A 1,153,433-nucleotide genomic window follows, 5' to 3' on the forward strand; every position below is an offset into this window, starting at 1 on the left:
AGGCTGCAGCCTCAGAGGGGTCTCTCAATCCACACGAGCTGTTCTGGGTCTCAGGGCCACTGTTTTGCTCCCATGTTAGGCACATGTCCAAAAATTTCCCACAATACTAGTGAGTTTTCACATGTTGTTGATGTTTCATAGAAACTTAATTTTTGTAATGGTTTTCAAGGGCTTTCCATATGTGTTTACTCGAGGTCAGTCACTGTTTGGTAGGATTTTCTCTCACACTGGGAGGCCACTGTCCTGATGGGAGGGACTGTGTGACAGGCGTGGTGCAGCCATGAGTGTGTCTGTCCCACAGGTACCAAACCTGGGGCAAGTGCCCAGGTCACCCAGAGGGGCAGGGGCCAAGCAGCTGCTGCCCTCCTGGGAACACAGGATTTACTGCTTGTCCTGAGAACAGTGGGCTTGGGTGGCAGGGCTGTGCTTCTGAACCGTGCGTGGGCCGGGAGGGACTGGGAGAGACACAATAGCAGAAATTGGGCTGCTGGGTTATAGAACCACATGCTGAGTCCTGTTCTCTTGGTGTGCCCAAAGCCTCTCTGGTGTCTGCTCTGGGGGTGGGGTAAGGACTGAGCTGGGTGTCCTGGTGGCTGTGTGCAGGTGGAGCGTGCTGCTGTGGAATGTGATGTCTTGATGCTCCCTGAATTGTGACACTTTTGTCTCGCTTTGTCTTCTGGTGGACCTTGTAGTGGCATATGGCAGTAGCATTTCCTTCCTTTGTGCTCCTGTGTTAGATGCAGTGATGGCTTCTGATGGGGGCAGTCTTTTTTTTTTCAAGAAATTGTATGCACATAAATGTGGCTGAAAATAAAAATACAATAGCCACCTGTAAAAATCACCTTCAATAAAGAGGAGTGACCTATTGTTCTTGGAGTTCCCAACTTCAAAGCAGCTCACAAGCACCTAAAGCAGAAGACAATAACACATCTTGGGTAATACTTTGATTTGCCTTTCTTGAACTTGTTTCAAGTTCCAGAGGAGAAGGTTGACTCTTAATAAACCACAAACAACAAAACCCTTGAATTTTTCAGTACCTTTTGAAAAAAAGAATAAGGTTTTATTAACTGTAAAGGAAACTTTTCATTATTCTGACAATTGAAAACACTTTTCAAAAGTAGAGCTTGAATCTTAGTAGAGGAAGACACCTTAGAATGGCCTAATAATTCTGGTGTTTATTTTAAGAGTGATACTGAACCCACAGGCTTTACATAGCAAAGAGCTCGAACAGATGTCTGTTGTGTTTGAGTTATGGGAGTTGTAGGCCTTGTGGACAGAGCAGGTGACTGCATTGTGCTCATGGTTACAGCTCCTCAGTCAGATAGCAGCAGCAGTTTCTCATGTTTGTAGACTAAATGTTTTCTTTTTGTTTGTAGATATGGCTCGTGGACAGCAGAAGATTCAGTCGCAGCAGAAAAATGCCAAAAAGCAAGCTGAGCAAAAAAAGAAACAAGGACATGATCAGAAGGCTGCAGCCAAGGCTGCCTTGATATATACCTGCACTGTCTGTAGGGTAAGAGGAACTGAAGTCAAAATAGTCTTGTAGGGAGAGGTCTGTCTCCCTGCCTAGAACAGGATTTTTAGATTTTATAGCAGAAACTAAAATACTTAAGTGGTTGTCTAGCCTGTTGCTGTAAGAAGAGTTTGCATCTGTTGTGTGACTTGCTTACAGATTACTCAGCCGTACTGGTAATTGAGATAGAAAATCTGAGAGGTTGTCTTCAGGTCTGGTTTGGGTGGTTATTTTGCCTTTTGTATTACAGTGGTCTGCATGTGTTCTTAGTATGAGATAGAACATGTAAAAAGTGTGCAGTCAATTCTTGTTTAGTCTCTATGTGGAAACATATTTTCTTTGTGATGGAATTGGCCTGTCTTGGAATCAGTGGTAATGGATGTTGCTCTAGAAAGGAGAAGAGGTGGTGCCAAAAGCTTTAATGTAAGCTTGATACACAGTAACTTTTGCTAGAACAACTTATTTGACAAGAATAAAGAAATTTGAGTACTAATCAGATTATTCTTTTCCTTCTGGCTGATTTTCCTAAATGCTTCTTTTGGAGCTGAAGGATGAACTTGCCATTTTCACTTCAATAGTCAGTCTCAGAATAGATCTGCCACTTCAAATGTCTTAAATAGGATTCCAAATTGAGGATTGCTTACTTAAGTACTTGTAACCAGCTCCTCTTGTTGTGAAATCAGGCTGTAGTACCAATCACTTTGGGCAGTCGATGTCTGCAGCTGTGTCATAGCAAAAGTCTGAGATTGCTTGTGCCAAGTAGACACTCAGTTCATGCCATGTAACTTCTTGGCCTATTGGTAAACTAAAGAAATGGCTTTCATAAAGATTTGATTGTGTAAAGGATAAGTGTTTATCTTTAAGGCATTGAAAAAGAAAATGGTGAGGAGGGAGGTTTTCCACCAGGCCAGCCTGTGAAGTGCAGGATGTGCAGGAAGATACCTAGCCAGAATAACACCACTGATGACCGTGCCAAAGCAAGTGTGATTGTGGTGCCTAAAAGCACCTCTGAAAATAGGCAGTTAAATACTCCATCCTACCCTGCAGCTAAATTAGTGGTGCTTCTGTCACTGTAACAGTGTCATCAAGGAGGGAGTTGGCTTCTGGGGAAAGAAAATAAAATACAGTGGGGATTAGGTTTTGTAGTGTTATTTAACTCTTGTACTGTACATAAAGTTTAATGTCTCTCTTTAATCAGACTCAAATGCCGGATCCCAAGACCTTCAAACAGCACTTTGAAAGCAAGCATCCTAAGACTCCACTTCCTCCAGAATTGGCTGATGTTCAGGCATAAGGTTGTCTACAGGTCATTACCTTAATTTTTAATTGATTGTCTGAGAAAGATGTAATACAAATTGGTTTTTTTACCACCAACAACTGTGACTTTAAACTTGCTTCAGTTCTTTTAATATGAAAACTACTGTAGGTTGTAGTTATACCCCTGAACTATTAAAAAGAGAAGAAAGAAGCAAGCTAGTTCTTACATGTGTGAAATGGCTGTGGCATTTCACTGTGCCCAGAGGTTGTTTTAAAAGGGATTAATGTTATTTCAAATGGTCATTCTTAGGAATACTTCGTTATTTAGTTCTTGCTTTGAAATGTTAGTTTTGCTTTGAGCAAAATACAGAAGTAAAAATTGGTCTGTTACTATAAAACATGTAATGTAAACAGTGGTTTAGTATATTTCCAACAATTGAGCCTTTTTGTTCCTGAAGCTATGCAAGTGAATGCAGAAAAATCTGAATTTCTGTGTTGACTGTAGAAGAGATTTCCCAGTAGGCAGTTGTTAGACTGTGACTGAAAGTGGTTATAATAAAAGGCTGAAATAAGATAAAAAGCAGTAGTATGGTATTTCATTCATCAGAGATAAGCACTGTAATGGTTCAGCTTAACCGAGTTGTTCTTGTTTTTTATAGGTGAAGTCATGACACCTATTGACTCTTCTACTGTCAGACCTTACATAACAAACCTGCAGCTGCTTTTCTAAAACTGTTGATCAGCAAAAATGAAGGGGCTACAGAAACATTCATATTTTTATGCTGTTCCCTCTTGGGCTTCATGCAAAGACAATTCTGTGTAAATGTACAGTTGTGCCCTATTTGGAAATCCTAAAAAATCAGTCCATTCTTGTTATAAAAAATTTTTTACAATTGTAATTATATTGATGTTCATATTGTGTAAAATAACTCACTTAATAAAGTAGTACTTTGATTTTACAATATCACAGATTAACTCCTTGTAGAAATTCTGTTTCACTTTTCTGCATTATCTGCCTTATAAAATAATAAAAAATACAAAAGTGGAATTTTCCCCATCCTGCCAAAACATGAGCAGTATCATTCCACTGCAAGTAATGTACATTACAGTAAATTAGTCTTAAAGTGGAGAGGGAAGCTGCTCAGATTTACTGCCTGGTGTGCTGCCTGCTTGAGCCCAGACACTAGTGGTCAAGCTGACAGCTCAAGGTTCAGCACACCCCTGAGCAGCTGCATGAGAATCATGAGACTTCCTTCTAGTTTTTGTCCTGTGTACTGGAGTCTTGAATACTGCAAGCCATTTCAAATGGGATTCCTTTACTGTGAGGGATCATGTTCCTTGAAGTCATGCACTGGAGGAACTCTGGTTATGCTTGTTATCCTTTCTATTTAGGTAGATGGCTGAGGAAGCTTGAGAGGTGGCAGGATTGAAAAATGCTTGCCAAATAACAGGCTAAAGCAACTCTGTTCTTAGTTCAAAACTGGATTTTAAAATATTTTTAGTGATATTTTGAGCAGTCAACCACACATGTTCCCCCTCAAATGTGTCTGGTTATTTCTCTCTTGAAGGAATATGTAAAATAGCCAGCCATTAATAACCTTCCTTCACAACCAGCTTAAAATAAACCTGTTGGAAAAGAGCCAAAGTAACTAAAATAATATGGCTACTTAAAGAAATCGGATGTGATTAAAGTTGCAATGACAAGAAAAAGCTGGATAATAACTCTGGCCAAGACCATTTGAGCAGATAAACATAATTACCACTAAAGTGTTCTGGGCTGTGTTCTAATCCCAGATGTACAGCACAAAAGTAGTGGAGAAACATCCGAATCGTGCTGGAAGGTCTACTATACAAAATCCCATCTTAGGCATTTTGGAGGGGGCTTAAGAGCTTTGGTTTTTACTCTGCAGTTAGAAGCAGTACTAGAATTGCTGTGATGTGCAGAGTTAACAATGGATGTAAAAATTCCAGCAGTCCAAGTAACCCTTACTATGCAGCAGGACTATACATCTGACCTTCAAATGGCTTCCTAAAATCTAGGACCATAGTCTCAAAGACTCATTCACTTAAAAGAATGCACTTGGTATTTTATTATATAAAGTCAAAACCTTTGTCCACTCATTTTCTCTTTATTGAACTACTTCTGTGAGACTAGCTTCCTGTCCTCTTTGCTGTGACAGTATCTCTGTAAATACTTACTTTGGCATAAAGTTTCTCTGTATTATAGTCACTCTGGGATAACCTGTATACCACTTAACTTTTATAGATAATGTTATTCTCCTCAGCATAATCCACTACTGCACTTGTACACCTGACATCAGAATGTAACAATTCATTTATTTTTCTTTAATGTTATTAATACATACATCCTGACAAACTGGCTCCACAAGGCAAGAAATCTGCTTTCAACCTATGTGCTGTATGGGGGAGAGGTACTTCAATGTTCTAATGCTGTAGTTTGTCTAAAAATACGCTGGGTAGAAATGGAAAAGATGTTTCTTGCACTGATTGGTATTGGAGAAAATGGTTTTACTCTGGAAAATGTTTGGGGATGCATCCCTAAAGCTTGGGCCTGAGGTGAAGTAAATGTTCTATTCCTTCAGTTCAGATTGTGTAGCATTAAATAAAAGACTTATTTCATAAACAATCTCTGTTAATGAGCACTGAAGAGCTGGAAAGCTGCATCATTAGTGGGATGGTTACCTTCAGTTAGAATTGTATTTTCAAAACTCCTATGATGCTCAAGTTGAAAATGCCATCTGAAATGATGGGGTTTACATGTTGGAAACCAAGGGTGATCCTCAGTTCAGTAAGATCTGTAATAACTGTCAGTTCAGTAAGCTGCAATAACTGTCATCTTAATTATAGAAGTAAATGAAAGCTGTGACTGAATTGTTATAAAGGCTGTACTAAATGTGGCAATAGCCCTCAGTCAGAGTACCTGCAATACTCATTGTACCTAAAAGATCAGAGGAAGGACTAGTTCTGCATCATCTCTTCCTGATCTGAGAGACAGCGCACCCTAGTACCTGCCTAAAGACACAGTTGTGCATTGTAATGTGTCTGATTAAAGAGAATTAAAAATATAAACCATAAAATGTCATATTTCCTGCCTGCTTTTGCTGCACCTAGAAAATTAATTTCCTAGCTGTGACAGCCATGTAACTTGAAACTATCTAACAGTGTAAGAAAGAAAAATAGACATGGAATGTTTCCTGTATTCCCTTGAGAAAGATTAATTTCTGTGCGGGGTCAGCATTCAGGTGAAGGACTCTTACTGTGTCAGTGTGGACATCAGCTGTCATGGATACTTGTGGAGCAACTTTAAGAGGGGTTTTGGATTTTCAGAAGCCTTCATCTTCTGGGAATCTCTTTAAGCAGCATTTAAATTGCATTTTAAATTAGGCTTAAAATATTCTGAAAAAAATCTCAGAGAGTAAAAAGTTAGCAGGTATGGTTATGATGAGGCCATCATCATGGGGACTACTGAGTAATCAAGAACAGTTTTTCAATTTTTGTTACTCTGGCTTATTTCTGTGCCTCTGCTTTCACCTATCTCAGGGCTTCTAGTTTCTTACTGTCAAAAAGCTGTGTGAAAAATCCAAGATAGAAGTTGCAGACAGTTGCTCTGTAGCCTTAGGGGAGCAGTTTATGCAGTGCTCTTGAAACATCCCTGGACACCATCCCCTGTGGTTATTTGCTGAAAACACTTCTGCTCAAGTAAGTAAAGCTACTGACCACGGGCTGTTTGTGGACCACATAGCAACGAAGGAATTTGTGGCATTTCTATAAACTATACTGATTTCTTTTCCCATCTTGATAAAAAGAGCTAATAGGTGGAATGTCTTATCATCAGGTACTAATAGGCTTTCCTATTTTCACAGAAAAAAATTGGGAATTACTGGGCTTTACTAGAAGTGGGATCTTCCAGGGTCTGACAAGTAAATTTGGTTAATCCTATAGCAGCCATGAGCAAAGTAAAGGTCAGTTTGTGTTTCTGTCTACCCAGCCACTTTCTGCTGTGTGTAACTTGGGGGCCTTTGATTTGCCTGTTGACTCCAAAACCTTACAGCTTTTGGAGTCAACTTTGAATTCAGCTCCAGATCTCACTTTGCACTGCTATTCAGTGTGATTTTGCTCTAGTCCAGACAGTGGAAGAGTGTCAAGTGCTGTCTGGTATGTTTTAAAAACTATTTTGAAATATTTTAATACATTGTCTATTGTATTATAGGTTTTGTATAGATAAGGCACAACAGAAGCTCACTGAAGGAGTTATCTTGGGAGCTTTTAAAGAAAAGTAGATTGGGTTATATATATGTTTTATAATTCTCTTATGTAGCATTTCACACTGGAGTTCCTGGGAAAGGAGAAATCTGTAGTTGTCCCAACATAGTTATCTAACAGTTCAAGCTATGTCTCAGCTTTTATAGGAAATATGACACAGCTTTCCTCTGAGAACTACTGTCCATTAGGTATATGAAGCCAAGGTCCATACAGCACTTTGATGGCACGGCACACAGATTTTTGTGTTCCTTCTTTGTAGCTGTGACAATCAGTGTGCAAAGTGTAGCTGAAAGCTGGAGCTCTCTCAGAGGACTATGGATTAAGGGAAATCTTGGGAATATATCTAGTCCATCTCCCTACTCTGAGATTGGATAAAATCTGCCCAGACAAACCACAAAATGTTCCTCTAACCCTTAAAAGCTTCCAGTGAAAGGGATCCCACAATCCCAGACCTTGGAAGGAGCATGTATCACTGCTGTAACCAGTGCTGAAGTGGACAGTTGTCACAGCAAGAGTTTATCCCTGCCAGTGAAGTCAATTGCTTACTGTTCTTATTGGCAGTAGATGTGATGAATAGTGCCTTTATTTGAACATTGCTACTGTGTTCTCCTTGTCTTCAGAGTAAACCCAGTTAATTGAATCACTCTTCATAGGTCACAGTTTCTAAGTCTGGCAATTGTTGGTGCTCTGGATCCTCTACAGTTTGTGCTCTTGAATCATATGGTCCAAGATATGACCCAAAGTGCTAGCTGAGGCTAGTGCAGAGTAGCTGGAACAACTAAGGTCTGGCACTTGCATGCACTGGAATTATATTAGGCTTTTTGCAACATCATCACAGATTCATTTTGGTACCACTAATAATTTCCACTTTGTACCTCTATTTAGTGTCCACATACCTGTCTCTCAGGTTTAAAACTGTTTACCAAGTTCATCCAGGTGTGGTGTCATGGAGGATATTGCAGATCCTCTTTTACTCTCTAGTCTGTATTGTTCATGAACACACTGATGGGTTACATTAGCAAAGCCTTGCAGGACCTCACTTGAGTATCTTGCTAGACTCCAGTAAGCCTTTGGTAATTCTTGAGAGCACTTTGTACTGCTGTGATTCTCTTTGTGGTCAGGATGGACTGGAGCCCTGTATCTGCGAGGACTTTGCAGACTGACAATGTCAAAGGCATTTATAACAACAGGGAGATGTGGAGGATCTTGTGTGCCTGTGGCCACCCGGACAGTTTTCACAAAGAAATGAGAGGTGGTGAGGTATGGCACAGTTTGTTCCTGTGCCATATTGTCTGGCTGTTGCTTGGTTACTTCTTCACATGCATTTACAAAGGGAATTCTATAAAAATTATCCTAGCTCTTTCCCAGGTTTAGGTTGACTGACAAGAGTCCCTTAATTTTTAAATTACTTTTGCTTGTCCCACTACTCTCTTAAGTTCTTCCCTGTGCTCTTGTGAGTTCTCAGAGAGCAACACTCATGGTCCCTAGTGACACAGCTGATTGCTGGAGCATCCTAGGATAAGAGTTATTAGCTGTTGTCAACTTGAATTCCATCAAAGTCCTCTGACTACTTTAGCTTACTCTTTCAATTTCTTAACATGGTTTATTAACTTTTGAGTGAAACAGCAAAAATGCTGTTGATTACTTACTTGTAAATCTTTCATTTTCTTTCCTTCTTCATCAGATAATTGACCTATACTTAACTTTGTCTTTCCTTAGATATTTGTAGTCTTTGTATTTGCCTTTTAGAAACGCAGCTGTGTTTTTGGACTCTGAAAATGAAGGTGTTACTGTGTTGACTTTGGAGTCTTCTAAACCCCAGTCATTTGTCTGTCTCTCAGGATCCACACTCCTATATTTGCAACCACTGTGGTGAACTCTTTGAAGTATTTTTTTTGCATGGTTTGCCCACTGTCGAGCTATCAGAAGTTTTATATATTCCATCCTGATCTGTTCAAAGCCCCAAACATGCAAGAGCATTCTCATTAAAGTTTGAGTTCTGCTGAATATTTACTTACCTACAGGCTATCAGTGAGAAGGACCAGGCTGGCCTGATAAATCTTAATGTGCAATAGTAGTAAATGTTGGATATAAAACTGCAGAGCATTAATTAGATTAAATGCTTGAGTGACTTTTCATCAGACATCATTCTGGCCTCTGGTTTTCTCTTCCTCTGGTTTTCAAGACTGTCCCTATACTTTAATCATCGCTGCCTATCTTTTCCATATGGATGCCAATGTAATCCAACCCCTCACAAGAGCACATCATATCTGTCTCCTTATCCTTAGTTTACCAAGAGAAGAGTAATACCCAAGCTGCCTCTGTGGCTTTTTCAGTGCTTTGCAAAATTAAAGTATGCCTGGACAACAAATCCATGTTAATTGTGCAGTATATTGTAGACTGTCAGGATAGGTCTTAATTTTTAATTTCTTATTCCTGATATGCCTTCAAATTTCAGTGGCCATTACCTACTGATAGTTTTTACTTTCTTTTGGTACACATTTTCTTTAACTGTTGATAATCATTGCATATTTTTCTATGAAATGGTTGCTTTATTTATTTCCTGTGAACATTTGTGGATCCTTTGAAGAGGGAAAATGAAGTGTTTCCAACCAGAAGAATAATAAAAGAATGATGTCTTCTTAAAAAAACCCACAAAAAGTCTAAAATGTTTGATTGTGTCCTCATGGTATTCAGAATTATTCTTATGGTCATTACTCACTTTTGTTACAATAATGCTTAATGAAGTTGTATCTTCTGTTGGAGACACAACTCAGATTTTATATCACTATGGGCTGTGTGCAGTAAGGGAACTGATCAGGATGTCAGTGGAACTCCTTTTCCTTTCCACACAAACTGAGGGAAAAATTATTTTTATTTCTGACTGGTTTTCTGTTGCTGCATTTTTATTTAGAAATGAATTTACATTCGTTATGACTTTACAAAAAATTGCTTAACCCTAAGAGATTTTCTAAGGGACATGTGCTGGTGTTAGCTCTTATCAGATCAGTGCTAGAAGAGAATATTCTTATTGAGGTCTAAGAAATAGTGTTTATTGAAGACCATGTTAAGTAAGGTCAAGAAACAGTAAACAGCTGCTTTTTGTTACTGCAGTAAATCATTCAAAGAATTTGCTGTTATGCATCTGAAAACAAGAGCTGTTAGCAGCTGAAAGAATGTGACACTGTCTGCACCATACCCACCAATAGCCAAGGAGGACAACTTCTCGGCTTCTGGGCTGACTTCTAAATGGACAAAGCCTGCCTGTATTTTTCTCAAACAATAATTGAATTCTACATCACTGAAGTCAGTAGGAACTCAGTTTTGTCATGTGCTAAATACTCACACGTGCAGAAAACTGCTAGCTTGAACACATTTGTAAAATCGATGTCACATTACTAAAATCAGTGTAACTGATGCCTGTATATCAGAAGACAATTTATGTGTGGCTGGAAGATGCAATAATCTGTCTAGAAAACATACACAGTGTTGTACCAAGACAGGCTACAAATTCTTATTGATAAAGTCAAAAGATGGTTTTGGGCTGTAGTCACCATCAGTCCTCAAAATTTCTCCTTTTATCATAAACCTTTTGATTGGAAAAAGGTGGGCAATATGACTGTAGACCTCAGAGAGGTTAGTGCCCTATGGACAGAGATTTGGATACTACTCTCTTAGACACTTCTGAAATTATTTACCTCTCTTGCTTGCTCTGTGACTCCAGCCATTTTTTCAGGACCCAGCTCTCTATGTTGTGCCCCATTTCCCCACTTGTGGTGGGTGAATGAGTAGGAGCACAACAGTGTAACAGTAAAATTAAATTGTCCAATGCTGATGCTGCCTTGGCTGTGCTATTTTTAGTCAGTGGTGGCTGGACTTCACCTTTCACTCCCTACCAAGGGACAGAAGCAGCCTGGCATCTGCAGAGGTGCTTGCTGAGACTGCATTGCTCACCTGCCACTGTCAGACATGGGGCTCATGGAGCCCCACAAGCAGTGTAACTGGTCGTGTCTAACTGGCCCTAGGCCCTTCCTGTTAAAACCTTGGCTAAGGACAGCCAGATTTGTAGAAAGGGACGTATCTTAAAGGCAATTCTGTTGTTCCTATTTGTGAAAATGGATGGGTAGAGGAAAAGGCTTTCTGTCATTATGAGGGATGGTGGGGGCTTAGGGCTGCAAAATCACTTCCTGCGGTGCTGGACGTAGAGAAACACTTGAGAAATACACAAACTACACAACAAATGTTCTTTGGTGCTTGCATTTTTTTAGTCAGGGAGGTGAATTCACACTGGAGCACCTGGTATGGAATCCCTTTCCCAAGTTCAGGCAAGTGACCCCATGGAAGGGTCTGGCAAACGGAGGTGCCTGTGTGGGGAAGCTTTGGGAGCAGGGAGTCTGCATTTCTGGGGGAGCTCAGCAAAGACAAACACCTTTCCTTCACAGCTGCCCTGCATGAGGAAAGGAGGAGAGGCAGTGGCGTGATCCCAAATAGACTGTAAGAAAGTTCACTCTGCATTTGCTTATATGAAAGGCTTTGAGCACTTCAGGCTGGCTCAGGATTGATTGACTGATTGCTAATGATGGTTAGGGTCCATTTAAAGGCAATAAACTAACATGTCTTGATGAAAATGTGCTTTATATGGCACCCATGACAGATATTTTGCAAGTACTGACACACCATGCCTCTAAGTAATGTGGTAATGACTGTGCTAAGTGCTTGAGTGTTTGGGGATTTTTTCTCCTCCATCCCTCCTTGTTGTCGGTATGTCTATACCAGACATCCTTATGCTGCACTCCTCCTTACCATACTCATCTCTTCAAGTACAATTGAATAGGCTTGTATATAATTGGTGTCTCAGGAAGAGAAAAACTGTATGGGAACTTTAACAAAACTGATGCTGATTTCATTGTCAGCAGTGAAGTTTATGAGCTGCTTTTGACCAGAATTTTACTCCCACAGATAACGTGCTGTAGAGCTGGCAGGGAGAGAACAGAAGTCCTTCCATTTCCAGGAAGCTCTGAGGCAGAAAATTAACAGGAAACCCCAATGAAAGCAGTCCCCATTCAAGAGAAGACTAGAACAGAAAAATGGGAACATTGAAAAGTTCCACCAAAAAACCAGTATTGTCACCTATGAACGTGACAGCCAAAAAGCGCTGCTTTCCAGAGTTTTCTTTGCAAGAGGTCCTGGCTCTTGGGCAGATGTAAGCTCTACTTAGAGCTCATTGCCATTGTTGCTTAAACTGATTATCAGAGAAAGTGTTGAAATGTTATTCTTCCTGAAGGTTAGTTGTCCAGTTTCGTAAAACAAGTAAAGCTATTTCTGTTCCCCTTGGGGAGTGAATGGAAGCAGATTAGAATGAAACAGACGGTGCAGAATTTAACTTTAAATCAAGATTCTTATTGAGACCTGTCTGTCTCAAGCCACTCTTCAGGCAAATTGATATGCAGAGACATTAAACAAATAATCCCGATGGTCACCCTGGGGTCAGTTTGTTAGTTAAAGATTTCAGAGCTCAGGACACATTGCTTATTTTTTGAGGAAGGCATCTCCTGTTTTTCTTCAGCTGTAGTAAATACCACCTGTTTTAAAAGGTGGATCCCAATCTGTGGATTCATATTGTGTAGAAATGGTCCTTCTTCTAATTTAGCAAGACCTATCAAAACAAACATTATTTATTGTCTTCTGACCACTGCCATTTTCTAGTTTCTCCATTCTTACAGTAGTATTTTCTTTATCCCCATTTCCAGCCAGCTTTCTAGGAGAGCTGTATTAAGTCTTTCCTCTCCAAAAATATGAGTGAGCTACCATTTATACTCCCAACAGCTCCTCAGTCTTTTTCTTTACTGTGGAATGAATCACGGCCACTGTCTTTGACATATCCAAATGAATGTCTAACCAAAAGCTCTATACCCCTGAAAGAAAACTCTTAACCTCTTGCCCACAATGCTTCTACCCCTTAGTCTTTTTTGCATTGCTACAACTATTATGTCCCTTTGGATTGCCCATGAGCCCTTGGTTTGGTTTGGGTCTTCTTTTAGATCTCTCTGTATCAGTTAGACATCTTGCCAGTTCTTCTGCCTTCCTTAGTCAATGCTTTTTCCCAGGCTCTTTACATGTCCTCTGTGTAGCACCCCTCCCTCTTAACATCCAGCCTTCACATACACTGCCTGGCCCTGCTCATTTCCACACTCTTGGAGAGTGTTGGTGCAAAGAGCTGCCCAAAAGGTCATTGTCCTCACCTGATCATTGTCCTCACCTGTTGTTTCCTGTATGCTCCTCTCCTCACTCTCAACCTCACTTCCTTCCTTCAAAGCCCTGCTTTGCCAGGAAGCATCCCAGGAGCTGGTAGCAGCTGTCAGGCTGTTCCTGCTATCCTCCCAGTCTCTCTCCTATTTCCCAGCACTTGCCAGCTGTCTTTGCAGTGGGGTCTCAAATAGCACCCACCACAGTTGTCTCCAGCTCCATGGCCAGACTTCCCAAATGCCCGGTGCTCACAGCCACACCATCCTGCTTCTCAGGCCACACTGACAAGCCTTTTCCCTGCAGAAGAGGTGCAGAAGTTGTTGCAGCTGATAGATGCTGAACCAACTCTTTCTCCTCTCTGTGTTCCTCACTGTTTGTGAGCAGCAGCAGGGCTCTCTTGCTTCTTTTTCACTGAGTTAATAGTTTATTTCACAAGGTCTTTGCTTTCCAGACTATATATTTTTTAATTCTGATTTACTGCCTTGGCCCTTAGCATTCAAATTCATCTATCTTTTTTAAGACTACATTTCCCTCTGCCATGCCACCCTCTCCTTTTTAACCCTTCATCACACATGTGACCTTATTTAGTGACAAGAGAACTGGCAAGTCAGAGACACAAGAGCAAGCCTTGGGTCCAAATGGGGCAGAGAGCAGGGCTGCACATGCACAGCCTCCCCCACACGATGCCCTCTGTTCCCTGCTTGCTGTGCAGTCTCAGTATAGCAGTCGATAGGTAGATTTTTTATTGCCATGTGCAGCTGGTAAAGGGTTAACCCAGAGAGGAAGGTTTAGGAGCAGCCCAAAATCTGCTCTCCCTGCATTTAAAACCACTGTGAACCTAAGCAGCCCTTGTTTTGAAGTGAGCAACCAGACAGCTCCTTACAAACCTTGGGTGTTTCACACTATGTGTTTAAAGTAATTAGTCCCAGGTCAAGACTTGCCACTCTGGTTTTACCCTCAGTGAACCCTGAACTGACAACACCTTGCAGATGGGCTTTGCTGAATTTCCAGCATCTCCTGCCCAACCTGCTTACTTCTTCATCTTTCTTGTGCTTCATCATCTCGCTTATTTCTCATTTAGTGTCCTTCTATCTGGAGGCACCTGCCTTGTGTGAGAGGAAATGAATCCCCAGCCCACCTGCCCTCCTCAGCACAGTGCACAAGTGAGAGTGGGCAGTGTAAAATCCACGTGAGGGATCCCACCTATGCAGCTCAAGTGCTGAAAAAATCTTAGGAGCAGGACTTGCTGAGCCCAGCCCTTACATTCTGGGGCAAGAGCTGGTCTTTGTTTTGCAGCCATTACTTTTCCCTTTAGCATTCTCTCAGGATCACTAATATGCCTTAGTCCTCTCTGTTATCCAGAGTGCAGTTTGCCTGTGTGTTCTGCTGTATCCTGTCTTTTCCAAAGCATCATTACTTTCTGGGCACAAGCAGTCAGGTGATGGATTTGCTCAGCTTGACTGTGGATCCGCATAAATGTAATTCTTGTATGTATTGATAGGGGCCTATCAATTGACAAAAACATTCTTTGGATGCTAATTCAACTTCATCTGTACGATTAGCTCAAAATTTGTAATTGCCTTTGTAGGTGCCATCTCTTCCTGCAAGTACATTTTCCCTTTAAAAAAATCCCAGGTGTTTATAATCACAATTTAATAAGCTATATTTTCAGTCTTAATCTCTTGCCAATTCAGACAGATCTGCAGGAGTAATTCTTCAAGTAGGTACCAGGATATTCCCTTCCATGGTGATTTAAATTAGCCAAACAATAACCCCTTCAGTGATTAAAACACCCAAAAAAAGTCAGAACAAAAATCTTACCATTTAAGTCTGTGTTAAACCAATTCATTGGAGTGACACGATTAAAATCTTGGGGCCAAATCCTGCTTGTCCTCTTCATGTAAGTGCTGCTTTTGAGAGCAAAGGGATGAGTGAGAACAGCATTTAGTCCATGCATTAAAAATGTATATCCTTTGACTGACAGGGAATGGGCTGGCAGAACAAATGAAAGCACCCTGGGGTAAGAGGAAGAAAGCCTCAGTTTGTTGCAAACTGCACAGGAATAAAAGTACATTTTGTTCCACTATTAAATAAGGAGATTGGGGATATAATACTGTATCTTCTGCAGCACTTCCATTTTCTGCTCTTGGCAAAGAGGATAAAACTGTCCACAGCTGTAATTGTTCCATCCAGCACTCACATGCCTGGGAGAATTAACGTGATCTGCAGAATCTGCTCCTCCTAGCTGCGAGCAGCCAACACCCACTGGCCCCTGAGTCCCAGGGGCTGCGTGCTCCTGTGCCCATGCTGCACCCTGCCAGCTTGTGCTGGACACCCAGAGCCTCCTTTCTCACCCACCTTTGTCCTGGGCAGGAGGGCACTGCTGTCCTTGTAATTCAGCTGCTTGGAAATGGAGATGAGAGCCGCCATCCTACGTGAGCAGCCCCAACCCTGTGGCTGCAGCGAGGGCAGGATGCATTGGTGGGTGCCTCCAGCTGCCCACGAGCTGCCAGAGCCAGCCTTCCTGGCTTCATCTGTCTCGGGGGGTCTGATGTTGTATTTTGAGTTGGATTTATTCATTACCTTTGTCTGCAGGTTGGGCTGTTCTTGTCATTGTTTTTGTGGGGGTTTTTTTGGTTTGGTTTGTTTTTTTTTTGCAAGAGGAATTCTAGACAGACATTAATACTACAAGAAACAAAGCAAATTCCAGGAACAAATTACCTCAAATTTTGCACAGTGTAATAACACTGCACTTCTACCATCTTTCCAGACATTCAATAGTGATTGTTATAGTTTGAATTATTTTGTAATGTTCTTGTCTAGCTTTTGCCAAAGCAACGCTTCCCTATTTGTTACCCGGCTGTTTCTCTGGGTGATTTTTGTATTCATGTTGTACCTGATATTTTTCATGCCTCCAGAGCAAAGCCAGAAAACTCCTGCATTAGTGCTGAGGGTAGCCAGGGAGGATGAGTCAGCTTTTATGATTTCCAGTCATAAAATTAAGACACAGTAACCAATGAAAACCTGCTAATTGGGGCAAGCACCTTGCCATTTTATTAGTTTTGAGCATGTAATTTCTACTTAGATACAATTATTGCAAAAAAAAAACATACTAAAAGAAGCATCTTTGGATGCCTCACCACCCAAAGGCCGGATGATGCCCTTGCACCTGGGCACCCCTTCAGCAGAGCAGCTGAGCAGAGCCCTGTGAAGCTGCATTTCTTTGCCAGCTTGCCACCACACATGGTCACTGCTGGGACACATGCCCAAGGCCAGCTCAAGGGAGGGTCTGCAGCTGTTGAGCCTTGTGGATGGATTGGGGTTTCCACAACCAGGCAAGCCTGGTGTTGAGACCCAGCAGCACAGGGGAGGACAGCAAGTGTTCAAGACAGGGGTGTTGACTGCCCCAGATAACATAGGATGTCCTTGGAGTGAGGTGGGCACTGTGAAGGTTGTGAAAAATAATAGCCCTGCTGGTTGGGCATGAATATGTAACAACAAAAATTCCTTATGACACATAAAAACTACTAGGAAACAAAAAAATGTGTAATAATCGTGTGCACTAGTTTCCAACCTACCATTTAAAAGCTTTCTGCTTTAGTGGCTGAAAAGCAAAGTGCCTGGATTAAGATCTTCCTTTGGTCAACAGGAGAAGATACATCCCTGAAAGGCACAGCTTTGTACCCAAGGTAGGGCTCAGGATGGGGGAAGATGTCTTCTGAAAGGACTTCACTCCTGTATGGATTTTGACAACTAGTTTAGAAGAGACTTGACTTCTAGAAAGTCAATATGCATGAGAGCAGTCCTGCTCCTGAAGTCTAAATGGCTTTAGAGCATGACCCAGGCTCCTGGATTTTATGGATAAACAGATACACTTTATTTTAGAAATACAGGTAATTTTTTTAAAGTATTTTTCTTGCTAAAGTTTTTTTTAAGACTTTTTAAAGTCTTACTCAGCTGTCTGGCTGAAGCTTCTCCAAAGCCAGGCAAGCTCTTGTTGAGCAGGAGGGGATATTGCAGCTCTGCAGTCCCAGTGGCAGGCTGAAACCCAGGGCAGGTGGCACGAACCAGCCACTGATGGCCAAAGCACGCTCAGGCCAGGGCTGCCTCTTGCTGGGTGTGTGGAATGGTGCCAGGCCACACAGCCCTGAGGTTTGGGGAGCCTGAGGCTGGCTGGCAGGAGATGGGAAATGGCAAAGATAGCAGAGAGGGGACAAACCAGCAGCAAAAACTGGGACAGTAGGTGAGGATAAGGGGTGATTGACCTAAAGGAGAGCAAGGAAATGGGGACAGGTTGAATGACTAGAGACTGACATGAGTGGGGAATTGAAGGAAGCAGAGTGCTGCTGAGCTGGGAGCAGGTCTTGGCACACCCTGGGGAGGGATGTCCCCTCCCAAGCACAACATGGAGCCCAGGAGTCCTCTGCTGTGAGCAAGCCCTGGTGAAAATGGGTGCCCATGGCAGGGCAGGGTGCCAGACCATGGGCTGGTGCTCTGTGCAGAGACCCTGACCAGCACTGGAGGGCTTGCTGAGTTCAGTGTTTGGTGGTGGAGGGGTTAATTCCACATATGAAACCCTGTGGGAAGGTAGCAACGCCAGACACCCACAGCTGGGAAATGCCACCTACACAAAGCTAAATTGAGTCTCTGGGAAGCAGTTACTGTGATACTGTCTCCAATGGCAGCCCCGCAGCATCCGTCGCTGCGACGCAGGGCAGGCACGCTGCCTGTGCTCCCCTGGCAAGAGGAGATGCAATCTCCCCCAAGGACACGTTATCCAGCTCAAGGAGACAGGCAGCCCCATCCTTCCATCACTGCTTCACTAGAACCTGATGGAAATTTGAAATGAAGAAACCAAAGGGGTTGACAATCATTCAAGCTGGATTTACTGCTTTCCTTTGTTTTCCCCAGGACACCTCAGCTGCTGGTCCATCAGCAGGGGAAGGCATAAGCCCTCCATAGATGCTGGTGCTCATCCCTGCCTGCTCCCTGGCTCAGCAGCAAAGCTCCTTATAGCTTAGGTGTGATGGATGGTACTCAAGCTGGGTTTATGCCCAGGGGAGTCCCTGAGTTTAAGACCCCATTTATTAGTAACCATGTTACTATATAAAAATCAGGAAGGGCATGACCAGCAGATCACCAGTTTCCTCTCCAGCAGGCCTTCAGCAGTTGACCACCAGCAGTTGATCCTCACGAGCTGTGTGTAAAACATTTCTTTTCAGCACAGGGCTGGTGTTAGTTTGTGATAAGCTCCTTGCATTTCACTCCAAGGAAGAAAAAGCAGACTTGGCCATAACGTGTGACAAACTGCTGGAGCATTTGAAAAATCAAACAAGAAGCTCCTAGAGAATTGTCAGATGCTTGAAAATGAAACTTTGGGTTTTATTTGGATATCTGAAGTTATGACTCGGTCCATAATTTCCATGTAGCAGCCCCACTGCCTTGGGCTTGCAAAGTTAAGGTGCTCTGTCTGACAGAGCAGTTAGAGGCAGCAAATAAGGGAGCTTGTGTCCTGCTCACTGGCAGACCAATGCCAAAATGCTAATGGTGGGACCAAGGGCTGGTGCCTGCTTCTACACTTCAAGATCTAGATGAGTGCTGCCAGGTTTCCTGAGCCCAAGGGTCAGAGGTGTAAATCTGACTGACCATCCCAGGGGCTGTAGAAGGGGTCTGGCCTGTGTGACACGCTGCTTTTGGGGTGAGCCGGGGCCAGCACAGCCTGGCCAGGCACCGCTCTGAAATCAGGTGTGACACCATCAGGTGTGACACCATCACCCACCCAGCACCAATCACTGCTCGTGCAGGAAAGAGCTTGAACCTGGAACTGCTGGATGCCTCCAGGCTAAGAAGGGCATGCTCCTCTCACTGGGGACTCAGGGCTGGGCAGGAGATGTGGATAAACCAGCTGGAGAACCAAAATGAGAGTTTTGGCATCCTCTGGGAGATAGTAACACTCCAAAAATTTAGTCTTGACACCCCTTATATTATAACTCTGCTCTTTTACCTAGCCAAAGGCACAGGGGAGGCAACACTCTCCAAGGGCTCCTGTGGGCTGCACTGCTCCCATCTACCTGAGATCTCCTGTGGGAGCTGCCTCAGAAGGGCTGGAGGCTGTGCTCTGTGCACAGTGAAGGGGAGCAGAGGGATGCTGTGCTTGTGGCTGATTCACGAGATGAGTTAATTTGTTCCTCATCTAATGTTAGATTTTAGGAGTGCTGGATGTATTAGATTCTCAGAAAATTGTCAGGGTGACAAAAGACCTTTGTGCTCTTTACTACTAATCAAAGCTAAATATATGGAGAGTTTCCTTCTTGAACATTACAACTTTAAGATTTGCCCAAGTTCCCTGAATGTTGCCATGATGTGGTCAGTGGCACTGCTCTTGCTGGTGTATTGGTGTCCTTTTCTCATCCTTCCTTCTTCCCAGCTCACTCATCTACTGGGACCCTCATGGCCCCACTCCCTTGAGAAAACTTGTCTATATGCCCATAACCTGCTCAAGCTTTTCTGCTTTTCTCTCTCTCCTCTTTTCCTCACACAGCTCCTGGACCAGGGATCCTTTCCAAGCTGCCCCAGACCTCTCCAGTACTACACTACCTTCTTCCTTTCCCTCAGTGCCTCGGGTGCTCAGGAAATTCCCTTAATGCCCAAATCCCTCCTTCTTCCTGAAAACCACAAAAGACCTCACCTACAAAGCTAAAGCACAGAGCCAAATCCACAGGGCAAACCAACCACCCAGCCAGTGTGCTGCCAACCAGAGTCTGCAGTAAGGCAGGACTTTGCCTCCTGCCCTCCCCTCCTTTCACACCCTCCTTTTGCCTCAGAGCTCATTTCACATGGCCCCAACACGGGCTGCAAAGGAACACAGCTCTGGGAGCCAGCATCTCGGAAGAGCGTGCAGCATTCTGGCTGGTGTCCCTCAGTATTCCCAATATCTGCATGGAGCTGGCGCTCCTGCCCTGTGTGATGCGCTGGAAGGCAGCGGGGGTTCAGGGCATCAGCATCAAATAGGGTTATTAAAACATTCCTGGTTTATGGCAAAAGCTCTGCTGGATGCTACAATTTGCATCACGATGGACATGGACCAGATGCTGCAAATAGGGCCTCAGCTACAGACATATTTCAGACTCAAGGCAGTGAAGCAGAGGAGGCTGCAAGCATCCCTTTGTCCTTTGCCATCACTGGAGAGCTTTCACATGATGGCATGCTCTGGAGCTTGTGGAGTGCTTCTGCTGGAGCCTCAGGTCAGGACCCCAAGATGCCAGTCTCCCTGCCCTGATGAAGGAACTTCACCACAGATGCTTCATGCAGAAAGAACAAAAACCCACTGAAATCCACCTTCCTTTGGTATTCCTGGGTCATGGTGAACCTGGTGTGGTACTGGCAGAGCAACCAGTAATATATAGTGCTGTATAAATAGCTACAAAAAAACCCAAGAAAAAGCCAGGTTGGCTAGATTTGTCCAAAATGGCACAGCCAGTGTCAATCCTGCCTTGCAGCAGCCTGATAAGCTATAAGGTATTCCAAGACACTGCCAGCTCTGTTTTCTGTGGATTCCATTTGTCAGTCCCTCCTGTAACTGTCTCATCTTCAGTCTGGGGCTCTGCCCATGGCTGGGGCTCGTCTCCTGCATGCCCAGTTCCTCAGAGAACACCACTCTGGCCTGATGGGGCCAGGAGGTGCCAGCAGGAGCTCCCATCCTGCTGGCAGCTCCTAAGGAAGGTCTTGGCTCTGTTGCTGGCCTTCTGGAACACAAAGCCAAGCTCAGGGGCATGTGCAGTATATCTTTCCTTGGTAAACACATTCCTGGGGAAAGCAGGGCAGCAGCAGTTTAGCACACAGTCCCTTAGCCTGGGGAAGGAAATGCAGCTTGGGTGAAAGGGCAGCATCGGCCCATCACAGTCACAGGCTCTGGTTCGCAGGGCAGGAGGCAGCAGGGGCTGCTGTGTAAGCAGGAGCTGAGCCAGAGGCAGAGCATCTCTCACCTCACCACTGCAGGCAGGCAAGGGGCCGTGGTCCAGCCTTCCCTCAGCCAGCTCAGAGCTCAGTGGCCCCAGCCCCAAGCCCCGGATGCTGTGGAGGGGAGCGTGAGCCCGCGCTGGCAGCAGGCAGGGACCAGCAGCCAGCTCCAGAAAGGCAGCTCCCTTCTCTTCTCTTGGCATCTGCCCTCAGAGAAGCTGCAAACACTTCTGCACCACGTTTGACAGCTCGGGCATCACTTCTGAAGGTTGCCAAGCTGGTAACAGCAGCAGAACCCAAATAACTCATGTTTGCTGGAGCTGAGCTCCCACCCTAAGCGCTGCAGAGATGCTCACGGTTCTGACTCACGTGGCTTATCACAAGGTCTCCCCTCAGTCTCTGTGTTTCTGCAGAGCAAATACCTGCTCCCTGCACTCTCCTGTCTCTTTTACCTACCATCTCTTTACTTACCATATCTAATACATATTATTCTAACAAGATTATTTTCATGTTGCCAGAGGTCTCTGGTTTAAGAAGGCCAGTATATCTAGCCTTGGTCTACAGCAGCAGTTCTTCCTGACCTCACTCACTGGAGCTGCTTGTACAGCATAGCCAGGGTTCAGCAATATCAAGGCCTGTACAAATTTGTTTTGCCATTGAGTTCTTGTAGCAGTAATTAGTTTAAAGAAACCAAGGGGTTATGAGGTGATCCTATGAAAGCAGAGGTAACTTGGCTGAGGCTATTGCCATGACCTCTTGCAAACATCTCCCTGGAATATCTCTGCCAGCAAAGCACAAGGCTAGGAAACAGGGACTGCTCCAGACTGGCTTACCTGTCAGGGGTCACCACCCCCCTTGCTGGCCATGGAACATCTCTGATCAGAAGATGCTTCTTCCCACAAGACAGCTGAGGGATATGCAGGCTATGGTGCTGGGACAGCTGTGTCTCTTGGAAAGCAATAAGCTGAGTTTTCTAACCCATTTTCACTAAGTGCCTTTATGTGAGAAGGTGAGGTTGGTCACTCGGGGTTAGGCCAGCTGGGGGTGGGAGCTGCCTGCAGCAGAGCCCCTGTGCTGGCAGGAGCAGGGCACACCTAGGGGGCACTTGTCCTCCTCCAATTTCCAGCCATTTTCAGATGAATAAAACAAGCCACCGTTGGCTGACATAGTCTCTTTTTTTTAACTCGTCCAAATTTCCCCTGAGCTGCGCTGTTGTTATTGTGCAAAAAATAGAGCAAGAGATGTATTAACTCTCAAAGGAAGGGAACTAGAAAAGCAAGCAGGAGCAGGGCACCCTCATTAACTCCTTTGGCTGAAAGTGGGGCACTCGCCTGCAGCAGCAGCAGCCTCTGCCTGGGATGGGGCGAACATGTGGGGGCCACTCACCCATCACCCATGGGCACTGGGTAGGTGAGAGGGGCTGAGGGTCCTACTGAGACATCAATCCATAGCCCTGCTGCAATCCCAGAACACGAGGGACCCTAAAGGGCCATGGCCTGGCTGACAATCCTGTCAGATGCCACAGAGGGCACGTCCTGGGTCTTGGGTAGGGATAGGCAGGGATGGGTGTCTAAAACCATGCTATCACTCTGGTTCTGGAGCATGTGGTGTTTCCATCAAGTGCTTGAATGACCTTTTCTTACAGCTGAGCAGGAGTAAGGGGGCCTCAGTGTGACGTGGCCCCTGTTCTCTGCAGCCCCTCTGTGTGAGTGCCAAGGGGAGGCAGCTCCGAGGTCCCTCAGCCCTGGGCACGCTGGGCTGCAGCAGCCCTTAACCAGCAGCAGTGCAGGCTGGGCTGCAGCAGCCATCAAGCAGCAGCAGTGCAGGCTGGGCTGCAGCAGCATTAACCAGCAGCAGTGCAGGCTGGGCTGCAGCAGCCATCAAGCAGCAGCAGTGCAGGCTGGGCTGCAGCAGCATTAACCAGCAGCAGTGCAGGCTGGGCTGCAGCAGCCATTGACCAGCAGCAGTGCAGGCTGGGCTGCAGCAGCCATCAAGCAGCAGCAGTGCAGGCTGGGCTGCAGCAGCATTAACCAGCAGCAGTGCAGGCTGGGCTGCAGCAGCCATCAAGCAGCAGCAGTGCAGGCTGGGCTGCAGCAGCATCAACCAGCAGCAGTGCAGGCTGGGCTGCAGCAGCCATCAACCAGCAGCAGTGCTGCTGGCAAAGCTGCCTCTAGTCTGTCCAGCGTGGCTGCTGTTCCCTGAGACACCTCCAGCACCCATGGCCACCTGCCTGTGCCCTTGTCCCTCCATAAAGCACAAGCCTGGGCTGAAGCAAGGCCAGACTCTCAGCTGGCTCAGGCTGACTTCCCTGTGTCCATACTGAGGTGTTCCCAATATCCCAAGGGCCTCTTCCAGCTCTGTTTCACATGGAGATTCAAGGGTGTGGTACTGCTGGAGAGCTGCAGCCAGCACCTCAGCCAGCTCAGCTCAGAACCTGGAAATCAGTATGGGTCAGATTTTGTTCAGGTGCATTAGCAATTGCTCTGTTGGATGCCATGATAAAAATAAGGATGTGCACTCAGCTGGTGAATCCCTGCTTTGTTTTGTGCTGGTCTTCTGGGGATCAAAGTTATTGGTGGCTGCATTTATTCTTCAGCCTAATAATGGCAAAATGTTTAGCATATTTTATATATTCTGGCCTCAGCTTTAGACCTGGGTGACAGACAGTGCTTCCCAGAGAAGCAGCAGCCTTTGAGCAGCCCAGCATGATGCATTGCTGCAGTCTGAGAGGGGACATAGAGCAGAGCTGGAGCAGCAAGAGAAGCCTTAACAGGAAAAATAATAAAGCTATAGCACAGTTTCTGGTTGTTACACAAACAATATTTGGGTGAGGTACTCAAGCTCTCATATTTCTCTGTGAGAAAAAATCACAGACATTTTACTCATACATAAACTGCCCATCTTGAATAAACCAGGAAAACTCTGCTGGAGCATCACAAGGGAGTAGAAAAATGACTGTAAATCCAGCAGAAGATAATTGAGCATCATCTTCTCATCTTGCTCAGCCATCTCAGGGAAGAAGTGTTTCAAGGACTCACCAGAGGGGGTTTAATTCTCTGCAGACCTGGGGATGGGAGCTCAAGGATGCTCAGCCCTGCCAAGTAGGGTGCAGGTATGCAGCCATGGGCACTGCAGCATGGGGAAATGCAGGAGCAGGGTACAGGGCCTGGAGACACCCTGTGAGGAGGCACAAAACCACTGCTCTGCTTTTGCTTAGGATTCTGTGGCTCTTCCTGGCTATATGTACTCAAACATTTATTGGGAGTTTTGTTTGCTCTGCCAGGAGAGCATGATACCGTGCTGGGACCCCTCAAAATTCATCCCCTAGCTAAAATACTGGGAATTATTGCTACTACCTGCCATCCTCCAAGGTGAGAAGACAGCACTGCTGGCAGCAGGGCCATGGGCTGGCAGGGGGCACAGCCTGGTGGGATTCATAGGTATTGGCCCCTGCCAAAAAACACAGCCCAAGAGCTTGCAGGGCTGGGGCTGCAGTGCCTGCACATGCTGGGGAAGCCATACATTTGTTTCCTGCAAATGTCTCCATAGAAACTCCTTCTCCAGGGCTGAAGAAGTGGATCCTGGAGCTGTGTGGCGTGAGCTTTCTGCCCCCAGCACACCTCGAGCAGCCTTGGCAGCCTTCATGGCTGGATTGTTTGGCAGGAAATAATTCAGACTAATGTATCCCCCTGTGCTCCTAAAATTGTATGGAATTTAAAGTGCTAAATGAACTAAATCATTCTAAGTGTGCAAGCAATGTAATTGTGAAGAGAGGCAAAGTGTGCCTGCCTGTTCCAGCTTTCCAGCTATAATTCCTGAAACCATCTAGCTTCAAAACAGAGTGAGCTGAGAAGCAGAGAAACTGCACCAACAAAGAACTGCTCCAGGCTCTAAAAAGGGACAGCAAACTTAGGACTTTCAAAGGACAGAAAGAGCTGGAATGTTTGAATTCCTACCCCTTCCTCAGACAAACACAGTGTCCCATGCTAGCAGGAAGGTCCCAGTTGCTGGCATGGGCATGATAAAAGTGCCTTGCCACTTCTTGGCCTGTGATTGACCCAACCAACAAGCAAGAGAACACACAAAGAAAACAGAGGAAAATGAACAAGGTATCTAGAGAAGCAAAGATGGCAATTGAACCGAGAAGTAACATTTCAAGAGGCTGCACTGGGAAAGGGAAGATGAAATGTCTGAGAACAGGAAATTTGGTGAGCAAGGCACAGCCTTGGGTGTCAGTGGGTGTTAGAGGCTGCAATGCCACAATGGGATCATGAGAGAGAAGAATGCAGGAGCTGAGGGCAGGGGAGGGAGGCAGCTGGCATCCCAGGTATTTAACCAGCAGCAGGAGAAGGCACAGCCCAGTTCTCCTTTGGACTAACTCCTTTAAAAAGAAAAGAAAACAGTTATGGCCTGTTCCACGGCTTCCTCCTCCCAGGAGAAGGCCTGAGGACAGGCAGGGTCCCTGAGGCAAGGGGCAAAGTGCAGGAAGCACAAAAGCCTCTTCCCTGGGTTACACAGCCTGCTGGCTGCTGCAGCTCTGTGCCTTCACCCTCACCCTTCACAGGGCCTTCATTTGGAAAACTCTCTCCTGTTTTAGAGCCTTGTATCTCACTGTCTGGAGAAAGAAAATGAGCGAGCTTGTAATGCAGTAATAGGGCTGTGCTCTTACACCAGGCTGCACTGTGTGATAGCTTTAAAGATGGTACCATGTGGCAGCCCCGAAATGACCTTTTAATTCTGCCTCCCTCTGCTTAATTACTTTATATATATATATAGATCTGGATTGTATCTGCTCTGAAGTCTCAGTTGCCATCATCTCTCCCTCCAGTCCTCCTGACCCCATCCACCACCCAGTGTTGTCCCCCCCTAGCTGGGATTTCACTGTGCCTGTCTGCTTGTGGAGCTCCCTGAGGAGCCAGAGCTGCCCAGCAGAGATCACACAAACATAAATGCTCAGCTGAAAATAAAGCAATAAAACATAATAATGTCAACAACAAGTTTTGGCCTCACACAAGTGCCCACTGTAGATCACAAGCTTGAGCTGGCCCTGGATGCAGGTGCTTCCCACCAAGCCTGACAGTCCTGCCATGGCAGCTGGCAGTGCCCAAGCCCCGTCCTTCCACCTCAGGGACAAATCCTGCCTCCAGCCCCTGGGCTGGCTGCTGGCAGGCTGTGAGCAGGGGAAGGGAGGAGGGTGAGAGCCAGGGACAGGCTCTCCTCTCCCTGCAGCCCCCAGGGCAGCTCCCCCATCCTTGTTGCCACCACCCAGAGTGACAGCTGGGCTCCAAATGTCCCATGCCCAAGGGGACAGCAGACCCCCAGCCCTGTGTCCACATGGAGATGCCAGGCCCAGGGAGCTGATAGGGAAGACAGCTAAAGTGACACACTCTCTGCTAGTGTCCAGTCAGTCCTTGTCCCCTCCTGGGGCTGGAAGCATCCCTGGCACAGCAGGTGCTGCACCTGGGCCACCAGAGACAGAGGAGGATTTGGCAGGAGCTGCTGGGGCTCTGGCAGGTGCCACTGAGCAGCTCAGTGGGTGCCCTACAGTCAGTGGCACTCAGGCTTGGCCCCATGTCCCCAGCAGCTGCCAGCCTGGGCCAAGGGAGATGAAGGTGGCTGCTTTTATTTTGGTTCCTCCTGGTTTCACTGCTTTTGGCCTTCACCCTGACCAGCAGGGGCCCATGGGACAGAAACCAAGCCTATCTGGGCATTGCCTTCCCCTGCTGCAGGTTATGCACCCCCAGGTTTTCCCAGCTGGTCCCTGGCAATGCCCAGGTGTGGATCTCTGCACCCCCAGGAGATGCCACACCTGCCCTGCGGTTCCCCTGCAGCTCTTGCAAGCTGCTGCTGGTGACAAGCTTCCCCTTTTCATGAGCCACATGGATGCTGGCAGCATCACACACACCCTGTATTGCAAATAGATGATTTGTGGGCCCAGCCTCCCTCTCATCAGGTGCTAATGAGGTTTTTGTGTACAGCCGCAGTGCCTCGTGTGGCAGATGGTGCTGGGTTAGCTTTGCATCATTCCTGTTCTGCTGCTTTGGCTCTCCAGTGTGCTAACTCATGGATAGCTTGGCTGTGCTTATTGCAGGAGCTGCAGCAAGGATCTTTTCAAAGCACACCTGCCCAGGTGTTTGCTGGGAGCTGCAGCTTTGTCTAAAATGGACAGCAAGGCCTTCTGGTAGTGCTGAAAATAACTATGCAGCTCAACTGCTGCCTGGCTGTTGAGGCACTTGGAAAATATTGATTTTCACTTCTGCTAAAATAAACAGGTTTTATTGTGCCTTGTGATTTCCTTGTCTGGAAATCAGTATCACAGGTGGGCCACCAGCACTGTGCCCAGCCCTGGGGCTGAGTCAGTCACCACATGTCCATTCCCACTGCTGCAAACAGTGCCTGGGCAGGGCACAGAACTGCAACAGAAACACACCGTGATCTCTTGCTTTGGAGTTCAAACACATGCTACACATTCTGACTCTTCTCTCTCTTCTCTCTTTAAAAAGAAAAGAAAACATAATCCCGCAGCAGCCTGCTTGAAGTGTGGCTGAGCAATCCTTCAACACAACCTTGCTTTGCTGCCCAGTAGAAATCTCCCAGAGCACACCAAGAAGCTGAGCTGTGGCCAGTCCTCAGCTGGCTTTGTCTTCAAACACGGTGCCACTGAAGCTGGCACTGGGCAGGCTGGGCAGGAGGCCCTGGGCTGTGGGCAAGGCAGGGGCAGTGGGCAGCATCCCCCAGGCACCAGGCTGCTGGGCAGGCTGCCCTGCAAGGGACGGCTCCTGAGCAATGGCAAACTGCTGCCACCTCAGGGCATGCCAACAGGAACTGTGCTGTCCCCTCGCCTTCCCATGGCACCATCCCACAGCACGCTGGCTGCTTGCTCATTTCTCTGCAGATTGATTGCGCTGCTTGATGAATTCATCAAATGCTTCTGTCACAGTCCTAATTTTTTTCTGTCTGCTACTGACATGGAGAAGGGCTTTAGCAGTCTCACAGACTTCACCTGTCCCAGAGTTCCTGCACCTTACAATTAATTAATACTCAAATTGTGGTAACTCTTATAGGCATCAATCTTGTAAATAACACATAAACACTATTTCCTCCATCTTGCAAACACTTAGGTTGAACCATACACAATTTTTTTTCAGGGCCAATTAAAATTGTGCTGTAAACTGCTGGGTTCCCTCCAGGACCTGGGAATTCCTGTGGATGACCCATACCTATCCTGCCATGAGGCTATACTCTGCTTTTTAATTTGCCTCCAGGTTGAATACTGATGGTTAATACATAAGAGGTCTGGCTCCTAAAGGATGCTATTCAAACAAGCAGTGTGATGGCAGGACACAGGTGCAGATTCTCAGGAATTTTAAGTCCCTGCAGAAATATTTTGAACAGGTCATCCCTGGCCATCCTGTTTCCCTACCTATCCCTCCAACAATGATTGTACAAACACCAGCCTTGCTCTCCAGGCTCCTGCTCTGCTGAGCTGGCAAAAACAAAGGGCAGGACTTGTGCATGTTGCTGGGAAGCTGGAGCTCCTGTTCCTTGAAATGCACACCACCAGATTCACCACAAATCATCATTACTCAGAGCTGCTGATGCCTGTGCTGGGTTCAGTGTGGGGACCCAAGCTCTGGCCTCAGGATCACTGGTGATCTGCCAAGCCCATCCCCTCTCCTCTCCTCCATCCACCTCTGATCTTAAAGTGCCATTCTGGCTCCTGCCACTGCAACTCAGTCATTTCAGGATAAGCATCTATTCCTTATCATTCATTCCGGGTTGCTCACTCTGAGAGGGAGGACAAACAACTTCTGCCTCAAGAGACAGCTTGCTGCTGGGGTCAAATGCCTTACAAGGCAACTTTTCTTCTGTAAATTAACCAGAAATTCATCTGAGACTGCTTGCCCTTGATTGTGTAAGTCACCTCCACTTCAAAAGCAAACAAATGCACCCATTTAAAATGAAAAGTTTCCTAAAGGCAGTCCTAAAGCAGCCTGTGGCTGGAATAAAGCAAGGCACCCATGCTCCCAGGGCCCTCAGAAGTCCCCCTGGTCACTCTATTTGTGTTATACTCAGTCCACTCAAGTGTAAGATTTGCAGGCAGAGCAGCAAGGTAAGAGCTGCTCCTGACTGTGTGTGGAGGTGAACTTGAGATACATGCCAAGCACAATCTCCATGGGAATTCTGCAGACTGCACAGCAACAGCCTCTGCCTCCTGCATGGAGTGCTTCCCCCAGCCCCTTCTGCTCCAGCACAGCCCCAGAGACCAGGCAGGAGAGCACTGATCAGCCTGAACAGGCTGCCCATGCTGGCCAGTTCTCCGTGCCCTGAGTCCTGGTGTGCAGAGCTATAAAGTGCTATTGTGAAAAGAATCTGCTGGCCCCAAACATGTGCTAGAACTTAATCAAAGCCAAACCTGATTCAAAGGGCTGCATTATTCAGCCTGTTCAGATTAAATATATCCCATCACACTGTAGGCTCCACAGGAAAAAGGCAAGCAGCAATTTTCTTTACTCCTACACCAGCAAAGTCAGAAGGACCTGCAATTAAAGCAGCTGATTTGCTCCAGTATAAGTAAAACCAGCCTGATACAGTCCCACAGCTTGAGCATTAGGTGATATTCCAGTGTCCAGAGGTTTCTTCTGCTCATGGGAGAAAGCAAGGTGCAGAGTTGGGCAGCTGTGGTGCAGCTGTCACAGCAGCTGCTGGCCCTGCCATGTCCCCAGCCATTGAAGGGGCCCAGAGGACAGAGCTGCTTCCCTCAGCAGCACCAGGCAAGGACTCTGTCCCCCAGCTCCCTCAGCTCCTACAGACCACTGCTCCTGCCGGTGTGCTCACCTCCTCTGCCTTGCTGCTCCAGGAGCAGTGCCTCCTGCTCCTCCAGTGGCATCCAACACCCTCCCCAATGCCCAAAGAAATCCCATTACTCCATTTCTCCACATTAGTCTGCATGTTGGAAAAGGCCTTGATTATCATAGAATCATAAAACAGAGTAGTTTGGGTTGGAAAGTCATCTAGTCTGAGCCCTTGCAATGAGCAGGGACATCCTGCTATATGATATTTTATTTTATTGTTGCCCATCTTAGCTGGAGTCCTGTACAGCTGCTGGCTGCAGCCCTGGCAGGGATGGCTGTAATGCAAACACAGGCCTAAGGCTGAAGTCCCTATCCAGGTATAGCCATGGCTTTGATCCCAGCAGGAATTTTGCCCAAGCATCTATCAGGGGTTTCATTGTTCATTCCTGGTGAAACTCTACCGGTATTTCACATCAGAATAAACCCAAATTGAAACCACATGTAAAACTCAAGGGTTGAGACTGAAGAGCAAATGGAGCTGGGAAGTGCAAGAGAGCAGACAGTAATAAGTGCAGGCAGCTGTTGTCATGATGCATCCCACATGCCTGTAATGAGATGGTCATTGTCTACTCATGCTTTAGTAAAACACTGGAGACAAGACAAGGCTGAGCTTGAGGAAATCCGGAGGAGGCTCATTTTTTACTCCTGAACTACCTGGGAACAAATGATGACAAATAACTTCAGCCCAGTGTGGTTATGGAAAAGTGTATCTCATCTGTGGCAGGGCCAGGCCAGCAGAGTGTGTTCCACAGCCCCTGGCTACTGAGCCAGCCAGCCAGGATCCTGGAAAGCCACCCTGTGGGGAGCCCACACCCAGTGTGAGAGACATCTGCCACACTCTGGGATGGAACCTCCATGCTTTCACTACTGCCCAGACTTGCTGCTAGTACACTTCTTGTGCTTGTGACTGACCATCCTGCAGCTCTGGGGCACTGTGAATGGGGACACAGGGCCATCACAGTGAGGTTGCTAATTACAGCTGGTGGCTAATGACGTGGCCTCTTGAGTTACTGATTCTAAACAATCACTGAGTGCAAAAATGACAGCTCTGGCTACGAGAGACCCACAAAGCCCGGGGAATCTCCAGTGAGAATCAGCTGTGTAACTCAGAAAAGGTGATTTTAAAGCAGCACAGTCGATCCTGGAGACTTAGAGCTCTCTGTCATTTTAGGAACACCTTCTGAGATAGACCAGGCCATTCTGGGTGAGCCTGTGTCCTTTTCAAGACCTTCCACTTTCTCTTGAGGCTCATTCAAACTAACAAATAAAGTATGGGAAAACACCTTATGGTTGCAAAGATACACATTGTACACACTGTTTGAAAAGAGTGTGAACAAACACAGGGGTGCACACATGGAGAATACTGGATTGCATACCAGTAATCTGCCCAGTTCCCCTCATGGTTAATTATTTTTCCACCCTATTAGCAGGTAAGGATGTTTTGACCCTGCTGTAAGTGGTATTTTGTTTCTCTCTTGCAGCTGGATAGAGCTTGGGTGAATGTGTTTCCAGTGTTGCCATCCAGGTCTGACCCTGGTGCTGGGACCAGGATGCTGGGTGGCAGGAGCAGGAGCCCCAGAGCACAGCCCAGTGGCAACCCCAGAACACCCCGAGCTGGGGCTGCCCTGTGGCCTCAGGGGAACAGTGACCTGTGTATGAAAACAGCCACACTTCAGACTCTGGTTGGCAGCTGTGAGGAGTAAAATCACTGAATTTTACAGTGAGAGCTCCTTTGCCAGTGCTCTCAGGAGCTGGGTTAGCAGTGCAGCACACACACATGCATCCACATACATGTGCTGACCACCAGCCATCTCTTTCACAGTGTTAGCCCACCTAACACTGGGTACAACCAGGAAGAACTGCATGGAACGTGCATACCTGACCTCCAGGCAAGCTAACATGAGCCTCCAAGGTGTTAACCAACTATTTTGAGTTAAATTCCCTCCATGATTTCTCTATTGCCCCAATGGGTTTTGTTTTATTAAAAAATTAATGTTTTTCTTGTTAAACTGCAGATCTTGGATACAGTAACTCTGCTGATTTTCTTCTGCCTGTAACTTCTGCAGCTTAATGCTTCCAGCTTTCATTCTCCCTTTGTGTTCCCCAGTGACTCATCTAGGCAGGTATTTTCTTACCATCCTATGCAGCCTCCTAAGAGACGATGTTCTTTGCAGGTATCAGCTGAAAAATGCAACTGCTCAGAATAGAGCAGAAATGGGAAGGCAATCTGTCAGTCTGGAATGAGTAATTCAGTTCTTTGCAAAGCAGGGGTTGTTTTTGTTAAAAAGCAAAAAAGGCTGAAAAGATCTTAAAGGCAAGATACCTTGACAGCAAATTTTACATTCCTGCATTCAATTCACTCCTCAGGTGGGGTCAGAAGCAGCTCTTACTCTCCAGTACTCTGCAGTAGTAAAACAATAACTCAAACAAAACAGTGGTAAAAAAATAAATCGGTAACTCCTGTGTCATTCTGCCTGCCTTAACATCCCAGGAATATAATTTTCAAAGAGATAGGTTCTTCCTGGAAATTAAATAAATAAATAAATAAATAAATTTCTTAGAAAAATTTGAAATTTTTATTTCCATGTAGTTAAGACCACATATAAAGTCATCTCCTTAAGGAGCCATGCAGATGAAGAGTACAACATTCTGCTTTTACACATCATATTAAAAGAGGATCCCAAATGCTGTGTTCTGGTGTCCAGGTCTCAGCATGAGCCCTGCCACCCACAGCACCAGCCACAGGAGGTCTCACGCAGACTTCATCCTGGTTTTGAAGGATTTTTTCTGTAAGATGACATCATCCAAACTAATTGAATCCCAATGATTTCATAGTGCATGCTAACATAGAACAGGAAGATCAGACCAGCCTTGAGCTCAGATTTGCTTGTCTCTGATCGAACTATAAATAAAAATTACTACTAAGCTGTGAGGTTTTCTTGCTTGGACAAATTCTCATGATGAACAACCACCAGTACTGAGATCCCAGCCAAAGACTTGAGCTCCCACATTTTATTTAGGGCACATAAATCAAGATGGCTTATGTGATGAAAGCACATGTATTATCTGTCCATGCAGAGCTCTGTTGCTGTTTCAGTTCTTTATTATGGCAAAAGATTGTAAAATTTTTCTCCCAAATGGAGAAAATTATATCTCTTATTTCCTGATGGCATTCAGAATGAAGATTTTCTCATAGTTTTTAAATTACAGTGTCCAGTCCCTAAATTAAGACTATCCATGGACATTCCCAGTGTGGTGTAGGAAGGCTCTGCAAAGGAGGTAATCCTGCCTCACCTAACTGTCTTGGAGGAGTTCAGCCTGTTTTCTCTGGAGGCGCCTGACAGCTGGATCCAGTCCATCCAGTTGTGGGCTGTCTTAAATACCTGGCAAGTTTCCTGCCTCATTCACCATCCTAATGAACATCACACTTTCTGGGAAAAATTCCTTCAGCTCTCTGAAGATGTAGGGGAGCCGTGAAAAACTTGAATAAGACTCTTACATTCTTCAGAGCTGTGCAGAAAGGGAAGATTTCCAGCTCCCTGACTAGCAGCTCCCTTGCTGAGATGATGAGTGCCAAATGGCACCTTCTCCTCTTCGTTCTGAGGAGAGACAGCCAAGGAGGAGCCAGCCTGCTTCTGCTCATGCCCTGGCGATGTGCTCACACTCACACACACACACACACACACACACAGAAATGCACACTTGCACACTCTGCCACAGCTCCCCTTCCCCCAGCTCCTCCTGGCACTTTCCCTGCATGTGGCAAGTGAATAACATTAACAACTGTGGCTGCTGCAGCCAAAATAAGGCAAAAACATGGAGAGGGAAGGAGCAACAAGAACAGAGGCAACAAGGGCACAGTAAATCTAGAAAATCAGGCCAGGTAAGGGGAAGGAACGGGGCTAACCTGGCCAGATAATTCCTTTGACTCCCAGCAAAACAGCATGGCCTTATTGGAGGCTCAGCATTCAGGCCAGAGGAAGATAAAAACCTTGCTCTGGAATGGCATAGTTTTGCCATGCCCACAACCACCACACATCTCATTTTTACCCTTAAGCCATGAAGTGCAGGTCTTTGCAGTCCCTTCCAATCCAAACCATTCTATCACTGAGAAGCTCCTGGTTTAGGCAAGCAGTTCTTCCCTGAAACCCTTGGTCTGACCACCCAACAGGAAGTTATGTTCCTCAGCTCTTGGTGTTTTCTTTAAAAGTTGGCCAGACTCTTGGCTCCTTTTTCCCACAGGTTTCCAAGTTTATTCTGCCTAACAATTCCTTAAACGAGCCCAAATCTGCTCTCCTGAAGTAGAGACATCTGCAGCATCTCCTATATCTGCAGCTTGCCTACTGAGTCTTCCTCCAGAGCCTGCACTCATTCACCTCAGGAGGAGAAGATGGCCCTCAGCTGTCAGCTCACACACCATCAGTGATTTTCTTTCTTATTTCCATTGCTCCCTGAGTTTACATGCAGACCTGCACTGATGTTTGGCATTTCAGTGCTAGAAGGGGTGCCTTTCTGAGCACTTCTCAGTGCACACTCACAAGGGGCTGTGTTGTGCTTTACCTCATCCATGCAGCAAATAGAGACTGAGCAACCAGAGGTACAACACTAGCAACTCTGACAGAATGTTAAAAAATGGGCAAGAAAGAAAAGCATCAGTGCAGATTGTTTGAGAAAAGGTGCTTCAACACTCCTCACCAGGGTATGGTGGGATCAAGGCCTGGGGACAAGAGCAGCTCTGCTCTCCCCATAGTTTGATAGGGATATGAAATCCCAGCATATTCTTCTCACTGGACTTCTCTGCCCCAGGAAGAAGCAGCATTTAAATTACAGTAATCCCACACTACAGTACTGCCAGCTTTGCACCTTTCTTTTTGCTACCTGGTTGTCACACCTAGTCCTTAAAGACCTTACTCCTCTGGTTTCTGCTCTGAAAGGGCTCCTGCTGCCACAAGCTGCCAAGGGTTAGTCTGACTCAGAATCCAGGCCCTGCATAGACTCCTCAGGCTTCTCTTTGAATCAGCAGACTTGTCCTTTCTCAGCCTTCTCCTTGCAAAGCAGGACACTCAGTGATTGTGTGTACACTCAGTATCGTCCCATGGGACTGCAGCATCTTTGCTGCCTCCTCTTCCAGGGATCACTCCTGATCTAACTGCTTCCACCTGCTTTTATTTTACCTGCCAGGGTAAATCTGGGCCATAATTAACCTATTTTCTGTTATGTAAGTAGCTACACCCATGAACAAGAAATAAAATGGGTTTTATCCAGGCCTCCTGCCTAGGAGCTTGGCCTCAAACTGCTCTCCCAGGTCTCTAGGGAGAGGCTTTTTGGTGGTGCCATGTTCTAGGAGGCAGTTCCTGTCTCTGGCTCTGCAGGAGCTGCTGTTGGAGGCCCAGCCCTCAGAAACCCAACTCTGCAGGCCTGTGTAACCAATTGACCTAAATGTCTGCTGGCATTTGATAAGGCAGGTGACTAAACCTGAGGGGCTGCAGCCGACAGCCGTTCCCCCTGCAGACTAATGGCTGGGGACAGAGTGTGGGGACATCCTTGAGACCTCCCACAGACACCCACTGCAGTGGAAACAGAATGGGAGATGAAGGGTGTCAGAAAGACAGGCAGCCTTCTCCCTCCTGGGGAAAAGGTATCTCCTGGGAGGCTGGCATTGCCCAGGACAAGGGGAGGCAGCTTCTTCTGAGAAGCCTTCGAAAGGTGGCAGGCAGGCTGGCCCCAGGAACCTGCCTTGGGGCAGGGAGGTACAGCGAGGTACCATGCCTGAGCACCAGGCACAGCTGTGTCCATTTTTCTTCTGTTTATTAGTCCAGTGGGTGCTTGGTTTCACTATGCAAAATAGGAGTTTGGGAGCACTAACTCTCCCTCCAATGGTAAGAGCTGATAGCCCAGTTGGCAAAGAGTTCTTGTGGCAAATGGGATTCAAATTTCCTCCAAGAAGGACTTGCACTCCATTGGAAAAGGATTGGTGAGGCAACCCTTCCATTCTGAATAGCCTGGTACTTCTTGTCTAAGTTTGGAATAAAGGTTTTGGGATGTAACTTCAAGGGGAAGAGGGAGATAAGGGCAGCAAATGCTGAGTGCAAGATTCATATCTCCCTCAAATCTTAACAGTGGGCAGAATCCAGCCCCAAGAGCTCTCTCACGTGTTTCCTGCAGGCCACCATTGAGGGGTCCCTGCTTGGCACATTGTTCTGTGGATCCTGGCTCATTGTTGGTGGACCCTTCTTCCCTGTCTCCAGGTGGTCTGTACTGTATGTCAGAAAGTCCTGTAAGGGCAGAGTGCCCAGCCTTGGAGCATCCTGGCCTGGCCAGAGTTTCTAAGCCAGAGGCATGAATGGAGTAAGCTGTTGCTTGGTACCTTCACCCAAGTGAGCACAGCAAGGCCAAGTAAATGCTGTTCCACTCGGCCTGCTGGGGTTTGTCCCCTGTGCCCCACACAACACATGCCCACTCAGAGGGTTGGTGCTCCGTGCTGGCCTTGCAGAGACAACCATCTGCTGCAGAGGCTGCCAGCATGAAAGAAAGCCAAGAGAAAAACCAGAGTTGTACAGAAGTGCTGTGAGTTCAGGATGTGGGCTTTCAGTTTTTCCACCCATCTCCTGTGACAGGGAGCAGGGTCCTCATGGCATTAAGTGCCTCATACACGTTTTCTCTGGGTTTTTGACAGTGAAATGTGAACATCATGTTTATCATTAATATGTACTCACTATCCTGGAGTTAGGTGAGCATGTTCAGTGCATAGCTCTGGGGACTCCCTGTTTTCCATGCAGGACACCCCTGTGCAGCTGAACCTGCACTTACACCTTGGAGTTCTGCATTGCTGAACCTGCAGGGAACCTGTTTTCTCCTCCTTCTGGGGCAGCCTTTCCAAGCCCACTGACCACCCAGGGACTGAAATGTCACCATTTTTTCTCATGGTGTTTGTACTGAATTTCAGCTGGATGATCACCAGTCCTTCTGGTGTCAAGCTGAGCTGCAGTACTGCTGGGATGCAAGGAGAGACTTGTGTCCCTTGGCTGCCAGTTAGGTTTCTGGAGATGTAGTTTTCATTCCTGTCTCTGCTGCACAATATTAAGCAAATAATCTGCAGTCAGGTTTTTCAAACATCCAGCATTTACCAGCAAAGCTCAGTCTTCAGTGCATGCAAGTCTTGCTAATGCATCATGATGGAGGGACAGATTTTAGTAGGAGATTTTAGACATAGATTTTAAAATCTTTAATTTCTTTTTTTTTTTTTTTTTTTTTTTTTTTTTTTTTTTTTTTGCCAACCAGGGTACTGCTTCCTTAGAGCAGTCTGGCTCTCTGCATTCTGTTTTCTCTATGGTTAATCCTATACATAAAGATGCACACATCACACTCAGAATATGAAATAATACCAAGTCAAAAATACAAGTTCAGGCTTTGTTGGTTTGAATGGTACTCTCAGGCTTTCCTGAATGTAATTGTTATTTGTAAGTGTTCTCAAATACTTGAGAAAAAAAAATTATGCTGTGGGTTGTCTGCAAATGTTCATTTTGACAAGTTGCTGTCTGTTACTGGTATTGGACTAGTCACACAGTGTATCTTATGTTCCCTAACTGGATGACAAGCTTGGAAAACAGAAGAATAGCAAGTGACAGATACTAGCATGATTTCTGGTTATTTTTTATAGTTCCTGGTTTCATGGGCACTAGAAACTCTACAAATTTCATGAACAAGATATTAGGAATGAGGAACTTATTGGGAAATATGGCAGCCATGGCAACTTTGTCAGAAAATGAAAGGCTTAATGATGAATCAGGCAGCTTCCCTTTACACAATGGCATTCAGTTACTGAGATGTACGAGGAAAGGCTTGTAGGAAATAATCAATAAGATACAGTAAGGTTTGATATGTGAAAGATTTGTCCAAGCACTCCTGGCACATCAGAAGAAGTGTTTCATAGGTGTTTCATACTTAAATACAAGGGAGGAAAAAAGGACACTTCCTTAGAGCTCAAAACAACAACCTAGCAGCCCAGACACTAATAATCTTTTCGCCCTCTTAAGATGTTCTTCATACCACTCTCTTTCCACTCTAATAACGTCAACATAGTTTCAAGCTAGAACAACAATCTTACAGAGGCACCTTGTTCTCAGAAAGTTCTACCTAATGTGTACACAGTGAGCACCTGGTTTCCCAATCAATTCTTGTATAGAACTGCAATATTTAACCATCTGATTCCTGGGTTGCAGTTCAGTGCAGTTTACTGGTCGGACAAACATATGCCGACCATCAAACAAGCTATTTAAATTAACTGTAAGAGTTATAGTTAATACAATTTAAACTGATTTTTAAAAATGCATTTCAGAATAAAACTCATGCTTAAAATATTAATGTTTAGCTAAAGGTATTGTAATTTGTTCCAAAGAGAAGCTGCAGTATGGGATACGTGGCTTTGGTGGCATTCCTTAACCACAAGAAATTTGGCTCGGTAGGATATTCCCCCAGAGCTTCTGTTACAGTTATTCCCCAGACTCATTTCTTCTCTGCCCAATGCTTCAGATTCCAACCTGTCAGAATCATGGAAAGGGATTTTGAAGCTGAAACACGACCTTCAAGTCAACACAAGAGTGTGTCCCAACTGAGAGGTGGGTAGTAAAGGAAAATGTTAATTTCAGGCCCCTTTCCCATAAAGTTCCTTATAAAGAAAACAGCTCTCCTTCAGAGGCTGTGGACCATGGCATCAGCACAGAGTGATGGGAACCTCTGGTTGGTATCAGTTGGTCCAAAAGGTCTAGTGTTGTCCCACAACCTATATGGCAGTAACAGATTTGGCCTGGGTTAGGGTATCAGAGTAAGATCACTATTACCACAGTGGAAAGGCCATGTCCATATTATCCACACCAGATAAGAAGAAGCATTCTTTCTATTATCCATGCAACTGAATTTTCTGGAACTCAGACTTTATGACTTCTAGTGATTTACAGAAGATGAAGGTCAGGTAAAAACATCCACAGATGTAAAAAAAAAAATCAAATTAGTAAATTTGTGACCATAGTGGTGAAAAGCTTTGAAGAACCTAAAATAATCTAGCTGAAAGGAAACTCAAGGCACAGGAAATGCAATGCAGATAAATCAAGGCACAGGAAATGCAATGCAGATAAATGAAAGCAAGCACCTGCTAAAAGGAAAAAAAAAATCTAAACATTGCAGAGTCCTAAATGAACCAATTGACTGTGTAAAGACATGTGGATGTAATGCTACGTTTAGGCAGGGGCCATATAAGTAGCACATAAATGACATGGGAAAGTCTGCATAAACCAGAACATGATTCACATACCACATGGCCCCTGCCAGCTCACTGAACGTGATGGGAACCAGGATGAGAAAACACCATGGGCCCAGCAGCAAGGCCTCTCTGCCTCTGTTTAGCAGACATCAGCAATTTAGAGCAGACTTAGAAGGCCCCAGTCAAGAGCAGATCTCTCCTACAAATGCTCTCAGCCTGACTAACACTTCTATAGGCAGCTCTCAAAGATGAACAGCACAGGCTTAGAGAAGTGAAGCGATTCAAATTTGTATATAAATGGTGAACAGAAGTCAAATGAAAAAAGAGGCTCCCCAAGGAACTATTTCAGCCTCTGTACTGTCGTTTAATTCAAATCTCATTAATTGCTATGCTGACCATATCAGTTTAAAGGCAGAACTACCCATTTCTGATGGGGGATAGTAACTGAGGGACTGCAAGTGTCATGGCCCTCTCTGCAAAAGAGAGAAAGGCCTAAAAAGTACAAAATTTACCTAAGGTAAGGTGGTTCTGGACTTCATTCCAGAAATGGCTTCCAGCAATAGCGCTACCTATCACCATATATCTAACAGGGAAGGACAGAGCTGTTCTTCTTTGCTTGGCACCCCCCCAGACAAGGTGAAGTCACCCATGAGCAGAGCAGAACTCACCTGACTGCAGGCAGGGAGAAGCTGGCTGTGTTGGGTGTTGGCTGCCCCAGATCTCCTGCAATCACTGGGGAGAGCGGGCACTGTCACAGTGACTCACCACGCCTCAGAGAGGTGTCTGAACTAGGGGGGTGACTCACCCGTGGGGTGCTCCTCTCCACAGGTGTTCCCAGGACCTGGATCACAGCATAAATTACGTGCCTGCCTTTCTGATCTGTCTTGCATGACAAAACATTTCTTTCTCTGTTACCCTGCACATACCCAGGGACTGCTGGAGGAATGCACAACCTTGTCTGGGACTTGATGCAACTGAGTAGTTGAGGCCTTATGTATGCAGGAGGCTAGACTATGAAATGGTTTTCACAAATTTAGATAATTTGTGCTTCAATTATGTTACACCTTGGGCCTTTCCTTTCATGTGATGGCACTATCAGCAAGGTCAGGGTGAGGATAGAGCCCAAACTCTGGCAGATGACCAGAGCAGACAGCAAGACACTGGTCATGATGTTCTAGCCAGCAGTGCAGAACATTTTATCACTAAGGTGGTAAAACATGGGACACTGAACACAGAATATTTTGACATCCTATCCTGTGTTTTCCATCTTCCCATGAATCCACAGCATTGTTAGCAGACATGCTGAAGAGTGGATTGTCAGCAAATCTGTACCCTTATATTTATAAGAGCTTGTTATGTAAAGACTAAAACTGAATAAATTAGAAAAGCTTAATAAATAGACATCTAGCAATATTAGAACAAGGAAAAAATTCTTAAGTTAGGTCAGATGCAGAGAGAAAACCAGTAATTATCTGAAAACTGCACCAATTCAATAGGCCTGGGCACCTGTGGCCAGATGTCTCCTCTCCACTTAGGGGCTGGCAGAACTGCCTGCACAGGACAGGCAGAAAACAAAAAGCAGGACTCAGAAACAGTACTAGGAGTTCCTTTTGGGGAAATCCAGAGATCTGCCAGTGGGACATGTGGGATGCCACCTCTACTCTCTGATCTTTTTCTGTTAACACATCTCTGAATAAAAACCATAAAGTTCTCCTAAAGAAAAAAAAAAAAAGACTTCAACATTTATGGAGTCAGGCCACAAGGAAGGGATCCAGAAGCTTTGCTTTGCATCCAGATGTGCTTTTTGTTGATATCTTCCCTAAGGGGATAAACATTTTTCTGTCTGTCAGACTGTGGTTATGTTAAATGCTTTAAACCCATGTCTCATAATGAGCACCACTGAGAGCACTGGCTCTGTACAGCAGATGGCTGCAGAACATGATCGCCCTGAGAAATCCAGGGGAAGGTCCTGAGCTGTGTTTTTATGTTATGTGCCTTCAGCTGGCACTGGAAAAGCCAATCCATCACTTTGACACTGGGGGTGCTAAGCCTCCAGCAGCATCCTGCAGTGCAGGCTTTGGAAATGGGATTTCACTGCTCGTACACGCAGCAGCCGTTTCCACCTGTGAGGACAGGTAACTTCTGCTTTTCACTTGGCACGTTTCACAATAACACCTTTCTGGGCATCTTGGAAATGAAGTGAATAAAGAAGGGGATCAAATTTCCTGTCTTTGAGCAGAGGGACACAGAATAAGCACTGTATTTCAAAACTGGTTAATAATGTTCATGGAGGGCTTGATTCCACCAAAGTTAGTCATGCTGAATAGTTCCTTTTTCAACAAGTAGCCTATTCATCTCAATTAGATTAGTCACAGCATAAGGAGAACAGAATTGGACTTTGAATAATTTCAATTAATTTTCTGCTGTAAAAAAACACTATTAATTAATATTTCCCATTTCCTCGGCATTTGGCAAATATGTTTTAACTATGCATAAATATTACTCATTTTCTACATTTTCTTCACATAAAACATTTTTGATAGTTTGTCAAGTTCCACTTAGCTTTTTAATACTGTTTTTTGCCTAAGCATAATTCACTGCATGATCTAAACAGAAGTGCCAGCCCAGAGCTGGCATTGCTTTATTCTGCTAAAGTTTAGAGTACTTGAAGTGAGGGCCAAATTTTTTGTGTACAGAATTAGGAGAATTATTTGACTGATCTAATGAAATTACTAACATTTAATGTTATCTTTTCTATGTCTTTAATATTATCTTACCCATGTCAAGAAGTGCTGAGTTCTGCATTTAATCCTCATGGTCTAACACAATGCAATTTTGAATGAAAACTCTCTTCCACCCTTATGTGGTGCTCTGGGTCTTCTACCATGTAGGATGAGATGTCCTCCTCTGAAAACAACAGTGTGGTAAATAAATTGCAGAGTATCAGTGTGCAGGTATCTCTAAATATAGGAGAAGGGGATCTGGTGGAGTACCTAAAGTACACATGTGGCCTCAGGATCAGAGGTGGTGACTTTGCTCCAAAAACATAACTGAAGGAAGGAGCTATGCTTCCAGAAAGAGTTGCTACAGCTGGATGAAATTCCTGCATCAGAGGCAGTGCTTCCCCTGCACTCAGGCAGGAAGGGAGGGGATACTGACCTCCAAAAGCAGGGGTGAGATGTTGCTTCTGAGTTTAGCCCTGCTGGACCCACATGCTAAAGGGCTGAGTTTCTCAGTCTCTGCTTCTGGTCACAAGCAAGGGAATAAACAGCTTGATGGAAGGTCCAGCATGTGCTTCCAGAGAGAAATGGAAGGAGATTCATCTGCCATCAACAGCACCAGTGGGATACTGAGGAGGTCAGGGCAGTCAGGTGAACTTTGGGATTGGGGTTCTGACAAGATGTTCCTGGACCATTTCTGCAGACAGAGATGCTCCATGGCTTGGTACTGTGGGGAAGGGGTGGGGGCACAGGTTGTTTGCCTGATCTGCTGCCAGATAAATGTCAGTACTTAGTGGCACCCACACAGCTTCCCATCAGAAATATCTTTAGCTGATGAAAATATTTGGCGAGTTCTGCCCAGGAGAGTCTCCTGCGAGAGCCTCTGGAAACAATTAAACAACAAATTCTACCCGCTGCCCGCATTTCCACAGGGATTTTAGGTGGCATTTGGTGGAGTCCAAATCTGTGCTCATGCCTAAGAGCTTGTCTTTGACATGCAACAAGTGACTTATAAAGGTTAGGGGAAAATCTGAAAAAGGGAGAAACTGGTTTCACTCGATGCTTAGACGTCTCTCTTTTTAACTTCTCCTGTGAAACTGATGCCTGCCAGAAGTTTCATGCTGCTTTCTTACATAACTATTCCAATTCTCTCCCCTGCATCACTGCTCCTGACAGACACAAAACCATCCCCTCCCAAACAAGCAACTGATCTCCATGAGGCTAACCAGAAACTTAAGGAACCAGATGGAGGACCACAAGCAGACAGGTACCTCACTTCTGTTAATTTCTAGGGATATTAGGCTGTGTTATAGATCAGGACCTCAGTTATTCTGAACGCAGAGCATAAGCAAAAGAAAAACGTGTTGTGAATACAAAGAGGTACATTTGTTTCACAATGCTGCAGTGGGTTATACAGATGACATTACAGAGGAGTAGCTTCAGGGAAAACAATGTTTGTCAGCATCCTTGAATACTGAAAATTTAAAATCCATGAGGAGAGAAACTAAAGAGATGATCAGACCTCTTCAACCAGTCATCCAGAATACAGCATTAATTTGCTGCTCTACCAAACCCTGAAATGCCATTCTTAATAGGTGGGGAGTGATTTGCTAAGATCCATGTTATTTGCATCTGGGATTTATAGAGATAACAGCAAGATCAGATAGAATTAACACCTTACCCTATAATACCTCATTTCTCTGAGAAGATCTGAAAACCCTTTACAAGTAGCAGCGATCCTTCACTAATGCATGGTACACTGAAGACACTGTCACCTCAGAAAAATGGACAAAGGACCGCTGTTGCTCTCCTCCTTAGCAAATATAATCACTGGCAAGAAACACGTGCACGTAAACTTTTCTTCATTGCTTTGCTTCATGTACATTTCTTTTAGAATATTCCTTGTAAAATAATTCAAAATAAATGGTTCATATAGGTATTATTTTTCCTTGCCATAGAAGAGGTTTTCCCGTAGGACCAGTAATGGCATACTACCGCAGTGATACTGGCCTCCATTACCTCAGAAGATGCATTTTCTAGTTGCTGACACTGAACAGCTGGTCTGATTTGTTTCATATAACAAAGACTGTATAAATTAAATTGTCATGTGAATCAAGAATGAATCCCCCCCACAAAAAGATATGCAATATCTTTTATTTAGCTTTGCACATTAAAAGTGTTCACGAGACTGAAACCTGCCATCCTGCACGGAGGGAAAGATACATATTGGGCCATTTCTTTGAACACCAAAGACGTTTCTTTAGTGTTTGACTTCAAGAGTAGGTGAATCCATATAAAATATGGATTTTTATTTTTACAGCGTTAAAAAAATTTCTGCAGTATAGCTGTGTTTTTCTTCAACAGTGTAGGTTTTCCTTCTATTTGTCATTCACACAAACACAGTCATATATAATCAGTTTCACATTAATGAATATCCAGTTTGCTGATGGTACCCCAGGGACCTGTGTTTTTTGTTGTAAGGATGCTCCTTCAACAGATATCTCACTTAACTGTCAACTTGGAGGTGTAAGACTAAGGATTTCTGTATTCTCATTTCACTTATACAACTACTGTTTTTAAAAGAAATTGTTTCTGGCAGCAGTCCAGTGGAGTTTCTGAATGACCTAGTTCCCTCCCGAGGCATGACTCCTAAAACCACTTAATTCAAAGGCAGTTATCCTTAATTCTTTAAAAACACTTTGAAAAAAAAAGAAATCCCAAATTGGGTGTTGTGTTTATCTGGCCAGCACTTTTGTGCTGGCTCAGAAGTACCTTCAAGACAAAGTTCATTTTGGCACATCCAATCAAGTAAGGGATTAATGCCTCTCATGTGGGAAAATAACAAATAGGCAGCTTCAAAGAGTCATCACACCACCTTGCTCTGCAACCATTCTTGCTTTAGAATATTGGCTTTTGTCTGCCCTTCCAACTGCCAGCAAGGGAGGCAACTGGAACCTCACAAAGAGAACAAATTGAGCCTAGCTGGACCACCACCTCCTTTCTCTTTTTCTGAGCAAAAAGCTCTCTGAACCTGTCAGAGAGACAGGCCCTTTCTCTCAGATATTTGAGCACATATTTACATAATTTCCTCTTGTGGAACAGTGCCATCACATTTCCCATCTTGGAAGCATTTTCCCAGTGTGCAATGCCCTTACTGATGTGCAGCCCCCAGTGAGGGAAGTGCTGATGGCTGTGCTGTCTGAGGAACAGCATCACTGCTGTGCTGCCCACAGCCAGAACTACTGCACGGTGCCCCAGCTCACTGTGGGATCACAGGGAGCTTTCCTGGAGGGAAGATGCTCTCTAAATCCTGCTTATCTGGCAAGAAGATTTGCAAAGAAGGAGCCCTCTGCCCCCTCATCTTGCACAGACGGTCTGACTCACTGGACTCAGGATTCCCATCTGGATGTCTCTTTGAAAGATGGGTGCAAGCCAAGGAGTTTGTCTATTCTTAGCCTTATCTGTTATAAAGATAGTTTTCCCCATAAAAATCTCCTGTCATTCAGCCATCTCAGAGAACACCTGTCTCTAAGCAAAACCAGCAGCAATGTGAATCCTATTCCCTGCTCATTTTAATGCGGTGTTAATATCAGAGCCTGATGGAGATTATATAAGTGCTGACATAGCTGAGGAAAACCGTGAAAGAAACAAAAATAAATGGAAGTCAAATAATTTGAACCCTGTCACCATGCAGTGCCAGCTACAGGAATGTGAATGGCACTTGGAGGCAGAAAAATCTTCTTACACCTCCTGTGCTCCAGAAATGACAGCGCTTTCTCGCCAGCTTCTCCGACCAGCATCTTCCCACTTTCTCCTGTGCTGCCTGAGGACATGGCATGTCCCAGCTGACGTGATCCACAGAACCGTGCCTCACTCCGGGTCTCTGCAGCGCTGCTCCCGGCCCCGGCAGGCAGGCAGCAGCGAGAGGCATGCCAGAGGGGGCAGTGTATATTAAAAAACAACACGCGGCCTCTTAAACCGCCTGGAACAAAACTGTGCAATAATTGGCTTGTGCAACCATGTGATCTTATCACTGTGAGCCAGAGTTTTCAGAGGAAGCTGAAAGGAGTGAAACACCCACTGGATCCTGCCTCAGATCATCTGAAAAGCTCGGCTGTTCCTCCGTCCTCCTCTCTTCGTGCTCTACATTTGCTCGTGGTAGTTTTTCTCCCTGAGCTCCGGGAGACCAGGCTCGCTGCCAGATCTGTTTGTACACACTCCCAGGGTGGGTTTGGGTTGTTGGCCAGTTTCCCTGTGTCCCGGCTTTCCCTGGAGCTCGGAGCTGAGGCAGCCCCGGCCATCTTACAGCTAAAGGCTGGCACGGCCTGGCAGGGTGGGGCTGGCCCTGTCCCCAAGGGCTCTGCAGGTGCCGTCCTGACAGGGCCAGGGCCATGGGGGGCACCCTGAAGGGTGATGTCTTGAGACAGACAAGATATGGGGATTTAAAAGGCCTGAAGAGAATGAGGTAAGAGAAATCTTCCTCACTGCACAGTTCAGACAGAAAAATGAGTGTGTGTAAAAACAGGAAGAAATTATAGCAGAGCATACTGGTGTGCTGTGTGGTTCCTGTGCGGGGTTTCTGTGCTGGGTTTATCAAGAACATTCAGGACCACTGTGTTTCCAGTCTCCTGGCTATCCATGACAAATAGCAGAGTCTCTCCCTTTCCCACAGATGTGTCTTGCAGCTTGCCCCACCTTCAGAAAGGGTCTCTGGTGGGGCACGGTGTGTTTGCTGTGGCTGACTGTGCTTCCTGCCCACACGTGTTTCCTGAGGAAGCCGCCATCGGTCAGGGATGCAGGGAGACATGAGGGGCAGGGGGAGCAGGACTGGGTGCTGGGATGGCAGCTCCAAAACACAACTCTGGACTCCTCTGATAGTCAAGGGAGACAAGTCAACATATCCAGAACCTGATTCTTCTTGTCCTTGTGCACATGCAAAAAGAAGACCAGGTAAAAAAAGGCAAAAAAAACCTCTTTTGAGTGCCTGTGTCTCTCTTAACTACAAAGGGAGCCCAGTTGCCTGAGAGAAGAGATTTGAACAGCCCCGAAATCAGGTGGTATCAATCCCACCACAGCTTTAGAAATCAAGGCAATTTCAGACAAGGACTTGATTCATGGCACTTTTTGTGGACACAATTATGTGTGGAGATACTTGCATATGTAACATTATACCAGGGTGCAGGAGGAATTGTTATCTTCAAGATGATGTAAACATACCCTTAATAACATACCCTTAGCTTTACCATCATATGGCCACTTAGTACTTAAACTGTGTAAAATACCAGAATGTCTTTAAAGAGTCATCAGGATAATGCCTAGAAGTGATCTGGGATCACAGTGACTCCAGAGCTGCCAAACCCCAAATTAGAAGAGTGTGGGACATGAGGCCTCATCTAGAAGTCATGCATGTGCCACATTTTTTTTTTCTTTTTTAGTTCAAACTGCCTTTGATTAGTCATTGACCTGGTTTAGAAGTTGCACTGCTACCACTACAGCTGTGAGTGGAGTACATATTTAAATATAATAGACTCTGCAGTCATTTTAAAACTGGCCTAGATCTAGGCCCACAGGGAGCTATAACTAATTTGATAGAAGCTGTAGCTTCTAAATAGAACCACCTAAGACCTCTCCAGAGTTCAGCTATGGGGTTCACTGTTCCAGTACAACCTCTCAGCTCAGCTCCCCTGGCTTCTTCACAGCCTTCTTAGCAAACTGAGGCCGATTTGGGGAGCATCAGAAATCAGTTTCCTCATGGGTATCCTTCCCAGTGGGAATTATGAACCAGAAGGAGGAGGGGAATTATTATTTGAACTCCCCAAACCATAGAAGGGCTGCATTTTTGCACAGTTTTGAGTCAAAGCCATATGCAGCTCCACAGTTTTGGCTGTGGTTTGCCTTAGGTTTTTTTGAGCTAACTGCAGTAGTGACTGATCCAAAAGGTAGGAGGAAGTAAAGTCACCGTATGTTGAAAATCTTCTATACTGGAATGGTTTTTGCAGTGTGCAAGTCCCGTTTTTAATGTCAGAAGCACTTCCCACCTGAGATTTTCGCTTCTTCAGCACTGACTAAGCACCTCTGAAAACTCAGGACTAAATATCTGCCTTTTATCTGCAAGCACAACACTGTCAAGCAATTAGGTTTATGTATCTGTAGTGATTTTGGTTAAATTATTTGCAATAGCTGGTACTCCTGTACCTTCCAGACCAGAACATCACAGGGGCTGGCTCTACAGAGTGAACAAAACTTTGGCTGATGGTGGGTGGCACTTCAATGCTACTGAAGCAAAAGCATCAGCCTTCAGACAGCACCATAGCTGAGATTGCCTTGCCCATCTCTGATGTCTACTGAAGTGGAAATCAGCCATTGCCCCAGGCTCTTTATTCAAATTTAATTTCTTTCAAATTTCATCTGTTCCCTCTCCAAAAAAAAAGGTTTAATGGAAGCTTTGTGTGAGAGTGCTGCTGTGTTTGCCTCTTTCCCACTCCTGTACCATAATCTAAATACCACAAAACCCTGAAAAAAGAGACAGTAAAGCAAGTGTCAGTGATACTGAGTTCTAGGATAATTTTTATCCACAGAATCATAGAATGGTTGGAATGGATCTCTGGAGATCATTTAGTCCAGCATCCCTGCTAAAGCAGGTTCATCTAGAACAGGTTGCATGGGATCATGTCCAGGCAGGTTTGAATATTTTCAGAGGAGACTCCACAACCTCTCTGGGCAGCCTGTTCCCTAAGTTTTCTGTCAGCCTCACAGTAAAGAAGTTCTTCCTCATATTCAGATGGAACTTCCTGTGTTTCAGGTTGTGCCTGTTGCCCTTATCCTGTCACTGGGCAGCACTAGGAAGAATCATGCCCCATTCTCTTGACACCTGCCCTTAAGATACTTGGATGCAATGATAAGGTCCCCTCCCAGCCATGTCTTCTCCAGGCTGAACAGGCCCAGCTCCTTCAGCCTTTCCTCATAAGAGAGATGGTCCAGCCCTCATCATCTTCACAGCCCTCCACTGGACCTGCTCCAGGAGTTCCTTGTATTTCTTGAACTGGAGAGTTCAGAACTGGACCCAGCACTCCAGATGTGGCCTCATCAGGGCTGAGTAGAGCAGCAGGGTCACCTCCCCTGACCTGCTGGCCACACTCCTGTCCACCCCAGGCTGGCCACAAGGCACACACACCTCTGGCTCATGGACACTTTGTTGTCCTCAGGACCCACTGGTCCTTCTCCACAGAGCTGTCTGCAGCAGCCCAGCCCCAGTCTGTGCTGGTGCATGGGGTTATTCCTTCCTGTTTGTCCCTCCCCAGGGCAGGACTCTGCTCTTGCCTTTACTGAACTTCTCTCCAGCCTGTCCGGGTGCCACTGAAAAGCAGCACAAGGCTCTGGGGTATCAGCCACTCCTCCCACCATGGAACCACCAGCAAACCCGCTGAGGGGACACTCAGTGCCTTCATCCAGGTCATGGTGAGTGAGGTGAACAGGCTGGGCCCAGCACCGACCCCAGGAGCACCCTGAGCTGCAGCCTCCAGCCAGGCTCTGTGTCTGGGCTCAGCCTCTGAGCTCTGCTCTCCAGGCAGTGCCCAAGCACCTCCCCTGCCCACCCAGCACAGGCTCCTGAGCTTGCCTGGGGGGTTATGGCAGGCAGTGCCAAAGGCCTGATGGAGGTGAGGAAGACAACACCCACTGCTCTCCCCTTATCTGCCCAGCCAGTCACGACCCTCAGCAATCAGTTGGTCAAGCATGATTTGCCCTTGGTGAGTCCATGCTGGCTGTTCCTGATCACCTTCTTTTCCTCCACATGCTTAGAGATGACGTCCAGAATGAGCTGTTCCATCCCCTTTCCAGGCACTGAGGTGAGGCTGGCTGCCCTGCAGTTCCCTGGGCTCTCCTTCTAGCCCATTGTGAATACTAAAGTGACATTGGCTTTCCTCCAGTCCTCAGGCACCTCTAGTGTTCTCCACAACCTTTCAAAGATGTTGGAGAGCAATAACATTTGCCAGCTCCCTCAGCACTCGTGGGCACATCCCATTGGGCGCCATAGATGTGTAGGGAGAAGTTTGTCTAAATGAACTCTAACCCAAGCCTCCTCAAAGAGTGGGAAGTTCTCATTTCTCCAGGCTTTCTCTCTTGCTGCCAGGGTCTGGGATTCCTGACAGCTGCCTCTTGCAGTAAGGCCTGAGGCAAAGAAGGCTTTGAGCAGCTCCACCTTCTCTCATCAGGATGCTCACCTCATGCAAAAGCAAGCTCACATTTCCCTCTTTTCTATTTGCTACTTATTCATTGCAGATGATGCTCCAACACACATTCTGAATCCAGTGCTACACAGATGCCCAAATATTCCAGTATAGGTAAGGTTCACCCATAAAAACATAAATATCAAGGGCAACTTATTTGTTAGCTTTTTGCATCAAATACAAGCAGATATTCCTAACATGTTGATTATCTTATGCCCTCTCCACACGAGCATAATTGGTGTTGCAAAGTCTGCAATATTCACAAGGAACTCCACACCCCTTAGACCCTCTTGAGGGAAAAAACTGTTCCTTTCCTTCAAGGAACTGGCTTAGAACTTTAAATTACAGTGGCTGAAACATTAGGGAAAAATAGAAAGCTCACAACAAACACCCAACAGCTGCTTCTGCTGTATATTTAATATGTACAGCTCTATTAGATTGGTTTATTAATCCATCTGCAGGTATCCTGCAACAGGGGCCAGATGGCTCAGGAGATAAATAACAGCATAAAAAGATTTGCAAGTAGCATTCTACTGCAGGTCGTCACCAGAACTGTATCATGCCCTTTCTTGCCTGGGGCACAGGATTTATGCAAAAGGGAGACTTTCCCCTGGATTTGAATGAAGGATGGATGTGGCTCACTTTACATGCAGACAGGGTTAATTTTTTCTTCTTCCTGCATTCTTTCGAACAGCCATCCCGGAGAAGTGTCATATTACCTTACCTCTCGCTCCTAGGCTTCTAAGTCGGACCTGGATTTGAATTTCCCTGGCATTAGAGAGGAGTCTCAGTGTTCTGGTTTGGGTCCATCGCACAATGGTGGGTGGGAACTTCACATGAAGGGAGTTTGATTTGCTTATTCCCCTTCCAGCCTCTCGTTTTACACAGATCCTCTGTCTAGTCTCCCCCCCCCCTTTGTGCAGCTATGGCAGATACGGGGACGAATCACTTCTTTAAAGAGGAAATGAAGCATTGCCTTCCCACGGGAGAATTCCTGAAGACAGAAAGACAGGGTGGTTAGCACTGCAGCCTTGTCCTGGCTTGCCTACACATGAAAGTTATTTCAGAATAAGCCAGGGGTTGAATGTAAAGCAGTATAGGCATTCCACAACTGCTGTGTGCCTTGCTGAAATCTCAGCAGAAGCAATGGGCTGAAGTAGCTGCATGCTGATTCTTTGGGACTCCCCTGTGTCTTTGTTAGCTGTGTCCAACAGAAACAAACGGGCAAAGCTTTTTGGAACTTTGTGTGTGGTGCAATATATATAAAGGCAGAAGTAAACTGCTGCAGAACACTCAGGATTAAATAAAGAATTCTTATTTTCCTAACTTTATAATACTGAAGCAATGAGACATCTCTAGGACTTCTTTTCAGAGTAGAATGAGAAATCAAGATGAAGACACATGGAAAGGTGCCTTCAAACCATTTTGTTTCTTCTGGGTCCCATACCAAAGCTATTTCAGTCCTGCATGTGTCCTCTTCAGCTGCACCATGCCTGGCTCTGGCACAGCCACTGGGAAGCTCACAGGTCTCTTCACCAACTGAAAGGCACATTGTGGTGCATGATTGCTCAAGGCAGGCAGATCCCAGTCCAGAAACATCTACTCCATTCCCCACACTGGCACAGATGCAATCCAAAGACAAACACTGCCTGGCATCAGTTCAGCCAGATTTCACCCAAGTATTCAGCTAACCTGAAGCACCAGGTTTACAGAGATGGCTTTTAACAGAAACTTCATGTCCACCATGTCCTGAACAGTCTGGCACTGCACCTTTGACTCCACCTCCATCCCTCCCAGCTGCAGGACAGAAGGAGGGCAGTCAAACCGATGTAAACCCCACCTTGAGAGGGGCGAGGCACTGGCACAGCTTGGCTGCCCCATTCTTGAAGTGTTCAAGCCAGGCTGGGCAGGGCCTTGGGCAGCCTGGTCAAGTGGAAGATGTCCCTGCCCATGGCAGGGGGTTGGAACTGGATGATCTTTAAGGTCCCTTCCAACCCAAACCATTCTGTGATTCTGTGGTAATATATTGGAGTAAAATGTTTTCAGAAGGGTGACTGCTGAAATGAGCACCATTCAGTGTGTTCAGCATAAAATCAACATGTGTTTTTAACATAATTTTCTCCCCTGAATATGGTAGACACCAAACTTCCCAGCTGGCCAAAACAAAAGCATTTTATGCCCCCCAAATTTAGGAAATATTTCATCTGCATTTACAAGTATGCACATTTTTGTCTTCCCTAGAATGTGATCAGAGACTAATTAACAAAATTTAATGTAACAATGGCTTAAAGACTTGTTTGGATTTTTTCCCCCAAGAAGTCCTAGGCTATGTCTTTCCCTGGAATTAAAAAAAATGTATTTTAATGTAGCTATAAAGTCCAAATTGAAATAGGTTTTCCTACTGTTCTGCCATAAACTGACTGCTAGAACTGGGGTTAGGTTCAATTTTTAGAGGGTCTATCAAAAAAAAATAAGAACACTTAGGCATTTTTTGAGCTTTCATGGAGAAATCTGGGGAAACTGCATTATATTACCTGTGCCTCATTGTGTGAAACACCTCCAACTGTGAGCAATAAAGTAAAAAATGTGTTTGAACAGACATAACATTTTTGGAGGGGGATGAAAGAAAAGCTCAATAAATCACATCAATTTGGTAAATCTGAACAACACTCTCCAACACCTTCCACTTGGCACGTTGGCAGTAGTCACAGATATTTTCTCCTCTAGCTGGAACTGCTCTGCAGTGAGCAGCTCCTGCCCTCTCCCTTCCCTGCTCCCCAGCTTTTTCTCCCGCTCAGAGCAATGCAGTCACAGAACATGCTGATGTCTTGCTCCTGTTTTCTGCAGCAGAGATATAATTCTTCAGTCAAACACATCAATTCTATAGAGGTAAAGCTTCAAAAACAGACATACGCACAGTGCTCCAGAGAAGATGTACCATCTGCCTTCCCCGCTCCTCCTCCTCCTCAAAGGAAGGAAGAAAGAAATGTAGCAGAGGCTTAGCTCTTCATTACCTGCTTGCACTGACATTCATGAGATTCCCTGCAGGATTTTTCTTGCTAACCAGGCAGCATGAACACCCACAAAAATTGGCAAGGAGATGACTTTTAACTCATTTTCACAAACTGGCTCTATTTCAAGTAGACAGTGTCTCTCTGGTATCAAACCAGGAAAAAAATTTGGTTTTGCTTTCCTCTGAAAAATAGAAAAGGCAAATAACCATCTTACTGTTGGCCTTGAATACTAACAGTGAAACATGATGTTTCAAGGATTAAAAGGAATTCAATTTCATCTCTCAAAGCCTGAGGATGAAGTTCCATGTTGGCCTGATAATATATTTTAGCTGAGCATTGTAAAACCTGAAGCAGAGTTTGCTTTCTGCACTGGCTGCCCCCTTGCCACTACTCTAGAGGTGCAGGCACTATTACTGGCAGCAGGGAACACTTGGACGTCGAATTCAGAGCTTGGATATTGCATCTGGAGAGAGCTGTCACTGCTACACCAGTCATTAGAATGCAATATTATGCATCCACATGATATTTGTGTCCTGGGAAAATCAGACTCTTGGTACAGAAGCAAAAACTTTGTTGCAATAGGTTTTTTGGATTGAGAAAAGTTAAACCATCTCCTTCAGAGAAAAAAAAAAAAGAAACTCAGAAAAGAAAACAAAATGAAACCAACCAAACTTCTTTTATCCAATGTACCCTGAGTAAGGAAATTTACTCTCTTGGCAGAACTATACAAGACTTGACAAGGCTTGAGGTAGACTTGACAGATGACTCAGATCAGTAACACAAAGAAGCAGTGGGTAAGAAAGTACTGTTGTAGAAGTGTGGCTGCAGAGTTACTCAGTACAGGAAAGCATGTGCACTCTCAGATAATGTTAATCTTAATTAGCTTTAATTTAAGTCAATTTGTTGTCTGGGTGCTACCAAGAAGTGTTTTGCCAAACAGGTTATCCAAGACACTTCCTTATCTCAGAATAGTTATTTCTGGACTTTGAGTTACAGCTTGGCTGATTTGAGTCTCTTGGGGCAGCGAGGTTTTGTGGCTGCACGTAGGAAGTGGCATGTTTGAGAGACAGCAACCAAGCTCTGCTTGGAAATGACCAAATTTGCTGTACACTATCTCTTTTGTATGGCCCCTATTGCAAGATCAGCTAGCAAGGCCCTGGGAGGAAGCAGCACCCAACAGAATTACATGACTGAGGCTTTTATGAGTTACTGGAAGTCTTCCACAGCCTGAAGAAACAGTTGCAGTTTATTGCATCAATAAGAGTACAATTTACATTAGGAAGTAATACTAGGTTGGTTGTTCCAGGAAATTATTGCCATAGCTTGACACCACTTACTACCTCGAAGGTGAAGAGCAATATCACTGCCTTGTAGTCATTAGCAATAATTCTGAACAGCTCATCAACCTTAATACTTCCTGTGGCAGACAGGGAAACTTTGACTGCAGCTGCTACCATTTACAAGTACAGGTAACAAGTAAACTCCTGAATATTGGCAACAGTGGGATGGATGACACTTTTGTGCTGCTACAAATACATGAAGCACTGGAATGAGTTACCTTCCACCACTTTGTCTTGATCAAGCATGAGATTTTAACTTACCATAGGAATTTATATGGTTGCCTTTTACCTATACTTGTCAAAAATATTATGGGAAATCTTGATGTTTCCTGTTTAAATAGGCTCTATTTCCTGGCTTCTTTTATGTTTCTCCAATGCCACATTAGGTAGGGAGTCTTGCTCCAGGTAAACACCAGGTGAATCAGCTTGTCTTGAGTGTTCTTAGCTAGCCCCAGATGGTCCTGCCACTGCTCTTTGCTTCAGATTCAAGATGAATTCAAGATAAATACATTGTTCAGATTTACCACCACTACAGGCCTGGACATGGTCTAGAAACAAGAAGAGATTCCTTCTATTTCATGCATCTGTGATGAAGGTTTGAACCTAAGCTCCAAATCCACAGACTCCAGTCACTGCAGATTTTTGCATTTTGATGCTACATTACAAAGGTTTTGCTAATAACCATACACACAGCTTCTCTCTAGGATGGAGAAATATTTTACATTAGCAATGGAGACCTGTTGCTGAAAAAATTCAAGCTATCGAGCTTTTTTCACCTTTATGTGTTGTGTCTGATTTGACTTTGAGTTCCAGGAGAGGTGCCAACAAATCTTTGTTAGTGAGAATATTGGTTTTTTTCTACTCCAGAGCCCGTGGGACTGTGCTGGGAAAACCTGGTGTCCAGGAGCTGCCTAGCATGGCTCCAGTCCACTTTCACCTCCCTCTGGGCAAGCTTTACAACAAATGATGTGCAATATCTCGCTGCAGGCAACTCACCACGTCTCCCTCCCCAGATCACTGCAGCTGCTAGGAAAACCAGTATCCCTCAAATTAGACACCTACTTTAAAGAAGAACAGTGTGCTTCACAGCAACAGACATGATAAATGCTGTGAGTAATGACAGATCCATGTGTTAACAGCACTATCAGCCACCTACTGGCTCCTTTCTTCTTTTGATAAAGGCTTTTCTCCCCTGGTTTTGCATGAAGCACACACTTCTAGTGTCAAGGTGGATCTCTGCAGAAGCAGTGGGAGCAGAAGGCAGAAGTTCTGAAGTCCTGACTGCAGCAGTGAAACAGGCTCGGTGCTGATCAAACAACAGGGGCTCTGCCTCAGTCTGCCTCAGTTTCCCCACTTGAAATAGGAATAATGTTTGCATTGTAATCCTACTGCAAGGTGCAGCTAATATTTGCACAGTGGAGCTCGGGAGATACCAAATATCAGATATTCCCAGGATACACCAGTAAATCAATTGTATCTGCACTGTGAACAAAAGCAGGCACAGATGCTAGCACAATGTTATGTATTTTGGTACAAAGTGAAATAAAAACCTTGCCTTCTGTCCTCAGATTTCTCGTCAAACACCCATTGCTGAGGCAGTTAGTAATACAAAGCATACTTCTATCCTACTTTATTTTACACTAAAAAGTGAAGAACCATGATTGAATCTTAATACAAAAAAAGGGCTTAAGTTACATTCTCCTGGGATCATCTGTAGCAAAGCATAATAAGTTTCTCAATATCTGACCTAATTATATCTGCCCTTCTAAGTTTTGTTTCCCATAAGAGCTAAAAGTCTGGTTAAAAATAACATTTGAAATTCCTCCAAGTTCCAACAGAACTTTTTCAGCCTCTCTCAAATTTAATACCTATTTTTGCTTTAATTTTCACCCAACTTTAAAAGTTATGGTTTGAAGGCCAGCATTCTGCTCTGTTATCCAGTTCCTAAATATGTTTGCATCAGATAAACTTGAGAAATAGGGGGGGGAAATCATATTATATGTGTCTATTTCATGCTAGAAAAATATGGCAGCTCTCAAAACAAGTGACAGATATACATGGGGAAGGAAGGATGTCTTTGTGGTTGGAAAGGAATTGGCTGTTAGAAATGTACCTTCTGATCCTCATCAAGGTCTCTTGACAGAAAACACCAGGCAATTCTGCAGTGTTGTTTGTGTCATCTGTCCTACCTCAGCACCCATGGTGAGTCACTGCCCCAGAGCAAAGGTGGTGGAAGGTGATACAGGCCCCAGCCCCCGTGACCCATCAGTCCTGTTTAGATCTCCCCACATCCAGGCGAGAGCCAGCAAATTGTACTGCTGTTGGGATGGCAGAATTCTTCATAGTCACCTCCTCCTGCTGGCCCTGTTAGGAGAGGGCTGGCACAGACCCAAAACTGGAATGATCTGCATCTAAATCCACTTCACACAGCAGCCAGGGGTGCCAGTGGCCATTTAAGACCTTTGTGCCTCAGTTTCCCACCTGTACCCATGGATAACAGCACTGACCTTCCTGAAGAGACATCACAAGGCTAACATTTGCCAAGAGCTAGGAAATCAGGTCTAAAGAAATATAAAGGATTATTATAAACAGTCCCACTCCATTCCTAGGGAGGTTGATAATAAATAATCTTTTTACAGCACCCTCCACTGTGAATAGGCCAAGAAACAAGAGTGTCTGCAAACAGAGATACAAAAAGGATTTTTGGATGGGAAATTCGTATTAGCTCTTTTCTCTTGAGAAGCTTTTTAGGCCTTGTGGAAGGAAGAATCTGGAGATCAGACTGACTATTTGAACATCAAGCTTTGTGCACCCGCAGGAGTTCTGCATCCATGGCTGTGGATGAGCCATGGAGGCTGTGCTGGAGGTCTGTAAATGGTGCTGCCTCTCACAAGAGCAGAGCTGCTGTGAGCTCTGCTTTCACAGTTCTGCTCACGGGAGGGGGGCGCAAGCTGAACAACAAATGCAGGTTCTAATTGCCCAGTCGTTCTGCTTCAAGGGTCTGGGACACTTAAATGTCACAGAATATAAATGGGAATTGCTGGAAGAAATAGAGCAAAGTGATTTCAAAGGCATCCGAGTCCAGGGCTTTTGCTAGTTCATAGTACAGGTTCAAGGCTGGAGCAGATTGCCTAAATTCCCTCAGAAAGAGGCAGTGAAGAGCTGGAGGATGAGGCAGCAGCTCCTCAGTGGGTCCTGTGGTGGAAAGGTCTGGTTTTGCTGATGGGCAGCAGCACAGTTTGGGGGTTACGATATTCCCTATGGATGTGTGTGTTTGGATCCCTGCAGGCTGACGGGCTGGGCTCTCCAGGTTCACTGGCCTTGCCTTAGCTGTAAAGTTATTCTGCTGGTGCAAAACCTGACTGCAAGCTCTGAGTCCTAATATAACTTAAGCCTTTGGCTTTTCCTTAAGAATTCCTGTGAGGGACATAGTCATACCTTTCCTGTGGGCTGCCTTAGGACCAGGGGCTGCTGTGAGTGCCCAGCTGTAACTGCAGCACTCTGCTGTGGGGAATTCAAGGCAGAATCAACCAAAGGCTCCTCAGAAGAGCTGCTGGCACTGAGAATTGCTGTCCTCAGAACAAGGGGCCAGGGCTGAGTTGCTCCTGCCACAGGAAAGGGGAAGGAAGGGCAGCACTGTGATGGAAAACCGGGCTTGCTACTGCCACCCCTGTGGCAGAGATAGGAAGGGTGAAGACAGAAATGCTATTGCAGGATGGGGCCCTTCCTTCACCCCCAACAGCAAACACTGCCCTGGCTCCCTGTGCCAGCCACTGCAGCCATGAGCACCAGGCACCAAGCTGGCAGAGCTCAGGAAGTGTCTGAGCAATGCTCTCACACTCATGGTGTGACCCTTGGGGATGCTCCTGAGCAGGCCCAGGAGATGGACTCAAGGATCCTTGTGGGTCCCTTCCAACTGAGCTTATTCTGTGATTCTCTGAGCCTTGTTTGCCAGGGCTGATGCCTTGTGTTGCTGTGACAGCCTGAAGTCCTGTGCTTGTGCCGTGCCAGCAGTCACCCCACATGTGTGGGAAGCATGTGGCAGTGTCCACTTCTCTGGGGACTGCATCTGCAGCATGTCTGCACTTGGTGACAAAACACTGTCTAGCCCTGCAGAAGGCTTTGCTGATATCTCATATCTGCTTGGACTAGATGATCTCTGTAGGTCCCTTCCAACAGAACTGTTCTAGTGTAGTCTAGTCTAGTTTAATCTAGTCTAGTCTAGTCTAGTTTAGTCTAGTCTATCCTATGTCTCAGAGCCACCTGACTCTTCCTAGTGATAGAGTCCCATAGAGCAGGCACTTTGCCAAATGTCTGGAATCAAGGCCTCCCCTCCTGAGACAGAAACCACCATGGGGTGGCTGGGGCTGGCAGGGAGCAGAGCATCCCATGTTCATCCCCAGAACAACAAAACCAGCAACCAAGGGAGAGAAGACAATACAGCAGAGCTGAGCTTTACTTACATGGCATTACAGCTAGCTGAGAAATGGAATACAACAGTGGTACCCTGGCTTACTCTTAATGCAAAGGGGATGTTACCTGTGAATTAAATACAATGTGCTTCTGTTCTCCATTTTCTAGCTAGTCTCCCCTGTATAAGGTGTTGATGTGACTTTATTTCTTTTATCCATCTTCTTTTTCTTTTAAGAGTAAAGTATAGTAGAAATTAAGGATCTTAGACACTTCTGAAGGTTTAAGTAGCCCAAATTTTGGAAACTGAAGGGAGGAGGGGGTTTCACTAAGATGCTTTCTGATTAAAAATGGTTTGCAAGTACCAAGCCCATGATGTTCTTTGATGATCTGTCACAGCTCTACCACTACCACTGTGGGAAGCAGTACATGGGGAAACGGCTCCTATAGAAAAGCCAGTGAGATAAATATTGAAATAATTTTACCAACATTAGGCATCCTATTTTAGGAAGAAACTGAAGAGAGAAATCTGGGTTTTTTTCACATAAAATACTGATATTTCCAAAAGCAAGATATTCATAGGTGATGAGACTGATTTACAGCAGTAGTGCACACAAACATTCACTTGCTCCTAGATTGTGAGCAGGAACATCAGACTCATTTCTAAATTAGGCAGTTGCACCTGTATGTCTAACATTCCAAACATAGTAGGTGCTTCTTACTGTTTCCCTACATCTGATTTTGAAAAATATGTTCCTTGCTAGATTGAACTCCTTGCTTCTCAAGTACCTTCTTTAAATACAAGTTCACATGTGACATTCATCCAGGAGTTCTCTGCAGATTCAGTTCTGATGTTGTACTTTCAGATGTTATTTGTTTTCATTCTTCCATAACATTTTTCAGTCCTCCCTGTCATTTCTATCTAGCTCTCAATAAACCTCTATAATCCTGTTATGCTGTTTTCATGGTTTCTCCAATAACCTCTTTGAATTGGCTGGACAAGCTAGACCATCTCTGAAATGATACAAAACATTTTCCTAATGTGGATATTATGTGTGCCAAGAAATTCCTGAATCACTTTGAGTACTCCCATACTGCTTTCATGAATGTCAGCAGCAGTCACAGGAGCTGTCTGTCCTTGCTGGAGACTCCTTCTTCCCAGGAAGGATATTTTGCACCTCTAGGTTCCACATCTGCCACTGCAGCTCTAAGAAAGTGTTTCCCATCCCTCAACAGGAAATATTCCATCACCCACCCAAAGCCCATCAGGACTAATTCTATTCAGTATCTAAGCAACAATTCAGATAGCAAATGTTGGGAGGGAAGGGTGGGGGGGAAGGAATTTATGGCCAAATACTGTCCCAATGTCTCTTTTTAAACAATGACCCTTTTTTCCTGCTTCTTGTCTACACCAAGTTCTGATCACCCAGGAAAGGCCAAAGCAAAGACACTTTAAGCAGAGACATAAAACCAAGATGGTGTCCCATGGTAATTCTGGATTCCCAGCAGAGCTGCTCTTCAGCTGCTGCAAGGGCCTTTACACAATCAGGTTCCTCTGCTCCTCTCCCTGCCCTGTAGGGAGGTTTCCTGCCCTGCCTCCCTCAGCAGCCAGGCTGTCACAGCCCAGCTGGGTTTGTGGCCGAGGTGCAGGGCTGTGCCTGGGAGCTGGGCCGGGCTGGGAGCACAGCCCTGCCCAGAGCAGCTGCAGGACCTGGGCAGGGCAGGGCTCTGCTGCTCCGGCTGCTGCACGCCTGCTAAAGGCAACCAGGGCTTGTTCTGCTGTCTCTATTTGTGAGAACGTTCAAATACCAAAGTTAAATCCGGGCTTATCCTCTCTTTTCTTTACATAAAAGCTTCCACTCAAAGCAGATGTTCTCAAATCTATTATCCTCTATATTGTTCATATTGGTTCTAATTTTTCCCACGTTGCTCAAAGCTCTATCCTCAGGTGACTGTTCTCTGAGCTTTCCCAGCTCAGCTTTAACTTTCAAATAAGATTTATCCATTAAAAAACAATTCTACTGCTTTTTGCAGCTATCATTTTGTCACATATGGATTTATTCAATAAATGCTTTTAATAGCAACATTTCTAGGCTTTGTTTGTCAAGAGCTGCCAGGCTTTTACAAGCTGGGGTTGGCACAGACGCTGAATTGCCTCTCTGTACCCAGGGGAGAGCTTCCTGCTGGGCATGACAGAGGTCCTGCACACACAAGTAAATGAAAGGAAATTAAAAATATGGGTAGCTACATAATTTACAGCCAGTAAATGGTGAAGAGTATCAGGCTTCCAGCAACTTCTAGACCTCAGCAAACGTTCTAATAAAAGCAGGGATATGTGATTTTAATTTGTAGTTCCAAGATCTACTGAAAAACCTAAAATGCCCAGTTTCAACACAAGCACCGAGACAGGGAAGTATATAAAGGCCATCAGCAAGAGCAAATTCAGCCAGCCCAAGGGCACTGGGAAGTAACAGCTGACAGGACAGAAGAGAGGTCAAGATCAGTATGCCAAGAATCTTTCATTCATGGGTCAGCCTGAAATTAAAGAGCATTACTGCTGCCTGCCTGCTGCGTGCTGCGGGGCAGTGGGTGCCCAGTGTTTGTGTCTTGGTGCATCCTGCATCCACCCATGCAGGCCTTCATGGGTGTCTCCTGAGCAATTGTGGAAGGTGGTGGTTAAAAAAAAGAGGGAGTCTTTCCCTCTGTTCTGTTTCCCCAGTCCTTTCTGAGGTCTTCAGATGTCTATTGCTGAAGTGTCCTCCTTGAAAGTGGAACAATACTAAGTTTGTCTAAAGCAAAATCAAAAGAAACAAGAAAAGACATTGTCTAATATTATTTTTAGGTTTTTCAAGAACTCTAAACTGGTTTTGGTGCATCTTTTGCTTTCTTTCAATGAAATATTTAATACAGTCAGACATTAATAGGATTTATTTTTACTCATCTTCCTCCATTCTTTCCATACTTTCCCATTCAGTCCCACAAGGACTTATTAATTAAATTCTCTCAGAACAGTGTTATCTCTCTTTGACTATCTCTATTTTCTGTACTGCAGCTTGTGTACATTATAGAGAGGAACCAGAGAGAGGAAAGAACCAAATAAAAAGATCCCTCCAGGAATACAGTATTCGATTATACAAAGAAAACCAGCAGTTCCGATTGCTCATCTTTATTTCCCAGAGGAGGCCTCAAATGTCTTTGTTCTTTGGCTCTTTAACAAGAATCTCCTTTTCTGGTAAAATCATTTTACCTGTGAAGTGCAGGCCAGGCTTTTGGTCACCTTCCCCTGCTTTTCCATTAGCAGCTGTCACAAATTGTTCTTCTCCATGCTCAGTCTCCAACAAACAGCTTTGGGGTATTCTGCAGCTCCCCATGGCTTTGTGCCTGGGCTCCAGGACCTTCCACCAGACCTGGGTTTCCAGGGGGGAACATGGCCTCATGTGAACCACACAGAGGGCTCTTCTCACAAACATCAGAGTCATAAATGTGTTACTGCTGACAACAGTCATCCTGGAAATGAGATCCTGGAAAAACCAAAAGAAGAATGAGCATGGGGCCCCAAGCCCACTCTCATCTCCTGAAGGGATGTACCTGTTTTATGGACAAGGAACAATTTCTGCTCTCAGAGTTGCCAAAGTCAGGTCCCCCAGTGCTAAAGTCACCACAAATAACAGAATAACTCTTACAAACATAAATGGGAAGTACAGCAGTATATATAATTAACCGAGCATTTCAAGCTGTGAACTCCCTGTCTCCTTGAAGTCCACAAGTTGTGTGACTCACAGCCATCACACCTAGGGTATATGTGCACACATATACAAGTCTTGATACGTTCAGTATTTTGTTCTTGACTAAAAATAAGGTTGCAAAATTGAATGGGAAAATCCATGTGCTTCCTTCCACTGGGGACCTGATATTACCTCCAGTTTACCATTTCCCAGCTAGCTAGATATTGTATCATTTATGTTGGATCTCCCCCAAGATTAATGGCATCATCTGTACAGTGTTAACAGCCTAATCTTGCTAAATCTCTTTGTTTTGAATGTGATTGTGCCTGATCTTCATTATTTTAATTGTTTAATATATTATAATTAATTAGATCTAACAGATTCCAGTTCAGCCTGACACAGTCACATCTGTCTGTGAGCTGTGGGCAGCACAGGACAAACCAGGCTGATTCCAGGTTTTTCAGTCCAGAGACCAGGTACTATTTTTGCCACTGTCTTGTTTATCTGCAGGCAAGTAATCTATCTTTCTGTTTCTCCCAGGGATTCCAGCTTGCTGTGTTTATAGCCTGACTGGATCTCAGCATAAGTTGACATGTTTACCTGGATTGTTAGGGAAGCAGGAATAGCATCCCCCAGCCCATCCCATGCACAGCTGCCCTCTAAGCAGGACTGGCTCTGGTTAAACCAAGCACAGCCATACAGACCATGGACAGGGACGCTTGTGAATATGTGTGTTGTTTCAGCATAAAACATGGAAACTTCCCTTTCCTCCACACCCACCTCATGTCAAGTTCTGGCAAGATCTTGGGACTTCCCACAGGACAGACTTTCTGCCTACACCTTTTGCTTGCCATGCGTGACAGAGCCCCATCAGAGTCACGTCAGTTTCTCCCTGGGAATGCTGCTGCTGTTGCTGCTGCATGCACAGGCATCCAGACCCTCTGCACCACCTCTCCAATGGTGCATCTTCATTCTGCCCACATCCAGCTTGAAGCAAAGAAAAGCTTTTTGCCAGAGATTAAGAGCTATTTCTTCCAAAGGTACAGCTGTGAGAAGAGCAAGCTTTCCTTTCCAACAGTGAATGAAGCTGCCTACTTTCTCTTCCCCATCACCTTATTCCCCATCACCTTAACACAGCACTTCAGTGGGAAGAGCACTCACCCAGGACATGGAGGACTCCACTTCTCCACCTCAGAGAAAGCAAACCCATTTCTTTAGGGCACACTCTTCCTATTAGTCTCCACAAGGGGATCTTTAGCTCCTGCTAAATATTTGTCTGAAAATTAATAACAGAGCATTGATCCTAAGAGCAAAGCAGCCTGCTGGTCTGCAGTCCAGAGCTCACAAACAAGGGTAAAAAGATTTGCTCCTGCTCTGTGCCCTATGGACTATTTTGCATCTTGTCTGGTGATCACTGTGTAAAATAAATTCAGGATACCTTTCCCAGGAGTATCAGGGTTCCCTAGCCCCCTCCTTGCAGCAGTAAGCAGTACAGTGAAAGACCAAACCCCTCCTTATATAACAAATCAGACCTAGACTGAATTCATCATGAAAAAGAAGATGGGAAGAAACAAACATACACAGAAACCTGCTGCTGTCATCTCCACAAGAAAACCACATGTTAATGCCCCCCAACCTGATAAAAGACATTCCCTTTGGCCTTGTGGGCAGCCAGCTGCCTGGGCTCCCTTGACAGCAATGAACAGATGCTCCAAGGAAGACATAACAGGTGTGATGTGAGAAGAGCAGCATGCACTTGGTCCAGCAAAGATCCCCCACAAAGTTACAGAACAAGTGCCCACCAGTACCACACCTCAGAAACACTGCCTCTGCAGTACCCATGGTTTTGTGGCAGCCAGCCTTCTCTAGAAATGTCTCATCAAGATTAAGACATTCCCCCCAAAACCCCAGGAAAAACATTATCTTACTTGAGGACCTTGGTAAAAAGAAAAGGAATCCATAGAAAAGGATCTCTAGCAAACATGGAGATTGATTTAAAAACACTAGGGGAAAAAAAAAGTACCTCCTTTATTTTTTAATCCCTTTAATAATTGTCAGATCTGTAAAATATTCAGTTAGAACAACTGTAATCAAAATAATATACTGTGTGTTTTTGTCATCTTGCTTAGGGATTCTTTTCCATTCCCAAAAAAACCCACAGGCTTGTTTTTAGGTAGAGACACTTTTCTTCTTGCAATTTATTTTTCCTCTGAAGAAAATGCACTTTCAAATTATATGCAGGATGGATTCATGAATTTGAAGCAGTTTCCAGGCTATTAGGGGTGCAAAGGGAGAGTTTGTGGCATTGGGGCCAGGGATGCTCACATCCACCCCAGTAGCCATGACCACAGACTGGGAGGAACCTGGCAGGAGCTATTGTAGCCCAGGGAGAATTTGTCAGAGCAAGAAGCTTGCTGGGGAAGGGAGGAGCAAGACAAAATCACCAGCAAGGCTGGTCTGTGGGAGGAAGATCACAGCAGGAGGGAGAGCGGGAATTTTTGGTTGGTGGCAAAGCACCAAGGCACAGAAAAAGAGCACTTGAGTTCTACATATATCCAAATGAATGTATTGAGCAGTCCTCGACCACCCTCTGAGCTGCTATGCCATATTTACTTGAGGAAGTGATCTGCTGGGGATATAAATTGTTGTAGGAATGTCAGAGTGATGCCAGGGAATGTGTGAGCCAGGGGCAGGACATGCCAACAAACTACCAAATCTTCCTGGGAAGTGCCAGGAGAGGATTCATTTACAGCTGAGGTGAAGGTACATCAGCCTAGCTTGTCACCCAAAAACCTGGAGGAAAAATCTTCCCTGAGTTGTGTCCAGATGCTGAGGAGTAGCTTTGGTGTCACAGACCAAGTGCTTATGAGAACTCAAAAGCTTCATCAGGATGAGAACTCCTGACTGTGCTTTCCTCATCACCAGGTACCAGTAGGAGATGGAGGAAACAAAAAGTTGAGAGTCAGAGAGTTTCTTCATCAGTGTTGAGCAGCTGTAGCACAGACTGCATTGACAGACAGATATAAGCCTGGAATTCAGGACATTTTGAGAACTTCCTGCCTGGACATCAACCATAGCTCTAGCTGGACACCTCCAAATCTCCACTCTGTCCTGTAAACTGCTTCTTAAAGAAACCTCTACCCCATGTGCTTTCTGATAGTTGCAGGATATAGTACAGATCTTTCTACATCCCCTGAGATTATCTATGGATCTCATCTGTAGTAGTGATTTTTACTACTTCTTTTTCTTCAGCCCAATTTTGAAACTAGATAGGCTTCATTCTTTTATTACCCTCCTTCTTTTCTGTTTTCACAGTAAGTGGAACATTTTCTTCAGCAGGTTTTTTCCCCCCAAATCTTGTCCCTCCATCTATTCTCCTTAGAAAGGCACCTAATCTCTGCTTTTGAATTTCTGAGCTTTCTTTGTGCACACCATCTTCTCTGAATAACTGGCTTAATCCATAGCCTAGCAAGTCTTCCTGTGCACTGTTGTCTCCATACAACTTTTTGCATTTGCAGGCGTGAGCTATAACCAGCTCTGGTGACAGTTTTTCTGTAAAAGAAGAAAAATGACATTGTAAAATCTGGAGCTGATCAACAAATCTGTTGGTGAAGCTCAGAGCAACTTGCAGCATTCTGAAGTTAGTCTACTGCTATTATTGCTGCTCACATGCTGCTTGTCATATCATAGAGATCATCTGGTTACAGCCTAGTTGTACTCCTAATTAGCCAACCCAGAAGTCTGCCAAGCTTGAAAAAAACAAAATAGTTTAACTGAGAAGTGAGACATTAACTATTTGAGAGATAATATCATCTATAAGCTTGGTAGACTTGTTCAGGATTTTAACCTTTTTCTCATGGAAACATCCTTTTCAAGTTAAGTGATACAAAAAAAGAGAACCCAAAAGTTGGGGGAAAAATTAAAGAGCATCTGCCCTGTGAGACCTTAGGCCTGGATTTTTTTCTTCAAAAATCTTTCTTTGGGGTTTAGGTTTCAAAGTCTGTCCCAGATAAATGACAAGAAAGATTGGCTTGGTAACTCTGGCACTAGCTTGCTGATATGATCTAAGCCCCTTTTTCAGCCTCAGGTTTTTCCATATGGTCACAGGGAAATCATATGGACACTTGCCTGAGAGCTCTCTCCCTACAGAGCCTTTCCCTGCAGGACTGAGTGTAGATGTCAATTTGCTGCTGACCTCTAAACAACTGTAAAAATGTAACTTGGCCACATTGCAAGTACTCCCACTAATTTTATACTTCCTGGGGCTTATCTATTATGCAAAACCAGTCAGGTTTCACAAGCTGGAAGTCGTGTAGAAGAGCAGTTTTTATCACAGCTCGGTACCATACATGTGTGTAGTCTTTGTTTTGACATCAGCTCAATTGTGTCCTGTTTAGATAATTGACCAGAAAAGAACTACAAACATTTCCAGGCTAGATAAGTTATCCATCTTGTGGAAGAATCTGACAGAAAAGACAAAGGAGGCAGGGCATTTTTCTTGGTTTCTCCAGCTAAGCTGATTTGTAAAATATACAATTCTCACATGCTTTTTAGAGCAGCACACACCTGTGGGACAGTTGCAAAACTCCATATAAGAATATTATAAAACCATTGCAATGTACTATTTGAAATGTGTGTATAGATTTAAAAAGTAATAATTTGCTTCATTGTAGTTAGCCTCTCTTAAACTAGATTCATTAGCTCCCACACACAACAGCTGGGTCTTCAAAATGTCAGGTAGCTGACAAGGGGGCATGATAAGAATCCACAAGTGTTTCAGGAGTATAAATATCAAAGCAGGAGATTCTCCAGTCAGGATGGAAAAGGGTAAGTACCAATTAGTTTTGTTACAACTATTGACAGGAGCACATCCTAACAGCCTGGCTGAACTTCTTGGATGAAGAAACAGCCAGCCATTAAGTGGCTCACACCAGGGTGTATATTTGAGACCTCATTTCTAAATCAGACAGGATCCTTAGAGTGGTTAAGTTACAGAAATTGATGCTGAGCCAGGAGAGCAAAGGGAATACAAAGATAGTAACAGACTCCAGGGATCCTGGGAGGAAAAAAGGTGTTCAGGGCCAAAAGGAGGAAGAAGACGCAGGGCAAGAGAACCAAGCTGTTCTGTAAGAACTTTAAGAAACAAGGTGGGGTTTGATTGATTGTTTTCATAGACTTAAGTTCCTTGTCTCCTAAAACCTCTTCTGCCATTACAACCTCAGGTTCTCTTCCAAGGCCCACTGTCCACAGGGCATGTGCCGTGCTCAATCAAAAGTCTCTGAGCCCATGGGGCTGGGGGCTCTCAGCACTGTGCAAGGGCTGCACCCACCTGCCTCAGCACAGCACAGGCATTTCATTACATGCTTTGTCCTCTGTACAGCTGCAGTTTGACACAGACCCTATTTATCTTGAGATTTCAGCTCATCTTTCAAATTTGCTTGAAACCCAGTCCCAAAGTTTTTCAGGGGAACTGCTGAATGTACAGAGAGATAAACAACACAATCTCACAAAGCTAACTTCAAAGGCAACCAGGCTAAAAAACAGCAGGTTTTAATTTCTGACCCTGTTCATGCTAAATGCTGCCTAACACTTTGGCAGCAATATGTGGCCCTGAGATCTTCCTTCAGTATCCTACCAAGAATATAAAATAAATTCTGATAAATGTAGTCAGTATAAAATAAAGTGATTTGAAATTGGTTGCTGGGATGCAAAACTGAAGCTGACAGGCAGTGGTGAGGAAACTTGCAAGAAAATGCTTATTTTATGTATTTCTTTGGGGCTTAGCAGCTTGGAGCTGTCAAGATGGTTTTGCACGTGCTCGGCAATGAAAACAAGGGAACTGAGTGATTTTACCAGTAGAAAATGTAAATTCCTACTGCATTAAGCAAAGCTTCAAGATTAGAAGTGCTATTAATGCCTATAACTTGAATAAAGTCACTTTAGTATGTATTTAGGGGCCTAAGTTTTCCTTGTAAAACTACATTTGAATTTCTTTAGTAGCCTGTTGCGATAATTTTGCCAAGGGCTTGTGGAAATCTAAGTAAAATATATTAGTAAATTTACCTCCATCCACAGCTCTATCAAACTGTTCAGATACCAGTAAGTGATTAATGAGATTTTTTTACTCCAGAAATTAAAAAGGACCACCTTATAAAACGACCTTTGAAGTGTTGTCTCATTTTCTTTTTAACTTCAAATTATTATCTGATAAACAATTGGCTGTATTAATAATTCCTTGGATTACCTTAGAGACATATAGGATCAATATGTTACCCACTGATCCTTTTAATGGCAAATGTTTAGAGTTTAGAAGTTGGTGTGTATCCTAGAGGAGCTATGCTGTTTCATTTTTAGGTCCTCCAGAAATCCTCAGAACACACCCTATGAGACTTGCACCTTAGCATTTTTTTTCTCATCCCTTCAACTCCAACAACTATGCTCTATTCCTAAAGAATGCTAAGAAAATAAATAATTTAGCTTTAAAAAATAAGAGACAAACTCAGGATAAATTCCGCATGCAAGATGAGAAGCTCTGAAATTAAGTGGCACAACTGATTTGAACCAAGACATTATGGAGCCTTTCTCCTGACAATCAACATTAAAATAACAGTAGCTAGTAAGAACAAATAAATAAAAAATAAGTCCAAAAATAAATAAAAGTAGATATAATAGGATGATGTTAGTCTCAAGTTTGCTTCAAGACATCCTGTCTCTTCTGGCTACACTTTTTAAGTGTTATCCTGCTCACTCAAGAGCAGTTACACATAGTGGGAATGAATACAAGCTAAAGAATTCTGAGTTCCCAAACTCCAATGGCCATTTTCACAAAAAGTAAAGAACTTTATTAATCTATAAATGAACAGGGTTACTCTGGATTCAGTAATCCAGCCCTGTGTGAAGGACTGGGATAAGACTGATGCACAGTTAATTAATCAATGCCATGCTAAGTTCACTCAAACTCATCCTTGCAGCCCCAGAGGACTCAGGTTCAGTCAGTGCTCCCCAAGGAGCAGGTGCCCAACCACCTTCCTGCATCCCAGGGCACAGAGTGCCCATCCTGGCACCATCCCTCTTGCTTCCTGCAGGGAGAAATGGTGAAGCAAAGAGATGTGATGGGCTCTGCATCTTTGGAAGACATGCAAATACCTCAGCATCAGGCAATCAGATAGGAAGGAGAATATAACAAAATCATAATATATAAACCATGTATATTCTACTTGCAGGCCTCTATCTAGCCAAGTATTTGCAAACATTCATGTTGAATCTCCTTCTTGTTGCTGATGGTGGGGATATTTCATTTGGATTCCTCAAAATTCTGATGACTGCAGCAGCATCCCTAAAACACTCACTCCCTAGCTGCACCTCAAAAGAGTCTGATTAATCAACCTTACTCCTGAGTGACGAACTTTGTTATTACATGCAACTTTTGAGTTCATATCTAATTTTATTAATTGTAAGATCAGTGCAAGTACAGAAACAAACTGGATTTTCCCAGAGAAAACAGATACACCCAATGCAACAGCCTGATACCTTTTTCAAAATGAGCTCTCAACAGCTCAAGAATTTGCACACTTTCACAATGTCCCTACCGTACTTGAACACTACAATGAAAGGAAATATATGAGATTCAGGACCTATGCATAGACACAAACATGCATATATGTATGTGACAGCCTCACCACCCAGACCTCTCAAACTTCCTTTTAGCTAATGGATTATTGGGAAGTTATTGCAGCCCTGTAAGTGCAGCCAATTCCTGATGTTTTCCTCCATCTCATATACTGAGGGTCAGAAATAAAGTTCTTCAGAGTAAATTCAGCTCTTAGTTACCTCTCTGCAAACTCACTCTTTCATAAGTTTCAGGAGCTTTTTCTAAACAAGGAAGAGCAGCATCCAGCTTCCTTTCTCAGAAAGGTCAGTAGGAAGCAAAGAGCAGTGCTGATTTATCTTCATCACTTGGTGACAGGTTCTGTGAAGGCAGTTGCCATTTCACAATAATTTTTTTTCAGAATCAGGGAATGTGGTAACCTACAATTCATCATGTCTATGCCATTTATTTGTTGGGTATCCTGTCCTCCTTGGATACTTGTCACTGTTGACAAGATGTTTGCAAACATTTTAAAATAATTTTGGTGGAAAGTATCTTCACATTGTACTGGCAGGTGAACTGGAGGAATGACCCTTAGGGACACTTCCAACCATGCACTAACTCTCCAATATATATACACTTAAATCCATCCATACACAAAATCATTTAAGGATTTGAAGCCAAGGTAAAGTATTACTTATGCAGAATTCACTGGTACACTCATGTTTTGGCTAGATTTGTAATTATTATTTAAAAACTAGACTACAAACAGATGAGGAGACTACAGAATGTTCGATGAGGCAGAGAGAAAGGCCTTGTGAGATCCAGCAGCTCCAACTACTTTCCACTCAGTGATGGAAAATAGTAGCCTTATTCCCAATTCATGATTTATCACTGGCACCAGACAGAGAGTCAGAATCTGACTCATTTTACAACACTGGGGATGGGGGAGGGAACAAAAAAGAAAAGAATATTCTAAATGCATGCATACTTCACTTAAGTCTTTCAGGTGGGTCAACCTACAAGTGTCCTGAGGATGAAGATTATCCATTGATCCAAAAGAACAATCGGGCTACAAAGGAGTTGAACAAAAGATCTTACTCCCTTCTGCAAAGCTTGAAGTTTGGCTTGCAAATCACAGGCAGTGGCCAAGGAAAAATATAAAGATAGGTGCAATATATACCTAAAAATGTCAATAAATGTTTTATTCCAGAAAGGCTGTATTAATTGAAGGATCTTACTTTTGATAAGTGGGAGAAAGAAATTCAAAACCCTACAGAAGCACACAAAGGCTGCACAAAGATACACCCATATGCACATGATCATGTAGCCTGAGAATAAACCCAGAAAGGTATGTAACAAAATCACAACAGTCAGGATTTTAAGCAAGCAGCTTTTGGAAATGTAGCTCTTAACAGTAGGAGAGCACAGAGCTGCCAGCTCTCCTTTTCTTCCCTCTGCAGGCCGTAAATTTGCAGAATCATCTCCTGGTCTCTGGGGAAATGCCCTTTGCTAGGCTGCCTTTGCTCATTTTCCTGTTCCCAGGAAAAAAACCCAAAAACAACACAAACACCAACCAACAGTAACTCAGAACATCTCCATATTCTGGCAGCAGCCTGGTTAGCACCAAGAGTCACCACCACAGAGCCTTCCAGTCCTGACAGCATTCACCAACTTCTAAGAGATATTCCTATGGATTTCCTGGGTTGTTGTTCCTGGTCTAGTGGGGGTGACCCCCAAAAATCCTGCCATCCTCTTCTAGTACGGGGATAACCCAACCTTGTACTCATCTATTTGTAATTAATTCTGCTTAAGCACAAGAAAGAATAACTAAGCACTTGTGGAGAAAGGATGGGAAGGAAGAAGAACTAAAAGCTGATTTAAAGGAGAAATAAAATATATCTGGAATAATTTTTTCCCTTCCCCATCCCTGGATTTCTTCTTCTCATATAAGAAAGTAAAGTAAGGATGAGTGTAAATAAACATGCATATATGTACTTTCATATGCAAATGTTTCTAACTCTACAAATGAGTTTTTGCTGCTGGCTGCCGCCTGACAGTCTGAGATAGTGAAAGTGCAAGTCATCGAACAAAAAGCTGTGAGGAGAGCAACAGAGAAAATGCATCTGAAGAACAGGAAAGCTGCTAAATGCCCAGGGTTTTAAGAGACCGAGTTCCCTGGTCAAAACTGCAATAAGCAAGACAAAATAAACCATTCCACAGTGGGGGAAAAGTGCAGGAAATGTAAGAATAAAAGACAGCAGGCGAGTATCTGTTTAAAAGACAGCACATGCAAAGGTGAGTAACAGCTAATGCCTCGGATCTGTTCCAAATGGCAGCGTTCATGAATCCAGAGCAGTGGGAATGGTGTTTGGCAAAAATAGCCCACTGCAAGGGGAAAGAGTGCAGCGGCCATCCACGCACGGGGCTGTTAGCAAACACAAGCACGGTTAGTGGCAATTAGGGGTGCTGCAGGAGATGTTCCGTTCACTCCACAACCAAAAATAATGGAAAGGACAGAATGGAAAGGCTGATGTTTTCCTTCCACAAAACTATTAGCACTGCCTACAGTACTGCAGCCTACTTCACACGGGATTCACCTGTATTTCCTGGAAATATCAAAATGCAATACACACTTGTGCTTCATTCTAATGCAGGCTCCAGTCTGGGTTCTTTATGCACTTTTAAGGATTGTAATTTTTCTTGCATCAATTAATTTTTCATCATGTTACCAGAAAATATTCAAGTACCTCAGAAAACGTATGCTCTATATTTGGGTGGTTGCCATTTCAATGAGACTTTTCTACAAAATAAGGGTTTTTAGCTTATGTTAAAAATGAACTCTGTAACATAACTTGAAACAAGATGCAGCAAATGCTGTGCCATCATACCATCTGTGTTCAAGTACAGCTCTAAAGCTCTCCTCCTATTGCTTCCTAAAGTGGAAAATAATGGTAAAAAATAAAAACATTTAAGATGAAGCATCGTGTATTGGAATACGTTATGAACATGAGCCTTACAATGTTTGTTTCAAAACCCCCCCTCTGTACCTGTATACTCCAATGAAGCATCATTTGGAAACCAAAGAGGAAGGTTATATCCTTCACATTTAAATTAAGCAACAGTGATGTTCTCACCTGACACAGCTAGTAAATTCTGGTAAGCTTCACTCTGCACAATATTGTCTATTTTGCTTTTTTTAGCTCTTTTCACAAGCTTTCCAACAATATTCCATAGGAACATGAGTGAAATTCATTAAACCTTGGAGTTAATTGAAGGAACTAGAACTGATGCAAAGTAATGTTTAAAATATCCCACTGTTAATGTCTAAGATAACAAAGGTTGATGGGCAAAACTTACGTGGAGTACATTATGACAAACCCCAAAATACATCTTAGGCCATGAGGAAGGGTAGTAAGAAACCAAGAAACAAACTCTGCAGGTAAAATGCCACCACGGAGGAACTAACTGCTATTAATATGGTATAATGAAAAAAAGCCTGGTTCTTAAAAAGTCAACTTTGACATGAGGATACCACCTTTCTGATATTCAGTCAAAATACAGGATCACTGTTGTCAAGATGGAAGTGACTGCGTTCTGATCACTTTATCTCACTCTCAGTCACTTTGTCCTTGCAGGGTGCAAGGCCACTCTGGGAAGCTGTCCTGGAGCTGCCTGCAAAAGACAGGGAGAGGCGTGCAGGCAAGAGCAGGAGGCAGAGCATCTGCGGGAGAAGCTGCAGGTGCTGCTCTGTGGTACCGAACCAACCTGCTCCCGGCCACCCCAGAGCACAAACACATCTAGAACTTTCTCATGCTCGCCAGAAGCAAGCACCTCACTCTTCCCTCGCCACTCCCTCGCTCTGCCCCACAGAGGCAGACATGGCTGTAGACACAAACACAGGCCCGTCCTGCGCCAGTCGTTCCGAGCAATGAGCCGGGCGGGTGCCGGCGATGCGGCGGGACCGCTCCGGGAGCCGCTCCGGGAGCCGCTCCGGGCGCCCCTCCCGCCCGCTCCGGGCGCCCCTCCCGCCCGCTCCGGCGGCACAGCCGGGACACAGCGCCGGGCACGTGACCGGAGCCGAGGCTTCCCGTGGGGTTTGCACGGAGCGGGAGCTGCGGGGTCTCCCCAGGCACGGCAGCCAGCCCCGGCCGGGAATGCCCCTCCCGCCCCGGAGATGCTCCTGGCCCATGGCAGTGCCAGATACAACATGGATCCACACGAGAACCTTTAGCCTACCTGGCCCTTTTCAAAAAATATATCGAGGTGCTTTCTCCATCTTATTATTCTCCATTTTATTTCTAATCCTGTGAGACAGTGCTGATCCCAGAGCCCAGGAGAAAGCAGGAGAGGTCAGGACACTGCATACTTGAGCAAGGATTCAGCCTGGGGCATGCTGTTCAGTGAGGGGACAAGTGAATGCTGACTCCCAAGACCTTTAGGAAACAGGGTGGGTTTTTCAGAAACTGAAAAAGCATTTCCAACAAGAGCAATGTTTATTAATCCTCTTCCTACTCCTGTCAGCATGTTCTCATCAACGTTTGGGTGGTACTGTCCGAAATGCCCGCTTGCCTTTCCAAGGGAGAGGCTTCCAGAGGGACCGTCCTGCGCCTGCGGAGCCGCCGAGCGCCCATCCGCCAGCCCCGGGGGTCTCCCAGGGCCCTGCCGCCATCCCCGGCCCCCCGTCCTCTTCCGGCCCTCTCGTTTTTACCCCCAGCATGGGTCGCGCTCCCGGTGCAGGATGAGGCTCCGGGGCGCGGCTCGATGCGGAGCCGTCCCGCAGCCGCGCGTGTGCCGGGACACTCCTGGCCCCCCACCACCCTGGGGGCTCGGCCACCCAGCCACGCACGGGGCTCGCCGGGCGTACTTGGGAGACTCAGGGCGGCACAAAGCCTGGAGAGCCCGCCCGGGCTGCGCGGGGGGCGGCGGTGACATCCGCGCACACCCCGCGGCCGCACGAGGAGGCGGTGCTGCCGCCCCCGCTCCGTGCCGCACGCGCGGGCACCGCTCCACCGCCCACGGGCGGGCGCGGGGGTGTCCCCGTGGGGCTGGGGCCGGTGCTGCGGGAGGGGAGGGGCGGAACGCGACCCGAACGCGCCTCAGCCCCGGGACGCCTCGCTCGCCTCGAGGGTGGGGGCGGGGGTGCAGGCGCGCGCCCGCGGGTGGGGCCGCCACCGGCTCTGGGCGTGACCGCGGAGGGGGAAGGGAAGGTTCGCGCGCGCCCTCGCGCTCCGTTGCCATGGCGCCGCTTGACGTCACGGACGGCGCGCGGCCCGCGCGGAGCGGCGCGGTGATTGGCGGAGACGCCCCGTGCGCGGCGCCGGGAGAGGGAGGGAGGGAGCGAGCGAGGCTGCAGCGCCGCGAGCGCCAGAGCCGCACAGTCCGCGCCGGCCGCCTGCCCGCACCGACGCTCCCGTGCCCGCCCGCCCGCCCGCCGCGCACAGGTAACGGGGCCGCCGCCCAGAACCGGCTCCTCTGGCTCGCGGCAGTTGGGAGCACTGAGCGGAGCGGCCGGGGGACATCGCCCTGCTCCCCCCGGCGCGGCTCAGCGGGGAGGGAACAGGTCGCGGGGGCCGCTGCGCGGTGCGACGAGGGCCTTTCTCCGCCGGGGAAAAAGAGGGAATCGCCGGCGGAGGGGGCGACAGGTGAGGGCGACCCCATGCCCGCAGGGAGGGCAGTGCCGCCCCCGCCGGGTGGGGGCCGGGGTGCGGGCGGCCGGCGCTGCCGGGTGTGGTCTCCGGCCGGGAGCCCTGCCCGGGCGCGGAGGAGTCGGGGCGGCCGCCCCTCGGCCGCTCTCGCTTCCCTCCCTCCGCCTAGCCCCCCCCAACCCCCCCCCATCCTCAACGCCCAGGCCTTCCCCCCCCATCCTCCCCGCCTCGGCCGAGGGGTCCGGGCGAGAGCGGCGGCTCCCCCGGGACTGGAGGGGGCTCCTCCTCCGCCGCTCCCCTCCCCCGCGCCGAATCCCCCGGGGATGGACCCGCGGGCTTTCCCTATTCCGGGGCGGGGACGCGGCATCCTTCCCCGGGGGCGCTGGGCGGAGGGGAGCGGGATCGGGGCGGGCCGGGCTCCGGCGCCCACCCGCCGTGACAAAGGCGGCGGGCGCGGCGCTCGGTGTCCCCGCGGCGGGCGCGGCGCAGGGAGGGAGGGAGGGAGGGGCGGCCGCAGCGCCCCGGGGCCGCCCGCCCGCCCCGCCCTCCGCTCCGCCCGCCCCCGGGCCGCTCCATTTTCTGCTGTCACCGCGCTCGCCGTGCCGGAGCCGCGGCAGCGCCCAGCCCGCGGGGGCGACAGGCGACCCGCCCGCCCGGGGATGCTGCCGCAGCAGCCTGCGGTGCCCCGAGGGCTGGCGGCGGGGCCGGCATTGCGAGTACGTTTGGCCTGGTCACGGCGAGCGGTAAATCACCGCCGCCATACGGTTGCTTTAAAATGGCTCCTTAACCCCGCGGCGCGCGGTGTGGGCGAGCTGTTGAACGGGCGTTCGTTCGGCAGCCAACGCTCGGTTTGTGCCTCCCTGCTGGGGACGGCGGCCGTTAAAACTTGCAGTTACCTGCAGTGTTAAAATGTGCTTAATTTATTCCCGAAGACGGAACATAGCCCTGCCATTGTTTCTCCTAATGTCATGTATAATGGCAAAAGTGGTTAAAAATGAAAATATTTGATTGGGGTGTGGGGAACATACAGAAATGGATAAAGTACTCATGACCAAAACTGGTTCATGCTTTAATAATCTTGTTAAACTTTAAAGGATAATGTATCCGCAAGGCACATTATCAATTCCTCCAGATTATCAAGTTAGGATACACAGAAGGGTGGGGAGTCAGGGAGAAGTATTTTTTCTTCCTCTGTCAAAAGAAATTCTCAATACCTCTGTTTAGCAGAGTTTCATTTTTTAAATTTTTTTTAAGTGCCGATAGGAGAGATTATGAAGCATTTCTGAACAGTTGTGCTATCTGAAATACTGATGTTGACGTCTTATTTTTAAGTAGTAAAATTTTCTTTTGTTTGTGAAAGTACAGCCTCCCGGGCCGAGCAGCAATACCTGACACAGAACATCCCATAATGGGGATTCCCATTTTGGCAAAGGGAGTTAGCATTGTGAGAAGGTGTACAGCTCACAATTGAGATATTTGTTGCACTGTGACTTCTTAACATCCAGTGTGGGATTTAATTTGCAGATGTTTATATGAAGTACCTCTGCATGTAACCAATTCTGTTAAGGCTCAGAATGTTCCTTGGTATTCTTTGTCCAACCTTTATTGGGTTGTCTCCTGTGGAAAGCTTACTATTGGATGTTTTCTTTGTCAGTTTTGCTGCACTGATAATGTAGTCTTACGAAAGAGTGGTGGCAAGAATTAGGATAATTTTTTGGCATAAGATAGAAATTATTTTGTTTTGGTTCACCTTTGGATGCTTTTGTTTGTGTTTATTAAAATAACATACTTCTGAAAGTTTACAGTTTTTCATGAGGAATCAGTGGCTCTAACTCTCTACTCCATGTGTCCATGTGTTTGAGCAGCCAGTGCTGCTAGTATGCCCTCTGTGCTGGATTTCAGTTGTACCTCTTACAGTTCCAAACTAGAGAATACACGTTGCTCTGCCGATGAAGTTAAAACGCCTTTGTCCTTGACCAATGTCTGAATAATGCCTCACTATTTTTCCTCTTTAGAAATATCAACATGGATAAAAATGAGCTGGTGCAGAAGGCCAAACTGGCTGAGCAGGCTGAAAGATATGATGACATGGCAAGTTGCATGAAATCTGTGACTGAGCAAGGAGCTGAGTTGTCCAATGAAGAGAGGAATCTTCTCTCTGTTGCCTATAAAAATGTTGTAGGAGCCCGTAGGTCATCCTGGAGAGTCGTCTCAAGTATTGAACAAAAGACGGAAGGCGCTGAGAAAAAACAGCAGATGGCTCGAGAATACAGAGAGAAAATTGAGACCGAGCTAAGAGACATCTGCAATGATGTGCTGGTGAGAAATAATGAAACTGTTGATCCATTTTTACTTAGAGTTGCAAAGTAAATGGTGTTGGGCCTCTGGGACTATTTCTAGTCTGTCAGTAAAGCTGTGGTCTCCTGTGCTATTTCTGACAATAAGGTTTAAAAAAAATGTCTGAGTTTTTCTTTCCCTCTAATGTGCTGCTTATTTATATACAAATTATAGTTATGAATGCTAATAAACTTGGAGGCATGTAGAAACATTATTGTACATAAAGTAGTAGAATTTATGAAAGGTTAACATATTTCCCTGAGACTGAACTGTGTACAGGTGTAGTTTGGGAGTTTCTCCCCCCCCCAGTGCCCCTTCCCCTTTAATGCAGTATTTGTATCCTAAGATCTCTTCAATTTCTGCAATTTTAATATGCTGCTGTGGTTGTAAGAGGTAGTTCTTACTCTACGGAAATTGTGCCCCTCCCTGGGTAAGATGATGTAATGTTAGTTATGACTCAGCCGTGCAGAAAATTGCTTGCAGGAAGAGGCAGTAGAAATGCTGTGATACCTGCTTAAACTTAAAATTTTTTTTGTAGCAAACTCAAAGGGTGTTCAAGTTAGGCATTTTCTGAGACTTGTAGTTATCTTAATATGTGCATGTGTACAGCAAGCAACACTGTATTTTCACTGGGAGGTTGGTTTATGAAATCCAAACCTCTTCCAAATGCTTATTCCGGATTGTCAGTTTTTTTCAACTGCACACTCCTGTGGTGCTGCAGTGAGCACACAGGGAGCAGCTGTTCAGTCCTACAGCCGGTTGTGAGGTAGAGGGTGTGTCAGCAATGGAGTTGTCCACTGCACTGTGGATGCTGCTGGCTGTCATCCCATATGTGACAAGGGATCACCTGCCGGTGACAGAATGACATGCAGCATGAGGGAATGTTAAATAGCTAAGTGCCTGAAGGTCTGATACCATGTGAATGTTAAGATCAATGAGAAGCATAAATTTTGCTTGATGTGTGAGATAACTAAATTATACAGGTGGTGATAGCTTCTAGAAGGCTGGTTCTCTAAGGGTTTGTAAGAGTCAGCATGGAGCCTTGGCTTCCAGTTCAGGCTGGCTGCTATGGTTATTGTAACACACCCAATTTTGTATGTTTTATCTCGTGTAAGGATAGCTCTTGTAACTTCTACTCTGAAAATAAAATGCAGAACTTACTCATAGGAAAGAACTGATTTACTAGTACTTGCGTTGTAAAGTGGTGGCTCATCTATTCAAGCCAAGGAAATGAGGATCATTTGGCATCAAATCTGGCATTCTAAATGGTTGTTATTTCTTTAATTTTTTTACTAATGGGAAAGTTGGGGTGGGGGTGGATGCTTACAGTTTAGGGTCTGAAATTTCTTTTGTAAGCTACATTTTGGTTTAAGAAATTATTTTAATTAAATCTGGGCTTATAAACCTTAGAAGAATTTAGTGTTTGCAATTAATTTTTTTGTCTGATAATGGGAACCACGTTAAGGTGAAACTAGCTTTTATTGTGCATGCTAAATACAGAAACTAAAACAAAACCCAGCTTTTGAGTTTGCTGCAACTAGAGTGCCTGGGAGGGGAGGAATATGGGTGGAGAATCTTGTTAAATCTTGTGAATCTCAAAATGGACTTGAATTTCTCTTTGTGTTAATGAGACATACATAATTCAAAGAAGTTACTGTTCTTTGACAGGCAACTATTTTTAAGAAGCTAATGACTGACTAATTTTTAACATCACCGGTCCAAGTTTTCTTAATACATTAAAGAAAAATTACTGTCCAGAAGAAACAATGCCTTAAGCAGTGATTAGCAGTAATAAAACTACTTTTTTAGACTTGCATTTAAAAAGAAAAAAATTACAACTTTTGTATTCAAATGATAGGATATAAAAATACTTTTAAATGACATGTGCTACCTTTGATGTTGCCAATTGCTTTGAAGATTTAGATTTATGTTTAAAACTATACTCTTGTTTTCTTTCTTGAAGTATTCTATGCATGTTCATTCTTACCTAGAAATGTGGGTGACTATTGCTTTAACAGAGTAAACAAAGAACTGTGGTAAGATTCATTTGTTTACCATGAACACAGGAGTCTGTACAATGCTACATGCAAATGTAGAACTAGGGTTTGGTTTAGTTTTTGGGGTTATTTTCAGAGGAACTCTGTCACTTTTATGCAGCATAAATCTAATCTATAACTGTTTACAGAAGTGAAAAGTGGGGCTTACCCAATCTTAATTGGTGTGATGTATACCATTATGTAATAAGACCTGAGATGTTAAACTTTCAAAGCTTTTAATCATGAGCCTTATGAATTAGAGTACAAAAGCAGCTCTGCAACTTCTGTATCTTTTATTGAAGCTGTGGCTCTGAGCTGTTGTTGTGTCTTCAGTTGTCTGCTAGTGTCTTAAGTAATGTTTAATGCTCCGGGGTGTTACATCACAGCTGAGCATGACTGCAGTCCTAACTTCAGTGTTGAAGGGAGGAAGGCAATTTAGAGAATGTGTTTGTGACTAGAAGAGTGTGGCCAAAGCTGGCTCCTCTGCAGCTTCCTGCTCTCTTCCCTCATTTATTGGAATGAAATCTAGTGTACTGGAAGAAATAGCTCCTCTAATCCTGTAGATACCAAATATACCAAACTCCACCTGGGCTTTGTTTCCATCTCTTCTACTAATTTACAGAGAGAGTAGGAGCAATTAATGACAAACTTCTTGCTTGCTTCATCCCTGACAAACTTCTTTCTTGCTTCATCCCTCTTGGGCCCAATGATAAAAGTTTTAATAGTTATGTGGTCAGGTACAAATGTTTGTTTTTCTCCTTTACACTGTCCTTTCAACAGGAAAAGACAGCATCTGCATCCTTGCCACTTCCTGAGTCTTTTTTCTTCAGCCTGCCATGTAGTACATCTACAACTCTACAAAAGAGTTGAGCTCATCCTCGTTTCCTGCAGCCTCAGAGTGCTGCTGTACGAAGAAGAGACCTCTTAAATATCTTGTTCCAGCACCAATTCTGTCAGATATGCATTTAAATATCTTAAAGCATAATATAACCAGCTCTAGTTTGGAGTTGGTCTGGTAGTGCTGGTAAAGATCAAATAATTATGGCACATTGAGTGTAGTACAAGTTCCTTGCACTGTGGCCATGAAGAGTATATTTCCAGATTCTTCAGTAGTAATGCAGTGTGTGTGATGCTCTGTGTAAGGAAGTACATTGCCATACTTGAGCATCTGAAAAGTGCTTTGAGTATTATAGAAAATTTCCAATTGATACAGGAAATTAGGCTTTAGATAAGTACTTTTCCTCATGTTAGCTAAGTGTGTGCTTCAAGTTCTGTTTCAGTTTTTATAGTAGAAAGGAGGGTCTGTCTAAAGTGCCAATATAATGATCTATAGTCAACTTTGATTTGTCATTTCCATAATAAAAATCGTTATTAATATAACAGGTGTGGATTTTCTTTAAACTGCTGTTAGCAGAGAAGTGAGTTGTAACTGAAGTGATTCAAATTAAATCTGCAGTAAGCTGAGTTTTTCAGCTAACAAGGGTTCTGAAATACAGAGAAGAATGGAGAGGTCTTTGAATAGCTAACACCCTGTACTGCATGTATGTTAGATGTTCTCAAGAGCTCTGGTAGCTTTCAGGAAGTCTCTTACATGAGCCAAATGTAAACTAATAGTTGAAAACATGACTGGCTATCTGTGCATTAGTATGGATATAATTGCAGACAGTTGCACTCTTCCAGGCTGGCACATCCTGCAGCCATCCCTGCATGTGCTCCAGGTGCACAGTATGTGACAGTTCCCACGTCCTTGCCCAATGCCCAGTCTTCCCAATCCAAGTTCACTGCAGAAATGCCCTAAGTACATCTCCTCTGGCAGTACCCAAGCACCCTTTCACCATTTCTTTTCCCTTTTAGTTGTTAAGGTCTGGAGAACTTGTGCAAACCTTGGCTGCCCTTCAGCCTTCTGGAGTTACTGTTACATATTGGTGCTGCTCAGCACTTTTCCCCCACTCCTTTCCTGCCAGAAAAGCAGCAGGTTAATGGTGTTGTTTAGAACTGTCCAGTAAGATGAATTGTTTGCTTTCTTCACTACATTATTTTTTCCAAATTTCACCTCAGAAGCCTAAAAACGTACTCCTTGTGTGCTCATACTTGTGACTTCTTTGCACTTGTTATGGATGCTTTGCTTTTTAGAAGTGGTAATTGTGAGAGCAGAAGGTTCAGCTGTATCTCAGATTAGTGACTTTAGGTTTACATATCTTTTTTATGTATGTTGCTTGAGAGGGGGAGTAGAATGTTTAGTAACCTGTCACGGGGCTGCAGTTCACTGGGGGAAGGGGGTGTAATTCCATTCCAAATGCATCTAAATGGCTTTTTAAAGAGCATACCACAGAATTAATGCCTATTGCCATTATTCTCAAATTACTGTGGAACTATTTTCTATTGCCTGCAAACATCTAATAAGTTACTCTCTTAAGTTCTATAAAATGTTTAATAATTCTTAATGATAGGGTTGGGAAATTTGGTCTTCTCTCCTACAAGAAGCCCTATGTTTTTTGACATGCACATGTGAGAATTGTCTTTTTAAAACTCAGGCACTGCATGCTCAGTGTGTCCTCCTGATCGTTAAAGTGCACAGCTAACCTGTAGACTGAGGTTACCACAAAACCTTCTTGCTATGATATCTGCTGCTAACAGAAAATTGTGTTCTGACTGAAAATCGGTACCTTCAGTTCTGTGATTCCTTCAGGCTTGCTTAATTTTTTATTTTTTACTGCACTTTGTCTTTGAGTTCTGTGTCATTTTTTTCAGAAAAAAGGGGAGACATTTGTAGAACCTTCTATTTGCAGGAATGTCAGTCAGAAAGGGGTGATTAATGTGTTGAAATCTGGGAGTTAGGTGCCCAGAAGAATTGAGGTTAGAAGGGAGGTCACTGTGTTCACCTCTGGTTAGAACGGATCTAGTTTGATCACTTTGCTCAAGGCCTTGTCAGTGACATTTTTATAATCTTTAAGCATGGAGATTCCACAGGCTGTTTTAATATTTGTTCATGTTGTTAAGGAAAGAATACTTGTGTGGAATCAGAGCTTCTCAAGTTCCAACTTGTCTGCTCTCTCCCGTGATGTCACTGTAGACCTGAAGGAAGAGTCTGGTTCCACCGTCTCTAGGCAGCTGAACACAGCAGTAAGATCTGCTGGAATTCTCTGGGCTGCAGAAACCCATCTCTCTGTCTTGCCTTGTCCCTCATGGGCTCCAGCCCCATAGTCCCTTCAGTATATCTTTGTTTTGCTTGTGCTGTGGAGCTCAAACCTGGACATGGAACTCAAGATGTCATCTCAAGTTGTTAAAATTTGCGCTAAAAGATAGTTATTGGTAATGTGTTAGTGACATCTGTAAAAATATGTGAGTACTCTGGTTCACAAATGCTTCTGTGAATGAGCTTTTATATATTGCAGAGCAAAATGTAGCCAGGATTTGCTGACTTAGAAGAGTGGTTATAATTTAAGCTTTTGTCTAACTCTACAAGCCTGGCTTTTTCAGTGAGGGTTTGGTTGGTATCATTGCTCATATGAATTGAAGGTAGGAAGCAGAGGCAATTGGTATCAACCTCATTATTTCACTCACTTCCCTGATTGTAGCTACACCCTTTAAGGTTTGGGGTTTTTTTTGGCTGTTGGTTTTTTATTTTGGTGTGGGTTGTTGGTTTGGTTTTTGTTGGGTTTTTTTTTTGGTTGTTGTTGTTATTTGCCTGCAGTGAAAGCAGTGCCTAAGCTAGACTAATTTCCTTTACTTTTGTGAGTGATTAGACTGTTGCAAAACTGTTGAATCTTTGATAATTAAATCATCATTCATGGATCAGTTTAAATATGAGATTACTTGTGTTGTTTTTAATTTATTCTAATCTTAGCAAGAAGGGCATCCATAATGTTGACACATATATTTAATGCTCCCATTTATCATAAAATCAGCTAAGGTGCTCGGCATAAATGCAGCTACTTCTTACATTAACTCTGCTTGCACATTTGTAAACACATATGTACATGTATCTGCATCCTCTTGCATTTATTGCAGGTAGGAGAAACCTTTATTATAACCACTAGCCTGCTGTACTAATGTCATTTGGCATTAATGTTTAATAATTTGCTTTGATTTACAGTAAAAAGGTACAGAGTGCTTATATTGTTCAAAAGCATCAGAGTAACAACTTGCTTTATTTGACAGCAGCCTTCATTGTTCAAGTACTTTATGTACCTACTGCTGATACTCAGTTCTAAACAGCAAAATAAAGTAAGTTGATAGCTTAGTCACCTGTGACAGGTAACTCTTCATCTTCTTTGTGCTGCTGAAGGAAGAACTTCATTGCATGTACTTAAAATTTTGTGAAGCTGATAATTGCATTTGTTTCACTGGTTGGTTGCTTAGAAATCTAAGAAGCAGAAACACTGCATTGCTGATGTATCAGCTTCTTGTGCATGTGGAAACTGTTAGTGATAGAAACATAAAATTTAGAATATGAGCAGAGTTAGTGCATTATCTCTGCACATCTGTACAGTCAAATGCTGCACTGTCTCTGGTTTTATCTGGAAACTTCTGTCTCATTACCCCACACGTGACAGGAGTGCGTTTCTGGAACAGATTCTCAAACACTTTACTTGTACTCTGCTGTGGGCACACGTCAGCTCCTGCCTCTGAAGCTGCTTGTCCATTCAGGCAGTAGTTGACTACCATTTTTAAATAGCTTGGGAAAGCTTGTGCTATTGAAGTTGATTGAACAGAATTAAGATTGTGATTATTTCTTAAAGTTTTTTTTTTTAACTGGATGTTAACTTTTGTGCAGTCGATTATTTTTCTTGAAAACTGACAGAAGATTGGCAGTGCCTCTTCAAAGGGAAGTAATAAAAAAGTCATGTTCTGCTGAGACCAACAGTAAATTCTTTTTATCAGATATAATATGTTGGACTCCATGATCTCAGAGGTCTTTTCCAACCTACTTGATTCTGTGATTCTGTAAGGCATCTCACATGAGGCTGAGAAAAGTTTTCAGTTGTTGGTGGTAGGGTTTTTTTCTGGATATTACCCTTTGTGATTATGTTACAAAAGATTCAACAAAGGTAATCTGATCTTTCAACTGGTCATTTTCTCCTAGTACAGATTAGGTTTACATTGCTAAAATGGCATTTTTCCTGATAGAATGTTTTTATTAACACTGTATGTATAGTGAGCCCCTAGTCAATCCATATTCTACTTCAGGAGGTTTGAAATCTGCTCAGAGTGCGAGCTGCTAAAAGATAAATGGCTCCTGCTTCTATTTCTGAGCAAGGATAAAAAGTGTTGCATCATATTTATGGGGAGTTTTATTAGTATTTGTTTAGAGACCAAAACTGTGGAGTCTTAAGAAATGTTCTGGTTTGGAGTACAGCTGCAATAGCTGTAGCTGAGACCTACATCCTGGGCAGAAATTCTTAACCAAGTCAGTTGGTTTCGGTTTTTTATTATCTCAAGTTTCACAGAGGATGTTGTGAAAGGAATAATGATTGATGCATCTGGTACCATTTTATTTTGATGCAAGTCCCCAGTATTCAAGAAGCAGTTTAATGAGGTGGTGCTGAGAAAAAAAGGCCCAGGTAAAAATTACATACTGACTTTGATCCTCAGTGGAAACTGTTTATTAAGATCTATAGCGATGCATCAAAAATATTAAGACTTTAATCCTAATGTTTTTCTATTAAGTGTCTTTACAGCTGCTGCCTTTCATATGACTTTCCTCAGAGTGGGTTACCAAATTGGGGAGGTATTTTTACCTGTGCTTCAGAATTTGATTCCCTCACTGTCATGTTTGTTACGCATGCTTTGGTAGAAAACAATAAGGATTAGCAGGAAACACCTGAGGAATCTTTTGAATTATCTCAAGAGTGTATCCTGATATAAGGCACACTTGCCTCCCTTGCCATAAACACAAATTGGAAAGCAAAACAGTGGAAGAAACTAGCTAATAAAGGGCATGGTGGTCTGAGTTGGGGAAGGCAGATCTGCAAAGGGAGCTACGTGTGGCTGTAAAAGTGTGAACTGAGATTCTGCTCCTCATTGCCTCAGGTGCTGTGTGCTTCTTGTCTTGCTGACCAGTGGTGTGTCCATGCCAAGCACCCTGTATGCATTTTTGTGCCTACATCTGCTTCTAACTGACTTGTATCTCTCTCCCAGCATGTGTCTCAGCATGAAGATGATTTTTCAGGGTGTTCTTCCATGTTTCCTTCACCTGCCCATAGTGATGCTGCTTTTGTTCTCTTTTCTAAAGGAGCACATTTAGACAGGTTTACTAGTACTTTTCTGTATAAACTAAAATTTCTTGCCATTTTTTCTGTCATATGGGATTTTCTTCTGTCCATTAGTCCTTTTAGATCTTTTTTCAGTTACCGTCTTGCTACTCAGACTTCATTTCCTCTGCTCATTTCCTTTTTAGATCTTCACCAGATTGACTACAGTGAAACTGCTAATCCAAGTGTACCTTTCTCCTGCTCTTAGCAATTCCACATCTCCCCCTATTGCATAAACACTGCAAATTACTCACAGTCAAATTCTTCCCTTCCCCTTTAAGATCCATTGTCCCAAATTCTGAATTCCGCTCCTGCTGAGGGTCGTGCTTCTCACTTCATGTCTTCCAGCCAGCCTTGTCACCTTTCTCAAACTTCTGCTGCTTTTTCTGTGGGCAGCCAATTTGATGGGAAGAAAGAATAACTGGTACTGAGAACAGGCTGCAGGCTGCTTTCCTTCTTCAGCAGATGTTTCAGCAGAGATCTCCAGTGCCTCAGCAGCCACTAATAGTGACAGCTTTTCTTGTCCTTCATGAATTTAAAAAACAAGAGTTCTTCCATGTCATCTTCATCCCTATGTCATATACCATGGGTGGGGTGACAAGTGAGTTGAAGTTCAGCTAGTACTCTTGTGTAATTCATTCTCAAAATTAGAAAAAGCATAACTATTGTTAGGTGTCTTTTGATACTGAATGAAAACAAAAAGACTACTTATTTAGTATACAAAAAACCAGGTTATTTCAGAGAAGAACTGATAGTATTTAAAGTACCTAAAGTTTATCAGTGTATTCTCTTTTGAGTTTTCCCATTCTGCACCTTGGTTCTTTTGTGCAAGAATAATATATTTTTTATTTCTCCTATAGTTGTAGTGTTTTTATTCAATTCAATATCTCAATAATTAATTTTTCCATATTTAAAAGTAAGGCTTCTCATTCCAAGTACTTTAACTGTGTATTATCCACTAATTGCTCCTACATTTTCCTAGAATCTGATGACTGTTCTTATTTTCCTGCTTGTCAAGAGGGAAATCTATAAATAGAAAATCGAGCTGTTGATGCAATCATCTCTAGTGCATTAATAATTATCTAAAGTTTCTAGGCAATAACATGTACAGAGACCAAGCCTTTAATAAAGAGAAATAAGCACTGAACTAGAAGCAACGAGGTAAAACTGAGCATTAAAATACAATTAATTTTATGTTCTTATGGTGGATTTGGGAATATATTTCTGGCCCACAGATGTCATTTGCCAAAGATGCAAATGCTTTTAAAACAAGAGTGGTTTTAGGCTTCAAGGAAAGGACTCTTCAAGTATTTGTGTTGGCTTCCAGTCTTCAACTGCAGGGCTCACCACAGTTGGACAGCTGAAGCATGTCCACTTGCAGTAAGAAGCAGGCAGAATTTTAGGAGAAGGTTGGCTATTGGGGTTTATTGGTAACTACTTGTTAAGCTTCTTTCACATTCCTAAGTCTGATAACTCTTAACCTTTCAGACTTGATCTTGCAAAACCACAGGAGCCTTGATGAAAAGCCTTTCATCAAAGTGGCTCAAAATATGATGTACTTCATGTTGCCAGCTGTTGACTGTATCCTGTTCAGGCAGTAGAATATGTGTAAGAATGAAAGAAGTCAATCTCTCTCCAGTTTAATGTTTAAAATAAGCCAGGATTGAAATTCACCATCAGGATAATTCAAGTTGTGTGCTGACAGTGTCTGGTATGTCTTTGGAGACCAAGACTTTTCTCTAGTACTTGCTGAGGGTGAGGGAATGTTCCAAATCCTGCCAGTGGTATGTGGGCACAGCTGACATCATCTGAGTTTGAGTGTGTTTGTTGGCCAGTGCAGAGAGGCGGAAAGCTGTTGGCTTCGTCATAGCCAGAATTGCAGGTGTGAAGTGCTGAAGCCTGATCTTTGAACAGCCAGCATATTAGTAAGAGTTGATAGTGAGATTTAGTACATCTTTTTTTTTTTTTTAAAGTAATTCCCATTAAATGTTTCTGAAAAGACTTACAGAAAGTGCTAGAAGCACTTGTACAAGGTGTAGCAGGTTTGGGCTGAAAAGTGCTCTAAAATGCTGCTGGATCTGCCTAGTTGACTACTATGGTATGGTTTGTTTCACAGCAGTTAGATTCTTGCTGTCAAATTAAAAGCTCTGACAATTACTGCTGTCTCCTTGGGGGGTTTCAAAGGCAGGGACTGTTTAGTTTTGTTCAGAAAACTGTTCCTACCAGTTGCTGTAATTAACTGCCCATGTGTTAGTATATATCCAGCCTGGATGGGAGTTTCACATGGTAGCAAGGAACATCATGAACAAGCATGAGACCTTAACTACACATAATCTAATAATAGACATGGGCTGCTTGGACTGCAGTTGTCAGGGTGCTGTATGCATTGCAGTGATGCAGATCACCTAACTGAGCCAGTCTGGGACTAGCTGCTCCAGCTTCAGTGGCCTGCATGGTGATCAGCTCTATACTGATAAACACTGCCCTATCAACTCGTAAGGGAGACAGAAGGTGGCCATGTATTGCTGGTACTACATCAGCTGTGCAAAAACAACCTATCAACAGAACTTAAATACCTAGATATTCCTCCTTGTGGAAAAAATGTATCCTCCAGAGATGCTTTGCAGTTAAACCTTTTAGAAAAAGCCACAAGATAAACAGTATTCCCCATAAGCTGTTGTGTTGGCAGATAGAAGGTTAGTAGCTTCATTGGTCTTACCTGTCTGGCTTTCTGTAGTCGTACAGTGTCCATGCAGGTTATGCTTTCACAGCCACTCTTTTGGATAAATCTGTACTCTGAATCTTCAGGCTAACTTTAAAGGAGTGATCTGTGTCTACTTCTGCCAGTAAAAGAAAATAGATTCTGAAATATATGGACTAATACAAACAGAAGAAACTGAATTTATACGACCAAATAAATAATAGGGTAGGGATCTCCTTTCAATCATGTCACATGTTAGCTTTTAAATATTCACCTGCTTGCAGGGTTTATTGTTGCTGTTTATGAAGTATTTGGCATAAATAAAATTCTTCCAGAGATACGTGGCACACCAGTCCTACGTGTTGTTTGTGTAGAATAGACTCTTTCATCCAAATATGAGTAAGCTCCCAGTGCAGTTTGACTTGGAGTCTCTGCATTGGCTATATTCTGTGAATAGCTGTTCAAAGGGATTTTCTCAGTTCATCAGTCTTTGACATTCAGTATGGCTTTAGAACTTCTTGCAGTACAAGATTTACAGTGTTCAAGCTCATTTTGCCCTGCTGGTGTTGGTCTGTTTAAAAAGATAATTAGTAGTCTTCCCTCCTATCTGTCTACTGGTGCAATTCACCCATGCAGTTTGCAAACAACTTCACCTCATTTGTGATCTTAAGTGAAGTTTAAATCTTGGAGCTTTGTTCCTGCTGTGTGAATGAGTAGGGCTGTACATTTTAATCAAATGACCTTCTGTAGGGATGAGGAATAATTTCTCTGTCTGGAGTCACTAAAAATATTTTGGTCTGGCCAATTAATGGTGGATGCAGAAGAAGGGCAACTCCCCATTGTGCCAGAAGTGTAAGTTCAAACTGACACACTGGTTTAATTGAAGTCTCACAGACAAAAACTGATAAGGAGCCTTGTTCTCAGTAGTTGTCACTGGAGGTCCTTGGCACTGATGAAAATGTCATAGCAGCAAACCCTGAAGCTCTCTAGTGATGAGGACAGAGTGTGTAAGGAGCCACAGAGAGCTGAGGTGTGTGACCCATAAAGCTGCTGGCCTCCTGCTACATCCCAGCCTCACTGGGACAGAGCTGGCTCTGAACCCTTCTCCTGGCATGGTGGGATGCCCTCAGAAGGGTGCCTTTGGCAGGAGGCAGCTCAGCAGCCCTTTTGACTGTCTCCAGAAAAATACTTCTGCTGCTGACTGGCTTGTGTTGAGTTCCTTCTGTTGCCAAGGAATTGTCTCTGCTGTCATTTGGATGGGAAGTGAGGACATGCAGGATTTTTCAGTGTCTCCCTGTGTGGTTATAAAATGAAGCTATATACCAAGTCCCACAGTACTGAAAAGGCCTAATGTTAACAAATATATCCACTATGTTGAAGCCACTAAAGAAAGTCCACTTACAGGTTTTGTCTCATTGTAGCATAGGCATGGCTGAACCTTGTCTGACTTTCATGTCTGTCAGCCTGATTTCTTTATTATCTGTCTGCTGCAATAGAAATGAGAGAGATGCTGTGATGGATCGCTTCATTTTGAGGAGTTTCATGCAAGTTTGAGTTGACCGATAAATATTCATTATTCATATAAATGAATTAGCAGTACTTTGATAAAAGAAAACAACAAAAACCAAGACCAGACTTGCTCTTCTTGCTCTTTCTGTGAATTACAGTTTTCTGTAGCTTAATAGTTGGGCTGGTAGGCAGAGCAGGTCTCACAGGTGTCCATGTCACAGTGCAGTGGTTGCAGCCTATCCCAGCAGTGTCCTGTGAGACATTCATTTAACCTGCTGGATGGATTCCTTGAGAGGAAAGTGCTGTTAAGCAGCCATCATTCTGTAAGCTGGAACTAAATCAGTTTTTCTGTTTCTGTGGTATCCTTGGAAGTAAAAGCTAAAAAAGTGAAGCAAAACTGCAATATCTCTCATCTAATTTATACGGGAAAAATGGCCAAAAATCTGTACTAAAGCCTCTTTTAAAAATTATTCTCTGCATAGCCTTCACCAAATATATGTAACAGCCTTCTGATTGAATTCTGACTATTCAGGCGTGCTGTACCTTTTTTGACTTTTAAATAACTGGCTTTTCTTTTAGAGTCTGACTTCAAGCACTCAATATCACAAAGTTTGACAAGCCTGTACCTTAATTTGACTGAATGTGTTGAAGCTAGTGATTTTTTTTTTTTCATCATAATAGAATTCTTGCTAAATTACATGACTGCCTCAACTATGTTAACTTGCTATGTTAACAAGCAGTTAGAATAATCTAGAAAAACCTGGTCTTAAATGTCAGCCCATGGGGAGAATTTGGTGGAGTGACTCTAGAGAGTTACTTTGCTTTAGAAGATAATGGAAATACCTGTTAGGACAGCACATAAAGTCAGATAGAAGTGCTGCAGAGCTGAATGTCAGATTGTTAGCTGTCTGGAAATGCAAGAATACAGGTTCACCTTGTGGTTTCTTGCTGGGAATGCCAGTGGAGCATTAAAGTTAATGGGAGCTGGGCTAAGGAAGCTTATTTATTGCCTGTGTGTGTAAAATATTAGGTCTCTGATTTGGTGACTGATGATATCAAATCCTTTTATTGTATCTTGGGGATGCAAGCTTTCTTCCATGGTATACCCTCTGCCCAGAGTCTTTGGACTACCTTATTTCTGCCAGAGTTCTGTATAGTGATTTATAAAAAGCCATCCTTTGTTCATACAAAACTCATCTGCTAAATTGACACAGCCTCCTTCTCCCCATCAAGGCACACAATGCAGCATTCTTTTTAAATCTAGAATTGGAATCCAGAACACGTTCTCTAGCTGACTGTGTTATGTAGGATGTGAAGAAAATAAGCAAGAAGTGAAGCTGTCTTGACTTTGAAATAAATGGAAATATAATTGAATTGTTGGTTCAGCATATGTTCAAAACACTGTGTTCTTTGTTTCCCTTTTAGTCTCTGTTGGAAAAGTTCTTGATCCCCAATGCTTCTCAAGCAGAAAGCAAAGTTTTCTATTTGAAAATGAAAGGAGACTACTACCGTTACTTGGCTGAGGTTGCTGCCGGAGATGACAAGAAAGGTATTGTATGTCACCTTGTAGATAAACATTGTCCAGTTAGATTGTTTTTGGTGGGGTAGTGACACAACCCTCATTTTAGAGTAATTCTGATTTGCATGTAAATTTCTTTAGTAATAGGCTTCCTGTTTTCTGAAGGAATATCATAGATTGTTGGGTTTCACATGACTTACAGAAATGTTCACGTATGTGCTGATGGAGGCACAAAACCGACACTGAGGCACAAAATCTTGAAATTGTCTCCAACTTCCATATGCATGTATCTGGTTTACCACTGAAGCACTGGTTTATGCATTTCTGTCTGGCTGAATCTTAGGGGTTTTACCTCTTAATCTTGCCATTCTTCCTGCATTTCTACAGAATATAAGAAGTCTGCATAGGTTCAATGAGCAAAGATACTAGAAACAACCTGGAGGAGAAAAGGTTTAATAAAATTAATCTTACTGTTAGGAAAGTTTCTTCTGTAAACATGATAATGTCCAAATGTATTCTGTTTTCTCAAATTTGTTATATTTTCATGTAAGCTTGTAACAATTGTAGGTAAGTTGCTTTCACCTAATTTTAGTTTAAAAAGTTAATATTAGGTACTCATCATATTGAGTTCCTTTCCTGCTGTGGTGGGAGCCACCCTGACAGCATTGCTGCCTCTGTGCAGAGTCCCCTTCAGTTGAGAGCAATGCATTAGCAAGATGCAGCTCGCTGCAAACAGTGCCAGGCTGTTTCCTGGAGCCACTTCAGGGCTGCTGGCAGTGTGCCCTGAGGAGCAGCACAGCAGCACAGAGCCAGCCTGCTGTGTCAGACTGCCTTGGGCTGCCCTGGGGATGCAGGAAGCCACAGGGGTGAGGAGTGCTGGGCTGTGCAGCCGCACTCTGCCCTCAGCAGCACCTGCAGCCCGTGGCTAAAGCCCCCAGTGTGCGCAGAACAGCGGCTGTGGGACCCCACACTAGATTGAGCCTGGCAGAGATGTGAAACAGACATGGAATAATTTCAGGGGGATAGATCTTTACTGGCATGTGTTATATCCACATTACACAGTGAAGCCCAGTTTTCCCAGCATGCTGGATAATAGGGAGTTACACAGAGATCCTCATACTTAGTATGTAAGGCTGGATTTGATTTCTGAGTTTACTGCATGCAAACTGAGCCAGTCCTAGTGACTGCGGAATTGTATGTGTTACCAGTACTTTAGATCTGTTATACAGAGTTACCATGTTTTCCTTTGGTAATTTTAGTCATCTCTGTTCAAATGCATAGGAGGTACAATATTTTGAGTCCCAAAGTTTCTTTTTCTATTGAGGATTAAGTAACAGGCTCTAAAATTAGACTGTGAAAATCTTTGTTTAAAGTGCTTTTAAAGTCTATTTTTATTTAACCCAGTCTCCTGGCTGAGCAGTGTGTGGTGGGTTTCCAATTTTTCAATTCATCCCCCTCCAGTGTTTCATGTCACATGTTTTTCCTGTATGTGTTGTCTGTGACCTTGAAGAAGAGCAGTTGATAACTGCAGTGTAGGAAAGAATGGCTTTTGAGTTGGAGCACTAAATACAGCAACAATATAAAGCTCCCAATAGTAGGAATTGGATTTTTATCTTCATAAACCACATTGTTTATTTTATCGGCTGGGGCTTCCTTACGGCAGTCTAGGAGACAGGAATGCCAAGCAGGTACCTCACTCCATTTTATCCTTTAACTTTGGAGCTGCACTTCCTAAAGAATTCAAGGTTAAAACCTTTTTAATACTGTGTGACTGATTTAAAAATTAACAGAATACATCGAATTATGCACTAAGTGCTCTGAATTGTAACTCAAAAGGTAACCTGTTTTCTCAAATAGGGAGAAAAAATACGCTTTTTGCTTTGAAATTATGTTAAAGAAAAATTACTAGAAAATAAAATTCCCAGCTTCATTTCCTGAAGTTAGTTGTTTTTCATTCTTCTTATTTTGCCTTTGATAAACAGCACCATTTTCTAAGGCTTTTCCATTGTGAGAGGAGTTAAACATTTCTCACAATTTCTAAATTTACTTGCAGTAAACCTAGTTCTTCTCAACTGCAATGTACTAACTTCTGGTCATATTCCACATTAGGGCATCTCTTTAATCTGAAACATTCCATTATTAGTGGTGAGTGCAGAGAGAGCACTGTTGATGAACTGTGCAGTGCATGTCCTCACTCTTCCATGTGGAAGAGAGCAATGTGATGCTTTAATTTTTGTAACTATCTAAAGGTGAACAAATGGTGATTGCATAGACATCCTGAGTATTAGTATTCAGTTGTTTTCAGACTTGGAGTCTGAAAACTCCTTACTTAAATCCTGCTGTGTTTTTGAGTCTACCTTATAATTCTTTGTTTTTGAATCCGTGTGACTACACTGTTGCAGACATCAGGCTGGTTGCATTTCTGGTTTGATCCAGAAATGTTAGGGTTGGAATCCATTTTGCATCTGAATTGGATGACTTTCTGCCCACCTTTTTCTCAGATGCTGGTGGAGAGCTGAGGAACAAGTGCCCCTTTGTGCTCAGCATCCAGTGGCTCCCTGGCCCCTGCAGCCTGTGGGCTGTGTTGGGCCGTGATCTCTGACTTGTGCAGGCAGAACCTGCTCTAAGGTCGTGTGCCTTCAGTGAGAAAGGAAACTGTTGTTGAGCTCTTCAATCTTCATATACACATTGTGGTTGCTGGTTTTTGCCAAGTCTTAATAACTTGTACAACTGAACCAGTTAAGAGTGACGAGAGATTGATCTCTAAAATAAGGGACCCAAATTATTAATTTTTCTCCCTCAAAGTTTATAGGTACTGGAACTTCTAAGTTAGGTAAAAATGCTTTCCATATCTGCACTGGAAATAGAACTATGTTGGAAGCTTTTTAAAAATACATACTTAATTTGATTTAAGGTATGCCACACCATCTTTGCCGAGCAGTTTGAATGGAGACTCATAGATGTCTGTTTCTGAAAGGGTTCAGCATGACAGGCAAAGGTCATCAGTGTTTCCTGTGACTAAAATGTGGCTCTCTAATGCACTGCAGTGTTTAAAGACATTGATAGTGTGGTACTGTATCAAGTATGTGGTGGGTTTTATCTTCAGTGCTACAAAACTGCTGCAATCATGTAAATACAAGTAGTCACAGGGCATTGGGAAGAGACTCAAACCTGTATTTTGGTCAGTAACAACTTCCCTCCTTTTTAATAATTTGAAAATGTAATTTAATAAAATTTTTATTAAATAGCCACTTGTTAGGTGAAGTGCTCTTTCACAGGCGTTCACTCCTGACATGGTTTCTTCATGCAAGTGTGAACACAGTCCTGATTGTATCCTGCATACAGTGCATGAATTACTGACTTTTTGTGGGTTTTGTTTGTGTTTGTTTTTTCCCTAAAGGGATAGTGGAGCAATCACAACAGGCATATCAAGAAGCTTTTGAAATCAGTAAAAAGGAGATGCAACCAACACATCCCATCAGATTAGGTCTGGCTCTGAACTTCTCTGTGTTCTATTATGAGATTCTCAATTCCCCGGAGAAGGCCTGTTCCCTTGCAAAGACGGTAAGTCAAAGAGGGGGAAATTCCATTGAAATTATTTGCATAACCTTTTGTCACATGGCTAATGGAGTTGTTTGTTTTTATAACACTAGGCTTTTGATGAAGCAATTGCTGAACTTGATACATTAAGTGAAGAGTCATACAAAGACAGCACGCTAATAATGCAGTTACTGAGAGACAATTTGACAGTGAGTATCATCAAAGTTTGCAAATAGATTACAGAATTGGTCTTCTGGCACTTGAAGGTGTCCTTTTTGTTCCTGGCCATGGAGCTGTGTCTGTCACTCAGAAACAAGTCTATAGTACATCATCCTTCTGAGCTAAATATTTTTCCTACCTAGTTCGTTGGGTTTTTTTTTTCTTGTTTTGCTTTGGTTGTTTTTGGTTTTGTTGTTTTGGGGTTTTTTTTGTCTATACTAAAATTAACATGATTTCCTGACAAATTGACCACATTTTCCAGATTATTTTATTCAAGGAATCTAGCATGTTTAAATGATGAGTCTGAACTGTGACTATCAAACCCACTACCCAGTGTTAAGCAGCATTTGAGAATACAGTTTCATTTGCCTCTTAAAGCTTATGTCAAATTTCATATAGCTTATTCTGCATTAAAGTATCTGCAAGGAAGAGATTCTACATGAAAACTGGAAACAAAGCTAGCAAGTCCATTTAAGGACTTGTGGTTTAGAGGTTTTTTGTTTGGCTTTAATTTTGGTAAAGCTGAAATGGAAATTGATGTTAGCCAGGCTATTTCCATGGCAGTTGTAACATAACTGTCTTAATTAATTTTTTTTTTCCTCCTTGGACTCACAGCTGTGGTGTAAGTTGTCAGAATAATCAAAATCTGCATCTTGTGTGTGGGATTTTTTTATCGTACTTTGAACTTTAAAACTGACAAAGATAAACATCTAAAGCAAATGAAACTTAAATGTGAGCAAACACGCAAGAGTGTAATTAGATGGCTTAATTCACTCCTTGATCTGTGGGGAGAAGAGCTGCAAGCAAGAAATTAAAAAATAAGAAATATTTATTGTTGCCTCATGTAGCCCCTTGTTAACACTTTGTGCTTCTGATATCAGAGACCTTTGCAAAATAGCTGCACTGCTTTAAAAATAACTACAAGTAAAATTGTGCAGTTGTAAAAACCTGGAGTTGCCATACTTTCTGCTTTTGCATCTAACATTTAATTTCTCTTTTGTTTTGAGTGTTTTCCATGGGAATGGCAGCTTAACATTGCTGCAAAAACTACTTGTTATTGTTCCATTTGTTGCTTACAAAACAAATGGAAGTGATTTCTCAACCTCTGTATTGGAGACAGATAGAGGGTTGGCATTGCTCTCAGTGTCTGTGTACTGTCCCCTTGAGTGGGATTGCTCAAGAGCTGCCCTCTGAATGAGTGGTTTTGAAAGAGGAGAGAAGCTGACTTTAATTGCTAACTTCCCAGTAAAAATAATGTAAAGGTTGTCATAGCAGTTGGAAAGCAAATTGTTTCACGCAAGAACAGAAGTCAGACTGAGCTACTATAGTGTGTGAATTAGGGTAGTAGGTCTGAAAATTGATGTGAGCTTTCCATTGCAAGGAGAAAGCTGTAAACAGATGCAAGATTCTATAATCTTAAATGAGTGATGTGTCTTGCCTTAAATGCTTTGTGTGATCTGTACGAGTGAATTGATTCCATGTTTATCCACAACTACTTGAGGTAGAAAATAACTTTTGATATGTGTATGACTGACAGACTACAGTGAATTTCATAAATATAAAAAAGGTCTGTTTTGCTAGTTATGCAAGTGGTGAAGTGTGAGGTAGGTGGGCTTTAGACAGAGATTTAGCATGTTGATCAGTTCTGTTTAGTTGCACTTTCCTCAGTTGTTGGTTGTCTTACCTCGGGTCTTGTATGGCTAAAGAAGTGTTCATTCTGTGGAGACTGAAGGCAGAAAAGTGTTCAGAAGGCTGTTTAACATATCATCAAAATCTGTTTTACTGGAATTGCTAGGTAATTTCTTTGCTGTGTTATGAAATTTTGTTTTCTTTTATTAAATAAAAGGCAGTCCTTCCTAGGCATTTCCCTCCCACTCCGAGCAGATTGGTTAAACTGATCTCAGTGTCTCAATTGGTAAAATTAGTAATGCCCCTTTCTTAGTACTCAGGCCCTTTTGTGTTAATGAATGTGCATTTTGGATTGGACATGAGGCAAATTTTCATCACTAAAAGGGTTGTCAAGCAAGGTGGCCCAGGGAAGTGTTGAGTCACCATCCCTGAAATTATTTAATTTGTGTAGATGTAGTATGTGGACTTGGCAGTGTTTAAGGTTGGACTTCATCATCTTGAACGTCTTTTCCATCCTAAATTGCTCTTGTGACTGTATTCTAGGGGTGATGATTTAGGATACAAACCTCTGGTTTCTGAATTCTGATAAAATATGATAGAATTGTTCTTATTAATTCTCCTTACAAGAATAGCACTGAATTCAGGTAATCTAGTAATACAATAATGTACTAAAGATTGCAGGGCAGGTCTAGAAGCAGACTATTGGTGTGCTGTTATCTTCAGTAAAATAGCTTGTTGCTTAATGCCTTCAGCAAGGAAGAGTAGGTGCAGATGCCATGCATTATGTTCAGAGCAAGGACAAGGCTACTGGTCTTGTACAGGTTTCATTGTTGCCTTCTGCTCCTCAAAGCATGAAATGTTTCTGAGGATAGATTTTAAAAATAAAGGCATTCTGTAAAGACTTCATTGGTACAGGACTGTCAGTGAAGAGAATGGTTGGTTTTACCTTTTACCAGCTTATACTGTAGGGCATGAATCATTTGGTTAATGCTTCTCTAACTCCATAAAGTGAGAGATGACAAATGATATTGGGCTGGGAATAGCTTGGAAGCAGCCAGCATGGAGATAATTTGGTTCATGAAATAATTTCTTGGCACTGACTGTTACTCTGGAACTGATGCTCAGTTTCCTTAGCTGGTACTTAATCTTGATATATGGTTCCTTAGTATGATTTTATGGAGCTGAAAATAACATTTTGTGCATAGTGCATGCTTAGCCTGATTTTCTTCCATCCTTGCCCTGCCTGCCAAGTTGGCAGCTCAGTGTTCTGAAAGTTGCTAAAGGGGAGCACAACTAACTGAACAGAGCCAGGGGATAGAGACTTTTATGAAATATTTTGGGCTTTAAAAAGACAGAGAAAACCTTCATATGCCTGTTCTGAAGAAAAAGTAACATTTGCTGTAGCACTGGATGTGGAGAGATAATTTTGCTGAAGCTTTACCTTCAGATAGGCATGTAAAACTTGCTTGAGGAGAAAGAAATTACTGTAAGTTCCTGATTCTCACTTACCTGCTCTGTAGGCCTGATTCTTGCCTGCTTGTTAGTTGTATTTTAGTGAGCCCTGTGAGTTTGATACTTGGGTTTTCACTGTTCATAAACTTGCTCATTAAATGCAGTGTAGGGGGTTGGGTTGCCTAGAACTGAATTTCCATCTTCCATAGCCAAGAAATGGATTCATGTTACTGTGTGCCTTATTTTTCTCCACAGTGCTTAGTAGAACCTGTTAGAAGTTGCTATTATTAAGACATAGACCTTCTTTCTAAATATTACTTACTAATTATTAGTAATAAATGTATAATAATGTACCTGTTACTCTGTTTTCTTTCCTAAACAGTTGTGGACATCCGATACCCAGGGAGACGAAGCCGAAGCAGGAGAAGGAGGGGAGAATTAACCAGCCTTCCAATTTCCATCTGCCTCATTCTGAAATTTAAACAGTAGACCATTTGTCATCCATGCTGTCCCACAAATAGTTTTTGTTTACGATTTGACAGGTTTATGTTACTTCTATTTGGATTTCTATATTTCCCATGTGGTTTTGTTTAATATTAGGGGAATAGAGCCAGTTAACATTTGGGGAATTTATCTGTTTTCATCTGAGGTGGCCAATATAGGGTTGTGAAATTTTTATACAAGTTTTACATGTTTGGCATAGTACTTTTGGTACATTGTGGCTTCCCACAAGGCCAGTGTTAAAACAGCTTTCTATGTCAGGCAAAGATGACTGCTTGCATATTGGTCTGTCACGATGGAAAAAAGGGATAATCAATGTTGCAGCCACAGGTGTAGTTAGTCTGAATATCCAAGCTGGAGCACACATGGCTGTGAAGAAACTGATGTCCCATAGATATTGCATGTCAGGGGAACATGTGACATCTGTGGAATATTCCAATCAAGTGTACATCTTTGATTGCAGCTGAAGTGTTCCTTAAGGCAGTTTGATAACCCAGTCAGCTTTCTCTAGAGAAGGACAGAGAAACGGTTCACATTCCATTATTTGTAAAGTTACCTGCTGTTGCTTTCATTATTTTTGCTACACATTTTATTTGTATTTAAATGGTTTAAGCAACCTAAGAACAAATGTACAAGTAAAGATGCAGTAAAAAATGAATTGCTTGATATTCATAATGACACTGTATATCGAGCACAGCAGTAAAACAAAAACCCATGTATTTAACTTTTTTAGGTTTTTTGCTTTTGTGATTTTTTTTTTGATACTTGCCTAACATGCATGTGCTGTAAAAATAGTTAACAGGGAAATAACTTGAGATGATGGCTAGCTTTGTTTAATGTCTTATGAAATTTTCATGAACAATCCAAGCATAACTGTTCAGAACATGTGTATTAAGTTGATGTAAGTGGAATAAAAGTTTTATGAATGGACTTTTCAACTACCTTGGGTGTAGATTTCATGTCATCTGTCTTCCTGCACCTTTAAGAGGAATGGCAGTACTAGACAGAAATTCAATATGAAACTGTATTTCTGTTATGGAAATTTGTAATACATATTTAGGTATTTAGTCCATTTTAGGGAAGTTGAGATTGAATACCCTGTATCTGATTTTAAGATTGTTCTAATTAATTAGTTTAGAACTTTTAGGTTGAGCATTCTGTCTGTTCCTGACTGGAGCTCTGGAGATACCTTAACATAGATGGTCCCCAGAGTTAGAGCAAAAGGCGCTAAAAACTTCTTTAAGAGCTGACTTTTGGAATAGTTTTATTTATTTGGAAAACTCTTGCTTGCTGCTGTTGTGTCTTTAAAGGAGAACTGAGCGGGAGCTTCTGTATTGTCCAGAGGTTTCAGACATTAGTTCAGTTGGTGGAAAAGTTGGTGGAAAAGAGTGATTAAGCAATGATGCTCTTGCATTCCCCATCCCCAGGGACGTGTGCATCCATGGTATTCAGACTAACTACAGCATTTGTGGATACTTGGTGTGAAACTGAAATAGTTACAGGGAGAAATTGACACTGATTTTCAAAGTGTCATATCCCTGTCAAGTACTGAGGATCTTGGAAGATAATGCAATTGTATTCAAATATTAATGTTACACTTAGTAGTCAACAGGAGGGAAGCTTATGTGGCTTTTTTTTTGACTGAGCTGCACCTGTAAGCACAGTGTAAGTATTTTCTAGGTTTACATACACTTCACTGGGTTTAAAAGTTACCAGGTTAATCTTGATACCTGGAGGAAACAGTTGAACCACCTCACTGAACATGAACTCAGTGGCCTTACCCATTTACACATGGAATTGACTTTAGCAAGTTACAGATCTTACTTTTACAAATTAGGTATTCCGCTATTTTTAATTACATCACTGCATTTGGGCCATGATGTTCCATTTCCAGAAGCATCTGAGCCTTTATTCTGGTATTTAAGGATCAAGATAAGTAGAAAAAATGGTTAGGATAATTTTACACCTTTATAAAAGCAGTTAGGGACATAGTCACCATTCCTAGAATTGGAAGGTGATAATCTGTTACAGTACATAAAAATTAGAATCCAATTAAGAACAGGAGAAAGGGAAGTGTATGGAGGGCAGAGGTTAACAAGGCTTTCTGAGGAGAGCTTGGTGCATCTCTCAGTCACCAGGGAAAAAGTAACAATGACTTCTTTAATACATGAAAGCACTTGTCAAAAGGAAAAAGCAGTCATCACATACATTTACAAAACAAAGGGCTACATTCCAATATGGAAGGGAGGGAAGTTGACAGACCATGACTAAAAAAATTCCAGTGGGGATATCTGATCCACTTTTAGAAAAGAGCACAGCTCTGCAGCATATGTGACTTCTGTCTTAGACACACTTTAATGAAGACGTTGCCTGCATCCCTTACTGGAAGGATGTGGCTTTCAGCTAGCATGGTAAATACTTAGACTGGATGAAACAATGTGCCTTGAAAAATGCCCTTTTTAAAATTTTTAAGCCTTTATCCAGCTGTAAGGAAGTTCTGAGTAACAGGGTTCTGTGAAGTAATTCCATGTGCCTGGAGAAATCAAGGTATTCCTGAAAATTAAGAAGCACATGTAATCATGCAAGTGGAACACAGCATAAGGAATACTTTACTCTTGTGCCTTTGAGCACAAAATATTGAAGGTATCTTTACATAGGTCACTGAATGGTGCAGTGGGTGAAAGCCTTCTCTGATCTCAGCAGTTATGCTGATCTTTTAAATACCACAGGAAGTTCACATGGAGCCTTAATTTCCCCCATTCTTTCACTCAAGTGTTCTACAATATGTGATGATGAAAAATGTCCTGTATTGAGTGATCAGCCTTCTCTGACTACAAATGGGGTTTCACGTGCTTTCAGGCTTTGTTCTGACTGTGAAGCCCCTAAAGTGTGGCAGTGCTGCCTCCTGCTTTGCTGAGCAGAAAATGCTTCTGTGGGCCTGACGTGCTGCGAGTGTTGAGTGCAGGACTAACACCACACAGTGCACACCGTCCTGTGGGATCTGTCTGCACAGGGCCAGACAGGGGCTGGGCAGCACAGCTTGAACAGGCAAGCACAGGAGGGAAGCCCCCATTGCACGTGGGGCAGCCAAGGCTCTGTGGCAGCCTTGTGCCCCTGTGATGGGGAAACCTGCCAGGATGACACATGGCCATGCAGAAGCTTTAAAGGTGCGAGCGCTGGCAGCCCAGGTAGCGCTTGTGGCAAGGCAGGTGACTCAGCTGGCTGCCCTCTGCTGAGACAGCTGTGCAGCAGGCACTGGGTGCGGGGTAGGATTCCTTGCTGCCACTGAATCACAGCTCAGCCAGCTCCTGGCAGGCTGCTGCGTCCTGACTCTGGACAGAGGATGGAAGGAAGGAAGGACAGACAGCCCTTGGAACAAGAAAATTTACTGGAAGTCAAGATGTAGCCACTTTTCCCAACTCTTGGAATTTTTTTTAATGGTAAGTAGTTTTATTTTCTTCCAAAGTACAGTTAAAATTTGTTGAAATATAGGGAACTTCATCCTTTCTGAAAATGATTACTCAAAATACCCTTTAAACAGAGGAATTGTTTGCTACTGGTATGGTTTTAAGGTACCTCAAAACTCATGTGAGGAGAGCTGTTCTAAACAATCACTGTTACCTTTGAGCTGTATTCAGAGACCTTGCATTAATCCCATGGATTTCACTAAAAACGGTGTTTTGCCTACCCAAACCTTTGAAAAACTGGCACTGCCTGTTAGATGTAGCAGTAGGAGCTGCTAGTTGGGATAAATGAGGCCCCAAGCATTTTGACCTAAGGATTGCTTTCTTTTTTTGTTTTTTGTCCTCTTGTAGTTGGATTTGAAATAACAACAAAAACCCTTTTTTAAACCTACCAAGTGCAAAGTGTCATAGCAACTACTTGATCTTTGAAAAATACAGAAATATTCATGATAAGACGCAACTTCAATATGAATACAGATAATTAAGCTCAATTCAATGTTCTTTACATTGTGTTCTGCTGTCTCCAAACTCTGCTTCTGAAAGATGAGTGACAAAAAAGTGTTCTGAAGACTTTCTGTCCTGTGTAATTCAGTTTCCAGCTGAAAGCAGGAAAGCTGAAGCAGCTCTGGTTTAGTCTCAGGGTTGGTGTGATTTTCCTGGAGTCAGCACTTCACATTATCACCAGTTCTTGGGAGCTGAGAGTCAAATTACCTTCTCTCCTCAGCAAGGCTGAGGTGTGGCTTCAGTAGATGCAAAGCACTTCTATCTTTAACCATATGCTTGAAACAACAAATTTATATTCTTATACAAATCTAGAATATTCTAGAGGTATGGATTTGCTTCACAGATGAGCAGGGACACAAGGGGCAGGAGCCATCCCATCAGCACTGGCTGGAGTGGGAGGACTCCTGGATCCTGGAGCGAGGCTCTAACTGGGCATCCCTTATCTCCATTAGGTGAGGGATGCACCTCTGGTTTTCCAGTGGGCTAACAGTTTTTAGCAGTGAAATACAGGGTAGAGCCAAGTCAGTCATGCCACACACCAAATTGCTTTTTTAGAACTAGGGACAAAATGACAACTTCAGATTCTGGTCCCACGCAAAACACAGCAACAATTATGGCTTGAAAGTAGGAGTTGCTAAGGGCTTTGGAGGGTCACTCTGCAAGCCATGCAGTTTTGTTTGCCTCTCAGGAACCCACATTTCTGGAACACCCAAGGTTCCTGTAACAAACAAGGCAGTTTTAGATATCTTTGAAGAACTTTCTGGTAGAGCTGTTCTACAGATTTATTTTTTCCAGAAACCTTTTAAGGTCACTGCTCAGATGGTTGTTTTGCCCTCCTGGCCAGGCCTCCAGATGTTACCAGACTGTAGTGGCTGAAAGTAGCCTGGAAGGAGGCTGAAACAGGTTCCCCCTAACTCAGCTGCTTGATGCAGATCTGGAATGCTGTAATTCATTGCAGACTCATTACTTTGTGTGACTCCTGACTGGGAGGAAGAGGGCAAAAAGAAAAGGTTTCAAGGACAGAACTTCAGAATGTCAAGAATGTCATGCCCTGGATTACATGTCTGAGGCTTGTCTTGAAAAGGGATTGGAAAACAGTGTTTTCAACCATAGACTACCTTCTTTTTGTTTTGTTCTTTCTTAGGGTTGAGTGTGTTTTATGGTGGTTTCTTTCTTACTCTAGATGTGCTCCTCTGAATCAACGTAGCAAATTATTTTGTTGACCAGACATTTCTTCTTGTGTGGCAGGAAACATCAGTTTGAGTGGGAGAAATTACTCCTTTACTGTTTGTTTGCTTTATGGTCTTTCTTCTCCTTGCTTTTAATCCTGGTCCCTTTGTAAAGTGTACTGTGGTGCTTTAAAGTTGGAGCATTTCATCAGGAATCAGCATATTTTGGTGACTAAAGTGGTATCTGTGTACTGGAAGCATCCACTGGCGGTGCATTAGCTGTAGATGAGCTTGCCACCCAAATAAAATCTGAATATCATACACCTGAGCTGCCATCCCAGCAGACTGGTGTGGACCCCAGGTGACCTGTAGGACAGACACATCAGCTTGTCAATGTGTAAATTTGCAATGCCAAGTCCCTACTGCTGAATCTTTTCGTTTCCTTAAAGAGGAAAGAATTTATTTTACATGTAAGTGTGATAATTTTATTTCTTTATGTTTCAAAAGTAACACTTGGAAGTGTTTTCCTCTGATGCTTTCTGCTGCTGTATAGCCAGCCACACAAGGAGGGGAGAGGAAGACTGATCCCCAGCCTTGTGCTACAGAGCCAAATGCTTGCCCATTGCACTGAGAGTTTTTTAAGAGGCTCATTACAGTTTAACCTTCTGGGACAGGGTATTTAAGCTGTTTTGCTGCTAATGCTAAGCCATTTAGCATCAGCACATCTAATTCCACTCCTACTGCCAAACAAACTGGAGAACCCTTCTAGGTCAGTGAGGATGTTTCTGGATTGCCAGCAAGTGGCATTTCATGAATGAGAATTTTTCTGGCCCAAGGATGTTCGTGGGGTGGCCAAAGGGGGTTCCAGTAAGCTTTGTAAAAACACTGAACTTCAGCAAAGCATGGCAGTTTTTCTTTATGCAGCTTCACAGTTCCATTCCAGGTGGAGGAAGGTTAACTCCTCAGTGCTTACAGCTGAGCTCTCACCCAAGTGATGTCAGGCATTGCAGTGTGACTCCAGACCATTCATCTCCACGTGCTCACCGTGCCATGTGTGGAGGAGCAGTGACATGGAGGGCTGACAGGCTCTTGCACTAGAGCAGAAAATCACTGAAGCAAGGTGCCTACCCTGTAACAGGGAAGCAGAATGCAGGTCTATTTTCTAAGGCAGCAAACATCAGCAATGTGCAAGGTCCTTCTCCAAAATGAAGCAGGTCCAGCATAGCTTGACTTTCTGAGAAAAGAGGATGGACTTTACTTCCTGCTGCCTATCAGTAGTATAAATAAGTCTGACATTTGCATAGCAAATTTCGTTGACTGTCCATCTTTTTCCAGTCTGTTTTTGTCATGCTTGAAATTCATTGTGTGTTATAGCCCCAGCAAAACAGCAGGTTGCACAGCTGGGCTATAGAAACCATTTATGTTTAAGTTGTAGGGAGGATAAGTCTGTGGTGTTAAGTATTCTGAAAGATAAACAGTTATTTTCCAAAGAACGCAAACAGGCACTTTGGTGAGGTGAGCAAAGAAAATGCTGATGGCAAGACTACAGCAAAAGGAAGGAAGAAGACGTGCTGAGAGAGATAGGGAAGTGAGGCAGCAAAAATTTAACCTCGAAGCACATAAGAGATTACACAACCCAACTTCCAGGCCAGCCCTCAGAGGTGGGACCATTTGAGTAGCACATGCAGTGGGACCTTCATGTTGGAGAACTGGGAGGTGTTTCACAAGCTGCTCACACATGAGAATTTTTAAACAGAGAGCAACCTAGAAAAATGATCTGGACTTAATGCAAAATGGGATCAGGGTCATTAAATGTGACCTTCAAAAGCACAGTTAGATTTCTACCTTTTTTTCTTTTTTCACACCTTTTTCTAAATTAAAAATTTGTCTGTTAATCATATATCAGGCCCGTGTTACTGACAAAACTGATGAGATGTTGATGAAAATCTGGTTTTGGTTGTACTGCTATCCACAGTACAATTTAGGTCACAATTAAGGTCCTAGAGGAACCAGTAAAAATCGCATCATCATTGGAGTGAAGATACCAAATGCTGTACACATAAGAGTTTTAAAGGAGTGCCTAATTGACTTGGAGTTTTCTTCACTAAAAAAACCTGCCAGTGCCTGATGAGTGCTGGGGCATGTCATCACAGACTCAACAGTTTCTCCTCTTCCATTACTGCAGGAGCTCAACATGATTATCCTGAGGGGTTGGTCAGCTGGGGGAGTTCTGCTGCAGCAGCTGTTTCAGTGGTACAATACATACCAGGAACAATTCTTCCCTACTCTGAAAGCTGCTGTGTATACAAGGCCCAAGGTTTTGAATAAGCTTGCAAAGTAAAATGAAAATTGGACTTGACATTGCCAATTGCAGCCTGCCCAAGCCAAGGACAATCTGCAGCCATCATGTGGGAGCTACCTGCCTGCTGCCCACCCAGCTGCCTTCCCTGGTTCCTGCTGTCAGGAGCAGCTGCCGTGGCAGACAAACTGCCTAAGGGAGCCCTGGGGCTGCTCAGCAGCGTTCAGCAGATTGGGAGAGAGGTGTGGGGTTTGGAAAGCAGAAGGTGATGGATTTTCAGGAGGGGGGAAGGAAATAGTACTAATGGTTGGGGTGCAGTGGACAGTGTTCCTACAGTGGGACAAACACAATAATAGCAGGGAAAAAACCTCCAAAGTCCCTTATTCAATATTTTTGTAGTACCTCATATTCTAAACCCATGGAAATGTAAAGGAGATATCCAGGATGCTTTCTAGTCATACTGCACTTAATTAGGGAAACCCCTGGAAGTCAGATGAAAATCTAAAATTGATGCCTAGATGGCCATTTGGTGGTGATAGAAAATTGTATATGGGGAAAGTTGGCTTCCAGTGATCACCTGGATGAAGTCTGTGATGAGTTCACAGCCTCCTGTGTGTGAGACTGTGCCTCATACCTCTAAAGAGCCACCCTGATTCATGAGTCACCTTCTCCTTTATCCTATAATACCTTGGGATTGATAACAAAGGGGTGAGAAACAGAAGTTGCTGGGCTGGTTTTAGCCTAGTAGTTGACTTAAAAAGAAACTTTACTGCAAAAACTTTAGACTGAAAAAGATCTCGATTTTCTATCTCTGGATTTCAATATTTCTCTTTATTAAATGGATGAAACAAGGTGGCAAATTACTGAATTGCCTGTTCACTGGTAATTCTGTATATACGGTATTTTGTTGCAAAAGGATGAAGAATCTTCTTCCCCAAAGAAGTTCAAGAGCTCATTCTCTTGGTTCTTGTGAGGTTGTGCTGCTTCTCGGTCTCCATGAGCACCTGGAGTGGGCAGTGTGTGCGCTGAGCACCTGCTGCTGACCACAGGAGAGCCCCCAGGGCTGCACCCCAGCTGTGCCTCACTTCCCTGAAACAGAGCAAATTCCAGCAGAGCCATGGAGTTCCCCTCCCAGCAGGCCAGCACAGAGGATGCCTGAGGCAGTTGTGCAGCTTAGCCATGCATTAGTTCATGCATTATGGTCATTAATGTCTGGGACATGGACATCCTGTCCAAGGCTGACAGTGTGAATGACAAGTCAGCCAGGGAGGGGAGAGCCAGTCCTGAGCTGGCAGGAAAGCACAAGGACATGGCCATCACTGTCTGCACTGAAGCACTATTCCACACTGGTCCTCAGGAATTCAGTTCCTTTGAACCTGGAAGTTCAATGTGGCCAGTCTCCTTCCCCTGCCTGTCGGCTCCTCCTCACTGGGGAAGGCACTGAGGGATGAACCCCAAGGAGCTGGATGGATTCCTGCAGGCCTCCAGAGCTGGATGCAGGGGACACAGCTCACCCACAAAGGGCAGCCAGAGAGAGGGGCCAGCTCTCTGTGCTGCAGTCACACCGAGCCTCACTGCTGCTCTCTGTGTCCTGGGATGATAATATGAAATTATATTCTTTTGGAATTATAATGAGGGAGCCTAAACTCTTCTTTGCCGTAAAAGCTGTCCTTAAAGGTCACACCCTGAGACATTGGCAGAGAAATTCAATGTGGCTGATTGCCTTGCTCCTGTTCCTGTTCCCTGGCTGAAGAATGGAATTCTGTCTGCAGGGCTGCAAGGTTTGACTTAAGCTCATGTAAGAGATCTTTTTAATTGAAATGTTCAATTACAGCATTTACTATTCAAACAAGGAACTTCAAGATGCAATTAAAACCTTATACAAAATCACAGATATTTTTGAGGGTGTGTAAGCTGAATTTGGAAGAGACTCCATGTCACATATGGAGCAAAAGCTACATCACAGTCTCCCTAACAAGGTTCTGGAACAAATTAAACAATCAGTTAAGAATTCTTCATTATGAAATGAAATGTCCAGGAGATGAGCCAGATGACCTTCTCTTGATTCAAGAAATGTCTGTTACACTCTGATGATACATTTTTCTTTTACTTGCAAGTCCTTCAGAATTGACTCTGACACTGGGGGTTTTTTTGACAAGATCCTCTTTAATTATGTCTTTTCTATCATGTGGCATGTGCTAAGGCTTCCAGTTGTGTCATAGACTGAAACCCCTTCTTGTAAAACTATATGCATCTGATAAACACAAAACCCACCAAAATAACAAATCAAGAAGTTATCAGACTTCGTAATGCAATTTATGGTGTGTTACAGCAAGAAATAAAATCCACATTTAAAAAAATGAAAATGTTACTTATGTTGTTGGTGAAAATCCAAGTATTTTTGTAGTTACTTAAGAGCTACTGTTGAAAGTATATGACACGCACCTTCAGCTGCCTCTGAGGAGGCCTGAGGTCTGACTATTCTGTGGCTGAGGAAGAAGCACTGAGAAAAGGGTGTGTTGTTTCTCAGAATTCTCAGAGGATGCAGAATTATCTGCAAGAAGAGGAAAATCTCTCAAGAAATGCTTCTGCTGTTGATCATGGTAGCAAATGGTGTGCTGGGCTCTACAGGGCATAGCAAACACGTGCCCTGGGGACTTGTGCACTCAGCTGTTGTTCAGTGCATCTGCAGAACTCCTCTGGAGGCTGAACACAATGCTGAAGTTCATTTCTCTGTCCATTACTGTCTGGCAGCTCCATCTGCTATGTGTAACCTCAGTGGAGAAATGTCCAGAGACCTAAGTACTAAAGCCTTGGTGCCTGTAAATGAGCACTGTTGGCAGTTCGAACTGAAACTTCATTTCTTGTATTCAATAAAGAATTCTAGCTCTTCTGGTAGAGCAGCAACATGTTTTCTGTCCAGAACACCCAAAATCTTGCTTTTTGCCTCAGTTATAGGACAGCATCATTATCTGTCTCATGGCAGCAAGTGGCTGGTGTGGTAGGTCATGGACTAGAAAGATGTCAGGCTCCACATTTCAGCACACATCCAGACTAATGGAGCAGTTTTGAGCCCAAAGACCCCTGGACAGTATTCGTCAGCATCAAACCACAGAGGAGGCCATGGTGCTGAGCTGTAAAGCATCTAACCTTTGGACTTGGTACTGTAGATGGAGAAGGCAGAGCAGGAGTGTCCCCTCCACCTGTCTCCAGGAGCAAGCTTCAACGTGCAGGGTGCTGCTAATCCCTGTGGCCCCCTCTAAAGCCAACAGAACAGAATGGGTCCCTCTACATGGGTGACTACTGCTGTGTGTAAGAGGCACAGGCCTCTCTTGGAGATGCCCTTGCCTCCCGTGGTGGGCAGGTGAGGCCGTGTGTTTGATGGCTGGAGTCAGAGGAGCGGCCCTCTGCATCGTGCCCCTGCCTGCTCCGCTGTGTGTGTGCAGCCTTGCCCCCTCAGTGCCAGGCTCGCTGCGGAAGGGCACCCTCTGCAGGGCTGGAGACGACAATCCGAGGAGCAGGGAGATTCTTAATGCTGCTGTTCTATAACAAATTCCCTCACTTCCAAGCAGTGGGGAAAGCAACTCCTGCAAAATCCTCCAGGTTCCTTTCAATTCTGTGCTTATGTGGCTGAAGCAGGAGGGCAGCAGAGCCACCCCTTGACAGGGTTGGTGCCTGCATTGACCCGTGTGCCTACAGACACCCCAGGGCCTCAAGAAGCTGTTTCTTGCCAAAATCACAGTCTCTAGATAAACAGAGGAGCTGTGCAGACAATAAACCTTTGATTCAACCTGTCATACGTGCAAATCCAAGTGCTGCTGAGAGTAAGTATTCAAGCAGAAAAAGCATTCAGCAAACCTGCAAATTGGGACCTCGACATATTTTTTCATTAATTCCAAACTGTTTGAAGCATGTGGGTGCTACCTGCATGGAGTGGTGCTTGCCAGGACCTGACCTCCTCTCCCCTGCAAAATGAAGGAAAGGAGCCCAGGTGGCCCCTGCAGCCCCACACAGGTGAGGGAGGGGGAGCAGGTACAGGCCAGGTACGGAGGCTGGTCTTTGTGCTGTGCTGCACTGAATCCCAGGCAGGGAACTGGCTGTTCCTGAGATCAGCACAGGCCTTGCTGTTGTCCTTCAGAGGAACTGTACTGGAAGCTCAACAAGGCAGAAAGTACATGCTGCAAATGGAGAGCAAAAGCAGCATGGCAAAAGTTGTAGCTGACACTGCAGGGTATGATTTACAGTCCTGCTGTTTCTTTCCCTGCATTATCCTCTGCATCTCTTTGTGTGGTTTCACATTCAGAAAACTGATGAGCTGAAACTCGAGCTGTGTTTTCTGTAGTGAGATCCCTGATTGCGAGGGCATGAGGCACAGCATTGGCACCAGGACTGGGGACCACCCTTTGTGATCACAGCCCTGCATGCAGAGCCTGATCCTGCCCACTTGCATCAGCCACATGCAGGACTCGGCTGCTCCATCCCGTGGAGCAAAGCTGTATTTTGTGGGAGCATTTATGTTCCAAGCCAGACTGATTCATCCATGAGCCACTCCTGTGTGAAGCAGAGGTCACTCACTGCTGGATCCTGTCTCGTACACACTACTCCTGTGTAAGATATAAATCAAGGCTAAAAATGTTTACAGTTTTTTCTATTCCTGAAAAGAAACTAGGTTAGGCAATAAAAAAGCACTTTGCTTCACCATTTTTTTCCCCAAAAGGAAAGGAAGGTGAACTTTCTGTTTATAAACAATACATATTAAAGGGTTTTCGTAAGAGTTTATCTCATCCTCATGTTGTGTTGTTACTTAATGAAAACAACATGCTGGTGAGATCTCAACATTTGCTGCAGGATTATGATTTTGGGGGCATGCTGCAGTAACCAGCATGAGCTGGAGACAGAAGCCATGAAAGGTTTGTAGGGAAACAACCCAAACACTGTATCAGACCAAGTTTGGATCATTAACACTGGGCATCTCTTGGTGCATTTTCACTTGATAATCTCTCCACAACACATAGCCAGGATCTTGGGTGAATAAACTGAATTTTACAGTGTTTGTCATCTCCTACCAGCTTGGTTGCAGGAAAGGGGATGGGAAAGGGAAAGTGGGGGATTAATTTGATTTCCATTGCCCTTCACAACACTTCACCCACCACACTGAGGTGCCCAGACTCCAGCACCTCTTCCAGAAACAACACAGGATTGTTCCCACTGCCCTCATCAAAAACCAAAACTCTGGCATTGCCTGTGAGTGAGGGGGTTGCTGCTTGTCAAGATGAGCCATGGTAACTGAAAAGAAGGTAGTCTCTAGGGGTTCTTAATATTCCTAAATTCCTGAAGTACATGTGCAGTAAGATAAAAAAAGCCTAATTCATTTTGCATTTGAATTAGTCCTTTGGTGAAGAACTTTCATTTCACGATCAAGAAGACTGGCAACAGCTGCTGAATCAATGTCAGTATGGCAAAAATTTAGTGGCACCTCTCACCTGAGACCAAGACAGTCTGGGAAACTGCCTTTGAAAGCACACAGCTGAAGGGAAAGGTACAATCCAGACATTGTTTTTCATGCTTTATAAACATGATGATATAGCAGCTTCAGCAGTTGATGTTAGGATTGCAGCTGCTTGGCCGATGCTGTGCTGTGACCTTGGGCAGGAGCCACTGTCCTGAAGGGTGGCACCTGTGGGAGGCACGAGGAGGGGCCTCTCTCCTGTCCAGCTGTTTGCATGGCACAAGTGAATGGCCCAGCTCCTGCAGCCCCCCTGCTCCCCTCCCCAGCTGTGAGACCCCGGTGGATGCTGAGGCTGTGCAAGAGGCCCTGGGAGGCTGCCAGGAGAGAGCAGCACTTGTCTTCCCATGCTGAGGTTTGCTGAAATGGACACGCTTATGTTGGAGTTAAATCCCAGCCTTTGGGGTGTTAGCAATAACTTACACTGCTGAAAAGGAGACCATGAGATCATCTGAAGTTGCCTTTTGTGAGAGTTTAGAACTACACTGTCTGGGATGTGATGAATACGGCTCACAAAGACTCAGGCGACCACCCAGGAGTTAATATGATTAAGATCATTTATTCCTTTTGTAATTCTAAGAAAGCTTTCAGGTTCATCAAGTGAGTGGCTTCTGTTCCTTTTATGCTGAGATGGGTACACCTACTAGAGCTTGCTGTGTGTCACTTTGACAAAACACACTTTCTGAGCCTTATTTACATGAAAAAAAAATCCAGATTATTATAAACATTTCTATTCACATCAAAAGCATTTTTATTTTGCAAGCATTTCTTTGTTATTTCCTTTGCTACTGAATCACAGCTGCTGAGAGGGATGCTGGCATGTTGCTCAGCCCTTCCGCACGCTGCTGCTGAACCAGTGGGGTTTCCATTCCTGCAGGGGAATGTCAGGTCTGCCACCAGGGACAGTGGCCCAGGGACATGTGCATGCTCAGAATAACCCCTGCACCATCCAAGCTGAAAGCTTCAGCCCCAGGAGAGTCAGGGAGAGCTGCAGGGTCCGATGTCCCAGAATTGTTCTGCCCATGCACGCGTGGGGTGACCATCCCTCCTGCCCCACCATGAGCATTGATGACCAGAGGTGAGAGACTGACAACAAAGTCTCAGCAGGGAGCCAGGAGGAGGAAGAGCCTACAGCACCCAGGTCCTGCTGAACCCCAGCTCCTGTGTCTGCTGGGCAGGGGCAGCAGGGGAGGTGCTGCTGCGGGTGATGCCAGCCTGAGCAGGCCTGGGTGACACAGCACCCGGTGCTGAGTGCTGTGCTGCGCCTGGCCTGACAGCTGGAGAAACAGAAGAGACCAGGAACTCCTTTTCAAGGTGAGAATTGGCTCAGGTGAGCCCAAGGAAGGACGTGGCAATGTGGCCTGCAGAGCTGAGCTGCAGTGGAACAGGACATGGCCATGGCACACAGGTACAGGTGCCACGACAGCAGGGTGGCATCTGGCTTTGCAGCGGGATTCCACAGTTCACTGTGGGGTGGGCTCTGGGCCCCTTTTTCTCATTCTGGTGATGGCATATTGTTCTCAGTTGTCTCTCTGTGAAGACCCTGCAGTCAGTCCCACGAGATGTTACATAAATCAGTTACTAATTTCTGCAGTGACTGAAATACCACCAGCCGGCCCCCGAACGGCTCAGCTAAAGCAGCAAACCTGGCGGGGGTGAGAGGAGGGGACAAGAAACTCCCCACAAGCCAGCAGAGTGTGGGATGCAGGCAGCAGTGGCAGCTAAGCTGAGAGCAGCGTTTGCATCTGCCCAGCAGAAGGAAAACTTGGCCCATCCAGGGTGTTTCCAGCACAGCTGTGAGCCTGCATGCAGCGGGCAGCCAGGCCCATGCCCAGCTGCTCCCTGCACTCTCCTCCCCCATGCCCAGTAAAGATTCTTTGGTTCTCACTGCAGTGAGCACATAAACTGCTCAGTCCTTCAGATCCAAGCAAGGCAGGCAGGCTGCAGCCTGCCTGGGCAGAGGTGATGCCACCTCCTGCCCCTGGGGAGGAGCAACCCAGGCACCAGTGCAAGCTGCACAGACTAGGATTCAGATGGCTGAGAAGCACAGGGCTGCTCACAGCAGTCCTCTGCACCCCTTCATTCTTTGTGTCTTAAGTAATTTGTTTTATAAATGCATTAGCTTCTCAGCCCATGCCCTCAACAGTTTGATATTGCTGTGCACTGCAGTGCTAAGCAATGCCCCAGTGGGCATGGGGTGGTGGGGCCTGGCAGCTGGGAAATTCAGCCTGTACCTGTGCAGGTGAAAGAAACCAGACTGAGGTGAAAGAAATCCAGCCTGTGCCTGTGCAGGTGAAAGAAACCACCCTGGGGGCACTGGGGATGCAGGATGGTGAGGTCTCAGCAGCCCAGAGAAGCTGAGTTAAATTCTTTTGGATGGCAGCTCCTCACTGCTGAAGGCCATCCCCTCGTGCTTGGAGCCTCATGCTGTCCTCGTCCCTGCCAGGTCTGTGCATGGTCTCAGTAGCAGGATGGGGAAATTTGCCAGGGGTCCCATCCAACCCACACAGCCCTGTGACAGCCTGCCAAGGGTTCTCCTGGGTGTCTGCAGCATCAGAGACTGGCTAATAACTGAGTAATCACACAAGCTAATTACAGAGTTACTTTTGCCCACTACAATAAAGTGCTACCTCATAATTAAAAATAAAGAGAATGGCAATCCTAATTATTAGGCTTTCATTAGGCTGACAGAGGGATATATGGCACTGCAAGGACTGTTCTTGTGACCTGCTCTCAGTCCCCACCCACTCGGGCCCATGACACTCATGGGGAAGCCCAGAGCAATTTCTCCCTCTGAAAGCAGAGGGTGAGTAATGCATCTCCATGCAGACCTCACCAAATGCCACACAGATTGGAGGATCAAGAGGAATCTGCCCTTGAGCACTCCTCAAACTTCAGTGCTGTTCGTGGGCCACATTAGAAGCTCATGCATTGCAGTTTTAACATAACCATAAATTACACCATCTTTCAGGTCTTCACATCCACGTGGAAAATAATCACAGCATGGTGTGTCTTTGTGCTTAAAACACTGCAGCAAATACACTGTGTTGTTCTTTCCAGCTTTCCCAAGCCTTACCCCTGTTATGGTGGGGAAGGCAGAGCACTGTGGGGCTCTCTCAGGCTGCCTCTGCCTAAGTGCCAGGTACAGGCAGCTTCTCTGGAGGTAGGAGGGCTTGCAAGCCTAGCGGTTGTAAGTCTTGCTCCCACTAATAATGAAGTGACAAAATACTGTGTTATAAAAAAGTCAGCACTTTGGCACTGTTTGTAAGGCAGCACAGAAGAGATACCAGGTTATTCCCATTCAGCAATGCTGAACTCACATTGATGGCCCCATTACAGGAAAGGCACTTTCACAAGGTCTGTCTCTGCTTTTCCCTTGCAAGATGCAACCGTAGCCAAAGACTTGAAGGCTTCAGATGCAAGCTGTGAGCTGAGGGAGTGCTGCTGCTGCACTCAGAGCTTGGGGTGTGAAGGACAAACAAACATTCAGCTCTCAGAGGCCTCTCAGTCTGGGCAGACAGTGGATTTTCCCACATTCCTTAATGATCCTCCTCAGGAGTGCACACAGGTCCCATTCACCCAAGCAGGCAGCACTTCCCAGCAGCAATGCCTCCAATTTCAACTGGACAAAGCACACCAGAGCTCCCTGCTGAGGAGAAGTGTCCCAGCCCTGGGTCTATGGCAAAGTGAATCTGACACCAGCTCAACAGGCAGGAGGCAACTCTGCTCTCTGGGAGCAGGGCTGAGCACCTGAGGTCAGAGCAGCCCCATGGCTTGGCACTGCAACCAAGCAGCCACATGGCACTGAAAACAGCCAAGCAAACCTGAAGCTGCTGCAGCACTGTCTTTGCCACTGTGCAGGCTGGGATGCTGAAAAAGAGGAATCAAAGTGATGAAGTGTCAATGTCTGAGAAGCAGGGAGAACTGAGACAAGGCATGTTCCCAAGGCAGCCCTATAAGCCAGCACCCTGTGGGGTGATTGTGCTTCACTGACCCTGGCCCTCTGCACCTGGGCCCTACCCCTTCCTGCCCAAGGCCAGCCCTGCCCAACCCTGATGATTTTGTGTTTGCTGCCTCCTTAGAAGCAGCCAGGACCAGCTCACTCCATGTGTCTGAGGCCCTGACTGAGGGGCACCCTGACCTGCACACTCTGCTCTGGTACTCAGAGTGCATGGATATGTTACCTGAGCCAGCTTTCCTTTCCTTCCTCGTTAATCAGTGCTAATTGATTGATCTGGCCTCACTGTCCCCACACTGGGAAGAAGAGAGGCAGCATCACTCTTGATGGAGCACACGTGTTTGCCACCAGCACCCTTCTGAACATAGCCAGGTACCAGGTTACCCAGCATGAAGAAATCATCAAGTAAGAGGGAGGGAGAGCTGCCATGTGCCTGCCCATCACTCCAGCACCTCTGCTTGGTGCAGGACCAACAGCAAGGTGCCCAGGTGCTGTCAGGAGCCCTGAACCCTTTCCCCTCGTGCCACACCAAGACTTCTCCCAGTGCATTTAGCTCTTAGCATCTGGAACAGCTTTTTTTCTTGTCCTTCACCTGGGGATGCAAGAGATTGGGAGCACAAAAATGGAGTGGGGACTTGGTATTTCTGCCAGGAGCTGGAGGCAGCCCTGGGGAGATGAGCAGGCATCCAGCCACCCCAGGGAGCAGGACAGGGCAGGGCTGGAGGGGTGTGGGAGGAAGCTGTGGTTTTCATCAGCAGCAGGAGGGGAAATCCAGCAAGACAGCTGCTTCATCAGTGCTGGAGCCTCCCAGGGGCCACATCATCTTGCTGAAAAAGGAGCTCACATGCTGGCATAGTAAAGAATTGGCTCTGGGGTTATACATTCACTGGCCACAACTGGTGGCAGAGTTATGAGCATGCACACAGTGATTTCCCAACACTCAGGGCTGTCTTGGCTCCCACACACCTCATCCCCAGCAGTGTGATGGTGCAGGGACATGCAGCTGGTGGCCTCTGAAGGGCAGCTCCAGCCAAGCAGGAGCCCTGTGCTGAGCCTCCTGAACCACAGGAGGGGTAATGTCAGCCTCCCCTTCACCTGCACCCAGCCCAGCTCTGGCCCAGGGGCACGGGTGCCTGCAAGCCTGGCAGCCTGCAGAGAGAGGGGCAGTGCCCTGGGAACATGCCTGGGGACATGCCTTGGGGATATGCCCTGGGAACATGCCTTGGGGACATGCCTGGGGACATGTCTGAGGGGATGGACCATGGGCTGGGGGGAGCAGCCTGAGGCATTTTGGTGCAGTTATTCCTATCCAACTGGGAGCAATCTTGGACATTCCTTCAGGGCACCACACGGTTTAGAGGAGAAGCTGTCCTCAAGAGTCATCACTTTGCACATTTTGACACAGAAAAAAGAGCAGCCCCCCACCCTGTTCACAAGAAAGTGGATGGCAGGTGACCCAAGAGATGCAAGCTTCCCCTGGGCAGAGGGACAGTGCTGCCAGGAAAATGAAGTGAGTTTAAAAGCCTGGTGACATCTTCCTTTCTCCCTGAAGGTTGCAGAACATGGCCATTTGGAGATCAGCAACAGGAGATCAGCATTTAAGGGTAGCCTTTCTGTTCTGCTTTTACCTTCTCTCTAAAACCTCTAATGGGTGTGAAGCAACAGGAAGGAAGCCAGAGGAGCAGTAAGGGCAGTGAGATCTGTGGGTCATTGAGTCATTACTCACAGAACAGGGACAACAATCAGCTGTGAAAAAATGGAGGCTGAAGGAGAGCTCAAGAAAGCAGTAATCAGCTTTAAAAAAAAAAATAAGCTCCTCTGGATTGCTATGGTCACCTGCATGCAAGACATCACAGGGCAACAAGTTAGGAGAGACAGCTTTCTTAAATTCCCTTTTTTGTTACACACCCTAAATGTGGCTTTCCACCCCATGTTGTTTTGGGGTGCCAAGCTGCCCAGGTCTGCAGGGAGAACTCTGCCACCACTGGGAGAAAGATCCTCTCAGGACACAGACTTGTGACCATCAGCTTGAGTTCAGCCTGTCCAATAAACACGGGCTGGACTCCAGCTGGACTAATGGCTGTACAGGTGAAATGAGAGAGGTGTCAGACCCACACAGCTTGGACTTCAGGAGAAGCAGAGCCCATCCTCCCACATTCAGTCCTGAGATACAGAGAAGCAGAAACTAGCAGCAAATCCACAACATGAATCAGATGTTTACAGAAACACATGCAATTTTTGAGATCCCAGCTTCTGGATCAAGCTTCCCTGTAAATTACAGTTCTGCTTTTCAAAAGACAAGGTAGGGAGTGTTAATTAGCCAAAAAGGTCTTGCACCTGTCTTTTGTAAATGATGTTATAGGGCTATAATTTTCCATTCAGCTCTCCGGGCAAGCTCTTGCAGATAGGATCTCATTGCCTTCTGGACTGTGACTGGATTTCAGAGAAATGTTTCAAACCTTGTTGCTGTCAGAGAAACTAATGACTAGACAGGTCTACCTGGCAGGCTCTGTCATGTGGCACATGAAGCACTCCAACCTTGGTCCAGCAAAGGGACAGAAAAGCACAAAAACATTCCCACAGAAGTCAGTGTAAGGAGCCAGTAACCTCTGGATCAGACCACCAACAGTGCATGAAGGAGGAGCCATCAAGTGGCAAACACTGCCATCTCTGGATGTGGTTCTTCAGAGGGATGGAGTGATGAGTCATGGTCAGTTTCCAGTCTCTACACCTCTGCTCTGTGACACTGGATTTCACCGAAAACATTTTAAGTTGCTCCAACATGGGCCTCACCCTCCTTGTTCACAGAAATTCATGAGGCATTTAATTAAAAACAAAACAAAAAAATAGCTTCTTATTAAAGTAAGGAAACCATGACAAAGCAAGATATATCAGTGGTAAAAACAAATACAGCTTGCCTAGCAGAACAGCTATCCTATTATCCCATCCACATGGCACAGCCAGGGAAATTATAAATAGCAGCAGCAGTAGTGCCTGGGAGTTGCATCTTGGCACCAGTGCCTCTGGCCACCCCCTTCAGGCTCCCAGTGGGTGACAGTGACACACAGGGCAGGGCACAGCGAGAAAATCCCTGTCAGCCCTCTGGCAGGGCAGGGCCCAGGCTGAGCACTCGTGGGGATGCAGCAGGCAGGCTACCACTCCCTGTTCCCAGCCAAAACAGCAGAGGAGAACCAGGCTCTTCTGAGAAACACAGATCTTCCTGGTGCAATAGCTGAAAAGCACAGAGCAAGAGATGGAGAAGGAAACTGTTTTTACCTGACGCTTGAGGTAATGGTGTATAAATGTAGCCCTGGGTGTGATCATCCCTGTCCACAGCAGGGAGAAAGCCTTTGTGCCACTGCTATGATGTGGACTAAGGAATGGTAGGAAGGGAGCCAGCAGAGCCGGGAGAGCCTCTGTGGGCTGGCTCACACCAAAGCTGGGAACAGAGCGCACCAACTAATCATTTGTTTTGGGACAGCTTTGTTAGGGGTGCAACTATGCTCATGGAGAATAGTGAAGGAAACAGCCTGAGCACCTTTCTATTGCTTGCACATTTTTTCAAAGATGTTGGGAGACATGGATGTACATGAGCACTTGATTGCAAGACCCTCATAATAAGGAACAAACAGAGATCCAGACCCAGCCCAGTGCTCTTGAGTGAGTCCCACTTTATCTTGGGTTTCAGACTGGCACACTTCACTGGCAGCATGAACAGCACAATAGTCACAATTGATGGCTCAGCTGATGGACAGCAGTTTGGGAGCTTTGGTAGTCTGAAATGTGTTACCTTGTGTAGGGTCAGCTCAGCACATGGAATGGAATTTAAGATATAATGAAGATTTTTTTTTTTTTTATGATGAGGGTGGCAAAACACTAGAATAGTTGTGCAGAGAAGTAATGGATGCCCCATCCTTGGAAAGATTCAAGGTCAGCTTGGAGTTCTGAGAAACCCCATATACTTGAAGATGTCCCTGTCTGTGGCAGCAGGGCTGGACAAGATGATTATAAGAGGTTCCTTCTAACACAACCTATTCTCTGATTCTATTCTACGACTCAAACTTGCTAACTTGACTGCTTGAAACCCTGTGTCCCTAGCCTAAGATCTGTATTGAGTGAAGATACTCCCTACTGGCCCCACAACCAAGCCAAACTTCACCCCCTGTGTGAAGGTCATAACAAGGAAGGTGTGACACCTGCTGGTTTTCAGTCTGGGAATCATCCCCATGTGGAGATTCAAAGAACAATCCAGTTCATGAGCAGCAAATGGAGGCAGCATGTGCTCCAGCACCTTGATGAGGCATGGGGCATTCTGCACCAAATAAGACCAGGCTGGGACCCCTCTGCTCACAGTTTGTCTTTTAGGCTGAATTCCTCAGTGACTGAGAAAAAAAATCTTCAGAATCTCTACAGTTACAATAGGAAATGATTAAAAACAGGCTGTGGCTTCAAACAACCTGTATGGTGGCTGCTAGCAGGAGAAGGACTGGGACACAGGAAACTGAGCCAGGCTCTTGAGAGCTGGTGATTGGTGTTCTGCAACCACAGCCTGGCCACAAACTTCTGTGCCAGCAGAGAATGGGGCAGCAACCAAGGGGCTCCAAATGGTCCAAGCCAACAGCTAGGGATCTGTCAGGAGGCTGAGTGAGAAATGATACAATAATTTAATTTTAAAAAGTAACTTAGAGAACATAAAACTGTTGGATGGGACTCTTGTTCTGACCATCTTGCAAAGGGGGAAAAGGGAGATGAAGAGAAGCAATTTGCAAGTGCAGGGGTGTGAGCAGGGGAGAGGGGAGCTGCAGAGTGCACAGCCCCAGCCCCAGCCCTGGCAGTGACACCAGCGAGGGGCTCACCCCCGCAGGCAGCTGGGCTCAGCTGGGCTCACTCTCCCCGTGGCTCTTCAGCTGGCACCCAGAACTTCCTGAAGGTTGCTCAGAGGGGCTGGGACACGGCCCAGATCTGTAATCTGTGCCCTGCCTGCACAGGGTGCTGGCAGCCTCCTGTCTTGGCCAGGACTCAGCATCTCCAGGCCATCTCCTTGCCCTGTTTTCTCGCCCCAGGGCACAGCCAGGGCACAGCAGTGTGGAAGGAGCACAGGGTGCTGCTGGCTGCTGGGACTTGCTCTGTTTGGGGAACAGCAAACTCTCCCCTTCAGGGAAGGGAGTTGCACAACCAGTTGTGTGTTCCTGCCTGCTGCAGCTCCTCACCATGCAGCCCTGCTTTCTGATAAGCCAAGCAGAACATGCCAGGGCTCCTGTTTGCTCCCTGGCAGTGGGAATTAGTGGTACATTCTGGCTATAAAAAAATACTGGCTTTCACATGGACCCAGCAATAAGAACAAAGACGGAAAGGGGATAGGCAGGAAAACTGAAGAGCAGAGATGAGTACCAGCTACAAGTAACTGGACGTTGAGTAAAGCATGGATGCAAATCCCTTTCCAGGGGAACAAAATGCAGAAAAGAAAGCCTTTCATTTTGGTGCTCCAGCCACCATTTGGCTACAGTGGCAGAAGGCTTCATCTATAAAAGTGAGGCAAATGTAAAATTAAACAGAAAATCAGGAAAGCCAAAGCTAATTAGCTGCAGAATTTCCTGTGGAGCGGTCTGTTTTGGGACACTCATGCCTTCCTGGGGTTGATCTTTCTGGAGCAGAATACAGGATTGTTTCCACTCTCAAAATGACAGAATTACTCAGAAAGTGAGAGTGAAGAGCCATGGGAAGCCAGCCCTGTTTTTCTGTTCCACATTCCTGTAGCCCAAGGGTAGCTGTGGATTCCTCCCACAATCACGGAATGGGCAAGGTTGGAAGAGACCACTGGAGATCATTTAGTTCCACTTGTGCATGAGCTGGGTCTCCAAAGCACATGACTCAGGATTGTGTCCAGGAAAATTTTGAATTATTCCAGAAGGAGACCCCAGAGCCCCTCTGGGCAGCCTGTTCCGGTGCTTTGTCACCCTCACAGCAAGGAATTCCTCCCCATGTTCAGACAGAGCCTGCTGTGCACCAGTTTCCTCCTGCTGCCTCTTGTCCTGTTGCTTGGCACCACCAGGAGGAGCCTGGCTCCATCCTCTTGACACCCTCCCTTCAGATACCTGCAGGTGAGGTCCCCCTCAGCCTTTCCTTTTCCAGGCTAAACAGGCCCAGCTCCTTCAGCCCTTCCTCATAACTGACGTGCTCCAAACCCCTAATCAATAGATGATCTCCAGAGGCAAATTCCAACCCTAACCAACCCCGTGATTCTGTGAATCACCTCCATTACCCTCTGCTGGACCCTCTCCAGTATTTCCTTGTCTTTCTTGAACTGGAAATCTCAGAACTGGACCCAGAAGTCCAGGTGAGGCCTCACCAGGGCTGAGCAGAGGGACAGGATCACCTCCCTTGACATCCTGGTGCCCTATCCTAATGCACTCCAGGATAAGTTTGGTCTTCTTGGCTTCAAGGGCTCTGCTGGCTCATGGACAGCTTGCTGTCCACCAGGACTCCCAGTGCAAAGACTTCCTCCTGGATTTGGGAAATTTTTGGATAATAATCTGGCATCATCTTGTCTGTGCCCCGGGGAAGAAATTGAAGCTGTTAAGTCTGAGCTGCCAGCCAGCTCTTATGAAGATGGTCAGGGAATTGCTTCTATGAAAATCAGCTGAATAAGTGACAGCTGTCACTTGGAAGAGCAGTAACCTGGCTGCAGTGGCACTACTGCAGGAAGCAGAGGCTGTTGTTAACCTTCTTTTCACTCCATGGAAGCTGTGCTGCTGCCAGGTGAAGCTGGCTGCAGCACTAGGGAGCACAGGACTGCTGAACAGCACCCAGCATGAGCCCCACAGGCAGTGATGTCAGGAAAGACGTGGAGGAGCTGGAACTCCCCATCCCTCCCTGCCCAGCTATGCTAGCTGCCATCAGTGCCCTTGGGCTTTGTTCTTTGCCAACACGAGATGGAAGATAATTTTGGATCACCGTGCTCCCTGTTTGCTGCAGATCCCTTGAGAGTCTGCCAATGTGCTGTACCTGCTTATTCATGCCCATGCAGCAGCTAGCACAGGCAGAGAGCACAAAAACATCAGCAGCAGAGCTGAAAGGAGCAGCTGGATGAAACAGACTTGTTCTTACAGTGAAAAACACCTGGAAAATAAACCCTAGCCAGTTAGAAGAAAGCAGTCTATATCCATGACTAAGTCAGATCCTTGTGGTGATCAAAGACCTGTTATTTGGCTTTGCATTTTTGCCTCTCCAAATCCAAGTCCACGTTCATCAAGGCTTTCACACTCAAGATCACTGAAGAACCTGAACACCCCTGCTCTCAGCACCAGGGCACCTGACCTGTGGAAGGCCCTCACAGCTCACACGCAGCAGGCACAGTCCAGGCTGAGGGCAGCAGAAGAGGGCAGCAGCAGATTCCCATCAGCAGATCTGCACTGGGATGCCCGTCCCTGTGCTGGCTGGACATCCCCTCTGGTGCTGCATGCCCACTTCAGTGCCATGTTTGGCAGAAGTACTGTGGGTGCCTCTGTGCACAAAGCACAGCACTTGTCTCAGTCCCTGGCACTCTCTAACAGCCAGAGGCATTTCCTACTCTTCTGAGCTCTGCATTTATTTTCAGTCTGCATTTCATAAAGACAAGAGACTTGTATAATCCCAATGCCTGACTGCCTGCTTTCTTCCTCAGTATCCCTAGGTAACCTTGATGAAATTTGGCCAAGGTGCCTCAAATACAGAGGTGTTCTGATAAATTTACTGCAAATTGGTAGCTGGGCATAGAAGAAAGAGATAGCAGCAAGAGATAGCAGCAGCCCTGCCCAGGGAAGGGAGGCTGAGCTCGCCTGGCAGGAGCTTGGTCTGGCAGGTGGCAGATGAGATGTGCCACTCAGCACAGGCACCCCTCAGCACGGGGGCACAGCTGGGGTGCCCCTGCCCCACCTGCCTCTGGCCCAGCAGCAGCAGCACTGGCAGTGAGATTGAATGGGCCAGGCAGCTCAGCAGAGCTGTGTTTTGGGAGCCTGGTTTTATCCATTCCACTGCTCAACATCTTGTTCCATGATGCTTTCAAAAACTGGCAGCTTGCAGTATATGAAAAGACCATTCTTTTTTCTACATCTATATATTTCTTTGGATTGCCTATGCAATGACATTTTTAATAGCTGTTTCTATTTCATTTTCCTTTTGTTTTGGGTTTCACTGTGCTCATTCTACTGTAGTTAAAAATTCCTGGCCTTTTAATGGTTCATCTTTCATCTTAAGCAGTATTAAGATTAAACATTCAGCAATGTTCCAAGTATTGCTTGTCCATAGGCCTTTGCCACATCCTCAGTGGATGACAGCTAACATCCTCTGCTTATTCAGAGGCTGCTGTCACTTGTACAGAGCAAGTGCGGATCTGGGGGAAGGCTGCCTGTGAGTGCAGTAGGAACCAGGATGGAAGGGTTTGCCTCAGAACAAATCAGGATGTCCCCAGACTATGCAGGCCAAGCAAAGAGAACATCAGAGATGTTTCTGAAGCTCTTGTTTTGAGTGAAGTCTATAACGTTGGGCTAGATGTAATTCCCTCCATGCTCCTTTTCTTCCAGCCCCTTTTTGGATGGGTTATACACACCCTGGTGCTGTGCCTTGCCCTCCCTTTCTCTCCCAGTCACCAGCTCAGTGTGGAGCAGAGCTTGTGCTGCACTGTACAACACCCTTGGCACCCAGTCCTGGCCCAGGTGGAGCAAGGCTGATGTTGCAATGAATCACTGGGAATTCCCTTCTCTGGGCCCAGTCAGCAGTGCCTGGCTCTCTCACTGCATCCACCAAATGCAGCACCTGGGGCAGGAAGCCCTCACCAGGCATTCATCCTGATGCTCTCCAGTGAGCTTCCATGGGAACAACACACCACCAGAACTAAGGATTTGGGATTTCTCACTAGAACACCCACAAGCTGGGCAGATGCATGCAATCCATGGATGGACACTGATGCTTAGAGCAGGTTGAACGTTTCTAGAAGCAGAAAAGCACCAAAATGTTCAGATGCCTCTCACAAGCAGGCAGCATGTGCCACAGGCCCCAGCAGCCAGTGCTTTTGGTCTGCTCCTCTGCAGGGATGGCTGAGACTCAAGCAGTCCCAGTTCAACATATGCCTCAAAATAACAATTGCTTCCAATTGCTCCAGCTCCCCAGTCAAAGGCAGTGAACTGTCATCTTGCCTAGGAAGGGTGGGGAATTTGTATACTGTCACATCTTTTGCTTTACCTGGTATTTTGCTACCTGCCCCTTGGGTCGGCAGGTAAGTGGACAGGTTTGACTCCCTTGCAGCAGGGGAAGCAGAGTCACTCCCAGCTGGGAGAACAGCCCCAGCTGCGGAGGGGCCAAGGACCATCTCCAGATGGGTCATTTGGCTTTGTGCTTGTCTTGGTTGGCAGGAGAGCTCCTGCTCCATTTCCAGCCCAGTGCTCCTCTTCCTCTGCTCACTGACTTTCTTTCTTTGCAGACTCATATAAAATGCAAGGGGAAAGGTGCAAACCTGGCAAGAGGGATGGAGGCAGTTCTGGGAGTCTGAATTGATGACTTTACATGACAAAAAAACCCTGAAATGTGTTTTATCTAACACCAATAATGTGGCAGCAGTGGGAGAGTAATTCAGGTCTTCAGAGAGACCCAGGTGCTTAGCTAGAGACACATAATCTATTTTCCACACCAGTTGGGCCCTGCCCTTCTGTGGGACAAAGGGGACACAAGCCAGACATACTGGACATTTAGTCCTGCCCTAGGAACCCCTTACAGCTCTTAGTGAAATCCCCCTTGCTCTGGACAGTCACTGAAATCCTCTTCCCATGCCCAGCCCCAGGACCTGAAGCCCCTCATGTTATATCATCTCTCTCTTCAGTCCTTTCACCAATACTCATCCCTTAAATCTGTCTCCTTTCCTTCTGCTCTCCCCTTTTTTAGGCAAAACAGAGTGACCAAAATTAGTGCTAATTATTTCTCTAGAACTTTGCTGCAAATTACATAATTCTACAGGAGGCCATAAGGCCATTTAGCATTTTATCAGCACTGGAATAGTTTCCCTTTGTCTCTGGGCTACACACCCTGCTGCTATCTTGTGTCAGTTCTGACTCTGGGAGCAGATCTAAATCACTAAAACATCCCAAATTAACTCAGTTCAAAAAATAAAAAAACAACCCTACAACAAACCAGCCCTTAAAAGGGAAGTGGTCAGGACAGCATGGGCTGGAGAATGGGAGAAAGCCCTGAGTACAACAGAAGAAAGGAGCAGGAAACGGGAATGGTCCTTCCCTCAGTGGCAGCAAGTCCCTGGGCACATTCAGCAGATGATGGAACCACAAACAGTCAGTCAGTGCCCTCTAAAGGATGGCCAGGCAGGGCCACACTCCTGTTCTGAGAGAACACCAGGTTGGGCCACAATGGGTTCCAACTGTACCCAAAGTGCTTCAGAAGCCAGAGACAGCACAAAACACACCTCAACAGAAGAAATATCACAGTCTGTGACAATGGCAGCACCCTGCTCCCACCTCACACGGGTAAGAGCTGTACTGCAGGGCAGTGCCTGATGGCCAGTCCCATCCCTTTGAGCTGAGAGAACAACTTTGCTGTGGTGCCAGAAGTGGAGAGAGGAACAGGGTCAGCTTTAGCCACAAAGCCCATGTCAGGCTATGGGCAAGCAGTCTGGCTCCTTTCACAAGCAAGGCCCACAGTTTGGCAACACCATAAATTGAGCTGCAATGTCCTAAAATTGGGATAAAGGCAGACGCATTTACTGAAATAAACTCCTCATGGTGGAACACATTTGTCCAAACAATTGTGTTTAACTTGCATGAGCAGGGGCTTTATGCAGGTTCTGTCATCTCTGTCTGGGTCAGAGTTTCATGGCACTTCCTATACAGAATCTCAGAATATCCTGAATTGGAAGGGACCCACAGGAATCAATGAGTACAACCCCTGGCCCTGTACAGAACCTTGAAGGTTTTATTGCCTGTTCCATTTTGTTCTCCATCTGCCCCATTATCCTCCACATCACCAGTTCCCTCCAATCACAGATCCTTTCAATCCTGTTTGCATCTTCTCTCTGCTATTTGCAGGTCTCTTCCCGCCTCAGATCTCAGGTCTTGTGCACAGGTCCATAATATGCTTGCCCAGACCCTCCTGCCACTGATGCAAAGTCCCACTGGAAATGGGAGATATTGTGCATAGATATTGTGCTGGCACTGGGAGAAGGGAGCCTGGCAAAGAGATCCACAAAATCCTTGGGTGGGTGCAGCATTGTGGAGCTGATACATGCTGACCAACATGAGGTGTGAGAGCTCAATCAGGCCAGCAGAGTGCCAACAAAATCTCATTCAAGTATGTGTCTCCATGCCCTGCACCCTCCTTCCTCAGCCATCATCCCTCCCATGGCTCCCCAGGGCTCAGCATCAGGCTGCAGGAGACACAGAGCCCAGCCCTGCCACCCACTCTGCCTCTCTGCCCTCCCTCAGCTTCACACAGGCCTGTGGATCACCTTCTACCTCAGCTTCATTTTGACTTTTCCTCTCTGTGCTTGGTTTTCAGATGGTCCCTGCAGTTTTCTCTGGCTCACTGTGTGAACTGAGATGATTAATCACAGGCTGGCAGGGCTTGCAGGGCTGCACTAGAGGAGCTGCAGGCTGCCGTCTCAGGCTCCTGGCTCAGGAGATTACAGGCTACTGATTCAAAGGTGACAGAACCATAATAAAATGGTCAAAGAGCCTGGACTGAGACCTGTGAGAAAATTCCAGGGCAAAGCTTTATCCATGGATCACAGAAATTTGTCCTGTGTATGGGTAATCTCAAGTCACAGTGAACAGCTAAAGGACTTTTCTCTTGAAACTGACCAAAGCATCCTTTGCTATTTGGTCCTTCTGGTTCTCCTGGCAATTGAATGACTGCAGCTGGTCCTGTGAAAGTCCATTTTTTTTCTCAAGTAACACACTCTTATGGTTCTACCATCAGCCTCTTGCAAAGGGAATATCCACAACACAAAAGGTCTGGCATTTCATCATGCACAAGGTGTGCACATGGCACAGCAGTAGCAGCTTCCCTTGGAACAGGGAATCACAGACTGGCACAGGAATCACTGTTCCATACACATTAATTCAGCAATGCCCATCTGAAGCAGATTATCTGTTCATGCCAGAGGTCACTCCAGTCTCACCCACTCCCTGAGCCAGCACACACACCAGAACACTTTCTAGTGCATACCCTGGAAGAGCAGCATGGCTCTGCCAGAAAAAAAGTACTTTAAAAATAAAAGAAAAAAAGAAAAACCAACCAAAGAAAAGAAAAAATATTTTGCGCTTCCACTGGGGATAGAATGAGAAAGAACTGCAAAAATGGAAACTTGGGTCAAACATTAGAAAAATAATTTACAGGTTCAGGAGAGTAACACCCCAGAACAGGCTGCCTTAGAGAGACTGAACTGCCACCCTCAGAGGATTTATATGAAAAAAATATTGAAAGATCTCAATTTGGATGATACCATGTTCTCACCTGGGGAGAGAATGGAGTTGGATATTTACCATGCTTTCTTCCTGTCTCTTCCCTACACCATTCCCCCACCCATAAAAACTCTGCATCTTTAACAGTCTACAGTCTAGTGCTTGCATAGAAATATGGCAGTGACTTTGTTTCCCCCAGTACACAACATTTAATGGTCACTGTTAAATGACTGTCCAGCAGACCACTTTGAGGACACTCAGGAACAGCAGCATGATACTCAAATGTTTTTGATTACAGTACTTCAGCTCTTCAGGAAGAAATACTGCAGCTACTGGTGAAGGGAGCAAGCCTCAGAGATAACAAACTCTGATTGTAGCTAATAAAGGGCAGAGGGAAACGCCAATCTGGTTTCCACAATACCTTGGTGGTTTCTTAATGAGGGAGGGATTGCATCAGGCAGAGTGAAAGGGAGCAGAGGATGTGGCTGAGAGGAGGGGGCTGTGTTAGGGACAGGGATGGAGCAGCACAAATCTCACCCTTGGGAAGGAAGAAGGGCTGAGAGAGAACTGTCAGAAGACCCAGAGCAGCTGAGCCTGCCCTCAGTGCAGCCAGTGACAGCTGAGCATGGACTTGCCCTGCTCCTGCACTGTCCCTCTGCTCCAGACAGAGCCTTCCCAGAGCAGCTCCTTGCCCAGCCCCAGCTCTGGCACCTCTTCCTCTGCCCATCCATCTTTCCAACCCTGACAGTACCTCCCAAGGCTCAATAATTAACCAGTTCTTAGAGTGAGGAGGGGGAGACAAAGTGTACTCGAGGCAATATTCCTGACCAAACTTGGTTCAGTACATTCCTGTTTCCTCAGCTGCACCTGGCATTGGGGAAAACAATCCCACTGCACAAACCTGTTGCTTTGTTTGCTTCAGGCACATTACCAAGTAATTAACTGTTACCTTTCCCATGTCATGACTGCCTGAGAATGACATTTCTTTCCCTGTTCTGTTGCCAAAATTATTTATCCTTCACCAGTTCAGTAAACAGACATACAGTTCTTTGTACAAACAAAGAACAGTCCCAAAAACAAGACAGCAAAATTGCTTCTGCCCCCATTTAAGAAGGATCAAAATACAGAGCTCAGAGGTCTTGACATATCTTTTTTCCCCCCATTTTTTATTAAAGAAATTACTCAGAACTTGGGTTTGGCTGAGCTCAAAAGATTATCTAGCACTGAAAAGACTATCTGGACTAAGCAGGCTACAAAAACAAACAGTGTTATCAGTCAGGCACTTAGTTTAAAGAAACTGGCACTCCCCTTCAAAAGGTACGTGTTCTTCCTTATCTCTTTAACACAGACCATCACGGTTTTAGCTTTCACAGTGCCATTTCAGCACATGGCAGTGCCCTGTAGCTGAACAGAAAAGGAAAATGCTGAGATGTGAATATGATCAAGCAGTTCCCGAACTCAGAAACAGTGTGTGTATTCTCAACAATAAGATCTTAACTATCAGCTGTGTTAATTAAAAAATAATCTTCAATATTAGCACTTTCCAGATACTATTTAAAAATGCTTCCTGTGGCTAACTATAAACTTGGGTAAACAATAAAACCTTTTTTACATTCAGGTTGTGTTAATTAAAAGAAAATCTTCAATACTGGCACTTTACAGATACTATTTAAAAATGCTTCCTGTGGCTAACTATACAGCTGGTTTTGCATAATGTCCAACAGTTTTGTGCCATCCATCATGTATCAGAAAGTCATAATTCCTGGGCAAGAGAGGAAATTTATTGAAGTCTGAATGAAATTCAATAACTTCCCTATTACCATGATAGCCTAGAATAAAAACCAATTGCATTCACAAATCATAATACCACTGGAACAAAAGAAAAATCTTGTATCTGCTTAGAGCTTTAAGTTACAAAGGATCTTTATTTAACTTTTGTAGAGCTTATGCTTAGAAATAATGTATCTGGGAAGTCTGAAATATTTCTTAGTTGCTGTCAGTGAAAAACATTGTGTACACTTTACATTTTTTCCTATTTGTTAGTTCTGTGAACATTGAGCTGAAAGGAGGCAACGCATCCAGGCAACTTATCTAGATTGCAAAAATACTTAAAAGATTTATAATTAAAGAATTATTGCCCCTCATTCAATTCCTGTTTGACTGCAATTCCCGGAAGCTGACAAGGAAGCACTGAGTTATATATTCTAGCTAAATCTCAAACCCAGGGTTTCAAAGAAGTGGTTTCTGCTAAGAAGGCCAACTTCCAGGCCCAGCCACCCACAAAAACACCTGCAAGGACAGGACACACCAGCTCTGGGCAATAAGCCCAGCTGACAACACAGGCCCTCTACAGAAACTTTTATCAGACACCATGTAGAACCTGAGAGCAGCAGAGCTAAAATGGACCTGGGAGAGACCCAGGTGAGAATATCAGGCAAAACTCAACAAGGACTCTCCTGGCAGGAGCCCTCCCAGACCCCACAGCTCACCGGGGGCTCTGCACTGCAGCTCTGGTCAGCAATCAGCAGAGGCAAGCACACAAATGTCCTGGTCCTTTGCAAGGTTCAATCCTAAATCACTAAGAGTGTTTTGCAGCACCAGAATCTAAAGTTTAATGCAAATTCTGGGCCTCAAGCATGAAAGCATTCTTTCCTATTGCCTTAAAACACTTAGGCCACATCTTGAAAAGTCAGTTTGTTACAGGAGGAGGACAAGACACTTGTTTTGGGCACCATCAGAGGGGATAGAGGCTAGACCTACCTCCTACTGTGACCAGGCTTTTATCTAAAGTCCCATTTGCTGCTTTGAGGAGCCCAGTGGGGAGAGAATAGACAGTAAAACTTCTAAGTTAGATCCTCGCTTCAGGTCAAAGTCAAAGGAGTGCAATCTGTGAGGACAAGACCCAATAATATATTATTTTGCTGAAAACAAACACTAGACAAGTTTACTTAGAAAGCTACAGTGCTTTTAAACAATATTTTGAGCTCTTTTGGATATCCATATAAGGTTGAGAATGCATTTTTACTGCCTTAATCACATTTAGTGTTAGAAAACTCTGAAATCGTACCATGTTAAGAGACAAGATCTCCAAAAAGTCCCTCTCTGTGCTGAACAAAACTTGCAAATGTGATTCCTTAAATTGGGTAAAAGAGAAATGCCTTACCATGCTCTGGGCTCTATCTTGACATTGTCCCAGAGTGCCAAAGGTGGAAACAGAGCAACCTAACTCACAAGAAAGAGCAGGAACATGCAAGGGAAGAAAGAACATGTAATAATATGACCAAGTGCCAATGACAGAAAAGTGTGATAGAAGAAGCAAGTATGAAAAAGGACAGTTTGGGGAAAGGAGACAAGGTGATGAACCTGACCATATAAGGAAAGGAGAGACAGAAACAGTACATAGTACATCCTAGGGAGGGCATTATAAACCAGTATTTAAACGAGAGAAATTCTATTTTTCTCTAAAGATCACCGTCTAAATTTTAACAAACACATCAAACATCACTATAAGACACTGCTGGTGCTGGCCATCCGCTGTAGCCAGCTGACAGAAGCCACACTGCCACCTCAGGATGTGTTCACTGTCAACTGCTTCAGATTGCAGAGGGTACCTCAGTTTAAGGCCAGGGCAGGGTGAGGGCTGAACAAAGCTGTCACACTTTGCATGGAGCACAGGGGAGACGCCAGCTCTGCCGTGGCTTCGGTCACCTCCAACAAGAGGCAGGGAAACTGCAGCAGCTGCTGAGTGCAAGTGCAACCTTCACACTTGACAGCAAAATTCCACAAGTACTCCCCCCTACGGCTCTGCTTAAACCCATGATGGCAAATGCTAGTCAAAGAGAAATAAATCATCATACGAAACATAAAACAAGAAAACAAGATGCAAAACTGCAGACCATTCTTTTTCTTTGTGTTGAAACTGTGTAAGAAAAACTACATTAAATGTAAAAGAGCAGTTACATCCAGGACTGCTGCAAATCCATGATCTGGCTTCCTGCCTTACAATGGCATTAATGTTTAGTGTTTAGTGAAAATATTTTACGTTTGTTTAGCAGGAATGAAGCACATTTTATTTGATTCTATTATTTTGCAAGAATCTGAAACACAAATAACTAAAAAGCCCCCTAGAATTCTAATTGATGGGAAAATATTTTCCTTTCTCACAAAAGGATCAATGTTTATTTCAGACTAGAGAAGCCAACTAAAAATAAAGCAAGGTCTTCCAAACCCTACAGGATTGCTTTGGTGTTTAAGGAAGTACGAGAGGCAGCACTTCGTGCCATGGTGTAATTGACATGGTGATATTCAGTCAAAGGTCGGACTCGATGATCCCACAGGCCTTTTCCAACCTAATTCGTTCTGTGATTCTGCGTGCGATTCTCCCTGAGAAATTCCGTGTACGGCACAAGTCACGACGCTCGCATGGCAGGTTTCCAAAGGCACGTTTGGAATGCGGGCTGGCACCACCTCCGCAGGCCGCCCGGGATGGCGGCGGTCACCTCACGCACCCACAGAGCTGCAGAGAGGCCCAGCCAACTCCCCAGGCCCTCCGACCTACAGCCCGAACTTCTTTAGCACAAAGCACAGCGATAAAACACGCCTAGCTTAAGGAACGACCAGAGCAGAGTTTAAACGCTAATCTCGCTTTATTCCCGGCCTAGTGACAACATTCCAACATTCATTCCACCCGCAGCCGCGCCATCTCCGAGCTCTCCAACCCCCGGGCCCCGGCTCCGTCACCGCGCACGCGCCGACCGGCGCCGCGAGCCCCGCCCCCTTCCGGCCCCTAGCGCGCGACCTCGCCCCGCCCGCGCGCTCCCACGCGCGGCCCGGCCAGCGGCGGGTGGGGCGCGCGGAGCTCGCGAGCGAGCCGGTAACGCCCCGCCCCGCGCCGGCCGTTGGTCCGCTCGGCGCGCACGCGCCCTTCCGCCCACCCGCCCTCCCCCAACCGCGCACATGTGCGCTCCCTCCCGCGCGTGCGCGCTGCCGCCGAGCCGCCCCCACACTCGCGCCGCCCCCCGTGACGCCGGGCGGGCGCATGCGCACTCCCCGCGCGGCCAACCCTCCGGCCCGCCCCGCCCTCGCGCATGCGCCAAAGCAGCCCCTCGCGCCTGCTGTCGCGCGTGTCCCCACCCCCTCTCGCAGGTGCGCCTGCGCGGTGCGCGCGGCGCGGTGCGTGGCGCGCCGCGCGGCGGGGGCGGGGGGGCGGGGCGGGTATATATAGAGCGCGGCCGGGGCGGCGGCCGCCCCCTTGTCCCCCGGCCGCCGTCGGAGCTGTGTGCGCAGTGCGTGTGCTCCGGACCACCCGGACACGCCGGCCCGGCCCCGCAGCACCATTTATTACTAAAAAAAATATTTAAAAAAGCCAAAAAAAATCCAAAAATCTTAAAAAACCTTTTAAAAAAATAACCCTCTTTCCTCATCCAACCTTCCCGACAACCTTTCTGCAAACGGCCGGTTTGATATAAAATAACCCGGTGAAGCGAAGTCCCCGGACCCGGCGCAGCCGAGAGGAGACACACAGCGAGCCCGACCCCGCCGAGCGCAGCACCCGCCGCCGCCAGCTCCACCCGGCCCGCACGGCGCGACCCGACCCCCGCCCGCCCATCCGCCGCACCCGCCGCAGCCGTTGAGTCCGAGCGGCCCCGCGCCGTCTTCGCCGGCCCCGCTCGCACCGACCGCCGCGGCCTCCGCCTCGTCAGCGCCCCCCCCGCGCCGGGAGACGGCGGCAGGATGAACCCCAGCGCCCCCAGCTACCCCATGGCCTCGCTCTACGTGGGGGACCTGCACCCCGACGTGACCGAGGCCATGCTCTACGAGAAGTTCAGCCCGGCCGGGCCCATCCTCTCCATCCGCGTCTGCAGGGACATGATCACCCGCCGCTCGCTCGGATACGCCTATGTCAACTTCCAGCAGCCCGCCGACGGTGAGTGCCGGGCCGCGGGCGCCGGCGGAGCCATGTTTGTCCCCTGCCCCCCGCCCCGGCCGCCGCCCCGCATCCATTTTGCCGCCCGGGACGGGGCGGACCTGGCGGGGCGCGGGGGGAAGTTGGCGGTGGGGCCGCCGCTTACACGCGGCCCGGGCCGCCCGCGCCTCGTGGCGGCCGGAGAAGCGGGGGGGGAGGCGCTTCCGCGCATCGAGAGCGGCCGCGGGGCCCCGGCGATGGGCGGGGGAGCGCCCGGGGAGCCCCGGCGGCCCGGCGGGGCTGCCCCCGCTGCCGGGGAGGGGATTGTGGATGAGTGTGCGGGCGGCTCTCCACGTCCGTCCGAGATGAAGGGTAGCTTGAGGAAAGCATGGCAGTCATTAGCACCTTTTAATAACCGCGCAGCGCTGGGTGTGTGTGAGGGCGCGGGCAGCAGGCCGGCAGGAGGAAGTAGGGCGCACCGGCGTGGCCGGGCACTTGCACTGGCGGCCAGGCCGAAGCGTTTGTTCAGACACCATGGCAGGTCTGTCACGTGCGGGGAGGACATGGAACCGCTCGGGCCTCCTTGTGCTTCTCCTCATGGAGCTGGAGCCTGAGCTCTGCTCTTATTCGTGTCTCTTCGCAGTAAATTCTCTGACATTCTTTCTCCCAAGCCGCGTTTTTATGAAACTTGTTTTTTCATGAAGTGTTTTCACGCCGTTTCTGCAAAGTTATATCAGTAAAGAAACTTTCTCTGCAGTTCTGGGCATGTTGGGAAACACAGTGTGATCCATTTGGACGGTGTTTCACTTGTAACTAGTTCTAGGTTTTGTGGAGTCCAATTAAAAATAAAAAGCAATTGGCCAACTAGAAGATACGTGATTTCAAATACAGTTAAGCAAACATTTTCCATTATAATGGTTTTATTTTCAAGCATATCAAAGTGAGATACTTAAATGGCAAACATTTCAAGCAATTAGATTTAACTGGCTTTCATAGTTAGCTTTAGCATACAGCCATTATCAGATCAGACTTTAGTGTACCGATGGTATCTGTATGTATGTAGTAAAAGTTACTGCCTCATCTTCTTAATAGGCAGATACTCCACCTGTTATCAGCTCTCAGTTCAGAGAGCTTTTGATTTACTCAGCCATGCTTTAGGATGAGACGATTTGAATGGTTGTTTTGACATACTTTGCTTTCATTAAATAAAAATGTCTGGTGCAGTTTCTCAGAAAAATAAGGGGTTAGCACAGGTCAGTACTGTGATAGAATAATGTCAGGGTATAAGGTGGAGGTGGTTTAAATGCTGCTTCTCCTTAGTGTTGACAGAGTTCCATAAGGGCTGACTTTATCACAATTTATCATTAGTTGTGCAGCCAGTGCATTTTGTGACTTGGTTTGTAATTTGTCAAATGTGGGAATAAATAGAGCTTTTTCACCTGAGCAGTGCTTAATTCAGATTTTGAGTATGTCTCTTAGAAAGATGCTGTTACTCCAAATGTTGTGTTTTTCAGGCTTTGGGAGACACACATATTTTAGTTTATAAATAGTCCAGTTCAGCTAAAAGTATTTGTCATCTTTATCAAACCTGCATCTGGTACATATCTGGAAGCAGTTGTTTAAAATATGCTTCAGTATTATTGTGAGATTATACTTATTCAAGATTTTCAGAATTTTATATTCTTGGCACATACCTAGAAAGCATTTGCTGGGGACTTTGTGTAGGCTTTTTGTAGTCTGGGGGCTTTTTAATGTTGATTTACAGAAACCTTGAACTAGGAGTTTTGAGGGTAAATGGTTATTCTTTCAATCATCCTGGTTTTATTTTGATTCCAAACTTTTTATTGGCTTTGATTCCAAACCTTTTATTGGTTTGGCCAAATTTTTAGCTACATCTCAGTCCATGCCTATAAACAGCTAGTAACAACTACCTTGGTTTTGAAAAATAGCTTTGAAGGTGTGCTTGACATCACCAGCTGTCTTTAAACGAGGGATCTCAAAGCTCTTCTAAAAACTAATTAGGCCTGATGACACATGTGTGAGGTATGCACATATGTCAGAGTTGTGACTTTCCTGAATTTGAGTCATAGTCTGGAGTAAAACTCAGGCAATCTTTTTTAATCACTAAACTGGAAACATTTTTGAGTAATCTGAAACTGCATCAGAATCCTTTGGATTTTTAGAATGGCTATGTTTCCAGAAGGTTTTTTTGTTTCAAGCTGCTGCTGTTTACCTTTAGAACAGGTTGGCATTAAGTGTATATTCTGAGTGATTTTGAAATTGTTAAAGTGGACTGTCCAGTTGCTCACGACTAAAATGGGAGCTGGTGAGTCATCGAATGAGAGCTCCAGCAGAATCAGCAGAAGTGCAGCCCGGTAGGTGTGTCCAGCTCGCTGCTGAACGGAGCTGCAACCTGCAACCGGCACAGCCTTCTATGACTGAAATGTAATGAAAGTGAGCCAGTTTCACTCGCTGGGACTTTTAATGACAGTGGCTCGTACCTGGTTAGATGGAGTCTAGTAATGTTTTCGAAATCTACCATGGAATGACAATGTAGTGTCAATTCGGCAGAAAAACTTAATTTTCTTGTATTTCTGTTCCAAAGGAGAGCTGTTGAAGTTTCCATGCTGTCCTCTTGGAAAAATTGCACTGGTCTAAGACACAGACTCACTATTTGTTAAGAGTGATAATGCTTGCAAAGGACCCATGGACCCACTTCCAGTCGGATGGTTGGGAAATGTGTCTAGGAACACGCATTTTTGAGGAGTGTCAGGATTATTCTAGAAGCAATTAGCATGAATTAGAAAAGCCTCTTTTCAAGTAAAGGAAGCCCTGTTACTACTTCTGGAAATAATGAACTGTTTGTTGCTGGCACATCCATTGGTGCTGGCAGTAATAATTCCAATGACTTCCAGGGCAGTAGTGAGGTTTTAAAAGTTTCTACTGTGGCCAGTCTGATATCCACAGGGTTTTTCTTTTCTTTTTTCCTTTTTTGGTTTTTTTTCTATCCCCTCCTTCTCCCCCCGCCTGTAGTATAGAGCCAATGATTTTGATTCTATCTAGGTTGCCTTCTCTCTCCTGCTTAATTTATATTAAAGTATTTGAAAGCTTTATTAACTTATTTAGGAGACTGGCATCTAGTTTTTGTGGCTTCAGTTTAAATAAGTTGCTGATTTGCTACTGTCATGTGAATATGGTAATAGTATAATAATCTTTTCCCCCATTAAAATGTTAATGTCCATCTGTTATGTGTCGTCAGAGAATATAATCTTAAAATTTATTTCTAATCTGAAAATGTCACGAGAAAGGATATAAAACATGGTATATCAGCTGAATACCAGGATCACTGCAAATTGTCTTTGGCCATGGCATGCAACAATATAGCTCAAGACAAAAGCAGCACCTAAAGAGCAAAAACATTAAATAAAGATTTTTGCAATGTGATTGGCCCTTGGTCCTCCTGAAAAAAAATTTTAGCTGACATGGTTGCTGTATTTAAACTACCACTAAGCTGATTTCAGTCTTGTTAACATCATATTGTCTTGATATTTGCAAATTACAGTGAAGTGAGTTAGTACCCATGGGTGTGACTTCAGGTATTGGGACTTTTTTCAGTGTTCTTCCAGACTTAGAGGAACAGGCATGAAAAGGAACTGCCGTACTTGGAACTATTGCTCTTTTGTGTTTAAATACACAAGATGAGTTATAACATCACAGACATGTCTTGTGGCTTTGAAGAGACGTGTGAAAAATGAGCAAGTCTTGATACTTCCTCATCTAAATACACAAGAAATTTTACATGCAGAATTTGAAAAGTTAGTTATGGAGTTCTTCTGGAAAAACTACTCCATTGGAGTAACAAAACATGGTTTACATTACCCTGGTTTGCTGTTTAATGCTTGCTCCTTCATTGAGCTCATATGTATTTCATTGTGAGCTTTTAAATTTTATGTATCATTTCAGATTTTCTAAACTAAGTAAGTGCCAGTTTTGAATCTCTTTGAACTGTCTCTTGCTCAGAATTTCATTACAGATCTTTTTGGTCACTGAGGATATTCTGTGGAATAACTGTATGAATAAGGCTTGAATGTCTGTCTAGCAAATAAATTTTGTCAGTTATGGGGTAGTATTGGTGTTGAAGGTGTTCTTATGTTAATATTTGCAAAAGGCCTCTAGGCACAAGCTGTACCCCTAAAAGCTTTTCATTGACACAGTATACATCTGTGTGATATGGGAGAAGCCACTGGTTTTCACAAATGTTAAACTTCATAACAGCTGGCGCTTGCTGCTCTTTCTTCTGTCACCATAGCATCTTTTCATAGATCTAGTCTTATGGGCTAATGAGATTTCTGCAGCTTTCTCAGCTGACTTGTGCTCCTTCTGAAGTGCAGCTTTTGCTGATGAGTTTTTGCCAGTTCTTCCTTGTATACAGCAGAGTACACTGGAGGCTTGCGTTTGCAGCTTGCTGATGGTGCTGGGCTTGAAATCATAAAGATATTATTAAGAACTGTACTTCAGCTGGTATTTGTGTGCTTATTAAGACACCTAGCATTTCCTACTAATTCCATACTGTTTTCCAGCTGAACGAGCTTTGGACACCATGAACTTTGATGTCATTAAAGGCAAACCAGTGCGCATCATGTGGTCTCAGCGCGATCCATCTCTGCGCAAAAGCGGTGTAGGAAACATCTTCATCAAAAACTTGGACAAATCAATTGATAACAAAGCTTTGTATGACACATTTTCTGCTTTTGGGAACATCCTGTCTTGTAAGGTTAGTGGAAAATAAAATGCATTGACACACAAACTCCTCAGTTTATGCTGGAAACATTCCTTTGGTATTACAAGGAAGGTTTTTCGTTAATAGGTGGTGTGTGATGAAAATGGATCCAAGGGTTATGGATTTGTGCATTTTGAGACACAAGAAGCTGCAGAAAGAGCTATTGAAAAAATGAATGGTATGCTGCTTAATGACCGCAAAGTGTAAGTACATAAATCAGTGTTTGGGGATCTGCAAGCTGAAATTCATTTTAGGGCAGACAAAGATTTAAAAACTTACCTAGGAAAGGAAGGGTGTTCTGAAAATATCTAATTTTAAGATGGTGTAGAGTTTTAGTGCTACAGATTTTAAGAATTGTATCACCTGCTTGTTCTGGAGTCAGTCCAAGTTCAAAAAGACAAATAGCGAACTCCAGAGGAAAAAAAAATCGCTGTATTAATTGTCTTACAAGCCAAGACTTTAATGAGGATTTGGTATCTTCCCTGGTTTTCTGATCTTACTGGTCTGAGAGAAAATACAATCCATTGAGTATTCTGTATAATACATCCTTTATAACAGTTGGGAGATAAGTGTATTATCCATATTTTGGAGTCAGCTGATACTTAGCACTAAAGGGTGCTTACTTGGCACTAAAGAGTGGTCAGATTAGACTAATATTTTTGTATGAATGTCTGTTAATAGGCATATCTAGGGAGTAGAAAATAAAACTTAGAGAAGTGTAATGTTTTAAACATTAACATTATTCTACATTGTAGGAAAAAAATGTTATTTGGCAACTTCTTTAATAATATTTTGGCTGAGGGAGTGAGTGTGCTTCACAGCTATGCCTAAGGGATCATTATGGTGTTTGGTATAATTGCAAAAGAACAGCTTTCTAGATACTTAGGAGGGTTTGGAAAAGGGATAATAGAAATCAGCATCAGTTGACTGTCACAGATTATTTTTATATGTAGAGATGGATAGACCAAGACACATACAGGGAAAACATATATTTTGAAACTTTAGTTTTCCTGCTTGTTCTGTTCTTGACTGACATATTGTGGATGTTTTATTCAGCGTCCATTGTTATACAACTTTAAATTAGTAAAAATGGTCAACATGCAGTCACAAGAGCACAGGAGTAAAATATATCATGATAATACTTAATTTTGCTTTGAATTTCTATTCAGACTAGTCTTTTAGAAATCAATTAAATCACTTCACTAACTATCAAAATCTGCTGAACACATTGCACTTCCGTTCTTACTGTACTTGGATTTCTATAAATTAGGTGAAATTGTCAAAGTTTAAAAATTACTGATATGCTGCTGAATTGCATTTTTGAAATTTGTGACTATAAAGTTAGAGCCTACAATAACATTTGAAAGAAGGAATTTGCTACAGTCAGAAATCAGTGTCAGCCATGTACAGTCTGCTCTAAGGCATGTCCTTGGGCTGCAGAATGTTATGTTCAGGTTCTGTTCCTTTTCTGCCAGTATGAACTAACCTTTGGTGTTCCCAGTGAGTTTGCAACAGTATTTGACTCAAGAGCAAGTTGAACTATTTATTTCACTATGCCTATAAACAAAGTCTTTGATACAGACTGGAGAGGTGTGCTAGGGAGGGAGGGCAGTTAGTTAAATATCTCTTGCTTAAAAACAGAATCAGAGAGCAGTAACTGCTTTTAGGCTGTTTTTAGGGATTATGCTGTTATCTAGGATTTCTGTTCAGCCTCTTAGTACCCTTTCCATTGTCGAGCTCTTGTTGTCAAAGGCTGTTTTATAAGAGTGAACAATGTCACCAATGGCTTGAAAGCATTTTCTTGCCTCGTAACTGGGATAAACATGCTGGTGTAGCAAAGGACAGTGGAGTTGTTTTTCTGACTTTTATCATAAATATTTTATTCAAAGAATTTCATACCTATAGTGAACAAGACTGATTAGGAATCAAATACAATGCCAGAGGATTAAAGTAAATTTTTAAACCTGGAGACACTTGCTTTAATCTGTATTACTCTGTTCTTCCTGCAACCAGATTTGTTGGAAGGTTTAAATCCCGCAAGGAACGTGAGGCAGAGCTTGGAGCCAGAGCAAAAGAATTCACCAATGTTTACATCAAAAATTTTGGAGAAGACATGGATGATGAGAGACTTAAGGAACTCTTTGGCAAGTTTGGTAATGTCTTAGTGTTTATATAACTACAAATGAATTTCAATTTACTTCATGTGTCTTATCTGTACAGTGCCTTGAAATACAAGAAATCAGGGCTGTCTGATGTTGATGTAGAAATGTAATAAAGATTACTGAGAAGTGGATACTTCCAGTTTCAGATTCAAAAGCAGTAATACCTGAATTTTAAATAGGCAGAATATCATATTTAATCCTGCCATGAGAACTGTTTTCAGTAATCTGGAAGTAATGGATCTATGGGTTCTGCAGTGTTCTCTGGTTTAGTACAGATTGATTTTATAAATGCACCTACAGGATGTGTGACTAATGAATTTGCTACTGCTTCCATTGACCTGCAAACTTCCCTCTGTTATTCAGTTGCGTTGTGGTGGTTGACCTAATAGAAAATTATAAGGAATATTCCAGCACCAAGCTATGAGATTGTGCCTTGATCCTCAGTTACACACAGGGCAAAATTATGGGGAACATTTGATTATGATCTAGTAATGCATACAATGTGTTGCCATCAAAATAGGAAATGGCACATCCCGTAATGCCATTAGAGGTTCTTCGTGTTTTATTTTCAATCTCACCTTTTTTTAAATTTTTTTCCTGTATGCTTTTGCTGTTCTCCAGTGGATATTATGTAAAGCAAGGGAAAGCCTTGTACAAGAGATACCCTGTAGCAGCCTTAAAGAGCACAAACAGAAAATTCCTTTCTGCTCGTCAAGTATCTGTGGTTGAAACAGTAGCGAATTTAGCTGCTACAGCTAAATTGGCTACTTCCAATTGAGTCTTTGAACTGCAATTTTTCAGAGGTTATGAAATTGCTGAACTAGGATGGACTTTTCACCAGGATAAATAGTGAAAAGTATACCTAAATGCAAGGCCTTCCGTACCTGCTTCAAAGCATGGAAGCACTAATACTTTTCAAGTGTCATAATTTTTTAATGATGAAACAAATTTAATTCACTTTCAGGTGAAATTTTGGTTGAAAATACATTAGAATATAAATTCAGCATGATGGACTTCAGCCATGATGGCTGAAGTTCTTCAGGACAAATTAATAATTTCATATTAATGGATGAAATTTGCTGGATACTATTAGTGCAGGAGTCCTTTGTAATACGAGTGGGATAAACTAAACCTTATCTTCTAAAGAGAATGTTCAAAAGGTGAGAAGAATACACTGTCTATGAAGCATAAGTATTTTGTTCTCTTTTTAGGTCCTGCTCTAAGTGTGAAAGTTATGACTGATGAGAGTGGAAAATCCAAAGGCTTTGGCTTCGTTAGTTTTGAACGACATGAAGATGCCCAAAAAGTAAGCTTTTGGACTTAATTTTAGGAATCCTGTAACTGAGGTCCAAATAATGTTTCATTGAGTGATTAAGTTTTTTAATTGGTCAAGGACACTGCAAAAAGAGATGCTCACTGCCTAAATTACTTTGCAGAGTTTCTGTCATTTAGAATGCTTTCCTATGAGCAAATGTCAGTTGGTCTGAGAAACCTGTTAAGTGAAGATACTCTGGTACAGCTGGAACTAGTGTAGAAATGGGGAGTCTTGAATAATTTTAAAACCTGTTGTAGTTGGGCTTAAAGGTCTCAGTGATATTTGGACTCTCACATGCTGAGCAATATACAGCATAGTAAATTACTACATCTCTGAATCACTGAATCCAGTTTGATTGCACAAAATGTTTGTGCCTTTCTGCCTTCTGCACAGAAGGCAGAGAAAGAATTGTGTTTTCTGCATAGTCAGCAGGAAAGCTATTGGTTTTATAAAGCATGCTTGGCATAACTGTGAGAAAATAGTCTAAGCCTTGTAATACTGGTTTTACTCCAAAGGGTAGCTTTGGAAAATGGTCCTTTTTATTCGTGTATATGTCTGTATCATGCCAGTATGCTGTGTAACTTAATTTTTTGTCAACAGGTTGCTTTGATATGTCAGTTTACTGTGACAGTAGGGACATAGCATCAGGGAAAAAATGCAGTACAGAACAAACGAAGTTTGCTTTTCAAAAGGTATTATGGTGATTTGTCAGTACTGCAAGTGCACAAGCGAGAGATTAGAACAAATCCTGTCTGTCTTTAGAACATCTTCATTTTTCAGTCTTGCATACATTAATTGATGAATAGTTTCTCTTACTGTGTAGTCAGAATCACATGTTGGGTGTTTTAAATGACATAAAATTCCAGTATCTGTAAAAATGTGTAATGGCTTTGATCATAAACATGTACAATAAACTGGTGACTTCTGGTTTTAAATTAATTGAGAAATACATGCTAGAGGTTTTACATCTGAAGAGTTGTAACTCTAAACACTATGAAGGGAAGAAGTTCACATTTTCATACTTCTAATTATTTCCTTAATGAAGGACTAAAAATGAAAAAAAAAAGCTGTACATATCATCTGTAGCTTAACGTTTAGTATAGAAAGATCTGGTAGATATTACACTTTCAGGTGTTACTTTTAAAGACACAACTGGGTGAGTTAAAGATTTTCAACTTTATTTGCTTACTCTTTGCTTTTTTCTGCCATTAGCAAGATAAGGCTGGAGAAATAGTTCTTGCAACTTGGGTTTTTTCCTCCAGCTTCATATAAAAAAAGTAGTTTGCATCCCTTGTGACTTGTCTTCAACACGACAGAAGCATACTTGGAAAGCAGTTTTCATGTTATCATAAGTGGGGAAGTCTTGGGGTATTTTGTTTCAATTAGTGGTATTTTAAGATAGATTAGCTCTTTTTCTAGAATCCTTATGTATATTTTTAATTTGAATTGCATTTTTGTGTATCTGAAAATTGCTGGAATACAAAAAGTGCTGCTAACTTCTTGTTTGTCAATATGAAGGCTGTAGATGAAATGAATGGGAAAGAGCTCAATGGAAAACAAATCTACGTTGGCCGGGCTCAGAAAAAGGTGGAAAGACAGACGGAGCTGAAGCGCAAGTTTGAACAAATGAAGCAGGACAGGATCACCAGATACCAGGTTGAGTTTTAAATCAAGAGGGCTAACTCTATTTTATGATGTTCTGAGATTTGCACAGAACAATTGCTTTTAAAAATAACTTTCCTGTTTTCTTAGGGTGTAAACCTTTATGTGAAAAATCTTGATGATGGGATCGATGATGAGCGTCTCCGAAAAGAGTTCTCCCCATTTGGTACAATCACTAGTGCAAAGGTAAAGTTTATAGATGGTGCTTATCTGTTCTCTGAAAATGAGTAGTGATCTGTCACCAAAGTGAAGTTTCATTCAGGAGCGGATGTGACCCACTGTAAATGTGGGCATCAGCTATCTTGATTATTGTACATGTCAGGTTAAACACCATATGATCATCCTTTCTTGAAATAAACTAAGTAGTGAGACTGGTGTGGGAAAAATTACGTCTTTAAGTGCAATATTGTGCTCATTATTTAATGAGATTTTCACCTCTATTTGGGTAACAGTTAGCTATTTATTACACAATAATACTCATTTATATAAAATATTCAGTTAAACAAACCTGTGGTCCCGCTTCTAATAAGCTGAAACAAGAAACTCATGCAAGTTAAATAGGTGTGACACAGAAGACTTAGCTTTAAAACTAAATTTTGTACTGACAGGTGATGATGGAAGGTGGCCGCAGCAAAGGATTTGGATTTGTATGCTTTTCATCACCAGAAGAAGCCACCAAAGCAGTCACAGAAATGAATGGTAGAATTGTGGCTACTAAACCATTATATGTAGCTCTAGCCCAGCGTAAAGAGGAGCGCCAAGCTCATCTCACCAACCAGTACATGCAGAGGATGGCAAGTGTCAGAGCAGTACCTAATCCTGTAATCAACCCCTACCAGCCAGCACCTCCTTCAGGATACTTCATGGCAGCTATTCCTCAGGTACATGTAGAGATGAGTAACTGAGTATTTTGTATTGCATATAAAATCTGCTTAAATACAACAGGAAATAGAACTGTTAGCATGTGTCTGTGATTTCAGCATTTTAATCTCTTAGTGGGAGGGTGCTGGGCTGTTCAGCATGCCCTTCACAGACCACATTAAAGTGATGTTGTTGTGTTTGGCAGACTCAGAACCGTGCTGCGTACTATCCTACTAATCAGCTCGCCCAACTTGCTAGACCTAGTCCTCGCTGGACTGCTCAGGGTGCCAGACCTCATCGTAAGTCACTTCTTCACTTCTTTCCAGCAATTGCTGTAAACTCAATAGCAGTTACCTTTGCACTTTCAGATAGATTTACATGGCATTGCTGTATAGTCTTCTGTTTGTCATGTTGTCATCACTCAGTGTTTCAGCGGGTAACAGTATCTTTTTTCTCAACCACAGCATTCCAGAACATGCCTGGTGCGATCCGCCCGGCAGCGCCCAGACCACCGTTCAGTACCATGAGACCAGCTTCTTCCCAGGTTCCGCGAGTCATGTCAACGCAGCGTGTTGGTGAGTTTGGTTTGTGCAAGCTTTAAGTATTGGATTTCCATTCCAATTTTGCTGGTTCAGCATGATCTTGCAAAATAAACATTTGTAAGTTTAATATCACATGTGATATTCCTAGTGAATAAGCTAGTATCACCTTCTAGTAATTGCCTTAAATACTGTCCCAGCAAAGACTTCAGCTGTGATCCCGTCTCTTCAGGATGAAGCACTTACTCTTCTGTGTGCTTCAGTAATACTGTAAGGGTTACTTCTGTCATTTCTAAACATAGCTGCAGCAATTGTAATAATAGGTTGCATGTAGAAATATTGAGCTGATACAATTTTAGCTCTTACTAATTTTTTTCTATTTTACATGTACATACTTTATTATTGTCAGCCAATATCATGAATGCAGAATCTGCACATCACTGAATGAACCAGAATTGTCTGTAATCATTGAATGGTTTGGGTTGGAAGGAACCTTAAAGCTTATGTATTTCAGCCCCATACCAGAGGCAGGGAACCTTCCACTAGACCAGGGTACTCAGAGCCCCATCCAGGCTGGTCTTGCACATCTCCAGGGATGGGGAGTCCACAGCCTCTCTGAATTAATTCTCCCAGAATGTATCAGACAGCCATTTACTTCCTAAAAATATCTTTTTTAGGAATGACTGACATAATATGCTCAGGAAATCAAATGTCCTTTAGCTTATAAAGAAATTATATTAATACTCAAAATGGATTTTTTTATAATGGATCTTTTTCCAGTAGCATGTAAAAAGGGCAGTTCATGAATGAAGTCACCAGAAATCAGTATCCATTAAATTTCAAGGTTTGAACCTTTGTACGTGACAGTTGACAATACTATTAAGATTAATCTATAGCACAATACTTAAATTAGGTATTTGATTTAAGTTGCTTTGTTGGACAAAATAATTATAATAATAATTATTCATACATGGAATTCTGTTCCTGTTATTCCAGCTAATACATCAACACAGACGATGGGCCCACGTCCTGCAGCCGCAGCCACTGCGGCCACTCCTGCCGTGCGCACGGTCCCGCAGTACAAATACGCCGCGGGTGTTCGCAACCCCCAGCAGCACCTCAACACGCAGCCCCAGGTTGCCATGCAGCAGGTGTGTGCTCTGGGAGCTGCTCTGGGCTTTTCTCATGTTCTTTGCAGAGGAAGGTGGTGAGGGTGATGGCAGGGCAGTTCAGGCTATGCATCGTGGCAGTAGAGTAAAAGCACTAAGGAGTTAAGAATGTTTGAAGTTCACCTGGGACAGGATGTGATCCCATGTTGCTTTGTTCTTTTCAGTTCCCTCATACCTTAGCCTAAATTCTTGTCTTTGCTCCTCCGTGGAGCAGTTTTTAATAATCTTCAGCATCGTCACTCAGCTCTAACCAGTAATATTTGATTGAATAGGCATAGTTGTTAATTTCTTTGATGTTTCTGACACTGTAGGCATTGTGTATGCCAAGTTGGGAAATACTGGTTGTTTGAAGCTGCAACTAATTATGAGCCAGGGTTTAATTTTCAAATGTTAAATTAATTTGCAGCCTGCTGTCCATGTGCAAGGTCAGGAACCCTTGACTGCTTCCATGTTGGCTTCTGCCCCTCCACAAGAGCAAAAGCAGATGTTAGGTATGTATATGATACCTTTCTCTATGCATTGTAGCAGAAGGGCAGTTAAAGTACACTTTGTCAATCTTTAAATGCAGAGTAAATGGTTTTAGCAATAAACTAGTTTGTTTCCCTTATCCCTGAAATTTAGGCTGGATTCATCCCTGACTAACTTTCTTCTTTCTAGGTGAACGTCTATTCCCCCTTATTCAAAGCATGCACCCTACTCTGGCGGGTAAGATCACTGGGATGTTGTTGGAGATTGACAACTCTGAACTCCTCCACATGCTCGAGTCTCCTGAGTCGCTTCGTTCGAAGGTGGGTGCACTTTAGCCTTGCACTGGTTCCACAGGTGGTTAAGGATACACTGATCTAACAGTTGTTGGTGCTGGCACAGTGGGGTAGCAGGAGTGCAGTGGTGGCTCAGGCCAAGAGTATCCTCTTTCAAAAGGTGACAGTGATTTACATTGCATGAACTGGAATTGTAATGTTCTCATTTTTCTACTCAACAATATAGGCATTGTTTATATGCATAATTTCCACTGTATTATTAACTTAAATATACAAAAAGTGCTGAGCTTCCCTTAATTAATTTTTCATTTGTACTTAACAGGTTGATGAAGCTGTAGCCGTACTACAAGCCCACCAAGCTAAAGAGGCTGCTCAAAAGGCAGTTAATAATCCCACTGGGGTTCCAAGTGTTTAATAAGTAAGTTTGGACACTGTAGTTCCATAGATTGAGTAAGGCAAGTGTTTGGTCCGTGGCCTTGCAAGCAGCCTGTGTCCAGACTCTGTGTTATGTGCAGCCAGAGGAAGTAGCAGCTATGGTAAACAAGCTTCTGTGCTCACTTGGTTAGCAAAAGCTACTGACATGTCATTGTTTCTAGCAACACACTTAGCTGGAATTAGCTCTAGGCATGTGTGCAAAAGCAGGCAGTTCTGTCAAATGCTGCTATTCATACTATTGAGAACAACTTGTGGAATTAAAATAAGCTTAAAATGGTACCCCAACTCCCTTTTTTCTTAGAAATTAAAGAACTTATTTATACTGTAGTTTGTACATACTTATCAAATTCTAAAATTGTCTAGTAAGTGAAAACTAAACTGTGTATTGTCTTGACTTCACATTTGGGTGAATTTAGTGTCACTTAAAATAGTGCTTTTTCTTCATTGCTTTCTGTTCCTGGTATCTTAACTGTGCATGATAGAGGCAAGTGGTGGTAGCTTAACAATTTTGACACAGAAAAAATGTGAAGTTGAGGATAAAAAGGAATCTATTATCTCTTCTGTCTAGTTAGGTTTTGCCTGTTAACTGGCTTTCCACATTTGTAGCTATTATTTGAAGGTGCTGGATTTAACATTTGATCGCATAACATTTTCCTTTTGGAGGCAGAATTTGAGTTGTGATTTTTACCCATTTCTGTTTCTGGAGTAAGTGCTGAATAGATTCTCTCCCCTAAACTAAGATGCCCATACTTCGAGACCATTACTCCATCTGCTCCATGATGTTTTAGTAACTGAAAATTGAAAATCCTGCTAGGGTAGTTATTTGATGAACTTCGACAGTAGAGGTGCCCTGCAGTCAATTGCAGTAACATTGTGCTTAAAGCAGTGCTGTCTGAGGGACTGTCCAGTTCTAGAATCAGTGTTGTCTTGCCAAGGATCAGAGTTTTGAATGCTTTTGTGTCCCCTAAAAAGTGGGAGGACCTCTGATATTCTGTTTCTAAAGAGCTTTGGTATCCTTGAAACAGTGCAAGCCCAGAGTGCTGCATGGTGTACAGCAGTAGAAAACATACAAGGTGCTGCTTTTGTTTTAAAACATAACAATGTTGTTTTTCTTCGCAGAGCTATCCGGGACTACAATCTAGAACTTCGCTTCACCGAAGAAAAAAAAATCTAAACATGGAAAAACTATTAAATATTGAGAAAAACATTGCAAAATATAAAATTAATAAAAAAAGGAAAGGAAACTTTGAAGCTTACGTACAGAGCAACGCCGGGACTAGCAAAACAGATGCTAGTCCTAGATTACTTATTGATTTAAAATTTAAAAAAAAATAGTAAAATAAAAAATACAAATTAATGTTTTATAAACCCAGGGGAAAAGAATTTTCAGCACAGTACAAAAATTTAAAGCATTCCTTTCTTTAATTTTGTAATTCTTTACTGTGGAAAAGCTCAGATTATCACCACTGTTTTAGTTGACAGTGAGAATTGATAGCTGAGCAAAGAAACATAATTTGGATTATAAAATTCTTGGTTTAATAAAAATTCCTTAAACACTGACTTGCTTGTGATGGTTTCTTTTGTACAGTGTGCTTTTCATAAACTTGTCATCCAGAATGCCAAGTTAGAATCCCACTCTGCAGTATGTTTTGGTGGATTGTAGAGAAGATGAGACTACACCTGCAGACTGTCTTCTAAATAATGGAAGTGAAGGGTGGGGTGGGGGAAGTGTTTGAGTTTTTTTAATAAATTGCTGCTTGATCTGAATCTGGTCTAGTGTACAATAGCACAGAAATAATTCTGTCTTCATTCAGAGCTGATGGGGTCTTTGGATCAGTTTGAGTCCCTAAAGGGGGTTGGCAGTGAAATGGCCAATGGCACTAAAGTGAGAAGAGGCAGCACTTGCACATGAGCTGTTCCATTTGCTACAGAGCCATATTGAGGTTGGGAGTTTTGCAGGATTAATACTTCAATGCTTATTCAAGCTAAGTGTTAAATGCATGAACAAGAGAAACAGTAAAATTGCTTTTTTTGTAAAACAAACTTTCACTGTGTGAATTAGCAAATGCACTGAAGCTTGTCCATCCACAGATGGATTATCCTACAGTTGGCTGCCTTGCTTTTTGGTTTTCCCCTTTCTGCAGACCTGTGGAATAAAAAAAGTGTATTTCCTACCCCATTTAGCCCATACTTGGCTCTATAAGTTGCTTTTTCAAAATTGATAATGCAAAAGGAGAAATGAAGCAGTGAAAGTGGCATGTCCGCTTTTACAAAGCCTGACAGGCTGGGATGGGGGAGCAGGCACAAAGATCTGTTAGTCATGGAGGAAGGCATGACCAGTAGCCACTAAAATCTGCTGGGTCTCAGTTACTGTATGTAGAGAATGCACATTCTGTGGAATTCACAAGAAGGGTTAGTTTGTTCTGGAAGTCTCTGAAATCTGTGTTGTGCGGTGGGAATGCCAGTGTTCTCTGATCTGTTGTTGCAGTCAAAGCCCTTTAGTATGCTTTCTGAAGCCCCCAAAAGACAGTTCAGGAGCCCCCTAATTTTTCCCCTCTTGCAAAGAGGAAAATTGCAGGATTTCAGGTTTTCTGTTACAGAATTTGAGAAATGATCTTAGCATAATGAGGTGAAATTGGTCTGGTGTAAATGAAATCTAGTTAAAATCCTTTGCTGTAAAAAGCATTAGGTTAAACTTACGTAATTCTTACACTCACTCCTGTCCTGATGGCAGCAGACTGGGATAGTCTTTAATTTGCAGTCTTGATGAGGTATGTGACTAGAATTAAGAATTTTTGAAATTGGGTGGTAAATCCTGCAAAAGAGGCAGTTCAAGCAAGATGTGTACATGTTAAGGGGCTGAATGCATAGCCTTGATTTTATGTAATGTCAACTATAAAAACATTTAAACTTTGGAGACAGTTTTAATGACCTAAAAATACTTAAAGCCATAATGAGAATGCTGAAGAATCTGATGATATTAAATGTTTAATGGAAGATTTAAAGGGTATTACAAAAACCTATTTTCAGGATTCTCAGAGCACTAGCAAGAAAATAAGAGGTCTCTTCACTTCTGTTTGTTTTCCTAGATAAGTTGTGTGTTCTGTGAGTCTGCTGGAGTTAACCAAACTAATTTTTGTTTTGTAATAATGAGCAAGTTATTTAACATCTTGCCGATGGGGTAGCTCATAAAGGAGGAGAACAGGAAGTTTGAGTTTGTACAAGACTTCTGTAGGTGTGTCATGCACTAGCATCTGCACCAGCATGAAATACTGAGTAACTTCTGTGATGGAAGGAAACAGCAAGGCAGTTCTGCTGAGGTGATTATGACAGCCTAGGAAAACAAAGCCATGGGTTGATTTGGTTTATTTCTTCACAGTCCTGCTTATGTGGTAATTCCCTGCTGTATGCTACAGATGCCTATTCAATAAATGTCTTCTATTTAATTTCTAAATCTTAAAGGGGGCAAACAAGGCTTTTGTTAGTGCCTCTACCGATGCATCTTTGGATCACTACTGTAAAACAATGCAGCATGCAGGAAAATCAACTTTTTCAATAGTAGAGAAGTGTTCCTTTGAGTTAATTGGCAGCCTGACTGGCAGGCACTTCCTGCTGCCACACATTCCCTCTAGTATGTGTCAGAGGCTTACACTGATCCTTTGCAGCCTGCTGGTGCTAAGCTGATTTTGTTGGATCCTCTGGCATTTCATTCCTTAAGTCCTTCTGGGTCTGCCATTCTGACCACAGCAAACACTTCAGAGTTTAGCAGCAGCCAAAAGCCTGCTCGGGAAGTGGGTGGTGATTTAAATGAATGAATGGTATTATATTTGCCATCCACTTTCCCAAGCAGGATGTGGCTTCATGAGCAACTAAATCAAAGGTTTGGTGCAGAGGTAATCTGGATTGCACACATGCTCTTTGCTGCTCTGCTGAAGTCTAGGGAATTCAGAGTTCACTGTGTCCAGGGGAGGAGGGGCCAAGGTGCTGGAAATTAAGATGTTCTAGAGTCTGGCAATGTCCTGTTTCCAGTTGGTACTAATTAGGTGTCTACCCTTGAATAAATGGTGTCATCAGTCCTTGAGCATCCTTCTTGGTAACATTCTTAATGGTTGTGGTGGACAACTGCATGTTCAAAGGTAGCCATGCATTTGGAGTTAGGAGTCTTGGAAAAAAGATTTCCTGAAGTCTACATCTAGTAGACGTATTTGTGCTTGGGATAATAGAAAAAAAATCTAAACCAACTTACAATTTGTATTTTTTTTACAATACAATTTGTATTTTTTCCAATAGGTCTAAGAGTTGTGGTCCAAACTAATATGCTAGAGAGAGCTGCAGTCCTTGGGACCACAATTCTACCTAGACTTTTGTAGTTATATGTGAGTCCCTGTGGTAAGACTACCTCACTGAAAAAGCTTTTACTCTCACTTTTCTTCTACAGGACGTGGTCAATGAGAAAGAGTAGCTGCATGGAAATGAAAATGCAGCTGGAGGGGCGACAAATCCTTAGGATATTGCATTTGAAGTGAATTCAAATTTAAAACAAATGTTTCCAGCTACACTAAGAACACAAGGCGCAGATGTGGTTAGAACTTGGACAACAAGAGCAAAGGAAGAATATTTTCAAAAAAGTAGTTTGAGATTTAGATTTCTCACTAAAAGGGATTGGGATTGAAAGTAATTTCAATTTCTCACTATTGGGATTGAAAGCAATCATTAAGTAAAAAAAAAAAAGGATTGACAAGCCAGGCCACCATAATGGCCCTTTTGTCCATGAAGCACTAAGAGCAGTACATGTGCCACATGGTTTCCTTTTCCCACGTCACCTGCTGAGGAAACATCCCTAATCCTGTCCTGTTCCAACTGGCTATAGCTGGCCACATGTCTGTACTTTTTTATAGCTCTCAGCACATTTTAAAATATACCACATCATACCTAAGCATTCAAAACCCAAAACTGATGCTCTGGGCAGGCTAAATAGCTGTGTCACATTTCAGTAACTGGGACCTTGGGTTACATGGGTTCTAGGTTAAACCTGAAGTCAGCAGATGACATCAAACAGAGATTACACTTCAAAAGGTGGGCCCCAAGCATATTATGTTGTCATGTCTGTAAATGCAAATTTACTTAATCCTGTCCCTTTTCACTGCTAGAGATTTGCCACCTGTAGCTGTGTCTTGCAGAAAAAAAGGAGGGGATGGACAGCAATGGCAGAGGATGGGCTCCTCAGGGCTGATGCCAGCAGCCTTCCCACTGGGGAGAGGGAGGCACAACTGGTGCACTTGTTGGACATGATACAACTTCTAAAATTGTTTAATGTAACTTTAGTCAGGGGATTGTTCACCCTAGGAAAAGGAGAATTGAAGTTTCTCTTCAAACAACTCTGTTCACCAGCACTGGGTGAGGTGAGGCCTGATGAGCTTACCTACAGTTTGGGAGTGGCCACAAGATACACAGGAGATGAATGTTAACAAACATCACCCTGTGGTGTGGTCAGAGACACCTGGTCTGGGAAAAGATTGATAAGAGAGCCACAGAATGAGGACCATCATTCTATTAACAAGGCAAAGGGATCAATAACCAATAGGCGATTGCTGAGAATTGTATCACTTAGGACCAATGAATGGGAATTTCTTTGGGTTTTCATGTAGAAATATGTGAAAAGTCTGGTAAAGAACTATGTGTGATGGAGTGATTTTCAGTGCAGAACCCAGGCATGTGTGGATGAAATTATTTCTATTGCACATCCTGGCCAGAATAATGTAATGCTGATTCTCTAACTCTGAAAAGATGTTGTTGGAGAGTTTCTGGTTTTCCTGCAGTTTTGGTGACACACTCACCTTTGCTTCCCTCCAAAACCGTGTCGGAACAGCAACATGTCCCCACCCTGCAATCAGGACACCACCAAAATTAGCTCATTTTCCCCTCCTATAGTTTTCAGGAACCAGATTTAGGCAGATGAGAAGAGACCAGCAAGCTAGAATGACAAAAGTAGAAAATTCATGTGACCTGGAGTATAGATCTTTCCTCTGTCTTCCTATACCTCACATTTTTCCATTGAACTCATTCGGCAGGTTCTTAATCTCCCAAGTTACAAAAGTGGAGATATGGACTGGCAAAATGTCTTTGGGTACAAACAAGGATACACACAGCAGCCTTGCTCAGGAGTGGAAGAAAACTCTTCCAGAGCTCCTCAGGGTGTGGGGAGCCTCATCTCTCAGGTACACCAGAGCAACTGTGACACCAGGCTACAAAGCTGGCTTTGTAAGAGGATTGTTGTGGGGATGCTCCTGAAGTCACTGGACTGGTTACATTTGGCTGCACAGATGAAAAATAAAAACAAATCAAGTTTTCAAGCACATTATACAATTTTATTTTACTTACTCTTCTCCACTTCATTCACAATACCCGTAGTTAATCCTGGTTATTGAAAAATATGTTTAAGCCTTATTTTACTGGAATGAGGTTTTCCCCAGGTCATCCAGTCAATCACAGCCTTTGCAAAGCAATTTTCTTCCCCTGAAAAAGGGCCTTTTCGTCAGGCCAGCATAACATGCTCTCATCAGGCCCTCAGTTGCAGGGCAGGTGCTGCAGTGGCATCATTTCCCTGTTAATGAGCTCATTCCACATCTCCAGCAGTGCTGCTTGTCTAAGTCTACAAGGACTTTCACATGAGGAGACCGAGCCCTACAGTGCCTTTCCCCAAAGGGTACCAGAAATACACAAAAGGAAGCTGTGAAAAACAACCAAAATAAATCACCCTTATTGTCTGAGAATTAGTCATAAACAAAAGTCTCAGGCCAGAGATGGATATATCATTTTAACTACACTTGACCTCCAATAATAAAAGGACTTAGCTTTCTTAACAAACCTGCTGTGTACCCCTTTTGCCAGAAGGTTGCTAGTCCATGTTCCTTGAGAAATAGTGAATTACTGTCACTTCATAAGAAATTACCACCTCGTAGGCTCTTTCCTGGAGCTACTCTGAATTCCCTCCCTGCCCAGCCCCGGCGCTTCAGAACCCGCGTCACCCCGCGGGCCCGGTCTGAGGCAGTGGTCTGAGGGCGCGGTGGGGCCGGGCCCGGTCGGAGGGCCGGGTCGGAAGAAGCGGTCTCAGGGCCCGGTCTGAGGATGCGGTGGGCACGGGCCCGGTCTGAGGGAGCGGTCTGAGGGCGCGGTGCTGCTGCTGGGCCCCACCGGGCCCGGAGTGCTCGGAGCGGCTCCTGCTCCGCAGGGCGCGGCACTGCCGCAGCTCCGAGCCGGTGAAGGTGCGCCTGGTGCCGCCCCCAGCTGGCCCTCACACCGCCTGGTTCTCCTGATGCTGTCCTGTCGGAGGGGCAGAGCGCTGCTTATGGAGCACGCCTTTGCCAGGTGAAATCCAGCAGCCACTGAGAGGCAAAACGGGAAAAAAAAGGCCAGGGCTTGTGGCAGAAGAGTATGGTAAGCCGGCTAAATGGGAAACGCTGGCCAAGCAGCAGCAGCAGCTGTTGGCTCCAAGTGCCTCTTTTCCTTGGCCTCTGGGAGAGAGGTGCAGCTGCTCAATTTTGGTCATTAATCCCATGAACAACTCTGGAAAGTTTGTGGAGTTCAGTCCAGGCAAATTACAGAGTTGATTGCAGGTTTTTTGTTTTTTTTTTTTTACTAGCTGGAGGTTAATCAAGTGTTGGATCTTGAATTGCCTAAGTCAATACCTCAGGAGTGATCCTTTCCACACTGGGTTACAAAACAGCTGGAACACAGGCTTGAAGTATTCCAAGGAATAATGAGCCTCGGAGAATAATGTATGACCCCAGGCAACAGAAGTGGATGATTTCAGGGCGAATATTCCTGTTTATTTCTACTTTTACTTCATTCCTTGTTGAGTTGCCTCTGTCCTTTTGCCCTCTATCCTTCCTCTGGATTTCTTAGAAAAGTGAAGGGGAGCATGTGATGCTGAGCTTTTCTGTGAAAGCAGAAAGTCTGTCAGCCATCTCTTTGTTAGCCTTCTCTTTGCTCTCTGGCTGGCCTTTGCCAGTCCTTGGCTCCAAGCAAAATGTCTTCTGGCTTTTCTGTAAGTCTGGGTGCACACTATTATCCTGCCTGAGCAGCATAATTTTACCTCACCAGCCCTATTTTAGGGCCCTTTTTGGTGAACACTTATGCTGGTGGCTTAGGTAGGCGCTTCTCTGGGCAGTTTCCTCGCTGTGCTCTCGGTTGCAGTGACAGGACCACTCTGAAGCAGTTTTTCAGCCAGCAAACCTGGATGGGTATCAATCCATCTCTCCCAGCTCTGTATGACTGCACAAAGAGCTGGAGAAGCACAGTTAAAAGGTAGATGAGTCGCAGCAGGGCTGCCATGAGAAGCAATGTTTGCTGAGGTGTACCCTTGGAGTTGCAACGCTGCAATTCTGTTCCCTGTGAGACCTCTCACAGTAGTATTTTGCTTTGGTTAAAGGAGCATTTTGGATAACCTATCTGAACTAATAAATCAGCTTATGCATTTGCTTCCACTTTAAAAAGGCCTACTGTTTCTTGCTCAACAGGTTTTAACATCATTAGTGCTCTCAGCAAAATTCTTCCCTTCTCTGCATACCTGGTAACTGGGAGTTTGCCTCCTGCTGGTCTTTAGAACTTGTTAGTTGATTTTTTGTTTTCAATTCCTTCATTCTTGCTGTTGGTAGCTCCTGCACTTGATCTTGAAGTTTGTAACTATGTTGCTGTCTCTTAATTGCCTTCCTATTCTTCTGTGAGGTTGCTTGTCTATAATTATTATCTCCTGTTCTGCTTATTTTGCTTGAAATACTCTGTCAATGCAGAAAAATGCACAAGTATGAGAAGCCTTACTCCAGGATAAAGTAATTTTCACCACACGTGACCGGATCACATATCATGACCACAATGTACCACAGATGCAACAATTCTGTGATGCAAAGAATGTAAATTGGAAATAAACTTCCCTCATGGATGGATTTCTGCGCTGCTGTACTTGAGGGTATTTCCTGAATACTGCTCTGGAGGGTCTGTCTCTGGCATCTCTCGGGTGAGCTGATGTGGGAAATGCAAGCACAGAGAGCTCCCAAGGCCTCCAACATACAGCTCAGAGACAGAGATGGATACAGTGTTTGACCTAAGACCTTGGAGAAAGCTTGAAGCTTTAGTATAATAGTGAAACAGACACAAAATAAGAATGAAGATTTGTAGTTTAAGCAGAAATATGTTTTAGGCAAGTAGAAATATGCCTCATGTAAGCAAATAAATATGTTGAGCAAGATAGTAGAAGATTTTACAGTTTAACAATGGAACTTTTTTAGAGTTGGTAAAAAGTAGAAGATACGGCATAAAGTTTCTGTAGAGTTGATTGCACAGAAAAAGATAGATTGCAGCAAATCCTGTAAAACGTAGCAATAAGAATTGGTTATGAAGATGCTAGTGAGCTTTGTGGGAGTAGCTGATTGGATAAGAAATTTATAAAAGACATTGTAACTGGAATTAGAATGGCTTCTGATGTACAGCTTCTAATGTGATGGCTTTGAATGTAACCACCTTATAGTCTCACCCTTCCATGAGACTGACTTTTGCTATAAACTATCTTTTAAATGGCTTCAGTTGACCCTGTCTTTCTGTATCTCAAACAAGCTGCTGAACTAATTGTGCCCCTTTCAGGGTAGCAATCTTCAAAGCTCTCCTATTCCACCTCTACAAGCTCCTCTCCTGACTTGTGATGCAAAGGACACATAATTCTTGTTTGTGGCTCTGCCTTACACGCCCCTTTTCTTTTGCTGTGCATTTTCCTGCTTCCTATCACCTTTTAGTCTGAGAGTGCTTCTGTTGTTTGACACTCCCAGTCTGTGCTTCCTTGCTGTCTCCCAGAGCAGTTGTTCTCCTGGAAATGACAGTCTGGAGGGAGCAGCTCTCCAGAGGCACTGTGTGGTCATGGAGCTTAGAATGGTTTGGATGCATGGGAGACTGGGGAGGTGCAGAGCCTGACTGTGAGCAGCTTACCCCTTGGTGCCTCACCTCCTAAGGATTTGCCAGGTTTAAACTGAGGAGCCAAGGAAAATCATACAGAGGGAAGAGTGATCAACCAATAATGATATATTAAAAGAGATCTTGCTTAAAGTGAGTTGCTTAGGGAGAGCTGGCAGAAATGCTGAGGAGAGTGGTGGAACTTGAGCCCTTCTCCTCTTCCTCAGGCACCTGGCTGTGGATTAACAGAAGGTGCCTGTCTGGTGTGAGGATTTACAGCCTTCACCTTCCTCTGGGAGAAGGGGCTTTGTATGGACTCTGAGAGTCCAGAGGTGGCTCTGTGTTCTCCCCATTGCCTCTTCCTTTAGGAGCTAGATTCGATTCCTCTAGCAATCCAATTTTCTTTTCCTTTCTGACTTGATATTTTATTATTAGCAGTGGGAAGGAGAGCTGAAGAACCAGTCTCCCTTTGCTTGGGATGAATCCAACTCATGTTGTGCTGTTTGCACTTGCTGAACTGAGATTTGTGCAGCCATTCTCTGCATAGAGCTGTGAACACCTTCAGCTGGAGTGTCAGTGCCAGATGGACATGCATCTGAAGGACCTAAGCTTTGGCCCTAGGACCCAAGGACAGCCAGGCACTGCTCTGTGCTGTACCTGTGCTCTGTCCTGAGAGCTCTCTGGGGGCTGCACACTGACCAGAGCATCCCCTAACAGGGCTCTGAGGATTTATTCTGCTGATGGAGATGTAAGGCTCTCTTGCAAGACTAAGTTACAGAAGCTTCTAGAGTGGGATCAAGATTGTCTGGACAATGGTTTGTGCTTAAAAAACGTCACTGGATTTCCAGGCCCTTCCTGATTTCTGCCTTTGTTGTGATGTTTGCATTTGGCTTTTCAGTTTTGCAGCTTCTTAACAATCTGGCACTTTTGTTTCTGTTATTTTGTTTGCCTTCAAGCTCTGCACATCACCAGCATGGCCCTGGGTGAAACAGCTGACCTAGACAGCACGGGCAGGACTAACACCAAAAGGCAAACCTACGGGACTAGACTAAGTAGCAGATTTGGTCAACTACACTTTGAAACTGATGATATCTTCTGCTTAGGAGGGGAAAGATGCAGAAAGATGAAAAAGAAACAGCACCAACTATGGTCTGTGTCTTTACTCCTCTTTTTGAAGATAATAGCTTTTAGAGCTTAAAATTGTCATATTTAGGGAAGCTACTCTATCTATTTTAGCTGGAAATCTTGGATGAAGGCTGAGTACCAATTCCACCAGGTTAGAATGTCCTATCTGGGTTTTCAGCACCATACACAAATACACACTTAAAGTTTATGGGCATTTTCCTTTAATTGTTTGGGATGTGAAAAAATATAATTGGTTGTGAGAAGTTTCTCTTCCCTGTAGCCCAGATCCTGAGGACACATGATTGCATTTCAAGAAACTTATGCAGCAGCTGGCACTGAGATTAATTAATTATTTTTTTAAGTAAGTCAGAGTCTCAGTTTGTGTGAAGTGATGATAACAGACAGCACCACTTTCTGTAGGTGAGGCATGGCCTGAGCACAGAGGGAAGAGAGAGGACCACCTGGTTGTCAGACTCCTGGAAAATTTTCTTGCTCTGTCTCCTCAGTTTGCCTGCCTGTAGAGCAGAGATAAGTTTTCCCTGGAGCAAAATCATGTATGTGAAGGGCTTTGAAGATAAAAACCACTCTACACTCACTATTGCAGTTAGCTTTACATTAAACCAAAGCATGTCATGTTATCTAACCCTTTTATGCTGTGTGTCTCTGAGCACTTCACACATCATATGTAAAAATCAAGCCCTTGGAAAAGCTGCTGTGTTGCCAGCATAGGGAAAATGGAGTTGAGATTCTAAGCTTCACTCCTGGTTTTAGTGATTTTAGCTAACAAAAGGAAAGGTATTGCTAATTCTTGCAGTTACAAACTATTTTCCTTCATACTTCAGTTGCTGGAGTCATGTGAAAGTCTTAGGCAGCAAGGGCCAGAGGGAAAAATGTCATCTTTCACATGATTTAATGACACTAATTGCTGAGTTGAATACTGGTGCATAAATTTAATTAGTAGTAATATCTCAGCATTCTGTAGGGAGTCTCATTTTACTGATCAGATGACACATTGTTTTGATTTAGGTTAAAAAATGTTTCCAGGCAAACTTGCTGTATTTTGCTGTTTAGTAATGTGCATTTTGAGAAAGTAAACATAGCTTATCCATCTATTGAGAGTGTTTGCTATAGTAGAGAATGTTTATATTTTCAAATGACCAAATATGGTCCAAACCTATTGGAGCCATCATATGTCAATTGTAAAATAGTGTAACTGTGGTTTTCTAGGACTTCCAGGTCTGTTTATAGATGATGTAAGGTTTGTACAGAGACATGTCCATATTGTTGTACAGAGGCATTATGTCCAACTGTAATAGCTGGAGGAGCAATCAAACTTTCAGATAATTTGTGTTCATTAAAGATTCTTGGGTTTTGGGTTTTTTTGTTTTGTTTTTGGTGTTTTGTTGTTTGTTTGGCTTGGCTTGGTTTGGTTTGGTTGGTCTTTGTGTCTTTTTTTCCCTTTTCAATATTAGATGAGCCAATAACTTTTATCACCTCTCACAGATAAAAGAGTAAAAGCCTCTGAAGTATCACAAGTCAAGGACAGAAGTTACCAGCTCATAAAACAATAGTTCTGTGGGTACAGAACAAAGAAATCTTGTATGGACCTGCTGGAAAGAGAAGACATCTGTAATCAGAATTTGTTTGTGTGTAAGACCTAGCTGATAAGGTTAATGTAATATTAGGTTTTGTGGCTTGGAGCAGGAGCTCAGAAGTGGTAAGATTGTAAAAAATGGGGATCCCACATTAAAAGAGGCTGCCCACTTGGGCTGTCTTCTGGTGGCTGCCCTGAAAAAGGCTCTGCCTTTGCTGTGGGCCCTGAGGTCCATCAGGGAGGTTCTGTGCCTTTTGCAGGACATCATGTCTTGCTGTCAAAACAGGAGAGCACTGGAAGCTCCTTGGAAACTATGAATACTTCCTCATTTTCGTTCAGCTTTCCTTTGTCTGTTTAGCAGCTGAGGGGCATTTTGGGAGTGCTGTGCCTGCTTTCCATCCAGAGTTTTATCTGACAATGACCAAACCAATGGCAGATGAGAGAGAGGCAGTCACAGCTGGAGCAGTATCTTCAGAATGGTAAGCCTGGCTATAACAACCTGATCAACTTTCACATGTAGGGCTTAAACCTTCAAGGGTATGCCTGCAACATTGACTGTAGGGTGCTCTACCTTCCTCACTGAGTTAAGGTGTATCTAAAGTGCTAAACATTGCAGCCCTGTTCTGGCTGTTGGTTCACTGGGTTTAGAACATCTGGGTATCATATTTCTCTAATTTCTGAAGCAAATGCCTTCTCTGCTGGTTTCCCAAAATGTAAAAGTGCAGTTTCACTCTGAACAGCCTGTAGTCTGTCCATTCTCTGTCCCTCTGGATCAATGAGTGGAATCACCCTCCATGGTTCTGCTCCACAGCTGCCAGAGCTGACATGGCACCCAGTGGGTAGAAGACAGAGGCAAAAATAACAGGCACTTGGGCAGGTAGAAAAGTAACATGGACCTCCTACCTTCAAGAGTTTACAAGAAGACTTGTGAGAATTATAGGAAGAGTTTGTAGAAAAATTACATCTCAGTGTGCTGTGTTCTAGGACAGGTTTGCAGGATTCCTAGAATACGTCTTTTGAGTTTCATATAAGCCAAGAAAAAAAGAAAAATCCATTTCAATTGCCTGGAAGGATGGGTGTGCAGGTAGATGAATTTAAAGAGGTTTTTCAGCCTCTGGCCTCAGATATTTTGTGCCAAGACTTACAAAATAGAAACTCAGCGTTAAAGTTGTACTTAGTTGTTATTCTTTTTTCACTTGAGTATTCATTTCTTTTAAAGCTACTGGCCTTGAGTGACCATGAGTTACATGGCCAAGAACCTTACTGAGGTCTTGCTTTGGGAGAAAAGCAGCATTCCATGTATTTTGCCCTGCTCATAGTTTCAGTTATTTAACAGACTGATAAAGGCAGCTGGGCAGAAACCAAAGGATGAGTAAAGTAGCACTGGCTATTTAGTCAAAAGTCATGTTTTGAGACGTTGGCCATGGTTTTCATCTGTTGGCTACATTTAGTTTCCTCCCTCCCCATTTTCCACTTGTTTTTCAGTTATTTTGGATTCAAATATTACAAATAGTGATGCCTTCATAATTTTTTTGAAAACTACGGCAGGTAAGTTTGAATTTTTCAACCAAATAGTTTGTCATATGAAAGTTGAAATATTATCCTACCTCCCAGGTTCAAGACTTCCTTTGCTCTCTTCCTTTCCTTGTGTTCTTAGAGTATCAGTCTGCCTGGTAAAGCAGTGAGTTCCAGTGACAGAGTGCTCTCTGTGAAGCCTGGGTGGCAGTAATAATAATATTTCTATTGTTTTTTTCCCCATGTACAAACTTGTTTCTCACATGGAAAGAACTGCATGCTTTGTTTTTATATTCTGTGGCATATCTGATGAATCTTTTGCCTCTAAACAGTTCACAGGAAAGTCTTTGTGAGAGCTCAATAGAGGGATTACACACATTCTTGGATTTTGCAATTGTAAATGCTTTTTGATAGTGTCAGTGGTTTGCACCGATGAGTGTACTGATGACTGCTGGGAAAATGTCGTGTTCTCTTATCTTGCAGTTGTAGTGATGGGCAGAATCTGGCACATATTTGGGTTGTTGTAGCCTAGGTGACTTTCAAATGCATTTAAATGTGGTCCATGGCATGTGTGATCTTTCTTTGGCAGGCTTGGAGCCTTGATAACTTGTGCTTATATCTGACTATTGCAAGTTGCCATATGTCCCTTTTCCATTCCTCCTTTCACTTTGCTGTTGTTCTAATGAGAATAGTGGTGTTTTGGAGCAGGTGGGTGCAGTATGACTGACTCCACAGTAATTTTAGGGAAGAAATGCTGTTTTGGTTTTCTGGGAAGGGCCTGGTGTGCTGTGGTAACCTTGCTTGAAGTGAACTGTTCTGGAAAGTGGGCGTGCTTTGAAGGACCAAATTTTGTGTCTCAAGAGCTCTTCATTTGCTGTGTGTGACTAAGGTATGTAAGGGGAGTTCAGGAGGGCTATACAAAATGGTATGAATAAGTATTCCTAGCAAATTCTAGAAAGGTTTTTCCTTCATACTGTGTAAATGAAAAAATACTGTTTATTTACAGTCTCTTAAATTCAGACCAACTGGAGTGCTAAAGACAGTGAATGACTTCTGTTGTAAGAAGCAGTCCTTTTAGTTCTGATCCAATGCCTGCTATAGCCCTATAGATGACTCCCAGTAATTACTGATGAGTCTTAATTAGTCTTGATGAGACTGATAACAGGGCTACTAAAGAAAGTTAAATCCATCAGGAATGCCTGCAATATGCTGTCAAACACTGCCAACTGACTTTTCTTCTACAAAGTCCTGGCAGGAAATAATTCTTCAAAATATCAGTTTCCAGGGTTTAAAGATGTCTTTGGACATGACAACATTGTGGATTTCTCTTAATGCACCAGCAGAAATAATGTATATTAGTTTTTTTTCTCTACACCAGGCCCTTTGGGTGAGGAGGGGTGACTTGATAAGTACATGTGCAGTACTAATTTTACTAATTTTATGTACACCTGTGTATACTGATAAAGGTGTATAATGACTGTACTACCAAAAGCAGTCAGATATTTTGTAGAGGTCAAGGTAGGCACAGAATTATTCCTTAAATATTGGTGCAGGTCAGCACATTGTCAAGACAAAAAAATGAACCCAAATTTCTGTTCCACAATACAATAGATTTTAATAAGCTATGTTTAGTCTTCCTGGTTGGCAAAGACAGTAGTTCTGCAGCTTTATTTGCATACAATTAAAACTTTAAGTGGTTGTGCTTACATAAATGCTGCTCATAATACAAATGGCAATAGTGCTTTGTGTGTTCTTCCATTATGTTAAAAACCAATCTCCAAAGAGAGATCAAATAACTCTGTGAAGGACAAGAGTGCATTAATTGTCATTACCTGTGCACAGTGCCTTTTATTGGTGTGACTGACAGTTGAATAAATATTCATTTTGGCTCTTAAAGAATCTCACCCAGCAAGCTGTCCTTGTTGTACATGTTCTAGTATTTATTAGCATACTGTTACTTGAGAGATGTTTCATGCAGAGTAACAAAATTTCTCCAGCAGTATTGAAAGACAGAGTAAAGCTCATTCTTAATGCGCCTTTGTGCTGTTCTTTCCTTCCCCATTGTGGGAGATGTGTAGGCAGCACTTAGTGTCCTACATGTTTCTTGGGGGGGAAACATGGTGAATGCTTCTGTCTTACTGATACTTAGTGTTAAAACCAAGCATTACCCCAAACTTGCTTATCTCATACTGCAAGAGGGATGACTAGTGAATAAAAAATTATTTAAAATATGAAAAAGTATGTTCCTTTTCTGGCAATGGCATGGACCGGCCTTGAGTAGTCAGTCTTGGCAATCTGAAACAAGTTAGCACACACCTATGCAAGCAAGCTGGCAGCTGGTGTGGGAGAAGAGGCAGAGGGACTACACTGCAGGTGCTGATGAATGGCAAGCAGTCACTTTTCTGCCACCACAGCCCTTTATTGAGCACAGATATGTCTGTAGGTCAAACCAGTGCAGCTTTTATAATAGAAACTTTCATTTTTTATTGCATGAAAACAGGGGAAACTAGAGGTGAATGAACCTGCTAGGGTTGGGATACTTTTTCCTAAAAATTCTATTGCTGACTTTTTTTCATCTTCATGTCTATCTTTCATTATGAGAGAGAAGTTCATACTTACCTAAGAGAGAATAAGTTAGTACTTACTTCATTTTCTTGGTTTGCCTTAAACAGCAGTATTTAATCTTCTACATGAAGGGATTTGTATGTGTCACTGACTAAAATACAATATGCAAAGGGGAAAATCACACTCAATTTAAGACATTTTTGGTCCTTGTCCTGTGTTTGTTCTGAATGGGGGTGTGAAGTGTGTGCTGGAGTGGGAGTGCTGTGCAGGGACCATGGCTTTACTGCAGCTGCTGGACATATTGAACATGACTCGTGTGTGTGCACTCAGCATCACACCAACCAGCTGCATCCCCTGACCACATCCTGACCTAACAGGGTCAACTCAAGTTTGGAAGAAGCCCATGCAGGCTAACCCAGCTTTCCAGGTGCCTGTTTTTGCTTGGCACCACCCTTTCCTGCTGCAGAGGTTTCAGCAGGCATACTCCAGCTGTTGCCCAGTAACTTATCTCACAGGAGGAGCTGTCAGGGGACAGCAGGACACCCAACACAATGGGAGACAGCTTGACAGAATGGATGTTTTGCTCAAAACAAACATTGCTAAAGTATTTACCAACACTATCAGGTAGTAAAGTTGAACACGGAGTTGAATGATCTAGCCCCTCACACCTTTGCCCTTCCACTCTTTCAGACTAAAAACTTGAGCAATGACCAAGATAGAGAGACTGATTCAGTCTATCCCTTACTACCTCCAGCTCCTAAAGACAAATGCTGTGGTTCTTACAAGAAGCCATTAACAAGAGGTGACCTTGTGACTGTGTTGTGTCTTCTTTTTCATCAGGAGAAAGACAGTATGAGCAGGTACATATATCCCTGTCAGTCTCATCTTCATGCAACAAACTGGCATCCTTGAATACAACCTGAGATTATGGTCTGCTTGTGTTGGGCATCCATGCAATAATGTGGAGTATGGGGGATGCAGCTGTGAGGACAGCCAGTCATTATGCACTTATGAATAGAATTGATACACATTTCCTTGAAGCAGCAGAAGTGTGGAGTTGGGAATCTAGGAGGCTTTTTCCAGTCTGTGCTGAACTGCAGGCTCTAACATGAGGAAAAGGATTCAGGTGTTGATTAAAACACAGATGAAAAGTTGAATACTTGAGCAAATACAACAGAGCAGAGCCTGATAACAGGCAGAAAGTAGCCTTCTTATGTGGTTCTTTACCAAAGGACTCTGATGTAAGGTGGCTTTCTTTCTGAAAAGCAAGCATGAGGACAAGGATTGAATACCACAAGAGAGTTGTGGTGTGTATGGCATTGGAAATGAAAGTAAAATGTGACCCAGAAATCTGCAGGTGTAACCAGAATCAAAGCTGTTCTGATCACAGGCTGCATTTCCTTCACTAGAGCCCCTGTCTGACCACACGATCTCTGCTCCCCTGACCTTGCATCACACTGTTTGTGCAAGCAGTGCAGGAATGCACCTTTGGAACATTCCTCTCCTCTCACTCAGTAGCTCACAAATGTGTTTGGATGTGTATGTACACAAACAGAAGACTGAGCAGCTAAGATTTTAGCACTGCTCTAAAAATGTTATTTGTTGTTAGGTTGTGTTTCTTATTTATTTAATTTCTATTTCAAAAGTGCAGCTGGACACAGAACTGAATTTCATCTGAATTTCATATGGGAAGTTCCTATACTTTCAGACTTGCGTTGTGTGCTGGCCAAGGAGGAAGGTTTCTAGCATAGAAAGCTCTGAAGAATTTTAACTCAAGGATGTCTGTTTTATTTTTGTTTCAATGTTAAGATACAGTTCAGTCTCCTGACCTGCTGTTCTTTTCAAATATGTTGTAATAAGGACCTCATTCTCATCCTTTCTCTTTTTATGGTTCGTGCTTCTTAGGTGAGCAACAGATCCACTAAGAGCTTGCTGAGGACTCAGGTTGGTTGACTCCTGTTAAAACAAAATCACATAAGCTCTCTAAAGAAAAAAAGGGAGGAATAAAAAAGATATCTAGATATCTTTCTTGCTATATAACATATATACTTTTTGAGGTTTTTCTGTTTGTTTCTATTTTAGTTTATTGTTTGTTTCTGTTCTTCTTTCTTTATGAAAACTTTTCTTTTTTCTTCAAAACTGAAACCCAAAGACCAAAGAAAATGCCTTACGAGCTCTGTATTATTCTTTATTCCTATGTGAACAATTGAGCTGTGCTTCAACCTACTGGGACAGACTAGTGGGTAGTAGACAGCAGTTCTAGATGTTTCAGGAGATTTTACTACAGGTAATAGTAACACTATTAAGGGGATATTCAAACAATATGAAGGGATACAAGAAAGTGTCCAATTCAAATTACATGGTATGTTTCTTGAAATTCTGGATAAAAAGTGTAAGAAATGCAAATAGTTCTACTGAACATCTACTGTTGCCAAAACACAAGGTTTCTTTATGTTGGTGCCTGTTTTGAGTACATAAGACTTTAGTGCTCTTTCCAAAACTAAAATAGTTGCTTGGGAAAAAATCTGAGCTTTTGCTACAAATTTATTTTAAAAGAAATTTCCATCCATTTTGGAATTGTTAGCATTGCCATGTGTGCTTACTGAATGGATCATTGCTGACACTGGTAAATGCTTTTTCTATTGTATTTGTATTAAACTTATGCTGGATTCTATTGTGTTATTTTAGGGACATGTCTGTATTTGTACTTCTTCACTTAACTCTGTCTTCTCCTGCCTTACAGACTGCACTGTTTCCTCCTTTTGTTTTATGTCAGTAATTTTCTTTGGTCTCAACAATACTTCACTGATAAGAGGCTAAACACAAATATTTGTAACACTGAACAATGTGGAGAGTTTCTGGCATGGACAGTTCTGCTTTCTGGGTTAAAAGCAGGTGATAAAATGAAGAGGGGGAGGGGAACCCCCAAACACAACAGCTTAAGATGATTCTTTTTTTTGATTTGCTGTGTCATAACCTTACTAAGGGAATCATAGAATTATAGAATGGTTTGGGTTGGAAGGGACCTTAAAGATCATGTAGTTCCAATCCCCATGCCGTGAGTGGGGGCACCTTCTGCTAGACTAGATTGCTGAGAGCCCTCTCCACCCTGTTCTTAAACACTTCCAGGAATCAGGCATCCACATCTTCTCTGGGCAAGCTGTTCCAGTATCTCAGCACCCTCACAGTAAAGATTTTTGGCCTAATATCTAATCTAAACCCACCCTCAGTTTAAATCCATTCTCTCTTGTTCTATTAATACATGGCCTTTTGAAAATAACAGTTATCAAAAGTTGCAGATAAGTAGTGACTTCATCCCCCATGCCATGATGTGAAGCTGTGCTTCTAGTTCAGTAGAATCAAATAAGATAAAATAACGCCTTTAAAAAAAGGCAGCTGAGGAAACTGCTGGTTTAAGTGTTAGACAGTCTTACTTAATGTGACTGTTCTGGATGGAACTGAGATTTTATTTCCTCTAACATCCTTTCTTGAAGATCCTCAAATTAGTCTGCCTACTAATATGCTGCACAGAGCTCTTGGAGAACTCAAACTGCTTAGAAGTAGCTTGAAACCTTGAATCATGCTTGTGTTTTTTCCCTCATGATTCCCAAGTAGAGAGGTGGCAATGAGGGTAGGGTGCTGCCAGGTGGGATTCCCTTGGAGTGGCAGAATGGTAAGGTGGCCTCTGTGCTCCCAGCCCTGGGCTGCCCCAGTGGATGAGGTGCCCTGTATCAAGGTTGTAAGAGCTGCAAGGGTGGCAGTGAGGATCTGGGAAAAGCAGGTGCATCGAGTCCTCCGTGTACTTTCCCTGTGGGGGTTCCAGCATGAGCAGCACACACCCAGAAGCACTCACCGTGGTACTTGTGCCTTTTGACCCCCGCGCTGCCGAGCCCCAGGCAGTACACGGGCTCTGCAGTGACCTGCTTGCTCCTTGGTGAGAGTCAGCAATGAGGGGTGGGCCTTCATCTAACTACAATGTTTGCATCCCGTGTTTGTTCCACACTTCAGATACATTTTTATCACATGAAATGTTTCTTACCAAAATATGTGCACCACAGGTATTTGTGAGGAAGTGTCTGCTCCTTCACATGAGAGGAAAATTGTAAAGGTAGTCAAGAAAGCACAGCAGATGATCCTCTGTGTAAGAGACAGAGGGGCTTCTGTATCTTCACAGAAGTAAAGTAGTGCTTTTTTAATTGAAGGGAAAAACTAGACCTGTCTCCTGGATAAGAAATAAATGGATTTTAGAATAAAGATTAAATCCCTAGAAGGACTCAATGCCTTGGGAAGGGGTTCTTTTGTTCCTTAATATATGCAAACAGATGTGTGAGTATGCAGATAGGTGAAATACTGGGTGTCAGGAAAATCTTTGAGAAATCTGTTTAAATAAGAAAGATTGTTTTAGTTTGGCTTTCCTCAACTTTTCCCCTACATATCATTCTACAAACTTTTATAAAAGATTCTTAATTTTCAGTTCTTTTTGGGGAAAACCCCCAAACCAACACTTGTTGTTTGTACTTGTATGGTCTTTCTGACTGAAAAAATAAGTTACCAATCTGGACTGAGTCAGTTAACCAGAGTCATGCATCCTAGGATGTTCTCCAGGGTACCAAAGAGCGTTAATAGAGCACACAGCATAAATGTCAGCTCTGCCACCCTGCTCTTGCTGACTTTGCAGGAGATGGTCCAATATACAGACACCATCTGCAGAAAGATGCCAAGAGTACTTGAAACCTAAGGGTTCCCAGGAACCCTCCTGTATTTTCTGCCAGGCTAGCAAAGGTGGATACAAGAAACCAAAATTTAATGTTGCATGCAGTTATGTACAATTCCAGCATTTTCCCCTCTTGTGATTATGAAGGGAAGTAGCTTTTCTCAATTGACACCAATGCCAGAAGGATCACTGAGGGCAGTCAACAGGAGGAGGAGCTGCAGTGATGAGATTGTGCCACCTAATCCAGAGGGAATCCCAAGGGTGTTCTCAAACTAGTTCCCATCTTCCTGAAATAAGTAACTGACCTCTCATGCAGAGTAAGGCATGGCACTTTCTAAATATGAGCTCAGGAAAGTCTTTTAGGGACATATATAGTCTTTAATATAAAACCTGTGGAGAATATTCCATTCCTGTGCACTACCTCACAGTGAGAAATGTGAGCTTTGCCTCTAGTCTGACTCTGTGTCAGACTAGACAGTCAATGGATCTGGTTTCTGTGCTTTAGTTTTCCAGATTGCAAATCACCCCTTTATTCTGTCTACATATAAGACAGTTCTCTGAGGTCACTTATTTGAGACCTGTTTTCTCATGAACTTAATGCTTTCAGGTTTCTTTTTTACAGCCCCTCTCATTGTGCAGCAGTTTGGACCTTTGGGCACTGCAAAGTATTCCTGTAGCAGTGGCTCTGCTCCATTCAGATACCGTAGCCTCATTATTCTCATCAGACATTTTTCCAGGTGTAGGTACAGGGATGCACTTTTTCCTTTTGGCAGATTGTGGCTTTGAAAATTCACCTTCAGTTGTGTATTCACCTCCTCTTTTTGGAGTCTCTACTTCCTAGGAAGTGACTGTGTCATGCCTGCAAACACTGAGATACCAGGTAGCCTGTGGCACTTAACACCAAAAAGACCCTCCTCTAATTCTTCAGTATCTTCCCATTTACTGTTCTGCTTTTTTTTTTTTTTTTTTTTTTTTTTTTTTTTTTTTTTTGTCATCTGCAAGCTTTAGTAGTAGTTTTAGTTACTTTATATGTATAAATGGTAATATCATTTTTTTAGTTTTACCTGAATAAATAGGGAATGGAGCATCAGCATCTTCAGAAGGCTTTCAGCAATATGGAAAGCAGTAAAACAGTGTTGCATTTCTACCTGACAGGATACGTTTAAGATCCAAACCCAGAGAGCATTTTTGGATGTTTACCTTGCTGATGGCAGCAATATTAGACTTTATATCCAGACATGAGACACTGCAGAAATAATATTACTGGTAATGGCTTTCTAGAATTGTGTTGAAAGTTTCTATTTGTGAGAAGTGGAGAAAAATTAATATAATTTCAATTAGGAAAGCATAAACCTCTCTATATGAAGATATTCAAGAGTATTTTCTGTGGGCTTTGAGGAGGTTATTGTACCAGAGGGCTGGGGGCATTGCTGGTTTTGTAGATGAGATTTTGGGTCCTTAGATTTTTCCACAATTGACTTCTTAATATTACATGACTTCTGCTTCTGTGGCATTTAGCTGTCAAGTTCAGGTTTCCTTCACATATGACAGAATCAGAAAATACACAGACACACATTCATAATTAAACTGCCTTTCACCCATAGTGTGGGTGGAAGTTCTTGAACACTGAAGTTAGAAATGATCCAGTCTTCACTTACGTCTTGGCTGGCAGCTGTTAAAACTGCTCTACTGATGCATCTTTTTTTCTGCATGCTTTTCTTTACTTGTTTTGTGCTTGGTGCTTTCTGTGTGTTTGCAGTGTCGGTGCTGTTCTAGTGCTGGCTCTGGAATGTCTGTAACAGCTGTTGCAATACACACAGCAAACAATTACTAGTTACAATTTGAAACCAGTAGCAACCAAATATTGTTTACACAACTGGTTGATTTGTGTTTGAAACTTCCAGCTGGAGTTCCCTTCTTATGCCAGGGGAGGAGGAGCAACAACGGCTCTGCTTATTTTGTGTATTTGCACATTTATGTGTGCACAAGCAAGGCTTCTTTGGTTGCCCTCATTTCCTAATCCTAGCATGCATCTGTCCGATGGGTGCTGCTCTTTGTCATGGGATTCTAAAATTTCCTCTCACTGTACTGAAAAGTGTGCACCCGTGTTTCTGCTGTGCCTTTGCAGTCTGAGTTTGTGAGGGTGGTTCTCAGCTGGCTGTAGGTATAAGGGAGCTGAGCAGGTGTTTGCTGTACTCTGTTGAGCTGATATGTGTTAGTCCAGTTTCAAAACTTACACTATCTGTGCATAGGAACATAAACTGGATAACACAAGGTGACCCCTTGCTGGTTTTGTTCTGCCATGGGGTTTGCACCACCTGAGGCAATGCCAGGACCTGTTCTTCCAGGGGAACGTGTCAGAGTCCGCCTTGGACCCTGCAACAGACTTGTGAGGTGGGAGATGCCGAAGGCAAAAAGCCTTGGGGGTGCCAGGGAGATAGGAATTCTGATCTGGGGAGGGAGAAGCAGGTGCTAATAGGGTAGAAGAAAGAAGGAGACATGTTTGGACAAGAAACTTGTATAGGGGCCTTGTTTTGTGAGGATTGTAGGTTCGACTCCTACCTGGCTCGCCATAATGTTTTGCGGAGAAAAGAAGAAACCTCACAACTTTATAAAAGTTGTAAAGCCCGGTGTGCCTTTATTACGACGCGCGCCGGATGCAAGCCTCCCCAGAAGGCATGCGTACCCCTGGAGACTTCAGGTCTCCTTTTATCCCCCTTCCAAATGCATATGCATACAGTTTCACAACAGGTTTATACATATTCATTCCGTGTGACATTTATCGCCAGTTCTCCTTTATCAAAGGAATTCTTAGGTCGGGGGCAAATTGACCTTGTGGTCATTTCTGTTTTTCTTTCTCTGTCGTCTTGCTGTCTCTGGCATCTGACTTTTCCTTCAGCTTTGGCCTCAGAGACTTTTCACCTCTCTTAGACACTTCACCTAATTCAGAATGGATCTCTACTCTGTCTCAGGCCTTGAGTAAGGAAAGGATTTTCAAATACACTTTAAAAACCATTAATCACTTGTGCTTGATAAACTTGTCAGTTTGCAGTGGGTCAAGGTAATTTCCAAGACAGACAGTGGTGTTGTATATTGCTTTGTATGTTACTTTCGTATATCTTTAACGTTTATGTGATACTGCAAAGAAGCAATGACACTTCAAAATGCTGCAGACACCATTTCTTCTTTTGTAGTCTTAAAGATGAAATAGGGCTTTTGGGAATTATTTAGCTTTTGTCACTGTAAATTGCTACTGCATTCACTGTTATTTTGTGATGGAGGTAGATTTTACAACCCTCACTCCCTAATATTCTGGTGCTCACGCAGCATATACCAGTTTGTGCTTTGATCCAAGAAATAAAACAAGTCAAAATCCTACTAAATCTGAGATCTGTGTTTGCCATTCCTTGGAAATGCCATCTGGTATGCTTAGTATTGCACTACCAAGGGATAACACATTAGTCTGTGGCTAGTTTCTAGCAGTAATTTGTGAGGACAACAGTGGCAGACAGAATAAAAGGTGATAGTCACTTTTTTATCTTTTGTGTTTGGACTATGAAACTTTCTTCCCGTCCTATCTGGTGTCTGAATTGACTGTGGGACAAGTGATTTTAATGGTCTGCTGCCATCTCTGGTAACAGTCCTGATATTAACAGGGATAAGGAAAACCTTGCTAGTGTGGTTTTTTTAATTTTAACTGGAAACAATTCTTTCCAATCTATATTTAGCTTGATGTCTACTTTTTTCCATGCACAAAAAATGTCTGCTCTTTGAACCCACTGATACAGTTGGAGAAAACCCTTCTGAGCTGAATTTACAATGAATTTACAATGCTGTCACTGTGACTCAGAGTTTGAAGTGTTTTGGGATTGTCAGAAGAGAAACCTGACCCTTCCACCTTATGCTCAGACAAAGTCCATCCTCTGTGACCAAAGCATGAGGTTTCATGATCTGCCAGAGTAGCTATGACAGTAGTATTCTCAGGACTGAAGAGATTTCTCTATAATTGCCACACCACTTTCCTGAGCAAACTCAGGAGATTATGGTCACTGTGGAATTTAGGAATGCTACAATGGTACTGCATTCTTTTAGGTTATGGCTGTTTAAAAGTTATGCTTTGATTTTTCAGAACCTAAGCCAGAAAAAGACAACTGTCCCAGTCAGATTCAGTGGTTAGTTGTTGGATTATTCCCAGCTTTTCAGAGACAGGGCAACTGAGAGATGTTTTAAAAGATTGCATTCCATTGTCAGTCTTGATGAAGGCTGAGACATAAGAGATGTAAAACTCAATACCATTCTATCAGAAGCCAACCTATTTCCTGGTTACAATACCTTATAAATGTTCCTCAGCCTACTAGCTTTTGCCACAGAATGCTGCTAATACTTCTAACACAAATCATCTATATTTTTACCCCGCGTGGTCCTGCTACAATACATCTTTCACAGTTCTAATTTTCTAAAATATCTCGTCTTTCTACAAGGCCATAGTTTGAAACTTGTTGAAACTTGTTTCTAGTTCAATCTCTCTCTCAACAATGTCATCTCTATGCCATGGCCTTCCCAAGTCAGCACACCTTATCTCAGTGTTTGCATACAGATGTACAAGACTGTGTGAGCTTCCTGTCAGGTTTTGAGAATTCCTTACAATTCCATTTCTCACAGTTAGTGGGCTCACCTCTGCCTGATTTTTCTGTCCTCACTATCCCATTGTGCAGCTAGTCCTGCAAATATTGTCTGCATTTTCTATTGGTGCTACTTCTGCCCTCTTTCAGAGAAGATGTAGAGAGGCCACAGCAAACTAAAAGCAACCCAAATGTCAAGCCAGATAGGGTTTTTCCTCCTTATGCATTATTGATAATGAAAATCCCACAGAGCTCAAGTCTGCTCTCATCAGAAGCCTTTACAGAGAGCCCTACAAGATTGGTGTTTTCACTAAAGGGCAGGACGTGTAGGTATTTCCTAGAAAAACGAGAACTCCATCAGCCTGGAAAATACACAAATCCTGTAAAAATACGTATTTGTGATGCTCCAAGCACACAGTGCTCACCGTACAACAGGATTTGAGGATTTAGTAGTAAAGATCTGGAATAACATTGCATTAGAGAATAAATGCATGACAGTAGTAAACACAGTCTATTTTATTGCATTTTTATGTTGCTTTGAATCTTATGAAACTCATCACAAATTCACATGCTGGAATATGGGAGTGGTTTACTTTTATTTCTTTATTTTTATTTTTATATATTTTATATATTTATATATTTAATATTTATTTTATATATTTATTTTTATATTTATTTACTTTTAAATGAGAAGTTAAATGGGACATAAGGGAAAATTTATAAACAGTTATGTTACATTAATAGGTATTGAACACTTCTTCCTTATTCATGCTAATGTATAGTGAAGCTTCTGACCTTTGTTTTTGAAGGCTACATTGTGTGAAGTGGGTCTGTTGAGAGACTTTATAAAATATTTTAGCCTATTTTTATTTCAAGATTGTGATGATGAAGCTCTCTCTGGTAAGTTTTACATGGTGCTTAACTTAGCCCTCCCTTGGATTTTTGTTGTTGTTGGCTGCAGTGACTGAATCTGAAATCTGAACAAGGCTTGCATGATCCTGCTAAGGTTAAAAGACCCATCTGGTCTGATAAATTCCCTCGAGCTCTCTTCCCTACATCTTGGAAAGTCTGGTAGTGGGGAACAAAGTCTGGCAAGAGAGAGGGTGGTGTAGGGGTAAGACTTTCACATATGAAATATCCCTTTGAGTTTACAAGTCACATAGCAACTTTACCACATGGGAGCTATTGGGTGTGTATTCTAGGTAGGCATTTAATTGGATGGCCAAACCTACATGAAACAGCTCTTGATTTACAGATCACACGCTGACTTTAACAATAGGACAGGAAGCTCTCTTGTTATACTTATAAACAATGTCTCTAGCTTACTTTCCTTTATATCTTTATGTGTTTCTTTTCTTAACAGCCAGTAACTGAAGTTTGACCACAGTGCTTTTAAGCATGCTGTAAATCAGGGTTGTGAGTGTCTTTATGATCATAAAGTGTGAAGAGGCTTTTGGATCCTCTTTGGCCTGCTGATGCCCTGTTTCCCATGGGGGTGGGTACGTGGATGAGGCAGGATCCAGGCCTGTGACTGGGATAGGCTCAGGCCACATGAGGGCAGTGAACAGCCTTTGCTGTTAACTGGAGTTAAGCTAGGCATTGCAGTTATTTAGCTTTTTTTCAGTTTTTTCATTGGCATAGAGAAGTTAGTGCTCTTCTGAATGTTTTAAAATGTCTTATTACTACTGGACTTACTAAGGAACTCAGGCTTTCTTAGTGAGGTAGGAAGTTTACAGTCTGTGTCTATTTTATTTATTATTCCCTTGCCCTCTTCATTGTGCTGTGAAAGATATCTCTGAGTACACAGTTGGCAGTTACTACATCTCAAATGTAACTTGCACTGCAGTTCCAGATGGAATTATTTTTGCCTTGTATTGTGATATGATCAGATGCAGAGGAGAATAGAAAAGTTTTTCAGTTGATGACATTTCTATGTATCTTTGATAATCCTTACAAATACATCAAATCCAAAGGTAACCCATATTCCACAGCCAAAAATATTTAGATGCTCGCACACTTAAAAAGGTGTGTTTAAGTGTTCTGTGAATCATGCTATTGGCTTAGAATTAAATGTTTACAGATTTGGGCCTTTAGACTTACTTTTTTTTTTTTTTAAGTGAGCAGAAAACTAGTGATCTCTGAAGAGTGACATGCTTTTCATGCTGTACATTGACATTTTATACACCTTGTCTGGTGATCTGTTCCAGAAAAGCAGCAGTGCTGGAAGTTTCCATCCATGTGTCCTGTAACATCTATCATGCTTAGCTGTGTTTTGAATGAAGGCTATCCTAGAAGACCATAGTCTCAGGGAGTAGACATGTTCTGTAAATAGTAGAGCTTCGACTGTTCTGTAAACTTAGAGAAGTGAGGAAGATAACTAGCTTGTCACCTAACTTAACTCCAGAATCTGTATGGTTTTTCTTCTCTAAAAGCACGTTGCTAGCTAGTAAGAACTGATGCATGAAAGTAGTTGAGCTATTTCCCTAGATTTCACCAAATGTCCCTTTTTTTTTTTTTTTTCTTTTTCCAGTGGTGGAAAAAGTGGCAGAACTTGAACTTCCTTATGTGAGACTTCAGAGCATGAAGGAGTTGCACTGTAAGCTTGGGATCAGAAAGTGGTGACAAGAAGCTTAAGTGAAACTACTAGGATGCATGACAACTACTATAAGCAGAAAAAGGAGTCCCTTGAATAACTTAGTTACAAAGCCTTCAAGCTTCAGCACCTTGACTGTGTTGGGTTTTTATTGTGGCCAATTTTTAATTGGAATCGACTGGTTTCTGTGGTGTTGCATGTTTTAAATTTTAGCACTGTAGTATCCCTGAAGGGTCCTTTATTGTAGCTAGCTATTTGTTCTCCCTCTCTCTCAGAAACTATAGAGAGGTGTTTTGTGGCTCCTTGCCTCCTAATATTTATACTTGCACAATGCAGTGACCACAAATAAAAATATACCCATAAACAATATAGAGGAGAACTTTGAGTTCTGAGTTACAAGCTGCCTCTCTGGGCAGAGGTGGATTATTTTTTATCTGAAATGCTCATTTCTATACACTAATAAACCTGAGGCCGTAGCTTGAGCACTTCTTTTAGAAAGTGGCCTGGCTTAAACAGCAGAGTATTCTTCCCCTTTCATTTGCTTGTTCCTTGGGTTACTGGTCCATTATGCTGGTGGGATTGTGTGGGCAAACAATGGTGAACTGGACTGGTGAGCTAACCTGGTCTAAAAATACCGGCTCTTTATTTTTGATTTGCTTTTGATGGAGGGTTTTTGGCCTGAGTCAGTCCTCTGGTTCTGTTTGCTGTGCAGCAAATGGTAATGCTGACTTGTGGATGAGGATCACTCCTGGGGATGGGGAGCCTGGTGCCAAGGTCCCATTTGTCAGAGTGCCCCGAGGGGGCAGTTAGGCAGTGCAGCAGAGCCGGTCTAATGGCTCCCTGCTGCACTTGTGCTCAGGTCTACTTCTCCCTACAAAGAAACAGAAAACAAACAAATCTATTTTTGCTTGCTTAGTGACTTGTACTGATTGCAGCAGATGAATGAATGGAGTGGAAGAAGAAGAATGGACCATGTCTTTCGGTGGCTATCAGAACCCAGGACATCCCTCTGGCTGTCGTGAGCAGCCAAGACCCCTGCCAAGGGTCTCAGAAACCTTGGCACAGAGCCCAAAATGCCTGTGGTTTTGATTTTGACCCATGGAGCAAGTTACCAACCTTGTATGAAGATCAGCAGGCCACAACAGTTTAAGTAGAATATTAGTGAAGTTATCATGGGGTGGAAAAGTAGATTTTAAGGTTTTTGGTATGGGGGTTCAGGAGGCAAGATGGAGGGAACTGGGCATGTCCAGCCTTTCTCCTTCTTCTTCTTGGCCTCCATCTTCTGCTGTGATGTTGGTACTTACAGATTGGTTTAGAGTAGAAGTTCACTGTCTAACATAGGTGATAGGTATTGGAAAGTAATTGTAAACATTGTATACGTAGTTTTTAGTATAAAAACATAACACCACCCCAGGGGCAGGCAGAGTGCCTGTGGCTGCCTTGCTGAGCATACCTCGGCTGGGCAGAAAGAAAATTTTATAGATAAGAATTAATAAACAACCTCAAGACTGAAAAGTGAGGAGTCCAGACTCATTCTTCAGTTGTGTGGGCTGAAGCAGAGACATCCTATGCATCTTGGGGCAGCAATTATCAACAGCAACCCGAGAGGTGGCAGGTGCACAGAAACTTGGTTTTTGATGCTGGTAATTTATCTGGTTTAAATATACTGCATTAGAGCTCGGCCTCTACAAATCTTTCTGTTTCCCCAGCCTTTACAAACTGCAGTAGTAGCTGTCCAGTGAAAGAGCTGCTTGGTTCTCAGCTATGGCAAACTGTCTGAGGAGATAATTCTGCATGCAGCACTGCTCCAAGGCAGGATAGGAAATGGGGCTGTCTGGGCTGCAGGACCCAGCGTAGTGCCAGAGACACGTCCGTACTGGCCGTGGAGCCTGCGCTGTTCCAGCCCTGTGGCTCTGGACACTTACCCAGGTTGCTTTAAGTCAAAGGCTCAGGCCAGCTGTGCCCCTGGCACGTGGATAACTGAGTGCTCAATTTGCTCTGCTCCTGCACTGAGCTCAGCCTGCTGCAGCTCCACAGGGGTTGGTGCTGCAGCTAGCTGGCTTCAGGCTAGGTCTTGTATGCCAGCACTGCAGCATGGCAGTGGCTGCTCTAGGAGCCTTACCAAAGAGTGTGTAGAGAAACCCAGAGCTGTTTGAGAAAAGGAGGGAAAAGTGTCAGTTCTATATTGTAACTTACATGTTTGGTACCACCAGAATCAGTGGGGAGGTTGGATAAACTGATCCCAGTTTATTTGCATTTTGCTACAATGTGTAAAGAATGAGTACAGGACACACTTCAGGATCACATCTGTTGTTTGGTTTGGTGTTTTTTAATCTGGTAAGTAATGAAATCTTCCTGGATTACACTTCCATTTTATTTAGCTGAAAAATTCAAACAATCACTCAACAGAAGAATTTCTTTATGTTTTAATACTTTTTTCCCTTTGGCTTGAAAAAGTTGTATGGATCCTTCTCTCAATACACGGCTGATGGATTGTAGAATTTCACTGAACTTGCTACATACACAGGTAAAACGGAAAGGACTTTTTGTAATCTTAAATATTACCTTTCCCACTTTAATTTAATCCTTTATACAAATTCCTGACATATTTATAAATGGTTCTTGTTGGCACTGATTTGTGCCATTTTTCTAAGTGCTGGACATAGCTGTTGTTGATAGAGAGTGTTTCAAACCCCTTCTATTAGAGATTCTAACTCACCTATGGCTTTTGCATGGGAAAAATATTTCACAAAAAGGACATATTTAGGTATCTATCCTCTGTATTTTCAAGGTGATATATGTATCCTAATGTTCCTAATATGCAGGCACTCTGTCATCATATAAGAACATGTAGGTGATCTGTAGGTTTGCTGAGTTGTACACCTACACACAGCTTTGGGAACTATTAACTCACGAGGAAAGAATAGTGTAGAGTGAACTTGTCCTAAAATCAAAGGCTTTGTTTAAAAACCAAAATAAACCACAAGCTTTCTATTTCTATGCGTTTTTGAATGTTTATGTAAAAGGAAATATGTTTTTGCTGACTTTTTCTGCTATTTTTAAAAATTCTTTTAAGGCAGTCCAAGAAGTTAAGAGGAATTGGGTTAAACCAACAGACGAGGAGATACAGGAACTTCAATTTCTACAAAAATGTAAACAAAGCAAAGGTAAAACAGTATTTTAAAAAACCAATAAAAATATTATAGAAGTGGGGTTTTAAAAAAAATGAAACTAGGGGCTGTGACTTCAAAAACAGAGCATGGTTTTATGGAGTTGTTTGAACTTGGGACCCAGGTCTCCCATCTCCTGGTCAGGTACTGAACCACCAAATAGAAAAGGAGATTCCTATCTCTGTTAATATTTTTTTAAAATCTCAACAGAATGAGCTGTATCTCAAGGGCTGGCAAGAAGCATTTGATTAAATGCTATTCTTCTCTGCAAAACTCAGGTGCAAAAGTTTGTCATTCAGTTTAGGCAACCAGATGAAAATTCAGACTGCTGGGTCTGTTCACAGTATTTCTTACTTGTTAGTTTTACTATTATCACATCTGCTAATCATCCAAAAGACCCATTTCATCAAAAGTTCTTACTCTGAACTATAAGCACTATTCTCTGAATCAAGCACTGACCTATTGTGTGATTTTGTGTCCTTCCAGAAGAAAGAGTTTAAACATTTGTCTTACAGCCCTTTTGTTTTTTTCTCTCCAAATACTAGACCTACTTGCCTTTACAGCAAATTGCATTAGTTCTGTCCTTTTGGTGCAGTTCCCAATGCAGATTTGAGAAATGCAGTTCTACATCTTGATGTTTGATCATTTTATTTGTGACTTTCCAGAAGAAAGCTGCTCAGCTGACATCCATGTTGCCAATGATGAGGTTAGCTACTGCATGACATTGCCTACTAACCAAATTAGAGGTCAGCTTTAAAATCAACAGGTTAAGAATCTGGCAGGTTACTTTTCTTGTAAGTACTGCACTGACTTTGTGTCTATATTCACTTCCTCTTCATGAAACATAAGGTTGGAAGGTCTGGGGAGAAAGGGGGTGGTGTGTTTTAAATCTCTTCCACTTGCCCAAATTCTCCTCCAAACCTATTCTGAAACACATTCCCTTGGCAGCCTTTACAGCAGTGAAACATCTCACTTTGCTCTGCTGTTTTCTCCCTTTTAGGGCATTCCATGTCCTGCTTTACCTGCCCTTTTCCTTTCCTTTTGGAGGTAGAGTTGTCAGAGTTTTGTGTGGGAGCAAAATAACTGCTTTAGCCAGCTTTATGCTTGCAAAGACTCCCCCTTCCTACCTCCCACTTGCTCCCTCCCACAGAGAAAGTGTTCTAGTAAAGATTTCAGCTGTTTTATTTTTATGCTGTATAAAATGAACCTAATTGACTGATTCTGATTTAAGGCTGCTCCCTCTGTTCATCAGCTGGAGGGTTTTTGGTTTTTTTTGGTTGGTTGGTTGGTTGGTTGGTTGGTTGGTTGGTTGGTTGGTTGGTTGGTTGGTTGGTTGGTTGGTTGGTTTGTTTGTTTGTTTGTTTGTTTGTTTGTTTTTCCAGGGTATACAAAGGATGCCAAAGAAGACACACTGGAGCTCCAATCTGAGTACAATGACTCAGGCACATGAAACTGGATCATTTTGTACACAAAACAGTTTTTTTCTCAATCTTTTCAGGGAAGGATAAGAGTAGAATGTAATCTTACAGGGTTAGTCATGCTGAGGCTGGGCCAAAAGGAACTGAGCTGGTTTGTTGCACTAGAAAGATGTTAAGAACAGGGTAAAATTAACTGAGTCAGGAAAATGATGGTTCAGTAGTTAGGGACTGTAATTTTCTCCTGGAGAAGGAATAGAAGAGTGAAGTATGTAATTTTGAAAAAAATCAGAACATTCTCTGGTTTGTCCTCTTTAGACCTTTGTGTTCAGTAGCTGCGTGAAGAAAATGGTATCAGAACAGATGATGGAGGCAACCAAAGGCCAAGAAATGGTGAGCAGGTGTGTTGGTAGAGGAATTTGTATTTAATATGAGACAAGGATGCTATTCTATCACTCTTACAACCGTGCTGAGAGAAGTACCATTGAGGAAAAGTATCTTGCACATTCCAAAATATCAGTCCAGAATTAATTGACTAAAAAGCATATCTTTGCTCGGTTTTACTGAAATAATTTTGTGAATGTTAGAAGGTTTATCATCACAGCTTTAGTAATATGTTTTACATTCTCTCTCCTTGACTTTGACTTTTTTGAGTATAATAAAGGATATAGATATATATTATATGGTATAATTTTTTGTATATTCTGTGCTACCCTGTTGTATCCATTTCTGCCTTTCAATTTTCTCCTGCTTCACTTGCTTGCTCCATCTGCTGCAATGTTAGACCAAATTAGACCTGTGACATTCACACAGAGAAAATTTTTTATTTTAAATAGAAGTGTTATTAAACTAAAAGTCTGATTTGTAGCTAAAATACTCGTATCTTTTATGTGGGTCTTTCAGGATGGAAGCATGTTTAGATATTTGATATTTTTAAAAATAATTTCCAGCATTAGTAATGTCTCTATTTAACCTTGTGATATCTAAACACTTTGTCGGCCAACTGAAAATGTCTGAAGAGGAAAAAAGACAGGACCATGGGTAATCTTCTAGGCCGCTGCTGATTAGAGCGAGCAGTGAGGCAATGAACAGCATGTTATTTCATAGCTTTAAACTGTAACTGATGCAGAAGAAAGGACCAATTTTAATCTTGGGAAAGACTGGATCTCTTTATTTCTAAATTTATTTGTAAAGGAAGGAAACTTTTAATTATGAAGATTAGCATTCACTGTGTAACTAATCAGCTGTGGATAGTAGCTTGTACTAAAACAGAGGACTATGAGAGAAGGGCTGCTCTGCCAGTTCATTTCTTACACTGTTGCTGCTGGGTGTAACTCAATACTGATTTGCTCAGCTTATTTTGTTACAGTATTTAGAAGAGTATTTCAGCTTATTCTCAATTTACGTTCGTCAATCTGTTCTGGGGATCAAGATGCCTGAACAGATGAAAAATAGTAAGAAATATAGCATCCAACAAAAAAGGGGTTACTGAGTGAGAAATTTAGTCCAAAATGTAAATACAATGTGTTCTTGCATGTGTTGTTTAGCCCAACTACTCTTTTTCTGGTTAGGTAAACTTCTAAAATATTTAGCAAGAACTTCTTCAGGTAGGAAAAGGAGGAAAACTTAAATTTTTGAGAAGATAAAGAGGGTAAAAATAAGTCTGAATAAAAAAATATATTTTAGCTTGATGGTTCAACAACTTGCTTCATTTTATTTGCTTATTGCAAGTGTTTCTGAATGATACATTTGAAATTTAGAGAAAGAGAGAATGTGTATGGAGATAGGTATGTATATCTGCATGCACCTGCTGATATATTTTACAGACTTGTACTTCAATTCCACACTGGGATTGTTTGTGCATTTGTTTTTTCCCTCTGGTTGGGAATCATACCCATTTAGAAAATCTGACATGCTACATATTCATTCACAGACATTCCCATCACATAAAAGATGCAGCTCCAAGTTCATTTGCAGGAATTGTATCCATTGCTGATAGTTCCTGAACAGCTAAATAACTAAAAGATGTTGCTCTTTCAAGTCGAAAGGGAATGAATGAAATGTTGAATGAAATGGAATAATATAAAGTGAATTAACCTCCACTACAGTGTGATTGGCTGAAGAAAAATATTTCTAAAAAAAATTTCTAAAAACTCAATCTGAATTCAGAAAAAATATGATGCTGCCATACCTTCAGAAACCATAAAACCAATCACTAACTTCTCTTCAATAAGTAAATCAGTTGAACTATGTGGTGGGTTCTCTTGCCCCTTCCTTCAAAGTGCTCTGTACTTGTTACTGCTGGAGATGAGCTTCTATGTTAGGTGTGACCTTCAGCAGTCACAAATAACTTGCAAATGATATTAAGAGAGACAACATCTTCTGACTGGAATTGCACCTGTGCTGTGGACTGAAGGATGTGGTTTAGTGGCTTTGCTGTGATGAAGCTTCAGCAAGGACTAAGTTCCATGGCACTCTGGGCTTGAGGCCATTAGTCTGACCTGAACATGTTTAAATTTTTTTTGTGAGAAGAACAGCCTTGGACAGAGCGACAGAAAATCACTGAGCATATCAGCTGTGTCTGGTTGCTGATACAAAACTCATTGAGCTGAAAAAATTAAAGCTGATAATTAGAATAGAGCTGTTAAAGCAAGTCCCAGTGTGCTCTTGTGTTTAACAGTGATAGTATGGAATGGCATATGTCATTTATACAGCAAATTTGAAGTGGTTTATGTCTTCATACACCAAGCTGTGTTTTTAGAGAATTAATATGAAACCTTAAAACCATGTTTAGCTAGTTTCTAAATGCTGTGATCACTATGTTTTTAAGGATTTCCTCTGCTATTTCTCTACTGGTTTTGGGTTTCTTTAGATGCTTGAAAAATGTAGTAAAAGTTTATCTTTTGTACATTCTCATTTGAAAAAGCATTGATTGAGTTGGGTCTTTATAATTTTGGCATTAGCATCCCCAAGAGTCTTATAAATCTTTGCTCTGAGTTGGAGAAAAGTTTAACTGATGCTGTTGAAAGACTCTGAAAACTTACTGCTGACTCATGAGAAGAAAAATATTTATTTTGTTTCTGATCCTGTAGGAGTACGTGATACTACTAGCTTAGCATAACAGCCTGAAAATTCTTGTCTGAATACACAAGCTAGTGCAGCAGTAAGAATTAGTAGGAAAATGAAGAAGCATAGGTGGACTTTGCAGATAGTGAGGCTTTGTAGAAGGGCCTGCACCTAGGCAATTCTGCTGTTATGTGTTATTTTAGAAATCTTGAAACAGGCATGAAATAACTTCTACAGAGATAATGTATGCAAAACCTGGTTCCAGCTTCCTAATGCCTTGATGCTAGTTACTGCAGCATGGTTACCACAGCTTCATGATAAACACTTTTATTAGATTTTCAGGACATTTACTGTACAAACATGTATCAAGAAGATAAATCAGTGCCATAAATTTTCCTAATAAACAGAAAACTGCAGATACAGGCAATGGAATAGTATAATTTGCCTGCTTATACCTGCCAGATGCTATGGTGTTCAGAAGCTTCAGACAGTACTGGGTACCCTTTAGGAAAAGTGGAGTTGAAAGGCAGCATTTATGCAGTTGTTATGGTTAAAGACTGTGTGATTAACAGAAGTCAATCTAATTCAGGCCTACTCAGCAGTTAAAGTATCTGTATATATATATATATATGTGTCCTTGTGGTCACTGGTCACCAAACAACATCGATATTGGCACATTTGGAGCTGCTGTCCAATCCACACATACAGTACATTGTAATAAGCTTTAGAGCAGAAGCAACTGTTCTTGTGTCCTACTCCAGCAGGAAAAAAATAATTCTGTTCTCTCTGAAATATCCCAAAGAGATCAACCTGAACTGTATTATGTGAGATTTTCTAGCTTGTTTGTATCTACCTATGATTACTGAAATGCATATGCCCTTCTAACTGTTTATTTGTTCCACTGCATGTAGTTCATTTGGGTTGTATCTCAAGGAAAACATTTTTAGTTAGGCCAAATGAAGATGACTGTGTATTTGAGAAAATAATTTAATTTTAGATACTGTCTTTCAAAATTAATTGTCTGAAAATCATACACCCATTGTTGAAGTCTTGAATTATAAAGAAAACAAACAAACAAAACTCACAAAAACAAAAACCCAAACAAACAACAAAAAACCAAACCAAATCCAAAAAACCCCCATAAACCAACCAAAAACCTTTGCTGTCATTCTTTGCCTGTGCACTGCTCTTTAGCACTGCTCTTTAGAGTTTTTACAAATCTAGTTACTAGTGAGAATGGGTGCTGAGACTATGGCTTTTGTTTTGTTTTCCCTTTTCCCAGACACTGTTCCAGCAGAAAGGGGAGGGTTGACAGGAAAAGGTGCTACTCTATTAGCAAGAAAAAGTATTTACATATCAGCTTGTCACGTTTCTGTGAGTGTCTGTAATTAGTGTGATGGTTGAGCAGGCTATTGCCACCCTGGCATTGTCTGGGAAAGGCATGCATTTCCTCTGATCCTTCCAAGCAGACCAGACTGTTGTGGTTCGCTTACTGACCTGCTGAGTTATCATCCATCCAAAAAAAAAAGCTACATTGATATTTTTGGGTGAAGTCAAATAACTTCAGCCCCCACCCTTTCTCCCCTCTCACCCCGCTTCCATTCACATATACTCAGAGAACCTTGGTGCTGAGGTGAGGCGGGCACAGAGGCACTGTACTTTTGCCTGAATGTTTATCTTGCTGATTTTTGTGGCGTTATAGAGGTAGCACACACAGCAGCGTGAAAATCGCAGAATCAGTTAGGTTGGAAAAGACCTCTGAGATCGAGTCCAACCTCTGCCGGAACACCACCCCGTCAACCACACCATGGTCCAGTATTTAAGTCTTTAAACACCTCCAGGGCTGGAGCCTCTCCCACCTCTCCGGGCAGTGTCTAATCGCCCTTTCCGTGAAGACTGTTTCCTCCTAATGTCCAACCACCCCTGGCACAGCCTGGGGCGATGTCTTCTTGTGCTGTCACTTGTTCTTGTTACCTGTGAGAAGAGCCCGACCCCCCTGGCCTCAGGCTCCTCTCAGGGCTCTGCAGAGCGCTCAGGTCCCGGCCGAGCCTCCTTTGCTCCAGGCCGAGCACCCCCAGCCCCATCAGCTGCTCCTGTCAGGGCTTGGGCTCCAGAGCCTTCCCCAGCTCCGCTGCCCTTCCCTGGACTCCTCCAGCTCCTCAGTGCCCTTCCTGAATGAGGGGCCCAGTCCTGAGCCCAGTACAGGACGGGTGCCGTACCAGAGCCGAGTACGGGGGGCCGATCACGGCCCTGCTCCTGCTGGCCCCGCTGATCCTGCTTTCCAGCCGCTCGCGGGCCGGCCCCGCACCGCGGCCCTGCCCCGTGCCCAGTGCCCGGCCCGGGGTGCCGTGAGGGAGCGCCCGGCGGCCTCCGCCCAGCAGGGGGCGCGCGTGCCCGCCCGGCCGCTCGCTCCGCCCGGCGCCGCGCGCCCCCCGAGAGCCCCGCGCAGGTACGGCGGGAGCGGGCCGGGAGCGCGGGGCCGGGGCGGCGGCGGGAGGCCGGGGAGGGCACGGCAGGGAACCGAGGGCGCTGTCACCGCGACAGGCCCGTGCCAGGCCTGGGGAGGGAGCCGGGGACCGGCCCTGGGCACAGGCCGGCCCGCGAGCCCGAGAGGTGGAGCGCTGTGATGCCGTTTGGTGGGAGAAGAGCGGGAGCAGTGCCAGCCTTCAGGGGAGGGGAGGGGACGGGGCCGCCCTGCTGACGGGGCATTGGTAAGTGAGCGGCTTTGAACGTGATTTCGAGGGGTAATACATGTTTTAACCTGCTGTCATAACTGTCTTTGATGAAGTAGTTACTGTTTTTATGGGAAATGGAGTAGTTCCCTTTTTAATTTTCTAGACCACACTAAAGCTGCTGCACGTTGTTATTGTGGTGAAAAGGTAGGGATAACGCCTGAACTGTAGACAGGATAGGAAAGTAACTAGAAACAAACTGTAGTGAGTAGTATTGAATCGAAAATCCATCAAATCTGAGTAGCAGAGGGTATAAAATTAGTTCTTTGAAGATCAGTCTTAAGACCAATCTTACAGAATATTTAATAGAGGCCTTGATGTAGCAATTAAAACTTTACTGTCTTAATTTGATAGTGATGGGGAGTTGGGAAGCACTGACAGTATTGAAGCGGGTTATAGTACTACCCAGAAAGAATTGGGTGATCCTGAGAAAAAGGATATGAAGTAAGTTTAACAACAATTTAAAGAATGAAGGTTTAGAGTTGTTACATTGCAAGCAAAAAATTTGTAGAATAAATTCTTACCAGTTGAAAGCAACACAAAACAAAAGAATGTTATGTAGTTACAAGGTATTGAATTGCAGAAAAAGTAAATGCTTACTACAGTGATCCAGTTAAAGGAGTTACTATTACCCATGAACAGAACTCTAGAATTCTTTGTATAATGTTAATCATTCCCAGCAAAAAAACTGGAACAGAAACAGGAAGATATGCCAAGGTCAAGTGGGGAAGTTAAAAGTCTGTTGGAAGAGGCATTTGGCTTTTTTTTAATTTTGCAGAATAATTGTAATTTTGTTTTCTGTTTAACCAGCAAGGTAAACACGGTGATGGAAATAAATTGAACTAAAGGATCATGTTAATACATGAATAATTTAACATACATTTTAAGATGAATAATATATGAAAATTTCTAACCATCAGCGAGCACTGATATTTAGGACCAGCCTTCCAAAAGGTCAAGGAAGAGCAAAAACTGAACACTTACTAGATGGAATGTGGCTGGTTTGTAAAAATAATATTTTTGTTTGCTGCAGCAGAGGCCTAAGTTTAGTGTTACCTGTAGACTATAGACCAGTTTTTCTTTTTTGTTTGTTTGTGAAATAGATTATTAGCAAGAACTTGTTAAATTGTTTTTTAGAAGAAAAAAAATAGTAATGTTTGCAGTCTGAATAGTAGAGTTTGTGACAGTCAGGAAATGACAATGGCTCATTGCTGGCTTTTTTGTGTCGAAGAAAAGGTGTGATGAGTACGCTGAGATGAGGTGAAGGTTGAAGTGTAGAATGTGCATGTGCTGTCTTCTTACCAGAGCAGTGTGAGTTTGCCTCTGCAAAAGGGGACTCTAAAATTCAGTTCTGATCTGTAATCAGTGACAGAGATTTCCTCTCCTCAGGTTTCGGTGTCCTTCAGTTAAAGTTGTCTCATCAGCAGGAGCAAGGGATTTGAAGCAGTGCTTTAAGGTAATTGTGTTATCTCACCTCAAGTTCTTTTGAACTTAATGTTTGAGCACTTGTGGCCTTGAAGTCCTCATCTGCGGCTCAGGACCTGAGGTACTTGATTGTCCAAGGAGTGAACTACTACTAGAAGCTCTTCTAGGGATCTGGGTATGCTGGAATTTTGAGGGCTGTCACTCTTTTCTTTTGGTCAGTCTGTCAGTTAATATCTCCCCACATGATCTCGATTGTGGATGTTTCACTTCCAGATAGATCAGTTAATAAGCACATAAGATGTTTTAGAGGGCACTGGTTTATACATGTTATGTGAAACACGTGATCCCTTAAGCACTGGGCTTTCTGGAGAGACCATCCATAGAATGCTGTTAGAGTAGGCAGCAGGCCTGTCTTGAGTGCATGGGTTTGTTCCACCAAATTTCCATTGTGAGTGTTTATTGTGTGTGTAAGTCACAGATACTGAAATGGTCAGTTTTGTTGTGGTTTGCTTTGCTATTTAGAGATGATACTTAATAAATACGTGGGAAAAAAGGTTTTATCTTGTGCAGTCCCCCACTGCAGCCTTGTCTGTACTTACAGGACTTAGATTCTGTTATCATTCATCTGTCAGCACCACTTTTCCAAGTGGCATTTTTTCTTTCACTTTTTCAATGAAAATTTGATTGGTTGTGGAACAGAGCTGCTTAAACACCAGTTTTGTCAGTCAGCACATTTCTGACATCCAAGTAATGCAGCTACATCAGCTGAATTTTATAATATAAACTCAAAGGCATAAATCCTGTACTGCTCATTATGATATTCTTCAGCATGCTCAAGACCTCTTAGAGTGTGTTAGAGTGTCTGCTCAGTGACCAGCACTAGTGGATGGTGACAGAAGGATGGCAGCAGGACATTTCAGGAATGGCTTGGGGTGTATGGGCTTCTCGTGGATGGTGTAAAATGCTTGTGTGTCTTCTTCACCTTGGAGTTTTTTATCCACAGAAGAAAATGCCTGTTTGTGTTGTGTGTTAGTACCTTAGGGGGTTGTTCTCTCTCAGAATGGGTACATCTTCAGAGTTTTGCTACATCCAAAACTCATCAGCTTTTTCTCAGGGTTACTGAGTAGGGTTGTAGATAGAGGTGATGTGGATCTTCTGGAAGCATTAAAACAAAGTACCATACTAGAGGCTTTTGAGGAGAGTGGATGTGTGTAGCATCAAAGACATTTCTTACATGCAGAAGTTGTTGGGTTGAAAAATTATAAAGAAGAATGGAGAATGGACTGCAGGAAGCAGCCAGGCTCGTGCTCTCCCAATGGAGGATCTCAGGTGGCTGCTCTTGAAAGCGGAGCGCTGGGTGAGCCAGATCAGCCTGATCCAGGACATCAGTTTAGTCAACTTATGATCAGTAAGACTGGAATAATACTAATTCTGCATGGTTCTGTTCTGGCTTCTGAACTGTTGGAATTTGTATGTACTGCCTAGAAAAGGCAGTGAGCAACAAGGTGATAGTGTTTGCCAGGACAGGTTGTAAAGATAGGGTCAGCTGTGAAAAGCTGCAGAAGAGCCCTGTAAAACTGAGTAACTGGGTAATATACTGGCACATGAGTTCAGTGTAAGTAGAGAGACTCAGCATAAAGAGAATCCTTCCTTCCCATTACTTCTCAGTAATGAGCAGTATCTTAGAGTTTTGATGAATGGTTCCATGAAAATGTAGCAGCAGCATTAAGCAGCAGTGGAAGAGTGGAAAACAAACAGTGGAGTATTACTGAAGAAACAAGTAAAAAACAAAGCAAAGAATTTTGTCATGACACTTGTTAATCCATGGTTCTCCCCACACATCTTGATTGAGTCAACCTTGCTCTGTCTCCCAGCTCACAAAACAGAGTAAAAATGAGTGAGATTCAGAGAAGCAAAACAAGAATGGTCACAGACCCAGACCCCCTTCCAAATGAGGAATGACCAAGAAAGCTGGACTTCAAAATTCATCCTGGAGGAGGCTGTGATGAAGGCCTGTAGAATCATGAGTGGCAGGAAAAGAACAGGCTGAGGTGCACAGTCTGTTCGTCCTGCAGCAGAGCTGGGGGTCCACAAGGGAAGCTGCCAAGCCCCTGCTTCAGCAAGACCAAAAGATGTTCTTCATAAGAACTGAGTTGGAGAACTTACCAGAGTATGTTGTTGGTATTAAAAGTATTTGTGTTGAAGAGGAGAAAGCAGATTCAGAGGTGGAGGTGGAGCCAAATACGTAAAAACCCATCCATTTTGAATAGAAAAAGCAAAATTATATATGCTTGCCCTATCCTATGTTCTTTCTGGCCTCTGCTTTTTGCCACCATTTCAAAACTTATACTAGGCCTAAAAGGACCTTTGCTGGGATCTGCTGTGGCTGCTTTATGTTGGTTCTTTATTCACAGAAGTCATAATTGACGTGGACTTTTTTTCACAGTTTCTCCTTATCCTTCCTCAAATAGAACTTGTCGAACCTCTTTAAAGAAACATGGTGTCATGGTTTGATGCTGGCACAATGCCAGTGCCCCCATGAAAATACATTCTCCCTGGTGTCTGCTGTGAGATGTGACCAGGAATAGAGCAAAGCAGCCTCCCACTTAGAAATAAAGAAGAGAAAACTTTATTAACCTACAACTATAAGTAAAAAGAAACACACAGAAAGAATGAAAACCTTCCAAAAACATTTCCTCCTCCCCCCACCAAATTTCCAATACATCCATCCCTCAGATCACCAACTCTCAGTCCATCACCACCCTTTAGATAATCAATTCTCAGTTCATCAAGGAGTGAGGGGTCCCTCTTGTGCCACAGGCTTCCCCTGGAAACACAGTTGAGAACTCTTGTGTTTCTTGTCACACATGGCACCACCTGGAGATCATTGCCATCGTGACATCTTCCTTCCATGCCCAGTGCTCTCACCACTGTGCATGGACCACAGCTGCTTCTAGGGTTTTCCTTTCAAGGGTGCTTTGTCCAGTTCCAAAAAGAGCACAGTCTCTCACTTTCGGGACACGTGTCCCCCCTAAATTCACCCCCTCGGGCCGAGGGGTCTCAAGGACACAGATCTTCTCCACAGAAGATCGAGGGCACCAACCACCCTCCTCATCTGTTGTCTCTGTTCATACACTTTCACATAACATCACTGCACTCCCTTGGCTCTGAGCCATTGCCTCCCCTAAATGCAGTCTCTGTGTCACAGGAAGAATGGTTCTGTCCATGGCTGTACAAGAAAAGTCCAGCCGAAGGCCACTCCATCACTTCCTCCCACTCAAGATTCTTCTCCACTTCTCTTGTGGCCCATTTCCTCTTATCTCGTCTCTATCTTTCTTCTCATTCAGCTCCAGGAGGATCAACATTTGTGAGGTTTCCATCATCCAAGTAAAGGGTTAAAAATCTCAGGCTCTGCCTGTCCAGAACTCCCATGCTGCCCTGCCGGGCACCTTCTCAGAAAGTTTTCCTGAAAGTTCTCTGCTTTTAACCCCCTGTGTTCTCAGAGGCGTATCCATGTCCTCAGTCATCACACCAGGTGCCAATATCCAAATATTCACTTCCTCTCAAACCACGACACATGGGTATTGCTGTTCATTGACTAGACGCTGGGTTTCATGCTGAATATTAATTGGGTCTTTTACAGATGAGTTACTGTTACTTACTAAGTTATCTAAAGGCAGAAGTTCCCCCTGTATATGTGATGTCTTCTGTTTTCAGGCTCAGCAGGATAAATTGATGCAGTTGGTAAACATCAGTTGAGGTACCTCACTCTCAGGTTCTTTTCAATCATCTTTCATTGCATTTCTGGTCAATTCCAGCCCCTGTGCAGACCAGGAGCTTGAACCTGACCTCTTATTCTCCTCAGACCTGCCTGTTGTCCTGAGAATGCTTAGGCTGCTCGTTTACTCCCTTCAGTCCCTTTAGACTGAAGTTGGGCAGTCACTTTTACTACTACATGTTTGCCTACATGGAGAAATTTTTTAAGTCTAAGCATAGTGAAACAACTATTTATGTAAAGGTAGTATCACTATGTATATAGCAGTTAGACATACAACCTTAATAGTGTTACCATTTTATCTTGTCACAAAAATCCACTGTGATACTGTTGCATTTTTAGTGTCATGATGGATGCATTGATAGATATTTAAAATATTTGAAAGAGTAAATTTATCAATTTACTATTTGTCTTTGATAAACTGGTTTAGTGATTTACTGTGTGAACATGAAAATTCTGAACAAAAATATGTGTATCCAGCACTTGTAGTAAGAGTTGCATGTTTGACACTCTTAGTTGTCTTATCATTGGTACATTGATGTAAATGCATTGGTGGTATAAAATAATGAACTTCAATGAATAAGCAGAGCAAGATATTTTCTCAAAGGTGAAGTCAAGCATACAGTTAGATATAAATGACTCACAAATTTAGGAGACATCTGCTTTTAAAAGTGACTTGTTTCTGTTCATAGCCACTAAACCAGATTTGATGTTTTACACTAAGGCCATGTCATCAAGGTTATGCATGACTAAGGACATATAAGCTATTATATATATATATTATAAGGGGAAAAAGTAAGAAAATATGAACTATATAACAAGTCATTTGATCACAGGATCTTAGTTTGCTTTATTGCTTTTATTAAGTTCTGATTTCTGATGATTCCTCCTGGACACAGAAAGTTTTTCCCCATGTTAGTTAATATGTCATCTCAGACTTACTGTTTGTCTGGGTAAGGACTAGGTTTTTTGTGGGGGAGGGTGTTTTGGATTTAGTTTTGGGTATTTTTAAAGAAACAGGCATAAATACATACTTTTTGAAATTAATACCTTTAGTTTCAGAACTCGAACCTAAGTTCTCATTTCACTAATAGAGAATCAGAGATTAAATGAGAATGCTGTTTATACTGCAAGGAAGTAGCAGTTTGGATTTCAGAATCCTTTTAATAAAGTTTTATAAAATCTTATTTTCAGGCCTTTCATAATTTTCTTCCCAGGATAATAGAAAACACCACAAATGTAGAAAAAGTGGTGTGTGTGAGTCACGGCTTACACACCGTGCCAGTACCTAAAGGGGACTTACAAGAAAGGTGGAGAGGGGTTTTTACAAGGACACGAAACTGGGAATGGCTTTAAACTGACAGAGGGAAGGTTTAGATGGGATATAAGGGTGAAATGCTTTCCTGTGAGGGTGAAGAACAACTGGAAAAGTTTCCCAGAGGAGCCGTGGGTGCCCCATCGCTGGAAGTGTTCAGGGCCAGGCTGGCTGGGGCTGGAGCAGCCCGGGTAGTGGTGTCTCAGGTGTCCCTGGCCGTGGCAGGTGACCTGTTCGTGTCTCTCCCCCGTCACGGCATTCTGTGATTGTGTTTGTCGCTCCATTCGGACAGGAATCCGGCAGTCCACGTGGTGGCAGTGTCCGTCCAGCCTCCCGTGCTGCTCCTGCCTCGGCAGCCAGCCGGACACAGCCCTCCTCAGTCAGTGTCTGTTCCAGAAGGCTGCTCCGAGGCTGCAGCGAATTTAAACACAAACGCTTCATTAAGAGTGGGACAAATTCTCACTACTCTGTTAATAACCAGACTATTAAACCAATGACAAAACAATGTGTAGTAATCTTTAATATTTTCTTGACCAGCATACACCCTACGTGTTCCCAGCAGAAACAAAAAAGGAGTTCAGGTAAAGCTTTGTGAAGAGGTTGATAATTATGACTTGTATGATTCAATAACTTTATATTAAAACAGATGTATTCAAACTGGCCACAATGATCAGAGAAGTACGGCAGCTATATACTGGTTTAATTGAACCAATTGTGAAGAATTAGTTACAGATTATTTGAAAAAAAAATCTGTAAATTGCCTTTTTTCCTAAATAGTTCTTGTACAGAAGATGGAAGATGAGCAATGTTCAAAAATACTTAGCTGTATATTTGATTGAAGTTAAATGTGCCCAAACATGTAATGCAACTGCATTACCAGTTAAGTTTAGCAAGGATAAAATGTTTGTGAATCTGCTTGTTAATAAAGGCATTTTAAATGAATGATCTCTTTCTTATTTTTCCCTTTTTTTTGTGTGCCTGAGTACACAAAGCTTGTACTATTTTAACTGGGGAAGCATCCTGCAACCCTGGATTGGCATTTGAGGCCTTGTATATTTTTTATCTTGTAGTGTTGACATAGTGAGCAATAATGAGCAAAGCTCCCTGTTTCCCAAAGCCATCATCTGCTGATCCATAAGAGCAGCAATAGTTGTTAAAGCTTTTTCATAAAGCACTTTGTAGCCTGTACTTGTAAAGTCCTTTGTAGGTGCAGTGTCCCAGAGTTTCCACTTACAGGATGGTCCTGACATCAAGAGATCATTACCTGGATGTCTCATGTCTGCATAAGGGAATGGGAATGATTGGAAACAAATGGCATAAATAATGTTATTCTGTTGGCACCTGCCCATGTGGCTGACTAGGGACATGAGAGGGCATGTAGGTGTTATAAACCTGCTGTGATACCTCAAATCCAGGAACTGTTCAAAAAATAGCTAAAGTTAGAAAGGGAAAATCTGCAGAATATAGCAGTGTGTAAAATAGGCATCATGCTGTGCTTAGTCTGAGGTGCTTCTTTTAGCAGCAGTTCCATATTGGTGGAGCCATAAAACCATTCTAGTTGTACTGAAAAGATAAAGATTTCTAATAGAAAATACAGAACTTAAGTAGATTTTGATGTACATAATGGAGTTCTTTCCTAAATGGAAATGAGTTGATCACATCATTTTTTACTAAATACAATATTTATTCAGTGAAATGACTTCTCAGTAAGTTACATATAAATTCGCGTGTGCATGAAAACTTAGCGAGGAATTTCTCCCTCAGCATTTTAAGCAAAGTACTGGAATGTTTTTCATTAAATAATGAAGAGGAAGAGCTCTGCAAGGCACTGCCACTGAAGTGCTCTCAAAGTGCATTACAGAAAGAGGATGCTTTTTACCACAAGGGAGTTGAAAAATGCAAATTTTGCAAGTAACATCTATGGTGTGTTTGCTGGCAGAGGAGATTACTATTTCCTGGATTTGTTTTAGTTTCCATTTCTTGGTGGTGGCAGTTTCCCTAGTGGTGATCTTACTGATGCCTGGGTTCTAGATGTCAGAGTTTGTATTAATAGTGAGAAATCTCGAGGATGGAACGATCTGATAATGTTCTGTGGTATTGATGTGTTGTTTTAAAATAGGGGCAGTTAGTTCAGTTTTCCTGAATGTAGTGGGGGAAACTAGTTTTCCAGAACTTTTCTCTCCTGTTTTTCTTTCCAGCTTTTCTCTCCTGTTCCTTGGGCTGTTTGGTAGCTGTTGGACTTAAGGAGAAAGCAGAGACCACAGCATATATTTAGTAAAATAAAACTGTGCACAGTTAACACAAATTTTAGGACTAGTTTAAGAAGTGACAGAACTTGCATTTAGCTCTGTGGTTTGAATTTTTCAAGATCGCTCCTGACTTCTGCAGATGAGAATGTGTCCTGCAACAGATGAGTGTGCGACAATGAGTTACCATTGTGCACAGTTTAGTGAGAGACAACTGACTCCTAGTAAATAAATTATTTTTTCAGAATCACTTAATGTAAGCATTCTTTTTGAAAACAAAACAGCTTGGTTAAATTATCTTGTGCTATATGTGTCATTGAAGAGGCTTACAGCATAATTTCTGAAGTTATTAATTAAGAAGTACATTGTGTTGAGGCCTAAAGAAATGTATAAATCTAGGGAAAATGCATTCTTACATTATGCCTTTCTAATGGGAATCCTTCTAGATTGGGAGGATGTCTTTGAATTTACTTTTTTTCACAAAACTGATTTTCAGTCAAAGTACCAAGTTATTAAAAGCAAACCTTTTTTTAACAAAAAATATTATTTAACAGATACATTTTCAGTAGATAGCGATGCATTTTTACAAGCAGTGATTTACTTCTGTTTTTAAAAATTAGATTTATTTAAGTAGTAGTAGTATTTTTTTGGGGATGTTCAGGATGGTCATTTTGCAATATTTTGTGTCTTATTACTAATGCAAGTCCATTTGTCCTAATTGATGCTTATGAAATCAGTCCTTACTGGTAGGATATCAGCTTATGGACAGGTTCAGAGTTGTTACCTCATTCACCTTTCAGAAGCAATTTAAATTGAATGGCTAATGCTGTTTTGTTTCTAAATTTTGCTCCTGAGTCTGTTTTATCAGATAATCATTGCAATAATAAGCTTTTTTGATACTGTGGGCAGAAGTGCAATCACCATTTGTTTAATGAAAAATATCTAATTAATTTTACTTGTGATTTTTTTATGAGTTTTCTTACACAGGAAATTTTGCTAGGTTGGGTTAATTTTAAGGCAAGACCATGCTGTTTTGGGACTGACATTTTAAAGATGGTGCATAGTTCAGCTTTGTGTGCAGCTTGTATTTGGCACAGGTTAGCTAGCCATATGTGAAATAGAATTGTGTTAGTAGAAAAAATCTTTTTAATCACAAAGATAAATCAAACCAGATGGTCCAGATTTTTTTTTGTGAATGTATTTACTTAGTCCACAATCTTCAAGTATTGGGAAGAAGGGTTTGCCTCATCTTTGTCTTTCTTACTGTGAAATACTAAGGTTTTACTTTAGTCTTCTACACGAGTGATCAGTTCTAGATTTTAGTGATGATAAATTCTGAATCAGAATGACTTCCAGTTGCACTTTCTGTTAACTGCTAGTATTTGTGCTTCCTTTTCTGAGAAGATAAGGAGGTGACTTTTTTCCTAGGTTTCATTAGCTAATGTTTCATCACAATTGGGGAATTCTCTAAGGCTTTACCAGACACACACGTCTGGTATGAAAACACAGCCATTAGCTTATATTTAACAGAGCATGTCATGCTGTTTCTCAAACAGCCTACGTTTCTTCCAGTATAATATTCTCATGTTGATTTATGTTAGGCCTTGTTTTATTAAGCAGGTTTAAACAATGAAGCATTATTTTACAAGCAAACCACTTTTTGTCAAGTGTGAGTAGGGGTTTGTGGTATTGATATGCTGCTACTATGGCTGATAATTGGAGGTTTTAAAATGATTTATGATCTACAATGATCTTGCTTTAGGGAAGATTTAGTGCAGAATATAAAGGTCACAATCACATCGCAGAGAAATTGGGTCCATTATTTTTCTCAGTGAACACTGGATGAGCAGAGTGGAAGAAAAATTCTCATATCATTCATGATTTGGATGGAAAATGGGCAAGAAAATTGAAATTGCTGTCAGCTGGGAATCATAGCTTTGTAGCATCCAGGGGGTTGTAACATATTCACTGAAAATTTAAGTAATTACATTTTCCTTTCTTTTTGTATAGGGTTATAAGGAGACTGTCAGTGCCCTGCATGACTCCAGTCTCACACTAAGTTTTATGGTGTATCAGTGAACCGGCCACTTGCTGTTGGAGATGGTTGTGGAAAAGAGTTCTTGAGCCAGTGATGTACTGTCACGTGCTTCAAAACATACTTGCAGCCCAGAGGAATGTACTCTGCTTAGAATCATTCCTTATACAGATACCAAGACATAGAATTTATTTCTATCTCTTTCTCTTCAGCATCCAATAAAGAAAAAAACGTTGTGCATTCCCGCACTGGAAAACTAGACAAATGTTGATATATGTAGCAGAATTTGTCCAGATAGGAAACACAGTCTAGTGAAGTTTAAATATGATTTATTAAACTCAACAGCCTCCAGTGCTAGAGCTGTTATTCAGACCAGTGTGTACACATTTTGAAATTACTTCTGGAGGTACTTTGATCTTGAATTTGATCTAAAACATGGGGGAAGAGCTATAAAATATAGACATTATGAACTCTCATAAAAGGAGAGGTTTTAAATTGAATTCTTTGGCTACTGGCCATGTTTCCATTCTCCTGGCTGAATGAGTGCACTGGTGTGGAAGGATACCTTATATAGATGAGAAAATTTAAATCTGTGTATAGCAGTTTTAATAAGAGATTCAGATAGTTAATCAGAACACTGCTACACCGTGAGCCCAGAATAGAACCCCTGGGCAAGCAAAAAATACTGTTTCAAATGACATTTCAGTTCACTTTCTATTCCAAGCTCATCTAGTAAAATCATGTTTCCCTCCTATCACTTTAACTTTGTCATGTATCAATTGAGATTTCTTCTAGAGGAATTTTACTTGCTTACATGATTTTTTTATTTTTTCCACCTCTCTGAGGCAGTACAAAAAGAGGAGTGTTGTCCAGTCTTCTAGATGTTTTCATTGCTTAAAATTGCATCATGAACATTTTACCATTCTCTTGCTAAACCATTCTCTTTTTCCTTATTGTTTTCAAGTAATCTTTTCTGTGTCCCGTAAGCACGCGGTGTCATCGTGATTTGACTCACCCTTAAAATACTCTTCTGCAAAACTGAAATCATAGTTCATCAAATATTCTATACCAAGTAATCTATGGTGAAACATTTATCTTCCTCTTTTATGTCTGTCCTGATACAGAAAAGGGCTTAATCCTTTATTTAGTATTAAGCCAGAGAAACTGCATTTGTATTTCTCTGTGTTGAGGTTCTACTCAAACCCACAGTAGCTCTGTGCTTGATTTTACCATTGTCTTCCTTGCACCCACTTCCAGTTTTCAGTGGGCAATTTCACCTAATACATTCAGTTTTCTGTGTTCTGTATTGCTGTTCTTGTTTGTTCTATAGTTTGTGTATCTCTGACACTGTAAAAATAATGTTCTCAAAGACTATTGAAAAATACATTTATTGCAGAATGAAGAAATTAGTATTTTTATTAAGCATTTTTATCTGTACTGTAGTTTGTGCATTGAAGTTCAAAATCAGAGGTTGAAAATCCATTGGAGCAGCTTTGCTTATAACTGGTAAAAATTGCAGTTAGTGTGACTGTACCAGTGGACTGAATTGTTTAGAGTTTCCTCATTTATGAAAAATTCTTCCTTTCTGTCCCAATCTGTGGGGTTTTGCCCTTTAATATCACTACTACTACTGGTTCCTTACTAGGTTGAAAACTAATCACCTGTCTGGCATCTGTGGCAGAGAGCTTACCAGTTTCCTCTCCTAACAAAGCTTTGCTGCTCTTTCCAGAGGTGTGAGCTCTTTCTTTTTACCAGAAGGGAACGCAGCACACAAAGTTAATGTGTATGACAGGAGGGTTTCAGAGTTGACTTGTAAGCTAGTTTGCATTCTTGTTTGGGACCTGAGCAGTCTAGTGAATATTAGCATTGTGTTTATTTTCCTGGTGTCACCATCATTTCTTCACCCTTTTGCTTGCAGGTTGCTCCCCTCCTCCTGAGAGAGTCAGAGCAATGTCCTACGTTTTTGTGAACGACTCCTCGCAGACCAACGTGCCTCTGCTGCAGGCCTGCATCGATGGAGATTTCAACTACTCCAAGCGGCTCCTGGAGAGCGGCTTTGACCCCAACATCCGTGACAGCCGGGGCCGCACCGGCCTGCACCTGGCGGCAGCCAGAGGAAATGTAGACATCTGTCAGCTCTTGCATAAATTCGGGGCTGACCTGCTAGCCACTGATTACCAGGGCAACACAGCCCTTCACCTGTGTGGCCATGTTGATACCATCCAGTTCCTAGTTTCTAATGGACTTAAAATTGATATTTGGTGAGTCACTTTCTACAGTACTTATTTTATAATACATTAGTCTTCTGTCACCAGAGCCTTGCATATAAATCTGCTGTTGCTGAAATGCTGTATTTGGTGCAATTCTATTTTACAAAGATACCACTTAATTTAAAAAAAGCAAAATAAAAAGGCAGGGAAACAGTAAGAGGCCACTTCTGCTAGTCTGTGCAACGAGCAAATCAAATGTAAATAGCTGCTGCTGGTGTGAGCTGCTGTATCTAATTGTGCCTCATTTATGACATTGCTGCCCTGGTTTGGCCAGACAGCCAGGTGTGGGTGGTTGGCACCAAAGAAAAAATCACATTGACTACTTTAAAAGAATTTCTCCACCCCATTTTCTATTGTGGTACTATCTAAGACAAAGAAAATACAGTATATGTGTGTGTCAGTTCATTCCCATACTCTTCTGGTAACAATGCTTCCTTTCAGTGTTTTTGCCCTCCCTCAAAGTCTGTGACTCAGAATATTGTATATTCTTTCCTTCTGGCTTCCAGCAGCTGTCAGATGCCAGTGCTCAGATGGAAGCTCTCAAGCTGCAAAATAACTAGCTGTTTCATTCCTGTGCTGAATTACTTTGTTTGTGGAACTTTCTGCATATTCACAATGTGTGCAAAAGCCAGGAGTAATGTCAAAACCTTTTGAGTTTTTAAATCTGTCCCTTTTTCACCTGTCCCTCATTAGTGTTTTCAACTCAGCAAAACTGGTTATTGGTAGACCCGATTATTTATGGGTTGTGGGTTGGGACTTTTTCTCCTCATTTCAAACAGCTCTGGTGGAAATTCCTGGTCTAAAGGCAGCTCTGGACCTATTCAGTGTTATTTTAATAGCAGCAGTGGGACCATCTGTATTTTATTTCATTTCTGCCTCATGTCCTAATACCCTCATGGAAAAGGAACTATTAGGAGCCAGATTGCACAATTCTTTCTTGAAATTAAGCTTAAACTTGAACATTGCCATAAATCTACTGGGTTTTTTTTTTGTTTGGTTTTGTTTTTGTTTTTTTTGATGTAACACCCAGATTCCAATTAGATTAGAGTTCCAAGAATTTGATTTTATTAGAGGCGGAAAAGAGTTGTGCAATTTCAAACCTAAATATACTTATTTTCTTCTATATCCAATTGTGCTGTAACTTGGATAGATTGGAATTTATTACTGTCTGATAAAACAGAAAACAGCTCTCAGGACTTACTAAATTATAATATGTTATGCTGAGTTGACTTGTTACAAAATTTCTATGTTAAAATTTTCTTATGTCTTTTTATGGGCTTGTTTTAGCAACCACCAAGGTGCAACACCACTTGTTCTTGCCAAACGAAGGGGTGTGAATAAAGATGTGATTAGACTGCTGGAATCGTTAGAGGAGCAGGAGGTGAAAGGATTTAACAGAGGAGCTCACTCAAAGCTGGAGACAATGCAGACAGCTGAAAGTGAAAGGTATTTACCAAACAAAAATAACTACCAGGAGAAATAATGTTTATGGCTTTAGATTTTTGGGATTGACTTGATTGTTTATTCCTCAAAACAGATAATATCAAATTTGGCCTGACATTATCAAATCAAAATTGAGTGTTAAATTCTGGAAAAATCTCTTTAAACCGATCCAATGTTAGAAAAAAAAAGGAACTTCTATTGAGATTTTAATTTTATGGTAAAATTAAAAAAAAAAAAAAGGCTAATTTTCCATTTGGAGTCCCAAACACAAATACTCTACCACCTACCACAAAGCCAAGTGGGAAATAGTGTGAAATGCAAAATGGCAGCATCACAGGCTAACCTGACATCCTTTTGATGATTTTCTATGCAAAAAAAAGGGTGGGAGACTTTTCATCAATCTCAACCTGAATAAAGAATTTTATATGGTGTCGTATCTAAAATTTCTATTGTTAGCAGTCCTGGAAAAGATGGAGAATAAGAATATTTTGATGACTAAAGAGATAGTTAATGCAGAACTGAGGATTTCGAGAAAATTGCTGATCATTTAGGGAAATGGTTGGGTTAGAGGGAAGTTAATAATGAATTCCTAAAAGTCTGGTTCTGGGACTGCTTACTTTGAATTTTCTTAAATAAAAAAGCAAAAGCATGAGAAGTAGAAGCATGGTTAGTGATACCAAGAAACAAGGAAAATTGAGATGGCATAGACAAAAACCTGGGGTTACGAGGGTGAGGAAATCAATAGTAATAAATTGTGATTCTGTAGCAATGCAACTGTAATTACTGAAAGTTGTATGCTATAAAATAAAAAGTTTCTCAGCAAAAACCAAACATATAAGGAGAACAGGCTTGGTGCATTAGTCAGTTCCAGGAGTTAATGCTACCCTGAGAAATGCAGTGAAGTACAAAACAAGACATTTTCACTACATAAAGAAAACAGTCAGTCCTGTTGTATAAAGTAATGGTGACTTCTGCTCTCTGATATGTCTTATTATGCTGCTTACCCCCATTCAAAAAAAAATGTGGATTTTTTTATATTGTCTAATGATGACCATGAACTATGACTACTGGAACATTCTATCACAAAAGATAGGGAGTTTTGTCATATAACTGTTGCTTGGTTTATGTGAAAATGTAGACAGGCTGTACTGTAAACAGAAAATAAGCTGTATAGATGGAGTTAGATTTAAGATGAGTAAATAGAAAAGGTGAAACCAACAAAACTGCAGAAATAATACTCAGTACTCCCATTCAGTTCTTTCTTATACATCAGGTGACCTTACCAGTCAGAGAGACTGCTCTAAACCATGAAACAGAAAATTAATTTTATTTTCAAAATTACGTGGTTGTGCATTGTAAGAATTAGTGCATATTACCTTTCAGACTTCACTAACTTTTACTGAAAATGTCTTGACACACAAAAATGCACTTAGGCTGAATTTGTTTAAACATATGGACGAACAGCTCAGCCCCATTTAAATTTTGGTTTTTGATTTGATGGTGTCTCTTTAACAAACATAGCTTCCTTTCTGTTATTTGACCTTCATAAATGTTATATTGTTTGCTTTGGCCAGGAAGTCAGCAACTCTCCTTGGGGACAGGCACAGAGACATAAACAGTGCACTACCCAGCTTGTTTGGGAATGTGTTTAAAATGTCTGAAATGCATTATTTTCAAAGTAACAAATGACAGATGCCTACAGGAGCCAAAGCAAATGAGCTTGTGTGCTGTTTGCTTTATAAATAAATAATATCTTTTTACCAGTTGGCTTCTCAGACCTCTACAGTTTCACCACCCTTCTTTGTATTATTTTCACATTTTAGGGACACTTAGATTTATGACTTCTGTCCTCTGCCCTCTGAACTCTTACATTATGTATGAACCTATGGAGAAATAACTCTCTCTCTAAAAACAGTCTCTGCCTTCAGTTTTCTGCTCCGTGTTACAGGCAGTTGCTGCTGCTCGGGAAGCAGAGGCCAGAGCTCTGTTCCCAAGTCAAATTTGGTTTTGCTTGCTTTGCCCTGCTGCCAGGAGGCAGAGCTCCCTCTGTCCCTCTCTCACACAGACATCTGTCCTTCTGCACAGCCCAGCAGGACCTGTGGCTGTGCCACAAGCATGTCTAAATGTGAACTCCCACCTGCTGCTGGACACAGAACATCTGTCTGGGCTGTGTGGCACAAACTCTTCTCTTGTTTGACATGTTGCTGCATTACCAGTTTTTATGCAGCTCTAATTTGTAATAAGAAAAAATATATTGAATAACATTTGTTTTAATTGGGTCATAATATAAAATAGTAAAAATGTTTTCTGTGTACCCTTTTTAATGAGCAAGCCTGTGACCTTTCCACTTAAATTGCATTGCACCTTTATTTAACCTCTCTGTGGTTATGTATTAACTAGTTAGTACTCAAGAGTAAGCAATTCTGTTCTGCACAAAGGGCTGTCTTTTAATAAACCCTTTGTTTTGCTTGGGAAATCACAATAAGCAAGGAAGATTACTAAATCCTGAACCTATGGGTAAGCTAAAATAGCTTTACAGCATGGTAAATATTTAAAAAACAAAAATGCAGGCTGTTTAATAGGCAATTCCTGAAATCTTATGCACATGATGCTGCAATACTTGAGCAAGTTGTGGGAGTTCAGGCTCATTGTTCTTCAGTGGTTACACTTCCTGAGAAAAAATACCATATGAATAGTGTGAAGTTTTCCCATGGTGTAATCTTAGAAGAGAGCTTTATGAATGAGACTTTTTTCTGATAACCATCATTTTCCAATTTATTTCTGTCAAGAAGAACAGCAGCATTTCTACAATTAGTTTTGACTTGGAAATTACTTTTCCTTGATTTTTAAAAATTTTTATTATTAGTCTTGTAAGAAATATTTAGGAATATGGTAATGGAAAACAGTTAAAAGGGAGGAAAAGATTTTTTTTTTTTTGCTTATATTCTGCTATTGACATCATTGAATATGTGATTGATTCCACCATTTCCTTTCTGTGTTTGTCAGGGCCTGATCCTGTAAACAGCCATGTATGTAATCTCACTCAAGTGAAAAGTAGTAAGACTGTGGAGATGGCCAAAATTTTAAGTGAAGTCAGGCTATGCAAAAGCTTTCCTATTCTTCATGAGATTTTTCATAAGCAACAGATAGTTTCCTGTTATAATTGTGAAACCAGCAATATTGGGAGAATTACCCAAGAGGCTGTGCAGGATTTTGAAACAACTTACATCTTTTCTAAAGGTGATCATTGTCAAGAAGACTGCCTCTCTCAGATTTTATATTTGTTTTTCATGAAAAGTGGGAATTCCGCTCCCTCATTTATAGTCTGACAATTTAAGGGGCCTGATAGATTGGTAGTGGAATGCTAAAACATGAAAGCAGTCACTGAACACCATATGGCAGAAAACACAGCAATGCTAACTTGTTCAGAAAGTTTCTGAGCTTCTTGTTATCCAAAGTTATTGTTTTCTGTGATTTTTTAATGCTTTTTTAGAAGGGTCATGTAACAAAGATATCCAGGAGAATAGTAAAGGTCACTGCAGAACTCAGCATCTCAATTAATATTGGTTAAAGCTTCCATTTTATTAATCAGAGTTTATTTTTAGTCATAATTTGTTTTATTAACAAATAATGTGTGCCCCTTGAGGTCTTAACTTATGCTTCATTATATTTTACTGAGCCATATTTAGTAGGAATTATGGGGACTGACCTTTGAAGGCTTCTGGCTAGCAGGCCTGAAGATTCAGTGCAGTTATACATACACAAATATAATTCTCTTTGCACAGGTTAATAAAATGTCCTTTCAGCTAAAATAAGTTTAGAATTAGAAGTGTTTTCCTGATCTAATTTGTCTTGATTTAGCAGAAGCAATGCTATAAATCAGTAGGGGGGTTTGATTTTTAATCTAGAATGTTTCAGATGCCCTTAGTGGGATCACTGTCATCCTGACAAATGCATTCCTTTACTCTGATGTATTTTTAACTTTAACCCTTTGTAGTGCAATGGAAAGCCATTCCCTGCTCAATCCAAACCTGCAGCAGGGTGAAGGAGTTCTTTCCAGTTTCCGCACGACGTGGCAGGAGTTTGTGGAAGACCTGGGCTTCTGGAGGGTGCTGCTCCTCATCATTGTCATCGCTCTCCTGTCCCTTGGAATTGCCTATTATGTTAGTGGGGTGCTTCCTTTCGTAGAAAACCAGCCTGAACTGGTGCACTGAAGCAAATGCAAAGAAGTACACAAGTCCTTTTCCCTGTTCTAATCTAATCTTATTTTTAGCTTGGAATTATTTGCTTGGTGCAGACAGTGGCAGCTGTATATACTGTTTGCCTTTTGTACCTACTATTAACCCCTTTGGAGGAGGGATTAATTAATTTCAAGTAAAACACTGATTTCTAAAGCATTCCTAAGATACCTCTGACTTACCTTGACTTGCAAGCAAGATGTGAAGATAATCCTCTCTGATAAAATATTGTGATTAGAAAAGGCCTTTCATTATGAATATTAAGTTCCTGCATATGAAAAATATATCCTAGTACAGAACCACATTTGGTTTATTTTTTCTATGAAGAGAGGTAAATCTGTTCTTGGATTTTTTTGTAAGTGCTTCAGTTGAAAGAAAAATACTCTTAGAAGTCCCCCTCAAGAAATCTTAATAATGTAATAACACTTTCTGATATATACATGGTGATAAGCTGCAAACTCCATTGTTATTTTAATACCTCTCCATAGTTTCCTGTCTGCTAGTTTATAAAAGTAATGAGAAACAGTTCAAGTTCTGCTATGTCTCTGTTGTATAGATCACTCCTTTATTTATTAGGTTAATGTAGTGCGTCTTCCCCAGATGAATTTAATGTTGTTAATACCTGCCTGAAATAAAATTTATAGAATAGAACTGTTTGTTGTGCTTTAGAAGAAGACTTGAGCTGAAAATCTTGCATTTTTGTTGAAATGTTGCTAAGCAAACTTTCTTTGTAAGGGTAATTAAAAGGTGATTTAGGTGTTCTGCCGTGTATATAATAATTCTGTAAGGTCATTGTGAAATATATCATGAAGGATAATTTTTTTGTCCTCCCATAAGGGTCAGACTGTACCATGTAATTGTGTTTTCATGTTTGTGGAGAGAACTTGATTGAATAGAATTCCTTTCTAGAATTGTTTTCCATTTCATTTGCTTTCAGACAGAACAGACAGGCTTATGAATTATTTTCTGAGTATGCAGAATAAAGGGGTTTTAAACACTAATATTTAGAAACATTGTATGAAGTTAAATCTTGATCCATTCTGTATTTCTATTCCTATTTCGCTTCCCATTTTGCTGTGAAACCCTTTGTTGTAAATAACCTAGGGATACAAATCCATTAGATACTTCTTTAGGAAGGCTGGAAAGGTATTGCATAATAAGTGGGAGATTTTCAAAGAAAGTGGATTCTCTCTCCCCATGCTGATTAGACATCTAATTCTCTTTTGCCATTGCCTTGCAAATCCCAAACAAAATTAATTCTGTGAGCCTAAGGAATCAATTTTTTTTTTTTTTAATTAGCCACTCCTCAGTTGTTGCTAAATAACTTAAAACATTTATTGTACATTTAAATGTAACCCACGTGGTTCTGTTCTGGTACCATGTATATTTTTATTTCTTGTTTATTGGTTTGAATGAAGAGGGTTGTTGTCTTTGTTTTGATGGGTGATATGGGTTTCACTGGAGCTGGGCCCCATTCTAAATTGCATCTGAATAAATCTTGATCTCAATTCTTAAGTTAGACTTTTAATGACACAATACTTTTTTAACAGCACAATGCTGCAGAAATGAAACCATCTTAAAAAAAAACCAAAAAATGAGAGCATATTCCTCTCCTGAGTATTTCACTTATGGTGCCATTGTTCACAAAGATAAATATAAACTCATCATATACCTAAATTACTTACTTGTCTAAATAAGTACATTTCTGTTAATAATACCATGCATCTTGATTAATGACATTATCTTTCTGTATGTATTATCTGCATAATTTGTAATTGTATTCTCAGTATGGGTGAATGCCAAAAATAAATACATGCAGTAAATATGTTTTGGTTTGTTATTGCATTAGTGCAGCAGTAATGACACTACCCTCTTTCACTAAGTTTGTTGTGCATTGATAATGAATATTTCAGCAGTGGGGAACTTTCCTACACAAGAAATGGCAAACATGCAGCTGCTATAATGAGATTTTAGAGTACAGGTTCTTTAGATTTGCCTGTTTTGTTTTCAGTATTGTTGCTGAATGAAAATTGCTGTCTGGCTGTCTCTCTTCTCTGAGACTTCAGGTATTGACCATGTGGTCTGGAGGCCTCTCAAAATTTAAGATTACTTATGAAGAGGAGCAAAACATAACCAAAAAAACAAAGCTTGAGCCTTAAGTAGCCTTTCCTATTTCACTGCATGCATAAGTAGACATGCAGGAACTACACATTGAAAAGGTTTGAAAAATTGTGTTTGAAATTAAGATATTTCATGTTTTAAACCAGAAGGAAATCCAAAGCACTGTTTGAACTTCACTGTGTAATGAGTGCTGCTCCTTTAAATAGGGACATGATAAATGTCTGATAAAAGTGGAGTTTTTTCTGTATATGCCTCTGTTACTGTGAAAGGTCTGGTGTGCCTTTCAATATATCTGCAAACATTAATGTCTTCCCTTTCAAAGGCTCCTTCTAAAGAATGAATTTACTTCTGTAACTTTAGCTTACTTGTCATGGAGGATTCTACTATTTCAATATAAAGACTTGAATTGTCTGTAGGTAAATAAGATTTATTTATTATTGCAGTGGTATCTTGGAACCTTGATCCAGGTACTCACTATTGTGCCAGGCAACACAAAATTCAGCTGAAGTGCTTAAATATGATTAAGATAACAGGTACATCATTCCATCCTGCAAGTGCAGGTACAGAATTATCCCTGCTGTCACCAGAAATTAATTTCATGATGTTAATACAGATTCAAGATTAGTCACTCTTCAAATCCAAAACAGATTGTTGTCTCAAGCTGTTGTTAGACTAATGAGCTCAAATGGAATAAGGAATTGAGAGGGGAAACAAACAGCTATGAAGAGATTTCTGTTTCCAGTGACATGAAACAACTTGGTGGACGAGATAGTGCGAGGTGAATTGTAAAAAGGAGAGACGCAGGCTCCTGTGCAGTGGGCTGTCCTGGTGCTCACATTTATCCCCTGCAAGATCACACCTATTTTACCTCACAGGAACTCGTTCCCTACCAGAGCTCTGATCTTCAAGGGCTCTGTTTTCACTCATCTTGGTAATTTGCTTTGTAGAAGGGGATGTTCTGTTGGCTGTCATGAGTAGATACTGTTTCTGGCTGCCACAGTGCAACAGGTAGTTAATTACTGGATGTGATCTGGCACTGTGAGGCTTTTCTTCATGAAAACCTCCAGGGGGGAAAGAACATGGTTTCACTTTGAAATATTGAAACATAAGATCTCGGTAGTTTCTGGGTCTGCAGCTGATTGGGGGTTTGATTTTGCCATGAGTCAATGAATTTCTAAGGCTGTTTTCATTAACTTAAGTAAGTAACAATCATCAGCTCTGGCTAGTTAGCTAGGTAGTTCTTTTTCTAGTCAAAATATATTTGGTCATAATTACTTAGAGAAATGCAAATCAAGTAATTTATTCAGAAATACAAATTGCAAGTGATGACTTCCCTGAAAACTCAAAAAAGGGTAATATTGGCTGATGTAATTAATGTTCAGGATTTTCAAAAGTCTAGCATATATTTAAATGTTACCCCAAGCTGATGTTTAACAGAACCAATAGCATCCTCAGCTGACACACAAAGTAACTGGTTTCTGTAGTTGTTCCTGTTTCTGAAGTCAGGGCTTTATTGAATTCATATTGGATTTGGTGGTTAAAATTAGTCTTCAATTATGGGAGAATTAGGTCAGAATGCTTTTCTTTCATTCATTGTTGTTTTTTTCACATTTCAGCATTAATCATTGTGGATTGGTTTCTTTGCAATACACTTTGTAAAATTTCCCCAGTGATCCAAAGGGTTACAAAAAACGTTGCCAGTTGTTCCTGCACTTTTCATCTGTGGTGTTGCAGCTTTCTAGAAGAATTCAAATGTCATTGCACGGTTTCATAACCTGCAGTTCTCTGTGAACTCGTAAGTGGTGAAATACTGTTGAATCATGACTCCTGAATCTGTATTCATATTATTAAATTAATTTCTGGTGACAACAGAGATAATTCTGGACATGCACTTGCAGAGTATTAGGATGTGCCTGTTATCTTAATCATATTTAAGCACTTCAGCTGAATTTTGTGTTGCCTGGCATTTTTGTACTGCTCTTGGCAAATGCTTCAAGGAGAGAACGCTTTTAAAACATACAGTATTAGGGAACAAATGCAACTAATTGGTAGTTTTTTGCTATTTATTGCTGGGAAGTGAAGTGTTCCCAGGGTCGTGCTGCCAGAGGAATCTGAGATGAGCACTACTGTCCCCGGCTGACAGTGATCTGGTGTGTCTGTGCTCTTACGCAAAGCAGGGTGAGCGCTCTGGGTTGCAGCTGAGCAGTCTGCCTGTGCAGAACCCTGAAAAATGTGTCTCTGCTGTAGGCATTTGTAGTTTGTAATTCACTCTTGTAACTAAGCATTGAGCAACTAGTATTTCCTAATGACTGGGCTGAGACAAAACTGTTGTTCTTCATTAATGCCAAGGGAACGGGGAATCTGCTGGAAATTGCTGTAACTAAAAAGCAACAAATTAGAATATCTTGTGAAGTCAAAGTGTGAACAAGTCATAACCATGGCTTCAAGTGATACATTCTTTCCATTTGTGATTTTAAACTACCTCTGGATAAGGAAAAACTGGGAGAGAGACCTTTGGAGCAGAATTTGTTGTGTGCAATGTATGGCTTGCAGAAGCGAGGAGGGAAGTGACTGCAGCGAGCCAAGAGCAGCACGGCAGGCAGAGCAGTGTGATACCTTCATGAATCACTGCTTAAAGGCCAGTCCCAGCCCCTGTAAGCAGTGTGAGGAGTGACCAGTAATAGCTTCCTAGCAGGAGAAGGATTTCACTGGCTTGTGATGACACCATCCCACAGGGGTGGCCATGCAGCCCTGCAACCCGAGCTGGCCCTTCTTGACTTTCAACGTCTCCAGCACTGCTATTTCAGACAACTGCGTGTTTGAATGTGTGCCTGCATTAGCAGCTGCTCATGTGGAAGCTGAACTGGTTCCTCTTACACAAGGATCCTTCTGCACATAGGTTAGCAAAAGAAGTTTTACCAAATATGAACAGAAGCTCTTTGTAAAACATTAAATATTTCTGGTGTATGAAGTTGTGTTTATCTAAATATCAGAAGGCAGGAATCCAGATGAAGGATCAAGTATATGCAATAACATTTCATTTTCCTTTGCCAAATAAAAAAGAACAGATAACATTCTCTTAATGCAAAGCAAGACGATCACAGTAAATTTGTTTTGATCTGTACAATATGAATTCCTCAATGAGCCAAATTCCTTAGTATGAGGGGTTTTTCAAAGAAATACTCTTGCAGGTAAGTTTTCTAAAAGAAAAGCTGACATAGCCTTGCAGGGATGTGAAGGTTGTAATGTTTAAAGGCTGTCTGGCTTAATGAAGTGTGCATACTGCAGACTACGTAAGAGAGTGGATTTTTGCTAGGACGTAAGATTGAAATGCCATATGTTCATCCTCATATTGCTGTCTCACTACAAGCTGAACATCTGGCTTGGTTTGTTTGGCTACAGATATTTTCAGACAAAAGTGAGGTGTGTAGATATCAGTAGGTTTCAGCTGGCAAGACCAGTTTCTGTGGATGACATGAAGAATAATGAAGTATCCTACTGAAGTCATGACAGCTTGTCAGGACTGCACAATCCTGCCAGATGTGTTCCTTACAGAACTGATGGTTTGCCCATTTATGGTACTGGATTCAACCCTTGTGTCAGGGAACACGAGTGGGGAACACAGGACTTGAACTGAAGGCCATTCTCAAAGTTTTTAATTATAATAGAAGTCAAAGCTTTATACTTTATTTCAAAGTTCAAGGAACTTTCTGGGGTTTTTTAGACTAATGTTTACTCGAACTGCAGCCTGCAAATGTGCACAGATAATGAGCATGTGGGTGTCCTTACTCCGTGCTCTCCTATGCCAAAAAGATATTTAGGGATAGCAAACAAGGCCTCCAGTGAGATCAGTTTGAAATAAGTCTGATTTACAGAATTCTGGTGTTTGTCATTTGTCATCAGATTGGTGTTTAATATACCACCAATTCTGGTTTTATTTGTTGCACTGATTTAATGGCATATTTTCTTGGTCCTGGTGGTAGAAGAAGGGTAGATCACATTACCTACTTCTCAGGGGTGTGCTTCCCCCTCTGAGCACCATTACTTTAATAGTGAGTGAATTTGTCTGTTTAAAAATGTCAATTGTCTTTGGCTTTTAGAGTTATGTTCTCTGTTTTGCAAAGTGAGAAACTAATTTTCTAGTGTACTACAGTTTGTTTAGTTAAAAACTTGGTCATTTTGTCCAATTTATAATGTGAAATTTAACACTAATTAGAAGAACTGTTGGCCTTGGCTTAACTTGGTCCTCCAGAAAGCTTCTGGAGATGGAACAAATGCTTGGGAGAATTAAAAGATTATCTGGCAATGAAGCTGGAAAGGTGTCTATTCATGGCATTTTCAGGCTTTCCAGGACCCTGGGGATTTCGTATTGTCCATTCTGAGCCATTCTACCCAAAGGACAATAGGTTTGCAGAAACATTAGGCCTTTATATATGTTCTAAAATTCAAAGGTGTATTTTGAAAACTTGTGTCTTCCTCCAAGAAACAAGCAATGCTCCAGTAGAGCAATTAGGAATACTTTATATGTATTTTTAAGCCAAGAATGTAAGCTTAACTGCAAGTCAGTTTTTAAATCTTAACTAACATAAGGACACGAGGCCACAGACCTCACCCCCTGCAGCAGCCAGGCATTGGTGCTTTATTCCTGATGTGCCTCCTTGCCCCTGCCCTGGCACTGGTGCTTGTGTCTGACCCCAGGGGCCTCAACTGGGAAGCTGTGTCAGGTAGCCCTGACAGAAATTTACTCTCACTCCCACTGCATTCCTCCTGACTCTGCCCCTCTTTGTCATCTCATCTTCTGCCCTCCACTCCATGCCTCTGTTACATTTCATCTAGGCTTGAGATTTACCCCATTTTGTACACACTGAGGATTCTGCTCATAAAACACACTTCTTCCCTGCAACTTCTCTCCATTTTCCATCTTTATTGCTTGTAGCACACTGTCCCCAATCTTACTTGAGCCATTGTAATTTCCAAGGTATCTTTATTTGCCCAGCTTTGTCTAGAGTGAAAGCTCTTTATGGGATGGAAGAGAAGATGTATGAGGAGAGGGTTATCAGTTGGCTCCAGTTCACTTGTTCACTGCTGTCAGTAGTAATCATCTTTTTAATTTAGACTTTCCTGTAATAAAGATACAAGAAGCTAACCTTGTTGCGTCAGCCTTGTTTTCAGTTTTACTTCCCTTCTTCAATACTGTAGTTAATTATTTTGTTACTTTTATTAAATCAAACTAAATGTGTGGATTACTTCAGCTGTCAACAGAAAACATCCAAAATGTGACCTGTGAACAAGCTGGACCTGGTTTAGGTCAGAGTGGGGGTAAGGAGTCTTTGCACTACTTGAGAGATGGGATAGTGGGACTGGATGGAGACTGCTCTGCTCCTGGAACAGGGTGTTGTAGGCTCTGGACATTTGCAGAGTGCAGCAGCAGCAGCACACATACAGGGGTGGCCCAGGTTTACTACCAATCTTTTGGCTATGGCTTCCTAATAGACAGATGGAGGATGCTGCAATGGCCTCTGGAGTGGGCTCACAGCACTGCTGATCTCCCCTTGTGCTGCAATGGCCCAGGACACAGCCTGCTGAGGCCAAGGCAGGGTTAGGGGCTGAGACCACTGTGGTTCCCAGTCACCTCCCAGGGAGTTGGCAGAACCAGCTGCACATCTGCCCTGCTTTGTGAACACACCGTGGCATTTTTGGCTGTGCCCTGTCACTTCACAGATGAGACAAAGATGTGCACCCAGTGCCAGGGTGGGGAGAAGAGGAAGTGCAGTCAGTGCTGTGTAGTCTGCTCTCTCTGCATGGCCAGCTTGAGGCCACCAACCATGTGTGAGAGCCACTGGTGCACAGCACAGATCATATTTTCTTAATAAAAACATTCAATTTCAGTAACTTCCTCTGGCTTGGGTAGGTAAGTATTAGAATATGAGTTTCAGTGTGACTTTTTCGTGCATGAAGAAAGAATGCTGAAAGTAATGGATCAAAAAGGGTAAGGAGAAAGATTCAGAGAGAGATTAGCAACTTCCTTAGAAACTGCAGATGTTTCTGAGGAAAACTGGGCAGACACAGACATGCTCCCCTGCTCCTGGCAAAATGAAGAGTTTGAGGGAAATCTTTTCATTCTTCCAGTTACAGATACCTACGTGTAATTTTACCAGAACTCTAAAAGGGAGCAAAATATTCTTAGTTTTGAAACAAGAAATATTAGCAGAATTGGAGTTTTTCCTCTTGACTACAACTAATAAGCTTCTTAATATGAATTTTATTTGTTATATTATTTAAGATGTTTCTGTATACAAGGTCTCAGAAGTCTGTTTCTGAAATGGCAATGCATAGTAGGAGTAGTGTCTGGTTCTGACTTAACTACCCACAGAGTAAGTTTAGAATGTCAGGTTCTAAATTAAGTATCAGAATATGTGATTTCTCCATCTATTTTTTACATGTGAGTATGGGATCAGGAGCTTTTCCAGCTGCTTGACTTTAACCAAAGCCAAGTTCAAACAGGGCCATTCAGTTCTTTAATCTCTGAGGGGTTTTTTGTTGCTACTTTGTCACTTGACTCTCAGTACCTACCTCTCTTTCAATTCATGAGAAAGATTGTTGCAGGTACTTAATTTTAATGTGCCAGCCACAGCTTGGGATCTGTCCCGTGTCCTAAGGTGTGTAAGCATAAATGAGGTGCAGTCAGAAAAGGGTGCAGGGAGAAGGCAGTTTGCAGCTTGAACCACTGTGTGCATTAAGGCCCCTGTAAGTCCTGTCTGATTATTCAGGGAGCTCTGTCAGGTTGAGCAACTCCCTTTTGTTTACTTATAAAACAAAATTAACTTTTTATGGATGGAGACTCTTGATGGAATGGAAATTAATTCTTTATTCCTGCTCCAGAGTCAGATTCCAGATGGTCTGGTTATAATATTGTCACATAATCAGCACTTCCTTTCACACTTGTCTTGGTTAATGTCTGACAAAAGGTCTTTGAAATTGCAGGGTCAGTTCTATTTAATTGGCTTAGTTTTCTGAAGATGTTTCATCTTTGAGATGAGTAAATTAGTATTTAAATTCTTAATTTGCTTAAAAGAGGTTTTGTTTTTGTAAGCATTCCAGTACATATGGATTGGTCCAACTCTGAGGAGCAGATTTATATAATATAGAGCAGTAGCATAGAAATAGTCTTCAAGAAGCTGAAATAACAGTATCACTGCTTGTTTCCTACAGTCTCATGGCTGCCAAGATCTGCATGGAAGGAAAGAGTTCTGGCTTCTCTGAACTTTTCATCTACATTGGGACAAACCTCCATAAACTTTCTGTGAAATCTTAGACACTAATTAGATTTTGTTTGTATTGGAAATCTCATTGCATAAAGCTGTTGTGTCTATTTCAGTTTTGTTAAAAACACTGTTAGAACAATTTCCGTCATGTTCTTCTAGTGCTCCTGTTCCTGGCTAAGGCACTGGTGAGGTATGACAACTTAAACAGAAGTTGACTTGTGTTTTTTGGATGGTGGAAAACTTTTTTTTTTTTTAGAATTAATGCTTACTTTATCTGTACCTTTTGTTCCTTCTGATTCCTCTTGTCCCTTAAGAGTTCTTTGGAAATATGCATTCCACAGTTAGTCAGCATGACCTGCTGGACTGAGCAGAAGGCAGATTTGGGAGTTATAAATCCAAGGGCTTGCTGTGTGGCTTTAAAAAACTCGCTTAACCTCTGCTTCCCTGCCAGTAAAACCAGAATACCTTAATCTTAGAGCAATGTTTTCATTAGCATGCACAAAAAGTCTTTAACTACTGATGCTGACAGCCTGTAGGGTTTTTTACTCAACATATATGTATTCACTTTACCCAATATATTCATGACAAAGTAATACAAATTCCTTGATGTGTCAATTAATAATCTCATTGTTAACAGTTATTTCTTTAGCACTCTTAGGCATGCATGAATTGCAGACAAAAGCTCTGATCTTACATCATCACTCTCCAGCTGAGACTTCTGCACCAGTGTGTGGAGTCACAGTGATTACAGTGGCTGTGGGCACAAGTATTTGGTGTCCAGAGAAGATTTAGATCCAGAATCATGGCCAAGGATGGAAGACCTGCCTGTTTTCAGATAGGCATAATGGAAATGAAGGAAGATTAAAACAGGGAAGCTGAGCCAGGTGTTTGCCATTTCCTACAGTTTCTAAGAAATTCATCCCTATGTCCCTGTCTCTGGCTGAGGTTCAGTGTAAGCAGAGAAGGAAGGATTGTGAACAAGACACTTCCCTTTCTTCTTTCTGGTGGATGTAGGGGGTCTCACATTTCCCTGTTGAGCAGGGGATCAGTTTTCATTCTGGAAACAAGTTTGGCACCAAGAGGATGTATGAGCTATGGAATCAGAGCTTTGGAAGGTCTTCAGTGACATTTCTCCATTCTTAGCACATCATTTAATGACAGCACTTGATGGCCAGGTCCTAAATCCAGCATCCAGGCTCAGAAGTCAGGTCAGACACTGCCTGTTTGAATGCAGCAAGCTGGGGAGGGCTCTCCAGCCGTGTCTTGGACCAGCTGTGGAGCTACTTTGCTCAGACTGCTCCAGTCCCACAGGGTGAAGATGAGTTTGTAAAAGGGAGCTGCTTTATTTCCTGCAGCACTTCCAAGTCCCCTCCATTCTGCTCCCTGGGTTTCCAGGCCAGGCAGTCACACAGGATCATTCCTAAAGGTCTCACTCTGTTCTCATACAGCCCTTGGCAGCACCTGGTCCTGTGCAATAGAGGTCAGGACCAAAGCTCCTCACAGCATTAGGGGAAGTGAGCAGTCTGTCCTCAGAGCTGGAGCCCACCTTGCCTTCTGGTATCCAGAAGGAAAAAGTTGGGAAATTTCAGGGGAAACAGAAAAGTAAATGCAAACAAGTATCCACTGAGAGACAGGAGGGAGGAAGAGTAAAGGGAACGCAAGGTATTGATAGCAGGCTTGTGAAGCTTTACTCTGACTGTGAAACTCACTGCTCTCATAACCCCTGTTGGCTGTGAGAACAAAACACTGGTGTTCAGGGTTTGCTGCATTGTGAAAAGCTGCCTTGAAGTGTCACCCTGACTTTGGTGAGGCTCTTGGTGCAGCACAGCTAACATCAGAGACACTTCTCTGGAATGAAAACAGCCAGACTAAAAAATATTCTTAGCACTCCAAGATGTATGAGTTAAGCAGTCTTAGGCCTCCTGTGTAATCAGTGTTGTTTCTATTTTATGTTGTGTTGCACTTGAGAAAATGTCCTTTACCACATATTTTATTGCACTAGGCTGAGGCAAGATCAAGTGTGAACCTCTCTCATTAGAGGTTCATGTTGAAGCCTGTGCTGGCCTCATTGATGGCTGGGAGATCTCTTGGTAACAGTGATTGTTAAATTTAAAATAACAGCAATTCTGATTCTCCCTCTGCAATCTAACTCCAATCTTCCTTTGGAGCAGCTGGATCCTTTGCATTCTCTTACTTGGCTGCTTGCTCATCTCCCATGAGGATAAACAGAGAGTTTAAGGGAATTTCCCATGTGGAAACTCCCTGTTCTTTATGAGAACACTGGGTGCAGCATTAACTGTGTGCAGCAGTCACTTCACTTTATTTTTGGTCTAGTTTCATTTTTGTTAGTTTCATTGTCTTTCTTGGGGAAGGAAAAAAGGTGAGAAAAGGATTTATTGACCCATTATTAGTTGTCCAGATTCCAATCTGACTTTCCACACTGTAAATCCAGAGTAACTCCACTGAAGCAATGGTATTGCTCCAGCTTTCCACTGTGGAATTGCCTGTCTTATTGTCTTGAAGCTCACTGTACATGGAGATATCAAGTAGAGATTGACAAAGATGTCTAAAAAACAATAATGTCCCTTTCCAGCTGTGTGAATTGCAGGCAAATTTCCAACCATTCAAAGCCCAGATTTTTTTGTTTTTTTAATGGGCAGCTCATCCATTCACAAGAGACACTGGTGTGCCTCAGCAGGGCAGCTAACTTAGGACAAGTAGCTATGCAGTGGACTTTATCTTAGCAGTTCAGTGGTGTGTAAATGTCTGATGATAGTTTATGAGAGAAACCAAAAGGCTGGGAATACTGACTGACATTTGCTCTGGGAATGAGGGAAGAGATGGGTAAGGAGAGTGACATTGCTTGAATGCTGCAAGTGACAGACTCTAAGCATCATTTAAACCCTATGCAAAGTGTAGATTCCTCTTGTAAAGACAAGATTAACTTCTAAAGACAATATAAACTGTTTTGTATTGTCAAATACTCTTCAAGGAATTGTTACAATTTGTAAACAAATATCTTAGCTACTACAAACCACCAGGCTGGGCAGATTTTAGTCTCTGTGTCCTCACGTCACCCTGCTGCACTCTCCAGGTGAAGACACACTCCTTTTATTCTGCCACAGCTGGGTTGTTATTTCCTTGGGTTCTTTTAATGAACCAGCTCTAAGGTGAGATGCTTGCCTGCTTTTGGGAGTGGAGATGGCAGAGTCAGTCCTTTGGTGGCACTGTGCAGATATCTGAGGCTTTCTGAAAGCTCTCTCAGTTTAGGTCCATCCAGCTTTCTGTGACACCAAAATAATCTTAAGGCATGGACAAGGTAATTTTACAGCCAAGTGATCTCAGTCTTTTCCTGAGGAATATTAAGATAAATAGCTATAATAAGTGCAAAGTGGGAGCCTCTAGCATGTTCTCTCACTCCTTGCAGATGCAGCAATGCTTGTATTGGTAAATGCTTGTATTTCTTGTAAAACCAAGAGGTGCAATTATTAATGCATGGAATTGGCTACTCAGAATTAAGTTGCAAATCTAGCTAAATTAAATATTGATTAAGATGATTAGGCTCTTCTTGCACCATCTTTAAACTCTGAATACATTTTCTTTTTATTAGGAAAAAAAAATAAAAATAGATACCTTGGAGTTTTAATAATGAGGTCCTTTGAACACCAAGTCCTGAAAGCAGGAAAATTATTCTGAATAGAATAATGGAAAGCAAATAAGGATAAAGCCAGCTCTCCATAAGAAAGGGAGAGTTGCTTAGACATCTCAGCCATGTAGAAAACAGAAAGACTAAATGAATGAGGCTAGAATTGTCTTTCTATGTAGAGGGTGACTGACACCAAATAAAAGGTTATGTGATTCAGGCAAGGAAAACTTCTCTCTCACTGAGAATAATGAGGTATAATTTTTTTTTTAATAAAATTGGTGTTCAGTTCTGTAGTTCAGTCACCACATTGAAATGGCACCCTGCCTCATCCGTTTTTAGTGGCTTTGTCTTTACTTTTCATGTTTATCCATAATTTATATTACACTGAAGGTTTTTTGGTGAGAAAGCAATATTATCTTGCCATGACTGCTTCATGGGTATTAAAAATGGAAATAAATGGAAATAATAAATTCTATGGGTTTTTTTTAAAATTTCTGTACCTGGTATCCTTTCTCCCTGTGCTAACAATGAGGGACAGGGTCCAGCACAGCACAGCCCCTGTGAGTCATAGGCAGTGTAGCTCTAGAAAGGCTGATGTGGGTAAGATTGCCATCATGAGAGATTTCCAGAGTCCTTGCAAGTTCTGGATCCTTGAGAGGAACTGGCATTTATCAGAAAGATTATTGATGACTTGAAGGGCAATAGAGTCAGCCCACAGGCTATGAGTGGTAGCAGAAACCACACCAAGGCACCCAATTCTTTGTGTCATTTGTTTGAAATGACATGCCTCTTTTGTTTGGTTGTATTTGTTTTTTTGGACCATCACAGTTACTTTGGGGACAAAGATGTCGCAGGTGGGCATGAAGCTTTGTGTTTTCATAACTATGTTATGCTCAAGTAAAACAGGGCAAGTAGAGAAAGAGTGTAAACATGGGTGTGAATGGAATGGACTAAACCCGTGGGAGCCTGGTAGCTGGTGCTGAGAAAGGATACAAAAAAGAAAGCAGTGAAAAAGAGAAAAAATACAGCATGGAAAATCAGGGACCAATTCTACCAAACTAATTAAGCAAATATGAAGTAAGTAGATTCTGTCTTGATGGGGTTACTCAGGTAAATACCTGTTTACCTGAAAGCTATGTCTGGCCTTAAGCACTGACTGTGGCTCTCCACAGTGTTCCAGTTCTTGCCCTGAAATAACCTCTTTCTGCCAGTGTAACATGATTCACCATTTTGCCAAGAGTACCTGTGTTCTTTATCATGCCTAACCTTGTGTTCCACAACTCAGAGCCAGAGCAGTTTGTGTTGGGCATGGCACAAGCATTCTGTTCCTCCACAGCATTCAAACCCTGTTCAGATATTCCCCAAGTATTAATCACCACAGTACCCTCAAGCTGAGGCTGCTGATGGCAAAGCCTGGTAACAATAATGGGGTTTTTATATCTTCAAGGCTACCTCAAGAAATAAATTACTTCCGAGGAGATGCCAGCTGACATTACAAGAGTTTGAGCCATAGTTTGCAGAAGTCAGCAAAACATTTTCTGTAGACAGAAGTGTTCCTGAGCAGAATTGTCACTTTTCATGCTAAACAGAATGAAAAACACAGACCATTTGAGCTGACCTTAGTGTTCCTCATTCTCTGACAAGCTTGAGCATTCATCATTATGCTACATGGAGGAAAATTGTCATTTTCCTCTCTAAAAGCTACTTCATTTGGTTTTCTGTCTATGGCATTAATTTGCAACCGGCTTTAGGATTTCTTCTAAAGCATACCATTCCTTTTTAATTTATATTTTTAAAATATCACCAAAATATTTGCATTAGCATTAAATAGTAGCCATCACTCATCCTGTCTAGCCATCAGGCTTGCTGTGAGGACAGTACTCACAGAGTAGGAGCATGATAAGCCATTGCTCTTCTGGATCTCTGTGTCCCAATGTATGCTGAAAACTCAATGACAAAAGCAAGAAACAATTTTCCACCCTGAGATACAACCATTTGAACTTACAACAATGCCAAATTTTACAAAGCTCTCATTCTACATCAGCCCTTATGACTGTGCACATCCCCATCATCTCTGAGTGCATTCCAGCAGTGCCTTGAGCACTGTGCCCAGCATGTGTCAACTGGGGTTTTTTCTCTCACTGTTGCCTTGTGTTTGTGCTTTCCAACTGAACTTTTCAACAAAGAAGCATCAGTCTCTCTAGGCTCTGCTTCCTGCTATTTTTGGTCAAGCTTTCCTTCCTCAGATAAGACCCATCTTCATCCAGATATCCAAAGCAACTTAGCAGGCTAATGAATAGCTTAAGCAGTTGCAGTTCCTGTGGGAAGATTGAGACCTTTTTTCCTCAAAATAGCTTTTCTATGAACTTGTGTATTATTTCCTTTCCCCTCTTTCTAAAACCTTGAACAGTTCCTTAATTTTGGTTGTTGGAAAGCTGTCACTAAGCTCTTCTCATTGTCTAAGCAGAAGTAAACCAGAAATCTGAGTAAGCATGACCATCTCCCAGCCAGTGCCTGCCATAAGCACTGGGATAAGATTTTGGGATGGCTCCTCTGACAGTGAGGCTCAGCCCTGGCAAGCAGTGACAGTGCTCAGGCTGCACCACCCCACTGTGGGACCCATCCAGCAAGTGAACTTTTCACATGTTCACTGTGACATGCAGGGCTGCCCAGCATCCAAAGTGCCTGCAGCTCACCCACCAGCACAAAAACCTCTCCTTCAGAAGGGGATGTTTGGTCTGTGGAAGACAACTAACGTTGTCACCAAAAGCCATGTCTGCCTTTTGTACAGTAAAGAATTCTGAGCTTTTTAAAAAAGATTTTTTCAGTTTCTTTGCAAAAAATCCTTCTCTTCTCCAATGCAATCTTCCCATCCCCACCTGCCCAGCCCTGGTGTCCCATTGTTGGTTGTGAAGTGAATTTGGCATCTGTTCAAATGGAGTTCCAAGGTTCTCAGCACTGTAAGTGAAACTGATTTTTGCTGTTGCAAGGATGGCCTGGTCTAATGTGAGAAGGGAAGGGACAGAGGCAAAGGTTGGGGTGGTCCTGAGGTCAGATGTGCTCCTGCCATTGCCAGTGCCATGGGAAGGCAGTGAATGCTGCAGCTGGGAGGGCTGTCTTCATGAATCACAGGTAGCACAGAGAGGAACAACAGGCAAATGGAGAGAAACCTGAATAACCACATAATCCAGTACTGTAGGCAGAAGATTTGTGGAAAAGTAGCACATTAGTAGTATTGGTCACTGCAGTTGCAGTGAGTGAGATTCATCAGGAAAAATCACTCAGTTGTTCCTACTGCATCTTTTACCCACCCTGGTAGATGCTGATTTCAAAGCATCTACCAGAAAAAAAAACCAAAACAAACCAAACCAAAAAGCAACACACCAGCATATCCACATGCACATCATCCAATATTTAAAAGGGCTTGAGCCCCACATTTATACTTCCCACTTGGTATAAATATAAATAAAATTGTATAAACAAAAACTCAGTTAATTTGCAAAGTCAAGCACTCAGATAATGTAACCAATACATTTAGACCTAATTTCATGTGGTTTTCTTTTCACTCAGAGGCTGCAGCTCTCAAAACATCTTAGAGACACCCAAAAATGTTCCCTATGTCTCTGTAAGGTCAGATATGGAGTGTATAATGACAATTAGGTGGATAGAAAACTGACTGGAGTACCTGACTCAAAAGGTAGGGATCAGCAGTACAAAATCCATCTGGTGGCAGGTCACAACTGGTGTTCCCCTGGGACTGGTACTGGGGCCAGCACTTTTTATTGTGTGTATTAACAGCTGGAATTGCAGGGATTGCAGGGATGTGGTTCACATTCTGGAGGGCATGGCTGCTGTTTACAGGGACCCTGACAATGGGAGGAAAGGACTGGCAGGAGCCTCATGACAATCTGCAAAGGCAAATGCAAAGTCCCATTCTTGGGATGGAGTAAGTTTCTGCAACATAGTCTGGCCAATTGTCTAGGAAGCAGCTTTATAGGAAGGGGTCTGGGTGTCCCTGTGTGCTCCAAGCAGGACCAAGCTCAGCTGGTCAGAGCATGGTGCTAATACCACCAGGGTTGTGGTTCAGCCCCTGTGGGTTCAACCCCTGAATGGACCATTCATTCACAAGCTTGACTTGATGATCCTGCTGGGCCCCTTCCAACTCAGGGTATTCCGTGATCTGTAATGGGCTGGCAAAGACCAGCCATATGTTGGCCTGTTAGCAGGAATATCGCCAGCAGGTCAAGAGTGGTTGTTCCTCTCTGGTATTCCATACTTGTGAATTCCACAGCTGGGGTACTGTGTCTGCTCTGCAGTTCCCCAGCTCAAGAAGTTCACTGACAAATTGGAGCAAGACCAGCAGAGAGTCAGCAGGACAGTGAGGGGGCAGGAGCATGTGGTGTTTGAAGAGAAGCAGTCAGGGCTGGTTTTGTTCAGTCCCACGAAGAGAAGGCCCAGGGAGATGGTTTTGCTCTCCCCAGCTCAGTAACGTGAGTCAGACTCTTCTGTGTGGTGCACCCTGATGGGACAAAGGGCAATGGGCACCACCTGCAGCACAGGAAAGTAATTCAGATGTTAGGAAGATCATTTCACCATGAAGGGATTTTGTTCCAGAGCAGGCTGCCCAGAGAATCTGTGTCATTTCCAGACCTTCAAAACTTGACTTACATGGTATTGGGCCATCTGATCTTGCTGGACTAATGTTTAATGGGAGGAGGGACAAGATGACTCCTAAGGTCGCTTCCAATCTAAATGATCCCAATTCTAAAGGGAAGAGATGCTGAGGGGAAGTTCAGTCCCACTAAAACCTATTGCTTTCATTATGAAACTTACTGGTTGAGGGGGATGTGAAATGAAAAGCTCATGCCATCGCACAAGATCAGTTTAGATTTTAGAATTTTCGATTCATTTTAGTAGGCCAACACCAAGTTCTTCTTTAAGTTTTGTTTTGGTTTTTTTTTTTTTTGTTTCTCTAGAAGGACATGAGAAAAGATCAGATGTTTGTCTAGTAATCAAATAGTAAGTAACCCTCAAGCTCATTCATCAAGAAAGGGAGCCCTGACCTTCAGGCCGTAAAGTATCAGCCGCCTTACATTTTCCCTGGCACAACATATACCCTATCTGGAAAACTAACCCTGGAAAGAGTTAAAAAGTGAGGCATTTTTACAGGGAAAATAATTTAGTTAGAAATTTTTAACCAGGTCTACGCAGCCCCCACAGTGAAGGACCATACAGCAACTTTAAAACAAAAAGTAAAGAAAGAGTTTCCTCACACTGCAACCACTGTGATTTCTGAAATAGAAGGACATTGTGAAAACAAAGAAGTTGGCCAGTATTTGAGATTAACACCTCTGAAATGCAAAGTATGTCCCAATATAGATTATAATCATAAATGATAGAACTCTGCTTTTGTGTCTCCCACAGTAATGATGCATTTGAATTTCCTAAACAGGAACTTCCCACGGAAAAAAAAATAAAGCAAGAATGAGACTTCAGACTATGAGCTCATGTGGTTGTCAGTGTTTTTATGCTCTTGGTAGTTACAGGGCATTTGGGGAGAGCATGTGGAGCAGCAAAAGCCATGCTGCCATCTGTGTGTTTATCAGTGTTGTCTTGAATGTCACAAAGACTCTTTATCCAGTTGCCAAATTAGTTGGTGAATACAGGGAAGATTCTGCTTGATGGATTTGGTGGTCAAAAATTGTCCATCCTGACTTGTAACTGGCTTGTACTTGGGTGAGGCCCAAGGATACTTAAAGCTGCTTTTGGACACCACAAGCACATTTGGGAGTTCCCAAGGAACCTAAGAGAACTTGGCTTCCCACAGACACCCTGGGAGTCCCAGGGAGCCTTTTGTTAAAACATATTTGCTGGCTTGATTCTGATTCTGCTCAAATATTGATCCTGGATCCTTGCTTTGATACCTGTGTCCCACTCCCCTTCCTGGTTCTTCATTTCCTGCCCCTGCCATTTGCACTGGCCCAGTGCCACTCACACCCCCCTTTTTGGGGCTGTGGAAGGGGAGGATGTCCCTGCTGGAGTGCTAACAAAGTTTTTCTCAGAAAGTGCTTTTCCACATTCTAGCTAGCATGCATCTCCAGAGACAAATGCCACTTTCCTCAACAGAGCCACTGTGTTGAAGTCAGGCAAGAAAAGTTTTTAAATAGCTTTAGTAGAGTCTGTCTACCAAGCCTGTGAACTCTCAGGCCATGAGAGAAAGTTTTTAAAATGCTCTTCATGTACAGGGAAGCCTTTCTTCTTCAGGAGTTCAACACAGGCCCCTGTCCCAGCCACACAGTCCCACTTCCCAGCAGGAAGGGCTCCCATCCTTTACCCCTCTGCTCTCCACTGCTTGCTGGAACTGAAAGATGCTGGAGCAGGCAGTGCTGAGGCCCTTCAGGTTTGGACAGGTTCTTATCTTGTTTATACTCTGGGAGTACAGTTCATGGTCACAAAAGAAGCCTGCCCAGATCTGTCTGCCATGGCTGGTGACAGAAATTGCCCTGCCTGACGTGCTCAGAGTGGTGACTGAGCCAAAGGGGTTTCAGTTTTTTTCCATCACTGATATTTTCACTTTTTCTCTAAATAAATCTTCAGGTTTAGAAAGACATTGTGTGAGAGGTTATGCACAATTTGGCAGGGGGCTGTTGTTAGACTATTAGCCTTAATAAAGAGTTTTATGTCATGGTAATAAGACCAGTAATTCTGATAGCTTGTGACAACAGACCTAAGAAGTCTGATCCCCAGAATTAAGTAAAGGGATTTTATACAGCTCACAGACAAGGGAAAGGGTCAGGCACCCAGCTGCCATGGCACCTTACATTTCCACAGTCAGCTCTGCCACTGTGGTAATTGCCATCAGAAGCTAATGTCCCACACACTTGTCCCCTGTGGCCTCCTTTCACAGCTCTATTATCCTGGGGACTTCACAGGAGGAAAAAAATCAATGTGATACAGTGAGGAGTAAGGCACAGTTCAAGATATTTGGGTTTCTTAACTGTATTTTTAGATTGTTCAGTGTTCAGCATTGGAGAAGATGGTTTATTAAAGGTGTTTAACTTTGGAAGTTTCAGACTTGCAAAACACCCTATTATATTCTTATTAATTTTGTACCTGCAAGCAGATATACCTATATAACAATTCAAGACACAGATGGATGATTTATTCTTCTCAAGTTTTTGGATGAAATAATCTTGAGCTTTTAAAAATACTTGAACTTTTAAATATAACAATGAGTAGATTATAACATTTTGATGTGTGGTCTTGTTTTCAGAAGTTGTGTTGGAATGTTTTTAAGTTTGTAATTTTCCTCACTGTGCAAATCTTCCTAGAAGAGGTGGTAGATTTAATCTTTTCAAGAGGAACTCTCAGCCACAGGCTGTATCCTCCCTTTAACAGTGTGTTGGAGCATTTATGCACAAAGTTAGCAAAGCTCAGATATCTGATCAGTTCCAGTATAGACAGTCTGTGCTCGGGGACTGCAGAATCCATCCAATGCAACTTGCTTCTCCTTCCTTGGGATCAATAGCTAATAGAGATGAAAGTAACACATCAAACTCCTTCAGTGTTAACTGTTGATGCTTTCTGACAATCCCTTGATTGAAAGGAGGGACCCCACAGGCTCCTTCTGTTAAGAAGAAAAAGATAACAGTAAACATTTTTTCAGTGCGATCCCTTTCATTTACAAAGAATGTGCAGAAGTCTGTTTCTTTTAGAGCAGAAGAAATCAAATAGGAGTGACAGCATCTTGGAGCTGAGAACAAAGACATTATCTCTCAGCCAAAATCATCTACAAGGGTGGGGGATTTTTCCTGCTATGAAGACTTCTATGTCTGCATATAGTTGGTAACTTCTTTTTCTCTGCTGTGCCTGCATATCTTTAACATTCACAGAAACCATCAGAGATAGCAAAGGAGCCACTCTGCCTTGTTCTGAGTCAAAATCATTGTTGTTTGAGTGATTTGGTTCCAGAAGGGACCCTAAGCCTTCCTGTAATAATGGGAAGTGTCTGTGCCCAGCCCCTGACAGCACACGTCACCATCATAGCTCTGAAGGTCCAAGGACACAAACGAGGACAGGACTGCAGGTGAATTTTACATGAGACCAACCTATCTCTGCACTCAAAAACTATCCTAAATCTTTGGGAATCTGAGCTTGTATTCTAGGCTGAGACATGCTGCAATTTTCATGGTACTGGTTGTTCAAAAAATTGTTTTGAAATCAGTTTACTTTTCCTGCAATAATTTTAATAGCCTAAGGTAAGACACCCATGGACTACAGAGGGTCTGGTAAGGAGAGAGGTGGTCTACAGCAAGATAGGAAGTACTGAGACTGTAAGGGATTAGCAGGTGAAGGATGGGTGAAACATTGCAGGATGACAAGAAGCAAACATCTCTGCTGACCTGCTGATTCTTAGTGGCTAGTAGAGGAATACTATTCCCTAGGCTTGCTTTTGGTAGGTCCTTCTTGAAAACTGCTGAGTGGAGAACAGGTTAGTTGTTTTATGAAAAATGCTGTCTCATGGGTAGCTGGTTCAAAGGTTGTCTGGGCACTGATCGTGGGCTTGCCTAGAGACCACTGCACATCCCAGCTAGAGTCTTCCTCCCTCCGGTTCTGCACTGGGCAAAGTAGTGATAGGAAGTCCAAACTCGAGTCATGTGAATTTTCTTATGATTTAGTACTTTTTTTTCTTGTTGTCTTGTCTGATAAACTTGTCCAGCCATGCCCCAGTAATTTTGAGAACCTCTTTGGACGAAGGAAGGAACAGACAGCCAATTCCCTTCAGATTATTTTAGCTTCGAAGGGAGTGAGGGTGGCTGTGGAGGGTGTGGGGCTCACTCATCGAAATCAGACAATGCAGGGAAACTAATTGCAACCTTTAACTGTTGTTGCGATCTTTTCTGTGGAAGAGAGGTTTGCACATGAATATTTCTTGCATTAGAGGTGAAATCAGATCCTGGTGCCGCACTTGCTGTGTTTGGAGCGCTGCCAAAAGGCCCTTTAAAAAAGGCATTCCTGCTGCAATATGTCACGGGCTGTTCTGTGCTCCCGGCTCAGATGGGGACTGGAATGCAGACCTCCCAGTCACACACTGGCCGTGCCATTCCGGAGGCTCGCGTTGCAATCTAGAGAAAATAAGCATCGAGGCAGAGGCAATACCCCATGGAAATGACAGGGAGAAACAAGCCCAAGACATGTGCTGGCTGTAGGGAGCTCAGCAAACCCGCAGCCCTCCAAACCTGCGTTTAACTCTGGCCGGAGCTCCAGTCAGCCCAACAGCTAGCTGGGATTTGCACACAGGTTCTTCTACTCAAAAGTTATTTCATTGCTTTTAAAGGCAGTATCTCCACAAGAGAACGAGCTGCCTAAAGAGTAGAGTGAAAAGCAAGAGGAAAAGGAAACATCTGAGCTGAAAAAGGTGAGAGTCAAATCATGGAAAACTCTTTAAAGACAAGCACTAGATGCAGGGTTCTCAGTAATGTTGTGGTTAGCCTGTCTCCCCTAGAAGGGACTACCCTCCTGTAATGAGAAAGAAGTGTAAATATATTTAGTGTGAGCTAGAGATAATTTCATTTTAGATTCTGTTTCCCAGATTTATTTTAAACGAGCAGACACCCCCCGCCCCCTCCTCCCCCTTCCCCCCTAGTAAATATTTCCTACTTTCTTTGGTGTCCTGACAGATTAAAACTGGAATAGCTTCCAGAGATCATGTGAAAATGGTTCTATTTTTGCTGGGTAGGTGTCCTGTATATCAATATATTAAATAGAACCGATAGTGACAATAAAAATGTTGATCTCTGTGGCTGCTGAAAGAGTGACATTAAGTGACTCTCGCTGATATTTAATTTGCAAATTGAATTGCACTTATTGAGGGAGGGGGAAAGCAGCAGTGCTTGTGTTGATGAGAAATTCTGCATTTGAAAATGCTCCTTATTAATGATTCAAAACATACTGTTCCTAAGAGCTGTAAACAAGTTCAGTATTCTGCACACTAATCCATAACCATTATCATATGTAGAGAACAAGAAGTTACTCATAAACAGATGTTCTCTTTGCCAAACCCATTCATTTAATGCACATTTTACTTTCCAAGCCCTAGTCAGCAACTTTCTGTGGTGGCTACATGAAAGGATGGAAAAGCAGGGATAAGTTTGCCTGCAAAGGAGCAATGTTTTCATGGCTGTTCTGAGTCTTTTCCATCTTGCCTTGGAGTGGAAGAGTTATTCATCTTGGCCTTGCTCTCACTGCCCTGGAGGGCACTCAGCTTTCTGCTTCCAGGCACTGTGAGGCAGTGGGAGATGCCAAACGTGTTCTGTTAGCAGACAGCTGTGTCATTAAGTGTGCTCTCTGCTCTGACTGGCAATGAAGCCTGGCATGCACAAATGCTTATGCCCAGAGAAGGCAATTATCTTACCATAAGTTATAGGTGAGCTTCAAGGAAAAGGTATGCCAAAAGCAAGGGTGGAGGAAGAATTACTGCTCAAAGCATAACTAATTTCTAAGTTGCTTCATGTTTCTCAGGGCCTAGCTCAGCCCAGGTGTTGAGTGTCTCTAAGTGTGGAGATCCCACCACCTGAGCAACCTGTACTCCCATTAAATATTTTTCCATATTGGAAATTTCTCTCATTTTGGAATTTCTCTCATTTTGCTGTGCACATCCAATAAAACATGTGACTCAGTCTTTCCTATAACTCCCCAAAATGAAGATGTATGCACCATAAAGATCTTCCCTCCACCTTCTCTTCTCCAGGTTAAACACATCCAGATTTCTCAGTCCCTGCTCCCACAGTGAGTGCTGCATCACCACCTTGGTGACCCTCTACTGGACTCTCTCCAGTTTGTCAGTGCTCTCCTGGGAGCCCCAAACTGCACACAGTAGTCCAAATGCAGTCTCATGAGTACTAAACAGCAGGGATCTTTACATGGATCCTAACAAAGAAAAAGACTGTCATGAACTAAAAGCCTGGCCAGGCTGTGCTGAGATCTCCCAGAACTGTCTCACTGCAGTTACTTAAAGGGAGTTTCTCAAAGATATTTAAAGAGAGAACAAGAGACAATGGGCAAAAACTAAAATACAGGAAATTCCATTTAAATGTAAGAAAAAATATCTCTCACTGTGAATGTGGTCTAACACTGGAACAGTTTGGTAGAGAGGTTGTTAAGCTTCCATCCTTGGAGATATCCAAAGCACAACTGAACACAGCCCTGAGCAACCTGCTGCGCCTGATTTTCCTTTGAGCAGGGATGGGTTGCTGAGGTATCTTCCATCCTCAACTATTCTCTGATTCTGTGAACTGTTAAGTGAGATGAAAGCTATGTGTTTAAGGCAGCTTCTAGGATGATCCACATTTGAATCTTTATCAACATGAGATGCAGAGACACAAACAGAAGATTGCTTTAAAAAGAAAACAGACCAAACCCAGCCACAGAACCCACAAAAATATGTTATTCCAGAGTTGGTGTTGGGTGGCACTCAGAACCTGCTTCGGATGTTACTGGGAGAGCAATTCTGTGTCAGTAATCACAGTACAGTTAGGGCAGTGTTGCAGGAGAGAACAACCCAAGCAGATTCAGCATATGGATATTCATTTTCAAGAGAGGCTTATCAAAAAGAAAAGAAAAGAAAAGAAAAGAAAAGAAAAGAAAAGAAAAGAAAAGAAAAGAAAAGAAAAGAAAAGAAAAGAAAAGAAAAGAAAAGAAAAGAAAAGAAAAGAAAAGAAAAGAAAAGAAAAGAAAAGAAAAGAAAAGAAAAGAAAAACGAAAGAAAGTAAGCAAGTCTTAAACAGACCAGTCCAAAAGCCAGAAGGGAACAGGCAGCCTGGGTGCTGTTAAAAAAATTACTATATTAAAATCTCAGGTAAAAATTTTGACATAATTTGAAAAGAAAACTATGTGATCCAAAAAGGCCATTTCACAGCTCAATAGGTATATTAAGGATGCTATCACAAGCAATAAGTTAATGTTTAAAGAATGGGAAGCTTACCCAAATTAGGACAACAGGAAAGTCCATAAAATAAGGGCAAGTCACCCATGTACCCGAAATTAAAAAGGCTAAAAAATTATGTGAGTTCAGCCTTGCTATTACTGATAGTAAATAGTTCTTTATGTAGCAACGGCAGGAAGCCAACTAGTTTGAGGACAAATATGTCAAAGGGCACTTGGGGAAGACAAGAAAACAGCAGAAATGTTCACTGGGTTTAATGTTCCAGTCTTTCCTGCTGAAGACATGAGAGAGAGCCCCAAGCCCAGCATATTCTGACAGCCGTTCTTCAGAGGAGTCAGTGCAACCTGAATTGAACTCACAGGACGTAATAGACCAAAGAGATAAGCTGGAGGTCAGTAAACCAGTAGGACCAGGCACCACTCACAGAATATTTCACATGTGAAGCTGCAGAACTGGTGGCCCAAGGTGTGTGAACTGCCATTAAAAGTGGCCTCTGTGCTGGAGAAGGAGGAGCTCATAATTGCTACTGCAGCCCCTCACCCAGAGGGGTCTTGGGAAACAACAGGCCAGAGAGTTTGACTTCCATCCCTCCTACAACAGCAGAGCCAAAAACCCATACCCATAGGATAGTGTGATGCCAAGGGAAGCAGTCCATGTGATTTCTGTAAGGGACAGACTTGCAGCCAGTCTGCTGGAAGTTCATAGGGCTGGTAACAAAAATGTAGAGATACTGGACATATTGTATTTAGATTTTCAGTTAGCTCTTGACAATTTCTCAGCAAAGGCTATGAAGATACTAAGTCATCATGGACTGAATGAAAAGTCCTTTTGTGATTTGAAAGTGAAAATTTGAGGACTCAACTGAGACTTTTTTAGGATGGAAAAGCAGCAGCAGGAGAACCCCTAGAAGTCACTCTGGTATTATTTAACATCCTCACCAGCAGCCCAGGTTTGCAGTCAATGGCAAGCTCATTTGTCTGGTGAAGCACTGAGCTGTAGGTGAAGAACTCCAGAAGCACTTAATAAAGCCAAGGAAGGGGACACAAGGGTGATACATGAGCTTCAGTGTTCACCAAGGTAATGTCTTGGGGAGAATAATCTGTAGAATAATCTGAATAACATTTACATGCTTCTGAGCTCACAACTGGCAGCAACCACTGAAGGAAATGCTGCTGGAGTCACCATGGACTATTCCCTAAAACCCTCAGCTCAGTGTGCCATGGCATCCAGAAGCCAGGAAAATGGTGAGCATCCTCAGGGAGGCTCTTCCAGCTCAGGGCACCCACACTGGGGCAGTGTGTGTGGTTCTGCTCTCTGCAGCACTAGAATAGAGTGGGTTACAGAAAGGCAACCAAAAAGGACAAAGGGATCTGTTTCCTCAAGAGGAAAGCCTGCAAAGCCAGGATTGTTCACATTAGAGAGGAGATGGGTGTGGTGAGATCACAACTTTTTAATGAATTTATCTTCCAAAGAACAGAGGTGGGTGTGAAATCTGGTCAACTGGAAGCGAGGGAGTAACTTGCTTAAAAGAAAAGCATTTGTTTCCAGAAAAACAAAGGCCTTGTGGATGGTGTTGGTAGTATCCCAAAGCAACCAGAACTGCTCCTCTGATCTCCTCAACACCCTGTGCCCAGGAGGCTCTGCAGATGGCTGGGCAATGTCCTTTGTTCTACAGGAAGTCAAATTTTTGCTCTGTCACTCATGAGCCAAGGGCTGATCCAATCTGTGGGTGTGCAATGCTGCTGAAGCTTTTACTTGAGAAGAAGCAGAGGTCCTGAGATCAGCAACAGGGCTGAGGTATTTCCACATGAGCCACACATTTGCTCCATTCTTCTGGCCAACTTGTTTTGAGTGTCTTTTTCCATTATGTGGTTTGCAGTTGTGTCCCAAAGGGAAAGAAATTATATGTGTGCCCTTTATGCTCTTTATAGTATATTAAAAAGGGGGGAAAACTCTTTGTTCTGAGTTTCCTTCCAAACAGGATTTTTTGGTTGTCTTAGGATTTTTTTTTTTGCCTTAATTTGTTTCACTGGGTAATGTCATCATTCATCTTTCCTGTTTTTGCTGTGGAACTTCTTAGATGGTTCACAGATGTGCACTGGAAATTAAAAGGTAGCATGCTGAATCCTGAATACAAATAATCTTCATTTGTAACTCGAGCTGTTATCGCTCACAAAAGACAGAAAAGAGATTTCACTTGATCTGGCTGCTTTGGTTTCTCTTTTCCCTGGAATTTTAAAAAACTGCCTCCCAAGACTTGCACAAGAACCAAACTAGTTTTTTTTACAATAACATCACAGCTCAGCTGGCAACCTTCCCCAAAACAAGTCTTTCCTCATCCCATGGTTCCTTCAGGCCTTTGCTAAATGTAATGGAACTTTCTAATCAAGAAGGCTGTGTTTTTTCTTTTCCTTCATCTCTTCCCACTTAAAGCAGATTGTAGTCCTGTTCAAGTATCTATTTATATTATTTACTGCAAAAAGCCAGGCTGATCTGTGGACGCATTTCTCTGGTTCTCCCTATCAGCTGTTTATTTCAAGATCCCTTTTATATCTATTTTCCCACTCAAACATGTACTTGAGCTCATAGATGTGACCCCTTCTCAACCTTCCAGGTCCAAACAGAGAAATTTCTGACTATCTGCTCCACATGCTAAACATCTTTGGAGATGGACCCTTCCTAATTTTTCTGTTTCAGACAGAACATCCTCTTCTTAGAGGGAAGGTATGATTCTCGAAGCCCACAGTGGCAGCCCTATACCATCTGGCCCTGTAAAATACTACTCCCAGTTATTTCTAGTGTGTGTAGCATCATATTTTCTTCATAACATGTGATAAAAAATACTTGGTTGGAATGTGAACTATTCAATGGAGGTGGTGGCAAACATCCCCATGCCTGCTGTCCCAACCAGCATTAAAGTTGCTGGTGTTCCTGCAGAGAAGCTGTGTGACAATTCAGCAGAGAAAGGTGGCTGAGCATCAAGCATACCAGGCATCTCTGGAAATTGTATCATGTTGTTTTCATTAGGTTCCGATCTTGGTGAGCTGGGATTGACTGAATGCTCTGAGGGAGTTCAAAATGAGAACAGCTGAATCACAGCAGACTCACTGGAGTGATCGAAGACAGCAGCAAGCAGAAATCTGCATGAGTCATCCCAAAGAAGAGGCCAGAGAAAAGGGTGGGTGTGCTTTGTACTAAAGTACATAGCTCTTCTGGGAAATGAACTTCTCAGGAGCTTCTGCTTTTCTATTCTGGTAGATATCCAAAGGGAATCTACTATTTTCTATGAATTGCTCTAGATAAGGATGGGTTCTGCTAGAAACAAGAGGTACAGCCCAAGTTCTTACACCCATGCTGTCCTTCAATTCAGCTGTTTTTTATCTGCTGCAGATCTATGTAAGTGGGAAGGCATCACTCCAGAACAAAGGCCCAGGGCTGAGCAGGGACAAAAATGTACCCAGAGACATTACAGGACCATTACCTCAGCTTCTCCCACTGCGATATTCCAGAAGAGTAAAGAAAAGGAGGTACTCATTTTGGGCAGAGGCCAAGAGCACAGTGCCTCCCACAACAGGGCCATCCCTTGGTCCACTTCATGGTGCCACCATGCACAGCCTGCCTGGGCCCTCACGGTGCCACCATGCACAGCCTTCCTTGCACAGCCTGTCTGACCCTGTCACACCTCCCACAGCTGCCAGTGCTGGCAGGAAAGGGCACTAGCAAGAGTTAGTTGAGTGGATAGGTGGATGCATGGATTTTTTTCTACTTTTTCTTTGTGTGGACTGGGGGATTGGCAGTGCCACAAAGGGTGTTGGTCTGAATCCCACCAAGCAGTGTCTCAGCACCTTCACATTTTGACAGTAGCCCCACAGCCATTGTAAAACTGTGTTGTCTGCTTCACAGTAAATATCTGCTTCCTGAGTACAGCCACCACCAGGGCTTTGCTTGAAATCCTTGAAGAAAATTAATTTCCCTGTCCCCTGCATATCCCTTGGTTGTTCCTAGAAGGGTGAGTGTGTGTGGTACCCTGCTACTCTCAAATCAAATAATAATTCCTGCTGCTCATCTCTGGTGGAGACAGCATGCTGGTGACACTTCTCCCAAATGTCCTTTTGTTGGAATCAGCTGGGTGAAATGACTCACTTTAAATAACCTATCATTTGGATACTTTGGGTCTTTTTAACCCCAGAAGATTTGGGGTGGCCCAAATGAATACCTGCCCTGGTACACAGGGGCTGAGCCACTGAGTGCTCCCTCACAGCCTCCCTGCTGCTGAGAGCCTGGCAGCATGTTTGAGGGACTCCTCCAGTGACTCCAAAGGCTTCCTCTGACCAGGCTCCTGTGAATTTTCCACTCAGGGCAGGGTTATCTACAAGGTGTCATGCTTCCACAGCATGGCCCAAGCAGGGATCTCAAAGCTCTGTATAGATGGAAATTATTGCCATAATTTCAACAGTGACCTTCCCAGCCCCAGCCGGGAAGCCACAGTGCTCCCATCTGCTCCCAGAGCTCACCTACCCTCTGCCTTGCTTCATCTTCCCATGTTTATTCCTTTTGGTGTTCTGTTTGCCAGAGGAAGAGTGCCAGCATGACCATAAACTCTGTGTTTCCCATGGCCAGGCACCTCCATGTTCAAAGGAACTAAGCTGTGCTAATGTTTACAAGAAATATTCTAATTCCAGTGTGTGAAACCATCCTCTTGACAACATCTTTCTGTGGCTAAGCATTAAAATGTTTATTCAGACTGGACCAAGATCAATTTCAAGTCAAAACCCTGTAGTCAGACATTCCTGCATTCTACAGCAGCATTCCCTCAAGCTGATTGTGACAGGGCAAAGCTGTTGTTGTCTGGGGACAGAAGGATTTTCTCCTGCTCATGCATTGTCCCTTTGTTTCTGAAAAGTGCTGCACAGTCACAGTAAGTGATGGCTCTCTAGATAAGAAGCTGCTCTGCATGTGAATGAGTGCCCAGCACTCTCAGGAAACTGTGAGATGAGCAGTTCCACTTTTTAATGCTCTTTGATGTCCAATAAAAATGTATTTGTCAAAATATGTGCACCAACTGCCTTCAGCCAAACATTGGACTTACCTGCATATTCCCACCAATCTCCAACTACAGAAAATTATCTCATGAGAGTTTACTTCACTTCTAGTTTCGCTGTTTCTTAGTGGGAAAAATCTAGTGTCTAATGGCACATGAGCTGGGTGTTTTCAGGTTTGGTTTGTTGTGGTTTTGTTGTTGGTTTTTTATTTTTTTTAACCACATTATTAGATTTCTCCCAGAAAGTTTCTCCTTGTGGTCTTATGGTATGGATAATCTTCTGAGTATTATGGCATATCTTCCCAGACTAATCTAGGAAAAGGAATCATGTGAACAAACAGAAGTATAATTACATATTCCTGCACATTCTCTATATGTAAGCATTTGATATGTGTATAAAAATACAAGGCTTGCATTGATAAATGTGATTCTGTGCAGGCAGGCACTGGCAACAGATATGTGTATGTCTACCTGTATATAGCATGCCTTCCTTTTCCCGAGTGTGGTAGTACTAACTTGGAAAACTGAAAAAATAAGAAGAAATTATCACACTTCCTTAAAAATGATAAAATTTTAAAACATCAATATATAGTGAATTCTGTGCCTTTCAGTCTTCAGTCTTCAGGTTCTGCTCTAGGAGATATTTCAAGCCTAAAAGAAAAGCATTGTTGAGATTCCTAAATAATCAAACCAGGGCTTGAAAAGACAGCATTTGTCATGAGCCACACACAGAATCTGTGAGAGCTGGCAGCAGTGACAGTATTAAATTAAGAATAACATTTTTTCCAGATAGGATAAACACCATTTGTCACTTCATAAGCTTTTGGATGGGAAAATGGAACTACGACTATTTCCTTTCTCATCCAGATGTAGATGATGTTGCTTCATTTTCTGACAATGTATTTAGTAGACATCATTAAATGAAATTTAAAGCCTCCTCCCTTTCAGCTCCCCTCCTTATTCCCTAATTCTAAGACTATTTTCTTGATCACTGATAGAGAAGTAATAAACCATCCAAGTGGTTTATTACTGATTGTCTGTATCACTTCATAGTCAAAATGTGCTATACCAGAAAGGAAGATCCAAAAAGGATTACAAAGAAGTGTGTGGGAATATGTGAAGTTGTTAATATCCATACTGGAAAAATCTGGTATTAATTATGGCAGTACATTTCAGAATTGCACGTCTAGGGTTGGTATGACAGAGGTAAATTTGTAGCTAAATTGGATGCCTGGGTATCTTTTTGTTATGACAGTTGCACCCTGTACAGAAATGTCAATAAAGCTGTCAGTTATCCATTCCATATGGCAGCAAACAGGAGAGGGATGTGTGTGACCACATCCAGGGGTGCAGCTGGGAACGTTCACTGCAGCACTGCAGAGCAGAGGAAACTAGAAAGGATCCTGGCCAGGATTTCCAGCTATTCCCATTGTAATATTCTGGTGCACATCATCCAGGAAGTCTGTGGGAGTGCTGGGTGTACAACAGTTTTGAACACCTCTGAAAATCCTCCAGCCAAAAGAAGCACAACTGCAGGGATGGACCATTGTTTTTTCAACAAAGTTAAAAAGGGATTTTTAATGATCACAGATAAATAGCATCCAGGTAATGCCTCTTGCTGCTGAGATGTCATAACAAGGTATTTCCTAAGGGACACAGAGGAAAATCAGACAAAAAATGGCCAGTAGCCCAAATGTAATTCTTGTGTATTTCTTTCTGAAATCTCTCTCTTGCTCTCATATGCCCAGCTCTGAGCCTCAGGGGTACCTCCTTGAGGGATTTTGCCTCCTTAAGTGACTATCAGAGTTCTGCTTGCTCTGCTCCTGCCTGGGCTTTGGACACTGACAAGTCATAATCTTTCCTATGACGGTGGTCACAGGGGTCTTAGGATGAGGGAAGAGACGTAGCTCTGACTCGATGTTACAGAAGGCTTGATTTATTATTTTATTATATATATTACATTAAAACTACACTAAAAGAATAGAAGGAAAAGTTTCATCTCAGAAGGCTAGCTAAGCTAAGAGTAGAAAGCAAAAGAATGATAACAAAGGCAGCTGCCTCAGACTCTCCGTCCAAGCCAGCTGTGCTGTGACTGGCCATTAATTACAAACAAGCACATGAGACCAATCACAGATGCACCTGTTGCATTCCACAGCAGCAGATAACCACTGTTTACATCTTGCTCCTGAAGCCTCTCAGCTCCTCAGGAAGAAAAAATCCTAAAGAAAGGATTTTCATAAAAAGATGTCTGCGACACTTTCCAACTGTTTTTCTTTCATTGGTCTGAATTTTGATTTTTTTCCCTCGACAGTGCCCTCCAAAGTGTGGAGAGGCAGCCTGGATGCAGATGCTCAGCCAGAAGCCTCTCCCCCTCACAAAGCCAAAGAAAATGTAGATTCCTTTGCCGACTCATGACAAGAGAGACACAGCTCCCCTCTGCGCACCCCTGTCCTCACCCTGGCATGCAGTGGTGCCCGTGTCTGGGGAGGGAAGCAGGGCTGGGCTGCTCCTACTGCCCTCCATGGAGGACACTGTCCTTCCTGGGCCCTGAGGGGGTGCCTGCACTCAGCACTCCAGGGCGAGCAGCACAAGGAGGAGTGCAAACCATTCACTGCTCACCGAAAAGGAATGTTAACTTAAAGGGAGACGCTGTATTTACAGTTCTTGAGAGACAACACCCTACAGCCACCAGGAGGAACAAAGCAACGACTTAGGGGGGGACAAAAGTTCCGCACAGGAGAAGATGAGATGGAGCTTGTTAGAAACTGCAAAGTGACACAACCTAAAAAAAAACGAAATAAGTGCTGAACAGCCTCAGCTTAATTCTGTGTACTGCAATAGTCTTTCCCCACATGATTGCACACAATGCCTTCACCAGGTCACTGTGATGGGCCATGAACGACACAGGTGCTGTGCCCAATCTTCACCGCATTGTTCAAGGCCCAATTTCGTGCACAATGGGCAGCCCCAGCCTCGCTGTCTGCTCCCACAGGAGAAGCAGTGCACTGAGGCAAAACCCCCTGCTTGGTCCCCTTATGGCATCTCAGCTCTGGGGAGAATGGGGACCAGCCAGAAGGATGGGCCTTTCCCCTTCCTCTGTTCCTAAAATACCTTATTTAGACCCTTAAGCAGCCTGGACACTTGGCATCTCCACTGTCTTTGATCCTCTGACACCTGCTCTGGCTGCCTGCAGTTTCCAGCCGGGGAAGGATGGAAATTTCATGGTAGTCCCCCTTCATTTAAGCACGTGCCTGCCTTGGGGTTGAGTCATCCCTGGTGAGATGATTTGCAAAGCAAAGCATCCCCGACCTGAGCTCACGGAGCTCTGGCTGCTGCCTTGCCAGACTGCCTGTGTGCCCAGGGCTGTGAAAGGAGCACTCACAGGCGTCAGCTGGCTCACAATGCACAGGCTCAGAAACACCAGAAAGAGTGTTTGACCTTCGTGTGTCAAGTGTGCTAGAAATGGATCAGCGAGAGGCAGCGAGAGGCACAGGTGCTTTTTGAGCAGGAGAAAAAAGGAACTTGGCAAGTCCTTTGATGTGTCTCAGTGAGCAAGCAGCAACACCAACAAAGACAGGAAAAGATTTAGAAAAAAAGCATACTTGTAATAGCTGAACACAAAACTGTCCAAAAGTAACGATTTTGATAGCTTCAGAGACAATTTGCCTTGTGTTGTGCCTGATTTGCTGTCATTTCACACAACACAAAAACTTGAAAATAAGACACAGTCAAAATGCTCCGAGAGGTAATGGCTGTTCATTTCCTAGGCTGCCATCCTGCCTCAGGTGAACTTTCTCCATTCTACGTTCAAAGGTGGGAGGTGTCCATAGGCCTCCAGATGGGGATGATTTATGCTGTATTATTTAGAGCTACTCTAAGTGAGGGGAGAGACAGGGCTATGAAAACAAGCCTTCCTTTTTACTTTTCTGCTTGCCCTCCTGCAGTGAAAAATCTCCACTTCCCGTGGGCTTTCCTATGACCCTGGTCTGGGAAGCTCAGGTGTTTAACCAAGGAAGTCAAGCAAAGCAGAAACTGAAACAAAGACTGTGACTAATTAAGATGCTATCTTGTGAGCACATTCAAATGAAAGTTCCTGGGAAGAGAACACAAAAATAGTAAGTAGCTGGAAAGTGCTTCTTTTCACCAACCTTAAAACAGGGTACCACATAATAACTCACAGCTGTGCATATTTGATCCCCATCTAGCATCAGTTCATGCATTATTTACATCCTAATTACTGGCAGTTGAACAGAAATCAGTTCTAACAGAATATCTGTCACACCTGATGGGAGACAAGCATTTTGCATAGCTCACACTTGTGGCTGAGCAAGGCAGGGGCAGAGGAGGTAGAAAAGCAACTGAGCTCTGAGAAACTGGAACTCCTTAGAAATCAGATAAAAGTGAAGAGGAAGCATGTTTTGGAGCATGAGCAGACATTCAGTGGATGGGAGAAAGGAAAGAAAGAAAGGAAAGAAAGGAAAGAAAGAAAGAAAGAAAGGAAAGAAAGAAAGAAAGAAAGAAAGAAAGAAAGAAAGAAAGAAAGAAAGAAAGAAAGAAAGAAAGAAAGAAAGAAAGAAAGAAAGAAAGAAAGAAAGAAAGAAAGAAAGAAAGAAAGAAAGAAAGAAAATTTGCGTATTTTGCCTCTATCCAGAGCTGCAGCAAAGAGCAGCTGAAGTGAGGAGAGGCATGAGTGGAGAATGAGCAGTGCATGAAGCACCAGGATGCTTCAGAGAGTGAGCTGGAGTCCCTGTCAGTGCTATCCTCTGACTGACGCTCGATGGCCTGTGCTAAAGGTAAGGGGTCAGGAAGGTTTCCTGGCCACCAGCCCAGGCAGAGAGCTGCTTCCTGGCTTGGAGATACCTAGTAAGACACAAAGAGCTTTGGCACTCCCCTAAAAGAAGTGGTGAGGCACACCACACCCCGTGGCAGCCTCCTGTCATCAGGAATCCCAGGAGTGCTGTCATGTAGCCTGGTTGTGGAGGTGATTGGTGACAGCTTCTGTAGGGATGACTGCCCATGGGGAAATGGATGGACACCACCAATTTCACTTCTGCAGAGCACTTGACAGCTGGTGGCAGCTGAAAACTTTGCCTCCTTTACAGTGAGTTCTAGAACAGAACCATGAAAAGGTGTGTTTTCTATATCTGAAAACGAGTTTAGCTCCTTCATGATGTCCCATAGGCACCCTGGAACAGACTGCTTCTGCTGTCTTTACACAAATGCTCCAAATTCCTTGCTGGACAGGAGGGACAAACTTCCAGACAGGCTGCCAGGCAGGATGGTTTGGCTCTACTGCTGTCTCATTGTTATTAGCAGAAGTATATTCCAGGAGCACATCCAGCTGCAGGCAGAAGCAGACAGGAAGCTAGCACACAACCATCTGCTCTAAAAACATGAATCCAACCCCAATCCAGTCCTTCAGGCAGTAACATGACTATACCCAGGTCAGCTGAAACCAATTTCTCCATTTGAATAAGCAGACCTCCAAGTACAACTTCTCTGATGCACATAGTAGCACCCTGCTGGATCATCACAATTAAGATGAAATTAGCCTTTTTCCTGCCCTGAACTCCAAGTCAGAGCCAATTCTTCACAACTGGTCCACGTGGGTCATGAACCAGTAGCACAAGATTGCAAAATCTCTGTGTGCTGGCCTGGCTGCAGAGGAACGTGAGGGAGAAGTCAGCAGCTCACGTCAGGTCACGTTCCTGAACACATAGAGGGTTTCAACTCAGGCATGTTACCAGCTGCAGCCACCCAAGGCAGCCAAGGCTCAACAACAAGCAAAACCACTGTGTATGAAGGTCACAAGAAGAAAAAATGTCCAGAGCTGTACGAAAGGGCCCATTTGGAGGACCCCTGAGCAGTGGCCCCCAGGGAAGGCATAGCTGCCAATGTGCATAATTGCCAAGAGGTTTAAAGGGAAAACCCACAGCACAGCAGGACTCCTAATGTTGTCCAGATCAAAGCAGCTTTGTGGTTTAGAAAATGTGTCATCGGAGGGAGGGAAAAAAATTAATGGCAACCTCTTCCAGGACAGCCTAGTAGTGGCTACTTGGTACAAACACCTTGTGTGAGACTTGTATCACCCTCACAGGCATCCTGGAAAACTGCCAGTGGGCTTGAGAAAAGAGGGTAGAGCAGCCCCAGACCAAGGACAGGCTCATGTGCATGGGCTAGGTTTGGAGGCTACACCCAGTGCAGCCAGATCAGCCTCCTTTCCCCTTCCAGGGCACCTGGGCAATTTTGGCTGGTCTTGCATCTTCTCTAGTGTTTCATGGTGATTTGGGAAAATGCAAGGAGACATAGCTTCAGCTTTCCACAAACTTCCCTTGCAAGGCAGCCTTGCACAGGACAGCTATAGAAAAACTCCTTATATTCCAGCCCTCCCTCCCTTCCCAAGTTCTTCTGTGCAGGGATGAGGTACAGATGCACCCCAGCATTTGCTGTTTGGAGACAATCCTACACCTGAGACCTTTATCTAACTCACCTGATTGGCCCTTACCCCAGACTAAGGGCAGATCACGCCATGTGACTGATGTCAGCAAGCAGTAGGACAAGGCTGGTGTGGGGGAATATGTTTGTTGGCACATTCCATCCATGCAGTCATCCACAGATGCCTAACCAGACCCAGGAAGGCAGCCACAGGCCAGGCAGCTCAGACTTCATCTGTAATTGCTTCTTGTGCAACAAGCTGCAATCATATGAGAGCCACAGACATTGAGACTCTTGCCCCACCAGGAGCACAAGCAGGAGGAGAGACCTCCCGGACACAATTTTAGTACAGATCATCCCAGGAACCCTGTGTGCTGTGAGAATCAATTTGTGGGCTAAATCCTGAAGGCCTTGCTCAGAATGTCTCTGGAATTGAAAAGCATTTGTGGAGGCTGTGCAGAAGCCTTACCTGGCTAAATGCTTTGAGACCAGGAGCCCTGCTTTCCCTCAGCATATATCTAACACCACAAAAATCTGCTTTGCTTGACAAAGCACAGAAAAGGGATTCTCTGCCCTGAGAAAAGCACAGTATAGGAGATGTAAATATGAGGATGGGCAGTCTCTCAGTCTTGTAGTGGACCAGTCTCCAGTAACCTTTACGTCTTTCTGATTTTTGCTGTATTTGAAACAAACAAACAAACAAAAAAAAATCCAATGTTGTTGTGAATCCCTTTAGAAATCTAAGGTAGCATGTTTTCCAAACTCTTGCATGTTTTCCAGTGAGACTTATTAAGAGCAATGGCTAGGCAGCTTCAGAGGAGTTTTTGCCCATTCATACCATTATGGCAGGTGCTGACCAGGGGTACATTTCTCAGCCCTACCAGGAAAATAGAGAGAGAGAACTGGGAAAGAACAGGTATGTGAGTCCTTGCATTGAAGCAGGTGATTAAGTACTACACACTGTAGCACTGAGTATGTTCTGTGTATGTTCTGAACCCAGTGAAGGCAAGGGGTACTGTGGCGCTGGGTACAGACACTCAGCCTATGCTAGGCTGGGCCACTGTTCCTTAAAAAGAACAGCAAGAGGTCACAGAGAAAGATGCCTCTCCTCCTCAGTATTTATCATTAGGGCTGAGGGTCTTTCAAGGATTCCCTGCCCTCCAATCTCTGATAGACTGAGTTCAAATGAGAACACAAATCTCAATGATAAGATTGTAAAATATGCCAACAGAATGTCAGATTTGATTAAAAAGGAAGATAACAGTGATGTGATAGCTCATGGGGAGGAGGCTGCTGAATCAGTTGTAAAAATGGACAATATGTTGAAGGAAGCAGCAGAGCCCAAGCAGAGTGAAAAGGTTTACACTGCACAGCAAAAGTGAAATGTGGGTGCTAGTGCAGGAAGCTTTACTATAAGCTTCAGTCATTATATACATCAGTCATTATGGGAGGTTTGGAATATCTTCTTGGGAAATCACTATCCAAATGGTTTTGGGATAACTCCTAGGGATACCTGTGATTTCACTACATTAATGTGTTGCATTAGATTCCCTGGTACACTGATTTTCAGCTGGACATCTATCTAGCTGAACTGTCTCTGGGTGCTGGTGGTGGTGGTGTGTGACCTTAAAAAAATTAGTTCTTTAACACCAGCCCCAGGGATATAGCAAGGAGAGGAACTCCTCACACACATCCCATTAGCAGGATCACAAGGACAACTTCCCAATTCCTTATTACATCAGCTGCTGTGGCAGCACGCTGCAGGTCAGCCAGGAATGGCCATACAATTCCTGCCACTCAGATTACAGCCAGACACATATTTGCACAAGAAAAGGCTGGAGGCTGAGGTGGAGCAGGAAGGAAAAAGCTGGGTAGAGAGTTGGTGAAGGGCAGGACAGTTGTCACAGTCCCCTTTCAGCCACCCTAAAGCACCTCAGCAGAACCCAGAGGTGATGTGGTACAGGTGAAAAGGACCTCGCCTGTACCTCAGAAGAAAGCAAGGCACCGGGAAGAGCTCTTACTTTCCTGGCTCGTGGTTTCTGCCTTGTGTTGTTTCTGAGACAGTGACCCCACAGGAAGCTTCAGCACACAACAGGCCACTTCACCCTAATCTCAGCCTCATTTATTTCCTTGTGTTCCAGCTTGTTCTTAGGGAAAAGCTGGAGCAGGCAGACCCTGGCAGCTCAGCCTGGTGCACCCTTGGGTCCCTTGGATGCTGTGGCCATCCACAGGTACACTGTGCCCCTGGCACTCTCTTGGTGGGCTCTGCCTTTCCTTTCCTTCCCACACAGTCACCCTCCTTGTCCCCAGCACACCCATGGGTCTCCAGCAAGCCACAGCTCCCACCTTGGCCAGGCTGAAGGAATGCAGCAGAGAGCAAATGCCCTGCTGTGAGAGGGTGTGTCTGTGCAAGCTGTTGGTGTGCCAGCTAGTACTGACACACAACCCTGGCACAAATGCACCAGCTGTAACCTTCACACAACAAAACTCCAGACAAGCATGACTTGATGATGGGAGCCGAGGCCATGGCAAGGGAGCAGTTTCTGGCCACCAACAGCAGAAATTTGGGTTAATCTTTCATATCAATAACTCTTCCCTTTAAATTTAAAACTCTTTATCCTTCTGCCTTCCTACTCTACACCAAAGATGCTTTACCTACTGGTGATTTACTGCTAGTGAATCAGATGAAATAACCATTCTTCTTGCACTGTCACCAAGCCCCATTTTGGGGTAACTGCATGTGTGAGATTTTCCAGGTGGTTGTGATAAGCAGCCCATGTGAACAGAAAAATAAACAGCATGGCTTCTAGATGCTGCTCAAATTGCCCTGGATTGTTTCCGCAACACCTGCACAGGCCCTCAACCAAAGCCTCAGGCTGCCTCCAAGGGAAACAAGGCATTTGATGATATCACGACAACCAGATGCCAAGCAGAGAATTTAGAAAGTGTCAGCAAAAAATACAGGAGTTGTTGGGATATTTAAGAGTGTCTTGAGCAGCTGTAGCCAGCTAGAGTACATAAAAGGGAAGGAATAGCAATTAATTCACAGTGGTCCATACCATTGATCTAACACACACAAACAGGAGGAGCAGGTGAGTAAATGTCATGTTTCTGGCTTGTACCTGGAAGCCAGGTAACAGATTTCTAGTTCCTTGCCAGACGTAGCAGAAAAAAATGTGCAGTGCTGTACTGCAGTGGCTGTGGAGTCAGATAAAACTCCAGTAAGAGGGGTTGTTTTATCTAAAACACAGACAAATTAAAAGTATGGAAGAAAAGCCAGGTTTCAAATCAGTTGCTTCCCTCCTATTGTTAATTGAATTTTCACATTTAGCTGAATTATTTCTAATTGGTGGTATGCTATATAAATCCCTCTTACCTGAAATCAGATTTCTACACATTCTTCCATCCACTCCTGCTCTTCTTCAAGCCAACAGTTTTGTTGATAGTCAGGAGAACTAGCTCCAGTGCAGACCAGTGTACAGGCATTAGAAGGGTGAAGGCATGTACCTGGGAAAGCCGTGTACCCCCCTCCACACGTGCTTTACCAGAAGGCACAGAGAGGGGCACATTTAAGACAGTCCTGTCTCTGGGTTTGGCAGGGATGCTGGGCTTGCTTCATTGGTATGAACCAAATGCCCTCAGATGATGTGTTGTATACAGCAATATATATGCCCAGGGTAGAGAAAAAGGGCTAGAATGGGCTCCTGGGATCATCAAACTGAGCTCTTGACTGCCACAAACACTGCATCTTAATTCCCAGTATGGATTTTCAGACAGGACAAGAGGGGATATTCTCACCTTCCCCTTGCACCCCAGCCCCATGACACTGTATGCCACATGGTGGCCAAGATGTTCAGCCCCCCTGCCTGTGTGTGTGAGCTGCTTTCTCACTGTGCTGCATGTAATATAAATGTAATGTGCATCTGCTTGTCAGAGCCCCTGAGGTTATCATGTGTCCCTGAAAAGCCTTTGAGTGGCCTGGCAGTCCTGCTGCCCAGCCTTGAGCACTGAGCTATCCAAGGGAGAAGGCCATACACCTTATAGCTACATCTGTTGGTCTTGACCTGCCCCCTGCCCCTTCCAAAACACCTCAGTTGACAGTTCCCTAGAGCAGACCTCCAGTTCACATCCTTGACAGCCTGTCCCATGCCAAGGACTCTGTCCCCCCTCATCTCCTGTGTGCCACACACCCGAGCCCTTTGGTCCTTCACATCCCTGCTCACTCTCATGGTCACCTGCACACTCCTTCCCCAGAAATCTTCTGCACTTCCAGACATCTGCCTTCCCCATCCCTGAGGAGCATTTGGCTCCAGCACCAGCTCCATAGCCCACAGGTGATCCAAAAAAGGCAAGCAGAGAGCAAACCCTGTGACACTGATACCTACACTTCCTCTCTTTGCTTTTACTGTCAAATGGGACCCAGAGGTACCAGAAAGGTGCAGGCATGGGATATCATCCAGATACAGCTCACATCTCTTCTGTGAATTACAAGCAGGAAAACCTATGGGGTGGCTGTGGGCAGCTCCCAGAAACAGCCTTGGTGTTTCTCTGCAGCTGGTGCTGCACCTCAGGAAGTCCTTCAAGGCTGGAGCAGAGGCAGCACGCAGCAGCCTGGGGACTGCTCTGTGCATGGGCATGAATTCAAAGGTCACAAGAAATGCAGAGGCTCGTGGAGTCACGCACAAAGGCTGTGCCAGATGAGCTGGGGACACCTTGCAGAGAGCAGACACCAGAGCCACACAGCCCATGGAAAAAAAAAATCAGCCCAAAGGCTTGAAAGGAGACAAATTTCTTACAAACCATACTTTTCCTGCAGTACCAACAAATTGTGCTCAAGAAATATAACTCTTCTTTTAGAAAAATTCACCTGACTTGCTCCTTCTCTTGAGCAATGTTTCCAAGCCCAAAGTGAATGCAAACAGATGTGAGTATGTCAGAGGTTGTGAAAAACTGGAAAATCTTTATGGGAAATGGCAGCCCCAAAGAAATACACCCAAGACAGACTTTTGAAACTTAATGATGGTAAGGAATGGTGTCAAAGGGGATGACTTTAATGAAATATCCAGCCAGCTCACCTGTTCTGCGGCTCTCAGTGCTCCTGCTACCTTCCAAATGGCCAGTGCTCCTGATCCTCCCTGCCTGGCTACCAAAATCTCCGCTGCTTGTCTCAGGATACAGCCTGGGATTTTTGTTTTATCATTCTGTAGTGCAATGACAATGTAATATTTAAGAGACACATGAAATTAATGTAGTCTCAAACTAGGTCTTCTCGTGAGTGGTACACAAGGTGCATTATTCATTTTCATATTTAATTCATTCCAAAACTCCATTTGTGGGGCCTGTTGATGTGTGCTGGCCTGAAGCAGCACAGAATCAGTGTTTCTCACCTCAGAATGTATGGGGACCCACACCACATGATGGAGAGCTCTCTTGCACTTCTTGGGTGTCTTGAGCATAACTACAGAAGTTCATATCTGGATTCAGACGGCTCAGTGACTTGGGCTGTGCTCTGCAGTTAAAGGTGGCTTGCTGCTCTCTGGGCTCATTTTTTAGAACTTCTGAGGATCAAACACAGCTTCAGGAGCTAAGCTTTGAAATTATAACTATTATTTGGTGATGGATATTGGGAAAAATTAGGTATATCTCAAATTGTGTCCCCCCAAGATTTTTAATTTTTCACTTTAATCTATCTCAGTTGTGCCAAATCAAAACTACCCTGCCTTAGGCTAGCTCAGTTTGCCATTAGCTACAGACATCACCCTCACAAAAGAATGGAAACAACCATTTCTTTCCAGTAGCAGCAACAGCTACTTTGTTTGAACAGCATGCAGCAACCAGGATATAAATTCACTCATGGAACAGTGAGAGAAAGCCAATTTTGCATCACTGCTCAGTAAGTTAGAACCACACATTTCCAACACTGAATGAGGTGATAATAAAGCTAAAACCAGAATATGTGATCAGGTAATAAGCAGTCTGCAAAGGGGCAAAGGACTCCCTGGTCCTGGTCTCTCCAATCTCTGTCTGCTTGAGTTTGCAGCCTTAATGTTCTTTGAACACAGATTTTGAGTTATAGATTAATATTTGTGTGTGGTTCTGTGATTTATATTACATGATTACCCTCATTTCCCCTTCAAGACAAGATGCACCAGTACAGGCATAGCATCTGATCCACAAAGCTTACAGTCTAGGGAGACTAGTACAGGAGGAAGGGAATAAAGGAGAAATACAGCTTAAACACGTGTGGTTGTGTGTATATACATGCACACACACATACACAAGAGTGCATCTCTGTATTTATGTTACATATGTACTGATTTAAATACTCAGCATTTTTAATGTATGTATATCCATAGAGTATTTGCAGAACTATATATGTGTATGTATATATCTGTGCATATATCTATATTTCTATATATATTTTTTTTATATATATTTATATATATCTTGCATATGTAAAGGAGCACTGCCTTTCCAGCTGCCTTGCAGCCTGGATCACATGCAGTGGCTGGTTTTCTTGCTGGTGTCACAGCATCAGCAAGCTGTGAGAGGCATACCAACCACAAGGCCTTCCAGATTCCTTCAGGGACATGCTCCATGCATAACGTGCAGTGATACTGCAAAAATGTTTGTGAAAGGAATGGGAAAAATTTTAAAAGCTTCTAGGAAATTACCTTTCTAATTAGATTTGGCTGAAAGAACAAGCATTTTAATGAGAAATTATTTTTCAATTTCTTCAATTTACTTGTATTTTGTAGACGTTGCCCATTTTGTTTACTTAGTTTGAAGGAAAGAGAGCAAAACCCAATATTTTTACTTCCCAAAATTATTTGTATGTGTATCACATGAAAATTGAGATTTAACGTATGAGTTTTAACCTAAGAGAACAGTTGTATACTGTGAGGGTGATTGAGCATTGGTGCAGGGGGGTTGTAGAGTGCCCATCCTTGCAGATATTCAAAAGCCATCTGGACACAGTCCTGGGCAACCAGCTCAAAGTGAGCCTGAGCAGGGGTTTGGACTAGGCGGCCTCCAGAGGTCCCTGCCAGCCTCACCACTCTGTGATTCTGTTCATTTGAACTAAATGTGTGAATCTGATGATTTAGATTTTTCATTTATATAATGTTATTTACTGTCATCTATCTGCGAATGGCAAAAGTGGCACTCAGTTTTCAATTATTTTTGAGTCATTAAACCCTAAATGTTTTCCAGTAGAAATACAGATTTATCTCCAGTAAAATGAAACCTAATCACTGAGAGTTTAATTTTCTTACTCATGGTTTACTGAGTCTCCTGGTCCTGGTTCCGTGAATCCCAGCAGGGCTCCAAAGGCTGCAATAATCTAATTGTTATCATTAATAACTATTATTTTCTTGGAAGAACTTTGAGCTCTAAGGCACATTCAAATACCTACCAGTGAGTAATAGTAATCATACATGAGTATAGAGACACATGGCACTGCTCCCATCCTTCAGGTACTAATAGAGATGCCCTGTAAACATCTGTGGGCTGTTCTTGGAAGGAAACCAAGGAAACTTGAAGGAAAAGCCTGTCAGTCTCACCCACAGCAACCCTGGCTTCCAACCCCTGGTACAGTCTCTTTCTGGAGTTCCACTGATTCATTCTTGGAGCAGGCAATTACCTATTTTAACCAACCTTACCAAAATGAACATAACTCTTACAGGAGCACCAAACATCCCAGGAAATCCATGCAAATACTCTTTTGCCTTCGTGAAAGCCTGCTTGTGCTGTGTGCAGACTAACAAATCAAAGTGCCTGCAGTGGTGACTAATGCCTCGCTTGAAGAAAAAGACTGGTTTCTGTGATCTGCTGCACTTAGCAAACCTGCCTTTCTTCATTCTCACCAGTGTAAATAAAGACTAATTTAACTGAAATCAGTGGTTATACCAGTGGCAAACTGGGGTGCAGTAGGATTCAGTTCAAGCCCACGGTGGTGCATATACAGTTGCTGACAAGTGTGCATACCACAGGGCAACCACTCAGCTTTCAAAAAGACTGGGAAGCCTTGACATTGTGTATTGCATCTGTACCAGCTAAAGTCTGTTCTGTGGAATGACCCTTCTCATCCTGGCCCAAAAGGTAAAGGAAGAGAAAAAGAAAAACTCCCTTATTCTGTTATTAGTTAGCATTTTTCTACACATTAATAGCACTCCAAATGCCCACCCCTCCTCCAGGGCCTGCTATGAAGGGAAGAGTGAAAGAGGAATGACTTTTCAGTGGAGAAAATGAATGGACCAATGAATTAAGGAGACAACACCTTCCAAAACATGGGGAAAGACAAGAAGGGATGGCTGAGGGGAGGCAATCACTCACATGCCACATGCCACCAATCACTCTGAGAGTCTTTGTGAGTCTATTTTTCATTCTACCTCATTTCACAGTTGCATTCAGTTGCTCCAGCCTTCACACAGACTGACACGAGCAAAATTGTCCATCAGTGTTACAAATGGTCCAGCTCTTACTCTATAGCTGTCACACAGATTTTGCATTAACCCTGTCTGCCTGGAACACACAGCTCAGTCTCTTCTTGAGCACCTTGCCTTAAGTCTGAAGTGAAAAGCAGGGGTTTTTTTCCTATTTCTGATATAATATCCTTGAAACACATGCACTGAACTCAGGAAATTTCTGCTACTTTATATTCCTTGATAAAGGCTCTTCCAAAAAAAAGTGCCTGTATGTGTTGCAGTGTTTGTTAGAGCACAGTGGTAAACGGGTACTCTGTGTCCTTTTAGTTGGCATTAACATTGTAATGAATCATTGATAAAGCTAATAATGTACTCAGTTTAATCTAATATTACAGCACAGTAGCTGCACCCAGTGCTTACAGCACAGGAATATACAAAAGTAATTAATTTTACACTACTGCTGCTAACTGAAATTGAACCTCTCCAGGTCATAAAAGTTTGCTAAAGCAAGTGATGAATATGATCAATGTAGACTGAGCAGGGGGTGGGTTTTAAAGAGCAGAGCCAGATTCAATGGCACAAACAAAAGAGGATAATTGTATCTGATATACATCTGATCTATCCCAAGCAGCCCATAAAAAAGCTATTGACAGCTAGGTATGAAACTGAGCTACATGCGAGCTCACTTCAGGTAGGAATCATTGCTTCCCAAGTCTTTCCTGGAGCATGATGGATGTTTACTTTATAAGCACATTCATTTCATTTGCAAAGTAAGAACAGATAATATGGGGCCAAAGTAATCATAGTCCTGAAGCCAGCCCCTTTGTTGGTATGTACCATTATAGCTCCTTGATGGGAGTCATGCAGTCATGGGCCAGGTGAAGCTCTGATCCACTCCCTGAAATTACAAACTAAGCACTGTCTTTTAAGTTAGCATTTTTAAAAAACTTAGATCAGAGTATTATATTCCAGTTCAAGATACATTTAAGTAGTATCCATAGTCAGACAATTCTCATCTGGTATCATATCCTGCTGAGGTGGAAAAATTTAGTTGAACTCACTCCTCTGGCAGCAAAAGCCAGAACCAAATTAAACCCAAATTTATGCTGGTCTGTGGATCATCACAGCCCAAGACATTCACAAGGGAATTTACTGCTTCCTCACTAGCAACAATGCTGCATTTTTTATCCTCTTCTGTTAGCTACATCATCAGAAGCAGGGGAGGACAGGAAAGGAGAGGACAGGACAAGGACACATTACTGGCTTGAGCCTGTAATGCCATCAGACTCAGTCTTCTGCCACATGTAATTCTTTTAGAAATGTTTCCATCTCAAAGACTAACATCATGCTACCCATCTGCCAGGCTCTCTCTCTGGACTGATCAAGGAAACATCAGCTCAGGCCTCCAGTCACCCTCTGAGGGAAACCATCCTCTTCCCGCCCAAACGCCCAGCATGCCCTATCTTCAAAGGAAAATCAAACAGATGGTGTTGAGCAAACACGAATTTATTGGGCAGGAGAGCTGAAAAGCAGAAAAAGCTCCCCAAAGACAAGCAGTGGTTCCACTGCCCCAGATGAACAAAAGTTTGTCTCTTGGTGGAGGCCTGTTTGGCCAGAATGCCCCTGCCCCCCACTGCTTAGGGTGGGCTAAGCAGAGATGGTCTCCTCCTTAGCCCCTGGAATCTGCTCTGCTTCGACTGACACCTTTCTGCACCAACTCAGCAGTGAGCAGGGAGGGCAGCAAACCCCTCTTCCTGGTCCCTTCTCTCATCCACCATTTCTTTACCTCAAGATCATAAAAGCAGGTAGTGTCGTTACTCACCCAACTCATGTGGGGTTGGTTTGCCCCCTGGTATCATAGACCAATTGGTGTATTTCACATCAGGTTATGACATGGCTACTCTTCTTCCTCACACTACCAGGGCTAGGACAAGTCAGAGGTGGAAGGACAGAGCTGGGCATCAGGTCCCAGCAAAGTCAGCAGTCCCCAAAAGGTGAGGCTCCTGCGTGATGTTCAGCAGCAGTGCTAATGAAGCAGGAGAGCTCAGTGGAAAAAACGTCCAAAGACAGATATAAACGTTAACAGAGATGGAACAACATGAGGAAACAAGAGTAATGTAGCACACTGAAATAACACTGAATGTTGGAAAACTGCTATCAATCTAGGAGATAGCCTGTCAGAGCTGAAAAACAGGGCTTTGGCACAGGGTTTGCCACCTCTTGATTTGAGCTTTAGAGCTAATCTATTTTGTTTTACTAGTTTTATGTACCTTGTCCCGCTGGATGGAGTTTTACAGAGAAAGTTCACTGTGCTGTTCAACAACGAGGTGAGTTTTGTTGAAAACACAAGTCTTCTGGCAGTATGTTGAGTTTTATGGTGATAGTCATTTCAGAGTGTTATTTTGAGCATTCTTCTGGGAAGTCTTTATTGCCAGGACCATTTGGCTAAACAGAGAAGATTCTTACAACTATGTTGCTTTTTAACAGTAAAAGTTTTTACAGAGTCACCATTTTATCTCTCAAGTTGCCATAAATTTCCATCAGCTACTTTCCTCTTTCACTAGAGATCTATGATGATAATAGGTCATAAACAATTATGAAAGGTCCTAGCAAACTCATTTCTATTCAGAAGGATAAGACCTACTTTAACTATTGTCCCTGCTATTCACAAACCCCTTCATCAGTTGAAGTCTCTTCAGTTCATGTGCTCATTTTCTTGCCATTTGTCCTGGCTTTCTTCAACTGCCCTTTAGTTTTGCATAGTGGAGATTAAAAAGCAAAAAAAGAATAATGAAGAAAAAAGACCCAATTGCTTGAGACGATTTTTCTGCTTGGTGGGAAAGTCTGTCTCTTCAAGGAGACCAATTAACATTCTCATCATCTCTCTGGACCTAATCTAAATATGAATAAAATATCAAACTCTTCTTATAATTGTTCTTTGTTCTTTTTACCATACTGAAATTAACTTTTTGACACGATGCCTGGCAGAACTTCTATGGAAAAGGCACGATTCCTCCCTCTCCACACATTTGCATAATAAAATGCACTTGCATGTGTAACTGGGCAGTGCTACTGTAACAACAAGACACCTGTCTTTCCCAAAAAACCCCAACCCTCAAATTTAACAATTCAGAACTGTCACAAAGTTTGGGGGGTTTGGATATCCAGATTATGACACGGCATTTATGAATATATGGTACCACATCTTTTAATTTACTTAAAGAAAGGAGATTGTACTAAGCACTGAACATCTTACAGAAAGATGAAAATCTTGTATATGGGAGCATTTGCAAGGTTCTTGCTCATTTCTGGCTAATTATGGTCATTTCCACAAGTAATTACCCAAATTGCTCTTGCAATCAATGTAATTGTGCTAAGTTGTTTAAAAATCAGCTTCATTAGATTTTGCCTGGTAAAATGTACAGTTTTTCAAAACCTAAATTTTGATCTTGTATTAGATGTCAACAAGCCTTTAAAAGCCAATAGGTTTTATTTTATCTTCCTTCTCCCTTTCTTGCATGTTGGTGTGAGATTTTTTTAAATTCATTACAGATTAACCATAATCAGAAAATTTACCATAACCTCTTGTAAAAAATTATTATGTGCGTCTGCAAGTTATTGTATGGTTCTCTTTAATTTTCAAAACCCTAAGATCTCTAGTCTTTATGGTTCTGGAATTAAAAGAATATTTCAAAATGTGAATATTGAGTGTTTAGGTAATTCTACCCTGAGTCTGTGGTGGGCTGAAATAACAAACAGTCACACAATAAGCAGAGCTGTTCACTGACTCCTGCTGCACCCACACAACCATGCTTTAGAGGAAGAGAGGATGTGCCAGGAGCATGCTCCCTCCCAGCAGTTCCAATTGCATTCTGTCTAGGATATAATACACCACCACCTCTCCCTCTCTGACCCCACATCTCTCCCTGGCAATCCGCCTGCTGCTTTCATTTCCTTTCCAAATGGTTCCTCTTTACTCAGCCATTTACAAGGGGAAGCTGTAACTGCAGTAAGGTGCCCTGTGTGTCCTTCACTGCAGCAGGACCTGCTCCTGCTGTTAGCAAGCATTTGGACTGGCATCATAAGCATCTGCTGCTCAGGAACAGCGAGAAGCTGGGCTCATGCTCTGGAGAGAGAATGGTGCTGGGGTGAGAGGGAAGAGGAGCGCTGAGAGGAGGCTGAGGCTGCCCACAGCTCTGCTCCAGCGATGCATCAGAAGGACCTTGCCCCTTCAGTAACCTCACTGGCATCCTCTGTGGTGGGAAAGCCAGCTCTGTGTCAGCTTAGCAGCCCTGGCTTACACCACAAGTGGTAATTGTCAGAAGGGTACAGTAAATGCCATGCTGAGTGTGAACATCCACTGGTACGCCTCCGCAATCCTCCGTCTGAAGCATACTTTGTCACACCATGTTTTCTTTTGGAATAAAAACTATTTACTTATCAGTAGTAGGTACTTGAGTCTCTCTTCTCTTTTATTTTAGCTAAAATAAATCTCTTGTAACCCTAAGGACATACCTGGGTCACTATTTGTGAAGATAGATATGGAGAGAATTTCATTATATAGGACCTTGAATTTGGTATGGAACAGCAACTGGGTAGCAAGAAAGAGGCTGCAGTATGAAAGGGGCTGTAGTATGAAAGGGGCTCTCCCTGGCTTCAGTGCTCAGAGGTGAGGTATCAGATTTATGAAGATTTTCTGATGCATCTGACTCCATTGATTCAGAAGGCTAATTAATTACTTTATTATACTATACTGTATTAAAGAGACACATACTACATCATACTTATTTCTAACTTCTAACACTACTGAAAACTCATGACTCTCCACCCAAGAGTCCTAACCCACACACGTGGATCCAACTGGTCACCTTGGGAAAACAATCTCCAGAATACATTCTACATGGGCACAAACACAGGAGTAGCAAATGAGATAAGAATTGTTTTGATCTCTGTGCTTCTCTGGAAAAAAACTGAGAGAGAGGATTATGTCTCCCTCTGTCCAACAAATGTGAATGCCACAGTGAGGGGACTACGAGGAGGCAGAGCCCCAGGCAGCATCTCAGAGGCCTGTGTGTGGAGGCAGGCTGAACCTCAGCATTCCAGCCTGCAGCACAGTCCCTTGAGTGCTAAGGCAGGATTGACCAAAGTCTTCTTCTGAAAAAAGTAAATGACAAGCCCTAAGCACAGCTTCAATAAATTTTTCTCTTACCTGAAGATCTCTTTATTTTCCATTTTCCATGTCTCCCTTTCATTGTAAAGGAAATTATGTCAGCGTCATCTGTAACAGCTGCACTGTAAAATACCTCAGTCATGTGGCTTTAAAAAATCCAGAGGGGAAAAAAACCAACCAAAAACCCAGTTCTTTAAATAAAGATACATGTATTCTTGTGACATTTACATACAATTGCAATTTTCAAGGGAACCAAACACTCATTACTACACAGTTCTTCAGAGGCCAAACCTGACCTTTAGTCAGAACAAATTCCCATTTGGCTAGGCTTATTCATACAGCCTACAGTTCTGTTTGAATTCTACATTGACTGAGAAAATTTCAAGCTGGACTGGAGAAGTAATTAGATTGAGAGTAGGACTATTAAAAAAGCCTGCATTGGCAGAGGAATGGGATAAGATCCTTAGCCTCAGGAGCAAAGGTTCTTATCCTACATGTACATCCCAGGGATCTAGATTTGGAGGAGAAGTACTTTAGGATAGTGTATTGTAACTGTAGGGAGAAAGATGAAAAATTCTGTCTCCCCTGCTTCCAGGGTTGCGGAGATCATCTTTTCTCTGGTATACATTCACATAATGTCCCTGGGGCAGCTGTATTTACTATTTCTGTGGAATACCATTTCCTCCCTGCTTTTACTAGAAGCTAGCAGCTGGAGAAGATGAGGAGCCAGTAACACAAGTCTGTGGGGACCACCAGGCAGCTCTCCATAGGTCACCGTAGGAAATTTCCAGACTGTTTGAAAAGAATTGGTCTCACTATTGTTCTGTGCACTGACCCTGAGACATCATCTTTAGTTTTGGCAGGAGTAGAGTATTATATGTGCTAAGTTATGGTGGGGTTTTTTTCTGATTTTTTCCTATTAATAATTTAAAGGCAGGTACAAATAAGAGGCAAAAGAAAGTCCACAGCATGCAGTATTTCAGCTGTACTGAATTCTTGGCCTTTTTGGATAAGATATTAGTAAGCATGATTACTCCGCTGGAAAACAAGAAGGGACAGGAAAAACCTGCAAAACACCAAGGGAAAATAATCTCATTAAATTGGAAAGTACATAAGAGTTGGGAAAGTGAGCAAGCTGGAGAGAACTAGGAGTGCATGGCAGGGCTGTGCTCCAGCAAACTCTGGCCAAGCCAGTTGGAAAAGCTCACCATATTTCCCAAAGGAAAGTAAAAGTCATCACCACTCTCTTCCAAACCTATCTGTGCATATGAAAGAAGGGAAGGAAAGAGTTTTCTTCTTTCTATTTCAAACCTGTCTTTCATGTACCTGGCTATAGAGAATGGCACTAGGATTAGATATATACCAATGATCACTTTTATTTATTGATAAAAAACTTTGCCTATTGAAATGTTATAATGTGAAGATATCTACAGGCAGCAGGGATGAAGAAACTTTGAAAACGAAAATGCCCAGAAGATATATCTAGGTGCTGCATCTATCTGCAGCAATATGAGCACTAGTCAGTTTGGACACCCAAAGATTTGCCTAATTTCTGTTAAAACATTACACATGGTTTTCTTGTTGTCCTGCTACTTAATTCTATGTGCAAACTATTGTGACTATTTATGTGACATTGGTATATAAGTACCTTATATTCTGCCAGTATCCATTTCAGTTTCAGGAAACTTAATATTTAGATATATTTGATTATTTTTCTTGCAATTAAACTAACTCAAGTTGAATTGCTCAACTTGATTAAACTCAACTCCATTTGTGGCATAGAACTTCTCTATTTTCTCCAACATACTACATACTTTAGTGAAGTTCCACTTGCCCTTAACTTCCCTTTTCTATAGATAACAATCTATTTTCTCTGAGCATTTTGCTTAAATTGATTTCTCAACTGAATGCAATGTTTTGCCATCTTCTTCAGAATTTTGCAACACTATTGAGATGGCCAGAACTGACAGCCTCATTGCTCTTATGTGTCTATGTGTAAAACAGAACACTAGATTTTTCAACAAAAATATATATTCAAATTATGGATTCACTGGCATCATGTCTTCATACAGTGCTAAAATAATCTCCTGCAGTCTATATTCAGTGTTTCTATTTATGAAACTTGTATTTTGCTTAGCAGTTAGACAAAGAGAAAGCAGTCCATCATGGGCACAGCACTGAGAGGGTGTTAACTCTCTCCCCTCTGGACTATTCCTAACCTATCAGTATTGGGGGTGAAAATGACAGTTCAGTGTGGTGCAAAAACCTGTGACCTTGTACTTTCACATTCTACTTATTCTAACCCTCCCTTAGTCCTGACATACTTCAAGCCCACATGGTGCACTCTCAAGGGTTGTATAAGTCCTGTGGCTTGACCCTTTCACATCTCTGGTACTTCTGAAGCACTAAATCAAAGTTTCATATGGAATAAAGAGGAATAAAAACTACCAACCAGCTAGCTGGCATCTCTGCACAAAAAAAAAAAAAATATTCCTTGTACAGAGGTTCCCTCACTGCTTCCCTCCAGTTGTTTGTTGTGATTCGGCTGATAGAATCCTCCAGCTGTGGAAAAACTGGTTTAAGGGTCTGAGAAATGGGGAAAGAGTCTATTTGCAAATTAAACTATGTAAACTATCATCACTGATTGATCATAGCACTTTGCTTTTACGTGTGAACATTTATAATATCAAATAATTCTGCAAGAATAACTACCTAGATTTTCAGTAATGCTATGGAGGAAGGAAAAAAAGAACATTTGATATATTTTCTGATATTTGGCTTATTTGACGACAGAATTCATCTTACCTAATCTTAACTATTCAAATGGTAAGGTTGAACCTAAGATCATAATCTGTGCTTTCTCTACACTGAAAGAAGGCAGCTGAAGCCAGAATATGATTCATACAGCTTCTTCAGAGACTAGCTCACATGAGGCTACAGTATGTCACACAAAATGACCTGCCTAAAATGTTTACACTAACCATGTCTTCAGTATCAGAATATAAACTGTTTAAGGATCTCTAGTCTTCAAAACATGATGGTACATCCTTAATGTCCTAATTGCAGGTGGTCAGGCTCCAAGTTTTGTCTTACTGGTAAGTAAAAAACTTTTAAAACTTAGTCTTCACACGTAACAGATGATATGAACCCAGTTTGTGAGGGTTTTTTCCTCCTTTTTTTGTCTGGAAAACTTAAATAAGCAGCATCCCTCCAGGCCTTAGATAACTACATGAAACTCACTTGTGGGATGGGGAAGTGTTTCCCTCCTGTCAATTGCAACCTAGAAAAATCTGAATGGTGACACTAGTTTCTAAATTCTAGCAGCACATAGAAAGAAATTGCAAATGGGAAAGCAATCAAATCAGAGCAATTGGAAAATTGCAAGCAGTGAAAAGACTGTCCCAATAAATGTTGAATCCTGAAAAAAGGAGAATTAAAAAAAAATACAGAAAGCAAACAGGAGATGGCAAAGAATCCAAAGTTCTCATAAAAATAAATTTATTGTCATTTTGTCTTCCCCTTAGGCAGTGATATTGTTTTCATGTAACCAAGCAATACAGTTGTCAGGACACAGGTGTGGAATCAGAAGGAGTGTGTCATGAGATGGCTGCTGTCAAGCTGTAATTCAGCACCATGAAAAGGATTTCCACTGATGTCATTGGAGTGCCTGTCGTCATGACTGAAGTAATTACCCCACTGAGCCCTGTCTCCAGTAGCAGGCAGTACCAGAGGCTTCAGAGGAACCATTCTCTTCTGAAGACATGTTTGGAGGTGCACAGTCTTCCCTGGTCAGTGGTTAGCAGAGTGCATCATTTGCCTGTTGCCTTCTTCAGCTCTGTACTGACATGGATTTCTTATTGAGCATAAACATATCTAACCTTTTGGATGTGTCAGCTAAGTACCTGGGTCTAATAATGAATTCCAGTCACCAATAACTTCAGCTTCTATATTTCATGGCCCTGACAGATAAGTAAGTGTTGAGGGAGATGAAACAGGAAAGCCTTGTAAATATGATTGTCTGGCAAAAGATTTTGAGAATATAGAAAGTATAAGTGAGATTAAAATGAAAGCAAGCTTTGAGATACTGAATGACTGGAAAACAATGGTGTGGCTGGCTGAAGGTAATCTCCTCTTGATGAAACAAGACCCTCTGCTTGCAGACAGGCCCAAGGGTCAGAACAGACCCCACTAGCTTAGCAGAAGGGGTCCAAAGAGTAGTTTTTAGGGTTTAAAATGTAACACAGTATGGTAATGTAATGATGCTTACAGGCTGTATGTAAATGCTATAGGATTTGTATCTTGTACTAGATTGTTTAGTGAGAATTAGAATATTCAGCACAGAAGAAAGTTTATTGTATTGTAAGGGGAATCTCGCTCTCTTACACTCTTATCCTCTCATCCTCTCTCTCCCTCATCCTCTTTACCACTGTCTTTACTTCTCTCGGGCCTGCTCCGAGCTGTGGCTGGCAGCTCCCAGCAGGCCCTGCCCCCAGGCCCTTTGCAATGAACCCCAAGTTCCACGACCTGGCTGCAGAGATCTCTCATCTCTGTCCGTCCCGACCGTCCTACCCTCGACACTCCTACAAGTGGTGAACTGGGATGACCTAAAGCCTAAAACACACAGCCTGGGCATTGCAGAGAGACTTCCACATAAGCAGAGATCTGCATTGCCTGTTGCTGTTGCAGGGAATAATTTTGTAATTATTTTGTAAAAAATCTCATAACCTTAGTATTCCCTAGGGAAGTGAAGGGGGGAAAAAAAATCAAGCAGCAGTGGAAAGACTAGGATCACAAGATCTTGACCAGCTGTGTCATTACGAATGCTGCAACAACACAGAGCACTTCACAGCCTGGAAGGCTGGTGAGCTGTTGTTCTTCGCCAAGCTCCATGCTTGCACAGCCAGCTGAACCCAAGCAGAACTGGCTCAAATGCATTGACACCCCCTGCATTATAGATAAACCCCCCAGCAACATCAGAGAGACTGCCCACTGAGCATTATGGCTGCCCTTCTGTTGCTTCAAGCAGAAACCTGGACTATCTCAGTGGTTAAACTTCATCAAAACTTGAAACAAAAAAAACAACCAAACAAACCCAAACCAACAAAAACAACAACAACAACAAAAACCCAACAACAAAAACAAACAAACAAACAAGTTTCCATGCCAAATGTAAATTCTAACCCTTTAGGATAAATGTGGGGCAGAAACACCTTCCATAAAGTCATGAATAGCGCTGCAGTCTACAAGGAGGACTCACTTCTGCAGGTTTTGTAGTAGTGTGCATCTGCAGTAAGTGTAGGATTAGGAATGGTATCTGAAGGAGAAAATGATCTCCCAAAAGGCACGTGAAACCCTAACCCTTCCTTCTAATCATCCAGACTTTGTGACTCATTACCCTTGGGTGAGAGGAAATCTCTGTCTGTATATCTTGGCCAGAATTGAGAGCAGGGGGCACAGAGACTATAGTATAAGGTGTCATGTGTTTAGTTGATCTAATGCAAAAATAGAAAGGAATCAAGGGAAAAAACCCTGTGAAGACAAGCCAAGGGAAAAAAAAAAAAAGGGAAAAAAAGGAAGCAACACCAACACACAAGCACCTTCTGTAGAACTTGAGGCAGACACAGTCCTCAGGGAAGCCAATTCCTCTGATTCCTGACTTGATTACTTTGGGACAGTAAGCAAATTCTAGAATGAAAATAAAAAGGCTAGTTCTGGTTCCAGAAATTAACAAGTATGGCCTCAAACATATGTTATATATATTTTAAATAAATTCTGTTTTCTTTTTGAGGAGAGGCACAGCTGGCACATCATCCAAAATCTGTAGCATTCCACTTGCAGCATGGCAGACGTGAAGCCAGATGGAGTACCAGCTCCTGGGGACCTTGTTGGACAGCAGGGAGAAGAAAAGGCATCTCAGCATTTTCCTCACTTCGACATGAATGCAAATGCACATAAAGACCCCCATGTAAGACCTTGAGGGGAAACCATACAAGGAGCAGCTGAGGTCACTTGTTCTGTTCAGGCAGGAGAAGAGGACACTGAGGGGAGACCTCATTGCAGATTCAACTTGTGAGGGGAAGAGGAGGGGCAGACACTGATCTTTTCTCTGTTGTCCCAGTGACTCAAGGGAATGGGCTGAAGTTGTGTCAGGGGAGGTTTAGGTTGGATATTACAAAAAGGCTCTTCTCTCAGAGGGTGGTTGGGCACTGGAACTGGCTCCCCAGGGAAGTGGTCACAGCATTAGCCTGACACATTCAAGAAGTGTTTGGACAACACTCTTGAGCACATGGTGTGACCCTTCTTTGGATGCTTCAGGTACTTCTCTTGCATGAGGAAAGGACATTTGAGACCAGCAGTTCTCTCCTGGTCACACTGCATCATGATCAATCTAGGCATGTCCTGGGATGCTGCCCTGTGAACCAAAACCAGTATTTAGATCTCTCTGTCAAAGATTTAATTATGTACCATTCCTGGGTAAACTCACAGCAGTGCAGTCACTGTCCTTTCTGTGTGACGCAAAAGAGGCTTGAAGTCTTGCAAACTGTTAGAGAGAGCATTGGAATTGGGTGCTCCTGACCACAGGAAATTGCTGTTATTAACTTGAGTCTGGAGTCAGCTTCATGAAAGGAAACAAGTTTCACACTTCTGGAAGGCCTGGTTCTGGCTAGCCTGAGGAAACAGAGACAAGAGAGGAGACTTCTGGGCAAGAGGTAAAGGCCAGAATTGCTGCTTTATGAGGGTCATGCTGAGAGCAGTCACAGCAAACAGCAAACTTGCCAGTGATGTTGGCAGGAAGGAAGGCACGGTGACGACGCTCATGGCAAAATGGCCATCCCGGTGCATAGAGGAGAGCAGTGTAGCTGTAGTTGTTGTACTTGCAGGATTCACCTGCCAATGCTGAGGAGAACCAGGCTGCTTCAGGGTGCCATGCTCGTGTCCTCTGCCCTTGGCAGTGGCTGGGGCTGCAGAATGTGTTACCATAAGTGGGAACTGCCAGACAATCTGGCAGAGTGGTTTGCAGCTCCCCACGTAGAACAAGCAACTCTCTCCCATGGCTCATCTGCCCTGGTGAGGCCAGCAGGGATGACACACTTCTGAAAAGCTCTCTGCACAGAGGTCCTGTGGCCTACTGCTGCTCACTGTTGGCTCTCACAGCTATTGTATGACAAAATGTGTTCCCTAAGCAGGGGCTAAAGGCAACCGCTCTTCACCACCTCTGTCCTTTTCATCCACCAATCCAACTGCACACAGCAATGCTCCTGGACAGAGCTCTGCTTCTGTGAGCACTTCCTATCCAGCTGAGAAGGACACCTTGCTCACTGTCTTTGTCCAGTGTGTGCTCACGCTGGACATGTAACATCTGGCATGACCACATGTGACAGCACGTGACTATGGGTTGTGTCCTGTCATGCCTGCCCAGAATCCCTTCCTACTGCTGTCCAGGCTAGCAGCTCATCCCCTGGCTGCAAACACATGCTGTCTTCAGGTCCACTGACCTCCTGGCCATGGACTTGAGGCAGGTCAGCAGACACTGAAGGTGCTCTTGAGGAGAAGCACTCTGCTTCTGCACATCACACGGGCAGTTGACTGAGGCCCCTCATTGTCATATAGATGGTTTATGTTTTTAAATGCCTGTGGTACTTAACTGTGATATAGGGGCATGCAGAGAGAGAAGGCCACAAAAGCCTGCTGTGACACATTTGGAGATCCTGTACCACCAAGAGCAGAGCGTGGCCACAGTGTGCACTGACATAGAGCCCCTGTGGGCATTGAGCCCCTCTCTCATCAGCCTCCCCAGTCCCAGTTTATTTGTGAGAGAACCTGTAGATACACTGCAGATGAGCCACCTCATGAATAATCAGGCAGCAAGGGGGCAGGACTTTGGGGTACGGTCAGTGTGCCACCATGAAAATATGGAGGAGCTGTTTGTGACCAAAGGACAGCTAAACCCGACCAGTACTTGCCCTTCCTCTCAGGGAAGGTCAAGTGTAAATGCTGCCTGGCTCTGACAAAGATGTATATATGCTGCTTGAAGGACCCATTTGTGACCAATTTTAGAAAAAGTATAGGTCTTCCCTGAGCAGGGTTATTTCCACCACAACTTTCATCTCTTCACATCTCTTCATCATGACGAAAAAGTTATTTAAAAAACCCTAAAGCACTTTTACCTCTATGCAACATTTTCCCCCCATCCCACTGTTCTCACACTTAAACCAGCAAAAAACATTCTTGCTCAAGCTTTCCAGAAACAATTTCACCTTTGGGCAGAGAATGAGCACATAAATTCTGAACCCAGAAAAACAGAAATTTCAGGCTGTTCTGACTAAAAGAGGAGGAAAGCTCAGGAGACGAGAATGGAAACGGTGTTGTGCAACAGAAATTACAGTCTGCTGCTTCTTGCAGTATAACTCTTACTTGACTTTCATTTATTTTTCTAACAAATTGAAGTTCCTTAAGGATACTGATAGTAATAGACAACTGACCTCTAAAACTGGCAAACTCCAAGAAAATACACAGGTATCACTTTTGCATCCTGCAACTCCTTACCTCCAGAACTTAAATATTACATCTAGGAGTAGAGTTTTAGGCATTTGAGAAACTTTAGGCTCATATAGTAGTCTTTTGCAGACTTCCGGAGCCTTGTAAGTTGAGCGACATCTTATATGGGTTTAGGAACACTTTTTGGGTTCAGGCACTCAGATTTCTCAACCTATTTTTATTCACTGTCATTGTGGCTGGAAATAAACCTAAATAAATTTTATTTATTTAAACAGATTTTCTTTCTTGCAATAAGTATGTTCTAGCGACTGCAGCTCTATATATTACCCATCTTCTACTTTTACTTTTTCTTTATTGGCTACCACAGAAACTGATTAGATCACATGATGTAATTCTAAGATATCTGAGATGCTTGAAATGGCTATGGAAGCCTTTATCTTTAATGTTTTATGACATGCCAAAAATTTGGAAAGTTCTCAGCTTGCACATTATTTACTGGTATCTTGCCACTTTGTAACTTGGATCAGTGAGATTGCATCTATATTAGATAGCTCTATTTGTCACTAGTCCATTATCCTAGCCTTGCCATCATGGTACACAGGTATTAATTTTTATTTTTTTATCTACTGCACTCAGTACAATCTATGACAATCAGTGCATGGCAAATAATCTTTCACAATGGGCAAACAGAAACCTGATGGTATTCAACACTTACTACTGTTCTGTGCATTTTCTCTCTTAGCTGTATTTATATATAATATTTATCAATTATATAGTGGTATTTATAAATATTTTCTCTTTTTGCATGCCTGATTTCTGTTTTGCTATCCATGTGTATTGCAGATATTTTAATTCATCAAAGACTTTTAGCCTCTCTTCTCTGGTTGCAAGTCAGAATGCATTTCCATACTACATTTTTTCCAGAGGCAAAATTGATCTGGACAGTTCCCTTCCTTCCCTATGCCACTTGCTCCTGCTGCCACATCAATCTTCTGCAATGCTTTTTGTGCAAATGCAGCCATCTGTGGGGCAATACTGTAAGACAGATCAGTAAAATCAAGGATGCTAAAAATAAGGTCTCCAGGAAAAAAAAATGGCAAGACAGCTGAGCTGGAAAACATAGGAGAGTGGTGAATCTTCCAACAAAGGGTGTCTTCAGAACAAGATGAAAGAAAGATCAAGGACACAAATATGCATGTCTAAAGGTGAAGGGTTGAGGACAGGTTTTTCCCCCTAAAAATGACGGGCTGGAGACCAGATGATGAATTCCAGAACCTGCAGGAAACATGAAATTACCTAATAAAAAAATAGAGTTTGATTTTGCCAATTTTATGTTGAAGACAATGGTTGAATATTCAGATAAAAAATTTCAAAGGGAGACTCAGTTGCGGGATCAGAGACATGAAAACACTTACCCATCATATTTGATACTCTTCCAATATGACTTTAAAGAAAAGACCACCAACACATGAAATTCTGGCCCAAGGTGCCGATTTTACACTACCATATGAGACAACAGTGTTTCATATGTAAATATTGAAATTATACTGAGGCCAGCAGTCCACAAAGCACTTTCCTTCTTCAGCCCTCTCTGCTCACCTCTCTTCATGTTGATCTGAGTTTTACCCTTCCATGTTTGACAGCATGTTGTGTGTGCTTATGCCTCCTCAGAACAACCAGATGCTTTGCTGGGAGGGCAGTATTTTTGTATTGTGATATAATACTTTGAACTTTTCTGCCAGCAACTGAATTAAATACCCACAAAGGTTAAATCCTAGACGTTCTTCAGAAAGTGTTTTGGAAAGACAGGCTAGTTAGCATTCTTAAACCTTGTATGCCTCACCAAATGCAGTGTGCATAAAGTATTTCCTCTCTGCTCAAGAGTTTGAGCAGCCCCTACTTTTCCTTAATACCTCTTTGTCATCCTGTTCTATAATAACAAGCTAGCAAGCAAGCAAACAAATGTATCTTCCTTACATACCAAAATAAACAACTGCCAGTTTTGGTGTACAGCTTGTGCAGAAAAGAGTTTCTTTCTTCCCTATGCTTAGTGTATTTCGTTAATTGACTATTTTGAATACTTCTTATGAAAAGCACCTACTTGGCTGCAGGCTCTCTACTGCCAAGCTCTCAGCAGGGTGGCTGGCTGGAGGTTTGCTTTGTCCCTCATCAGCTTCAAGGAGAAACCATCTCACCACCACAGTGACTGCTCAATGTCCCAGCGCAGAATTTTAAAACACCAGGATTCTGTTCCCCTCCTATTCTCCAGCATTAGCCAAGATATTTCAGAACATTTGTACTGATTTGCTGAATCCCTCTGGACATTTAGAAAGTAATATATTACTGAATTGCTTTGCTGGCTGGTTTTTGTTTTATTGGTAGCTGCACATTTGAGCTGGTAAAATGGTTTGCTGTTGCTATTCCAAAATTTGTTCACTAACCTACCACGTGATTCTATCTGCTAATCTTTTTGTTTGTCTCTTAATTTTCTTTCCCTCACACACCGCCATTCTTGTCTTTTTCTCATTTTATGAGCTAATTCCCTTTCTCTAATTCCCCTTTTCTGTATCAAATCCCATACATAACAAAGTGTCCAAGATTTTACTCTGGAGGTTGTTGTATGTAATAAACTTCTGTGTTTCTTATCCAGCTGAACACAATGGCACCACTTACACACCCTAAGTGATATGTACGTGTTTGCAGCACTGGAGCCTGAGCAACTCACCTAGCCACTGGCTTTTACAAGCCAAGAGGGAACTACCGTGGTTTGTACACAACACGCCAAAATTCCAGTATAATCTCATTGGTGTTACCCTTATTTTCCACTTCCCCTCCCTGTTTGTTCTAACTGCCTATTCTGTCATTTCAGATTAAGTATCTCACCATGGAATCACTTGTATTTACTTTTAATTTGATGTACTGGAAGTAGTCTTATTGACTTAAACGGAACTATGCACATAAATAAAGGTAAGTATACGTGGAAGCCTTTAACTGATGGTACATTGCAAATCCCAGAGGAAAAGCATGGTACATTTTATTCATTTTACTACCTCTGCACATGTTAAATGCAGGCTGGGTGATTAATAACTTTTTCCAGAGTAAGTTTTCAGGTTTCATACCAGCTTAATGGAAGAACCACTAGTCATAAGCACAGGATCAGCTCCAGTTCCACAGAATTCTGAAACGGCAGTGTAAATGATTAACTAGGGGGGAAAAAACCACACGACTTAAATCCAATGTAAAAATAATGTAGGCAGAGAATTCTGAAACATGAGATTCGGAATTGGACCAGGAGTGGAGGTCAGGAGCAGCAAGCCGGCTGTGGGAGAGGGCGGCAGCTACGACGGGGTTGCAGAAGGAGGGAATCCCGTGGAAGACCGCACGGAGGTCGGCAGCCAAAGGAGAGCAGAGCCCGACCTCAGGGACGGGCGGGCGATACAGGCCGGCCGGAGGCAGCCCAGGCTGCGGCTGCGGGACGCCCGGGGCCGACCGCAGCTCAATGCAGAACAGGGCCATGCCTGAAGGAACAGATGGGGGCTCGTGGGCAAATTCTGAGGCGGCTTCTGTTTCAAATGGCGGGGGGGAAGAAGGTAAATCTGTATCTCGCAGCACGGAAACAAGGTTTTGTCATTTTGGCAAGTGAATCAGCGCTCAGCAGCACGACCTACTGAAACGCCCCGATAGTTCATTCTTCGCCTCGCACTTTTCCATTTCCATAGGTGTGAAGCCCACGGAACTGTACACGCATATAACGCTGTACCTTGTGCTGCTACTGCGGCTAGCAGCGCTGCGGCGTCCTCCGCCACGGGGGCAGAGACACCACACCCACCCCGCCGGCTCCGAGCATCCCCCGCACGGCGCCGGGGCCGGCAGCGAGCGGGGACCGCGTGAGGCGCCCCGGGCCCACCGCGGGGTCCGCAACGCTCCCGGCCGCCGGGGCCGCCTAGCCGGGGGCGGGCGAGGGGCGGCACCGCCGTGCGCGTTGAGCTCAGCGCGTCGCGGAAACCGACGGTCCGGGCGCCGCCTCCCTGCCGGGCAGCCCCGGCCCCGGCCCCGGCCCCGCGTCGCCCCGCCCCGGCCGGGCGGTGCCGCCCCCTCCGTTCCTCACTCGCACACACACACACGCATAGACACACACACGCATAGACACACACACACGGAGGCGCTTCCTGCGCGGCGCCGGGCTCGGGCGGGCGGAGCAGCGCCGCTTCCTCCGGCCGACTCACAGGTACCGGGGGTGGGTCCGCGGCGGGGCGGGGGGCGCCGAGGGGCCCGGCGGTGGCGGCGTCCCCCGGCTCGGGCCTCCGCCGGCGGCCGCCGCCCTGAGCGTGGCGGCGGGTGATGGGTGGAGCGGAACCTCCGAGCTGGAGCCGCCTCTGGGAGGGAGCCCGAGCGCGGGGGGGAGAGGGCCCGAGAGCGTCCTGGGGGCCGGGGGGAAGTCGGCGGCGTCCCCCGCTGCTGCTCACATTGCTGGAGGGTGAAGTCATCGTGCCCATTGTCTCCCCCCGGGCGGAGCGGCCCGTGGCGGAGGAGGGGGGCACGGCCGGCCCCAGGGCTCGGGGAGCCCCGGGTGGGTCCCGCTCGGCCCCGACGCGGTGTGCGGGGAGGAGCTGCCGCCCGCCGCCAGCCTGGGTGGGCCGCGGGGCCCCTCGGCCGGCGCCGCGCTCCCGCCGCCCGGCAGCGGCCCGGGGGCCTGGGAACTCCGGCACTGGAACTTGCGGGGCACCGGCAGACCTGGCACGGGGAGGGGAACGCGAGCAGCTCCCGGGCCTCCAGCACCCCGGGGGCAGCGTTCGCACCTCCCCCCGGAGAGCTTCTCGTTGACCTCTCCGTGTGCGTTGCCCGGATCCGGTGGGTCGGAGGAGTTTGCAGGGGTAGTGCATCTCGGCTGTGAAGGCGGTGGGGGACAAGCAGTGGGAATAGCCCGCGTCCTGCCGGGTGTTTTCCTTGCATAGGTCCTTCTGCAAAGCTGGGAGTTTTCCACCTAGCAGTTTGCTAGACACACAGCAGCTACTGCAGGCGCACCTTGAAAGATAGGGAAGAATTGGTAACAAACTGTGTGAAAGCCAGCGCGCATGTAAGTGAGCTGAAGAGGTGATGGCTGGCAAAAGGAAGGCTCCTTCTGCCTTTCTCGTTCTGCTCCAGGACTGCCTCTTGACAGAAAGAAATGGAGCTTTGCCAGAGGGGTAGGAGTGGAATGGAGTTATGGGGACAGTAGTAGAATGCTGTTAGTGCTGAGCTGAGAAATCAAAATTTGAAGCCTTCATGCCCTTGTGGTTGCTTATTGGATATATGTCTGTGTTTTTCCATGAGGAACACAACAAATCTTGTTTCTATTGAAATACTGTAGTTGGCATTGGTACTGATTAGAGCTCTGTCTCAACTGTCATCAAGGATAGCATTATTTTATTAAGCACAGTTTGGGGAAACACATCTTGCAGGGCTTAATTCTGGAGACAAAACTAAACATAAATTAATTTTGAGAATTAATTTTCTCCCTCAATGTTTTTTTACTCACTAATCTTTTTGTTAGTCAGAGAACCATATTTCACTGTCTGATTAAATGTTTCTTTTTAAATTCGTTGGAAAAGAAAGTTTCTGGTTTAATATCCAGGTCAGACTGAAGTAAAATTCTGAATTGCCCACCTAACAGAATTCACTTGAATGCTTAGAAATGATGGCTGTGTAACATTACTTAACAGTTTACAAAATCTGGTACTTATTTAACTGTAAACATTTAAATGCTTGTACTTCAAGCTTTCAGAAAGCTGAGAAAGCACTTTTTTATTCTTAATTGCCTGTGAACTCAGCCTGTTTGTCCAGAAAATGAAAGTTTTGCTTTTGCACAATGATAATAATGCTGATCTTAAAAATGAGTTCAGTAAAAGGCTTACATATGTATAACTCTTCTGTGTGCATATTTCTTGAAGTATGCCAGTTTCAACTGCATTTTATACAATTCAGCATTTATAAAATGCTGAATTCAAGCTGTTATGTTTATGTTGTCAGCTATTTTTGATTTTGTGGATATAAGATCATAGTTCCTAAAAGAAGGAGTTGAAATGTTTAAGTGTGTTTTTCTTCTCTCCCCTTCAACTTAAATCTGTCAGGCAAATGACACATTCCTTATGCAGAGCAATCATCAGATTTTGATTAATTGTACTAGCTGAGGCTCAGGAGGAAAGAAGATGCTTGACAGATGTATTTGTTTACCTTCGTAGTGTGTACAAATTCTGGTCTCTCCATTAGTAAATGAATCATTTAAACTCCCTTAGCTATGAGATTCCCAGTTAACATTTAAAAAATGCATTAGGAAAACTTGATTTATGTAAATATTATCAACCTGTGAAAGAACACAAGCCCTTGAATTCTTTTGGCAGTTAGGTAGAGTCTTTTGTGGTGGAAAATATATGTTATATGGTTTTCTTCTCCCATATTCTTAATTAACAACATTTAGCTACTATTCCCCTATGAGAAACAGGGGAGCTACTATGAGAAAAACTTCAGACTGAATTTGTTTGGTGAGTAGGTGATTCTTCCTAACTAGTACAGTAGGTAGAGTCTTCTCCCCTGTTTACTGGGCCTGTTTGATTTGTGCTTAGTCTTACTAAACTATTCCTTTTAAAGATCCAAAACAAACACCACTCCCCTTCCTTCCAGGATGACAGTGTAGGATACCTAAATCTTTTCACAGGACTTCTGAATCCTGGTTTAGAAGCACTAAGAAAGATGTTTGAGCTCTGAAGTACAGCTTTAGTACTCTGGACCACTGTCCTCTGATGGCCTTTAGCCAAGCTGGTGCTCTCCATTATGGGGTCAGTTTACTCTGGCCCATGGTCAGACATCCATATTAGCTTTGTGATTTGTTTTCTGAATTGTACCTAAACATCATGTACTGGCCTAGCAGAATAAATTCAAATACCTGAATTAAATGAACTGATGGATACATGTTTTGGGTTCTACTCCTAGTGTGATTTTTGGTTAGTAGCTGAGATGTGAGTCAGTCCAGTTCTTTCTGAGGGTTGGTGCATCTTGAATGGTTGGTCATCTTTGAATGATTAGTAAAAGTATTAACTTTAACACTGGCTTATCTATATAGAAGTTGATTTTAGATTTTTGTCTTGTGTTTGTCTTAGCTGCGTTTCCATTGTGCCTTCTGTGTTAGCTGATGGAAGATGTGTAGCTGAATAAACTGGTGTACCTAATACAGCTTCAAGACCCTGGGACTGGTGTTGGATCTTACTGCTAAAAGCATGTGAGTTGCACCTGGAGATAGACTTCTACCAAGAAGGTAAAAAGTTACATTCAATCTTAGAGAACTGATTGTTTTTATTAGTGTTGCAATTTACCATTTTTCCCCAAGTAGGAAGAATATGGAAGAGGCTGTACCAGTACCTCTTAAAACAGTTGTTTAGGGTTTTTTTTAATGTTCCTATTTTTTTGCAAGAGGAGACTTCCTTTTCTTCATGAGTCTCTGAAGTGGAAGTTTTATTCTTGTTTTACTTTAGTTAATTTTGAGTAGTTTGTATTTTAAATCATCAATGGAATAATCTTTAAGGAAAACCATATACCTTTGTGTGTTGTATATAGATTACACTTGAGATACTGTTGTGGTCTGTTTTAACCCAGAAAGAAACTTTCAAGTAAAATTACACTCTTCCCCCTTAAGTATTTACTTGAGGGATTACTTCAGCAGATTTCTTCAGGCCCTTAAAAATTTTATTTTATTTCTTGGTGCATTGTAATAATAAATAGGTGTTTAGTCTGTTGCTGATATTTATGTATTGACAGATTTCTTTCAAACTTGTGTAAACTAATGCTCACCTCATTACTGCAGATATTTTTGTAAGTTTATTTTTTAGTTGATGGAAAGAGACTTTGTGGAAGAGATTTCGTTCATCTGAGTCATAAGGTGCCTTAGTCTTTTCTTCAGTGATCTTGATTGTTCCATGTACGTTTCTGGTGGTTCTCAAGCACTTAATAACTGTTTTTTACCTTGGTTTTGGTTGCTGGTCCTTCTCTGGCATGAGTTGCTTGTTTTTTCTGTTTTTTTTTTCCTCTTAATGCAAGTACTGATTCAAAGCAATGGGTATCTAGAAAGAGCTGTAAATGCTGTGTGGGACTAGAATATTACAGGGCTCTACAAGAACTTTTCTTCCTGTTGTGAGCATGTCTTATGCCAGCTGGTTTAGAATGGTTTTTGAGTTTTCAAAGTAGAATTTGTAGAAAGAAGAAAAGCCCCACAGCTGAGCTGTGAGATGTCATTTGTGATATGACCCTTAGGTCTTCCATCATTATGGCAAGTGAGAAGGGGTTTGTGTGTCTGTTTTGCTTTACCTTCATTGATGTTGTAGCATACTTCTTAGAAGAATTAACCATACCTTGGGGCTTATCCATGGAACAAGAAAAAGTAGGAGTACTTACATTTTAGGTTACTTTTTTTGTAATGGAAGGATTACTGTAGATTTTTCCACTTTTAAACTGTAGATTGAAGTCAATCACCTGCTGGGCACCTGGTAGCCTCCTGTTGGACATGTAGCCAGACACAAAATGAGAACAGTTGTTGTGGGGTTTTGGGTTTTTTTGAAGGGCAAGTTTCCAGAGATTCACTTTGCATCTAGACATACTGCACCAGTCTGAAAAGCTGATATAAGAGTTATTTTAACATAAAGCAACTTGGCAAAATGACCTAGTGAAATGAGCTTAACGTTTCATATATACAGGTGTTTCCTCAGGCATTAAAACTTCCTCTCTTTAGAGGCCAGCATATCCCCATATGATGTCTTTAGCAAGACATTTAAAGGGCACCTTGCAGAAATAAATGTTTGTACCAATTGAGTTTGGTATAGTCACTTGTTTTTGCTTCCTAAATAGAGCACAACTCTGTTAATGCAAGTATCCTGTTATTGTTCAGCACAAACTGTCATTGTGGGACTATGTCAGTTCTGTTCTGCTTCCATTTATAGTTGAGACAAATTACTGTTAAACAAACATTTTTCCATAGGTCCTTTAGTTGCTCCCATAAGGCAGATTAGAGCTTTCTCTAAATTGGAGCGCCTAGCTGTCCCCTTCTGTTGTTCCATTTAGTGGATGAAGAACTGCTTCAGCAAAAGGACTAACTCTGGGGAAATTGTATGCAGTAAGAATCATGTTGTTTGTTCTCACTGTGTTTCACTGATGCTGCATATCCTTAACAAATAAAATTACCACTTTTGAGTTTCTTGGTTAATGATCAGCTTTTTCACATAAAAACAAACTCTGTGAGCCACATCAAGTAATAAAGTTTTATTTTATCCTAAAATGCTTAATATGTCAGACCGTTCCAGCTGTAGTGTTTAGGTGCATTGTGTCTGACTTCTGGTGAGACAAATTTATACATATTTTCAAGAAATGTTTTTTTAGGGAGTGCAAAGTGGTCTTGCACCTTAGGGATCTTGTGAACAGTGGAGGCTCAGATGGGACTGAGGATTTTGGTTGAGGCATGGGGCTTTGGCAGAGCTGCCTGCTAGTGTTCTGGATATGATGGCGCCACAGCACTAGTGCTGCTGTGCCTTGTTTTTATTTTTAAGTATTTATACAAAATAACCTTGTTAACTGCTCTTAGACAAATAAGAGTCTTTCATTGCACCATAAGAGTTGCATTCCAGAGGAAAAGAGTATTGGTGTTGCTGTGCCTAAATGCGTCATTCATCTGTTTCCTTTGCTAAAAGTACATGGTGCACAGAACTCACTGTATATTTCTGTGAAACTGGACAAGGGGAGGGATGTTTTGGCAGATCTTCTGCAGTATTGCCATTCAGAACTCAATCTCAGGAAGAAACATTTATACTTTTTTTAGGAAATAGAAGGCTTTTATTTTGTGTAAATTAGATAGTTGAGGAGTGCTTTAGGCTTTTTATGACCTGCAAATTAGGGCCATGTGCCAAGGCCCTATTCAGTGTGGCAGCTCTTCCTTGTATCAAGATCTAATAGGACTTTACCAGTAAATGTTTTGAGTATTAATTAACATCTGTACAGGAACTGTGTATAATAAGTGACAGTGCTGACAGAGAGTGGTTGTTGCAACATACTGTTTGGATTTTCTCCTTCATATCAAGATGTGTTATGTAGGGAACTTCCAGGTGTCCCTCAGACTTCTGATAGTGGAAGAACATTTGGATGGGAATAAATGGTGATTGTGGTGGCATCATTCTACTGGCAAGTTGAAGCCTGATAACAAACGTTTTCTTCTGGTCAGTGATTGGGAACTATCTTACTCTGAGGCTGCCTTTCATGTTTCCATGATAAGCAGTCTAATACATTGATCAATGCAAAGAAATGTGTCTGGAAGGTGGAGTGTGTTGAAGGTTACTTTATTTTTAGATTGTGTACTGGGAAAATTACTTTAATCAAAGTGTTCTCCACTGTGTGTCCTAGTGGAGGTGCTCTGATTTTGTGTTCTACTATCTGTTACGTCAAATATAAACAGAATAAAGCATTTTCAATTACCTTTTTTCCTGAGTTGAAGACCTTGCTTCAGTTTACTGAGACAAGCAGCTACCTTTTCACTTTCATTTTACCTGTGAAGCTGTATCAGATACTTACTTTTTGCCTTTTTCAAAAGAAGGTAAGCTTTCCTTTATATGATATTGCTAAAAACATCTTGAGAGACCAGGAGCCCTTTTACTCAGGGTCAGAGATGGATGTATCAAGCTTCTAGCTCCTTTTTAAGTGAAAGGAATGATAGTGCTTATAGTCTGTGAAGCCAGGCTGTTGCTTTACTGAAGTGTAAGATTTTACAGTCAGTGTAAGTTTTATCCGTGGGACAACATAGAGGGGAAACCTAAAAAGCTGTTGTGCACACTGCTCTTCATTTCACACCAGCATGGTTTTAAGCCATCTGCTTTTTGATTGAGAGGTTTTAGTACCTAATGACCAAAAGTATTTTCCTCATAAAGTGACTAGTTTGGTTTTTTTTTTAATCTCCTTTCTTTCTTTACCTTCCTATTCCTATTTGCAATTGCACTTTCTTCCCTTTGTGTGCCAGTATGCTTTGTTTGGACTTTGTGGTGGTTTCTTCAGCGTAGCTGAAGAAAAGTAGACTTCGCCTTCTGTGACCTGACACCAGGCAGAAATTCTGCCAGGGCAAGAATAGAAGAGAGCTTGTAAACTCAGCACAGGAGTCCTGAGTCTTTCCATTATTAACAATTAAAGATGATTCCAAGATAAATTAGGTAATGGATTAACTAAGTCATGAAACGAGAACAAGGGTAAACAAAGAGAAATATCCTGCTTTGCAAGAATTTAGATTATTAGGATTACATGCTGCCTGTATGTCTGGGAAAGGAAGAAGAAACTTCCCTGTTTTCAGTGTTTAACTTAGTTAGTAGATAAGGTATATGATGTGCCAGATTAATTCAACAGCAGAAGATAAGTTTAAGCTTTGCAGGAGGTGTTTTTGCTGGGGAATGGGTTAAGAAATGGAAGCATCCTGTTTAGTCCTGCCCAGCAATGCCACAGCTTTTTCTTTAAAACTGTAAGCAGTGAAAACAGTTTCTTCCTACCTCCTACACCCTGTCCTAATCAGCATAATATCTTGGCTGGATCTAGACCAAGAACTGCTGATTGAGTAAAACACTAAGACAGTGACATGGTTTTGTTTTCATTGTTCCTTTTTTCTGTTTTGTTTCTGAGGTGTGAAATATTGCTGGGGGTTTTTTTAGGGCTATACAGTCATATCCTTTTTCGTACAATATTACCTTTCTGTTTTAAGGGTAACAAATAATTTGGAAGTAACAGTTGCAACCTAAATTATCTTTCATAAGCTGTGGGGATCTTTGCACTATATGCTTTTTAAAGCCACTTTATGGAAAATTACATATGCACAATTAATGTAAAAGCCACACTATGCTGCATTTGTGGGATGAAGTCTCTTAAACTATCTGTAAATTTGCTTTTGTTTCTCTGTGGTGGATAAAAATTTAAAAAAAGATATTGGTAATAAAGAATATTTTATATGGCTGATATTTCTTATGAAATGGTGAAAATGCACCTCTAAGTATGCAGATGAATAGTTTTATTGTCCTAAAAATCATTCAGTGAGAGAATAAGTTAGAATCCCAAAAGGAAGGAGCTTCCAATTGGCAGTGCAGTGAAGAGAAATGTAACACTTCAGGGGAAGCCTTGGGTAGATTGATGCTTTTATCTGTAAAAATGCAGTGTGGGTAGTGAAACTGTAAAATGCAGTCCTTTTGAAGTTAGAGGTATTCGCCTTTAAAGTTCATCTCTGAAATAGGGTGCTTTATACAGTGTTACTGTGGATTAGTACCCTGATATGGGTGATTTTGGAGTATTAGATGATGAAGTCTTGTTTTGGTGATCTGATTTTCCTTCAAAAAAAGGGGTTTTATTAGATTTAACTTCATTATCACAAGTGTCAAGTCATAAAAACAGTTGACTGGAGTATGGCTTTGAGTATATTTTATTGAAGGCAGTACCTACTTGGAATAACTTTTAACTTATCTATGTTCATTCTGCAAAACAGTGCATTTTGTAGGTGAAGAATGGCTCAGGTTTTCATTGTGTATAGAATGCAAGAACTCTGTCTATTGTAAAGACAGGGAAAATAGCTCTAGGATGCTGGTATTTTAACTGTTTCTCAGAAACCATGATAATGAATGCACCAGAAATACCAGAAAGGGCAAGGTGTGCCTTCTGCAGCAATTACATGACTGGTTTGGCTTGTAATTGCTTTGAAATGTGAAGGATTGCACATGCAAATGGAGAGTGAAACAGATTCTGCTACTGTATGCAATTAATTGTAATTTTAAGGTTTCAGGTAAAAGTCTCAAATGTTAAGAAAGGCCAGAATTAAAGTTGAAGAAGCAACCATAGCTGGATTTTCATTTGTGCCTAACTTTATTAAGTTACTGTTCTTAATTGTACAGCTGTGATTTTTTTGAGTTTTTTCCCCCTGCAGAGGCATTTTTCAGAATACAGTTGCTGTCTCTACTGGGGCATCCATCTACTTTGGGCAGAAATAAACCTAGTCTCTAGGGCAATTATTTCCATTGAATAAGAGATATAATGCAAATAGGGCAAAAAAAGATTTTTATCTTGTCTGAAATAGACATCTGAATCTTGGCCGTGTGTGGTGGGGGTAGGGATGTGTGTACACTATTGATACTGCAGGTATCTTTGATCATATTTACTGGGTAACATGCCCAAGAACTTAGTTTCATTTAGGCTATGTCAGGTCAGGCATCTGAGGTGGTAAATAAATTAATCCTTAATCACGTTCTAATATTGCATCTGTTAACAGGGATAATAACCATGCTACTTCAGTGGAATGAGTATGGTTTTGACTATTTCAGCAACATGAATCTAACATATTGGTGCTCTGCAGTGGCTTAAGGGAAATCAATTTCTGCTTTCAATATAGCATTATGCAGTAGTTATTTGTTTGTTTATCTATTTATTTTGGGGGGAGCACAGTGAGTAAGAATAAACAAAATCCTGACCAGTGACTTGGTAAGTGTGTACCAGGCAAAGATAGTACTGGGGGGGAAGGGATAAAAGCCATGCAGTTAAACTGTCATAATGTACTTCACCAATCATTTCCAAATGCAACTTCATCAAGTAAAGAGAATTATTTCTAATGTAGTTTGTGTGTTGTTTTCTATCCATTAAAAATAATTGAAGTCATATCAGGAGGTTTGGAAACTACTCACTAGGCAGACTGCTGCTGTTTGAGCTAGTAGTATTTAATAATTCTGTGTCATGCTTTATAGGGATTGACCCAAGACAGTGTGATCCGTGTGTTTGTGTAGAGTGTTTTATCTCTGCCTTTGGACTGTAGAGGATGGGCAATAGAGAAAGGCTTACTTTGAAAGTACAAGCTGCTTCTGCTGGGTTTTTTTTTTTTTTTGTCACTGGCAATGTAACTTTCACTTTCTGCATCATTAATAGCGTTTTATGCAAATCCTGTTCATATTTAGCCAGTTAAGATTTTTTTTTAGGCTGATACCTTAGTTGATCTAAAATCATATCCTTTTCAATACCTAATCTGATGTCTTTCCTGTTTCTCTCCTGTGATTTGGAGAGGCTTTCTCTTTCTGTTTCCTGTTCAACTATTCTGTAGAATCTTTCTTGCCTTTGTTGGCTTGTTTTCCTCCAATGTTTGTGATCAGCCAGTCTGTTCTGTCTCTCATACATAATCTCTTATTACTTGTGCTAAAGTTCACAGATTACTTCCCCAAACAACAACTGATGGCTTCCTCACTCTGCAGTCCCCTTTTTTGTTCTTATATTTTTCTCGTTAGCATGCTCTGATGGAGTTGCTGTTCAACCATCCAGTTTCGGTGCAGGTTTCTGCCTTTCTGGCAGCCACCACTTTGACTATTGCTAAAATTGCAGCACAGTTTAGGTTGAAATCCCACCCTCTCCACATTTGGTTGAAGTTTCTTCTGCATTGCTGCCACTTGTTAGTTGGATGTTGGAAAGGATAAATCAGCTTCCTACCTTTATTTTCTGGTACTCTGATCAAGGCATATTGTTCACCTGGAAGTGAAAGGAAGATTCTATTCAGTTCTAGGCTGGATCAAGTTTAGTAGAGATATTAGCAAATAAAATACATGCTCTTTGCTGAAGACTCATATTTCTCATATTCCAAAAAACTTGCAAGCATGGGCATATTCGCATTGCTGGAAGGGTGATAAAATGTACATCCAAGTTATACAGGCCAGAATTCAAATTCCAGCTTCAGTGTGCTAGTGTTGAACATTTCCAGAGAAAATACTGCAAGTTTTTGATTTATGCTCTCTTCCAGGATCATTTTCTCCATTAGATTGTTGTGGTTTTTTGAGCTGTGGTGGTTTTTTTTTTTGTTATTGTCTTAAGTACTTTGGTCGAAATAAGAGTTCTAAAGAACATTCTAGTGTATAACTTTCAGCCCAGTTTGCTTGAGAAGATTCTAAGCAGGTTGGAAAATAGGATGTTAGAGTGGGAAGTGTCAGGCAGTCATAATAGTAACTAGCCTTTCTTTTAACAAGAAAATACTTCATTTGAAGTAAATTACTTGCTAAACTCTAAAAATGAGGTGGGTCACAGTGCATTAAACTTACCACTTTATTTTCTGTTTTCAATAGCATGGTTATATTTTTCCAGTTGGACTTAATCTGGCTGTGTGCTTGCATTCTCCTCCCCCATAACATCTGCTGTTTAACCATGAGGTGCTGTATCCATCCTTGCTTTACAAGCCTGCTGCTGCTTTTGTAGGGCTGCTGTACTCTGCTGGTATCCGGCACCTGTAGAGTGAGTTCTGCTAAATGATTGCCTTCTGGAGTTAGTGTATAAGCTAGTTTGGAAACTTGGCTAGCAGGACGTTGTTAATTTAGCAAATAACCACAGTGATTTAAAATGTTAATACTCATTACCACCTTCTACTTATTAATGACTTTCTCTTGGAATTTACTATCCTACAGCCATTCATATAACTCAATGAGTGTCCCTGCTCCTATTCACATCCAAAATTTAGCTTAAATCTGCTACAGGCAGTTTAAACCAAACGCCTGACCTCACTCTGAAGAGTGAAAGGTGGTCCTGTTCTGAATTGGTGCTTCAGGGTGGGTTAACCTGCAACAAGATATAGCATGGGCCATTGCTTGTACTTATTTAACCCTCTGAAGCTAATTCAGTCGGGGCTGCTTCTGTAGGATCTGAAAATATGTAGTGAAGCTTACTGACCATAAAGTTCCTCTATACCAGAGCCTCTGTACATTGGAAAAGTTGTATTCTCTTTAGTATTTAAATATTTTAATATTTTAAAATGCATGCATATCTACCTACATTCATGTCAATCCATGTCTCTGTCCACACTGAGTTGCTTTGTGCATTTTTGGAGGAATTTATGTTAAAATACAAAAAACCTGCAAGCTGCCTAATTGCACATCAATATAATTTTGTAAATGCATTTTTTCATGCTGAAATACATTTCTTAAAGGTATATTTAGCTTAATTAGTCTTAAGCAAGTCCAGATGTTACTGTAACTTCAGTGATAACTGATTTATAAAACAAGAAGTATGTTTGAACTGAAACTGAGGGCACATTGAAAACAAGTGATGTAGTATCTCATGGAATTATGCAATCTAGTTTAAAGGGGGATTTTGTGTTGTTAGCTTGTTTGAACTATCATATCCCTAGATATTTTACTACATTATTTTGGTGATGCTGAGGATTTTCTTCATATATTTACAGCTTGAAGTGACATTACTGTTTTCTTGTCACTGTGATCATTTATTTTATGCTTAGGGCCACAGAGCATGCATGGCTTGCTAGTACTGTGAAATAATACCCTGTGGTTGCTTTCTTGTAATAAAGTAGCAAGATAAATATTAAATTATATGTTCTAGCAGGTAACATAAGGAAATGCTTGAAAGATCTCCTGCACTGACAAAGTTTGTTTTTCAGAAGTTTAAATAGCTTTTCAATGAAATTACACACCTGCTTCCTCTAATGTATTTGTGTAACGTTTTTCTTTGGAACTGCAGGAGGAAATAAATGGTTTCAAGTAAACAGTGAAGCTCCTGACTTCAAAGTACTTCTTTCAAAAGTGAAACAACTTTCCTTTCTTAAATAAATAAAAACCAAACATAACTTCCCATCTTACATTTTTTATTTTATGTATAAATCTGAAGGGATTTTCATCTTGAGTCTTTCATAGCAAAAGAACTATTAATGTCAAACACCTCAAATTAGATTATATTAGGGACATGGTTTAGTGGTGCACTTAGTAGTGTTAGGTTAACAGTAGGACTCAATGGTTTTGGGTGTCTTTTCCAACATAACTGATTCTGTGAATTTGTGTTGTAAAAGGTTTACTGGACTTTCTTTGTACACCACTACAATAAAGGTATGAAAAATTAAAGTTTTCCATGGAGATGAGCTCTCTTGTTGAAAGAGGCAATACAGATAATTTTTTGTAGTGGTACTGCAGGGCAGTGTCTTTTCTTCTTCAGTGACTCCTTACCTAGAGTATCCCAAAAACAGACTAGATGGTATCTATCTCATGCTTTGCTTAACCAGGACATTACTTAAGGAATATAATTAAAATAGAATAGATTTTACTGGCAAAGGTTGCTTAAATAGGATGTCTGTAGATACTTGATTTTCAAATGCATACAAATATGCAGAATTGTTGGATGCCCTTTTGTTTTTGTTTTTCTTACAACAGCTACAGTATTGAATGCTGCTGAAATTCTGTCATGTCGAGGTTTCACTGCCAGTTCATTTCTTCTGCAGAGCTGACCTGTGAGGATTGCTTCCCCACATTCTCCTGGGATGCCATGTGTTTAATATTCTTCCTATGTCTCTATAAGTGTGTGGTTAGCATTTTAAAAGATGTGATGCTTTTTGTTTGCTTTGGTTTGTTACCAAAACTTTAATAAAAAGTTTTCTCCTTTTATATTGTGCTCTGTAATGAAGTACTTTCAGCAATCTCTTGGAAATAATGTAATTTCCAAGATTTTTACTAATTCAGCTCTATTTCACAGCAGCTTTTTGGTAACTTTGGAGAAATATTTATCAAGTCCATGATTGGTGAAATATTTTATTCTTGTTGACAAGCCAGAGCAGGTGTGAACTACATACAAATACAAGGACTATGTTTTATTAACTTAATGCTCTCCCTGGCTCAGTAAGGCTGACTTCCTCTTACCTTTATTCAGGGCATAATACTAAATATTTGTATCAAAATTGAGAAATTATTTGGCACAAGAAATCTCTGTCACAGCTAGATGAGATTCTACTTTGATTCATTAGAATAAAGCTTCTTTAATTCCTTTTTAAGGAAGCTTTTCTTCTCAAGCTTGTTTATTGGTTAGAATCAGTTACATTATAATATAGTATATATAATATATTGCTTTTCATCATGTATTTGATATTTTGGGAAAGATTAAAAATCAACACATTTGCTGGAAAACCGAGATACTAATACACATTTATATGGCCGTAAAATTTTAACTTCAAGGTTATCTGTGTGTTTTAATGCTTATAAGTAGCTTGTTCCTCAGCAAAAATTGTGGGTTAATACTCTTTTTTAAAAGGCAGACTTTGAGTTACTAGAACATCTGAAATCCAAGGCATCAGTTAAAAAATTCTCCTTCTTGCCAGTTGTGATTGCAGACTATTCTATATCTAATTACTATATTTCTGAGGCATATGAAATAATGAGGAAAAATAAGATTTGGAATAAAAATAATTCTTTTGAATAATTGGATTGGTGTTACAACATTAGATTTCTTTAAAAAAAATAATTAATTTGAAAAAACGTGTGGACTATTATAGAGGTTAAATGTAATGAGAAGGGAATATTGAAATTAGAGGGAGTTATTTCACCCTGTTCTGTAGAGGAAAAACTAAGAAAGTTTACTGATATGCAGAGGATCAGAGTGCTCCTATATTCTTTTTCTTTTGGTAGCTGATACTTTAAATAACAGGAGTTCAAATTTCCCCTCTGCTTTTAAAATTAAACCAGTCTGAATCCAAGTTGCTTCCTCAGCCCAGAATGGTTAAGGACATAAATTATATGTTGGTTTGGAGAGACAAGTTCGTTTCTGACCCCTCTGGGTGGCTGGTGAAAACTTGGCAGCTTGGGATTAAATCGGAGTCAGCTGAAAGACATCCAGCCTGCTCCAGGGTGATTCTATCCCACCTTTAATAATGCTTCAAAATGAGAAAAAATGTGCCGTCAGTTTGCCATAAAATTTATTATTAAGACAAAAACGGTTCAGGATTCAATTTTATTAATTTCCTTCCCCCATAAATTAGTTTTGATTGAGGGACTGGGGGGTAGGGAGAATATTTTGGTGCAAAGTTGAAATTCAAGTGATTATTGTGGTCTCTAGTTGGGGTTATAGTCTGGTTCTGTTGTTCTTTTGTATATGCAATTAGACAGCTGTCTTAAAATGCCATGTGCCATCCTGAATCAAAATAATCTGGGTATTGACTGCCATTTTAACTTTTTGTAGAAAGGGTTTCTCTTGAATAGCTAGCTTCTCTGTTTGTTTTTTTTTTTTTTAACCTACTTATTTTTCACTCCTCTTAAATAGCAGATGGGACAGACCAGAAGAAATGGTGTTCAAAGATGACAGGATTTGGCATTTGCATGGGAAAGTGATTTCAGAGCTTGTTGGTGTCATTGTATGTTCCTTCTCACAGTTCATTGAAGGAAGTCCTAGTGAAATGTAAATGCATTATCAACAACGTGTCTGTGAAATGGAGGCCCGGAGTTGTTGGGAATAAAGCTTCTTGTGTGGCAAAGCTGGAAAGCAAATGAAGGGTTCACTGTCATTTGGCACTGATGCTTGTTTGGCAGCCCTCCCAACTTTCTTATCTTGGCTGGTGTTCCATCAGTCAGTGAACCTGGATATGGAGCATGATGCATCAGAAAGACACCTGTGATATGACATAATATAAAGAAAAAGACCCAAATCTGTTTTCCTTTTCTGAACAATCCATAGTTACTCTACTATCGGTTAAAACTATGATTTTTAGATCAATTTGTCTGTTGAAGTTCTGTCACTTTAAAAAATAATGAATCTTATGTAAAATCAAAAAAATCAATGGTGTTTCTTCTCCAGACTTGTTATTTCAGCCTGATTAATTTCCTGGTTTTCTGCTCACCATTGACAAAAGGAGACACAACTATTCTCCAACTGTTTGTAAATCTAGAAAATATGTAATTGACTGTATTACAGGTGGCTGTGTGTGGCTGTAAATGATGCAGAGATTTATGCAGTACTTCCCTCTGTCAAGCTCTGGTCATGCTCTTACTTCCCTGGGTAGCACTGCTGTTCCAAGGCTTCACATCTTTCTGGGTGGAAATTCAGTTCTGATACTAGAAAGATGAGGATAAGTCAGAACTTCTGTCCTCATATTATAGTGTGAGAACAAGAATATATTCAGTTGGATTAGTGGCAAATTAAATACTGATTTTTGAAGGAGCAGTTTTTGGAGTTTTTTGTGTTTCATTAGGCTGCTGGGCTCATTGCCATAGACTTTCTTGGGTATTCACAGTACTGAGAGAGAGATTTGGTATTTCTATGCATGGCAGTATAGAAGGTACTAGAACATACTGGCTGGGAGATAAATGTACTTTTTGAATCTGAAACCACTCTGACAAGTTAAAAGTTCATGTTTAGGGCCTGGGACCAATTGAGAATTTGTTGCACCTGTCATTTGCACAGTGGAGTCTTACATAGGCTGCAGAGAGAATCCTGAACTCAAAATTGGGAGTGACTTGTTACGACCTGGTGAACTTGTAGGGTAATCAGGAATGTTGATTTATTTATATAACAACATGTGTTTTCTCATGGCTACTGATATCTTGAAATGTAATAAAATTGTAATATCTTGTATGATTTATATTTGAGTAAAATATAGATTGGCCTTTAAAAATACAGATTGGCCTCTTCCTATTGAAAGAGTATGGCTTAGACAAAAGCTACATCCACTCGCTTTCAATCAAGTACCTGAGCACTTTCAACAGGGGTTTTTTTAGCATGATGTAGTTCATTCTGTAATTTGCAAATTTATGAATTAGTAGACAGTTGGAAGTTTGCAGTTTCTTTTACAAAACATAATCGAATTAAGTAATTGCCTAAATAGCTTTTTGAAAATAAAATTGGGGATTACAGTAGTATATTATTGAAATCCTTTCAGGACTTACATTTCTGAATTAGTTTGAGTGATAATATAGCTGGTTTGGCCTTTTACATATTTATTTCTTGGTTAGGGAAGATTGCTTCGCTTTGGAGAAGCAAACCAAGGCCTTCAAGCTTTTAAAATCGTTTTGTCATAACCTTTCCTTCTAAAGGTATCAGCACTTTCCTGTTACAATTTACAGAGTCAATACATTAAATTCTTTGAAATTGTTTTTGTCTGTTTTTTATCAAGTGTTTGTCTTTCCTTCTAGGTACATATGTCTTTCCTTCAAGGATGAGAAAAGTGTACTGTTGAATGGCATTAAACACCTCCAGGCTGCCATTACAGAGTGTGTATTTTGCCAAGCAGAGGAAAATGTAAAGGGTCCTTCTCCAGTGATGTCAGTCCTGTGGAGGGTATTGTAAAGTGAGCAGGAGATAAAAGAGAGAACCAGTTGTTTGTACTGGCACAGTCTGTGGATATTTGGAACTGATGATGGAGTTACATATGAAGGAGCAAAAAACATGCTTTGTTTCTGTTCCAAATGGTGGTGGGATTTTTAAATGGTTTTGAGGACATCCCATGGTGATGAGTGGCCTGGTGTGCTACATATATCAGAGTACAAGCAAAGGAGAGCAAGTTGTGGAGTTATTGTGGCTTAGTGCTTAGCAGCTCAGACAGGACGCTGATGATTGCTGCCATCCCAGCCTGCCTGTGAGCTAAGACAGGTTCTCCTCTGCCCATTGTCAGCTTTTCTGTGCGTTGTCTCTCTGAGAGTTTGGCAAGTCACATTATCTGGCTGCTTCAAACATCTGCCTGTAAAATGAGTGATGCCTCCTTAAATGAGTGATGCCTCCTTTCTCTTCATGCTTTGTTTTTAGAATTTATACTATATATGAAAAAAAGCACTTACACATGTGATAAGTGTATGATAGAAGGGAAATATTCTTGGTGGGTATTCATTTGGACTGGGGCCGCTACATCAAGTAAACATCAAAGAATTCCTCTTTTTAGGAGTTTGTTAGAAGCTCCAAGTATTGTGTATCCAACTGTGTATACAATACTTAGAACTGACACTATCTTTTATAAGTAAGATTAGTACTTCACATTATGAAACCAGGCATTCAAGTTTCTTGTTATATTTCATTCAAAATGTAGGTGGTCTAAAGCAAAAAAAAACCCCACCAAATATTGTGAGAATATTTGAGAATCCAGAGGAAAGGTTTCCTAATGTTTAAAAATATAGTGCAACTGCTCTGAGAATGTTATAATGTCTGTATTTTGGATCAGAGGTTGGGGTGGGTTTTTAAAATTTTCTTCTGCTTTTATTTTCTTAGAGAAACCTTGTTCCATCTTTATTTTATTTCTGTGAAAATTTGCAAGGAATAGCAAATTTTTAGAAAGTGGTTCTGAGCATTTTCTTAAAAGACTGATTGTTGTGGCACCAAAGTTCTGAACATTTCACATACAGCCACGCTTTTTCAGCCATCGTAGCAAGTGATGAGGTGCTTACATTTTGTATCACAGCTGCTGGGCATCAAGTCAATGATCAGGGACTCAAGTGAGAAGGAAGAATGCTTCCTTCTGCTCTTGATTCTGTCAGGATGAGAGGCTTGAGACAAAGTGTGAGCTGTCTACTTTCAGTTCAAAGGATGTATAGGAAAACGTGATGGGTAGAGGCAACAAGAAGAGGTAGAAGGAAAAAGGATAAGTGAGGAGGAGTAGGAAGAAAAGGTTGCATGAAGGAACTGAGGGTGATGTAGACTGTAACAGCTGGTTTTAAACCAAATCTCTCTTTTTATGACAGTTGTCCCTACTTCACAGTTTTGCTGTCAAACTAAAGCACCTGCAAAAGAAAATTACAAAAGGAAAGAAGAGACTGTTTACAGGTCCTTAACCCCTGCTAATTATTGACCAACATCTGGGGAGGAGGGTTGGAAAGGTTTAAATGAAGCTTTGCCATGCACAGCCCTCTTAGCCACCACCTTGTCTGTGTTTGCTGTTGCAGGAGCATGGGTTTATTTCACAGGGTTCTTCCTTTGAGATGTATTCCACAACCCCTAGTTCAAAGCATGCTGTAGCAGACTGTGGTGTCCTTGAGAGAAGGCTTTCTTCCAGGTTTGTTGTGCTCCTCAGAAACCCACTGGCCAGCGTTAATCAAATCTGTCATAGGGACAGGAGTTTCAACGAAAAACTAATTCTGGTTAATGCTAGCTAAGTCTTGGTGTCTGCAGATTATTAAATTGCAGAAAATTTGTGTAAGAGAACCTTCTCATGCCCTGGCAACAGAAAAAATACTATTGGCATTTAAATCATTAGACAACAGCCACGTTATTTGGAGTGTGCTGGGATAGAACCTTAAGATAGGGAATGCCAGAACAAGGAGTCTGTGGCACCTCACTTGTAGAGTGTTTGTAGTGTTGGGCAAGGCCCTTATAGAGTAGTTAGGTGTTTTCCTATATGCCATCTTCAGACTTTCAGGTGTTGATCAGCAGGTCAGGGCTGTCAATGCTCAGTCTAAGTTTTGGACCTATACATTCCTATATTGGTGCAAACAGCCTTAGAACTTTGGCAGCCCACAACATCAGAATCTCATTTCAGGTGACAGCATTAGCTTTGGTGTTTGTTTCTCATTTTGCAAATTTGGAAAATAATTTTCCATTGCAGAATTTCTATGAAGGTTTCACAGGACTGCTTTGAAGATTGATTTGCTAATGATTTTGAAGCCTTCAGTCTGGTAAAAATATCTTAAGGATTTGTGTGGTATTTGTGAATTCAGTGTTGTATAATGTTGTTATAAAGCAAAAAATATGCAACGTGTAGATATGGAGCCTCATTTAGTATGGAAATGAGAAAAAGCTGTCGCTGGAATGAGGCCACTCCAGAAAAATCAGTATGTCTGTGTGATTCTGCAGGAAGTTCAGAAGCTGGACACAGCCTTTAAGATCTCATGGTCTGGAAATGACTGCTAGAGCACTAAGTGCATCCAGCAGAGCTCTTCCAGCTTCTCTTACTGCAGCTCACCTACCTGATGCTGTACTTCTCATTTTTGGGGTGGGAAGCAACTGCCCCCTTTAATTTGTGTCTGTCTGTCCTGGTAGTTGGATCTTTGTTGTGCACAGGGGAAGGGATGTCCTGATGTCCCTGGAAACAGTGACAAGGATCAAATATCACAACCAGCCATCATAGGTGCTGAAACGGGACCAAAATTTGCATTGCCTTCCAGTGCACCAGCTACGCTGTCAGTTGACTGGTTGGGGGATGCTGAATTTAGTTTTTATGGACACCTTGCTTTCTGGAATCCTTGATTTTTGAGCATTCAAGTGTGCAATATTAAATGTCCTAATAGCTCTTAGTGTAGCTTTCTGTGCCTCTGTTACCTGAAGAGTATTTGATAATACTCTTCAATATTACTCTTCAGTTATACTAATTTGATAATTTGTGTGTCACAAGCAGATAACTTATTTATTGGGAAAGGACTTCCTGGGGGGCAGAAGGAGAGTAAGATTTTGTCTTTTGTAATCACATTAGCAGTGGTGAGATGGCAATTGCTTTCACTTTGCCAGGTATGGCATGGGTGTGTAGAACTTTCATGTACTAGAATTAAGTACAATGTAGGAAACAGTTCTATATGAAAAACTGAGTTGTTTAACACAAAGGTTTTGTTGGCCTTGTTGCTAGAAAAAGACTTGGTAGCTCAGTTTTTTTGGTGGATCTCAATACTGTAGACAAACATGAAAAGACTAGAAAAAGTGGTTTTAGTAAGGTAGAAAATCAAAGTAGAAACCAGAGGTGTCAGAAATACTGAAACGTGGACATGATCCAAACCTCTATATTAATTTCCTTCTTTGTTATCAGGCCAAACTTAAGGAAAGAGTAGGTGACACACGATTACTCTACACCAGTAAGTACCTGATAAGGAGAGGGCAGTTTCTGGACACTTGTGGGTTTTCTCTTACTGCCCTGAGAACAATTTGTGTTACATCCTCCCCTTTTCCCTTCTTTCAGTAATTTGAGGTGAGGTCAGATTAGTGAACAAGCAATACTGCATCTATGTGTCAATTGTATAGAATTCTGCTTTCTATGGTAGGTTGACTTTCACTCCACACATTTCATATTTCTTTTCTCTTTCTCATTTTTCTTCTCTCCCCTTCTGTCTCAGCAGAACAGTCTTGTAGGATTGTGGCTTCAGAGACAACTATGTTACTGGACATTTGGAGAGTAAGGAGAGAGGGACCAAGACAGGGAAACCTGTGAAGTTTTAGTAGTGCTTTGCTCTTCCATTGAAAAGCCGCAAATGCAGCTGAAGGTGCTGGAACTTCTCAAATGGGGAAGTGTGGGCAGATACAAACTGCCACAGTTATATCAAAACCGAAATTTAAACTAAATGGTGTGTTTTAGTGTAGCTGTTATCTTCCCAGAAAGGAACAGTCAGCCTGACCAGAAGGTATTTAAAAAGGCTGCTCTCAGCATACATTTAATTTTAGGTTAAGGCTTGCTAGTATAAGTAAATAATACAAGTCTTGTGAGTTGTAACAATCCCTGTTCAGGCACAGTGTTGTGCCATGTAAGTTGACCTGGCATATTGTTCTTCTAGTTTATTTGCATTTATCATTCATAATCTCTACCTGTACTGATGTTTGAATCCTTTTTAATATGCCTTGGCCTTTCAGCTTCCTTAAGTTCCATCACACCACTCTCACAGTTGTACCACTGTGATAACTGTGAGGTGACAACAGATTTGCTCTTCAGAGGAGGGATCTTTAATAATACTGGCTAAAACTGCAGCAGAGTACTTCTGTAGTTGCACACAACTTGAAGAGAGTGAGGAATCATTTATGTTCTTTTATACAGTATTTGATAATATTCTGTCCCTGGAATTATTTGAGGATTAGTAGGATTGCAAATCAGAAAGGTCAGAAATAGGGACAGAAAGTGAATTGTTACAAGTACTTTTGTTCATAATTATAAAAAATGTGAGCATGAAAGAAGTGAATGACGGAACAGCTAAAAGAACTTCAGAATAACTTTTCTGTTACAGCTTTTTTTTTTAGTGTAATGTTGAGTAATTGTTTAGAAAATAGAATAAGCTCCCCTTACTGAAAACACAGTATACCAGCAATGTTAAAGAAACTGCATTTTTTTCAGAGTAGAATTTATCTACTGTGTTCACTTATAGACTTGAAGCTTCTAAATAACTGTTAAATCATTAAAGCTCCTGTTTTATCAACTTACCTAAGTTAAAATGATCTGATTTAAATGTAGACACTTGTAGACACTAGAGCTCTTTTGACATTTTATATGCCTTATTTCTTAGGTAAAGACACTGAAAAAGTTAATCCTACAATGCAAACAGATGTGCAGCCAACATTTTTGTAGGGGACTTTGGTTCCTCAGTAACAGTGATTGTGCTTGTTTTATTCTCTGTTCTGGCACTGGTGCAGTGTATGATTCATTTTTGTCTCCTGCTAGCTTTAGCAAGGAAACCACACACACACTGCAATGTAACAAGACTAGAGAGTACATTTCAGACTGAATATGAAACAATCATCGAGAGTATTTATTTGCTTTGTTGAAGTTTCACCCTGCATTATGAAGCAGACTTGCAGAAAAAAAACCTCTTGCACAGATGTGTTTCACATTTGCTGTAGGCACTTCTGTGCTGCCTGAAGAATGGAGCTGGTGGTAACACTCTATTCTGAAATCCTAAATACTTTCAGAGTTTGTTTATTCTTGCTGTTTCTTCCTCCCCACCCACCCTGAGAAAGCATACCACATTTTACAATTTGTTTCAATGGCCAAAAGAAAGGTCTGGGTTCAGACTAGAGCTTAGGAGTTACACCTGTGTAGTAATCCTTACAGTTGAGGGGAAGAAAGCTGTGATATCCAGATTTGATGCCCAGATTTTCTAAAGAGCAGCTGGCATCATGTCCAGGTATTTTATATTGATCTAGTCTTGCTGTAAGATAGCAAATACAAATAAAGGTTAGTCCAGATCACAGTGCACTGAGCTGGAACGGGATAGTAAGCTACAGTTAACTCAGTAATGGTTGGTAGTGTCACCAGGTTATGTAGAGACAGATGTGGCCCTTTGCGAATATGAAACTCGAAGTTCTTTGTGTTTGGTTTTTGTTTAAATGTCAACATCGTTTCTGGTTTGTCTGGTGTCTCTGTCAGACGCTCAGTTTGCTTCCCAAGATGATTTCCATTAACAAACAGACTCATGTCAGGAGCTGTGGAAGCTAAGCGTCATTATCTTTGAGAGTTCAATGCAGGTTTATAAAATCCATGTTATGAATCTGTTTCAGAATGCTGTCCTCAGTGAGGGCTCTTCTGTTTCATCTGGCACCTGCTGGCTGTCAGGTAGAAGCTCTGACTGAAGTGAGGAGCCTTTTATTATTATAAATATATAGGGTAGCTGAGAGTAAGGCATGAAGATGGTTGCAAGGTCATTTTGCTTACAGACTTGAGTGTGAGGATCTGTGACACGAACCATCACACTTGTGAGTGTGCCTTGGTGGTTTTGTGTAGCTTGCTGAGAGTGAATGCTACACTTCTGAGTGAAGAGTCTGAATGTTACTGGTGTTGGATTGGTGCAAAGGGGAGCCCTGGTCACTGTAAAAAAAAAAAAGGCAACAAAACAATAGGTGGGACCTCTGAGTTATTTTAAATATCTTTTTAGTATTATTGTTCACTCTCCAGGCAACCAGTGTGAGGTATTCTGTCACCATCACGGATCAGTGTCTGCAGCCAGTTTCAGCAATCACTTAGTCTTCAGCAATCCGCAGAGTGTACAAACTGTTAGCTTTGGCTCTGCTTTCTGCTTCTAGAATAATTGAAATATTTCTTACTTAAGGCATCTGGGTTGTTTTTGGAAGGTGGAGAAGAAGGCAGATGCGCTGCCGTCTGCCCTGGTTGTGTCTGGGCCAGGCGGGGTGGCCCGAAGGACAAGGTGTGCCCGGCCGGGGGCCGCTGCTGCCTTCGGGGCCGCGCCCCTGCCCCGCCGGCTCTGGGCTCTGCGGCCGCGCGGCCTTCGGCTCCTGCTGCACGGCTTTGTTCCCCTCCTGGCTCTGCTCGGCGCAGAGAATTTACCTGAAGCTTGCATAGCGAGCCGGTCACATGGACAGACCGTGCCAGATACAGCTCGGGCTGAAAAACTGAATTTGTCCTCCCTCTCTCGCTGCTCTTGTGCATTCTGTTGCGGTGCATGAGCGCGAGCTCGGAGTTCCACGGCACAAGGGAGAATGAAGGTAACTGCTCCTAAAGCGTCTGCTGGCCGGGAGCTCTGACGGCAGGCAGCCGGGTGAGGGTTTGCTGTGCTCCGCTCCGGCACCGAGGCAGGCTGGAATGGAAACACTGCTTGGGTGGCGCTGCCAGCCGTCCCTGGGGCCTGCTACTCCCTCCGTGGCCTTTGTGGGTAGAAAATGTACTTGATAAACTATGTTCGTACCATTTGTTTATTAGAGGCATTTCAGAATATTCTGTAAATATTTGTGCCTGACACTGTTGGCTGGCAGGATATTGCTTTTAGCTCTTTGAACTGCAATTACAGTAAGAGTTCTTTGCTGGTGTTTCAAGTGAAGATATTCTTTAGAGGAAAACTAAATATATTGCTCAAGGATTTCCCTCCTCCCACCCCGTGTTAACAAGGTTTAGATAAGCAAAAAAAACCCAAACAAATCAGTAATCAGCTACTACAATTAGAAATTCTTAATGGTTAACTTGCAAGTAGAAAGAAAACAAGGACTCAAAGACACTGTGAATTTAAGAGCCACCAGAGAAACTGGTATTTTAACTCATTTAAGATGAGCAGAGATTTGACTTTTGTTATTGCTGACTAAGCAAATATCTATGACCTGAAAATAAATATGAAAGCCTTTGTGTTATATTCAGTTTAAGGTACTTGTTTAATCTAAAATTTATCTGGCTGCAGACAGCTCAGGAAAGCTATATTTAAGGCCATCAGAACAGAATGGAGCAGTGCATGCCACTGTGACAGAATTCAAAGTCAAGCTGTAGGGTTGCAGCTGAATTTAAAAATAAACAAGAAGCTTTTGTGTTTGCAAATTGTTTGTGCTGCTTTTTAAAAGAAGAAATCTCAGCACTTGAGGACTGGATCTCAGGTTTAGGCTAACAGGTACTCATGGTTAGAGGCAGCATCTTCTGTACTAATTCAGTTTACCAAATCTGATGTTTCTGTGGTCTAGGAAGCTTTTAAATCTGACTTAAGGTGTTGGGTTTTTTTAGACATCTACTAAAAAGGGTACAGTTGAAGGCATATTACCAGTGTTACTATTAAAAACCACAAAGCATGGTTTTACCTCAGAACCTGAAATAAAACAGGTTTGTTTGGAGGCTATAATTAGGAAGTGTTTAGCTGTTCTAAATAATGGAGAAAATAAGCACAGTAGCTTTTCTATGAATTGCATTATGCTTGCTCCATATTTTCTGCCTGGAGATAGGTAATGTGGAATTTCCATTAACTGCTGGAAATAGGTAATGTGTCACAGTCTGTTGCACGAAGGTGCCCAGCTAATGATGTTTCTATAACTATGTGGAAAGAGCTGTTTAAGATGATGGTTTTGAAGGAAAAAAGTAACATTCAACACAGAAAAGGTACGCGAGTTTGAATGTGAGTGGGTGAGTGGAAAGGAAAAGGCTTTGCAATCCCTCCTCAAAAGCATGAGGCGAGGGAGTTGTATTTCAGAAATACTCGCTGTGTTGTGAGGCCTGGCAGTGTAGTTCACTAATTAACAAGTAACAGAGCGAGTGGAATAGTGCAGCTCTTGACACACGCTCGTTTGTCACTGAGCACTAAAAACTGCTGTAGCCTCCTCAGCTGGCAGAGGAACATCACTGTCGGTCTTCTGCAGGTCTTTTTTGACTTTGTATTCTGTTGCTAAATGTGTGAAACATAGCAGGAAAACTCTGAGTATTTATTTTTTAAAATTTGGTGTGAAGCTTCTGACCATCCTGAATGTGGCAGCACAGTCAGGGTCTTGTCAGCACTTTGTGAGCCAGTGTGTCACCTGACACAAGGCTAATGCAGTGGTGTGCAGGGGATTCACAAACTCCCCTGTGTTGATTCATGCTTGGACACCAATAAGGCAATAACGCCTAAGAAAGTTTCACAAGATTCAGTCTTTAAAGCCATGAGTGGGCGTGTTTGTGATGACTTTTCTACCCATTTTATGCAGCAGTTGTTTTGCATAGAGAAACTCTGCTTACTCCTCAGTCTGTGTTGATGTCAGTGAAAAATGTTTGGAAAAACTCTCATCAACCTGGCTAAATCCTGCTGTGTGCTGACAGAGCATATCTTCTGGCATAGTGTGGTGTTGTTGTAGGTGGGATAATTGTGCTGGCAGAATAACTTCTCCTATTGGCATGTATTGTATTTCCAGCATAGGTACAGCGTCAGATGTACTTTAAATGACTGGCATTCAGCTCTTTCTTGCTTTGTGCTTTCAAAGTAGTGTTTACACTATTTACAGTGCTAGTGGAGTCTGCCTGTAAATGCTGCTGGATCATTCCCCTACTCCTGTGCTGAATGGGCTCTATCTTTTCAACCTGGTGGTTTTTATTTATTTATTTTCAGCTGGACTAGAATAATGTTTTCCATTAATTTTTTTTTCCAAAGACACATCAGTAAGATTTAAATTTTCACCTAGTGTAGTCATAAGCAAAGATCTGTGACTAGTCCGTTGTCTTTGCCTTCCTTTTATAATGTTCTCCCTTCATTTTACATTAAGTTCAGCTGTGAGATAAGTTTCATGGTACTTCTGCCATTTCCTGACGCCAATGGTTTTTCTGGACGCAGTGAGTTTCCTGTCTGGAAGCTACAGGCAGTGTTTCTGGCAGGATGGAGTATTTTTGCTTCCCTGGCTAGACCTTTCCCTGTCTTTGTTTTTGTCTCTTTTCTCTCAGTTGTTCTTTTTTTTTTTTTTTTTTTTTTTTTTTTTTTTGTTAATCTTGGGCTGTATTTGATGTTGCAGCAGTTAATTTAGAACTAATATTGCAAAAAAACTGACATGTTGATTTGAAGTATATCCATGCAGGATTTTTCAGTTAATGTACTTGGCAGAATAAATTAATACGTCAGGCTGCAGGAGAATTTGAATGTGTTTTGCTAGGTTTTGACCTAATCTCACGTCTTGAGTGAACAGGAGCTGTTGGTTAGGCTGGTGCAACTTTGTACCTGACCTGAGGGCAGTTTCACAAGTTGTGGCATTAGCCATAACAGAGTTCAGAAAACTCTGTCATAGTTTCTGTCTGTATCCCTGACTTGCTGCTGCTAGAATAGACAGGCATGAATTATTCACTCAGTCATCCAAGCTTTTCTGAAAGTTTTCTATTTAATTATATTTACCAAAAGTATTAATTCTCTGTAATGCGATATCCGAGAAGACCAAAGCAGGGCAGTTGTTCAGTTCTCAAGGGCTGAGATACTGGCAAAGTAAGTTACTGTGAGTTGTCACTGCGACTTCAGAAACTGACCAAGTTCTTATCCCCGTGGTAAGGTCCTGTTAGTCAGCCTAACCTGATGTCTTACCTGGACAGCCTAACCTGGAAGAATTCAAAACTCTTACTAACTTTTTAGCAATTCTAAATCCCTTTTAATTAGTTTACTTTAAAAGTTTTATGCAAAGTATATCTGTATATACGGGGGAGGGGGGGTTAAATAGTAAAATAGCACCAAATGTTTAATCAAGTAATCCATTAATAGCTCCCAAGATTTCTTAGTTGGAGGCAAAGCTATTTCAAGATTGTGGGGGAGGAGGATATTGGTGTTTGTGAATTGTTTTTCTATATTTTTTCTTTGTCTCCCTTGCCTCCAAAATAGAGGTTGATTATGCCAGAGATAAAACAGAACTGGGAGATGCTGCCAGTCAGACAGTCAATAATATCTTCCCTCAGTGCAGGACAGAAACTCTGGCTCTTGCTGAATTTAAAAATCATTAGGAGCCAGGAGCTGCAATCTGTAACCTCTTATATATCCCCTCAAGCTGCTGTCTCTGGTATGCTGTTCAAATTCTGTTTGTGTGCTCTGTCCAGTACTCCTGTTCATGGTTCCAGAACTGCAATATTTGTCCCATCTCATTTCTTGCTATGCTTTATTTCGTTTGTGTTTGTAGTGGAGCAAACTTGTAAGCCTGCTTGAAAACAAAAGCTTGTCAGAATTCAGTATGTAGCCATAGCTGTTTGACCAGACAAAATTACAGGCCTGAAATTAAATCTGCTTATTCTGGAAATCTGTTGGTATTGGTCATTTTCATTATGGAACATTTTCTGTAGGAATGATCTCAGCATTCGAGAGTGTTGCAATGTTTTCCACTTGCAGGGATGGTGACACTGCAGGAAACAAAAACTGTCTTTTGTTATTTCACTGGTGTATGTGTTTAATTATTTTGCAATGTATAGTGTAGAATAAAAAGCAACTGCAGGAATGAAAGTATTAATACAGATAGATTAAACCTCTTTTTTTGGCACATAGTAGACACAGCTTGTGCAGTTTTTAAATCTCTTAGTGTTCCACTTTTCAGACTAGCTAGTAAAATATTTTAGAACAATACTTATTTCTATGTATCTGTATCTATGTATAGATATATAAATCTCTCCACAACATTCAGAAGTGAACATACATGCCCATCATTGCGCTGAGAGAACACATTCAGTTACTTTTGCAAGAAAAGCATAGTGTGAGGATTCTAGTGATTAAAGGATTTAAGTAGTTAAACGTTTTGGTGATTTTTGTTTTGCTTCCTTCTTGGTTTTGTTGTGTTTTTTTCCCTTCAGTGTTTCCAAGCCTTTGGTTTCCTCTTGGCAGAGTTTGGTGTACATTTGTTTGCAGAAGGCACCACAGTGCACAGGAGAAGCTTTTGACACGCAAGAGAATGCGTGGTTGAACTAAGATTGCTCTGCTGAGTTAGATAAGGGAAAATTGCAAATAGTCTTACTGGCAACAGACACAGGCCTGCAGATACACAAATAGAAAGCATCTCTCCACTGAGTTCTTAGCTTTGGTTGACCACTGCACACAACATACCCAGATTTAATGCTGCTGACTTGGAAAATAAATGTTTTTAGAATTTAAGGAATTCTTTCCCTTTTGCCACCAGACTGAGGGAGGCACTTTGGGTGTACTCTCTTCTTTACAGGCATTATCTGCAAGAGGAACAGCTTTGCCAATCATTTGTTCAGAGACTTTCAGAATGAGCTGAGCAGCTTGCGAGACTTCCTTTCCTAATAGCAGCTGTCATGGACACATGATACAGGATGTATTGCTCATAAATTTCTAAGGAAGAAGCATAACTTTTTTTTTTTTAATAAGCTGTTGAAGATTTTTCTAGCTGTCAGGGTTAGTTTGTCATGTGCTACATACCATTGTGAATTTTAAAACAGAACATTGTATATCAGTTCACTTTTGACAGTTCTGTAGGCTTCTCTGTATTGTAAATACTATCAATCTTTTGATTTTCATGCCCGGTCAGTCTGACTCTCTCAGTCCTTGAGCCCGAGTGGGTTCATAGTCAGTCTGTTTGTGTCATTGTTTTACAAACAATATTGCTTTGTTCTGTAAGGGAAAATAGAATTTCCAGATAATTGACACAGGACCTTAAGGAAAAATAAAGTGCCGTCAGAACAAACTGAGACATGGTAACAGTGCAGTAGAGATAATTTAATCTCTGCCTCACAAATGCTTTTCTCTTAATTTTGTCTAATAGTATCCATGAATATCAGGGGTTTTTAGTAACATTGAATTGAGGAATTATGTGGGCTGAAAGGGGCGTTAAAGATAATCTAGTTCCTGCCCCTCTGCCCTCCATGGGCAGGGATAGCACCCACTAGATGAGGCTGATCAGGGTTCTGTCCAGCATGGCCTAGAACAGGTTGTGGGGAATCTATAGCTTCTCTGGGCAACCTGTGCCAGTGCCTCACTATGCTCTGAGGAAAGAATTTCTTCCTAACATCTAACCTAAATCTCCCCATAAGAAGTCAGGTGAGACTAATTATTAGAAGACTTTCTCTAAAATAACTGACTGCATTGTAGCAACTTACATATGTTAAAGCAACTCCTGTTGCTTCTGAAAGACCCCTTGTACCTCACTTAGCACTTGTCTAATGGTCTGCATGTGCCAAGCTGGCTTATTCCAGAGGGTTTGACTTCTTCTCAAGTTAGGGGTAAGGGCCCTACCCTATTCTGCTTACCATGCTGATGTGGGCATGTCCCAGATTGTGTCAGCACCTTCACTGAGCCCACTGTGAGCTCCAAATAGTGAGTGAGTGCTTGGTATGGTACTTGCTGGGAACTCTGCTCCCAGTCTTTTGGATTTACAGAAGTTAAATAAGTGATATTATGACACTGCAGCTGTTTTTCTGTCCTTGAAAGATGATATGTGAAGTTTAAGTCCTGGCATGGCAAATTTCTAAAGGTTTTGAAAAACTTGAGTTAGTTGTGGATTTGGGAATTCTGTTTTTGGAATAATGGTCTCTGCAGCTATCGATTGTAAGCAGCTATCCATTGTAAGCATAAAGAAATGAGATGTAATTAACTAAATGATCATGTGATTTTCACTCTGGAAAGGATTTACTACTAGTAGGAGCAACTCCAGTAACTTTTGTAATAAATATTCTTCATGCTATAAGAAAAGCATTCACGTACATAGCTCTTAGAACAAAGCAGGATAAAAAGTAAAAGATACCTTCCTGTGAAAGTGTCTGAATAGTAAGACTTCCATAACATGTAAATTACCATATTGGCACTCTTTTTTGAAGGAGTAAAGTCATAATGAAGTAAAATTTACATGAGCATCTATTTAAAGTAGTTTTACACAGTTCAGTTTGATTTAAATTAATTATTTAAGAGGCTTTGACGACTGTTTTTTGCATCCTGTATGTCATACTGTAACAAATCACTGCAAATGTTTAATAAGTATCTGTATGTTTGAGTTTGTGTTAAATGCTTGAGAAATCTTCTGATACAAATTTGTTAACTTTCTTTTGAAGAATTAACTGTTCAATTTAGTCCAAATACTATCAAGCCTTTCTTTCACCTTTTATTAGAAATCAAAGTCAGAAGACAATAAAAAATGCCACACAAATTAAGTTGAAGTGTCTTTACAGTCTTTGAAACTCCACATGGAAAATGTTTCTATTCTTTTTCTTAGAATATGAAGGGAAATATACTGAAGGAGTCATAAAGCTATTCTGCTAATTGTTGCAGTAAAGCATGTCACCTGCACAATATGCATTTGCCTAATACAGTGCGCTGCATTGTGTTACCATTAAAGGATTTATTTTTCATCTTAGTGCATATAAGGTTCTGCCAGCACCTTTGTTGTTTCAACATAATTTCCATTTGTTTTCTTCCAAGTTGCAAAGTGTTGGTTCTGCTTGTACTAAATAATCTGTAATAAAAGTAACAGTCCTAACATGCCCTGACACCATGTGCATTGACATGACTATGGTGAGATGTTTTTCATGGGACAGAGTGTTGCAGAAGCACATAGATGTCAAAATTTAACCTTGTCTAAGATGTTAAACTTTTCCAGGCTGTTCATCACTCTTTTAACTCAGTAATGCCAGATGTATACTTGAACCTGAGGCATGTGTAAAGTGAGTAGGGATGTACTCTTTTAGAAATCTTCAGGCAAAAGTGTTTGTATTTTCTCCCCAGTTTAAACACTGCTGTGGAATGAGCTGACATTTAAAGGATGGCCATTGAAATCAGGTACTTGTTTGCCGTTTTAAAATCCTGTGTGTTGGTATTTAATTGAGTAGCTTCAGCTCTTCCATATTTTTGTTTTACATTTTATTCCTCTATGTTTATAGTTCTTAGACAATGGATTAAATGAAAAGGAAAACCTGTTTTTTGATGCCTCTTTTAGATGATTACTGATGTCTCTATGTTAACAACATTGCAGCTTAGAAATTTTAGAATTCTGTGTGATTGGTAGGAGATGCTTATTGGAAGAGGGAAGCAGAAATTCTCTGTGATGGTGATTGAAATTCAAGCTCTGAAGGTTTATTTGTTTTTTTGGTCTTTTGTTTTACATCTCTGTTTAAGCTGGATCAGTCCATTTCAGAAAGCAGCTAGAGAGCACAGATGTTGGGAATTGTAGATGTCAGAAAGGAAGCCATTAGGAGTCAGTTTAATCAAGAAGCAGCTTTCAGTATGCTGACAGAGTTGGAGGAGCAAATGCCTAAGATGAAGAGAGTTTGTTTGGAACAGAAGTCTAGATGTACTATTTAAGCATCAATTACATGAGGGAATATTTAAGGTGTTTAGGGAGGCTGTAGTTACATCTATGTTTATGGTGGGTTCTCTGCTTTCCGAGCTGATGTTTGAGCCTGCCTTTGTTTTGCACACGTGTGAAGCTGTTTGCCCTGATGGCAGACTTTTTGCCCCAGACTGGGCATGTAATGGAAGAGTAGGCAGCATGCTGAGCTTGTGCTCTGGTGTGTTTGGAGGACAGTTAGCAGCATGAGGGAACTGATCTCCCCCAGCAGCTGGGCTTATGGGGGTAGGCGTTTGTCACTCTTTTCTTGCAAAATCAGCAGAGTTATTCTCAGCTGCACTTAGGGCATTTCCAAAGTGTTTTGAAATTGGTGAGAAAAGCAAAGATTGTGCCATGGAGAGCCATATGAGAAGATACTCATCCCCCCAGTCATCTCTTCAGTTGCAATCTTCTCCCTTGGCAAGATTATTCCCTTCCTTTCCCTCTGCCTCCATTATAAGGTCACCAATAGCATTTACTTAAAGGAGCATGGTCAAAAAGAACTATTAAAGGCATTTAGCTGGATGCTTATTAGGTTTCCCCAGCAAATACTTCAGGCAGGGTTGCACAAGGAACAGATACCAGCTTAATACTGAGTTTCAGGTAGTTGCAACTCTAAATGTCCTTTATGCATCTTCAGATGACAACGTGTGTTTGTGCTGTGGCAACTGGTGTTTTGTGGTAAGGCTGTGGCACGAGCAGAACGCAAAGCACGGCTGGAATTGGGATTTGTGGTAGGGCTTTGGGCATGGCGGGGAGCCAGAAATACGGTTTTTCTGTAGTCAGTAAGTGCTTTTGAGGAAATGTTTAAAACAGTGGTGAACTTTAAAGTTTTAGGATTTGCACTCTCTCTTTTTTCTGTCCATTTGCTGTTGCCCATGTTAGTTTCTTGTGTGTGTTGACCGAGTTCATACTGGTCAGTGAGAGTAATGCAAAACTTGCAATGTATGTTGCCTCAAAATCAGATTGTTTATTACTACCATAGTTTGTGGGTCTCAGCTCATTTCAAGTAGTTGGATTTCCGAGCTTCAGTTTGCACACAGCGTATCCCCTTCATGTGAACTCGTTGTTACTGGAATAATGTGAGCATTGTGTTCTCTGGCTGTACAAAATCAAGTATTTTTTACTTATTTTGTCAGCAGAAACATGCAGATGCTGTGTTGGGTTGGGCAACATGAGAACTGGCCAGTGCTCCAGATTGCGCTAGTAAAGCTTTTATGGTTTTGTGCAGCTCTGATCATTATTAGCATTGTAACATTTGTCTTCATTTTTTCCTCTAATAAATCATCTGCTGAATCTTTTCACTTCAGCAAAGTCATCTTTGAACGTCACTAGAATGTCAGTCCAAAATTACTATATAAGGAAGAGCTTGGCTTTTGAAACTAGTTCTGTGCGTTTAAATCTAAAGAGCATAATTGATGATTGTCTGAAATGACTGGCAACTTTTCTTTTCAAAAGTCCTGTCAAAGTTTAACTATTTTCCTTAGAAGAGCAATCTGCTCTTTTAGAGAGACTGCTTATCAGATCCCATTATGCAGAGAGAACTATGAGATGTACTGGTCTCTTTTTTTAACATCATGGGAGAATCTTTGTTTATTTAAAAAGAAAAAAAGTACAACTGGTTCATCACCAGAACTGCTATTTCTTGATTTTGTACATCTGTTGGAACTGGCAGAAATGCTGTAATAACACATTCTTTCCTCTCCAGAGAAAGGGAGGAGGGGAAGGTTTGTAGTCATACACTTGGCTGTGTTACTGTGTTTACTTCCTACCTTTTTCTGTTTTATTTTAAAAAACAAACAAAACCACAGCCCCTCCAAAAAAACAAACAGCAGCAGACTTTTTGCCTGAAATTAATGCTTTGCTTGCTGTTCATTTTGTTCATGAACTCTCCTGATTTAGGAGGTTGGCACTTTCCGCTGCCCTCGTGGTGTCTGTGTGAACATACCAATGTTAGTAATTATCCAATTATAAAAATGCTTTTAAGGTTATTCTTGCACTTCTGAACATACAAATTTAATTGTCAGCAATGGACTGTGTCTGTAGTACATTTCAGACATGGTCTATCAGTTGTGTCTGTCTATGATATAACATAATACCAAGATCCTGGAGAGAAGGACATCTTCTGTGAAAATTATGGAGTAGTTTTTTTTCAGTTTCACATTTTTTTATTTTTTTAGATCAGGGAATGTTTTAGTTCATTTAATGAGAAACAGCGGCTGCAAAATTATTAAATTTGTTTTGGGAACAGGAGCAGGTAAAGCATCCAAGATGGGTTTTTTTGACTAAAAACGTTCCCTTAGGAGGGAAGGAAGAGTATGTTATGTTCTTGAAGTATTTATACTCTTTTAGACTCAGAGTAAGCTTTTTTTTTAATATGTTCACAGCAAGATTTTCCTTTATTAGGAAAAAAAGAAGAAAGACGAAAGCAGTAATAATTCAGCATTTGAAAAATAGAATATGGTGGCTTTTTAATTCTAAAAGGACTCTAGGGGCTCAGAATGTAAGATCTCTTTTTATCAAAACCAGGAGAAGTACATATTTTTTGGTAGGGGTTTTTGTGGGGGGGTTGAGGTTTTTCCCTTTTTTTCTCTTGTCTTCAGTGTTCGCCCTTGAGGCAGGCGGTGTCCGTGCGGAGTGCTGCCATACCTGGTAGTGGATACCGAGTGCTGTAGTCGTGGCTCCCGGCTGGTGCAGGCCCGGCAGCTGCCTGTGGCTGTGTCAGAGGGCCCAGCCCGGCTCTGCTGAGAGGGACAGCCGGGGGCTATTTCTGTGTTTCCTCTTTGGAGAGGGATTCCTGTTTCCGCTGCTGCTGAGCCGTCCCCTGAAACTTCCCTAGTCTTGACCCAAGCAGCTCAGCGATCCCTTCCGGAGGCTGCAGCACGTGTTTGGATTTGTGCCGGTCTCTAAGGGCTGTGCAGACTGCTTAGCTCTTATAAACACAGGCATTCATCTCTACATTCCTTTGTTCCTACCTTTGGACTTAGTTTTAGTATCCAGTTTCTGATTTTATCTTTTGGTAAGGTCATAGAAACCCATTTACACCTTTCTGTGGGGTTGGTAAACACTGAGGAAAGAAAGGATGGCAGTAGTTTTGCAGGACAGTAGCTTTGCGTGAACATTTGCAACACTGGTGCAAATGTCTTTCATTCTTCTGTTATTGATGCAGTTCACCAGAAGTTTAAAAAATTCCTCTTGTACAGTCAAGCTTCCAAGAAGTGGGAATAGTTGCACGTTTGGGGAGAGCTTAGTGGTTTTGGTTGGAGATGATCTGCTGCTTTTTCCTCTGTCAGAGGAAAATAGGAAGAGTTCCTTCTTTCTCTCTCTTCTCACTGTGCAGTCATTTAGGCATCAGAGAACAGAAGGAAATCCTTGGTGTCATCTTATACATAGGTAATAACTGAAGCTCGGTGTGTGATGGGAATCTGGTTTGGGGGCTTTTTTTTTTCCTTACAGAAATACATCTGATAAAAAATTCAAATGTTGTCACCTTAACTGTAGTCTTTGCCATGCCCTTCAGCTTCTATATAATCAAGCAGTGTTGGCTGTCACTCTGCAGCTCTGCTCTCTGAAATATTCAGATGCCTTATGCTATAAATATGCATACTTCTATGAGAACCCTCAGATTTTGAGAATATCTTGAGTTGTTTAGCCACAGTGATTTAATTTCTGCTGTCAGTCTAAATGGTTCAAAAAACACTGAGGAATCTTTCTTTTAATTAACTATATTGTATTTGTACTTGACCTCATCACATGTGCAGAAAATGTAAGGTAGAGAAAACAGAAGTTTCCAATGCTGTAAGCCTGTTGCTAAGCTTTATAGAAGAACTTGCATATTTACTTAATTGTCACCTTGGGTTTTGGTAATTTGTACACATGCATAGACACATGCGCACACCCTGCTTCGCTTGGGAGAGCAGGGGAGTGCAGATACCTTTCTCTGCACTGATTAGGTGTAACAAAGATAGTCCTTGACCAGAAGGAAATTTCAGCCTTGTTAAGATAAGAAGGATGTAAAGGCTAGAAAAAGCTGACAGGAAGAGGTCTTGGGTCAAATGGTGAGGAAAAGAAGGTAGCAATAGGAATAACAGGTCACTAGAATGCTGTGACCTTTCAGAACCACTAGTGATTGTTGTGATTCTAATCCTGTTTTTTTTTTATCTCTCCTCCTAATACAGGGAATTCTGAAGGATTTGCTGGAAGCAGATACGTGTGAATTTTCTGCATGAAGACTCTCAAACTGGATTACATAATAATATGGCTGTATCCTCTGCCTCCATTTGATCCTTAAAAATGATTAGGATTGTATATGAACTTTAACCCCTTTCTGATGAGTGACCTAGACATGAGTTTACATCGGCAAATGGGCTCTGATCGGGACCTCCAGTCTTCTGCTTCCTCTGTGAGCTTGCCATCAGTTAAAAAGGCACCAAAGAAAAGAAGAATTTCATTGGGCTCACTTTTTCGGAGAAAAAAAGACACGAAACGCAAGTCTAGGGATTTAAATGGAGGTGTCGATGGAATTGCAAGTATTGAAAGTATTCATTCAGAAATGTGTACAGACAAGAACTCTATTTTCTCCACGTGTACCTCTTCTGATAACGGAACAACCTCTAGCAGCAAACCAAGCGGAGACTTCATGGAGTGCCCCTTGTGCCTTTTGCGGCACTCCAAGGACAGGTTCCCGGAGATAATGACTTGTCACCACAGGTCTTGTGTGGATTGCTTGCGTCAGTACCTGCGCATTGAGATCTCAGAGAGCAGAGTTAATATTAGCTGCCCAGAATGCTCAGAACGCTTTAATCCTCATGATATTCGTTTGATATTAAATGATGACATCTTGATGGAAAAATATGAAGAGTTTATGCTTAGGCGATGGCTGGTTGCGGATCCTGACTGTAGGTGGTGCCCAGCTCCAGATTGTGGGTATGTATTTTTCTCCTATATTTGCAAAAAAGTCACAGTGTAAGTACATCATTTTCATAGCATTATAATTTTTGAAAAGTCACTCACTTTACTTAGGGTGTTGTTACTGTTGTATGAATAGGTAGCAGGTAGAATTCTCTTTAATAAGAAAAAAGACAAGAAATCAAAACAAATTAAATTGAAAACAACAATAAGAACCTCTCCGAGTCACAACCACCTTCCCAAATAAAATGCTTTCTCGAGTAGGTTTCCCTTTTTTTTGGCACAGAGGGAGTTTCAGCAATGTCAAGCAACTTTTATTGGTAGATGCCTGCCTTTATTTACAGCAAGCAAAAGAAATTTAGATGTTGCACTGCCAAGGAAATGATACAAAGCTCAAACTGAAGAGAATTGAAAAATTGGTGACTGTAATTTAGCTTAATTTGTTAAAGCGCTGTGGGTAATTTGGCTTTTTAACTGTGAAAAATGATTTAAGCTTTCCTTTGAATTTAAAGGCCTCTCTTGCTTCAGATATCTTCCATCTTGTGGCTGATTGAGACAGCACTTGTTGCCTGTCAGCAGGATTCTGATGTAAGATAATCAGCTTGTTCCTGCTTATTATCTGGGGAACGTAATGTTTTAACTTTACTTTAATACTTTAAACAGTTCTGAAATCATGCTGAATTCTAAGTAGGCTGAATACTACTGAGCAGCAGCTCATCATGCTTTTGTGCTGCTGGTGTCTCAAAATGCCATTCTTCAGCAAGCTGCTTTTTAGAGATTGTTTGTGTTATCATACTGCTTAAGGATTTTAGGCATTACTGCAGTCCAGATGTGCAGTGCACACTAAAAACTCAGAGGCCGACAGCTCTGTTTCAACAGCTCACAGATGAGCAATAAGAAGAATGAAGAAGAGGAAGAATGTTGCAAGAGAACAAGCAAGATAGGACTGACTGTTAGGTAGATTAAATACTCCAGTATTAATAACCAGGTGCTTAACGTTTAGGACTTATTTAAAATACAATTTTGCTTTCATACTTAAAAAGAAACAGAATTTGCTAGCGCAAGTCAAAAGCAGGGACTGGAAAGTTGATAGTTTCATATCTGGTCCAAAGTGGATGGCATTGCTGTGGCATAGTTTGAGGACAGAAGGAAAAATAACTTGAGAGATGTTTTGGTTGCATGAGCTTGTAACAAAGTCATATGGACAAAGCCAGTACAGTTTACTCTTAATATTTTGATACTGAAAAATTAAACAACCACTGGAAGGTATTATTTGATATTCAGAAGCATGCTTTGCCCTGAGTTTTTGTGGTATAAGCAGTTATTATTCAAGCTGAGGAGAAGCATTTAAGACCTGTTAAAATATTTTCTATTATACCATGTTTGTGGCTAAGATACTTTTTTTAGTATTTAATTAAGTAGACTAAGGCAGGTTTGTTTAACCTGTTTTGGTTTTTATGCATCCATTTTCTTATCTGTTTTAAAAAAAGCAAACTTCTAAGTATCTTTAAGTGGTCAGAGCTGTGATGATAATTGCTATGGATAATACCATCATAAAAATAAAAAGTGGATGTTTAGAGCAAAGTTAAAGTTCCATGCAGTCATGTGGGACCACAGCAATGCATTAATGTGCAGCAAGTATTTAAATCATTGCTCCAGAACTGCTTGTTGCATGCTCCATACTCTGGGAGGGGAGTCCTGTGAAAAATACAGTATATTGCCAGGCAGATAAACTCTGCCAATGTCTGTGTGAAGGGAACAAACTTGTACTGCATGGGCAACCTTATGTTGTGCTTTTGGTACCATGATTTTTCCTTATACTTGGAGTGGCAAGGAAATGCTTCACAGTGGTAGATGAGTTCTGCTTTTAATGCACAGATAGTGCCTCCTCACTGAATTCTCATTACTGTAAGTTTAAAGTGGAATAAAGTTGGCTGCTTGGGTACTTCTCAGGGGGATCACTGTTTCTGGTTGTCATCCTAAACAAACAAGGGCTCCTGCAACCATGTTTTGTCTTCTTCCTATCCTTCTCCTGATTGTTTTGAAACCTTCAGAACCTTTAGATCTGTTGGGCAGCAGGGATTGAGAATTCAGCAGAAGTTAATCTAAGTACTTTAGGGGAAAGGGCATGCATACTACTTATACAACAGACAGACCATCAGTAGTGCCTCCAGCAAGAGTAGTACCTGTGTATGAGTCCTCCAGTTAAAATTTAAATTTGGCTTTCAGGCAGCCACCACAGCACTGTCTGACAAGTGTGTATGTACCCAGCTGAGGGAAAGCACACAGAGGGAGGTAGGAAGGAGAAGTGGGGTGGGAGTCGTGTGGAAAGTAATAATGGGGATTTGATGTTGTGGTGGAGCTTAGCAGGAGGATGAAGGAACTGTACAGGTGTAAGGTTTAGGGAAGCAAACTCTACTCAGACTTCCACAGAAGAGCCTTTGCTAACAAAGGCTGTTCAGGGGTGATGCAAGACATTCAGTGCGCACAAACTGCAGATCAGCAGACATTTACTTTAATAATTACATGGTGCAACAGTAGTCACAGTTTCTAATTGTTTTGGCAGCTAATCCACTTGTACAATATGCAGTTAAAGCTGCGGTTTATTTCTTTTTCTGAACAGGTTTTGAAGTGCCATACTGGCAGAATGCATTAGGGTTATGACCTTTTAGCATGGATCAAATATTTCATGAAGGAAATGGATGGCATGCATTTACTAAATGTGCAATTAATCCCAAAGTAGGAGAGGTGCAGTAACTTCAGAGGGTAGCATAATTTCCTGAAGTTGACTTGAAGATTGGAAACAAGTACTGTAATAAATAGGAAATAGGTGTGAAATTGAGCATTTTAGTAGGAAAAAATTTCTGTAGAAATAGGTAAAAATGGATGGTGCACAACAGTGCTTCAACTCTTCTCAGTGTTGATCAAATGTCCCATGTAGTATTGTTTCAGGGTTTGGGCATCACACTAAGTCAAAAATCTGGACCAGATAAAGAGCAAATAATTATAAAATGTTCGATCCCTGAAATGAAAAAATTGAGGGAAACTAGATCAGTCTGTTAAAACATAGGAGTTTTTTTATATCATTGGTCTCCTGGGTTCTAAGGAAACAAGTTAATGGTTAAGAACTAAATAATTCTTTTTCCTCTCTGTTCCAAATCTATTTCAGTAAAAACAAGTCCTAGGGTCAGCAAAACTTGAACCAAACGGATCTTGAAACAAAATTATCTACAGTACCAAATGTATTGCTCTTACTTCTATCCCAGTAGGGAACTTCTTATCCTTCCCATAGGAGAGCTGCACATGAGTTTGGAGGAGAGGCTCTGTTGCAAGCTCAAATGCATCCTGATCATGTTGTTACCTGAAGCACTGTGAAAGTCTGGACCAGCTGTAACCTACCAGCAGTGGCTTGATGGGAGACACTGTCATAGGTGATCTTTCGCTGAGGAAGGAGCACTGGTACAAAACCTCATGAGCCTTCTCCTAGAACAATATCTTTATAGTCTGTTTTTCATACCAGTTCTCCAGTGTAATTTTAACAGGCGTCACTGAATCAGTATTCCAGATGAGTTCTGTCTTTTCTTCTGTTTGAATTATTTAATGGCTTTGCTCTGAGATTGTATTGCTGACATCATTAGAAGAGAGCAGCAATGCCTAAATGTTCATGCCTTTATCAGGCAAAAAGCAGATCATGCAAACAAGTACAGATTCTTCTTCCATCTTTTCACTGTGCAGCCTGCAATTAATGGCTCACTGCCTCTGGTTTTTGTTTTACTGAGTATTACTTTGAGTTTGGTTGATTGTCCCTTCTCTCACCCTAAACAAGAACTTTAGGCCTTCACATCTCCTTTAAAAAGAATGCAAATGTTAAAATTAAACTTGTAACCCTGTACAGTTGGAACTGAGATTTTCTCTGGTCTAAAAAGTTACTTTCTAAAGGTTTGCCAAATTCATCAGTACCAGTTAGGGAGTGCTTTCAGGGATGTGCCCATGCTTTATTAGTGATAGAAAGGTGGCAGGATATAAATTGGTACTTGATTCTGTGTCTTAGACTTGAGATTTTTTTGGTCTAAGATTAGCAAGCCTTGAATGTATCCCTGTATGTTGAAAGAAGTGTTTGGATCAGAGTCTCTTTGTGTACATGCAAAGCAATTATCTCTTCAGTTTGCAGAAAGTAGGGAAAATGAAGCTGATTAACTTGGCAGCAATATAGAAGAGTCTAGCAATTTTTGAAATAAATCTCTACTTGGAAAGCAGGAAATATTTGTAAACAGACAAGCATGTATCTCATTTGTAACTGCATCGTCTGTAAGTGTTGAAAGTCGTATTTGTTTGCAAGATTTCCTAGGGAGGAACATCAAATATGCTGTTTTAAAACAATAATGGAAGGGACAGGTTTTGCATTAACTTTGCAGAGTTTCAGATCTAGCTACTTAAATAAAAATAGCTAAATTTTAAGTTGGGCTTGTAAGTGTGAATATTTTAAAAGTATCATTACTAATAAAGAATATTTTGAATTAATGTATGCAACTGCTATAAACTGGACGGGGGTAAAAATAAACAGTCTTTAAAAATAAAATTACCTTAATTTGAACAGACAGAAACTGAAGTCTTGTTGCATTTATAAGTCTGTTGAAGTCTACTCAGGGACCCTGTTCATGTGAATAAAAGCATACATCTGTTTTAAATGTTCATACCAGTGGACTTAGTATTATATATTTAAAAGAAAGCTATTACATAAAATTATTGAAAAAAGCTACAATGGGTATGAATTATAAAACATATATACATATGTTTGTATTTACTGTTAATGTGAACACATTGTGTTTTTACCCTGTGAACTTTGAAATGCAGGTCTAATGAAGGAACAGTTTTGTTACTTCAGCTCTCATTGTACAGAACTGTTCATGTAGTGTCTGATTACAAAGTAGCGTGACACAGTTCTGTAAGTCTCAACATTCTCGGAGGTTTTTTGCTCTGTAGTATTGTCAGAGTGGCATTGAGGCCCAAACTCTTGCCAATTTTTACATTTGCATTTGAAATGTATTTTTAAATGCCTTAATTATTGAGAAACAAAATCCTATTTATAAACTACCTGGTTCATTGTTTAGACATTTTAAAATACAGAGAGTTAACAAACATCTATTTAAAGTAAGTAGTAGTATTCATGATAAAAGACAATTAGTAAAATCCTAAAATGTGTTGCAGTGTCAAACCGGTTGTTGTTACAGGTGTAAGTTACACTGCAATGGACAGGGTCGATCTAAGACATGCCCAGAGTGACTGGGACACTTCTGAACCTCTAACTTCCCCTAATTGCTTAAACACCTTGTTTGGGTTTATTGTCCCACTCTTCTAAACTGTGGTTTCTTGGTGGCTGTAAACCTTACAGTGTTGCATTCAGCTTTAAATACAGTATATTTGAATACTGCATGGAGTAAAGGTGAGTGAGTGTTGCAGTGGTTATAGTATTTCTGTACAATCTTAATCCAATGCAATGGCAATAGAGCTGTGGAAAGATGAGTTTAGGAGCTGGTGCTGGCTGCCTCCTGAAGGAAGAGGTCAGTTTCTGATGTGCACTGCCTTTGTACCTGCTCCAGCTGCCCTGACAGCTGCATAGTCAGCTTTGTTCTATACTTAGAGCTGGTTTCGTGAGCAGAATTCTCTCTGTTGTTAAAGGTACGCAGTGATCGCGTTCGGATGTGCCAGCTGCCCCAAGCTGACGTGCGGGCGCGAGGGCTGCGGGACGGAGTTCTGCTACCACTGCAAGCAGATCTGGCATCCCAACCAGACCTGCGATGCTGCTCGCCAGGAGAGAGCCCAGAGCCTGCGCCTGAGAACCATTCGTTCCTCATCTATCAGTTACAGCCAGGAGTCTGGAGCAGCAGGTAGTTATGACTGGGGTGCTGTGGCTGTAAAACATCTCTTCTGGACATTTGCACAATTAGCCCTAGATAAGGAAAGAATGGAATAGTGACATAGTAGATAGATACTAGATGCTTTGTTTTTCAGAAACATAAAATAATAATTCTGAATTTGGATTAAAATTTTAAGTGTTATGCTTTGAAGTACTCTGTGACCAGAACATCTGACTTAAGTCTTAAAAGCTTGTCACCATTTAAAGTTCTTTGTAGTTGAAAAATGGGAAATCAAACTTGCTGCAAGGCAGCCTACTTTTGCACATTGACATTTTTAGTTGTATAACTTAGTACACTTGCTTTCTTCGCTGTAGGTGAAGTTCCCCAGCTGTTAAAATTAAAACTCGTAACCACTGATTTTCTGTTTTCAAAAAGACTATTACTCTGATGCCAGCTTTGATGTTTGATATGTTTGTTAGTACTAATTTCTGGTTTTCCAGGAAATGCTCATCTGTCTTGTCTACCAGAGGGCAAACAATTCCATCTCTTAAAGCTGAGCTTGTTTGTAACTCCCAAAAAAAAGCAGATAAACTATTCAGAGTAGTGTTTAGCACATCAAAATTCCAGTTTGCTGTTGATAAGAGTTGGCTCTGAATTGATAAGAATAAAGCTCTGATTTATTTGGCAGCTTTTGTCTGCCTGAACAAGCAAGGTAGATATTTGGGATAAAGAGTCCCACTTGCACCTTGTAGTTAGAGCTGTTTTTCTCTAATCCAGCCCCTGACTCGAGAGTCTCTAATTTGTAGTTTGCACTGGCTTATTTTAATAATGTATCCCATCTTGCCCTAAAAATTAGCATCTCGCTTTAGCTTTCAAATAAAACGGAAAATAAGCTAAATAAATTAGCACACCAGCTCCTTTCCTTACCCTTTCAGTTCCTCTCAGCCTGAAGAGCAGTAGCTCTGCCTTTGCTGTGCTGAAGAACTTGCTCTGTGTACTTTCTGCCCTGTAGGCTGTGCATGTGCTCTCAGGTGGGAGTAGCTAATGAATCCTTTCAGCTGCTTACTCCTTGTGCACTGGGCTTGGTAGAGATACTTTTTTCTGCTGTTCTGCACCCCTTTAGGTATTCTTTTATCAAGTATGAGCTCTCCTTTCCCTTTGTCTTACCCAGTAGCACCGAGGCAGTAAACTTGGAATTCTGTGCTGGGAGCTGCAAGGTATTTCTGCTGCTGTGAATAAACAGCTTGTCCTGAAGTGCAGGTGTTAAACAGGAGTGAAGATCACAACTGTGGGGTGTGTGTGTTTCACTGTTGCTCAATGACCCCTTGTTTGACAGAGCTGATCACTTAACCTCATTTTTCCGTATTTGACTTGGGAACATGGAGATTCTCCAGAGTTTTCTTCTGCTCCACTATATTTTTGGGGGGAAGTTAGTAAGTATAAAGTAGGGCTGTGAAAAGGACTCAAGAGGAGGTTGGCAGTACCAAAGAAGTACATTAATGTGAATGGGGAGATGGATTTAAGATATGTTAACAGAGTGGAGACTGAATAATAAAGTACAAGATTCATAACAGCATGAAAGGTAAAAGAGGATTATATTTAAAGAGACCTTATTATCAGTCCTGTATTAGCATACATTTTTAATGTCAGACTCTAATACATATTTCATTAAGCTTAGAAAATCCTTGAACAGAGAGTATGCATTAACTATTCAATTACTTGAATGTGGTCTACTACACCTTGTTTTCATTAGTTTTGCTCAGTCCAAGGTTTGTAAAAACAGATTTGATATCAGGTCATGGCCAAATGAAGATTTGTAAAGCAACCTTATAAAAAACTTCTTCAGTTTTTCGGGTAACAGTTCAATCAGTTTTCCCAAATGTATATCTGTATTGTGATTATATTTGATTGTCTAAAGAGCTGATATGATTCTAATATTTGTCTTTAAACAGCTGATGACATAAAGCCATGCCCACGCTGTGCTGCTTATATAATAAAAATGAACGATGGAAGCTGCAATCACATGACTTGTGCCGTCTGCGGCTGTGAATTCTGTTGGCTGTGTATGAAAGAGATCTCAGATTTACATTATTTAAGGTACATTTAAGAAAAAAAATTGTGTGGTTGGTGATTTGTTTTCTAAAGTATTTAGAAGGAGATTCCCAAGTGCTGTAATTCTGGCTTTCTTTTTCTTGGAGTAGAGAATTACTGTTGAAGTATTCATATTAGAGAATTAAGTCAGTTTTCAATATATGTATTTAAATTAGTGTTTTATTATTTTTATTTTAAAATATTTTGTAAATTTTATGCATGCAACGTGTTCTTAGTACAAATCAAGTATTTTGGATTAACACACCCTCTTTTTACTGATGTCCTAATACATTTATATTGTCCTTGTATTAGGCAATACAAAAGTTCTGATTATACAGGTTACTGTGAGCCATAGATTGGTGTGTAGCAATATGCTTCTTGTTACATTGCAAAATATGTTCTTAAGGCAAAAAAAAAAAATCTGATTAAATAACTGATGATGCATTACATCTGTAACTTGAACCTAGGGACAAAAATTTTGTAACTAGAGAAATGTTCAGTAGTGTATAGCTACCTTGATTTACTTACTGCTTCTTTACAGCATTCTTATTTCTCTCTATTAGCCCATCAGGTTGCACATTTTGGGGAAAGAAACCATGGAGCCGTAAGAAGAAAATCCTGTGGCAACTAGGGACACTTGTAGGAGCTCCTGTAGGAATTGCCCTAATAGCTGGCATTGCTATTCCTGCTATGATTATTGGAATTCCTGTCTATGTGGGACGTAAGGTAAAAAGTGCTTCAGTCCCAGCATGCTTCAGGTTTTACCTTCTGCTGTATGGCTTGGGTGATACTGTGTTAGTTGGGTGTCTTAAACTGGCCTCTAAAAGAAAAAGACAAAACAAAAACCCAAACAATATCCAAAATACCAAAGCAGCCAACCCCTGCTTTGTTTAAGGATATTTGTGTCAGTTGTAGAGGAACAAAAAGCAGTGTTTTTTAAGAATCTTAGGTTCTCTTAAAACTTGCAGAGCAAAACACTGAACAATTTGCAATTTCTACATCCTGCCATGAAAGTTCCAGCACGCTTTTTCAGAATTGCTCTGGTTTTAATCTGTAGCTTCCCTTCTGTCCCTTAAAATGAAATAATTTTTAGAGCACAAGGAAGACAAAAAGGATTTTTTTTTTCTGAAAAGCAGCTAATTACCAGAATTGTAGTATAAAATTATACTTGTTCAGGTTTTTTTATACCCATATTTAAGCATTTATACTCAGCAGCTTGTTAATTGCCTTGGGCCAGTCCACCAATGTGGAACAGTCTTCAGTGCTAGCTGGCTTGCCTTCGTTTTACTTCTTCTAGGAAGGAGCAAAAAATGATCATGTTAAACAGAGGGCAGTTGATATATTTCCTCTTAAAAAATAGAATACCTTTTACTATAAAGTAATCAACAAATTCTTATATGTAATTTAACATATAGTAATAAGTTATCTAGATCTTTTGGAAGTAGGCTTTTTGAAATAATGGCTTGGAAGATTCGTTTTTCTGCTTTTATCAGCATGGATTCTCGCAGTGACTGGCACAGACTCATAATTCTGCATTTGTTGGTGAGGGAAGGGGGAGTGTGATTGCTAGACAGAATGTTCAGGGGTACAGCTTTTCCACTGTATTTGTTTAATCTTTTTCTTTCTAACAAGTACCCTACTTTCTGCTACAGTTGGGTTTTGACCTTTTTATTCTGTTACAGCTTAGTCCCATACAGTCACTGGAACCTTGTAAGTGAGGAGAGGAAGGAGGCAGCAGTTACCTGTTCCAAATTGCACTATTAGCTTTTCTCATTATATTTTTGAATAGGACCCCATCACAGAGCACCTTTCATGTACTAAAGTCTCAAAGGATTAGTCTGTGAGGGCAGCCTGGTGAGAATTTCTGTGGTACCCCAGTGCCTAGTGGTCATTTCTCTGTGACCCTGTCAAATATTTGCACTTCGAAACATCTGACAGTGGAGATCCCACAGGCCCTTCAAGCTTGGTTTTCTTAGAAAAACTTTGTGTTTTTAACATAGATATAGGAAGAGAATTTGCATTAGATTCCTACTGCTCTGTTCTTCAGCTGATGCAAGAATCCTTTTGTTTTGCAATATGCTGTTACATATTTAATGATACTTCAGGTCCATTCTTAACAAACCTAGCACTTCCAGCTTTTCTTTACAAGCTGTCAAGAAAACACTGGTTTAGATATCTGATTCTCCTCTTCTGGATTTCCTTGTAGTTGTTCATGCCACCTTTTTGTCCAGTTTGAATACAGCAGTGAAGCTGCAGCATTACTACTGCTGAGTTAAATGAAAGGCTGATTCTGTGCCAGTAACTACCACTTACCTCTTCTTCAACAATGTGCTGTCTTCATTTTGTGTGCTCTAAAACACAAACCCTTTCCCACATACTGATAATGCAGGCTTCTTCCTACAGGTAGTCTTGAACTCATTGCCATTCAGCTGCATCTGGTCATTTCAGGCCATTTTTTCAGCTTCTCACAACTGGAGTGAATTCTTGCAACTATGCCAGATTGTACTGGCCTGAATTTCACCACACACGTTCTCCTTCCATCTTCAACATTAATGAAAATGTTCAATACTCTTGGATCCAAGGCACATCTCTCAGAAGTATGGAGTGAAGAGTCTCAATTTGGGTAGTTACAAAATATGACTATTCACATGTTTTCTGTAGTTTCACATGAAGCTTAGTAGATTTCTCTCATCTTTTTTTCTATCTGGACTATTATAACTGCTTGAGTGTCGTGCAAGAATGTAAGAATTTAATTAGTCAGTGTGTGACATCTGTTTCTCCCCATCCTCAAGGCTGACTTATCTTGTTACAGGAGAAAATTAAATTGGCATGATTTCTACCTGAAAACAAAAACCTCAGTGTGACCTTTTTGTTTCCTACCTTTGCTTTGATGTTTACAAGGTCCCAATTTTCAGGAAATGAAAGTTCATTCAGTGGTCTTTTACTTCCTCAACTTCTTGGTTTGTACCCTTTTTAAGATTATCATTGCCATTTAACCATTTCCAGTTTTCCTGGATTTTTTTTTCAGACATCTACTAATTATAATTTTCAAAAATTACTATTAATGACTCTGAAATTTGGCCTGCTGAGATATTTCTCAGATCAACTCATGTAAGTACACTCCAATCTGCTGTATTTGTACAGATCTTATTTCTTTGTTACCAGTTGTCTGGCTCACAGTTGATCTTCAATGACAACTGAAGGGAAAAGAAAATAGGAACAGGTCTCCAGTTTGATCTGCTGGCTGTCTTTATTTTTTTTAAACAGCAAATTGATCCAATTTGGTCTTCCTCTTACTAGCACTGTACTCATAGAATAATTTCTTCTTGACTTTGATATCTCTTGCTTTTTGTGTCCCCTAGGTTAACCTTTCTAACACCCTCATGCTGTTCTTCTATACCCATTCATAGTAATTTGACCTACTTTCTATTTCCTTAATGCTGCTGCTGCTTTGGTAAAGGAAGCTTCATTGTTCTTTTTCACATTCTGTGTGTCCTTTGCATTGGAAGAGTTTGTGCTTGTGCTTTGATAGAGTTTCCTTGAGGAAGTGCTAGTGTTCTGGTTTTATAGATATAAGTCTTGGAACCTGATAGGTTTCTGTGTTTATTGAAATCTCTCTTCGGGCTTAGTGTTTTTGTTTGATTATACTTTATTATTTAGTCAATATCCAGAAGTTTCTTACTTCATAGTAGTTTCTACCAGTGTGACCTTCTATCTTGATGTTTTAAATCAATTTCTACTCTGTAACCTCTTCCTTCCATTCCTTTTTTTTTTTTTTGCTTTGTGTTTAAGGAATCCAGTAACCTTTATGCATGTCTGTTTGTTGTATTATGCCTTTTGTTTCAGGAGTTAAAATTGTCTGTAACAGTAAAATTCAGCACCTTAGGTGATCCTGCTAACTGCTCAGAAACCTAATCTTTCTGGGTTTATAATTCTTACATACACTGCGAGTGTTCATGTTCAGTTTTTCCTTTTTAATCCATAGGCATGTTCAATATTCAAGTGCTCCCTCACTCTGCATTGTACCTCAGAGCACATAAATGCATTCTCATTGCACAAAGCACAGTGCCTTCTCTGCCCTTTCCTTGCCTGAACAAAGACTTTGTTTATTCCAAAATGAGAACAGCCCTAGCAAATCTCTAATTGAAATTATATTTTAGAAAGCACAGCATTCAACAACATGCTATTTAGAAAGCATGGCACTCATTTTTTGTCATTGTCTTCTTGTGTACTCATCTTTTGTGTTCTTCCTTAGATGGGGTGAGGATTAACTTGGCTTTGTGACAGCCATTAAGATACCTGTTGTTCCTTTGTAATTATATCTTAGATGTAGTGCATACCTCTGAGAAACCATGTTCCCAGGGAGAGTAAATGAAACACACAAATGTGGGAAGCCTCTGTAGAACAGTGATCTTTAAAGGTCTCTCAGGTTCTTGTGGGGCTTGTGGCAGGTGAGTTTAAGGCAGTCACATTGCAGAGTTATTGCACACTTGAATAACCAGTAAGAGGTTTGGGCAGCAGATTCCTCAGTAAACAGAAGCACAGCTAAGATTCAGGTTTGCAGAAACATTTCTTGTCTCAACAGCTTGTCATGAGGGGGTGCTGGAGAGGTGGAGTTCTTGCTTTCTCCTCCCTCCAGGCTGTGTTTGGTGAAGGCTCTCTTGTGACTCTGTTATGTCAGCCTGTTTCTATAGATCTAGTAATCTGTGAAAGTTTCAACTCCATACTGTTCAGGGAAAAGACAACTGGAATAAGATGTGTCAATTTGATCATATGTGGCAATTCCTTTATCCTGAATTTTGTCTGCTGTTCCCAGCCATGTAAGCTGGAGTAATGATTAAACAAAGCTCTTCAATTACTTAGCTCTTCAAAGGCTGAGAATAAATGCTTAATTGCTGGATGGGAGGACTTGGAAGAGATTGCCTAAAATTAAGATACGTATAAATTTTATTTTCTTTGAGATAAGAAATAAATCATTGCGTAAAAGTGATGATTGCACTTCTTCCATCCTTGCAGCAATGTATTATTGATGTTGATAATGCTCTAAACCCCCTTTCTTTTCTTCTTTCAAGATTCACAATCGATACGAAGGCAAAGACATTTCAAAGCACAAGCGAAACTTGGCTATAGCAGGTGGTGTAACCTTATCTGTAATTGTTTCTCCAGTTGTAGCTGCAGTAACTGTAGGTAAGCAAATACTACTATTTTGTGTCTTGGTAGCACCTTGCAACCAGAGCTCTATAAACACTCATGAATAACACAACTAAGTGCTGCAGTTTCCTTTTATAGGTGAAGGAACCAATACAAGGAGGATTCTGAGGTTATACATTTATTGGGGCAGAGTCAAGAATACAGTACTTGATTTTAATGTAGCATTTCCTGAAGAATTAAAACTAATTTTTATCTTGAAATTTTCACATTGTCGCTTCTGGCTTTTAAGACTGAAATATTGAAAGTTTTTTTAAATGACCAAGAAAAAAAAACTGTTGCCACAGAGTCTATTCATATTTTAAAAGCTTCATATCAAAATTTTCTCCATGCAGAACAAAAATAGTCTCTTACACTTAACATTGCAGTAGTTGCTAAACCACTTATTTTGCTCTGGGAGTAAGTTCAAATTACATCACACTTTTTATCATGGTGATTGTTGAGTATAGCATTTAAGGAGAATCTTGCTGTTCCTTACAAAACAGTTGTCTCATCTTCCCAGGTAATTTCAAGATCACTGTAAACCCAGATTGTTTTTGAAAGGAGGGGACTTGCCTGGCACTGTCTCCTCCTTTATTGCAGCACAGGCATCTTCACAGTTGCTCAGCAAGCTGCTGTGGATAGCTAACTCACACTCAGACGCACCATTTAGGTTTAAGTTGGATCAGCGTCCTGTACACACATTTTGTCTGCAGTGTTCCCCCTTGTGTCAGAAGCAGTGCTCAGAGAGTAATCAGTAACGTCCAGAAGATGAGGCCACTTTTAGCCAGTGATGATTCAGTTTGGTCATGAAGCTTTAAACTGTTTGTTTTCAATGGGGCCACTGTGCAAATGAGGATATGCCAGCCATGAAACTGCTATCAGTCTGCATTGCATTGTTCTCATGTGGCTGTGGTGTCAGATCCCTGTTAAACAGGTGGTGGGACACAGAATCTCATAGTTGTATTTATAGGTCTGCCTTACTTCATTTCTCTCAAGCTGTTTCTTATTCCTGAACAGAGATGAAATGTGGCTTTTCAGGGAGAGCACTTGGGTTTTATTTTGTGGAGTTTTTCTCTTGCCCCATTGCCATTAACAAATGGCCTCCAGTCTCAGGCCATTGTGTGGTTTTCAAAAGCATGACCATAAGAATATGGAATGCCTCCTTGAATGTGAACAATTTCTACTGAAGGAGACTTTGGAATCCTTAATTTAGATTGGACTTGAGTAGCCTTTCTATTAGATCTGCTTCTCTCCTGACATTTTCAGAATGTGCCAACTTGACATTTTTCAATCTGCTGGTTTTTATATCTTCTGTATACTTCCATCAGCAAAGCCATGGGATGATTTAATTCATATGCCAAAGGACTAACTTTCATCTTCCACTCAAAGTGGTGGAGTGGATGTGTGTGTATCTGTATCTGTCTGTGCTTTAGTCTACAGTTCCTTCAGCTGGTTCCCCTTAATTCCTGCCACTGTACTCCATTGAATTGTTTACTTTTAAAGGAAAACTTATATTGAAAAATCCTAGAGTAATAATAATGTTAAATCTATTAAATTGATAGCAAAGCTGTGTCTCCCTTTCGTGGATGTAAATTGAAGCCCCTTATTAAAGTAGTGGAGGTGCTAATATTTTCAGTTGAGCAACATTTGAAATAGATGTCTGCTTTTTCTGCCTCTCAGGTGGAATATCAGAGTCCCCAGTGGAGCCTTTGTGAATCTTTAGAGGACTTTAATTTTGTTTGTAAATTATGTTACAGACATATGGAAAGTATTAATTCGTCAATCATTAAGTTTCTCTTCCTACCAGTGCTGGCAGAGGACATTCTGCCTGCTGAAAATACTTTCCTGTCATTTCACCTCTGTGATTTACCAGTATTTCTTAATTTTGCTCCCTCTTGATCTCTTTCAAGTGTAATATTAATCAAATATTAAGTTATCTTGGAAAATGAAGTTGCCTTTATGAAAGGCGCTAAAATAAAAGTCAATTTAATGAAAAACCCTACTTCCCTCTGTAGGTATTGGTGTTCCTATTATGCTGGCTTATGTGTATGGAGTTGTTCCAATTTCCCTCTGCCGAAGTGGAGGCTGTGGTGTGTCAGCTGGCAATGGAAAAGGTGTCAGGATAGAATTTGATGATGAAAATGATATAAACGTTGGTGGAACAAATGCAGCTGTAGGTAAGAAAATGCAGTGTTGTGTTTTCTATAAATATGTGGGCTTTGTGACTTGTATTTTCTGCCTTGGATACTAGAGCAGCTACTTGCATTTGGGGCTGCTTCTGCTCATTGCTGAAATTGCACCTCTCAGATGATAATTGCTGCTCTGTGTCATTTTGTGCTGGGCTGTAATTACAAAGTTATTGCCCATTTTAATCAAAGCCAAACTTAAGTCTTCTCCATAGGTAAGAGTTTTAACATACCATTAATGTTGCTCTTTCAGAATCCTGGTTTGTGGAAGCTGGTTAGATTTTTTTATTTTTAAATAGGGCCAACTAAAGACTGGTCTGATGCTTCAATTTTTTTATTACATGGCACTATGCTGTGTGATGGGTCTCTCTGCATTCCTTTTATCCATGTCCTATCCACGGTTAATTTTTTGCTGATGTCAGGCATAGCCATTGTAACGGCACCAAGAAAGGTGTCTTTTAAAATTATTTCTGGTGTTTTGGGATTTTTTTACAAAGTTCTCTTTTTGTGACCATGTGTTTTATAAATCCTTCTTCTCAGCATAATTTCAGAAACAGCTTTCACAGTCACATTCCAGAAACAGCCAAGTGCTGCTTCCCTAGCTGAGGGGCCTTGTGTGTTTCTGCAGATACGACGTCGGTGGCGGAGGCGCGGCACAACCCCAGCATCGGCGAGGGCAGCGTGGGCGGCCTGACGGGCAGCCTGAGCGCCAGCGGCAGCCACATGGACAGGATCGGCGCCATCCGCGACAACCTGAGCGAGACAGCCAGCACCATGGCCCTGGCTGGGGCCAGCATCACGGGCAGCCTCTCAGGGAGTGCCATGGTCAGCTGCTTTAACAGGTGAGGGGCCTGCTGCAGCCCTGCTCCACCTGCAGCCACAGCCAGTGCACCTCCTCCCTTCCCCAGCTTTTGTGTGCCATGGAGAGTGCCATGGTGAGCTGCTCTAACAGGTGAGGGGCCTGCCCTGCCCTGCTCCACCTGCAGCCACAGCCAGCGCACCTCCTTGGCTTCCCAGTTTTTGCTTTTCAGTATCAGTTCCTATTAAACAGAAGTGTCTCTGGGAGATAAACAGTTCATCCCTGACAAACTTACTGTTTTTCAAGAGATCCTGCCTGACCACAGTCCTCAAGATTTTGCTTTTGTTTAGGCTGAGTGGGGCCTGAGATCTTGTTCTCCTGCTTGCCCAGGAGAGCTGCCTGTAGGCAGGATCAGAGGGGGGCAGCTCATCTCTCACGCAGTTGTTTTCTCTGGTGCACCTCACCCAAAATTCAGAACTGCTGACTTGTTTGGTCTGCACCAAGCTGTGCCTCAGAACACGTGGGTGGAGTGTGGACTCCAGATGGACTTGAGGCAGGAGGGGAAGCAGATGAACACCTGGCCTTGCCAAGGTGCCAGCTTCTTGTCACATGCTCAGTGCCTTTTGTGAATTTGGACTTTCTGGGGCTTAGCTCTCCTGCACCCTGAAGAAAAAGGGAGTGTGTAGAAAGGATTGTTAGCAGGTGGGGTTCAGAATGAAATTTGCTCCTTAAATCAGCTGCCAAAACTGCTCATTTTGAGTAATTTGGCATTCCAAGCTATATAGAATAAAGAGTGTGATAGTATCAAGAACTCCCCTCTGCTGGGACATGTGTACCAGGCTGTGACTGCTAAGTGAGATATACATACATACTCTCTTCTTTAAAGAGCTGAAAGTTAAAACAAAAAAACAAAACAACAACAAACACAAAAAAAAACCCGCAAAAAAAATCCCAAAAGAAAGCCAAACCCCACTTTCAATGTCAGTACACAGATAAATAAGACATTTGGAAAAAAGCTTGTAATTTGATTTCTGGCATATCTGCTGAGCCCAGCTTTAGATTGCTCAGGTTTCTATATTCCTGTTGCAGTTGATAGCAATACAATGTAAAGCAGAGTACAGAACACAGTTCTCTGCCTTTTATTTGATTAGCAGTAATTTGTAGCAGGGGATACATGGGTACTATCATGTCTTGAATTTATGTACCCTTCTGATTGTTTTCACCATTTTTAGAGTATAGTGTACAATCTGCAAAAGAGCTGTAGCTGAACCTGGAAGCTATCCTTGTAAATCTCAGGAGGAAAAGAATCCAGAACTTTTGGTTAACACCTTTAGGAAATTACTCTGGTTTTGCTTTGGGGTGTTTTTGTTTGCTTGGTTTTAATAAAAAAATAGTAATTTTGACAGTGGGAATGGAGAACATGTGTCAGTAGGGTAAATAAGCCTATCTGTACTGGAGTGACTCAAGAACTCTATTTAATAATTACTGACTAATTTACTCACTGCCATCTACAAAATGTGCTTTAACTGTTGTGGTAGTATGTGTAACTTTGTCTTTCTCTTTCTAAGACTGGAAGTGCAAGCAGATGTGCAGAAAGAACGATACAGTCTGAGTGGAGAATCTGGCACAGTTAGCTTGGGAACAGTTAGTGACAATGCCAGTACCAAAGCAATGGCAGGATCCATTCTGAACTCCTACATCCCTTTGGACAGGTAAGAGAAATGTGGTGAATATAGAATATTTATAAGCCTTGCCTATTAAAGGATATTTTAAGCATGCCTCAGCTGTCCTGCATTCGAGATTATGCTTTGAAACTGTAGATTTCGTTACAAATGGAATTGGGTGTGACTGCTTTCTGCATTTTGCCAGGGTTATTTCCAAAGAGGAATGCCATTGCTGTAGCTCAGTAAAGCATTTGGTGGTTCAGACTTTGTGTTTTCCTTTGGGCTGTTTATTTGGTTAAACATTTCCCCTTACAAGATACACAGTGAAAGTGAGAAAGAGGGATGTATGTAGGAAAGCAGCAAGAGTTTGTTCCACCCTCCGACGACCTCTTACACTGACGGGTTCTCCCCTGTTGCAGGGAAGGGAACAGCCTGGAAGTGCAGGTGGATATCGAGTCCAAGCCAGCCAAGTTCCGGCACCACAGCGGGAGCAGCAGCGTGGAGGACGGCGGCGCTGCCGGGCGCGGCTGCTCCGGCCCGCCCGAGGGCAAGGCCGGCGCCGCCAAGTGGTCCAAGGACAGCACGGCGGGCAAGAAGTGCAAAGGCAAGCTGAGAAAGAAGAGTAGCATGAAGATTAACGAGACGAGAGAGGACATGGATGCTCAGCTGTTGGAGCAGCAAAGCACAAACTCCAGTGAATTTGACTCTCCCTCTCTGAGCGATAGTATTCCGTCTGTAGCAGATTCGCACTCCAGCCATTTCTCTGAGTTCAGCTGCTCAGATATGGAAAGTATGAAAACTTCCTGTAGCCATGGCTCCAGCGACTATCACACTCGCTTTACCACAGTCAGTGTTCTCCCAGAGGTGGAAAACGATCGCTTGGAAAACTCTCCACAGCCGAGTGGAATCCCTGTGCCTGTTCCAGCTGCCCCAAGCACTGATGTTCCACAGCTCAGTTACATTGCTGAGGAAAGCATTCAGAACGGATCTTCGACAGATGTAGATTTAGGTGTTGGTGAACCACTGAAAGAGACAAACAACAACCATTCACAACAGGCTGTGGAGTTAAGCACTGATATTCAGACTGAAATGTAAATCTGTAAGTGCTGCAAAAATCTATTTGCCACTAAAGAACCCTGTCAGAGCTGGTTGAATCACATGCGACTTCTGTAAGTTTCAGGTGACCAGCAGAAGCAAGGTTTTGATACAACTTCATTTTCTATATACTTGTCTGATAAGGCAAAATACTTCCTATGGATCTTCAACCTGTATGAAGAGACATTGAAGGCTTTAACCAAGTGCATTACAGCAGTACAAATATGTCCATGTTTTGTATTTTTGCCACGACTTTGCTTGAAAGCATATACTTGGTGTATTTAGATAAAAATTGGTAAATTCTTAATATGTTAAATGCTGAAATGAATAATATGTCCTGCACTGTTCACTTGGAAAATATGGGGTTTGGGATAAAGGGTGTTAGCTGAGCATTAGTGACTTAAAACCATTCTTGTGTGAACTCTTAAATTTAAGGGAAGCAAAGACCTGCAGAGACCTATACAAACATACTTCAACAGTGAATATTCAGAATGACAATTTTGTTTCATAACTGGACACACTGTATTTAGAATGCATGTCGAATGAACTGCATATCTTCAGATGGATGTAGCCTGTGTCAGAAGTGTTTGTATGTGTGTACACTTTGAGCAGGGTTATGGCTTTTACATAATTTCAAAACATAAGAAATTGGTACTTAATATATGGTGGAATGGAGACATCACCTGTGTAGAACAGTGGGGTTACCTATTTATTCATGCAACCAATCATGCAGCAGGTAAGGCTACTATATAGTGTATAAAAAGTGTAAAATAACAATCCAGTGATTTCTAAGCATTGTAGAAAAGCAGATGCAGTCACCTTTCCTTAGGGGGAAAATTGGTGCCCCATCCATTCTTGGTGCCTTTGGAAAAGACTGGGTTTGAAGTGCCTGGTCGCCTGAGGATTTTACTGTAATGTTTTCCAGAATGTCCTCTTTGGCCACCTTGGATCACAAAAGAAAATCCTAGTGAATAAAATGACTGTCATAGATATAATAATGAGGTATTGGCCTACCAAAGACTCACTCAGGCTTTAGTGGACTTGACATCTCTTTGCAAGACATGCCTGTCTTCAGTCCCAGAATCTTAAGTGCAGTGCAATGACTGCCCAAATGCAAAGATGGGTTCCAAATATGCTGGCTTTTTTCTTTTTTTTTGCAAATGGGAGATGTACAGCTGAACACAAGCTGAAGTTGGCCAAAGCGCCCGCACTGTTAACATTTTTTGCTAAGTAATTCACTAAAATGAAAAAAGTTGTGACTCTCAGAATAACAGTTAACAATGTTCTGTCTTGTGTTTCATGTATTGCCATTATGGTGCTACTGGAGGTTTGATTGGATGAACAGAATGCCATGAGCTACAGTCCTCTTCCATGACTTATCCTCACCAGTTTCAGTAATAGCTTATAACACTAGTGCCAGTTATGTTACTTGGTAATGCTTGTTACAGTATTTGTATATTTGCAATTCAGTTTTGCTCAATAATATGCGTGTAAACTGCATATCTGAAATAAATGTCTAAATACTGACTTCTAGTGGCCAGTTGTTTAATGTGCTGATCAGCCCTATGAAAATGTGTGTGTTCCCAGGGAGCCTTTTTTCCTGACTGCTCTTATCTCTTGCTGCTTTTAAATATTTTTATTTGATTAGGCGTGCTTTGGAAGTTGAATGTTCTGATTCTTGGAAGTGTAAGATCTAAAGTCAGTTGTGTTTTGTACAAGATTTCAGCCTTCTCTAAGATGAAAAGAACTCTGATCTGCCTCTCTGGCAGGCAGAGCAGTAAATGGTTTTGGGAGAGGGATGCAGTTCTGGCAGGAGCTCTTTAAGTAAAACTGCACAATCTTGGCTCAAGTCAGATGGCTGACTGAACTCAAACTCTGTTTTCTCCATCTAAAGTGACGCTCTTCTCAGTTCACATGGCCTGCACAGAGTTCTTTCTGAAACTCCACAGATTGGTCAGAGTTTCTGGGTAACACCTGGTGGTTTTGCTGAGCTGAACTGCCTGTTCCTTCGGCTCATTTTCTCACCTGCATCACGAGAGGCCAGGGAAGTGAGAAACTAAAACCAATGGAAGGATGCATTGCAGAAGCCCAGGGTGGATTGCCTCACCCCAAATCCATGTGCAAGTTATGCTTCTGTCAGATGGAAAAGCTATTTCAGCAAGTTTAAACCTACCTCTTAATTTCTCAGGACCTCAGTTTTGCTGTGCAGGTAATTGGAAATATGGTTTACTCGTGTAAATAAATTTTATCAAATAATATTCAGTCACTCTGAAATAATCTGATAATTTTTACATCACTTGAAGAGGTAATGTTAAAATGCAGGTAAGTTTTTTTCTGGAGATAAGTTTTTAGCAGCAAACCATTTTGCTGATTAATTTTGTAATATTTTTTAATTCAGAGGTAATATTTAATATGTGAGGCAGTCTTAACAGCATCAGTAAATTTAATTCAGCACTGAATTTTGAGTCTATAAAAAAGTAAAATACACACTTCTATTAATACACTACTGTAGAAGAGGCTTCTCTTATTTACAGATCTACTGTAAAAATTCAATGACTTTTTTTTACACTGAAATAAATTACAGGGATGTCCCACATGGGACATCAGGTGTAAACTTGATTCTTCCTGTAATTTATTTCAGTACTCACACATAGTGGGTTTTATTCAGAAATTTTTTTCATGATTCCTGGCTGATTTGACTAATTCATGTCAGGCTGTGGATCTTGAGGAAATGTATTATAATGCCTGCTGTATCTGAGACTATTTGAGATAGTTACAACATTGGATAAAAGCCATCATAAAAGCTTTCCTCATGGTGTTTGCATGTCTTTGTTGTAGTGAAGCATCCAGGCTTGTACATCCATCCTTTCATTTAGTCAGTGTCACAAAGTTTTGCATGTATGAGCTAATTAGTTTTTACTGTTGCATAAAGATTTTTTGACTGACTTACATCACTTCCAGTCCTTCAGATTGATTTTTAAATAGTTGCCTACTTAGTAATACCACCACTCTGATGGATAATAATGCATTTTAAAGATAATCAAGCAGAAGGTTGAAAAATACTAGAATTAATGAGCTTAAAACCCATGAATATTCTAATTCAGGTGAAATTGTGGCCGTTTTGAACTTTGAAATGATGTTGAGATTTATTTAGAATCACTTCCTGAAATGACAAAGACCTGAGGAGCACAGTTACCACCTTGACCCAAAGGTGACACATGGATCTTCCCAGAGGGAATAGTCAGGTGTTGCTGTGGGAGCAAAATGGATTTCCCACAGGACTGAAGAACCCCCAGGCCCACTCGAGGTGAGGAGCACAATCCCAGACTGGTGACAAGGATTTTGTTGTCTTTGGTCTCAAAGGGTGGGAGAGAGAGAAAAGTGGCTGTGAGGTACTTGGTAATCAAAGCTGGTCTGGAGGAAAAGGAGATGGATGCACAGCCTTAGGGCTGACACTGAACTTTGTGCTGAACGAAGCCCCAGGTGCTGGCAGACGGCTCTGGGGAGGAACCTGCTGTGGCACCTGGCTCCGTGCCAGGCCGGGTAACTGAGCGGCCTCGAGGGTTGACTCAGCACCTGCCTGCACACGGACAGCAGGAAGCATTTGGGGGGCAAACCCAGCAAGCTGCCAGGTACAGCTCTCCTTGCACCAGATCCTGGTGAGTTGGCTTTATGAAAGCTGGCTTTATTGTTCATTCCATCTCAACAATAAGAACATTAAAATTCCCAACAGCCTCAACTGGAGTGCTTGTGTTCAGGCACCAGAGCTGTGCTGCTGGGGCTGTGTGGGCTCGAGCTTCCCTTTGCTCACAGGCTGCATTCTCAAGCGCAGCATTCTGTGCACTTTATCCCCTTATAATCCCTCTTGCTTACAAGGAAAACCACTCCCAAGTTGCTGACTGTGTTTACGCGGGTGGCATTTAGCAAGGAGCAGCCAAGAAGTGGCACAGGCTTGCAAGGAAATGGCACTGCCACAGAAGTGGCACAGGGTTCTAAGGAAATGGCACTGCCACAGAAGTGGCACAGCTTGCAAGGAAATGGCACTGCCACAGAAGTGGCACAGGGTTCCAAGGAAATGGCACTGCCACAGAAGTGGCACAGCTTGCAAGGAAATGGCACTGCCACACCTGGAGGCTTCATCTGCACTGCAGTGTGTTACAGCCCTCAGGGAGGGCCCAGGGAAGGAACCAGGACTCGGTTGGTGATAATTCCTCCCCCCCAGCCAGCCAGGCTGAGCCCTGCTCCAGCTGCCCACCCTTTGTCCCTTGGGGAGCTGCAGCTCACAGGCACTGAGCAGAATTACACTGACCTGGGTCATAAATGTTCATTACAGCATGGAAGAAGCTTTGTACCCTGCTGTTCAAAACGATGTTATGTTGTTTATTGTAATGAACAAGTCTAAGTCTTCTGAAAGGCCTGGCAGTCACAGGAGTAGCCCTTTATTTGTGCAACTGGATTATGTAAAGCAGGGCAGGGCCTGATGAGTGGAAATACATCCCACATAAGGGTGAGGAGTGTGGTTTGCCAGTAACTGAGCTCTCACCACCACCTGCACCTCTGGGCAGGGAGAGTGGGAAGTGGTGGCCCTGTGGTCCAACCCTGCCATGCTGACACTCAGCCCTGGCAGCACCTGCCAGCCTGGAGCTGGCTTCTCAAAAACATCAAAAATACTTTGAAAGGATTAAAATAACAACAGTGTGACCCACCCCATTCCTGGGCTGTTCCCTGGCCACTGACTGCATTTTCAGTAGCTACAGAAAGAATCTTGCTGTCATCTCTTGTGTGAAAACCAGAGATCTGTGTCCAGGAGCAGCTGTGTGTGCAGGCCTGGGACACACATCCTCTGTGCTTGTGACTGGCTGCATTATTGCCACTCAGGGTCACATTCACGCCCCTGCTCCCGTCACCTGCTTTTGTCCTGCTGTTGGGTTTGGTTGTTTTTACAGAGGTGGAAGTTGACACTGAGGGGGTGAGTGACAAGCCAAACTCATAGCACCATGCTGGGATGAGGGGGGTCTCCCTGCCACAAAGCCAGGTAAGACAGTTGGAGTGCTCTTGCTCCCCCTTTTGCCCACTCAGTTGTTTCTAGGTGCTGTGTACACACTGAGGCCACGCACTGCAGTGCTGAGGTGGCAGCTGCAGTCCTACCTTTGCCTGGCAGAGCAGCCAGAGCTGCAGAAGAGATTATGGAGGGGCAGAGGAAACAAAAAAGAGCATAAATAAAGGACAAGCACAGAGCAGAAACAAGACTTAAAATACGGAAGTGTTCAAAAATAGGGGAAAATTAGACCAGGACATAGGGACTGTCCAGGAAAGGAGGAGCTCCCAGCCCAGCAGTAATTCAGCTCTGTGGCTTCTCCTACTGATCATTACACAGATGGGACACAAAACACATTTTGCAGCAGGTGAGCAAGGAGCAAGGAGCTGCTTTTGGCCTGCAGGTGCTCCAGTGCCACACCTGGCCAAGGACATTGTCTGCGACAGGTCACCCCACCTTTGCTCTTCAGCTGCAGCTGCTGGGGGCTGCAGAGATTTCTCCCACAGTTTCCCAGACTAAGGCAAGAGAATGACTTAGGCAGCCCTTACCTGTCAAACAAACGGTGAAATCCACACCTAAAGATAATTCCATTCTGCAGCCCCTGCCCCCAAAATGCCCTCCAGTGCCCCTTCAGTTTTGAAGACTGGTGTCCTTGTTTTGAGCTGTTCAGGCCCAATCAGCAGCACAGTCCCTTACATGTGTTTGATTCAGGTTTTTACTAAGTTCTGTGTCTTTAGAAATTGTTCAGCCTGTCCATTAGGCCCTCCCAAATGCTGTCTAAAAAAGTACCAATCTCACAATGAAACCTGAAGGAGGCAGGACCATCACCAAAATGACTGCAGGCAATGCTGCTGTTTTACATCCTAACAGCCAAAGTTTAGGGTCTGCCTTAATCTGAGGAGATCACACACAAATAAAGTGAAACCTGTTAATTGCTAAGCATCAGTTGCACTGATGATGCTTTAGGAAGTACAAGCCTCATTCTTGGCACCCCAAGCTGAAACTCATAATCCACATGTGAGAATTGTAAGCCTAAAGTGTACTGAACCAGAAAAGAAGCCATAATTGTATTTCTCAAGAAAATAACTTTATTAATTAGTATACACCTGAGAAAAATTTTCATTAGAACAACATTCTTAATGATATTTCTGCAGTGCTAAGTGAGTTTGATATACATTTATATCATCTGTGCAAAGAAGGCATCAGGGTATCTGAAAAATTGAAAAGCTTCACCTTTGAAGGAACTTTGTCAGAATCAAATATAAAACATAAGTAATGCCTGAAATTAAAAAAAAATTATACTGGTCCAAAAAATTGTTGTAGTTTTATAAATATATCTGTAAACAGAAATAGCTGGTATTTTAAATAATCCGAATACAAAAATTCAGAGTTAAATATTTCTATTGTGCAGTGCAGCTACCTGTTCTTCTGTCACTGCCCAAAAGAAGTCAGAAAACCAGCCATCCTCCTGAACACACAGGAAAAGAGTTCTCTGTAAAAATTACTCACTTGTTAAAAACATACCCATCCATTTAATAATTGTTTCCATGACAAGCTAATCAATAATTCATTCATCTTTTTTGTTAAGATGTTATGAGCCAAAATATTTAAATCTGTTTTGTACAGACAAGGAATAGTGAACAAATAGGTGGTCCACAGAAGTCTTCTGAAAAATGTTAATACTTCTTGTAAACTCATTTTAGCAAAGTTACTGCTAACTGACCCATTTATCTTGAAGACACTTCTTTTATCACAAGAACACAGAACTCACAAAATGATGTAACAAGTGATGACTAAAAGTGTATTTACCTATTGTACCATCAAGGTATTTCCCATTGCATATATAAGGTAAAATATATTTTTCTGAGTCTAAATAAAATCAGTATGCCAAAGGAAATGAACTCTGTTACTGAACACAGATGGGCATTAAATTCTAGAGCTGTATACAACTACCAGAAGAAAAGAGCAGCAAGTTTTAAATGTGCATATGCTGTCAAAACAAAACAGAATTCCAGCAGTCCAGGTAAAGACCCACTTGAACCCAGGCAAGTCTGCAGAGTTCATTCATTCATCTTCTAACATGAACTATTATGCATGCAGCCAATAAACTTTAACTTCTTAAAGTTCATAAACCTTTTTAAGGCTCTCAAGATCTTCCAGTGAGTAGTGATCACTCTGGCTTTCTGTAAGTAAGTCAAACAGATGCTGTACCTCTTCTTTTTCATTTTTGCTGAGAAGAGCCAGCACCACCTGAAAAAAACCCGCAACAAATTATTTTATAATCAGCACAGGTTAAGTGAGAATCATAATATCTGACAGAGACACATAAGTCAGTGTTTTTCCTTTTAAGATATGAAAATTTCCTTTAGATTTCTGTGCAATTTAAGTACCCATTCAATCAGTGTAGGGTCTTACCTTAAATCTTTTGGCTTTGCTCAAGTAGAACAGGTGCCAATATGCAAGGCCAGGATCTTTTCCAGCTATGTAATGTTCCAATGACTGGATAAAAAGCAGAAGGATTTCTCCTTCAAGTTTGTTACTTAGCAGCACTGGCAGTGTTTTTGGATCAGTAGTTGTGAGGAGATCTGCACAAGCAGCTTTATCCCTGCTGGCATTCAGTGCGTTGATGATCTGACCGAAGTCGTAGGCGTTGGGTGGCTCTGACGCGCGGAGTTTCTCCGAGGATCTCCTGGGCACGGCCTCCTCAGCAGCCACGGGCTGAGCCCCAGCACCTTCTGCCGAGGCCAAGGGCCCCTCTCCCCGTTCATCAGGGTCAGTCACCTGCACAACAAAGGGGCAACAGATCACTCCATGTGGACACAGAGATAACCTCAAGCTTCATAAACTGCATTTATCCATCACTGGATTAAAGCTGGCACTCTGCTCTTCATCAAAGAAAGGCACCCACCTTCTTCCTTGTCCTGCTGCCCCCAGAACAGGAGCTCTCTAATTCACCTTTAAAGGCTCACTGTGCAAAGTGTATTTTTTACTCCTCCTTTTCACTGCTTGGCACTGCACTGTGGAAACACCCCTGGAGAGCACCAGGAGAAAGGAGGACTCTACGCAAGTATTAATGTGAAGCTCCAGAAGTCAGGGACAGCAGGCACCCATGCTCCATTCCTCTGCTGTGCCTCCAGGGCACTACAGGCACATGGCAGCTGCACCAGGCTGCTGTTTGCAGTCTTGCTTTGGAAAGAGAAAGCTCAGCATGGATAACCTGCCTCACTATCCACTTAACTTCTGAGGCTGCAACCTCCATTAAGTTTCATGAATCGGTAACTAAAAATTAACTATGAGGCCAACTACATTTGCTAAAATCTACTTCAAGCCATCAAGAGTTGTGAAATTATTATAACCTGACTAAAACTTACTGAACAGAGCCTGTCAATGCCAAGTATTTTGAAAAGTCTGAAGATAATATATTGCATAGAACAGGGGATTAGTAATATTTGGAAAATACTGCATTTGGCTTATAGACATTTTGTTCTATTTTTCAATAAACCTTAGAATCAAGGGAGAAACCTTGACTGTCTTTTATATAATTATAGCTTGATTAACAAAGAATAACGATGAGAAATTATTTTTCTAATTTTGTTTTTCTTTGCAGTCTGTCTTCATGGAAAAAGACTACCTTGTACTACAGCAGGTGAAAGAGGGGAGCCTCTCCACATGGGCAGTTGTAATGATGCCAGCAAACATAAATGCTTCCTGCACAACCCCTAGAAAAATTACCTGTGCCAGCAATGTAGTTAGGTGGTCTCTGAATTATGTGGTCACTTCCCAAACTGCCTCTAAACACTTTCCAGGTCCTGTTGTTTGTCACAACTCAGAGCTTAACTAACACTATACCAGATTATGCCTGTTACATAAAATCCCATGAGCTCGTGACAACCTGAAGTATTTCAAGAACATTTTCCCCCCTATATTAATAAATGCAGTTTCCATTAGACCAGATTCTGAAATTACATTATCAAATTACAATACCACTGTTCAGACTGGTAACTATGTATTTTAACTGTACATTTTTAAATGAAAAGGGGGAAAAGAATTCTTTAATGACCAGCAAAGCTACAATCCAAAAATATCAGATGACTGAGAAAATCCTTTCATCACCTAATTCTACCCAGAACTGTACAAAGCTAACATTTTGATCTTGTACATAACATTACATCCTGTGTTTCTTTTGTAAGATCCTACAGATGTTTTACTCTTGCTCTTTAGGGTAGGATTTCATTTTTCAGACCCATAACTCCAGGACCAGCACAGGAGCAGCCAGCACATCTGCTGACCACAGACCTGTGCCCCAGGGGCTGCCAAGGAGCACAGAACTCAAAAATGAAACTGCTATTTCATAGCTGCACTGAGTAAAACATATTTCAAAGCCTAAGCAGCTTTTGTTTACAGGGAGCATACCCCCGAGTTTCGTGCCATCTAAATGGACTATTTTCCTTCCTGCTGTAGTTCTGAATAAACTTGTGAGCAGTCCAAGCTTTATCATATGTAAAAATCCTCCAACATGCCCTCAAAATTATTTGAAAAATACAACACCATCCCCACAAAGATACAGATTCAAGATGGGCAAACAAAAGCTTTAGTATCTCTTGAAATGTGCAGCTTCTGTTGTGTTTGCTTTTAAGAAGTGAACAGGTACACCACCTCTTGTATGGTTATCTTCTTCCCGTGTGCTTGCTGACCGCCATCTCCAGCACTGCTGTCAAGGTGAAGCAGCTGGGTTACCTCCTCCAATTCCTTCTGTGCTTCAACAACATCTGGATCTATTAGAAGTACCTTCTTGAAATCATCAGCACTGGCTTGATAATTCTGTAAGTACAAGAGAATATTTTTGTCATAGGCACATCACTAGAAAAATAAATCTGAAGTACCACACTGTCCTTTACAAGTAAGAAAGGTAAAAATACTGGGATCTGGACACTAAGTCGACAAAAATAATCTAAATATTGATAGTGTGATTTCTTCAGAGGGGAAAAAGGAAATGAGAATGAGTTAATACACTGTAACTATTTCCAATTAAATATGTAATATGAAATAATTTATTCTCAGAAATCTATTCCCTGTGTCAGAGAGCAAATTATTGAAGTTTGCTGCTTTTAAGCATAATTACTTACAGTGTAACACTGCTTCACAATTAATATAATGTGAGTCCTGTAAGTCTGCATACTTTCTTTGCCAATAAGAGAGTTAAACTGAGCTTTGATTAAAGATATATGTAATCTTCCTGGGCTTCAATCCAACAGACCATGTCTTACAGTGAAATTTTGCTAATACCTGAGAAAACTGGGACTATGTTATGACCTCTGGGCTATACAAGATTAGGACAAACACAGTGACAGAGTGGCATTAGGACACAGTTCCTCAATAATCAGTCTTGTGGTTTGTTTCATGCCTTTATTTCCCATTTTTTAATGTATAATTACTATTTTTAAACTAAATTTTCTAAAGTCACAAAGTTAATAGCATCAATTAAGGAAGACTGGAATTATCACATAGGAAAATCAAGACATCTCCAGGACTGGAGTATCAAAATAAAGATGAAATGAAGCAGTAAACAGTAAAAGACCATGCAGACAGTAAAAAACCAACATAATTTCTTGTGTGAGTGGTCTAGTATTTCTTCTGTTTGGTCTAGTATTGCTTCTGTTCCCAAGCAGCATCATGAGGTTACTATTAAATAATTTGTATTATGGAAAAAAAATCCTCATGCAGCACCTGAGGTACTTCCTCAGCACCTCAATGTAAGAGAGGAGCCAGTGTCCAAGTCACTCAAACTCTTTCCCACATTTTGTTCCACACTGGTGGCCAGTATTCAAGGTGCAGAGGGGCTGCAGAACATCAGCAGTGAACTGAAGCCTGCCAGGTCATGAAGGAACACAGAGAATGAGAATTGTGTACTACCCCTAACAAAGGAATGCACAGAGGGGCCAGGTTGCTTTCATGAGAAATCCACTATTAATTAAACTAAATCATCTGAATTACAGATGTGAGGATTCACAACTACAGAGAAAAGAGATTCTGGAACAGAATTCCGGAAACAGTAACAAGGGTCAGCAACCAACTCTACTGAATTTAAAACTGCAGCCTGCCTGACTGTCCAACAAAAATCACACAAGATGACTGTACCCAAAGCAAGAGGGTGAACTACCAGCTGCAGGAGATGCTGTTTGGGGTCCTGTGTCACAGGCCTAACATATCTCACTGATGTTTTTCCTGATCTTCCCTTAACTACATCCTGGTAATCTGTAAAAAAATCCCTCATTTACTACATTAAATTCTACTGCAGTTTTTTTAGTTAAATATGTGTCTAATTACTTACAAATAACACTTCCCACCTTAGTTAGATCTTTGCCAAACTACATGCCTTTAGCTCACACAATTATTCATTACAGAGTAATTTGTCAACTTCAGATAATTTTTGTAATTTTATCTGATTTTACCTATCACTTTCATCCCTGAAATTAGTAGTAATGAAGGCATTAAATCTGGCCACAACAAAACATTTTGGGAGTCCCCAGCTCAGGCTGTTCTGAGGGAGTTCATCAACACTATGTTTCAAGTTGTTTTCAATAATACAAAAATAGCACTTTTTTTCTAGGATATGCAAAAAACAATTCTCAGACTTCTTCATAGGTGTGTGATACCCTTTTTTACTGTCTGGCAGAAACACATTTATACTGATGTTTTATCAAGTTTAACAGTATCAGGTTAGAGATGATTAATACCAGGTAGCTTAGCACAGTTACAGAAAAAACATTACAAACTGGGACTTAGCACACTTCAAAAATTTTAGAGCTACTGCAACAGAGGAACAAATGTATCACATTCCTAGGACCTGCACTTGGAATTATAACATGGGATGAGAACAGACTGGTATGCTGCTAAGCACAAACAGGTTCTCAGGTGCCTTGTAAGCTGAGACACCATCCAGTAATTTTTTGTTATGGCATCAAACACAATGGAGGTCTGAGTAAGCGTCCATCCATTTGAGGGAGAATGATGAAATTTGGTGGACCTCCAGTCCACTCCTGCAATATGGAAGACAGCACTTCAGACACTTGTCCAAAGACACTTGTAAATTTAATACAAAGCAGGTGATGAGAGCTGCCATCATGAGCCTACAATATCAAGAAGCTGATAATTCAATGCCAAGTAAGAGCTGATGGGTAGAGCAAGGATTGCTGTGGGAGAACTGTGGAGTGTTAAGGCTGACTTAACATCACTGAAGATGGGGAACCACCAGAGGGAGGGACAAACAGAACAACACAGTTCAGTGATGGAACATGAGATCTGAAGTCACATTTGGGATGGATATGATCAGTGTGTCTGTATTTATGATGATCAGTAAAAGGATACTCTAAAAACTGTATGTAAGGTGAGCACTGTGGAAACACCACCACCACCATGCAGATGGAAAGGGAAAGGCTGAGTACTGCCACTGCCAGAGTGACAAAGTACAGAACTGACAAAGGCTCGTAATGCACTGGGGGAAGAAAGAGAAAATTATGATAATTAAGACCCTGGTTAGATATGACACTTAAACAAGAGCAGATGCCAAGACAGCTTGAGATTTTAGTTTGGACAGATGAAGACCAACTTGGAGAGAATCCATTTGTCATTAGCAAAGTTATAGTAAATGCCTTGACAGATAAAGGAAACTGGGATACCCAGAAGGAGAATACTAGAACATTAGAACAGATCTGAAACTTGCTTAACCCATCTCCAGTCAAACCTTATTTATTGCAATATTCTTGTATTTTCTCAAATTATTACATCAACATGCAGGTTTTGATGTAGCAAAAATATTTATATAATGTTCTGTGTATGCCTTATGCTCTACAAAGTAATAAATCATCACACTGAGTACTTTGTTTGTAGTCACCCATTGACAGCAACTACCTCACTGCCTTTGAAGGGGATAAGCAAGTTTAGAAGTGCTTAAGAATACCTGGCATGTTCTTTTTCCTCACCTGTAATCCTTTGTATGCTAGTGCTCTTCTATAAAAAGCTTTAATATTAGAATCTTCTATCTGAAGAACATGATCACAATCCCGCTTAGCCTCTTCATATTTATACAGCTTCAAGTAACAGAGAGCTCTAACACAGAAAAACAGAATACACTGCAATGTAAGTAATTCTACAGTGCTGTAGTGCCAACATCTTCTGACTCACAAATGTTAATTAAAATACTTTAAAAAAATTCACATTGAGACTGAATTGTTTGAAGTACCATTAAGTATCAAGAACATCACTGGATGGATTTAGAAAAGGCTAATTCCTGAAAAAAAAAAGCAAGTATGACTAATGCTTGAAGTTAAATAGGTATGCAAATATTTTAAAAGCAGAGCCTACATTAGTACAATATGATAGTACAGTGGTAAATGTAATAGAGATTTTATACAGCCATTCTGGGTAAAAAAGTGCTCTGGATTAAATTAACAACACTGCTCTCTGCACCTAATTATTACTTGGAACTATCCTATTCAAGTACTGGTCTAATCAAATCCTTCTTAAGTTTGTAGGAGCTGATAAGATTACAACATAAAGAATTATACTGCTGAATTAGGTCAACCTTTAAAATAATGCTGATGTATGACTGTGTTCTTACTCTTATTTTCTCAGAATGTACATTTTCTCTGAATGATTACTCTTCATATCTGAGATACTGCTACTTCATGTTAAGTTTTTAATTCAAATCATACCAGTATGCTTAAAAAAATCTCAAAAACACTGCAAAATGCTATGCTAATTATTACTTCCACTATTGCTTACTTTATTTATATATAAGATTGTAAGATATATATCAGTGACATTAATACTTGCTCCCCTTGAAAAATGTTTTTACAAGAAATCTATTTTGTTATTGTAAACACTTACCAAGTAGGGGAAAAAATGCCTTTTTCCCAACAATGAGTGAACAGATGCAAAATCTCTATTAGAAATGAGAAAACATAACTACTGCTATCCCACAAAGCAGCATTAGCCTTTGGATCCTTACCTGTTAGTGTAGACGGTACATTCCTCAGTATTTAACTTCATGCACTCACTGTATTTATTTGCAGCTTCTTCGTATTCCCCCACTTTTACAAAATCATTCCCTTCATTTTTCAACCTCTTGAACTTCTCCGCAGCTTCCTCACCTAGAGCAGGGAAGGATCACAGTGTCACATCAGGTCACTTTGTCATGGGTGGCTCAATGATCTGTGCAGACTGAGGATTAGCGCCTGGCACTGGAGCCCCTGCACTGTCACTCTGTCCCAGTCTGTCCCTCTGCACTCAGCCATTCCTGTCCCCAGCCTCCCCTGCTGCTCCCACCAAGGCACAGCCAGACCCACATTTGGCTCAACAAACACTTCCCATCCACCAGTGTTACTTCTCTGCTGAAAATAATGGGAATGCAACAGGCAGCTCCAAGCTTTCCCAGTTTCTGTGTGATGGAGAGGGCCCAGCTGTGAACACTGAGACCCTGCTTTTACTTACACTGCTGGAGACTTAATCAGCAGGATTAAGGCCTTCCAGATCTCTCCACCATCACACCAAGGTGGCCATAATTTGATCTAATACTGTCTTTGCAATCATGCCACAGTTATTATGCTAAACTGACAGTGACAATACTCTGTTAAGAACTATTTCTAAAATATGCAGTGAGGAACCTTGAAATACCTAACTAGACTTCTTAGTGTAGTTACTGTTTTATTCCATAACTGCCTTTCCTTCTTAATTCCACATAATTTGCTGCAGATGCTTTTGGGTTAGGCTACAGTTTTTAGCTGTGTTTGCAGTCAAAAACTGATCCCAGATGCAGCTTCATGACTGTTGTGAGCAAACAGTAATTATCAACATAGCTCTAAGTAAATCATAATGAAACAATCCCCTTTTGGCGCCGTGCTAATGAATATGAGCCTCCTGCCAAGCTTCAGGTTTTCAACACTGTATATAACCAACAATTTAAACCTATAACTGAACTCACTGAGTTCTTTTATAAAAACGTGGCAGTTTCCTATGCCAGAAAACTACATGTAGAGTTGGACAAAATTATAACTCAAGTAGTAAGACACAAAGAAAAACATACAGTTGTTGCAAAAAACTGTCAGCCAATGGTAAGGATTAACTACTGACTGAACATTACGGCTGGTGCCTTTCAGTACCAGCTATCACTGTCAGGTCTCACTGATGCAGCAGAGGCCTGAGAAGGCAACCAGAATCTTAAGAGTCAGCCTTCAGTGAAGAAAACAGTCACACATTTCTAAAACCATTTCTAACATTTCTAAAACCAAAGCCTGCTCTATTTGAAATAGACATGTCTTGTATCAAAATGCTGCCAAGCACTTGGAGGACACTCAGTACTGCAGTAATGCATTATAGACACATAACTCCATCACTGGTACATACTTGGCCAACAGCCCAGCTACAAACTGCAGTCACCCCTGCTGTTAATCAAGGGGAGAATATCTTCAGTACTACTTTATATTGAAATAAACTCAAAGGGAAACCAATTAATACTTGAATTAGGAATCACAGGGTTAAAGCCTTTGCAAAGGGAGTGTTTAATGTCAGTAACAACTGAATCAGACAGCTTCCTTCACCTTATTTACTGAAGGAGAAAAATGGAAACTGCAATGACCCGGGAAAAAAAAGTCAGGAAGGAAGTTAAGGTTCCCAGAGTTCAGCACTCAGTGATTACATATGGACAAGTCCAGAACATCTTTGAAAGGTGTCTCCTGATCTTCTGCCAAAGTTGGGTGTTTGTTTGGCTGGTGGTTTTTCTGGGGGAAAACTGTTTCATAACTGTGTTATGATGTCAGGGAAACCACTGATGCTCGTGTCCTGAGGGCCATCAGGCACAGCATCACCAGCAGGGTGTGGGAGGGGATTGTCCTGCTCTGCTCTGCACTGGGGCAGCCTCACCTTGAGTGCTGGGGGCAGTTCTGGGCACCACCATGTAAGAAAGATCCATTAGAGAGCATCCAAAGAAGAGCCTGGTGAAGGGTCAGTGGGGAAGCTGTATGAGGAGTGGCTGAGGTCACTTGGTCTGTTCAGCCTGGAGGAAACTGAGAGGAAACCTCACTGAGGCCTTCAACATCCCCACGAGGGGCAGCAGAGGGGCAGGCTCTGATCTCTTCACTCTCATGACCAGTGACATGGTCATGGGAAGCAGAGCTAGGGGAGGTTTAGGATGGATATCACCAAAAGGTTCCTCCCCCAGAAGGTGGTTGGGCACTGGGACAGGCTCCCCAGGGAAGTGGTCATAGCACTAAGGCTGACAGAGTTCAAGAAGGGTTTGGACAATGCTCTCAGGCTCATGGTGTGACTCTTGGGGTGTCCTGGGCAGGGCCAGCAGCTGGGCTTTGGTGATCCTGATATTTTGCTAATGAGTATTACTGCAGATTTTATATAACTTAACTTTATATAACTAAATTGCATGCTGCAAATGACATCACTTGGTTTAAAAAAATTACCATAACTGCTCCACAAAGCACATTGAACTCCATCATGTAAATGACAGTAATTTACTTTGGGTTTTCACAAAGGTCTCTTAATGAGTGTTTTCTAAAGCAGTTTCTTTGACATTGTTAAAATATATTCCATTTTGTAATTAGGTTTATTTTCTGAATGTGTATTTGCATCAGCTATACATACAATTCATCTGCAATTCTTCTTCTCTGTTGATGTCTGTGGTACTTGGTTTATTCTCTGAAGTGAGGCTTCCTCCATCCCACCTGTGTAGCTGAGCAGCAGCTGGAACAACTGGAATTGGTGGCAGCTTCTCCCTCCAACTGGGACCATCCTGATCTATTAAAGTCTTTGTTATTCTGAAAAAGAACAGCCCCACCAACATGACTTTTCATGTATTTAACTCGCACTTTAATAACTTACAACCAGTTCAATACTGAAATGTTCCAATTAAAAAAAAAAACAACCCCAAACTTGAACGATTATCCTTCAGGCTAATTTGAAAAATATTATCACAGCAGTCAACAGTATCACATTCATTTAAGATTTAGACTTTTTCCACTTTAGAATATTATGGAAGCATTTAGAATACAAGCTGACTTCAGCATGATCTGTAAATATTTAATCAATGACTGGTTCTGTACTAAGCTCTAAATGCTGCCTACCACATCAAGTAATGAAATACCAAAAAAAACTATGTATTTATTTTGGTTACTCTTCTCAGCTGTTCATAGGTGTTACCTGTAGTAAGTGAGATTACAATATTTTCAGGCAAAATGTGATACTTAAATTTACAAATGTCAAATGAAACCTCTTCCACAACACCTGTCTAAAGAAAGCAATGTGGGTCACAAAGTAGTCTGCATTAAATTGCATTTTATAGTTAGTCATCCTTAAACCAACACACACACACACATATATATATGTCAACTATTTCCACATATGTGTGGTTCAATCCAAAACTATTTAAGTGGGAGCTTCCCACTGCCTTTTTCTCTTTTGGAGAAAGACATAAGTTGAGGTAGTAAGTGAAATAATTTAAGATTTCATGGTTCTATTAGAAATTTTGTAGTGTTAATAAAAATAATTACGAGAATTATGAGAATAACAGTGTGATAAACATCTCCTAGTCTCAAAATGGGCTTAAGAACCAAGTTCAACTGGTAAAAAGTCTAATTCATAATTTAAGAAAGGAAAAATCTGAATTGAGTAGCAAAGCAAGTCACACAGATACTACAGGAAATAAAACTAAAATTTTTTTATCAGGTGAACTTCCATCTAACACAGTGTGAAAAACAGACTACATGAACACACATCCAAAAACAAAATTAAGAACCTTTAAAGTGACATGAAGAACAACACAGAATGAACATAAATTACCCAATGGAGTTTTGTAATTTACTTTTGTTCTTTTAAAGTATTTGAATAACAGCTATTAAAAAAAAAAAGGGTCAAGTCTAATACTTTAGCAATAGAATCAGAGCACTCAAGACCATATTCTTTTCCCATTGTGGTCTTATCAAAACACTAAAACAAAAAGTAGCCCTAATTCCAAACTCCTTTATGTAGAACAGAAATTACCAAAATATTTTAAAGAATTGTATAGATTAAAAAGTCTATTTGTAGAGCTATATAATGAGTGAGTTTATGTCTTACACCATGCTGCATAAAAACCATGAGGTTTTTGACTTGAAAGTAAATTTCTTCATTCACAGAATATCACATTCCATAGTATAATTTAGTTGCTTTATTTGTTTTCTAAGTGATCAAAACCACTATTTTAATGTGTGTAAACTGCACATGCTTTTGCAGGGGCTCTCCTCTGCCTGTACCATTCCTTAGCATCTCAGAGGACATACCAACAATGTGGCTTGTCCAAGTACTGCTTTGTTCTATTTCAATAAAACCTCAGTATTTTAATGATAGCCTGAACCCAACTGCTAAGAAAAAATGTGGCACACCATCACAAATTGAACAACCCAAAGATTTACTCAGGTTGTTTATTTTAGGCAACAAAACAGTACACTTCATATTAACATATCAATTAATTCACTTCAGATATTCCCCACAGAAAGTAATGGAGTAATTCCACAGGCAGAGTCATATTGAATTCCTATTTGTTTTTTCATTTATCATAATGGGCTTAAAAAGTTGCAGGAAAAAACTCTAATTCATCAAAACCCACAGAAAGAACCCTGCAGTATCTAATGATTAACTGACTTCTTGTAATATCATAATGTAAGCAGAGTCTTTGGCAAAAATGCATACTTGTGTGCCATGATTAGCTTAAAAAGCACAGGTGTCTCATTAAAAAGCTGGGACAAACACATTCATTTCCCACCAACAACACCCCAACAATCCTGCAGTTCTGGAGCTGATCACTAATTTCTTTCTGCAGTACAGTATTCATATGGGACTTTGCAAAAACAACTTCTAAGCTATTTCAGGCAATTTGCTCACTGATACTAAAGGAATTGGGACAATTGGAATGAAATTTCAGTTTAGTAGGAGGAAATGCATAAACATATTCCCACACATTAGAGCTTCTGTATTTCTAACAGAGAAAAGTAAATAATGAAACACTCAAGAGGAAATTAAAATACATGAAGTAGAAAATCCACTGATGTTCACGATGCTAGGAAAATGCCACTAATTAAAAGCAAGCCTGAAATGCAATTTCCAGTTATTGGCACACACCATTAAATGAGCCAGTCCTTCCAGTTTATCTAAAAAAATCACCTCAGGAATCAATAAAAGACAGAATTTAACATCATCTAACCAACATAATAAACAGTGAAATAACTATTTATACTTGTTTCCATTATGCACCCAAATTCTTAATTATTTCCTTTTGACTGCAAAATGATCAGACAAAGGTTTGATATTAAAAATCCTTGTCTTTTATGTGAGTATTAAAAATATGCAATTGATTCTAAGGTTTTTGAAAAGTCTGCTTAGAGAGACAAGCTCCAATGTGGTTTGTCAAACCCACCCTCAGACACAAGTAGGATGATGAATTTTTCCTGTCAGCATCCTAAAGCATTGCTATACAATTTCCCACAGAAAATTAAAAACCTCCTCCAATAAAATAAGGTTGTTAAGACCCGATCTTCCTAATATTAAAAAAAAAAAAACCAAAAATATTACATTTGGGGTAGTTTCTTTAAGTTAAAAGACAGACATGACTTTTTAAAATTCATATTTAGAAAGATCTCTTACTTTGGAAATGAAAATGAAAGCTTTAGTACAGTCTCAGTTGAAGTTTCAAATGATAAATTATTTTTTTTTAAATATAGTTAAAGTTCAATTATGCAGGAGGTCTATGGTTTAGGAACTAATAATTTGCAAGCAAAAATTAATTACCAGCAGAAGAGAAGAAGGAAGAAGCAGCTGAAATAAGGTGATGGGTTGCCAGGGAGAAAAAGAGTAATGAGCAGTGAAGCTAAAAACATAAGGAAGGCCTAGAGAGGAGAAAAGGAAGAGTGTTAAGGAGAAAAGGGAAATAAGCTTATTACTAAGCAAGTTCCAAGTCAAGGAGAAATATGAAAAGAGTATCTGCAGATAAAATAAGCCAACAAGATTTTTGAAAGTGTAATAATTACATAGGTACCAGGATAAGCAGCTATTCCACCAATCCAAGTGCTCTATTATCACCACAGATACAGAAGATCACTAAAAATTTTTGTGGTATCAAAAAAAATAGGACTTCTAAGAGACTATAAAGTGCCACAATTTCCTCTGGTCAAATAAAGACAATTTAAAGAAAGATATTATGGACTTTTTAATGAATAGTGAAAGTGCTCATGGTCTTGCCTTAGGGAAAAAAAACCACACTAGATTCCACTGTAAAAGTCACATGCATGTAGGTTTCTGCTCAGTGATTAATGACTGTTCTGTTTTCAACTTTATAGTATTAAAGTATAATTATAGAAATTCAAAAGTCTCTCTTGGCAGAAAGAATTAATGTTGAAAGTATTAATACTTGAAAATAATCTTCAATTATATTTTTTACACCTCTAAGCTTTGTAGCCAACCACTGTTTCAGGCTACTTCAGTATTTCCACAACTGCAGCATACAGAAGGATTCACACTTAACATAAATCTCCAAGTGCCACAGAAAGACTGTTAATATGTAAAGGAAACAGGATGTCAGAGAAATGGCATGGACCTTAAGAATTACTTTATATAGTATAAAATAGAAGTTAGGAAAGAGAACAAGTAGAAGCATTATTAAAAAATCCAGCCTTAAAATATTAAAAATATTACATTTTTGAAAAACAGGAAAGGAACCCACTGCTAGGAGAAGAAAACTGAAATTATGGGAAAACAACTAAAAGAACAGCCAATCCTCCACCTATAATGAACCAGCTGTGCAACAACTCCAAGGGTACAGAATAGAGGGAGTATGTAAAACAAACAAATTTGAATTCCACTCTCTTTTGAGCGTTACCAGAGAATCTGTGTGTGCAGTTACCTGTTAGCACTGTCGCTGGCTGCCTGGACGCTGCTGTCTATCTGCAGGACTGTTTTGTAATCAATGTACGCCTGTCGGTAGCGCTCCATTGACTCGTTGGCCATCGCCCGGCGTAGAAGGGGCTTAAGGGAAAATGGCTGGAGCTCCAGAGCCCTGGGAAAACAAACAGAAAAATGCAGGGTTGAAAAGGAGTAACTGAACTAAGGGAACTATTTCATGATATACACAATATATATATGCAACTCTGTGATTTCAGATGGCACTTACAGTAAAGTAACTAAGGAAAATGGGTCTGAGTGGTTCATATCAACACCCTAAATTACACCCAGTTTTGAAATTGTTAGTGCTTTCACTACAGCTTACGCTACTCAAAGCTCTGTCTTCCATCTGGAAAACTGCTCTCATCACCATGATATGATTAATGGAATGGCACCTGCTTACAAGCAAAAGCTATTTTTCCTAAGTCATGCCTAGATGTACAAGGATTTCAAGTGTATGGTGCTTTTGCTTACATGGCTTTCAGTTCTTCTTCCCTGGATAAAAGTATGCACTTAAAAAACCCACTGACTATGACTGGAACATGCACTTTTCTTTGGACTAAGTTTTTGCCTCCTTTTTGTCTGTTTACATTTTTGGTTGTCTGCCTGGTCAACACCAAGCTCAACACTGTGCAATTAGCACTCCTTCCCAACACCATGCATTTTTCCAGCAGTATGAAGCAGTCAAAGGCTTTATTTCTAAAGAACTACCTTCTTTTCAATGATTCTTGCCAAAGAGAGATAAACTTTTGAAATAGTGAAATTAAGATGAGTCTAGACAATTTGATTTCATGAAGTCATAAAGCCACCCAGACTGATATCTCCCAGCTTTCTGCTACACATGGTTAGCTCCAAGATCAGACAAGGCTGCCCAGGGCTTGATACAGCTGGGCCTGAAAACCCTCCACGAGATCTCTGCCCAACATCTCTGGGCAATCTGTTGCAATGCCAAGCACTGTTCATGGGGAGAAGGTTTCTCCTAGTATAACCCTACATATTTTTTTACTTTGAAATCAAGTAACCTATTTGTAGGTAATCTATTATATTGCGTTGCCTACTGCATATCTGACATTACATGTGTTTGCAGGTTTGCAGTCCTGCTTCCCAGTCTCTAAATTACTTCTACCTCTGTATTACTTCTACCACTAACACTATGAGTTTTTGTGCATCCAGGAAATATGCATAACATAAATATGCATATCATTAGATAGTAAGAATAAAGAGCTTCTAATTGGTAAGAATACAAAACCTAAAACCTCTGTATTACTGATTCCAGCTAAAGTTTTATGTACTTCAAACTTCCTGAACAGAAAAATGTGATGGGTCTTAAATACACCATCTCAGCCAGCTGTCTGCGATCCTGCATCTATTTTAATAAAATACTGCTAATGAGCCATTTTTTTCAGAGAACTTATTCTGTCAGATACAACACATACAGTAAGTTACATGCTTTGTACTATAAAGGTACATGCATATTTTATTTTTTGTTTTGGAGGGCTTTTTTTAACAGTAAAATTGTGGTGTACAAAAAACCCCACTGATTAATTAATATGATTTCTAATTCTTTTAAGATACTTTTTGGCACCTTAAGCCCCAGCATTATAAACTCAATCTATGGAAATATTAAAAAAACCCAAAACATAAGAAATACAGTATTAATTTAGTGGGACACAGTGTTTAGAAGTTAGTGAAGGTGTCTGTTCTTCTCTAACTCCTGTATCCTTAAAAGCCACAATAAGCAGTAAGGATTTTAGCTCAATTCCTTAACAGCTCTAATTTCTGTTTATAACTATGTCAAGCATATATATAAAACCCTCAAACCAAAACAACAATCCAACAGAGAACACACACACACATACACCACACATGTGCGCAAAATCAACTTCCAATACTGTGATAAGCATGTGGCTTAACAAAGCTTTTACATATTCATTACTGTAGAACTCCGCTGTAAACGTGCTTCTGTATTAAAAACTTGAATTCCACTGTGCATTTCTATGAACATAACAAGCTTAAAAACTGCCCGTACACAGTAAGACATTAAGTTAAAAGTTACTTCTTTCCTAGTTTTTATGTGATTGTTTACATAACAAAGGTATCTGTCATTCAGACAGGGAATCAGACTTTATTAGTACTGCTCTGAGTCAAACAGCACTAGCAATATATCAGTTAAAATGTTTAATCATCACCAGGAATGTTGCTGCTCTACATGGGAGGTTTCAATTTACCTGTTACAATCCTGAATGCAGTCACTGCAGTTCCCTTCTTTGAGGTAACATGCTGCTCTGTTTGAGTACAAGATACTTAAATCGTCTGGACTTTGTTCTCCTAAAAGAAGTTACAAGTAAAATCAAATAGTATTACTGAAATTAAACTTAACAATGAAAAATCTGCATACTCCAAGCTGCACTGCAGTGATGCAGTCTGCTGACACTGCAAAGCAGTAAAGAGCTTTCTTTTATCATGTCGCCTGGAGTATATAAGTATTCAAACATAAATGTCAACAGCTCTACCCCTAGAAAATTAAAACATTATTTCACTCATCATTCTGTATCTTCTGTCACGTGAATTGCTGCCCACTGAAATGATGCAAGATTTACTGCATGGTAACTCCTGTCAAAAATCCAGGAGCAGGCTAAATTAATTCACTTGTACTTCCTTGAAATCATCTAAGCAGTTTTAGATTTAAAGTATAAGGTATTACACTCACCAAGACCAGTGACATATTCAATTGCTTCCGAGTATTTGAGCACAGCTTCTCCAAACTGTCCACTCTTAAATAACTCGTTTCCTTCACTTTTTAGTTTTGCCGCAGCAGGAGGAAGTGAAGTGGAGCTGCCACCACCAGCCGACTGAGACCCTTCCCCATGCGGTGTGGAGATCTCCTCAGCTTCGGCGCTTTCACTCTTCTCATCGCTGCGTAAATAGCCATTAACTTCGCCTTCATGGTCCGACAGATGCTTTTCCGACTTCTTCTTTGACGCGCCTTTTTTCCCTCCGCTCTCAGCGGAGTCCTTGTGCTTGTGCGCGTCTCTGTCCTGCTGCGCCTTGCCTTTGCCGTGGGACTTTCTGTGCGCGTTGCCCATCGCGGGCTCCCCGGCCGCCTCCCGCGCCGCCGCCGCCGCGCCGCAGCCTGCGAGGGCGTTAATGAGGCGGGTTAGAGCCGCATCAGCGGCGCGAACCATCGGCCCGCCGCGGCACGGGGGTGCGCCACAGCGACACCCACCCGAGCCCGCGGCACCCCAGCGCCAGCGGGGCTTGTCTGCCTCGGGAAACACTGCTGAGGACACGCAAAAATTCCTTCTCACAAGTAACCTGCAGGTGTTACTGAGAAGGGATTACTACGAAGCCTCATTGCCCTTGCTGGGCACACGGGAACCCCTGTGCTGAGGTGTCAGAATGGTACAGGGCTCACCTTGACATTAACTCTTTAAATACTGCCTATTACAACACGGACGCTCTGATCTGCCGTGACCAAATCAAATGCCTGCGTGTCAAAGTTAGATGACAAGCTATCAAACCAGTAACGTTATACAAAACTCTCCTCAAATATAACATAGAATAGGCAGGATAAAAGCTTATAAATCCTTCTCAAGAAGATTTCATTTAACCATGTCAAAAATCCTTTTATGCATACTTGTGATCATTCAACCTTCACTGTTATTTATTACAAATTTATTTAGGAAAAAATCATAGATTAAGGGTATTAGATAGTAAAATCTCTATCTTCCATATTCACCTGATTTCCTACCAGATTACCACCACAGTATCTAAAGACAGATTTCTGCAGTGCCTGACTCTCGATACTACTAAGCACACAACAACTCTGCCTTTTGGTACAATTAAGATGCTATCTTCCCCTTGCCTTAACCTGATGTTCTTATCTGCCCAACAGAATTTTTTCACATATTGGAACAATATTTTCAATTGACTTTAACAAAATATCTGACACTGACTCAACATGGATGAACTTCAGATGGTCCAAAATGAAAGAAATATTTTTTGAACACACAAAATCTTACTGCAATCAAACTGAACAGGATGGGAAAGCATAAGATTGGTAGAAACAACAGATCCTCTAGTGCCTCCTACCAGCTGAGATCCCTGTTTTGAAATACCATACTTAATAATAAGTTCATACTCCACAGTGGGAGCAATGATAGGCTAAATCTACCCACACACACATTTTTGTAAAACTTAAATTATTTATATTTGAAACATCCACCCACCCACTCATCCAGTTGGTGATACCAAATATACCAAAAAGATTTAAAGTCTATTTAAGGGAGAATGGTGGTCAAATGCTTGCTGGGCAGATGAATGAAGACACAAACAGGTGATAGGACAAGCTTTTACAAAACATAGTGAAACACTGTCAAAGAGCATCCCAGCTTCTAGAGACAAAGAAAAAGCAAGGCAGGCACACAATATGTGATGTGAATAATGTGTAATTCCTGAATACAGGAAAAAAATTCCTAAAGATGAAGTGCACTGAACCAGTCCTGGATTAAACAGGAAGCATTTATAGCATTTGGAGTCTGGAGTCCCCCTGACAATAGGAATGCTGATAGTTACCTTGTGTAGCTGCTGGGCAATACTAATTGGTTAAATATTTCAAGTCTGAGTAAACAGCATGCAAAAAAATGTACAGCTATACTTCTCAAGTATAATTCTCATTGTCTTTTAGTTTCAGTCTTTAAAAACAATGTTCCTGTACTGGTCTCTACAGAGAAATTAAAGCAGTATTCTGGGCTAAAAAAAACCCACCAATACTTCTGAACTTTTCTTAAGGGAAAAAAAAATCAAGACACCTTATAAATTCGAAGGAGAATGTGAAGAAAGGTAATGAAAAGTCTGGACAGAATTTTGACCAGAATGACCACAAATACACGCAAGCAAGAATTTTCATTTATGTTATTACTAAAATAACAAACGTAAAATGGAAGGACCATCATAACACTAAAAAAATCCCCACTGAATACTCTAACAGGAATATTTGAAGTTTGGTGAGTGTTTACTATTATATTATATATAAATAATATATTTAATATCATATTATTTAATATTGTAATAGATCAATTATATACCACACAGCTCAACAAATTTGTCTTAATTAAAAGGGGCTATTTAAAATGTATCAATTTTTCTTTAAACTGTATTTATTACTTGAGGTTATACTTCTGGAAACATGTCAAAATACCAGGTGCTTTGTCAAGCACATGATTTTTAGTTTTTGCAGTGCCTGAATACTGTGTTTTGTAGTTTCTAGGATGCAAGCAATTTTCTGTTTCTATTGTACAGAAAGGGCTCCATTTACTTTTGCTTTCAGTTACATAGAAGATGAAGAGAGACTACACTCTATTTAGACTGTTTTGTTCAAAGTTCAGAAATCAACGTTTCAGTCCTAAAGAAAACAAAAATTTTTTCCAATCTCTAAATTGTAAGTTCAGTAGGAACGCATTAGGCTTTCCAATTAGAATGTGAAATAAATGTGACTACATGACTGGACTACACGGACTACTGGACTGCCTGTGATTACAGGACTAGATGTTTAGTCTACTTATTGCTGTTACGTTCACAGAACATTTTTTATTCATTAACTGAACTGAATTCATCTTTGTTTCCAGTTGTACAAGAAAATACAGTGTAATCTATGAAAATGCTTTCCATTTAAATCTCAGAAGTATTTTTTTGTATCACAGGAACACATATGCCCTTGGTGTCAACTGACAATCTTCCCTATGTTTAAAGGCCTAACCTTTCATCAACAGAATGGAAGTCTTCCTATGGAGCTAGAAGGCACACAGTCATCTGAATGCTCACAATAGGAAACACCCCCAAATGAACAGACATTTAAGGCTAGGGACATGATACACTCCTTTCTTCCAAGGTTTCAGCTCAGGAGATTTGGCCGACACCAACTGATGTGGGAAAATATATTTTCCCTAATCTTGTGTGCCAATAATACATTATTATATCACACATTTATAGTCCAACATTCATGATTAAGCTGCAAACCCCACAGACTGATTTCGTTTCAAGATAAAACACAGAAAACATAAAAGTCACAGCTGTCATTCCACAATACCTTAAAGAGCCAACATAACTAAAAGAAAGGAGAAGGGTGAAATCAGCCTAGGGATTTTATTCTGTTTCAGGCTGGAGGCCAGCCATGCAGCTGAATCTAAAAGCAAGCTGCCAATGCAAGCCTTCCTAGCCCCTGCTGCCTCATCTCCTCCTGCAAGCCATGGATTCTGATTCTGCCAGTGGCTTCACCCGAAGAGCACTGCAGTTAACCACACACTAATCCAGGAAAGGGAGATACACTTCAACTGCTTGTAAACTACATCCAGTACAAGAATTACATGTTGTTTACCTCTAATACAAACTTCCAGGGCACAGAGATGAGTTCTTACAAAAACAAACAAAAAAAAGAGAGAGAATTATAGTTTCTAAAACAAACAACAACAAAAATTATAGATGTTAACAAATTATACTTGATCATTTTTACACCCTTTGATGCAAGCATGGGAAAAAATGAGAAAAATGTGCTGGTGGGAAGGCAGGAAAGCTGTGTGAGAGAAAGATCTCAGGAACACAAAGTGTTCCCCCATCAGAAGAAATTTTTAACTGGGTCCACATCAAAGGGCAGGTGTAAAATTACACAGGGCACAGGGAAGTAGGTGATTTATAGCAACATTTTCCATTTGTCTCTGTTATGCCCATTCTAGAAAGAATTCCAAAGATGTGTAACAAAACTGGGCTCTAGATTTCACACTCAGATCTACTTTAAGTAGTCAGTGTAAGTTTAGTCTTCGAACAGGCAAAATTCTTTGCAAGAATATATGGATGAATTGTGTGAATAAACATTACTATCTCAAAGACAACTATTTTTTCCTTAGGTTAAAATAAAGTAGGAAATGATAAGACATTACTTTTATCTCCACCACGTCTTTCATGTTCTTCTGTATTTTCCTCTCTTCCTTCACCATTTTCTGAATCCTCTATCTCTTCAATAAGTATTTTTTTTCCTTTGCCTTGAGGCTCAGATACAGGCTTTAAACCCTTCAGTTTCTCTTCAATCTCTAGCAGACTTTTCTACAATAGAGAAAAAAATCAGCAATAGCAGAAGTTTTTTTATTATGTATATAAATTACAGTTCACGTCCAGCAAATACATTCTGTTAAATAATCCATGTGAAATTCTGAAGAATTATCAAGATAAATGTTGCCAATATAAAAAGATGGTAATAAATGTGACAAGAGTCAGCATCAAACCAATAGTAATAGTGAATTTCTGTCTCTCTCACAAGAAATAGACACAAGATATCTTCACATCTTTGTGAGAAGATATCACATAAATAAATAAATACTTTTCTTGAATGCACTGCTTATCAAAAATAAAAAAACTAAATTCAAAGGAAAAAAGTAGATTTATGATTGTGTGATCTGGCATGGTCTACTAAGAAGAGATGTGGACAACAGGTTCTCTAGAGAATCTCCAAAAAAGCCTAAAATCAGAATCAAAACTTATGCTACGGAGAATCTGATGTCAGATGGACAACTGATGGAGAAATACAACTGAGAGAACAAGAACCAAGAGACAACAGTCCCTTAACAGTGTAGCAAAGGACACTGTGGAATAATGATAAAGTTTGCTCCTCTTATAAGAACTGCAATTAAATGATCAAACAGCTTCTCATTCCATAATATTTTTCCATTACTCAAAAAATCCCCTTTAACTGCACTTGGAATCATCAAGGTTGGAAGAGACTTTTGAGACCAAGGCCAACTGTTAACCCAGCACTATCACTGTAACCCATAAAGCACTAAATCACTTTACACTGTCAGAGCAGAGTAAGACACACCCAGAATTATGTGGTATTCTGAATGTAATTCAATGCTGTGCAAGAAAGTGCCATCTCAGTACTTCCTGTCTCAAGAAAAAGACAAGAACAGGATCAAGCAAAGATTCACATGGACAAAGTACCCTGAAGAATTCCAGTTACTGACAATCAATTCACTTTTCTGCTAGTGATTCTGGATATGAACATGCACTCTGCGTATGTTCCATACATTCATATTTATCTCAAGAGAGTTTTGAGGATTCTCCAAGCAATGAGAAACTTGAAAAAATGCCCTGCCAAGCACTTCTCATTTTTGTATGTGCCAGCCAAGGCATAATAGCTGGCATGAATAAGGACAAAGTACAGATATCTGCTTTCAGCTACAAAAGCACTGCTCAGCAAAGCAAGTCATGGAAGAGTGTAATCAAAATGAGTGACTATCTCTGTCTGGTAGTATAAGAAGTCTCAGCACAGCCTATTTGATAGGTCTTTTCACATAGACTGTTGTACAATTTGTCATCACAGACTCACAAACTATTTAGATATTCAGTCTTGTAAATAGAAAAGAAAAAGACCAAAATCTCTTTCAGAACTCAGATCTAAAGACATGTAATTAATTCTTTGGTTGATGTGAAACTCAGGAACTATTCTGGACAGGAACTTAGCTCCAGGAGCACCCTAAGAAGGATAAATGCTGTATGTGGTCAATTTGACACAAGAGGCATGTACCACTTTCTCTGGTATAAGCAATAGTAATAAATAACTCCATGGAAAGAAGCAGCAATCAACAAGCTGCTAGCAGCTTACAATGTGCCACCAACAAGAGCTGGACAGAAGTCAGAAGCTGGGACAATTGCACAGCATCCAGAAGTCACATGTAAAACCATTGGGAGGGCAGTAGTATGATGGACTCATAATTAACATACAACGAGCAGTTTACTATCAAAACTGCCCAGTACAGAAGGTTCTCAGGACACACAGAGTCCAAATGCACGGACTGTTCTAACCTGCAAAATATCCCTAAGATATCAATAAAGGACACAAACCAATCCTCTCCTTAACAGCCAGAGTAATGGTAGTGCAAGGACCACATCCTGACCTTAATTTTCAAAGAAGTATCTGGCTTTCTTTGATCCAAAATTGGTTATGAAGAGTCCAGATTTATCAGAAGGTACGAAAGGTTTTTCATTCTACCCTGGAGATGAGAAATGAAGATTTATAACAACACACAAGAACAGAATCCAGCTCTTCTCCTTTTGGGTAAACTTTACCACTGTAACAACAAAAGCTTGGCATCTGTTGAATTTTTCTTCTCATGTACTCAAACTTAAATGCATCTATCTCAATGGATCTTTTCAAGGGAAATTTCCAAATAGCTTTGATCAGCAAGACACCAATACTGCAAGCAAGTTCAGCAGAAAATGTTTTAGGCACCTAAATTACACTAATAGAGAAGGCTTTTCCTCACAATCAAGTCATGAACAGAAGATCTGGCCACATTCAATACCTAATTTCCACCACATGTGGTCTTGGGAAGCTGATCAATGGCACAGCAGATCAAAACTCATAGTTACATCAAACAACATGAACTGTACTCACTTTAGGCTACAACTGTGTACAACCTCTTTCTAGCCACATTCAACTCACTGATCTTTACCTTAGCCATAGAGTTTTCTGGTTCAACAGACAACACTTCATTCAGATCCTCTATAGCTGCCTGGTAATTCTGCAGATGATTGTGCACAGTGGCACGACGCATCAGAGCTACGAAAGAATGAAGTGTGTTATTTATGTATTTAAAATATAAAGTGAATAAATACACACTGGTTTTTCTAGATATAGTAAGTGCAGTTATGCAGTTTGAAAATTCTGTGCTTACTTCTATATTACTAACAACTGTTTTCTTGATGATCTTTAATGATGCAATTTCACATGACATCTTTTGAGGCAACAATCATGAATTGTGAAGCATCTTTTAATAATTTTCAAATTTTCCACCTCCACGCATGGAAATACAGTTAGCTACATTCAAGTCCTTGACTTCAGAAAGGAATAAACCAACAACTTTGCTTGTTTTCATGTCACTTTTAAATTAATTTATAATTCAGTGTGGGTATTATGGAAACACTGCATGAATACAAGAGGGCTTATAGTAATCATAAGGAAAACATGCTGCCATGTAAGAATTCCCTTCACATAGCAACAGGATGAACTGCATAATACTTCACTAACCCCCAAAGAACCATTAAAACTGCTTTGGGAAGCTATGCTGTTCCTTATTTGTATTTAGACCTATGTAAAGCTCAGTTCAGTCAACTAACAACATATACCATTTTATTTGCCAGAGGTAAAATATTACATTGAAATTTTATTTTCTCCTTTACCTTTTATGTTGCCAGGTTCCATATCTAGTACCTTCTCACAATCCTGCAAAGCATTGTCCCAGTCCTGAAGTTTGATTTCTGCTTGAGCTTTGTTATTATACACAGCTGCAGCTGGTATTACTGATAAACTCCTAAAAGAAAGGGAATATTGATCATGTTAGAGTCAGAGTTAGAAAACATGAATCTAGAAAAAGTTCACTACTGGAAGCTATAGGAATATTAATACTGGTACTCTAACCATAGTAGTGGTTAGAGACTCCCTCCTAAGTCATCACAGGCAACCATCCACCAACTAGATTTACTGTCTTCAGAGGCCTCTTGCTTGCCAGGACTTGGACCTGAGGTGTTGCAGAGGAGATGCCATGGCTCATCTGTCACTTAGACTACTGCCTCCTCCTGCCATCCATGTAGACTCCAAAGAAACTGCCAGATGGAATCTCTGAGAGATGAAGAGTAACTACACAGCTCTGGGGATTATGATGAAAAGCGTGGTGGTGGGGGAGGACACATGGGATTCTCCTTGATCTTGCTTGTAAGATGGAAAGATTCAGCAGTGAATGAATTCTCCAGGTCCATGTCTGGCTGCAGGGCTGGTATGTAGGGTTTTAGTTTCTGTGACAACAGGATTGTCTTTGAGGAACAAGGACAGCTAGGATGCACATAACAAAATGGTATACGGGAATCTTTACCAACAACCTTGTTAATGTTGCAAGGAAGACCCTAAACTGTGCTCTCTGGAAAGAATAGCAATGGAAGTGCCTGGGGGACAGCACACTGCAATAGACACAATTTCACTGTGAAAAAAACCATGGTTGAAGAACAATCTCAAATACTTGTCCACAAATGCACAACACATGGGAAACAAAAAAAAGAATAAAAGCTCTATGCAGCTATGATCCCAGTGGGATAATCAATGCATGCTCTTTAAAAAGGGTAGGAGGGTGAGGAAGAAGAGGAGATGCATTCATAAGCAGTGATTCAATGTGTGAAGGTTTGTCTTCACACAAGAGGAACAGGCAAGAGACTGACAAGCCAGTCAAGAAAGCCAATGGGTAAGAAGAAGAGGTCAGAAGAAGAGGTCATTTTCCATTCTAGCCACAGATGACCCCTTTGAGTTATTAACAATTCACTCCAAAATATTTTACTTAAATATTTATAATTGTAAGAAAGTAGATTGCAGATAGGATTAGAAAAGTGACCAGTTAGAACAGCATGGTGTCACTATCATACATTTCAGAGGCATACAATGCTCTATGGGGGTCAAAAATGGAAAAACTCTCCATTAGAAAGGATTCTGCCTATCCTTAGTTATTAGTACCTTATTTATGCACCAAAAGCAGACGTTTTTACTTATTTTTATATTTTGTATTTGTATTTTATTTATTGAATATGAAATACAGCTATAGACTTTTTTTAATGTTTGTGTAAAAAACCCAAACAAAACAAGAAAGATCCTTGAGCTGCAAAAAACCAAACCCATCATGCATCAAATGCCTCAGTTAAGGAGCCTGTGGTCTATGAATATCATTCCAAGTGTGCACAGACATACATATATACATATCTCTCTATATCAGCAACCTCCAGATAAATTTTCATAAGCTTTTCTACAAAATCCTAACTCCTTCATTGACATTATGAATGATAATTCCTAAACCTAAAGTCTCTTAAATATTTATTTTATTTCTGTTCCACACTATTTCTATTAATTATTTTCTCCATACTTATCTGCACTGACCACAAATATATTAACTTTCTCATACTTTTTTCAAGGTTATCCCACTATAATATCATAGCTCATTAATTATCTTCACATTTCATCTCACAGTAGTGTCATTTCATTATCCTCCATTTACACTGGTAATTAATACCTCAAGATTCCCAGGTACTGTAAATTTCTAAACAACAACTTTGACACTTTCTGATTTCTAGGGGTTTTTGAAGCCCTTAACATTTCAGAGCAGAGTTAAATTACACTTGGAATTATTTAGTTTCTCAGCACTCTGATTATCCTTTTATTTTTGTAAACATGCCCTTGAATCTCAATGCTTTAAAAAAATCTGAGGAAGTCTGTGACAACTGCAGATTGCATTCCATCACTTTCTAGCCCCTTCTCTTCTGATAAATAAAAATTAATATGAGTATGGATCAGTGCTTTAAATATTCTTCTGTCAAATCTTTCTGCTCTTTTGAAAATAATCTAATTGTCACTAGTTACTTCAGTAAGAAGTTGCTTCAATTACACTGGTCTGAAACCAACATTCACAAGTAAGAGTTATTAAAATAAAAGAACACAATAGTATTTACTCACCGAGTGTAATATGTCACTGCTTCCACATAATCGCCAGTGGCAAAGGCTTCATTGCCCTTTTCTTTCTCACGAGCAGCAATAAAAATTTTCTCTCTCTTTGTCATTCCTAGCAAAAAATATTTCTACATAACAACAACTAGCAACTTGCACAGATGTAACCAAAACAGTGAAATAAAATACTCTGAATCTCATAGTCTGCATTTTTTAAAAAGCACATGGCTTGCTAAAAGAGAAATTTGTATTTTATTTTCTGTAATAAAATGCTAAATTCTTCTGATAGGCATACAATTGAGCATGCAGAACTGTAGAAAAAAGCACTTGGCTAACCTCTACCATTCATTTATAATACCAGATGTATGCTTTACTTCTTTACCTTGTGCTGTCAACTAAACATAAACATTCTTACTGTTTATTAACCAAGACTAGACTTTTTTCAAATATGGCTTCAAGCTCACTTGATGATCAAACAACTTTCAGCATCTCTAGGCGCTGAAAAATAAAGGCACTTTCTGATATACTTCTTTAATTAGTATTCATACTCTACAACATAGTTTTACAACTAAAGAAAAATTACATTTCTAAGACATTACCAGTTGTGTCAATTTTCTTTTCAATTATGGGTAGACTTGGCCTACTGAAGAATCTTGCTTTTGAGTTACTTTCTTCACAGTCTTCATCAATTTTAGAACACTCCTTTTCCACATCGAACCTTTAATTCATAAAACAACCAATTCAATAATGCTGCATGGCAAGACTCCTCAGCTGACAGAAAGGCATATTGTATTTTTATTATAAACCAAAGGAAAAGAGATACAGGCTGCATTCAATTATTGCTGACCAAGAAAAATCTCTGTGTCACCTCCTCACCATATTCCCCAAAAAAGGAAAAATTTAAGAAACAGTATCATCAGGCTCCATCCCAGCTCTATCAAACATCTCCATTAACCTTTGCCAAAATACCTAAGAAACAGCTTCAAAGCATTTATACTGTAAACTTGAGACAAGTAGTCTCAGACATTTCAAAAGCTACTCTAAAGCAGCTTTTGAAAACAATGTTTAGGAATGTATATGAAAGAAATATTGCTGCTGTAATACTGTAAAATAAATATAGTAATAATTCCTACACTATACATAAACATTGTTCTTATTGCTTTTCTGTGTAGGGTGTAATGGAAAATAGCCTTTTCACAATAATCTGAACAATATGAATAATTTCTTTCTGAAATCAAGATACTATTTTGAAAATTTCTCCAACTCAAAACCTTTTCACATAACACTAATTGTTCTCCATTTTGAATATCATCTTTCCTAGCTTACTTTTATCTATTTATTATAAATTAACCACATTTCAAATAATTTTTTTTAAATAAGAAGCAAAACTCTTTGTTTAGAAATTGCCTAAACAATTATTTGAAAGCTTTGGAATTTTCCTCAAAGCATTTTAAAACCATGATATGCTTTAAATTGGAAAACATCTTTCAGACAGCTTTGTTTCAATGTACTCATAATCAAAAATAAATACTCTCTATGGAAAAATTCACAATCTGTACTATTATCAGCATGCTAAAACTCTTAAAGATTGTGTACATAAATGTGTAAACAAAATCTGTACAATTACTTTGGATACAGTACCAAGAGTAAAGAATAAATGAAACAATAAATTGTTGCAGAAATTATTTTTATGACCTAATTTCTTTGTCCACATTTGAGCAGGAAGGCACCAATTTCTGAAAGATAAGTGCATGAAAATAACTGCTATGCAAAGCTTATGCAGAACAGGGTTTTTTAAAGGGCTTTGGGATATAGTTTCATTACCCAAACCCCACAATATCTCCATCTACTGCACTGGAAATTTGTGCCTCCTCACTCTGATTCTACACCATTGTGTTCCAGATTTCAGGAACTACAGAAAAGCTTCTACAATGTGCAACACAAGAATAACAATGTGCTTTTTGCTTTCGGTGTTCAACAATTTGGGCATGAACCTGTCACGTAACTTGGGAAGGTGATGTGCCACCATTACACGATGCAGAATGTCTTTGTGTCAGAGCTTCATCCATTCTAAAATAGTTACTGTCTAAACCTCTATTAAGTGTAATTGCATCTGAGTAAACTGATGCACTGCCTGAAGCTCATTCTTTGAGGTCAGTGGGGTTCAGTGTAGGAGTCAGTATTCATCAGTTTTGTTTTCAGTGTAGAACTGTGCCTTTAGATATACACAAGTCCATGTTTATAGGTCCATGTTAAGTAACCCTAGAGCTGTTTTTAAAAATCTCATCAATTAAATAATCAATTTTTATTTATTTTTCTGCTGGTTTACTATATTTCACACACTTTGTACAAAAGTGTAGACTAACTTGTTCTCAACTGTTAGCAGCACAATGTGTCATTTGCATTTTAACAGAACATTTATTAAGAAAAACCAAAGTTTCACCATTGTTACAGTTCCTTAAAATGCTGACCTTAATACTGTTTCTGCAAAATACACCATGTTCCCTAGTTAAATAAGATTTATTAAAAACTGAAATATAAAATTAATTAAACATACTTGTCCCATTCACTGTAATCCCGTGGTACGTTTTTCTTGTTTCTTTGTTTGTTTTGCAAATTTTTATTCTAAAAGAGAAACAAACAGCCATCTTGTAAGACAATTTGTTGCAGCAGAATTCACAGTGGTTTTTTTGGTTTTGTTTCTGCAGTACATATTTTCCTAGTAACCACCACTACTCATGACTAAACTTAGTTCAGTCTTGAAAATGTAATTCATTTTGGTTTAAAGAAAATCTTGATGCATTTCACAAATCATTGCAATCTGAGGGACTCCTGAGTCTCACCCTTCTTGTCCACTGTCCTGTTGCATCACAGAGGCATTGAGTGAAACTTTCTAATGAGTATCTTGTGATGCCATCTTTCCAACCACCCTTTCAACACAGCAAGGGAGAACTCAAGTCTTCAGAAGACCCAGCCTTGTGATGAGTTGTTTGACACTGAGAGTGAATCAGGAACCTGGTTTTAGGCTTCCCTTTCCCAAGAGAATTCCAGGCACAGATTTTGGTAGTCCCTGGAACACTCACAACAAATTTGCAAATAAATTACTTCAAAGTAGTGTCTGAACTTCTTTTCACCACTTATCACTTCACTAAAGTTAATTCCATTATTATTTACATTCACTTTAGATTTTGCACAAGCTCCATCATTGAAGCCTGCCTTACCTAAAATTTATCTTGATGACCTTCCTGCAACAATCTCAGTTCTGACAATCAGATTTGACTGCCTTGTATCCCGACCCATCTCCTACACTAATGGACTCTATTTCCCTAGCTGTCCCCTTTGGCATCTCTTCTACCTCTGTCATGAGACTATACTTCTTCTATGCCCCTCCCTGCTTGTTGACTTCAAAATGCTTAATAGCAAGGTGTGGTTCCAAACAGGTATTTCACAATGGAACAGCCAGTTCAAAATATTCCTATCTACCCTATCCTGGCCATTCAGTCCTCCTCTTACCTTGCAGTCCAGCATTCATTGAGTTAGACCAGTGTAATTCTTTGTAGAATTGCATATTTGCAATTTTCTGTGTTTAAAAAATCTGATAGAGATCACAGTACAGTCTCCAAATATCTGTACCAGATCAATTCAGCATGTGATAAACTGGACCAAAGAAATGACCAGAAGCTTCCTAAACTCGCTTTGCCAGTGGTGACACTATAATGAGGACATGCTTCTGCAGCTGGATGTAAACACCTCAATTTACATAATGCAAATGTGACCCTTCCTGTAAACACTTCTGACTATCTATAATGTTAGGTTACACAAATTTTTGTAGTATATAACTCCAGAATTACTCTTAATGTTATGTTTTTCAGGAAGCAGACAAAATGACAAATATGTTCAGTGATCAACACATGTTTAGAGGAGGGAGCTCCTAAATACACCTTCCTGAAACATGAGTTATCCTTATATATCCATCCTGGTGTATATTACTATTTTAATGAATATCAAGTATTTTTTTTCAACCAAAGTCCTTAATTTAAATGAGCAAAAATACTGCAGCTCTCAGAAGAGACTCTCATAAGGTACTGACACTAATGCAACTCCAGCTTAGGGAGAGAACTACAGCATGTGCAGTTAAGAAATGAGGAAGAAACATTGACTCAAAACCCCACAATTAAAAAAAAAATCTCAAGTCTCATATATTTGAAATAATTGTAATCAAGTTGTGATTCCTACAGAGTCAGGAATTTCTGATAAATAGTATTTCAGAGGATCTCATCCAAGAGGCTTTGATAAAAAATGTACACTTGCATGCTGTGGAACTAAAAAAAATAAATCTCTGTGCTTGTCATGTTTCCTGCTACAATTCATAATGCATGAATCCCACTGGGTTTAAAGCTCACTGAACATTTTCTGGACCGAAGATGAACACACAAATTGGCTTTGGTACAGGTGACACGACTTGGCCTTGGTTCTCCTGTGGGCCTTTGTGCTGTCCTAAAACATTACTATTCTATGGCAGCTAACCAGTGTAAGTTTTTAATTCAGAATATCCAAAACAACACGAAGGCTATTCGATGCTATCATGGTGGATTTTTATAACATAAAACTTGTATGCATTTTGCATGCTCTGGGCTGTGGCATGAGGAGGTATCTGAGGATGCAAATCTTTCTGGAACAGTATTAGAAAACCATGTTTGGCAAAGAAGCCTAAGCTGAAATCCCATCAATACAGTCTTTTGAATATTAATATCTTTAAACACATGCTTTACTTCTCTCCTGGACAAAATGAGGCAGCAAAAATAATAATTATGCAGTGTGGACAGTTAAGATAGTTCTAGGCAGCATGATAGGAAAAGAGGGGTGTAAAACGGAAATTTCCACATTGTGTTATAGAGGGAAATATTGCAAAAATTTTACTCTTTTCAGCCTATTTTTGGAATTCCTCCCATGGATTCAAACCAATAAAAGAAAAACACTATACAGAGTTACAACTATCAGTAGTGAATTGAAACTACACTTACATATAGTATCAGCAAGAAAATCTGATTACAGACAAAACAAGATGCTTTCATTTACCAAATTTGTACCCATTAGTGCAATCCACTGGTTTAGGGTCAGTAATGATTTCCAGAACTGGATTCATTGAAAATGCTGAACTTTTTACGTATCAGATCAGAAGAACAGTCTCCAACCAAGTAATAACATAAAATTATGGACAGCTTTGTGCATTTATTTCCAGCAGAAAGGATAAATTTGGATGATTCTAAACCTGAACCCACTTACAAAAGTATATGATGCCAATCTGAAAAATAATTATAGTCCCAATTGATTAGCCAAACATGTTTAAAAACTGTAAGATGACACATACCTTTATAAGAAAGAAAGAAAAAAAGAAAAGCTGATTGAAGAAGAAAAGCTAATGTACATTATTCAATTATTTGAGATTTCATGTTGCAGGTATAAATGTAGTGTATGCCATATAAACAGCTTATTTTTATTCAGTAGGGATCTAGTAGTGGTATAACTGTACTGCTGCATAAAATGTTTCAGGCTTTCCTGCTCTCTTCCAGGACAGGTTACAATTCCCTCAGAGGTTCTCTGCTTAGACAAAAGGAATGGAAATCACATACCACAGGTAAAGCATAAAGCTGTATCTAGGTTTCCTGGGTAATAATGCTAACACCAAAACCTAGTAGGGAGAACAAAAGCTGAAGAGCAAAAGAACAAAATTTGATCTGAAGACTGCTGCATGGTTTAAAGGAAGAGGGGAAAAAAGGTGAATATTTTGTCTTTGAATGGAGAACACATCCTCTTTAGTAACATGGCATATCCTAGATTTCAAGACACTTTCCATCACTTTATGCTAACATTCTAAACTGGATTTAGTGAGTTCACATGGTATTAAACCATTTTCTGTTCTAGCAATTACACAGGACATGAATCAAGGATAAAGCGGTAGTGGCACAATCCATCTCAGCAAAATAGGACAGTCAAGAGGAACATACATTGCAAAATATTAAAGAGTACACATTAATTAAAAAGAAAAACCAAACCACAAACCAAACCAAACAAAAGCACACCTTAGTCTCAATACTAACCACTTATAAAACATTCACTGGAATCTCCAGCTTCTTGTATACCACATAACAGAGACTGCCTAGCTATCCCAAATGTCTTGGTCCAACATCTATGTACCAGCTGACAATAAGAAGTAGTTTCTGACAACATAAGAACACAGATCAGGCATTTACGAATACATAATTATTCAAGAAAATAGGAATTAATATGAAAGATCACACGACCTGTAAGGATCCCTTCATAATGCTTCTGACTCACAAACCTCCAAAAAGAACAATGCTTAATGAATTTCCTATTGCAGTGTCCCAGAATTAAAAAAAAAATTAATTTGAGAATCAGACTGAACTGATTTGTGACAATACCTGACAATTCAGAGAAATCCCATCCACACCTACTTGTCTACCAATCACTTCAGTAGCACTGTATTTAGTATTAGCAAGAAAAGCTGGCCAGAAAAAAATTATTTCAGGCAGATAAATAAATGAAAAAAAAGTAAAACTCACCAAAATATAAGGAAACTAATACCTGGGGGGAAAATGTAAATATGTTTTCTGTAGTCATGAAGATTTGTTAAGTCTGCTTAAGGGCTAAATTAGGAATTATGCTGTACAGCTGCAGTGGGAATATCAACACAAGATACCAACACAATCAAAGGCTACATGTACACCATAGCCTACCCAGTACAGGAGTGGCTACAGAGTAAAACAATTCCTGCAGAGGCTCTAACATCCCCACTGTATGAGTTCCAGGGTGTTTGTTTTGGACTGGCTTCTCACTGGCCCCATGAAACAAAAGCCTGCTGGCAGCTGGAGAAAATCTCCTGGCATAATTTCATCCAGAAGGAGCCTAGTTCACATGCTTAAGCAGTACTTGGAAATATGAATCGAAGAACATAAAAGGCTGTTTAAAGAGATCTGCTTTGGCAGTGAATTCTTGATCAGAATGAGAATATTATTGCAATACACATGCTAGTACTAAAAAAGTACTTTTGTTTAACCATTGGTCTCTTGCAAGGGAGCTTAAAAGTTTTTATTTTCTGGTTAACAAAATAAATCTAGTAAGAAAGGCACAATGATTAGAAGTTCATACATATAAAATCTCCCAGTTAAAAAAAACAAACTGGAGATACCTGATTAGTGGGAGGGCAGCTGCTGGAACAACGAATGGGAGGCAAGTTATCTTGTCTTTCATTTGGTGTGTCTGTTCTCAGGAGCTGTGATTTCTTATCATCTTCATTCATTTCTGCCAGCCAGCTCTGAAAATGAATAAATAATATTTTTTTTACCTTAAGGCAGTAGAGCAATTATCCTTAAAAAGCACTGCTCTTAGTGGGGAAAAGCAATTAAGACAAAGAGCAATAGTGCTTTTTTGAACAAAAAGTGATCTGCAAAAAAAAAAAAAATAGAATCTGTAGAGTTAAAATGAGCAGTTAATGTTCAGTAACATTAAGCAAGAAAATAAATTTTAAAACACAATCCTTTGATCATTTCCTCTTTTAATCAAATAATTACATTCTACTTTGGCACAAGAAGAAGATTGATACATTACAGTGATTATATTATGGACCACTATAAATGAGATCTTGTACCATCAGCTCACTATTAATTGCTTGCCATTCTTCAGCTGTGAAATCAGAAGCTGTGGCTGCAGGCTTATCTTTCCTCAGAGCTCTGCTCCTTGGATCCAAACACTCAATTCTCTTCTCACAAGCCAACGTCAGTTCAGGGTAACACCCCTCCTCACCAGACCTTTAAAATGCAAAGATAGAAATGCTAACAAAAAAGAACTGCACCACATCCTCCATGTTTCCTTCCATGTGTAGTCCATACAGTGACTGCAGAGGACTATTTTCCTGTTACAACCCAATTTTACTAACACCTAGTAACATTTTTATTAGAAAATCACAGTTAACCTTCAACCATTTTTCAATGCCCACATACACAGTTCAAAAGTTATCACCACAGTGCCATAAAAAAGAAACTTGTGTCATTTAAAGCAAAAGTTAAACAGGTGTGGCATCTGAAATTGCTAGTCATGCAACATGGATCATGAGGGAACCAAAACAGAGTGGCAGCATTTAAAAAAACCTAGCACTGAGCTACTCAAACTTTTGGGTAGTTAAAAAAATACTTGGATTTCAAGTTATATTGGGACACTTTTAGCATGATCACTTCAACTTCGTACTTTAATTTTAAATTAGAAAGTCACAGACAGGTTCAGACAAATAGAAATGGGTTTCCCTCAAATTTTACAGAACAGGAATATAATTATTAATGAAGTTAAAAAAATAAATTTACCTTAATACCCTGAGAATCTTTTCCAGGTGCTTAACATCTGTGCATTTCTCAATGAATTTGTAGTCCAAATGACTAATAGGTATTTGATATGTTTTAGTGGTTCCTTCACCCAGAAAATATGGTACTGACTCATCACCCATAACTAAATATTAAAAGAAAAAAAATTATTCTGTAAGCTTCTAGTTACATTTTGAAGTAATGCAAATTTAAGGAATAAAATTGCTGACACTCCACTCTCTCATGCAAGCAGACTTGTAAAAGAAAAAATATCAGATTTGAAGGCCTGATCACATTAACTGTCCCTGACTAGAGGTTTACAGACAGAAGTATGAGATATGCTTTGTAAGAGTATGCAACTCTACTGCAAGTCAGAACAATTCAGAAAAACCACTTAAAAATTGCCATTTTTTGCCTACCACATTCTCTGTTCTATTTAACACATACCTGTTTTAACCAAGTGGGATAATCGCAAAGGAGAAGACAGTGAAGGACACTCCTTTTTTCAGAGGGGAGAAGACATTAACCAGTGCAGCATATCTAAAGGAACAAAAATCTTTGGCTTCTCTGTAGACAAAATAAATTCACTTCTCTTTCCTCAATGACTGCATTTTCTGGGTCTCTGATTATGTTACACACGAATCTGAATCTTTTCCAGTAAGTCTGTAAATGAAGAAATGAGGGATTCAAATGAGACATTTCTGTCTCCCTGTCCCTTTGATCTGCTCATCTGCATCTTTTTCTGTTTTGACCACAAGCTCTATGGAGCTGAAATTCTTTTTTCCCCCCCTTTTATATAGTGCACAAAACAATCAGTTAATTTTGAAGAAATACAATAAGGGCAACTATCTAGTATGTGAAAACAGCTATGTGTAGTTATAGACCAAATTAAAATAATTATGCTCTAATGTCTTGCATAATTACGCACATTAATTTGTAGTTACACAAAAATGTTTACAATACAGTAGCACTTAAACAATAACTGGTAATAATTAGGTGTTGCATAGAGATTCTGCCCCAAGACTTTACGGTTTCAGTACTGGAAAAGGAAGAAGTCGTATGGAAGAGGGACAAATGTAGGAAATCATTAAAGAAGAGTAGAAGAATTGAAAGCTCATCACCACCGGCGGTTTTTCCCGTTTATTCCCGCGGCCGTTTATTCCAGCGCAGCTCTCGGGCACCGCGGTGCCCAGGGCTCGTGGTGACACAGCCCGGCTGCAGCACAGCCTCCCCACACGGCCCCGGCAGGATCGGGGCTTCACCTCCAGGCCGGCCCCGGGCTGCCCTGACGCCCCGCCGGAGCCGGGAGCGCGGCCGGCCCGTGCCTAGCAACTGTTGCTATGTACAACATGGCGCCGGGGACACGGCGCTGCCCGCCCCAGGGATGCCCTGCCGAGGCTCCCGCACAGCCCCGCCGGGCTCCAGCGGCCACACTGCCGTCGCCCTGTCGTTCTCCGGCACCCACCTGCCCGGGGCCGCGCTGTCTCCGGGACACGGACGCGGCCCTGCCCACACCGCAGCCGGGGCCGCCCGGCCCTCGCCCAGGCCGCGCAGGCGCAGCTGGGCTCAGGGCGGGGATCCGGGCTGAGGGGAGCGCCTGCCGAGGGCGGGCAGAGATACAGCGCCCGGCGTGCGCATCACCCTTGTGTTTCAGCGTAGTATTTCACTCAGCGGAGAGCAAGCGGTCCCTCTCCCGACGCCGGTGTCCCCAGTTAAGTGTTGCCCGTCAGCTCTGCACTCCCCCAGGGCTACTCTCCAAAGGATGTCCGTGCCCCTTCCCGAGGGCAGTGGGGCTCTCCGCCGCCTTAGTCCGCAGCCAGAGGCACCCGGCATGCCCGCACACGGACCAAGCCCGCCTCCGTGCGCCGGCGAGCTCCGGCAGCGCGGCTGCCGCCCGCTCCTCCTCACCCTTCCCAGCAGCCGTGTCACAGCCGACCCCTTCGTTCTGCTGTGCAGGCACAAGGTGCACGCTGTGCGGGCCAGGCTGGTGAACTGATGGCAGCTGTGTGTTAAAAAAGGTTATCATTTATACCCGAGTGTATCTGGTTTCCAGGAAAAAAAATCTAGTCTTTGTAGCATAGATCAGGTACCTAAGAAAATCTTAATCAAAAGCCCCAAAACAGCATCTCAGAATACTCTTTTCATCCCCTATAACAAGCCACTGCAGTTCATTTACAAGCCATCGCACAGTCATGCAGACCTTAAAAAAGTTATTATTATAGTGATGAGATAAGCAAGTTATCTCAGCACCATCAAAATGGAGATCAGACACACACAATCCAGCAGTATGGAGTAGTATCAATGGTATTACATAACACACATCACAGACAGATGCAAAAAGTTTTGGCTCATCATCACAAACCCACCACTTATTACAGACCCCTGAAAAGTCATCTGAAAAGCAAAACACTTTTTTGGGGTGCTACCCAAAAAATTTTTGTAACACAGATTTAATTCTTTCCTTGAATACAAACAAGTCAAACAGCACTTAAGAAATTTCTGTTTCCATATTGTTTCTTAATGTTTAACTTGCCTCTCTCTCCCTCTTCTTTCAGGAGAAATTATTTTTTCACACTTTCAGACATCCATACTTTTGACATGTCCACAACTGGGCGCCAGCATTGGGTGCTCTGATGTCCTTTAAGATTTTCTTTTTTGAAATCCAGATCAGTTTCAAATCTAGCCTTCTATTTATTTTCAGTAGAATTTATTCAAATCACAGTTATTTTATGCAGTTCATTGGAGTCCAAAGAACATTTAGCAAAGTTAAAATGCAAATAAAGTTTAGATGAGAGTAATGAAAACAAAGATAACTCAAAAAGAATACAATTATCACTGAATTTAAAAAACACTGCATACTTTGACTACAATTTAAACAACAGCTTTAGAAATCTACTGATGGAAGACAATATAGACAAAATTTAGTTTTACAATGAACTTTAATATTTCAATCTCTTAAAACACAAATAAGAGCGTGCATTTACACACAAACAGTTTTACAGAACAAAGTTATCAGAAAGATTGTATAATGAAGTCACTATCTTCAGCAGACATCATCGAGCATCAAAAACTACCACTGGAATAATGCAGTTAAAGAAAAAATATGTTGTGATTGAAAAAAAGATGGGGAGAGGAAAAGAGACTGTCTAAATCTAATCACAACTTTCTACATAAAGTATTTCAAAAGTCATCTATAATAAGATGCTGAATAATATCAACAATTACCAGTATGTTACCCAGCAGACTATAGTAACTTAATCTAGAAAGAAAATGGAAAAAAAAAAAAAAGACAAAGTGCCAGAAAAGAAATCCAGGTGCCAAATAACACTGCAGAGATTGTTCTACAGTAGTTTGCTCTCCTGTATTGATTTTTGACCCTGAAGAATTGCTATGTGATTTTTTGAATCTTCCATTCTGTTTCCCTTACATTCCATTTCCCTTTGTCTCCCTTCACAGCTCTCCAAAGGCATTCAAGTGCACTTGTAAAAGGATACATCTTTTTGTCCTTTTCTTGTACATTATTCTGTAGCCACATTCTCTGCACCTGATAGGATCTCTTGCCTTTATTTCATTTTCTGTATGACATTCTGATGTTATGGAGGAAGAAAAAGGAAGCGGGGGCAAAGAAGAACAGCACTGTTAATGCAAAGATAACTTTGAAAAGTTGTGATAGTCAAACACCTACTTGTGGCAAACAAACATAGCAAGTGCAATGAATCTGTATCAAGAGCTCAAAGATAACAAGATACCATGAAAAAAAAGGAAAAGAGAAAATAAAAAGCAAGCTTCACTTACATTAAGATAAAAGAGAATCTTGGTAAAAATCACCCAAATATTACTGCATAGAACACATTCCACACTTGATACTAGATCATCTACTACTGAAAATTTCAGTTCATCCCTCCAAAGCACAAAGACAAAAGACAAAATATTCCAGGGACTCCCAAAAATCAACAATTTTTAAGTTGTTGATTTGTCTATAGGTAAGAGAGAATTTGACTGCTGTACTTCAGGGAAAGCTGAGTGCCCTTACAGCACTGTCAATAAAACACACAGAGATGGAGGAGCTCCACACAGCAACACAAGCTCCAGGGAATTACCTCCACAACACTGTGTATGTACCCCATACACGTGTCACCATCACTGCATAAAGCTTTAAACATCATCAGGACATACACTGCGACTATTTGTATCTATGCACCCTTCAGTGTAATGACTAAGCACCATTCATTGTTAAAGCACCAAATCTCCAGTAACAAGTAATAAAAAATCAGTAATGTCTTTTCTTTACCTCCACAAATGTAAATCATTGGCTGCTGCTTTGGAGGCTGAACATCCTTCTGTGAATCCATGTTCTAAAACAAAAAATACACAACATGCACATTAGCTTGGGTGTGGGATGTTTTGGTTTGTTTTTTGTTTCCAAGGCATATACAATCACTTTAATATCTCAAGCTAAAGGTAAGAGAACATGAAACCACTTCCTTAAAAGTAAATACAAACAAATTCCATTTATATTTGATGCACAGGGCATGGGTTAATTCAGGCTGAAAGAGACTTCAGAAAGTAATTTAGTTTGACTTCTTAAAAGCAAAGTAACATCAGGTTCCACAGAGCTTTACCACTCTGGTATAGAAAATATCTAAGGATGACGACAACATGATGTTTTATATTAAACAGTATTTTAAACATTAAAGACCAATGAGTAATATTTTTTTTACTCCTTCCTGCCAATGTTAAGAATTTCCTTGCTGGAAATATAAAGTTCAATAATTTCTTAGATGCCACTCCTGTAACAATGGTCTAACAAAGAAGGTAAGCCTTGTCATTTTTCCTCCCCCTCTGACACACTAGCTAACCTGATAGACTATTTGTTGTTCTAAGGTGTTAGAAATACTGGGAACAGACTGTGGGTAGAAGAGTAGCAGAAATTGAAAAGCAAAACAAAACAAAACCCAAACAATGAATGGCCATAGATGAAATTCAATCCTTCAAATCCTACCAAATCAAGAGTAATAAACTCAATGCTATTCTCCAAACAGCTCTTAATGTCCTATAATGGTTTTGATTGTTCAGACTTTAATTTAAAGACAAGTATTTCTTCATGGCATCAGACTAAATAGTTACATATACTCCACAAAAACTCCACCAATCTTTAAGTAATCCTATCCTAACATGTAAATGTCCTTGCAACCATGAATTTCAAGGTGGTTACTGTACATAGATAAACACTTTTCCCCCATCAAATTTAAGTCTAGACAAGAACACGAATATTTCCTATTAAGTTTTTTGAGGCTGCTGTTTTCTGTATTGCTGTTCTGACACAGAATACAAGAATTCCTAACCCTTATGCCAGTAAATAGCCTTCTTGATGCTTCCTTATGAGAATGGCTTTCTGATGCTTTTGCATACAGCAAATATTTCCCTCAGCTTCAGCATTTGTTTCAGCATAAATTCAGCTGGGAAAACCATGACACTGAAAACAGGGCAGAGACATTTCATACTTTATGAGACTGATCAACACTTGACATACCATCTTTTTAAAACTCCCACTACGTCACTCCATTTAGGAGAACTGGAAAGAATCCATTACACTCTACAGCTTTCAAGTATGGTACACCATAATCATAGTGGTATCTTAACTCACATGTGCTACAGTTTTTTTGTGTCAGCACGTTGCAGTAAGGTATGTGCAGCCACCCACTACCACTGGAAAACAACAGACATCTAAAACACAGCTGAACTAAGGTGGATCACAGTTGTAGCTAAATAACCTGGGGTAGTGCTTCCTGTGCAGTAAAATTACACTGCTGCTAAGGGCAGCAGTGAATTCAGTTCCGTGTTTTGCAGGGAGGTACCATAGTTTAGCTGGCCTTCACACACCCTGCAGCCCTAAGTGCCACCAAGCTGGCAGAGCCCACAGGCCCAGTGATACAGCAACATGGGCTGGGGTGCAGCCAGAATCCATTGCCAAGATGTGGGGGTACCATGTGCAAGTCACCTCAGCAAAGCACAGAATGGGAAAGGCTGGAAGGGACACCAGTGGGTCACCTGGTCCGACCTCCCCACTTAAGCAGGATCATTCTAGAGCACATGGCACAGGAGTGCACCCAGATGGTTTCTGAGTATCTCCAGTGAGGGGGATTCTGCAACCTCTCTGAACAATCTGTTCAGTGAGCAGTCACTCGCACTGTAAAGAAGTTCTTCCTCCTATTCAGGTGGAACTTCTTATGCCTCAGTTTCTGCCTGCTGCCTATTGTCCTAGTGCTTGGCACCAACCAGAGGAGCCTGGCTTCATCTTCTTGGCACCCCTCGCTTCAGATATTTTTACATATCAATGAGGTCCTCTCTCCGAGCATCTTTCATGCGCCCGTAAAAGAGGCCAACCCGCTCCTTCACGTCTCGCAGAGGAGAAGGGCAGACAGCCCTCACAGGGAACGGGCCCCAGGCCCCCCCCCATCCCGCCCCAATTCCAACCTCCGTCCCGCGGGTCTGGCACGCAGAAGCGAAGCCCACGAGCCTGGTCCCGGCCCTTCCCTGCCCACCACGGCCGCACCAGCACCGCGAAGGGAGCACCCGGAGGATCCGCCCGCCGCTCCCGCCGCTCCGCCGGCCTCGCCGCCTCCCCGGCGCACGCTGATGACGCGAGCGGGGCGGGCTGTGCTTCACCGCGCCGCCAATGGTAATGAGGCTGAGAAAATAACAAATATTCCGTTCTGGGTGTTAGCCACCTGGGGGGAAAAAAAAAGGCACACAGATTATTTTAAGACAGAAGCTTCCATACGAATAGCAGCGTCAGTTGTCAATAAAGAAAGTAGGCAGCTGCATGGTTAGGTAAAATGAGCCCCAAGGTACCCGATGTTTTCATTCTTTTATTTAGCTGTACCCAACATATTCGGGATACAGAACGCCCCGCGCCAGACCTGGTCATACAGCTGCGGAGTTTTAAACCACCGAGGTGTTCTACCTAAGGTCCCCTCTGTTTTCAGAAGCATTTTACCAAAAATTTCGTGGATAAAGCCGGCATCTTGATATTTGGATGCCGTGGTCGGTATCATATGTACCCACATGAAGCCAGACTTACATACTACAAACATATAAATGGCACATTTTAAGTGTCAGGTTCTGTGATGAAAGAAGTTCATGTGTCGGTATTTCCCGATGTACTAAACTAAAGCAGTGCGGGCAAGATTTGAAATGACACCGCTTGCTCTTTGTCACTGGCTCCACCTCGCTTGCGGCAGGAATTTTGAATCTTCGACTGACAGTTTGTATAATTAGGTATCTTTGCTGTATTTCTTTCCTCCCTCCCCCCCATGTTTAACGAATACTATGTTTTGTGAACATGCCAATTTAAACTACTAGATCGTTCTAAGGTTCCCTAGTTTGAGGAAAAATCTGTTTCTGAATATTGAATGAAAATTGTTTCCTAAGCATCCAAATTAGTACGGATGAGGTTTTATCAGTTGTAATTAATTGATGTTCTCCTACCAGCAAATGACCTTCATATAGGACTTGTAACTTCCCTAAAACGAACTCAGATAATAGAAAATAATTGTAGTTTTCCTAATTTTGTGTTTAAATTAAACGTAATAAAATCACAGAAATGGCTTCAGACTTGCTTCTTCAGACTGCTCTTTAAGAATAAAGCTAAACATAACTTTTGGAATGTCAGAATGAAGCACGGGCAAGAAAAATGGTTTGTAAAAGGCAGAGGTATTGTTATAGGTCACTAGTTGCATACGCTCCTCTGCTACGGAGCCGCTGGTATGGGTGGGTACCAAGAGTTTAAACAGAGGAGAAAAACAGCCTGAGCTCTCTCGTGGTAAACGAATGGTAAGAAATTAGCAAATCCTAGAAAAGCAAATAGCAACCCCCGCCCCCCCCCCGGTATTATTTCTCTAGGCTCATTAGTATTTTAAAAATGCGTTTGTCAACCGACAAATTTAAAAGGACTTAATAAAAATATCTCCATGAAGAATTTAGTTAACCCTCTGAAAATAAAGTTTCCATTATTAATAAAGAAATAATGTAATTGTTTGATTATCGGCATCCTTTCAACGTTCACTTGGAAAAATAGGATGCTTTACCAGGTCTTAAAGCTTCGGTTACTTCAGTTGTTTCCGATAAAATCCGCCCCTTACGAGAGGAGCACTTTGGTAAGTCCCGTTCCCATCTGCTGGTAAATTCTAGCCCTAAAGATGCTCCTTCGGATTTAGAGTAGCAGAGAGTGTTGAGACGGTGTGAGAGACTTCCACTGTACTGTAAAGTGAAATAATTCTTGGGGAATGGGAAGGCAAATGAGAGGAAAGGCTTGTATGTCGAGATGGGGAAGGCACAGGGGTACAGGTACTTTAGACAGGGGAAGGAAATGCAGCCGTAACCGAGCGCAGTGCGAGTGTTGCAGAATGTTTCACCTCGTTTCACTTGTTAGAAGTAGCGTTCTCAGGTTTTGGTTGATTTTTTTTTTGTAGTTGTTGTTTTTGTTTTGTTTGTTTTTTGTTTTGTTTCTTTTCGTTAAAACACACTTTGTAGTGTGACTTCTGTGTATTGCATAAAATGTCGCAATTGCGACTTGTTAAATTTCTGGATATTTTTGATCCAGCTCGCATAAATCCATCCAGGTTTGAGTGACGGAGCCAGAGTTTGTAGCGGCTGTGTCCCACTAGTAATCTTCCAGGTTTACTGAGAAGATATCTTATAAATAAGTACAAATATTTGAAAAACAATTTTATTCCTGCGAAACAGACGGTACTACAGAAAGCACCCGCAGAAAAGTTTACTACCTTGAAGAAAGTTTTTAATGTTTTCTCTTTTTAAAAAGGAAGGGGGAGATAATCCAAGAACCTTTCGCTTTTTAGCCATAACTGTTACCTTGTAGTCAAATAAAGCGATATTATTTCCCTAATAATGTCTGCTTCCGCCGGCTGAGTCGGGAACTTTTAACCCCTTATTTCCTCGGGCCCCTCTCAGGCTGCCTCACACCAGGAGGAGCGGAGTTGCCAAAGGGGAAGGCTGAAAATTGCCAGACACCACGAACAGAGGTTACTTTACTAAAACCGGGAGTTTTCTTATTAAAACGTAGGTGTTGCATTTAGAGTCGGTTTTGGGTCTGACATTCCGCATCCCGCCGGTGTGAAGCCTCCCGTTATCCTTACCGAGCCCAGGAAAAACAGCCATCCATGTGGTCATTGTTTTGGCGGGTTTGTATTTGGGTTTATTTTAGTTTACAGAAAAACTAAAACCGCAGCAAAACTCAGCCGCCAGTTTCTGAATTACTACAAGATTTTTAACAAATTAAACGGGAGTAGCCGTAGGCCGTTCACGACAGGACAAGGTCTGGAAAACGTGCTCTACACTGTAGCCAGGGAGAATGGTCCTTCGTGGAATCTCGGGCAAAAAGTACATGGGGAGATCTGAGGAGAACCTACGCAGTGCTGGAGTCGGGGATCCTCCTCTCGACTGCTTTGAAGGTGATGTACTTGACAAATGATCTGTGACTGTTTAGTCCTGGGCTGTCCGGTAAAAAGGTGCTAATTAACTCAAATTAAGTAGCGCCCTTATAACCCAAGCTTAAAGGCTGTGGTGCAGATAAGGATTATTCGCTGTGAATGCCTCAGGCACCCCTGAGCCACCCCTTAGAGCCGGCGCCCCTGCGCCTCCGCCCCCCATTCCCCTCCACCGTAGGGAGCGGAGTGGGCTCTGGCAGAGGCGGGAAAACCTCACCCTCACTGGGCGCCTCTGGGGAAGCAGAGCAGGGGCGGGAACGATTCAGGGGCGCTTTAACAGTGGGCTGGGTGCGGCGGGGGCCGTGGGGCTGAAGTGTAAAGCGTGACGAGCGGGGCAAGCCTCGCCGCTGTTCCCTCACGTCCCCGCGGGGCGGGCTGGGCACTCCCGGTCTCCTCAGGCTCCCGGCCGGGCCAGGGCGGAGGGGGCGGGGAGGCAGCGGTTGGTCAGGGCGGGTAGTTCAAAGCCGAGCGAGGGAAAGCGGCGGCGGCCGCACGCGAGGGGCCGGTGTGGGTGGGGAGAGCGAAGCGGCTCCTCGCCAAGGGCAACGGGCCTGGGGCCGGGCGGTGAGAGCTGCTGAAGTTCCTCCAGCCCGCTTTTCCTCCTGCTCCTTGCTTTCAGCCCTGCTCGGGGTGCCCCGTCGCCCCCTCAGCTGCTCCCGGTGGGAGGGCGGCCTCCAGGCTCCGCTCTGTGCCCACCGGTTTGCCAGGCGAGAAAGCGAAGCCGTTGCTTTGCTCGTGTCCGGCATCCCAGGGGACCGAGAGACCCTCGGGTGCTGGTCCTCAGCTGCGTCTCTATTATCGCCATCGCTGGGTAATTAGGCTTTGCAGTTAACACATGTATTTGTGGAGTGAAAACTCTCTTGTCTGGGTAATGTTTCTCTTGCACCTCTTTCTTTTCTCTCCACATACTTTCTTACTTCAGGTTATCACTAGGGGTAAGCAATACTTTGAATACACCGCATTTGCTCTGGAAGATCTTGATTTGCTTCACAAATTAGGGTAAGTGACCCACATCATGCAGACAGGACTTGGCTGTGTCATCTTCAATATTATTACCTGGAAGGTATCAGTGACTTTGGGGCCAAAGAGCGGAGTCTGTTTTACTGCAGATACCGTATCTGTTTAAATAACAGCAAAAATATTTCTGTATCACCAAGACTTTGTCTTGATCTGTTTTGTTAGCAGTGGTAACAAAATTGTTCAATGCATAAGTGTTCTGTGTGTATTACTGAGGAATATAAGTTGCTAGGAACAGGTGTAACTCCATCCTAGAATTTATGTCTACATTGGAGATACCATTTATATTGTCTTCTAGTAACGAACATTTTCACCTCTTTAGGGTGCTTGGGAAGACTAAACTTGTTAGAAATTATTCGTTGTCCGAATCTGTGAATCCCGTACTAAATTTAGTTTGGGTCTCTGAATATGAATTATTTTGTCCAGTAAACTCCCAGAAAATTTGCAGTTTACTTGTAAATTGATTTGAGAATGGCGAAGTTAATAATAGATATGAGAAATGCACAGAGCACATAAATCTGTCCTTAGTAGATATTGATTTTGTTACTTCCTCTGTAATTGACTAGGTGTGACCCGCCTTTCCTTCCCTGCACATCTGTTTGATCACATCTAACACAAAGCTAATAAAACTTCCAGGAACTAGTTAGATCCCCAAATGAAAAAGGTGTGGTGTTATGGCTCAAATTTAGTAGATTAAATTCTCATAATAAAAAAAAAGTGCTTATAAAAGGTAGTGTTATAAGAGATTTTGTTAGGTATCTCTTGTGAGTAGAAATAGACTCTTGTTCTATTATGAGAAATGTTTAGCACCTCTGAAACGCTTTTCTTTTTGCATTTGTAAAATGAGACTTTGTATTAAATTAAAGCTTAATTTGTGCAGGTACTACAGTTTAGAAAAGAATCATATACAAGCTCGAGGTGTGTACTGGGATTTGTGTAAATCCCAGAACGGTTCAGGTTGTAAGGGATGTTAAAGATCATCCAGTTCTGAGCCCCTTCCATGGGGCTCAGGGCCTTCTTCTAGTAGATCAGGTTGTTCTGAGCCACATCCAGTGGGACCTTGAACACTACTAGTGTACACTAGTGATGGAGTGGCTTCTTTGGGCAACTTGTTCCAGTGTCTCATTGCCCTCATAGTGAAGAATTTCTTCCAAACATCCAACCTCACTTTCCTTATTTCAGTTTAAAGTCCTTACTGCCTTGTTTTATCACCAAATGCGCTTGTCAAAAGTCTCTGGCTTTCTCAATGGGCACCCACAGGGTACTGAAAGGCTACAGTTATTTTCTTTGAAGGATTCTCTTCTCCAGGCTGAGCAGCCCTCACTGTCTCAGACTCTTCAGGCAGAGGTGCTCCAGCCCTCTGATTATTTTCATGCTCTCCTTCTGGACTCACTCTAACACATCCATGTCCTTCTTATTTTTGGGGGCCTCAGGGCTGAAGGCAATACTCCATGTGAGGTCTCAAAATTGTGGAGTAGGGCGTAAAGAAGTAAAAATAACTATAAAAATGTATGAATGAACGGAGAGGTATAGAAAAGAGGTGAAATGAAGCTTAATGGGCGGCCGTTGTTCACTCATTGTCAATTGGCAGTTTTATTTATATTCTCCTGTAATGTTTTCTAACAGATCCGAATCGATGTCGTGCTCTCACAGGCTCCCCCTGCCGGACGCTGGCCGCTGTACAGCATTATATTCGGCTTCTACTTGAGTTACCAAAATTTCTTTAACTCTGCTATTCTGACCTCCCTTATAGCTGCAAAATCTTGCTTTGTTGTGATTTTGATGTTAATTGAAGCACAAGTTTGCTTCTTTTATAATGTAATGTTTTAATTTTTATTCTGTTCTTAATTCTCCCATAGAATGCCTGAGAATGAAACTGCAAGCATGAGGTTTTCCTGTTGTTGTTTCTTCAGCATCCTGCCTGAAAATTAATTTTCTAAGCCTGGGAGCCTTTGGGCTTTTGGTAAATGTGTGATTAGTTCGACTGTATTTAAGGGAAATACTAATATTTTGAAAGGTAAGTGTGGATATGTGATTTTTTTTTTTTTTTTGTGGGATTGAGATTTTGAACAGCTGTCTCTAGCATTCAGTTTAAATCTCTATCAACATTTTTGGCAATAATATCTACTGACAACATTTGCTAATTAACTGTAGTTTTGCAAAATTCAGCATAAAAATGAAGATAATGCCCTCTTGTTATGACAGATTTTTTTTTAATAGGTCTTTGTCTTCTTACAAAAAGAAGAGCTATGCTCATGTGGTCCTTTGCTAATGAATAATTGACTGAAGTATAGAAGTGTACTGCACAGAGATTTCATACCTTTAAAAATGTAGGAAAAAGTTCTTTTCTGGTTCATGACAAAGCCTTTTCAGCCTAGTTCCTAAAACCATGGAATCACAGAATGTGTAAGATTGGAAGGGACCGCTGGAGATCATCTAGTCCAACTTTCCTGCTTGAGCAGGGTCCTTAGAGCACATTACTCAGGGTTGTGTCCAAATGGCTTTTGAATATCTCCAGAGAAGGAGACCCCGTGAACTCTCTGGGTGGCCTCTTCCAGTGTTTTGTCAGCCTCTCAGTAAAGAAATTTTTTCCTGTGTTCAGGTGAAAGTTTCTATGCAGCAGTTTCTGCCATTGCCTCTTGTCCTATCACCAGGTACCACCAGGAGGAGCCTGGCTGCATCCTTTTGGTGCCCTCCCTTCAGATACTGATAGACATTGATAAGGTCCCTTCTCCAGGCTATACAGGCCCAGCCTTTCCTCATAACTCAGGTGTTCCAGTCCCCTAATAATCTCTGTAGCTCTACTGGACTCTCTCCTGTATTTCTTTGCCTTTCTTGAACTGGAAAGCTCTGAACTGGATGCAGCACTCCAGGTGAGGCCTCAAAAGGGCTGAGCAGAGGGTCAGGATCACATCCCTTAACCAGCTGGCAATGCTTTTCCTCATGCACCACAGGGTACCCTTGGCCTTCCTGGTCACCCTGCTGGCTCATGGACATTTTGTTCTCCACCAGGACCTTCCCTGCAGAGCTGCTTCCCAGCAGATCAGCCCCCATCCTGGACTGGTGGTCCCTGAGGTTCCTCGCCAGGTGCAGGATCTGCATTCACCTCTGTTGAGTTTCAGATGGTTCTCTGCCCATCTCTCCAGCCTGCCCAGGTCCTTCTGAAGGGCTGCACAGCTCTGTGGGGTATTGGCTGCTCCTCCCAGCTTTGTGCCATCTGTGAACTTGCTGAGGGAGGTGTCTGCCCCTTTCATCCAAGTCACAGATGATGAGTTGAACTATAGTGAGCCCAGGATCAACCATTGGGGGACACCAGTACTTACAGATCTTCTAAAACATGGAGAAGTGATGCAGATGAAACATTAAATGCTGTTTGGAGTTGGTCTGCAGCAGCAAAGAAGTAATCTCTAACTCACTAAACACTAAGAGCTTTGCCCTTGTGTTTCCTATTTGTGCTGTCACTTTTCATCGTGTAAAACAAGGAACAAGGTAAAAGCAGAGACAGAAAACAAATGGGAAAGAAAGGTGTTTATAGAAGTGAATGGGAGAAGGGAACGAAGCATGTCAGATTTCAGTTTGTTGTTGTCTTGGAATTATTTTCACATACCTGTCTTTGATAGAAGAGTTTTTCTCAGTTCTGTATGTGGATTTTGTTTAAGTCTGTTTGATTTCATACTGAAAATTAGCAAGATTGTGTATGTCTTAACATCGAGGTGTTATTTTGCTGTTTAACATCCTTTTCCTTTTAAACTTCTCTTGTTGCTATCTTCTTACAGGAGAAAACAAAACAAAGCATTTTTTAAAAATATTACAATCATCCTAAAAAGTGCTTTCCATGTGGGTCAAAAAATGCTGATTAATGACCCAAGATCATCAAAGAATAGTTCTGCCTCCCTTCTCTCGAGCCGTTTGAGTTCCCATTGCCAGCATTTAGTGGCTTAGGGCTAGACTAAGAAAGGACTGTTGGGATATTAGCAATGGCTTAGTAGTTGGGCTTGAAGCCACCTTTAAAGATGGCTACTTCTGTTTTGAAAGTTCAGTTGCTAATTCTAGGCTTTATGTTCCAGAATATCAGTTCTAGAGGCAACATACTACAGTAAAAGGTGCTGATTCAAACTCTTGAGTCTTGCAACCCTGATGTGAATGACTTTGGTGTCTGTGGGAACAGCCCTCTCGCTGCATTAGTCATAACAGTTACTGTGCATAGAAAGCAGTGACCCAGTGCCACTACAGTTAGGGTGGAGAAACTCTGCAGTGTACGAGAGGCAAAAGTTAGCCTGTTTCCACACATCTTTTATTTAAGTGTGTGCACTAGCCACTTCTAACCTTTCTAGGAAAATATATAGCAGCTCTTAAATTCTATGTACCTGGTGAGTGTGTCTCTAGTCAGTCATTTTCTTTAAAATGTAAGCCTTCAGAACACTCAGTTTACCTGTAGTGATGACCAAAAGCAGAGAGCTTCTTTACAAAATAACACTTAAATGTTAAGGCAGATAAAAAAGCACTTTTCACTTTGTAACTAGAGGTCGAATTCATTCCTCTGGGGACTCTAGGGAGATAAGTAAAATAAGAGGAATCATGAAGTTACAAGTCTAGAAGTTTCCCTATTATTTAAGGAGAAAATATCTTTTATCTAAACTCACCTATTACCAGAGCTTCTGCTCATTCTTGAGTACTGAACTATTAGTTGCTGGATGAACCAGTAACAGTGCTAATAAAAATCTTGGCTCTACTGGAATGCTGGAGAGTTTTGTTGCCAATTTCAGCAGCAATGAGCCTCTAATTGCTGTGTAGCTTACTTGAAGTGCATTTCCATAGATGAGAAATGCCGGGTCAGTTAGCTAACTGGATATATATTTTATTTGCCTCACAGTACAATGTGCATTTTAATCACTCATTGTAACCATCTATTTTTTGTTTATGTATAAGCACTGTTTCTACTGAGACTAACGACAACACTTTTGTTATGACTGTTATCTTGATAGACTTGCACAATGCTTTCTCTCTAATCTGAGGGGGTTTTGGTGACTGCTTTTATTGTTTGTTTCAGAAACAACAGTGGTATCTATTTACAAAGTCAAAGTGTCAAGCAGAAGATGTCAGACAGTCCTCTAGTGAGGTTCAATATTCTTAAAAGAAATAGATTAACACCTCCCAGGAGCAGCTTTAAATACTCCAATTTTAAAGACATGTGTCGCACTTCAGCATTTCTGGACAGCAGATGCAATGAGTCAGGAAAAGATCCTGAGGCAGACCGTGAAGAAGCACCCAGTGTAACAAGTGTATCGTTGCTACAGGGACATTCTGAGCACCTCCATCCAAGTGCCTTCTTTCCCAGGTCACCACCGATTGAAAAAGAATTAAATTCTATCTCATTATCAGAAGAAAGAGAAACAAAGAGAAGTGCAGATTTTTTTGAAACTCCTAAATCAGGTAGAAAAGGTTCCTCACTACGCAGAAGGCTGCTTTTACCCAATACTGTCGAAGCTGGCACAACTGTAGGATGCTGTGAAAGACAACTTAGTTCTTCAGGAAGCATCAGGAAAAAAATATTCTCTTGTGTTTTGAGCTCTGAAGAAAAGCTTTCACAAACAGATGCATATTCTCCAAAAGATAAAGGTTACAAAACTCTGGCAACTAGCACTTCAGAACCTGAGAATTCTAATCCTAATTCTCCAAAAAGGAGGCTTTCCTTTTCCCAACAAAGGACTTCTACATTAGAGGATTCCCAGTGTAAGGACCCCTTATTGTTAGAATCAGAAGGTTTGTCTCCAATTCAGTGGAAGGATGTCGCTGCTAGTAACACTAAGGAATTCAATGAAAATATTCTTATGAGTGTTAAAGATGGGGTGCTTAGGACTCCTGCTTACAGTAGGAGTAGCCTACCTGAGGCCAGTGAGGGCAAATACCTGACTTCCATCCCCAGCCCAGTAGAGAACTTGAACTTTGGACTATGTGATATAAACTCTTCCCCTGTTAAGGTAGCAAATTACGCAGATCTTTCAACACCAGAAGACAGTGGATATAATTCACTTCCTTTGGACAAATCAGGAGACTCATTGTCTGATTATGATGGATCTTTCCAAGAGCTCTTCCAAAAGCACAAAGAAGATTCTAGAACTTTAGACAGTAAAAGAAAGACAAGAAAACTTGAGCGAGTCAGAAGGTTATCCACTCTTCGGGAACTAGGCTCCCAGTCAGACACAGAAGATAATCATGGCAGTCCTACTTCAATGCATATGTTAACAAAAGAAAGAGACTTTGTCAGTGAAGATCATGAGTTAGTTCTAAAAGAACAGCCTAGTGGAGACCTGGTTGTAAGTCATGGGGATTTCTCAAGAACTCCAGCTCTGAAATTAATTCATGAAATTTGCTTGCAAAGACAAAGATTGCACCAAAAGCAAATCTCAGAGAATATTGATGGAACAGAAATATTTGCATTTGATCATGTTCTTCCTGGACTTATTGGCAAGAAAATGGGCCTTGAAAAATTAGATATTTTAACAGAATTGAAAGATAGAAATTTAAGGCATGTTCTTGCTATAGTTTTAGATGCTTTGACAGTAGAAAGTCTATGCAGGTAAGTAATATTGCTTCACAGACACAAAAAAAGGGAAAAAGGGATGCTTCTGCAAATGAACGAGAATAACTTGTGGAATACTGGGTGTTGTTGTCAACAATATTTGGTTTTTTCTGGAAAAAGTGACATTTTCTCACTGTTAATTAAGTAGGTCTTTCTGTGTAGATCTAAAAAATAGGGGCATTAAAAAGCTGAAAAAACATGAAAAATTATAAACTCAAAACTAAATCACAATACTTGTAAATTTTAAAATATATAAAAATTACTTTAAGCCTAGAAAGTAATTAATCCTCATTACAAGTTCCCAATAGTGCATAGCACTCAAAACACATTTTCTTGAATTTTTCTTGTGTATTTTATTTCCTCAGTTATTTCTAAGCACAAAGATGCTCAAAGAATTTTGATTCATGAGAAATCTTCTTGATTAATTTCTAATCAGTAGCAACTGTTACATTTCACACAATGCTCTTGATCCCTTTGTTGTAACAAAGGGAATTGGTGAATAGATGAAAGTCTAAGGGTACAGATGTTTTCAGAACTCTAAACACAAGTGTGACTAGGAACAATTTTAGTAAGTGGCTTATATGGAGGAAGAAATTAATTTATTTTCTAAGTCATGGATGCTGTACTATTAGTGTTGCTGTTGTTCTTTAGACTCTTCTGTTATGCAGTGATATTTAGTGTATGAGACCTGTGTTGCATAACAAAGAACTAGTCCATAGCAGCAGTCTGTAAAATGACTAAGAGTTTATGAAACCATGCAAAAATCTTTACTAGGTAGTCTTGCTATTATGACTTCTGCACAACTTGAAAAAAATTGAAAGTGAATCGATTTTTTTATTTGTTCCAGCATTTGGAAAGTAAGCAAAAGCTGGCGTGAAATCATTGTACAAGACAGAAATGCAGATAAGAGGAGAAAACTGTACACTAAACAGCCGAAACAAGCAGCTCGGGTAAGATAGTTCTCAAAGGTGATTTTTTATTTCTAAGTATCAAAGAAGATAGAAAGATGAAACATCTTGTATAGCTACAGAAAAGTAACTGACAGAGACATTTCCAAAATGAGCAGGTGATGGATTCTAACAGGAGAATGTAATGGCTCTTACTGCTTTTCAGCTGTCTGCAGTTTGAGTACTGATCTTTCAACCATGTAAGACTCTTATTTACTCCTCCTGACCTTTCTTGAGAATCCTGTAGGATCTCTTCCTTGACTAATTCTAGCTTTAGATTTTAAACTCTGCTCATACCATTGTGCCATGCTGTTCCTCATTGTCCATTTCACTCTAGTCTGCACTGCTGTAGGACCTGCTCTACTCTACCTCCTGATAATTTTCAGGATGGTGTCAGTGTCATGCTGTATTTGTGAGCATCAAAAGATATGTAGAAGGTTTTTTAAGGGGCATCTAGAGAAATAAGCATATTAATAGCAGTATATTTTTTCAGATCTTCCACATGATACATGCACACTTGCTTTTGAGATGTCCTAATTCACAACCATGAGCACCAGTAGAATGTGCTAAAAGGCTTTCTACCCTGCTCCTGTTACTTAGTTTTTGTTGATCTCTCTTGATCCCTTGCTAAATATAAACATTTAATGGTAAATACTTGTGAGATACATGTATATATATTTAGATTTATATAGTTTTATTTTCTTATGTGTTGTTTCAGAGGGTAAAAACCCAAACAAGTAAAATCTAGCTGCAAATCCTAAATGAAATAAAATCCTAATTTTTTTCCCTTTTCTTTTGTTAAATAATTATAAACTAACAGGAACATCTATTGAAGGCTGAAGATGCTGCTACAAGACTTAATATTCTCAATAGATCTGCTCTAAGGCTTGTTCAAGGTCAAGCCAGAACTCCTGTTTTACAGACACCACCTTCACACACTGAAATTACACCCAGGAGATGCAGTTCTGCTCCCCACTCAGCTAGCAGGCAGGAAGAATACATGAAAGTAGGTATCTAAGAAATGCTTCATTTTCAGTTTTTAGAACATTTTCATTTACTAGAATAAATAGCTGTTTTCTCTCTCTTCTTGGTACAGGTTGCTAAAACTCTGTTCACTGATGAAGCTCTAAAACCCTGTCCAAGATGTCAATATCCTGCTAAATATCAATTGGTAATGAAACTGGGACTATGTAGCAGAGAAGCATGTGCATTTGAGTTCTGTATTTTATGTCTGCAGGCATTCCATGGGTCAAAAGAATGTAATAGTTTATCTGCAAAACGGAAGAATAAAAAAGATGCTCCACCAGGAAGTGCCCAAAGCAAAAGAAATTTAAAAAGGCTCTAAATTTGTAAAGCATGTAACTTACATTTAATTCTTTTACCCCTTCCCCTAAATTCCTGATCTTGTTCCTATGCTTCCTAAAGGTATGCATTTTGAAAGCATCATCCCATTTGTTCTTGTTGACTTACCAAGATAACCTCTCATGTATATATCTTAATTAACATAGTAGAATTTGTTTTTTTAAAAAATGAACATTTAAAAATATTTTATGTTTTGTTTTACCTGTTGTCTAGTAGGTAGAAACTAACATCTTAATTTTTAAATAAAGTGTCTTAAATGTAGTCTTTACTATTTAGCTTACATGACCTCATTGATGTTTAAAAATGTTATTCTTGTCTTAAAGACAAATTAAAGAAAATTATTTCTAAAAAAAGTCTTTGAAATCAGATTTCATTCACATTAAATTAAATGTTTTTAAAATGTCTCAAAGTGGGACTCTATGTACATTTGCAAAAATGCTCTCATTAATATGGATGATAAAATGTCAAAACTTATATATTAGTTGTCTGAATTTTTAATTGCAATAATTAATCTATTGTTCTCTTAGCCTCTGTAAAGGAATTCAGTAGAACAGTAATTTATAAAGTAAACTGATGCTGTGTGGATATTCTGTTGTACTGAGTTTTGCAAAGTTTTTGTCTTGAAAACTTTGGGTGGTACTGTATATGTTCACGTATCTGAAAATGCTGTGGCATCACCTTTGCTGTTGTGAACTTAGCTTTATGCCTAATCTGACTTGACTTCAGCTCCTGGATACTAGGTCACCTTCGCAGTTCTACTTCAGCAAAAGGATCATCTACAGCTGAAAATCAATCTTATCTCTAGATATTTATTTATTTACCTCAATTTCCTTTATTAGGAAACATCTTGCTCTTGAACTAAATATGCTGATCCCTTCTAGAAAACTAACTCAATCTGCCTCTTGGACCTCCAACAATTTTTGTGTGGTTTTGGTTTGTATCCTAGCAATTACAAACAGTTAGAAATACAGGTGACAGAAATGGACACAGTACTTCTATGAAAATATGATATCAATTAATTTCTACAATAATATTGTCCCACTTGTCCTTTCAAAAAGTTTGTCACAAGCATCTTGCAGAACTTTTGTTGTCAGCTGGTGTTTATTCCTCACTCTCCCTCTGATGTTGTCTTTTGTGTTATATTTTTGAAGACTGTGTATTTGTAGGTAAGCCTTAACACTGCGATTTTTTAAAAAGTCAGATTAAAAAAAAAAACAATCCAAAAGGAGATTTTGCAAGTAAAACAAAAGCTTCATATTTGCCTCTTTTAATATTTATTCACACATCTCTTTATTTTTGGTGTCTAAAATGACAAACCTCTAAGATTTTTTTCTTATTTTTTCTTTCTTTATTTTTACATAATCTATGGATGTTTAAGCCAAATGGACCAGGATAACAACTTCAGGATGTTCTAGAAACCTCTCTTCTCAGTTTTCACCTCTAATTGTTGTGACCTCTAATTTGGTTAGTACTTTTACCATTCTTGATTTTTAGCATAGTAATTTCTCATTGCATTTGGAAGGAGGAGAGACAACATGGTTAATAAAATGGTAAGGAAATGTTAACACTAACTCTATTAACCAAATGTTATCATTAAGGAAAAAGTCAACCCAATATATCTGCCAGAAGTTCATGTTTAATTAATGTAACTAGCAGCACTTTAGTTCCATACTTATATTTGTGTTTGCTGAGCCTTTGCCTTGTTCTTAGGTTAGACTGGTAGCAACTTGAAGAACTGCTCAGTCTGTTCTGAGGGAACAATTGAGGCAAAGGATTTGGGGGCAAGGTAGGGAATATAGAGGTATGGGCACATAGGTTTGGTTTAGGAAAAAGGGCATTCATTACAGAGGAGGAGACTGCAAGTGGGACAATGGTTAGATGACTTAATTTTTTAAATATTTGTATTTCTCTAATTGTTTAGAGCTTTAGGTGTTCAAGGTCTACTTAAAAGTTAATTCGGTTCGAAGAACCATTGAATTTATTCTTTATTCCTTAGGCGTATAGTAAGTAACTATACATTTTTTAGAAATGCTTAATACTTTCTATTAAAGGTTAAAATGAACAGCTTTCTAGATGGGAAGTTCTATTACACAAGAATCTGAATATATGTAGTTTATCTTTACAAAAATTTGGATTAGTTTTTTTCTTGCTGTTGAGTTACCAAATAAAGTAGGGGATGGTAGTAAACACAATGCAGAACAAGTACTGCATGTCATAACACTTCAGACTGCTATTGTCATCACTGCATGTTACCTTTGCTAAATACCAATATCTCTAAAATGTCTCAATTAAAAAAAAAGCTTTAAAGGAGTTCTTGAAAATTATTGGAAAGTTATGACAGTCAGTGAGAGTATCTAGCTCACCTTCTGCTGTGGAGTGTTGCAGCACAATCCAGGAATGCATGGGGTTCAATAGTTCTGAAAGTATTCCTGAAATAGGTACCCTTGAGTGGGAAACCACACAGGAACTCAGTTCTCAGTTGAAAAATCAGTTATTACCATTATTTTTTTCAAATGGAAAAGATATTTAATAAGTTTGTGAGTTTTTCCAAAGCTTATAGAGGATAGAGAGAGTAAATTGGTTCTGATACAGGCATTGTTTGTTTTTAAAGGTGGTATTTTTGATGTCTACAGCAGCTATTCAACAAGGAGAAGCTTGAAAGGAAAAAAAAATAGGTCCTCTTTCACAATTTAAAATATTTTTCTCTTCTTTTGGTGCACTTAGAAGTTTCTTGGGGTTTTTTTTTGTTCTAGATCGGTCTCACAAAAATGTCTTCTTGACACATATCTTGCTCAGTGGGGTCTATCACAAGTGCAATCTGGCGATTACAAAAGTAATCTATGCTCTGCTGTCTGAGTGAAATGTGTTCTCTGTGGTCTTTGCTGCTTTATCAGAGACGGGGAAAGTAAGAAGCCCGACTTCCCATCTCTGTGTAAATGTATTCTCTATGGCAGTGATAATTTTTTTAAAACTTCTTTTAAAATAAAATCAGCTTTATTCCTTGACACAAGGGAAAAAGTAGTGATATGTTATTCTTTACCTACACATGAATAGAACACAAGGTATATGATAGCTATCTAATAGTGTAATAATTTGGGTGAAAGGAATCAAAGCATTTTAATTATAGGATTGCTTTATTGACAGAAATTAATTATTGGGGGCAGGAGAGTGGCAGTACAGAGTCCCTGTTAGTATGCTTTTTTCCTCTATACTGGATCTCTCAATTAGTCTCCATCACATATCACAAAGCTATGTAAGTCTGGATTTTGATGAAATAGCAAAAGAGAACCTAAGTTCTCCATAAAAGACAAACATCCAAGACAAAACCAAACAATCCCCCCCAGCACACAAACACCACCCCTAAACCCTGAAAATGACCCCCCCACCCCACCTCTCTTCCAACAAAACAGAAAACTCAAACAGAAAACATCTTACAAGTAGGGATTTGTGTTTCTTTCTCTACTGGTTGAATTAATTCTTACAGACCTGAGGCCTAGCACAGAGAAGAAGAATGCAAAAGTACTCCTGGAGCAGAAATGACAATGATCAGAAGTATTCTTGATGCCTTATGTAGGCTGACCTAGAACAGAGACTAGATGGAGTTAAAGAATAAAGTAGGTATTGATGAGGAGGCATCAACAGATCCACCTTGGGCAGCACAAGAGCCCAGCCAGGGCTACACCCAAAATGAACCCAAAATGGTCACAAAATGGATGACCGGTCATGGGGTCTCACACTTTTATAAGTTCTGGTCCATTAGCATATTGGAGTTAACTGTCCAATTACAGCTTTATCTCATGAAGTCCCATCCTTCTTGTTTTTCTCTCTTCAGTCCACTGTTGTTTATGCTCTTGGGCCTGAGATCTGGATCAGCTGTCCTTGGGTCCCCAGCTAGAGAAGGAATTGTTTTGTCTCCCTACTCTGTGAAGAGAGCTTGCTATGCCCTAATATGAAGCCCAGACCCACACACTAAAGCAGCATAGACTCTGAAAAACATAAAAGCTAAAATCTGAGACATCATTCTAAAATGTCCTACCCACAGTTATTCTCCAGCTCAAGATTTCTTCTTAAAACTGACAACAGATTGTTGGAAAGGGAGGAGTGAATTGTCTTTGCCTCTGGAACATGGGGATAATGTTCAAGATAATATTTGGGTTAGTATTGGGCTGCTGCAAATTTTATTTTTGCAATCCTCATTTCCCTTCAGACAGACATGATCTATATAGTGGGAGGAGTGGCATTGCCTACAAATGCCCAGGGAATGAATTTAGTTTCTTTGACCATGATGGTTTGAGCCAGAGCTGTGGGTTTAAATTCCAAAATAGAATTATTGGAAGTAACCTTTTGCTGCTGACAGATGTTGCTGCAAGAATTTTACTTCATAAATCTTTTTTTTGGAGCAGCAACCATAAACCTCAAGTGGTTTGTGAGAAGGAAATTGAAATTACTTAAGTCTCTGATCATTCTTTCCTTGGTGACAAGTATGGAAGAGCTTAGGCAAAAAATGGTTATAAATCTTTGAATTGTTTATAGACTAGGGAATGTTAGAATGTTTTATCATTAACTAGCCAAAAATGATAAAAAAAAAATTTGGTCATTAAATTAAGTAACTCAACACCATATGTCAGATCATTTTCCTATTCCATGTATTGGTTACTCTTTGAAACACCTTAGGCAATTGAGGCCATGCTGATTAATTTTAATACAAGAAGTAATTTATTTTATTTCTGTTTTTATAGGCACATGAAGAAATACAGCAGTGTCAGATTAGAAAGGGACTCCTGGAATCTAGCGCCAAGCTCTTATGTCAACTCATTCAGTTCTGTCTTAAAACTGGTTAGAATACTGTCCCATTACCATGTTGGTGACCTACTCCAGATTGCTCTACTAGTCACTTAACCTGTTGCCTTTGTTTTAGCACTGCTATTAAAATAGCTATTCTGTATATCTAATCCTTCCCTTAGACTTCTCCAATACTATGATTGTTCTTTCACTGACAAAAATCCTTAGAATTTACTCTCATCTCTTAAGACAATCCAACATCAAATGTTGTGTCTAACAACTCTTCACTCCTCCCTGTTTCTACTGGAATCTGTTCTTTGATTCAATTCAACCAGTATCCCAAGTGAAACCTCCTCAAGAACTAGAATAATATTATGGCTTTCTTTTCTCTACAAGAAGTACTTTGACTGAGGTATATTAAGACAAGCATTTCTTGTATAGGTCTTCTGCACAGTCATAGTCACTTGGTGTAGTATTCCCACATTCTTCTAACAAATTTTGGAAAGATCGCAATTTTTTTCCGTTAATTTCTACTGAACCTTAAACGTGTAATCTCATACTTTGTTCGTCTAAACTTCAGGCTTTTTTCTTTCTCTGCTTTAGTCTTGTAATGATTTAGTATTTGATGTGATTATATTATATTTTTACAGCTGCAATTTTTTTGCCTGTGCTGAATCTTAGGGGATTTTTTGATGCAAAATATCTAGCAGTTTCTGTTACCACTTGTCAGATGCCACAGCACAACCTGACTGCTTTTTGGGAATGATGTGTTTAATTTTAGTTAAACAAAAACAAAGCTTGTTTTCACTTTCTTATTTTCTGAGCTCTTATTAGTTGGAATATCCATTTAAAAAAGACTTAACACTTTTTTTTTTTTCTCTTTGACAAGCTTCTGGAGAGTGTTAGAACTTACCCAAACTTGTCAGAAGCCTAAATGCTAGTAATACCTTATTGAGCTGGGTGCTAATGGATGAACAGTAATGAAACCAGCCCTTCAGCTGAAAATATTGATGGCACGACATTTTCAATGATCTTACAAGCAGTGTCAAACACTCAAAGTTTCATGTAAAAGTAGACTTTGACTTGAAGACTGGAGTTCAAGTGTTAAAAGTCCCTCTAATTTTCCCTCTCTGTGCTTTAACACTCATTCTGAAAGCAATTCTGCAAGAGTGCTTGTGTCTTAATTATGTAGGCCCATTTAATCTCTCTGTAGGCAAATGGGATGTGGAAACCATGCATGTATTTCAGCTGATGCTTTTCACTCTGGACTCATAGTGAAAAACCTATTTCCATAAACTACTTAAACTTAGATACTGTGTCATGACTAGAACCAGCTGAAGTGGTAGGAGGATAGCAACTGGGAAAAGAGGGAGAACTAGTTGGGAAGCAGTAGTGCCCTAGATAAATATAGTAATACTTGGTAAAAGTTTTTGGAGCTGCAAGGTTATTGCTGAGATACTCAGCAGTTGTGCAGCAGTCTTCCACTTCAGCAAAAATGTTAATTATCCTCCTAAAGTGCTGCAGGTGCCTAAATGGAGGACTTTTCTCTCATGTTCACTGAGCAGACACTAAAGTTAGGAACCATCATGGAACTCGTCCGTGAGGATGGATCATGGCAATGGTGGATTCAATTCTTATAGTAATACAAAGAGGACTATTACCATGATTAGAAACCAAGCAATCATATTTATTGCACATACAGTACAACTGATGCAAATTACTCTGTAAATTCAAAATTAACCTGTATCATAGGAGTGGATTGAATGTTTCTATTGATATTTTGCTTAAAGCAGAAAATTAATTCTTTTAACAGCCAACTCTTTATTTGGGTGTAATACAATATTAGAGGCCTGAAGAACACATCTCTTACAAGTGCTTTGCTCTGCCAGGACTCAGTACCACAGTACCCGGCCTATAGTTAGACCACTGAGCTACAAAATGAAATTTTCCTCTGGTTTGAACACATCACATTTTGCTGGCGCACATTTTGGTAGATTAGATGCTCTGGAGATGGTGGCCATGCAAGAGTTTTGGCTTTTAAAAATTAGTTCTGCTTGTGTTGCAAACATTCTCTCCTCTTTTGAAAAGATAGGTACAAAAGCAGCTCTCTCATAAATGTTGCAATTTCAGTCCTCATTTTCCTTTATGCTTTTGCCCTGTGTACTCTGTTGTGATGTACAAAACATATTAATGGGAAGCAGTTACCTTTCAGCATTTCTGCTAAAAGTGTTTCTGTTAAGAAAATGTTCAAGACTCTGTATCCCAAATAGGTATAATGTGAGAAAGTACAATGAGTCCCATTTTCTGCTCCAAACAGAAATGCTCACTGGGACACTATAAGTTCCTATTCTGGACTTTTTCCTTCGTTTAAATAATTTTCATAAAGTTGTCCAGGGCGAATGTCATACAACACAGAATGGATACCAATAAAACAAACTAATTCGTGAAATGCTTTGCTCAATTAACTTACTTAAATGTGAAGCTATCCTAATGTCGAACTGCTTTCCTCCCTGAAAATGGCCCTTAATTTCAAATGCTGATAAAAACATACCACAAGGGGGCACCAGAGGTTTTCCTTACACAACAGAACACTAATTTCCCTTCCCTCTTTAACCCATACACATTTACTCAACGTTACAAATGCAAAATATTTTGAATGGCTTAAAGCAGTGCTGGCCATAATTCCTGCCCCCAGGAGCTGCGTACCAAGACCCTACAAGAGGAGTGGGCATCCTGGGAAGCAATTCCCAGTTATTACTTCTCCAGGGCCTCCTTTACAAGGTAAAGCTGTGCTGGGCCCACAGCCAGCTACTACAGCAACCAAGCAAGATCGTGGAATTACAGACTGGCCTGAATACAGCAAGATCATGGAATTATAATGCCTCCTGGCTCAGGTCCTCTTGCAGCCACAGGCTTGGATTATCCAGCGGTCTCCATGCCAGTCCAGAGTAGAAAACATAACTCTTTTATGCAAGTGTTGCAGTTGAAACATTTGAGAATTCATAGTTTCAGAAGGTACAAGCTCTGGACTTTCTTCCCCAAGTACAGAAAATATATTTGATAATAAAATCCAATAAGGTTTTATGAAGTATGATTAAAAGTGCCTCCTCTATTATGATTTTTAAATGACCACGAAAAATATTGTATGTATTTTATTCATACTTAATTGATGTTCTTAAGGCTTTAGTAAACAAGAAAGGGAATACATTAACTTTTTTACTCTCAAATTGGAAAAGTCTAAATATTCCCATGTAACATATTTGAAACAATGTCAGAACGACAGCATTTTAATTTTATTTTACTTTTAGTCTGTTGAATGAAGACTGGGTGAAAATTTGGTAACTTAAAGCATTCTTTATTTTTCAACTAGGTACTCCTGGAGTCTAAAAGAGCAGTAGGCACTTAAGAAAGCAAAAAATCAAACAAAATAAGATGGGTGTAATTTTTGGATGCTTTTCTGAAACATTATTGAAATCTTAAGGAGCACTTATAGTTATGGATTCTCATACAATTCTCAGAACCTGTTGAGTAGACACTGCTGTGTTCTTGAAGTGGAGGAACATGAAATATTTTTCTTTTTTTCCTCCTAATTAATTTTTTCTGCTTGATCAGTCTCCCAATCTATTTCTTTATAGACCTCTACAGCAGCCACAGCAATGTAACAAAAATATGGGAACTGGTGGTCAGTGAGATGTTTTATCTCAAACAGCACTGCTGCTATCCAGATTTAATGCATCAGTAATATTTCACTTGGTTAACTCAGCTGGGGAATCCTGGGTTTGGGGGCTGCTGTTTACACCTGCTTCATAGCAAGACAGGGAAGACATGCATGCATCTAGTGTTTCTTGTTGGTATTTGACACCTAGGAGTGTCAGGAGATGATCTGCTAAAGGACGTTTGACATTATTTGGCTATGCTATTGCTACCTGCTGGAGCTTCGCCATTATGCCTCTTGCATTGGACCTTTGGTGGACTGGAACACCTCTTAAGCCATGATCAAGAAACTCACCTGCCATAAACCAAGCTGTGAGTAACCCCAGAAAAAACAAGTAATGAAATCTACTTGTGCAACTAGAAGTAGGAAGTGGTTGTACATCTGAAAAGCTTAAGTTAGTGCAGCCAAAAAGTATTACAAACCATGACTCCAGTTTATCTACATGGAAAATAGATAATAGACAATGACAATACAATCTTTTGTACACAGTGCCAAAATTTGGATACATCCCATGACAGTGAAATCTCTGTGAGAAATAACTGTCACAGTTTCTTCTGATCTGTATTATGTTTCAGCAGAAAGATATGCTACATTAACTGTAGCAGGGCTGCTAGCAAAAAATTCTTTCTGCCTTGCTGTCACTTATGCACCATGTCAATGTTTCTATCTTGTACGTGGTTTCATAGCTGTGGCTCTAGTAATTCTTTCCTGATTTTCAGTCTGTCTTTGCAGAATTACTTTATTTATAATACTTTATTTCTAATAATAATTTCTAAATAATTTATCTATTTCTATTTTTATTTCTAATAATTTTATTTCATAATCTTGCTAAATAGCTTTTTCAATTAAGTGTTAATGCTCCTTTCCAAAATTAGGAAAGGTAGTGTGAAATTCTCCTAAAGCTCTAGGAGTTACACCTTAAGACAATAATAGAAATTTATAAAGACCTCAGATGACTGCAGGTGTGTATGCAGCAGGCATATACACTACTTGGCATGTAGGAGGTAGTAAGAGTAGAAATGTATATCACAAATTGCTAAGCAGTTCCTTCCAAATTCTGATTCATCTTCCAGGCATGTCTCTGTATCCCCCTAATGTTTTTCAAGACCCATATAAAGCAAATGGAAATCAAACCTTATGTAAAGCCTTTAAATTTGATAAGACACCTCTACATTGTCCTGATAGAGTAGGATTGTTATAGGAATCCTTGGGCCGTTGGCAACATGGACAAGTCTATAAGTATTCTCCAGTGACTATCCAAAAAAAGAGTTCTGTAGAGGTAAAGCTCTTTGGACTTCCCTCTGAAAGTCTCCTCCAGTTAAAGGTTTCTAATGTTGATAGCCCCAAGCTAAGTCCCATTTCTTCCTTTACTGTTTCTGGAATAATAGAATTGTTTATGTTGAAAAAGCCCACTAAGATCGTTGAGTCCAGCCATTAACCTGGCACTGCAAAGTCCACCACTAAACCATGTCCCTAAGTCACACATCCAGAAGTCCCTTCAGGGATGTGACTCAACTACTTTTCTGTGTAGCCTGTTCCAGTGCTTGACAATCTTTTTGGTGAACAATTTTTTCCTAATAGCAAATCTGAAACTCCTCTGGTACAACTTAAGGCCGTCTCCTCTTGTCCTATTACCTGATACCTGAGAGAAGAGATTGACCCCCAGCTCACTACATACAGCCTCCATTCAGGTAGTTGTAGAGGGTGATAAAACTTCCCCTGAGCTTCCCTTGCTCCAGGCTAAACAACTCCAGCACCCTCAGCTGCTCCTCACAGGACTTGTGCTCTAAACCATCCCCAAGCTCCACTGCCCTTCTCTGGACACTCTCCAGCATTTCAGTGTCCTCGTAGTGAGGGGCTCAGAACTGGACACAGCACTTGAGGGGTGGCCTCACCAGTGCCCAGTACAGAGGGACAATCACTGTGCTGGTCCTTCTGCCCACACTGTTCCTGATCTGGCCAGGATGCAATTGACCTCTTCAAATTTATTTTTAACCACTTGCTTTTTTGCTTTTAACCTAGACTATCTTCAGGAATATTATTTTTCTCCTTTTCAAGTTCTTTTGACTGTTCGTATTTCCAATAACAGTTTCCTCAGGTGTTTGCACTAATTTTTTTCTGACAGCCACAGAATTGCATTAAACTGTGCCTGTAAACTGGGACTATCAGATTCAACACAGAGGCTGTACCATCACCACAGGCAGCCTCTGTGTTTTTGCCAACAGAATAATTTAAGGCATTTAAGGGCCAGCTATCTGACACTGGACTTGTGCTTCTTTCTTGCGATCTGACTCCCACTTTGGCACTTCTGCAGTCAATATTTAAATAGATTTCCTAGCACCTGTCTTCAGTGCATGTGATTGCAGCTACCAGATGCAAAACTAAAATCTCCCTGGTAATTATCTAAAAAAAATATGTAGTTATATTCAACTGAAGTCAGACTTCTGTAAAAAATATTTAGGTATTAAAGGTATCACGGCAAGAAATGCCCACTTATATCTGACAGGAGGGATTTCTATGGAAATCAATAGCTGTCCCTGGGTATCTCTCTAGAGCTTTATCTGCATTTTTGTTGAGTGTTTACTATCTTTTGAATGCATAATTATTTATGTGAAAATTCATGACTTCACTATGACCACTGCCAGGAATCAAGCACAGGTTAGCACCTAGAAAAACAAGTGTACATTTGGATTTAGTAAAGCAATCCAGTTTATGTTTTGTTATGTGTACCTGAGTCCCAAGGAAGCTTGTTCATCCAGCAAGCTGGCATAGTTTATATGTGTGGTTCTTTGTGGGCAAACCTGTCTCAGCAGTTTTGATTTGCTTTGCCTGGGCAATACCTTGAAATCCTTACCCTGACAGACATAAATTCCAGAAATTTGTGGAGGACAGATTAAAATTTTGACTGTAAGTTCAGCTCTCCAAAAGAAATAAGCAGAGGAGGGAAATGCCAGCAGGTATGAAGTGGACCAATCAATGTTTTCCTTCCATTTGTCTTGCAATGCAGCTTCTTCCTGTGATGGCCTTCTGACAGATCACCATTTTCTAAAATTTCTAACAATTTTAAGCCTACTTTTAGTGTTTTTTCTTTATTTTGTCCAATATTTTATGGGTATCTCCTTTTTTAGAACTTATTCCCCATCGTGTCTAGCCATTCATCTTTACTACAGGGTAAGATGCTTTTTGGGATAGATCACAGCTTTGATTATATTTATGAAACATCCTGTAGGCCTGCAGCTCTGCTAAGCTAAATAGTAATAAAAATTAAAATAAATTAAGAGCATGGAAAGAAAAATGGGAAAAAGCAAAATGAGCTTGATCTCAGCTTTACTAGCTGGTGAACTTTTAACTGGCAATGTAAATCAGGACTGGAATGCACACACACACACAAGGTATTTGACCTAAATGTGTGTTGTTAACTCAGATAATGAAAAAGTGATGACTGCTGATAGATTCTCCACGAGAGAGTACAATGTATATTTTCTGATGAGCTTAATCCTAAATGTAATCTTTGAAGCATGTTGAAACAGCACAAAGACCTAAGAGTTTTATGTCAAAATATAGCTGATGGCAGAAGGAGAGGAAAAGGACCTTTTTAAATTTTATTTTTATTAATTGACTCACTTCCAAACTTCAGTGTTTCTGAGCTGTCTTGTACCTTCCACTTCTAATATTTTTTTAAAAAGGGTCATTCATAATGTTTCTTTTGTTTTTTCTTCAAAAGTTGCAAGCAATTAGGGAAGTTTAGGAGAAAGTTATACACTGCAGACTATGTTTATACTTACATCAGAAAGAGGGGCAGGGGGAAAATGAATGGAATGAACATTAGGTTAAACATTTAAAATCATATTAAGTAGTTTGGTTACGAGACAATCTAGGCCCATAATACAATGAGTGCAATTCTTCTACCTGTTGGAAAGGTTTAACTCTGCATTTTATGGGCTGTTATGCATATTTCTCTTACATATAGCAAATTTCTCTTACATTAAGTATACCTATTTGAAATATTTCATAGTGACAATAGAATATGTCTTGACACACAGCACTAGGAAATTCAATGTTAATATTTGTCATGTCTTATTGAATAGAGTCTGCATACAGAGAATGTAAGAACAGTTAATACTTCATCAGAATACTGATATTTAAATTGTCCATAGGTAACTTATCTGAATCTTCATATTTTATTCTTTACTTCTTTTGAATATGCTCTTCATATATATATATATATATATATATATATATGAAATGTTTGCCTGAAATGTGTATCTTGAAGAACACATTATTCAGCTTATCTTTTAGGCCTTTGGAAATACTATTGTCCCCTCAAGGGACACCCCCCTCCCGCCAAACCACTAGCTCAAAAGCTAATCACACAGCTAACAATATTCCATTTAGACAATTAGAAGAAGTATTATTCTGGCATTTAGCAACTGGACTAGTGACTGTGTTTGGGCAGGCATCTCCCAGAGTAGGAATGCACATCTGGAGTAGAGGGTGCAAAATATCATGAGCTTCTAGGAGATGAAGCCATTTTCCCTGCCTCTATGGTAACAGATTTGCTGCTTGTTCATTATTAACACTCATCAGCTTCCGCACTTGAAACTGCAGTCCCCAGGCATGTGCATTTGTTCTGTTTTTAGTTACCATGGAGTCCACCAAAGTCATGTATGAGTTAAAATAAAACTTTTTTTTCACAGTTGAGCGTTACAACTGGATATACTACTCTGCTCTGTGAAAGGGGACACAAATGACAGTTTTCTGGGAATAGCAAGGTCTTAGTGCCTTTTGGGCACTTCCCGAGCCTGGCTGATGGATTAGGCTTCTCAAAGGAGCCCTTCATGCACCCTGCATCCATGACATCTTGTACAACTCATCCCAGCGGGATTTTTGCCAAGCTACTAAAAGCAGCGCTGGTCTGGAAACAAGCAACGGCAGAGAACCTTTGCACAAACTTTCATGCCAAAAAATCCTGAAGGATTTATGCAGTTCTGGGATAAGGTACTTCCTAGGTAGGATGGTTTTCAGATCCCAGTTGTGAAACACCTAAATCCCTCTGAAATCCTCATATAGGATCCTGAATTCCTTCTTTGCACACAGCTTTCGCTGACCCCATCAGAAACGTGACCTTTTCTTCCATGCTGGAGCCAAGGCAGGAACGAACATTCTGGGAGTGCTTAGTTTCATTTGTGGCTTCAAGCATCCTCAGATTCCTGCTTCTCAGGTATCTCCTTCGGGACTGTCCTCCCAGAGGGAGCGCGCTGCCGGGCGGGCACTGCCCAGGCCGTGTTTGCAGCGCCATGGCAACGGCGCGGCGGCCACAGGCCCCGGCCGGGCCCGGCGGCCCCGGCGCTGCTCCCGCCGCTCCCCGGCATCTCACCGGGAAGGAGCCGCTCCCGCCGCTCCCCGGCATCTCACCGGGGCAGGATGCGCTCCAAGAGGCTCACCACCGGTACGTGGCACTGTCCCCGCTGGGCTGGGCCGCCTCCGTGTCGCACGGGGCTCGGGGCCCACGGTGGCGGCCTCAGGGACAGAGACGGTGGCACAAAGAGGGGCATTTTGAACTGCCGGGTGTAAACCTGTCCGGCAGAACTCCTCGCTCCGAAGAGAGAACTTTGCTCCCCTCAAATGGCATCACTAAAGTCACAATATTCTAGAATGAATGAGAGTTGACTATTCGGGAACACAGTTGGATCTTCTTAGTTTTATCACATGATTTGTAATATTTACTGTTCAAAGCTTTGAGTCTCTGTATTTTCATTAAACCCCCAAGCTTCTAGTTATCAATTTTGCAGAGGAAAGGTGACATGAAGTTAACTGATATGTATAAGAAATAATATATTTAAATAATACTTGATTTTTATTTAAATAATTCTTGTGATAGTTAATCTTTTCATGCACGGGTCAACATTACAGCATGTTCTTAGTTTATTTTATTTCTTCAGACCAAGTTATTTTATTTCAGAATACCCAGGAGGATTGTCATGCCTCACTTGTTGTATTGTAGTTGAACCCGATTAACTGTACTGCTTAGATAACATATGATATTTAATATCTTTTCAGAACCTCCGTGTATAACAGAAGAAATGTTAGTAAGTATGCTTATAAGGCTTGGTCATTATTTTTATAATGCAGCTATGGAGCAAAAAAAGCAAAAAACCATTTTGGAAACCATTGTTTTCTCATTTCTTTTTTTTTGTAAGTGTAGACTACTGAGCAATTTCTTAAAATTTTGTCAGACAAAATACTTAGTTTGAAAATAATTAGAAAAAAAGTAACAGAAGGCTATGGAGAATAAAGATGGAAATGAAAATGAATTAGGATGAAAGAAGGAAACAAACAACTGGAAGATTCAATATGACAGGTTTAACAATTTCCTTACTTTGCCTTTTTTGCCCTTTGCTCATAGCTCATTGTAGGATTTCCCTGATGTTTTTCTTCTTATTTGAAAGGTATATATATTTGTCTGTTACCTCATAAGAAATGACATGTTTAGTGTTACAGCTCAGGTGATGTTTGCCTATTCCCTGTTTTGGATGTGTTTGTAACTTAGTGCCTTTGGGCACTTCCTGTGTATTTTAAAGTATAAATGTGTAGATATTGCTTTTGGGAATCTCTAGACACTGTTTTATTTATAGTGTTTATTGCCATAAACAGAGCCAACAAAAGCACAATTTTGGAGCAATTTCTAGCACACCTTAACCTTCAGTTGCAATTCTAAGGCAGCTTTTTCTAGCCATAATTTAGACTGTGCTGCAGGAGAAATGGCATGGAAAGAAATGAAACCAAATGCTTTCTGGCACAAAAATCTAAGCTATAGTATTGTATGTGCAACTCCCTAACCTATAATGTGCACATAAGAAGGTGCAACTGACTTTAAATGAAAATAAAGCTGTCTACAAAAAAAACTCCAAAAACCAAAGGAAAGTATATAATATGTAGATGCAGTAAGCAATAAAGCACACATTAATAATATCATAAGCATTTTATCTATTAATCAAATGCTGTGTTTACATTTCTTGCTGTTTTATGGGACTAAAGAGAAATATATCCTTGGAAAATTAAAATCATGTCACCCCCATATTCCTAAAGAGCTTATACTTCAGCCAATAATAAATTAATTGTTTTTAATAAGTCATTTAACAATATTTTCATCATGTATTATCATATCTAGTCCTATCTTGAGATTCATCCGTGTCAGTGTCAAACCAAACATGAGGCTGAATATAGCTGGTTTCTAATTAATTTCCTTTCCTAATTGTGAAGAATTGGTATTTCTGGATTTGATTTCCTATTGACATTAGTAAGAAGATTCTCTGTTAATTTCAAAATGGGTTAGACACTTTGGTGAATTCCCCTATTTAAGCAGCACCCAAACATCTCTAGGTCCATGGCACTGCAGTTGCTTTGGCCCATGGGCCTGTGATACATATAAGGCATGAAAGCCTTGCTTTCAGCACTGGCAGCATTTTCCAGGAATGGTCTTGAGCTACCTTGCCTGTGCTGTATTAGCCACCACAGCAAGTACAAGTGCTAAGGAATAAGTGCTGGCAGACTAGGGCCAGACAAACACCATCAGGCCTAGTCCTGACTTGCCATGCATGCTATCTCAGATTTCTTCCTTATCTGAGCACAAGCTATCTGCATTTAGGTTAGACCACTGGGGTTTGGATCAAGATACTGCCTGCCTGTACCCTGTGCATAACATCTCTTTATTAGCACAGTTCAATGATACCAACTTCAGAAAGAGAGAAAAGATTTGTGTTGCAACACCTTTGCTGCCATTGGCAAATACATTAAATTTAAGTTCATTCTCCTTGCCTTGCAAGGCTGAAATTATAGAATATTCAGGAAAATGAAACTATTAAATATTATTTGTCTTCATTATACTGAAGACGCATATCTGAAGACCAATGGAATAATGTTCCAGTTTTACCCTCTGTTGAATTGAAATGGGGATGGTGGAAATACTGAGTCAGTAAAAGTAAGACTTGGAGCCACACTTTTGGATTTATCAACAGCAAAAATATTCAACTTCTAGTCTACAGTTTTTGTGTCATGTTAGCAGGATTTAAAATGTAGGCATCAGAAAAGATAGAAAAACACCTGTGGATGCAGTCTTCACTTCTGATCAGGACAACAGGAAGCCTCCCAGTTCTGTCAGATTCAAAGTATGGCACACAATGCTTGCTTGCTGAGCCAAATTACAGGTTATTTTTCTCCCTTTTAGTCCCCAAATATCCCTAAGCAGCAGGGTGAGAGCAGAAGGTGGCCCTGGTGAAATATTATACTCCCTTCTTCCCAAGTGCAAGAGAGAAAGGTACAATGTAGGGAATTTCTAGACTGCTAGCTTATGCACATTTTTTCAAAAGTTTTAGCATCTAGAAGCTGTTTGGTTTATGAAGGCTTTATCTGTAAATTCATTGATAAAGGATTTACCTTCATGTGTGCATTTTAAATTGCTAAGGACCTTAGCAGTGTGCAATGGCTAGAATATAGCAGTGATGCAATGACTATATTCTCAAAAGTGGGAAATAATATTTTGCAAAATCTTTCATGTCATATCTCATAGAAAAAATATTGTTTGAGGCAATAGTGCATTTAAGTATTAATGCAGATTATTACAAGCCATGCTTTGTGGTTTTATTTCTCTATAGGAAGAATGCTTAGCCACAGATGATATGCTTGTCGATTTCTTTAATGAATTTTTGAGTCTTCCGGTAAGTACCTAACAGAAATTCCTTTCAAAATACAAGAAAAGCCTTACTAAGATTAAGAGTAACTTAATTCACCTCGGAAAATTTTATGTTTTGCCATATATCTGCATTTTAATGGTAGCAACTCTTACTGCTCAGTGTTATTATCAGTAAGAATAGCCCAGGCATCTGGACTTCTGGGGGCAGACGTTCTCTTGCTAATTTACAGAATCACAGAATGGGTCATGTTGGAAAGGAGCACGGTGGGTCATCTGGTCCAACCTCCCTGCTCAAGCGGGGTCATCCCAGAGCACATGGCACAGATTTACATCCAGATGGTTTTTGACTATCTCCAGTGAGGGGGACCCCACCACCTCTCTGGGCAGCCTGTTCCAGTGCTCAGTCACCCACACAGTAAAGAAGTTCTTCCTTATGTTCTGGTGGGACTTCCTGGGCATCAGTCTCTGCTTGTAGCCTCTTGTGCTATTGCTCAGCACCACTGAGCAGAGCCTGGCATCATCCTCGCTTGAGATACTGATAGACATTGATAAGGCCCCTCTTATTTGTCTCTTCTTGAGGCTGAACGTGCCCAGCTCCCTCAGCCTTTCTTCATAAGAAAGTTGCCCCAGTCCCTTAATCACTTTCATAGCCCTCCACTGGACTGCTCAAATGTCTCCCATTGTGCTGAAGGGCCCTTGACTTGCTGGCAGTCCTCTTCCTACACCAAGCCTTCTTGGCCACAGGGACACACTGCTGGCTCATGGACAGCTTGTTGTCCACCAAGATCCCTAGGTTATTTATGTATTTAAACTTGCATAATTAATAATTTATGTATTTAAATCATAGTGCACTAAAATAATATGAATACGAAATGAAAAGGACACATAAATACTTTTTAAAAAGGTGTTCACTTCTATTACAGTGTTACAACATGACAACATAACAAATGTTTGTCCTTTTACAGTTTTCTGGCAATTTCAGTGATTAATTGACATTTTAGCTCAAGAAACAACTATTTCTCTTCACGGCTTGGAAGGTTTCAAAGTTGGCACTTCCCTCCTCTTCCTCTCCCATCTGTAGCCAGAAGGAAGCAGCCTTACCCTGTATTCTGTGTGCTGATCCAGTTACAGTTAGACCATCATACCCAGTACCTTGTATTTAAGCAGTTCTCCTGTATTTTGCTCCTTTTCCCTGTCAACTAGCCTGGCTCCCCACACTCTGTTGGGAGTCACATGTACAGTCCTGCTCCCTCAATGTGGCAACCTCATCCAACTTTATCTTAGTAGTCTTGGCCCTGACACCTTACACTCAAAGTCCCTTGCCAGGTGGCACAGGCCTTTCCACGGGGTCACTTGTGGCTCCCACAGCCTGCTCCCCTCCTAAGGCAGTCCAACAGGCCACACTTCAAGAACATGTATCCATTCTACAGCTTGCTTGGTAGGAACCACTGCCAGCATTAGGAGAAAGCAGAATATTTCTTGATGCTCCTTGGACCTCAAAGGAGCTACAAAGTGGCTTGGTGAGGTCACTAATGAAATAAGTTCAGTTGTGATTCATAACTGAATGATTTGGCTTACTTAATTGAACCAGACATAGCTGTCTCTCTAAGCCACATCATAGATTTGTGTAAATGTACACTGCATGGAAATTGTACTACTAAGAAATTTTAATCCTGGAATAGAATCTGGAGGTATTAACTCCATGTCAGGTGTGAGTTTCGTGCATAGCGTCGATACTGACTTCTTTCAGGAGTTCAGTCTTTATGTGCTTTCACCGCACTGCAAGATTCTGAAGAGTATACAAAGCTAGAGAGACACAGATGGAACAGATGTGGTAAGAGGCTGCTTTTTCCCTTTTCCCAGCACCTCAACTCCCCCAGCCCCTGTCCCACAGCTGCCTTAGGATATCTGCCTAAATCCAAGCCCAAGTTCTTAGGTTTTAAACCCAGCCTGCTTCCATGTACTAGATTGTTCTTAGCACAGGAGTACTATCCTCCATGCCTTTGCTGCTTATTTGGAAACAATACTTCTAGTTTTACCCAAATTGCAGAGGATAGAGTGGGTAAGAAGTTCAGCCTTTTTAGTCTCTTGATCTCCTTGGACATACACAAATTTCAGGACATCCGTTACAGGCCAAAATTCTCCTTGGCCTCAGAGAGCTCCTCAGCCCACAGTCCTGGCACAGCTCAGCAGCTCTGAACTGCAGCAGTTGTCCAGGCACTCCTGACAGCTCTGGAAGCCCACAGAAAAGAGTTCACAGTCACTCCTGAGTAAACACTGGTTTATGCTGGTAATCTGGTAGGTTTCTAAGATGACGCATGGTCTCTCTTCCACATATTTACATATCTTCATGAAAACAGATGCTCTATTAGCTATTTTTAACTGTAATGTTCTCATAATTGGTTTTATTTTCTCTTTGATCTTTTGCTAAGGATTTATCCTCGTCAGGATTAAGTTCTATTAATGCCTTGAGTTCTGTGGTTTGAATACCTTACATTCCTGATTACCCTCTCCTTCTCAGAAGGCTTCTACTAAAACAGTGCATTGAAATTTCCATTGCTTTATTCTTGTTGTGCTTATACACTGTTGCCTGGGAACAGCATTACCCAGGTGTGCTAGTAGTTAGGCAACAAGTTAAACTGAAAATATTGTGAGACTTGATACAAGAAATGAGGGGGAGCATATGCTTATTTTAAGGGACTGCTTCTGCGTTGATTTATAATGCACCATTAGCATATGGAAAGTTGTATCACTGGGGACTTGCTATAACAGCAGCAGGTTTTTCATGTTTTTTTTTTTTCCTTTGATTTACACTGTATCCCTTAAGTGATCCTCTTGTTATAGTGACATTCAGCATAATCTGACATAAATATCTAGGTACTCCAAAGAGCTATGTACTGTAATAAAGTGTAATTTACAGAAAGTATTTCTGAAACACATAATGCAAAAAACCTCAGGAGGGCACTTGTTGCCAGTAGTGCGGTGATTTCACAGTAGCAGAAACCAATTACATGACACACAAATGAGTTACACCTTCCTTAGTAACTAATGTAAAATGAAAGATTTAAGAGGAACATTGGCCTGGACACATTTCCATTTCTAGGAGTTCAGGCTAGAATTTGAATCTCTGATCCATGTACTAAAAACATCCAAGGATATGTTTAGTAGGAATGGAAATTCAGGAGTCAGAAATTGCCATCCAGCTCAGTGTTGAAGGCAAGCACAGTAATGTCAACTTGTTTCTCCTGCACTCTACAAGCTGCTTGCTACTCATTCCATCCCAAGTCCATGCTGGGTCTGACCTGTCATTTTCCAGTTACCAGTGATCCTGAGGAAGCCACACTCCTCCTCTTTGCAACCTCAAGGAGTTGCACTGGAGACAGAAGTGCTACCTTGTGCCTCAATTGATGCACATTCAGGAGATGACAATTTGATGGCAAGTCCCTGATTGTTGGTTTCCCTTGCAGCAGAAATCTTCTAAGTGACCATAATTTGATCAACTTTAGATTTGAAGAATATTTCTTTTGAACATTGTTCTCACTGTAAAAGCTCTCCTCCAGGTAGTCTGGGGTCCAGCATTTGGTGCAGGTGATGATTCTGAAAAAAATTAAAGCCTAAGTAACAAAGCTTAGGCCAGTTGGCCTTTCTGAAGAACAAAGTCCTGAGAACCTAGTGCTGTCACAAATAAAATCTTGCTTGATCTGAGTCACAGATTACAGAAAGGGCTGAAAGCAAAAAAGCAATCCACTCTGCAGCACAGTTCAGGCTCTTCACTGCTTTGAAGATAACTTTGAATAATTCCATGCATCAAATAATCAATTCAAGGCATCAGTGCATGCTCATTAGTTTCCTCTTGTCTTTTCCAGGTGGGAGGAGGGAGGCTGCAGTTGCCAATATAACCTCCCTTTAAAAGGCTTTGACAGAAGTAAGGCCCTACCTGCATGTTATATTGAGACTTACCCAGCACTAAAACTCGCATCATATCTTTGACATTGAAGGAAGCAAACAAAGCATTCTTGACTACATTCCTTATTAATAATATGTTTACTCTAAATGTTCTGCTCTTAATTAGATTGTGATATGTGATTATGTCTTTTGTCTTTCTCATCAACAGAAGGGAAATTCTGGACTCATTAAAGTCAGTGGGAGATTTTTCATTGACCATGTGTAGTGTGAATTTTTCCAGATACTTCATAGAGCTGCTCAAATTCTTTTCTGGTGTGGACTCTCACTGACATTTATTTATGATATACATATACCCTTCTTGAGGAAGTTTTGGCTATGCTCCTGGATGAGATCTCTATTCACTCCCACCCTTAACCTAAGAAGCAGCCAAGTTGTGGTCATTCTGTTTCTCTTGGGATCAAGCTACATTATTTGGGTCTGGGATGTGAACATATTTACACATTTCCTAATTGTATCTGAAGTTGTGTGTATCTGAAAACTGTTAAGAAAGAGAACAGTGAGATTTATATGTCTGATATCCTGGCAACATGATGATGGATGCTGTTTTGGTTTCTGTTATGGGAGGACTGAGAGAAATTTGTCTTCCCTTCAGTTAAGTGTATAACTTCAGGTTTCAGAATTATGTATTCTGTTTATTTTTCAGCTGAAAACCATATTCAATGTGCATTTGACAGCTAAGAAATTTCTTTGCTGTCAAAAAAGTACATGCAATTGTTTATTCATTTAATAGTATTGCTACCACAGTCCGAAAACAGCTTTTTGTTATTTGCTCAGGGATTTTTTTCTGAAGCTGAGATTACTACACTGAGTTACGTTGGTCATACTGACTTTGGGAGGAGAATTTCCTGCAAGTGAAACCATTTGCAAAGTCTGTAGACTTCTTACTTGTTGGTATTATCAAGTCCTGTATCTTATTTGTTGTGCTACATTGACAATGTATGAACCCCAAGCTTCAAGGCTCCTGCCAAACCCGATTTATTTTTTCTTAACATCTTGAGGTATAATTTCTCTGGAGATTTCCCTTTCTATCTTCAAAGCATCAAAAATTGGCTCGAACTAAAGAGAATGGTACACTTAATCTTTGGTTAGTGTATTTTCCTTGTCTGTAAAAAGGCAAAAGCACTTGCCAAATGTGGGGTAAGAAAGACATTTCTTAGTATATTAGATTGGCATGGATAATTTTCCCCCTTTCCTTTGTAGTGTAGACTATGATCCACTCCTTAGCATAGGCGTCTTCACTGAAGAGATTCCTCATTATTGCAAGGATGGAATATTGGTGGTGCCATAAACCTCTCTCATTGTCCTGAGAAGTGTTACAGGATTTTACAGTACTTGACTTCCACTGGAAAGGTTTTAAGTTTGCTAAAGGATACTGAAGAGTTTCTTGGTGCATTTTTTTTTGTGGCTAATGTAATGTGTGAGAGTGGTTAGACTGAGTGTTTTGCCCCAAAGCTCTTCAGATACAGAAAGGAAAATGGATTGACTGATCCTCTCTCCTGTGTGAAGGGAAAATGTTTCCTACAAAAAATCAGATTCTGGGGTGGTTTTTTGTGTGTTCCCATTTTATTTTTCTCATAACATTGTCACTTTTATTTTTGTGGTGGTGATAGGTTAAGAAGATTAGGAATTATCTCTTCTTTTATTATGCTTATAAAAACATTCTGATTTATTATTCTAGATTTTTTGAGTAAACAAGCTTCTCCAGAAAGATTTAAATTATTCTAAAATGCTTTTGTATGATAGCTTGAGAGATAGAGAGATGCTCTTTTGGAAACTTCTGATTCATACAGAATCATAGATTACTGCCTGGAAGAGACTTTGGGGAGGTCTGTAGCGTGACTTTCTTCTCAAAGCAAGGTCAGTGCTTTAGTACTGACTCCAGGTTGCTTGGCACTTTCTGCAGTTGGTCTTGAAAACCTCCAACAGCTGATTCCTCTCTGGACAGCCTATTCCAGTGCTAATCATCCCCAAATCACCTTTTTTCTTATAATCCAGCTGAGATCTGTTGTTTCAGTGTATGACAAGTGGTCTCTTGTCCTCCCACCATACCCCTCCATAAAAAGCCTGGCCTTATCTGTTCAGCCATCTCCTTGTAAATGCACTGAGGCTGCTGCTAGTTCTCCTAGAGCTTCTCCCTCAGGGGTGAGTGCTCCAGCCTCTGGCTGTCTCGTGGTCTTCTGATGGGCTTGATCAAATATGTGAATATCCTTCTTGTACAGGGGACCCACAACTGGAGCACTATTCCAGATGCATTCTTACTAGTGTCAAGTCTGCTGGCTACTCTCTGACTGATAGAAGAAGTATGCTGCCTTTTGATGTCCCTGGGCATGAGTAACTACCACCAAACCTCAAAAGTCTGAACTAGAGCCCCCTTTTTCAGTCAAGTATGTGGTGTATGAAGCCTAAATCTTCCTATCCCATCAGTGCATGTTCTTTTGCTCCATTAGTATATTTGTCTTGTAAATGATTGGTAGTCAGACCCCACCCCAAAACAGCAACACACTTTACATTTTAAAAATTGTCACTAGCATCCATTTCACTACATTAAAATTGCAACAATTTTCTGTTGAGTTAAATAGAATAAGTATCAAAAAATTCCTAAATCTAGAGTATGTTACAAATTATTAAATAAAAATAGATATATGTGCTAAACTAATACTGTATTTGCTTAGTTTTCAATTTGAAAAATATGAAACTAAAACAATATCATCATGTCTAGTCACAAAGCCTTTTATTATGAAATTTGCATTTTGTTTGCTTTTTTCCCACAAGCAAGAGGATTTCAAATCCTAAGAGACTGAAGTACTTTGTTTCTTAGTGTACTTTCTTCAGTTTCTTTGTTTAAAACATGAAGAAATATATAAGGAAGAAAACATTTAAATGCTATTAAGGTTGCAGAGTTAGTAACTTAAAAGCTGGTAGCAACACAAATTAGGTTTGAAAGTAAATGAAGTGTGCACATAGCAAACTGGGAGGAGGTCTGTGTGTAGGGAAATCTACTGCACATGAAAGGTTTGTTAGATGCTGTTCAGTACATCTGGAAAAAAAAGCACTAAAACCTGCTGAGTGCCCTGGAGAAAATTAATGCCAAAAGAGGCAGAAGGTGTCAGAGAACAAAAACCAATCCATGACTTCAGCTGAAGTTAGGTAACTGAACAGACTCATGCAATTCAGTGCATGGCCCTGCCTGAGCAGTGACGGTCTGATGTCATCGTACACTTAAAGTTCTCACACGCTGTGTGCTTTGCCAGGCTGAGCCTCTACAGTGAGACATTATGGGATAAGTAGGGAATGTTGAAAAAACATATTGCAGCCACATGGTTCAATTCTGGGCATTGCTCTACAAGACATTGATCAACAAGGGGGCTTCAAACAGAAGCAACAAAATAGATGACACTAATATTGTTACTTTGGGCTTATACAGGTGTGAAGAAGAATCAAATTGTTCTGTAGTATATTTCTATGTTAGATGTAGCATGTATTTAACATATTTAGAATGTATATGAGTTATGTCTGTGTGCATATATGTGATATATGAAAAAGTTCAAGGAAATTAAAAATACGGTACTTGAACAAATAAAATATTCTTATTATATACAGGAGAACGACTACTGTGCAAACACCAGGTGAGATCCTGTCTGGAACAAAGCCAAAATAAGTTTTGGCACTGGGTTTAGGTGTAGCCATAGTTTCCTGAGTACCTAAATACAACATGCCTTGTCATCCAGCTGAGTGCAGTGGTGCTTTTAGACTCTATATAATACAGAGTATATAATGCAAATAAGTTCTATATAATCTCCTATTCATAACTGTCATGGGTATTCTCTATGAGTTCTGTAAAATCCATCCATGTTTTTCCTCTTCATTTCAAATAAGAGAATTTGAAAGATAGTCTTTCAGGGAAATACCTGATACCAGAGCTTAAAAGATGAATTATGGCTCTGTTTTAGTGTGTACATGTGCAGTGGGGTTTTGTGAGTTGACAAAAGCCACATTTGCATGGCTGAAATTGGAGTTCAGTCCATCTCGTCTGTTATACAGTATTTGACTGAACCAGTGATGTACAATAAAATTTGCTACAGGACATGGGTTTTGATAGTTCTCTGACCTACAAGTAACAGTATGGTGACAAACCTTTCCTACATATGAAAATCATCAGATTCATCCTCCTCAAATGAATCTTACATTTAAAAGGTCAGTTTCATTGCTAACATTTTCATGCCTTGATTGTTGATAATAACAAATGGGAGAATAATACTGTAGATCTGATCCTGTAGGTGAGTACTTCTCTGTAGGACAGTTACTAAAATCACAGTTAATTATATATTCCAGACTTCATGTACTGAATCAATTATTTGCATGTGAAAAAGAATGGTCTGTGATCTAGATGAATTCAATTCTTGACAATTAAGCATTGCTGAAATAAAAAGGTAGGAATGCTTTGGAAAGCTATACAGCAAAAACAAGAATGCAGAAAAATTACTATTTCAGGCCCAAAGAGAAAGAAGCCTCATAATGCAATTTTCTATTCTGTAGGATGCCTCTGTATCATAAAAAGTAATTTTTTAAATGACAGTTGCCTTATTACAGTACCATAAACTTTCCTAACTTCTTTTGTAGACTTTTGCCCAGCCAGTGAAGTTTAACTCTGATGCTGGGGCTTTTGAAGTAGTTAATGATGCCCCACAACGCCTGGAAAGCCAGCCGAAAAATATTCTACATGATCAAAAACCTCCAAGCCCCATTTATGATGTTCTAAGCAAGGAAAAGAATGATGGGCAGCTCTCCAAAATGCACACTGCTTCTTCAACCTTCAGTATTGATCCAAATTGCAACACTATGGTAAGCATCTTATGGACCCTGAGTTTATATTTAGATCTTAATATAGAGATACTGGCAATCATTATTATTGTGTTTGGCTTGGTAGCTTGGGAAAAATGTTAATTTATGTTAGGAAAACATAATGATGGGCCAAATTATGCCCTGTAATGCACATGTGTCTAGCAGACAAGTGAATGGAATTACAGATGGACATCCTGTAGCACAGAATTTTGAAGATTCTGTAGGGCAGGGTTCAGCTGTGTGGTCTGAATACTTTTTAATATTAAAAGAAAAAATATTATGACAACAGTTACTTTACTAGTGATCCCTGGAATGTGCAAATTGACTGAAACTAATGCAGCTCAGTCTTTCCTTATTAATTAATTTCCTTGTGTGGCTATGAGCTCATCTGTGGTCTGGCAACACATAAGTCTCTCTTCCATTAATTCCTAAAGGATTTACATGGTTAGCATCAATTTCAATGGCCAGAAAAAATAATCTTTGGCAAGAAGAGATCTACATTAATGGAAAGATGGGTTGGAATTTAGGAAAAAAAAATCTGTTTTCAGGCTTGCTTAGACAGTATCAGTTTTGGTATTCTCACCTGCTTATTTCCAGGGTCATCTTCAGCACCAAATTAGGCAGGGTAAAATCAGCAGTTGAAGCATCTTATGCACCTGGGAGAATACAAGTCGGTGTAATTTGACATGGGATTTTACCTTTAAACAACAGGTTTCAAGGACAAAAAAAAAGTTTCACTGGGATGCTTGGTTTATTCCTTTCTTTCTTATTTTGCATGGATGCGACTAACATGTCTTCATTTCCTTTTATTCAAGGCCAGTATAAGGTCTTGCTCCATTTTTTTCAGCGCCTGGCTCAAAATTATGTCACAGCTGGAAAGCTGAGAGAAAAGCAGGGAGTTGTAACAGACCACTGCTTTTCCCAGTATAAGATTAATGATTTTCAGAAAAGAAAACAGTGTTGAGAGAGGTCAAAAGGCAATGATGTTTAACAAAGTGATACTAATGTGATACTGCAATTATCTGCATTTAAACTGGACAAATGATACAAAAGGACAAGGCTCACAGACATCCCTACCATGTTAAATAATAATTTTCACAAATACTTTGCTCGAGAGCACAAAAGCAGAAGAGCTGTTCTTGATTTCTTATTTGTTCTCTCAGTATTAAACTGAGGAAATGCTGTGTGTTTGTGCAAGTGTGGCTTACATTGCTCTCTGGGCTAACCTCCCATCATTACCACTGTAGATGGCCTTTCTTGAGCAATTCAAAGCCATTTCACTATTATTTTCTTCTTTCATGTGCTCTGGAGAAACAGGACTTCAGTATTATTTAAGATTCCATTTCTTTCCCTGGGATGTTTTCCATAGATAGGCAGCATTACAGCCTTTTGAGGAACAAAATGCCTCAGTACCCTTTCTTCTCCTTTTGGGGCAAAAGGGTGATATTTCTTGTTATTTTTTATTCCTCCTTTACTTGATGGGTAACTTAGATGCCTCATCCAGTTCAGCCTGACATCTCAAGTCTGAGCTGGAGCAAAACGATCTGTGAAACAGTTTGTCTCAAATGGTTACTGCAACTACACAGGGTGAAAGAAGTCAGCTCCATTCATTGCACTACAGTGACTGCACCAGGAGAAACCACCCCAGAACAACTCTGTCAAGTAGTTCTGTTCAAATCAAGTAGGATTTGATCTTTCAGTTGTCAGGTGATGCTGTCTGCTTTGCTTTGACTGCCTTCACAGGAACTAAAGAGATTGAGAGTTGTTTTTAAATGTTACATTGATTACAAAAAGTCACTTTGAGTGAACATCATTGGCAGGTTACTTATGAAAAGGAGTTATGACTGGAAAATCCTAGTAGGCCTTTCAGGCTATGGCCTGAATTTAAACACATCTTGGCTAAGAAATACACACAGTGGTATTTTTCTCTGTATTTTACTTCCCTCTCAGATTGTTACAAATTTACAGATAAGCAAAAGTTTTCTTCATGTGTGTTTGCACGTTTGCAAATCATTGATATGGAAGTAAGTATCTTCTAATCCATAGTCAATGTCATGGTGTGAAATACATTGAGAAAAAAATCTGTGGACTTGTGTAAAATAGATCACAACTATGGAAAGAAACTGGCTGGCATCCCACATACCTTACTTCAGAGAAACCCCAGTTCAGCAAAGCACTTAAGTATGTTTTTAACTTTAATCAAGGGAAGTTAAACACATGCTTAAACTTAAACACGTGCTAAAAGCTTTGCTGGATTGAGTCCTAGCAAGGTCTGAGGCTGATTGGGTAAAGAAACTAACCAAGGTAACAAACTCCATCAGATTAAATGTAGCATCTTTCTCTGGGGATGAGGAAAGAATAGAAATTTTTTCCTTCTGATATGACATATAATTTTGTGTACCAGCTATGTACAGACGTGAGCATGTTATGAATCATTCAGATAAAAAACTGGGCTGTAAGTCATTAAATGCATAAATATTAAATGCCAAAATAAAGAAACTATCTTCTGTGTTTCAAAAAAACTTGTCAATTGCCAAGAAGAAGCATACACTGTGTGGTTGGGAGTAATTAGTCTCCATCTCCACAAAATTACATTGTATGAGCCACTGCCAACATAAGCTTTCCATATTTTGAAATATTTTCTTCTCTCTAAATGAAACCACCCACTTTCTGAGTAATTCAGATTTTTTTAATCCCCTACAGATACGTATGAGGCAGAAATAACCCTTGCCCCGAATGGAATATTAGCTCATGGAAAGAAAATTCAAGCTGTGATCTACATAAACTGGTTACCTGATATAACAAGTAGTATCCATCCTTGCCCAAACTTCACCTGTTTTTATGGACAAGGGTAGTTACTACATTCTTCAAAATAATTAGTCTCGCCTTCAGTAAAGGAAAAATGCACCTCAGATGAATAAAATAGATCATCCCCTAAGAGTGGAAAAAGTACACTATTAAAAAAATACTAGGAAGGGCTGTACGTAATTTCTAAGGGAAGCAGCTATGGATCGTTGTGGCCATAGTCAGAGATCTTACTCTTACTTCATTGGAACTAGCAGTCTCCGTGTAACTTGCTGCTCAACATTTCCCTTTCACCCCCCAAACTACTCCTTGGAGGCCCCTCTCTTTCTGCTTCAATGAGGCACTGAGGCTTAGACTACCTGAGCAGAAATTTGTTGTGGCCCCAGGTGATACCAAGCGTGGGTTTCCACTATGAGAATTACTGTGTACAATGCAGTTATGCAGTGATCCAACACATAAAAGCATGAGAGGTGATAACTAATTGGATTTCTATTTGTTTTATTTTGGTTTTATTTTCCAGAGCTTTCTCATTATGAAAGTATAACTTAATTTAAGGTTCTTTACTCTTCAAATTTTTGAGGAAAAATAATATCTATTATTTATAAAATGTGTCAAAGTCAGAAAGCAGCAGTTTCCTGCTGCAGAAATTTTTTGTGCATGTAATTTGCATTTGAAATTGTGCAGTAAAAGAATGATTCATGCACACATTATTTCTGAAGAAAAACCACTCATGATTTGTTACAAAATTTGAACTCTTAATAGGTGAAATCAGGTTTAGATCTTCTTAGCTTTTAATAGGAAAGTAATTTTTCCAGCGTAAAGGTGATGTTCATTCTGTATTTGTTTTCCTGAGACAATGCTTCTGTAGAAGGGGGATGTAGAGAATCAGTTAAGTGGCAAGTTAGTCAAGAAAGTAAAGAATTGCAAAAATTTGGCATTTCTTTTTTAATAGCAACTTGATCAAGAACAAGCAATTGAGTGGATTAAGAAAGAAAGGCTTCCAGCGTTTCTAGAAAGTGACTGTTACTTTGAATACAGGTATTGCAATCTTTTATGGTGTCTTTTATTTATAAATTTTTACATTTTCCTCTTTTGTTTAATTAATCTCTGTAGTATTCTTAAAGTGGTTTTGCCCTCTCTTGTCCTGTTCTCTTTATTGTAATGTTTTAGTGACCTGGATAAAGTTAGTGACTTTTTTCACTCATGCTTTTATTTTCCTTGACCATGAATTACATCCTATACTACACCATTACAAAGAGGGTAAGAATGGGATTTACTGATTTCTAAATCTCTGTACCTCAGAGAAGTCATGTTAGCAATGCATCTTTTGCTAATAAATATGTAAGCCATATAAGTAGAAGTTACAAGTCTATGAAATTAATTTAGAAAAAAACAGGAAGTGTTTTTTATTTTAATTATTAGTCTAGTGTCTTTGGGGCCTCTGTCAGAGTTTAACAAAGTCCTCTGTGGGATGCCATGACGTAGCTGGATGATTTACTGTTAAAAACTTGCAGTGTTTTTCCAGATGTCCATTCAGCAGATATTCAGGAGATCTAGTGTGCATTTTTGGGAGGACCTACCTCTATATCCCTTAAGGCTGTGTCTAACTAGATGCAGATGATTGTAGCATATTTTAGGGGTCCAAAAGGAGAGGCAGCCTGGAAATATGGTTCACAAAACTCATATTTGCTGATTGTAATGGCAAAGTGGCTACTGGGGTATAGACTTATACATTTAAAAAATGTAAAATGTTTTTTATTTTTGATAACCTGGAAACCGCACCTAAGTTCAAGGGGGAAAAGTGTGCAAAGAACAAGCAAACTGTGAGAGTGCTGAATTATACCTTTGTTAACAGCCTGCTTTACACATATCTGGGCCCCATGAAACAATAACTTTGATCTTCTGCTCTAGCAAACTGTTTGATTAAGCAGAGTTACCAAGAGAATTGCATAAAACCATCTTTAAGCATGTACCTAATTTCAACTGACATCAGTAGTTCAAGCTGCTTTTCTGAATCAGAATCAAGGTAAGTTCAGATGTGAAGATGAAGACACCCTAACTCTAGAAATAAATTCTAATAGGTCTCCAATAGTGGGCACAAATAAAACTGAGCATTCACTTGGTTGTAGGCTCAAGTGTAGGCTTCATCTTCCCTTCACATGTGACTTGGTTGGCTTTGTACTTGTTTCTAACTTAACTAAGTTCTGCCCAGTTCTTGGGGCCAGAGCATCCTCACTGTTGTCATGTGGTTCTAAAATTGCCTTTCCTGAACACTGCAATATGTTCACACTAACACAGAGTAGCACTTGTGAACTGTTCTTTGGAACAGTACTTTGGAATCCCCATAGGGCAGCCAGCTCAACACAAGAGTGCCAGCTGTCTTGTTCTCAGCTGCAAGTTCCATCAGTGTAATCAGTGCTGTGGCATTCCTGCTGGAAGTCTGCTTCTGTCAGGAACTGGAGGTGTAGTCTTTGGTAGTGATACAGGACTTCTGCAGTCTGGGAAAACAGTTCAATTTTAGTGAACAAAATGTTCAAGGGAATCTTGGCAGGGCTTGGAACTGCTGAGATACATGCAAAATCCTGAAAGAAGTGTACTGGTAAAGCTTGGTAATGCAAGTAGGGCACTATTGTGTGCTGGTGAGCTGTGCAGTGCAGTAGTGGCATTTACAAATGTGACGGCTGTTGAAGGCTGAAATAATACCTAGCTGGATTGATACCTGTGGGCCCCTTCCAAATCAAGATATTCTATAATTCCATTATTCTATGAAAAAAGCATTATGAAGTTCTCTGTAACCATTTTTTTAGATAGACGGTTTTTTAAAATTGCTAGTTCTTTGAGGAAATTACCTGTTTCTCTGATTAAAAGCTAAAATTAATTATTTTCTTGTCTCAACATTTAATTTCAGACTAGCTAAATTGATATCACAAGTAGAATGGAGCAAGACTGGCATTAATTTCATTATAGATAGTGACTACTCTCCCTGGATAAGGATGAGGAAGCAAAGCCCAAGTTCTCCCTCTCCTGAGGAGGAGGAGGATGACTCTTCATTGACTTCATTGACTATGAAGAAGTTCTATGTATCACTTGGCGAGGTAAAATAAACATATTTAGTAGGTGTAACATCAAGATAGATTGAATGAATTGGGTAGAATTATTTTAACTGAGGTCACAATCTAATGGGACAACTGACTCTTGAATAACCTAGTCTAGTGCCAAAGGGTTGGAAATAGATGATCTTCAAGGTTCCTTTCAACCTACACCATTTTCTGGTTCTCTGATTCTCTAAATAGCTTTTATATTCAAAGTTTTTTTATACTATAGAAGAAGGTTGATGAGTTGTAATACAACTTAAACAGAAGCTCAGCTCATACAAGTATGCTCAGCTACTGTCACACACCTTTGCATTGGGAACTACCCTTACAGAAATCTACACAAACAGACTGCACAGAATTCCTATGGACAGTAAGCTGTAGCTCTCAGAAATATGGCAATAAACAGAGAAATTTAAATTGTTCTATGAAACTTCTTTTCCTAGGCTACAGTTTCTCAGGTAAAGGATTGGTTTACCTTGGCAAAACAAGGTGGTTCTGTGGAAACAACAGATTCATATACGCATCCTGTAGTTTCTAGTAAAATTCAAGATACTCAGCATTTGCCTGGGCAGCATAAAAGAGATGAATCATTGCCTGGAAAAGGTCCCCTTCTGGGTAAGTAACAAGAGTTCACAGGGGTTACATAACCCTGTGGTTTGTAACACAACTCAGACTAGCTGGAAAGGAAAGGCCTTCTAAGGAGTTATTGCTAACTCCACTTGTTACCTTCTGAGTATCACATGGCATCTGAGGCTTCAGACAGGCAATTGTTTCTTTCCATAGCTACAACATTAAGTGAAAGTTTGATCTAGTAGCCAACTAATTTTGTGATAGTAGTAGTTTCTTTTCTTACACATTTCTGTCTCATAGAAATCTGTAAGTTTCAGTTGAGTTGTTCTGGGTTTTTTTGGGGGGGGAGAGGCATTCATATGTTTTGAAAGACTTTCTTGTCTGGATTCTTTGGGTATTTGATAGCATATGATGTGTTTCAGCCATCTTCTTAGGGTGTTTATGTTGGGTACTTAAAGGTCTTTTGGCTGCCAACTTTTATGAATCTTGTAAGATGTAATAATTTGGAATCCTGTCTATCTTCAAATTTATTTGAAATTGTTCGGCAAGTTCCAGAGGTTCTGGGAGAGAAAACACAGATGCACATATGGACATATACCTCATTGCACAGCCTTGCTTCTGCTTTTTACACAGTAGCAAGGGGAGGAGAAGCCTCAGCTTATATGTTAGGAGCTTCCTCTCTTTCCATTCTCAGAGATGTATCTCTTTCCCTAATTGCCTTAGGTCCTGAGAAATGATTCTCCATGTTTCATTTCATAGACCTATGTCAAGAGGCTATGATTTTTCTTTGTCAAGTGAAAACGAGAAATAGTTTAGAATTAAGAAAAGATATTTAAAATCACACTGATTTTTATGTTAATATCAACACATTTTGCCATATATAGTTAGGAAATTATGTAATTGCAGAGCAGGGAATCTCTCTGCCATGTTCCTAATCCAAGTGTCTGTCTGTGACAGTGGCCAGCACTGGTTAGATGTGGCTTATTTTCAGAGGAAGTTGAAGGGAATGTCTGACTAGTTAGGCAAAGAAACAGGTTATCTGTCTAAGGAATGCCACAAACAGAGTTTACTTTCCCCTTCAGGGCCAGCATCTGCAGAAGCCAGTGTTACCAGTGAGAGGTCCAGAGGGGCTGAGGAGGTCTACTCTGTGGCCGTTGCTGAAGCTGTCTCCCACACGCGGTCAAGAGTTTATGTACGCCCAAAATGGCACAGTGCAGCAGAAGAGGAAGATGAACAGGGAAGCTCAACTTCTCAGACAATGGAAGAATTCACACCAATATCCTCTCAAAATGCAATGAAGGAACCCATTTCAGAGCTGACCCTCCCGTCAGCTGCTGACATTGAAAGTAACGTGAAGTTCCACAAAACAGCCTGAAGTGTTTACACACAAGCTAGTGAATAATGAATTTGCTCATGGTGCTGCAGTCACTCTTTAACCTAAGTTCTTCTCTACTTACAGCCTTAGATTGCAAGGAAGATGAAAGAAAACAAGGAATCTTAAGTCCAAGTTCTGAAAGTGTTGGGCCAGACAGCAGGGCTGCCTGGTGTCTTAGTCACGGGACTTATGACACTGGCAACAGACACGAGTTTGAAAGATTCAAGAAGTTCATTAAAGGAACACTTGGGGAGAGGTACTGGTGGCTCTGGATGGATATTGAAAGACTAAAGGCTCTTAAGAACACTACAAGGCAACAAAGGTACTTCCTGTTATTTAACAGTTATTCCCATTGCTTTAATACTTGTAACCTGGAGAGATTAATGCAGGTTTTGAGATTTCAGAGTAAATTGTAATGTCTGAGTAAACAGACACAATTAATGTGTGTCCTGACAAGATTTGGAATGACTCTACTGAAGCTGATAAAACTCTTTGCAGAGTCATGTTTGCAAGGCTTACATGAAGTCAGAATCATATTATTAAGGCTGTGTTAGAAAGAGATTTGGAAAACAGATGGCAACAGAAAGAATCTAAAGAATAAAAGAAATTAAATTCATGAGTAGGACATCAGTATGACAAACTCCTTTAATGAAAGATCCTGCTGGATTCACATAGTCTATTTTATAGCACTATACATTTTGTCTTATACACAACCTGTCTCTAATTTGTGGAAAAAATATTTTGGCTTCTGCCACTTGCAATTAAAAACATGTTGCATGGCAGCAGCTTAAGCAGTAGGATAAATTGTACTCAGTTCTGTACAGCATTTGATACATGCTTATGTGACTATTTTTGTTGACTGCAGGCAACTCAGTAAGATGAAAAAACTGTACCTGCTGAGCAGTGGAGACTATTTCCTCAGTTCAGAAGTGTTGGTCAGACTTGAGCTAATGCATGGAGATCAGTGGAATATAATGCATTTAAGACGGATTCAGCCTGAAGTAGTGAAACCACTACTTCTTTACTGGTATGAAGAAATGGACATGAAATAAAATTCTATTGTTTAATAAACATCCATTTTCTTTGATAAGCCTATTATTTCATGCCACTTATACCAGTGCAATTGTTAGAAACAATGTCAGTGTAAGTACTAGCACATTAATTTTTGGCTGAGCCTAAACTGCATTGCAATCTGCTGAGAAGCCTGGTAGATCTGCTTTAATAAGCCATTGTCATTTTTCTACCAGAGAATCTGAGCTGCTTTGTGGATCTCTGCCTTGGGTTAAAGTTAAAGTTTAGTCTGCAGGACAGGGAAACTCTTCCAGGCACAGTAGCTTAATTCTGTCCTAACCTGTTCCCCATACTACCCTTCCCAAGTTCTGAGGATGCTCTGTGTATATGCCTTCATGGGATTTGAGCCTGAGACTTTACTGTTCAATGCCTGTCATACAAAATGCCTTTTACATATTAACAGCTTAAGTGAGGATATAAAATCTAACCTATTTCCAAAATATGGGCTAAATTTTTGAAGATGTTCTCTCCTCCCCCAGGGGGTTCAACAAATTCTAGGCATAAACCTGGAATTATAGATCCTCACATGACTTGTGGTCTCTGTCCTGGCCTACAATCCTTTCCTATGCTTTGCTGTAGGATGGATGGAGCATACCTTCCTGCAGACTGATAGAAGGGTTTGTAATGGTGCAGAATTTGCAACTTAAGTTTACTTATGTGTAGTCTGCTTTTAGATTTGGAAGCATGCAGTATCTAAACACACCTTTGACAGTAACTGATTTTTAATCCTAGGTGCATATAGCACCATGTCTTGGTACAGTAAACAACGTCACTGAAAAAAACTGCTAAACAGCCCATTGTTTCATTACTTTGGAAAGTTCTACTTATTAGCTTTTTTCTCCCTAGGGGTCCCAGATTTTGTGTCACTCATTCAACAGCAATAGATGCTGCCAGTGCAAAACTGAAGTTTTGGCACACATGTCAAGAGAGGCCAAGAATGGATGTTGATCCTTTCCCACAAATAGTATCATTGTTGCCATTGACCCAAAAGTCTGACCTGCCACCTTCCCTTCTTCAGGTAAGTAGGATCACAACATTGGAAAACAAAGCTTTTTCCTGCCAAAAATAATGACAAAACTCCTTGAATTCAATGGAACAAGAGAAAGGTTTTTAAGTAAATATTTAGCCAGCTGATATATTGAAGATGGTTACATATAAAAATGCAATGAAATTTCATTATACTTCATGCAAAAAGTTGCTATAAATAGAGTCAAATTATCTTCTCAGTTACACCCTGGCTATTTCCTAAGTCCTTTGGATAGTTATTTTAGCTGGAAGTTCTCAGAACTGCAAAATTAAGTCTCTAGCAATGCAGCTTCACCACTCGGCCTTGTCTTAATCCAGAGTAATTCTTACATTTTCACTACAGTTAACCTGGATCTATTCCTCATGTCTATAAAAAAGTCAGAATTCTCCTCATTTTCTATCACTACAGCCCTTCAATCATTTACACATGTTTACTTTCTACAGAGGTCCATGAGTCACTCAACAGACCTTTTCACAGTTTGTAGCTTATAGGTGGCCAGTTCAGTTTTGTCACTTTTCTTCCTTGAAAGCCTGAGTATGAGAGGTAACTGCAATAAAAATTACAGATTTTCAGCAATACAGTGTTAAGCCTCAGAATACTTGGTATTTGGAGAATGTGGATTGAAATTGTGGTTCCAGTATCAAGAACTATATAGGCTATGCCACAGATTTGTCACCATGCTCTGTCAGTAACCTCTGTTACTTTAGGTTGGATAATTTGGGGCTACAATTACTTCCTTTGAAATCTGATTCATGGAGATAATGGAGGAAAATAGTGGGACAGATTTCCTGTTTAGCAGAAACTGGATTCAGAAGCCATGTTCCTGATGATCATGGCAGAAATGGGAGCAAGAAGCACCTGTGTCTTACAGTGACCAGTTCACAAGGTGTGCTAATGAGCCAGGACCAGCTGTAGGTCAGGCAGACAGGAACTTGCCGGTTTCTCAGTCCCTGTTGAATTTGACACAAATTAGGATCTGGTACCATGAACATTCACAGAGTCACCAAATGGCCCATTTCTTGCTATTATTTCTTTTTTCCTACAAGAAATTTTGACTTTTGAATCTTCTAACTACATTGTGCTTGCAAGAGCTTAGGTAAAGCAGCAGCTCTGGGTGAATTTCTGAGGGCACTCTGAATGCAATTGGCATCTCCAAAAGGTCAGAGTATGATTTTGTTCAAAATAATAAGTGATGGTGTGTCAGAATGACCTCTTTCTCTCCCAGTCTGAGTGATTGTATCTCTCTTACAGTGAGCTGACTTAAGTTAATCATCCTAAAGTTTCACAAAACATGTTCACATGCTCTTCACCTGACATCTTCTGTAGTTCTGTACAATGTGCTTGTAGCATATTTCCACCTGTTAAAAATGCATTTTCTAAGCTGTAGTGGTTATTAAGGTATGCTGAAAAATCTTGAAAAATATTCAGAAATTTTTGCAACTTGCCATTTCACATATTGTGATTGACAAGGAAGAATGCTCTTGGAAACTCTTGACTGTTTTTGACCAGTCAATGAGAACATGTTAAGAAAACACAAAGGTGGAAAAATAATCAGAATTTCCTTATTTTTCTGTAAAGTCTTTTACAAAAGTAGAACAAACTCACCAACAATTTTATTAAAACTAGCTAAACCAAATTTCTCTTTGAAGAGGTCATCAGGATTACTACCTATTCTCACAGGAAGTCGGACTCTCCAAAGGGATGATATTTCTAGCATTAGAATGCGGTAAGTACTAAAGTCCCTTGTGTATCTTTCTGCAGAGCAATACACCTCAAATATTTATGGAAGTATTTTAGATTCTACTGTTTTCATTAATACTTTATTACAATTATCTTCTTAGTGAAGCACAGTTATGGTACAGATTGTTTGCATGGAGAAGTCTTCCCTGGCTGATGAGTTTCTCACTTGTTTATGCCACAACACAAAAGAGTTTATTTCCCCAAATACAAATGTTTTCTCTTATGTAATAGTCAATATTCTACACATTCATATTCTTTTAACCTGTCAAAAATGCTAACCCATAGAGTCATGCTATGCCAATGATTTCCACAGAGCAATATGAAAAAGGTATTCTACATTTTTTTTCATTGTAAATTTAAACTCCGTGTACTTTTTCCTCTCTATTCACTTTATCATTACACCAGTTTTTTGCCGCTTTTTATTTATTTATTCTATAAGCAGCCTTAGATTTTTCTTAAATATGTATTGAAGATTTTTTTGTTTGTGATCCAGGCCAATGTCAGTGAGCACAGACATGATTCATAGCTTAGCTCTGGATGGGACTAAAGACTCAGAATACCAGGGTCATAGAAAGTACACCTATGCTGAGCTTCTCCATGTAAGTATGACTTGAAAATATTACTTGTCTTGAATCATGGGTTAAAACACTTTATTCTGCAGTATGAAGTAGTCAAAAATGAAGAGAACTTGGTTTAATTTTATGAATGTCAATGCTTTATGCAGAGGTATCATTAGAATGTCAGCATTTTCTCTGTTGTATATGTCACCTATTGGATAGGAAATCATGGCACACACGGAGGTTTATTTTCACTAGAAAGTGTGGATCTTCTCCATAGTGACCATGTGTTCAGTAGGCTATGATGGAAAGCTCTCTGGATAAATGCTTCAGTGGAATCATTGCCTAGGAAAGTATATCAGACTTACAGAGAAAACTGAATCTGCCTTAGAAAGTCATTAAAGTTATAACATTCATAGAGGAAGAAGGTTCATTTGTACAATCCCTCTTTATTGCTTGTGTACTTCATTCTTTTCTTTGTTGAATTACTGCCTGCTAAGCAATAGTTGAGCAAACCTCAAGAGAGACAGGCTGCACAGATGAGCCTTTTCTCAATAACTGCTAAAATGCTGACAAATCAAACATATGAGATGTCAACATCTGGCAATCTAAAATATATCCAAAAACCTTCTTGTTTGTGGAATGGTCTCAAAACAGCCTGCTCTTTCATGGAGGTATTGATACCCATAGCCTTACAACTAAAAAAAAAAAAAAATTTAAGAAATCTGGGCCCACCCACATGTGCATGGAGTTTGCTGAGCACTTGAATACATGCTTGTTTGTTTTGCCCTTCAAAATCACACTTTATTCATTTCTTCACTGCAATCATTTTACCTTGTTTTTGACAGAAAAAAAAAAGGTTAGTCTTTGCAATTTGGGGACATTTGCAGTTAGGAATGTACATTCAGCAAAAGTTTACACCATGAAATATTAGTTTTTATACGTAATATGCAGTTTCTCTCTTACCAACAGAAGAAAATATCATACATTTACACTGGTTAGACTGGAACCTACAGTCAAGACCTCACAGTTTGCCATCACAAATATGAAGCAAAGGGGAATGCAGGGATTCATAGTTTAACTTCATACTGGGGAGGGAAATCTTCCTACTCTGCTTCAAAAGTCTGATTTCCTCCTGCCCTTCTCTCCTATTTGGAGAGAAGCTGATTGCCAGCCACCACACTCATCTGCTTCCACTTCTGCTATCAGAGACAGCAAATCAGCCATAATTTCTCTCTTGTGATCGTCAGAAGCTAATTTACTTACAGAAGCCTCTTCTGCCTTCTCTGTGAGCATTGACAAAATGGATGTATTCTTCCTCAAATGCTCTGGGAGCTGTGGTAATGAGCATGGATTTCTGGCTCGCTAAATTGCTCATGATTTTGTTGCTCATGTCAGTGGTGTAACCCCAGAAGATGTATCTTTTGTTCCATAATAGTTAAATGTTTTGAATCTTGACCAAATAGCCACCTCTTAACTTCTCTTAATTCAAAACACAGTAGCCTGAGCTGAGACAACCTTTGACAGCTAACTGATGTCATTGAGTATCACTGGAATTCCACAGAGCTAAAGACTTAATGACAGAATTAAGGCCAGGTTTGTTTTTCTGTTTTAAGTATTGAGGAACCACCTAAGGGATGCTATAATCACTTAGCTTCTCTACATGTCTTCAGTCATCAGATTTATTCCATTGGATGTGAATATTTAGTGGGAAAATGGTGGTAAGGGCCATGATCAATTGCATATGTAGTAGAAAATGGAGTCTACTTCCTTGGGATGAAGATACTAATTGAAAACACTTCATGGCCTTCCTTTGCAATGTAGTGACATTTGAAAATAATGAAAGCCTGTTATTCCTTGCTGTATAACTATGTTTTATTTGTCCAGGGGAAAAGTGTTGCTAGCAGTGTGGTCTTCAGGGGATCAGGAATTGAAAGCATGCTGCAGTCTCTTTATTTGGAGAACAGAGCAGGCTACTACTTCACACAATTCTGTGAGAAGTCAGGGAATAAGGTATGAATATTTTCCTACTCTGTGATAATTTAGTCCACAGTTGACTGAATGCCAAGTTATAGAGGGCAGCCAGACTGAAAAAAAAAGAAATGGAGAAAGAAAGATTGATGACTGGATGAGTTATTACTTGTGAGACTTCAATCCCTCAACAATAATAAACTGTTCACGTATATATGCAAACTAATGACAGGTCTTAACCAAGCTGTCAGATTCTTACTGTCTCAAACCCATTGGAATTCTTATTGTACCATCAGGGATAAAAAAAAGGCTACTCATTTTTAAAAGTTAACCATTAACTTGGCACAAAAAAAAAGAGGTCTTAACCCACAAAAAACCTTTTTAAAAAAATGCTGTTCTATTACTAACAATAATTTGATTTCTTCTTACTTTTTGGGTCCAAAATCTCCAATATTTTTAAAACTTTCTTATGCTTCCATGAATCTCCTTGTATGTCTGAGACATAAACACTATTTCTTTTATGTAGTCAGCAGATGTATCATTCATTGCTTGGTGTAAATTGAGGATTGAATTGGAACAGTTTATGCATATTGAGTTAGTGTTTAGTGGCTTTGCAGAAAAATTGAGTCTTTAGGGGAGGTTTGAATGCAATCAAGATGGACATCTGTTTCACCACTAGCACAACCCAGAATCCAGCAGCAGTAGCTAGAAATGCCTCTCGCTTCTAGAAGGCAAGATCTAATGTTTCCAAAGCTAAATACCTTCAGCTAAAACTATTAAATGTGCATGGAAAGAAATCTAAATGAAAGAAACTTATTTTTCCATTGGAGATAGGCAACCACCCAAGTGTCTCTAGCCTTTCCAGGTGCCAGGCTCCTTTCAAAATTATTTGCTTAAAGTTTTCTCTTCAGCTGTGAAGCCTATTTCACTCATGTTCCGGGTCTGGAAGACTACAGTTTGTGGAACAAAGTTCCCCATCTCTACCTTTTTTGGAATGGATTGTTTATTGGTCAGTGATGGGAGTTTCAGGGTATTTTTAAGGTCTAAACCCTATAAACGCATGATTAAAGCAGAGGACTTGGGGAAAGATCTAGACTTCTGAAAGATCTTTTGCTGTTTGTTTGAATTTATAAAATGAGGCCAAGACTCTGGGTCTCAGAAATGCGTGTAATAAAAATGTAATGATAATCCCAGTACAATGTGTCAAGTACACACTATTTAATTATTTTGGGTTTTGCTGCAAAACGCTATTTTGCCATGGCACAAACTCTGCATGTCCATTATCAGCATCTCTTCTTTAGCACTGGCATTATGCCACTGAAATGTGGTTACTCTTCAAATGTTAACTACAATGTTAACAATTTTAATGGCCAATTATGCATAAAGGATGCAATAAAAGATAGAGTATCACTCTGACGATGCTATGAAATATGTTGTTCTTCTGCCAGTATGCAACAGAAGATTAAATCCATTTTAAATTGAGCTTGATTTATGATGACCCCAAGGAGCTAAATAATTACTTGCTTTGGAAAGTCAATTTTTTATAAAATTGTGATATTTGGGTAGCAATAACCTACAATATTTTTCATCTCTAGTTGTGGAAGAACTGCGTGTACTTTTGGTTCGACCTACAGGCTTATCATCAGCTTTTTTACCAAGAAACCCTTCAACCTTTTCAAATATGCCAGCAAGCTCAAGTAAGTTGTAAATAATGTGTTTTTCTTTCAAAAATACATTTATTAGTTCCCTTCACAAATGCATTTGTTCAATGTAAAGACTGAAAAGAAGATAAAAAAGTTTCCAAAACTTGACAACCCACACCAAAGTAAATCTGTGTTGTGGGCAATAAAAGAAGCTCTTTGGATTGTTTCCATGGAATTTCTTGATTCAAACATTAAACATGCATAGTTTGATTTCCAGGCTCTGCAGCCTGTTCCCAGTTTTATCTATTATACTCAGTTTACCTAAACTCCCCTTTGCTACACTGAGTCATATTTGGAAGCTGTCTGCTTAGTGTTAACATCAGAGATAGTGTTTTTTCTAAACCAACTAATTGTGCTGTACCTTTCCTTCCATCTCCTATGTGGGTTAGAATTGCAGATTTCATAGTACAGACCTCAGATAATGACCTCAATAATGAAAATTGATCTTTGTTAGCCCTGTTCAATTTTTATGATTGTCAGGGTATCATTATTATATTTACCATGGTTGTCATCCCCTAAATAGATCTTTAGACCTTCATTTAATGTTAAGTGGAACCGATATTTCCTATAAAAGAGTATTTTAATTGAGCATGCACTTAGCCCCCAGTGGTGCTGAAGGCAAAGTACATTGATTCCATCAGGGAAAGAAACTGCAACAGTGTGATATCATTAGAAGAACTACAAGGAACTTTTAAAATCACTTTGTGAAACTTTGGTCTGATTTTCCTCTCTAAACCTTGTGTAGGAGTATATCCTATCCACATATTTCAATATATACTGTAATAGAGCAAACTACTTTACATATCATTGAAACAAATATCTGTAGAGGGCAGGTGAGAGTAATCTCTTTATATGACATGTTCCTGAGCATCTGGACATTCTTGAATTTGTCTTCTTTTGCTTCTTGGAGGTTTTACTGGGAAAATAGCAGAAGTTTGCATATTTGTTCAGAATTCTCATCTAAATCAGTGTTATTTGTACCGAAACTCCAAGCAGAGGCCAAGGCATGGGTTCCTCCCTCTTCTATCTCGTACTGGGTTAAACTGAACCCAGTTTACCCAGCTGTTTTCCCCTCCAGCTCTTTTTATGGCCTGAGGCTGTGGGCAACTGATTGTCCCCTTAAGTCTGACTGTCTCCTGCAGCCATCCATGCCTGTGTGTGGCTGGGGACCTCCTCACGCCAAGCTGACCATATCTATTCTGTATCACCATTTTCCTGTGTGTTTTGTTTCAGGCCAGAGCTCACCTTATAGTCTCTGATGGTTTTCATTTTTGTTTCATTTCACACCAGTTTACATTCTTTTTGTAGTGGTTGCATGGCTGAAAATTTAAGGCCCAGGTCTTTTTTACTAATCTTATTTCCAGTGCTGGCCTGGTGGTGACAGCAGAACATCGTACAATCAGTGTTACCAGGCAGTACATACACATAGCCATGAAAGTAAATACATCAAAACTAAATATGTGAAACTGTTCCATTAGCATAACTAACAGCTGAAATGTAACATAACAAATCAACACATGTGCTGCAACATTTGGTATCATTCTCAAGCTTGCCTTTTAAGGCTGCAGAAAAATTATACTTGTTTTCATTGGAACACCGTAAAGAGTCAAGCTGCAACCAATCTTCAGAGTCTGCTTACGAAAGGGATGCCTTCCCAAATTCTGCACTCACCTTTGGCACAAGAAGACAGTCAATCCAAATGCTCCTAAGAGAATGTGAATCAGATTCACATGACACATTGTCATATATATTTTACTATTTATTACAGAAAGAGACATGTAGAGACAAACAGAGTGTTCCTTATGTGTGCTGCCTGCTTCCTCTTAGAAACAAGAACAAACCTTGATTGCTGGGTATCTGCTACTCATTGTTTCATTTGATAGCCATTGCTATCTCAGCTTTATAATAGAGTAATAAAATGCTTTCCAAAGTATATATGCATTCACCTGGGGAAAGAAACTATGGTGAGAATGAAATTTGATGGATAAGAATAATGACAAGTACTGGTAATCACCCAGGAACATACATGGTTATTCACTGTAAACATAAAATGTTTCTTTATCAGTTTAATTTTTTTAAAAGTTGTTTAGAATTAGAAAATTTAATGCAGTTGTGGGAAATACAATATTTTAATGCTAGAATCAATTTAGATAAAGGGAGTCTTCATTACTGTGGACTTTCAGGGTCAGATACAAGATTTATGTTAGTGGGAAGTGATGTTGGAGGTTAAGGCAGTTTAGCCTCTCTGTTCAACACCAGCCAGTGCATTGCATGCTTCCATCACATCATTCTGCCAAGCAGCTGCACAAGGCGCTCGTTTAGAGCAGAGCAATATCCATTCCTTTGGGCAGCAGTACAAAGCACTTGGACTTAAATCTTTCTCACATTTCTTGCTTCACTCCAGTCATACTGAAATTGCTTATCAAAACCTTCTCATCTGGGGATGAATTCACACCAGAACCCAGGGCCTGTACAATCCCCAATTTGGAAAGTCATAAAATGAGGCCAAAGTCTTAATCTGAATTTTCTAAGCATTATGTATAACCAGGTTTGTGCAATTGTAAGTAATTCTAATATGCAAATGTACAAATTTCCAGATAAGGTTTTGGGTTCAATCCATAACATATTTACATTTATAGGAGAATTTATAGCTGGCAGGTAGAAAAAAAATTTTGTGTTTTTACTAGGAACAAAACAATGAATCAACAAAGTTTGATATGCAATTGATGTCCTATGCTTCAGATTTTTGTATGAATTTGTTAACTTTTAAGTTAATGTAATTTTTCTTGTTCATCCCATAGGAGATTGACCAATATAATGGTTTCAGTATTCCACTGAGAATGAGAAAACCTCAGGAATTCCATGACACTGGAATAAAAAGATGCTATGATTATTACTTTTTATAAAATGTGTCTTTCAAACTGCATTGCCCAGTGTTGAAGGCTGTGAACAGACACTTTTCCTCTTTTTTGACATGTCTAGAACTCTTCTCAGTTGTTTTTCCTGCAGTCCTTGCAATTGAATCTGTGCAGATCTACAGGTGCACCTCAACTCTGATGCAAGGGACACAGGAATGAAAGCTACTACTCATTTCTCTCCTATCTGCAAGTGCATATATTCACTTACTTGGTCAAATACCACTGCAATGGATTCTTATGTGAGTTTAAGTAAAAAGATGCCAAATCCTCTGACACTGCAAATGTGCATCCTTCAAATGAAGAGGCCATAATGATTTCACCACTGAGAATTTGGTTATTTGAGATTGGAAAAGTGCATTCCTCTAGCTGGCTTAACTGCCTTTAAATTTTTGCTTCATGTGTATTGCCAGCCCTAGCTATTGGTTCTGGAGACAAGTATCTGTCCTTACTATGTTCTAGTTTGCATGTGAAATTATAAAGAACTGGGGGCAGCTCTGCAGGTAGAGCAGCCTAAAAAGGCAGTCCCTAATGTGGCAACATATTACAACAATGCTGGTGTGAGCAGGTTGTCAATAGCTTTTGGTCAGCACTTCTTAGTCTGGACAATTTCTGACTTGGTAGGCTGACATTTTTTGCCATCTCTAAAGTAGCAAATGTACTCAACAAAATCTTAGGGGAAGGGAATTCCAGCCAAGAAACTAGTGGTGCATTTGTTTTTATTTTATTCTTAAATCTATGCTCAAATGATCACTCACTTAAGGAACCAGGTTAATCTGTGCTAAAATATTGAGGACATATTTTTGAAGCTTTTTGCTAATTTACAGATCCCTTGTGTGGTAAGTTGTAACAGGTAGAGCAATATAGTTCTAATGACAACTGAAATGGTTAACCCCTTTTTAAAAAGGCTGTTTTTAAAGATACCACATCTTGGTATCATTGGAGTTGGCCCCTCAAATTTGGCTAATCTTATACATTAAATGTTTTGGATCAGACTTGACATGACTTAACTGAAACTTTCCTAGTGTTAGGGCTCTTCAAAGTAACTTTCAACTTTTGAAATCACTGTGAATCTAATTAAAGCTGTTAAATGTCATTGTACTTAGAGATTTGCTGAAAAGAGTTTAATTTAGGATAAATGTAGTCTAGCTTTCAGGTAAGACTCTTCCTATGGATCTTTTATTTCTCTTACACCTTGCACCTGCATATCATTATTGCATTGATAACAATAGGCACAGTAGGCACAAACCATTTTTGTTTGCATGGAAAATATAGAAATGTGGAAGGAGTGTAGAATCCTGCATGCACAATAAATACAGTAATCATAACATGAGCTAAGGGAGGGATGGATGTCAGCCATCATATCCCTCTATATTACTCTGTGACTTAACACCAGGAGAATCTAAAGGGTTTGTTTCAAATTGTAAAGGTCCAAAATAATGGGGATATAGTCTGTTACTGTTGCTGTTTGAAAGAGAGAGTTCAATAAATCAGCATTTAATTTAAAACAAACAGAAACACCATTATTTAATGTACTCAAACATTCTCCCCTTGTGCTTGAAATCTAAGCACACCAGTGTTTTATTACTACTTGAACACAGAGTAAACATTATTTTCTTCTCTTCTATTTCTTTGAACATCTGCTAGTTACAGCTGGCTTTTAGTAACATAAGGAAAATGAGAATTATAAGAATTCTGAATTCTTCATTGTCCAATCTGTGTGATAATAAAGTGAAAATGGACTTGTCAATGCTATCCTAGAGAAAAATTCTGATTTGTGCTGCTAATCTGGTCCCTGACTCTATGTTTGAAATATAGTTAGAGTTTCACAATATGAAGAAGAGAAAATATTTATAAGGATATGAAATATATTTGGCAGCATCTTTTTTTACTTGAGTTTCTAGCTGAAGTCCTAATCATGAAGTTTTAGGAAGCTATTACGGAATTTATTTTTCCAAGATATTCCTGGAGAAAAAAAAGTGTTTTACTCTGAGTTTTCTATGTTCATTTTCATAGCATGTTTAACAAAACATTTAGAAAACAAGAGTTTTACATAGGGAACTGTATAAAAAAAATTTTAAAAATTACTCTGTGCTTCAAGGATGAGCTGTTAGGGAGAAGGAAATACCCTCCAGGTTCCTTGTACGTGTTGAATGGCAAACTCTGTGCTTCAGATAAGAAGCATGTTGTGATTCTTGTTTTGGTAAGGGCTTAGATCTCAGCTGTGCAGTGGTATCTCCTGCATGGATCCTGTACAGTAATAAGTGTCTCACAATTGTGAAAAAACTATCAAAGAGAACCTCCACAGAGAATGAAATAGTATAATTTTTCATTAATTTTAACCTCAGATTTACAAATGACATCTCTTAGAAGAACTAAGATGCCTTCACTAGTTGGCCCAGCCCATATTCTGCAAAACAACAGTGTGACTTCATGAGGAGTGCAGTTGCAGTAATAATTGTGGTTATCTGAATCTTAAGTATCAGCCAAATATATCCAAGTGAAAATTGCATTAACCATTTTAATGAGTAAGAGTAGAAATGGCAGGGGGATTCATTATGTCAATAACTGAATTTTGAACTAATACTAGTTCTGAACATACACCAGGGCAGTGGGGGAGAAATATGCATTAATTCTCTCCTTCAAGGGTCTGTGACCATTGAAATGTACCATGGCTAAGATACAGTTTTCTTCTGTTTTATTGCAGTTCCTTTATGCAACTTACATTGCTCCATCTGCCAGTATGGACACTGGACTTCATCAAGAGAAGAAAAATATAATTTATCACAAAATTGACCCGGCTTTTGAGGACCTTTTTGACCCAGCAGAAGAACATATCCTCACTGTTTTGCTGGAACCATGGATGAAGATGGTGGAAGAAGACAAATACACTTATAGAAAGGTAATATCTGGATGACACCATGAAAAATTCTTATTTCTGGGAAGAAAATCACAAGATCATTTATATGAACCCTGTTGTATTTATACTCCAGAAGGGAGAAGTATTACAAGATGTTTTACTTACTCCTTTCTATCCTGATAAGTTGAAATAGGCTGAGCTCTTTGTGGAGAGCAGACTTCTCATGTGAAAGGAAGCTGTGGGCTTCATGGACTCCTTGGCCTGTGAACTGGGGAGGAACACATCTTGCTATGGTAAAATTTATCTCTGCACTCAGGAAGTTTCATGTTTCTGCAATTGTACCATTGATCAGAAGTAATTTTTTTAATGATGGATTGCCCACAAACACTCTGTATTTTTAATGATAAGCATGTAGTGAGGTGGTTTTTTAGAGTGTCAGTGCAGTGACAGTAGATATTTCTGGTGTTTAGAATTTAAGTGTAGTTGCTGCTTAGCATAGAGGAAATTTGATGTGGTGGTTCAGCTGTATTTGCCCCAAACAATTTTTGGATTGTTGCTCTGAAAAAATGGCTCAGAGGTGTACTCAGTTCTAATCCCAAAATGTTCTGAAAGTTTGAATTGAGCATGCTCATGGAGGTCAGAGGAAAGGGCTGCAATCCTGGCTGTGCCTCTGACCAATAACAACAAGAAATGGTGATGACAGTGGTGGATGCTGTGGCTCTCTGTTATTTGTAAACTTACCTACAAGTTGCTTGCTGAAGGTCAAACTCCTTCTGGGTGCCACAATATGAGAAAGATACAAAGCTCTTGGAAAGTGTCCAGAGGAGGGCTATGAAGGTGGTGAAGGCCCTTGGGGGGAAGCCTACAAGGCCTGAGGTCACTTGTTTGGCCTGGAGAAGAAGAGAGTGAGGTGGTCTACAGACACCAGTCTCTTCTCTGTGGTGCCCAGTGACAGGACCCAAGGGAATGGCCCAAAACTGTGTCAGGGGAGGTTTAGGTTGACTATTAGGAAAAGTTCTTTCACCCAGAGGGTGGTTGGGCACTGGAGCAGGCTCCCCAGGCCAAGCACCAAGCCTGACAAAATTCAAGAAGTGCTTGGACAATGCTCTTGGGCACGTGGTGTGACTCTTGGGGATGGTGCTGTGCAGGATCAGGAGTTGACTCAATGATTCTTGTAGGGCCCTTCTAACTCAGGATACTCTATGATTCTAATTTCAAGTCTTTAGCATCTCTCTCTTGGAAATAGAAGGAGAAACTTATAGTGGAAAGTCATGAGAGAGAGGGCAGGAAGTTGGTTCTTGTTCCTGTTTTTCTTCAGTATGAGGTTAGATGAAGCATCTCCAATTTATAAGAAATATCATCATTTATTGATGATACTTCTGTCAGCTTGTAATAACATTCCCACATTGCCCACTGCAAAATATTTTGACATCTCCTTTTTCAGAAGTTTTGTAATACAGTCTGTTTTTGGTTCTGTATCATGTATGCATGTAAGAAAAACTAGATGAATTGATACCTAAAATCAAAGTTGAGAATGGTCTTCTAACCAGTATTAAAATTTAAAAACAGATTGTAAGAACAGAAAAGAGACATAGAGCTATCTTCAGCACTTTACAACCAAGAAAGTTCATGGAACAGAGGTCTTATCCATGTTCTTGATTTTAATAGTCTTTGAGGAAATTTTTTTCCTCCGTGGGTTTCTGTAAAGTGTATCTTGAGTGATGTATCTTCAGCCTCACTGTAAAAGTGAGTTTCATGGTTTAGTCATGCAATAGGAGAAAAAATGTGTATCTTGATTTGTTTGGAAAGGCCTCCCTGATAATTTCACCTGGTGCCCTAGTTTTGTATATGACAAAGAACAAGTAAATAATTATTATCTTGTCCTGTTCTCAATGTTGTTATGCTTTTACAAGTTTCTGTGATATCCCACTTCAATTAGATCTCCCTGAAACTGAAGAATCCTAGACACTTTGACCTCTCCTCCTACAAAAGGTGTTCCATATCTTTGTTGCACTTATTGCCCCATCTGTATGTATTATATTATTTTGATGAGATGCAAGCAATACTCAAAGTCTGGATGCACCAGGGATCATCCAGTGGCAGAACCATGTTTTCTGTTGTGCTCTTTGCCCATTCCTAATTGTCCCTGTCATTTTGACTCCTGGTGAATTTTGAGTGGATGTGCAAAATGTAAGCTAATAGCCATCTGTAAATGATTCCAAGATTTCCTTCCTAAGTAATAACTACTAATGGAAAGCCCTAATTTGGAGCTTATTGGAATGACTTAATGTTTATTATCGTTGAATTCAGCTGGCCTTTTATCACGCAGATGCTGAAGTGTCCTGCTATCCTGCAGCTTTTCACAGTCAATTTAATTTTTTGCTCTGTGGAATCATTTTGCAAACTTTGTTGTCTCCTCACTCACCTCCTTTCCACATAGTTTCTGAATGTTTAAAAAACAACCTCAGTGCAGGTCCCTGTGAGACTACAATAGGAACCCCACCCTATAATGAAAGTTATTTATTTCTTTGGTTTTGATTTTCTACCTTCTACTTAATTCACGAGGGGACTTTCTCTCTCATCCTGTGATAACATAATATCTTTTAGAAGTTTTGAAACTTTGAGAAACTTAGTGAAATGAAATATAGTAATCCAAACATATCTGTAAAATATTTTCTTTGCTTTTCAACGTCTTTTCCAACCTTTCAGATAAATTATTTTTTCTGAACTATTTCAGCTATAACTCTTTATGACCTGCAGTGCACCTTGGAATTGACTGATACTTTCATGAATCTGAAATTTTATGTAATTTCTATCAGGCTAGTTTTAATCTTTTGTAGTTGGGTATTTTCTGTGTGTGCTATCTGTAAGGGTTGTCTAGAGTCTATTGCCGGTCCTCACTGTGTCAAATCATCAGCACAGCCGAGGGTTCTCGTACATCGTTTTTGCGTAAGAAGGAGTCTGCTTTAGAGCTCTCTGTTTTCACTGCTTCTAGTGAAAAGTAAGAACTGAAGAGATATACTTTTCCGTTAATATGTCTGATCAGTTTATATCTCCTTGAGTTAACCACGGGATAATCTCTTGCCCTTTCAGTTTGGAGGATGTGTTCCTTTGCAAGTGAAGCTACGTGCAGACTTCTTAGTGCTCTAACAACACAAAGATCTTAATCTTAGCACAAAAAACCCCAACAAAATCCTTTTGACTGCACAATGCAAGTGTTTGTGAAGAGTTACAATGCAAAGACATTAAAGGACCTGTTCTAGGAGGCACTAGAGTCTCTTTGTACTAGCTGCAGGCTGATAGTTAGGCACACTCCTTCCCAAGCACAAAGACAACGTCTGCTTTGTATTTTATTCAGTCCCTGGCTCTACTCTTCCCCTTTGTTCTACTCTATATCAGGATATATTTGGCCCATAATGAAACAAGATATTTTATCAAGAATTAGGTGAGTCCAAAATTGTTCATTTGGGACATATTCAATATATCTACATTTTTTCTTTAAATGAAGTATGAAATCAGGAGAGTTTCTTTTTACTGTTGACTCTCATTCTGCCTCTGTCTGCTTTCTCTTTAAACTTTATGAAAAATGTTTTGAATTGTTTTACTATTTAATTTTAAACTATATTTTCTTCTAAGGGAAAGAATAGCCCAAAGCACCTTATAACAATGGAATAAAGTTACGTTGAGCTTGAAGACATTCAGATAACACAGTGATTAGTGTGGTATTCACATTTAGATGAAAATATAATGAATATTTTTCTAAACATTCTCTTCTCTCTCTGGCGCATAAACACTTGTATAAGACAATCACAGCTCTCTAATCTTTGTAATGGGCATGCAGATCAGTGTAAGGCATTGGCTCGATTTTGCTAAATATCCTAAAATCTGCATTAAAATGATTTAGGCAGCAAGGAAAGTTACCACCTATCTCTTTCACAGTTACTGATTGTTTGTACATAACTGAAGAATTGCTCTAGTTACATACAGCTTCTAATTAAGTTAAAATGCCAACTTCATGGATTCAAATCACACACAGTTAATAATTTAAGAAATAGGACAAGACTGAAAGTCAGAATGCTTTCATCTTTATTGTTTAGCTATTTTAACATCTTTCTCAACTTAAATTTGTGTTTCTCTAAATCTGCGGCACTCTGTCTTCTTGACATTTCCCTTTGAGAGTCCTAGTTTTAAGAACTGGTTTTCTGCTTCTCAATGGCTGTTTGGCATACAATTTGCTGGTATAGGCAATCAGGTATGTCTGATCCAATATACACAATATAATATATGCAAAACATACACAATATATTATGTACACATTAGAATTTAGCAATTTTTGAATCAATTTGCCTAAAGTTATAGTTAGGTTATTTAGTAGTTATCTATAGAAATCTGCATCTGAGCCTACGCAGATGGGAAAAGTGTGTTCTACCAGAGCTATTGATAGAATTGTTTGTCACAAGAATGTGACTTCTTGTCTCTTCTAGACATCAGTCTCATCGCTGACAGTTGTATTCTTTTCCATCCACTGTCACTGGCAAAATGCCCATGTAGTTCTCCATCTTTCTATAATGTGTACTGTAGGGGTGATACAAGATATTATTTTTATTAGGTGGAGTTGGTGGAAGAAACTCAACAGCTGGACTCCGTGTACTTTAGAGAGCTCCAGGCTTTGCATCAAGTGAGTTCCGAGAAGGATGAGGTAAGACAAGTACCTACTAACAAAAACAAACCCTTTCTCTGACGGAGAGGGTTCACACTTTGAGTATCAGCAATGAAAAGCTGATCAGATGCTAGTTTGGAGAAGCAAATAGTCTGATTTCTACCATTCATTTTGGGGACTGATTGACAGTCATTGTGTTAATTAGATACACAGGTCTTCTGTCAGTTCCATCAACATCAGACCTAAAGTCTGTGGAATGTGTTTTGGGCCTCTACTCCTGAGTAAATGGCTCCATTTCAAGGGAATTACAGGTATATATTGGATTATTTGATTATGGAACCTGCAGACACTGATATGTTTAAAGCAAACATAAAAGTAAAGCTTGCTAGGAGCTGGAGCCTTAACTCAATTTATTTTCTTAGTGATTAGAAAGCTATTTTACAGAGATAGGTTATCTAATGCAAGGATTATTAGACTGAGCAAAATGCAGAGGTGAAAAAAACAGTTATGCAAGCAAAATAATTTCTCCCCTCAGAATACTGTTGCTGACACGGGGGCTCTCAAAGAAGATCAGCACTTGCATCAAGTTCCCAAAGAATTGGCAGGTCCTAATCTGTCTGACCTGATCCATGACAAAGAGAAGTTAGAACAGTTCCAGGCTTTTCTTGATAAGCATTCTGCTAGGTATGTTTCTTCATTATTGTTATTTTACCTGTTTCTAAGTTCAGAAGAAATATGTGCTAATGGTCTTGGCTATCTAAATGTTGACAGATTTTAGTCTTTTAAAAAATGTTTTTGCATATTTATGAAGCACACAGACACATTGTTCAGACAACTGAATTGTCTTAACATGTTTGGGGTAAAAATTCTCCTGTCAAAACATATTTGTATTACAGTTCTGTTTTCAGTTTCTGCTTTGATTAGTGGCAAACCCATGAGTTGAACAATTAGCCTATAATGAGTAAAATTTTCTCTTTTTTAGTACAGATTCAATTTAGTACATTTTAAAAATTAAAGCTGGTTATTATAAAAATGTACAAATAGAAAACAGGCATGTTATTGTCACAGTGTGACAGCAACCACAGTTTTGTGTCTGCTGAGCAGATTTAAGTACTAGCTTGTAGCAGATACAATTTTGGGCAGGGTCTTTGAAAAGGTGAGTCTGTTTGTTTTAAAAGTAAGATCTGAACAGAAGCTGATACTCTTTCTTTTGTCTTTAAATTGCTGCTTCCTTCCTTTAGTCAGGCTTCCCATGAGTTGATGCTTTGCGTATTGACTGTTGCTTCTAGTCAAGCACTGCTATAGCTTTACATTGGATATTAGTCAGCTTTTTCAAAACTGCCCAGAAAGGGGCGTCTGGCACAAAACTCCTCTGGCCAAGATAAAATGTCATCACTTCTGCTTATCACATAGGTTCTCTTTGCAGTCAGAGAGACAAAAATATACACTTCTGACACAATATTCCTAATTCTGAAGGTAAAATCTAAAACAAGTTTGGATGGATCATTCCTAAGATTACTGACTACAAAAGGACTGCAGATAATGAGTTCAGATGGAAATTCTTATGGTCTAACTGCCTATAGTCAGGTGACTTCTGAGTTAGTTGCCTAGAGCAGTGGTCTCCAAACTTCTTGCTCATGCATCTCATCAGTAAAAACTTTTTGAGTGTGGAACCCTAGTGTGTATGTATATATATATAATTTTTTATACATTATATACATGTGCTACTAAAGTTTTAATATTTTTTTGCTGCCCCTCAACAAATGGTCTTGGACACCTCCTTCACATACTGCGGTTCAGAGACCACTAGTCTTGAGTTCCTCTCTAGTTCATTGGGGAAATGGTAGGAATCAGCAGATAACAGGTCATGGACAGGTATGCTGAATTGTTTCTGGTATTTCCTGCTTTGTTCATCACAGACAAGTCTAATTTTAAGTGGTAGAACCAGGCAGAGAAATGTTCAATTTATGGAGCCTTTTTTTTTTTTTTTTTTTTTTTTTAATAAACCTTCATAATGAAGAAAAACATTTGAAAAAGTCTCTCAACAGTGTTTTAGGGCTGGGTCCAGACTAGTTACTCTGGAGTCCAGCTGGCATGCTACAATAAAGGTGCTTAATGGTACTGTAAGCTGAAGGGATCCTAGAACTAATGCAGTCTGGAAAATGTCAGAAAAAACCAAGGAACACGTCATTTGCCTTTTCATCAAAACTTATGGTTCTGATAATGTCCAAATGTAAGTGATCCAAGTTTTAGGAAGCACAGGCTGCTGAGTGCCTGTGCACAAATTCTGGTAAGAAACTAAGCAAAGCTCCATTAATTAATACTTTTTTAAATGTATAGGATATATTCACACAATTGCAGGACAGTTTGTGTTACTTCGGGTTAGTGAATTACCACTTGTTAGTCCCGCCAGGCTAATTGACTGTGGATGTGCTGCTGATCCACTATGCCAGGATAAGCCACCACTAAACAGTTTATCTAACACACTTGAAGATTATATATTTTACTTTTTAAAAAGATGCACATATTTGGTCAGTTTTCATAGGTAGATGCCAAGGAGTTACACCATAAACCACAGTAATTTGGATCACTTGCATTTGGGTGAACTTAGTCATGTTGTGATGAACTAGCAAATGAAAGAATTTCAGTCTCAATAGAACTTAGGGTTCAGTAAGGGTCTCAAAAGACTTTTGAAAGGAGAACATCTGTTCCTTAAATCAGTCAGATGCTTTTGAACATTTTACTCATAGAATAATGTTTTGAAAAAGCCAGTTATTAACCAAATGGAAAACTGAAACAGATTTGTCTGAATTCAATGTTTCATTTTTCCTGCTGCAGATACAATGAATGTACTCACTAAAATGTTCATATAACTTCAGCTAATAAGATACTGTCAGAAAACAGTCAGATAAATTAAACCAAAATTGTAGATATGTCATTTATTCTGTTGTCTGGTTTAGAGAATGAAACCATTCTATGATTCTATGAAAACAAATTTAAATTTATAGTGTACACTCAAACATTATGAACAATATATAGATTGAGAACTGCATCTTTGAAGTGATTTGTCACCAATTAAATAAGTAATAGAATTGGTAATTTATGAGAAAGCAGCCTACAAAAAGCCCTAGAAACAAATTTTGCCATTAATTGTTTTTATCTGCTCAGCTGCAGACTGACTTAAACTCTAGCACTTCACACGGGGCAGGAAGGGGGTGATTTCTTGGGCTGATGTTCCCAGCTGTCATCCCTGCTCCTTTCTCAGGCAATATAACAAGGAGGCAGAGCAGGAGGTGTCAGCTCATCTCTCAGGGGCTCGCAGCCTCAGTACTGATTCAAATTCTCATCTGCTTCACTCTTCATTCTCTCTGTGAGCTCTGCACGACGGTTCTGGTCCACAGTCCCTGCTGGATTTAGCAGTGGCATATTGAGGAGGTTACTCCTTTCAGGGTACCCCCAGATGGGACCCTAAGTGAGATCTCTAAGATAAAAGTTTGCTCTGCCTGTTCAGCAAGTGCCATGATCTCAGCAGATGGTACTAGCAGAGAAAAAATGACATAACATTTCAGCCCAATCTGACCTGGTATTTAGGTCTTGAATACTTCGGTATGGTATAGTTGTGGTTAAACTAATAACTCCCTAGGATGTTGATGAAATTAACTCAATATTGAAATAACATTCTGTTTAAATTTGTTTGTAGCATGGATCTCATGTGCTGGCTAGATATTGAAGAGTTCAGAAAGATGCTCCAAAAGGATAAAGAAAAAAGTGATGAAAAATTGAAAGACATTGAAACCAAGTACTTAAACAATGAGTACTTCTTTGGACCCAACAGCCCAGCTACCAGAGAACAACAAGAAGAGGTAGCAGTCACAGAGCCATTCATAAAGAACAGTCACTGTGACTGAGATAAAAATCCACAAGTGGGTCTGCTCCAGCTTTTCCAAGCTATCTCCTCAAATCTTGCCTATATTTTTGGCCACAAGTATGGTTCTATTATGGTTGTATAGGTCCCTTTCTTCCTGTTCAGGCTTTTCCTCCCTACCTCTTACAGAACATCTCTCCTGAACTGTGATCTAGGCCACAGTCAAAGCATGCACAAGACAGCTCAGAAAGTGTAAAAATGACTTTCAGGCCCAGTGACTTGTTCCAGTTTTCTATTTTAGTATGTCAGTAAAGCCACAGACAGCAAGTCTGAGCTGTGGTGCTCTGATATATCTTGATGCTTAGGCAATTTACTTGGTCAAGCTGGGGTATTATTCACCAGAGTCTGTATCCTATTATAGGTAGGGACAAATGTAATCTGTTCCCTTTTATGAAAAGTACATGTGAGCCTTGGGTAAGCATGCATTAAGTGCTTTGCTTACAGTTAAGCTCATGCTTTGCTAAATCAAGGATGTAGAGAGATAAAGGACTTTTGGTATACACAAAGGTTTATGTCATGTGTTATTGTATTTGGATTGCTTAGCTAATGCATTCAGGTGGAGGAAGGAGACAAAGCCTTCATGATCAGCTTTCGGCAGAGGCTCTGCTACAAGTTCAGCAATGTGTCCAGAAGAGATTAGAAAAACAATGGCTGCCATTGTTTCTGGCAGAAGAACACCGTGGGGCAGAGGAAGAAGCAAAGGTAATTTTTTAACAACAGCAACACATACAGACATTGTTTTTTGTTTGGCTCATAATTTACCATTGGGGTGGAAAGGTTCAGAGGAAAAGCAGCCCACAATTTACTTTTAGTTTACATTGAAAGAGATGCTGTAGCATGTACAGGTTGAAACATTTATCTTGGTAAGTGTGAAGGCAGTTCATCTGAAGGCTTAGTTTAGCTGTCAGTATTATTGTTAGATACCAAATCTGAAGGAGCTGGTGTTAGCTCTGCTGCCATCCAGCTTGCCAGGAGAGTCACCTAATTTTTGCTGCACTGCTGCACTCTCCCTATGCCATTTTGCCTTAGCCATACAGTTGCACACAGAAGAAATACTGCTTTGTGTAAAGAATGTTCCCAAGGGGACCAAGACACAAGCAAATGAGTGAGCTTCCCATGCCGTAATTCTTTCTCTTATGCTGTCCATATTCTCCCATCTGGAGCTGCAATGCCTGCAGAATCGACTTCAGGACTTGTGAAATTCTTCTGAGTGGGGAGGTTAACTGCTACAAGCCTTGCTCCAATTGGTTACTTCAGAAAGCTGCCAAAAAGCTGGGAGTGAGGAGCCTTTCACTCCTGCTGGTTCATTAGGAAGACTGAGGAATGGGCAGAGCTAACATCTGCCTTTTATGAGTGCCTCTGTGGCTGTGATCCACATAAAGGGATCATCCTGCTGGTGGGCAGAGGCAAAGACTTGGGTTTTGCACTTCCATAACAGCTCTGACATGTGAATGTCATAGAGAGGGAAACTTCAAAGTTCGACCAAGCAGACACATATGCAACTGCATTGCTTGAAATTATAATTTTAACATTGATTATGTTAATTAAATTTTAAAAAATCCTAACCCTCTGCCTTTTTTTAGCTGAACTTTGCCTCCTTTACAAGCCCTGGCAGAAGACCAATAAGGCTAAGCTGCTTCCAGGTCTGGAAGCTAGCTCATGCCTCTTTTTGCACCTGCTGCACTGTGTTGGCAGGGAGATTAGCCCAAGTAGTTTAGAAAATGCTGTATTCAACTCAAATAAACAGTTTACAGGAAATACATAGTTCTAATGAGCTTTTAGTCTATTCCTAACTCCATTTATGTCCAATTGCTTTTTTCTTTTTCTTATTGAAAATTCAGAGGATGAAAAGATTCTTTGAAGAAAGTATTTTAGAAGAAGTGAAACCAGATGACATTCTTCACTGGCTTCATATTTCACAGTGACAAAACAGTGTGGGCATGCTATGTAGTCCTTATTCAGGAAACCTGCCCTTTGTTTGAGGTGTAATTCAGCTACAAAGAAGTTGCAGGATCAAGCCTGTATTTATGATACAGCTGTACAAAGGAACTAAAAATATTTCATACTAAAAAAAAATCAAACCCAAAATTTATTCCTCACATAATTGGTCCCTTAGAACATTATGGGTGAAGCAAACTCCACCACCAGTGGAGTGCACAGTTTGACTGGTATTGCTTCTTGTCTTCTCTAATTCCCCAGTCTTAATGATCAGGTGTTCATTTATAGCTGAAGAAGGGATGGCATTCTGTGCAGGTCCACAACAAGTTTCAGACATAAAATCCATAAGAAGACATATAAACTGTTCTACCACTGGGGTCTTAATCATTAAAAGGCTAACCAAAAAAAAGAGAATATTTAAAAAATAGAATAATAATATTTTGTTCAGCTGTAGATGAGGGATATAACTGAAGATCTTTCACACAAAGACCAGCAAAAGACAACCAGGATGTGGAAAGCGAGTGAAATTTGCTATGTCTCTTGTATCTGCAGTTTCACAGTCTTTTTCATCTGACCCTTGCACATTTTTCACAATTTCCCTGTTGACAGTGTGAGGCCCAAATGTAATGCTGTTAAAAGCAATCATGACTGTACTGGTTAGAGTGGACTGATTATTCACATTACTCCTGAATTTAGTTCCCTGCTGGATGTTCATGGCAAATCTCTCTCCCTTTCTGTCTGGAGAGGTCATACTTGAAAATAAAGGTCTCTTGTCCTGGGCTTTGGAGCACTATTAACACTCCTTAAACTAATATTGTACTTTTAATTCACATTTATCTGTGTTTTGCATGCAGTGGACTTATTTGGACAAGCTGTTCATTCCAGCATCTGGTAGTTTATTTATTATTGCAAGTGGATTACGTGCAGACACAAAAGGGAATGTGAAATATGCAGCAGAGTGGGCAGGTTTAATCATATCTCACAGTATCTGTTTCATTTAGAATTGTATTTTAATCTCACAGCACTGAGATAATATCAAATTTAAACTTTTTAAACCTTTGTAATAATAGATTTCATCAGATGTTTGCAAGTTTTTTTCCTCTTGAAGAGCAGTGAACTTTTTGTGATTGCCAACATACAAGTTGTGTACATTTGTTCAGTTGAACTTTTATTGTCTGTTGAAATCAAACTAGAGACCCGGTCACCAATTATCCATGCAAACCATCAGCACAAAAGGGATCCAGAGTGCATGTGGGTTCTGTTAAGTGAGTTTTCCCTTTGCCTGTTTGTTGGGGAGATGATTGTTCTCCATGTTCTGCTTCAAGGTTGTTGACCCATAAAATAAGTCGTGTTTACATACTGCTATAAGGATGGAAGCAACATTTTGTTCTTCCCTTCATGAATATGCCCTAGAAATAGTTTTTCTCAAAAGTTCCCTAAATTCTGGTCACAGGGAATAGAACATGTTTGGAGAAGTGGAGAAGGGCTTGGAAAATCCAACCCTACTGCCTAAATTGAGCTGACTTTATTTTCACCAAAGGACCCTCTGGACAGCCACCACCCTCCTTGCCAGGGCAGGCTGTTACCCCTGGCAGGCTCTGTGACAGGACTGAGCATAACCCCTGCTTTTAAGATAAGGTGCAGAAACCCTTTCAGCTTAGGATCAGCTTAGATTTCCAGGACTGTTGGCAACAACTAAAAATGTTTCTGACCGATGCTCACCACTGAACAGCACTCCACCCTTCCAGGACTTCAAGAGTTTTAAACCACTTTTAGAAGATGGTTTTCATTCATCCATCTGATAACAAAAGGGGGTTGTTTGGCTTGCTGTTCAGCAACAGCACAAGAACTGTTTGTTCAGGAAGGCAGGCCAGCATGAACTTCAGTTCAAACAAACTGTCCCTGCATAAGCCATCTTTCTTTCCCCACCCTTTCCTGGCTGCCTACTGTTCTGTGCTTGGCAGCATGAGGATTTCCAAAATGTCTCAATGACTTTAAATTCTATTTTACTAGTGGTAGCTTTATTTCATGGAGAGCAAAGTATCTGGCTTCTGTGGGTGATCATAGCAACACATTTCAAACCTCATTTTGTTGGTGAGATCCCTGTCAAAAGCATTTTACAACTTTAAGCTATGTGGTTTGTGTGTTCCTTTTCCTTTGTTGTTTGTTTGCATAAAACTCAAACTGTTCTCTAGAAAAGTAGCCCATTACCATAATCAATAACAAGAGCTGTTTCTATACTTTGTAGTATGCAGTCATATGGTCTAAATCATTGTCAGTCATTTCCTCTCCATCATATCTTCCAAGAAATGTTCCCCAAACCAAACTTAAAAAAAAAAAAAAGGAAAGGAAGAAATGAAACCTTGCCACATTTTATTGTATCCATGTCATAAACTCATAAACTACTGAAAGTTAGGGTCAGTGCAAAGATAAGAATCAGACAGTTTACACTAACTAATGCCTTTGTTATTGCTTTTTGAAACAAAGTTTATTTGGTGCATCTATTTTTTCTTTTGACAGCATGTGGACAATAAGAGTGTTTCTTCATCTAGTGAAATAATTGCTTTCCGCAAGGCGCTCTTGGATCCAGTGACAGCAAATCTGTTTCAACGCTTTGTGGCACAGAAGGGAGACCTCCTGGGGAATGGAGTGCTCTTTTGGCAAGAGGTGCAAAAGTATAAGGTAGGGTGGTAAAACAGAGCAAAGGGAATAGCATTCGATTTGTCAGAAAATGCATCCATTCATGCACATTAGGAGAATTTTAACAAAAATGTCTATAGGCATTCTGTTGTTCATAGTAAAGCCTCTTTCATTGTTTAAACTGTTTTTTTCATCAGTGAAAATCCTCACTTCTTAAGGGTAGCTATTCTTGACTCAAAAGCATTATCCCTGTATTTCTTTATGCTTCTTCAAACCATAGCATTCTTCTGAGTCTCTAAAGGAACACTGCTATCTTGCTAATGCCCAGAGTTTGGTATACATCTGTTGAGCAGTAGAAATATGCAAGCATTAAAATGTTCATTCTGTCCTTTTAGCTGCAATCTGAATTTGGTAATTTCTCAAAAATGAGAGGTAACTTTAAAATTCAATCAAATTTACAGATATAAAGATGGTATCAAAAAACCCCTATATGTACAATGCAGACCACAGCTCCCTTGCACTTTGCAGAATCAAATTTGACTTGAGCTGAGCTTGGGACCAAAGTGAAATGTGATGAGAAAGTTCAGCAGGGATTACATCCCTCCCATATATATGTAGTTTTGTGAAATTGCTTGTGTGGGTTGAAATACAATAGAAAATGTCTGGAGTGAAACTTTAAGACATACTGCAGCCTCCTAGGAATATCCTGGACTGAATGCAGGGTCACCACAGATCTTTCATGTATTCCTCATTCCTTTTGCCTCTGGGATATTCCTGATGCAAAAGTGCTGCCAGAGTGCAGAACCTCTTCTGGGCTCCTGAACATAGCCTATGTGTACATGGCAGGCAGGGAGCATGAGATTAGCTAACGTGCTCAGAAACTGGACTGTAAACACAGTTGCTGTTGCAGTAGCCCTTGGAGATCTGCTGCAGGCATGTGGGTGTACTTTCACTGTTGATGAATTTGAATTCGATGTCTGCATTAGAAGGTGAAGCTCCTCCTGTTTCCAGGGGACAATCTCTCTTCCCCACAAAGGTTCTGATCTCCAGGCAAGGGATCACTGGCTGAAATGCTCTCTGGGGGTGCTGCTGTCTCTCTCATGGTTACAGAGTGATTACCTTAGATTAAAACTCTGACATGAAGGTACCTGGTGTTCCATGACACAAATCCTTTTCTAGATATTTGAAGTTTTGTTGATTCTTGTGACTCTTCATTGCTACATTGTGGAGGATATGGAAACTTTCTGCAAATTAATGTGGAGCGTGCTCTTAATTCTTTTCTTTGTAGAACTGCTCTCTGAAGAAAGCCTTCATTGTTTTTTGTTCCACCCCCTTTCCTGCATTTATGTTAATTTTATTTGTCTTGTTATCCAGAAAAAGTAGAATCTGACCAGATTTCTCCATGCATGCAATGTCATGGTTGGCAGTTGATGCTCTTTGTAGAAGCAAAGGGCTGGAGTAGTAGGAGTGTTGTGGGTCAGGCTGAGCTGCAGGAATATTGCCAAAGGCGTGGGCAGCACTTTGCACAGTGCATACTTGTATTGTCTGAGCCCTATCATGCCATCAGTTTAGACAGAACTCCCTTTAGCTGTCAGTGTCTGCATTGCTCCCATAACCCATCAGGCTGGAGGCACATCTTGGGACAATCCAAAACCAAGATTTTTTTTTTAAAAACAAATATGAAGAAACATAACTCTGTGGATCATTTCCATCTGGTTATCTACGCTCAGTCTCAACTCTCTTCATATCATATGGCTTGTTTGTCTTCCCTCATACTACAGCTCTCTGCCTTCTGTGCTAGATGAGCAAAGAAAGCCATTATATATATAGTAAGGATATATTTAATATGTTTTTGCATTGCCTTACTTTCTTTATTATAGTTGTTATTATTCTTTTTTTTTCCTTCCCAAAACTAAAAATATTCATAACAAAGCAAGCCAGCTCTTTCACATACCACATTTCTGTTTAAAAGTCATGGTTTTAATTTCTTTGCAAAGTAAATATGTAACCTTCTATACCAAAACTAAAATCAGATTCTTCATTTAAAGAGCTCTCTTCCTGACAACTCTTGAGTGGTCATTGTGTCTCTAAGATATATGTGATAGTCTTCTAGTGTCATGTTAATTTCTTGAAATATACAGATAAAGGGAAAGTTCGTGTTTCAAAGTGTTGGAAGGACATTCTTTGAATTATTTTTCCTTCATGTCAAAGTCCAACGGTGGCATCGTCAGGGTGTCAAAACGCAGCAATAACAGGTTTTACAGGAACAATAGGATCACATTAAAAAAATAGAAAACCCCAATGTTCCTTTGACATCTCACTCCTGTAAGTTCAGGTTTGTTTTGTATTCTGTAGTGTACAGAGTTATTTCAAACCCTGAGGTTTTGGGAAACTAGAAAATCTTAATGAATGGTGAAAGTAGAAGATTTCAATAAATGGAAGATTGTACTGGTAGCTGACAGTGTCCTCTCTTGTGACAACACTCCTAGTTAGAATATCTAGTACCCTCTAAATATTTTCCCTCTTTTGTTGGAGCATTTCTTTATCTTTTGTTTGCCATGGCTATGCAAGTCATAGCAGGCTCATTGTGAAAATCAGTGCCTTTCGCACTTGTAGATGTGTTTCTCTTTTCAGAAATGTCTATTTGCCAGTAATGCATTTAAAATCTAAGCTGTTATATCCAAACATGCAGGCAGAAATTATCACCTAAAATCAATGATTGCCATGTATCTGCATTTGCAAACCAGAAGCCTCATGCATGTCTGAAGTACGGTTTTGACCATGCACATTTACCAAAAGAATTTTGCCTTGCATACTGAAGGAATTTATTGTATATTTTTTTTTTTTTTTACTATTGCTCTTTGATGACTGGTGCCCTGTAAAAGTTCTTGCCTGTGTCTCTCTCCATTGACTGAAAATGGTATTTTTTATCTTTCAGGACTTGTGCCATTCTCATTGTGATGATGCCATAGTTCAGAGAAAGATCACAGCTATTATTGACTGCTTTATTAATTCTGCCATACCCCCAGCTTTGCAGATTGACATCCCACCTGAACAAGCAAAGAAGATTGTGGAGCACAGGAAAGAACTAGGACCTTACATTTTTAGAGAGGCACAGGTAAGAAGCCGAGTGATAGGTCTGGCCAGAGACTGACTGCCTGATTTTAAGAACAGTCTTCATTGCTTATGTGACAGTTAGGACTCCACACACAAGCTAGGGCTTGAAGGAGAAAGCTACAGTCATATATTTCAGTGACTGTAAGGTCTTCAGATTTATCCTGCTCAATAAAGAAAATCTCTGACAGCTAGCTGATCCTGCAAAGGTGTTATCCAGGTCTGTGTTACAAATTCTGGCAGTAGAAATGAATTCTGTCTATGTTCTTAATTGCTTGTTCTTTACCACTAGGTTAATTTCACAGAAGTAATTTGTAGTTAGAAAGTCCGTGGTTTTCAAGTTTTATGAAAAATGCAGATGTGAGTCAAGCACAAAGACAGCTTAACTTGCTGAATGTCTTTCCCTCCTTTATTACAGAAAGTGTGTATTAAATGGCTGTAGAAAATTTTCTCTCTGATCTTTCTATTAATCAGGTTGAATAGCAATTTTGGAACTTTACTACACACTTACTATTTTCTTATCCCTTGATACTGCCTTGTCTTACCTTCTAAGTCCAAGAAAAGTAGTTGTTGTTCTTTTCCTATAAAATTCCCACTGACGCCTTTAGACATCAACTGTGAGTCCATAAAGTGGATGACAAGAGATGAATGATTTGTCATAGAAAATGGTTCATATAGGTCCTAAGAGAAAGAGAAGTCTCATTTCAGCCTGTGTAAAACCCAGTGAACTCCAGAAATCTGGCACAAAACCAAAGGAAGAACTAGGCCAAAAAGCTGTGACTGGAACCCGACAGTGGCTTACATGTCACTTTCAAGCCTTTTGAGCCAGAAGCAGTGAGCATGCTTGGCTGCTTTGAAGCCAAGTTTCTCAATGCAGATTAAACATCTAAATAAATTGAAAAATGTGAGCCTTAGTACGTGCAGCAACAGAATTCACTGAGCCCCTCTGTTTGCTTTTCTAAAATTGTTTTTCTTATTCTAGTTCAAAAATGACCCTGTGAGAGATTATATAATTTAAAAATTATCCAAGATTTGCTCATAGATCTGTAATGTGGTTTAAGAGCCTTTCCAGAGGCAAAAAAGTATTTCCTTTCTCTTAAGGAAAGGAAAAAAAGCCCTCTCCCTAATGAACTGAATATTTGAAATACTTGAGCAGAACAGTGGTGCAAAAGCAATTCTACTGGTGTATATTTTATCAAGAATACTTGTAAAAAGTGATGGATGTTTTCATTAATGCAAACAATTGTTTAGGGAAATGTAAAAAAAGAAAATGTCTTTTAACTGTGTTTTAGGAAGATTTCTCACCAGTAATAAACACACTGATGAAAAGCATGTGCCGAGCAAAGCTGGGCTGAAATGTCAGGACAGAGTACGTGGGAGGAACAGGGCTGTGTGTTCAAAAAAAATAGTTATCTCATTCTGCTTTCATTTTACAGTCAACTGTTTCCTTAATGCGGTCAAGATTGACTTTATTTTCTTCCTGCGCAGATGAGTATTTTTGCTCTTCTGTTTAAATTTTGGCCAGAATTTTGTGAATTCCAAAGTGATCCAGAGAGTGACAAAATTCTAGCGTCCTTGGAGAAAAAAAAGGAAAAAGATATGCAAAAGATGGAAGGGATAACAGCAAAGGTAAGGCTCATAAAGTTTCAGGTGACCACTGATGAACTGAATAACATGAGCAAAGATACATCAAATAAAATATCTCTTGCTCAGCCTGATCCAAAGCTACCTAATCTTGTTAGATTTCAAGCTTTACACTCAACCCAGTCCTAAGGTGATTACTTCCCAATTCTGCCAGTACATATACATATGTTTGAGTTTAAGCGGGTGAGTCAATGGAATACTCCTTTCATTAACCAGAGGAAAAAGTGTATTTTAGTCACCTTTTGTGCCAAGAGAAGAGCAAAGAAGAAGGCTGAATTAAGAACAATAAATCTGTGTACAGTCTGTGTGTACTGTGGGCTACTGCAGACCTGTTTGCACTTTCATGATATATTGTCTTATATTAGAATTTACATTCTGGACCACAACTGAAATCAAACCAAACCCAAACCAAAATTGATTTCATATCTGTTTTCCAGAAGGACCATTTAAAAATCCTGCACATTGTTTAAAAAAATATTTATGTGGTAATTAATTTGCATAATCTTTGCCTTTGCTTGAATATTTTCTCAGCTTTGAAAGTGAAGTTGTTAGACTGTTCACAGCAAGTTTCCAGACAGTTCCAGCACATTAACAAAACTGTGACCTCTACAATGGAATGCTTGTTTGTAAAATTGTTTTTCTTGGATTTTTAAAATTAAAATATAATGGACTTCTTTTTCTATTGATTATAGGCTTTGAAAAAGTTTATTTTTTATTAAATACAATTGTTTGGCAAGCTTTGAGGAGAGAACATTCTTTTAAGGACAGAGAAATTACTGGACTTGCAGACTATAATAAGTAGCATTACAGAGACCTTGATGTATTCTAAATGCCATGTAGATGTGCGGAGATGTTCCACGTGATGTGAGCCACACAGGTATCTGGACAGATACATAGGCCCACAAGAACATATATGCATTGTTATTTTTCTTATGCACATGAAAGCTGAGGACCAGTGAAGCATTACTCAAGGCCACACAGCAATGTCAAGGGAAGTCTAAAATCCAAGAACTCATCTTACTTTCTCCAGAGCACAATGTCTCCATATATATATGTCTGCCAAGGCCACTGGCAATACTTATAGTGCAAGAGTGAAATATTTCAAAGTAACAAACTTTTACATTTTCACAGACTTATTTTCCATCTGTTTGTTGCCTGTCTATGAGATTTCTGATCAAGATCAAGGAATAAAGAAGAAATATTAGGCAGGAGGGCAAAAGCCTAGCTTTTATGGAGAGCAAATCGGAATGGTGAATTATGCTTCTAAGCAGAGAAATAGAGTAAGAAATTGTAGAAAATGACAAGCAGAGAGTACAGCTTTGTAAACAGTTTGTACGCTATTCTTCTCCTCACAAAAAAAAAAAAAAGATCAGTAAACCAGTTACCTTTTAAAATCTCTTAAAGAATGGGTGCAACACATAATTTTTCCCACTACAGTAAAATCCTTTTTTCATTCTGTTATTGTTTAAAGAATTTGCCATTTCCTGTTCTCTTGCCTGGGAAATCTTGAGATTTCTCTCCTCTCAGTGACAGCATAATTCAAATGATGCAGTATCAGTATGAAGGATACTGATAACTTTCATCTAACATGAGCAACAGCAGGTTCACTTGTTGGCTTGTGGAAGGTGATGATTTCTTGGCAATGAAAAGAAGGACTATCTTCCTCTGCCCAAACAGGCTCATTGAACAAGAGCAAAGCTCTTGTTAGAAAGGGTTAGAAACAACTTTATATATATATATATCTCCTCTCCACCCCACAGATCAGTTGCTATTTTGGGTTTATCTCAAACAGAAAAACCATACTCCTAGGAGAGGAATTTGCTTTCTTCTTCCTTTACACATGTCCCTGGGGCACTGAATCTACCTGTGCTCACCTCAGTTTTAGAACTGAACAGATAAGAGTTGGACTTTCATGAAGTATACTGGAAAAATGGGCAGACAAGGAGCTGTTCACTGAGCAATGATGCATAACTTGGTATTGTTTGACTATCTCAATATTTTTTGTGTGCCTATTTGTTATTTAAGGGGCAAAGTCTACCAAAGAGTAGAACTCATCCTGGCAATGGACTTTTTCCTTTGTTAGCTCCTAGATGCACATCCACATACTTTCAAATATATAAGTCACTTCTTTCAGACTGCCTTGATGCCAGTACTAGTATTTTGTTGTATACATGATTGCATTTTATCTCCAAAATAGATTTTGGATTTTTTTTGCTTTCAAGTGCACAAAATAGCTTTAAATTTTTAGCTTTAACTTACATTGTAGATTTGTACATACTCCTTCCATGTCCTTATCAAAGAAAGCCATCAATATTATTTTCCTTTTCTGTGTTTCTGCTATGTCTCTTAGCAATAAGCTTATTTGTTAGTAAGTGGTGTAATGGCATGGGATCTAAATCCACTATAACATTGCTTAATTTATTATGAGAAGTAATTTTTAAAGACCTTGCTTAATTCACCATTCTCATTGAGAGAGCCAGCAAACATAAACTGCAGTGCAGTAGTATTCACAATGGCTCTGTGTTTGCATTGGCATCCCCATTCCACAAAATGAGTGTGCCACAGAAGCTACTGAGCCTGTTTCTGCAGAGAAGATCAGCATCACACTGCCTGGGCAGCTCTGCACCCAAAAGTCACTCTTACAGCTGGTGGGTTCATAGGATAGTGGGCATTATGACAAAGGAAAAAGAACTTTGGGAGCAAGGAAATGAGACAGAGTGATCCTTTTCCAGAGCTTTCAGGGACTTACTAAGTGACTTTGGGAACAATTTGATCCCCTTTTTTCCCCTCACTTTCTCTCTTGGAACATGGGAGGGTTATATTACTCAGCTCTTGGAGAGAGCTCTTTGTGATGTCAAATATGAACATCGAATTGATGTTTATGAAGAGTTTTGGGATCATCAAACAGAATGTGCAAAGGAGAAACAAGCCAACATGAAAATGACAAACAGTTAATCACCAGAGCAGTTTGCCAAGGGTTACAATACCTTGTTCTTCACTGTAGACTCTACATTGCCTGTTTTCCTAACTTGTATACTTGTAGTTCATACACAGCTACTGGACCAAGCTGGAATTAATCACGATGAATCTTGCATTCTACATTTTATACCTGAGGCCAAATTAGAGGCTCGCAATGTTCTCTCTGTCCTTAAAATATATTCTGTTGCAGATCTGACCTGTCACCTAGCTATATTTTGGAGCAGGTATTGAATCTGAAAGAAAGATATCTGTAGGAGTGTAGAGGACAGGAAACATAAACTAGAACAAAGACATGCTTTAAAAAAGCAGCTGATACTTTAAAGTATGCTCAGTATGATGAATTATGAAGCTAAGCATTACAAAACATTACTGCAAATGATACTATCTCATTTCCAATGACAATTTTTGGTTCCTCAGACTTTGCTTTTTACTTTAGCTCTGTAACTATTGTTCACATCTAATTATGAGGTTTTTTGCAGGGCAAAGAAGCGGGAAAAAAACTCATTAATTTGGCTCAACCCAAGTCCTTGACTCAACCCAAGTTCTTGAGTCAGCCCAAGTCCTTGACTCAACTCAAGTCCTTGACTCAACTCAAGTCCTTGACTCAGCTCAAGCCCTTGACTCAGCCTGAGCCCTTGACTCAGCTCAAGCCCTTGACTCAACTGCCAAAGAGTGTTTTGCTAGATGAGCTTGATGTTAAGAGAAAATCATCAACAGCTTTAGCACCTGTAGAAGGACCGGGGAGGAAGGTAAATAATACATGTTCCTACAGATGTTATTCAAGAGAGATAAAATGATCTTGGGAAAAGGGGAAGGGGAAGTTTGGTTTTGAAGACTGCTGTCAGATGGTTCTTCAATATCTGTTCATTTCTCTACCATTAGCTTTGCTGTTTTAAGTTTACCTGTCTTACAGGTGATTTTTTTTTGTTCTTTATTAATTTTTTTTTAAGATGTAGGTTCTGAGTAGTATTAAGAGCTAACAGAATGTTAAGGTCTTATGGTATATGGATTAAAAAAAGAATCTATATTTAAAGATAAATTGAAGAAAAGGTAGTTCAGTTCTGGAATAAGAAGCTTTTCATTATTTGGGAAATTTATATCCTGAAAGAATTTGGTTTAGGCTAGAGTCCTGTTCTTGTCATATGTCAAAAACTGAAGCTGAACTGCTTTAGAAAATCTAGATATTTGAAAACCACTTCAAGACTTCCTCCATAACAACTCTGACAATGCATCAAATCAATAGTGAAAAAGTAACAGTTATTTTAGCTGGAAATGGGAAAACCAGACATGCTACATTGGACATATCAAGGGATCATTCATGGCTGAGTTGGCATTGCCAGAACATAACAGGGAACCTGTGCAACCACATAAGCACAGATATGTCATGAGAATCAGGAGTAAATCACACTTTGGCCACTGCTTGTATTCCATAGAGCTCTTCCCACAACATTATGGTAGTGGAGAGCAGAATATAGAAAAAGGTACCGTGAAATACCCCCAAAATCTGAAATCACAGTGTGAATTGCATAGATAAGCTTACACTCTTACCCTTAAGCAGACCTTGTTACTTTTGCTCATACCTATTAAAAAAAAAAAAAAGTGAGTTGAGCAAGGCAGTACATCCCTGGTATACATTTAAACCCTCAAAAAGAGGGCTTAATAAACAATAAGCCCTTCTGCAAGCCCCTTCCTACAATAGGAAGGTGATAGAAGTTCTTACTGCATCATGACATGACAAATTTGCTCCAAACTTCTCATGCCATAAGATAAAAACCAGGCCAAATAAAAGTGCAGTTCTCATCCTGTTTTGGAAAGGCAACCTATTATTTACATGCAATCTGAACTGTGGTTGTTTTCTTTAAAAGCAGTATTTTATCCTTAGAAAAGGAAAGGATGGCATCTCCAGTTGATCTGCCTCTAGCGGTAGCAGCATTCTGCTGGAGAGGACAGGCAGAAGGAGCTGTGAGGCTCATGAGACCTTCAGTGAAAGGACATAAGCTAGAAACAGCTTTTCTTATATGTATTTCCTCTCCACCCCACAAATCAGTTGCTGGTTTGAGTTTATGTCAAACAGAGTAATCATAGTCCAAGGGGAGGACTAAGGGTGTAGCACAGAGACAAAATTAAGTCCTTGATAGCACAAATGATATTTGGGAGGGTAAAGATCTGCTGCTTTGCTTTTGAAGAAGAAAGGAGAGAGAATAACACTCAGACTAGGGATGAAGAATAAATATAAACATTGTATCTGTCAAACTTGCTTAAATCATGGTGTTTTGAGATTTACTTATTTACAGGAATACTCTTTTCCCCATTATTCCAATATTGTAATGTTTAAAAAATCTTCTTAATATTTGTAATTAGCCAATAATAGGAATATAACATAAAGTTTTTTATCTTACTGTTGAAATGGATCAGAAGCTACAGTGTTGTGACCTGAAGGCTGATGGTTTTTGATGGTTCTTGCAGGCTTCCTGGTCCTATTCCAAGTACATAGAAGCCTTGGAGCAGGAAAGAATACTCATCAAAAGGCAAGAAGATCTGCAGAAAACCTCATCATCATCACTCCCTGCAGGTTATTAACCAAGCTCTGTAGTTGAGCAGGACAGGCTTAGAGCATAGGTGTACTTGTGTCCTTGCAGTACAAGGACTTTGCTTGCTCTTCTTCGGAGTTGTGTACAGAAACCTCTGGCTCTCTTTTGCTGTCTGTAGGGGAGTTGCTCTCTGGGCTGTACTCATGAGTGGTATATTTTCTAAGAAAGAAAAAGTAAAAGTTGTAGGGTGTCTTTGCATTGCCTTTACAGCACAGGTCCTGCTGCAGAGAGGAATAAAGCCATTTCTTCATTCTGCAGTGATATGGCAATTGCATACACATTTCACCTCCCTGGCTTCTTGTGCTTCATCAGCTAACTTTCAAGCAGATACTGAAACCTCTTTCTCACATTCTGTCAGTATGTTTTTGGACGCATTGCTTCATCCTTGTTTCAGCTGTGAATATCCTTGTAGGTCTTTGCCAAGGATATTATGACCTGTTTGTTTATTAATTTAAAACATCCATTTAGTAGTAGCAATAGCACTATGTAATATTCACTTCCTTCAGTTTCACATAATTTTAATTTTTTTTCCAAATGCAGGTTATTTGTCTATGTCCTCCCGGAAACCTGAAAGTTTTGTAAAAGCCACCATTCCTACAAAGCCTAAATTCTGAATCTTCCCAAGAAGCAGGAAGTGAGTACCAGACTGACAACAAGTGTGCTTTGAAATATGAATTCTTAAAAGCCAGTTTTCCTGCTGCCAGTGCTGATGCTCATTAGTAGCAAGTTATCCTGCTCCAAATCATGTTTAACTTAAGCTGTACAGCCTCCATATGAAAACAAACTTATTTTTCATGTCAGCCATGGTTAGCGGATCTAATGTTGACCAGATGGAATTTTGTTGCAAAATGGCAGTCTCTGAAATTAGGTTATCTAAGCTTTCCAGTTAAGATTTTTTAAATAGGAATATGAGATGACTGGAGAAATCTCAGACCCTCTGAAGTTACTGTCAAGAACCTGACACAGAACTAGCAATAGATCACCTCTGCCAAAGCCAATTAAATATTAGACTGAGAGAAAGAAGTGGGACAGCAAAAAAAAAAAAAATTGATAAAGACAGAAAACCAGATTTTGCTTCAAGGCTTAAATTCCTAGAAGGAAGAATCCTCTAGGGGTTTGTTTTTTTAGTCTTTTTAAGCCAATGTTTAAATTAGGTGGACTTAAAAAAGTTAATAGGACTTGGAATATTGCTGCTTTCCTTCTCTGCTCCTCCTTCCTCTTCTAATTCTGTACTTGGCACTGCTATGTTAGGCAACTTGGTGTCCTGCCCTCACTAGTCCTCCTAAAATTTCAAGTGTCTGAAAATAATCTTCCTGTGGCAGCATTTTCTGAAAATGACTTCACAGAAAACTGCAGCATTCCTTGGCCTTCCCTCCCATTCTCTTTCTGCCCTCTCACCATGTTCTACAGTTGCAGTTAAAGTAATCCATCCACCTGGGGCCTCCTGCACCTCGCAGGTGTGCCTGTATTCCACACACCTTTGCCTTCTCACCGCTGTTTTGCTCCCTGTGGAGTCCTGGTGCAGGGCCTCTGCTCCTGCTCTGTGGCTGGGAAGCCTCCAGCTGGGCCCACAGGGCACCTGCCCCCCTTGCTGCAGCCCAGCCCAGCCCAGCCAGCCCTGGCTATTCCAGACCGGAGAGCTGCATTCCTGCCAGGCACCAGGCTGTGGTAGAGACTAACACAATGAGAAAGTTGAGGTCCTGTGAGGTCCCTCCCACCAGGCTCAGTTGCAGCCCACTCTCTAATGCCTCTGGAAATTTGCCTGCCAGCTATCCTATAGTGATCTGACCACTCTGCTGGTAGGGTGAGACAGCTACACAAGGCCATGAATGCTTCTGATGGGGCATCTTCCCTCCACTGTGTAACAGAGCAGGTCACACTTGGTCTGTTGGAGATAGGTGGCAAGGCTGGCAGCAGGAGGTCTGTGAGAAAGGCCAGGGCTGCCATGTGCTAGGCACAGCCAGTCCCAGTTTCTTCCAAGGACCCATCACAGGACGTGGCTGATCCCTCAGCCAAGATGGGGCAACCTTGGGGAAACACATTTCAGAAAGAGCAAAGAAAGCCAGAGAGTGGAGGAAGAAATAAAAGGAGTGATAAAGAACAAAAGGAACACCAAGGGCAGAGGTGAAGGTGTAAGAGGAAGAGGTTAAGGAGAAAGTTGAGGAAGAGGAGGAGGTGCTCTGTGGTGGAGCAGATATTCCCTGCAGCCTGTGGAGGATTGATGTTGCAGCAGAGGAAAATAGTGAGTAGGAAGAAGGAACTTCCCAGTGCCTCACCAAAGGGACAGAGTGCAACCAGTGATGGTTACAAGGAGGGGAGGAGAGGTGCTTGGAGTGAACTTGAGCCTGGAGGAAAAGTGTTTTCTCTAAGTGTGTATATGTTCTTATTTTCTTTCCCTCTGTCTCCCACTACCTGAATTAGTAATGACTTACTCTAATTTGCAATAAATTTATTTTCCCAATTTGAGCTGATGCATTAATTGAAGAACTGTTCTGATTATTCCAACTGGCTGAACACAGCAATGACATTTTGTTACCTTTTCAGGCACATCAAAATCTCTCTGAGGAGAGAATGCAGAGACATTCAATGGAGGTGGCCAGGAGACACAAATGTAATGTGCTTGCAAGGTTTGTTCTTACAATTCCAGAGCAAAGATGATGACTTGTAATATTATTAAGACCCAGGAGATCAAGGCTAGAAAATAAACATGTTCCAATGTGTTCTATTTCAACCTGATTGTGACACTGGCTCTTGTGTTAATAATTTAATAATACACCTTGAGGCTCAAATTGCAGTGGGATTCCACCGAAGTATGCATGGTGCAAACTACTAGGTAGTCTCCACCTTAAACATCTTATAATCAAGCCCAGTTCTTCAGTGCCTGATCTAATGAATAAGTAAAACACTGCCTTGAACTGACAGCCCTGAAGCAGGGTGTTTTGGCACACTGTGCTCTCACTATGCAATTCACACAGCTTCTGTTCATCAAGGATGACTCATGAGGTCTCTGAGTTATTATAGAGGCAGATGTTCTTGTTGTTTCCTCCCAGTTCAGTCTGATTCCTATTTCAAAGTTCACCTTCTGTCTCATTTCTGAGTTTTGATCCACAAGAAAGGATTAAAATCTCTCAGGACACAGATGGGATTGGGACCTTATATACAATATCATTAGTCCCAAGACATTAGTCAACAGAGGGTTGCTCTTGCATAGCTCTACCTACTTCTAAGAAGTGTCTAAGATGCTGCATTCCAAAAGACTTGGGGCACAGTAGATGTGGGGACTAAGGACCAAGGCTTAATTGAGAAATTAAAAGGGGGCAGGGGAAGAATTAACTACTAGGCAAGAGACAGGATGATACTAGACCTCTCCACATTCTTCAGACCTCTTTAAAAACCAGTGCCCAGCCACAAAGCTGTTGGCTCCATTCTCCCCCACATGTGTGTAACGCATGTAAAAGAAAGGCTGATCAGCAAGCTCCAGTGAGCCGTTCCCAAGGATTAGCCCTGAGTTAGGGATGGGACTGTCTCCTGCTGGAGACAGGCTGGCAGGAAAGAAATACACTTTCTTTTATGGATGTAGTTGTCCTGATCATATATTCTTACAGGAGAAGCAAGGGAGATCATGGGTTCATTTCCTGCTTTGCCCATGGTTCAGTTTGCTTCATGCTTGTCTGCACTCGTTCCGTGTTTGAGTTACCTGAAAAATATGTTTTTGGTGGAAGGTACAAGGGAGTAAAACATAAAATTCTTTCCCTGCTTTTAATGTTTTCCTAAATTTCACAAATGCAGTAAACTTTAATGTTCAATACATCTGAGGAGGTTGGAATGCAGCATCTTGTAGTGAGCAAAGCACATGTGGTGTTGTGTGGCCTACCACTCATTAATGTGAAAGGCAAAGAATCATGAAGTGCCATAAATGCAGTGATGTATGTCACCCTAAAAAGCACATGGAAGGCCACCTTCTACTGCTGTGGTCAGTACAGTGCACGCAACCAAATGCTGGAGCATGGCAGGCTGTTTGTGTTGCTGTATTCTTGCCTTCATGGAATTTTGAGGCAGTTAAGTAATGTGCAGACATTGCTTATTTTATACTTGTAGTTCTGACAAGAGTAATACTTGGATTACTTAAAAAATTAAAAATATTATCCAGATATTTGTTACAAATGCTAAAACTCCTTGTGAATGTTCCAGCCTTGCCAACTAGTGAACAACAATTTACCAGCAAATTTACCTCGTGCAAAAAACGACTGTCCCAGACAGTTGTGTTCATTAACACTATACATGTTAATGAAACTTAAAAAGAAGTACTTAATTTGTGAATAGAATTTTTCAAACTGGCCCTGTTCACACCAAGTGCTGCAAACTGAAGTTTACTCTCAATCTAGTTTGCTGTTCTGTCTCTGTGGCAGCTGAAACATCTGGGTGTATGTAGACACATGTGCGCTGTTTTACTGCCAAGGCCATGTCTTCAGGACACAATGAGAAGGGTCACATGTATCAGCAATGCTAGAGCTACATGGCATATCATCATTTTCATTTTATGTGTCAATTTTAAAGAAATACTGGGCAATTGAACAGAGAATACATTAAGAGACAGGGACCCTTAAATTTCTGGGTTACTGGATCTAATCTAATGCAATGGCAGATACCCTAGAATTGCTATTTTGTGATACACCAGAAATGGAATAGTGGTTTAAGTCTCATCCCAAGGGACCAGTTCCAGCAGGGAGTCTGAGTACTGACTAAACATTATTACTCTTAATGGTGATTCTGTATAACTTCAGAACACTTGTACTGCTGTTGTCTTTTTGTCTTACTCTTGAGATCTGTTCTCTCTCAGGTTGCTGATTTACCACCTATGTGAACTCAGCAGTTTTAAAGAGCTAGAAAAGTTTTTCTCAACAACCCCAGCACCTCTCCCTTCAGACAATTAAAATTTATTCCTTGTTTATTTTGAATACTTATACTTTGTGACACTCAGAAGTCTCTACAGCAGAACAACAGTTCTCTGGGAAGTTTGCTGTTACATATAAAACCAATTCTCTTTTCCAGAAACTTGCAAACCTAGAAAACTTCTGGATATATGCTAGTAGTGTTAAAATACACAATGCAATCATACTCATTCAGGCTTACTTTTGATTTTTACTCCCAATTAATGGACTATAATAATAGAACTATTATTTTGGATTTTTAAAGATGTAATTTAAATTCATAAATATTTACATTAAGACGCTATTACTGTGTATTTCACTTTTTTCTTATCAGACCTGACATATTTATTAAAGCAATTTATAATTTTTGAGAGTGTAGTCCCGAAATTGTTCATTCAAATACTTTTGCCATCAACACAAGCTCTGATTTTGTGCTTCAGAAGGGGCTTTATACATTTTGCTTTGATTTCTCTTCTACTGCATGACATAAAATATCAGACCATGAGATCAATTCCTGAAACTACATAGTGCTGCATTATGTTACTAAGGTGCACACTTCTGTCAGTTTACAGGAGTGGTAGTAGCCATGACCAGACCACTTAAAAGGGGCAAAATGCTTTTTCCTTTGAGTCTGTGCAAGGCTGCTCTGCCATTGCCTCTGTACTCCTCATGATCCCTTTTTAATGGCTATTTCTTAAAGTCCTGTTAATGGGGAGCTGTCTTGGACCACTAACTGTGGTTTCATTTGACTCCTTCAAGGTGTGAAAATCTGGTTTTTAGTCATCAGATATTGAGATCAGCAATGGGGAGAGGTGTTTTGCAGATACTGTAGTGGTGGAGCAGACCCAGTCTTACTATACAGTATGGGATGGCCAAGGCCAGACTGATTTGTGCCACACCTTCTACATCATTTACATGAGAAAAATAATTGTGATTCACTTTGCAAACATGTTTGACTTAAAAAAGAGAAACCTGCAGCAATGAAATCTACAGATAAAAGCATCAATGAACTGGATATTTGCATCTATTTGGGCTCCTTGGTTCCTGCTGTTGAGAGCACTGAAAAATGGCAGGTGCTCCTTCATTGCTCCTTCTGTGCCTTTAGCCCAGTTCAGTGTTCCAGGTACATTTTCCGTCCTCTACTTCTTGTATGCTTGTGAAATGGCCAGCCCTGGTCCCAGCTAACACCATTGTTCTAGTGAGCAATGTTGATTTAGCATGTGTAAGAAGGACTGAAGAGAGAACAGATGTTCCAAAGTTCTGTCCCAAACTCAGAAAAGAAAACCCTTTAATTATTTATGTTTCTAATGTAAAATGCTGAGTCTAAGTGATCACTGTGAAGCTGCATGTGGCCAGTTAAACTGCAGTAATTTGGCTTAAATTTGACCTATTTAAACTGTCCCATTACATTCAGCTGGTGATTTTTGTTACTACCTTTTTATAGAAATGTTTTTAGCCAGACATTGTGAATCATGTCTGAATACAGCTAAGATGGGGTTAACTAGTATTTTTTAAGCTTATGGAACATTGTTGGTTTTAATACATTCAATAGTTGCTGTAAAAATGTTAGGGAAAGACAGGTTTGAACAAAAATTTTAGCTCTGGATCTGTACTTACAATTCACACCCACCTAATTTTGAGCACTCCCAGGATTTCAGGGAGTTATAATTCACATCTGTGTTTCTAACTCCTTCATGCATGGTTGTCTGAATGTGCAGTTTTGGAACAGGTCCCTGTGTAATAGGCTAAATTGTAGTTCCCAAATCAGAAGCCACATGGTACTGCTACATAGTTTTCTTTTATTTTCTCCTCTTATAATGTAGCCTTCAAAAAAAGGTTCTGTCAGTGCAGCAGATGGGATCATTACAAAACACCAAAGTCTACACTTTATACCGACCTGCCATAGAACTCACACATTTTTATTTCTACCAATGTTTTAGTAAAGCATTTGCACAATGACCACAGTGGACACTCCTCTGTCAAGTAATTATTTATCAGAGCAATGGAGCAGATTTGAATTATGCAGGACTCACTAAGCTGTCCTAGTACGGTAAGGATGCTTAAAGTAGAGACGAGAGTCTCTTGTTTTTAATATTCATAGAGTCAAGCTAATTTTTATGTCAAGCACAGGCTGTATTTACTTGGATTTTCCTCTATTTCTCTACTAATTAAAATATTTTAGTTTCATGGTAACATATGTGAAAGTGTTGACAACAGCTTTGCTCAATCCACATGTTAATTATGTATTTGCTCAGAGTATGCTGATGAACTGTGTGCACTTCTCACGTTAAGATTTCATTTCATGTCAAAGGAAAAATGGGAATGTAGTAAGTGGATTTGTGCTTTTAATTTTAGATACTTCTTTTTGCTCTCAAACTATCTTGTACGATTCCTCTGCACCACATGCATTTGAAAATATTTTGTTGGCAAGAAGTTAAAGAAGAAAGTAATACTTGCTTCTCAGAATAGGATTTCTGAACAAAGCAAAGCAATTTTGCCATTAATGAGACAGTTAAATTAAACAAATGACACGGCAAGCAAGAAAAAGACCACAGCATCACACTCAAGGAATGCACAGGCACACAATGGCTTATGCAATATTCCCCATCTGACTAAGTGAGTAAACACCGAGATTTCCCTGGAATTATTCACTACAATAGGCCATGGTGACTATAGCTCAGTAAATGCAACCAACAAGCTAATAGCGTTCTTAGTAGTTTTCATCCATAGACAACTCAATGGATTCCATCCCAGCTGCAAGACCCAACCCAGCACTGGGTTTGTAAACCCCAGACTCTGATTGGCTTGCATACCACTCCTGAAAATGGTACTTTGGGAATTGAATCTATCACATCTCTAGAATAATTTACACCCTTGCTGTTTTGTATGTGCATATGTGTGTATATGTGCATATATGTATATATTTATATATATATATATATATACACACAGAGTCCAACAAATGCATAAAATTACCTTCTTTGGTAAACTCTTTAACCGTCATAATTGCATAGGGCTTAAGTTTGGTGTATATATATAATTTTTTTTCTAATACAATATTTCAACCATTTTCCTCTGTGTTATTTTTTTTTTAAATTAAAGTCTTTGTTTCGTTACAATGTTTGTGTCTGTAGTCACTTGCATTTGAGAAACAGAGCCATTACACTTGCTTTGTTGAGGAATATGGCTCCTTCCAGAGGTCTGCATGGCTGCTGAAAAAAAAAATAAATGAATTTTTGGGGAGTTCTTCTAGAAAGCATATGCAGGAAAAAAATTAACTTTTGCTCTGTTTCTTCTCCCAAATGAGAAAGTAATTAACAGCATGTGTTGGGCTATTCGCTAAAGACTACAATAAATTATTTACTATTTTCAAGCTAATGAAGTGAGTACTTGATCTAAAAAAGGAGAGTGTGTATGATTATGTTCATTTTCCAGTTATGACTTTCAAGTTCAAAGATCATCTTAACTCCTGGCTGCCTGATCCTGTAATTTGCTGAATGTATTGAAACTCGTTCTCTTAATTCATGTCTCCAGAGATGCTCAGCACCTGGCAATAGTAGGCCTTCAGAAAGCTGTCCAAAGGAAAAAAAACAGTGAATTTTTTTTTGAGTGAAACACCAGAAGAGCACAGCTTTGTCACTGGAGTTCTACATGAAAGTGTATTAAAAAAATAACAAACCAAAACAAAGAAATACATAGTTTTAGTTGGGCTTGCCAGGGTAACGTAGTACTAATCAAAGATTGTGTTCTGGGACAACAGTTAAGCATTGCCCAGAGAGCTTTTGGTATCCTTATTGTGATCAGAGGGGCTCTTAAAACAGATAAGGTATGCACATCTGCCAGGAATGACTAAGTATGTTCAGACCCATACTGAGGCAGGGGAGTGAGTAGATGAACCCTTGAGGGACTCATGTTCTCTGAATCCATATTCAGGTTGTTCTGAAGGCAAAAGCTTAGCCTCTGCTAAGGAATCTTACGAGAGTCAAGGGCTGTGACACTTCATTTGCTCTGCACCCGAAACTCCCACTGAAGCCAATTATTCAATCTAGTTTAACAAAGACCACAGCTTCTCTGGCTGTGCAATTGTTGGTAACCATCAACAAACTGATTCATCTACAATTGGGCCAAATGTTACAAAATCTGTTTCTGAGTTCTTGTTTGTACCTCCATCATAAGATTACACCAAAATTAAAGCATGCAGTACTTGAACTAACTTCAAAGGCTGAGCTTGCACTTCTAGCTAGTTCAGCCTTTTTATTGGTTCATGTTTTCCATTTGGCTTCAACATCCTGTTCCTTACTGATGCCCTTCTAGAGTTTCATTTACAAATATTATGTCCCTGGTTAGTGAGCCATGCTAATTAATACTGTGGTGGGGACTATGGATTATAAAAATCTCATGCCTCCTGCTTGGAAAAACACGGCGATTTTTCCAGACGTTTACATGTAATGCCGTATTGAACATGGCCAAATTTGTTTCAGGAAAATGTATCCTGAACTCATTTAACCAAAATATATTTAAGGTTGCTTATACTGTTATCTATTGCCAGTTTTGTTAATCATGAAGCTCAAAAGTTTTAATGCAGTAGAAAACTGAGACCCATAATTTCCTAATTAGATTATTTCAAACAAAACAGTAAAGTTAAAACAGGCTGGTTTAAGTATAGATATTTTTTAAAGTTTATGCCAATAACAAGTTAAAAAAACAAGAACAGATGATTTGGCTTCTTTCTAGAAACCTCACGTATCTGACCATGCCTCACCTTTCAAACCTGGGACCATAATCTGAGATGGATTTTAGCTCGTCTGCAGATTTTGTAGTCAGAAACTCCCTGACTCTGGGGACTTAAAGTATTTCCAGGGTTATGATTATAAAGAAAATCTATTATATTTGTAATACCATCATATATCAAACAGAAATTATGAAGCATTTGCAAAACATAGCAATCCTAAATTGGTAGATTCTTCCAATAACAAAATAAAGCAATGGCATTTCTTTAGGAAGAATATTTGACTGGACCAGGTAACGTCATTGGAACCAATGAATAAATTTTCAGGCTCACAATTAGTTCACCAGATCATAAGGAGGTCAAGAAACACATAATCTCTGGGGTACTTTTATTTTACTTTTGGTTTTTAATTGTGTTAATGAACTCTCTTTTCATAAATGGACATGATTTGATTGATGCGACAGCACGATGGTGATACAAGTCACAACAATTCTGAGACACCCTTCACTCCTTCTGGACTCTAATTTCAGGCACAGAAATGAAAAGTTGCCAACATCTCATAACACTTACCATGTCATCACCTCACTGTGAATTAAAACAGACTAAAATGAGATGTTCAGAAATCTATGAGTAAAAAGTCTAAAAATTGCCACAGGAACCAATTGCAAAGTGATCTTTATATATAACCTGGGTCAATCTTTTTCTGTCAGAATGAACTCTATATTGTACTAGGTAAATTGAATAAACAGCAAAGATATCCCTAGGCTAAATCCTACTGTTGCAAATTTTTAGATGTCACCCTTGCCGGGTGCTGGCCCCTGCCTGAGCAAGGCCCCTTCTCCTCTCTGTGCAGCTCACTCCTCCAAGGGGAGCAGGCTGGGCCAAGAGCTGCCCAAGCAAGTACCTTGACCCTAACCAGGGAAGGTGCAAATGTAATGCCTTGTGGAGAATGAGTCTGATCTGTTTGAAGGAGGCTTTCCTACTTCACAGCCCCTCTTTTACACCCACAGGGAAGTTGGTCTGTCATTTTCTGTGAGAATTAGTCCCTTGAGAAAAATTACACCTGTGTCAACAAGCAGCAGGCCATCTCCTGCTCTCCTGGAGGTCTGATGTTCAGTGGTCACATCTGGGAAAAACAGAAGCTAGCAAAGGGTCTGGCCTAAACTCTATTAATGTAGAAGGAACACTCCTTGTTTCAATGGCTTTGGATTACTGAAGGGTACCATGTGAATCTTCTGCTCAGACTTAGAGCAACACATCCACAGTCAAGGAGGGGAGCACTGGCAAATGTACCAGGTGCATGTAGGGACTCACCAGGATTGCTGGGCACATCATGCAAGCGTTGTCCACCATGGAACAGTTTCTGTATGGTAGATGATGTTTGCAGCTGGAAAATTTTGCCTTGTGTGAAACTAAACCATGTCACACCAGATGAACCAAAGGGTGCTTTGAACAGGAGTGTGAAAACTTGGTCTTTTGTCCTCACGTTGTGGTTCCTGCTTTAATTTTTTAAGGGAGTAACTCTGCTCCTGTGCTGTTCTTACTGTGGACACTTTCTGGAGCTGGATGCAGACTAAGAATGCTTGTGGCCCATGTTGGGTGGGCTGTCTCTGAGATGGGCCAGTAGAGACTGAGTTACATGTAACAATTTTATGTGCGGACTGGTTAAATTTTAGATTGGAGAAGTTGCCTGTGAAGGTGGTTCAACATACTCCTGGAAAAACAAGGATGAGGAACGACAAAACTTTCTCAGAGTAAGGCACCTCTACTCAAATGCAGAGGAGTTAAGGAACAGTATAAAAATGTTTCTTTGATGACTTTATTTCCATTGCAGACAAGCTACATAACATTTAAAACCACAAAAGACAGAAGAATCTTGGCACCGTTTAAAGGGCTTTGAGCAAGGAACAGGGGCTGGAAAGAGGTGTTTCTTGTGGGTGTGGTTTTGTTTTTTCTAAGAAATCAGATGATAATGTAGAACATAATGGCAATGAACAACGAAGTTACACTTGCCTGAGTTAAACTTCTAGGTAAGCATGACACATATGGAATTTTATTTGTTTAAAACCCCAATTTATCTAACCAAGGGTCTCCTGTTGCTGAAACAGTGTATTTGTTTCAGATAGACCCCCAAACCTGGAGGACTTCAGAGGGGGAACAATTAATGCAGAACCAAAATCCAGAAAACAAAGTGTCACATGAATGTTAATGTCACAGCTCTGAAACCTGGTGTGTTTTCTGCTTCTGGGCCTGAATAGGCACATTAGCCATGTCTTGACTGCAAGTTGGGAACTTGGGAAATAGCTCCTTTTTAAAGAGGATAACTCACAATGGTACCAAACACACGATCATTTGCATAATTATTTCACTATTTCATGTGCATTCAATATACCAAAATCTGTCTCTTTACAAATGGAATAAAACTTAAGAAATCACTTTTTTTGAGATTCTTCTATTTCAGAAACTTGCATAAAATCAACAAAGGCTTGTGAAATCCCTGTCTGCTCCATTTATTGTGATTTGAAATTTTCTGCTTTGTTTATACTGCTCTTTTGGAAGTACAAAGATATTTTTCTTCCCCCTACTAATTTTGACTTTTTCCATTTAGGAATCATTGATTCACCCTCATTTTTTCGTGCAGCTGCCATTCCAATTCTGTTTAAAAAACTTGTTGTGACACTGTATCTTTGTTCCACAGCACCATTGGTTCATGCAGACACAGCTGTGGCAAGAGAGTATTTGATCAGTTAATTTCTGGCACAGAAAGGGGAGGATGAGCCCAAATGTATTTATTTTCATATGTGGCACATACATTGTTTACCTTCTGTTTCTTTTGTGATGGGTAGATTTTTATGTTAAACTATTTGGGCTGCATCTGGCTCAGGGGATTGCTGATGTCCCATGTGATCTTTTTCCAGTAGATTTTTGGTTCTAATTTGATCCAAATTATGATTATCTAAAGACTTTTCGTAGCATATGCAAAATCACTTGATTGTCACAGTCCTGTTCCTAGCTGGCGTCAGTCCCGACCACAGAAAGTACAGTCCTGAGTATCACAGCTGGTATTGTTTGTGGAAAAGACAAGGATTCACTGACTACATTTTCTCTCACTAAAGTCAGAAGTAAATTTTACTTTCAATTCCAGTGGAGCACAAGCACGAAATGATTTAGCATTAATGCCTTCCTTGATTCTTCAAAAGTGTGAAGGAAGTGAAGAGTGAAGGGAGTGATCCTTTTCAAGAACACAGTGGAGAAGTGTGAACTGCTGCTGGCTCTACAGTATTTTGGAGAGAAAAAAAAAAAAGGACTGGAGATTCTACTTCAATAGCTGTGACATCTTTTGAGTGAACAATCCTAATATTTGTGTCCCAAAGACACTGGAGCAGGTGTCAGGACCCCCAGGGAGGGGGTGGACTGGGAAGGAAACAACTGCTCTTGTCTCTGTATCTCTGTATATGCCTTCCTATTTTCAGGAGGTTTATTTACTTTCCTGCATTTGGATGCACGGGGTCCAAACACTCAGGTACAAACCACACTTAGCCCTGTAACCCATTCAGAAACTGGTGTGACAGGAAACCACTCGGTGCATTGACCTAAAGGAGCTGTTGGTTTCTGCTCTCCTTCCACAGCTCTTGCTCTAATGCGTTCTCCATCCTTTTTTTTTATCTCTTATTTGCACAGTCCTGAAGTGCCCTTTACACAGAACAATAAGGAGTTGGCTGTATATTCCACAGTAATGACATCAAAGGATGATAACAATTAGCACTTCATTTAGCAACTTAACTATAACACAGAGATGCCTAGCCAGCAGTATCTCAGGCACATGGAGAAACTGGCCACACAGAAAAGAATTTAATGACCTGGCCAGCCATGAAGGAAGCTATTGAAAACAGCAAACAAGATTTTTTTTTATTTACAGACCTAGTTCCATCCACCAAAATATTCTGTCTCCACAAGACTGGTGTTTACAGGAAAATTACTCATATCTTATCTGTGATGACAGTAGCCCTGAAACCTGCCATGATTTTATTCCAATTACTTTTGTATTGTCTTTTTCATGAAGGCAAGTTCAGTAAGAAATTTCTTTCTTATATTAATGTAAACCTGCCATCTTTCAGTTTAAAGCCATTACCCCATCCTGTCACTATATGTCCAATGTAAAAGTCCCTCTCCAGATTTCTTGTAAGCTCCCTTTAGGCACTGTAAGATCTTTTCAGATTCTTCTCTTCTCTAGGCTGAACAACCCCAACTTCTCTCCAAAGACAAGGAGGTGTTCCAGCCCTCTAATCATCTTTGTGGGCCTCCTCTGGGCTCACTCCAACAGGTCCATGTCTTTCTTGTGCTGGGGCTCCAGAGCTGGATGCAGTGCTCCAGAGCTGGGCACAGCACTCCAGGTGGGGTCTCACCAGAGCAGAGTACGAGGGCAAAATCATCTCGCTCAACCCGCTGGCCATTCTGCTTTTGATGCAGCCCGGGATGTGGTTGGTTTTCTGGCCTCTGAGCACACATTGCTGCCTCATGGGGAGCTTCTTATCCATCAACACCTGCAAGTGTCCCTTCTTATTCCCTGCCCAGCCTGTACTCGTGTTTGGGTTTGCCCCAGCCCAGGTGCAGGATCTGGCACTTGGCCTTGCTGAACTTCATGAGGTTTGCACAGCCTCACCTCTCAAGCCTGTCCAGATCCCTCTGGATGGCATCCCTTTCCATCCAGCTTGCTGACCACACCACACATCTTGGAGTGGACAGTGCTGAGGGTGCACGTGATCCCACTGCCCATGCCACCAACAAAGACACTAAACAATGCTGGTCCCAAGACTGACCCCTGAGGAGCACCACTTGTGCTCTACACTGGAACATTGAGCTCTTGACCACAACTCTTTGAGTGCAATCATCCAGCCAATTCCTTTGTTCCTCATTCACCAAGTGGTTCATCCACCAAATCCACACCTCTCTAGTTTAGAGACGTGGATGCCATGCAGGACTGTGTCAAATGCTTTGCACAAGACCAAGGGGGTGACGTCAGTCACTCATCCCTCACACACCACTGCTGTGACCCTGTTCTAGGAGGCCACCAAATTTGCACAATTTGCCCTCGGTGATACATCTTGCCATTCTTTCTGCATGACATCATTAACATTTGGGGTTTTTGTGTTAGTCCACATGGGAAAAACTCTTAGACAGATATTCTTCATTTTAGTCTCAACTATTGTAACAAACTTTTCTTCAGTTTGAGAGAATGTTGTCCAAATTGCATCTATTCAAACTGCTATTGCAAAGAACATTCTTCCAGCTTGTAGCCACAGCTGTATGATTTCCCTCTGAAATTTTCTACTGACACTTATTTCTTCTTAATTCCATCGTAAAAAAAGCAACTGCTCTTCAGTTTTAAGGGTCCATCTCTCTCATTTGATGTCAGGATCTGCTGGCTTTGGCAAGGGAGAGAAAGGCATTAATGAATGCCTCACTGCACAGGAGGGACTTGTTTTTTTCAAGCCAAGAATTTATAGCATTTGGTGAAAATCTCACAGAGACTCCCCAGGAATACAAATGGCAATTCCATGTGCAGGTGGTGATTAAGTGGAAGTCACGGGCAAAGCATATGTTCCTCATTTTCAAGCAAGGAACAAAATGTCTAAGGGACATCTAGAAAGGATTACAAATGGCTTCATTTCTTTCTAGGCTTGGCCAATAATTCCTGGCAAACTCTCTGTATAAAGGCCTGAGCCCCTCAGCCTAGCAATGTCACCATTCAAGTGGGCGACTTGATTTTCTCCCATGGCTCTCAATAGAATCACAAAATGGTTTGAGCTGGAAGGAATCTTAAAGATAGGAAAAGGGAGTTGAACATGAGGCAGTGTGTGTCCAGGTTGCCAAGAAGACAAGTGGCATCCGGGCGTGCATCAGAAAAGGTGTGGCCAGCAGGACCAGGGCAGGGCGCTGTACTCGGCACCGGTGAGGCCACACCTGCCAACAGTTCTGGGCCCCTCATTCAGGAAGGGCACTGAGGAGCTGGAGGAGTCCAGGGAAGGGCAGCGGAGCTGGGGAAGGCTCTGGAGCCCAAGCCCTGAGCGGAGCAGCTGATGGGGCTGGGGGTGCTCGGCCTGGAGCAAAGGAGGCTCGGCCGGGACCTGAGCGCTCTGCAGAGCCCTGAGAGGAGCCTGAGGCCAGGGGGGTCGGGCTCTTCTCACAGGTAACAAGAACAAGGGACAGCGCAAGAAGACATCGCCCCAGGCTGTGCCAGGGGTGGTTGGGGTTGGACATTAGGAGGAATTTCTTCACAGCAAAGATGATTGAACAAACACTGGAATGTGGAGGTGGTGTTGCGTCGTCCCTGGGGCTGTTTAAGGAAAGACTGCACTTGGCACTCTGTGCCAGGTCTGGTTGGCGCGGTGCTGTTTGCTCCCAGGCTGGACTCGATGCTCTGGAGCCTTTTCCAATGCAATCCATCCGGCGGTTTGCTCCCACACGCACCGCGCACTGCGCCCGGCCGGGTTTGACCCGCGCCGCCCGCCGTACGCCGCTGCCGCCGCGCATGCGGAGTTGCGGTGCCGCAGCGGGAGCGAGGCCGGCGGCGCGGAAGGACCTTGGTGCGGAGCGAGGTGAGGCCGCCCCCGCTCCCGCCGCGGCTCCCGCCGCTCCCCCTCCCTCCCCTCATTCCCCTCACTTCCCTCCTCATCCCCATCCCCAGGGCCGCCAGCCGCCGCTCCCCGCTTGGCTGTGGCCCTGCGGCAGCCCCGTGACCTCTGCGCGTCCCTGAGGGTGGCGGAGCCGGGCCCAGCCCTGGCGGCTGCAGCGCGGGGCTGGGGCGCCCTGGGCGCGGGACGCGGTGCGGGGCTGGTCCCAGCCTGTCCCCGGTACTGCTGAGAATGTCTTCTGACATAAACAGCAGGACAGCAGGCTGGGAGGGGAAGAGCCTGCGGGGAGCGCAGCATTAGTGTGAACAACGAAGGCCAGCCTTGATTCCACAAATACTGGGTGTAAGGAGCGTAAGAACTTAAACTAGAATCGTGTCATAAATAGGTTGGCTTGAATTTTGTCCCTTAAATGTTCTCATTGGAAGGTCAAACGCACAGGACCACTGTTGGTTATATTGTGAAGACGATTCTTGCACAATACAAAAAGAATGACCTCTGTGTAGTACCAGAAATTGTGTTAAGCAGAGCTTCTCCCACAGTTCTCTTATTTCTTTTTTCTTTCAGGAAATCCAGTCACCATGTCGGCTGCACTGTTGCCAAAGCCCCAGATGCGGGGCCTTTTGGCCAGGAGGATGAAGTTTCACCTCATTGGGGCATTTGTGGTGTCTATGGGATCTGCACTTTTGTTCAAGGTGGGCTCTGTGGCCATTCGGTTATAAACTGGGCTCATTGGAATATTTAAAGAATTCATAATATTTTTCTGTTGAGATTAGGTTGAGCTGTTCATCAGAAAGGTTTAGTAATGTATTTTTGTAAGCATCTTTCCAAAGCACAAATAAATCTTCCTAATCTTCATTTGCAGAAATGACGTGACTAAGCTGATGTTTCATGCTGTGTGCTCAAGGTCACGCAATTCCTGACAACTGGACCTTGAGTCTCCCAAAATGCTCTTGGCCATTCACAGCTGATGCACGTTTACCCAAGATCCTTTGTGCTTTGGTGTGCCACAGTTTCTGAGACTTTGGAGAGTTGTCCAAGTCTTATTTTATTTCTTGATTGACTTCAGGGAACTTGCTCTAAAGCAATTTGGAAAACTCATCCTTCACACTGAAGATATCAGTGTGGGAAAACCTAATGTGGTCTTCCTGTGCTGCTCTGGAGGTGTTGTGTGGAAATGGAGCATTATGTTTCCAGAAAAACACCCTTACAGGTTTGATTTCTGATAAGGATCAGAGCAGTTCTTTATTAAATAATTCTTGGATCTCATTCACAAAGCAAACAACACAGTGTGAATTCTTGTGGAAGAGCTGGATCTTGGTTTTCCCCTGTAACTCATGCATATATATTGGCAGCATTTGAGTGCTCAGGAAGTTGTTGACAAAAGTGACAAGAGATGAAGTGAATTTCAGGTTTTTCACAACTTCTCGGAGCCACAAATGCCTGTCAGAAACAATGAGCTCACACATGTACTTAACACATCTGTTGAGAGGTAGACAAGCTTGTTCGTGGTCAGACTTAGAAAATAATTTTTTAGCAGTCTCTGTGTCAGTGCCTTTTTGGCACCCCCATGTTAACCCACTGGTAAGGTGGCAGACCAGACTTAGAACAGTAACATGGATCTCAGCAGCCATTGACTTTGGTTCACGTCACATGCTGTTGTACAAATCCACTTCAGAATTTTTTTCAAGCATTTGGGAGCTTTTTGAGTGTATTCCTGTCCTTCAGGTGAATGGGTGTCCAAGAAATGGGAATTGTGGCTTTTTATGTTGGTGACCTGTAAGATTGGCTTGGCAGCCTTGTAAAATTGTACCAGATGTAGTTGACTTACAGTGTAGCTCAAATGGAGCCCTTCAGTGTAGGATGCCATTTTATCTGGAGTTTGAGTTTTGCAGAGGCACAAAACTTGCCATAATGATATGTTTTGTGTATAAATCCATTAGCAGGGAGGGTGTTGGACACTGGCATCAATACAGATGGAGTGGTTTTGGATTTTGAAAGTATGATGTGCTACCTTTTTTAAGGTTTTCATTCAGACATTTGTTCTCCTGACCAATGATCAGGTAGCCTGACCTGTGGGTTTTAACAGGAACAAAGGAATGTTTAATAATTTGAGCTAAAGGCCTTTTAGATTAATATCTACTGATAGACATTATGGAACTAACAGAAAAAAAAATCTGTTCATAAAGCTTTGCAAACTTTGATTTTCTGTGTGTTGCTTTCCAGTTTGCAGTTGCTGAACCCAGGGAAAAAGCTTATGCAGACTTCTACAGAAACTATGACCCCATGAAGGACTTTGAAGCCATGAAAGCGGCTGGTGTGCTTGAGAGTGCACCATCCAGGAAGTGTTGGTAAGCTGCACCTGCAGGTAATGAGCCTCACTGCATTGCAACAGGAGTGAGATGATTTCAGTGACATGGTGTGCTTCTCCTTGGAGGGATCTTCCTTTTTTTTTTTTCAAATTGAAAGGGTTTTGCAAAGAAAAAGGATACAAATTGCACGTAAGAGACCTGGGTAATAAAAATGTGGAGAAACAGGAGAACTGGGCTCTGGGGAATAAAGGCAGGATAGAAGCTCCTCAGTACCTTCTGTGTAATTTGTTTCAGTTGTGGGTACAGGAGACAGAGTGATGATGCCAGGCCTTTGCCCTCCTCACATAACCATGGAGAGGAGACAAAGCTCTAATGTTAAACTCCAAGACTTGCCTGGTTCCACAGTTATGTTCATGCTGTCACATCTTGAACTGCTTAACTTGGGCCTGTCTGTGTCTTCTGCTTGCATACTTGTGGTGGTACAGTGAGGGAGAAAATGGAGAGGCTGATTCTCTCTCGTAGCACACATCTTAATGTAAGAAACAGAGACAGCTTCTGCATATCACTTTGTATTTTGAAATTGGTGAGAGAGGGAAATACATCTGTATACACCTATATATATATATATATATATTTTAAAAATCACAGTGGCATACAGCTCTGTGTTCTAATAATCACATTTTTGCCATATTGTATGAAGCTTGAATAGAACTTTTTTCACAATACTCTTTTTTTTAAGCACTTGACACTGCCTTTTTTAGGAAAACTACCCAGATTTGTTCTCCCTTGCTAGTAACACCAGGAAAAAGTCTTGATTTCAGCTGTATTGTGGTTATTAATAACTGCACTCACTGAGCTGCACAAGCTGATGTGACAACTCAATAGAGTTCCTCCCCCTTTCTTGATGCAAATTTTTTACATTGAGTTCTCTGCTTCTCCTAAAATGACTTCAGACTAATCTAGAATGATAGTTTTTCATTCTTTTGGAATGTTTTCATATTGTGATCATTACGTGATAATCTGTGGCTTTAATTATCCTGGCCAGCTGGATTTTCTCAGCTTGTTTGCATGAACAATCAAGATTGAATAAAAGATTCGTACTTAACACTGTGAACACTGAATTCTGTTCTGTGACAATCTGGAACTATCCGGCTTCTGCTTAGCACAATTTCTTAAAAAAGTTCAGAGCTCCATGTCTTCTAAAAAATTATCAAAAAAGGCAAAAAGTCCTTGTGTCAGTCTCAGCTTTTGACAGTGGGTTGTTTTTTTTGTTTTTGTTTTGTGAGAGTGGGATACTGCTGTTCTTTAGCCATGACTGCAACAAATCTAAATAATGAAATTATAAATTTACCTAGTTTAAATCTTGGTAATTCTGCTTCTGATTCAGTCCTCTGGCTGTCTTATAGTCCCTTTTAAACTTCTTTAGATACTGGAATTGCATCCTTTAGTCAGGTGGCCTTCATCAGTGTATTCTGAAGGGCCATCTGGTGGTAAAATAATTTCAAACAAACATTGTCAACAAGGATGCATGTTGAACATTTAATTCAAATCATGAGCAGGATTTATTTCTGTACAAATAGAGCTCCACTCTCAGCCTGTGTTCCCATTGGCAGCTTTAAAAAAAATTGCTCATCGTGTGCACCTGTTAAAATTAAATGTTTCCTAAACAATTTTTCCATTTCTTAATTGTACTGACTCAAAAGAAAACATGGGAGAGAAATAGTCTTTTGTGATTTTGTTTGAATTGATGATGTTTCTTATTCCTTAGCCTGTTTATAAAAGAACAGATATTTTTTCACTCTTTCATAGTAGAAAGAGGTTGGGTTTTTTTGTGCCTGCACATGAATACAAAAGTAGAAGAAGGGGAAAACAATGCCAGTGTTTCAAATGTTCTGTAAAGGCTGTAAAAAAAGGACAAGTACCCAGAACAGATGGAAGACATTTTTGTTTGCCTCGGAAGTTTAAATTTTAGCTATTTTGAATTTTTAGCCATTTTTGGTGTAGTTACCTAAAGGATACAGTGATCATGCACAGTCTGCATCTCCCAGTTTACTGCAGTATGTCCTGTATGTGGCAGTAAATCCAGTGGCTTAACCTCACTGAGCACTCTCTGTGGAACCAGTCCTTAGCCCCAGAATTGAGGGGGTTGGGTGGGCAGGAAGGAGTTCATTAGTTATGGTGGGAGCATGGCACTCTACACCAGGTTTGTTCCTGCTGGGCATGGAGGCACTTTGGCACCTCCCTGTGAATTCACACTTCTCCATCTGCTTGGATGTCCACAGACTCTGGTGGTGATACTGACAGTGGAAATTGAGGTATAAGTGTGAGGAGTATCTGGCATCTGCTGTGTGCTCAGCCATGGGATGAATGGGGAAGCTCAGAGTTTGGTGCTAACCACTTTCAAGACTCTTGTCATGGAACACAGCTGGTCTTGGATTGTGTTCAGTATAATGGGGAGAAGCAATTTGAATTTGGTTTTCTTCCTTCCTTGGTAGGCTGCCTGCACCACTTGTTTCCTCTCTGGCTCCTCTCCGAAAGCTGCATTCCTTTCTCCTGCAGACCCTCAGCAAGACTGATTCAGTTACCAGTGCAGCATATATAGTGAATCTGATGTGCTGTGCAGTGTTGTTCCAGCTCTTGATTTGTTCCATGTTTCACTTCTGTTTGCCACATGAAGGGTGTGTGAAACTTCAAGCTCAGGAAATAACGGGGAATTCCTCTAGACTAAACTACCGCATAAACATTTCTCTGCTGCTTTGCATTTGTACATACTGATATGTTCACTTAGAGCATGAAGTTTGTCCATCATAACTTAATGGGCTTTTTTTATCTTGCAGATTCCTTGCATTTCAAGAAGACTTGATGATTGAACCTTGTTTGTTCACTGAAGTGTAAAGTGCAATGTGCCACAGTGCATGGCACACTAATGCAGCTCAATAAATAAAATACATATGTCAGTGACATTTAGTTTTCTTCATTAATGTAGAAATACTTAAAGGCTCAGGTACTGGGTGGGTGGAAGGAGGGGTGGAGAGTCTTCAGAACTTGCCCAAGATGACAAAGTCTATCTTTCCTCCAGGAATTATTTGCATCTCTCTTTTGGCCAAATTCCACACTTGATAGCACAGTATATGCCTAAGCAGTGACAACTAGTTTGTCCCAGCTGTTTATGGGAATGTGTGAGAGGACAGATGTTGCAGGAAGGGAGAGAGGATGGATTTCTGGAGGGGTCTGTGTTACCTCTGGCTTCACAAGGTGAGCTGACCTTGAGATGAAAGAATTTGGCTAGAAATTCTGGAAATACATCAGGCAACCTTTTTGTCTTTTTCTGCTGTCACCGCTGTATTGTCTTCCTTACATCAGCAAGACTTACAGACTCTGCAAATGCCCATTCTTACACATGGTATATTAGTTACTCTAATTGGAAAATTACTCCAAACTGCAGGCATGTTCCCATCTAATTGATGTACAAGAGGGAAGGGGGTACAGGCAGACAAAGTAAATATTGTATTATGGTAATAAAAATCTTGGCGTGCTGCTTTTAGACATGTATCATCTTTTTAATATCTGGAAGTAGTCAGCTAAGCATAGTTTGGATCCCTGCTACATTCTGTGCAGTCTGAGGCACGATGCTCTGTCTTGGGCCATGATAACCTGTCAGTGAGAACAGGCTTTGTCATTGCCTCTTGCTCAGGATGAAGAAGGTACTAGAACTGCAGCTTTTGTTTGCTAAATGTGGATACTTAAGAGAGCAGGCAAAAGCTGACTGCATGAAAGGAAGGAAGTCTTTGTATGAAGCAGCATGACAAATTAGGCCATCTGTGTTGTATTTGAAGGTCTTCGGTTCAAATCCTGTTTGGAATAACTCTTATTATTTTACATGGATCATTAACTACTTAACACTTAATAGGTATCCTTGAACAACATTTGGACTAATGAAAGCACATAAGTAATGTATGTGATCCAGGACATTTTATAGAGCAACATGGGATTTTCTTTAAACTTCCCATGCAGACAGTGCTTCCTTTAAGCAAAGAAAGAATTTGACATTAGTGATGCAGGGGCAACCATCTAGTAATCAAAATACCCCAGCTCCTATAAATGTAAACCAGAGCTTAACAATAGCAAATGATAGCCATTTATCTTCCCAATGTATAGTATAAACAGTGTATGCCATTAAGTACTGACTAACATTTTCTCAGGCCTGTCTGCAGGTTTAAATAGCCAGAGGTCTTCAGTCTTACTGACAGCTTCAGAGGCAAAGAAACTTGCTACTGCCAGGTGTGCAGGTTAATAGACATGATTCCCTTGTCAGTCTAGGCCCTGTATTCCTCACAGTTGCTATGAATTAATTTACTGTTAAATTCTTAGTTTCCTTTAAACTGTTGCAGCCAGCAGCAGTTATTGCAGTCTGTGTTCCTTCAGCTACCAGCTCATGTGATTTAAAGAAATGAGAGTTTTGTGACTGAAGGCAATTTTTGACAGATAGAGCAAGCCCAGGGATGTCTCTGGCTAAATGTATTTAATAAAGGAAGCTGAGTTCTAACTTCTGTGGCTGTGCTTTGAGAGTCTGCAGGCTGCAGTTGTTGCTTTCTGGATGCAGTCTGGTTGCACACTGAATACAAGGCAAGTACTTCCCTTAAGCAGGCAATGCCGACCATCCCACAGCCTGCTTTCCTCTGGAGTAGGAAGGGAGTGCAAAGCTGGATACCTCACCTGCTTTGCTGAAATCAGCACCAACCTACCAGGTTTCCTTTTTTTTTTTCCTTAATTAATTTTTTTTCCTTTGCCAGCAAGAGTTCAGCTAATTCTATCATACAAAGAATTGGAGTGGGACACAGCATAGTACAAGACCTGTGAGTTAGACCCCAATCAGTTGCTTGTTACAGGGCATTCTGTTTCTAGGAGATGCAGAGCTGAAAAACATGCTTGGCTCTCTTGGAGATTACCCCAAGTGTCTGAAGGTTTTTGCTATATTTATGTATGAAGTGATATATAAAAAGGAATTATTTGACCTAAACTGCTTTGGGAAAGGTCTTGCCTGACTATGGCTTCAAATTTTTTGGCTAGCTTACTTTATTCTGGAGTGTTTGAGGAGTGATTGATTGTTCTGGAAGCAAACTAAAAAGACAGATTTGAAGTTGTGAGCTCTCCAGGTCTAAAGAGCATTATGAGAGTAGGCATGTTTTAAGGAGTACACATTGCACTGCTTTAGCAGCTAAGTACAGGCAGCTGCTCTTTGGACAACTTTGTTTTCATAGTTCACACAGCTCATATGTAGGAGAAGTTGATTTATGTGCCGTCCCCACTCGTTTCCATACATGTGGTCAGAAGGGGGAGAAAGAACCTGCCTAATGCAGTAAAGATGCAGCTCTATTCACTGAAGAAAAGTGTAATTTAAGCAAGTGTTTATTCCAGGAGAATGTAATTCAGGAAAAACACAAATGAATCTTAAAAAAATGGCTGAAATCTACAAACTTCTAGAAATGAAACTGCTGTTCCTCATTTTATACAGGTGTGTTTGCATCCCCTTGGCTTGTCTGTGTACTCCATAAATAAGGAACAGATTAGTCTAATTGAAATGGTGAGTACAGTGCTGTTTTGATTCAGTTAGTCACAAAAGCATAAAACTTTTCAGCACACGTTTTTGGCAAGCTAGTCACTAGTTTTTACTTCCAAAGTATTGTCACGATCTATTGCATTTTCTGGTACACTACAAAGTCCAGTGACCAACTGGATCTAATGGGGCCCTCATGAAGCTTGTACATCTACACCTTGTAACCAAATGAATAAACAGCTCACAAGAACAAGTATTACAGGAATAGCTTTATTATCTTTAAACAATTTAATTATATTACAATTTATCCATCAATATGCAAAATTAGAGGTATTAAACAACTTCCATAAAATACTCAGGAATGAAGCACATGTGTGTATATACATATACATTTTTAAACAGTGTTATTTAAACAGTGACTAAGTTACTAAATCATTGGATGAAATGTTCATAATGGATGGGCTTATTTCACAGTCAGAAAAGGACAATGCAGACCCCAGCCTCCTTTATTCTCAGTAGATGAGACACAGCTTTTAGGAATATCTTTTAACAAAACAGAACTCAAGAGAAAAACATTGCAGTTACTACATTCTTATTTACTGTGCATTTGGTCATATCAAGTATGCATAGAAGTTATTAGCTATAAAGCATATGCTCCAAATGGTGATCACATTTTATTCCAGTTTTTGACTCCAATTCCAGCCATGTTCAGGAATCTCCAGACATAATTAATTTTGGTAAGCATATAGAAAAGGAGAGAAAAGTTAACAAGCATAGCTGAAAACCAAGTAAGCTTTTGGCTTTAAAATGAAACTGCCATAGCCAGATTTGGTGTATAAAGTCATCTAACTGTGCCCAGGGACTGATTTCTTGTCTACTACAAGAAATGCAGGTGTTTAACATATATTTGTTAGTGTATTGTGATGGCATCATTAACTGGTAATGTAGTTGGTGCCTGTGGGTCCATAGTTTTCAATCAACTTAAAATATCTCATTTGGCTTAGTACATATTTGAAAGGCCACATTTCTTTTATCAGTTGGAAGATGACAAGCATAAAATGAATTAGGGCTGAAGGGAGCACATACAATGTAGTGGTGGCAGATCAGAAATGAGCAAGACCCCACAAGGTGTACTTAGCACCTGCACATCTGGGTTACATTGAGCTTGGAGATTTTAAGGAGACAGCTCTGCTTCTTCAATTTTTGAACTGCATGTTACTGGCTTCCAGTTAATGAGCAGACAATGCACAGTCATACATACATTGAAAGTACTTCTGAAAATTTGATGGTGGATAAAATAAAGTTTCTGTATACAGACAGTTTTAAAAATAAAGTCATGTTGTAGTTCATGTTTTGTTCTCCAAACCACACAAAGGCACTAGTTTACATTATGGACTAATGTCCTGCAGAACTTCAGTCAAATAAAGGAAGCTATTTTAAGGTTAAAGTGGTGCTAAAACCCAGCTGTCACTAGTAACTTAAAACAGCCACACTGGGTTTAGTGGGGGAAAATGCTTTGCCTCAGGACGCACATGTTGGGGCAGTGTGGGTGTGGGGGGAAAGGCTCAGCCTTGAGCAAGTTTTTACAGCTGAGTTATAAACCTGGTTTATAACAGAAACTGGCAGACCCTAAAATAAGATATAGAGGTATTGATACACATTTCTGTGTGTGGTAAAAACGTCCGTATGCACGTAATTTTCCCCCATTCTCTAATTTTTGGTTACTGAAAAGAAAAAGGATTTTGATTAAGCTGTAGTCCAAGGCTGTTCCTTCTCACTTTATTCGTTTGCCAGAACACTTTCCTTCCAGCACTAGTATTTTGGCTAGGAAGCAGGAATGTTGTCAAGATTAGAAAAGCTATTGGGCTTTGTTATCAATTTCTACCTCCTCAGAAATTACATGCATCTCTACTTGATGCAGGTTACTGCAGAGAAAGCACCGCTTTCAAACTGGTACGGCATTACTACACACACCAGAAATAACTCTTAATTAAATCCTTTCCTCAAGGCTTTATTTTTCACCATGGTGAATTTGCTAATGAACACCTGGGCAAAATTGGGATCAACTACATACTGATAGGTCTTTGTTATAGTCAGGGGCTGCTCAGCAGCCAGGGCTGGCGGGGCCGGCGCTGCGGCGGTGCTGGGGGCGAGGTGGCAGGAGGCCTTGGTGATGTACTCCACCAGGCGGCTGTACTGCTGCTCCGACAGCCGCTCCCTGGCGCCCTCGGCCTGCAAGAGAGAGGGGACAACAGTCACCGAGTGTCTGACAGCGACGGAGCTGAGCAGCAAGGACAACAACTTCCACATTTCGCTGATAAAAGTCTTCCTGCCTCAAATCTTAAATAGTTTAAAGCATTTTTTAAATCATGAATGTTCTCCCATAGTTGAGTCCTTGGTGAATTAGTCCTCTCCTCTGCTGTTTTGGACTTCTGAGAAGCTCTAATTCTGACACAGAAAATTTAAGGAGTATCTTTTGAGAATTGGTCAAGAGTAGAACTTTACAACAGATCAACTCCTTGTATTGAAATACCTTTTAGAATGGAAATCCCTTTTAGAAAAATGTCAGTAGCTCTTGGCAAGGCTTATCATACAGAAATTCTATTTAGCTAAAATATTTTAGTCTTTAACTTGCTTAATTTAAAATCAGGACTAGAAGCTACTTTCCAGGTGAATGTTCTATGGCAGGATATATCCATCTGCTTCTGGCAACAAAACCCATCCACACAAGGACATTTTTCTAAACAAAAGGGTTTTACTAAAGATGATTTGGGCATTTTGTTTCTGGAAAAAATATTAAGGGATCTGTGTTTTGCAGGCTGAAATAGGTAGAGGTTGTTTAAGATCCTAGCAAGAGGAATGCAAGTGACCTACCCTAGCAGGAAAAAATACAGTAGAGCAAATACTGTAATCTGTCATATGGTTGCAACCAGATAAACTATTATCCAGAAAAGCTATGGGCAAACCTGGCTTTGGAAGATCAATCTGCTGTGCCCTTGTTTTTGAAGTTGAGGCTGATTGTGACTAGCTTGAAAAGGGAAGGCAAACAAGCAGACATCAAGCTGGTTGCATGGCCTCAAAGAAACTGTATTTCAGAAATCCCACCGTGGATGCTACAGTAGTATGACAAGCTAAGCCATTCAGAACAGAAGTTACTTCCAAAATATTATAATGAAGAAAAAGGCAGCAGCTATAGCAGGACTAGGGTTTGATGCTTCCTTATTTTACACTTGGAGAATTGCTGACCAGTTAAATTTTTATAGGATTTAAAATTTCCTTGCTGGACATCATGCTAAAGATTTAAAGACTGCTATCTTCTGCCTGTCTTTCAGGGAGTTTTACAGGTCTTGCTAGATAGAATGATACTTTCAAACAGTGCCATTAGATTCACTTCAACATCCACAATCAGTATCCTGTCATGTCTCTGGACTGCAAGACTCATTTAAATACTCTGCTGCTTATTTGAAGAAAGAATTAATCTGATTGACAGATAGTGACAGGTGTCACATTCACATGAAAAAGTCCCCTCTTTTTTTTTTTACTATGCCTTTGGATATGGATTTGCTGCTCAGCAAGTAGAAACACTCCTGTTTTCAATCATCATCACAAAATTGCTAAAGGAAGCAGGCTCATGAACAAGCTCAGAAGTTTAAGGTTGAAGCTTATGCCTAGAAACAGCAGAAATGATGAAATGGGCAGAGGAAAGGGTTGTTTCCATGAACGACCTTAAGGCAGGGAAAAATCAGAAGGCAGACTGCTGCAGCAGACTCCAGCTAACAGTGGAGAACGGTGTCTGAACCACGACTTTGGTCTGGTGGCTCAGTGAAAGTATCTCAGCAGTCAGTCTGTTACAGCAGTTGAAATGAGAGAAATATGCTGAAGTACCACCTTTGTAAACTGGATTTTAAGTTACAGGGTAAATTTTGGATGTAGGTGGCTTCATATTTTTTCCTCATTTCTCCTAGGGAGATAAGCCCAGGGACAGCTGGGTTCTGCCTCCACATTGACCAGAAGATCCTGCTTACCAAAGGAGATGGAAATGGTGCTGGTATCCCACTCATCTACTTTTGTGAACACATTCTTCATTAAGCCCCAGGCCATTCTCCACAGATACAGCATAATTATGCAGAAGGAAATATTAACTATGGTTGGATGGTCTTCCAAAGTAACTGGGACCCTGCTTGCTTTTAGATGACTTCATCTGTAACTAAGTGTCTGCTTCTGCAGTCAGTTTCAGTTTGGCTTATATTTTCAAGACAAGAAAAATTTGGAGTTGATGTAATTCTACATTTTTTTCCTAAATGGGACCTAAGATTGTCACTAAGTGCCCTCACTTGCTGCTTTGAATATTTATCATGTTGATATCCAGATCACTCAAGGATTCAAAACTTGATTGAGGCTTGCTTAATGTAGCTCCTAGAAGAACATTAGAGATATCATGTCCTTTCATACTGCCAGGCCATACTTTTGGGCTAAGAACTCCAGTATTTTTCTAAAATTCCTCCCATTATGGTTTATAATGAATAAGCCTTCAGCAATTCTAACTCCACACCAGCTACAACACCTGTGCTGTGCAGTCCAGATGGGTGTAGCACTAATCTACTCCTCTGTGCACACTGATTAAGGAGATCCAGCTCTTTAGGATTATTTTCCATTGCTTTGAGAAATTCAAAGATTGCTTTTGAGCTCGAAAGATGATAACACATAGGAGTATTAAAAAAAAAATCTGGAATATCTGAAATTCCAGGGCCCTTCAATTTCTTCTTGTCTTCTTGATGTTATGAGCTATATCAAGAGCAGCTGGAAGAGCAGGACTTTTGAGTTTGACATCTGTCTGGAAACAAGCAGTGTCTCAATTACTTTGGAAGATAATCCAAATACAATTAATGCTTCCCTTTCAATAACAAACTTGTCAGTGCCAGAGTTTTTAAGAATACATCCAGGCTATTCCTGTCCAGATGGATTAAGTTATATCTTGTGGAGGCGAACAAGGCATCAGGCAAACCTATTGCTGAAGGAGTCAAAATATGCTCTATAACATCTCTGGTGATTACAGCTGTAGAATAACTCATGTTTTGTTTCTTAACTGTTCCAAGAAGTTGAGGAGAGGGAATGAGAGAAACTGTTTTGGGCAGAGCTGAAAAGAACTTTTGGCAATTGTTTTTGTGAGCGGTAATGCAAAAAAGTCAATTTTTATAGCCTTGAAATTAAATGTTTCAATTTCTTGTATTATTCCTAGTATCTTTGACTAAACTAATCAGAAAAATAGACATAACTTATTGGTAACATTAGTTCTGTTTTGCTAAACTCAAAATAACAATCTGGTTCACCTGACTGGGCATTTTCCAGCTAAAAATTGAGGCCATCTTTGCAAATGCTATCATGCACAGACACTTACAGCTGAGGACACCTTCACTGTAACACAATGGCCTACTATTTTAATACTGAGGAGTTGTGCCTTAGAGCTGCTCATCTTCAAGTTACAACTTGTTCCTCCTAAGGTTCCTTCTCCTAATCACATCTGAAGACTTTGTAGAAGCTCTTGTCAGGAAGCTGAAGGGAAGCTCTGGCTCCCATCAGCACCAGTGCTGCATGTGACACCCAGACCACAAATTCAGCTGCAGAAAGGAAATCACCAAGTATGAGATCTCCCAATCCACTAAAAAACCAACAAATATTAATTACAAAACACTCTACGTAATTACTAAAACTGTATATGAAGCTTTTTGGAATCTTTTATTGTGTAGCTGCCTTAGCTGCCTTAACATAAAAAAATTAAAAATATTTTATTCTCTATTTCTTTCAACTGCTCTTCCTCACAGCACATTTCTTTAAATTTTTACAAGAATTTCAGTATCAGTATCTGTATTCTGAAGGAATGTTTTGCCAGGTCTGTTTTGTACAGCATCACTCAACTTTTGCTGTCTTGCCATCACTGACTTGGCTCCACCTGGGACACAGGCACTTTTCCCATACATTTTCACTGTGTTCTCAAGAGGCTGCATCAGCAAAAGAGATGCTGGGCTCAAGGCTAACAGCTCCTAGAGCTGCATTGCTTCACCATTTGAGTAAGACTCCCATATTTCCACCCATAACTTCAGGAAAAAAAATTATGTATTTGGTCCAGTACCTCCAAAGGAGGATGTTATGCACGCACGCGTGTGGGAACATTGGACTCTGCGTGTGCCATGCAGGGTTGCTCTGTGCATTCAGGGGCCCCATTTGCCCATAAATCCTACACATTCCCAGCTGCAGCAGCTGTGGGGACCAGAATTAGGCTCCCTCTCCCTCCCTTCCCTTCTGCCAACCAGGCAGACCCTCTGCACCTTTCATCACCCCCACAGCAGCAGCCTTCTCCCTACCCCTCGGAAAACCAGATACAAAGACAACACTCCAATCCAATAAAAAAAAGATCTGGGCTGGTGCTAAAGTTAGGATTAGGATAGGGTGAGTGTATCCAGTGCCTTAGGAAAGCGATTTTTCTTCTTCCCTCCAGGACACTAGCTCTGGACTGAGCAGGACAGTCTGGACTCTGACAGTCTGATGTGTGCCTCCACCAACCACTCAGCACTCGGGGACAAAAAAAGCTGAGCTTTGCTCATTTGCTTCACAATTTAAGTAATCCCTCATGTAGCTTTGTGGTGAGAGAAGGCAACTTCAGTCAACAGTTCTCTGTGAGACTGAGGTTAGTGGAAAGACAATAAATATAAATAGAGAATTCAGCACTAAAGAAAGCTTTTACAAAAATATTCAAGTGCTGTCACGACACAGATGAAGTCCTTGCTGAAATCAACAGCAAAACTCTTCACTGACTTCAGCAAAGTTAGGATTTTACTGAAGGTGCTCCTACTTTTTGTCACACCTTATACTTCAGGGCTTTTATGTGTTCTTTTTTTGTATTTGAAACAGAAATTTCTGGTATAGCAGAAAACTATAAACTACCTGGCACACTTTTATAAAAACTGGGACATGCATGTTCGTTTTTGAAATGCTCTCTCATATGACTCTACTTGAGAATTTAATACAATAAACATTGTTTCTCAAAAGTGTAAAAATATAACATTCTTCTGCCATTAAAAGAAGATAATTAATCCAAAAGACCTCAGTATTCAATAGCTTAGACATCTTTCAACATGACGATGAAGCCTTTATGCTCTTACTGGCAAACACTTGGTGCATCCAATCTCAGAGAGGGACTAATCCAATTTAAAGCTAGCATTTGCAGAAGGATGATCTAAGGAAGTAAATGCAGCCAAATAAGACCACTGTGCTAGAAGAGACAAGATAAAAGCACACTGAAAGGAGCACCAGCACCACTGAACTGCTAACAGAATTCCCAGAAGAATAAAAGGAACTGCTTTTGCAGGGACTTTGTAGGCACAGGGTGCAATGCTGACTTGCCAAACAGCGTTCACCTCATGCATATGTAGCCATGAGAACCTTTTCAGAAAAGAGGTGATGCTTACCAAGAACTCAGACTTCCTCTACTTTCTCCCTCAGAAAATTTCTGTCATAGATATGGTACATCACAATCAATAAGAGAACAGAAGGGAGGAGACACATTCACCCAAAAGGAATCACAGCCAACTAGAAGAGGCAAATCTCCTGGTTTGGCACTTCAGCCTCTGGCCTCCCAGCCCAGAGGTGAGTATTCCCACTGCCAAAAGCACCAGCATCAGTGTAACTTTGTCATTGAATGGAAAAGGTACTCAAGTCTTTACCTCCAAGTCAGAAGGCACTCTCTGTTGTTTTAGCTGCACCTTCAGCAGATCTTTTTGCTGATCATCTTCCAGACAATCGATTTCAGTCACGGGGAAGGCCTGCTGCTGTGTGTCTTCACTGATGCTCACGACAAAGAGCACCTCTGAGGTGAGCAGCAAGCAGCCTTCATGCTGCTGGCCCGATCCGCTCACAATCATGACATCTAAGGCCATATGAACCTCTGGCCTTCCCAGAGATTGCAGCATTTTCCTGCATTATCAGGTTAAAAAAGGAAAAATAAAAGACAAAAAAAGAACTAGTTAGAGCATTGGATCCTCCAGGGCTTATTCTGATCACTGTTTTTACTTAAGGCTGTAGCTATCACATATGGATGTAAAATAAGCCAGGGAGTGTACTCCAAAACTCCATTACTGAAAGATGTAAGACTTCAGATTTAAAGAATGAATGTGAAATTGTTACTTATCAAAACTCCTCAATCACTCACCACAGAATTGGCCTAATATCTGTGCTAGGTTAGCCTATTTCCCATCCTATTTCCTTGATAATAGAAAAATTACCCTGAGAAGTGGCTTAGAAATTCAGTGCAGAAAATAAAACTATCTTCACTAACAGCTGTTTCTGGAGATGTGCAGTGTTTTTCTTGGGCTCAGTGCAATGATAAAAGAAGTAAGAACTCACTGAATACCATTAAATAAAGATCAGCTCTGTAGTTTCAAAGCTGGATGCAGATCAGCAGCCCATCATTTGCAGATTGGGTTTCTATGCACTACCTTTGTGTTTAGTGTTCCTAAACAAACTGCCATAACTCAGCCTTTGCAAGGGAAGCCTTTCCTGTTAACTTGACCAGAGGCCAGGAGCTATTAATAAACAATGTGGATGTAAAAATGAGCAATTGTCTAAATAATGTTACCAGACATATTTGACGTGGCTGTTTGGAGCCTGCTCAACATGTTGATCATTTGGATGAGAGCGCTGCTTGGGAAGCTGAGAAAGTCCAGCTCCATGCAAAATACCTGCGGGTGAGAGAATTCAGGTTTTTTAGTGGTTGTTTTCTACAACGCAGTTACGTGTTGCAGTGATGTCATCTGTTTAAAGCAGTTCATAAAATAGTGCAGATCCAAAATGATGTCACATCTCTGGAAGCTGTAGTCAAGATAATTCATTAAATATTACAATGCAAGAGTTGTGCACTTAACCCCCATGATCTCGCTTTAGCAAGAAACAAAAAAACCCCACTGTGTGTTCCATGAATCAGCTCTACACTTGCAATCAAGAGAAACATAACGCTCCTGAGAGCCATCCCTTCAGAGCAGGATCAGACACATCACTTAGGATTTATGTAGAAAAAAATCAAGACCATTGTTAACTTTCTTGCTTAATATTCAAATACTTTCATATATGTGTCACAATTGGTACAAATTAGAAGGCAAGTTTGCCTAGATACTGCATTTAAATGTTCAGTTACTTAATCCAGCTGTTAAACACAGATCCATGTACATTTATGAGATCTCCTGGGGCATCTGGCTTATTGTGAATTCTTCTTAGTGCCAGCACAGAATGGAGACTACAAGCAGCAGTTAAGCAGGTTTCTAAAGAGACTCTCCAGAGCTGAAGATGGTACAGTATGTATGATTTTAGATGGCCTGTAAACATTCAATGATGAGGTATGGTCACCAGAAAGAATGTGTGGGATGCAAAAAAAATTCATAAATTAACTAGTTTTAAAAATTTTTACATGACAGACGTGGAGTAGGTTATGCAGCAAGCACTAGTGTTACATGGTTTGGTGCAAAGTTACTCTTTTACAAATGTACTTCTTTACAAATAAATTAAGAGATTTTCTTTTGTCTAAGCATTCCAAAGGCATAAGGGTGTCAATAACTTAGATTCCCTCTTACACAATGGATAATAATTTAAACAAAACATCAGCAATGAAAAAAAACCCTTTAATTTTTAGCACACATGTTGATGGTAATACTTAAAAGCAGCATCCCAATTGTAACAGTTGGCTTACCAAGGTTCTCAGCATTATGTGAGTGAAAATGTTATTTACAGATGGAGACAGAGAGAACATGTGTTTATTTCTGTGTGGTCCTCCACCCCTTGGTCTCCCCCAAGAGGCACAGTCCCACTTCCAATCCAGTTGTGGGTAAGAGTTACTTGAACTCTTGTGTATTTTCCTCTCACGCACTGTCAACTATTATTGATATAGTTTTATGTTTTTTCCTGGCTAACTCTTTTTGTCATGGTCATGGAAAACATGATGTCTTATATACCATAGTACCATATCTGCAATGAAAAGTGTCCCTCTACTACTATGAGTTTCTTGATAAAAACAGCAGCAGAATTAAAACTAGAAATAATACTGTCCTGGGCAGCAAAGCCAACACGGAGACAGCCAACAACAGAAAAAGCCTTCTGATTTTGCTAATATGGTAATATGGGTTTTACACCTATGGGGGGTACAATTCAGGAGAACAGCGATTATTTATGATTATACAAACAAGATAAAGTTGATTTGAAAGAATTCTTATAATTGTTTCATTATTTCTTTTACTAGATGGAATGAGCTGTGGGTGTTGTGGGAAGCATCCTAACCTTAAGCTCTATGAGAACTACTTGTATTTTAGTTAACACAACAAGCATAAATGTTGCTAGTGATTAAAGGCATAAATATTCAAGTTTTTTCTGGTATAATTAGTGAGGTGGAATTATTGACACATTGTCCTTCTATCAGTATCCTGCTTCTTTCCCCTGACTCCCTCCAGCTACCATTTCTTCTTAAATATTCAAGCTGAAAGTGATTTATTGATACTGGAGACAATTAAATTAGTGTATTTTGATATTTTTATCTTTTACACTTTTTGTTTGTCCAGAATTGTTCCCATCAATTTGAAAGGATTTAGCACCAGTGCCATTAAGTGCTCCGTCCTGCTGGAAACCCCACCTCTGGTTGCTCTAAGCTTACCCATGTATCTGAAAACAGGACTGTCTTCTCGTGAAGCTCCAGTTTAAAGGGGATGCTCCTACTACATGACTCACTTCTTTCTCCCTCTCCCTAACTCACTCTTTGTGTAGAGATAGCCCAACTCTTTCCCTGCCATAACAAAGCAATCTCAAAATAATGCTCTAATTGGACATAGTGTTGCTCTAATCCTTTTATGTCAAAAACTATTTTTCAAGCACATATGTTTCTGTAACTAATTCTACTGTATTCCAAGAATTACTTCATGCTTTCTGCATTCTCTGTTTCTGTGGCTGTGCATCGCTGATCAGTAACACAAGAGAGAAGCACAACACGATGGCGTTTCAGAAAAGCAGCAGAGCATTTGTAACTACTTAGCCGTGGCATTTCTAAACCTTTCTCTAAGTCACACAATACTGAGCTGGATAAATAAGACATAGCAGGTTGTATATGAATAACATTTTAAAATTTAAATGGAGGTGTTGGAAATATGAAACTCACCGTAACCTGTCTGGGAGACGAGCTCAGCTGCCCCTCCAATGGGCTTTGTGAAGACGCCCATGATTCCCTTCCCCACACCCGAGATGACCCCTCTGGCTTTATGCCCAGCAGAAGCTTGGGCCTCAGATACCCGCTGAAAATTCTGCATCGGCTGATCCACAATCCCAGCAATTGCACCTGAAAAAACAAGAGTCTCCAGTAAGTGGTGAAGATAAATATTCTGGAATAAGAGGAAATCTTACTACTGGACCTGAATATTGGTTGGATTCAAGACTGTACCCCATTCTTATACAGCTATTTAGCATTTGACCAATTAGGTAAACACTATCTTAGCTTCAGTTAAGATCTAACCTTTTTTTTTTTTTTAACATTCAGATCACCTAACCTTACAGTATGGTTTCCTCTTTTGACTACTTATGCTAAATGCTTCTGCTGAATTAAGTTAGTTTGGCTCATTCTGTGTCATAATTCTGAAAATGCTGGGCTAGGAATAAAATCCTCCACTTTTAGACAGCTAGAGCTGCTATGGAAATGAGATTTTCACGTAAGTGCAAGATTGACTTCATGAGAATAAAAACTGTTTGTATTCAATACATCATTTTTATATCCTCTTCCACTGCCAGAAATGTTCATAAGCTAATGCAACTTTTGATATATGACTAAGATTAGCAGAATTAGACTTTGAGACTTTTTGTTACTTTTTTTGTGAAAACCATAATATTTTACTTTAATGTGCATGGGTCAGACTTTTACAAGTGACATAGTGACCTTCCCAGCTTTTAGTATCAACAGAGAACTTCAACTTAAATCTTCCTAAATGTAAACAGGTATCTGAGGTGGTACATTTCTTTGATCTTGAGTTTATGCTAGCCACTTAACCACAGACATGTCTCTAGTTGTTGTAATTTTGATAGATAAGCTATTTGGAGATAGCTATGGGTACAAGGATTGGACAAAGCCACAGCAGTCTTCCCGACCCGAGGTGCTTTGCTCAGTGAAAAGCAAGTCTGAGGCTTCTTGGTCAGGTCTCAGTTTGCACCTGCAGCTACAAATACCAAGATAAAACAATTATTTGAGGAGTAGGATTGAGTGTCACTCTGGTTACTAGGCATTTTCACCTCAACCTAGAAATCTTTGCAAGTCCTGCTTTGTAAGTGGAAGGAAATCCAGGCATAATTCCACAGATTTGGACAATCGCAACCGAGGTATTTGGCCCCATGTGTTTACCAGCGTGACGTGCACTAGGCAGTGATCTGCTAACTGGTCTTCAGATGGTTTTAGTTACTGTCACTGGATAAATAAAGAAATTGCTGACTTTAAACAACAAGAACTAATATAGTATTTGTGCACAGTCACTGTCAAAAGAAAAGAAGAGGATGAGAAGTAGCACACATTTCCCCAGATCCTTGTCCCTGGGATACTATCGATCAGGAATTCAGGAAACTTGCATCCCCCATAAATGCCTTCCTCTCCTCTTAGAGAGAATTCTCCCAGAATCTGTAGCACTAGCTTTTTGACATATGTATAGTATTTCCACAGAAAATGCTGGTCTGTCTTTGAAGTGATGCCTGGTTTTAATTGAGGTCACTCACTGAAGCTGAGTGTGCAGCTGAACATTCACCTTTTGTACCACAAAGGCCACAAAGCTTTTTCCTTAATGCCATGCTATTGAAATGATACAATTTTCAATTCATTACTACTTGCCAGCTGTTCCTGCTGCTTGACTAAAATAAAATCTCAACATCACATTAGACAATTGGGATTGTTTGTCCAGTCTTTTGTGCAATTGGGATGCATTTGAAGGCATAAAACAATACTTGGTGTAGTCCTAAGTTACAATATTATACTATCCTGTGACCTCCTTCACCCTATCTATTGAGGTCATCCACAACAACTGCACTTTCAGAACAGAAGTTATTGCCTTATAAAATGTAATCCACCTAAGTCCTAGCACTAGTAAATTATTTACTGCAATATACTTGAACAAAGTTATAAGGTAATAATAAGAGTCTACTGCAAAGGACCTGTGGTATGCTCCAGGCACTCCTCAGCTGGAATTAGACTCCAAGGACAAGGAAACAGAATGGAAACTACTGTGACTGTGTTATATAAGAATATTTATGTAATGCCCCAAATAATCTATAGCTTAATTAGCCACTTTTTAGTAATTTCACACTTTCTGTTATTCTGGCATTTTATGCATGCTCTGAACTTCTCTGTGAAGACATTGCCCTTTTGTATCTCAAATCCTTTTGCAAGTCTTGTTGTTCTACCTGCAAAAAAATATACCAAATGATCTTCTCTTTCTCTGTAATTCCTTATCTTGAATTGCAACTCACTGCCACAACTCATTTATGTACCATGGCCATGCCCACAATCACAATCACAAAATAAACTAAACCTTACTCCTTTCACTGAGGAGTGGCTGGTCCTACCACCCTTGTGTGGGGAATCCAGATCTGTGCAGCTCCTTTCCTGTGTGCAGCATGTGTGAGCAAAGGAAACAGACACAGACCAAAGCCTGAGCAACCTCAAAACCCAGCAGCAGTGAGAGAGTGGTGACACACACGTGAGGCTCAGGGCACTCCTCACCCAGAAACTGTGCAAAGCACATCTTCCTGTGCCCCTGTGGCTTCTTGTGTTCTAACAGAGTTCTTGGCACGAGCACCATGAGGGATGGACTTACCACACAAAGTCTCTCCCCGCCAGATTTCAGTGGGGTATCAGGAAAGCACAGCATGGAACCACATGTAGTGGTTCCACCCTTCCCACTGTCGTTCTCTCTCACATGGTGTCCTACTGCTGTCCCTGTCCTTTCCCTGTAAAATGTCCCTTGACCAGTATTTTTTTAATTAAATGAAACCATTCTCCATTTTTCTTTTTTTTTTCCTTGCCCTAAGCATTTGATTTTATATGCATGTCCACATATGTACACACAGATTATGCATGTATAAAGAAAACCTCAATAAAATTAAACACCAAAGCAACAAAACAAAAACATATTCTTCCATTACTGGACCAAAGAGGTTCCAGCAACAACATAACATCTGCTAAACATCAGATGGGGTGCACTCTGGTTAATACATGTTGCTCAGTAACAATAAAAAAAGTTACTTTGATAGCTACAAAATTCAGATAGTTCAGAGTATATCACTGGATTACTTCAAGAAGAATTTGATTACGGGCAGCAACTGGTTCGTGTGCAGACTGACAAAGTTTGGTGAACGTAGCACAGCTTACGGACCTTGCCAAACATCAGATTGCTTGTGACAAATGCTTTCAGAGCAAGACATAATTGGAAAAAATCCCCCACTAAGAGAAACTGGCCATGCTTTGCCATGAGGCTGGAAGCTGCCCAAGCTGAAGCCATTTTGCTTCCTTCTCTCTGTTGTCTTTCAGGACTGCCTCAAGGGTTTCACACCAAAACCAGGGCTGAAGCATAATTTCATCACAGCAAACATCACATAAAAATACAGCTCAAGGAAAAAAGCACCTGTTGCCATGCACTGATGTAGTTGCATAGTTAGTGTGTGGAATAGCACACAATTTCAGGATTAGCACTGGCTTATGCTATCTTGTGTTGTAGATAGGCAAATATAGAGTGGCCCTGACTCAGTGAGAGTATACAGCAAGAACAGCCACCACCACCTGTAATAACAAAAATCTGAGCTTCTGAAACCCAGGCTTTGCCTTCTCTACCAGGATAGTTACACTGTCAGGCAATATGAGTCAATTCACTTCCCCAAAAGCACAAAGGAGTAACTGAAATGCTGAGCACTTCTGCCATTGTAAAAAATAGCTTTTTGAATAGTTGTCATCTTTTTGGTTATTTAGACATGCTCAACTTCCTAAAGGCAGCCACTTCAGTGTAATATTTTTCACTAGGACAAGCAGTTGAAAATACAGCCGATAGTTTCAATAGTCTCTTTTACATGCTTAAAAGTTAATATTTTCAGTTTGACCCTGTCACACAAAATGCAAAAGATAGTTCCTCAGTGAGGGGTCAATAATCTAAATATTTTACCAAAAGTTTCACTGCATTTTTGCCTAAACATATAAAAGGAAAAAACACACCTATCATAAGCTGTTGCTTCTTTTCACACACAAGTGTTACTAAAATGACCCAGAAATCTCCCCCAAATTAGAAAAGAAGCCAACAGCTGGCCAAAGATAACAATCAAATCAAACAACACCCTGACAGTGCTTGAGTCATTTAAAATGAGACAGGACAAAGCACTTAAGAATGTACCACAGGGAACAACTTGCACGGAGGAGGAGACGAGAGTACATGATTTTGGCCCCAGTTCAGCAAAGCTCTTAAGCACATGCTTAAGTGCTCTGCTGAATCGGGGCCACCGTGAGCCAGATTTTCACAAAAATCAGAAAGGCACCTCTACTTTCTGGGTAGAGACCACTACACACCGATGAACTGAGGACTAACGTGACTTCACCTAGGCACAAAATCTACATTTGCCATTGTTTTAGCTGCCTGCATGGGTCAGACGGCTTACAAACACGAGCGTGCTGTGACCATCGTAGCAATCTCCTTCACACTCTTCAACTTTACAATTAGAAAGTCACAGAAATTACGGCTTCAAATAGTCGTGCTCTTTGCATTTCTGTGCTCATCAAGCTTTTCACCCTTGCAAAGGAAAAAAACTGCAGCTTCACTTTGTTGTGTATGAATAACCGTAAGTGTTTTTAGAGTAAGCATGTTCACGTTTATTCTCTATGCGCTGGGGAAAAAAAGCAGCACAGTGGTACCATCCCTTCAACTATGACTGTTTTTTGTTTTTTTGGTTTTTTTTTTGGGAAGCCACAATATTCTTTACACTAAAGACAGGACAGCAGCAGCTTTCTGACATGTTTGTAGAAATTGAAACATAGGTCTATTCATAATTTAGGTCTTGACACAATTTATATGAATCCTGCTGCCTATACAGAGGAAACATGCTTTTTAAAAATTAAGTTTAATAAAAAAACTGATACAAAGTAAGTGGAATATTTCTGATTTCTCCCTTATTGAAGTTCCATACTTGTCACATCCAGCTTTACAGTAACTGTAGCTATTTATCTGGGTACTTCTCTGACTCCACTGCTAAGAAAAGAGGTAGTTAGCAGGGAGCGATCGCTAAACAATAACAGCGGGAATAATAACAAGACCCTAGCTTGTGGAGGAGCACTGTTTAAATGCTAATATGAAGCTCTAGGTTTCTAACATGAAGTCTGATTTCTTAGGAAATCAGGGACACTGGAATTCTAGCTCTATTATTTGTTTTGCTTTTAACTCGGGTGTACTGCTGCAAACCACGGAATCCTTGTGTGCGGGGAGGTGCAGGAATGGCGTATTTGTGCATGTATGTGAGGAGTTCCCAGCTTTCCTGAACAGCAAAAAACTTTGCCTTGATACAGCCAAAGCTACTAAGTTTTGCTCTGTACTTCAGGCTGTACAGCTGATGTTTTTAGCTCCGAAGGGCTCTGGTGTGTCAGTGAAGGAGATATAGACACCATGTTACCTTGATGTTTAATTAATAATTGAGCCAAGCTCACCAAGCCATTTCACCAACACATACACACCAGGCTGACACAGTGCTTCTAAAAGTATAATCTTTCATCCAGCAACTCAACCTGACTGCCCTTAGCCCAATAAAACAAGAGGGAAAAATAAAACCTCCTCCAAACTGCCTTTGATTTGCAACACCAGCAACAGCTTACTATTGGGACAGTGGCTACTAATATATGGAATTTCTCCTTTATGCACATTTCTCCCAGGACACTTGCTTGCCGGTTTACAGGCATTATCAAATGGCAGTGCTTCACATAATCTAATGTTATTGCTTAAAATAATTCCCAGCAACTTAACCCGAAGCTGTAACATTTTTACCACTTCCTCTTTGGGGCTTTCAGGGTTGCGGTTGCAAATTTAGGAGTTGTGTACACTACTGAAGATTAGGAAACAGGACAAATCCTTTCAAGCTTCAGCTCTTCTAACCTTTTGCACTGGACTGCTTTTGGTCACTTTGATCTCTAAGAGATTCATACTGTTTAATACATACTGAGGAACTCTGCCAAACAATACAGTTCTGCATTCCTTTGCTGTGTGACAAGTCGAAGTAACCTAGAAAATCCAGCCCCTTACTGCAAAACTTCTTGCAGAGAATTTTTCCACTGTGGGTTAGTTTTCAAAATTTTAGGTGCTATTTTGAAATGGAGAGAGTAATCTTGACTTCTAACCAAACCACTCGGCTGCTTGATGAATAAAATTACACTGAAACAGGACGATCTGGGTCTCTTTGTAAAAGTAGAATTCCTCATCAAAGCTTACTTAACATCTGCACTAAGTTGAAGCGGTTTTCAAACAAACCCAAGAATCTCTGATATCTACAGTGCTGCAAAAACAAGCAGGTTCAGAAGGCAATCCTATAATTCATTGGAAAGTAAACATCAGCATGATGACGTCTTTGTGTTGAATTAGTTACAAGTCACGCTGCCCGATGCAGAATTATTCTTTTTTTCCCACTTAAATCTACATCATGTACTAGTGAAAATATTATTTCACAAAGTGCAAACCCATTCTATATCTGCAATTATTTTATCAGCAAAAATCATACACAAAAGTTAGAAAATCTTGATAAACAGTATCTAATATACATACTGTGAAGCTTTTTCACAAGAAGACACTAAGCCCCCAGTATTTGAAATTATAAATCACAGTTAGAAAAGGCTAGTGAGCAGATCCCAAAACAGTATTATCACTTAACTTGATATTTAATAGTACATTACCTAGAAGGCTAATGCCTAAACGAGAGAGCCCCTGTCTCAGTCCTTCTCCCAGGCTCTCTGGAAGCTGCCTTCTCCATTCTTCTTGTCTGTTGTAATGCTCCTCATCCAGTGACAGCCTATCCATATTCCGAGCAAGACTTGTTGCCAGATTGGTAATTGACGTCAGTGTACCTAAATGCATGGAGATATACATTTGGGTCTGGATCAAAATGCTTTAATTTAAACTACGGAGACATCGTATGCCTCACTGCAATGCTGAGCTTATGAGCAGAGCAGCAAGTCAAGTGAACAGTCACCCATGTGTAACATGCTTTACTATTTGTTAAGCATCACCACGCTGCTGCTGTGGCCCGTGTCACGCCTTTTACACTAGCCTGCTCCAGGTTTGCCTGGTCGGTGGGAACAGAAACTCATCTGAACATCCTTCTCCAGTTCCCTGACTTGTGGAAGGCCAATCTAAATGGAGAGGGGGGTGATGGACAGGTAAACAAATATTTACAGAAGGAGCCGTGAGGCCGCGTCCTGCGGGAGGCAGGAGCGGGGGCTCGGAGCCGGGGCAGGCGCGGTGTCTGTGCAGCAGCTGGAGCCACGCGATGGCACTGTTTGTACAGGCTTTGCAAGGGAAAAGCTCCTCCTGTTCCCATGGCAGGCCAGCCCCACTGTCAAATCCCATCCATGGACTCACACAGTTATGACAACTGTATCTCCTTCTTTTTTTTTTTTTTTTTTAATAATAAATATGATGAGGTGGCCGAGTGTAGAATTTCTGAGGGCAAGCAGAAGTGCAGAACACCTTTATACTTCTGCGGTTATCACATGAAATACTTGCTGAGTGAATATCTATTTCCCACTGGGAGGTTTAAAATTCTGAAGTTTCTGAAACATTCTCATGCACTGCAGTAAAGTGGTGATCTGTTTAGTACATGAGACATTGCATGTGAGCTTGTTACATACACTCTTAGCTTAGCTAAACAGGAGTTGTTTGGTTTTTGAGCCCTGGTACCAGGAATTTCAACTAGCACAGTGCAGCACAAGACAAGGCAGGGCCAGGAGACTGAAGGATGGACAGATTTTGCTGCTTAAAAGTTTAACAATGCATGACAACAAAGCTGTAGTTGGAGTAATAAAGTGAAAGCTCTACCTTTGGAAATGTGTTTTACAAATGATGTTGTTCCTCTGGAAACTCCACTGACAAACGCTCCTGGGCCTCTGGTCAGTCCTTCATAGGGGAGCCTAAAGAAATCAGCTATGCCATTCCCTATGCTTCTCACCAGACTAGCTGGGCTTCCAAGAATTTCCAACGATCCAACAACCCAGCCTGTGTGGAGAAACAAGACACATGTTACAGCTGCAAAAACTGCAGAAGCAGCAGTTGTGAAAAGGTTATTCCTTAATTATCTTTTTCACACTAGAATTCAATGCATTATGAACTTCCTTTGAGCAAAACACAGGAAATAACTCATCCACTATGAATTCAGAAATGGCAATGTTTCATACTTCGTAAATCAAAGAAATCCTTTTGGCAAACTCACAAATAGCTTTAGAATTACTTCCTTCCAGGAGCTTCCCGTATTTCTGCTAAAAGTGTGTGAGGGAGGCAGATGCAAGAGCCTCACAGCTACAGAGGAATGGACTGCAAGCTCAGATGCTTGGGTTGGTTTTAGACACTATAAGGCAGCATTGTGATTTCACATCTTTATGTGATAGAATTGTGACAGGGAGTTTACACTGATACAATGTACTGCTTTACGGGAGTGTGCAGGTCAATTGCTTGATGGAGTGTTAGGAAAAGGGATGCAGATTTTTGACAAGTGCTTAAGAAGTTATTTTAAATCCACCCCAACCCTTCTAAGCTGATCATTTTCTTTCAGAGCACAGTGAAAGCCAGACAAATGTCTTCTGCTCAGTACAGTTGTGTAAACAGCAATGACATCTACATGCTGATTAGGTTACTCATAGGGGAGTATTCCTTATGCATATCCCAGGAGAAGTATCTGCAGATCTGGTTTCCTATATAAACGCAGGGTTGCCAGCAGCTTGCTGGATGGCTGAGCACGCAGCAATCTGTTGCTGGAAAGCTATTTGCAGGTCTTGTCTTTCTCAGGCTGGTAGGCAGCAGATTTATTAGGGAAACAGTGCTGCATAACTCTTTTTTTGGCAGCCCAGAGAGAGCAATTCAGAAATGGCAATAAATGTGAAACGGGAACTGTTTGGTCTTTGAGCCCTGGTACCACGAATGTCAGCTGGCACTGTCAGAGTGCACAAGGTGTGACAGGGCCAGGAGATTGAAGCATGGACAGACTGGCCTCCTGCTCTCCCATGAGGGCCCTTGATCTGTGCTCTGCCCTCCTCATTCCCATCTCATCATTGAAAACTCCTGCTATCCAGATGCTTTTCTTGTTTTCTTTTAACCCCTCCCAGTCATTCCTGTGGAAGGCTGAATCATGAAACCAAACAGAAGAGAAAATGTTACTCATATGAAATGAATTAATCTCATACTATCATTCTAAGCTCCTGGAAAATCTATTATTCTTGTTGAATCTGTCCCACATTTCAGCTCTGGCAGGTTGAGAACTCCAGTACTTGTCATATGAAAAGCAGGAACCAGAGTGGACATAAGAGAGAGGGTGGGATGGACTACAAAAACAAAACCCAAGTGCTACTGGCAATGCAGTGAACAAGAGCAGCAACACACATTGTGGCCTTGCTGTTCTGGAAAGGAGCATCCCCTGGCAGTCCCTTCCTGCCAGGACCAGGGGAAGTCAGAAGTCCAGGTTGGGTCTGCAATTCCCTCACTGCAGCATTTTTAATAAATTATCTTTGCCACTGTGTGAAGTGCTTAAAGGCTGGAGGGGTGGGGGAGATGTGTATAGATGGGAGAGATGTTCTTTCTGCTTTTTCTGATATTATTGCAATAATTCCTTACAGCCTTTTTTCCCCCCCAGATATTCTTGACATTCCTTGTCCTACATGGTGGTGTGATGGCAAGTGGCTACAGGACACTGCAGCTTAGTGCCTTGGTGCCCTGCAACATCCCCAGCAGGCACCACCAGCCTGGGACATGGGGGACTCCAACTCCACTCTCCTGCTGGGCCAGCCAGCATTTCAGCAATGTAAAACAGAAAAAAACCAGGAATGAAAACAGTTAAACACAAAACTGAGGGGCTGCCTGGTACGCCAGGGATGTCTTGTTGTAATCTGTCCCTGCCTCTCAGGTTTGAGAAGTTCTGGGTGGATCATGCTCACCTTGGGAAAGTGTATGGGAATAATGTACAACCTGCAGCATGGGTGACCCTCCTTGGCCAATGCTCAGAGCAAACCCAATGGATCCTCACTGCCAGCTTGGATCACCCAACCCAGGGAAGAAGGCCTGGGATTAAGTCAGGAATAGGAGAATGAGGAACCAGGAAAAACCCCTGAATTCACAAGCTCTGTGTGGCATTTTACTTTGCAGAATACAGTATCATGTCAGGTTACCATTTCCCAGTTACGCAGAGTAATTGTATCCACTAACATGAAATGAATATCACTGTATTAGCAGAGAGCCGCTGAATTTTCTTTATAGAATTCTAGGGTTAGATGTTGTACCAGTGATATTTTTGAATATAATTTTATTCAATTTCATACAGGGGACAACTTAATTAGAAAATAATAGGAGATTTCCATTGCAGGTTTGGCTGATTTGAGATAAGCAATGCTAATCAGCATATTTGAACAGAGCTCTCCAGTCCCACCCATGGCTTTAATGGATTCTGACCACTCCTTTGCAACACACAGGGCAACCTGATGCACCCCCTTCATCAAGCTTTGGGGCAAATCCTGCTCCCTCCCACAGGTCAGCAGTGGTCCTGCACACAGCTAAGGGCCAAAGAGTGCATATCCCTGAGTATAAGATATGGCTGTAAGGGCAGGCTGGCTGTGCAGATGCCACCACTGATTTATGCATGAGCAGAAGGGGGTTGAACAACCCCTATTCCAGATTAATGTAGTTAAAATGCAGGAGCATAAGGTCCTCTTCCATAAGAGACCAACTGTGCTAATGGTGAGAAAAAACTCAGGGTTTGCAGATCATATAAAGCTTTTTGCTTGATTTTTTCCTTCCTTTTTTTACTTTGTTGACACAGTCAGCTCTTTTGACCAGTGTCACAAAGTCTTCAATATAAACCATTTTCATTGCTAAACCAAACATTAATCAGCACAATTCACCATTTTAATCATGGTGACACCTTTCAAACAATACATTTTAGTTTTAGTACTTTCAGTGGGAGTTAAGTATATATGCATATGTATTTTCCTGAAGAGAAGTTCCACCAAAGCAAACTTCAGTTCTTAATACTTAAATCTGCTTGAATTCAGACACATCACTGATCCCAGAGCAAGTGATGGGGGAGAAGCATTTACACTGTGGACCATATTTGGCCACAGTTTCACTCTTAATTACCAAGCAACTAGATCTGCCCTTCTGTACTATGAGATTTAACTACACAACAAATCCAAACAAGTAGCAGAAAGAAAAAACATGGAAATTTTACAAGCATAATATTGCAAGAAAATAATGAACTGGCACACTGTTCTGGTGCACAACTGTGCACACTGTTGTCACAATCAGCAGTGCAAGTCAGGCATGCACACAGTGCAACACAATGTCAGCATCTATAAATAGATTAAATGCATGTGTACAGTTTGGAAAGGGTGCACAGAAGTCAGGTTGCAGCGATGCTTCCAGTCCAAATGGAAGCATCAGGATCTCAGAAAATCGGACTATTAGTATGGCAGGAAAATAAATCCCACGTTTCAGTTTGGAATATGTTACTTCTGTGTGATCATGGAGGAGTTTCCTGTCTCAGGCACAAATTTTGTGCTGCAACAAGACTCATCAGGGACCAGATTTCATTACTTCTACATTAGTATTTATGGAAAACAAAATGTACCTGATAACTTAAAAAGACTAACTGCTTGCTATTGATCCTATATAGGAAAAAGTTACTAAAAGCAAAATTCATAGTTCTTGGATCAAAGGATAACAAACATCTGTGTGCCAGTTTAGATTGAAGGCTGTATGAAGAAAGACAGATTCCTAATCATAAACCGCAGCCAAAAGGAGTTTTAACAACAAAACAACATTCAGGCCTATAATTTACTTCTGAAGGCAGAGCAACATGCTGAATAATTAGATTAAACAGTGTTTTGGTGAGTTTATGTAAGGAATGTGGGTTGATTCTGACTAGTGCTATAATATAAAATGACAAAACCTAAGCCAGCTAGAACACATTTTAACGCTGTTTTAAAGGTTTCAGGTGGCTCAAGCCTTCAGGTGGCTGGCTAATGTTTAGCACAATGTTGCAAATCTTCACTGGTGTCTGCTCAGCTATTTTATTTCCCTTCTGTTGCATGACAGGACCTGAATGGTGTCTGAAAGTATCGTTATCAAACAGTGTCTAAGGAGAACAAAAATTGTACAGCTAACATCCAGGGTACTCATCTTGAGCCCCAGCCACAGAATCCTGGTAGCCAAGGAAAATGTTGCTCCTTAAGGAAAAGCACTGACCTGCTCTGAAAAGGGCTCCAGCAGCGTAATGCATGGCCAGGGCGTGCACAAGCTGCCTGGCCGTGGTGAAGATGGGTCCTCGCTCAAACACCGAGAAGGAGAGAGGGGTGTGGTCTGAGGCTATATACAGTTTCAATGAAGCATGAATACTGACAAGGAGATTAACAGGTTGTATTTTTAATCTTCTGAGCTTCACCGGCTTGACTAAAGCTCTTGCGTGCTCTCTCACTTGTTCAGACACCATCAGCATAGTATCTGAAGCACTGATGGATTTACAAGCAGTTTTGTTTTCTGGAAGATATGTATCAAACAAAGTCTTGATGTAGTAAACAAAGGTGTCTTCCACATACAGCCTAGCTGGTTTGAGCTCAAAGCTGAAGTCATTCACGTGAAACATGGAATTCTCTTCCTTGGAAAAAGCAATGCAGAGTTTAATAAAGCAGTTTTCCTTATAGCTTCCCAAATCTTTGTTACAAACAATGAGGTTGTTCATTCTTGACCACTGCGTGGTTTCAGTTTTCTCTTCTTGGCACAGCAGGACTGCAAAATGGAAATTGGATTTGTTGTACAACTGATTGTCCAGTTGCAAGTCTTCACAATACACTTGGAGACTATGAAACTGTGGGAGGCCTTCCACAGAGTCCTGCTGGAACTCCTGTGACAGGGAGCTGGGGGCTGGGGCCATGTAGAGGAAAACATTGTCTGCTGTGAGACGCAGGAGCTCAGATGACACTTTGTGGTTTGTAATATCATCAAATGCAGCAAGACTCAACTGAGTGATGCACATTTTCAGTGACAGGATCTGCTCTTGACTTCTAGACAGGAGGGAAAAGAAGTTTTATTACTTCTTGTCTTTTGAGCTCACCTGGCATCTTGCTTGCTCTATAATATGTGGGAAACTCATTGTGCAAGTCCTGCTAACATTACTGGGATTTGGCAACCTTAATCACCACAGTGACTACCACCCAGGAGGTCTTCTAAGAAAGAGGACAGTATATACCTATACCAGGGTTGTCTTTTTTATCATTCAACAGGATAGTTTGGATAGGAACATCTCTATCTACACAGTAATTCCCTATTATATTTTACAGAAACAGATATTAAAACACGCCACAGATACAATTTTCTGAAGCTTCATGTACAGCCTCAGATGTTTCACTGAAGGTACTATTACAGACAATCATTTCACATCACACATAGTGAGTGCCCTCCAATGAAGCCTCTGCAGTATTTCTGTACTGATGGCATTGAGGGCCTCTCCCTGCAATGTAAACTGCCCATTGCCAAGTTTAACCAGCAAATGGACTATCAGGTACCAGTTGCTTGGGGATTAATACTTAATACAATGCAAACAAAAAAAGTACAACAAATTCCACTCTAATTGTAACAGGATTGCTGGAGGCCAAACATTCTGCAGAAATAAGTAGCATTATAATTGCACTTGAATGAAATTGAGGACCAGATTGTGGTGTACGATGGAAGTGGGGAAATCTTCTAAAGAAGGGTGTTATAATCAAGCATGATTAATTACTAACTGTAAGGCTATTTCTACAGCTCTTGCATACTAAATCTTTGGGAGCTTGTAAGATTACAGATGGCAGGACTTGGCTAAACAAATTTTAAACTGATGAACACACTCAAAATTAATTACTATGGAAAAGGTATTTTTTTTTAAATTAACACCTCAGGTCCTCCTTTTGTACCAGTCATCTAATGTTTACCCTAAAGTGACATGACTTTTGATGTCAGATTGTCCTTTTTAACTGTGATATACAAAGCCATATGGTGTAAACATATGCTACAGAGCATGCAGCAGTATTAAACAAAACAAACAGTTAGGTTAAAGTTTCTAAGTCAGTTAACACTTAGAAAGCTGACTGAGCTCCCAGCAATGCTTTTAATAATCTTTTATGTGCTTCATGTACCTGTTGAGGTTGATACCATCAGGTCCTGCTCTTCCCTCTGGGGCCAAGGTTATGACTATTGTTCCACAGTGATGGGTGATGTCCACATAAACACAGCCAAAGCCAGTTAAGAACACAATCTAAAAGAGAGGGTTAAAAACACATGGAATGTAAACAAAATCAATATTTTTAATGTCATAAATGAATTTAATGTTATTAATGCCTTCTGGTTGAGTTCTTTTATTCAAATCAGGATACTATTCAGGAAAAAAGTCAGATTTCAGTGATTCAGAAAATAACTGCTCTGATGCTTTAAATATTTCAGTTATTCAGGGAGATGAAGTTTGCATCTCATCATTCAACTGCATAAGTGAATACATTTTAATAAGACACTTCTCCAGAAAGAAAACAAGATGTGCTGGGGAGGGTGGAGTTTATATTATAAGAATAAAGAGGAAATTTTAATTTGTGATTTTGGATCAAACAGATAGGTATTTTCCTGGAGCTCTAAAAAATGCCACTTTCTCCTCCAGAAAACAAACCCTAAACTAGCATTGTGTTGCTATGCCCTAGCTCAGAGCTGGGGGGATGAATGGCTGATAGCATCATCTAAAACACATGAAGACTGAAAAGTAATTAACATTTTGGATCCATGAAAACTTGCATTAGCAACTCAAGACTGAAAACATTATTAAGCCATTTAAACTGGTTTGTGAGAACACCTTCACAGGCAAGATGCCAGCATGAGAAAATGGCAAAAATCTATTGGAAAGCATAAAACAACTAAAAAGGCAGGGAAAATGAGAATTTGACAACAGGTTTATGTCTTGCTTACAGGTGTACAAACTTTCATTCTGGACAAGTTGTCTTTAGGAATATCCTACTTAGAGAAGTGATGTACTGCTTTTGGAGCTTAATTCTGCAATATTTCCAAGTTTTGTGTTTCTCCAGAACACAAAAGATTAAGATCTTTTAAAGGTTTGGAAAATTCACAGCAGCCCTTGTTAGAGCAAGCTGGCTTCTCTTTTCTTGTAAGGTTGCTATCAAGACAACTGTTTACCAGATTGCAATGATAGAAGCTGTAATATAATGGAATGCAAATTGGAGAAATAACACAAAGATATTGGGCTAGCACAGGTAAAACAAACAGCTACTTGTCTTGAAGAATCTTTACTGCTGTTAAGAAGTCACCAGAAGCAAAAACAATTGCAAGTTTAGTAGGATCAGCACTTAAACTGATTGTTAGGCTATTCATAATAACCTTGTACAGACAATTAAATGTCATTAATAAAATTTCTTATTCTTCTGACAATTAAATATAAGAAAATTTCTACTTTTGACATGTCAGTTTTAATCCTTTGCTTGTCTGGAAGAGATTCACAGTCTTACATGGAATTGGAGAAAAAAGGACATGTACAGAATTTTCAAAACTCTAATTATTCTTAAAAAACCTCCACTGATCTTGAAGACTGGTCATTTTAAATTCCAATTTCAGATGATTCTGATGATAAATACTTCAATATTTATTAAGGTATTAGTTTTAAGTAATTTTAAATTTACTTTCTAATAGAAAAAGAAGAATCTATCTGTGATCACATAGAAAAAATACAAATTACTTAAGATCCTTTAAATCCCAGTTATTTCACAACCTGAACTGAACTGTATGTGACACTATTAGTATATTACTTATTCACTTATATTAGTAGTTTTCAAAGAGCAAGACAGACTTAGAAATCCTGGGAAAATTTTCAACATGTACATCCTAAAACTTCAATAACAGAAGGCTGTACTTTTTTGGAGAGCTGTTCCAGTAGACAATGACCCCCAAATGTTGTCTTAGCATCTAATTCCTTCTAGGAGCCAGATACTTATAAAGAACCCTGGTCTGGCATAACATTAATGACGGAAATTCGAAACCCTGCATTGCTCGACTGGCTTGCTGAATGGAACTGAACTACTTGCTATATAACATAACACTCAATAATCAAGAGCATTTTGTGATTTGTGCCCAGGGAAAACATCTGAAACTAGTATTTCTTTCAAAGAGCCAAGCAGTTTATGTTGATTCCATGTAAACTAATGACTTCAAAGATGGAAAATGTTCCCATCAAAAAGAATTACTCCAGTCAAGGAAGCTTTCATTTACCTCAAGATCCAGAGAAAAATAACAGAAGGCAAGAAAAGGGAGGGGTTGTTTTGTTTTAGAAAGACGTGAGTAGCTTCTGTAAAGACACAGTGGGAGAATGACTGTGACAATTCCCACAAGATATTAAGATAATTATCCTGTGACAATTAGGTCACCAAATTTTCCTGGATCCTGTGGCATTCTTTGCTTACAGAGTCCAGAGATTTTCAAGGCTGATTTTTCCAGGCAACACCAGGTTGATTAAAAAGTGAAAAAAAGAAGCCTCTACGTTCAATTTATCTATTTTCAAAAAGAGACAGTAAAGAAGATAATCTGTGCTCTAAAACTTCCACAGGAAGGGGCTTAGCTAGGCAGGAGAGTTCCCAGGAGTTAAATAAAACCTCTTAAACTAACAGAAAAGATACATTTATTGCAGAGGAACAATGCACTGTGCAGGTCAGAAAGACAACCATTTATGGTGCGAATTAGGAAGTAATGTATAATGATTTACTTGTGTTCCTTGGTGGTTGATGTCCACAACATCACTCCATTCATTTACTGATTCATCAGATGACACCACTTTCAGGAGAATACTGGGCAATAAATCTCTTGTTTTGCAGTCTGGATAGTTGGAGATTTGATGGTAAAGTTCATGATGAACTGAACTTTCAGCTGGAATCTTTCTACAGAAAACTTCAAACTTGGGTGTATCTGAAATGTTATAAAATATACAAGATCAGAGCCTTCTAAAATCTGTATGAAATCAAAACTCATCTATGCCTGCACAAATAAGAAAGTTTCTGTCTGAAATATTCCTAATAAATAAAAACATTGCTTTTCTATCACTTAGAGTATTATATGTTTGGGTTTTTTCCTTTTCTCTTTCTATTTAATAAAATTCCACAGAAATAATATTCCACTGATCATTACATTAACTTAATCTAACCAGACTTTTGACAATATATTTTGTTACATTCGCAAATCTGAGAGAATAGAAATGTCCCATGGGATTGAATTGATGTCAGCAAAACTCTACTGCCTATGGATTTCCTACAGCTGGGTCACCTTGACAGCTGGAACCAGGGAGACCCAAAAGCCCAGAGACAAATATTTAAGTTCACACTCCTGACCTCACAATTAGCTCCAACAGCTTCCAGAGTCTCTCACTTTGAGGCAGACCTTCATGAGGGCATCAAGTTCTTGCTATAACCAAAACACCCACTGAACTCAATTTTGGACTGGAGATACAGTAAGATATATTATACTACAACAGTGCACTGTTTCTAATTATGGCATTGTACCTACCTTTGAAATTCTCTTTTAAAAGCAATGGAATGGAGCACCTATTGTGGATGATGATACGAGGACTAGGATCTTCTGTAAGTGTTAGGTACGTCACGCCAAGATGCTCTTGGTAAATCAGTGCTATAGCTCTAAAACAAAAGCAGATATTTTGGATTATGCCTGTTTTGGGTGAAATCTTTACATATTATTACCCTGAACAATTAAAAACATTCAAAGATTCTTTATCATCAAGTTCCAAGTCCATAGATATTTATCTACATTAAACAAGTACATGTCTCCAACAGAAAAACACATGGAAACAGCCTAAAAAACATGAGAGAAGAAATTGCTGCATGGAGAGTACTCATGAGTTAAACTGAACATGTGTGTCTACCAGATGAGAGCCCTAGCCAGCAGAGATTTATATTAAACTAAAAACATGAGATTGTAGGTCCAAATTTCCAAAATAAATCTTTCAAATTATCCAGAAGAATTTGCATGGATACTTCTCTGGTACACATGAAAGGTATTTGAACAAATCTAACTGACTGCTCCCCTGGAGTGATCCACAATGCTATTGCTTTTAAATGTTAATGTTAATGTTATGGATCCTCACTACATCAATTTCCAAAATGAATTTAGTTCTACTCATTAGCTATATAAAATATCTTCATGCATAAACATACATTCTTTTTTTTTCTCTTGAGCAAATTTATCGGCTATTGCTAAAAACCCTTAACCTCAAAAAATACAAAGTCTGAAAATCTGATTAGGAATATGGGATTCTCTTGTGGCAGAATGATAACGAATCCTTCCCTTATTGTTTCCATTAATTTTTTAAAAATCTGAAGTCTATGTGAGTATCTTTAGTATCCAAAATGACACCTCTTGGACTCTGCAGAGGAACTGTGTGAGGGTTTGAATAATATCACTAACCAATATAGTGATAATATTATATTCAATATAATAATATATTGAATATATATTATATTCAATATTATTATATTGAATATAATATTATCACTATATTGAATAGTGATATTATATTATATAATAATAATATAATATTAAATATAATATTATATTCAATATAATAATATATTGAATAATAAGAACTTCAGGGAAGAGAAAGATCACATCTCTGGTAATATATACTGATGTAGCTTCTCTAATTTCAGCAGATTGTTTCTTGCTTGTACCAGTATAAGCATGAATGGATTCAGATATCAGGTTTAAGAAATTAAGCTTCTCATCTGACAAGTCACTGGATTGCTATTTTTAACTAGCTGGTTCTGTAAGTTTGTAAATAAGAATAAGAATGTACAACTGCACAGTTTAAGTTTTAAAACTTGAAATTTTTCCTTGCTGTAATCTCAAAATAGTTTCATCCCTTTTGTCTTTTCTTCTTTATCTTCTTATTATGCTTACAAAAAATATATGTCTACCTTTTATAAACAAAATCTAAATTTTTGTATTGTATTATTACACACTGTCCTTGAACTCTTAAACTGTTGTTCACAAATTAAAACAACACCCTAATTCCCCAATATAAGCTTTTCATGCTCTTATTTGCGTGCACAGAACAAATATCAGGCCATATATTCTAAAAAGCGTACAACTTGTACATGGTCATATCACTAAACCAATTACAATAAAGGCATCAAAACCATCAGAAGATAGCAATTTTTAAATTAAAGTAAGACTTGCCTTCATATATGGGGGCATGTGTTACTTTAACTTTTGCATTACTCTCTTGTGGTTTCTGACTGGCTGAGGCCTGACAGCAGCCAGCCAAGTTGGCTGTTGGACAGTGCCCAGTACCTGGTGCAGAATCCGCCTTCGGTGCGCGCGCCCGTGGGCACCGCCACGCTCTGCCTCGCCAGCTCCGCGCTCACCACGGCCGGGAGGCTCCACGGCTGCCGGCTGCCCGCGCTGCCCAAGGCCAGCACCAGGCGCCTGTCCCCGTCCCCCAGGGACGCCCCCGCCGCACCCGGCTCCCACAGCAGGTCCCAGCAGGGCACGGCGCTCAGCCCCTCGCCGCAGCCCGTCCCCGCCGGGCCGACGCTGAACACCGTACTGTCGGGGCAGTGGAAGTCCTGGAAATGAAAAAGGGGGTGGTAGCATGGCACGCTGACTCCTAAAAGGAGGTTTATTCATGTTGATTTTGCACAGAACACTCTCAAGTGGCCAATGACCACAACTAACTAATGGTTGCACTAAGTGTGCTGCCTGAAAGGCGACTTGGCCAAATTCTGTCTTCAGGGATAGGTTTGTAGCACAGCTATCTGGGGTCCTGAGCAACCAGCTCTAGTGGAAGATGTCTCTGCCCCTGCTGAGCGGTTTGGAACTAGATGATCTTTAAGGCCCTTTTAACCCAAGCCCTTCTCTGATTCTCTAATTCTGTGATCTACAGTTGGCTCTCAGTAGCACAACATAGCTCTACCAAAATCAAGTTACATTCCTGTAACACAACTGTGTGAACAAAATCCATTCAGGGTTACAAAAATAAGAATGGATTTTAGCCTCAGCATTCTCCCAATTCCCTATATTTACACTGCCACAAAATGTGTGATGTACAACGGTAGATACTGATGTGAAGAAAACTAAAGCAGAAGGAAAACAATACAGAAACAAGAGCTTTAAAAATTTGTTCATCTGCCAGATCTTCTATTAAGTTGGACCCTAAGAATTCTTTCCACATATTTTGCTATAAATGTAATCTCCAATAAATATGTATAAATGGTTGATTAAAAAATATTGACCATGCATACATTTTAGTTCCTGCAAGCTAGTCCTTAAATATTCTGTGAGATTATTAGAAAACTGATATTCACAATTTGATGCAGGCTATGAAACACATAAACTTTGGGCACATCTCTAGTTCTGCAGCTTTGCTCAGATAACTGGAATCTTCCCAAAAGGATAACAAAAAGTTTTCAGCCTGCCAGGCCAATATACCTCTTTTATACACAAACTCAGTAAAAATTCTGAGAACATTTTCAACAGCTACTAGGGATTACATTGCCTATTTTACTGAAATGGCCATTAGTGCCTGAACAGATGGAGAACAGGCAGAACTAATTCTGCAATGTGCAAGAATTTGCTGCTTGCACAGATTTCTGAGCACAGTTAATTACTGGAGTTGAATTTACCCAGGATTCAGTATTCTAAGTGATATAAATTACTTTATGATTATTATGTCTAAAGATTTCCAGGTTCCAACCTCTGCTATATACAGCTCATCTAAATACAGTGACTGATATAAACAACCATTTTCCACAGATGAGAAACAAAAACAGTATCTACAGTGCTTTACCTCTTCTCCTGAGTGGGATTTGGACATAAAAAGCTGTGGCCTGTAATAGATTTGATATGATGTATCATTGATTATTGTTGTCTTATCTTCTATCTGTAGAATTTGTATACCTTGTCGAACCATGGAAGAAATGCAGAATTCACACAACTGTAAGATAATGAAATTGTGATGAAATGAAAATTGTGATGAAGTCACACAGAAATACAAAAGGTAGTGAAATGTAGCAATAGAAGTGCTGCTCTCTTTCTAATCAAAGAAATCCTCTCTATATTCATGCACTTTGTAACTGGAGCCACATCACATACTTTTGAAGTTGCATCTGTCAATGTTATCCAAACAAGATTGAAAATTCATTAATTCTTTTTCCAGGAGATATTGTATTATCTTTATGGGTTGCACAGTATGTTTTTGGCAATCTAATTCTTTAAATTATATTTCATACATTGTTTATACTCTCTTTATGTCGGACATATATTAACATAATTAGGGAGAAGCTTTCACACTGCATACATTTGATTGTTTTATCTGCTATATGACTTTGTTTTTACATGATAAAGTTACAAATCATCATAATTTTCTTCTAACCTTTTGATGACCTGGAAAAGCACCAAGTTTAATTTTAGCTTCAACAAAACCTTCTTCATCCAATGTTACTACTTCCTCATTATCAGCATCCTTCCATTTTGGGGAGGTCACATTATGAACCAGTTTAATTGCCACTGATTTGTGCACAGTATTAGTGTTTGCCCAGTATATTCCAACCTGAAAAGCTTCCTGCAAGTGAAAAAAGGACTGATCGTCAGTGGTTCACAATTTGATACATTTCTACTACACTTCTAAATGCACTTTCCAGTAGGCAGTGAATACAATTTCCTGCCCTTCTCCCTCTGATTCTTTCTATGTGGTACAAGGATAGATGAAACCACAAGGTGGATAAGGAACTGATCCTCACAGGGAATCAAGGCTGTGGTCTACACTGAGATGTGTTACTAGGAAGACCTTTTATTTATTAACAGACATACATGGAGGGGAAAAAGATGACAGAATGAACAGGAACTATCAGATTGCTCAAATGGAATTAACAAGCTGCTGTGTCAAATCACCTTAAATATTTCAAAATTAAAGAATGTCAGAGTTATAATTAAAAAAAAAAGTGCATGGCCAAGATTCGTGGGAAGATCTGTTACACTGAATTAAGGAAGGCAAGCATTCTAAAAAAAAATCTTCCTCTATTGTAATTCATTCTGTGTCATTATCAACTTTTCTTGGTAACATTAAAAGATATGAAATAACATTACACAAAGTGCCCTCAAACCAAATATGCCTTTCAGGCTGTCAATTTTGCTACTGTGGTCAACTATTTCTCAAGTGACACATTGACACAAAGTCTTTACTTGGCCTTTATAGCAACCTTCTTGGGCTGCTACCTTACAGCCATGCTGCAGATTCTTTGGCTGAACTGAGAGGAGGGGAAAGGCTGCTCATGGAACGAAGGCCTTCTTCCTACAGTGTCTTGTGGACAATTTTTAACTATGCATCTTTAGGATGGTTTTCAAACATTGCTACCAAGTATGTTGCGCTACCCACTTGGTGACTCAGTCAGTGGGGTGAATTCCCATTGTTATTGCTAGTCTTTATCATATGACTAACAGAAACAGACACAGTAACTGGAAAGTGGGAATCATCTGGAGTAGTAACAATTCTTCAGAATCAGTGTGCTTAGCAGACCTGTGCCTGCTAAGGTGAATGGCATAGTTACCTCGAAGTTGGGAGGTATAATTACTTTCCCACTAGGTACTTGAAGAAGAATCTTCTCTCCTTCAAACAGCCAGAGGTCCCACTTGGACTGATTGATAAGCAAAGCCCAGGGCAGGAGTTCAATCAGCAGAGTTCTCACACAGGGTTTCCACACTGACAGCTTTACCCGCATTGGACTATCCCACTGGGAGAGCTGTTCACTGCTGTCAAGAACAAATAAGCAAAAACTTAAAGTCAAAGGAATAATGAATTCAAGATTATAAATGCTAAGATGTCTTCTTCAGAAATTTGCAAGGCTTTTCTGGTTGTGAGGTAGAAAAATTTCTCTTCTTACCTTATCACTCTGGAACACACTGAGGTGCTGTCAGAAAGGTCTAGATAGGTGTAGGCTATAAAGGGATATTTTTAACTCCACAAGCTCAGCCTGAATTTAGTCAATTAATAAATGCCTTAACAAAGTTACCACTGTCATTCAGCCCTAAACCTGTGACTTTTGTAGTCATCAAATCACATTTCCTTTTTGTTTGCCCAACAACTACTTGTACAGCAACTCTCTGTTTCTCTACTGAAATAAACAGCAGCTGAATAAACAACAGCCTCTAGAGCTGCAGTAAAGAAAGTGCATTCACAAAAAAATGGTTCCATTTTTAAAAAATCCATACTGATGCAATCTTCTCAGTGTAAACAAGGGCAGCCCTGAGGCTGACCTAATTTTTTTCCCCAACTGCCACAGATTCTGCAGTTTACATGCAGGAATTATGTAACTGCTGAAAATGTATTCGACGTTCATCACATATAGTCTTCCAGAATGTGGTTTCAGTTTATTTGGAAAGGCAATGCAATGGTCATGAAGAAGGTTTAGCAAGGAATTACCTGTCTGAATCTTTCCTGTTATAAGGCCATGCAGGCTGGGGAGGACTAGCAATGCCATAGAACTCAGAGAGCACTTGGCTGACGCTGCCACCCGGATTGGATTTACTTGCTATCTGTTTAATCAGAGTGGTTGAGATAGGGACTGCACATTCGGATGGATCATCTTCTTCCCTGTTATTGAAAACAAACTCAGTCACTTGCACAAGATCAAGCATGAGCATCAACATTTTCTCTAATGAGGCTTCCAAAGTGTACTCTGCAGCAAAAACACTCTCATGGATGAATCAAGTTACGATGTCCAACAAGTTCTTGAGAATTTACTGTCATGCATGGATTTGTTATCACACTGTAGTGACCCTAAAGACTCTTCAGTATTCTCAAAAGACCATTTCAAGATAATTCAAACATTTATTTTTTAAAACATAAGAATACGGACTGCTTAATTTAAACAAATGCCAGTGTGCTTAGGATCGTTACACCAAATTTAATATTTCCTCCAATACAATTTCAGCTACATATGCTTATTCAGTCATATCCCCTCTGGGCATGGCACACTTTCAGAAAAAAATACAAAAGAAGTTTAAGTGTAAGTTATTCTTTCTTTTCCATAAAAATGAACCATTTTCAAGGAAAATGAGGATTTTACCTGGCTTGAAAAGTCAGGTGGTGTGTAAGATCAGGTTCTATATTTTGCAGTGCTTTCTCTTGTCCTTTCCCTGGAATCACTTGCGTTTCATTCAGTCCCAGGCTTCTTTTCTCTATATGTAAGATAATAGGGTCTGGAAGATGGCTCCTTACAATGAAAAGAGGGCTGAAAACAATCTACAAAAAGAAAAAAATACACCAATTTAAAGCAATTTTATTTCAGTATTACAACGTTGAAACAAGCTATTGAGAAATGGTTACAGTGGGTCATTCTGACCTTAATTTATTAAATGACACATAAGACTTGAACATTTAGATTTCAGAAACATTAAATGTACTTACTAATCGCTGTTGCACATGTGAACTGGGCTCTAAAGTCAAAACTGTGCACCACACATATGTAATTGAACTCTTTGAAGATGGTACCTGTTTGTAGAAAGATCAGCATTACACTATCATTATTCACTATATCATTCACTATTTCATTATATGAAACAGAAGTCTAAATGTGCAGTGCTCTGTTCTCTCAGCCATTTTTAATGCTCTCCTCCACATACCCATTTCTCGTCATACCTGAATGACAGTGCTGTGTTCTGTGTGTTTAGAACTTAGACATACATCCTGGGACCAGTCTTCATCTCCTGTAGATTTCACGCTCAACTCAGTGAGCTCATTGTTTTCTAGGATATATGAAGGCAATTTCTGCTTGGCTGCAAGGCAGTTGATGTGTTCTTTAACAACAGCCTGTCCATCTTGACTAATGTAATGCTGAACCACTTTCAGTTCAATACTTTCAGAAAGGTAACTACAGACTGTCTGTCTTCCACAGATTAGGATCTAAAACACACAAGAAATACAGCTCTTATGTAAACAATTGTGAAAAAAAAACCATTCAAAATTGAATTAGAGAATGAAAATCTGTAGAAGAATAATCTCCCTGCTTTAGGTTTCCCCAAGCAGTGCTGAAGGCAGTGACTGGTAAAACATTATTTTTATTGGCCAAATGTATGTCCAATTTCATAGAAATCTAGGCATTAAAATGCTTGAAATATTGCAAAGGCAGTATCCATGCTTGAAAGAAACATGTATCCACTTTCCTTCCCACTGAACTCAGCAGTACGGTCCATGGCTGACAGTTCTGGTTTGGATTTTAAGAATTCTGTGATGGTCTCTGAATGTTGAGACATTTCTGAGCAGCCACAGGGATGTACTTCAGAAAGGTTTCTAGGGATACCTCACATTCCCATCACAAGCCAATGATCCAGATCTTTCACAGTATGTCTGCCATTTTAAAGCTTAGAATTTCATTAAATTACTGTAACTGTTTCAGCACTTAAGGGCACACACCTAGAAAATGACGAGATTAGACTCGGCGTTGTTGCTGTCCATCATGCATGAATTGTTTACTGTAGAGATGTAGCTGAATTTTTCCAAGCTATACCAGGGAACACCATTGCACGTGTATCCCCCCGTACAACGATCATAATTCCTTTTTTCGTGAACGGGGGCATACAACACAGCTACAGCCCACCATGTGAAATCTCAGCAGGGCTGTCAGTGACACCAGGCACTGCTCCTGTCTGGTCAGCTGTGCTGTAGTTGTGCAGTACAGCTCTGCCACATCCATGAGCTGAGCATGTTCTGTCCACCACATGCTCTGGCTTCTGCCAATGCAGGCAGAACGGCTGCAGTGTCATTACACATCTCTTTACAAAGATAGTAAAGTTATTGCACAGCAGCTGATTTTCAAATGTTAATTCTTTTACTTTAAAAATATGTAAGCCTAAATTACTACCCAGAATATATTAAGAACAGTTTCTTAAAAAAATTAAGAGAAAAATCTGCTTCTCAAGAGCTTAAAACATGTAAGAGATTATGTAACAGCACTGTCAGAATTATGAACCACGCAAAGGGATGTTTACTGGAGCATATAAAATACATGTTGGTAACTGAGTTTTAAATGCTAAGATCGACACCAAAGTGAAGAAAAAGATTGTAAAAATTCCCCCAAATAGCCCCAAAAGACTGCTATATTTGTTTTTTGCAGATCCCAGTAGGAGAGAATAAATAACAAAGTGACTAATTCATGAATAGGCAACAGTTTAAATTACTCATGTTATTTTTTCCTAACTGGATCAAATCCTTACTTGCTTCTGCACTCCACTGAGCTGCTGAACCTTGATAATAAGTGATGCTGTCCGGCCCTTGTACTGGATGGTGCGAATAAAGGTCCCTGTATTGTCCACACTGAATGGCTCAGACCACCGCCAGTTTCCCCAGCCTTCAATACAGATGTGCAACAGCTGGAAAGAAAGAAATTACTACTTCAATACATAACCGGGAAAAAAAGTGCCTTGCAGTAGGATATAAATTCCCATGACAGAGAAATATTCTTGGTTTGAAATCTCAGCAATGCTAAGCACACCAGTTGTCTGAATGATCCATTCAGTCTGTAATTCTGTGATTTCAGACACAATCAGAAGAAGCAACAATACCATAAAATGGCTCTGAATCATGCACTTCTATAAATTACCTGCTTTAGCAGTATGTTTAACATATAGGCACACAACTGTTCACAAAAAAAAGGGCAAGTAGACTAGAGAGCATAAAACAGGAAATAAGAGATTTTCTTCACTGCCTTTGAAATTGTTCTAGAAACCCATTCTATTACCAGCAAGGTGATATGAATGCAGCTCCATACCAGATTTTTTGCCTTCAGAATAAAACAGAAAATTACGAATACCCTTCTCTTCGAAAATAAAGAAGGACTTGTATAGCTTGCATATACGTGTCTGTTAAATGCAGAATGTGGTATATTGCTGAGAGATGGGAAACATTTCATTTCTTACACAAATGTGGTGGTAAGTTCAAGCTTGACTTCATGAGAAGAAATTTAACTGCATAATTATACTCCCTATGTGATTCATTCCGGAAAAGGAGTGGCTTTTTTCCAGTTTAACTTAAATCACTTCCAGAGCAATACAGTCTTTCATCATTTGAAGAGCCTTTCATCCATTTACCCACCATACGCACTTACCTCTGTCCCATGGAGATTCTTTAAGCCAGAGTAGTGAAAATTGGTACTGTTCCATGTAGGTCAATGAAGTTACATAAATTTACACCAGCTGAAGATCTGGCTCTTTAGCTCTGTATAGATCTTTTGTGGCTGTGCAAACTTAAGGATGTGAGTTATATATAAGGGATCAAAGCAATAAGCATTCTGGGTAAAATTTATTCCTTGCAGAGGGCCAGCACAGAGCCTAAGCATCACTTAAGTTCTTTAAAACAGTCATATGAAGGCCTTGTGGGAGTTCTCTCTTGAGGGTTGAATTTCACTCTGATTTTGGACATCTGTCATTAATTAATTTAAGTAATTGAGAACAGGATCAGGCCCAAAGATTGATTATTTACACTAGCAAAAACTGAAATTTGTAAATACTGTGTTCTTCCATGATTTGTTTCCAGAAAGGAAACAAATAGCATTCACCATGGGTCTGGTCAGTTGGACTTAGTGAAGGGCTGGATGTTGGGGTTTCCTTCACTGTTTTAAGAAACAACCACAGCAATAACTTTCAAAGATATTACAACTCAGTAGCCTGTTTGCAATTTGTGGTATCCTCAGCACAAGTTACACACAGAACAATAACATCCATTCAGTGGGTGGCTTTTGAATTTGCAAGAGTGATGACTGCTGCATTCAGATTCAAATGAGTTTTATGCTGGAAGCACAAAGGCTGATACGTGCCCTTCTGTGCAAGGACAGGCATCTGGATGTGCCCACGTGTGGGCACAGCTTTATTTTCAAGGTTATGTTGAGGGAGGCTGTACACGAGGACAGCCAAACTCATAAACAAACATGTCACTTAGATTCTGAAGCATTAGTTAAAGAAAAGGAAAAAGAAAACAACAACAAAAAAAAATCCAATTGCAGTGGCTGGAATCTGTTCAGTTTCTCACAGAGGCAGCTGGGAATAAATCTCATCACATATGAAAATTAGGAGAAAAGTGAAAACTGTTTATTTTGGAGAGAACGGTAGCTGGAAATGACAGCCAAATAATGAGAAAAGGTACTTAAGTGGTCAGCCTCAGCTACAGGCCCACAAAATACTGTGTGCTCCAAAATAGACTTCATGTAAATGCCATAATTGACCATTAGTAATTACATGTAGCTACAACACTAGGATATCTCCCACCCTGTATAAACAGCTTTGCTCACCAGTTGAATGTTCCCAAGGAACATGCTGTCAGCTTTCCCTGAGCAGTCATTAGATCCCAAATGCCGCCTTACTAATTTTCTTTGTAATGATTAGTCTGCATTTAACTTCAAGATTCAGAAAGAAAAATAAAGAAGAGCTATTGGCATTTTCTTATTTAACAAACATACAATTTGCATACTGGTAAAAGCGAAGGATACGGCCTTCATAATTTACTTTAAAGATATCTAATAAATTTCTATTAATGACCTAACAGTATAAGAATTGGGTGCTGTGTAACTTCACTTTTGAGCCAAGAAACTACATTCCATGAAAAAAAAAGGATCTCTGAATGATGATTTAATTGTGAGATTTCTGCAAAAGATGTCTAGAAATAATGGCAGTGTTTTTAAAGAACTAAGTAATCAGACATTAGCATCATTTTAGCAGAAAACAGATTTACAGACTCACTCAATTTTCTAAATTGGAAGGGACTTACAAGGATCATCAAGTCTAGCTCTTAAGTGAATGGCCCATACAGGGATTGAACCCAGAACCTTGGTTTTATTTGCACCTCACTGTGACCAAACAGGTATCAAAGTGACCTGATACTAAAGATTTGCAATAATTGTCATTAACTCTTTCATTGATCAAGTTTTATGCTAATTCTAAGAATTTATTACACACTCTGTTCAAAAAAGTTCAATGAATATAGCTAGGTATGGGACATATATTAGGAGAAAAGAGAATTAATTGCATTAAGGTACAAAAAAAGAGACTTCAAAGCATTCTAAGAAATACAATCCATTGATAAGTGAAAATTTGTAGCTTAGAGAGAATTTAAACATACTATCTATTGTATACGTGAAGATAGGCACTCATTCGTGTAAATATTTGATTTCTGCTTTTTCTGTCAGGGAAATATACCAGCAGATAACCCAGAGAGTTTTGTTTTGACTAGACTTGGATGTGTAATTCTTAGCCATTATGGATTTCTGTTTTGAGAGGAATAGAAATTACTTCAAGGAAGGCAGACTAAGATGAAACTGCTTTTACTGGAACAAATGGCTAGAAAAGCACTATCTTTAAAATAATGTCTTTATCATGCCTCTTCACAGAATGTTTCTATGTGCTCCTCAAAATTTACTTGGGTTTCAGCTAGATATGTGAGTGAAGGCTATGATCTGAGTAAATAAAGCTGCGTGTCATATGACAAAGCATGAGAAATAAAATGGGGGACTAAAGGTGACACTAAGAATTCAGCCTGTTCAGAAAAGGCATCAATTTCCAGCTGTATAAGTAATTCAAAGCTTGAGCCTTCAAAATGCTTAGTGATGCAAATTTGATTTCTACTTTGCTTGTAGATTCACCAGATTTGGCTTGGTTTCACCAAGGTTCTTTAGACTGTATTTGTCTTCTAAGTGAAACTAGGAAAAGTTTTTTTTTGGGGGGGAACAAGGGTAATCACTATGAATTCCGAGAGTTTGGGAAGAATCAGGTGAGGACCTGCTAAATGGTGTGGGAGCAGTTGTTATTTTAAAAGATAGAAGATAGTGAAATAAAAGCTGTAATAATGCAGCAGCACAGAGGAAATGTAGCTCTGGAGATGGGAGCTGAATTCTAAGACCTGAAGCTAAAGAAATTTTTAATTGAAAAATTAAAGGAGAAGCTTGATTAGTATTTTTTACTGTGTTTTCACAATACAAGGTGGTTCTTTATTAGGATTAAGATTCACAATAATAAAACCAACTAGTATTTGGAAAAAATAGTGAATGAAATATTTATTCTGCATACTATCAGCTGCAGTGGCCACAAAAACAGCTTGAATTTCACTTTGGCTTCATTTTCTCAAGTGACCTGGGAGATCTGGCCAGTTCTATGCCATTGGCCTTTGTAGGACAGAAAGCCAGTACAGAGCATGGAAAAAGGCAACTTCCATCACCCTCATGCTGTCTAGTAGAAAAAAGGTCACACTTGGCAGATAAACTCTGACCCTGGAGGGTCCTGGAGATGTTGTGAACCTCAACATTACCTGCAAAGCAGACCTGAACCTCACAGGTACAAACCCACCCTACACACTGCAGAAAAGTCTTTTGGTTAAGGAACAGTAACCAAAATATAAATGTTCATGGATAATATTAATCCTTATCTGCCTCAGATATTATATAGAAATTCAATTACATGTAATTCAGTATGAGCATTGATTTAGAATGCAGGAACCCCAAAAAAAGCAATAGCACTCTTCACACTGTGTGAACAGTATAAAATAACATACAGCTTTTTTTGCCTGATGTTGTTCTCTAATGACCTGGGGAGGATTATGTAAAGTACAAGAGATTGTTCAGAGAACTTGTAACCTTCCTAAATAGTAAAAAGGGAAAATATCCCAATAACAACTGATATATAAATTACAGTTTCTAAGGTTTGAACCCAGACTACTGCATGTAATATTTTACATTATATAACCCAATATCTAAAAGAACAGCAACTTGGAAGTAAATAACCATGAATTGTGATCCTGCTGCAACATGAATCAAAATTCGGTTTCAGTCTTTTTTTTTTTGGTAGAAGAAGGAGGAAGTTCTCATATAGCAAATTTACTATTTGTAAAACTACAGTAGCCTTTAAAAAGTATGTTCATAAAATTTAGAATTTGTGTTCACAGACACACTATTTAAAATAAGAAAAATTTTAAATATGTTCCAATGAAGGTACTAATAATGTACTAACCAGTACTAATATCTACTCAAGACTTTGTAAGTGTATGATCAAAAAAGTGATAGATTTATTTTCCCTCAAATTCTATAAAGTAGCAATAAAATGACACAATTTCAGGCATATGTACTTACTTTGATAAGGAATAAATATATTTTATTAATACCCACATTCTCATTGAAGTCACTGGCCAATTCAACATAGCAACTGATTTTTTATCTATTATATCTGCTGCTTCAAGTTAAAGATGATGAAAAGTGAAAATGTGTAACTCTTACTGTAACCCTGGAGGGAGAATACAGAAAGGTTTGAGAACTGCTACTTTCTTAAAACTTCTACTCTGCAACATTATGTTTTCCATAGAAAGCACACCAGTGAACTTAAATCGATCACTGGGCTTCCTCAGAGGACTCTGCTGAAATTTGAGTGTGGGAAAAACAACTAGTAATAACTGGCACATTATAGACAATTTCTGCTGTCTGTTCATAAGCAAACAATCTCTGCAGAATGCATTCAGGCGACTCTCACATGGATATCTGGCTTTTACATTTGCTGTGATCCCTAGTGGGACCCTCCAATTGCCTACTGTCTTGCAAGACAGAATTCCTTAACTCTGAGTAAATTGCTAGGAAGATCTGATCTCTTCTAACTTCAGAGTTTCACCCTATGTATCATATGCTCCAGTTCATCTAAAAAACACAGCTGTCTTGGAGACAAACATGACTTTTGATGTAACTGGGGCCCATCCCACAAAACAATGCGAAGATCAAGATAAGGAGTGCAGACTTGATCCAATAATAATGTAGGAGCCAGTGTTGTCTGTAGAGCACAGGAATGATGTATCTTCTCTTCCCTTTTAATGATATCTAACAGACCTCTAACTTCCATTAAAATCTGCAGAAGGAACTCACAAAATCTGGCAGCTTTAGATAGAATTGCTTAAAGCCTCAAATACCATCAGTTTTGGACCCACCCCAACTCTGAAAGGAACTATACAATTGGGAGTGTCTTATCCCTCAGGGGGGCCAAAACCTCGTGAAATCTGAGGAAAATGTGTGTGTGTGGGGGGGTGGAGTGGTGTAGAAGAGCGAGCATCGGACCTCAGACTTATTTCTGAAATCTTAGCCAAAGTAGCGAGACTTGCAGGAATCAGAGTGAAAGTTAAAAGGGAAAGGTTAGGTTCCCTGAAATGTAAAGGATCCAGGCAGGGAAAAAATGAAGGAAGCAAGGAGCTTTAAGTTAAGCCAAACAGTTGGAGGGACACCATCAAGAGCTGATAAATCCAAATCCTTAGTGTGCTATAACTGTTTTTGTAACATAAAAAAGTTGAAATTTTTAAAATTTTAGTCTATAGTTTCATTAATAATAAAATTAATTCTAAATGTAAATAAATAGTTATAAAACTATCTGCTAAAATATATATTTTAGGTGTATATATATTTAATTGTGTTAATGAATTTAAATGGGCAATTACTGCATCTCTATTCTTAATTAGCAAAAGAAAAATGGAGAATTTTATTGATGTGAATGTAGAAGAAATACAATCCTTTTAAAACTATTTATTTTCATTTAACTGAACTGCCTTGCCATACTAAAAAAACATTTTGCAGAGGTTAAATAAAGTATTTCATGGCAACCGCTGCTTCTTAGTGCCTGTGTAACAAGAAACATGAGCCAGCCAAAGTTGTGCAAGTTGGTTTTCTTTCCCAGTAAGAGAATGTGGTATCTAAGACCTTGTCCTAACTCATTTTATCCCCAAGAGTAAGTCAAGTAAGTCAAGTATGAACTAATGCCTGGAGGGAAGTCCCTGACTCCAGAAGTATGGATTATTTCACATTTATCTTACAATCTGCTCTCAGAGTTCTTAAAATTCACTAACTTGGCAAGTCAGGAATTATCATGAGAAATGAAATAATTTCATAACTATGAAGTCATCTAGCATTCCATGAATATGACACTCAGAGGGTTTGTCCTTGCTTGGGCATTATTCTGACCTTTGGATAACAAGCTGCTAGATAATTTTGCATGGAAACAATTAGAAAAGTGCCACAGTACTACAGGGACAACCTGATGTCTTGATTGAGTTGTTGTTTTCATTTCAAGGATTTGTATTAATCATTAAAAAAATGTACATGACAACATTTGTAATAATATTTAAACAAATTTTTTGTATGATTTAAAATGACAAGGGATTGTGCTGGTTAGATGAACTGCCATTCTGAATGCTATATTTACAACGGACTTGTATTGGCAAATGAAAAGGCTCATAGGGAAATGCCAAGGTTCTCTCTTTACAAGACCTTTGTAAAGAAAATTTGGTTCTATCTCAACTGTGTGTAGAAAGCCTCTGCTCCCATATAGTTTCAGTGAAATTACTTCAGTGCTGTTTTTTAATCTCTAGATTTCCCAGCAAGACATGGCTGTTTAAAAATGTTAAGAGAGCGGAAATTGTGTTGAAATTATACCAAAGTTTGGGACAAGGGAAGCAGAATCTCCCTACTAGAGGAGCCTGCTGGCCAGCAGTGTGGCTGAGTCAGGAGTCAGCTGTTGGCTTTGCCATCTCCTGGGACACGGGAATCCATCATGACACTCCTGACTTTTTATCAGCCCAGTTCTTCATTGAATCTAAATCTGATCAGAGCAAAACACAATGGGGAAACCCTTTGACATCACCAACTGTTAGCTGAAGAATGAATATCTGAAAAATGAATCTGAAGCTCCTACTGTCCCCTCACCCATTCCCTTATGTGTGATTTGGGCTTCTGATGGACTTTTCCACCTTTCATCTGGCAGTTTTATTTTCATTTAATAACAAACTGAAATAGCAGCTGTGAAAATGGAATGTTTTGCACTGCTCAAGTCTGTGACTGAAAGCACAGTTTAAGTTTTCCAGGTGTTAGATGTCTAATTCCATTTATTCTGATGGTGAGTTTTAGCAGTTCAGTTACAACTAAGAGAAAGTATCAGTAACGAGCTGTCCCTTTAATTCTTCAACTTTTCATTTGCTTGAGATAATCTTAATTGTTAAGACTCCTTCCAGTTTGAACCATTATTGAATATACATCATACTCAGAACTACACCTTTAGTAAATCTATCTAAAATGAGGATTCTCACAACTGAATAATTTTATGTAAGTAAGCAGAAAATGAATGTAAGAATTTTTTAAGAGGAAAGCCTTACTTAGTTTTGAGTTTATTTACATTACTTTAAATATTTCCTTCTTCTTCTTCCATGAATTTATGAAAAGGTTTAAAGGTTTAAATCTAATTTTGGGTGGTTGCTACAAATGCAAGTGATAATTGGTTAGGAGTTACAGGTTACACTTATTTAGCTTTCTTTCTCCCTCACACAACCACTGTAATCCTAAGTCACCTGATGAGTGGGGATCTTGTCCCACACTCTGACACGTGCCCAGCTTCACAGAGCACAGTCACCACTTGGTTTGGTCACCTGTGGGATGGGGCATCACAGGTGCTTTGTGTGTGTGAGAAAACATGTCTTTTAAAACATGGAAAGGGACAAACTGCTCCAGAGCCTCAAAGTCTCCAAAGGCCTCTCTCTGGCACTATGACACCAGCACACACTTTCTATAACAGTTCCTCTGTTGCTGGGCTAAGATGGTCCTTTATGAGCTTGGCTTCCTCTTGACTTACGCCCTGACTTCAGTGTCAACTGCAATTGTTTACTTTGGCAGTTTTTGCTCTGCACAGATTACCACATTCATGTAAAATTCAGTAGTTTTGCATATCCATCAGCTGACATGCGAATGAAAACCACAGCAAATTTGCCATCTCTGCCTCCCAGTGCAACTTGAAACTTGTCAGTGGTGAAAGTGGGCACAAGTCCTGTTTAGAATTACAATTCAAAATTTGCCTTTTTTCTCACATGCTAAGACTGGTATTTTCTAGGGCTCTAGAGGAGTTAGGAACTCCCATTCACCACATTCCTCTAGGATCTGTTAAAATTTTAGTAATTTTTCAGGGCAGGACTACTGCTCAGCAAATGGGGTGGCACAGCTCTGTAATTTCATACTCAGCAGGAGCTGGATATATACTAAGAAAAGAGAAGAAGTGGGTTTGCTGTTTCACAAACACTTTTTAAATTAGATTTATGTTCTTGTCCTGTGATGAACAAAGATGAGAAGTCTATTTTCTACTACTTCCCAAGTGTTGGTCTCCTCTCCCCAGTACCAAGTAACAGGACAAGAGGAAATGGGTGTCAAGTTATGCCAGGAAGGTTTAGATTGGATATTAGGAAAAGTTCCTTCATGGTAAGGGTTGTCAAGCATTGGAACAGGCTGCCAGGGAATGGCTGAGTCACCATCCCTGAAAGTCTTTAAAAGATGTGCCATGGCATGTAGGGACATGGTTTAGTGGGAGATTTGGCAGTATTGGGTTGGACTCAATGATTTTAAAGGTCTTTCCAACTTAAATGATTCTATTGTTTAATTGAAATACTTCCTGTTGATAGTTTAAAAGTATTTTATTTCAGTTTCAGTGTTTATCCTTAAAACAAAAAATCCCATAACCCAGAAACTATTTTTATGTTTAAACTATATAAGTGGGGTGTTTCTGACAATTTCAAATCTTTTCTAAGGGAAGCGCTAAGTTGAGAGCTTTGTCCAGTTTGACCCTCTTCTGCAAACAATTTCAGTGAACAGATGCTTCTGGTAAAAACAACTGGTTAAAAAAATTGCCCAAATCTCTAATGTACATCTCAGGAAACATGGATCACTTAGTTATAGAAACCTGGCAAGTTGTCTTTCCTTTTTTCAGAAGCTTCACACAACTGCTTTGTTTTACAAAAAGTGCACATCCAGTTCTACCCTTGAGCAACTTTGAAAGACTTCTGGCTTTCCTCACACTTTGTTTACCTTTTCTCTGTGTTGCAGCCCCAGTGTGTGACTCCTGAAGGAACTGGAGCTTTAGAGATGGTTGAGACCACAGAGAAAACCAAAGAATCAGTGCATGAAACCACCATCAGCTTTAGCAAAGGCTGCCCTGGAAGGGCTGTTTCTGACATACCTGTGGGGACTTGTGTGAGCGCCAGCTGTACTGGTGACTGTGCAGAGTAGCCAGCAAAATATTCTCATCAGTGTCCACCTGGCCAAACCTCAGCGTCTCTTGGGTGTCATTACAGATCACAAAATGGCTGAAGACAAACTCCTCTGCCTCAGGGCATTGGTTCTGAAAGGAAAGGGATAGGAAAGCCAGGAAGAATCAATGTCAGTTGCAGGACATTTGGCAGCTGCGACTGTTACAACACAGAAATGCAAGATCTCGTCCCTCAGCTTTGGCCTCATAGTAATCTCTGCAAAATCTAGTTTCTGGGTTGGCAAAATATATCCTAAGACTTCAATTTTACTTTATATTTCTGTAATGTAAATCTTAAGGATTTAAAACAACAATAAAACTAAATTTTCTAATTTGGGTAAACAATTTCAACAACATTAAATTCAGTGGGAAATGATGTTACATAGGGCAGACAGGGTACAACAGGCTGAGCAGGGAGGAATGAAGAGGTTTCTCAGTGCTTGACAGCTGAGCTCTCAGGCCAACAGGTTTACAGTTCCTCTTCCCCAGCTTCTGCTTCTAATTTGAAATATTGCTGTGGATCAGCAGAATATTCCCTTTTTTCTGATGCCACTTGAAAAGACAACTAAAGAAAAAAAAGGAGACATGAGTAGAGTACTTTCACAGCTCCATGAGACTGGTATGAAAATGTATCATGCCATTTAAAAGGAAAAAAAAAGTATTTTAGATTTTACAGTATTTTTTCTCCAGCATCTTTCCATCCCTCTCTTGCTGCTTTTCATCCGGCTGCTTGTCACTCTGTTGGCATAATGAGACTATATAATAGTCACAAAAATTGCCACAGATACAGGTCTTCTACCCCTGAAGATATGAGCTATAATCCCCTGTATGGGAGAGGTCAAAGTGTGACTGACCATTTGATTTGGAGATCATCTCTCATATATTTCTGCCCAGTCACGACTGGGCTGGCACCTTCCACTTACAAGCAACAATCTAGCAACTGCAACAATTACTCAAAGAAACCAACATTTGGATAGTCTTTATGCAATTTAATGGTTCTAACACAAAATATTAATTTTCTTCTGGTTTTTGTTACCTCTTATTGACCCATCTTTCCTAGCACACTGTTATGACAATATTTTTCTGTTGGTTGGTTTCCTTCTTCCCAACACAGCTAAGCTACTCATTTCTCATCCTTTCTTCCCATGATGTCTAACTTATGGAACCTCCATGGATTTTGAGAGCTGATTCTGCTTCCCCCCCTTGCACTCTCACTGGACCTATTAAATGGATGTTACAAAGCTACCACCTTACCTGCCTCTAATCATATGGATCCCTTAGCTCTTTGAGAACAATGTGCCTGGAAGCCTGCAGAAATTCAGAGATCAAACAAGAGGGAGAGAAAAATTTCCTCATAGATCGCTACGCAGCCTTAGTTATCCTGGAAAACCAGTTTGGTGCATTTTTTGTAGCACATTACTGGGTGATGTACGTGGAAGTTTTTCTGAGAAGTGAAGTGTGCAAGGCATGTCCAGTTTAGCATCCTCCAATCCATGTTCACTGCTGGTTTCTCCAGCAAAACCTAAGGTGAATTTACAGGATGTTTGGGGCTGGAAGGGACCTCTGGAGGCCATCAAGTCCAACGCCCCTGTTAAAGCAGATTTACCTGGAGCAAGCTACACAGGATTCCATACAGGCAGCTTTTAAATATCTCCAAAGAAGGAGACTCCATGACCTCTCTGGGCAATCTGTTCCACTGACTGGTCACCCTCACAGTTAAGATATTTTTCATGATGCTCAGATGGTACTTCCTGTGTTTCAGTTTGTGTCTGTGCCTCTTTGTCCTTAATCAAGGCAGGTTGTAATTCCTTTTGTAACTGAATGTCAGAATGATTGCCTGGGAGTGTTTGTGCAAATACTACTCATCCTAGGAATATTTTAGCATGAGAATATTCAGATTAAAACTTCTTCCCAAATCTCTTTACTTCTTCTGCATAAGATCAGGTATCTTTTGTGAAACAGGAGCCAGGTGAGTATAACCAAAACTGCACTTCTTCCAAGCAGCAAAACTCTTTACAGAGCAGTATGCCTGTATCACATTCAGTAGCAGATCTGAGTGTGCTAAAGGCTGTCATTTACAGTGAGTACAGAGTTTATTTTGGCATTTTCTAGTGGAGGATCTATGACTTTTTACTGTCAAGCTGCCATACCCACATACCCATAAGTCTACCGCAAATATATGTATTTTCCTGTTACAGATTTGTAAAATGTTCTTTTTAAAAGGGAGGATTTACTATTCACAGAGCTCAGCATATTGTTAGAGTCAAACCTATATACAACACCAGGGGAATTTAAGAAAAGCTTTTTCTTTTCACTCCAATACATTTTCTTGTTGATACACAGAGATTGAAAGAACAATGCCATAAGATGATGAAGTTCCTTCTTTTTACCTTAGTAGCTAACCTAGTGTCAAGTAAACACAGACTGTAGGTTTTGGCATTTCCCAGAGGGAAAAGAGAATCCAGTGAGTTTTTGGCATGCATAGAACTTCTAACTTCTGCTTGGGGAATGTTATCCTATCAGGAATTATTAATACACTTGCACATGTTTTGGTGCTGATGAATGACTGCCATTGATCATTAGTCTTGAAAGCTAGATTTGCTACTAGAATTCAATGCTTTTAACAACAACAGTTAAGAGAAGGAGGTATTTTAGGTTCCATTTTACAACAGTTCCAAAGTTTTAACCAAGGAAACACCAAGATTTGCATAATAGGGCGTTGCTCTCTACTGCCAGGCTTGAGAGAAAGCTACTGATGCCTCCAGTCTTGATAACAACAGATGACTAAAGGAACATCAAGGAAGCTTGAGGATGCTTTAGCTCAGTGTGGCAACTATGCACTGGACACCCACGCCTCTTTGTCCTTGGGTAACTGCAGCAGCACCCTGTACCCATCACAGGGAACTGGATCCCACATTGCTGCTCAAGTCTGACAGTAGAAGCTTCTAGAGTAAGCAGAAAAGGAGAAAAAAGAGTCAGCAAAAGGATGGAGTGAAGACATCTTGATTGAGAAAAGAATGCCTAGAGAAACCAGGTACAATTCAACCAAATAGAATCAGGCCATTTGTGTGGCAATGATGCTGAAGGGCTGAATGATGACTCCAGGAGCTGAAAACACCTAAGTACGGATTAGGAAAAAAAACCCTCTCTGAATTAAAACATATCAAAAGAATCAGCAAAAGATTAACAGCTTGAATCAGATACAGATTAGGGTCAGTTCCTGGGGGACAATTTCCTGCCCCTCTTTAGATAATTTCTCAGTTGTTATTTTCTCTCAGAGAGGCCTGGAAAGTGTCTCTCCTTTATTGGTCTTTCAAATATTTTGTGAATTCTATTCAGAGAGGGGAAAAACATCCCACATAATACTAGTCACCAGGCTTTTCCAGTCTCAGGACTTTTTGCTTGTGTCTTACCTCACAGCTATTTCAAAGCATTTCTGGATCTGGAAAAAACCCACACCATAAAAGCCTAGGCCTCTTCATATGCACAAAGTAATTTTCTTTGTGCTTCACAAGCTACTGAAGGCTTGTGCAAGCTTTTTCTCTCCCTCTCATGTACACACGGACACACACAATCACCAGGTGATGGTTTTTTTCACAGAAAGTCTTTTGAAATTTGTCTCCCTTGAAGGCTCTCTAAGAGAAAATAACATTTTCCTCAGGATTCTTTAAACTTTACTCTCACAGCAATGTCTTGGCATTATCAGGTAGGAACTTCTTGCACCCTTTTCCCTTTGTTATTTGTGCTTATTGTAGAAAGACGGGGAAACCACTACAATCACAGACGGCATTTTGACTGTTCCCAGCTCATTAAGAAAACTTATGCATCTGCCAACAGTAATGTTAAGCACCATGCTGACCTTGAGGAAAAAAGTTCTAGTGGTCTAAAACAGGTTTAAATCAGGAGCTTTTCTAACTTCTGAGGAGTTTGGGAAAAGAGTTGCGATGCCTGGTTTATGTGAGACCACAAAGGAAAAGCTTTTTCCCAGAAATAACACTTCGTACCATACCTGGAGAGCTGTTTTCTCAGCTGACCTCTGTCTCTAGATATCTCAAAACAATAAGGCTGTAAAACAATTCATGAAGGCTTAAATGCCCAAATAAAGGGAAAAAAACCCCACATGCTCCACCAATGTATGTTCAAAGGAAACATGCATTTTCTATCTCACTTGATAGTCTCTGTGTTATTATTAAATAATAAAACTAAATTAATAACAATATTGAAGTTCCTTGCCCAGGTCTTTAATTATTAAACCCATTACTCTAGCTTTGTATTTAGACATGCATTAGCCAGTTACTGCTTGTAGTTAAACAGGGGTTTCAGATTAGACAGTGAAATATGTCAGAAGGGGAAACTGTTTTTAAAAAGTGCTAATCCTCTCACATTTTCAGCATGTGACTTAGAAGTATAAAGCCTGGTACTTTTTAGGCTTAATGTACTTTCAAAATGCTCACTGTTACTTAATTTAAAAGAAACCCGCCAACCATAAAACCTCCAGCACAAATAACAGCAACAACAACAATCAGTCCATATCTAGGAAACAAAGACACTGACAGGGGCTTCTGTTACTTCTGAACTCCTGACCTAAAGGTGCATGGCCAAATTGTTTCATGCTTCATCTGTCTGTCTACTGACTCCAACATCACTTGTTGTAGATTTTAATCCAGTAAAAAATATGTGGAGAATTCAAATAACCCTTCCCGGTTATTAAAATCATGCTTTTAGTTGTAGCATTTATACTGCATTTTGTGTGAACAGCAGACATCAAACAATGCTTATTACTGGGAAATGTATTCCCTCCCCTTTCAGGGCATGCCAACCCCCTCAAACTGGAGGTAAAGGCACATAAAAAACATCTTGGCAACAATTAATTTAATAAGCTATTTTGAACCCACTTGTGTGTTAACTGTTCCCTAATTTCAAAGCGACGCAAGTTTTTAATCTCAAATACTCTGGGCTAGATACCCACCACATCAGAACATGGTGGCAAGTACCCCTGACATGAGAGGAAACGAGAAAATTACAGCAACAATTACAGAATTATATCCTCCTGTGGCTCATGTTAACATTGCCAAATCCATGTATAAATCAGTACCAACTATTCATAGAATGTACCTGTCAGCAATATACCATGCGACATATGGCTCTACTTAATCAAATATACAATTCCAGTTTTTTCAACTCAAAATATTCCTTCAAGGCACAGAGTAGTCAGTCAGTCATTCACACTGTGATGTGGTTTAAAACATTTAAATATTTATGCACTACATTTTATTTATATGTATAGCTATGTCTGAGAGATCTCTTTTCCCCCCATCCTAAGAGGAAACTGACCTTTCTGAAGGCCATTTTGCAGTAGTTGCCACACATGTCTTAGATGAGGGACTAGTACTAAGTCAGAAATATTTTGGGTTTAAGCAGCCTACAAGGACTCTCTTATACTTTCTGTTTGTTTTTTATTAAAAGCATTGTTCAAAATATGACAAAAAACAGAAATTGGAGCTACAAAGATTTTTGTTCACATTGATATTTGAGCCAGCTGTGAAGATTTAAATCACACTAGATCTTGTTTTATGAATGTCCTTTTGCAACAAGAAAACCATGGAATGCCCTTAAAAAAGAATTTTTTGATATAAAACAGATGTTTTATCCTTTTTTGGGGGCTTTGTTATTGTAGTGCCATGATAGGTAATTAATTCCCAGGCTCCACATAGGTCTTCAGGCAGATGAAGAGAATGATTTGATTTCAAGGCTATAGTGAAGTAAGGGAATTACAGGCCTTTGAGGGGTCATTGCAGAAGCAAGTTTCTTATACTGGGACTGGCTTCAGCCATTAATGCTGCTTGCACAGAATGTAATGTGAAACTAGTGTTGAAGTTCAATAAGGATGGAAGTAGTAGCTGGAAACAATATGTGCTGCTGCTCAGACTGAGCTGAGCTGATGTATCATGAAAAGGCACTCACCTTTTCATAAATTAATGGAATATTCTGCATTTCAAGACCTGGGCTTTGATTATTCTGATATGAATCCATGTAGCCTCACTGAAATTCAGGCCATTCTGCCTACATTTACCTTTACACACTTTTTTCCTAATTTTCATTGCTATCGCAGAATTAATGTGTATTAGGAAATAACAATTTCAGTATAAGTTAGGGTTTTTACATCCCCAAATATTTTAATGAAAGCAGCTGATATTCTAATTTGATATTAAAGTAATCACAGTAGCTATATTTTTTATCATTATTGTCTTTGCATACCTGTTGCCAAGCTTGAATTGCTGTATTTAGAGAATGAAGTGCATATTGGCCAAAGCTGATGAAAATAGGGTCAACCATTATCGTGCAGTCAAACAGCCTTCCTGCTGTGCTGCTGGAAACAGCAATCTGCCCCCAGATTTTGAACGGTTTCACAACATTTTGCATGGTCACATTTCGACACTCCAGAAGTTTGCAGTCAGCTTGAGTCGAAAACTGGATCTCCTGGAACACTGACTCATCGTTCCACTGGCGAAGATATACATGAGGCTCATCAAAGGAAACTATCATGTATTCTAGTTCAGATGGCATGTTCTTATCAGATAAAAATGGCTGAAGGAACTTTGGTGGTGCTGAAAAGTAAAAGAACAAACAAAACTAAAACCATTGCTGCATTCTTTATGTTTTTGTAAATTGTGTTTTTACTGCTTGTACATAAGATGAAAACAAGTAAATCTATCAAAGAGTTGACATTTCTGAAATCTGAAATGAATCCTGTTCACACTGTTTGTTAGATGTAAAACAGTATCATAATTGATAGCAGCTGCAAACAAGAAGTATCTGCAGAGCAAAATCTTTTCATGGTAAACAAACCAGCCAGCAAAACTGCTTTATCTGCACACTGCTGAATGCTCCAGATTGCCATCTATTTGGAACAGGGACCATATTTCTGTGAGAATTTTTGCTACAGTAGGTGTATCTTATATTCCACACATAGCACATTACAAACACAATAAAAATTGGTAATACAGTATTTGCTGACAAGTGACTGTACAGGCCAACAGGCTCCACACTGGGAGTTGTCTTTGCTGCAATTATGGACAGTTCAAGACCACAAACCCACTGAAATGCGACATTCTAACCCATAATACTAGAAATGAAACAAAACAGTATCCTGAGACTAGAACATGAGAAATGTATCACAAAGAGATATTATCATGTTTGTTGAAGTCTCAGTCGTGCAAAGTGCTGAGCACTGAGGCAGCAGACACTGCAAGGCACGTTCACCCCTTGTGTAACATTAAGCATGTGAATATTTCCATTGATGCTATTATTTATGTTCCTGGAACTACTCACATGCTTAAAATTAGCGTATGCTCTAGTGCTCTACAGATTTGGAACCAAAACACTCATCCCTATCCAGGATCAAGCCCTGTTATTCTACAAACTGTAATGGATACAACAACTTTTGTGCTCCCTTTGTGTATAACAAAGCACAAAGGAGCCCCAAAACTTAAGGCCTTTAGATGCTGCAACAACAGTAACAACAGCATAAGCTCAGTCAATGTTGAGAAATAAAACAGCGGTTGATTTTAATCTGATTTTTGCCTCTTCCAGAATATTTAATTTTAAAGACTGAGCATCTGAAAATGGACTGTAATAGTGAGGAAGATTACTTACTGATAGAGGTAGCTGACAGAGAAAAACTATTTGCTAGTCATTGAATGTTAGTCTTGGTATGATTTGATAATGAATATATTATAATACTTGCAGAAACACAAAACCTACATACAAAGAAAGCTCTTCCTGTCAAAATGATCCAAGAAGTTTGCCCATCTTCCATAGAAAGCATTCCTGGCATTTGAAAATCAGACAATAATCTAAAGATCTCTTGGAATGTATTTGCCATTAATGCAATGACAGAGAGCACTGAACAAAACCAGATGTAGCTCCAAAAGTGATCATAACTGAAATAACTTAAATCTGCAGTTCTCAGAGCTCTTCCAAGGAATTTTTACTAAGCGGGTTGCAAAATCTTCAAGTATTTTAACAGTACTGTTAATACACTGGAAAATGTAAAAGATCAAATTCATCCACTAAGATGGCTCAAAAGTGAAGTGGCACCTGCTGTCCCTAATCAGACTCTGGAAAACAGACGGCTTCTACAGTTACCCGTTCCGGGGCAGGCAGGGGCTGCTCTTCCAGCCTCACTGCCAGCCCTGTGGACAGGCTCAGGGCACACAGGTCATGGCTTTCACCCTGAAGCCTGTGCCACTGGCGGCTGCTTGTGATGGCTTGTTTCAAGAATGCCTGTTTGAATGAGGAGATGGGGATTACACAGAGCAGGAGAGTGCTTAAGCAGCATCTGTGAACTATGTTTTTATTATTCTCCATAAAGCAGAACATACCTGTGCCAAGTTGATCAAGATGATGGCATAGGTGGACTTCCAGACAGGTAAATTGGATCAACACACTCAGTGATGGCACAAACCAAGGAGTAAAACAGGAGTCAACCCTGGTGCAAGCCGCTAACGCCGTGGGGGTCACAAGCTGATCACACACGCTTTGGGAGCCAGATTCACTTTCTGAGCTGCAGAAGGAAGGTAACAAATTAGTACTTCAGCACTTCCAGGATTTTGCAGCTTTACAGCAGGAATTCAGGACGTTCCATGCTCACTTTCTGACACACAACATCATGGTTTTATTTTAACTGCTAATGCCAGTGTCCTTACTTTTTCCAAAGCAGACCAAAACAGATAAGATTGTAATCCATCCATGGTTTTATCAAACTACACATTCTCTTTACAAATATTTGAACCACAAAGCCTATTTGCAGAAAAAAAACTTAAAATATGCTACGTATCTTTAATTGTTGAAGTGGCTAAACAGAGTAATTATTGTTATTAAAGCTATAAGAATGAGAGGAAAGGTCAGGAGAATTTGTTTTTTTCCACTTGATTTTAAGGAAACCAATTTGCAACCATCAAACTACTTCTATGTATGAACCCCTAGTCTTTGTAAGCTTTATTTCCTTTGCCCTTTTCACTCTAAAATCATGATTTAAAAATTATTTCCAAGTACTATAAGCTCAGCCTGGAGCCCTTTACTACCATATTAACTATACATTTAAAGTGCCACTCTCCTGATTTTTTTTTCATAGCTGCGCTCCTAACACCACGAATTTCCAAGCATTATCTTTCAGTCTCTTGAGAGGAACTAACACTACATCACAATTCTATAACCTACTAAGATACCACAGAAGTACAAATAAACTTTCTAATTTAGCAAAAACTATCCTTAATTCTCCTCATTCTCACTCCATTTGAAGTTTGGCTCTCAAGAGTTTTAGTTTAAAAGTTTAGACTTGATTCAAGAGAATTACAACCACATCCTCAGTCAAAGAATGTCTTTATTTTTAAAATAAGATTTAATGAAAGATGGACTAAGGTCAACGTAATATTTTTGTCAGAACGTCATTAGACTTTATACAGCACAATAAATGCATTTCCATTAACATTTTAAAGATATTTTAAATTCAAAATAAGTTTAGATTTGAACAATGACTTTCCAAGCAACATACCTTAAGGTTTTAGGACCAGATTTTTCACCCTGCAATGTGTTTCACTTCAAAATTATGCACAAATATAGCAGGTACTCAAAATGTTCAGCTGCAAATGCATGGAATTCCATGGATAGGTAAATTGATCAGTATCATTTAGTGTTGCAGTAACTATTTAGTATAGTATTTATTTACAGAGCTTAAATCCAACTTAAGGCTTGTGGACATAAAATACTTATGCGGCAATAAAACCCAACTAAGATTAACTAATTATTAAAGAATCATGCCAGGATACTAAGAATGGATTAGGTCAGGAAAGTATGAAAGATAAATGACTCAATCAGAATTTTAGCTGCTTTTCTGTGCTCCTTTACCTCTTTAAATTTCTTGTTTAGATTCCAAAACCAGGGTTGTACACCTTTTGAGAACTGGCACCTTTGGAAATAAAATTATTCTTTGTGTTCACATGATAAAATATCTATGGGACTGGATAACAGAGAAATAGGATGCTTCACTTTGCTCTGCCATGGATGTTAGATTGCTGGAACAAAGGAAAAACCAAATCCAAAAGGACAAAAATTCATATGCTGATTTAAACAACTAGGTACTTTTCAATCTGTAAAATGGGTTAGTTCTTTCAAAGTAATTATTAATATTTTAAGTTTTTTTGCTTGTTGCATTTTGATTAGAAACAGAAATTCAGGAGCATATGAAATGAAAACAGTTTTTTGTTGGGGTACAGGAGTGCAAACAAATGTTAACCAAACTATGAAGAACTTTAAAAAAAACTAATTGCACCTTGATATTCTGAATTAAGACTTAATTTCATGAACAGCAGTAACACTGATTGCAGTAAAGAAGAAGGACATTTATTTCTCATATTTGAGGTTTATTCCAAAAATAAATATTTATTGTCCTCAGAAAACTATTTCTTGACTCACCTATCAGTGACTAAGCATTTTTATTTCTTTTGATGTATTTTGGAGATGCATATTTTCATAGAATAAAAGCCAAACAAAACCTAATTTCTTATTTAGTACAATTTCATATATCTTCTTTCTATTCATTGAGCATTTTACTGTGGTGGAACTTTTGTAATTTCTCACTCATAAACACCACGATGACAGAGCAACAGGACATGCTTGATGCAGAAGGAAATGTGGCAGGAGCTTCACACCAGGGAAATAATGTAAAGCTTTTCGCCAAATTTTTCTCCACTTTTTCTGCTCCACAAGCAACAGACCACAGAGAGGTAATACTCAGCAGCTTAAAATGTTGGGAACAAAAAGATTCAAAGCTGCTTTTTGTTTCTTGATGGAGTCACCTTAGAAACCAAAAAGGCCCAACACTGAAACCCTGCAAAATTCCGAGTTCAACCAGATGCTTAAAAACTTAACAAGAGAGAAATAAAATAGCAAATGAGGGTGGGACAGTGCTGCCCCATGGGACAGAACTGGCCTTGCATCCTCTCCCCTGCCAGGGAGGGACAAGAGCTGGCAGTGGAGGGCTGAGAGGAGCAGGACAGTGCATCTTAAACCATGATGGTAAAGAAGGTAAAGTCCCTACAGAGAGGAAATAGCCTTCTAGGAACCATCTGAAAAGAAATGCAACAAGATCTTTCACCACTGTTTTCCCATCTGCCCAGACTTTTTCTGAAGTGTAATTGTTTTATCGATGAGGGGCTCCATTTGATTTTTACTCAACCTGAAACCATATTCAGAATTATAGTCCCCACGTACAAGAATACAGTAACAGTATAAACCAGCTACAGTACAAAATATACTAAAAGCAGCCATCAAATTATTATAGTATTTTCTTTAAAAAAACCCAGTTGTAATAAAAAGTCATAATATAAATAAAGTTTTTACAGAGGTATTGTAGTCACTACCATGACCCTGATTTTAAATTGAATACTTTTTAAATTTTTTGCCTAGGTGGTCTTCCCTCAGACCTCAAGCACTGCCACTTTCTTTGACGTTGCAGAGAGCACAAAAATGAAAAACCGCTGCCCTCTATTACATGCTGAGCACAAACAGCAAATAAAGTTGTGCTAACTGAAAATACAGGAAAATTTCTATTAAGTCTTGATGAATGACAGTGGGAGCATTAATATCAGGAGAAGATGTGATTGGGCAATCAAAATTTGTTCATCAAGTGAATACAATACAAAAACACTCCCACATTTCTTGGCTTCCTTTGAGCTACAAAATGAAGTGTGGACTGTCCACAATTTTTCAGCTCTGAAAGAAGAGGAAGAACCAGATTCTACTGCTTTGTGTTTGGCACATCATGCTTAAGGAGGAATGTGGTAAAATCAGAGGAAATTAAAAATAAAAGTGATCTGACTTTATTACCAGGTTTTTTTCTTTTTCTTTTTTCTTTATTTTTTAAGTGCTGGGAAATATCAGAATACTTAAAATGGAAAATATCTACATTTGATGTCATATAAATTATGATATTTCACATCATGCAAAGCAGCTCAAGTTAAACATATGACAACTGAGAACAATGACTTAGCAGTGACCTGCATTATTCTTGTTATTTTAAGAGAGAAATATTAAAACCAAAACTGCCATTTGTGATGAAACTACAACATGGGAAAATATCCACTGGGAAGAAGAAAGGGACCACTTAACTCATTTAATTTATGACTCAAATACTGGTCTGAACCCAAATTGTTAGAGGTCAAAATCCAGTACATCATTTACTTTGAATAAAAGCTGAAACAATTAGCAAGAAACATGATCATGATTCCTCACTTGAATTTCTAAAAAGTAGCAATTTAAGGCTTATTTAGAAGTTTTTTTACTTGTTTCATGGTTTGTATCTGAAGGCACTTTCAATTACTATTTCACATTAATATGTCAGTAATTATAAAAATACTGTTTAAATTACACAGAAGATGCACAAATATATAAAACATCTTGTAATGCAACCCATTTAAACAAAAGAATTATGAATCATTCCCAACCAAACCAGGAAGGGGATTTAGTGTCTCACCAACCAAACAGAGCTTAAAAAGTAATTTCAATTATTGTTTGTTAGTCCTGCAACAGGCAAATACAACCCATAAAAATAATTAATTTTGTGATAATTTTTTTGTAATCCCCTGTTTTAAGGTCTTCCATAAACAGTCATTTATGCCATATATGATTTCTTTCATAAACACTGTGCTATATCCCCAAAGAAACGCTAAATTTTTTCACTTAGTACTTCAAATTTGCTCATTCATTGAATAAATTTCCATAAATGTTTGTGCAAACTTTATACATACATAGAAATAATGAATGGGATACAAAATTCTCAAAAATAAAAAACATACATGTATATATTATGCCCTTCACCAGACAACTTCTGATTTTTATACTTCCAGTTAGCTCCAGACCAATCTCAGAAGAACTTTCATACCACAGGATTTGAACCATGACATCTTTGTATATTCCCATATTCATTACTGGTTGCTCTATTTCACCCTGTCAGCTACTGCTCATCATATCAGCTGAATCCATATCTTCTCACAAACATTATTGTTTTCCTGTCACATGAGACACCTAAATATAACCAATGTTAGGAATCAGTAATAAAGTACTAAACCACAATGGATCAGCTCTCTGCTTATAATAATTAGCATATCACAGAGGTTACCACAAAAAAAAAATGCTGCAGAATTTTAAGAAAAAATATTATTATTGAGCAGCAGCTGCATGCATATGGCAGTGGTTAGAGTCTGATCCAAAATACAACATCAAACTAAGAAGATAAACTTGAACAAGACTAAGCATTTTTACACTTTACAACTAATAGTGTATTATAATTGTTAACCAATCATATGGTTGCAGTCTGTAATTAGCATCAAGTTATTGTGAGTGTAAAGGAAAACTGAGGTTCAACTTTTATACAGCCTTTATTTCTTCCTCTCAGAGATCCTTCAGCATTAGAATTCCCTAGTTTAACACTCAGCACTGGCATTAAGCCTTGAGGCTCTTCCCACAAGTCTGCAAAATCCCATGTTAAATGCTGGCTTTAGGAACACGACTTTGACATTTACCACAACATGGGCACTGTCTCTCTCTCAAAACCAAGAAAGTCGGGGATTTTTTGTTTAAGTCGAATCTAGAACATATTTCAGAGTGTTTGCTGAGAAGAAATTACCCATACCAGCAGCAGTATGTTTGATGAAGCCACATTTTCAGCAAAGTTACTTCCAACATGGACTTCCTATGAGCCACTAGACATCTAGAAAGTTTTGCCTTCTCTGCAAGTCCACAGTTTCTGTCACCACCTCCTACATGAGGCTTTCCTTTAACAGAACGTGATCCCTCAGGCCTTAACCATTACCTTCAATTTGTTCTGTATCTGTAACCACACACATTCAGTCTCAAAACCTCTAGGTCAGTGATATATCACTGGCATGTTTGCTCTGTTTCCAAGAAAAAGCCACTCTGCCTCAAACACTGTAGGTCAAAGCCTCATACCTGAGGAACAGCTGCTCTTGTTTTGACCTATGAAGGTTTTCTGAGAAGGATCACTCCTGACTGCTCAGAACTACTTCTTCCACACCAGTCCTTCCTGCAGCTATCCTTAAGAAAGCTTGCAGTGCAGGTTTGTCTGAAGTGAGAGAGATCAGTTTGAATATTTATCATAGAACCACAGACAGGGTTGGGTTGGAAGGAACCATAAAGATCATAGTTCCAATACCCCTGCCAAGGGCAGTTACAACTTATGCTGGACCAGGATGCGCAAAGTCCCACCCAGCCTGGCCTTGAACACTTCCAGGGATGAGGCATCCACAGCTTCTTTGGACAACGCATTCCAGTGCCTCACCATCCTCACAGTGAAGAATTTCTTCCTAATATATAATCTAAACCTGCCCTCTCTCAGCTTAAATCCACCCCCCTTATCACTACCTGTCCTTGTAAAAATCTGTCTGCAGCTTTCTTTCGGTTCTGAAACGCTGCTCTAAGGTCTCCTCAGAGCCACCTTTTCCTCAGACCAAAAAATTCCAAGTCTCTCAGTCTGTCCTCACAGGAGATATGTTCCAGTCCTCTGATCCTCTTTGTGGCTCTTCTCTGGAATCACTCCAGCAGGTCCACATCCTTCTTAAGTTTGGGGCCCCAAAAAGTGGACACAGTACTCCAGGTATGGTGTCATGAGAGCAAACCCATGCCTCCAAATTAAAAACACTGCTGAGGCAGGGAATATAACTTTTTCTCTCTCCTGATTGAAATCAGAGGGTTTCCTTGTATATCCCACAGGTTTTTGGCTTCTGGAGCTCACCCTGACCTATACAAATCTTTAAATTTCCAGTCTACTGTTAGTTCATGTAGGTATAAGCTACAGTTCTTAAAGCTATTATGAATTCCTCAGACTAACAAAAGTATCAGGACTAGTGACTCTGCAGCCTCTGGACAGGTAGGTGTCAAGGAACTTTCCTTTGACTTCCCTCTTTCTCTTCCGTTTATTTACCTTCAAATGCTTCAGTAGTGAGGTAAATGTTTTTTGCTGCCTTCATTCATCTCCTGCTATCCTTGTGAGTGAACTGCAAATGCTTCAGTTTAATTCCTGTTGTTTCTGAACAATGACCGCTCATTAGCTTATCAGAGCTCCCTGAATGAAACACTGCATCTAGTGACAAACCCTATTCCAGCAGAAAACAATAAACATGACTACAGTGCTAAATGCCTTGATGAAAAAAAAATCTACTAAATTTCACTACATCATTTCCAGTTCCCACCGAGTTCACATTTCTGTGGTGTTAAGCTGACCAGGAAGGCAATTCTGGCAGGGTCCCACATTCAGAGGAATTAACCTTGTCTAAAACACTTAACTTCTCAATGATGAAAATGCATTCTTTCACAATTAACATCAAGAAATCATTTCCAACCTGATACTATTAATGGAAACCAGATGTTTAATTTTTTTCATTGATTCTGTTAGCCATGCTCATATTCTCTGATTTCTCTGAATTCTGTAGCTTCATTCAACACATACGTGGATGCTACATACTCATTGAAGCTTGGGTTCATAAACAAGCAGCAAGAATCAGCAAATACCAATGGTCCAAGAGAGTAATTTTGGGTTTTCTGCTCTAAATATAAAATGTTGAGCAGGTCTTTGAAAGCAATTCCACTGCTGTTTCTGGACAGAACTTATACTTATTTCTTTTACTCTACATATTAACCAAAATGGAATGAATGCAAACAGAGTAGAGTGAGTATCTGTCATTGCACAGTGTTTCCAGTTGCAAATATAATGAAAAATGGATCCCCAGTGTTTAAAAAGCACTGATTAGTGTTTTTTCTTTTAGCATAGTAAGTAATCTGTGTGAATAATAATGCAATACTATTGAAATAACATTTTGTCCAATACCTCTAAAATAGTTGTTGACTTGCACTGAGAAGAGACTCAAGGTGATGTAAAAGTATTGCATGGGAGAAGAATGTTTATGACTACATCCATAGGATGGATGTAAGTCTTACACCTAAGCCTTCTTCTGTCTGCACTTTTCAGTAAGCCTTGTATTCAAAAAATGGATGGTTATGATGCTGCCAGGCTGCCTATGTACCTAGAGGAAAGCTCTTTTTGTACACACTCCATGCCCTTGTGTGGAGATGAGCCACAGTCTGAATCACGTGCAGGACTAACTGCTCTTATCACATATTAAAGTATCTTAATTTCTAAGCCTCTTGAAACAGATTTCTCAGGAGTGTAGCATTAGATGTCTTTTTCCCTCCTCCTTTAAAATTACCTTTGGTCATCTGCCACGTTCTGGCTGCTGTTGAGGACAATCCTCCACAGGTCAGAGGCTATGAGCTCCTTCTGATCGTTCACAAGGCTGATACTGGGCAGCTGCAGCTCACAGACTTTGCTTTCTGACAGACTGAACTCCCGGAATGCAACAAATGACTTCTGAAGCTCATCCCAGTACTCCAAGCTGCAAGGAACCTGTGATAAAAGGGAGAAGGAATAATTACTTTGTGCTTGAATGCAAATAAAATTCATTTTAATCTATACACTAAAAGTGTAAAACTAGTTAAACTAAATAAAAGTAAATGGTCATATAGAAAATCTTAACTGTAACCATTATTCAGATCTTGTGCTGTCTTGACTTAAACGAAAATGTTTTTAGAACATCACTGCAGACTAACACTTCCAACTTTCTCTTCCTCTGTACAAAAATAGCTGCTTGTTCCACAGGAAACCATGGAAACCATGAATAACAAAGACAATTAATCTAAACATTATTTGTATTATGCAGCCAAAAAATCCATCAGATGTCTACACATCATGGTATCAAAGACACTCTAGTTATAATTATATTTTTTAACTCATTGTTTTAGCTTTATTACATAACAAAATATAAGTTTATTAAAATAATCAGTGACGGAGAGAAAAAAATTACAATGGACAACACAACACTTCGTGGTGGGTCAACACATTGCTAAAAACCCTGGGTGAAATAATGAAGCACTTCTAAGCACTTTATCTTTTCTTTCAAGCACTATTTAGACAAATAAAGGCAAATGAAACCAAATAAATACATAGTGGCTTCTGCTTAATTACATCCCTAAATTTAATTCTGTAAATAATCCACTTGGATTATTTCATGATGTATCACTGAATAGGAGAGAAAGTTATTATAGACATTTCTATAGGCAATAGAAAACCAATTTTAATTATAGATCTTAAAGGGTTTACTCTAGGTGTCTTTTTTTCCTTTTTTTTTTTTTTTTGGTAATAGTAAGAAAGTGAATGAGAATATGAATTTAAAACAAATGCAAATTCAGTCAGCTATGAAGATTTTAGAATTAAGATGCAGAAATCCACAGGTATGGCAGCTGTACATGCTCAAGATTACTAAAAGTCAAGCTGACATAAAGCAAATAGTGAGAAAAAATTGCATATGTATGTGTTATTACCTGTTTTATCCCTGTGTATAGACATACATATATAAATGACCAAGAAAAAAGATGGCAGAGATACAAATAAATTTAGAAAAAGTTTTGTAAGCATTCTTCCTTGTTATTCAGTAAAGATTAAAATGCAGATGGAGATGACAGTAAGCTGATTAATTAACAGGAATGAAGGTTAAGAAGGAAAATTCAGGGAGCTCAATGGTTCAACGTGGGAAGGGCCAAGGAACATAAATAATCACCAAAGAATTCTGGAGGAATTAACATGTGGAACCACAGAGCCTGAAAGGTGAATTTTAACTACATCTGTCAAACCACAATGACATGTGAAGACTGAAAAAAGCAACCACAGTCTCTAAAACTTTTTTATTCCAAGATGTAGGACAAAAAAAAATTCTGATAACTGTCAGTAAACCTCTGATGCCAGAAATGTATATAAAAGAGAGTACCACTGCAGTGTCAATCAGGAGAGCTGATTTAATTTTGAAGACTAGAGTGTGAGAAAAAGGGATTGATTTAACATCAAAACCCACATGTCATATGTGTACAGATAACAACACATTTGTTTATAAGCTGCATATTCAATTGGGAAAGGTGAAGATCTGTAAATGTCAGCTGGAAAAGTGTGAGGCAGCATGATGAAGCCTGGAAAAAGCAAATACCATCTTGGGAGACATCAAGTGAGGTATTTCCAAAAGCGAGGGGCAAATATTAATTGATTTGCATAGGACATCAGTGGGGACTCATCTGAAGTATGTCATGTTTCCAATTCTTCATCTCAAAACTGTATTAACTCTTGCTGTGGAGAGTTGAAGACTAAATGAAATTAAACAACAGGAACATAATTGTGCCATCCAGACACCTCACGAGAGAAACATTTAATAGAAAAAGCTTTATAGAAATTTTGTGCCAAAATTGAGTTGCCCTATGAATAAAGTGTAAGACTAGAAACTGTACAGAAAAAAGATGGGGATGTGCAAGGAGACCCTTGGTGCTCATGAGAGCTACTTTGAAAAGCTTGATTTGTTAATTAGATGGAGAAAATAACAAGCATGTCCCAGTGGGAGAAGGCTGGGCTTGATGAGCCAGAAAACATCTTTCTTGGTTCTCTGTTCCTAGCTGTACAATAGTGCTGTGCACAACAGCAGCAATAAGAAATACCACATGAAGTTTATGCCCATATTCAAAGTCACACTATAGTGATTATTTTTGCTCTCAGTGCCACTAGACTTTTAGTTATTTTTTCAGAACTTCTCAGTGTTAAATTATTTGAATGTTTAACGCCTATGGACAAACACTCAAGGCTGCTACACTACCATAGCAATGTTCCTACCCTCCAATTATGGATACATTGGATACACCCCAAGAACTCCGTACGTTAACTAGGAACACACAAAGAGCCTCTTCCATCATCAGCTGTCTTTCATACTGCATTGTGGAGCCATCCACACTCACATACTTCTCTTTTTAAACCTTCCCAATCTCCACTGGTGATAAAACATTTCAGTTTAGTTGAACATTGTAATACTTGGCATACTTCCTATAGCATGAAGTTTTGGAATTACATAATTATAAAAGGATGTGTTTCATTTTTGACAAAAGGCTGCAGCCTTTCATGGTTGCATAGATACTTTACATACAGCCATATTTATTTCTGCATACTTTTAAATCTCAGTCCTTAAAATACCTTGGCATTCTTTTAGGAACCTGATTAAATATATTTGAATACTTGGTTTAGTCTTGCACTTCCTAATGTCTATCAAAATCTGAATTACCTTTTCTTATCAATGCTAGTGAGTAATATGTGTGCAATGAAAGTCTCACAAAGCTATCATATGTAGGATATTTATTTCTCTTAGATTACATCTCAAAACAAAACCCTTTCCTTAATGAGAATCTCACAAAATTGCATTAGAATAGAAAGTAATGGGTGTTTTAAAAGAGGCTAAGCAGGGTGATGAATTCTATTCCCACTAGATTAATGAGCTGGAAGAACAAGTTCAAGAGTACAGTAAGATAATTTTTTAAGTGGCACTACAATACAAAACCCATAAAACTATCAATAAGGATAGATGAAAATAATATAGAAAATTAAAAATAAAGATTCAAAAAAAGGCAGAGCAAAACTTGAAAAAACATTAACTGGATTTCACACATCCTGTCTATATAAAAAAAAGGTACTTCAGTATTTCCACCCACTCATTAGGTAGTAGATGTATTGAAACTCCTCTTGAGGAAAAGATGGCAAAGTATAATGATGAAAACAATTATGCCACAAAGAAGTAATAACTTTGTAACTCATGTTCAGGCTGTGGTCTGTGGTACAAACTAACACAGTGGAAGTTTCATCTGAGAATGAGGAAGAACTTTATTGTGTGGGTGACTCAGAGAGATTGTAGAGTTTCCCTGGAGATATCCAAGAACTACCTGGAAGCAATCCTGTGCCATGTGCTCTGGGATAGGGAATAGGGAGGTCTGACCAGAGGACCCACTGATCTTTCCACTGTACCCATCCTGTGATCCTGTGTAGTGCAGGACAACTTCTAAAGTGAATTATGAGAAATCTGGAAAGGCACAGGAATGACTGCTGAACTCAGCAGTATGAGTAGCCAGGAACAACATCACTGCACAGTTAATGCAGGCTGGTCAGCAAGTAGAAACGATTATTCCTCATTATTTTGTTTACAATTTTTTCTAACTATGTTGTAATATGTCAAGAAATCTACCAGAGCAAGAGACAATTTGTTTCAAAATGTCATCTGCACATTGGAGATAAGAAATCAAGGACACACATTATGTGACTTCCTATACAAAATACAGCTCATTCTTTGGAACTACACAAACTGTAAGCTTTCTAGTTTGAAGCTTGCAAAAGACTTAATTGACTTAGAATCTTTGATTTCTACATATCTAGCTTTATTTTTTCTAGGGGCTTTATTACTAATGCCTGATCTGGATAAGTTTAAGGAAAGATGGTAGCTCTGGGCAGTATCAGCTGCCAAAAATAATAGTTGTGAAAGCCTGGAAAGGGGTTATAATGCCAGAACTGAGTCATTAGCAGTGGGAATAAGTGAACTAGCTGCAACAAAAAAATTCCCCACGTGTCGAATTAAGTATGGTTTTACCTCAAAATATTTGAACAAAACCTAAGCTATAATTCATACAACTGTTACCTCTTAGAAAATGTGACCACTAGGCCTGTCTCTATAAAGGCAAACACAAACAAAGCAAATTTAATTTTTTTGCTAAACAACAAGCTTGGTTCTCCAGCAGACACTTCCCTGCAGCTTTTTGTCCTCTTCCACAGCTCTCAAAGAAAGTTTTAATTGCAATGATAGTATTCACCTGTCATGCAAAGAAGTTATTTAACCATGAGCTCAGATTTAACCAAGAATCCCTAAGTTCTGTTTTGCTAAAAAACCACTGTGGCAAACACACTTATTTAGAAGGATGACTATGGCAAGAGGGAGGAAAACCACAGTCAAATGCTGTATTTTTCAGCAGCATCTCTGTTTAACAACAGAAGTCAGAAGCAGAAATGAAAAGCTGTATGAAACAGTCCAAACTCTAAGTAGAGAAATTGAAGGCTGCTCCTTTTTCTCTTTACTGCTGTGAACTGTAGACACTGGAGATTTGAAAATGGCATGGCAGTGTTTGGAAGAAGGAGGAAAATGGTGTATTGGCAAAGTACGTGACACAAACAAACAACTGTTCAGAAACAATTGCCTTGGAGCAAAAACCTTTTTAGTTAGAAGAGAACAGATTCCTGTTTTCTCTGAATCTCGTTTCACTCTTTTTTAAGACAAAAATTTTCATGCATATTACACTAACACATATGAAAAACATCTCTGATTTGAGCAGAGCTGAAGCCTCCAACACACACATCACCCCCCCCCCAAAAAAGGCCAAACAATGAGAAACCTGAAAAGCCTCTTAAAACTCTGCATACTTCAAATAATTTCCTTCACACTTGTTAACCTATCAGCAAGACAGTATCATCTTAGTAACCAACATGAAGTAGTCCCACTAAAGCACAACAATGTCATTGTGTTTTTTCTTATTCATCATATATTGTGTCACATATTACCAGTACCAGAATAATTTCATTCCTACTTGGAAACTAGGAGAAATGCTACACAGTCTGTTACTGCTGTGTTTTTAATTTCATCCTTGTGTTTTACAGATACTTCATTTTTCCCCACTAGCGGTTTTGGGTAATATTAAGACTTGATAGAGAGATGAGTGTTGACCCCTAAGTGCTTTTCAAAGAATTTCAACATGATGACATGCTTCTATATTTTCCTGTGAACTAATGTTACCCCCCCAGCTTTGGATTCTTGGCTAACTTGGATTTGAAAAATGCTGGGTGCACACCACTTATCTGCCCACAGGTACATTTCTACAGCTGAGCAGAGAGCCAGCATCAGTGGACTTCCCCAACCTACCATGTCACCATAAATAATAACACCTATTATTCAATATACATTTTGTCAGAATGCTAAAAGGTCTCAGACATGGACACAATTTCCAGCTAGGAGAGAAATAATTAAAATATCTCTACTTCTTAACTAATCCCATGTTTTTAATAAACATCTTTTTGTCTGTAGGAAAAAGCTACAGCCATTGGCCTCCTTTGAGGTTGTTGAATGAAGGCTGTATAAAAGTATTATGCTTCAGTATTAACTACTGAAGCATATGATTTTAAAACTCAGTATAAACATGTGAACTTTAAATACATGCTAAATATCTTAGGCTGGAAAACAGATTTTGTCCAGTTGAGAAAGAAAGATAGATATTAACAGCTGGGTGCCTAATGTTTCTTTCAGTGATGCTTCCTTTTGATTGATGTATTTGCTAGAAAAAAAGCTTTTACAGAAGATACATTCATTTCTTGAATCTCAGTCCCTCAGATCGTGGGCGCTTCCTCTTGGAAATTCAGCTATTCTTGGTCCAGAAAAAACTACTGCACAAAAAATGCACCCAGAAGACAGGAAGTGTGTGTGTGTGTTTTATCTTCTCCAAGCAGGGCCACCTCAGTGAATGAGGCAGAACACAACACAAACTGGAATTCTGAGTCAGACACCAACCCAGACTGCAATTTTTACTTCAGCTTCCTGAGCATGAATAAACTGATTGCTCTGTAATAAAGTTATTCTTTTATTAAGACATTTTACTGGTTTAGGGCCAACTGTCTTAAAAATATAATTCTCTCATTAGGTGAACAGAAGTTGCAGTAGCAGGAAATAAAAAGTTTTATGCAGATTTTTATAAGGAAAAAAGTCTTGGCAATATCTACCAGAAACATTACTTTTAAATTTGATTTTGAAGTATTATTTATATAAAACTAGCAAAAGAACTCTGCAGAAAAATAATATAATATGTAGAAAATATGGTCAAAAGAAAAATAATATTAAATAGAGTAGAATGTTGCAATACACCTGGTTCACACAACATACACAATTCAATCTGACCAGTGGAACACCTACATTTTGGGCAAATGTAGGATACTTCAACATCCACATTCCTGTGTATCTTGTGTGATTGACAGTGTGAAATCATGCTACAAACCACTTGCCTGTTAGATAATATTTTTAACCTTCCTCAGAACTAAGATTGTATCGTATCTGTGTAGAAAACAGACTTTCCTGGCACAGCTACAGACCACCAATATCTCCATTTCATGAAGGAAAAAACCAAACAACCAAACCACCAAAAAAAGAGAGATGACTTACAGTGAGGTAAAAATATAGCCTCATATAAGTAGTTTCAGGATTAGGAGTAGTACTAGGATTAAAATTATTTAGTTGTACAAAGTATTTGCTGTCCCACCCACCTCAGCCTCCTTTGTATTTTTATTACAGTTTTCTGTATTTTGACAGCAGTTTGAATGTTACATACCTATATATTTCAGGCAGTAAAATATATTCCACTATGGTACACTCTCAATTTTCAACACTGGAATAATCAGATACCCCAACTGGAGATGTTTTTCAAAATTATGTCATATAATTTCTTCTCAGAATTGTTTAGCTTCTCTTCAAATTTTTTAAAAAATAAATTTGGTCCTAAAGCTAGGACATTTAAATTACAAATACTCACTCTAAAATTTAATATGCAACACCTGCTTAATTTAGCTTTTTCCTTTATCTATATTGAGGTCTTTGGCTGACTAATAAAAATAACTACTATTTGGATATCTGAGTAATAACATATACTGTGGCTCTTTCAACTCCATTAAACATATATACTAATAGTCCTATTAGTATATTTATTTCATTTTATTTAAATTTACATCTGTCCTGCAGTTTATAAAATAAATATCAAATAGAGTTGTAATGAAAAGATGTGAAAGAAAACTTTTGTCTTCTGAGAAAAGTTGTTCTTTAAAAATACATAACTTCCTTTTAGCTGACTTTGGAAGAAAGCTTCTATACATCTTCAACTAATGGAAGCTATAAAAAAACCTTTTGTAATATTGGAACCAGTTGAGAAACCACAAGTATTCAAATGCAGGAAATCATGATTTTATAACATTTTAATGTGATCTACTCTTGGGAAACAAAGTTAACCAAGCCCTATTTCTGTACAGGAAATATTCCACTGTACAGTTGTAATACATTGTGGTGAGGGGTACAGCTGCAATTTTTTCACCTGTGATGCCCCACTGGTATTGTGGCTTACTGAATTGCATCAAGATTGCCTTCCTGTCCGGAAAGCCCTCTAAGTACAAACACGACTCTAAGCCCAGGTTTTATTTTCCCCTGGTATCAGAATATGGTAATTTAAGAGCCCTGAGAAATGCTTTTTAACCTTTTAGAAGAAATATGTAGCATTCTTTTATTAGGAACTACGCTCTTTGCCTTTTTAAAACAACATATGACTAACTTATCAATTTATCAGGCTAGCAGGTTCAGAGCGAATGCAGGTGTGTGGAGTAATGTAATCTGTCACAGATACTGGCTTTTTTCATTATGGAAAAATTACTCTGAACACACTAACTGCTTTTTTTAAAAGAAAGCACAGAACAGCGCTGGGCTATAACTGATTTCTGCAGAAATTTAAACAGGAAAATCATGTACTGCTAAGTGTCAAAATTTTATACTAATTGTCATTCACCTCGAGACTGAGTTTATGTGATGATCACTTGCCTTTTGAACAGCAAAAGTAACAATATTTCTTCAATTTATTAGCTCGTAATGTATTGTTTCAGGCATTGAGAAACAAAAGTATACAGATTGGAGATCTTACATTAGGGATTCATCTACTTCTTTCAACACCCTTTATTGTCTCTTTCTGATACAGGAACTATCTTCCACATTTCATTTAAGGTTTTTAATTTTCTAGGCTTCAGTATTTCTTAATAATACAAGCATTATGATGTTGAAACTTAGTCACCTCTGACCATTGAGGTTAGCAGTCTATTAAAAAAATGTACCTTATAATTTTCAGTATATGAGCTATTTTGACCACACATTCTCACCACAGCAAAGCCTGACTCCTATGAGAAGCACCACAAAGTCACTGTACAGCCGGAAGGACTCGGGTTTGCAGAGTTTCATAAATCAGAGTCACAAAATCGGAAGAGTACAGAACACAGGCAGAGTGTAAATCTGTCATTAAGATAATCTGATGGTTTCGTCAGTCCTCTGGCACCCGGTAGAGTTTTCACTGGCTCAGTAACCCCTAAGGGTAAATTTCACTGTGATGCACAGGCAAATTATGCACAACTTCCATTAACATTCCAAACAAGTTACGCTTAACTCCCTGCAGACTGCACAGGGAAACTCTAGGACAAGCGATACAGTCTCATCTTGATGCAGGGAACACTAAGATCACACAGCAAAATAATTAAGATTATACACACACAAACCAGTAACAAAATAGTAAAGTCTGAGATAATCCTATTCTCAGGCATAGAAGTTCACAAATAATATTTAAAGCTGGAATTCCCTAAGAAAACAGGCTCTGTTTCAACATCTGCTTAAGACTCCAACTTCTTTAGTCCCTATTTCCTTCCTTGCAAGAAAATGAAGACAATACTTATAATTAATAGACAGAGTCTGAACTTTGGAAAACATGCAAAACTCAAATCAGAAAATTTGCTCGCCTGCAGATCATCTGAAGGGTAAGTGGCTCAAGCTACAACAAAGCTACAGGCCTCTTACACAGACCAGCTGTTTATGTGATGACCTGCACCCATTTTTGTACTCATGCACAAATAGAAACACTGCATCTACTGCTGAGAAAGAGGTCACCTATAATAGAATAAATGGCATTTGTTACACTTCTAGTTTATGATCAGGTATGTTCAATAATAATTGCTTCTTTTCAGGTTTCTTGCAACTCTTCACAAAGTAGAGAAATAATAAAAACATGGTATAGAATCTTTATATAGTAGTAGTATGACTAATACAGTAATTTTGAACAACATCCAAAGGTAGAATTAACAAGAAATGTAAGGTTTAAAAAGCAGACAAAACACCAAATTTGCCTTCTGAGCAATTCACAACAGCCAGACAAATTACTTCTTCATCCACTAAAAAGTGCCATTATTTGAAGACAGTACTGAATTGTGTGGCAGTAGGTTCAGTAACTTGCAAGCCAACAGGTTTATCAAGAAGCATGGTTGAACTTTACAGCTTATTATCTTGTAACACCGTGAGCTTAAATTACTAACCTGTCACACACAAATCATCTGGATTTCCAAAATAGTTGTTGCTTTGGGAATATAAGAAATAAATCAAAAATTTGTGGTTTCTCAGAAAGCACTTTTCCCAGACTCTCAAATGCCCAGCTGAATATTTTAGCCCCAACAGGGAATGAAAAGTAAAAGGGAAGCAGAGTCAGCCAAAAATGAGGTATTCTCTGTTAAAAGGAAAAATTAATGTCTTTGACATTGATCATAATTCTTTTCCTGTTGGCTGTCATGTCAAATCTTTCCTGGAATAATGACTTACAGTAGGTCCAATGTCAGTCATTCTTAAGCTCATGCTTCCTTAAGCCACTGTTTAAACAGCCACAAGGTGTTAGAATATGACTATTTATTGGATGACAGTGTTGAAAAAATCAGATTCCAGACTAGCAAGTTTGCAAATGCTTTATTTAAATAGCACATGCATGTAAGGCAATGTAACAGACAATTTTTTGAATCCCTGCCCTTTGAAGTTGGAAATAGTTTATGTTCTCCTAAAAAAGATTTCACCACCTTTGGAAATGCTCTGTGTGAATTTTACCACAGTGGTTTTATTTATGTAGTTTTTCCTTATGAAATCCCAGTTAAGCCCTTGCAACCTCAGAACTATACTCACTGCCCTAAAATATTCTTCAGTAGACTTTGAGATCTGGTTAATTTAATCACCCCTTTTTTAACCTGTGCTCTGTATCTTAGGACACTAGATAAAGAAGAAAGGCCAAAAAAGGAGACCTCAGCACGCATTCTTGGTTTCATCAGCTGTTATAATGCTGACTACACGTGCGTGCAATAGGAGTCCTGGCAGGTACACAAGGGAAACATCCCCAAATACAAAAACCTGTCAGGGTTATAGTTCAGCAGATATTTTATTTTAACTTCATATGGAGAAATGAGCAAATGTTGTAGTTGATCTTTCTTTTGTTTAACAGCTTGCATCTCCCACTGGATGACAATCCAGGAGAAAGAATTTTAAGTCTGTGTTAGTGATGCATCTTAACTAAATCAGATAACTCAGAATTTGGAACACCACACAGCGTATGATTACTTTGATTAGATAAATCTGGTTTTCTTCTGCTTTTAAATTCATGCCAATTGGGTAAATGCTCTTGTTGACAATACATAGCTTTATTTGAGATATGGGGCAGTGCCAAGCAACATCCCTCAATGGAAAGATAACTCTACAATGGAATGACAATAAATAAGAATCTCTGTAAAAGGTTCACTGGATAAAAACAGGCCTCCAGCTGTACAGGAGATATTTTGTGTGTCCTGTTCACCTGCCTGTACAGAAAAGCAGAGTATTTCCCTGATGGCATATGAACTGTTTTCCTACCTTGGTGAGCCCCACCCAATCTTTACTCTCCCCTGCCAACCTAAACCTGTCAACCTTGTTCTTGGTAAAGATAAATGATATAAAAATAAAAGCCAGATTACATCAGAAAAGTATAACAACATCTAACAACATCACAGGCAAAGATAAACATAAGTCTGAGATTCTCAAGACTGCAGGAAGACACAGGAAGACTTTGGGGAAACTAGACACACAGTGCAAGTACAGTTTTAAGCCCCGCAGCACAAATATTCAACAGAACCTTCTTTGAGGTTAAATATCTAAATGTATCTAGCTTCATATTGTATCTGCACAATGTGAAAGTCACTACTGAATCAGTAACAGATTTTTCTCTCCTTTTATTTTCTGCTTTCCACCTTTTGAATTTTAAAAATATCATAGAAATGAAGATGCCTTGTCCTTTCTCAGATATGGATCTGACAGATCCAAGGAACTGCAAAAGCACAGTTGAATTTAGTATCACACAACAGCTTTGGAATACACATCTTTGTTATGATGTAGAATAAATTCTTCAATTATTCTTTATGTTCTGGGACAGTGGAATTATCTGCATAATAATAAACTATTGTCTGAAATCAGAAATTATTCTTACTCCTTTCATCCCAGTGCCATACTTCCAAGGCAACCAGAACAATTCAAATGGAGGAAATTGCCACAAATTCTCTTTCAACTGTCCTAGTAGCCATAACAAGCCAATGCCCTCATCATTTAGAAGATGAAGAGAGACACAATGAAACCCCTACTCTGAAATTGAGACTGTCCAGCCCATTCTTGTTCCTAAGGATGCTCATGTATCTTCTACAATTCTGATATCTCTGCAGGAGACATTTCAACATACATTCTAAACCAAAATCTGCTTGAAGGCTATTACCATGCTTCCAAGTTCTGGGTGAAACGCATTTCATGGTCAGATTTCATAGGAATGAGAATCATCACTGCCCACAGATTCCAACTTCAAGTGGCACCACACCACAAGGCCATCACAGAGCAATTAGAAGACCTTTGCCCTGTAATGATGAGCTGGTTGCCCTACAGAATATAGTTTAATGTTAAACTGGGAAACTGTGGCATGCCTTAAGTCTTCACATGTGAATACTCACTGAGACAAATTTATAAACACCTGCACAGTTTTTGTTACAGAAATTATCTGTGACCTAAATGGAGCAGTAACTAAATGTTTGGAGCAAGATCAGTAGTATTTCTCACTGGTTCATGAACAGAAGACATACATGTCTTTCTTTAAGCACAGAATAAAATAGGTTTTTGAAGTTGCTCATCTTTAACCACAAAACTTCCTCTTACCAGCAGTCTACTTGAATTATTTAAGTTTCATCTGTTATAACGGAAAAAGTCTCAGAGAGTATCCCTTTGTTTTAACTTATCTATATATCAATCATCAATATTTTAAAAATAATGGAATTGCTACTTTATCTTGCTTTTTAGCTTTTGAAAAAATTTTGTGAAAATTTTCCAAGTTTGGACTTCCATCTAGTCCTGAGGTGGTCATATGATTCTCACATCAATACTATTATTCACCTTTGAAAGGTGTTTCCTCACAGACTAGTTATCTGAAAGAATGGTAAATCAAACAGAGCCAAAGGACATTTACAACATGTGAAAAAGAGACAAAAAGGACTTAAAGATTACATAGTGTTTGCCATGTCTGTTAAACAGGGAAAACAACAAATTCAGGTACTTTCCACCTCCTCAAAGAAATATAATCCTGCTGCAATTTCTTACAATCAGATCTAGAATTCTCACTTCCTTCAAACTATTAGAACCAAGCTCTATTTCAAACTGCTAAAGTAATGCCATGTGGTATGCCATGGCAGAGACATCAGTTCTTCCTGTTCCCCCCACAAATAAAAGCAACAATGTTTGGACTGCAAAAACAAACTATTACAAACTTGACCACTGAAACTGCTTCCCTTTGCAAAAACACAAGGTAAAGCACAAGAAAACAGCTCTTGGGGCAATTCAGAAATAGGAGCAAGGCAAGGTTCAACAGAAACAGTATAGTTCATATCAACTCTTATGATCTGAAGCTGTTCTCTATCCTTTGGCTGTACCAGATAACACGCACCTTCAATATTCAGAAAAATTCTCTTTATGGTGAAGCTTTTGCAAGTTCCAGGAATTTGAATAATAGCTATAAAAACACAGAGTTCTAAAACCTACCCATGATTAAAACGTTATGCTAAAAGTTTAACAAAGACAGAAAGCTAGATGAAATGTCATAGCAACTTACTCAGAAAGAAAGAACATGCAACTGGAAAACTTCAAGGAAAAAAACCCGCAAAAATTCAATACAAACTACAGAAGGGCACCTTTGACTGTATCTTTGTGAAGCACATGATTAAGGGAGACTGGTAACACAGCTGGGGACATTATGGGTCCTCCTTGCATTTGAACACATCCACAATCCTGGGAAAGTTTTTAAAGTATATTTTAATATAGCTTAGTATCATTATTGTTTTTTAATTTAGAGCCTTTTTTCCAAAAAAGCTAAAGTCTTTGGCTTGCAGATGTTTCTCTAATGTTTCATTTCAAGAATGGAATAAAATAAATACTGTTTTATCTTTTTTCTCTTTGTATTTAATTAATTTTCCATATGCACTAAATCCCCAGTATATTAATTAACATGTATCCACACAGGGAAAAAGTGGAGCTCATAAAAGGCCTCATGATTAACTTCAATTACAATCTGAAGTTTGATATGAGTATTTAGTAAATGCAATTTACCTAAAGAAATTAAAATTTTTCTCTGCATTTCTTATTCCACTCATATAACTCTATTAAGATTAATAAAAAAATGCACACTGCCCATGTTTAAAATGGCTGCTCATCAGGTGTATGGCCATTTCTGGAAAATGTAATAAATCACCACCCTGAGCCAGGCAACAATTACTACTGCCATGAATGGCCTTCAACCAAAGCGTGGATCTTCTTGTAGGCATTTCTGCACATCATGGGTCCAAAGCAGAATTTTTTACTAAATGTCCTCTAATTTGGCTGATATCTTTATATTTTCTCTGGTGGCAGAAATCTGAAGAATCACATGAATGTCAGAAGAGGCTGACAGAACCTGACCCTTGGTAGTTGGGTGCTTCTCACTCTCTGAGGCAACAATAGTGAGCTGGATCTTCTCTTCTCTACACCATTGTATGGAAGCACAAAGCAGAACCTGCGTGCTACTGAAAGTCCAGCTGTGTATGCCCATTTGAAGAAGAGCTGGTGTTCCCCTTGGACAGGGTCATATCGTTCCACAAGCACATACATAATGGTTTTCATGATGTCTGTAACCTATAATGGGAGTGTAATGTAATTAAACCAAAACCTTGGTGTGCTGTGCTCCAAAAATACCAGCCTGAAAGGAAGTGAAATCCTGGCTTTCATAGCAACCTAATAGGCCATCAAGACAGCCTACAATAACACAATTTTGATCTTTGATTCAAACCTCATGCCAAGTGGAGCTGATTTTTTTCCATTTAATTCTAATTTTCATGTAACTGAAAGGAGCTGACATTTGGCTGTCTTGAGGGCAAAGAAATTGGCAGGACACTTACATGATCTCACCAACAGTATGTGCACAGTAATAACATTATACCATTTATCTGAGGAAGATTATCCTACTTATTCATAACTCAAAGCATATTGGTGAATAATTCAATTTTAAAAGCAATTTTTAACATCACAGCAATAATGAAATAGAATTCAAGAGTTTTGGACAAATAAGAAGAACTGGGAAATATTTATTTCCCTTGACTCACAACACTATTCTGATTAACAACAAAATTGAAATAAAAAAAAAAATGACAGGTCCAATTTGTAATGCAAAAGGGAAACAGAGATTACGAGAATTAAAATTGAGCTAAAATCAAAATATGTATGCAAGGAATAAGTGAATTTAAAAAGAATTACACTAGACAGGAGAAAATGTAATGACCCAATTGCATACATTAGAAAGCAAAACTTCCAGCACATTAAGGATCAGTGTAATTTTGAGGTATGGTCTACTTTTAGGGCATGGAGACTGCAGCACTCAGCCTTCCTTAAAAGAGAAGTTCCATGCTCTCACACAGTCAAACCACACCATCCACTTCAACCCTCTGAAGGTAAAATGAGAGAAACCAGACCCTTTCCCCCTACCCTGTGGATCTTACTAGGAGCAGTGCAGCCATCTGCCATCACAGAAATAGGAGAGAACAGCCAGATTGGAGCTTTTACTTCAATGATTCCACTAGAACTTGGAAATTTCAGACCAGGTCTTTCCTCATATGTTTCAGTTTCAAACCAAATGAAGTCTTTATGCAAAGACTGATGGATGAAACCATAAAAAGAAAGAATAAAAACTGTATGCTCACAAACTAAACCTGATAAACTTGGCTATAGCTTATTATGCAACATAAAAACTGCAGAGGTAAGTGGGTAAAATGTTTATACAAGTAGTTTTGAAACTAAAGATATGCTCAAGCTGTGCAATGTACCTCATATTGGTTTTATAGAGCTCCTGACATTTGTTTTGTGCTCCTTTTTAATAAATCTGAGTTTGAAAACTTTCACTTTACAGCAGTAATATTTCCATTTGTTACTGAAAGTAGAAAACTCATTACCCACCTGAAGAACATCTCCAAGGTCAGCAGTGCTAATATCTGGGTCTTCAGTGGTATTAAAAGGAACAGGGTTAATTTTTACAAGAGTGAGCACTCTGGGTTCTGGGTATCTCCACAGCATCATTCCTGGACTATCCTCAGTTTCATTGTAAAACACAACTTCATAGGCATTGGGCAGCTTTTGTGCTTCTGCCAAATGAAAGAAAGCTATAATCTGTTATGCAATTTCTAGAAAGAAACATGCTGGTTTATGAAACCAAAGTGATTAAAAAGAAATCCCTCGGGATAAAAAGGAGAGAAAATAAAAAAGCAATTTCCCTGACTTTTAAAACATTACAGCTTAATGGAAAGAAATCAAAAAAGTCTTTTAAAGTATTTTTTTTAATTCTAGCAGATGTCTTTTCAACTGCTTTTCCAAAAAATATAAAGTTATTCATTGTAAGAGGCAACTAATGTCTAATAGGTTACTACTATTTTTACTTTATAACCTAGAAAAAAAAAGGAAGAAAAAAAGAGAGCCAAAATCATATCCTTCTTACCTGCATCTTGTATATACTGGAAGAGTCCTGTTCTCAGATCATCTGAGGAATGCTCAGGTTTTGAGGCTTGATTCCTTTCTGCAGAAAAACACGTTGGGTGTGGACGTTCAGGTATCAACGTCTCTACACCGCCCTTTTTAGTCAGGTACTGCCACAGAAGCTCCTGGAGAAGAACTAAACAGTTCAAATGCTCTTGACCCCAGAAAACCTTTAAAAAGAAAAAAAGGAGAGAGAAAGAGAGAGAGAGAAAAGATGAAAAAATTACATACAAATATTCAGCCATTTTTGAAGGGAAAAATACCTCTCCAAAAACAACAGGAATTTTATATGGCTTTGAGTCTGCTCTACTTACACCTTAATTGCTTGCAAGCATTCTTAATTTTAAAACAAAGGACAGAAGCAACAAAATATCCTTACAAAACTATTTCTCAAATGTGTTCTTTTCATTATCTGAAGGAAAACATTAGTTCCTACCATTTAACAATTCGCAGCGAGGTTGCCTGGAAGACCACAGATCTTAAATGTTATATTCAAGAACTGTAGACAATGCTAGCACTGGTCACAAGTTTCTCAGTTTAAGACAGGACAAAAAACCCTTAAAGATACAAAGTTTAAACTCCTCAAAGAGGTTGCTCCAGAACTGGAATTCTGGAATACATTTTAAACTAAGTGACACAGCTAAGAATGTGGCACAGAAGACATTTGAAAGATCATCTTAAACACAAAATTTAAGCATAAGAATTGGGTGTTCTGTAAGTCCTCCAAGTGAGGTTTAAAAGTTCGAAATTTTCTGAAGTTTAAAACAGAAATACAGAAAAATATCTAATAAAATTGGGCATGCCAAGTCTAGAAGATTAGAAGATTCGCACACTTTGTAGCAAAATAAAAGGCAAGAAGGCATTCCTTTCTGCCAGCTTGGACAAGCATTGCTGCTTTTTTCAAATCAAGCTCCTGTTTGACAGAATTATATTAATGGGAACCACTACTTTAGACTTCATGTGCAGAAGCAGGCCTTGAAGCACCAGAGAAGACAAAGAAGCAACTAGCAATACAGAAATTAGACATGGAACCAGTGTGGGATGAAACCAAAATGCCCAGACTGTAACTTAAAAGTTATGGTAAGGGTGTGAGTGAAGCACACAAGTCAGGTATGCACATAAAGAGTAGTGCAAATTTTTCAATGGGGGAATATAAATTTTCAAATGTGAAAAAAAATCAGAAGATGCCTAAAGGGAATGTAGTTGCAAGAAGGCAGATTTTTTTCTTGCCCTGCATCTAGAAGTAAGCCCACAGAATAAACCGAGACCCTCTTGAATCACAGCCAGCCACCACAGCCAGCCCTGAGCTAAAGATTCCCAGCCTAGGCAGGTATTCTCTGAATTTAGTGCATCTCCACCATGGTTTCTGAAGAACCTCGGGTCTTGGGGTCCCACACCTACTCTAGCACCACCTCAGAGGAGCTCTGTCACCTTAAGCCAATCCCAGAGGCCCCAGTCCCCACTGACAGAGGAGGGACGAACATTTTTCTCCATCTCACACTTCTATTCATTTGTAAGCAGAAGGGAACTCTAGGCCATGGAACTCCTACTACAATATTCAGCTTATGATTTTACATAAGCTCTCAAGGTTCTGATGCAATACAAAGTGACAGGGATAGGTGAGGTCATGTTTAGAGCTGGTAAAATCATTAGCCATAAATAAATTAATTTGAAACAGAACTGATAATTATTTTGTCAGCATTTTCAAATCTATTCTGCCAGACCAAACACTTAATGATCTTCTGCAGAAGCTAATTGTCCCTAATTATACTCTAATAATAAATGGTTTTCTGAGATTTATAGATTCCTTTTTGGTACTTGTCAAACCCCAAAATTTTGGAAAAAAAATAAGCATTTTATTACCAACACATACAGGTAGTCAGCCAAGTATCTGTGAAAAACAATTAAAAAAAGGAGCAAAGAAACAAACTGACTTTATTTATTCATTAAGATACATTTTTTTCCCAAATTTGTATTATCTGATTAACCCTATTTCCAGTGCTGTTGTTCTAAGACCTTCCAATGCCAGTTCTGGGAAAAAACTTACTGACACAATTAAATGTCAAAATTTCCTTTTTGTGTTTTATATACTTGATTTATGTATTTATTTTAAAACATTTGGTATGTATAGATACTATAATAAAAATAATTAAAACAAGACATATCTTAAAGCCCACTTGTTTATGCCCCACAGAATCTATTTTTCATTTCAAGAACTCCCAAGCTTCCTGGACTGATTTCAAGTTGTGGGCACTTCCAAAAAGGAGAGGATAGCACGGAAAACTGAGCATTAATTGTTACAAACAACAGTTTGCAATTACTCCCCTGAGAAATTTGTGTAAGTTTAAAAAGAAAGGATATGTACTTCTTAGGGCTTCCTCTAGGCATTACAGACACGTAGATCATGGACAGACAAACACACACCCATCAGAACATGACCCTAGATATTAAGTGTTAGTAATTTGATCCAGTAGTTTTAAGGAACACACACATACAGCTAAAATACAAGGTTTAAGCAGTATTGAAAAAAAAGTAAATCCAAAACACAGTACACAATTTTTCAATCAATAGTTTACATGAAAGAGTAGATACTTATTTTATAAGATAAGACAAAAAACACCCAAATCAAACATGCAAAACTCCCCAACCTAGCAACCGGCTGTAGGATGAGAAGGCTTTAATGAAATTTATTTTTGAAAACTTAATCATCCAAAACCAGTCCAGTTCAACAGCACAACCATAAGCATCTTATACAGACCTGCAGCAGTCCTCCTCTCAAATCAATGTAGATTTTTGGAACAGATTGCTCTGGGCCAGGATCACCACTGTGCTTACACCACTTGGCTTCCACGTTAACAGAGCAGCAAAAAGGGCCAATCAGAGATTTCGCTCTTTCTTTGAGACTTGTTTTAAGTATGAAATCTTTTATGTCAAGGACTAAAGATGATCCATGGATTCCTAAAAGGAGAAAGAGAAATTTAATCCCACTGGCAGTTATTCTCCAAACATTTTTGTGCTTATTTCCTGAATTCACTTTACCATGAGCCTGGGGATCTCAAGCCATTATCACACAAATAGTCCCACTGACTTTCATGGAAATACTTGTGTGGAAAATCACTCTGGTCTCCAAGGAAGAACTACACACCTGGGCAAGGAGATCTGTAACTTTTTAAAAAAATTCCTGTTTTTTTCACTTAGCTTGCTCTTCCCACACTATCAACCAGACTTTACACCATGTTGCTGTAACAGAGCAGGTATGTCTCATCCACATTCCTTACAAAGAATCATTTGCCAAAACATGACTTTTTGCCTTCTGAGTATTTTAAGGTTTATGAGAAGAGACATTTTTCATTAAACTATGATTTTTTTTTTCAAAAAAGTCTATTAAGAATAATTACAGCTGCTTCACTTGATCATATTTCAAACTGATAGGAAATAGAGATTTTGAACAGTTCTTTCTGCTTTTGTCCAGATTAATTACTATAACACAGCACCTTGCTAGACTTGGGAGTACTTAGCTGAAGAAGGGTACTGTTTGAATTCAAATAATTCAAAACAAATGCTTATCTCAAGCTACATAAGGCACATTTCCTGAGAAAGAGAGTTTAAAGTTTTCATATAATAACCTTTTGAACTTTACATAGTTTCATAGAACCTAAAAATGGTAATGGCAGATTACATTTATGACAGAAATTACATACTCTCATTAAAGACAAACATTTTGAGGATAGAAACATCATCTAGAAATATCCCAGCTCTTGAGAATTTAACTTACTGCAAATCACTGCTTAATAAAATAAACCATGCCTAATATCTCTATTTCTTTGGTATACTTACATGGAAAGTACTACATCTGAGGTTGGCTTAACTTTTATCTCCTTTGGTGCTAATACTTGGACTCAACACCCTGAATGCTGGATGCCGCCCTACTTTATAATGCACACAGCTTATTTTTCTAATGAAACTAGACATTACAAAAGGCAAAAGATTAAAAAGACACCTAAGGCTTATACACAGGTGTTTCAAGGAACAGTTTCATTTTATAACTTTGCTGGTAGAAAAATCCCCCCAAAACACAACTCCCTGTTTTGAATCCATGCAATAAAACTTCTCCTATGAATCTCTCCTAGCATCCAAGGAAGAAGTCTGTCTGCATCCTGGGGCTTACAGTTTCATAATACTGAGCACTATTTTTTCAATGGAAGGAAATGCATTGCATTTTAAAAGCAGCAAACACTAGGGAGGTGGTCCAACAATGCCCACAGTAACATTGGCATTGAATTGTGTCCAACCTGAGTAGGAACCACAAACTTAAACCATCTCTCCCTTGAGCAGCTGGAGTTTAGTAACAATGATCAAGGGCTCAAACCAACCATTGTCCCATGCCAAACAACAGGACTGTTGTCACCGACTGCAAATGGAGTTCCAGCTTTGGGGGTTTTTATTTAGGCTGGTTCCTGAAATCCTGCATCTGCTCTCATGGGTTACAGGCCTATGGGACAGATCTGTTCAAGGAAGTTTTTGACACTGAATTTCAGTGATAATCAACAAAAGTTGATTATCAACACACACTGACATCCTGCTATAGTTAGTTATTTTAAGAGGCACTATAATACTTGAAAATTCTTTTTTTTTTTCTTTTAATATTCTATATGGAATTTTGATTTTAAAGAGAATAAATTCTTGGTAACTATTGCACAATCCTTCAATATAGAGAAATTTCTTCCTATAGTTTTATTAGAATATGGGCCAAGTTGCAGAAACAACAGAAGAGGAAAAGGAATGCCAGAATACAAGTGGTTTTATTTATGTTTTCTTTCACTGGGATTACACTTGGAAGGATTATGCTTTGCAGTCTCTTTGTGTTGTCATCTCAGCTCCACAAAGTACAAAGAAAACACAATATCCCACAGCTTAGAAGCAGAACTGAGCATTCAGCACATAATACTGCTGGTTCAAAATCAGCAGTGCCTTTCTCAAATGCTAAGCAAACAATGAGAAATGAAGAAACAATTAAGAATAAGGAAATGTTGGTTAGTTTTCAATACATGAAATATTGCAAGACACATCCATGGATTGTGTCCTACAAATACGAGGAAAAGTTCAGGAACTCAGGAAGAGATTTTTATTTTTCTTGCTGTGACCCAGAGTGCTCTTGTATAGACAAAAATCACACCCTTGATCCTTCTAGCAGTTGTACCTACTTGTCCTTTCAGGGATGAGCTGATTCAGTATAAAAAAAAACACTTTTCACTGTTAGAAAAACTGCAATGCAGAGACCATTTAGACAAACTTGCATGTAGTGATGTTTTGAGGAAGCTTAAAGAAAACAAATGAAGAACAAGTATGCATAAACCTTAAAAAGCAGTAGTAAGTAAAGAGATCTCTGCGTCTAAGAGAAGTTCCAGTAAGGTACTATTTCTATGGAAATCCCAAAAGTACATGTTCGGTCTGTGAAGTGCTTTCCCATGACTAAAGCAATCACCTCAGAAAAGTAAAGATACAAAATAATTTTCCCTTGTTTTTGCCATCCCACACAATATTTTCAGTCAGTCCTTCAATGCATCTCTCATAAACCCCTATTGTGGAAGCCTGCCTTCAGTTTCAATAGATTAAATCAAAGTCTCCATTTGAAGTGAACTTGAGATGGCAGCACAAAGAAGCAATATATCTTCATAAATGATTGCTATGACATGTAGAAGTTAACTTGTGCTGTTTGGATTATGGCTCATGAACACCAATGCACTTTTCAGTACGTGCAATAATTTACTTTTAGGAACAAATAGTTTCATGACTTTTAAAATACTCCTCCAAGAGACTAATAAATATGAAGCACTTGCTTTGGACAGCATTTAAAAAATGCTGCCAGCCCTCCCCTGTCAGACTCCAGCCAGAAACACAATAGCACTACAAAACACATCTACACTAATGGAGCAAAAGAGAACTTAGACCAGGCTTCTGTGTGCTATTGCAAGCATTACCTTTACGATGACATATGCTCAAAAGGAATATTCAGGTATTTTATATGGTTGGAAACAATGTAGGAGGGTTTAAAAATAGCTAGCTTGTCACATTCCAAAAATTACTTTGCTCCAAAATTAAAGGTGGAAATCATTACAACAGAACAGTGAAAAAATTTTACATAAAGACATTTACTTTGATATTCTAACATCTTTTTTAGTCAGTACATACTTGATTTATGCTAAGATTTAGAAAGACATCTCACAGAATCTGAGTACCCTAATACAGTTTTACACATAGTTAGATTAAGATTTATATATAATTATAGTAGAGTTGCATTAGCATTTGTCAATAATAGGAGGCTTCATCCTTGTGAAACTGCTGTGTGTGTATAAATCCTTTTGTGTGAATAGAAAAAGAAAGAGCTGGCCCATTTTAATAGATGCAGCAAATATATAAAAGCAATCCCTGCCCTGCAATAACAATCACTTAGGGTTTAAGCAATACAGGTATTAAAAAAAAAGCTCTGTTTGTTCTTCTTGGTTAACAAAGGGAAAGACAATGTTTTGATATAAACCATGGACTTTCTGTTTTCAAAAACATTTCAGTGTTGACATTTGAATCAACTCCAAATGAAATGAGTAGAAATATAGAAGGAGCTTTTTTCCTTCTATTATTCCCTGCGCATTTGCTCTTCCTTGGCTGCAAATGCTGTTTGGTTCATTGCACTGTCACCTAATGCAACACAGAGCATGATTTTAATTGGCAAACTTCAACAGGGGACAAGAGAATTAAGAAAATGAAAACACATGTATTTTAACAAAGGTAGCAAATGGCACTGAACTGGCACTTGGCTCTCTTTTGAAAAGCCAGTAGCTTTGCTACAAACAATAGCACTATGAAGAAAATTGCTTTTCTGAGTTTGGGGCAGCTCAGCAGCAAGAGCGCGTCCCAGAGCACAGAGCCAGCCACGCCGGTTCAGAGGCATGTGAGTGATGTGGTCTCACTGCCAGCAGCAGCCTGTGGAGTGTATTCCCACCCAAGGGATCCTGGTGCCCTCTGAAGGAAGAACTCCAGGCTACCCCATGGGTCCTCCCTGCCCGAGTGGCAGAGATACAATCTTGCCGCTAAAGACCAATTAGCAAGTGGTTTTCCTTACTACCTGCTACTAAAGTGACAGTCTGTGGTATTTGGTTCTGAACATTCACTCTTCGTGTTTGTAACTTCAGTAGCTACTTTCAGATTGTCATTGACATTAAGACAGCTATTAAAATGTAAATATGCTGTTATATCTAATATATTGGTACAACTATCTACACAATTCTTTCCTCTTAAGAAAACTGTAGATACATCACATACTGAGTAGTTATACTACAGTTACAACGCTCTGTTGACAAATATGCTTGACAAACCATCTTCTGAGAAGAAAGGGTAACAAAGCTGTGAAAATAATTACAGGGGAAATACTGCAGTTAATTTAAAAGGCAGCCAATTTACTCAAGTCTGGAAACAGCAGTAGCAAACAAATGGTGAAGCATAGTAGAGAACAATTTTAAGAACTACCTTCCAGGAGAGATTTAGTTAACAATCCACTGACCACACTGGATTTCTCATTAGTATCGAGCTGAATCTTATGATGGTTCATTCTCCCCATGAGAACAATACTTACATGTTACCAATTAGCTATTCTTTAGTGAAAGAGTTTTTCAGCATTACATTGGGACACATATGGGCTCCGTAAAAACATGAGATGTGTAACACACGGTAAACAGAAAGTAATGATCTTAACCAGGCCAAACCCTTGAATTCATCACTAATAAATGTCCCCATGCATTCAGCAGTACTGGCTGCTGGGAGCCTGTTTTCTTCAAGTACTTCAAACACTAAAATCCAGGAACATTTATTATTTTAATCCATTACAGGCAGTGGTTGATTTAACTTTATTGGTTGTGGTGGTGGTAGTAGTTATAGTAGGGGTAAAGCTATGTTCTTTTACACATCATTTCAAAAGGGCTTAATTATATTTTATAGCTCAGGCCAGGAATCCTGCTTGTTTTGTGTCTAACAAGGTTCAAATGGAGTTCAGGTCAGTGATGAATCAGAAGAGAAGTCAAAGATGGTTATCTATTTGAAATGAGCTCATCTCCCTTAAAGAATAACTGGGCAGGTACATCATGTTCATTACACTACTGCATACTAAATAACTGAAAAATCTCACTTCACTTGGTGATTTGGTAATTTTGGATTTTGTGATGCCTAATCACAGAGGGCATATTAAAGTTTAGATCCAAAGGGATTTTAATTATTGGTCAAGGCTGTCTTGGGAGTACAATAATTTAGAATATACTTGTAAAGCTCCATATTACCTTATGTTATTCCAATTAGGTGAAGAAAATTGCATATTATAAACCAACAAAAATAGTGTTCATATTGCATCTGTGAGTCGAGCTTTCAAAAGTGATTACTATATTGATATGAGTAGTACTTGGTTCTTTTATCACGAACATTTTTAGATACCACCAGGTTTTAGAAAAGCAGCTAAACATTCTTACTCCAGCTCTACAGATGGACATGGGGATGTTCTTCAATTAAGAAAAAGATCTATGCATTTTCACATCTTAATTTTAGGTGTCTGGTTGAAAACTTTGGCTTATTATCAGGAGATAACAGGTATTTAAAAATGTCTAGAAAGTTGTAGATATTTAGCACAACTGAAAAATCAGACACTGAAAAATCAAAATGGTTGCCCAGCAAATGAAACATTACAAAATAATGGATGCCACTCAAAATGTATCCAAATATAATCACCACAAAGTTGATTTAGAGTTACTTTGATGTCCTGCTCCTCTGGCTCTACACTGGATTCAGTGAATTTTAACTGCTTTAGTAAACGAAATCATCCATGAACTAGAGGGTAGCTTTTCTTTATAAATAAACTATCCTGAAGATAGCACCTGGCAGCAGCTGAGCTCTATTTGGGCCTCTCTAACCCAGTCAATTATGCTTGTGGAAGTTCAAGGCTTGACAGATACACCCAGGCCACACAAACCAAACAGGTTTCCTGGCACTCTTGGAACGTGGCTCCTGAGGATCAAGGACAGTCCAGGTCCAGGCTTATTCCAGTCTTCTCCCTTCAATCCTTCCTTGTCTGTATGCTTCTCTGTATTCTCATTTGTGCCAGTATGGTCATTAGGTGTACCTCTCCAGTGAGCCAGATGAAGGAGACAATCTTGTTGCAAACTCTTCTTTAGTACTGGGTTAGTTTTCAGACAAAAGAGTGCCCTGACACAACCCATTGATCAGCTACCTAAGTAACTGAGCTAGCAAAAGGCAGAGTGTAGAAATGTGTGGCTACAATAACCTGAATTTCCTGTGAAATTGCACCTTTTGTCTGGGCAGCAAGCTAGTGATTCCATTCCATAAAAATATTCTTGACATGGAAAAAGAAGAAACATGTCAGTATACCATCAATTTAAACTGCTTAATAACTGGTCCCTATGATTGGAAATAATGTCTTACCTCTGTGTCTTATACCTCACACTGAAAAATGAAGCCTGAATCGGAAGAAAAACACAGAAAGCATAAAATATATAAAGAAAACATCCAGCTTTCACTGTTATATCTATTGTCTCGTGAATTTAAACAGTCTATTAAATTGACTTCCATGTAAATACTGTATCACCTACTATCACCACATACACACTGGGATCCCACTATCAAAAGAAATTCCAGTCGCAAAAAATATGTAATTAATTTCACAATAAAAACCGAAGAGATTAAAAACCCAACCATATTTGTTCTGAATCAAATTTAATCTGAAATACTTTTAAAGCCGAGTTATTCAGATAGCAAATGCAGGTCTACAAAATTAGTGCATGCTGTCTTGAACAAAAGAAAGTTGAACAAACAACCTTCAAGGAACTTTTAATTCTTTTGTTTACTCTCTGAAGTTAACGTGCTAGTTCATCAGTAGCAATTCTGAACCCTATTACAAAGTATCAGTAGGGAATCTGACCAGGATTAATACTGGTACTCAGTCCTGGGATTAGATGGTGTCTTGTTTCATGGATTTCAGGCCATCTGTTCTTCCCTCCTACATTATACTCCTGCAGAACTATAAACGCACCTCCACCTCAGGGACTATAGAAAGGAATTAGAATTCTTCTGCTTTTCATTATCACAAGATTCAGTAACTCATTTCATTGTCAGGATAATCCCCTTTTACTCTTTCTTTTGCGCTTGCAGGATATGCCAAAATGACAAATAAAATCCCAGATGTTAGAGACCTGATGAGGTCTCCACCTTTCCTTGAGTGTTGGGTTTAAGCTACTTGGGACACGGTGTCAAATCTGACAGGACCCTGATGCCCACACCCAATATTCATTAAGGTTTGTTAGTGATTTGTATAGCTGTCTACAAGCTGCACTTCCACCTCAGTCCTCAGTGGCCATTTAAATATTTAGTTTGTCCTCTGGCTTTTACTGACAGAGAATTAATTTCCTATTGTTCAAGTGTTGGAAAGAGTTTATATTTCTTTCTAAAAGTAACAAACGCCTTCTGGGTGTTGTAAATGGCTTGTTACTGCTGCATATTATTTTAGGTAGTCATATCTAATTTAAAGTTTTATTTCCCCATGGGCTAACTTGCATATCTGCAGCATCCAAAGGCTATGACAACGCCTTAGCAAAGTTTTCTCGAGGGAGTTAGTTAACTCCAAATTGAAGTTTGGTCTTCGTGCTATACCAATTCATATCTGCATTTAATTTCTAAAAGTACTGTAAAGTATCTCAAGTATGTAATTATTTTCAGGTTTAGTAAAATACTTGCAATTATCATAGGCTCAACTAGTGTTTATTTTTTCCCCCTTATTTATATGCTAAAGTAATCATTTCTACATATGGGACAAAGGGCTGGGGAATTCTGTGTATGATCTTTGGAATATTTTATGTCCGTAACTCTCTCAGTTCAGACACTGAACAGCACGACTTCCCTGCTGTGTCCAGCCAGAGTAAAATAAGGCTCCACTGAGAGGCTACAGGCTTCTTGTTGTCTTTCACTTTGGGGAAAGAGCGGTCCTCAACTTCTCTTAATTTATCTGCTCTTTTGGCAGGTAGGTAGTGCTAATTTCAACTACAAAGCTGAACTAACTGAAAGCCGTATGTTTAGAATAGCATTCTATTTTCCAGTATTTCTTGTTAAGACTTAGTTCAATTCTAATGGGACAGTTAAGGAGTGAGTCACACACCTCAAGCACGGCACCAAGAGATCTCAAATCTGACTGGGTACATGGGACTGGAGCTCCAAGCATTTGTGGAAGATGCCAGGTACTTCAGAAGACAAAAATCACTGTATCAGGTCTAACAGCAGTTCTTGGAGTTAGGGTTTTCTTCAACATTACAAATACACTGCCAAGCTATGTGTTTAGTTTACAAAAAAATGGATACAAGTTTTAACTTGTAACTCCAAGCCACAAAATATAAAATGACTAGAGATAATTGTTTTATTGAACATCAGTATGACAAAGTCCTACCCTTAAGGGCATCAGGAAAACTATAATGGTAACCTCTTTTAAAGTAAAATTATTTTTTAAGGGATTTTGTTCTGTTTTATTATTTTTTCTTTTTGTCCCAGTATACTGCAATACAGTCTACAACAGTATTATTTTACTAAAACCAAAATAGTGAGTATTTACACATGAGTACAGACAGGAACATAAGTATTCTAACAGAAATAGTAACCATGGTTGTTATAAGTAACTGTTGTACTAAAACCTGAAAAATGCCCAAAAGATGAAGTCCCTTGACACACTAAGGGTTTGGGGTTGTACAACAGCACAGCAGTATATATAGAAATAGAGGTGTTTTAATTTTATCCAATTGTAATGTGTGTGTTCAACACTTATAATTAATTGTGTTAGAAGTGAAATCATTCAACTAATTAGTCCCAATTCTTTTCAGAAGCTAAAACTTATTAGTTTCGTAAGAATTTAGGAAGAAAAATGAAACTAGAATGCCTTTAGCTTCCATGAATAAACCAGTAAAGTCTAGAGGGAAAACTGATATTAAAAGAAAAATAAGTTGGATAGCAAGCTTTCTTCTTAATTTCAGCTGAAAAGAAATGAAAGCAATACACAAGGTCATGCACTTTTATTTTCCCCCTATAAGGGAGGGAAAATGCCGACAATATATAATCTTGTGAGATTTTTTTTTTGCTCAATAATTCCTAGCAAATAGGATTCCTTACAAAACAACTTCACCTCCTGCATTGAAACTCATCTGGAAAAGGGGTCATTTCCACTGTTTATAAAACACTGCCACATAAAACGTGTAAAAAACCATATTTCACTAAAAATAGCTTGCGTAAGTAAGGGATTAGAGTGGTTTCTACTGCTATAATTGTTCCTTTGTAGTTTTTTCCATGATGTTTTTGAATAGTGTTTTTAACTATGTTTATTAAAGTCAGCACATCAAAAAGGATCAAAGAGTAAGCTAGTGAGAACCAAAGAAACCCCAAGCGTATTGTGTTGTCTCACTGGGGAGTTATGCAGATTCAAGTAAACAAGTGCAAATTGTTGAGGTTTTAATGAAAATTTTCTACAATTATTGTATCTGAAGTCATTCTATATAATAACATCTGTACAGCAGATGGCCATACTGTACAAAAGGCAAGCAATGCTCCTTTTTCTTCCTCTGTTTTAACAGTACATCTGAGATGACTACTTTTGTCATTGTGCTTAGCTTGATTCAGCAAATAATTCCTAAAATGCAGTTGCTGCAGATGGTCACAATAGTTATTCGACTGTAAAATCAAAGACATGGGGAAGCATTCACGTATTAGTTTCATTTTATTAAAAAAACCCGACATTAACCCTGGTCAGCTCAAAAGGTGTATCTATAAAACCTTTTATAAAAAGAACAGTAGTGAAGAACTGAGATATTTAAATGCTCCTTCCTTTCAAGACACAGCTAAAAACTTTTAAAAATTGTGTTAGCTTGCATAATTTCTTTGTAATAATAAAACAAATCTAGTTAGTAACTGTGGTATTCTTCTGAAGGATTTTTAACATTAGATTATAATACCATTTCCCTCACACTGAGTATTTTATCTTCTCTCCCGAAGTCGTAATTTCAACCTTTTCTATCAGCACTTTAAATTCATATTCACAACTGTAAAAAAAAAAATCCAAGCAATTTCTTACGAGATTTTTTGACAATTTCCATCAGTTCTGTGGAAGTGTGTCTTTTGTTCTAATTAGAACTTAATTTATTGCACCATCACAACAGTATGCAAAACCTCATGCAGATGTACTTTTCTTTCTACAAAGCAGAGATAAAGCATTTTTAACTGGAAAAAAAATGTGAAAAGCGTCTGTTGATGTCTACTAATTTTATGGCTATGAAAGTTCTTTATATAGAATAACTAATGTCCATTTTCATTAGATTTGACATCAGTATTGCTCCACTTCACAACGCCTGCCAGACTATGACCATACTGAAGATTCATGTATGGCTTATACCGCGTAAAATAAAGATTGATTTCCTCAGATTGCCAAAGGAATTAAGAAACAGAACTTCACAGCTGAAAATGTTTCTGAGACTTAACATGCAGGGCAAGGTACATCCTCCTTCTGGGAGGATGCAAACCTCCGGGGTATGTGAAATACAGTGTGAGTTTGCCAAATTGCTTTACAGAACAGTGAGGGAGCAGCCCGGCTTTGATGTATCGAAGCATGATGTGGACACCATAATGTACCATGGGACAGATAATGTACAAATGATAGAGGGGAACCCATGGAAGGGAAGAGGATTATGATACAGAAACAAAACTAAAACTATTTAAAGCACATTATAAAGGCTTTTCTCAGTTGCAGTGCCTTCTATGCTGGAGTTGTGATCCGAGTGGAAAAGCGTGGGAACACAGGCACTGTTCCTGCCTGCACTGCTCTTTATTAGTGGATAAATCAAAAGTTTCTGGCCCCAGCACTTTCATGGGTTTTCATGTCCTATGAACCTTAAATTTTTCATTTTTAACTTTTAAAACAATAAAGAAGAACTGGAACTTGCTGGCCTGAGGAAAAGTATTTCTGATGAAAAAGAAATAAATCACCACCTCAGCTGGCCAACAACTTGTTCCTCCCAGCTAGAGACCATTCTGCCTCTCAAACTACTCTTCCAACTACCTACATCTGGCTCATCTCCACACCATGGAAATATACCATCTTATTAATTTTATTGAAATGCTAATAAAACAATTTACAATGACACTCAAAATATCTCTATTTTAAATGAGTCTCTGGTATCTGGTTAATTGTACTCGAGGCATAAAGTTTCTTTGCAGTGCTTCAGTAATGAGGCCAGAGTGCTTATTTTCCCTGTGTGACTCTCAGGTGTGCAGAGGAAACATGTAAAAATTGAAAACTTCATAAATTTGGAGAAGAATAACAGCATGACCCAATATTTACATAGTTGCACCTGTCAGGGCTCTGAACAATTATTTTTACTTTTTTTTTTTTTGAGACAGAAACAAAGGTCCTAACAAGAAAATCTAGTTAAAGAGTGAAAACTGTCAGAATTTTGACCTTTGAATTATGTGCTAAATTATTGGAATACCAGAGGGGTGGTTCTCATAACCACTATTTCAGCCAGAATTCCATCAATAAATTAGTAATTACAAGCTAGGGGATATTAACTACAGAATTAATCATTCTTGGGTGCTCCCTCACAGAAAGGAAAACTTGGGTAATAGAGTCTATCAGGGATTTGCTATTTTCTGTTGTGGATTTATGATGTTGGCTGGAACAGTTCCCTGCAATGCCCCACACTTTGAAACGGTCACTAGATCACCACTTATACAAACCAGTAGCTCTTCCAACTTTAAAAAAAAACCTCTTACCTGAAGTTTTATGTCCACTTTTGATGTTCAGGCTTCCACTGAGGTTTGAGAAAGAGACTAACAAACAAGGTTTGCTGGGGTGTGGGATGGTTTCCATCAAAACAACCATTTGAACAGTGTGAATGGAAACTTTCTGGAAGCAGGAAAGGGCTTGCCATAAGTTTTCTTGCATTGAAGCCTTTTGCACAGTGCTGGTATGGGCTGCAGGTAGAAAGTCCTTTGTACTGGGGTGTCTGGATATCAAAGTGATGTCCTCATCTGGAATAATGCCAGCTGATGAAGCAGCCTCCTTCCTGGGCACATCTTCATTTGTGGTTATTATTTTCTTCAAGAACTGGTTTATTTGGTCAAGTCTGGCAAAACTGAGATTTGCTTTCAAAGGTTTTGATATGTCCACATTTATGTCAGCTGTAGGGGAGAATTGGAGAAAGAAATGTGATAAGCTATAGTGCAATTATTCAAGCTGTGTGCAAATATAAGCATTGAGCGGAAATAGCTTTTCCATCATATTTCCACCATGTTCCATTACAAGGACTGAATCAATGTTAAAACATAACAAAACAGTATTTTTAGCAATAAATCTGAATTAAAACATAATGAAAAATACTATAAGCAAACATCACTATGTACAGTTTTAAAGGAAGAAACATGGTACAAAGCGTATTTTATCTCGTTTCTTCCCAGGGATCACCACAGAAAGACACACACTTTATTTGAGTGTGTAGGAGGGGAGATACATTAGTTCTTTTGTGTAAGAATAAAAATATACTTCACATTCTCTCGAGTTTTATATCCAGAAGAGCTATTTGACTAAACTCCAAAGCCAACAGCGAACATTTTCAACACATTTAAATGAGTGAATAACATGTGTATTGTGTTGTTTCCTACACAGTTCCTATGCAGCAGTCTTCAATGCATTTTCAAGATGAAATGTGAAATAAAAAGCAAATACAAAAACTGAGGTATGTTTAGATTTCTTCATTTTCCAGGAGAAGGGAATAATGTATTCCTTTAATTTTTTTTTTTAATGTTTTTCATCTCCTCATCAAAAAGGATTTTGGTGTTTCTCAGACTATTAAAAGACTCACAGAATTTTTAGGAACCTCAATTAATATGAACAACATTGTTAATAGTCGCATCTTGGTAGCTGAGATGTAGGAATTGGCAAAATTATTTCACAGACTGGAAGCAGGATTTTATGAAGGCTGAAACTTATTTCTGTGCTGCAGCATCAGTACATAACAATTCCTTACAGAAATCCAGCTTTTAACTTAGTTTTTAGGATTTTTCATTTCAAATTCAGTTTTTGGCCAGTAATGAGACAGCTATTCTAGGTAGAGGGAAAAGGGCTTTTCCCTTTGCTGTTTGACTGCCACTGCCCCAACCCCATGAACCAAAAGTGATTTAAATTCTGTGCATATATCTAAACTAGATGAAATGTTCAAACAGCACTGCTTAGTTTTGAGTTTCATTATAAATATATACAGGAAACACTGTCTGTTGAAGGTTTTACACAGATTAATGAATATTTCATAGAAACTAGTTTCAAATTGTCCAGCACCACATCTTACTTCTAATGTTGATGCAAATAATGAGCTTGATTTTCCCATTCTTTAGGTAAATTTTTACACCAACGGTAAAGGGCTGTAGGGGCAGAGTTTCAGAGCTGCTTTTAAGAACAGATTTATAATGATTTCAGAGGTTCACAGGCATGTGGCAAAGTACTTTTCTGATCCCCTCCCCCCAAAAATATCTGGCACATTTTCTACAAAGATAAGAGGAATTTATTAATGGCTGTATAAGATCTGTCATAGCTGAACTAAAAAACCCCAAAATGATATTAGAAAAATGTCTGCACTATTCCACAAGCTGCAGCTAACTGAAATTTAAGACTGGAAAGCTATTTTTAACTTAGAACTTTAATTACTGGTTTTCTGAAAATGCTTTCTCTTGCACTGAAAGCCTTCCATACTAAACTAGGAACTGGCAAAACACTAGCTAATATGTGGGCCTAGCAGGAAGGCAAGCACCAAAGTTAGAAAGCTGGGCATTAGACGAAAACAGGATTGGAGGGGCTTGTTAAACACTGAAATTGGCTGCCCAGGAAGGTGAGGGAGTCACCATCCCTGGAAGTGTTCAAGAAGCAGCTGGACATAGCACTTAGTCAGGGTCTAGTTGACACGGTGTTGATCAAAGGTTGGACTCAGTGATCTCAGAGGTCTTCTTCAACCTCAATTATTCTGTGAAGATTTCCAGGCATCCAAAACCACACAAGATCAACTTAGAAGATTTTCCAAAATCCTTATGTATTGACATTTTAATTAAAATCATGGGAAGAAAAATGTCATAATACTTTGGAAAAACTCCCCATCCTCTTGGCACTTGGAATACCCCAAGATTTGTCTGCCTTCTATAAAGACTTCACAGGACTTCTCCTTCCTTTGAATAGAGAAAGGAGTTAGGAAGAAATTAGAGACCCATGTGACATTATGACATTATTTACAATAGTCAAATTGACTATTTTTAAAATGAAATGTTAAAAAAACAACTAAACAACTGCCTTATAAATTTAAATTTCTCCCTTACTACTGTAGTAATAAAGGAGTAAAATAAACAGATGCTATTTATTGCTTTTGCTAAATAATTGAGTTTCTAAGTTAGTAAAGGAGGACCCTTATTCCTTGGTATGGCAACTTTCACATCTAATTGCTTTATCTAATACACATCTAATTGCCAGCACTTTCCTATGGTAATATAGCCCAGAAGGCGGGAAAAAACCCAAAAACTTCTTAGAGCTAAGTTGACTCGACAGATGCCAAGGGCTTAGCCCAAGCTTAACACACCCAAAAACTGAGCGTGAAGGATGGCACAGGAGATGACCACAAAGGCAGAAGCTCCTTTTGGGGCTTCCTTTGGCCAGGGCAGAGAAGACACAGGGTGCTGGTGCAGCTCAGTGCTGGAACATGCTGGGCACTTGGGCCTGTGCTTTTATCACTGCTCTTGGCCACTCATTCAAGAAGGCAATAAAAAAAGGGCCACCAGGACACCAGAGAAATGCAAATGACTTCCCTCTTTTCTGTTTGGAAACTGTGCATGTCACACAGAAAAATGCTGTCATGACTGATAAATTGACAAAGTTTTGTATGAAATTATTATTATCCAGTAAATCAGCCCTGACAGAATGCGGTGGCAGCCAGAAGCATAATTGCAGAAAATGTGACTTTGGAACTTTCACAAAATATTTTAACTATCTCATAATGATACAGGTTATTTTTACAACTGGTTAAAGATTATGTAAAGAGATTCTTTGGTATTTTAAGTAAAATATTCAAAAAGAAAAGAGGAAACACAATTGAGCAATCTTTAGTCTTTGACCTCTTATATACATTATCCTTAGCAATGTAAAAGAAACTTTTAACATTCCTTCTAAGGAAAATATATTTAAGTGATGGACAGAACAATAAAAACTGATGAAACATGAAGAGCTATTTATAGGAGTTGATTAAGATAGATATTCAGCTGCTTCACCAGACAGTCAAAATGCACTAAAAAGAGCTTTAAAATCTATGAATCACACAGATTCAACTGGAATAAATTTTGGGAGGTGCAAAATCGAAGTGTAACTGTTTTTTTAGATTACTTTAAACACCTTGGGAAGAACAGCACATAACACTATGCAGATTCTATACTCGTAGGAAAACAGAGGCTTCCTGTAACTAACTCCGTGAATTGCTCAAAATTACATCAGAATCAACACAGAGCAAAAGGTAGTTCAAAGTCATCTTTAATGCCTCAATTACATCAGCTTCTCCTTTGCCTATTAGTGACTGGCTACCAAAATTATAACCCAATGCATTCTTTAGATTTAAGATGTATTAGCAATAACTTATTTTGCCAGGTGTTATCTATTTCCAGCAAGAACAAAAGAGGGAAAAATTTACTGTGCTTGCAAGTCGAGTGCATCAAGTGAGTTATTTCTGTTATGCTTAAAGCAAAGGGTATCAAAGCAATTTTTGATTACAGTACAGCATTTCAGTGTAGAATTTGAATTGCTCTTTCTCTTCCTCAATTTCTTCACTACTTCTCTTTAGATTACCCAGTAAATCCATGTATTTCAATTATTAGTTTCTAATTAGCCTTCACAACTTTCTGAACAGCAGCTAGGAAACAGAATGATGAAATAACTAGTGAGTTAAAAGGAGATTAGATAAATATAAATAAATTACACTTATTATATGCTCCCACCACACCAGGAGATGACTTAACAGTGGAGGAAAAAGAAACACTTTGGAATAATGAAATCAGAGAGGGAATTCAGGTCCCAGAGGCGATTCTACAGAGTTTTATGTTAATGTACACCTTGTGGGAGACCAAAAATCAACTGGAATAGTTTCCTGAAAACCGTTTCCAGCTATTTTCTCATTTTAAAAGTTCCAACTTCACTTGACCCATTAGTCATCATATTACTTACATTTATTATGTATTTTGAAATCTATTACAAAAAACCCAATGGATTCAATATGGCCTGTTTGAACTAAATCATAACAACGATAAAAAGAAACCTATGAGCAGCATTCTGAAATTTCTGTCTGAAGCAATTTCTTTCTCTGTCATTTTATTACTTAGACCTTCAGATAAAAAAAAATCAGGGTTATAAGTATTTTATTCTTGTTCTCCATAACATTCAAATTTGTATTGGGAAGATATAATTTTCATCTGTGAACTTGGGATAATGATGTTATCAAAAGGGCTTTTTATTTGGAGGGCTAAGGATGAACAAGCAACACAAAATAACAAAAGCTCCTAGCATTGTTGGTCCAGGTAAATTCCAGCTTACTGAAGCTGGGAGCTTCAGTGAACTTATTTTAATATATGCCGTAAGTTAATGTACAATATGTTACTACTTCTATGACTTAAAAACTACCATAGTATTTTCTTAATCTTAGATACCAGAGAGTAAATGCCATGAAAATCAGTCATAAGCTGAATAAGGACATGCTGGATCAATGGGCCAAGTCTATGAGGTCCAAAAGGTGAAATGTGAGTCCTGCACTTGTGTCACAACAATCCCATACAGTGCTACAGCCTGGGGGAAAGGTGTCAGGAAATCTGCTTCTTGGAAAAGGACTCATGGGTGCTGGTTGACAGGAGCTGAACATGAGCCAGCATGCCCAGGTGGCCAAGGAGGCCAAAGGCATCCAGGTTGTATCACCAGTAGTGTGGCCAGCAGGACCAGGGCAGCAGCTGTCCCCAGTGCTGGGCACTGGTGAGGCCCCATGTCAAGTGCTGTGTCCAGTTCTGGGCCCCTCACTAGACAAAGGACATTGAGGGGGCTGGAGAGTGTCCAGAGAAGGGCAATGAAGCTGCTGAAGGGTCGGGAGAGTAAATCTTATGAAAAGCAGCTGAGGGAGCTGGGGTTGTTTAACCTGGAGAAAAGGAGGCTCAAGGGGGACCTTATTGGTCTCTACAACTTCCAGAAAGGAGACTGGAGCCAGGTGGCGATTGGCCTCTTCTACCAGGCAACCAGCGACAGGACAAGAGGAAATGGCCTCAAACTGTGCCAGTGGAAGTCCAGTTCAGGAAGAATTTTTTCACTGAAAGGGTGGTCAGGCATTGGAACAGGCTGCCCAGAGAGGTGGTAGAGTCACCATCCCTTGAAGTATTTAAGAAATGACTGGACATGGCACTTAGGGCTATGATTTAGTTGCCATGGCAGTGCTAGGGAAAAAGTTGGACTCTATGATCTTGAAGGTCTTTGCCAAACTTAATGATTCTATCATTTATAAGACCCTAGTCTTTTCAAAGACCAAGAAATGCTGAAATGTGTGAGAGAAAAATATGCCATTTTCCAAGAATTGATTCATTTTCCACAACATTCATTCAGCAGTGGATCTTTTACTTCTCACAGCTGAAACAGAAAAAGCCAGATCTTTCTCCTTGAGGTTGGACATGGATCTCCCTCCCCCCTTCCCCAAGAAGGCTGTAAAATATTACACTTTTTAATATACAGTACTTCTATAGAAAAAAACCCTACTACTTATCCTAAACTCTTAAGATGATTTAATTTCCTTGTCCTAAACAGGAGAGGAGCAGATGATGGCATGAAAGAGTTTACCAACAGTGATATTCTTTCTCCCTTAGCCACCCATCCTGATGTAGGGACTTTAAACAGAGGAAATATGAGGAAGGTAAAGGTAATCTTGAGCCCTGATTCTGATTTGGAGTCAGGATGCCCCTTCAGCAAATGGTAATGGCTGAATTGCAAAAATTAAATTTATAAAAATAGGAAAGAGACATGTAAAGACCAGTTGTACTGTTCTCAATTGTCTGGTCCAGCATCAAAAGAGACACAAATTAAGAGAAATTGAAAAGCAAGAAGGATCCCAACTAATTGTTTTTATCCTCTAATTCATCATTCCCAATTTGGATCAAGGGAAAACGAGGAAGAAACTTGAGACCAGCCTTCAGAGGCCATCTGCAGTCCATCTTGCATTCTGCTTCTGTGAGACAGATGCCAGTTAGTCTAGAAGAGACTGGTAGTCACAGCTCAGTATTCCTACCCGCTGCTGTCTGTGCTGCTGCCCCACACAGGCAGCTCTCCAAGGCCAACATGGCAAACTGGAGCCTTCAGGGAGTTAAATCACCCTGAGCTGTGCTGGGTGCTCCCCAGCAGGAATAACAACTTCTTCCATGACCTAGTGTGTCACTGACATTATGTGAAGGTGACACTTGGGCATTAACAGCTCCAGCTTTGAGATCTCAGACAAAGCTCAGAGTGATGCAATTCTATTAATTTTTTAGAACTGTCACAAGTAAACCAAGATAAATTGTTGTAGGTCAAGAAGCCCAAAGATGCCATTAATAAACAATGGAGGGTTACTGCCATTCAGTAGATGATGACTGAAATTAAGCAACTGTGCAGCTATCAAATACAGCTCAGTACAATACAGAAGTGTGCCAAGGGCTGAATGATGAGGCCAAAAATTATAATGGGGGCATCAGGAAGCACTATCAGGAAAGGAAAACCCAGGCTAAGGGAAACATTAACTCTCTTAACAGAGAGTCAGGGAAGATGAAGCGCAATATAGTGAGACAAAATAAATTGTTCCAGGTCATGGAGCACATTTGTGGAAAAGAAAAGAACCCATAAATACTAACCCTCTATTTTCTGCTTAGCTGCTGAATAATACATCTATATTAAGAAGCACATGGGAAGAAAAAAAAAAAGAGCATTTCAGAAAATTGAGCAAATGTCTGAAATAAGCGTTAAAAGAATGTGAATAGACTGAAAAAGATTATAAGAAAATGTTTTTCAACTTCTCCATGTGGGTCCAGTGTGCAGTTTTCATTTTCTGTACTCAGACATATAAGAAATGAAATTTAAAAGAAGTGTTGTAGACAGTGTTTTTAGAAAGTTACTTTGATGATTTTCCTCATTATTACACGGATATTACAGACAATAGATGTGTCAAGTCCAAAGCAATACCTACAGGCTGGTACACCTGTTTGGAATATTTCTCTTTGCCCTCTTAATCAAATATATATAATTTCATGGCTACAGTGTCAGTGCTTTAAAAACTTGTTTGTAAAAGAGCAAAGGGAAAAAAAGCCCTACTAGAAAGCTCAAAAGTTTTGCAAATGACCCAGAGTTAATTAGAAAAGTCTGCACCCTGGCTAGTTCCCCTTCTCACGTGTCAGCTCTCATTAAATCAAAAAATTCTCCTTTCAAAGTTAACAAACACCATGGTTAACAAAACTGTTAAACTGGGATCAAGTGGGCACATTCCTAGGTTTATATATGATGTCATGCTAAGCAGCCCACAGCTGAACTTGCAAGTAGTATGAATGATTTTTCAATATATTAAGTATCTGATCTAATGCTAATTTTCTCTCTATAGGCTAACTGTGCTGGGAACAGGTGGCCCTGCTTTCAATTACGGAGGGCTAACATGCCAGTGTGAGGCCTGGATTAGTTCACCTTCTCACAGGGAATTTGCCTCGGTTGGGAATGGATTTATTATGGCTTCACACATGGAACGGAGCTCATGTCAGCTGAGGGCAGTGATACATCATATGATTCAAATTAACCTGCTGTGGACTGTTCCGCAGGGCTGATATTGTGTATTAAAATGACGACATTTTTAAAACAGCTTGAAAGAAACCAGGATTGCTGAAGTGCAATGGTTCCAATTTGTTCCAACTAATCTATCACCTGCTGGAGATATTATTCTAGAGGGTTTCTGGTAGCTGCTATTTTCCAGGTTTCTCCAAACCACTGACCTTGGTAATGGATACAATTGTTGCCTCTGCAAACAGTGGGGGAAAAAAGGCTGGAGAGAGTGCCCTGGTGCAGTTCTGATTATTGTTTTTTATACCTGAGCTGAGATCCCCTGCTGTGCCCCTCGTGGTCCCCAGATCATGTGTGGAGGGGCTGGCATGAAGGAGAAACCCACCAGCTCCCCAGTTCTCACTTCATCTTTCAGTGCGACACAACATTTCTTACTTTATTTGATACTGTCTTCTGCAGAAATTATTTATAAAGGTGAATTATCAAGGATCTCCATTCCTTCACATCTAACCCAATGCCTTCCCAAGAAACGACTGCGGAAAGAGGACTTCACTAAAGTTAAATCCACTAATTACAGATTATCATCCATAATTTGCGTGTACAAGTATTTAAAGGCAATTTTTATAAAGCTGTACTTCATAGACATGTTCTTGCATCATTTGCATCCAGAAAGGCTACATCAAAGACAGCTTTTATAGGTAAGAAAGGTGATTAAAAAAATCCAGGAGGTCTAAAAGGTAAAGACAATAATTTTTAAAAACCTATTAAAATTAGATGGTCATATTTGATCCTCACATAATGAATTATATCTAATGCTGAAGCAATAAATAGTTCACTTTAATGTATTAGACAAAAATTGGATCTACAACGCAGTAACAGAATGAATATAAAAGATAGAGGGTCATGTAAAGTGATGTAAATGGAATTTAAAAAATTTTACATAATTAGTTTCTGTAAAAAGAGAACGAATAGTCCTTTAATACATTGTGGGGTTAAAGTTGAGGTCTGTTCCCACAGGCCTGATGATAAATGCTTATTTCTCCCAGGATCCTATTACCTTAAATCTGGAAGAAATATAGTTTTTCTTTAGTTGCCAAAAATGTACAAAATAATCAACTCATGTGGCAAGAAGTGCATTAATGTATCCTGTTATTCTCATTTAATTAGTGGTTTCCAAGTTTAGCTACTTGCTGTAGTTTTTTGATCTCCAAGCTAATATAGACTGACAACCTGGTTTCCTGTGTGGTGAAACCATACGAGTTTTCTGTGGAACACCATCTACTTATCTACTTCAGCTGACAAACTATTTGCAAGGAGTACTGGTTTTATCTAACACAGCAAACACTGTGAGCCACTTGCAGATTTTTTTCTGTTAACTGCTTGACAGTATTTTGCATTATAAACATAGGCATGTTGGATTCTTATACTTGAAATTTAACCTCAGCACAACAACAATGTATCTTGAAAGAAAAATGGTATTACAATTAAACTACTGAACTCTGAACACTTGAAATCAACACAGAAAACTGTATAGTTATCCCAAATGCTACATATTTTTGTCTGCATAGGCACAGCTTTCAAAAATGTGCTGACTTTTCAGAACAGTTGATCATCTGTAACCAACAGGCAGCACCTCCCAGTATATTCAATGATTTCAGTGATTCACTTACTACAGTTATAAACCACATATACATAAATGACCATGAAACACACACTATGTCATTAGAAAATAGGTCACTCAGCAGCAGCATTCTTTGCCAGATATTCACCAAAGAAGAACAGCCTTCAAGGCCTGCAACAAAACTCTACTCCAACGGTGCCTTTATTTATTCAATTTATTAGCAAAGCTGTCTCCCACTGGTGCCTTTATTTATTTAATTTATTAGCTAAGCTGTCTCCCACCACACATACTGTTTGTTGATCTTGCAAGAGCTCTTGGGAGCTTTGCTGAGGTTCTTGTCCTCAAAGAACAACTGCCGGCTGAGCTAGGATCTGGTGGTGTAACACTTTCTCCAGGCTGCTGACGGCCAAGCTACCTCACCCTGGAAGAAGCTGTGGTTAGGGGACTTCTTGTCCCACAGGGCAGTTAGTAACTCATTTTCCAGTAGCCTGCTGAGGAGCTGTCAGGCTCTTGTAACTCTCTGCATGTGCTGTTCTGATGCAATCACATGCAGAATGAGCCTTCCATTACTCATCCAATGAAACTTCCATCCCCCAAGGAAGGCTTCTTGGTAAAGGTTAGTTTATTTGAAGAGGATCTCATAGTGGTTACAGCTGAGGTTAGAAAAATCTGCAAGGGATGGTGGAGCTGTTTTGTTATACTACACTGGCAAACACTTCATTAAAATTCAGAGAAATTACTGTTGAGTCATTCGTAATGATAGTTCCAATTAGTAGCAAAAAGATGATGAAAAAAAGCCTTTTGGCTAAGAATAGATCCTGGAAGAAATCTCTGAAGTTTTAAATGCTTTGCAAGAATAAATAGATTGAAGATTATGATGCATTAAATTATGGTTTTCCAGTTCCCTATTCAGCAAAACACTATGGAGGGGAGAGATTTAACACTAATGCAAGATACAACTGGACTGGTGAAACTGGGGTGAACACTTACACTATTTGTGAATATATACTTTGCAAGCTGGTGCCAACTTCTATGCTTGCTAGTTTTACTAGGAATCTGTCCTACTGACAGGACAGCATCAGGGAAACACCCTCAGGTGTGTAATAAATTAAATATAAAGGCTGTGCCAGGAAACTACAGTGAGAACCTTGAGAGAAGTGTTCTTACACAATGAAAGGTCTGGGAATATGGAAATCTAAGAAATGTGGGGACAGAGGACATATAAGAACTGGTAGCAGAAGGATAAAAGAAAACCATTGTGGCAGCAGTGATCAAAAGGTCCCTGATAGAAGACATCTTAACCCCTCCTGTGCTGTTCTGATTAGAATGAAAAGCCATCATTACTATCAATCATTTTTTTTTCAAATGGTAGCAGAACATGCAGTAGGGCCTGAGGATTCAAAGGCCTATTAATGTACCCAAATATGGATCAATATAACAAAATCTTCCCTGAAATTAAGTCTTTAGATAGCTAGAAAACAAGAAAAAAAAGGGGGCAATGATGAGGTTTTTCACATACTTTATTGTTTCCTTGAAACCTCTGCCTGTGTGCAAAAAACATTTTTCAAGCTACTTAACCACAGTATTTATAGTCAGGGTCAAATATGTGTGTATCATTCACTGGTTACTCAGTTTGATGTCTTGGGCTTTGATATTCAGAAGTGATTTCTGCTTTACCCAAAGACAATATGAGCTGTGTTTCCAACATCAAATTCTGTATTTTCAAGTACTTTGGAAAACTAAAATGGTGTGTTTTAAATTGACAACCTTAATAAAATGAGAAAACATTTAATGTCCCTGTGCCTCAATTGTCTTTTGTGGAATGGCAAGGGCATGGTATTCCATCATCCATGTGAGGGTTGTGCAGGTACATTAGTATTTCTGTAGAGCTCAGATGCTACAGCTGTAAGGCATGCAAAGGAAATTCTGCTGCAAATCCAAGATTAGATAGTGTGCTGTAAGACTGTATGAAGAGGTAACTGAATGAACATGAAAATCCTGTACTCAAGAGCTCCTCACTAAATGCCTGATAACAGCTGTGCTGTGTGAGGAATATTCAGGATAAGAAAATAGGTTAAACAATTCAATAAACTATAACAAATATGCAAATGAAAAAATAGTTATGTATTTTCTAACTTTCACTATAACCTCAATTATTTTTTACTGTGATGTAGCTATAAATATATGCTTCACAAAATAGAGAATGCAATTGGCAAGAATTTCTGATGCTCTAGGAGTGGAATTTCAAGTCACATTATGTTATGCAAATGCTAACACACCTCTACATTACACCACTTACATTAATTAAAGAAACACAATATTACTATCACTTTTTAAATTTTACAATATCAGCACTTAGGTGACTGTAATTTCCAGAGCCAGGTATCCAGATTTCAAAGAACCCAAGAGAAGATAGCGTAGAAAAACCTTCAGAAACTTTATAAAAGTCATCTTTTCTAAACACAACTGCAATAACATTTCAGTTTTCTAGGACTAGAAGCAGGTATGCTTCATTCTGCTGGAAATTCAACAAATTCAGCCTTTCTAAACTTAGTGTGGGAAGAAAATTAATTATTGAACCCTAAACCAGTGACTGGTCCAGGACTACCCATTCCCCAGTTTTCACTTTCATTCAGGGTAATTGCCAGAGGACAATTTCACATTAGTGAGTAAGGAATACAATACAATTCTGATTATCTGATATCACTGAGTCATAGAATAATTAGGTTGAAAGGGACCTCAACGCTGATCTCCTTCAAACTCCCCTGCCATGGGAAGGGACACCTTCCAATAGATCAGGTTGCTCAGGACCCCATCCCGTGTCCATGTGTGCATATCTAAAAACAGATTACATTAGAAAAAAAAGATTAAAGTGCAGCACTTACCTGGTCCATTAAGGAAGTCTTTAATTTGCACAGTGATAAGAGGAGGTGGAATACCACTTTTAGCATCTACCTCTCCTGCTACTGTCTGCAACCAAATGTTGCAATAATCCAGAGCTTCTGGTAGAGTCTTCCCAGGATCTACAGAGGATAATCATCATAGTCATTGATTATATTCCAGGAATATGATATATTACAAAATGCTACATACAAAATTGACTAGACAAAAGGAAAGAATTTTAAATGTAATATGGTAAATATTATACCTAATACGACTGGTTTACATAGCATTTGCACTTAAAGACAGATGCATGTGTGGAATAATGCACGCACTCAAGGGCAAGAGGACAAAGCCCAAATCACAAAAAATTTAGAAAACATGAAAAAATACCAAGTAAAATATGAGTAAAATACATCAACAGAACAAGACAACTGTAAATAGCACACAATTTCAGCTTTAATTAATGATTAAGTAATGACACTTAAGGACTCCTTACAAGAGAATCTGTGCTCAAAACCTGCTTCTAGATTTTATTGTCATTGATCAGTAGAGAAAATAATAATGGAAAGGTAAATTATAAAGGCAAAAAACCCAGAATGCTATGAGAGCTCAGGAACAGAGCATGACAACAGTGCTGTTGTACCATTCCCTTGGCAGCTTCCCTCAATAGCTAACCAGTAGCTATTCTTGGGCACCACCTTGAATGGTGCTCCTTTGATCAGTCTGTGATACTACAGAAGTACATTAAAATTAAATCCATCCAAGGGCTATTCTGGCCTTCATTTTCCACATATCACACATAGGAAAAACAGTTGGGTAAAAAGGCTTTTTAATCTTTAGGGACTCATGATCTTCATTATGAGCAGTCTCAATTCTGGTATTATGGTCTTAAATTATAAATAATCAGTCATTGTTTATTATGAAGTCTGCTATGTTACTCTGTCTCATCCTCAACTTAAGGAGATTTTCTTGAAGCTATTCTCTCCTTTTCAGTCATTTAAAACTGCTATAATTGCTTTGAGTTTTGCTGAATAAATTCCTTTCAGGAACAGGATTTACATACTCACTGTTATAGTCAACATATGGTATTGTGGTATCACAGTCATATGTGAACTGGGTATATAAAGCCAGCTTTGGAATTTGTGTTTCTTGACCTTATCATGTGATTCATATAAAACTTGGCACATATGAACCCTTATGTGATTTCAAAGAACCTACTGAAACCAATTGATCATGACTTTAGATCTATATGGAAAAGATCAAAAGTTAGCACATTCTTTTGTTTTTATTTGATCAATTTTCAGGCAATGACTTTACAGCAGTATTTTTACTGTATGGCATATACATTACAGCCTTTTCTTCCTTCTATTCCTGCTACACATTTATAAAGTCAGCTCTCAACAGTTATTTAATAGCTGTCATTGCATACAACAGATCTGTATATTTTCCATGAAAATTTTCACATTTTTATGATTCTTAATCCTTTTCTTTTAATTACAATAACCAGAGTAGTGTGGCACACTCCCTTTTCTATAGTAACTCTTTTAGGGAATATCTTGTTGTGTCTGGCATTTCTCTAGTATACTGAAAATACTTCTACTACTACTACTGTTACTCATCATCATCACCATCATTATCCTCTTTACCACCAAGGTACACATTTTTTCCTAAACACAGATTTATAGCTGTTCTGAACAAGGATCTCTGAGTTGGATCTATAAAATTATATCTTGTTTTGTGCTGGTAGACATCATAAGCAGCTAACATTTTAACATTTTCCAGAATATACAGTGTAAAGCATTGTAAAGATGACTGAATATTGCTCAATGAACATCACTGAATTGATTAAATTCATCTCTAAATTACAGTTCCTCTGTAAATATTAATATAAACATTTAGGTGTACTAATAGGGCACAAAACACTGCAATATGCCATTAATTAGTCTCATTTCTGGAAGATATCATCATATACTGTATATAGCAACCTATATCTTCTACCAGCTTTTCAGAAAATCCACTACATTTAGCTGAACACTTCTTTTGTAAAACACACTTACAGGTAGTTTTATTATCCTAAGATGGGTTCACCTTATTAAATACCTAATAATTATTTCAAAGTTGTAGCTCTTTCAAGCAGAAAACATCTCTGATAAAAAGAACTTACACAGCAGAAAATCCCTCTGTGACATATTTCATTAACTACACAAACTCCCCTCGGGCTACTGGGAGCTGCAGCACTTAAGTACAGACAAAAAATAAAGTAACCATGGGATTCTCAGGAGATTTTTTTGCTCTGTCATGTCTCCAAGGAGTGCAACACTGTCATCACCTGGGGCACTGCAGGACTGGGATATGTGAATAATAAGGACTCCAAAATTTACATATTAGGTACACAACACGAAAAAACCTCAATGCACAACTCCAACAAAATACATTACTTTTAACCCAGCACTGGTTACTGAGTTCAAGCATTTTTTTTTAAGTTCAAGTGAAACTAATTTTGGAAGCAGGAGTATTGCATTGACAATTTTGCATCAGACTGAATAATATCAAAGGGCCATGCAAAGAGCCAGCGTGAGTGCTTCCAAGCCCATAGCACAGAGTTAATTTGGAATCTGGGTAACAGACTTGATTGCCCAGCCAAATAGTCCAGTTTTAAGTTTTTATGTAATGATATGAAAGCTAAAATCCAGAGGTTTCAAAATTGATTATGCCTGTGTATATCAAAAACTCGAGGAGAGTTCCAAATAACATGTATGAGGGTAAGACAAACATATATCTCAAGGGTCAAACAACCAAAAGATGACCCTATTAAAATATCTTTGAAGGTAGAAAACAGCCCATGCATCTTCAGAGGATCAAGAATCAGGAAAGGAATAATGCAATATCAGTCCATCAATCCCTATGCCAAAATCACAGGAAATATAGAAGCAACTGAACAAAAAAAAAAGAATTTTAGAATGAGAAGTGAGGAATTCGTGATGAGAAGAGCTATTAGAAAAAGGACTCTCGTCTCTCAAGGAAATGATGGAGGCATTCAGAATGTTTAAAAATACACTTGACAGAACACTATAAAATATACAATTGGGAACAATTATGCATCAGCAGGGAACTGGTTCTGAATAATGTATTATAATAGGTCATTTCCATTTCCATTTTCTATGATTCTCCCAAAAATCAACACTTAAATTTGCAGTTATTTGTATAAAGAAAATGCTGGAGAAAACCCAGGGGATGCATATATAAGTAAAAGGAGAGGCTAGAATTACTCCACAGCAAGCCAAGATAGAGAAAAGAAAGGACTGAGAAGCGAGAAGCAGTGAAGATGGCCAGAAATTTTATCCTCTACACCGTGTGAAAAATTTGTCTGCGGCAGCAGAAGAAAAACAGTGAGACAACTATCACAGATCAACAAAACTTTAAATTACCAGACTGTAATTTAAAATCTGTAAGACTGAGAAGGTGAAACCTTCAACAGAACCACATTTACCTTCTTCCTCCCCTCTAAAATAAAAAGTAAAAAAAAAAAAATCTAAGCCACTTTTAGCCTTGCTGAGATCCAGACCTCAGCTCCAAACTTCACTTTATGAAATATCTTCCTAAACTTGATTTGAATTTGCAAGCTTTTGATTTCACTGCTATCCCCTTGGTCTTCTGTTAACAGCAGACAGCAAACCCCAAACTTCTGAAGAGAACAGGGACTCAGGGGAAAGGAAACCAGCAAGGCAGGAGAAATTCTGCATCTTGAAGATTTTCATTCTCCACACTCTGTCTTTGTTCCTCTTGGTAGCTGACAGCCAGGCCAGCTGAGGGAGCAGAGGGGCCATCTGGGAGGCTTTAATGGGGAGCAGAGCCCCGTGGGCCCCGGGCAGGGGACAGGGCCACCGAGCGCGAGCGCGGCACGGCGATGCGGCCGCTCAGCTGGAACAATCCCCAGCCCAGCCGAGCACGGCAATGTGCTTTCATTTCAATGCATGAATCACATTTTGGTCTGCAGTCAATTTTAAAAGCCAGTATGATGCTGCAATCATCTCTGCATTTGAAACTCTGAAGTGGAACGTTTGGTCTTGTTTTCAAAACGGTTTCCACTGGAATTTAAAGAACACAAGTGGAAAAACATTTCTGCTAGAGTACTCACAAGTGCTGTGTCAGAAGCTCAAAAATGAGCACTTCAAGTAACCTGAGGAATGCACATTCCCAGGCCAATTTGGCTTTATGGGTGGGGGCTGCACTGCTCCCCCTCATCCATGACTGCAGATGTACTGGACAATAAATATACCCAGAGGGGAACAGGTGACAGCCCAGCAGAACTCCCTCCATGCCACGCTAGGAAACAGCCTTAAATCCTCGCTGTGCCATGTAGAAGCACAGGCTGCCACAGAGGCAGTGAATCAGGCTGCCCGCCAGAGCCAGCCTCTGCTGCTTTTCATGCAAAAGCCTGGAAAAGGCTTTCCATTAGATCAGAGGTTACATGTGGTCTTAGCTACTGCATCTGCTCTTCATGGACCCCCTGCCATCAAAGGCGTGGGTGTCAAATAAAATAAAATAAAATAAAAATCAAGAATAATTCTGGATGGCCCCACAATGACTGTTTTTTGCAAATGAGTGGTTGACGGAAGTTGAAGAAATTCCATGCATAACAGATATTTACTGAGAAATTTGTCTCCCTTGAAACAACCAAGCACCACAACCTCCTCTTTGAAAGTAAACAAACAAACAAATAGAAAAAAGATTTTTCAAGAATGCCCAGAGCACAGTGGTCAGGAAATGAGGCAATTTTGTATCTGGATTACATTACCTGAAACAAAGCAAATAAAGATTTAAAAAAAATATTTATAAAAGCAGTTTATGAGATTACATTAAAAACAATTGCACCCATTTTATTTAAGTAAAAATGGCCAAAACTCTGCTAGCAAAAAACTAACAGTTAGCAGATGCCTTTTTGTGTTAAATATAGGATGAGTATTTAATAAAAAAGAGTCATTTTACAGTATCTTTCAGTTTTTTTATACACAATCTTACAAATAAACTCAAGGAGCATCTAGTCTTTTTAGTGCCACTTATTAAGAAGTTAAAATTTATTCCATTAATTTATTTATTTTGATTTTAAGTTCCTGTACCTTGCTGTAGCATAACTGCAATCAAGCTGCACAATTACAAAACACAAATGAAGAAGTTTAGCACAACCATAATAAAACTGAGTTAACATTTCAACAACCTAATAAGTCTCCTCCTCCAAATTGACTTTCCAGTGGAAGTGGTTGTAGAGAGGACTGAGGAAGCACAACCATTGGGTCTTTGGCTCCCAGGCAGGCAAATGCTCCCACATGCAGAGACTGGTCTGATGGAAATGTGCTGCTACTGACTGATTATTAATAAACTAAGAATGCTGAACTTTTAAATGGCCTATTTCCTCCTATTTAATTCTCAAGTTCTTATTTCTTTTGTGCTTCAGAAATTAAGCTAGAAATAAATAGCACAGTCAGTGTTGGAATAGCCAAGTTCTTTGGATGAAATTTGGTGTTTCAGCCACTGTACAATGCACTGTCTCACGAGTGATAGTTTAATGTGCAAGATTGTGAATTTTATGCTCTATTCAAAACTAATAACAAAATCCTTGTCCCAAATAAAATACATATGGCTTCATAACATATAACATATAAAATCTTCATTTCTACATAATGTTCAAAGCAGTAAACCATCATGAAGCAGTAACCCTTAATTCTGTCACCAGCCCAGGACTAATTATTATTCTCTCTTCTACAAAGGTTTATAAAATAGACTGTCATCAAATTACCTATTAGAAGCATTTCTAAAGTCTAGAAAATCTTTGCTGACCTACAGCTAAATGACCTATTTCTTAGAAGTACACTATTGGGAGTTGAGGGACGTAAAGCACAACTAGATCCAGACTATCACGAGATTTTCTTTACCATAAAGTTTATTTGTGGAACTTATGTCAAACAAAAAATAAGACATTCCTAATTTCTCAACAGAATTCTGCATTTGCTTCTGCTTTTCAAAAATTTGAGGCTTGTTTCAGAATTGTAAATTATTTTCTTTTATAAAAACTGTAAGAAATGGCACAATATTTCACAAGATCTAAATCTATGGCTGTTGAATGAACAGTATTCAAGTCTTCAGAATTCCACACCAGAATTGGTAGAAAAAATTTTTAAAACTTTCCTAAAATACTCTTATGCAGTGAATATGCTGTAGAATGCATAGAATACATAGAATGATTTTAAATGGCAGAGATTTTATTTGCATGTTTTGAATGCAATGTAAATATTTCATATATAGCTGAACTACGTAAGTTTAACCATATTAGTTTAAGTAATGAGAAAACACTCCCATAGTTTTACCAAAAATCCTTATAACAATGTAATTTTACTTTTGCTCAGACAAGTCTCAATTTTTAGGCTGTGATCAAAATTTGCAATGTTATAGGCCTAAAGTTTTGAGTTGCTGCTATGCTGTTGTCTATCTACATAACAGGATGAGAAGCACACAATATTTTCATTTGGTCTATGATTTGGTTGTTTGTTTTTTTGTTTTGTTTTCAAGGGGGAATATGCTCCCTCAGTTCTTATAATCCAGTTAAAAATATCTTTTAAATTTATCTTATGTTCTCTTCCCCATTCTGTGTTAGATAACAGAGTTACTTGCATGCATATGTATATACACAAGAACAGTCTTCTAGAGAGGCTAACTGGAAATACAGTTTAGCAACATTCACTGCAATTTAAACACCATTTATGCCTTTTCCCCACTCTCCAGTCCTTGATACACAGAGAAATAAAGGAATATAGAGCATGTGTATCGTACAGAAGGAGAGAAATTAACTTGGTTCTTTCAAACAAACTTTATATTGTTCTTCATATGGATGATACATCTCTTTCAGACAAAACTATCAACAAATAATCACAATGCCAAGAAAAGTTGGTGTGATCAATAAAATCAACCACAGCAGCACAAAAAATGCCACAAAGAGCTCCTTATTCTGTATTATATTATATGCTATATATAGTGTGTGTGTAATATGTACACACACACACACAAACACACACATATATATAATACATACAGTTCATGGCCATTTTCCCTCTAATATGTATTAGAAATGAAAAATAGAAATTTCCAAAACCAACATGTTACTATAGTGGTATGATAACGTTAATCCTAAATTATTGATTACCAGCACAGCAGGTGTTCCTAAACAACAGGCAATAAAAACTTTATACTACCTTCTTTGCTGAGTGAATTAGTGTATAACTGGAAGTGTGCCTTAATTTTATTAACTTATTAATACATTTAGGATGGTATTTTTAGGTACTAGCACTTTAGCAACCACCTCTCAAACTCTTTTGACAAGAGGGCTACTGCATTGGCAGCAAGCACAGGATTCTGTGATGTACAGGTATTTATTTACTGCCCACAAAGGCAGCATGAGACCGGAACTTCTGCCTTCACGTAACGTCTGAGTCCTATCTCCACACTTCTTTGCATTTGCCTGACATGGAAACTTGAAGCCAAAGAAAGGGGTAAGACCCATGTATGGCTAATCTTTACTCTCCCAATGAGCAACCTGGCAACCTGTGGTGACTGAGGAGCTCTCAGGCTCTATGCTTCTACTATCTTTATTATTTAGACTTCTTGCTCTCTGATGCACTTTCAAGTTATAAGAAGATTTTATTACAGCTTGTGTTTTGTAGAATTGCTGCCATAGACATGAAGATGGTGAAAGACTTCAGGAGGTAATCGTAGAAGCAGAATAGACAGAATTTTGCCCAGTTCATTGGTGGTGGCAGCTTGTAGCAAGGACATGCTTGAATGTCTCAGACATGAGACATGAAGAAGTCCTATTGCATCTTTCCAAAGCACTAACTTAATGAAGATGTGATCTTAGACCTACTCCAAGCTTCCTTCAAGCTTTGCTTTGTGAGTTTGCTTCACATTAATTGCTGCAATAACATTTTACATAGTACGTAAGAAATACACATGAGAATCTGGAGTTAATCAAATTCATGACACAATTGTGTTTCATTCAAGGCAAGACAGAACAGGAACAGCAGAGAAAGACAAAACCAGAAGGATTAATAAAATGTAGCAGAGAACAAATCTCCTTCTTTTAAGTATCTTTTCTTACGCTGCGTAATCTTTTTCACTGTTTAATTCCTCTTAAAAGTTCCACTACAATTCAGATTTCTGAGAACTGATTGCATTTTTAGTCCTTTGCAAAAACATGTTATTTTAATGCTAATTTTCAAAAGATACAATCTTATTCAGCAAAGATTGGGTAAAGCTGCACAGAAAAGTATACTACTGTTCACAACTCCTGTGCTGGAAATACTATCAAGGAAAAACTAGCAGTACCCACAGCTCTCATTCAGAAAACAATTTAAAACCCCATATCCTTCTGGCTGTTTGTTTATTTGCATACTCATTAACATTTTTTGGGGTAACACTCCATAATGATAAAATAAAATCAGTATACCCTGTACTGACTGCTAGACAAATGAATTGCAATCATTTGATTTCTCTCTTCAGCAGTACAGATAAGGCAGAAAAAGAATATTTCAGAATATTTTCTACTGAAGAGCTGTTTTGACATCTCTCATTATAAACTCTGCATATGGAATTTTAAAAAAAGTGCATTTTTTAAGAGATGGAATTTGCTGCAAAACCCTCTTGCTCAATTGAATGAAAACTTAAAATGAGATCTCTTGATGCTGTTTGAAAGATCAGTTAATTTTTTTACAGCTTATGTCCAAAACACCAGGTGATTCTACAGTGTTTACCTTTACATTTTATTGGTGGGCTGGTATAGGAAAATATTGTGACATTCAGTCATAAAAAATGCTCTTTATGAAACTACCTTGGCCTACAACCTTTACTTTCTTAGAAAACTTTGAGAAGTTACAGCAATGCAACAACCCCTGCCACAATCTGGTAATGAGAAAGCAGTACTAAGAAACAGGAAGAACTGGTTGCTAAAAGGTTAGATCTTAATTAATTTCAAACATTTTACACACTTAACTTGCTTCAGCTGTGAGGCACAATCCTAAAAATATGTATATTTAGTGATTGATATTTAAAGATGTCCTGAAGTTCCTGAGCTGTTTTCCACCACCCTCTGTAACTTCTGAGACGTGCAATCATTTTCATGGTTATAACCAGGACTGGATGTTAAATGCTCTTACCTGTACACTTGTAGTCTGAGGTGACTCCTTTAAGGCCAGCATCAAACACTGATATTTCTACTTTTTGCTTCCTGTGGTGGCAGCTGAGGAGCACAGAGGGCTGTGACACAACCAGGTAGAGAAATGGCTGGAGCTCTATGTCCCCCGCTCCGCGGCGCCCAGGCTGCCGTACAATCGTGATGCCCAGGGCTTGGCGAGCAGATGACCTCGTGGAAGCGTGCAGGCTCTCCAGTGACAGAAGACCTGGTTTCCTGCCAGCAGACAGGGGAGGGTTACTGTTCAAAAGATCGTCTGCTGTGACAGAAGAGATGCATGGCTGACTGGGCTTCTTGGTATCATGGCTGCTGCCTGAGATGGTTTCTGGAAGGTTCAAGGAGCTCTTGCTTATCTTCTCACCGTCTTTCTGATCTTGCACTGGTTTTGATTTAGGTGAGGTAGTGCATGAGTACGTCATCAATGAGATTCGACTTGCTGTGACAAAAATGTCAAAGGGAATGAAGTTGAGGTTCTTCACGATAGAGGACTGGCGGGAAGGACGGGCAATGCGGTGCTGGCTGGTGCCACTGTGCTGCTCGATCTGAATGATCCTGATCTTAACACTGTCGCTGCCAATTCCACTGTCCTGAGCCCCGCTGTAACGGGAACAAGTCTCAACTGTTCCTCCATCAGCCACATCCATCTTCTTCTGTTCTTGCTTGGAAACCTGCAAAGGAAAATGCTATATTAACTTCTGATATCCATATTCCAGCTATTTCCACTTCAGTCACAGCAAAAAAATCACTACATAAACATGATGTCAAAAGAGAGAATTATAAAAAAAAAAAATCCGCCAAGTTAACTTTAACACAGTAATCACTCATGAAAACACAGCAGGTGTCTGTTCCAATGAAATGATGACTCACAATAGCTGAAGAGCCAAAAAAAAGTAAAAGTGAAAAAAAATAACCAAGCAGTAAGGATTTCTAGGGCTGGAAAATATTTTAAAAATTTAAACTTTTCATTAAAAAAACTTCAAAGTATTTATAAGAAATTTATAGATTAATATAAACCCATATACCTATGAAATAATGTATTGCAAATAAAAGCTTAATTAGAATTGTTTTCCAATTCTGAGCACTGATGCTCAAAAAGTCACCTCTGTCACTAAAATTCTGTACTGTAATTAGATGAAATGGAGCATAATAATAATCCACTACAAAGACTAAATGGAAATTATAATTTGAAATGTATTGAAAAATATATTGTAGAAAAATAGTTTTCTTAACGAGTCATGGAAGGCAGGTGCCTTATATAAAACACTAAGGTTTAAGGAAACATGAAAACTATCTGAAGACTATCTCGGTGAGGGGAATGAGCTCTTAGCTTACCAAGGCTAGATAGGGTATTGGCTGTGACATTCATAGTGTTTCATGTGAGAAATCATTGCATATAGAAATATTTCAAAAAGAAAACATACACCACTGACAAACAAAAAGAGTGCAAGACTGAAATAAAAAGTTGCAAGGCTGTGTCCAGAGACCTTATTGTCCAAACTCAAGAGACAGAGATATCCCGAGACAAAGAAGTACTTCAGTAAAAAACACTTTCAATACTGCTCATGAAACAAGTAGAAATTCTATCAAAACCTTGAGGACAAGGTAGGGAGCATATACTAAAATATGTGGCAAAAAAAAATCTGCAAAAATTCAATAATTATTGATATATGGCTAATTACTCAGATTCATATGAAGGTTAAAGTCATACATTCACCCCGTATAACTTCCACAGCACAACTAACACTTCCATCTGTGCTACTGCGATAGAGTTTCTGCTCTGCTCTGTACAGGAGCTAACACAACAATTGCCCAACTCGGCTGGATTCCTAACCCATCTAGCCCACTACAGTGTTCTCGACAGCACCAGGAGGAAACTCTGTTAAGAAATACCAGACACTCTGTCCACATCCTGCAATCTGCTCCTCTACAGCTCCTGCATGTAGGATGCCAGGGGTACATGTTTGTGTGGTCGTTTTAGTAACCATTTCTGGGCTTCTTGTCCATGAATTCATCCACTTCCTTTCTGAACACACTGACACTGTTTGCTCTTCACAACCTTCGGGGGCAACAAGTTCCAATTTTTTTTTTTTAATTGTTTTAAACTATCTCCTCTGAGTGACATTGTTTTCCCCCAACCTTTTGTAGCATATGAATTGTTCAAGTCCACATTCAGCTTCATTAGTGCTGTTATGACTTTGTAAAGTATGACCACAGCCCCCCTCAGCCTTCTCCTCTTCAGACATTGAAATCCCAGCCTTTTTAGTCCCTCCTCACAAAGGTGCTCCAGCACCTTCAATCTTTTTAGCCTCCCTTTTCTACTTCTATAACTTCACTATGGCCTTCTTGAGTACTCTATGAAGCACCCAAGAAGTGGAACCACTGCAGTTCTCTACAGAAGTGAAATGCTTCTTCTGTCTTGTTCTCCATCTCCATCCAGATGTCCAGTATTTCATTAGACTTTTATGGCTGACGCTGCACATTGACTCAATGACTTAATTTCTTCATTGCAGGACCCATTTCAGTAATTTCTTCTTATCTTGTCCACCCAAATGAATCTTCAAAAAGTGAAATACGAACTAGGGCAAACAGTACCATAACTTCCTCTTCAAAAGAGAATAATGAATTAAAAATAAATAATTAAAAATGAATAATTTATCAGCAACTTAACAATAGGAATAAAGGACAGTGAATTTCTCATTTTCCTCAAATTTATATGGTCTTTATGCAGCAATGTATTAGATTCTACATGTATTGCAGAAATTGGGTTATGAGGGAGGTAAAGAAAAGCAGGCTTTTAAAATCTTCCTTTATATTGTGCTTTATGGAACAAAGGGAGCAATCCCCTCTCATTTTCTTTAAAGGAATGAACATATTAGAAAAAGTATTACAGAGGAAATCCTAAACCAGAACCATTAACTAGCTGAGATTTTCTTTGAAAAGGTTTTTGCCAGCTCTGGTTACAATCTTTTCAGATTCACTCATGTACATATTTTTCAAATAACCAATAAAATTCTTTGTGGCTGTTTTCTATGGCAGACTCATATCACTGACTTGTAAATGTGATATCACTTTTAATGCTGCCTCTGTAAAAATAACTAGAGACCATTTTAATGAATCACTACATTGTGAGCCAAGAAATCCTCATTCTTCCTGATATCCTAGCAAAGTTATGCTATTTACACCTCAGCCTCTCTGCCTGGCAAACTATAAAGTGCTTCACCCATATCCTGCACTGATGGCACTTCCAAAATTGGTACAGATGGTATCAATTGGTACAGGTAAGGCAGAAAAAGAATATTTCAGAATATTTTCCACTAAACAGCTATTTTGACATCTCTCATTATAAACTCTGCATATGGTATTTAAAAAATACACATTTTCATTCCTCATGTGCTGAGGGCAAGCAGAAAGAAAGGATGGAGCTGTGAAAAAATCTTGCCACATCATTTCATGGAAATGCTGCCTGTAATTAAGTTGAGGGTATATGCTGCTAAACCCAGAAATTTTTAATTGCTACAAAGACATCAGTTAAGTCTGATGAAAAACGTTTTCAGAAGGCATGATTCAGTGGTGAACGACACTCTTATGGTTACTACATGACATTCTCTTGTTCTCCTCTATGCAGAATAAATTTCTGCAGCTACCTGACATTTAGGTTATGCATGACTTGGCCAGAGGAAATGAAAATACAGTGTCATCCACCAAGTGACAACCTTCCAGGGAGAAAAGCATCACATGTATATGATAAAGTGGAGGAAGAAATCACAGTACTTCTGGTTTCTGAATGGATCCTCTCTTCTCACACCTAAACAGATTTGAGTTGAAGCCTAGTTCTTTTCCTCTGCCTCTTTTTATCATTAAGTATTTATTAAATGTTCTGGTCTATACAAAGCACTTCTAGGAAGGTAAGAAAGTAGCTCTGTCTCCATCACCAGCCAGGCTATAGGTTCTCTGTGCAGACTGCTGCAAGGGTGCTAATTGCTCCCAACTGCCGAGTTTCCTGTTATGAGGACATTCAACTACAGAAACTTTACTGAGACTCCAAATCAATTCATGCAGGTCACTGAACAGCACTCAGAAGGCAATTTCTGCTCAGTATTAAGCAGTATGGAATATGAACCAGTGCCCAAAAGGTGAAAGACACCATATCCTATTACGGTTTTCCATGCCACCCGGTTTCACAATGAAACTTTGACTTATGTAGGGTCTTACCACATATATTATAAAGGTTGAAACACTTGGACAATGATTTGCAAGACAGCTGTACATAACACAACTGCGTACAAAATAAAAGTGCAGAAGTACTACTGGAACTTCTTGCATCAATTTCAGCTCAGTAGAGCATCAAGCCTTCCAACAATGTTTCAGAGTTAACCTGAAGATATGCCTAGTAATAAACTTGGGAAGCATTTAGGTATTCCTCTAATGGGATAAGAAGATGAGAAGGAACAATCTCAGTATAACAGCTCTAAAAGATTCTTTGCTTTGTTATGGAATAAATGGGCCAATACTTTAAAGATGTCAAGAACAGCAATATCATCTTGCTGTTAGCAAATGTAATGGTAACATTTATCATTGGGCTGTATAATATCAATTCTCTTACTCTTTACATAACCCATTTAAAATGAACAATAAAAGTTTTCTTTAATTAGCTACTGGTGTGCATTAACATGATCATGATTAAACCATAAAAACCAACCGTACATTACTCCGGTCCCCTATCCCATGTGGTTCAAATTATTTTAGTTGAAAATGTACTTTGAGTCCCTTTTAAAAGTTCGACCTTCTGCTTTCAGAGAATTAAATGCATATTACTATAGTGGAGAAGATAATGTTTCAGACCTCCAGGCATATATTAAACACACTGGCAGCACATTAGACAAAATGCTTTACTTATTAGATACTTCCTATTCTAAACAGTGTCATCAAAGGCTAAAAACAAAATCCATATAAAAGCTGCACAATGCTTCCACACAGAACCTGTGCCAAAATCCCTGTACTTTCCAGCTAATGAGGAAAGGATGTGTACTCTTAACATATGAATGTAAGATTTTCCAAGCATTCACTTTAGGAAACAGGACTATTGATTCCACATGGCTTATGTTAAATGAAACTGTATTGGTAAAATAACCTTTAAGATATTTGGCATGATAACTATAATTAAACAGTATTCAAAGGAATAAAACAAAAGGGAATTTGGTTCCACAATAGCTAATTAAAATAAAATGAAAAAACACAGCATGTCATCTATCAAGATAAATTGTTATTGTTTAAGAACTATTTAAATACTGTTAAAATATACTTTTAGATAAAATCTGAAAGGACTGGAAAAATATTTGTGGTTTAAAAATGGATAGTTTGGTGAAGAAAAAAAGTACAGGACGCTGAAATTTTAAGCTGAGATAATAGCTTTAAAGCCTTGAGCATAACCAGATGGTACTTCAATCAGAGGTATTCTACAGTTTCTCTGTCAGAATAAGTTGCAATATGGAAAGGTTTTCAATAGCTAGAAAAAACACATCAAGATGATAGTTTACTTCTTAGATCACTTCAGTGCATTTTCTTGTCCTTTCACAGTTATATATCCTATCAATACTACACACCATAGAAAAGGTGTTGAAAGCTACACTGGTAGCTGGGGAACTGTGGTTAATTCTTCCTTTTCATGTGTTGAGATAGGTAACTTTACTAGCTTAACCTCTTGAGTTCACTAGGGCATATAGCACATATATCTACCATGAGAAAGGGCATGGAAATGGCATGGCCTGTACAACACACAGAGATAAGTACATCATAAAATCAAGGATCAATAAATAGATTTGCTTTTCAACATTGGAAAGTAGTCTCATCTAAAGTTACTGCAATTTTAACCAGGTAAGTCTTGTTTATTTTCCATTTCTGATCACAATATTGAGACGGTAGTGATGTCTTCAAAGTTTTTTACTCCATAAAAAGCAGGAATAAAATAAAAAGGTAAAATAAATTAAACAAAACAAATTAAAAGCAGGAATAAAAGAAAAAGGTAAACACAAAACCTAATACTTTAGACCAACAACTAACACATTTACCAAATCAAAGAGAAGCATTTTACAACAATTGGTAGAATTGCTACATTATATTTCCTAATCTCTCAAGAATTTTCAACAAAAACAATGTAAGCATGTGCAAATTTCACTATAAACATTTTAATGTTCTTTTTCTGGTACTTCACAGAATAATCCTTTAATTAATAGAATAACTGTAGGCAATATAATCTTTGGAAGTGCAGCTGCTCTAGAGGAAAAGCATCTACATCTGCATATTTTTTCCAGCTTCTCATATTAATTATGGTCATATAATGACACTATTGAAGTAAAATTTCCAGTCATTTCTTAACTCTGATCAAAACCCTTCAGCCAATCATGAGCTCATGCTTCACATTACATAAGTTATGGAAAGACTCACAAGTGTGAAACCACAAAATCAAAGTGCCAATCACATCTGCTCCATCACTGTTGTATGTGACCAAGTTTTATTCCTTTTTCTAAAAAGTATTAATATTTACATGGAAATAAAAATCTTGTCTAGTTGACAAAGTAAGTTACAGAAAAGGAATATGTTCCATTTTGGTTTTCCATTATGCTTGGACTGGAATTACAAAGGTAACACTGGATAATTTCTTCCTTGGTACTAAGTACTTCATCTACTGCATTGAGAAGTTTCCAACAGTTTGGAAATTTAGTTAATGTATCATTGTTATCTAATAGACCTTTGTTTGCCACATTGTTCTACTGAACACTCCAACTAAAACAATTATATTATGTTTTGCATATGAGTTACATGACTGAATTTAATTCTGACCATTATCAAAATTATTTTACAAACTGGCATATTAATTTCACATTGAAATATAATGAAAGATAAACATACAAACATACCTGTCTATTAAATTTTGTCCTCCAGTCTAATAAAGTTCCAAATTAAGACTTCAGTCCTCTTATTAAATCTAGACAGATTGCTTCTACTTGTATCAATCCAGCTGCAAAAAGAGTCCTTTATAAAATGAACCTAAAGCTGTCCTCCAAAAGGGAACTATTAAATCAAGCCAAAATGAGGCAACAAAAATAGCAGAGATGCCTGAAGTAGGTTTATTTCATAAAAGTCAAACGGGTTTTTTCCCTCTAAGGAGTTTTCTTTTCAAACAGAATCTGTTGCAAAACAAATGATGCCAATTTGAAGTGCAATTGTGTATATGAGCTTCTGGACCTACAGAATTACTTCAGAAGGGAACTGCAGTTTTCACAATACTGCAGGAATTACATGCAAGTTGTGATGGCAAGGAGCAATACAAACTCAGCTTCTTTGTGCAATGTTTTCCCAGCTCATCAAAAGTAAAGTAAGAGGCTACATTCTGTTAAACACTGATGCAAATATTCATAAATCAAAGCTGTGTTAGATGTTCCAATTGTAACAGGGATATCCAAGTGCTAAATCCTTCCTAACGCCAACAAAATTATTTTTTTCCATCTTAATACAAACAATATGTTTATTTTGCTACCCTGTGAAGGCCAGTAAGAAACTTGTGTTCAATTTTTTTTTTCTTTCCAAATAAAGGCTTTCAATTTAAAAAGACCAGGCTGGAATTTGGCAGAGTGTTTTTTCTTCACAGCCTTTTTTCATTACTATTTTTACTAAAAGCATTAGCTGTTTGGTGTTATTTTTCATATTTAAATTCAAAATTTAAGCTCATATCTTTGCTTTTTACAAAAAATATTGGCTTAAAACACACATTTATTTTAGACATGGTGAAGGTTTGCTGAGTTTTGCACACTTTCTTCTGTTTTTGTTTTTTTGTTTGTTTATTTTTATTTGATTTTGTTTTTGTTTTGTGTGGGGTTTTTTGCAGGGGAGTGAGGGTTGGGAGGGGGCACTGTTTTGAGTTTTTTCTCTATTTAAAGCCAAGAAACAGCATTTTTCCATGAGAGCCTTCTTGCATGTTTCATCTGGATATTTTCTAAAGCAATAGCTGAAACTTCACCCTGGTTTTGCAGACGTACAGAACAACCACGGGATCAGGCCCAGACAAGCAGAGGTTTAGGAAAGGCAGAGCCTGCCTGACCAAGCTGATCTCCTTCTACGACCAGGTGACCTGCCTAGAGATGACTGCTGATGTTGTCTAACTGGAATTGTGCAAGAAGACATTGAAGCGTTGGAGTGCATCCAGAGAAGGACAACTGAGCTGGTGAAGGGTCTAGAGAGTAAGTCCTACAGGGAGTGACTGAAGGAGGTGGGTTTCTTTAGTCTTCTACAAATGCCTAAAGGGATTGCAGCAAGGTCAGGGTCGGCCTCTTCTCCCAAGCTATCACTGAAAGTGTAAGAAAACAGTCCCAAGCTGGAGGTTCAGTTTGGACATCAGGAAGAATTTCTCCACTGAAACTGTGCTAAAGCATTGGAATGGACTGCCTAGGGAATTGGTGGAATCACCATCCCTCAAGGTGTTCAGGAAAGAACTGGATGTGGCACTCAGCACTATGGTTTAGCTGCCATGGTGGTGCTTGGTCAGAGGTTGGACTCAATGACCTTGACCTTGGAGATCTTTTCCTACCTTATTGATTCTACAATTCTTTGACATTCTCTAACATTTCATTATCAAGATTTTGGTGTCAGACTAATTTTACCAGTCTCAGTTACTGGCCCCATTTCCATGCAGTTTAAATAATTAAATTATATTAATATGGAAATATTAGAAATATCATTCACTATTATGACTTCCAAACATGAGAAATTTAACAAAGTTATTTACTCCCATTGGAGTAAACTTGGGATATTTTCCCATTGACTAATATTTAGCATTCTGTAAAATAAATGAAAATATGCAGAAGGAAGATGCCAAATATCTGGCAATAACTCAAACTGGAATTCAACAAAGCCTCAAAAGAAAAATTTAGGTATAATTTTCTAAGAGACAATGAATGACTGTATGAACAATAAAAAGTCATTATTGTAATGTGGTAAAGTAACTTGGTACTTGACTTTCATAATACAGACTCTATCTTCAACCTCTTAAATGAGTAACAGTAGAGTTAAATGAACTATTTCCAGAATCAAATGGTACAATCTTTTTCTTCATATATATGAGATACTTTACCCATTTTGAGCATTTTAAAGGCAATTAAATAACTAAAATAACTAAATCCACAGCAGATTAAAAGATTTCATGTACAGATGCTGCCTAACTAAACAAACTTCATTCTACATTATTTCCAGTAAGTCAGACTGAGTCAGACTACATGCTACGAACAGAAAAATCCACAGTGCAGGAGTCTCCAGTGAGAAATATTCAACTGCTGGCACAATACTGCTCAGTGAAACATGTGCTGGGATCTAGAGTGCCTCAGGTTTTAAAGCTGCTAGATGTCTGGAAAATTATCTATCTGTACCTTACTGCTTTTTTTCTTTTTCCTAGGTTGCTACATCTCACCTACATCAACTTGTACCTAAACTGATCTTTGACTAAACCATGTTTCAATTTGTTGAGAATATTTTAAAGTAAAGCACATGAAATGGCATGTGAACTAAAACCTACAAAATTAGTAATTCCAGAATATGTTTTTTTGGTAACAAGACCATGACAAAATATCCCCATTTTCAACAAGTTGTTTGTCTCAGCCTTGGTGTACAAGTCCATGCCAGACTGAATGTGTGTCTCCTCGTTTGTGCCCTATATGACAGTAAAACAGTTCAGGGTCTTGAAGCATCCAAAAAAAAATAATCCCAGGAAGAAAAAACAACAACAAACCAACCAAAAAACCTTTTGATTTTTTTGGCCTGTTCTGTTTCCTTCATTGGTTCATTGTACAATACAAAGCAGTGAAGTAAAAGGACAGACCACAGCCGCTCATCTTGGATTAACTTAAACATCAAAACTGCATCCTAAACCATGCCCACTGAATTTGTTTAAAACAATTAAATAAAAGAAAATGGCATTGGAGCAGGAATGAAAGGTCCAAAAGAGAAGCTCTAGCTCTGCAAGCTGCCTTCAGGGTGGATGACACACAGAGCTGCATCTCCAGTCTTCTCCAGCCCCATCAGTCTCAGTGCTGAGAGGCTGCTCCAAAGCACCCAGCACTCCAGTCATGATGAGAGTGGACTTTAAATCTCACTGGAAAATCAGGGGAGAACTATTGTGAGACACATCCTGCAGCAGTCTGACATTTTTAAAGCTTTTATCTGTAGTTCTATGATGCTATCGGCGCCATTCAAATTGTGGGTTGGTAACAACATTGAATTCCATCAGCAGGCCCAGATACAAACAGTTTACAAAGTTTACTTCTTAAAGAAAAACACTTCTGACCTTTACACGCTTCTGTATGATATTGCTATGAAGTACTATAATAAAGATGCAAAAAGACTGTGCATTTTACTGAATATTGTTTACATATACTGTTTTTCCATAGAAATGTTTTTCCAAGTTCAGGCCATGAAGTTCCTTTTCATTCACTAACAACTGCTGCTTTTTTGGTTTTGTTTTTTGATTTTTTTTTCTCTTTGTTGTTGAGTGTTATCAAAATACTTTCCTAAGCATTAATCTAAGTATGTATTTTAACTGGTCATAAATTAATTTGCTATGGTGGGCTTGCTCACAGACATACCTAGGAAATGACCCAATGAACCACCCAACCAAGACCAGCCTACTCAGAAATTACATTGTACAACAAGAATTTCATAGAAATACAATGGGTAAAACTTCCAGGTGTTCAATGTGTAATGAACGCTTACCTAGTGTGGAGAAGGCACTACTGCCTTTATAATGAACTTTGTCAAGAGAACGTAGAAGAGTTTTGTGCCCATCTCCCACTGAAAAAATAATAGTTTGGCAGCTAATTTATTTTTGATCCTGAATCTCTTTGGAAGGCAAAGAATCAGCCAAAAAGGATGATCTGTAGAGACCAGATAGCCTATCCTAGCAGAAAAGCAAAAAAGACACAAAAACTACTGCAAGAAAACAGGTGAACTAATGCAAACACACAAATCTAATTATCCCTGTAGCTCTGAAGAAAAAAATGCCCAGCTTTCTAAATGAATGTCTTAAATTACTGGTTTTCAGACAAATATCAGTTTTATGAAACTTGTACACAGGACCCCAACTCAGTAAAGCTTAACAGATTTTCAGTTTTAGGGATTCTCTAATTCAAACAGCTTCCAAACAATCTGAAATAGTTGTCACTGCTAATTTCTGAGAATTCTTTACTTTACTAAGTTATTATTCCTCCACTGTTTTGATGGAGAAAGTTAAAAGTAGTGGAAACCTTTACTTAGGATGAGTCAAGAATGAAACTTCCAGTCTTGATTCATACAATGAGTCACAGGTAATCTGGGGGGAAGGTACAGTCTCAGTGAAATGAAGAGCTGGAAACACTGCCTAGGAGCACGTACTGAGGAAAAAAGTGCTAATATGCAAGATTATTAAGCAAACCCATTAAGCACAGCAAAACCACCAAAGCTGCATACTATGTGTAAACAACTGAGAACTTTAAAATGTCTTCTCTCTAAGAAGGTAATGGCAGCCAATGAGCTGCAGAGGTAAGTTCAGAGAAATTAGAAATAGCTGCAAATCTGAATTAGATTCAGTACATGTTATTAGCATGATATGCATGACTCATACCAATCTTTAATCACAATGATAATCTGTGATTTCGCCATTTGATATAGCAACCAGTAATTCAATCAGATGGAAGATAGCTGTAAAAATTGAAGGATTGTCCAGCTCTTTAATCTCCTCCATACTCCTGAGAAATACTCCTCAATGTAAGTCAGTGTGATAACTACCTCTTCTATCTAAATGGGAATACCATCAGTACCAGATTAATATTATTTATCAAGGCCACAGACCCTATGCATGTACTTTGTAGCCCTGCCATCAAAGCACAATAAAAATTAGTTCACTGTAATTTTACTTAATCGGCTTTTGTGATAGGTGGCAGAATACATCAAACACATTAGAAAGAAATTAAACAGAGCTAGGCTCTTTATTATCCTTCCACTCTAAACACTGTGTGCCCATGAAGGAACACTGCTACTTTCTCTGCCCCACTCAACCAAAATTCAGTGCAATGTTCAAATGTTCAAGAAAAGTGGAAAATTATTATTACTGACACAAGTGAACTTCCCTGCAAGCAAGTCAGAACAAACAGAATTGTTGGGATTCAGAGAAACTCAGAACCCCACACAATTGCAGAAATTAATGCTGATGACCAGGGGAAGATTATTAACATTCAAAAACAATTGTCTACCTATGGAATCCTCAACTGAAGTGTAAAGTTAAAATTATACTCTTCCATTCAAAATATTTAGTTTTAGCTCAGCTATCTCAAAATCCTCATAGCATGACTATGGATGCAACTTGTGCAGCATTGCAAGGGGATGAATGAAACTGCAAAGCAATTAAAAATGTTAAAATGCACCACTTGCTTAGATTTCAAGTGCAAAACTAAATTGTGCATTTCTAAAAATTCCAGGCTAACACAGAACTCAGATCTATCACGAGACATTTTTGCTGTGTGAAAACTCTGTGCATCCACATAAATGCTTATGTCCTTTTGAGTAACCCTTATATGTTTTGCCTTCATGTCTGCAAAATGGACCCTTCCTCATATGGCTTCCTACTTTAGTGTGAATTTACTTCATCCCTAAATATTTTTTTTAATTGAAAAGATTTCTGCTTTGAAGATTCTTAGAAAAACCACATCAATTTTTCCAATATAAGAACAGCATCTAGGATTCTACTGGAATGAGAATGTTTGCTCATATGAAGTATCAAGAAGTACTGCACAGTCCTTCAAAAAGATACCTCCCAATTGGTTTTGGCAACAAAATCAAATGATGAGACAGAGCTTCCTAAGAACGGAAACAGGGTATGGCAATGACTCAAGACACTGGCAAGGACTTTATTTTGATAGCGTCCTTGAACTAACCAAAGTATCTGTTATTTTCAGGAAAACATCTGACAAGTGGCTATGTGGGAACCCAAGTACTGGTAAAGCTACCAGGAAAATGATGCAAGTATTATTCAGCTATTCCAGCTAGGGGTTTTTATTGGCATTCTCAAAAAGTTACACATTTGGCACTCTCTCTGACACTACTGAGCTACAAAATTATGTTTAAAACATATGAACAGCTCAATGATAAATATCATCAGAAGACTTTATTGTCACATACATTTCAAAAAATTTAGCCATTCTACAAATTTTAATCACTCCATAAAGCAATTAAATCTAGTAAGCCTACTTACTATCTAAGTGGATTAGATTAATCTGTGGAACAATCTTTACTAAGAAAATCAAGTTGTGCATGGTGCAAATTTTCTCCATTAGCTCTATGCATGTGTATGTATTAAATGTGCTAATCTAATTTTTTTACATGCCTTCATGTTACTATACATTTGGAAAAAACCACACAAATCAATTTGTACATCTTCCTTTGACATGCCATGGTTTCAGGCCATTAACATTAGCAGAAATAGAAAATATGTGCCACCATACAATTAAACCATCCCAAAAAGTTGCTGCTATAGAACCTAGATTTAAATGAAACTGATTCAGATATTTTATGGTTTCAAACATATTTAAAGCTGGATCTGTATTATGTCTGTTCATTGCTATATAAATTATTTAACTACACAGATTTATAAAAGGGCATGAACTTCTAACAAACATTTGATGCAGCAACATCACGTTTTGGATAGAAATATTCAACTTTGGATAGAAGCACTTAGATTTAGATCTGAATCAGTTTCATCTGAATAGATAGAACATATATTTAGATGAAACTGATTCAGATGCCACTCCATCACTAAGGTGTAATGAATAAAAAACTTCTGATTATAGATTGGCTTCCTTTTTTTTTTTTTAGTTTCAAAATTATAGTTATAAAAATTTAGTTATGAAATTGATAAACTATAAAATATAGCTAATTCTGCTATGCATACAACTGCTTGTAAATGGTACAAGGATACTGTTGCAGCTCTGACTCATGCAAATTAATTTCACAGGAAAAAGGAAGCACTTAATTCTGTCAATAATTCTGTCAATGATTCATTAGATGTTATATACAGAAAAGGCTATGCTCTCTTATGTTAAATTCACTACTATTTAAAAGAAAATTTATTCATGCAGGTATTTTTGTCACTTTTCAAAGAGTATGAAGACCTCATGAATTTCTGACAGAACAGACAAATGAATTTGTGAAAAAATAGCCATATTTGTTTCCTGACAAAATCTCAGGCATGAATAATGGAATGTATCATTCTACTAGACAGTCTCAGGTGATACAACATTACCTGAATCTGAAAACAGTACAGATGGCTGGAAAAATTAGGATGGCAGACAATATAATCACCAGCAGTATAATCAGAAAATTAAGCCTCCTTGCTTAATAAACACGACAGTACTAAAGTGGAATTCTGTCCTAAAGAAAATCAATATGAAACTAAGGAGAGTATCTACCCCTAGGTGATCAGCTGGTCCATCACAAGTCACAGAAGTGACTGAACAGTGAATATGGCCTACTACTGAATAATGGCTTTCCCTCAGTGACAATATCTGCTTTGGTTTGTCACCATACTTGTCCCGTTTTTTTACAAAACAATTAAAAATTAATTAATATTGAGACTTCTATTCTGCTTTCTAATTTGGATGAGAACAAAAAATATTATGTAATGTTTGAGGAAGACTGACATACAGGGTGACTATATTAGATTTATTTACTTCTAAAAATAGGGTAAAATTCATGAAAAAAATTGTTTCCTGTGAGAGGATTTCAGGGGAACAAAGTGAGCATTCTTCTCGTAAAGAAAACAAAAGTGAAAACCTAAATTTCTCACTGCCCACTGACTATGCCTTCAATTAATTCCTTACTGGCTTCTGTCCTTTCCCTTTACATTTCTCATCTTTCTCTTTAGGGAAAAAAATTATATTTCACTTTAAAATGAAGGAAATTACAGAATCCATGTGTTTACAATTCCTGCCAAGGATCAAGTTTTCCACACTACCTAGCAGGTGATGCTCCATGCAGGGAAGAAACCACAACTAGAGCTGTGTCTAAAGGCAATGTTGCCACAGCATCAAACTCTTCTGTACAGCAGCATTAGATGACTGAAAGGAGATGATTAGTGCAGATTAAAGAATGCAGAACCCTCAGCCTCACACCGTGTGACCCAACGCTGCGACTTCCCCCTCCTCGTCAGCCGCCTTAGGAAATCAGCACTGTGACACATGCAGTGTCACACTGTGAGAAAGCCAGAGCACGTGCTCTCTCACACTTCTTCTCCTCAGGGTCACTTTGAGCCACTGTCTTGCCTTCAGTGATTTTGTCCTGCATATGTGCCAACCACCAACTATACTTGCTATTTATGGCAAACCTGTAGCAATTCTTACACAGTTCATGGACTTCTATTTTTTTTTTCCTCAAAAATGAGGCAATATGATTTCTTGCATGTGTTCCAATAGAAAGAAAAGTTTGAGTTCTGGACCTTTTTAATAGCAATATTTTTATTATCTCTGTAATGAATACTTCAGATTATTTTAGTCGGTACATTAAATGATCAGAAATGATGAAGTTTTAAATTCACAAAACATTCAATTATTATTTTAATTGGATAAGAAAGCACAATTTTATTGAAGATAATTATAATAAAAATAATTCACAAGTTAACTTCAAAATATTGCTAGACAGGGTATGGAATACAGAGATTGTACAGAATGTTCACATCTTTTAGACAATATTACTAAGAGTAGTATGAGAGAATAAATGCAGTTCATTGAGCAGACACAAGAAGGTCTGGTTCAGATAATCAAGAACTGTAGGCTAAAAAAAATAAAAGTAGACTGAAACCCCACTTGTACTTAAAACTCATGCAAAAATAAATCTATCCCATTATGCTCTATTTTAAAACATCTGGAAAAATAGCAAAAGAGAGGAGAAAAAAAACCTGTTAACCTTAGTCTTTAACTAGTATTGATGGGAACATAGAAGAAAACCAACACTTCAAGGTTTCTGTTTGCTTTTTTCCTTTCTCACTCTAACTTTTTATTTTGCTGTTATTTTTCCAGAAAATAACAACAAACCCTATGAGAGTTTCCCCATTAGATTTGTTCCAGCATGGGAATCTTTAAACTACTGATATGAAGCTTCACATATTCTAGAGAAAAAATTTGTATTTTTCCTTTTGTTAACAATATGAAATATCCTTCTGTGTTGAAGCAAGGAATATTTGGAAGAATGTTATTTATGAACTTCTTTGTAGATTATTATATTGGGTAAATTCCTCCCCAGGTATATTTTATGCGAAATCTTGATATGCAGGAACATCTTATCACCTTAATTTAAGTGGTCACAGAAAACATTAAGGAAAATGTCATAGAAACTGGTCTTGAATCATGAAGTGCTTAAACAGCTATCAGATACAACTTTCCATTTTTTTCCCCCCACTTAGTCTGTGTGCTTGTGGACATCAAAAATCAGCAAGAAAACCTGGTTTCTTCCTAGCAAAAAGGAAATACACATTGAATCTGTAATTTCATGTCTGGTTTTACTGTACTAAGAATTCTTTACCTTGTCAGTTTAATATCTATCTTATTTAACATGTTTGTTGATCTTGCTCATCTACATAAATCCAAATGCTTACTGAAGAGACTCTTCGTTGTAAGATAAAAATTTTCTTAATTATGTATGTTAAAGAGAGACTATAAACACTTTTTTCCCCTTTATTTTTTGTATTTGCAGGATCTAAGCATGAAGATCTCTTCAAAGAGCCATTTTCATGGCAACAATCAGTTTGAACATTCGTTTTTTTCCCCTGTAATTCTAGGAGAGAAACTAAAGGTCACATCTTTACAGCAAAACAGATTTTCCTTTGTCTCCTACTTCTTAATTTTTCCTTTTCACATTCTAAGGACATTACACAGATTGACATGAAATGCAATTCTTCCTTATCAAAACTTTGTGAGCTTTTAGGTAATGGAAGTTGTTGTCTTTTACAAATCCATCTGGGATGTACAAGGCACAGTCTCAATTTGAAGCACACAGAAGTGGCCTCACTGTGCAGGAATGAAAGCATAAGACATTTCCTAACTCCAGTGACACAAATTAGAGCTACTTTGGAGATCTAGCTGTGGTATGTGCTTAGAAACTGCAGCTTTCTGCAATCCTTCTCAACTGTGAAAACAATTCTCTGGATATATTCCATTGTTTCCAAATCCATGAAACCAACACAGTGAGAATAACCAAGCCTAATTTTAAGCTAACCCTTGTCAAGTTGCTTGAGAACCTAAGTATTTCAAATCTGAATAATCCAAATTTTGTTACTTTCTCTTTACTTTGTTACTCCATTTCTGGTATCTGAAACTTTATATTTTGTAGCCTAGTTAGAAGCATTGTAATAGCTTACTCTTTGAAATGTACAATCATTAAAACAAGGAAGCTACAGTTACTAACTAATTCATGCAAAAAGGCAGTCCACAAATCCCAGGTCATGAGATTGTTTCCAATAATTTTATCAATAAACTGAACATATTAATTCCAGCTGCAATAAATTTGTGATTCTTCAATTAAGGTGGTGAAAATCCATGAGAAAGCCCATCATAGCCCAGGACATCAAAGTTATGGTAATAGATGCTGCATGACCTGCTATTCCCTGGAATGAAATTTCAAAGCTCTAAAACATGGGCAGAACTGAGCAGGTACACAAGACCTGATCAGGAATTGTGCAAGCTAAAAAAAATTTTAAAAATCTGAGAAATATTTTATTAGTTCATATTTCTATACCTACTGTTTCTGGGGCATTACTAATACCATAGACTAAGCTAGCTCTCTTTTCACTCACTACAACAAATACCAAAGGCATAATGAAAAAAGTTTTGAAACCCTCAGGAAGTTATTTTTACACAGTATTAGCTTTTTTGATGTGCCAACACATTTCAGGATATCAAGACATACCTAAATTCAACTGATTTGTATAAAATATAAAAACCAAGAATGTTTTGGCTCTTGAACACTGATTACCTTAGATTTCAGTAATTAAAAGACAAAAGATAAACAGCTTCTTCAAAAGAAACTGGCAAATGGGAATGCCAACTTCTCAAAGTTTCAACATACTAAAAATATTTCCAATTACACAAGCTTTCCATAAGAATACTATCCAGTCAATACAACATCTGTGCAACATGTGCATCTGCCATTTCACACTTTGACTGTCTGGCTTCCTAAGTAGTATTATCTGGAATTTGTTTTATTGTTTTTTCACTGTTATTTTTTTTCTAAGCAAAAGAGAAATGGAAAACAAATTTTTGCTTGTTTTCAACAATATTTTTTCCTTTTTTCACACAAGTAATTAATAGCCTTAACTAAAGTGCAATTAAATTGCTCATCACTCAAAAGTTTGCTCTGCTAAAGTATCATCAGCAAGAAAATATGCTATAAACTCTATTAGCTATCATTCCTTCAAATTTTATGTGTGATGCAACTGCAACAGCACTTTTGTACATATATCCTGCTGACCATGTTCTTTATCTTACAGTGAAGTTACAGCAACAACTGGTTGATGAGATTGCCTTAAACAGAAATAAAGAAATAACAATACTACTGAGTTAAAGATCTTTTTAGACTCCTGTTCTCTGAAAGTAGATATAATTGGATGCTTTGAGAAAAAAACCAACAACCACAATTAAAGAAAGCACAGAGAAATATTTCTTCAGCATACTCTTCCAGACTTCTTGAGCCAACATTTTAAAGGGCTTTAAAAGTTATCAGAAAAGTTTTTTTAAGCCTCATCTGCAGCAATAGAGAATGACTTACACTTTCTGCAAATATTACTGCAGCATGTCTAATGTGACAAATCAGCACACAATCAGATTTAGCCGAGCTAGGAAGGAATCAGCTGCCATAGATGAGTTTTCTATGCCTTCTCCCTTCTGGATGCTTCTCAGCTATTAATTAGTTCACTTTAATGGTGAACTGTTTATTACTCACTCAAGCATTTGCTTATTCATGCTCTTGTCTGAGCAGATAGGAGCTGTACTTCCCCCAGCCTTGCCCATTATTGGGACAAATACAAGTAACATGCTGCTCACTTTGAAATAGCCAATATTTATAGTAGTTAGACTCCAAATATAATTTTTGTGGTAAAAGAACAAAATGCCAAAATTGAAATAACTTTTGCTTCCCCCTAGTATTAATATCATTTATTCAGGAAGCTGGTGGGTCGTTGCTGTAATTTATCAGAACACAGGGGTTTGCCCTATGGAACATGGGCAAAATCCACCAGCACCACACCTGCTGGTGGACTTTACTCAGTGATTGGCATGAGCCAGGTCTAGAAGCAGAGTATCATCTGCCAAGAAGACAAACACTCTTGCAGCTAGTACTTATGCAGCCTAGGAAGAGTACTCAAAGGTCAAATACCTAAAAAAAAGCAGGCTTTAACAAAGAAGAAAACATTAGCCAGGAGGTCATGCCTGGAATTTCTGAAAGAAAATAAAGATGTGCCCACACCAGGTTTCCCCTGTTTGGTTCAACACTTCACCCAGGTGAATGACAGCTTGTGCCCATTGCCTGTTGGCTCTGACTGCAAATTATGCTTGATATATGTATCGGCTATGAAGAAAAATTCCAATCAGAAACTTCAAGTCCCAGATCATTCTTTGTAAGACTGTTTTGCCAGCACATGAGTCCATACTTCATCAGCTCAGTTGCTCCTGCAGTTCAACAAGAAGATTTTTTTTCATGTATTTTGTGGGGGAAAGTAACTTAAGCATCGAATTTGTGCAGGACCTACTCTATTCTAATGGTTAGCAACACATGAGTATAATACCAAGCACACTGAAGAACTTTGGAAGGCTTGTTGTTCATTGCTTAGGCAAAAATAAAAGAATGCCAGTCAGGAGCAAGGGAGGTCTGAGAGGGATCCAAAACAGGGACAACTTTTTAATTTCTAGTTAAACTGTGAGAAAATATTTCCATATTTTTCAAAAACTGATTGTTGAGTGCTGCATTCCTCTCTACAATTAAAAATTTGTGACTAAGTATGATGGAAGGAAAAATGATGAGTTTGTCCATTCTTTCAAGAAATAGCTTATGCTGTTTTTATTAGTATATTAGATACCTATCTGAATTTCAGACTGTATAGGATAGCTAGGGACTTTTAGCCTACAGAATCATGCATTTGGGCTAGCAGAAAATAAACAAACAAGACTACATAAGCTGAGAAACAGGGATGAGAGAAAGTGAGTACTGTCTGAATGGCAGGTCTCAGAGGGTTGTGATCAGTGGCACAGGGACTAGTTGGAGGCCTTTAACTAGTGGTGTCTTCCAAAGGTTGGTACTAGATCCAGTCTTGTTTAACTTTTCATCTCTGACTTGCATGAAGGGGCAGGTGCCTGCTCAGCAAGTTCACTGATGGCACAAAGCTGGGAGGAGCAGGCACTACCCCAGAGGGCTGTGCAGCCCTTCAGAAGGACCTGGGCAGGCTGGAGAGATGGGCAGAGAACCATCTGAAACTCAACAGAGGTGAATGCAGGGTCCTGCACCAGGGGAGGAATAACCCCAAGTACAGGCTGGGGGGTGACCAGGTGGGAAGCAGCTCTGTGAAGGACCTCGGGGTCCTGGTGGACAATAAAATGGCTCTTGTGGCCAAAAGTGCCAAAGTTTCCTATGGTGTGTTAGAAAGAGCATTGCCAGCAGGTTGAGGGAGGTAATCCTGCCTCTCTACTTAGCTCTGGTGAGGCCTCATTTGTAGTGCTGTGTCCATTTCTGGGATGCTCTGTACACGAGAGATATGGAGCTCCTGGAGCGAGTCCAATGGAATGCTATGAAGATGATGAGGGGGACATCACTTATGATGAAGGCTGAGGAGCTGGGCCTATTTGAGAATGACTTTAGAGGAGATGACTGAGATGGGAGTTTATCAATGTCTACAGGTATCTAAAGAGAGGGTGTCAAGAGGATGGACCAGGCTCTTCCTGGTGCTGCTGAGCAATAGGACAAAAGGCAATGGGCAGAGAGTGCTGCACAGGAAATTCCACCTGAACATGAGGAAGAACTTCTTCACTGTGTGGGTGACTGAGCACTGGAACAGGCTGCCCAGAGAGGTGGTGGGGTCTCCCTCACTGGAGATAGTCAAGCACTGTCTGAACACAATCCTGTGCCACGTGCTCTGGAGGACTCTGCTTGAGCAGGGAGGTTGGACAGGAGAATCCACTGTGGCTCCTTCCAACCTGACACATTCTGTGACTGATTCTGTGATGGAGGGGATAAGGAGAAATATACCATAGGGAACCGAAAGTGAGTGAATGCTTTCAATAGACATCCTATGGAAACTATTTCAGATGTCTCAAGCTGCCTTGAATTTTAAAAGCAATCATCTTTTCTTCATCTAGAGTCATAGTCCTCACAAAGATATTGTGAATAAAAAGTAAGCATTTCTAAGTACCTTTTTGTTTTTCAAGAAAGATACAATTAACTGTTCTTTGCATTCAATGCCTTCAGTGTAGTTATCAGACAGGAACAATCTTTAGAACAAATTTAAAGAAATAATTTTTGTATACCTCAATTTTTCTCCAAAAGTCTAGCCTTAACCTCAAGCTTATTGGAAACCAAAAGTTGCTAATGACCTCAGTAGCCATATTTGAGGAGTGTAACATTCACGGACTTGCAGTTAGATATGTTACTCTGCATTCCTACATGGTCAGCAGCAGACCAAGATGTGTGTTGGTGTGAATTTAATTTCTTTTTCAAAGAGGAGTTCTTGTGTTTTCTGGTTCTAAATGATAGTATGACAAATAAGTCTTGCCAAAAATATCCAGGTGGTAAGTGATGGACACCAGGAAATAGATTCGCCAGATGAAGAAATGAACTCCTTGAAAATTCACCTGTTTTATCATTGATCAGCAGTTAAACTAGTTATCATTTATACTGGAAATATTTTTACCAGAATATTAAAAATTCTTCTAAGAAGAAGGAAATGTGGCCCTTTTATTGATATTTCACCTATAATATTAGATGTATCACTGAACAAAATCAGGACATTAATGGCACCTCACTCTTATATTTGTATTTCATTTCCTAGCACTTCTGTTTCTGTTCTCCACGTGTAGGCATTATATATTCTTCTTCTAAGAATTTGGCATATATTAATTTTGAAAAAGTGAATAATTACAAAAAGGCAGCAACATTCTTTCCCCCTCAGGTAATCTATCAAACACCACATATGTGTCCTTACTCTAAAGCTGTCAAGTAGATCAAAGCAATATTCTTTGCAATAATAGACTATACCTTATGAAGAAGTCAGTACAATAGGCCCACTGTACATCAAAGATTTATAAAACAGTATAAAGCTAGGTCTTATAGTAAGTAAAAACACAGCACTGGAGACCTGGCATGAAACGTTTTACAGAATATTAAAACACTTGAAGAAAAAAGAGATTTACCCATAAATCATCACTTCTTTTTTGGTTTTTTTTTTGTCTACACAAATCTTTACACCATTGCCCTGTAAACCACCAAATATAGTCCATTTGGAAATCACACTTTTAAAGTTTAAACAAGGGGTTGCTGCTTTGATGACTGTCATGCTTTACCCCAATCTGATTGCCTCCTGTGATGAGATGATTGACTCTGAGGACACAGTACTAGATAACATGTGCTTTGCCATTAGCAAAGTTGTCCAAGGTTAGGCAGTTTTCCACAGCTGACTTTTATTCAAAAACTCGTGTTAACTGTATGGATGGACTGTGAGGTGGGTAAAAACCACACTGGGGCACTAAAACCAGAAAGTAACGTTCAATGTTCCAAAGTACAGCTAAACTCCAGTTACTGATGGACATTCCCCATAGTCTGATCATGTTTAATGTCTTTATTAAAGATCTTGGCAATGACACAAAACATATCCAAAGACAGATGACACCACACTGGGAGGAGCTGTTGAAACTGCTTTCAGAGGGACATTGCCAAAATGGAGAAATGGTTTAACAGAAACCTCATGAAGGAAAAAGGTAAACACAGAGTCCTGGACCTGGATATGGCACTTGCCATGGTCTAGCTGACAAGGCAATGATCAGTCAAAGCTTGGACCTGATGATCTCAGAGGTCTTCTCCATCCTAAATGGTTCTGTGAAACGGTGAGATGGTAAAATCCCAAATCAAAAACTTGCTGGAGGTCAATGCTACAGAATAGCTTTGCAGAAAGGAACCAAAGAGTCCTGGGGGCCAACAAGTGATCACATGATCACTTGAACATGTGACAAGACTGTCCCTGTAGTGTGGGAGCCTGAGCATTTACTGGGAAGCATCAGCAGCAGCACAGCCACTGGATCAGAGGTGAGATGATGAGATACTTGCATGTCAGCATCCCGAGCACTGTCTTTAGCTTTGAGCTCAACAGCAGAAGAAGAAGAGTGACAAACCTGAATGGGCAGGGGATTATCAAGAGGATTAAAAGGTTAAAGCACAGAATTTATAAGGAGAGGGTGAGAGAGCTAGGTCTTTTCAGAAAGAGAGAAGGATAAGGATGATGGTGGAGCATATAATTACTGTTTCTATTTACTTAAAGCAGGGCTATGAAGAAGATTAAGTCAGACTGTTCTTGGAAAGGTCCTGTGAAATGTTGAGAGGCAATGACTGAAGGTTTTATCAGGCAAAATTCTGCATGGATATAAAGACAAAAATATCCCAAAGCAAGGGTAATTAAGCACAGGACAATTATCCAGATGGTCATTCCTCTGAGGTAAAGAAAGATTTGACTGAACAACATCCTGAAAAGCCTAATCTAGCTTGGACATTACTCTTCTTTTGAGTAAAGGAATGGTTTCCAGAAGTGTCTTCAACATAAATTATGCTTTGATTCTTGCAATGAAATAACATGCAGGTGTGAAGTATGAAAAGCTATGTGCTCCTGATCTCATTCACCAAGGTAAAAACAGTAGCATACAATCAGTGTATGATGTTTCTTTCTGATGACTAAAGAACCATAAGAATAATACTAAATGTGCATATACTAGAGGGTAAAGTGGCTTCACTTAGACCCACAGAGCTACACATTACTGAAGCAGAACTGGACAAAAAGTAACAAACCAATGGATTTATATTTCCAATACAGTAAATCCAGATGTAGTTCTATGACTTACTAAAGACAAGGCAAACACCTTGAGACAGAAATATCCCCTCATTCATTACAAGAGACCTCAGTGATGCAAGGGAGTTACTGATGAACAGCAAATAAGTATCTCATGATGTAGTCAACAAAAGTCTTTCTGAAATTTTGTAGCAAATTCCTTTTAAGTTTTTACAGTCCAAGTAAGTCATGCAGCACTTCAGTACAAAGCCAACTCAGAATTTAGATTCTTGGCATCTATTCAAATCTTCTGATTCTGTCCATTCCACTGACAATGGGAAAAACTCTATTTGCTCTACAAATAATTGATTGAAGATATTTCTATATCTAATTTACAGTATTCATCTCCAAAAGAGGCCCTGTGTCTGTAAATTGTCCAAGAAAAATACACTGCATTTCTTTTCTACATCTTTCATGTTTCCAAATGTTAATGAAACAATGCCCTTTCTCTCTGTCCTTGGGAAGTGATAAAGGAATGGGGGGTGATGTGATGCCTCGATTAGCACAAACAACTTCTGGGGTTTTGACAGGGTGAAGAGAGAGGAATATAAATAGTTCAGCTGCTCTAGAGCATTCCTTGCTTTCACCCAGACTCACATGCAATGCTGAAACTGTGAGATTCAGGAAAGGAAGGAGAAAATCTTCTCCAGGTCTCCCATTAGCCAGATTCTTGGAATAGTTGACTGTGTCTTGCTCAATAACTCTTTCCCCAACTCTTGTTCTTATTTGCAAAGGTACCTCAATAGGTCCAACAGCCATTCCAGCAGAATTAGTACTTTGTCATTTATTAACTTCTATTATCCTAAAGATGCTGGACTAGATTCCAAGTTTTGAAGATAAGAAATATATACTTTTTCTTAGGGAAAAAATTTTCCCTACCTTTTCCTGTTTTTTTTTTTTTTTTTGTTTTGTTTGTTTTTCTGGTTTTTGTTTTGTTTTGTTTGTATCAGTGCAAAGGTGTCAAAGTGTGAAATTTAAACTTACCAGTCTGTGACTGTGATTGGCTTTCAATATAAACTGAGGTATCAAGTCCCAATAACAAAGAATGACAAAATTCAAGAGATGGCTGCTGATCACTAATCATTAATATTCCAGCTGTTCAGATGCAGGATCCCTCATGATGTACCAACATTTTTGCTATAGAAGTATGAAAATATTCAGAGGTGGATTGAATTTTAGGGACTTGAGTCCCTAATACCATTAATGTGAGTAGTGGTTACTAGGCACAGAAAAGATTTTATAGTTTACTAGCTTTAGTGAAAGACAATGTAGCATGTGAACTCACAATAAAATACCAAAGATTCAGGAAAAGTTCAACACCAAATAATCTCAAAAACCTACTTCTCAAAAATTTGTTTCATTCCTCATTTACATAATTCTCCTTGCACGTAAGATGTTACAGAACCCCTATAATAACAGCATTTACTGAATAATACTCTTAACACTCTTTCTATTCTTCAATCAACATCAGAATGCGTTTTGAAACTGACCATACAAACAACAAAAAACATGTATTTCCTTTACCTATACAATCTGTTCTAGATGGTACAAACACCTGCTCAGAGCTACACTACTTTGCAGATGGACTTCTTAAAAATCCAGTTGCAAGCCAGGGAAAAACCTACCTCAGTGGTGCTACTGGAAGCTTCCAGTCCAACCATATTAGCTTGTACCAGCTGCTGAAGAAGTTGCACTTGAGCCACATTGAGGAAGAAGTCCAAATTTGTTGTCATATTCACTTCCAAAGAATGACCACAGACCAAAATTTCCTGTGAAATTAAGGGAAAATACTAAGTAACAGCCATTGGGAAAATAATTTTCAGCCTCTACATAACTGTATTGTGGTTCCCCTGCTGTAGTCAATACTTAACATTATATATAGCATTATATATAGTACAAATGTGGTCTTTTTAGGACAAATTGGTGTGCCATGCTTCTAAAGGATGTGGCTCATTCTTTGCATGGCTTTCAACAGCAGAACTGTTAAGGCAAACTTTGCAAGAAAAGCATCTCATGCACAAGGCCTTGTTTCCATCTCTTGCTAGTATCAGTGGGCTGTCAGAGTGTCCTTGGCAATGATTCCAGTTCTCCTTTCCTTCCAAGAAAAAGATATAGTTTTTTTATTTTTTGTTTAAACACAAACTCTGCTTGATTTATAATGAAATCATCTGTTGGAACTCACTGATAGCCAACCTGATTGATTTCTCTTTGCCTGCAAGCCATTCTTAATACCTTGGCAACACTAGCTGAGTAGCCACTGTTTTATTGGTGTTGTCTAGCACAAATAGAGACCTTCACCACTGCTGGCAAACAATAAAGAGATGAAAAACAGACAGAAGGGGAGAAGAACTGCTCTGTCTCATGAGAAGTTTGCACAGTGCTCAAGCTTTAATCTAAACTAGACCTCTCCCTTCATGATGGAATGTCATCTAGGGAATAGATAACAAGAAGAATGCATCTATAGAAAACACTGAAATTCTTGAACATAAGCATTAGCGAAGATCAGATTTTTTTTTTAAACTTTAATAACTTCTATGCACTGCAGCCATACTGGGGCTTTCTATTTCGTTTTTACATTAAATAATTTTCCATTTAACCTTCCGATGACGCTTTACACAAAGTGTGAAACTGTTGATTTCTTCTCTCTATGCCCACCAGCTGTTATTTTCCAACAATGTACACCCACTGCATGTTGAAATACACCTCTAGTACCCTTCACACTCCTGTACCAATTTTGCTCTTCCCAGGAGGGAGTTTTTATGGGAAATTATCCTTATGAGCTGACAAAAAATTTCTGGTATCTTCCCTATATAAAATGTTCTTGAGCTACAAACTAATGGCAAAAAGTCAGCCAATACCTTTTGTGTGTAACCTGCTTCACAGATTTATTCTTAACTAGTTGAACAACACACCAGCAAAAGTGACTGTTAAATCTGAGTACCTGGAAGTACTTATGGCAAAAGTAGGGAAATGGATGCTTAGTGGCAATCTGGGGTCTTGGAAATCTGGATAGGAGAACTCAGCTTAACTTTCTTATTATAGATAGTCTACAGACAGCATTTTCAGGTTTCTTTATGAGAAGCTTGTGAATACAATGTTTTGTTACGCTGCACCTCTTCTCAACGCCTTTCCATCACGGACTTTTAAAAAATATTGCTGGAAACCATTAAAGGATTCCCGTTTTTGGAACTGAAAATAGGCTTATCTACCTCTGGCTGGACTGCCTTTAGTATCAAATGCTATACAAAAATTCTTTCTCCAGCAGAAAAAGAACATTTCAGCTCATGACCTTTCTCCAGTTGGCAATTTGAAAACACAACTGAACACTTCAAATGGTAGAGTGGTAAAATATTAAGATTATTCATATATTAAAATATAGTAAAACATATATGAAAATATATTAACATATATTAAAAATTATGCTATTTCTGTAGACACTTTGTACAAACCTCTGGGTGTAAATTCTCTGCAGCATCAATTTTTGTAAAAATAATGGCAGGAGCTGCAGTTATTCGAACGGTGAAATCTGTTAAAATGGGAGTTAAAATAGCTCTCCTTTCCTGGTGTCGCCTTATGCTAGGAAACAAAGGGAAAGAAAAGTAAAGATTAAATTACATTATAAACTGTCAAGAGGCAAAAACTTTCCATATTATTCTTTACATCCAGCACATAGCAGTAAACTTCTTCAGTACTAATTGGGCATTTGATTGCTACCTTAATAATCTTTAAGTATCATTACTGTAAATCATATTAACTGCAATTCTGAAGGCAGACTTCTATCTTCATTTCACAGGATAAGTATGTCTAAATATTTGACTCTTCTACCTATCTCCAGGTAGACAAACTTGACAGTTGACACTGCTTGTTCTCCTGTTTAATGCACTATACACAGTAATTTGAAGAAGGATGCAAACTTTATTACCAGTATTTTTAAAACTTGCCTGTGGATGCCCTTCCCTTTATAAATGGCTGTTTTGAAGCCTACATAATATTTGAATTTGTGCATTAAAAGTCCATGTTGAAGAAATATGCATGAAACTGACACAAAAATGAAATACATGAAAACTTAAGCTAGCAAATCCCATGCAACACTAGGACTCTGACATGAAATCAGTAACTATTGTCCAAGATGTTTAGAATTATTTAAAAAACAGGGATGTCAGTTCTTTCTCAACTCCTTTTGTCTGTCACTGCTTGGTTCTGGTACTTTTTCAGCTAAATATCAACATTTACTTACCAAGAATATTTGTGTCATTAATCTTAGTAATTGCATTTATTTTTTAGCCAGGTGTTTAGTTTTGAGGTTTTTTTGGTTTCTCTCTCCCCCCCTTAACCAAATAGTAAGCCTAGAAGCACGACTCTTATAGATGGATCACTAATAGCTTATGACAACACATTCCAAATGGCCAGAATCTTCTGGGTCAGGTCAAATAAACTATTGCCACAAAATGCCATCTGAGAGCCTCTGATGAGGGAAAAAAAAATGTAATGAGATCAAGATGTAGTTCAGCCCCTAAAAGAGGATACACTTCAAATTCCAGGGAGACTCCTTCCATCAAGACAGTTTTTGATAATTCTAATTCTTTTTACCTATTATTGTTTGTAGCAAAATCAAATACCCACATTTCACCAAAGAAATTCTAAAAATCATCATAAAGTTATAGGTCTAAGGTAAGTTTTTCCTATGCTTACAAAATAGAAAATTGTCAGCTGTGAAATGATGCAAGTTTAAAGAACAAACTACATGGCCTTAGAGAAGAAGTTAACACATCCATGTAAAACTCTCCATCAGCATGCCAGTCACATTTCCCTGTATTACCTTTAATTTTGCCATCTCTAATGGAGACATGGCAGTTCAAGCATCAGTGTAAATCACACAAGTGAGCCAGACATGAACTACACAATTAATAAGTAGCCCTACCATCAGCTAGAGTCATCCATGTTAATGTTATTAACCAATATGCTTTTATGCCTGTTTATGCAGAAATGACTTGACTGCATGCAGAACAGGTATTGAACTCTCTTGATTAAGAAGGGGCATTGTGATGCATAGTCTAGTAATGGTTCTGTAATGGGTTCTGTAGAAAAGCAAACAATCTCAAATGCTGATGGTTTGTAAGCCAAGAGTTAAATCATAACCTGAGGTGGAATTCGGTGTACTGCAAAAGATACAAAATTCATACTGCAGAAGATACAGAATTCATTTTAGTGCTTAGGTATTTCAATTTTGATGTTTCAAATTCTACTAATAATTTTTTTAAGTGTCCTCAAAACATATGGAAAGGATGATGATCTACAAGGGAATATAAATTATACAGTGGAGGTAGGCCTTAAAGCTTTTAAATCTATTTAGGACAACAGTAAACAGAAGTTAAGAGCAGATGCTACAGAGCTAATATTGGCAGAGCACAACTCTAACAAACTTCTACTTCAAATGGCCCTCATTGCTGAGGAGGCTGCACACTACCATAATAAGTGTGCAGCTTAAGAATAAGCCAATTAATGAGTGAGAAAACTACCATCTTACCTTAAAAGCTTTAGCATTTTGGTCAGCTGTATCTCTGTTGGGCTCTAATGATGGCTTTTAGAGCAAAGTTAGTCTCATTTTATCCCCAAATTAGAAATCAGACTTGTTAGTGGCTACTGAACATCTTCAACTTAAGCTGGAGTTCTACAATTGTTTCTCCTCCTGACACCACCTCCATTTTAGATTCAAACCAAATTATTTTTTACCCAGTTCCTATTTCCCCTTCTCAATGGATGAGAAAGAAATGCCTTTTTCCTTCAGGACAATGAAAGAGCTAAATAGGAGAACAATTCTATGAAAGAACATGCAGCTATAACTATACTAGAAAACTTCTACTTGAAGTTTCTTGAAATGCTAGTAAGTATGACTTTAATATATGAAACAGAGCTGTAAAAGCAAGTTATTTTTTGAACCTCAAACCCTCAATTGGCTCTCTTCAATCGCTGATCAAATTATTTTTCAGCTTATGCATATTCCCATTTCTTAATTTTCACACTTTATACTAGTAGATACGCAATACACTGCATCTTAAAGGACATTTTTGGTAATATATATTGATTACTGGTTTATTTTATTTTTTTAATTTTTTTTTAAATCATCCTTATGTACTATCCCACTCCGGCTCTACTTACTAATTTCTGAATTTCTTGTGGGTGAATTTGAACCTCAGCCAAATCAAGTATTAGGAAAATAATTGTAAGTACAAACAGAAGGCAAACAGAGCACAGTAAATAATGAAGGGAGAGGATATGAGAAAGAGTACAAAAGGAACAAAGAAACAAATTCCACTTTGAATTATTGAGTCTTCCACACTGCACCTAAGTGCAAGGCTAACTTAACACAGGTGTACGCCACATGAGCTTATGAAAAAACTTGATTGTGAAGAGTGTAATGATGGCTCTATGTCTGCAGCACATTCATTCCGTGGTTCATTTATGCATCTGTTATATATTTGTCTTGGAAAAAAAAGGAAAAGCTAGTATTTTAAAGATGTTAAAGCAGTTGATCATCTACACTTAAAAGTAAGTGCATTTGAAAGACCATATGCTAACGCAAAGGAACAAGGCAGTTAAGCAACTGTGATAAGGTTTGGAGGTGCCTTAGCACAGAATTTGGGCTTTATCTGCACAACAACACAAACCCTGGTTATGGACCACAGATCCACATTGCAAAAGCACAGGATGAAAATGGTCTCTGTCCTCAAAGGCTTACAATTTAAGTATAAGAAAAAACACACCCACAGAGAGGGAATTAAAAGTAAACTACTAACAGCAGCATGGGTAATGATATCCATACAGTGGCAACCTGTCTCCTGGTTTTTATATTACAGTATCCTAGAAATTAATTTTTTGTAAGGATTTTGAATAAAGCATTGCAATAACAGTGTGAATGTTCACAGCAAACACCTTTATAACACACAGGAGTGAACAAGGCAGTGCCTCTTGGAAACACTGAACACGTTGGTCTTGATAAGTGGCATGAAGAGGTCTGATGAGCAGGGAGTGTAGATGAATCAAAACAAATGAAAGAAGACATGAAAAGAGAAATGGATAGACAGGGGGTCTGGAAGTGCTGTGAAAGCAAAGACATCTAATGATTAATATGACAAAGAATGTTGTGGGAAGAAGAGCGAAAAAAATGTGAAGAACAGAATTTTGCAATGGGAGCAACAACATTTGATTACATCAAATCAAATCATCAGTACTTGATTATAACCAGTCAGAAGCACATTGAATTTATGCAAAGAGGAAGGACTGCCAAAGAGATGATGTTGCCCTAATTAAGGAGATGCGATGATGTGAGACTGGATAAGCTGAGAAAATGCACAAGTAGGACTAAGTCCTACTACTATGACTCTCACGTGGAAAACACTAAGCAAAACAAACAGAAAACATGGTCACTAACAGCTAAAAATAACCTAGGTGTGAAATTTGGAAATGTTTACCTTATTATTAATTGTATTTTTTTCTTAATAATACCTTATTGACATTGAGCCCCCTATATACATAAAAATTCACTAAGTCAGGGAGAAACTTGCATACATTCAGTACACGAATAACAATCAAAAGCACATTTGCACCATGTAATTTTACTAGCTACAGAAAGATGAGTCCTCATGGAGAATTTTGTGATGTGAAAAAGAAAAAAAAAAATTAGCATTAAATAGGCCACAAAGTCAAAGTGTTCTCTAATAGTGTTGAGGCTTGCAAAACGTCAGAAGATGTTATTTAAGACAGCATGTTAACTTGAGACTTATGAAAGAATTTTCTCTTGCAGGCTTCCCATGTAGCTGTTTAAATCAGCTAATCCCTGATATACAAATGTATTAGGAATGTTTTAGGATATCTAACTACTGATGACTAATTCACATCCTTTCAGCTTTCTGAGGTGTTGCAAAGACATGTCACATGGCAGTAAAATATCATAGCAACATTCTGACGATCATCTAATAATCAAAATTAGAAAATAAACAAGTGTACACTACCTGGCTGTAAAGAATTACTATTTTTGTATTAGAAGACTTCAGTAAAGCTAACTTCTATCTTATGAAGAATGCTGTGCAGCATTGCTTTGCTGTGGATTAATATAAAAAATAAAACACCCCATCTTATTGAGAAATGCTTTGTACAGTATGAATACAAGCACAACTTAAGGTACCATAAAAGACAACAATTAAAATAAATCACTGAAAAAAATGCATTGCATTTTATTCCAAAAGATGCAAGGGGAATGCCCTACTTCCTTACACAAAGATCTAGAGACCAATTTTTTTCTGATCGTTCCTCATTAGAAGTTGGCAATCAGCCAAGAACTTTCTAAAAAAGCATGAAAATGAAAACTATTCAAAGTAAAATCTGCAGGAAACCTTTCTGAGGATCCTTGCAGTGGTATTTTGTTCAGTTTTGTACAACAGATCATTGGCTCCCTGATGTACTCCATGAGAGCTGTTCCAGATGGTGGTATGCCAAGGACAAAACTGTAACACAGTATATTGCCACACTCAATTCATTACCACACAGAGAAGTAATGCGTTTAAGCTCAATTATTATTTTTTTTAAACAAAGTTTATTCAGGCTGCAGGAAGCAGAAGTTGCTGGGAGCTGTAGAAGGATTGCACAGGGATGGGGGCGAGGCCTCAAGAGAGGATATATTTCTTTATTTCCTTCAGGGCTGTTGTTTTTTCCATTGAGTGGAGGGAGAGGGAGGAGGAGATCTGCAAGCTGAAAAAGCAGTTTTCAATCAAGAAAACTTCTTTCAGTTAAGTACTCCCAGTTCCCCACATGCTGTTTGGTAAAGGGAATAAATGTGGACAGGTTTCATTTGTACATAACCTTATTAGAACTGTCTGACTGTTTCCAGTATTCTTTTTATATATTACACCATTAGGGAGCTTTTTATAACATCCATGGTGAAGTATAAACATTTCATAATGGAAAGAGTTATGATCCCTGATCCTCAGTACAGCACAGCATCTAGACAGTTTTTTCTGCATGGCTGCATCCACCCTAGCAGAGAGTTCCAGTTCCCCCATTCTCCTTGGCATGACCTGCAGAGACACAGGAAGCATCACACCAGCATTTCACTGCAGCCCCTCTTGAAGAATCCTACGCTAAAACACTAAAACACCTGCAAGTATTCAACAACTTTGTCTTAGAGTATGACAGCTTGATTTCCAAACTGCAGTGTAAAGGTTGGGGCGGGGGCGGGGAAACAACTCCTTAATGCATTAAGTAGTAGAAGAACTGAACTCTGGAAAAAGTGGTATGAAAATTCAAAGGATTTACTTTCAGAGTAAAGATTGCTAAAGCATTTAAATGATAAATTATGTCAAATGCCTTCAGATACTTGTTTGTGTGATATCCATAGATCTCTGACTTAAAATGATTTGGTTTTCATGCGAATTTTAAAACCAGGCCAAATTTCAATTGTAGATTAAATTACAATATAATTTATTTAAAAATTTTTGCCATTTTATTTTTAAATAATCCAAAAGTGCTTTTACAAATGGGAATGGAAAAGGAATGACTGGTATCTATGCTGAAGTTTTCTGTAAAGTAAACTATGTAAAGTAACTACGGAAAACCTGGATATAGGCTGGATTCTATACTGCCCCAAATAGCATTAAAGTACTACAAAAATGAGAAAAATAGATTGCAAAGAAGGATCTTTAGACCCAGTGATCCTAATATACCAGAGCACTGGGTAAGAATAAACAGAAGTATATTAAAACCAATCAAAGAAATTAACTTTAAAAGAACTCAGCAAAAATCATTCATTATATTCCAGGTTAAACATATCTAAGAAACTTAAAGAAATCTAAAAAATAGTATCAAGATTAGATTAAGGCATAAACCTTTTGTGGTATTTGCAGTAAGTATTAGGATAAATTTAACCCTGGAAACAGTAAGCACCACGTAAAATATCCAGCAGCCACCCTCTTGGTGCGTGCTGGAAATAGCACCCTGGATGGCAGAGTTCAGTGCAGGTTCTTCCAGTTCTCAACACATCACTTGTACATGTCATAAAATAAACCCAGATATGGCAAAACTGACTGATAACTAAAAAGCAAAAACACAAAGATCCTGAAAAAACTTTAGTAAATATGCAAAATTTAAAACCAAAAGGATAAGAAAGCATTCATACTTTTTCTTGAAAACAAGCTGGAACTAAATTTCTGTAATTGCACAGCAGAAACGAAAATTTAATGTATTTAATTACAATTGTTCTAAATTAAAACCCAAGTAGAAGATTCATTCAAAAGCAATTTTAAACCAAACATACTTATTTGTATTCTAATAAAACTTCATTTTGGAAGTCTGCTGAGGAAGCATGTCCAACCAGTTATAGGAAATAAACCAAAAAGAGAACTGACGATTGTCTGTAACAGCTGCTCCCTTGTCCTGTTAGCTTTTCAGTAATGCAACAGAATTTCCTATCAATCTACAACCACACAGCTCAGACCCAGAGTGTGCTGGCAGTAGGATTTCAGTCACCAATGGCAAGGAAAAGGAAAGCCAATCTCTCAGTGGCTGGTTTTACTATGTTAGCTGAAGTTGCAAATTGGCTGTAAGTCCTTTGGAAATTAACGTAATCTTATTTTTCAAGATATTGCAGTGGATGTGGAATTTTGGGACAAAGAACCTCACAATGCACCTGTCCAACATCAAGGCCCAGCTATACAGTCATACACATTTTTTAATGCTAGGAATTTAAAATAAAAAACCTCTGTGGAATTGTATGAGTTAAAAAGATAAATTGTTAAAAGACAGTAAAGAACATGATCTTATAAATGGAGACCAGAATCTATTTCTGTGTTAAAATCTTTATCTGCACTCCTGTGACTCTCTGTCATTTTATCATCTCTTTGATTAGAACTGCCCTCTAGTTTTCAATGATAAACTGGAATTTATTATTGATCACACCTTTTTCCTGCATGCTCTCCTCCAGAGTGAGCTTATCTGCCCTCTTGGCCTTGCATCAATACATCACTTACAAAGCTCAGTCTGTGTGCCATCCTCATGTAGCCTTTGCTACAACTTGCCTTACTTTTAGAAAAATCTGAATCCTCTCATCTCCCATTTTTCTAAAAATTAAACCAGAAGTAGTTATTTCCAGATGATTCTGCCTGTTTTTCTATATCACTTTTAGGAACTCATCCCTAAATGGAGATAAGGAATCATACTTTAGGAACCATGAAATTATGCACATATCTCATAAAAATTAGATTTTTTTCTGCATGAATTATATAGAAAGGACTTTTATATGAAAATAAATAGCTAAATGTATAGGCAAAGAGGCATTTACTAGCAGAAATGCTTCTAAATCTACAAAATTACTTGAAAGCTTGCTCTTGGCCATCAGACCTTATTCTTGCCAGTTTGAAAACGGAAATCTCCTACAGTCTGTAAAATTTAGTTTTAAACTACTCGCATTATTTTTAAGAATAAAAAAAGTATATTAATACCAAAATAAATACTTAAAATCTTCACAAATTACCAATTAACTCCTCCCCATTTTTTATTTAAAAACGTCAAAATTTAAAATAGCAAGCAAATGTATGCATGCTTTGTCTTTCAACACTGTTTAACCAGAGGGTGGGGCTTTGTGTGCACATATACAATACCCAATAAAGGAGACTTAGCTGAAATATCTAATTCTCAAAATTCATCTGGTTTTAGTTACAGAAGTGCAAAAAACAGTTCAGAATCAATAGGAAATGTTCTACTGTATCCCTCTCTAATTTAGAAATGTCTAAGCTGGTTTTACTCAAGCTTTGTACAAATACAAACAAAAGAAGTTTAGAAAAAAAGAAAAAAATACACCACCACCCCCAAAACACACCCTATGCCCAAAAAAACCCCCAAAACAGAACCTCCCATTCCTCTAGAGACTGACAAGCTGAAGTCTCAGTTCTGGAGTTATTTTTATGGACAGACAGTAAGTAACTTGGAGAAGAGCTTATAATGGAAGCAAAGTACACAGTAACTAGACAGCAACTACAGCATAACAACAACAGTAATATGAATTTCAAATATGTAACCCAAAACTCCAGGGAAATGTGCTTGTAATGTAAAGCAAAGCCAGTATTGAATTATTTAATTCAGGTATACTGTGCATGCTCTCTGCAGAGGTTGTGCTATGTATTTTCAGAAAAGAGTAAGTCTTTAAAAAAATCCCTACCTACTGGCCATGTTCCATTCAAGTGCTGGATTTTGAGAATTTCTCTCAGTCTCTGTCAAAACTCCTCCTTTTCCATTTTCTTTCTCTGGTTTCAACTGATTCCAATAAGCAGTACCAATGTTGATAGACTGAAGATCTATTTGGTATTGTCTGTCTTCAACTTCTGATCCAGGGTCTCGAAGAATTCCTAGATTTAGTGCTCTCCTGTAATGTCAAAAAAAGGAAAAGAAATTACCAAAGCACACAATAAGACCAATCAGATATTAATTAAGATCCAAATTAACAAAATAAAGGTACCAATTTCACCATTTTTGTCTACACTAAGCATTATTTTAATTTCAAATCTTCAAAAGTACCCATCTGCCTCTTTCCTATGGAATTCAATGGGAGATCTGCAAATGAACACATTCCTTAATTTAGCCAGATGTAGCAAAGTCGATATGAGATCAATGCATCAACTTCATTGCACTCCCAATCAGATTTATACGAGCAGCCTTGTGGGGCAGTAGGACTGATTCATATCTACTGGATGGATAAAGGATGTCACATTCAAGTCCTCAAAAAGAACAGCTACATACCAGTCTAACCACGAACTATAACCAACTGTCCCACTGTTCAAATTCATCAAAGAATAAAAATTAAAAAGAATACTCCAAGATGATGGAAAAACAATTCAATCCTTTTACTGCTGTATTTCAGCACAGAATTTTTTAAATAAAATACTTCTAGCAAGTGAGAAAAAAGCATTTTTGAGTGAACCACATTCCTTGTGGATTCCTTTAAAGTCTATGACACTAGATTTTACAAAGTACTTCAGTCTTGAGCTAGTTTTGGGAACAGTCAGACTCAACTTCAACAAAATATTCAAGAGCGATTAAATGAGTGGGGGCTGCTGAGATCAATTTTACCTGTGACCAGTAACTGAGGAGTCTTCTACTGCCATTCATATTCTGCTAATAAGCACTGGGAAATACTGAAAAAAAAAAAAATCTTGCCTTTTCTATACTGGGAACAATACAGCCTTCTGTGCACTGCTCATTTGATATTTTAATAAAAATTTACTGCTATATTACCACTGTTTTTCAAAATAAGGGAGCAAGGGTATCTTAATTTTTTTCCTTCAATCTATGATCACAAATTGTAGTCTATTTTTATTGATTTCATACATCTGTGTTGAAGCTTGAGCTTCTTACTGGCATATGACATCCAATCTAGTGTTCTGTTCAAGGTCTTGGGCCAAAATGATTTAGTATACAGCTACTGTCTTCACAGAGAAATTAATAATTCTGCATTTTGTGTGAATTTGATACTAATAATCTAAACACAAATAACTATTGAAGTAGCACATCCCAAACTGCAAACTCAAGAGTAGAGGTATGCAAACCATAGGTGTGCAATCTGTTTCAAAGTGCAATCCCAGTGCTGCCCAAATCCAAATAACAGTTGAAACTGCTAACACACTGCCATTGTTACCAATGGAGTATGTTCTTAATTAAGAAAATTAAGTAATTAATCATATGCACCCACAGAGACATGTGGATGACAGGAAAGCCATTTTGATCAAGTCACTCCTGGAGAGGCAGTGTGACGGCAGTGTTCAGTAGGCCCCATAACTTTCTTAAGTGCTTAGTAGAAACACACTGAAAATCTGTTATGTCAGTAGTGGTATTTCAAAATTAAATGTGGTTTCTTAAAACTTAAGAATGTGTTTGTCAACTTTCCACACAGAGAGACCTAACCACAACCACTGTGCCTTTTATTATTCTTTCTAAGGCATTATTTCATCGATGTGAATGCAGTTTTTTTTTTCAACCCACCACAGTAGATTATTGTATGATCCAATGTCTATTTTCATACTTTGTCTAATACAAGTAAATACTGGAATATTTGTTTTGTGAAATATTACTTAAAATAAAGCACCGAATCACATATCTTTGGAAATCTTCTTGTGTATATTAAACAGAATACGATAGTAATTTCACATGCACAATGGATTGTTCTCCCCTTTACTTTGCAGTGACCATTTTTCATTTCTTCTTTTATGAGCAGCTTGATAACTTGCAATAGGCTCACCTAAATATTCCTTAGACTCATTCGGCATAACCTTGTGAACCAAATTCCTTGAGCACAATGTGTCTGTATGCACTGATCTGAAACTCCCCACTGTGACACTGCCCTTCTTACCCTCACAAATTTACTTATTTAAACATAAACCCCAACAAAATCACTCTTTGGCAAAAATCGTTAGGTGCAGCAAAATATACAAAGGCGTTATTTAAAGAGAAGGTACTCACGTATTGTGTTGCTGGTATCATATTTGTCTGCTGCATCTTTTTTTAAAGCACTTTGGGATATTACAGCCCAATATTTTCAGCTTCAATATTTTCATGCTGACATAAAAGTTCATATTTGCATTATCCTACTATTACCAATCTCCTATATATAATATAAAACTCTTCTTCTGATCGTTCAGATACACTTTTGAAAACCAAGCATACTGTGTTTCTATAGATAACCCACTTCAAGAAACACATATTTTACACATCCATGTAAAATACAAGGTTTAGTAATTAATGCCTTGATGTTTTGATGAAGCTCATTATGGCTTTCAGAAATTGCATCATGCCAGTTTTATACAAGGATCAAAATATAGCCTTTTCCCAAATAAGTAATATATATACAAGCATTTACATAAGCCCTCATTTCTGGTTTCCCATATCAACAATTTACATACAGTGATTTACATAAGCACTCATTTCTGGTTTTTCCATATCAACAATTTTCCTAAGTATGTCTCCAATTTATTAGTTGTATACTTCCTAGGAGAATGAAGCTATGTTAAACCACAGCAAACCTGGCCTAGTCTTAAGTACACGTGCTTTGTATGAACTCTGAACCCTTTAAAATCCTTGCAGCAAATAAATTCCGGAAAACAGACTTCTCTATCTCCAGCAAAAGTGATGTTTTATCAGCTGAAATGTACTGTAGGGGTTATGATTTAAATTGCTTCCCTCTTCTGAAAACAACTTCACTATCTCATCTAATCTTTGGGCAGGTGGTGCAGAATACAACAGCTGGTCAACAATACAGTAAGATCACAAGCAACCAAAGACAACCATAAGCATGTAACAGGAAACACAGGTTTAAAGTTTTTCTCTTTTTAAAATTGATTTTGCGTGGGTCAGGCTTTTTGTATGTTTATTTAAGAAGCAGTTCATGTTGAACCAGTTACTACATGCTGCTGAATAAGCATAATTCTGAGACCCACAGTAAAGAAGTTAAATTTATTCACTTACAGCTCATCTGAGACCTACAAAAAGCTAAAGAAGCCAGGAAAATGGCTGTTAAAGACTGCACATTATGTAATAATTAAGAAATATTTGCAGACTTTACACACAACAGCTAATTTTTATTAGTACTTACTGGATCTCTGTGTGCAGTGATTTCTTCCAGGTATAGAGATAACAAACCTATCTATCTAAATTTCACTTATTAAAGGTTTTGCCTGATGAAAGATCCTTTCTATCCTAATTTACAAAGGAAACGGAAAGTAAGCTTGGAAAAATATGTAATAACACATAGGTACAGCAAATAGATAAATATGTAATAACCTATGGCACATAGGTAAAAGGACCCCTTCCTCTTCTGCTTAAGCTTGTGAAGTCTCAGGCTAGATGTGGTCTGAAAGCCCCTCACCTATGCATGAGATGTGACTGACCACTGTAGAAATCACAGCAGTATTCATCACTAACCTAATGCACTTTCACTGTCTTTTCCCCAATTCAACTCAATAAAGTTTCCTCCTTGACAAAGCCATTGAATGTATTTTACCAAACAGGGAAACTGAAGCAAGTGTTTCTTGGAATCCATCTGGAATGAGATGCTATAGGTGTTAAGAAGAGCACAGAACAAAAATGTGGTAAATCAAGAGAATCTATGACAACACTGGCCTTTGCTAAACTTCTGTAAGTAAAACCTCAGACAGGAATCAGCTTTTCAAACAAAGGCAACTACTTTTTCTTTTTTTCTTAATTTTACCAAATAGATGGTACAATAGATACCTAGATGTCTTTTTGTCACATTTGAGACCTTTGGAGAGAAACAGAACTTCCCCAACATCACACAACATATAGGGACATGATCTAAGTACTAAAATAAAAAAAATCCTATAGCATGACTTCCCATGATGGAAGTCCTGGATGTGCCTAAATTTGGAGATATTAAATTATTTGTGAGGAAGATGGAAAAAAGAATGAGAAGCAGAAAAAAAGGAGAACACAATACTGGCAAAGGAAGAATCATAGAATCAGGGCACTAAGGCTGAAAATTAAAGTAAAGAAGAAGGTAAGAACATTCTAATGTTGCTAGAAGAGAGAAGGAGATGTCTTTAGGCAAGAAGAGAAGGTCCTCACAAGATCCTGGGTACATATTCCGCCATACTGCGTGATACACACGTCTTCCAGGACAAGGGTTTGCTTACCCAGCCTGCAATCTGTCCATAGGGAGACTTGTGGTGTAACAAACAGTGTTTTATGGCTGCCAGGATGTTGGAAACAATTTATTTTAGTCTGGATCAGTGGAGCAGGCTTTCAAATGCCATCAGCAGTGAACTCCAATTCTCAGTGTTTCTGCCTCTTTTCCCCAGGAACCATGCCACACATGACTGGCTTTGTTGGCAACTGCTCCTTCTCCCCTCTCCAGCTCAGCCTCAGAATAACACAACTACTGTCCCATCTACATCACTGCTGGCAGCATACTCAGCAATGGTTTATTAATTAAAATATAAACTGAGCACAGTAAGGCTACTTTGCTTAATGTTTTTCTGATTAGCAAGTGATACTATTGATTACAGGAATCTGTTTAACTACGCCAAGTGCATTCTGTCTGATTAGCCCTGCTGTTGTGATTTGCACAGCCAGAAACATCAACATTATCTACAGAAGGTAACACATTCCTTTAAGTCAGAGTGGTTATGGAACCTGGGTTCATCTTCATAAGTGCAGGATGCTTGTAAAATGAAAACATCAGTGATAGCTCTGTGAGCAAAATAAAAATTACTGACCCCTTCTTAAATTCACATAGTGGCCAAATACATAACATCCTAATGCAAAGGGAAAAGTTATAAATTACATTTTAATGGAATATGTTTTGTAGTCAGCAACACTCTTAAGTTCTAACTTTATAATGATTTGTAGTGTTTATCATTTTTGTACATAGGCATAAATCAGCTGAGATGTAGATTACTTGTGTTGAAAAAAAAGGCCAGTAACTGAAACATATGCAAAATTGTCTTCTGATTGCACTAGACTACTTCAAACAATTGCTACAGGGATGCAAAAATATAAGTGTAACAAGTAACTTTCTTCTTTTTCAAATTAATGTTGGATAGATTTCTGACTTCTATCTCTTGGGCACTGGTGCCTTTTTGCTCTATATACCTACAGAGATAATAAGTACCACTGAGAGGACAGGAACTGGTAAAAGTGTTAAAAAAGCTAAAGCAGAGCATACAACAACCAATAGCTAGAAAGATCATTAGGTAACACAATGAATTCCATGTGGGAAATCAGTACTTCCAAATCACAAAAAAAATAAAAGAAAAAAAAAGGGGAGATTATTCAATTATGGATAAGCATGCCCTAAAACAGGATCCAATACATGAATGCCAAAGTGTCTGGTGAAAAAAAACCAACTGGGTGTATAGAACAAACCATCTACACTCATTATCATTTAGAACAGCTAATCATATAAAAGAGCACTAAGATTTTAGTTGATTGTTGTTAAGATACCATTTCGTCTCCCATGTGTCAGTCTGGAATAAGGATGTGTTAGATACATGTGTAGAAAATTCAACCATGAAAAAGGTGTTTGAATTCTGCTATTTGAATTCACTCCAAGCTTCTACATATTTCAAGCACAGAATCCACTACTATGACAATCGTGGCTCCTGACAGAGAGTGACATTAAGAGAAGGTATTCAGGATCTTCAACAAAGCCATCACAGTACTCTACACACAAGTGTTTCCCTTAAATATGTCCCAGCTAGGTATTAGTCACTTTTGAGACATGTAGATGGGATAGTCAGAAACACAGTTATCTCTTCTCTGCTGCTAGACTTTTCTAATTGTGCAGCAATAAGTCTTCTACAGAAGAGAATTATACTAATAACCAAACTTTTTCTAAAATATCCAAATAGACTATTTTTTTTTACTAATATTTTTCAGCACAGCTTTTTTTTTTTTTTGCCAAGCTGAAGCAGACAGGTCTTCCCTTACGACTGCTTTGTAGCTTTTTCTTAAAAACAGACAACACAGAAAAACCCCTCAGTTCTTAAACTAATTGCTCAGAGATGAAAAACTGTAAAATTAGAATAACATTTCTCTAACTACTATGTGTCCTTTATTTCACCAGTTTCATCGACTGCAACTACTGAGTCATAGAGGTATTTATTTAATCCCAAACCATTTTTTAAAGGACTGATATTCATTGAGCTATCATAATGCAAGAGGAGAGAGATTTGGTTTTGAAGATAGAAGAATAAATCTGGTGATGGGAAGTCAATGGTTTGTGCCTATTTTGCATGTGTGGTTTGACACTCTCTCAAAAGGAGCAGGAAACACTGTCTTGGTTAGAATTGAGGTGACCAGTCTAACAGGATGCATGGATGTGCAGAAGAGCAGAGTCTGCCAGGTTTCCATAGGCTGCACATGAGAATGTTTGGGGCTAGGCAGAACCTTTGCCTGGCCTGCCATGGGATGTCCTTTCCTCTTTGCAAGGCTAGAACATGCCAAAGGAAAATAGGAGAGGCTCTTCTCTCTAAACTTGCTTAGTACATATCTCTAAATGACAAAATCAACCTCTTCAACAGTCTACCAATTTATCCTGTGGGCATAAAGCCAAAACGATTTTGTCAATGTAACTAATTGCATAGAAAACATTTTGAGAGTATTCTGAGAATGCAAAGTTATAAAATATGGATAAAAATTAGTGATTGCAATTTTTAAACTGATATGCTACTTATGTGACTACTTAAATATTTTTATTTTGAAACCAAATAAGTACCTATACAGAGAAAAAAAAACCCACCACCTCTTCATCCTCATTAATTACAGTGGTGGTTCCAGGTGGGTGCTACTGTAACTCCATTTTTTACCCATTTAGGAAAGCTAGATTTTAGTGAACTGGGCCACAGCAAGGTCAGGACTGGCAGCAGTGCACTGTGATAATATAGAAGCTACTAAACACATGAAAGGAATTACAGCAGATCACACATCAAAAAATTTGGCCTTTGCTTCCTTTCTTAGTCCTATGGGCAAAAAATGCTCTACATATTCTGTGAGGTGACCAGACATATAAAAGTAGTCCCTTGCTACAAGGGTTGCAGTGCAGTAATTGCCTGCAAAGAAGCTGAAGAACTTCTGCAGTGCACTTGTCTTCTAGAGGTGTCTCTGGAACACAGTATCAATGAACCTATGGCCAAAAGGTACAGTTTTAGTAAACTATGAAGTAATTTAGGTCTCTCTCAAAGAAAGTGTAAGATGAAACAAAGCTGAAGTTTGCAGCTGTGCATTTAGATGTCATCTGTTTAATTACTTCTATCATTTCATTGTTTAAATTCCTCAGCAAAAATAACAGCATGAGCAAGTCTGAACTTTCAAAAATCAGTTTTTCATTTTTATACTGTTTAATATTTAGACAGTTTGAGGAATCTCTTTATACTTTTGAAACATTCACCCAAATTCAGGAAGCATTGTATAAATATACACTTGACAGACTGTATAAATGATAAGTTTGCACAATTCCAATGGAAGGTCTGTATGATATTTTTGGATGCCAAATGTTCCTTGAAGAAAACCAAGTGGAATATAGCTTCTCTAAATAGTGGAAGTTTGAAGAGGGGACTAGTAAAAAAGGCAAAATACAATATAACCCAAAGACTTTTATGCTTTAGTTTTGTGGTAGAAATAATTTTATCTCAGAACTTAATGCTGCCTGGTAGTCAAAGGATCTTTCATTTCAGATTTTTAAATATTTTGTGTGTATTTGCTTTACCATATGACTAATATAAATAATCCTGTGATTTCCCCATTGTTTTCAGCTTGAATTTCACTTTGGCTTAACTGATAAATCTAGCTAAGTGGAACAGTATCTCAGTTTTTTCAGATATTCTATAAATTCACCCAGGTGAAATTTCACTGAACACAGCCTTCATATCTGATGTGTGGAATTTCTCTAAATGGTGCAATACAACCTGGTGTAAGGAACAGGCTGGCAGGCAAACTCTCCTCAGTGCGTTTCATAAGCTGATATGGGACAGGATTTCTTTTTGCTGCTGTGTCAGTATATCAAAATCATACCTGGACATCAATCAAAGTGTATCTGAAGCAGAAAAGAACATTACAAACAAATAAATACCAGCTTTTCCTTTACACTGAACAATGTGTATTAATGCATACTTTCAGCATGTCTATTGCAATTGGTAATGCTTATAGCATGGTCAATACAAGAAACTACTCTAAAACATGAATATTTAACTTTGTAAGTCAATTCACATTTATCTTTGGCACTGATTACATTAGTTTCTCAATGATTACATTATTTTCTTCTTCTTCTAGAATAATCATATTCATATTTCTGAAATACTGTATATGATATTGTAAAATATGTCAATAACACAGTATTAAAAGTAATCTTCCTTTAATTCTTCTTCCTGAAGTCCTGGCACTACTTTGTCTATTTCAATACCCCTTGAAAACTCTCCTGATATAAAACCTCACTCCACAGTAATTATGAAATACATTACCTGTCATGTTAAAGCCAGTATATTTGCTTTCTTAAAACCCCATTAGACTATTGTTAACTGACTACTGGCACCTCTAAAGTCAGTATGAATCTATGCCTAAAAATTTACTGAAGGGGAGTTTTACTTCTAAATATGCATCTGAAGGAGGGCAAAGAGAGAAACAAAAAAGATAGAAATCTACTCAAAATATCCCTGTGTACTCACAATATTGACCATGAAGACTACAGATTCCAGTGTCAGGTAGTTCAGTGACTCTATGATGCAGCCCAAATATTTAAATAGTGGTGATTATAAAGAAAATTTTAGAGCTTTATTTTTCTGCCTGGAGCTAAAAAAAATTAGGACACTGCACAGACACAAACACACAAACAAATACACTGCCCATCTGGAAAATAGAAAATTCCATCACCTGTAGTTTGAGTCCAGTTTAGTAAATATAATTGGATACACTCTTATGAGCTGCAGTGTGTGAAAAATACAAAATGTAGATTAAAAAAATTATTTTTAGAAAACAACTTCAGTAACATTTGCAGTTACATAATATATCAGGCATTTTTTTACTAAGCCAAAAACATGGAAAAATCCACCAATGAAGCTGTCTAAATACAGTGGGTTAAAAAAGATATGCCACAGAATTGCATTCTTCTGTATTATTCTTGAATACATATATGCACATATTTATACACTTCCAACCTTGAAAAGTTTAGAATTTGCTTTGTAGTTGGATTTGCTCATCTATAAGTTTCTTCCTGTTTCTTGAAAAACTGTCACATACAATGATTAAACAATACTATTCAATAGTTAAATAATTTTGGTTGTCAGAAAGAGTTCAAACCTCTTCTGCTCCTATCCTGCAAGTACAGGGCATATCTATTTGTAGATACTCCTATGTCCTATTTGTACCACCTTCACACCCGTTTATTTTTTAATGCTCAAGAACACACAATACCAGCCAGAAAACTGGAGTAGCTGTGATTTATGCCAACCATTTACAGTGAAACAGAGATGCCTGATACTATCTCTGTATTTTATTACTCTCTACATGCACTTGTGTTAGCCATTAACATACCAGTGCTGGCCATTGCCTTCTCACAGAAAAAACCAAAACCCTAGCAACAAAAATATCAGTGGGCATGAAAAATGTTTTGAGAGGCTGAAGAATGGTGCATTTATCTTTGTGTCCAACAACTAATAAAGCCCATAAGATTACAAACCAACCCTTAAAAAGAAGTGTTGGAATTTTTTTGTTCTTAACAAAAAAAAAAAAAAAAAAAAAAAAGGATAGCTTCTGAAATGCAACACAAACCCACCCCATGTGACTTTTTAATTTCTTTTTTCTTTATTGCAGCATAGCAAGGTTTAATAGCACAGTAAGTCCTTAAACGTAACAAACACTAAGCAGGACTTTTGACCATACTTAAGGTGGTTGAGCTAAGTGAAACTATGTTGGAAAAGTCAGTTAAGAGCTAGGAACCATACTCACTTAAACAGTAAAATTTGAGTTGCTCAGGATAACAGTAACATGGATTTAATTTTGCCATGGGAGCTTGGAAGAGAATCCCATAGAGAAATATGCTAAAATAACATGTTACTATTCTGTATATTTCTGATAATCCTTTTTGTTAAATAATTGAAAACCAAAGTTGAAATACTTACAAGCATTAAATGAAAGACACTGGCAAACAGTTTTGCAAAAGAAAGAAATCTTCTGTCCAAAATGTAGTTTAAGAACTGTGGTATGAATTTGTCATAGATAAAACCCTGTGAGGGACATCAGAGAGCCCACAAGTATTTGCGGAATGAACCGCAATCTGTATACAGAAGTTAACAAATGTTTCATTACAAACGGGATATGCTTCTCTCAGTAACAGAAGCACACAACTTGCCTTAGAGTTACCTTGAGATCCTGCTAGAATTAAAAATGCTACAAAGCACTTTATATGCTATTAGAAAATACTTTTCAACAAAAAGCATTTGTTGAAGCCAGAGCTGATGGAAATTTTATTTACTCACAGTTATGAAGAAAACTGTATAGAATAAAGAGTTTTAAAAGCTCTCCTCAGCTCTTTTAGAATAAATTATTTACTGCAGCCAAGACTTTAGATAATTTAGTTAATTTTCAGTATATAAGACAGAAAAGCAACCTTGATATATGCATTCAATCCTATATTTTAAGAACCAGTGAAGTAGAGTCTGTGAAGAAACTGTAAGGAGTTTGTGTAAAGCAAAGGAACATTACTTCAGTAATTCATACAGAGGAATCACTCCAGCTCTTAAGGTGGCATTAATTTCTAAGAGCCAGCTAATTATTTTCTCCCATGTTAACAGAAACCCAAACACCTCCCCTCATTCCCCCCTGCATTTTACAACAACAGGCTCAATATAAAGCTACTTGTTGAGGAAAAAGAAAGATTAAAGGGATGTAACTTGAAGAAGTGCAAAACCTTCAATAACATTGCTTTATAACATAAAACATGAAATACAAAACACTACTCATATAAAAAATAACTCCATCTTTAGGACTACCTTTTATTTCCCAGTTTTATCTGAAAATTTTTTCATTGTATTAAAGTTGCTGAGTACATAAACTATGAAAGGTATTCTGGGATTTCTAAGTGGTATTTAATGTGTTTTTTCTTTGTCCCTGTACCCTTTCTTGTTTACCTTTTTAAACTGTTACAGTCTATTTAATAATGCTAATGTTGAATCTGAGAACTATTTAAAAATTCTTAGTACACTGCATCAAATTCTGAGCTGTTTCAAAAGGCCATATCATGATGGCAGATGAAGCTGATCCATGCCCAAGCTGATAACACACACCTTTTTGCCAGGGCTAATCCTTTTGTGCCTACACAATAAATAGGCTCAGGAGAATAATCTTACTGAAAACAATTGCTTGATGGCCCCAATATTTTTTTATTTTTTTCAGGTCCCTCAGCCTGTTCCTTATACAAAAGTATAAACAGCAACACCATGAAGCAGTAGATCTTAAAAGAGTTCAAATTTGGATTTACAATTTAAATGTGCACAAAACTCACTGCCCAATGACCATGTGATAAAGTAATGTTAAAAAACTGACATGACATTCACCCCATTCTGGCAGCCCCAAGGAAGCCCAGGGCCACACTTCACTCCTTTAGTCCCTTCACTAGGCATGGATGGTCTGCACATCACTTGCTTGGATGGGAGGGTGAGAGACCTCTCTACTCAAAGAACTCTGCAAATATCTGACATGTTTTCTCTCCCCTGTGGTAAAACAAGAATTGCTTTAGGGAGGAATTAACAGTTTGGAAATATTTTCAAATGGGAGAAAGGGGCATTATTACAGTTAAGGGAAGCAGCTACAGACTAGATCTCAATGAAGGAGGTAGTTTTCAGTGCTGGTTAAAGAGATATGAAATTTCTGAGGGGTTCAGTCAAAATGTGCAAACATAGAGGAAACAAAAAAGGAAAAGAAATTATGCTTCCTAGAGAGAAGATGAAAATAACTGCAATAACCTTAGGTCTCAAGTAAAAACACCCATATGCATAACAAGTGTTTAGAATCTTAGGACTAAGAAATATCAAGGCAAGAAGTCAGGAAATTGAGCATTCACATATGTAGAACAAAAAAAAAAAGTTTAAAAGGATTAGAACTAACCAAAAAACCAAAAAAGTTGTTTGATTTTATTTCGATTGGCTTCATCACAGCAGAACTGCTATTTTTTTGGGAAAAAAGGAAATGGGAAAAAACATGTTAAACAGCATCTCAAACCAGCACAAATGAAAGATCCTAATCTCTCCTCCACTCAGTCACCCTAAACATATTACAGATTTCAAAACTGAGGTTGTATGAATTTCACATGGCAAGCTCTGTATATGCCCCACAGAAAATACTAATTAGTGTTAAAACATTATTTGAGACAATAAGAAGTATCAGAAGACCAAGGAACCTCTGAGTCCAGCCTGCTGTGTTTCTCAAACTGAACCTTGACTTAGCAGAAGATACAGTAGTTAAGAACACACACAGCTGAGAAATCTTTTTATAGAACAAAGTATAGCACATGAGCAGAGCAGAGACAGCAATGCCCTTGTGGAAGTTTTACTTTAAAACTGCTATTTACTTCTGACCTTAAGCTGTTTAATGATGGCATCATATTAAATGAAAGAAATGTAGTACATGCTACAGTAAATCATATAAAGTACAAAGACTTTATGGACTCCGTTTTGAAGAGATCCATCCTTGATGCCTGGCTCTTAAGTTCACAACTAAACTGTCCAACCTGAGAAATTCCTGAACCCACAATCCAGTTTAAAGGGAGCCTGGAAACGCATTCCCAATTTAGTTCTAAATCACACAGGACGCAGCTAGTGACATGAACCCAGTTATGCAAACACCTCAGCCAAGCCAGAAGCAGAAGGGAAGAGCATTACAGGTAAAATGTATATTAAGTCCTCAAAACAAAGTTGAAAGTAACAATAAATAATTGAGGAAGGTCACTGGTTTTTTATATTAAAACATTTTAATATATGCACTGTTGAAGAATTACTAGACTTCAAAAATGTCTTTATCAATTCTACGTGTTTCAGCTTTGATTGGTTTAAATTAATTGATTATTCCTTTGAATTCCTTTGAATTCATTCTTTAATGATACGTACTTGTTTTTCTTTTCCCTCTAACATATTTAATAAGGTTTCCAAAAATGCAGTCCTGATTAACAAAAAATGGATGCTTAAATGACATAATGCCACTGCTTTTTGACAGGAATATTTCTATGAAGTAAATTTCAATTTCCTTTCTCTGAGGAACTGCACAAAGAAATTAAAACTTATTGTATGAATCAAGTTCTGGGCTACTAAATGAAAGAAAAAATATAAAGTAGGTATGTGTATGGAGAACAAAGTGATTAAATTTTTCAGTTAAAGAGAAAAGTAAAGTTGTAAAAATTATTTTCTTATGAAAATAGTACATTATAAGGAAATGTATTTCAAATCTATGTATTTAGGAAAATCAGTTATGTTGAAGATTCCTGTGAACTCACAAGGAAATTTCAAGTAAAAACAAGTTTCAAGGTTAAAGCTGAACATTTTAAATGCCAAATTCCAAATATAAATTTAGCTTTGAATAGCTTTTGGTATTAGATAATTAGCAAGCCACATTTCTGAAACTAAATGGGCAGTTCCAGCTGTTATTTTACAATTAGTTTCCACTGAGAGTTTTAAATTAATAACTGCTGCAATAGCCTTAAACATGCCAATGCTAATTAGGAGTGGTGTTTGCATGTAATACTATCCATATATATGAATATCTTGCTGGGCAAAAGGTCTAAGCAGATTTTTTTTTGCCTCTCTGTTAAACACAGAAGAAGAGAAAAATGTAAAGCAGGAAAAGACTTTACTTCCAAGCCTTAATCCAGAGAGTAGTATAGGATTCTTACAGAAGATAAAGATTATTTTCCTAAGTCTTTATAAAACTTTATGCTAAAAAAAATGTGATCAAGTACCATAGCAAAGAAAAATATTCAGAAATTACAATTACTATAAAAATTTTGATTTACACCCCTATTCAACAACTATTCATTCTAAAGATTATTAAATGCAAAAAGAAACAAGATTGTATATTCAATTTATACACAAAGAGAATCCTGTTAAAAAAATCTTCAGAAATAAAATAATCCCTGTTTGAAATCTGAAAAAAATTAGCAAATAAATTATGCGATCAATTTCAAAATCTTTGCTGTTACAATTTTCTTTCCTTAACACAGATAGATGAGAACTTAAAAGGATGCTAACACAATCCCACTTCACAATTGATACACAATAAAATACTTACTTTTTAAAACACTAATAATTTCTTCTCTCAAATGTTTTTTCCTATATAACATCACCCTGCAGTTGCAATAATTTTGAAATTTGTGAAAAACTGCGAAAGTGATTTAGTGATTTTACCATATACTAAAGCTGATATTTTTCCTAATTCCTTATGGTACATACAGACAATGTAATAAGTAGCTCACATTTTCCTCAAAAACTGTGTGCATACATTTTTTTCACTGATTATCTCTGTTGCCTTTATTCAGAGAAGAAGAAACCCCGGTCAGCATTAGCTAACTCCTTGTTCGCCTAGCAGATACATCTCACAGATATACTGAAAATAAAAATAGGTAAAATAGAAAATAAGTCTTAATAGAACCTTTGCAAAATAATCAACTCTTAAAAGAAAGAGTTATTTCCTCAATGAAAGGAAATATGCATATTAGGTCCATAATCTGGGAAACATTTAGCTATCTTAATGCTAATTTCTATGCAAAAACTGAAATGTTTTTAAACTGTTATTTGGTTTGAAAAGGAAGATATCAAAAAGTAACCTTTTTACACATAATAAAATTATAGAAAATCCAGGCTTTTTGAACAATAATTTCAAGGTATAGTTTTTCAAATATAAACATGTCAAAATATTTCTGAAGAGAAGATGCCTACAGATGTGGGTGCTGTTGAAAAGTTCTGAAAAGCATTTGATTTTCCAAAGCACATTTGAAAGAAAAAACAGATTTCCACACAGACTGCTGGCTATGCATGGGCTTCTTTCAGAAATTCCTTGAATAATTTTTTTCCTTCCTTTCACTCCAGCACTATCACTACAGACAAAAAAAAAATATTTATTACTCCTTATTTCCCTGATGGATTTTTGTAAACCAATAATGGGCATTACATGATTGTTACAAGGATGTTCTAGATGGAGTTCTTTAAAATAAAGAAAAATAGCAGCTATTCTATGAGGAAAATATCTTTGTTTTGCTATTTGCAAATGTTTGAGAGTTAAGGAGTGAAAAACAGCAAACTACAAAAATGAAAAAATTATAATAAGAAAAGGCTTGCATTAATAAAAATTTAAATGAAAAAATAATAAAATCTACAGCTACCTTTTTATAAGTAAATTCTTTACATGTACTGTTTTTGTGGGGAGAGGCATGTCTAAAGAATTTCCATTTACATTCACAAATTGGAAACAGTCTAGAGACAGCTTTATGCTTTGATCTATGAAAGATCTACACATGAAAATGACCATGGAACACTCAGACCTGTACTATTAAGCTTTGATATATGACATGAATGAAATCCTTGGATCTCAAAAATTATGAATCCAGAGCGTGGACAACAATTAGGTTCTTTATTGGCCAAGCTGAGGAAAGCTTGGGATTCTGCTTACCTAAACTCTCAGAAGTTGATAGTTTGGCAGTATTATTCCTGACTTTTAAAGTAAGACCTTTACACAACAGCCTTCAATCAGCCTCTAGTCGCTGAGCTCTTTGTCAGCAATTTCATTTCTGCACTACAATATTGTAACTCAACGTTATTTTACTCTATATGCTCATGGATGCTCTCTAAAACTCAATTAACTACTGTTCCATGACAGTTTGCTAAAACAACCCTGTTGGGGATGATCAGCAGTTACCTCTATAATCCATCTGAGCATTTGCACAGTATTTGGTGTAATGGGCCCCTTATCCCAAAACAGAAGTAGACTTAAACATCATCTCAATTTCAGCTTCATATTTAAGCATATCCATGCAGCTACCTCGCCTCATTTTTTCAGTCAGAGAACCAGAACTTCTGGGTCTCGTGAGGAAGTTTTGTCAACCATTGTTGACAGTGCCTAGTTCTGCTGGTAGCTTAGTAGAACTAGTGCTATTCACTGTTCATACCCCCAACATACATACTTCTTAAAAACCCATCAGGAGTTAAAGCGCACAAAAATATAGCTCTGTCCTTCATTGTTTAGCAGAAACTTCATTTACTCTGACTGACTCCTTCACAGTTTCAATTAACTGCTCTTCCCTCCCTTTAGCCAGGCTAAGCAACTGCCTTACTTCCATTCTTATCCAAAAACCCTACTTTATCTGCTCCCTGACCCCATCCCAAGGCCTTTTGATAATCTGATAATCTTCCAATCAACAGAACTGGCAGTTTCTTGATGGCAATGTACAGTTCTGGTAACATCTGTGGAACACAAATACAGCTGGAGCTGAAGTTTAAGAATCAGAGAATCATGAAACCAAAAAATCAACTCCTACAATTTAGCAGGGAAAAAAATAGAAAAAGACATTGTCTCTTACTGTCACCATACAGAAATGTGTCACCATACTGCTTTCAGGAGTCCTCAATTTGCTGTTATGGTGCATTTAACCTTCTTTTCTATATATTAATAGCAGAACTAAAGTGGTCCATTTTCTACTGGAGAAAATACTCTAAGACTTATTTTTATACAGCATAGGAAAATTGAAGTTACAATGTCAATACGTGTTTTTACAACTTCCAATAATCACCTGAAACTATATTTGTGCCCAAATGATTGAGGCACATTGTTTTTCCAACATGCCCTTTTCAGTTTAGTTCTCTCTCCAAGTTAGCACGTAAGCTCTTTTTCCTAAGACATACTAGGGGGAGTCACTTCAGCCTACAGGCCAAAAGTGGTCTGGTTTATTTAGTATGACCTGCAGCCCTACCAGACTTACCTTCGTGCACTGGTATTCCACTAATGATACGTGAGCACATTCAGCTTTTCATGTATAAATTTATGGGACAAATTCAAAAGATATTTGGAAATGCTATTCCGCCTCTAGCCATGAAAATGTTTCTCAGCCTTTCCTAAAAGAACAATTTCTAAATGAGAAGCAAAAATTCTTCTTTCTCATGAAGCACTACAAAAGTGACACTAATTGCATGTGGTTGTAGTTCAGGCCTAAACAGAAGACTGTTTAAAGCAAAGTGACACCACAAATTAAGTTTGTATCCCCACTCCAGAAACACTGTAAAGACAGTGGTTCAGACAACAATTTATTTTCTTTTATTCTATTAAAAGCAGCAGCATCAAATTAGAGAAAAGAGGTTGGAAAAAGACTGAAGATGACATGTTGGCATTATTAGAATACTGCAGATGCTAATTCTTCAGTAACCAACAGGCTTCTGTAATTTATATTTTTAGAGTGTCTTACACTAGATATTGTACTACTTGTACCTCTGTTAATATTTGCTAAGAAATCTGTCACCAAGCACATGAACCACACATTGCGTGGGTTTGCTCATCTTACCACACAATTTTTAAGCATTCTGTATTAGCTCCAGGTTTTTTTCTAGCACCATTAGCACGTTAAAAAGGGCAAATACTTTGTAAGAACTCTCATATTTAGACCCAACATTATGTGTTAATAATATCCCTCTGGTTTTTTTTCCTTGTATATAGACTGCATGTCCTGCCCACAGTACAGAACCCTTTGCCTAATTTTATTTAAAGAACCCTGGAAAACGGTGAAATTAACTTCACTTAGAACTCTAGCTGTCTCACAGCAGTGACTGTCATGTAAGACAATGAAAAGACATCTTGAACCACGCTTCTGTAAGGACACTTTGCTCTAAATCAAAGATTTTGTAATTAGAAAATGGATCTTTATATTTTTAATTTCAAAAGTATTAATTTTTATTCTTTGAAAATCTTGGAACTTGCTTAAACAGATTAAGATAGTCACCTTCTTCCCAAAATCAAAAGACTCCCCACTATATAAAGTTCAATATTGTCCTATAAAACACTGCAAAGTAACTTGATGCTCTGCTCTGATATATCTTAGAAACAGTAAAGCTAGTATAATTGTATGATTAAAGAAGGAAAGAGAACAACAAATCATTTCATAGATGATGAGAAATTGGGGAGTGGTCACTGAAGCTGAGGAAATCACTTAAAATGTCAGAAAACTCAGAAAAAGACATAGGAAGCACAATGTTGGGAGACTGGTCACAAAATACCAGTAGTAGTCATATGAGAGATGTCTCTGGCCCAGTGCTTATTTCTACCTTACTCATTTGGTGTCATAATTCCTAAAGGAGGAGTGGAGCATATTGTATCTACATGAAAACTATGAAAACCAAATATACACTGTACAAATCGTGTCTGGAACATTTATGTATATAAAACCCAAAGGACCATAATGCATAACAATACATCAGAACCTTTGAAAAGCGCTGAACGTCAACATTTCAGGTAAAGCTACATAGGCAAAGATAGAGACTCAAAAATCTAGCACAGCACAGCACAGTTAACTAGCACATTTTCAGTGATTTTAACTGTATAGGAGTTGCTTACTCACTGGTTTGTAATGTGCATACAAGGAACATCACACAGTTCCTCACAGTGACTGAAATGACCTTACAGAAGCTGGTAATTGCAGATTCCACTTTATGATCAGGCATTTTTTGCTAAAGTTTTTGTTGCTATGAGAGGAGTGGAATCTACATTTGGGTCTCTGACTCTTAAAGCAGGTATCAGATGGGCATCTCCTCAGACAGAAAGGGTAGGAGCAGGAAGAGCCTGTACAAATGTCTGGAAGATCTCTTTCATCTATGAGCACACGGAGAGCTGGATCAGGCCCTGCCACCCAAACCCACTGCTAATGCCTGCCTGCATGACTTTTTCCATGATACAAAAGATAAAATGCTCATTTAAAAACAAAAGGAAAAAAAAAAAGAGAAAGAAAGGATAAACTACTATAACCAAACATATAAGCAAACCCATTAATTTAAATGCTTCCACATGGAAATATGAAGAAAAGGACTCTCTTACAACTTCTAAGTGATCAGAAGTGAAATTGGAGATATTTCATGGTCTCCTAAAAATCCTAGTCTTGACAAAAGTAAAACTTGCTGTCATTTTCTAGGCAGTAAATGTTTTACTGCTGGGAAAAGATTTTGATGTTTGTAATTTCTATTGAAGAGCACTATGAAGTAGTTAAAAATATTGCCACATCTGAAAAACAGACCAACGGGAAGTATAAGACACTTGTTCATCTGTATTTCTGTGACTTTTCTCACTTGGTATTATTTGCAACCCTACTTTCATGTCTGGCAACAGTGCCAACTCTACTAAGGATCATGTATTACTTTTATCATGTTGATTACATATGTTCACCAGTTTTGCTGCCTATATATGATTACTGTGGTTTGCACATACTTAGTGACACAATCCAGAGCATGACATTTTCACAGAAAATGTGTTTACTGGGAAAGAGCTCCTTAGAAGTTTGCATTCCTTTAAGCTTTGATCTACATGACATCAAGAATCCTACAGTTTGAATATATGTTTACCATTTATATTATTAAGATCTATCTCCTTCTCACTATATGGCTACTGAACACTTTGGAAGTCACAAAAAATTTCCTTTTCTCTAAGGTGAACTTAGTAGTAGCTGAATAAAAGAAAACCTCTTAAAATGTTCTCATCTGTGAGTTTAAACTTCATAGTGATTTGACATTTAAATTCTGTTATTCATCAGCACTTCACAGCAGAACTTGATTTGTCTAAATGGATTTGAAAGCCCACAAGAGAAGAAAATCAGAAAAACCTGGTTTTGAATATCAAAAGATTGTATGTGAAAAGTATTTTTACAGGCTGCACATACCAGTTTTATTGATCAATTAACTTCTCCCAGAATGAATTTTACTGAGATCATATATGAAAAGCCAACCCCCTCCTCTGACACTTACTGATAAATGTCTTTTCTGAGCACAGCTCTACCAAGAGGGTTGTCAGCCTGAGGAGCCATAGAGACAGATCCAATCTTGAGAACCAAAGTGTCTTCTTTAATTGAGGGATTAGCTGTAGTTAGGAAAAGAGAAAATATGTGTTTGATTGAAAGTCAAATGCACATAGCAGGAACACTGGAAAACTATTTATTTAAAAAATGTTCATACGAATATTTGCTAAGGATTCAATTTTGCACAGGAGCAACATAAAATCAATAGCCCTGCTGTGATACATAAAGACAAAACTATTGTAATTTAATTTCCTCAGAGTTTTATCACACCACTGAGTCCTGGTCTGTGACTTCTCATTCTCTCTGACACTTTTGGGGGGGGTTATTTCAAAATGACTTCAGACATTTTATGACATATTCTTTGTGATCTGTTTGTTTCTCCAATAACTATTTGCTGAAATATCAGCATGTAAACCACTCTGAATTGTGCACCCTTTTTATTATGGGCCTATATCTTTAGATGTAAAACATTACAGGATACCATAGTATAACCATCCTGGTAGCATTTGGAATCGGCTGCAACGCACATGGAAAGTTCAAACACAAGGACTGAAACAAGAGAATCTGAAATCTGACACATATACATAGAACAAGATGTAATGCTGGACAGTAAATTTCACATCAGGAACAAAATTAATCCAAGAAGAAAAAAAATCTCTGCTTTCCACTTATCTCCATAATTTTCAAATTTCAGCCACATGTAAAGTTTCTCAGTTTTAAAAGCAGTGGTCATATTAGACAAAAACTAAAGTTCTGCCCAGAAATAAAATAGCACCATATTTTTTGTAGAAAGCTAACTCTGTCAGCAGGCACAAACAAAGCACTTGGATAAGGCTGTGCTCAGAAGACTCCATATTAACTAGGAAACTCTTGGGCAGGTGTGAAGCAAGTTCAAAGAGTTCATCATCTGAAGGTTCACTGCAAAACCTGTGCGAGAAGTAACAAGGATGGAACGACATAACACCTGCTCCCACATCCAAGGAAGTTCTGCAAGACTCTCATATATGAGTTTTGAAAACAAGATTGCAGTAGAAGGTAGTTTAAATATTTTACTGAAGTGTGAAGTGTTTGGTGTGGTAAGAACCAGCAAAATCTATAATCTTAAAAAAATGTTTTTTTCAGACCCAGTAATGTCTTGGTGAAAGAGACACCATGCTTTACAGCTAAACACGTATAAAGACAAGTATATTTTCTGAACAGATCTAAGAAATCACAGAAATTCTACAATATTTTCAAACTATTGAAGGGGTACCCCAGTAAATACATGGCAAAGTGGGAACACAAGCTCTGATACAGAAGTGTGTTAGCACACAACCCATCTATGTAAAAGAACCTTGTGTGCTTACAAAATAAAGACAAATCCCCAAAGCAAAACAAAACTACTTACATATGGTTTGGTTGCTAGAAATAAGACACAAGAGTTAAGCTGATGAAAAACTCAATTTTTTGACTAAATCTGAACTCATATTTTCAAAAAGTAGTAAGGCACTGTACTAAGTACTAGAATACTGCCACTGTACACTTAGGTGTTGGGTATTTGCTTTCCAATACTCACAGAAGAAAATAGAGTGATGGTATTAAACAAATATCTGATTATAACTGCAACTCAATTAGGTGGCAGATGCCTTATTCTTGGGAAATGACTCTTAAAATATATCTTAGGCTAAGAATTTTAATTTTTCTCTTACACTTAGAAAAGCAAAATAAGCACAGGGCTACCCATAACAGTCTCTGTTGTGTAAGTATTTTAAGAGATTTTTTTCAAGGCTGGGCATGGACCTTTTGTGCACAGTTTACTGTAGGTCAATAAATAAGCCAATCTTAAATCAGAAAGAATCACAGACATTATTATTATTATCAGCTGGTTTCTAAAAGATCATATGAATTCATATCTCCATTCATTAACCACACTCTTCAAAACATGGGAGTAATGTAGTAAACAATAATGGTCATTGCAGATATTTAAAAATTTGAGGGGAAAAACATCTCTGCTACATTTTAAAAACATACTTACAATTTAAGTATATTTACAATATAATACTGTACATACATTATACTTACAATATAAGTACAATCTACAAAAATCTTACAGACTCAAGTGTGAAGATGTTCACAATCTCATTTGGTTTTATTCACACATTTCAGTCATCTTTTTGCTGAGTTAAATATATTATGCTCTTTTAATCCTTCCTTTTAAGCCTCTTTCTCTAGCACTTAACATTTTTGATACTTTTCAGCACCCTCTCTACTTATATCAATATCCAGTTTTACAACAGAAGGCAAATTGGACATGATATTCCAGCATCTGCCATATGCAGAAGTACAGCTACCTCCCTCGTTTCTTTTCCCTCAGTCCACTGTGACCCACAAGCTGTTTCAGCCACTGTTTCCCAGGATAGTCTCCCCAGTCCTGAAGACCCAGTCTGTGTAAATCTTCCTTGATTTATAACTTCAGCTTTAGAAGATTTACTGTACTTTCTACAAGCAGTATGCAAGCACAGTAACCCAGATGCTTGGCCTCAGGAAATGCTTTCCAACATTTGCTGATGATAGCAGCAATGGTTTTATATTTACTTTCAGACTATTAAACACCAATTTCATTTATTATTCCCAATTGATGAGTTTTTGTAGTTTATTTTTAGATTCCTGGTTAGCCATTTTAATTCATTTAACATTTCCACAGAGAGAGTGCGGGGATGTATTTAAATTAAATACCATGAGACAAAATGTCAAACTCCCTTGAAAAGTCTAAGCATATCAAATCTTTGCAAAAGTTTTATCAACTAAGAATTGAAACCACAATGAAGAATGGAAATCAGATGTTTTTTGAACATCTAATTTCCCATGAAACCATATTTATTATCATGTAAAAATTATGTAATTTTTTATTAACTGAATCATGTAATATTTTTTCCTTTATGTTCTCCGAGGGCGAACAATAAAACTACCTGTCTTAATTTTATTTGAACATTTCACTTTTCATTTTACTGGACAAACCTTCAGCTGTCTAAAATCTGTTTTTCCAAGGTGTGTTAAAAATTAGCCTCAGAAGACCAAGATCTCTGAGCACAACTTACTCAGCCTGACTGATTTGAAACTTTAATAGTAAGTGAGGAGGATGTTACAGACCATATGTTATGACAGACTTCAAAGTAGAGAGTCATGCTCATGTGACAAGAATATATCACTTCTACAAATGCAGGACATACATTTATTCAGTGTGCTGCCTTTTCTTTTTCACTATCAACAAATTCATCATGTCCTTTATAGTGATTCCTGATATTTTGCTCCTAGTACGTACAAGAAAGAGTTGCTATTGTCCTCAAACCAGCCAGATGTGGATTTTTTCTGTCTTTACAACTTCTTATCAGTTTTTTGCAATTTACAATTTTTACTTATAGTCTTCTGCTATGCAGTAATTCTTGTTCCTACTTGTCATATATTGCTTTCATATATTTAGTTACCTTTACTTCATGGCTGAGTAAGTGTGGACTGTTGGCCACAGCTTGAAACACCACCTGATGTGTTAACAAGTCAAACTCAGAGAAAGCAGCATTGCTTATTGCCAGGGACAGAATGCTGCCTTCAAATCTACCACAAAAAGAAATGTTAATTGGTGCTGCTGCAAAAACTGTGAAACTAAAATACTATAAAATTGTGTGGGTGTAGTCATGCATGCATGTATGCAAATTCCTCAGAAGAAGAAACATGATTTTGATTATTTCAGTGTTTGTCCACCACAGTTCATTGTGGAAGTTGCAAGTAAACAACAGATTTGCTTTTTTTTTTTTTAACTATACATGTAAAGCCACAATTACTTGTGGAGTTTGGGAGAAGGACAGTTTTTGTAGCTATCAGTATGCACAGGGTATGAACAGCAGACAACTGACTAGAAGAGAAACTGAAATAATTTTTCTGCTTTTACTGCAGTGATGACAAATTGAAACACACAAGTCTTATTGGATGGAAAATCTCTCATAGTCAATAAATGATGAATGAGGATCTTATGGAGCCATATCTCCAGAACATTTAACACTCTTCTGACCTAACACAAAGGAGATGTGGGCCTTATTCAACTCTTGCTCCTTATTGTTTCTAATTTCTATTGTTCTTGCAGACAATAAGCAGGAGAAGAGAGAAGTAGTTTATTTCATGTTCATAAACAAATGAGACTCTGGGAAAATCTGGGGTGAAAGAAGAAATGAAAGAACAGTTCCAATTTTTGTAGTGATGCTACTTCAGAATTTTCCAGTGGAAGAGTGTACCTGGCTTTCTTATTAACTAGGATATCATCAGTATTTTGCTTTAAAAGCATAGTTTTTCTTCCTACATTGCCATTAACCATGGCAATTCTGTTCCTTGCAGGCATTCTTAAGCAAGAAACAGCAAAAAGACAAAGGTTTTTTTTAAATTTCTTTTTAAGGAAGTATACAGTTACAGAGCTACAAAAACCATACTTTTACAAAAGATTTCCTTGACAGCATGCCCTAGAACTCCCTTCCAACTAGAATCATAATTCTTTCTTGCCAAGACAGCTAGTCTAATTTTATCTTCCTGTGTTTTCAGCAATCCCACTTGGAAAATTGTAGAGGATGCTGGCAAAAAACTGATCTGTGCAAATTCTCACTGCGTGCATTTCTTGCAATTAGGTTATGAGAAAAATCTAAAGACTATACTCTTAGGATTATATTGTGTGTTGTATAAAATGGTAAAAAAATGCTCTACACCTACTGAACTTGTGTAAATACATCTTGATATTAGTAAAACAACTTTTTTTTAATCTCTAGAAGAATTGTGAGAAGTGAATGTACTCCTATTAGCTGTTACATGGTCTAATTTAACAATCAGCATCTCTGTTTATATATAAAGACGGTAACAGGGATGGAAATATATTTTTATATACAAAGGGAAAACAATATCTTACAGAACAAGTATTATCTATCAATCAAATAGCTATTTATGAACATCTTACCCTACCCAAACTCTGTAAATACCTAAAAGCCTCTTGCACAAGAGAGCTGGAATAGCTTCAACTAAAATGCTAAACTGCATAAGCTGTTGGGCATCATCCATAAGGCACATTTTAATAATATTTTCCAAACTAAACTATCTACTTGCTTTACTACCACATGGTTTTCCAGTTGTCAATGTCCACAAGAGCTAAGGCTCCCTGCTTACACTCTACTGCTTGGACAGGTGTCTGTGGAACACTGCACAGTCTTGCGTAAGCTGACACGGAATCACCACTGCAGAACTGGGTTAAACTCTCTGTCCACAATTTTTGACCATTCTTTCTAAGCAAACTCTATAGGTACCAAAACAAGGACAAATAAAGAGCTAAAAGGAAATTTACAGCAAATGTGCAGAAGAAGTAGCATGAATGTTAGATGTTTCCTAACTCCGACCTTTAAAACTGAAGCAATGGTCAGTGATTTAACTAAGAGTATTTGTCTACAATACTGAACAGCAAAAAATCTCAAAAATAAAATACTGTACCTTCTACAATATGATGATCTTCCTCATTTTTGGGGAAGAAGACTCTCATTACACCTGTGTTGATATAAATCAGAGGCAGGTTGCGGGAAGTCAGAGTGTGAGTCCGCATTGGTTGACCCGGTGACTTCCTTTTCTCCTTCTGACTCCTTGGCAACCTGGCTTGAAAAATGCTTGCAATTGCATTTAGCAAAGGAAAACAGAGGACCACATCAAAGGCCTGAGCAGAGAGAAGGATCTCATGGAGAAAATGAGGAGAACCATCAGTGTGACCTTCTGACAGCTTACGGAATGTTCTTCGTTCATTTCTTGATATCAGTTTGTGCCGGACATTTTTTGTCACAGCTTTGGTGTAAGTGAGAGAAAGAAATCCATGTTGCTGGTGTGAACCATCTAAAAGTTTTGCAGTTGTCTGTTTCAAGGAAAAATAAATAAATAAATAAACTGCTGCAAAAATCTACATGCAACATTCATAAATTACCTTATTTCTGGTTATTTAGGATTCTGTATTTTTAGTAGCTTTCTACAGTCATCTAACAGTAAAAAAAAAAAAAACAAAACACCTTTCATTTCAGTTTTTCCACACTTCTCTGCATTGGGTCATCTAAAACCACAGATTTCTGAACATATTGTTCTTTTCTAATTACGTATGTTTCATGAAACTCACATCTAATCAGGAAAAAAACCCTCATTTATTCAAGAAACTAAATTTGCCAAATCTTTCTGATATTTTTTAACACAGTTACCTATTTTGATTCCTCCTTCATTTAAAACATTTGTAGATCTCACTCCCTTTGCATTGTTCCTTCTGTACGTGCAGACACCATAGCTTTTAAAATATCATTTGGGTACTAAGATAGCTTCACCCCAGTTCCATGTGGGTGTATAAACCACCCATAGTCACCTAAAAAGTACTGAACTAGTTTTGCCTCATCACTTCAGAGTATTTAATGAAAAAAGCTGTGTCCCATACTAAAGCACATAATTTCATTAGACATTGTGCTGTACTTTAAAAATACCAGATTCCTTTACTTAAGACAGATTTGTCTGGCTAAAGCTGACAATTAAATCCTTAGCTCCCCCAAGATGAATAGGAGAGCTTATATGTTACCTTTGAAAGATTTTATTCATTTTTATAAATGGAAAAATGTAAAAAAAATATTTTAACAATGTAATAAACGTTGACAGAATTCTTTAAGATTATTTAAATATCAGTTTAATCATGTAAGGACAAAAAAAGCAACTATGTTTTGCAAATAGCTGCTTCTTTCAGCATGTTAAATTTGACAGAAATCAATTTAATAAAATTTAAACATTGTTAGCAGAAGAACATCTCTTTCTTAAATACACAGGATACATAGTTTAAATGGTGGAAAACTGGAAGATTTTAAAATTAAATTAATTAAAACAAATTGGTAAATTTATTTACTATAAGAATTGAAACAAACAGAATAAGAGAAAGTATTTCCAATTGATTTTCATGATGAGAATAAATCAGACCATCCAGAACTTTCACTAACATCAAGTAATTTCATAGACCCACAGATAAAGAGGTCAATGTCATAACACATGAAGTTCTTCAAGGATAAAGAGGCAAGAAGAAAATTACTTAAATATCTCACATTGAGATATTCTGAATCAGCTAGTAATCTTCCAAGCATTTAAAAGGAAGACTCAATTATGGAATTACTATTGTTGCATTATATAATTAGAGAAGCAATTTTATAAGGCTGCATAAAGGTATAGTGCAGTAATACCAAGTACTTAAATCCCTAAGTAGATATCAGAATTACACTAAAAAATGCAGCATTTAGTACTGGCTTTTACATATTTGGCCTTCAACATACTGTGTGTGCTCACTTCTAATTTAAATGAATCTCACTGATTTCAGTGGTCTGTTGTTATGTACAAGGTTGTGAACCATCAACCCTCATTCCCCTATCTACTAAAAAATGACAACTATTACTAAAGGATGAGGTGGAAATAACACAAGTTACATAATCAATATCACCAAGAAATATGCTCAGTACAAAAAAAAAATTAGATGACAAGAAATTTAAGAGTTTTTTTCTCTTTCTTTGTTGGCATTTATTAGTGAAAGTTCTGTATTCAAAAATTTTAAAAATATTCTTACAGAAGGAAAGAAGCCAGAGCAGTTACTGAAAGGATCCTGCTTGCTGATAGGTCGAACCAACAAGGTACGTCTGTTCAGCTTGTCAGTACAGGAAAGGAACACACCTCCATATTGCCCCAGAGACCAAGAATCTTCCCCAAGGCTGGAGGTAATGATCGACGCATGGAAGATAGGAAGAAGAAAAAGAAACAAAAAAGTTGCTGTAAGCAAAAAAAAATTTGTTTACATTTAACTTGCGTATTTCGATGTAATTGCAAGATACCTATGCCATATCTTTCCCTAGAAAGCTGAAACTCAATCAGATCAAACAACCAAAAAAAGAGATCAAAAAAAGTAACTGTAAAATTTTATATGAAAGGACAACCTACAGCAAGAGGTCAAGACACATGAGAATAAAAGTATAGTAAAATCTGGTGTGTAGAGACTTACCCTGGATTTTCAGCAGACAGCTTTAACAGAATGAGGAGAAAGATTACAAGAACGAAGACACTGCGAATGCAAATCTGTATTCATATGTTACAAAATTGGTATTATTTTAAAAAGTTAGCTTCTAAGTATTAAAATGTGCCTTGTACAGTTCTTGTAACCATTCTTTTTAATACATAGGAGAATAAAGTGAAGTAATTTGCTTAAGAAGACTTATTCAGGTAAGCGCCTTAGTTTACTACAGAAATCTCACCAAAAGTTTTTCTCTGCATTGTAGAAAAATTCCTTCAAAATGTCCTGACTGCCAATCTCCCCCTGGCCTGGAAGACAGAAAGTGAACCTTATCTATTCTCTCCTTTAGTTTTAGTCCACAGAGATTTGCACATAGGAAAGGTACTCCAAATAGATTGGAAAATATAAATGAGAACAGCGACAATTTTGTCAAGTGGAGTAAGTTTTGAGTTTGTTGGGGTTTCTTAGGGATTTTTTTTTTGCTTGTTTGTTTCCCCTAAAGTTTGTTAAGATATTTCAAATATCTCTCAGGACTTCACAGAGTCATAGAATATCTTGGGTTGGAAGAAACCCACAAGGATCATCGAGTCCAACTCATGGCCCCGCTCAGCACCATCCCCAGGAGCCACACCATGTCCTCAAGATGTCCAAATGCTTCTTCAACCCTGTCAGGCTTGGTGCTGTGACCACTTCCCTGGGGAGCTGTTCCAGTGCCCAAGCAGCCTCTGGGTGAAGAATCTTTTTTTGATATCCAACCTAAATCTCCCCTGGCACAGCTGCATTCTGTTCCCTCTGGTCCTGTCACTGGATACCAGAGAGAAGAGATCAGATCTGCCCCTTCTCTTCCCTTCATGAGGAAGTTGTAGACAGCAATGAGGTCTCCCCTCAGTGTCCTCTTCTCCAAGCGGGACAGAGCAAGTGACCTCAGATGCTGCTCACATGGCTTCTCTTCAAGGCCCTTCACCCTCTTTGTTGCCCTCCTTTGGATGCTGTCTAGTAGTTTAATAACTTTCTTGTATTGTGGTGCCCAAAACTCCACACAATATTCAAGGCGAAGCTGCCCAGGGCAGAGCAGGGCAGGACAATCCCCACCCTTGCCCAGCTGGTGATGCCGTGACTGATGCCCCCCAGGACATGCCTCAGCACTCCTGCATGGTGACATGATTATAAAAGATTTTAAAAAAATACAAATTTTAATTAGAAAATATTATATTATATTATATACAAACAATAACTACATTTGTAATGTAGGCAACCAGAAAGGAATCAAAATAATTTTTAAGGCAGCTCATCAGGAATAAAATCATAAAGAAACAATGGTAACATTGCTAAGTTAATATGAAATCACCTTCCTATTGTACACAGGGAGCAATAAGCATTCAATAAGACCTTGCAGACATTGGTTCCCAAGTCAAAACAATTTATGCTCCTAAATATTTTAGTTATTTTCAATGCCAACAGCCATGCTGAAGCTCTCAACTATGTTTTTCCACTCAAAGAGTAATGTAACTATTCTATTTTCTCTTAATCTCTTAATTCCTAATGGAATTTGTTGATCTCTAATGGCAAATACTACCCTAGGCGATCAAAGCCTGCACAGGCTCTCTCTCTGTCAAGACTGGTGTGTTCATGGCCAACACAAACTAGAAGATGGCACATGCCATTCTACAGAGCTGTGTGCCTGGGTGCCAAGTGACACAGTCACCCTGGTGCAGCAAATGATCCAGACAGCAGGCCTTGCAGAGTGGGAAGGCAGACTGAATACACACAATATTGATGATGCACTGCTTGAGATTAATTACTGAAGTTTTACTCAGGTGTCTGCACAGCACTGTGCCATGAGACACAGCAGAGACCATCAGCTCAGCTCTCCTCATTACATTAACTGCTGCTTTGCCACAGCAACAGATGTCTCTGAAAAATGGAGTTGTTCCTCTTCAGCATGCAAGAGTAATATAGCATAAAGCATTAAACAACGGCACTTGCTAACACAGCATGAACCAATATTTCAGGAATTTCCCATTCTAAAGTTAAGCTAAACTCTTTTCTTTTAATGGATCAAGAGAGCAGTAAGTGTGACAAAACCACTCTCCTAAATTTGCAATGATTGCTATGTATTTCTTTGGAATTAGATCTAATTCTGAGGAAACACAATTGTGATTTTTATTACTTAAAAGGTTAAAATAATTTAACTGAAATTAAATACCTACCTTAAATTAAGTTAAGAATTAAGAAGGAAAAAAACCAAAACAACACCTGCCTTTGTCTTTCAGCCTGAAATCAAAGCATCACAATACGCAGGAATTACCTGTTTCTGTAATGGTCAATATTGAAGCTTTCTATTTTACATTTGATTTTGGTGTAGACATCTTGCATATCCACTGAGGCACTGAGATCCTCTAATTCACTGACAATGCAGACTTCTGCAATAGTAAAAAAAAATAAAATTATTAGTTATTAATCTGAAACTTGAAGGATTTTAAACATGAAATATATCTGAGATGTTACATTTTGTAAATAGGATGATGCTATTTCTACTCAGAGTTTTCTCATAAAGCACTTTTTGATTCAAGTGCCACACTAGAATCCAAACCTTTCTATACAAATATATTGAGAAATATATATAAGGTGCTTCTAGTTTAGGTGTTTATAGCATAATTCCTAGGGGTGAAAAAAAGAAAAAAATATTTGCCAAGATATTTACTCTAATTATTCTAAAATTTTCTTTCTCTTATGCAATTAGTTTTTTTTAAAATCAAAGCTTCCAGTAAATTTCTTGAAAACTAGCCTTAAAAATGAGTCACTTTATTTTTTCACATTTCTATGGGCAATAATGTTAATAGATAAGCAGCAGTATTTCCTAGGGAAAAAAAAAATTGAAGTCCTGCAGTTTATGGAATCTGAGTTCCTTTCAAACAATTACTCTTGAATGATAATTCAACTACATCTCAAAGAGAAAAAAAGATAAGCTGTGCACAACACATATTTTACTTTTTAACACAGAAATTGAAACTTCTCCTCTGAACCCTGCATTAAACTTCCTTTGACTTTAATGACTATATTATAGTGATCATATTAAATTGAAATTTGAAATTACCACTATTAACTAGAATGGACTATATATGGACATACACAAAATATATGACTAAATCATATAAAAATGAAGCATGATTGGTTCTAAGGCAATAAATGCAGCACTCTACAGACATTAACTAACTTATTTCCAATTTAACTTAATCATCTGTCAACATGGAGGGGAAAGTTTATGTCAAAGAACAACACTGAATTTTAATTTGCATGCAGTAACCCAACTATGTTTTGTTGCTGTTATTTAAAATACAGCTCCAACCCATTATTTCTGTGTTATAGTGTCCAGTAATATTGATACAAGCTCTGAATAGATAATACTGTGCTGTAAAATAGGGTGTGCTATTTAAAGCAGTACATCAGGAATTCAAATGGAATTTAAAAGAGTACATTAGGCAGAATAATGCAAAATACCTGTGCCGTTATTTCTAGGATCAGGAGCAAACAATTTTACAGTAATTTTTGGCAACATCCACTGCATCCATAGGCTGACACGTCCACTTGAAACTCCAATATTACTTGTTGTTTGTTCCAACGTAATGGAGTCTGAGAATGGAGAATCATCACCACCCTGAAGAGAATCGCCCTACAAAACAAAAGCAATAGCTGAGGAAAAAAGAAGCGTTGCTTTTCGCCACTTCTGGGGGTTTTTTTCTGTCTCAACTGATATGGATGCACAAACTATAGAAATACAGATTCCCAACCAGTATATTTGAATTAAGCTATTTGTAACACCAGGAAAAGATAAACCAAGTATTTTTCTCTTTTCTCTGGTAGAGACAACAGACTATGGCAAAGACAGAATGGTGAAACTGTAAGGTTTTATGGCAGGTCTCCTTGGCATAGCAGACTTGCTTTATTACTGCTACACTATGGAAACACTATCATCAATTTAAAACAAAGGCTAATAGGAATATTTGGAGATGCAATAGCAAAAGGGATATGGAGGCCTGCACATATCTGAAAGGCAAACGAAGGAAGAGTCACTGGAAGCACCAAATGAAGAGCCACCCAGCAAGGCCATAACACCTACACTATGTACACACCGCGTTTGAGCCAACTTTTTCCCCCCTTGTATGTGCTTCCCTGTAATTTTGGGAAAAAAAAAATCAGAAAATAATCGCTTCCTGTAAGAATTGGCAATATTTAATTTGCCACTTCCTAAATACTTCTGTTTAAAACATTATTGTCACTTGTAATATTCTTAAATGTATGAAATGTTGACAAATGAGCTTGTGGAAGCTTCTGTGCCATCAGTTATCTCTGTTTCTTCCCTAAAATGTTAAGGGCTCAATAAAGAAGACACAAAGATTAATGTTTTAGGAGAAGATGATGACAAATGAAAGTATACTGAAAATTCTGTTATGAGGGCTTATTAGAGCAATGCAAGCATGTTCTGATAATATTTACCAGCCAAAGGACCTCAACCTGCTCCTTTGCTGGATCTTCCAGATAGGGAAAGAAAGACGCAAACATATAACTGCTCATCAGCCCCCAGTGTTTACAGCCTATTAAACTGAATGCAAGAGACATATAAGTCACTAATTTCATCCAGAAGCTCCTGAATATCCAGAAGCATCTCCACTTGCAACTCCACCATGTGTTGCAAATTTTCTTCATTCAAGCACAAAGAAAGGAAAAAGGTTTAGTCACTTTGATCCACTAAGACCAAGCTGTTTCTAAGATTAACAGACCAATAAATATCCAAAGTCTTATCTTTCATTGAAGGTTTGTGGGATTGGGCATTGTAAAATATGATGAACAACATGTTTGAGATTTATCTAATTAAAAGCCAAGATTATTTCTATGGAGACACCTCAGAAGGCAGATCTACACAGTAAGCACAACAATTGGACTGAAACCATTTTAATCTGTCAGGCAAGAGTCAGAATTCATTTCAACTTCAGATGCTCCTGAAAGCTTGCCTTCAGCAGCAAAATTAAAGTCTGACAGTACTTGCCTCATTCTGTAGCCCAAAGCTGGAAAATGCAAGTATGGAAGTTCTGTTAGCAATCTATTTTCTGGATGGGTAGAACCTAGCCCAAACCTAATGACATAGTTCATATGGAAGCATTTATGATGACAAATCACATTTTCATTCAACTCAGGCCTACAATTTAATTATAGGTTTCCTAAACTATAAGAGGACCCAGAAATAGCAAAGGTACTTTATCTGCATGCAGTAACTTTTACCCTTGAAAAGCTTAGTGATACTACAATTAGGAAGACACCATCTACATTGTCAATAGATGACTCAAAGAACTTTCCATTCCAGATACTCATTTGTATGAGGAAGGGAAAGCTCGTCCAACTAACTAGTGTATGCTTCAAGAAAATAACACCTAAACATGAGACTACATTACCTGCACCAGCTTAACAGATATAATATGATGTGATGCAATGAAAATTAAGATCCAGTTCACCTTCAATCATCTATAGTGACAGTGGCTTTGCGTGAATCAAAATGCATGAATAAAAACAAGTATATTTCTATTTATTTTTGTTTATCTTATATAAGGCATTATTGCTTACAGCTCTGAACAGATTACCTGAAGAGCCACAGGTGATCATCTGTGGAAAAACTGTTAGACTCCTGAGGTCCAAAAAGCATTTGCTCCCTATCACATTCTAAGTGAACTAACCTCCTCACACAATCCCACTTGAAATATCTCACCAAATCATGGACTTAGCATCATCCTCTTGCTTATAGTGTTTGTTTACTCTTCCTCTTCTGTTTTACTTTTACACTGCCTGCAAATTTAATTATTAAATATAGCAGGACCTGTCTCCTGCTGTGTATCTAATAATATTTAATGCCTGCCACAGCAGGACATGTCAATGGAGAAACCTCAGATAGCTCATTTCACTATGATGCATCTAGCTCCCAAACTGGAGTGGCACATTGAATATATGGCGCCCAACAAAATGAGGCAAAAAAAAAAAAAAAAAAAGGGCAAAACCTGCTAAATAACACATTCAGGGCAGAGGTTAACTTCCTTGTCACAAGCTGTGACTTGCATTTCCTATTTGCTTCTCCAGTAAAATCCTTCCTGCCTCTGGCCTTTTTGTCCAGATTTTGAACTCTTAATACTATTTGCTAACAGTGTCCTTGCAAGATATTTCCTACTATGTCCACAAAGAGCTCTACTCTCTCCAGTGCCACTTAACTGTCCTACAAGGCAGCACTAAATGACAGTGACACGAGAGTAAATATCTTTTTAACACTGTAAACAAAATTCAGTTTTCTTCAAGGATGCCAGCACCTGTCCTTGGAATGAAAAAGTTCCAAGGGGAAAGCAGCCTTGGGGAGTGTCAGGCCTGCAAGCTCCCCAGCAACTGAAAGGATGCAGGCAGAGCAGTCACTTGTCCAGTGGTAACCAGTGTTAGTCCTTGCTTCTCCTGAAATGGCAGGCACCAGTAATAAGACAGTGACATAACCCAGCCATTTTGCTGTCCCCAACTATCCCTGTGAACCCTCTGCAAACACTAGCCTGCCTTCCTTCAACTGCTCTGCCTTTCTTTTCACTCTGAAAGGTCAGAGTGAAAAATGTATCCTTCCAAACCACAATGCTTTGAGACTCCTATCTCCTGTTTTAATGAGTCTTTATTTGCAAAGTCCTCATTGTTAGAGGACATCAGAAAAGCCTCAACCTATTTCATGACTTGAGATTTCACGCCATGAGAATGGCATTAGTTCTGATCATTTCAATTTCTGACAATCAATTCCTCTCTGTTTCTTTTCTATAACATCCACACAGCTTCTTTGACACTCTGCCTTTCAATAACTTCCCACACCTTCATAATTTGCCTTTGAATGATCGCCCTAAAAGACGATGATTCAGTGCTGGACTTTCACTGTATCTGAGACGACCTTTCTCATCAAAACTCACATGTTCCAAAAAGATGGTGGAGTCAACAGTACTTTGGTCAGATCCCTTCAGCAGGGCAGATCTGAAAGAAGGAGCCAGCCAAAGAGAATTTCCCTGTGCTGAGATCTTCAGATGGATTTCACAAAGGATCAAGACATAAAAGCCAATTAAGGTAAGAAAAGAGAAAAACAATACTTTGATATTTATTTACAGTTCAAGCCAATGTTCTTGACAATGATGATGTTCTGTGGACCCTTTTGTGGCTCTCTATTCCCTGCATTCTATAAAAAGCTTTCATTTTCTTTTCTTTTTTTTTTTTTTTTTTTTTTTTTTTTTTTTATCTGAGGAATATTTCAAGTTCTGCTTGTACCATAAACACGCTTCATTTTGCCAAACTGTAACTTAAAAATTGTGACGGAATGGGTGGGAATGACAGACAGTCTCTTCTTGTGTTCCACACATACCCCCAGTCTCCCACTGAATATGTTCCAAAATGGATTTTGAATGAAAACCAACTTTGTTCTAAAATTTTGGCAGGTCTCTACATTTCTGATAGTTGAAAAAGAAGTAAACAATAGCTGATTAAACTTAAAGGGATACACTTAACAGCAAATACATATTGCCACCATGATAATTTTTGAATTTTATAACTGGATTCTTTTATTCCTGTAATTTAATGTTTTCAGCTGTTTCATGCATTTTGTTAGGGTTTTTCTCCACAGAGAGCTATTTTTATTTCGTGGTTTGAGTACAAAGATAACTTTACTGCGAAAAAAAGTCACACTATAATTTTCCCACACTTCTTTTGGATTATTTTTCTGAAGATATTAAATTATGTCTAATGCCTCTTAGAGAATCAGTCAGTTGATAATTTTGGCACACGGTTACTTAAAACTGGATTTGTGAGATTTCTGAAGAACAGCATTTACCCCAGAGTTACAGATACCAACCCAGATGTATCATTAGAAGCTGGACCTGCAATTGCCAGGGTTTGGAATTCATTCTACCACACAGGCTGAAAATCCCAACAAGGATCTCAACTCCCTCGGGCTTCACCTCACCTACAATCCTGTGCTTGGGTTACTGCTTTCCCCCTAGAATTCTAGGTAACTTGGCCTTACTCCCCCTTGGAGTGGCAGCAGGTCAGTGCAGCCAGCACTGGGTTGGGCTGTGGTGTCCAGCGCTGATCTCCTGCTGGCAGCCCTGGCAGCTGCAGAGCTGGTCCAGAGACAGCCCCAGCTGCTCAACACCCTGTCCCTGGCAGAGGGACACAGTGCTGCCTCTGCCCCCTTCAACAGTTTAACTTCAACATACTACCTATACTTTTTCTGCAGTGAAAACCTGTGTAAACAGCTGAACTGGCCCATTCCCTCTGCCAGGGGTAGATGCTCCTCTGAAGACAGAACATGTTGTATGACTGTCCTTTGGGAGGCAAACAAATGGAAGAGACTGCATTTCCTCTTAGCCCTCTGTTCATGGTAACCACAACCATTAGGCAAAGCCAAAGGGCCTGAAAAACAGATGGTCTGAAGTAGCTGACATATTTTTTTTATTTTTTATAAGCTCATATTCACAGAAAATTTTTGCAGTAAAAAACTAAGAAACTGAAGTGAGACGGAAGACTCTTGTTTCTCATCCAGTTTCAATTTTCATTTTGGATTTTCAGCACCCAGCATGTTATTGTTAAATATGTTTATGCATTACTTTTCTGCTCTGTTTCCAGATCTACTGAAAAATCAAGCCAGAGTCAGAAACTCTGAACTATTTTCCCACAACTTCTCATGCCAAGTCCTAAAATATACAATTTAATTCTTTTACCAATTGTTGCAAATTGACCAATATACTGCGTTTATTTTCTTACCAGAATTTATCTTTGTTCATCAGGAAGATCCAAACATATGAGGCCTTCATCCTTGGCCTGCCTAAAGCTCAGGGATGATCACAGTTTGGCCACACTAATGCTATGCCTTATCAAAATAACTTCTGCATTCTTGCTCAATCACCGAGTTTCCCCAAGGACTAAACACTTCTACCACTGTTTGTACTTAAGTAAACAGTAACAAGTGGCCTGTTGCAGTCTGCACTACCTTACCTTTTCCAAGGCAGGGATGGTAAAAATGATTAACTGTTTCCAGCCTCCAGTATTTAAGCCTCTCACTCATGTTTCCCTGTCCGACCACCACCCAGGCTAGAAGTCAGTAAGCCTAGGTAGCTTTATCCACGTCAAAACATGGTGCTCACATCAGGTTGTCAGCAAGAAAAGAATTAGACACAGCTTAAAATATAAATCATCCACAAATCACATAAACAAATTACCTTTTTTTTTTTTTTACTATCTGATATAAATAGTTGTGCAAGTTTGCTTTCTTCTTTTATAGCAAGTCTGTTGCAGCTGAAAGAAGCTTTAAAAATAATCATGTGTCTCCCACAGAGCAAAACACAGCAACCATAAAATCTCTAAACTTAAAAAATCCCATAGCTATGGCAGCAAGGCTGTTTTTGTTTGACACATTTCAAGATGTCAAGGCTCAAAATTATAGATATATATAAACAAAATACAGAGTCCGATAAAAAACTAAATTCTGGAAAATTTCCCCAAGACAAACCTACAGAAATATATATTATTATTTAATTAATCTATTCTAATATTGTCCCTTGTTCACTAATTCACTAAATTTCATTTAGATAATTTAGAATTTTTAGAAGAAGAAATTTTCTAGCCAGTGTATAACATTTTTTTGAGAATACAAAGAAAATTAAATAAATAATGAAGAACATTTTGCAAAAGGGTAGGATATGAACACTGAACTTGGACCCATATTACTAAAATAATCTTGGTAACACATGGATTAAAACATCACTGAGTAGTTTCAATTAATGCTCCAAGTACAATATGTACTCCAAATACTGCTGTCTATATAGATGAGCAAAAACAAATTGTTACTTATAAAGCTGGTGGTTTCTGATTGTAATGAGAAATTAATTTGATGTAAGTAGGGGGAAAACCACTATTTTTGTGACCATATTGTTTTCTTACTATTATTGCTTACCTTCAATTCTGTATCCATGGCAATACTTTTCACAATTAAAATCATGCACATGTAGATATACACCAAAGACAAGGCTATTCAAATATTCTACAAACATTTTAGTGAAACAACTTAAGAACTGAAACTCCAGCCCAAACACCTTTTAATGTCAGCTGTTTCTTTGGGGTGTGTGTACAACACATATAAAAGTAGGCACTAGCAATCACCATTTCATCTTCTCCAAACCTGAGAAATAATATAAACTATACAGAGGGCTAAGACAATCCTGGCTAAAAGCTGAATATGTATTGCAATCAGAATCCAAATTACTGTATATCTGCTTGTGTTCCAGAACTGTTCAATGACGTGTCCCTAAAGTTGCTGGGGCTATCCTGAGACTGAAAGCCAGTCATTCAGAAAAGCCTCCCTACATCCTTATAGATTTATGTTAAAAACAAAGCACTGAATACATGTGATACCTTGGTATACCTTCAATTCATTTGACACATTTTTGATGTGCTATTGGAGCATAAACAAGGTCAAATCACTATTTTAACTTGTAAACCTGACAGGGGCACTAAGAAAACCACAAATACTATGCCCATGCAGTTGCAAAGCTTCCTGTGACCACCCATTCTACTCTATAGCAGCTACCTGGTGACTTCTGGCCAATGTTTCTCATGGGTGAAGTTTAACACAGCATTCATGCCGATAAAAGCATTAGCCTGCTTTCCTCATGTGGCACAGGACTCCTCCCCTTGCCTTGAATATTTTACAGTGTCAGGCAAACACTGACATTATGATCAGGTACCAGCTCTCTCCAGGCAGTTACACAGTGTTATAAATTAAGGAAGCAGAAATACATAAACCCAAGTAGCCAATCTTGTATATATCTGAAGATGCATACCCAAATGCTCATGTGACAGAGCCACAAAAGCAGTGTGAGACATGGACAGCTGGGACAGGGGAATGCACTGAGCTCCAGGAGTAGGTCACAGATGGCACCGTGGTTCAACAGTGGCTGGATGGAGGTGGGGTGAGCACACAGCTGGGTCCAATGCCAACTCTGGAAGCCTTCAAAGCCCAGTCAGTACCTCTCCTGGTTGCCAATGCAATTTACACACAGCAGCTCTCTACTGACCCAGCCATCAGAGTTACTGGCTGACTACTCGGAACAGCTCACAAGCAGCACAGGTATCAGAGGTATCTTCAAAACAACACTTACTATTCTGCTAATTCTGGACTTGAAAAATGGCTTATGCTTCTTGACCTGAACACACTAACCACAGTTTTCTGCCACAAGATACTACATACTCACTTCAAAGAGAAACAATAAATTTATTATACAATAGAAACAATAATAAATATAGCCCAATACAGCAAATATTTTTTTCTCTCTTTTGTTCCACCAAAATGAGTAATAAAGTACTGTTCATTAGTTTATTGGGGCAAGCCACCTGGACTCTACTACTCTTTCTGATTTTTCTGATTCTTCCTCAACTGCACACCACTACATTTCGTAGGTCAGAAATCACACAATACATTCTTTTAAGAAATAAAAATACCTCTGTAGTGGTTCCAATGTCAGCAGATGGGCTGTATGTACTGGTATCTGGTGGAATGGTACCAATGCTACTTTTAACTGGGGAGCTAGGAGGAACAGCTCCTGTCATGGTTTCAGTATAGACAGAAGATACAGATTGATATAGAACTCCTTTCCTCTGAATTTTATTCCAAACTTTACTTGTGATCTCAGCCAGTTCATACAGAAGCTGCACCTAAAGGAAAAAATAAAACTTAATTTTAGGATGAAGCTTTTCTTAACAAGGTGAAGGAAAAATCATCAAAGTTCTCCACTGAGACTTAGAACATAGCAGAACTGAACTTCTCACCATTTAGAATGTTCTGATAAGCAAATACATTGCAAAGAAAATAATTAACATCATTTACAATATATTGACTTTGACAAAAATAATCTATTCTTCACGTAAACATATGGCACATAGCTCAAAAAAACTATAACATGGTCTTGTAAAACTTCTACTAACAAAAATTATAACAATTAAGCAAAGGTAATTTAGCATATATTTCATACATATAAATATTGTCTCTAGGAAAAGGAATGTAAACTTTATAAAATATTAACAATGCAAAATTAATCACTCCAATTCTACTAAAATAATGATCCCATGCAGCATGTGAAACTGATCTGGCTTTGGAAGAACATTCACTACCAAACTCAACAGTCTCCCGGCATATGTCATTCCAATATTTAGAAACACACTGTTTAACTTGCACATTGTTTGAGTCAGTTCTAAGATATTTACATAAGTTTTTGTAAATAGGCATTAATCATGGAATTTGTATGACAACATATTGGAATATACTGTATAAAAAAAAGGTCAGTGAAAACTGAAAATAATATATAAGCAGATTCACAGCTGGATACCATACCAAAGTTGCCATTATAAAAAATTTAAATTCTCATATTTATAAGAACTTTAAGCCTCAGGACACTTTTGCTCTATGAAGCTGGCTTCTTATGTGGGCAGAACAGATGCAGAAAAACACTGCTGTCAATCTATATTTGATATAAAACAGTACTTGATATTGTGCGTGAGAATGTGTGATGAAGTCTCAAAATACATGGTGCAGTCTTTTCTTAAGAGGTGAAATGCTGGAATTTTATAAAAACCTTCTTAATTCAACTTGGATTTTCTTTTGAAGTTTCAAGGTTTACACAGAGCAGGTCACATAATCTTTTGACAGAATTTTCCTTAGAGGAAATAAACTTCACAGTACATTTTTTTTCCCTTCATATACAGAGCAATCTACAGCCAAACAGCTCTGGCTCTGGTGAAGAACTCCTTCAGTTATGCTCTAAAGTATTTTGTGTCTGTAGCACTCTTATAGGCACTGGTAACTTTTAAATTTCCAAATTCAAATTTCTAAGTTTTCCTGAGTCTTTTCCATGTAATGCAGGAAGCTCAACTAATGTCCTAATGCAACTAACTAATGGAATGTCCACCCAACTGATTGACTAGTATAACTTTAACTGGTGTTGACACTTTGCTGGCAAAATTATCTCTAGCAATTTAATAGGATACAGGCAGATATCCAAATCATACAAGCCAGCAATTTCCCCATGTCCCAGTTTTTTTCCAAGAAACCAAAAGACAACGTAATCTATGTTTTTATGTTTTAATGAAGCAGGCCTTTCAGCAAATTATTTATGCTATTGTTCCTAAAGGCAGAAAGTAATGCAAAAGAAGGAATTTGTGTTTACATGTATGTTCACATACAAGGTGAAGAGGTTTGTCATCAGTTAATCCAACACTGAAAGGTTCAAATCTTACTGGGATTTCAGTAGTCATAACCATTACAGCTAATAATTACTTATCTTGTCAGGGAGACTTTTTTAAATTGCTCAGGCTAGAATCTCTCCAGCCACCCTGAAACAGTGGTTATTTCAGACAGCAGTAGCCATGTCTCTGAACATCACCAGCCAACCAAGCAGTATGATCAAAATATCCCAGTCTGAAGCTAGGGACAAAATGAGTTTGTAGGTACATGGTTTGTGGTAATTGGGAATGGGGCTGTGGCCAAGCCTCATCCCCAATGGGCTACAGCTGTGAAAAACATATGAACAGTACTGAAGGCAATGAGCCATGGAGGGCCCAGGTGCACTGAGCAATCACCAAAAGGAACAGAGGGCACAAAGGAGCAATGCATCAACATGAGGGGTATAAAAGGCTGGGCTAAAGAACAAGAAGGGCAGATGCTTGCAGCCTTCTGAAGTGACATGATTTTACTCTGTATGGACAAATGCTTAAAGCCTTCTGAAATTGCATGGTGATACTCTGTGTATCGTGGCCATCACAACTGCAATATAAGTTCAGCAAACAAAATAACACTCTTCTGTTAGAGGGAGATGATTTTCACAGAGTTATGTCAAAAGGTGAAAATACCAAAAAGCCTCAAAATAAAGCCTCATTAAAACAAATTAGATGGCACATGTCTACATGGAAATAAAATTTCAAAACTTTGATAAAGTCACATCTTCGGTAAATTATTTTTAACACACTTTATTTCATTCCATTGGTAGTTACTGACAAAATTGGAAGGATTCCTTTTTCTCTTATTGGTTGTGTGCTTTCAAATGTGTAATCTCAGTATTTTACAAATACATTTCTGATTATATGAGAAGGGCTAGTATAAGTGTAAGGCTTCTCTCCTTTCTAAGTATTTTTGAGCATGTATAATAATTATTTTTAGAGCATACTATTTAAGAGAAGAAAAATGGTAGGACAAAAACGGTAACTGCCAGTATTTGTTAAAAAAGGCTTCCCCCTCTCACTGCTTCCACTCTCTCCTCAGCAAAACCACACATAACTCAATAAGACCCCACTGACTACTTGGCAAAATCTGTAAAGCTCAATATGTTACAGCATTTTATACTTTAAGAATAACATATTACTACAAAATTGAAAACTACAACCAAGGGCAGCATCCTGGCAATTTTGCACACTGGAAGTATCTACTGACTTTACAACCATCAGAACATGGTTTCACATTAAATCATAATAGTCATATAAATATAATACTTCACCTTTGCTACCATTTAACAAATTCACCAAATTTCACCTAGTTGGAGGCTGTCATCTACAGAAAAAATACAGCCTGTCACTGTAAGGAATCAAATTTCACACTGTGAATTTATGGCTATCAAATGCTGTTTATGGAACTGCATTTTTCATCTTCTATCTTTCGACATCTGGTTCAAGAAGACTGATTGCCTTTTTTCTTCCCTTTTGCATAAGAAAAGAAGAAAGGACAAGTAAGGCACATGTAAAGGAGAAAAGGCATTTCCAGAATCTTTAGTAAAATCAAATAATTTCTCTGCATCCTTTCAGTCATTAGAATAATTCAGTAAGTTAGTAACATCACAGTGTACAAGGACACCCTTTAAGACAACAACATTTGATCTAATATTCCATATTACAATTTCATTTTAACAGTTCACTAACAGCATATAATACAATTTATATGTAGCTTAGAGTTTCAGTTTATTAGTGGAAATATTTTCTTACAGTTTGCAAAACAAATTACTTGATTATACTTTAACAGGAATGCTTGAAAAATATTGTATTTTTCTATTTTCTTTTTAGTTCTCAACTCACATTGAGGTAAGACTTGCACTTATACAATGCCATTCCACTTTTAATATTATTAAATACCTACTATACTTGAAATTACAGCAAACTAGATCCAAGTAATTAAAATACAAGATGTGCCTTCTGAAAAAAATCTAAGAACACCTTTTCCTTTTAATAAAAACAAATTAGGTGGTAACTTCTGTTTACATGAATTCATCTGTTTTTTCTTCCTTTTACTGTCAGATACCATTGTTTGCCTAAAAGACACTTTATGTTCAAAGAAACGTTAGTTCCATGAAAATGTAGCAAAAAAACTACATTAAACCACTTCAATATAAGAATCCACAGTGACAGCAGAACAGTATCATAGCATTTAATGGTACATCTGCAATTCATTTCACTCCATCAGCCAAAAGATGCATTTATACTACAGCTATTACATTTGGAAAAGAGTTTAAATTACAGAAGCTGAGAAAGCTTCAAAGCAAATCTCAATCTAAGCACCTTGATCTTGATGGCCCAGTTAAAAAAAAATTAAGATAGAGCCCCTCTTAATGAAAATGCAGATCAATCGTACTTAAATCAAGTTATTTTTAATTTCCTTTTATAAATCAATTAAATGTATCAACCTGGGGGTTGGAGCATTTTATTTCAAGGGACTCAAGGTCGACGTGGAGGCAGACGACAAACGAGTGTCTGGATTCTGGCCCTGAAGAAAGCAGTTTCTGTGAAGTCACAGCTAAAGTAGAAGTGCAGCCCATTGGTTCTACCAAATTAAGAGTCATCTGTTGTCCAAGAAGGGTATATACACTGAAATGATGCAGACTAATAGTCCATGGAAAAGCATCACCTAGTGATTAAAAAGAAGGGTGTTAAACAGTTGAACAATTACTTAATAAAAAGTAGGGTATTAATTTCACAAAACTAGCAACGGCCTTATTCTAAACCACCTTAGAAGTCAGCAAGTGCAATCCACAACCATTAAATTGATCCCAAACTGTCATAAATATAATTCAACCATTATTTCCATGCTATACTTCAAAATCTAACAATAGCAATACATTTGTTATGACTTCTAAAAACTGAAATCCACTGGGAATTTTAACTCCAAACTGTGAACATGTACAACATAGTCTTCAAAGAAATCTTTCTTCTTCATATAATTTTCCTCAAACTGAGGAATATCTACAAAACACTTCCCACTTTTTTCAGCGTATGGATGCAGTTCAGGGGCAATTCCTTCCATTATATATATATCTGTTTACAGGTTGCAATACTAAAAAAGTGAATTCTTTCATTTAAAAGGTTGCATCTCAATAAAGTGGCGCTGCAGAGTGAAGCCTATTCCAATGCTCACAGGACAGCTCTTTCCACTGTCTCACTTAAACTTCCTAGATGATGGATTTTCTAAAAACAAAATTATTATGGACATTTACTTAGCACTTAATTTCTTATATTTAGGAAGAAGCCTACCCAGAGAGGTTCCTGGCATCCTACCAGGAATTTTTATCAGGAATAATCACCGAGGGAATTGGGGGTGCACAGCTGAACAACAAAATGCCTACAGCTTCTGTACAATCAGTTTTCTTTAGGTTGTCAACAGATGAAACATAAAAGTTTCCAAAGCAGGATCACAGAACTATTCAGGTAGATTTTTAAAGGGCCAACAGGAACTCCTTTTGGTAAAGGAAAATTTTCAACAGTTCTACCAGCTAGAGTTGAGAGGATTTGAGCACACAGATTACAGGAATTGAATGAAACTTGAAACAGAATCCCTGTGGCGGGTTGACCCTGGCTGAGTGTCAGGAACCCACTACAGCTGCTATTCCTCCCCTTACTCAGCTGGACTAGAAGAGAAAATTTAACAAAAGGCTGGAAAACAGGGGGAAATAATTCACCTGTTACTGTTCATGGGCAGAACTGATTCAACTTGGGAAAGACCATTTGGAGCCAGTTGGAACTGGCTTTGTTGGATTTGAGGAAAGCTTCTGGAATGTTCTCAGAGATGTCAGCCCTGCAGCCCACTCCACTACCAAAACCTTGCCATGTAAAGCAAATACAATCTCACATATGACAGCCAGGTCCCAGAGGAAAAAAATTAGGCTCTGGGAGAAACACTGAACCAAAATTTAAAGAATGCTCAAAATACATGAGGAAAATAAGGCAATCAAAGATATGTGGATAATTCTAATTTTACTTGAAACAGATACAGGTTTTTGCTCTTCACAGGTATAAGAACATAATATTTTAGGGGTCTTTGGAGTTTTTTTTGTTTGGTTTTGTTTTCTTTAAAGAAAATCTTCATCCCATTTTTCAGCTTTCCTACTGAGGAAGTTGGGCCTTTTTGTCACCACTTGAACAACAGAGTCTGTGCCCAGCATGTGAATTTTCAATCCACCAAAAGCAACTGCCTGTCCCAATATGAAGTAATGTAAAAGCAGCTGGATGAAGTGCCAGGTCTAGACACAGCAGGCTGCTGAGCATCCACAAACCTCCGCTATGCCTGAAACAGTCTTCATCTTTGCAGGGAGAACACAGAAGGAGAAAAGTTCTCCTTCCTGCAGGAAAATTCAGAAAGTTATTTGGTATGAAGTTTTATTTTTCAAAATTTTGGCGTAAGCCATGGATAAAGAGTCCAAATTAATGCCCCAGAAGCATGGGAGACAGTCTTGAGAATCAGAGGAGAAAATGGTAGACAAAGGTACACTGGGCTGGGCCCCTTGGGGTCTCACAGGACAATAAAAAATTCAAACCGGTGTTTTTAAACAATATATGAAGAGAGTGTTTGCTGCCTGGTGTGACCTACAGTCAATAATGTACTGCTGAGAAATCACAACACTAAGAAATAGCACCAACTGTTAACTGTGACCATTTAAAGAAATTGGAAGGGTTTTGAAATTAAAAGAAAGCTCCATTCCAATATCTTTTTACCATATTATTTTAGTAAGACTTCTATTTTTTCTTCCACAGGTGGCTTCAGCAATATATTTATATGTCCAAAAGTATATATCAGAAAACTCTGTATCTCATCCTAGGAACAAACTGAAAACTTCAATAGTTTATTTTGAAGCTATTACATACTGAAGAATTTGGTTCAAAGAAACTTGAAAATATTTTCAAAAGGTTTGCAGATTAAAAGTTTTGAAGCAATTAATTCTTGCATTTTTCCAAGTTCAGTCATCCAAGAAATACAAAAAAATAATTGTAATAGATGGAAAAAATTCAAATGCAAAGTCAACTCCAATGGCATGTTTCTAATTATTACATATGAACTTTGTTTTTCTCTGTGACCACCACAGTAAATTAACATAGTTTATATTTCATGGATTAAAAAGAAAGAATATCTATGGAAAAAAAACAGTGGTAGCTTTACTAGACTGCACACAATATCTAAGTTAAAGGGAAAACTATGGTAAAATGTTATCAATTTACAGAGACTGCAGTATGTTGAAAAAATACTGTAGTAAAGACACAGTGAATTTACAGCTATGAAATTCCCCCAATGTCACCGGTTACCTCCTCTTCAGCTCCATATACACTGTATTGCTGTTCTAACACTTCACTGGAACCGTGCACCTGATAAATCCTTGTTTTGTTGTTGTACCTATATCTTATTTGGTTTTTTAAAAATGTACCTTCATTCATTTTCAAATTTGTTTTATGAAACTATTAAAAAAATAATTCAAAGCATCTAAACATCAAAAGCAACACTGCTTATAGGATTTTCCCATAATTTAAAGAATGATTTCTTGGTAGAAAGGAAATTTCCATATTTAGCAAAATTTTCTCTACATCTAACCTTGGAATCTACATATAATATTTATTTTGTCACCTCATTGATGAAATTCTGAAATATTTTAAGTAAATTGGGAAAACTGGAATTGCCTTTAGTGGAACTACATTATACTCAACATTTATTATGGCAAGATTGCAAAATATACACATGAAAGTCCCCTACTATGGTTGAAGATTCTGGTCAATTCTGATCTATTACTATAATAAATCCTTATTTTTAATTTTATAGAGCACCATCATTGATTTGTATTTAAAAATTTATTATTTAAACTATTTCAAATGCTTTGATAACTTCTTAAATTTATAAATACCACTATCAGGTATTTGGCAGTTGACCGACCCAACCATCAGACATTAACTGTGTTAATCTGCTACTTGCAATGGTTTAGAAAGACTAATTTCCTACAGAATTTTTGAATTATTTTTCCAATCTATAAATAAAAAAATTGGTATGTGGAAGCTCTTTCTGTGGTACTTATTGATGATGCTGTGTATAATCTGACAGTTCTGCACAAGAAAAATTTTGTTTGTTTAAAATCAGTAATAGTAGGAGAGAGGTCATGAAAGCTTTATCATGCATGTGCTCTGGGATCTATTCCCAGACTTACCATTAGTACCCATTGCAATCCTTAAAAAGCAACCTGACTGCTGTGTCTTCATTTCCCTTTCTGTACCCACACTGCAGAGTCTTTACATGGATTTCTAAAGCCCTCATTCTCATGGGACATGCAATGTTTAAAAAAAGACACTGCAGTCACTACATGTTAGGTCACTTGTACTCCCCCCCAGTCATACAATAGGGGTTCTATGTCTGCATAACTCCAGCTTTTCCAACATGAGAACTAATTCTACAAGCCATTCTCAGGACAGGTAAATTAAACACAGTAATTACTATTACAGATGGTGACATCGACTATAAGCTCGAATAAACCAAGATAGGGTAGATTAAGATCAGATATAAAGAAGAAATTATTCACTACAAGAGTAGCAAGACACTGAAAGAGGCTGCAAAGGGAAGTTGTGGATGCCCCATCCCTGAAAGTGCTCACAGCCAGGCTGGAATGGGCTCTGAGCAGCCTGGTCTAGTGAAAAGTGTGCCTGCCCTTGGCAGGGGCATTGGAAATAGATGCTCTTTAAGGTCACACACAGAACCCTCTATGAAACAGCACACTATTTTAATGTCAAACATTTATTTTAAATATAATAACAGAAAAATTAATAAATTTAAAGGTAAACATTTTTAAAAAATCTAATGCAAGATGATAACTTGTAAGGAGGCCAACATACTGTTGTTCTACTTTAAACATTTAAATGTTCTTTTCAGGTTGAAATCTATATGACACTAATTTCCTATTTTCCTGCAAGTCACTTATGGACAGATTATTGAGTTTCAACATGTGTTACAAAATTCTGTGAAGATGTATAATCTGTATTACTTCACAAGTAAAAGCCATCTTTCAAATTTAAATATTTGGAATAGTGATTCACATGAATGTCAGTGGATGGCTATCCACTTGAAAATGAGAATATGATTAGCAACAATATCAACAACAATTTTAAGATATTTTGAACACTGCTTTCTAAAAGTATTTTACTCTGTCTTACCTAAAGATCTGTATCTTACTGTATCTGACATAAGTAAACATTTTTAAAAAGATGAAGTCATAAAATTTACTACTATGAAAGCTTTACTACTGTTTCCAAAGAGGAACATTATTATATTTATAATTAATACTATTAAAAAATCAATAATTAAAATAACTGAAAACATAAACTTATAAAAACAGGAAGATTTCATCAATACAAAAATTTTTCATTATTACTCTAAAACAGTGTTTTAGTGCTTTAGCTACGAAAAAGTTCCCTTCATGTCTTCAATTTGTCTTCCTGTTGTAAGTGTTTAGATTTTTGGAAGACCACTTAGCAGTCCAGAAGTTCTGACCATAACAACGTATGTTGTCCAACTATAGCCTATCACTATAGGTTGGAACTTGGAGATTTTATAGATGAATTGTCAAATATTAAGTTAGATGTGCACAGATGTGCACAGTTAGATGTCACAACTCACTATAAGAACTCTAAACATTGCAGTTTTCCTCAAAGTGAGTTTCTAACAATTTACTTTCTCCTTAGTAACTGTTTTACATAAAAGGCATCTACAAATAGGACAGAGGTCTTTCTCTTCAGAAGGTGTCAAAACAGAGAAGACAAGAGGCAACATGTACAAGTTGCACTGGGAGAGATTTAATATCAATGTAAGGAAGTTTTTACAGTAACAACAACCATTAACTGGAACAGCCTCCTTAGAGATGTGCAGCCTTTCAGGAGCAAAGGAGCAGGGTGTTAGATAATGTCATCTTGGGTCCCTCTGCCATGCAAATTTGGACCAGGTGATCATTCAAGGTCATTTCCAACCTGGCCTTCCAGGCTTTATGATTCTGTGATTCTACTTTAACATCTTCAATAAATACTACCTCACAGATCTCTGTCTGATTCATTTGTACTCTTAAGAACACATAATGCAATTCAATACCTTACTTAATTGTATGTGTATATTTATTCAACAGAAGTTCAAAAGAATTATTTCATTCTTTACATAGATAAATCCATTTATCTATGTAAAGGATTACTTAGTTATTTAGAATGACTGAGTTACATGTTTCTGAATAAAAGTACTGTAAAAGCATTCCTACAAACTAAAATTACCTCAAAGATGCAGCAAAACTCTGTAAACACATGGGAAGACCTGATTGTGGGATAGTGTATAAGCTATTTTTACAGTATGTTGACATCTTGAGGTCAGTAAGTATCTGAGGAGGCTGAAATATTCCCAAATGACAGTAAGATAATGTTCCCTTTTTGTCCTCTTTTAGTCTTTCATGTAATAAGAAAACTATATCAGTGAGCACACAGCTATCTTAAAAGTGACAACACATACTTGTGGAAAAGCCTTTTACTTATATCTTCTTTAGAATGACCAAAAAATGGCTGTCAGGAAAAGCACAGTTGACTGCATATAATTTCTGAGAGATGGTAACATGTCTGACTGTCCCTGAAGTCTTGTTTGAAGACAGAGCAATTAAGAGACTTTCACAATACAAGACCATAAAAATTATTTACCTCTACAGGGGAAGAACCAAGAAGGTGACTTTAAGCGGTGAAAAAAACTTTGAAATGATCTATTTAAGAGGGAGTCTTGGCATGGGAGAAGGCAATGGCTCCATTAGAGAATCAAAATCATCAAGACTGTGAGAACTTCTGTTTGGCATTATTCCCAGAGCAGAAGCCACACAAATAAATTCCTTACCATAGGCTTTATCCCAAGCAGGGGAATTCTTTTCCCTCACTAAGCTCTTTCCTTCAAATCTGGGTCTGACAAAACTCAAATAGCAGTATCTTTCATAAATGGTTTAAATTACATCATCAGTTTAAAAGAAACAAAAGACTCCTATTAAATGTCTCTTCTATCTGTCACTATGATTAGTAAATAAGACCATTCCTACTGAAAATTATTAGGAAAACCACATATACCTTTCTCTCTTTCTTTCAAACTTTTTTCCTTTTCATTTGGCAGCATCTCTAACATGTTTTTCAATACTAAAAACTACAATTTTATTTTCATTGCCATGAATTAAGGTAAAATACACAAAGGAGAAGAGTCCAATATAAGTGGCAGATCAAAGGGAGAAGAAACACAATGTTACAAATCCAAACAAATTTCAGATTGCAGGAGCAGGACTAGCTCTTGAATGCGATTTCCACTTAATTTCTCATACCCTTTAAATTGTTTATATTTCAGCAGCAAGAGAAAAAACAGAATAATTTTCTCAGAAAATGCTGTCACAAAAGCAATGGTACAATTACTGCATCTCCCTCTCTTCATCTTAGAATCAATACACAAAACAGCAAGAATTCTTTTAAATAATATAGTTTAGGAATACAACAATGAACTAACTGTACACCAATGCCCTGGTTTTTTCTGGGATAGACTTAATTTTCTTCATAGTAGTTGGCATGTGCTGTTCTGAATTTATGCTGAAAACTGTGGATAATATGGGTATGTTCCAGTTATTGCTGAACAGTACTTCAAGTGTTTCCTGCTTCTCACACTGCTCCACTAGCAAGTAAACTGGGGGCACAGGAGGAGCTGGTAAGGGAGACAGCCTGGTCAGCTGACCTCAAAAAACCAAAGAAACCAACCAAAAAGAAAGGCTGGAACACCTGCCTCCTGACAGGATGCAGCAAATCAATCTGTTATTTTGCTTTGCTTGCACTTGCAACTTTATCTTTTAAGCTGCCTTTATCTCACTCCTAAGCTTTCTCACTTTTGACCTCTGATTCTCTTCTCCATTCCACCAGGGTAGAGGAGTTAGTGGCTGCGTTCAGCCAGAACTGTTGGCTGGGGTTAAACCACAAATACTGGCATTTCCATGGAATCCAAAACTTAGTTGTGAGACTAGCTTTTACAGAAATCATTAAAATAAACCTGGAACCCAAGGCTCAAGATAGCTCAGAATATTTGCCTCACCTATTTCCAGTATACAATTTTTCATATATATATATGGAACAAGATTTTTACATCAGGATTTATTCAGAACACTGCTGCAAGTCCATTTACCATTTATTCTCATTATTTCTAAGGGCTCAGTTAAAAAAAGTCAAAACACAATAAAAAATATTCAACATGAGCAACTTGTGGTCACTTGCTAGGTCCTTTTCAGCTTATCTCCTCCTTTAATTTTTTGATCAATTGCAGAATGTTAAAAGTTGACCCTTCCCTCAAGCTGGTGTAAAACTCAAAGCCCTATCAAATATTAGCTTTTCAAATAAGAACTACTGTATTTTTCTCAACCTTGACAATTTTTTTCTTCAAATCTCTACAAAATCCTTGCTACAATTCCTAGCTCACAACAGAACACAGAACTGTTGCCTGTCAGGATGGCCATTAAAGCCTCATTATTTTCTTTTGACAATTTGCTCTACTTATGTATTTCTTTCCTCACTTTACATTGAATCATAGAATATCTCAAGTTGGGAGGGACCTATAAAGATCAAGAAGTGCAACTCCCTGCTCCTTGCAGGACTACCTAAGATTAAAAGCATCCAGAACACTGAGAGGCTTAGTACCATGACCACTTTCCTGTGCAGCTTGTTCCAGAGACCAACCACTCAGTGAAGAACGTTAATTAAATGTCCAGTCTGAATGTTACATCCAAGACCTTGGTGGGATGAAAAGTTTTTCCTAACCTGCCTCTTGGAATTCCTAACCTGCCTCTTCTGTCTTGGAATTTCCAATTTACTGTCACTTCCTGTTGCGTCAAGATCATTGGCTACAAAATAATTTGAATAACAAAACCAATGAAGGAAAAAAATTATTTTAGTTTCAAATATACAAAACATCACAGAACTAGCTCTTTGATGATAATTTCCATGTTGATTTCCATGGGGCCAACCTTGTAAGTAGTATTTCTAGACATTAATAACATATAACAACATTCTGCAAAAAAAGCAGTACGAAATCAGAAGTTTTCAAAATAAATTGAAGACAATTTTCATGACAGAAATGGAAACTAAAGAGAAAGGTTTTTGAGTTTATCATGTTACCTTCTTCCAGAATGGGTCTCAGCACAACAAATGGGATTTCTTGCAATGGTTCCATGTGTTTGTGTCCAGCACTCATAACCTTTACCTGGGGCAAGCAGACAACAAGGGTGCCAGGCATACTGGCCTGCCCATGGTACCAGTTCCGCACAGTCCCAGGAATGTCACCTGACACAATAGTACTGGGAGAAGGCAGGCTGTCATTGGGAAGGAATACACAACAAGACTGCACTTCAAGCTGAAAAAACAAAGCAAAGACAGATTCTCAGAAACAGATTATTTTCCCCCTCACTGTGTGTTCATATTAGTACAAAATCTGAAGTTATTCATCCATCACAGTTACTGAAAATAGTCTTACCTTCTAGTTGAATTAAGAGAAAAGATGACGCAAAATGCTAGGAAATAATATATGCTAATAAATTATGATTATAGAAGGGGAGAAAGCAGAAGGATGTTTTTTCTGTGTAAATTCATCAGAAAAGTGTTGCCATATAAAGTGAAAATACATATATCTACATTTCAACAGCTTTGTACAAGTGCAATTCAGTCAGAGAATGTTCTGAATGAGAAAGCCCTCCACTTTTTACCATTCATTAGCTTTGTTAGCAATAGCTAAGTCTCTAGAACTAGCCAACATTTTATATGCTGTTACTTTCTATAAAGAACTGATTCAAGGAAAATTCTGCCTCTGCTTAATAAGCAACATAATGAGCATGTACAAAAAAGGTAATCATTAGAAAAACTATGAAAAACACAAACTTTAGAGAAAAAACTGACTTTCAAACAAATGGAGAGGTGTATACATTAAACAAGGAGAAGGAGATAATAATAAATTGATACTTTTATCCCCTTTTCAATGCAATTCAGAAGCAGTACATATGGTTTCATAGGAAATAACATTTTTTGTTCTTTATTTTCAGTGCCCTGGAACATGTCTGACCATTTTGCCATCTTCTTAGGAGCTTCTAGTGAGGTAGAGTGAGCCCAAACCAAGAACTCGACTCATCACAACTTCTCAACTCAGAGGTGATGTAAGTTGGGGACTGTTAGTCCTCCTTGGCTCTTACAAATACCATTCTGGCACCTGGATATCAAAAGGCTCCAACAGCCTGCACACTGGAAAGCTTTGTTAAGCAAACACAAGCTGTGATTCAGTTCCTTGCTTCACATTGCTTGGAAAAACCTAGCATACAAATTGCTGGACAATATCTTATTTGTAGCTGTGATAAAAACATTTGTTTGCTGCAAACTGAGGTAACACTCTTTTGGTTTGACATTGTTAAAGACAGCACAGCTTAAAAGCAAAAACCAAGATTTGTACTTCATACTCTCCCCTGAAGGATATTAGGTCTTTAGGACCACAATAGTGATTTGTAATAGAGCAGGAATTCCACAGCACTGTAACTACTTTGCCAGCCTAGTGAGTACACAGATATTCATCTTTATTTCAGCATTTTTGTACCCTTTTGCTTAGACAAACTGACAAGAATTCACTGCAGGAAAATATAAGTAGAATTCTGCAAAAATAAATACATTGGTTCATGAAGTTTGTGTTTGTTTCTGGATTTAGAACTGTTTGAGTTGTAAAATGAAGCTAATTACATCTTTGATAAGTAGTTTATTGATCCAAGGTTGCTGAGTGTACTTTATTTATACTGAATGAAAAGCTTGGGTGTATTGTAACAGATGTAACAGATTTGGATTTTTTTTAATGGTAAATTAGTCTCTATGTCAATCTGCAAAGATTTTTACAGTGACACAGATCGTTTTCTGGTCTATTAGTAATAGGCTGTAGGTCAAATCATTGTGGGATAATGATAAATAGATGACAAAAGCACTTATGAGCAGTATAACTATTGTTTTATCCATGCATTTGCTGAGTAAACAGTTTATTAAAAAATCACCCATTCTTCATATACACACACACACATATATATACACACACATCTATGACGATTAACGTCAAATGCTGCCTGGATATACAAACCATGTGGTAATAATCCAGAAATTCCACCAACTTGAAGAGATACTATACTCCATCACACTGCCAGCAGCAGGATCTATAGGGCATGTTTTACAAAGCACTCTCAAGAACAGATCTCAATACTCAGTAGAGTTTTGCACTTCATTTACAGGTTAATACAGCTTTGTACTAAAGAAAAGTTCTTTCAATCACATTTGGTTTATTTTACTTTGCTGTATCGAGAATACTGAAGTAGAATCACATGAGTTTCACCCCTTTAAATTCCTGATGGAAATTCCTCTTTTACAAAAGCAGCTCTTTGCTACTCATTTCAAACAACTGAATGGGAGTTGGACCATGAATTTTGGTGGGCTTTAAATGGTATCATCAGGCCTCCATATGTGTGATGAATACACTGAGCCCCCTTAACCAGACCTGCAGTAGCTCAGTACAAGCTCCAAATGAGGTAAAAGCTGAGCTGTAGCCAGGTCAAGAACTCCAGGAAACCCACAAAGAGCAGAGTGACCCAATGAGCATAATGCCTGATCGTGTGAATAACACTTGAATGTGTTTTTTCCAAGACTCAGTTATCAAGGAACAAAGAAAGCTGTGAGTACAAGGAGTCTCTTGCACACCCTTCCCATTGCATGCAGTTTGACTACAAGCCAACAACAGCCTAAGTGAACTGCCTTTGAGCTCTCCCTGCCAGGATGCCTGCACAGCAGGGATCTCCCCTTGAGCTGGGACACCTTTCAAGGCTCTTCTGAGAGGCTGAGAGGCCTTTCTACTAACAACAGATCTCTGGATGAGTTCAATTCAAACTTTCCCTAAAGTGCAACTGGTCTGCACACCAGTGACTCTCCCCTTGAGCTGGGACGCCTCCCAGTGTTCGGGATTCCTTATCTGAGACTGAGTATTCTTTCTGTAACCCAAGGCAGAGAGATCCCTTGCCTGCAATAGATCTGGTAAGCTGCTGATAGCATGGTAAATTAATACTACTGAAATCCATGTAGGTAATTCCTTTAGACAGACTGTTGTCAAAGTCCGAGACTAAGACTGGACCTAAGCTTCATCAGGAGTTCAGAAAGCAAGGGGATCCACTCTGTATTTCATGACTCAATGAAAGGACTTTCTTACTCTTTGTATTTCTTCTCTTAGATATAAACTGTTGTCCAAATCAGATCCAACTGCACCTAAGCCACAGCAGAGATCTGGCAAGCAAGGAAGTCCAGTCTGAACTTCATGATTGAGCGCTTGGGTTCCCTTACCCTTTTCCATCTTTGACCTCCATGTAAATAATGCCAGATTTATTCAAATTCTATTTTCCCTTGTATATTTTGACCATTAGTGAATGATAGAGTGAATCTTGTTATTGATCTTCACCAAGTTACACCTTTATGAATTCATATTAAAATCTCCTTTGCTAATGCCTTTGATGATGATTATTTAAGTTACTCTAAATCACTCATTCATGACAAATTGGTGCAGTCAGCAGGATCCTAGATCTGGATTTGCTAAAAATTGACAACATGTAATACTACAGAATTGCTTACAGATATAGTTGGCTTACCTGCATTTCATTTAAAGTTTTATATGATTAACAAATTTTGCAAAACATTACTGCAAGATTTCAAAGTCCAATACAATGAATGTATGGCAAAAGTCCACGTTTTAGAGCAAATTATGCCATGATTATAATTACACAAGAAATTACCAACTTGAATGCACAAAGGCCCAATAAGTGCAAAACTGAGCTGCACCTGTTGAACTTCTCGGAGGCAGATTCACAACGATCAACTTCAATGGAATTTGTGTACATTTAACTCGCAGAATCTGGAAATTTGCCTACAAGTTCCAGTGAAGGAATGGAAGGGTACACCTAAAATGATAGAATTATATGCTGGACAAAAGTGAGAATGTGTGCTACAGATTGCTTCACCAATCGGAAAGTGTTTCAAAATATATGTAATCCAAATTCTTAAAATTAAACTACATCAATAGCATATATTAAAGCTATCATATAAATCTTTTTACACTTTTTAAATAACTGTTAAACTGTGTGCCTAAAATTGTGAATTTAATGTAAGATGTGACTGATTTATGTAACTGAATATAAATCTGCAGCAGTAAATCTTGCATTAATGTAAGGATCTGACAATCCAAGGGAAAGAAAATGAAGTAATCTGCCAGTAAGAAGTCCTCAAGCTGGGGGTCAGATCCTGTTCATGGAAACCATCTGGTTGGGACCCTCCAAGCCACACCAAACACAAATGATCTTTTAAAAAAATATCCTATTCATTAATGCTTCGCAGCTGCACTGAGTGTTACTTCATTTTTCCATGGCAACATCCTTTCTGTTTCAAGGATCTGATTTCAGTTTTGGTAGCAACATGTTCGTTTGCCAATACTGAACACATTCATGTGTTAAAGAGAACGAATTATTACATTCTTGAAACAGGATCACCCCTTATTTTCATTTCTATAATGTCAAGGCCTATATATGCTAAATAATGTACACAAATGATAAACCAATGAAGCAAGTAGTATTTTCCCTTCTACTTCTAAAACTTTAAGTAAAGCATAACTCTATGCTCTACACTTTTACAAACATGTAAGCCTCAAAATGTCCAACGACTCTTGCATAAAAAGAAAAGTATTAGGTTACTGGAGTATTTTTAATTCTTATTTTATAGAAAGGAATGTTGTTCACTAGAGAGAAGAGTGAAATAAATACTGCTGAAAAATTAGGTCTTCCTAACTGAGGAGGGTGGGTTGGAGGGAAGAAAAAAAGCCAGTGACTGCCCAAAAGTGCTATGAAGAGGGACAAGTTGTTCAAGTCTTTTCAGCCTTTCATGATAGTGATAACATAAGATTCCCTTTCATAACCCACATTTAACAGCTACATAATTCAATTAGAGGTACTGGAGATTTTCTACAAGGCGACATTTGCATGAGCATGTCTCTCCAGGGAAGTCGCCTTTCTCTGAATTAGTCATCAACCCTCATAGGCTCTCAGCAGCAAGGCAATGTGTTTTTCTGGGTACAGAATAACATCTTGCAACGACTCCCCAGGCTGCAAAGAATCACTGCTTACACACCTCGTGTGAGGGTCCTGGTGCACTCAGTATTGTAAGACTGTAGCCCAGCCTCCAACACCCAAATCTGTTCTACCATTCAGACCATCCGCTGCTGAGCCAGACATGCAGTGTTTGTTACAACTGAGCAGAAATTCTTGTTTTGAAGGTAGACAAAAGTAAAAATGTTATAAATGGAAAGCAGAACACATAAGAAAAGGAACTAAGAGAGCAGGCTACCTGTACATAAAAATGACCCTAATAAGGATCAGATATATTTTCTTTGACCAATTAAAACACAGTGTCATTATGTTTCACAATATTCCTGTTCTTTCCCAAGAAAACTTTCAAAACATTTTAAAAGGTTTTGTTTAGTTACCGAAAGCACAAATTTTTGTTGGCTTGTGGTAAGTAACCAACTTAAGAAATAATCCTATCTCATAATTGCCAAAAAATGCTGAGAGCTGTAACTGCTAAATTACAAGTCACAGAATCTCTTCCTGATCCCTGGATAACGACACAATTCAAAGAACAGGAACACTTATCAAATCTGTCCTCCCCTTTCTTGCCTTTCATTGTTTCACTTTGTCAAAAATTTTTACAAGTTATACGCATTAAAGAAAATAAAATTTTCAGTAGTTTCAGGAAAAGGATTAATTTTTTTCAAATAAATTCAAGGATATTTAAAGACATGTGACATACCTAAGTTTTATATGTAACAATTACATTATTATGTAGTTGGCACTTGTTGCAACATTACTCATTAATTAATTTATTTTTAATACAGATCCTTCATTGTTCTCAATGGAATTCAGCATTAACAGCCAATTAAAAATAATTGTGTTTATACTGCTTCACAATTTTAGCAACTATTAGTATGAAGAACATGTGAAAAATGAGTATTACCTTCCTACACACAGTAACTGCCAAAAAGACTTCAAGGCATATAAAATTCTACAACAACTAAATAATAAACCAACTTTTTATAATTAAATATGCAAGCCTTTTCACTTAAATACCACTACTCCAATGCATAAAACCTTCATGCAATATTCTATCAGAAGCAAGCCAGGGCTAGGGCTAAGCAAGTACCAGCTTTGGATCCAAAATAAACTTTCCAGTTACTTTGGTTCCAAACACATTTACTTACTCTAACTTCCACTAAAAGAATAATCCTTTGATGATTTTAAGTTATGAAGCTCAGTTTTATCTGACGACAACTACAGACTTTTCTGTTCTAAAATCATGTAACTAAAAGCTCCAGGAACATGAAAATTAGCTTTAGAAAAAAAGCCACAGAGTCTAAATGCTCCAGCATTTAACCAGACAAATTATTCTAGAAATTTCCCTTTTTCATGCCAAATAATAATACAGAGAATCTGTAAAAACTTATCATTTAAATATAGTTATACATGTTTAATAAAATGCACATTATGTATAATAAAATAAATATACTTGAATTGCAATACAGAGTCATGATACTCACTTTCTCACCCTTTATATATTGCCTTGCACAAATTTCCCATTTGGGCAGGTATTGAAAGAAACAAGCTATATATATGGCATTTGTGCTGAAAACCATAATAAATTAGACATAGGGACTACTAATAGTAATAAAAAGAACAGCAAACATGTCTATAAATCCTTCATATTTCACAAGAAATAACTATTGCATATTTGTGTGGAAGCATGTTCTTGAACTTTCCTGCAGTGCTTCCTTGGAGTCTGTTGAAATGTTTCTCTGATAACATGTAATAAACTCCTGGGAAGGTACTGGCAAGTACCTTACAAAGTACAGTTAAAGAATAAGGATGAAACAAAGGGTGTAAACTACTGTATGAATTCAAAGGGCTGTTTAATTTCAACATAGATAAAACCAAAAAATATCATTTCATAGTCGTAATGCTGAAAATAGAAATGATGACTTTCTATTTACAGAAACCTGTACAAAGCAAGTAAATCTAGAATCTCAAGCACCAGAAAAAGTACCCAATACAAAAAAATCCTCTGCCAGTATGAGCCCTATTCTGTATGTTAGGTAAGAGAAATAAGGTATTTAGGAATTACTCTCTGAGACAACCCCTGCCTATCACTGCCATCAGTCTTCATCTCCACAGAAAGAAACAATACCTTATTTTCCTATCTAGTAACACACAAACTTTATGGTTGGTGCTTTATTCATTCCTCAAAACTAATTCAATTTGCTGGTTGCTCACAGCAAACATGTGCCATGAAAAATGTGGGAGCAGAGTACTGCAGTCCTGATTCAGCTTTCCCCTTTTATAAAGGACCCAGCTCTGCCTCTTTGCCATTATTATATTATTACTTTTATAATGACTCAAACTGTAAGCTGCATTTATATAGGGAGTCTCACTGTGCTAAGTACCAGCCAGACACATAACAAAAACACACTGCTTCCTTCAAATAGATAACAAATTCTCTCTTATCTACACATTTTAATCTACAGTGGTGAGAACATTAGAAAGAAAGGAAAATAAGCAAAATAGTCATGAAATAATGATTAAAGAGAAAGCTGAAAATGAAATAGATTTAATGGAAAACATCTCAACTTCACTATGTTCTGCAATCAGGTGACAAGTCTCAAGTTCTTGCTCAGGCATAACCTGAACTTTTAAACTTTAAAAAACTATGAATTTTAAGTACTTTTTACATGAAAGAGGAGTGACACAGACACACATTCTGGGATGAGCCTGCATATTATCAAACATGCTGCTTGATAGGAGGAAGGAACAAGTATTTAACAATTACTTTCTGTAATAATGACAAAAAAACTTGACAAAAGTTGTAATTAAGACTTTTCTTTGGCAGGTTTTTTTTGGTGACATTTTAAATAAATAAAAAAAAAAAGAGTAGCTACTATATCTTGAAAATACTGATCTCATAAAATAATGTATAGTTCAAGAGGCACAGGTCATAATAATTTAAAACTAGAATAATTTCTCAATAAGCACTTGATAAGTACTGGGAACAATTCAGTCATAATTCTAGCACTTCTAAGCCATCTAATATTTGTTCCTGCAATCTCAGCATTGGAGTCCTAATATGGCATCTATAATTCTACACAAAAACTGTTTTTACTGATCAGCTGCTACAATCTAGAGCACTATAAACCAAAATTATTTAATCCCAGCTGTCATCTCCTTGTCCTTCATGAAAAAGCAGGCAAGTAAGCTGCTGAGACTTCACTGTGTAACAACAGCAATTGTATCATACACTTCAGGAAAATATTTATCTTACACACTTTTCTGAAATAGTTTTAGAAAAAAAGCATTCTGCAAATCTAACTGCAGTGTTTGTGATGCAGAAAAGTGTGACAAGCAATTTTTATTAATATAATTTTTGAAGGATCTTTCCCTTTAAATACAAAACAGCATTTCAAAACCTAATATTTTAAAACCAAAGCATTCTTTGCTTAATTTACCCAAAAATCTTACTTTATTTTTCATTCTCTCAGACTTTGAAACTACTGAAATAAGACAATAAAACTTAGGAGCTCCTTTAAAACCTCTCTAATAAAAAGCACTAGGATGCATAAAAAGTATCATAAAGTCTGGAAACACACAGGGGTTTTTTCACTTCCTTTTCATCTTACCTGAAGTGTAAGGCACTTAACTGCATTCCACACTATTCCAATAAATTCTTTCATCCTTTCCTCAGGACTTCTGCAGTTTTCAGATGAGTTCAGCACAGTTTTCACAGGGAGTGACAAAGGACGAGATTCTAATGCAAACAAAAAAACTCAGTTACAAAAAGAAATCTAAGTAAATAATATACTTACTGATAGCAAAGAAAAACAACTACTGTTCATTCAGAAAGTCTTTCTCTCACTGTGTATATCTCACTAGGCACATAATAATTATGCTCAGTAGGCACATAATAATAATGTGTCTGTATTAGTTTTAAACTTGTCAATACAACAGCACCAGTTGAGCCTTGTGAGAAATACAACACAAGAAAATTAAATATTCCAACTTCTTCAACACGAACTGCTAAGAAAATATTATGAAAAATGTTTGACTTAAACAAATTAAGACAGTTTTTGAAGTGTGATAACCTATTTGATGATGCAGTTGAAATTCAAGAGGTTTTCACATACATTGCTGCCAGTGTCATCTAAAGGTATCACCTTTCTAAAATTGTAAGAAATGACAGACCACACTAAATAACAGCCTTTAATTCGTTTTCTTTGAAAAAATCCCTTTAAAAATTTGAGTATGCATCAAAAAAAGGCATAGAAATTAAACTATTTTTTTACTTTGTCAAATTTTAAGGCAGTAAAGTGTGAAATATTTCAGCAAAATTCATTGTTTTCTAGTAATGTCTCTTTTTAAACTGTTATTTAAACTCTTCTTAAACTGTTATTTAAAAACATGAATATGAAAAGATTTTAGAAATATTAAATTAAATATAAGCACATTAGAACTTCAAAACTGGACTGTGAGTGGTGCAGAGTTCCTTCTGACGTTTCACAGGATATCCACCTCACTGTGTATTGGGACACCCATAGAACAACCATCAGCTTATTTGACATTTCTAGTGTTGTCCTACATGTCGTTGAGCTGATAAAACTGCAGGAATAAATTACAAAGACTTCATGACTTAAATTTAAACTACACTGAAATCAGTGTGTGACAATTTATGTCTACAAATTTTACAACTAGGAGAAATCTGTGGCATGAAAATCACAGAAGAATTCTTAAGACAAAATTATGTTATCAGTTGATCTAAGGAAAGCAAAAATACCTGGTCCTTGATATGCATCACTGGTTCTTCAGCAATGCAACGGACATGGGAAGATTTAAAACTGAAACATCTAAGTGGTGACCTTTTGCCAAGAGAATGCAATGTTAATGTCACTGGATGAATTAATCTGTGACATTTTCCCCATCAAAGCTAGAGTTCACTAACATTATCAGAAAAAATCCCTCAACAAATAGTAGTTTTAATCATCTTAAAGAGAAATGGTCACTTCATTGAACTGATGGAGAATCCAAAGATTCAGAGAGGTCGTCAAAAGAGTGAAAGAAGATTTTTATGGCTGCAGGATAATTAGTCCCCTCAGAGATTCCTGGCTCCAATTATGGATATGTTAGAAGGCTATGGAATGAAAACTGGATCGTGAGAGTGTAAAAAGCATGACATTTCAGGACTGTTTGCTGTCAGCCGTACTGGAGAGACAAACATGTAAATTGTCCATCTGGAGAAGCAGCATGCAATAGCTGTTTTATAACACCTCACATGGACAGCTTCATGCCATGATTATGTCCTCCATCCCCATTACAAATGGATTACGTTAAAACTAAGAGATTAATTAGTCAAGGAAGAGCTGTTCTCCTTTAACTTATTGCCCCACCTCAATTCACACCATCTTCTGTGCAGTCCTCTGTGCAGTCAGGCCCTACACTACACATACACTACAAAGTAAGAATCAGGAACACTTGAGTACCAAGAAATATTAAAACAGGAGCCATTGAAGCACAGAAGTCTGGAACATAAGTGTGGGTAAGGGTGAGAACGGCACACAAATCACTGTAAGACTCCAGGAATTTCACAGATAGGATGCTTCAGGTCAGGATGAGTAGGTAAATACTATGTAAACCTACATATTCTACAATGCATTCAGCAGGGACTGTCAACATCCTACATCATTTCACAAGTGCATTCCTCATGAGTGGGATTTAAAACTAGATTTCGTTCCCATCTCCCATATTTTATTTGTAGGAAAACAAATAAAAACTGCTAATTCTCTCTCAATTAGCAGACAACAACAACCTGTGAATTTAAAATAGGATTAGCTGACTGAAGTACCTCCTGTTTTTCTTCATTTATGTGTCATTAAAATCTGCAAAATTCCAGGAATATCCATGATAAAACCAGCTTTGCTATAATCCCTCAAGTTCAACCAAGAGATTAAAAAAACCCGAAAGTCACAAAACCCAACAGAAAGATAAGGAACCATTCAACCATAAACCATGGAAAATAGAACAGGAATAAAAAGTAAATTGGGGTAGAAAGAAGAAACAAGCAAAGAAGTAACTCCTGAAGAGAAAAGAAGAAAGTAGTACTATTTTTTTTTCCTGTACTGTAAATCCCAGAATTTTGCCTGAAAGGATGCAGGGAAAGAAGTGTCTAATTCCCTGTCAGGCAAGGAGATCAGGAGATGATATTTGCTAAGACATTGTCAGGTGTGGCTACCATGTGTGTTTGGCCAATCTTCTAGAGTAGACATGTAAACTGGATCAGCCTCATCTGTTCTCAGTATGAAGGTAATTACTAAATTACTAAAATAATTATGCCACTTAGCTACTACTGAACTGAAAACCTTGAAACATTTCCTGACAATGTAATCAGTCTTGCGTTCAACCCAGGTGTCAGCAATAGCTAGACAGAAAATATGATTTGTATGAAACACTTCCAAATTGATGAGGGGACAAAAAAAACCTCAACAAAGTGGGGACTGCTTTAGGTTATACCAGTTGAATAAGAAAAACCCAAAAAACGGTGCACAGGAACATAAAATGCTCTTATTCTTATCTTTTAGTCCCTTACTGCTTAATTGGTGCTTTTGCACACATACACCACATCAATGACACATAAGCCACCACACTTACCAATTTCAGAACACACTGGTAATGAACAGACTTTTAAAAAAAAAGGACTCATCAAAGGAGTAATTTTCGTAACTCATTTAACAATTTCTGGTTAAAGTACTGAGGGAATTCCAAGTTCTGCAAAATTAATCATTAAAGTACTCACTTTGTAGGAGATGCCACCAAGCAAGACTTACAGGTATAAATTCCAGTTAAAAGTGTCTTTTTTATTTAGACAAATGTCTCCTTCTTTGTGTTTTTTTAGCCTACTAGGAATGAGTGTTTTCAGAACTTCTATCCAGAAAATACATAAGTTTTAAAAATAAAAAGAACTTTTGTGTAAATAATACTACTCTGTGTTATTAATATTCAGTGACTTAAGAAATAGAAAAGGGAAAGGAGAATTTCTGAGGTACGATTTGGGACAAATGGACATTTCTTCAAATAATTCAATGCAGAAAAAAACAGCGACTTCCACTAGTGGGTTGAAGAATATTGATAATCTGTAGGCACTGATGGACTCATGCTTTCCTCTCTCCTTACAGCTAGCAATTAAACTAAAGAAAAATACCTTATTCCTGATTTCTGTGTGGCACAAACCTGCCAGATCTCAATCTCTCTGGCAAAACATGGACTCCTTTTCCTGTCCCACTGTGCCTCAGATCCCTCATGCATGAAGAAGGCAGCAGCTTCTTTCTGGCTGGAAAAGGTCATCCTGCTGCAGGCAAATCCACAATTTCACTGATGCCCAAAAGCTCAGAGCACTCCTCCTTCAGGACAGGTCCACAGCCAGGCAGGCAGGCAGCAGGACCCTCCTCTGTTCTTGGAATCCTGGATGCTGAGAATTTTAAACTTTCTATGCTTAGAAAGGCACAGACCCACAAGAGAACACTGCAATTGACCTGAGACTGTGGAGAAGGCTTTAAAAATTGATTGATAGCACTGGGATTATGGCTTTGTAGTTGGTTAGAAGTGTGTAATATAACAGGGTGGAAAACTTAGAGTTTGGGGTTTTAGAATATAGAAATAAATATGAAACAAGATGGAGGTTTTAGGGTGGAGGCAAGTTGTTCTTTTTTACCTTCTTCCTTCTTCTTCATGGGTTTGGGTGATGTTTTGTAATTGGACAGAAAAGTCTGCATTGTAGGCTTTGAGGGATCTGTTACTGGGTTAAAAGGGAAAATAATCTAGGTGTCATTTCTTAATTGGATAGTTTAAAAGACCTTGTAAAGAGAAATGGTTAGCCATTTTGTGCCTTGCTAATGAAAAGCTGCAGAACTCATGGTTGTGAGGCGGTTTTACTGGTAAGAAATAATAAACATCTGAGTCCAAACATAAACTACCATCTCAAGTGCCTTCAATCCTGACCTCGAGAACCCACACACTCTGTCACATCTCATGGTCCTACTCAGAATGTGTCTGTACCATGACCTCACCAGGCTGAGCAAGCTTTCCTTCCACCATCACATCACCTGCCACACAGCCTCTCACACACCAGAGGGGAGCTAAGCTGAGGAAAATGCTGTTACAGACTGACCACAGTTACCAAGAGCCATGGCAGCAAAACACATTGAAAGAAAAAAGCAACCAGAGGAAAATGTTCTCCTACCACATCGCTCTTGTTTCTAGGGAGATTTTTCCTCTACCAAAATTGGAAGCGGTCTGCGTGGAGTCATAGCACTCATTGGGATTTCTTTTAACAGGTATTCGGTTTCATGAGTTAGATATGTCTTTCCACGAAAAAATAAACTCAAAAATACAAAGGTGCTTGCATCAAATACAACACCCTAAGGAACTGATCAAGGGTTCTAAAGGATTAGAAATAAGATCAAAATGCCGTGGAGGAGAAAATTCAAACATTAAATAACACCCTAAAAATGAAAATGGCCTACACACACACTCACACACACACATTTATTTCTCTATTTTAATTAAACAGAAGATTAATTTTCTGTATATATAAAAAAATCCCCCAAATTACCCCCTAATTAAACCCCAAACAGCCATCACCTTTTAAAACCTGCAATTTTCTGTAAATCAGCAGGGGGGTTTTTTTGTGTATAATACTACATAGAAGTAAAAATTCGGTGAAACTTATTACATAAAAGCTTGTTTGTCCATAGGTTTGCCTTCCAATTTCTCTCACAAGTCTCTATATTTTCATACTTGCAACACAACAGAACTAAGCATATGTGGTTATAAAGATATTTGAAGGCATTACAAATCATCTAAACTTTTCTGTAAATATGTATGATAGCCAAAGAAATTCTGTTCCCAATATAATACACATCCATTAAACAATTCTGTTCTGTGATTTGATATTAAAGGATTTTACAAATACAAGGAACTGCAAAAGCACAAAGGAATTCTTTTTAAAATACTTTCTATCTTAATGCACCATTTTCCCCACCATTGAATTTCAAAGTTAATCAAAGCAGCAGCTCACTGAAACCATGCAGAGAAGCTCAAATCTGCATTTATCAATGTTTTCCGAACCATCAGTGCCCTTCAAAAGTCTTTCACTAATATTCATGTTTTATTTGTGAGGTGTCGTAAGACAAGTTATTCCCCACACTCCCTTTCCTGGATGAATGATACTTGAATTGTTCATTTTCTAAGAATAGACTATGTTAATTACTTTTTGAAATTTACACTCTCCGTCAAAATGTTTCAGAATGAAAGCGGTACTTAAATGACAGCAGGAAGTCCTTTTAAGCTTATTAAAATATGCAATATATTTGCCAGCATACTGAATAGTCTTTGCATAAATAATTTCTTTGCTAGCCTTTGAGCATTTTTGCATGCCACTTTATTAACAGTGCAGATAATACATTACTTTTATCAAGATAATAACTGAGCAACACAACTCATGAGAGTAAGTCCCTTATTTTCAGGGAAATGGCAGCAGAGAGGTGTAGTGACTAAATTTGTGTGCTCACCCAATGACTTAACAGCAGACTAAGTGTTAAAACACAGAGGCTTTTAACATATGTCAATAAACAAAGACAAATGTGATATTAATGTTGTGCAACAAGAAAGGATCTTTCTGTGTGAAAGTGTATGTTGGCTAGGGAATGCCTATGGTCAGCATTTTCTCCCACCAAATTCCTAATGATTGCTGCACTACTTCTGGCAAAAAATACCTATTTTGTCCTGGGAACAAAAATTAAAAAGGACTCACACTTTTGTACAAATCAAAACCAGCCATTCAGAGGCCAAACTGAGCTACCAGATTAGTAATTACAAAAATGTGATGTTTGTGTGTTCATATCTACAGTCCATGCCTGAATTTATCTTAGTATCACTTTCCATTCCAAATACAATTTATATCATGAAGTAAGAATTTCAGCTTTTGGATCTGCAGTAAGTTCTGATAAATGTGGAATTCTGCCTAGTACTCTGCCTTTTTAAAAATACACATAAAGTTCCTTAGTTCTTTAAATATAACCTGAAAATAAATAACAAAACATTTGTTTACTCTCAACACTGAATTTCTTCCTACAGAAAGAATGCTTGATATTCTACATTGGCTTTGAGTTACTAATGTTTCTGAAATTCACACAGTGAACTGAAGAAATCATGCCACCATAACAAAAATGTTAAACATTTCACTAGCTGACAAAACTCAGAAAAATTCTTCTTGATAGATATTTGACTGTCCAGACATTTAAAACTTTCTATAAATCACTTGTTCCTGGACACCTTCCTTTTAAATAATCCAAGAACTAAAGCACATTTATAAAAATCTAAGTATTTTCAGGCACTCTAGGTAAATGTGCATCAGATTTAAATTCCTGATTTTTTATTCCTTCAAGTATTTCACTTAATTTATTTAGCATCTATTTAATTTCATTCATCTTCCCAAATTAATCATCAGGCATACATTTCATAGCAGGCATGAATAAACGATAATCATTCAGTTCATTGAGCAGAAATAGTGACCTACTAAATCAAATACTTCAGATAATCCATTGATTTCTCACCAGCCAGACCTCTCTCAGATTTGCCAGGTTTTTGCATTCCAACAACTAATTTTAGCAGGAATCTAATGATGCATTCTAGTCAGACTTTAAGAAAAACAAAAATCAGTAACTGCATCCAGTTTTGCTATGTACAGCTCCTATTCTGCTACACTGAAACTTTTTGGTAGAAACTTTATTGATTTAAAATAAAACTTCAAATAAAAATATCACTTTATCTGGCATCACCTGGTCCAAATAAAAGAGATGTGTTTAAATTTAAAGCCTTGTCCTTTCTTCAGTTTTGTGTAGAAGTACTTAAGAGCGGTTCAGAAATATCTCGTGTATACTTTGAAAGAATTTTAAGAATGCCTTCTGTAAAGCTTTCAAAATTCAATTACTAACACTTCCCATAAACCCCAAGAAATTCCAGTTACAGTAAATATCTAACAAGCAATGCAAGTTTTATTATATCTACACTATCAAATGTTAAGAAGTGATTGAAAGAAAAGATGGGAATCTTTCTTTGCCTGGTTTCCTATGGAAAGAAGGCTTATGCAAGCCTATATTCCCTGCATGTGCGTTCAATTCATTTGCTTATCTTGTAACTTCGTAGGCACTTGCTGGTCAAATTCAAAAGGGTAACTGTTTCAAAGGTACTACGTTTCTACAAGTTCTGGGAAAATAAGTAAGCAGGGTAAACCAGGAAGGAATTGGTAAAAGGAGCTCTGTCCTTATCAGAACTCAGGTGATTTGTACAGAACAGAAAACATAAAGTCTATCTCAGACAAGAGTTCTCAATTTTCTATTTATTACACCATCCTCCATCTACTTGAAATAAAAATAGTAAACTAGGTATAACAGCATTTATAAAGCTTACAAACTAATTATTTCTCTTCAAGAACATAATTCCAAAGATCAAAATACCAGTGTTTCACAACACAAGAGATTTTTCCAAAATGCAATGCTTTCATGTCTTTTATTTCTCTCCATATGCACATACTCCTACACAACACACCTACACTTCCTGCAGAATGAAAAAAGGCTGGATTCTCTTTTCAGCTTTGAACTTGGAACTGATACTGAATTTGTAGTGAAACTAAAAGATCAGTTTGCCATGTGAAGTGCAGACCTGGTCTATGAAAAATGTTGCCCCAAACCCACCACTGCTTAATTCTCTTTTGCAAATGCTCTTTCAATCTGTCCACCAGACAGGTGAAAAGCTGGTGCTAGACACAGCAATGAAAAACATCTGCCTGCTTTTGCAGGCCTGATGTACACTCATGACAGGGTTGAAATGCAGTGACCACCTGTACCATGAGCAAATAACTCACTGCTGCTTAATAGGGATCAGTAAAACTTTTTTTACAAGTGTATGTTCAGTCATGGGACAAGGCATTCAGTTATCAGCTGCTTTCCTAACAGGTTATGGAGCTTACTCCAACCAGAAAGTTCATGTCTTCTTAGAAGATACATTAAATTCCATTCAATTTACCTACCTATTCTCTGACTATAAGAAAATACAACTTTCAGGATTCTGAGTGACAAAAAATTAATAACCTTTTCAGCCCCTCTAAAGTAGCTTCTTCCATTACAGTCCCTCTTCATACTAAGAGCATGTATGAAGCTACTTTCCTAGTGTTACTGAAAAATTAGATGCCATAGTCACTGGATTACACCTCATAAGACAGTGTTAAATTTGTGTCTGTGAGATCAGGCTTACTTCCAAACTGATAAATGCCAGACAGTGTCAGATCTAGTGAAATTATATTTCACTGCCATGGCTACAAAAAAAGACCTCACCAGAAGGCAGTAAAAAATCTAAATCACAAAACCCCCACACCCAATTTCATCTTTGATCATGGAAAATGCTGTATTTTCCAAACACGGTGAAAATAATTATAAAAATTTTATAAATATGAAAGAAAATTACAGATTATTTTAGTAATGAACAAGCACACATCTTGAATGTGAAAACAGACATTTGGGCTTAAATCATTATTCAATAGCGTGGCCAAGACAGCTTTCAAAGATTGTCCTATTCATCTACTGCAGTCCATACTATCTTCCTGCAGAAGTATGTGTGTAATTCTTTAATATATGTAACAAATTCAGCATTTTGCCTCTATCCAGACATGAGAACTCTGCCTCTGTGCACTGCTACAGGTCTGTGAATCACTGAACAAACATGGAACTGCTGAATTGCTGAGAATGGGAGAAGTGGGTGGACAGAAAAACAGACATAACCTTTTTTTCAATAGTCTTTATCCCCTTCCTTGTTCACAGCCACATCATATCAGATTTAAATCACATAGTCTATTATCTTACTCTGGTTGTAAAGCCTCTGTGGTTAAGGAGATTTATAAATACCTACAATTTTGGACTTCAGAACAGAAATCCTGGATTTTCAGAGACAGATACCATATAGATAACAGTTTTGCTCTTTTCCCATGCTTCATTTTTGGCAAGGTGTCAGTAGCCATTAACTAATAAACTGATCTCAATGTTTGAAATAATTTTACAGCTGTGATTACAAACTGCATTGATTTACTACATAGGGTTGGTTCCTAACAGTTCTCAAGGGAGTGACTGCTGAGATCATGCTAGATTTGAAAAGAATTAATTCAAAATCATCCCCTGAACAGCATGATTTTAAGATAGAATCTCTTTCAATGTGCAAAGACCATGCATATGTGCATATTATCAATATAAGGTCTCAGTTTTCTCAAAACTTAGAACATGTCTAGCTATAGCCTTGATGATTAATAAATATGAGGTATAGGAGGCTCACTGCCTCTTTACCTGAAATGTTTTTGTAGAATTGATAACATTGGATGTCCTAGATCAATAATCAGTGTGGCATTCCTGCTATAAAAAGGTTACAGAAATAGTGAAAGAAACCTCAGACAGAAAGCAGGTGAAAGTAAAAGAGAGGAAATAAAGTAAAATATGGTGGAAGCGAGGGACCTGGAAAAATTAGAAAGTATCATCATCACAGGCACTCCATGTTTAGTTTAATGAACTATGGTCACTCATTCATCATCTTCCAACACAATAAACTGCTGTAAAGAAACAAATTTTCAAAGAAAGAATCCACTAAAACTTCTCTGAGAATGAGATTTCACCTTTCAAATTTGCATCCATCCAACCTTTTCTAACCTCTGTAACTGGGGGCTTTGCAATCAGAGACCTTTTATTTTGGTGACACAAAATATGTGTTAACTTCTACTGTCCCCTGAATTTTCCACTACAAAGCAAATTTTGACAAACCTGGCATGAGAAAACTCTAAAGGAAAAGACTCCAACATCACATGAAATTTCAGGAGACTGAAATTGCATGGCACTGCAGCATGACATGACTCTTTTTAAATAAGGGAAATCTGCGTGGCCCACTGAAGCAGAGAGCATCTCTTCCATTAATTTTGTTACTATAGAAGGCATTTGCTCTTTGACATTAATTTTATATTTTTACTCACACTTTTTGCATATAAATATCAAATATTTCAACTATATTATACCCACCATTTTTTCTCCAGAGTATAACAAATACATAAACATTTTAAAACACAAGTGTGCTGGTTTAGGCAGGGGTAGAGTTAATTTTCTTCACAGTGGATAGTACAGGGCTGTGTTTTGAATTTGTGCTGAACACAGACAGGGTTGATAACACAGAGATGGTTTTGCTGTTGCTGAGCCAAGGCCTTTTCTGCTTCTCTACTGCCACTCTGGGAGGAAGTTGGGGGTGCATGGGAGGTTGGGAGGAGACAGAGCCAGGACAGGTGACCCAAACTGCCCAAAAGGATATTCCAGACCATGTGGCATCATGCTCAGTAAGTAAAGTTGGGAGAAGCAGGAAGAGGGGATGTGTGGAGTGATGGAGTTCCCCTTCCCAGGTAAGTGTTACACCTGATGGGGCCCTGCTCTCCTGGAGATGGCTGAACACCTCCCTGCCCACGGGAAACACTGAATTAATTCCTTGTTTTGCTTTGCCTGTGTGCATGACTTTTGGTTTTCTTATTAAATTCTCTTTATCTCAACCCATGAGTTTTCCAGTTTTTACCCTTCCAAGTCTCTCCACTGTCCTATTACTGGGGAAGTGAATGAGTGGCTGCTTTGCTGGCTGGGGCCAAACCATGACAACAGGCTGTCCTTCAACCCAGTGGTGTCAGGCACACTGCCTCTTAAAAATAAACCCAGTAGACCATCTGATATGTACTGTAGCTTCACTTGAAAAAAATACTAGTATTTTTTAACAAACTTTTAACAGTTGAAAAATAAATGAAACCAAGTTCAATAGTCTCTTCCTTAGAAGAGAGCCTTTAATTCAAAAAAGAAAATTCTTAGTCAGTGTTATCTCTTGAGAGAATTAGCACCATCACCTCTCATTTCATAGTATTGAACTCCATGCTGCAAAATTGTTTATAGAGAAGCCAAATATCTACTTGATTTCAAAAAATCCTCAGCATCTAGGCTAAACTTATTGGATAAACTGAATGACTAAAGTAAGTGGCAGATAACAAATGAAATCTACAAATGAACTATTCATTTTTTGCAGCACTGCGTAACTGAAAACACATCTTGGTATTGACTTTGAACTAAAAAGCTGGAAGAAGCTGAGATGCACAGAAACCTCACTTTTGCTTTTATGACTTTTTTTATACTTTATAATTTCATTATTTCTCACATACACAACTTCCCCCCTCCCAAAAGCAAAACTGGCATCCATGGCATTTCTGGATTTTGAACAATAATGTTTTCATTTAGTAGAATATTCTGGTGTGATCAGAAAAGATAATACTCAAAGTGAAGACTAACTGAAGAACTAAAAGGGCTACTGTGCTGAGCAGGTACCAGACTGGGACACCAGTTTTCAAAATCCAAATACAAAGCTATTTCTGTGAACTACATGCCTACTTTTTATAAACTGGCTAAATAAATTAAGAAAAAGTAATCTAGAATCTATTCATGCAAATAGCTGGATTTGAATGTCAAATATTCAAAATAATGGAAGTTTTTCTAGTGAAATAGACCTTTGTGCTTTGCAGGCACAGGTAGAACTAATATCAAGAAGAAACAAATCATACCATTTATGACACTGATAAAGCAGAACAGATGACACATACAGTTAAAAGAAGAAAATACTTGGTACAGCCATTTCATCACAGGCAAAAATAAAGGAAATTCATAAATGAATTGTAAAAATAAATGGATAAATAGTAAAAATGAAGGATATTTATGAATTAAATGGAAGGCCTTGAAATTAATCTGCTGTCTTACTACCAGTGATAACATGACAACATCACTACTCTTAGTATGATAACATCACTACTATTCAGCAAACAGATTTTCTGGGTTAGCCCCTTTTAATCACAAAATAGCATTTAACTACCATTAATGAACAAGACTGTAATCGTAGTTTCAGCAGATAACATCTTTAAGTGCTTCATAATAATCTGGAAATAAACATCAATGCAAAGGAAAAGAGAATTTGTTCAGAGTATTTCAGAATGATAACTACAAGTCTCAGCTGGACAGTAATTTTTTTGGATGATCACCTACTTTACTTCTTGCAGACAGTACAATATGAATAAATACACAACAAATTCCAAGAAAACCATATTATCTTGATCAGTGGTAATGAACTTTCACTTTAGACTCTTAAGTGGACAGAAAATACTCCTAAAATAAAGAATTTCTTGAACTCCATACGCAGAAATGCCAAAAAATGGACTTTCTATGGGAAGTGATTTTGAAAACAGTAAATTTTAACTGTTTATGCACAAATCTTGACTTTCACAGATGTCAGACTTTAAGCTAAGTAAATAGACTGATTGAAATCAGAGATTAATCACAGTCTGAAATCTGACAAAATTATGGACTAAATATCAAGGTGAACAGCAGATATTCTACTGAAAGCAGATCTTCTTTATCTCATTTTACAAAATATGTTATATTAGACTATCAGGGCCCCAAAGACAGCACTAAACAAAAATGAGAATAAAAATAAACATGATAATAAAAATTAAGAAAAACCCATTTGATTATTTTCAACTTTAGAAGTTTTAATTTTTCTAAAGCTGAAAAGTTGTTTCATAGTACTTGCACAGCTGATGCTGGTCTGTTGTGGTGCCACACTAGCAAGGGAAGTTGCAAATACAAAATGGATAGTTTCAATAAGTGATATATATACCTGTTACAGTTTTTGTTTTGACAGGACTGCTGGCATACTCAGAGGCTTGATTTGACTGCTGCCTTGCCAAAGGTGCACTTCCAACTGATGCTTCATCCTCTTTCTTTCGAGTTACTGACACACCAAGTGGAACAGCTCCTACAGACTGCTAGAAAAAGAAGTACCTTGTGAACCACTAAAAGGCAAAACACATTAACATAGAATTATGGCATTGTCATGAGAAACATGTTTTAAACTAATATTTGGAAATGTATAGAAGACAACTTGACACGCTGATTGGAGCACAAATATTTTGAAAACAAATGGAAATTAAATGCCAGATTCAGATTTGCACTTGTAATTCTTTATTTCAGTCCTGTTAGTCTGAGGAAAAGCTCTATGAAAACAGAAAAGGGAAATAAAACTAACTTTAGAGTACCATGGTTGTTAGCCAACCAAAAACAATAGAAATAAACCTGGCTGATGAACAAAGTAAAATAATTATCTAAATGTTTAATGGAAACTGAAAAATTTTACACAGATATGAAGATCCAAAGACACTTATTAACCTTCTTTAAATTCCAAAATATAGGATGTATTTATATTTCTCCATTATTGTGCTTCTTCCTAACATTTTAAATACAAGATTTAACTGCTACTGATTGTGAACTGTTGTGATTTTTAAGCATACCAATAAATAAGAACCTGCTCAAAATGTGAAACTGCAGACATATACAAAACTACAAAACTGTAGGCACTGAAATTAAGTTTGAAGGACTGCATCCTTATTTTAAGATTAGACAAGAGCGATGTGTATTAATCTACATGGATTCTGGAACAAATGAATGGTCTATTGGCTTTGTTGTTACTTTTTTAGTAATGCAAGCAAGAAAAGACAAAATTATTAAAAACAATTTGATCCACAATGTTGCTATACAGTTGGCCCCTAACATTTTGCTGTAACATCAACTGCTATGTAAACTGCAGATGCATCCCAGTTGACAAAAGCAGAATAGTTCTACCACTGATTTTGCAGACGGTTATCATTTAAAGATGACAAAGTTCTTTTCTAAAGATCAGACATTAGGATTACACGCATCTTAATTTTTGTGTAATTCAATTTTGTTCAAATTGGAGTGAAAATGTAATCCATATAGCTGTGTAATGAGAAACCTCACACATTGCATTAGGAATCTCTGTGGGAAACAAATTCGTGTGAGGCGGGCAATGTGCTTGTAAATTTTCTCCAATAGAAAACAGATCACTGAATCGAGCACTGTGCAATATGTGCACACATACAAAACCCCAAAACAAACAGAAAAATCATTTAATTGAAGGAGAATGGCTTCCAAACGCCTTCACCATTTTCCACTATAAAAGTAAATTAAAGTAAGACAATCAACTATTTAATCCTACTCCAGTGAAAACAATCCATTTATATATACAGTGGTATGCAAAGTTAATAGAAAAATACTAATTTCAATGACAAACAGAACTCTAATCTCTCCTCTTCCCTCTGAACATACAGCCATTAGCTTTGTCTCCAAAAGCACTAAAAAGTTTTTCTGAAGTACAGTAACATGCCACCTTGGCACACCCTCTAGTTAAAAACGACAACAAAAATCCCCATCAGCTTTGAAAAGACAACCTTTACACCAAAAAATACTTCCCACTTTCATACAGAGAGGGGATCTGAAGTTTGTAAACTTTCATCAGACATTTTACATTACTTATTCTCAAAATCTCACAGTTTATCTGATACAACTCTCATAAGGCATAGCCAGCTGCAGCTTTCTCATGACAGCAACTGTTGAGCCACAATTTGGCAATTCTGCGTGTAACACCACAAGAACACTGACTTGCCAAAGTGAAGCAAGAATTTCTGAAGAATGAATGCAGACAACACAGGACAGTACAAAAGACAACAGGATGGAAATACTGCCTGAAGAAGCTGTATCTATTTGTGAACCACTGAAGAAATGGATCAGCAAAATATAATAAGTTACACTACTAGTCAAAGAGTGAAAAACATCAAGGCTATCACAGCCAGATAAAGCTGGAAAAAATTATGACCAAATATTGAGTGCTGATCTGGACAATGAAACAGCTGTTTTATCTTTGCTCACTGAAATCAAGCCTGATGTTGCATTGATGACACCCAGTACAATCTTGTCAGGTTTTTGGCATGAGATTTCTGGTTAAAAGAATCCAGAAGATGAAAGATCAGCATTGAACTAGATGGAAAAGGATCATCAAGATTTGGGGTTTAGCCACAAACTGATGAGGAAATTATGGCTTGGGAAATAGCAGATGACAAGAGCCCCACAGCTGTCAGAAAAGGCGAATCTGATGGGAAAGGAGACACTGCAGGCTAGAGTTATCATAAGCATTTCATCACAAGAATCCAAAAAGCCAGCTACAAAGTAGGATGTACTAAAGCTTAAATACACCTACTTGGGATTGAGCTTTATGAATACTAATTGGTAATGTTGCAGAAGATGCAGAACATGTAACAAAGTTCTGGAACTACACCAGCTTTTATATGAGACTGTTTTGTTAACACAAAGTCAAAATCAGATTTTGTTCTAGAATACTGACAGTTTTATCAATAATGTTTTGTGGCAATTATATACAGAATACTAGAATAATAACAATTCACATATTTCAAAAGAAGAAAGGTTACTATTTTTCAAATGTAATTCAGTTTTTAAGCAGTAGCTAAAAAACTATAGATAAGCAATCCTTTTCTAAATTTAATCTTTATTGGTACCAATAATCTGACACATTACATACCATGTGAAGTATGTGTACAAAAAACACACACATATATATGCCATTTAAACATGCAAATAGATCAACAGATACCAATTTTTAATTTTTTTTTTTTTTACTTCAAACTATGTGGTCAACATGACTTTGGAAATGATAAAGATCTAAAATCAGAGAAAGGCTCGGAAAAATAATAGCTAAAACCAGCTTGCCAAAAATACAACGGGCCAAGTATTTCCTGATTTACATGGAGACATGCCAACTAAGTAAACCTAAAATATCTATAAAGAGGACTAATTTGCCTTAGGTGAATTAATATTTCATTTTCCTTGGGATTTTTTTGTAATTAAATATTTTATTTCTGAATTACAATTTCCCACAAATGTGAGGCTGAAGAGACTGTAGGCGGATCTGGGAGCATGAGAAATGAGTTTTACAGAAAATGTGAACACCTGAACAGATGAATAACTTTCATTCAAGGGATGCCTATACAGTCACCTTCCTGAAAACAAACCAAAGGCAAAAGAATGTTCCAAGATAGGAACCTAAATATTATCACTGGCTTGTGAACTGTCAAATTGAAAAGCTTGTGCCCAGACATGAATGGCTGTCCTTGAGATGGTACAAAAGCCAGCTTTCCCACACGGTGGATGCTGCATGCACACAGACCCATGGTCACACCTGCAGTAGCTTGCAGCCAGCAAGCAGCAAGAAAAGTCAACAGAGTCTTTGGAGTGGGGATGGATGGCAGCTCTGTTCAACACATGGTGTTTATTGAACATCTGAGATCACTGTCATGCAATCACTACCTAGCTCAGAGAAGAATATTTACATTTGCTTACAAGACTGTCCAAACTGTACCAGAATGAGCTGTGACAGAAAGAAGGATCCACCCTGCCTATCTTGTAACAAATTCTAATGACATGAAAAGGCAATCACTGTTTGACTACTGAATTACATTTAATTGTTTTGATTTCTAAGATTACTACTACACCTAAATTGTTTCAGAGGACTCAAATAAAGCAAGGCATTAGGCCTAGTTCCCAATTAAATAAATCAATGAAAATGCACTAATTAAAATTAACTGCTAAATAAAGAAGACTTGCTTCACCCCTGGGGTGCACAAAACCACCTTCTTTCCTGGCAGGTGGACTTGCTAATTGAGATGAAATTCTATGATTGCTTCAGGTTGGCACTTCAGGTAGTGGAAAAGTGTTCTGCTGAAATAAAAGACTGATAACTGATTAGCTGTAATGTTTCCAAACTTATTTGGTGAATTGATGTCAGCCAAGAAACCCCTAATTTTCACCAATGAGAGCATTTCATCAGCAGTTTCAAGGGGCCTCTGAAAGCAGAAGTTACAAGCCTTCAGTTCCACGTAGCTTTAGTTCCTTAAGCAAGAAGCAATTTCATTTCTGTATCCTTCATAAACTTAAATGCCTTCATGGGGCAAGACGTGACAGATCCTGATAGGGATAAACACAAAGTGCTTCTGACCTGCAAGCAATATCAGAAATCAAAATCTGTCATGATTTGAGAAATCTCTGCACACCAAGAAGGGAATTATGTTTACTATAGGAATATGCTTGTTTTACCAAAGCATTTTCAGCTATTTTTTCAAAGTAAACAAGGCAACACAGCTTTGCTCTCAACAGCCAGCTTTGCTGCAACATGGAATAATCCTAAATTTGGGTACTGAAACCTCCTCTTACCTTCTGTCCTTCATTCATTGCTGCTCATTATCACACATCTGGCTCTTAAAGCATCAAGGATGTGCAATATTCCAAAAGTCATTCTAAGACAGAACAATTTTAAGGATCTATTTGTTCTACAAGAGATTACTGATCAATAACAATAGAATTATTTCATCTTAGTCTAAAATTCTAGGGAGATCTCTGATGCAGACTTCTCAACAAAGTACCAGCTGAAGTACAACATCAAGATTGGTATTACCCTCAGTTCATGATGACCTTTCCATAAAGCAGTGAAAGGATTTCATAACACAGTAAATTTCCTAAGGTAAGGGTAAAGAGAAAACGAGCAGAGAAAAAGCAGAGTTGAAGGAAAAATCACTTGATTAAATTGAATTGTTAATGACTGATTTTTTTAATCTACCTACACAGCTGAGCAAAAATTCTTGGGTTTGAACTGGGATACACAGTGTTCCATGGAGCAGATGTTCAAGAAAAGGAGAAATCTGGATTCTGAAATGACATTCCAGTGTTTTACAGCATGATGAATCTGGAAGAAGTGCAATGTATTTCTCTTGGTTCACCCCAACCTCCTGAGTTTAGATCTACTCTGTTACTGAAATGCTCCTTAAATTAGGTAGTAACACCTGCACATGTATGGAGCAGCCAAAAAAATGGACAGAAATATGAACCATACAGATCTACACTAGGCATCTATGAGTACATATTTTTGATAATTCAGTCTTTCCCTAAAATTACTCATTTTAGCTCACAGAAAAAATAATGTAAGAAAAGTATTGACAAGTTCCAAAGGCTTTATATACTATACATTTGAGAAAGATGACAGACACTGATTTATAAATTTATTGCAAAAAGTATCACACATACTGACTGTCCCATATCAAAGTATAGCTAAGGCTTCTTATTAAGGAAAAGAAAGTCTTCAATTTTTTGTCTTGCAAAGCTAAGTATGGGCTTTTAAAAGAGAGCAAAACTAAGAAAAGGGCATTGGTTTAAAGAAATAAAACAAGTCACAGTTGAAAAGGTCTTTAAAATAGTCATAATAAAACACTAAAGAATACTTAAAAATTACTAGAAACAGGGCCTTGCTGCCATAAGACTCACCAGAAAAAAAAATCTTCCAAAAAAAGTCAAAATAAAATATTAAATTGCTGAAAACAAGGCCTCTGAATTTGGCTTTGTTTTGCTTTTCATTTGGGAGTCATGGTTAACAAGCTATAAACAGCATGAGTACAAGAAATCACTCCATAGTAGTATCTTTGCTAAATTCTGGTCAAATTAACCTTTCATAAGCATTTATAAAGAATTTACCTTCTCAACAGGGCATTCAGACTAAAGAAGCACAAGGGGTTTAGGCAGATAAGCAATTGGTGCACAAACTACTCCCATACTGAGTGTTGCGACACTTACAGTTCATGGTACAAAAACAATCCATACAGACTAAAGCACTCTTAAAAATGAACGCCAACACCATGGCCTTGGTTACCACACCAGCTGTACAATTCTCAGCTGCTGGGCAGCAAGGTGCAAAGAGAGCTTTGCCTAGCAGCAGTCCAACAGCAATAAACGAAGAGGGGCTGCATGTCCTCCCACAGCTCAGCATGGCAGTCAGTCACTGTTCTGTTCCAGCTGAATAAAATGTCACTGAGGCCAAAGAGACATTGAAATGTCATGAGTTTTGTAAAAATGCAGCTTATTATGTTCCATATTTCTGACTTGTCATGCTTTCAGTTAAAACCAGTTACAACAGCCACAGTGAATATTTCAGCAGATATAAAATACATGTACTACCAAATTGGCACTATAAACCTAAACTCAACATCCCAGAAAAATAGTAAAAAGGCAAACAAAAATTAAGAAGTTCATATGTAAAGGTGTCTCATCTCTGTGGGGAACCAGACAATGTCAGCCCCATCCTGCACGAAAGCAGAAGTTTACATGACTACAGTTGTACAAAGAAATAAATTAATAAATAATTTCATTTAACTTATTTTATCAAGTACAAACTTGATAAACTCAAGTATAAACTCAACATTATGAGTTTAATGTGTACACAGGGCCAAATGCACTGAAAGATTTTCTAACTCTGTGTTTTCAGATAGAACTCACAACTCTGACTTACTCAAAATGATAGAGCAAAAGCAGTGTTTTAAAACTTAAAATGTCTAAATATTTAGGATCTCTGAATCATACAAAGAACTTCTACAGAAAGTCTTGTCTTTTTTTTTTTCCATTGCAATTGTGTAAGACTGACAGTTAGAACAGAGGAAGGTAAGAGCTTTACCAATCAATAACACTTTGACCATAACTCTTGCTTGAAAGCATTGTATCTTATGGCTCTTAAATGTTCAAAAATTAAGCATATAGAGCATTTTTGTTTGATTATACTAGTTAGATTATGGTAACAAGCTGAATTTTTCCAGAAAATATGGCACAAGGCCTAACTTTGACTAGAATTTTTATTCTAGGATAATTACAGCATTATATAAAGAAAAAAGCCAGTGGTTAAGTATAATTTTTTACAGGTATAGTTTCTTTTCACATAAAGTCTCTTCATCACTATTAAAGACAATTTAATTTGTACTGTTACACGAAGTTCATTACCACGGTCATGTTAACAACGCAAATGGTATGACATTGACAGTTGAGTTTATAAACTCATATTTAAAATAATTTCAAATTGCTAAGACATTTTAATAACATTAGGATTGTGATACAGTAATTGTAATCTGAAATAGATGATGAAAAAATTTAGAAGGCTGTATGAGGTAATGACATAAGTTATAAAATAAATACTTCAACAAAATTTGGCTAAAAATTTTACCAGTGATGATCAAACCCAGGGACAAACAAGTTTCCTAAAGTAGTCACTTAATCCATCTAGTCATCCAGTATCAAAAGAGAAAGAAAGCACTGACTAACAGCTGATTAAATACACTGATGTTAAAGACAGACTTTAATACAAACACTTAAAATAAGCAGGATAAGCAGGATTGATTACATTTTGGAAGGCTACATAACAATAAAAAGTAGATAAATGGTTTGTTTTGCAAGGGACATACACCAGGAAATGTGCTGCTCCAGTTGTGATGTAGGAATGAAGAATAACTCAATACTCTTAAAAACAGAGTAAATTTATTAAAACAATAATAAAGCTTCACTGTCACAATGAAGTTTTTTTGATGCTGGTGCAGACTGAGCTTAATGGGACTCAAATTAATGTTTGACAATTACTAGCAAACGAGGTAATTTAAACACAAGAAACAAATGATTACAAGTAATGTTTATCCTCCCACTTCAGGGGCCCAGAATGAAACTCCTCTGATGTGCAGAGTGTTCTACAGTTATGAGACAAATATTGAGATTTTTACATTTGTCACTTTATAACTGACCACTACTTTATAACTGACCACTGAGAAGTGAGACAGAACATCACTGGTGACATCAACCACCAGTTTGATCAGCTATAGCACACTTAAGTTCTAGGAAATTCTACCAAATAACAGTAATAAGTAAGTTTAGTTTAAGGGAAAACCAGTGTTCTTTTCAGGTCAGGAATATGTGGCATGAAAATCAGGGTTAAGAACATGTCAAGGGAAGCATTGCCCCACGCAGAGCCCCAGCCTCAGCTGCTTCTATCTTTGTCAAGCACATCGTATGCAAATATGTATTTTGACATCATATACAGAATCTGTTACTCACTTCTGTCAAATTGTGAACTGTATGGCTCATCTCCTATTAAAATGGGGTTGATTAAGAGTGCTGACTTTATAACCAGTGATTACAGTTATTTGATAAATCATGACAAATTTTAAAATATGATGCACTATTTAGACTCAAGGCTTATGAGGTCTCAGTAGATAAGAATAATTGCAAAATAATATTCCTAGAAGGTGATCACAAACACATCTTCTTTGTTCTTTTAATTAAAAATGAAGAAGTTGTGAAATTAAAATTTTAATATGTCACCTTAACATTTTAAGTATTTCAAAATAAAATCAACAGTACATGCAACAAATCACAAGGAAGCAGTCACAAGCTACAAATACTTGGAAGAATGCACTATTTGGCATATATAGAAGTGAAAGCTTCCCCTCTCCCCATCCCTTTTCCTCCTAAAATACATACCTGCTGAATGTGCCTGCTGACTCGTTTCTGAGGTTGGTAGATAAGCCACGTATACAGGACTGGATCAACATTAATTGCTAATCCTTGTACACTGGACAAGAGAACAGCACCTGCACACCATAGAAAAAAGAAAAAAAAATTAAACTACCTGCTCAAGAATCTCCTTGTATGTATTCAGTTTTCTTGCAAACAAATCCTCTTTAATGAAGACTTTTATTTGTCTTGGACTACATATATAATAAATAATAATACATAAAGAATAACTTCAGTAACATATTCAAAGTGAGAAACTTACCAGTACTATATGCACATACAAAGAAATGCAGCAACTTGTATATTGATTTATTAAAACTTTTTGTCAAGAAAAATGCTTCTTTTCACAAAATTGTTTATGCAACTGAATACATGCAATACCTTCCCTCAAAATCTCAGCCAACATTAACACTCTGCAAAAAATGAGTCAATAAAACCCTTGACAGAATACAATGCAGGGAAGAATACAATGCATGACTCCCTACAACCTCAATTAAAAAAACCCCATGGTCTAGGACAGTGAGTTCTTTTAATAAAGACATGCCTACTTCACACTAGCTCCGCCCAAAGCTCAGGACAAACATTTTTCAAGTAAACATGGTCATGAATATTCTTTACAGGATGAGTTAGGCAAAATAAGGCAAATATTTTAACTGACAACACTGGAGCCTCCATACTGTGAGCTCTTAGGATTTTCCTAAGCTTTACAATATACCTTATTTTCTTTAAATGTCACTTTCCAGGACCTAGGATTACAAGACAGGGCTACTTTATTTCTTAAAAGTAAACTTCTAGTTTTCTTTTGTGAAGAAAACCTCACATGGAAAATGTTAAGGCTCAAAACAGGAGAAAAACTACATCAGTTCCCAGAAATATTAGCATATACATCAAACCATGCACACTAAAACCCTAATTATGAAGCACTATCTCCATTAAACCTGCATTAAAAATCTGATTATACACTGGTGAGGCTTTTTTCCTAACAGTACAGAGAATGTATCTATTGCAGCAGAACATAATTACAGAGCTGTTCAAATCAGAAGCAAATGGGTTAATGGAATACAAACGTAGCAACTGTACTGAAAAAGTGTAGCAACTAGTAGTAGGCAGTTATCTTTTCATATAAGCTTTGCATTTTTACTACAAATTAATACATAAAATAATGAAAAAAGTAGCAAAATAAATTTAAAACAGAAATCCTGATTACTGGAAGTTCCCATCACCAAATTCCACAGAATTACAGTAGTTCTATAATACCAAGAATCGTAGTGCCTAAAGCAATATACACTACATTTACTCTGTGGTATACAATGTAATTATGCAGCAATCTGAATTTAATAATAAATTCAAATACATTCAGAAAGCTTGACACACAATTCAATGTACTTTCCAAAAAACAGTAAAAGCATGTGCCTCAAAAGACACATCAGCAAAACTGTAAATGGGAAATTAATGAAAAAAATATAAGTTATGAGTTTATTGTATATAACAAAATTTTAAAGCCAACTGAATTCCAAATGGCAGAAGACCCACCAACCTGGGGTGACACAAGCAAAGCCTGATGAGCACAATGGGAAAATGGCAGTCAGGAAACACACAAAGATAAATCATCTGCCTAGCCCAGGCTTGGAGTTGGAACACACACTGTGAGGAACTCCTATATACAGACTAGTCCATGTGAGCTGAAGGTTTTAAATGTCAGTAATAAACCTTAGAAATAAATCTGCAGTTAAAGGCAAAGTCAATGTCAAGTATAAATGGGTAACATGCAAGCAAGAGCAGTGAATATGCCTTGTGGCAGGATGTGCAGGAAACTACAAAAAGGAAGCAAAAGGTAACAGAGGATTGATAAAATATATGTTACAATCATTATCTTTTATAAGATATTTATATGCCAATGTAAAAGACTCCTGCATCTTTAAGAGACACAGCCTGTTGTCAGCAGTACTTAATGAAAGGTTTAATACACATGTGATACAGAAAGTGGGAGACAGACCTCCCAATGAGTGCAGCACAAAGGCAGCCTACAGGCAAAGTCAACAGAAAATCCCACATTTCTAGGAGACTCCTGAAAAGAAAAATACAGTGTTACTGCAGCACATCATTCTAGTAACTTAACACTTGATTACTGAAAAAAAGAGCTACAACTTAAAAGTTCAATACAAGTAAGTCAAGCTTTGAACTGAAATTCTCTTTTCCCTTCAATGAAGTCAACATTAGCACAATCCCATAAATTCAAAAGTAAGGCAGCACAAATAGCAAACATTCTTCCAGTTATCTTTTGATAGCTTGTGCCCAGGATATTAAAAAAATAAAACAAGCAAACAAAACAAACCCAGCTGAAGTACTCAGATAAGCAGTTACATCATTTGCCTTTTGGTTTGACTGTCAGGTAACTTCAGCTTCCTACTAAGTCACCTCTGTCACACCAAATTACTGCAATTTATTGCTGTGTTTGCTACTCAGCCACTATATTTAAGGGCAGTTTAATCACCTATGTAAAGTTGTTTTCCGTGTAACAGCTTTCTTCAAAATCAGCATCAATTAAAAAAGTTTCTCAGATGTGCCTCCTGTTTTCATGTCAAGAAATAAGAATACTCCCAAGTTTTTAAGGAAGTTTTTACTAATTCGAGGATCAAGCTTGAAGCTGGTGGCAGACTCCTCACATGCCTAAAACAAATTTAAAAATTGCTATTCTGTCTCCATCAAAACGCAATGCTCGAGTTCCCCGAGGATTTCATTAAGATTGTGGAGAACTTTCTTTTCTTCCCCTCCCCTTTTTTCCTTTTAATTAAATTTACATTTCAGAAAAAATGCAGACCTTAGTCCCATAGCATACTAGGGTTTCCTTTCCAGATCTCAGCTCTGGCCAGAGTTATCTATTACATCTTTCTAGCAACAGATTTGAAAAATAAGTATCGGACTCAACACCGTGTAATCTTTAATGTTTGAGAATTTCCTGAGTCATGGTGTCATTTGCCAGGCTCAGCTTGGGCAAATAATTTCCTTCCTTCACAAATTCCCACTCTCTCCTGAAGGAAGAGAAGACAGGGAGGCTGCAGTGAGGCAGAGGAGGATGATGAAGGGAAGGCAGCAGAGCACAGCGATGCTTGGCTCTCTCATCCTGTGGATGAGCTTCCTGCAAAGTCTCCTTGGATGATGACAGCTGCAACAACAGCACTTTTCTTCCCAAGGGAGGGGGCCCTGCAGAAGATAACTGGGGCCTCCAGCTTGGGCTGGCCCCACTGCCACCTCCTCCCACTTGGAGTGCTGAGCATAGGCTGCTGGAGGAGCAGGGATGAGAGGAGTCACCAGCCTGGGGCTCCCCCATAGAAACTCAGGGGAAAAAAGTGGAGAAAACAGGTAATGTGGTACACTTCTGGTGAGGTGGGAGAGGACACCCACCCTGGGAACACAGCTGCAAAGAACAAAAGCCAGAGGGAAAGGCAGGATGGGTGTAATACGGCAGAGTCCAGCAGTAGAGTTGTGGAGCTGAAGAATGTTCAGTCATTACATAAGAACAGGGAAGGGTCTCAAATATCAAAGAGATACAAGAAAAAAATGAAAGAGGCAGGACAGCGAAAAAATAATGTGGAAGTGAAGGAGGACCTTGGGAAGGAGAAGGGAGGTGGCAACCCTTGGCAAAAAACACTTTTTGGAACTGCAAAAATCTTGTGAATGAGTAAACTGCATTACTGAGTCATTCTGAACAATCTGGAGAAAAAAAATACCAGGAAGAGCAGACAAGAATCTTGCCATTTATGCATCTGAAAATTATTTTTTGCCACAACCACCACCGCCCTGGCAGAATTTTTTCCAAATTCTGCTCTGTGTGTATGCAGTATCCAAACACATTTTAATGTTATTTCCAGAAAAAACTTCCAGTAACACATTTCAGAAATCCTCCTATAAAATTAACTGAAAAACCGCTATGGGAAACTGAAGTTTGAGTTGATGTACATTTTCTGTAAGGGAGGGATTACAAATATGAACAAATGGAGTGACCTACAATAAAACCGAATTCTGACAAGATATGTATATTTTAGTAACTAGCTTTAAAAAATACTACACCATCTTGCTATATAAACTGCACCATGAATTATTTTAGCATTGAGCACTCATGACTCCTAGATTTCTCAGGACACATGAATGATATTTAGATGTGAACAGGTTGAATTAGCATAATTCATTTAGTACCTAATTATTTTAAATGATACCTGAGAGAAGAAATATAATTTTTGCTCTTTTTTTCTTACTGTTTTGAAGGGCATTTTCACTAAGGCATACCATAAAAATGCAGATTTGCATATTACATCCAAGTGAAGAGTTCTATTTTATACAAGTATGTAAGTAACTAATTCTTTCTGCTGACTCAAAGCAGATGCATTGTAAATCCCTAAGTGTGGAAATACCTAAGTCTGTTTAAATTTAGCCTGGGAGTCAACTAAGGGAAAAAGACTCCTCTTCACTACTCTGCTTACCCACATTCCAAATAGGCTTTACCAATTAGTTATCCTGTGGCACCACAGCCATTTTCAATAACATCCCAAAATGAAGAATGAGAGCTGAAGAGTTAGAAATTGCAGTTACACTGCACAAAAATTAGTCATACAACTTTGGTATACTTTGGAATATCAAGGGCAAAGCCAATACGACTATCTTGCAAAATAATCTGCTTATCTAAGAGACACTGTCCTGCATTTCGTCCTCCACTGCTGAGTCACACAAGGGAAACAGATACTTCAACCCATATCAAAGTTTATGTGGCTGTAAAATTATTTTTAAATTATATTAAGTTAATAAATTTTGTCAGACTACTGAAGTATATGTCTGCATGTCTCTCTACTCAAGGTTGACTCCAAAGCCTACAGATGCAAATATCATTTTATCTCAGAAAAAACTCCAAGTCTACTGTACTTGCATAGAGTTTTACATTCACCAAGTGCTTAAAATAACTTTGAAATCAATTATTTTATTTGCTTAGTCCAATACTGGAATATTTCACTAAAACAGAAGTAGTGGATTAAGACTTTCCCATTAACTAAGGCACTTTGGTCTGTAATATCAAACACAGCTCTCTCATAAAAGTTATTCTTTACCCAAGAATACATACTCCACAAGATTTTAACACCATTCTTTTGTTTTTTTAATTAAAAAAGCTTTTGATATTCAGAAACATTTACTACGAACATACTTCTACAGCTATCATGACCTTCTAATGCCTATTGAGGTTTGTGGCAGAAAACCATTAAAAAAAGGGGGTCAACATAATTATTTTTATTTTAAAAATAGAGAAAGTGAGGCAGAGAACTGCATTTATTAAATCCCACAGCAGAACCCACCAATAGAATTCAGATGTTAAAGTTATAGGCCACTGCTAAGTGACATATATATTGGCCTACTGTAGCTAATAGAAAAAAATTTAATGTATGAGTCCATCCTGTGTTAATCATAACTAAATCAGAGAGGTCTAATTTTAATATAATGTTCTGATAAGCCATCATCATATTTTTAAAGACAAAAGTGTCCTGTCTTTATCAATATACATACCCAAATGTTCACAAATGCTGAATTACAGAATTATGCCATAGAAGTATACTCAAAGATGTAACATAATGAGGCAAAATAAAACTGCTGGATACACTGTTTAACACAAAGTGGCGTACATAAGGCATCATTTTTCAATGTACAAGACATCAAATTTCTGCAAATCAATCTGCAGAAAGCCATATCAAATCAATATATGGACAACAACCTTCAGTTATTTCACATCATCTCTGATGTTAAGAATGGAACATAGTCCATTTAGCATTTTGTTTTTCTTACTGAGGAAAAACTTTGTGATATGCTGAGTTAGAAGTTTTCACAAAAATGCTAGAATATTTATATTTAATTTGTGTGCTGCATGTTTTTGAAAGAAAAACAAGTTATCTTGAAAGGCTTCTTTTTTCCCAAAATAATTTGATCAAAACTTTAATTTCCCTTAGAGAATATGGTGTGCGGGTTCAGAGAAACAGTTTAACAGGCAGTGAAGACCAAAAAAAAAAAGAAAATGTGCAGGCAGCTGTAGTGTACAGAAATATCAGCTTTATTTTGATTACTGAATCATCTCTATGAAAAGGTAATGGCAATATTCCTATGATGAGCTGCACAGCACCTCTTCCTTAATTCTATCTTTTTATTGCAAGAATATCTCACTCAAGTATAATTTCCTTCTGTTCACTTTTAGGTTGTTTATATATTTAACCATCATACTTACTATTCTGTAAATAAAAGGAAAATGAGGAACTCTAAATTCAACTGACAGAAAGGACAAAATAGATAGAAAGGGAGGACATACTATAAGGACTTTAAAACCAGCAAGTAAAGAAAATTGGAATGCTTTCAAAAACATGAAGTGTTTAGAACATTTTGTTTTACTCATAAACAAATATGGGGAAATAAAGCAGTTGAGTTTCCCAGAGAGCTGTGTTTCCAGTAAGACTGCAGGGTGGCCCAAACTGACTGGAAGCAGAGGCTGTTAATGGACACATTGCTAAAAAAGCAGGTATTCAGAAACTCAGTAACACAAACCAGTAGTTTACAAAGGTCTCTACCAAAATCTGGTCCCTTTGTCTCTTCCTGCTCAAGTCCCACTAGAAAACTATCTAACAGGCACTATTATAAATCTGATCATCAATCTGACTCTCAGTCATAAGACTTGACATTTCCTGACCAGGTTTTCAGAATGCTAACAAAGGCCTGAGAATTTTAGCTTGTTTAGCTCTGTGACAAACGAGTTCAGATACACGTTACAATGTCAAGGCTGTTTCTTTCTGTTTTCTGTATGGAACCAGTAGTACCACTTACAGTTACTCCTATGGATCAAGAGTAGACTACATTCCATTAAAGTAAGAAGTGTTTGGAGCTCTGAAGAAATTGAGGCAATTTCCTAATTTTTATTTGCTCTACCTGAGACCTCCTCAGTCCCATTTGAAAGGCTGTTGTGGCTATTTTTTCATGTTACAAAGATTTTTATTCTCACTTGTAAAACACAGTAATTCCAATGACTGGATGAACTACTGAAAACAGACACTCTCAAGCAGATCAGGAACAAAATCTTCAAATGTTTTTTATTTATCAAAAATTTTGCTAATTATTTAATAGACTGAAACTAGAAATCAGAGGAGTCGGGCAACAAATCCTATCTTCCATTTAATCTCTAGTATTACTTTTGGATGATATTCTATTCTCCAAAAAAATGGTGAAAGATTTAATGTTAAAATAAGAAATACTCTGGCTCAAAATCTGGTGTTCTCCTAGAAGAACAAGTTCAAAGCAGATTTAATTATGTAGTCCACTGGAATTCCCTATTACAAATTCCACAAGTTGTTTAATCACAGGTTTTTTAAATAAACTAGAAGGGATAAGAGAGAAAATTAACTAGATAAATCACAGAATATGCTGAGCTGGAAGGGACCCACAATGATCCTCAAATCCAATTTCTGACTTGGCACAGGACAACTCAAGAAAAGCATCGTGTGTGTGAGAACGATTTGCAGACACTTCTTCAAGTGTCACTTCTTCAAGTGTCACTGTCAGGCTTGGTGCTCAGACCATTTCCCTAGTCTGTTCCCTCCTTGCTCCATGCCCACACTTTCCTGAAATCAAACCTAAACCTCCCCTGCCTCAGCTTCATGCTGATTCCTCAAGTCCTGTCACTGGTCTGAGAAAGGGTAAATTATTTAGGAGAACAGCAACAGTCCTAGGCAAACATGGTCATTTTCCCTATGGAAGAAAGCAGAGCCCTGCAGGGACCTGAGCTGCCCAAGCCACTACAGGACATCAATGTGGTGACCAGCTCTGCTGAGGTAACCAGAGTAATTCTGAACAGTGCTGACCCAGGAACTCCCAAATATCCCACCTGATTCAATACAGATAAACACACTTCTCCTGCTGGTGTTGTTGCCTCTATTTTAACTTCACATGTAAATGATAACTGAGCTGGCTGCTTTGCCTAAGAAAACAACATTTCTGTTTATTCTAGAAAAGCATTAGATCAAGGTTCAGTAGGAAGGAAGGAACAAGCAATAAAACAGAAAATACCAACTATGCCACTGCATAAATGCATTGTGTACACAGATACTCAGAACACTGCATCCAGCTGCCATCAGCCAAAAGGGTCAGTTTTAAGCATACAAACCTGAAAACTTCTGTTTCACAATATCAATTATTCATTGTTTATCCTCCCTGATTCACTCTATGCTCCATGCCAAATGCATTATACATTCTCAAAATCCCAGAGCAGAAAGCACAGAAATAAAAGAAGTATTCACACATACTGGTTAAACAATTTTCTTTTCATCGTTGTTTAAGGATTGCCTATTTGCTATAGTCAACTCCAAAGCAAATGAGTTTTGAAAACCTCCAGGTCCAAACCACCTGGATGGGGACCTCAGAGACAAGCTGCAACGTCAGAACCTCTTCTAAAGGCAATGTCATTTGTAGGCTTTTATCACTGCAGAGTTCTAGGTAAGTGTGAATGTAATTCTGTATGTTTTCCAGAAGCTGCACTTTACAAGCAGGTTACATGGACGTTACTGATGAAGATACCAGAGTCTCCACATATGTAACAAACAAGTTCTAATCACTGTAGATAATTCTGCAGAACAGTTGATTAAAAAACCCTCCAAAGTCCACACAAACTTCTGTGGAGAGAGCTCCAGCTGAAGGCCAAAAGACCATGGACAGACAAGCCACTAAAAAAACACATGCCACTGGAAAGAAACCTTCTGCAAGTCTGTGAAGGGAATAATACTTTAACAGAGAAGTCTCAAAGCTATCTTAAATAGGCTGGGTCTGAAAGAATTAGTCATACAGAACCATTCTATATTTAGACTATAGATCTGTATAAGTTATAATAGGCATAAAATAGCTGAGGTTTGCTCCAAGGCTCTGAAATCATGGGAAATAGATATTTGCTGAAATACTTGACATCACCCATGAGCCAGCAGAGAAGAGAGGATCACAAACCATCACCTCTCTAAATACAGAGAATAGTATCAGTCATGATCCAAATGCATTACTCCTAACTAAGCTGTGAGAACGCCTAACAATCTCTCTCAAGTTTTCTACTATGAAAAACAGCAGAGCAAAGCTTGCTAGATTTACAAATTATTATTTCTATGACCTTTAGGTAGTTAACTGTGCACCCATATGCTACCACACTGGTAACAGAATTGCATCCTCCCTCTCTCTATGACTGTTTTGGTAGAGTGCTACCACACCTTTTCTTTAACTGTGACACACCATTTTAAGAGGACTGGGAGCTAATGATCTAGTTAAAACAAGAAATACCCCAATATATCTTCTTTTAAGTGATTTTTAATAGAACATTCAGTTATATGTTTTTTAAAATATGGATTTTAAACTAAAACTAGCAAATTCTCTGAAAACTGCCAAGAAGTTTCTCAATACAGTTCAGCTTCTGCATTTATAAACACCTCACTATCATCTGCCAAAAGTATATTTTGCAATTTCTTACTGCAGTATGCTTTTGGGAATTGCAACAGGATTCTTCCTCTGTGGCAGCAGGGCACCAAGGGAGCTATTTTCATTCCTTCTTTAGCAGCTGAACATTTGTAGTGTTGTGACTATGGATACCACTGGTCTTGCACTTTAAGTTATAAAGCTGAAATCTTTTCAGCAGTAGATGCCTCATGTACCTCCTTTTAAAAATTTGAATAATATACAGCTGTGGTTTCTGCTTTCTTTTTACTTAAACATTAGAGCTTCTCAGAGGCAACAGAAAACACATAGATGATTTCACATAACTCCAGAGGTGCCCAATTAAAACAACGCACCCACAGTCAGAGAGGCAGAGGAAAATGAAAGTAACTTAGAAAGGCATGCAAGCTTTACAGTAGAAATTCTACATAAGGTTATGCTTTTCTGTAGCAGCAATGTCAGTAAAGGAAAAACAAAAAACTATATCTATTTTCTAAATAGGAGGTTCTAATTAATTCATGTATTCCTTTCTATTGCTTAAGACTTCATGCTCTTTAACAGTGATTCTAGGCTGAAATAAATAGCATATAACTGCCAAACAATGAGCCTGAATAAAAATAGCCTCTGTGTGTTATACTGCTGAAGTCATGACACTGCAAAGCAGGTAAAGTTACACAGGCAGTTCAGCCATTACCTTTTTTTTTTCCTTTTCTTTTTTTAATACATGTACTTCAACAGAAACTTCATATACAGAGCTCAAGTTGAAAGCAAATGACTTCTTTAAAATAACAACCTTGAAAAAGATGAAATGTCTGGTGCTTGGTTCCTCAGTGAGAAAAATATATAGGTCTTAGGTACTTTGAACATAAAATTGGCAAATTTTCTAAAGGACAGCCAATCCTGGTCCTTTTTGCAGTTACTATCTGTATAGGCAACGCTTTCAAAAGTATGTGTGAATTACAGTAGACACACATCAAAAAGATATTTCATCAAATATGTATTTGGTTTACATAAATAAGGCCATTTACATTTTGGACGTACAGTCATTAATATCACATTACTTTAATTCAAAATTTGAATGAAATGCCACAAATCCATTAAAGATAATTTGAGATTTACAGCACCACTTTGACAGACTTACACCTGTCATGTAAAACCAAAAAGTCTTAATGAACTTATGAAATCTATATATTAGAAAGGAGAGAGGATAGATGAGCATCTCCACACACACTGAAATGGTTGTACCAAGACACAAAATGCCAAGAAATAACATCTCAAATGTGTAATTAATTCTATTCACACCTACAACAGGGGAGCCATCTTTAGAAAGTCTTGGGAATGTGTTGCAGCTCCAAGAGATTCCAGAAAGAAGATTGCAATGTAACCACATGACATATTGGAGTTTCTTTTCAAGATACACAGGGCACTATTAACTAAAAAATGCTCACACAGCATAAATACCAATAAAAAAATGCCCTGTTACTGCATATTGTGAAATTCTCTAAATTGAATTTACCCATGAACATATTCAGTGCACAGAGCACAATATGGATTCCTCATTCAGGGATTTTTCTGTTAATTCTCTAGCATTCATCTGGGTTGCTAGTAAACTTATCAGAATAAATAGCTTTGCTTTGCACAATCTTCTGGTAAATAAACAAAATCTAAAAATAGACAATTATTTATTAATCCCACATTCAGTCATGTCTACATTAAGTACAAAATCATGCCTTTACTGGTATCAATTCAATCCCCTTCTAGAATACCATCATATTTACTGACTAAAATGAAGGATTTTTATCAGATATTCTCTAATTATTTATTTAATTCATCATCATTATTACTATTATTATATGTTGTTGTTATTGTTGTTATTATTTAATTTCCTAAACTAGTATTTATGTTACTAGAAATGTACAGTAATTCAGACTAGAAACAGAGGTGATGGTGACTATGAATGCTGCAGATACAGATTAAAAAATAATCTTAGTTGGGCAGAGGAAAGCTCACCACAGACATTTAAGCAATTAATGTTAAAAATGTTAGAAAAGCAAGGAACCAACACAAAGCACCAACACAAGTAATACTGGAAGAGGCTCTTAGTCATCTTGCCTTTATGAATGAGGGCTTTTTGGAGTATTTTAAAGTATTTTTATACATTGAAATAATGTTTCAATGCATTAAGGTTTCCAGGTAAATGTAATAAAAATTCTCAATTATTGAATTTTCTCAATAATATAATGAATGTCACCATGATCACCAACAGACAAATAATAAAGATGTCTTTATAGTCCACACAAAGAGAAAAAAATCAAGGAATTAAGTTAAAGGTGATGTTTCAATCTTCATGGTACAGTACAGTAAAAATTTCATGAAATATCAATTTTTAAAATATCAATGAAAGACAACATTCAGAATATCCTAAGAGGTATCCTAAGAGATATCCAGATTGCCAAACTAGTTTATTATAAAAACTGCTTTTTTCCTTTGCTAACAATGCTGTGGACCTCCAACACAGACAGCAGAAAAAGTAACTTTGTTTTTTCACAGCAGAAATTAATGCACAAAACTGCAAACAAAGCCAAGCATGTGCAGTTTATTGATACCAGCAGTGAACAGAGAGACGGTTATTTAACATTTACTATTTTTACAAAATAATCATTTAGATGACAAAGAAGCTATTCTTCTCAATACCATTATGTTTGTGAATTTGGAACATACAATTTCAGTCAGCTGTCAAGGTAAGTGTTTCTGAAGATTCAGAAGTGCTAAACATGATGCACTCAAAAAACTGAAACACCTAGTATAATAACCTCATTCTCCTTTAAGCTGAAATATACATTCTTACATGGTGTTAAGATTTAAAAATGGTTATCTTCCCACTCGTGTGGATCTAAGAAAGGCTAACTAATATTTCTGAATTCTAGAAAATCTGTATTTTATTAACTATGGTTAATATATATTAAAACATTCACTGTATTATGTAAGCACACTTATTTTCAAATCTTTTAACCTCTTCCACCACTGCTAAGCTTTTAAAACAACCCTTAAGTTAAATTTTAATTGATTACATACATTTTGATAAATAAATCCAAAATGTTGTTTAATTAAGTCAGTGTTCTAAATCCGTACCTAACTAGATGGAGAATAGGAGTTTTACTTTCATTTTGGGGCTTGTGTGAATGCTTCTCTTCACTCAAAATATCAACACTACCTAGAGGGTTATTATTTTTAAAAATTACAATTGTGTTTAAAAAGTATATGAGCTTCTCAATATGGGCACTGGAAACTCACAGGTAAGGAAAATTACAAAATAGCATATCTTAACTAGTAGAAGTGTAGAAAGCTGCTGTCATACATTTAAGGCACAGTGGGATTTTTTAAATATGTTGTCTTGAAAAACTGATTTTTAAGTAAAACCAGCTTTCACATTTTTTCAGTGTCTTCTGCAAGAGATGTTACAAATAAACAGAAACATGCAACCTTTCGTGTAATTTTGGCAGTAAGCTGCAGCTTTATGATTTTGCAAACCTCACTTAAGATTTTTAGCATAAGAAGTGTTAAGTAAACTGTATAAAACATCTGCACAGGCATTATAAGAACACTGAGTTTATTTACAAAGCAAATATTACTGCAGATGGCTGACAATATATCATGTTGTCTTCAGAATACTAACTTTCTAGGCAGATCTTTTGGAGATGTGATCCAAAAGAGTGGTATGCGCTCTTGCGTCATATTTTACAGATCAGCAAAAAAGATACCTGTAAAAACTATTTAGATCAAGTTTTCCTGAATTTTTTAGTGCACAAGTCAGACTATTAAAACTAATAAAAAAGAAATTCAATCAGGTAAAAACAGTAAGAAAATAAATGGAGTTCTGAGTAATGAAACATTAAAAGGAACACTTACTTATAGCTATGCTTTAGATACGCCCTGCAATTTTAAATTTTCTGCCTGACACCACATGTTGGGGCCCTATGGGGCTCCTACCATGTAACCATAGCACTATCTAAACAAATCATTTGCTAATCCAGATATGTCAGAGCTGTATCTCTGTGCTGGGGCTGGAGAGGTGCCAGTTCTAAAACCAAGAGGTGAACGTAACAGCGACCATACTATGGCGTTTCTGTACCTGGAAGAGAAAAGAAAGCTAGAGGAATTTACCTCATCTTTTCTAGTTATTAAGGGAAATAATTCTGACCAGCTGCTTCTTTCCCAGCTCATTAACCTCATAGTCCTTTATTGCAATTATAATACTGCATGTGAAAACCAGAATTCTGGAATAAAATACAGATGTTTATAAAGTCTTGTGCCTGTTTACAGCTTTATATTTTCTGATACTAAGTGGATACTCGGCATGTGGGTTGAGATTTTGAGTGGGCGAGAATTGTGAGAGCCTTTAAAGACTGTTTAAAAAGTGACTGAAGCATATGCATTTCAAGTATGCAGTTGTCATTCAAACAAAACTCCTAGTTCATGCACTAAGTAATTTTAAATCTTCGTTAAGTCATGGGTTTAAGAGAACACCAGTTGATAAACACTGGTAACAAAACCAGCAATTCCATACCTGCTGTGTTTCAGTTCCTTCTTTCTTCTTATCACATTGCAAATTTCATGTGGAATAAAGTTTATCTGCTTTGATACTGCTGCTGCGTAGCTGCTTTCTCCTGTTTTGTAAATTTATACCAAATCCAAAGGCTATTAAAAACACACCAACTTTCAGTGGATATTAGTCCATGCTCAGCTATCTCCGGAATGACAAGCTACATGCTAAACAGTGTCCGACTGAAGAACATGACAAGATAGCTCAGAATAACTGTTTACGTAGCTCTTTCCAGTCCAAGAGAAAAGCAGATCAACAGTGAATATAACAACCTTGGAAGTTTTTAATTTCATGTTCTTATTTTACAGATATATGTAAAGAAAAGAATTTTCATCTTTTCTTACGAACCAGAGAATTTGTCGAAAAATAATTACAAGCCCTTGATAGCAAGGAATATCCAAGCTGTTTTTTACACACTAACTAATTTGAGTGCCTCCTTAATTTATGGAAAATAATTTCTATTCATATCAGTCCAGTTGTGTTTGCAGTGTGCCTTTAGGGAGACTCACAACAGCAGTCTGCTACAGTTACGGACATATTGGAAGCACATTATTTAACAGAATTTGCACTAAATTCTTGTACAGTCAGCTGGAATGCTCCTGTTTTGCCATGAAATAAGCAGAGAACACTGAGTAAGCAAGGATCTTATCGTGCTGCTTGCTGGTCATGAGAGCACGTTTACATTAGTGTCTGCATCTGTCAAACCTCAGGAGACCTGAGAGCGTCCTCAGTTATTTCATTAAAAGCACCTGTTCCTACCACCTTCACATATTCTAACACAGATGATTTTATCCCAAATTCTACACTAATCCTTTTCACACAACCACACAATATAGAACATCTTCCTGCACAGAAAAAGATCTTTAACAAAAGCTGAATAATGACTTTAACAATTTGTAGTGTGTTTACAAACTTACAAGAAAGATTATTTAACAGTCGAAAGGATTTGTATTTTCGAATAGTCTTGTTCTTTTCATCTGTCAATACAATCAGCTACAGAAGAGCAGGATAACAGATTTCAGTGGATGCTTATGATTAAAATAGCCTAAACCTGCATTTTATTAAAACTCTCAGACACTAAGAAAAAGATGTTCCATATCTAAAATAATTCTAAAAGTTGTAAAAGATAAATACTATGATAGTTTTAATTCAATCACAGAAGCACAGAATAAAAGAAAACACAAAAGCAGTATTTAAATGTGAATGAAACTGAGTTGTGAGAAGCAAATTTATCCAATTTCAAAAGATGATAATTTAAAGTAAACGTGAATGGCAAGATGTTATAACCTCACTTAAACTGTGACTTTTCTGTATCTGTCCTAGGTGTGCAGTCATAAGCTACAATCAAGTCAAATATTCATAAGCTACAATCAAGTAAAACAGATAGTGTAATAAACTTGTAAGTCTCCTCCCTCAGAAGTATGGTAGAAAGGAAAAGCACCACTTAAAAATAAGCTGTTTGCTTATTTTTTAAAACATGCATTTTTTTGGTCAGACATCAGTGTAATGAATACTAGTTGTGCTTAAAAATCAAGATAAAAAACGGTTCTCAAATATGAAATATGAGCATTTTTAACATCAAAGAATATATTCTTAAACAGAATAAAGCAAATTAATGAATAGATCATCTGCGGATCTAATCTGACTTCTTGTAGTTGTGCTCATACACTGACACTCTCCAGCTGTAGTGGCTAGTGAAGTGGTTACAGGCACTGAGAAAAGACAGAATTTTAATGCTGATGTTTTGAACAACAGGTATTTCATGTGTAGCCCATTTTGTACAACAAAAAATTGTGATTATTATAATAACACTATGGGGATAATCCATACCATATTTACAAATAAATAACCATCTACTAATAAAAATTCACAAATTAATTCAGTCTTGTATTACCCTATAGAAAAATAATAGTTTCTTTCCAATATCACAAAACTACTTAGCATTAACTCCTCTAATATATTCTACAGACAGGTTTTTAATGGAACAGATACCAGTATTGCTGCAATATCTAGAAATGTTGAGATAGACTTCTTTTTGACTCTTTTTACTTTACAACTGAAGAGATAACTTTATTTAAAACACTTCTCCAAAATTATATATATATATACACACACACACACACACACACACATATATATATATATATATATCTCCTCATTCTGAAAGGATTTGCAAAGAACCTTAGCAAAGACTCTTGCCACAAGAGATCACATTCAGAAAAGGGATGGCAATCCCTCATGGATGCAACCTGAAGAATCAATACACACAGCTCCCAGCACCTTCCAGCAGAACCAGCCCACCCTCCTGGACTGGTCTGGCTCTGAACTCCCAAGCCCCAGCTCCACCATGGAATGCTGGCACAGACTGATTGTGCAGGATCTTTTTCCCTCAAGTACCAGCAGCCGTCTCATGCTGACACACACAAAACTGATAGATTACCCTGAATCAGCCCCACCTCCAGAGAGCTGCTTGAGGGAAGAAACTTCATGGCACTAAAGCTTCAGTATAGCAGAGTCAAATAATAAAGTTCAAATGTAATGTACATCAAAATTTAGTTTCCTGTCACTACTGCCACATTCAGAAACAGCCTACAGTTCTGAATGTCTTTAAAGTATTTTCCATCACTGCAAAATGTTTGTAAATGTTCTTTGAGCTGAAGACTCAAACAGATGATATTTTTTGAAGAACCCTTCCCTCTTTATTCTGTCATTACAAAGAAAGCATACAGTGTAACTTGATAAATTAAATTTTAAATACTGAGAGGAGCCACAGCCTCCCTTTATAAATGTATATTTACAGGCATCACAGTTTTTATATTGTTCAATGGAAGCATTGAGTTGACACACAGAATCCCATGATTACTGGTTAATCATGTAGGATTAATGTGGATACTGTGGATCCTAAGAGACAGCCCATGAATTATACTTTATGTGCCTGAAGAAGGAATGCATGGGACATGCTACCATGATGAAATGGAAGGGAGAAGAAGAAGAAACAAACTCACACCAGAACACAGTAGATGCCTCTTCTATAATTTTCTTTCCAGACATTTTATTGGGTCAAGAAGGGAAAAAGGTACCATCAGATACTAGGATGTGAGAAAACAGAACTACCTCTATAACCATCAACTCTCCTAACAGGCATAGATGGACACTGTGCCCCTAAAGAGACCCAGTAGTGCCCTCTGGTGATTCAGGTCAAATTTAGTGGTGCTACATGGGCAGAAAAATGGACCCTATGGTGCCCTACTGGAGCTCCAGATGAAGGAGGAGGACTCTGTCACCTCTGCTGGGGAATTACAAAGGAGTACATTCAATCCTCACATATTTGTACTGTGCTGCAAAATTTCTGCTATAACATTTACCTTCCCGGAGTGAATAAAAATTTTATCTATATCTGGGGAGGAAAAGCATCACTACACACCGTGTCTTGTTGCAACTTTTTGTTCCTTTGGTGACACTAAAGAGGACAGTGGCAAATACAGCAATTTTAGAGGAGGAGACAACAGAAGAGGCGAAAGTTTTCTTGTTTGCCTTGGGGTCTTTTTTTTTTTTTTTTTTTTTTTAATTTTTAAGAGATTCCCCACAAGAATGTGCTAGAGTAATAAGACTGAAATGAACTAAATGGAGCAGCATGGTACTATCTTTTGGTCCTTTTATAAGTTTGGGAGAATTGATGGAAAATTATAGCATGGGAAACTCTGACAAGACAGCTGCTCATAGTGGAGATGAAGTATTCAAAACCCACCCAAAATATTTAACTGTATGGCAACATCTACAGGTTGGATTCCCCAAATCAAAGCCTAAAAATATGTTCTTAAGGCATAACTAATTTATGTTCTTTATATACTGATATAATCACTTGTGTTTCATATCTTTTTAATTCCAACCAAAGTTCCTCTGAGTTTTAATCTTCCTTCCATCCATTCTGTAATCCAATAGCTTCCTTCTACGTCTCATGTTCTTTTGCAAGCCCATATTATTCCCAATACACCAAATACCTTTATTCTCATTGTCATCTTTATTTCCTTCAAATGTAGCCCTTCAAGAACATATAATACTTTGACTTTTGACCCATCAATATACTCCATACTCTTACAGACATGTTGTCCTACACTTACTATTTTGTTTTGTATCTTGACTATGCTGAGTTTTCTGAACCTCTAATACAATTTATTTTTTGAAGGTACCATTTACTTTTACAATGTGACAAATACTTTAGAGTAATCTGATTTGTAACTCAATTTTGGTAACAGATGTTTTATGGCAATCATTAAATATAGGTCTCATATAGCAAATAATCATCATTGATAAAGTTTCTACTAGGTCAGCATTATTTCTATTTTAAATTTATACAAAAATTATCAATAAAGCAGATTTAATGTCATGCATACATTTTGATGCTGTAAGTCAAATGTGAAAATGCCTTTCAAATGCATTCTTCAGTTGAACAGATTTAGCTAAAACATAAATGAAAAGAAAATCAGGAGCAGCAAAGAGAAATGGAACAAAACTTTAGGACAGTATTTTGTTGAGGTATTTTGGTTGGTATTTTTGTTGTTGTTTATTTGTGGGATTTTTTAAAATTTCAATAAATGTTAATGTAATAGAACAAGAATATTCTACATAGTTTCTATTCTCACTTCAAAAATTCACTGGAACAGTGTTACAGAACAATCAGTTAACTCAGACCATGTGCATCTCGCTTTTTCCCTTAAGGAAAATAAGGCACAAGACAAGGAGTGTGTCACTCAGCTCCACTTCAACAGCTGCTCGTCCACTCCATTCTATGTCAGCTAATTTTTCTCTGTAGTCATTTTACTACTATCTTCTGTGCAATTGGCTTTTCCATCTGCCCTAAAATGGCATAGAAGAGCAGCAGATGCATTACTACTGAGCATGACTTTAATTCTTAACTGGCTGCAAAGTGGGGTCAGAAGTAAACATTCTTTTAACCTAATTTCTTTCCTAAAACACCATTGCTTCTGCTAAACCATATTATATCCTAATTATCAATAGGTTATTAGGGCATGAATGAGAGGTTGCTGAGCTTCTCTTTCATTTCCCATAGCTCAAAATGTTTCCATTTTTCCCCCGCTCCTTGCAGCGAGCAGCAGCGTACGCTGTCACACACGACTTGCTGATCTTTGTGCCGCTTTGCAGCTCTGCCTGTTTGAAAGGCAAATTGCTAAACATTACAACAGAACAAACACTTCTGCTGCTAACAGATAATCATGCAGGGCTTGCTATTCTTACAATAAGGGGACACCTGCAATTCCTTTTTTCATTTGTTTTTTTATTTATTTTGAGTTAGTTTAATTCCAATATTGCAAATGAAAGCCTTAGTCTAACGATAGAGCTGAAAAATTAACAAGTTACTGAAGTGATAATTCAGTAGTATTTACAAAGGTCTACTGTAGATATAAAAGTATGTAAATGCCTACATTTCCCCAATTCTTCTCCTACAGACAATGAACAAACACTATCCAAAACAAATTCACACTTCAGAGGCAAGATCAAGATTTTTCATTTGAAAAATGAGTTTTATCAGATTACACACATACAGCTGAAGAGAATGAAAGGATTTTCTTGATAAAAAGTGGGGAAAATAATACTGTATGCAGCAAAAATTGTTATTCAGTACCATTTTAATGGTCTCAAAATGCAAAAGAAATCAGAAAACATTTTTTTCATCAAAACAAATCAACCCACTACCAGCTATATTTTAAAGACTACAAAGTGTTGTCACTGTGCTTAACGAAGTTAATATTGCAAATGCTAACCTGCATCAGTTTGTTTAAAACAAACTGGCATTAGGCAAGCATATAGTATAACTATAACACTGACTTTGTACTTGTAAACATCCTTTCCACACAGAGCCCTCCGGGACATTCAAAGAATTTCTGAATGAGCTACTTGGAATAAATAAAGAACACTCAACACTGTAACACTTTAGCTGATTAAAAAAAGTTTTAACTGTTCCCCTAGTTGCCTGGAAATGGCCATTTAAAAAAAATACTGCGGTAGCAATAGCAAACCTTTATTAATTCCTTATTTTTGGATTTTACTGTGTGGGGCTTGTTAAAAATAAAATTTCAATCCAACCAGTTCAGGACTGAAAATTTAGTACTTTACAGCGAACCACACAAAATTATGGAAAAAAAGATGAGGTTTTTTTTTTTTTTAAGTACTCGCTCACAGAAACCAGAGAACTCTAGCAATAAAGTTAACTGAAATGACAGTTACATAATCTAAATGAGAACATATATTTCTTCCAGATTACCATGCTGAGTTTTAGCAAAAATCACCTTCAATTCACTTGCATATACCAGCTACATTACTTCATTCAAAAGTAGGAGGTAAAACATCGATCTTTATTTTTACAATATTCAAATGGATTTTTAAAGTTTGCAGCTCACTTACATAAGAATTCACTTCCAAATAAAGTGTAAGTGTTGAATCTCTATTTGGCAGTAAAATGAATTTCCAGAAAACATGATGACTACAGGTGTATTTGCAAAATTATGTGTTATAATTACTTTAAAAGCCCATTTCTTTTCAAATTGTCTGTTTAAGGGCACCAGCACCTACCTTGCCATGAATTGTTTTGTTTGAGTACCAAGCAAGTAAAAGCAAGTTAAACTCCAAGAGCTTGGAGTTGACCAAAAAAAAAAAAAAAAAGGAAAATTGCTTTATTGTACAAAATGCCTTCCCTACCTCCACTGTGTGTTCTGACTAAGTCCATATGGGGGCAGTAATGTTAAAGAAAATAAAACACCTTAAAGCAGTCACCTTAATTAATTTGTTCACAGGAAATTCCTTAAAAATTAGGTTCTCAATACAATCCTAAAATCTCATCCAGACCCATAATCTTCTATTGATAATATGGGCGGTTTGTTTAAACCACCATATTATCAATAGTCTGCTACTATTTTTGCACTGTAGTTACGCAACCCAAAGCGATACCCACAGCACAGCACTGGCCCAAGATAAGCAGCAGATGGGAACTCATTTGCCCATGATGATTGAAGACACAAAATGCTTCAGCAGTTATTATGGACTCTCACCAGAGTAACACTTCCTGGATTAGACTTTTACCTCAATGTAAATTATTTTATCAGGACAGCTTCCATGGAGCCTCCATGCAGCAGTTGGAATCTTGGTGGGATAACCTCTGGATGGACATTCAGAGCAGGAGCTCCTGCCATGAATTGAAGTTGGCCTGAATCAGGAGCCAGTCAGACTCACAGATAAATGTCCTTTCAACCTTCATTCTGTATCCCTCAGGAAGACTTTCCTAAACTAGCTACAAAAACCCACCATGACCATTGCCTCTGCAAAATGCCAGTTCTTTCCCAACCTTTCCACAAAACTAGATTAAATTACCACCAATTCAATGGCTTCCTGAATATACTGGTAATTTACATGGAAGAAGTCATTTAGTGTTAAGTGAAAGGCTGTAAGAACACAGCAAACAGTTCCATAATTTAGTAGAAGAAAGGGAGCAGGAATGAGCTATGGAAGCAGAGATATTTACAATGTTTCATGGAAAATTGCCAAACAAAAATCAAAACCCAGAAAGTATGCCAAACACACAGTGATCATCACCCTGTTCCCCTCAATAAAAGCACCCATTACAGTCCCCCAAAGAGCCTTCTGACTTTCCCAACACAACAGCTTTCAATCTTTCGTGGAAAAAGGGTTGGGGATGCACCTGTGTGACAACAGGCTCTCTCCAAAGCAGCAGGCTTCATGACACTCACAAGTTTGAAAATCCAGAAGTCAACACAAGTTGCACTGCATTGCAATGTCACAGAGAAATCAAAAGAAATAAACACAGTTTCTTTTGTGTTGAAGATTCAATGACAACTACTTAATAACAGAGAAAAAAATCAGAAATTAGGTTAATCATGTCAACAGAATTCCGAACCACTGTTACAACTCAGCTACTTGGAGATGGAGATAACATAACCAGGCTATAAAATGACAGCACTGATATTTAGTTGGCTCTAAATGCCATCATCCAAGGTGGTGTAACATTTTGAGTCTATTCAACAAGAATCATATGATTACCACAAACCCCAGCATATCTAAACAGCATCATTTAAGGTGCAAAGGTTATGGCATTTGCATCTAATTCTGCAAAACTGACTGAAAGCCTTCTTGTCTCCAACTGGGCACACAGATCTCAGGATGAAAACAGCCATTCTCGTGCCCCCTCAATGAAGGCAACCCTATTTCTCTCTCACTCTGAATTTCCCAAGGCCAACTTTCTCATCTCTTCACAATTTACTCCATCTGCTCCAGCAGCTCATGCAGCCACTACTCACAAACATCTCACAAACATTTATTCACAGATTTTACTTCTGTTGATTCTCACAAAATCAACAGAGAAGAAGGAAACAGGAATGTAACTGAAAATATGAATACTTTGAACTGTAAAATTAAAAAAAAAAGTTTGACTTACAGGATGATTCTGTGAAAGCAAATCATAGTTATTTAAAAATATTGTCATACCAGGAGTCAAAATCCCAAACACCACTGAAGTCCCACTACTCTAGGAAACATGCAGACATAGTCTACAAAGCAATACAGTAGTTGATACAAATCTGAAGCAATTGCAGAAAACATTTTGGTATCAACAAGACATGCTTGTTGAGCTTCCAGCAACTTCGAAAATGAGAATAATTTACTCCCCTATAATAGAATTCAGAAGCCAAAGTTTGAAACCCAGATTTGAAGATTTCTAATGAGGTCTGGCAAATGACATGCAGTACCATGACTTCTTAGATGTAATTCAACTCCCATAGAAAGTGAATTCATATTTGATGATAGCGATGGCTTATATTTGCTTTTTTGTTAAGGCTCTATCAGAATGTCCGTGATCTTCTGTAATAAATTAAAAGGAAAATGAGCAGACAATTACATAGTTTCTTACTGTACTTCAGAAATAACTACAACTGGCCATGTTATCCAATGACTGTAATGTATAACCCTTTCAAAAGTTAGAAGGAATGGAAATGGCTAATAGGATGAGAGAAAGTTTTGAACGTTACTGTAAGTATACTGCTGCCAGCTAGTAATTTTGAAGATTCAATAGACTGGTGACACTTCTGGAGTAACTGGTCAAACAAAGCTCAACTTGTGGTTTTTAAAGCAGCAGTGAAGCTTCAAAGCTCTGTTAGTTTTGAGGGAAGCAGGGCCTGCGTTAGGACTAAGGAGACCCTTACTTAGGAGAGAATGACAGCCTTGAAGTAGTTTTCTGGGGTAAGGAAAGCCTTATTATCTGTGTCTGATCATTAGCTCATGGAACAGACACTTTGCTATATAAAGGGCAGGAAAGGGTCAGAGCCACAGAGCATGTCTAGTGATTATGTTGATAGCTATCATGCCAGCTGACAGCTGGGGGAATTGTGGGGTGCATTACACATGAAGCTGACTTTATGGCTGCAAAGATATCAGCTTTCTTCATAATTTGGAACTAACAGGGAGTTTCCTCTTAAGGCAGATGGATTTTTCTGACCATTTGAGAAAGATCTTGGTTGTTAATGCTAAGAACCTTTTACAAAGAGAGAGAATGCTAACAACTGTCTTAATTGCACTTCTGACCAGAATACCCACAGAGATCTAGACTACAGAGCTACTGTAACAGATAAAATCTTTCCCCGGACATTCTTTTGTCCTATTCAATCAGGATTTCTCAGATAAACATTCAACTAGCAATTCTAATTCTACTTATGAAAAGACATGCTGAAAGATTTTGGTTTTGAAAAGCAAACATAAAATATCCATGGTGCACAAGTTCATCCTGAAAGAAAAATCTCAATATATATTAACCCTTGCATGCGTATGAGGTTCATGGTAGAACCTCAGGGACGCTAAGTTCTCCACCTACATCAAGAAGGTATTGTGTTCTCCTTAAGTAACAGAACAAAGTAAAAACAGTTTCCAACTACTCTTCTTGTGTTTCTGTTAGAAGCTGTTGCCAGGACTAAGAAAGAAAAAGAAAAATGAAAAATGGAGAGAAAAAAGAACGGTAAAAATAAAATACTTTGGCACATTTACTTTTTAAGCCACTGAATCTAGTTCCCTGACTACAAGAAACTAAAACACATTATCCATTTTTCCCTACTGGGTTGAAAAGCTTGCTGTTACCTAAATGACAGCATAATCAGAGTTTAACAACAATTGTAAGCACACTGCAGGAAATAAATCAATCCTGAACTCCACAGGCTGTAAATCAGGCTATTATAAAATTTACAGCCTAAACTGAGTGGAACATAGCGAGACTTTTTTGCCTCTGATCCTTGTCAGACTTTGCTATTTATTTTAGAAGGCATGATGGGTTTACACTTTCTCAAATGGATAGGATCAAACTATCTTTAATTTGCTAATTATCCCATCAGGTTAAGTCAGTTAAGTCAGTTTAAGACTGGTCTGACATTGACAGTGGATGTAACCAACCTGTGTGCTCATAACCACAGCACTTACAATATTCAGAGTAATGAGAGCATCACCTTCTCACTGACAACTAATTATATCAGCTAAGTCCAACAACAAAGTTATGGTATTAGACACTGACCTGACTAGTCTCTTCAAATGAAACATCCAATAAAAAGTTCAAGATAGAAAGAAAATAGCATCTGTATGTACATACTTATACACATGCATACATATGGGCATATATGTATGGTCAAACTTTTTGTCTACTTCTTCATCATCGCCCATTAAATCAGTCCAGTATCCACTTTTTTATTATATAAACAATTACACATATCCCACAAGACATGAAAACATCTCACTTGCATCAAACCACCAGTTCACATTGCATTACCTTTTATCTGTACAGCACAACCTTTAGAGGCTTCAGTTGGACAGATGAAATCCATTATGTCAAATAATTATGTATCATATAATTTATTTATTTAGGCTTGATTTTCTTTCTGGGCACCCCAGATTGCTTTATTTATTTAATTTTTTTGAAGACAGGGTGGCTATCATCTTAGCTATCAAACAGCTGTAAGACACTATTCCTACTTCAAATACCACATATGGACAAGAAGCTTTCCTACCTTAGCAAGAGGAACATATACATACACTCTGTATATACATTATCTACATCTTCACACACAGATACAGGCTTCTTAGTATCAACATGTAATTTCTTTCCAAGATCTCAGTTCCGTAACAAAACCAAAACTTTTTCACAATGTGATGTTTGAAACACCATGGTTACATGGAAACCACAGGTGACTGCTAAGCTTTACTCTGAATGTGCCAGGAGTTACCTGAAAACATATCAGTGGAGAAGAAACCATGGCTGTTTGCTGACCTCTCCTCACTACAGCGGCAGCAAGCCTGACTGGGTGATGTATCAACCCCTTCTCCAATTTTTACTTCTGTGATAGCTGATAGGCTCACAAAAGAAGAATCTTTGAGGAGGAGTTTCAATGGAGATGAGAAAATGCAATGCACAGTGATGACATAAGAAGAATAAAGAAATTATTGAAAACAAAAGACATTTGGGAGATTGGCCAGATTTTGCCACTTCAAGGAAAACTATCTCTTTTTGCCATTTGAACATCTTCTTGGCAGCAGATAAACCAAAATATATCTTTTAATAGTACTACTATCAAAAAGATATTCACTAGTTGCAATCTCATTAAATACTTGTTGACTGAAAACCATGTATAGGTTTACACATATAGAGAGTTAATAATTGTTGAGTTTTCCATTATCACAATGAAAAAACTTTCAGAGCAATTCAGCAAAATAATAGATGGGAAATTTAAAATCCCATTGCAGGTAGTAATAGTGCTTTCCAATAATACTATTATAATTAAGAATCTGTTTTCATTGCTACTAAAGAGAAAGCAGGGTGAGGGTTTATACTTCCAGCAAATTAAAATTTTACAGAAGTTATGTTCAGCATCTCCATTCTTTCCTAATAAAAGCTGTGGTCAGGAAAGGTAGCCTGCTGCACAGGTTTTGCATATTTTACTATAAATCCAAAAAACAAAATCATTTAAGTAATTATAACCTGAATGCACATAAGTCTATGGGACCTGATGAGATGCATCCCAGAGTCTTGAGGGAATTGGCTGATGTAGCTGCCAAGTCACTCTCATGATATTCAAGTCATGGCAGCCAGGTGAAGTCCCAGTTGACCACAAAAAGGGAAACATTGTACCCATCTTTGGGAGGGGTAGAAAGAAGGATCCCCTGGAAGCTACAGACCTGTCAAAGTCGCCTCTGTGTCCGGGAAGATAATGGGACAGATCCTCCTAGGAGCTGTGCTAAGGCATGCACAGAACAGGGAGGTGATTCAGGACACTGAGCATGGGTGCACCAAGGGCAAGTTCTGTCTGGCCAACTCCCCTGTCTTCCACAACAGAGTGAACACATCAATAGAGTGGACATGGGAAGGGCTACGTGTGTCATTTATCTGGACTTCTGACATCCTGCTCTCTAAACTAGACAGAGAAGGAGTTGATGAGTGAACTGTTAGATGGGTAAGAAGATGGACTGACAATTGCATCAAGAGGGTAGTGGTCAATGGCTCCAAGTCCCAGTCGATATCAGTGATAAGTTGCATTGGCACCAGTGTTATTCAATATCTTCATTAATGATGAAGATGAAGGGATTGAGTGCACCCCAGCAAATTTGCAGATGACACCAAGCTGAGTGGTGCTGTTGACACACCTGAAGAACAGGATCCATCCAGAGGGAGACCTGGACAAGCTTGTGACAAAGGGTCCATGAGGTTTAATAAGGCCTGGTGCTGCAGCTGGGTCAGGGCAACCCCCAATACCAACAGGCTGGGGATGCACAGATCAAGAGCAGCCCTGCCCAGAAGAGCGTGGGGGTGCTGGTGGGTGAGAGGCTGGACATGTCCCAGCAATGGTCACTCACAGCCCAGGAAGCCAAACCTGTCCTGGGCTGCATCCAGATCCTGTGGGCAGCAGGGTGAGGGAGGGGATTCTGCCCCTCTGCTCTGCTCTGCTGAGAGCCCACCTGTAACACTGCACCAGCTCTGGGGTCCCCAGCACAGGATGGACATGGACCTGCTGGAGCCAGTCCAGAGGAGGGACACCAAGTTGATTAGAGGGATGGAGCATTTCTCATATGACGAAATGCTCAAAGGAGAGAATTGGGTTTGTTCAGCCTATAGAAGAGAAGGTTTTGAGGTGACCAAATTGTAGCCTTCCAGTTCCTGAAAGAAGCCTACAAGAAAGATGTAGCAGCACTTTTTACAAGAGCGTGTAGCAACAGGATATAGGGGAATGGATTGAAATAAAAAAGAGTAGGTTCAGATCAGGTATAAGATGGGAATTTTTTGCTCTGAGTTTGGTGAGGCACTGGAACAGGTTACCCAGAGAAGCTGTGGACGGCCTATCCCAGGAAGCATTCGAGGCCAGGCTGGATGGGGCTCTGAGCAACTTGGTCTAGTGGAAGGTGTCTCTGTGCAGGGCAGGGGGCTTGGAACGAGATGATCACTAAGGTGCTTCTAACTCAACCCATTCTAGGATTGTCATTTTCCAGTACTGCAAAAACATTGAAAGGAGCCTGCCCTACAGTCTACATTTCTAGTACACACAGCAATTTCACCAGTGGATTCCCAACCAGCTAAATACAACATCCTTTTCCTCCCCTTTTCCAAAAAAAGAGTATTTCAACTCATAACACATTTCTCCTTATGACAGTGAGACTTCAGAGAACTTCATTTATTTTTAGATAATTCCCTTTCCCCCATACTTCTTTACCATGTACTTAGGATTCTCTCCATCACAGTCCTGCAAGAGCACAAGCAGTCTAAAGTAACAAACTGTTCAAATTAACCAACTAAACAACTCCTGAGGAGACCCCTCAAAACAATAATGTCTTATGTTGGGCTCAGGAATATGCAATCACTTTTTAATTTTGCCAAATTCTCATTCTATCCAAAACTTCTCATTCTATCCAAAACTTGCTCTCCTGTCACCAATTTAAAGCACTACCCCAACCCTGCTACGGCTATCTCTGCTGCTACTGATTGCACTCCTCCACACTGCAACAAAAAACAAGTACTTTCTCCTTGCCAGACCTCACAGAAGAAGAAACAAATAAATAAAGAGCAGAGAAAGCAAAGGTTGATAAGAAAGGTGTTAACAAAGGACATAGCTGTCAAGGAGCTGTGCCACAGACAAATCTATAAATTAGCATCACACCCAATGAGACTGTAGTGACAGTTCTAAAGCCCCAATGCCTGCTCTTTATCAGGTGAAGACAGATCTAAGTCTTTGACATTTTAAGGAAGTAGAATTAGTCTGATTTGGGTTACCAAATGAAGAAGCCAGAAAGAGCAAACCAACCAGCAGCTAGCTGACCTTTTCAGCAGCAGCCACATAGTATTAAGAGTGATAACAGCTTCACAGAACCCAAGTATTTCTACTTACTTAATACTTGAATTATGGGACTGGTTGTAGAGAAGTACACTCTATCTTAAGAAACATTAAGGATTTTTCCAATAAATAAATGGGAAAATGAACCTAAAAATCAATGCATTAGGTCTAATCTTTAATTTAAATTCTCTTTCAAACATCAAATACGTGAGAAGAGTCCCTGAATTCTAACAATCTACAATATAATTGTTTCAGTTCTAGTTTCCTGCATCTTTTCCTTTGCAGTTACCTAAAAAAAACTAAGCAAAAGTAAACTCAAGTTTTGAAAGACATTTCATGAATCCTCACTTCACTAAAAGGATAAAGAAAAGCAGCTGAGCAATTTTTTTAATCCACATTTTAAGATTAAATATTTATGGAAGAATGATAATTTTGCTCCTATGATACCACAGTCACAGTTCATGTGATTAAACAACAAATACCTTCTAGACTCATGCACTTTTAAACAATACATTGAAGCAGATCTGTATAAATAATCTAAATACATTAAGTTCTTTGAATGTCAGTCACAACATGAAATATTTGTCACAACTTTATTCTAACTCCCCAAGTTAGAATAAAGAAGATCCAGATGATTAATTTTCAGTGTTTGCTTCCTACATTTCAGAGCTAATATAATTTGACAGTTTCTGCAAGTTTCTAGCTAGCCCAAACTCTTTCTAAAGCCTTCTAATGCATTTATTTTCTTTTTAAAGGTATATGAGATACCCATCAGGTAAAAATATCATGGTCATTGGGCTTAAAGGAGCAGAAGAAGATAACACAGTAAAAAAAGTTAAAATACTGAAAACATTCCTTTTATGAGGTTTCTGGCACCACATGCAGAAAAATCTGGCTTTTGTGGGGCTAACCATCCAACCCCTACTATCGTTAGACTTCCTATGCTCTGCTCTAACTCTAAATCCTACTGGGTTCATGACATTTTTCACAAACAAATGTAAGTTTTACTAGTATTGGCATAAAATAATCCTGTTGAAAAGTTAAAGAATATTAAAGAAGAGTGCTTGCTATGAACAACTGAAGAACCAATGTTTAGTTTCTAGGAAAATAATTAATTCCTGAGTCTTAGAGTGTCTATGTAGGGGCTCTCTGGGTCTTCTCCAAGTCCTAGTGCTCAGGAGAGTGTGTGAGCTCTACGACTTCTAAAAGCTTCCCACGACTTTGTTGAGGGTCAAACACGTGTGCTGATGCCAATGTAGATTGTGAATCAGGAACCCTAAACTTGACAGAGTGGGGGCATTGTAACACTGCTTAGGAAGCAAGTTATATGTATTTATTTTTTTTTTTTTTCAAATGGAACAGACTTATATTTCACAAATGATGCAACCTATGCTCTTTTCACAAATGATGCAAGTCAACTATTAAATTTCATGTGAGTGAAACTTTTACCTCAAATCACTGAAGGTTTACCAAAGTAAATTTTCAGTGATTTATTAGTAAATCGCTGAAGTGGATTTATTAGTAAATACTACTCTTAGAACTTAACTAAATGTCATTATCACGCATAAATCAACTTTTGGCTGACTTCTGCTTCCAGGCTTCCATTCTCACAACAAGCTTTATCATGCAGTTTTAAACCAGACTACACAACTTTCAATCCTGGACAGACATTAAACTGTCATATTAACTGAAGGTTTATATGTTCTACGATATAGCCACTTCTTTCATTCCAGGGAGGTAGAAGTAAATATATTAAGTAAATATTGTCTGCTTGTGTCTTATTCATGCAGCAACTTACATTCTATGGTTCTGTTTTGAAAATCTGAAATATCATTGATCCTCTCATACAAGATTTATGTTATGCAATTTATATTTTTCTTATGTTTTGGCATAATTCAAACAATAAATTCAAACAATAAAAACGTTTCTAAAAACGTGAAGCACAACCTCTCAAAAGTTTCACCTGTAATCATTATTCTTTGCTTCTCTTCAAGCAGCACATGGAGTAATTCTTCAAGAGGCCACAAAATGCATGATCCATATTTGCTTATTCCATTCCTAATTGTCATTTAAGAGTAACTAAAGTTTTACTCCAAAAATTACCTTAAAAGACAATTATACAGATAAATTATCATTAGTAATATAAATATTCTAATTAAGCGATCTTGTAAACTAAGACCTCCAACTGACACTTGATGCACCACCATGTTGGAAGTGAAAAAGAGGTTCAGTGTCTCGCAAATTATAATCACAAAGTAAAGTGATTAAACACTCATTCCACATTTCAATGACTGAGAATTCATTTATATTTAAAATATACAGGTATAAAAAAACAAATGAAGTAAAACTGAATAACCGTAAGAATACTCTGGTTTTTAGCTTGTGATTTCAAGACCTGGCTGTACAATACTTGGAGTTGCCACTACACACTCTTAATTTCCAAAACTATAATGCTCTTACATAATTGTCAGCAAAAATTGTCCCATTAAACTGGCTTTCTCTTTTTTGGTGGAGGAAATAACAAAAACTAAACTACTTTGGCCTGATGAGCACCTAGCCAACAAGCACTTTCTGTGCTCCAAGAAACAATATTGGTTGCATTCCATCAAAGAATAACAGAGCCTCAGTGGGTTCCTCCAGGCCATTTTTTTCAAACCAATGCCACCAACTTATCTTGTCTGGCTTTCAGCCAACTTCTTAGCCAAATTCTGTATTTCCTTAAGGCACTGACAAAGACACTTATCAAAGGAGACACATGCAGCTGGGTGCCATCACTGCAATGAAATCAGCAGTCCATGAACCAATACACAACATATTCAACAGATGGTTAAAATTTAAGTATTTCAAGCCTCCATTTAAAAAACCTCTTCTAACTTTTGCTATCAAACCGGAGAAGAAAGCCCCATCCTTTTGAAGTAACTTGAATGACCAGAGACAAGCATTGTGCATCCTACTATGAGCACAACTGAATGCCTACAAGAGCAGGACCAATAGCAATTTCAGTCCTCACGACATATCTTGATTTTATTTAATATGCCAAGCAATATCCAAGGCAATCATCAGCATTAAATTGCATATTACTCTTCTAAAGTTTTTTCTTCAGAGCAAGTCCTACAGAATTCTACAGATCAAGAAGCTAGCAAAAACCTCTAAGGGACAGTAGTAATGGCTCTATATTTGCTAACTCACCAGATAAGATTTCTACCATAGAAATCTTTTAGTAACATGTGCTAAGTGAGAGACAGCAATGAGTCAAGATTCATCTGCTTAATAATTAATTAATTCTACTGAAAAGCAGGTGGCAGAACTTCCCTGAATTAGACTGCAAACATGGCTGTATGGAACATAACTTCTGAAAAAGCCCCCATTTGGTTTTATCATTACCAGCATTGGAGAATACATTGATCACCCTTCATAAATCATTCTGATAATTACAGTACATATCTCTTGAGTTTGAATTGTTCTACAATTATCATTCAATCTCGTTTGATTCTGAAAAGCTCCAAAAGCCTGTTCCTTTATCAATATACACAGTTTACAAAGCTATCTCTTAATTACCTTTTTAAGAATAAGCTAAGACACTTTATTTAAAACAGGTAAATTACACAAGCCCATATAAATCATTACAGCATGATATTTATTGTGCTACTGTTCATTCTAACAACATTTGACTGATAGAGGTAAGCATTTCACATTCCACTTTCCCTCATGACCATTGTTACTGTATTCCAGACATATATTCCATAGTTTATCTATAACTGGTATCAATCAGAAATGCTAGTACTACAAAGACTATACTGTTTCTCTTCCAACCCTTCTTCTTCTTTAGCCCCTACGTCCAGAAAAACCCAACACTTGTACTTTTTCCAGTGCTGCAAAATTGTTTACCCAAAACTTGGTAAAAATTGAGAGCAACAATCCAGCTTGATCCACCCCCATTCTTCCATTTAGCTTAGATGTAAATGTGTGAATGCAAATGCCAGCAAATAAGCAAATTTGAGTTTGACCAGGTCTTGTCTGCTATCAAACAGCTACAATTATCTACCTTTAAAATTACCTAGTAAGCAGATTTCACAGTGCTTAGTTTATCATATGCCCCCACTCTCAATGTTTAGCAGATATTTATATTCCCTCAAGCTGGAGCAGTAGTTGTTCCTGAAACAACCTGCATCCATTCTCTGCATTATCACTACTTGTTATTCTGTATTCTGAAATCTTATGCAACTGGCCTCTTTGTATTAAAGTAAGAAATACAAAAATTGTCTTATGGAAAAAAAGGTACATACCCCCTCCCTAAAAAAAAAAAAAAAAAGGATTATTTGTTTCAAATCACAGTTACACATCTTTTCTTGCTGTTATGTTTCTAATAAAATTACAGGGAAAGGTTAAAGCCCTGCAGGTTAGTCATTCTGATGTAGCGCAAATGCCACACTGAGCAGTGCGAGCATGAAGTGACCAAGTCATTAAGGAGAGGTGACCTGATCAACACCCTCAGACTGACAATTATAGGTGGGCTTTACTGTAACAAAAATAAATACACCTGCCTCATCAGACCTGATCTGGGCCCTCAACCAACAAATTCATTAACTCACACAGAGCAAGAAACACCTCATCCATAGATGTATCCATTCCCTGCACAACAAATTCAAGATCAGATTATGCCTGAAAAATGTAACTAATTAGCATTACACTTGTATAAAAATTTCAACTGCTTGATTCCTCAGGAAGTACAAAGTATTGAACACATTTTCTCCATAAAAGGGATTACAAATTCCAGGAACTGAATTCAGCTCAGTTGCATGTTTCTGAAGGTATACATTTGAAAAGAAAGCAAAGGTATAGCACAAGCAACCTTCCTTTTAACAGAAAATTTCTTGATGCAGAACTAAAAAGTACATAATTTATATGAATGTTTTGAAATAGGAATATTTTTTAAAACAGTATTAAAACCACAGGGATGACCTTCAACTTTGTTTCTTTCATCAAGAGCAAATTGAAATAAATTTATGCAGCTTAACTTCTAATTCCTTTCTTACGTTCTTACTTCAAAGCCAGATTTCCAGCAGAGATCCAACTGCTGGCTTAAAACAAACAAAAAAAAATTTCAATGCTTTTATCTTTGCTACTGTCTGCAAGGATCTTCTCCAAACCCCTAACTTTATGCATGTTTGAATCTTACATCCCATCCTGCATTCATTACCTCACCCCATTAACATTCCATGCAGAGAGCCCTTTGCTAGTTTTACGAGGCGAAACCACAGAACATCAGGTTAACAAAGCCCTGCCGAGAACATTCCCCTCAGTAAAACTGAAAACTGTTCATCCGGACTCTGCTGACATGGATTTGCAATGACTTATTAGAATTAGAGCACTGGAGGAAAATTAGAAAGGCTGGTAATAAGAATACAAGATTTAGCTCTATACTTATAAATAATACTGACTGCTTTCTTCATCATTATTTCATCATATTGCTTATTAAATGAAATTCAAAACAAGTAATATACTATTTTATCTCAAAACTTGTTTGTTCTACTCAGTTGGCTATAAGGTGGTAAAAGGAAAAGGCTTTACAGCTTGTAGGACAGATGAACTGATGTTTTGTCAACTGTTTTGACTTAAAATTATTATTACACTGGCACCTGTTACATTTCACAATGTGGATGGCCCAAGTCTATGTACACTCATACTCCACACACATGAAGGGGCAGACTGGAGGGGCTTTGAGCAAACTGGTTTAGTGGAAGGTGGAACTTCATGATCTCCAATGTCCCTTCCAACCCAAACCATTCTATGAAACTACAATGTAGCAGTTGTCAAACTTATTTATGAATAGTATTAATTTGATTAATAAATTATTATTAATACACAGATTAAAATTAGTGAAAACACATATATATACCCACAATAACACACAAGCCCTGCCTACAGGGCTTTCATTGAAGTCCTCTTTATTCAAAAGTTTCTTCCTGTCTTGCAAAGATGCAGGATTTCTTTGTGTCTTTCAACAGGACCAAAACAATGTTTGTATCCATTTTAGATGGAAAAAATGTGACAAAAATGTACATATTTATAGCCATCAAATAAATTTCACTCCTCTAATAGGAGTTAAATTAATTAGCCAATGCTTTATCCAGCTTGCAAAAAGTGAAAAATTAGTTGCTACCTTAATTTTGGTTTTAAGAAAGGATGGAAAAAAATCAGAAAATTAGATGTTGAATAAAACTTACAATGGAAAAGAATGCTAAAGAAATAATGCCATATACTTAAAAGAAGGTTTGCACAAGATACAGCTGTTTACTTTTAAATATTTTCTCTATCTACTAAAACAAGATTATAGGAATATAAGATTTTACTGACACACGATGGAGGGATTTTAACTCACATAACAGTTAATTACATCTCAGCAAACCCTAAGTTACCATCATTAGAATTGCTACAAAAGCATGTACATAAAAATGTTGATTTTGGGTGGTTAAGTTGACTTACAGTTTATCCAACAAATTTTAAAAATAACACAACAGGAAACCATCTTGAAATTACAGCTGCCATAGAAAATTTTAATTCAATGTCTGTTTTTATTAACAGAAAATATTTGCACACTCATATACATCATTTTACTGTGGATTTAAGGACAAAATCTGCCACTTGGAATGACTTCCAACTAAGATTTTCTACACTTTCCAAAGGCTATTTAAGCTTAGGGACACACCAATTCTAACGCTGAATTAGCTACTTTCATATTGTACCATTTCTCATGAATAGAAGCATAGTGAACATGGTTCAAGCAAGAATTATTTACCTGAGTGCTTCCAATTTAATTCTCATTGCAAATCCTACCAGTGACACCAAATATCCCCCATTCAAAAATCTTATTTTTATGTGGCACTACATAACTCTATAGTAACTCAAAATCTCTACTTAGTAGCAACACATTACTAAGCTGCTAATTTTGCTTTTGTCCTAAAATGACATAAAAAATTGTTAAGGCCAGAAGTAAATAAGAAATGCCATTTTTATAGGGACATTACTGATACAGTGGGAACTTAGAATAAGGACCATCTCCAGTAGGCAGCCAACTGCATTAAGAAATCACTCCCAAATATATCCAAGGTCTGCAATACAACTTGTTCGACCTCCAGTAAAAGGCCATCTCTTTCAGGCAACTGCTTGTTGTTGGTCCCTTGGGTGGTCCAAGACCTGGGTGGTCCAGTGAGTTCAGCTTGGACAGCTTATTTCAGTTTTTATTGTATTTAACTGTCTCACATCACATTTTATTCTTCTAGAGAAAGAACTCAAACTTTACTAAAACAAGAAACAGTCTCTTATTTAAATCTTGCTTCCTGAACATTAATATGAGTCTTATGGGAAAACTGTATCAGAAAACCAAACCAAACAAACAACAAGCTTTTATACTACATCATTCCAAAATGAGATGAAGGACCCTAAGGACTCAATCCTGAACACAACATCTGCACAGTAGTTTGAAACCTTTAAACATTAAGGCTACTATTCATGCTCTCACACCACAATTTCCAACATATCCACCTGAGAGAACTGTTGAGTATCTTTTTTTCTTGTAAGTGTGGGATGTAAGAAGGAAGAGAACGAGTCAGTGCAAGTGAGGTGATACTTCCACAGTTGCCTACATTGCTTCTGGCACCTGGCTGAGCTCTGCTTTGATTGTCACCCTGCACTTGACAGGCAATCTGCAGTCTGCTCCAGTGTGGACTTGTTTGAACAATGATGGCACCACAAAGCATTTCTGTTAAAACTGATTCTTAAGATTGCAGCTATCCAGAAAACAGAAATGGACCAGGCACCAAACCCTCACATTTATCCCACAAACAGAGAATGACAGCACTGAGCTGGATGCAGCTCCCAACAACACTGGTGCTTTTCAGTACTTCCCAATTGAGAATTGCTGCCCAATTACTTTTGCTTGGCCCTATTGTAAATTCAGTTTTATCCTTCATTTTTCCTGTCACACCAGCAATCACAATTCTTCTCTTTACATTTTATTTATTATTTATTTGACCCGAAGAAATAAAGATAATTTAATTATCTTCATTATCAAAATTCATAAAACTTTTCAATAGACATTTCAATTGTTCCACACAATGATGTAAGCATTCATTGCAGTCTAAGCAGATTGAAAGAATATTCCAGAAAGAATAACATTAATTTTGCAGATTTAAGGCAGACATTGAAAAACACTAGAAATCCAGTAACTGAAAATAATGAACAATAAGTAACCAAAACAAAATCAAAATAACTCAAATAACAGATGCTCATTAAAAAAAATCAAATAATTTTGATCAAATAATAAATTTCAATAGGAGGGGAGCAGTAAGCAACATTGTTACATTTTTTTCTGCAATCAAAAATATGATCTGAATTTTCAAATGTACTTCCCCCTCTTTTTTTTAATATATCAAAAGGATTATTTACACAGTGCAGAAAACTTATTATTAATGAAGGTCAAAAAGTTATGAAAGATTCAAGAGACACACCAGCAAAGGCTTGAACTACTATTATTATCTCCCCAGCTGCCTTCAGGAGGATTTAGCAATAATGCTGCTGAACAAGTTTTTCATCAGTTTCAAATTGAGTCCATTTAACACCTCATATTATAAAAACCTTCTTCATGCTTTTTATTTATTCTTATCTTATTATTATGTGCTAGATGCTACACCTTGCCTCAACTAATTACATTCTCTAGGAAGAGGAACTATTATTGGTCAATAGATGATTCTTGAGGGTAGTACTGGACTATAGGTTTAAAAATAACCACTGTCCTATTTTCTAATGAATGCAATTCGCCACCTTTTGGAAGAAAAAATCTACGTTCACAGATCTGAAATTTATACAATGTACTTGCTTCATCAGAACTATTTTATATTTAAAATATGATTTCCATATTTTAAATGCTTAAAATTAATAAACATGCTTATTTAATAAACTAATTCCTTCCTATCAGCATTTACACTGGTAAATTATGCAGTATCCAGAAGTTACCACATCAGCCCAGCAAAGACAATGAGCAAGTCCAAGACAGACAATGGCTTGGGAGATTCTGTCTTTTCCTCTCCCAAGATCACACAGTCTGTAACAACTGAAGAGGGGAAAACAGCCCTAGAAAAAAGCCTGTATTTGTCTGATTTAAATGTATTTAAATAGTTTCAGCAGGTAAAAGCAATCTGTATTCTGAAAAGCAAAGAAGCACCAAACCAACAAAAATCCTTCCTTGACCCAAGGACAAGCTCCAAACGCCTCCTGTGAAATCTCGCTGCGGGACAGAAACAGCATCTGAAGCAGCAAGGAAAATAAAACCAAAAAGACTTTAAATACACCCAGGTCCTAAGGAATAAACATATTTAAAAACCTTCAGTTGTAGAATTCTGCTGTGCTATTGACTTTCATATGGAAAATGTAAGAGCAGCCTATGTAAAACTGCTCAAATCATTCCGAAGTTAAACAAACAAGCACATGCCCAGAGGGGACAGAAGAAAGTAACTGCTCTCCCGATGATGAATAGCATTAACTTGCTCTGGCTTGCCAAGTCAGTGAGCGGTGTGAATTTAATGGCAATTAGCCCAGATCAAAGTTGAAGTACCATGAACAAAGTAGGTAAAACTGACAATATCAAAGAAGGGAAGCATATCATGTGTGAGTGAAGAAAAAAAAAAGACTTAGATTTATTTATAATGTTTGCAGCTGTTAATGAAAAAGGACAGATCTTTACAAAATGTTTGTTTTCAAAACAGTATTACTGATTAAGCAGATTTCCAGGAGACTGCTTTCATGGGCAAACTGGCCAAAAACCTGACAGCAAAGAAAAATATTCTGTAATAGCTTCTCTTGTGGACAAACTGCACAGAATGGTACTTTCTCAAGAAATTAAACTGTGAGTCAAAGTCAAGCATTCTCCCTCCTATTGGCAAACAATTGATCAGCCATTGAATACAACAAAAAAAGTTCACAGGTATCAGAAAGAGGCAGAAAATGAGAGAATTCAGTACTGCATGTATTTTATGTGCAGTAGGCTTTATAAATTATTAGTAATAAGAAAAATATTCCTGTCTTTAAATCTGCATGTCTTAATTGAGTGACATTAAAAAAGTTATAAATTTCAAATGTGCATGAATGATCTGGAAAGAGCAGTTTTAGATTTTTAATTTAAATTTAAGGAGACCTCCACTTCCACATAATATTAGTAGGACTTAAATTCCTATTTCAAATATTAGACATTTATAAGACCTACAGCATGCTCACTAATACCTAACTACTATCACTACAACATTCCAGTCTTAGCATAATACCTTCCAACTGAAAGTCTGAAAATATCCTTACAGCATCTCCCATAGCATTTCACACAGATGGTAACATATATTTTTGCAGATGAAATGATACACAGAGAAGTTAAATAATTAGCCAAAAGCAGCAAGTTAATAGAAGAAATTGGAATTAACAGAAAATCACTTCTTTCTATTGTAATCACTATCCTACTGTTTTAATATAGGTCAAATAATAAACAACAAAATCAATTTGCAATCTCTGTGAATTAAGTGTATTGAAGCTAGGCACAGAAAAATGGTCACTATAAAAAATAGCAATATATTTTTGACCATAAGCTGAAGGGTAAAGACCCAGCAGTACTTTAGCAATTAGTCAGTGATGTTTATGAGAGATTTCCCTGAGCAAGGACTAAGTTTCTCAAAAGATCAAAGATAATCAGTGTTACACTCTGTCCTAACCAGACCCAGATTCACACTTTCCATTACTTATTTACATTGATCTTATGACTATTTTTATAGATCCATCAGAATAAGTGTGCTTTTACTCTTTTACTAATATTTGTTTAATTAAGTTAATTAATTACAGGTTAACTGAAATGTCGTACAAAAGACCTCACGCAGCTTTCAAAGTGTACTGGGAATCCTAATCCCTTTTTTTTTTCTTTTTACTAGCAGTAAGGATGAAGTCAATAAATTGTCAATTAATAACATACTTGCTTTGATGGCTCTTCAGTAATTTACTTTCATACCACTTCATAAATTTCTTAGGAAAACTTCTGGGATCACTGATACAGTACCTCTGCCATGGGAAAATTTCGTTTAAGTCTGCTCTACTGCCAATAAACCAATAAGACTTACTGGCTGATAATCCTCCCACACTACACTGTTTAGGTATATGCACTCAAGCAGCAAAAGTTTAATTTGTTCCACTAATGGCACAGAAAACTACTCAAACTTATTCACCATATAAATTTGAACTTCAGTCTGCTACTTTTTGTTATTACTAGGGGAGAAAATTCAAGGCATTGGATGCTTTGTAATTCAGACAATTTTATCTTTTCCTTGATCCAAAGCATAACAATAATAATGGACACTATCAGCAACTAAATATTAAACTGCACTTAACAGAAGAAACATAGTAGAAAGCCTGAATATTATTTGCATTGGCACACTGATATGCAAGACACATTCTGCTGTTATAAGTAGGTGTAATATTATTTTGAAACTACTAAAAAGCAGCAATGCTAGCTGCCTTGGACATATTTCAAGTTGCCATACAATAGCTTTTGTTTAGAATTTCTAGTGGGATAACATACACTTTATTAGGCTGTAGCCTATTTGTTTAGAAGATAATTTATTTATAAAAGCACAGGAATAATTTAGTAAAGAAGCCATACTATGCTAAAAATACTGATTTTGTCTAAAGTTGTGTTGATAGCATTGATACTGGTTAATAGAAACTGAAAGATGATAATTTGGAAGGCAAAGTTCATTTACAAGTGCTACACATGTCAAAATAGTCATGACAGGACAAGGCCAGGTAGAGTTCCTAAAAGAAGTAAGAAAAAGTGATGAGATTGTAAGGTATTTTTATTACTATCCTATCTAATGCAGGAAAATTACTGGAAAGTAACAGGAAAAATTCACTACACATTTATACTAAAATACATATCTATATATACACACATATAGATATATAGATATTTATACACATACACACATATACACACACACACACACACACACACACACTATATTTTCTGTCCCACATATATATTAATGAGAGTTTGTCTGCATTTCCCTAAAAAAAAATCAATCACGTTGTCCTGGTACTGACAGCAAATAGGTAGAATTTGTCAAAAAACAAAAAGTGTTTGGCTAGCATTCTTCCTGGGGTATGAAGAACCAACCACAGATTTTCCAAAGGGATTGACTTATGGATAAAGGAATTAAAGAAATTGTCCTCCTGTTCTGCTAGTAATCCTCTGGGAAACAAGAGCATCTAGACCTAAAGAGATTCATATTTTCTCTTAAGTTGCAGCTCTACACGATATTCATAGGACTATGTCACACAATGCACCATGGACTACACCATCAGTTTTCTAAGCACCCTCCCAAATCTCAACAATACTCTGATTATCTTATTCACAGACACAATGAGAATAAATATTTTGTTCTCTTCTTATACTTACATACATGTATAGCTAAACATGAAAATGTTTAAGAAAATTATACCAGTTGTCTGGTAAGTATATATTCCCACTTTTCCCCACCCTAATTAAAAAATTGACCCTGGCCCTTCCAAATTCTTATTGTGGAATTCCAGTTTAGGAAATGAAGAGTAAGAAGAGGGCTTTGTCTCTTAAGAAAACAAATAAAATTCTCTGAAAAAATGGAAATAAGTAGGACTTCAAGCTGGGTTAGTTTCATGTTTTTATTAGTTAATTGTTCTTTTAATTATTATTATTGTTATTAACTACACTGTTTCTATTTCTCTGAAGCAGCAATCATAGGTTTCTAATGTTCCGATGCTGGTGAGAGCCACAGCCCTGTGAGGTGTGAAGCCCAACCAAAGATCCACAGAGACTGGGTCACACACAAACAGAGACTTGCGGAACACACAAACAGCAGTCCTCCATGCTGGCTCCTATGTACGAGCTGACAACAACTCTTTGCAAAGAATTAAGGAAAAGGAACATGCAGAGGTACCTCTATTACACAGAAGTGGAAGAACTTAGCCTCACATTGGTAAGCATGGCAGGAACTCAGATGTTGCTTTATTTCCCCAAAGCCAGGTCCAAAATGCTGCTGTTACTGAGTCTGAGTTGTACTGGCTTTCAATATAGCAGCATTCATTTGCAAGTGTTTCACTGTGGGGGGACCTCACAGAAAATGAATGAAAAACATCTTGTTCCCTTAGTATTACCTCATGCTATTTGGTACAACTATACTTCTTAATTACCAATTTTTCTGCTCTTACAAACAAGTGTTCTGGAGTAACTTACTTCACGTCTCAAAATAGAGAAACCTTTCACAGGAGCTCGCTGAGCAGCTCCCATTTGAGAGGGGGTGAAAAACCATGGTAGTTAAATCCAAATAGAGCCAAGCTACAGTAAAGGGTACAAGGGTTGGCACATTCTTACTGCAAACATCCCTCCATCATCCTCTTGCAACAGCCCAATAGAGAACCTCAGTGGAAAACAGCAATGCAAACCCATCCCAAATGCTCCACTTCACACAAGTGTGTAAGATAAGATATTGCTCCTCCTGGTTATATAGAGTCACAGAATTGTGCAGGCTGGAAAAGGCTTTAAAGGTCAGATTTCAACCATCAACCTGACACTGCCAAATCCACAACTAAACCATGTCCCTAAATACCACTTCTAGATGTCTTTTTAATGCTGTCAGGGACAGTGACACAACCACTTCCCTGGGCAGCCTATTCTAATGCCTGAACACCTTTCCAATGAATAAATTTTTCCTAATAACCAATTGAAATGTCCTCTAGCACAACTTGAAGCTATTTCCTCTTGTCATATTGCTTGTCACTTGTGAGAAGAGATCAGCCCCCACCCAGCTACAAACTCCTTTCAGGCAGCTGTCAAGAAAATTTAAAGTCTCTCCTGAGCCTCCTCTTCTCCAGGCCTAACAACCCCAGCTGCTTCATCTGCTCCTACTATGACTTACCCTCTAGACCCTTGACCAGCTCCATTGCCCTTCTCTGGACTTGCTCCAGCACCTAAAAGTCCTTCCTGAATTAAGGGGCACAAACTGGACACAGCACTTGAGATGTGGCCTCACCAGTGTCCAGTATGGGGGGACAATCACCACCCTGGTCCTGCTGGCCACACTATTCCTAACACATGTCAGGATGCCACTGGCCTTCCTGGCAACCTGGGCACACTCTGGCTGACATTCAGCCACTGATGACCAGCACGTCCAGGTCCTTTTTCACAGCGCCCCTTTCCAGCCACTCTGCCCAAGTTGGCAGCACTGCATGGTGGTGTTGTGACACAAGTGCAGGACCCACAATTTTGCCTTGTCTAACCTCATACTGTTGGTCCAAGCCCATCAGTCCAGCCTATCCAGATGCCTCTGCAGATCTTCCCACTGTCCAGCAAATCAACACTTCCACCTAACTTGATGTCCTCTGCAAACTGACTGAACGTGCACTCAATCCCCTTGTCCACATAATGGATAAAGGTATGAAGCAGGACCTGCCCCAACACGAAGCCCTGGGGAAGCCCATTATTGACTGGTTACCAAATGGATTTAGTTTTATTCACCACCACTCTCAGGGCCTGGCCAACCAGCCAGCGTCCTACCTAGTAAAGAATACATCCATCTACACCGTGAAAAAAGTTTCTCCAAAAGTGTGCTATGAAAAATTGTTTCAAAGGCTTTACTAACACACAAGTAGACAACACTCAGAGCCTTTCTCTCACCCCTTAGACAGGTCACCCTGTCAGTGAAGGAGGACAGGTTGGACAAGCAGGACCTGCCTCTCCTGATCGACCTGATCCCTCTGTTGTCCTGCATGTGCCATATGATGATACACAAGATAATCTGCTGTGTAACATTGCCCAGTACCATGGTCAGGCTGACAGGCCTGTAGTTCCCCAAATCTTCCTTCTGGCCCTTCTTATAGACGGGGGTCACTACTGCCAATTCCCAGTCACCTGGGACCTCCTCAGTGAGCCAGGACCACTGGTAAGTGATTGAAGATGCCTCAGTGAGCTCCTCTGCTAGCTGCCCCAGCACCCCTGGATGGACTCCATCTAGCTCCACAGACTTGTGTATATCTAAATTGTATGGGAGGTCACTGACCATTTCCCCTTAGATTATGGGGCCTTCATTCTCCTCCCAACCCTGTCTTCCAGGTCAGGGGGCTAGGTACCCAAAGAACAACTGATCTTGTCATTAAAGACTGAGGCATTAAGGCATTAAGTACTCCAGCTTTTTCCTCATCTTTTGCCATCATGTTTCCCCCTGCATCCAACAAGGGATTTTGTTGCTGATGTATTTACAAAAACATTTTTCATTAGTAGCCAGCAGTAGTCAGATTAAGTTCTAACTTCTAATTCGCTCCCTTTATTACCTCACAACATCCTTCCAGTGCTTGTGAGTTTTCCAACCATTCTTCCAAAGGTCAGGAGCTCCTCTTTTTTTCCTGATTTCCAGCCAAAGCTTTCTGTTCACCCATGTCAGACACTTCTCCATCAGCTCATCTTTCTCAGCTCATGGGTACAGCCTGCTATACCTTTAAGATTTCCTTTTTAAATTATGTTCAGTCTTCCTGAATTCCTTTGTGCCTCATGATTGCCTCCCACGGTACTTTCATTCAGTCTCCTAAGCAAGTCAAAGTATGCTCTTAGAAATCCAGTGCAGCAGATCTGCTGCTCCCCTATCTCCCTTACTTCTTCAAGAACCAAAAATTATGTCATTTCATGATTACTGGGTCCAAGAGGCCTTCAACCACCACATCACCCACCAGCACATCCCTGCTCACAAACAGCAGGTCCAGCCTGTGCCTTTCATAGTTCACTTGCTCATCAGCTGTGTCAAGAAGTTAACTTCCACACTCCAGGAATCTCCTAGGCTGTTTCTTCTCCAATGTTTTGCATTTCCAGAAGACATCTGATAAGATGAAGTCCCCCATGAGAACAAGGACCAGCAATTGTGAGATTTCCCCCAGCCACTAACAGAATATTTTATCTACCTCTTTATTCTGCTTGGGAGGTGTTTAGCAAACTCCCACCAAAGCCTCGCTGTCCTTCACTCTGACTCTAAAATAAACACTCACCCTGCTGTCACCATCATTAAGCTCCAGACAACCAAAACACTCCCCAACATCCAGAGCTACTCCAACATTTTTCCTTCCTTGACTATCCTTTGTGAAGGGTTTATGGCAATCCACTGCAGCACCCAGTTGCCCAAGTCATTCCACCATGTTTCCATGACAGCAAATACATCCCAGTTTTCCTGCTGCACAAAGGCTTCCAGCTCCTCCTGCGTGATGTCCATGCTGAGTGCATTGGTGCAAATGCACTTCAGTTGGAATATTCATTACTGCCTTTTGGGGATGACAAGCCCTAATTCCTAAGCAACCATTCTCAGGTGCTTCCTTGGTTTCTAAAAGTTCAATAACCCTTGTGTCTTTGCTGCCACATGGATTTCCTCCCCCCAACTCAACTGAGGAAGCAGACCAAAGACCTTGCTACAACAGCATCCCTCAGACAGTGGCATAGTGCCCCCAGGTTATCTGTAGTAAGCCTGGGTTTATTTGCTTTCCTCCTTCAAATCTAGTTTAAAGCCCTTTAATAATAAGAGCTATACCAAATAACTCTACTAGGGCTGCCTTGGAAAAACTATGAGTGAAGACTTTTACCCATCCTATTTCTACCTTTAAGGTGGATTCTTCTCACCTCTCCTTTTTCCCAGCACCAGGAAGAAGGCATGATCATTGAGCTGGGAGCCTAATTTGCTGCCATTTTGTAGAAAACAGTTCTCCTTCCACCATGATTTTGAGACAGTGATTTTTCCAGGAAACAAAGTACAAGTCACCTCAATACTACTTGTAACAGAAAGAAGGAAAAAACTTCTTCATCAGTTCCTGAGTGATCCTTAATTAAGCATCCTTGCTATGAGTTTATTATGAATATCCCTGGATATATACAACATGGACTTTATTGTCTGAATCCAAAGTGCAAGATGAAGTTCACACTGCCTTACAGATGTTCCAACATGCAAAACTGGATGTTCATGCTCCCACTGACTTCTTGTCATAGGAACTTCTACAATTCCTGCAGTAACTGAAGACTGTTTACTTCCACACTGGGTACTTGGGAAGTGTGAGGATACTAGAGAAACATCTGGCACTTCTAACGAAAAATCTGTTTCAAGTATAACGAGATACACACCCTTTGGAATTGTGCAAGAATTTGAAGAAAAATTAAAGTTCAACAGTTAATTTCCTATATGTCTGTCTTTTCAAAGAAAACATGAAACCAAACTGTGAAGACAAAGAACCTGGCAATGCCATCATCTGCAAAGGACTGTGCAAACAGCAACATCTCACCAGTGCAAAGAGACAGAAATCCTTTTAATATATGGCTTTTACCAGCTCTTATGCTCTTAGGTCCTTATTGACAACAAAGGTACCATTTTTGGAATTGCTACCCATACATGTGCTTTATTTTGATATTTTACACATCTTTGGGATTATTATTTCCTCATTACAAGCAATAAAAGGTAGTGAAAAATGTATGTATTTTAACAAAGCAAGTAAGATATTAAAAAAAAGCTGGAATAATCTCTGCAATAAAAGTGTGCAAAAAAGCAGACAAATATTCTAATTCTTCAGTTCAAATGGCTCTAGAAAATAAAAAGTTTTAAACTGAGGATATAATCACTATCATAATATTAAATTTGGTTAGCAATTAAATGATCACACCTCCCTTCAGACTAAAACTTTAGACAACAGCTAGTAGCTGACATCTCACTTAAACATTTTACAGCTGCTTTAAAGACATTTGGATGCATGCATGCATCTTATTTTCCCAGGATTTCAAAGTCCACATCCAGGCTGCTGCTCAGCCATTATAAATGAGTAATTCAAGTAGGGCATGACTGCTTCTTGTATTAACTTGATAAAGATGTTTCAGTTGAAGTGCATCAACAGTTGTGTTAACTCATCCCTTTCACAGGCTTATATTTGCTTATGTTACCAGTGAAGAAAAAAACCAAGTATTGTTGGCTTCAAATTATCATAAAAGTTTTTACCCTAAACATATTAGTATTATGATTATTATATTTTATTATTCCTTCTTTGAAAAATGTAAATATATCTTAACTATTAAATTTTGCAATAAAAAAGAATTTAATCAACTGATTGCAACTTGCATTAAAGTTTCATTTCACTTGTTTAGACCACAACTGCTTAAAGGACTGATATGCACACTTGAAATTAGACATCTGGTTTCAGAAAATTACATTCTATCTGTAAGATTTTCCAAAAGATGGTTTTAAAACATATTTTTAACATAATAGGTTAATGTTAAACTTATCACTGAATAATGAATTTATTATGAAATATGTATGAAAGAAGTGTTTTGCAATAATTTTACTATCTGAAAAATATTATTCCAGGACATGGGCTAATACATCTTGCAAATACTATAAAGATGGTTTGAACATATTTCATTTTCTTGTACAAATCTTCACGTAACAACCTGAAAGACTTGCTCAACACTGAATTCCTGTGCTCTTATTACAGCAGGGAAATAAGAGATCTCAAAAGTACAGAAGACAATTCATATTCTCATTTCATTAATTTATTTCTATTGAACACATGACCAAACATGAACATAATTACACTAAAAATAAGAAATATGCTGTACATATAATTCATGAAAAGCCCAAAGCATAAAAGATGTGCTTTATCAACTTTTACATAAACTAGATATCTGACAGATTACATCAATGGGCATACAGAAGATAGGAGAGTACTATCTAAATGTGATGATCCATCGCCATATGTGCTCCATAACCCTCCTCACTAATGTTGAGCCAGATACTGTACTCAATAACTCTTATATTTAATCATATATTCTCTTAATTTTCAAAGTATTGTTTCTATTTACAAAATTTCCATTATTTTCCCCACTTTAATGGGGAAGTTCTAATATTATATTATATTTTATATTGTATTTACACAATATTTGTTTAGGGTTTAATTATTTTTATTCCAAAAGTAAAAAAAGCTTAGGTACTTTTGAGGGCAGCAGGAGATAAGAAGAGGCAGTCAGCCACTTGTTTGTTTATTCAGACTATTCATTTGAAGATTTATTATTTATTATTAATTATATAGCTGAATAAACATTATTTTAATTTATTTTTTGCATCATATTATTAGAACATGGTCTTTTTTCCACTGGTATGACAGTTATAAACACTGAAATTCAAAAAGACATGGCTCAAACTCTGGTCAGTCTGACTCCTTTCATGTCAACCTTTCCAAAGGCAGTGGTCTATTTTTCCAAGATTCCTGGATATGAGGCAGCAGAGCCAAAGATATTTCTTCAGCTTGGCACAAACCCCAGACAATCAGCCCCAGAAGCTCTACAGTGACAGATGGGGAACCCAGGCTAAATGTGTAAGAGTTGGTAGATACAGGCAGACTCTCACTCTAAGAGCTGAAATGTTTGGAACTCCCCATCCCTTCCATTCACATTGTCAGAGTACCCATTCATTGCATAACCATGAAATGTTCTCAAAGGTTCAGAAACCAGAACTCCAAAAGTATTTGCTATTCTGCAAATACACAGTTTCTAAATCTCCTGGAGAAAAAAATAACCTTTTTTTTTTTCCAGACCTGTCTACTTCATCTTGAAAATACATCAGAAATTAGGAAAACACTTAGGAAAGCCAGAGCACGCACTAATATGCTGTGCTGAAAGTGGTATCAACAATTTGCAGCACAAATGAGTTTGGATGGAAACTCAGAAGTCAGGTCAGCAAATTACTTTGCTCTGGCAAATGTTTGTCTTAACTGAACTGGCTGCAAGACCAGGGCAACACCTAGAATCTTCTTGTTCAGACATGACTTCTGGAAAACAAATGGTTTTCTTTTTAACTTTTCAAAATGCCTTGTATTCAACTGAAGAGTGTAAATCACATTAAAATGAAGAATTAAAAATATTAAGCTATTTAATTAAACTATATATCCACACTAATCCTATCACTGCATTTCTCAAATAGATTTAGCATTCCATGTGATACTGAGAATGTCAGGATAACCTCAAATACACCACATTTGAGTTTGAATTTGCTGTACTTAAATCCTGTTATTTAGAGATACTCAACATAATTGGCTCATGTATTATAGGTAAGCTAATTTTAGCTGTTAAATAGAACTGAAAAGTTACACAATGCACTGTTTTCCTGATACCAATTTTAAGTACTTCTGCCACCTTACACAAGTATATATTAAGTATTTTGAACATATTAGTTCTATTTGAGTGCACAGGTAAAATTAAGTCGGCTCACACAACACAGGAGTGATCGAATGGTTTAAAGATTAAAAGTGAATAATAGTTCCTGCAATACTAATTTTTATACAGTCTGCAGATTTCTGGTAACAATAGAGCCTGCCCCTGAGAAGCTTCACAGAACATGAGAAAAATAGAACTAATTTAAATGTTTCCAAAGTTGTACAGCTTAAAGATCATATGTCTGTTCAAAATTAATTCAGTTTGCTCAGCTATAGGAGTCTGTACTAGATTGCAAGTCATCACAGAGGTTATCTAGTCGAGTTTAAAAAATAAAATACCATTGAAATTCTGACCTGCTTTGCCTAATCCTGACTGTGAACTGTTCCTTTCTACATAAAACCAGCTCTTCAGTCACTTGGTAATGGCCCAACTTCAATTGCTGACCACAACTGGCTATTCATAACATCATAGGAAGGAATTTCTGTGGGAGCTTCTGAACAGTAATGTTTGGGTAGAAAGGGACAATGTGGTTGAATATTCACTCTGACTGCATACTGAATCAGAAAAGTGAGATTATTAGTACATTTGTATTAGAACCAGAACATTGGGATCCTGGGAGTGACCTGTAGCTTCTTTTTTGAAACTGCTACAGAGCTGAACCGTGAAAATTACTGAAAAAAATTCAGATGTGGAACAAATACATTTCTATATACAATAGTTTCTGCATTAAAAATAAGATGCTTCATTTATCGTTGTTTTTACCAAATGCACTATGATATTATTTAGTTCCTTGTTACTAAAATTTAAAAAACCTGAAGTTGACCTAGTCAAAATGCATTTACTACCCCAAGAGTCTACTGATTTTCAGTCATATCTATTTAGCATTTCATTACAAAAAAAGTAGCCATCTTATATGAATCATTTACATCACTAAAGAGGCAGTGAGAGCACTACAATTCAATTATAAAACCTGGAAATAGTTTAAACACTATTTGAAAATAAACAGCTCCAGTCCCTTATGGCCATGTCTGGGAAGTGTCCAAATGCAAGTTAAAGATCCCATGGCGTTTTTTCAAAATGGGAGGGAACTATCCCAATATGCTGGCCAACATATATTTTCTCAATTAAAACCAGATTTCAATGTCCAAAGCTCTGTGTCAGCAATTGCTGAGAGCCTATACCTGTCATGTTTTCAAAACACTTGAAACCAACAATAGGTATCTAGTCACCTTGCTGAATAATGCTTTTCCAGATGCCATAAGTGGGAAAGGTAAATGCATTTTCATAAATAAAGGAAGCACAGACACATCAGCCTCTACCATTATGAAAATAGAAATTATCATTTGGACCCACATGTAGATTTTTTTTTCCAATAACAGAAGTGTTAAATATGACTTTGTTGGCCATATGGAACACTTTGATACTACCAGATTTTAAAGTGAACAGAAATCCAATGGAACACACATGCACACACACAAAATAAAGGTAGCAGAAAAAAATCTCATATCTGCCATTCCCTAACTTCTACACATTTAATGAGTTAAACATTTAAAAAAGAAAAGGCTTTTCAACAACTTCTTTTTAATTACTTTTACAGAATTTTCTAGGTTATGAGCTGTTTAAAGAGAAGGTGGAGAGATTTCTTTTATGTACTTTAAAGCCTTCATACCTCTTACTACCCCCACCACTGAAGAGCTCAACTCTTTAATTGCCAATACTGAAGCTCAAAGTCCTATCCCCAGAACTACATGATCAACTACATTATCTACACTGTTATCCTGAGTTAAAAGAAAAGAAAGAGCAGACAATGAGTTTTTACAAAAAAGTTATAAATCCAGATGAGATGCAGGCTTTCCAGTTCTCCCAGTCCCATATTTCCCAGGAGTCTAAGGCTCCTGCCATTTGGCATTGAGTCCCCATCCTCACAGTGCTTTGTTCTTCTTTTGCCAAAACTCTTAATCTTAAGTGATTCTATTAAGGAAAAAAAAATGGAAAAAAGGCAAAAGTGCTTCTTTGACTAAAGATATTGCCCAACTTTCACAGTGCAGTTGAACAGAACATCTCAAAGTCAAACAGGATTGAAAGAGTTCAGGAAACTCAACTACAGAGGCTAACTTCCTAAAAACTTGCATGACAGTGTAGGTTTTTTCCCTTTTTTATTTTTTAAAAAAATCAATTTTTAAAGTAAGATTTTACAAACTAATCCTTTTTCGTCACAATCTCAGAATTTTAGAACACATGTATTGCTGAAGGATTTATGGCATACTGAGAGAAACTGACCGCAACATAAGCAGAGAGATGAAAACACCTCTTCCTCAAGAGGATTTACAGAATTACTTGAGGGAAAGTTGAACAAGCTGTCTTATTCCTGCATTGTGCAAGTACCTTTCTATAACCAGAACTTACTGGCAGTTGCCAGATTTATGCAACTCACTGGAAGCAGTCAATCTAGTTAGCATAGTATAGTATGTCCCTCCTTGCTGCTACTCCCATGGACATGAAATCTCCAACTGCAGCCAGCAGAGGAACAGACTGCACTTGAGGACAAGTTTACTTCTCTCTTAGAGAAAGTACTAAGTGCTGGATCTTTGTAAGACAGTAGATGCAGTGGTGATCCAAGCCTGGAAAAACATTTGATATTTAACATTGCTGTAGTGCACAGCATACTGAGGTTGTGAGGATAATGGCAGAGGACGGAGCACACACAGACTGGTGATTGTTAAAAGAGGCTTTACTTTCTCTTCCTTGGTATGGATTAACTTGACATTTACCATTGTTACCAACCTGCTCCTGCCCACACTACTCTCCCTTCCAGAATTGCTCAGCAGTACCACCATCTGCTACCCTTGCCTCAATTTCAGCTAAACTTAAGATTTCAGACATTTTGTTTGCTACAATCAACTAATTGCAAAATCACCAGAGAGAAAGGGAGGGAGAAATTGCATTACACAAAATACTTCTGCCCACAAATTCTGTGAGAAAGAAAACTTCCAAATATAGCCTTGCAGTTCAGGCAGTTGAACTGCTATTTTAAATCAAATTTTGAAAACTACAGGACGTTGCCAGAAATCTTTTTCTAAAAATGTATACTTACCGAATTTAAATCCACCCTCCAAAGTAAGCCTACATGAATACTGTGTTTTCAGTAACTCATATTATTAACATTCAAATTTTTCCAAAGAAAAATATAAGAATAAACCAGGTTTTAAAAGCAATTAAGAAGATATAAATGTTGCACACTGCCTGAGCACAGTTCTCATAAGACCAGAGTCCTGGCAACTATCATAATCCTTTTGAAATTGCGCATATTAAGATTAAAGATCACTTTGTTCCTCTATTCCCACAACTAGTTGGTATGGTAAAAAGATCAGTCTCCTAGTTTTATATGTAACATCTTTAACATTTGCTCTCCTTTCTGTGCATGTGATTAAATGTAACATTTTGAAATCCCAAAGTTCTGAGAAAAACATAAATCCTTGTCCACAGCTGCTGTTTGACTCTGGAAACACATGCATTTTCTTTTCAAGCATCTACCATCAAAAAATCCCAAAGGACTTGAACTGGAGAACACCTGCATCTCTTCATTTAGTTCCAATAACAGAGTCTAAACTTCAAAATTACAAAAATAGATGCTATGTTCAGCTGCAGTTACATTCTCCCCCTAATTCCCGTGAACAAAAATGCTAAGAGCATGAAATCATTCAGGCAAGCTCTGTCATCGAGAGGATAAGATTTTTTGCACCAGAAGCCCAGTGGGAACTTGATAGAAAACTGGCAACAATTACAGATAAAGTACATAGTGAAATCCTTAGGGAGAGAAAAGGAAATGTAATAAGATAGATGGATATAATTTTTACACATTTATGTCCAAACCACAAATGTGAATTGTCTTTAATTACTCCAATACACTAACCATTTTTATTCATTCATTGTGTTAAATCTTTTCAAAATACTTAAATTAGACCATGAATTCTCTTTTACTAGGATTTTTACTTATTTACTTACTACCACAAGAACTCATTTAAATTGGATGAGAACTTAAAAATATAATTGCTTCAGCTTCAAAATTCAAGCTAATATCCCTAGTGCAAGCAGTCAAAATTAAATTTAAAAATATATCAATATAATGCTTTTTTAACTGCAAAAAGAGGGAATTTGGGGGACATATGTAGGTGTATAAGCATAAAACCAAACTTATCTTTAATCTCTCACCTCCTTTTTATTAAGTTCTAACAGAAAAAAATCAGATCATTTACAATAATAAAAAAGTTTATGTTCGTACTGGTACAACTTCTATGGCAATTTTTTCATACTTGAAGATATCATTTCTTCAGTTATTTTTTCCTTTTAGCATGGGAAGGGGGTGAATGGAGTGATCTTATCTAAATCAAAAGACTGATAGAAGAAAAAAATTCTAAAGGTTTTGGAAGTCGGAGAAACATATCACTTAAACAAGAAATACCAACTTCTATAAGGTTAAATGTTTGCTCTTCAGCCTTTATGCAGCTTCGACAATTTAGAGAAGCCTTCCCATTCTTGCTTTGCTGCACTAAGTGTAGAAATTCGACACATATGAGCACGACATTAATACAAGCACTTTTGTTTACTCCCTTATTTCACTGCTGCATTATTGCCTACTCAAGCCGATCTCAGGGAAAACTTCATTAATTGTATTTTTATTTTTTTTTCCTTTTGATTTATTTGTAATAAAGCTGTCCATACACTGGCTGTGCACGCACTCCCAATTATTCAATATGGCAAACCAAATAGAGCTTAATCAGCTCACCTCATCTATTCAACAGCTGTTCATAATTAACCACTAACACCAGCACTCATTTTGAAATCTCGCTCTACTCTCAAAGGCCAGGTGAAACAAACAAGGTCTGCAGCTTGCTCCCAGGGTTAATAAAGCCAGGGTTATTTCAGAGAAAGAGTAAGAAGACCTTCCCAAGCCCCGGGGTAATGGAATAATCTCCTCTCTTGTACTTATTTATATGCTGCAGTTTAAAGAGTGAGAAGCATACTCACTGATTTTTACAACCATGCATAGAGATACCTGGGGCAGTTTTCATACAACCAAAGTATCCAAAATTAAAAATTACAGCATAAGGACTAAACAAAATCATATTTATGTTCTTTGTCCCTAAATACTTCCTTTGCCATAGGTGGATCCGTTTTCCACATGCTAATGACACTTTATGCATTAAACAGTAAAACACTCCTGACCAGTAATCATAAGTTTATGCACTTGTTTTATACTTGACGTACACTGTACATGCTACACATCACATACTCTAAATGCTGCTCTTTTTGAAAGCCCTTCAAAGAGCTTTTTCCTTGGAATGGTTGTACTCAATGCAGTATGGTACTGCTAGAACCATATTCTTTTTTTCTCTTCCTCTCAACAGCACAAGTGAAATAGCAAAAAGGAAGATATCTTGTCAAATGCTCTATCCCTCAGACTGTAAATACATCCTGTAACTTTGCAGGGCCACATACAGACAAGCAGTAAAAGGAAGTTGCACAACCATCCTGATCACCCTGGATCATATGGTTCAAGTGATACAAGACAGTAGACACTTGCTGATTCAACAAGGAGAGGAGGAGGAACAGTGCCCTCCCTGTTCACCAGGTAAATATGCCCTGATTTATTCGAGTATCTCATGCCATTTGCACAACCTCCTCCTTAGCATTTTATATCCAAATGACTGCTTTAATTTTGGATCAAGTTGTTTTTCATTCAATTTAATGAATTAATTATTCCAAATTCCTACTACAGAACACTCTATGCAACATTATCAGGAAAAATTTCACAAACAACTTCAGTACTGCACAATCACCTCCAGTAATACAGCTTAAAAAAACCTTTTACTCTCAAGGGATGAGTTTTTTTCTGTGATATTATCCAGTATAGCCTTTTTAACTCCCAGAAGTGACTGCAACTGATGGTAAATGCATTTTTGTGCTCTCAAAGCACTTCATGTTTTCCCTACATATAATTTTCACAGTAATAATGAAAATGATAGCCATATCTCCTGTATTAAAATTGCCTCAGTTTCTTCAGCATGTATTCGAAAGCAAACGCTTTTGCTTTGGTGATCCTTTGTACAGAACCTGAGACAAATTAAACATTAATTACTCCTGGTTTAATTTACATTAAAAAAAATAAGTAATTTGCAGTATGCCATTCTTCCTGTTGAATGAGACTGAAGCTTGAGCAAATCAGTCAGATTTTTCCTCTCATTTGTCACTCCTTGCAGGTGCCACCACAGGAGCATAGCTAGAGCAGGTTAGTGACAGCCATTGTGTACACAGAATCAATACAACTTCCCGGAGATGCTGAAGGAGCAGGTGAAGTGTCCAGAACATTTTCAACTCTAAAACCTTCACATTTTTAATGCATGTCCATTCATCTAAAAAACAGGTACCACAGACAATTGCCTACTGCAAAAAAATGTTTTGTATCTCAAAATCCCTGAATTCTCATTAAGCACCTCCTGTCACAACCCATCAAGGACTCCCACCCACCTAACTGGAACATCTATAATACTGATGAGCAAAAATGTATGTGATCCTTATGACCTGTAACAAAAGCAGTAAGTGTACAGTATATGTATCCACAGAACCTTTAAATTATAATTCATAGACTAAGACAAAAATCTGAAAATTAAACAAAAAATCCTCAAAAAAGGCACGAAATGCAACAATTAGTCATAGTAATAAATATTGGTGTTATGAACATTTAAAAGGTATTTAAGTGAATCAACAGGTGCAACAGTTTTAGCTTCATCTGACTAATTCAGATATTATTGAATCCTGAACTGCTTTTTGGCAATGCTTTAGGAGCAGGACCTGAAGACAATTGTTGTAATAACACAGCTGTAAACATTTCCAACATGACGCTATCCAAAAAACACAGAAATACAATTACAGAAAAAATAACCTAACAACTGCTGGAGTGCACAGTGCTTACAAATATTTACTCTGTGTAAGAATCAAGTTCTGCTGACATATGCACATAAAAATTGCAATGACAGTAATAAATTCACTGTTACTTTTCAGACTAATGACATTCAAGAATCATTTCACAGGAAAAAAATACAGAAAAAAAGCACACTTGAAGTGTTCAAGTTGCTTCTGTGTTTCATAATATTGGGATCAGGTAATTCTTTTACTTTCCTTTACCTAGATACTTTTTTGGATTGTTTTTTCCCCACTTTTCATTCCATGCCTAGCATGACCATAGAATTAACTTTGAAAAACATGAAAACATGGTTTTTAAGAAGCACCACACTGACAGCAAAACCCAGTTCCATGTGTATTTCACAAACTACATGAGTTACTTTAAACTCGACATATTTAAAAATTTTCAGCGTTGCTTAAAACAGACCAATGTTTTGTTTAAAGACCACAGAAACCATAAGAATGTCAGGTAAAAGTATTTATGCCCACAAAGTCAACAACACCCTTAAATTTAGCCAAACAACTCTCACAAATTATTAACTTCTGATTTAAGGCCACCACAACATCAAATTTGATGAGGTCGGACGTGTGCCCTGCAGTATTTTTTAGATTATTTTTTATTGTTAGCAAATTTTATGATAAACAAATTCTTAATAATAAATTTATATGGACCATTTAGAATCCAGTATGTCAACTTCTGTATAAGAAAGCCAACCCAGTACCAGGAAGAGAGAATGGAACTAATATTTTCAACATGGATCCTGCCTCTCCTCCCTCCCCTTCCTGAAGTTTACAAAAGTTTCATATAATTATTTTAAAAGGCAACCAAAGTTAATGAAGCACTCCTTATTGAAGAAGACATAAATCAAAATGCAGCTTTCAGTTCTTTTGTCTCACAGTGAGCTGAAGTTACAATGTGTGCAGAGTGTTTAGAAGATACTTTGACATTTGGCACATTTTATATCAAGCCCCTCTTTTGCAAATCACATTGGATAGGAAAACTGTAACATGATACCAGTTTAACAAGAGTTTTGTACTTACCAGAATTATGGCAGTAGTCCATATACTGTGGAATTTGGATTGTAAAGGCTACCAAATCTGGAGCTAAGAGAGATTCTGGCTTTCTACTCTCATTGAGCCATTTACTGCTGTGTAAGTCTCTGGTGTCAGAAGGGCCTTGAATTAAAGGAATCAGCTTCTCTTTTCCACCATCACCTAAGATAAAAATTACATTCCTTACTGCTTTTAGTGCAACAAGATAAATTTTCAAGACAAACATTTACTAGTCCAAAGAGAACATCTATTAATTTACGTTGTGAATACAGAATTAAAAGAGCAACTAGAAAGAGCAGCATCACATAAACGATTTGGCAATCTACTTAATGTTTACTTATAAATGCCTTGACTTCCAGGAGGATTTCAAATAATGTAACTGATTATCTTTAAAACAGTATTTTATACTGTTTTATAAATTATTTTATAAAATTTTATAAAATAATCTACTTAAACATCACCATGAACTCAATTTAAAGACACTAAATTTTTAATGCTCTTGATCTTAGCTCCTTTTTATCCATAAAGACATCATACACATTCATAAGTTCTCACATGCTCCTCAGGAAAAACTGTATTAAAGAAGTAAAAAAAAAAAAAAAAAAAATCACAGAGTCCTCAAAAACTTTACAAGCAAAATACATACCTATAGCATTAATGGAAAATGAGGCATTAAACAGTCAGGAAAATACACCAAAATAATGCTAAGGATAAAGCTAGGTGAAAATATTCTGTATTTTTCCTATTTCTTGAATACTTCCTGATCAGTATTTGTCTCAATAGAAAAAAAAATAAATTTCTTATTCAGTGTAAAATTTGACTATACTAGGCCAGACTGGATCATCATGACATACTTAATAATAACAACAAACCCCCAAAACAGAATACAAAAACCCCTCTCTGATTCATAGGAACAATGAGTAAATTCTTGTTTCAGTAACTCCCCTTGTAAAAAGCAAGGCCAATTCTCCTATACAGGCAATAAAGTTTTACATGGTCCAGCTGCACATACCTGGGGCTTTGGCACAAATTTTTATTGATCCCACGGTCCCAGAGGCACATTTGACCAATGATGTGCCGCAGTACTTCAATTCAACATTCTGGATTGAGCCCTCAAGAGTTGGCAGGGGATTCTTAGATTTCACACCTAATAAAAGAAAACTGCAAATGTACTAGCCTGTTGAATTTAAATATTTTTATATTCCTTCACCAAGGCATTTAAACTTAATTATATTTTAATTATCTACCTTAGATGTTCTTACAGCATTTTTGTTGTGATTCACAGGTTTTAAATGAAAGTGAAAGAATGCAGCATATGGATTTTTTTAATACAAACAGTTATGTACGAAATATATATAGATACCGTGAGGAAAACACACAAGACCACTTAGAAATTGAAATAACAAATATACATATATACACATAGATACTTTCATTTTCACTTTGCAAGTGCCACATCATCTATTCTCCTTCATGTTTTTATTACGACCATTTAATTTCAGGATCTTAAAATGACTAAGTGTTTTCAGCTTTTATTTAGACATCAACATTTTACTCAGTAGCTATGTAAAGCATTAGATCCATGCAGCTGAGCAGTACAGAAGGCCAACGGCACACTTGCCATTTTTCAGCGGAAACTGGAGTTCAAACCTTGCCTTGGGTCACAAGTGGAAATAAGTTTTGGTGGTCTTTCCTCAGCCCCCATTTGTGAGCACCAGAAAACTACTGCACCACTTGGAAGAAGTCAGTGCTATTGGCAGTCGCTTCTGAAGAGCTGCCCAGAACTGAGGCAGAAGCAGCAGGGGATTGTACAAGCCAGGACTGAGATTTGTTGGCAGAGCTTGAGGGCAGCCCCCCAAAACAGCCCCAGAGCATAGGTGGAGGAAGCCAGCCCTCCAAATCTGTACAGCACTGCCTATCAGAAAAAAAACACATAAATTCACTTGCAAATTAGAAATAAATAGTTTCAACACCTGTAAGAAGTATGAAAGGAAAAACTAACAGAAGTTGCCTTTTTTATGGTTTCTTTTTCCCTTCGTGCAGAAGCAACTTGGAATTTGTCAGTTAAAATTGGCAAGCAGCTTGTTAATTATGCAAACATTAGTATAATTATGGAACCATTTCCTCATGTACGTAACATAGAATTTGTTCCAAAATCCATAATTATGCAAGGAAAGTATTGTGGAATATCAGGTAAAAAAGCATTTTTATACATATTTCAAGATTATTAAACACATTAAAGAAGTGTAATCATCTACAGAATTAATTATTTAGGTTTTTTCCAAAATCTGTCCAAGACTTAACTCAAAGAACAACCTTTAATATATATTAACTAGTAAGGAAAAGAATCCTAAGAAAATTATAGGGAACAGAAGATTTCAGATTAAACTTGGTAATTATGCTTAGTTCACTGTGCTTATTCAAGTTCCTAAAGATTGAAGAATATTTCGTGGTGCATACAAAATCATTTAGCAAGCAGTCTTGACAGATATTCAAGTTTTTTTCTGGTAAAACATTAAAATAACTTTTGAATAAAAAGTACTTTCCAAGACAGAAAGAAAGAAGAAACACATGAAGGGACACACAGAACATGATAAAGCAGACTGCCATCTGAAAGTAGGTTCCACACTCAAGGTATTATTTGTTATCAAAATTTACCCCGTTTTCTGTCTTTGGGCTATGTCCAGACTTTTCCTAATTTGTGACTCAGGCTCAAAGAACACTCACTGAAACTAATTTGTGTGCCTTCCTTACAACACCCCATCAGTTTTCAGTCTGAAAGACCAACTACCAGTTTGTCTTGTGAACAGAAAGCTGAAAATCCCCTTTGATCTAAAGCATGGTATCTGACATAATACATGAATTTATCAAAAGAAACTAGGATATCTGTAGGCATTTCTGCCTCCTCACAGTTCCTAGAAATTTGTGCAAAATAGAGGCCATTACATTCATATAAATAAAAAAGGGGGGGGTGGAGGGGGGATATCCTTCTTCTGCCAATTCCAAAACAAAGATTATTCAACAGTTTGTAGCAGCCAATATTACAGTTAAAGCAAACCAAACTGAGGTCACAATTTGATCCCCATCTTTTAAGCCCTCTTAAAACTGGGAGTTTCTTGCTGTTTTCGTTTTTCAGCAATTATTTTAAGAATCAAAATTAAAGGTGTGATGTGCAATACATTTCTCTCACTTCACTAAGGAAGATGAAGTACTTTTAAAAATAAATAATTTCTACAATGGAGTTCAGTTATAGATGCATTATCCTGGACAACTTCTTGGCATTGATACTAAAACTGTCCATGTCCAAAATTATTTACATGCATAATTTAAATTTGATTTTAGTATCCTATCTGAGACAAAGGAACCAAGTGCGATTATGATCACTCTTTGTTTCTTTTTACTCCTAGTCCCTCACCAAGTAACTTCTGGACTTGCTGAATTCCAACAAGATATGACAGCATTATCCAAGACATTTATTTTCTACAACCTTCTATTTACCCTCTTCAACTGACCAATTATCAAATTTATGACAGTCAGCAAAGCATTGCTCAAATGAGCCAAGGAACTACTTTTCACCCAGCCAGCAGTTAAGGACCATGATGGGAAGCCAGGAAAGCTTCATGGCTTGGCCTTAAAGAAACCCACAAACCTTTAATACATGCTCATAGAATTAACCATCATATTTTAATGCATATGAAGAAGTCACTGGTAGCAGTAATAAGGTTTTTTGGGGTTTTTTTCTGTTACAGGATTAGGGTAAACACTTTGTCCATTGTTTTCAACTATTTCACAGAAAATAGGGAAGAACTGGGAAAACACAGAGTATCTCATGCCTTCCTTTTCTATGTTGCTTTCATGTCAAATGCCAACCTGCTTTCAGCTTCAACACCTGAAAACTACAGCACAGCAGAGTAAACAAGGAGAAGTTGCCAGAAAAAAATTCCAGCTCTGGACTGATGGATACTCAAACCTATTACCTATTTATTAATTACTGAATACCTATTTATTAATTACTGAAATCCTATACAGAGAACACAGTAAGAAACTTAGAATGTCTAATTAGACTTTCATCACAAAGACAAAAATCACCTAAACTTGAAGTGATTGCCCTGGCCAAGTCACAAATCGTTTTCAAGGCACAGAAAGTTTAGAGACTTTTAGTGAACCATTTCTAATGAACTGGTTTAAAATAGGAGGCCATTTTCTTCAGTCTGAAAATTTTTGGAAATTATGAGCCATCTCTCATAAACTTGTCAAACTGGCAAGCAGCTCTACAGAGAAGAAAGAAGCCTTGTTTCCTTCATATGCCTCTATTTGTAGATTGCATCCCTGTAACTTTAGTTCCTCCCGAATAGTCTCCCTTATTTCTTTCATCGTGGTACCATTGAAAAATTGAAGTCTCAGCAGTTGTTCACAGAACTAAAATATTCCTTAAACACCTATTTCAGCAAACAAATGTTTAAGCAAGCAAAGACTAGAGCTTCCTTCCCTCCCCTCAATGTTTATAAACTTTTCTTAAGGTAGTTGGGATCAGTCTTAAGGGATTGATTATGAAGATTTTCAAACTTCTAGATTAGAAATGCTCCATGCCTCCATGTACTAATTGAAATTTTGCACGGAGACAAACAGACCACAACATTTTAATTAAGACATTGAGCATGAATTTGAACAGACACTATGAAAACCACATCTAACATTGCCAACAGCAAACATTATGCAAATTCAACATCCTGCAAATGAAGTAGGAGAAAGGCTTATTTCCAAGGTGCTAGACAAGAGAGTAGAACGTGCACTGTACTCATTCTTCTGGAATCTCACTTGCAAAAGCACCACTCAGATTTACTTGACAATGCCCAGCGAAGTCAAATTAGGGCAACATGTTTTTTCTTAGTACAAATCACTTCTTCTTCAGTTAATTTATTATTTTCACCAGGAACAGGGGAATCAAAGACTTTATGAAGGAAGAGATACATATGCCAGTCATCATCTAATGTAACTTATGGCTCCTTTCAGATAAATTTTCTAGATGTCTGGAGTTTTTTTTTCCTGTAAACATTGCCCATTGCAGAATGATCTGCAGTAAGAATCCAGTGTTTCCTTCCCAATATGTAGCCTTGTGTACACTCAGTGATCAAGTACAGCCTATTTCACTTGATTCAGACACATGGAATACCTCATATCACCAAAGGCTTAAAATCTGTTCTTTGGGTAGAACCCAAAAACAGGCAGAAACGTTTTCTAACTTAAAATCTACTATACCTTGACAATTTGCACCTTGCAAACACTAACTCACTTTAATTATAACTCCAAGCCTGAAGAGCTGTTGTGATCCAGATACACATACAGAAATATTGTGCTGGCAAGAAAGGTTTTCCCACACTTTGAAACAGGTATTCACATCCTCCCTCCAACATTCCAGATATAGCTTTGGTCTGTTCCATGTACATAATCCAACCACACAGCTTGCCCCAAGTTCCTGCATTCAGTGTCATTCCACATGCAAGCAGGGAGAAACCAACAGCTAAAGGCAGATCACAACTATGTCTTTATAGATCAGCTCAGGATTTCTTCTAGCAAGCCTAGAAACCTAAGCACTCATTTAATTTAGGGCCTGTTTAAAAACATCACCTAATTAGTGATTTTACCAACAAATATCTTTTACTAATCCATTTGTGATAAGGGGAATTTGCAACGATTACTAGCAAACCAAGAAACAAAATCTAAACTGATCAATAACAAACACAGAAAACCAGAAAAGAGGAATGTTACTGATTCTGAGGAGAACAGACAGAACTGCGTGCCACCAAATCCCTGAAATACAATAATTATTTAGAAAGCTCATAAAAGAACTGCAAAATATGAAATAGGAAATGAATAAGGCATGACAAACTTCTAGAAGTAACTCCACATGAATTGTGCCCACATTTAGTCTGTGGCCACAGAAGGAAAAATCTCAATATTTAAAGTATTAAGTACCAATAAACTATGGTTTGGAAACATGATATAGTAAAAGACTGTCACATACTTGTCAAAATAATTTCAAACAGCAAAAAGATCAATCCATGAATAAAAGTAAGGAGCTATTAACTAAATGAAAGAACATTGAAGCATAAGTCTTACTGGAATCATGACAAAAAATGTCAAATTATTTTCACAGAAACATATATTTAGGTTTTACATGACTAACACAGAAAAGCTAGTAAACAAATTGAAGCATAAGAGAAACCTCATTTCTTTCCTAAGAGATATTAATCTATATTCAGTCTCTGCTTAGGCAGTTCTTAGTGAGAATTTCTGGAGTCTGTATTGGGCTTGGTTACAGAGATGGTGCTTCTGAGGAACTCCAAGCTAAAACCAAACTTAATTCCTTCCTCCTTTCAGAAAGAACATAATAGAAGCCACAAAGACCAGCTCTAACTGGCACCAGTCCTACTTCTCACGTTCAAAGCATTGGGAGAGCATAAAGCTTTCACATTCTTATTTGCAATAAAACAGCAGCAACATGGGAACTTCAATATCTCTTCCAATCACTCTGCTTCCTCACACACATCACCTGAAATCACTGGGGTGTTGTGTTTAACGTTCCCTCCTCCACCTCCCACACTCTCCCATTTCCTTTTTTTTAACTGGAAAAACAGAGGAAAAGAGAGGTTTTCCTAAAACGTAGAAGCTGGGGTATAGGTATTTTCTGCGGGTTTTCCACAGTAAAATTGAATCTTTGCAACAAAGTACCTCAAGGATCTTCACTGTGCTCACAATTGCATGTTTTAAATCTGTCAACATAATCTACAGACCATATTTTGCAACCCTAATGCACATACTCACAGGCTATTATTTTATTACTTCTTCAGAACAGGCAGCTTATTTTAAGGAACTGTCAAGGTAAAATTATTTGGGTGTTTTTTCTAACTCAACTTGATTTAATATCACAGTTTCTATTCTTATTATCATAGTAATTTATTTTCATGTAACTGTGTCAACCAGTTCTTAGTCTACATTTCACTATTCTAAAAAATTATTGTTTCATCCCCACCCACTCCCAAGACGTAAAAGGGCACCAACAACAGGATTATGGTAGACCTGTCTTGCCTTTAACATATTGTGAACAGGCAGATTTTCTACTGACTTGAGCTTCTGGTCCAGAGCTCCACACAAAAGAGAACCCTGCCGTAAAAAATAGCTCTGAATTTATTTTCTTTTCAACATGGTACTAAAAGAAAAAGTAAGTGAAAGGGTGAAATTAAGTGACAGACTGAAATACTCCCTAAAGAAGGTCAAGCTGCTTTGTTCTTGGGCAACAATGATAAAATGTTTATCAGTGTAAGTATGTATCATTTTCTTCATCAGAATATAAACTGCAAGAAGCACATGTTAAAATATCTCTAACTAATCACTTAAATCCTTAAACTGCCTTTAAACTAGCTAAGGTTTCTCCATTGCCTAAATACTAAACACAATGCAGGATCATCATTATAAACAGAGATTTACATATTGCAAAATATTTCCCAGCTTGCTAAAGAATAGTAGCATTTCACCTATATGAAGAATCATTTTAATAAGACAAAATGCTGTTGTTTACATTCCTGCTTCACTATGGCCTTCAAACAGGTCCCCATATGCCCTAACCCAAAAGCCTCTTGATTTTTCTAAAATCCTTCTTCAAATAAAGAGGTAAATAAGAAAACTGGAGCTCAAAAACTGAAAACTAGCATTGAAGAAAACATAGAACATTTGGAATAATATGGTTAGAGCATTCTAGGTAAGAAGAATCTTTAAATATTCCTTATTGATGATCTGCTTTAAGTGATTATCCAGTAAGGTAAAACGTGGAATGCTCATACGAGAACTAAACAGCTACCACAGAAATGCACAGAATCTCTGAATCATTTACATTGGAAAAGACCTTTAACATCATCAAGTCCAACTGTAAACTTAACACTGCGCCAAGTTCACCAGAAGAAGTAATCAGATGACCAAACACCTTCCTTCAGGTGCTTTTTACAGTGCAGCTGGAGGTGATGTTAGTGAAGATAAGGTTGAAAATTTCAACTATGCCTCCCTTCTAGTAATGGAAACATCCCCTTATGGACCTACCATAACTCCCAGTGTGCTGTTTCCACCTGCAATGGTACCTAACGCTGGAGCACAGCTGGACAACAATTTGCAAGCATTGCACACTGACTGCTAAGTTTCACGTGTGATTAGTAGTATTTATTTAAACTACTACTACACAGTATTTGCTAAGTTCTTTCAGGATAGAAAATGTGAATGTCACTAGCAGCAATCCCTCTGTGAGAGAAATCAGCCATGAAAACTGTCCTGGAGTTGGCAGAGGCACAGAGCTGGGCCTGAGCGCTGTGAGAGCAGGGGAACGAGGTGGGAGCAGCTCTACCTCAGCAGCTGTGGAAAAACCAGGGCAGCTCAGAAAATGGGTTGTAGACCTGCAAACCAAGGTGGGGCTGTGGAGTGGCAAGCAGCTGACCCCTGGCATGCTACATGTCAGAAGAGGCCAAGCCTGGGCAACGCAGACAATCACAAACCCCTCTGCCATAAGGAACCGTGACCACATCCCACACCATCAGACTTCTGCTCACTGTTGGACTGAGGATCCTGTTGATCTAAACAGCCAACACTTGGAAAAGGAATACCATTTTCCATCTTTAAACATAGACAGGATTGTAAATAACTCTAAAATTTTGCCGTGAAAAGTGCAGTTTTGGGTAATTTATTAATATTAACCTCGTTGTTGCTAACATTTGGGCTATTTAGGCATCAGCAATTATAAGCAGACCTAACTGAAGTCATTATTTTGGATTTGGCAATATGACACTGGTCAGAACACAGGATTAAAATAGCTTTAGTGCTCCTCTTCCTGCTGTTGTAAACAAAGGTTAAAAAAAGAAAAGGATTGATTTTCCTTTCTGCCCAATTCAACAGCTGCATTTCAGATATTCTGTATCATTTGAGACAATTGGTAGAAGCCAAAGTTGATACATTAAAATAAAAATAAAATTTAAGTTAATTAAAATAAAAATAAAATTAAGATTTTTGTCTTCCAAGAAAATGCAAAAAAACCCTATCAAAATCTAGATTGTAAGTTTAGAAAAGCATGTTCTATCAATCCTCATACCTATGTGTTGTCAGCTGACAAATGCTAAAAGCGACATGGGTACATCTGTATGGGATACAGATAAATAAAAACTTGAGAAACCTGCACAGCAAAGTATTTGAGGCAAGATTCTGAAAAAGATGACGACAGACAGATAGATAAAGAGCTCACAATTCCCATCCTCAGTAAGACACCCTTTGGTTGGAAACCATGAGCTTGCAATTGGTTCATTCCATCTCCATTGTACAAGACTTCTATCCATTTCAAATAGAGTAGTTTTCCTGTATCTGAGGCTATTAATAGCTCATGCCAAATGTCAACATGTAAAATATATGAAAACACTTTCACTCACTAGTAAATGCTAACAGGATCTCAAAAATCTGAAATGTATTTTCTATCTAGTCTAGTTCAAATTCAATCATGGACTATCTCAAAGGGCTTATCTTCAAACACATTAAGCAAAAAGTGCAATTTATCTTAGACTCTGGATTAAACTCTGCATTTTACAACTCTTCTTTTAGTAAAATGCTGGGTAGCAACTAAAGAGAAACTTTCTAGGACAGCAAATTGTAGGATGAAAAACCAAATTCTCAGACAAATCAGAGCTCATCTCAGACCTTATCACCTTCTGTTGCACCTGTGGAGCTCTCTTCTCTAAGGCACATCTACTCAAATAAACTATTTGGCAACTATAAAACTAATAAATATTTCCTATGAGTCTGCATTGCCTTTAAAAAGTCTCCTTCACCAGAACAGATTCTAACCTTACAGTGCTAAGTAACACATCTAATATGCTAAAGACAAAAAGTGCCAGGTATCACCTGGACCTACACAGGATTGTGAGCTTCCCTGTAACACACATGACACCTGGTCACCTGTTTGCTGTCAAACACAATATCCAATGGCTGAAATCTCTCACAGGCTCAGTTGGAGCTTATTGAACATAGGACAGCACAGGTCAAGAAGAGGATTCTAGAGGATGGACATAGTAATCCTTTAAGCAGTAAAGAAATTGCAAAGGTTCATAAAGATTCAAAAGAAGGTCAGAAGTGTTCAGTAACAGTATTATCAAAAATAAGGAACATCAAAAGTGTAATCATTAACAGTTAATTTCCTGAGTTGCTAGGCATGGGGGAAAAGCAAAAAAGAATGTTAACATCCCTCAGTTGGGAAGTGAAGAAAGCCCAGAGTCACATGATTAAAAGATGGACTACAGAGATTGCTGCTACAATCACCGACTGTAAATGAGTAGGAAATGACAGGAAAACAGTCATTCAGATAGGACGGATAAATAAAATATTACAGAAACTAAACAGAAAGATTAAAGTACAATAGATCAGTATTATCATGAGGAATCTTCCCATGAATCTCCTACTCAGAAAGTATATGCTGCTTTAAACAAAAGGTCCAAGTTTACCCCTTTACAGGTTTTCCATGCACAAAGATGACAAAATCTCACTTTCATTAAAGATGATGGTTTTTTCTAACTGAAGAATCATTCTTATTCACAATTTCTATACCACACTGCTTTTCTTTATACCAATGTACTCCTTCCAACAACCTAATATAGATTGTTTAGGATATCAACTTAAAAACACAATGCTCTAATTTTAACAAACAAGTTTGTATTTTCTTTTAAATAGTCTATGTAACTCCTGAGGACTTAAAGAAAACAATACATTTAGTGTCTGGAATGGCAGTTTCTTACACGAGGAGGATATTAACCTTTAATCCTTGAAATCATTAAAGAAATGTTTGTAGAAATATTTTTAGCCTCTTTATCTGGTCAAAGTACTGGAAGTTAAGTCGTGTCTGTACAAATCAATCATTTCACCAGCAGTTTTATATTTCTTTAAAGCCTCATATAAAAAGCACCTGCTTAAAGTGAGTAATGGAGTTTTATATTCATTGCACTTAGGAACAGCGTATGTAACCTATTCCGTTTTCCTCCCTTGTGGAATATATTTCAGCTTATATTGCACAGCACATTACCGATGTGTATAAAGACCCTCTGATCAGCAATTTGGACTGCAGACAGCAACCTGCATGAATACACTTTTTTCCCCTTCCTTAAATACAGTATCCACTTGATTCATCAACACAAATTAAAACCATCCTTTAAAGATGATGATCTCACCTTTACAGTGAATACATGAAGCCCATGCATGGAACACCACAGCAATGGCAGACTGCAATCTGCAGCATTCACCCTGCACAATCAACAAGCAATGCACATGCTGTCAGCATTGCAAAGAAAGAACCTGGTATATAATCTTTTCTGGCCCAAGAATAGAAAATCTGCATTAGTGTGAATAATTTTTGAAATTTTAAAACCTTGCTGTCTGTTACGATATAAAAAACAGAAGAAAATCCAAATGCAAGGAGTCTTGTAACACAGCACATATTAAAGATAATTTTATCTTGGAATTTGCATTTTGTCAGAAAACATGAAAAAGGGTACTTCCATGCTATAGCTTATTGAAGCACATGCTTGTGATATCTTCATAGTTGAGAAATTGAAAGAATTTTTTAATTTGGCCTCAGCATCAGGTTTCCCTGCAGAATTTAGTGCTTGATTTCACTAATACTAAGAACTTGAAATAGTTGTACAACAGAAGTCTACATTTAAGGCAATACTTATGCTGGATTCAAGTAGGTAATATAGGCATGATTGTAACAAAATGAACATATTTTAATTTTTTCATTAAGAAAACAACACTGGCTTTTGATGGGACCAAATAAGTTTTGTAAACACTTCTGCATGATTATCCATTGTATTCATTAAATTATTGTAATACATATTACACACAAACTACATTGATTTCCACGTATTTTAAAGCAGAATGATTTATCCCCTATGCACAGAATCAAATCATCACAAAAGCAGATGCTACTTTACAGTAGACAGTTACTTTCTGCATCTTCTTCCACCCACAATCTCTATCTGCTGGTAAGTTTTAAGTAACGTGGAAAATAAATTTGCCAGAACTTAAACTAGGCATAGAATTACCCATCAATATTACTGCACGTAAGTACTTACTCACTGAACTAAACAGGAAGAAGGGCTATATTACATTAGCTTGATTAGTACCTCATGGAAGGCTGCAGAAGTTTTGAGGTCAAGGCAAGTTTACTGAGCCCATGAGAAGTGGAAGGAATAGATATTCTATAGTCATACATCTGAGGTAATTTCTGTGATTGGGCAATTGGATATTTTCTAATTTATTGTAATTAGGTTAGCACTACAGTATGCTTGTTTGCTACAAATTTCTTACACTGATATACTTGGTACAGTAAATCTTGGTAAATCTACCCAATATCGAAATATCTCAGAAAGAGAGGACTTCAAAGTTAAAATTAATCCTGCTAAATCTTCACATTATCTTTGAATGATAACCAAAGGAGATTTTGAAAAGAGGAAAAAATCAAATTTTTAATACAGAGGAACAATACTACAAACTTACTGCTTTTACAATGCTGTTTCTTTTCCCAATTAGACTTCCTTAGCATAACTAAAAATCTGTAATAAATGTCCCTATAGGTATTACAATTAGTTTAGTTAATAAAAAGGAGTGCTATATGAATACCGGTTGCATGCTTTTCAACAGAAGGATGTAAACTTATTTAGCGATCTGTTTTCTCTTTCATCTTATCTCTAGTTTCTGCGTAGATTTATAATGCTCATTGTTTCCAATTTTAACAAATCACCTAATGGCAGAAAGGAAAATATGTTAACCTTGGAATTATTTGCAGTTGTAGAAATCCCTTTTGTCTGGCTCATGCAAGGCCTGCAATCTGTTTTAAACACAGATTGTCTGTCTTTTGTCTGACAGCCACCAAGCTGCACAAATTACTTTCTGCCTGTTCACCTGTTTGCAGCTGTGTCTGTAAGCTAAGGATTCTGTAGTTTGACTTGAGCAACCACTCCAGGATTGATGACATGTGCTGCTGATAAACTGAGCAATTTGAAGAAATTACTGGCTAAACTTATTGAAAGACATCTGTGCATGAGCTGAGAACTAGAAGCCTTCAGTTGTGTGTTTGCAACCTGCAGTGGCGGCAATCTGTTTGAAGTGATATCCTTCCATAACAGAGCTGGTCTTGCCACAAAATAACTGAACCATCTTTGCAACATATTTCTTCACCCAACAACGGAATTCTGCTCTTTTGGTCTTGAATACACCTCCTAAATAGAGGATATAACAACAATTAAGACTTCCTATACTCATCTAGCAGAAGTAACATCTTTTGAAGTGTTTCCATTTTTCACCGAGATCTGGCATTCTGTGCTGTTTCCCAGCCCTCTCTGCTCACAGACTCATTCTCAGCAGTTAATGCTGGTTTGAGCATCTCACAGGCACCCTTATTATATCAGCCAGGAGGACATGCCTAGGCAGTCTTTTGGGGGTACAGCTCAACTCGTCAGCTAACTCATAGTAATGCCTGAGGTTTGTGCTTTAAAATTCAGTCATCAAAAAAACTATTTCTAAACCATGTAAACCTGGATAATGTTTAAGCTTCTGGGGATACTTGCAGATGTTCATTTTAAGCACAAGAAGTCCATGACAGCACTCTCACGGTGAGCATGTGCATGCATATGTGTATACATATGAAATTCTTTTGCTTTGAAAAAGACCCCACCAGCCTGTTGAGCTGCGTGTGATGGCTAGCCAGTTCTAAGCTGTGTACTACATTTAGCAAAATACATTCCTAAGTCCTTTGGGACACATTCTATAGTGATATAATTCAATGATGCTTCCATTTCCTTTGTTCTTACACATGTAGCATAAATGCATTTCAAGTCTACACTGGGACAAAGCAGAATTCTGCACATCTCCAAGTGTTTTAGTAGCCCAGAATAAACAACAAATTAAAGACGTTACTAAAATTGCTTCACACAGTAATGTGAAAAAGATTAATTGAAGGAAAAGTGTGTTAAGCCTAAAAAAGTAGCTAAGTGCTTAGAGAACTTCCAGTAAGTAGTCAAAAGCACAAAAGCTGTCCACTTTCACATCTGCACATTAACCCTCTCTCCCCCCTCTAAGCCTTCATTTTAGCCATTTTAAAAGGATTAAGCATGCAGTACTTAAGTACCCAAAGCAAACTATTAATTTCACCTTGTTGTCTTTACAACCACTTCATATCAGAAGCCAAGCTACTGGCTAAAATCATCAAACTATCAGAACTCATGTCTGTGCTATTTGTTAGCTTCAGCAAATGAAATCAGTGCTTCCATTTTCATTTCTTTAGTATTCAGAAGCAAATGTTACCTTTAAATTTTTTTCACAAACAAGGTTTACTAACAATTATAACAATTTTCAAAATACATATTACATATGATGAAAAGTTATCACTGTGCTCAAGAACATTTGAAAACAGGAAAGCAATGCTTTCAAGTTAAAGTAGCTATATAAATTGGGCTTTCACATTTCAGAACCCATAAACTGGATTCACCACAGAGCTGAAGTGACTTCCTGGAAAAAAGAATATATAGCATAGTGTATGTGCATACAATAAATCAAGTCCTGATTATGTGCAGCTAAAAACTATACATCAGCAACAATAAAACCTTTAGAATACCATGCTACAGCAGATATCTAAGTAAATACAGCATGTTTTTATCTTTGGCATCTATGCATATTGTGCGTTTGAGCATTTTTAATGTCAGCTTTTATTTTAACAGAGCTAAGTCGTGAGAACATTCTTATGTACCACTTCATAACTCCGACACCGAGTATGTATAAAAAGATTAGCCTTTATTTGGTATAAAATCAGTTGGCAGTTTTACATCTGTGCAATGCAACATAAATACCCCAGCTGGCATCTCAAGCTCACACACATATGGACTTCAAAACAGAAACTTCCTTATTTGCAGCACTGCCAGGGTAATTTTGCATACTCTGCATACTACAGCTATTTGTCAGGCCCCTGCAGGTGTGCACTGCACATAAACACACAGCTGTAGTCTAGCAAGCCAAGTGTTCCATCAAACACATAAAGGGAGACCTCAGCAGCTGGATTAGTCATCCCTGCAACAGGTCCAGAGAGAACAATATGGGTTAGTATTTTTGGAAAAGCATGGATGGTAAATTTATGATTATGCTGGCCTTACCAAATAACTGCTGGATTGTGTCATTTTTATGCAATGTCTACTTATTAAAGTTTTTGTTAGAATGGCTGGAACAGACCGAATATTTTTTAGTTTTTAATATAAACAATAAGGTAGTTTATGTATAAAATAGTTTATTGAGTGCAAAAATGTTAAAAGGTTTTCATGCTAGTGGTTGGTTTTTGACAGATGTTACAATTATTTGCATTGGCTTTAACAGACAAATCGCTGGAATCAATTATAGTTAGTATATCAAAGTTTCTTACTGGTTATATATTATGCTTTGTCACATTTACTATAGTCACATAGGATTTTTCTATTCCTTTTTTGCTTAGATCACAGGTGAATTCCTAAAAACACTTGTTAAAGAGAAGTGCAGAATGAAAACTACTGTGATTAACTTGCTTATTTAAACTGATTTTAACAAATTTTAAAACACAACTAAAATTACTTTCTCTCAGTACTGTTTAGAAGACATCAGCATCCAGAGAATTTCATGGTGGTCATACAGATGTTAAAATATTTTAATCAACCAGAAAAAGCACTAAACTTAATTTTATGCAAGTTTCCTTTAAGAAACTTCATATGTCAGAATCAAGAATAAAAAGAATCAGTTAGAAAATGAACACAATTTTTAAAGCCATTTGCGACCTATTTATTCAGAACAGTCACTGTATGGTATGTATTTCAGCATTTAAAAATTGCCTCAGAAAAGATGAGAAACTATGAAGGCTATCAGGACTAATCCTAGATTAATTTCATCCATTAAACCTTGAGTTCAAATATGCAGGCACCTGTGCTTGCTTCTCTTTGGGTGTTTGTTTGGAAACACAAAAATTTACCAGGCCTTGCATACTGCTCTCTTTTCTGATGGTGACATGTTTACACACTCATAACAGCTCTTTCAAATTTCATGTGCTGAGGGGAAGACATGAATTCAACACCTTGGTACAGCAGACATTGACTGGCACTGAGAACATAACCACGTTGTTCCTTGCACAGATCAGGACTTCAGCAGCACCTGGGAACACTATGAGCAGGAATCCATTCCCAACTGCCTCGGCTTCATTAAGTTAATTGCATCATTTCCAGAAAGAAGAGAAGGGGCTTCCTAAAGGTCACTTTCCCAAACATGACCTAATGACATTTCAAGACCATGTATGTGTCATCCACCGAGAATATCACTACTGGGGGCTCAGAAATGTACATGAAGGTTATGTTAATATTATGGTAACATAAGATCTAATCATTATAATTACTGATACGTAACTAATAACAACATAGTCATTTCCTCATGTGTGTAAAGGTAGCTGCTTATTTAAGCCATACAGGTCATCGTAAATGTGGACTCAGATCAACGGTACTAAAAATTATCAGACTCAGTACTATAAGGCATATTCAGTATAAAAAGCCACTAAAACATGTCATAACAAAATCAAAAAGAAACATTTCAAAACAAAAAATTGTCATTTAGAATACAGAGGGTATAAATCAACACATACAGGTAACCAGGGCGACCACCAAACCACAGATGAAATGCAAAGAGTAGATTTATTTCATTTCCTCACTAAAAATGCTGGGTGAGAGAGACACGGGCTATGTTAGGCTCAGCTCATCCCAGGGGACAGACACACAGCAGAACACGGGCTCTGTCAGGCTCAGCTTATCCCAGCAGACAGCAGGAGGGGCCACTTCCTGCCCCATTATACTAAAGGGCTTCATACATGTGTAGTTTATCACAAGGCTGAGCTTTTATGATCTCTGAGCTTTTGTTCTTGCACTCTGTCCCAGCAGGAGGCTCAGGCTTGTCTGTTAGAGCGTGTTATCTCTACACAGCAATTATACTTCTCAAACCAGGCAGAGGATGAACAGCACTCAGCAGAAGAAATGGAGTTTTCCCAGCCTGGTATTCTCAGCATTCCCAGCAAAAAGGTCACTTGACCTTTACTATCCTCCTTGTCATTTTTCCACTTACAACCCTTTTCTTCCAACACGGGGCAAATATAAAAGCAAAGTTAATCATTCCTAATCATGGAAATAACTTTCCGAATCAAACTAGAAAATCTTTAACTTCAGGGATACATATTTTGTACCCATCTTGGATCAACAGCCTACACAACAGACTCACAAAGCTTTAACAATGGAATTATTAATCTGGTAAACTGAAGACAGAGTCCATATTAGAGATATATTAGCAAATGGAATATGGCATAAACTGACTGATGGTTTGAAGGCAAAGTTTTGAAGATTTAATGGCATACTACACCACTGATGGAAAAACTACATTCAATAGAACAATAATTGCTTTATTAAAATGCCCTACAACCTTAGTAAGCATTTACAAGAAATCAATTAGCCCTACCTCAAATAAAAACTTAAAGTAAATTTCTTGAAAAACAGCTAAAAATGACCACAATATTATAGAGCAAAATATTGTGATGCCCATAAAGCAAAACTGTGCCTTTCCAGAAATGTGACTTCTCAGGACATCTTTAAGAAACTGTTTTTGTGAATGTTACAAAAAATTGTAAAAGAGGAATTAGAGGTTTTGAGTAATAATATTATGCAGTGAATTATAGGAGAATATAAATTTAAGAGAGAAAGAGAGCAAGGAGAAGGACGAGGGGATTGGTGAGGGCTGGCTTGTCCTAGTGAGACAGAAGACAAGGAAGAAGAGCCCTGAACACTCTCACAGTAGTAGGGCTCTGCAAAAGAGGAAGTCCATAAAAGCCAGCAGAACAGCAGGACCTACTTCCCTGAGCAGACTAAATGTAGAACTTGCCTCAGCCATGTTGCATGGATGGATTTGAACATTGTCTGAGCCCTCCAAGATAACATGTTCCAATTTAGAAAATTAAAGATCTGAGCACATCATGAGGCAACCTTCCCTTATACTGTTCCCAAAGAACTGCATTCCAATACAACTAAATCAAACCACAGAACCTCTTCTTTGTCTAGAGATCTCAGGAAAGTGAAGCACTTCAACAAGAGCTCTTTTCCAGGAAGAAAAATCAACTTATTTGAACTAATGGATAGGGAAACAATTCTTATGATGAAAGATGTGTCTATACAGCTACATGGCAGGGATGACTATATTATTTTTGCAAGCCCAAGTCAAACCATATTTAGACCTTCTTCACAATCAAGTCATCTATACTTTTGCTTTCTTTTAATTTAAAACTCATATTCAAAAGTTTGTCTGTCTTAGCCGGCTGGCATTTTAGGTACAACTATATTACGCATGTCTTAATCAGATCCTGCCTAAGACTGTATCAAACCCTTTAGAAACAAACAAAACCCTAAATATCTAAGGAAATAAAGTCATTTTTGGAATTCATTTTTTTCTGCAGATAGCATGCCATTAAAAAAATTAAATCAATAAAAAATTAAAGTATAGAAGAGCATCAGTTGGGAAGTATTCAATAATATTGATCAACAGCACTACCTAGTAAGAGCATTTCATGTCTCCAAAATTTTTATGCTTTTATTTTGCAAGACATTCCTGTGTAATGTTAAGCCAGCAGACCTTCATAATTCAGTGATGTAGATGTGTCTTGACTGCTGCTAGAAAACAACAAGCTATTACTGAAACAGCAACAGAAGGTTCTTGCAGTTAATTCACTGATGCTATACATTAAAGAAGAGAATGATAAACAATTACTGGGAGGATAAAATGGTTTCCCAAGTTAAAGTTTGAGACTCAGCAGTGACAAATTTTAGAACACATCATCACTAACAAATTTAGTCTTCCGTAAGAAACAACAGAAAGTATTTTCCCTGTTTGCAAAGCCTATCTACTGAAAAAGATGGACTGTGAAGAGATGCATTCCATTTACACAAATGGATACAAATGCAACAGTGGTAAAAATACTTTGTATTGCAGAGAAACACAGGAAAGAAGTGCAAAAGGTTCTAAAACCATGGTCGTTATTTCAGTTAAATTTTATCCTGGTAAACATTAGACTTGAAAAGCCACCCTTTATGAAAACACTTGAGAAATGCATACTCACTGTATCTCCAAAACATTTTAAAAGCCTAATAACTGATAAAGAACTTCCTATATTGAGAACTATACTACTGTTGCCCAAACAGCTGAAGCAACATTACCCAACTGTAACCAATTCCAGACCCCTCTGGGCATCACACAGACCATGCTCGCTTTTCTCTCCATTCCTACCTTCCCTTTTTTCCCCCCATTTTTCTTAAAATACAAGCTATTTTATAGGGTGACTGTAATATGATACTATGATCATTGCTGATTGCAGTTAGAAACAGACCCTTCTAATCCAGCTGCTCTCCACTTCAACAAATGCCATTTAAAAGCTACTTCATAAAAACATTATTGCTTCATACTTAAAAGACATTAAGTCAAGATTTTGGAAATTCCATTCACTTGATTGTATCAGCAAGTGTACTATATGCTAGATTTATCATTAAAGCAAAATCCATGAGAACTGTTTTCCAGACTTCAGTTAATGCTCTTCTGACACATTTGGCCAATGAAAGGGATGAAAACCAGTAGTGCTTTGAAGCAATAGCCAGTAAATGCCGCTGTGGTTTACCAAGAGTGGGATGCACAACATACTAGACCACAGTTAATGAAATTAAACCAGTTCTTATGTTTTTAAAATGTGTCATGTATTACTTACTTGGAAACTACACAACTGCTTCATCTTTGAGATTTTACTCTTTTTTTGGTAGTAAATTGTATCTCTTACATCTACTGTTAATTGAATCAGTAAGCGACAACCACTGTTTTGTATTTTATAATAGTATTTAAGGCAAAATAACTTGATAAATAAACTACATATTCTTTTTTTTTTCCACATTAAAATGAAGTTCTAACTTCATGTTCCTTACTCAAAGATCCCGGAATAAGATTTCTGTGAGGAAAAGAGGATAAAGTATTTGCATACCACCTACTTTATCAGATTATTGATAAATAATTTCCTTTCATAACATGCCCTTACCTAAAATGTGGATTTCATTTAATGCTTTCTTGAGAGAAAAAAAAAATTCTCATGGTAAATATTCTGGTGAAATACATTTCTAAAGCTGTAAGTCCAATCAAGTACAATTTTTTCAACAAACAAAAGAAGAAATTTATTTACCAAAATAAAACACTGTCTTCTATTATCCTGAAGTCTTGAAGAACCAAATAGATAATTAATCCTAAAACCCATTTACTTCCCTAGCACTGCTACTATTTACATATTAACTACAAATCTATGGTTAAAGCCCAGCTAAATTAAATCCTTAAAAACAACTACATTTCTCCATTATATAACAACACATTGCATATTCTCTTATTTGAATAAATGTAACTATGAAAATTATCATTTTTCCCCTGGACTTTAAGACAGAGAGCACACAGGAGAAAATTAATTTCTTTCTAGCAGTCCAACCAGTTGTTGCCTTAAGCTAAGAACTCAACTCTCCTAAGCCCTTTAAACTCTCCAAATGCAGCTCTTCACACACTGCATTTTAGCAAGTTAATTTATGACTGAGCAATGTTAACTAATAAACTTTTCCAATTTAGCATAACTAGTCAACAGTAAACTGAGGGCTGGTCAATAGTCCAGGTCATTTTTACACTGCCCCACCATAAGGAGGAGCACTACTCTTCCTCCAAAGGGACTACCATACACACAATTTTGCTAGTTATAGTCATCAGCAGAGTGAGAAGATCTGTATGTGAGAGATTAGTAATGAAATAGCATCAAAACCAACCTGTAAGAGAAAAGATAAATGGCAACAGGCCTTCTACTAGTCCAGATCAGAAGAGCTACTGTCTTCTGTTTGCTAGAGACACTTTACTACATATTTGGAAAAACACTATTATAAAGATTAGAACTCTGATACTGGGAGGTGGAGCAGTGGAATAAGGAAATAAAGATATGGGGCCTTCCATTAATGGAACTTCTTTTCAGACAAATCACTTTTCCCACACAAAACCATTAAAAACTCAACAATGAAACTCTAAATTCAGTGTCCAATACTGAGAATATAATTTCTTTATCTATTAAAAAAGAAGTATCCTAAAGACAAATCAAATGGGATTATTGTGCTTAACAAAGAACTGCCCTTATTAGCAGAAGCACTGAATAACACTGGCCTTTAACACAAGTTACACTGCACACCCAAGTGGTAGTGAAGTTCAGATCACATACCCTCATTTCCATAATCATTTCCATATGCCTAGAATGCATTAAATACAATACCATCTTAAAAATGAAAAGCAGACATTCCTTTGGAAATTAATTCAGTATTTAGCACATCACAGAAAATATTTCCTCTTTTTACAATGCAGAAAAACAGGAACATAACAAATACTACAAGGATGTTTGTTATTTCATTTGCCTCAATTTTGTCCTATAGGCACAAGCATACCCAGTTACAACTGTGGAGAGATGACATTCATGTCTAGAACACTGTATTCTAACATGGAACCTTCTTCACCAACCATTTTCACAGACCTCACAGTAACTATTCCTGCTCAATACTCTCCAGCCACCTCCCAGAAAGAAGCACACACCACATAATATTTCCCCTTACGAGATTCTTTTCTCACAAACAAGAACATAAGCCTGCTTTTAATGGATATTCATATCTCCATTTCATATATGCTACCATTGCAGAGGTTAGAGCTACAGAGCCCATGCAAGAACACTAACTGACTTTTGGAGAGGATAAAATCCTTCCTTAGTCTGCATCTGGGTTATTCACTTTCAAGTTAATTCTGCTCTGAGAATGATGCTTATGGAACAAAACTAAAATTACTGCATCTGTAACAGTGGTATTCCTGCTCATTTGTAATTATTACTTCCAGAGACGAGCCTGTGGTTCTCAGGATGGCAAATTGAGCTCGACTAATAAACCCTTCATTGTGAAGAACTTGATCATTTCCTCTGGATAAACGGGATTTCTTATGAGAAGTCACCAAAGAATTAAAGGTAAGTCAAGTTAAGTGACATTCCACCCAACAATCAAAAACGTCACATTAAATTAAGCTGTAACTTACATCTTCTTTCAGGACTTTCCATTATGCCATTACAGCACACAAGAACAGGAATTATCTTTGCAGTGCTAAGAAGCCCCTACTCTGCAAGTGAATAATGAACTGCAGTAAAGAAACTTGAAATGACATGCATACAAGCAAGGGAGCAAGGGAATAATTCTCTTTAAGTTCAATTATATCACAGAATAAATAAAAAATTCTCCAATTACATCACATTGCATTAGCTACCACTTGGAGTGGATATATAACACTTTATAGTGTAGATCCCAGGACTTCAGACAATGTCAATAAATACAGGAAATAAATTTTTTCAACACAGCATCCAGAATGGATAATTAATAATCAGACATATGGGTCAAATTAATTCCTAGAGGAAACAGTAACTAATAAACTTCTCACAGAGTACACAGAAGTGATGTGCAAATCAGCTAGATGAAATGGCAACTGATGTTGAACACTAACTTTCAGTAGGCTTCATTCTGTCACAGGAAACTACACATCTGCCATTACATTCACAGGTGGAAAGATCTGGAAAATCTTGCCAGTGCAAAATAATTCATAGCAGCAGGAGAAAATACAAAAAGGATGTAAAATACTTACAACAGGACATCAAGGAAAGAGAAGTTAATGTGATTTGGGAAAGACAATTTACCCCAGAGAGTGATTCAAATAAAAAGAAATTTAAATGTTTCTAACAATGTAAAGCGACCCTAAGAGTACACTTACCCTAACAATTCTTTAAAAGGTATTTGAATCTTAATATGTCCATACTGATATGGACACACATAAATCCAATGCATAGCAAAAAAGACAAGACATATATTTAAAAAAATAATAATTCCTCATACAAAAAAAAAAAATTTCTGCTGTTAAGCACATCATCAATTTAGGGTAAGGCCAAAAAAAGATTAGCAATAATCTTGGTGATGACCAAATTTTGTTTCTCCAGAAGACAGTTGTTAATGTTAAAACTAGAGGCTGCTAGCAATTTTAAAAATCTATCAATTTAGAATTACTTCAGCTTTTGTACAGGTAATGACTGAGGTTTTCTTTGGGTTTTTTAGATGAACACCACAGTTTTACAAGTCATTAAGTTGTTTTCCAGCTGCACGTAAGTTAACATTTCTGTTACAATTCCTGAAGATTTGCAGAAGTCTACAACATTGCTGCAGTGCATAAACTGAGAAATAAGAAAGTAAACAAAACATAATGATAAGGTTCTCAGAACACCACCTAAACAATCTCAGCAGTATTGCTGATCAGTTACCTTGTTCACAAATATATTACATATTCAAGAGAAATAGAAAGAAACAAAGAGGAAAACAAAGATATTTTAATTGCATCCAGTGATGACTAAACACGCAGATCATTTACATACTGAAGCAACTGAAATGTCAATCTTTCTTAGGAAATAAAAATGCCAGAGCAAATGAAAGTGGAAATGAAACCAAGGGAAAGAGTGTTTGGCTCGACACACTAAGAAATGCCTGCAGCAGCATATTAGAGAGAGCTCCCTGGACTTTGGCTAAGCTTTAGCAGCAGCAGCTTTACACTGCAAGGATTGGGTCATCAGTGACATAACTGGGCAGTTAAGAGATGAGGTAATGTATTTACTTATTTTAGTAAGAAACTGTACAAAATACAGCCATACATCCTGATGTACAGAAGATTTTTGTACAACGAAATCAATTAATTAGAATAAGATATATGCCTGAGAGACTTGAAGGAGATGCATCATGCCTATTTGCACAAACATAGAGGACACCAAACTAACCCCACCATCATCCCCCAAAAAGTAAATACTATAAAGTCATATTTGTTCCAGTAATACCACAGAAAAAAGACTGTTCTTGTTAACCAAAAATCATCTCGTTAACCAAACTACCAGGCATAGCAGTACTTAAAGTGCTTTTCTACTGGGGATAATATTAATGCTTACATTCTTTGCATTGCATGCCCCTGCAGCTGTACAGAGGCATGCTTCACAGCTCTTCACAACTGCAGGATCCCTTTGCAAACATCATCTCCAAATGTACCTTCCTACAATCAAAATTTTTTTTTCTCCACTCCCATTTCAATTTCTCCTCTTACATTTCCAAAGTAGATGACAACCTTTCAGTCTTAATATCTCCCCCTCTCTTTAAGGTCAAAAAAACTACGAAATATTTACAACAGTATATGTGCAGAAGCTTCACCATACAAGAGTGACTAAGTAGTGACATCCTCTGAAATGACTACCAAATAGTAGCAGCATAGAAAACCACACTGTGAAAAGTTCCTCTTTCAAAACTGAGACACTAAATCCCATTTACACAGTGACTGCTGATCTCTGCTATGTGAATTTTCAATTTAGGGATGTTAGTAAGTACAAGTTCAGCTGTTGTACTTCTCAGAGTAACACACAAAGTATTTTTGGCACAATGCTACATTACAGCACAGAACAATGTAAAATTTCATCAACCTTGACATCCTTTTCATTGAGACAATATGGATTTCAGCATTAACAGAAGAAGTACAAATAATCCTCTGCCATTTACCTAAGAAGCTAATATTAATAATTATACTAAACACACAAAGAATGTAAATGATCTTAACCTGAAAGACTGTACATCTTTCAGAAAGTAAAAGAACCTGATGCATTAAAAGAAGAGTTTGAGACTGCTGCAGAGAGTGATACCAAGACCAGCTTATAAATTCCTTCACCTTTGCAGCATTCTCCACTGTGGCAATGCCACCATCCCCTCTGCCTTCAGTTGCCTCTCATGCTCACATGGGCACATTATAAGCCAGAAAAGCAGCTAAAATGACTGAAAAATAACCCTCAGAAGGAACAACTTCCAGCTGGACCTACAAGCTGAATGAACTGCTCACATAACTGCTTGGCTATACATGTGGGAAAGCTGCTGTCAGGAGTGCAGTGTAAAATGGCCCTACACACAGCTGTATGGCCCTACATCCTAAAAATAAAAGGAAAGCACATCCTTTAGAAGACAGGACAGATGAGTTTTTCAACTCCCCTAACCTTATAATGATGCTTACAAATCAAAATCTGGCACCAAAACACTTCTTGAGGGTGTACAAGAATAAAACATGCGAGAAGTTTCTGAAAGACTACCTATGACTTTGTAAGACCTAGATCCAAGTGTTATATGTCTGTTTCTTGAACTCTAGTACCTTCCATTAGAGGTACAGTCAGACTGAAAAATAGTTTAAGAAAAATTCTGGCTCAGAATCACTGTAATCATGGGTCTGAGAGGGCACAAAGCAAAATTCTTGATCCATTATAATGAGACATCTGTAACTACAAAGAAAATACACACCATTGCTTTGTAATGTGCTTAATATCCCTCTTTTCTAAGGGAAATATTATCTGTTTTGACCTACTCCCTAGGAACTTCAAGAATCGGGGTCATGTTCTACTAAATTCCCAGTTCTGAAGAGCAGCTATGAATGCCACCACTGCATTAATTTAATACATTTTAGTGTTAAAATCCACTATGGATTTGACATCATAGCAGGAAAAAAATAATTTCATAATATATTAGATGCTATAGATATTGCTAAAGGATGTTTCAAATTTAAAGCACAGCCTAATCAGGGAAATCAAATGGCAAATAAGTGGGCAGAAGCGAAAAACTCGGGAATTGTAATTTCCACCTCACATCCCTGCAAATAGAGTAGAAAAATTTACCAATTAGTGTTTAGTAATTTAATATTTTATTTTTTTCCCACAAAATGACAAAAATCAATAACATGTATTTCTTCCACAGGCTTCTGGTAAGTAATTACAGACCACAGAAGCTCAGATGCTTTGGATGCTCAATTCTCCTATTGGCATAGAACAACAGAGAAAACCTCTGCTAAACTGTGGGCTGCTATGGCTCCTGCACATTTTCAGCATCCATACTTTTGAGTAGTGAGATCCTCTTTTATAAATTTCTTGTTCAAATTTAAATAATTCTGTATTTTATACCAGTGGATCAAAATAACCATTTAATTCAAATCCTACTGGGCAACAGACCCATTACTATTGTTTTATATACTTCCTAAATAAAGTGCTTTGCAATACATAATGGGGAGGTTTTTTTCAACACTTCTGAGAAAAGGATTATTTTACTTTTGAAATGATGAAAAACTCTAGGATAACAAAAAAAGTATATTTAGTGAGTTTTTAAATAAAATATCCATATCACTATACAAATGCTACTTAACTGAACTGATGCATAAGCAGACTTGATTCAGGTAAATGACATATTAACATGAACAATCATAAAAAATGCATATGGAGTAAGAAGCCTTCTTAATGAAAAAACACAGAAATGTTTCCATATGTTTTATGAAGTATTCTTTACCCTTTAAATGAGCACATTCAGATTTAGTCACTGGCTTTGTTTCAGAGAAACCCCATCTGTACACTGCATCGCTTACAGGCACATCTCAGTCATGCAATAGCTATGTCGCAGCTCATATATCAAATAAAAATCACATTCAAGGCCACACAACCTTATATACTCAAAGTCTTCCATTCTATTTTAAGTAATCCTAAGAGAGCTCTTATTGCACCTCACTGCTGATGTCACATGACTTTTGTTGGGAAACAGAGTCCTACAAGTGAAATATCAAGAAGTTCTTAACACAGATGAGAATGATATAAAAGAGAACTCTATTGTACCTATATATTCCAGAAGCCTTTCTTTTTCAACAAAGAAACAGGTGTCGAACTAAAAACTTAAGAGCAGCACTGCACAACATTATGTGGTACTGGGAAAAGCAGGATAAAACATGTGGAACTCACAGTAGGCTTAAGGAATTCATCTGACACAAATTCCAAGGCTAATAAAGCTGATGGTCCACATCAAGGACAGAAAGCAAAGAAGCCTTCTAACCTTCCTGACATCAAAGGTTGCACTGCCAGAAAAATCACATTTCAAATCCAACAGCAAGGATAGCTGAACAGTCAAGAGGCTTCTATCCACATTACATGGCAGGCCATAAACCATCAACTTTTGTAGCAAAGAAACAGTTTGAACAGCTATGTTAGAAATAATGAAATCATACAGACTCCAAGCCATCTCCTCTACCGAACACCTTAACTAAGCAGAGTGCTGCTGAAACATTTCTATATTTAGGGGTTTTTCCCCTTATTATAAGGAAGCTTCCCTTGATAGAGAGAATTTGTGAAAAACAAAAAATATCTGAGGTAATCAGCTAAGGATAAATGCCTTACAATGAAAACTATTTATCACAAAAAGAGAGATTTGTTCTTGCCAATGTCTAAAATCACAACATACCTTTGAACTACTGGCAATATATATAAAGATGATTATTCAACAGATGCTGCTTGGTAAGTTCCTGAGAAGGTTGTTTTCACTAGCCCATGAAATAGGTGAGTCACTAGAAAATAATGTTTGATGTTTTGTTTCTGGGTTTGTTTTTTTTTTTTTTTTGTTTTAAAGATTACACTAATCAATGCCATGACAATCATCAGAAAATTATATTATTCTTCTTTAACTTCAAATCAGTTTCCTGGTGTTCAGACTACCAAGATTTAATATCCTGCAATTGAAAGAGCTGGTAAAGGAAACAAAAAAAAACCCACCAAAATATACTTCAGCTAGCACCTAGAAAGGGCCAACTGCACTAAAGAGACACAGCCTGAACAAGAGGATAGTTCAGAAAGCAGCTGGCCTCAATTAGAAAACTGGGGGAACCAACATTTCAAACAGAAAATTTGAACCATCAAGTAACACAAAATGAACAGGAAAAGAAGGAAGCCTTGTGATCATCCAGCCTTGATTCTTTTAAAATACGGGCCGCAGGATTTTCTTCCTGTACTTACACCAGCATGCATCTATCAAAAAAAGCCCTGCAGTCTCAAAAAGTTGTTACAATCATGAACTATTTTCAACATAAAAAGTATCTTTTTAACTGGAATTTGTTTTGGATAATGGAACTTTTTGAAAAGTTGCATTTTGAACAGATAATACAGTTGACTGAAATATGAGTAGATTTGCCTATTACAAAGAATTTTTTAAGGTTTGCATGTGATTTCTGTTAGGAGTCATCTCCCACTCCAAAGTGCATCTTAAGCCTTAAGATGATCAGTGACCTTTCAAAAGAATGACTTGAGCAGCATTTGGAAGTCAAGTTGATCTTTGAGACTTCTGGGAGGACAAGACAACACAGAGAATTCATCTGAAGTAGAACCACCATGGAGTAATTTCTTATTTTGATGCTCTTTTTGTTTATATGCTTAAAATTGGGGAAAGCTAAGAAAAAATGGCAACGAACAAAAATACAAATCAACATTTGCATATAAAGACTTGGCTGAGAGGTTATATTTGCATTGAACATAGGTGAAAGAAAGAGTGAGTGCCAGATATTATGTCTTACAAAAAGAAGAAAGCATCTTGACACTGTGGCCAGCAGGTTCCTGAGCTCCACTTGGTAAGCAGTATCCAAACAGGAAAGCATCCATAGCAGTCCTTGAGCTCTGAATTGTGATTTCGCGTGCAACTGCACTAAGTACCCTTCTAATTGCTAAAACAAGAAAGCTTTTAACTACCTCAATCAAACAGAGCATCACTATTAGGTATAGAAGAAACGTGAAGTGGATTTTACAGAAATGAAGGGCATATCTTTTCCCTTTACATTATGAAAAGACTTACCTGACTACAAGTTATTATTAATGAAAACAGTTTCAAAACAGCAGCAAAGCAAAGTCAAAGTGGGTTTCAAAATTTACACTGTGGTTCACAGCCATTTGAACATAGACTGGCACAATAAAGCTTCAAGTTTTTCCATTCTTTGCAATAAAAACTTTTAAAGTACCATAAATGCATAGGAAATAGCCATATTATCAGAATATGCTCAATTATATTCAACATGTGCAATTATACACAAACAGCAGAGTAAACATAGTCTTGCAAATTGCAAAGGAGATTAAGGAATGTGACACATACACATTGAGACGTTTTTATTCTACAGCTAAATCTTACTGCACTACAGCAAACAAGAGTTTCAAAGGAAGAATTGAAGAAATTCTAACAATACTCATCTAATTAACCTGCAGATACTCATGGCACTTTGAAAGCCTAAGAACAAAGCCACCTGGTACAATAAAACTGTGTCATGTTCACCCTGGAAAAATGTGTACCGTTCAATGGATTCCAGAAAAGACTGGGCAGTATTAGAAAAACCTAAATGACAACATTCATAACTCAGACCAGCTTCAGAATATAAAATGGAGTGAAATGTACAAATTTAGCTCCCAAGAAAATCATCCATTTAATTTGCACACATGCTTCAAGGTATTCTATTAAAAAGTCTGCAGCTTCTTTTCCTGCAGCTCAGTTTTCTCATCAAGTGTTACCATAGAAAATGCAGTATCTGCCAGAATGCCTGATTGACTGAATGCTTAATAGCCAAATATTGAAAAAAATGTGTTTTCAGTGAATGCTCTGCACCATATTTCTTTATTTCATCTCATAACCATGCGTGTGGACTTCTTAGTGCGTACTGCAATGCTGTAAAAATCACCAGCTCTTTTCTGTTGATCATTTCCCCATTCAGTTTTTAAGTTAGAACAGCTTTTTACTGACATTCTGAGAAAGAAACTTGCCTAAAGGCTTACATTCAAACTCAGCAAATCATTCAAATGAAAGCAGTAAAGGAAGTGGGAGAGCATGAGATGCAAAGACTGAGGTCATGACAATAGTTTTGTCCAGTACTATTCCCTTTTTCAGATAGTTTTCTCCTTGCATTTAGGAAATATTCTGTACCTGTGAAAAGAATTTTTCAAGACTTTGTGCAAATTTACAGAAAGCAAATTTTATGAATTAGAGAAGTAGTTGATCTTATTGCTGAATATGGTAGAGGTACTGTCTTGGTGATAAGCTCAAAATCTGCTGGCAAGCTGTGTTTCATTGATAACATATGGGATACTGCAACATACGAATAGACAGCGGCATAAAAGCGATCCCACTGGGAAAGTAGCCTGGACACGAAGTACACATCAAAGCAAGTTTTATAAAAAGCTTTCTTGAAAGACAGAAGATCAAGTGCTTAGCACTTTGGTGATCACAACCACCTCATCTAAGCCCAGTGAACGGAACACAGAGCTAACTGATGAAACCAGGAGCTGTGAGAGCTATAGCAAGACACAATCATATGAGCTTTCAACAGAACTGCAAATGCTGTTACGTCAGTGCCTCAAAGCTTTGCTTTAAAGTTTATGCTCAGTCTAAAATGAGTAGACATAATATCTATGGATTCCTAATGTTTCTGAAGTGATCTAGTTTGTTGGCACAAACAGTTTATTTTTAGATACAATTTCATAAGACCGTGCCCAGAATAGTGCAGTTCACCCCTCTGAACTGTATGTTATCTTTGTAACACAATTCCACAGCATTTGAAAAGCTCTTGAATACACACAGAAACTACGTTCTTTAAAAGCCAAGAGTGACTCTAAAAGAATCTGCAAAAAGATTAAATGTAACAGATATCTAACAGGTGTTTTACACTGTATACAATACAAAGTCAGATTTGTTTACTAACCGAGCATAGCAAGCACAGTCATAACTACTTACAACAGCAATATTCATTGTCAAGCACTTATAAAAAACTGCATTTAAATCCTGGGAAGCATGGGCAACAGTATGACTAGTTTAGAAAATAAACACATCAAAAAATAAATCACTCTCCCACTTCCCATTTCCTTTGTTTGTAACAGACCATACCAGAAGAAACTGCTTGACTTCTGCACATATTCGATGCAAGGGAAGTATCCTTCTGGAAGGCAAGGCTGCCACTACTCTCCATTCTACAGTGTAAAAATGGACTCACATCTGATCACAAATGAAAACAGACTCTTTGATATCCAAAGTCCCTCTGACAAAACCCCTATTTCCTTCAAACTCTAGTCATCCTTTGAAAGTGCAGAAGTTTGAAATTTTCCCTTTTATCAAGTAAACAATTAAACCAAGTTCTTATTTCACTTATTTTGCTGAACTCACTGTAGATGGGTGACTAATTTATACCTCACAAATCTGAAGATATTGAAAAGAGTAATTCTGCATCTCAATGAGATGAGTAATCCTCATCTCAATTGAGGTCTGAGTTTCTGAGATGACAGAGTCATTCAAGGAAAGGAACAGAATTTTGTGTAGTCCATCGAAAGCCAAAATATCAGAAAACACCAAATAAGAAAGCTGAATGGACCCATCTATCAAACAACAGGCACAACCTCATCTGGAGAATGTATTTTTTGCTATCCAAACTGAAACCAAAAGACATCAGATAACTTCCAAGTACAAGCCACTGAGTTGACACTAAATCACCTGATACTGAGACAGCAAAACATGGATCTTTCCTAAAAGATTTTCTCTGAAAAGATAGCAAAAAGGTAAGGAAAATATTCTGGATGATAGATGAACATTGAAATCTTATGGACTGCTTGACTTTCTAAAATAGTTAGGAAAGCTATCAGTCAGTTTGAAAACTCTTCTTGGCTTGTAGTAAAGCAAGTGATTAATTTTTTAGTATTTTTAATCATTATTGTTTTTAAAACTTTCTCCAGTAATCCAAGCACTAAAATACCTGGTATTAAGCTATATTGCAAACCTGAGTGTACATATAGGAGAATGAAAAATAGTAACTGATGCAAGAATAAAGCAGCTGACATAGCAGAAGAGCTATATCCAGCTGTGGTATATCACACAAGCCTGGTAAAACCAAGCAATCACATGAAGGGAACTCCAAATCTCACCAGAGTTGCAAAGATGGCTGGATTCTGTCATGTTGGAATTCTTGCCTTTTGCTCTAAATCATCCAGTATTCACTTAGCTCGGGAAACTGAAACACTCTACAATATAATTCCACTATTGGGACAATTCATTTGAAGAAGTAAATGGAGCTTCTCAAAAAGATTACATCCCTTAGAGCAATTAAGCTTTTCTTCTTCCAACAGCAGGTTGAGAAAAAAAAGGCCATGTCTTCAAATTGGAAAACTTGAATAATTACTGGAATAGTAATAGAAACATCCTTTCCAGAAGTCAAGATGTAAAACATTTCTATAACACTACCCAAGACTCGAATTTCTTTTTAATTTCTGCATCTTCTAGTCACTCCCCTGCCCTGCAGTAATTGATGGGGGAAGGGGAAAACACTTACCATAAACCTCAGTTTGGAGAAAGCATCTTTAATGAGAAAAACATTTGAAACTACCATGCATGAGACAATTCTACCTATCCATACCTAACTGTTCAGGTCCCCTGTTGTGTATTAAAGAAGAAAAAAGAGGCAAATCAGGAGAATGCATAAAGACTGGAACCATGAAGTTCAATAAAGGGTTGACTATCACAGAATTTGACAAAAAATACAGTTAAAATAGGAAAAAAGCATGAGCAAGATGCAGTAACAAAGCCACAGCATCAAAATGGGAGAAATCAGCATAAGACAGTGTAATACCTGATTTATTCAGCATGCTACACTCAAAAAAATAAAAAGGCAAAACACATTTGGTTTGCACTTGATATAGTCATAAAAAAAAAGAAACTAAGCTCACTTTGCTTATTTAGATGATTTCCAACTCAAACAAAGGTGTTTCTGGAAATAGTTCTTGTTACTTCCCTTGAATAGCCAGCAGGCCTGTTACAAAGTATGTTTCGGAGAGTGTTAACCAGGTATAAGAGCTCTTATTTCACATAAGATAAAGATCCCAGAACCCAGGAGCTGTGGTTATACAGAGACCTCTGACATCCCCTTAGAATCCAGTATTTTGATTAGTGATTCACATAGTGTGATACACACCTTTATAACACTACACAGTAAGGAATATTTGCCTACAGCAAGTATTCAAAGCAAAATCAACGCAGCTACATCTGCTTGCGCCATTTTTAATTTTCTTATTATGCTTCACACAAACAGAAGGGACACTCACAGGACACCATTGAATAACACTGTAACAGAACACATCCCTTTCTATATTAGCACCTTAATTCCTTCAATATAGCAAAATCCAATACAGTGAAGTGTTAATTTAAGAGTTTTCTTGCTTACTATAGCTTACTGAGAACCTAATGTTTCACTGGCTTTGTCTCCCTTATCATTACTACCTTTTTATGTTACTGTGTACTTCTACTTTTGGTAGAATATTCCTCCAAAAGAACTGCCTGCCTTTAGAGACATAACACTAAGTGAAAAATTAATGGGCAAAAGAGCTCCTATAATTGAAGCTCAGTATTTTCCAATAAAAATACACTTTCTGTCCTTACCATTACCATGTTACATGTAACTTGCACTCATTATATTCTTGACTATGAGGCAGACTAGACACGTAGGAAAAACATTATTCTTGACTGCAAGAAATACCATAATTACTCCTCATACAGTCTGCATTGTTAACAGCTTAACAGCTCTCCCACATGATATGTTCCTGGAGAAGAAGGTATTTTTCTTGAATATCCATGCAATTAAAAAATGGGATTTTGATCTATAATCACTAGGCTTAAAATAATTACAAGGTGTATATGTTTCTTTAAAGCCTGATTTAATATAATATGAAATCACATGGGACATCAGACTAAAAATTGCTATTGCAGTACATAATAATCTGGTATCTCTATGGCAAGAATACCATTGGTATTTATCATCTTACCTTGCCACAAGAATCAAAATACTCTCACAAATGGAAAGTTGTTTTCCATACCATTCACTACAGTTTATTCCATAAAAGTAACTTTAGTGGATACTAGTATTTTTTAACTCTTAGTATTGTAGACACTAATAAGTTTTAAGCAGCAGTCCAATACTTGGGATCTGTCCCATTACTTAAACTCAGTACAACTGTTATTTGATCAACACTATATGTATTACATAAACTCACTACTCAAGGTCAGCAGTCAATATTACATATTTGCAAACAGAAAACATGCTTCTACCATATTTAATAGTTGCTTATTGTTAAATCTATCTACTTTTGATTATGCCTTGGGGTTTTTTTCCTAAAAACTACTACTACAATAAACACATTTTTACTACAATAAGTTCCTCACAGAAATATTTCAATTTTATCTTTACTATTTTCTCATTTCATTCACATTCCATAATAATCTTCTCCATTTAAAAATGTCTTGATATTTCTTGCCTCATGAAGATAAAAACCCCTAATTAGTCTGTTCCTTTCCAAACTGAAATGTCTCATTCTGAATAAAAAGAGGGAAAATATGTGCTATGAGGCATTCCAAATTCTTTTAAAGTGATTCAAGTTGTTTCAATAAATAAAAAGAAGTAAGTAAACATAATAAAAAAAAGTCCAATGATACCATAAACAGAAAACATTATCCCACAATGACCATAAACTACAATAATTTCTTTGTGCTGTAACACCTGTTTGCATTTTCATTTCATCTCAGAATATCTCATGACACAAACTAAGTAACCTACAAAATAAGATTGTTTAATTGGAAGGGCAAAAGAAGAGCTAGTGACTTTGGGAATTTCCACAATGTCAAACCAGCGGAGAGTGATATTCTAAGCTGGAATTAATTCATGTCATACACCAGTATATTTACTAATCAGAAAGTAGCATGATTTATTTTGTATGTACTGATGCATTGACACTCAGGTTAAATCTAGTTGGCATGAGAATTTGAACAGGAAAAAGATTTCAGAGTCACCATCAGACAGTGTTAAGACTAGTCAAGATTTCTAAGTTGTAGTTTTGTTTTAATGTTTAATAAGGTCAAAAACAGCAACAACACACTTGACATACTAGCAGCCTCCCTGTATGTGTGAGAAAGCTGTGATGAAGGTTCTAAACAGAGGTGAAGAGCAGTAGGATGAAAGACTATTGTCATACACTGAAATATGAATGGTTCTGCCTAGAATGGTGGAAAAGCTATCTCACCATGAGAACAGTCAAGCAGTGGCAAAGGCTGCACAGAAAGGTAGGGGATTCTTACCCTTGGAGATTTTCAAGGTCTTACTGGGTATAGCCCTAAAGAACTTGGTCTGATCCCGTAATTGACTCTCTGATTCTAACACAAGACTGAACGGCAGAGACTTCCTGTAGACCCTTCAAACTTGATTTTTCTGACAACCCTATTATTTTTTGCCAGCTACAAAGAATTAGCTTTCTTCTGCTCTTCTGAAAAGCAGTGTTCAGGAAATGGCAGTGACTGGCATCAATACTTCTACTGCAACACCTCTGCACGAACCTTTTTCTTAAAAAACACAGATGTCAAGAAAACACTATGCCCGCCTCATTCATGGTTTATTTTTACATCAGCAACCACTGATGGTTTCCAGGTTCACTCTATATTTGACAGGTTCTCTGGGCCTTTGCACACAGGGAAAAAAAACCACCCTTCTGTTATCTCTGAAGTTTTCTTTTGTGTGTGCTCTGAATGCTTCTCAGAAAATTCCCAGTTTCTATTATTCAGCAGATTCAAGATTTATGTTCTTCCTAGTCTTCCTGCTGTAACAATGAATTTCAGTAATTTAGGCTCAACATGCTTTATTGGTTTTAGAAGCCAACATCTCAATCTCCCTCTAGTTTTTCACCTGATGTAGTACCTGGCAGCTAGAACAAGGCAAAAAGGCAGCCTACCTCTCTGCTATCCAAGCACAAGAACAAGCAATAACATCAAACTAGCAGCTGAACAAACAAAACAGGTGCTCTCAGTCACATTGTTATTTGTGCAAATAAACTACTGACTCTGGAGTAAGGGCAATATTTATAGCTCTAAGCTTAGGTGCCTAGGTTTTTGGTAGCACACCAAGAGTTTGCTGGTTTTTTCCTAGCATACTCAAGAGTTTGTTAATTTCAACATAGACACTGAACTGAGCTCTCCTGCAATTCTGAAACAATTCAGCTTAAGAAATTTGTACACATTTATGCACAGCTATGGATTTCATGTGTGCATGTATTCCCTTCACAGCCCACTCATTTATTTATCTTTTTTCTCCTTCACTGTTCTGTTGACAGTATGTATATATTAATTTTCAACACAAAAGACTTTTTAAATGTCTCATGTGGATTTTGAAGTACATTAGATTCTTTAGCACAACATTACATATTAAATTTAAACTCACATGAATGCCTTAAGTATGCCTACCACCATTCTTTCATCAGAATACTGTATGTTTCAATTTCAAAGCTTATTAGTATATATTAATTAGACCAGGAAAAAAAAAGGCAATCGTAATTACTGGTTTCAATGCCTCATTTCAGGTCACAACAGAGCCACTGCTTCTGGCAGAGGATTTCTTCAGATACTCAGGAAGATAAATCTTACTGATTATGTACTGGAGTAATAAAATGTCCCACCTACCTCCTTTCAGTGCAAGTCAGTTCATGACTTAAGAATATCACTGAAAATGTTTACTACAAGAGGAAATAACATCTTATACACAACTATATTAAGCTTAAAAAAATTAAGCTAAAGAAGAAATCTTAGGTTCTTAGGTTGCTTATCCGTGCTGGTTTTCCATCTGAAAATAGACTTGATAATCTACCAGAGTTTCACAGAAACGCACAACATATAAAAATAATACTATTTATACACTGCATTCTCGTCCTACATGAAGGATGAGGACACATGTGGGTAATCATCCACACTGTTTATACTGTGCAAGTTTCGTATAGATGTGTCCTGCCACTCCCAAGCAATTACACTTCTTACACTTCTATTTTAGACAGAAATTTCAATTCATACTCCTCCAAATGAATGCAACATTGTCCATGTTATATAGAACAGAGATTAAAAGCCCGTATGTTGCAAGGAAGTTAAAGCTGAACAACCTGTATTATCTCTAAAACTCTGAAATGTTGGTCTTTGGCTGGCTTTTGTGTTTTGGAGTTTGGTGGCAAGGGAGCAGGCAAGAGGAAAAAAGTAGTTTTAAAAACAGGGGTATTAGAGAGGCAAGTCACTTATTTTAGTCTTTTTCCTAAGTGGTTAAAAGAACTATGCAGCAGCTCCACAACCCTTTTTTATATGTACACCTGGGAAGAATACTGAATCCTGTTACTTTCCTCACTGTTACCCTGATGTGGTTTAGGCCAGATGTTTAAATGTTACAGCATGTACATTTTCTTTTCTTCTTCCAAGGCAAAAGCAAAATAAGAGGAATATTTGACTTCACTCCACAAGAGACCTATTTAATAGTTTGGCGGTTATGTAAGTAAAGGTAGCTTGGCTAAGTCAATGTTGACGACATACAGAACGACATGATCCTAATGAGTTGGAAAATATTGGCTCTCATGAGATTCAACCAGATGCTACTGCGCTGAGAAAGCTACTGTATTATTGAATTTCATTTTTATGAGGTAAAATTTATTATTCAACCATTAAGGTATCCCACATGAAATCTTGCATAAAATAGTTTTACAGTTACTTTCTGGAAAATAGATTTTATTTTAACTTTAAGACATCATTTACATGAGGGATTCAATGCCTATTTGATCACCTTCAGTAGAGAAACATAAGGTCTGCAAGCAATTTTCCCAAAAATACCAGATTAATGGAACCGAACTGTCAACAAAATAATGAACTACCTGAACAGGACAAGGAAAAAGTGGTAGCAAGTTCCAGTTTTCCAGAGTAAACTAAAGCCATGTGTGACTGTGTATGTATTTTCTTGGCAAGCTGAAATGGTTAGAAACAGAGTGTTTCAGGTACTTACTAACAAATAATGGAAAAAATATAGAGTACAATTACTCTATAGGATTAATCATGCTCAACCTTTGAAAGATCTTAACTAATGCTGTTTTCCTAATATTTTGGTATCTTGCACACTTTTATTTTTTAAACTGTATATTGATAATTGCAATAATATTAACATCTATACATGGCATAAGGTAGAAAACATTATGTATTTCAAATGCGTATTTGTTTCCACATTTATAGTGACTGAAATGCAGAATCAGGATGTTTCACAAGCATAAGAACTCACACTATTTAACTGACATGTAACATGCTGCTGTGCTTGTATACCAAAAGGATTATAAAGTTAAACCAAAACAAAAATTTCCAAAGAGTTTCATGTGGATTGAAGACTGCTTTTGTGCTTTTTTTATTTTAGATGTAATGCATTAAAAAGTTAGTAATGCTTTTTCTTGACCCATGAAAAAGAGCAAAAAGCTGTTTGCAGCTGTTTAAGTTTCTGTTTGTTATGCTGCATTTTATCACTAGTATTCCCATCTATTTTAAGTTTTCTACACTTTTTGTTCCTGCATAACTGTTTCAGGCAGTATGTATCAATCGTGTACTTAAATGATAATACTTACTCATTCAAGCAGTAAGTTTGACTGTTTATATTATCTCTCTTTTTTAATCTATCTTGACTTCTAAAAATCTTAAAAAGAACTTTTCCCAACTAGACACTTAAATTCATGGGTTACCAAAGGTGTAAATGCAATGAAGGGAGTTGAATGCTTGCACAAGTTTCATTAAATTCCATATAATTTATCATTCATTTATAATTTAAAATTACTCTTAGCAGAATTAAATCATCTCAAGCTAAGAGAGACACAATATTAAACATGTTTATAAAAAATGTCCAGAGCAAAAATCATACATCTTTCCTGACATATTTATTTTATCTGTCCTTCACAAGTGCTACGCTCAGTCAAGCACAGTACTGTATGCATCTTTTACTGGAAGTTTTAAGATAAGAGACCTTCCTAATATGTATGACAAATATGAATTTTAAGTAGTACAGGCACCTCATTTTTAAATTTTGTCAGATACCAAACACACACCACTTGCTTTTGAGACTTCAGATTTTTTATTTTTTTTTTTCAGACAGCTTGCCTTTGGGCAAGTTAATTAAAAAACAAACTCTCAGGTGATCTAATGAAGACAACAATCTAATATCAAACTAGGGAATATTTGAGTAAAGTGTCTTTCTCCTAGTAGGAAAAGGTTTCTGAAGAACAAGGAGAGGAAAGTAGATGGGGGACAAAAGAGCGCTAATCTTCAAGCAATCTTCCCTTTCTGGTATTCCAGTAATCTATTACAAAAAAGAATTTGCAGAACACAGAGCTCAGAGAGGTCATTTTGAATCCCTAGACCTACTTCAGCCTCAATAACCTTTGAAAGAAGTTTTGGAGCAGGATAAAATTTCTGCACCAGGTGAAAATTTAGGACAGAACTCCAGATACTAGCAATAAACTCTGTTCAGATGTTTGTGGAAACACACAGTGCAGCGCTCACTTTTTAAACCAGATCCATAGAAGGTCTTTCAGCCATTACCTAACAAACAGATTCCCAAAGGGGCCTTTGTACCTTGTGAGTCTCTCCACAGCAGGTGAAAGGGCCAATAGTCATGGATTCCTCCCAAAGGTTCCCCCCTCTCCTGCAACTCATGCATTTGTACTTGTCTTCCTTTTGGTTTTCTTAACTTCTACTGCTTTTCTACTTTAACTCTTTCTACCTGCTTCTTGCTTTATATTCCTCTGCTGCTCTCTTCCCTTTTTATTAGGTGATCCTGTTTCTCCTGTTTTTCTTCCTTTACATTTTTTATTTATATTTTCCCCTATATTATCTGTCTCTCTCCTATGGAATATCTTAGCCCATATTTAAAGCCCATGTTAAAAGTTTCAGTGATCAAACTGGAAGAGATGGCTGTGTTGGAAAAAACACATAACTAAAAGCTGTAGCACAATGACTGCTGAAAAAGATCTTGGCTGAGAGGTTACAAAGGGTTGGGGTACCACTTTTGAGTTCAAGTAATACTGAACTGATGTATTAAGGAAGCCAAACACTCTCAACAGCATCCGGCACAAAGCCCCAACAAAGACAATGAGCTCAGCAACAACTGTTTCTGTCCAATAATACCCTTCAACCACACACAAAAAGTGGCAATGCAGACATAAGCAGTTGACAAAGTTGTAGGCTTGGTAAACAAATGGCAAACACATTTGAGACTAGCTATGTATGAGGAGCTACCCAGAGGAGAAAACTTTCAAGTCACAGTATATCAGTGAAACAGATTGCTAGAACAGATCGGGGTGGGTAGCTAATGACTAGACCATTTCCATAGGAGGACACATTTCATTCACAAATTACAAAACAAGCATGATGTTACACTGAGTATCAAGAATGTATAAAATCCTGTGAACTGCCTATAGCAGTCAGATTTGCTGGAAACCTCAGGATAATAGCAGACCATTACAAATAGAAGACGAAATATATAAGCCTTTCTTTATTTTCAGAATAATGTCACGTTTGGGAAGGCTTTTTTATTTACTTTTAACAGGAAAAAAATCAGCAGACATAGCTGTTTGTCCCGCTATATTTCTAACTAGTTAGAAAGATGGCTTTTAGAAGTTTGAAAATGTAAACATAGAAGAAAATTTGGGCTGCTGTATTAATGAAACACATAGTTTATAATTCCTTGAAACAGCAGAATGTAATCAAATAATTTCAAGAAAAGGATTCCCTGAAAAGTAGAATAAAGTGAAGGTAAGGGAATCTTTGAGTATATTGTTGCTTTTTCCTGCAAGAACACTACAATTTAATATAAATATAGTCAGAAAAAGAAAAGGAAGGACAGTAAAGAGCAATTTAAAAACAAGTGTTTATACTTTCATTACTTGTAGAAAATTAATCAAAGAAATATTAATCCACAACACCATGGACACGGAAACCTATTTTCTTAAAGTATTACTTCTGTGCATAGCCAAAACCAAGCTGTGCTCATATGGAAAACACAATACCATGGGAAAAAGGCAATCTTTTTCTTGAGAGTTTAGGTTACACAAGAAAAGCTCATCTGTTCACCCACAAAGATTGTCAAACACACAATGGCAGGAGGGGCAGCCCAAAGACCTTGCCAGGCTACTGCCAGCCCCAAGACATGAGCCCTGTAAGGCCACTCTGTACCAGCCTAAAAGAGCACTGGGGCATGCAGCAGCAGGCAGGAACTCAACACAAGGACTCCCAAGTAAAACATTCAGCAGCTTTTGTTTTATGTTGGAGAAACTAAACGGAATGTAAGTAAAAGTGTTTAACAGATGTGCCTTGTTTACTGACAAGTTCCTTACTGACTGCATTATGCTCATAGTTACTTCATTTAAAAAAAAAAAAGAAGAAAAATTACAAAAGAAAACTTGAAATTTCAACTTCCTTGTGAAAATACAATCAAGTATTTTTAGAGGCTTATACACATACATGTTACTGTTAAAATATGTGGAAGCTGACCCTAATTACAAGGATGACTTTCAGGAAGGCATGATATTAAATTGAATACAACAGTATTCAAATGAACACAGGAGGATTACAGAATCAACCAAGCCAAAAATTCAGACAAAAGGATTGACAGCAATCATTTCATAGCCTTGAACAAAAAGCTGGCTTCAGTCTAGTTAATGCCAAACACAACTACAGAAGTGTAAAATTTACCAGGTGAAGCGTTAAGCCATGAACAAGAGAAGATCAAAATAACTGCATTATATTGTTCATTTACTTTATTTGAAGTACTTAAAATGTGTGCTCCAGATTTCTATTCTGCAGAGATACTGTTAGCAGAGTTGTTTCACAGTTCATTGCACTGATGGACTGAAACATGTTAAATAATAGAACAGGTTAGTTTGAAACTCTGCAAACCCTAAGAGCATCTGAAGTGATCAAACAACTGTATTTTCAGATTGCTCTGTGGTGTGGACTATAAACCTGCTACCTTTACGAGTATCAGGACTTGAAAATAAAATGACACAATCTCATTCTTAGGTGACCCACACAGATTGAAGAAATGAAGACAAAAGTGACTTTCATGAAAGAAGAAAAACCTAATCACTTTAAACACTTATTCCAAGGGTTGCAAAAAAATACAACAGTTCTTTTGTAACATTAGATCAACACAGATTTAACTTCAATAAACAGAAGGAGTGAAAAAGAAAAACGGAAAGAAATGCAGAGCTGAAAGATTTCCAGTGGTCTAATCCACCACTCTGCTTCAAATAATGATTTTCTGCACCTAAATCATTCTCAGAATACATTCTCAGAGAGTGGCAATGCTGGATACTCCAAAATATCTGTTATTCTTGTTATGGGTTTATTTACAACAAATAAACAATAACAGCTCTAAATTATTCTAGCCTGCATAGAAATTTTTAAAAAATCATTTTCCAGATTACTTGAAAACTCTGGCTTCCTCTGTACACTGGTCAAAATCCTTTATTTATTCCCAAAAATCCATGGGTGTTTTACAAAAGGATGACAGATAACGATTTTCATTATGCATGTAATCATCACCAGCACTTGCATATCTTCAGCAATTTCACAACAGTTAAGTAATATTTATTTATGAAATAATGAGAAACATCTGCAGCCCTTCTAAAGAATTCAATGTATGCCATTGATTAATAAAGCCCTTAATAACCCAGTTTCACCTCTGAATGATCCTAAAGTAACAACATTGTACCATATACGGTTGTAAAAGTGGATGTTTCAGATGAGGGAAGCATGGAAAAATTATCCTGTATGGGAAAATGAAAAGCATCCAGAAATTGGTGCCAAGGAGTGAAGCTGGGTGGCTTAGCTTACATCCTGGATTTTAAATATAAGCTATAAATACCCATATACACACACACAAAAAATTCTGTCTGTTACCTACTATAAGTAAAAAGCTGGATTTAAAGGATATAGCTATATGGACACTCACTAGCAGTGCTCTGTACCACAAAAAAGAACCAAAACCAACACATATTTACCTGAAGTTTGGAAAACCTCATTCAGTAAAGCTTCATTTACCACCACTGAACTGACATTTCCAACAGGATGACACCAGCTCTGATAAATAGTTTGAAGCAGAAGGGTTTGAGCTCTAGTTGCTTGGACTGTCAAATTAGGGAGCTCAAAAATGCATTCTGTTAGTGGGACATGAGCTCGCTTGGTCCTGTTTAAAATAAAAGAAAAACAGAAAATCATTACTCTGGCACATAAAAAATAACCACTTTAAAACTTAGTCACAGAATATTAGTGTACAAGTAGTTAGTTTGTAAGGTTGGAACTGTGTGCTTATTGGATTTCTTAGATTAGACCTGATTCTACTTACTCGAAATGAAACCTAAATAGGAATTATTACATGATTTAACTTCATATCTCCCTCCAGAATGTGACAGAAAAAAATCATATATTTTTATCTAATTATCCCTTGACTTGAAAATATTAAATAAAATCAATTCCATGTGCTCCCATCAAAATAAGAGCTACTCAAAATTATGCAGATACTAAAACAACCTGTTCAAAAGTTGAATGTTCGAGATTTTTTTATTTACAAAGCTTACAGTGCATCACTAAATGACATATGGCTAGAGACACCAAAAACATATAGACAATATTCATACATCAAAATACAAACAAGCCCACATTCTGTATTTTGCTAACAGAGCTCATTAAGTGATTCTACAATTTTTTTTCAATGCCTTATCTTTTAATTGGGGAGGAGCAACAGGAGGAGACAGGCATTCAACAGGGCAAAGTAAAGGACATTTGTTTGGGAAATAAATTCCTCTGGGGCAATATAATCCACCATCAACAAGAATGCTTTACATAAACTATAGCTAAGTCAGTAATTTATTTTTTCTTCCTAATTTACACACTATTACCTGAAATCAAGCAACAAGACTGATTTGCTACATTCAATAAAAACTATCAATGTTCTTTAGCTCTCTCAGTTTGAAGCCTTTTCCTGTATCATGTTTTTAACATTATCATTCCTGCCCTAATCACCTCCCACTCCACCACTGAAATGTACTTTTTCTGCTATTTAGCATTATTTTCTCTAATGTCCTACATGGAGGGTTGGAACTAGATGATCTTTAACGTTGCACCAAATCTTAACCATTCTATGATTCCATGAAATTTAAATACTGATCCACATACTAGCTCATTCTCATTCTGGAGCATCTCCTCTATTAGAAATTTTAGGGACATGTTTAAAGCCCCTTAAAAATAAATAGTTTGAAAATGTAAACATAGAAGAAAATTTGGGCTGTTTCACTGAGAATCAGAGCCTCAAATGAGGCAAAGCTGCTGAAACTGCACACAAAATCCATTGGCCCTGAAGAAAAGCACGCTTTACTAAAATGCCCAGGGACTGAAAATGTAAAGACATGCAGACATTCAATGACTCTCCAGATCAGCAAAATCAAAATCTTCCAAGGAACTCTCAGAAGCAGCCATAATACACCACATCTATCTAGGCCCAAAAGTAGAGAGCAGGAGGCTCCATGAATTAAGAAACAGGCCATTTATGATGTCAAATTCTAAAACCTTCAGCAGCATGAAATGACACAAAGTTCTGGTAATAAGGAGTAGACTTCTTGAATATTCTGCATCTGATTGTGAGAGTGGGCCTTCACCAAGACAACTGTGAAGAGAAAAATATCATATCACTTCTCAGACCAGGATAATTATGCTCTAGATGAAGAAGTGAAATAAAATATTCTGCTGCTAATACTTTTGGCCCATAAGTTGCAGATGTGACTTATGAAGCATGGTTTGGAAATAAGCATTCTGAACATCTGAAGACATCTCTCAACCACTGTTTTTACATGGTGGTACAGCTAAATATAATGTCATCTATTTCAATTTAGACTTGGCCATAAAAGCATTCACCTCAAGTCCTAAACAGAGCTCCTTCCTTTAATTCCTTGTCAATACCAGCAAACAGCTGGTAAGTGAAAATCATCTTCTCTGGACCAAGAGGAATTAAGCTCAGTGTTAGATACCTACAGTAAAAACAAATATCCTCAACTAACACTGTAGTCTAGAACCTTTTAAGGTAAATTGAAATACATCAGCACTTGTAGACACAGCAGACGGATATCCATTCATTCAAGACCTGAGGATTACAAATGTAATGTCTCTGCAGGTCACTGTTTCTGCCCACTGCTTATAAAGGGACAGTGTAACACTTCTCAGCTGGGGATGTCTGCATCACAGATCAAAGTGTCACATAAAGCCCATCCACAATAGCCATTGCTCCTCACTATTTTATTATTAAAATAAAAATTGATTCTTATGAAAGAAGATACTCATGAAAGATTTTTCAGAAATTGATGTAAATACAGATGAAGGACAAAGAACAAACAAAAACAGATGTTATAACCTTCTGCAATAGTAATCAGTATTGTTTAGAATGAGGTTTTCCAACCTCATAAAGCTTGGAACCAGGATTACCTGTCTCAAAAATGCTGAGAATGGGGAGGAAACCAGAAACAAGACTGCCTCTGATTTGCAACTCATTTGAAGCTAATGACACAATTATGCTGCCAGCTTCAAATGCCATCTGCAGAAAAAACCACAAATGAAGGAAAAACATTTCATGTTTATATGGAAGAACTCAGCCTTGTGTTTGATAGTAGAAATTTCTTTCATATGAACACACACCACGCTCCACAACCCCCCCTTCAAAAAGAGCAGTCTCCTGTTTGAATAAACCCATCCACCTTTGAAGTCTGAATTCACCTATAGGTACAGCCTTTGGTGCTAGAAAAATCAAAACTCATTAGAGGCCTTTGAAGAACACAACTTGTATTAAGCCTTGTTTGGCTGGTCTTTTTTTTTTTTTTGGATTTTGTTTGTTTTAATAGGAGTCACAAACACCAAACAGCAAGCTAGAACAAAGAAGTTATGTATGACCTGTTAGGGGGAACTCTGCATCTCCCACTGCCTCATCTGCTGACAGCCAAGTACACAGCTTTCTGGAGTACATGACCAGACCCCATTCCAGGCTCACTTCTATCAACTGCAGCACAGCAGGTCACCAAAAGGGTAAGAAATCTCTGTACAAAACTCCTGAAGCTCTTTCTCTTTCAGTTTGAAGTTTAAACACACCGCAAACCTTTCCTGAAAATGCTGTTCTTATAACAAGTACACAGCGTAGAAAATAACGTATCCAAACACATTTGAATTTAGCTGGTGTAAAAAAATCCATTTAAAAAAAGCATTTTTCTTAACATCAGAAAACTACCTAGTCTGAAAATTAGAACTACTTTAAGGAGAGATGAAACAAAACCTGAAAATAATACTAGTATTAAGTCAAGCACATAAAGAAAGATGCTGCCTGGTTTAAAAAACCAAAACAAGACAAAAAAAACACCAGTAAAGAAAAACACTTGGACTCAGACACCCAAAAGGAATAAAGAGCCTGGAACATATTCTGATCATTACTACCACACAAATGCACAAGAGGACACATGATCACTGCCTTGTGGATACAATTACATAAAACACGTGTCCCATTCCAGCTCCTCAGATACACAAGGAAATGCTCTGTGCAAATGCACACACATATGACTGTAGCCACCCAAAGAAAAGCTCTGGGTACCATGAAAAGCACAGGTGGAGACTACAATTCTGAAATCTTTTCTGATGTTCATCCCAAGTTAGAGTTTGAACTTGTTTTCCAAAAATTTCCTAGAGTTCAAATCCAAGCTCAGTAATTTATCAATTCAAGCAAAATAGGTGTGCATGAGTAAAGGAGTATAAAAGGCAAAAAAATGAAAAAGAAAATCCATTCCTGTGAAACAAAATGGTATACACAATAATTAATTTATTTTGAAATTTCATATTATATAGACAGCATAACCAATTTCTTTTACACAACTGAAGTTGGAAAACCAGCTATGCATTTCAGGAAAGCTTTAGCTTGCATTACCCAGAAAGAAATGTAATGCATAGTGACATCAGATTGTTTCCTGGTATTCCTATTTTTCTTAGTTCATGTGGTATAATCCTTTATTATTTATCTCAGTATGGAAGTGCACTGTTACATTTCTCTTTTCTGGTATTTTTTCCTTTTGTAATCCTTTTACACAACATTTTCTCTATTTTCCTCCTTATTTCTGAATACTATTTTGCAGGATTACAACTACGTATTTCAGAACAAAGTGTTTAAATATTTCAAAAGATGCATTTCCTAATGTAAAATTGGGAAGGAACCAAGAAGATAGAAAACATTTTTCAGCAAACTTCAGAACGAACATGACTTGACAATAAGTCCATCTAAACACATTTTTATTAACAAATTAATGTATTTCAGAGGGAATCTGAAGAGCTGGGCAAATCACAGCATATAATATAGCAATGCAAAAGATTTTGCTTTAAAAGTCTGACTATTCAGCTAATACATACTACAGCTACTGTACTAACCTATGCTACATTCAAAACTTAAAAGTTTTATATAAAATTGTCCCTTAGGAGTAGTAACAGCATATGAATTTTTTTTTAACAATATGCGAATTCTACACTTACTGTACTTTAACAATCCCATAGGAATAAAGTCTTCTGGTCCTTTTCAGATATATTTGGAGGAATGGGAAGTTGAAAACAAATCCTTTTTTATAGAAAAAAAATATCAAGGCGGAGGAAGCATTTTACCATATGTGCAGCAAATGTTCCTTAAAGGAAATTTTTACTAGACCCGGCTAGTGATGAAAGTACAATTATAATTCAGGATTTATTATAATAGTTCTGAAACACAAATAATGCATTTTAAAGATCTTAAAATGTAAGTTTGCCACCAACCTGCACCTGTTAATATGGAAAATACATCATTAATAAGGTATTGAGCTATATTTAACCAAGTTTTATGACCCAAGAGATATATTCAAGTAATAAGTGAAAATACAAGTACAAATATTTTTTTCAGTAAACCAAATCAGATCTATGGTTCTATACTGTATCATTAAATTTGCATTAAGCAACTTCATATCAAAACTCTTCACCTTATTAAAAAAGTTGTAGCACATAGTTTGGGTCTAAAAACACTACTTAAACTGCATTTTGGAACTGCAATAACAATAGGAATAATTATTTCTCGAGTCTTTACACTCAAGAGTTAAGATGCAGTTCTGAACATATGTTCATTTAACTGAACAGGTTAAAAAACTACCAATTCAAACACTCTTCTCTAGGGGAAAATAAATCCTAACTAGCAGGATAGGCTACTCATTAAAGCTGAACTTGGACAAGTTCCAGAATAAATTTAAAGAAATATGAACAAGCAAGTCTTGCTGTGTAGTGGCATGGAGTGAAAATGAATCTGTCCTAATTAAATGATTTTTAAATACTCTTTGGTTGTAGCTAGTTTGCTGACAAACTGTAATACAGACTTGCTGATATATTTTAATAAATCTGGCGTACCATTAAAGAAAATAGTTTTCTTTGCTATTTTTGAGCAAAAACATGAATTGGTCCTTATTATACAGCATGCATAGGCATGAATGTAACCAATCCATGTAAGTTCACAGGCCCGTTATGAAATATTTTCAGTTTGTAGACTTTAGCAACAGCAACTCATTCTTGTAAAATCAACACCTCAGAGTGATTGAAAGAATATAGTGGTGAACAGCTGGATCCAGAGGTTTATACAGAGTCCCCAACTGCAAAGCTGGAACCTGCAAAATGTTTGAAAAAATTTGATTTTTGTTATTACTCATATCCTGTACAGTAAAACACGATTAGTTCATTTTTTCCAAAATAACAAAACTGGTAACCTGCTACTAGAACCTAGCAATTGTGCCTTAGAAGAACCTGAATGTAATTTAAATGCCCAAATAATTTCAGTCAGCATTTGCACACCTTTCCTCTTAGGCAACCAGAAAGTGCATGCTGTTTTTATAACAAATGCTTCATCTACATACCTACAACAATCTGTATTTATACTTAATCTGATGTTTGATATCTAGTTTTCAAAAACAAAAATTTTGATCCTTTTTCTTAACATTTAAGTAACTATGATTATTATTGTAAATGAAACAATGTCTAGCTCCTTAATGACATATATCAAACCTCTAAAGGTACATGTAGGAAGGGAAATGGAAGTATTACTGGTTGAAATGCCAAAATGAAGTCACTACTCACAAAAAAACCCAACCATATCTCATGTCCACATTTACTAACACAATTTTCAGTCTTCAGAGAGCAACTTGCTAGATGACCAAGTTAATTACTATCAAAAAACCCCAAACAATTAAACTTGCTTTAGAACACTCCATTCCAAAAACACCTCCAAGACTGATGTCTTCAACTTCTGCTCTTCTACAGTCTTCACTAAAGGCTGCCTGGTATCTGACATCATCTCTGACACAGAGGAATTTTCAGGAGCTGCAGCTGCCTAGGCTGCTGTAGGAAACACTGTTAATCACATGATTTATTACAAGGGAGAGAACAATGAACTTCAATGTTCACCAATTTCTTTTTTTCAGTAAATCCAAATATTAACTTGATATTTCTGAAAATTTTAGATATGGGATTAGAAGAGAAATATGCTATAATTTCAAAATGGACTTTTGTATAGATTTTTTAACATAAATTCTGAAATATAAGTTGTCAGTGATGAAAACATTTTTTAAAGTGTTCACTCACATGCAAATTTCAAAAAACTCCCACAGATTTCCTTGAAACAATTGTGAAAACAAAACAATACAGTCAGAGTACAAACTTAAATATGGCTTAGAAAATGAACAGAGGCTATCCGTTCTCAATTCTCAATACAGTGTGTGTTTTAATGGAACAATAAAATTCAGCTTTATACAGCACAGCAAAAATGAATGCATATTACAAGAACAAAAACTACGAAATCAAAAAATTTCTGAAAGGAAAAAAATCTTGAAAAAAATCCCTTTTAAGCAAAGAATGCACAACTCTGGACATGTTAGAAGCTCTAAACTTGAGTTGCTTTTAAAATAACTATTCATTTTGTATCATCTGGTCATTAAAGTTATGATCATTAGATTAAAAATTATGATTGCTACATGCAAATAATAATACTGGTTTGTAATACAGCAAGAAGTGAGAAAACAGTGACCTGTGCTATGCGACAGCATGAGAAGAAAGTGTGCAAGAAAAAACAGACACCTGAATGTGAAGGTAGGAAAGTTCTAATTTCCCACAACATGATCTGAGCCTTACAAAGCTTCTGATGAGTCTACCTGTGGATTACATGTTTCAGAAAGCAGGCAAGAAAGCAGTCTATGATTACTTCTAGCTTGGTCATTGGCTATGTGCCTCAAAATGCAACAGATCTGAACTAAAAATCTGTTGATATCAACAAGGGATTGGGAGTTTTCAGTCTTATTTTTAAACACAAGATAAACTAAAGCGGCTGTTGAACATCTTAAACCTGTAGCTGCATTAGAGGAACATTTAGGATGTTCAGATCAAATTCAGCTTACTGACTCATCAATGGGACAGATGCTAGGGATCTGAACTGCCATGAAACCACAAGTCGACATCAGTCACTAATTGCTATTTCTTTGCAAAAAACTCTTTATCTAGGCACTAGTTAGTAATTGTCTCCAGAAATAATCAAAGTGACATGATATATATTTTTTAATGCATTAAAGAATAAAATTACAAGTTCCCTGCTCTGAGGAGATAACAAGCAGATCTCAGTCTTCTTTAGGTATTTTATGTTTTGATGTGTGTAAACCATATATATATGAAGCAGAAAGTTATATCTTTAAAGAACTGCATCTTTAGAACTCTACAAGGTATAGGGTGGAGATCTGAAAAAATAAAGGGGAAAAAAATAAACTTTCATCATGGAATGCCCTCAGTGTGAATTCAGGACCTTTTTTAGTTACTTACACTTTAAACATCCAGTCTTTCTTTACTTCTGCAAGAAGGTCTAACTTTTTTACTTGGATCTAGGAATCCTCCTGTTGTTGATGGTGGGTGTTAGTGGGAACAAGGGAAGGGATTTGACAGCAGCATTATGTTCCATAAAATCCAAATATAAAGACCATGAGAAAAATCAGTATTCATCAGAGCAGCCAAAAATCAAAATATATTACAAACAAAAAATAGCCAGAAGCAAACCTGGAAAGAAGCAGGGATATTCAATAGGGAAGCACTGGCTTAATGAAGGCAGTGCAAAGGGAAAGCAATCATGAAAAAAGCAGAGAACTTTTACATCTATATTATAATTGTGTCTTGTATCTTTCCCTGAGAAAAAGATCCTATGAGAAAAATCAGCAAGGCCAAACTCAATGCTATCCATCATCACCACTTATCTTGTAGGTAAATGTTAGTTGTGGGTGGGGGACAAAAAGGAATCAGCAGACCCTTGCCAGTACTGTAACTAAACAGCTGCAGATGAGCAAAACCACCAGAGGTGATCAGGTAAAAGTTGCCAGTGGCCATAAACCTCCAAACCACAAAGACCTGTGTTTACCAAAACAAAGCAAGCATTACTCAGTTTTACAGCTTATATAAACCCAGTACCATTGCTTTGGATACTACAGAGTATCCAATCTCAGGAGCCACCGGGGTGGTTGAGGCTTTGGGGAACAGGCTTCCCACAGTGCAGCCTGCTTTACTGTCCAGGGAAGTAATCCCATCCTCTCCCTTTCCTCTCCTCTTTCCCCCTTCACACAATCCCAGAAGCAGCAGAAACAGTCATTAAATCAATCCTCTAAATCTGCCACACAGAACCATTTGGTTGCCATTAGCAGGTAAAACAGGGAGCCAGAAGGGCTCAAACATGCTGGTGCTCAGTGAGGAAAACTGCACTGACAAACCCAGTTCAAAGGTCTTTTTGGGAACTAACACAGTTTCAAATTCCTTGCCAAAGATTTAAGAGCTGAACACAACCCCAACTTCAAGTAAACAGCAACAGTAAAAAGATCTCAGTAAAAAAAAAAAAATTGTCCAAAAAGGTAAGTGGGCTATGATTAGGGGGCTTCTGTGACTTTCTTCTACTAAAAAACTTGTGTATGTTGTTTATTTTCTTTCATAAATAGATAAAATATTTTGGTGGGGAAAAAAGGACACATTTCCACTGAGAGAAAAAAGGTTACTTGAAATTATGACAATTTTTTTATAGCTTGTTAGAGCAGTAAGAAGGTGCATGTCTGCATTAGCAAAACAAAACTAGTATTTGAACAAAATTGTTGCCCTAAATGGACATATCACAAACAAAATACACAAAACTAAAAAAAAAAAAAAAGAAGCTGTACTTCTGTAGCTGAATTCTGTCAAATCCAAAAAGGTAAATCTCAATGGTTGGGGTTGGAAGAGCGATCCTTTAAATCCAACCTCGCTGCTAAATAAAAGGACTTAACTCTGTCCCTTACAGTACCTCAAAAGCCAAATCCACTATCCTTTAAGAGAAAAGTTACAATATTAAAAAGAAGTTTCTGGAAACAGGCAAGCACAGGGAAAACAGGGAAGTTTTGTTTTTCTGATTACCAGAAAAGCCTTTAATATAGCAAAGGATGGATCAAGAGTGTCTTCAACAGCAAGGACATGAATGGACAAGGTGTGCTAATAGTTCACATGAACACATTGCATAACTGCAGAAAGAGTACAAAGACTTGAAAATTATTATTTTGTGGCCTCATTAAGTATCAACCTCAAAAGAATTTTAAAGGCTATCAAAAGCTATTTAAAGCAAAACATTAAATCTCAGTAAATGTGTAATACTTTGTACTTCAAAGACTACAATTACTGCAAAATCTAAATTTACCATCTTTAAGCATTGACTCTGCCATTACTTTACACCATTCATTCCTCAAAAATAATACAAGCTTTGAAGCAGATTCTAGGGATCTATTTTTCCTGTGTTCAGTGTTGATCTGTTCACTGTAATATCTATTTAATTAACTAAAAACTCCACAAGCCCTTGTGAGTCTTCAAGATCATCAAAATTATCACACACAGACATAATTACCATATTGTCAGTAAAACACATCAAAAAGGTATGTTCTTGTATTATACATAAGCACAGCCAAATCCAACATGTATGCAAAATCAAAGATATACAAGTACTTTCAGAGCAACAAACTAAGTCACTGACGTTATAAAAGTCTCATTTCCAATTGCTCGTTTAAAATATGGAAGTCAGGTTCTTAATTCTCTCATTCTCCCTGGGTATTTCTTTATTATCCAATAAATATTCAAATCATGTTTACCAAATATTTCCTTCTATTCAATTGCTCATTTTGCAATCAACCACTAAACTCAAAGAAAAAACTAGTTAAACATCAGCAAAGAAAAGAATCATTTTGGCTTTTGTTTAAAGAACCACACACACTATAATGAGAAAAATCTGATCAATTGAAAAATGAATCCATGATTTTTGTACTGGTGTTGGAGCTAACAATCCCTTCCATTTCTTACATTGATGTCAGAAGTATCTTCAACAGGTATAATGATTTCCAAATCTAATAAACAGGTTTTATTCTCATATTTTTCTACTTAAGAGCTTCATATTCCACCTGAGCCTGCCTTTACTTGCTTGCTTTTTTTTTTGTTTATTCAAATGGCCCTCTAACATTCCCATCGAAAACACACTATACTAAAAAATCTTGTTCATAAACTGAGAGCTGGTGTCCTTTAGAAGATTAAAACATAATAAAAACAGACAATTCTTACCAAATATACAGGCCCAAATGGAGATCCAAAATGTTTACATGAATTCAACACTGTACCTCAGTACTCATGCAATGCTATTCCTCAGTATATACACCTGACAGGTTACTTTAACTTCCTTTAAAAGGCATTGCTAAAGAAACAGTACCAAAAATACAAACCTACAAACAACTAGGATAGAAGTGATTGAGGAAAAATGCTGAGAATGCATATTGTTCGTGTGGAAGGAAACAAGCACTCAGCTCAGAACCAAAGAGATTCTGGTCTAATAGAAGGATTATTCCTATGAAAAAGAAAAAGCACCTCTAGGGTCACAGAGGGAACAAGCACAAGGAGAACACAGCAAACAAATTATACTGGACACAGGACAGTATGTTTCTTCCACCTACAGATGAACACAGATACAGTAAAGATGCTAAGGTATTATGGACAGCTGAACATCCACCTGAGCCTTTATATTTGGGTTATTTGAGTCAAGATAAAAACAGTTTGTTTTTTAATAAACTGTGTGCAGTCACCATTTATCATAGGTACCAGCTTCAACTGGGTGTCACATTAATCTGCTTGTAAGAGAAGGTGCATAATTTAACTCTGGTTTCTGGTACCTCACTTCAGGTGGAAGTGATGCCTACCCCTTGAGAGTGAAGATCTGTAGAGGCAAAAAGAGATATGCTACAGCCTGGCCAGCAACATGACTATGTTACACGACCTTAATGATGGCAAACATAAAAAGATAACAAAATCAGTAATTCTATATAGGCATATAGTTTATTCAAGAAGTAAACACAGAGCTTTGGTGAAGGTGGATTATTTGGTACACAAGGTGAATAATCCAGCATAGTTCCCTGTAGAATTATCCAAAGTACTAATGAATGAAAGGCTTTTTTTTTTTTCAACTTCTTTTATTTAATGACTACAAATTCTTAAAACAGTACTTTGAATCCTATCAACTCCCATGGCATTACCTCAAAAAGAAGATGCAAAGAAAACGGTGAAAGGTAAGAGAGCAACCCCAAGACTAAAGTACATTTCTTCAGAATGCTGTGTAATAACCAGCTTTGATTTGGGCTGGCTGGCAGAATGCCACCATGCTCAGTTTCAGGGTCCAAGTTTCAAGCTTGCCTGTTGGCCAGCTATGGAGGCAGAGTCCTGGCTCCAGTAATGACCGGTGCTGTGCACTGCTGACCTGTTCACTTGATCTGCACCAGCCTCAGGCTGGCACTTTCTCAAACAATGCTGAAGGGACCAAGCACGTCAGAAGCAGTCCTCAGTCTGAAGCCTCAATATATGTCCTTCTAATTTAATTTTTTTCCTGCCTTTTGGGAGTGGAAAGGAAAATTACAAGTAGGTATGTGTATATGAACTGAGAGACAAGAAAACACCAAGCTTCAGAGCTACAGATGGGTTTCTAGTAATTTAGCAGCAGAGATGCCAGTGCAGAGATTATTTCTCTTCATAATTCACAGATGCACTCACAGGCAGAAAAAAAGACACCAAACTACAGACAAAATTCTGGAGAAACAAAGGACAAACTTTGTGTGAAGAATTACCACTATTGCATCTTTCTAGCCAGATTCTACATGGGTAAAGCATCATAGGAGAGAATTCCTAACAGGTCCTTTTATACAGACAAGTGTTGCCACTAAGAGAAACAGAATTTCTAAATATATCCAGTACAAAAGAAATATATATCAGGGATTCAGTTTTTCCTTAGGATCTATGCTATACAACAGCATTTCAGCTGTGTTTTTCATACCTTTCATCAGTCTCTAATCAAAATGCAGCTTCAACCCTGAGAATCGTTCAAATTTTGAAATACCATTTGCTTGTTTCTAGTACATATGCCAGCAAATCCTGATGGCAACACTTACAAAACCCAGGATTAATTATTCACCATGTGCAATCACTTTCCCTGGACAGATATTAGTTAATAAGCTTAATTTACTTTCACTGAAGAGAGGTGACAAATAATTAGTCTAAATAACTACACTGGAAACACTCCCAGTGACTACCCTTTAGTGTCAACTCTGCTGAATTTCCTCCTCACGGACAATACTGAACAATACAACTGCTTCCAATTTACATTGATTATAACTGCACTTTCAACAGATTTGCTGAATGCCGCCTGCCACATCTGCTGAGAAACAGTAACATTTGATCTGGACTTGATTTAAAAAAAAAAATTAAACTTGAGGGTTGCAACTGAAGCTAATTTGTTGTTACACTAATCAAGCTGCAAGTCATGCACTCAGAATGCAAAACCCCTCAGAATGCAAAACCCTTCCTGTTCCAAGTGGTTTTCTTGGAAACCAACAACAGCTCCTTCCAGAATAGTGTAGTTGAAAAGTGCCCCAAAATGTTCTTGTTGAAACTTAAAATGTTCATATCACTGCAGACTAGAAATGTTCTACACAAGTTCTTCAAGCATCTTCATCCTTATACATAAGTGTGACTCCCTTGAATTTTTATAAAGCAAGATATGTTAAATCAATGAGAAGTACTTCTGTTTAAGCTTTACATCATCCTACATTAGTGTTCACAATATGCTGTACTATACTGCCACACTTACTCCTCAAACACTAAGATGCACAGTAAACCAAACTTCTGAAAGTGTCAGTGGTAGGTAATGTCCCACCAAAACCAGCTACCAACCAATTTTTTAAAAGTGTGATTTAGTATTATGTTCTTTGATGCATTTTCTAGGCAAGAGCAGAGAAGTGGACAACACTGAAGCAATCCAGCACATTCCTTCCTGTGCTGTTCTGACTGTTCACATGTGAGGCACTACTACACAAACACCCCTGCAGAACACAAAGGAACAACTGCTGTGTTCTGCTTTTGCACAGCCCCTATCAGTGGCACATCTCAACAGTTCAAACAGGTTCTAACATGTGCCAGATCTAACTGCAACAATGCTGAGGTGGCTGGAACTCCCCTGCCCCATACACTGAATGCATCTGTTCAGGCATTCAACCCCAGATCTTTTCTGTTTCAAAGAATACCCCAAATTTTTATCTGGCAGTTAAATTCAATTACTGACATAACTAATAGCCACAACTGAATGCTACAAAATGAGTTTCATGTGTTTTCAACCTGTTTCTGCTTCTGACCCAAGAAATGAGCAGGCCCTTCAACAGCCCATGTGAAATGCAATCCACACCAAATCTAAATTGACATTGCTCTTGATCTGCTGTGACTAGCCAATAAAACAGGCTGCCAAAATCAAGACCTAAGCGTCAATTTATGGGAAAACTTCCTAGATTTATGATCCAATGCTCACAGTTGGTGGAATAGTTGGGTCTGTGTTACCTACATTGAATGTCATGACAACTAAATCTTGTGACTCTCAAACTCACAAATCTACTATGGTTTCTAGTCCTAAACAGATTATTCCACTGGACTTGCCCTGCAAAGATGTTTTATTCAAAAAAGTAGCACAAACAGACAGTTAACCTCATTCTCCATTATACACTTCTAATCCTTTCTTTGCTGAGCAGCAAATCCTAAAGATCTCCCACTGTCATGACAGTGGTACCTTGTTGGTAAAGGCCAAGCCAGCAGAACCTAACTTCCTTGCTAAATAGCTTCTTACTGTGTAAGAAGCCAGATCTTCATCTACTACTCTGCTTGCAGATAAACATGAATTGCTCTCCCCCTTGTCAATTCATGGGGATACCATTAAATGCACATGGTATTTACAAGACGACCCCTGAAGCAGACATAAGCAGATGCACATCCTGGCTACATCCTATAATGACTTTATAAATTGCAAAATGAGTCTAAGAAAGTATTCTATAAATAAGAACACAACTGTGTGGCATACCAGGTAAATAACTTTGATTAAGTGACAGATGTTTGCCTTGTAAGGGACACGTGATGGAAGAAAATGGAAGTAAAGCTATATAAAAACACAAACACTTTAACAAAAGTTGGAACAAAAACCTTTGCACTAGTAATGAGGGAGTTAGAGTCCTTGGGTTTGGTAATGTTAATATTACAGCTGGAAAATAAAAGAGAAGCTAAATTGTGTGTACAAAGCAACAATTACATTATGAAAAAATCAAAATAAAAGCAAGGAAGTCATGTAAGAAAACAAAATGCTGATGTTCAGGTTGGTGAAAGAATATTTCTCAAAATCTTAGCATAATAGTTAGCCAAAAGGCAATTATAACCTGATTTGCCAAACTACTTGAAATGTAGCAGATTCTAAGGACACAGTAAATGTTTACCTTTACAGTTAAATCCGTGTTGAAATATTAAGTGCAGCTATGCTATATAAATGTTCTTGAGAGTTCATAAAAAGAGCCTACAGAAGATACACATTCATTTCATGTGAATAGCACTACATCTAAATTTCCTAAGTGATCTTTCAGAACCCTAAGTGCATATATTAATAAAATGACTGTGTCAGGTCTGTAATTCACAGCTTTCACAAGTGAAACAAGTGACAGATCTCTGGACAGCTGAGGTGCCCAGCATATGATACATGTGACTGCCTTTAACAGAAGAGCAAAGTTTTAGCTTTTGTCAGCTTTTGTCAATAATGATTAGCACTTCAATAAAAACACCGAAGAAATGAAACTACAGTGCCAACCCAAATCAAATCTCCTGTTACCAAAAATCCTTCTTCATCAGAAAGATGAATCTTGATGGAGATTAGCATGCTGCATGTACTTAAGCTGAAATATATCACTTAAGACAGTCTGCAGAGAACAGCTCAAAAGAAAGAATCTTTGCAGAAACTGCAAAGCATCTCAAAGACTGTTCTTGTTAACTAATAATTACTGAGATCTAATTGTAAGTTTCTATTCAAGTTTTTTGCTCTGACAGAGTAAAAACTCAAGAACAACCAATTATATGCTCTGTACTCTCTAATAATTCAAGTGCAGACCACGAAGCCCTAGATAATAATTTACCCAGCAGGTCCTCAACCTCTTTATAAAAGACTAATTCACACACTCAAACTTAACATGATTAGCTATTGGTCAACTCTGTACTAGTGCTTCCTTGAAAGCAGCAAAGAGCAGCTATTGCTCTGGTATCCAATTAACAAAGAGGGGACTCACTACCAAGAAAACAGATCTCTTGAAAGCAGACCACAGGACCAAGAAGCTGAACAGAAAGGAATCAGGGATAATGATGTCACCTTCATTTATAATTTCATTCTACCAGAGCTCACAGTCTGAAAATCTGCCACAGGTAGAGACAGTAATGAGACAGAGTGAGAAATTTCCTACAGACCTGATAAAGAAAAATAAAAACATGAGTCTGGAACACTAGTTTAGAGAAGACAGGTTAAGAAAAGCAATAAATAACACACATAACTAGACTGATACCTAGCTCAAAATATAGGGAGAACACTTCACTGCCAATCAGATACTGGAAAAAATAAAAGGAAGGCTATTACAAATCCATATTCTGTACTGTTAATTTAGCATTCCTCAGAAGTACAGTGAAGTGGTATTTTAGAAGTGATAGAAGGTTACAACACTGAAGTGTCTCACACCAGATTACCTCATCTGTTACCAGAGACATTGAAGCCAAAAGAATAAAAGAAAATCATCTAATTCCTCTCATGATTTCTGTTTGGCAATAAACATTCTTGTCATTCACTCTAGGCTTTTAACCATATTCTGTTAATTCTCAGTTGGTTTTAGACATCCTCCTGAAAGCTCTGAAAGCTGCTTTACAATCTGGCATGCAACACTACATAAAGCAGTTGTAAAATATTGACATTAACATTGTATTTTGCATCTTGTTACACTTGACAAAAACAAAAGACCAGATGGTTTGTACTTTCCAATAAAAACAGATTAACTATGCAATTTAAAAGATGTCCAAGACTTAGTTAACTAGTGAGTTTGAGCACATTTCTTTTATACAAAGAAAGTGTACTAGTTGAAACTAAAAGAGACATCAATCTGATAGATAAACAGCACGTTATGACTGTTTACAGGCATTTACTAGAATTTACTGGACTGATGCTGCTGAAATTTTATCTGTTAAAACAGCCTGCAAATGTTTATCAACTAGTTTTAAAAAATTAATATTACTACAGTTTAATACACTGTATATAACAGTAACTTTTAGATTATTGTACTGAAACTAGAAAAGAAACCTTTTCTACTGATTTATGTCAGAAATAAAGTTGAGATTTTCACTGCTAACTCAAAACATACTACCTAAGGGATTCCATAACAGTTCATAAAATGTCTTTGTTTTTAAAAGGTATGGTCTGTGGTATGTATTTTCTACGAAGAAATAGAAGAACACATGTAGCATCAGATGTGTGCACTGTAAGAAACTCTGGAATGTGAAATCCACAAATCCAAATAAAGCAGGTGGTATAATTTGGGAGGGAGAACTGAATTTAAGTTTAATGACATTACCAGGTTATCCTACCAGACTAATTCTCACTCACTGCATGACTTCAATGAAGCTCTCAGTCCTCATGCTGATTTCGATTTAGCTGAAGTGCTATTTGATGCGTTTCATCTGGACTTTTACTCACTTCAAACTACACTTCATTTAACCAGGCTGCTGCTCTACTCATTTGTTTTTCTACTTTATTACTCACAAATTGGTGTTGCTTAGTTTAGATAAAAGGTTGGACTAAGTTCATTTTATAATTTATTTTTAAATTTCATTAAGAAATAAATAAGCCATAGAAAGAGATCATATCAGAGGAAAAAAGTGAGAAAACCGTCAAAAGACACCAGACCACAGTACCACAGAAAGTGTTGCTCTAACTATCTTCTATCTTCTCATAAATGCCAATAGATGGTTTGCTGTTTTAAGGCAGGATCAGTGCCCTGCCTCCACTCCCCAAAACTACAGCTCCTTCCAGCTGGGCATGCACGGTAATGCAATGCATTTTTAAAAGAGAGAGACAAAGAATGTGAGAGAGGCAGATTTCACAAGACAATCCAAGAATGCACGAGAGAGAGAATGTAAGGATAAGACCCGGAATATGAGACAGAGTGAGGGCAAGTGTGAAACTGCACAAGGACAAGCACAAGAAACCAAGCATGAGCGAGCAAGAGATGGAGCACAGCAAGCACACGCAGAAGAGCACAAGCACACATGAGAAAGCAGCAGCACTTGAATACCATGAAGTTGTCAGATGACACATTTATTTAGAAATTCATCCCTAAAATAATTTTTTGATTTTTGCACTAAGCATGGGGTTTAGAATATAGTGAAGAAATATAAGTTTGCCATTCAACACTAATTTATTCATGCAGTTTGCTACCAGGATTACTAACCAGAGCTTAGTGTTAAATGTGAGATAACATAAGGAAAGGCTGTCAGTTGTAAAGTACTGGAGTATTCTGATTAGTGCTGATAATAGAGTATCCTAGAAATATTCTTTTTATTTTTAGTAAAAAGGTACAACACAACAGCAATTAATTCAAAGTCATTAATACTTTTGTAAACTATTGATAGAAATTATCAGTTAGGCTGCTACCACCTGGTGGTGTGCTAATAATGCTAAAACCCATTTTCATTTAATATGGTATCACAGCTTATGAAAGAAAAATTAGTACATTCTTTATGTGACACTAAGAACAACTATAGAAGTAGACTTTTTTTGTATAATCCATTAAGGTTTCACAAACAAATGCATCTTACAAATTAGCTATTCAACAAAATGTTTGAAGCCAAAATATTTTGAAATTAACATACTTTTTTATTTTCTTGTCACTCTAGGTAATTTTTTCTGCATGGATTTACTCATAAAGCAGTATTACAGACTGCTACTACTCAAAATGAGGGATAAAGAAAAGTAATACCTTGTCCAAAATATTGTCAAAATGGATTTTCATGAAAATAGTTTTTATAAATGCAACCTATCAATATAAACTATTGCATACTGCCATTTATGACCACAAAATTTGAACTGCAGAGATACATTTAAATAGTGAATTTCCACTGCACTTATGGCTAAAAAAATTATATAGCACATTTCCTAATAAAGTACAGAACTGTTTTCAGAAGAAAAATATTTGTATTTAACATCTGAGCTACTACAGATAGTTTACACTTCCTACTGTAATGAGAAACAAATAAAAGTGTAGCAGAAACACTGTGGATTTGGGATGCTTGGGGGTTTAACCCCAATTCATTGCTTTTTATTTGGTTGAATTTAAAAAAGAAAAAGCTGACCTATTCAGCTCAAACATCAAGCTTGCCATCAGTATGTAACTTTTGTATCAGCTCAAGAAAGAATGGCAACTGTTTCAGAAACCTACAAGGTCCAGAAGAAAGCCATGCACCACAGGGCTTCTTCTGTACCACAGAATCTGCAGAGCTGGAAGGGACCCACAAGATCACTGATCCGAAGTGACTGGGCCATACTGGGATTGAACCTGTGACCTTGGTGTCATTAGCTCCAGGTCTCTCAGCCACATCAGGTCTAAAATATTTATTGACAACTATCCTCACAAAGAAACCTATGAATGATAATAGAATATGAGAGGACACAGAGAAGTTTAGGGATATATGCAAAGCTTGGCATTTTTAAATCCTTCATTAAAAATTCAAAATAATTGTTCACATGACTTAATCACACTGTACAGGCTTAATACTCACCAATATTTGGGGAACTTGATCAGCTTGCCATAAACAGCAGTACTGAATGAGGGGATAACTGGAACAGGGAGGCAGTATAATCCTTTACTGTCCAAAGAAGTCAGTGCTGCTTGAAAACCAAATATCTGGAACAAATGCAGTTGGTCAAATAGGTATATTATCATGTGACTAGATTACTTTCAAGATATTTTATAACATATGTACTTATACTCAGTAAGTATTAAATAAATTGTGTATTATTTTTAGAGAATTCCTTTTACCCAAACATAAATACAGCTACAAAAATCTACTACAAATAATGCCCTAAAAATACACATTAAAATATTTTCTTCACTCAAAAAATGTTAACTACGGTCAGCTGAATTTAAAAGAACACTGAATTACAATTTTTCAACTCAAATACTTTAGTCTATATCCTTTAAACTTGCCGATTACATACTGCCTTTCATACAAAGTAAAATCACTTTGAGTAATTATAACAACACTGGTAGTTACCAAAGAGTGGTATTTAAGGATATTAGAACCTTCCCTTCAAAGCTTTTTTTATTAATAAGAGCCTGGCTACAGAAAGAATCATCACAGGAATTCTTTATGATTTTTCCCTATTCAATATGGCAAACAAACTGTTGTAGACTTGTCTTTTAACATGCTGTACCATTCACAAGAACAGAACAACTCAGGCACTATTAAAGCTAGCAAAAAAACCCTTTAAAACCCAAAGCTGATGTCCAAATTTTGCTACTAAAATGTTTCCTCAAGAGAAAAAAATCTTCTCAAACTGAAAAACATACAGATCACCTGCAGTACTGCAATTCCAATCACTTTAAATGTGACGTGTCACCCAGAAAACTGAAAGCTTGCCATGCAATTCTGAAACACAGTTTCTTGAATGCAGATAATAAATATTTAAATTGTTGTAAAATATCAGCGCGGAAGTGAATAGATAACTGAGACATTTACTAAAATTCACAGTAGTCATATTATATATTTATATTTTAGTAACACCAAAAAGGTTTCAAGCTTCTTAAGCACATCTTAAAAGGCTGGAAAGGCCTGCTTTAAAACTCCTCCACAGAGCAGATGGCAACTGAACCATCTCAAAACAATTTTCCATATCTTAAGCTTCCCCCAGCCTCACAATAAGAGCTCCTCTCACATAATGCATCTTTAATTGAGAACATCCAGAGATCTATCCTCTTAAAATGAAAAACAATTAAATTGTTTGTTAACAGTTTTTGATTGCATATCTTCACTGTGATGGGTTTGCTCTATCAACACTACCAGTAGTGACAGTTTTTCCTCCTAAATTCCCATCAAGTTTTCAAGTTTGTAATTTTGCAGCAATCTACAAACCACAGGAGCATTATCTCAGATGAGGAAAAAGTTTCTTTCGAATAATTCTATCTTGTCACAAGGACCTTGGGGCTTCAGTTAGCACTTTCCTCATATGAAGTGTGCAGTGTATATTACACAACACTTGGCTCGAGTCAGAAGCAGCAATCCCAAACAACAACATTCTGTGAAATGTATTTACTCTATGGCCTTTCAGATTAGCAGAAAACATCCTTTCAGGAAACCTGCTAACACTTCAGATTAACTGAACATACATGATGCTCTCAGCACACATCTCAAGCCCTCACTGACCTTCAGATAGCAGTGCTGGTAGCAGTAGTGCAGCAGGTTGTCAGAGGGCTGCCCCAGGCTGCTGACCACATGCACCAGGTGCTCGGCGTACATGGGCACCGAGTGCTCCAGGTTAACCTTGTCCACCAGAATCCGCACGGAAGGTAAAGGCCGCAGGGGCTGGAAACTTGCAGCATTTAACAGCCCACTCAAGTTCTAGGGCAGGGAGGAAAAAGAATTATGTCATAACTTAAATGTATTATTTATCATATCTGTATGTTCTTACCCAAACACACAAGAAAATCTACATGAAATAAACTATTTACCGTTACCATGGCATTATACTACAAATCCTCAAATCTTTCCAAAATATTTTCTTTGAAGTCAAAAATAATCAACTTTTTATCTGGAATTGTCTTGGGGGCAGGTGTCCAGGTGCTGGTGGTGCAGGGGCAGATTCTGTGAGGGGACACCAGGGGCTGTCCTGGGCCAGGTTTAGCCTGCTGCAGCCTGTGCTGCAACAGCCCCACCACAGGGCACAGCTGAGCTCCTCAGCCAAGCTGGGGGCACCTCTGTGCAAACACATTTTAGAACGGGCAAAAACACCACACAGGTTGCAAAGACTCCAAGAATAAGTGAGAAACAGCAACATGAAAAGGAAGGTCAGAAAAGGACAGGGAGGCTGTGGTGCTCCAGACACCAGAGCAGAGCTTCTCTTGCAGCCCATGAAAGAGACAAGACAAAAGCAGACATCGACACTGCAGCCCATGCAGGTTCCCTTGCTGGAGGAGGTGGATATGCCCTGAAGGGCACTGCAGCCTTGAGGAGAGGCCATGCTGGAGCAGATTCTCCCCCAAGGAGTGCAACCTGCCAGAAGGACTTGCACTGAGGGAGAACAGCATGAGGATGAGGGAATGGCAGAGCTCAGCTGTTACAGACTAACCCCCATCTTCCATTCTCCATCCTCCTCTATTAAGGGGTGGGAGGTAGAAGAGTCAGGGAATGAAGGAGTGAAATTGAGTCTCAGGGGGAAAAGGGGCATGTTGTTTGGATTCTTAGCAATAAGTGAAATTAATTGCCCCAAGTCAAGTTTGTTTTGCTCATACTGGTAATTGGTAATTGATCTCCCCCTCTACCCTGACCCATCCCACTCTCTCCCCCACTGCTCTTTTGAGGAGGGGGAGTGAGAACAGCTGGGTAAGCATCTGGCAGCTGGCTGAGGTCAACCCAGTACAAGAATATGCCAAGTCAAAATATTTTGTCCTATAAAAATCTTTGTTTACCTTTTTATCACTCCAAAGCACTATCACCATAATACTTGTCTCATGCTGATCTAGCCTTTACACTTCTATGTATTCACAGACATGCCAGGTATATCAACAAAAGATGTCATTCCACAGAAAATAAATATCACAATTTTAGATATCCAAGTCTATTTTTCATAGTATCCATTAAAATGGAGTACTGCACCCAGCACAAGTTGGACATGGGCATACCAGAATGAGTTTGCTGGAAACAAAGTGGCTGTGGGGTTGGAGCACATGAGCTCTGTTTTAAGAGAAATAGAGACAACTGAAGTCTTTCAGTCTGGAGAAGGCCAGAGAAGAATCCTGCTGCTGTCTACTGCAACCTACTGGGAGGGTACAGAGAACACCTGCTCTTGCTTTGACCAGGATGTTGAACTCCTGGAAAACACCTCCAAACATCTCTTCCAATCTAAATTACACTACAGATCTGAAAATTTTATTAAATATGCATCAAAATAGGACAATAAGTTGATGTACTTATTATTTTCAATCTAAACTTCAAAATCATTATTTTAAATATGCTTGGCTTCATTCAAGAAATGTAATTGAGACTCCAAGTAATGATTACATCAAGCAAAAAATTCACTGGAATTCAACTTTACCTCAAACCTACAGCAAACATGGGACTCTTCTCCCATTGTAAAAACAGCATCTGTCCATGGCCATAAGGTGAAAAGCACTACAACCCACTGCACTTCTCAGTGCAATGTATTAAAAAGTGCTAAAAAGGAAAAAACTTCTCTGAGCAACCTGTTCCTGTGCTTCACCACCCTCTGAACAAAAAATTTCTTCTTAATATCTAAACTAAACTTGATCTTTTAGTTTAAAACCATTGTACCTTGTCCTGTCATTATCTACCTGTACAAAACCTTCTCCCCTCCTTTTTAAAAGCCCCCTTCAGGTATTGAAAGACCACAATTAAGTCTCCTCAAAGCATTTTCTTCTTCAGAATGAGCTACCAGAGCAGTCTCAGCTTATCAGATGAAATATTGGACAAAAACTCCTAGAAATTTAACTCAAGAATTGATGAGAATCTTCTTCTCACTCTCTCCCTTACCCATAAAACACCTTCCAGCCTCTGGCACAAGAGATAAACCTACTGCAAGCCTTCACTACAAGCCACAGATTTACCCCTACAGTACCTCAACTTTGCACATTGACAAAGGAGACCAACAAGAATGAAACCAGTATAGGATTCTTTAGCTGGCATTATACTATACATATCCAAAAGGTAAAACAAATGAAGGCTATTAGGAAATTTCTGTCTCTCTGAGCTTATCATTCAGCAGTTAAATGCTCAAGTCCTGCTGACATCCTGTCTGGAACTGGTACACACAGAGCTGGCTATTAAAACCTATGTCATCTCTACTGAGCCTGCATATTAAAAGACTTCATATTTACCAAGCCAATGAAGACCCGCAGAACAGGTACTCACTCTTCTGATCAAAAGATCAGAGCTACTGCTTTTTCATTTGTTTGATGCTTTAAAATCTTTTCCATTTGAAAGTATTTTTCCCACCCATACATAACACCTTCAATTTCCAAGTCTAACTAGTCAGATTCCCATTTTTGGTATCTGAAGGCTCACAGGCACCAAACTAATCCAGAACTCAGTGATACATCCAGCACGTGGAATAACAGGCCAGTAAGAATCTTTATATGAAATAGCACATGCTGATATAAAAAACTGAATCCTTATCTGTGCATACATACCTTCTCACCCATGATTATGGGCAGCAAGTGGTCTAGTAAATTGAATTCTGCCACAGGGATTATAATGGTACACTTAAGAACAGTGAACGTTGTAAGTCTAGTGGGAATGTATTCCTCCAGTGATGCCACTTCTTCTGAGCTTGGCATAGTTCTACTTCCATCTGTAACATCTACAATAAATGGAGATTACATATGTTTCACTAAAATATATAAAATATGCCCTACAGCTGATGTTTCAGAAATGCCTAAGGACTAGCAAAAAATGCCAAGCTTACCCTCTGCCCCTTTGCAGTTAATAATGTTATTCCACACTGTTTCTACCTAAAGCTAAATGTGATACTAACTGGATTTTCCTTACTTGAGATCTGTATTGTTCTGAGAAATTCATCTTAACAGTCTACCATAACTTATTTCCATGCATTTTCATCCTATATAACTATTATTTTGAACTAATAAATACCAGTAGGAATACTTTCTTCTCTAAGATTCCAAAATTAAGCTAGAGTAGAAAATGAAGTAAGCTATTCTTACTCAACACGAGGCTTATGATTAAAACAAATGGCGTTCAAAGCGTCTGAAATTATCTCAGAAGTACATCCAGCACTGACAGGGATATTGTGATTAATTTACCTTTATTTTACATAGTCCTCTTCAGACTCGAAAAAACTATTTGAAAGCTGCACCTTCAGAAGCACTAAATGTAGTGTGGTATAATTCTGTACTTTTGTGTATATGCAATAGGAGCAAACCTGGCTTAGTTCTGCTGTAGGGTTCATACTCATGTTCCAGAGCACAAACGATCATTTTCATGATGCGGTGCACAGCGCTGCTATCCAGTCGAAGATTGAGTGGACCCACAATGAGGCTTTTTGTAGACATCTCCTGAACATTTCCAAAATCTTCACTCTTTACTGAAGAAAGGTCTTGCTGATTCCCAGAAACTACAACAAGTTTTATAAAAGTTACACAAAATAACATATATTTTATCAGCTACTTCTGTTTCAAATCCTGTGATCAAAGACTTAATAAATATACAAAAAAATATAACTATACACATATAACATACAAATATACAATGACTGGTTTAACAGGTTTTAACAAAATTATTTCTGGTAAATGCAGAGCAAACAGGACAAATTTCTGCCTTGCCTCCAAGCAAAGTAAAACTTATTAACTCTTCCATAAACTTTGTATTTCTCAAATTTGGGACTCCTTGGAGGTGTCTAAATTTCTATGGCAGCTTAAACTCACATGTCAATAACAGCCACGGTGTTCAAAACTTTGCACAGCTTGTCACAAAGTTATGTATCCCCAATAATCAAGGAAAAGATGTGCTGCAGAGACATGACAGATTTGGGCCCTCGAAAGGTTAGCTGCCATGACAAGACTGGAAGAAGCAGACTAAAAATGAAGATAAACCCTTCCTTCCATTCTCATTTACCACCACTCACTGACATATGGACAACAAGAAAGAAAAATTCTTTAATCGTTACGCCTCAGACTGTTTTTTTTTTTAAAGTCAACAGAGATAACAGAATAGTTTAGTAGAGTAATGAGACAGACCAAAATCACACATTCAGTGTATACAGGCTACCCATCAGCTACCAGTGAGTACAGGCTACTCATCTAGTCAGATCAACAGCATGACTGTTTCTCTAAACATACTTCATGGAAATTCTTCAGTTAAATCATACAGATTTCAGAAGCTCAAGCTTTCCTATCACATATGACTTGTAAAACTATGGTCCTATCCCTCTAACACTTTTAGCTTGCTGAACTTCACTCTGATTTTTTTCCTAAGATCATCACTTTGACAATGTCTTCATTGCTTTGACGGAAGCACTAAACATTAAATATCTTGCTGACCATAACACAACTGAACACTGACAAAATAAGCATCAAGACTAAATGGTTCTGAGACTACAGAAGGACAGCAGAGCTGGTGACAGGCCTGGAGCACAATACTTCTGAGGAACTGAGGGTTGTTTAGCCTGGAGAAAAGGAGCTGAGGGAATACCCTACTGCTCACTAGATGTACCTGGAAGGAGGGTGTAGCAAGGGCAAGAGGTCAGTCTCTTCTCCCAAGTAAGAAGCTACAGGATGAGAGGTCTCAAGTTGTACCAGTGGAGGTTTAGATTGGATATTGGGAAAAATATCACTGAAATTGGCTACAGGCACTGGCACAACCTGTCAAGGTAAGCATTGTAACCACAATCCCTGGAAGTAATCAAAAAATGTATTAATATGGCACTTGGGGACACAGTTTAGTGGTGAACATGGCAGTGCTGGGTTAACAGTTGGACTCAATAACTTAAATAGTTCTTTTCCAACCTTAACAATTCTATGATTTCTAGTTGCCCAAGAGGAACCCAGTCATTCACCCTTTGGTCTCTCTCCTTTACTGTACTCTTTTAACTGCACTCATTCAAAACAGTCCTTACATTGAGGGAAGCAGAGCTTGGTGGAAATGGAAGCAAGAATAGGGGGTTTTTTTCCTTCATGTTTAAATCATACTCATAAAACACTGTTGCTTCTAAGCAGTGGTGAGGATAAAGGTCCTCAAATAAACTGAGACTGTGCTGAATTGGATGCACAGCTGGCATAATGTTTTGCAGGCCTTTACAGGCTTATGCACTCAGCAGAAGAATTAGCTTTATCCTTAAAAGCCTAACAGAAGTTGACGGTGAGAGCATTTATAGCCTCTGCTTCCCTTGGTTTGTTGTTTTTCTGAGAAGAAAGAGAACAATAAAAGAAAGATAAAAGGACAGAAGGATACTTCCTTATAAAACCTACTCAAATCTTCAGCTGGAACTGAATTACAATCTTTTGAATGAATCCTGAAAGAGATTTGTTTGAAACCCAGCATACTCGCTTCTGCATTTATTTTATAGGCAGTTAACATAAATACTTTTATCCTTCCAATTCTACACAGTATTCAGTTCAGATGAACACTACCAAAGAGTGCAAAAAACCATACCATCATATAAAAAATAATAAGGCCAAAAACAATAAGGCCAGAAGTAGTAACAGCCTGCCTTTTCAAAGAGGAAAATTCAGACTTGCTTGTATATATTGTATGTATATGAATAATATATCTAAGTGACAAAATTCATACAAACCACTTTTTGGAATGATTCCAGTTAATTCTACCCAAATGCAAACAGAAAAGGCAGAAAACCTATTGGCTCTACAGAAGTAGGTAATCTTGAAACTTCATGGATGCATAAAGAAAATCAATTTTCAACCACTGAGTTTTCAAGCTCCCTTTAAATTGTGTGTCTAATTCTAATCAACCAAAAATATCAAAATGAGTGCTGCACAATAAAGTTGCCAGCACAGTAGAGAGGTAGACATTACAAACAAAAGGTAACTTCAACAGCACACTCTGCTAGCTCTGTAGGCCATGCAAATCAGTGATCAGGGAACTGACAGGCTACAAAATGTTTCAGAGAAATTGTTATGCACTGAAATACGAAGCAAAAGACAGAAAAATAAAGGAAGGGAAAGACAGACAAAATGTCTAAATAAGACTACTGTGCATGACTATCTTGCTTTCATTCAAAATACTGAAATTGATTAATGCACTTCTGTAAATGACAGATGAAACTCCTGAGGGTTAATGTTATCCAGGAGGCACTTGTGGTTTAATCAGTAATCCTATGCTTCAGGAAAGGTTAAAGGTGCAAAGAATGTGTCAAACCAAAATTGCCTTGACAGATAAAAATCTTACAATCACAGTAACTGCCTCCTATAACTTAAGTTTGGTTCGTTTTTTTTATGGTATGTGAGGTGCAGTAATGGTAACTAAAAACAGTTACACCGAAATAAGACAGTAAAATGCAAACTTCCATATAAAAAAACACATTAAAAATGGAGCAGATTTAGATTGTTTTCAAAATCTTAATGTGTTTATATCTACATCTTAAATAAATATTTTGCACCTATTTGTTTACATTCTATATAACAACTCTGCATTTAACTCACAATATGGAAAAATTAGCTAGAAAATAACTAGCAAAAAGCATCACATCTGCTTTTCTGAGGGACAAAAACATTTTAAAATTTAAGATTTTAAGTTCTAGACTCTAGAAAAACAACAACCATTTAAACAATTTAAAAATTAATTATTCTATTATTTTACGCAGCTGGGTTCCTGAAATCAAAGGAACAACACTGAAATAAAAGCACACAGCAAGACTTGATAGAAAGTCAAGCTACATTTTGTGAGGTGTTTTCCTAGTGACTGATGGAGAAAATAGAAGCCCAGGCTACAAGAAATCATTCTGATAGGAAAAAAAGAGAAGCTAAGGAGGGAAAACTGTAGTCAGAAAATACAATAGTCTGACACTGAGGAAAATAAAAAAGCATTTCTGAGTTCAGTAATTTCTGAAAAGCATTAGTTAAATGTCAGGAAGAGATATGATCATAACATTCCTTATGCATTCAGAGAAACAAGAAAAAATACTCCATAAAATCAATTTTTCTTCATAATGCACATAGTATGTGCATATTTAAATTTCTACACTAACTTTCAAAAGGAGATAAGGCTTACCCAATGTTTTTAACTTCTCTACATAGGAGTTCAGTGTGCAATTGAACACTTAAATTGTTATTAAAACCAGAAGACATCTGCAGTATATGTTTGACTTCATTGTAAATTTTCAGAGCTTCACACCACTCTCATGGTACAGAGGAAAGCCTCAGAGTCAGGAAAGAACTGTTAAATTTCCTGGTGTCTGCCTCTACTGCTGAGGGCAATAGCATCATTTACTTATTTTTGTAAATGTTTCATAATGCAACTAAAAGGAAACTGGAAGTTTCTTTTCTACTCCTTTCAGACTTAATGTCCACCATGTCCAGAAAACAAAGCCAAACATTAGGAGTTGTGAATTCTCTAACACAGAAATAGAAACACAAAACACAAAAAAAACCCCAGATGAGTTGGACTGTGTAGTAAGGACAGATAAATGTTCAGCCACAAAATAGCAAGAACTTCCCAACAGATATCCAGAGAAATAGTATTCCCAATAATAAATACATAGATGGGCAAGAAAGTAATATTAATTTGACAATAAAACTGCAGAACAGCTGTAAATTACAGTGTTCTGAGGAGTGAGAGGGAAATTATATCACAATCAGTGATAAGAATATCTGTGAAAAAATAGAAACCTATTACTTGCTGATAGATTAACTCCTTTGTCCCAGCTTTTGTGACACTCACAAAAATACACATATTTACTTCATTAAACCCACTTCTCAGATTTAGAAAAGAATTTATTGGAATCACAAAGAACTGTTTTGAATTATTCTGTATCTTTGTGCACAGAGTTTAGAGTAGTATTTGCTCATCAAGTTGTTTAGATACACATATTTAAAGATAATTCTTCACACTTTCTTGCATCCTTGCATTTTTCTTCGTAGAAGAAAAACAATAGTCCTTTTCATCTTCTATGCTAAGTATACGATCAACCTCATTCTTCAACCAGGGTTTCTCAAGATATTTTTAATGTGCAAAGTCAATAATAGTAACTTTTTTAAAAAAGATATAATATTTTATGAATTCCACCACTGCTACAAAATACTTAACTCTCAGTTTAGCAACTATATAAAATACCATTTTGATTATTTATGCAAGAAAAGAAAAATAAAAAATGAAGAATACCAACAATCAACACCTAACCAAAACAACTAACCTCTGAAAGACATCAATGAAGATGAAAGCATTTTAATGATAATCCTGATGGTAAATCTAAGGTAAGTTAGAGGACAGTTGGTCAAGGACCATCTAGGCATGAAAAGTCTTTGTTTCTATTATTTATCAGGGTAAACAAAGGAAAAAAGGTACCTTTGCCACCGGTGCTTTCCATTGTATACAAGTAATCCATGTAGAAAGCCCCAAACCTCTGCATTCCAGCTATCTCTGTGTATGTCTCCTACCAACAAAGCAAAGCAAACAAAGAAAATGTTGTATAAGGAAAGAAACTTGAGATTCCCAACTGATAGATTGTTACTAGAGAGATATATTCATGTTTGGATTTGTGCATCAACACAGGGAAAGGCTTATCAAAGCAAAGGACAGAGGTTATCAGAAGAATTCACCTTTCTGATAGGCAATGAAACTTCCATTTGAGGCCACACAAATGCACATCCATAATTCCTGTGGACATGCTGACCAATTCATCAATTACATCGAGTCAATTAGTACCTTTAATGAAGTAACTATTCTTCATTTGACCTCTTGCATGCAACACATCATCCTAATTAAATATGCTGAAAACTTCAGCTCGTTCAATTTGGCTTTGCTATTCAAGGAATATTGTAGTTTTATCTTTCAACAGTAGGAAACTTATCAAGACTTTATGCCAACATTGGGATTCATACATAATATAATACATCACACAGCAAATTTGCTTCCAATCTTGCCAAAAAATGGGCAAATTGTGAAAGCACTGAAGACAGACCAAGGAGAGAATAAAGCTTAAAACACACTATGGGAAAAGATTGACTATAAGTACTTGTGATTTTACTAAACTCATTTTTTCACGTGATTATTCAGTATTACACTTCATCAATATTACTAAAAAGGTGAAAATAGTTAAATTTAAATTTAAAGGAAATTGGATACATTCCAAAATTGTAAATGGCTTACCTGTACAACAAACAGCACAGACCTCCACCAATGAACACAACCAGAAAGGACCACCTTGGTCATTGCAACCAATCTTTAATAATGGCAGACAACCAGGGAATAAAGCTTTACTGCACAATTTACAACAATAGAGACTAGAGGTGACTGAAAATTTGTCTCCACAAAAGGGAGAACTAGCAAAATTTTCTCTAAGTAGACCAATATAGAACACAAGCAATAAAATTAATACTATCCAAATCTGACAGTACTTATTAGTTTGAAGACCATAGACTACTTACTGTTTGGGTTTAAAACACGTGCTGGTAAAGCTTGACTTTTGCTAGTATTCTCCCACATGTCTCTTTTCCTCTTAAAATGTTCTGTGGTTACTGCTTTTGGAAACTATGACATTAATTCAGTTTTTGGGGCAGGAGGGGAGTTTGAGGTTTCTTTTGGACATGTTTTTTCAGTTTGGCTCTTTTTTTGGCTTGGTTTTTGTGGGTGTCTGTTTTTTGACACAAACAGATTTACTTGGTTTTTTTTTTTTTGGCCAGCTGAAAAGTAAGATTCAGTTAAATGTGTAAAAGTAAAGAGAATTCAGTCCTCTAATAGTACACAGATATAAATAATTAGAAGAAATCCATTAGAGAGCATTGGAAATTTTTTTATAAGAAAAATGTAATTCTCTGACCTTATGATGAGCTGCATCCAATATAAATTCTGCACGAATACTATTATTTTCTGGACTTCTGTAATCAAATAGTGAATTGGTAAGGTATGTCATTCCTTTCACGCTCAGATTTTCTCCACAATTAAAGAAGCATGCCTCCTTCATGAGGCAGTAGAAAGTGAAGCAAGAAAAGAAAAAAAAAATCAGTCAAGTTAACAGAGTAGTTCAATTCTGTTGTAACACAAATAAGACACACACAGAGTAGTAATCTTCAATAGCATGCTTCATTCTGAATGAAGATGAAACAATGAAATTAATTTCATTCATATAACACAAGTTCCTGTCCACTCCTTCCCCATTTTCAAATGAACAAAAATTGCCTGAACCAATGAATATGATACAACTGATGATATAGAACATAATAGCAGCATTTTAACAACAAATAACCTTAGATCATCATCACTCCAAATCTTGCCCCAATCCTCTTCTGTATACAAACTTGTCACTGCACACTCTATTTCTGGCTGCCCAATCCTTTTAGATGCTGTACTCATTATCTTCAAGGCAATCGGTTATTTCCATGCATGACCTCATTGCTACATTATCATTCTTTATTCATCTAGATTTTAACATGCCTCCTCCCAGACTTCTACCCTTCTGAAATCAATACAACTTTACTAACAAGAGTAATTAATCCAAAAAAGTTTTTTAGGAGATTTATTTTTGTTCCAACTATCTATTCTCAATCACAGGCAGAGCCAGAACCTTTATGAAAGGACCAATCCCACAACCACAGCAGTACACAGACAACAGGCAAGTAGAATCATCACCACTGTCATAAAGCAGATACTTTCCTAAATTCCTGGACTAGAGAGTGGCAGAAGAATGAGTAAGAATAAAACCCCAAATGTTCCTTATTAACTAACTTAAAGGAAATTATCTCCATTGGTCAGAACATGGGGTTAATAATGCCAACAGCTGTGGGTTCAATCCCTGTATGGGATATTCACTAAAGAGTTTGACTTGATGTTTATTCTGGGTTCATTCCAAAAGAGACAATTTTATGATTCTGTAAAATTCTTTTGCTCACCCACTTACCTCAGTCTAAAAAAATCAATTCTCTCAAGATTTTATACCTGACAATCTCAGTTGCTACACACAAGGTGGCTGTCCACCCTCACATCCCCAGCCACATCTCCCTTGTCTTAACGAGGCCAGCATAGCATTTTACAGCTGGCTCATCCTTGCCTCCCCAGCCTCTCCTTCTGGAAAAGCCCCTGTGTATCCATAACAGCACACCAGTCCTACAGTGTGTCCCACTGCATCCCTAAAATCCCAATAATGTCATACTCAGCAGCCATATCATGATATTTTCTTGTTTTCTGCTCTGCACACACTAACACCTGAGATGGGTGTCAAGCCATGATGTGCTCAAATCTATCACAATATCACAATTTCCCAGATTAGGAGATATTTGACATAAATACAGGCACTTATTTTCTTCCATATTCCTTATTTTCCTTTTTAAAATACTTTACAAGATAGCACAGAGCACTAATATCAAGTTAACAGGTCTCTTCTTGTCTATATTATTTGTTTTTATTTAAACATAGATAATAGTTGCTGTTCTCCAATACTTTAGGGCATTACCCTATCTACAAATCATCTAAAAATCATCATTATTGAAGTAACAATTTCATGCAACACTTCATTAAATAATTTTAAAATAGCTCATAATGATATCTGATTTTTTCTTAAACAATTGAAGATTTGCATCTGTTTAAAATACAAGAATTAATACTGTCTAACTCATTCACTTCATACTGCTCTCAATCTTACTGAAAAGTGAGGTAAGACACTCATTCAGTATTTGTGCCACCTTTATTATCTTCACCATACAGTGTTCCCATTTTTTCCCTTCCAATCTTTGATTGATTTAAGTACTTTCAAAGACTTTCAATTATATTTTAATTTTTTATACAAAATTACAAAGGCAACAATGGGTTACTGTCCAAAAAGATTTTTAAAAAGTCTTATATTCTGCCTCTTCTCAATCTGAGATATTTGTCTTTTCAACTCTAAGGAATAGACACTGAGCTCTGTATCACAGTAATATCCAAAAATCACAGCTGGTAACAGCAGTCTTTTCCATTTTTGCAATCAGATATTTTAATAAAGGATAACAAAATTGCTTACTGGGCAAATCAACTGTTATTTCAACATACTCACTTCATCACTTCTATTCATATTCTCTTCAAAATCTTTAATTCCCATAATTCCTTTAAGGCACATAGCTTGGCAACCAACAAAACCTATTTGGCAATCAAAAAAAAGTTCACCTTTCATAAGGACCTAGTGATGAAAAAGAATAAAGTGATAAATTTTTAAGCCTTCTATTCCACAACAAATAGAGAAGATGGACGAAAATGAAGCAAAATATGCTTAGTTTATATAATTAGAGTTTCAATAAACACCAATCACACCGGCCACCAGAAAGGAAGGTATTACTATAGTGTTCAACCACTAGAACACAGAAGTTTAGAGAGTTAATATCTATGTGATTATTACAACAAACACATACAATATGACAGCATATGAAAAATCGGCAATTAAATAATTTAAAAATACTTTACCAGCAACTTCTTGGTACATGACTTTAAATGTATCAAAAAAGCATTGTCAATGTAAAATTACCTCAACTGTTGTTCCTTCTTGTTCCCAGCATATGACTTCTTTGGATTTTACTTTCTGAGGGCTGTAATAACTACTTTCAGCTTGCATTTCAGTGAGCTAGAGAAAAACAGGATAAACACCTTATAAAAGTCAATATTAGTATTCAATGACAGTATGGTCATTAATACAGAAAACTGATAAAGACAAAGTAAACTATGGGCAAAAATACATTAACTGTCAGAAAACAGGTGCAATTAAACAGCTGCAGCACATTATCCATATCCAGAACGTCTCATGTTCAACTTCGGTTTGAAATATGCTACAACAGAATGCTTTAAATCCACTACAGTATTTTCAGTTTGCTTATCGAAAGAGAAACTGTGTGAAAAGATGAAACAGATATAAATATCAAATAAGCTTATAAACTCCTGTAAAAATCCATTAATATTTGATTTATTTTCCGCAGAAAATAATTAAACATCATTATAGTATTGCAGACACATTTTGACTATAACCATACACATTTTTGTTTCATGTCATGCCAACCAAGAGCAACATGCATTTATATTTCTTGCATGATTTCGATATAAAAATTCAAAATGGGAAAATATGCACAGGTTAAAGCACATAACATAGAGCCAAGAAAAACAAGTAAAAAGATGCACTCTATATTGAATATATTACATTTGGCACAAAAAAACCTCAAGTTAGTTTATGGTGAACAGTTTAAATACTTCAAATTGTAATTTTTTGAAACGAATATCTACACACTCTCTTTGTTTTCAAGACTGGATACAAACGGATGCTGTTTCAATTTAAAATTGTGTAATCTGAATGTCCAAGAAAATTGGACGAAAAAAGTCACTGATCACCCTTCACCTGTGTGCAATTATTGCGGAGGAAAAGCAATTAATTGATTAAAAGAACTCAGAAATTACAAGAATAGTTTTCACCATTATTAGAAAACGGTACATTTAATTTGGCATGATTTTAGCTGGAATGATATCAACTATTCAAAATGTTAATGCAGAAACTTGACCTTATTTTTTAACCAAAATATGAACCACAAATTAATTCCATACACTCTTTGCATGCAAGCAGAACAATGAATTCTGTTTTCCTCCTGTCACCATATTAGCATCATACATCACTTCACATTTCAAATCTCTAAAATGCAAAATGTTACATTTTGAGTAGTTTTTAATCACTTCCTAATATAAAATGCGTGAATTTGCAAATGAAGCATTAGGAAAACCCTCTCTAACAAAACACATGTTCAAAGAATAAGCTCATATTATTTTTAATGAGTTTTCTTGCATGAGGAACAAGAGCACAAAATGACTACTGTATGACAGTGTAAAAGAAGATGCTGAGCCATGATAAATGAAAAATTTGGACTTTAGTGGCTTGTTCATGTTTCAAGCGGTGTCCCAGGAATATAATTAATTATATTCCCAGGAATATAACTAATGTTTCAAGCGGTGTCCCAGGAATATAATTAATGGAGGGAACAAAATTATAATATTTACTTTTAGCCTCTTTTAATGCAAGCTGAAGCAGACTGACACAAAAGAACACAACTGAACACTTGAATGCTGTTGATATCTTCAAATTTTTCAACCAAATTTTTCAGGAGGCTGAAGGCTTAAAACATCAACATCCCCACAGAATATCTACAGCTTCCAAAGTCACTTGTCTCACCCTTTCACGCAGTTTCTGAGCAGCTAAATGCCCTTCTACACCACCAAACAAAACCAGCTAAATTAGGCATAAAGCCCCATAAAACATTCTTGTGCACAGATGTCAAGCCAAACAGGCAGAAAAGGGACAGGGAGCTCCTGATGGTACTGGGTATAATCAGGCACATAATTTTTGTATGAGAGTTACAAAAGTCTTGCAGTTAATCTGAAAGGCTCAAAGTCATAAAAATCATGCTAAATTACTCTGTGGCAAAGTTCTGACCTTGATTTAATACATGCTTAATTGTAAAGCCAAGAGCCATTTGGTGTAGTCATGCACATAGAATTGCTTGCAAATAGCTTGAAACATTGCAAGTATTCTGCTAATTCAATACTTTAATTTCTAATTTCTATCAATACATCTCAATATCTTAGTCAGACTCTCCATATTCCCTTCTGCAAGCTTACAAAATATTAGAAGGCCAGCAACAATTTCCAGCTGTGCTTAGAGCTTATATTAAATATTTCTCTACATATACTGTTTATAGCTCAGCCTAAATGTACTATTTATCTTTTTTTCCTTCAATAAAATTTCGACCTATGGAAAATTAATTCAGCATTATCAAGTTAAAATGGTATTTTCACATACAATAGTCCAAAAAAGGAATAGTCTCTAAAAATTCCTCCAATCCTAGCTCTAAATTAGAGGGGCTTTTATAAAGAAATATGTATTTGTAATGGAATTCTGCAGTGAACATTCATAGAATGCCTTCAGGCTTTTTCCCATCAAAAAATATTAATCTAAGTAAATTAAGTGGTTTCTTTTGAACATGATGAAGTTCACACTCAAATTCTAAGCTCAAATAACAAAAACTACTCACGTTGCCATTATCAGTCCAGTACAATTCAAGAGGAATTTTTAGCATTCACATTTCTTGTTATTCATTAACTAAATACTCCCATCATAATACCAACAATATTTGTCTTGAATCAAACAGTATTTGAATGCTCAGGAAATCTTTATGCACTTCCTCAATAAGTGACACAGAGAAATATTTACCTTAAAAGTCACTGTTGCCTTTGTACAGTAAAAGCCAACTGAAATAATAGGATCCTTGAGGGACTGAGACTTCTGCTGTTCTGCTGTTCCATCACCAATTCCACCAGAATCACTCTCTTCATCATCATAACTCACAATAGCAGGAACAAAAGACCAAGCCCAAGAAACCCATCCTTGTTGCTGGTCATCATCTTGATGCAAGTAAGGATCTTGACCAATGTACTGTGTAGGATATTGCATTACTGAGCTTGCTTCATCTTCTGTGCCTTTTAAAACAAAAACCAAGCTAAATTTCAGATAAACCATACTTAAAAAATCATTTATTAAATTCAAATTTAAGGTATGTGAAATTTATCTTGGACTGTATTCCACACAGCATTCACTGATACTTGGCTTATAATTATAGGAAGACAGTACAAATTTTAAATTACTGAATATGAGTTTTTTCAAGCACTTCTTTGATTCATTAACATTTTTCTCCAAAAAATATTAAGGGTCTTGGCCATAGTTTTAGTATCATACATCTGCAGTGAGACTAGAATTTGCCATCTACACCACAAGTCCTCAAGACTGCTTTCATTAAAGACTTCCTAAAGCTTTACAATTAAATCTGACTAAATAATGATATTATGAACTTATAGTTTCCAATTTTAAAATTAAATTCAAAAGTACTTCAAGTTAATCTGTGCTACTACATAACTAACTACAAGTTAATCTATGCTCAAAAATGCTGGTACCCATCTGTGAGTCAAAAGTCAAAATGTTGGTCACCTGTGAAAATCAGCAGAGATCGCATGCAGAACAAAGTAAGAACTTCCCCAAAGATTCAAGTCTAAGACTCATTATCTAAACAGGTAGGTAATGTACTGCATGTACAAATAGCTTTTATCTGACTTCATCACCACTTTTGTGGGACTCATGAGGGCAATTAAATACTTCAGAATTACACTAGGTAGTACTGGATGCAGTACTGTTCCTGAAGGTGAACATTATGTTCAATGAATCATTTAACTGAGAACAGAAATAGCCATATTCCAATTCTATTCACGTATTTTCAATCTCAGAGATCCCATTTTTACAAGTTTCAGACATTTTATTGCTTAGTTTAACTACTCTTTAGCCTTCTACTCTTTTTATACTTGCATAACTGAGGAAAGAATAATAAAAAACACTCCTGAGAATTCTCTGCACTTGCTTAAGAAGCAAGGGTATCTCCTCCCACAAAGGCAGTGCAAGCTCCCTTTCTACTCCCTTCATACAAGTCTCAAGGAGCAGATTTAAATCCAGAAACAAATCTTGAAACACAGCAAATACAGAAGAGGTGCACATAAAATCCTGGAAAAAGCCAAGAGGAAGAACTGTCAGCCGTAGAAGGAAAAAAACTGACACTGATCATGACTCAAGTAGTTTAGTACAGACTGCTGTTGGCAAGCACAAAAGAAATGGTGGAAGGCCTGGCAACAAATGAAAAAAAGGTGGAGCTGTAGAACCTGGGTCATGTATAACATTTGGTCTACCTGGCCATAAATTTCAACCATCATTTAGCATACCCCTTTTTGAAATACACAGAGAGAACAGTAAAATATGCCAAGTAATAGTTTGGATTATAATGTTTTTTAATATTTTGGAAAACATTAAAATAAGCACCATTTTACCCTAGCTCCTCTACCTATATACTGTGAGACAGAAAATTGAAAGAGAAATATATATATATTTTCTATCACTAAATTAAAACTACTACAGCCCCTATACAATCACCAAACTTAAGAAAATATGCACATCAGCCTGATAAACAACACACAACATCCTCTAAACACTACAAATATAAATGCATTGTAAATTCATTTATAACAAGGAATATATGAAGGAGAGCATGTATGTGGGAAACACGAAACACAGTCTCTTTGCTTTGAACTAACTACATTAACCACTTCATTGCCTGAAAACATATTGGATAATGAAACATAGTGACAAAACCACTGTTTTACTTACATGAGTTTGTTAAAGGACAAAATGTTACCCTGCATCAGGTTTCTAAAGTAATTTTTTTCTAGCCATAGTTCACACGAAGTCTTGCTCCATAATGCAGGAGAGTGATTCCAGTTAAGAAATACATTTTATATATATTACACAAGTGCAGTGTGACTGCATCTCACTGCTTGCATGCTCAAATCAAGTTTGACCTTCAGAAATTTACTTTCTCTTAAAGGATTTGAGATATTTATCTGTAATAGGAATCTGGAAACTGGTATCTCTCAACATCAATCTGGAATTAACATAGTAGAAAATTACTCTCTTGGTATTTATTTATTTATTTCTCTGTCAATATATTTTCAGCCAGGTATGGGTGATCCAGCCTAGCCTATGGCTACATGAATACAAGTGCTGGCACTAGAAGAAGAAGGAAGGAATGCATCCCTGCTGGCAATAGCATGAATTTTCATCTCATTGAATCAGCCATGAAACTGTATGAGTGAAGCTTAGTACATGCTTCAAGGACAGAGATGTAGATGTTCATTCTTGTGTCACTAAATAATGTATACATTAAAATTCATGTTCTTATCCACAATTTGTCTGCTACAAACCAAAGAAGCTACTACAAACTCACAACTAAGACACTGGAAACAAGCATAAATGGCATGACCATTTTAGCTTGTGTGTGGCAAAATATTTTGCAGTAAAGATACAAATGGGCTTCTAAAACTGCCTCTACATCTCTGCCTTGGCCATCCAACAATTGCCATCTGTCTTGTGTTCTGAAGGAGATAGTTCTGTCAAATACATATGATCATATAATTAAGTACAACAATAATGTTAGAGCACAGCACAGTTGAACAAAAGCTGTGTAGGCAATTACAGATTTCTTTTGCAATCTTATCCCTGACCCTTCTGAAACATCTTGTGCATAACAGTGCAGAGTTACATTATATTATTTCTTTTTGAGATGGCTGTCTTACAAAAAGCTAGGAAGTCAAACTGACAGTTGTTCAAAAGACTGCAAATGGGACTGACCAACAGCAATTGCAATTCAACATTCCTGAAGGCACTCATTAATACAGAGATGACAAGATGGACTGCCCAAGATTTTACACATATTTGGATGTAAGAACTTCAAATTTAATTCTAGATGCAAAAGCAACTGTGTACTTGTAGGAAGATGCCTTTTAACATTAATCGTTGCTTAAATTATATTTGTATCACCACATCTTCACACCTTAACCAAAAGAAGCTGAGTAAAACCCACATAGCTCTGCTGACTTCTGTCTTCTTCCACAGTTAAAGCTTCATTCCAGTTTTCTCATCCCAGTTACTCTGTCCCCAATCCTTATCTTTTTTTCATCTGAAAGTCACTGCTTACCCATCCCAGCTGTTCTCACATTGACTCATATGATTTCTCTCTTCTTTCTACTAGTTGCCTTACTGACTCCAGGAATGCAGCCACTAAATTCAAGCAATGCTAAATACATTGTCATTCTCCATGGCATAAACACTTAGCCAAATTTGGGGAAAACTTCATTCTAACAAAAGAATGATATTCCATGATACAGAGACAACCCTCTGTCTGAAAGCAAGGGCAATGCAGTGCTTCAGAGAAAACTTCCTGACACTTTGTCCTGTAAATAGTACAAATCATTGGTTAGATACAGAAAGTTACTAAAATACACACTGATGATTTTTCTAAAACTTGTATGCTTTTAAAGTCTCAGCAGAATATTAAGCCAATATTTGCAGAATATTCCTTCTAATCATGTATTTTGTGTAATGAACTCATGTTTGCAATGCAGAGTTTCTAGTGCAGAAAACCCATCTTCAGAGACAATAAGAGAGAACTATTTACAGATATCTTATTTGTTTTCTCATTTATACACAGCAGTAACATGACAGAGGATTCTACATCTGAAATAAGAGTGAAACAGTTATCTGTGCCAAACAACAGTGAAGGCCATATTCGGAAAAAAATTTCCACTGCTGTCATTTACCCATCATGCATCTATTTCTCTGAAAACAGAGAAGACAGCAACGACAGCAACACAGAATTTTTTAAAATATTACAGTCTCCTAATGCGAATTAAAATGGTATATTTTCTTCAACAGAACATAATTAATTTATTAGTTTATGCATAGCTTTAAACTGCTGCAATATTATAAATTTAAGCCTAGCTTAAGAAAGCTATGTCACCTTCAACTGAAATTCCAAGAATTTTCTAGGTGAGGTAAATTTCTCTTCCTATTTCCCCAATTCAAAAGATTCAAATGCAACCTTAGAAAGATAACCACAACTTTTGTCTTGAGGCGATTTAAATTAAAATACAAATCTCGAAATAAATTCAGAGAATTGCAGAATAAGTTGGGTTGGAAGGAACCCACAAGGACCAACTCCAGGCCCTGCACAGAATCACCCCGAGAGTCACCCCATGTGCCTGAGAAGCAGCAGATGGGAAGCAATCACACAAAGATGAAGAACATTCACCCCTCATGACTGCAATGCTCCTGAAAAGATCCTGTTGCACTAAGTTACCACAAAAGATCACACAGAAGAAGGAACACGTGTTATATGAAAATAAAAAGTTGAGACCAGACAAGGTAAAAGGACAGAACTATGGGAAACAGAACAAAGTAATACTTCCTTGCTTAGGACAAGTTACATCTACTCTCAATGACCACTTTAAAAGAAATTAAGAAGCACATACACTTTGGCTTTTCTCTTATTTAGCTCAAGTGTGGCTGCTGCCAGTTTCAGACTTGCTTACGGAAAGGTGCTTTAATGCATGATATACTGACAGACAAATCCGAAGTACCCTACAGTGTCACAACTCTCAAAATGGTCTTCTTAGATCATATTTAACCTCAGTTAATTAAGACCATCAGAATTATAGAACAAAACATTAAGCATGTGAAAGCACTGCATCCTTACCCAGTACAATGCCTCTAGCAAACTGCAAGACTATCAAGATACTTGGCAAGAACTAGACTTGGATATTTACATTTGCAAAAAAGCAAAGAAATTAATGTTTTTAACATTTCTTCTTACAAATTAAAAACTGTACTCACCTGTGATATTTCCCAACATATCTTTAGTGTGGCAAATCAACTCTTCACTTTCCCCATCTTTGAAGTTGCCTATTTCTCCGTAATACAGAGCAATCCCAAGCTGCATTATACGTATAAACATAGGAAGCTGCTGATCAGAGATTGAAAGTTTCAAACTTTCAACTAATGTGTGAATCTGTAACATGCAAAGAGAACAAAACCAAATAATACAAAGCTCTGACATCAGTAAAGCCTAGTTTTAAACCATATACATCTCTGTATTCATTTGGTATGGGCATTTTATTTCCAAAAATGAGATGTGCAATACGACAGAAGGCGAAGGGCTGCAAACAAAGCCTACCAAAAACATTCACTTGGGCTGCCACACGAGACATCTTCAGCTGAAAAATTAAGTGTAACATGTTTTACACACACAAATATTTATGTATTTGTTTTTTAAAGTTATTGTTGAAGAACTTTCTCAAATCTAAGTGATGTAAGAGCATTTAATAAATGCTCTTACAATGCTCTAATTTTATTTTCATTATAGAGTTTCTTTAAAATCTCTGCATGCTCTAGATAACCTATATATCTAGATAGTATATTTAGATAAACTTTAGATATACTGGTTTTAAAATACAAGGTCCTTCATTTTGACTCTTTCCCACTCCAAACACTGTTCCAAATGGCCAAGTAATGGGGGGGAGAATTGATTCCAACTGCAGTGCAGAAAACTGGCTCCTCTGAATATTCCATTTCAAATATGCAGTTAAGACATCTTTCACTAAATGAAAGAAAGCTTTGCAAAGACTAAAATTAATGGCATGAAAACTTATCCTTCTTTTAAAATTTTAGCTGTTAAACAGCTAAATACTTCAAAATATTTTGAATATGTGATCATTCTATAACATCAAAGTCCAACAAGACAAGAAAGGTACCTTTCATTAAGTAAGAGCTGCATAAAATTATTGTACCAAAACTACTGTCCAACATCAGACATATTTTCAACTCCAGGTCCAGTTTCTACATGTTGCAGGTGAAAATAATGGAAATTAAAAGTAACTACGTACCAGTGTTGGCCTTAATGCAATCCAATTCAAAAACCATGTAAAATTACTTTGGAGCACTGCTGGCTATTGTCCTGAGCTGGAAAAACCTTCAGCAACCAACCCTTGAGGGTGCTGAAGCTACAGTAATACCATTTGCAGCAGAGGCTTTTAAAAGGATTTTAGCATCCTCAGATTAAATGTAATTCCATAAATGAAGTTGTTATATTTACTAATAGCAGTTCTTTTTGCTTCAGCCATATGAAAAAAAAAAAAAAACTATTTCCAATCATTGGCTAAATATTTTAGGCAGTCGCTAAAAACTGCATCCTTATGACCCACAGATAATAATACTAATACTAATATTAATGCTACTACTCATAATAATAATAACATTGTGCCACTGCTCACTAGGAGCTGAGTTTGGCTTGCTAATCCATCTCACGTGGTACACTACAGACTGTCAATCCACTGATGCTTCACGTTATTCATAACAGGTGGAGCTATATTGGAAACAATAACTTAAGGCAAAAAAAATCCTTTCCATCTTATTGCAGACACCCTAAAGTATACCACCGAGGGTTTTTTAACAGATTATCTGCAGACTTTCTTTCCCCCCTTAAAATTATGGGGTTTCTTTTAAATGCCAGGAAAAAATGAAAATATTAGAGAACATAACTTACTTACTTAGGTGCTGTTTCTGCACATAAACTAACTGCATCATATGAACAAAATACAATTTAAAAATTCCTTTAGCAAAACACAACAGCATAAGCTTTTCATTTTACTTAAAATTTTAATGGATATTTTGAAAAGCCTCAAAACTTCATAAGGGAGTAGCAAAAATAATTATTTTGGATACCTACTTTAATAATTGATGGCATTTTGGAGTTGAGGTTATCATAAGTAAAATGCAGACGAGTCCTGAAGGAACACTTGTACAGCAGAGGTTCCTGGTAAAATTCAATTTTACCACTAGCATTTCTCTTATCAAGACATACTGTGCAGTCAGAAAAGTTGATCATCTTCCTCAGTACCAGATCAGTGGCTTTTAAAAGAAGCGTATAGGTTAAAAAAGTGTATTACATACAAGAATTAAGTTGTGCATACAGGTTCTTAACTAGAAGAAAGCAACACAAGACAGCTTTTTAGTCATTATTTAAATCAAAGTACTTGTTTGTGTGACTGAAGAGAAGCAAAGTACTTGCTTATGTGACTGAAGAGGATCATTTGCTGTTATGCTGAACGCACAGGAGGTGAGGACAAATTAGTTACACCCAATAAAAATTTTCACCCTGTCTGCTATAACTTGCCTCTTTTTATAAAAGAAGAGTACTGTTTCATGTGGAAGCATACGATTACTATGATTCTCATTATTCCCACAGAAATAGTTTTGCGTATTATCCCCCAAAGCTTTCTTTTGAACCTTCCAAAAGAAACAAAAGCTTTTGTAGTGATCTTAACACGAAATATATTTTGTGATTTTGTCATATTAGTTTGTAATTATTTTAGCCAGAACAAAAAAAAAAAACAGGTTCAGGAAAACATTAATTGAATTCAACACTCTACCTGAAACCTTCTGTGTGATCTTAGCACAGTTACTGTGCCCCAGTTCCACCTCTAGCCAATATCAGTAAGAGCACCCAGACTTACAGGTGTGTTGGTAATTCAAGGACTGAAACGTTCAAACACTGAACACCAAGATAAAGAGTCAGAAGTTGGGGGCTTTCTTCCCCTGAAAATGTGAAGTGAAATGAATCATGCCTTGCAACTGGTATGCTGTGCTCACTACTGTAAGCACCTCTGACTGCCTCTCTTGCCAGCCTGTTCAGGGTTAGAAGACCATCACAAACAAGTGCAATGGAATGCCTTAATGTGCTACTGCCTACTCACAAAACTTGCCTAAGCACTCAGTGCCAGCAGCAAGCACTAATTAAAATACCACAGCAAGCGTGAACAGAGGACAAGACACCTTGTATGATTATCTGTGATCATACAAGGATGTAGTATCAATCAGTCTATAATATTACAGTTGGCTCATCAGAATTAAGGTAAGAACAAGAGAAAAAATTGACTGGAAATCAAAACAGACATAAATTGTCCTACTTCTGATAAAAAAAAAAGCCATTTTTATGAGACAATAATTTCTGTAGGAATTTAAGAGTGCCTCCACAGTGGTAAGTAAAACCAAAAAATATTAACTCACCAGAGATGTCCATAAATGCTCGATCCCAAAACTCATCCACTGTATAGCATTCTGCAGAAGTGATATTGACTGAGAGAACAATATCATCCTCCACATATTTTAAGATGAGATTGTTGATCACAATGTTGACATTATTTACAACACGCCTAATCAAACTCTGAACATAACCTATAAATTAAAACAAATTCTTGGCAAAGATAAGGAAGACATGATAAACTCATTTATTTAGTAAAAACAATCATTATTTCAATACATTTACTATTCTTAACTTGCACTGTTTTAAAGAATCAAAATTTAAACAAACTATGTATCATTTTTACCCAAAAATTAACACAACTTAAAACTCTTTAACACTCTGTGTAGTTGTTAAGTCAATCAGCATCCTAGAAATGCAAGATACCATTAAAAAAGTTCTTAAAAACTATGAATACAATAGAGCACACAAAACTAATTAACTTTGAAACTAATTAAGAAAACATAACACTATGGATTACTGTAGACAAAGAACTTTAACAATTACTTGAGAAACCTATATTTAGAAATAGGTTTGGAAAAGTGAATACCAGCTGCTAGGTTACTTTTCAAGTGCACATATATTATGCCTAGGTGCTCCCACAGTTTTTTTATAAGTTAACTAAGTATTAACACATCTGGAACTTTCTCATTCTAAAACCTAATATATCCACATCTTGTTCAGAAAGACCCCTCTGAGGTCTTACTGAAACCAATTTCTGTCAACAACCAAATAGTAAGCACCTGCACTGAAGCCTGCTGGGAACAAATCCATTTACATATTTTTAGATGTAATGTTATTGAAAAAATATCTCACCTGGGAATTCACAGTATGTGGCAAACATTAATATTTTTAACAATATCATAAAGAAATTAAATACTATCCATATTCCTGTCTTTCATGCATACTGAAGCTATCTGTGGACCCAACTCACTTGTGCTAGAAAAAAACAAGCCTTAGAATTTCTCTGTTTTGAAATTTATCACATTACACACATCTAAAAATACATTTCATAGACACTATCAAGTTCTAGTTTGGTGACTATGCTTAAAAAAGCTAGCTAATGATAGAGGCCTAAACCCACAGGCTTCAAGAGCAGTTTTCTGAAACCTGCATTAAATAAAATTGTTGACACAAGGGAGTTTTAATTCAAATTAAGAATTAAAATAAACATCAAAGTATTGTCAGTTAACTAGGAAAATACTTACGTTGCTACTTCCATTCTACTCTGCTTTTTCTAGGTATTCATCTTTTTCACACTCATATATAATTTTTCACTTTAGGGTATGTGGAAAATTTTACCATTACATAAGTGATTTTCTTGAGTTCCACAACTAAAAATTTGCCCAGCTGACATAGAACATTTTTTGGTTTTTCAGGATTCAAAGTCCTCAATGACCAGAAAGAGGAAATCCAGAAATACAGTCAAATTCAATGTTTTCAGAGCTTAGTACTGTCAGATTTCTAACATAATCTGAATTGGCTTTTTCTGCATATCAATCTAAAACTACTGAAAAATATGTGGAATAACCTGTTTTTAAGGATTTTCTCACTGACTCCTTCAAACAATGACATTTTTAGTTTATATGAACTCAGAAAGCCAGATTTATTACTTCAGTAATTAAGGGGCATAAGAGACCCATATTCATCACTAGAGTGATGTAAACCAACCTGTACATAAGTAGAAAGCAGCACAAGGCATTTAGCTCCTTTTCCTAATTTCAGTATAGAAATATTTTTGCAGACTATTTAACTAGCAATTATAAAATTATAGCCAGTTATTTAAATATGATTTTAAAGCAAGCTACTAATTTCATTGAAAAAAGTGCAGCTGTCTCTCCACAGGTCCAAAGTTTCTTCAGTATTTTGCTGTCAAGGGTCTTTCAGGAAAAGAGTAGCGCCATTTTCATCTGTATGTCTTTTTGGCTGAAGGCATTAAGAGAGGAAGCACAGTCCCATCTTCCCAAAAAAAAAACCAGGGGTCATGGATTTGCTCAAAACTGCAAAACTGCCTATGGAGATATTTCCAGCCAGTGGTACACTACATTGTCAGATGTATCATACAAAAACCAGCTTCCTAAATAAGTTTAGCTTCAAATATACTAGAAACAGATTTTCACACGTGAGGAACAGTCTTTTAAGAAATTGTAATTCCTACAATTCAAACCAAAATAATAAAAACATCAGTAAGTTCGTGTATAATAAAGGGTTTGTTGGTTTTTCGTGTATGGAGATTTTTTCAAAAGGGTTTTGTTTTAAATAGAAGTGAGAAAAAGCAGATAAAGGTTACTTATACTTCTGTGATTTCTAAGAATAACACTATGGGCATCTTTGCCACTGAAATATAGGTGTTCTACAGCAAGTGAATAAAACTACCAAAAAATCTGTAGGGCTAAATTCTTTCCTGAGGGGCAACACAAAGTCCACAAGTGTGCTTTTTTCAAATTCTCCAGAACCCAGGAGGCTGCACTGAGCATTAAGTGCTACAAATGCAATTTCAAATCCAACACTCCAAAAATTTAGTATCTCTGTAGTCATAAAATCAATACCATCAGAATACACATATCTAAACAATTGAAGTTTAGCAGGAGTCTGATGTTGCCAAAGCTACAGTTTTAGCTAAACTTTGCCTCTGGAGATTAATCTCCAAGGACGCTAAAACAAAAGGACAAAGAAATCTTTTTTAAAATATCCTCCGGAAACGTAAAAAAAAAAAAAAAACCACACCTAAGCAGATGACTCCACATCTTACTAAAATTCTGGATGTGCAAATTAAATCTTAGGACATTTTACCAGATAGGTAAATCTATACTAAACCGTGCTATTTCTCCACTCAAAACCAAAACCAAAGCCACCTGTATTTACAACTTCATATTTTACAACAATTAATACAACTATATTGATACAATTTCGCCACAAGGAGGTAACTTACAAAAATCCTGCAAATGTCGTTGAAGGAAATATATTCATAAAATTTTTGAGTAGCCTTTGACTTTTGTTGTTTGCAGATGTGACCCAAAGAGACAAATTCCAGAGAGCTGCCACAGCTGGAGCGCTGTCCATGGTAGGACATGGTTTCCCCCAATTCCAAGCCCCTGGAGTTTGTTGAGTCAGGAAGCTCTAAAAGACCCCCCAGCCCTGACTCCTCAAGTAACCATTTCCAAGCAAGATAATACCATGTAGCACATCATATTACACACACTAAATGTCAATGTTGTCTTTTGATTCAAGTCAAGTATAAAGCTTCTGTTAACAAAAGACAGCAACAAAATCTCACACAAAACTATCATATTTTTTACCTATCTAAAATTACTTGACCAAGACAGCAAACTGCAACTCATTCCAGTACTCTCCAATTTTACCTTTCTGCATGAATCACCTCATATCCACACTCAGAGGTAACTGCAGTCAGATACATATTTCCTTAGGCATTTTTGTATCATAAAATTTCTCCAATTTCAGCATCTAAACTTCCCATTCACACTGAAATTCCATATCCAGGGGAAAAAAAATGGTGACAATCTCCACCAGTAGATACAGGGCTCAATAAAAAACATTAATAAAACATGAGAGAGTTTCGGGTTTTCAGCCTGAGAAAGAGAAGTCTCCAGAAAAACCTTACAGCAGCCTTCCACTACCTAAAGGGAGTCTACAAGAAAGCTGAAGAGGGACTTTTCACAAGGACATGTACAGATAGGACATAGGATAACTGTTTTAAACTGAAAGAGGGCAGGTTTAGATTAGATAATAGAAAAAAAAATCTTTATTTTGAGGCGCTGCAACAGGTGTCCTAGAGAAGGTGTGTTCAAGGTCAGACTGGATGGGGCTTTGAGCAACCTGGTTGAGTGAAAGGTGTCCCTCCCCATAGCTGGGGGTTGGAACTAGATGATTTTTAAGGTCCCTTCCAATCCAAGTCATTCTATAATGCTACCTTGAACTATAAATGAATTATGTCAATTTAAGAATTTGATAAAATGGAGAAAAAGGTTATCAGCATTAAACTACATTTTTTTATGATTTGGTTCTATTTTCTAACTTATAAGTATTTCACTATCCTTTGTGATTTGTAGGTAGACAAAACCATAATAAGCTAACTAAACACAGGGATCACTGAATAAACTTCTGCATTTGAGTTACACAAAAATACATAACCAGTTCCTGAAATGATGGATTACCTGGAGGTAAATCAGGGTCAGGAGAAGCAGACTGCTGAACTCGTCGTGATTTTACTGCTGATTTCAAGCTTTCTGTGGTACTGCGGTTTGTGGAACTGGAACCACAACTTTCGTGGTCTTCCTGCTAGAGGAAAAGAAAGCAATGAAGTCAACCAAACAAAAAGAAAATAAATATGGGGAGAACTTGGTAAAGGTTCTCTAATTTCTGTTACTGTTTTTCCATCAACTCAATCCTGTACTACAGAAGTTGACGCAAAACAAGCTTGAAAACATTAAATGAATACCTGCACTAACTTTAGTTTAAAAAAGAAACCTGTCATTTAAATATTTATTTCAACTGAACATATTTTTTTCTAGCTGCATTTCTGCTGAAACATTCCTTCAGAGACAGATCCTTGCAGATTATCAAAACAAGTATGAGAAACTACCTAATTGCATGAGCTTATATGCCTACTCATGAAACCACCTCAGATGGTTCCAAGATGTCAGTGTCACATCCTTCCTAATACCACTAATTGAAACTGATTCATGAAGCAAAATATTTTTACAGACTTCTATAACAGTAAAACATGACCCCAGAAAAGATAAATGAACTGAGGACACCTGCTCCTCTTGAGCTTCTATATAGTTTATTCAACATAAGGAATTCAGAAGCAGAAACATGGCTCATAATTCCAGAATGTGATATAAGCCTTTCAAGATGAGATTTGCAGACACGTGAAAATCTTAATTAGCTGAATCTAGGATTTTAAATACACCAGTAGTATTCCCATTACATTCCAGAATGACAGTTTAAGCACAAGGTTCAAGTCTAAGAATGCCAAGAGAAGCAATGCAAATATTCTTGTAAATGTATTAAAAGTACAGGTTAAAGAGGATGCAAACACAGCTTTTGACCTAAGCCAAATTAATTTGATAGAGTCTCTTGCAGAAAAAGTGAAAAATGCTTTCTGGCTCATTCCACTGATCATATCACAAAATTTGTTCACAAAAAGAAGCTTTGGGGAACAAATGTTAAGTAACATAGTATGAATTATAATATTCTTAAGTCCTCTTAACATGAAAAGCAAGCAGCTTAAATTTTGCTGGATTTCTATACAGGACAGATAATGTGTTTCTCCATGTGCTGCCTGGTATTTCTAATAATCTCAGAGAAATTACAAAAGGGAATCTTCACATTACTTGCTTTTTCATGTGGATTTTGCTTTCCATTAAAAACAATTAATACATGCAATGATACACTTCAAATGCAAGTCTACAACTTCAAAAGTAACTAAAGAATTTTTTTTCCTTCCACTCTGTACTTAGAACAAAACAGGGAAATTCTCTGATGAAATGAAGACCATTTCCCTAAGGGAAAAAAAAGAAGAGCACTAGAATCTTAGCTGGGGGAAAGACAAGATTAAGGTAGAAGCTTTAACTCATTTGGGGCAATTGCATAAGACAGACATATTCATATATTAGAAGACTACATGATAGCTTCTGAAAGAATGATGAGTTACCATAAAGGATTTGAGATTTTCCAGTTACTAATATAGTATTGCAAAGCAAGCTGTTGGATGCTTTTTATTTTAAGGTTATTTGGCAATTTTAGTCATACAGGAAAGTCTCATTCCAGTGCATAAAAAATCCCATAACGAGTGTCGAGAATCAGCTCTATTTAGAGGGCATTTGTTTGTTTTCTCATCTCTGACAAACTTCTGATACTTTTCATTGAGGAATGCAAGTCTCCTGAAGACTGTCCCTGAACCTAAAACTGTGGAGCAATTTCAGTAGAAAACCACCTTTCTCTTTATGGCATACCTGACAGAGATAAAGCAAGAGCTTAAAGCTTTTATTAAGTCCAGCATGATGGATGCCTCTTCATATATATTTTGTAATCAGCAGAGCTCAACTCTCCTTCCTCTCCAGTTTACTGAACAAACTTAGATCACACACTCTTACTCTAAAATTTCTGAAATCACTTTTAGATATACTTTCTTGGAAACCAGTTTACATGTAGCACAGAAGTATTTTTTTCAGGTAAGACACTACACAATTGTTTATGTTTTGAACTTGAAGAAAAGCCCAAGCTCAATTACCACATTTCCTTCTTCCCCAAGCTCACTCATGGATTGCACCGAACGCTGTGCTGCAACTATTTAATGACTTGGTCTGATAGGATCACATTACACTTGACTACAAAATGAAGAGAAGGGGGGAGAAGGAAATGGGGGAGTTCTTTTACTGAAGTGTTAACTCTATCAAGCCTGACTACATTCAAGTCTAACTTTTCTATCTACATACTGCTGTAATTATGCTCAATACATGTTCTCAAAACTTCACAACATCTATGTAATATTTTTGAGTATTATGAGTAAAGATTAAGTAAGAGTGGTTTAAGCTTTTACCACTTTGAGAGAGCTAGGAATAAACACTAATATTTTTGAGGAGGGATTGTTTTTTTAAAGGAAAGGAGAGGAGAATCCTTAATTTTGAAACAGTCTCAAATCTCAACATTAAATAAATTAAATAAACTAAATAAACACAAATTAAAAATCAATTAATAAACACATTACATCCAGTAAGTTTTTCATATTTCCCTGAGCTACAAGTCTGTTGTGATGGAAAAACGGCTGTAAATCCTTTACAGCGAGCTGGACCTCAACACAAGCAAAAATGTACATATTCCAAAATGGTGCCAAAACAAAGCAAATTTATCTCAGAAATACACCTGTGTGACTAAATCCATACAAAGTAACAGAGTACACCTACATTTAAGAAGAATTCAACCTGACTGACATTTGAAAAAAGGGTGTGGGTTTTTTTGTAATCTGGAATAACATCCATTCATTTCATAACAATACACAATTATCAAAAATATTTTTGGGAGCTGCAAGGGTTGATTTTGAGGTCTTCGAGCATGAACATACGCACCATTTTTCACAACAGTTACTGATATTTTATAAACCAAATGTATTCTTCAATTACTCAAAGACAATAAGAGTGGCCATGAACTTAAAAAAACCTACACTCCTAAGTACACATATATCCAGAAGGTTTTTGTATCTGCACACTTCTGCTCAATGTTAACTTTAAGAGCACACTATTAATTTCTCAAACATGTGGTTGCCTCATAAGCCCAGAAGTAAAACATGTTCATTAGAGAGATGGGGAAAGTTCCAAGGAAACTGCCAAAACTAGCATAATTATGAAACTATTTAAAACTGGAACCAACTAGAGTCACACACTGTGTCTAGATCACAGTGATGTCATCAGAAACACCCAGCCAAAAAGCACCAAAATTACTGCACTCCCATAAATCCACCTCACACCAGATGACAAACATTTAAAAGCTGAAGTCAAAATCATAATGGTGGTGGGAAGGGAGTTACATTCTAAAAGTACTAATAACTATCGTTATGGAATGAGATTTGATAAATGTCCATTCATTTTATCATTAATGAGAACAATTCCAAACAATAGCCACAGCAGTGGAAAACTAAAAATACTCATGATATATCTAGAGAGATGATTTTTAAGTAAGACAAGTAATTTACAAAAGTATCTTTTCCCACTAGCTTGTATCAGAAGTAAAGCCTAGAAAACTTAAATTTGAACAAGAGGTCCTGTTTTGGGGTGTTGTTCTGCAAATACAACAAATACAATTTTGCACAACCAGGCTCTGTTTTCACTTTTGACAGACGTGTCAGATGCAGCTGAAATGTTTTTATGAAGCACTATAGTTAGTTCTAGAACTATGCAAGTCATAAGTAACATGCTAAAGATACCTAGGCTAGTAAAGTTATATTCAAGTTCTTTTTCTACTGCAAATTAAAACCATTATTGCAAGGTTTAGAGCAAATTCCAATTGACAATACTTGAACACACAACAGATGAGGTTTAATTTGATCTTTCCTAATAACTGGAGTTTATAATCTTAGTTCATTATTCTTTCCTTTGTTCATTATGCTTTTCAATTTCAAAATAATTTTCTCCTAAAAAAACACACACTCTCTTTTTAAAACACAGAAATCCTATTCAACGTGCAAGATCTCCAAAATGCCTCATAAGCACACTTCACAGGAAAACAATGCTCTCTTGGAGATCACTTGGCTATTTATACAAATACTGTCCCTCTGCTTTCATAAAACCAAGTTAGACAATTGGGTTCTATAGAAACAAACCAAAAGAAAAACGAAGAAGCTGTCTAAAATCAATGACTATTATGAATTAAAATTTTAAAACCCAAACTGATTCAAATTACTTACTACACAAACTTGCAAAGAGCTCTCCATCCCCATTTTTCCCCTTTTCCTTTATAAGATTTGCTTTTTCTCACCCTCTATCATTTCTAAAACAATAAACTTAATATCCTTTACAATTCATTAAAAGATATCTATTAGTATTTCCATAAAATTTATTTCAAATGGCAAGATGCAAGAACTGAGGGAGTGGAACTTATTTCCCACTAGTGGACAGTGCTCACATGGCTGAGCAGTTGGGTGCCTGTGAAGCAACATTCAGGATGTGCTCATTTTAGCAAGGCCTTTGACACCATCTCCTCACATGGGCAACCTCCTCATCCACAGACTGGTGAGACACCAGCTGGACAGTGGGAGTTCAGTGAAAAAGTGGCTGCACCACTGAGCTCAAAGGGCTGTGATCAAGCTGCCAAGCCCAGCTGATGACTGGCTACTTGAGGCATCCTTCAGGGATCAGTGCCAAGTCCATGGTGTTTTAACTGAAGACGGGATAGAGTGCACTCTCATCAAAACTGCAGATAGTACCTGCCTAGGGAGAGGAGCCAATGCACTGGTGGGCAGAGCTGCTATTGCTAGGGACCTTGAGGGGGTGCAGAAAGGGCTGTCAGGAACTCAGTGAAATCCAGATGTAAACACTGAGTGCTGGAGCACCCAGGATAAAGATACTCTGGAACTGTAGACTCAAACCCAAACCGCTCAAGAACAGCTTTTCAAAAACCAATCCAAGGGTGCCAGGGGGCAGCAAGCTGCCCATGAGTCAGCAGCTTCTCCTTGCTGCAAAGGCCAAATGTGTGCTGGCTGTATTAGCAAGGGGGGACCCAGGGGCAGAATTATCCTCCTCCCTCAGCTCCCTGTGAGACACTGTATGGAATACTGCACCCAGCTGAGGGCTCCCCAAGACACTCCAGAAGCAGATCTACAGAGGACCACCATGGTGGTTAGGGCAGAGAAGCAATCTCCTGTGCTCCCTCTCAGGGCAGACTGAGATAAATTTGAGATATATTAGGGTTGTCCAGCCTGGAGAAGGATGATCCCACTGCTGCCTACAGCTACATACTGGGAGGGTACATACTGAGAGAAGTGGGATCCAGACTGCGTCTGTTGCCACTCATCTTTTCAAGGTACAAATCTGAACCATGCAATTCCAAGCAGGGCAAGCTGTTTCTCATCATTTGGAGGGTGATCAAGTATTGAACTGGCTGCCCAGAGAGGTGGTAGAGTCTCAGTCCCTGGAATTATGCAGCACTTGGATGGCCAAGCCCTGCAGCAACCCGTTCTATTTGCACTTGCTTTGGGCATGAAGCTGACTAGATCATCACCAGAAACCATTCCACATTGCACTACGATTCCTCTGCATGTGAAAATGAAACAAAAAGTAATACAAATTTTTGAAAATATTATCTTCAAAATACACAAGTTTCACTAAAATGGTAAGCACCATGAAGATCTTGCTTTCCAAAGGACATCTGGTTCTTTTCCACTGTTATACACTTGCTAATATGCATTACACATAAACAGATTCATATTACACTTCTAACATCACAGTAACACTTCTGCTGGCTAACATAGGTTAAGCACTGCTTAGAAATTAGTACAGAAAATTAATTTTATTATTTCTTTAATGAACAGCAAACCAGAAGCATAACACGGAAACAAAGAAAATCCAGTGACTCACATATGCTACATATGACATCTGTACATCTTTTGCAAGATGTGATTTAATAATCTAACACACATTTACGTTAAAATTATGTAAATACAGGGTAATTTCAAAACTATGACAGTGTAAAATATTTAAGACAATTTAGCCAAGTCAGGCTGTGTTCCAATTTTGCAGAATAGTTAAGGAATTCTGTATTACACACAGAAATTATAGTATACTTTCTAGTATACTTTCAAAAGTATACTAGTATACTTTCAAAAGACTATTTGAGATTAGCCACTTTTTTTTTCTAGTGTAATAAAACTCAATTTTAAATCTTTTCAAATCACATACCTCAGAGCAAGTACTCAGAGACTGAGCTGTGTATTTCTCCATAGCAGACAAAAACATGCTGGAAAGTCTTTTTTTTCTGCCAGTTTTTTTCAATACTATTTCATGTAGAAACATGTCCAAAATAAACTCTTAATATTATGTTCCAGACTACAAAGGAGAAATACCAGGGAATTTGAGGCAGAGACGTGGGGAGTGGGGCAAATAAACAAGGTTTAAGTTAAGCAGAACAGACAAACTGGAGCAATCAAGAAACAATTTAAACAAGGTGTCAGCATCTATTTGCCTCTTGTTGCATATGATTTTGGCTGATGCTAAATTAACAGAAACAACCAGCAGCGATGACCAACAAGGCACATTTAAGGTACAGGCATTAGATGAGGGTGTTACATCCACCTCCCAATGTCAGCACAAGCCTTGAGTTAATTCCATGTTAGCACAGCACAATGTGCTCCAAAATAGAGGTACGAGTTAAAAATCCACACAAATGCTGTGGACAGGCTAAAAAGCTGCCACAGCAGCCCCAAAGGTAAGCCAGGAAGCTTTGTGAGGCACTTGTTGCACTGATACCACAAAACATGTGCCATCTTCCTATTGATTGCTGGATAACAAAATCTCCCTGTGATGTTGCTACTGTTTTGATTAGCTGATTATCCAGGCTATTTGAAAGCAATATTCCTTTGTTCACAAGAAAAGGAGCTGTCAAGTGTCTGAAAGCCCATGGTGATACAGTCATACAGCCAAAGATAAATAGAACAGGCTGTTCTCACTAAGTGGTTCTCAGAAATACACCCCAATTTCTCAACACTCAAGACAGAGTAACAAATAAAATTACTTTGCAAGTTCTTTTAGAGGGGAGTTGTACAAATATCTTCTTTCTATTGTGTAAAGAAATTCGTATTATAAACTGTTAACTGATCATCTAGTAAAGTTTCTGATATATTTACTGTAGTTTCAAAAAGTTATGAGGCCACCTACCATGATGTAAGTGCTTTTTAATAGAAACAAACATCTCAAAATGACTTTTCTGCAATTTCTCCTAGGATAAGCTTTTTCAAGATTTCATTCTCTCATGTTACAGGAAGTTTGTGCAGTGCTTTGCTTGGAGGAATATGGGTGGGGTGGTGTTAATTCTGTAACATTATTCTGCATTTAATAGCAAACAAAGTGAAGTCTGACCCATGACTAGAGCTGTCAAAGCTACAAAAAAAATCCAAAATAAGAAATACTACAGCAGCAACTGGCAGCTATACTCAAAAATTGGCATCACTGCAGAAGCAAAGATGGAAGGGATAAAAAAAGTCAATTCTGAAATATTTGTTCCACAAAAGTCACAGTGCATAGAACTCTAACTCAGTAACTCTCACACCAGGTTGACTGAAAGCAAAAGTCAAAAGGAAAGACATAACAGAAATGTGAGCTTCTTCAGCAAAACCAGTAATATGGGCTGAAATGGGTCACTCTGGCCCATATATTCTCTGTGACTGAAAATGAGAAAGAAGAGTGACTGAAACAGTTTAACCCTGAAGGCCTGGGAGAAAAGAGTGACACAAACAACTCAGGAGAACAGACAGAAACCTAAGAGAAGTGACAAGCATTTTTTTTCTCTTTTCCAACTTGTGTTCAGAAACAAGCAAATTCAATAAAATTAAGAGTGATAAAAGAACAGATACCTATTTCAAAAATCTCTTGAAAATTAAGTCAGAACAAAATAGGATATATATTTCAAGTTTAAATAATTTATCTCCATACATGAAAACTCCAGGCCAGTCTGACTGTTCCACTGTCACCCAGCCTAACACACAATTTGGGGTTTGTCAGAGGAGCATCTCACCCTCTTCCAGGTCCAGCTACTGAACTGGCCAGCACTACAACAAACATATATCATTCTTACACCAACTGCTTACATTTTTATTTGTGCTATTTTGGAAGACACTATACCAAAGACGAGACATACCCTCATCCTGTTGCAGGTACCTTGAAATATTTGCAATGGCTGAGAAGTACTTCTCCAGCATTTATCAAGTCTGTTCCTGCAGCGTTCGCCACAACATCAAAATACCGTGGTAAGCATGGCTCAGCCACATCACCGATTCATTAAACAACACCTGGGAACCATTAGCAGAAGTTTGATCCATTCAGGTCACTCTCTCATATTCTCCTCAACCTGCCAGAGGGCCAGCACTGGTCTCCAGCACTATTTCAACTTGCCCCAGACTTCACCAAGACATCACTTTCCTTTGTGGTGTTAGATGATTGATGGTATTTGTTTCCCTGCACTGTTCTGGTGGGTTGCAGTTTAGCTCTGCTTCACACGTTCTTTAGAGGGTATTTTCCCCTAACACATTTCCTACTGGATTTTATTAGAAAGCCAGACCTCATGTGCAAGAATTCTCTCCACCAAGCACCTGCCAAGGATGTAGTAATAATTTTTATTACAACATAACCTTGCCACCCACTTCCTCCAGAGTAAGGCAGAATACTGTCCAGACCAAATTTTCTCCTAATCCCAAACACTACTGAACAGCAGACCTACAGCAGGGTCCCAGCAAATTGAATAATCCTCAGCTCTCAAATTTCCATCATCACAATAAACCTCTAATATATAACAGTGAAAGGCCTGAGGCACAAAGCTTTGCCCGGAGAACTTGCTATCCAAGCAAGCTCTTTTCAGTGCTGAGCATCATTTGGCTAGTGCTTGGCTTTTGTTAGGTGCTGGGGATGGAAAGAGAGCAAAGAGGTAATGAAATGGCAATGAATTATACATGCCAATGTCAGAAGGAAGAGTATACCCACTAGGGTGCCTCCAGCTGCTATTGATATATAACCTAAACAAGTGTTTAGGCTATGCTTGCAGTGACTCATTCTCCATCAAAATTGTTTGAAACTAGCAAGTAGGTTCAAAATGTCATGGGGCAGTGCAAAAGAAGAAGAAGCAGAGATGACAAACCATGCAGGTCTGGTTTCCTTACAATTTCAATCTTAAAATCCAATCAACTGAAAAGCATTTGGGTCAGAGATTTCAGCCCAGCAATCCTTTCTTCCTCAGTTACTGTCCAAGATAAGTCCAAGCCAAATTTGTGCTTGTGGCCATTCTTCACAGAACCCAAAACAGGGACTTCTTCCCAAGGTACTACTCTTCAGGACATTTTTTGCCAATACAAGAAGGTTCTAGTAGAAAGATTTCTCAGCCACAGGCACAGGAAGATTAAACTGCTGCAGCTTTCACTGCATTCTGCAAATTCAGAAGTATGGGCATTTCACTGAAGAATAAGTGAGATGTTGGCATACAAGACAATCTACAGAAGGAAACTGGAACACCAACAAAACAGTAATAAAAAATTATTCTTCTTTTCAAAAAATCAGCACAATCTTTAAAAAAATAATAGTCATGGCTTTTTGAGTGCTATATTAAGACAAAACTTCACTTTCTTCTTATTTCCCATAGTGCTTCTCACACTTCTCATGCATACTATGAACATACACCTAACTCTATGTAATTGTATTAATTCTATGTATGAATATTCAAACAACTTTAAGAAATTAAAATCTACTGAGTATAACTGTACATGAAATTTCAGATACATACATATCTGAAACATAGTTTCTCTTAACTTACATAGTTTTCTTACTTGCCAGCTGATCGAATTCTAAACACAGAAGCCTAGTTGAGAGCTTCATTATTTAGTTGTCTCAAGCAAACCTTCCACATAATTTCCCAAAATGCTTGTCTTTAAACTTTCAAGTACACATTAATAGCTCTGCTGTATTTCTAACAATTCACTTGCAAATTTGTCCTTGATTTTATTCTTTCTTTTTAAGCTTAACTTCAGACACCATGATGGAGAAGAACAGATTTTTCACCAAATGTAATTTATCAATTACATCTTATTTAAATAACATTATTAAAAACTATTGGACTAAACTACAAAAGCTGGCTGAATGGCTGCAAAAACTTTCTAGTTAATCAATGTTAAAGAGTACACATAAGAGCAATTTACTCAAAACACATAGTTACAGGTTTTCTACTTATAATCAGTCTTTTCTTTTGCAATTGTCAGTCTGTAATGTGTAGAGCATTTCAGAGAACTTATTGCTATTTATAATGCTCTGCTTTTTAAGTAAGAAAGCTTTTGAAACATTAACTTAAACCTACATAAACAGTAATTTATCTTCTAAAACAGCCAGCAGTCTATCACACCAAACCACCAGAATGCTATATATTAAGTCAAGTGCAGCTGTCAGCACTACACCATAAATGTTGCAAAGTTTTACAAAAGATGTCTATATTATAACATTTAAATTTTTTATCACATTGGTTAATTTAAAATACAGTGTGCCTCCTGTCAGGCAGCATGGACTCTACACCAGCATTCAACATTTGCTATTTTTTCCACTGAATATCATGCTCACGTCACTTCCTTACAGAAATCTGAACGTTCAGAATTCAAATATGCATTTCTTAGCACTAACTAAAGGGATGACTTTCAACATCAAATAAAAACAAAACACCTTCTTCCAAATCTGTGCCAATCATTTTGAATGGAAAACCTTTTTTATCCTTGGTCAAAGTTGCAACAAATAAGGACAGGTTTAAAACAAGGTAGGAAAGTGAGCGTCAGAAAGAAATGGAGTGCCCAAGGAAAGAAATTACAAACATTCTGAAAGGAGCTAGAGAGACAGGACTGTTACTGGTTGTGCTCAACTGCAACTCCAGCCACGTGCAACAGGAAGAAATTAAAACCTGGACAACAGGATGGAGAAATAAGATTGAAAACAACTTGGGGAAAAAATATGCATGTGGGAAAGTAAAAAAACTTTGGAAATATCCTCTAATCTCACATAATGCCAAGAAGAAAAGCTCAGGGAACATTTAAGAAGAAAATACTGTATCTTGTTTCAAATCAAAACATGGGACAATATTTGTAACAAAACTACTGAATAACATCAGCCAAGAAATAAGAAGTTACTAAAGAAATTAAACTCACAGAAATATTCTCTTAGATACTTTGTTATTTTATCTATTAGTTTACATTGTGAGATCTGTTTTATAAATTTAAGTTTGACAGAAGTAATTACAAGTAACATACCATTAAGTCATCAACTCATTCAGGTTTCATTAACACTTATTTTACATGGTGTACACTGGTTACAATGGTGGATAGTTATAGCACCTTCAAAAACTAACCTAAGGTGTAATATTTAAAGTACCATTAATTCATATAAGTGTAATTGCATTCGTGTCAAACTGAAAGAAAGCTTTTCTTGACTGATGCTTTTTATCTGCAGTCCTGAAGAGCAACAGATAATTTCATTAGTCAGAAGGCAAATCCCTCACTTTATAAGTAAGTCTTTCTGTAAACTTTAGATAATACCAATAATTTAAGGACAAGGACAATCGAGGATCATCCACCCACGGCAATTGCCCAGGGATGCCGTTCATGCTGCAGCACCCTCCTGTGGCACAGACCATGGTCCTTTCCCTCCTGAATCCACCACACACAGACAGACACACTCCATTTGCTCTATTCAGGAGGTCTCCTCACTATACTCTTCTTTATCCTTCTCCCTCAAACAGCCTGCAGACCAAATCTTTACCCCATATCTCACAGAGTAAACTGAACAAAGTTGCAAACTCTAACTATCACTTCTGAACGTGTCTTACATACCATGAAAATAAATATTCAAATATTGTTTTAAAAACTATGCTTGTTCAACAAAAAGTATTGAAACACACAGATTTCTAAAGTGTTCTGGCAACAAAAGGCTCTAAAACACATCACTTTCAGTCATGCTTTATTCTGAAATCTTGCTATAGTTGTTAAGACTTATTGTTGTGGGAGGAGACCAAGTTGGTAATTCATTGAACAAAGAGATTAAGTACTTGTTTTGTACTTTATAAGAAAAAAATGCATCTAGCTTTCATATAGTTAACAGGACTGAACACTTTTATTTCCAAATTTCCTGGCAAAGAGCGCAGGATGCAAAGAACCACACAGTTCCACTTCACACTGAACAAATATTGAAGCACTGAGTGCCTGAATAGTCCTTTTTGTGTGTGTGAGTCTCAAAATCAGATTGTAAGCAGTAATAAAAGGTTCAAAGAAACAATATACTGCATACGAAGGAAGTTACCACAGGACATGATTGTGGCGGTGCATCTACTGATATGAGTCTTAACACAGCCACACAAGGACATCTAAATATCCATGTTTTTAAATATACTGACTGTGCTCCCTACACTGTGACTTTCTCTGTTCCTGGAAACACCATGTGGCAGTTGGAATGTCATCCTAATCCTGCTTCCTCTGTCGAAGCACATAGGCATACTTATATGTGGGTAAATGCTTGTACCAAATGATGAAAAGCAGTTTTTTATCCATATGTATTCTTTTTTTAAGCTATTCCATACTCCAACAAGCATTATAACAAAAAAATACAGTTTAAGCAGAAAGAAAACCATATAAAAAGAATTTAAAATACAATTAAAGACTTGTCATTTCAATGTGGTGGCTAAAAAAAAAATATGCAATACTGGAGATAGACAACTTGTGGGGTTCAGTAACTCTTTGAAAAACAAGTTCGTAACAACATAGATTAAGAAAAAATATTAATTCTGTTATGAAGCCAAAGGTTCATGCCAAATCATGACACAGGGTCATGGTTTTAAAGTTATCAATCGTATATATAATTTCACAATTTTCATAAAAACTGTAGATAACAAAAATAAAAAAACCCTAGTAACAGTACCATCATTTAACTCCTTATAAATCTTTACAACATAAATGTCAAAGCCAAACTTATCTACAAATTTAAGTTATGAGTACTTCATACAGATACACAGATGCAGGCTTACCAAAGTGTCTTTTGCAATTAAAACTTAATATGTTAACATATATCCCAAGGATACTTCTACTCTTCTCTTGTGGTTGAACTATAATCACATTATGTGCACACTTGTCCATCATAAACCTTCTGCTCCTATTTGAAAATGCACTATATTACAGTCCTTAATTACTTTCAGAAAATATTATTTCATTAAGGTACTTTGGGAATGCTCATCATGTATATAAATAAGAAATTAATATACCCACAGTCTATGTAGACAGGCTTATAGCTAAACCAACACACATGTGAGTTTTTGCCTGTATACTTACATATTTATAAAGTTTTTCTTTATCTAATATCATTATCTATTAAGACATTGTTTTAGAACTTCTTTCATGAACAAAATGTTCCATAACTATCTCAATGGACAAAATTCATACTACAGTTTTCCCCCTAGATCCAGTATGCAAAATAAATTTAAGAAACATGGAGATCCCAAATATAGCACATTTTTCACAAGTAATCTGTGTTCCTGTAATCAACTTGGCAAAACACTGTATGAATGGTTTTGGTGAGAAATTTTAAATAAGTGACATTTGCCCACATTACTTACAGTATTCTACTCAGACAGAGAAAAAACTTTGTATTTAATCAAAAACTTTGCATGTTATTTGTTTTAGGTCAGGGAGAAAAATTATGTCTGTTACTACTGCAACCAACATCCACAACCTTTCATAATTAATCCAGTAAATCAATGATCTTTACCTGCATTGTTTTTTCCCTCCACTCAAACTCACACTTCAACATGAAACATTTTCCTGCTATTTTCTTGATAAGGTTTTTAAACTTCCTGAAAGGTTTTTTAAACTATATAGATATTTCAGTGTTTTCGGTCTAGTAAAGGAAAAACATACAATTAAAACTACATCTATTAAGTAAGAATTGCTTGATTTGCAATGCACAGCTTAGATTTTTCTTTAAAATGCAAGCCATCTTCACCACTACATCATTTTAGGTCAATCAGAACCAAAACGTATTTGGATTTTCAATAATACATTCTTCTTGTATCAGACTGAAGATTTCTTATGCTCCAAGCACAAAATCCCTCCAAATCTAATAGGAATGAAGTGACAGAGAAGACTAAACACATTTCTTCGTTTTGCCATGATAGGGCCAAGTGTTGGGTTTTTTCCTAGAATAAAAGCTTTGCACTGCAATTAGCTGCTGAAGATAAACATAGCAGCTTTTCATTTGTTGAGAGTTTTGATCAGTGTAAATCACTGATAACAGCACATCAGTTACCTCTGACTGGTATGCCGAAATAAGGTGCACAGCACAAATTTTCAAGGGGCCATATCAAGACTCCCTTATCACATTTACAGACAGCAACCATTTTCACTATTTACACATTCCTAGAATCAGAAAAGATCTTGAAGGCTAAGGCAGACACATAGGAAAGGCTGGGAATCACCAAGTTTCAAGCTACTGCACCTTATCAATTCTGATTTACACCTGCAGAAAGCAACCACAGAGAGTAAATCCTGGCAGTAGCTTGGGTCCTCCCCCAGAGGGAAAATGACCTAAGATGAGGGGAACATTTCTCTTTACACAGAACACCTGTGCATTTTAAGTTTTTTGAACAAGAATAAATCCTCACAAAAATATATTAACCCCTCTAAACTCAACTTCAAAAGTCCCAAAAACTGAGGGCCTCCAAAAGGATCTTTTGCTGACTGCTGCATCAGCAGCATGGAGGACAAAACTACAGGAAAGAAAGATAGAGCACCAAAAAGTAGAGGCTTTTTTCAGTTGAATGAAACAAAAACTTCAAGAGCTGCCTTTTGAGCCTAAAATCTGAGCATGTTCCACACAGCTCTGAGGAAACAAATATGCAGAAATAGATGGTGCATATCACATGCCAGAGGACCTGAACACCACCAGTGTATTCATCATTTCTTTTCTGGTCTCCACTCCCTTTATTCTGTCCCTCACTGCTCCTATGCAAATACTACACTTGGTTTAATACACTCTGTTTTGCTAAGTCCACCCAGCCACCCATATTCATACAACCAAAAGATCTATTACTCATCTTAACTAATATCTCAAAGTATACACCAGCCACAGACCACTAGTCCAGTTGAGTCTTTTCCTAGCTTTACTACTGTTAAAATTGTCAAATTAAGGTGTTAGGTGTTCCAACCTCTGGGCTAAGTTCGGAACACAAAATCTTCCTCCCTTTCCTATTGTCAGGAGGTAAAAGTGGGAAGGACACTATTTTTTCCTTCCACATTATAGTTTCATCTTGTTCCCCTGCTGCCCAGAGCACCAGCCCTGTGACAGTATATACATCAAAGAGAATCATAAAATCAACATGAGGAAGTTCTCTCTTATACTTCCAAATATGCACGGAGATGTTCCATTTCCTAGGGCCACTTAGCGCACAAACATCCTGAACAAGTTTTAAAAAAATGCTTCATAAGTCTACCCAAGAAATGCTTTTAGGCACCAGACTAATTTTTTGGGTGCCATATTTCAGCCCACAGAGGAAATGTGTCTTAGGTAACCCTTTAGATTAGGAAAAATTAGTTCAATTTATAGACATCTTCTTGTAAGAAAACCAGATGAGATGATGAAAAAGCTCCTGCTGGTGATAAAACCCTATTCATCCAGGATGGTAGGAAGCTTTTTCCATAATTATTTATTCCAATATTGACTACTGAATAGTGCCCAAAAAATAGCCAAAAAACTAGCAGATGATTAGAAATAAAAGTGAGATACCACAAGAATGACAAAATGCGAAGGAAAATGAAAGCAAAATGGTAGAAACAAAAAGCAAAGTACTTTTTAAAAACAGCATCTTTAATGCAAAAAAAAATAGTCTTCAAAGAGTGCAAGGCATAGCATGGCCAATCCCTTGGCTTAATCTAAAAAAAGAAAAAAAAAGCAGTAGACATTGCCCATATTCTCTGATATATCTCTTTTGCTATGTAAAACTCAAATGTGTGGTTGTCTCTCTATAGGGTTTTAAAGGGATCAGAATTTACCACGTGGCTTATGATACATATGATATGTAAGTTTACTGCAATAGTTTGGAAGAAGTTATGAAAACTGGTCTCTGAACAACAGCCAAACCAAGGAGCATGAGAAAATTCCCATTAACATCTTGCAGCAATACTTCAATCAACTACAAAATACTAAGTGGAACTGTACACAGTGATAGATCTTAGTTCCAGCATTATTAAATGGAAAAAAAAACCTCACCCACATTTGACAGTAAATTTTAATTTGGCATCTGAATGCAAAAGTATGTCCAATAATATATTGTGATCATACAAAGACAATTACATACACAGCTATTACTAGATATGTATTAAATATTGCAAGACCCATAAAAGTTATTGGAAACAGGTTTTTCCCGACACTAATTTAGATGACTACCTTTTAAACCATCTTTATACCCCACAGCACAATGTTCAGAAACCAGGTGCCAGTGAGCAGCCCAGATACATCAGGAACAACTGGATAGAGCAGAAGCACATGACAATGTAAGTAGAATGAAGAAGCTATGTTAGAGCATTTCAGATAAGCAAGGAAAGGTATTTGTTACCTCTACATACAGAGCAAGGTTTGGGGTTTCCTTCTCTCCCTCCTGCCCTTTATTTCTGGAGGAAGGAGCTTTGTTTCTCAGTCAAAAGGAGCCTGAGTTTCTGAGTTACTCTGCCCCAGTGTTACCTTTCAAGCAGAGTTTGGGACATTCTCCAAAGTGGGATGGCAGGTCAGCAGTGGGGAGAAACTAAATTCAATAAGCCTTTTGTTGAAATCCATACAGGTGGATTATTGTAACAATATTACAAAATACCACCACGAGTGTGTAACAGCAGCTTATTATGAGATATTCAGCGCAACATTTTCTTGAATAAGAGTACAACAAAACCAGCTAGAGCAATCCATGCTCCACAGAGAATCACAAAGTACCACCTACCCACACGGCATTCTGTGTAAATGCCACTAAGTACAGAATTAAAATAGTTAAGTACTTTCAAATTAACCTTTGGCCAAACAAACTATTGGTTTCAGAGTTTCATTAAGAGCAATACATATCACAGCAACAAAACACACTCTGCCAACTGGAGAAGCTGCCGTGCCACAGACAAGGTGAGGGAAGAGCCACAGCCAGCAGGGGTGAGATGGGCAGCCTTGGGAGACAAGGACATGGCAGACCTCTCAGCAGCTCCAGCAAGGACAGCAACCCTGCTGTCCCCAAGCTGATCCACAGTGACAAGCAGCCTTCTGCATGCCCTACAAAAGGCAGTGCCTGGCCCCAGCAAGAAGGAAAATGAGGTGTCCACACAGCAAACACCAATAGGAAGCCAGTTTCAATAGAACAGCCTCCAAGCCCCAGAGCATTGCCTCTGAATTTCTATATGCACTAGAGACTAGTTTCAAAACTTGGTAAGTTCACCAGTTTCATTAGGGACTTTTTCCAGCCTCTTTCATGTAGCTAGAAGATTGTCTCAGCTGCTGTTACAGGAGTAAAGAACTGATTTACTGAGAACGTAACTCAATGTGTGGGGAAATTACATCTGCAGCCTCACACACACAATAATTAAATAAACACACAAACCACCCAAAACCACACTCTGAACCCTTCAACCAAATTTCAAGGTACATTTCTGCAAATAATTTGTCTTCTCCAAGTCTTAGACTATAGCAAAAAAAAATAATGGTGGAGAAAAATATTTGCATTTTACATAGCTATTGTCATTTAATTTTTCTAATTTGAATTCATATTACAAATTCTGTATGTTAGAGAATGTCAAATTCTCTCATAATACCATTCTCTGTGTTAAATTGAGTATATAGCTTTGTTCTCATGGAAGGGGTGACTTTAATTAAGAAGCTAGGAAAGCAATGGCTTAATAAAATGGATCATAAATGGATCATAAATAACTTTTAGAAATTTAAGCTCCCAAAAGAATAAATAGAAAAATACAACAAAAATAGCATTCCCAAAAGGGTAAAGGAAAGGCAATTCTTCCTAAAATAAACTGGTATTCATTAAAAACTTTTTCATGGGAGAGTTTATAAACAATTTCATTTATAAACAAACCCATGATAAAGACTATTATTTGCATTTTTACTGCCAGAAAAAAATACGAACATCAAAACCTCCATGCACACTATCTCTGCTACCAAACCAAAGTACTTTGAAACTCCCACAAGAAATTGTGCAAGTGTTCAATTTTTATAAAAGTTCAATAGTCATTCAAATAGAATCCAAATTTCAATTTTTATCACATAAATTTAACTCCACAAGACAGTACTATATAACTTATTTTTTCAGATAAATACTTCTCAATCCTTGAAACTCAATACTCTTGAAGAAATAAACATTTCTAACTACTATAAGAATTGGGAAAAGTTACCCTTGTCTTCTAATCAGTTGCTATGCTAATTTTCAGCCTAGTTTAGATCAGGATTCTGAATAGAGCAAATATTTATAGAAACTGGTTCAGGACTGCAGAAGTTTCTATGGGCTGGCTGTCTGATGGGGAGCGTGCTTATACTACGTAAGTCTCAAACTCCTTTAATTAAAAGAAATCAATTATGCAATAGTTCTGATAAATCTACATTAACATTCAAAATGAAGGAGAAATTGAAGCACTGTAGTTTTGTTAAACAAAAGAGGTAGTTGAAGCAGGGAAGGGGAGTTTGGAAAGGCAAAGAATAAGCTCAGACAGCAGAACAGCACCTTACAAAACAGCAAGTATGACAGCAAGTGGTGATGTGAAGTACAATGTGAAGAGAAAACTGAAAATAGGTTTAACTGCTTGAGAGAGCTCCTGAGAAAAATTTTGATAATGTTGTAGCCTACCAAACTGCTACGTCAATATGTAAACTGACCTGCATGACAACAAGCATTCTTTTTCTCCTCCCTTCCACATCCTCCTGCCTGCTCTCCTACCACTGCTAAAACAAGATCTTAAACAGTAATGCAAGAACAAACAGGAAAAAAGTCTCCACACCATGAAGGACTGATGTGTTGCTCATCTAGAATCTTTACTGATTAATCAAAATAATAAGTATAATAAGTATATAATCAAAACCAAGCAGCACCACACTTCAGTATTTGCTTTTGCATACATGGTGCCTTTCAGCATCAGAACAGATTAAGTCCTTGTTCTTTTGAACAGGCTGCACATTGCAGTATACTAAAACCAGAGCAAAGGAAATTATGTGTTTGGGAATATACCTGTGCTTCTTAAATTGCAAGAAAAAAGGAGGATAACCTTGCATGAACAAAATCATTTCTTACTCAGTAACAGCAGTAAAACTGACATGAAGTTATAGTCAAGAAATAAATATCAAGATGTGATTAGTGCAAGAAGTGACATCAAGTCAGCACAAATGACAGGATCATACCACACTTGAATTCATTACAAGAGTGTTCAATGATGAAAAAAATCATGTACAAAGGAAGCTTTAACACTATTATGACCTGCATGTGTTTATGAGGCTGCTTTATCAATCACTTAAAGCATTACATGTCTCCTTAGAAACAACAATGAAAACTAAAAAGAGCAGAACAACCACTTAAGTATGTCCTTGCTTTCTACCTCTCTAAGATTGTTATGCACAAGCCTTTTGCACAAATCCAATAGATATTTTTTAAACAAAAAACCAAAACTATAAAATAATAATATGTCACATGTTAAAGACAAGTATTACTGTCAGGAGTTTTATTTGGGTAAAGACAACCAAGAACATTACCATCATAAAATGTAAAATGTCGTACACCAGACCTTTTAGATGGGCAAAGCTCACAGGTCAAGCATCAAAAACACTAGGACAGAAAAAAAGAAAACTTAACAATTAAGATCATTTTAAGACGAGGCAAAAGGAATAGGCAAGAATGGAACAGGTACATGTGTGCTGCTGTTTTGAAGCAGAGCAGGACAGGAAAAATTTGAAACAAAGGACATCATCACTTGAAAAGCTCAGTCCCAGCACACAATGCTTCCTTAATGCTTCTGTTAGAGTGCAATGTCACATGCAGGGGATCTTCTCATAACTGCTAGCTGCAATTCTCCCAGCTTTCTCTCTCCTTGTGGCACTGGCCATCATTTCTACTGGAACCTGCAAACTGCCTACCAGTTGTTTCCCACAAAAGATGATAAAGGAGCACTTTAGACTGCTCTCTGCCGAGGAGAACTCAGAAGACTATTAAATCTGAAAAAATGAAATACTGTGTCAGCAGATCATAAAAAATACTTGAAGAGCCAGAATCCACCTTCTATTAACAAGCAACACCCAAAGAACTCATAGCAGTCCCACTGGTGGAAAGGACAGGACAGGATCTTGGCATTAGTATAACCATCAGGTTGGTTTAACAATGTGTGAAGACATTGAGTGTTACTTTCAAATTAACTGCAGTTTACCTTTAAACATAGTCAGCATCTTATAACTGCATCCTAAACTAAGAATCTGTAAGCCAGAATCATCAACCTCCAGCCACGTCCAGCACAGCCAGAGGGAAGATCAGTGCTCATGAGCTGGCAGTTGTGAGGCAAGTCTGTCCCTCACCAGATCCTAACATACAGACCAATTCACTGAGTCAAGCTCTAGAGGTCTCATAACCTTGGTACTTGCTTTTAGTACAAGATCAAGAGGAAAAGTGGTGGACAAAGAAACATTTCATTGGAAACATCAAAGTTCACTTTCAAATTTCTGAAAAACTGTATTTTTATTATTTCTGTTTCAAATAAAGTTTTCCAACATTACTGAAAGCAGCATAACTTTGTCAGCTGAAAGTGCTGTTTCACACACAAAAAAGCATTCACCTGAAAACAAAAATGTGGCCACAAGACACCCAAGCTCTGGGTGCAGCCAGTTCTCTCCCCCAAAAGAACATCTCGTGGCAGTGCCCTCTAATCACAGGACCTTATTAGGCACTTGAGAGAAACGACAGAAATGCTGCTGAGGAAGCACATCCAGGAACACAGCCCCGAGCAGAGAACCAGGCATCCAAGCTACACTTCACACACAAGCGAGGAGCAGTTCAATTAGATACAGCTTAATACTGAATAAGATCAAAAATGTGAGGGCCCTGCTTTGACATCCAGAAAAACACTGCCCTGTGCTGTTCCAAATGCAGTATCTTGTTTGGAATTTTTTTTTCCCAAGACAAAAGAAGCACTAAAAACACCATTTTGGATAAATTATGGCTGCATCAAAAATGCCAGAAGTAAAATGAATGAGCAGCTATAGCGTATTCTTTTTTCAAGTTGATGGATTATACAGACATCAGTAGAAGTGAATCTCTGACTTTCCTACAACTAGATGCACTTGGTTTTACTTGACTGAAAACAGAAGTGCTTAAATAATTGGTATATGGGTAATAAACTACATTTTTATAAGCCACATTTATGAGAGGAATACTCTTTGATATGCAATAAATGAAGAATAGATTGTAGTATCTTGACCTTTAGATTACAGTCCTGAGAAGGGAAAGTTAACTGCAGAAAATTTAGCATCATCAACAACTAGAGGATTTCAGATGAAAAGAACCGGTGCATACACATAAGTAGATAAAAGATATGTCCACCATTAACTCCATGCCACACAACTGCTTTCAACTTTTATATGGATAAAACAACCATACTTCATTTTAGTACAAGTCAAGCAAAGTAGAACATCCTTAACAGAGCAGGAAATGAAGTTTTAGTCACTGCACAAAATAAATCAACAAAAATGTAATGCCTGTTGATGACAATGAAACCACTAGCATATGCACTCAGGACTCTGATCTATTCTGTCCACCAGATGCTCTCTCTTTGTGAAAGGCTGGTAAAAAGAACTAGAGTTCATTGTGGCTTAAGCAGATTTTTTTCATGCTGTTAAGTATTTTTCTAAAGTTTTACTGCAAAATCTTAATGTTCTTAAGGATCATAAGCAAGTATAAACGATGAACAACTTATAACCCACAGGCCATGTGCAGTATGGCAGGACAATTCATCTAGCTTGTTCCCTTTGGCCGCCTCTCCCGAGAGCCTCAGCTGCATACCAGATGACTGCAGTGAAGCAGGCAGTCTGCTCCCCACAACCATTTTATCTAGGGGGCTTGCAGCCTCTCCCCCATCATATAATAAGCCCATCTTTAAATCCATGCTGGGAAAAGGGTTGAAGAGCTTCCAGGAAAGATGTCCACTTCCCACTGCCAGAACAATGCATTTATCCCACAAAATCATCACTGTCCACATCTGAGGAACATATGGGAAGAAGACCATCAAGAACAGGCTGAATGAGTCATGTGCAGTCAGCAGCACACTCCTGTCTGCCCTCTTTCTCAGGTCTTCACCAGGCCCTGCTGGGTAAAAACTGCAGGGTAGAAAGCTCAAAACACCTGGAATCCAGTAAAGATCCAGGAAAGCAGAGACTTCCAGAAGGCAGCAGAACTACACACATATACAACACAATCCAGATGATACTCACCTACAGAAAGTGCTCCAGAAGCTGTGAAATATGACACTCTCCTACCACTAGGAATAAAGAACAAACCTGGGAGCAGCCCACCCACCCAAGGACTGAAACACTGCCATCAACTGTGCTCCCCATAGCCAACAGCAGAGCAACACTGATTGCATTGATCAGGAGCCCTCTCACCCCTCAGAACTGCATGCAAAACCACTGCAGTTCTTTGAAAAGGAGTCTCCCACATTACCAGCACACTTCTAGAATACCAGGACAATGATCTTCAGGTTGAATTCTAAGTAATCACATAATACTGCTGCTGTTGATTAGTTTCTGGAAATCCTAAACTAATTTGAAATATTGAATAATGCTGAGAGGTTAAGGCCTAACAGGCTTTGAAACCTAATGAAACTAAAAGACACTTTCAGCTTTAACTGAAAATACTTGCAAATCTAATAACTCAATTTACATGACAAAATCTTTCAGAAGAATGATTACATATATAAAAGAAAAAAGGAAAAGCAGCTTTGCATTGCTCATCCTCCAATTAGGTGCAATACCTAAGAACTTTACTGAAAATTAAGGATAACCTCATAGCATTCTCTGTAGACCTTTGTATGTGTAAAGGAAGCCAAGTGGATCTCCTTGAAGCCAAGGTGAGGACTTCAGAACAGTTTCTTAGCAAGTCAGTGGCAGAACCATTAAACAAACGTGCCAGAGGAGAGGGAAAAAAAAACCAACAACATATTTCTCAACAGAGGAATCAAGTTTGTTCAATTTTCTCCAGAGGCAAAGAAAAAAATATTTACATTCAAAGTTCACACTTTTCTAACATTTGGATGGTCCAGAGTACTGCCAGTAACACAGTACAATTTCCCTCAGGTTCTACGGCCTGTAAAGAGGCAAAGACAATGATTTTTTCCTTAGAAGAGAAAGCACACATTTAAATCTGAACATTTATCCATTCTTTTGGAAGACATGAAGCTCACCAGAACTGAATTTATGTTAATCCATAAGTTTTCAAAATAAAACACAATCTACATCAGTTGCACATTAAAATTATTTAGCAGGAACAACTCTTAAAGTGCAGATATCTCAAAGTAAGTGACAAGCAATAGGTGAGCAAAAGGAATTCTTTTGCTTAAGCTGTATCTAAGAATTTATAATTCAATGATAAGCTTTTAGAGAAAATACTACTCCTTCAAAAAAAAAACAAGCTATAATTCCAGAGTATGCTTGGTACTGAAAGAATTAAGAGTATTTTGTCTTTTGGAATTCTAAGATCCTTTTACCAAAGGTGAACAAATTGCAGGATTTTTCCACTACAAAATGTGTAATCATGCCCATTCTCAAATAGTAGGTTCTGCTGTAATGAGGAGCTAAAACACATTCCAACAAATTTATCTATGCTTTAATCTATCAACAAATGAGGAAAAACTACTTCCTCTCCAAGGAAATATTTTTTACATGCATTACCTCACCTCATTCCCCATTAAATCACACAAATCCAAACTCTTCACCCAACTACATGAAACAAAGCTGGATTGTAGGGTCCTGATTTGATGTCAGCTGGATTGGGACAAATCTGGAATTACTCCAAAGTAAATCAACTGAAGTAATCCAGACCTATACCGGGAAAGAGGAATCAGAATATGATCCTAAACTTCTAGGAATTATGCCAAAGATGATATATAAACCCTTTCTCCCTGTACCTGGGAACAAAGACACTGACTATTGGCATTACATTTCCTTGCTGTAAGTAGGTCAGGGAAAAAATTGAGTAAAGATCAGTAATAGGACTGGGATTACTCTTAATTTTTCTACTTTATACAACTGTATCAACACATCAGAACAGGTTGTCTGTACTTTATAAAGACAAATACACCATTCACATGTTAGTACTTTTATCTGTCTTAGTAAAGCTATTTTCTGGAACAAACGTCAGCAATGCTGTGGTATCTGAGTGTCAACTCTAACATTGCAGAAATCACTGTGACTCTGTTCCTGTACAAGTGGGTTCCTTTCCAAAATTCAGGAGTACATACCATGAGACCACTCCCAAATACCACTTTACTGAATTAACCACAGCAAAGAAGAAACCAAACAATCCTTTCTACCTAGTGCACCACAGTGCATGAACAGTGAAAACATCCTGTGGCAACCTTGTTTTCAAAGCAGCCAGTGTAGGTTTAAACCCTGAGCTAACAGCAGATGCAAATTCAGACTCATCAGTGATATGCCAGCTTCTGCTCTCCAAATGCTTGGTACACACCCAAGGGAAGTAAAGGGACTGTGGCAGGCAGGAGCAGATCTGCTGGCTGGCTAGCACAGACCATTTCAGTTAGCTTCCTGTCCAGGACTATCCTGCACTACAGTTCCTCAAATAGATGAACTCCTGTATCACCCTCCTCTCTGTCTCCATGGATAGTCTCCCAACCCATAAACTTACAAACAGAACACTTGTCATTATTTTGAAAATGGTAAGTGTTGGAATTTAGATCACTCACATATTTCAAAAATCATTATGTATTAACACACAAGCTTCTGGCAAGGTGATGTGCTATTTTCCCTGCTAATTTTGATGTGTCAATAAAAGGATGACATACAAAGCTGAAGAATTATCTTCAAGGGAGACAGGGACCTGTATCAGGAATGAACATCCAGAAGACCTCAACAGCCAACAGCCCTGTCATCTTCTGGAGGCACCAAAAGGTGACAGTTTGACAAAGTCTTCTTGAGCACTCAAAGAAGATTTTAGAAAATTCCTGTACACAGACACACAAACACTCTTTGTACTCACACATAGCCCAGAGGCAATAAATACTTTAACACAGGTAAACTCACCTGAAAGATATAAGCATATGCAAATCACTAGCATTAGTTAAATTAGCTAGTGATATTAGTAGGTTTTTTTACCTACTAACCTGTTGACTATTTGGGGTTTTTTCCAGAAATATAGCATATTAAGCCACACTAAAAGCAATTCTATTGCATTTGCATTCAAATCCACAACTCTGAAACCCACAATACACGCCATAGTTCTAAAATAAAAGTTAAATTGGTCAATGCTGCATTAGCTCTAATATTTAAATTGTGCCATCCATTTCCCTGCTATAATGTTGCTTTCCTGTATATAATTCCTTCAATTCCCTAGCAGCACAGCCACTCCATCAAAAAATTACTGGATATTGTCATAGCTGATACAGAACAAAACCATAATTTACATTTCAACAATGCACTTTCTAGCTGGTGCTTTGCCAGGAGTTCAACCTGACATTCAGCTTCCAAGTTCACTTTGCAGCCTAGAAAGCTCTCACGTATCACCTCCTCTCTCCACACAGCATATTCAGGTGATTTGCTGTATAAAAAACTGCAACATTCACACTCTTGAACTTTCCAGACCACAGCTGTACTATGTAGTATAAAATAGTCTGGGGTCTGCAGCTTTCTAGTGATCACAGAACATGTGACAATGGTCTATTAAAGAACTCCAGAAAAAAATAAAGATTTTGTTTGAGCGAAGCAAGTTAAATATGCACTGACTACCATTCCGCTGGGTTTGTGTGACAGTACCTGCCCACAAAGCAATCAGAAAATGGCTCCTGCCTGCTCTCACTGCCCTATAACTGGATTAACATGAAATTATACCCAATGCAAAACAGTTTACCTATGTACTGAGTGCAATCCATATTTCCTGTCCTAACTGTTCCTTCTTACCATCAAGCAATAATGAAATCAAGTCAGAAGGAAAGTCATCTTTAATAACATAAATACAAATGCACATACACATGTATATACCCACACAAATGTATGCCCCAGAAGGAGCTCCCACAGCAGTGCAGTACAGCAGGTAAGTGGGGTTGCTGCTTCCTCACTTGTTAAGTAACATCACAATCCCCCAAGCAAAGGAATCTAGAACTACTAAGTAGAAAATAAGGAACTACAGCTTTAAACAAGTAAAAGGAGGAACATGGGCTTCCTCTGAGACGCTCTTCTCCTCCACACAGGCAACACTGCTGAAACTGTCAGCATTTGAACTACTTCACAAGCAAAGTGGGAATTGTACAGATTTTAAGTGTGAGAAGGTGTAAGAGGCGGCCCACTGGAGTGAAATTGTATTGCAGGCCAGAAGTCATAGAGAGAAGAGCCTCAGAAACAAGATGCCTCATGCTGAGAAGAGATGCACCTGCTTTAGGTTAAAACCAATAATACTTATTTTTTTAACACAGGCATTTGGCAGGGGTTTATTAGTTTTCATGTGCATGAATAATGAGAAGCGTGCATATCTGGGGGTCAAACAGTTCTTGGCTTACATAATTTGATTTCCAATTTTTCTTTTTTTTTTAATGGAGCATGACTTAGGAGTAGCAAGTTGCAGTCAGATTCTAGAATTAATTTTATAGAATGCAGTGGAAGCAAAAATAAAAAAGGAGGGGGAGGGGAGACAGAGATAAATGGGTTTTCTGCTACTTGTGCCCTATTTGATAACAATATGTTCAACAATATACAAGTCTCCACAACTAAGACATGGGGAAATGCTTCAGTCAGAATACATTCCCAAGCACAGCTTGCACCTCCTATGCCAACAAATCTAAATCTAGTACACTCCAGTTCCAGGAAAAGCCTCATAGGTTGCTATCTAGCTCTTCTTTTCAGAAGCAGTAGCCCATGTGCAACAAGCTGGTAACACTTCAAATTTCAGCAAATGAAAATAAATATTTTCCATCACCAAAGACAGTGTTAAAAAAAAGTCTATAAATATTTTTTAATTTAAAACTAAATTTTGAGATTTTGAATTCTCACCATGCTATTTCCCAAACAACTCAGTTTTGAAAATGAACCCATTCTACTGCTTCACTTTGTATGTCGAGTTGCCAGTGTTAAAATTTCCAAGTGCATCGACATAGCATTGCAATAGAGACAGCACGTCTTGGACGCTCTCTAGTCCCAAAACACAACTCTTGGGGAAAAATACAGCACTAGCTATAGTTCAGAAAGATCAGAAGGTCAGCTGATAGTTACTCAATATATCATTTAGTGGAATGAGACTGATCAGACAAGCACACACAGACAACACGTGGATGAGTGAAGAGATGCCAGAAAGAAGAGGAATAAACTTCTACAGCCAAGAATCAAAGCACAATTGTAGTTAAACTGGAATTCTAAGAAGGAGGAAGGAACCTAGCTAGGAAGTTGGTGCCCACAGTTTAAGTATTTTAAAAAACCCAACCACATTAAAGAACGGGCTAAGAAAAAAAAAGGGGGGGAATTATAAAAAATAAAGCAGTGAGAATCACAGATGAATTTAAGAGTGTCTGCCCAAAAGAACAAGGCTTTTAAAAAGTACAAATTCAAAACATGTCACATAAAGCACTGATTTCTGTTGAAATACAAGGTGATCCATAAAACAGCAAGCCCCATATCAATATCTATTTTAGAACAAACCCATGCAATAATTGTGTTTTAGTTATCGGCTCAGAAAATATTTTCTTCAAAGCATAGGAGAAAATAATAGTGCATTGAACTACTAGGTCTGAAATAGTGACTGATTCAATAAATTCAGCCCTATGCAGGATTCCCAAAAAAATATACATACATGGAAAACTACTCCAACACATCTAAAATTAGGATTCCTTTTTCCCAAAACATGGCATCCTAAAAAGGCTCCACCAAAATAAGTGAGACATTTCTCAGCTATTCAGGTGTTCCAAGGCAAACAAGTAGAATTCTCCATGTAAGCGTGCTACCCTCACCTGATTAAACAATCTATTTAGAATTACCTGTGAATACATGAAAGCTTAAAGGATCACCAGCACTACCCCAAAAAATCTACCCTTCCTGTCCTGGGGTGACTTCACATCCATCGAATTTCTTTAATCTCTTCTCACCTAACCCATCTGTCCATTTAGGAGCCTCAGCATCCCTTCACATATTACACCCATACCCATTATCCTTTACTCTTGCTACTTGAGAAGGACAGAATTCCAGCTGATGTTGCACATAAAACCAACAAACTTCAAAAGTCATGCTCCAAAAAAGCATCTTGTACTAAGCTAACAACATCATAAATCTGATACAAATTACTTAGTGCCTACTTTTCTACATATCCTTGGAACACTATAGCAAGTCAGACTGGACTCCAGAGGAGCTCTCTTGATTGCAGGACACGCAAATTTCCATCTGGCTGCCTCAAACTTTATCAGCTGAAGGAGGAAAATTGAAGCTGCAGTCTCTGAAGCTTATAGAAAGGTCATAAATTGAGGTACAGCACCAGCACCATACAAGCATTTAAAAAAGACATCAGACCCCTAACCTGGGGCATTGGTTTGGAAGTTACAAGAAAGTTCATATACACTGTGTATGAAGTATTGAGACATTAATGTATGTAATCCACATTTACATGTAAGTAAATATATTTCTGTCCTTCTTGAATTTAAAGGACAATTAAACTGGTTTTTTGGAGGGCAATAAGTTGTTAAAAACTTGAAAAGTGTTATTTCCTTTTTGGCAAGGGCGTGTTTCCCTACACACAACTGACATCTTAAAAAGGCAAAGAGCCAGTCTAAGCCAATATACCCAAATAGTAATAAAAATCCCCAAACAATTATTAATTCTAAATACTTAAATTTTAGAAAAGCAAAAAGTGAACTTGGGATAGATGACAAGATGCCCAGTCCATATGCCTAAGACAAATCAACTGTATGAGTACACAAAATGATTGAAGCACTATGAATTAGAGCAAGGCAGCTAGGGAACCTGCAGCTTTATTTATTGTGAGGGCTGTCTTTCAATCATTTTTTGCAAACCAAAGAAAATCATCAGTTTAGAAAGAGATAGCTTAGGCAAGTTCATGAAGAACTGCAGCCCATGGGAAGGGCTCACACTGGAGAGGTTTGTGGAGAACTGTCCCTTGTGGGAGGGACCCCTCTCTGGGGGACGGGGAGAAGTCCTTGCACTAAGGAGCAAGTGGCAGCACTGTGACAAACTAACCACAACCCCATTCACTGCCCTGTGTGCCACTGGCGAGAGGAGGGAGAGGATCAGGAATAGAGTAAAGCCAGGGAGTGGCTTTACTCTAGCTCCAGATGGGAGTGATGGGGCAAGGTATTTTTAAGGTTTACTTTTCATTATCTTATCCTGATATGATTGGTAAAACTGCTGCTACAGAACTGAAGGAAAACTATAACTACACACAGCTCCTAGCAGCTTCCTTAAGTTGTAACACCTATACCAACACAGGGCCATATCCTCACCTGGCTATCTCTTCACAACATACAAAGTGCACTCATCTGAATAAAAAAAGCTATTGAAAAACACTGATGTTATACGGTCTTAATACCTACTGACCAACCTGATTTTAGAACCACAGAATCATTTAGGTCGGAAAGGGTCTTTAAGATCAAAACTCTTAACTGTTTTGACAACATCAAAAGATTTTCTTGACAAGAACTGCATTTAAAATCAGAGCTCTTTGCAAGAATACATTCCCAACTATATTTACAATTGCTCTTTCTGTCCCTGGGGGTGTTCTCAGGAGTTAGGCACAGCACAGCTGTTGAAGATGTCATCCAGGGTTGCACAAGCCAGAAAGCAGAAGTGTTTGCAAGTCTTGTTCTTTGCCAGAAACATCTAAAAGCAAGACTAACACCAAAAAGCAAGGTTCATTCCCCCAGAGTAAGCAGTAGGATTAGGTCAGAGGTGCCACACTACCTTTGCCTGTAGGCAGCACACCAACACTGAAAGATGTCCTAGGAGCCAGGAATAAGCACAGAAGGAATCAAGCAGGATCTCTCATACCTTTCACAGTTATCAGTTTCAGACATCTGAAATCACCATTATTTAGCCCTGAAAAGGACTCAAACAGAAATATACTGGCAAATTCACATGAAAACTGTACAGAATTAGGAACACAATAATAGGCATTCAGGTAAACAAGACAGGTATTCAGACTGAGGCAACACAAGGGCAGTGGCAGGACTCCTGCAGTTAAAGTATTAAGAAATACTCCTGCAGGAGTCTTTGAACAAGTTCACAAAGGCAATTTTTTCTTACATAAGCATAATTACTGCAATCTCAAGCATCAGATGCTTTACTTTTACAGTCTAGTAAAGTGGTTAGCAGGAACAAAAATAGGTAAATTAAATGGTCACTCTTGCATACCCAGCTAGTACATGTGACTATCCAGCTTTAAGCAAAGCTGCTCATCTCCTCCTCAGCCTCTCATTCGAAATGACTGGAGAAGGACAACAAAGTGTCTGAACCAAATGCTGCAAAGCCTTTTTAGCACCTTTTTTAGCCTCCCTTTAGTACTTCCTCTATTCAAAGAGTAAGTTTTATTCCAAGACATTTGTGACATTCATCCCTTAAATGGATAATATCCTTGAAAGAAAACCTCCTACCTAAAACACTTTTGTTTACATATAGCAATTTATAGAAAACATAAGAATTCTTCAGACAGGAGCTCTTGACAGAAAATGCACAAAACCCAACAAAAGACTGCCAAACCTTCCTGAACCTTTGGAAAACACTAAATTACAGTCTGATTTGCACAAAGCAATTTGTTTTAATTCAAAATAATATGAAAATTTTTTCTTGTTATTCATATATACGCTAATTTGTATGCATGCACACAGAAACAAAATCCTCTTTTTCTGCTATTACTCTATGAAAACATAAATAAAAGCATCATGAACTGGCTGCTTAATTAGCATTTCATATTCATCATTAACTTGATATGATTCAACACTAGCTGATAACATAGTTTGCTTCCTATAGAGCAATTCTTGATATAATCTTCACCTTAAATCTTGCTAAAATTCAGTATCAGATTTACTGAACTAAATATACTACTATGAAAGGAAGCACCAAATTAAATTCATTTAAAAAAATAAAGACCTTGAGCTTCCCCATGAGCAAATAAAAAGCATAAAGGTGAGCCACTAAAGACTTTTAGTTAAGTCTTCTTGACTTCAAGTCTGACCATATTTCTGCTGTCACACAACACCAGACTTGTAGACTCAATTGGAAAAAGACAGCACCGCTTGTCCATACAGCCACATTCAACCGAACTACTACAACCCAGGTGAGAAAAAGCCACTAGAGCACTGCTTCAGATCTGGAGCAAGCTTTACCACCTAAGCAGACTTGATATAACTATGCCCTCATCAAACACAAGCCTTCTGTCTTCACCTTCAAAGCCTTTCATAATCTGTCAAGGCACCTTATCTCCCATCTCTTGGTCATTTCCCAGTCAAGACCAATTTCTGCTTCCAGCATTCTTTGGTGGCAGTCTCTACCAGCTGTCAGGTAAGAATGTGTCTGGTATTCTGACAGTCATGCTTGTGGGCTGTTCTCCACTGCCTCCACAAAGTTATCCTATTCCTTCACAACTTTCTTTGTAATGCCTCATGAAAGGAGCAGTGCTCACTTGTCTGTATGCTGATCCAAACTGCTTGGTTTCCCTGTGTGCCTCTAAGTGCTTCAACCTAACAGACTTCCCCAGTTCCATAATTAATTACCCTTGGAGTACAGGGAGCCTTCATACACATCAGCATATTTCTGGTGCACTGTGTTCTGCTTAAAGGCAAGTTCTCAAATGTGAAGCAGTAATACAAATAACACATTTCTCCTTGATCTCCTCATTTGCATCAGTTCCAAGACAAAAAAACCCCACAGAATTCAAGGTGGAACATGAAGAATAATCTCGTGGTTAGTTATAATGGCAGGAAGGTGAAGAAAACAGACATGAGCTGACAGGCTTGTCCTTCCCAATTTGCACTACTTGAATTTAAAGCCTCTGGTTTGGGCATGGAGATATCTTAGCACTGAGAGGGTAAGAGAAAGGAGCAAAGAATTTCAATTTTATTGGAAAAAAAAGAATATGTAGAAGAGAAAAAAGTTAAGAACAGACCAACAGGACAAAGGGAGAAAATCTCTCATAGGAAAACCAGCTATCAACACAGATTTTAAAATTGGTTTCAATCCCATATGAAGCCCAGAGATTTAATATATAGAGATAGGTAATGAAAAGAACATAAAATACTGGAAGTTTAACCACTTTCTAAAACAAAATATAATACTCATGGAGAACAGAGTCAGGACGGTCAATTACTACAACTTAAATACAAGTCAAGCAAACTTCAGAATCACATTAAAGGGTTCAAAAACAGATCTAAAAATCATACCAACATATTTGAGAACATTATAAATGTTCATATTTAAAACTCAGTGCTGCAGAAGATTAGTTCAGGAGCAAAAAAAAAAAAAAAAAGCAGGCAGAATTGCATTAGGCTGACAGACATCAAAAAGCAATGTGAAACACCTCACAGCCAAATTCTATTTCAAGTACTGACACTAACCAAAGTCATCACCAAAAGCACACATACAAAGCATGTTCAATAGAACATCCCTTTACTCACTGTAAAGTTGATGCACTTCAGTTTATTTTTCTTGTAAAGTATCCACATTTAACACTTGGGTACTAGAAGGAGTAGTACCAGATGCAGAAAAGAAGAATAAGGAAACAAAGCACAGAAAAAGGGGAAAAGCAAAGACCTTCAAAATGTAAATACCCCTAATTCTACAGAATTCTGGATTTTGTACATCATTAAATGACCTTATCACTTATACAACAGTTCTGCTTAGAAAAACAATTTTTGCTTAAAACTAGAAGTTGAGCCATTACTGTCTAACCCAAACTTAGCTGAGGAGATGCTGCAATAAGCATGAACAACAAAAACACCTAACTAAACTAATAGTGAAGCTGAACTAACAATGACACAGAATCACAGTGAAACAAATATATACAAAAGCACCCCAGGGAACTGATACTCTTCAAAGATGTAAGCAAAACCCTCTTTCTTTTTACAAAATCTGTAGGGTCACTGGATAATAGCTTCAAACAATGCCACGTATTTTAGCCTTCATATATCTTCAACAGAAACATTATTTGAAATAGCACCTTTCCAAAGAAAACACATCTCACTCAGCTGAGGTCAAGAACTTTATTTTTTGCTCAGGTGAAATTATCCCTGTGCTCATTAGAGGTCTCACCTGAGGAAGGAAATACAGGGTCAAGCCAATCAATTTGAGAACTAAACTAAGCTTTCTTGCTAATTATGCTCTTCGCTGACATGAAGTTCCTGGCAGAACAGTTCCAACTGGAGCTAAACTCACTGAAAGTTCATTTTACTACCATTTTCCACAGAAATATTTAATTTCATTCATATTTTTATTCACTGATTACAAAACAATTTATGACAATTGTTTTTAGCCAAGTACACTGTCATACTTTGAACACTTTCAAATAGTAATTCAAAAAATGAAATTCAACTTGTCAACCTTTTAAACCATATCCTCAGAAAACAGCATTAAAGTGTTTTCATCTACATTCTTGTTCATCAAAGATAATCCTTCTATGGCACAGACCCAAATTTTACCCTCCTGAGCATACATACCAATGAATAATTTGTTCAAATGTCAGTTGCAATTTTCAAAACTCTTTTCTTGCCTCTGAATCTTAAACATCTGTAACAAATACTTGTTTTGGGAGTGCTTTACATTCATGACACTTGACCTTTTGATGTATGCACTGCAAAATTTAAGTTTCAAATACCATGCAAGCAGGAAATCTGATCATTTCAGCAGTAGCCATCTGCAAGGTCCAATATCAAATATTAGTTCTGGGTTGCACAAAGTCATGGGCTACAAGTCTTTTTCTGCAATTCATAATTAGTTGCAATTTGCTGCTCCCAAAACCACACTTCTCATGGAACATCTGGTCTCAAAAGCTTACCTTAACATTGGAAAAGTACTTAATATTTGGCTGGTGGTGTGCATATATGCACATCCACACATGCATACAGATTAAGTCTAACTACAGAATTCAAGCATGTCCTCTGTGGGTGGCCAGGACTAGAGATTTCTACTCCAGCAAAAAAGCCTCTTAGTTCTGTAACTGTAAAAGGGCATATCAAGAAATATCAAACAACAGCAAAGTGTTTTCCAATGTTCTTGCTGCCTTGTACCTAGTTATTGACATTAAATGTTAACAGCTCATCATGCATTGGGTTTTTTCACAAACTGAAATTTTCGTTTGCATGATCCTTAATATAAGTGAAGCACTGTTGAAATCAAAATGTGAACAAGGCTTTTAGAAAACTAACAAACCAAACAAACTTGTAAGCCTCTTTAGAATTAAAGTACCATGCTGATTAAAAAAAAAAACCCACAAGTTCAACATTAACATAACCAAGTACTTTTGGTTAACTAAGTTAGACATATGACAAAAATTGAGGCACTGCATATTTCAGCTTCATTATGTCAGAAGGAAACCTTACCTGAGCCTGTAAAAACGGCCTAATGCACAAATTATGCTGAGCAACTAAAGAAAAAATCCCTGAAGACCCTTACATACAAGAAGTCTTCCAAATATACTCAAGCAAGTAGTATAATTTCTAAAGGTAAAAATTACTTAGACTCCAGGATCTTCAAAGCATTCCTTCAATAATAGCAACAGAACTTTTGAAAAATGTCCCATGCTGATTTGTGCCACATACAGCTGACTCAGGCAACCAGCACTGCTGCTTGGGTCTCAGAAGCTGGAAGAACACAGGATGCTATACTGCTCTTGAAATCCATTTCTTCTCTAGTCATAGGAAAAACCTGACAGAGCACTATTAACTTGCTTTCATATCTGCAAGAACACAGCTACAGCTAATAAAGAGTTAAAAACAAATATGAAGGAAGATATTAGCCATGACAAGAAGAAAAATATTAGCCTCTCAGAAAATAAAAGGGATCACAACTTCACATGCCAGATTCTGCAGAAGAGTTTCAAGAAAGTGGCCTACAGAAACTCTTATTCTCATGAACCACACAATATTGGAAAAGCATTCATGGTAATTCTTACCTGAGCCCCATCCTTTAACTTCAAGATGCATTCCATTGTGTTGATAGTGATGACAACTGGTTCTGATCCCAGTTTCGTCCATGGCACGTGAATCCGAAGCTCATGAATATGCCCACTTAAAAAAGTAAATGGCAGTTTCAGCTCCTAAAAACAACAAAGAATGTAGAATTAACCACTGAAACATATCAAAATTCCAGACACATCTGTAACTCAAAATAGTAATGTTCCATCACAAGTTGGATCAAGTCTCCCTCCCCTAATCAGCAGTGTGCCACAGGACTTGGCTTTTGCACACACAGGTTCTTATCTGTATTCTGGTAAATTCATGAACACAAACCCTTCAGGACTCCAGAATCACCCTGGCAAGTCAGGGCTTAAGCCCCTTGGCCCCTTGCTCAGGTTAGGTACATGCCTCTCATTCAACACAGAATTCCTATGAATGAACAGATGTTACTCAGAGAAGGTTCATGACACTCAGAAGTCAATCAGCAAAGTTGTTAGGCAATGTCAAACACATATCTACCAGTGGATGCAGAAAGCCTCTTTTCCTGCACTGCCTGACCCTAGACCGATCCTTGCTGTACAGAACTTCTATATGAATAAAATTTGGGGACAGGGGCATTTTGCATTTACTATTTGACATGTCCTATAGAGCCTTAAAGTTTGCCTATACAATATTTCCATGAAGCTAGCTAATGTAATTTTTTGCCTAAATATATTGCAATATACATGTTTATCAGTGATAAATTTATGAATAATTAATATATAATAAAATCTTAGTTTTATGTTTTGAAAGCCCCCTAAAAAGTTTTATTTTCTTAAGCAGTTAACATCTCCAAAGTTCAGAGTTGAAATCATCACCGTTTACACTTGTAACAGGTTTACATCTTGAGAGTCCTCAGTATGAGTAGAAGCAAGTCAACTATTTTTACCAATACCTACACCATCACAGCAATAACAGCTGCTAAGAGAAGTAATTTTAGGGAACACTCTTCCCCATTCTGCAGCTGATACCTCCTAACCTTTCTCCTGGTACAATCAAAAAGTTTATCCTGTATCCAGGAGCTAAGGGTATTGTGTATTCACTGCTGACAGAATCTTCTGAGGAGGAAACTACACAAAATTATAGCTCTATTTTTTTTGCCAAGTACAGCTTTCAGTCTGTAAATTAGTTTTTGGGCCTTAATGAGTACTGATTAATGAAGTATTAAAAACCACACCCATCTCATACTACAAATACTCAACTCCTTCTTCAGCCATGCTTACACAAAGTCACAACTAATTTCAAGTCCCCCTTCTAAGAGATGACAGTTTCAGACTTTCTCATTAAAAGTTCAAAGAAAATTATTGATTTGTTTTTACAAAATGTTTTTTCTTCATCTTGTTCACTACTATACTTCGGGATTTTAGCCAAAAGCCTCTCCTAAAAATTCAGCCCTAGGCTCACAAGCAACACAAATAAAATTGTCATCCAGACAGTTTTAGTTTAGTTAAGACACTGAAAAGCAAATATTGGGCTGTTTAGCTACAGATCTTGCTATATGATTAATCATACAACAACTTAAGTACTATCTTTTGTCCCAGAGCTTTTTTTGGGGGCGGAGGGGAATTGGGGAAACACATGAAGTGTGACACAGAAATAAATTATAAAAAACATGCAATCTAAAAATACATCACAACATAAGAGACAATGCCTTCAGAGATCAAGGCAGCAAACTACCACTGTTAACAGTAATAGAAATAAAGTCCCATTCTGGACCTGTCAATGTGTAAGTTTTTGTCATTCATCAATACCACAATGTCTGTTTAGATCCTGGCTTGTCTTTACTTCAGAAGGCATTCTAGAATAGCTGCTTTTCCACTATTTGCTGGATGGATTTAACACATTCTCCCTTTTGGCTAGTTAACCACAAGATAGTGAAAGAAACAGAAGTAGGAATTATTTCAAAATAAAGGTGGTAAAAGAAAACGCACAACATATTTAGACGGTAGTTCTCTTTCAAAGGAAATTTAGATACAAATGTTATCTGTCAGTAAGGAAACCCATTGTCCTGGTTGCAGCCAGGGCAATTAAAATAAAGCAATGTAGAGAACTCTCTGTTTAACTATTCAGTAGACAATACAAATATGTGCCAAATTAAGCAACTTGTTCATAACACAACACAGAACATTTTTATTCCTCCCTGTTTCCTATGCCATCTTTCTCCTTTCATTAAGTACTGCTCGAAATTCTTAATATTTCTTCTAGACTCGCAACTGATAAAACATCGCATTTTAGATTTTCCATTTAATCATATAAATCCTTCACAAAAATGTATATATCACTAAAACCAAACTTCTGGGCTTGACCCATAAATAACTGACTAACATGTAAGACTGCAGACTAGATGATCATAATTCCCCTTTGCCTAAACTCTCCCCTTGCTCTAAAACACAAGCCTGTTCTAAAAGTTGGGATGATAGGCAAGTACTCGTTCTCCACATCAGTATTAACTCAAATACTTTTTCTTCACAGTCAAGGCTGTATTTCACAAGTAACCAGTGGCATATAAAAGACACTTAAAATAAGGATATTTCAATGTTCCCATTGACTATTCCTAAAAACTATTTTAAGTACATTAGAATTTTTCATGTTTCTTTTTAGATCAAGGTATCCTTTGTCTTCCAAAGACTACTTAATCCTTCCCTTCCACATTTGCAAAACAGCTAAAAACTAATTATGGGAATATACACAAGCAGCAAGAAGGGACCACAATGTATGCCATCTTTTTGGCACCACTCTCTCAACAGCTACACTACACACAACCTACTTCCCAAGTTCAGAGGGAGTTCTGTTACCTCTGGTGCTAACAGGGACTTCACACAAAACTTGACAAAAATGCTTAAAACACTTTTCCAAAAAATTATATTTAAAGTATTTGTTTCAAAATTTTATTACATATTACTTTCTTGAAGTATTTTTTGTACAGTATGCATATTATGTACAGATGGAAAATTTCTTGGAATGTTTAGTCTTCTAGTAATTGAACTATTCAGGATAAGAAAAAAAATCCAAATTTTATTAGATTTAATCTTCAACTAAAGCCAATTATTATAAAATCAACTGGCTATTCAGAGAGTGACACAATTATATACAAAAGCTACACTGTACCTAGAAGATTCAAGCTGAGTACAAACTAGCACTTGACTTCCACTACTGAATTGGTTTGTACAAAAAAAGGGGGACAGAGAGAAGGACAGACCCTAAGAGTTATTACAGTGACATTCAGCTTAGTTTAATGAAAGCATAAAGCTTACATAAACATATGTAAAAGACAGGTAAAGTATTTAAGTATTTTCAGATACTGGAGTATTCTCTTGACATTTGGTAAATTTTCTGTCAACAACTGTAATTCATCTGATCTCAAGAGGTTGGCTCCAACTTGGTCACAAAAAGAAATTAAAATATTCTAAAATATTCTATAAGACGAAGAGCAGTTTATGCTTTGTTCTTATCTGTCCTTTGGGATTCTGTTGGGTGGCTCAGAATAGCACAACATGACATGGGAACACTAACATCAGCTGAAGCACACACTTGTTACCAAATCTGTTACAAAGTGCTCTGTCCAGGTAGTCTGGCACCAATGCTAACATTCCAAAAAACCATGTATAACTCCACAGAAGACTGAATTCTCTGAAAATGATTAAGGCTCTAGACAAATACATCCAGGATAGATGGATTTGTATCCAAGAACCTGAAGTGTGAAATTAAAGCTGTGCTCATGTCACATAAAGAGCAGGGAACCAGGCTGGGCATCACAACCCAGGACAGAAGAGTGTTACAAGAGCAGAGCAGTTAAGGGAACTACCTCTGGGTATCATGAATCCATCCAGGAAGAGAAGCCAACTAAAATTATATAAACTGGTCATTTTTAGAGACCAGCTTTTTCAAGGGAGCTCCTGACAGCTGCAATGGCTTGGATACTTTGCATTATCATATAGGGCTTACTTGAAGAGCTTTGCTGAGCATAATAAACAGCATCCCCTCCACAAAAAAGGAAGACACTGTAAATACCCACTGGACCCCTCTCATCTGTGGGTCCAGACAAGTTCTAAAGAATAATAAGAGGCAAATGAAGACAGACACATTTTACAAGCACCCAGGCAAATAACAAAAACAATGAATCTGAGCTAAATGTTGCATCCATCACATAGTCACATTCCCATGACCATACCCAAATGGCCATGGGTACAGATGGCAGTACGTGCCACAAGAGCCATAACATTATCAGGTTGAGCTGGATATTTAGGAAGCCAGTTCACAGGCAGACAAAGATGAAGCAAGGGATCACCTACCAGCAAACTGCAACTACTGGAAAAGGAACATCACCAATGACAGCAGGAAAATTCTTATAGTGACAGGTAATAAGTTTGATAGCAAGTTTGATATATCCATCCCAAGTCATCAGTTGTTATTAGGACAAACTTTCTCTCCCCACAGCAGAGCACTGAAACAGTTTACTCAGAGAGGAGCTTCTCACAAGGCAGAGTTCAAGACCCAGTTGAAGAAAAACACATCATGTCTGACATAATGCTGGCAACAGCCCTGCTCAAAACAGGTTGGACTAGATGACCTCCAGAAATCCTTTCTGATCTATCCTCCTTTTTACATAAACATTTAAAAAGGCTCACAGGGGAGCACATCCAACAGAAAATCAGCTCTGTGGACAAGTAATAGACTTGTATTTTACTTGTACATACACAGCAATAGACTGGAGAGAAAATACAGAGGCTATGAAACACTCGAAGGAAGACAAGTAAGGTTCTTTAAAAAGCACAGAAAACAAGAGCAAGATCTCTTGTGAGATTGTCTCTCCTTCCAAAACAGCTTCAGAGATTCTTAATTAACCACATGTATATTTTTCACATTTTAAAAGGTGTTCCCTTTTTTAACAGTGACACACAGTCACCCCAGCCTATTTCAATGCCTCATCATCAGACACATAAATGAGATTTTCATTTATGTCTAACCTAAGTCTCCCAACATGCAATTTATTCAATTGCTTCTTGTCAGATCCAAATAATTCTTGCCCTATCTTGTCTCACCTTATTTTAGTCAACATTAAAAACACATTCCCTGTATATTTTATTCTTCTTTCAAGGGATGTATTTACTAAATTTCCCATTCTTTGCTGCATTTCTCTCAGCACCTTCACTTGCTTGGACTACATCTGGCCATAGAACCCCAGCTGAGCCCTGCTACTCCATGCACAACAGAAAGAAGCTTTATCAGTCTCACACACTCGAGGTGTCAACCCAGATAAGCATGAAAGGAAACCATCCCTATGCTAAGGCTTTACCTGCATACTGACAGCAGGCTCCAAATTCTGTATCTCGTGTTTTACTTGGTCAAGCTTGTTTTTCTAAGGCTAAGTTTTACTGTGTCTTTGATTTAATCCAAAGAAACCAGATGATCAAATATCTTCCTCAATTACTCAAGTTTAGATACAACTGGAACAATGAAATCTGAAGTTGGAAAACAGTACAAGGCACAAATGGGTTTAATATGCATAATTAAAAAGAGACTCCACTTTACTTGGTGACCTTTCAACTTAGTTACTAACAGTAATTTGTAAATATGACTGGAAAAGCAATTCAATTAATGCTCCTACTGTAAAACAATAGTTACTGAAAGAAGAAACATGTCCACAAAAAAGCCTCTCTTCACACTTCATAACTTAGAGAATGTGCAAGGAATTACCAGTCACTGCTAAACAAATGGCATGAAATTAAAGCAAGAATAACTAAGTGCAGGGGGGGAAAAATACTTGCATAAGAAGAAAACCAGCAAGCACTAAGTTACTACTTAGCTGTGCAGACCAATCTAAAATAATTCAGACAACTTATTTTAAATCAAAGACATGGACTGTAACTGCTATAAGCATAAGGTACCTGTTCAAGTACATCCAACTTTAATTCAAGTTTACTGAGCACAACATCTCCTCCCCATAGGGACAGCTGCAGATCTGAAGGCTTCAAGTTCTTTATGTAGCGATTCACATAACTCATCAAAATAGGAGTTACATAGGACTCCAGCATTCTGGAAGATCTCTGTTTTACAGGTCAAGCACTAGGAAAAGGACAAGAAATTGAGATGTCAGTTACATAGCTCCAGTCTAATTTGCAATAATGCAACACTCCCATTGTTTGAAAGTATGAAAATAATTCTAAACATCATTTATAGACAGAGGTTCATACAGTTACATACAAAGATAAAATGTATAGAAAGATGCAAGCACATCTATTTATATTTTCTGAATTTTCAGGTTACATATATGTATATTGACACACACATATCTGTGTGTGTGTATGTATATTTATACACGCATATATATATCAGAACTATTAACTAGCTTGTCCAAAAGAAAAGTCAAACAAACAAACGAAGAAACAGAAAAGGTTATCGACCAGCCCACCATGCTTTCACACAGCATTTAAGTGACAGGAAAACTCCTTATTGGAGTCATTAAAAGGATAAATTTGGATAACATCCAAAAAGGGTAACTCCTAACAGATAAGAGTCCACATTAAAATATCGCCTTAGATGCACCTCACCGGTCCCAGCACCGTGTACAAGGCAACCCTGCCAGTTTCGTGCCAGCCTGAACTCCAAGAACCCAACATCTGCCATCACTCCCATCCCTCCCCACATCCTTTCCCAAACCCCGCCGTCCTGAGGAGACCCTTCCCCGTCCCGTCACCGCCACGCCTTCACCCGGATACCTTCCCAAAGCCGGGAACCCCGCGCCCGTACCTTCGGGACACATCCTCGCACGTCCCTCCCGCGGGCCCACGCCCCCTCAGGGCCCCTTTACCTGGCCCCGCTCAGCGCCCCGAGGCTCCGCGCCCACCGCGGGCCGGCCGGGCCGCGGGAGCGCCGCGCACGCAGCGCCTCCGGCAGCGCCTCCCACCCCGGCTCCGCCGCTCGGGCGCTTCCGGGTTCCCCGGCGCATGCGCGCTGCTCCGCCCGCCCTCGGCCGGAAGCGTTTGGCGCGAGCGCGGGGCGGGGCCAGGCGGTGGCTCTGAGGGCGGCGGTGGTCACGTGACCCGAGGGGCGGGGCGGGGCTTCCCCGGCGTGCCCGTGAGGCGGCGGGAGCGCGCGGGCCGTGTGACAGGGACGGGGACGCGGAACGAGCGAGGCTGGGAAGGCCTCGAGGTCATCGAGTCCAGCCTGTGGCCCAACAGCACCATACACGCCGTGTCAACCATACCATGGCACTGAGTGCCGCGTGCAGTCTTTCCTAAACACCCCCAGGGACGATGACTCCACCACCTCCCTGGGAAGTCCGTTCTGGTGTCTAATCACCCACTCTTCTCGTGAATAAATTCCTCCTAACGTCCAACCTGAACATCCTCTGACACAGCTTGAGTTTGTATCCTCATGTTTTCTCCATTTTTTTCTGAGAGGAGGCGCCAGTTCCCACGTGGCTGCAGCCTCCTTTCTGGCAGTGGCAGAGAGCGGTAAGGTCATCCCTGAGCCTCCTTTGCTCCAGGCCAGACACCCCCAGCTCCTCCAGCTGCCCCTCATAGGACTTGTCCTCCAGACCCTTCACCACCTCTGTTGCCTTTCTCTGGACTCTCTCCAGCACCTCAATGTCCTTCCAGAGCTGAGGGGCCCGGAGCAGCACACAGCCCTGGACACAGTCTCCTCCCAGGGCCGAGTGGCCCGGCCGCCCCTCAGCTGTGTGAGCCCCCACCGTGGGGAGCTTGGGCATGGCAGGCTCTGCCTGGAGCTCTGTGAGCCCCTGAGATGTGCCCCTGCCTCAACCAGCCCCAGCTCCACCGTTTGGTTCATGTTGTTATAATTGACAAAAGGCCGTATGGGGGAAACCCCAGTGGTGGCAAACACTTGTTCCCACTCTGCTTAATAAAGGTGTGCATTTTCTGGCTTGGTTTAGAATGAGGTTCTGCTTAGATTCTCAATTTCACCATTTCAGATGTGAGAGGTGTTCCTGACACCCAGGAATGCCCTTGATATTCGGCATGCTCAAAGTGCTTCTTCCTTCTCTAGATCATAAAGAGCCATCTTTAGCAGGATCGAGTCCCTTTGGGGCTGCTTGTGGCACCCAGAAAATGCCCTGGAAAGGTGAGTTAATAGAATGCAGGCTGACGTGTTGGCATATGGGTGATTTGGAAATGAGCTGAGCTCATTGTTGTCAGGGAAGAGTGCAGTAAGCAGTGCCTGTGGGCATGGCTTTGATGTAGATAATTAATAACCTTTTACAAAGGCCTGTGATTTGAGTTTTGAAGGAAAGCCTGGGATGTGCCTCTTGAGTTACATATTCCTTCTGGAAATTTGAAATCCCATGAATTTGATCTGCAGTGTAGTTACATGGCTGAAAAGACAACACTACAGTATCTGAGGGAGTATATATGAAGATCACACAGCAAATGCTCGGGCAGGAGCCTACCCCCATAGCAGTGCATATATTGAAATTTGGCTGAGCTAATCAAGGTCTGGAGGCTCCAAATCCTGCTGGATTACCTGTTTGTTCTGCCTCTGGAATACATGAATCCTGAGCTAACCATGAATCAAATCTCATTTTGCATACACCGTTGCCTCACTTGCTTTGCCCTCTTCACTCATGAATCACAGCTTGTAAGTCAGTATTTCACCTCATGAAAAGTCAAAGCAGCTTGGACTGCTTTTCTTCTTACAATGGTCACCACTCCCACAGCTCATACTTGAGTGTATGTTCAAGCATTCTTCAGTACCTGTGGCATGTTAACCTGTGGCTAAGAGGTGGTAGCAAGCAGATGAGGGACAGGAAAATTTTAACAGTGTCAGTGGTCTTTAATTAATGTTGTGCTTCTGACTAAACAATTTCTGTAGGACTAATGTTCTTGAAGAATTCCTTTGCAGAACTGCTATACCTTTCTGTCCCCTTTGCTGGAGGGGTAGGAGTTGTGAATTTTACTGGCAACACTTTTCAGGAGTATGCACTGCAAGCCAGCTCAGAGATATAATCAGTGCTAATGGAAACAATCTCATTTATAGCATAGCCCCCAACAGAGTTGCATTGACACAACAGAAGGATGTGGCAACTGATAAGTGTAATGTTGAAGCGCAGCCTAAAGCCTGCATCAAAAGCCCTTATTTGAACAGAAAAACATTCTTCTGTTTCTTTGTCCATTATGTTATTACCTTTGAATGACATATCCAATCGGTGCTGGAATGTTTTCTGAAAGTTCAGAATTGAAGAACAATGCCCTATTTTGGTGAAAAATCAGTAAACAAGAAGAGTAAGGGAAAAACACAGTGCTCCTGGCAGCTGCCTGGCAGACCTAGCAGCTGAGAACAACTCTGTAATTTTCCTGGCAGTTATTAGCATTTCATTATCCATCTCAGTTCTTGTTCAAGTATGTTGACACCCTGAATAATTTATTTCCTATAGTAGGAAAAAAATTAGGGAAAAAATGGAAGGAATCATAAAGGAATAAATCTTTGAAGGAAAGGAGATAAATGGTGGCATGAAACAAGGGTAGCTGGAGAGGGCTATAAAGGTCCCTGATGTACAGAGGATGTGAGCTGAGTACATGGGGAATTTGCAGGTAGTAGGCAGGTGATGTGCAGTAATGAACTTGGGCATACTACAGCAACAAGGGCATGTCTGCTAGAAATGTCAGCTCCTTGAGCTAGTCCAATTTATTCAGTATTTCAACACTTCAGTGAAACATGCAGGATAGGTATAATTAAAATTGCAAATCTAGTGGCATGGGAATCTTGTTCAATCATATAACTTGAGCAATTGTGAGTCCCTGAGAAGCTAACAAAAGTAACTACAGTTTACCTGGAGAATGAAAAGGTGCACATGAAACAGTGTCACTTTTGGCTGGACATGAAAAAAACAGCACTTCAAGGAGGTCCTCAGGAAACATATCTGCCTGCAGAGTACAGGCAGATATTTTTTGTTTTTTCTTTACAAAAGATTCTATGAATGGGTTTATGGCTTCAGTGTTATTCCTATAGGCTATTTCCTGGTTTTTGCAACAGAAGTGGGATCAATGAAATACAAAATGGAGGGGGAAAATAGAGTTCATTAAAAATGAAGAAAATCTAGAAAAGGTGGAGGATGATTAAGTTGCTGTTACAGAATTACTCGATCACAGAATGGTTGGGGTTGGAAGGCACCTCTGGAGATCACCAGTCCAACCCTCCTGCTAAGGCAGGTTCACCTAGAGCAGGCTGCACAGGAATGCATCAAGGACAGTTTGTATCTCCAGAGAAAGAAATTTTGAAATTTTCTATCTCCACAACCTCTCCTGTGCAGTGTGTTCCCTGGGTTCTCTGTCAACCTCAAAATGAAGTTCTTCCTCATGTTTTGTTGGAACTTCCCATGCATCATTTTTCTGCCTGTCGCCCTCATCCTACTGCTTGGCACCACTGGGAAGTGCCTGGCTCCATCCTCTTGACTGGCTTCCTTCAGGTGCTGATAGACATTGATAAGATCCCTTCTCAGTCTTTCCTTCTCCAGCCTAAACAGCCCCAGCTCTCTCAGCCTTTCCTCATCAGTGAGTTGCTCCAGACCCCTTATTAAATTCATAGCACTCCACTGGGCACTCTCTAGTAGTTCCTTGTCTTCCTTCAGCTGGAGACCTCAGAACTGAACACAGCACTCCAGGCATGGCATCAACCAGGGTAAACTACCTGAGGCTGCAGTTAAAGGGAAAAGTAAGGAAAATAGACATCTAAATAGATTTTTAAATGTTTGGCCTGGGCAGTTTACAGTACAGAAGACAATCTGAGGTTATTGACGAAGGGTTGAGAGACAACCTGTGTGGATCTTCTTTCTGACCTGGAAAAAGGGTTTTAGTCCCCCAGCCTCCTTCACTATGTCCCTCAGCTAGCACTGGACACTTTAACCAGGTTACTGAGCAATCTGCTGTCAACATCTCTGCTGCTCCAGTGCCTCCAAGTAAGCAGCATGGATATGGGCAACTGGTCCCAGAAGCTTTCGGTCCATTCATGTGGCAGAAAACTGCTGGCTTATGATTCTTTAGAGCCTACTGTGGTGTCCTATCCAGACTGCATGAAACAGAGTGTGAAGGAGTTTTTAATCATAAATTATCAGTACTAATAGAGATATTTCAGAAACACCTGTGAGGAAAATAAAAATTACTTAGCTTTTCTCCCTTCCTGTTCTAGGTGCTAAAACATGGACTAGTTGATTTGTAACATTTCTTGTTGGTTCTTTTTCTGTTTTTACTACAAATAAGTCCTGTAGTAAATGATGTAGTATATTATAGATAGATGTAAAATATGTGTATAAATGCATTTATATTGTAATATATAAGAATAATGTATTATAAATGTTTGCCCTCTCTTTGAAGGAAAGGAGATAAATGGGTGGCATGAAACAAGAGTAACTGGAGAGGTTATAAAGGTTCCTGATGTACAGAGGGATGTGAGCTGGGAATTTCATGAGCTCAAACTAAATTAACTAAAAAAATGTATCTTCTAATATTTTTCAAGCATTAAAAAACTACAGCAACCAAAACAAACAATATAAATCAATCTGTTTTACTGTTAGAAGTAATTTGGTTATTAGTGATGTCATGTTACCTAATTGTTAAATCATATATATAGCAATCAGAAACTGGGAAACAAAAATTGTCATGCCACTTTTATTACTATAATAGCCCCCCATGTTACTATGGGGTTATTTTCAAGTTCACTGAAATGCACATAGATTTGAAATTTGGAAATATTAAAAGTTTTTTTTTAATTGCACATATGCTTTCACTGTAATCTGGTTTTTTGGTATATCCTAAATTTTAAGGTGCAAACAATTGTCTATGATAAATTTTATTTGTTCTTCTATTCCCTAAATTGTTTCTGAAAATCATAGTGAAAGAGCTCTCTGTTGTAGTCTTGAAGCAATATTTTTCTTTCAGTTGTTAAGAAAAATAGATTTAATTGTGGCACCTTTAAAATGGAAAATTAGTATTCAAAAATATCAAAATAAATTTATTATTTGTAACTATGATCTGCTGCAACAGTTACAGTTCACTCTAAGTAAAACAGAGAAAGTATTAATTTAGTGACCAAAGGTCATGAAGTTCTGGAAGCTTTTGATATATGATCCCAGCTCATTGCTGCCTCATCTGGTTTTTTAGGAAAATGCTTTCCCCAGCTCGGCCAATCCCTGCAGCAGTGTGGGGACAGAATGCTCGGGGCAGTGGGGGCAGGACACATTTATGCAGATTCGGATGCTAACCCAGCTCAAGCTTCACCGGTCCCGTCTGGTGTCTCCTCTGTGGGTGAGTGCTCGCTCTGAGTCAACAGGGCCAATGTCTGTCCAATCTCCTCTTCCCAAGGGGGAGCCATGGATTGGCAGCCAACTCGGCTTGGTCCAGACCGTGATAGTACACTCAAATGTAAGGATTTAGCTACAGTAACTGGTGTTTTAAAATGTAGCCATGCATGAATTCTTTGCACATAAATTTGGTTTCTTTGGGAATTATTAAACCTTAAATAAAGAGGCAGTACTGCATCTCCAGAATGAATCGTCCTGAATTTTTTTCACACACCAGAATGAATGAAAGACAAGATAAAAAACCTGAATGGAACAGGCTGGAAATGTAGAGTTTAGTCTTCTAGAAGTATAATTTTCAGGTACATTATGAGAGGCGAGCATGGCTGTCTAATCAGGAAAGTTAAAACTGGAAACTGTTTTTCAAGGTTTTGTTGAATTGGTAACAAAGGAAACCAGTTACCCACCTTGCAGTAGTGAAATTTTAAGGTATATAATGATATTTGACCTGTTCTGATATGCTTGAAGGGTTTATGTGTCCTTTGGGTAGGAAGTGTTATCTTTGACTTCTACACCTAATTATGAAACACATCCCAGAAAGTCAGCCAAGAAGATGTTATTTCTGTTCCAGTACATGAAATATATGTTTGACAATTTTAAACTGTATATGTAGAGAAACATGTAACCTATTACCGCCTCTGGCTATGAACAGATTTATGCACTAAAAGTTTCACACAGGTTTTGCTAGACTGTTCTTATATTGTTCATGCAAAATGTGTATTTCTAATGACAACTTCTAGCATACAGTCTTTTAAAATATTCCTGCTTTTCAGGAGTTAAATAATCACTTTTCTCCAGTATTTACATATTTACTTGTACAAAAAAATTGCACGTCTATGATTTTATATGTACTTGTACCTATAAATGATTTTCAGTAAATAAGAAATGCATAAATATGCTATCAATACATTTCAATTAAATATTTATACATATACTGCTATTATAATTATTCCTCAATAAAAAATTTTGTATGTTATCAAAAGTTTAAAAGTAACCAAGCTTCTTTCTATGTAATTTCTTGGCTCTTCAGGGAATGAAGATGAAAATGGCAAAGCTCTGGAACCTTTTTGCTGGAACTATGCTAAAATCCAGTTCCTTTTATTGGCAAAGTGAATGTTTCAGTGAAACTGTAACACTTTGTGATGCCCTTTCTTTGGCTTGTCCTGCAGCTGTACCAGGAACATCCTTGCAGATTCTGAAGTCTGCACTAAAATTTCTTCATCATGTGAACAAAAATGATATTAAATTTGATTTACATGTTGTAGAGCTGATATTAATGAATATCAGGCATGTTGGACAGCAGCAAGAACTGCAAAGCCAAGAAAATGTGTCAGCTCTGCAAAGTCACCCTTGGAACCTGAATGGCAGACACAGCTCCATGTGAATAAAATCTTTAGTATTTCAGGACTGATCTCCTGAGTTTCTTGGACTTTATAGATAAGTAGACATGGGTCCTAATATTGAAATAAATCTGTATAAATTGAAATCAGTCTGTGAAAGGTACAAAGGACTAAAAAGAAAATATGGAAAGCAGATAATTTATAAGAGGGAGACTTTTTATCATTTCCAGAATTTTTAGTGATTTCTGAGCTCTTTGTCCTAGCATATAACATGCAGGCTTTAGATAGGCTATTTTTCTCTCTCTCTGAGAACTTATAGATGTTAGCATTCAATTTTCTGATTTTCTGATGTATTTTGTCAGGAAATTAGGTAGCTGTTTCACTCCCCTCCAAAAATCAATAGCTATAAAATCTCTGTGAAGATCTCACTTCTGATAAAACAACTGCGCAGATTGACTCTGCCCCTGAAAACAAGGTGTAGAGTCTATTCATCACACAGCAGTTTTGAGACATTTTTGATTTGGTTGCAAATTTTGAGACTCTCTGGATTTATTTTTGCTTTTGAGTGCTCCTTGCTGCTTCAGCAGCCATTATCAATTGCTTGCTCTCCATCCTTTTTCTTTTCATTCACCTAATTTCCTGCCCACATTTTAGATTCAGTGTTGCTAACAACAGTAACTTAAGTATGAATTGTAAATTGCAGAAAGTCTCCCTTCAATCTTAAATTCACTGAGTAGGCAGGATTGCATATCTTGCATTTTATTCCAAGGACGTAGGGGATTTTTGTCTGCCCATTTTTTCTGAAACACACAATCAGTTAGTATTGATTTCTGGTGTTCTGTATCCCACATGCATTGAGGTGATGCAAAGAACTTCATGCTATACTTCTTGTTATGCATTTTATATCATCCAGTCATAATGCACAGAACAGTTCTTTTTGGATTAATATCATTCATTTGTCCAAAGGTGATGGACTTGGTGGTCTTGATGCCATTTCAATTACATATACACATCTATTATTTTCTCCATATAATCTAAAACTTGGAAGCATGGGATGAGTGTTGATTATCACAGGTAATGGTAGCCAAAATTTGAAAGACTGCTTTATAAAGTGTGCAAAGGTTTATAGCATGATTTCAGTGAGAGATGATTGCAATATTGTATAAGATAATGCGAACATTTTTATTAGCAGTGGCTCTCACTCTTTTCTGAATCTTGCTTGATGCTGGAAATTTTTAAGGTCTATGTGAGAAACAAAGTAAATACAACATACACAGTCTATCAGTAGTTTACATTTGTTACACAGGCTGCAAAACAATAAAGCTTGCTTACATCTGGACGCTGCGTTTCTGATAGTTTATTCAAGATTTCTGTAGTTATGTCGTGCCTAAGAACAAATATCAGCATGTCTATAAGATGGAAAGAACTTCCCAAAATTAGTTTTTAGATTTTAATTGGAAAGCTGACACTACATGAATCACCTGCTTTGCAGAAATGGGTCTTGTTCTTTCATCCAGATGTTTTGTCATAACTTTTATTGTGTTTTCAAACAAACACATGACATTTCTAGAAATGCAAATTAGGCCTAACAATTTAGTGTTCTAAGATATTCTCTTAGCAACAGAACACAGCTGCTGATTTTAATTCTGATCACAAATTACGTAGAAAAACTGAGTCATATTAGACTATTTTCTCTTCATACCTCTGTTTTCGTCATGTTTCACACAGTTTCTTCTTCAACAAGAAACAAATATGTGTGAAAAGAGAGAAATAGTGGTGTTACATAGGAGAGTGTATTTGCTGCTTTCAGACACACAAATTTGATACTGAGAAATGAATATTTCTGTTAGGGAAGCTGGAAAAATTTGTCAAGGCCACCCAAAATTTCCTAAATGGCAAACTTCTGAAAGTGGGACAGCTTCTATCAATTAGCAATTCAAAGTTCATGTTCTCATCAGCTCATGTCTTGAGGTACAACAGCATCCTTTCTAAAGCACTTGACAATTGCAAATCCATGTCATTTCTCTACAAAGTACCTCCCTTTTGCATCCTCCCCTTTGCATCCCTCCATTAAGTTTTTGGAGTTTTTACCACAATAGAGATGAAGTTGAGTTGTTATCATAGTAGAGATGAAGGATTTAATTTTCAATGCTTTGCACTTCTTTCAAGCACATTACCATTACTCTCCCTCCTTTACTCTTGGAGATGCTTAGGCCTTTCTGTGCTGGCAGGGAGGCAAATAACCATCCTAACTCCAAGTTTTTTACCCTATGCATATGATCACCTAAGCAGTCATTCATACATGGAGACAACATGTTTTAAACACCTCTGAAAATCTTCACTATATTTTGTCATCTTCTTTCTATAAAATTCACCAGGATGTCTATCAGGATGACAACAGCTAGGAGCAAGGGAACTGATACTCTCCCTGTCAGATGGATCACTGTCATATGATTATATCCTTGGGCTCCCCATCCATCAGCCATATCTCCATGTTGTCACCTTAGGATGTAATTAGGTGCAACCATTTTTCATGTAACAAAGCTGATGTACAAACACATGCCAACTGCAACATCTGGGGAAAGCATAAAGCCACGTGACACCTTTATGTTACATATTTTTCAGGCAAGGATCATCTCTCTGTTCTGGATTTGTATAGCATCTTGTAAAACATAACTTCTATTCCTGAGTGCAGCTTTTACTTTTGCTACACTGCAAGGAACATTGGTAGCAAAATCTTTCAATGAGATCCAATTGGACTGGAGTAATGTAAATCCAGTTTGCATTACTTGGATGGCCATTAAAACCATTTGAGACAAAAGCAGTGGGCATTAGATCATGGAGAATTGCATGCCTTCCAATCTCTATCAGCGCAAAGGCTTTCCAGCAGCAAATAATGTGAACTGGCAGGATGACTAAAAACCTTCCTGTTCTCTGCAGTTCTCAGAATTGTACACTACATAAAGAGAGGGATTTAGTGACCACAGAAAAATACAGCCAAAAGAAATGCGGTGGGTAAATATGACTGGGAAAGTAGGTGAACCCAAGCCTGAATAGAGCATGAGTTTAACCCAAAATGCCCTTTTGGGTATCTTCAGGGAGCTGGGAGCACCTCCAGGAGGTCTGTCTTGGTCCAGATGCAGTAAGAAATGAAGCACTTCTTTCCAGACGCTGAGACAAAATAAAAATGGACAGCAGATGAGTCATTTTCTTCCCCAGCTTTGTGATGGACTGTTTCACTCTCACATTACAGAGATGAAAGAACTGAGCAGTACGGTCCTCTTAGCAGGATTGTAACAGCCACACAGACCCTCATCTTCTTGCTCTCCAGGGGCCTGCCACCTTTTGTGCTCTTTCATAGATGGTTAGCACTAAAACCACTAAAGCATTGCCATCTCCAATTGAGTGAGAAGCTAAGGCCATATCACAGTAGTTCTTTGCTTCTGAATCAGCACTCAATCCATTCCAGGAAGATAAAAATACAGAATAAATATTGCTGTTATTCCACATATCCTGGTAGTATCGTTTCAATCTGTTGACTGTACAGTCTGTGCACTGGTTAACGCTGTAAATGCTCCTTTTAAAACCTGGGAAGTTAGAACAGATATTATTTTAATGAAAGCATAGATGTGGAGGCTACAACAAAATCCGCAGGAAGATTCTAAATCCTCCAACACTTTGGATTTTTCATCAGCCTGGATTTAAATTGACCCTAATAATGTGTATACTTAGTGCTTACAATCACATGTATAAGGTCCATAAAAAATACAATTTACCAGCTGTGCAAGTATTTTTCTAATGACTCAGACTCTCTACTTTTTTGTTATTGTATAAAAATGTGATGCTTTTAAACTGAGCAGCATAAATTACATTGTTGCTTCTCTGCTGCCATATAATATAACCTTTCCCCGTGGTTATACATTTTAAAAGGGAGGTATAGAAAGTTCTGTGTATCCAGTGCACCTCCTGGAGTTCAGCTTTCAGGCCCTTTTCCTGATCATTTACTTCCTCATCCTCGAAGATATAAAATCTTCCTGTTAGTTGTTTGTATCGTGGGAGACATGGGATGCTGGTGCTTTCAGGTGTCTTTCTCTGGTTGAAGGGATATCTTCAATTCTTAATTGAAGATTATAGCAAAATCTTATATATAATAATATTTAATTATTATGGAAAAAAAAAATGTTGCTGTCACAGAACATACCTTTTGCAGACTGTTGCCATAAAATATGTTACCTTCCATGGTAATGTAAGTAAGTCTCTATGAAACCAAACCTGGTCCAAAAATTCCTGTATCTGAGTTTCTCTACAGGGAAGAATACAGATGAGTAAAAAATTTGCTTTCAAGCATGGAAGGTAGCAATTTCATTTTCTCACCATCAAGAGCCTCACTGAGATAAATAGGATTAGGACGTGACTGGGTCCTGCATGTAGTAATTCTGGGCAGAACTAAGGCAAGAGTCTTGCATTACAAAATCATTAAACATTAGCTTTTTTATGTTTTGGCAGAAAGATTGCACCATGCCATCAATCATTAAAAAGTATGTGCAAGATATAACAAATTTCTCATTTAAAAGCAAAGTGAAAGATTCCTTTGCATGACTTGTTCTTTACAAGGGCAGAATTAACATGATAGCACAATAAATCAAATATTGAATTGGAAGATTTATCGTTTGGCTTTCTGTGTAGGAGACATATGTCCCATGACTTACTGAGTGTCCCAGTCATGGAAAAATGCCCATTTAGTGTGACTTTGGTGCAAGTGAATCAGTTTGCAGAAGGGCTGTAGGACCTTATTTTAGGCTCACTTAAATGTATGGCTTGAACATCATCAGGAGATTTGACTGTGGTTTAACAGGTAACCAATACATAGAGCACAGTCCTAAGGGCTAATTATTGCCAACACCATGTGTCTCTCAAGAGGCAGGTTAATGTAAACTTGTATTTCTAATGTACCACATAGAACAGTCCATCTTCCAGTATGATTCAACTTTTCCTGAGATTCAGTTTGTTATGTACATTGGTCCCTCTTTCAGAAGGTTAGAAAAAATTTAACAAAATTGCAGCTGTTTGAAGTGAAATATTTAAAAAGTGAATGTAGCTTCTTATATTAAAAAAAATTAATATATGTTTTGATTTTCAATGTAATATTACAAAAATACTAATAAGTGATGGGAAAATGTAAGTATATAAACATAATTTTGAAACTAAGAACAAACAGAAAAGAAAACTAGACACATTTATCTTCTGTTCATTTATTTTTAAAAGATTTTCCTTTATTCTATAAAATTATATTTGTAAAAGGTTCTTTCCTTAGATTTAGCAATGCAAAAGCATTTATATTTTTTTAATTGCTTGCACTTTTATTTAACTTAACTACCATGTACATGCTTGGAAACCTAGCTTTCAATAGCAACAAAGTATGTACATAATTAGTAATGGGGCCTTCAATCATTCTCCCTCTCATGTTCCACTGTTTTCCCATATTCCAGCACAGTTATGTGCCCTTTAAGCTATTTTTATCAAGTGTGACAACTTTGAACTTGTTCCAAGACCATATTGCCTTAGATGTGACCTTCTGGTGTGGAAGTTAAATGTTCTCTGAAAATCTTGCATATAACATGTACTTCTCTATATTTACTCTAAATGTAATATCTTCAAAGAATACCAAAAAGTCAGTGAAACATGAACTTTTTCTATAACAGCCCTAGAGCCTGATCCTTTATACATGACTTCAGTAGGATTTACACATGTGTAAGGGCTGTGGACCATGTGTGCAAATATGGACACATGTTGTATCATATTAAGGTTCAATAATAAGGCTGGCCAGGAAACAAGGATTCTGTTTCGTGAAAGATTCTGAGGTTTTGGCATTTGGTTTCATTCTGATGCAGGGTGAAATCAAGACTTTTCAGCATGTTTTGAAAGCAAGAGAGTCTGCAAAGGAGACAGAAGACAGACTTGTAACCAGGGCTAAGTATATGCCTGTCGTGGTGAATCCCTGTGTCAGACACTGCTTCAAATCAGAGAGCAGTGATTCAAACTTGCATGTGCCCTGGGCAAGATGAATTTCCTTGTTACCACATTATTTGTTGTCCATAAACAAGTGAAGCCTTCCCTCCTCATTTTGAGTGAAATTCCATTCTAAGGTTGAGGTAGGCAGTCCTGGTCCTCTTGTGCTGCTGGCCCAGAGTTTCATCTGCAGAGCCATCATCTGACTGTGAGCTGTACTGAGTGCCAGGGGACCCATGAGGTGTGTTTGGTCACAAGGCAGGTGACAGGCCATGGTGCTCTCTGGGCTCTGCAGACCTGTTCCCTGAGAGGCTACAATCTACCCAGCAGGCACTCACAAAGCAGAGTTTGGGGACCAATGATATAAGCAAAAGGGTCTGGTGGTTTTATATCTCAGGCTTTTATAATGTGACACAAGAATTCCTGTCACTGGAGTTGTTTGTGTGTTATAGATATAAAATATTTGCCTAAGATGTATGTTTCTGGAGTATCAGCTTTTCTTTGGGTTTATAAGGAATTGGGTATCAAATGGAGTAAATATTCAGTTAGATGAATGGTTTTTGGTCAGAAAAGACATGCTGAATGAGTGTGAACCCCATCAGCTCTGTTCTATTTCATTGGTCTGAAATGAAATTAAGCATTATTTCATTTGTTTCTTAAAAAATGACAGTGTTGCTAAAAAGACTTTGAGATGCATATGCATTTGAGATATATCTGTATCACATAATCAACAAATGTTTAGTGTACCTTGAGCCTCCCACAAATATTGCCTTAGTAATGTGCTTTGTTCTGCAATAATGTGGTAGACAATGATAGTAAAGCAAATCTCACACAAATTAATTTCCATTTGGATTGTACTATAAAAGTTAACTTTTCAAGATTTAATGTAACCTTAGCAAGCATTAGATGATAACTTAACTGAATATATATTTGAATATTGATTTCATACAATAAAAACCCAAAAGAAATCCTCAAAAGTTTGAGTGAAATTCTTATGGACAAATGGAATATAGCTTTGCCTGTGGGTTGAAAAAGATCTGAAAATATTAGTGGGTGCCTACTTTCTTCAGCTTTTACAGTGCTTGCTTTACTGTTTGCAAGCACTGACCTGTGAAAGCAGTAGGAAACAGTTAAAAACCAGTAAAGACAAATTCTAGAAGAGGAAATAGAAATTGACAGATTATTTTAAATTTGAATACTTAGAAAATTGATGAACAGGAAAAAAAATCTAAATTTTCTCTGAGTTTATTTCCAAGACAATTATCCAAATTTAGTCTCTCTATTTGAAAAACTCAAGGACTATATTTAAAATTGAAAAAATAGGTTTGCTTTCTTCATCATTTGTTGTTGGCATGACCCTAGAGAAGTTTCTGGTACATTTTGCCTAAGGGCCAAAGTAATACTTCCACTCTGAATGTTAAATACTATCCAGCAATCTGTCCTAGATCTGGCCAAGCAGACATTTATTCTGTTCTTTTTTATTAAAACAATATTTCAAAGAGTTACTTTCCAAAAAAAAAAAAAAAAAAAAAAAAAAGGCAGGGAATTGGAGCTGCCCTTTTTGAAGAGCAGATGATGGTTAAGTTTTAACATTTATGTGGTAGCACCAAAGAGGCATGACCTAGTCCCCAGTCAAGCAGAGGCAGTTGAACAAATGATATGAGGTGTAAATGCTGAAGATCTGCTTCAGTGTGCCTGGTAAATATTATAAGCAAGGACTGTTCCCTCTCTGTAGATGTGGAAGCAAATCAGAAAGATCATAACTGATTTTGACCAGGAGTCAGTGTGAGAGACAAGATTAGAGTTGCAGAGGTGATTGCTGTGGAGTTCAGTTCCATAAGCAGCCCTGAGAGGCCCGTTCCTGCAGGCAGCAGGTTTGGCCCTCTGAGCTGAGCCCTCCATTCCCAGCTGCAGGTCCTTGCTCACAACAGGCCACAGGCAAAGGAAGGAGCGAATGCTTTTCACAGAAATTCTCAGACTGAGCTCTTTCACCAAGGATATATTTTAGCATTGTGTTTTCCCACTATCTGTATGCCACTATGTGTACTCAAATAAAGTGGACCAGCAAGACTTCCTGCAATAGTGCCCCTCTAATCAGGTATCAGATCCCCCCCAAATGAAACTTTGGTTGCCTTGTGTTCAAGAGCTTAGCTGGGAATTGCTGTGTGAGGGAGTATGAGTGACCTGTCATTGTGGGGAAAAAAGTGCACTAATGCATGCTTATATCAGTGAAACAGCAGAAATACTAACAAACAAATCCATGAATGGACTTCATGGACGGTAAAATCATTTGTCTGAAAGGCACAAATGCATCAAAGCTCATGTCTTTTTGGTGCAATAGGACAGTGAGCAGCATAGATCTCACAGTCATATCAAAATAGAGTAAGCAGAGTATTTTAAGGCTCTTTTTTTTTGAGGAGCTAGAGGACCCAAATTTGTCTTTGCTTTGACCTCAGTGTGTAGGGGCAAATGCCAACCAGAAGAGGGAGCACATGTCAGCTGGAAGTCTATTCCCAGAGCTCTACCGGCTCAACTAATTACTATGCTGACAAATACAGCCATGTTGGCAAAATAAATAAAAAAGATAAATCCGGGCTTGCCTTCAGGAAAAGGTCAAAGCTGATCAGAAAGGAACTGATATGTATATATGCCATTGAACTGCCCTAGCAGAAGTATTTCCACGTGTAAGAGTGGCTGGATTTGAGACAGAAATGTGTCACTCTTGAGCTTTCATAGTCAGCTCATGAGATCAACAGCAGGCTCCTTGCTGTGCCTCTCCCACTTACAGTTCACGCAGAGATCACTTATGTCTGTAGTACGGGTCATTTCTTGCTGCAAAGAGGCCATGACCACTAATTGTTTTCCTCTTTTACTCTCTTCCTCTTTTTGCCCTCTTTTGGTTTTTCTTTTCCCCGTTCCTCCTGCTGCTGTGTCCCTCGGGTGCGGTTCCAGGCTCAGCTCCTGGGCGCTGCCCGCGGAGCAGAGGGGCAGCTGTGCGGTGCGGCTGCCTCGGCGCCCCGCGGCTCCTGGGCCGCTCTCCTGCGTGCGGAGCGAGCAGCGAGCGCTCCCGCCGTGGCCAGCTGCAGCTGGCTCTGCTGGCAGGAGCGCTTGGCCTGGGCAGCAGCGAGGCTTCCCTGCCGCGGGACTTGTACTGCCATCTTTTCTGCTGCCTCTGACACTGGACCACAACTCTAAACAGTTGTCTTGGCATCAAGGCTGCGCAGCCACGAACGTAGGGTGACTCAGAGGGGTTGCATGTGGGTGATTGGGAAGCACTGATTCATCCAAGAGGGACTTGCCATTCTTCCTTAAGTTTAGCACTCATGTGAGATTCTTTTCCTCCCTTTGCAGATTTTTCACCCTACACTCATTTATTTGTAGCTCTCTCTCTCCAGCACCCCTTGGCTTCTCAAGCTCTTTCTTGTCCCCACTGACTCTTATTTTCAGTCTTCTCTGTCACATTCTTTACCCTCCACTCCCTATTTTCTATTGTTCTTTTTATTCTTGTTGTCCCCCCTTTTCCTTCTTCCTTGTTCTTGTCTCTGCCTCTTTGTTCATAATCCCATCTCTAAAGTGACATCTCACATCTTCATCCTACCAGAAAATAGTCTTGTTTGCAAGCTTACATCTATTTTTCTTTCTTCTGCTGGATATGCCACTTAAAACGTCTTTGCTTCCTTGAAGGGCTCTGATTAAGATTGCAAATATTTTTCTTTAAATAGTTAGAACGAAACAATGATTTGAGGAATATTTACTCAACAATTTATTTTCTCTTAAATGTATTTGCTTCTCCTTAAATAATAATTGAACTGTGTTATAGCATAATTAAGTCTTTGCAACAATCAATTAACATATAGAAAATAAATTAAGAATTAAAAAATTAAATTGCAAAGCTTTATTTGAAGTTACAATTTTCCTGATCATATATGTGAGTTACATGGCTGTACATAGAAACTAAAATACTTAGTACAGGTATTCATTATTGTCTTTTTTTTTTTTTTTAATCTGTCCTATAGTGTGACTTTTTGCAAATTATTAAAAATAGATAATTTTGCATATTATTATTTTTTGGTTCATTACTCTACCAAAACTAGAAAGCTGTTTTCCTTTCTCTATTATTAATAAGACCAACAGAAGAGGTATAAGTGACAGTTTGGGACAAGAGATCATTAGGCTTTACATAGTATGGAGTAACTAATATTATTCTTTCCAGCCTTTTCTTTCTTTCTGAGACACTTGATCTTTTGAGCGCTTGATCTTTTTAAGCAATGCTAGGTCAAGTCAGTTATCTAAGGAATAGTTTGCTAGAGAAAACAAAAAGGCAATGATGTCTGACAGTCTTCAAATGCACTTTGTACCTTGTTGTTTTAGTGTCAGCTATTGACAGATCTAGTTGGGGAAATTTCTGGTCCTATCAGCAACAACAATTCAATCTTCCATAGCACTTTTCACATCAGAGCACATTACAAATAGCATTATCATCCCTCTGTTGATAGCACAGGAGGTTGGGGTAGGGATAACTGACAGGTTATAGGTAAAGGAAAGGTTTGACTGGAAGAAATAATTTTCCAGTAGAAAACAAATACAATGTGAAGTCTTTCAGTGACATTTCTCCACTACCAAAATAATCTTACATGAAGAAATTTTCAAATGTTGCTGAAATTGCTAAATCTATAATCTGATTTTAGGTATAGTTGCAAAAATAGTGAAATTAGGATAACTTTTAGTGACATTGTTTTGGCTTAGTCCAGTCTTTTCTTTCTTTTTCTTTCTTTTCTTTTCTTTTTTTTTTTCCTTTTTTTTCCTTTTTCTTTTTCTTTTCTAAAGTACAAGTTCAGTCTCTGGTCTCTGAGGAAACATTCCTTCTCTACCACACAAGTGGTAAATAAAATCTACAAATAAATTCTATTTCCCCAAATGTATAGGATACAAAAAAATGTATTCATTAGTGTGAGATATAAAAATGTAGACTCACACTTCTGAAATCTACGGCTGTTCCTTTCACACTTGTGCCAAAGGCAAACAAACATAATTCTCCCTGGCAGCTGGACGACATTCCAAACAGCCACCACATTAATTCACTCACCTCCATCAGCCTCCGCCTGCAACCTGCACAGCTTGCTGCCAGGAAGCCTGGCAATAAATTCCAACTCTAAATACCAAACAAGGTAGAAAATGCCATACAATGCATTATTCCAAAGGACAAAAATGGGCTTGCATGATAGGGATACTGAGCAAGGGGCTCTTGCATTGCCTTTTGGAGTTCTCCTTATTGCCCTTGTGGAGATTGGCAGCTGTCACAGAAAATGTAGTTTTGCACTGACAATTGAATTCTGGATTTTTTACTCAAAATTTGAGTAATTTTTAAAAACAATCAATAGCTAGATGTTTGGTTAAAACTAAAATTTTGTATGTTGATATTATGCAAACGAATGTTAAGACCTGATGTGATAGTAAGGGATCAAACTTGGAATTTCTGTGTATTCAACTGTATTCAACTGCTTCTGGAGAACAGTGTTGTGGACACTGTGCTGCAGCTCTGCAACATCTCTCAGTGAGGCTTTTTATTTTCTCTCCAACAAACTACTTACCTGAAAAGGCAGGTAAGTACCAAATTATAACATCATCTATGGTTATAGATTATGTTTATTTATACATATATATTCGTTTTGGTTTGGGTTTTTTGTACCATGTATGTACACAAAACCTTTCCACTTTTCTCTTGGTCTTTAAGTTGTTCCTCTTTTAATTTCAAGAAAAAGCCCAAGAACTAAAAGTAAGTCTGTTCTTGGAGAAAACAGAACGCACCTTTCTCACCTAACAGCAACTGCAAACAAAATGGCCACCATCTCAGGAAATAGATAATTTCTTATCAAGTTAAAGGTAGAATATGCAATAAAGGCATCACAAATTCAAAGGTGTTCAAACGTGGGCTAGTTCTGTGGCTTTTTTTGTGTTCACCTTTTTCAGAAAAGCTGTATTCTGAAATGAAATTGCCCCAATATGTTAATTTTGTTTTCCCTAAAATAATTTTCAGGAGTTTAACCTAAAAGAACACCCAGCAAACTAAGTTTTCCAACTTCTTGGGTTCTATGAGTATGAAGATCTGAGAGGGAAAACTCAACAGAGCAGCTGTCAAAAAAGGTTATGGCTGCTTTGGCATAAGATTGCACTCAGCACACAAATTAGCCATTCTGTACATTCCAGCCAAAAGTAAGCGGAATAAAATAAAAGTAAAGGAATAAAATCATTCTCAGAAGTGTAACAGGCATTTGAACTCTCAGAAAAGTTTTACTCTGTGTTTTGAGCAAAGTTGATGACAATAATTTCATGCAAACTGCTTCCACACATGTTAGTTTTACTAACTTTGTGTTAGTTCACTGCATCTAGGGACGGTAAAAAGCTCCCTCTGTTTGATTAGTCTTCTATCTTGACTTTATCTTTTTAGAGTTTTGCAAAGCTGATAAAAATACAAAAGTTCACACAGAAGAATTTATTTAGATTTCAGTCAAAGCTTTGATAAAATGATCTTCTCTTTCAGCAAAAATAGCTCATTTTTGAACAACAGGGTAAGTAATTCTTGAAAAGGTATTTTACACCTTAGAGAAGCATTACTTGGGAAAACCTTATACCCTAGATCTACGCACTTTTCATGCATTCTTTGAATGAGCATTTACTCCTCAGTACAACTGTGATGTATTTTCAGTGCTTCTTTTTGCAGAATAGAGGTCATTCAGATGATCTCAACTTTTCTTGTTGTTTTTGAAGTTGCACTAGGATCTCTACCTGTAGGCTGTTTACTATGTTGAGTGGCTGTCATTTCTGTACAGTTAGACCTACTATGAGCTTTCTAATACAAATTTAATTCAAACCTTCTTACTCCTCCTGCTCAATTCTATTTGCACTATATTTTCTGCCACAGGATCCTTGCCTGAGATGGAGTTATTTTCCATAGGTTACAAAATGTGCAAATGTCTCCCTTAATTTTTTTTTCCAGCATAGTTGAATTATTTTCCTACATAATTTTGATTTAGTTCACTCTCCATTAGGACTGATTCTTTACAGTTACATGCTTTTCTTCTCTATGATTTTATTCATCTCAGAATAATTTACACTGTTCTGTGGACTTCCTAAAATAGCAGCGTGGTGTAGGGAGCTGTAGGGTCAACAGGTCTTGCTGTAATGGCTTCCCAGACAGGGACTAAGTGCTTCAGTCCTTTCACATTTAAAACTACTGTTGACCTCAACAAAGCATAAGGAGATAGTTGGATTTAACTGTCTTCACCTCAAAAAGGACATGCACTGAGCAAAGAGACAAAATTGGCTAGGAGAAGTACACTTTAATCTGCACTTGCAAGTCTTCCAGTGCTTCCGTTTTTTCATACCAGCTGCTGAGCTTTAAGTGGCTTTGCTTTCAGGGTTTTTTTTAAGTTAATTTTTCTTTACAGAAATGACACCACTGTGCTGTATTTCTGCTTTACCTTCTTAGTGGAGATTTACAATCCAAATTCCAGAACAAGAACTGCTTTAGACTGGGGGGATGGTGGTGCTCAGTTTTGAAAAGTCTCAAGATTTTATCTTGAGTTTCAATATTTGCTTCTTCCTTTATAACTGCCATTCTTGGATGTGAATGAACCCATGACCGTTTTAAGCTGTTTTTCCTTTGTGTGCGTTTCTACCGCTCACATTTGTAACATCTGAAAATACAAATTTTGATAAAAGATTAGAAGTTTTAAAATTACATCTTATTTTTTTCTGGAATTTAAGATTTTTAAGCCAATCTCATTTTTGACACCTCTAGGATGCCAGTTTTAGGGTTAACAAAACTATATGCTTCAATGTGATTTGAAACCCAGGGACTTAACAGAGCCTTAAAGAACATCAAACATCTGACAAAAAAAGACACAAAAGGGACAAAGAAGAAAATATCACACACATACAAAGCTGAAAAAGACCCTTTTAAAAATGTATTTATAATTCAGTTAGTATTTAACAGGGATAAACTGAAGATCCTTATTTTTCATTTTCAATTACTTTCCTATCATATCTGCTAAATTTACAGGTCAGAAATTTTTTTCCAGCTGGCAACCTGCAGCTTCCACATGAGATTTGAAAGTAAAAAATATTCATTCTGCCTCATAGGTCACTGATGGCAATAAAGATTCCACAATAGGAAATTAGCTGACAATTTGGTTGATGATGTACAAAACAGAATAGAAGCCAGCTCACCCTCCCAGAGCTCCTTGGCTCTACAGAGCTAACAATAGCAAAAACAGGCTTTTGGTCAGAAAAATAAGCAGCTCTAATTCCAGGGTATTCCAGCAGGGAGCTGCTCCTTAGAGTGTGTTCGTTAACGCTGCTGCCCGTCACTCTGCTTTAAACTGCCGGTGCTCAGCTGCACCACCAGCCACCAGGGCAGGGAAAGGAAAAAACAGAGATACCAGGTTTTGGGTGGTAAGGTCCCTCAAACTGAAATGCCAGCAGAGACAAGATGTGCTCTGTTCCGCTGGAATTAGTCACTGGAGCAAACAGGACTCAGCTCTCCTGAGCGGCTGCGTGGCAGCTGGGATTATCTCCTTCATGAACAAGAGCTGGTGTTTCTCTTTCTTCCTGGACCTGATAAAGAAATTGCAGTCACTTTAAGAAAGAAGTGTTCCTACACCCAGGATCTTTTTCTTATATGATCTTTACATAGAAATTCATCTGTATCAAAGAATCTTCAGAGATATTAAAATGCTTGTGGCTCTGTCTCTTGTTCGTCCCCAGAGATGAGGAAGAACAAGGCATAAATGAGGACTACAAGTTTAAGTTTGTTCACAGTCTGTTCCCTGGGTAGAGCAACTACGTGCATGAGCAGCTTATAACCCCTTAGAAGGTTAAAATCTTGCCTGTGGCAAGGATTACTTTAGTGAAAATGCATTAATAACATGGGTTTGTCTGCAATGATATAGTCATGTGTCTGACTCAATATTATTACCAAGAATAATTAACTCGGCAACGGGGAAAACACACATGTACACAAATGAGGTGCTGATGTTCATGAGATAACTTTCATTTATCATGAACTGTCTCACCTGCCTTCTGTTCTGTATACCACCTCGGCCTCTGAGACTAATGTGAAACAGCTTGAAACACATGAAGAGCCAAACAACCAAAAATGTGTATTTCCAGATAAAGGTTTTCTTTCCTCTTCAGAGGTGGAAGAAGCATAGGTCTTGGATAAAATGGTATTTAGTGTTGCGTCTGGGATAGATTCAGTGGGGGCAACAGTGAAAGAGAGGGAGAGCACTAGAGATAGCAGACTGCAAAATTTTGGCATTATAAAACATGGAGTAGCTATTTTCAGGTTATTTTAGAGGATTTTTGTACCACAAAGAGTCTTATGTTAAGATGTCTAAGAGTTTTCTATTAATACAACTCATGCAATATCAGAAGCCTGATTTAGTGAAAATACATTCAGAATAAAATAATATTTAACATTCAGATGCAGGGCTTCAGTACTATATATCCCAGCCTTTTGGAACACATTGCATTTGTAAACCCGGTGAAAAATCACAGATGTCTGTCATTGAAAGAAATTAACTTTTTCCAGTTTGTTTCTTCCTACAAAAGTAGACAACCATATCATTCCTTCTGAGCATTTGCCAAATCCTTCGGGATAATTGGATAGAGATGCCGTGGAGTTGTGAACAGTTGTAGTTCTGCTGTTGATCTACAGTAGCTCTGTTTTATTTCTTTTTTCTGGTGTGAACCTTCCTTGAGGAATGCCTGCTCTGTGGATTTTATCTTCTCCTTCCTGGTAGGTTTCTGGATGCCATGATGTCTTGGAGTGCAATGGAGCCATCTGAAGAGACATTACTGGCTGCAGGAGGATCCTGGAGAGACTGACACACAGATTGCCCTCAAATATCTGCTGAAGCAGCAGGAGACATTCTTGTAACAGGCAAGAAGAGACAGTGGTGTGGTGCAGCATTTCTTAACAAAGAAGCTGGAAAAGAGGAATCCCTCTCTGCATCCAACAGAGGAAAGGAAAACCTTGCTTCACTTCTGAAAGCAAATAAAAATGCCAGCTCTAGTAAAATCATCTTTTACAGAGCTACAGCCCTGAGTCAGGTAATATTCCTTTGATGTCAAACGACAACATTGGGAGTTTTCCTCCAGTAAGGCTACAGAATTTGGCCTATTTAAAATTACTAGATTATCCTTCAATTTGAAATCAGTTTTTGCAAGACAAATTGGTCTTTTACATTTATTCTAATGCATAGAAGAAATTAGATTAATTCATTAATCTCTAGGTTGCACTGTTGTAAAACTTTGGGTTTTTAAATCCTATGACTCGACTATTAGGGCATTGTTTTAATATCATTTTAGCAAACATTCTGAATCCCAGAAAAGTTAATCACCTGGCAGTTCTTTTTTCCTAAAGGAGCTTAATACTATTGCAAAGGAATCAAAAATCATTTAGGAAGTTTTACTTGAGACCACAAATTTTGTGGAGGCACAATTTTGCCAAGTGATTAGCTAGAGGCCAAATTCTCCAAATCCTAAAATCACATGTGTATTCCTTTCACTTGAAAAGGACTCCCAGTTTGAAGGACTTTTCATGCAAATAGAGATCTGCAGGATTTGGCCTTTTGTGGCAGGGCTGATATCATGGCTTTGCTGTATGTAGTTAAACAGAACTTTTTTAAAGGGTTCATCAGGAAAGTGGAAACAGATTTTCCTCAACTAAATGTTTATGGTTGAATTTAAAAATGCTGCCCTTGTCAGAGGTTAAACTGTTCCCTGCCTCTCTCTTATAAGCATTTTAACTATCTACATTAAATACTGTGAATAGTAAGTACAAGGAATAAGGGCACAATATAAGTACAAGAAAGTGTAAAACAAAAGGGCAGTTTCATGGTCCCTATTAAAACACACTTAAAGTCCCTCCAGCTGCTAGTGTTTAACCAACAAAAAGTATGGTTTCACACCAAAACACCAATCTGTTCTGTGAATTAAAGCATTTAGAAGGGCTTAGTAACAGAGGTAAGCACTCACATATATGAACACAATCAATGGCTCTATGCATATCAATGCAGATAATGTTTCAAAACTGGGGGAAAGGTGTATAGAATAACTGGACTTGGGTCTGGTTAGAAATTGATCCAAGCCCAAATACCTGAACCATTGTGGTAAAATAGATAGAAGTGTGTACACATAGAAGTGGAGTTCTAGAAACGAAGCCAAATTTCTAATTCCATAGCATCCCTTTCCATCCTGTTGGCCAGGAATAAAAATCTGGCAGCTTAGACATATCTCTCTTGCTTACTTTCTCAAAGGTCATGACTTGTTTTCTGCATGGAGAGAGTTGGAACTTTTTCCCATGAGGGTGTAGCTAGAAATGCTTATATACACAGCACTGAACCTGTTGTGCCTCGTGTCCACTCTTTATCAATGTCAATATACTCTATCAGTAATGCAGCAGCCTGATTAGTTCAGAGATCTAACTGTGTCATGAAAGGTCTGAGGAAAACAAAAATATGTCTTCCAGCCAGGAGTGCCTGTTTCCAACATTTGTTTCCGACCTGCCAGGTGTTTCATAAATTTATGGTGCTTCTCTTCCCTAACAAAACCTATAAATAAGAGGGTGCTGACCTCAGTCAATATTTGCCCTTTTAAAAAAATTATTCACTGGCTTATTCTTCTGCTATTCTTCTAGTTATTTTCTTTCTGCTTTTATCTAGTTTGCCCTAGAGTTTCTTTTAGTTTCTTCCTACTGTTCTAGATTTCTTGCCCAAATTTTGTTACATTTTCATTTCCTTACTAATTTTCTTTGTTTCAATTCTATTTTTGCTCTATTTGCAGTTTACATGTCACTTCATTAGCTCTCCCTATCAAGTTTTTATTCTATATTCTGCTTGACTTTTGTTCCACATTTCATAAACTCTCTCCTGACTGTCCTTGCTTGGTTTCATTCATCTGCGCATCTTTTCTCTGCCTAGCTCCTTATTTCCCATTTCTAGCTCATGCTCCCCTTCACCTCACCTTTATGCTTACATCCCACCTGTACATGGAAATCCCGACAGAATAGTATGGACATAGCTCAGTCAAGACTAGGAGAGAAGATATTCACACCTTATTCTTATCTTTCCCTGCAAATGATGTGAAGAGAATTAACTGCTCAAGGAATCAATGAGGATTTCCCTTAATGTGGCAAAATCTGTGAAAACTTTTTGGATAGTAAATGGGACCGTTTGGATGCTAGCCAGTAACAGGGGTGCACAGGTAGAGCTAGAAGGAGCTGCTTTTTGAGAGAGCTTGTCAAGGAAATGAAAAAAAATTTTGTCCGAACACAAAAAATCCCACCAACCAACCAAATCCTCCTCCCAAACCAAATAAAAAAATCCAAGAAAACCCCCCCAAAAAAATCAAAAAAAAAGAAAAACCCAAGGAAAAAAAAACCAAAACCACAAAAAAAACCCCAAAACCCAAAAAAAGCAAAAAAAAAAAAAAAAAAAAACCCAAAAAAAACCCCCAACCAACTAAGCAAGAATTTAACCAATTAAAAAAACCTACAACACACCTAAAAGCCCCAAACCAAAATCATAAGAGACGTAGCAAGCAGACAGTATTGACTGTAGACACTTTTCTGTCTCTAGAGTGCATTTTATACCAAAGGAGCAATAACCCCCAAACCAAAAGTCCTTACCCTAGAAAACTCACAACTTACCAAAAATTTTTTTTAAAATTTACTTTATGTTCCTTGTATTTTTTCAATGTCTTCACATTATTTCTTCCCATTTAAGTTTCCTGTCTTCTATTTTGAGATGTTTCCTCTCACACCAATAGTTGGTGCCCTGCTTTTCTCCTGTGCCTTTTGTGTGCAGCCCTCTCTGTCTCTCTGGACCACTCCTGTGGATCCTTCTCCTTCCTGTGTTCGTGACTCTGACTCTTCATGTGCTCTCTTTGTATTAATCTTTTAACCCAGCTATTTCATCATGCTATCAACACCTCAAAGATCTTCTCTGCTAGCTTCTCCCCACATGACAAATTATATAGTCATGCCCTGCTGGCACAGCCACAGAAACTCTCTCCTGCTTTCCTTGCACGTGCTCTTGTTCTCTCCTATGCACACACATTGCACCAGCACTTCAAAACTAAACCAAATATGTGGATGTATGAAGATTTTTCCCTGTATGTCCTTGTCATGTAGGCTCAAACGCTGCTTTACAGGTTCTTGCCAATTTATGTGGGAATTGTAATATAACCTCCTACTAAAATATATTTAATTTTTCTTCCCCACTTCCTTCTAGATCATTTTTTGACATGTGCCAACAACCTCCTTCTCATGTATTTTCTCCTTTCATGATGAATCCATCCTCAGATAACTTTAAATAAAGATGTTAATATTTTGAGTGATAAGGCATCACCTGGACTGAAAGTAGTTGAGTGAGTGTTGTGGAAGACAGATTTGCTCCTCTACTTTGTAAAAACTCTCCAGATTTTCTTAGGAGAGGGTTTTAAAATTTTTTATCCCTGAAAGAAATAAAGGAGCATGTTTATTTTGAAAAGTAAGACTTTGGTAGCATCTTGCTGAACAACAGGGTTGGAAGAGTATCCTTACTTGATCTTAGGAGGAAACTCGTTTGACTTTTCAGAGGACAATACTTATAGCATGCTCTTATCACACTTGATTTTAGGGTTTTTTGTTGGTTTTTTTTTTTTTTTTTACTTCATGGATGCTAGAGAAGAAATTTAAAACTAAGGTAAGAGCAGTTTCATGACAGAAGTGGAGTTCTTCAAAGCAGTGCAAAAAAGAACAACCCTAACTACTGATTCTGATGTGACCTATGACTTAGGTGTAAAGAGTACAATGCTGCCAACCCTTCTTTGGGGCTGGGTAAGTGGCACAGAAAGGCTGACACACATAGAGAATCTGATTTTATCAGGACTTGGGGAAAATTATTTTTAACTTTTCTCAAAGTAATTTTCCCTGCTCTTGCCCACCCAGCTAATGACAGTATGGAGACATGACTGCCAGCCTTTGTGCTGCCTGCCTGCCGGCCCGCAGAGCTCTCCCAGTGCTGCAGCTGCAATGAGGGATGGCAAGCACTTGCAGAGGTCATGGTGCAGCCTGGCTGGGCCCTGTGCCTGTGTGAGCAGTGGGCAGAGCCCAGCACAAGGCACACCCCAGCTACCCGCAGGAGACAGAGGTGTACTCAAGGTGTACTTTGCCAACAGCCCTTCAGAGCTGTGGCTCTTGGCCTCTGCAATGTTCCCCTCACCAAGGCCCTCTCAGCTCCCCTGAGACTTCCATTTGTTGATCACTGAGGTACTTAAAACCTGAATCTTGACTACTCTTTATCAGACCTGTCCATTGTCCTCTCTATTCAAGGCCTGCACTCCGCAGTTAAACCCTGTGATCCAACCTATACATGCCTCAGGCTGTTCTCAGGCTCCCCACTCAACCTAATATCAATCAATCTTACTCCTCAGCTTCACTGGGAAATTTTTACAAGGAAAAAGGAACTATTCTGCTCTTCAGACTGCAGTTAGACTTACTGGTGGGCGCACACATGCTCAGTGTGTCCCAGGGGTCTCAATTCCTCAGATCAAAAATGGACATCTGATTAAAATATAAGGCAGTTTCTTCTGTACAGGATGCTGAAGTTTCTTCCTAATAATGGATAATGGAGGAAGCAATGGAACTGAGGGGGAAAGTAATATGTACTGAGAACCCAATTTAATCTGGAGTTCCTATGCAGGTCTATTGCTTTCTTAGTTTCAGGATCTCCATAGTGTTTCCAAGTCATTATGCCAGCCAGGGAAGTTCTCAATGCCCATGAGCAAGCAATGCTGAAAGACCTGCACCTTACTTGTGCCTCAGGAAAGTCAGTGCTTTTGGTCTTACAAATAAAGCAGGAGTAGAAGTCAGATAGACTTGGACAGCAATGAGAGCATGTGCTTGTCTTCCAGCCAGCTTTGGCCAGTCTTTGGTAACAATTGAAGCAAACTATCAATTAAGTGTTTGTATCATTTCATAATGAAATACCATCACATTCTAAGCATCAAGTTATTATTTGCATAAAATGATGTCACACTGTTCTTACAGTCACCTAATTTCTCTTATGTTAAGCAGTTTCCAGGCTGATTCAGCCATATGCCAGTCATGCCACAGAACAGATTCCTGTCCAGTGGTCTTTGTTTCAGGCTAGATACTGCTTTGGTTTAAAATCTTCATAGTAGTGGCTTCCACCTATATTGTGTGTGTGAGAAAGCAGGCATGCACAGTGTCACTGACTTCTGACCCCACAGAAGGCCCCACAAAATCAATGTTTAGTCTCATGCATTAAATAATGTCCACGAGCCTAGGACATGCCTCCAGTGGTGATGAAGAAACTTGTGCCTGATCTGGCATGACTGATAAGTGGTAGAAATGTGCCTGAACAAACGAGTTCTGCCTTACCCCATGCTGTGCCAGCCCCTGTCTAGCTCATTTGCACAGCAGGGCTCTGTGCCATGGCAGATGCTGACGTGGCTCCCTGCGAGCCGAGGGATCCCTGCTGGGCTCAGGGAGAGACAATGCTAACGAGCTCTGACTCCCAGGGAGCGGTGGTGCCCAGGAGGAGGACAGGCAGAGGACAGGAAGAGGCTGACTGCTGTCTCCTTTTTCCCATTGCATTCTCATTTTATATTCTTATCATCTTACATATATTTTAATTACTTATATTTATGCTTTTCATTATTATTTTCTCTCATTTCTCATATTAGTTTATAAAAATATCTATTGATATTTATTCCAAGAATCTTGAATGCATGGGAAACCCTTGGTGCAGTACTGGAGAAAGATGCTATACAAAGAAAACTTCAGCATAATGCTGCCGTCACATCTATCAGGGAACATATCACATCTCTAAATGCAATGACTAAAATCAATAGGCAAGTAAATAATATGATGCACTTGAAACAAAATTGGGGCATTGCACTGAGGACAGAAATATTCCATGGCTTTTTTGGAAGAGTGTCTGGCCATAGAGTTGTGTGTGTAAGTTTAGGTGTAGAAAGTTAGAGACAACTTTTAACAAAATCTTCTGACTCTGCAAAGCAATTCTACTTTTGTATAACAAGAATTAATTTTTTAATTTAATTTTATAGAAATCTTGCAGCATGAAAACAGTGAAAATGAGCAAGAAGTACTCTTACAGATAGAAAATCCAATCATATACCATTTTTTAACAGGAATTTTAAAAAAGCTTCTGCTCAATATATGTGCAAAATGGATAGTTGGATAGTTTTCCTTTTTTTTTTTTTTTTTTTTTTTTATTCTTATACAGATGGTTTCAAGGCAGGGATTTGGAAAATATCTGAAAACAAACTTCACAAGACAAAGATTTACAAGTGCTTGCATCTAGATTTCTGATAGAGTAGCCAGACATCAGGGAAGAATTTTGCTTGCTTCTCAAAAATATTGGAGCTATCAAGACGAATTGGGCACAGAAGAAAGTGTATGTAAGGGCAGTTGGATGACTGAAAATAGAAACTCTTAAGAGTAACACGGAGCCATTTTGGAAGAGAATTCTGTATTTGGAGAGCACAGCAGACTGGCCAAACTATTTCAAGGATATCCAGGAACCTGGTAAGCAGATGTGAGGCATGTGGGGAAATGTGGTACAAACAGCAAAAGAGGTTATGAAAAACTGCAGCATCCCTAGCAGGCCTTGGAGCATAGTAGGAGTGGACCTTCTGAGAAAATTCACAAAAAAGTTACAATTTTTAGCCAGAAGATTGTAAGTATTTGTACATTTCTTTTAAATGTGAAGTTAAAGCACTGTCACAGGTGAGTGTAAATTTAGCACATATTCCTTTATTTTCGAGCTCACATTGTGAATTGAACTGTTTTCCAACTGAGAGATGGTAACTTAACCCAGGAATGTGTTAGCTTGGGTGGTTGCTATGACCTCAACAGTGTGTGAGACCCTATTTCTGCAAAAGGCAAAGAAAAAATATAGCCAGCCCTCCCTGGATAAAGAAATATGTGTACCAGGAGCCTGAACAACATCCTGCTGCTGCACTCAATGTTGTCTGCATATTTCTACATTCACAGCCCCATCACCACTGTCACCAGTGGTGCTGAGAGGACGAGGAAGAACAGTGCATGTGAAAAGATGAGAATTCACTACAACCAAAACCCTGGCTGCCTTCTAAGCAGGAGACTTTTTTGAAACTTGGGATCTCCCCAAAACAAACTGTAACCTTGAGAAAACTCAGGGCATTGAAAAAAGAAATTCTTGTCAATAGAACACAGCAGTGAGCAAGCATGTGGTTCTCTGAGACATTATTACAACACTGGGTCATTGACATTGCTATGAAGGAGAGTAAGATCCACCTCCACTGAGATATGATCAGCACTGCATGGAGAAACTGCAGCCACTGGAAGGATTGACTGCAAGACAGCCTCCTGGCACTGTCAGAAGATAAACACTCATTAAACTCCTACGGGGTATATCCAAGACCCTGTGCTACAGCACAGTGTGGAGCAACACCTCTCCAAGCCTTGAGGAAAATATCTTAGATCCTACACACAGTTAAGAAAAGAGAAAGAGACAGACGAGTGTGTTAAAATATGTATGATGTTAATGAATTTCAGACTTCAAGGGTGTGTAACAGAATGCTAAGCACATAAATTGGCTGTGGTAGTTGCAATTAATTTTGGTATCTCTAATAAATGCAGTAAATGGAATATTAGTATAATTCCGATGAGGACATTGTCACAAGTTTATTTACTATATAAAACATGTCCATTTTTACCCTGTACTGTTGGCTGTTATCAGCAGTATTTATAAACTGAAAGCCCACCTGTGCTGCCACAATAAAGGCAGAGGAAGCATCAGCAACAATACCTACATGAGATTTTATATAAGTATTTCATGTAACAGCAGAGACCATACACAGGAAGGAGGTTTAGTGTAATCTTCACAAATCTCCTGGGGGTGAGTGACTGCTTTACATAGGTAGCTGTGCAAGTTACACAAACTACTGATGATACTGTCTAAAATGGTATAAGGATACTTACTCATTCTCCAAGATGAAGTGTAAAATTACTTTAAGAAGCTGGTTAGAGAAAACAGCATGCAAGGCTGAAGGAATACTGCCAGGCTATCAAATGGTCTTGACTGTCTCGCTACCCTTGCTTTAAAAACTGAATGAACCTGGGCTTTCACAGTCACGTAGATTTGGAGAAATCCACCTCAAGGCACCTCTTTGCCTCACGTCCTCCTTCCTTACAGTCCTCTGGGACTGGTGATGTTCAGGAAGGGAATACCAGAGGATCTCCCTCCCCCTGGCCCACCTCCACAGCCCTGTGGAGAGATGGGGAGCAAGTTCTGCTGTGGGTGGGGCCGCCCACCTTTCTCTCCTCGCTTCCCTTCACCGGTTGATGTGCTCTGGAGTGGAGCACTTGATGCTCAACCCTGTTGCTGCTCTAACCATTAAAGCTGTTGCACACAGCTACACACATAGACATATAATGGAGACAGGCAGTGAGTGAATTTTTTTCCTCCACCACTTGTGTCCAGATATGTTCAGCTTGGATTTAATTTGGTCCTACATAAGGAAGCTAAAATATCTTCTGACTTTTTTTTTCTTTTTTACTTCTAAGTTACTCAGTACATTTCTAACTTTGACTTAACCCCTGAATGTTGATGGTCAGTAACTTCCTGAATATAACCTCCCAATGAGCACTGCAGCCAGAAAGGATGCAAGGGATCCAGGAGATGCATGAAGGGCGAGGAAGACGGTGTTACTGCTACACTTAGCATCGGTAGGACTCATGATGGGCTACAGACCATCCTTTGTGTTTTCAATCCATAGAGGATGCTAAGGGATTACACAGACTATGAAGAGCCATGGGACTGATTAAACCACTAGACAAAGTTTTATAGCATACTCTAAGAGTTTCATATGTTGTTTTAGAAAAAAGAGGCTAAGAGTTTAGATGATCACAGACTGTAAGTATCTATGGCAGGAATATGATTTTGATAAATAAGAGTTAATCTAGCAGACAAAGGCATAATAAGATTTAATTGCTGGAAGCTGAATTAAGGGAAATTCAAAATAAAAATAAGGCTCAAAAATGTAAGGGCAAAGATAGTTTTTCCTTGAAAAAATTCACTAAGGGTTGCTGTGGGCTCTTCATTACTGGAAATATTTTAATTGAAATTGGCTGTTTCTCTAAACTTTTTCTCCAGTTCAAACAGGAATTAATTCAGGGAAGTCCCATGGCTTGTATTATAAAAGAGGCCAAGCCAGATGATCACAGTGGCCCCTTCTGACTTTTTCATTTATGAGCTCTGATATAATCAGACCCTAGCACAATATAGCCACAGGCAAAAACACTTCCTATTCATCACAGATTATTATAAGAAATGTAACATCTTCTCATTATAAATCAGACAGTACATTTTATGGCTGCATTAAGCTGGTAAAACATAACTCTAGTTTCATGTGTCTTTCACTCATTACCTTAAAAAACCTCAAAACATTTACCCAGCTCTTCCCAACTATTCAGCATAAAATGTTCAAATGTTGAGAACAATGAGTTCAGGCTCCGATACCGCTGAGCTGTCTTTCAGTAAGAACACACAACATGTATCCTAATAAATGAGCAACCCTAAAGTAAACCCTGCATCACTATCACCTGGATGTACCTACACCTAATGTCCCCTTGATCTTTGCACAGAACTCTCATTGCGTACACAGCCAGGGCAGTAAATGGCTCCAAGGGGGTAGATACTGTTTCACAAAAGGGTTTAAGACAAACACAGGCAGCAGAGAAGTGCTGATTTAGTAACAGAGTATTTTACAGCAAAGAAGGTCACAAATTGGCAGCATTAAAGGTTTTATTTTGGTTACTTGACAAGTGCGAATAAATGCTGTACAGAACAGGTAGTCAAGTGCCAGCAATATTTTTCTTTTGAAAATATTATCTTCACTTCAATCTTCAGTAGAATATAATCAGTCAATCATAAAGCTGGCTGTTGCAGGCAAATACTTTTACCATTACACAATCCTGTGTGAATATTGGGTTCACACAGTGGAGACATAATCCTGCAAACACTGAAGAAGACAGTATTTTCTAATCCAAGAAGAGCCCATTTCACCTTTAGAGATAGGAAATTAATCTTTTCAGAAAGTGGCTTTCAAAAAGAGCTAAATTCCTATTCCAGATAGACTTAACTTTATTTACAGAGCTGAAACGTTTGTTACTAGACAGAAAGACAGACAGTTTATCTCCAGCATAGTTTTCATGCACAGTCCAGGCAGTATCTTGTTACCAGATTCACAGAACAAATAATTTAAAGTAATGTACTACTTTTAGAAACTAGGTAGTTAAAAACAAGGAATGGACTTAATGGTGACTTTAAGCAGAAAACAGAATGAAGTTTGGTGGAATACCATAAATCCAGCAGTTTCATGTTAGCCACTGATTCACACCAGCTAAATTTACCCAAACTGTCCCAATCAGACTCTTAGTTACTTACTTTTTTTAAAGTTCATCAGTAATTACATATTTTTTTAAATTACATTCCTATTTTTTGTAGTCATAACAAAAGAAATTTCAAAAGAGCTGTGGAGTCTCATTAATCACCTTTTCGTCAGGGCTAGATCATATTTTCAATTATGGGAAGTAGTTGTCACAAAATATTGCCACAAAATATTTACATGCTTATCATCAGCAATAGAGGTGATTAAAAACACAAGTGAATCAACCTAATGAGCCAACAAGCAGCAACTTGTGGATGAAGTCTAAGTATGCTGCAGAATTGCCAGCAGACTCAAAAGTAATAACATCTTCTTTGGGTTTTTTTTTAATTTTAGGTCCTGACTGAATCTCAACAGTACCACACTCCAAATCTCATTCCACTTCTGTCTGCCTATGAAATTTCTCACTGGCCTCTCCTCTAGACATGCTCCTTCTATTTCTGATACTGTCTCTTCTTTGTTATGTCTTTTTCTTTAGACTGAATTACTTTTTTCTTCTCACTTGGGCACTTAATTTATACTACTCGAATTCATCTTAAAACCATGGAAAGCAAAGTCAGTATTTTATCTTCCCTCACAGCACACAAATGTCATGCTTTAACTTGTACCTTCATATTTTTCATTCCCAAAATGGTACTTAGCCAAAGAAATTTACAGGAAATATATTACTGATAGACATAATGTAAGATTATTGGTTTTGATATGGGCATGCCTTTTCATAAAGGAGTTGACTTTGTGATATACTTTTTGATTGCTCAAGATCCATGAGTGGACTTGCATACACCAATAACTTATAATCACACTGTTGTGTACTATCAAGAGTAAAAAAATCTATTGGCTGAGAAAAGAAATTAAAGACTATGTATTTCAATCCCAAGGAAGAAGTAGCAAAGCAACCTAAATAAAGTCAAAACAGCTAAAAAGAGCATCTATCAGAAGATGAAAGGGGAATGTCAGTGATATTTTATGATTTATAGTAGTTCTGCAGTTGCAGGCTGTGATGTGGGAATGTGATGTGTTTTCTCAATAGGAGAAATAAGTGCTCCAAGTTGATCCTTAAATAAATGTATAAAGTGCTGAAAAGCATGAGCACAGACTGTGGCTTGAGAAGTGTAAATACAGATATGAAATGACTGCTCTTGAGTGCAAGAGGCTGGGTGATAGAACAATGAGAATGAAAAGTATATAGTGCTCCTTAAAGAGTTTACTGTTTAGTGAGGAAAAAATGAACATACTATCTTCAGTCCTGCACTCTCTCTTTCTTCCTGGCTTTTATCACGTTGCCAAATTAGTTTGCTTTTGAAAAAAATTACTATTTTTAAAAAATAACAACCCTCATTATACCTTAATACATTGCTTCATTTCTTCAAAGGGCTCAGCAAACATTGCTAAGCCCTCCTAAAAACATGGCTCTAAAATATGACTATGAGATTGGGAAACTGAATCCTGCAGATGAAATGACTCAACTGTGGTCTCATATTTAAAGCTTCTAAGTGACACTGTTGTACAAATAATGATTACATTAATATACAATACCATTAAATGTCTGATAATGGAACCAAAGGTGGGATACAGGATTTGCTGCTTTTTTAATGTTGTGGGTCCTGCTGTAGAAATTAATCCTGCTGTAGAAATTCATCTAATAGCATTCTTTTTCAGTGTGTTCTTACTTCACTGTATGAGCCTCTTACCACTGAGTAATCAATTCCTGAACTATCAGTTTAAAAAGTTTTCCATTATATCTCGCTTGCACTTTAATCAAATGGTGTCTATGATCCATTCTAAATATCTTGCAGTATGTTCTTTTTGTATGTTGAAAATCCAGTGTCATCTAAGGAGGTTCAAATACTGCTGGGTGTTCCATGAGTCCAGCAAAAGAACATGATGGTCTCCACAGCCTTCTGACTAGGAAAATGTCCTTATATCAGAAAATTGGTTCTACAACTGACAAGTCAAACTGAAAGAGTGAAGACTGCTAGTTGACTCAGATAATCTCTCTTATTAATGTCAATAATCAAGCTGAAGCGAACTTAAGGTACAATGTGAGTCCAATTTGCTGTAACTACAAAATGTACATGCTTTGTTTTCTCTTTAAAGAAACCTTTAAACCTTTGAGAAACTTGCAGAAAAGCACCCTTACTCTAGCCTACCCAAATAGCTGAGATTCAGGTTTGCCTCAGTATAGCAGTAATAGGCAAAAATATAGTTCGTAAGAATATGTCAGAATATGACAAATACCGTAGAATACAATAGAATGCATAGAACTATGTATTCCATAGTGTGGGTAGTAAAGTTTTCTGAGATTACATTCTTCAGATTTATCCTCATACAGATAATCTCTTCTACAATTGTGTTTTGAAGACCTCAGAAAGCTTTCTCAAAAAAACCAAATTATTTGTAATATGTCTTACAGGAATATTTTTGTGTGTGACTGGTCTGCATCTTTGATGAGTTTATCAAAACTCTAGGCACTGCTTGGCATACAGTTAATAGGAAGTAATATTTTTCTGTTAACTCATAGAAATACCAAATTCAGCATTTTCGCTTTGGAGCACTCCCTTGAGGACATTGTGACCATAAGCAAACAAGTGGACTAAATTAATTTCCATGGGTTTTCCCCATCTCTGACAGATAATTCAGTGTTCCACACTAAGGTAAAATACGGTGGTCAAAATGCAGCTTCTTTCACATCCTACAGTTCACCAAGAAGCTTTGGGATCAATGCCAAGACATTCAAAATCTTGAATCAAATGCAGAGGCTGAACCCCAGAGGTTTAAATAAGGACACTGAAATTTTTGAATATCTGGATGAGGACAACACTGTGACAGAGCAGGAATACTCAAAGGCCAGCTGCAAATGGGTAAAAATTGCACTGAAAGAAATCATCTTGGGTGTATGAGGCAAGAACTCCCACAGTTTTCTTTCCTCCTCCCCAGGCCAATAATAAAAATCCCACACAACAGAAAAGTTTCTTTTAGTTTGAATTTTAGATGTAAAAAAATATCTATGTCACTTTCACAGAGCACCTGATGAATTGGGTCTCAAATAACATGAAAATTCTTATATAACTCAGTAATCAGTGGACTCAATTGTTTATAATATGCCAACAGTAAATGCAGCAGGAATTTATAATCATATTTTTATGGGGAGTAAGCCAAAAGCCCTTCTGCAACTAAAACAAGCAAACACTTTTTCATTTTGGGCAGGTTTAAAATTCAAAGAGAAATGACAACATGACAGATAAATTTCTCTTGTGGCATTTTCCCCATAACGGTGACGCAAAGAGAAGTCAGAAGATTAGCTTGTTATGCCCAGTGTATTTACAGTTACTGTACAGGTGGATGGTTACAATAAGCTGATGACAACTTCTTTACTGAAAAATGAAAAAGAAAAAACAAAACCAAACCAAACCAAAACAAAACAAAAGCCAAACAAAAAACACCCCAAAATCAAAAAACACCCCAAAAAAACCCCCAAAAGCAAAAAAAAGTCCCCAAAATTGCTTCACTAGGTACATTTTATATTCTTCCTGTCAGTTCTCCACTTTTTTGCCCTCTTCTCAAAATGATTTTTCTTTTTTAGCATATCTCTCCAGCAGACTTTGTTTTTTTTCTTATTTTCCTGCCTCTTTTAGACTCCCTCAACAATAGAAATTAAGTGGGGTTGATTGAACTGGTTCAAACACAATAGAAATACAGTTCCAGAGTCTTGAACTTAAAGAGAGATTTCTTTCCCCTGACTGATGTCTACTAGTCCTAACTGTTTTGAGACAGTATTTTTAAATTATTTCTCAGATGTTTCTTCTTCAAGTGAAGTGGTCCCATTTGCAGCAGGGAAAGAAAAAATACCTTCTTCATTCCCTTGCCGTTCCTCAGCTGCTTTTTCTCATTGGCTTCCTCCTCCCATCTCACACACATACTCATCCCTAGCCTGAAACTTCCCTTAATAAAGGCCCCAATTAGGAATGTGCTTGAGCACCCCAAAAACCAACCCATGACCTGCTAAATGTCCCAGAACCAGCAGGGCAGTGTTCCTGCACTGGCTGGGATTGATGACATGGTAGCATTGTGAAAAACCTTCTCTCATCTTCCAGGTTTAGAGAGAGGCTGTTCTGGTACTGGCAAGGAGGGGAAAGCAGCAGGAGCCCAGCCAGGCCCTTTGCCAGGGAGCAGGGCAGCAGCACAGGGCCATGCCTGGTGCAGTGGGGTAGGGGAGTGCAGGGATTGATGGCAGGAAAGGATTTTTCTGGAGATGCAGCAGCCTAGTGAAGGAAGAGTAAAGAAGTGAGCGGTACACCTCGCACTTGCAGCCTACTGAGCATTTTTTGGAGTCCTCTGGTGTGGTCACCTGATACCTTCCTGATCTATGTGTGAGCCCTCAAATCTCACACTCCTGCCTGGTTTTGATTTTATTCATCGTGGGGTTTTTGTTTTGGTTAGTCCTTTCTCCTCTGGGGATGTCTTGACATTTTGGTCATCCTGTTAGTGCCCCAGCCAGTCCTGAGCCAAAACTAACAAAAGTTCCCCTCCTCTCCCATTAATTTCTGCTCACAAAAAGGGAGAAAGGGTTGACACCCCAGGGACAGAGGGTTGAAAACCATTCAGACCAAGGCACAGCTATAATTTCAGTCTGTGAATGTGGGTTGTAGGGGAAAATCAAGATGCTGTTTCTCCCAAGCCCTGCAGATGGGCCAGTCTAGGGACTGGAGAATGTTCTCTTCACACGGAAACATTTCACAGATTCCTACAGACACTGATTCCTCTTCCACAGTCCAAATCCTGCTTTGGTTCAACACCTATGTTTATGCCACAGCTTTAAAGGCCAACATCTTGACTCAAAGTTGTGCAAAATCTGCCAGCTTTTTTCCTTAAATTCAAGGCAAAGAAACTTTTTCTGCACTTGGGCAAAGGCACTTGTGTTCAGTGATGAGGCTAAGAGATTTGTGCTTGAAACATTCTTGGTAATACAACTTCAAGATGCTTGGCACAGCTGAACTCCTATGAAAGAATCTGATGCAAGAAAACAGATGAAAGCTGCAACGTGGTTGAAGGGAATTGCAGAGACTGGATTGAAGACAGAATTTGGCCTCTACCACTGAACATTCATGAGGCCAAACATGATATGGAAACTGTTTCAGTAAAATGCACTCCACAGAATCAACATGCCAGGGAGCCTGAACAGCTTCATTTATCACTGTTCCACTGCTGGTGCTTGTCTTTACACAGGGTTTTAACTTTTTTTCCATTAAATCCTGTGTATGACTCTGAGTCTCTATTTAATTCTAAGGATGCAGAAGGAAGATGTTTATAACCAAATCTGTGTATAATTCTTTTTTTTAAAAGAGAGCTGGATGTTTAAAACCCTCCTGACCAGGAACATATGAATTTGAGTGTTGTTCTGAAGCCATTGAGAGTGATCACAAAATTGGTTGCTGCAGATAGGTGTGGTGAAGATGAATACTAAATGTTAAAAATACTGTAGTATAGAAGAATGTCTGAGGCAGGACCCTAGATTTACAAATATGGAGACAACTGTGGAAAACTTCAGAGTCTTTCTTATCACAGAACAGTTAGTCAAGGATGTAGCTGCTTTTTCACTTTCCATCTCCATGTCATTAATTTACCCTTTGTGTGTTCCTTTAAAGTAGCCCAAATGCTTCTGGTGAGAAGTGTTTTCCACATAATTTTTCCCACACACTTGTTGAAGGTTGTTCAAAAAAAGATTTCACACATATACATTTATTTTCATATGGAAATCTTCAACTCATGAAGACTTTGCTTTCAACTTTGCTTTCATATTCAGTGTTTATTCTAGTTACACATTTTAAAAGTGATGATAATGATTTGCACCACTAAACAAAGAGCACATTAGTATTGCAAGCATTTTCCATCCAGCTAAGCTTTCTTTGGAATGTAGCTGTCAATTTTTCCCCTTTTCAAACCCTGAAGGAAGCATCCACATTTATTCAAATAAAAGATCCAAAACCTTGGACTCCTTAGAGCAAAATAAGCCAGAAGGTGGAGTTGCAACTGTAATTATGATCCCTTCAGTGCCTGAGGACAAGGTCTTTAGCTAACTAGATGCATTCCACTGCTACCAATGCAGTCTGTTCATGTTTAAAAATGTTTATTTTGCCCTATCTAGTCATAGGTCTCAGTGTTATTGACAGATATAAGCAATGTGTGCATCCAATAAACATATGAAAAGAATCATTGAAAACAGCCCTGTCTCATTGGTCCAACATCAGGTTCAAAGGATCTGTTTCATAAACTACTAGCTGTTCTCTTATTTGATGTAAATGGCATCAATTTAATGCTTATCCCACCCTAGCAATAGTTTTTAAGTTGTTTTAGAATTGTACATGTAGTTAAAATTGAATTAATCAGATCAATTTTACATATGAAAATTCACAAATTACAGAGATCAAGGAATTGTTGAGATCAGAGAAAAAGGGATCCTTTGTGCAATCCAGGTTATAAGCAGATTGTCCTGAGAAGAAAGGAGGGAAATACTACAAAGCTACAGTGCCATGAGAACATTTTCTTCTATCAGCTTTCCACTTTCTGTGCAGTGGGCTCTGGAGAGAGTCTGCTTTTAGCTTCACTTGCACTTACAACCAATCTAATGTTCTTTGCTACAAGTAAATATTACTAAAGATAGAAAAAAGCTTTAAGACTGCACACTGAGAAATACAGCACAGTGTAACTCTGCCCGCCCATCATCTCCACCTTTTTAGTTTGAAATTGCTGGGGATTTTTTTCATGGAATGAAAAAATCTTTGACATTATCCATTGCACCCTCCTATCAAAGGGTGGTCAGCAGACCTCAAGAGTGACTGGCTTAATGCCATAAAAATTAGCCCTTGTTTGAAATGTGAGAACATTGTCTTGTTGCAGGCATTCAAAAATGTCAAAATTTTTCACTGTCATTTACCTATTTCCCTTTGACAAAATTCATGCCTCAGATCAGAGATAAGCTGTTTGGGTGTAAAACTAGTGTGGAACTGGGCCTACAATAAAAGAATTGAAAATTATAAATTATTTAGACAACAATGAAACAATTTTATAATTCTGTTGTACTGCATGTTACTCAGCTCCTCCAAAGGCTTGGAGGTTCTGCATGTGTGCATGCAATGCAGGAGGGTGCATGTGTGGGCATGTGCACATGCAGGTCGTATCTATATGGGCTTCTCATGGCAGTGGAGTTCTTTAATTTACAGTCACATACCTCCAAAAAGCTACAGCACATGTGTTCCTCAAGTTAAATGAAAAGAGCATTCCAGCCCCTGCAGGAGGAGAAGGCTGGAAACAACAGTAGATGTGACCTGGATGGTGACAGAGCTCAGCCAGAGGAAGGCTGGGCTTGACCAGGAACCCCTGTGGCATGTGGGGGTTAGGAAGCCAGCTGGTTGGATGTGGGGAGGAGGGGGCTTGGGTGTGCATGTGCATGTGCATGTCTCACCTGAGTGCCTGCAGCAGCAGCAGCCAGGGCAGCAGAGCCCTGCCAGGGGCCCAGGCCGGAGCAGCACAGCTCTATGGAATACACACTGCACTACAGACTCAGGCTTGGAAACTCTGAGCAAGAAAAATGCCTGTTGTTTGTTTCTGCAGCATTCAGAGAAACAGGATTCTGAGTACATGCTTTGTAAATAAACCAAAGACATTCCTGACTCCTATCATCAATTTCTCCTCCTAATGGAAAAAATCCAGCGAGTTTCCACTCTGTGAATAGGGGCAATATTATAAGCATGAACACGAGGCCAAGTCAAGTGTTGTGCTCACTTATATTGGTACAGCCCAGCTCACATCAGTGCAGGGAAAATGCTTCCTCTACAGAAGACTCAGAGAGGTACTTTGAATTGTTTGAACTGTTTGAATTTCCAAACTCAAAAAGCTGTATGTGGAGGGATCAACCATGTTCATTCCTTTGGCTGGAAACAGAGTTGTGCTTCCAACAAAAAGGGTAGAATTTGATTTCTTCTTGATTTTCTTGATTTGAAAAGTTTTAATTTATGGACCAGCATTTTTCTAGTCCTGAATGTATGGAGTTAGTTTGCTCAAATCCCTACTTCTTCAGCCTTCCCAAATGAAAAGCAGTTCTCACACTGCCATACCAGGTTGCCTCATGAGGAGGTGTATGACCTGACTTTTCAAGATTGTGAAGTCTTTTGGGTAACATGTAGTGGGCACTCAGTTTCTGATGGTCAAAAGTAGTTTTCCATAAGTGCAGGTCTTTGGAAAATACAATTATATATCTTTATATTAAATATATACTGTGGTACCTATTTTTGTAATAAATACTATAACTGGAGGGAGAGATAAAACAATTCTCCTATATGGCAAGCTTGAGTCATGCATGGTTCATGAACAGTATGATTTTTAAAAAAGACCTGGGAATAAGTGTAACTGCCACATACATCCTTTAGGATTGCAGGGTTTTGTGGACAATGCATCCTCTATATCAATGCCATATTACAGTTAAGCACTAGCAGAAGCCTTAACATTTTCCACAATCTATTAAAAAGTCACCTTTGAAAAATCACCTTTATTCCAGTAAAAACTTTGCATTTAAAGTCTTCTAGCTTTTCCTCCAGGGATACTGCAAGTAAAAAATTGCGAATGGGGTTGAGTGCAGCCATTTACAATTATATAAGGGGTTAAACTGTGCAACAGCAGGCAGGGTTGTACCAAAGGTGTTCATGCAAGAACCCCAGCCACCCTGATCACATCTTACAGGAAGGCAGGGGGGAGAACATAGAGGAGATATTTGGTGCTTGATCAAACAGATTGTCCACAAAGACTTTCACCAAACCTTTCACTTGCACAAGAGAAGTCACACTGTAACAGTAGGGAGTAGTGGCTGCTGCACCAGCACAGGTGAAACAGTTAAGTTAGTGATAACTAGACTGTGAACTGGAAGATAGACTTGTCAGTCCTATCACTTTCATTTTCAGGAACCTATCTCTAAACCCGATTTCTTTCTTGGAATATCTTGCAGAAATAGGGCAGCAACCAAGAAAGCACACAGTAGCCCAAGTGATATTAAAGAATGGCCAGAGGGAAATTTCTTGGTTGCTGCCTCTACAAAACCACAGAAGTTAAAAAGACACAAAAGATGTCACCATGTCCTGGGGAGGAAAAGAAATAACATCTCTAAGAAAGACAAATTCTTACAAGGCATTTGTTCTGTAGTTATAAACGAGGAAGAAACAACAGCCCCAAATTTAAAAAATCATGGTTCTAAAGGAAGTTGGCTTTAAGGTCCAGATAAACAATCAGAATAAAGGAGTGACTGTCCTTCTGGTCTCATGACTTCTGCGTTCCTGAATGTGTGGTGGCCCAGACTGAAGAAATGGGAAAGGATGGGCTTTTTTTAAAAAGTAGACAAAGTGAAAGCAGGAGGAGGTGACAGGAGATGCATGGCAGGTCTATGACTCGCTAGCACAACAGAGTTCTACATATATGTTTCTAGTAGGAGGTTGTCCAGAGATGAAGTGTAGAGAAACCAGGGAAGGAAATCAAAGCCAAAGCCTGGAAGAACCCTTCAAAAATCAGTAGGGAAACATAAGAAGGAGTTTCCAGAGGACTTGTTAAAAAAGTGATTACAGAATTGAGTAAATCACAGAAGACAGAGAAGACAAGAAATAAGATGACAGGATTACAGTGAGGTGCTCCAATTGCTGAGGTGAGAGAAAAAGCATGGAGTTGAGAAGAACAGTCCAAAAGGAGTAGGACTTAAGCAAAGAAGATGGGGATTTACAAGGTCTGAAAATACTTCAGAGATACAGACCCCACTTACCCACAGGGTGTTTGTGCAATTGATGAAGTGCAAGTCCAGCTACACCCCTGCCTCAACACCTCCCAGCCAGCCAAGGATTTGTCCACTCAGCTGGACTGATAACCACCTCCCAGCAATGGAAATCCCACTGCCTGCTGGGTGCCCTCTTCCTCCCACCCAGCTGCTCCTGGTCCCACTCGCTCCCGTGCACAGGCCCCAGTGCTTACCCAGCCCTGTATTAAGCCCGAGTAGAACTAACCCAACAAAGCAAATAGTTTTCCACCAGCTTAGTGTACTATTAAGCAATACTTTAAATAGCAAAGAAAATACATGGGATGACATATGGAGACACTTTCCCACAGAGGCATTAAAGGGAGTTTAGCACAGTGTTAGTTTCAAGACGTATGAGTATCTTTGAAGTCTGTAGCCCCACCTTTACTACTGCTTGCAGTCTCAGAACACCAGATGGAGAGCAGGATGGATACACAGAGCCCAGTATTTACTCTGAGCAACAAAATAAAAAGGCTACAATGCTTAAAAGGTCGGAGATGCACAGAAGCACATTATTTCTGCATATACTAAAAGCTATGCAAATTGAAATAACAAGTTCTCATCACACTGTTAAGCCCCTTGTGTGTTTAACCAAAATTGCAAATGCACCAACCAGGTATATATGGTCACAGCCATAACATAAGAGACCATAACTGTGGGAATAAAAGCTGTATCACAAAAGACAGCAGCACAAGGCAACATCCAGTTGTGATAGGGCTGCCTGGCAGTCCCTGCAACATCCAAATACTGTTGGATCAACGTTGGGCTTTGGACTGCATGCTGCTGGAAAAAGAAACATCTCTAAAATCTTAGGAAATGCTTCATCCTAGCAGTAGAAATGCTTTTTGGTCATACATGCATAGATTTAGATTGGGGGTATAGAGTTATTTATTCTAACTATGAAATTGTCATAACATACAACAATACATTTGTATACAGACAACAGCCAAGACATACAATGACTCCATTTTTATTTCTTCCTCCATTTGTGGAGGAAGGAATAAAAGCCCAGTGTTTCACTCTCTTGACTCTGTGTTTGCTCACAGAGCAATCACTGGTTTTAGCCATATCCAACTCATTGTTCAGTGTCACCTCAGTGCTTACTGTCAGCATTTGCATTTTCAAGGCTTTGTAATGCTGCCTGTTTATTATGAGCATGGTAGGGTACACACTTGAGCTCAAAAGGAACTATTTATTTGGACAATTAGGTGACACTTGTCACTCAGCTTTCTGGACAGATTTTGGGAAGGGCAGGTAGCCAGGGTACACACACTGAGGCCAGCTCTGTCACACCTGTGCCTGGGTAGGGAGGGCATGGCCATAATGTGATGCTGACCCAGTTTGTTCAGGTTCACAGCATTTTTGTGTAAGAAGGAGACACGTGGAAGCTCTGATCTCCCCAGATTGCACAGCCCATGCACCTGTGGTGTGTGGGGGGCCCAGCCTTCCCTGGTGCAGACAATGTGGAGTGTACAGGCAATAGACAGAAAGGTCCACACAATTTGTGGAGAGACCATAGCCAGGGTGCATCTGAGCCATTGTTGACAGCAGAGCCAAGGAGGAAAGCAGGGAGCAGAGCTCTCTTTCAGGAGAAAACTCCCTGGCAGCGCTGGCCAGTGATTCCAGGCAAAGTTGTTGCATACTGCTACACAGGGTTCAGGAAAGCTATTTATTCTTTGTAAATAAGCAGGATTGCACCAGAGAATTACCATCAATCTCACATCCACAGGAAACATCCAAAAAGGCCTTAGATGCTGTCTCATATCTAAGACTACAGCAGTGGAGTTGCTCCAGTTTCTAACATCCTGAAACACAGAGGTGGACACTGTCCCACCCTGCTGGCACAAGGAAGGGGCTGTCCTGTCGACAGCAGCCTGGCTTGGCTCCAAGACCCCACATGTGGGGTTAAATCCCCAGGGAAGTATTGGGGATCTGATGGCTCAAGGCAGGAACTTCAGGGTAGGTCTGGTTGAATTACTCACCCCTTGCACAAAAGTTGCATTATCTGCCTTGGATAGCTTTAATATTGTTGATATTTGAACACAATCAGAGGTGACAGGTACGACAAATCTCTTTGGAACAGCTTTACCTGAGAGAGAGAGGCCAGGCCCATCCTGCAGATGCCTCACACAAGCAGTCCTGGACTACTTCTCTGGGGGTCAGGTTTTGTCTTTCATTAGGGTGAGCAGGATCTCACCAACAATAACCTTGCCTTCCTGTGAAGCAAGACAAGGTAATGAAATTCACAGCTCTCCTGGCCTGGCCAAAAACATGAGGTACTTCAATGCAAAGTGGTACTTGAAGGCAGCTTAGGGCAGGAAAGGCAGAAGTCCCATCTAGGATCCAAACCTCAGATGGAAAATGCATGGACAAAATACAATCACTTATGCTGATCCACTCTCATTGGCATGCCAAACTCTTTGGAAAAATTATGTGGGATCTTTGTCATGAATGACAACGGCTGATTTCACATCTTATCCCAAAAGACTCCACTAAAGATCCTGAGGAATTTCTTAAGTAAGCACATATGTTGAACTGTTACTTATCTTAATGAAAAAAAGACAGTCACTTAACAGAAAGATATCCAGAGATGAGTTCACACTATGGATTATACAATATGTATACACACCCCCACCTCAAAAAGAAAAAGAAAACAAATTCTAATTTACACTAGCACAAAAATTTCCATCTGAAAATGCTAAGTGTAATTGTTTCCCATCATTTGAAGGAAGTCCTGGCTCCACTGAAGTCATGGCAAAGCTCCCATTGACTTAAAATGAATCAGGATTTAAACCTTTGCCTTTAAGAACATGCCGAATTATTTTCAAATTTTCTTTTAAAAAATTTGAAAGAAAAATCTGCTTGTATTTAAAAGTTTTGATGCCAAGTTTTTTCCCAGAGTGAATTACTTCAGCCTTGATATAAATATATCAAAGTAGGTTTAAAATATGTAAAGATGAACACACCCTTACAGAATAGCCCTGGTCTCTTCAGCTCAGGTTCATGCAATAGAAGAATAAAGTGAATAAAAGAGAAAAGATAAAATAAAGAGAAAAGATAAAATAACTGAACAAATCATATCCACCCTTATGGATATAATCTGCAATTTAGAAGTATTCAACATGCTGTTGTTGTAAGTATTTCATAGGAAAAACATTTATTTCCTGGGCTTCAATTTTATTTAGGTTCCCAATTCAAGAAATAGAATTAATCTAGTTCTGCATGTTAAATTAATTAATTACAAATACTTAATCTGAGTAAAAAAAGACATCTTTTCCATTTAATCTAATTTCTTGCATAATACAAGCAAGCTGACAGATTAAAGGTGAACTGTCCCTGTATCCAGTTTTTGGCAATTTTAAGACCATTGCTTTAAAGACAAAGTATAAAGCCAGGACGAATGTAGAGGTATCAGGTCAACATCTCCTAAAATGCAATAGATGATGAAAGATCATTTAAAGATTTTATTCCTTCCACAAATTCAATTGATATTTTCTAAATCTGTTCTGTATTTGACAATATTTTCCCGTGGAGATCAATGAACTAACACTGCAGTTTGATGTTAGCGTGGATCATGTTGAAAATTCTACTTTAATAAAATATTTGCATCCTTTCCATTGTAATCTTGATTCATTTGCAGTAGTGCTAATCAAGAAAAATTTCTTCTGTACTTTCACATTCAAATAGAGAAACAGCTATTGTCTTTTCACTCCATCTGAAAGTTAACCAAGCTCCTAAACTCAAAATAATATCCAAACAAGTTATGCAGTTTTCCCAGATGAATTTGCACAGCTCACTGATCATTGCAATAATAGTAGGACATGATGGCAATACAATTTTGCTGTATTAGTTACAGGGATACCAAAAGGAAAAAAAGTAAGACTCAGTACTGCAGAATGCTGTAGAAACGATTTCTCTACTTTCTGATTATGATTAAATCTTGGTGTGCTTTGAAATCCCTAATGTGTAATGCAAACCAGGATTTGGGGTGTTAGGAATGCATCCCCACCCTTCTTCCAAAACGTTCTGTAAATTATCATCTGCAGACCCCAAATCCTTGAGTGGAGTGGGAAAGGAAGGAGAGGAAGGCAGGGAGTGGAAGAGGGAGAGGAGGGGGAGAGAGAGAGAGGAGAGAGATTAGAAGCACTTTTCACCTCTTGGTCCCGTCAGTGTGCTCAACGCCGAGAACCGTGCTTCAAATCCGGTGTTATCGTTAGGCCTGAGTCAAAGGAAGTGAAATAGTCTACTGAGAAAACAGTGGAAAAAGTAAAGGTCCTGAAGAAGTAAGTGCTGCATGTTGAAACGTATGCATGTCACACCCCATTTGTCTTTCATATTGGAGAATAAAGCAGCCTGTCCCGCAGCAGTTATTATACACCATATTCTTTATTTTAAAAATGCAAGAAATTTGGCACAAAGAACAAAAAAAAATCAACTGATGAAAAGCATTTATGTCATGGTTTAAATTAAGACCTTTGTAATGCAAGAATTACATCAGCAGTGGGCTTAGCTTAATGAAAATAAGACAGTGTTTTTAAAGACCATGAACGAACAAATCCCCTCTGCTTTCTGAAAGAGACAAAATGCAGATATAGACAAATAGATAATTTAAGCTGAAATCAGAGCAAATCACACTTTGATACCTTTAGGAATTACTGAAGTTTCTATTCCACTGACAATTCTGGGTCATCGAAGTCAAGCAAGAAGTTATTTTATGTTCACATGTGGATTTGAAATATTGTCAGGGGATATTAGGTATTACAAAGTCTCTTCGACATTGTCATTGCATGAACTTTGCTTAAAATTAATTGAAATTTCAGATTCTTTTCTCTTTTGATGTGTTTTTGTTTTGGTGTCCATTTTACAAGAATTAAAAGGGTGAATGTTCTACATTATCAAATATTTTAAATGTTTATTAGCATATTATTTGATATAATGACAGTTAAATGTTTAATAAAAAATCATTTTAAATTAGAAGAAATTAATTAATATGAGCCATTTGGGGCTAGAAATGATGTAATATTGATTTGATTAATGTGAAAATCTACGGGTGGAGGTAACAAAAAGGAAGTGAAGTCTCTGCTCTTTGATGTCTATTGTTTGATATAAATTTTGTCCTCTATTCTTTGTGCACATTTTAATCTTTATCGGTCTGCTGAATACCTAATACAAATATAAGCAGCATTTTTTCTGATGCAAAAGGAACATTGTAAAGCAAGAAAAAATAGTGGTTTCTAGTAGAGATAAGAATAGAGTTAAAAATCTAGACAGAAAACTTTCTACTGTCATATGGTGAGTATAATTATATATAATTTTTGTATTTCTATACTGCATTGATGTGACAGGAAGCTGCAAAGCAATTGGATCAGGTCCATGTTTTGCTGTTCTTGATGACAAATGCAACTGGTTCAGCCACAAAACATCATATATGTTTTGGGTATGTGTGTCTCCAAATATACATATGTGTTATCTACCTTCTACAAAAATACCATAGACAACTGAAAAAAGTTAATTTAATTATCTCATTCTTCAGGGGGTGGGAGGAGGGCAATGTTTCAATACTCTGTCACTTTTTGTGTATGAACTAAATATGAACTAACAATCCACATGTTGCAAAATGAAGTTATATTAAATATTTGGGGATAAAAAGAAATGAGATGGGCATGCACAGCACAGAATGGACACCATAATTTATATTTTATAAGCATATTTTTTTCATGTATTATTTCTGAACAATTTCTGATACAAGCCACTGGCAGTATCAAGATGATGATGAATATTAACACATTGCTAGTCAATCTGGTTTAAAGATTTTCTGAATTAGTTAAGAAGAATAAATTATTTCTTATCTGGGCAAAACTGGCTATCCAAATCTTGAAAGCTCCTTCAACCTAACAACATTTCTTTATGTGTCTGTTGGGGTTTCCAGGAAGACAGTCCCCTCTGTGATAAAACAAACTTTGTTCTCGGTGCACCCTCAGTAATGGAACAGTGAGCAGCAGAGGGTTTCTTTAAAAAAAAGTTATGGCTGTATTTTAGAAAATAATTGTCATCTTTCACTTCCAGAGAACTTCTGATATCTGTTTAATTTTGAAAAAGTGCAGTTAACAATTCACTTTCATTTTCCCCTTCCTTTTGTTGTGGGAATGAAAGGGTGAAGGGAAGGGGTGAGGAAAGACAGGGCTTGAATCTGCAGTCAGAGCAGGTCAGCAGCCAGGGCTGGTGTCAGTGAGCTTGGAAGCAGCAGCTGCAGGACTGGAGCTGATGCTAAAGGTGATCTGGCATGCAAGAAGGAAGAGAGATAAGAGCGTTGAATTTGCTGTTCCTTTTATTTGTGTACACACACACACGTTTCCTATTGATCAAATACAACCCTTTCTCTCACAATTGGTGTCTCTCAGGGAGGACTCAGAAGGCTGTTAGGGGTCTGCCCACTCCTTGAAAAATGGCATACAATACATAGTCTTTACCAAGAAATCCCTCCTTCTTGCTAAATACTGTTTTCAAGAAATTTAGGTAGGAGGTAATGAAACAAAACAACTTCAAGCTGTCTTAATTTTTTTTTAAAAAGGGGTTTCTTCCAAGAATTCTTTTCTCTTTGGGTTCTGTAATGTCATGCCAGATATCTTGTGCTTGCATCATCTCTAATATTCACAATCCTGAAAGTAAAGGGGATCAGTACCTACCTTCCTTGCAGCAAAAAGGAGGAAAATATGCCAGTCTCCTTTTATTCAAGAGAAACCCAGGCAACAGCTAAAAAGACTCTAACATCTAAACCATAGATCACCTTGAGCAAAAGCAGATGCCAACATTGGTGTTCTCTGCTAGGATGGCAGCTGTGAGTAGTGGAGACAGAGTCTGGGGTGGGAGGCAGAGAAGGTTGGTTCCTATCCAGGATTTCCTCCCCTTTTGTGCAGAGCAGTGACTGCACGCTGCCCTATTGCTGTAACACTGCGGTCCTTGCACATGCAGCAAGTAAAAGCAGCCTTTCTCATTGGGAACTCAGCTACTTCTGTTCTGCCAAAGGACTTCACTTGCTGCTTATGAAAAGATAACAGCTTTTCACCCAGTCACTTCTAGGTGGGTTTGAGCATTAAGCTGCTCTCCTGCCCCGCTGAAGTTTCTGAGCTTTCAGAGCACTCCCCCAGACCAAACGGGCACCAACATGAAAAACATTTCTACCAAGGAACTCTTTCTTGTGGGCAAGGTTCTGACAGCTAAGTATGGCAGGCGGGATCCTGAGTGTGGTGTTTCATGCTGTTGTTTACGAAGTAGATATTGCTCCTGATGCGCTAAATCAAAACAGCAGGTCTTAAAATGTGGTCAACAAAACATGATTTCTGAAGAGCTGGCTACTCACCTGGTACTAAATTCCTTCCTTCTGCTAACTCCAAAATTGCATTAGACACAGATAAAAACCTATTAAAGATTTTCCTTACATTAATTTTCTTAATATTAATTTTCCATGTCGGCAAGGATTCTCATTACCGCAAATATGTTGTGCAACGGCAGGGCCAGATCTGCACCACAACTGCTATCTATTAAGGTATAAGCCACATCATGAAAATATTAGAGGATGTCTGCATTAAAAATGGCTATCTCCTGTTTAAAGCAGATTTATATTAGTAGGAATTCTCAGCCTGAAGTGTGTTGGGAACACAAGGGATCCCTAAGAAGCTTGGTGTGGAGTTAATGATCGCAGGGTCGCTCTTTGGAAAAGTGTGCGCTCATAAAGGGTTTGATGGGAGGCAGAAGCCGAGCAGAGTCGCAGGGCTCGCTCTGACGGACGACAGGAATCTGTGTTTGCAAAATGGCTGAGCAGGCAGCCCTGGGAGGGTAGAAACTGCACCTTGGTATGAGCCAGGCAGAGAATCTCACCAGCCAACCTTATCTGAACACATCCGCTTTTTTTCCTAAAATGCGGCAAAAGGTGCTGCAGCTTTAGACTTCAAAGTTTTTTAAATTATTTGTGGTTAATTCATCTCTGTTACAAGCTCTAACAAGAACTCTGCCCATGCTGTAAAAAGCCACTAATGAGACTATCTTGACTCTAGAGCCTGGCAGACGCCCTCTTTGATGAACAATCAGCACCACCTTCCCCAGCTGCATGGTCAAATTACAATAAATTATAATTAGCAAATTAAAACTTACACAGTCTTCTTGCCTGCTTGAAAGGGAAAAATTGGTTACAAATGTACTTATGAATTGCTAAACTAAATTTTATTGCATCATAGATGTGTGATTTTTTTCCCATAGAAAAAGAATAGTCAAACTTTATCCTTCTCAACATCTAAAGTTGAGCTTCATACACAGATGCATACTTTCACACAGGCAAATTTTTGCCCTTCCATTTCCAGTGATTTCAATATTTTAATTTGTAATTGTCCTGACACATTCCTGCTTCCATTTATTTTAATTGTCTCGGATTGTGACTCCTATTTGGAAACTGGAGCACTTGAACTAATTCAAAAGTACTTTCTGAAAGAAATATCCTTCTGTGCAGCATTTTGTAACACTACTGTTGTAACATATTACAAATTGGTGTTGTCAGACCACCATAACAGTGACCATCACTTCCCTGCTCTGCCCTTCTGAAATGTTTACTTTATCCTAAAAAAAATATCTAATTAAGCCTCCTGATCAGCCTCATTGCATAAATAAATTGTGTTGGGTTTCTAACAAGGCTATTGAAGCACAGATGGGTTAAATGAGTTGTTAAAAGCCACACAGTAGCTGCATTTTTATTGTAAGGGCTAGCTTGAAGGGTAGCTTCACTGATTTAAAATATGAACAAAGGAAAGAGAATCCATATGAAAAACAAATGAAAAAAATTCACCCTCTGTGGACAAATTTCTGCTGAAAAGGATATGCACAGTGATCAAAGCAAATTTTAAAGAATGAACGTCTGGAAAAAAAAACTTTAAAAGATGTTTTAGTTATAATAACGCAGTTATCCAAATGTCAGTGAATTTGATCAAAGCTGATCTACAGAGCTCAGGTTTAGCATTAGGTGAGTCATTTTCTTTTATTAGTGATGCTTTTTCATTCAAATGGGTAAAAAGGTGAGAGTTTGAATATGTTGAAGGTTTCATTGGCTTACAGTAGGGACAGACAAACGAGGCCCACCTAGTTTTACAATCTGGCCCACAGCTACTTTGTTTTTAATAAAATGCAGCATATTGAAAGGGCATGTCTCAACATGTCTTGACCCATCCAAACTGGATCAAGATGGGGAGTCCCATATTGAAACCAGTCCACTCCCAGGATGGGGCCTATTGTCCTCAGGGAGTGGAAGAGTTGCTACCTAGCCATGGGGCAGACACCAGCCAACCTTGCTCCTACCAGCCATGCACCCATCCCTCTCCTGACTGCTTTGGGAGGAAGATATTTTCAGATTTCAGTGCTGCAGAGAGTCCTGGTAGTTTATTTGACCATCTTGACCAGCTTTTATATTACCACAGACTGTCTACATTACCACTGAGAGCAGTGTGGAAACCAAAATGGTGTTAAGTCCTCAGGGGCAGCTTGCAAAGCCCGTCCAATTTTGGGACAGGGATTTTCTCCTGCCTAGCACTCCAAGCACCTGTATGAGAACAGTCCCTGGAGCTCTCCAAGGAAAAGGGAAAAGGCACTGGTGAAAACCCTGATTTCTCCTCTCATGAACGCTGAACAGCAGCCATCATTGCCTCGAGGAGCATTCTAGGGTGCCTGTTCTGCTGCATGGCAGAGGAAACACCTCAAAACTAGATTTTAAAATAGAATCACCTTCCTAATCATCTGTATTTTACCTGGAACACTGTAAGGTGCTTGGGAGTTTGTTGGGACATTTAGACAGCAAACTGTGTGAAGACAAGACATGGGTTTCTTGAACATCGTTGGAAGGATGTTCACTTCAACAAGACCCTCATGCTCCATTAATCTCAATGCTATTAGAAAAAACCAGCATTAATAGCAGTGTTAAAGCTGAGGGCTTGGAGAGCTGCTACTTTTCACAGCTTGCGACTGAAAGTGCGCAAATGCACTTTACAGAGCGTTCTCTCATCTGCAATTTCCTGTTGCTGAAACCTGAAGAATTTTAGTCAAACCAGGTTGCTGCCTGCAAGTGGCTGTGAGGCAAAAGCCAGTTCAGCACAGAAGCTCTCACGCCATTCCCTCACCTGAATGAGGATTTTTACAGTGGGGCTTTTAGGGAAATTAATCTTTTGTGCCCCAGAGTTTAGGGAGACAACCAACTGCAGGACAAGGTGTCACCAACCTACAGTTTAGTTGCTCTGTGGTGGCAAGTGTCCACCTGCACCCTCTTATATACAGTACCTTGTAGCAAAAGTCAGGTATCTTATTCCCTGTGGGTGAGGAAAAGTGAGTTTGCATTTGTGAGGGGGTTAAAGAATACTTCTGAGCAATTTCTGGGCAGTACTTGAGGGGCTGAACTTCCACATCCCCAGTTTTGCCTGCAGTAACTTGTTCATGTGCCCACATTCTCACTTCCCAGTTGGCAAACCTTGTTGAAGTATACAAGCAGGGGCTTCCTATGCAAGGATAGACGTAGGCAAAGGCAGCAAGGTCCCCACCTATAGCACTCACTGCCATGTCATAAACCTGGCTCATTTGAATTTACTGGGTGATTTTAGGGAACTGAACCTGTTGTGCACCCCAGAAAAGGACAGGACCACACAACTGCATTGCAGACTAATTTTTCATTAAAAACTTGGTGTGTCTAGAATTTGTTTTTTAAGTAGGCAAATGAGACACAGAAAAATGTGAGGTGCCCACAGCTGAATGACTGAAAATCTGGTTTTAACCTTTTTAATGGGAGTTTGAAAATGTGAATCATGACAAAGCTACGGTTGTAGCTTGGCAGGAACATTGCATGTGATAGTATGAACTGTCACATATCTCTTAAAGCAGCATTAATTTCAAGACCCAATTTTCATTAAATAAAATTAGAGGATAATAACAAAAGAATTTGGTGAGGATCTGACCCAATCACCCAGATTTGTCCAGCCATATATATAATTGAAATCCTTTCAGTTGCTTCCTTGTTTTCCTAGTGTTTTTCTGTTGCGGTTCCTGCCCAAGATCAGGCCATCGTTTCCTATGTGGAGTGGGAAAAGAAGACCACAACATGGAAATGAGAGGCAGAGTCATGGGGTGCTTGTGTGCTTAAATGATTCATGCCAGCAGAACCAGCTCCTGGACTAAATCAGCACTGGATTTACACTGTACCCCAGCCAGGCGTCCTTTAAAGGACTCTGGAGGTCACGGCACCCTGTGGGCAGGTGCACTGCATTTGCATTGCCCTCACAGGCAGCCTGGGGCTGGAGCTGCCCATGAATCCCTCTGCCATCACAGCTGGGCCTCAGGGCCTTCCAGAAGGGCCCCCGAGGGTTTGCCTTCCCGCCACCCTCCTTCCCATCCCAGCGTGCGGCAGACAGGGCAGTGCACGGGGAGCCACAGGGCTGCTGGAACTATTCATTAGGGCTGTCCCCAGGGCTGCCCCAGGGACACTCCGGCAGGCAGCCCGGGACCATAGGCGGTGTCGGGCTGCTCCCCTGCAGGCGCTTTGTCCTTTTCCTGGTGACACAGCGAGCGCCGCTGCCCAGTCCAGCCGCGGGCCCGGGCAGGACAGGGTGCCTCCGCAACCTGGGAGCATTTGCTGTGCTTGCCGACTGCAAGCCCCAAGATTAAGATAATCCAGCTGTCTGCCTATGTTTATCAAGCAAAAGAATTTACAATGTTTAAATAAAGGGACTACGATATAGCAATGAAAACACCTAAAGCATGCCACTTGTGTGGAAGACACAGCCGGGCCTGCTCTACGCAGAGGCCCGAGCGCGATCTCTGGGGCTGTGCTCAGCGTGGCACACGGAGGCCAGGCTGCTTTGAAGGCAGGCAAACTTGCATTAACACGATGGGAAGGAGTAGCTACATTCTAGCGCACCAGTGATCCATGCAAATTGGGTCACCGGGAGATTTAGAAATTGTACCTTTCAATCCCAGCCAAGGAGATACATCAAGGCGCGCTGACGTGAGGCACGGCTGACACACCTTGAGGCATCTTCAGTGCACTGAGGGCTAGTGACGCCAAAGGATGGCAGCTGGCAGTAGTACAGATAATGCCTTATAAATAATCTCTGAGGGAAAAAAAGAAATAAAGCTTTTGCTTCCTTTTACACTTGAAAAAAGAAAAGCAAGCAATCAGCCAATCTACTTCCCCGTATGTACAAATGGGTCTCCAAAATGCCCCGGCATGCAGGAGAGCCCTGACAAGCACTCGGTGAGGGAGCCCCAGGTCAAGGCTCTGCCCGGAGGAGCGGGAGTCCCGCGGCGCTGCCCGGGGCACGGCACCACCGGCACCGCCCTGCCAGAGCTCTCCTTCCCGATCCCATCCCTGCTCTGCAGGCAAGCTGAAGTGAGCTTGTTTTGAAGCCAGAAATCTGAGGGATTTCTGCAGAGAGGGAAAGTCAAAAGACCTGGGGTTTGTAATCTTCTCCCAGCTGCAGCCTCAGCCATGTGAGGCGATGGAGCCACTCTCTGGATCCTACAAGAATTTCAGGAAAGCAAAAGTCCTGCTGCTCCCCTTCTCCTACTGAGAGGAGGCTGATTTCAATTGGAATCTGAAGGCCTGGAGATTCACTTGGCCAATCCCAATTGTCCCAAAGACTGCCCAGCACGCTCTTCAATCCCCTTTCACTGTGGTCCTGATGGAGGACAGCTTGTAGAAGTGTCCCTCATGGCCCCAAATCCAAGCCAGCCCTGTGATGGCTGCTGGGGCTGCTGGTAGCCTGCAGCCAGGAGAGATGCCACCTTCAGCCAGCATTGCCAGGTCTGAGAAGAGATATATGTCCATCCCCTGGGGCCACTGCATCTCCCAGCACAGCATGTGGGGTCTCCACTGGAGCCATGTCCTCCTGCTGCCTGTCCCCCTCCTTGCTGTCCCCCTGCCTGCTGTCCCCTGCCTGCCCGTGGGCTGGGGACACAGCCAGTGAGCTCTCCCCAGTGATACAGCCAGGCTAAGGGGGCCCTCTACATGCACCCCTCACTTCAGGTGGAGCTTGGTATTTTCTGTATCTGTAAACTTCAGATTACGCTTTTTTGGTCAATCTGTACTGCAAAGTTCTGCCCTAGTGCTGGCAGAGGAAGAAACTTTCCCAGGTAAAGGTGACCATGCACCACTCCAGCTTGACTGTGTACGGATGAAGGTGCAAGGCCACTGCTTTTGGGTCCCAGCCAATGCTTTTGGGTCCTCCTCCACTCATCATGAAGTCTCAAGTAGTGTTTGAAAGTTGCACTTGGGAGAGGGTGCTCAGGCTTGCAAGGAGGGCTCTAAGAAGGGGAAGCAGCTTACACATCCCTTACCTCAGTTCTGCAGATCTAGGAAAGATGCTTACTGTTTTCAGTGTAGATATTTTTTCATTTTATTTGATAAACTAGGAGCTTCTAGTAAAAAGTTTCATAAACATCTGCACCTGGATTTTTGAAAATAGAAGAAATCGATGTTCTCTACAGGCATGATGCCTTTCTTTTGAATGTAAATAACTATTTTTAATCATTTCAATGAAAAAAACTTTTTGTCTGGTAGCTACCCTATTTTCATAATAACTGCACTGTCATAAGTTGGAAAATTAACCATTACAAGTTTACATAAGTAGGAAGGAAGAAATGTGCCATGAGGATGGAAATACAAGCTATAAACCCAGTACAATTTTAAAATAAAGGAACATATGCCTAAACCCTTGTGTAATACAGTTTGATAAATCCAGTCACTGTTCTACACTTTACATATAGAAGACTATCTGCAGTTACAGTATTAGGAGCATGGAGTGATTAGAGGCTCTGAGCCACTAGTGCAGCTTAGCTGACTAAATGCAAACTCAGTCCTGACATTCTGGGGCTGGAGCACTGCACCTGAAATCACTGATCTTCATGAGGCCATAGTTTTGGGGCTGCAGTGCAGCTGACAACAGTGCTTCCATCCTGAGCAGCCCAGGCTGCCACCAGCTGCATGTGCCACCAGCCCTGGTCCTCCTGGGACTATGCTGCTGGTTTTCAGTCAGAGCCAGCATGCTTGAAATGGTCCAAGTACATCTGTGGCACCTGTTCTGATGCCTCCTGAGTGTGATGTGGACATTGCATCAATTAATGGGATCAGCAAGGAAGGACCAGCAGTGTGCAAGAAGTACCACACAAGGGACACGAGCTCTGGGTCAGGGAAGACAGAGGAGCTCATAGGGGCTGGTGGCTGAAGGACAGAATGAGACAACAAGTAGAAGCTGGAGTGGTTCAAAAGAGGGATCCAAAAAGTCTAAGTATAGGAAGTTGCTCTGGAAAAGAGATTGAAATGTGGGACGAGACATGGGAAAGCAAAAAAGAAACAGGAGAGAAAAAAGAGGGAAAGAGAAGAAAGTGAGACTAGGCAAGAGACAGGGTGTAGTACAGGATATGTGGGGTAAGAGAAGCAACTCCTGAAGCAAACATCCAAAAGTAGAGTGGTGAGAAGGAAGAAGGAAGAGGGAAAAGGAAAGGGAGAGAAGGCAGAGAGGAGTTGAATAGTTGTTTTTCACATCTTTTACTCTAAGGGACCCTAGGAACCAGCCCCTAGACCCAGGCAGACATGGCCATGCCACATTCCTGGGCTGCTGCTCAGTGTTTGACACTTAGATCTGGGCTAAGGTGGTAATGGTATAAAGCTGGGCTTTGCCAGCAAATTTACACTGCATCAGATACAGTCTGTGCTGGCTGCAATAGCATGACATGCCATTGCTAAGTAATATTTGCCACATAGAAAAGCTTTATGCACAATTAGCTGGGCTGAGCTGCTCTGCCATCAGCTGTGGACAGTGTCTGTTTCAGCAACTGATATGAAAAGAGCTCAGTTTTCAGATGCAACTTAAAGGGCTATAATTTGCCCCTAAAAAATGTAGATTATTGTGACATTCTTATCTGTTGTTCTTTTCTTCCTGGTATGTAGCACAGCTATTTATTTTTCCTGCTACAGCAGTGCAGCTGCTGCCTCTAACACAGCAAAAGATGCAGAATCAGCCCATGCCAGTGCAGGCAAAAAATAAGCAGTGCCAAAAAAGAAGGGGCAATGAGAGAGAGTAACACAGAGCAGCAGGAGGCAGGTGGTTTGGGAAGCTCTGGGAAACTGCAGAAGCACGGGACTGTCTGCTGTGTTCTGTGACTGAGCAGAGAACTTCCAGAGGGAAGGAGGATACTTCACAAAGGCACAAACAGCAGTCACAGGGATATTGCTGTATTTAGTGTTTGCATTGTGAAAGTCAGGATGGAACTTTATGGCTATAAAATCCCTAGCCCTGCCCAAAAAGTAGCTTTACAGAGCTTGTTTCTGTTCCCAACAGGTCTAAAATCAACAAACCATATGTGTATTTTAACATGTTCTTTATAGCTGCCTCTGAAATTTTCCAGTGAGGGATGAATTTTTAAAAAGTGAATGGGGTGTGGCAGTGCTATAGGCAAGTGAATTGATAGTAAAGAGAAACACAAGATCATTCTCTGGCATTTTAACATGATAGCTACTGCTTTAAAGATAAAATAACAGTTCATGGACCAACAGCTAGAGATGTTTGTCACTGACCTGCTTCAATAATTTGGGGTTTTTTCTGGCTGCTGAACTTTAGAAATCTTGGGAAGAAAAATTTACGGTCTGTGTCTGCTCAGGGGGAAGATTATTAAACAAGCAACCTCAAACAATTAAATAAAACCTTAGCTATATACAATCATTTTAATTTTGTCCTTTGATATTGCTCATCTGATTAAGTTCTTTCCAAACAAACTTCACACAGAACTTGGCCTATGAGGAGCAGACTAAGCCCATATGTATCCTGACAGGAGTGTTTACTCAAACAGAGTTATCCCAGCCTTGCTCTGCGTACTTGGGGACGTAAAACGGCCTGGGGACAGGAACTCAGAGAACAATAAGGAGAGAGAAACTTAGAGGAAATAACCTACTGAGAGAACAGGAATGCACTGAGAGTAGAAGAATCAGTCAGACAGGAAGACATCAGATATTGGGAAAATGCCCATGAAGAGGGAGTAAAAGATGCCCACGAAGAGAGGTTTGGAGAGGAGCAGTGTGGAGAGAGAAGTGTTTTGAAGAGGGAGAACAGGGGCTGCCAACACAGCAGGGCAGGGTGTGAGAAAAGATATTTCTAGGGGTGCAGCAAAGAAGGGGTGCAAGTTCATGGGCGGTGAAGAGGAAGAGACCAGATGGCACTGACATAAACTTTGACTAGGGAGGCTGCTCTTCAGCCAGCAGATGAGTATTTCTGGCTGCAGAAACATTCTTTCCTTCCCCATCTTCCTGGACAGGAGCAGATGGAGACATAGGCCTTGACCATAAGAAATTTTGAGTTTGGCATTCTCAAATCTGCTGTACTGGTGGAAGTTCACCTGGCTGCCTGGTCTGGGGCAGAGCAGGGCTGGCTCATGGTCCCTGCCCTGTGGTAACCTTCTGTGGAGGCAGTGCTGGCAGTAATGCAGAGCTTTCTGCACCGATAGTCTGACTCCAGCCCAGGCACTGCTGGGTTTGACTTGCTACTCATTAACAGTGTCCAGGCAGTGCTCCCTGCCGAAGGACCAGCGAGGATCAGGGATGGTGGCAGTGCAGCCACACAAGCTCTGTCAGCGCCTGCTGCTTTTGGGCATGCTAGGATCTGTGATCCTTCCCACGGCTGGACCACCTGGAGTACCTTGCTAGATGGAGCCCAAGAGTGAAGCCCTCTCTGCTGAATGGGGTGCAAGGAGATTGCTCTCTCCTTGGACAGGGCTCCCTGGGCCTGGGGAAAAGATTTCTCCCTGCCATTCTAACCTGGTCCTTCATTTGGCAGAGGAATAGGGAAGGATGGTTGCCCCCAGACTGAGAAAGAGCAATTTATGGGGCCCCAAACTACTCAAGACACTGCTGAGAGGGTGCCGGCAGTGACAAGAGCAGTGGGATGGTAATGAGAGGATACACATCCAAGTCGCCCTGCAATATATAAAATGCCTCAGTGTTGGCACCACACCCTTCCAGAAGAGTGCACAGGCACCGGTGAGGGGCTTGCAAGGACGGCAAGGGAGGAGAGCCCGTTGTGCAGTGCCACCGTGCTGCCGGCTGCAGACCCGGTGCAGGCGCTGAGCGTGCTGCCCATGGGGTGGACATGCGGGATCGCCCAAAGCCACCCCCGCAGGAGCGCCTGGGGCCCCACGGTGGGGTAAGGGTCTCCCGACGGGGGGAACGATCCCTCTCCGTCCAACCCCCTGGGTGTGAATGCGCTCGGCATTGCAGATGGAGGAGGGGGACGGGGTGGGGAGATCCCTGCTCCCAGCGCCGCAGCTCTGCCACGGCCCGCGGATGAGCCCAGGGCGGAGGGCGGGCGGAATTGACGCCTCGCTGTTTTCTTCCAGAGCTGCCGGGAAAGAATCGTCTTCTGCAGGATAAAGTCCCTGTCTAGGCGGGTGAATTGCCCGTGTCCAAAGTCTACAGGCAGGAGGCTGCCTGCTGCAATCCCTGCGAGAGGGATAACTTTTACAATATACGGCCTGATTGCAAATAAGTTACTAATAAGCCGCTTTGGCGTAAGAACGGCTCTATGCATTATTTCCTAAGATTTGTTTATTTGCAAATATTTCTCTGTTTTTCTTCTTAAAAAAAAATCGTTCGGGAAAATTAGAAAAAAAGGTACAGAAGTTAATATTTAGACATTCATACTATTAAGTAATAGAGCTATAAACTCTCAAATAAGGCACTTTCATTTTACTTAACAATAGATAACACAACAGCGACAATGGAACAGACCAAACAAAAGCGATCACCAAAATTGTTGTGACAGTACAATTACCCGGCTAGGAAATTTATTCAATATGCTTTGCCATTGCATTGACACAGCAGGAAAAAAAAAGCCCAAATGCTCAGAGAATAATACAAGAAGGCAGGAGGTATTTGGAAAAAAAAAAAAAAGATTTATTTTGAAATAACTTTTTAAAGAGATACTTTGCCTCCATGATTTGTTATCGATGTGCATCTGACACGATACAAAACAAACAAACAAAGAAAAAACACGTTCTGTACAGAGCTCTAAAATGAGCCGCGATTATCTACAAGATGAGCTTTACGCTTGGGTCTGGGTTGGAGAGGGGCCCGATCCTGCAGTCCGCACTCTCTAAACGAGTTTCGCAGACATGTGGTAGGAAAGCCTGGCCCCGAGTCTGCGTGCGTGTCTCCGTGTGTGTGTGTGTGTGTGTGCGCGTCTGTGAGTTCCTACAATACACTCCTTGAGTAAAGTGGGCAAGTTGGAGCTGCCGGAGCGGGCGCGGGTCCCTGGCTGCTCTAGAAGTCCTGCCGCGGGGTGTGAGTTAGACTGTGCCGCCGTAGATCACAGTTTCGCCTGAACACTTTGCCGCACTGCTCGCAGTTGTAGGGCTTGATGTCTGTATGGGTAAGAAGGTGAGTTTTCAGGTTACTTCTTTGATTAAAGGTTCTTCCACATGTGGGGCATTTGTGTGGAGATTCCTGTTCAGATTTGAAGCAAGCAAAGGATTAATCCTTCACAAACCACCTTGTTTAACGTATTACTGCACTTTTTCTCACCGCAACGCACAACTTGAGATATCGGGGGAGGACACGAACGACAGGAGCCCCGTGCGGCCGGGCGGCCGCCCACCTCTCCCTATCCTGCCCCAAAAGCCTTATTTTATAGTTCTCGAGTAGTGATGTTCCGCGCCCCTGGGGCACACGGAAAACAGCCTCCCCGCCGCCCTCCCGCTCCGGGACACCCTCTGCCCGCCCGGCTGCCACGGCCGTCCCTCCGCACCGCTCCGCATCCCGCGCCCGCCTCCGCCGCCAGGGCAGGGCTGCAGCCCTCAACGAAAAACGCCTCGAAGCAGCGGCGCGGACAAACCCGAACCCGGGGCTCACTCTCCGCTGCCAACCGCGTCCCCGCTGTCCTTAAGCCCGTCTCCCAAGGGCGCCGTTTATCCGCGGGTCTCCCGCGGCCGCGGAGGTAATCACGGGCCGCTGTTCCCCCGCGGACCCACGGGGCCGTCCAGTGCCGGTCCCCCCTCGCTCCCCTCCGCACCAGAGTCCTGTTCCCCCAGTGGCCACCGCCCCTGCCCCGCGGCGAGCCAAGCCGAGCCGAGCCGGGCCGGGCCGGGCCGGAACAGCGCCGGCGGCACACGCGTTGAGAGGCCTGGGAAGGGCGGGCTCACCTGCATGTGTAGGGTTTTGTGGACCGCCAGGGTCCTGGACTGGCAGAAGCCCTTCCCGCACTCCTGGCACTTGAAGGGTTTCTCTTTGGAATGGATGTACCTGGAAGGCAACCCGTGGGTGAGCAGCGCTGCCGGAGGCGCGTGGGCCCCGCGACCCCAGACCCCGCTTCCCCAAACTCGACCCCCTCTCCCAGACGCCCTCACCCTCCTCTTCCTTCCTTTCCCCATTACTATTCTGTGTATGGTTAAACTTCTTGGCCGGTTCAAAACATTTGCAATAATTCGTATCGAAGCGTGACTGCACTCTCTGGTGCCAGACCGGGACAGCATCTGGGCTGCCGGCCGGACCCGAGCCGCTCTTCTCCGAAGGCGGAGAGGATTCTCAGCTCTGCGGCCGCGGGCGTCTCTCAGCACGGGCCGCAGCGTGCGGAGCTGGGTGAGGGATCAGCAGGGAAGCGCCCACCTGCGACCCGTCCTGTTCCTGCACCCCCCAGGGTCATGGCTCAGAAGCACAAAAGCCCCGGGATCTTCATCTCCGGCTGTGAACCCCTCTAGCTCTCCCTCAGGCGGGTGCCCTTCCCACACAAAGCGCAGGTTTCGGCTGCCCTGGTCCCTCCGTGGCCTCCGAATCTGAGCCGGGGGCTTTTCCTGTGCTGTTTCCGTGGCTCCCGGAGCCGCTGAATCTCATCCCCCTCGAGCGGCTCACCCCACCCCGACTGCCCACGGCCCGACCCCGGTCGTGGTGGTCCCTCACCGGTGGTCCCGCAGGTGGTCCTGCCTCCGGAAAGCCTTGTGGCAGATGTCGCAGGTGTAAGGCCGCTCGTCCGTGTGGGTTCGCTCGTGGATGAGGAGGTTATAGGACTTGGTGAAGTGCCTGCCGCAGAACTTGCAAATGAACTCCTTTTTCGTCTTGGAGGGCAGGCGGCCGCGGGAAGGCTTCCTGTCCGGGGACAGCTTGCTGATGCCCGACAGGGGCGAGGCCAGTCCGGGACTCAGCTTGGCGAGCTCCCCCACCTTGGGGGGGTCCTCCTGCGTGGCGGCCACGGCCAGGTTGGCAAAGTCAAAGCGGGGCCTGTCCTTGTGCAATGTTGGGAGGACGTGGGCGATGGCCCCTTGCTTGGGGTGGAAGAGTTGCGTGGCAAAGGGGAGCGCGGGGAAAGGGAAGCGGGAGTCCACCAGGCCCTGCGCCGCCATCTCCGTGATGGTAGAGCGGGTGATTTCATGCACATTGGGGTAGCCCAATGTCCAGTGGTTCATGTGCATGGTTTGCACGGCGCTGAGTCCGTACAGACCTTGCAACTGGTCCACAGCTGCGGGGAAGGTGTTCACAGCCTGGAGGAAGGAGTAGTTAGTGAGTTGCAGGGACGGGTGCAGCGGGATGGGGGCTGGCAGAGCCTTGCTTCCCATCTTCCCGAGGTGGGTGCGGGCCGGCGGAGCAGCTGGTGTCTCTGTTGGGCTTCCGAGACCGGGAGAAAATCCTAGGAGGAAAGAAGGAGAAAGGAGGAGAGAGAGACTTTTACCGAGAGCAGCGTGGTGCTTCTTAGCCGAGGCGAGCGCAGCAGCGGAGCCAGGGAGGGCCAGGCACGGCTCCGGTGCGCTGCCTTTCCGCGGCCCCAGTGCCCCGCCGCGGCACAGGCTCCCGTCCTCCGCCGGGACCGGTGGCCAACACCGACCCACGGCGCGATCGCTTCGACCGGTGAAGCTACAGCGTAGGAAATAAATAAATAAAAACAGCTTTCCCAAAACAACCACCCCAAATTAAAACAAAAAGGAGAAAACCCAGCACCGACCCAACCGAGGGCGCCACAAATTCAAATTAAACGAGTCGTGTGAAAATACAGACGGAACGGAGACGCAGCCGGGGACGAAGCCTCTCCGCTTTCCGTCGCCCAGCCACCTTCCCCCGCAGCCCCCACGGCGGGGACCCCGGAGCCGCCTCCCTCCTGGCCCCCGCGCCGACCTGGCCCCCGGCGTCGCTCCCACCCTCCGCCCGGCCTCCTGCGGGCGCAGAGGCCCCGACCCCGACCCTTCCTGGCTGGGGCCTCCCCGGGATAGAACAGGGTGTTCACGGAGAGCCGAGTCAGGCCCGGGGGGCGGAGCGGGGGGGAATAAACCCCGCGTTCGTCCTAGCTCCGTTGCTTATTTTTCTTCCTTCAACAACAACTCATTTATCAAGATAACCGAAGGAGAGAAAAGGAGCCCCTACCCCGCACGCACACCTCCTCCCCAGCCGCCCGCGCAGCAGCCATCCCAGCGGCGGCGAGAAGAGCGGCCGGCCCGGAGGCCTCCCCGGCCCGCCGAGGGCCGCCCGGCCCGGCGCTGCCCCGCAATCGCTCCCTCCGCGCCGCGGGGCCGAGAAGGGCGAGAGCAGCCCCGGGGGACGGAGCCGTGCGGCCGAACCCCCCGCACCCCCTCGGGCGTCCCTCGGCCGAGAGCTTCGCCGGAGCGGCGGGGCCGTGAGCTAATGAGCGATGTGTGACTGTCAGAGGGTTTCACTCAGCCCATTCAACCGAAACCGCCGGGCCCGCTGCTCCCGTCGCAAGGGGGTCCCTTCGGCGGACCCGGGGCGACGCTCCCCCCCCCCCCCCCCCCCGCAGGGCAGGGGTACATTGGCGCGGGGGGCAAGCCCCTGCCGTTTCCTTTTTTTTTTGCTTTCGTTGAAGGTTCACTTCCAGCAGCCGAGAGGCTGCCGCGACCCAAGAAAGCGGCCAAAGCAAACGCCGGGGTCTCTCCGGGCCTGTAAACAAGAGGTAGGGCCGAGGGTGACCCAGCACCTCAAGGGATTTGTGTGGAGGGTCTGGTCACGCGCACTTTCCAAAATAAACACGAGAACCTCCCCCCGCAAAAACCCTAACCTACCCCTTCCAAACAACAACAAAAATTAAGGAAACTCTCCGAGCGCAGAGCCGCGCTCCGTGAGCGGCGTCCCTGCCTCCCGGGCCGCTGCCGCCCGGCTCCTGCCGTTCCGCTGCCACCGCGCGCACTCCGCCTGCGAAGACACTTTTCGATTTTTTTCCTAAAATACCTTTCCCTCCACGTTTGCTGCACAGCACAATTGGCCGACTGCGGAAAAAAAATGTGGCAAGGAGGTCGGGTGTGAAGTGCAGTGCTGCCTACTCCTGTTTTCGTTTGCCTCGAGTCGTGGCTCTCCGGAGCTTCCTCCGCCGCTGCCCAGTTTTCCTCGTTTGTGATTGTATCGACACTGGGAACAGTTATCGATACTATTATATATGGCCATCTTTTCGTTTTATTGTTGGGGGGGGGGTGGTTATATATATAGAGACTTATTTTTAAAGATGTCGTAGTGTGAGTTCCTATTCGCTTTCCATAAGGAACCGAAACAGAAGCAATTAAATCACTTTTCGTTGGCTGCTCCGGCTGCTCCATCCCGGTTGTTTGAGGCTGGGTTTCGGAGCCACCAGTTGGGAGCTATGACCGAGGTAGGAGCAGTGTTCCTGTAGGGCAGAGCTCCCTCTGTTACAGCCGCGTTTGGTGGCTGCGTATGGGAGTGCCATTGCACCACGCTCATTTTGGTGTCCAAGAACCAACCCTGAGAAAACTATTCTGAACATGAAATCCTCATTTTAAGGTAGAAACTTCTAAAACCACACTTCTGTCTGAATGGTGGTACATATGCTACTATTTGTATTTGGAAGTAACTTTAGTTAAACGTATCAAAAAAGAATAGAAAGCGCCCTCGAACGTGATTTTTAAGGCCATTTATATTAAGGTGTGTTGGGGCGGAGGGGTTGAAAGTCAACCAAAAACGGATGTTACTTAAACCTTAGCACTTCCTTTTCCCTTTCCATTCAGAGAGCTTAATTAAATTAAGCCCGGTGCCAGGACAACCCTCTCTACCTGCCGCCGACCTGCTGGTCCTGCCCGCGCTCCCCGTTCTCCCGCGGCGGGGCCGGGACCGTGCCCCGAAGGCTCTGCCGTCCTACCCAGGAATAGGGTGGGCACCGGGTCGCCTCCGTTCCCCGACGGCCTCACCCGAAGCCGCGGCCGCCGCTGCCCGCGCAGCCAGGTGTTTTCCCCCGGCCGAGGTTTCTCCAGTGCGACCGCGGCTTGGCTCGCAGTCCATGCACGGACCGGCTGCTCCCTGCCAGGAGTTTGGCGTGGAGGACATCGAGAGCGCATCTCGGGAGGCTGCCGTCGCCTGGCCTCGCACCAACGCGCCCGCGGCGTGGAGAGGGGGACACCCGCACCCCAAGCCGCCGCGGAGCTGCGAACTGAAAGTAAACGCGGCGGCCCCGCGCTGCCGGCTGAGCGCACGCTCCGCTCCCGGGGCGGCCGCCCCGCTCCCGCCGACGGCAGCGGGCAGGGCGGGTCCCGGAGCCACTCACCTACCGCAGCCTGCTGCTCCTCCGGGGGCAAAGCTGAAGCGGCGGCCGCGGCACCTTCACGGAGACATTAGATCCACAGCGGGGGCGCTCAGCGGGGCCGTGGCCCGGCGGCGACCGGCATGTTGCGGAGGGCTGGGCGGCGGCTGGGAGCTCTGGCCGCGGCGGTCCCGGGGCCCCGGCATAGACCGCCGCCTCCCGCCCGCAGCCTCCCGCCTTCGACCCCGGCGAGGCTCGGCGCGAGTCTGAGCCGCCCCCTGCCCGGTCCATCACATTTCAGCGGTGACTGGCGTGGAGCGCTGTCCCCGCCCGCCCGCCGCCGCCGCCGGCCCACCCCGCGGCGAGCACAGCCCCGCGCTCGGGGCCGCGCCGCTCCGCCCCGACGAGACGGGACGGGACCGCCCCCGGCCGCGGCCCCGGCCCCGGCCCGCCCCGCCGGCCCCACTGTTTACTTGTGTTTGGGTAGCAACTGGGCTTTAAAGTGGCAGGACGCCCCCCGCTCCCCCCGCGTCACCTAAGGTGACTTTTCCCTCCGAGAACAGCTCGACGCCCCCCGTCCCACTGCCGGCCGCGGGTATTTGCGCGCTCCTTGCGCTTCGTCGCCCATCTCGGCTGCCCGTCGTGCCCCAGCTGGAGTGACATAGGCGGCCCGACTGGTTTAAATATCTAAAATAACACCCCCAAACCTAGAGTGTGGGGTTTTGTGGGTGCCTATGTGGCCAAGAGTGGGTGCAGATAGTGTTCAAGTCCCTAGTGGGCTTGTGGCCGTCATGTCGGGTCGCCCTATGGACGGTCAGCGTTTCGGCGCTGCCCTTTCACTGCGACTGAGTCCCTTAAGGGCAGATTCGGGAAGAGAAGCTCTGCGGAGGCATCCCCATGCTCAGTGACTAAGAGCACAATCCCTACCTGGAACAGACACATAGTTTCGAAAGCAGTTTCGATTTATTACCAGGGAATTTACTGCTAAATGGGGCCTCCCTAACCCTCTTCAAATGTCTCGATTAGGGAGCCCTATTCACGTTCGTCGACAGTTGCAATGCGGCTGATTGCACATGTCGGCTTTGGGTTACATTTTTATCTGTAATATTATCTTGTTATGTGCGTTATTTCAATCACATGTATGGGAAATTAATCGTATAATCTGGACTGGAAACCGGAACAAGAATTAGAAAAGGACAAAAATATGTCGGGGAAAACGGCACTGAAAGGATAGCTTTGAAAAATTTTCAAAGATAAGGTCTATGTAGGTTAGTTCAAGCCCGAGGTAGAGAAGAGGACATAAATTACGGCTGCATAGGGATTTTTTTTCCTTTTGTTGTCCAGTAAGAAAAAACAAAGAGGAGAATAAGAGTGGGCAGAGGAAGTTTTGGCCGTGTCCCCTCACAGGGCAGCGCAGCCGAGGATGGCGCATGTTGCAGCTCACGGCTGCCGCCGGCCGCCGGGGCTATTTTTCGTTTCTTTTTAGAAATCTCTGCTTCGAAAATGCTATGTTTTAAATCCAGACAGCCTAAATAAATAGTATTTCTTCTCCCGGCCAGTGAGGATACGGAAGTTCACAATTCGCGGAGAAGGACTGATTTCCTCGGTCCGGGTATGAGGCGGGTACGGGCCGCCTCGGGGAGCCCGCACAGGGCAAGGGCTCGTCGGCTGCGGCTGGGCTGGGGGACTCCGGCAGGACGCGGGGGCAGGACCCGCATCCCGTCGTTTTGCTTTCTCGAAAGAGGCCGGCTGCTTCAAGAACGAAGTTAAAAGGGGTCTTTAGTGTCGCAATTTCTTCCCCGCACTGTTGGCTTCTGGATACCAAGAGCAACACCCCCGGACTCAAGGATCAAAGGGAAATTGTTTCAGGAGAACCATAATTTCTTGCGCTTTACAGCAAGTAGAAATAAGACGCACTTGTGGACGAGAAAAAAAAATAATATATTTAACAACCAACTCAAAATCAAAACCAGAATCTAAAAAAATCCCCAAACAACAACGATCTCCTCAAATCACAAGCCGACCAGGCAACGAAAATGCCTCAAAGCGGAGGGGACTCGGGAGGCAGACGGTGCGGTGCGACATCACTGGCCGGGCTGTTCGCTCCCCGGCCGCTCGTGGTACCTTTTTGGCTACGCCGCGCTCTCCCACCACCGCGCACGTCTGCGCTGGCCGGGAGCACCCTGTGACCCCGGCGCGACTCCGCCCGGCCCGGCCGGCAGGTGCGCGGCAAGATCCGCCCGCGAGGCCCACAGCTAATGCCGCGTCAGCTCCGCACCAGGCGGAGCCCGGGGTCGCTCGGACGCCGGGGGGCTTCACGGCAGCGGCACCCGTCGAGGGGGTGGCACTAGCCGGGGCACGGGCCGCCGGGTCCCGCAGGAGCCCAGCACTCCCCTGTCACCTTTCCGCATCCACCTGGGGCGAGCGCCTCCCGTACCCAAGGCACTTTCCCGGCGTTGCGCGGGTGCGGGCACGGCCGGGCGGTGCGGGGGCGCGCCCGGGGACGCTCCGTGCCCGCCAGCGGCGGCGGCCCGCGGTGCTGCAGCGCCGCCTGGAGGTCAGCTCGGAGCCCTGCGCTCCGCCCGGCCCGGCCCGGCTCCGGTCCCGCCGTGGGTGTCCCGGCGGCCGCAGCGCATTGGGACGGGGTCCCGGCGGACCCAGAGCGGGGCTCTGCCCGCACCGCCCGAGAGACGGTGGCCGCGGGGCCCCGAGGAGCGCGAAGGCCGCACCGCTATCCGCGGGGTCCGAGCGCTCACCTCGCACCTCTTGTTCCCATCTGCGCTCCCCGCCGATGCAGACGTCGCCGCGGTTATCTCAGCCTCCACCCGCTCTCTCTTCCCGCACCATCCCCCCCCCCCCCAAAAAAAAAAAAAATTCATCCGGAGCGCTGGATTCCGTCCAGGGGAGCAAGGTGATAGGCAGTGTTTGCTCTTGCTGCGAGGAAGAGATTAAAGCAGTTCCTCCGCGGCCGTGAAGCTTGGGGAAACCTTGACCATTCGCCCCTTTCTGAGCACAGAAATGCGTCCGGGAGACGGTAGCGAGGCCCCGCAGCGGCGCTTGTCGGGCCCTCCCGCGGGGCACCGTGCGCGGCCGCGGTGCGGGATGCGCGCACGGAGCGCTATCGGCAGTGGGGCCCGCGGTCGCTGGGAACTCATCCCGGCGAAAATGAATGGGGCAGAGTCTTTAGAGGGGGTCAGGGGTGCGCCCGCAGCCGGTGCCGGAGGGAGAGGGGTCAGCGGGTACTCGGGACGGCTCCGGCTCATGACAAGCGGCTATGCCAAGGGAAGGGGTCGAGAGCACAGCCCTCAGTGCAGGCAGCCGCCGCATCCTGCTTTGGAAGAGACCCGAGGGCTCCCGACGGCCTCTGGCTCAGGGAGCGCTGCCGGAGCGCGCAGGGCACAGCGGTCGCTGGGCAGCGAGGGCGGCCGCGGACCGAGCCCAGCCCTGGGCTACCGCCGGCCGACAGACGGGCCGATGCAGCGAACCTCTCGGCTACACACCGAGGACTTAATTATTTTTTTTTAAGGAAAACAGTGACCGCCCGTCTATCTGTCATCGGATTTCGCTGGTTGTTTCTTGGTGACTAAATCATCACCGGCTTCGCTCCGATTTATTGGGTGGGATATTCTGTTTTGCTTTTAATGAGCTAGTCAGGAAATGCCAAGATTTGACAAACAGGCGTAGGCGGCCGGGGACGCGGCGCTTGGCAGGCTTCGGGGGACACCGCCGCTGCAACTCCCGCTCGGCGTCCCCTTTTTCCTTCTCGGACTCAGAACCCCGTAGAATACCGCCGCAATTAATTTCCATGGAAGAGAAAGTAATTAAGCATTCAACGACCTCAGCGGGCTGGATACCGCCCGCGTCCTCCCCGGCCGCCCCAGCCCGGCCGCCCGCTCGCCCTCGGCGCCTGCCCGCGGTCCCGGCCGCAGGGCTGCCCCTGGGGGAGCGGGCCCAGCCGCCTCACCGCGGCACCGCGGCTCTCCACCCCGACGTGCATCGCCACCGCGGGCAGCCCGACGGGCGCCTCCTCCCCGTCTTCCCCTCTCTGGGGAGCACAGAGCACCGGGGGGCTTTTGTTCTCCGGCCACTGCCGAGCCCCGGCCCCCCGCTCCCGAATCTCCTGGCTCCACGTCGGACGCCGCGGGGCTCACGGTGTCAGGCACCGGAGGAGCGTCAGACCGCCTTTGGCCGAGTCCGCCCTTGCCGTGTGCTCACCGCGAGGGCCGCTCATCCCGCGGAACTTGCGCGCTGTGCCGCAGCCACTGCCGCGGTGCAATAGCGCGGTGCGGACGGCGCGGAGGCCGCCGGCGCCGCGGGGACCGAGGGGACGCCGCCAGCTGCGGTGCTGCAGCCTTGCCCCGACGGCGGGCCCCGAGCCCTCGATAAAAGGACTTTTCTAGCCTAAAATGTTCCTTCCCCCGCCATCAGCAATGAGAGGTTTTTGTGCTGTCTGAAGTGAGTAGATGTCAAGACAGAAAGAAATACAACACGCCGTACCTTGCTATGGTTTGGTTTAAGCAACCTTTGGCTAAAGTCTTTCCTGCCGTCAGCACGGAAACACTGAGCAGGGCCGTGCTGCGGAGGCACAGACACCCATCGCACACGAGGGGCCCTTTCCCATCGCTCCGTACCTCTCCCCCACAGCCGAGCCTCGGCACTGCAGAGGGTCCCCAGGCTGACAGGCTCTGCTTACTCTCTGGTGGTGGCATTTTACCTCTCTTGGCAGACGTGTCAAAGGACACCTGCAGGTGAAGGTCGGCAGGGCTTCAGGGCTGCCTGCCGGCTGCACGGCCATGGGTTTGTAGACTACACTGCTGAGTTAAAGGGGGGGTTCAGGCTCCCAAGAAGTTCTGCAGCTGCCTCAGGCCGAAAGGATCGTGAAGTTTGCAATCTCTGAGCCAACTGCTAGGGGGGAAATCTAAAAGAATTATTGTATAAAAGTCATAAATTGGTTTAAGAAATGCAGTTGTACATTTGGTCGCATGCCTCGTAACTTACCTAGGACATGAAAACTCCAAGGCAGCAGAGAACAGACCCATACATCTTCTCCTGTGGCATACATTAAGTAACTCCATTTCCTTTTAAGAACTTGCAATATCCCAGTGAATAACTTGGTTTCACAAATAAAATTAATATTATAGGGTGTAAGTCAACAAACAATAGAAAAGCTCAGAGAGTTTTTTCCAGTTGTAAACATGCAGAATCCATCTGGTCATTAGATACATCTGTGGGTTAAACACTGATTTGTTTATGCAAGCCTGATGCTCATGATACCCTTAAACTGGGACTATTCTGTCGAATGCATGTATACTATAATCCTCTTTTACCTACCCTCCACATGCGGGTTTCCTGTTTTCAGCATGCATTCTCAATGTGTATACTGTGGTGAAGGATATGTTATAAACCAGGATACTACAGAGCATTTCAGATATTTTCAGAGCATTACAAGCATGGTGCGAGCATATGCAAATCATCACTTACAGATGTGCACAATGTCTGCAGTAATCTCCGTTTTTCCAGTTTTTGTGGCATCTAACTCAAAGAAAAGGAAAATAATGCAAATAACAAAAAAACTAACAGTTATTCCCAGGTAGATTCACTTCTACAATGTCCAGACAAACCTTACTAATGAAACCCTGAAGTTCATAATAAAATCAGGGGGTTTGAATGTTAAGTTATTGATAATTGCTGAAATACAAGGAAATCGAGGGAAAGCTTACCAGGGTAAGGTATTAGAAAGCACTTAAAGACACTGCCAAGGCTGAACATAACTCTGCTTCTCTACTCAGTATGATTTAAAAAGTATTTAAGTACATGCTTAAGATCAGTGCTATCTAGGGAAGTATCTAAGCAGGTGCTTCAATGTCTTTATATGCTGGTCATCTGCTGAATGTGTGGTTTCCTGCTTGTTTTAAATATTTCCCTAATCAGGGATATTATTTTCAGACTGCCTCATAAAATAAACAAATGAACAAAAGTTTATAAAAAAATCCAAAAGCAGTTACTGTTCTAGGCAAGAATTTTCATCATGCCTGCTTTCATGTCCTTTTCCATGAGTTAAGTTGTTGGCACTGATATCTGTATGACTACCTAGTTTTTGCCTTAAGTGCTGGTGCTCTCAGCTTCTGCTGCCACCTCACAGCACCACTGTGTGCATCATCCTGTTGGGTGAAAGGACAGTGGCACCAACACAGAGCCTGTGGATGCAATGCTGATTGATGCACTGTAGAGATTTTGCAGTGGAGAGGAGTTGCACTGCATTTAGCTTATGGCATGGGAAAAAGAGTCTTTTTCTCCATGAACTCTCGATGGCCACTGTGGGGAAAATTCAGGGCAAGATCACTCTGGAGTACAGTCAAAGAAACAGCTGGGAAAAAGAACAGATCAGTTCAAGAATAGAACTGAAATAGGCACAGGCCAGTCAGAAGACTTTCTGGTAAAGAACACTCTTTACCTCATTTTCCTTCTCTTCCTGTCAAGCTGAGCTGGTGTCAGTGGATTTCAACCTTCTTTGCTCATGGACTTTTGTTTTCTGTTCCCATGATGGTCTCTGCCCGAGGACTGGCATTTTGCTTGCTCCCCTTAGTTCCCTTTCACAGACCCCACGGGAGCATTTGAGGGACTTGGATGCAATGATGAAGGGTAGGATGAAGCTTGCAAATGGCCCTTTTCCCTGTTTAGTCTAGAGTAGATGGCATGGTCTGTCCCATAAACTGTATCAATAACTACTGCAGGATTTATGTTTGCATTAACTTTCATTTATTTAGCTTGCTCACCCATGCTAGGCTGGTGAAAATTATTACTTGTTATACTATTCTTTCAAATTCCCCCTTGGGAATTGTCTCCAAGAAAAACATAAATCCCATTCATTTCAGCACCAAAACTCATTTTAGCACCAGAGGAGTGCTGACAGCCAAGGACATGACATTGAAGTAGAAACAGAACTGACTCAAGGCCTCTTATTTTCAGCTCCAGAGAAGAGGAAAAGGAGGTACTGTCAGCCACACTGCAACCAGGAGCTTTTGAGTCTTACTGTTGCCGTGAGGCTGCGCGTTTGTGAACCTGCCTGTGAAGGTACAGCACCCAGCTCTTTTGGGAGGCTGTGGCTGTGTGGAAGGGAGCAGAAGAGACCCTGGGCCAAGGAATGCTTTGGAATGACAGCCTTCCTGGCTGTGATGGGAGCAAGGATCTATGGCATCTGCAAGACTAGGGGCTTTCAGAGAATGCCTATGGAGAAACGTGAGGAAATCTCCATCATTAGCAGAAATGCTCAGGACAGAGAAATGAAAGCTGAATGTAGAAACTGAAAAAAATATTTTTTGAATCCAGGAATAGTCCAAGGAAAAGGCTCACGAAGCCATCTGAAAGGATTTTTCAACAAAATGGATCTTGTGCTTGAATTCTTGAAATCTTAAATCTGAAAATGGAGAAGTCTGAGTGACTTACCAGAGGGCTTTGACCAATATAGTGTGTTAAAAAATTCTGTTGGAAGAAGAATAAAGAAAGTATAGCAGTGTGTTTATTTCAGTGGGACCTGGCATGAAAGTCAGTCAGTGGCCACAGCATCACTGCTGATACTCCTGAGATCTAAAAAAGGGACCACCAATATAGGTCATTAGCTAAGGTTAAGCAGGGTTAACCCTGACCTTTCTCCAGTCTCCAAACAGGCATCTCTTAAGCAAATAAAAACCACAGTTATTAAAGAACTCTTAAACAACTACAATAACAAAACAGAGTGGAGTCAAAACTGCAGATCTGTTTTATTCAAAGCATAATATTTATATATGACAGATACTGGAAGGCAGCAGAACTAGTTTTAAGGACCATCTCTCTACCTAGATAGGGGAGACATACTTTGAAAGAATTCTGTCTTTTGAATGACAGCGAGACATGAATTTAAGTCTTCCAGAAAAGAGCATTTTAATTCCTAGAGCCTGGAAATTTCTAACTGCTTGATAAAGAACAATATTGGAAATACTGGATGTTCTGTTAGAATTACAGGTGGAGCCTGAGATGCTAAAAGGCTGTTCAAAGGATCACTTAAGTCTGATCTAGTTCAGCACTAGTCTCACATTATCTTTTCCACCCTCAATGGTTTCAAAATCTCTAAAACCAGACTTCAGCTGATGTTTACTTTTACAGCTAATGGTTCCTCAAATCTAAAAGAACTTCTAAGGAGTAGATAAAAGCAGCTGCAAAAGTGATCTAGAAATAAACATCCAGAAGAAAGCATAACTGCAATCAAAGTTCCAGCTGTTCTTGTTTCAATTTTTATCAGTATTCTTTTTAATCAGGCACATTTTGAAGTCAAAGGCTTATTTCCAACAGCTTTTGTCCATATATATATATATACACATACATACATACATATATATATATATGAATGTAAGCTCCTTGAAATATTACAGAAGTTCTGTTTCACATCAAAATACTGTACATTGTCACTGAAACTATTAATTTTCTTTTCCTCATCCCCCATATTCTCTCTGGGCCCCTCTTTTGCATCTGGCATGTGTACTGATACTCAAGATGACAAATACTGATAACTGTGAAGCTGCAATGCTGCATACCTCCATAAGGCAAAGCTTAGCCAAAGTTAGTCATTGATTTATGTCCCATATTCTGTTCAACAGCATAAGGGTTTCTTTTCTAATTCCATACCTTCAATCCTTGCCACCTCCAACCCAGTATGTGTCAAATTTCCACCTTATTGTTGCAGCTGTGGTTTCTTAAAGTGAAAGTATGCTTCTTGAATGCAGTGACACATTCTTCAGTTTATTCACAGATTTAAATTCTCAGTTGTTCAAAAATGCCTGAACTCATCAAAATGTGGTGGTGTGGATTTTTTTTTCTGTATTATATGGCTGATACAGAGGTTTTAAAAAACAAATTATGGATTTGGGATGACTATTTTTATTTGATTCAAATCTGTAGAAAGTATAGTAGCTTAGGGAGAGATACTAAGTCTATGGTTCTCTTTATCAAAGAGGTTACTTACAAAATAAACAAGGTAGAAAAAGCTCTCCCACACATAAAAAGCCTTGTGCAGGTGTAGAGATGAAAGGAAACCGTGCAGTGTCTAGGTACAGTATTACCTAGAGTAAGTTCATAACACACAGTAGGAGACAGCACACAAAGCAGATCAGTTTCAGGAGAATCTGTATTATTTCAAAACAGAGCTGCAAAAGTTCAGGGTTTTGTGGTTTTTTTTTTTTTTTTGTTTTTTTTGGGTTTTTTTTTTTTTTTTTCATTACCTTCACTGTTTTAGGAGAATACCCAGCTTTCCAGTGCTCTCTCATGAAAAAAGGACCAGAGACAAGATGCTGTAAATATTCCTCCAGCAGTTTGCAAGCAAGTTCTCCCCATTACGTTCCCAACCCTTTTGACAGCCCTCTGTGGAGCACTACTCTTCCTGCAGGTGAGCTGGTGAAAAGGACCATACCTTTGCTTCAAGTTGCTCCAGTTCAAAGTCTGGTACAGTAACTCAAACCCACTTTTATCATATTTAAAAGCTAAGAGGTTAGTGTTTTCCACCAGAGCAGCTGACACGTGTCCAATTCCAGGAAAAGGCCAAGAAAATAGCTAAAAGCAGTAACAATTTAAAAACCACTGCAAAAAATCTGCCAGAGGACATCTGTCAAAGTCCAAAGAGTTCCAGTTATGTATGATTTCATTTGATCCCAGAGGCTAAATAATGTACAGGAAAGATTTAATAATGTTATGCAGATTATGTGTGGAAATGTAAGAGGAACTGAATACAATGCCAGTTTGAAAAATCTTCATGCGCTCACAGCACTATTATTGCTGCACAGTCAGAAAACACAGCTTGAGCAACAGACTACGATAATAAAATTAAAAATTGGAATTGCTAGAATATTTACTCAGGTGAAGCTCTTTGATTAAAAAAAGATGACTTAATATTTTCTCTCTGCCAGGAAATTACCAGTGGAGAGAGCCCCATTCCTGTTTCCACCACATCAAGTTCCACTGCCATGTGAAAGCTTGATAGTGAAAATGTGGTAACCAAGGATCACGGCTAACAATGTTTCCAAATGCCAGTGCAAAGGAGACTTAGCTACTAAATGCAGAGCAAAAATGAATGGCCCTCAGCTATCTCTGCTTGCAAGTTTGAATTACAGCATCTGGCTGAACAAGAATTGCCGAAGTACAGGTATGATCCTTTTGCCAAGCCACTTCCAGAAGCAGTAATTTCTGGCAGAGGGAGGGAGGGAGGAGGCAGCTGTAAGGGTGATGTGAATGGCCATGACAGGATCTGCCAAATGATATCTGTCAAATCTTCTGCTGGTGTAATGCTCCAGTGCAATTTAACACACTTTAAATACTGGCAGAGGAGGGATTTTTAAACAGGGTTCTTAGCCAGCAGAGCTATGGGCTTCACCATTAAAAATAAAAACCAAACACACCCCTCCCCCCCCCCCCCCCCCCCACTTGAAAGCAGGAGTAAATGTATCCTATCTGGCGATATCTAAAACCTTTTGTCTAGACTCTCACACAGGAAGCTAGTGCAAGGTTTCCTAGATTTCTTTAAGCCGGCACTTGTGGTAGCGTTGCTTCCGCCAGGGTTTTTGTCTCCCTTGAGGTATGGTTATACTTTTACCAGCTGAAAATTTATGCTTAATAGTTTTTCTTTCAGTGGAAGGATCTAAGACTTTTCCTTCCAATGCTAAGACTATTTTCAGGGAGTTTCAGTAGGTTTCTTGGGTTTCTCATTTCCTCTTGCTATTCCTGCTCTCATCTGTTTTGCAAATGGCCACCATAATGTTAAGCTTATCTAATGGCCAGGCCTCCAGCTGGAAGAATGCCAGCAACATTCTGAAAATCAGTCATCTGAAAGCATTCAGAGGACATGGCCATCACCTTCTCCCTGAACCTCAAACATAAAACTTCCCTGATAAACACACAGTCCAACGCCATGAAAAGTAAGAGGCTAATCTTAACTTCAGATATTACTTTAAGCAGCTTCTCTCAGTGATACTCAGACACTTTGTTCAATTCATCTTACTCTACAAGTAATAGTTTTAGTTTTATTTTTTTCTCCCCAGTGTTTGGGATACTGGTTGTACATATACATAGTAAAGAGTGAGTGTCTCCTTAATGGTTTCACTGCAACTGCAGATTTCACTACATTGTTGTTTCTCCTTATTTAGTTAATTGAAATACTTTTTTCCTCCTCACTGGCAGGGTATGATCCATCTACTGGCTTTTGAATTCAGGCATGGCCATGACAGTTCCTTCCACCAGTGTGACTTTGGACTTTTGTCACAAGTCCCACTAGGAAAAGTAGCAAGGGCAGAACAAATTTCTTTCCCTTTTGTAAAGGGAGGTTGGCAAAAATGCAAGATTTGTTGCAGGTCTTTATGTGCAGACATAGAAATCAAAGTTCTCATGAATTTTGCTACTGACCTTGCTGAGTTCTAAATATTATTCAAAAGGAGGATTACTGGGTCTTGAATCCAGAAATTCGAGAAAAAGTCCAAAAAACAGCCCAAGGTCTGCATATGATACTCTGAAGACACGATATCTGGCAATAAATATCAAAGAAGAAGCTAAGAAGCTTAACTTTTCAAAAATAAAGACAGAATTTTGTCATAACATTTATTTAGTTAAGATGTGAGAAAGAAGAGCTGAAAGCAACTCCTATACATCTTATAGGAGAACCAACACTGTAGGAATGGGATGAGGGTGGAAAAATTATCCCCCATTTGGAATTCTGTTGCCTCAAAGAGAAGGAGTTCTGAACTTGCAGGAGATAGAAAAAACAGGCCCAAAGGGGGAAAGTGCAGTGTGAAGACATCTACACAACAAGAGACTGCCTTCTGCAGTAACCTTATTTTGGAAAGAGAGCTGACAAGAGGAAGAGAAAGAGCTGCTGTCTGCTGCAGTGTCTGTCTGAAGGGCTGCTTCAGTCAGCAGTGACAGACAGACATCCTGAGAGCCTGCTGGGAAAAGACTTTCCCAGCTCCCAGGGACCCCAGCGCCTCAGTGCTGTGGGGTGTGCTACTTCCCATAGTGTGAAGGCTGCTGGACTTCAGTCAGTTTCCATTCTGCTAAAGCAGAGGACACAGCAGAGAATTGGAAAAGCGTGATGGAGCTAGAGGAGGTATCACAGTGTGTAAGGTAAATGTCTTTCTGGAAAATAAAAGAAGTCATATACTTCATACTGGCTTCTTTAAGAACATACTGTATCTTAGCTTACTTATTTTGACTAAATGGGAACATATTTAGGAAGGAGCTACATTCAAGTGAATTTAGTAAAAAATTAAACTTAAAACAATAGTTACACAGGTTTAAGCAGGCACAGCTCTAGGGGTGTCAGCTAGTGACTTACATGGGCTGCAGGTCTGCCTGGTACAATCATTTGTTGATTAAACAAACCTTCTTGAGGCTGAGGAAACTGAATAGCAGCAATGAGGCTTCCTCCAGCTCCTAACGAGCAGCATAAGGTCCTGTAGTAGCTTTCCTGTCCTAGGACTGAGCCAGACAAACAAAAATAGAATTTCTGGAATCCATTGCATTTCTGAAGGGCATTATTTAAAAATTAGACTGCAAAAGATTATTATCACAGGCATACCACTTTAGAATAGCTTTCCTAGAAGCAAAGCAACTTTGGAGAAAACCTCTCAAACAATCCTTCTTACTGTAAGACACCTGTTCTCCTTAAAGCACTTCTTTTAGTGGAAGTCAACCCAGCTGAATTAAATTTGTTTCCCTTGGGCCTGCATTTTCTTTAGCCAACACAACAGCTGCACCATGTGGAGATGAGCCACAAGAAGTGTAACAACACATGTTTGTGATTGCAGTATCAGCTTTGGCAGATTTCAGTGCAGAGGGCTTTAACTGCCTTCTATTAGAGAGCCAGCTTTGCAAAATATTCAACATTTTGCAAAGTAGTAGCAGTAATATAGATATAGTTCTGTGTATTTCTTATACGTGCTGGTACAGTAAAACCAGAAGAGAACTGACTATTAGTTATAGCTATAAATATTGTATTAAGTACAACATTTTCCTTTTGCCTGTAAAAGTAGGAACAGAACAGAATGATGGGTTAGCTACAATAAAATCCCCTGAGGTTCCTGTGCTAGCTGTTACCCAGTCCTGCAACCATTCAAAATGCACACTGACTATGTTATTTTAAAGCTGTAGTAAATTTAATCTCTCCAAGAAATTGCTGAATTCCTGAAAAATAATGCATAATCTTGTTTCAATGTGCTTTCTTCCCCTTCATTTCAAGAACAGGTGCCAAAAACTGGTCTTGTGTAGCCTAATGCAGTATAATTTAGAACACAGTTTTGAAGACTGCTTTTAAAGCATTTCATTTAGAGCTTTTGAGTATCCCACACCCATCAAAATGATGTACTTGTTTTTGAAAGATCATTTTGAAAGGTCAAGAAAAATGCCAATAACATTTGAGTCAAGTGTTTATAATGTGTTGTTTCTGTTACTTTATGCAAAATTAGTGCTGTATATATTTGTGGGTATACTAACACAGTTATGTGGTTTTAATATTCCTACACATTTTCTCACTTAAAATTGCTATACCATTGCAATGCAAATTATACTTAGATATTGTAATGCATTAGCAGGCAATGCATATTATACAACATTGCATAAGTGTCCCTGTGACTAGGAACAGCAGATTTTCCTACTGTCTAAAATTTCAGATGCTTACTATCCATTCCACAATAAAGGGACCACTTCTACACTCTTTATCTTCTCTGACTGCATAATTTCTCATCTAATGAAAAAATGACACATTATTAAGAGATTATTTCAAAGAAATGGTAGTGTCTAATATGATCTGTCTCAAATCTTGGGTTTTCCCCCATCCTCCTGGGAGATGAAATGGGCCAAGCATGGGAACACTAGTCAAATAAAAATCTGCCTTTATATTCACAATCCCATGAGAAAATTAGACAGGACCCTCCTTTAAGGACTGATCCTCAAAGTAGTATATTTGAAAGAAAGATTCTGTTGATGTCAACAGATTTTAGATGAGGTCCTAGAGACGTTCTGCCTAGTTTGAGCTGCATAGAGCAGTGATTTGCTATCTATTAACCTTATTGAAGGAGAGACACAGCATATATTAAAACATGTAGTTTGGCTTTTTTATTCTGTTTCAGCTTTTTCTTGTTTACCCTAGTATTCAAATTAGCACATCCATTTTAAAATTAGCTTTAAGGCCCTTATACTGCATGTTGTTAGTCTAGTAAGAGCAGCTGAATACCACCAGTATAACAAATTAGATTATGGAACTACAGAAGAGCTCAAGGATGAAGCAATAAAAGTTTTGTACCGACCTGTTCAAGGTTACACAAAAACATTAAGCTCTCTCTTGTTTAGAAGACATTGAACTGTGATATATGGACACAAGAAAGTAAAAGAAGTAATGCCTTTAAATCTTCAAACCATTAGCAGTTTTATTCTGTAGGGATCTATGGGAGGAGATGGACTCCACCCTGAGGAAGATAAAAGACCTTAGTTTTCTCAACTGGAAGGAGTGATTCATGTTAGGTGGAAGTGGTATGCATGTGATATTCCTTATGTGGTAAATTAACTGTTTCTATTTGGAAAGCTCCTAGCATATGGAATTACTCTATTTTCCTGAACTCTGAAAGAAAATCATGCCACCAAAATTTTTTTTTCTTTTTGCCAATGCCAGGCTGGGTAAAAATGGGCTGTTTTGATGGCTGTTGATAAATTCTCTTGTGGTATTAAAGAAATCCATTAATCATCCACTAAGAAAATTATTTTAAAGGAAGGAATAGTGGAAAAAGCTTAGTTCTCAAATTTAATGGGGTTAACTGCTCTATGATTTGCTGTGGTTTTATAGCATTACCTATGTACACTTTAGTCACTTTGAAGTCTTGTTTTCAGCAGAAAGTTCCTCTGCTCAGTCATGACAGCAGTTTAAGGACTCATTCTAGGGAGTGGTGAGGATGCCATAAAACTCTCCCCCATAGAACCAATCCAAATCTGCTTAGAGGAGACTCAAAGGAGTGCATCGTACAAAGCCAGTTCTGTGAAAATTTTCTTTATTTGCTGATTTGTTTTTTGTTTAGCACACAGGCTGCTGTGGGGAAGGCTTCCCACTGCTTTTAAGTGCAAAATGGGAATGTAAATGCAAATCTTAATATTTTTCTTGTTTAGATTTTCGATTTTTCCATGGGTCCTTATCTTGTAATCAGACACATTACTTCATAGTCAGTCATGAAATGGCTGTTATGTCCCTGAACTTTTTTTTTTTTTTGTGAAGTTTTAAGACTGGAATTGTGTTTAGGTTTTGGATTTTTTTTTAAAGTGTGACTGTACATGTTATACAAGTAACTTATTTGGACTTGAATTATGATCTTCTGGCATGCTTTGGTCGGGAAAGTTGGAAAAAAGTAAGAAACTGAAATGTGGTTTCTGGATTGTAAAGCATTTAGATGAGTGATTCTTCCTCATAAAAACATTTGCTTTTTAATATTTATGAAGCAAGCTGGAGATGCACTTCAGAAATAAATAGGAAGGGTTTTACTAAAAACCCCAAAACCCTGTAACTGAATAAACTGTAAGTGCTTCATGACATTGTTTTTGCAGTGCTCAGTATTCACAATGTGCTTTCATGTTGTTGAGTTCTCCTTATTTTTTATTCTGTCGTTTGGCATCACATATATTGATACTTCTCTTCCAACACTTAGGTGAAAGGCCCACAAGGGCAAGGAAACTTCCCTCCTTTGAATCTGAAAGAATGGGTTTTGTTAGCCTCTTGAAATCTTTATCCCTAAAAATTGTAAAAAAAAAATGAAATCCTTATCTTCCCTAAATATTTCTGCCTCGTATTATTAAAATTCTTAGCTCAGGAGCTAAAGGAAGATAGGAGAAAATCCAGCCACCATGGTGGTGGAAGCCTTGGGCATAAGGCTGTGTGTGCTCACCCAGCTGAAGCTGGTTTCATGTAGTACTTGCTTCATCAAGTAATGATGATTCAATCTTTCTTTTGTTATTGATACTAGTTTCCACCCCAACTGCAGGCATCAAGGCTTGCTAGTTAAATGCTATTTATTTATTCTCCAGGGTGTGAGCACACTTCTTTGCACACTGGAGAGCAGATGGCTGCTCTCAGAAAGAGAAGGAATATTTTTGTGCAGAAGAGAATCCAGAGTAAGCCTCAGTATTACCACAACAACAGTAATTGCTTCACAAACCAAAATGATTTTTTTTGGACGTTAATGCCAATCTGTTGATCCCATGAGCACAATCAATGCAGCTGTAGTACAGACCAGAATATCTTCTGTGGTCAACTGTAAATAGCAACTCTGTATCCATGGTTTATTTTTACCATAGTGTGCTATTATAGGAAAAATAGCAAATGGTAAGTCTATATATATCCTGTTACCAAGACTGTGAGCTAAATGATTAGTCAACAGTAAAAGCCTATCCTAATCAACAAATGGCTTTAGGTCCAGTAATAATATTTTGGATATCAAAATAATGTATACTAGGTAGGAGAGGAATTGCAGCCATAAAAAATGGGGTTTTTATGGCTCTTTTTAATGTTAAGTAGGAATTTTGTGAATCATGCTGACTTTAACAGACTAGATACAGACAGCAGACTCTATATTGCTTTACTTATATTGCCTGACTTTTTATTTTCTGCCTCTTCCTTTTGTTGGACCAGCAAAAATTAATTTTCCCTTTAGTGACATTAATTAACCATTAAATTGTGAATAGTTCAGGAAAGGAGACCACCCCCCCTCGCCTTGTTCTTACTTAAAAACTCACTTTAGAAAAGTATAAATTTTATTCCAGACTTGAAAATATGATGTTCTTTTATATTTTATGTGTAACTATTTTATGACTGACAAGGTTAGGAAAGTATATAACAAATTCTTAGATAAGTCTTCAAGGTTACTTCACATTAGACATGTTAGGTAGGAAGAAAATACAGGCAGAAGTCAATTTTCCTTATCTTTTGTATAAACAAGTTGGTATTTCATTCAAGGCCTTTTCCTTAACTTTTGGCATACCAGATCACTATCAGGCAGTCACAGGGAGAGAGATGCAAATGTGTTGTTGACTATTTATCTACTGAATTTATGAATTGGATTCCACAGAAAGCAGGCTCCTGCATTCATTCCATCTTTGGGCTTGCCTGCCATCCTCTGCCTTTCTCCCCCTCACAATCATTTGTGACTTACCTTACTAGTCTTAAACATGTTTCTTGAAAAGTTGGAGTAATTACAGTAAATTCCTATTTTTACAAAACTCAAGGGTAAAGGAGAAAGAATGCCCTGCTTGTGGGGCAGTTAACCACAAGGCAAAGGAGAAATAAGGGAAAATCTATCCTTACATGGGTTTGGGACCACACTGTGGACTGGCCTGCAGCCTTCTCCTGTGAGCCAAACACCTTCTCCTGTGAGCTAATCTGCAGGTGTAATGGAGACAGAGCCCCCTTGGAACTCCCTGGGGAAATGCCAGAGTGGGCCCAGGCATGGTGAGACACCAGGGATGGGGAGGGTTTAAGGGAGATCAAGCTGGGAGTGTGCTCGGGGGTCTCTATGGATTTTGTTGGTTTTGGTGTGCCAAGCAGGTGAATGGAACCGCTGTGGGATGGCAATTCCACATCAAGGGAGAGAGCACAGAGGACCCTGTCTGTGTGAAAGAAATGGGAGCTACAATGGTGAAAGGGTAGAAAGCACATGGGAAAAAGAGCTGGCTTGTGAAAAGCACCACAGACATGATGGAGGACTAGGGGCATTTTCTTTGGGGAGTGTTCATGACAAGTATCTCTTGGAAAACACACACTATTTATCAGTTCTGCTGCTTTACAGTAGCATCATGTATTCATTACAATGAACTTTGTTTAAATGAGCCTGATCGAATACCTTCTGAAGTAAATGTGCTTTTATTTGCTATCAAAGGAATGAGATAAGGTCCCTGCTATAACATAGGTAATTTATTTGCATGATGTTTATGAATGACTTTGAAGTATATATTTGTAATTTAAATCCCAACATTAGTAATATCTGTTAGAAATGCAGACATGAGCTTCTCAAGTAACTTTTATTCTTCTTAGTTTTATTACAAACTGCATACAACTGAGACAGGACTGATATCTTAGGACTTTTATAGTTCACATTTTTAGGGGCTTGAGAACTTCCTCTGTGTGTGTTTATAAGCACCTAATAGTTGTCCATGCCATCATGATTCCTGATTTCATTTCAGTATAAGTAATTATAATATATATTATTTTATCTGTTTACAAAACTGTATTATAATATAAAATAATTATAGTACTCAAAAACTAAGTATGGTCTTCATCCATTCTTTGGTCTAAGGAATTGTATTTGATGTTGATGCCAGTTCTGCAGAGAAGGGAGTCCTAATTCAGGCAGATAAATTTGTAAAATGGATAAAATACTTCAGAAGAAAAAGAGTAATTCAGTTAGTTTCCTCCTGCATTTTTAGGATTGGGCTGCATTAAGCCTTTTCTCACTCAGCTGCCTTCTAGTGTTAGACCCGTTGTTGGAAGAAATCATGGGAATACTCATGTAGAGTGTCTGCAACTTCCTCATCTCCATCTTGTCTAGACACCAGCAATCTCATAGTATATTCATGCCTCCAGAACATCTAGACTTCTCTTAAGTGGGAACTCTGAATGAGGTAGGAGAACAGAGGGAATCTGTTTTCCCTTTCAAAGTTCCTTCTTTGCCAGTGGCTAGGTACAGTATTGTAATGAATACCAAATCAGTGTTGTATTTCACAGCATGGTTCTCAAATTCATGTCATAGGGGAAAGGTGACAGAGTGTTATTTATTCCAATGTCATTGACGAAAAATACTACTAGAAATTATAAAAGATGAATAAAGTGGTCTTGAAAAATACTGTGGTATATGTATTATCCCACTGATGTTTTATTTTCAGTTTAAATGTACTTAGAAAGCTTTCTGGCAATTGCACAAGATACAACTTAAATTTCTGTGAGAGAGGCATGGAATTAGTCCATACTTTTCTTGGCACTGTCTGCCCCACTATATAATAAAGCCAGGCTACCTAACTTCTCCTCTTTCAGACATCTGGAGTTTTTTACACCCTTTTCTTTCTTCAGTGGCATAGATGGAGGACAGTCCTGCTCCATCTTCCTCAGTTACTGAGGAGTCAGGGTATTTTTTGAAGTGGGGATTGTGGTATTAAATAGTTTCAAATGAAACAAGAAAATTTCTAAATGTGCTCTTTTTGCTTGGAAAAATTTTCTTTTGTTCTTGTCAACTGTTGTTTAAGGGAAAGGTGTAAGTGGCAGATTAGACTGTTTAACCTAAGTTCTTCCAGAAAATGAAATATATGTGTGAAGGGAGAGAGGGAGAACTTCTTGGCTCCGTTTCTTTGTATTGCTGTTACAAACATAATATAGTACCTGTATTTTATTTCTAAGAATCCTTTTCTTTGCTTTAATGTGTAGTCTGTGGCACCTTTGGCTTGAGATGTGGGAGCAAAACCTGCCTCCTCTGAAATAACCTGGACAAAATACTGCCTCAAATATTTGTGTTAAAGGATGTGGAGACAACCTCTGCATTCCAGGAGTATTAAAGCCAAATAGGGATGTCAGACTTCCCTTCATTAGGTGAAATTGGTCAACTGTAAATAATAATTGGTCAGTGGCTATAGCCAAATACCCTGCAGAACAAAGCTGGACACTGGCCATGTGGCATTTGCTATCTGCCTGACCTCAGCTGTCCTTGAACTGGAAAATGAGACATCTTGTGGGATTCCTTCTCACCACTTTCTGAGGCACTCATACCATACTCCATCTCAGGCATCTGCTGGCTCCTTTTCCTGGGTGGTTTTTTTTTGGCATATCCTACAAGCTGCTGTTTATGCTATGGACACATCTGGCAGCACTGCTGGTGAGCCACTGTGGCTTGTGGGATGATGCTTGGAAGAGCTCTGCATTAATCTGTTGTGCAAAGGAAGATGTTCCATTGCAGTTTTTCCATGACTCAGAAAAACAAAGAAACCTAAAAGGTCATATGGTGGTGCGTGATTTGTTTTGAGGGTTCATTCAATATTGCCATTGTGCATTTGGCCCGACTGCAGTGAGTCAACTGGGTTGGATTGACTCAGACAAAGTAGAGAACTTGCACAACAGTAGGACTTCAGTCATTCTGAATTCCCTTGCTAATGCACATCAAAGAGGCAAAATTACGTATGGAGTGCAGGTTTTTCTATGAAGTGGGAGTGTAATACTTGCACATCTAAAATCAGTTTGAAGTGAAACGTGGGCATCTCAGTGTTTATATGGAACTTGCCTAGGTGTTTTACTACCTTGAACTTCCATTAGTTAGGCAAATAAACCTACTGTCAGGAAAGGATATAGAAATTGGCTTGAGCATTTTAGCTGTTCTTGTATTGACTTGGCTGGATCTACTTGGATCCATCAGATTCAAGCACATAAACAGCAGAAAGTCGAAGTTGTAAGGTAATGAAATTGCAGCTGTCACATGGCGCTCTGGAGCCTGAGACCTGCTGCTTGAATAATTACGTGACAGCTTCCCCAGCTTCGCAGGGTAACTTGTGTGCTTTGGCACCACGCACCCAAGAGCCGGCACTTTTCCCCTCAGCAGCTTTCCCGTGTCCCGAGGGCCTGCGGGGCGCAGGTCGGCCGTCCTGCCGTGACTGACCCCAGGCATTCCCTCAGCCCTGCCCTGCAGCCGGCTGCCCACACGCCCTTGGCTTTCTGAGGAGGGTCCGGGCGCCGCTGCCTCGCCGGGCGCGCACACGCGGGTGAAAGGCTCGCCCGCCCGGCAGCGCTGCCCCGAGGCCACGGGGTGGCCGCGGGGGAAGAGCCGCCCTTAGGCGGCGGTGCTGCCCCGGGCCACCCTCGCCCGGCGGCGCAGCGCCCACAGCCGGGGGACGAGGCGCGGCGGCGGAACGGCGCCGCGGGGGTGCCGGTTCGCACGGCCCGGTTCGGACGGCCCGGCTCGCAAGGACGCCCCGCGGGCGCGGCGGGTTCCGCGGGCGGACTACAACTCCCGGCGTACCCCGCGGGCCGTGGCCGCGCGGGGCACGCCGGGAGCTCGGCAGCACCGCGGCCTCCATGATCTTCCCCTGCCGCCGGCGCGACTGCGCCCGCTTGTCTCGCGGTGGGCGGGGCTTTCTTGCAGCCGCCGCTCTGAGCGGCATCCACACCACCCTATCAGCGCCGGCCGTACCACGGCTGTGGCCAATCAGCGGCGCGGAGGGGCCGGCCCCCGCCGCGGCCGGAGGTAGCGGTAGTGGCGGCAGCCGGAGCGCGGCCGTGGGGAGCGTGGGCCCCGCGTTGAGGGGCGGTGAGGTCGCTCCGGAGCTGTGCGGGTTCGGCGGGGCCCGGGAGCTCGGTCACCGGCCCCGGCGGGCCGCGGCGGCGACGGCATGGAGCAAACAGCGCCCAAGAGGTAAGGACCCTTCGCGGGCGGCCCCTTCCCCGCCCGGGAGCGGTGGCACGGCCAGGGTGAGGCCTCGGTGCCGGGTGTGTGAAGGGGCGGTGGGACAGGGACGGTGCTGGGCCTTGCTTAGCGGCCGGAGGGGTCTGTCATGTGGGGAAGAGTCTTCTGTACGGTGGATGCCCCGAAATACACCCGCCAGTAAATGCCCCGGCGGAAGGGAACCCTTGGGGGCTGCTTGAGTTCACAACAATTTTAACATGAAGTGAGGGAAACTTGGTCGCCGAGCAGAGTCCTCTGCCCTGAGGGTCTCCCACTCGATGGTTCAGGTCTGTGGCAGGAACACACATGAGCGCTCTCTTTTCACGTTGGGAAGCGTCCTTGTGCTCTGCTGCTGGAGGGATGGATGCTTGAGGGGGTGGGCGTTGCATAGTTGCAATTGCAAATCAGGGAGTGGGAAGAGGCAAAACCCAGGAATATTCCCACAGTAGATGTATTTTCTCAAATATATAGGCTATCAGGTTATATTAATTACCGTGCTTGTTTTTAAAAATAATTTATCATTTGACTTCTTAGTGCATAAAACAGTTTTGCTTTGTGCTAAATTTAAGTTCAATCATATATTTCTATTGGAACGAGATATAGTTGGACAATACACAGACTGTAGTTGTGTAGTGTACAGAATGTAATTATTTGGTTGATATACGTATTTACTGTCTTTGAGCTCTGATTTTGCTTTTACTTCCTGATAATGAAAAAATCTAGAGACTAGGCAATGTAAATTTGTGATAAAGGATATCAGTTTTTGCATTCATCTTTAAGACCTGTACATTCCCCATTTAGAAAAAATTCTTTAAAAGCATTCTTTTAGGAAGATAGGACTTGAGAAAAATGTAGTCTTAAACATCTGATGACTTCCCCAATAATGCATTATGTGACAGTACCTACTGTGTAAAGCTTTGAAAATGAATTGGTTTGTAGTTACTGTCTAGGGTGGTTTTAGCAGGCAGTGGGGTGAGAAGGGACAGGCCTACACTGTACTTTCAGGCTGACAGTGCTGCATGGCTCAAATAAAGGAAGTAGGAGGCACCAGCAAAAATTTAGGAAAAGAAATGGAAATGTCTGGGGAGTAACCAATGTCACCAGCAGCAATGGAAACCTTGGGAACTGGTGGTATCCCAGGACAGAGAATCAAACTGTGAAGTTAGCATAACCTGCCAGATGTTTTGGGGTGGATGTGGCATTTGCTGTAACTTTATTGCCTAGCTGGAGGTGTGTGGCTGGCATAACTGAAACTAAGAGATGTTTAAATCTTTGGATTAGGTCAGAAAGAACTAGATTTGGGAATGTCTAAACTCTGGCAGGTTTTTATATTCCACATGGGTTTTGAAGCTTATTTCTGGAAATTGTGATGAGAACTCGCATTTGTTTCTTTAGTGGAAGGGAAAATCTATGCTCAGTTTTTTGTAAGATATTAACTCAGGTTATTTCTTAAGATTTGAAGCAAATTTTTCATGGCTGTGCATAATAGCTCCTTTATTGGCAGTTTTGTACAGTTTCCCAGTTGTTGGTATTCCCAACTATTCTGGGCCACCCCCTTTTTCTGCAAGTCCAGAGGAAATGCAGATGATTTTTTGTGGGCTGAGTTTCTGGTGCTGTCCTTGGATGCAGTAGGGGTGTGAAATGGACCATGTTTACTTGGCAAAACAGATGTGAACACCAGAATTCTTGACTTTGGTGCCTGTTCACAGGAGCAGTTACTGAGAGGGATCTCTTGGCATCATATCTGTGGTGCATCTGTTTACAGGTAGCAGGAATTTCATGTGGACACTGAAAAGCTGCAGGGATGTCCTAGAATCCCAGTGTTGTACAGGTACAGGGCACTTTTATCTCCCCTTCCTTGCAGAGAAGCACACAATGCAGTTGTCTGTTGCATGAATCTGTAACACAGCCCAGAAAGCAGCAATGATGATGCCCAAGTGACATTCTGGGCCTTTGTGACTTTTCAATGGAGGTGCTGTCAAAACTCCGTTTTTTCCCTTGACTAACACTGCACTGCAACAGTAACACAATACTTTTAAGGAAGAGTCCTTTTCAGAATACCTTTTACTTTAGGAATAATTTAGAGATGTTCTGATTTTATGCTGAATGATTTGTGCAGTAGTTGACACAGTGTTTTCTTGCATCTTGAATCTTTAACTGTACTTTAGATGTGCTTTATAGTTTTTTCTCTCACTAGAAAGGAGATTTGCTTTTGAAATAGTTACAACATTTGCCTGTTGGTGTTGTAATTTTCCTTTGTTGTCATTGTTTGGTTTTTCAATATCATTGGCAAGCTCACGTGAGGATACAGGTTACATACAAGGGAAAAACAAAGTGGTTATAGACAGAATTTTCTCAAGTACTTGGATTTTAATCATGCCCATCTCCTGCATGCTGCTGCCAAGTGAAAGGCTGCTTAACAGGCATGGGGAGTGTTAATGAAGGTTTTCCAGTCCTTTCTTAAAAAAACTGGAGTTTAATGTTCACTGAAAAACACAACGTTTCAGGTTTTGTGGGAAGAGGAAGAACTTGATCTTAGAGTATGAACTGTTTGTGAAACAATTGTTTTGTAATGTTTGTGTCGGTGGACATGTTGGCAGTTGTCGAGTTCCTCCTGAAAATGAGGGGACAGAAATGTTTGGGCTTTATTGGCAGAAGGCCAAGTGTAAGTGCACAGCACAGTGATGTTGAGTGTCTTCATCTTGCTTCTCCTTGTGTGAGTGCTGTGAAGCAGAGCAATGTCTCAAGGCTTCCATGTGCCACCTCTACTTCAGATGACTGCACTGATTTCTCCTGCTGCCTTCTCTTTTAATGTATCAGTATAATTGATCCCAGCCATTCTTTTTAAATGTTTCAATGTGCTAGTTCTTCTGCACAATACACCACATTTATTTATGTTTCTTGGAGTGGCTGTTCTGTTTTTTGTAACTCATGACAGTAATTGATGGCTTTCTATTCTTTATTCCAGCTTTATTTTTATTTTTGAACTTTCAGGGATTTTTTTAATCCCTACTTCTGTAGCATATCACCAATTTATTTTGTAAAATCTATATATAATGACTGTAGAGTACTGTAGTCATACTTTTTCTTTCATTTTTGGGGAGGAAATCTCTTGCTCTTTCATGTTGCAGTTCAGATTTTTCTTTATGCTGGGATTGAGTGCCTCTTAGGTTTTCCTCTTCTAGAATTTTGCTGATGGCAAATAAGATTCTGGTCGGACTAGGAATTAATGTTTTCTCAAATAACTGGATTTATAAAAGTATAATTATCTGCTAGGATGTATTTTCCTTGTTAAGAGACTAGATGTTATGTGGAAAGTCAAACCTTCTTGGAACAAGAAAATAATTTTCACAGGTCTCTCCCAGAAGTGTAGTTTAGTTAGTCCTTCTGATTTAAGGAACAGCTTCCCTTCTGGAAGACCTCTAAAATAGCTCATAACCACCACCTCGTACTTTAGATTCTAGAGCAAAAAAATAACCCAGAACACCTTTCTGTCCAGGTTTATACTCAACTTCTCTGCATCTCCTTTGGATTTTCTCATGTATAGAGATCTGTACCTCACACACATATGGCACTTGCATCCTTTAGTCAGAGTAAAGCAGTGCCTGCATTTACTGATTTATTTGTTCTGTTTTAACTGCTTGTGTTATGAAAATAGAGGCTCAATGAGGGAGAGAGGAATGAGACACATTCTGTCCTTCTCTCCAATTGTTCTTGTGCCCTTTGTCTCTCCATTTTTCCCTCCTGCTCCCTCTTCACCTTGCCCCCTTGCCCCTGCCATCAAGAGCTGATGCTGAAGTCTTTGATGTGTTTCTCTGTCCCAGGACTGTTGCTTGCATTTAACCAACAAGAAACTGTTTCTGGTCTCTCCTTGTATGCTGCTTGGTGCTTTGCAGCCAGTTACACCGGTCACCACCTTCTTCCTCGTTTCTCCAGGAGTTTTCATAAATGCTGTCTTCACTGCAGCCCTTCAGGCTGTGTCCCGTGGTGTTCTGCAGCTCAGGAGCTGAATATTCTGCTGAAAGCTCCAGAAACAGGAATCGTTAGAATGGCTGAGTCATTGGGATTTCTGTGTGGTTCAAAGCCCTGTGGTGCTGGTGCTGCCACTTGAACACCGGAGCCAGCACCTGAACTGTTGCAGTGCTGGTGGAGGAGTGGGGGGTGCTTTGGGCAGGGTATTTAGTGAGGACATTCCTGAGGCCACGTACCTTTCTCACTGCAAATAGGCTTTGTATTAAGCTGCCTTAGTGTTAAGTGTGATTTGGTCTTGTAACGTGTGTGTCAGGGTTGGATAATATGAAAATAATTTTAAAACTACAGAATGCTTGTTTTTTTTTTAATCTCCTGGCTGCGTCTCAAGTACTCCAGATAAGGTTATTTGACAATGATGTTGGTTTTGATCAGTTTATGGCTGCTAGTGATTGTTTCACTAACTCTTCTCAGACACTCACAATGCTTTGCCATTAACAGTGCTGTTGGAACCCTTTTGGTATGCGTTTTTTTGTTTTTTTCTTCTTTCTCATTTTAGCAGGTGTTAATGAGCAGGTGGAAGTGTTCTCCTTGTGGGCATCTCCAATCAGGGGTGCTGTATACTTTCTCTTTTCTTGCTAAACAGTTCAGGCCCTCTGCTTTTCTGTTCAGCACATCTTTTGTTACACAGCTCTTTGAGAGACTCAGCTAAAGGTTATGCTTTTTAATTTTCAGGGCTCTGCTTATATTATAAACATACTGTGCATGGGGTTTTTTGGTGGCAAGAAGGGAATCATGGCAGCAAGTTATTCTTGAATGCAGTCTTTAAGGCTGTATATAATCTGTTCAGAGAGGAAAGAAGTTTGGAAAAAAGAAGCAAAATGAATGATTTATTCTTTAATACCTACCAGCAAAATATTTTTTCCTGTTTGATTTGTCTCAACATCAGCTTTTTCAGTAATGAAATATGTGCTTTCTGCAAAATATAAGTTCTGTCTTTCCAATTTCTAGTGTCTAACCAGCAGAGAGAGTGAAAAAGAAAACAGAGTTTTGTTCTTGTAGGGCAGTTTTGCAGACATTATTTAGTTGTTTTCATTTGAATTTTTGGTGTTTTTCTCTATGTTGATGAGTTGTGCCTTTCCTTTGCTGTGAAGATTTTTATTTTCCCTAAGCACACAGGCTTTCCAGCTTCTTTACTGTTTGCTGTAGCGAACTGCAAGGTCTTTCTTGTAGTTAGTGCACCTTTTCTTACTGGTTGCGGATGCTTTTTGTGTTCATGTAATTGCTACCTCTGTGAAATTGTTCTTTGATGTATAAATGTGTGCACCCTTGTTTAACACCAATCCATATGACTTGTGTGCTTTTACAATTACTTTAAATTCTTTGCTTTTCCTTAGATGGTTGGCAGTTAGAAATCTATTTTGACTCATGAGTTCCCTCATTGGTCAGTCACTTTAATTTTTTTTTATTTTGTGCATCACAGAATTACATCTCCTAACATGAAAGGTTTATTTTTTCAGATCACTGTTCTTCCACTATTAAGACTTGTCAATCTTTTCTGTCCATGCCCTTCTTCCTTCCCCTGTTTCATATTTGTTTCTAGAAAGTTGTGGGATAACTTAGTTTCCCTAAGTTCTCAATGATCTGCTGTTCTTCAAAGTTTCCTTTTTTTTATTCCCCTTTTCCTCCTCCTGCATATGGAATACATTGGATATATTTAACACTACAGCACCAGCTGTTCTTCAGCTCATCTTCTACTTTATTAGAAGAAGGCTGTCATGTACAGTCAACTTGTTACTTCAGTCTTGCAGCAAAATTCCCTAGAACTTTAGGATGAAGGATTTACATGTTGCAGCCCCCATCCCTGGTGCAATGTGTGTGTGGTTGTATTTTCCTGTGCTGTGTTCAGTGTTAGCTCTAGTGCAAGCTTGCAGCTGAGTTGTGTTTTGAGATTTGCCAGGAGTCTGGGGGCCTGGAGAGCTGGGAATGCTAGAGACCAGGGAAAGGCTAGGACTGCTTGTAAAGGACAACAAATGGTGGTAAAAGGGAGTTCAAAGTGCTGGAAGAAATCATTGGGTGTTTCTGAGTGATTTGAGACTGTGTCAGAGAGAACTAAGGGCAAATATGGTGCTGTTATGGAATTAGAGATTTGGTTGCATCCTGTTCCTATGTGCATTTACAGAGATGCAAGAGAAGCTCTTACAGTACTCAGCTTTTGGAATTTCAGTCTTCTGCTGCCACCTGGGAAGTGCTCCCATATGCTCCCAGAATCATCTTGACTTCAGAATTCTGCTTTTAATGACATCATTCACTGGCTGATGAGGGGTGCAGTTTAGAAACTGAGGGCTTCATGTGGGTGAAGGATTGGTTAGAGAATAGAGAACAGTGTGGCATCCCCTAAGCAGTAAGGGGCATGTGTTTGCATGCTGTTTTTGGAGGGAAGGTAAACTTTCCTGCATTCTTTGTCTGTTTCTATTTCAGCAAAGGAAGTAGTTTGAAGAGTGAATTGGTCCCATGCTGTGTTGAGTTGAGCAAACATTAATGGGAAAGTGGTAATGACAAAAATCGTCATAACTTAACCAACTATCATATAAGATGAATTAAAATTTGATTGCTCTTACACATTAAGTATTTTATTTTCATTGGAATATATTTTTCTTTGTAATAATTTATTCTGTCTGCTTGCTTGTGTGAAAATTTGCTTGAGTTCTTTCTCCCCCCCAAAAATAAATAACTTTTGTCTTTCTTTTAGCAAACTGAAAAAGCTAAGTGAAGATAGTTTAACTAAGCAGCCTGAAGAAGTCTTTGATGTTCTGGAGAAGCTTGGTGAAGGGTAAGTACAGCTATTTACAGGGGCATAGGATCAGAGGGAAACCATACATAAAAGCATATGTTGGAATATTGAGTTACAGAGAGAGTGACTGTAAATGCCTCTGTGTAAGTTTTACTGCTAAAGCAAATGCATGCATTGGTAGATTTCTACACTTTCCCTTATATATTTATGCATTTTTGATGTCTGTTGTTTGTTAACACAGCAAATGTACTTGCACCTGTAATGGAATTAGAAACTCTTAAATCTTGACAAAAATTTCTGCTGTCTTGACAAAACATTCTTCTGTCTTTCCTGAGGTCTTGGTAGAACTGATCTTTTTGCAGCCTGAAAAATGCTCACACTTCTGCATGAACATATGGCTTCTTGACTTTTTGTGCATAATGGAAATCAGGAGCAGTTTGCCTTGTTTTTTAAAAAGATTGTCTCATTTTTAGGTCTTATGGTAGCGTGTTTAAAGCAATACACAAAGAATCTGGACAAGTTGTAGCAATTAAACAGGTCCCTGTGGAGTCAGATCTTCAAGAAATAATTAAAGAAATCTCTATAATGCAACAATGTGACAGGTAGGTATCACATTTCTGTTCCCTTTCTATGAGTCTATGTGAAAATGTATTTCTGCTTGTGAAAATAGCTGAAATATAAGCAGCTGCCAACTTTTTCATGGAAAGTAAATTGTCCAACATAGACTTTTTTTTTTTTTTATTAAAGGAACCACTTTGTGGATCTCCTTCTCTCCTTACCTTGGATTGAAGGAAGTACAAATAGTGTACATAACAAAAACTGTTGGAAGAAGAAATACTGGTCTCTGCTTAGAATTCTCTGTGCTTGCTTCACTTTACTTGCACTCTTAAGGCCAAAGGTTACTGTTTTCTTTAAATGTCTTTGGGCTTTGTGAAATTCCGAGTCTGCCTGTTTCAGAAGATTGATAAAGATATTTCTAGCAGAAGATGAATGGCTAGCAGTTACCTTCCAGAAGGATATTTTCTTGGCTGCCATTTTCCTGTGAGAACATTCCTTTCAAAATGTGAGCAGTCTTGTGAAAGTGCTGGTGGATTGTTACCTTACACTTGTTCACAGATTTTATGATTGCAGGTTTTGTAAAAGAGGAAGCCTTAATGCAAGGATGCAGAAATTATTTTGCTGTTTCTGTTGTCTATGGAGTTTTGGGCTACAACTTCAAAATGAAACTTATTAGTGTTAGTCTTTAGGCAAATATGAACAGTGTTTTGAGATTGCACAGCACTTGATGTTTTGAAAAGATCATCTTGTCCTGATTGATAATAATACCCAGTTGTTGCTGGGAATCCTGGCATAGTGTAAATCTGGTAAGAGATGGTCACAAAAATCAGTGGGTTTTCTTTAGAATTCCTCACTTCATGAATTTATAAGGAGCAAGGTCAATGTGTCATGCTTGTAAATGGCGGACATTTGGACTAGTTAGGAGGAGACTGACCCACGTTTCCTTCTGAAAAGGTGAATTCATTTTGTGCTAACAGTTGCTCTTAAATGAAATAGTTTTTTGATAGTGTTGACCTGTCTTTTTGTAAAGATACCATGTTGCAGAAGGCAACCATAGGTCCTTTCTTCTTGTACCAGTTGTCTCTATGAAGAATGTTGCTGCCAGAAATGCTGATCCTAAAATACAGTTCCTTGCTCCAAAACAAAATGGTGTTTGATTCCACCCCATAATGTAGGTGTTCTGATGAGAAACCACTGTCTGAAATCTCAGTATCTCACTTCCTTTGTGGGTGATAGATGACAGTGGAACTGTAGCCTTCTTTGTTTCAGTTCCTGCCAAAAACCCCACCCCAAACCTTCAGTCTTGTATTTCCCTAAATACACCATCTAATAACTTCTGAAGGATGATTCTTTTTATGTTTACCACATCTGTTTCTGCCTTTCTTGTGCAAGTGACTCCAAGGAAGCATTATGTCAAGTGGCAAACTGATGAGTAGCAAAGCAATACCTTCTGTTTGTGACAATGCTATCACTTCTCATGAGGTGCTGAGTATGAAAAGCATTTGCAAATCCAGCAGGCTTCAAACCAGCATTAGATTCTCTTTAATAAGAAAGTCTAGTTCTGTCCTTGAAATAAATTCATTCTTGCAAAACTGGGAAAACATGGTTGAGTTTCCATGTGATTTTGCTCTGGAGAGAAGAAAACAAGGCAGTCTTTCTAAAAAGAGAAGCATTCAAGAGAGGCCTTAGAGGAGGGAAAAACAAAGCTTTTTATCAGATGACTGATGTTTGGGAAAACTTGGTCTGTATTTGAAGATTGTGGAAAACTTATATACATAGTAGTGCCTTTATCATTTTATTAAGTAATCATAATCATAAAAGGGCATTGATTAAGCTAGTTACAAATTTAAAATGTATTCGATTGCATTTTCTCTTTAGCTATGTCAGACAGTTTATAACAACAGGTGTGCTGGTGATTTTTTTTTTGTCTTCTACTAAGAATTCATCTATTTAACTTTTTTTTTCCATTTAGTCCTTATGTTGTCAAGTACTATGGCAGCTACTTTAAGAACACAGATCTGTGGATTGTTATGGAGTACTGTGGAGCTGGCTCTGTTTCAGACATAATTAGACTGCGTAATAAAACGGTGAGTAGTTTTTTTACAAAATATATTTAGCAGTTCATGAACTCAATTGTGAATTAAGTTTGGAAGCCAGAATAAAAGCTGGAGTTACAAGAGAAGATCTTGGCTGATGCCAAGGGGCCTATCTGTGCCTTGCTTCCCAGGAAACAAGCTCATGCAGTTTGACTGTCATTGTGCATGCCTCTCTGGGCTGGTCACCAGCAGAAGCAAATGCATTTTGAAATACAGAGATCTTGGGAATTTCCTAAAAATTACTGCTTTGTAGAAGGCAAAATTGTGGCTTCTTTCCCCTACCCCTTCCACCTTACAGTCTGTCAGCAGCCACTTAGTAGCTGCATAGTTTGGAAACAGGTGTAAAACTGTCTTGCTCTCACTCAGTAGTTAGGGAGCATGAGAAATAACTGGCATTACTCAAGGAATGAGAGGGGAAGAGATGCCAGCTGAGGAATGTGAGAGGGAACCAAAATGAGGGTTGTATGGAAGTGTCTTCATGCACTTACAACAGCAGTAATATAGAGGAAGCCTGTAGGAAGCAGGTATTGTTAGTTCTCATGAAGAAACAGCTTCTCTGAAAAGTGTTTTGTTGTAGGTGTCAAGGAGCCTTGAATTCCTTTGAGTCCATTGTTTTCAGTAATAAGCTGTAACATGAGGTATTCTTTTTACCAGCAGGTACTCTGAGGTGACACTACTTGCTGGGCTTCACATTTTGTAAACACTCCTTGAGATGTTCCTTGCACCTTACTGGGGGAAAGTAAAGGAGAGAAAATCAATGTTTAGAAAACAAGAGCTAATAGAGAATGGAATCAGGTTTATTAGGAAGTGGAGGTGATGTCGAGACTAAAGGGAGCCCCTTTGGATAAGGTGCCTTGTATCAAGGCTGCTGTGGTGTTGAAGTGATGGGGAAAAGACAAAACCCATGTGTGAGATTGCTGGAGTTCTGCAATCTTCAAAACTGGTGTTCTTGCTGTTGGATAGTATCCAAGGATCAGTAGCTCTAGTAAGAAATGGCACAAGCTGCTCCAGAATTAAAAAACCAAAACAAACCACAATCCATTTCAAACAGAATTTAAGAAAATAAAAAAGGAGCAAACTTGTTTGTGCATTGATAGAAAATGCTTGCATTTTTATTTTAAAAAAGGTGTCCATATGAATGTGTGTGTACTTATATAAAATTAGGCTATCTAGTTTTTCTTATATCTGTTGTAGGTTACTGACATAGTAGATGAATTAAAGACTTGAGGGGAAGGGATATTGGAGTCTTGGACCAAATACATACTGATGATCAGACAAACTCTGTCTTCTGCTGCTGTTAAGGTCCATATGATTAAATAGCATGAATTCTGTTTTAAGACACAGAATAACCAGTAAATGCATGGATACCAATGATAAAGCTTTTGTAAAGGCAAGTCATGGAGTGCATGGCTGGTAGGGTTCTGGGAAGGAGTTGGTAAGGACACAATTGGTGCTGGCTGATGTAAAGTTGGTTGCATGTGCTGGAAGGTTTATGGACAGACTTCCACACCAGAGGCTCTTCAAGCAAATACAGCTGTAATCTGCAGTAAATGAGAAGTTCTGTCACAGGTGGATAATTGTTTAAAATATAACAAAGAGTGTGTTTTGGCCTACTATATGGGTCTGTGGGTAGAAATACTGGTGAGAGAGGTTGTATTCCTAGCAGTGGAAACTGGCAAAGACTTGCAAGGCTTTGTGGTACTGAGAAAATACCACAACTAAATGTGAAGAAGTACATTTGGCTTGGTGAGGAAGGCAAAGCCTTTATATTGAGGTTCATGAGTGCTTGAGCTTAACTTTTAGAAACAGTTGAATAAGTAAAGTGGTTGTCAGAGGTTACAGTGGTACCGAGGACACAGCAGAACTACGGAGGTTAAAGAAGGTAACAAGGGTGATTAAAAGTAAAGACTATTTCTCTAGAAGCAGATAGCCAGATGCATTTGGATATTTCTGTAATGAGAAGAGGTACCTGGAGGGAGAGACAAGGTGAAAGGTTTTGAAAACCATGCATAGTGCCAAGAAAGTAAAATATGGATATCTTACTGTTTATTACAAAACAAGAGATCACTTGTCACAGTAGATGCAAAGCAAAAATTTTTTCTTTGACATGATGATGAGGATTACTGTATAGTTAGAGAAGTTCTTGGAGGTGCTGAGAGTTGATTTTCAAAAGGCAGCTAAATAAGACCAGGAAAAAATGACTGCACTCAAATGGGTAATGACTGGAGCAGGAAATCCATGTGCTTCAGATCTCTGGAAAGGTGAAGCACACAACTGTCACAGTTTACTTGGCATATACTCACATTCAGGCAGGTTACCAGGCTGGACAGAATTTTCATCCTGGTGTAGAATATGGAATGTTCTACTGCCTATCAAAAAAAAAAAAAGCAAAGCAAACTCCTCAATTCCTCAATTTCTCCCTTGCTATGCTTCTGTCTTACAAGTTTTGGAAGGTTTTGGCAGAGGCTTTGGACATGTTTGAATGCTCTTGCTCTTTGTGGAACAGTGGCCTGATCACTGACTGTGTGATGGAAGCTTGGGACTGTTACTGGAATGAGGCTGCTTAAAGTACTTGAGCATTCTGTTGATGACTTTACATTTTATTTATTTATTTATTCATTCATTCATTAAAGGGAAATAAGAAATGGTTTTGTAATAAGAACATAAATATATTCACTTGCAAAGCAGGAGAGAGTTGTTTCTTATTTTATCAGAATATTTACTGAATACAGTCAGACACGTAGAGTTATGTATTCTGTAACTTTCTTAAATTGTCAAATGAAGACTGGCTGGGCCAAGGAAAAGTTTATTTCCTGCTTCTCATATTTAAGGAAAAGAAATAGAGAAAGTTGAAGTAAGAACCCTTTAGTGCAATGGCCATTAGGATTATCATTTGGACTTGATCTTAAAGATCTCTTCCAACCTAAATTATTCTAGGATGATTATTAAGTCAGGTCATAGGAGAAGCTGGATTTCTCCTCCTGTTTGGAGAGGAAACGTTAATATGTGTTTGCCTTTGTTGCTTGTCTCTAAAACTAAGAATTTATTGATCATCTTCTGTTTTAGTGGTTTCTGTTTTTCAAAAATTGTGTTTGTCTTGAAAGTGAGCAACACTGGGCTTTTTTTCCACTGTTCTAGTGGACCAAAACCGAGGAAACAGAATCCAGAGTTAGGGTAATTTTTAGTGACTGTTTGGAGCCCATTCATATGAAGAAGTTTTCAGCTTAGCAAGAGCAGAGTCTTGTCCAAGAGGCCTGAGCCATTAATTTGAAGTTAAATGGACCCCTGCAATTCTACTGGAGTCTTCTAATGTGCCAGGCAGATCAGCAGCACTTCAGCAAATCCGTGGTGCTTGTTAGCTCATCCAGGGTGTGGTGTTCATCAGTCCTGGGCAGCAAACTTAGATCTAGTTTTGTCTGCTTTTCTCAGAGACTGGTTTGGGAGGTACATGTATCTTATGCATTCAGGCTGTGGGCTGCTGCCAGGAAGGGCAGTTCTGCTGCTGTCCTCCAACCTGACTGGTGTGTTCCTTCTGCCTTTTCCATGCCTCAGATGCAGTGATTGTCTGTGGCTGCCGGGTGATCTTCGATAAGCTTGATGATATGATGGGGACACTTCCTCTCTTCTGTCCTCCCCACCCCTCGTGAGTTAACTCTGGACTTACTGTGGCAGCACAGTGGCTTCATGTGATGCAAGGCATGAGCATTGTGGAAAGGGAAGGAAGAGCGTGTCAGAGACTGACTTCCAGTGTCAATAGATGAGATAATTACAGTGTGAAGCAACACTCACTGGCTGCCCTGAACGTAGGGGAGAATATTTACTCACCACCAACCTTGTTTCTCTAATGATTATTGAGGGTGCATTTGCTCATCCACTGATCATGGTTAACTAAGTCATTCTAATCCTGACTCTTTGGGGACCAAATTCAGCTGACTGAAACATACCAGGTAGTGGCTATGTTGTAGGTTTATCTGACAAACCTGTCTTACTTGGGTCAGTATTGTAAGTAACAAGTGTAGGAGTGGATCGCTGTGCAGGTACTGTGCAGTTGGGCCCAGAGATTGTTCATTTTGCATCTAAAATTATTTCCTTTACATGCCACTTTTTCAGTTATATATGTAATGCCTCATATACTCCTAATGATTAGCTTCTGCCATGTTTTCTTAGCTAATTACTTTTTTCTGTGTGTTTAAGCTCCACTAATTCAAGTGAATAGTGTATCCAAATCTCTGGATGCTGTATTTAAATCTCCTGCTGGATTTTCTTTCTCTGTATGTTACCATGGGCATTCAGGGTAAATCTTTTGTTATCTGGGCTAAAGGCATTTTGCTCATAAGGATGTTGTTTTGCAGTTTTAAGCAGTCATGTTTCTCAGTAATTTCACAGTTAAAATATTTCCAATTTGTAAGCCTTTGCTTCACTAAAGTTCATGTGATCATTAGCTGTAAAGCAGCTGCCTAGGGCCTAGTACCTCTTGAACGTTTTAAGTAGCATCTCTCACAGTATCACTCCTCAGTTGGACCCATGTGGATTAATTAATACCCAGACAGTCCATACAAGGATTGAAATTCCTTCTGCACTGGCTCACTTGCTTATCTCATCTTGGTGTCCATGGGCAAGTCCATCCTGGCTGTGCTGCTGGCCATGTTCTGTCAGTGGGCCTTCAGGTGATGAACTGACTCAATGGGCTAATCAGCTGTGTTACTCTTCAGAGACTGAGCTTTAGGCCAGCATTCTTAAACTACTTTTCTTTACAGGTTGAGGAAAAGGAAGAAAGAACTTGATCACAAATGTCCTGGTTGCCTTGTTCTGTGTTTAGCCTTACAGAGCAGGTTAGCTTATCCTAGCTTCTGCAATGCAACACTGAGATTATTCAGTGCTTGTCTGATCTTACTTACTATGGTTCTGAATGATTGGCTGCTATATAAATGCTGGGAATTATTTTTCCTTAGTTCTTTAGAGTAGCATTGTAAGTTCCTTAAAAATGGATTGTACTGTCTGACTCTCAGAATGATAGATCTTTCTTTCAGTGTTGCATTAAACTGTATTTATCTGCTTGGAAGTTTGCTCATGAAAATTAGTGTTTTTTCCCTGAGCTGAAAAATCTTCGTATGCCAGAAATAAAATGCAAGTTATGTATTGACTAATTTTTATGAAAGAAAAAAAATCTTGAGCTACACTGGTATTCATCCATTTCCAAAATAACTATGTATGTATTACACACAACTACAGTTGACCAAAAGCATTCAGAAATGGGCAAGTTTCAAAACAAAGATTGGCTATGCAGCATCCTCTGGTAATGTGCTTTGGGGTACATTAACTGTCCTCTCTTCCCCTTTTTCTACAGTGTTAGCAGATCATGCTCACTCAGTGAGGACTAATATGCTATTAAATTATACACCCTCTGAAGTCCTGTGTTTGTTTGTAAAATACTATAACAATTGCTCTGAAGACAGAATTATCTCTCCCCAAACTTTATCTGACCTTCCTCTTTCCATTAAAAGAAATACTGTTACTAACTTGTGCCATGAACATCTCCAAGTCAGTTCTAAGAAGAATTTGATTCCTGGATGATTTCTACATTTCTGTGATTTCCTACAGGTGCATAAAATGTTGGAGTTCATTTTATGGGCTATCTTAAAACTAGCCATGGAATACTAAAATGCTCAGCATCATATAATTCACCTTCTGTTTAAAAAAATGTACTTCTTGGAAGAAAGTTTACAAAATACTACTTAAGTTCTAATGGTTGTATTTTCTGGGTTTCACAATGTTTATATTTGCTACTGATCTCTTTGCAGTCAGGTCACTGCTAAAAGATGAGCAATGCTATGGTTTGTTGAGGAGGAGATAGGATTTTCACTTTTTTCTGATCTGAACAGTCTGATTAGTTGCACAGTCAACAGATCTCCTTTGCCTCCTCACCCATGTTTCAGAAAATCTGTGGAACTTCTGGGAGAATAGCAGAACTTGCATCTGTGGTTTGAAGTCAGTCACTCAAATAATTTTTCAAATAAAAAATTGTTAGAATTACTCAATGCAAGCAGCAGCTTTTTTCCCCTCTTGTAAATAATTTTCAGTTAGTGCCAGTTTTAAGTTGCTCAGACAATGAAATGACCATATAAACATATAATATGAAGAAATTTATAATAAAATCTTGCAGTAAAAGGTAGATGTTTAAATGAATGTTTCACCAGTCATCTGCTGGTACCCTGTATATAACTTTATCTCAAAACACACAAAAACTTATTCCTGTTGTAGTAAGGAGTGGAAGTTTACCTTATTGCCTTCCCACACTGCTCTTTCCTCTCAAAAGAACCCCATCATTGTTTGCCTTGGAGAGACAGAAATATCAGCTGAATTTTTAATGTATTTCCAGTTTGAGTCAGCCTCTCTGTATATAAAGTTGTAATTTGGGCAATAAAATTTTTCTCCATTCAAAGAGTTGAGCCAAGTTTCCTTATGGTCTTCCATGTGTATTTTATTTTACAATAAAAGAGTCTTTAAAGTTTAGATGGGTTTATTGCTCTGTATTATTGTGGTGAGGAAGCAGATGAAATGTAGAAAAACTGCAGGTAAAAGAAAGGCTGTTGTTTTGAATTTGGATGTCTATTTTGGAGGTGGTAAGGAAAGAGGTGAACAGTGTGCCACTGATTTGGAATAAGTGATAATTTTAATTTGAAAGAGACCTCTGGAAGTCAGCTAGGTGAATCTACTTTTCCAAGGAAGGAAGTCCAGTTAGTGTTTAGGACCTTGTTCAGATCAGTTTTAACAATCTGAAAAGTGTGAGACTCAACAGTCTCTTTCTCCAGCTCCAAGAACTTTTATTTCTTCTTGTATGCTCAGTGAGCATTGTTTTGGTTTGTTCTAGCCCCTCTAGTCAAGTTCTAGCTCCAATTTGTTAGCCTTTCTTTTATAGCAGCCTGGAACAGAGTACTGTGCTCACAAATGCTAAATAGAGGGGGATTTTTACTTGACCTGACTGTGCTTTCCTAATGAAGGCCAGTTTGTGGTTAGGGTGTATTGCTGATGTTGCTGCCTGGTGTTCAGCTTGTCTTCTGGAGCCACCCAGAACCTTTCCTGGAGGAATGCTCCCTGCCACATGGATTCTCAGTCCCTACTGCTCATGGCATGGGGTGGTTCTCTCCTGGTGTGGGACTCTGCTGTTGTTGAACTGCTGTATTTGTTGTCAGGCTAATTCTTCCAGCTTGTTCAGATCCCTCTACATGGCAGTCCTGCCCTGTCAGTGCCCTGGCTGTTTCCATCTTGTTTCATGTCATCCACAAACCATAATGGGGTGTGTTCTTCCTCATTGTTGATCAAGATGCTGGGAGTATTCACCCTATGATCAGTTTCTGAGAACATTGCTTGGAGCTGGCTCTTGGTTACGTGTTGAACCACTGCTGAGCCTGGCAGTCCAGCTGGTTGTTCCTCTACATTTTTCTATGATTCCCCAGGTTTAGTTACAAACATGTATTGGAGGCTGCCAACAGCCTTGGTGAAGTCAGACAAAATGACATCCTCAGCTTTCTCTTTGCCCTCATAAGAAAGTGACCAGGTTCATTTAGCATTATTTCCTTCTGGTCAACTTAGGCTGTCTGTTCCCAGTCACTTTTTTATTGTTTGTGTGTCTAAAAACACAAACAAAATTAGCTTCTCTGTGGATTTACTCCGTAATATCTTAGAGGTCTGAGAATGAGCTGTTCAGCCTGCAGTTCCTCAGGTCCTTTTTTTTGCCTATTTTGAAGATGTTGAAAGGGACACCCTCATTGCTGTAATCTTTTAAAGTTGATAAGAGGTAGCCTTGAGTTGACATTAAGCAGCTCCTTGGCACCTTTGGATGTATCTTATCTGTTCTCGTGGACTTGTATTTGTCCAATTTACTAGAGTAATTCCTAACTTGTTCTATTTTGCTACTAGGCAGAGACAGATGAAAGTCAGAGAAACCCTGCTAAAGACTGATGCAAGGAATGTGTTTGGGAGATTTCTGCATAGCTTGTTAACAGACTGACAACTCAACTCCCCTTCCCTTCCCTTCCCTTCCCTTCCCTTCCCTTCCCTTCCCTTCCCTTCCCTTCCCTTCCCTTCCCTTCCCTTCCCTTCCCTTCCCTTCCCTTCCCTTCCCTTCCCTTCCCTTCCCTTCCCTTCCCTTCCCTTCCCTTCCCTTCCCTTCCCTTCCCTTCCCTTCCCTTCCCTTCCCTTCCCTTCCCTTCCCTTCCCTTCCCTTCCCTTCCCCTAATTTTCTTGCTGTCTTCTGTTTTGCTCTCCAAATTAAAATCCACCCTATTCTTGGCCTTTGAAATGCAGCTCTTTAAGATCCAGGCAGTGCTTCTTTAGTAATCTGTTTTTGTGCTTTGCATGCCTTATTTTCTGTACTTTAGTTCAGTTATGAGTTTTTAGTTTGTTCAAGATGGTCTCCTCCTGTATTTACTACTTACCTTGCTTGCCAGGAAAGACTGCTTTCATACTTCTAGGAGGTTGCATTTTATGCTCAGCCAGCTCTTTGTTGGCTTATAAGATTGTGCAAGGCCTCTCTTGGTGATGCTGTCAGACCCAGTGGGGATGGTATGAGCAGGTGTGTAGCTTGTGAGCCACGTGAGCTGTTAGCAGATGTGTTCCCTATGATGGTAAAGTTGGTTTTTAACAGTGGCATGTCAGGCGCTTCCTGGTAGAAAGGCATACAGTTGTATTGTTGTAGCAGACCTGTGTTAAGGGCTTCCAGTGCAGTTCTTGATCTTATTCTTGTCAGAAGAGGACTTTGCACAACCAAACTAACTACATTGGTGCTGTTCACAGCTCTGTGTAGACATGCCAAAGCATGTGCTACTGAATCATAGTTAAAATCTGCACTTAGTGCACTGCTAAAGAGGTTCTGTACTTTTCTGCTTTACTTCTAAGGTTGTGCTCAACATCTGGTTCAGTACTTCATAGATATCTTATAGGAAGCTGGGACTAGGTAATGAAGGGCTGAAGAGTCTGACTTTCATGTTCTGATCAGTACTTGATCTGCCTGTGTCTATGTATTAATGTTAGCTAATGTTAAGCATGAGTTTTCCTGTAATAGTTTTTCCTATGAGCCACTAGGTATGTTTTAGGTAATTTTATGCTGCTGCCAGGCTGTAGTAATTTTCAAGCTACACATAGAAGACTGATGTGTTAGCACTATCTTTAATAACCCAGTACAAAAATACAAAAATGCTAATTTAAAGAAAAGAGAAGATGAGGTCTCTTGCATATTATATCCATGAAATATTATTAAATTTATGTTACTGGGATTATGTAGTGAAAAACGAATCTTAAAAATACTAACACTGATCATCACCTGTACAGTGAATGTTTGTAGTTATATTTATTGCAGCATATTTTCTGTATGATTTTATGTGCAGCTTGGGTCTTATGGTAATGAGTTCTTACTCTGTCCATTACTGTAATATTGAGATGTCTCCTTGATAGTATAGGATTAAGTGAAGATTATCTGGCAGACTTAGACCAAACCTTTTTGTCCTAAGTAATGCCATGATTTGGCACTTTACTCCAAGCAGTGCCTGTGATTTTGTTTGAAGAGCACTGTATTTACTCATAGCATATACATCTGCTCAAAAAAGGGTCTAGTTGCCCTGAGGGAGGCTCAGGGAAAGCAATTTCAGGACAGTGTAGTTTGTAACAGGTAGTGGGAACTTCCTTCAGGCTAGAGCTGTAACAACTCTTTTTCTCTCTGAAGACTTCTGCCTACTTCCGAAGTGAGATGTCAAATACTACAAATGGGAATGGTATTGTGGGAACTGTCATCTCTTCTTCCCTGCTTGTTTGCGCTTCTCTCCTGAATCTCAGGTTTTTTCTTAGTCCAGCCTTGTCTTTTTGTAAATGAAGAATAGGAGAGGTGTGTGATGATGATAGGATGTGAAATGTTTGAACTTCATAGCTTCTGGTGGAAGAATGGCTCCTTTATTTGCCATGAGAGTGGACCTACCCAGTGTGTTCAACCTAATCAGAGTGTTTAGATGCAGTAATCTGATACTTCCTGGAAGCATCAGATTTAATGTGCATGTATTAGTGTAAAAAGAGCATCTGGGAATGGACTTAGTCAGTTAAAACAATTCAGCTGACCCGGACCCCTTTAGAGGGGCCTCAGGAAGGAGAATGTGTGCAAGAGAACCTGTGGATGAGTTGTCCCAACAGCTGCATGGATTAGGTGGTGTGTGATGGACTGGATGAACCCTCATTCTCCCTTGTGTGTGGCATCCATAGCCAGTTAGATATAAATATGTGAATTAGATGTCTGTTATAGTCTCCTAATAGATGTGGAACACTAGAATTTGCTGCTTTGCTCCACATTTTGATTTTTAAGTTTGTCCTCATGTCTAATGTATTTTATGTAGGCTGTAGAGTTGTTCACCTTTATCATTCACATTCTTTTTAATATATAATCTGCATGTGGTTTTGATGGTGAAGGATTAGAAGCTTTCCATGGCTGACTCTTATTTAGAGGGTAGCACCAACCTGTCAAAGGGACAGCATACAGGATTAGAACTAGCTTAAGATACCAAAGAGATGAATGTTCCACAAGGGTTTAAGTGAGGATCTTGATGTGAACAGAAATCAAAAGTTAAGCAGAAAGATTATGACTGTGAAATTATACCAAGGTGCAAGGTATAGAGCTGTGCTGATGGAAGAATGATGCTGTGCATGGAAAATCTCAGAATAAAATTAACCAACTTGTTTAGGATAAATACTGCCCATACAGATTGATCAGGAATAGAATAGTGTCAGAACCACACATCTAGATCAGGATAGCAGCATTGACTGCCACATAGTTTTATATTAATATGAAATAGTTTTGTTTCTTTTAAATGTTCTGTGTGGCGATTGTCAATGGCACTGCATGTATGTCAATATCAAACTGCTTCTAGAACTAGAGAAGGGTATTGAGTAGATGGCAAGCTGTGTGCTGTGCCAAAGCCTGTAATGGTCTGGTTCTATATTCAGCTGTTTATATGTTGAAAGTTGCTTGTAGGGACACAGACACTACAGTACCTAGACAGTGACTTTTAACCATGCTTATGAGGACAGATTCTGATTTAGAGTAAAGAAGGGAGGAGATATAATTAGGAAGCATTTTGATGTGGATTTTAAGAGTTTATTTGTAGTTTTGTGAATAAATGAATAGTTGTAGGAGCTTTGGATCTGTTTTTATGTACTTTGGTCCCTTGTTACTTCCAACAATTGGTAGGGCATAAAAGTGTCCTCCATTTATTTCCACAAATTCCATCAGGTTTGCATTAGTTTGTGTGTCAGCTAGTCTCTATGCTGTAAAGAAGAACTGTGTGTTATTTTTTATCAGGGTTAAAAAAAAAAAAAAAAAAAAAAAAAAAAAAAAAAAAATCACTACTTCCCCCCCTCTGGACACATTCTCATCCTTCACCCTCATTCTTCAGCTGTGGGCCCCAGAGCAGCACACAGAGCTCAAGGAGAGGCTGCACCAAGGCTGTCCAGCAGGGCAGTCACCTCTGTCACCAGCTGGGGATGCTGAGTTTGATGCAGAAAGGGGTTTGTCCTCTGGGCTGCCAGGGTGCATTGCTGACTCCTGCTGAGCCTGCTGCTGACCAGCACACACAGATCCCTTTCTGCAGTGCTGCTCTTGAGCCATTACTCCCCAATTTATGCTTGTCCCTGTGTTACCCATCCCAGGTGTAAAATCTGTCATTCAAACTTGCTCAGTTTGATCCTGTTCATCACTGCCCAGTGCTCCATTCTGTCCAAATCCCTCTGCAAGACTTTTCATTCAAACAGCGTCTCCCACTTTGGTATCCTCAGCAAATTTTACTAATGGTGCATTCAATTCCTGCATCAAGATTATCGATGAAAGTAGTGAACAAAATGAGCCCTAGAATTTGAGGGTACATCACTGGTGACAGGTCACCAGCCAGATGTAGCTCCATTCACTACAACCCTTTGAGCCCTGCCCTTCAGCCTCCAGCTCAGTGTCTATCTGCTCATCTTGCAGAAGGATGCCATGAGGTAAGTAAGCCTCACTTAACTAAAAACCAGTGGGTGGGTGACCTCATCATAGAAAGGTATCAAATTAAACAGGATTTCTCTCTGAGAACCCATGTTGACAGTGCCTGATGATCTCATTGTTCTTTCAAAGCCTTTCAGTAGTACCAAGTATGATGCTCTCCATCAGTTTTGTAGAAACGGAGATTAGACTAACATATACATAGATTCCTGGGTCTTCCCTCATGCCTTTTTTGTAAACTGGAATAACACTGCCTAGCTTTCAGTCGGCAGGGACCTCAGCCACTAATTTTCCAAGAACTAAAGCTAGTGATTTTACCTCCTTAGGAACATACACTTGCCGTTTGTTCAGACAGATAACTAACTTACTTTTTCTTTAGTAGTGATATATTTTGGAATTTGTTTATTTTGGGATTATATTCAAACTTTAAATATAGACAAGTCAGCTAAAGCAAACCACCCATGATTTATTCAAATTGGTGTAAAATGCACCTAATTTTGTTGTATGGAGTTGTAAATTGTACTAATACAGAATCATTGAATGGTTGATGTTAGAATGGACCTCTGGAGGTCAGCTGGCCCAACCAGCCTGTTAAAGGCCATCTGGAGTTGGCTGCCCAGGGCCATTTCTGCATGGTTTTCAGGGAGGGAGACTCCACAACTTCCCTGGGTAACGTGTTCCAGTGCTTAGTCACACTCACAGTAAAAAGTTTCCTGCTGTTTAGAGGGAACCTCCTGTGTTTGAGAGTGTGTCCATTGCCTCTGTTCCTGTCACTGGGCACCAGTGAAAAGAGCCTGACTTCATCCTCTTTGCACCTTCCCTTCAGTTATTCCCATACATTTAAAAAATTCCCCATGAGCTTGATCTTCTCCAGGCTGAATGGTCCCAGTCTCAGTCTCTCCTCCTGGGAGAGATGCTCCAGTCCCTTGATCATCTTTGTGGCCCTTTGTGAACTCTCTCTGGTGTGTCCACGTCTCTCATACTGAGGAGCCCAGAAGTGGACCCAACACTCCAGGTGTGGTGTCAGCAGTGTGGGGCAAAAGGGAAGGATCACTCACCTTCCTGCACCTCCTGGCAACGTTATCTCATGCAGCCCAGGATACCATTTGCTTTTTGGCAGCCAGTGTACAGAATACTTAAATACTATTAGTGTGTGCAAAAACCTCTGCACAAGATGGTTGTGGTCTACAGAACAACATAATGGAACTTTTAAAGCAATATTCAGTGTATCCAGTAAGGGAGGAAATTATGTACTGCATTTAACTGTGCAATATAGCCCAGATGTAATACTGCATAGTTAAATAGTGTTTCTGGATTTAGAAGTATACATGCGGAGAACTTTGTAATTTATGTGCTTTCACTGTTATCCATAGATGGTATAAGTTCTGCAAAAAGTTTAAATGGCACAAAAATAATGAAATTAATGATTTTGAAATCTTTTTTTAGATACTTTTTTTTTTGATGATTGCATGGTAATGTTCAATATGGCAGTGCATTATTTTCTGAAAAGGTAATTTTGTCTAGGGAAGCTTGAGTGTACTTTCTTTGCTTCTTGTGTAAGGCTCGAAATTCATTGCATCCTTCTAAATAATATTAGGTATTAAAGCCAAACATTTTGTCTAAGTATTATTGTGTACATACTTGGCCATGTTCAGCAACAGTATAAGCAGGAGTGATTTTAGTGATTGCATCATGTTATATAGATGATGATTATATGAAGCACAAGTGGATAAATCTAGGATGTCTGGAGCTGGAATTGATGTGTCTTGGAACATCATAAATCTGTTTTTCATTCTTTTTTCCTGTGCTTTCCTGTTACTGCTGTTTGTGATAACCATGACTTGTGCTCTCTGCCTATTTCTTAGAGGTGATATTCACTTCTCTGGGCTTTCTTGACCACTTTTGTATTTGGATGTGTAAATACTTTGTTCTTCTGTAATATTTAGCCATGGTAGAGCTTTACTTTGCTGAGGGTCCCCAGATAGTGCATCAGGTTGCAGTACTCCAGGATTCTCTTTTGGTTTGCTGGATTCTCACTCCATAGCTTATTTGCCAGCTTTTGGTTCCAGTCTTCTGTTAGCCTTTCATTTTGAGAGCTGGACTTTGTCATGCAGCTACAAAACCACTTCTGCATCTAGAGCTGATGATCCAAAGATCTTTATGTGGTTGATTTTTCAAGAACTAAAGCTAGGTGTTTACCTCCTTAGAAGTGCAACATACGGAAGAGCGATCTCTGCTGTGTCCTCTAAGTATTTTTAATAATACCTGATTCTAGATGAAAGTGGGAGGGAAGCTGTATGCTTATCTTGCCATACATTTGTCAGTGCTCAGGGTCATTTTCTGTTGCATGTTCTGCTGCATGGAAGGCTTTGGAGGTTCAGGACATTGTATTGTTTCTGAAATTGGGTGGATTTGGTAAAGTTTGGGCAGCAAGTGTTACACTCAGCATGTCTTAAACCATTCATGGTACAGTGTTTAATAGCCAGGGTTTAAATTGCCTGAAGTGTGAGTGTGCAGATAATCACAGTTTTAGTGATTCACCATAGAATTTTTAGCTCACATAATGAAGATTGTCTCTTTCTCCGAATATCTTTCTGACCATACTTAAGTTTATCTTACAGTTGATTTGAAGTCCCTTCTTGCTTGACTCCAGATCAGGTAGAGGGTTTTACTCCCATGGCACAATGCCAGGAAAGTTGGGTTGTTTGAACTGTGTGTAACAGGGTTTTCAGTTCTTCTGGCATGCAGTCCTTTGAAGCAGCATAGCAGTCAGCATAAAGTAGCACAAGTGAAGGCTTTGAGCCGTGTGCTGCTGAATAGAAACAGTGAAAGATCTCAGAGATAAATGGTGGGCAAGGAATGCATAATGCACAGCAGAGGCGGTAAGTGCTTGGCTTGGAGCTAATACACCACCATCAATTTCATCCTCTGCTAGCATAGGAAAAGATTTATAAAAGTCTCTGGAACTCTTGGGGTATGTCAACACATGCACTTTTTTGAAAGCAATGCCAATTTGAGCAGCAGCTACTTTGCTTTGTCCTTCTTTACTATGCCATGATTTGAATCCAGGAACCGTTTTGTTGGAAAAATAATTTAGCAGACAGGTTTGTTTTCAACTAGGATCTGTCTGTTATAGTTGTTCAGTGGAAGGAGGGCTGAGATACTGTGAATTACTGCTGTAGGTTGCAGGGAAAGGAGGGACTGGAGCTTGGGACTGCTGTTTAAATAAATGTGCAACTATGCCCTTGGGCTCCACACCTAGGTTTTGTGAGACTGGATAGAAGGTGCAACGGGAAGTGGCTCTGTTTATTAAGTAATTAAAACTTGTGAGCAGCTCAGGTGCAGATAATCTTGCTGACTAATATTTTTTTTTCCTTTTTGTTCTTTCATTCTTTTGGCTTAGAGTGATCACGAGTGGGTTTTTTGTTTCTTATGGGCTTTTGGTGGTGGTTGCTTTTTGGAGGGAGGTGTGGATGTCTACCAACACTTTCAGAACTGAAACTGGAAGGAATTGCTAGTGCTTAATTTATTTTCTGTGTAGGCTTGGAAAAGTAGAGGAAAGAGGGAAAAAATGCAACCCCGAACTGCAGCCAAATCAGAGCCAGTTTCTTGCATTTCTGAGGATGTGTGAAGTTCATTTTAGTTCTTCTATTGAAGCATCAGTGTACTGTAATTAATTGGCATTTCAGTTGTATGGATAATTTCTTTGTATTTCCTTGAGCAGTTGCATCACATGGAATGAGTTATATGTGCATGTTTGTGCTTTTATTTGAGGACAAATGTTGATGAAGAAGTGTTCTCAAGGGGGTCTGATACCTGAAAAAGAGACTTGCTGTTTCTCTGATAATGCTCGTTCAGGAGCTTATGTGTTCCTATTTTGTTGATCTAAAGTGATGAAAATAAACAACTGCTAGCTGATGACTTACTCAAGAGTTGGTGTTATTTATGAAGTAATAAAACAAAATATGTCTCAGTTTTTTTCACTTTGTTGTGTTTTCTGTCATAATGAAATGTCTGTCATCTTTTTGCCAGTTGACTTGCAATTTATTGTAGCATTTGTGATGGCATGTGACTCTGCTCTATATAAGAGTTAAGAGAAGCATTTTGGCCTGCTAAGTCTACACAACACCTTTTTTCTCTATAGTTGGCATTTAATAATTTATTTTTTATTCAGATTTTTTTTTAGCTTTAAAATGGAAGTTTTTCTGGTCTGCTAAAAAAAAAAGTCAAGCATTGTGCTCCTTACAATAATCACTATGAAATGATCATGATTTAAATAAGTCAAATATATGGACCTTTTGTGTATACTTGAAAGTGGTTTTATGTTTTCTTACAGCTAACAGAAGATGAAATTGCAACTATTTTGAAATCTACTCTTAAAGGACTTGAATATTTGCACTTTATGAGAAAAATACATAGAGATATAAAAGCTGGAAACATCCTTCTTAACACTGAGGGACATGCAAAATTAGCTGATTTTGGTGTGGCTGGCCAGTTAACAGTAAGTAACTGTGGGAAGATAATTTTAAGATACTATAGTGCTCCCAACCTTGTTCTTTCACCTTTGTCCTCTGCCTTGAATTTTGTGTCTGGGCACTATCACTGCCACTAGTGTTAGTGGCAGAACTAACATACTTTATCGTGGTGAGTATTTAACGTGCTGCAGGGCTATTTGGTTTTTAGCTGTTTGTTTTTATAGCCCAGTGCATCAAGTGCCTGATGATCTTTTAAATTTTAGTATGAGGTTTATTGTCACCTCTTTGGCCTGTGTAGGCTGATGGGCTGAATCTGTTTGGTCTTAATTGGAAGTCACTACCATTTGACCTTTGGATGGATAATTTAACTTTAAATATAGAATTGATATAAAAATAATCTGAAAATAGGCATCCCTGGTTTAATGTCATAACTAATATAATTACAGGATACAATGGCAAAACGTAATACTGTTATAGGAACTCCGTTTTGGATGGCTCCTGAAGTCATACAAGAGATTGGCTATAACTGTGTGGCAGATATCTGGTCCCTTGGTATAACTTCAATAGAAATGGCTGAAGGAAAGCCTCCATATGCTGATATTCACCCAATGAGGGTAAGTCTGTTGGTGGCATTTTTAATTTTTGTATTAAAAAAAAACAGCTCTCAAACCCACAAAACATTCAAAACCCCCTAATACTGGAATCATAAAGCTGTATGTTTATGAAGAGAGATTTTAATACTAACAATTTTTACTTTCTATATTGCTTCCTCTTGACTCCAGTTTCTCTGTGTTTTAACACATTTCTGTAAGGTTTTTTTCTGTATCTCCACTTGAGATGGAGCAGGATGCTCTTAATTGGCTTTGGGGTAATATATAGAATCTGTTTCATACTGCACTTGGAGATTTACATCACCAAGACTCAGTCTGCTTTTGAAATGCAGTTTTGAAGTAAAGATGACCTAAAGAAGAATTCAGAACTGTCCTATGGGAGTAGTGCTAATATTATTATTCTTAGTTACACCTGACAGCTTTTATTTATTAGTGACTAAGGTCTCTTAATGAATGAGTTTACTTTTTGCAGAATAAAATGTAAACAGAAGTAGTTGCTTTATGAGGAGTAGCAGTTACAAAGGAATTACTTGGAGAAGCTAATGGGGATCAATGTTTATTTAGGGATAACTTGACGCTGTTAGTTGTGCTGCTGTTACAATGCTGCTTTTGTAATAAGCTATAGAACAGCTATGCTGATTGCACTGATGCTCCATTCTTAAATTGTTTAAAGCCCATTTTGAATTAAGAAGGCACTTTATGTTGCTTAAAGCATACCATTCTCCAGAAAAATCTTAGAAATTTTGCTGCAAAATTGTAATGCGTATTAAATTATTTTATTCAGTTTTCTTTTGCTGGTGACTCATGTATCAGAATCTTAACAGAAAGAAATCACCACTACAGAAAGAGAAGGTACTGTTCATATACAATTACTGTAAGGTGATGCACATCTGAATTCAAGCGTATTTAGTGCTATTTTTGTTTGTGGAGTTCTTGATTTTTGGTTGTGTGTGCTCTTTGGAGGAGAGATGTTTCCTGAAATTTCTGTTAAAGCTAGTGAGTGATTTTCATTTAGAAACATTACATAATTTTGGAAGCAAAGTTTAGTAGTTTTCCTGCAGCATATTTTTCTTCCATGTAATTAACTGTTTTAAAATTACAATTCAAACTAAAAATACTCAAGTGAAAGCTGAAAACAAAATAAGTATCTCTGAAGCTGGATTTTGATGGGAATTTAAGGTGAAATAACCTGTAAAAATATTTTGAAGAATGATTGATTACAAATTACATGATCAACACTTGATCATGTTGGGATTTTTGGTTATACTTCTAACAAAAACTCCTTAATTACATCTGAGTAACATCACTGTATGTAGTTGCACCAGGTGTTGAAAGGTGAGGACTGCATTATCAGAGAGGATTTTTATGTGCGTGACAATAGCTGCTTATAAATCAAAGGTCATTGTGTTTGAATGCTTGTGGATCTGTTTAATTCTTGCAATCAAGTGAATGCTATCAAAGGCCAATGTAATGTAACACAATTCTGGATTACATACAGCATGTGTTCTTGTTAATGAATTACATTTAAATTACGTTATGGTTTTTAAGGGCTTGTATGTAGTCAGTACTCTTTCGTATATTTGATACCTTCAGTTTTTCTTAATTTTTATTAGTGAGTTGTTACAGTGGTTAACAAGAAATACACAGATTTAAGTTGCAATAGTTTTTCTGGTGTCATATGATACAGCTTCACAGGACTTTTGGCCATATGTAGACGCTTTGTTTTAGTTATGATACAGAATTGATACAGGCAAGCATGAAAGCTTGGGCAAATTTTCATTGCTTTTCCTAGATGTTGCTGGAGTTCTGTGGTATTTATGTAAGGCACAATTTTGTTGCCTGGGAACGTATAGTGAAATTACCATGCACACTATTTTGCTGTAGGCTGGTTGGCACTGCCACAAAGTTTATGCACTGCCAGTATGCCATTTCCTTGTCAACCTCATTTACAGTTTAATAGAAATATTACATGACTTCTTTAAACAAGTGTTTTGGCAGAGAGGAAATAGCAGATTCCATGCAAACAAGCATAGCTTCCTCTGCTTAACCACACTCTGACTTCTCCAAAGATTTGTACTAGTTTCAGATGGGAAAGAAGTAGTGGGGGGTGCAAAATGGAATTTCAGGTTGGAGGGGGAAGAAGCAGCAGGTTTCTTCTGGTTAAGTATTTCTGTCATAGTGTATTTGGCTGTAAGTGTCATCCAGGCTATTTCACACAGAATCACAAGATTGGAAGAGACCTTCAAGATCATCAAGTCCTACCCAAGCCCTAACACCTGAGCTGAACAATGGCACTGAGTGCCACATCCAGTCTTTCTTTAAACACATCCAGGGATGGTGACTCCACCACCTCCCTGGGCTGGCTATTCCAGTAGTTTGTCACTCTTTCTGTAAAAAACATTTTCCTACTATCCAACCTCTATTTCCCTTGGCACAGCTTAAGATTTATTTCACTTCTTCCTGCTGCAAACTTGAGTTCAACAGGAGCTGTAGTTGTCACACTTGGTTTGAGGCTCAAAGGTCAAGAGCAATTGCCAGCTCAGTAGTTTTAATGCTTTATTCACCTAAGAATTATGGACTGTCTCAATACTCGATGTCAGAGTCCTTTTCTGCTTTTGCTAATGATGAAAAGTGAAACCTCTGTGTATTTTCTATGTTATTTTTAAAAGAAGGAGTATTTTCAGGTAGTTGTAATGGAGAGAGAAATAGAGATGTCCTCAAGGTTGCCCTAAAACAGGGTGATACAGCTGCTAGAAATAGCAAGGAATTTACTGATTAAAAAAAATCATTCAAACCTAAATAATTTAACCCATCTAGCAGGACTAAAAGCGTGTTGATTGCAGCAGACTGTGCAGCACCCAGGGTTAATGTGGCTAAAAGTGTCTGCATCTGCATTTGGTTGCTCTGCTGTGATGAGCAGTTAGCAATTTATAGTGGAGCTAATTAAAGGGGACTTCATTGTGGTTCTAGGTCAAGACTCAGTCTCTTCCTCTGAAACTGCAGTGATGTTTTAACAGCTGAATTCCCTTGTCCCCATTGACTGCAGCATATGTGCTGTCCTGTAGTGATACAATATGTATGTCCTACCCCAGACAAAACTTAATTTGAACCATTAACTGTTTTGTTCAGTCACTCCTCTGCATGTGATATCTGTCCTTAGTATTTCTAAGTTTGTTATTTTTAATCTGTGACGAGAGCACAGAGAATGGGCTGTTTTAGTGTAAGAGTTGTGATTTTGCTCTTTTTCTAAAAACTGTTAACATGCTTGTGAAATATCCTCTGTCTTTGCTAAAAAAACCACGATCTCAAATTGTCATGTAAGAATTTTTTTGGTGGAACATCCTTTAAGCTGCATGATTTTCATATGATCCTTCTGCTGATCGTATTTGGCTTTAATAACACTTTGCCATAAAGCTAGTCTTTCAAGTTAAGCATGGCTCTTTTTGAGGTCCTTCTCTAGGCCACCATTACTAAAATTTTTCTTAATATTCATGCAGTGATGTGATCAGTTATTCCTGCAAGGCTGAGATTTTTATGATCAATTTAAGTGTGGGCTGCTGCTGTTAGAGACATCCTGTCCATAGCCAGTTCCTGACCTTTCTGTTAAGCAAACACTGACATTATTGTGGCCTCACATGGTGTTGGATAAAGCAGCTGATGTTCTGAAAAGTTGATGTGATAGAAACCTCCTAGAACTGGGCCAGAGAAGTTGTAGGAGCGTGTAGTGGGCAGAGGAAATGGGCTGAGGGGAGTTGCTGCTTTTCAGCCTTTTAGACCAACTGTAAAATGGCAACGTGTGTGTTTTATAAAATTTCCTCCTCTTTGCAAGGTGAACAGTTACTGACAGGTTGGTGTGCTTCAAATAAATGCTGGTAGCTCTCTTACGAAAGACAAGGAAACAAAAAGACTAAAAAAGCCCAAGCGCTTTTCTTTCATGCTTATCAGGCAGCTGCAGTAATTCACATTGTTGTGGCATGGAAGAAGCTGGTGCTAGATTTGTTTTTCAACACTTCACAGTATTGGTCTTTGTTTCTTTACGGTGAAGCTTGTTGGAAATGGACATGTGGGCATCACATGTTCTGCAGTGAATTGGAGGAAGCCAATTTGAACTGCTTCCATTTGCCTTAAGTTCAATCATGATATTTATTTTTCCATGGCACTTACCCAGATTATCCATGCCTCCTGCTTAGCCTGTGTCATTTCCACCCTGGACTAATCTGTTTGTAATAACCTTTTATTCCTGATGTATCTTATAACAAACTACAATTTCCCGTTTTTTTATTCTTGACATATTGCATTAAAACTGGAGATTGAATTGAGAATTATTGCTCTGTAGGGCTCTAAGAAAAAAGAGGTGTCATGTGGAGCATGGCAGTCAAATTGGGACCAATTTTTTCAGCCATTAGGAAGACACTTTTCTATATGCCTTTTGTGCCAGAAATTGAGGAAAGGGAAAAAAACCCCCAACTTCTGTCTTTCTGTACAGTCACTCTTGCATTTCTTCTCTCCAACATGTGGTGTTATCTCATTTCTGTTATTTTCTTTAGGAGTTCACCTATCTTATCTCACCATTACTGCTTTTAAATTAAACTAGGTTTGTAAAACTATATGGTTTTCTTATTTTAGTGCTTTTGCTTATCTTTGCAAAAGACTTTGAATTAACTTCTAAAAGTCCTTTACCTTTTAAGAACTTTCTATGAGACGCTGTTAATTTGTAACTTGATGTCTTCTTGCCTGCTGTGTCAAGATAGAGTGAGCTAATATTTAAAGAGTTTAAAATATGGATATTTGATTGTACATTACTGTTCATTATTTTACTACTCTTCACAATCTTGTGGAAGAATGACAGTGAGCTGTGCTGTTTTAAGGTGCAAGTAACATGTGTTTGCTGTGGGGACCCCAAGGCACTGATGTGATAGGGCTGTGACAGTAGAGAAATTGGAGGAGCATGTGTTCTGTTTTCAAAGAGCTCTTGTAAGACCTTTGACCCTCTCTAGGCTTTAAATGGAATTTTTGTATTTACTTTATACAGATCTAAATGCAGGCAGTGGGTGCAGAGGGGTGGTATTCCTGCCTGTTTCCATGCATTTCCAACATCCATTTCTGCTGGAATGAGTGTTTAGGTGGTCACATGATAAGCTGGATCAGAAAACTAACCAAGTAACAAGAAGTAGCTTTCAATGATATTGTTAACAGGGTACTCCAAGTGGGGACAAAAATGTGTGGGTGGTACTGATAGAAGAAATAGGTCATCTATTTTTGGGCATCAGCCAAGTTGATTTAGGTAGTTGCAAAACCAGAGTCTCAGCTGGCCATCTGTAAATTTATTATGATTAAAACTTAGTAATTATTAAAGGAAACTGCAGAGCTTGTCTGAAGTTGACCCTTAAAGATGCTTGTCCTAAGGGACAAACTGGCATTTTTGTAGCTGTCCTAATTGTCCTTTGAGGCTTTTTCTGGTTGGGCATATTGATAAAATTAGACAGAATTCTGGACCTTTCATGGCTGTGTGTTCCCCCACAAAGCCTTCCTCCTTCTCCACCGCATTTCTGTTCTTCCATCTTTAAATGCTATTGCTGTCATACAGCAGAACTTCTTGGAGGGAAACTTCCATTTGCATGCAGCTGAAGTCAAGTTTTGATTCATAATATATTTGCCTCTGGTACTGTTTGTAGCCAAAATTTCAAATAGGTGTTACAACTTTATAAAGGAAAAAAACCCATTAGCATTGTTTACACCAGACTGTATTTGTCTAACAGAAGATAAAGTACATTCTCTGTACTGACTGAGGAAAAAAACTGGTTTTAAAGGAATTGCTTTCCACATTAATCACCATGAGAAATACAAGTCCATATTCTAATGGCATATGGAACATTTTTTCCTGGAGTGTATAGCAGTAGTGGTAGTATGTGGTTCAGATCAGTTGCAGCTCTGCTAATACCAGTGTTGATCTGTATCTTTGGTAGTTTTCATTTTTTGTTCAACAACTTTTCAGGACTGAACTCTAAGGAAGTGTGACATACTTAAGAGTTCTTAACAAAGGAAAGTGTTACATTTTAATTAAATATGCTGCTAATTCAAATTAGTAAACAACCTGTCCACCTGCTCTGATCAAAATATGAATAATTGCTGTGCAGGAATTGTTGTATGAATCAAAAACCAAAACAGACGAGGCAATACATTAAAAAGAAAGGTGCTAAATGCTTTTTTATTAAAGATTTATTTTATTTGTCAAAATAAGTGTATTCACTTAATTTACTTGTCAAAATAAATGTATTTACTTATTTATTTTAAATGAATGGGCAATGTTTATAGTGTGTGAACAGACCTTTTTGCCTGAACTGCTGATGGTGTGGTAAGTAAAGGCTGAGGTGCAGACCAGGTCCTAATGCCCTCTGCATGATTTGACTCCTTTCAACTCATCTGGAATAAGATGATAAATGTTGGGCAAATTAAAATGAGTGGTTGTGTACATTTGAACTTGCATATCTGTGCATGTTTTCCATTTTTTTGTGAGCAAATACCTGAGGTGCTACCTAAATGAAATATTTGCATAGAGTTTGCTAGAATCTTAATATCCAGATAATAGATCTACTGATCACCAGGAGAATTGCTATAATTGTAACAACAATTGGACTTGATAACTTATTTCATCAGCTATTATTCTTTAATTAGGTGCATGCATGTTTTTGATGGGTTGTTGTATGTACCTTAATGTGAGGAGATTGATTTCCAAATTTTCTGGAATACAATTAAGGCAACCATTAACTATTACAGTAATGACATTTTTACTAGATAGAAAGAAGAGTTTTTAGGTACTTTTTTCAGCTTGACATTACCTTTCATTGTAATTGACTTATTTTTAGTCGTGAATTGAAAACGAAATAAAGGGCAAGTTGTGGTCCCACAGAAAAAAATAATTTTCTGTCAAAGTTTCACTTGTGGTTCTTGGGCAAGCTGATCATGGAGCTGCAGAGATCCTACTCTGTAGATTTTTTCTTTTTAATTTCAAAGTGTGTATGGGTCTCCAAACTCAAAGTACGATTTATGATTTTAGTTAAAATATGTTTGGTGTTCACTCATATATGGAAGGTGATTTCAAGTACTTTCTTCCTTAAGCTCTTATTTTTCGTGGAAATGCTGGTCATACATACAGGCATAGTACCCTTTGAACATAACTTCTTCTTTAGTGTGTAATGCCTGCAGGATTAATGCAGGCAGTGAATTTCCAAAGGATTTAATTTGCTTATTTGTTTGTGATCTGCCCTCCTATGGACTTGCTGTAGAGGTGAAGGGGAAAAATTCTTATGAGTGAGGAAGTCAACCCAGGGAAGAGCTCTAGGGGTATAGTCTAGTTTCTTGTGGTACAGAATTACAATTTCTTTCAGTTTTTCAGTGTGCCTAGCATAGAATTTTAATGAAAATTCCTATGGCATGGCTTAGTCAAAATATATAAATGGACTGCAAAGAAGTGGTGTGTGAATTCTCCTCAGACAATGAAGACAGGTTTAGAAGCATCTGGTTGCAAAACACATGAAATATAACATATGATATTTTATTTATTTCCTTAAATTGCAATCAACAGTTCATTGCTTGACTTTACCACACTCAGTGATGAGTATTTAGCCTCCTAGGAAATGATGAGCCAGCATGGCAGCATCCAGTTTCCAAGACTGGACAGCTTGCTATGCAAAGGGATTGTGGTTTTAACATCAGCCCATTTCATGTGAAAGAAAGATTTGTAATACTACTATGAAAGCAAGATAGGAAAAAATACCATTTGTTCTCTGGCAAAACTTCAAAGATAGTAAAAATTTTCTTTCTAATAGGCCGAGAACTTTTCAAAGAGATTCTGCCATATGGCTTCCCAAACAAAGGATTGACAGATCTCTCTGGTTTATTGAACTCTTTAATGGTATGACATTAGCATTGATTTGCAGTGAAAACACTAGATTACTTGAGGTGTGCTCAGTGATTAAACTGGAGGATGATAGCATCCTATTCCTGTTCACATTAAAGCTTTTCAAATAGTCTACAATCTGATGTGTGTAATTGTTGTTTTCCTGCCTTTTTTATTTACCCTCCTTTTTTCTTGCATCTCTCTATCTTGCTTTTTTTTCAGTGAGGAGATGGTTTAAAAGTTCATGTAACAAATCTATATAAATAAAGTGCAATTAAACTATATAAACTGCAAGTTTATATAGTGCAATTAAACTATATAATTAAAGTGCAATATAAATAAAGTGCAATTAAAGAGTAGTTGCAGAATCTAGCATACATGTTTGATTGTGGCTTAGAGAATGAGTTGTCACTTCTTCACATCACCAGAATTTTCTTTATGTCACTAGAATTTTTTGAAGTAGAATTAATGTTTATTACTGTTAAAAGTATAAATTCCTTACATTTTAAAATTATGTCGCATTTGCTGGTGCATATGTGCAAAAAGGAAATGTAAATCTGTCATGTGTAATAAAGTAGCAGAAGCAGAGAATATTTGAAATTTGTACTGGAACTGGAGTTTAACTTGAATTAAATGGAAAACATTTATTGCGTGCTTCTAAATGAGGATTTAATTAAAATTAAATTCATGCATCTTTTTAGACTTTCCCCTGAATAGGAAATTTGAGACATGCTTCAGTTGATGGTTGGTTTTCTCTGACTTTGATTAATCACTTTCAAAGTAAGTGGAGGATCAGTACAGTAATTTCATAATTACACACAAGTGAGTTAACTTGAAACTTTTAACTAAAATAACTGTAAAGGGAGTTTGATCTTGGTTAGTTTCATGTAATGCTGTGCATCTTCTGTGAGTGATTCAGATTCTTAGTAATGCTAATCTGACAGAAGGACCCATACCATGATGCTACCTGTTTATTTACAAGGTGCTTCGGTGGTAAATGTTGGACCTGGAAAAATTATTTTTCAAAGATATTGGAACAATAAACAGAGGTTGAATGAAGCCATGAAATGAATGAAAATATGCTTTATGACTTGAGTGAGCACTGGCTCAAGCCCTGTGCCTGTAAGCATTGTTAAAGGTTGTTTGATAGAGCCGTTAATGAGGGCAAAGCCCGGAATGCGTTCGGCAGATGTAGCATGGCACAGGATAACAGCGCCCACTGTGCCTGAGCTGGCTGCTTTCTCCTGGGCAAATGTTAACAGCAAACAAGCAGACAACCTTCTACCAAAAGGCTTATTCAGAAGTTTTTGAATTGCTATAGATTGCTCATTTGTGATGTTAGTAATATTGTAAACATAGATCAGAGTGCAAAGCAAAATTAGTTTGCAACTTGAAGATCTCAAGAAAATTTTATTTGGAATAGGCAATCATCAAGAGTCATTAGATCTAAAATGACAATTTTAACATAACAAGGCTTTTCTATTAATGAGCTTTACAGCCATTGTTATTAAAAAAAAACAAAACCAACAACTTTCCATCATTTGTACATGTAATTGTATGCTGAATTTATTAAGTTTCTGTTTAACCTGCACTGTGGGTGTGGAAAATAGTTCAGCAAGTGTTTATGCACAGATTTAGGAGAAGTAATTTTATTAGCAGTTCTGTAATATCTTCCAGGATATTGTCAAGTATACCACTTTTAAGTCAAGAGCTATACATATTAGCTAGAAATATACTTCCATTTCTTTTTACTATTATCTTTCAAGTTCTAAGGTTAGCACTAAATATACAAGGTTAATTTTTATGCAGTCTGGCAATTAGCTTCCTTAAAGAGGAGGGAATCTGTACATTGCTTTTAATTGAATTGTCTGTTTGAATTTTTTGTATAGAACCTAATGTCTTTTTAAGCCAATAAAGAACTCGGTAAACAATTTTAAGACATTCTTGGAAACTTGAATTAATGTTTATTTATTGAAGTGAATTGTATGTTCACTTTTTTAAGAATATGTGTTCTGTCAGTATAGCTAGTTGACCTAGAGGAAGTGCTTTAGAGACTTAACTGCTGTATTGTCAATTCCTGAGCTCATTATTACAAGTTTTAAAAGCAGAAGTGTATTTACTTGGATTTTAGTTAAAGTGATATTTGATTTTTTTTTTTTTAATGTGGGGAAAACCGCAATCAAATTAGGAGGAAAATATTAAGCTTCTGTTGCTACTTACCAGAAGATTTTTATATGCTTTGAGCCTATACCAGTTGTTTACTTCATAAAGAATCTAAAAAATTGCTTAGATTGGGAGGTGGTTAAAATTTGGAATGAAGAAAGCTTATTAAGACTGCATGTACCCTGTTTCTGTCATGGTATTATATTGCCTTAAAATGTACACTAGGTGATTTTTAAAGAGGATGATGCATATTTAATGAAGAAATGTATTTATTTAAAAGGAAGGGTTGCCAATCAGTCTAAATTTGCTTCAGTTAAAACTTGATGGTCTAAAGACAACTTATAATCCTTTTCTTGTTGTAAAGTATTGTCAAATTTGTAGTAGTATCAGTTAAGTTTATGGAAACTTTGTTTTTAGGTGGTTTAAAATAGAAATAAATCTTTAATTTGTATTTGATGGCACCTGTTTTCATTTTGTTTCCCTGGCAACACCAGTGGTATCAAAAATTGCCTGTAGACCACCCTGGTTTTAGAGAAGAATGAAATCAGCCTGGCTCAGCCTTTGATTTTACTTACTAAGTACTTAGACAAAGCTTTAATACACAGTCAGTACTTTACAAACTAACTCAAATGATTTGAGTATACAACTTGTGATTTTGTTTTTTAATTCGAATTTTCTGTACTAATGCCAGTTTTTATTGTTCTGCTGTTTTTAAAATGCACTGAGATACAGGAAGTATTTTTGATACACTGTCTCAAGAAGTGTGTTTGAAAGCTGTAATAACTACCTGCAGAAAAGTAGAGTAAAAATTCATAGTTTTTAGATAACACAATCTGTCTGCTTTTAAAGCTGTGTAGATCCAAGATTTTCTTCCAGATGTAAGTTGTCAATATTTGCATTCCCACAGGAAACAAAAGCAACATGAGTGTTACCTCCAGATTCTGTTTTTGTCTGTGCTTCTTTACTATGTCTGAGAATTCACCTTATGAAAATTACATACGTGGTGTTCCAAATGCCACAAATCTTAATACATTATCAGTTTGTGTTTCAGAAACACAAACATGGACATAATTCTTCCAAACACTGCTAATCATTACCTACTTGCCTAAAAAACTCTACTGATAGAAGCCTCATCTGCTGTGAGGAGCTCCTCCTCTGAGCTCCATGCTATACTGTTAACAAATGAGGAAAAAGTTGGTGTTCTGGTAGAGCACTTTGGATTTTTAGTAATGGTTACAGGAACACTGGACAGTCTGAGAAGTTTAAGGTGTCTTACATTTTCCATTCTCCCCCAGAAACTTAGAATAATTTTGGAAGATAGTGAAGTAATCTGTTCCCAGAAAAGAGAGTACCTCTGATGGAGTTGATGGGTACCTGTGGTGCAGTACTTCCCAGTGTCTTGCTGCTGGGACTGGAGGCATTAGAGATGGCAGCCCAGTGTTTTCTCTGCTGCTGCTCCTTTCCTCATGCTATGAAAACGTAAAACAGGTAGCATCAGCCAGCACAAGATTTGTTGGCGAACTGACATGCATGTGTTTAAACAGTCATCTGTTTCAAGTGGGATGTTCCTTAAGAAATGTAATAGTCATGAACTCTAACCTGGGACAGAGGGCACTTCTACGCTGGGCAGGTACGTCCAGACACAAGTGAACTTTGCCTGTACTGTCCCCCTTTCAGTTTGCTCCAGGAGTGTCTCTGGAGCAACTATGTGCATACTGTAAATGTCTTGCTTTTTTGTTTGTTTCTCTGAATAATATGACTAATTTGTGCAAGCTGTGTTTTTTGATGTTTAGAAGTAGCTAGCATTTGATTCTTGTGGTGAAAATGAGCATATGCAAGTTCCTAATTTGTAAAACATGCTGTTGTTAAACAGTCAGAGTAATTAAATTATTTAGAGAAATTGGCACAAAGTTTCTTAGAACTTGATCCTTCTAGCAGTTGTGTGAATTGTCATGTATGAATTGTGACTGTGGAGCAACTGGTTGCATTGCCACTTCCTGGTGTGAAAATATGTGGAGTGTGCAGTAGCTGGAAGGTTCTTTTTAGACTGGAAATGTTATGGTAAGCTGATGGTGCTTGAGAAAGGTCTTACTGCTGTAGGCCTGGGTGAGCAGTAGGACAGGCTAAAAGCCAGAGGACATGTCTGTCTGTCTGTCATGGATGAGTGTTGAAAAGTTGGGGGGTGCTCCCTCTGACAGCCGTGCTGGCTGAGGGCAGGATGTGATGCGGCTGCGGCTCAGGAGCAGTGCCCTGCCCTGCCTCTGTACCCAAAGTCACGTACCTGGCCTCTGAGCTTGTTTCCATGTTTACCTCTCTCCATGTGGAAGATGCCTTCTGTTTCAGGCTGCAATTCATAACCCTTAGTACAGAATTCATTCACAGCACCTGGACTGAGTGTGGACACAGAGGTCCAAGGGGCTAAAGCATATCCTGCAGGATTTCTGCTGCTGGCTTGTTGACTTTGTGCATGTTCTGGTTAGATTAAGGTTCAGTTCAGCATTAAGTTAGCTGATGCAAAATTTAACCAATTTAACCTATTAGTTTTGGTGTTTTTTTTTTTTTTTTTTTTTTTTTTTTTTTTTTTTTTTTTTTTTTTAAAGTTAGTTACTGCAGGAGAACAGTGTATTCTTCTGCAATGTTTCTGATCTAGCATTGTGATTCCTAAAGATGCTTTAGTGTTGTCTGGAAAGAACTTTGATAAAAATCAACTAGACTAACGTGCCCATAATATAAGAGTTTGTTCTTGACCCCTTAGTACTTACAGATTAAGTCAGTGGGTATAATGTTCATTTTCTTAAGCCATTAAGTCATATATGTCTTCCAGGTATTGTTTCATACACTGACCATGTTCTTTTCCTACTGCTTTTTAATAGTCTTTTTGGGATGTTACCTTAACTCCTTACCTGTGTTGAGAAAACAAAAACATTGTTGGCTCAGCTTTCTTTCACTGAAGGGAACTTTTTTTTCTGTAAAATTAATGTTAACAGAAGAAGAAGGTGTATCCTGAACATCATAATTACATTTGTTACACATTTAATTAATGACAGTTATGAGAAGACACATGGTGAGTAGAAGGAAACTGCCAAACCTGGCATTGACACAGGACATTTTTTTTTGCCTTTTGCAGCACAACTTTGATCAAAAGATGCCCTTGATGCATGTTGCTAAAATAACTAACTTTCACACTCCAGAATTTCAGCAGTTGACAAAAGTCTCCACCTTTATTGGTTTCCTTTGACAGTTACATTTATAAAAATAGCCTCTCAGAGGGACTTTAAAGGCAGTAACCTGGATTACTAGGGCCCAAGACAGCAAATCAGGAGCTAAAACCAGACACTGGAAATATCTTGCTTTTGTTTAAATTTGAGAATTGTTACCTAGGCTCTGCTACTGTAGTGTACACATAGGATGATTTGACTTCTGCATTATTCCCTTCTCTAGCTTTGTTTTGATTTCATGATAGGAATCAAAAACTCTATCATAATTTCATAATTGCTATGGCTAAGTGGGTTTTAGTTAAAGTATTTAATTATTTATTTGTATTTCACTACTTATTTATAAACATCTGGGGAATTTTAGTATTATGTTTGTAAGAACTCTGCTAGATTTTTGATGTTGAAATGGGAGCTTTTGGTTGCTATTGAGGCTTCAGAATTTATTAACAAATTCATCTGTAAGGGAAATTTGTTTAACAGAGTAAAACATTATGTTTCTAATGCCTTTGCATTTCAGATGGTGATGGTTTAAATTATGACACCAGCCCTGTGCCTTAGGGCTTGCAATTCTGTAACTTTTTTCAGATGCATCAACTAAGCATTGCCTAATTTGTTATGAAATTGGAAGAAAAGTTGTTCAATAATTCTTACTAAGTTGTGCTGCTAACATCTGTTTCCCATAAAATACTGGTAATATGATAAGAATTGAAAGAATTGTGTGATTACCAGTTTCAAATAACCATTCCAATGATGGTCAACCAAAGATGGCTTTTCTTTCACTGAGGGAGTCATTTGAATGTATGGGGTGTTAAGTCCAAATGGCAGAGAAAGCTAATGCTGGTGGGAGATATGCAAAGGTAAGCTGTGTTGGTTTTGGATGCTGTTCTTTACAGAACCTCTGGCAAATTTAGGAGTTAAGTTATATGTTTTCTCTTCTTAAATTAATCATTAAGGGTATTTATAATTTATCTAAAGAAATTGATTAGAGTATTCACTACAAAAATGAAGTTGACTTCTTGTTACAGACAGTTTAAGTATATGTGGTTGGATTTTTTATTTTTAATCAGTGTTTTTAATATATAAACAGTGGTTCTTAAAAAAAAATTTGCCATTTGGCAGGTATAAGGAACTGTTCTGGAAATTGAAGGTTTTAAATGGCCCTGTTTAGAGCCCGAGTAATGATTGGCTGGTCCCCTACCATAAGTTAAAGCCAAATTTTGAAACTTAGTCTGGATTGTTTAGGTCAGGCAAGATGTGCTCAAGAATATTCTTTCTTTTCCCAATTTGCACATGAATTTTTATCTCTTCCACCTCCTTTCATGTCTCCGGTGCTTTGGCCAGGCAAAGGGGAGCTCTCCAGCATGCAAGCAGAGAAAAAGTAAGTCAAGCCACAGGAGTGAAGCTTGGCAAAGCCTCCTTGAGAGATTGGAGTTCTGTTTCACAGAGAAAATCAGATCCCAGCCATGGCAGTCCCTTCACTGGGGGAGCCTCTGCTTTCAAATTTTTCAGTATTAGTAGTTTCACTTGTATTTTGTTGTCTCTGCACACCAGCTTCTTAAAGAGAAAAACCAGTGAGTTCAGGGTGTGCATGTGAGTAGCTAATGGATGTGACTGATGTGTTTTGAGAATTCACCATTCTTTAACTGCTGTAACTTGTGCTCATGTAACCTAGAGTTATGCTTCATCTCCAGTACAGACAGCCTTGCTAGGGAAATACAGGCAAATCAGAGGCAGAGCAGTAGGATTTAAAAAATTGCATCTAGAAGTTGATCAGGAACCTTAGTATTTTCAGACAAAAATGAGCATTGTATTTTTTGTATTTTTTCCCATGATTGCAAACTGTTTCCAGACATGTGGAAACATGCTTCCATTAAATGAAGATGAAGAAAACAACAAATTTTTATTGTTACTGGGTTGTTTTTTTAAATATCTTTATCTATGGAGTTAGTTATGTGAGAGGAATATATATGTATATATAAAATCCATAAACATATCTCAATATCTATGAAGAAAGAGCTTATTTTTTTATATGCAGGAATACATATTTACATATTGATTTATCTCTCAATGAACTCTGTACAGATACACAGGCACACAAACACAGAGGAGTTCTTTTGTTCTATATATTTGCAAATAATGCCCTGTTAAAAATGGCTCTTTTCAGTCATGCAGAAAATGAGTATTTGTTTAATTATTTTTTAGTGTCCATGTTTAATAACACTTGTAAGGCATTGTTTGTTCAGCAGCTTGCAGATGTCTCCTTGGTGATCATATGAGTGCAAATTTGATTTTCATATAGCCCTTCACAAAATGTTTATACCTAAGAGCTCCAGTGGACTTAAAGCTGTATGTGATACTAAACCGAGACACTCTCCATTTTACTGCCAAGAGTGGATGCCCAAGCAATGCTTAACTACTGTGTAGAAAATGAGTCTTATGCATTTTCTGGATCAATTGGACATCACATAGGTCATTTGGAGTGGAATTAGGCAGAGAACCTGGTAAATCATCCTATATTTATCTGTGCTGCTGTGCAGATTCCCATGAAAACTTTCAATCTGGCTCTTTTTTTATGAAAGACATAATTACGGGCATTGAATCTCTGAAGGAATTTATCCTGGATTTATCCTATCTGAAACTTTTGTTGCTGTTTTTAAGATCAGCTTCTTAGTTTAATGTGTGCTTGAATTTCAGCTTAAGCACTTGACTTTTCTCTTTATATTGTTGTCTTCTAAATCATTGCCTGTGTTAATCTAACATGGGGATTACATAGCCCAGCAGTCTGTAACAGGTATGTTCATAGCCCCTCTCTTTATTTTTTTGTGTAAAGAAAAGGTGGAACAATCTCCCTTTCCTTTTGTATGTCAGTTGACTTTGACTTGACTGTGGAGTTTGCTACTGCTTTAAATAAAGACTTGTTTAAAGTAAGTGAATAATTTCTACAAAGTGAATGGTCTTTATTTTGGTTGGGTGGCTTCTTTAATCATCTTTATGCCATTCCTAGTTATGTTTTTATGTTCCCTTTAACTTATGAAGGCCAAGTTCCTTCTTCAGTGGGCATATCCATTTTTGGATAAAGAAAATAATTCACTAGACATGGGACTTGGTGATGGTCTTGGTTATGTAGTGCCTGGGTCTCTGCCACAGGAAAGGCCCTTTGGAGTGTGCTGTGCTGCTTTTGAGTCATTGTTTCAGTCCATCACTCCTGGTAGTTCCTTGTAAGTAGCCAAGAGAAGCTGCAGGAGGAATGATTAAGATACCACCCTCTGCGCTTTCTGGTGTTGCTGTCTGTTCTAGGGAAACTTTGCTTTATGACTTGCATTCAGTGCCTTCAGGTTGAGTGCTGTGTCTTCAAGCAGTGTGCCCAGCCTTTCTCTACCTGAAGTTTGAACCAATAGCCTTCAGCAGCTTTCCAGCTCTTGCTGTCTTCCAAATCAATGGCTCCCATTTCTGATTTGAAATAGGTTTAGGTGCACTGTGTGGACTGGTGTTCAGCTAAATGTGTAGGGTTGCAGAGACAAGACATAAGCTCTAAATACAATGATAGAGGAAAGGGCGTTCCTGAAATACATGGCACTCTTCATGGAAAGTTGTATGATGGCCTGTTTTATACTAGCATATTGCTTTAGCCTGGATGAGTGGGCTGTATGTCTGGAATTTGCATTCACCCTGTGCTAGCTTATAGGTGACTTTCAGCATTTATCTGAGACTCCGGTTGCCTGGTATAGCTTCAGTCTTTGTCCTGTTCCAACAGTGAGGACATCTACCTCCCATCATCCACATCAGAAGCTTTAGACGTAGGAGTTCCTCTGTGGCCTGAGGACACTGTATGTAAAGATGACCAAGAGGAATGATATTGTGAGAGGGATTGCTTTTTCCCAGGTGAGGATCAGTCTCCTGAGAAGGAAAGAAGTCAAGTGAAGTTCAAGTCCCTGTGAAGGTCTTTGTTCCTTAAGCTCAAGAGTGTAATATTTGTCAGGAATAGTTTCTGACACTTTTCAGGAAAACATGAGTCTGGAACAATGCTTCAAAACTTACCCTTTGAGATAGGGGACTTCCAAAGGAGGTCTTTTTGTCTTGGAAATCCACAGGAGATAATGATTCTTCCTGTTTATGTCAAGCGTTTTCTGTAGGATTTTTATCTCTTGCGTTACTTCTCCGTGTTTTAGCTGCCATGAGGAACTTCTAACTCAGTCCCTCTCTGAGCCCTAGGAACCCTGTTCAGCTAGGAAGTGTTCTGGAGCATATTTTAGGTACCCAAAAGCTGTCTGGACATAGTCCTTGGCATCTGCCCATGAGTGGTCCTGCTTGGTCAGGAGGATTGAACAAGATGACCTCCAGAGGTCCCTTCCAGTATCAACCGCTCTGTGACTGTGGTGTCCCTCAGAAATCCTTGTAACTGTAGTAATTTCCTTCAACCTGCCCCTTTTAATAGAGTCTTCCTTATTTGTTGACCTTGTATCTGAGGAGGAATGGAGAAGTTTGATTAACTTCGTGACTCTGTGTGGACTTTTATAGGGATTGGCTTATTATTTTTTTATGCTGGGAGTCTACCAGCTGATACTCTCTTCCAATTGCACGTGTCCCTCAGGTAACATAGATGTCATTCATGCTTTAGTTTCCTACTTTGCTTAGGAATATTTCTTGCCTCTATTGTCTCTGCTCTAAGGGAGTTTTCTAGATACTCTTAGGCTGGATAGAGGAATTTCTGTGAAGCTGCTTGAGTGGAATGAATACATACAATTAGAGCAAGAGAGATGCAAGTTCACCATTTTCAAAGTGTACATTTCTCAGATCTACAAAGCCTTCACTTGGTAGTTGCATATATGTTGTAGAGTATCCTGCTATTCAAAGGCTGTTCAAGCAAGATGAATCTTGAAGATGCTTTTTGGGATGCTTCATGTGAACTATGCAGTTTACTCAGTGAGTAGTTATCCTGTTGCTGGTGGAACCAGGAGTATGATTGCTAATGTATCCTTTGTGGAGAGGAAAGGCCATTTACATGTAACTGTATATGGCTGCTGTATCTTGAAGAACCCTTGCATTCAGAAATCCTTTCCTCTGTCTGCCCTGAGGTATTTTGTATAAACTGGGGACAAGCTGCTAGGAATTAAGGGTATGATATGGCCCATTTATACAATATCAGCATTTCTGGTCAGTGCTTCAACTATTGCTATATTGTTTGCATACTTGAGTGATTGCAACTGCCACATTGCTAAACTGTAATTTTTTCAGCAATATAGGCTATAGATTTTGTTCCTAAACAGTTTGTGAAGGAATGTGATTTCTGTGTGTACCTGTAGTAACAGGGCTTTGCTTTCACTTGTTTTTTTTCTCTGCAGTGTCAGTCACTGTGGAAAAGTTATGATCCATGCCTTGAGGGGGAACAAAAAATGAAAATATGATCAGTAAGTGTTTGGACAGGGCAGTAAAACACAGGCCACAGACCCAAGCCCAACACTTATGAAATTCTTAAAAATATTCCAGGCTAAATAATGTAGGCCTCTTGACTCTAGATACTTGCTATTTTTTTTATCTTTCTTCGGGTTTGTTTATAATTTGGTTTAAGCAAAGAAAAATAGATTCAAGGCCAGTTCACATTGTTGCAGGTCTTTTCTCTCAGTGTCTCTATGTTTCTGGCCTCCAAAATATCTTATGCTCTGATTTTTTTTTCTTAATTATGAAGAATTTTTCTCTTCTATGTTCTTGATATCCTGTAGAGTGAGAGATGACCAAGTCATCTAATTAGCACTGGATGCCATTAGCGTAATGCATTTTAATTAATCTCTTGTGTTGTGCTTTGTTTTCTTCTGTTGGGTGAAATTTGTTGGAAGTGTAGCAGATCATATTGGTAGGAATAAGAGGTGGATACAAAATCTTGAGATGATACAAATAATAACTACTTTGTATAATTCAGTGTGTTACAGAATACACAAATAATGAGGCTACTTTATTTTAGCAATTGATAATAAGGCTTGAGAGGTGGATAACTTCTGGGGAAAAAAAAAGATGCCAAGGTCCAGCAGACACGATTAGAAAGAATATCACTAACTGATTTGCAGTCAGGTGCACTAAGTCTAAACTGCTTTTTTATTTAATAACATAGATCTTAACTACTGTTTTATAGCTAGTGTTTTTGTCAAAAGAGAATCAGCCATTGATCAAAACTAAAGCATTAAGAAAGACATTTTGTTTATTTCTTTCTTGGAGATAAGCTTGAGGGTTTTCCTACTCCTCTGGAACTGGTTTCTCTTCATTATCAGTAAAAGTTATTGTATGGCTAATTACTTGGCAGTTCGGGTTGATTGGAAAATACAGATGTTGCAGAAACAGAAGAGGCTTATTTTTAGTACTCACTAAATCTAGGCTGCTATGTTTTTCTTTTTTACTGTGGTATGTTCAAATGAGCAGGCTTGAAAAGGTTAGTTAGCCACTGGGGATATTAAAAATAAAGTGGAAACTAAATTGTTTGTACTACTTAGACTATTAAAAATGTATATTTTTAAACTAAGTAGAGAAAGAAGGAAAAACACAAACTTTGAATCTGTTCGTATCTATCACCTCAGGGTGGAAAGAGGTGACTTTTAAATTAGTACATTTCAATATAGGAAATCTAGAAGGCATGCAGAAAAAAAATGGTAGTTTTTAGCTTCAGTTTTGTGTTTGATGTAAGTCAAAATGTAATTCAAGCAATTGTGTTCTGTAGCCACTGTATGACCTACCCAGCGGCAACCAGCCCCCACCTTAAAAAAAAAAAAGCCAATTGGCCTGTGTTTAGCTTACTAAATGTCATCTGGATTCAGTAAAATGCAAGTGACCTGCATTGAATTAGTATAATTGTAATACAAACAGAACATCTCATAGTTTTGGTCTCATACAGGAAAAGAGAAAGTTGGAGAGATTTTTCAGTTTGATAAATAAAACTGAAGATACAGAGTTAACTTTGGCTCACAGTTCATTTTACTTTTTACTGTCTCTTAAAAAAGATACATGGCATCTGAATCTTGTGTGTACTTTTTCTCTTTAGAACATTTTCTGTTTTTGGAAGAATATTCCTGAGGATGTATATCATATCACTTATTAAATAATGAGCAATTATTAACAATTCCAGTTTCCTCAGACACAATGCTGTTTCAGAGATTTTTTTTTTAAATTGATTTACCTAACATGTCCAGAATTTGGTATATTGCTTTATCTCTGTCATTTGGTAGGAATTCCTTGGCTTTTGAATAGACTTTTGAATTCCATGATGTAGTTTATATTTTTCACACCCTGTACCAGAGAGCAGTGCTTGCACATACCAAGCTAACACAGTGCCTTGAAGAACTGAAGTATCAGCTCTGCCACTATATTTTAATTTTAACTCTGACTGTGATCTTGTACTATTCAGTTTGGTTTAAAAAGAGTGTTAGTTTTTTAGAATGTAAGATCAGTGTAATTATAAAAGTAATACTATGCCTTGGTTGTACTTCTCTTTTCATTTGGACATTCCCATGTCCAGATTTTACTTTGTAATGCCTCCCACTGCATCATGGCTTGTGGAATAGCAAAAATAGATTTACTATAGTAACTACATTTCCTTACAGGAAAGAATGTGGCTATTACACTAATTTAGCAATGAAATTTAAGGCTTTACAATATAAATTACATTTATTTGAAAGTAGTAGGGAGAATACTGGAAGCACTAGCAATGCTTCCAGTATTCAATCAACAGTAGCACTGTTTTTGTATGTTCCTGGTGTCTGGGAAAGCAGCACCATTGAGTCTTGTATTTTCTCAGTTCCTTGAGAGTCAGCATAGCAGAAACAGGAGGGGTTTTCATTCTTCTGATGAAGGTAGACTGTGCTTTAAGATGTAAGAACTCAATTACTCTTTCATACAAAATCTGTAATTAATTAGATGTTTTCATTATGTCTGTAGGATGTTGGCATTTAATGTCTAGAATTTTGTAATCTGTCAGTTTAATTTTAGTTCTTAGTTTGCACATTGCAGGTGAATGAATTGTTTTGCTTTGTGCTAGTGGCCAGCTTTTGCTGTCACCTGTTCATCTGTTATTGTAAAAGGTGAAGTAGGAAGCAGCAAACACTGTTGAAAGGCATCGTTCATTTGTGTTTCGTGTTTCTTGTGTTAAACATAACATGGTCATTCTGTTTCTGCACCTAGGCTGACCAAACATGATAATCCCTCCCCCCCTTTTTTTATTAATACTTTATTTTTAAACTTAATTTTATATGAGCACAGGGCAAATGGGAAGGTGGTGGTGCTGAAAATTGTCCTCAAAACACATGCCCAGATTTTGATAATGAAGTTCTGAAACTGCGTTTGTTTATATTTTTTGTAGAATAAAACACCAAGTTCTGGAACTTCTTGGGTAGTTTATTGGCAACTTTCCTACCATGTAATCTGAATATTCCTTGTTAAAATTTAAACTCATTAGCTCCTCTTCGGTTCTTTATAGACTTTGTCACTTTGTCCCTCTTTGAAGTGGCATTTAACATGTTGGGGACTGTTACCATATCTCTCACTGTATCCTCCTCTTTAGACCGAGCAATCCTAATTCATTCAGTCTTTTCTTGCACAGTGTGCTTTTTAAAATATCTAAGCATTGTAGTTACTCTGTTTCAAACCATCTGAGGTCAGTTCACATCTCTGAAAGTTCGATGCCTGAAACTGAGCACAAAAGTGCTGCTGGAGGTCTGACATATCCCAAATAAAGGAGAACTGCCACATATTTCTTGAATGCCTTCTTTCATTACTATTGTCTGTGGTTATGTCAGAGATTTCACATTTAAAGTCCAGTAAGTTTACTGCAGCTTTTTCTCACAAATATAAGTTACTCACTCCTTGATTCCTCTACTAGTAAATATAATTGCAAATGCAGTTTTTCCACTTCCTGTCTCATTAAATGTTAGTATGTCTCTGGATGTAATCATTGCCTTGTTTTCTCAGAAACTGCAGAAAATACTGTGGGAAGAAGAGAAAATATTTTTTTATTAAAGTAAGGTTGATCATTGGAGTTTTCTTGATGGGAAAGTAAGTTTCATATTCGGGTAAAAAGTTGGAACCTTCTAGGCATAATGCATATGAATTTTCAAGATAGTACTGAATCAGGAGTAAAACAAACTATGGTGAAAGAAGACTAAATTAATCACAAAAATATTCCCTGGATTCTGTCATACTGTGTGCACTTTCTGAAGCGTTTCCTTGTTCTGTAGCTGATAAGAAAGTAGTTCAGTGCTGAAAAAAGAAGTAGTAGTTCAGTTTCAAGTTTATGTTCTGGATCTCATGTATTCTGTGACAGGAGTGATAGCAGTGATTTGGGATAGCAGGATGCTTCTGGCTGAAAGGTACAACATTCACAAAGACGTCTTCTCTTCTGATTCCTGGCCACCTGTGTGCCTGGGAGATGTCCTTTAGGCTGTGAGGTGCCTAGCTCTTGAGCAAGGATATGCTATAATGTGGGATTTAGTCTGAGAGACACTTTAAGTGTTGAATTCTGAGGGTTTGAACTGAATTGGGCAGTGGCCTGAAGTGGCCCCATATCTCTGTTAGGATGATTTTGATTTCCTCACAAAGAGGAGGTGTTGCTCATCACTATCAAAAGGAAGTTTCCTCCTATAGAACAATGTTTAAAAATACTTGTTTTTGCAAGTCTGTGTTAAGTAAAAAATCACTTAGAAGTTTAAACCACTACAACAGATACTTCTTTCTAAACTAAAGGTAGTTTAATATATTTTTTTCCTATCTCAACCCCCTTATTCACAAATACTTCCTTCCCTCAAAAAAACCCTAAAACCCCCACATATACATACATGCAGTACACTCTTCTTTTCTTTCTCTCTCTGATAAAATTAATCTTGATCACCCAGTGCTGAAATTGAGGGTACTTTTCAGAATAAGAATAATGAAATAAATTTCATCTCATTTAGGTTTTCTTTTTGCTGAATGAAGTTGTTAGAAATACTGTCCTAGATGGTGTCTGAATGCTGCAGTTCCTTTCAGCTATTTGAAACTTGTGATTTTTTGTAAGTTTTGCTGACTTTCACTGTCTTTTTTTGCACTGGTGCTTGGATGTTTTTAAGTCATCAGGGTTCAAATTTTTTTTTTATGTCCAAGAACACTAAAAATGTGTAGGCTTTTAATTATTGTGGATGTGAACTTTCAGTATCACCTGTCAATAAAATGTTTAATACTTACACTTTTTAATACCTATAAGGGGTTATTTGGAATTAGGTATTTTCCTCTGAAAATACCTGCAGATGTCAATAAAAATTCAAAACTGGTAGCTGACTGGGTAGTGTAAACACAAAATCTTGAATAGCCTGAAATTATTTTTGTTTTCACTTGAAAAATTTCACTTATCTAAAATACTTGCCCCCCTCACTCCAAAAAGAAAAAAAAACCCAAGGAAAAAAACAAAAATCCCCAGTGAAACCAAAGAAGGATTCAGAAACCTCCACACAATTGCAGATTTTTCCATGATTTGTTTTTCATTTCTACAGACTTTGAAAAGGCATTTGTTGCTCTGCTTTCAATGATCTAAGTTGAAGGAGGGAAGAATTTTGAGGAGCAGGTTGCTGACTGTGTCTTCTTTCTTTTGAAATGTCACTGACATCAATGACTTGCACCTTGCAGATGAAATGGGAACTTGAAGGTTACATCCCTAAACTAAAAAGACAACGTTCAATTGAATGGCAGAATTCAGGAACATTTTGTGTTGAAGAGCTGAGTCAGGAAATCAAAATAACCCTACTGAATTGGACAGAGAAACTGAAACGTTCATTTCAGAATAGAAAATGGAAATCTGGGACAAGATAAAAGTAAAAAACTGCAGGCAGAAGTAATGAAGAGTTCCCCAAATATTATCTAAATATATTAGAATAAATATAAATATAAATATATTAGAATAAAACCTGGAGAAATAGTGATAGGTCTACTGGGCTTGAAGGGAGAGGGAGAAAGGAGAAACAAGCGTGAGGAGGTCAGTGCAGATAAACACAGTTCTTTCTTTGCATATAACTCCTTTTTTTTGTTGAGTAGCTTTCAGATATCTTTGGATAATACAAGTGATGGGTTGTAAGTGTTCAAGAAGCTTTGAAAAATGAAAAAAAAAGAAAGAGATAAACTCATAAATTAATCAACTGGCACTAAGTCAGCATGCTGAGGTGTTAGTTCTGGGAGCACATTGGTGGTAATAAATATTTTTGTTACTCATCTGATAAAATGGCTTGATAATGAACAGGCATATACACAGATACCACGATCCTTTTAGCTGAGTTAGCAGGGGAACTTACTCTTTGTCTTGATAATTGCATAGCAGCCAGTACAAGAAATTCTGTCCTTTAAATATATCAGTGGAGGATATGGTAGAAGTTAGGAAATGTGATGGGACTTAAAAATCAGTTTTCTAAGTAAGCGTGTTTAAAACCAGTTATGAAAGACCCCAAACTGAAGGAACTTGTGGCCGTAGAATGCCAACTTGTTCAAGTTGTTGTCACATAACAAATATTCTGTAATATTCTTTTGAAACTGAAAGCAATTTTTTGGCATCAAAGAATATGTCAGTTTGGAAGGGACCCATAAGTTTCATTAGCCCAATTCCCCCTCAGTAGGAAGAGTAAACTCAGAGGTGAATCTGAAGGCAAAGTTCTGTTACGTGATGGTGACAACGAGGCAAGGGTGGATTCTTTTCAATACATTTGCAATTGCACTTACTATTGCAAAATGTTTCAGATCTGTATCTGTACATTCTTGACCTGTTGTAATGCTGTCAGTATGTTATGAGCTTACTAGCAATAATAAATATGCAGGTCAATGTAAATAGCTTATCTTTCAGTAACCCATCTTTGCTGTTAATCGTGAGAATAGTCTTCCCATTATGTATCTTTTCTCTGTGTTTATTACTTTATTACTTTACATCTTAAGTTAATCATACCTTGATTTGATTATCGAAAGGTCATTATTCCAGAGAGAAGCTTATGATAGTGAATGGTTGTTAACAGTTGGGATTTGTTTTATTCAGTTTGGATTTTTTCCCTCATATTTTATTTTTTTTTTTTTTTTCATGTGCTCCTAGTGTTCATATATGTGATTTTATAATAAAGTCATTTAAATGTAATTTTAACTTATGTAGTATTGTGTACATAGTTTAATCAGTGGCCATTACTAAAAACTATAAAAGTAAGCACAGTAGATTGCATGTTAAATGTCACACATATTTCCCCTCATTAGGATGAAAAATTTTGTCATTTATTGTTTGTTCAGAACTTGCCTGAACTAAAGCTTCACTTGTCCCTTTCTGCATTTAATCCTGCATTGATAATTCTGGTAAGAATCAACTTGGATCAGGTATGTGATAGATGTTTGATGGAACCAGACCTGTTTGTAGTTCTGCACAGAAGGTGTGAGTACACTAGATAATCTTCATCAACATCTGTGTTTGCAGATGGGAGGAGGAAGCAGTGATTTTTAGGATGCTTCTAACAAATAAATCTATTATCTACTATGAAGTAGATTATGAACTGACCTTCTTGACTTTAAACACGTGAGATGTTGTCCAATAAGTTTATTTTTCACTGTGTTGCAGTATTGTAGTTCTGATTGAATAAAACCAAAACAAACAGAAAAACCCCCAAAAAGCCACGCCAAGAAAACATGCTCAGCAAAGAAAATCCAGTGTAGAATCCTGCTAGTATTTTACCATTCTCCATGCTGATGTTTCATTCTTAGACAGCTGATGAGTTGTGTAACTCAGTCAATGGTGTTTTAATTGTCTTTTTGAAAGCTGTTCAACAAAGGATGGAGGTTCTATGATGTGCATCACAAACAAGAAAAATGTGTCTTTCAGGTGATTCTTTGTTTCCAAAGTTACTAAAATTTTGCAGTAATCAATATTTAACTCTGCCAGATTTAAATAGTTTTTTGCACTCTGAAATGTTACCGAGTTTAAATGTGTTTTGGTGTTTGTTTCGTATTTGCTGAACTAAGTAGTATAATTGTGGTTCCAAAAACAATGAAGTCACAAACTGATGTCATGTATCCTTATCCTATTTATAAAAAAGTTTTTCTCTGTAGATTCTAGCAATGAAGCTTCACAGCATGAAAATTACAAAATCACCACAATATGGAAGTCTTTGTTGTGCTCTTCAGCAGCATTTATGATACTGGGGAGATTTTCTGCTTTTTATTACAAGTAACTTATTTCAACTAAATAATAAGAGAAAAGTTATTCAGGGAACTAGAAGCCAGAAGACATGGTACCTCTACAAAATTGCTGTTGATCACTTAATGTATTTGTGGGCTGTGTGAAATACAGATACATTACTCTGACTGACTAGAAGAATGAGCTGCAAGGATTTTCTGATTAGGAATTTCCATGTGTGGTATATGAGCATCTTATTTTTCTTTTGGTGTTTCCTAATTCATCATCATCACCATAATTATATTTTCACGCCAATAAAATTGTCTGTTAAGGAACCTTCATACTAAAAAAGCCCCTGTTTTCAACCTGGACTTAATTTAAAATACTAGGCCCTTTAAGAATAATAAAAAGAAAATCCTGGGCTGACTTGTGCATTTCTGTTCTCATTTAATACCCGGTTCTCAGTCTGGTATTCATTCAACTTAGTTGTGACTGCTGCTGATTGAGCATGGAAGTGCTGCCTGGGAACAAGTATGGTAGAAAGTGTGTTGGATTGTCCAGTGCCCAATTCAGAAGTGGCCCCAAAAGCTGCCCTGGCTGATTTTCTCTTCCCCCCATCTTTTATCAGACATATATTATAACCTGCCTTGAATTCTGGTTTCACTGCAAGGTGAAGGATTTGTCTCATACCAATGTGTGAAAGAGGATTCAAAGTAGAATTGGGCTCAAGGTTGAGAGGGGGAGGGATCAGTTCAGGACAAATTTGAAATTCACTCTTTATTATATGCAGGTGAAAACAAACACAGATTAAGCTGATCCTTCTTGCATCTTTAGAGATTTCTTTCTCTTTTTAAAGGTGATTGAATGGTTGAAACTGAAGACTGAGTCATACAATCTAATTCTTTGGTTGTATATTTGCTGTGTTAATCGTGTAAAATTTGTCTTTCTGTCTCAGAAATGTAAGGCAATGTGGAAGGGGATGGTGAGGGTGGGAGAGAGAAAAGAATCAGCCCCAGCTCTTTTATATGTATGTCAGAACCTGCCCCATCTGTTAAACAATTTTCTCCTGACATTTCCTGCAGTTGGAACTGCCAGTTCAGCCCATGTAGTTGGTTGGATTGTAGCTTATATTTGGTGTTTCTTTGTAGCAACATTTGCCTAACGCTGCCTGTATGAGCACTGTCCTCAGCCCCAAGCTGAGAGCTACACTAAAACAAAGAGCTGTGGGAAACTTCTGAGAAAATTACAAGTGGAGTGGAGGTAAAAAAAATACTACAAGTAATAGTTTGGGAAAACATAGGGACTGGAGAAATCTAAGGTAAGATGAAAGAAACATGAAAAAACCCCAAGTATTTCCTCCTTCCATTGGCACCTGGAGTGATTGAAATAGCTTAGTTTTGTTTTAAAATAATATATAGTTATTTTAGGATAGAAATTACCTTTTGGACAAGAAGTGGAAGCAAAAATGAGGAATAAGTTCCGGTCAGATAAGTGTTTTGTTTTCATTTCTGGAGATTTGGGACTAGCTTTATAATTCTCCAGTAATTGCTTCGCAAGCCTCTTGAAAGGAAACAAGGTAGTCAAAGCTAAATCATAGACTGAAAGAGCTTAACTTTTCTGCTGAGAAATATGCAAGCCAAAATTAGGTAGTAGAGAGGGAAGATGGAATTGAAACCCAGAATTTTAGGTTGGTTAATAGAATGGAGTGATGAGATCTGGAGTGAGCTAGCACACATTAGCAAATGCATGGCATAATTACCAAGTTGGACTAAACAATAAGTAGTTTCTGTATGGTTTCTTGTATTACAAAAATGCATGTGATTTTTCTTTTCAGCTAATAGAGCTCATGTGGCATAGTAGGATTTAAAAATGCCTACAGTTTAGGCATTACATAGGTGTACATATTTCTGAAGTAGGTGTTTTCAATGAGCGTACAAAGCATACCTGTGGATTTAGAACTCCTGACACTTGAATATCTCCTTTTGTGGCTTTTGTTGCCTGGCATAAAAGAATGATTCACTAATTTCCTCTTTCTTCTCATTGTCCTTTGTGCATGGCAAAGAAGTCAATTCTTTGCTGTGGTTCTTAACTGCTGTGTATTTGATGAAAATAATTGGCCAAGGCAAACATTTTTTCTAGAACTGTGGAGCTGAGTAGGACTCTAACTTATCATTGCTTACCTGTGGGGGGAGAGGTCAATGTTTATGATCAAAGAGGAGGTACCCATTTTGACACCACATAAACAGAAGTTGGTAGCCTTCTTTTACAGCTGTGTGTTTTCAATAGCTACTGCAGAGTTTGCTGTTAAGAGTAGCTGAAGATAAGATCAAAAGTCATCAGTTCAAAGTTCAGAAGAGATCATTAATTTCAAGGACAGAAACTGCTGAATTTCTTAGCCACTGCTTTTTGCCAGAAGTACTTGACGTGTACTGACAATTAATCTTGCATCACAACTGAATTACATAAGGCCAGTTACTGAGTGCCACGTTTCCTGTCTCAGTCTATATACTTGTTTGGCATGGCTGCCCACTGAAAATATAAAGCTGATGTTGTAGCATACAATTTTATTAAACAAAATGGCAAATTTTGTAAATGTTTAGCAACTATTCAGTACTGAACTAATTTTTCATTAAAATGGTAGTAAACAGTTTTTACATCATTTTGCATGGATTCCACTTTCCTTCAGAATATGAGAAGAATTTTCTAATGAGGGTTTGATTGAGTTCAGCCAACTTTCACGGCCAGTCAGACTTCTTTTAAGTTATGGATAAAATCTCCTTAAGTTCTCTCCGCCTTCTGCCTATGTTTCAGACACAGGCTGAAGCTTCTAGTATGTTAAAAGTGTGTAGAATCAGTTTTTTCCCCTTTTCTGGGTTTATATTTCTGCCTATGCTCATAGAAAAACAAATGAAGAACTTTCACTCCCTGTGAGTTTGGAAAATGTGGTTGAATTGAACCTGGATTTAGAAGACAATAATAGCCTGTTCTTGTCAATAGACCTTGTTCTGAATAATCTGTTGCTATCATGTGTAAGTCTTAAGTGATGATATTGGATGCATTTATTACAGACAAAAGTTCAAAAAATTTCATTATTTTGCTGTAGTCTGTCAGAGTTGTGTGGCTGGTTTTCCCCCCGCTGCAAGTGTGTATTTTTAGAGGAAAACCTGGAAATAATAATATAAAAATGGCACAATATATATAATCTTAGAGTAGGACAAACTTTTTTAAAATATAGGATGAATATTTTTTTCCCAGTTGAAAAATCTGTCCGCATCTGGTTCTCAACAGAAGAAATTTTTGCTATATAGGTAAAATGGTGCATTTTCAATTTCGTGTAAGTTTTCAGTATTGTAAGACTTGTTACTTGATTATTTTATTTGTCATCTTTTAGTGTTACCTTAGGATTTTTAGCATGTGTATCTAAATCTTACTTGGCCAAGCAAGTTTTAAAGCTCTGTCTGATGAATGATGAGTGCAAAAGGAAATAGCAATCCTCCCAAATTTCCGAAGCAATTCTCAAATAAAACTAAGTTCACTTAAGGGAGGAAAAGGTGAACTTGACTGTTCACAGCAATTTTATATGTGTGTGTAAACAAGCAGTGCTGTAATTTCTGCTAAGAATTTCTGAAATAATACAATCATCTCTTCAGATTGATGTACAGCAGTAGATTAAATAAGGAGTCTTGTGCTCAGTGGGTTACAGTTTAAATAGAGAAAATCTAATGGGAAGTAGTTTTATTAGTAGCAGATGGATTTACTTTCTGAATCTTGATCTGAGTAGAAATCCTTGCATACTTAAAATTTGTCTTACAGATTCTTAGCCTGATAAGAAACATGGATAAAGCAATTTCTTTTTTTTTTAGCTTGGCTTCAGCTGCTGTGGTGATGTGTTTTGTTTAGATTTGCTATTGTTTGATTTTTATCTAGGCTATTTTTATGATTCCTACAAATCCCCCTCCAACCTTCCGGAAGCCAGAACTCTGGTCTGATGAATTCACAGATTTTGTGAAGAAGTGCTTAGTGAAAAATCCTGAACAAAGAGCTACAGCAACCCAGCTGCTACAGGTCAGTATTTAAGTTACTGAAGAAAAGCACATTTTATGTTTGGGTTTTGTTTTTTACCCCTCAAACCCATAATGTTGTGAAAATTTGTAAGGGAAAATCTTATTTTAATTATTATTATGCCTTATTTCTTTTTCACTTTGTAGTCTTTTCTCTGTCAGCTCCTGTATCTCTGCCCCCATTTTATTTCTCTTCTTACTGCTTCTAAAATTAATCATTAAATAGTTTAGGGCTAGTTCTTGCAATTAGTATTGGATCCTTGCATTGTGATTTGAGGCCCTCAGTAGATCTCAGGATTTAGACAAGTGTTTAGTAACAGAACTGAGCCCAGGTTACCCTTTTGTGTGGACCAGCCATGGGGTATATTCAGTCTTTCCTTCTGGTCATGTCAGATTGAGCAGGCAGGTGTCTGTGTCCTAGAAAGGTCTGATGCAGTGTCATGAATTTGTTCCTGGGCTGAGTTCAGCCAAGTGGGCACTTGCCTGTGTGAGCCACAGTTGGCAGTGTAGACCTTTGGAGCAAGGCAGGGCGTGCCAGGCTCTCACTTACTGTATTACTCTCCTGCTAGATTTATTCTGTGTTGAGCTAACAATAGCAGCTGTTAAATTTTAAGTTCCAGTGAACTCCACTACAAAGAGAACAAAAATTTTGTAAAGTACTTTTTGGTAATAAATCTGTCAAATTGGTAGGTCATGTTATGAAATTGGTAGATCGTGCTATGAATATTTAATTTTATACATTGCAAAATACAAAAATGTTGACCACAAGGTAAGTAAAAATTGAAAGTTATAAGTGTCTGTGTGATGTATGAACCAGTACTTGACACCTTCAGGATGTGAAGTTTGATGGTTAGCTGAATGCAGACTGCTGGATAGAAGAGACTTGCATGAATGTGGGCAAGTAAGGAGAAACAAAAGAAAAAGCTTCAGTGTACAGTTTCTTTCCCATGCTAACTGACCAGAAAACCAGATACTGTGTTTGTTCATCAGGAGTCTGTGTTGTCTTTTTCCTCAGCTGGAATTTGGAGCATATGTGATGGAGCTCGAGATGCTGTGAAAATGTTTGAGTAGAAATGAAAGTACTGCCTGTGAGCAGAAGTCATGAAATAAAAAAGAGAGTAATTGAATTAATATATCAAGGGAGAAGATAGATAATAGGTGTAGTGCATGAGGCTTCATCAATTCTGTTCTTCATGGAACAGTTTTTAAGTATTTATATTTTTATGAAGTGCTTAGTTGTATTTTGCCTAAATTGTATTTGCATATAATGATGCAAAAATCAAATATCAATTTTTTTCTAACAGCAGGTGTTTATTAGGCAGCAAAATGTGCGAATGGTATAATAAATATTGTCTTAAATTAAAAAGTTATGTTTTAATTTACCTTGAATTAAAAATTAAACTTCCTGCTAAAAGTAAGGGGTTTTTTTACTAGTTCCACTTTTCAGCATCATAGATCAAGAAATATTGTATGACATTTAAAGTATAGGTTTGTTGAAGTAAGCAGCCACAGATGCTCTGGTTAGAGCCATTAATTTATGCTCTCAATTTGTTAAGATTAATTAAATTATGAAACTGAATATCTGAAAATGTTTGGTTTTCTATGTCAGATCATCACCACTCTATTTACAATTTTCTGCATGATTTCTTTGGAAAATTGTATCCTCACTCATGAAACAGGTATTAAGTGATTACATTTCCCAAGGCTTGAAGTTATTAAAAATAGTTAAAGTAAAATTTTAGTTACTAAGGGGCTGAAAGATACGATGCTGTGTATATTTTGTAGGTTTAGATTTTGGTTACTGTGTAATGCATGATACTGTTTATCACTGAAATCTGTGGTGTTGAATAAGACTTGTAATTAAATCTGGAACACAACTGCTTTAATGATGTTACATATTTCAATGATTTTTTTTCCCCTAGCATACATTTATTAAGAATGCTAAGCCAGTTTCAATTTTAAGGGACCTGATCACCGAAGCAATGGAGATAAAGGCAAAGCGACACGAGGAACAGCAGAGAGAGCTAGAAGAGGAGGAAGAAAATTCGGTATGTACCCATTTTTCCTATAATCACCTATACTTTACAGATAAGTTGCTGGTTTTCCCCTACTTCCTGTAGTTGTGTTCAAATACTTTATCAGCTTTCTGTGTAGTTTTAAGCCTATGAATTTTGAGTATGCCACTCTTTAATTATGAGTTATGCTGTATAAGCCAGCTTTCAGCACTATTCCATGAAATGTCTTAGTAAAAAGCTTTTCTAGGAAGTGGGAAAAGAAACCATGTCAACTTCAGCTATTCAGACTAATATTAAAACCCTCAGAATTGTTTAAGGTTCTACTTTCACAGGTGGACTTCTAGACAAGTGGTTTAGTTTTTAGTTCAGGGCACTTTACTTGGTGTTTTGGTTTTTTGTTTAAGCCTAATGCACAGAATAATTAATGACGACACTCAGTAAGCAGTGATGGCAGTAACAAGGAACATGAAAATGGTGACAGCACTTCATTCTTCAGGTGACATTGTCAGCATATGTTTGAGGAGAGAAGCAGGTTGTGTAATAAGTAGGTTGCATTTAGAATTGTTTGGCAGTGTTGAGAAAGTCTGTGTTCCTGACATTGTTATTCTTCCCTACATGATTCATTTCAGGTTAGTCTTGTGCAGTGCAGCATAATGTGCTTCAAAGAAGTGTATTGCCATACATACAGTGTATGGTCATTCAGGAAGAGCACAAAGAGAAGATGGAGACTGGAATGTTACAGCTTTGAGCAAACAGAAAAGAGCAGTGCAGTAAATGCAGTTTGTGCTATAGCAAGTTGTAGAATCCTTGTTACAGAGTGCTATGTGATGACCTATGTATAGGAATACTTTTCAAGCAGATTCTCTGCAATCTTTTCTATCTCCAATAATCAGTGTGGATGGCTGCATTTTTTTTCTGTTTGAAGTGTTTTCTGAGAATATTCATAGCTTGTTTTTATGAAGGTCATGTACTCTAAATTGTGTTTGCTTACTCAGTAACAAACAGGCAGGGAAGGCTGAGATTATTTTTGTTACGTTAGGAAATTTTCCTCTGTGTGATTCGACATGCAGAGTTGATGTTTGTGACTTGACTTATTGAATCGTTGATTTTTGAAGATACTGATTTATTACTGACATAAAAATCTGATATCTTTACTAGCTTGCTTTCATCCATACTATTTCCTTCTGAACTAGAAGGAAAATCTTATTTTAATCTTCCTTATTGGGCAATGTTGATGTCTTTTGCATTAACCCGAAATTAAGCATCTGATTACTTAAGTCTGAGGTTCAGATCACATTGCTGGGCACAGTTTGTGCCAGCTAAGGATGTGGTGTACATCTCCCTCTCCCTCTCCTGCATGGAAGGGTGTAACACAAGTTTGGTTCACCTCAACTGAGGCAGCATTTAGCAACTCCTCATGGTTCTTGCATGAGTACAGAAGTCAGAACCTAACAGTGCACTCCCCGCTTTGCCACTCCACCCCCCCCCCCCAACTCCTTCCCTCCATACTTCCCCCAGTTTAGTGTTCAGTGTCAGAGAACCTCAAATCCAGGATTGAGGCAGCAATCTGTTACTTGTGTTACCATTGTAGTAGTTGGGAATTCTGCCATGAGCTTTTGTGGTGCTATAAGGGAACAAGTTGTAGTAAAAAAGACAACAAGAGTCTGCTGGTCACTAAATACAGAAGATGAGTGCCTCAAATCTGAAAGTAACAGGAGTATCTTTGGTTAACAGGGCTGAGAAAACAGAATCATAGAGTGGTTGAGATTGACAGGTACCTGCAGAGGTCGTCTTGTCCAATCCCCCTGCGTAAGCAGGGCCCCTGAGGTTTGGCTGCCTGGGACCATGTCCACAACCTCCCTGTGTAGCTTGTGCCAATGCTCCCTCACCCTCATGGTACAAAGAGTGTTTCCTGATGTTCACAGGAAATCTTCTTTTCATTATATGCCCATTGCCTCTGCTCCTGTCACTGGGCACCAGTGAAAAGAGCCTGACTTCATCCTCTTTGCACCTTCCCTTCAGATATTTACACATGCTGATGAGGTCCCCTAGAGCTTTGTGTTCTCGAGGGTGAGCAGTTCCAGCTCTCAGTCTCTCCTCCTGGGAGAGATGCTCCAGTCCCTTGATCATCTTTGTGGCCCTTTGTGAACTCTCTCTGGTGTGTCCATGTCTCTCATACTGAGGAGCCCAGAAGTGGACCCAGCACTCCAGGTGTGGTGTCAGCAGTGTGGGGCAAAAGGGAAGGATCACTCACCTTCCTGCACCTCATGGCAACTTTGTCTAATGCAGTGCCTAATTTGTCTAATTAGCCACTATTGTTAAAAGATTGGTTTGCTCTTAAAAATGAGTGCTGTTGTAGTATATAGAAATGCTAAGTCATTTTTTAGCATTTAAAATTTACACTAATAGAATGTTAGGGCCTGTGAATCATATAGCAGTGCATGAGCAACAACAAACCCAGAACCAGAGGTCAACCTCTGCTTGAAGAAATTGCTCTTCAATATAAGGCAGAAGGTCAGAGCAGTTGGCAGCTCAGCATTTGTGTACCTTGGTCAATTTTTTTTGTGGTCATGATGTAGAGGAGTTCCAAAGGCCAGCCTTGCAGAGGGCTAGAGGCAGCCCTCTCTGTAGTTGCACAGGATGTGAGAAAAGAGTAGAGGTCTGAAAACTTCACAGGTGAGAAAGGGAAGAGGCAAATTTGAGGCAGAGCTGACTTGTCAGTACTAAATAGTGACAGAATAGGAGAAAGCCATGAAAGTGGGCTTGTGAATGAGACTAGCTGGTCCAGAAAAGAAAGGAAGTAGAAAAACAGAAAGAAGAGCATGACTTCAGCACAGTGAAAGACAGAAAGGGAGAAATTGGAAAATGAAGCTTTGTAGTATTACCTTCAGTGGAGGGATCAGTAGATGAGATTTTAAGATGACAAAAAGAGAAGGATGATAGAGTCTGGTAAAAACTTCAGCAATATGTTCTTTCAGAATGCTTTTATCATCTTTTGTTATATGATGTTGTGTACTCCTTTTTATTTTGCACTGCAGATGCTGACTTCCAGGCTGTAATTGTTTAACTAATATTAATAATTAGCACCAAATTATTTTTACAAGGTCTATTAAGAGACATGCAAGAATATCTTATAACAGACACGAGGATGTCCAGGTGTTTTTGCTGTTAAGTTTATATTGAAGAATTAAACATTTTCAAAAGTTTCTCATTGTAAAAAGATCAACTAAAAGAAGATTTTTATACCTACTATAAAAAAAATTGTGTATTTTTTAATGCTATTGAGATTTTTTTTAATTCCCTGAATTTTCCCACAGTTTTATGGTTTAAGAAAATAATCTGTGACAAGATTTGTAGTTAGGATGAAATATTTAACAGTTATTAAAACTGGTGGTATTTGGTAGTAAATGTGACTTTTGCTATCAGTAAATGTATCTCTAATAATTTTGTGTTGCTTGGTAAGTCTTGAGTGAAAAAAGTTTTGAAATACTTGGCTTTAATAGAAAAAGTGAGCATACAAGTGTTTGAAATTAAGAATATTGATGCTGAGGTGAGGAGGGATTTCCTCGTTGACAAAAACAGTTTTTGGAGTGACCTATGAATATCTTTTGTGTGTTACAGTGCAGAACAAATTTTGTTCTGGTCTCGTTATAATAGTTGTTTGGTTATAATACAGACTTCCTATGTCTTGCAGCAGTTTCAGTGCAGTGCATTTCTTATATCATTGTAAGAAATTCCAGTTTCATTTGAGAGATAACCCAGAATCTTGTACAGTTGCTGTCACCAAAGGTTCTGATCAGCCAGAAGTGCAAACTCATCCAAACTAGGAAACGGCAACATGAACTTGTACCAGTCCCTAGGGGGGCCTACAAGAAAGCTGAAGGACATTTTTCAGGGGCATGTACTATAGGGGTGATGGCTTTTATCTGAAGGAAAATAGATTGAGATTAGATATTAGGAGGAATTCATTGTGGAGAGGGTGTGTAGAACAGTTTGCTAAGAGAAGCTACACTAGAACAGGTAGCTAAGAGAAGCTGTGGATGCCCTATTCATAAAGTGCTGTAGGTCAGGTTTGATGGGAGCAGTCTGATCTAGGTGAAGGTGTCCCTGCCCGTGGTAGGGCAGTTGGTACTAGATGGTCTTTAATGTCCTTTCCAATCCCAAACATTCTGTGATTCGTTGAAACTGTTACCATTTTCTTTTCAATTAAACACATTCTCTGTAAGGTGTTTCTTGAGTGCATGTCCTGTACAACATGTTAGGTGTAAGTGAAGCCTGCAGTAAGTGGTATTCTGATTTTCGTTTTGTAAGCTTACTAGGTAGAGGTTAATCAGTGGACCCACAAGTTATTAGAGGAAACCAGGATAAAAATCTGAAAGAATAAAATGAAAGCATTACAATATTTGTGTTTGTCATTTTTGAGAAAGAAACAATCAATTCCCCAACCCTATGCTTCACTTCAAAATAATTTGAAGTGAATAATAATTTGACAATAATATGTCTTTCATTTAATCTGGAACTTGTTTGTGGAACTGCCAGAAAAAGAATAAACCAATTTTTTCTGCACTTCTGAGTGTTTATTATTTTCTTTTTGGAAAGGGAAAGCAGATAATATGAGTGCCAGTTTGGTGTAATTGGTATACAGTTTGGTAGCGGATGAAGTCAGCAGTCCAGCATTCAGGGATAAACATAAATAACCCTTGTACATTTCCTTATACATCAGTTTCACAGAATCCCATAAGAAATACAGGGCCACTTGTGTGTGGTTTACACGACTACATGATCCTATAGTTCAGATGAAAATTCAGGTCTTGGTAAGTCTGCAGTGATGGCAACGATGCTAGAAAGAGCTAACGACAGTCCCTGTGTTACCTTATGTAGTGGTAGTGGCAGTAAGTAATGCATGTATTTCTTCATATTTTAATATGTGTAAATGGTTTTAGATTGTGTCTAGAATTGGAGTCACTGTTCAGTTGCAAAGTAATGGCCCCCTGGCGCTTCAATTTTGAAAAATAACACATCAAAAATGGATTTTTTTCCCCAATAATACTACTGTAAAAGCCTCCCTGTAGAAACAGATTCGAACTTTGAGAAATATATATTTAACAACATCTAAAAGCAAGAGCAAATATTGGTGTTAGTGTTAAGTGGAGTCTATTGAGGTTAAAGTTCTCTCATAGGCAGTGAATTGAGTCCATATACTATTGAAAAAGAATGGTTTCAGTTAACGTGTCAGGGGTTTGAATTTATTGATCTAACCCCCCAGGTATTTTCTATGTAAATTGTGATGAGTTCAGCTTGTTGCTCCCTAGTACATGATTTGAGACCCATCAAGAAGTTTCTTATGTTAGGAAACCTGTTTAACCCTAACAGTTACATTTGAATACGTTTTTGTGCTTTAATACCTTCTTAAAGTCACTAATTGTATAGTAATGGGCACTCAAGTTATAAGTGACTTACATAACTGGAAGTAGAATGGATTGTGTGGATCTGGAGAAATAATCAGATGCAAAGTTTTCACAATTATGTACTTAATTTTCAGGATCAATTCAATTGTCCTTCAGGTGAGGAAGAGTTACATCCCCCCGAAAAATTTTTCCTTTTCACCACAGTCTGTGAACATTTTCTAGCGTGAGAAGTTGTAAATGTAAATACTGTAAATATTTTTTACTGTTAAAAACTTTGTATTATAGACCTCTAAATAAATGTCCAGGTTGAATACAGTCTTCATGTCTGTATCCTTCCTGGGAGATATAGTATCATTATAAATAGCATGCTCAGAATTGATTTTATGCCTGTTATGAGAGCTGCTCATGTGATGAGAATGCCTTGTGACAAACTGACATGTTTTGATAGGTGCTGAGGTAGTTGTACAGCTTTTTTTAATTAAGCAAAAATCGCAAGTGTTGTGTTCTACAGAAGGTTAATCCCAATATCAAAGTTTAAATGTTAGTTTAGGCGTTATGAGGCATGACCAATCTCTTCTTGTGCATTTTTGTAAGTGTGATGTGAAGTGGATGCTGGGGCTGGGCAGCTATATTATGGGAATGTAAAGTAACTCATTGCCTGGCAGCTTACAGAAAACATGTCTAAATATTTGTTTGTGTGGACCTTTAAAGGAGTGAGCTAACAAGCAGCTCTCTCTATGTTTTCTTTTACAATTTAATGTTGCTATGATGTGAGAAATGTTGAAATTTTTTAGAGTATTAAATCAAGGAATTACTACTTCAGTGATCCCTTTTTTTTTTCTTGGGCACTTGATGGTTGACAACTATCAACACCAAAGCCAACTGTCAAATAATCAATTGTTCCTATATTTAGAATTATTTATTCATTCATACAAAGGATTATTTGGTTAATCCTGTATCAATTATGAAAAGTTGGCATCTGTATTTTGAGACTCTAAGAAATAATTGCTGTAATTATTCCTTTATATTTTTACAATATTTATGGTGTTGTAAAGGAACTAGTGAATCATATGAGTTATTTTGTATTTTAAATCTGATACACTCTGCTGTACTTTTCTGAAGGTTTTTATATTTGCTTTCATGCTTCTTTCATGTGTTTGCATGTATGTGTTGTACTATATATATATATATATATATATATATATATATATATATACATGTAATTTTGTATGAAAGTGTTAAAACTTTCTCTTTCCCTGACTTTTTTTTTTTATGCCAAAGAACACTTGACATATGTGTTAATTAGATTTGATTGCAATCCTTTAGGTGTCCTGAAGTTAGAAAAGCAGCATATTGTTAAAACCTACAGCAGTATGGAGCCAGAAACTGGTTATAGGAGGAATAAACCTGGGGAGGTACAAGCATGCAGCAAGGCTTCATTACCTGTAGGTAGAAAATGTGCTTAAGTGCTGTTTTGTGACAGATGTCTGTTGAATGTGATAGGATTTGACTGTGTGCTGAAAGTTAAGTTTTTTACCTGTTTCACTGATGGGTCTAAGCTTTGTGTGCTCCGTATTAATCATATACTCAGGTTGAAGTTTGGCTTTACATTAGGAGCTTTTACGAAATCCTTCTGCTTGACCAAACTAAATTGTGTGTTTATATAGCTACTGCAGTGCTTTAAAAAAAGATAGCTGTGACTACAGCTGTATTTTTCAAAGGTGATGATGAGGTGTTAATAGTAAATGAAATGATTTTACAGGATACTTAATTTTGCCAGCATGTAAATAAATCTTCCTTTAATACGTTGCAGCCGAGTTGGCCGTCTTTGCTGCCCTCTAGTGTTCTTTTAACATGCCAAACCATAGGTAGAGAGATCTTTAAAGTAACTGCTGCTGTATTTGCTTCTCTTGTTTAGTTTTTTATCAGTCTTCATCCCTCCTGATGTTTAAAAGGAAACAGAAAAATCCTTTAATCTTTATCACCTCGGCTCATTCACTTCTGTACTGATGTAGACTCTGGTACGGTCTGCAGGGCCTACTTCTCTGAGAAAAGTTCTTGTGTGATGAGATCTTTTATTTTACAAGTATGTAATGAAGTCTTGGTGTGGTCTCTGCTGAAGTATTTTTGAATTTTCTATCCTGATAATCAAACGTCTGTGATTGCGTTTTTATGCTCTAAGGGTTGATTTTATTAATAACATCATTCTGGTAAATAAGGACATCTGGAGGGTTAGTCTTATAGGGTTGCAGGTTATTGCTGGTACTTTACTTGTACTTTACATTATGATGTTATTCAGAGTTTCTGTAGTCTGTCGTTATTTCTGTAGCATTTAAAGAGATTTTAGAGTTCTTGCTTGTGCCTCACCTTCTGTCGCTGTACAGTGGTGTAACTGATACCTCTTCCAAATACCAGTTTGGTTGCTTATTACTTGTACACAGGACAGCAGCAGACAGTTTAACTCCAGAGTTAGTTGTTTTTATTGTTTGATTCTTGTATCTGTTTTCATAAACAATATGAGAACAGGACACTTCAGCTTTAATACTTCTCTTTTTTTTCCTGCTTAAAATTGAGATTGTGTTTGTTTTTATTTAATCGGTGTGTTTACCTTTTTTAACAAGAGATCACAAGTTCTATGCCAATATTTATGTACTGTAAAGCACGAATCAGAATTTGTATGAAACAATCATTTTCATCTCTCATGTAAATGTGCACATCCATAACTTGGATACCCACTGCATGTTTTTATTAAGTTACCTTCTCAGAACCAGTGTAGTCTACTGCCATGTTAGCTGAATCTCATATTTATGAGAAATACTGGAGTGACAGTTCTGAAAGCAATCTGTGTTAGCTCCAAAATTAAATATTCTGGGCTGTGCACAGGCCATGAGAAGTTTGACATTGTTCTGTCTCAGTACATCATTCCTGATATAAGGAAAACACCATTCATCAAAATTGTTGTGTACTTCCCTTTTTATGGCAGCTGTTCCTCTAGTACTAAGGTGAGCTTTTGTGATCCTTAGTCTCCTAGGGGCTAAAAGATAACCCTTCTCTTTGCTGAGAGACAGTGCTAAGACAAAGGCTTTTGGTACTCAGCCTGGAAAATGAAATGCTGTTCTTTGGGCCAAGTCCAGGTAGCTGATTTGACTGAAGAAATAAAAGATACTTTTTCAATTAAGCAGAAGTTATCAAAATGGTAATTTAGGACTCCATTTCATACTTGTTGATATTGTTAGCCATCACCTTTTCCCATTAATTGTACAATTAAAGTTTTGAGCTCCAGGAAAGTGTTTGTTTAATTTCTTATTTCAGCTTAGGTAAGTTTAAGGCCATATGCACTGCAAGTGCATATTGATATTGATATTAATATTAGTCAGCCTGGTCTGTCAATCAGATGTACCTGTGCCTTAAACTCAGAGATTTTTATGTGTGAGATGCCACATTTGTAGTGATTAGTAGGTAAAACACCAGTATGTTGTGAGTCAGCTTTATGTTGTATTGCAGTACGGAAAGAAACACTTGTAGGTTAACTGTTCTGGCACTTCTAAAATGTGATGCAAAACTACTTTTTTTTCTGAGTACCCTATTTAGAAGTGGGAAAATGCAATTCATAGAAAATACTGGGGTTAACAGTAACATTTAGTGGTAGATAGTAAAGAAAATTGAAGCTGCCACCAGGAGGAGCAGTACCAAAATATTCTCATTTTTTCACTGTTACAGTTGCCTAGTGCTGTAGCTCTAAGCTGTCTGTATCTTTGGGAATATCACAGTTTTTTTAAGGGTAGGGTACTAAATAGAATGCAACTAAAAAAAACCCAAAAACTCGGAAAGAATGCAAATGAACTCCTCAAGAATTTTTGTAAATTATCATCTGGAAAATAATTATTCTTTTGATATTCGGAACTTGTATTTAAATCTGTTTAGTCTGTATCCTGGCTTCATTGTGGTATGCTGTTAGCCGGACTATCAAAATTAAATCTGGTATTGTATCTCTTACTTGAGATGCAATAGAATAATTTTCAGGAGCTGGTATTACTGCACTCAATTTTCTATATCTACCTAGACCAGCCCTTAGTGAAACAGGCACTCAGGGCATGCAGCTCGTGTGTCTGTGCGAGAGGCAAATTGCCTGCCATGCCAGGGAGTGAGTTCAGTGAGAAACACAAAGTGCCAGACCTTGCAGGGGTTTGAGTCGGGGCTTTACTTTTTCTGGCATTCTGCCTCTCTTCTCCCCATCTCCTGTACTTATAAGTCACTTTATAGTTTAACATTTAAAATCTATAAAGCAATGCAAAGATTTAGGACAAAGGGGAAATTTCTTAGTGGCTGAAGGCTTGTTTTAATGTTACATATTTGCCTGAATGTATTTAGAAGTCTTGTAGATGCGGCATTTAGGGTCATGATTTAGTGGTGGACTTGGCAGTGCCAGATTAACAGATTGATGATTTTAGGGGTCTTTTCCAAACTAAAGCATTCTGTGATTGTATGTAGCAACACCATGTTATTTGTAAGGGGTAAATAAAAAAAAATAAAAATCAAGGGTTATGTAATAGTCTTCCAAGCTATGTAACTAAAATATTTTGCTTATCAGGAATTAAATTCATTTATCAAGGAACTCTAATGAAATTTTGACACAGTAGAGGAAATGGATGCATATATGGCTATAGAACTCATGAAAGTAACATTTGTATTTAAAATACAACAATTTGACATAGAGTAACTTCATTGTGATGAGTATTTTTTGCTTACATTTAATCAACAAATGAGAATATTTTTTTTTACCTTGAGTAATAGATTTTATTCAAATAGAAAATGGGTGTAGTCACAGTCCATCACATTACTCCTGAAATGCTGTGATGTGTATATAATCTAAATCAGATTTTGGAAACCAGTGGGATTTCCCATTAGTGTTTTCAAATATTGATATTCTATATGAATTCCATATTTCGTTAACTGGATTGCCATTAGTGCTCTGTTTCAAAATTCCTGGCCCATTACTGTTAACAATTCAAAATGTTACTGTCTATCTCCTTGATCATCTCCCCCACGCTTAGGTAAGTATGTGTTCAAGGGCTATTTTTCTGTGTGGTATTAACAAGTTATTTACTCACATTTGTAACAAAGATTTTAAAATGGAAGTAAAGACTTGAAGTAAGTCAAGTTGATTTTTTGTTTCTGAGGAGGACTTTAAAATTCTGTTGGGGATTGTTTAATAGCTAAATTGAACATGAGCCTATCATCTGGGCTCTGTATGTAATGTCAGATGCTGGGCATGATCTTAAGTTAAGGTTGGTCAGCACCCTTTGTGACAGTCCCTTGCAAAACAGCAAAATCTCTTTCTGTAAATTGTGTCAGTGATTTGTGGAACCCAGAGAGATAAAGTGGGTCATGAAAATCACAAAGATAACTCAAACCTGAATGCTAATGCAACGTGAATGTGTGGGTTGTACTTACCCTGCTATGCATCTGTGAGAGAGAGGAGTTTTTGTTTTTCTTTATATGAAAGATTTTTTATTTTGTGATTTCTTTTAAAGTTTAAGCCTGGAGTCCAGCAGTACAACTAGGTCACAAAAAGATAAAATACTAATCAATAAGTGATTGCATCTTACCTTTGTTTTAATGATCTGCTGTGTCCTGGCAAATGTTTCCCCATAGGATGAAGATGAGCTGGACTCTCACACCATGGTGAAGACCAATTCAGAGAGTGCTGGTACCATGAGAGCCACCAGCACAATGAGTGAGGGCGCTCAGACAATGATTGAGCACAACAGCACCATGTTGGAATCAGACTTGGGGACCATGGTAATCAACAGTGATGATGATGAAGAGGAAGATGGGACCATGAAACGTATGTTGTTAATTTGCTTTCTTCTAATAATGTGTTTTCTCATGCTGCATGACAGTGTTGTATCATGAAAGGCTTTAAAGTGTGAAGTTCTGTGGTTAAAACAGGGGAAGAGGGGTTTTTGTGTCTCTAAGCAGTCTGTAATTTGTAGAGAAAAAGTTGACTATAGTGGGAGATTCAAAGCAGAAGCCTGGTTTTGGTGCTTTGCTGAGTTTCTCTAGAGGACTCTCAAATTGTCCTTCTGTGAATTCTACTGCTTGTCTCTGTCTCCTGTCCCACGTACAGCTGGACCAGTTTCTTGGAACTAAACTGGTGTGATTATGTGAGAGGCTGCTGTTTCAATGTCAGTGGTCCTGGGAATGCATCATGACTCTCTTTGGGGTCAGCAATCAGTTATATATTTTGCTGCAAAATCGTTTTGTAACTCATGATCACTTAGCAGATCTGTATTTTTTAAGCAAATAATTATTTGGACATTTTTTGGAATGTAATTCAACAATGATTGATTTAAGGCAATGATCAAAAGATTATTGAAACTAACTAAAAAGTTCTAATTGATTTTGGCAGCATGTGAGGGAGTACGTAACGAGAAAAAGAATTGTGAATGTTTTATGTATAAAAATATAACTTATAATGAAATATCTATAAATACACATTTTTAAAATAGTTAATTTACATACTTACTGGCTGATATGCTCATTGTTTGGCTGAAGACTACTGCAGATTGAGGTCCATGAATTTTAATAGAATTATTTGCATGATTAGGCAGCATCAGTAGATGACTCTAACTCAGGCTGTAGCTGCCTGATTCCATGAGGCACAATGTAATGTTTAAGTCCAGGCAGTTGCAGGGAGAGGGGGCTGTGGGAAGTTGTGTGTGTGTGTAATACAGAGAGCTAGTATTTCAAGAGTGGAATTCAGTGCCAAATAAATAACTAGTGTTTCATAGCAAGTACAAAGTTGCATTTGTGTTTGCATGTAGATACCTGATGTAATTTGCTCAAGATTATTTGGAAGTGCAAAGCAGAAACTTTGTACAGGAAGTTGGAAGGAAAAAGGAGTTTTGTAGATGTTGCTTGTTTGGCTTTTTTGTGGTTTATTTTGGATTTTATTTTGTTTTTCCTTTAGAGTTCTCAGCTGTGTGATAAAAAAAATGGGGAAAGATAGTATGAAAAAAATTAGAACTAATTTTTAGGGTGGAAGTATTATGAATTAGGTTTAGTGCAGTTTCTATGCAGCTTGACAAATCAGTCTTTATAAGTAAGTTCTGTGGAAGTAGTTTACCAAATTGCACCACACTATCCATGCAGTTTTTATATATGCTGAGAGGCAATTCCTGTTGCTAGGCCCAACAGATCAGAAGAGTGGCATTGGGTTTGCATTGCAATCTCTTAATCTGTGTTTTATTTGTCTGCTGGGGACATTGCTTTTAAAATGTACTGTTATTGTCAATTTTTAATTGATTCCAATTGCAATCTGTAGTTTCTACATCTTCACATTTGATCAGTATATGTCTTAATCCCATTCTTCTTTCTTCTCAAACAAGAATAATCTTGAGATTATTCTCCTTCCCCTCCATCCTGTCCCGTAGATGACTGTATTGAGCCCTGTAAGTACAGCAGAGCAAATGCAGCAAACTGGAGGTATTTTGCTTCATGACAAGTGATGGTTTAATCATTCAGCTATCAGGCCACAGGTTTGATTTCAGCACTTACTTGCTGAAATTTCTTGTATTTTGCATTAGGCATGCATTATTTGCATTTTTTACATTAAAAACTAGAAATAATTCAAGAATGGGACCTCCACATCTCTCAGCTAAAAATGAATATAAATTATGTCCACTGTAGCTGGTCCTCTGGTTCTTTGATTGTTGTGCTATTGGCTGAAATAGAAGCAATAGCAAGTTTCCTAAAGAAACGTCACCAGGAAGGGACATAAAAATCCTTTATGTCCCTGAAAGGCAGACACAGATTTTGTGTTTCTTTATACTCGATAAAGACAGGAGATTTTGGAGATTAGTTGCTTTTTCCAGTATACCTTTAGAGACAAAGTAGGCACTTTCTGGATGTTTTGGTTATAATAAAATTAGTATCTTAAAAATGCTCTTTGATACTGCTGAATAACATTGCAAGCAAGAAGGTTGGAGAAATAAACTTCGTGAACTAGGGAAGAGAGATTTCATTTCCTTCCTAGAGACACAAAATATTTATGACAAACTTCTTATTTAATTGCTGTTGTGTTTAGTTTCATGTTTTGTTTCCTTCTGCCTTTTGTTTCCCTGCTCAAGGACAAAATAAGAAACAATAATATGTTTTTATTTATAAGTACCCATGCTTAGAGGCCTCTGGGAGCCATGACAGAAAATAACTAAAACCATATTTTTTTCACAAATAGGGAATTGTGCCCAGATAAAATTGGGATTTGGAACAAAAAGAGGCCTGTCCTTTCTGCCCCAACATACGTTATACAGTCTTGTAATAAACAACATTTATCCTGTCTTGCTTGGTATGCCTGTGCATGCTCTGAACACAGACTCTGTGGTATGTACCTGGAAAGAGGAAAGAAAATGAAGAACATAGGAGAGTTGGTTGGAACTTTACTTTAGGAGGTTTAATGTGGAGTAGAGGAGAGAGTGAGAATGATGGAAATATTACCTCTTTTGTTCGGTTGCCTGGGTTTTACTTGTTTTTTGTGTAGAAGCCTTTTCATATGTCAGTGGAGAGGCTAGTGTTCAGAGCAGCTTCCTCACATTCCCCTTGTGGTTTTTCAGCAAGGCTTAGTGTTAGGGCTTTCTGGTGCACCAACAATACCTGGTCCTTCTCTTTTCTCTTTTTCACTCACGTGCCCCTGCTTCTCTTTTTTGCCCTGTTGAATTTTTATTGGCTATCTGCATTGGGCTGGAAAAGAAGTTGTCTCTTGGTGCAGTTTGGGTTTATTGTGTATTTCTAACTGTTGCTTCAGTCTTTGGTGAAACTTAGAGATAGTTTGTGGTTGATAATGAATGTATTAAAAGACAAGGACAGGGAAGTCATGAGGTGGCATTTGACAGCTAGAATGTAGAAAAGTAATCAGGTTTTGGTTTTTTGCCCTGTAAGACATGTACCTTTTTGGTTTAGTCAGTGTAATTCTTAAATACATTCTTCCTGCTAATCAAATATAAGAATATAATCTTTGGGACAGCAGATTTCCTTCCCTGTTCTTCCCCCCCCAACAGATGACTGTTTTGAGCAGCATAACTCCAATAACTCCAGCAAAGTTGGCAAACTGGAGATAGCCTGAGGCAAGTGATGGTTTAATCATTCAGCTGTCAGGCACCAGATTTGGTTCCAGCACTTACTTTCCTGTCTTATTATACATAATGGTATTTTTGATTACAGCGGGACATGCACCATGCTGTAGAACCTACATGGGGATAGAAGAATTCATGAGTTGATTTATTCATTATTTTTTAGTGATTTCAGCATCCAGGGTAAGGGATTATTTGGTATTGTAAGTCAGTCTCCTCTGTGATATGAGGTGTATGCTTGGATAGCTCTGGACTGGTGCTTCAAAACTCTTACTTCAGCTGGTGTTTCAGCTGACAAGCAAAAGCTGGTGAAATGTGTTTTATAACAACTTAGGTCCTAATTTTGGTAGGAATTTCATAAGGAAACTCAATTGTGAGCTGATTTCAGTGTTGCTGTAGCCTAGGTATTTACACTTCACAGATGTATTTTCAGTCAGGCATGTTTACTGTGCCCCCAGTAAGATGGTTTGCTTGGTGCCATATATAGGTGTATATGTATAGAGGTGATAGATGTTTACAGGTCTGTATTGGTTCTCAAGCCATTTTCTGTGACTGGTAATAAAGTCACTAGTAGTAGTATATTTTTTAAATGGGGATTTTTTCTTTTTAAATAATGTTGTTGTCAATTCTGCTTTTGAGAGCTGTTGCAGAATGCTAGTTTAATGTGGATTTTCTTTGCTTTGCTAAAACCAGAAATAAAGTGTAATTTGGCTGGAATGGATTGATAGAAAGTGTTTGAGCAATGCTCTCAAGCACATGGTGTGATTCTTGGGGTGTCCTATTCAGGGCCAGGAGTTGGAGTCCATGATCCCGATGAGTCCTGTCCAACTCAGAATATTCCATTATTATAATATTATTATCATTGAATATTTTTTCTTTTTTCCAGGGAATGAGGGTAAAAAAACCGCAAAACTATTAAACCAGTTTTACAAGTCTTATTCTCAAGTAGCAAAGAAATGTTTTGTGCTAGAAACTTTTCCTCATTAAAAATTGTAACTTGGGTTCATTGTCCTTCAAAAAGTCTCTGAAAGCTTCAACTAGTTGAAAATTATGTGGATTTTCCATTTAGATGCCAGTTACAACTACTTCTGGTAAATAGGTGTGTCATACAACAGACAAAAGACTGGATGAAGCCCAATTGTGAATGAAGGCTTGGGTGTATAAGTCACTGGGATACAAAACCTGTGAACTCAGTAACTACTTTGTTACACAGCTCTCAGAAGTCAGACATTTCTTGGATCTGTCCTGTGGTAGAATCCCAGCTGCTCTGGCCTAAGTAACTGATAGAGTTTCTACTGCTGCTTCCTTGTGCTTCCCAGTAGCCTGACCTCTAATTCTTTGAGGTGGTTGCTTAACAGGTGAGTGTTAGCAGCAGAACTTTCCCACTCATAAAATACAGCCACAATTCCTGCTTAAAATATGGCTGAAGGAGGTGGCTGTGCAGCTTTTCACGTTAGATGCGTTTGCCTGGAGACTTGAGGTCAAATTGACATTCTAGGCTTCTGCCTCCCATTTCCCAGAATTACTGCCACTGTGTTACAGGGCACCTTGTGAGGGGAGAGAGTAGTGGTAGGAATGTATGGAATTCTAAACTTGAGTAGAGTATGATGATGTATAAGCTCTGGTAGCCTCTGCAGCAGGGGTGAGAGCACATAGGTATGTACAGGTCTAAAGAAGGCTGAAAAGCTGATTGCTTTACAGCTTCTGACTCAATAGTGACTGAGCAGTGTATTTTGAGGGAATAAAAGATAATGGCAGGATGTTCACAGAAGCACTTCAGACAGGAGAGCCAGATCCCTAACTTCACCAAGCAGCTGAAAACGTTCCTTAGTTGAGTGGTAGATGGATATCCACAGAATGTAGAAGGCTGTGCAAGCTCGTGGCTTTTGGCAAAAGGAGGAAAGCTTTCCTCCATAGATATGCAGCTGCAGAAGAGGTCCAGTGTCCTGGTAGTCACAGAGTGAGAGAAAGGCTTATATATTTTCTACTGGACATTGCAAACCCTCCGCTCCAAAATGCCAAACAAACAAAATACCAGCACCTGTGCCCTCCCAGGAAATTGTAGTGGGAATCTCCTTTCTGTAGGAGATGGTCACCCTCCTCTGCTGACCTTCCTTGTTAACTAACAGCAGAACTTTTAAACAGGTTTGAAATCAATTTGATGTTAATATAGTACTTTTCTGTTGGAAATGCTTCACTGCAAAATAATTTTTCATGGTAGATGACACATTGGTGGAATTTTACCAAAACATGTATTAGAATGGAGTGTGCATTCGTCTTTATTTTGAAATGTGTGTTGAGAATTATTTGTTTTATTTGTGATATGTTTTTGAAACAGTGTCATAGAGTTGGTGTTGTGTTGTTACCTCATTCATTTTATTCAGGATACTTTTTGGAAGAAACTTGCTTACATAACTATTTGGGGACATCCCTATTGGCTGTGTTCCTATCAGAGTTATTGCTGAGGTAGAGTGTTTTCAGCACCAGTGATGCTCTCTGTGTTTTATGGCTTTCTAGCAGTTTCTGACTGTTGTTTTGTTATGGCCTTTTCCCCCAAGCTGTCTTTGCAGTAGGCAAGTTGTAGGGATGGTAGAAGACAGATATTCTTAAATATTGAAATGGTGGAAAACATTTTTAAACATGATCATTGCTTATTGAAAAGCAAATATTTAGAAGAATGAAAAATCCAGATCTTTCTAGAATGGAACAGGCTATTACACAATAAGCTTTCAGTGCAAGTGTGAAGTGATAGTGACTGTGCTGCAGATTTTTTGTGGCAAATGTAACTTACTGAATAGATGAGTGAATTAATTGTCCTTAAGGTAATCTTTACATATTATACTTCCAGTTTTCTTGGTTTTTGAAAGATGCTTGAAAAGATAACAGAAGATAACTCAGTGATTCATGAAAGTTTAAAAAAGTAATTTCAGACCAAAATGATCTTATTTTGGGAAAAAAAAAAGATGCAACCTTTATCAGTTTGCTCTGACATAAGGATCCTGAGTGTTTTCTAATGTAAATACAAAAGAGATAGCAGCTTTCACATGGCCTTTAAACTGGTAGATGTCTACCCATTCCTATGAAATGCTAACTGAACCTGTTAGGTTAGCTAGAGATTGGAATAGTGTCTTTTTTTCCATTTATTTATTTATAAAAATAAAACAAAACCTTAAAAATTAATTTCTAAATAAATTCTTCAGGATTTTTTACATTAGAGGAAGAAACAAAAAAAAAGATTGAAATACCGCTGGTCTCATCATTTTGCAGTCACATTTCTGGTTTTCTGTGTGAGTTTTTGTATTTGCAGTGAAGGTAAGTAGCTCTTGCTGTTTTAATTGGGCTAACTGACTGTATGCTCAGTTAAAATCAGAAGTGAGGTCTAAATTCTCACTTAGCAAAACAAATAAAAGACACTCTCAAAGTAAAAAAAATAAATGTTCTTTGCTTACCTTGGAGTAATTTCAATCCTGTTGACCCAATTTCCATAATATGCATTTGGTAGCAAGGAATTCAGAGGGGCTGGTTTGTTTTCTGTGTGTAGGTAGTCTTCAATTTCATGTATAAGGAAGATTATTTATAATAGTTTTAAAAATTACAAGCAGAATAGTTTTAAAAATTCTGAGTAATGCTTGGAAAATCTTTAGTATTGCCTTATATGTGAGAGAATGGAGATTTCCTTACCTGTAATGGGCAAACATTTTGGTACTTGGAGTTTTGCACAGAGACACTGGCAATCTTTTTGTTTATAACTATGTCTCAGGGATGAAACTTAAGTACAGCCATCTCAACACAAGAAAAAATTGGTTGTGAAAGGCCAGCAATGTGGTGTCCTATCTTTTTTGGTACAAACAGTTTCAGGGGTTTTGGGCAGTAATCACTAAGTAATGAACAGTTTGTACTAAGAAAGTGCATTGTATTTCTGTTTTTAATTCTACTTCCTTCATGCTACTATCTTCTCTTGGATCTGTTTTCTAAATGTGTGGTTTTTTAAATTTAGATGCTTCCATTTTTCTCCTGCTCTACTCAGCTCTCATGAGACTCTTCCTGTAATACTGTGTTCAGCCCTAGGACCCCCAAAACAAGAAGGACATGGAGCTGTTGGAGCAAATCCAGGGGAGGACCATGAAAATGATCAGAGGGGTGGAGCACCTCTGATAAGAAAACTGGCTGAGACAGCTGGGGCTGTTCAGCCTGGAGAAGACTCATTCTCTGCATGAGTTCCCAGGGAGACTTTGTAGGACCTTGCAGAACTTAACAGGGAGCCTACAGGAGAGCTGGAGGGGGCTTCTGACAATGTCCTGTAGTGACAGGACAAGGCATAATGGCTTTAAACTAAAAGAGAGCAGGTTTAGAGTGGGTATTGGGAGGAAATTATCTCCTACAAGGGTGTTAAAATGTTGGAACAAGTTGCCCAGAGAAGCTGTGGTTGCCCCATCCCTGGAAGTGTTTGAGGCCAGATTAGATGGGACTTTGAGAAGCTTGATCCAGTGGAAAGCATCCCTGCCCATGGAAAGGGAGTTGGAATGAGATGGTTTTTAAAGGTCCTTTCCAACTTAACCCATTCTATGACTATGGCTTTTGCTCTTTAGTGCTCTTTCCTGTAGTTATTTGGCATCCCTGCTGTTTACTTCTTATCCCTTCCTCAGTCCTCAGAGGAATGTCCTTCAAGTGATCTTGAGTTTAGTGGGGGCAAACTTGGGAGATTCTAGAGAAGAGGTGTCTGTTGTCTGGTCAGTTAAATTTAACCTGGAGTTTAGTTCACTGAATTGTTAGTTGCTACTAATTAAAATATGGTGAATAGAGATCTGGGATTAGGAAAAAAATACGTGAAAAAATGTGGCAAAAACTGAGAGAAAAATCAGCTAAAAATGTGAGGAAAAGAAGGTGTGTATGGAAATAACAGATTGACTGAAGGAATCATTTTGGAGTTGAAGGAAAGCAGCTAAAGTCAAATTCACTAAAGCTTAGAGCATGAGAGTAGAAGCACACATTAAAAAATGCCAGAAGAAGTCTTACTAGAACAGAAAACTTTCAGAGCAGCAGAAAGAAAAGAAGCAATAAATCAACATGCAGTCTTGGCTTCTGTCAAGAATAGTGTGGCCAGCAGGTCCAGGGCAGTGATTGTTTCCCTCTGCTGAGCCCTGGGGAGGCCACACCTTGAATCCTGTGGTCAGTTTTGTGTCCCTGATTTGAAGAAGGACATTGTGGTGTTGGAGTGTGTCCAGAGAGGGGCAGTGGAGCTGGTGAAGGGTCTGGAGCACAAGTCCTGTGAGGAGCTGGGGTTGTTTAGCCTGGAGAAAAGGAGACTCAGGGGTGACCTTATTGCTCTCCACAATGACCTGACAGGAGGTTGTAGCCAGCTGGGGGTTGGTCTCTTGTGCAATGTCTCAAGCAAAAGGGTGAGAGAAAATGGCCTTAGAAAATGTGCCAGGGGAGATTCAGATTAGATATTTGAATTTATTTTTTTTACAGAAAAAGCTAGTAAGCATTGGAATGGGCTGCCCAGGGAGGTGGTGGGGGCAACATCTCTGGAATGCCTGGCAGTGCCAGGAAGTGTCTGGATGTGGCACTTGGGGTATGGTTGTGGTGATTATGGTGTTTCTAGGTCAGTGGTTGGACTAGATGATCTTGAATGTCTCTTCTGGCCTTGATGATTCTGATGTAGTACAAAAATTTAACATTAATGAAAAAACAGGCTGCTGTTAGCCATGCAGCAAAATTAGAATGAATTAGAAAATCTTTAGACAGAGGAAATGGAAAGAGATGACGAAATAAATAGTGGAAGAGGGGGAAAAACCCACTTAGTGAATGAATAAAAACAAGTGTAAAGCCAGATAAGGAAGTTAATAATTAGCAAGTCCTAGTAATCATGTAAAACACATGCTCAAAACATAATTTCAGTTTTCCTTTTCACTTGTAAAAATAAATATATAAAATAAAAATTACTATTAATTTGTTATGCTTGTAATTTAAATGTATAGTTTTGTCTGATTTGGTGGTAGGTCCCCCCCACTCCCCAATCTTAATTATTTGTCCTGTTTCATATTTCATTTGTGGAAATGTATTTTATATATCTTCATGTCAAATGTGTTACACTTCCAGGAAGTGACATGACACATTTAATGTATCAATGCTATGCAGAATATGGTCTCTGAGGTGACAGTTAATGTTTATTTATTATGGTATTTAGTAATGAATTTGCTTTGAAATCCTACAAATGAAAACAAATTTCAATAACTTAGGGCTGAAATTATTTTTTTTTACCTTTAGTTTTGTGAAAAGGATAAAAGAGCAGGAGTTCATGCTGATCCCTGTCTGCTTCATAAAACTTTTGCAGCTGTTTGATGATGACAAAAAATCCCCCAGGATATGGAGACAGGGTGCTTTGCAACCATCTGTAGAGGGTGATCCTGTTTTCTGGGAATATTAATTGGTAATGAATTAAATTAAGCAGCATCTGGACACAATTTGTATAGCTGTATTTTGCAAGTTCTTTTTCTAAGTAATTATTAAATCCCACCTTTAGTGAAACTCTGGTCCTTTCCTACAAGTGCCTATGGACCAGGCCTTGAAGTTAGGGGCATTCAGCACCCAGAGGGATGCTTAGCACCTCGTGTTATTGTCTCTATAACAACAAATTAATACTGCATGAAGTAACTTCTCCTGTTATTTGTGTGTGCAACACTGATATGTCTTGAACATTTCTCCACATTGTATCTTGCTACAAAAATATCATACTTCGACTATGAGCTTTTATGCCAGAGATCCTCAGGGGACAAACAGGCTTGCATCACATACAAATGACTGTATTAGTTTCTGCAAACCCCAGGAAAATTAATTAGTGAAGTTTAGTTTGTAGTGCATTAATACTTTAATCTTTGAATAGTTTTTTACCTTTTTTTTCTGTTTTCTTTTAACCAAGGAAATGCTACTTCACCACAAGTTCAAAGACCTTCTTTCATGGACTACTTTGATAAACAAGATTCCAAGAATAAAAGCCCTGAAAACTGTAATCAGAACATGCATGAACCTTACCACATATCCAAAAACGTTTTCCCTGATAACTGGAAAGTCCCTCAAGATGGAGACTTTGATTTTGTAAGTACTTTCTCTTGCATGCAGTTATTTTATGTGTGCCAAAAATAGTTAATCCCTTTCTATAACTATATTAATACAAATAAAATTTCAAAAATACTGTCCAGATATCTAATCTTTGTGCCTCATTCTGGTTGTTGAAATAAGTACACCTGATTAACACAGAACTTTTTAAATGAGGAATGGTGTGTGACATTATATTACTTTGTAATTACTTTTTTAAAAAATGGTTTTGGTTCCTTAAAATTCATGTGATATAACAACTTTAAAATTTGATCCAGTACTGTTAAGAAAAACTAGAATTGCTACAGACATGGAATATTGTTGTCATTTTTGCTGGCTATCTCAGTAAAATGATAAGCATTTTAAACTGGATTGGAGTCATTTAATCAATCCCCTTGGAGAGGTTTAAGACCACCTACTGTTTTGCACAAGTCATCTTCTTGGTACCATTCCAATAGCAAACATCTCTTTACATAGAATTATTCTACCTAACACAACTTCATCTATTTTAGGTTGGAGTTTTTACCCTCCAAAATATTTGTAGTTTATTTCATTTTGCCTATGTTGCAAATTATAACAGTATCAAAAAGAAAATGTTCCTAAGTTATAGGTTGCACTTAAAATGAAATATATAATTATGTAAGTAATTATACCTGTTTTTCACCTTGGCTTATTTTTTAACATGTTTTCAATGAAGTCTTTGTTTATCTGTTGTGGATGAAATGTTCATAACTACTGTGCAGTAGCTAAATATGATCACATGGTGCCTTTTTAAAGCACACTTGAGATTTCAAGAGAAATGTTGTGTTTAATTTTAGGTAACAGCTGTAGGTGGGGAATTTTCTTTCCAGTTTTCACTTACTGCATTTCTACTTAAAGCTGACTCTTAAATTTAAACTACTGAGGTAAAGCCAGTTAAATAGCATAGTACAAGCTGTTGCTGCTGGAGAGTTTTGATTTAGTTGGATTTTGGTTTGGGTAGAGTTTTTTTAGGTTTGTTTTATTTTTTTTTTCCTATCAAATGCAGCAATTATCATCCTGATGATTGACTAACAAAATAGTTGCACTATTCACTGGAAAATAACTGGCCATTGTTTCAGTGGGGTTAATATAGTGGCAATAAAGCTGCCTTTAGAACAATTTTAAATTCATTCTGTCTTTTCCATTACTTGTGAAGAAATGCAGGCAAAAATTATTCTTTTTGTAAATGCTAAGATGATAAATCTGTTAGTACCTACTCATTGATAACTCATACGTGGATAATCATGTGGAATTTGTTGACATTGCTTGTGCAATGAAGTTGGCTTCTTGAAGTAGGAATTTGTCCTAGAACAAAACCCAAGCAGTTCTGATCTTCAGAAACTGAACTGCTGAGTTTTATATGCAAACCTTCCCAGTGGTGGTAGACTGGCAAGTACAGACTTGAGAATCCTAGAATGGTTCTCTCTGAAGGAAGAGACATGCTGAGAAGAAATATTTAAGTGTATGGGATGGAAAGCCCTACAAATTTATTCATGTATATGTCTGTTAAAGCATGAAGTAGGAAAAAGAAATGCATTGAGGTGGGAAAGAGAAGGGAAGAGGAAGTGAAAATCAACTTGATAAATCCCTGTAACTAATTAGTTTGCTTATTTCTGTATATTTTAAGTTGACACATTAAGAACTGGGAACTAATTCCTGTGGCCAAATTGTATATTTGCTTTAGGTGATAGTGATGTTTTAGCCTGTTCTTAGTCTATCGTACTGTCTGAAAAAACAGTTATTTTATTTGTTGAAATGTACAAATACATGTAATGTGCATAGACCAGTTAATCTTACATACTTGCTGATGTTTTTAGATAATGTAAATAAATGACATGGGAAACTGTTCTCATAATGTGGATAAACAAATATATAAAATAAGGCAAATGAACTTAGTGCTAGCGCTGGTTTGAAAGGCTTGGTGTGAGCATAGTTTTCTGCCCTGATGTAAATGTTTTAAAAACTACTTGCCAGCACAAATATAACTAGACGAGTCTTCCAAGAAAATAACATGCTTGGTAATCAATCTGACCTGTGAAAAAAAGTAAATTTTAGCAGCATTATTTGTTCTGTAAGTAGGTATTTATGGTTTGGTTTTTTCCCCTACTGAAGTACATATGTTTTGAAATTTAAAAACTGGTCTTAATTCTTTTTCACTGATGCCATATGGGAATTTAGGGTCTATCTCTGACTTTTGGTCCTGAGGGCTTTCAGTTCTGTGATCAGTCTGTGCTGGTTACTGATGTCATGTTTCAGGAATTGTTAAGAAAAAATTGTCACTGCAGACCTTTGAGAAACATTGCATTGAATCAGGTATATTGCAAATAACTTTAACTAGACTGAATTCAGTTACTGTATACTCACCTTGAATATTACATTATTCTAAATTTATACTGTTATATTTGCTCTGGACTTAAAGTGCTGTTTTTCAGGCAAAAGGGCTGTTTGGATTTTTTCTACTACATTTCTTCTTGCTTTTTAAAAAGAAACAACGACCAAACATAAACATTCAAGTTCAAGCACTTTTGATTATTTTATTTTCTTTGACTAGGAATTTGTATAGAATTGCTGGTTTTAATATTTGTTTTCTGTTATTCTACTGTCTCATGATAAATTCTCAAACCTAAAAGTATGGACCTTTGATATCAGTGAATATTAGGGAAATGTATTTCTGGGGAAGTACTTGTAATGTTTTGTTTTGCTAGTTCTACTTCAGCCTTTGAAGTGCAGCTGTTGAAGCTCTGATTTGATATACAGCTCTTTCAAAAAACCTAAACTAATGTTTATTCAAACTTCAGCTTTTATATTAAATTGTTAATGTGTATCTCACACTGAGGATCATTGTGGAATTTTGCTTTCAATGAATTTTACCAATCTATAGGCAGTTCTCTTACACATTTTAATTCTTTTTAAAAGACATGTGGCAGGTGGCATAATTAAAGCAGTATTTTAAATCTTAATTCTGTCAGTTTTACTTGGGGTTAAGTGATGCTTTATGCACGGCAAACCTTGATGCCAGGAAGTGTAATCAACAACATAGTACTCATTGTGAGGAATAGTGGCATTATCTCATTGAATAAGTAAAAAGGCAGTAAATCTCTGTAGTGTGTGGATATGATATTCCTAGGAGTGTTAATGATGCAGGGTATAAGCAGCTTTTTCATAAGTAAGCTTAACTGTTGACTTTTAGTTTTAGCTCAGAAGTTGGCAGTTTGGATCAGAATGACAGCAAATTATGTGCTTGTTTCACCCATCTCACTGGCCGGTCCTTTTAAGAACAGCTATTTTTCGTAGATATTTTGTATTACTGTGACCATGTTGCTGTGATGATAGCTTTGTTCTTTCCACGGGGAATGTTTCCCATGAAATAGGTACATGCTGGAGAGAGCTGTGTATTTAATGAATAGTATAACTGCAGGGTGTTGTTAAAGCAGCTTGCTGAAATTTTTTAATTGTCTTTCTCAGTTGAAGATTTTATGTTGTATAACATTTATAACAGAAATTAGTTTTCACCAAGAAAAGGTGAACTTTTAATTCTGAGCAAGAAGAGCTCAACATTTTTGTTATGTGGGGATACTCAGATAAACCTTAGCTTGTGATGGATGTGCATTGTGTACATGTTGTGAAATAACCTGCTGCTTATATTTTTACTGTATCATGACATTTTAGATCTCATTAAGATTTAAAATTACCCTGTAAATCCTTCTGCCCCTTAGTAATGTGTGTTAGAGTGCGACGTGATATTATCAAAGGATTTACATGAACCTAATTGATGATAACCTCTGAATTTACATTAGTCAGAATGAGTTGCTAAACTTCATTTGCACTAATTGAATATGTTATTTCATTTTAAATGAGTCATTTACTTTTTGTTAAATGACAATAAAATGTAAAAAGGCAAATCTGTTTATTATAGTAATGCTAGGGTAATGATTTCTGTCTCTAGTAGAATTATTTCCAAACAGGAATGGTATCCAGATTGTTAAATATTAAACAGTGAACATGTAGATCATGCTTTGCATAATAACTGCAGTATCATGTTTAAGTAGATGCATTTTGGGTGACTTAAAGATTCTGGAATAGCAACAAAAAAATAAAAAGCCATCTGTTACTGTAGGCAGAATATTTCCCTGGGTTTCAAAAGGAACAAATACATTAGAATATAATAATTTTGGAATAGCAGTACTGGAGATACTGAGACTTCAGTTAACATCTACAAATGTATAATGTTGCAATTGATTCTGTAAAAAATTAAATAGCATAAAATGACTGAAGACTATCTAGAATTAAATTAAAACTTCACTAATAAAGCTAAGCTGAGATAACTTCATTGGAAATACATCTTTGTCCAAAATCTCGGCTGGGTTTCTGCTGACTTTATTTAAGCAGTGAATGAGTTTGTTTGGAACAGTTCTTTTTCTAATTAATGAGAATTAACATATTTAATCTATTTTCAGTAATTTCTGATTATCTTCAAAGATTTGAAATTTTTAATTGAAGTATTAATATAGATTCTTTTTGCTTTGTTTTTAATAAGTTGTTGAATATCATGAAGCATTTCCAGATGCTGACAGGAAGAATGTTTTCTTAACTAAGCAAATATGAAACTTAGGTTTCTGTGTTTGCTTGGGCCTTACACCCATGAGATAAAGATATTATTGGTGCTGATAGTTTTCACACAGAATTTCATTCTACTCAGTTCAGGCACAGCTGAAGGAGGAGAGACTGTAAAACGAATTTAATGAAAATTACATGCTTTATCTAGGTCATTTTGTGAGGACAGTGTGAACCTCAGCAGTGGAGATTTTCTGTACCTTTTAAAGTAGGTGGCTGTTAGAGAAACTTCTTGTGTTTTGGGTGATTATTTACAAAAAATGAAAGGTATGTGTGTGGGTAAGTCAATGGGAGAGGTATTTGTATTAGGAATCCACAGAGGATGGTTTGCATGTCGTGGTTTGTTAGGTTTATCGTGCAGCTGTTCAGGAGGGGAGTTTTTGCCAGCCTGACATGTAAACCAGAAGTGTAGTATTGGTTGCTGAGATTTTATAGGCAAAGATAACAGAACAACTTATTACACTTTTCAAAAAACTCTATAAGTCAAATACTTAGTGTTTTAACTCAGTTCTGTTTGCATATTCTTACCATGAAAGTAGAATTATTTTTCATGCAGAGAAGGGGAAATACAATGCCTGAGCAGAGTGTTTCTCCAGCTGGTATTGAATACAGCATCCTTTCTTTTTGAATATGTTCCTTCTTCTATTAGTATGTAAGTAAATAATTGAAAATCAATCCCAGTAATTTTTTAGGCTGTAAATAGGATCAATACTTTCTGTTTCTCTTAAATTGTAGGACTATTATAAGGCTGTTACTCTGACTACTGAGTCATGTGTAACAAAGTGTCAGTGCTATACTTCAGCAGCTTTGGAAAGCGAATTGTGCTGTCTGACAAAGATTATATAAATTTTTGTATCTGAAAAGAGCACAGGAAACACCCTTCTAGAACAGAAAGCTTTTTGCATTCTTACGTGTTAAACAGAACAAAAGGCTTTTATTTATCATTGACATACACTCTGAAGACAAGGCAAGAGGTCAGGCTTGAATTGCAGCAATTTATTTGAAGTTGAATATAGGAAGAATGGATAGCTATGTACAGCAGCAGACTGCATTGGAGAGTTGCAGAAGTTGCCATTGTTGCAAGTGTTGAAGACCTGGTTATATAAACACATCAGGAACTGTTTTGGTGGAGTTAATCCCACTTGGAGCAGAGGATTGTTATAGGTGACCTGCTTCTGTAAATGTTTCCGATGGCCTTATTTCCTCTGGCTTTTTAAACTACTGCTGATGCCTGATGTTTGTAATCATAAAAGATGTCGAGAACATTTATGTTTTACAAGCTTGAGCTCTCACAAATAGTGACATAATTAATTTGTTTGTTAGGAGCATCAGTGTTTTGGAGGAGCTAGAGCTTGACTAACCTTAATCTACTTTGCCATTAGCAATCAACTGTTATTTCCAAACATGAGTCTTCCTCTGGAAAATTTCAGCCAAGATGCAGTCAATAAGACTTTACCAGGTTTTCCCTCCCAAAATTTTATAGGATCCCTGCCATCTTATTTTATCACATCAAAAAATTTCAGTGTGCAGTTGTTTTTTACTTACAAATAGTTTCTAGTGAGAAAACATCTCAAAACTTAATTTTCAGCCAACTTTCAAATTCTTTGTATAGAGTTAAGAGTGAATCTACTACACACCAAAGAGTTGAAATGCTTCCATCATCTTAGTGCCTTCTTTTTTGCCTGATTAGCTTGAATGAGGAAAGTCAGTTGAGAAACTGAAGCATAGCTCTAGTACGTATATTTGGTTATATAGCAAGTCTGTAATTTGTGCGTAGCTTAAAAAGAACAAAGGAATGACATGAGTGCAGCTGATGAGCTGGGACAGTGCTGCTGGTTTAAAGTAACATCTTGTTACCTTAGTAACCAGTTGTCTGTACTAATATACTTCTTTAGGATCATTGTGTAATAGCTCAGTAATGTGCATAGTTTTGAGAAACTTGTAAAAAGGCAGTTGTGGCTGGACAAACTTTAAATGTTCCTTTTTTTTGTCCATCAAACCGATTCAGATTCAGGTTTCTATTCTGTTTTCCCTTACATTTAAAAAAAACCCCCAAACAAACAGGGAGGGTATTTAATCCAAGCAGTTTTTCATGTTCCATGAATCAGTGTTAGTGTCAAGACAGTGTGCCACACCTTTGTGCATAATGTCTGATCTCCACACTGAATGTTCACACCAAGGAGTGCTTGTTGCAGCTCAGGCTTTCTGCAGAATTCTTTGAAATCATCTCTGTGTCAGTATCATGCAAATTTACCACCGGGAAACAAAATCTGCTCTTCTGCTCTTTGCTATGATAATTAATGCTAATGAAAAGGACTAAAAATAAAACCTGTCTTGGGAGAGTGGGTGACTGGAAGATTGTTTTAAGTTAATTTTTATAGCTTCTTATTTTCAAGGAGGATTTCCTCATCGTAAGGTTTGGTAAAGAATGGGATGTTTTTATCAGTTTAGGGATTTTTGCGCCATCCCCTCATCCCTTTTTTTTTGACTCAAATGGGATCTTTGTCAGATAAGATTCTGGCAATTTAACAGAAATAAAATTGGATGAGCTTAGTGACTGTGTGGCTGACTCTGAATAATCACAATGCTTGTATTAGATTTCTGTGCCTCGTGTTTGGATCAGCAGGCAGTAAATACCATGTGTAGACTCTATATTAATCATAGATGTTAACAATATTTCGTAAACAAAATGCTGGAAATTTAATGACTGACATTTAATACTATCGTGCTTTATGAGGAACGGAAAAAATCTGTATGGTTTTAGTTTGCAAAAATCTTGTAGAATTTGAATAAAGACACTTGTGCACTAACACAGTGACTTGAAGCAGTGGGCTCAAGTACTTGGAGTTATTTGTTATTTTTGAATTAATATTTTCAGATATATGATTAGATTTGACTTAGTGTACATATATCAAGTCCAGGGATTGTTCAAAATATTTTTTTGCCTTGCATGTAAATTTTACTTTTTTTCTTCCAACTTTCATAACTCAGAGATAAAAAGAAACCTCTATGAAACCTGAGAGCAAAATTTGTGTTTCTATAGTTTCTGAATAACTTATTATTCTCATTTACTTGTATTTTTTAATGTATGAAAGTATATGTTAAAATTATCCAAATGTCATTCTTTTACATTAGATCTGTGAGTAAATATGCATTATAATCCACATTTTCTATTGTTTATTGGGAGTTGCAGCATTGCTGTGACCTAATAATTTTATTTTTGGTGAAAAAGGTAAGATGTGTGCATTGTAAATTTCTAATCAAACTATTTGGAGACTTGACTTTTTTTTTCTTTCACTGATGTTGCTATTAGTGCCTGGGCAGACATGTGCCTCATGGACAGCACCGGTACTTAAAAAGGTAAAAAACCCCCTATGTGATATCCTCTGATGTGTAGAGGGTACACCCACACACATGACAAATCCAACAAAGCAAAAAAAACCAAATTTGACAAGTTTTAAACCTACTTTATATTTTTATATGAGTAAAAGTTTAAAAATAAAGCTATGCAAGCCCCGTATACAAAGCTGCGGTTATTGGCAAACTCTTCACAAAGACTTAATCTCATACTTGCTAAAGTCAGTGGCAAAACTCCTACTGATGTCAATCTTAAGTTTCACTGCTCAGACTGTTAAAGAAGCTACTTTCATTTGTGTGCCTAAATGTGAAACTGCATTTAGATTTTGGGTTAGAAATTTCACAACTTAGACTGTTTCTCTCAGCATTCCTTAGTTTAGGGAAGTTCACTCCATTCCTAGGAAAGAAACGCTTGAAGAATTAGCACTTTTCTGGCCTCTGTTTAATGATCATGGTAATGGTGTTACTTACATTTGTGTTTGACATTAGGATTTGTACAGATATAAGAATAGTAATCAGATAATCTAGTTTGTTGACATAAATGTTTCAGGACAAAATTGTTCAGTACGACAGCTCTAAAGGTACAGTAGCATGGTTACAGCTATTTCAAGAAGCTGCTTGATGCTCACCTGAGCACTCAGACTTCATTTCCGTGACAATTTTCTGTGTGCTGTAGTGAGAACTAAAACAAGTTACCTTAACCATTTTGGAAAATGTAACTTTATTTGCACTGCAGCAGACTAGGGTAATGGGCAAGGTTAGGTCTGCAGCTGAGAAGCAGAAACTTTCTAACCTGTGCAGCCTTGACCACATGATGCTCTACGACCATGCTGTAGTGTTTGTAGATGTGAATTAGGTGGAATGGTGGAACCTTCTAAAAACATGTTTGAATTTTTTCTTCCCTTGTGATGTCAATAAAATCCAGTATATGTAGTTAATTTTTATAGTTTAATATTATACTTTCAAGTAAGAACGGAGGGAAAAGTGTTCTTCAAAGACACAGACCAAATGTTCAAATTACCCTAAAAATTTACTTAGATGCAAAAAGTTCTGTTAGTAAAAATGACAGCCTCTTTTATTTTGTTGTGTCCTCTTTGGAGATGGGGAATTACTTGAAGTGTGAATGGAAGTGGAGGCTTTCTTTCTAAAGTGCAAACATTTGGGTTACTTTAAGATTGCCACTAATTATAGTCCCCAGTTCTAAATGCCATCCACACACAAAAAGAACCTGTATTCTACAGAGATGGAGAACCACTTAAAGATGCAAACTGTTATGCTGATAATGTTCATAGAGATAGAAATATGGTGCTTGTGATATGTGCGTGTAGGATGAAATGGGCTTTTTGTTTTGCTTTTGCAAAGTTGTAAATTTAATCACTATTTTTGTCTAAAGAGCTTCCATTAGCTATTAGAATATGACTGTGAGGCAAGATGAAGAGACCTGTGTAAGTACACCTACATTCAAGCCAGGTTCACATAATGAAGACATTAAATTTAAAAATGAAACTGAGGCTTGTCCTTTTATATTTTTTCTATGGCTTAAAATTTGGCAAGATGTGAGCAACTGTGTGCAGTCCACCTTCAGTGCTGCTTTAGAGAAACAGAGAAGGAATTGGCAGGAGTGTGCTGGTTGTAGTGCATGCTTGATGTGTACATGCTCAACTGTTTGATTTGTTGTCTCATGACTTGTCTCGACCTCTTTCTTGTCATGGGATTTAAAGGCCTTATTTGCAGTGATTGTTCTTCCTTACATAAAGTTTTGAATAGTACTGTTATGGACTTTTGAAGGAATGATGTTACAGCCAAATAATTCATCTTTCGCTTACACTCAGCAGTTAACAGGATTTAAATCTAAAATTTTACAGTGCATTTTTATGTAAAAAAAGAAAACTAAAGATAAGTCCCAAACAGTTTTCAGAGTAAAGAATATTTGCAGAGAAAAGGAGATGGAAAAGAGCTGATACCTCTGAAGGGGATTTCTAAGGGATTTAGGGAGAGCAGTAGGTGGAGGGAGGCCAAACTCTGTGTTACTTACGCATCCCTGTGAAACTCAAGAGCGTTGTTTTCTTCTCTCTGTGGGTTGATGACTCTATAGCAACAGCCCAGTGATTATCTCAGAGGTGGGCTAGTTCAAAACTACAGGGGAAAATAGTGACACTGGAAACAGTGGTTAGTTTGAAACTGCCTGACCTGTTTTCCACGTTTTAAAGAGCTGTTGCTATGGCAGCAGCAGCTCAGCGAGGATGAGCGCTGTGAAGTTTCAGAGGTTCGGCAGTCGTGTGTGCGTGGCGCGGCTGGATTGCTTCCAGCATCAAAGTGTGCTCCCTGCACCCACCTTTTTTACAGATTCCTGTGCTACCCTAGAATTAGCACAGATGCATTAGAAAACATATTTTCCAAACCCTGCTGAGCAGTTTATTAATTTAGCTTGATTTCAGTTAATTTCTTCCTTTGCACATCTCATCGCTGCTTCCCAAAATAGAACACTTCCAAAGAGCAATAGTATGTTGTGGTCTTCATACTGTCCTATCACCAAACACAATGGTAATTTTCTTCTGCAGTTCCATATCCCATGTTATGGAACTCAGCAAAAATAAGCTGTTAGACCATAGGTTAAGGAGAAATTAATTCCAGAGCTGAGACACATTCATTGAAAAATTAGCTGACAGTTCTAATCTGTGAATTGCTATCTGAAATTCCTCTACTGCTGGCTGTTGCTATTATAACATGTGGTGGTGAGAGGATTTTGCACATGGCCAGTTCAAGACACTATTTTACAGTTTTAAATTGAAAATTAGTGCAGTGAACTTTGCCTGGCATCTAGAGTGTACTGTGCTGCTTGTGAGAACTGTCACTTAGAAGATGGACAGCCATATAGTATGATAACAGAAAGGTTTGGTTAGTAGAGGTGTAACACAATTTTCAATTTAGGGCATTTTTCATGTTATGAAGTTAGAAGAGTGGTTGTAATGTGACCCATGTCGAAAAGAAAGTACATTCTTGCCAAGCACAAATTTCAAGAGGAAGACCTTGTTTTTACTGCTCTTCAAATTCATAGGAGTAGTTGGGACCCCAGCAAAGCACCTTAGTTAAGAATAATACTGGAACCTTTGGCTTACTGAGTGGGAGCTATGACAGAGTAGAATACTCTAGGTAGCTGCCTTTTTTTTTTATTCCCCAAATCTATCGGCGTTATTTTGGACTTGTTCTTGTTGAACCATGGATTGAAAGTCTTCTTTCACCTCTAACAAGCAGATTATAATACCAAATATGAAGGAGAATGTTCATATGTGATCTTTAGTTTGTTGTTTATGTGGGGAAAAGTAGTGTTTCTGAAGGGTTCTCAACTAATCTCACTAAATGCAAAAACGAGTTAAAAAACTGTTCAGATGCCGAAATCAAATGGTCAAAAGTTAAGGAGCAATACATTTATGATCACTTGACCCCTTATGGGCTCATTATTTAACTGAGTTTTAACCCATAGTCATGTAATTAAAGAATGTGTTATAGTGCTATAATTAGGAAAAAAAGCAAAATTAAGATTGCCTAAGGAATCGCAAGATGTTCTTCCCTAATGTCTTTCAAGTATTTGACTTAACATTCTTTCATAATTTTAGATATAGAATCACAGAATGTAATTTCATATCAATTTATAAAGGAAAAGGAGGGAGAAAAGCAGCGCTTTTTCGGTGCACAGACAAAAGCCTTTCATTACACAACATCAGTTAGGTCTAAGTGCTGAATTATTGACTGCTGATACCCAGATCAGCTATGCTGACTGGCAGAGAGTGGAAATCAGGAGGAGGAATAGATTACTGGGAGCCTGGATGAAGGGAACGGGGAATACAAAAAAACAAGAAAGATCACCTTAGTCTTTCTGCTGGTCATGAGGTGGGATTAGTATGAGCAGATGCTTTATTCTGAGCAAGACACAAATGGCTTTGACCAGCAGTCATCGTGGCAGAGAGTCCAGCCTGGCCTTCGTGTAATAGTGCACATATGATGGAGCTGCCCAGTAGTTGTGTTACAATGCATACTGATGTGAGACTAGGGACTGATAAGGTAAGATGTGAAATCATGTATCAATTATTTCTGCTTCCAGCCTTAAAATGCTTTTTTTAAGAGGGAGTTGGGTTATGTGGTCTTTAAATGTCCCTTCAAACCCGAACCTTTGATTGATTCCATGAATATGCATTTGCGGCTCAGAGAGCCATTTGCAGCTGCGTAAAAAAGCACGGGCAGCAAGCCCAGGGAGGTGATTCTTGCCCTCTACTCAGCTCTCATGAGTCCTCACCTGAAGTGCTGCATGCAGCCTTGGAATCCTCAGTGCAAGAATGATGTGGATTTGTTGGACTGGGTCCAGAGGATGGACACAAAAATGATGAGAGAGAGAAAAGGGTGCAAGAGTTGAGGTTGTTCAGTCTGGAGAAGAGAAAGCTATGGGGGAGCCATACTGTGGCCTTTCAATATCTATGGTGGAGTTCTAAAAAAAGATGAAGAGAGACTTTTTACCAGGGCCTGTAGTGGAAGACAAGGTGCAATGACTTTAAACTGATTCAGTGAGCTGCAAGTGCATTTTCAAATGGAAAGATTTTTTTATAAGTTTGCTGAGACACCGGAACAGATTGCACAGAGAACTTGTGGGTGCTCCTTTCATGGAAGTGTTCAAATATTGGATGGGGCTTTGAGCAGACTGATCTGGTATGAGATGCCCTTTCCTATGGCACAGGGGTTGTATTACAGATGTTCTTTAAAGGTGTCTTCCAGCACAAATCATTCTGTGATTCTATGAGAACTATGAGGAGGGAAGGAGTGGCAACAAGGAATTGTTACTGACTGACCAAAACTGCTCACCCTCCATCTATCTCTCTGTGCTGTTGGGGGAGTAGTAGCTATGAGTAGCAGAGTCTGTAATGAAGGCGTGAATCAAGCTTGGGAAGGAAAAGAGACCAGGTGTTGCTTCAGTGGTTTTCTGTTGTTGGTTGGTTCTCACTACACAAATATATTTATATTGGCAATAAATTAAATTTACCCCATGTCAAATATGTTTTGCCTGCAGTGGTAAATGGTAAGCAATCCCCCTATCTTTATTTTGAGACACAAGCTTTCTCATTCTATTTTCTCCCCCATGCCTCATAAGAAAAGGCACAGAGTGAGCATTTGGGTGGGCATTTGGCTGTTAGCAAGATTTAGCCCACCTCACCAGCTAAGACTCATTAGAGGAATCTTCTATAGCTAGAAGCTCATCTTCATCTCTGACATGAGAATAAATTTTCATGATCTGTGTCAGGTCTTCTCTCTCTTTTCCTGATACAGCACTTCTGTCTTGCAGTCACAGCTCAGTAACTAAGAAGTGCTGTTGCAGATGCTCGCTTTATTGGAAAGAGTGCCAGGTCTGGTTCCCCCTCAGTGATCTAAAGCACAAATACCATCTGTCCTACAGTTAAGATCACTTCAGTGAGTTCCTACATAACTGCTCACACATGCCAGATACAGAGAATCAGTCTAGCTGCTTTTTCATTTCTTTTTTTGGAACTGTCCTCAAATTGCCCCATGACACATGTACAGAAGTACTGCTTCCAAATTCCTACTCGTTAAAGTTGTCAGCTTGCTCTGGAACTTCTTAGAAGAAGGTCTTGTCTGCAGTACAAGGGCTACAGGGTGGCCTGAATGCATTTCTTGGCTGTTCACTGGAGTGACCTGCTGTCCTCAGAGTTGTGATTGTCAGAGCTGGCTTGGAGCTTTCTTGGTATTTTGCAACAGCTAGGTGCTTGGCAAGTAGGTACAGTGGTGAATGTCTCAGTCTTACAGCTGGTGATGTTCGTGAGGCAGGCATGCTTTGTTCAGATACACCCAAAGGGCAGTTGTGGTTGAAGCAATTGGTTCCACCTGGCCCATCTCACCACGTTCTCCAGTGTGGTACTTGAGTCGTAGGAAGAGTTTAAGCCTCTGTATGTCAAGAATGCCAAGAACATACCAGGGCAATAATTTCTGTGAACAAAAAAGGAGGCATGAGATCTTTATCCTCTGCAAAAAAGGTGGCTATATGTGGAATTGATATATCTGTGTAAGACTCATATTGACTAACCCTCATAATATTGGGTAGTGAGGACTGGAGAATTTTGAGTAAACAGGCTTCAGAAAGATACTCAAGCCAGTTTTGTGGGACTTGAGATGCTTAAATGGGCCCATTTTTTCCCTGATAATGAAGAGGAAATATTTTTTATTAGATGAATAAATATTTTTCATTGTGGTCTGGTTTATCTGCAGGGTTCTATTTAGATACTTCTTTAATCTGCTAGTCACAGTCATTTTACTCATCTCTTTCCTGCAACTTTATTTACAGATTTACAAAATATTCCAAGTTGGAAGGAACCGTCAAGGATCATTGAGTCCAGCTCTTAAGTGAATGGCCATATGGGGATCAAACTTGCAACCTTGACATTATTAGCACCATGCTCTAACCAACTGAGCTAATTTTGGGGTTGATTATTGGTGATCCTTAGAAAGTTACAATATTCAAAAGACCTAAGTTATCCCAAGCTTTGTGAAGGCAGTTTTTATTCTACAATCTCTTCTCTGTGATAACAGCTAATTTTGGGTTTTCGGGCTTACTATCATGGGACTTTCATTGCCTGATGCCTTAAGTGTTACTCCAAATTGTGGAAAGTCTCCTCATCCTACACTGATCCTTTGATAACTGCAGTATCAAAAAGTGCTCAGAAGTTCACTATATGTACAGCCACAGCCAAGCAAAGCAGTGTCTGTGGGGGGTGGCCAGCTTTGTGCTCTGTGTTTTAAGGGGGAGGTCTCCTTCCCCTTGGTCAGAATAATTTTTTGAAAACAAAAAAAGCAGTTTTTCTTTGGGTACTCTTTAGGGGTACACCGTGTTCCTGGAACAAGTTCATTGTATTCTACAGCAAAATTTCCCAATAGGAAAATTTATAATAAGAGTTTTCTGGCTGATCTAATGAACCAGCATTTTTTGAGACTTTAATGTTACCTTTATATCCCCTTATGGATCATCCCTCTAAGCTCATGGCTGTGTGATCACTTCTTCAATTTTTTAATTCTTCGAGTTTAAATAATATTTTCTAGTGATTGCCACATACTTAGGAAAATATATCTTGAGTTACACTGGCTTTCTTTAAGTTGGAAAAAACTGTGTAACTTTGCATTTTATGTGATTCCTGCAATGTGTGACTGAAGCCAGGAAATCACTCTGCCTGTGTTCTTACTAAAGTCACACATCTGAGATACGAGGATTTTTTTAATGTGGACAAGAAAGTTTAGAAAGATTGTCCAGCTTTTCAAAGAGATGGCAAAAATGCCTGTGTGTGTGGTGATTTCCCTGCAGGGAGATAGTGTGGTAACATGCTGGGTCAGGATCTACTGCAAGAGGACCAGAGCTGTGATTCATGTATATCTACATGAGCACAAGTGTGCTTTGAGATGAGAAATATATCTATCCCTGAGAATTGCAGATTTGTCCCTATAAATTCCATATGTGCGTTTGCTTTTTTATAAGCATGGAACCATCACTGGGGGCTTCCGTGCATGATGCAGCTCCAGTGGTTCTTAAGTACCGCTTTCCTTAATGTTTTACATATCCTCATCAGTCCAAACCAGTGGGTTCAGCTTGGAATGGAACTTCTTCAGGAAATTGCATTCATGTGTATATTCCTAACTCCATATGAGGTCTCATTAAAAGTTGCTGGGGATTCTAGATGTGAGGAACCAAGGGCACACATTTACCAGTTGGTACCTCACATATGCAACCTCCACAGCATGACATAGCACCTTCCCCTTAAAACAAAGACCAAAAAACACCAATCTTTCTAGGTTTGTGTAATAGAGCATGACATCAAGGGCATTCTGGTTACTGCTCAGTAGCATATTTTAGGTGGTGCTGTATATTATTATTTAAAAAAATGAAAAAAGGCGCTTTGAGAATTAAACAGCAAATTTCAGGAAGGATACTTTTGCATTCATCCACTAGTGGAATGAAATAATAGGAATTAAAAGAGAAAAAAATGTAAATTCAGAAAAAACTTCCATTTGAGGAATCCTACATCTAAATGTGTGGTTCTTTGCATAGCAACCACTCAGTTAAGTTTTGGGGTTGTTAATTTCACACACTATTGCAAGAAAATGAAAATAATAAAACCACCACAAGGCTGCAAGTCTTCTAGTAACACTGGAAACTAATGCTTGTTCTCTTACTGCCAGGTTTATGGTTTTGATTTTCTGTTTGGGCATTTAGAAGAACTGAGATTTCTGTTCAGTAGCAAGGCATTCTGGGACAAAGATGAAAGGAGAAACTTCAGCAGCAATCAAAATTAGAGGAAAGCTCGGACTGCAGTTATTCTCCATGGCAATACAATCTAATTGTAACCATATTAGAGAAGCAGAGTTGTGGAGGTAAATAGTTGGTGTAATATATTGGGTTATACATTTACACGTTAATATGACTATAGAAGACATTTACATTCTCTTATTTCAGCAGCTATTATTATTTTGGTTAAAACTAAAATTCTTTGGATTACCATACAGTATGAAAAAAAGAAAGACTAGAAAGAAGATGGCTCTTGAAGTTGAGTAGAAGGTGATTGGAGGTTTTTTTGAGAGGCTGCTTTGTTTCTGTTGGAATTGGTGTCAAATCCCAGTCACCTGATAACTCTGTAAGTCAAATACAGAGTCAAAACCTGTTCCGCACTTTCCTGTGTAAGACTAATGAGAGCATTTGCAACCCTTGTTTTAAATGTTTTTTTTCTTGCCTTTTGTTTCCTCTTGCTGGTATACAAACAGATTCACTTTGTCTCTTCATTCCACCTTTTCATTCACTAGAAATGGCAAGCACAACACTGTGTGGTACCAGTTAATGAATGAATGATTCGATCAAATAATTTGTATTTATCAACTGTCAACTGTGATTTATCATGTTTTTCAGTATGGACTCTGAAGATTTTCTAGCCAATATTTTGTACCTATCAACTCTTTAAGTTTTCTTATATCTGTAAGGTTTATCTCTGACTTTGCCCCTCTAAGAATGCCTAATGACACTCCTTGACTCTCTCATCCCTCTTTCTTTGCAAGTACCAGGTTTCTACCTCTAATTCATCAAAGCATTAAGTTGGCTTGCCTGTGTTATTTATGTTGTGATGTACAGATTGTGTCTATAATAACACTTCTTTAGTCGAGAGTTTATCTTCAGTTATCTTGGAAGAAAAATCTGCTGAGTCTCAAGAGTAGTATGCACCTGCCACTAAATTGTGAGTAGACAGGGTTACAGGGAAAATGTGGAAGTTTGCAGGCAGCCCTGACATGGGAAGAGATGAGAATGTTGATTCCATGTTTCAGAAGGCTGATTTATTATTTTATGATATATATTATATTAAAAGAAAAATTATATACCAAAACTATACTAAAAGAATAGAAGAAAGGATTTCATCATAAGGCTAGCAAGGAATAGAAAGGAATGATAACAAAAGCTCTTGACTCTCAGAGAGTCCGAGCCAGCTGACTGTGATTGGCCATTAATTAGAAACAACCAACATGGACCAATCAAAGAAGCACCTGTTGCATTCCACAGCAGCAGATAACTATTGTTTTTCTTTACCTCTGAGGCTTCTCAGCTTCTGAGGAGAAAAATCCTGAAGAAAGGGATTTTTTTCAGAAAATATCATGGCTACAGGAAAACACCTTGCATTTGAGGAAAACTTGCTCCTGGTGCTAATTTGTGGGCAGGCAAAGTTTTTCCAAAGAAGTGTATCTAAATACATTACTGCTTGAGGATTATTGTTTTCTGACCTTATCTCTTTGGAGTTTTCCAGAACAATCTAGAAAAATTGACTCATTGAGTTGTTGGGGAAGAATTGTACGTGTTATTTTCTTCCTTCAAATTAAAAGCAGAAAAGTCCAAAAATATAATAAATAGACAGTTTTCTTGCAAAAGATATAAAAGATTATCTATATAGACTATCATAGTTTTTTGTGGTCTTTCAAAATTTTTATTTCAGATAAACTGGAGTTTCACTTTATGTTTTAAATGAGACATTACATAAAGAAAGCATTAAGCACAAAACCACACAAGTCTACTGGTAATATCCAGTATAATATCCAAAATGAGAAAAATGTTTTATTCTTTCAGTGGTTTTTGAGGTCCTTGTACTTGGGATGTGTTCATGTGGTAATTTGAATACATGTGAGAGGTTGTAAATTAGCAACTGTTGATTCCAGTAGTTTCTTATCTTTTACTCTTTTGCTTTTATTTAGTGAGGTAGTGAGAGTAGTCTAAAGAACTATTATTAATCTGAAAAATGAGAGATTAAAATTCCTCACTCAGTGATCTTTTCTGTATCCCTACTAAAGTAAGTGTGTTACCAGGTACTTTTTACAGATTAGTTTAACATGTCAAAGGTATTTGCATTTCTTTCCTTGGGGGGGACTGTATCACATATAGATATAGTTTTATAGATCTGTCAGCTAAATAATATTTTTTTATCTTCAGTGTAAAATTTTATGATCTTATGCATAGCTCCTTGAACAATCTTCAACAATTCCTACTCCTCCAAGGAAGAATAACTTACTCAAGTTATATAGGTTACTAAATCTTCCCTTACATGACTGCCTTAGGGAGAAGAATACTGCACATCTAGAACAATACATATATGAGTGTTTAAATACCCACCCCAGGAATTATTAAAAAGATTTGGTATTTGTGTCTACTTTGAAGATCCCTGAAACACAACCAAGTGATCAGTAGCAGTAAAGAATATGATGGGTTCCCTGTGTGTTGATTCTGTACGTGCATCAGGAGTGTTCACAGGTGGGAATTGCTGGCTCCCTGGTACAGGACATCTCTCAGCAGAACACTAATTTCAAACTGTGACAAGTCATCCCTGGCTCTGGAATCATAGCACAGGAAACCCTTGCAAAAACCTTGTAAAAACCCTTATAAATGCCTTGAGCCAGGGGAGATTAGCTGGGCTGTGTGTCATCTTCTTGAAAGAGCTACTTTTTCTCCCTACAGTTGAACAGACTCTAGACAGACTGAGAAAAAAGATTTTTGAGCTGAGTCTTTTTTTTTTTTTTTTTGGACACAAAGACAAAATACTGCCAAATGAAAACCAACCAACCAAAAGCCCTCTGTTGTTTCATGTGTAAGCTGTTTTTAGATATCATGTAAATAAATTATTAGTCTCCCAGAAGGAAGAGGTTAGCCACTGGCAGACAGCAAGGAATTTATCCTTAGGGATGCTGCCAGGATTATTAAAATACTTATGTATTGTAGAAAGCAGAGATGGGCCCATTATCTTCAGTCTCAGTGTGTCATTTATGTAATTTGGTGGTTTGTAGGAATGCTTTTTTATAGTGGTTGATTTTTGCCTTGGACTATATTGTGAGATCTTACTCTTGGTATTAAGGGCTTTAGAGAAGAGAGTATCTACTACTATACATCTTGAGATAGGTTAATTAAGTTCACTTCTGTAAGTATGAATGCCACCTTAAGGAAACAGAGTTTGAAACTTTTACGTTCATCTTTTGGTTCCAGTATAAAGGAAGAAAAGGTAATAGGGATGAATTTGCACCTATTTTTAGGATTGTATTCTTATTTTCACTATAGATTTGCCTTTCTTGCAATATTTTTGCCAACTATATTGTGCTGTCGTTTGAACTATAATTAACTATGTGCTTTGAACAATTCAGAGACTAAATAATGTCAAGGTCTTGGAACAGATTTAATTGAACAAAAAAATTAATTTAAATTTCTTGTATCATGCTTGTGAAATGCTGATTTTTATTTTTATTTTGCTATTTAGGGAAATAATCTTCAGGAGAAACTATCATGGTTTTCAATTTGTAGTGAAACTGTATTTTAATTATTTCTGCGCATAAATTTCGGAGTTTGTGAGACCTCAGCTATAGAGCATTTTGCCCTGTATAGTCTTAAGGCTTTTTTCCAGATTACCTTTTTAACTGCTGGTGTTGATTTTATTTCTCTGTGCTGATGTAACATGCCTGTTTGCTCCAGGTTGTTTATGTCACTAACATTGTTTGATGGACAGGATTATTTCTGTTTCAAAGCAGCACAGCCATGCTAGATCTGTTTGAATTTATGTTATTTTTGTAGTATGTTAGTGGGTGCCATGTTTGTGTGTTTGGCATATAGCCTGTGTTGTGAAAACAGGATTTTCTGGTAGAGCTAAAACAACATAATTGCGCTGACAGAGACCTTTTGGTTGAGAGAGCACAGTGAGAAGGATTCAGATCTGAATATTTATTCAAGGACTTCCTTAATTGTAATCTAGTAATGGAAAAAAAATAATAAATGCTGTTGTCAGGAGAATGATGACAGAGAAACAGAAAGTGAATGATTTCACAGTGAGTTCATAGCAGAGCTGCAATAAGGCACAAGAGTCCTGCCATCAGGTCTCATGTGAAGTATAAATTCTTCTCACTCCCATGTATCTCAAATCTTCATTTTCGAAGATGTACTACTTAGTGATAAATCTCATTTAGATCATGTCCCTTCCTGGGCAGTTTGCAATGTGTCTGTGTCAGGCAGTGGAGTCTTGTTTGGATGCTATTGCATTTCAGTTAAATAATTAGTGATATATATAATTATTTAATCACAGTCTATTACATACATGGTTTATGTTGTAAAATCTTTTCTTACTATTTAATTTATCTTAATAGATTTATTGAATTCTGTCAGTGGGGTATTAAAAGTTTAGGATGCTTTTCTCCTTTAGACAGTCATTATTATTACTAGTTTGTCAGCCAAGTAAACTAAGTGATGGATGTTTGTCAACATTCATGGCAACCCTGAATATATTGGCTTATCTATATAGGATACTTTTATTTGAATTAGTTGAAACTATTATTGGTGAAGAATTATTGTTTTCAAAAAATACTACCTATTCAGACCTAACATACATGCAAAACACTAACTTTTTCATCTATTTTCAAAACATTGGCAGTGTCAGCAGTGACAGTAATGTGTTCCTATGCTGAAACATTGTCAAAATCTCTAATAACCAACTTCTCTGCCTTTACGTGCTGGAGTATTCTGTTTTGAAAGTATGCTGTGGTCAGCATTATGGAACATAGACCAATATTCTGTGAGTACATCTTTGAATGCCAGCTCTTTGTGTAATAGCCAATAGTTTGGGAGATCTTTGTTGAGCATGCTCAGATTCTAATTCCTGTCCTTCCTTAATGTTGTTTTTCACATAATTTACCTCAAATCCACTTCACATTTGCTGCACTGACATGCTTAGTTGGGAAGCTTAAGGGCTGTAACAAGAATCAATATAAAATGGTACATGATCTGGTTATATTACAGAAATTTTAGGCCTTACTTAATTTTGAGTAGACATTACATTCTGTTGAATGTTTAAATTCCAGATGCTTTAATAAATATGCTTCTTAGCATTACTTGATCACAAGCAGAATTAAAAAACATTATCAGATGTGTGAATTCATTATTATATTGAAACATTCTTTTAAAACCTATCTGTCACTGAAACTCTTCAACACAGCTGAAAAGGGAATTAAAGCAAATATTCCGTTTCAAGCAGATAAGTAACCACATTACAACAGTAGAATCCTCAATGTATTTAACTAAGTTTCTGGTATTAGAACCCTTTGTTGCTCTTTTGTGGCATGTTGTCATGGCTATTACATTGTGTTCCCTTTGTTCATAGATGCAATACTCATACAAAACCACTAAAAGTAGTTCAGCTTCAGCTCCTACAAGCTGTTGCTTGGCAAATCTAGATCTGGTGTAGTCTAACACATTAAACTTATCAGTAGTGCAGACTTGGTGTTTACCTATAGAACTGTTTATAGCACTTTTGAAATCTAAGAGGGATTTGCATTAATAATAAGGAAAGCCATAAAGGGTGTGTACAGATGTTTCCTAATGCAATAAGTCTGTTGCTCTAAAGGTGTATGATCACATTTGGAAAATCACTATTGCATGTCTTGGCAGTTCGTTAAAAACTGAAAACTTAAAGTTAACCATTATTTTGATAGACTAAGTTCAAGGTCACCCTTTGTTTAAATGATGTTTTGTTTTCTGTAATTAGACCATGCCAGGTGTATTAAGTATGTAATTAAAACCAGGAGGTTTAGCTAATTCAGAGTAAATGAGAACCAAATACAAGGTCATTATTTGTCTCTAGTGAGACTCCAGAAGAACAGCGCACATGGAACTGTTTATAAAACATTTTGCATGGCCAAAAATTCCTTTAGGTTGCTGTCCATGGCTTTTAAATTAATCTGCTCACAGATTTTTACTAAAGTACCTGTAGCATTAAAATGTATTCCCATGCATAGTGTTGAATTTGAATGGAAATAAAATATATATGATGTATAATTTTATGGCATAGATTTAAAAAAGAAAAAAGGGATGGTAGGAGAGCCTATGGGGCAGTCTGTTATTAGGGTGAACTTCCACTGACAGGCACAGTGCTGAGCAACTTGTTCAAAGCATCACAAAAAATACCTGAAAGAGAATGACTGCGTTTTTATTAGTGAGCTGAATTTCTTGTACTGTAAATACTTAGTGTAGTACAACAGTGGCAAATTTCCTCCACTGTACACAGTAATCAAACCCTAATGGAAGCAAAATTCATAATGATATTCATTGCTTCTGGACCTCTGACCCACCCTGAGGCCCCTCTATGGGGGCTGGAATGGATTTGAACTATGGATCTGACCAGCCCAGGGCAGAGGAATTTGGAATTTGGTTTATTCAGGGAGACTTCTGTGGTCTTCCATCTCCCAAGAGATGGAAGGTTTTTTTTTTTCATGCCATGTATATTTTTGGGAAGAGTTGAAAAGAAATAAAATCTGTTGCTTCAGTTTCCTATATGCAAATGAAATCCCTTAGGTTTGTCCTACAAAAATTGAAATAGCCCAAAGCTATTTAGGCTAGTTCTTACAGAAGTGATAGGTGTTTGGCTCTTGGGGATTTTGTGGCTGTTTACGGGGAGTTCAGTTTTTTGGGTTACTTTCTTTTGGGGATTTTTTTTTTTCTTGTTGTTTTGGTTTAGTTACTTGGGGAGTGGGTTGGTTTTTTTGTGTTGTTTAGTTGTGTTTTGTTTTAGTGTTTGGGGTTTTTTTAAAGAAAATTTGGTTCATGCTATAAATATCATAATTTGGAATATCACAAGTTTACCTCACTGAATTCAGGTGAAACAAGGAATTTCTATACTTTGCTATTTTGAATATTACTATGCAGTTAAAATTAAAATAAGTAGATTGTTTGTTCCATGTTTTCTTCAGACTACAGTGTCAGAAGAAAAGATGCTGAAAATGCTTTTCAGTGAGAGTATCAGTATCTTCACTCTGTTTAAAAGTGACTAGGGACTGAGAAGTGTCTTAGAAGAGAAGCCAGCCATGTATATGCAAGAAGCACTCACCAGAAGCAAGTTACTGAGCTTCATGCTTATACCTTGCTTCCTGAGGGAGGAAATTCAAAATACTTACACAGAATAGCTGGACAATTCCTTTTGCCATTTGTTTTTCTTTAGAGGTAGGACCAGAATTTCAGCAAGCCTGGAAACTGTGGCAAATGACTTAGCCTGAGGGGATAATTCTTAATCTTTGGTCCATATTCCATTATCTCTTCTAGGACTTAAGCTTGTTAAATTCTCAGATGAGGAAGAAGGAGTACCTGGGCTGGTTTAGTTGTAGCTATGGGAATGTGATAATGTTGGCATTACTTTCATGTCTAGATGGCTGCTTGTTTTTCTAAAGATACCCTTATTTCTTTTCATAGATTTGCATTTTCCATGCTTACAGCTACATAATCAATCCTGATTCCTATTGTCTGTGTTTTTGTTCCTTAATCTTATTTTCTACTTTAAATGAGTTCATTATTTTTGCAGTTTGTCCTGACGACCTTGGATCCACAAAAATATTCATTTCTTGGAACCTGCTGCCAAACAATTGCACTGCATTCTTATTACATGATAATCCTTCAGTTAATTCAGAAAATAAAGCAAGTGCTCTAGGCTGTCAGTGGTGAAGTGTCTCCCAAAAAGGCAGCAGAGGTGGTGGAAAGCTGCTGTGGTGGGTGGTGCCTGCAGCCCGGGCCAGGGGGAGGTGACGCTCAGGGCCACCCTGCTGCACGTGTCCGTCCCCTCCAGGCATCCCCCCGGCATCCAGCGGGGCTCTGCCACGGTCTGGAGCCGGGAATATGCAGTCCCTTTTGCAAATGGCTGTTGGTGTCAGAGCCATGGGAATCCTCTATTCCCAACCATGGTTTGTGGAATGAAGACTGGAGTTTTTCAGCTAAAAATCAAAATGAGTGCCTGATGAATAAACCTACTGCATCACGAGTCTGCTGATCCTGCCAACTGCTTTTGCAGGATTGACTGCTTTGAAAACATTAAAATACACCACAAAGCAAGCAAATAAACAAAACAAACCCCAAAAAAACAAACAACAAAAAAAACCAAACACCACCACCACCCTCAAGAAAACCCCAAGTAGCTATCAATCTGGAATGCAGTGTTCCTGAGAAGATAGAAACATATAGCCTAAATCATAATTTAAGTAAGATCTGGTTTGTCTTCTATTATCAACAGTACAAGTTTCTTCAAATGAGCAAAGGTGAAAGATTAAAATAAGACCTATTCCATTTTTGAAGTTAAATGAAAGCATATTTTCCAATGGGAAATAGCTTGAAGAATATTTTGTTCTTAAGAAAGAAGGAAAGAAAGTAAAATGGTGTTTTAAAGCTTCAAAGAACTTTCTATGCAGGTGGTTGACAATTGAGTAGGTGTCAGGTATTTAAGTGAAAGCTGCCTCTCTTATCCATATGGGTTTTTTTAGGAGTAGTTGTATTTTTTTGTCTGATTATGCCATCAAACTTCATGCTTTGTTTCACCTTATACTCACCTAAGCACATGATACCTATTGCCAGACAGTCCATGATCACAACTAACCTTTCAGGAAATTTAAGTAGATTTAAGTCATGTTTGATGCATTCATGAACGTGGAATATCTTTTTTTATGTTTGAATAATGTCTTGTATGCTTCATGTATCCTTTGAGTTTTTCTCCTTGCTGTGGTGGTTCCTACTGACTGTTTGCTACATTTATACATTAAAAAAGCATATGTTGATTTTTAAGGACAAAAGTACAGACTAAAAATTATTATTTTTACTACCTTTCTTAATAGCAACGATGTCTACCTGTAAAGCAGGCAAGAGAATGTTAAATGTCTTAAGACTGATTTTGGTAAATGTTAGGCTCATGCTGACACTGGTGCTTTACAAGTTCTTATCTATAGGAATCATTAATTGAGTATTTCCTGACTATTCTGTACCAAAATTTCCTTTCTATTTCTTCCTTCTAGAGTGGTTATACCAGGCAACTTCACATTTAAAGTATAGAAGGGCTTCTACTTTTAGTCTGTGGGAGGCTTCTGTTAAGAAGTCATATCTTACTTTTAGAGTATACATATTTAAAGGTTAAGCTGAGCCATGTACAATCAGAGCTTTGTCACTAACCATAGCATGTAAGACTTGTTCTAATTTCTAAATTTTCAAAGCAGCCACCTGGAATTAGTTGAATCCTTTAAATTAGCACAAATGTCATGAGGATGTGATACAGGGAATCTAAATACAGTTGGGCTGCACTTCAAACTTTGCTTTTGGAAAAGACATAAGGATAAGCACTGTGGTGCTTAAGGATAGACATAAGGATAAGCACTTACAGGATAAGCACTGTGATAAGTCACTGTGTGGTCCTGGACCATGTACTGTGCTGGGTGCCAGTGGGGGAGAGCCTTCCTTTCCCCACTGCCTTTGGTTTCCAGTTCAGGTGGGCAATAATCAATCATAGCGCTTCTTTTAGTAACACCTTCTGACCTCAGTGTTACATGTTGGATAACATGAAGTAAAACTGGATGAATGGTGTAGTCCTCATCACTCAAAAGTGTCAATTATTTCAGGGGTAAGGTTGGTTTTCCTAGTGGTGCTGCAGAATCTCAGTGTTTGGAGAGTTTTAGTAGGCTCTGTGGTAAATTACTTTGCAATACCTGCAGATTTCTTTTCCTCTGTGTTTTATATTCCATAGGTCTGCAGATGCCTTTCAGCTCACTGGACAGAAAATTTACTAATAAGGATTCACTTCCTGGTGAAATATCTCCTCACAGGACTGTGAATGTTACTTAAGCTTTTCTTTTAATTAGTTGTGTTGTTTTAAATGATAATCAAAATCTATTGTAAAAGGTAAAAATAGCAATTGCTTCACTGAAACAGTTTAATTAAAACATTTTTTGAAGTATTAGGGTTGTCACATTTTCATCAGTGCTATCACAAGAGTTGTGGACTCTGCTATCTATATATTGCTTTTAAATTTATTGTGGTTTTGATAAAGCAATGGTTTTGCACAGTGGTGAGAAGATGTGATGCCAAGTTGCTGGAGGCTTTTCTGAGAGAGAAGATTTTGAGTGCTTCCAAATTAAACCAGAGCTGCCTGAGCAATTAGTTGAAGAAGTCAGAATGTCAGTAGTAACACTGAAGCAACATGAGGATTCAAATAGGTGACACCTGAAACCTTTATTCCAAAGATGCTATTTCTTCCTCTTCAAGGGTGTGAGGGCTTTTTCTAAAAAACAATTGATAAGTTAGATTGTGCTTTAAAAGTCATTGTTGTATAACTTCAGCACTTGAGTAGGTCACCATCTACATCCACAATTGGGCCTCATTCATAGGCCCATATTCTTCTTATAAATGTGAGAAGATCAAATTTATATAGAGAATAAATTAATATGATACTCAGCTCTTGTTCTCTTGGAAGAGGGAAGAAATACAGGAACACAAGAAACTATTGCAATAGGTTACATTGTAAGATGATGTTAGAAAAAGGTTTTCAAAAGCATTTATTGTGTGGTCCTGATAATGACTGATGATTGTAGGCATTTGGCATTTAAAGAATATTGTGAAGTAAGAAAAAAGTTTACAATTTGATTTTCTAAGTCTACAAGAAATAACTGGTACAAAAGCTTTGCTTGCTGTTACTGCATTTTCACTTGTTGGGTTTTCAGATGTGCCATTTTTTGGTATAGGTATTGGTATTGTAATTTTGCTGTCAGATATACTGTGAATCCTAAAATGGTGCTGAGGATACACCATCTCTGTGTTTCTTCTAAGGTGCTATGAATACCAGAAAGAGAAAAGCTGCTGTGTTGGGTGACCCCAGCCCTGCAGAATCCCCCACTCTTGCATTTAAATGACTTGTTTACAGTTTTGCACACAGACTGAATTTGAGAAAACTACTAATCCTGTTCCAGAGCTTTGGGGGAAATACTTTATATGATTTAGAAGTTGTACTGTATAAAATCAATTTTATTCACTTTGACATAAAAGCCCAGCCATCTTTCATATATTTTTGTGATCTCTCCCCCAACCTATACTTATCCAAAATGGGATACTTAGTCTTACTGTGTGCTTTCTGCTAATAATTTAATCATACTGGTGTTTCAAATTTTTAATCACCCTGTACAAAGATTATTTTTGTGCCATCTAGCTGTATAATATTTTTCATCCGTTTCTTGAGGAAATTAGACTTCTATTATTGTGCTGTTTATCCTGCTAACTTTTGAGTCATATTGACCAAATTTGACCTCCAGCAAAGGTGGAGGTTTCAAAGGAAGTTAATTTGCTCTAAGTTTCAATACTACTACTAATTTGCCTCTTGAGAAGAGGGATCCAGGATGGTTACCTGTGCTGGAGGATGGGTTGTAGCCCAAAGCCTGTAGTCAGCTGTTGTCTTTGTCATGCTGAAAGGTTGACTGTGGCCTCAGCAGCCTGGAGCCAGGGACAGAGGGGTGGCATACCCATGAAATGGGAGCTAGGAAAAGACTGAGGCAGGACAGAAGGGCACACTGGCTCATTTCTGTTATCTCCATGTATCAATCAAGCTGAGTCAATTTGTCATGCTCAAAAAATGTCCAACTCCCCCTTGTCCTCCTCCCTCTCCCAGCTCACCCTACAGTTGCAGAATTGGTAGATTGTCATGTAAGGTAGCCTGAGGGTTTCACACAGCAGGACTGGCCCTTTGGGCTATCTCCTGTGATTAGATCAGATTTTGTGTAGAATGAAGCTTCTTCTTTAGTCTCTATCCTTTTTTATGCTGCTCCCAAGATTCTTGTCTTTCATTAAGTGCCTCTCACCTGAACATTTTATGCAACAATTCCCTTCCTTATATAATGGTTTCCATATGGTTGCTGTATCAAATTTAAATATACCATCTTTGGGCTCCATTTTGATGTCATCTGCTTTTTTATCCTTCTTTGAAACAAGAGAGATGTAATAAGAAAGTGGTTTTCCTTGATTATGCTCTCAGTACAAGGCAGTACTCCATCCAAAATGAAGTTTCACTGGAAGGAGGTTTGATTTTGGCTTTATTAATTCTTCAAACAAAGAGCTGTAAATATATTATTTCTTCTCCTGTACACAAAACTTTGCATTTGACTGCTCTGTGTGTTGACTTTAGCTGTGATACAGAGATATCTGTATAACATTTTTATTTTAGGAGAAATAAATTCCTTAAAGATGTTTTGCTCATAGGTAGGAACGTCATGTTATCCAGCCTGTATGACTTCCATGTTAAACAAAATTCAGGCTCCAGGATGTTTTCTCTGAAAGGTCATTGGAAAGGTGAGGAGCAGAGATGAAATGATATCATCTCATGTTTACATTCATTATGCAGTGCAGTAGTGGGTTGACCTACAGGAAAATAGGTCCTACATTTGAATTCCTTCATAACTTCCTAAGTCAATTGTTAATTCCTTCTGCTGGAGGGAATTTTAGAAAACCATGTAAAACTGGCAGCAATTTGGCTATTACTGTATTCAGGTTTTGAGGGCTTTTGACTATTTATATTGTGCAACACTGCAGCAGTATTGTTATAAGCAGAAGATTAAAAAAACCCCCAAAAGTAAAACAAGTTTCTTGCATTATCTGTGCTGAATTTTTATCTAATGTGCTTTAGTTTTCTTAGAGGTTTCAACTAATCTGCATGTAATCTCTGTTGGAGGACACTGGCACTATGCCATACAACTAATTTTTTAATTTTCCAACATTAACTGCCATTTTCTGTTTCTCCACCTGTTCATAATTCTGTCCATGAGCTTTTCTGTGCCTAAAATTTTCCTTAAGGCTAGAGCTGACACAACTTGTTCTATTCTTATCTGTTTCTATGGCATTTCATCCTTTATTGCTTGGTATTTTCTTACACAATTTGCTATGGTTGTTATGGCAACATTAAATAACAAATCTGTTAATTTTCAAATTATATTGCTTTCAAAACGTTGTATGATATATTGGTGAGAAAGAGGTGAAATATTTTCAGCATAATAAAACAAATTAATGTGATAAATTAATTAGCCTTGTAGTTTTGCAATGTGGCGGCTTCTAGGCAACTTATTATGCACTGTGGTCCTACTTAGGGAAGTATAAATAGAATACATTTGTTGAAGTAGGAGCAACTGTTAAATTACTGAAAATACTCCTTTGCTATTATTATTCTAATGGCCAGGATCTGGTAATCGTGACTGGCATTCTAACAACATCATCAACAACCAGATTAGTAGGCATTTAGTTCATAATTACTAGGATTCCTTGTGTAATACAGACCATCAAATGACATAAATACATTCCCAGAATGGAAGATATTTGGAGATATTAATGTTAAAAAAATCAACAGAATAAGATCTTTCTCGTAGATACTGATGGAGGAGAGAGGAATATTGTTTGAAATTGAAATGGGCAAGAATCTAAAACTTCTGCAAATGGAGTATAAAGTCAGAATCAGTAATGAAAATAGAAGCACAGTTACTTCTTTTACAAAATTAACTGATGGGTCAGGTTCACAAATTTTTTTGTATGCAACTTTGTAATGTTGCTATTTTAAAATACATCTTCCTAGGTTTTGGATTTAAAAAAAATATTGTGAAGTCATTATTTGCATTTTGTGTCTTTTAATGGAGCTTTTGGTGAATTTGACATTCATTGCAACAATTTTTTTTTTACATTTTCTCTAATGTATTTGTTTTTACAGCATTGTCAATTCTCATAGTTTATACAGTATTTATACTTTCAACTTCATGCACGTGTGTGTGAGATGAAGTTAGGACAATTATAATGAAAACCTTACTTTTTCAGTGATGTCAAAAAACCCAACAAGACATTGCTTTCTTCATGTCTATAGCATTCTTAAATTACTAACAGAATTTCTGTGGCGATAGGATGTTGGGACATCTAGACTTGGAGTGAACTCTGATTTCAGGCTGTAACAATGTAAGTTTTTTAGACATTAAACAGAAAAAGTATCATTTTTCCTCCATCAGACCTGAGCTGGCATTGTGTTTCTTCAAGGAAAAATAATTGGTTAGTGAGTCCACTGTTCAATATGTGGTGTAGTTCAACAAGGCAATTTGTATTCAAAACCATGGCAGCTTTTCAGAAGATGGTGGCTTAATGCCAAAAGCAACTTCTCTGTCACTGACAGAATGTACCCAGAAAATAATTTGAGTTTCAAATGAAAACACATCTCTCTCTTTGGGTGACAAGGGGAGGTGATACTAGTACTGGGGATTCTTAAAATAATTATATTTTTGAGGCTCTTAGCATTTGCTGCTGTATGTTAATGTCAGGTTTTAAAATATCTGAGGTTTTCTCTTTGTGATGGGATGTAGAAGTTGTAAAGATCCTCATGATTCCTTCCTTTCCCATTCCTGCATCCTACTGGCACATAAGATGAATTTCTTTTGTATTAATTCCATGATGTATGCTGTATATTTACTTCTTTCTGAGGGTAGGGATTTTTTTCACAGTAAATTCTAGTGTTCATGTCCAGACTTGTGCAAGAACTGGAACAAGAAATAACCCATGTGCATTGTTAAATTAATATTTAAGGTCCAAGACAGACAGGCAGTCTTTTGACACTTACATTTCTTGCATCTGTTTAAGCTCATGCATATCCATCAGATCTGTCGGTGATAAGGGAGTTATTCACTCTCTTTTTATTTTTACAGACTGAACGATGACTCTAAATACATGACCAGTCCTATAAATTTGTACTTTGTCTGTCTTCAGTGTTGTATCTCTGAATGCAGGATACTATTCAAACTGAGGAGTAAGCAGAAACCCCAGTGATGTATTCTGAATAAATTGTGAGGGCATTTAATAACCTCAGAGTTTGTATTTTCATCTTTTATTTTGGAAGGGCACCGCTATGAAGATGGTCAAAGCTACTGAACTGCTTTCACAAGGCACTGCACACTGAAATACACTTTTTTTGGCTTTTAATCATACTTTTATTTAGAGCTGAGCCTGTGAATTGTATAGCGACTGACTGCATTGAGCATGGATTTTGTTTGAGTACTGACACCTTGCATTGGAGGAATGCATTTTTCTAGCTCACATTTTTCTTTTGCGTTTTATGTGGTCTAGGAATGTGCTGCATGTGAGTTCACATTATTTCCTGCCCTGATAGTTAAGTTTGGAAATAATATAGGTTATGCCTTTGCTTCTACTTCAGTTTCCAATCTATAAACACAAAATCAATTCTAAAACCTGGATTGAATTCCCAACAGTTTTTCTTGAGAGGGATCTAAACTAGAAGCTACAGACACTAGAAGTTTACCAATGTTCTGCACTTGAACATTACCAGCGTTTTCAATGTTGATATACTAAGATTTTATGATTATTTTCTTTTTCTTTATGGAAAAAGAAAATGGATTTTTAAGTCTAGAAAATGGAGCCCTTAATTGAACCCTAAATAATCATTCCAGAGATGGATTGGAATACCAGCAGAGAGGCCAGAAAGATTCAGCTGAGATGTGTTTCACATGATGAGGGTTTGCAGAGCTCGTACCATTCCTGAGTTTGGGCTATGTCATCGTCATCATTCACTCCAGAGGTGCAGAAGGGGAGTGGTGAGCATTCTAAATTTGAATGGGGATTCATGAACAGCATTGGCACAAAAGCTTGTACAGTACCTGTTAGCCTTGAGTAGTGAGTCAAAACTATATCTGCAGATTATGAAAAACCTAATTGAATAAACTAGTGTTGCTCTGTTGTCTGTGAGAAGGCAAATAAATAAATACTCTCTGGATCTTCCTAGGAGAGAGTTCTGTGAAGGTAAGAAAGAGCTGTGCTAATTGTTGTCTTGATCACACTGATGTTTGTGTCACAGACAAAATGTTTGATAATAAAATATTTCTTTGGCACATGATTTTAGCAGTTCTGGACTCAGTAAATGAATATGCCGCTGAATCGTTGAATCTTAATAAGTGTAGTTTCTAAATTCATAGAGAGTGAGCATCACACTTCTCACAAAGGTGGATTGTGTTTTAGAGACTAGATTTAGATTATGCTTAAGTGTACTGTTCAGTGTCTAGATTCCCTGGATTTCTTGTTCATTAAGATGAATAGTCTGTTTTGTTTTTTTTTAATTTAGCCTTGCTTTTAGTTGTACGTTGATACATGGAACTCTTGATTAATGTGTGCTGGCATGACAGATTATCAGTGATTATCATGTTCTGTATTTTTGGGATATTTTTTAGCATATTATTTGCAATAGAGTGGTCTACTACATGTTTGTAAAAAAAGAGATCCTGTATATTATTTAAAAGCTGCCAGCTAAGTGGTGTTATTCATAGATTATCCCTTTCTGTATTTGTTCACTTATTTTAGATTTAATTTAGTCTGGATTAAAAGCAAACCAGTAGATGTCTGCTAGATTTAGCCCATCATGCAGTGGATTTCATCAGGTTCATTGATAGTGTTTATTTATTATGTGTTTTCCAAGTATGGGGCTGGTGCATTTTGACAAAAGAAAAACCAAATCCACCTTAATGATCCAGCTGAAACTGTAGTGCCTGATTGGTATGATTTATAGATAGGACTTCAGTGGAAGGCAGCATCAGAAACAGTTAATAAACTATTGTTTTGGTGTAAAGAGATTTTTAAAAATCTGCTCAGTTCTTAAGCCTGAACAATTTAAATCAATTTTCATAACACTAAAACTTCCATCAGCAAATGAGATCTCCATCCCCTGTGATTCAGGAAGCTGCCGAATGCCATGCAGGAGTGGAACAGTACCATTCATCTTTGGGTATGCCATGGGCCAGGATGCTGCTACTGGGCACCCAGATCTTTTAGGAGAACTGTGAACCACATCAAGCTAAATACTGTGAACCACATCAAATTAAATAGTAGTCAAGTAGTTCTGGCAGGGGAAAAAGGATTTCCAGAAAATGTTTGAGGAAGGAATAAAGAACTTTTGAGGAAATGTATCTCAACACATTCTTTAAAAACCAACAGTGCTTCTCTTTGATCTTTTAAGTTGTACAGAAAAGAAAGCTTGGTGCTGTCTGGTGAAGATGCTACAGACTGGGAGATTGATTCTGCCCTTGCAGTTCACTGCAGTCAGTCCCTGTGTGCAGCATCCATGGGCTCTGTGTTGGTGTTTAGGCGTGCTCGGTGTGCTTGGCTGTCATCCTCCTCCAGTCCCTCTCCCAAGGTGGTAACCTGCAGACCTTCCTGAGGCAGGGTTCTCCTCCCTGCTAACTGAGATTAACAGCTCAGTTAAATCTTTCTGCTTAGCCCAGTCTTTATTGAGTTGCTGCAAGTTCAGATTCCACAATTTCTGAGGTTTTGCAGGCCTCTTTCAACTGATGCCTCAGTTTTCTTCAGAGTTTTTTGCTGCCTTTGCTGTATTTTCTTCCTTCTTCCAGTGATTAATAAACCTGGCATTTGTTGCTCATAAATTGCCCTGAGTCTTTGGACTAAAAGCTTTCTGCATGAAGTAAACCCCAGCAAAGAGTATGTCTATCATTTTTACATTTATTAAAGATAATTTTTTATTCCTAGGGCCTTTGTGAATTAGCTGTTCTAAACTAAACTGAATTATCTTCCTTATAAAGAGTATAGCTAAGTCAAGGTTTCCCAGCAAATAAGATACCAATTCGCGTGTGCGTTTTGGGTTTGGGGGTTGAGTGTCTCTTCCAACAGACTTTTCCCGTTAGGAATATTTAGTTTTGTTGGTTTAGTTTTGATTATCAACCTTTTATGCTTCTCAGAAGATTGGGATTATCATATGTTATCCCTCAGTAGGACACTTAAGGTTTGATGTTTAAAATTCTTTTAGCCTCTTGCATTGCTCTTCAGGTTAAATGCTTTTCTCAGTCTGAGAGTTATTGCTGTGCATGCATTGTGTGTCAAAACTCACTATTATTTGAATTTCTATTTTTCTTTCTCTTTTGAAAATAATCTTAAATGGACTATTGAGGAAAAATAGCTTTAAAATACATCATTATGTATTCAATGATTTTTAAATTTTTAATACAGCTTTTTTTAACCTCAGGGCTTTTACTTCAAGTTACTTGTGTCTTTACTTTTCACTATATTTTTGTATTTACAAAATACTTTAGCAAAACTAGGAGCTTCTTTCATTTTTAAATTTATTTTTACAGTGTTTTGGTGTCTTCAACAAATGGGGTTTTTAAAGTGTTTCTTATCCCTAACAGTTTATATCTTTGTTCTTAATACATACAGCATGCATTTATGTGTAGATGAGTAGAATTTTACAAAAATAAAATACTTTTCTGAATATTTTTTAATGCTCTTTTCATGGAAGAATCAGATGTCAGGGAGGCAGTGGCTTAACTTGCAAAAGCTTTTGGATATGAGGATATGAGGGCAATATTTGTGTTTATGAAGCTGAATTACAGCTGCAGTAGCTGAAATGTGGTATTTCAAGGACACTGTAATGTACCTGCTGATAGCTGAGATCAGGATGAAGGATTATGTAGAAGCACTTGCTATTGCTCCTGGAGACCTATAGATTAATAAAGATAAAATAACTTTTAACTTTTTGATGCTACTTACTTGCTATGCTAAGAGCTTTAAAGAAAGAGTCCCTCTTCCTTTTAAACCCTTATATCTTTGCTTGGTAATATTTGAAAGGATGTTTTGGGTGTTATTTTGGGTTTTTTTGGTTGCCTTCCTTTTTTTTTTTCTCCAAAAGCAGAAGGGGCTGAGGGGGAAATCCTGCATATTTTTAGATCAGGTGTAGTAGCTACTTTGCCATCAACACTGTGTAGATATATTTGCAATGAAGTTTAAACAGCATGGTGAATATCCAGATGGAGTGTTTTTCCTCATCTTTAGCTTATTTACTCTGTTAGGAGCTCCTATAAACATTTGTAGTATTCTTCAGGACAAACTGTACAATTAAGCTTGAGATTCCTGGTATAAAAAAATCACAGGATATAAAAAGCCACCAAGATTTTCTCTAAGGGATTCCAAACTGTGAATTTTTGCCTGTGATACTCTAAAAGCAATTTTTAACATGTCTGTGATGGATGATGAAATTCTAAAGAGAAGGTGATAGCAAATTAAAGTATCATGCTTCAGTAGACCCTAGCATGTAGTGTAACAACACACCCTGTGTAGATGGCATGGGAAAGAGAGACACATTATTTTTTACATTTTCTATGGGATACTAAGGATTTGATCTTGAAGATACTTATAATGGAAGTTTACTGGCTACAGAGTTTTTGAGATATATTGCTTCAGTTTATTTTCCCATGTTCAGACTCTTTCATGGTGCTCTCTTTGTATTAGTGAGAACTATATGCTTAAATAGCTCCAAGAACACCACGTGCTATAGTAGGTAAAACTGACATAAACTATGTTTGAAATGCTTAGGATATGATAAAGCATCAATGCACACTGCCTCACTGTTTTGTCAGGAACTGGGTAATATTGCAACAGACATTATTGCTAATTTTACACTGCTCTTCATGATAAGCTGTGCTTTTCCTTAGATTTCAGTTCCAATAATCAGGATTGTTCATTGAAGTTTTTGACTACTACACTTTTTTTCCCTGAGCTTTTTAGCCTTTTTAATTACAGAAATATTTAGATTTTATCTGCATCCTGATGACTTAAAAATTAATGAGAAAATAAAAAGACACTTCACTTCTCTTAAAGACATCTTATATTAGGAATCTAATTTTAAGGATAATTTAATGAAAATAAATGACTCAGCTCATGATTTTTGAATTTTAGTACTGGCAGTGCTTAATGTGCTCAAAGGAGAGCCCTGGGTGGGATTCAAAAAAGCATGCAAAGGACAGTATGAACTAATGCTACAGAAAAGTTTGTTTTGTTCCTAGTGGTGATTTCTATTGAAATGTCACTTTGTATGAAGCTGATAAAAGTCTCCTAGAGCTGAAAAATATTGATGCTACTGACTAAGATTTAGGTTTGTGTTGCTAAAGTTACATTCAGCTTTAATGTTAGAGCAGAGAGAATTCTACTAGTGAAAATAGGAATTAATAATGGAGAAGTTAAATACACTTTTATCCCTAGAAAAACATTTTAAAAATACATTACCTCTCTATCTTTATTTTTTCCTTATATGCTTATTTTACCCCCCAAGATGCTTAAGGTAACTGCTGTCCTGTGGAATGAACTTTGGCTTTCGACAGTTGTCAGTCCTTCTCTCCTATAAATTGTTACAATAAATAAGGTCCTTTTTATATTTGTATAACTTTGTGCATTGCAACAAGCATTCTTGCTCTTCAGACACCCTGAAATAAATGCCCTCATTCCGTTCCCCATCCCAGTTTTTCTTGAGACTGATTTGCAGTGACAGCAGGGGTGGGGATGGCAGCAGGTCAGAGCTCTGCTGTGCGGCCAGTGGGTGCCTGAGACAGCTCATCCTCACCTGGCACTGCTTAGCCAGGGTCAGCAGGATTTGCTGTGTAAGCAAACATAAAGCAGTTCTCCTGGTGCTGCCTGGAAGCAGCTGAACAGACTGCAGTAGCTGGGGAGTATTTCCTTGCACACAAGTGTGTGACAATGTTTTCACTAGTGAGATTCACAGATTTTGGATGTGAATTCGTAGTAGAGATAAATTGGGCAGAAAGTCCTATCTTGTACCTTTTGGATTCTGACTCAAGTTTAACTTTTTATACCAGTAAAAAAAAGGAGTTTGAAGTGGACCTCATTCTACTTGAGAAAAGAAAACTCTGCTTGACAGAGGGAAGTGAATAGCTGGACAGAAAAGTTTCTGTTATCTTAAACCACTAACACACAAGAAAATCCAAGATATGCACTGGTTAAATCTTAGAAGGTACTGTGGGCAACCCCCTTTTGCAATTGCCATTGATGCAATAATTGTTGTTAGCCATTCTGTTGGTAATTCATACTATAGGAATTGATAGCAGATGGGAAAATAGATGACTCAGAATATAGTATTAATAATCCATATTTTTTTAATCAAAGGACCCTAATAGGCATGTTGCATGTAAGATTCATTTAAGCAGTTGCTAGGAAGAATTTGTTTTTTCAAGTAAACACAACAAACTTGATAGAGATTACGTTTTGTTGAATATCTGTTTTCTTAAAAATTTAAACCCTGAAAATGCATTTGCTTGTTTTTGTTGCACAAGCTTAATAGCAGTATTTCATAATTTACTTTGATAGACCGGAGGTTTGCAATGGTAACTCAGGCATTATGGAATTAATAATGGAATCTACTTTTATCATATTGAAAACATGATTGGCATAGAGGTTTTATTTACTTCTCTTGCTGTCCAGAATGGATTAAGATAATAGTGTTCTACATCCACCACAACTTTGGCTTCCACTCCCTGAAAAGTTTGGATGGCTACACCTATGAGCTAGCCAAGTGTGGCTATTGAGTTCCAGACCCCCTCACTTAAATCCATGGACTGCAGGTACCACCAAGTATCTCAGATACTCAGTCCATCCTTCTGGCTCCTGTGCTGGACACATGTGGGATCCAGTAGTCAGGATTTACATTGTACTCTTTGACTTCTGAGAGTCCATTTTTGATTGTACTTTATGTCCTTCCTTCTGAGCTTATTGCTCAGAACTCAGGTCTGTAGACAGGAATGCACACCTATTTTCCAAGTGCCCCTTTTGGCCAGAATTTTGACAAGGATTGTAAAAAAAAAAAAGTTCTATATGGTGTGGGTCCTCCTGCAGGCATTAGTATTGATTGCAAGTAATTATTCTTTGATTTGCTGAAAATAGTGATCCAAATAAACCTGGTTCATATGGGATGCAAGAAGTTCAGACCAAAAGACAAAAAGAGTAAAACTTGTTGCACTTCCCTTGCAGAAGTTTGGTTCTGGGAGGTGAGTGCATCACTATGTGAGAGAAAAGTTCCTTGTGTCTCACTGAGGACACAAAAAAACCAGCTGCCTGAAACCAGTCATGACCAGAGTAAGAATGTTTTTTGCATAGGTGTATTGTGTTTGTGTGGCCAGGTTTTGGTAGCTGGGTGGCTTCTGTGAGAAGCTGCCAGAAGCTTCCCCCATGTCCAGCAGAGCCAGTGCCAGCCTGCTCTGGACCCGCTGCTGGCCAAGGCCGAGCCAGTCAGGAATGGTGGTAACACCTCTGTGATAGCATATTTAAGAAGGAAAAAAAAGGTATTGCCAGTGGTAATTTGGCCAGAGAGGAGCAGAGTAAGATTGTGTGGGAGCAACAGCTCTGCAGACACCAAAGTCAGGGGAGAAGAAGTGAGGGAGGAGATTCCAGCTCCAGGTGCTGGAGCTGAGGTTCCCCTGCAGCTTCTGGTGAGGCGACTGTGCCCCTGCAGTTCACAGAGGGAGATGGCAATGCAGAGATCCACCTGCAGCCCGTGGAGAGCACGAGGATGTTGGAAAGGAAGCTGTGAATCTGTGGGAGGCCTGTGCTGGAGCTGGCTCCTGGTGGGGACCTCCAGACCTGCGGAGAAAGGAGCCCCTGCTGGAGCAGGTGTCCTGCTAGGACTTGTGATCCTGTGTGTGATCCATGCTGGAGAAGCGTGTCCTGAAAGGCCTACACCTTGTGAAAGAGTGACTCACATTGCAGCAGTTTGTGCAAGCTGGTGCCCATGGGATGGACTCACGTGGGGGAAGTTTATGAAGGACTGTCTCCCATGGGAGGGACCCCACACTGGAGCAGCAGAAGGACACCTCTCCTTGAGCAACAGCAGAAACAACATGTGATAAACTGATCAAAACATCCATTCCCTGTCTCCCTCCACTGTTGGGGGAAGGAGTATGTATAGCTGGGAAGGAGGGAGGGGTGGAGGGATGGTGTTTTTAACAGTCTGATTAACTGAGGGAAGATGTTTTAACAGAAGTCCAATTGACTTCTCGTTATCCTGCTCTGATTTTGTTATAAGTAAATTTAATTAGTATCACCGATTCAGTTCTGTTTGGCCCATGATAGAATTTGGTGAGTGGTCTCTCCCAGACCTTATCTCAGCTTGTGAATCTTTGTTACATTTTCTCTCTCGTGTCCAGTTGTGGGAGTGACAGAGCAGCTTTAGTGAGTGCCGGGCATCCAGACAGGGTCAGCCCACTAAAACAAGAAGTGTTCTTCTGATGACATGCTAATTTGTATTCACCAAACCTTGCATGATCATGCTGGATTATTTTAAACCCCTGGAGTGATCAGCAGTGGCTCCTGCCACCTTCCCACAAGGACAGCACACCTGTCTGTGGAGCGCTTGTAGCTCTGACCTGTGCTCTGATGGCAACTGGAACACTTCATGCCTGGAGCTGCCTCAACTTTTGGATTTTTACTGTATCCCAGTGTAATGAGGACAGTCACATTAAAAAAAGCTTGCTCATGATTCCTTCTCTGTTCTGCTCCTTTTTAACATCTACATGTGGCCTTTCCTGGAAGAGACTCTAACCTATTACAAATAAGTTGAAAAATGAGCATGGAGGAATTAAATTATTAGTATCCCATTTGCTGGAAGTTTGAGATAAAGTGTACTATGTTTCCAGACTTACTGGTCTCCCAAGTGTGTGGCTTAGTTACCTTTTCCAAGGATTATAACTGAAAATTGTAGTTCAGTTAGAAGGTTAGTTATGCTTTTATTATATTTGTCCCATCTTAGGTTGGTGCTGGTGGAAGATATTTCAGCCACTTGGGAACTTGGGTCGATGAGAGTTTGCCTTCCACCAGGATTTCCCCCCAGATCAGGGAGAGGAGAAGGTGGAGGCAGGAGCTGCTGGCACTCAGCTTGCAGCACTGGGAGCTCTGGTCCCATAAGGATGACTGTTGTCTGGTCTCTTCATAGGCAAAGTTGATTTCCCTTGCCCTAGCAAAGCAGAGAATTTCAGTGAGGCTTCTTTACCTGTGACTGTGTCTTGAGAATACATTAGCTTTGAGGAGAAATTATTTAATGTCATCTGGCTCTGGCGTGGTTTGACTTCCTTGTTTGATTTGCTTCCCTTATGCATTGTAGCTTTCTTTAATGAGTGGGTTAACAAATACATCTTTAAGGAGAAAAGTTTTATCATTGTACACCTAATCTTTCTTCTGGAAAACTGGGTAAGTGTACTCACTCTAAAAGGCCGTGTCTGTGTGTGGCATTGTAAGTTGTATTTTGGACTATTGCTTTCTCAAATCCCAAATGTGATTATCTGGTGAAATAAAGGGTCCCAGTGAAGGCAAATGCTTGCACCAGAAACTGCATTATGACCTCTGTCTTGGAAGTGGCCCATCCTGACACTAATTACTGTCTCTTGTGTGGTTGTGGGTGTTTGATCTCTGAAAGAACATAATTCGGTCTGTTATGTAGAGTGGCAGAAATGGAATTATCTATTATTGTCACACAAATGCTATCCTGATTACAATTGTAATTGTAACAATGTGTTACATTTAACAGCTTTTTAAAAGCTACTGAAATAAACTTTAAATTGTTTGTGAATTCCTGTAGCTTGTGCTACTGACTGCTTCCCTCTCCCTTCCCATTAATGCCAGTAGCCCCAGTAGTTACTGCTGCAAGCTACTTGGTGAATTATTTATGGCAGTTTAAATTGGAAGCTGTTTGCAAGTGGAAATGAATGAATGCTGAGCTCTATTGCTTTAAGAATTTGAACCAAAATATTTATTTATGCAGGGCAATAAATTACATAGGAGAAATGAAATATTTTGTTTGAGATATTTCTACACATCTTATTTGATATATTTGCTGTTGCATTCAGTGTTTGGATTATTGCAGGCTTTTAGGGTTTGTGTTGTAATACCTATAGCACAAACAGAAGTCAAAGAAATATATTTTTTAATTTGCCAAGGAAACGTATGTGCACAGACACACACACATAATTTCCCAGATTGAGCTGTGGCTGATTAAGTGATTTTCTCATCTGATGCCATATAGGTAAGACCTTCCTAACTCTTCTGTTTTCTGCCATTTCCTTCCTTTAAGTGTCCTGAATATCAGCTGTTCATATAGATGAGTACTGTGGCTATCTGGATCTCCTGGGAGATGTGTCTGAGATAATTCTGAAAGTTTCTTGGTCTCTGGCTTAAAAAAACTATTTTTCTTTATATTTTAATATTCATCCCAGCTGTCTATGATCTTTAAAGAGTAGTTAATTCTGTTTCCTGGCTCAGTTTCTTGATTGAAATTTAAATAAAAATTCACCCACCACATTCTTCTCTGCTAATTTATGAAAAAAACGTTTTTCAGAGCAGAATAATTATGTAATTACATCAGTTGGAGTCTGTTCTGTGCAGTTTAAGCTTGACGTCTACAGTGGTGACTGAGAGCAATTAAGTGGCTGTCCAGACTGGCCAAGAGTGGGTAGGGACTTCATCACTGGCAGTACTCACAAAACACACACACAGGATTATTCAGTGTCTGCCTTAGGCATTTGCTGGTCTGTGGAGCCCCAAATGCATTATTCCTGTCACGCGTGCTAAATACATTATTCCTGTCACACGTGGGTTTATTGCTCCTTTCATCTGTGCTGTGTTGGGATCAGTTAAGCAGTGGAGTTGGCACTCACATCTCTTCCTGTTATACTTAAAATCTCTGACACTTAACTCCTCTAAGAGAATATCTTCATGGAAAAGTGCATCATATGCGAGTTACATATATAACTGGGCTAAAAATTAAATAGAATAGTGCAGAGTTTTAATCTTTTCTTCTTCCTCTGAAAATGGAAAGGTCTTTTTCTGCAAAATTCTGGGTGACTGAGGAGTTCCTTTCCCCTGTCTTTTTTCTTTATGTTAAATGGGAGGAGTGCAATAAAATGGATTATGTTTGATGCCTTGGGAGACAACTCTTTCCTTCATAAGGAGAAGAGTCTTTGGAAGAAAGCAAGGAAGGGCAAACAAAGTGTCACAAGGAGGGCGGCAAAGATGGTGGTGAAGGGTCTGGAGGGGAAGCCATATGAAGAACATCTGAAGTCACTTAGTCTGTTCAGCCTGGAGGACACTGAGGGAAGATCTCTGCTATCTACAATTTCCTCATGAGGGAAAGAGGAGGAGCAGGCACTGATCTCTTCTTTGTGGTGCCCAGTGACAGATTCGAGGGAATGGCCTGAAGTTGTGTCACGGGAGGTTTAGGTTGGACATTTCAAAAGGTTCTTCACCCAGAGGGTGGTTGGGCACTGGAAGGGCTCCCTGGCAAAGTGATCACAGTACTGAGCCTGAAAGGGTTAAAGAACCACTTGAACAATGTTCCAGGCACCTGATGGGACTCTTGGGGCTGTGCTGTGCTGTGCGGGGCCAGGAGTTGGACATTGATGACCCTTGTGGGTCCCTTCCACCTTGGCATATTCTGTGATTCTGAAAGACCGACATTGCTGAGCACATCTGAAGGCTCATACAGATCTTGGGATCTTTAGTCCTCAAAGATATTTTGACATGTGGGGTTTAATTCCCTTCTTCACTAGGAACCTTATGGTTAAAATGATGTTGCATGAGAATGTGCATCTTTTCCATATGCTCTGTTACACATTTCTGATATGCCCACTCTCTTTATTATGACTTTAAATCATTTGTTTACAATATGCAGTGTTGTCTGTTAGCAGAAGTCATAATGCTGGGGTTTGGACTGTATGTAGCAGTATGTGTTATATGCCTCAATTGCTGATAAAAATAAAGATCAAAAGTAGCAGTTAATTCCTCTGGGAAAACAGATCAGATTGTGTTGATAGAAGCCTGCCCTAGATTCATGAATGAAGTATTGACTCATTGGTAGTTGATTCAGAAAAGTTTGGGTTTTTTTACCCATGAGTTAGGTACTGTGCTTGTTTACAATGTCAGACTATTTGCAAACAAAATAAAGATTATCCCTTTCATAAGAGGAAATTATATGTGCTATTTTAAATTTGTTGACTGTTTTCACACTGGTGAATAATGTGACTGAATGGCACATGGGCAATTCTAACAAAAGAGAAATGCAGAATGGCACTAAATTACATCAGGAAAAAAACACAGAGGCCTGACAAAGAACACATTTTAAATGCAGATGATTCCATGCAATAAATTAAAGGTTTATGAAAGGCAATGATTTTCTCTTTTTTTGAAAACAGTTTCTAATACTTTTTGTTTGGTTGTTTTGCAGTTAAAAAATCTGAGTTTAGAAGAATTACAGATGAGACTAAAGGCTTTGGACCCTATGATGGAACGGGAAATTGAGGAGCTTCGTCAGAGGTACACTGCAAAGAGGCAACCTATCCTAGATGCGATGGATGCAAAGAAACGGAGGCAGCAAAATTTCTGAGTTTGTTTTCCTTTCAAACATAATACTAGGAGTCAGTATGGACACTGGTAACTTTGTAAGCCAGAAGGAATTTGATTATGAGAGTTTTCAAAAATCCAATCTGTTAAATTTTCCTTCATCAGCAGCGACAATTGCAGCACTCAAGAATATTCATATGGTGTTCTGCAAAGGCAGCAAAACACTTTACCACTTGTTTGCATTTTCAGATGTTTAATGTAATAGAAGTTTAATCTGTTACTTCCCAGTCTTTTTCAGGTGGGTAGGGATAACTTGGTGTTGTACATTGGGAGTTGTGTTTTGGAGCACCTGGAATGTTTTCTTGATTGTGCAACACTACCGAGCCTTATATTGCAATGTATTTTTCTCCCACATAGTAGCATATTTATTATGTAATCTTTGGTTATCTTATTTATTTTATGCCTGTTTTCTGTTGGGAAGTATTAGGATAATACTGTGGAGAGCAGAGTCAAATTAGATAAACTTGCTATTGTAGTATAATGAAAAGCTGCTCACCACTGTAGTATCTTTTAAAACTCCAAATTCAACACATATCCTGATTCAGGACAGCACTTGAACGTGTATCCAGCCCATTCATAGTAAAATTTAGGAATAAAGTTAGTAATAGGCACATGTTTTTCTGCTCTCCTGAATCAGGGACTGTTGTACAGTACAGTTGTTACACTACAGAGCATTCTTTGAGAGAGGATTTCTGTCATTTGTACGCACACTGAGTCAGCTTTCATTAAACAAGGAAACAAGTGCCTAATCAGTTTTAATTTTTGTTATTCAGGAGAAGCAATACTTACAGTCACTCCTTAAGTGTAAACTTCCAATTGCTATTGCAATTCTGACCAGTATAAACCTCTATTTTGCACGGTAGTTTTATAATGAAGTAACAGCTACACTTTCTGGATATGTTTTTTGTTTCATTTGGAGTTTTTTTAATCACTGTTTTGAGGGGAGAGGGGAATTATTAGTGCTTTGGGGTTTGTTTGTTTTCATATTGTAGCTACAAAGGGATAGTAATTTAAAAACCAAAGAAAATAAATTGAATACTTATATTTAATAAGTACAGAAAAGAAGCAACATTTAATAGTTTTCTGGGGGGTTTGTCCTGCAACTGCTAAACATTCAAAATTCCTATAGTCTTCTGTTGCTAGATTTTGGGGACTCAGAAATGCAGGACCAAGCTCTTAATAGCTTTTTAAAAGTTCTTGTCTGGTTTATGTTGTTGACTATCTATTGGTAGAATTTACAACATTGTAAGAAATATTTCAGACTTCGCAGAAAATGTGATCCACTCTCTAAACAATCTGCTGTGTTCTGGATTGAAATCTTTACTATCGTTGCCTTGTATGTAAATAACTTCACTGTGATAGTCATACTTCTTTAAACAATACAGCTGAAAAGATCTTTACATTCAGCCTTCAGCTGTTAAGCTTTTAATGGTGACTACTATATGGGCATCTTCTGTTAAACGTTTTCTGGAACTTAGTAATCATCTCATACCTCTTAACATTAATTGTCAACACATGTGGACCATTTAGATGGAATAGTGCCAATTTTGGAAGTGATGCATTATGTCACAAAGCTTATGCTAATGGAAACAAAAAGTTCTTAGAGGATCAGCATTCTACAGCCATGCTGGTACCAGTGCTTGGGTTTGAGCCGTATCCAGCCGTCGCTGTCCTTGTCATTCTCTGTGTGTTTGCATGCACACCACGCTCTGACATGTAAACCCTAGAGGCAAATAAATCTTAATTGTGATTATTAGAACGTCCTTATCCTCAACTCTCTTCATACTTCTTAGAGCAGTGACCATTCCTTGTGAAAATGCAAGAACACAGAAGATCCATAAAAATTACTTTAGGCAAGATAAAATGCACCTGGTAGTCCTGTGCCTCACATTTATACAACTAAATGATGTAAAGTAAAAAACGGTATAAACATATCACTGTGTCATTAGATTATAATCATAATGCAGGAAAAAAATAACAGCACCAACTTCCCTCTATTACTGTGGTTCTTATTTATTTAAAGTAATTTCTACTTCTTGAACTTTCTGTTCTCAAAAGCTCAAAGGTGTGTGTTCATACATTGATTTGTGTAGATATACACACATATGTATTCATATCCATATATATAAAAGAGAAAATATAGAGCAGGTTTAAACCATCAGGAGAGGAGCCTAGATTGCCTTTTCTTGGTGTGCCTTTTAAGCAAAGTATCATTGTCTAGACACTCCTACTTGCATTCTCAGCAGCTAGATTTTCCCTTACTCAATCTTAAACTTTTCCCACCAAAAATAAAACTTTGAGTTTGAATAATGTGGCTTTGCAGTGTAATAGACAAGAATATAACAGGATCACAAATTTCTTATTTTGTGTATTTTGAAAACTTCAGTAATGTGGTACCCTAAAGATGAACTGTGTATCCCGTGGGGACTCCAATAAAAGGCTATTTTAGACTAGAGCTGTCGCTGTCTGACATCTGAAAGCTATCAGAAGGTAAATGACATCCTTTTTTTCTATCCTGATGTGTCTACATAGAAACAACTCAGACTTTGTGCACATGCATGCACACAGAAATGGAATATACATGCATGAGGAAAATCTGAATGGCATGAATAAAACAAATAAAACAAGCTACTGAAAAGGGTGAAAAGTAGCATCTGATGCACTGTAAACTGGGTAGGTACAGGATGTTTGTGACCAAAGAATACCTTCATAAATTAATATGAAATTGGTATGTTGCCATTCTGGTGTGGTGCACACTGCAGTCAGTGTAAGAGCTGCCTTGGGCTTCAGCAGCCAGCATAGGGACCTCTGAATCCTCTGCAAGCATTGACATTGTGCTCAGAGATGGATGCAACTCATTTTTTCTTTCCTCTGTTTGTATAAATGAATCAAATCATCCATGTTGTTGACTACACATCTCTACTGGAGGATGAGCATCTCTGTAAAGGAAAACCAATAGAACAATAAATAAGATATTTTAAAAGCAAGCCTTGCAGGAAATCTAATAGAACTACTGACAAGTTAACCTTCAATAAGATTTTAACCAAGCAATTTCTTGTTTGCTTCTGACTTTGTATGTTTAGGTTTAGTAAGTTAAAACAATTTTGGAAAATCATTGCTTATAACTAAACATTTTTAATAAAAGCTAATTTTTCCTGTATAATTGTTGACTTGTTCATTCTAACTGAAGCAAAATGATCTTAATAATAATCATTAATGTTCATTTCCGTAGTCATCCCTCATGCTTTGTTTCCTTTCTGTAACACTGTGAGCACAGAAACCCACGTCTCTCAAAGTCAGCTCTGGAAAGGATTTTTCCAGATCACAACAGTGCTGCAAGAATTAGAAGTCTGAGGACCCCATGAAAATGGATCAGGCCAGAAATCCTCAGTTCTCTGTGGAAGTCTTCTCTCTGCAGTCTGATGTTGCTGAAGGCCTAATCCTGAGACAGCTGAGCATCACTCAAATATCTTGGCTGTCTTCTTAAACTTGGAGGTGCTAGTGGACATAAGGGGTGTGAGTTGTTCCTTTGTTGTTCTCATGACGCTAGAAAACCAGTAGGCAATTGATAGACTTGAGTAGAAATGTGGCTACATTTAATGTCTGGAATATAATTCCATTACCTGTTTCTTCTGATTTTTTAAAATTATTCTCTTAATAACTTGCCCACAAATACATTTCAGTAAAAGGAACTTGTGACTGATGCTCCTTAGTGAACCATGGTATGTTTGAAGTCACAAAAATTTGATGCTAATCTGAATTAATCTGACATTTATTGGATATTGTAATTATTTACTACTTATTTACAGCAAAAATTAGCTTATCTGCATTGCACAGTGTATTTTGATGAGCATGCACGGTGGCTTTGGGCTGCTTCCCCATTCAGTGTGTTCAAATTTCAGATATAATTATGGCTCATGGTGAGTGAATCCCTGCCCAGGTACATGGGATAGCCTGACTCACCATGGAAAGGCACTGGTGCTTCCAAGCAGAATGTGTACTGTACAACTTCTGTGAAGCACTTGGTCTGCATATGGCTCTATCAGTGTGGTATGCTGAGGGTACTCTTTCTTAAGTGTATACCTGGTTATAAATATAAGCTCATCAGAAAGACCTCATGAAGTAAGAAAGTCTTTATTTCTTTGCATTCTTAAATATGTGAAAATTCTTCAATTGGAGTCCAGCTTACAGTGACATTTCTTTCTGTGTTTCCAAAGGTAGTGATGCATGTTAAATAATTTAGCTTGAAATAGATCTAAGATTATCAAGTCCAGTGTTAACCCAGCCCTGCAAACTCCACACTAAACCATGGCCCTAAGTGCAGCATCCACGTGTCTTCAGTCATCCAGGGATAGTGACCCCACCATTTCCCTGGGCAGCCTGTTCCAGTGCCTGACAATCTTTTCAGGGAAGAATTTTTTCCCAATACCAAATTAAGACCTGCCCTGGTGCATTTGAGGCTGTGTCATGCAGCTGGCTGGGAAATTTGCTGTGGGATATTTCCATGCCAGGCCATGATGCAGCAGTATTATGCCCACTATTGACAATGAAAGCCTTGGACACATCCTGCATAGCCCATGTTGTTTCTCATGATTGTGTTGTGCCAAATGGATATTAATAAGCCAATTAATAGCTTAAGCTTTTTGGAGAAAGCCTAATTACATTGATGGCTTAGTGTGAAGTTATTAACTTGCATTTGTGAAATACTTTTTCACAAAATGTGTTTCTCCTCTTTGTTCAGTGCATTCATTCTGGAAAGGGCCTATCTTTTACATGGTGTGCTTTCATCCATTTTGATTTGGTTTAATTTCTTAGCATTTTTAAAGCATATGTGAAAATTCCCCATATTTTCCTCCTTCTCTTCCTCCTGCTCAGGAAAATGAATGTGGGCATTACTTTTTAGGAGCATCCCCTGAGCCAAGTGTCCTTTGAACATAGTGGGCACATGCAAATGTCAGCAAGAGCTTTTATTCTCTTTTTCTATTCAGAGATCACTGAAGTCTCAGCTGTCCTGATTTTTCTTTCTTTGAAAGGATGGGATGTTCAGATTCTGAGCAAATCTTTCAGAATAATTGTTAGTCCCAGACCAATGCTTTATACTTTTTTCCATTATTTGCTACACAGTCCTCAGGACAGATTCACACTTCATTTCACTAGGCCTTCAGAGAGTCGTCTGCATTGGAGAAGAGTAGTGTTTGTCACAGAAAAAGGAAAAAAGAAACAATTTTTAAAAGTTTTCTTTGGGGAGAGAAGAAAAAGAATATGGCATCTGCAGCTGGCCAGGTGGCTTATGAGGCTAACTGTGGATGTGAGGAAAAATGTGTTGGCTGAAAAAAGCAAATCAGGTAGTCATCTGTACAACTTACTGCTCTGTGTTGATGTTTCACATCTGATTTTCTTCCGTTAATGTTTGTTGTCTTCGATGTTCATGCTTTATTCATCCTTTAAAGATAGAAGTTTTAATTTTTTTAAGCTTTATATAAATGGAAACATACCATAACAGTGCCAAGTAAATAAAAATGAAAAAGAACCTAATTAAAGTCACCAAAGTGGGGGTGTTTTCTGCTCCTTTCTTTGGGGTTACGGACGTTTCTGATGGCAGATGTTTGTGCATGGAGAGACTTTGCTTGCTCCAGCTCTGGGCAGACATGGATGGAGATGGTTTTATTGGAGGGCTGGATGAGCTGTGCCCCTGCTCAGGATGTCCTGTAAGTGTTGTGCCCTGCTGGAAGCCGCTGCTGTCCCCCTGCTCCTCTCCCTGCCGGGCACTGGGGCTCCTGCAGAGCGCAAGGAACCAACCCACGGCAGGGAGCCCTGCTCTGCTCAGAGAGCAGTGTGGGCCTGGAAGCTGTTGATCCCCAGCAGGGCAGCACTGAGCTCAAATCAATGCCTGTGGTCTGGGAAGCCTTGGAGGAGCCAGCTGTTTCCTCAGGGACAAAGCCATGCTGTGGTGGCAAACAGTTTTTGATGCTGCTTTACTTGGTTGGCTGGACTGCAGCATGGCCCATGGCCTTTGGGAAAGATAAAGTTCCTTGTGTCTATTTTTTATTGATGTACAAAAAATATTTAGGAAGTGATCTCAGTGCAGTAGAAGAGTTCAGCTAGCAACCTCTCCATGCCCTGTGCCAGGACCTACCTTAGTGCATCAGCTCTTTTCCTCAACCTCCCAAGTTCCTACTGTGGGTGCTGGCTTTAGCTTTGCCAGAAGTGATGGTGTGAGCAGGAATTTTTCATGTGCTGTTGGCAAACAGCCAGAGTTCTTGCCTGGTGCTCGTACTTGTTTGGTGCAAACAGGCCTTTCTAAAGGCCACAGAAAATTCAGAGGGGATAAACTGGGCACTAAGTAGGGAGCTGCCCAGGCAGCAAGAAGACACTGGAAGGAATTAAAACTGTAATCTGATTCTGGGCTCAAATATGGACTTTCTCTCTGTCACAATGGGGAGAAACATTATTGGCATTCACCATTTACCATGCCACTGCAAAGCCCAGCATCCTTAAAAATTTTTTCTTTAGGTATCACAGCTACAGAAATTAAATTTGTAAATATATATGGCCACATGCTAATGTACCTGCATATATTTTCCTCTGTCAAATTAATTGGGCCACATGTTGTTTACTAAAAATTTGTTTCCTCTCCTTGTGGATATTTCTTCTGAGGAACAGATATTGCAGTATCTCTCCCTAGCTTCTCCCAGAGAAAAGCTCAGCCCTCCCAGTCCTGTTTCACTCCCCTGTACAGTATTTGGAGCTGACCAGTATAATTCTCACAGCTGTTCCTTTGCTGCATACAGGTGTGCCCAGAAACAAGCACCCTACCCCCGCATTCCTCCTTTCATTCCCTCGGTGTCACTGGAAGGATTGATGCATGAGAAGGTGGCTGTGGCCCTCAGATGTTTCCAGCACTATTTCTTTTCCCCTATTCAGATCTTTCTGCTGCTTTGCACTCCTCCTGGCTCCCAAGGCCTGCATGGTTGTTGTTAAAAAAAGCCTCACAGCAAATACATCAAAGAGGGATACCAAAAGCTTTTGAGTTGATTTATATGACACTAAGCCTTTTGTGTGATGCATCAATTGATATTTCATTTTTATTGCAGTACAGTGGGGTATATGGGCTTAACAGCAAGAGGTGTCCTTTTGATCTCTCATCGCACATGAAAACAGGTGTCATAGTCCAGAGATTATGGAGGTCAGAGATTATTTGAGGAAGGATTAAGTAGTAGTACATTTTTCATACCAACCATATCCAAAAGCATGAGATTCTTTTAAAAGTGCAGCTGTTATTTCAGTCTAGATAAGTCGTATTTATTTGTCATATACCAATTTTTCCTGCTGAAAGAAGACTAGAATTTTTCAAAGTGTTTTGTATTAAAAATGCAGAAACAAGTCAAATGCTTCACTTGTAAGTACAATTAATAAAATAACTTTTCCTGAAATCCAGAGAAATTTTGGGTTGCTTTTCCTGTTAGTTGATCTTTACAAAAAATGGACTTGAGACTGTTCAGAAGATAATGGGGTGACTGTATTAATGTTCAGCACTGCACCAATTTATATACACATACAATTGCTTAGTCTAAATCTGATTTACCTCAGAAAGTTAACAGAATTCTCTGATGTGATGAGTACTGGTTCAGTATTTCAATAAATTTGCAATAAATACAACTGAAATATTGCTCTGACTCATTCCAAGAGTCTCTCATTCCATTAAAAACTCTAAAACAACCAAAAGCAATTTGGTAACCCACTATAGGTATGTGGGTATCTCTCCTGCTAAGGAAACACATCCACCACTGATTGCTCAGCTTTTATAAAAATAGATTTGTTTTTGAGGCTGTTTACATTCCACAATGTAATGTGGATAAAATCAATAGCAATAGTGTTATATTAGATTCAACAAACCCAAGAAGCCTGTTTCTCCCAGTTAGTGTAATTATAATTTTGTTGACAAGCAGATGTTTAAACAGCCCCCAAATATGTAATTATTAGAATAAGTAAGGAATTGAGGATCTCTAGCATGATAGGACCAGCAATACAGTAATTCTGCATCCCAAATTTTAATGCAAATTTATTCCAAGAATAAGTATAATTTTGAAGCCTTTTAAGTGTAGCTAGTGCTGATTTATTCAGTCCATCAACTGACATAAGTTTATACATCTCATAGCACTTGTCTTCAGTTACTGCCTCCACAAAAATCTCAACAGTTTGGTCCTATCTTTCAGCTAGAGTAGGAGAAAGTCTTATTTGCACAATGTTTGACTAATGTGAACTGTTTAGTTCAGCTCTTTGCTCTAGCACGAGGAGCAACCATTCAGGCTTTTTTAGAAGAGCTAGTGCTGCATTTCTGAGCTGTCTCCCAGCTTCTGTCCTGATCAGTGGGTCGAGGCTGCTCGGGGCTGAATGGGCAGCTGCTGTGTTCCCTCATCACAGCAAGTGACAGCACCTGCATGGCCTTACCTCCCCAATACTGTGAAGCTGCCAACCTCGTGTTGGGAGTGCCGTGCTGCTGACCCAGGGGAGGATATGTCTAGCACTCCTGGCTGTGTGTAGAAATTTGAAGTTGAAACATTTGGAAGGTGGGCTCTGACTTTTGGTCCAGATCTTTAATTGAGACCATGCAAGACATGACTGCCCTGTGCACTTTGCAAGGAAAGAATTGAAACACTGCTCAGTTGCAGCTTTGTTTTCCCTTCAGGTTTGTTCTTTTCTGGGCTGCATTGTATTAATGCTTTATTTTAAAAGCCCAGAACAGAAACAGACTAACTTTTCATTCCCTATGGCTTTCCTCTCATCTTCTCTGGGAAGATGAAAAGATGCACTTTGCTTTATAATACTGCTTTCTCAGGATGGAAAATTGTCAGGTGTTTTGTTTCAGGTATCATTAGCTGTCTAGCAAAGACTTTTTCTTCTGTATTCTTGGTATGTCTAGACTGACCTTTCTCTGAATCTAAAGGGATTCCCAAGGAAATCAAATGCACCTGTCACCTCTGTTCCTTTCCCAGCATGTTAAATTGTTTTGGTGCTCTGGGGCTCCTGCTGAGTGTGAGGAAGCATATTTGTTTTTTTCTGTGCTGGTGGATGGGCCAGTGCTGTGTTACTCTGCCTCACATGAGGCAGAATCCTTTGTGTTCTCCAGCAGTGCACTGGTAACACTGAGGAGAGCCCCAGTACAGTTCCAATTTGGGGAATTTGAGAGCCAGGAGTGGGGCTGCCCTCATCAATGTATAAGGAAGGCCCAAGCATTTTTGCCATCAAAAGCATAAGCAAAATTTCCCTATATCTATAAAGCATTTTCAATACTGCAGCTGAGATGTCCCTTGCAAAAATCAACTGCCAGGCCTCGTAGTTCACTTGCCAGGCTGAGGAAGGAAGGATTGGAGAAGGAGCTGCATCCTGACTTTGGCTGGTTGAGATGTCCCTGTTGTGGGGCCTGCCTTGCCTCTCTGCTGACCCTGCAAGAGAGGGGGAGACACAAAAGGTGAGTAGGATGGGGATAAGCCACTCTTCTGGAAGGTGCTTGCAAGTGGCATCGCCTCTTCCCTGCTTTCAGCTGTCTTCTTCAGAGCATGCTCCCACAGGGAATGCTGAGAACCAGCTCACCAAAGAAAAATACATCCAGGGCTTCTTCCTTCAATAGGGAAGGGATCAAAATGTTAAAAAATTATCATGCCAACTGTGGCAGTAGGAAGGTGTGCCTTGGTATGGAAAGAAGAATGAAATAACATAGAGAGTAGATTTTTCCCAAAAGTAAACCACAATTTTCTGCCATACTTGGAAAACCTAACACAGGGAGGTGCTAGCCCATAGTCTGACATGCCTAGGCACTGATACAATGGAAATAAATTAGAATTTACCTAATGGTAATCAAATGGATGTTCCTTAATGGGGCTATGGTAGGGTGTCAGTATTCAGAAAATTTCCTAGAATGGGATGGAACATGAATTTCAAAAACAGCATAGTAATTTGAAAGGATAATTTCTACTGAAAGTTAGTGGGATCGATATTCCTAATTCAGGAACTCCAAACCCCCATTTTGCTGTGTTACAGCCCCAGCACATCACTTTTTCTCATATGTCATGGAGGCTGCAGGAATAGCCACATCAGGCTATGGCAGACAGAGAGGGTGAAGCAGGAGGTACAGGACTTGGGATGGGCAGCACAGCAGCTGCTGGCAAGCAAACTGAGCCACTGTGTGAGTACCACTCATCTTCCAAGTAAGATGAAGAGTTTTCTTTGAAAGTCAACAGCATCATCAGAGGAATTGTCTGCTCAAAGCTACACAGACTTTTGCACCACACAGAACATCTGCACATTGGGTGACAACAAGCAGATGTTGGACCGTGCATCTGAAAATGGGCAGCTCTTGGGCTGCTTTAGATCTGTAGAAGGAATTGTCAGATTTATAGCAGTCTTTGTCCAATTCCTGAAAAACTTAGCCCTGTTTATATCTGAACAGGGATTTGTGAGAAGCCAGAGCCCATTAGTACCCTTAAAGAAAAAAAGTAAGAGTGGGAGGTGCTGATGTTTCTTTGCACTTCTGTGAAGCTGAAATGCTGGATTTGTGCCACTGCCTCTTATGGCAAATTCATGTGTTTATCCAAGTGAGGACTTACATGATTTAGGGTTGTGTGTAAAGGGTGAGGCGATGTCAGGCAAACAAATTTCTGCAGTGGGAGGTCAGCGTGAGTCCCAACACCTGTGAGATGATTCTCCATCCTCATTTCCAGCAGGGCAAATAAATTCCAGAGCCAGACCTTTGCCAGCAGTGTCATGTGATCTTGGGAAACACTTTCTAGACTGTTTGGAGGTTGCTTCCTCCACTTGACAACTCGTAATTTTATATCTGAGGGGTGAAGAGATCCACAATTTTTAATGAGAGTTATGTTTCTTAGCAGCTTCAGTGATTGCTCTGTAGAACTGTTGCTTTGAATAATGTATTACCCATTGCTCTATTTTTAACCCCGTAAATTATTCTCAGATGAGAAGCAAAATATTTTTTTTCAGTAAAAAGGCAGAATCAGTAAAAAATGCTTCAGAAATCAGATGGGAACATTCTTTTATCCTGTCTGAATAGTGTGCAACTTGAAAGTTAGTTACAGGAGATCAAATTAATTTCTGATGTAACTTAATGGGAAGCCAGGTGCATAAATTGGAAAAGAAAATAAGAATAACATGAGAAAAGAACAGTTCTGGCACAACACCTCACCAAGGGATATGACTGGTGCCTTGGGTTGAATGTTGTTTGAAAGCACCATCAAAGGTAGATTAAAGTCAGGAGCATTGTGGGAGGAAATGGATAACCAGCACAGCAGGAGCAGTTACTCCAGGGGCTTTCTGCTGCTTATATGTGCACAGCTGGGGCCTCTAGGGATGGGGCTTATTTTGGAAGAGATGAAAGGTCGTGTCAAGTTGATTTAGTGCCTACAAATGCTGGTGGTATGTTGTTTAGTCCCTAATCTGTCAGGTAGAGAACAAGAGGCTTGTACTGTTTGTTCAACTGAAAAATGTGGGTTCCCCACCACAACCACCAATTAAGAGCATTTCTAAGAATAGAAATCTAGCCTGATGTGCATGTTTAAAAAAACTTATCTGCACAATGAGGCTCAGGCTTCTCTGATTAAAATATTTACTCAGAATGTCCTGAAACTTAAATCAGTTTTAGATCTCTGGTAAAAGATAATTTTTTATGCATTTAATTTCCTTTTTGTGGCACAAAACTGAGTTATTTAGTGCATTACACACTACTGGGACAAGACACACAGTACAAAGAGCACCAAATACTGTAGTTCCTTGCAGTCTTGTAAAGTTCTATACAAAAAGGTACAGTTACTGGAGGTATTAAATTTGGAAAACTAAATGCAAAGTTTTTTGGTTTTAAGTTTGCAGTGGAAGTGGCCCATGCTCTATATAACATGGGAGGAAAAACCAGTCTGTTTTCAAAATGGAAAGTCTGCAGGGAAAGAGAGAATTAGCAACTGATGAAAGCAAATGAGTAATAAACCAGGCAATAATACAAAATCTGAACATACATAAAAAGCTTAATCACAATCTATATATAGATTTTACATCTCAGGAACATAATGTAACATTTTGCTTCTCAAGGGCATCTCTGACTCTCATAATACCCTAGATTTGTACTAGAAATCCAGATTCTCTAACAGTTTATTCCTTGCAATAAAGTGAGTTGCCTCATTTGAAATATTACCACAATTCTCATTTAAATGATACAAAGCTCTCAGATGAAAGGGAGTAGGCACAGCGTTTTCACTGGTGCCACCAAGGTGATTGTCACAGGCAGGAGGAGCACAGGCTCCTGCAATGTTCTTCAGAAAACTGCACATCCCTACTGAGCAGATTCATGACCAGCTCTGGAGAAAGTGGGCAGTTAGTGCTCTCATCCTTCAGTCCTGACCCAGTGGTGTGTGGCAGTGCACATGTCCTGCTCTCACACAGCAGGGAGTGAGCAAATCTGGCAAAAGTACTGACTGTGCAAAAAGTCTCTTCTCCCCTGTGAACCTTTGGAGAGATTGCATTTTTTCTTCAAAGTGTAATGTAAACATTTTCCTGTAGCTTTTATTTAATGAGAGCTAAGTTTTTGCAGCACGTACTGCACTGAGCCCTAGAATAGACATTACTTCATAAAATGGCAGGAAAGATGTGCCCTGTTCTCCTTACCTAGATATTTTGGGGGCAGCTAAGACAGCAATGTTTCTGAAATAATTAAATTGTTATTCTGCTCAGTAAAAAATTCTGTTAGTCATAAGCAAATATTAAAACTGCTGTACAGTACTGTCCAATGCTCAAACTTAATAAATCTAAGCAGGAGTAATGCAAAAAAAGGGCTACATCCCCTAGCGTGGCCAAGAGAACAGGACTTGCAAAAAGAAAACTAAAAGGAAGCTTGAGAGGTATAAACCTGTGAAAATGCGTATGTAAGACCATATGGTTGCTGTCTATAAATATACCAAGAGGAAAATGAAATTTTTAAGCTAAAGAACAGTGTTGGCAAAAGAAAAAAAATGCCGGTATAAAGCAGCCATTAATAAAATTGTGCTAAAAGTTGTGCAAGCCTTGGAGAGCAGCACAGCTCTGGAATGGTCTTCAGGAGGAGGTGGGGGCAAAAATGTGACTACTTTTAACATGGAGTCAGTTAAGTTTATGAAAGGAATTCCTGTGCACTGTGTAAAGTAATTGCCATGATAATAAGAACATCTTAAATTTCAGTACTTTATTTATTTAGTGTCTTTGATCAAAAGCACTTATATAAAAATGCAATAATGAAAATTCCTTTCAAGCACTACAATAAAAGTTGGAATTCCTTGGGTATTTCATTTTCTTTAGTGAAATGCAATTTGAACATGTTCCAGTCAATATTTGCAGAAATGACGGAACATTAGTCCTACAAATAATAATAAATCTAGAACATAAGATAAGCTATAGGTTATTGAAATGATGTGTTGCAAAGTTAAATCCAACCTTTGCAATGTTTAACAAGCAACAGCTGAGGGAATTTGTGGCTCTTTGGCAAGTCTACAGGGCTCACCAAATAACTGCTCTCAAAGTCTCCGGTTTTCAGCTCTGTAAATCTACTGTTTATGAAACGGAGGTAAAACCACTTCTTGGAGTTCTCCAAAAGCCCCACCCAACAGACAGAGTTTGCAGTGTCCTTTGCATCAGTGAGAGAATTGCAAACCTTGCAGCATGTAACCTGACTGGAGTGTATGTGCTGCCCATGCCCACCTCTTTCTCCCCTTGTTCCTTTCTTCGTGTTTCAGTTCCAGGGGTGCCCTCACGCTGCTCTGTGTGTCAGGTGGCTGTTTGTGGGTGTGTCATAGCTTACACATGTGCAGAATGAATCAGGGACAGGAATGCTGAATTTATGCCTGGGAGTCTGCAGAAATGGAATTGAACCAGCCCTATCCAGAAGTGTAAACCTTAGCAAAATGTTTCAAGTTTGGTCACCAAATTCAGGTTATCCAGGTCTGCCTTCAGGACCACGTGTATGACACTTTCAGTCTCAGGGACAGCAAGCAATGGCTCGCCAACTGACTTATAACTTGTGCAGGCTCTGTTGGAAATTGGTAAGGTTGGAAATGACCTTTTCCCCTCACACTTCATGGCCTAAATCAGCTACTGATGTGAGGGGAGGGTGTCCAACTTTAATGGTGGGGGGGGGGGGAGAGTAAGTTATTTCACACTGTGTATTCTGTCACAGATCACTGGGCAAACAGAAATGTGACCCTGGGTGCTCAGCTTTCTGTTTTTTAGGTGGAGCTGATACAGCATCAAAGGATCCAGACCAAGCTGCAACCTCTAATTGCCTTAATGAGGCAATTACCTATTCATACCATATTTGCTTTATTTTGTTGGTTGAGCCACTCTTTGTCATGGTTTAAAAACACAGTCTTCCAAAAAGACAATTTCAGCTTTAGTATTTTTTCTTCTAACTAGATTGAATTTAATTTCTGCAGCTCTCTACTCTTCACAAGTAAAACTAACAAAAAAATTAATTGGAACATTATATGTAATGAATGGGATGGAAAAGCAGTAGGATCTGAAGAGAAATGCTGTTCTGCCCACTGAGTGCCAGTAGTTTGTTTTCTAGCACAGATGTGAAAAGAGGGCAGCAGTGGCTTCTGCCTGTTGACTACAAGTGTTTGATCTCTGTACAATTGCGTAAGGGAGGAGACTGAGCACTCAAAAACCAACTCTATGCAGATTCATTATTACTCTTGAAATTGCATATGATCTGTTCTCTCGTGTTTTGTTTTGTTTTTTTAAACAAGTACATGCCAGCCCTTGAAAGGATTAAAATTGACTACATCACAGAAGTAGGTAGGAGGATCTACCCACAGATAGTGCAGTATTAAGCTCTTTATCTGTTCCCTTCTTAGGCCCTTAGACTCTCCCTTAGCTGTAAATTGAGAGTTTCTTTCTGAGTGAAAATGGTTTTTTTGCTTAGAGATTCCTTGGCAGAAATTTTAATGGAATTGTCTGTCATCAACACCTGCTTTCAAGCTTTACCGATAAAATTAGATTTTGTATCTCAGCATCACATATGGCATCTTTATAATTAGTCTTTTTGCAGTATATGAATGTCAGTTCCTAAAATGATGCCTGTACTGTTCATGTGGGAATATTTCACTTCATTAATCAAATCCAAGTTTTTCATTGGTGCTTCAAATTGTTTAAAAGCCACATCTTCATATGTCTAATCTCAAAACCTTTTTGATGGACTGATACAACACATTTGCAGCTGCACTGGGACCAAGCTGTGAGCACATCCCTTCTGGAAATGGGATTCTAGAGCTCTAGATGGGCCTCCATTCCTAGAGTCACTTGTGGAAATGTAGTCTTTGAATATGTAGCTATCTGAAAATGAGGGGTGGCCTTTTTTAGAGGGCTCAGTATTGATCTAATCTTGGAAACAGAGGAAGGTCTATGCCCAGAAGATTCTGAAAAATATTATTATACATAACATTTCAGAACAAGAACACACAGATTTTAACACACACTCTCAAGAATAAGCAAACTCAGAGGTGTTTTCAGGCAAGTGATGATCAGAATCACTGGTCAGCAATATAGGTAGAAGTGTTGCCGTGTCAGTGACTCACAGGTGGCTGTTTCAAACCATTGTAAAATGCATGGGAAATCTTATACTAGTACAGACACCAGTATAGGTGATAGGTGATTTTTTCATTACTCATGTCACAGCTGAGAATTTTTATTCCACTTGGGTACATTCATTTCTCTGCTCATATGAGAAAATGCACAAAGCAACAGATCATCACTATACCACTAGTAGTAATGGCATGAAAGTGGTAACATTTGTATGGAAGTCAGCACTCAGTACCCTTATGCAACAAGATGAAAATGTGCAAACTGTTAACTTGTGATAGAAATGTCTTTAGTTTCTCAAGTGCAAAGTGCAGTGTCAGCAACACTATCTTCTAGGGAAAAAAAAAAGACAAATAGGAAAACATTTATAAACATAGCTCTTGATAGCTCTCATGCAAACTGCTGTCAGACTTGTACACTAATGCAGTGAATCATTCAGGCTCAGCTCACTGGGGGTACTCCTGCTCATATTGGTCAGGCTGGCCATAAGGGATTTAACTTTATAAGCATAGTAGTCCCTTAAGTTGACAGATGGAACTTCTTTCATGCCATCACCAAAATCACAGCTTCTCATGGCACTCTCTAACTGCTTCTGACGCCTATAGAAGTGAGAGAATTTATTAAAGATCAGTGTAATGGGAAGCACTACCACTAGGATACCAGCTAGGATGCATGCAGATGCTGTCAGCTTGCCAGCAGTGCTCCCTGGCACCACGTCCCCGTAGCCCACTGTGGTCATGCTAACAGTAGCCCACCACCAACAAGCAGGGATGGTGGCTAACCCCTCATTGTCTTCTTTCTCAATAGTGTAAGCCACTACTGAGAAAATGGAGATGCCCACAGAGAGGTAGAGTAAAAGAAGCCCCACCTCTCTGTAGCTGTACTTCAGAGTGGCTCCAAGAGACCTGAGACCTGTGGAGTGTCTGGCAAGCTTCAATATGCGGAAAATCCTCATGAGTCTCAGGACTTGTGCAACTCTGCCTAAATTTGCTAAAGTCGGACTACTTTCCACCACCAAGTTGACAATTAATGTAATATAAAATGGAAGGATGGACATTAGGTCAATCAAATTCAGGGCATGCTTGAAAAATTTTAAAAAGTCAGGAGCTACTGCAAATCTTGCCACCAGTTCAAAAGTGAACCATGCAATACCAAAATGTTCCACGATTTCAAAGCGAGGGTCTTCCTCGGTGTTCCCGTTGCTGTCAACAATCTGGAAGTCTGGGAGGCTGTTCAGGCACATGGTCACAATGGAGCCCAACACCACCACTATGGAAAGGACGCTGAAGATACGGCTTAAAACCGAGTACCCAGGGTTATCCAAAGCAAGCCAGAGCTGCCTCCTGATGTTTCCAAAGGGCTGTTTGTCAAATTTAGAGGCATCATTGTAGAATGCCAAAATCTCATCAAAAGAAGACGTCGTACTTTCCTGGTCACTTTGTTCCTCCCATTTCTCTTGGTCTGGCTCCATTTTCCTCCCATGGTAGCTATAACTGCAGCAGGAGTCTATAAAGAATTCATTGATTCCCCAGTATTCAATCTCTTGGCTGAAAGAAAAGACACAGAGTTCACCCATCACGTGGAGCTTGCCAGTGTTATAAAAATGTAGCACGTAAGGAAAGAGCTCGGGGTTCCTGTCAAAATAAAATTCATTCTTGGTGTCATCATAGTCATCACAAAGCTCCAGTATTGACTCCTTTGAATGGCAGCTCAGCAATTTGCCCAGCCTGGTCTCGGGGAACCTTAATAATGTGTTGGATCTCATCTTTTTCTTGAAGCCTCCAACGTTGATGCTGATCTCATTGTCTTCAAAATTCGCTTCAGATAAAGTCCTCAGACTCTGCCCTGTCATAGTGAGCTCCTTCCAAAGGTGGGTAGGGAATGAAAACCTAGGATTCAATTACACAGAAAGTTGGCAAAATGAACAAATCTACAGCATGTTCACCTATTGATGTTTCATGATCTTTCTTTTCTTTTTCTCTTCTTTCTTTTCTTTTTTTTGCTCTCTCTCTCTCTCTCCTTCTCTCCTTTCCTTCTCCCCCCTTCACTCCCCTGTTCACTCACTTTCCCTCCCTTTTTCTCCCTCTGCCCCCGTTTCTCCCCTTTTCCCTCTTTTCTTTTCTCCCACGCCCCAGCGAAGACCTTGAGGGAGGCTCCTTTGTTCCCGCGGCATGCTCCTGTCCCTCCCCTCGCCCTTCACCTGGGCTGCGGCTGTCGCTCCCACCGAGCCCCCGTTACTCACGGCCTTTGTGCCACCGGGGCCGCGCGGACCTTTCATTCCCTCCCGGCCCCGCCACACAGGAGCCCCCGCCGCCGCCCGGGGTGCCGCGCCGCGCCGCGCCTCAGGGGCCGGAGCCCCGCTCCGACCGCGGGGAGCCCGCCCGGCCCCGCCCGGCCCGCGGCTCTCGGCGCCCGCCCTACCTGCTGCCTCAGCGGCCGCGGCCCCCCGCCGGCGCGCCCCGCTGCCCCCGGGCCCCGCCCGCCATCGCCGCCGCCCGCGGGGGCCGCCAGGGCTCGCCTCGCTGCCCGGGGCTGCCGGTGCCGGGGCAGTGCTGCTGCTGGAGGGGTGCTGCTGCCGGTGCCGGGGAATGCCGGTGCCGGAGATGTGCTGCTGCCGGGGGATGCCGGTGCCAGGGAATGCCGGTGCCGGGGGGGTGCCGGTGCCGGGCAGGGCAGGGCTGGGCAGGGCAGGGCAGGACGGCCCCGCCGGCCGCGCGGTGCTGAAGGGACAGCGGCCGCCCCGCTCAGCGGCGGGAGGCGGCGGCACGCCCGCTCGTCATGACGACGACCCCCGCGGCTGCCGCCCGCCCCCGCCGCTCCCCCCTACCCCCGGCCCGACCCCGCCGGCAGCGATCGGGCCGGGTGGGTGGGCACCGCGGCTGCGGAGCGGCGGCCCGGCGGAGCCGGTGTGCCGGAGGTGCCTCCGCTCGCTCTTGCCCCCGCGCACCGGCCGCAGCGGCGCCGCAAACTCGGGTTTCCTCCCCGCCGCTTCACGCCGGCTCCGAGCGGCACAACCTCCCGAGGGGGGACGGGGGACGCCCACCCACGGCCGCAGTGGCTCCGAGCACCCGCGGACCTTCTGCCGACGGGCGTCGCCCGCCCCCGCCCCTCTCCCCCTCACCCTGCCGGGAAGGGCCCGGGGGAGCGGGCGCCGCTACCCCGCCCGCCCATGGCACCCGCGGGTCCTCGCCGTGGCGCCTGAGCAGGGTCCCTGCCGAGGTTGACAACGGGAAAGACGGGGACACCAAAAGTCAGAGCAATTCGGTGAGAGGGGAGCGGAGCTGCGAGTTGAAGCCGCTCGCCTCCCCCTCAGTCGCCTGCTGGGAACCCCCGACCTCCACACACAGCCCTGCAGCCATGTCGGGGGGGAAATCGAGAGCGGCGGCGCCTCGAGCAGCGGGGCTGGGAGGGCTGACCTTGCGCTGCTGCTGCTGCTCTTGGTGGGTGCACTTTTCGTGGTCGCACACGCAGTAGTGTCCAGCTACATGGTCAGCGATGGCAGTGTCCCTGCCCACGCTGCAGGCGACTGGGGAAGAAATCTCCCCTCTCTTGCTGAGCCCGGGGTGAGGCCGAGTTTCTCGGGGGGAAGCCTGATCGTGGCAATCCCTGCGCACCTGACCCCGGCGGAGCAGAGCACAGATGCTCCGAGACAGGTGCTTTATGCCGGGATAACCCACATCGTCTCCTGCCAGCTGCCTCGTGACCCCACGCATCTAAAGTCCGGCTCCTGGAGACCCACTGCTGTCAGTGCTTTGTAGGGTCAGGTTGTGCAGGGGGATGAAGACTCCTCTCTTGCTTCCAGCCCTAAACTTCACCTTCGACTTTTTCCTCAAAACCTCGGTGAGGAAGAGAGGTTATAACGTCAAGGCCCAGCCACAGGTGAGCCTCATTTACAAGGAGGCCCCAGTATTAAAGGTCAGCCCTTTAAGAGCCCAGGAAAATGAGTGCAGACATGAAGTGGGGCAAATAAGTCCTGGTGTATGCCACTGGCCAGGTCTCCAAGAGCCTGCTCAGCTTTCCTACCTGGGGTGCCGTGAGCACCCCACCATGCCCCAACAAGGCTGGTGCATTGTGTGGCCAGACCCCACACCTCTGGGGACACTCCCAAGGTGGTGTGCGGGGACCCAGAGCGCTCTCAGCCCCCCCGGAGATGCTTCAGGGATGCTACAGATGGTCTCCCTGCTCTCCTTTTCTCGGGCGGTGTGTGTTTTTGCTTTGCTCTGCTGCTGGTGAGTGGCTCCTGCCTCCCTTTCCCACAGATGCCCTGGGTCAGGGCTCTGTGTCCCAGTACGCGTCACTGCGTGTCTGGTGACATCCCAGGGGACGCTGAATCCACACGGAATTACGGACACTCCTAGCCAGGAAAAGTGCTGCTCCTCTCAGCCCGGTCCCTCCAGCTCTTCCCCTGCTGGGGAGTGGCACGGAGCAGACAGAGACTGCACGTAGCAGGGAGGAGGCTCAGCAAACGTCGTGGCACCTGCCCGTTTCCCCGTACCGGCGGTGTGTCATGTCCAGAGAGGCAGCTCTCCTGCATCCCAGTGGCACTGCAGCTGTTGTGGTCGTTCGTGAGAGCCGCCTCCTCTCGGGGCTCTGCTGGCGAGCCGCTCACTGGGGAGCTCTAATTATACTGGCTTTTAGTGCCTGGGGCAAGGGGTAGCAGGACACAGGACTGAGAAACCACCACGTCAAAATTTTTGAGTTGGATGCCCCACCACGTTCCCCAGGGCTTGGATAAATCACGAAATTTCTCTATTGTAATTTCCCACTCACTCTTAGGAGAACAAAAATAACTCACATTCCTCAGTAACATTACAAAGAATAGTGAGCTGCTGCTGGAAGTGCATTCAAGCGATGTCCATGTTTTTCCCACAGCTCTGCTATCCTGGGTGGCTGGTGGGGGCTTTAAATATATTGAAACATCTTCAGCAAACTTGTAAAAATATAAATTACTTTTGTCTCTTATACTTAAATTAAATATTTTTTCCTTAATGTTGCTTTAGAATAAACTAAGTGGAGGTATATTTGGAGGATTTCCAAGCTTTTATAGATTGTTCTCTCTTTCTAAGTCACTTGGCTAAGAAAAAAGGTTATAGGCAGTCTCATTACTCATTTATCAATCTCTGATCTTATCTGTACCTTGGAAAAATTGCTGGTCACTTTTCTAAGTTGCGTTTTCTCATTAAAAAACACATAAGGATACAGCTCTCACTGGTCTCATATAACTGCTCCTGTAATTAGGGCTAATAGACACAGTCCAAGCATTTTGCTAATAAGGCTAAAATGAATCCAGCACTCAAATTACTAATCCAAAATCCTTCTGGTTTTGTTTTTTTTTTTTTTTTTTGTTTGTTTGGTTTTTTTTGGGGTTTTTTTTTTTTTTTTTGGCAAAGGGCACACTCTGCTCCATGGACATATAAGAGTTACTGTCACTGACCTCATATTTTTGCCTTTCCCAGCAGTAAATACAGAAAAAAAATTCTGTAAAAAACTGGTGTAATCTGAGGTAAAAGATATGTCAAAAGAAATCAGGTATGTCATTTTTGCACAAAATGAGCTAGTGATGTGTCAGATAAGAGCACATTTTGGGATGCACTGGTAATACACCAAATAAATACGAAACAACGCTTTGTTTACAGTGCCTTGTGGACATTTCTTGGACTGTAGAGAATGCAAGACCACTGCTGAGGTGGGGCTGGGCTGGGAGCATAAGGAAATGTGAAAGAATTGCCTGTTGGAGTGGGGAGATGAATGAGTGATTCATATTACCCTAGGGCAATGTTACAAAAGCTAAACTAACTTTGGGTTTGGTGGTTATAGTTTCTGACTGACACTGTGTGAGAGACAGGACTTGTTTAATTGGTACATGTGGTACCACGTTATTTAAGGAATATGAGAAGGTGCCTTCTAAACAAACTTTGCTCTTACCTCCCCATGTCAGTTAGGCAGCCACCCTCATGATGCTTGGTTCCTGTCAGTCTGTGGCCAGCCCTTTCTCACTGGAAGTCTAACAAAAGCTGAGATTGTCCCTGCTGTTTTCATCATTCTCAAACCCTCATAACCACTGGCAGAAAAGAAGTGCCATTTGTTTATGAGTCTGCCTGCCCTGTAAGTGCCCTGACTGACATGCCTTCTTTTCTTAGGAGGCAAAGGCTTTGCACAAGCTCTGTGGCATTTGCAGTAGAAGATGGGGGAGGAAGGAGAGTCACTTTACTAAGCTCTAAGTTCACTAGGCAGTGATAGCCATGTCTGGAAACAGACCTTGACTGTGACACAGTGGAACTCAGTGGACCACAGAGAGACCATCTGTCAGCTGAAGAAACTGAACCATGTACTGAACATGAATGAAACATTTCTTTTTGTCTGACAGCACCTCAACAGAGTGGCAAATACTGATATTTTGTGGTGCAGTGACTGCATGAGCACTGGGGTTTTACTGTGATGACTGTGGTATTCTGCCTTTTGTTGTGAGTTGACCTCCTTAGTCACTTCTGTCTGCTCCACCTGATTCCTGACTGAGGGACATGTGGCAATATTTGCTTTTGCAAGCCCAGTGGGGAGCATTGTCTTCCTTAATTAAGGCACTACATCCCAGAATCATGCAATGCAAGGAAAAAAAAAAAGAGATTATCACATAATTGTGGCTTTCTTTTAGATAGGTTGTAGAATTTCAACCTTGTGTCCCCTACTGAAAACTGATGTCTGAGATGGATGAGATGAGCCATACCTACAGACCCCTAGACTCCAGCTGAGCTGCAGCAGTAAGCATTGCCAGTAGCAATGAGCAGTGGGAAAGAGGGGCTTTTAGGGCTGCATTTTTGGATGTAAAGATGACCAAATGCAGTGCAATGGTCACTTTCACAGTGGCACATGTTGCAGACAGCAATGGGCATGGCCTTTTTAATATTTGTCTGAATGGAGGTGGGGAGAAAGAGGATCTTGCCTGGATGCAGGTTATGGGTATTAGTTCTAAAATGTGACTAAAAAGCCTAGTTCTGCTATGCCAGTCAGCTGACATGGAGCATTGGAAGGTTATTTCGCTTGCCTTTCATACTTACTTATTTGGAACTTGGATCCACGTTCCTACTTGGAAACATAGAATTCAAAGAAAGCATTAACATGAGAAAGCCCCTCCTAGATTACAGCTATTTCAGTGTGGGAGGAAAACTGATTTTGATTATGAAACCAGCATGCAGAAGGGCAGAGTAGCCTCTTGAGCTGGGTGACCCAGCCTCACAGACTGCTCTCACTGTCAGCACTGAGCAGCAAAGGTCCATGCCATACTTTACACAGGTTAGTAACCTCCAGGCCAGGTTTTTTGGTGTTGCAATGCTGGGCCAGCTCCAATGTTGTTACCATCGCCTTACACGTGGATCAGTATTATCTCCTTCCTTCTTCCTGACGTTTTTGAGGGAGTTTGGTGCTAGAAGATCCTTAGCTAATCCTGTGTTTTTCAAATAAATAGGAACAACATTGAAATTGTGTTGGTAACAGCCAGAAGAGATTGCTTCTGCTGCCAAACACAAACTCTTAATCCATTGACTCTCCATCCTGACTCCTTGGATGAGTTTCTGCTGGATGTCCAAACCTTTTCATCCATTTAGTCACCCCATACAGCACATACCCGGGCATGACACCTGCCACACTGCCCTTGCCTTTTGCTGCCCAGCCTCACCACTAGGGAGATTGGCAAGGACAGACTGATCATTTCATGCCCAGCACATCCAGAGTGTGAGGCCAGGCTGCAGGGGGCCCGGTAGAGCTTGGAATCATAAGCATCTTTACTAACTTTAAAACAAATTAGAGGAGCGTAAGAGAATCTTACTCTTCATCTGTCCAAATTATTTATTTTGCAACTGAAAACCTTAATGCCCAGCTAGATCAATGAGTGAGATAAAACAAAGAAGCAAAGGAAATGGAAGGCAGCATTCTCTGCACTGCCAAAAGGTTGTTTCTACAGGCAGAGAGGCAGAGGGCAGAAGATGTGCTTTTTGCTTTCCATGTGTGAGTTGCCACTGCCATGCCTCCCTGACTGCCCAAACAATGACACAATAGCTTGGTGATACAATATGTGGTCTCTGTTGCCATAATCTGGCTTGAGAGAAAGCTTTATTGGATCTTCAGATAAGGCCATAGAGATTTAACTGGAAAGATTTTGGAGAGCTGACTTAATTAAGACCCAGTTCTGACCACAGAGGACCATCAGGGGCTCCAGCCTCCTGCATCCCAATATCTGTGCACCTGAGCACGGATTCAGAAGCTACTGTTTCCTGGCTTCTAATACAAGGTCTCAGCTTCTTAAATATGAAATATTACCATGGTCTGTTTTTATGAAGCCACCCAACATCAGATCCTTTGTTTTATCTTTGTGTTACTTGTAAAGGATTTAGTTGTTGCCCTGAGGGCTCTGGTGTTCACAATTCTTCAGTATTCACTTTATTCACGCTGGCTGCTTCATCAAGAGAGGAGCAATGTTTGCCTCTGAAGTCAGCCTGAGAGCAAAGAAACTTAAGGATCCTGGGTGCCTAAGGAAATAGCAGAGTGGGTCTGAAAAGGAGTGGTCCCAAAGAGGCAGTACAGGTATATCCATTTATATGCAGCCTAGCATCATCAAAAAAGAGAGAGTGAAAGCACATCACACTGAACTGGCTTCCTGAAGCTTCCCAAAGCAGGTACTGTGAATAATTTCTCTCAGTTTGTGTGAACCATTCACCACTGCCTCATAAACCACCATGTGCAGAGTTTGCCAGCTGAGATAAAGGTAAATCAATCTCCCCTTAAGATGCTTGTAGCACACTATCTGTAAGATATATGGCCATCATATGCTGCCAACAAAATATATTTCTGTACTGTTATTGCCTCCAGCACCTTTTTTTTTCTTTCCTCCCACCCCTTTTCTTTTTTTTTTTTTTTTTGGTAACAGCTCAAAGAGAAAGATTTGTGCTGCACCAAGCCCTACTGGGATTGAGATAGTGGTTTGGGTTTTTTACATTCTCTTTAGTGAAAAACAATCAGCCTTAACCTTATATTCTTTAACAACTGCATACACAGCAAAAAAAGAATTTAAAACTTTTTCATGATCTGCATCATGCTTATGTCCCATTGTTTAGAATGGGTGCCCTCCACCTCTTTAGATATATGAACAAATTATTTGCAGTACCAGTCTATCTTGGAGTCATTTACTGTAACTTTGCCATGGCAGTACCTTGCTTGAAATGTATCTCAAAAGCAGTTTGGTCTGTAATTTATCCTAAAGGTCAGACTTGCCTACCTAAGTATCTGATTGAGACTATGTACATTCTTATATGCTTCCAAAAAGATTCTGGTTATAAAGAGGCCTTTCACTATTGGATGAAGGATAAAGAAACTATTTCCTTTGGATTTGATTCACTATGATATTTTTGGAACATATTTAAAGCAAGAACAAGCCAATTAAAAAAAAAAGAATCACCAAATAAGACTGTAATTAATGTTTCCCACTGTTCCCATTGCTATCGTGGAACAAAAGGTTTTAAAATTTCTGAAACATGTTGGGACATCTGTGCTCAGTTTCTATACACAATGCAGAAAGTCCAAAACATCATGGGAAACCTTATTCTGAAGGGATGCCAGTCCAGATCCATGCTCTGAAGAGTTTCATATGGTTCAGATCAGTTTATAAAAAAAGCCTCTGAACTGTTTTATCCTTAGCTAACATGATTTTAAACTTCAAATTTTTAACTTCTATTCAAGAAAGCACTTAACAATATGCTTAATTATAACCCCCCTCTGGTTCCCAGAATCATGCTTTTCTTCAGTCTCCTGGAGTTTGTTATTCCTATAATAAAGAGTAAGAGGAAATAATGAAGTAATTTTTTTTCAAGAGCATATACTATAGAATTATGAGAAAACAGCAGTGGTTTAAACTTCACCATTTGGTTTGCTGACTGCTTCATTTGGTATACAGTCAAGTGAGGGCCAGCATGTTGTGAGGAAAACCTGAATTTTGTTTTATTTGTTTTTCTTTTGAAGCTGCAGCTTTGTGGAACAATTCTGAAATTCACTGCAGTCAGAATATTACACTAACCAGCTGCAGATCAAAGACTTCACTGAATCTAGGTCAGGTCTAATTTGTGAAGCTCACAGAGTTAGTCACTATGGCAGCTTTCTGAAAGGTACAGATGGAGAATCCATGAGCTGTGGGAACAGAATTATGGGCCTTCTTCTCACCATCAGTTTTAATGCAGTTTGTTTTATTTCCTTTTCCAGGAGTTTCTTTTTTTAGAGTTCCTAGTAAAAGAGAGATTAAATGTGACAGCCACATCTGTTTTAGGAAATTCCTGTGGAGATATCAGATTGGTAGCTGGCTCAAGCAATGTTAAAAGTGAATGCTTCTGGTCTGAGCAGGTGGTCTGTGAATGTTATGAAAAATCTGTAGCCTTTTATAGTGACTTTTATCTCAGGATCTCAAAGCACTCTGTAAATATCAGTTGATCAAGTCTTACAATATCCCTGGGAGGTGATCACTGTAATTGAAGGGAGTGGGTTTTATGGCTCACAACTTTGCTGCTGGCTGTGAAATCCTATTTGTGACTCACACAATCTGCCACAAGTAGAGCAGATGTATTGCTGCTGTGCCTGGGTATAAGAGCTGCTTGAGAGGCAGCAGTGCCTTTGCCACTGGCACACAGGCTTTTTCTTTCCTTCTGGTCTGCTTCATTGTCTCTAGTTCTCCCATTCTCATTTCCTGGTACTCCCTGTCAAGTGACACTGCTTTTGTAAGTCATCTTGAGCAAGTATTTTCTGGAGAGTGCTTGCCATAGATGCATGCTCTGCAGATTGTTTTTCTGCTAAGACAAAACAATGGTAAGATGTACTTCAACCAATCTTTTCCCAGGTGTAGTGGGGGAAATGCAACTGGGTTCTCCCTTTGCAGTATTGTTGGGGTTAATTTAAATGGGTTTAAATTTTAAACTTAGCACCACAGAGACTACACCAGTAGTCAGAGAACATCTGTCTGAACAAGCCCCAGCAGACAGGAGAATCTGTCTTGTAAAGCATTCCTCCTGACCTACAGATGGGCTGGAGCATAGGCATCACCAAGGGCAGGTTTGCTTCAGTGAATATTACTTCTGTAATTCACAAGAAACAATGAACAGGCTTATTTCAGGGTATGGCCATAATAGGAAAAATAATATTTGTGTGTTGGCATCCACATATACGTGTGTAAGCACTGCTTACATGGTAACCACTAATACTTAGAATTCAGGACAAGACTTTTATACAAAATGAATCTTCCTGTGGTTTGTTTGGTTTTGTGGGGTTTTTTTGGCTTTTTTTTTTTGAGGGGGGGGTGTTTTTTTTTCAGTTGTTGTTGTTGTTGTTTATTTTTCCTATAGCAATAGAGGCTATTTGTGTAGAGCATACTTTGACTTGCACTGAACATACTTAAAATTCAGTCATATTCTAGCTCTAAGTGTGACATCTTGGGATGTTGGCGTTTGGGCCCTCCAAACACACAAATATTACTTCCTTTAGTAAACTTCCTTCCAAACACACAAGTATTACTTCCTTTAGTAAAACCTGGATGGGGGGATGGATGAAGATCAGCGTTTCCAGATGAAAATACATGCAGTTGCTTGGATAAGGACATGAGATTTTGCTGCTTGTGTGATAACACTCAGATTATAAATATCAACTTTTGACAGTGTTGACCCACTATCCATGATGTTGGCTGGAAAATCATCACCATTTGTTGTTTTAAGTATTCTGGAAAGTATGATAGCCATCCAAGGCTGAACACAGAGTACTCACCACTGTTAGTCTGGAACTTGTTCTGCATATTAGACCTCTTAGTATAATAAGGTTAATAATACTAACTCTATCCCTAGCCAATATTTTTAGTACAAAGAAATTCTCAAGTGCAAAGATATTTGAGGGCTTTAGTATTACACCAGAGGAGAACTTGACATCAGACATTCAAGTGGTTATAATTTTTCAATTTACTTTGTAAAGGACTTTACCTTCCCATTCTCACAGGAGACCACATCTGGATCTCCACCCTGACAGTGACCTTGGATATTGCCATAGTATAAACATTAAACAAAGATAATTATTGCTAAAAAGTGGGTAGCTTAATTTGTTGCTTAAAAGATATCCATAGGCCTGTGTTGTTCCTAATCTGCAGATACCAACAGATTAATACAATGATCAGTGTGTGAAAATTGTTCCAGCTATTGGAAAGAATTCTCAGCTCTTTTAATGCACTGACACTAAGTGCCTTAGTTCAGCTCTTGCATTTTGGCTATATCACAACATTTGTTTTAGCAAAACGAATTGAATGGTCAGATGGAACGGAAAACAACCTGGAAGAAATGGGAAATTTTACTGGGACAGAGGAGGAAATCAGGAAGTTTATTATTGCAAAAGTTTGTTCTGTACCCTAAAAGGGGGAATAAGGAGAAGAGTTTCTTGGAGATTAAAATGTGTAATAGCAGGCAAACCTTTGTACACTCAGAGTATCCATTTCTCAACATAGCAAACAGGAACATAGAAACATATGTGGTCAGCAATAACACTCATAAATCTTAAGAGATTATGTGTTCCTAAAGTAAGACTTCAGACTGATCTATTTTGTTAAGTGCCAAACTTCACCATGATTCAATCAAGTTTTGCTTAATCGGAATTTATTTACTCTTTGTGATGATGAATCACTGAACATGTCTGTAGTCCAGTCTGTTGAACTAATTTACCAGGTATTTTGATGGACTGGTGATTTGCCTTCCCTGAATGTTTCATGGTTTATTTATTTATATCATCTGGATTGTGTAAAACAAGAACTGGAGTTCTGCTAAGAATTAAACATTCCTCAGTGATGCCTTTAGTAACAGAAACACTCTCTAGATAGGTAGTCTTGTTGCAATACAAGGCAAACAACTAAGCCAGGGAAACTCTTATCTACAGATCCGATATCACTAAATACAGTAATTTTGTTTATCTTTTATGTTGATTCTAGATTCAGGGTGGATTTGTATCAGAGACACAACCTGGCAAAGATGAAGGTATGGTAGTCGTGAGGTTTCTCTGTGCAGGACACAGGGATTTCCTGGAGGCTGGCCCAAGAACACAGGTCATCCCAAGGAGAAAGAAGACATGGGGGAGTTGCTCACATAGCCCAGTTAACATGCAAGTAAGGTGCAGAGAGGCAGTCTCACAGTAGCTGTCCCCTGGTTCTCATGGATAATGATAGTATGAGACAGGCCAGGCTGGACTTCACCGTAAATTGGTGACATATGGACATTCCCCAAACTGTGCTTGAATTGATGTTCTCTACTGAGCCATGTGCCACTTTGACTGCCCTGCTGTGGCTGCATGCTATAGCTAACTTCAGAATAGCTACGAGCAGCTGGCAGGTATGTGGCTTTGGCCTTCTCTTTTCCAAGGGAATAGATCTCATCAGGTATTTTTTGGAAAAACTTCCAACGCTCCACCTGTGAAAGAGTTAAAGAATAAATACATGGAAGTGGCAAATTATTTCCCAGAGTGGAAAGTTCTGATTTTCTGTACATACAGATGCAGAATAAGAATCCTCTGACTTCCAAAGAAGTGCAGTCTGCTAGGTCTGGGCTTCCCAGTGCAAGAGATGTGGATGTATCTCGGGTGACTCCAGTGAAGGGCCATTGAGATGTTTAGGGGCCTGGAGCATCTGGCATATGAGAAGTTGTGAGAACTTGGGCTGCTCAGTCTGGTAAAGGGAAGGCTTGAGGGGATTGTGCATAAAACAGCTGATTAGGTAAAGAGATGAATAAAAGATGCAGCCAGAATCTCACAGTGGTGCTCGGTGACAGGACTAGAGAAAGTAGGAAAAAACTGAAACACAGGAAAGTTACTAAAACATAAGTAAAGAAAATATGTAATGCAGGGGTGGTCAAGTGTTGCCACAGGCTGCCCAGAGAGGTTGTGGAGATATTCAAAACCTGATTGAACATAATCACAGGCAACATGACCCTGGTTTGGGCAGGGGATTGACTGGAGGCTCCCCAGAGGTACTCGCCAGCCTCAACCATTCATCAGATTAAATTAAAAAATCTCCAGTATTAGTGCAGATTTTCCTGAGAATTTATAGTGGCAGGCAGAGCATATCAGTTTCTCAGCTGAGGGTGTAAAAAGAGGCAGAGATGTGATTCAAATACCAGTTAGATGTGCTTCATTGGCTCCCATTCAAGGGCTGGTGTTTCTGCCATAGCACTGAACTGGATCAGTGGCATCAGATTTTGATCCCTTTGCTTGTTGTTGCTGCTTCATGGGCTACATCAACCCTGGTCTTTGCTGGAAGCCTTCCTTAGAATAGTCTAATTTAGGGATGAGACTAGTCTAAGGAAATCTCACTAGAAACAAAGAAATTGTCAACATCTGATGTTACATGGATTTATGACATATGTCACTGGAGCTGAAAGTAGCAATAGACGAAAACTTGTCTTTTTTTCATCTGATACTTTCTTCTGGCCTTAGAGTGTACTGAATTGCTCTGTAGGCCAGCTAGCCCTAAATAACAAAGCTAATCAGTTTGTATCTGAGCATAAAATTCTCCTGAGATATCTCAAACATGCTTGGCATGTTTAAACACATCCTTTCAACTTGTCATTCACACAGCTTCTAAATGATGCTAATAATAATATCATTTATTTTGCTTGATTGGTCCTGTGATTCTTGCTTCTACATCCCAAATGCAATACTTCCAATCTTGGCTTCTTTTCTTCTGCAGCGAAATGCATAACACTTCTTCTAATTATCTAGATATTTAGAGCCAGAAGACTGAGACCCATTGATGTACAGGTCTAAAGTTATTAAACAACCAGAGGTACTTCAGATCTAATTGCTTTATTGGTGCTTCCATGTTGACTTTGGTTGTGGTAAGAGATTTACACTGCCAAAAAGAAGAAATGAGTTGGGCCTTTATGTACAGATATGTATAACAACATTTGTGAATTTTTAACATGGGAAAACAGCCTTTTTTAAATAAATAGAAAAAGTATAATAGTGCTATTACTTATTTGAAATTAACTCTTTAGGGTTATTAGAAGTATATAAAACCTGTAGAAGGTCAGAATGGAGATCTGTGCTTTCAGTCTTATTTTAGATTCAGAAAAGCAGCACAGGAATGATGTCTCTGATACAAAAAGAAGGTACTTAGCTTTCCTATCTAGTTACGAATCCACCATGGGTTATTTGGCGCTAACATCTATGGAGACCGTTGCTTTGGGGTTTTTTATATCTGGAGGAAAGCCAATATGCTGGTATACCTATAAAATGAAGCAAACCTGAGGGATGAAAGCTGGAGTAAGAGCAGGAGATTTGTCTGAGGACTACCTTTTCCAAGGAAAGAGGTGCCATGTTTTTCCTGTGGAATGCACGGGTCATGTCTGAAGACCTGCAACTGCTGACACCACGTGAGGATAACAGAGTATCAGTATCAGCAGTTATACTGCTCCTGTCTCTCCTCTCACCCGCTGAACTGTGATAAGGATATGAAAGTTCCAGCTCTGCTGTTTACCCAGCTGTGGAGCAGCTGGTTCCATGTGAAGAATTTGTCTTTCCAGTTTGCTTTTGTAAAAGCTTAAGAAACTCCTTGAAATGATAAAAAAAAAAAAAAAAAAAAAAAAAAAAGGCCAACCCAGAAAAGACCGTAATAATTGCCAAGCAAGGCTAAGGAATGCCAGAACGAAAACTGCAATAATTCAGGTCCACTGTGTACATTATCTTCCAATTTCTAATTGCATGACCACAAACTAGTGGTTTCTTTGCCTTATTTTTCCTCTCACTGCAGAGGATGGACCTGCTGTGGGATGAATCATGGTTACCTTATTGCAGAAGCTGTGGAATTTGGAGGGTGATGGCCGAGGACTTCAAAATAGGAAAGGATTGTACTGTGGTTTGGGAAACTGAGTGCTCTCTTGGTATTGGATTTTGTTGCTATTATGGATTTTGTTGTTATTCTACTTCACCTCATTCCAAACGTAATGCTGGGCTAGTCACTTAACAACTTTTCACAGATGGTAACTGATTTTCTGGAAACCCTGACAACTGGAATCTGATATGGGATATGCAGAAAACTCACGATTATTGGAAATTTGATTTGAAGATATACTTTAGATGCTGAAAAAAATCTGTTCTTGAGCATCTCAAATGAGAAGCCAAAGTCTGTGGTTTCTTTTGGGAATTTTGACTCAATGACCATGAGTAAACATAGAAGAATACTTTCTTCTCAACTTCAGGAGTACTGGGAAGATAATTTGTCAGTGTTTGTAGAACACCATGATCCTGCAGAGGAGAAGACCATAAAAT

General features: G+C 39.2%; 14 protein-coding genes across 27 annotated transcripts in view; 9 read left to right on the plus strand and 5 right to left on the minus strand.

Moving 5' to 3' along the window:
- The window catches only part of ZNF706 (zinc finger protein 706), a 7,052-nt gene extending 1,635 nt beyond the window's left edge, over positions 1 to 5,417 (plus strand). The window contains exons 2-4 of one of the 2 annotated variants that reach the window (XM_058029982.1): positions 1,377 to 1,513; positions 2,712 to 2,808; positions 3,430 to 5,417. In XM_058029982.1, the coding sequence (XP_057885965.1) occupies positions 1,379 to 1,513; positions 2,712 to 2,807 (231 nt within the window). In that variant the 5' untranslated portion in view covers positions 1,377 to 1,378 and the 3' untranslated portion in view covers position 2,808; positions 3,430 to 5,417. Of the gene's footprint in view, positions 1 to 1,376; positions 1,514 to 2,711; positions 2,820 to 3,429 lie in introns of both variants that reach the window. The other variant, XM_058029974.1, reaches the window with a different exon arrangement.
- Positions 5,418 to 75,765: 70,348 nt separating this feature from the next.
- YWHAZ (tyrosine 3-monooxygenase/tryptophan 5-monooxygenase activation protein zeta) lies at positions 75,766 to 100,684 on the plus strand. Of its 2 annotated transcripts, none has more exons than XM_058029960.1 (6): positions 75,766 to 75,842; positions 78,062 to 78,365; positions 92,309 to 92,432; positions 95,803 to 95,966; positions 96,056 to 96,151; positions 99,625 to 100,684. In XM_058029960.1, the coding sequence occupies exons 2-6, from the start codon at positions 78,072 to 78,074 to the stop codon at positions 99,682 to 99,684; spliced, it is 738 nt and encodes a 245-aa protein (XP_057885943.1). In that variant the 5' UTR covers positions 75,766 to 75,842; positions 78,062 to 78,071; the 3' UTR covers positions 99,685 to 100,684. The 2 variants fall into 2 exon arrangements, with proteins under 2 accessions (XP_057885943.1, XP_057885934.1); XM_058029951.1 differs by lacking the exon at positions 75,766 to 75,842 and adding an exon at positions 75,935 to 76,043.
- Positions 100,685 to 134,724: 34,040 nt separating this feature from the next.
- Positions 134,725 to 150,232, plus strand: PABPC1 (poly(A) binding protein cytoplasmic 1). The gene is made up of 15 exons (XM_058022759.1): positions 134,725 to 135,009; positions 139,569 to 139,762; positions 139,856 to 139,971; positions 141,782 to 141,921; positions 143,142 to 143,236; positions 144,764 to 144,901; positions 144,998 to 145,093; positions 145,516 to 145,788; positions 145,974 to 146,067; positions 146,233 to 146,343; positions 147,304 to 147,458; positions 147,883 to 147,967; positions 148,134 to 148,264; positions 148,560 to 148,655; positions 149,792 to 150,232. Exons 1-14 carry the CDS (start codon positions 134,817 to 134,819, stop codon positions 148,650 to 148,652), a joined length of 1,914 nt encoding a protein of 637 aa, XP_057878742.1. The 5' UTR covers positions 134,725 to 134,816; the 3' UTR covers positions 148,653 to 148,655; positions 149,792 to 150,232.
- Positions 150,233 to 187,388: 37,156 nt separating this feature from the next.
- On the plus strand, positions 187,389 to 208,297 carry ANKRD46 (ankyrin repeat domain 46). Of its 4 annotated transcripts, none has more exons than XM_058039638.1 (5): positions 187,420 to 187,442; positions 189,115 to 189,181; positions 200,440 to 200,782; positions 202,079 to 202,237; positions 206,232 to 208,297. In XM_058039638.1, exons 3-5 carry the CDS (start codon positions 200,472 to 200,474, stop codon positions 206,446 to 206,448), a joined length of 687 nt encoding a protein of 228 aa, XP_057895621.1. In that variant the 5' UTR covers positions 187,420 to 187,442; positions 189,115 to 189,181; positions 200,440 to 200,471; the 3' UTR covers positions 206,449 to 208,297. The 4 variants fall into 4 exon arrangements, with proteins under 4 accessions (XP_057895639.1, XP_057895621.1, XP_057895612.1 ...); XM_058039629.1 differs by lacking the exon at positions 187,420 to 187,442 and adding an exon at positions 187,499 to 187,704; XM_058039656.1 differs by lacking the exon at positions 189,115 to 189,181 and having other exon boundaries at positions 187,389 to 187,442.
- A 60,806-nt stretch (positions 208,298 to 269,103) lies between these two features.
- On the plus strand, positions 269,104 to 326,292 carry RNF19A (ring finger protein 19A, RBR E3 ubiquitin protein ligase). The gene is made up of 11 exons (XM_058022966.1): positions 269,104 to 269,247; positions 272,156 to 272,310; positions 305,153 to 305,900; positions 311,562 to 311,770; positions 313,693 to 313,837; positions 314,395 to 314,557; positions 318,904 to 319,018; positions 321,037 to 321,198; positions 321,836 to 322,049; positions 323,575 to 323,718; positions 324,090 to 326,292. Exons 3-11 carry the CDS (start codon positions 305,284 to 305,286, stop codon positions 324,763 to 324,765), a joined length of 2,445 nt encoding a protein of 814 aa, XP_057878949.1. The 5' UTR covers positions 269,104 to 269,247; positions 272,156 to 272,310; positions 305,153 to 305,283; the 3' UTR covers positions 324,766 to 326,292.
- Positions 326,293 to 330,868: 4,576 nt separating this feature from the next.
- On the minus strand, positions 330,869 to 368,239 carry SPAG1 (sperm associated antigen 1). 2 transcript variants are annotated; one of them, XM_058028469.1, is made up of 20 exons: positions 368,151 to 368,239; positions 367,133 to 367,348; positions 366,689 to 366,830; positions 365,980 to 366,139; positions 365,521 to 365,646; positions 360,868 to 360,935; positions 358,910 to 359,028; positions 358,320 to 358,425; positions 356,012 to 356,142; positions 355,285 to 355,391; positions 352,717 to 352,879; positions 348,492 to 348,914; positions 348,010 to 348,109; positions 345,744 to 345,896; positions 341,456 to 341,628; positions 338,814 to 338,955; positions 337,786 to 337,912; positions 334,460 to 334,624; positions 332,219 to 332,584; positions 330,869 to 332,053 (listed from the first exon to the last, which is right to left on the minus strand). In XM_058028469.1, the coding sequence occupies exons 3-20, from the start codon at positions 366,826 to 366,828 to the stop codon at positions 331,922 to 331,924; spliced, it is 2,901 nt and encodes a 966-aa protein (XP_057884452.1). In that variant the 5' UTR covers positions 366,829 to 366,830; positions 367,133 to 367,348; positions 368,151 to 368,239; the 3' UTR covers positions 330,869 to 331,921. The 2 variants fall into 2 exon arrangements, with proteins under 2 accessions (XP_057884452.1, XP_057884462.1); XM_058028479.1 differs by lacking the exon at positions 367,133 to 367,348 and having other exon boundaries at positions 368,151 to 368,233.
- Positions 368,240 to 369,605: 1,366 nt separating this feature from the next.
- Positions 369,606 to 373,302, minus strand: POLR2K (RNA polymerase II, I and III subunit K). Its single transcript, XM_058029536.1, has 4 exons — positions 373,163 to 373,302; positions 370,977 to 371,040; positions 370,180 to 370,272; positions 369,606 to 369,761 (listed from the first exon to the last, which is right to left on the minus strand). Exons 2-4 carry the CDS (start codon positions 371,035 to 371,037, stop codon positions 369,739 to 369,741), a joined length of 177 nt encoding a protein of 58 aa, XP_057885519.1. The 5' UTR covers positions 371,038 to 371,040; positions 373,163 to 373,302; the 3' UTR covers positions 369,606 to 369,738.
- A 9,005-nt stretch (positions 373,303 to 382,307) lies between these two features.
- Positions 382,308 to 386,086, plus strand: FBXO43 (F-box protein 43). The gene is made up of 4 exons (XM_058039123.1): positions 382,308 to 383,791; positions 384,642 to 384,744; positions 385,562 to 385,747; positions 385,838 to 386,086. Exons 1-4 carry the CDS (start codon positions 382,308 to 382,310, stop codon positions 386,084 to 386,086), a joined length of 2,022 nt encoding a protein of 673 aa, XP_057895106.1.
- A 13,896-nt stretch (positions 386,087 to 399,982) lies between these two features.
- RGS22 (regulator of G protein signaling 22) lies at positions 399,983 to 460,011 on the plus strand. The gene is made up of 27 exons (XM_058028288.1): positions 399,983 to 400,049; positions 400,661 to 400,689; positions 403,255 to 403,317; positions 411,879 to 412,100; positions 415,858 to 415,943; positions 417,814 to 418,000; positions 418,444 to 418,615; positions 419,653 to 419,916; positions 420,030 to 420,267; positions 420,811 to 420,972; positions 421,863 to 422,034; positions 423,693 to 423,769; positions 424,277 to 424,382; positions 426,228 to 426,353; positions 427,907 to 428,008; positions 433,637 to 433,831; positions 438,399 to 438,488; positions 438,985 to 439,133; positions 442,150 to 442,312; positions 442,918 to 443,076; positions 446,833 to 446,994; positions 449,891 to 450,070; positions 451,555 to 451,695; positions 455,169 to 455,438; positions 457,156 to 457,261; positions 457,821 to 457,914; positions 459,825 to 460,011. The coding sequence occupies exons 1-26, from the start codon at positions 400,025 to 400,027 to the stop codon at positions 457,892 to 457,894; spliced, it is 3,720 nt and encodes a 1,239-aa protein (XP_057884271.1). The 5' UTR covers positions 399,983 to 400,024; the 3' UTR covers positions 457,895 to 457,914; positions 459,825 to 460,011.
- A 13,451-nt stretch (positions 460,012 to 473,462) lies between these two features.
- LOC131089317 (cytochrome c oxidase subunit 6C) lies at positions 473,463 to 478,845 on the plus strand. Of its 4 annotated transcripts, none has more exons than XM_058034018.1 (4): positions 473,463 to 473,539; positions 474,140 to 474,267; positions 475,799 to 475,940; positions 478,722 to 478,845. In XM_058034018.1, the coding sequence occupies exons 1-3, from the start codon at positions 473,473 to 473,475 to the stop codon at positions 475,925 to 475,927; spliced, it is 324 nt and encodes a 107-aa protein (XP_057890001.1). In that variant the 5' UTR covers positions 473,463 to 473,472; the 3' UTR covers positions 475,928 to 475,940; positions 478,722 to 478,845. The 4 variants fall into 4 exon arrangements, with proteins under 4 accessions (XP_057890001.1, XP_057890008.1, XP_057889983.1 ...); XM_058034025.1 differs by having other exon boundaries at positions 475,799 to 475,923; XM_058034000.1 differs by lacking the exon at positions 478,722 to 478,845 and adding an exon at positions 478,380 to 478,713 and having other exon boundaries at positions 475,799 to 475,923.
- VPS13B (vacuolar protein sorting 13 homolog B) lies at positions 478,721 to 909,058 on the minus strand. Of its 4 annotated transcripts, none has more exons than XM_058033971.1 (62): positions 909,001 to 909,058; positions 908,139 to 908,316; positions 902,208 to 902,351; positions 866,762 to 866,882; positions 862,574 to 862,741; positions 861,234 to 861,415; positions 859,343 to 859,517; positions 854,291 to 854,556; positions 851,573 to 851,668; positions 851,108 to 851,230; positions 848,900 to 849,037; positions 847,426 to 847,513; positions 842,330 to 842,521; positions 841,581 to 841,750; positions 838,582 to 838,776; positions 836,938 to 837,062; positions 817,674 to 817,858; positions 775,734 to 775,868; positions 774,710 to 774,883; positions 717,916 to 718,025; positions 709,328 to 709,475; positions 696,181 to 696,308; positions 687,534 to 687,768; positions 678,764 to 678,984; positions 674,544 to 674,756; positions 666,495 to 666,666; positions 665,302 to 665,416; positions 662,556 to 662,697; positions 660,425 to 660,833; positions 654,879 to 654,990; positions 634,562 to 634,765; positions 625,803 to 625,929; positions 623,979 to 624,122; positions 598,177 to 598,879; positions 588,976 to 589,113; positions 576,402 to 576,809; positions 564,307 to 564,506; positions 561,511 to 561,718; positions 560,976 to 561,160; positions 545,151 to 545,347; positions 537,252 to 537,433; positions 535,126 to 535,475; positions 528,799 to 528,960; positions 519,013 to 519,168; positions 517,439 to 517,702; positions 517,208 to 517,291; positions 516,867 to 517,042; positions 516,221 to 516,391; positions 515,349 to 515,550; positions 514,175 to 514,363; positions 513,590 to 513,736; positions 512,095 to 512,369; positions 510,295 to 510,422; positions 509,501 to 509,700; positions 506,886 to 507,004; positions 504,961 to 505,775; positions 500,554 to 500,730; positions 499,413 to 499,583; positions 492,630 to 492,806; positions 490,074 to 490,176; positions 489,163 to 489,412; positions 478,721 to 483,673 (listed from the first exon to the last, which is right to left on the minus strand). In XM_058033971.1, exons 2-62 carry the CDS (start codon positions 908,283 to 908,285, stop codon positions 483,428 to 483,430), a joined length of 12,087 nt encoding a protein of 4,028 aa, XP_057889954.1. In that variant the 5' UTR covers positions 908,286 to 908,316; positions 909,001 to 909,058; the 3' UTR covers positions 478,721 to 483,427. The 4 variants fall into 4 exon arrangements, with proteins under 4 accessions (XP_057889954.1, XP_057889963.1, XP_057889971.1 ...); XM_058033980.1 differs by having other exon boundaries at positions 709,328 to 709,472; positions 866,762 to 866,885; XM_058033988.1 differs by having other exon boundaries at positions 515,349 to 515,547; positions 866,762 to 866,885.
- A 61,534-nt stretch (positions 909,059 to 970,592) lies between these two features.
- Positions 970,593 to 972,877, minus strand: OSR2 (odd-skipped related transciption factor 2). The gene is made up of 3 exons (XM_058035025.1): positions 972,225 to 972,877; positions 971,471 to 971,570; positions 970,593 to 970,775 (listed from the first exon to the last, which is right to left on the minus strand). The coding sequence occupies exons 1-3, from the start codon at positions 972,875 to 972,877 to the stop codon at positions 970,593 to 970,595; spliced, it is 936 nt and encodes a 311-aa protein (XP_057891008.1).
- Positions 972,878 to 997,058: 24,181 nt separating this feature from the next.
- STK3 (serine/threonine kinase 3) lies at positions 997,059 to 1,124,661 on the plus strand. Its single transcript, XM_058040779.1, has 11 exons — positions 997,059 to 997,226; positions 1,003,978 to 1,004,058; positions 1,004,493 to 1,004,621; positions 1,006,550 to 1,006,664; positions 1,023,026 to 1,023,190; positions 1,023,611 to 1,023,778; positions 1,054,122 to 1,054,259; positions 1,056,178 to 1,056,303; positions 1,067,334 to 1,067,526; positions 1,077,732 to 1,077,907; positions 1,121,326 to 1,124,661. The coding sequence occupies exons 1-11, from the start codon at positions 997,204 to 997,206 to the stop codon at positions 1,121,482 to 1,121,484; spliced, it is 1,473 nt and encodes a 490-aa protein (XP_057896762.1). The 5' UTR covers positions 997,059 to 997,203; the 3' UTR covers positions 1,121,485 to 1,124,661.
- Positions 1,124,662 to 1,129,594: 4,933 nt separating this feature from the next.
- On the minus strand, positions 1,129,595 to 1,139,608 carry KCNS2 (potassium voltage-gated channel modifier subfamily S member 2). Of its 2 annotated transcripts, none has more exons than XM_058040791.1 (2): positions 1,139,535 to 1,139,608; positions 1,129,595 to 1,139,002 (listed from the first exon to the last, which is right to left on the minus strand). In XM_058040791.1, exon 2 carries the CDS (start codon positions 1,138,963 to 1,138,965, stop codon positions 1,137,532 to 1,137,534), a length of 1,434 nt encoding a protein of 477 aa, XP_057896774.1. In that variant the 5' UTR covers positions 1,138,966 to 1,139,002; positions 1,139,535 to 1,139,608; the 3' UTR covers positions 1,129,595 to 1,137,531. The 2 variants fall into 2 exon arrangements, with proteins under 2 accessions (XP_057896774.1, XP_057896784.1); XM_058040801.1 differs by lacking the exon at positions 1,139,535 to 1,139,608 and adding an exon at positions 1,139,356 to 1,139,414.
- Positions 1,139,609 to 1,153,433: the final 13,825 nt, after the last annotated feature.

This window comes from Melospiza georgiana, chromosome 1, assembly GCF_028018845.1.
Source record: "Melospiza georgiana isolate bMelGeo1 chromosome 1, bMelGeo1.pri, whole genome shotgun sequence".
Taxonomy (NCBI): Eukaryota; Metazoa; Chordata; class Aves; order Passeriformes; family Passerellidae; genus Melospiza; species Melospiza georgiana.

Coding starts and splice junctions, on each gene's coding strand:
- RGS22 (XM_058028288.1), top strand. CDS start 400,025: ATGCGCTCCAAGAGGCTCACCACCG. Junction 415,944..417,813: donor GACTGTTACTTTGAATACAG/GTATTGCAATCT, acceptor ATTTAATTTCAG/ACTAGCTAAATTGATATCAC. Junction 424,383..426,227: donor CCTATGCTGAGCTTCTCCAT/GTAAGTATGACT, acceptor TTATTTGTCCAG/GGGAAAAGTGTTGCTAGCAG.
- YWHAZ (XM_058029960.1), top strand. CDS start 78,072: ATGGATAAAAATGAGCTGGTGCAGAAGGCCAAACTGGCTGAGCAGGCT. Junction 92,433..95,802: donor TGCCGGAGATGACAAGAAAG/GTATTGTATGTC, acceptor TTTTCCCTAAAG/GGATAGTGGAGCAATCACAA. Junction 95,967..96,055: donor CCTGTTCCCTTGCAAAGACG/GTAAGTCAAAGA, acceptor TTATAACACTAG/GCTTTTGATGAAGCAATTGC.
- VPS13B (XM_058033964.1), bottom strand. CDS start 908,285: ATGCTGGAGTCCTATGTAACTCCTATTTTGATGAGTTATGTGAATCGC. Junction 634,766..654,878: donor CTCAGAAAAGACATTTATCA/GTAAGTGTCAGA, acceptor TTGACATTACAG/GAGAGCACTAAATCTAGGAA. Junction 537,434..545,150: donor AACGTGGCAGATGACCAAAG/GTAATTTTAAAG, acceptor TTCCTTCTGCAG/CTCAGAAAGTGAATCTGGCT.
- LOC131089317 (XM_058034000.1), top strand. CDS start 473,473: ATGCGGAGTTGCGGTGCCGCAGCGGGAGCGAGGCCGGCGGCGCGGAAG. Junction 473,540..474,139: donor GGACCTTGGTGCGGAGCGAG/GTGAGGCCGCCC, acceptor TTTTTCTTTCAG/GAAATCCAGTCACCATGTCG. Junction 474,268..475,798: donor GATCTGCACTTTTGTTCAAG/GTGGGCTCTGTG, acceptor GTTGCTTTCCAG/TTTGCAGTTGCTGAACCCAG.
- ANKRD46 (XM_058039656.1), top strand. CDS start 200,472: ATGTCCTACGTTTTTGTGAACGACTCCTCGCAGACCAACGTGCCTCTG. Junction 200,783..202,078: donor GGACTTAAAATTGATATTTG/GTGAGTCACTTT, acceptor GGCTTGTTTTAG/CAACCACCAAGGTGCAACAC. Junction 202,238..206,231: donor CAGACAGCTGAAAGTGAAAG/GTATTTACCAAA, acceptor AACCCTTTGTAG/TGCAATGGAAAGCCATTCCC.
- RNF19A (XM_058022966.1), top strand. CDS start 305,284: ATGAACTTTAACCCCTTTCTGATGAGTGACCTAGACATGAGTTTACAT. Junction 311,771..313,692: donor CCAGGAGTCTGGAGCAGCAG/GTAGTTATGACT, acceptor GTCTTTAAACAG/CTGATGACATAAAGCCATGC. Junction 323,719..324,089: donor TCCTACATCCCTTTGGACAG/GTAAGAGAAATG, acceptor CCCCTGTTGCAG/GGAAGGGAACAGCCTGGAAG.
- FBXO43 (XM_058039123.1), top strand. CDS start 382,308: ATGTCAGACAGTCCTCTAGTGAGGTTCAATATTCTTAAAAGAAATAGA. Junction 384,745..385,561: donor AGCCGAAACAAGCAGCTCGG/GTAAGATAGTTC, acceptor ATAAACTAACAG/GAACATCTATTGAAGGCTGA. Junction 385,748..385,837: donor GGCAGGAAGAATACATGAAA/GTAGGTATCTAA, acceptor TTCTTGGTACAG/GTTGCTAAAACTCTGTTCAC.
- STK3 (XM_058040779.1), top strand. CDS start 997,204: ATGGAGCAAACAGCGCCCAAGAG. Junction 1,006,665..1,023,025: donor TTAGACTGCGTAATAAAACG/GTGAGTAGTTTT, acceptor GTTTTCTTACAG/CTAACAGAAGATGAAATTGC. Junction 1,023,779..1,054,121: donor CTGATATTCACCCAATGAGG/GTAAGTCTGTTG, acceptor ATTTTTATCTAG/GCTATTTTTATGATTCCTAC.
- OSR2 (XM_058035025.1), bottom strand. CDS start 972,877: ATGGGAAGCAAGGCTCTGCCAGCCCCCATCCCGCTGCACCCGTCCCTG. Junction 971,571..972,224: donor GACCACCTGCGGGACCACCG/GTGAGGGACCAC, acceptor GTTGCCTTCCAG/GTACATCCATTCCAAAGAGA. Junction 970,776..971,470: donor ACAAAACCCTACACATGCAG/GTGAGCCCGCCC, acceptor AAATCTGAACAG/GAATCTCCACACAAATGCCC.
- SPAG1 (XM_058028469.1), bottom strand. CDS start 366,828: ATGGGTGATGAGTCAGTACCATATTTTCTGGGTGAAGGAACCACTAAA. Junction 365,647..365,979: donor CAATTAATAGTGAGCTGATG/GTACAAGATCTC, acceptor ATTCATTTTCAG/AGCTGGCTGGCAGAAATGAA. Junction 345,897..348,009: donor TGCATTCAGGATTGTAACAG/GTAAATTGAAAC, acceptor TTGTTTTCCCAG/GGCTCTGGAGCTCCAGCCAT.
- KCNS2 (XM_058040791.1), bottom strand. CDS start 1,138,965: ATGACAGGGCAGAGTCTGAGGACTTTATCTGAAGCGAATTTTGAAGAC.
- PABPC1 (XM_058022759.1), top strand. CDS start 134,817: ATGAACCCCAGCGCCCCCAGCTACCCCATGGCCTCGCTCTACGTGGGG. Junction 141,922..143,141: donor GGAACTCTTTGGCAAGTTTG/GTAATGTCTTAG, acceptor TTCTCTTTTTAG/GTCCTGCTCTAAGTGTGAAA. Junction 146,344..147,303: donor CATGTCAACGCAGCGTGTTG/GTGAGTTTGGTT, acceptor CTGTTATTCCAG/CTAATACATCAACACAGACG.
- POLR2K (XM_058029536.1), bottom strand. CDS start 371,037: ATGGATTCACAGAAGGATGTTCAGCCTCCAAAGCAGCAGCCAATGATT. Junction 370,273..370,976: donor AATGATTTACATTTGTGGAG/GTAAAGAAAAGA, acceptor CCATAACATCAG/AATGTCATACAGAAAATGAA. Junction 369,762..370,179: donor CAAGAAAAGGACAAAAAGAT/GTATCCTTTTAC, acceptor GCATTATTCCAG/TGGTAGTTTTTGATGCTCGA.